Here is a 1153433-nt window from a genome sequence, read left to right as displayed (position 1 = left end):
ACTTCCCGCTTAGTATCACACTGGTCATGGCAATGATTTCATGGATATGACACCAAAAGTAAAGTCAACAAAACAAAAATAAACAAGTGAGACTACATCAAACTAAAAGCTTCTATAAAGCAAAGGAAATAATCAACAGAGTGAAAAGGCAATGTACAGAATGAGAGAAAATCTTTGCAAGCTATGTATCTAATAAGGGATTAATCTCCACAGTCTGAAGAACTCCTATGATATGGTTTGGCTGTGTCCCCACCCAAATCTCATCTTGAATTGTAGCTTTCATAATTCCCATGTGTCATAAGAGGGACCCAGTGGGAGGTATTTGAATCATGGGGATAGGTCTTTCCCATGATGTTCTCGTGATAGTAAATAAGTCTCACAAGATCTGATGGTTTTATAAATGGGAGTTCCCCTGCACAAGCTCTCTTGCCTGTGCAATACAGTAAGTAACTTTGCTCCTCATTTGCCTTCCGCCGTCATTGTGAGGCCTCCACAGCCTTGTGGAACTGTGAGTCAATTAAACCTCTTTCCTGTATAAATTACTCTGTCTTGAGTATGTCTTTATTAGCAGTGTGAGAACAGACTAATACATCCTACAACTCAATAGGATAATAAAAGCTGATAGCCTGATTTTTTAAATGGGCTAAGGACTTGAATAGACATTTCTCCAAAGAAGACGTACAAATGGCAATTGGTATGTTAAAAGATACTCAACATCACTAAACATTGGGTAAATTCAAATCAAAACCACAATGAGATATCACCTCATGTTGTACACTATTGGAGGAAATACAAAATGGTTCTATTTTTAATTTTTGAGGAAAAATTAAAAATAGAAATGTGATATGATCCAGCAATTCTACATCTGGGTATTTATTTAAAGTAAAAACTGAAATCAGCATCTCAAAGAGATTATCATCACTCCTATATTCATTGCAGTGTTATTCAATATAGTCAAGATGTTGAAACAACCTGAATATCTATTGACAGGTGAATGGATAAAGAAAATGTAGTAGGTACATACAGTGTAAAATTATTCATCCTTACAATAGAAGGGAATTCTGCAACATGAGGCAACATTGATGAACTTTGAGGACATCATGCTAATCGAAACAAGTCAGTCACAGAAAGATAAATACCGCATCATTTTACTTATACGAGGTATCTAAAAATAGCTAAATGCATAGAATTGGAGTAAAATAGTGATAGGGGTTGAGGTGAGAGAAATGGGGCATTACTAATCAATGTACATGAAGTTTTAGTTAAAGATGAGCGAGTTCTAGAAACCTGCTGTACTCCATTGTACATATAATCAAAAATACTGTATTATACACCTAAAAATTGTTGAGAGAATAGAACCCATGTTGGGTTCTTACCACAATAAAAATAAGATATTTTTTAAATGAAAAAAAAAAATCCACTAGGAAATGAATTCACATACATGTGTCCATATATAACATTTATAAAATCCAAAAACATCTGAAATCTTAACATGCATTTCTCCCTAGGGAGTTTAGATAAGAAATATGGACTTCTACTTGAACATTATACTCATTTAACTTTCAGTTTAAAGAACTTTACCATTTTAAAGAAATGGTGAGAAATTACCATAAATAAAAAAATATTGCTGGGGCAAAAATCTCAAATTAGTGGTTGTCAGGGGCTACAGAGAAATTGTGTAACTGCTCATTGGGCACAGGTTTACCTTTGGGGTGATGAAAATGTTTGGGAACTGCATAGAGGTGGCGATTGCACAAGACTGACTGTCCTAAATGCTTCTGAATTTTCCACTTTAAAATTATTAATTTTATAAAGTTACATGAATTTTAATTATAAATATTTTTATAAAAATTGAAAAATTCACAATCCATTACTAGCATTCTCTTTCATTATGAATTACTTTTATCATTTATTTTAGAAAATGATTTTCAATAACTGCAGTTTAACAATTATTTTTCAACAATAACCCTTTAAAGTGTTTTTTATATTTTCCATATATTTCATATATGCAAGATTATTATTTAAGCACATTTTTCTATTTTCCTTCTAATTTATATTACCAATGGGAGCTTATAAAATGTGTACTAGGTGGACTTCATAAGCTTTATAATAACAGAATTTTAATAGCAGTGAAATTAACTCATGACAATTCTATTTTGTCCTTTTAAGTTCACATATTTTCTTCAAGAAATTAGGAACCATTTATTTCAAAAGAAAAAATCAAATCTTGATTATGTACATTTCAGAATAAGTATAGCTTCCCAGATTAAGAAATTTGTCATATTGAAATCGGAATTGAGAAACTGAAGATTATTTCTATTTTGAAGCAATTTATTCACTTTACAAAAACATGTTCCTTTTAATGTATTAAATGAGTGATATTGTTGATTTATATACATGATTGTCACTTACTTATGAATAATACGAACATAAACTCATATCATAAAGGGATAAGAGTTGATTTTTAGTAATTCACGAAATTCCTAATGTCAGATTTGTTTTGCAAAATTTAATTCAACTATAGCATTGCATAGGCATAGGTAGAGTATAAACAAAACATACCCATTTTTGTAGGTGAAATGAAGTATGTTAAGTATTTTGGTATAGTATTTACCAAATCTTTACCTTTAACCTTCTAAAAATCAAATTATGGTTTGTAGCCTTTGATTTTGACTATATGCCTTCAGAGAAACATCAGTCAGATTAATACACAATGACCAACTATCTTAGTTTAGGATCCCTTATAAACAGAGCTAATGACAAGGACCTGGGTGCAGCTGTTTTATTTGAAAGGTGACTGCAAAAATCAGGAGTGAGGCAATAAGAAGAGTAAAAAAAGGCAAGGAGGGAAGAAAAGCCAGTGTGAGAAGCCATAAGCAAGCTTCTTGGGGTGAATTTGCCAGTACTATCTGTGAATTGTTCACCGAAGGATGGAAGTCTGTTTTCATTGGCTTCTTCTTCTGTTTGAGGGTTGCCCCTAAAGATGTAAATTATCCCACATTTCCAGGCTGTGCTTGTACCCAGGCTCAGTGGGCTTCCACAGCATGGGAGGAGACCCTGGATACAAAACACAAATCTTAGCAGCATGAACTTGAATGGAACACTGTCGGCAAATGGAGTGTCTAAGCTCCTCTAGAACATGGGTCCACGGAGCTGATCAAAACCAGAGGCAACCCGAGATATTATACTGCAGGATTCCAGCGCATCTTGCACTACACACATCAACTCAGGAATGCAGTGGGAAAACATTTCTTCATTCCTTAATTTATTATCTTAAGCAGCTGACTTGTACAGACACCATGTTAAGTGATTTTGACATATTTTCTCTCTCAGCTTTTTCTTATTTATGTTTTATGGTCACTGAGATATAACTTAATATACCATGGTAGTAATATAAAAATATTCTATAAAACTGTGGGGTATAAAAGAGATAATTAACTTTCCCAGGTGCCTACAAATTTCTGAGGTGTAAGGGTCACTATTTATTGAACTTCCAAGGACATACATACATTTTCTCTTATTATTCAAAAATGATGTTACTAATGGAGATTGTTCTCTCAGTGACTGAAAAGATGGATGTGTGACTAATGGTCCTTTCCTTCCTCCATAAATGCATACACTGTCCTTCAGCTATGACTTAGTGTGACTGGGGCTATTTACAACCATGTCTCTTCCACTCATTGTCTTTCCAACACCTTTACTGAAATAGAAACACCCCATTTTGAATTGCATTGTGTAGTGCTAAATTGATTTTGCATTAAAAATAAAAAATTCTTTAAAGACAGCACTCTTTAGCTTCCATTCTAATGCCTAGAGACATTAACCTGTACATACAAAGGAAAGGATAAAAAGGGGGTGAGAGGGGGAGGTGCTTTTCCATCGAATGCATAGAAAGCATCCAATATTTTAAAATCATAGATGCTTCATATATTACTTACGTTACTGTTTATTTTGGTCTGTGTTTTCTCACTACATATTGTGTTCTTAGATTTTTTAAAGGTTATTAGTATAGAATTATGTTGCAAAAAACTGACGGAAGTCTACCTCTTGGTTCAGTTCTCTCTGACATGAATCCTCACAAGATTCATGCCATATCAATGTTTTTTGTATGTCATCACTTGCCAAATCTTTTGGGGTTTTCTTTTATAACAAATCTCTGGTTTCCATCCTGTCTTTTCTGGTCTTATTACCACCACCTAACCAGATTTTCTTTCAATATTTATTATGTATATCCTATACGCTAGGCATTGTATTACATACAATACACTCCTAAATTATTGTACATATGTAGATGCCTCTTACTCCCTTATCTAGACTTTTTTGGCTTGAAGTAACATGAAATCATTTAGACTAGTTCCAAGTCAATACAAGATAAATAGCTAAGATAGAGAAGTATCTCAGACTATCGAGGAGCAGTAAGCTATATCAAGCCATAAGAGGAACCAGAACAAGAACTAGAAATTCATCAGAAACTCAGGCAATTACTACTTTAAAATGATGAATGCATTAATGTGAATTCCCCACAGGCATATTTACCCATTCAGAGGCTTAGCAGTCCAGTATCTCAGAAGTCCTGTGACTTTTAGATTGACACTTAGCTTAAAATGTATATGTTAGTTAGTACCTGGTCGAAAACTAAAATATGGCTTTAGGATCTTCCTCCACCTTCAGACAATAATATGTGGATTGTAATAATGGTATTCTGATTACAGAAACCTAGAAGTTGTCCAATTTGAGGAATTGACTCCAATCTTGGAAACTTCAGATTAAGTCAAAAGGAAAGGTAACATATTAGTCTAAGGCAAAAATATTCTTGGACAAGATAAGCCTCATAGTGCCTCTTTAAATCACACTTTCTCAATGTCAGCTCACACTTTGTATGGCTTGATAAGTGCTAATGAACAAAAATTCAGTGAAAAGATTCATGACATCCCACCCCAAGGTGTTGGAGATGTGAGGACCAATTATTCAAACTCTCATTGGCATGAAAGCCAAAATCTTCCCAGAGAATTCTCTGGTACCTAGATGTGGAGCCTTTACACTAGAAAAATATTCTTCCTCTGAGTAACCTTGATGAACTCTCCTGCTAAAAGAGAGAGGAGGCCACCCGACCTTTACTGGCATCAATAGGTATGTGCCCTACTGGGCACAAAGACAGGAAGGGTGTTTAATGTGCTTACATTGGTATCACATTGGAATGATCTTGCTCAAATAATAATGAGTCTGAGGACTTTCAAAGCATAGACATGCGCTCTCTCTCTCTCTCTCTCTCTCTCTCTTTCTCTTTCATTCACATACACATACACACATACATACAAATGTGAATTGCTGAATCATCTCCCTTCTTTAAGAAGATGCATACTTGTGATAATACCTTAAGAATTCTGGTAGGCATAAACTAACATCATTCTGGGAAGGGGTAGAAACTAGGAATAAAACTGACATTATTTTGGCAAAAAGCCTCTCTCTTTGAATCACTGCAGGCAAAGAGGAACTGAAGAGCTGCAACCACCTGGGAATTAGACCCAGTGGGCCATGTTTTCCCAGAGAGTGCCGTGTTCTTTTCAAAACTCTCAGTAGGTAGGTGCTGCTTGTAGAACCTAGAGGTTTTGTTTCTGTCCATGAATAGCTGTCTTACCCCAGGTTCTGATCATCTGAGGGATCTCAGGGGAATAACTCAGGGTGTGAACATTGTTCTTTGGAATGCCTGGGGAACCCAATACTTCAATGTGCCAGTAGCACACTGAAGACAATTAGAAAATCCCATCCGTTCTCTGCACTAGAAAGTATAGCCTGAAACAACTGTAATACTTTCTTACTTGAAATGTGAACTCATGAAAAGAACACACCGACTATAGTTGTTTAAAGAATAACTGCATGTTTATATTTATTTGCTTGTGCCCTAAAGTCACCAATTTATATAAAGTTCCTAGCCATTGAAATATTAGGTTGGTGCAAAAGTAATTGCGGTTTTTGTCATTAAAAGTAATCGCAAAAACCACAATTACAATAACTTGTCTTATGCTTAATACTAAACTATGGCACTTAAAAACCCTCTAAAATAATTTCTTATGACAGTTTTCAAATGGATGTAGAATATTTGCATATTTTTTATTTCAAAAAGCAAGCCCTGTGTTAATTGCCTTCTCTAAAGAGCATTTGAGCATCTTTTCTAAGCAGAGTGATTCCTCACATAAATCAAATGGACAGGCTTCACCACTCTGCTCCTAGAAATGAGGCACTTTGATATCGATATCTTAAATGGCAGTGGTTAATTAACGAATAGAAATTCTGTCTTTTCAAAAGGTTACCTTCTCTCGATAGCTCCAAAGCTCCCTAGTGAGTTTTTCTTAGAATCTGTTCTCTTTTTCACTGCCTCTAGCTTCTCATGGGAACTCAGAGGTGCCTCTCAAGGTCAAACTCAGAACCCACTAGTTCCCTTCATTTGATTCACTCCTGCTCACCACAAAACCACCTCCTACTTGCTTCAGTTCCATCAAAAAAACTGCACTGAACTGTCAATGAAGAATTCAGGTTCATTAGAAGCTTCCACTACCTAGAGACTCAGAAACCCAACACCAATTTTGTTGTAGTTACTAGAATCTCTCCAACTCCTATCTGGCTCAGAAAAGAGATGGTCTACCAAGGTGAGAAGGAACTATTTCCTGACTCTATGCTAATGCTTGCGATATGCACAGGAGGCAGGGAAATGCTAGGTAAAAAAGTTGGGGTCCCTGACAAGGGTTCTACCCTCAAGCCTGGACTTGGGGCCCTAAATGAGAACATCACATCCCTGTTTTCCTACCCAAATGTTGCCTTTTGGCCCAACACACCCCTATCCTGTGCCCATAAAAATCCCAAGCTTCACTGGCAGAGGAGCAGAGCAGCATGGCAGAGAAGGAGAGAAGAAACATCTGAACATCGAGAGAAGAGGCAGCTGGACATCAGAGTCTATGGTCAGAGAAGAGATAGGTTAGAGACAGTTGGCTATAATCTCCCTCAGACCAGGGGAAGGTTATCTTCCCACTCCATCCCCTTTACAGCACCCCATCTTCCTAAGAGCCACTTCCATCACTCAATAAAATCATCATTCACAATCCTTCAAGTCCATGTGACAAGAACCCAAGTACCAAGAGGGCAGGGTATAAAAGGCTGTCACCCTGACCCTCTACTGAGCTGGTTAACACTGCAGAAGGCAAATGCTAACAGAGCATTGTTTGTAATACACTCCTTCTGAGGCTCCAGGGGTTTCAGGCAACCCCTAGACACTGCTGCGGGCCAGTACAGGATTTGTTCCTGCCAGTGCCCAAAGGCACTCACCCCAGCTCCTGTTTCCACTCACCTGCATGCTCCACCTCCTGCAAGGGGTTTGAGTATGGCAACTGAGTAAACAAGCCACACCCCTGTCGCAAGTCCCACCAGGGGTTCAAGGAAACTCTTCTGTCTCACTTGGCCGTGGGTATTCCACAGAAAATTGGCTGGGGTCCAATGGGTACAGTTGTTTAAATGTCCAGATTTTTAAAATTGATGGACATTCAGGTAGTACCCCCATGTATAAGCCTTGTGCAAGGAAAATAATAACGTCTCAGAACTCTAAACTCACTATGCCAAAGCGAAAGTTAAGCTTGGGAATTGTCATGCAAAAACAACCTTCCTTTTGTTCCTAAACAGATAGCTCCAAGGATAAAAGGCCACATATCTTCCCAGGGGTCCTCCCTCACAAATTGCTCATAAGGAAATTTCTTATTGGCTCCAAAATCTTTACCATAAACCAGAGTTCTGTTGAATCCCACCCTGATGACACAAGTTAACAGCTTACTTTCACAGGTACAGGATGACTAAAAATCATCCCTCAACCTACCCCATGACAAATGTATATTTTACTTCTTTCTCTATTCTATGTCAACTTTATCTTATATAAAATGCAGATTTAGTGAGTGCCAGGTAAATGCATAATTGACTCACTCCTTCCCTTCCTGCCACTCTTTCCTCTTTAAATATTGAAGTCCTCAAAATCCTATGTGGAGAAAGCACAGGCCACAGATTCTACTGTAACTTGTGTTTCCCATGCACCTCCTCGACCTTGGTGAAACAAACCTCTGAAATGATTGAGATCTGTCTCAGACACCTTTTGGTTTACAGGCTCAATGATTTCAGGGCTGACATGAATGCCTACTGGTTGCATGCTAGGTGCCAAAAGACAGGGCCCTGTTGATTTGTCTAACAATTGAGCCTCCGTCAGGTCCACCCCACCTCTAAGCTGCACATTGTTTCTGAAAAAAGAGGGGCACTGTTGTATTCAGCAATCAGGATTCAATCAGATCTACTCCAGTCAACCAAACTCATACCACATCACTGAATCCCAATAGGTAAGGGGGTAAGGGTGGATGAAAGAGAAAACACAATTTTCTGGAAGCAAATAGATATTTAGGAAGGAAGGGCACCATCCCAAACATGCAGTACTAACTATCCAATACTAACAAATATTGGAACAAAGAGTGACAGCAAGACCTCTTACTTAGAGATTCTGAGCAACAGACCACAAATACAGACAAAATATCTTGTTACAAATGCTTTTAACTTTGCTTTGTAAGTTTTTTCTGAATGTCTACCTCCAGTTATTACAACTAAAGTTCTACAGATAGCATGCTATTTCCACACTAAAAGAACTGCATTGCAAAAATCATTAATTTGTTTTATTTATTCTATCTGCTTGCCCAGATAGCTCATTATGTATCTATCTGAAGATTTTATAGATTAACATAGTTTTATGAATCTCTACATCTATTCTATAATAGTCTGAACATAACCTTTAATTTTTTCCAAATGCAATAGCAATTTAATGGGCTTCCTATTGTGCTTAATCCCTTTGTTCTCAAATAATGTGGAACGCACTTAAAATGCCTGTCTGCCCTTTCCTTGAATCCAGAGCTATTCATAACGTGATTTCTTCCTTCATCTTTCTGCTCTGCCCATTAAGGAGTAGTGTATACTTTGTGAAATTACTGAATATTCAAGGAAGAAAAGCAGAATTATTTCTGAAGCTCTGTGAGAGGAGTTTATGCCCTTTACATCAGTGGTTCCCAAATCTGAATGATACACAGAATTACTTGTGGAACCTTTTAAAATTTTCTGTCACTTGGGCTCCATCTTGATAGATTCTGATTTAGTAAATTCAAGATTTTTTTTTTAACTGGGTTAATTCTCATGCTCAGGACCATTGCTCTCCCAGATAATAAATTTTCAGGACTGTAATACACCACCCAGGCACCCAGGTTCCCCTTCAGAAACTGAGGACTTATTTCCACCAACTGCTGTGAATGCTGCTGGCAAAAAGGCCTAAGCTGCCACTCTTATAGCAATTGTTCAAGCTGAAAGGACTGTTTCACCCAAAGGCATGTCATATCATAAGCACAAAGGCCCAGCCCTTCCTCCCACTTGGAGACAAATGTGAAGGGTCATTTCAGCTTCAACTCCCCATTGAGATGGCTAAGGCCTGCAGTACTCCAGATCCTTCTGTTATGGGATCTGTGGGGTATTGACTTTTCTGGCCAGAAATCTCTGTGGCTGGTGGTGCATTTGCCTGAGTTTTGCTTCGGTCTGCTGTGTCCATTCCACCCACTCAACCTGGCAGGCTGCGCTTGGCTCACACTACCAGTCTGGGTCCCATGCCTCCTAAGGGGGATTATGTGGAGCATCAAGGGGTCTGTGAGTGAGCATGGGGTCCAGCCCTGTTCAGGCAGACATGCTGGCTGCCACAGTGGGGCAGGCAGCTCTAGGTGCCAGCATGGGCACAGGCTCCCTGTGAGGCTGTGGCTGAACCAGGAGCACCACAAGAACCTTCCACAGCTGGCATCAGGGAACACAGTGGCTCCCAGAAGCTTGGAGATGCCAGGAACTGCAGGGCCCCAAAGACGGAGTCACAGCCCTGGCTCAGGAAGCTCCCAGGTCTGGGGTCTCCACAGGGTTGCAGTTCTTCTCTCCTTCTCTTTGCCCACAACATGGTGAGCAAGGAGCATGTCTCAGCCCTGTTTGTGTTACAGCTCTTTCAGTCACCATTCAGAGGTTCCCGAGTTCTTGTCCTGCACCCAGAAAGAATGAGATACACAGACAAGTAGAGGGTGGGCAAGAGGAAGAAGAGTTTTATGGAGCAATAGAACAGCTCAGAGGAAACTCGCAGTGGGTTGCTCCTTTCTGCAGCCAGTGTGTCCCAACAGTGTTCAGCTCCTCTCTGCTAGGCAAGTCATCCCAACAAGTATTCAGCTATCAGCACAGAGGATGGATAACTCCTCTCTTCAGCTGGTCATCCATCATCTCCTCATCATCTCTCTGTTGTCTCTGCAGCTCTCAGAAGGGAAGAAGCTCTAGAGTGGGAGGCTCCTCTCTGCAAGCAAGTCATCGTGTCATCTGTTCAGCTTTGGCTGAGCCCAGGGCTTTTATGGGCCTCAGAGGCGAGGAAGTACATGCCAATTGATCCTTCGGCAGCCATGGGCAGGGCCAGAAAATGCACTACAAGTTCCCACTCAAGTCTGTGGGACTGGCAACCTGGCCCCCAGTCTTCAGGCCCTCCTGCCCTGAAGGTGGGGCCTCAATGGGGACCCATTTCCTCCAACCTAGGAGCCTGTCTGCCTCCTGCTGCCAGACTGCTTGCACGAAGGGGCACCTGCAGGCCAGTGCCAGGCTGTCCTCACCACCCCATCAGCATCCCTCCCATGCTTGTTAGTGCCCAAATTCCAGAGGGGTTGAGGCAGCAGGGGGCTGGTGTGTCAGCACTGCCCTGAGCATGTGTATCCCTGGCCGGGCTGTAACAACACCCAGGCTCAGCTCCATATTGCTCCAAGTTTGGAGCAGGTGTTGATAGCAGAGGAAAGCCAGGCAGTAGGAGCAGGCACTTCCAAGCCTGCAAGGTCTTGGTGTGTTGGTGGGTGGCGGGGGAGCTTTCCCAGCCCCTAAGAGTACAGAGAGATCTGGGTCCACAGCCCCGACTTGGGTGGCTGCAGCTGCACCCAATAGGGCAGGGCTGCTTCCTGCTCCCAGATCCCACTGACTCCTCAGAGCATGCAGCCTCAGCTTCGACCCCCTCACAGCCTGGGCCTGGGGCTTCAGGTCCTTGCTGGGCCTGGGCTGGCATCCAAGGCAGGAGCTACATTGCTGTGAGCTTCCCCCATGACCCCAGCGCTCAGGGACAGCCTGAGGCTCCCCTGTGCCTGGCTCCTGGTCCTGCCCAAGGGGAACCTCTAGGAGTGGATTGTGGACCATGAGCCCTGGACTTGGCCATCTGGAGTGTTAGGCTCCATGGTCTCCCCAGTGCCGGGCAGACCCTAGAGATGCAGTGCTAGGTAGCCCCGTGCAGAACCTCCTTCCAAGGCACAGGAACCCGACATCCTCAGTGGGTTGGACACAGTGGCTGCATTCCTGGCTGGGTCCCTGAAGTGGACATTGCTCCCTCTTCCTTCCCCAGGCCCCGTAAGTGCAGCCCCAGGCTCTGCCTCAGGGCCCCTCTCTGCTCTACCCCACTGCTCCCCATCTGGTGAATGACATGGCCCAGCCCTATCCTGGTGGCCCCCAGGGCAGCAGTCTGCGGGAGGCTGTCTGCCTCTTCCCCATGGCATCCCCGCCACAGCAGCATGATGGCAGCAGCCACTCTGGACAGCCCACCACTGCCATCACTTCCAGGCATTGATGCTGAGAATAGTCCCTAATAAACCTCCTGCAGGCTGTTCTCCCTTTCACAATCAGCTTCCTGGGGCACCCAGCCTGTGATATATACTGTCACTAGAGTTTGAATGTCAAAAAAGGAGCCTTCCCTATCTTAAATAAATTTCTCTTCCATCAGAATGTAAACCAGTTGCAAGAAGGAAACAATCAAACAATTTATCCCCTACCAACCTCCAAAGAAACCAAGCTGACTTCTCTGCTCCCTTTTGTCAGTCACTAACTCACAGCTTCCTGCCTACTACTGTGCATTTCTTTCTATAATGAAATACCCTCTCCTTTATTTCTCTTAGCCAAAACCACATTCCTCTTATTGCTATTCAAGAGTACACTCTTCCTTGAAGAAGTATAGCCACCTAACTTTTTCAGCATGAGTCTGTGAATGTGCTTGTAATCTGTCATATAATCATGGATTTCCTTATATATTGACTTGTACTCTGTAGAGAATATGTGCCTAGAGAGAAGAAACCAAGCCTTCTGTTTTGTTTTACGTTTGTTTTTGTTTTGCTTTGTTTTACATAGTATGCCTGTTGAATGGCAATAAAGGTAAGACGATAAAGAATAATGATCAATGTTCTAACACAGGACATTGTTCTCTATAGCCACTGATTTTACCAGGCTTTCTGAAAGATAAAGTGATGTACCTATATATACAGTCACACACTGTACTAAAAAGCAATCCTTCCTCCTAGTGTCATGACTTAACTGAAATGTTCAAAGTTTCATTATCTTTATTATAAAATATCTGATGCTTTTTCTTTGAACTGGTTATTTTGACTTGTATATATGTTTGAACTAAAAAGAGTAATCTGTAGTGTTTTAAATTATTTTGTGTGCTAAATTAATTTTGATTTCTGTAATGTGATAATGTAATTAGTAGTTCTCTTAATGCCTGAATTATAGTTTTCAGTTGTGTTTTTACAGTAGTGTGCATTGTTGTTGAGTTGTGTTGTATCTTGTTTGAAAGGATAAAGGAATGAAATTTTTGTTTTCTAAAAGAAAAGAAATAATCTGGAATTAGACTAAGAAGATTTGAATCTTGAGTCCTGCACATCATTGACTGGCTTTGGTACTTTGGAGAGTTAGTTACCCTCTCTGTGTTTCAGTTGCCCAGCCTTGAAGCCATTAATATCTTTAGAGAAAGCATGTATCTATTAGGAAAAGTGCTGATAATCATTGCAAGAACATAAAATGGAGAGTCATAGAAGAAAGATGTAATATTCTTCCAAGAATTATACAAGAGAAAGGAAATGTTTACCAGGGACATCAAAAGCTAGAATTACATTGGTAAAGAAATGGCTTTTGGGAAAATGAATATGTATGCTATCTTAACCTGAAAATTCTTAATCTGTACTACAGTGTTCTAATTCTGTGATAATCCAGTAATCTTACTGATATTTGGCATGCTATAGGGAGAAGCATGCATCTTGAACTAATGCAAGTAGTTCTTCCAACTAACAAAATTTTCACTGTAAATTAAGACACAGATATTCATGATGCATATGTAGATGGACATCGATCTCTTATGAACTTGAGAAATCTAAGAATCCCAGAATCTAATCAAGTTTAAGATACAGGCAAAGTGAGTTCTTTGTTTTGTTTTGTTTTGTTTTTGAGACGGAGTCTTGCTCTGTCGCCCAGGCTGGAGTGCAGTGGCGCAATCTCGGCTCACTGCAAGCTCCGCCTCCCGGGTTCACGCCATTCTCCTGCCTCAGCCTCCCGAGTATCTGGGACTACAGGCGCCCGCCACTGTGCCCGGCTAATTTTTTCTATTTTTAGTAGAGACGGGGTTTCACCATGGTCTCGATCTCCTGACCTTGTGATCCGCCCGCCTCGGCCTCCCAAAGTGCTGGGATTACAGGCGTGAGCCACCGCGCTTAAGCCCAAAAAACTGAGAAACAGAACTCAAAATGGTGGTAAATCCGAAGTTTGGAGTCCGAGCACATGAGTTTCTCTACCCACCAAAAGACATTCCTCTGCTTTACAGTCACCGAACTTTGCTGCAAGGAATGTATCAGATTTGTCAAGTGACTTCCTGAAGCAATAGAAAAGTCTTTCCTCAATGTCTAATCCTTTAGGGCAGGATGTTTTGCAAAATGATTGCATATTTATAGCTTTTCTCCAGTCTCTAAATTGGTCTTTTAAAAAAAAGAGTTGAAAATACATTTTTTAAAACTTCAATAATATTGTGTCTGACAGTGATGTGAGCAAAATCACTAATCCTGTCGCCAGTGAGCAACAAAGGAAGCTGGTTTGATCGATCAGAAAAAGCATCAGTGTTGACTACATCCCACTATCTGAAAAGCCAATCTGTAAAGTGTTATCTGTAAAAGAAGCCAAGGAGTGCTGAATGGGAGGAAAAAGAGGAGATGCAAAAACGCCATTTAGTGTGTCCGTAGGTGACAAGTAACAAAAGACATGAAAAGCGAAAAAACATTTAGCAATTTCTGAAATATTTGGAGAGTCTATTCTTGAACAATCTTTTTCAGTAAACGTTTTCATAATAAAATAAGTAAAGGCAAAATTAAATAAAAATCCACATCTGAAAATATAAACTGAGGAAAGAAAAAAAGAGACATCTAAACTGAGGTTCAAAGAATGTAAATGAGGAAAATGTTTCAAATGGAAAAACTAAAAATTGAAGCAATTCTTGGTAAGACTAATGACAACTAAATCCCAAAGCCAAATGACTATTAAATGTGGGATGGAGGGGAGATAAAGCTATTTTAAAAGGCTGTTCAGTCACTCACCTTTGTCATTTAGACATCTTTTATAAGAGGAAATGTGACAAGCAATTACAAAGAAAACATTATGGTCTTGTTTATCTTGTGTAAGAAATTGATTCCTTTCTCTTGTTTCAAGTTGACAGAACTATCCAGAGTTCCTTCTACCTCATGCCCCAGCAGATACAAGCTGGAAGAAAAATAACTTGATTCTTTGCTTGCTTTCCCATATAATACAACCCCAGGAACTATATCATTAGATTGGTAGGTATATGGATAGACAAATGTGTATATGTATATATGTTTATTTTGTAGAAAATACAAAAATATGGAAAGTAAAAAGAGAAAATAAAATATTGTGATCTCTTTACCCAGATGTTTTGGGGGGTTTTTTGGTTTGTTTTTATAATAAACATTTTAATGAAATTTCTTCTACGTTTACACAAACACATACATTCAAACATATGTATATATGTGTGTATACACATGTATGTGTGTATATACATTTTTTTTTCCATTTAATAGCTTTATATCCTACTCCACCCCATCCCCTGTAATCTGTCCTCCAAGGAGTTTTAGGCAGTTGACATCCACCTACATTTGGCCCTTTAAAAAAAAAAAAAAGAGTAATAGTTTCAGTTTATAATTATAGTCCTAAGGATATAAATTATCTTGGGCTCAGTGAGTTTATACACAACTTTCTAGCAAATTTTCATAAACAGTATTACTTCATGAATAGAAATTATTAGTTCTAAATCCAAGATCAACAGTAAACATTTAAAATATTGATGTATGTGTGAAATACATCACATGTGAATCTTGTAGTTTTAATAAGTGCTATTTTAGTTAAAATTCATAAAGTTGGAAATATTAATGACTGATTCATCATTGAATTCTTGGATAATAATAATTTGTCACATGAATTTCAGGGGTAGTTCTTTTTAAACTTTCTCATAGTTGAAAGAAAATATACATAAAATAAGGATATATGCAAACATAAAAATATATTTTATATATTAACAGATTTTTAATATATTTTTATTTTAAAATTGCTTTTATTAGACAATCATAACGGGTCTGTGATATGCCACGCAACTCCTCACTTTGAGGATTAAAGTACTCATTCCACCAACTACTGTGAGAGTTGACAGCTAACAGTTCTCACCCCTACTGGGGGACTACCATTATTTGAAGAGAGTCACTTTGAGCAAGTTTGTGCTCCCTTCCCAGAGATGGCTTGGATCCAGTGACTGGCAGCACAGGGATATAAAGGCTTGTCTTCTTGCACCAACTTATGATACCTTTGCTGTGGTAGTCCAGTTCCAGAGTTTCTTGCTGGCATGGATCTCTCATGCCTTTGTTGTGGCTACACTAGGGTTCAACTTCTCCCTCTGCCCAGTTCAGCTTCCTACACTTCCCTAACAGGTGCTAATCCTAAAAGAACTCCTCAATAAGCTTCAGCATGCTGGTGTCCAATTCAGAGTCTGCTTCCTAGGTAACTTGACCCAGAACCACAATTATCAAACAGATTAAACGACTCTAAAGTGGCCACTATGTATTGGGAGGAAAGTTTTGTCATCTGATTACAAAGCTAGGAAGTGGTGTCTTGTTGCTTAGGATTTATCTTCCATATCCTGTATAGCCCTTTACTTTAAAGAGCAGCATTGGTTTTCAGAGTAGCACAGATTTTATGGTCACTGATGGATTATCCCCTCATTCCTATTTGATTAAATTATAGAGCAAATATGCTGTAAAAATGACACTTTAAAATAATCCTTTCTCAAAACCAGTATTATAAAGAAGGATTTCAAAGTTTGTATGATCTCCTTTTAACACAGAGGAAAGAGGCAAAATGCAGGACTATTTTTAGCCAATTATGACTATACAAATAACCCTCATATTACTTACTACAGATGTCTACTTTTAAAAGCAGCTATTACAAGGAGAAATCAATGCTACTACCCAATCTAATATTTTATTTTTTCCTCCCCACGTTTTCTTCTTTAGTAAGAACATTTATATTTCAATTAAGCATCAATTCTTATAGGTATAGTGTAGAGCTTTACACCTACATTAGGATGTCACAGTTGGAAAAAGTGGTAGAAGAGAAACTTTCTGCCTATAGGTATGAAGAGTATAGAAGGTCAATAAGAAATCATCTCTTAGTCTTCCAAATTATTTTCATATCACATTGTTTATTGGCAACACATGTTAAGCACAGAACAAGATACTACTTGATTTTACAACATTTATTAAGTGTGTATTATACACAAGACACAATTTTATGTGGTATATGGAATGTAATGGAGTTGATATTCCAATGTGGGGGCATAAAACACATGCTTTATCAGCGAGATTGTGAAATAACTAGGGGACTGTCTAAGGAGATTCCGTGAAAACAGAGAATGTCATGTCACTAATGCTCCATGAGGACAATGCCATTTAACAGAAGATGAGAGGAACAGATTACACAGGGAGTGGAGAGAGTGGTCATTTCAAACCAGCATTGTAAGTGAAAGGGCATGAAAGTAGGAAGGAATGAAAGAGATCTGCAAGGAAAGCAGAAACAGCTATTGTTATATTTCTACCATCTTTTTGGAAGCTTTGATTAATCAATGTAATAAGCTACTCTTTTTCTTAACATCACTTTAAACCCAACCTAAAGAGAAAACAGATGATAATATTAGAGCTAGCATAATTAACTCCACCAGTAGCAGTGTCTTCAAATACAAGATATGAAATCATCCCATTAAATATTTCTGGGGAAAGAAAAAGTGAAATTTAAAAAACTGAGCCAGAAATACTTTTCTGGGAGTTGTAAGACATTGACAAAAAAGAATTTCTATCTATATCAAAAGGACTTAAACCTGAAAATGCTAATGTAATATCTACTAAGATCTGCTCCTAGTGCTTTTGTTGGGTACTTAATAGTTCATATTTCATATGGTTTTTAATTAAAATAGGCAATATTTTATTCCAGTGGAGAGTTAAAACAAAATTAGAGTTTCTTTAAGCTCTTACATGACAAAGAAGACCTCTAAGGAAACAATTTTACGTATTTTTAACTCTTGAAAAATATTTTGGAAACATTTCATTAGTCATACTGAAAATAAATTATATAAAGTAGACTAATGCTATTTCCTCATTTAAATATGAAAATAGCTGCAGTAAACTAAAGTGGCACTATTTATAGTATAATTTTAAGGCCTAGGTTAGTGGTCTATAGACAGAATAAGTGAATTATAATTTTAGATTGGAAGAAAGATCTTAAGCAACCTGCTGTAATACATTCTGGCATAATACTAATACTGAAACAATAGTAAATTTGAAGGAAGCAAAAGATGTTGCAAATCCTCCCATCCACCACAGGGCAGTGGCTATGGCTGGTTGGATATAGCTCATCATCTATGCATCAGCTGACTTTGTCCCTTTTAATCCTCAGTGAACAGTGTGAGAATATTTCTGTTTAAACAGGCTTCAAAGGAAGCTGAAAGAAGTTACAGCTACAGTCTGTAAGAAAGGTTATAAAATATGAAGAACGTCTGTCTCCATGTGTGCTACAGAAAATCTGACTTGGGGCTTTTTGAGGTGTGTTGCAAAGTGTAAAGGAGTCTAGTCATGGCCTGTGTGGATAATGAGAGAACAAGATCAGATCTCCTACAATATAGAGAGTGATTCTTCTATCCTCTACACACCTGAGGAAGGACCCTTCAGCTCCTGTCACCCACTGCCTGCCCACAGCACAAACCCACACTACATCATATGGATTCACAAATATGTAATTAGCGCCCAAGAGATGACAGGTACCATTTTGGGTCCTCAGTGTTCACTCGAAACAGAGAGGAGAGTGATCCCCTAGCTGGTACATGGTCTAGTAGACAAGATAGGATTTAAGCAAGTAAACTGATAGACAAATACATAATATAAAATACTTGTGAGTGCTCTTAAGGAAAAAGGGAGACAAATGGCATTTAAACTGAGGCTTGATGGATAAGGAGCCAATAATTGACAGTGGCTGACGATCTTTAAGCTCAGAGGTAGCAGCTGCTGTGGATGCCTTGAGGTAGGAGGAGCTTGAGAGTTGAGACTATGAAAGGACATTGGATGGGGATCATAGAATGTGAGAGAGAGACTCGGAGGCCAGCAGAGCAACATCATGCAGCACACACAGCCAAATACAAGACTGTTATTCTACTGCTATGGGAAGCCACGTGTCATGCTCTGAATATTTGTGTCCTCCCAAAATTCACATATTGAAATCCAAAGCCCCAAAGTGATATTTGAATATGGGGCTTTTGGGGGTGATTAGGTCATGAGGGCATAGCTCTCATGAATGGGATTAGTGCTCTTATAAAAGAGACCCCACAGATATCCCTTATCCATTCAGTCATTTGAGGTTACAGTGAGTAGATGGTTGTCTATGAGGAAATAAGCCCTCAGCAGACAGTGAATCTGCCTTGATCTTAAACTTCCCAGCTTCCAGACTGTGAGAAATATATATATTTCTGTTGTTTATAAACTACCTAGTTTATGGTATTTTGTTATAGCAGCCCAAGCAAACTAAGACACAATTCTAGGATTTTAAGGAAAGCGATTGCCCAATCTTCTTACATTTTAAAATATTGTCCCTACTTCAACAACAACAATGACAAAACACAAATTTTAAAATGGCAAGGACTTGAATAAACATTTTTCCAAAGAAGGTATACAGATGGCCAATAAGCACATGAAAAGATACTCATGGTCATTAACCATTAGGGTAATACAAATCAAAACCACAATGAGATAGCACTTCACACCTGTTGGGCTATCATCATAAAAACAAAACCAAAAAACAGCATTGGCTGGGATATGGAGGAACTGAAAACCTTGTGCAATGCTAATGGGAATGTAAAATATCTCAGCTACTGTGGAAAACTTTACAGCAGTTCTTCCAAAAATTAAGCATAGAATTACCACATGGTCTAGCAATTCCACTTATGGTTAGATAATAAAAAAAAAAAAAATGTAAAGGAGAACTCAAACAGATATTTGTACACAACATTCATAGCAGCATTATGTACAACAGCTGAAAAGTAGAAATAACTCAAGTGTCCATCAACAGATAAATGATGAGGAAAAAAATAATAGATGACGTGTGTGTGTGTGTGTGTGTGTGTATGTGTGTTTGTAATAAAATATTTTAGACCTAAAAAGTAAGAAAATTCTGAAATATTCCATTACATGGATGAATCTTGAAGACATACTGAATGTTGTATGGTTCCACTTATATGAGATACCTAGAGTAGTCAAATTTATATAGATAACCTTTGATGGTTGCCAGGGGTTGAAGGAATGGGGAATGAAAGTCATTGTCTAATTATACAGAGCTTCAGTCGGGAGGATATAAAAGTTCTGGAGATCAATGATGGTGATGATTGCACAACAATGGAAATATACTTCATGCCATTGAACTGTACGCTTAAAAGGGTAAAAATGGTAAGTTTTATGTTTTTCACATTTTACTACAATAAAAATATATTATCTTTATCATAGCCACCTCAAGAATTTTTAGGAAATCAAGAATATTAATTGTATTATTCAAATCTTGTGTACCTCTATAGAATCTTTATTTTCAGACCTATTAGTTGCTATACTAATTACTATCTGCCAGTTTACTTAATATCTCTTTGTGATGTGTTAAATGTATATATTAATATTGAATTTTAAATATTTCTAGTTTTTTAATTTTTATTTCAACTTGTTCTCGACTAATCAGAAGGTTTTGTTTCACAACCTCCTGAGGATCTTAAGCTGTGCTTACTTTAATTATTTACTTTCTTTTTCATTGCTCTGGGAATTTCTTCACACATGTATTGTGAGCTATAATTTTAAGTTAATTTTGTACCTCGCTTTTGAAACGTTCATATGTAAATTTGTTTTAAGTGGAAATTGGGGTTTTGTTTATTTTGAAATTTATTTTTCTTTCTCTTTTCCCTACCCCCAAGTCTGAATATTTTATGGTTCCTTCAACTTAAGATTTTGGGGTCACTCAATTCCAAATAACGTTTTATGCTGTTCATTTCAGACTTTCTAGCTCATAGAAATCCTAGCCAGTTACATGGTAGCCCTGGCTGTCAGTATGTGCCTTTCTGCTCTCAGGTTCTCTCTAGTCAAGGGCCTCTTCAAAGGCCACCACTCCAGGCAGTTGTCCCAGTTCTTCTCACCTCTGGTGCACATTGAGGAGTCCTGCCTCAAATCCACTTTTGTGGACTAACCCTGGTTCCAGATTCCTAGCCATGGGGTTATCTGAGCCCCTTTGTTCTTCAGGAGTGAAATTCCAGAAAGCCATTGGCTTTTTCTGTTTCTGGGACTCTGCTTACCTCAATGTGTTTTTGTTTCTCTTCTGTCATATAAATATAAGATGTGTTGATGAAACAAGATAATTTCCCTGACCCCTTCATGGGATTCACAAAAGGACTGGTTTGTTTACTCAGGCGACAGCTCTCAACACCTTACAGGACCAGGAACACGCAGGTGAGCAGTTGCAGGGGCCGGAACAAGTGCTTCTGGGTACTGGCAGGAGTAGAACTCTGTGCAGCCCTGGGGCACCATCTACATAGGGTACCCATGACCCCAGGAGCCCCAGAGGGCATGTGTGTTACAGTGTGTTCTTTTAGCTTTGCTGTCCATGGATGGCTTAAGTGTTTCAGAACTCAGTGGAGGGTCAGGGTGACAGCATTTTTGCACCTGCCCTCTTGGTACCCAAGTTCTTGTCCAGCATCCAGGAAGAATCAGGTCACATGAATGGACTGAAGGGTGTTAAATGTGAAGGATTTTATTGAGCAGTGGAAGTGGTTCTCAGCAGGAAGGGGAGCTGGAAAGGAGATGGAGTGGGAAGGTAGTCTTCCCCTGGAGTCTGGCCATACTCAACTGAGCTCTTCTCTGAAGTTCCACCATCAAGCCATCCCTCTAAAGTCAAGCTGCTTCTGTCTGATGTCTGGCTGCTTCTTCTCTTCTCTCCTGGCTACCACTCTGCCAGAGAGGCCTGGGGATTTTATGGGTACAGGATGGGGGTTGGGACAGACCAGAGTGGTTTTGGAAAATGCAGTATTTAGGTGGGAAAACAGGAATGCCTGTTCTCACTTTGGGCTGTGGGTCCAAATCAGGCTTGAGGGTGTGACCCTCACTGGGGACAGTCTTCTTCTACCCAGTATTTCCCTACCTCCTGTCCATATCATGTTGTTGTTATTGTTTATTTAAAATTTATATTAAAAAAATCCTACAGGTTCATATACAGAATGACCTGGGCATATACAAAGGAAACCGTAATGTTAACAGTGCTTATCCCTAGGTACATCATTGTAGGGGTGAAGGAAAAACTTCCCTTTCATGCTCAGAAGTTTCACTGAAAAAATCAACTCACAAAAGGCAGATTAAGTAGAAAAAAGTCATAAAAATTCATTAATGTGCATGGGCTAGAATCACAGACGGTTGCCCAATATCCCAAAGGGTACAGGTGCTGAAAGCATGGATGATTTTAGGAGGGTAGTAAATGATTTTTATGATAATTAAATACGCCTGAAGAACATACAACGGTCTGGGGCAAATTCTGCTGGGCCTGCAGAGTGGGCAATGCTTTGTGATAAAAGTCTGTCCCAGTTTGTTGACAAATTTCAGTCTTTCTTTCTGGAATATGAGTTCAGTTAATGAAAACTCAGGGAAGGGAGGAGAAGTGACTATTTTCTTCTTTGGTAGGTCCAGAGTTTAGGCAGATAAAGGAACTATAGCAAATGACTTAATCCTGTCTTTGGGAGAGGTGGGAAAGAGCAAGGAAAAACAATTATTATTCTTAGTGGGTCCCTCTGGTCTCTTTATGTAGAGAGAGAAAAAGTCTTTTCCAGCATCTGTTGGTCTCTAAGGGCCTTTAATTCAAAATACTCATTATACAAGGGAGCCATGTTTTGGGGTGAAGTTCCCTGTGCTCCTTCAGTATTCACACTGATTCCTATGTCTTTGAGAGACCAATCTTCCTCCACTTTCTGAGTCCTGGGGAAGTAAGTAGAAAGGCTGCAATGATATGCAGTTCCCAACTTTCACCATCCAGTCCAGTAGGTGCTACAGACAAGACTTAAAAAACTGGCTCCTCAGATCGCTCACACTTGGACATCAGAAAGCAACAGGAACTACTTCTATGGCTGTCGCAGGAGTTTGTTTAGGTAAATAAATAAAGGAATTTTTACTTTGCATTTTGTTGCTTTCTTTCTCCCATTTTTGCCTTCTCATTCTTATCTTTTTTGTTTGTTTATTTGTTTTTCTTTCATTTTCATGTCAAAAGTACTGGGGGACATTTAAATGGGCTAAACCATGAAGTACCCAGAAAAATGATTTAAGGAAGACCATAATAAGAAATAGCAAACTGTGATATTGTGAAATATATATTTGACCTTCTGGCATATATCTCCAAAAATTATTGGAATCTCTGAAGTGATTAAAGAGTCTTTTGCAGTCTAATCACTCCAAGGTATGATTAGAAGTTTGGGACTTTCAGCCCCACCCCCAAACTTCAAGGAGGGGAGATGATCATCGATGAACAACCATTTAATAAATCATGCCTACATAATGAAGCCTCCATAAAAACCCAAAAGGACTGGGTTCCAGGAGCTTCCAGATAGTTGACCATATGAAAGTTCCTGGAGAGTGGCCTCAAGGAGAGGGCATAGAAGCTCCATGTCTTTCCCCTATGCCTTGTCTCATGCATTTCTCCCATCTTGCTGTTTATTTATATCCTTTGTAATATGTTTTAGAATAAATGTGTAAACCTAAGTAAAGTGCTTTCCTGAGTTCTGTGAACTGCTCTAGCAATTAACAGAACTCGAAGAGGGGTTTGTGGGAACCCCTGATTTATAGCCAGCTAGTCAGAAGTATCAGTGACAACCTACTACAATCATGCACCCCATACGTTCATCTCCATCAATAACAGAGTGCATATGTGATGGTGGCCCCATCATGGCGCTGAAAAATGTCACCTTAGTGACCAAGTGACTTCCTGATATATTCATAGCACAACACATTATATCTTTTTTGTGTTTCAATAAATACTTAGCATTGTGTTACAATTGCCTACAATATTCAGTAGAGTAACATGCTGTATAGATATGTAGCCTAGGAGCAATAATAGGCTACACCATATTGATACCAGTGGGCTAGGGGAGGTACCCAAACGTGAGTGGGACCGCAACCCCAGCTGGTACCCAGGCTCTTGACATCATCGCAAGAAGGAATTAAAGGACAATTTGGAAAATAGTGAAAGTACAGAGATTTATTGCAAAGTGAAAAGTACACACTCAAGAATAGGGAGTGTGGATATACTCAATAAAGTGTCACACAACAGGGTTAGGTGCTTCTTTATGAGTTTCTTTAATCAAAGGAATATTCATGAAGATTCCTGGAAAAAAAGTGAAGATTTCTTGAAACTGTCATACTGCTGATGGCTGTGTGATTCAGCATGTTAATGAGCATATAAAGAGGTCCTTTAAGGTCAAATCCAGCAACACGTTGGGTCCAGTGGATCTTAGCTAGCTTGGCTCACCCTGTCTGTTTAGGGTCATATCAGCCCCTAGCTTCTGCAGATATTTCAACAGTTTCTTTTTGCTAGTCATGTAAAACTGCTCCCTGGAATTTTCTGTTCTCCTGTGCCCACTCTGTATTATTCCTATCTCAGTATAGCTTAAGTATTTAGTAGTTTATATCACCTAAGTTTGTATGAAACACTCTATGGTGTTCATACAATGATGAAATCACCTAACGACACATTTCTCAGAACGTGTCCCAGTCATTAAGTGACACACAATTGTACTTGAGACTGGCATTTGAGGTAGGGACAGTCTTGTGAGTCTCAGCCCTTAACCTGTGGGATCTGATGCTATCTCCAGGTAGATACTGTCAAAATTGAATTGAATTCTGGGACACCCAGCTGAAATCCACTGGAGAATTTCTTGAGCATGGGAGGGATAAATCTCCACACATTTTGGTGACCAGAACTGAATAATTCTGTGTTGTGTTGTGAGTAGTGAGAAGAGAGAGAGAGAAAAATGTTTGTTGTTTTTTTCCGCCTATTTCTAACACAACCTAATAAATAATCTAACTTATTTCTAACAAAATAAGTTATTTAATTCCTAGATCCAGAATCCCAGTCTGGAGCTACAGACTGAACAGAGGGAGATCAGAGAGATAAAAAAGTCCCAACTTACATCAGAGAAGCCAGGATGGTGGGAGTTTCATGTTAGGGCCAAAGCCGTTGAATTAGTTTTAGATAAAACATTATGTTTATTCAGAAGAGGTCAGGAGCAATACAAAGGCAGAGAAATTGTTAGATTTAAGAGCCATCTGGAGTGTAGAAACACTAGGATAGGGTAATGAACTGAATATTGCAATGTAAGAATTCAGCAAGAGACAAAATGATTACTTGATATTTGACAATATCTTGGAAGAGGACTGGAATTGGCAGTGATGGATATGGGAAGATATTTTTAATTTAAAATTTATGAAATATATGTGAAATTTCTGTCTGAACCAGACTTAAATAAGGCCTTGCTTAACTCCTATAGGGTGGGAATTCTATGATATATTGAGATAAGTATACTACTATTTATTGTGAAAACTGGTTTTCAGAATTGAAAACAATAGGATCAGGGGAGCTAATTTCAAGTAACAGCTGTATTATTTTAAAACTCCATGACTCACTAATTTTCTAAGCCTTCCTCTGTTTCACCATTAGTTTTAATAATAAAAGCCACTGTTACTTTTGCACCAACCTAGTACCAAAAAAGTGATTATATTACCTATTCTAATGTTCTCAACAAAATATTACCTATTCTAAAAGTATTACCTACCTCTAAATATATTACCTATTCTAAAATATTACCCATTTCTAAAAATATTAGCTTTTCTAATGTTCTCAACAGAAATGTGGAAATTGAATAAGGTGAAGAACATTGCAACACTTGTATCATGCTCTTCCTTCATGCCATTCTTATCTTCCTTTTTTCTTTCATAATAAATGCTGCTTGTGTGACTTGAAAAGACACATAAAAAAATTTAAGAATATATATATATTTCTTTACAAATGACAAATTTAACATATTACAGTGTGATTTGCCTAAGCAAGGAGAGAAATCAGTTGGTTTTTTTATGTGCAGGGAACTTGGAAAATATATTACTTTAATCAGAAATATTTTTAAAAACCCAGAATCAATTTGGGAAAAATCTAGACCACCAAAAATGTCTAATAGAAGGTAGATATATATCATTTTGCTGTCCCTATTTATCTCATATTTTCTGTCCCCAAATAGTGTCAAATCTTTTAAAGTACAATTCATGCATTAACTATGTAATTTCCTAACCTGTTGTTTCCAGAAAATATGATTGAAATTCATTCTAATATAAGCAGCTAAAACTGGAAATGCCCTGTTCCTAGTGAGGTTTCCCTTCCATGTCAGAGCTGGTAAGTAAACTTAGAATAACTTCAGAATCACTGGTTAATCTAGAATAGTTTGTTCTCCATGGTTTACCTGTCAGTTTATTGCTTCAATAATGCTGTTTAACAAACCACCCAAAACCTCAGTGATTTACAACAACAAACATTTATGCTCATGCCTCCGGGTCTGAGGTTTGATGGCAGTTGGACTGATCTAGCCTTGGTGCGTTGGCTAGTTCTGGTTTAGGCAGAGAGTCAGTTCAGTTTGGCTCTAGACTACAGTTCAGTTCAATTTAGTTCCACATATACTTGATCTGGGGCCTAATGTCAGAGGGCAGTGGATCCCGAGACCTGCTCTTCTCATGGCAGATTATGGGTGGGAAGGAACCAAGCCACACTGGAGAAGTACATTTGAAGACCCCACTTGTATCACCTCTGCTAATCATCCCATTGACTAAAGCAAGTCACATGGCCAAGCTAAACATCAATGGATCAGGGAAGTACACTCAACAGTGAGAGAAGAGGGAACTGAATATTTGCCAAATATGGTCCACACTATCATGTCATGGTTGCAAAAATGTTGCTCATATTTTGTGAAAACGTTGTCTTATAACTATTTATATCAGTCTATAAATCCTAAAATGGTGTTTTAGTGTAACATAAATATAGTATAGATGGAAGACCTATTTTAAAAGCTAAGGAAACCTGATCTTAGCCCAGAGGAAATAGAATAATCTTCCTATTAAAAGGTATTTCAGGAAAGAATGATGTTTTATTTTCCATCAAGACCGTACATACAGAAAATCACTGGGAAGTTCTAACAGTTGTTTTATGTGTATATTGTCCTCTGATATGTGCGAAATTAATGGTATATTAATATAGAGTAAATGAAAAAATATTTTATTACACAGTATGCAACTAGCCTGTGGGGTTCATTGTCACAAGAGGTCACAGAATCAAATACTGTGGCTAGAATTTTGAAAGCTGTTGGAAATTTTTATGATGACTAATGGCATTCATCATTATTCATGCCAAGCTCCAGGTAATGAACGCTCCCACTCGAGGCTCTGACTGATCACCTCCTGGGTCAAATAGAATGGTCCCCTTTGTGTAGCTAAACAATAGACTATTCATTTGGGCACATCCGTAAGATTGAAAAACAGATAAAAAACACATATTGGAGACCTCCAAAAATCATATTATGCTTCTACATTTCTATGTGGTAAGGGCAATCTTATCTATCACTATCAAAACTGATTTTTGTTATTATATATTTAGACCAATTGGCTTTGATTACTCTGAAGGGAAAAGTTATTAAAATTACAGTTATTTCTCAATTGTATATAATTAGACAGTCCATTTTTAATGCAGAATTCCAAACAAAGCCTCAAACTCTCAAAGATAAAGAAAAATCTTTGTTTTTCTTTAAAGATTTATATTAGGATTAATCTAAGTGAGGATACTTATAGTTACGAGTACAATTTTGCTTTGCTCACCAGTACATTCTCCACTACCCAAGGAGATACAGGAAAAATGCAAACGTTAATGTTGGTCTCCAGGTTAAGAATGCAACATCATTTCTCCATCTGCATTATGAAGTGGAAAGATAGCAGTAAATTAAGCAGGATAGAGACAACTTTTCAGTTCCTTCTAAATTGTTTTCCACATTTTTTTGTTTTTTGTTTTTGGAAAGATTGCAATCAGCATAAAAGCAAATAAATTTATATTTTAGTGTGAATAGAAATTTCACACTAAAATTTCACCTTAGGCCAAAATTTATATTATCTGCTAGTTTGCATATTTAACCCCTGTTACTTACATTAATGGCTTTATTTTAGTAAAAGTTATTTTCATGGGTGTAGTAACAATTTCATCTTTTGTATATAAACAAGGGAAGCAAAACATAAAATCCTTCAAGTTACTTTGAATCTTTTATTATTATCAGTAATTCTATGAATAAAAATACATAGTTGAGGGGATAAGGGCTTGAGGTAAATTAGAAAAGAAGTAAGATAAATGAGAGAAAGATTGATGAGATCTCGAGTCTTAGACAAAATACAAAACACAAAACAGAGGTAAAGTCAGTTCTTAAAAACCAAAGTTGACATATAGCTACAAGCCTTTGAAAATTTATATGTCTATTCATTCATAGAAGTATGAAAATATTATGGATATGATTATTTGTTGTTTCTAATTTTACAGATGTAGTTCAAAAGTATTTACATCTTAAAACTTTGGTAGAAATTTATTTCTGGCTACATATTCCATATTGTTAGTTGGATTACTTTTATTTGACCATATAAGAATTTTTAGGAATAGATAGCCCCTCATTAATTTCATAAAAGTGAAAAGAAGCATAGCACTCATAATTCTCTATTGGAATACAAAAGATGCTTGGCATTTCAATAGATCTATTTTGATTATCAAAGTGATCACAAAAATCTGTGGACTAAAGCAGCTTGTAATTTTTCTGAGACATAAGTTTAACAGATGGGGTGTAGTAGAACTGTTACTTAGGTCACCAAGATGGATGCAGCTATCTAATGTTGTATGTCTGAGGGATTGTGGCTGGGAATGCCAAAAAAGTTGGCATTTGAAACATAGTTGTTCTTTGCTGCAGGATCTTGAATAGGAAAAAAGTATCTTCTACCTTCTTCCTGCCCTCAATGTACAGACTACTTCTCCCACTCTCAGTACCTAAGGAGACCTCAGCTGAGAAGGGAGTCCAGGAAAATTGTAGAGATGAAGCCTCAGCATCCCAGGAAGGGCATGGAAGCTGGAATTGGCCATAACAGGGGAATAACCAGCCCAAAAGCTTGTTTAGTTTCTGTGGGGCGAAGAAATTCATTACTAATAATGTAACAGCTGTAGAAAGTGAATGTATGTAAGAAAGTGATGGTATTTGAAAATATGAGGATTTCATAATGTATGCAGGGATATACTGCATAAAAGCTGAATTTTTAATTAGTTTAAGCAAAACTGACTATCCTACTATGTACTGGATAGCTCTAAGCTTGTTAAAGAAACACACTTTTAAGCATGAAGACAATACAGAAGTTTCAAAATCAACTATTACTGTCAAATTGAATCATTAACATTTACTCTCCCATTTTCTAAAACCACCATTATTTTATATTAATAAAATAAAATGTAGTCATGATATTTTATAAAAAAGCAGAATATACAGTAAACATAGAAAATAAAACTATAACTTCAGAAGAGTGAAATAACTACTGACACATAACACATGCTTTATTTTATTTTTTTCTACCATTGTATTTTCTAATTGGTCATTGCTGGTACACAGGAAAACTACTGAGTAAACATATTTATGTTATATATAGGCACTCTATTAAACTATTTTATTAACTATCTTTATTCTCTGAAGATTCCAAGTAGAAAATTATGCTGTCTATAAAAAAATTGGAATTCTGTCATCTTTAAAAAATTATACCAATTCTTCTTCTTCATATTATATTTAATTTGCCAGAACATAAACAAACATTACACTTTTCTTACTAAGTTGAGAATGACTCTTGGAATTAACTTTTCACCATGTTTATTTGTATTACTCTTATAGTTTTTAAACTATTTGTCAGGTACTGGTTTGTTGCCACATGTACAAGAAGTATTCTGTCGTTATTTGGAAGTAAATTATACTTTCCTCAGGTATTTTATTGATTTAGAGTTCCACATTTAAAAAGAGATTTTTAAATATATATTCTGAATCACATTCATTGAATAAGATTCAGGTATCAGCAGCTAAAGAGTGCTGAATATTGTACTAGATGCTTTGGTGAGGAAAAACTAAACCCACTAAGACCAGGAATTGATGTCTTCATTACAGTTGGTTAGGTAATGAGAGCTGTCACAGGGAACTCCTGATAAAGATACCAAGCAAAAATAAGAGTTAATATTGAGTGCTTTTAATATGCTGGTCACTGAGCTTTTACATAGATTATTATAATACTAAATCTTCACAATTATCCATTGAGGTAGGATTTGCAGTTATGTAAATGATGAATCAGAGGTCCAAATGAGCTTGAAGTTCTTGCTTAGGTCACTTTAATCCCTAGCCTCACCCGGGTTAGAGTGTAGGCAGCCTGATCTAGACTCTTCTTCTTAAACATTATATAACACATTCCTCTGAGAACTTAGAAAGAAGTGTCAATTAGATACTAATAGGTCATGACAGTTTCATGAAGTTTTTAAAGATGATGTGGTATTTTGAGAGTTGAGAACAATCTAGACAGCTTCTCTCTAATAAGATAGTGGTGTGAAGAGGCCAGGACTTGGGAGAAACAATAGTTAGACAATCTAACTGAAGCAGAGGGTTTATAAAGAAGAATCATGATGTTGGGCAAATAATAGGAAAATAATGAATGCTAACCTAAAGACTTCCATTCCATTTTTTTTTTTTTTTTTTTTTTTTACTTTATAATTAGTGGAGAACAACAGAGAAGACAGAAGACTATGAAATAGTAACCCACATCCAGTGGGCCTTCTAGATATCTTTCAACAGTGAGGTTAGAAAGGGGAATGAAAAGATTTCATCCTACAGAATTATCAAGCAAAAGAGACTTGAAGAAATCATAAGCAGCAATAATGAAGGCTGAGAAAAATATGTGACATACGGAAATGAGCTACTTTGGATGTGCTAAAGACTTTTACTTTTGCCCATTGCAGGCCCAAAGAGGGCAGCCAATGGGAACAAAGCCTTGGGTTCAAAAGTTCTAATGCAATTTCTGTCTTCAGAATTCTATCAAACTGAGCTGGAAATATTTTTATCCAAATCCTCCTAAGATTTCAGGTAGCCTCCAGCTATGCTGAACCACTTTCACACTGTTACAAACCTTCCATTTCTTTTATGCCTGAAATATGGGTTTGCCTTATCTTAAAATGCACGTGCATGCATGCATGCACACACACTGCACCCAACAAAAAGACTATGAAAAATAAAAGTTACAGAAATCTTTAAGAATATCAGAAAAGATTAGTTTTATATCCTGCTGTGGGGGCCTCATTCACGCTTTCTCATAAGTTTCTTCGTCCATAGAAATGACCTTAGATACAGGGATGTGTTATAAAGCTTTATGCTAAAACACATTTTAATTGACTTTCTAAATTTAAGATGGTTCTGTTTTTAACCATTTTCAGACATTTTGTGTATACCTTAAATTATTGAAAGTCTAATGCTTTTTCAGCAGCTGGCACTTTTCAGTCAGAAAGTCCATCCCATCTTATTTAAATAGTCAGATGTGTGATGACTGGCAACAAAACTATTTGTAATTATGATTACAGCTAAAGGTTCCATACTTCTACTAAAATTTTTAGCTGCCTCAATCCACATTTCCATGTGAAAAAGGACATTTGCATGATCAAATTTGAGAACCATATTTTAGTCATTTTACAAATGTTCACCAGAGTAATTTAAATACATGTGTTAAATGCAAAATATTTTTAGATGATAGTGTCAAAAATATAGTGAGTGACTGATGCCAGAAAAAAGTGTAACTTTATGAAAATTCAAATTTGCTACATATTTTAATCGACTTTAAATTTCTTTTCAGATGCATTATTTGAAGCTTTATGGAAAGCAACTAGAAGTTAAACTCTAAATCATCACTATCCCATAGAAATTTCTGCTTGTTGGAAATGTAGTATACCTGTTCTGTTCAATATGGCAGACATGAGTCACACATACTCATCATTTAAAATGTGGCCGGTGTAGCTGATGAACTGATTTTTAAATTTTATGTAACGTTAATTAACTTATAAATAATCAGTGAAGCTAGTGGCTACTCTTATCAGACAATACAATCTATAGTCTGCAAGTACTTATAGTTGAAATATCTCAGTGTATATTAACCTTTCAACAAGTAAGTGTTGCTGCTTGTGTATTTTTTGCATTATTAACGGATCAATAAATACAAAACACAAAAGAAACAACATTCATACAGACAGACGCACACACACATGCACACATATGTTGTTTCAATGCTTAAAACAATCAATATAGTAAAAATCCATTGCTGCTAAATGAGGAAAGAATCTTTAAGTAACCAGATACTTTCTCATAGGTGAGTTCTGGTTCTCCAGAGATGGATCTCTGTTAAATGTTTGTTTTATATATTTATATGTATCTATATATATTGGAGAAAATATGTAACACTATGTGTTAATATATATGCATACATTTCTCATCAGCTTGGAGCATTGGAAATGAACCATTCTCCTCCTTTCTGGCTAAAGGCATTGAAAAGACTCTCAATGTGTATTTTGTTGGTTAAATATATGTCCTTCAAACATCCTGACTCTGTATGTCTTTGCAGTGTCTTAAAAATATATCCAAGACCTGTTTCACTTAGTAGCCCTACTTAATGTACAGTTATAGCTGTTAAAGGTTGATGCATGGTCTCATACAACAGAATAAACAAATAGTAGCTGTCACACAAAATTATTCCCCCTCCATCTTTCCAAGACTTGCTTTTGTGGCGCTATTACTGCCGGGATCCCTTTCTTGTTTTTCACCCTTACTTCAATTGATTTTAGGTATTTTTGGTGTTTTTCCCCTTCTAATGTATTACCTATTTTATTCAAATATGTAGGTGGAATATTTTTAAGTGAATCAATATTGAAGTAGTTGAGACCACAGGCCTCATCACCCTCTACATGCTATTAGTATTAGATTCCCAAGGGGCAACTGTGCAGTGAACCACAGTAATGAGGTTGATAGTTCACGAAGGGGCTGATGTGACAAATTGCCAACCTGCTGCAGGAAAGCCTCCCTCACCCTCCAGAAGGCCAATGTTATTCCAATTTTCATCCAGTTTTGCTCTCATTCTAAATGTGCCAGTGCTAACACCACATTTGAATGATTTAAATGGATACACTCACTGTCCCCCTTAGAAAGGAGAGCACCTGGCGGCATGTACATTTATAATCTCCTTTTCAAATTGACATGCTCTCGGGGTGAATTTAATCAGTATTTGTCATACCTTTTAAAGCACAAAAAGATGTTTTATTTTTCATAACTTATGTTGGAGGTATTTGTGAAACAGGTATCTTCTTTTGCTGTTCTGGGTCTGTAAGCACTTTTTAGCTGTATCGTTCCTCTCTTGATAGTCATATTAATGGACTTTTGTTGTATTCTCTCATACTTGAATGAAACATCTTGCAGGCCTCTTTTCACTCCTTTTCTCTCCCTGAGTGTAATTCATATAAGAAAGGCAAAATTCAACTTATTGAAAAAGGCTCAAATATTATGTCAGGTGAATTTCTTTATAGAGTTTTTTTTTTTTTATGATTCATCTTATTCTTTACTTTCCCCTTCATCTCTTCATCCTACCTTTAAATATTTTTTTAAAAGTGTTATTGTTAGCAAATGGACAATGAAAATGAGTCATCTCTGACTTTCAGGGGAAATTTTAGCCCAGATTGGCACGGTCTATGCATCAAGTCTTTTACAAGACATTCATAAGCATTTTTAAAGAAGCTTATACTTCATAGAGTGGTTCCCAAACTACCATGACTTGACCTGCAGAGAAGCCACTGGACATTGGGTACTCAATTTCTGATAGTGAAACTAAAGCATTTTTATCGATAGAGGCGCTAAAATAAATGTTTTAATTCTTTAGATGCCTCTAACATTCCTATTTTTCATTAATGCCTGCCACAGCTTAATAAAAAACAATGTTTTAAAACTTGAACATTGACCCCTATAGCCCCGAGACTCTAGCTTCTGTGAATACATACAGCACAGGGTTTTGTTTTCCAAGTCTTCAGGGATTCAACTCTCTAATCATCCATGTATTAGATGACTCTGGCACATCAGTTTTGAACCTATGTTGTTTCACCTTGAGTTTAACTGTGAAACACTTCAGTTATTCTCATACTATTTCTTAGGCCTATGTTTTGTCTTCTTATCTAAACGATTTTTAAATTACAGATTCGGCAGGTACCCGTGCAGGTTTGTTATCTAAACTCTTTGAGCTAAGGCACATATAGTGCCTTTTGTCAGACCTTGGCTGTAAGATTTTCGGTAAATGCTGGTTAATTGTGTCCTATGTGTTATCAGTTGCTCCTGTTATTCACTGTGGGAATTTCATCATCTTGTAGTTTATTACCATGAGGAATCATTTTTTACCTTATATGACTCAGAGATAGTGTGTTGCACATTTCAATCATCTACTGCTCAGCCAGAGAATATATTTAAGTTTCAGATGCTTATTTTTATTTTATTGACCCAGAGGGCACCTTTATTCATTGAACATCTATCTATTGAACGCTGAGATGGGTCAGGCACAGTGCCAGGAACAGGTAAACAAACAGACACACATTCCTTTCCTCGTGGTGTTTATGTTCCAGAGAGCTGCATTTTCTTGTAACTGATACTTTCTCAAGGAACATTAGAAAAAATAAATGAATAATAGGCAGGCATGTTAGTGCCTGTCCTCTGAGAGGCAAATACCAATATAAGATAAAATGTGCAAGCATTTTATTAAGAAAATGCCTGTGTGAAAGGAAATAGAGCCAATCCAATTATGGCTTGGCTTGGCTGACAGAATTCCATCTAAAATGGGTGGTTCTAGGTGTGTGATAATTTTGTGTCCTGTAATCAAGAATTTCATCAGTATCAGAATCCAGTGAAAAGTTTCTGTTTCTCAAAGGGTGTGGAATCCTCTGTTGCTGATGGCATGGCCTTGCTTCAGATTATAGGGAACTGTATCTTGGTTTTCTCACTGGAACTTGCCATAAAATCCAATCTGCATCACTATCCCCTCCTGAACACCTCTAACTCCACAGGTCTACTCCACAGAAGACATGGTCTAAGTAGCAGGACTTATTGTACACAGTCTGGATCTACTGCAGTTCCCTTTCCTGTTTCAGCCCTGACCCAAGGCTGGCAGCCCTCCATGTCACCTGACATAAAGATGTGGAAAACGTTGCCTCAAGAATCCAAAGTTGCCAACCAATATGTTGCTCTTTTTGTGTTGAGAGATGCAAGATTCAGCAACGTGTTACCTTCAAGGGAAATTTCAGTATGCCCCTGGCCACTAGACCCCTAAAAACTTCAGTGAATTGGCCAGGCACTGAATCTTTGTAGGATTTATATCCAAATCTCTAGAGCACATGTGTCCAGGAAAGTTTCCAGTATACTGAGTACCTCTTACTTGCCTTGTCAACTTGATGTTGTCACTGTAACAAATTGTGTATTGTTCTATGGGGTGTCCTGGTGTTCCAGATCTCTGTGTACTATACAATGGTAGAGGGCAATTTATCGTAACTCCACGGCAAAAATTTAAATAATAATTTTGCTGCTCATGTGAATGCAAACTGTTTCTGATCCTCCTTTCTAATTGGAATACAATGGAATGACTTTATACTGTGTACCTGTTGTCTTATTAATACATTCTAGCAAAGATACCACATTTAGCACCGTAACTATGACTGGGGCTGCTGCCTGGCTACACCTTCAATATGCTCTGTCATCATTCTCTAAGATCCCTCTGATTTCAGCAGAAGCCAGAATTAAATAGAGATATGATAGGGACAACAATGCTTAAATCCATTATGTTTCTCCTGGTGACACTAATCTGTACTTTCCCCCAGTGATATGATTTTGATTTGGATATATTTGGGAGGAAGGACAAGAGGAGAGGGCAGTTTCAGAAGTTTTCGTTTCGCCTTCACCAGTATATTAACTCTTATTCTATAGACCAAGAACTCAATGTGGAAGTTAATTCAAACTGCCATTTATGCACCCAATGATTGAGAAACCGATCATTCATTGTCTGTGGCAGGCAAGCCCACTGGGAGTCAGACTGTAACTAGGACCCCCTTGTTACTTGGCCCTTATAGATTTCCACCGTAACAAGGAGACTATGATGAGGTCTTGTATCTTTAAATATCAGTGTCAACCCAAACCCTATTTCCAATGCTCCTTAAAACGTCTGATTTAAAGGAGCAATTTAGCTGTTATTGGTTGTCCATTTATTTTTCCTTTAAAGACACTGTGGTCTATTACCCATCTCTACAATTCCCTGCTGGTCAAGCCCTTTTGGATTCTCCTACCTTACCTATTTTATGAACACTGTGGGCTCCTGGCTTCTGGTGATTAAGCACTGCTGTTTGACCTCTATTACTTTGGGGTTCTTCATCCCAAAGGATGTTAATGAGCTCAGTTATATGAGTGTCTCTCCCACCTGCATGCCTGGCTTGCACAGACGAGCCACCACTGCACTTCTTACTGATGTTGGTGTCCCTCTTAGCAACACTTTCCTGATGGCCTTGGAAAGTATAGTCTCTGGGCCACTCGCATGGAGCATACTCCTCTGGTGGATTTTCTGGCCTCACCTAATATATCTGGCTTGACCTAGTAAGCAAACCTCATCACTTTTCTCAGTTTTTGTGTTCCCTTTTTTAAGCTCTGCTAGGGAAAACAGGCATTTTTATGTCACTGAGATGTGGCCAGTGTTTATTCCAGATTTCTAAGAGCCACCCAGCAGTGGACAGTGGGTTTAACCCATCCCGCAGGATCCTTGCTAGGTTGTTAAATCTCTCCTCAAGAAAGTGTTCCTATGTCGAATGAATGTCTGCTTTTCAGCCTAACATTCTAGTTCCTTGATCAAGTGCCTTCATCATCCAATTTCAGAGAACTTCTGTGGCTCCTGCTGACACATGCCAGCTAGTTCTTGTAATTTCTTAGTTGTATCATCTTTTCTCCTTTATCATGCCAGCATGCCACCAGTTGGGTTATGCTGAGATTTAGTCCTATTTAACAAGCCGACACCTAGGTTGGAGGAGGTGGGAAGTATCTGATGGAAGCCCCTATTGCCTTGTAGGGGAGAAGCTTCTGCAGCATCATCCATTGCAGTGTACTTACTAGCTCTTATTAGGAAGAGGCAGACCACTTCTGCGGGCCTAGGGATTGGAGGGAATGCAGAATCCACATCCTCAGAGGCATCCGTCCAGATGTCTCCACTCAGGTTTTCAGGATTCTAGGTTTTCCTGATCAGCATCCTGACCTCAGCATAATGCACCTTGGTTGGGAGTTCAACTATCTATTGAGCTCTGCAACTCTCAAAATTAGACCTTCAGGCTACTTTTCCAATTATGTCTGTCCTTCTACTACAGGTGATGAGGTCCTCTTTGTAAGCCACAATTTGGGCTTTGTGGTTATCAAACTCAGCTGTTAACAACTCTCATCTCTCATTATAAGCACAACTTAACAATAACCAGCCAGTTCTGCTGCCTTAGTAGGCATATGATATGGTTTGGGTGTGTTCCCAACCAAATCTCATCTTGAGTGTAGTTCCCATAACCCTCATATGTCCTGGGAGGGACACAGTGGAAGGTAATTTAATCATGAAGGCAGTTACCCTCATGCTGTTCTCATGTTAGTGAGTGAGTTCTGATGATATCTGATGAATTTATAAGGGGCTTTTCCCCCTTTTGCTTGGCACTTCTCCTTGCTGCTGCTATGTGAAGAAGGATATGTTTGCTTCCCCTTCTGTCATGATTGTAAGTTTCCTGAGACCTGCCCCATCATGCTGAACTGTGAGTCTGTAAAATCTCTTTTCTTTATAAATTACCAAGTCTCTGGTATGTCTTTATTAGCAACACGAGAACAGACTAATACAGTAAATTTGTACTGAGAGTGGGTGCTGTAAAGATACCCAAAAATTTGGAAGCGACTTTGGAACTTGGTAACAAGCAGAGGTTGGAACAATTTGGAGGGCTGAGAAGAAGACAAGAAAATATGGGAAAGTTTGGAACTTCCTAGAGACTTTGAGGGCTCAAAAGACAGGAAGATGTGGGAAAACTTTGGAACTTCCTAGAGACTTGTTGAATGGTTTTGACCAAAATGCTAAATGATAATGATATGGACAATAAAGTCCAGTTTGACATGGTCTCAGATGGAGATAAGGAACTTGTTGGGAACTGGAGTAAAGGTCACTCTTGCTATAAGGAGACTGGCAGCATTTTGGCCCTGCCCTAGAGATCTGTGGAACTTTGAATTTGAGAGAGATTATTTAGGGTATCTGGTGGAAGAAATTTCTAAGTGACAAAGCAGTCAAGAGCAAGCAGAGGATAAAAGTTTGGCAAATGTATAATGCAATAGAAAAGAAAACCCTATTTTCTCAGGAGAAATTCAAGCCAGCTGCAGAAATTTGCATAAGTAACAAGGAGCCAAATGTTAATCACCAAGACAATGGAGAAAATGTCTCCAGGGTTTGTCAGAGGCCTTCACAGCAGCTCTTCCAATCATGGGCCTGGAGGCCTAGGAGGAAGAAAATGATTTTGTTGGCCAGGCCCAGGAGCCCCTGCTCTATGTCCTGTGTCCCAGCTGTTTCTGCTCCAATTGTGGCTAAAAGGGGCCAACATACAGCTCAGGCCACTGCTTCAGAGGGTGCAAGCCCCAATCCTTGGCAGCTTACACATGTTGTTGAGACTGTGGGTACACATGAGTCAAGAACTGAGGTTTGGGAACTTCCAACTAGATTTCAGAGGATATATGAAAATGCCAGGATGCCCAGGCAAAAGTTTGCTGCAGGGGAGAAGCCCTCATGGAGAACCTCTGCTAGGGTAGTTCAGAAGGGAAATGTGGGATCAGCGCACCCACACAGAGTCCCGACTGGGGCACTGCCTGGTATAGCTGTGAGAAGAGGGCCACCTTCCTCCAGACTACAGAATGGTAGTTCCACTGACAGCTTGTACTGTGTGTATGTGGAAAAGCCTCAGACACTCAATGCCAGCCCATGAAAGCAGTCATGAAGAGAGCTATACCCTGCAAAGCCACAGGAGTGGAGCTGCCCAAGTCCATGGGAGCCCACCTCTTGTAGTATTGTACCCTGTATGAAAGACATGGAGTCAAAGAATATTATTTCGGAACGTCAAGGTTTAATGACTGCCTATTAGATTTTGCACTTGCATGGGGCCTGTAGCCCCTTTGTTTTGGCCAATTTCTTTAATTTGGAAGGGCCATATTTATGCCATGTCTTTACCCCCATTATATTTAGGAAGTAACTAACTTGCTTTTGATTTTACAGGCTCATAGGTGGAAGAGACTTGCCTTGTCTCAGATGGGACTTTGGACTTGGACTTTTGAGTTAATGCTGGAATGAGTTAAGACTTTGGGGACTGTTGGAAGGGCATGATTGTGTTTTGAAATGTGAGGACATGAGATGTGGGAGGGTTTTGGGGTGGAATGATATGGTTTGGTTGTGTCCCCACCCAAATCTCATCTTGAATTATAGTTCCCATAACCACATATGTCCTGGAAGGGACCTGGTGAGAGGTAACTTAATTATAGGGGCAGGTACTTTCATGCTGTTCTTGTGATAGTGAGTGAGTTCTCATGAGATGTGATGGTTTTATAAGTGGCTTTTCCCCCTTCTCCTTGCTGCCTCCATGTAATGAAGAACACGTTTGCTTCCTCTTCTGTGATGATTGTAAGTTTCCTGAGGCCTCCCCAGCCATGCTGAACTGTGAGTCAATTAGACCTCTTTCCCAGTCTCAGCTGTGTCTTTATCAGCAGCATGAGAATGGACTAATGCAGCATATTTTCCTAGTTACTCTAAAATATTTTCATGTTTTCACTGTAAGTACTGTTCAATCCTTTTGTACTGGTATGTTTATTTCTATAGAATAGATAACAAAAACATGGGATTTTTTGGTTAAAGTATATTTTAAATTATATATATTACTACATAGTATTCCTGTTCTGTTTCTGTTGTAACCACTCATGTTTTTACCAGTAATCTATGATATTACTTATATTCATCATACTCTCCAGTATTGAATATCAGTTTTATCATATTCACCAATCTTGTACATGAAAAAAAATGTTCTCATTGTAGTCATAACTTGCATTTTCCTGACTGCCAGTCAGGAAATACTTTTTATGGCCATCTAGTTTTTACTTATTTGTTAATATTTTTTGCCCACTCCTCTATTTCATTTGCCTTATATTTGTCAGCTTATAGAATCTATTTGGATATGAATGTTGCAAATAGTTTATTTGCATTTTGACTTTATGTAGCTCTTCGTATGTTATTATTTCATTTAATGTATATGTGTGTGTGTATATATATATATTTGCTTACACCCTATGTGTTTTCAATCTTGCTTAAAAACTGAACATACCAGAAGACTATACAAAGCATCTTAAAGTTTTTCTTCTAAATATTTTTCATAATTTCTTATATGTTTTCATCTAAATTTTCAAACTTTGATGCATTTGAAATTTATGCTCTTATATGGTAGAAAGAATGTGTCTGTATTTTTTTATTCCATCAGCAAGCCAATTATACAAGGACATTTATTAATCCTTTTTTGGATTTTTTTGTTGTATAAATTTAAGATATACAACTTGATGTTTTGCTACAAACATTATAGTGAAATAATTACTATAGGTAAAAAATTTAACACATCTATTACCTTTCATAGTTACCTTTTTTTTTTTTTTTTTTTGAGATGGAGTCTCGCTCTGTCGCCCAGGCTGGAGTGCAGTGGCCGGATCTCAGCTCACTGCAAGCTCTGCCTCCCAGGTTCACGCCATTCTCCTGCCTCAGCCTCCCGAGTAGCTGGGACTACAGGCACCCGCCACCTCGCCCGGCTAGTTTTTTGTATTTTTTAGTAGAGACAGGGTTTCACCGTGCTAGCCAGGATGGTCTCGATCTCCTGACCTCGTGATCCACCCGTCTCGGCCTCCCAAAGTGCTGGGATTACAGGCTTGAGCCACCACGCCCGGCTCATAGTTACCTTTCTTAAGGTAACTATGAAATTCATACATTTTAGGTAAGAGCATGTAAAACCTATTGTCTAAGAAAATTCTCAATATTTAATACATTATCAATTATAGTCCTCCTACTATACATTAGATCTCCAGACTTATTTATCTTACATAACTGTAAATTTGTACCCTTTGACCCATATCTTTCCATTTCCACTGCCTGATTTGTGGTAAATTCCTCTTTACTCTTCATTTATATGTAGTCAACTTTCTTGTTTTTAGATTCTACATATAAGTGAGATAATTTTTTCTGTGTCTTGCTTGTTTCATTTAGCATAATGTCGTCCCAGTGCATCTATATTTTTGCAAATGGTAGTATATTATTTTGTAAGACTGAATAATATTCCGTTGGTGGAATATTATTTCACAATTTCTTTGTCCATTTATCTGTTAATAAACACCTAGGTTGATTTCATGTCTTGGCTATTGTGAATAGTGTTGCAATGAAAATGGGAGTGCAGATATCTCAAGGTACTTATTCTGTGGGTATATACCCAGAAGAGAGATTGCTGGGTCATATGGTAGTTCTAGTAAATAATCTTCTTGTCAACTATGTCCAAACTTACTCATACTTCATCTACCAAAGATTTTTTTCCTTCAAAAACTCTTAAATTTCAGGACTTCTTAAAATACATTATTTCATATCTAACAATTATTATTTCTTTGTAGGGCTTTTTGATTGGTTGGCAATTGATTTTGCAATATTTTTTCTTTCTCTATGAGTGGTATTTTCTTTCACTACCTAAAAAAATACATATTTCAAAATGTTTCTTATTTTGTTCATATACTTTGGAAGTGCGAAAAAAGTAAAAGGCATAAGCACATTTGTTCATTTCTGCTTGAACTACTGACTCTGTGATAAAATGCAGTTCTTCTGAATAATTCTTTGCAGATAAAACAGGATAGAGCACTCAGCCCCCTGCATCTCTGACCTGAGTCACTACATTCCTTAAAAGATAAATGACCTTGGCCTGGTCTCTTCCTACACATAAGATAATGTCTGACAGCGATAGTGATTATGCTTCTCCAATCTATAATAGAATGTTCTTTCATAATCTATAACCAGATGTACTCTTATACCCAAACTTTCATGTGATTTTGCACATACTGAATCTTCACTACCAGTATATAAACTGTGATTTAGAAGACTGTCTTGGAGCAGTCTGACAGAACTGCTCTCAGGCTACAGGCCTCAGTCTGTAATCCTCCGAAACACTTCTGTATAAAACTAACCTTAATTTTTTTTAAAGCTTAATTTTATTTAGTCAACAGAAGTTTATTTGGCTAAGTTGGTTTAGCACCAGTCCCCAGGGGCCCTCAGTTCATGAGCTTCTTCCTGTATTAACATTGGAGAGACCAGAGATCCACTCATTATCTCAGCTTGCATCACACTCCATCTACACTATGAGATGTGTATGTGTGTTTCCTCTAGCATGTAAGTTCACACAAAGTCTAGATCCAGCTTTTTTAGGTATATACTGTATTTCAGGTATATGCTCAAGCAGGGATCCTAACTCCAGCCTCTTGCTTGGGGGGGCATTTTGCCTCCATCACTGTGCAGGAGTAGAAGGCTCAGCCACCTTTGCTTGCTTCTGACCCAGCCAAAGCATCCTACAGTTTCATCCTATTTCCACACTATTTTCTCTTTAATTTCTAATAGAGATGTTTGTTTAGTTTTAAGCCTAAACATGTCCTCTTAGTTCTCCCTACTTATATTTTATGCATTATTGCTTTGTCTTTGTTGTGGACACAAAATCTGACACTGTCTTAACTAGAAATTATTTACTACAGCCAAATCAAAATGACTCCCAAAGTTCCTTAAGTGTGGGGTCTACTGATAGAAGTTATTTTGTTCTAACAGGATATTTGGAATAAAGTACAGGCATATTCACTTTATTGGTCCTCACTTTATTGCACATAGCAGATATTGCATTTGTTACAAATTGAAAGTTTGTGGCAATCCTGTGCTCCGCAAGTCCATTGGCACTGTACAATTTTCCCACAGCTTGTGCTCACTTCATGTCTCTTTGTCACATTTTGATAAACTCCCAATATTTCACACTTTTTAATAATTTACGTATTTGTTATAGTAACCCCTGATTAGAGATCTTTAATATTACTATTGTAATTGTTTTGGGGTACCACAAACTGTGCCCATATAAGACAGTGAACTTAATCAATAAATGTTGTGTGTTCTGACTGCTCCACTGACTGGCCATTCCCCTGTCTCTCCCCGTCTTCAAGCTTCCCTATGTCTATTGTCTGAGACACAACAATATTCAAATTAGGCCAGTTAATAACCATACAATATCCTTTAAGTGTTCAAGTGAAAGGAAGAGTCACATGTCTCTCACTTTAAGTCAAAAACCAAAAATGATTAAACTTAATGAGGAAGGCATGTCAAGAGCCAAGACAGTCTGAAAGCCAGGCCTCTTGTGCCAAACAGCCAAGCTGTGAATGCAAAGGAAAAGTTCTGGAAAGAAATTAAATGTGCTACTCTAGTGAACACAGGACTAATAAGAAAGTGAAAGAGTCTTATGACTAATTTGGAGAAAGTTTTAGTGGTCTGAGGAGATCAAATCAGTTACAACCTTCCCTTAAGCCAAAACCTAATCCAGACCAAGGCCTTAACTCTCTTAAATTGTCTGAAAGCTAAGAGAGGTGAGGAGGCTGCAGAAGAAAAGTTGGGAACTAGCAGAAATTGGTTCATGTAGTTTAGGGAAAGAAGCCTTTTCCATAACATAAAAATGCAAGGTGAAGCAGCAAGTGCTGATTAAGAAGCTGCAGCGATTTATCCAGATCTAGCTAGGATCACTGATGAAGGTGACTACACTAAACAGCAGTTTTCAGTGTAGACAAAACGGCCTTCTATTAGAAGAAGACACCATCTAGGGCTTTCATAGCTAGGGAGGAGAAGTTAATTCCTTCAAAGATTCAAGGGACATGCTTACAGTCTTGTCAGGGAGTCATGCACCTGGTGACTTTAAGTTTAAGCCGATGCTCATTTATCATTTGAAAAATCCTAGGGACCTTAAGAATTATGCTAAATCTACTGTGCCTGTGCTCTGTAAAATGAAACAACAAAGCCTAGATGATAGTGTATCTGTTTACAGCATGGTTTACTGAATATTTTCAGGCCACTGTTGAGACCTGCTCAATTAGATTAGAAAGACAGATTTCTTTCAAAATATTACTGGTCATTAACAATACACCTTGTCAGCCGAGAACTTTGATGAAGAAGTACAAGGAGAATAATATTGTTTTCATGGACTGTATCCTATGCCAAGTGTAGCCTTACAAAATGTAATTCTTCATGATACTTGAAAATTGAAATGGATATTCTGCAGCCCATGGATCAAAGAGCAATTTCAAATTTCAAGTCTTATTATTTAAGAATTACATTTTGTAAGGCTTTACTTGCCCCAAATAGTGATTCCTCTGATGGATATGGGCAAAGTAAATTAAAAACCTTCTGAAAAGGATTCATTCTTCTAGATGCCAGTAAGAACGTTTGTTATTCATGGGAGGATGTCAAAATATCAACATTAATAAGAGTCTGAAAGAAGTTGATTCCAAACTGCTTGGATGACTTTGAGGAGGTCAAGGCTTCAGTAGAGAAAGTAACTGCAGATGTGGTAGAAATAGCAAAAGAACTAGAATTAGAAGTGAAGTCCAAAATGGGATTGAGTTGCTGTAATATCATGATCAATCCTGAAGGGATGAGGAAATGCTTCTTATGAATGAGCAAAGAGCAGTTTCTTGAGATGGAATCTACTCCTGTTGAAGACGCTGTTTACATCATTGAAATGACAACAAAGGATTTGGAATATTACAAAAACTTAGTTTATAAAACAGTGGTAGGCTTTGAGAGGATTATCTCTAATTTGGAAAAAGTCTTACTGTAGGTAAAATACTACCAAACAGCATGGAATGCCACACAAATATCTTTCATGAAAGGAAGAGTCAATTGATATAGCAAACTTTATTGCCGTTTCATGTTAAGAAATTACCAAAACTACTCCAATCTTCAGCAGCCATCAATATGCAGAAAAGCCCTCCATCAGAAAAAGAGTATAACTTGCTGAAGGCTCAGATGACCACTAGCACTTTTCAGCAATAAAGTATTTTTAATTAAGGTATATATAATGTTTTAGACATAGTGCTATTGCACTTAGCATACTATAGTATGGTATAAATATAACTTTTATATGCATGAGACACCAAAAAATTTTTGTGAATTAATTTTATTGCAATATTCACTTTATTACTGGTCTGGAACTGAAAGCCAGTATCTCTAAGGTATGTCTGTAGTTGTATAGTAAGTTATAATATTTTGTAAATCATCCTCACTCTACTTTTTCAAATTATTATTGGTTTTTACAGCAACTTAGAAGTTCAAATCTAAAATGCATCATGAGGATACCCATTGGAATTGTATTAACTATATATCAATTTATAAAGGCTTGACAATTTTAAGAAATTGCCATTCTAGAAATAGGTTATATCTCTCTATTGTGGAAATTTTATTTCCTGCTACAGAAATTTATAATGTCTGTACTGTTTTAGTTAATTTGACCCAAATATTTTAAAAAACTATTATGAATGGATATCTTCTCTAAGTGATTGATTTAGGGAGGCTGAGGTGGGCGTATCACCTGAGGTTAGGAGTTCAAGACCAGGCTGGCCAAAATTGCAAAACCCTATCTCTACTAAAAATACAAAAGTTACCTGAGCGTGGTGGCGTGTGCCTGTAATCCCAGCAACAAAGAAGGCTGAGGCAGAAGAAACGCTGGAACCCAGCGGGGAAGAGGTTGCAGTGAGCCGAGATTGCGCCACTGCACTCCAGCCTGAGCAACAGAGCAAGACTCCGTCTCAAAAAAAAAAAAAAAAAAAAAAAGAAGAAGAAGAAGATAGCTACTCATCTTTGTGTATATAATTTTTATAAAAGAACCATTGTAATTTTTCTAATTCTAAAATATTTTACTAGAATCTCTTTTAATGGAATCAGATGATAATTGTATAATGTAGAGCTAAAAATCAGAATGGAAAAATCATACTTTTCCAATATTTATACCATGTGTTAAATTTTCACATTGTTTATTAAATATAACTTCTACAATGGTGAATAATATTTAGTCATAAAAGTGTTACTGTTATAGCCCTAATTTTAATAGTAGTTTTAACATTTCAAAATTTATATATTTGCTCTTAATTTTTGTTTGAGAAAGATTATTTTAAGTAGTTTTCTTCTATTCATGTTTAAAGTAGAGCTTCAATTAGAAATGGTTGTTGAATTTCATCAATGTTATCTCAGCGTCTATTGATGCAAACATATTGTTTACTTCTTTGTCACATTTATGTCATCAATTATTCTAGTATTCGCTGTAGTGGTAATCATATGCAGTTTCATACTTGGTCATTGTGAATTAGTATTTTTAATACACTTCTGGATTTGCTTTGCTATTATTTTATAAAGCCTATTTGCTCTATGTCTATTAAGAGATCTTCACAGTATCTATCCAACTGTGGCATTAAGGTTACCTAGGAATCCTAATTAGAATTATGGCATTTTCCATATTTTTCTACAACTTAGACCAGACAACATAGGGAATATTGTTTTTAAAATTTGAACATAATTTACCTTTAAGACTATGTTTATCTTTATTTTTCAGCCCTGTTGTGGTTATTATTCTCTCACCGTTTCTTCCATTACTTGCAGCAATTTTGTTTATTCTACCAAGAAATACCCATTTTATTTCAAATGTGCTCCATAAATTTTCTCAAAATAGTCTCTTATGATTCATAAGTTTTTTTCTTGCAAATACATGTTAATCAATTTTTAAGTATTCCAAGGACACAAGAAAATTCTCTTTCTGAAATATATATGTATCTATGTATATCTATTAAAATAAAATTATCAAGTATATTATTTACCTAACTCTCCTTGTCAACTTGATATGTCAAATTCTGCAAGAACATTAATAAGAGGTATTTTATTATCAACTACTATAAATTAATTTTTTATACATGCTTCTCTGTGTTCTTAGGCATTTATAGATTTGTCTGGTACATTGTTTGGTGCATAAAGTTTTATGGCTATAGATTATTCTCAGCTCTCACCTTTTATTATTTTATAGTAAAAATCTTTGTCCTGTTTAATGACATTGTCCTTGGAGTCGGTTCTGTCTTATATTAATAGGGCCACTTTTGCTTTCATTTTGTTTATATTTGCCTGAAATATCTTTGCCCATATCTTTGTATTCTAACTTTCTTTTCCATCAGTTCTACTTAACGGAAGTTCATAATCTAAACTTTATGCCTAATCTTTCCTTCTCAGTTTTTTGAGTCCTCTTAGATTAATCATTTTCCTTTTCCTATTCAAATGGATTAAAACGTAAAACTCCAACAAAATTCAGGCTTATATTGATACAAGAGATAAATTTAAAAGAAAACATAGAAAACTGTGTGCTCCTTGGCACCTAAAAAGGATAGACAGTAAGGTCTCTCAAACTTGGTGGACCAGTAAGCAGTGGGAGGCAACTGGGTTAAAAACCATCCCTCTTCTCTGAAGTATGAAAATTAAGCCTGACTGTAGACAAGCTCTCTGATTACCTTATGTTTAAAAAATCATGTAAGTTTTTCTAGAGATTCCATACTCTTATTTTCTCACCTATAAAACATAGCCTGGGAATTCTATTTCTTCTTGTTCAGCCCACTTCTAGCCACATCTAAACTGAGATTCCCAGTCCCTGGAGAAGCATCTTTCATCTTGGTACAAAAGCAGGCCTATAATTTTCAGAGAACCATGTTCTAGATGTGATCTGGTATCAGATTTATTAACTTATTTTTTTTTCCTTTTTGGATAAAACCTTTAGGCAAAAACATAATTCAACCTGGGAATTAAATCAGTAATCATTTGACGCAAAATCCCCAGGAAACTTCCAAGTTGTCCTTTAGCTTGTTATCATAAATTTTTTTGGAGGGGAAGGAATCATAATGCTGAGAGCAAACTTTTTCCCTACTTCTAATGGGCCCTTCCTTGTGGAGGAAGATCCATTATATGTTAAAACGTGTGGTCCATCCTTACTTCCTCGCTCCTTTCAAGGGGAAGAGGTGAGTTTAGGAGAGGACAATGGGCATGCCTATCTCAGTTGCTTCTGCTTTCTCCTCTTAGAAAGCAACAGAGATGGCCGGAAACGGTGGCTCACACCTGTAATCCCAGCACTTCGGGAGGCTGAGGTGGGCAGATCATGAGATCAGGAGATCGAGACCATCCTGGCCAACATGTTGAAACCCTGTCTCTACTAAAACATAAAAAAAAAAATTAGCTGGGTGTGGTGGCACGTGGCCTGTAGTCCCAGCTACTTGGGAGGCTGAGGCAGGGGAATCACTTGAATCCAGGAGATGGAGGTTTCAGTGAACCGAGATCACACCACTGCACTCCAGTCTGTTGGCAGAGCAAGAATCCATCTCAAAAAAAAAAAAAAAAAAGAAAAAGAAAAGAAAAGAAGCAAGCAAGCAACAAAGCAACAGAGATAAAACAGCTTACATTGTGCGTTCTTCCTTTGTGCTTCATGTTCTAAAGGTTTAGGCCTGTCCCTGCAAAGTATAGCAGTTTGGTACATAGAGGTAATTTTACTTCAGAAAACTGAAACATTGGGTTAAAAACAGATTTGGTAAAGAAGTGGAAATTGGAAAATGCAATACCGCTAAAAGTCTAGTTGAAACTTGGTGGTTTGCAACAGTTTAGATTGTTCTATGTGGATGGTTTTTGAAGTTAACTAGTAACTCCATACCCAAGAAGATTTTAAGTTCTAGGTCACCTATGATATTTTCATGGAAAAACCCCTTTCCTGGAGTATTGTAATTTAGTACTAGGAGTTCTGGGATCCGTTTCCATGTTAAAACCGACTTTGCCTACTGATTACTGGATGGTTTGAATGATTCACTGGCCTTACACAACTATGCTGAGCCTTTGCAAATTCTAGGAGGTCTTAGGAGTCTCAACAAGAAAAATTCAGCCATAGTAGGGTCTTACCAGCGTTACAAAGACAGATCAATCAGAATCAGCAAAAGCTCAAACTTCAGATGATGTAGGTTCTAAAGAACAGGCTTCTGCAGCTTTCCCTTGGTCTATGTTGGTCCAGTATTTGCTGAGCTGGTTTGGGGCAAGGACTGCATTTTTAAAAAGGAGTCTTTCATTTTGCAGCCATCTTAGAAATTAGGAGGCAGGGCCGGGCGCAGTGGCTCACGCCTGTAATCCCAGCACTTTGGGAGATCGAGGTGGGTGGATCACAAGGTCAGGAGATCAAGACCATCCTGGCTAACACGGTGAAACCCCGTCTCTACTAAAAATACAAAAAAATTAGCCGGGCATGGTGGCGGGTGCCTGCAGTCCCAGCTACTCGGGAGGCTGAGGCAGGAGAATGGCCTGAACCTGGGAGGCAGAGCTTTCAGTAAGCCACTGCACTCCAGCCTGGGAGACAGAGCAAGACTCCATCTCAACAACAATAACAACAACAAGCAAAAATAAATAAATAAATAGAGAGAGATTAGGAGGCAGAACATAAATGTATTTTTTTCAGATTTTTTTAGGCTGGTCTTCTAACAACTAAGATCCATTTCTCCTAAAAATAACTAATCTGCAAACACATAAGCCACTCCATTTATGTTGTTTTTCATGTTTTTTTTAAACTGCATTCACTTCCAAAGGAGTAATCTGAGAAAGGGCTAAATTCTTCAACTCAGGTGACTTTTATGAGCTCTTAAAGGTTGCTTTCCCTGCATGTTTCCAACTTGGCTCAGTATATTTATACATGTTCTAACTATGGATTTTAGCTAATTCACTCATAATAAGAGAGATTTTATGAATCAACAAAAAGTAAAGGGAGCCCACATCAGAAATAGAATGTGCCATTTTCTCTGCTTGGAGCAAGAAAACAAACTCAGTTTATTACAGACACAAAGACTAAAACAGCAATTCAAAAAGCTTGTTCTTAAAACACTGAGAAGTCATATTTGCACATAAAATAAAACAAGTGGAAGGCATTAACAAAGGTGTGAAAGTAGAGATCAACTTTGCTTTTATACCAAGAGTGGTAAAGGGTGAAAACCAAAGAAAGAAAGAAAAAATTATTAAGTTCAGGGTTAAAACAGAGATTTCCCTAGGAGAAAGGTGCACATATTAAGAGAAAACCAGGTAGACATGAAGATTAGTTTCTATCTTAGAGATCATGATATGCAAATAGAAAAAGAAAACAATATACTCACTTCTAACTTCTCTTAAAATATGTCTGGGAAAGGGGGAAATTTGGTTGCCATTAAATGAGTAAAAGTTGTAGGGAACTAGAAAAATTTATTAAGTGGCTTCTCAAAAGAAAAGCCAAATCTGAAATAATCTCTAGTAGTGGCCAGAGTCTAAGAAAGGATTCATCGTAGCTTCTCAAAGACATGAAGAGATAATTTAGAGTAATAGCAATTGAGGAGCTACCCTGTAGAACTGAATGTGGCTTTACAAAGTGGTTTCAAGATTGGAAATGGGAAGACCAAAGAGATCAGTGGAAAACAAAAAGAAAAATCAACACCATCAACAAAGCATAAGGGAGTTTAAAGTGATAGAACCATAATAAAATGAGCATATGAATATTTACTGTGCCTTAGATTAAGACCTTAAGGTCAACATAGGAAAGGTGAAATACAGAACAAGAGAGCAGGCAGGACAATCACAGATTACATTCAGGCCTGGGCTGAATGTTTCTCAGGGCAGTGTATTTCCTGTGTGGGGTTATCCAATTCAAATAAAAGAAGAGCTAAGCGTGTTGGCATGCGCCTGTAGTCCCTGCTTCTCATGAGACTGAGGCAGGAGGATCACTTGAGGCCAAGAGTTCTATGCTGTTGTGTGCTATTATTGCATGCGTGAATAGCCACTGCACTTCAGCCTGGACAGCATAGTGAGATACCCATTACTAAAAGGAGTAATAAGAGTTTTTTTTTTGTTGTTGTTTTTTTTTAAAGGAGCACAGGATTTTGTCAAACTATGAATACTTTTGTCAGACCCCAAATTTCTGAATATCCTTTTTCTCACTAAAAGAGAATGCAAAACAAAATTTAGAGGATGATATTAGAAAATCACATATCTGGGCCATAAAGCAAAATAAAAAAAACAAAGCATGAATGCACAGAATGCTAGTGTTATGGTTTGAAAGTGTCTCTTTCAAATTCAGGTGTTGCCAATGTGATAATGTTAAGGGGCAGGGCTTTAAGAGGTGATTAGGTCACGAGGGTTCTAGCTCACTGGGAGTAGGTGCCTTTATATAAGAGCCTGCTCTTCCGCCTTCTGCTGTGTGAGGATGCAGCAAGAAGGCTCTCGTGAGATGCTGGTGTCTTGATCTTGGAGTTCCCTCCAGAACTGTGAGAAATGATTTTTTTTTTTATTAATTATCCCGTCTCAGGTATTCTGTTATTGTAGTAGAAATGGACTAGCCAGCAAATTATACTGGCCCGACATGTAATCAAGGAAAGAGAGAGATAAACATCAATTTAAGAAGCAGGTTAGGTTACAAGAAACTACTGAGTCTTCTTGAAAGTGGTATAGGCAGGTGAAGGGGTGAAAGATAAAATACTACCTACTGTGTACAAAGTACACTATTCAGGTGATGGGTACACTAAAATCCCAGATTTCACCATTATACAATATATCCATGAAATAGAACTGCACTTGTGCCCCCAAAATTTATAAAAATAACGTCGTATAGAAATAGTAGAGGTAAATGGGCCATCAATCACATCACTTTAGGAAATAAGTAGAAATAAATGCTAATCCATACCTAGTGTGTTCAAAAATTATAGAAAGCCAGTGTCTTGAAAAACCAACTCCAGTGGCATAGATCTTCACTAGTTTCTAACAGCAACAACAACCTCGGTTGATTAATGTGGAGAAGGTTATTCTCTAGCGGAAACAAATGTGGTGAGGAGTGAGAATACTTCCCTAAGAAGCAGGTTGCATACTAGTGAGTCTCAATCCTGACAGCATACTGGAATCACCTGGAGAGGCTTTTAAAACTACTGCATTCACAGACATACTTCAGAGATTCTGACTTAATTAATTTGGGGTAGAGCCTAGTCATTAGTACTTTTAAAAGCTCTCCAGGTGAGTCTAATGTGCAGCCATAGTTAAGAACTACTGTTGTATAAGCATCAGCAAATGACTCTCAACCCTGGAGGTGTGTCAGACTCTCATAGAAAGCTGCTAAAATAAATCCAAGCTTGTGCCCAAAGCCAGAGGGTGAGGTCTGGATACCGATATTTTTGCACAGCTTCCCCCAATGATTCTAAATCACAGCCAGAATGGATGAACAAGGGCTCAAGCAATCCACAGCAAGAGGCATTGGCAGCAGTGATTGGTCACAGGCTAAAAAATGCCTGTGATTTATCTCTGTGTTTAAATACTGAGAAGCCAGAAACACAAGGCTCAAATGGAAAATGGAAATACAAAGCTTTTCAATATGGAAGAAAGTCACTTTGATTAAAACGTAGATTGAAAATTCTAAGACTGGAAAGTTCTAACTTACGAAAAAATTCTACAATATTTCAAATCCTATTCTTTGAGAGAAGAGACAGTTTATATGCGATTTCCCCCTAAATATAGTGCCTTTGACCCAGAAGCTAATATGAATGTTATATTTTTCTTCATTTTCTTATCATTTTCATATTTATTCACTGTGGCTAGTATATAGAAATACAATTGATTTTGTATAATAACCTTGAATTCAATGAGCATTCTAGGTGGATTGATTTTCAGTTGTTGATTCTATGTTCGAAATTATCTGTGCAAAATGACAATTTATTCCTTTTCCATCTACTAATTTATCGTGACTTTTTGTACTGGCTGAGACCTCTAGCAAAAATATTGATTAGAAGTGTTGGTAATATTTTTTAATAAGTTTTAATTTCTTTCTTTCTTTTTTTTTTTTTTTGAGACAGCGTTTCACTCTTGTTGCCCAGGCTTGAGTGCAATGGTGCGATGTCGGCTCACCGCAACCTCTGCCTCCCAGGTTAAAGCAATTCTCCTGGCTTAGCCTCTCAAGTAGCTGGGATTACAGGCGTCCGCCACAACGCCCAGCTAATTTTTGTATTTTTAGTAGAGATGAGATTTCACCATGTTGGCCAGGCTGGTCTCAAACTCCTGACCTCATGATCCACCCACCTCGGCTTCCCAAAGTGCTGGGATTACAGGCGTGAGCCACTGCGCCCAGCCTTTTCATCCCTTCTATAAGGGCATTTATTTATGTTTCATCTTTTCCCTCCCCGACCTCCTCAGATAATAGCACCAAGTGTTTATTAGTTCCATTTAAATTATTTTCTTATTTCTATTTTTTGTTTGTTTTGCTATTCTTTTCCTTATTTTTTGAGATGTGTAACATCACTGATGTGCAATCTTTATTTTCTTCAAATATATGCATTTAATTCTATACATTCCCCTTAATGTTTCAGTATGCTACATTTGTTACACAATTAGATAGGTTTGTCAGAGTTTGAATTCCTTCCTGGGATCCCCATTTCAATCTCCTAAATGATTTTCAAAAGTTTAACTTTTTATGTTGTAAAATCTATGTGTCTGATAAATGCATAATGCCATTTATACACCATTACAGGATTTTACAGAATAGTTCCGCTTCCCTAAAAAGACTCCTGTGTTTCACCTATTCAACCCTACCCCCTCCTCAGAACCATTGTCTGCTACTGATCTTTTTGTTTCTATTGATTTGCCTCTTTCAGAATATCACGTAGTTTAAACCATAAAGTATGTAGCCCTTTCAGACTGACTTTTTTTCACTTACCAACTTGCATTTAAGGTTTATTCATATTTTTCCGTGGCTTGATGGCTCTTTTTTGTTTTAATCACTGCATAATATTTGATTACATGGATGTACCATGACATTTTGTTTCCGTTCACCTATTGAAGGACAACTTGATTGCTTCCAGTTTCCAATTATGAATAAAGCCTCTATAAACATTTATGTACAGTTTTTATGTGTACAAAAGTTTCAAATCAGTTGGGTAAATATGTATAAGCACAAAAGTGAGATCTTATATTAAAAATAAACTGCCAAACTGTTTTCTAAGGTGACTGTGCCATTAGAAGATAGTTCCCACTATAAATGAGTGAAAAGTTCTTTTTCTCCTCTACCTCACAAGCATTTGCTTTTGTCAGTTTAAAAAAGTGTTCAGTCCTTCTAGTAGGCTAATATAGTAGTATCTCATTGTTACTGTAATTTGTAATTCCTTCATGACAAATATTAGAAACTTTCATAATTTTCTACCATCTATATATCTTCTAGAGATTTTGTTCAGATCTTTTGCCCATTTTTAAAATCAGGTTGTCTTCTTAATGGTAAGTTTTAAAGGTTTTTTGTATATTTTGAATACAAATTCTTTATCAGCTGTAGGATTTATAAATACTTTTTTTCCGGTCCATGGCTTGTCTTTTCATTCACTTAAAAGTATCTTTCACTGAAAAGGGGTTTTAAATATTAACACATCAATTTTTTTTCTTTCATGGACTGTTCTTTTGATATTGTGTCTAAAAACTGATGCTCAAATTCAAAGTTACCTAGATATTTTCTTTTGTTTTCTTCTAGAAGTTTTTTAGGTTTCCAAGTTTTAGCATTTAGGTTTATGGTCCAATTTGAGTTAATCTTTGCAGAGGTGGTAAGGCTTGTGTGTAGGGTTACATTTTGCATATGGATTTCCAATTGTTCCAGCTTCATTTGCTTAAAAACTGTCTTTTCTGAATTGAATTGTCTTGCCTGCTTTATCAAGGATCAATAAATTATAACTGTGGGTGTCCTTTTCTGGACTCCTTGTTCTGTTCCATTTATCTATGTTTATTCTTTCTCCAATACCATGATGTCTAGTTTACAGTTGGCTATGCAGTAAAGTTGAAGTAGGTTATGTCCCCAAGTTTTGTTGTTCTTTGGTGTTGTTAGCTATTATAGACTTCAGCTCTGTTTGTCAGTATCTACAAAATAGTTGCTGGGATTTTTATTGGGCTTGCATTGAATGTGTCACATATAGATTCTGTACATGCTTTGTTAGGTTTATCACAGTGTTTCAATTGGTTTTACACTAATAATATTGGTATTGTTTTTAAATTTCAAATTCCAATTGTTTGTAACAATTGTTTGTATGTAGGAAAGTAATCGACATTTGTCTATTGGCCTTACATGCTGAAACTTTGCTATAATCTTATTCCAGAAGTATTATTTGTCAGTTATTTGAGGTTTTCTATATAGACAAGCATTTTTGTCAATTATTTGAAGTTTTCTATATAGACAAGTATTAAGTTAACTGTACTTTTTTTTGTACATGTTCTCTATTTGAAGAAGTTCCCCCCTTTTCCTAGTTGGCTAAGACCGTTTTTCATGAACAGGTTTGAATTTGTCAAGCGTTGTTTTTCTGTGTCAAATGATTGTAATTGTACAGTTTTTCTTTTTAGTTTGTTGATATGATGGATTATGTTATTTTATTTTCAAATGTTGAACTAGCCCTGCATACCTGGAATAAATCTCATTTGGTCATGGTGTATAATTCTTTTTATGCTTTGTTAGATTTAATTTGCTGATGTGTTAAGAATTTTTGTATCTCTTCTTCACAAGCTGGCAGGAAGAAGTGCCAAGGGAAGAAGGAAGAGCCCCCTAAAAAATGACTAGATCTTGTGAAAACTCATTCACTATCACAAGAAAAGCATGGGGGAAACCGCCCCATGATACGGTTACCTCCCACTTAGTTTCTCTGCTCACATTTGGGGATTAGGGGATAATGGGGATTGCAATTCAAGATTAGATTTGGGTGGGAAAAGCCTGACTATATCAGGGTGTGTTCCTTATATACCTATTTTTTTGAACAATATTGTGGAAAACTATAATTTCTTAAATGTTTTGTGGAATTCACCAGTGAAGTCTGGGACTGTAGCTTTCTTTTTTGGAAGATATTAATTATTCAAATTCTTTAATCAATATATACCTATTCAGATTATCTGTTTCTTCTTGTGAGGATTTTGTAGTTTTTATGTTTCAAGGTGTTGGTTAATTTTATCAAAGTTGTCAAATTTGTTGGCATACAGTTGTTTGTAGTATTCCTTGATTATCCTTCTAGTACCCGTGAGATGACCCTTCTTTTATTTCCGACATTGGTAATTTTTATCTTCTCTTTTTTTTTCTTGATTAAAGTACCTACAGGTTTATCAATTGTATCAATCTCTTCAAAAAAGAAGCTTTACTTTTTTATTTTCTCTATTTTACTGATTTTAATTATGTTAATTTCTGCTCTATTTTTTATTTCTTCTGCTTGCTTTATGTTTAAATTGTTTTCTGTTCTCTATTTTCCTAATATGGAACTTATATTATTAACTTTAGGTCTTTCTTCTAATATGTATATTATATATTTCCCTTTATTAATTGCTTACTGTATTTCACAATTTTTGATAAGTTGTATTTTCATTTAATTCAAAACACTTTTTAATTTCTTTTGATGCTTCTTTGACCAAAGTAGTATTTAGAAATATGTTGAATCTATATTCTTACTGATTTTTTGCCTCTTTGATTTAGTAATTACTGATAAAGGAGGGCTGAAGTCTCTATAATAGTGGATTTATACAAAAACTTAAGATTTTTTATCTCTTCTTGGGTAATTAACCGCATTATCATTATATAATACCCTATTTATAACCAATAGTTTCCTTGCTTGAACTCTGCCTTGTCTGAAATTTATATAATTACTCCAGCTTTCTTTTGATATTAACATGATTTATCTTTTAACTTAATTGTTTACATTTAAAGTAGTTTCTTATAGATAATATGTTTGGGTCTTGTTGGTTTCCCCCCATTCTGACAATCTATTTTTTAATTGATTTATTTAAGTGACTCACATATGAAGTGATTATTGATACAGCTGAATTAATATCTTGCTATTATTTTAACATGTCCCTTAAAGTTAATATGTTGAAAACTCGATCCCCAATCTATCAGTATTGGGAGGTAGGTCCTGTTGGGACGTGAAGCCTAATAAGAGATGTTTGGATGCTGTGAGCACCTCTCTTATGAGTGAATTAATGCTTTTATTACAAGAGTAGATTTGTTATAGCAGGAGTAAGCCTCTTATATAAAGAATGAGTTCAGTCCCCTTTTGCTCTGTTTGCCCTCCCGCCATGGGATGGTGCAGCAAGAAGGCCCTCAGAAGATGCTGGCCCCTCAATCTTGGGCTTCCCAGCCTCAAGAACCATGAGTCAATAAATTACAGTTCTTTATAAGTTAACTAGTCTGTGTTATTGTTGTAGCAACTCAAAAGGACTAAGACATATTTATTATATTTGTAACTATTTTCTATTTGTTGCTTTTCTTTTTCCTTTATTCTTCCCCTTCTTTTCTACTTTTAAATGAATATTTTATTATTTCAATCTCTCTCCGCTCTTGCTATTCAATTATACCTTTTAAGATTTCAGTTGTTGCCTTAAAATTTTGAAGTATAATCACAACTAATCTGGATCCACTTTTAAATAGCAAAGTATCCCTTCATGTGTAATGAAGGTACTTTATACCAAGTACTTTATTACAAGGTACTTTGAGTCGAAATGCGGAACTCAACTCAAATTTCTGCCCCAAATTTGTTAAAGTCCTAATCCTTTTTTTCTCTTTTTAAAAAATCTTATTGCTTTTTTCCTGTGCCTTTTAGTTCAAAAAGTTTCTGGTGACATGTCTACAAGCTCATTAATTTTCTCCCCATCCCCATTTTCATCATACCCAGTCTACCAGTAGATGCATTGAAGGTGTGAACCCTGAAAATCTAAGACAGGTCTCAGTTAATTTCGAAAGTTTATTTTGCCAAGGTTGAGGACATGTGCCCATGACACAGTCTCAGGAGGTCCTGATGACATGTACTCAAGGTGGTCAGAGCACATTTTGTTGTTATACATTTTAGAGAGACATGAGATATTAACATATCTTGGCTTGGTATGGAAAGGCAGGACAACTCAAAATGGGAAGAGGCTTCCAAGTCATAGGTCTGTAATAGACAAATGGTTGAATTCTTTTGATTTTCTGATTAGCCTCTCCAAAGGAGGAAATCAGATATGCATTTATCTCATTGAACAGAGTGGTGACTTTGAATAGAATGGGAAGCAAGTTTATCCTAAGTAGCTTCCAGGCTGACTTTTCCCTTTACCTTAGTCATGTTGGGGACCCAAGATATATTCCCTTCACATTGCTCCCTCAACCCCCACCACCTTTTGTAAAATCTTTTGGAGAAAGTTTTTTAGAAGAAAATGAGTCTCTGGTTTTAGGTTGTGTCTGATTTCTCATGGCTAGGATGGTTTATTCCTAAACAGGTAGATCTTGAGTTATTAGGAAAGCTCATTTTTAAAAGGTTGTGAAGTCTCATGTCCTACAAAGAGAAAATAGGGGGAGCAAGGGAGGAAAACAACAAACTAAAGAACAATCCTGGAAAACTGATATAGGCCACATTACTCTGAAGTTCATACATCAGTAGGTACGTATGAAAGTGACTTATGTACATGAATAGGTTATTTTCTTCTAAATTTGTCTAGCTTCAGTTAACAGGGCATTATGAAAGCACAGCTTATTTTTCATTGACTCCAAATTTTAAAAACTGGAAAGAAAAATTGAAAACACTATTTTGAAGACTAGTAGGTGAAAAATTTAGGATCTTGTCCAAACTGTAGAAAATAAAATTTAAACATGTTAGGTTAGACTGAATCTAGCAAAAGGTGTACTATAGTTTTTGAAACATAATTTTTCTCTCTCTGGTTTCCCATTTTCACTAAAGACAAACCATGACAGAACTGGTTTGCTTTATCATACTTGGCCTAATTATGTATATACAGTGCAGCAAGAATAATTATTTTTTACATAGGCTTTTAAATTGGCTTTGATGAAACTTTGTTCCATACCACAAATCTCAGGTAATACTTTGTTAAACCCAGCCCAGCCCTGAATTTGTACCATCAAATACCTATGAGTTGGGTGAATTTCTCTCCTCTTGAGATTCTTAGATAAATTTGGGGCTCCTGGGCCTGTCAGAAAGTGACACTCTTTACTTACCACAGGACAGGAACTCAGTACAGGGACTGTGTAGACAAAGGTATGAAGCCAGTTTTTCCAAGGGGCTTTTATTGGCTCCGTAAGTCAAGTTTGATGCCTAAAAGGAAAGCACACCATTCCAGTTAAAGTCTTGGTAAAATAACCACTTTCTCCAATTGTATCCTGTTATAAATGAAAACAGATTCTTATTGCACTGATGCAAATAACTGTATTGTCATAACAGAATACAGTTTCCAAATTCTATAAAAATCAAGTAGAAAGAAACAAATAAATGCTCCAAATTTTGTTCACAGGAGTATACTCCATTTTTAAAATGTGTAAATAGCTTTTAAAAAGGTTTTCTTGACTCTGAAAAACAAAACAAAGGATCAGCAACATTTTAATCAAAAAGTTACAAAAATTACTTCAGACTCTTATTAGTTTAATCTATGCAGTTAATTTCTGTTCTGCTTGATATTCATGAATATTTCAGCTATCCATGGTTCCTAAGGTTTTTCCACTATTCTGATATCACAATCTCCAAAGTTATCAGACATTTGCATTCAATAGCACCTGTTAGAGTTTTATAGCTGATTATAAAACCACCTTCTAAAGAGGTCTAAAACATGATAACAATTGTCCGCGGATGACAAAAAGTTTCAGGGCAGTCAAAGACACAAGTGACAAGGAAATTTATTACCTCTGTGGCACACAATACTTTAACATAACAACTACAATAATTACTAATAATGTACATTAAGTCATATCATAATTATAGGCATTTCCCATAATTCTGGAACACATATCAATAACATTTATACAAAAACAGCCCAAAGAAAAACCAAACACCATCTTATATTTGATAATTCTTCTTGTATAATTTTTATACAAAATAAGCCAAATATGTCATTTTTGGAGTTTAGGGAACCTATTAATATCTTAAAGGATTAGGTCAGAAAAATGCATACTTTATAATTTGACTTTGGAAAGTTTGTCAAATATTAAACATTAAAGGTTACAAAATATTAAAGGTTACAAAAAGGATCACAGGCCATTGTATAATGTCATTCATTTAACCAAAGTGACAACACAATTTCAAAAAAAGGCAAAAACCTTCATTCTCTGAGAGAGGACACTTAATTTTTTAAACAATAAGCCCTAATAAAAACAGCAAGAAGCCAATTAAATTTGTTTACTAAAATTTTATGAACAACATTAAATTTTTATCTTGATCGTCAGATACAACTTCCATAAGCCTTTATAACCTTTAATAAGGAGTTGGTTAATGCCTCCAGAAAACCTTGTTAATCTGATGCAGGGACCCATATACTGGTGTTGTATCAGTGTGTCTTTGACATTAATGATTAATTTATAGAGAAAAAACTTATTTTATCTCTCAGAATCAGCCCTTACAATTTCACACACCTACCTCTTCTGCAATAGTCCCTGGGCCTTGAAGAGTTGAATAGCTTTAATTTCTGAACCTGTAACTCAGAAATGCAGTTTATTTTGATTGACATCCTCTACTGGACCTGAAGATGAATCTTTGTTTTTAGTGTTTAAGATTTAGCAGGACTTATTGTTCTTTTTAGACCCAAAAGTTAAAGCCCTTTAACTCAATGTAACAAAGACTTTAAAAGTGTATACAGGAAGATACAAGAATTTAATAACCTTAATTTAAAAAATTTACATCTCGGTTTTTCCTAAGCAAACCAAACTTAATAATAATGGCATAGGAATTATTTCGATAAAGGTAAAATCTTTTAGGCCAGTTACCAAAAGGCAAAATAAAAAAATTTCTGAGGTGCACAGAATATTATGTTGGAAGAAAACATTTCCTTTAGACCTTTAAGTAAACATTGTTAGCATCAGGCCACAAATAACAGAACTCAAGGAGGAAAAAGAAAAAAACTCATATGAACTAAAAATGAGTTGAAGAGGAGTGTTACTGTTTCACACCTTTTAAAAGGGGAGAGAAAACCAAAATCAACAAAATGTAATAAAAGTTGAACTTTGGATTTAAAAAGTATTTAAAAAGTAAAATCTCTTATAATCTATTAAGAGTAAATTAAACCCCTTAAGAAAATTGCATTGTTCTAATTCTTTAGCGTGTGTGTTTTTTAAACATTAAACCAAATCTCCAGAAAGACAATTACAATTTCCCTTTAATCATAGACAAGTTGATCATATAAGAGTTTTTGTTTTTTTTAAATAAATCCTTTTATTGTGACTTTTATAGACTGTTTATGACATGCTTGGACTTTCTGGTTTGTCCTGAACATCCATCCTTCCATCTTAAACAACCAGTCATTTTATTCTAGGACTGAATTTACCACACAATAGTCTTTCTTACATGAAATTATTTCTCTTTAAGCTCTTTACCACAGAAAACCCTCTTTTTGTAACTTTTTTTACGTCTCTTTTATTTCCTGGTTCTTTTTACCTTGTTTTATACATGACTTTTAAATAAGCTTTGAATTAGACAAAAATTGCTTACTTTTTTTAAAAGGACACACTTTTTTTCCTTATGGAAAGAATGTTTTCCTTCAAATATATCTTTATTGGAAAATACCCAAATGATGAAATATTTATTATTTAATTTAATATAACTTTAGAGTCTAAATTATGACAAGTTTGTCTACAAATATTTATCCTATTTACCTAATTATTTTAATTGTTTGCCTAGATTATTTTCAAAAACCACTGCGACTGTCATTATTTAAAGTATGAAACTGCCATTGCAAAATTATAACTGAGACTGTGAAAAATATTCGACCTAACTGACTCCATCTTTTAACCTCCAAGCTGTCCTTGTTCATTCCGGGGCATAGGCTGAACTAACTTGGGGAGAAACTTAGTTTATAGTTTAGCTTTGAAGAAAAGATGATAAGGATCCTTTCCCAAAACAAATTTTTCTGTTTGTTGACTAGACGACTTAGAGCCACGAGATTAAAAGTTATGGCAATCTTACTAAATTTCAAATGTAGCTATTTTTATTAAACCAATATCAATGTCTTATTTATTAAAGATTACACAAGCAGAGATCATTCTGTCTTCAGCTGGGTCTATAGTTTTGTACCCCATATGCCAAATTTTGATACCTTAAAGTATTTGGCAGTGTTAAGTATGAAATTGTTTGATTAATAAATGTAAACAAAAATGTATGCTGGAAATTCTTAAGACATTTCTAATATTATTTTATCAGTAATTTTAAAGCTAGCTTATTAAAGATTTTACTTAAGTTGCATAAACTTGAGCAAGAATTTGAGTAGCTTTTTCCTGAAGTATTTGATTGAAGTGCTTTTACAAAGCCAATTAATTAGAGCTCTTTCATATATTTTCAGTAGTGAAACATTGTGTACACAACACATAAATATATACATGTATTAGACATGCTGATGGAAGTACATCTTATAGACTTATAAATATCTTTTTTTTTTTCCTATCTTAGACTTTCAGTTCTTGATTACCTGTTTCACAACCCTGGGCAGTTGTCAGCTAAATAGCCTTAAATTTACATATTACATGAACAACTCAGGTGAGTGAAAATCAAATAGAAAAATTTACATCATCAGGTACAAAGAAAAAAAAGTCTAGTGCTGCTACAGGGAGATTAAAGATGGATGAAAAATCAAACATAAAATTACAGAAATCTATCATAGGATTGTATAAGGAGACCAATTTTATTTATATAGGGACTACTTATCTTGTGACTGGATCTCTGAGCTCTGGCCAGAGTCCACACTGAATCCCGAGTCTTTGAAAAGGGAGAATTATTATGAGGTTAGAATGTGATGCTGCTACAGTGCACTTAAAAAATTTTTTCTAAACAAATACATTTCTAAGTGTCTAAACCATACTCTTCCTTAAAAACCCAAGAGTAACCTTTGTTGCAGTAACTATTTTAGTCAAAAAACAAAACAAAACAGGTAACACAATACAAAAGTAGGCAGTTTAAGATCTGAGACGAACTTCTCTGCTTACATGTTTGGGTTTCCATAAGGAAAAACAGTTTTGTTTTTTTTTCCTCCGAAGAGAGTCTGGCACCTTCCCCATTTTCTTTAAGGAACCCAGGCTATTATAAAGTATTTTAGGTCCCCCATGCAGCAAAGGGTGCAAGAGAAAGGAGAGACAGCAGAAGTAAATGAAGAAAACAGAATTCAGTCAACTGAGAAGAAGAAAAACTTTTTCTCAAGAAATAGACAGGTCTTAGGAGAAAAACAAAAACATGAAGACATTTTAAATACAAACACATGCATATACATTTATACACACACATCTTGGAGGTTAGCTTTTAATTAAGCTGACTTTTAACCATTGAGCTCATTTAAAAAAATATTTTTAAATATCATTGCCATATTTCAGCCAGGACAAACTGTGCTATTTTAGGAGTATAGCCATTGCTCTTTCAGTTTGACCTGGCTAGCAAAAAGGTGGCCTTGTTATGTAAGTAAATCCCCTTAGTAGTTAAGATCAAACACCAACCTACCTTCCTTCTTTCCTTCCTTCCTTTTTTTTTTTTTTTTTAGTTTTTTTTTTTTTCCCCTCTCCCCCACCCCACCACCTTCTTTGTGTGTGTGTTGGGGGAATTTAGCCCCTTCAGAGCCCTCCTCCATAATTTGGAACTTCCTTTGGCTTTGTTAAAGTCAGATAGAGTTGGTCAAACCCAATGAGAAAAAGACTAAAACAACAACAAAAACAGAAACAAAGAACAATGACAAAAATCAGTTAAGCCAATGGGAACACATGGACACAGGGATGGTAATATCACATACTGGGGCCTGTCAGGCTATGGGGAGCAAGGGGAAGGAGAGCATTAAGACAAATACCTAATGCATGCAGAGCTTAAAACCTAGATGATGGGTTGGTAGGTGCAGTAAACCACCATGGCACATGTATACCTACGTAACAAACCTACCTGTTCTGTAAATGTATCCCAGAACTTATTGGGGGAACCTGCCTCCAATATTTCAATGTAGGTTCTTTCTATTTTTCCGTAAGTGTCAGCTGGCTGAGAAATAAAGAGAAAGAGTACAAAGAGAGGAATTTTACAGCTGGGCAGCCGGGGGTGACATCAGTAGAACCATGATGCCCGCCTGAGTCTCAGACCAGCAAGTTTTTATTAAGCGTTTCAAAAGGGGAGAGCGTGTAAGAACAGGGAGTAGGTACAAAGATCACATGCTTCAAAGGGCAAAAAGCAGAACTAATAAGGGTATAACAAAGATCACGTGCTTCTGAGGGAACAGGACAAAGGCAAAAAGGAGAACCACTGATAAGGGTCTACATTCAGCAGTGCATGTATTGTCTTGATAAACATCTTAACAGAAAACAGGGTTGAGAGCAGTGAACAAATTTACCAGGGTGGAGTTTTTCCCCACCCTAGTAAGCCTGAGGGTACTGCAGGAGACCAGCGAGTATCTCAGTCCTTGTCTCAACTGCATAGGACAGACATTCCCAGAGTGGCTGTTTACAGACCCCCCAGGAATGCATTCCTTTCACAGGGTATTAATATTAATATTCCTTGCTAGGAAAAGAATTTAGTGATCTCTCCTAGTTGCATGTCCATTTATAGGCTCTCTGCAAAAAGAAAAATACGGCTCTTTTTGCCCGACCCCGCAGGCAGTCAGACCTTATGGTGGTCTTCCCTTGTTCCCTAAAAATCACTGTTATTCTGTTCTTTGTCAAGATGCACTGATTCCATATTGTTCAAACACACATGTTTTACAATCAATTTGTACAGTTAACAAAATTATCACAGTGATCCTGAGGTGACGTACATTTTCAGCTTACGAAGATAACAGGATTAAGAGATTAAAGAGAGTCATAAGAAATTATAAAAGTATTATTTGGGAACTGATAAATGTCCATTGAAACCTTCACAATTTATGTTCCTCTTTCATGGCTCCAGCTGGTCCCTCTGTTTGGGGTCCCTGACTTCCCGCAACAAAAACATAAAATTAAAAATTTAAAAGAAAAAAAAATCAGTTAAGCAAAACACATGTTCATACAACTTACATGATTACTGAGCACTCTAATGGTAAGGGGAAATTAAGACCAGCAGATAGTTAATCTTAACTTGAGCCAAGACAAACCCCAGTTCAGTTACTTACCAAGGGATGGGTCTCAGGCTGAAGATTGCTTTCTACCATCCTAGAAGCAGGCAAAAAAAACTCATTTTGCCTATAGGAAGCAACTTAAACTCCATAAAGGAGTTACCTGCCTTCCATTGTCATGGAAGCAGGGAAACACTTGCCTTCCTTGTGTTGGAAGAAAGTAAAACTGCCCCACACCGACCCTGCAAAAAAAGGGTTGCAGAGCAAAACAAACTTTAGATCTTGACCAAATTTGGGGAGATCAACGATTCTCTGGTGGGGGTGCTTCCAGGCCTCAGCAAATTGTGCTATTGCCCATAAAGGTAGCTCAAGCTGGTACCAAGCACCAATAGGACATTTGCCAAAGGTCAGGGGCATCTCCACTCAGAATCCCTGCGTGGTTACCAAAATGTGAACCCCCAAAATCTGAGACAGGTATCAGTTAATTTAGAAAGTTTATTTTGCCAAGGTTGAGGATGTGCCCTGTGACACAGCCTCAGGAGGTCTTGATGACATTTGCCCAAGGTGGTCAGAGCACAGTTTGGTTTTATACATTTTGGAGATACACGAGACATCAGTCAACATAGGTAAGATGAACATTGGTTCAGTCTGGAAAGGTGGGGCAACTCGAAGCGGGGAGGAGGCTTCCAGGTCATAGGTAGATAAGAGACAAATGGTTTCATTCTTTTGAGTTTCTGATTAGCCTCTCCAAAGGAAGCCATCAAATATGTATTTATTTCAGTAAGAAGTAGGGTGAATTTGAATAGAATGGGGGGTAGGTTTTCCCTAAGCAGTTCCTAGCTTGACTTTTCCCTTTAGCTTAGTGATCTTGGGGGCCCAAGATATTTTCCTTTTATAAAGGTATTCTTCATTTTTGTTGAAGTATTTTTTTCTCATTTCTAACATTTTCTTTTCTTTCTTAGCGTTTCCATCTTTCTGTTTACATTACACATTTTTCTTGTATATTGTCTATTTTTCCATTGAAGTCCTTTACGTATTATTCATAGTTATTATTCATAGCCATTCCCCTCTGAAAATTCCAAAATATGTATAAAAATCTGAGTCTGGTTCTAATGCTTTCTTTGCATCTTCTTACTACATTTTTTCTTGCTTCATGAAAGGACTTATACTTTTCTATTACCAGCTGGATATGATGTATCAGGCAATTGGAATTTAGGTAAAAGTCTTCTAGTGTGAGACTTTATAATAATCTGGTTATGAGCTGGGTTTTGCTTAATGTTTTCTGTACCTGTAGATAGCCAAGGCTTTAAAATTCTTCTAATGTCTGAGAGTCATTATTTTTTCTTTTTGTAATTGTGTTTTCCTATTCCTTAAGTAGAGCCTGTACTTTGCAGCTCTTTCAGCTAGAATTCACTGCTATTACACTGGAACCCCTTTTAGATGATGGTAGAAGTAGTAGAAGAGGATCACTTTCTAATCTTATGATTAAATCCCAGTCTTTCAGTATATCTGGGTTTCTGGAATGTAATATGTTTCTTAGCTCCATCACCATCTTCATTTATGTGATACAAGAAGGTTAGAAAGAGCTGAAATTTGATAAATGCTCTTCAACATAGATTGCATAAGTCTTGGGAAAGTCATTTCCCCTCCATAATAGACCTTTGTTATGGAGGCTACTATGGCTGTCTTTCAAATTGGTTACATTTCGTTCCTCCTGCTAGAGTCACTAAAGGATTGATGTTTTTCTGTTTGTTTGGCTTTTCACCATGAGAACCTTATGGAGTTACTAGAGGTAAAACCTATGAATAACTGGGCATCCTTGTCCCCAAACCTCACAGGTAGTTTCCCATTCACATGCTTATCCACTCTCCAGCACCAGTAACTTTTCACAATTACCATTTAAGTGTTTCTATCAGTTTATGGCTCCAGTGGCTTCTCTTCCAGATGTTACAAAGACTTTGACTTGGAAAACGCATAGTTGAGACCCTGAATCCCATATAGTAATTCTTTCTATTTTCCTGTCTGCATATTTTAGTATGGTGGTTGGTCTGCTACCTCAGTTCACCAATGAGTCTAAGAAAAGTAATTGATTTTTAGATTGTTCAGCTTTTTCTTCTTGTTATAAAGACAAGTGACAGCTTCCAAGCTCTTCACATGTCACATCTGAAACTGGAAGTCTATGAGTCTACATTTCAAAAAAAGGACTTATTTGTGCTTTAAATAATGCATATCACCAATTATAACCAGAAATTGACAGACTGTATTTAAAGAATAGACATCAATCCTCATTAAGAACCATCTCTTCTAGTTCACATCTGTTACTCAGATGGTAGTATTCCAAGAGGTTCCAAGCAAGTCTGTAGCATTGGAGAGATGCAGCATTCTAAGAGGTTCCAAGCAAGGTTTCCTCATCCATAACATTGAAATTGGAGCAATCTGCTGGAAAATGCTCAAGTTTTCACCACATCCCTTCAACTTCTACTTTATTGGCAATCACAAAGAAACCTGAAATCATATGGTAGGCCTGTTTCTCTTGGCTTTTCACCTCTTCTGAATCTTTGCCCATTGTATTCTTACTGCCTGGTGATGAAGACTCTCTCCTTGACCAAACATTTAGACAGGCTCCCCTGAGACCTCTTTTGACTAGGTCTTATGTTTGTGCCCTACATTAAACCTGCCTATGCAAGTCTTAACAAATAATCCTGCTAAGTCAATACCCCACTCTTGATATCTGATCAAATTTGATATCTGACCAAGTTCTTCATCCCCTACCTTTGATGTGTAAGTTCTTGGCCAGGGTTAATAAGCATCTGTAGGTCAGTTTAGCAACAATTCTCCTACCCTTGATGTCTCCTCCTAGTAATTTCCCTTAGTAATTCCCCCGAGTCTGCTCATCAGCTATAAATCCTCACTTGCCTTGTTGTACTTGGAGTTGAGCTCAATATCTCTCTGCTATTGCAATGGTCTTATTCTTTATTGCAAGAATCTTAAGTAAAGTCATCTTTAACATTTTTGAGGAGTCAGAATTATCTTTAACACTAGTAGCTTTTCAATATGTTCAAATAGATTTCTAAAAATGTATTCTGTCAATTCTTTAAAAATTATTGAATGTGAGGTAGAAGTTCCAAATAACCTAAGTATCCAGGCTGGAGTGCAGTGGCACAATCATAGCTCACTGCAGCCTTAAACTCTTGGGAAGAGTAATACTATTTGAGGGCATAAGAGCATATACCAAGCATTGAGCTAAGTATATAACATAAAGAATCAACTTATATAACAGCCTTAAAAGAGTATTATACCTAATTTACAAATGAAAAATGAAAGAGTAAAATATATATGTAATCTTCCATGATTGTACAAATGATAAAAAATTGAAGGCTGAATTCAACCACAGATTAGTTTGGTTCCAAAGATATGTTTTAGCATTACTTTCCACAGCCTCTCCAAGCATCTTGACTTTAGGAAATTACTAGTATGAAGTTGTACATTGTGGTTCATATTAGACTTTTTGTCTTATTCACTCTTCTTAGAATGGTTTGGTTCTGGGTAATATCTACATATTTTTTCTTTCTAGACATTTTTCTCCACAGGAAAATTTTGTATAGACTGCAAATGCCAAGCACAGATTGAAATACATCAAAACACTAATTTTTAATCCTTGTAATTCTTTGATCCTATCGGTGTTTCCGTTCTACCTATTGAAAATTAGAGATTTTATAAAGTAAATAATATACCAAAGACAACAATTGTGTGGGGGAGAGCCATTTTTGAGCTCTAGGCAGTTTACTCTGAAGTTCATACACTTAACCTCAATATTACGTTATCGTCCTTGGTATACTTGCCATGTTGAAGTTGTATTTTGACAGATTAATGATATAGTAATATTTTCCCTACTTATAAATTCAACCATTCATTTCAATTTATTTCCTTGTGGCTGTTAGTATATAAAAATTCTGAGTTATTTTAATCATGGCTGATCTATTTATCCATAAAATAAAAATTATTAAAATTTATTTCATTGCATTGTATAGTTAGTGCTTAAGATCAGCTAAGAAGTTCTATTTCTGCTCCAATCAACAATCCCCACCTCGCACCATGCGCCCCACCACCACTTCACCCTTAATCATCTTGTCCTCTTCTCAGGAATGACATTACTGATACATGTTAGTTCCATTGACAGCTGTCACCAGAACATGGAAATCCAAATATTTCTTTCAGTTATACTACTAAAAATATGCAGTACTTCACATTTATATTGTATTGCTTACAATTCTACCCAAAACTGGGATAACCACATCTTTAATAAGGAACATGAATGTCGTCATGGGGAAAACTTGTGTCCATGGACTTTTAAAAATATCAAAATGAAATGACAACACTTTTGACAATTGAAATATGTGATTGACAATAAAATATGTTTATCAATTTTCAGGGAATTCTAGAAATATTTTAACTTTATTCTTTATAAGTGTAAAAATTTTTAAATGTATATTTAGAAGTTTATATTTATACAATATAAATTTAAAAAATATACTTGTGGCAGGTGGAGATACTGCCTTTGTGGAGATTGCTTAGTTATTTGTTTCTGCTTCATCATTGGCATCTCGTACAAATTGCTGAAAAGCTAACTAAACACTAACAAGGCTTCAACTGAAACTTCCCAGAGAAGACTTCACTCTTGAAGGATATTGATAATGGCATATGAAAATGTTGACCTCTAAATGAATTATCCTTTGCACAATGTAGATTAGCACAGGTTGGACATACAGGCATATTGTAAAGTCAGGCAGTCACCATTCATAGTTGAGATCTGCCTACAGTAGTTACTAAACATTAGAAACCTAATTAAAGGAAAAGTGACATCACCCCATTCTTGAAATGTTTCAATTGTTGAGAAAATAGATGCACATGAATCAATTTCATGAAGAAGTAATAGGACAACATGTACGTATACAATATAGATCCCTGAGCTGCTATTGGTGCAATTCCAGCTCCAATATAACTTCAATTATTTTTAATATGTTTTAAAATAGCATGATCAGTGGGGATAAATAGGTTTTCTCTTTTATTAAAAATATTTCTTTCAGTGCAAATTTATTGCATACAGAAATATGTTCATATGTTGAAGGAAAATAGAATAAAACAGTTTACTGCAAAATAAGGTATGATAATGTTATGAATACTTGCAGATAAACCTCTATCACGTAAAAGCTAGTTCCCATCGCAAAACTAGTTCTTATGGTTATTTTCATTATAAAGGAGAGAGTGTATGGGATATGGTGAGGAAATAAGGAAGGAAATTGTCATTTATTTTGCCAGGTGTCTGCCTCTGAGCTGCAAAGATTCATATGTATTATTGCATTGTATCCTCCCAACATGAACCTCTTGAAAGCAAGAACAGCATCTTAAAAAATTTGTTGCCTAGTGCTCTTAAGCATGATTTCCTAGTAAATGTTAGTTAAATAAATTAGCACATGAATGCGTGGAGTGAAATAATATGTAAATGAACATGCAAATAGAATAATTTTTGAAAGGTGAAAGTTTTTGGAATATGGGAACCCAAGTTCAGAATGGTAAAGTTGTATAATTTCTTACTTTGTTTTTTGTTCTTTCATGACGGAAAACAACCTCCTATCATTTGTTTTCTATTTGTACCTTTTATTTTAAAAAGTATTTGATCTCATGTATATCATGTTATTTATGTTTTATATTTTCCACTTCATTCTCAAAAAAAACCCTCACTTTCCTCATTTAATTTAAAATACTGTGCTCAACTCTGACCATTGTTTTCTATTCTGTTTCTCTTGAAATTCTTTTCATTTCCAAAATCATATTTTGAGGTTTTTTGGGGGAACAGGTGAATATACAATAGTTAATTTCCTCGGTGTTTTATTAATGTAGCCTTTCATTATCAATAATCAAATATCATTGATAATGCTGAAACCTTAAATTCTTCTGCATTTATTGTGTTTCAATGGAAGCCATTTGCTCCAATCCTGATTTTCCTTCAAACAGATAGTAAGTTTCTCTTAATTGCTCATACATCTTCATAGATGAAGAATGTATCATGATGTTCTGTCTCAGTTCATGCTCAGGACTCAGAAACTAAAACAATAAAACAGGAACTAGGACACTCAAATCACAAAGGAAAGTGGTAAACTATCCAGCTGGGACAGGCGATACAAGCAGTAGTGATTTCTCATTTCTAATCTGTGGTGATCCCAGAATGGTGGTTGCAGTATAAAGAGAGAGAAAAATTTCACTATGAAATTGTAATTTATATACTCAACTGAGGGAGGCCTTCTAACTAAAATAGATCGGAAAAGCTATGGGACACATCCAAAGTTTTATTCTGGAACAGGGAAAAATAAGACTATGTAAACTGAAAGGACATGCAGAAAAATAAAGCAGATGACATCATGTTGTATCCAGATCACTTTTAGAAATACAGAAATTGATTAATATAAGTAGGCTCTTAAGCAAGTTGTGACTTTGATGTTGTTTCTTTCACTTTTAAAATCCCATACTGGATAGCCTCACCTCTCACTGCTGATAGAGATATTTTCAAGAAATTTGCCCTTGACAAAAGCCCCTCATTTTGTCCTGTAATTAGAATTAGAACTAAATCATGTAGCCTGCTTCACTGTGATAGTTAAGTTGGCATACCCTGAGTTAAGTATTTCCTGTTTGTTTCTCATCAAGATTCCCCCAGGATGTCCCAAGAACAACAACAACAACAACAAATGCATAAGTTTCATCTCCCAACCTTACTATACAAGCAGTAGAAGTGTATCCTTTCTTGTTGATTTTTCAAGCTATTTATTTTGTTCACATCTTATACAGAATAATTTCTGTTTCAAGTTTTTGCCTCTTTTCTTTATACAGAAAAGATAGTTCCTTCAGGTTATTCATTGTGAAAGAAGGCATCTTCTTGAATTTTATATTGTATTATAGCTTCTATTGGTTTTTTTCCTTTTCCTTGGGCATAACATTTGTGTGAAAATCTTTCTAAGTATTAAATTTTGTTCTATACTCTATCCTACATCTATAACTTACATAATTCTTGCAACTGAACCCAGTGAACCTCTTTACTGTCACCACCATCTACCCACTCATAAACATCAGATATCCACCGGGGAAACAATCTAATTTTGGGAATACTGAAACAGAAAGATCAAGAGGTACATTGCAGAGCATTTCTCAGATTGCAGAAACTAGATAAAGTACAGACTAAAGAAAAGAACCAGGGGTGGTGGAAAATGGCCTGGAGGGAAATAAATAGAAACACTGTGTTCTGAAGAGTTCTCCATACTGGCATTGAGATAAAAAGCCTGGAAAATCTAGTGTCACATGAGGAGTAAGGAAAAGCTCTGAACTTTTATATCCAGTCCAGTGAGATATTCAATAAATGCTTTTCCAGTAAATGAGTGCATGATGTTCAGTAAGAAAAGAAAATAGAGGGCATGAGAACTGTCTTTGAGAATTTAGACATTTGTTTTTATGAAATAAAAAGCAAACTTTGAATAACTCAAAGGGTTACTCTTAGATTGAAAAGAAAGAGATGAAAGAACAATCTTTGTGATCTACATATCACATATATATCCTAATATATCACATATATGATGTATATTTATATATATCACATATCATATATCACATATATCATGTATCAATATACCCATGATATGTGATATATATATACATGAATATTGTTGCTATTTCTTAAAGGGCAGTTTAAAAATACATGGAAGAAGTATTATAACTCTTCCAGAAGATAAGCTAAATTTGATTGCCTAAGTTCTGCACTACAGTGAGAATAGTCTAGAGCCCAAGATATAGAACACGCACATATATATACATATATATACAAGTGTGTGTGTGTTTTCTGTGGGAGAGGATAGCTTTCTAAAAATATGAGGTCTCTAGTAGTAGAAATCATTCATTTACCAAATGTGCCTCTAATAATACAGGTAATGAGCAAGGTCTGGGTTTTCAGTGGTGACCAATTTAATCTTGAACTCACAATGGAGAAAGTAGGAGGGTAGACAGATGCTGTACAACTGATTTCATAATAATTGGATTACAACTTAAATAATTGTTATGAAGGAGGACAGCATTACACTATGAATATTTTAACAGGGATCTTAGGGATTAAGGAAGTATTATCTGAAGAAGTGGTATGAGGGTTTCAAGTTTAATGAGAACAAATTTTGACTAAAGGAAGGGTGGACAGAGTGATAAGTTACCAGGCAGTGTGTGTAAAGGCTCTGGGCAGGAAAGAGAATGCTCAGTTTGGGGAACAAAGAAGATAAGTGTGGCAAGAAAGGTGAGATAGATGGAGCACATGGTGCCCAACATGGATTAGAGAAAAGGTGTTTAGTGGTGACTGCCAAGGAGCTGGGTAAAAGCTGACACAGGGACCCCATACTCAGAAAGCCACCTTGCTTCCCTCCAGGCGAAGACAACCAGGTGGGAGGGAGTCCCTGGCAAAACTCTAACTGGCCTGGGCACTAGGAGCCACAGAGGTTCTCACTGTTTGCAACAGGGAGGAGCCTGACTCCTTCCCTTCCTGTGTGGACCCTGGGATTAAATTGGCAAGGCAGGAGGCTCATGGGCAGGAACTCTTGGCCTCACAGGCAGTCCCTGTTCTCCCTTTTTTCTTTTTCACCCAATAAAACCCTGCTTTACTCATTCTTCAAACCACCTGCAAGCTAAATTTTCGTGTCTCTGGGAGGTATGAAGACCCATCTTTAGCCAAACTAAGCAAAAGTCCTGCAACACAGGGAAGAATTCTCAGTCCATTAACCCAACTGAGTGTATGATTTAGAGTCAACTCTTTAATATTCCAAGACTATACCTAACCAGCCACTCATTAACACTTTACCTTTCTAGTGTAGATACTGTGAAACCTCTCAGAACAGGCAGGGCAAGACTGGGACCCCTTGAAGGATGGTTCTGTTGTAATGGAAAATCTTTGCAATTATATAATCTGTGAAAAATTCTTCTCCCTTCTGAGAAGGATCTGTGAATCCTTCTATTAGGTTTTGTATATTTCTTGTTATTTTCTAATTGCAATGTTTTATAGTTTCAGTAGTTTCTTAAAATATTAAATAATTGTGCCGATACTGGACATACTTATATTTTTCCTGACTTTTAATGTGTCTAATGTCTCTTCCTTAAATATTGTCCTAGCCTTTTCTTTAAAACACTTGTAAAAATCATATTAAAATATATTTATTGAATTGCAGCCTTTTAAATGTTATATTTTAAAACAGAAATGCATGTTTAATATTTAAAACTATCTTCCTTCAATATTTAAAACTATAAATTATAAGACTATTCTCTACTTTAGGAATTAAAAATAAAAAATCTGATGGGGTTGAAGATGGTAAGATCATAATGTAGTATGATGAATGGAGGTAGCGACTTTATGATGATTTCAACAAATATCTACATGCCTCTTATATGGTATTGCTATTTGTTAAAGGACAGTTTAAAAATACAAGAAAGAAGTCCTCAAACTTTTCTAGATGATAAGCTAAATTTGATTTTCTAAGTTCCACACTGTAGTGAGAATAATCTAGAGTGCAAGATAGACATGTGCCTATCACCACATTGTCTTTTCCACTGGGAATCCCACAGATCCTATCTAATATCACAAGTCATACCCTTTAAAGCTAATAGCTATTATCTCTTCTCCTCTATTGTTTCCTGGCTTCCCTCCCTCACCAAGATTCAGAATGTGTCCCAGTGATCATTATTTGACTTAAAGGTACTTTATTGTCCAGTGTAAGTGGAGGACAAAGTAAGTAATACTCTCTATTAAGTTCCCTCTATCTTACTTGCCAGACACAAAGGCTGTCCAGAAGAAGGTCATGTAATCAAAACAAAGGCTTGGAGCTCTGTGTGAGAAATTCTGCTAAAGATACATGTTGTCTTCTTGGAGCAAAATGAAAATCAGTGCTATTTATTATGATGCCTTTGTCTGTATCACATAAGATGTCATCAAGTGGTCCTATGCAGAGCCTTCTCACAGCATATGATTCCTCACAGCATAGAGTTTCCTCAGCTGGAAATTCTACCAATGTGGTGTAATTTGAAAGAAAGGAGAGTTATAAATTATACACCATTGTAATTAAATGTGAAATTGTCGCTCATCAGGTGGCCCCATCATTCTTAAAGACCTTCCCAGCTCATTGCACTGGACTTCTTAATTTGGTTCTTGTGAGGTAGTTAATTTTCTCTGTAATTGAAAGAATATCTATTGCAAATGATTTCTAGGAGCAAGTGAACATGATGATTTGCTCAACTGGTCAGTGGGTGTTAGATTCTTTTCCTTTATTAATTTACAGTGATTTCTGTACATCCTCTAAATTTCTAACTTGATTCCAGAAGAGGTCATGCATTCAAAAAGTGGCCTTGCAGTTGCCTGTAATCAGTCATCTTGCTGTCAGTTTTAAGGATGGGGGAAAAAATGCTGGCAGATCAGGTGGACGCAGAGGAAAATTAACACAAGGTAACCTTAGGTTTATGACACTGAAAAGCTAGTTAAGTGGACTGTGGACTGTGCACTGTAGTAAAACACCTCTGTGAATTGTAAAGAAAAATAAAAGCTCTCCCTGGAAATGCTTCAAAACTACCTAAAGCAAACTATTTTATATTTTCTCCTGTGGGGAAATGACTTTGATTAGGTTTATAAGATGCTTAACACAGCAGAAGTAATACTGTTTGATGATGTTTTCCAAGGGTATTGACAACAGTGAGGATTCTCATTTGGAACTGGACATCATTTCAAAATTTCAACAAATACTTCAATCAGTATGGGTTAAAATTAAGTTTCCTAGTCTTTCAAATAATTACCTGACTCTTAATGTGATGAGTCCTTCCGCTGTTACCTTAAATTTGCATAGCACCTCTCTAAGGAGCACAAGTGATTTCTAGACCATATCTCATTAATTTTTCTAAAATCACTCCCAGGAGACAAAGCCAAGAGAAATTAGGAAAGGCTTTTTCTACCTAAAAAAAAAAAAAAAAAGTCCCTTCCACAGTTAAAATATCTTTCATCCATGTACAGAGACTCTGTATAACTGATGATAGTTTCTATTGTTAAGCACCCAGAGATTCCTCCAAAGATACTCTTTAAGCTTACTTTTTAGTTGTAACAACAACTTAAAAGAAAAGAAATCCTTTCTGAGCTATTTTTTGAAGTAACAAAAAATTGAAAAAAGTACATTTGACACAGACTTGAAGGGCTTAGTCAGGCTACTGTGCAAGAGAACAAACTGCATGAAAGAAGTTGATGATATTTATTGTAAGTCTGGGGATGGGAGGTTCCAGGGGAGTTTATAGAAAACACAAGTTAAGGTTCAATTTACTTTTTAATGGACATGTGAAGCAACGAGGAGTCCTAAAACAATTGGACAGCCATTATGATGTAGTTAGTGTGCAAAGGTAATAGATGCTGTTAAAGGCAATCTTTCCCAACATACTGAAAAAAATTATGAAGTGCCAGCAAGTGTATTCAGTTTTTCAAATGTCAAGACTTACCTATAGGGAAGAGATGGAAGCTTGACACCCTCATGATACTCTGCCACATACCCCTCAGCAATTCTGTAAAATGATAGAACATTTGAATCTGTCTGGGAAACAAGTTCAGAGAGCCATCAAAGTGCCAGAAATCTTATGGGATAGCTACTGGTTTCAACACGAATATAGAACTATACCCAGACTGAAGTATCGTACGTCACCTTCCTGTGGAATAGCCAGTCCTCACCAGGAATACTGGTGATGACTCGTCACAGGAACACCACTGAGTTTGGAAGATCAAGAGCCAGACATTGACAGAACAAGAAAAATAAGGTCAATAAGACCAACAAAAGGAGAGCCATTTGAAGTTCCTTTGGTGATATATAATTAGACAGGACTCTAAAGCAGTATTAACAAGCAGCTGAAATAAGCAGAAAATCAGCCAGCTCAGGCAGCAGCCTCTTACAGGGAGTTTCCACTGTTCTTCATCCCAGGATTACAGAAAAGGTAAGGACTAAGGCCTCAGTCAACCTGGAGGAGCAGACTTGGTCAGGAGCTGGGAGTAATGTGGCAGGAGGGTAAACCTGTCCACAATGAGGTGAGTAGGTCTTGTCTGGGGTAATTAGTGTAGGAGAACCACTGGAAGCAGCTCTCACGCTAGACACAGGCAGTGACAGCTTCCCCGGCAATGAGAGAGGGAATGGGAGCGGCAGTAGTTTGGAGAGGGTGTTTCAGTGAGGACAGCCATTCTTCACTGAAAAGTCTGCCAGCAAAATTCATCCCCAAGAGAAGCACAGGTCTTCCTACACTGTGACAGATGCCCAGCAGCATGGGACAGGCACCCAGGTCAGCAGCTTCACCAAAACCAAGAAGAACCCATGCAGAAAACAAATTTCCTCTGTCAGGATTATCCATGAGCCAGTGCCCTCAAGGAAACACAAATTAGAACAATAACTCAAATGTCATGGATGTGGAAAGGACATGGAACCGAAAACTAAAAGACCTGTCTGGAAAAAAAAAAAAAAAAAAAACAACTCCAAGCTTTTCATATGCATAACTTTATCTTCATCCTATGACATAGATCTAAGGGGGTTTTACCACCACTTTAGATAAGGAGAGCATCATAGAAGAGTTAATGAAACTGCTAAGGTCATTTAGTACCGTATTAGAAATCTAGTCTCTTGATATATGGGGAAAAGCATAAGAATGTTTTCTTTTTTTAAGACAGAGCTTTAATTTCATTTATTTAAAAGATCAAATGATACCATAAATTATATTGACTAAAGGCTTACCCATTTTTCCTAAGCTTCTTAAACATCCCTGTAAACTGGTTCATTGTTATTTCTACATTGCTACTGCTTGTAAATTATTGTTAAATTTTATATTCATGTTTATGTTTGTACCTCTGATTAATATGGCTGTGGTTGAAATAATCTTAGCTTTTTCCCTCTCACTACTAACTTTACTCTTTGACTAACTCCCTTGTATCTACTATGGGCCATGCTATGGACTGGGCTACAAAGATGAATAAGAACAATCCTTCCTCTTTATTAATCCATTATTGAGTGGGGGAGAGAAAGATTAAAACTATAAAACAATAGTGACAAGTGCTAAAACATACATTGATGCAATGTGGTATTGGAAAAAGAGAAGTGACCGATTCTTCTTCTTATTTTAGAATGTTTACACTTGTATCACTTGCACATTCTAGCCTGCAGATATTTTCAAAAATATTGAAAATATTCAATATACTTCACATTATATTCACTTATATTATATTCACACTTCACATTATATTCACAAGTGTTAGAGAAGTTCCTGTGAAAAGTAAAATGAAGCTCAGATGTTAAATGAATCACTAACATGATAAGTAAGTAGTAGACCCAGGACACAAATCTCAGACTTCTAACTTTAGATCCTCTATCTTTCCCACTACAATGACACTGGAACCTAATGTGGAAAGAGGGATACCCCAGATTGAAGGGAGTGGGAGTAGAGAGAATGTGTGATCAAAGCTACTGTTGAGTGGAGAAATGAGAAAAAGGGACAAAGCCTTAATTTCCTCCTCTCTATTAAGGGGACAGTATGTCCTAACATGGGCATAGTTGTGAAGATGTAATGATACTGCAGGGCAGGGCAGAACCCTCGGAAAGACCTTAGCCATGGAGCTACCATTCTTGTTAGAGTACAGGAGACTTAAGGCTGAGTGAGTCTGGAAATTTGATAAACACAGATTCCCAGTTCATTATTGTGATCATAATCTAACATCTTAATTTCCTGTCCCGAAATGCCTTCTGTAATATGATTTTTCTTTTGCAATCTATGGCATTTTATTTTTATTTCTCTTAGTAAATCCCGTTTTATAGTTAAATCCAGTTTCTGGTCTTACTCTAATGGTGAGGTTGGCAAGAACATTTTAATCTTTACCTTTCTAAATCACAAATACAATGTTTAACAAATGGAAAATGCATGAACGTGTTCTTTTTTTATATTAAGATTTAGATGAAACATAATATATAAGACTTCCAGGCCTATATTTATAGTTCTAATGCTTGTTTGCAATACTCAATATATATTTGAATGAATAAATAAATGTGCAATACCTATTTGTTGATAGATTAATGTGTTTGAAGTTCCTGAAAGTTATATTTGACAGGAAATACCTTATTTTGCATTCTGTTGTATATGATATATATGGGGGGTTTTGGCATACTTTACTTTAAAAACAAAGTAATTTATATAAAGCATATTTGCAAGTGAATAACCCCACATTTTAATGTATGTATAAGGCAGTTTTTTGAGTCAGCCGAACTCATTAGGGTGTAGTCAAGAAAGAGCATTTTTTTGTTCTCTTACAAATGTCTTCAAACATGATGTATTAGATCTCCTTTTCTTGCTATAGGCAAAATTCCAGCTGATCCCATAGACTTGTAGTGATTTTAACATCTTACAGTCTTAGAACAGTTTCATTTTCAGGGTGTTCATAAATTTAACCTAACCTAAGTAAAAACTTTAATCTCACAGTCAAGTTAAAGATTTTTCCCTCTTGGCTGGGCACAGTGGTTCATGCCTGTAATCCCAGAACTTTGAGAAGCCAAGGCAGGCAGATCACTTGATGTCAGGAGTTCGAGATCGGCCTGGGCAACATGGTGAAACTCTGTCTCTACTACAAGTACAAAAATTAGCCGGGCATGGTGGCGTGTGCCTGTAATCCTAGCTATTTGAGAGGCTGAGGCATGAGAATCACTTGAACCCAAGAGGTGGAGGCTACAGTGAGCGGTGATCGCACCACTGCATTCCAGCCTGGGTGAGACTGTCTAAAAAAAAATAGACAAACACAAAAACATATATTTTTTCCTGCCCTTCAGATCTGAAATAGGGAATAGCTCAATATAGAAGGGGGTACTTCGTCTATATTTCACTCTGCATCTCTTCGGTTCTTTTCTTTGTGCCAAGGAAGGAGAGGAGAGACTAGGGAGGGAAAAGTTACAGGCTTGTTTACTTAGCTAGTGAGATTTTTGTAGTGATTCTCCATTACAAAACATCTTCTGTGGTGGAAAGTTCTCTAGAGTGTTATCCGTGACCTTGTGGGTCAGGGAGGAGGTTCTCATTGTTCAGTTAGCTCCCTGTTGCAGGAGACACAGTCTGATTAGTTCCCAGGACTTACCAGATAGATAGTGCCTGTTTCTGCCCAGGTCCCCTAACCCAGGCAGGCAAGAGGGCCTCTTGTGCAAGGTCTTTCAGGTAATGCACAACTGTTCACCTTTGTAGCCTATTGGCTCTCACTCACCCTTGTCCAGCTGAATGATACATAGCCTTCTCCCTTCACTGCCCTCTTTCCTCAAGCGGTTTTTTTTTTTTTTTTTTTTTTTTACTGTCTGCCTCAGTTCACCCCGTAACACGTATCAAGTTCTCACTCTTCTACATTACATATCTTTCTATTAACAGCAGAGTATAGCACTAAAAATTCTTGCAGCTCAACAAGCATTAACTGTAGCTGTGAAATGCCACTTCCCTTTGTCATTCTTCAAGAGATTCTCTTGCACCCACATCTCCATCCCCAGTCTTCTCATCATCACAGACTGTCTTGGAAGTTGAACTGGTGAAAAATTACTCTCACAAATTCCCATTAGAGAACTCTACTCCCTAATAAACCCCAGTGTCTGCTTGTATGAGGTAAGATGGACAATGCTTTCCATATTGCATCGGTATGTCTGGGATACCAATTAAGACTATGTACACATTTATCTCTCATTTCTCAGCTTTGTGACCTAGCTTGGAGACAAGGAAGTAACGAATGATGAACCAAAAAGTTAAAGCCATCAGTTACACTAGATAGATGGATGGATGGATAGATTATTGCAGACAAAAGCTATTTGTTTACTCAATGTTGTTGGTGATTTCCTGTGCATATGAGCAAAGCAAAAGGACAATAATAGGTTAAGGGACAGGCAGAGCCTTCCCTGCAGTAGCATGATATTTGGTAGATTGTGAGGTTTTGGCTATGAGTATGCCAGTTTTCCTAGGCTTTGAAAGAAATGGTAACAGCTGACTTAATACCAGACCCTGACCTCAGAAATGTTTACTCGAATGTGAATAAACAAATCTCCAACATCATGATGAAGTGGATGTTGGGGATTTGCTTGTCCTCTCCCTTCCAATATTTTTAAAACACTATACTTACACTGTTATCTTGATAGTGTGAAATGAATAAAAATTATCCCCAGTAGATACTTCATTCTGAGTGAAATCATTTTTATTCATGTGGGGAAAAAATGGTTGGAAAAACTTGCTACAAAATTGTCTAATTTCAAAATTGCAAAAGAGAAATTGGTACAAAATGATCATATACATTTTCATTCAAGAAACTATCATTTTCTTTCATTTTATGAGAATTATAAAATAAAGTATAATTTTAATAATGTCTCAACATTCTATTGTATGACTCTATTATAATCTACTTAACAAACCTTAAATTGTTGGACATCTAGTTTATCTTTTAATTTGTGGAAGTTGGTCATATGGATTGGATTGTTCTTGTCACACTCAACTAAAACAGAGTTGAGAAGCCAGGGGGAGAAAGCACTCAGGACATGAAACGTAAAATGTAATCCTCGCAAGCCTGGCAGCTAAAACTGCCTGCAGTAACCTGAGACCAGTTTTCTCTAATGATTACATAAAAAACCTGATACCACTCTCAGACTGGTTCTGCCCACCACAGTCACTTACCAATTAGAGCTGGCGAGATCTTCAAAGTCTTACTAGTACCAATGAAATTTCTCAAAGAGCAGTACATAACAGTTACCCTTTTAATAAAATCTCTAACTCTTTTTTTGTTCTTTGGAGAGCAGCACGCTTTCAGTTGTACTAAAGGCTGTGCCTCTTCAATCTGCATATTAGTTTATTTTTTTGTAATAGAAAATAAAGTGATCCCTTTTCCTCTACAGATATTATGATCTTTTATTCACAAGTTTTTATTTTTAAAGCTGTTTTAATGAACATCTTTATAAAATTTTCATACACTTGGACCATGCCTGTAATCCCAGCACTTTGGGAGGTTGAGGCAGGTGGATCACTTGAGGTCAGGAGTTCAAGACCAGCCTGGCCAATATGGTGAAACCCCATCTCTACTAAAAAGACAAAAATCAGCCAGGCATGGTGGCAGGCACCTGTAGTCCCAGCTACTTGGGAGGCTGAGGCAGGAGAATTGCCTGAACCCAGGAGGCAGAGGTTGCAGTGAGCTGAGAACACGTCATTGCACACAATAATCATTTTCTTAAAACATTGAGAAAAGGAATTTATGAATAAATATGTATGCCTCTTATAACAAGTTTAATGCATGTCATCCAATTATGCTTCAGAAATGTACCAATTTATAACTCATAAGTATATGAAAGTTATATTTCCTCAGATTCTTTCCATTTTGTCTCTAAACCTTCACCAACTAACACATGGAAAAAATGGTACTTCATTTGTCTTATTCTTTTAAGGTAAAATAATTTTTCTATGCTTACTGGCCATTTATAATTTTCAAAATATTCATATATTTTGCCTATTGGAATAATCATTGGTGTTTCTTTGTATTCATATATAAACAGCATTTTTTTTCTCATAAACATTGTTTTTTGTCATTTGATATTTGCTTTTGCTATGTTAAATCTTCATGTATCAGTTTTATCTGGCTTTTCATTTCTTGGCTTCTGCCTGTGTTAAATATCAAATAGTTTGTGTAAGGGGGAAGCAAGCAGAGTTAATTTACTAGAAAAGGAGATGTAAAGAGCAACATGGTGAAGGGAAGGTATGTATGCAAACTGCTCAAGAACAAATATGGATTACATATTTTCCCCTGTCTCTGAGCTTTTGAAGTCTTCTTTCTTGAAATCTTACTGAAGATAATGCCCAGATATTGTTAGAATTGTTTTTAAAAGTTAAACCATAACCTAATTGTTATGAATGAGGTAATGATTTCCTAAGATGGATATATTAAGTAAATAATTGAGTTGTTTAATTTTAATGATGAAAACTGTAAACCAAAAATAAGATTCTAAGGCCCTCCAATCATCTAAATGGACCCATTCCCTTGGCCAAGGGCATTCCAGAGTTAACCTGAAAATCTAGTTTAGGCCACCATGGAAGAGGGGGTTGGATATGCTTCAATATACCCCTCTAGCATTAACATCAACACAGACCTTAAGTCTCATAAGGAACATTTACAATCTTTTCTCTCTGAAGTCTGATACTTGGAGGCTTTACCTGCAGGATAAAACCTTGGTCTCTACAACCTCTTATGGTAACCCAGACATTCTTTTCTACTGATAACTTTTTCAACAAATTGCCAATCAGAACATTTTTAAGTCTACCTATGACCTGGAAGCACCCACCCCTGCCTTCCCACTTTGAGTTGTCTCGCCCTTCCGGATGGAACCAATGTAAATCTAACATGTACTGAATGATGTATTATATCTCCCTAAAATGTATAAAAGCAGGGTGTACCCTGACCACCTTGGGCAAGTGTCGTCAGGACCTCCTGAGGCTCTGTCACAGGTGCATCTTAACTTTGGCAAAATGCACTTTTTAAATTGAGATTTTTCTCAGATACTTTTTGCTGTACAAAGTAGTTATTCCTTTGATTACTTTTTATAGTGTTAACAGGGATCATTTTTAGGGAAGAAAATTATGAGATATTTAATTTTTTTCTTTATAAATTCATGAATGCTTTACTGCTATTTTTAAATAGACATATATTCTTGTAATGAGAAAAATAAAATATATTTATTTTGAATTAGAAAAGGCTTTTACCTCAAAACTGAGATGTGTCAATAAAATTTTATTATCAAGGAAAAATGACAATGTATATAATTTCTTCCCAAAATTTTATGTACACAGGAATCACCTGGGAACTTGCTAAAATACAGACTCTCATAGCGTAAATTTGAGATGAACTCTGAGTTTGGTATTTCTAACAGGCTTCCATGTGATACTGATGCTGCTGGTCTGCACTGCACTTTGTATAGCAAGCATAAGGAGATTATTTGTTTTGGTAGCAGAAAGAATTAAGCCTGTTTTTGTCAGATTTCTTTTGTGTAGAGTGTTCATATGAGTTTTATGTTGCTTTGTTGTTGTTGTTGTTTTTAAATCTCCTAAACCCTATGACAAATAAATTAGATAGTGACTATAACTGAATTCTGGACAGTGGTAAAAATTATGTAGCCTGTGCTGTTAAAATGTGTATGGTTAACAACAACAAGTGTATTCTTAATCTATAATTAGGCACAAGAGCCAAACTAGTTAAAAGAGAATGAATTAATTATTTCCCAATTGACCAAGTAAAGTCAATAGAAAACTTCTACAAAGTTAACAAAATTAGGATATTGGTATTTTAACTTTTACCTTTGCTTTATTTTATGATTTGATGGTTTTTGGGCTGATAATAAGTTTTAGGAAGAGTAATATTATTTATGTATTATATTTTAGAACCTGCAAGGGAAGCAGCAATAGCAAAATATGCAGTAAATGGAAATTCTAACTAATATATACAATTTGGTAACTCTTTATTAAGAGATAGAGTGAGGAAAACTGCAGGAACAAGAGGCCTTATGGTAAGCCCCACTGATCTTGAGAGATTGTCAACAGTTTCTGAAACAGATTATATTCCCTTGTGCTTGGCAAAACTTCAAATGAGCAGCTAAATGTGGAGATGGATATCCAAACTAAACCTCTGAACTTTTGGAGGTTCACCTGTCATCCCTGAATGTATAATCAGATCATCTTTTTCTCTCTCTGCCTCCCCTCTGGCGAAATTTCCAGCATTAATTCATGCCATTTTCTCATCTTTCAGCAGTTTTTCCTACTGTAGGCAAGGCAGTCACAGTCCAATCAAGAGCTCATTTCCATTGAGAGTTCAGGGACACATGACACCCTACTTTATATGTTTAAAATCAAAATAGACTACCCATCACCCTCTTCCTAAAAATAAAACAATCCTGCCATTCTTCTTATGAAAATTAACATTTCTAAGGGGTTGAGCATGGCGGGCAAATGTTCTTGGCCTACCTCTTTAACATGTTATTACCATCTCCCTCTCGGGTTGTTAGGCATCCTGTTATGATTTCACAGAACTAATTCAGACTTTCTCTTCTGCTCATGGCACTCTGATTTTTCTTCTCTAATAAATGGAAAATTAAGTGAGTGACAGAGGGGATTGAATTTGGGTTGCTTTTTCTTTTTTCTTTTCTTGTTATTTTATTTTTACCAGAGTCTCAAAAGATATGGTAATTCAGCAATTCTACCTTTGGATAAATTGCTGATATCTTTATAAGTTCAAAGTCTGCTGGCTTCCTTCTAGATTTAGGTTGTCTCGGGTACTGACAATGAGAAAATGCCTGGAGGCCTCCTCCCTCCTGATGATAATACATTCCCCAGTTGCTTGAAGCTGGCTAGCATGATTTGTATCAGACTCAGAAATCTAAAAACTCCTGTTTACCTCTGTACTACTGGTTGTGCTGTGTGGAAAAGTAGAAGAGAGGCTCTGAATTTAATGCTGGCTTGTAAGATGGTTTGATAATTTAATTACCAAATTTATAACTTTTTTATAGTAAATAGGCATGTAGCTCTCTTTGAATGCATTGCAGAAGGGGCTATTGATACAATGACTAGTACTTGAAATTTTTGAAATGAAGATGTTCAGGAGCCAAGCTATTTTAAATTGCCTTGCAACCTGGGCAACATGATTTGCAAACTTTTCATCGGGGCTCCTCAAGGATGGGGTCTGTGTCTCTTACCTACTTATATATCCCAGATCCGGTACTAGTATATATGACAGCCAACACAAAATTTACTTTTTGCATGAAGTAATTACATTGTAAGTTTACAAAGCTTTGGAAAATGGGTTTGTAGCAAAGTAGAGAGGAGGAAAACAGCTGTAGCAGTTCTGGACTGAGACAGCTACATAAGTGGTATGAAACATGAACTTCCTCATAGTAGTAGCAGTAGTAGCAGTCACAGAAGCTCTCAAAAATTCAAGTGCAGAATGAGAACACACTATTATTTAGTTGTGTTGTCAAAGGCCTTATGATTCTAACTCTGGTTGGTTTGTTTTAATGTAACCATGTACACCCATTCTTTTTAGGAAAAAGGGAATGAGTTACTTTTTTTTTTTTTTTTGAGACAATGTCTTGCTCTGCTACCCAGGCTGGAGTGCAGTGGTGCGGTGGTGCAATCATGGCTCACTGCTGCCTCTGCCTCCCAGGCTGAAATGATCTTCCCACCTTAGCCTTGTGAGCAGCTGGGACTACAAGCATGTACAGCCATGCCTGGCTAATTTTTGTGTTTTTCTCTTAGTGGAGACAGGGTCTCACTATGCTGGCCAGGCTGGTCTTGAACTCCTGGGTTCAAGTGATCTGGCTGCCTCAGCCTCCCAAAGTGTTGGGATTATAGGTGTGCGCCACAGCATCAAGATGAGTTACTATTATTATTATTTTTTAATTTTCTATTTTCTCCTTTCCCCTGTTCCCTGCTTCCTACTCAGTACTTTAGAAATGCAAATATAACCCTTTACCTCCCCTTCACCAGGCAATCCCTACAGGGCAGCTACATCTAACCATGTGCTCTAAGATGGAACTCTCCTTGAGAGTTAATTGATCAAGTTACAGAGCAAAGGATACCTGCCTCGGAACTCTCAACCTCCAGGGAGTAACTTGGAACTCTCATAATCAGGAAGCCATGTCAAAAGCATGCCCATTTGGCTACTTTTACAACTTTTTTCTGCCCATGAAGGTGCCAGCTCAACTCCCTGGTACCAAGCTAGCATGCAGACCCACCACCCTTTCTTGCTTCCTTCCCTGCCTTATAAAAGTACCTTGCTTTCTGCTCCAAAAGTGAAGCACTACATTAAAGACAGGATGCTTGAGCCTCTTCCTCTAAGCTAATGTCAGAATAAACCTCTTTACACCAGACCTTGATCTTGTTAATTGAACTCTGCATGCAGTGAGTAACTAACCTGCTGTTCAGGTACACTGCCATGGCACATATTTATTTCTGGCCAGGGAGAAAATTAGGCCCTGATTCCAACTTAACTTTGAACACATGCTTTGCCTTAGAAGAGTGGATAGAACCCTCCTCAAACCACATAGGTTAACAAAGGAAAGGAGTAGATCCTCTCTTCCCAATTTTTGAAATGTTATTACTGGAAGCAGAATGACTACACACTGGAGGTCCAGAAACATGTACACGTTTATATACTCACCCAGATGTCCATGATAGTACCTTGAGTCAGGCTGGTGTTTAACCACAAATTGTTTCCACTCAAGAAACAGTGATGCGGTTGAAGAGAAGTTATATCCAGAGAAAGAATATCTAAGTACTTACTAGCTTCTAACCTAATTTGTCTAGATCTTGGTTGCTGATATGAGAAAATATCTCATCTCTCTAGAAAGTGCTCTATTTGAGTTTAAAAAAGAATGTTGCATATCTAAGGTCCAAAATTCTGTACATTGGAGTATTTGCACTTAGATTTACTGTAACAGCATTCTCCTAGATATGTTAAAAGTAAATTAGTGTGTTTACTATTCCAAACACTGTGTAAAACATTTTATTTGAAAAATCTTATTTTTAGAAAAACCTCATAAGAGTGTATTTATAAGGATATTTTATTTTTTAAAATACTGCCTCAAACTGGTATAAACAACAAAGGAATTCATTATCTTAAAGAACAGAATATATGAAGGAAGATTGTTTTCCAGTGGGCTATGAGTAGGACTCCAGTGATTTCCTTAATTTGCCTGTCTGATTCAGCTTCATCTTTAAGTTACCTGCCCTCATGGATGCAAAATAATTGCCTTCAAACATAAAGACCATATACTTCTGTTTATTTCTAAAGGAGAGACAACTTTCCCTCTTCCTCAGCTATGAAAAATTTCCTTTTATTTTGAGTCAGATAACTTAGGTCATGTGTCCACCATAAAGATTAAGAGTTTAAAGTGTTCCTGGGAGAATGCCCACTGCTGATTATATAAAGCATAACATGAGTTTCTAAATCAATCTCTGGATTAGACATATCAGGACCCACTCCGGCAGATGGAGATAGTCACCTTCCTTTCAGTCATTTGGTCTGATTGGGGGATATGGTGGATACCTGAACAAAATTAGCAAGAGGGTCCTAAATGCTATGGTGCCCATGTTGTTTGTCATCAAAACCGGGATACTTTTGAAAGTGACAAATGCTAAAGCATACAGAATGCCATTATAGCAGACATGAACTGAACTTAATTATCCAGTGGTTTCTACTGAGTTGAACGTCAACATTTTCTGCTAGGGAAAGCATAATCATAGCTGGTTTAGTAATTAAGACACAACACCTCTAATATTCAGATGCTATACATACTCAAAATTACTCAATAAATAGGAATTGGAGATTAAAATTCTCACAAGTATTTTCTATTCATTTCTAGTTTATTAGACCACAAAGCTGTATATTCACCTGATATTTGCAGGACTGTAGTACTTCTTATGTTTCTCATATGGATATTTTATTTTCATTTTCTGTTTTCTATGTTAATATTACTATGCTAATAAACATAGTTATTTCTACTGTCCAGTAACTTAATCCATATAGTGATCCTTTCTACTCTACAAGAGAAATGCCGTTCAGTGAGAAATTAACAAAACAAGCCAAACTCAAATTCTAAGTTGCTGGCATTATAAACAGCAGTGCTATGATAGGTACCAGCCTGCCTCAGCTTTGCCCTTATTGCCACACTGGCCCCATATAAGTGGGTCAAATATGAACTGACAAAGTTTCTATATTCTCCAAAATGTCATGCATACCAAGTGTTAAAGTGTTTGACTTAGCCAATTAGGAGTGAAATCATACCTCTTCCTTTAACTATTTGCAGAGACTGGGTCAGCCACATCTTTTCTCCTATGGGATATAATAAATTATTTTCAGATCCAACGTAGACATTTTTAATTTAGTAACCTGAACTTCTTCCTTCATAGATGTTAGCAAATCAGATTTTTAGTTTCCTTTGAAATAATTACTGTCTAATTTATGCCTATAGAAAGCTATTTCCTACCAGATACAAATAGCAAAATCCCTATAGTGGAGAGAGATTTCTAAACATTTCAGCACATTTCCAATTCTACCCTGAGTCTGAAAACTGTTATTTGAAAACACTTTAGAGTATAACAAGTATTTCTCCAAATACTCTGAATGTCTCTTAGGTCAGCTCTTTTTGACAAGCCATTGAAAACACAACAAATGTGGATGCCCCTTCCCACTGCAGTACATATGATGGATTGAAAATGAATATTGCAAAGATGGCACCTCCCCCTTGAAACTAAATATATCCCAAAGCCGTATAAGTGGGATGAAATAAGTCTCTATTTTCAAACCGTCTGCCACAGTTAGTACTGCTACTAATCAGTGTCACTGCTACAATTATCTCTAAAGCCTTATCTAGAATAATATGAATTTTGGAGAGATTTCTTTGTAGCCAGGAGCACAAAATTTATGTGCTTGAAGAGAGAAAGAGAGGGAGACAAAGAGAAAAGGGGAAGAGTAGAGAGAAAGACAGGAAGAAAGGACACACAAAAGAATAGATGTTAAGTGAAAGTCCTGCTCACCACACTGCTCAGAGTCACCACAATCTTTCACCTGGATTACTGTATCAGCTTCTAACAAGTTTCTGTCTGGACTCACTCTTGATCCTCCTGACCATGATACCGGTTCTAAGTGTGAATCAGACCACAACTCTGACTTTCTGAAATCCCATTTGTATTAGTCTGTTCTCACGCTGTTACAAAGAACTGACCAAGACTGGGTAATTTACAAAGGAAAGACATTTAATTGACTCACAGTTCTGCAGGTCTAGAGAGGCCTTAGGATACTTAACAATCATGGTGGAAAGGAAAACAAACATGTCCTTCATCACATGGTAGCAGGAGAGAGAAATGAGTGCCCAGCAAAGAGGGAAGCCCCTTATGAAACTTACTACCAGGAGAAAAGGATGGAGGAAATCGCCCCACGATTCAATTATTTCTACCTTGTCCTTCCCATGACACATGGGCATTATAGGAACTATAAGATGAGATTTGGGTGGGGATACAGCTAAACCATATCACCACTGATGCTCCCCCCATTAAACATGCACTCCAATGTTGAAGTCACATGCCTGAAATGAGGCCCTGGCCTACCTCTTTCATTTTGTCCCCTCAAGCCATGTCCTCACTTGCCATGCTCCACATGTTTTGGTCTTTCTTTGCCCTTCGCTTATGCTGGGTACATTCCCATCCCAGGTCTTTTGCACTTGCTGATTGTTCTTTTCTTTTTCTGCTTCCAGTGCTTATTCCCTAAATCTTTATACTTTATACTGCCCTCCTTCTCATATCCAGGTTTCAGCTTAAACATTCGTCATTCAGAGATACCGTCCAGACCAAACTATAAGTCAACCAACCCATAAAAGACAGTCAACATCTCCCATGTTAATTTCCACAATGTAACCCTGTTTTATCTTCTTTGTAGTACTTCTCAGTTTCTGAAATTATCTTAGTTATGCTTGTAAATTAGTTTCCGCTCACTAAAATGTAATGACCTTTGCTGTAAGAACCTGATCACTGGTATACCCCAATTCCTAGAATATTACCTGGCACGTAAGTTTTTGTAAAATACTTATTGACTATTGACTGACCGTCCATTTCTCAATTCCAACTGGTAATAATTATACTTAGTATTTCAGAATATACTTTACTACTTATTTTAGACACTTACATGCTTACAGATGGGCTTGTGACTTTGCATTCAATAATATAGAATTTTGTCACTTCATTTAACCAGTACATGATCAGGGTATGTATCATATAACCATTGTCTTATTGATGAACATTAAGGTAGTTTCCAATGTTTTATATTATAAATAATTTATGTTGCAAATAATATTGAGAAACTATTTTGTTTCAGTCACTATTCTAAGTTTTGGGAGCAATCAGTAAACAAAAACACCTGCCTTCATGGAGCTTATATTCTCATTAAAGGAAATATAACCATTAAGCTTCATAAATATGTAAATTATACAGTATGTAAAAAGCTACCAAGTGCCATGGAAAAAATAAGGTAAAATAAGGTAAAAGGAGAGTAGAATCCCATAATTAAAATTTTGTTTACCTATTTTATCCCTAGATTAATTCCTGTTTACACTAAAAATAGTAATAAGTGGAGGAGCCTTAAGATTTCTTAAATATTCCTGGAGAGATCAATACAAAGCTTTGGAATAGTTGTTAGCAAATCTATTTGTTTTGTTTTTATTTTTATTCTAAGATGTATTTAGAATTTTCTTTTCCTTGGATTTATAATTTATTAGGCTATTTAAGATATTTGCCTTTTCTTGTATTTCTGCTGGTCTCTCAATCTGAAACAATTTTGTTTAGTTGTTTTTACAGCTCAGATATTTATTCCCTCTATTATTTTTTATTGTATTCCTTCTATTCTGTATGTATTTTCCAAGTAGACAACTGTTGGAAATCTTAGACAAATGTTGGAACTCCTGGCTCTATTCTTCATCTTTCCATGCTTTTCATCATTTTGTCCTTTTAATTCATGTTCTAGAAGAAATGCTAAGTTATATCTTTTAAGTTAGTAGTTTAATCATCTGTCATGTATCCCCCACCCCCCGGTATTTTACTGTCTATTGAGAGATTGTTCTTCATGCAGCTGCTTTTAACTTTCAAAAGGAGATTGTTTCTTATCAAAAGTGGTTGTGTTTTAGTCTGTTTTCATCAGTTGAATTATTCTAAAGAAACTTTATACAGATATTTCATGTGTTTAAAATTTTGCTTTTCCTTTTTACTGTTTAGTTATTTTCTTTTGGATGTTAATTTTGTTTGTATTTTGATTTCACCTTTAATTTGTTGAATTTTCTCAAATGTTTGATTTTATGTGATTTCTTTATAACTGGAAATGGGAAACAGGATTGAAGAGCTTTGGTAGAGTGTATTTTTTTCACCCTAATAATGTATTTTCTCAGCCCAGCATATAATCTTTATTTCTGAGCAGTGAAGGCTAATTATAAACAGCTTTTTCTTCATTAGGACAGATGTAGAATTGATCCATAACCAGGAGAAAGCTCTGTCAGTAGAAACATATCCAGAAATGACAGAGATGGTGAAACTATCAATAACAAACTAGGATGTTAAACTATTATAAATGCACTCTATATGCTCATGGATGAAAGGGAAAATATTATAAGAAAAGAAATTTGAGATAAAAAATAAATGCCAGATGGAACTTGTAATGATGAAAAATAAATGAATGTCATATGGATAGAATTAACTGCAACTTAGATCCTGAAGGGATAAATTAGAAAATTTAAATATAGGGCAGAAAATCATTTTAAGTGACTCAAACAGGGAACAAAGATTGAAAACAAATGGATAAATAATCAATAATTTGGAGTGGTCTAACACACATAGAATGGTAGCTCTAGTGTAAAACACAGAGAGGTAGACTTAAAAAAATAATGGTTAGGATTTTTCGTCATTTAAGGAAAGCTCTAAAGGGATCTAAGGAACTCTAAGCAAGATAAATACATAGAAACCACACCAAGCTAAATTTTAACCAAATGTGCTGATACCAGTGATAAAGAATTTTAAAGGCAACAAGAGATTAAAAGAACATTATGCACAGAAAGAACCAAGATATGAATGACTCCATAACAGAAGACAATGGAGTGAAATCTTTAGAGTGCTAATAATCAACTAGCATTCTATACCCAGCAATAATAGCTTTCAAAAATCAAAGGAAAACGTAGACTTTTTAGACAAAAATCAACTCAGAGAATTTCTCACCAGCAGATCTGTACTATAAGAAGTGTTAAAGGGAGTGCTTCAGCAGAAAAAAAAAAAAACTGTTAAGAACTTGAATCTATGCAAAGGAGCAAAGAGTGCTGAGAAGGCAGATACAACACACATGTTGTTCAGAATTTGACAACGTAGAAAGAAAACCCAAGTTCAATATTCCCAGAGTTGGAGAATCAGTCTTTCTGGGACCCTTGCCACTGTTTTGGAAAAATTTGAGTCACTTAGTTCCCATATGACACTTGGAAACTTACTTTCTGTGCCTCAATTTTTCTATCTATAAAAATGGGGATAATGGTTAAACCTCTTGTATAGTTATTTCATAACATGTGGTAATTGCTTAGTAAATGTTAGATTTTTTAAAAAAATAAAGTTAACCCTTTGGCAGTTCATCAAAAATATTAAATTCAGTCTCATAAAAAAAATCAGGCTGACCTCAGATTTTCCAAATAACACATTGTATACTAAAAAGTATTAGAACAATGTCTTTAAAATCCATAAAGAAAATCTGACTTAATGATTATACTTCCAGTCATTCAAGTATAAAGACAAGAATAAATTGTTGTGGCCATACAACTCAGTTTCCATGAGTCTTCTTGAAGAAACTGTCTCCTAAGGAACAAACTTCTGCTAACTAAGAGATGAATGGACAAAAACTAGCAGAAAGGAAAAACTCGACAACCAACATAAATGTAAAGCATATAGTTAATACTACAGTTAAAAATAGTGATGATGAGCTGGGTACAGTGGCTTATGCCTGTAATCCCAGTGGAGGCAAGGGCAGGAGGATCACTTGAGGCCAGGAGTTTGAGACCAGCCTGGGAAACCTAGCAAAGCCCTTATCTCTACAAAAAAAAAAAATTAAAAAATGGGCAGGCATAGTAGTATGTCCCTGTAGTCCCAGCTATTCTGGAGGCTGAGGCAGGAGAATTGCTTGAGCCCAGGAGTTCAAAGTTGCAGTGAGCTATCATCACACCACTGCAGCCCAGTTTGGGCAACAGAGTGAGACATTGTCTTTTTCTTTCTCTCTCTCTCTCTCAACCTCTCTATCTATCTGTCTATCTATCTATCTATCTATCCATCCATCCATCCATCCATCCATCTATCTATCTAATGTAGCATTTGTATAACTAGCAAAATTCGAGAACTCAAAGATGATAATAATTTTTGTGGTAATGTAGTTATGCCAAACTCCTCCTCTTTAACAAGCCAGATATAAGATATGTAAAGCTGATACATCAAACAATAAGAATGTATATATATAATTTTTATATATACACATATATTTTTTTATATATATACACACACACAAATAAAAGTAATACAACCTCATGAAATTGAGGAATGAGTAGAAAAAAAGGACAAACATTTTGAATCAGAATTTGCTCATTGTAGGGAAACAAATTATTAAGATAGAGAAATTTAAATGCATCATACTTGCACATACTACCTCTGCCACCACCAATAGGCCACAGTTCCTAATGCAGCTAAAGCCCTACGTACCCTGTTCAGTTACTATTTATTGTTAGAAATTGTTGTATAACATATGAAAAACCAGTCAAAGGATAGCAATTGAAGAGTCTGTGGGGCTGGAATTTAGGAGCAGCTCAGTTGGACAATACTGGCTTGTGGTTTCTTGTGAGGCTGTAGTCAGATGTCATCTGGAACTCCAGTCTCTTTAGGCCTGACTGGGGCATAAGGATCACTCTCCAAGGTAGTTCAGTCATATGGCTGGCAAGCTGGTACTGACAAGCAGGTTTCTCTCCATGTTAAACTCTCTCCATGAGCCTGCTTGTGTGTCCTTATAACTGGCAGCTGGCTTCCCCACGCCACTACTCCAGAAGTCCAGACATAATGTACTTCTCACCTGGTTTAGGTCATCAGAAACTGCCTCTGATGCAGCATTCTACTGAATACACAAGCCAACCCTATTTCAATGCCACAGAGACCATATAGGGCTTTTAAAATATTGTGATGTGAAGGTTACAGGGACACCCTTTGAAAGAATAGAAGAAGGAAACATCTCATGAAGTCTGTTCAAAACTAGTATACAAACAATTCTATTGAATTCAGTTGGCCGAACCAGGTCATAAGGCCAGTCCAGATTTAAGTTGTAGGGAAATGGACTCCACATTTTAATGGCAGCACTGCCAAAACCACACTGCAAGGGATGTGGATGCCATTGAGGGAATACTTGTGATCATTTTTGCCAAAACTCTACCACAATTTGTTATATAAACTAAAATTAAACAAATGAGATAAACACATATGATAGCTCAGCTGATTAAGATTTTATAAGAAGTAAGAGAGAAGGAAAATCTAATTAGTTAATACAACTGTCCTAGGTTTCTCTGGTGTGACTTTGGTTGTGTTCTGTAATTTATTTCCATTCTTCAGTCCAAAAGTTTCACAATAAATTAATGTTTTCACTCTCTTCTCACAATGCTGCAGTAATTCCCAATTTGCCTCTAATGTGCAATTTAAGTTCCTGATCATAGGTTTTAAGATCTTTCACTAATTTGAAAATTGACAGTTCATCACTTCCCAGTGGCCACATAATTGGCATATTTTCATTTTAGTGCTTTGAAAGTCACAGAAAAATAAAACATATTATTAAGCATCAATCCAATATGAATGCCAATCATCCTCCCTGATGTATAATAAAACTAGAGCCTTCACTGTTGATATCTTCTACCAATTAGTATAAACATACATATACATCCAATCTCTATATGTATCTACATTTTTTCCTGTCAGTTTAGGAATTTTAGTCATTTATATTTTCACTTTATATTTTTTCTTCCATTTGATTTCTGATAATTGGAGAAATGTGACTGTTTTTCAAAATGGACTTTGAATAAAAATCTCCCAATAAATGTAGATGGATTTAGGATTAACCTACATCTCTTATAATTTGAGGGTAATATTGAAGTATTAGAAAAATGGACAAACTGCTAAAAATATGACTACCATTGGGTTTATCACTCTGTCTTCACTCAATAGGATTATCACTTGTGTTAACTCTGTATTTAAATGAGCTGGGATGACTTTGTAATTTGGAGAAGTTTCACAAGAGACAACTAAATAATTTAAAGTTATTTTCATATTTGGCAGGCAAGCCAAGATTTTTTTCTATCAGAATCTTCTTGAGTGATAAATGTGTACAACTGGAAAAAAAAACTTTGATCATTTGATCCAGGATTGAAAAACTTTCCCCGAAAGGTACACAGAGTAAATATTTAGGCTTACAGGTCCTAGGGTCTGTGTTGCAACTATTCAACTCTGATGTTGCAGTGTGAAAGTAGTTATACACATACATACATGAAGGAACATGGCTATGTTGCAATAAAACACTATTTACCAAAACTGGTCCAAGAACATTAATGCACCAGTTGATCTAGTCCAATGTGCTAATTTTTCAAATGAGGAAATGACTGATAGAATAACAAAATGATTGTCTAAGGTCACACAGTAGTTTTAAAAGAACTAGAAAAAGAATTCAGGTCTTTTGAACTCCTACCCAGTACAACTGTCAAAATGAAATGCTAAAATTTGTGGATTGAAAAAATATGGTGTCTGTATACTGTATAAAAGTGTAATAGTGAGTGTGTCAGCAGGAACAACAGAAGTAGAAATAGTAATAGTAGATAGCATCTAGCAAAAGTGGATCTTCGGAGAATAATATAAAAGTAGCATACTATGCAATCTGAAAAGCATTGCCCTTGAGTGGCAGCCCTTTTGGAGGGATATGATAACTTGTCTCCTGAGATTAACACAGATACTAACTTTTTAACGTTAGCTTAATTGGTATTATTTTGGGAAGTACTAATTTGTTCTGCACACTAAACTGAGAGCAAATGGCTCCTTAAGGGCCTCCATGTCTGCCAATAGACTAATTCTAAGCAATTGGAAAAGCAAATTAGATTTTCTGAGAAAATGTATGGAATAAAATTCTTTTAGCACTAGATACCATAAGGAAAAAAAGGAAATCTGCTTGACAGAGTAAATATATCAGAGTCAATGATGAAGAGATTCTGGACGAAATACTTTGGTAAATTGGAAAAAAGAGTGGTAATGATAATGATTCCAAATTGGAATATATAAAGTGATTATTCCAGAGTCATATGATTTGATCAAATTTTGATCCTGAGCAATTTGTTTCAGTTGCTCGGTGAATGTGTTTATGCACAGAAACACTTATTAGTAGTAGTTTCCACTTTTCACAGTTTGCTAGTAGAAACCATGCCGTATAAATGAAAGTGATTTCCCATGAAAGTTATAATTAGCTATTGCCTTCCTAACCAATATTTGGGCATCAAATAAATCATATATGTCCCCAACAATGTCATAAAATCAAAGTTATTAGAATTATATAAGTCTGAATAATTTTCCCCACTAAAATTATGCCAGCAAATATTGTAAAGTGAACACAGGTTCAATATGCACGTGTTCTTCAATGGTTTCTAATTTAAAGTCTGGATAATAGCTCATAAATGTACAGTTTGACTACACTGAACAAGTAACCCCAAACTGTTATGTTCCTTATAAATAACGTTAAACATTTCATTAACAATTCTATTTGCCATGATAGAACTTAGAAAAGCTTTGTTGGAAAGTTATTAATTAGAAATATATCTTTTCAAATAAAATTGGTATTTTCTTTGTGCTCTATCTACATCTAAATGTCAAAGTACATATTCATACTATTTCCAATTACTTCAACGCCCCCATCATTGTTCTTGTCAAAGATAATATTTCTTTTCTAAAATGTTTTTAAATATAAGGACTAATCCAATTTATATTCTTTTTATCCTTTCTTACCTCCTCATTTTATGAAAAGCTGCTAAATCTTATTCTAATAGAAGGCCCCAGTGAACAATAAATGGTACAAAGTCTTGGTTGAATGAGCTATCGGAAAACTTAACACTTAAGCTATGATAGCAAAGATCAAGTCATCATCAAAGGATTTTTGAACCTAAAAATAAATCTTAGTGAATTATCTCTATAGGAATAATATATTATCATTGGGCTGCAAAACTGCTTTAAAATTTATATAAGAGAAAAAGATAAATAAAACATTCAAATATTTGAGGTATGAATGTTAAGCATTAAGTGTAGTTCTTGCACAGCTATTAAAAACAAATCACTGTCAAAATTAAATGGTGTGGGACTTCTGGTCCAGACAAGTATATCTGGTATAGACCTGCTTCTCCTTGCTCTTCCCTGCTAAGCACAGCTGTAAGCTGGAAATAATGCAACCAACAACCAAAGAACTCTGGAAGGTGACAAGAGAACAGACTGGTTTGGGATCCCAGGATTGGAGGAAAAACAGAGTAGCGGGGAATGTCTTACATTTACCCCACCCATCGGGAGAAAGTGAAGGCAGACCAGGCATTTGCTGATCCCAACCTAGCAACAGAAAGCAGCCCACATATTCTAATTTCTCTTCTGAGATCAATTAAGAGGCCCTCTGAGAACACTGGACAAGTCTGACACCAATAAAAGGGGGATTAATCAACTAGTAACCCCATCAACTTAAAGCAACCAGGATGCACTCCCCTTTCACACTTGATTGAGATTCTCTTCCCCTCCAAGAGATACTGGAAACAATGAGTGGAAGCAGCAGGAGGGACTCAGTTACAACAATTGGCTTGGTATTATTTTGGATGCCTCTTTGGTCCTGAGACACCCATTTTCTACCCATCAACACTGGGTGGGCAAGAGAAGCCAGCAGAACCCTCTAGAGGGACCAAGCCATAGCAAGAAGTCCTGCCTGAGAAGTCTCTTTTACCCAACTTACTTTGAGGAAGAATTAGGTTAGATGGGCAAAAGAGGCAAGAGGACTCAACAATGGTAATTAGCCAGGCCTGGAAAACTCCTAGCACTGGTGGCCGAATCAGCAATAGGGACCCAGTAGCAACAAGCTGCCAGACCTAGGAAATCTCTTTTACACTCCAGGTATGAGAATCATCTTCCCTGCTCAGAGAAACTGTGAAGTAGGGGTCATGGGTAGTGGATCCCTTGCCACCCTTCTGCCACTGTGAGAGACACAGCAACCCAGACTGAGAAAACTTCCCACGCTCAGGGAGCATCAATAGGCAAGTGGGAATTCCTACAGCACCACATAAACCAAGCAGATCAAAATAACACCACCAAGGTTCTAACATTTAAATTGCCATTAGAATTACAGGATTAAAAAGTAGGCTAGAAATAGAGTAACTGCTTTGAAAAAATGAAATAGAATCCAGAATCTCCTAATATAATAGATAAAATGGCCAGGATACAATGAAAAGTTACCTATTATTCCACACACCAAGACAACCACAACCTTAGTGAGAAAAGACAATTGATATAACACTCAGATGAATCAGATGTTGCAATTATCTAATATGGATTTTTATCGTAGTTAACGAAGTCATCACTATGCTTCAGTATTTAATTTCAAATTGTCTTGAAACAAGTGACAACATAAAAAATCTCAGCAAAGAAAGAATACTTATAAAAATAACTAAATGGAAATTATAGAAAAAAACCCATAATATTAAACTTCATGAACATAATAGGAGTGGAGATGACAGACATTAGAAACAGTGAATTTGAGGACAGTTCATAGAATTCACCTAAACAACAGAGAAAATAGACTGAAAAAGTTCAGCAGAGACTGAGGAGCCTCTAGAACCATAATAAAAGATCCAAATTTGTATCATCATTCTCAGAAGAGAAAGGGTCAGTCTGAAGGAATGTTTGAAAACATAACTGAAAACTTTCCAAATTTGACAAAAGATACAAACCTACAGATCTAAGAAGCTGAATGATTCAGACAAAATAAACTCAAAGAAATCCATGTCAAGACACATCATAATTAAACTTTCAAAAAGTAAAGACCAAGAAAAATTTTGAAAGAAACTGGAAGAGACACTATATAAAAACACAAATTCAAATGATAACAGATTTTAGATAAATAGATATAGATATAGCTATAGAAAAACTCTATGAAAACTCCATAAAGAGATGCACTAAATTACACAATAAATAAAGCAATATGAAATGTTAAAAAATATTCAGGTAACCAATAGAAGGCAAGAAAAGAGAAACAGGAAGAGGAATGAGAAACGGGGGAAACAAATAGAAACCAAATTAAATGGCAGTTTTAAGCAACATCATGTTAATAGTTACCTTAAATGTTAATGGGTTAAGTATACCACTCTAAACACAGAGATGGGCAACGTGGATATGAAAACATCCAACTATAGCTCATAGAAACACTTCAAATTTGACAGACGTAAGTTGAAAGTAGGAGGATAGAAAAATATATATGATGCAAACATTAATCAAAGAAAAACAGTAATGGCTATGTTAGTATCTGATAAAGTAGAATTTAGAGCAAAGAACATTATTAGAGATAAATAATGATCGTTATCTTTAGAAAGACATAGTGATTCTAACAGTGCGTGCATCAAACAACAGAGCCTGAAAACACAGGAAGTACAAGCTGATATAACTGAAAGGAGAAACAAATTCACAATTATGGTCAAGGACTTCTACATCTTCCTCTCAGCAACAGATAAAATTGCTATTTACAGTGACAAAATAGAAGATCTGAACAACATCAGTCAGCAGGATCTAATTCACAAATACAAAACATGTCACCTAACAATAGCACAATACATATTTTTTCATGCACCCATGGAAAAGTTACCAAGACAGACCATACCCTGGAACATAAAATAAACTTCAACAAATTTAAAGAATTTTAAAGCGTAATCATGCATAGTATATTCTCTGACTATAATGGAATGAAATTAGAAAACAATAGAAAAAGGAAAACAGGAAAATCTTTAGACATATGAAAAATAAATCACTTCTAAGTAATACATGAATAAAGAGTGTCCATGGATATTAAAAATATATGCAGGTAAGTGAAAACAAAAACACAGCCTACCAAAATATGTGAAGTGTAGCTAATGCAGTGCATAGAGGAAAATTTATAGCTCAAAAGGTTTATATTAGAATGAGGAAAGATGTCAAATCAATCATTTAATTTTCTACCTTAAGAAACTAGAGAAAGAAAAAACCCAAAGACATGAAGGAAATAAAGAGCAAAAATCAGTGAAATTGAAAATAGAAAAAAACAGAGAAAATCATTAGGAAAAAGCTGAGGGTTTCTAAAAATCAGTTAAATTGATAAATCTCTAGCAACATATACAAAAAAAGACACAAATCATCAAAATCAAGAACGAAATAAGAGATATTACTACAGATCCTATAGCCATTAAAGTCATAATGAAGAAATATTACAAATGACTTTTGCTCATAAATTTAACAATTTAAAAATAATGGAATAATTCCTTCAAAACTATCAACTATTACAATTCAACAAAAATGAAGTGCATAATGTTGATAGGTGTATAATTGTTAAAGTAATTTAAAACTGGTCATTTAAAAGTTCCTACTAAAGAAATCTTCAGGACTAGATGGGTTTAGTGCAGAATTATACCAAATATCCAAAATGAATTAAAACTGATTGTGTATAATCTCTTCAAGAGCATAGAGTGGTAGAGAATGTTTTCCAACTCATTTCATGAGCAAATATTACCCTGATGGCAAAACCAGAAAGGACAACAAAAACAGAGAAATACACAGACCAACATCTCTCATCAATGTAAGTACAAAAATCTGAAACAAAATATTAGCAAATTTAATCCATTCATGTATAAAAAGAATTACATACCAAGTGTTTATTTTCCCCTTGTGCCAGGCTGTTACAACTTTAAAAAAACAATGTAATTCATCATATCAATAAGCTAACGAAAGAAAAACATATATCATTTGATGTAGAAAAGCATTTGAGAAAATCCAACAGCTATGCATAATAAAACACTCTCAGCAAGTTAGGAATAGATGAGAATTACTTGAGTTTAATAAAAGCCATTTGCAAAATATCTACAGATGACATCATATCCAATGGTGAAAGGTTAGATGCTTTCTCCCTAAGATAGGGTGCAAAGCAAGGATGTCTGCTCTCACCACTCTTATTCAATATGTTGCTGGAAATTCTAGCCACTACAATAAATAAAAATATACAGATTAGAAACAACAAAATTAGAACTGTCTCTATTTACAGATGACTTGCTCGTATGCATCGAAAATAACAAGGATTGTAAAAATGCAAAGGAAACCTACAATGCATTGAACATACCAAGGAATCTAGCCACTGCAATAGAGAGAAAAATAAAACAGATTGGAAACAAATAAAACTATATCTATTTACAGATGATTAGATGTATAGAATATACTAAAAATACCACAGACCCTAAAATATATAGAAAATACCAAGGAATCTAGCCACTGCAATAAAGAGAAAAAAGTCATAGAGATCAGAAACAAAGAAATAAAACTATCTGTATTTACTGATGACTTCCTTAAATATGTGGAAAATAGCAAGGAATGTAAAAATGTAGTACTAGCACTAATAAATGAGTTCATCAAGGAGGTAAGATATAAGATCAACACACACAAAAAAGTCACATACTGACAATGAAGATACAACAAAATTAAAAACACAATAACATTGACAGCTACTCAAAAAAATGAATTAGGTATACACTTATCAAAATATGTACATTAAATATGTTGAAAATTACAAAATTGTTATGAAATAAATTTTAAAAATCTAAATTGACAGACATACTGTGCTCAGCATTGGATGATTCATCACAGTAAAAATATGAATTCTCTCTGATCTGTAAGTTTAATGTAATTCCTGTAAAAAAAATCAGGAAGAAGTTTTGTAGATAGAGATGAGCTTATTTTTTAAATTATGTGGAAAGCCACAGGCTCTAGAATAACTAAAACAATCTAGACCAAGAAAAATAAAGTGGGGAAGATTACTGTACCTGAAATGGAAAGCTTGCTACATAGCTCCAAGAATCAAGATATGTAGTATGATTGAGGGCTTCAGTAATAGACCAATGAAACAAAATGTGGAGCTCAGAAATAGACCCACACAGATATACCAACTGAATGTTGACAAAGATACAAAGTAATTCAATTCAGAAAAAAAAAAAAAATAGCCTTTGCAACAAATGGCACTGGAGCAATTCAATATCAATAGGCAAAAATTAAGCTTTGACCTAATCTTATACCATATGAAAATAATTAACTCAAAATAGATTATGGACTTGAATGTAAAATATAAAACTATGAAACTTTTAGAAAAAATAGAAAATCATTGGAATCTAGCTCTCAGCAAAGAGTTTTTAAATTGATTCCAAAACCTATACAAGGAAAAAAATGACAAATTAGACCACATTAAAATTAAATACTTTTTCTTTGTACAAAAAAAAAAAAAAAAAAAAAAAAACCCTATTAAAAGGATCAAAAGACAAGCTACAGACTAGGAGAAAATATTTGGAAAGTACTTATTCAACAAAGTCCTAGTATCTCAAATGTATAAAGAACCCTAAAAACTGAGCAATAAAAATTCAACAACCCAATTAGAAAATAGGCAAATGAAGTGAACAGACATTTTACTGAAGATGATACACAGATGATAAATAAACACATGAGAACATGCTAAGCATAGACATATTTCCCATTAGTAAAACACAACTTGAGATTGCAAATTAAGTAAAATTAAAAATAGTGATAATACCAAGGATGTTTGGATGCAGAGAAACTGAATCACTTGTAGAATACTAGTGAGAATGCAAAATTGCATAGATACACTGGAAAAGAGTTTGGCAGTTTCTTATAAAAGTAACACCCCATAATTATATGTTATAGGTGGAGTTATATGCCCCCCAAAATTCATATATTGAAGTTCTAACCCCCACTGTGACTATATTTGGAGACAGGTCCTCAAAAGAGGCAATTAAGGTTAAATGAGCTCATATGGGTGGGGCCCTAATCCAAGATGACTGGCCTCCTTATAAGAGACACCAGGGCTTTGAATGCACAGGAAAAAGGCCTCATGCAGACAAAGCAAAAGGGTGATCATCTGCAAGTGAAAGAGAGAGGCCTCAGAAGAATCCAACCCTGCTAGTTCCATGATCTTGGATTTCTTTCCTCCAGAACTGTGAGAAAATAAATTTCTGTTGTTTAAGCCATCCAGTCTTTGCTATTTTGCTATGCAGCCCTAGCTAATATGCTAATACTCAGCAAATTTATTAGTGGTCATTTTTCCAGTGGAATGAAAATTGTTTTTGCCAAAACTTGTGCATGGATGTTCATGGCAGCTTTATTTGTAGAAGCCCAAAACCGGAATCAGTTCAAATTGTCCTTCAAAAGATAAATTCTGGTACATACACACCATAGAATATACTTTGTGTTAAAAAGGAGCAAACTTTTGATTCATATAACTTGGATGAATCCTCAGGGAATTGAATTAAATTTAAAAAACAACCTCAAAAAGTTACATATTGTACAATTCCATTTATAAAACATTTGAAATAACAATTTTAGAAGATTGAGGATAGATTGGTGGCAACTAGGGGTTACAAATGGAAGGTATGGTCAGTGGGAGAGGAATAAAAATGGTCGTAAAAGAACAATGCAAGAGATACTTGAGGAGTTGGAAACCTTCAGTACCTGAACTGTGTTAGTGCATAAACAGACCTATATATCTAATAACATTGTGTCAAAGTAAATACACATACACAAACATAAATGAGTACATGTAAAATGATGGAAATGAGTAAGATTGGTAGATTATATTAATGTCATCATCCTGTCTCTGATATTATACTACAGTTGTACAAAATGTTACTATTGACTAAAGCTGGGTAAAGTACACAGGGGATCTTTCTATATTATTTCTTAGAATTGCATGCGACTCTACGGTTACCTCAATAAAAATTTTAATTAACAAAAGAAGGGACTTCTGCCCTCCAAAGTGAAGGAGTAAAAGCTATTTAATTTTAGATTCAGCAAGGAGTTAATGCTGGCCCTACTTTTAGCTCTGTCTCACTTGGATATTGCTAAGAGAAAATTGCAGTTTATAAGCATGTGAAACCATAAAGTGAGAAGAATGTTCTATAAATGAGTTTTCAAAGAAAAATGACATTTATTCCTTACCATACAATTTTATAGGTAGGGATAGAACCGAATGATGATAAAATTAAAATGAAAGAGTAACCCTGATTGCCAGTTTGGACCATTATAAATTCTTTATTTCCAATATCAATAGGTTCCTCAAGGTTCTTCCATATGTTCTAATTTGATATCAAGCCCATTTTCTGGACAGCCATTTCAGACATCATACTTGACAGAGAGAAAACACCATCACCACCAAAAAGAAAATCAAATATTTTTCTTTCTCACCTACAAATATAAAACATTCCCATATCTGCATAGTCTTTTCTCTTTCTCACTCATAGGATGTAAGTGGTGTTCCCCGTTTTATGTGAGATCAATTGCTCTTTTAGAATTTTGTGGGAAGTCTTCTCTTTTCCTTTTATTAGTTGATATTCTATAAATAAAGGTTTTCCCTTTTTCAATTTATTAATTTACTGTTTAGTGACTCATGCATGCATTCATATATACCAATATCAACTTATAGATTTTTACTTTATTCAATGGGCTATAATCAATTTCTGTCATCATTTTCGGTGTCAAATTTTCCTGGATTTGCCTAAGAAATTCCTCTCAAGTTAAATCTTGTGTCCTTTTGAGTATTCATGTCATTCTTTAAGAATTTTCTTTTTTTTCCTCCTACAATGAGATATTACTAGCTCATCTTGTACTTTTCCCTGCCCTAGCTTTGGAGCAGGCTTTTCTTTAAAAGGTCCTGGTACTTTTTGATGAATGGTAATATTTAGAAACCAAGATCCAGGTACTAAGTGGACTCATAGCTACTGCTGCGTCATGATTTCTCAGGCCTTTCAGCAAACAGAGCTAGGAAAATATGAATATTTATATACATTGTTATATATAAGTATTACATTTCTGTATCAAATTTATATATGTTCATATCTACATTTATATAGATTTAAAACTGAGTTCATAAATCTCTAATTCCATATACCACTATATATATAACATTATAATCTGCTCTTATTCCTTATTAATATCTCCTCTCCTCCGTAATGGAAGACCTTATCTCCATATTCCTCAATCTATTTACTCATTTGTTCAAGCCTGGAATACATAGAAAGGAGTTTCAGAACTGTCATCTTCTATTACTGCAAAAAGTAAACTGGAATTCAATATTAAGGGCATTTTTAAATTAAAATTTATATACAAGAAAGTGTGTGTAAATCAAAAGTGTACAATTTCATAAGTTCAATTGTATGCATCCACTTATTATAATTCACACTTGGAGATATAGAACATTCCCTTTAGCCAGAAAAGTTACTCATTCCCGTTTTCCAGGTATTCTTGCCACCCCAAAGACAACCCACTTTCTGATTTTTACAAAAATATCAGTTAGCTAAACCTAATATAGAATTTCGTATCAATAAAATCACACATAGGTACACTTTTATCCCTGGCTTCTTTAGCACAGCATGATGGCTCTGAGATTTATACATATTTTTGTGGCTATCAATTTTTCTTTTGTATATTTTTATTATTTTGCTGAAAATTATTACATTGTGTGAATATAGTACTTTTATTTAGTCATATGTTGAGGGAAATTCAGATTATTTCCAAATTCAAGCTATTATAAATAAAGCTACTATTAACATTCTTATACAAGTCTTTTCATGTCTTTTAGGTAAATGCATACAAGTGAAATTACTCAGCCAACGGCTAGGTGCATGTTTTTATTTTTGTAAGCAATTGACAAATTTTTTCTACAATGATGGAGAATTTTATATACCCACTAGCAATTTATGTGATTTTTGGTTACTTTGTATCCTCAACATTTGTTATCATCAATCTGTTTGAATTTAGTCATTTTACTGTGTATGAAGAATTATCTCATGGTTTAAATTTGCATTTCTCTCATGACTAATGATTTTGACTAATGTTTTGTATGTTGGCCATTTATATATTTTCTTGTGTAAAGTGTCTGTTCAAAATTTTACCCATTTTCTTGGGTTGTCATTTTATTGAGTTTTGTAATTATATATTCTTGATATAAGTTCTTTATAATGAATGTGTATATATTTTGCATATATTTTCTGCTAGACTGCCCATTCAGTTAAGTGTCTTCATGAGCAGAACACATGAACTTTAATAAGTTATATACTATATTTTTCTTTTCTAACTATTAGTTTGTGACCTGTTGAGTAAATATTTTCCTACCCCAAATCATGTTTTTTCTAGACTCTTTATCCTTTAATTGTTCTTCAGATCTATATTCCATCTCTAGTTAATTTCTACATGTGGTCTAAATCAGGAATCAAGATTTATTTTCACACATTTGCCCAGTTTGTTCAATACCATTTCTTGAATAAGCTACTTTTCCCCATTGAATTTTGTTGGCACAATCAATTGACTATACAAGTGTGGCTTTATTTCTGGACTTTTACTGTTCTACCAATCTATAAATTCTCTTCACATGTACTCACCCACCATTCTATTACCGCCTAACTCTTCTTTACAAATTACCTTTGAAGTCCTTGAATCCCTTGTCTAGATTTTCTATCACCACTTCCTCATCTTGCAATCACTTCTTAACTCACTGAAATCTGGCTTCTGCCTCCACTAACCAACTAAAACTTCCTATACTAAGATCACCAATGACTTCTATATTATTATATCAAATAGGCATTTTTCAGGCCTTAAGTTTCTTAGACATTTTGTAGTATTTTACATTGTTGATTTGGCCACTCTGTCATTCTTGAAAAGTTTTCTTATCTTGACTTGAGTAACTTCACATTTTCTAATTTTCCCCCAACTCTTTAACCATTCCTTATCCTGCTTTCTAGTCATCTTTCTCTGTCCTGACACTGAAGTTGATCTTTTTCCTGTGTCCTTCTCCAAGCCTCCTTTTCTGTAATATTCTCTGTCTGAACATTTATATGTCTCTAGCTAACATCCATATGCTGGTGAATTCAGAAGTTTTTATCTCCAGGACAAATAACTCTCTAGTCTTTTAGTCACGTACATTCAACTGCCTACTGGACACCTCTGTTTGGATGACTCAGAGGCATCCCAAAATAAGCTTGACTAAAATTCAATTAATCATTTTCAACTTGTGCTCGTCTGCTGGGATCCCTATCTTTGTAACTAAGCAAGAAACCTAATTGTGTCTTCCCTCACCTTCACCAATTTGCCACCATTTAAACAAACTAATGACTGTAGTGCACTTGACACAGTGCTTTGAATACGAATACTAAATCAGTAACTGTCATTTGGATCAGCAGAGTAGCTTCATACTAAATAGCTTGCATTTGAGAGCCAGAATACCTGGGTTGAAACCCTGGCTTTCACACCTGCTAGCTATGTGAATTTGGACAAGTTACTTAAATGTAATCTTGCTCAGTTTGCTCATCTAAAATGGAAATTATAATACTATCTAACTGAGACATTTTCTGGGAGTATTAAATGGCTTTTAATATAAGCAAAACACTTAGATGAGTATGGGAACATAGTAAGTTCCATATAAGTATTAACTGTTAATATTGCTACCACAGATACCATCCAAATTTTTGCAAAGTTTTGATGAGTAAACTTTCTAGACATCTAGCAAGCCCATTTGCTTCTTGCAATTCTTTCTGGCATTAGTTTAGCCTATACATCCATGCTTTTCTACCTCAACTACTACAGTAGCCTCCTACGTTATTCTCTTGTCTTTGGTTTTGACCTCTGTCCCTTAGTTTCCTCTGCCCCCAAGTTATATTTCCTAAACAAGTAGCCATCATTTCTTACCCTACTTGTTATCTTTCAGTGGCTTCTTTTTTTTAATAAAAGAAAAGTTAATCAAAGTGTTGTAAAAATCCATTCATGATCTTGCCTTTGTTTATTTCTCCTGCCTAATTGCTTGTTACCTTTGAAATTTCCCTCTGCACTCTTACCAAAACCAAAAATACCTTATTTCAGATTCTTGAATATACCATGTTCACTCTTCATTACAGGTTTTTGCACATTCTATTTCTTCTGGGTGGATTATTTTCCTCCTCACATTTTGATTGGCTTGCTACTACTCAACCTTCAGGTCTGTGTTTAAACATCACGTCTCCAACACCAACTATAGGCTCCTGTGGCACCATGGACTCCCCCCGTAGAGCACTAATCATATGGAAAGGCAGTTGCCTGTTTGCAGGTCTATCTTTATTACTAAACTGCAAGCTCTTTGAGGCCAGGGTACCTATTTAACTTTTATGTTTTTTTATCCCAGCTTCTACTGGCATAAAGAAACAACTGGCACAGAGGGTGTGTTCAGTGTGAACTGACTGACTGAATGACTTAATCATGAATTAAGAAAAGAAGCCCACCATATCTAACGTATAATAAATAAAAAGAATTAATTCAGGAGTGGGAACTATGCTCACATAATTTACTCTTCTAGGCAATAAGTGGCCCAGCCTGAAAAATAAATTTTAAAGAGAAATAGATAAATTAATTTTTAGAGAATCATACAGTTTATTGAAGGAATGTTGTAACGTGAGGGGAAATAATAGCTTTTATTTTTATAAGTACTTATATTTCCTAGGTGTTGTGTTAAATGATCCCTTTTTTTCCCATACAACCATCCAGTAACACACTATTGTTACACCCTTTTTACAGGTAAGCTAACTAAGGAAAAAGATTATTAAGTAATGGAACTTTGATACGATCCAATCTTGGCCAATTCCAATCCTACGGTCTTAACCACCATGCTAAAATCCACACTAGCACCTAATACACTCCTCACAATAGCAATTGAGGACTGCTAGCAAATATTCTAGAGCCAACTGGGATGAAAAACTGATATTTTTCCCTATCTGATACACTGACATCCTACCCCCTTACCCCTCACAATCATTCTATTCTATGCATAATGCATTCCAGAGTCAGACAGAGAAAATGGAATGGCAAGACCCTCTACCATATTTTTCACTTAATTGTTAACCAAAATAAATAAATATTTTCTTAATAAAGGTAGACATAAAAATTTTGCCACCATTTAATGAAAAACACAATTCTTTCCATTCCGAAAATTGTTTACCCTCTTAAGAGCTTAGAAATCTCTCCACAGAGTCCTTAGCCCTACCATCAAAATTTACCATCAAGTATTATATAAATGTATATGTATCTAAAATATGAAAAAATCTATTGCATAATGCGGTTTCATTTAACTTTTCTAGTGACTGCTTTATGACAGTGACCTACATGGTCTGAAAATGTAATGTGACAAAAAATATATCTGCTTTCCATCCCAAGGACATTCTTGAAAATGAGTTGTAATATTTCAAGAGTTTTATCCTTGTGAGTAAAATGTTAATAAATAGATAAATCTTTAATACTTGCCAAGTCATGAGGTTTTATTCAGTAGAGATAAAAAGAAGAGCATGATTTCTGAGTGGGCTGTACTAGATTATAAAATGTTTTAATTTTGTCACCACTATAGAGTTTAGACCAATCTGAGAAGGTATGCTTGGTCAAATGTTGAAGGACATAACAATTGGAATAAGTTTCCAGCATGAGTCTATTTACAGAAAGACAAAATAAGCCACCCATATCAGTGATGCAATGTGAAATCCACATTACAATTCTCTCCAGAATGACCTGGAGGAGTAAAGTGACTGGCTCTGAACCATCCTTCTGCTTATGTACTTCCTCACATTAGAGGACAGAATATCAATTAGGCTTAAAGAGAATATTTCAGAAAACAAAAAAAATGTTATTCTGCAGGCTTACTGATAGATTGAGACCAATTATTCAAAAAATATGATATTATTGATTTTGAAAATAGTTTTGTCTAAAAGTTATATCTGTATTTACATGTAATTTAAAAACATTTCTGTAGTATTTGAATTGCGCATATTTTGTAATAGCAATAATAAAAATAATACATAGTATTTATTTAGATGTTGCTAAGTACACTAAATAATTTTCCTGTACTTAATCCTCTCAACAACCTTTTGATACAGCTACTATTATATAACCATAATAAAAGCATTACCTACATGAAATTCCCATGATACCAGGACATGATCTTATTTTCATAACCATGTTTCAAAGATTATGAAACTAGGTTCAGAATAATTGAATAACTTGTGTGAAAATTCATACTAAATAGAGAGATGAACCTCCAACCCAGGGTCTCCTGACCTCGGAATTCCTCCTCTTTACCATAGGGCTTTCCACCACCTTATTCTATATTTAGTTTAAGTAGTGCCATTTCCCAGGTTCATATTGATCATAAGAAAACGTACAGGTGACTACAACCATTCTTTGTTTAGACAAACCACTGCCTATGTATTCCTCCTGTATTGTTTGTATGAATATACCATTCTCCACCCATACTTTCTCTTTCAAAGAAACCAATATATTATCTAATTATTTTATTATTTCTTGGATGGTAGTCATAAATCAGTAAACCTCAAGTTAAACCCTGTTTCCCACAGTTACAACATCATATATTAAGATTAAAATACTGGAAACCCATTTTGAACCATAAAATATATTTTAAATATTCCCCCAAAATAATTGCATAAAATGACACAAATATCTGCTTTTAAAAATACTTTAGACCAATCATTTAATATAATTGCTATGTAATACATTTCTGCATAAACTGGACTGGTTTAGACTTCTTAAAATAGGAGTTCATTTAGATTTGTTCTGATGACAATGTTTCTGATATACTCATAGCAAGTGTGAGCATCTATTGCTCCAAGATGCAGCAAATTTTGTTCAAAATCAGTATCAAGAGTCTCACATTTATTTTTTTCTCATTTAATCAGTGTCAATATATTTATTGGAGTGTATTTGAATGGTAAATGTTAGAATAGAGGTTATTTTTGTGGAAGCTTATTGAATGATCTCTTTGATGAAAATTAATAATTACCCAATGATTGGCTTACATCAGCTTCTCATTGTTACAGGATATTTAGCTCACCTCACTATTTAATTATGCATTCTGCAAATATTTCTTGAGTATCTACTGGATACCGGGCATTATTCTTTTGCTGGGAACACAAAAAATACAAGTTCTACCCTTCTTCTTATAAATGTTTTATTGGTCACAGGCATTTGTAAACACAGATGATCCATGACTTACAATGTTTCAACTTACAATTTTTTAATTTTATGATGTTACAAAAGCTATATGCATTCAGTTGAAAGTGTACTTGGAGTATCCATTCAAGCATTCTGTTTTTCACTTTCAGGACAGTACTTAATAAATTACATGAGATGTTCAACATGTTATTGTAAAATATGCTGTGTTAGATTAGTTTTCCTCACTGTAGGCTAATATAAGTGATCTGCACACTTTTAAGGTACACTAGGCTAAACTATGACATTTGGTGGGTTAGGTGTATTAAATGTCTTTTCAACTTGAGATATTGAGATATTGAAATATTTCAACTTGAGCTCGTAAGTTGAAGAACATCTGCATGAAATTTGGTAACTACTATGAAGAACTTTTAAGAGTCAGCATTGTATAACCTTTTTCTACTCCTTTTTCTCAATGCTAAGATTACATATACCCTCTCATTTACAGAAGCACACTTCTTAATAACTCCTCTATTTAAGGCAGCCCAGAAGCTTTGCACCATCAAATATGAAATACAAAGAAACAAATCTGCGAGGGAGGGTGGGAAACGAGATAACCTTAATATCTGAAAAATGTCATTAGGTCAAATGCCTTTTGGAGTTCCATGGCTTAATGAAAATTTATCTGAGCTCAAGGATACCTTTACTATATCAAATTATTTAACTCTGTTTTAGACAGTCTGTAGTTTAGTAATCACTTCTATCATCTTCATGTCATGGTAAAAGGTAATGGGGGCAAAACATGTATATTCATCAGCAATAATGATTAGAGCAAAGATTAATTGCCACTAATAATAATTAGTCAAGTTGATAATTAATGACCACAGCATACCTACTACAGCATTAAAAAGGCAATTATGTTACTCACTGCTACATCTCATCTGTATCATCTAGCAAATTATAATTGTAAATGATAATATATATTGGGGACATTATTGCTGCATAACTAATTGAAGATGTATTTTTAAGCCATGATTCACCAACTGATTTTATGCAAAGGATATAATGTAAATAAAGGATATAAATGTAAATTTATTGCCATAAATTTACTGCAATAAAATTGAGATATCCTATCTCATATTAGAGAATGTATATAAATATATTTGTTAAAATGTAATAGATGTAACTCTTATTCCATCTGGAATTCAGAATTACTAAGACTAGCAAGGGAATAATCTCATGGAATTTAATTATTTTTCGTAAACTAAATATAGAAGCAAGTCACATTTGAAAGATGAGAACATTGAGAAAAGCAATAACAAAAAGTAATAATAGAAATCAACTAAAACTTACATGTGAAATTCGAGCATATAAATAAAAACTATGCAATAATATTCATATCCCTTTTACCTTTACAAATGCATATTTTACCTGGAAGAGGGGGGGTACTAAGAAACTTTAAAATGGAAGGAGCATGACAAATAAAAATTTTACTTGAAAATGCAGATATAAATAGGATAGGTAATGAACAAGTAGAAGAGAAGCTAACAGAGATGAGAAAGTAAAGAGTACTTTGAGAAAGTAAAGGTACTTTGTACTTCCTTTTTCTTAAAAAAAAATAATAATGCAAATAGACTTCTAGAATGGGGGAGTAAGGACCTCTGTAAACTTGCTTTTCCACTAAAACTATGTCAATGTGGGCAAAACAACTAAAATCAACCATTTCATCACTTTGAAAATTAAAGCCACAGAGCCAACTGAACATCTATCCAAGAGAAGCTACTGAACCTCTGTAAGGGAGCATGATCTATGACATTTTTTACTTGGGGCTAGTCCAATATCCCCTCTCTCACCAGATCAGTAATGTGGCAGCCAAAAGTCAGAGCTCCAAAGAGGTCAGACCTCTTTCAAGCTCTGTTAAAAATAGCACTGTTATGAGATACCGTTTCACACCAGTTAGAAAGGCGATCATTAAAAAGTCAGGAAACAATAGGTGCTGGAGAGGATATGGAGAAATAGGAAAGTTTTTACACTGTTGGTGGGAGTGTAAACTAGTTCAACCATTGTGGAAGACAGTGTGGCAATTCCTCAAGGATCTAGAACTAGAAGTACCATTTGACCTGACCCAGCGGTCCCATTACTGGGTATATACCCAAAGGATTATAAATCATGCTACTATAAAGACACATGCACACATATGTTTATTGTGGCACTAATCACAATAGCAAAAACTTAGAAGCAACCCAAATGTCCATCAATGATAGACTGGATTAAGAAAATGTGGCACATATACACCATGGAATACTATGCAGCCATGAAAAAGGATGAGTTCCTGCCCTTTGCAGGGACATGAATGAAGTGGAAACCATCATTCTCAGCAAACTGTCACAAGGACAGAAAACCAAACACCTCATGTTCTCACTCGTAGGTGGGAACTGAACAATGAGAACACTTGGACATAGAGCGGGAAATATCACATATGTGGGCCTGTTGTGGAGTGGGGGGAGTGGGGAGGGATAGCATTAGGAGAAATACCTAATGTAACTGACAAGTTAATGGGTGCAGCAAACCCACATGGCACATGTATACCTATGTAACAAACCTGCATGTTGTGTGCACATGTGCCCTAGAACTTAAACTATAATAAAAAATAAAAATAAAAATTTAAAAAGCACTATTCCCACAGAACAGTGAATGTTTTCTCAGAAATCACAGCTCCTGTAAAACCTCTATTCCCTGGGTGCTGTGGCCAATTAATTTGATTCAGAGCTCTGCTCAGTATGGAAAAGAGGGGCCCCAACCCCATGGCATTACCAAAACAATAGCAATTTCCTGGCAACATCACAGCTACTGAAGGCTGTGGTTGAGTTGGAGAAAACAAGTTGGGTAGGGATTTAAAAAATCCCAGAGAATCAGTTGACCACAGAAAATCTCTGAAATGCTGCAACACATTTCATGGGGATCTAACTGAAAGGTTATGCCTAAGTCCAGGGAAGACATGGGAAAAGACGTATTAGTCATTTATATTTGACTGACCTTGCAGATGTGGATGAGCAGAACTCTGCAGAAGCAAGAAGTAAAAGTTAAAGAAGTGTTGAAAACTGCCTGAAGTTTGGATGTGCTTTATCACCTTTTGAAAGCTGGTAGTTACACAAGAAAGGCATTTAAGAAAATCTTCTGATGGACCATTGGCTGACCACTAAATTATACTGACCTAGATGTGACCCCTAGAAAGGCAAACTTAAAAACAAGAAAATGTGTGTGTGTGTGTGTGTGTGTGTGTACATATGAGATACAGAGAGAGAGAGAGAGACAGGTTGTGTATCTCGTATCTGAAATGCTTGGGACAAAAAGTGTTTTGGATTTTGAATTTGGAAGGATTTCTAAATATTTGCACTATCTATACCAGTTCATTTCCAATCCAGAAATCTGAAATACTCCAATCAGCATTTTCTTTTTGCATAATGTCAACACACTCAAAAAGTTTCAGACTTGGGAGCATTTCAGATTTCAGATTTTTTGTATTAGGACTACTCAACCTGTATACTATAGTGCTTAGTGACTGCACACTGAAAGGAATACAGAATCTATAGGATTAGTTCAGGAAGGTCACTAAACAAGCAGAAGCAAGAAAAACAGCAACAAAAAAATTTTTAAAATCTAAGAAAGAACAACAAATCTTGAGGGTTGAGGACTGATACCAGAATGGCTACAATATATAATATTTTCAATTTTAAAAAATGAAACATGCAAAGAAACAGGAAAGCATGACACATGTACAGCCAACAGAAAATGTCCCTGAGGAGTCCCAGATTTTGATCTTAGAAGACAATGTCTTAAATAAGTTATTGTAGATAAGTTCAAAGAATTAACAAGACCATGTGTAAGGCACTCAAGAAATGTAAAGACAATGCCTTACAAAATAAAAAAATCAGTGATCACTTATACTAACATAGGAATGATACAGAGAAGAGTAGCATGGCCCCTGTAAAAGGATGCAACACAAATTTGCAAGGCATTCCATATTTTTCAAAAAATGTATTTTTAAAAATAAAAATAGAAATTATATATATAAAAGAACTAAATAGAAATTTTTACATCTCACCAAAAAGATAATATTGATAAAGTATATCAAATTTATATTTGCTTTAAAAACACAGATATAAATTGTGAACTTAAAAAGACCAATAACAAAAATATGAGTGTCTCAACACTGGATTTGTGCTGGCAAAAGAGTGAATTGACAAACTTGAAGATAGGTCAATAGAGATAATCCAATCTTTGAAGCAGTATGGGAAATGAAAAAAGAAAATGAGCAGAAACTCAGAGAATTATGGGCCGCCATTAAGTGTACCAAAATAAACAGAAGTCTCAGAGGAGATGAGACAGACATATTGGCAAAAAGACTGGAAAATTTCAAAATTTATAACATATTAATCTACACATCCAAGATCAATAAACTCCACATAGAACAAATTCAGAAAGTCCACAGCTAGAATGGTCAGAGTCAAATGATGTAATTCAGAGACTTTATTTTTTTTTCCTTGAAAATATTAAGAGAAAATGTACATCAATTATCTGGGATCTTCAATAAGATTAACAGCTGACTTCTCATGAAAAACTATGGATGTCAGAAGACAGTGGGTAGTATGTCCAAAGTGTTGAAATAAAAATACTGTTGAGAATTCAGCTAAACTCTCCTTCATAAATGCATATAAAATTAAGACATTCCCAGGATTTTTAAAAAGAGGAATGGAGATTATTTGTTGCTAGAAGATCTGCTCTACCAAAAAGGTTTTTGAAAAGAATCATTCAGGCTGAAAGGATACTTGAAACCACATGAATTAATAAAGAGCACTAGTAAAGTATACTATATAAGTAAATATAAAACAGCATAAAAATATTTATTACGGTATTAGTTTGTTCTCACATTGCTATAAAGAATTACCTGCGACTGGGTAATTTATAAAGAAAAGCAGTTTAATTGGCTCACAGTTCCACAGGCTGTACATGGCCAGGGAGGAAACGTACAATCATGGCAGAAGGTGAAGAGGAAGCAGGCACATCATACATGGCTGGAGCAAGAGGAAGAGACAGTGGAGGAGAGATGCTGTACACTTTTAAATAACCAGATCTCATGAGAACTCTATCATGAGGTAGCACTAGGGGGATGGTGCTAAACCATTAGAAACCACTCCCATGATACAATCACCTCCCACCAAGCCCCACCTCCAACAGTGCAAATTACAATTCAAAGTGAGATTTGGGTGGTGATACAGAACCAAATTATATCAATAACCCTTTCCTTATCCTATCTGTTTTATAAAAATAATTGCATAAAGTAATAATTGTAAAACACCATTGATAGGTTTATAATGGGAAGATATAGTTTGTAGGACAATCACAGTTTAAAGGAAAGAGAAATAAGAGCATATTGGAGCAAAGATTTGTATACCTTTGACATTAAGTTAGTAGTAACTTGAACTGGATTGTTTAAAGTTATGAGCTAACTAAGCACCAGGAAAATCACCTAGAAGATAACTCAAAAAATATAAGAAACAATGAAACAGTGAAAATAGTACACTAGGAAGTATCTGTTTAACATCAAAAAGGCAGTAATTGAGAAATGAAGGGACAAAAAAGACACAAGGCATATATAGAATACAAATAGCAAACTGTCAGATGTAAATTCTATAAAGTTGTTTAAGTACTCAAAAGGCAAAGATTGGCAGAGTGGACAAAAATGCATGATCCAACTAAAGCAGTCTTCAAGAGACACCCTTTAGATTCAAAGACAGAAATAGGTTGAAAGTAAAAGAATTGAAAGATATGCCATGCAAACAGTACCAAACCAAAGCTTCACTGGATATATTAATATCTAGTATAAATAGACTTTAAGACAAAATGTGTTACTAAAGACAAAAAGTCATTCTATAAGATCAATTCATCAAGGAGATACAGCAATTGTAAGTATATATGTACCTAGCAACATGGTCCTAAAATATATGAAGCAAACACTGACAGAATAGATGGGGGAACAGACAATTAAACAATAATAATTAGACTTCAGTAACCCACTTTCAATCATGGATATACCAACTAGACAGAAGAGAAGCAAAAAAAAAAAAAAAAAAAAAAAAAAAAAAAAAAAAAAGCATTGACACTATAAACTAACTAGACTTAAAAGACATCTACAGAACACTCAGTCCAACAACTGTACAATACACATTCTTCTGAAGCACACATGGAACATCATCCAGGACACATCATATTCTAGTCATAAAACAACATTCCTAAAGAGAATGAGCCTATGAAACAAAGCAAAAGAGAAATGAGAAAATATTTTGAAATGAATAAAAACAAAAACACAACATACCAAAATGTATAGAATCCAACTAAAACAGTGCTTAGAGGAAAACTTATACCTGTAAATGCTTACAGTGTAAAAGAAAAAAAAAATCAGTATGCTAACCTTCCACTGCAAGAAATCAGAAGACTAAACTAAATCAAAAACAGGAAAAAGGAGGAGATAACAAATATTACAGCAGAAATATTGATAATCAGTAGAGAAAGCCAATGAAACCAAAAGTTATTCCCAGAAAAGATCAACAAAAAATGACACATCTTTAGCTAGTTGATCAAGAAAATGAAGAAAAAGACTTAAATTATAATCAAGAATGAAAAAAGGGACATTAATACTAGATTTGTATAAATAAAGAATTATAAGGAAATATTACATGGCAAATATTAGATAAGTTAGATAAAAATGCACAAAATCCTAGAAATAATAAACTAGATTAACTCAAGAGGAAATAGAAAATCTTGAATAGACCTACAAAAAATGAGACCTGTAAAAATTAAGAGATTGAATTAGAAAATTTTGTAATCCATGAAGTAAGGCCCTGGCCCAAAAGACTTCTCTGATTAATGAAACTGTTATAAAAGTAATACCAGCCCTTCACAAATTCTTACAAAAATTAGCAGACGACAGAACATTTTCCAATATATTCTATAAGGTCAGTATTACCCCGATTGAAAACAAAACCAAAAATACAAGCAGGGATATCACAAGAAAACTTCAGACCGATATCCCTTGTAAATATAAATGCAAATCCTCAACAAAATACCAGCAAACAAAACCAACAAGATAATAAAAATAATTATCCCAGGAATGCAATGTTGGATTAACATCTGAAAATCAATCAATATACTGCAGCGTATTTTAGACTAAAAGACAAAAATGCTCATATCAATAGATTCAATTGCAACATATGGCAAAATCTAATACTCTTTAATGATAAAAATATTCACTCAGTATGAATACATAAAAACCCCCTCCACTTTATAAAGAGAATACATGAAACTGCACATGTGACATTGTTCTTAATGGAGAAAAACTGGATGTTTTCTCTCTAAGATCAGAAAAAACACAAGGGTATTCACTCTTGCCATATTTATTCAACTTTGTACTGGAGGTTTTAAGTGGTGCAATTAGAAAAAAAAAATAAAAAGCATAAGACAAAAGAAGTAAAACTATTTGCAAATTACGTAATCTCATATATATATATAATTCTAAGAAATTAACTGAAAACTGTAAAACTAATAAATGAATTCAGCAATGTGGCAGGACATAAGATTAATATGCAAAAATTAATTGTATCGATACAGCAACAATACATGCAAGAATGAAATTAAAGCAATTTCATCTACAAGGCATCAAAAATAATGGGACAAAATACATTTAAGAAAACAAAATGTACACTGATAACTACAAAATATTATTTTTAAAATAGATATAAATGGAAAGACAACACACATTAATGGATTAGAATATTTAATGTTGTTTATATGAAAATACTTTCCAAATTGATCTACAGATTAAATGCAATCCATATTAAACTCCAGGTTGCCATTATATTGTTCCCAGAAAGTGATAGGCTGGTTTTGAAATAGAAGTTAAAATTTCCTTGCATGGAAATGTAGGGATCCCAAAGACAGCCAAAATTATCTTTAGAAAAACAATAGAACTGGAGAGCTTATACTTCTCAATTTAAAAACTTAACATAATTATCAGTTATCAAGCTACAGTTATCAAACCAGTATGGGTATTGGCACGAGGATAAGCACATAGAACAGAAATGAGAGTTCAGAAATGAATCATCACATTTTTGATCAATTGATTTTCAACAAAACAATTCAGTGGGGAAGAATTTTCATTTCAACAAATGATTCTGTGTCAACTGGATACCCATATTGCAATATGATGGGTTTGGCCCCTATCTTATGACATATACAAAAATTAAATCTAACTTGGTGAGAGATGTAAATGTAAGCTAAAATTATAAAACTACTAGAAAAAAAAATATGGTTAAATCTTTCTGACCTTAGGTTAGATAAAGCATTCTTGGATATGGCACCCAATGCACAAGTGACAAAAGATAAATCAGCCCTGATCAAATTTAAAACTTGTATGCTTCAAGGGGAAGCATTAAGAAACTGAGAAAATGCACAGAATGGAAGAAATTATTTGCAAATCATATATCTGACCCCATATCCACAATATATAAGAACTTTGATAACTCAATAATGAAAGATAGATAACCCAATTGACAAATGAGAAAAATATTTGTACACACATTTTCCTACAGAAGATATACAAATGGCAAAAAGACACATGAAAAGATCCCCAACATCAGAGATTCAAATGAAAACCACAGATACCATTTCATGTCCACTGTGACGGCTATAATTACAGAGATGGAAAATAATGAGTGTTGATGAGAATTTAAAGAAATAAAACTTTCATACACTGCTGTTGAGAATGTAGAATGTTCTGTCGTAGAGAACAATGGGGAAGTTCCTCACAATGTTAACCAATGAGTTACAATGTAACATTGCAATTCCACTGTCAGGCATATACCCAAGAGAAATGAAAAGGTATGTTCACATAAAAACCTGTGCATAAACGAGGAAATAACATAAATATCAAGGAATAGATTTTTAAAATACAATGCAGCCATACAATGGAATATTATTCAACAATAAAAAGGAATGAAATACTGATGCTTGCTACAGCATAGATGAACCTTGAAAATATGATCATACTTGAAAGAATCCAGTCACAAAAGACCACTTATTATATGATTCTATTTACATGAGCTATCCAGAATAAGCAAATCTTTGGATAAGGAGGGTAGATTTGTTGTTTTCTGAGCTGGTGGTTGGAGAAGGGGATGGGAATGGGGAGTGGCTCTAATACGTGGGCAATTTGGTTTGGCATGAAGAAAATATTCTAAAATTAAATTTTATTGATAGTTGTGCAACTCCATGAATGTTTGAAAAACCAGAGCAATACACTTTAAATTGGCTGCTTTTATAATATATGAATTATATCTCAATAATGTTGTTTAAAAAAATAACCACCAGCATCCCCTCCAAAAAAATGGAAGAAAAATACAGTATGAAAACTCAGAGGAATAATTTGTAAATCCTCAATATGTTTTTTTGTAATGGAATGAATGAATAATAAACTATAATAATAAACCGCTTCAGCATAAAAGATCCTATGGTTTCCTCTTAGTCCAATTCATCAATGTCACTTAAAGTATTTATAGGGAAAAATAGACAGAAAGCATGTCACTAAAAGTGTCAATTACAGTAAGGATTTGACCTCAGGAGAAAGTTTATGCTGTTTGGTATTTTTAGAAAAGTATTTCATGCAAGAAAACTCTGATTGCTTTGGTGTATTGCATGTTGCTAAAATGCTGAGTAGCAAAGTTTTCATACCCATGGCTGTTTCTTTTCAAAAATAAATAGATCCAAATTTCCATTTCCATCATCCTTGTGATGGGAGGGAGCCCTCTGACAATTTGATTGAGTTCAGGACCGTAAAGGACAAACGAAGGAAACCCTGAAAACTGAAAGCCTTTTAGCTTCTGAGAATCATTTTCTATTTAAGTTCAGTATTGAGTCTAGAAATTGTGATAAGCCACCAGCGATCCTTTCAGAATGGGCGGGCATTGGCCTTAGTATGCATAGGTGATTTCCAGCTCAATTTCATTTCCAGGCTACATTAGAATGCTACAAATCTAGCCTGTGATAAATCTATCAGCTTTTGTAGTGTTTCCAGAAGACTTTTCAAAGAACAGTAAGGTCAAGTTGAAAGTAGCCTTACAGTGAGAAATACGAAAAGGACAAATAGGAGGGTGTGTAGATACAATCTGAGTATAAAAATCAACTGATTTGTACTCCCTGATTATCTCATTTGTTCTCTCACCTCACTTTTGCATCAAATTTTGAACTAAGTCTGTCAGTTCTTCCTCAAATAAAATATTAAAATAAATACATTTCATTTTCATTATCCTAAAGGACCCTAAATCTTTTCTCCAACCTTGTACCGATAATATACACCTGGGGTTCATTCATCATGTTGCTTGATACATTATGAAGATAACTAGGTTACAGATTTTTCTATAGAAATCAATTCTATATGCAGCTCATTTCTGTTGTGGTGCACAATAAGATAAGACATGCTTCTAATCCACAGTGGAACCATGCACAAAAGGGAAAACTGTTTATGGTCACCAGAAGTGCCCCCACCTATTAATGATGATGAAAATAATAATAGCCAACAATTATTGGGCACTTACTGTATGTCACAGCTTGTCATAAGTCCTTTAAGTAGAAGTTAATACAATAACTTTAGGAACTAGGATGACACGTTAGGAAGCTGAGACATACAGAGTTTCAGTAAGTTGTTCAGGTTGCTCAGTAGGTTTTGAAAGCAAGATTCCAGTTGGAGCTGTTAGTCTTGAGAGCCTAAGTTCTAAACCAGTATGTCTAGCCTTATATATCCAGAGCAGATAGTGTCAATTTCAATAAAGTTAACCTATTTTTAGATAATGTTAACCTATTTTTAAAAACCTATCAGTTGCAAATAATTGCATTTTTATACAGGATCACAGTGAGATATATATGATATATATATTACATATATATGTGAGATCGATATATAAAAGATTCATATTTTGTGATGTATTTGACATGAATATGTCAAATATATTTGAGATATATATATTTATATATTATATATATTTATCTCATATGAGATCTATATATAAAAGATTCATATTTTGTGACATTTGACATAAACATGTCAAATATATTGTCATATATTCATACATATTTGTCAAATATATATTTGACATATATTCATGTATATATATATTTGACATATAGTCAAATAAGTAACCTGTAGTGTTTAAAGTACTTAATGGAGAGTGAAAGAGTTTAACTTTTATATATGCCTCCCTGGACTTTAGATTCCTCATCTATAAATCAGAGAGATTGACTTCAAATATCCCTAGAATACAATGGCCCTAAAATTGTTTTTATAATCTACTTCAATTTCCTACATACATATCCTGTGCCTATTTTTATAAGATTTTTATGAGAGGTTTATTTTTTTACAGATTTATAGTAGTACATAATATATTTAAAAGCATAATTATGTGTGGTATGTGTTAAATATGTATATTTCCCATCTTATTGTTAATATTTATTTTGTGCTTTTTTGCCATTTAAAAATTTAAGTAATTTCGTATGGTCAGGTTTATCATTTATTTTTCTTAAGTCTTCTGATTTTCCTGTGTTATATTTCAACAGATGTTTCAAATATAAAATATTAAAATTAATTACCCTCTTCTACTTTATGGATAGAAATTTTTAACATTTTAATCTCTTATACATTTAGAATGTTTTATGCAATATGTAAATTAGAGATCTATCTAGCTTTTGCATAGCTAGCCACTTATCCCAATATCATTTAAAGTTTCCTAGCTTCCTCTCAAGTGATTACCATTAAGAAAATACAACCTTGATCATAAATTCTGTTCCCTGATGAACTTAAGTCACTTTATAAACCCTTTATTCTGTCCTTTATCCCAACACTAGTGTCATTGTGAATAGTAAATAGAAAAGATCTTCATCATTACTTAGGGTGAAAGAAAAACAAATTAAGGCAACATTGAGATTTTTCTATCAGACAAAGATTTATACGTTTAATAAAACAAATATTATGTCAAAACGAGTCACACCAAAAATTTTGATGAAAATAAAAAGTGTGCAATTGAGGCAGCGTCCATTAGTAATGTAAATGTTCATGCTGTACCCTCACAGTGATTTGAGGTCCCGCTAGGTATTCCCAAGATCCTTTCAAGGGATTTGTGAAGTGAAGGTGCTTTTCCTCATACTACTAAGACATCTTTGGTCTGTTCTTTTTTTCTCTCTCTCTGTAAACATTTGCATTGAAATTTCAAAAGCAATGATGGTAAAATGGCTGTTACTTTTAAGGGGAATGAAGGCAGTGGCAACAAGTTAAACTAATAGTCATTTTTCTTCATCATACACAGTTTCATATACAGACACAGTTTCACTCATAATGTCCTTGATGAAACACTAAAAATTATCTTATTAAAACTTGACTCTGGAGTACCTTGCTGTAATATTTTATGTGATGAAATATGAGGTACTCATTAAGCACCTCTGATGCTTACAGAAGTATGATGGTTGTTTTGAAAAAAAAAAAAAAAACACTGATGTTAACTGGCCCAGCCCCTTATTTCATGCAACATCATTTTTACTAGAAAGAATGACTGACAGGAAAACTATGATTATACCAACATGAATATTGGAGAGATACTTTTTCTAAAATGAACAAAGTGAACCTGTCACTTCAAGGAAAATAACTGATGCTATTTGTTGCCAATGATAAGGTTTGAGCTTTCAAGTAAAAATTAGAATTTTGGAAAATTACATCTATGACCCAGGAGCATGATAGCTTTCCAGTCCTGTAAAGGCTTTTCTGTGGTGACATTAACAAATACGAATTTTTTTCATATTATATAATGAAGCGTGTAAATATTTGGAAAACCTTATTAACCCAGGAAACCAATATTTTCCAAATACCCATGAATTTGGTAAGAGGACTATTTCAAATGCAAAACACACAACTACCTTTTATTGTAACTGAGTATAAAAGATTAATTTGATTTCAGATTTCATGTTGCAACTAACCTTTAAGAAACATCTGTTCATCAAGTTTTGGTGTACCATCAAAGAAAAATAACCAGTTTTCCAAAAAGCCTGCTTAAGCATCTCTCCTTTCCAATTTTCTAGCTATGCAAAGCTGGATTTTCTTCATCTACTTCACCAACATTAATACATTGAATGCAGAAGTAGATATCATGATCCAGTTGTCTTCTGTTAAGTCAGACATTGAGAAGATTTGCCAATGTTTAAATGATGCCACTCCTCATTTTTTTCATAAAGCTATGTTAACATGTGCCAGAGTTGTTATTTTAAATAAATTAGCCAATAAATAATTTTTTTAAGTCCCAGTTTTATAAAGCAGCAAATATTGATAGACATAAGGGGACATAATGGGCTCCTTGCTCTTCTCAATAACTGATTAATATAATAACATGTAACTTAGGAATTTATAAAACTTCAAAAGGGGTCCTGAGAATTTTTTTTTAAAAAAAGGTTTTTTTTAAAACTTTGACTACTGAGTTAGAAAATTACTAATTAAAAAATCACCTCTGCTGAGTGCATAAAATTGCAAATGAACTAGTAACTGGTAATTATTTAACATTTTTTTTTCTTTTTCTCAATGGAAACTTTTATTGTGGTTATTTTAATCCTATCCCACAGGTCTACACTGGGTGCAAGGAGAAGATAATCTTGTCTTTTGTTTTCTAGGTGACTAGAACCAGAAGATACCTTAGGATAGAAGAATGAATATATTCAACATGTAGGGACATTTTGCCCAAGGGTAGACTGGGAGCAGAGGCTACCAGTTGTCTTCTAGTATCTGTGAGGTATCTCCCAATATCCTACCTTCTCAACAATAAAGTCCATAAACTCAAACTGGGCAAATGAGCTGCCAAAAATATGTTATTTGTCAACCATGTCTGGGGCTAGATATGACCCATAAATGTAAGCAACATAGTAGCATAAATTCTGTAAAACTTGTGATATATAGCTATTTTGCAAAATGAGGTGGAAACCACCTGTTAAAGATGTTAGCACATAGAAGAAGCTTGGGTCCCTAAGGATAATAGAGCCACCACATTAATCATGGTCTGCCAATATTTGTGTGAGAGGGAAATACATTTCTGACTTGAAATTTATCTACCATGAATGACTTGATACATAATGACGTGAAACTTACCTACCGTAATTTGAGATTTTCTGTTACAACTGATCTTAATTTTAAGTGAGAAGTGACTCAGCAGTCCTGTTAGAGAAATGGAACTCTATTTTCTTTGCTTATTTGTTGTCTTTTCCTAGTGTCAGTGTATTACATTCTACTAGCATAATCAGGGGAGTTTTTCAACATAAAAGATTATGTTGACGTTCAGCAAATATCCCAAAGTATGGTGCTTTGGCAAACTGAGTGCTTTGAACCAAAGAAGAACCAAGGTCTGCCTGATTTTCTCCTGTGCGCCTGTCTCTTGCTCCACTTTCTTTCTTGAAGTGTAGGGTGGGGATTTCTCTAAAGTTCCCTTATCGGTCGAATGATAGATCCTCAATTTTCATGAACCCACTCCCCAGGAATCTCATTAACCAGGGAAGAGTGAGTCCAGGGAGAAGAGACTCCATGCCCAGGCAGATGTTGTCACAGGCTGTCACCTATTCTTTCAGTGGGCTCCTCTGATACCTGAAAGACTTTTCCACGCATAACAAAACATTCTTGTTCTCCATGCATTTTCTCCCCTCCCCCTTCCATAACTTGTGTCACTGTCACCACTACAAGCGCCCCAAACTTCTGTTCCTTGCTGTACCTCGGGATGTTGTATAATTTCAATCATCTGGCCCTTCTTTGAGTCTCAAATTTTGCGGCGCTCCCATGCGTATGCACATAATTAAAATGATTTTTCTCCGGTTAATCTGTTTACTGTCAGGTTATTTCATAGACTCAATTATCAAACCTTCTGAGAGTAGAAGGAAAGTTTTTCTCTCCCCTACAATTACTATTGAAGGTGAGAGTGAAAACTCAATTTTGGGGGGGGAATATTTGGTAATTCTATTTCTAAAGGACATGTCCAGAAATGTCCTAATATTTAACTGGCTGGAAGATTTCAGAACTAATTCTCACACACACACACACACACACACACACACACACACACACACACACATTTATTTTGCTTGATTAAATAAGGCAAAATACTTTATAAGTTAATGATTACTCATTACTCTAGCAGTAACTAAAATTACAGAACAGGAACTGAGCTAGATATGATTACTTCACCATAAAACTCTGAAAGAAAAATAAATCTCAGGACCCCAAAATCACTAAGCCAAGGGAAAAGTCAAGCTGGGAACTATATCAGGCAAGTCTACCTCCCATTCTAACTCCTAAATAAGATAGCTAAAAAGATAAAAGAGCTACATACCTACCTCACGATTTATGCACAAGGAAATTCCTTATGGACCTCAAGATCTTTACCCTAAAACAGTTGTATTGAATTTCATCCTGGCCATGCAAACTAATAGCCTATCTTCACAGGTGTGGGACAGAAAGTCATCCCTCTGCTCTCCTGAGACAAATACATATCTGATTGCTTTCTCTGCCGTATTGTTTATGTTAAAAATGCAGATTCACTGAGCCAGACTAAATTGTGTATTCAGTGAAAGGTTGATCAAGGACTCAAAAGAATGCAACCTCTTTTACCTCTTATCTACCTATGACCTGAAACACCACCTCCTGACCTTTGAGTGTCCTGCCTTACTGGACTGAACCAATGTACATCTTGTACATATTGATTGATATCTCATGTCTCCTTAAAATGTATAAAAGCAATCTATACCCTGACCACCTTGGGCACACATCCTTAGGACTTCCTGAGCCCGTGTCACAGCTGGGTCCTTAACCTTGGCAAAATAAACTTTCTAAATTGCTTGAGACCTGTCTCAGATATTTTAGGTTCACAGATAATCTATAAAATGTATCATTAGAAGATATCTGGCCAGGTGTGGTGGCTCATGTCTGTAATCCCAGCACTTTGGGAGGCGAAGGTGGGTGGATCACCTGAGGTCAGGGGTTCGAGACCAACCTGGCCAACGTGGTGAAACCCAGTCTCTACTAAAAATAAAAAAAAATTAGCTGGGTGTGGTGGCAGGCACCTGTAATCACAGCTGCTTGGGAGACTGAGGCAGGAGAATCCCTTGAACGCAGAGGGGAGAGGTTGCAGTAAGCCAAGATTGCACCATTGTACTCCAGCCTGGGCAACAGAGTGAAACTTTGTCTCAAAAAAAAAAAAAAAAAAAAAAAAAGATATCTGAGTAAAGCACAACTCATTCTTTTTTCCAGATGAAGATGCTGAAAGCCAAAAGGAGAAAAACACATGATCACAAGATTATCAATCATTGACATGTAAAAGTACCAATTATTAATTTTCTAGCACAATGTAAGCAGTAAGACTCACTTAGGATACTGATGGCATTTCTCTCTCTCTCTCTCTTTTCTTTCCTTCTTTCTTCCCTTCTTTCCTCTTTTCTATCTTGTTTTTCATTCTTTCATTACTCAAGCCCCTACTGCCTTTATTATTAGAAAAAAACAGCAGCTTTCCTTCTGAATTGTTGTAGAATTACATGATCAGACTTAGTTCAAAGTGGTAGTGAGAAGATGAGCAAACCTGACCAACTCACTCACTGGTGCCACTTTTTTCTCTTCTTTGACACACATATGTTTTCTTTCATGTATAGCTTTTCCTTGAGGATTGTAATGATATCAGTTTATTTAAAAACACTAAAATTTAGTGGCAAATCACATCTGAAAATGCAAAATTTTGTATTATGTTTAGTAAAACATAAGTTAAAAAATTAATTTATTTTTATTTAATGCAAACATAGTTTTTTGATTCTTCATTAAGATAAAAACAATTTAGATTTTGCTTTAAGGCTGATTTTAGGAATCTCTGGAACCTTCTGAGATCTATCTTAATTAATTTTCCTAAATGATGTCTTTCTAAGTGATTGCTTTACCAAAAACAAAAAACAAAACAAAACAAAAAACCCTACTTATGTACACAATCCTTTCAGTAGATGACAGTTACACTTTAATTTAATTCATTGTATCTCTGCCCACTACATTGATCTTTTGTCTATTTCTGTGCAAGGTAACTTATTTTGATATTTTATGTCATGAATCACTATAAGAATTCAATTAAATTGATATATTAACTGTGCTGTAATTGCCACTGAAGTATTATAAATGTCAGGCTACTCTGCTCTCATCTCAAATCATGACTGGAAATAAAATACTGTAACTGAGATTATTTTCTTTATCAAGAGAGGTATACACAAATAAATAACCCAGATATATCCATTTTGACCCAGGACCTGGAATTAGAGGTTTACCTGGATTTTTAGATAGAAATGATACATATTTTGCAGAATATTTGACTAATAACCTGTAATGATTTCTTTCAATTTGTTCTGTTTCCATGCTTAGTGTTCTTCTGTGTTCATGACCTGATCATTAATAAATTGTCCGTCAATATTAATGCTGCTTAGTTTTTGACTAATTTATTCAGCTTTTAAAAAATATAGATTAGTTCCATTTCAGTTTTCACTGAGATTATTTTGAAAATCTTTAATTCACTTTAAAATTCCATATTACATGTAATCAATATAAAATTTTTATAAAAATAAAATGCCCAATTTAGGAAAGTCATCACATATGAAAATATAGTAGCCATGATTGTGCACCTAGAGGGATTTATAAATGTGGCAGCATAGATACAATATAAAAAATTCTAACTGAGCCACAGTAATTAAGATAATTAAACTTGCATTTAATAGAAGAGAGCATGTTCATACAGTATTAATGCTTTGGCTGAAACAGTAACATTTTAACTTGCTTAATAAATTTAAGTTTAAGTATTTTGAATATTTAATATTTTGTTGTATTCAAAATTTATACCTTTGCAATCAGATACAAAAACAAAATCAAAATTCACAATAAGTCATATTAGTTTGAATCAACTATCCTACATTAAAATTCATACCGATGGCCGGGCGCGGTGGCTCAAGCCTGTAATCCCAGCACTTTGGGAGGCCGAGACAGGCGGATCACGAGGTCAGGAGATCGAGACCATCCTGGCTAACCCGATGAAACCCCATCTCTACTAAAAAATACAAAAAGCTAGCCGGGCGAGGTGGCGGGCGCCTGTAGTCTCAGCTACTCGGGAGGCTGAGGCAGGAGAATGGCATAAACCTGGGAGGCAGAGCTTGCAGTGAGCTGAGATCTGGCCACTGCACTCCAGCCTGGGCGACACAGTGAGACTCCGTCTCAAAAAAATAAAATAAAATAAAATAAAATTCATATTGACATAATTATATCCAAAATTAATTCCTTCCAAAAATAAATGGAATACAATAAAGAATTTAGACATTAATAAGCATTAGTATATAAAAAATTTTAATTAACCATTTAATAGTTTAAAACCATTTATTGTCTTAAAATTTTAGTTAGTTGGCATTTTCCTCTTCAACTTTCTGACAGGCCTTATTAATCTGATGATATTTTCTCTATCTCAACACCCAAAACAGTGAATTAACAGCTTTGTAAATGTTTAGGCATAAATGAAACACTAGATTGATGACTAAATACTAAAAATACATTTTTTTGTGTTTGAAGTTCTTTGAGAATAATCTAGTATAGAAACCTATTTGTTAAATTATTTTGGAATTCTTTTGTAAATTCTAATAAAGTTTGTCATTTGGAACAGTTTTAGATTTACAGAAAAATTGTGAAGATAGTACAGAGTTTCTACATATCCCATATCCAGTTTCCTCTATTGTTAATATCTTACATTTGTATGGTCACAATTAATAAATCTATATTGAAACCTTATTATTAACTCATGTCCATCCTTTATTTTTCAGATCTCCTTAGTTTTTACTGAATGCCCCTTTTCCACTGGAGGATCTCTTCCAGGATACTATATTATTAGTTGTCTTTACTTCGTAACTCCTGTGGGCAGTGTTGGTGCTCAGAAAACAATACCCCCAAATGAAAACCTCAGAATCACCTCAGAAGCAAAAATTTTTCTCTGTCATCCTGTCCTCCTACCTCTCAGTCCCATTCTCCCTAAGCTACCTATAGAAACTAGAATCCCTCTTCACCAAGTCAGGTCTTAGAAACCAGAACCTCCTATCCCCAAAGTCAACCAAAATACCTAAAAATATTACTCCAAATATCCCTCCAAATTTGGCTAAAAACTGGCCATATAAAAGTTATCTTTTTAAGGTCAAACTACCTTGTTTGACTGTAGTTCATAAGCCTCCTTTTCAAGAGAGGGTCCAGCCCATCACCCAGAAGGAAGGAATGAATGCTCAGGCCAAGAAGAATCCAGACAGACAGCCTTCCTGGGTTTCCCCACTCAGTCTCTTAGGATTAGATCATACCATTTTTTGTTCAGTCATATTTCTGCATGGCTGTCCATATTTTGTTGAACCTAAGCATAAAAATGGACAATTTCCCCTGAATCTCTGGGTCTTCAATCTGAAGGCTCCCATGGATGCACATTAAATAAATTTGTATACCTTTTCTCCTATTAATCGGTTTCATGTCAGTGATTTTCAGTGACACTTCAGAGGGCCAAGCCCTTAGCTCCTACATCAAACAGTCCTTATTTTGTATGACCTTGATTGGTCTGGGAAGTACTGATCAGGTGTTTTACATAATGCTACTCCAGAAGTATCTGTTTGATATTTTTCACATGATTAGACTAGAGTTACATGTTTTGGGGAGACCACAAAAGTAAAGTGCCATTTCCACCACATCATATCAAGCATAGATAATATCAAAGTGATTTTTTTATTGTTGATATTGAACTTGATTACCTGGCTGAGGTGGTGTTTGTCAGTTTTCTCCCTTGTAAAGTTACTGTGTTTCCCCATTTTATTTTATACTCTGAAAGGAAGTCAGTATGTGCGGCCCAAACTTGAGTTGGGAGTTATGCTCCACCTACTTAAAGGCAGAGTATTTACAGAAATTCTTTGGAATTTTTTTGCACGGAAGACATATCTATTCTTCTCTGTGTATGTATTTATTTATATTAGTATGCAGGAAAGTTTAATTTAAATCAATAATATCTAGCACCAATGATAACTATTTTAAAAGGGGGGATCATTCAAAATTCCTTAAGTTTCAAAAGGCAATATGATTTTTCAGTTCTAGCATATGGTTTACCAAGTTGTCTCTAGGATTATTACATACTAATGCTACATACTTTTTTGAAGTCTTAGACTCCCTTTCTGTTGATTTTTCCTTTCATTTTTGAACAACATGTATCTTTACCGGCAAAAGAAACAGATTTAAAAATCCACCCTCAGTTCCTTTTTGGAAATCTTTCAGAAAAGGCAATTAGAGAAAGCCAGTTTTATCTAAGGGTAACTTCATTTTCTGTCTTCTTGACCAATATATTCAGTTTTTCTCCTTTCAGTAAACTATATATTTACTTTATTTACTCTTTATTTCTGGAGCCTTTAACATGTGTTCAGTGCTGAGTGTAATAGGTAAGTTTGCTAGGTTTGGTTCTCATATAACATTTATTATAACTAACTTTGGTTCATTCATAGTTAAATTGAGGAAGGAAGAGATTATAGTGAAATCTATTGCATGTTTTTAATCATGTGGCCACTCGGAAGTACTTCACTTTCCTCATTTCTTTTTATATGTATGTCAGGCACCCTAGTTCAAATACTACACATCTTCCAGAAGACTATAGAATGTTCAGTTCTAGACTCTAAAAGGTCATGAAAATCATAACTAGACAGTTACAGTCATCTGGACAGAAATCTAGAGAATTTTTCTTAGGCACAGATATTCCAATATTCCTCAATCATAAAGTGGTATGAAATCAGACTTCGGTATTATTTGCACATGTAAAAGACTGACATATGAATAATAAGGGAAAGGTAATGCAATCCTTTGAGATATGAGATATGCTTGCATCTTGGATATATTTGCAACCTTCACAAAAAAAGACAACTATAAGTGATTGTATGTGTTTGCCACCAGAGACCCCCATTTTCTCAGATAGCAATTCAATTCAAATTTTCCATATGTTAACAAATAATTTCTTTTGAAAAATGAGTTAAGGGTCTTCTGATTCTTGGCCAAAAAAAAAAACTCCTATATTAAAAATTCATGTTTCACTACTATTTAAGAATGTACAAAATCATGCTGTGACATATGGTTATTAGTATAGACTTACACTTCCAAGAATACTCAACCACAATTTTTATGAAGATGAGTAAATGTAGTATTTCCAGCACTTCAATGTTATTCAAAAATTAGCCATCAACCAATGGGTGAACCAATCTGCAGCAAATATAGATCAAATCAAAACTTCAAGTGTAATAGAACTCCAGAAAGATCCCACTAGAGCAAAATATTTGTAAATCAAATTTCACTGCATGTTGTCAAACCCAAACATTTTGCTTTTGAAAATACTATTGTATATTAACATCCTGATCAGAAGTGTTATTCCCCAATGCTGCTAGGTCTATACAGCACAATCTTATTTGGTTGTCTTTGAAATTTTGTGTGATTTGAATATGTAAGTGTCTCTTTTACTTACAGTAGTTCTATAGTCTTGTGTATTACTTTCTTTAGAAAAATAACATATTAGGTATCTAGGTTAAGAAAGTGTCAAAATAAGATTAAAAACATTTGAAGAATTAAGCTGAATTGCATAGACTATCAAATGAAGAAGAAAATACTTTACCTAAATACCCATGAAATCATTAATAAAACATTGTGGATGGATAGAAAATCATAGTTTCTAATTTTTATTTCAAGATCCATTAACTAAATAATGATATACTTCCTACCTATAGTAAAGTGAGTAATGTGATTTTATAGATTGCATGTAATGAATCAAATGGCAATGGCAATAACAGCTATTTACATATTCTTGAACTAGTGTATGTTTAAATATTTCTACACAGTTTTGAAGGCATTCACATAGGTTAATTTGTAAAGGAAGCAGTCTTGAATCAGGGTATGATTAGGAAATATATCTACCTATCTATCTAAATCCTGATGTTTGTTTCAGTTTTAAATTTTTATATAGTATATCCCTAATTATAGCTACAAAGAGAACAATTTACTCATCAGACAAAGACTATCATTCTATGGAACAGAATAGAGACAGCAAGTTGACATCTGCGAATTATGCAAATGGAAGAGTAGAGAACAACTAGGGCCTAGTAAGCAAGCCCTATTCAGATGGAAAACGGGAGTGGAAGAAAGACTCTGCTCAGATAATTATTAAAGTTGGGAGGACACTTATTCCCATGGTGCATCTCAGGGAGAACTAGTCTGTTTTGGCTTACCTCCTCAAGTGGAAATTTAAGTGTGAATTTAAAAATGGCGTGCTGAGTTTGAGGAGCAGCTTCTTCCCTCTTTGCTGAAGAGTAGCATTGGTTAGAGGGCAACATGTCATTGATTTTGAAGCTCTGATCCACTTTTTATACCCTTTTGGTGAACAGTAAGTAGTTTAACAGTGTTTACAATAGAAACTTTATGAATAACATTAATAAAATAGAATGTTTGCACTGCTGCTCCTCTAACTTGGCAGCATGTTGCCAGCTGCCCCTTAATACTTTTGATTAACACAAAACTAAAGTCCTTATTAAGGAATAGAGATAGCAAATTTATTCTCAAAGGAAACATTTGTACACATGTAAACTTATTGTACATATGTCAGATTTCTAAAGTAACTAAAATATGTGAGGTTCATAGTGTTTTGGAGACTTGAAAGATGTCATATTGATGACATCTTTCAAGTACTATGTTTCATAATAATGCTTGATAAAATAAAATTTAATAGAGTTATTAGAAAATGGTCAGTTCAAAGTAGATCAGTCTGGATAATAAGAATAGCAAAGCCACTCCTAGAAACTCATGCCTATACTATGTGTGTGGTGCACTCAATTTATAGACCAGGTGACATCTGAATTTTCCACTGGTGATCTATATAATGTAATAAAAATGATAGTTAATCAGTTTCTGGAATCCATGAGCAAAAAATCCTGACTAAGCTTTTGGAATGACTGAGTCTAAGTGACTTTTGTGAAAGGTAAAAGGCAAATGAAATGTTTTTCTGTACAGATATGTGGGAAAAATCAAACCTTTAACATAAGATAGGAGATGAAAAAAAGAAAAAAAAAAGAAGGGGAGGGGAAGGAAAAAATATACCTACTGTATGGAGTATTCAATGTGTGTCAGGCCGAAAGGACTTTATACACGTAATTTCTACTCCTTATAGCAGCACTACAAGGTAAGTGTGATACTCCTTTTTTTTTTTTATAGAGTAGTAAAGAGTGACTCAGTGGAAGTTAATTCATCCAGGAAAGGACAATATTCCACCTTTGTTGGGTCTGAACGCAGGTATATTTAAGAATTCAGTTGATTGTGCTCTCATAAGAATTCAACTCTTTCTCCTCAGTAAGCATAATTCGGTGACTAAACCAATATTCATGTCAAAATAGCGAAACAGTTTTTCCACTAACTTTAGAACAGTCAGAGTTTTAATTGTATGGAGTTCTTAGTTCTAATCTCAACAATTCAGAAAAATATGGAAAGATACATAAAAGATTCAGAAGAATATTCAAAAAGCAGTGAGAAATGATAAAGGATTCTTGAAGAGAAATTTAAATCATAGGAACTGTGTTGCCTCTATAAGATCTGAGTTCATAATGTTCTTTTGTAATAGCAGTAAACTCCAGTGCTTTAATTCCAAAATATGTGATATTCCACACATGACTTCTACAGACCTTTGTCTTAGGGAAGATATGGGTTTGTAAAAGACAGAGAAAGAAGAAAGCTCTCCAGTACTTGAAGCCTAGATACACCCAAGAAATTGATTAGCAGCTCACAACACTGTGGTCCATGTGGACAGAAATGGAGAAAATTCTTTGAGCGCTGTTGACATGTTACTGTGTCTCTAATGGAAGCAAATTACATACTTTCTAAAGTGACAATATCACTCCAGTAATGTGCAGATAAAATGTTCCAGTGAAATCTAATAGCTCATACTTGCCAGAATCATTATGAAAATAATTACTTCCTCCTACTTTTTTTTCCTTTTTTGGGAAAAGTGCTACCTCATGTGGCAGTGAGTTTTTAAAAACAGGGTAACAAACTATAGCAGGACACAGAAACTACAAAGGCAGTGCTTCCCTCTCTTTAATAATTCTAACGTATGACTGCTAAAATAACACTGTGTCCTGGAAAGCAGCCTTTTAATAGAACGTTTGTGGATAATTGAACTCCTGCTCATTGTTCAAAAGGTCATGAGGTTCCAGTGAGCCCTTTTTCTTTTGGTAAATTATTCAGCTTGAGTATTTATTGGCCTGTCAAAAGGAAAGTATTGTATGAACTGTCTTTGTTGCTCTTCAGTGTTTCCTAATTTGATTGTGTTCCTTTCTGTGCATAATGCCAGCAGAAAATTTCCATTTCTTCTTCTCAAATTCCAGTACATCTCTGCTGTTTGCTATATAGATCAGCCTCATAGATCAAATAGACATAAATTAAGTCAATGTAAAAGAATTATAATACTGATTGAATGCAGAGTTTTTGTTTGATTTGTGTTCTGAGCCTGATCAGATCTTTGTTTTTATTAATATTATTTCAGAGCATTCCTTAAAAGGAATCTACAATAGAAAGAATGGGGCAAATTTTAAGGAAATTGCTAGCTAGTATTAGGTTATCTATAGTCATCTATATTACAATAAAAGCAGTATTCCACATCCTTGATCTTACAAACTTAGTGTCTGCACAATAGCTACACACTTTACTATAGTGGATAGATCAATTGACTCCAGTTCTGAACAAAATTTGGGGCAAATTGGGTAGTTCCAGTGCTTGTACATCTAATCTTACTGTCCATACTTGTTGGCCCTTCTGTACTATTTTCTGTATCCAAAGCTGGTTGAAGGAGAATTACTTAAGTCAAGAAAAACAGCGTCACAAGAAAACAAAAGGTGGCTGAATTTCAGAAAATATATCCCATATACTGCTCTCATTTTCTTCTGACCACTACAATCCTTATACAAAACATGTAGGATTTTTGCTTGCTTTCAGATGACATGGGATAGTCTTTTCTAAATGCTCTTCTTTTTCTAAGTGAAAAGCTCTCTCTTCCTGTGGACAGAAATTGATCACATTGGGTATGCCTGGATGAGATGTCACTTTAGTTCTTCATTTAACTTTTACAACAGTCATATGGGTTAATCTTCTTACAGATGAAGAAGCAAAGATGCAAAGAATTTGGTCACTTTCCAAAGATATCATTTCTCATAAATGACAGGGCTGTGATTTGAACGCAGATCTGAATGACACCAAAGTTCAGATTCTAATTTATTTCCATTCCACATGAAGGAAGGGTTGCTTTAAGACTTAGTGAAACTGGGTAGGAAGAATTAGGTTCTGAAGAGTCAATCAAGACATGAGATACCACTGATTCAATTCATCTAGTAGGTAATGACTCCTGTGATAGCACAAAGGTCACCAAATGCCAACTTCTAATTCTAGTTCCCTTGCCCTTGTTCATTATACAAGTCCACTCTTTCCCCTGCCTTCCGATTTAGTCTTCTGTTTCTTTGTCTAACGTTATTAACTTGGCTGAGTTTCTGACTTCATTCCCTCTTTGCTTCTCGGGTTCTATGTTCCCAAGCCCTTGGCTGCCTGGATTTCTCTTTACTACTTAGCTAGAATAGTCACAAACAGCTGTGCACTCCCAACAAACTGTTCATATACTTCCTTGGCATTTCAAGCGCTGGAGTTGACCCATTAAGGCCCAATATTCATTAATCAACAGAAAACTTCTGCCTGAACTCAGCCAAGTCACAGTTGCTGAAATTGCAAATATAATCTGCAATGTGTTTCCAAACCTATGGTTGGCAATATTTTACTCAAAAAACCTCAAAATGCATGTTGTAGGTATTCTAGTTAATCTGGAAACCAGCCCCACATGGTGTAAAATTATATTAACGGTTGCCATTTTGTCCCTGGGTTATCCTCTTTTTACTGGATTCCCATCTTTTCTCCCTTGGTACTTATAAATTGTGAAGCTATGCAGTGGAATATCCTTTGGACTTTCTGATTCTGACTTGGTTTACTAACCTTCACCTATTATCCTGAGATCCCTGGGTTTGAATAAGCAATGTAATTCTAATTTCTGTTGAGTCTAAACTCCCTTTTCATTCTGGCTATCTATCGCTACAAAGTACTTCAAAAATTAGAATATTAAAAGCAACCATTTTTATTTTTTCTTGTGATTTTGTACATTGGGAATCTGGAGAGAGTTTGGTTTTGATTCTACTGTTTTGCCAGACATTGTCTGACATCTCTCGTTAACTTTCAGCTAGTAGATGGGCTGTCTGGAGGGTCTAGGATAGCCTTACTCAGGTGTCTGTTGCCTTTGCAGCTTTGGCTGCAAGGCAGAGATCAGCCAGGACTGGTGATCAGGCTGTCTGCTCATGCCCTCTCTAGCGGGAGGTTCTCAGTGTATTTGAACTTCTAAAGTGGAGAATCACAGCTCCTAGAGAGAATGTTCCCAAGAGATACGAAGCAAAAGCTGCCTGTTTCTCATATCCTGGGCCCTGAAACTGCATTTCAGTGTCATTTCTACTGGTGTCTATTGGTCAGAGCAGGCATAAGCTCACTCAGATTCAAGAGGAAGGGACATAGATCCAATTTCTTAATGGGATGAGTATCACAACTTTTGTGGCTATATTTATTCTGCCTTACTTCTTGTTTCCTGTGTCTGTTTTCCTCCCAATCTTGGTCTTTGCATTTCTACTTTAGGCCGGAAATCTAGACTCAGTTTATAGTAATTGATAAAATCCCTTAGTTCTAGTTTAATTGTATTCATTCATTTATTAATGAACCTTTTAAAAACAGATTTCATGGTTATTACTGTACAAAGCAGTACAAAAAAGTAATTTTCAAAATATGGATTTTGTTGCCTGGCTTTTAATCCTGCATCCTCCAATTGTAAATTGCAAAATCTTGAGCAACTTACTTTCACCTCAATCTCCTCTCCTGTGAAATGTAGATTATAATGCCTGTATTATGTGGATATTGTAAACATCAAGTGGGATAATCTATACAAAATACGAAGCATAGTGTCTTGTATGCAAAAGCAGTCTAGTAAAATAGAATAGTGGCTATGATTAGTAGCTGATATGGTTTGGCTGTGTCCCCACCCAAATCTCATCTTCGGTGGTAGTTCCCATAATCCCCATATGTCATGGGATGGACCTGGTGGAAAGTAATTGAATCATGGGGGCAGTTTCCCCCATGCTATTCTCATGATAGTGAGTAAGTTCTCAGGGGATCTGATGGTTTTATAAGGGACTTCCTCCTTCACTCTGCTCTCATTCTTTTTCTTGACACCTTGTGAAGAAGGATGTGTTTGCTTCCTTCTGCCATGATCATTAAGTTTCCCAAGGCTGCCTCAAACTTACTGAACTCTGAGTCAACTAAACTTTCCTTTATAAATTACCCAGTCTCGGGTATGTCCTTATAGCAGCATGAGAATGGACTGATACAATAGCTATCACTATCATTTACTATGTGAATCTGAATTAGCCACTTAATATCTCTGGACCTCCTCTTTTATATATAGCTTCTTATATATAAAAACTGGATTGTTTTTCTCTTGTAGTTATGGTTTCTTACAGTGAAAGGATACAAATTAAAGTCAGGAAAGGAAACAGACACATGAATGGAAGTTCAAAAGAAAGCAGACAGAAGTTTCCAGGTATATCTTCTCAGTGGAGTAAAAGAGGGACACATCATTAAGATAAACTAATCTGGTCATATTGGCATAGTATGGCCCAAGGCCTGCAGCTCACAGAAACATTCGTATCAGGTAGAATATTCCAAGGGTTCAGAGATTATCTCCCAGGAGTATGAAAAGAGATCTTTCCTTAAATGTGCAGGTTTTGAGTAACTCAAGCCTGCTGAATTTACTCTTTGCTTGCCACACACTAATATAAAATATTAATAAAAGGGAAATTGAGTGCACGGCATGTGGTACATCTGTACATTTTTCTCAAATTTTATGCAAGTCTAAAATTGTAATTCTAAATCCAACTGGAGCAATAGGTTATATAAGTTGATAAATATTCAGGCTTAAAGTATTTTAACACTTTTCTTTATCATTATTTGTTTATAATCGAAAGGGATTGCATCGTAAGGGATATTGTTTTTTGCATTAGCCAATACATTTAAAATTTTTATTGTCTTTGTGATTGAATTTATTCTCAGGAACACTATTCATAATAGTCAAAAAGTAGAAAAAATTCTAAATCTTCAATAACTTATGGATAAATAAAATGGAATGTTATTCAGCCACAAAAAAGAATAAAGTACTGATACATGCTACAGCATGGATGAAACATGAAAACGTTAAGCTAAGGGATAGCAGCCAGTCATATAGGACCAACATATTGTATGGCTTACATGAAATGTCCAGCATAGGCAAATCTAGAGACAAAAAGTAGATTAGTAGTTTCCAGGGGAAATAGGATTGATGAAAATGGGAATGATAAAAATATTCTAGAATTAGACAGTGGTGATGATAGCATAGACTTGTGTACATACTAAAATCATTGACTTGTACACTTTTAGAAGGGTGAAACTTTAAAAATTATTTCTGTATATTGCATATGTAAAAATTATATTTCCATTATATAAAATTATATTTCAGTTTTTAAAACGTAGCTTTTACAAAATTTCAAGTTAAATTTTCATAACAATATGCTCTGGTTTTTGTACACTGGATGGGAAGACATATCTATTATTTTTTTAAAAAAACGTAATTCTAATCTAGTATACCCTTTATACATCTTTCTAACCTCCTTTCTTATTCCATTCCACACATACTACATGATATTTTATAATTATAACACATCATAAAGATTAAGAAATTAGGAACTCTTCCTTTTCTCAGAAACTCTAGCTTTGCTGCAGCAGTGAAATTCTTACTATGACTATCATGATTTAGTAGGTATTTTAACTTGAGGATAAAACAGATTGAGTAACCCAGTACTATAGACAAGAAATAGAATCCAATTGCTAGATTTCTACACCTCTCTGGTTTACAGCTTGATAAGTTTTTGCTATTATTAGTCAGGCAATAAATCTTGACCTAATTGAAAACAACATGTTTGAATTTTTTGGTTGCTTTTTTTTGTTTTGCATGATTACAGAATTGTGTGTAATCAGTGATATGATTATAATTACTCAATGTATGCAAGAAATCTGAACATTTTTTAATATAGAAAACATTGACAACCCCCTTCTTTAATGGAATTTTATAACATATATTGTGTTTTGACAAACATGCTTTATTCCTCTAACAACAAAATTTGGATTATCTCCCTGAAGTGAAGTACAATATCTATGTATCTTGATTTAGGGATGGTTTCATTTCTAATCAATTATTTGTATCTTAATTTTTGCTGGCATCAAAAGAATCTATTAAAAAACTTTAAAAGTTATTTCTGAATATTGCATATGTAAAATAGCCTTAATTGAGCAGCTTATCTTCCACTTGCAAATATGTGAAAATATCAGTATGTAAAAATAAAAAGAATTATTTATCATTAGAAGAATGTACTTATTATTCTGCATGTCATATGAAAAATCTTTTTTTGTTTTTAATTGTAGGAATCCAATCCAAGTACCTATGAACAGCTGCAGCATTCTAATCAAAACATGTTAGCTAGTAATATCACTTACATATGAGCAAAACAATGTTTGTCTTTGCTTTCTGAATTCAGAATGTTAGGCTATCTTGTTTAAACTTGTTTGGGAGAAGATACGGAGATTAAGTCTGTACATACATGTACATATGTTCATCTTCTCACAGGCCTCTGAGCTTTTGGTTTTCTTATTTCTTAGAATCTAGATTCTATTTGTAGAAGTAGATGCTGTACAGTAAAGAAAAAAGGGTTAACCTTTGACTGTTTTGGTATGTTCCACCTATTATTCTTAAATCACAGGCAAATTATCATTTCTGGTTTTAGTCTATCTCAGAAAAATAACATATACCAAGCACCAAGCTCAGTAGGATTTTAAGTAGTCAAATATAACCAAGTAAAACTACTTTCACCAAATCATGACTTGATAATTGACATGGATAATTGACTGTAGAAAAGACACGTTGTGTGTTCCTTTGGAAAAAGTTATCTGTGAATGTTCTGTTGTATTAAAAGATACTAAATACTTGATCATGTAGTGATTAGTAACACATAGTTAACAGCTAATAAGCAGCAAAGTAGATTTTACTTTCAACTTTTTATTAATGTCACCTCCTCTGCTTAACTCCTTTGAATCACCATCTCTGTTTATTTTTCAGTCTGAAATTCACCAGAATGGCCCATTAAATTTTAGAATATATAAGAGCATAAGTGGAATGCAAAATAAGAGTAGCTGTAATTTAAAGATTAAAGTGGAATGCAGTTTTTCCCTTAGATTTTAATTTTTGTTATATTTTTCCTTAAAGGTTAAAAGACTAAAAATATTGTAACAAGATACAATAATATGAAAAAAAAAACCCTTATTCTTCCTCCCCTGCCCTGTTAAATATCACATATTATTGGAAAAATGGTCAGTGTTAGCAAGCTTCAGCACCACATGTGCACACTGTTACACTAAACTGTATTTGTTATTACCTAATTCAAGTAAATGGTTACATATCCATAGGTGTCCTGAGTAGCTTGAAATAATCTCCTTACCTCAGGATGGAGGTTCTACATAGAAATCCATGGCAGGGAAAGCAGGAAACAACTATCTTTCTTTTAAAGAAGAGAATGTATTAAAATAGTATAAAGTTAAATCAAATGGAAATGTTATGACTAATAGTTTGGGAAGTTAAATAATCTGCTTTTCCTATTTTAGACTTATATAAGTTCAAAATAATCTTCAAGATATTCACACTGAATTATTACCTATATAGTATCTTTTAATGCAAAAATATACAGTATAATTGAATATATCACTTTTATTGAATGTATGCCTTTCAATCTCTTTTAATAATCTCTTTAAATATATGCTTACAAGGCTTTTGTTTTATGAGTTTTATTCCTCCTTGAGTTTAGAACACAGTTTCCTAAATTTGACCATGAAAATTCCATTGAGAGACTGATGATAAATTCACACTTAGCCTCCCTTTAACTGACGGACTTAAACTTGATCCATGGATTTGCACCACGAACTTCAAAAGATGAATCACTGCTGTAGACGTGATGGCCTAATTCTTCCAGACATGGCTCAGGATCACTGGTAGCAAATTGGGCAGCATCATCAATTTCTTTCTTTACCTCAGTCCCAATTTCCTTTAATTCTTCCACAGTGGCGAGCTTGCTGTTTACCATTCTATCTTGGAGAATCATTATAGGATCCCTCTTACTTCTTACTTCCTGAATTTCGTCTCGTGTACGATAACTGACTCCAGGATCACTCATACTGTGTCCATGATAACGGTAGGTCTGCAGCTCCATCAGTATGGGCCCCTTTCCAGACCTACAGTAGTCAGCTGCAAATTTTGTTGCCTCACGAACACATAGAACATCCATTCCATCGACTTTTAGCCCAGGGATAAAATTGCCCCTCTTGTAGTAATCAGTGCTGGCTGCTGCTCTCTCAGCAGATGTTCCCATTGCATATAGGTTATTCTCACAGATGAAAACACAAGGTAATTTCCATAAAGCTGCCATATTGAAAGCTTCGGCTATCTGCCCCTGATTCGCAGCGCCATCCCCATATAAAGTCAAACAGATCTCATTGTTTCCCTTATATTTACAGGCCAGAGCAATGCCAGCGCCCAGGGGGCCCTGCGCGCCGACGATGCCATTGCCCCCGTAGAAGTTCTTGGTATACATATGCATCGATCCTCCTTTTCCTTTAGCACAGCCTCCTCTTCTTCCCGTCAGCTCTGTGAGAATGGACCGGACAGAAAGTCCCCGAGTATAGCACATACCATGAGCCCTATAGGATGTGATGAGGTGATCCGAGGGGTTTATTCCAGCCTCAAGGCCCACGCAGCAAGCTTCCTGACCATCGCACAGGTGACAGAAACCACGAATGAATTTCTGTTTGTACAGCTGATCTGCCTTCAATTCCATGCGGCGAACAGTCAGCATCATCCTGTAGTATTTAAGCCCCTCCGCCCTAGTGAGCACTGTAGTGACGGGGGGACCCTCCTCCAACAGGTGAAGATCACATTTCTCAATTTCAAATGTAGCGTCATTTGAGGAGTTACGGGACGCCACCAGCACTCTGCGAGCTGACTTCTGGGCAACTCGCCTCAACACGCGGGAGATGAAGGCGGTCAGCATTTTCTTCATGGAGTGCTGTGGATGGCGGCGGTGTCCCGTAACGACCGCAGGAAGGCCTGGCCTCGGCTCCGCGTCTCCTTCCGGTGCTCGCGTCATCGGGGCAGTGCACACGGGAGACAGAGGCAAGTCCTGCACAGCACTGGGACATGGGCCACCCAGCCTGAGCTGACTGATTTGTACAATACCTGCCAGCTGTAAAATGAAGACTAAAAGTGGTTTCCTTTTCTGGAGGACTTGGGCGAACTACAGGGCATCCTAATTAGCCGCCATCATTGCTGAACCTCAATAATCTGAGTCCCTTTTCCCTGTTAAATCCTGGAGCAGTGCATCTCAAGCTTTCCCCCGAAGCGTATCAAATAGAAGAAAGGAACAAACTCGGTCTCTAAGGCACACAAGAGTTCTGAGAGTTAGTCCAAAGTTATTTCTTCCTACCAATATTTCTTTAATGTCTTGTTTTCGATCTTTAAAATAGGTATGAATATTTATCCTGCTCCATAATGTGTCATATGTATTTTAAGGTAACAACAAAACTGTAAATTATTTGTAGCTTAATTAACTTTAAAAGCAAAACAAGCATACGCACTAACAAAAACCCCTTTTAAAGAAAAGTCAGTACTATCAAATAATATGCCACATTTATCCTAATGGCGTCTAGCACCTGTGACACTTGAAGTGGGCAGGGAGGATGTATACAAACCTAAGCCTGAGAATAACAATTTAAGCCCAGTAATAAACTTCCGTGTGGGAAAATTGGAAGCAGGGAGAGAGAGTTGAGGTGCAGATTGTGGTAAACAGTTTGTAGTTTGTGATATTCCACTTTTCCTTACTCTTTTTAATAATTCTGAATCCCTGTTTTACCTAGTTTTATCCCTGTTTTCTGACTACTTCACTTTTGTTCTTCCTTTTGTTTATTTCCTTTTTTTTTTCTTTTTGATTTTCTACAAAGATGTCTTTAGCACGTTTCCATAGACTTTCAGGTGGTATTTATTTATTTTGCTTTCATTTCAATCAAACTGGACCAGCCTTAGTCCAGGAAATCTAGAAATGTGTTCTTATAGTGCCTTTTTATGTGGTAACCATTAGAAAGTGTAACTTCTTATAAAGTGACCCACCAGACAATACACGGTTTGGACTACAAGAGAGCAACAGAGTTTGCTTATGCCACTTGAAACCGTTCAATCACAAGAGAAGAGAAGCCTTAGACCAAGGGCTACAAAGATCACATATCACTTCTCTGTTTTTGTGCTTTTACCAGGAAGGCGATTTTGTGCCCCAATAAGCCAACTCTAACTAGGGATCCTGTTCTATTTAGAATATTAAGCCATTCACCTTAATGCATGCTCAGTTTTATATCCATTGCCTATTTGCAAATGATAAATTCTTACTCAGATTTCCCTATTACATGTTCAAAGCAGCTGCCTTCTCTATATCTAGTTGCAGGTGTTATTTTGGGCACTTCTTTTAATATTCAGGAAGAAAAGAGAAAATCGCTTGTTAAAAAGTTAAGATAACTCTTAAAACTTGATCCTCTCCCCACCTTCTGAACCCAGCCATCATAATAGGCCTCATCCTTTCACTCAGTTAAAATTCAACTGTTGGAATTCATGGTCTTGCTGTGTTGTTTGCTTCCTCTTTGATAGTCTGTCTGTCTGTGCTGTTCTCTTTCATTCCTCCAGGTATTGGAGATCTCCAGGGAGCATTATCTCCATAAGAATGAGAAAAATGACACTGCAGGAAGGAACGGTAGTGTTAATGGGTCAGTGAGTGACAGCTGAGCCTTCTCTCAGAGGTATCAGCCAGGCCAGTGCTGCCAGAAACACAAGAGCTGTACAGCAAAGTGTGCCAATTTAATCTTGTCACATGTAGCCTGGACTGCAAAGATAGAGCTCCCCTTAAAAGCCCAGTGTGTCAAGCCTAAACCCGACTCATGGCAGAAGAGAACATGCAAAGATGCTAATTGGAAAATATCAGTACTATGGGTTCCCACAGAAGATGTCCTTTAAAAAAAAAATTCTCAACAGGCTCTAGTTAGTAAATAATAAAATGTGAAACTCCCATGGACCTCTTGGTCATCAGTTACCCTATATATCCTAAATTCAACTTAAAAATAGACTTCTGAAATCAAACAGTGTCAAAGCATTTCAATTAAACTGATTAATCTTGATAATGACTTTTTGACTCTTATTGCTATCCTTCCAAATCCATCTACAATTTCAAAGAAATAATGAAATTTCCAGACATCAGGGTACACGTTTATCCTGAGCTGTTGAGTTTCTCCTCTTACATGCCCCCCAGCTAGATAGGATTCATAGAGCCAATGATGCTGTTCTTTTCTTCAAATGATTTATTTTTTGTCCTGTGCTTGTTCAATACCATGTTGATTACCAAACAGAACTAAGAAGTCATCTAAGTACTCATCACTGAAATGTTGTTTGCAATTAGAATCCCCGTAAATTCTAAGATTTTAATTAACACCAAATCTCACGTTTAATCTACTTGAAATTAAAGGAAAACAGGTGAGATCTTTTATAAGGCCAATGGCAGACTTTACATTTAATTTAAAAAACCCCTATAAAAGAAGAGCAAGTGATTATAGTAGCAGTCATTTATGCCAGTGTGACAGAATTTCACATTTCATGTCTAATGGTTGATCTTACAGGGGCATTTCTGAATTTATCTTAAAAGTGTCACTCCCATTGCATCAATAACACATAGTTTTTAAATAAGAGACAAGGAAATGTGAAAAAAAAGAACAATGAGCATGTTTGAAGGATATTTACATTTCTTTAGTAATTATTGCACTTTTTCACCAAATGTTAAGTGAAGAAAACTGTTAAAGAGTGAATATTTTCTAGATAAGCAATATCAGATCTCATTATATGATTAGTGGCAGTGTATTTTTTTTTAATAGCTCTAAGATTTGCCAATTAAGAGTGATGAGTAAGAACTTGGTGCAAAAATTATGAGTTATGTATATAACTCTGAGAAGAATTTTTCCCATTTAGTGTATTACTTTATCTCCCTTGGAGAAAAGACACAATGTCAGTACCATATATTTTGAAAAATAATGACAAGCGAAGTTTCTCTTTAATATTACAATAAGCAAAGCTCTTCCAGAACACTTCAGAGGCTTGGGCAAACAATATTTTTTCTTGTATAATCATACCATATTTGAAATGTGATTAAAATAAAAATCCAGGATACATTAATTCAAAGAGAAGACTTCATTGGAAATGAGAGGTAAAGTAGAAGTGCTTCTCATCCTACCCAGATAATGATGGTGTGAGAAAAAGGAAGACGTTGTGGGTTAATTTTTAGTAGTAACAGATGGAGTACCATGTTTATCCTGATAGATGACCAGAGTCATCTGAGTCATCATACTCCTAGTATGAAATCCACTATTTCAAGAGTTTGTGAGGGTCTAACACATATGGTAAAAGAGATCATGATGCAAAACTGTAAAATAAAACTTTCCGAACATGTTAATAAAATTTTATGTATAAACTCTCTTATCAAGATTTACTACAATCCAGTGTCTCAACCAGTAGAGGACTACAACATGAGTCAAGAGTTTTGAACTGATTTCTGCTTAGTATTTTGAGTTGTTTTGTAAAACCACAATCCCCATTCAAAAGAAAAACCATTAATTCAATAAACGTTCCTGACAAATCACAGCAATTTTAAGAAAGTCCAAGTCAAAGTTAAATCTATTTGCATGTTCTCCAAAAATCTTTACATTTCTTGGGCAAATCTTTTCTTTAGCAGATTTTAATTCTCACATACTTAAAACCCCATGTCTCAAATTTTTATTCTGTAAATAAACACATTTACCCCAGTAACCTGGATTTTATTATACTAGTAATAAAGTATACACAAAATATGCTAGCCAAAATGAATGCTGTATATTCAATATTGCAATGAGGGCTTCTCTCCTCTGTGCGGTGGTTTTAATACATTAGTTTTCTCTTAACTGTACCATGTTATGTTTTCTTTATATATGCCCTCCCACAACCCTTCTAATGACTTTTGGTGGAATATTAACTGTTTCTAATATCAGTATGCCCATGTAATAAAATTAGTAAGAATATTTCCTTTGACTTTGCCTCTTTGAAGAAGACCTAAGTCACTGAAGGAGATTTAAAGAGAGAGGAAGGAATATTGGCAAAAATTCAGGGCACTGCTGCCTCCTAGAAGGAAGTTTGAGCAGCACATTTGACCAACACTGACAAATCTTAAGAGAAACAGACTTTGAGGAAGCTTGCTAATCATGCACCCCACTTTAAGAACCTACTGTTGACCACATCTTCAGTTTTCTTTGCCCTATCTTATGTCTAAGCTTCAGCACAGTGTTATCTATTACATCCTAAACTTAGACCTGTATAGATTCTGTCCACATAGATTCATAGGAGATACATGTGAATATGGTCAGACATATAAGCACTTTTTTCTTGGCAAATAATATTTTTTAAATAATGAGAATGAATTTTTTGGTTATTACAAGCATTAATTTGAGACTTAAAACAACATCATAAATATTTCCCAGGTATGTGATAGAATAGACTTGCATCTCTTAGAGATAAAAAGTTAACAAAGTTTGTATCTCCAGGAAATACAGTCTGCTCATTTGACCCTCATATAGTTTAGTATCTCATTCCCAATTTCTAGAAGAAGAAACTGAGGCCAAGGAATTAGGTAAATACAAAGCTAATTTTAAAAAGTAAAATATTTATTCTTCGTTTATTCATCATGTATGCACGAAGTGCCTTTCTTTCATGTATCCCATTTCTGTATTAAGTAGTAGAAGTACAATGATAACATACAATTAAATTTTCCTCTGTTTAATCCAGTTTATATGTAGGTGGGTGTTGTGTTGTGAGCTCTTCCAGATTTCCTGGCACTGCCTAGAGAAAAGGACAAATCATCACTGAAAGACAGAGGGAGGGACACGTAAGCAGCTGTTATAGATGCAATAAAACGAATGTATTGCATTCCAGGCAATGGTTACAATGACAGTTTGTCTTTATTAGGATCAATGATGAACAAATTAAAAATAAAGTACTGTCAAACAGCAACATACAAAACAGAACACTCTAATTTTGTAAAGTTGTGTAGTCTCCTTTAATTTGGTTATACAGCAGAGCTGAAAAGGCACACTGGGAAATATGAAAATCAGGATCTCATAATTATACAATACGTTATGAATATGAATGCAGTTTCGCCAAGCAACCTAAGACAATGCTGTAGTAATTTTATGGAGCTTCTCATGCATGAGAATCTTTCTGTTCCCACGGACCCACTGTGCATTTAGATTCTAGGATATTTCCATAGTACCCAACACTAAATCTAAAAGGCCATTATGGGGGAGTCTTAGAGACAATTTCAATTTAGAGGCCCAATGGTAAATGAAGATAGCATCCAAGAAGAGCTTTTAAGCTTAAACATATTAAGCACTCATCAAAGCATCATAATCAGGCAGCAAGATTATTGGGGTTCATTAGGAATTTAACAAGATCCTGTCAGGGCTACCAGCTGGTCATGCTGCTTCCATTCTTCTGAACCCTGAATATCCCACTGAAATTTATGGTGTATTTCTCCAAAAGCTTTTAACTTTTCTGTACTTTCATCTAGCCCTCTTCCCACTTCATTTCATGATAAAAATCACCATCTATTTATAAGAATGCATTACAACTTTTCCAAGGGATTTTCCAAGTTTCATGTAACATGGAATTTCATATAATATGGAACTTTTCTATATTATATGAAAAGTCATACGGACTGCAATGGATCCTGACACTGATCAGAGCAGAAATGAACTCAGCAAAGGTAGTAAGCCCAGTAAACACTGGGTATGTCCTCAGCTCATGCATCTGATTCACAGAGAGTCAGACTCTTCTGTTCTGATCCATTGCTTCTTCCATGCATGCCCTACACGGCTCCCCTGCCCCAGCTGCCTGTCTCCTGAAGAATTTTTACATCTATCAGAGCTTCCTTCCTGCTAATCTCAGCAGAAGAGGAATCATATTCTTATCTGGAAATCTAACTCCTCAGCCTTTGCTACAGAACTTGCTATTCCTTCATAATGAGATACTGTTCTCCTGTTCACCCCACTCCCACACCCCCACCAGAGAATCATCAATTTTGTCGTCTTCTTTGGCTTTCTTTCATGCTCAGATTTCCTCAGCTCTGAAAGAAGATATCAGAGTCCTCATTGCCTCTTTTAGATCTCATCCTATATTATTCCTTTTATCTAGTCAAGCTCCACAAATATGCAGCCTGCACCCACAGTCTCCATTTACTTTCTTCTAATTGCTTCCATATGCTTCTGCAATCTGTGTCGTCAACAATGAACTGAAATTTCTCACATCAAGGACTTGGTTAAATTTAATGACAATTTCAGTGCTATCACTCTTTGAAACTCTTCACTACATTAGTGTTTCTCCATGGATATTGCCTTATCCCAACTTAAAAATTAAAATCTTTTTTATGCTGCTTATACCCCAGACTTCATTTCAACCTCCACCCAAAAAGTATGTCAACCTCCACCCAAAAAGTAAGTGGGGGTCTAAAGTTTAATGATATATGCTTTATTCTTGCCAGCTTAAATGATTACCCAAAGGGACTCATGTGATTTATTGGTTTAATTCTCACCAGTAAGGAGATGCCAACTATATTTTCAACATTAACTTCCTTCATTCTCTCTAGTCTACCAGAAAAAGTATGTTAAAGCCCTGTAGCTATTTAAACTTGAAAATTTCCAAAAAGAAATATTTTCTCTCTTCTCCCCATTTAAATAAAAAATATCTGTTCATCTTAAGTTTCTCATCATTAGAGACCTATTTCTGGTTTATAAACTTAATAAATATATATTTTTTGATTATAGTGTCTTTAAAAATTCTACATTATAAATACAGAAAAGCATAAAGACAGAAAAATTAAATCACCAAAAGTTATCTGCTATTAACTTTTGATTTATGTTTATCTTTTTATTTCTAATACAATCAAGGTTATATGTTTTATATATCTTGAATTTTTTCTTAGCATCATATTATAATTATTTTCAAAACTATCAAAAGCCATTTCAAAGATCATTTTAATGGTTACAAAAAATCTACATTACATGAGTTTACCATAACACTCTAAAATGTCCCCCTATGACTGAACACTTGTATTATTACTGAATTTCTACCACGTGCCAGGCACTGTTAGTGAAAGTACTGATTTTTAAGATTCACTTTGTAATATTTTAACACAAAACATTGAATGTGTTCAATATATCACTCTTCTCCTTTATGGTTTTATTTGCACACAATCATGTACTTATAAATATTGTTTTCTTTTGAAAGATTTTAGTCTTTGAGACATCTAGAGTTATTGGATAATACAGAAATTACAGTTTTATTTTGTCTGCTCAATTCTTCTCACTTTCATGTACTGAGTAGTCCATATCTTTATTGTTTTGGAATGCTCACTTTGTATCTATATCTAGGTCTACATCTTCATAAGCTAAAACTTTTGTTTCTGAGTTCGTTAGTTTTATTATCTGTTAGTTGATTCTTATGGGAGCACTTCTAAGTTCTGATTATTATAGCACCGTGTAATTATATATTTGATAGTCCAAACCCTTTCTCATTATATTTTTTAAAAAATCTTCTAAGATTTTATAGCCTGTATAATATTTCCTATGAAGACCAGAGTAATTTTATTACATCAAAAAATAATTTGGAATTTGGATTAGAATTAAACATGTAAAATAAAGTGAAGAGAATTCTGTCTTTACAATGTTTAGTTTTGTCATCCAAGAATATGCATCTTTTAGCTTACTCAGAATTATATACACTGACATCGTGTGGTTTCCTTAAGAATATACTATATACTGTTAAGTTGTTTCTCAGCTTGGGTGATGGTGATTTTAATAGACAATTATTTATTTACTTCCCATGTTCCAGTCACTTTGCTAAGTGTATTGCAAGCAATATTTTACTTAAACTGTCACAACAGTCCAATGACAGATAAGATTGACTTTCTTATTGTTACTGATAAGAAAGCAAATGCTTTAATAGTCAGTATTTTTAGGAACTAAAAGCCAGCAAGTGATAGAAACTGGACTCAAGTGATGGAAACTGGACTTCAGGTCTGTCTAACTCCAAAGTTCCTAATGTTTCATCAATGATTAGTTCTAAGACTGAAACACTTTGTCAATGAAATATTCTACATTTGACTTTTTACTACATTTTAAGCAAATGTGTTAAAACTTATCAAATACATTTTCAAGAATCATGAAAATAGTCATATCACATCTTTTTATTTGACTTAATATGTTGGCATTCAAGGCCACCCCTAGGTGTGTGGGGCACTGGAAAAAAATATTTTTGTGGAGCTTCAAGCTGTATTAGAAAATTCATGAGTCCATATAGGGTATAGTGATTTATTGAAGATTATTTAGAATAATGAATAGAAAAGAGGTAACACATTCATTCGTGGTCTAATTAGAGCTTGTGAAGATTCTTGATAGTATCAACAGGAACAGTCTATTTTTATTCATGCCTAAGAACCATCTCTTCCTGTTTTTTATTGCCAATGCACCATTTCTATCTCATTTCATGTCTACTTCCTCAAGAAAGAGGTAGTACCTGTTATTTAACCACAAGCAGTGGTGATGACATTGTGGAGCAATGTCCTGTTTACACTGAAGCCATTTAGATTGTCTTGACTCCGTAGCCCCCTAATTTATTCTGGTTACATCATTACACATGATGCTGTCATATACATTCTGTCACTCATGAACACTAGCTTCTCAAAGGTTGTTACTGTGCTTTCTTGATGATGACCACAGATGCAAGTTTCTTCCATAGTATGCAGGGAAAAATAACTGATAATTCAATTTCTGGCCACATTCAACTTACCTTTAGGGTATCTGTGGCATAAGTTTAGAACAATACATTTTCCAACTATGTCTTCTTTTGAGATGTTTAGGCTATAATCATAGCATTCTTTTGATGTGATTTCTTTCCTTGTTGATTGTGCTCCTGCCTTCTGCCTATCACTACTAGCTAGAAGGGCCTTGGAAAGAATGAGAAGAACACTTCTATTCATGTAAGGAATGATTTTCCCTCCTGTGGCACAGCTTAAGACCAACCAAGGAGACCACAATGTCACAGCATCAATTAGAGGCAAAAGAGGAAATCTATAATAAAGGCCTGATAGCACTGTGGAGCAATAGTCTCATGTGTCATAATAATAATCACTACCTTTTATTGATTGCTTAGCATATACTACTGTGCTAAACTTTATCATTGGTTATCTAATTTAATTCTCAGAAGCACACTTTTATGTTAAAATGTAGTTTATTGAAACATTTAACTTAGCCCACATGACAGACCTGTAAATACTGTAGCCAGACTGTGAATCAATTTAGTTTGGGTCCAGAGTTCTCACTTTTTTTTTTTTTTTGAAACGGAATCTCGCTCTGTCCCCTAGGCTGGGGTGCAGTGGCCGGTGCGATCTCGGCTCACTGCAAACTCCGCCTCCCGGGTTCACACCATTCTCCTGCCTCAGCCTCCGGAGTAGCTGGGACTACAGGCGCCCACCACCACGCCTGGCTAATTTTTATGTATTTTTAGTAGAGACGGGGTTTCACCGTGTTAGCCAGGATGGTCTCGATCTCCTGACCTCGTGATCCGCCCGCCTCGACCTTCCAAAGGGCTGGGATTACAGGCGTGAACCAACGCGCCCGGTCCAGAGTTCTCACTCTTAATGGTTGTAGTCTGGTTCTCTGCCCTCAGGAGCATTGAATTCTTTTGCAGATCTATGAGAGGCCCAGTCAGATTCCACTTTTTGCCTAGGCTCTAAAAAAAACTGACATATAAGGTAAAGGATTCACAAGTGAAAGACAAAATATCATCTGATTTCTGTAATTTCCATTCAAGAACAGCTTAGTGTGAAAGCAGAATCCGTTTGCTAACCCAAGATTAAGTGGACTCACCTACTTGGTTACAGGCAATGCTTGACCAGGAGGGTAGAATCAGTGAGTGGGGAGAGCAGAGGGGAAGTACTGCCATGCATGGGAAGCTGATTCTCAAGAGGAAGAGAGAGGACCTGAGCCGAGCATTCCATTTTTACTTCCTAAATTTGCCATCTAGATAAGGCACTAGCCTCTTTTAGGTGGAACAGCTGAAAGGATGGACAAAACCCAGAAGTGGTCTGTCCAATCCCCAGTACTGATGAACTCCTCCTTTCTCTCTCACTTACATGTCCAACATCTCCCGTCCCCCAACAAACCACTCTTTTCAGGCCAGCCTATTGTTGATCTATTCACTGCAACTGGGAAACTTTATGTATCTTGCTCCTTCTGTCTAATTATTTCTAGTTTTTCTTTGGTTGCCCAGGGGTGACTCAGTTCTCACAGTGTGGGTGGTGAATTCTGTGAATTGTTGGTTTGGGAGTAGAAGAAACACATTAATACTTGGAAATCATATCCTCCTAAAAAGCTAACCTTGGAAAACACATGAGTGTTAAACAATTTTTGCAAAAACAAAATAAATGTTAATCATGGAATAAGCACACAGAACATAATAGATTTACATATAAAAATATTCGGGTAAGAATACAAAGGGAGAAATGATTCATTTTATAATATTAACAAAAATAACGAGAGCTTAGAAAATGTTTAGTGAGAAATGTTCCTATATGAAGAAACATAAAATTTCAACTAAGGAACATACAAGATATGAAAAATTAAAAAACACATCTGTTTTACAGGTGTAAAAACATTATTTTAGCTGTGTTCTTCTGAAATTAATATTATCTAAAAATAATATGATGAAGGAATGAGGGGGGGAATAATTAGAAAAATAGCTGTAAAGTTGTTATAAAAAATAACCAAGGGAGAATTTCTTTTTTTTACTTTTTTTTTTTTTTTAATTATGCTTTAAGTTCTAGGGTACATGTGCACAGCGTGCAGGTTTGTTACATATGTATACATGTGCCATGCCGTGTTGGTTTGCTGCACCTATTAACTTGTCATTTACATTAGGTGTTTCTCCTAATGCTATCACTCCCCCCTCCCCCCACCCCACAACAGGCCCCTGTGTGTGATGTTCCCTGCCCTGTGTCCAAGTGTTCTCATTGTTCAATTCCCACCTATGAGTGAGAACATGCAGTGTTTGGTTTTCTGTCCTTGCAATAATTTGCTCAGAATGATGGTTTCCAGATTCATCCACGTCCCTACAAAGGACATGAACTCATCCTTTTTTATGATTGCATTATATTCCATGGTGTATATGTGCCACATTTTCTTAATCCAGTCTATCATTGATGGACATTTGGGTTGGTTCCATGTCTTTGCTCTTCTAAATAGTGCCACAATAAACATATGTGTGCATGTATCTCTATAGTAGCATGATTTATAATCCTTTGGGTATATACCCAGTAATGGGATAGCTGGGTCAAATTGTATTTCTAGTTCTAGATCCTTGAGGAATTGCCACACTGTCTTCCACAGTGGTTTGACTAGTTTACACTCCCACCAACAGTATAAAGGTGTGCTAATTTCTCCACATCCTCTCCAGCACCTGTGGTTTCCTGACTTTTTAATGATTGCCATTCTAACTGGTGTGAGATGGTATCTCATTGTGGTCTTGTTTTGCATTTCTCCGATGACCAGTGATGATGAGCATTTTTTCATGTGTCTGTTGACTGCATAAATGTCTTCTTTTGAAAAGTGTCTGTTCATATCCTTTGCCCACTTTTTGATGGGGTGGTTTGATTTTTTCTTGTAAATTTGTTTAAATTCTTTGTAGATTCTGGATATTAGCCCTTTGTCAGATGAGTAGATTGCAAAAATTTTCTCCCATTCTGTAGGTTGCCTGTTCACTCTGCTGGTAGTTTCTTTTGCTGTGCAGAAGCTCTTTAGTTTAATTAGATCCCATTTGTCAATTTTGGTTTTTGTTGCCATTGCCTTTGGTGTTTTAGACATGAAGTCCTTGCCCATGCCTATGTCCTGAATAGTATTGCTTACGTTTTCTTCTAGGGTTTTTATGATTTTAGGTCTAACATTTATGTCTTTAATCCATCTTCAATTAATTTTTGTATAAGGTGTAAAGAAAGGGATCCAGTTTCAGCTTTCTACTTATGGCTAGCCAATTTTCCCAGCACCGTTTATTAAATAGGGAATCCTTTCCCCATTTCTTGGTTTTGTCAAAGATCCAATGGTTATAGATGTGTGATGTTATTTCTGAGGCCTCTGTTCTGTTCCATTGGTCTATATATCTGTTTTGGTACCAGTACCATGCTGTTTTGGTTACTGCAGCCTTGTAGTATGGTTTGAAGTCAGGTAGTGTGATGCCTCCAGCTTTGTTCTTTTGGCTTAGGATTGTCTTGGCAATGTGGGCTCTTTTTTAGTTCCATATGAACTTTGAAGTAGTTTTTTTTTTTTTAATTCTGTGAAGAAAATCATTGGTAGTTTAATGGGGATGGCATTGAATCTATAAATTACCTTGGATAGCATGGCCATTTTCATGATATTGATTCTTCCTATCCATGAGCTTGGAATGTTATTCCATTTGTTTGTGTCCTCTTTTATTTCATTGAGCAGTGGTTTGTAGTTCTTCTTGAAGAGGTCCTTCACATCCCTTTAAGTTGGATTCCTAGGTATTTTATTCTCTTGGTAGCGATTGTGAATGGGAGTTCACTCATGATTTGGCTCCTGTTTGTCTGTTATTGGTGTATAAAAACTAAGGGGGAATTTCTAGAGATGTTTCAAAAAAGATTATTGAGGGATTTCTTCCTAATCTATATTTAAAATATTTCAAAAGTAACAATAAATTAAAGTGTTTAGTTCTTTGTGGAGTGAGAAACCAAAGACTCAGAGTCAAAAAATAGACAGATATGGGAATTTAGTATATGAAAAATATATTATACCAAGTTAGTGAGGAAATGTGGATGTTGGCACATGATGTTGGAACAAATGGCTAGCAACTTAGCAAAAATTATTAGTTTCTTTCTTCTTCATTGTTTTCAGAATTTATATCAATTTTCTTATCCACTGCCCACTATTTCTTCTAGAATTTTTATGTTGTTATTTAAAATTAATATTTGTATGACTGTATAGTTGGTTTTGGTATAAATAGCAAGTTAAGTAGCCAAATTCTAGAAAATGTACAAAGTAAGAAAAGTACTTGCAATACATGAGATTCAAAGAGTAAATTACCTTAGAATGCAAAGAACAAATAAAGAAAAAGAAATATAATAAAAGGAAATGTAGCAAAGGAATTATAAGTAGTTCATAGAAAAAGAAAGTGCCAAGAAACAATTTAAAAAGTTCAATATCATTTATTATTAAAAACATAACAAAGACAGGGAGGTATCATTTTAACTTCAGACTTTCCAAAAATTAAATTAAATAATGAATAATATCTAAAGTGTAAGAAGCAGAACCCTTGTGACTGCAGATGGAAGAAGAAGCTGTTGTCAATGATTTTGGCACTTGCCATCTGACTGATTGCATTTTTTTCTTGCGTTATTTATTATTTTTCTCTCTCACTAGACTACAAAGTCCAGTTTGCAAATACAAGACCCAGTCTGTTTTGTTCACACTAATACTGCATGAGTTAAAACATTGTGTTTTAACTATTCTATAAAATTCTGTAAATTCTATAAACATTTATTAGAAAAAAACGATTGGGTGTACTTTTCTGAGAATCACCGTCCTCAAGCATAAAGGAAAAATTGGGTCATAAAAAATGTTGGCAGGGAAGCATTAAAAAAGACATATGATCTATTGAGAATAATTGATCTGTTACAAAAATAAATGAACATATGTTTAAAAAAAAAGTTCTCAAGGGATCAAAATAATGGAATCCAGGTACTTAACAGCTCAAAAAATAAATATGTTAAGGAAAAGACTCTTTTCTTATTTACCCTATGAAATTGCACTGCTTGGTAAAATAATAAAAAATAAACCAAAGATAATAAATATTAGGAAAGCCAATATGTGAAATAATAATCATTTATTTTTTTCAAAGGAAGACAACCAACTTATCAGTAGTATTTTGCATTATATTAAATGCCCTATAAGCTCAACACTTATACAGAGAGTTTACTGCATATATTTGCGTTACTAAAAGAGCATGAATTGACATGCAGTTATGAATGAAGAGGAAGCATATGGGACAAATGTTGAAGGGGAACTGTATATACATTTGGTTTAGTAATTCAACATCATTAATTTGTGGTTGAAATGCAATACATACTTAAATCTTAAAAATAAAAGATTTGGGTCCAAAAATATGCAAATTACATGGCTTCATAGAATTGACAATAAATAAAACAACAAGAAACAATACACTAAAATGAGAATGGTGCTAAACCAAGAGTAATTTGTGATAGAAAGGAAGACTATCAACTACTGAACACCAGGTGCACCTCGAATGCTGATTCAGAGACTTCAGGAAGGGATTTGCTAATTTTGGATTATAAATAGTACATTTTAGTAACCAGGAATATTTTAATTAGGAGGTTAGTGATAAGTATCCCCTTAGACACATGTAAAAAAATGGGTCTCTGGAACTTTGTTCGTTCTCAAGTAGAATAAAATAAAATTTGCATCTTTGGATCGGTTCCCAGTCGATCAAGAAAATCCTTTGTGGCTTTCCAGTGAGCAGTTAAATCATAATGTAAGCATCCTAGCTGAGGGGTAGGGGCCTCAAAAAAGAGAAAGAAACATGCGGACTGTTTCACTACTGTAGACCTACCCAAGTATTAGGCCTGGAAAGCCAAATTTTTCACTATGAAGGTCATTTTTTTAATTCTCTCAAGCTAGCTTGGGAAATGGTTCATAGGGAAAAAAGCAAGGGAAAGAAAAGAAAGAAAAGAAAAAAGAAGCCTATATTAGGAGACACTGCAAATGCTGTAAAAACCTCCATGCTGGGCCAAATACCCTATCATCTGCCTCCCAGTACTGACTGGCTGCTAAACAAATGAATGTTTAATGAAGTAGAGCAATATAAAGGGAGAATGGAAGCAGTTATCTTTGTTACTAAGAGCAGGGAGAGGGGTAAAACTCAGTGGTTCTCAACTCAGGGTGATTTTGTTCCCCAAGGGACATTTGGTAATGTCTGCAGACATTCTTATTTATTCCAACTTGGGGTGTGCTATTGGCATCTAGTGGGTGGAGATTAGATACACTGCTAAGCATCCTACAATGTACAAGACAACCTAGCTATCAAAAAATATATATATAATCCAATCCAAACCATCAACAGTGCCAAAGTTGAGAAACCCCAACACACACCTTTGTATCCATCTCATTGAACGAACTGAACTTAATAAGGTGCATATATGTAACTTTATTCATTTTCTCCATTGGGCGCAATCTGTGGACTGGTTATTTTCCTGCTCACAGATAATTTGTCAAATTAGTCTAAATATTTTTTGAATCTCTTGTATTTAAAAGACAGCCTCATTTCAAAATGCAAAAAGGCCAATCACTGTAATAGCAAAATGTATCCAATTCAAGGCTTCTCTCCTTTGGGGTTATCTGTGATGGGCCTCTTCTGTTTGCCTCTCCAGTTCCACACCACCCTTTTCTCCATCCTGCCCTGGCCCCCATCCACTGACATGCATGGACTATATCAGAAGGCTCCAGTGCCTTCTGACTACTGTTTGGGTTTGGCCAATAAGGAGCTCTGGTAGGTGGACACAGGGAGCTTACATCCCAAGTTCCTCCCTAGTGGGTGTCCAAAGGCTGGTAGCTCCTCTTGAGCATACAATTCTCTCCACACAGCATTGTCTATGGCAGGTTCCTGTAACCACTCCCTCCCTTGCCTCTGCAGAATAGGGGTGGTAACTGCCCTCGGTTACTGACATCAGGACACTGCACCCAGCCTAGCGTCTTTATTAGTCTCTCAAAATTTTTCTTACCCCATTTAGTCTGCATCTGTGTCCTACCAGGTTTCTGAAACACTCCACTTGGGATTATTTGGGGCCTGGGTACTTACAGAGTGGGAGAGGAACAGGGCTGGGTTCTTTAATATTTGTTCTCCCAACTCTCTAAAATTTTACTTCTGGCCTCAATTCTCAAAACTTTTGAGTTTGTGTCAAATATTCGCTTCCGAAGCAGACCCAAATAACAACAGCCTTTTTCCCTCCCTAAGTTCCCAACTAATTGAGAAATGTGGAAAAGGAATGGAAAGTGAAGACAAAGCAAGTATCACCAAAATTATTGACAAAGAGTAAGTTACAGGATATACAAGTTAAATAGGTCTGCTAACTGAACCCCCAAATTAGGCAGCTCTCCAATGCAGTCATGGAAAAGGTTTCTTCTTGGAGGAGCAGGAGACTCTGGTTTTCTGCAGGCAGAACTTTCCGAAGAGAAAGAAAAGAGAATTGGGGAGCTGAGCTAAGCAAGCCATTTTTTACCTTGCTTCCCTGGATGGAATGAGGAGAAGGGCAGAGAGGCTAGGAATGACTAATGAATGCCCACCAAGGGGCAGGACAAGGCTACAGTAGGGAGGAACCATTGTCTCATGGGTTTTCTTTTGTTGTTATTTCCTTTTGCTTTGTTTTCCTTTTTTCTTGAATGCATAACTCATCAGGCTTTACCATCAAATCTATGATCAACAGATCAACAGTGACTTTTTCCTTTAAGAAAAAAAAGATAATAAACTTCATTAAAGTAGCTTTATCTTACCTTTATTAGACCATTCCCCAGCCACTCTTCAGAGTTTTACTCAGCTTTTGTCCTTAAAAGGCTCTGAAGTGACTTAGAAGTTATCAGTTAGGGTTAGGTTTGTTGCAAGCTTCAGAAATGTCACTTAAGTGCTTGCTTGTATATTAAAACTTCCATTCTCTCAAAAGGAACACATCATCAGGAATCCAGGCTCCTTTCATGTCTCTGCTCCTCTATCCTTCGCACGTAGCCCTTGTTTTCAAACCTAAAGGTGGTCGCGAGATCTCCAGCCATCACATCTGCTTCTCAGGGAGCAAGATGGAAGAAGAACAAAAAAGGACAAAAAAAAAAATGCAGATGAAAGTCATATTCAGAGTTTTCCTTGAAATCACCCAATGCTCTTTCTACTTACATTTCATTGTCAATTAGTGAAAAGGCCACACTTCATGAAAGGTATGAAAGCTGGGAAGTGTAGTCTTTCCAATAGGCACATAAATAAAATAGGGAATCAGTTACTATAGAATAACAAGAGAATGAATTTTAGTATAGCTAATTACCAGTTTGTCACAGAACAAATTAAATTAACACTAAAGCTGCTCTGTTACCAGGGCTAATTTCACTCATCCCAAATTATGTCCAGTCATCTTTCTCATGCAGCACATAAGAGGTTTTTGTGATTGAAAGAAGACAGAAACTCTGATAATAAAATATGAAACAAATGAGGATAAGGTGAAAAACCTTTCCCTCAATTTTGGCCAAACAATGCAGAAGAACCTCAAGTGTCTCTTTGAAAAGGAGAGTAAATGGGGAAAAGTACTGGGGCATAGCCTCATCGGAACACTAGTAAGTTTTCCAGAATACATAACCTATAAATTTAACTTGACAGACACTTCTAGCTATTTAATTTTCGTACTATACATTTGACATATTGGGGCTGGAAGTAGGGCAGGTGGGATTTTCCTATGTCTACCATATTCTCTCTCAGAGAGTAGATCTCAAAAAGTTTAAAAATGGTGATAGAAGCTGAACACAGTGGCTCACACCTGTAATGCCAACATTTTGGGAGGCTGAGGCAGGACAGTCACTTGAGGCTGGAAGATCAACACCAGCCTGGGCAACATAGAAAGACCTTGTTTCTACCAAAACAATACAAAAGCAAATTACCCGGGTATGGTGGTGTGCATCTATAGTCCCAGCTACTCTGGAGGCTGAGGTGGGCGGATAGTTTGAGCACAGGAGTTTGAAACTGTAGTGATTCAACATCATGCCATGCATGCCAGCCTGGGCTACAGAGCAAGACCCTGTCTCAAAAAAAAAAAAAAAAAAAAAAGATGATAGACACAGTCAAGTGGTCTTACATGTATGTTTTTCTTTTCAAATCAGCATATTTCAAAATCTTTTAATTTCTATTTGCTCTCAGTATTCGGTCCAGAATTTGTGGTGAGGGTTGTCTATACATAGCCACCACCATTTCTTGTGAATCAGCACCATAGACCTGTGTTCAGTTGTTTCTGCCACTGACTCTCTTTAAAGAATTCCTGAGGACTAAGAAAGCTGTGGCCAAAGAATTGTTTTCTATTCTGTACTTATATTTGTTATAGCATATACACCACCTTCTGAGCTGAACTGAAGGTTTCTGTGTTGAAGCTGCTGTTGATGCTTCAATTGCACAGGCCCATGCTTCTGCAGACTGCAGTTTCTCCGTTTCTGATTTTCATCAAGTTCTTGGGAATGTTCCAACAGAGCAGAAGCAGCACTTGCAGGCCCAGTTCTAGTAACCGAATCACTTTGAACCACACCCAGCTATTATTTGAGTAGTTTCCATTCCTGATCCAAATGACGAGCTATATTAGATTAAAAAATGTCAATCCAGATTTTCTTTATTGGCTCTGAATTCAGAATGGAATTTTGGAGAACCAACCTAGTGCAACTTACCTAGGCCTCCCTCACACATGAAACTTTGCTTCACCTGTGCCTATTTAGGAAAAGCTCTGCCTGCAACATCGTGAACCTTGAAGGTATCCACATGGTTAAAAACCAGCAGTTTTGCTGAGGCCCGTAGTCTGCCTGATTCTCTTACCTTTGTTGAGGACTGTGCCTTTGCTGAGGTCACTGTGTTCTCATTTCTGCTTGCCAGGCTACCTGTGCCTGCCCGTTGGCCAGTGTTGGGATGTTTTTATTTTGCTCCCTGAAATTTTTCTCTCTGTGATTTATTTTTTAACAAGTGGCCTAGCCTAAAAAAAAGTTGAGATTTCCTAGGGGGACTAACAAATTGAGAGTTTAAAAAGGAATGTTAGATGATAGTCAAGTATCACATTTATTATTAGTGGAAGATGGAGTTGAGGGAGAAAGTCAAATTCACTTGCCGATCTTACCCCACAAATAGGCAGATTTACCCACCAAGACACAAGTAATACTGTGAAGTTTCCCACAAGGCAGAGTGGAATGGCAGGCAGCCCATTAAAAAGACATCAAGTATGCTAAAGGGGATTCCTGGGTTACATTTTCCAAATTTACAAATCAAATAAGTTCTTCCCCTCAGGATGAATAAAGGGATGGGGTAGGTGAAGAACGTTACAAATTTGAATTCTCTTTATATGGAAGGAAACATCAGGAATAAAGATCTCTGCCGAAATAAAATAAATAATTTTATTAGTCCTAATATTAAATAACTAATAAAAGTATTTATTTAAGATTGCAATAAAAGTAGAGATCAGGGAGCTACTAGAACTTTTAATAAAGGACTTGGTCTATTCTCTTGATCATTATTTCTCAAGAGGGAATCATTATTTGCATTTTGAGAGAGAAAATATTTTTTGTGCAAAATCAACCTTGCTTTGTGGACAGTTTAGCATCCCTGGTTGCTGAGCATTCAATGACAATATCACTTTCCTGGAGTCATTCTTACAATAAAAAATATTTCTGCATGTTCTTAGGCATTTTCTAAGTGGTGGCAACTTCCTCAATCGCTAACCACTATTCTAGGTGATCCAAAAGAATTCTCATACTTCACTTGGAATTCTGAAATAGGAGCAAAAATTGGATTAGCGAAGAGGGAAAAGATTGTATCTCAAGCAGAGGAAACATGTTAGATGGTGGGAAGGCGCATAGCCCATTAAAGTGCTGAGAAAACATCTTTGAGCCTAGAGCCCAGACAGTGGGATAAGTATTGGCAGAGGAGGCTGGTGAGTCAGATGTTGTTAGTGTAAGCCACTGAAGTGTTTTTTTTTGTTTTTTGGTGTTTCTTGTTGTTGTTGGTTTGTTTGTTTTGAGTCGGAGTCTCGCTCTGTTGCCCAGGCTGGAGTGTGATGGTGCGATCTCGGCTCACTGCAACCTCCGCCTCCTGGGTTCAAACGATTCTCTTGCCTTAGCCTCCCGAATAGCTGAGATTACAGGCTCCTGCCACCATGCCCAGCTAATTTTTGTATTTTTAGTAGAGATGGGGTTTTCACCATATTGGCCAGGCTAGTCTTTTGGCCAGGCTGGTCTCGAACTCCTGATCTCGTGATCCACCTGCCTCGGCCTCCCAAAGTGCTGGAATTACAGGTGTGAGCAACAATGCCAGGCTGAAGTGCTTTAATAAGGGAATGGCATGTTGACATTTTTTGTTTTAAAGTGAATCATTTCATTGCATGATTCTTATTTGCAATAAGCTTATTTTGAATTGATATTCATTGTTTGCACTAACATGAGCACCTTTCTAATTCACATGATTTGTGTGTGTATGTGTGTCTGCTTTTTTCTCGTTTGTTAGATTGGCGGGATTTTTTTAACACAATGTTTCATATAAAATGAAAATGAAACATTTTTTAATTACCCATGCTTTCACTCCTCATTGATTTCCATATCATGTTATTACATATAAGATGAAAATAAATTCAATTGTTCCATACAGAACATACTGCACATCAGCCTCGTTTTCACGTTGCCTAGTCTTTAAAACTTTGGGAAAGAAAGTTTCATAGATCTGGTGATGAAGATGTTCAGTTAACTAGTAAATACTAAAGTAAGAAAGACTTGTTTTAATTGCTCATTTGCACACTACCACCCTGAGAACAGGTCTTTCTCATAAAAGAACATAGGCGCTGACAAAAAGGGGAAAAATAAACCATAAATGATATAATGACTCCAAAGGAAATGTGAAGAAATAGACTGGATATTGCACATTTCTTCGTTTAAACATTTAATCGAGATGGAAAATTTATTTTATTTTTAAGACGAGAGTCAGTGATTAACCAGGTAACAATGTATACCTTTATACAATATGTATACCAAAGTCGTAGTTAATGCAGCTTATAGAATAAAGTCATTATGCTTAATCAAGAGACTATAATTTCGATATATCTAGTATACTATAGCAAGCCTAAGGTTAATTTTTTTGCCTCCATTTAACTAAATTTATCTTAATTGCCTGTAATATTCCTTTTGGAGTTTCAGAATTTGTGCTTTTACTAAGTGATTAGCTAAACTAAAGAATTTCCCAAAGTGTACAATGCTATTTTCAAATAAATACCTGACATAGCCTTCAGTATTCATTATATCAGTTTCTAGAAAACCAAACATATAATTATGCCATAAATTTAGAGTCTAAACTTAAAGTATTTTAATTCCCAACACATGCTTTCTCCATAGTAATTACATAATGCATAGGAAATTTACAAAACATGTATTTTGGAATTCTTGCTTTGAGATGATTTTTATATTGCAAAGGAAATACCTAAGACAGCATGATGCTAAATAGATGCCTGAAACCAGCAGCAAATGAGATCCTTGGAGAACATGATCAATTATCATTTTATCCGAGGAATGCCTCAGTACAACTCCATACATAGCCTTCCTGAGAATTCCAAAAACATATTCAAAAGTTTATTCATTCCATAACATGTATTGAGAGGATACTATGTGGAAGGAGATATAATCAGAGAGGGAACAGGCTGGCACTAAACACTGCAAAGACTTTGGATTTTAGTTTTAATAAGTTGGAGTTACTAAAAAGTTTTAGGAGCAAATCTACAAACTAAAAATTAAAAAAGTGTATGTGAACTATTGCTTATAATAAATTTTAAATATAAAACATAAATTAATGTCAATTTGAAAAGAATTTATTCATCAGGCACAGTGGCTCACGCCTGTAATCCCAGCACTTTGTGAGCCCGAGGTGGTCAGATCATGAGGTAAAGACATCAAGACTATCCTGGCCAACATAGTAAAACCCTGTCTCTACTAAAAATACAAAAATTAGCTGGGCATCGTGGAGTGCGCCTGTAGTCCCTGCTACTCAGGAGGCTGAAGTAGGAAAATCAAATCACTTGAACCCGGGGGGCGGAGGTTGCAGTGAACTGAGATCAGGCCACTGCACTCAAGCCTGGCGATAGAGCAAGACTCTGTCCAAAAAAAAAAAAAAAAAAAAAAAAATCACTAATTACATATTTGTGCTGAATATATAATAAAGAGCTACTACTTTGTTACTCTTGGAACTAAAAATAAATCATTTCTTTCTTTAATAAAAATTAACAAACGTCATCGCCTAGACCTCTGCCATCTATTTTAAATAGAACTGTTTTAAAAAAAAAATTTTATAACAAGTTCTTCTAACAATACTTAATAGTTAGAAGTACCAATGTGAAGTCTTTCTACGTATCAAGAACTGTTCTAACAACTTTGCAGTTTAGAGGGAGGTATAGTAAAATAATAAAAGCAGTTTATTAACATTCACTGTGAAAATGGCTTTAGAGGAAGTATGCACCTGATGGTGTGAGTGCTTAATAGACTCTCCAGACTTGGGTGGCTTTGTCATTGGATAATCTTCATCAAGACTTTGAGCTAATTTTGAAGAAATTGAAGAAATAATTATATTTATCCATGTATTTATTCAATGGTATGTATATATGTGTGTATTGAAAACAGGTGGAAAGAGAAAGTTAATGAAGGTGAAAAAGGAAATGGGAACTAGATGACTGAGCAATGTGTGCAAAGACATGGAGGCCAGGATATATGGGATTGTGACATTGTATTTATGGAAGTAGAGCTGAAGATGCTGGGTGGCCAGAAATTAAGGTAGAGTTGTAAACTGGATATGAAGAGGTTTCTATTACAGACTAATGACTTTTGGACTTATCCTTAAAGATTTGATGACCCATACAATATGAAAAACAAAGAAGTGGGATGATAATATTTACATTTTAGGAAGATCATTCTGGCATTATTATGTCTTGGAGTGAACAGCCTAGAAGGCTGAAAATATTCAATCAGCCAAGTAAAACATTATAAAGACTTTAATTAAGGCTGTCTGGTAAAGGGGATGGAAAGTAATGGACACAAATGAGAACCATCAAAGATGCAAAACTGATGAGAGATGGTGCCTGAATGGTGAGGGCAGGTGATGTCAAAGCTGCACGATTCCAGCTTATTCAGCTAGGTGCATAGTGGTTTCATTAATTGAGACAGGAAATAAAAAGAGAAGGAAAAGTGTCCAGCTATAAGGTCAGTAAAATTAAGGATTTGATTTTACATATATTACATTTGAAGTGTTGTGAAGCAGTTAGCTTGTCCAGTAGGCATCAAGTCTCAAGAGAAAGATTTGAGGTGAAAATACAGACATAAGTTTAACAACCTAGGCATGAAAACTGCATGAAAGTGCTTGCCAAAAAAAAAAGAGGAGAAAACTGGGGCCAGAAACTTGGGACAACTAATATCAAAAGGTCATGAAAAGAAGACAAAATCCTGAAGAAAAGAAAAAAAAAAAAGAAAAAGGCCATGCATGACAAAGGTAATATCCTGTAGCAGAAGGATATATTGCTTTATAAACCAAAGAAGATATCAATAGGGAAGAAGAGGATCAAACACAGTCACATGCTATAGGCAGATTACAAGCAGTTGTTCTTAAATCAGAATCTTGTATTTCCAACTGAAGCCTAAAATTCTGCTGGTGGCCAGGGATCTTGTTTTTATAGCTTCCTTTTATCCTACAGAATGCCTAGTGTATTATGTATGTATTTAAGTGCTTAACATGATGATAAGTGTAAGATAGTCTGCATCTTTTTAAGTAAATATTTTTAAATGCTTTATTTAATGATATCACTTTTGTGTGTATAAGTATATATGACATAAATACATTAACATTTTTAAGATATTTTAAATCTATAAATATATGTGAGTTATATGGCAGAGCAGGCTCATTACATTTATCTCAATAAGTTGTTCCTATTAGTCATGATTCTTATTGATACATTGAGTATGGTTTCTCATATTTACTCCTTATATTCAAATATACAGAGTTCTTCATTTTGTGGTTCAAGTATGGTAATTTTAGAAACAGAATATATTTCTACTTACTGAATATTAACTACAAATTGGCAATGATTTGGGCAGACTTCCCTGCAGATAATCAGGAAGTTATAATTCATCAAGTTCACTTGTAATAACAATTTAATATCAAATAGAATGCTAGCTAATAAGTCTAGCAAAAAATTCACTAGCATTTTAAAATTAATATTTAAATTTGCATGGCTTATTCCTACAGATAATTATTGTTAACAGGATTAAAAGTGACTATTTAATATTACTTTCAGACTTACTTTGTTCTCAATATTGCTGCTCTTGATTTGGGTAATGGAAATGCACAAGACACTTTAAGATGGGATTGCAATCATAATTTGTAATCTCAAATGCTCAAATGAATCTTCTGAGAACAAAGCAGGTTGGGTTTAACACAACAGGCTGTGGATCCAATGTGCCAAGGAAGTCATGTCTAGCTGACGAAGGAGCTACTGTTCAGCTGCAGGCAATGTTTTTGTCCCCATGCTATGTTTTTAAAATGCTGTATATAAAATACATTCACTAATGGTTACCATGGAGAATAGGAGTATTTCTTTGGGGTATAATTCATATTTATATATAACGTCAAGTATTAGACATGAGATTTTGTCTTTTATCTTCTGTACTTACGGTATACTTCGTTTTTCCTCATGGCATTTGGTATTTTAATTAAATAATGCCTTTCTTCTTTCTGTGCTAACATGAGATAAGTCTGACTATGTAATTGCAGGGTTCTGTTTTATTTTCCTTGTTTAGATTACCACTTTATTTTAATTGTATATCTTGCAGAAATAATTATAAGCATATGTTTGAGATGGTTATAATTATAGTGGCACTTAGGTTAAATAGTGGAGAACATATTTTCCAAGTTTAAAAGCACACTTAGTTCTCCTAGTTTGGCGATTCAGAGCATTAGACCGAAATGGGTGCTGCACTGATTGAGTTGTTATATTTTTGCTCAAAGTTTTTAAAGGACCAACCAAATAAGCTGTGTTTCTGGAAGAAAAGTTTTTGAGCACATAAATTTAAAATGTTTTTTAATATGTAAAGCCAAAATGTTGGAATATCAGCAACTTCTAAGTCACTCGTGTGTGACTTTAAATGCCTAGTACTCCTCAAGAGCTCGTCTGGTACTTATCTGTACAGGAGCTCTCAGCTCCTTGGTGAAGGACAAAGGGGAAAGTGTATTTCTATTTTAGCGAGTCTGTTGCTGAATCTAATTGGTAATTGATGGGAGAAAGTTCTGCTTTGTAGTTCACAAGATGGGGTGGGGAATTGTCTACTGGGAATTGTAGGTAAGGCTAGAAGGAGTCTTATTCACCCATTTTGCCCCTTTCTTAGATTGAAGTTAAAAAAATAAAAAGGCTGTGCTTTATTAGAAAATAGTGTCTTTAGAGATTTTCCCCCCAGAGCATTTCAAAGTTCAATGTTTAAGAATTTGGTTTTTGCATTTGTGTGAACTTCGGTTATTTTCGGCGTGTTCCAGTACAAAATGTAGGAAACATGTCCTTGGATACTATCCACATTATTTTTCAGCCCAATCCTTGATGTACCCTGTATCTTCCTGGTTTTCCTAGACTTGCTCAACTCCAGGTAGTTATAAAAAAAATGCATGTGCTCAAACTCTTCAAACTTCGGCCTTTGTCCTTCAGAATTGTCAGAGATAATCATATTCACACTTGGGACATTGGATGGATTTTGGAATTAATCTCACAAGCCCAGGCTACTCCAAACCCAGAAAGCTACAGGCATTTGTGACCCACCCTTCTTTCTCCCATCCTTCCAGTAATGAGGACCTGCAAGATAAGTGGGTTTCTTCCCAATCACTGATTAGTATTTCAATTCCCCTGCTAGGACAAGAAAATTCCTATGAAGCTGAGGCTTTTTGCTGTGGCTTTCACAACCTAGATTCTATCTCAGTTTTTCTGTGAGGAGCATTTATTATGCCCATAGTCAATGCCACTGGGTTTGCTTCGAGCAAGAGTGAATTCCTGGAAGATAAAAAAGTAGTTGTTGCCTGACTCTTCCGTATTAGATAAGTGTGTTGCCAGGAGATTCCTGTCATAAAGGCCCAGCCCCCAGATCAGATACTATGATTAATAATATAAGCCTGGAAGATTCTAAGTTCATGCTGCCTTGTCAGCCCTCACTTGAATTGGTAGCACCCCTGCTCCCACCAATGCCATTCCTATAAGTGAGGTAGACCCCTCATCACTGACCCATGCCCATTCCTGTTTAATCTGCATATCATCTGCTGAAAATATACCCAGGCTATTGGCTGAGGCTTCACTGACTATGACACTGTCAGCCACCTGAGATTTTAATAAAAAATAAACAACCAGCTAAAAGAGCAAACTAACAGGACACATAGATATGAACACTCCGTCAATAGGCAGAAGTCAAAATTATAGAAATATACATAATTTAAGACTCCAGAGCTCTTCAATATAACAGTAAAGTCATTATCTTCCCTTCCAAATCTATCTCCATCTTCCCTCATTTCAGCTGCCAGGGGATTCCTCAGCTTCGCCTTCCATCCCAAATCTGAAGTGATTTTACTTTTTCACATGCTTAGTACACATAGTGTTTCTCTCCTATCACAAATTTCTACTCTAAAAGCAACGGACATAATAAAACCTAGAATCTTCTTTGGTTCCCATTTTCAAACCTTCCCTTCCACTGAGGCATCCTATTTTGAATAGAGAAGTTTGCCTTTTGCAAATAGGTATGGGTCCAGAGAAACTGATTGCCCTCTTTAGCTGATTGCAACCCATGCTCCTAATTAAATTCTGCTCGTCTGTGTTCATTTTTCACACGGCAGCATCACAAACTCAATGGTGAACTGAATTGAAGAGAACACTGCTTTATTTGGTAGAGAAAACAGAAATAAAGCAAATTTTAATAAGTGCCTTAAAAATATCTGTGTATCTGTATTTATCTAAATCTTCATATTCTATATCTATTTAATCTATATGTCTATATCAGAATCCTCTAGAAGAATATGTAGTTATTGTCCATTATTAGAAATAATAGTGTTCACAGTCCATAATCACAGCCAAATTCAGAATCCAGAGGATGGTGCAAAGTAATTAGTTACTGATCCCAATGGATTGCCTTAGAGTCTGGACAGAACCCAACTTGAATGAGTGCCTAGGAGCAATTTCCCCCTTGGTCTCCATTCCTCTTTCTTTGGCTAGTCCTCTACTCTGACCTCTGTGTCATTATTCCATGTTTCTGTAATCCCTTGAAATCAAGGCTGGAATGATAAATTTGTAGTTTTATCCTGACATAATAGTAGTAGGTTCCTACATTCTTCAGATTGGAACAAATACTAGAAAACTGTGTCAATACAATAACAACAAAACACAAAGCAGCACCAAAAACAAACAAACAAAAAGGTTCTCTTTTGGTTATACTGATCACCTTCCTCCTATAATGTTGCAGTATCTTGGTAACTTATTGTTCTAAAAGGCCACCTTGGTGGGGGAAGGGGAGAATGTGTGGAAAGAGAGTGAGAGAGTGAATAGGACAGAGGGCTCTGTCTTGCTCAGTCTCTTTCTCACTCTTTCTTTTCTCTCTCCTTTTTCTCATCACTGTATCTCTGCATCTTTCTCTGTGTTTACATGTAAACAATACATCGACCAAGCACGCAGTACAGATTATAATCAAGTTACATTTTGCTTTTGTCCTCCTCTGTCCTTTTAAAATATAGTCAATGTTAGTAATCTTCCTCTTCCTCCCAGTGACCACTCCAGCATGTCAAATGACTTTTTTTGCCCACTTACAGATGACACTATGGTCAGGAACAGAGTCTCAGTTTGAAAATTATAATGTCCATTTTATGATATGAATAAAATATTTGACTTTAATTTCCTATTAATCTTCTCTCCAGAGTCTCCGTAAGCCTATATGGTGTCTCTGTGCAAATTAGAAAAAAGTGCCCTTTCCTCTGAGCAGACCCAGAATCCCCAGCCAGGTGAGAGGACTTAGCCAATGTAACACTGGCTGAATTTCAGCCCCATTTCAAAAGTTCAGGGGATTCAGAGAACACTACAGTCAATGTTGAGGGCACACCCTGCACAGCCATGCGAACACACCCCTTGTCCCTGCTCCTTTCCCACAGTGGCAAAGTGGGGGCACAGCCCCTTTGCCATTCACTCTCTTCCTGATCACCTCCTCCCCTAAGAAACTAGCAGTTGTTTAACCTGACAAGGTCAAAAGAGTACAGGGAGGAAAAAAGTAAGAGGTAATACAGTACTTCATTACCTGGGCAACTCTGCACCCTGACCATGATGGTAATTCAAAACAGACCACTCAACTCGTGAGTTGCTTTTGAGGGATCTTCCTAGGTTCTCTGCTGAGCACCTTTCTCCTGAAGCTGCTTCCATCTTGACAGATGCACCTCTCTTCTGTGTGGTCATTTGAATGCCAGGGCATCCCAGGACTATAGCCCCTTCTGCTGAGACCTCCTTGACCTTCCATGAGGCCGTATCTAGTGGGGCATACAATGTACTCCCAACACTTCTTTCATCCTACCAGCTCTCTCTAGTGTTCTGTTGACAAAAAGCATCAACCTGAAAAATATTTGAAGAGATTTATTCTGAGTCAAATATGAGTAACCATGGCCTGTGACACAGCCCTCAGGAGATCCTGAGAACATGTGCCCAAGGTGATTGGGTGCAGCTGGTTTCATACATTTTAGGGAGACAAGAGATATCAATCAAATACATTTAAGATAAACATTGGTTTGGTCCAGGAAGGCAGGACAACTCAAAGCAGGGTGGAGGAGGTACTTCCAGGTTATAGGTAAATTTAAAATTTTTCTGATTGGCAATTGGTTGAAAGAGTTTGTATTTTTGTTTTGTTTTGAGACAGAGTTTCACTCTTGTTGCCCAGGCTGGAGTGCAATGGCGTGATCTCGGCTCACTGCAACCTCCACAGGTTCAAGTGATTCTCCTGCCTCAACCTTCCGAGTTGCTGGAACTACAGGCATGTGCCACCACACCTGGCTAATGTTGTATTTCTGGTAGAGACGGGTTTTCTCCATGTTGGCCAGGCTGGTCTTGAACTCCCAACCTTAGGCGATCTGCCTGCCTTGGCCTCCCAAAGTGCTGGGATAACAGGCGAGAGCCACCGCACCTGGCTGAAAGAGTTATTATCAATAGAAAGGAACATAAATGTTTCTTATCAGACGTAAGGTCTGTGTGGATGTTAATGCTGGAGGGTATGATGAGGCACGTTTGGCCCCCACTTCCTGTTATGGCCTGAGCCACTCTTTCAGGTTAAATTTTAGAGTGCCGTGCTCAGAAGGAAGTCCATTCAGATGATTGGGGGCCCTTAGAATTTTATTTTTGGTTTATAGTTCCAAATATACAAATGCATCTCTTGTCCAGACAAATTGCAGGACTTAAGACCAGCAGATCCCAATGAAGTAGTGCTCTCCTCACTCAGCCACCAATTAGTATTTTTCTTGCTCTCAATATTTCCCAGACAAAAGTCAGATCCCAATCCACAATCCATTCCATCTTTCACAGGTAGGATTCAGGCCTCAATCCTTTGTGTCTCTCAACTTCTGCGAATACATTTCAAGGCATTCCAAGTATCTCTTCTTGAAGCTCTCTAGCTAGCCTTAGTGTCAGAATGTAGCAACACATCCATACCCCACCCCCCGGAAAATGTATGGAATGGGGCGGCAAAACACAGCAAGGCAACTGCTATCTCCAAATAAATCTCTTCATTGATCACGTCGCAAAATTATGCTTCCTTATAAATGATCTTTTAGCCAGGCACCTATAGTCCCAGTTACTAGGGAAGTTAATCTGGGAGGATCATCTGAGCCCAGGAGTTCAAAACCAGCCTGGGCAACATAGCGAGACCATATCAAAAAAGCCAAATATATAAATAAATAATAAAATAGTCTTTTAGACTCTCCAAGTAGATTTAAGATTTAAAATATGAAGTAAGCTTTGGCTGATTTCTTTAACATTCTGCACGAATAACTTTGTCTCTTTCAATTGGTCTCTCATATTGGTAATATACTCATAAATGAGACAGTCATAAATGAGACTCTTTCTTAAATACTGTTTATAAAACTTGCCATGTGTGTCAGTCAGCAGAGATAAAAATAACCCAAACGTCTCAATGGTTTAAAGAAAAAAAGGTTTATACTTTGCCCCTGGTTTGTGATCCTAGGCTGAGGGCTCTACTCTGCATTGTCATCACCTTTACTCCATGACCCAGGCTAACAGTTCCATTATATGAAACCCTCACAGCTTCAGTGGTGGAGGAAACGAGGAACATACTGCAGGATATGCTAGATCTTATTTATCTAGCTAAAGAAAGTTACATGAACTCACTTGAGTTCAACTGATAGAAAAGCATCATTCTCTTGCAGGGAGGACACTGATTGGTAAATTCTGTTACACCACCCTAGGCATCCCAGTCTTGAGGAGAAACAGGAGAGAAGGCATTCAGTGGTTTAGTCACTGATTATATAAAAGAATGACAAATGATCAGATATGAGCCAGGAAAGAAAATTTCACCAATTCTGTCTTGGGGCTTTCCCACCAGGTAGAGTGACTATTTTAGGTTTCTTTTATAAAATATTCCTTTCTTTCATATGTTGTAAATATACTTTTTTCAGTGGTTTGTCATATGGGTACTTAATGAGGTTAGGATATAACATATAGGCCAGAGAAAAAATAACAATTATTAAACACCTTTTATGTGTTTACCTAAAAGTGTAGGCATGTTACATAACTTTATGTGGTTAACATAGTTAATTCTTTATGAAGGAGTAACTATCATCCCTGTTTAAATATAAGGAAACTGACATTTTAGAGATTATGTGATTGCTAAAGTTTAGCAAATTGGTTAAGGTAGAGACAGAATTCAAACTCAGTTCTTAATCCAAAGCCTTTGACCCTTCCATTAGAGCACCAATGGTTGATTTCTTGGGACTTTCACTCCTTTTTAGTAATCTAATATTGTTCCTAGTGGACTCTTTAGGCTGAACTTCCTAATCAGAATTCAGTAAGTCAACTTAAGTAACAGCAAGGGAATTTTTGTTTTGGTCTGAGTGGTTGTTTTGTTTTAAACACTAGTTTATGAGCCAGCTGATGGAAATTTTATTATTCAAAAAGCTACTTATTGTGTACTGGAATATGCAGAACCATCACATACTCTGCTTTCCAAGAAAGAGTCATTGAACTGAATATAAATTAGTAAGAGGCTGAGAAATAGAGAATTCCAGCAGACTCTACCCCCCACTCTTTGAATATGCTCCCTTTGAGTGCCATAGGCCTAACCAAAAAAGAAAATCATGAAATTGTGGAGTTAGAAGGGAATTGGAGCTCATATGGTAAAAATCTGCATATTCAACAATTGAGGATACTGAAAGGTTGAAAGTCCAAAGAAAGTTAGTGATTATGGTAGTCAACCTCCAAAATAACCATCAGTGATCTTTATCTCCTGGTATTATGCCCTTGAGCAATCCCTTCTCATACTGAATCAAGCTGGATTGTGTGGTCAATAGACTATGGTAGATATGACCATGTATGAAGTTCAACTCTGGCTCATAAAGGTACTGGAGCTTTTGGCTTACTGTCTGATCACTTGCTCCAGGTAAATTCAGCCACCATCTTGTGAAGACACTCAAAAGCCCTATGGAGAGGCTCACATGGAGAGTATGCACCTTGTTAGCACCAACTTACCAGACATGTAGTGGGATCCCTGGGAATGGATCCTGCAGCCCCAGTCAAGCCTTCAGATGACTGCCAGCCCAGCTGACCTCTGACTGCACCTCAAGAAAAACTGAGCCAGACCTCAACTCAGCTCCTCACAAATTTTTGGCCTACATATCCTGACGTTATGGGATAGTAAATGACCATTGTAATTTTAGGTCATTAAGTGTTAGGATACTTAAATAGATAACTAATATGAAGACTTACTCTGGGACAGAAAGATCATTGAAAGAGATATACAAATAGATTTCTGTTCACATTCTGAACTCCAAACATACTGTGTTTTTTCCATGGCCAATGCCACCATTCTCACATAGTTATATCTGCTCTATTTAAGTTTCATATTGTCCTCCTCTCCAGCATATTTCTTATGGCGTAAAATTATCCTATCACTTTTCCTACTTAAATTAACAAAATAAAACTATTTTTCCTGTATCCCAACATTTTCCAGCTAGCAACTCATTTCCGGGATCTTCTTTACAGAAACACCATTCCTTAGAGTTATCTATAATAGCTGTTTCTCTTTCCTTAGTTCTAATTCTTTTTAAACCCACCTTACTCATTCTGTTATCCACACTTTTCTGAAAGCATTTATAAGCTTACCAGTGACCTCATGTTGCCAAACCCAATGGACAGTTCTCAAGACATATTTTACTCAACTTTTCCATAGTACTAGAGCTGATAATAGATTTCTCCTTGAAATTATTTCTTCACGAGGGCTGCTGGACACCCTGTATTCCCGAATGATCTCATTCAAGTTGCTTAATCTTCCTCCTACTGCTCACCTCTAAATGTCAGAGTGCCCAGGACTCAGTTTGGATTTTTCTCCTTTATCAAATTCACTCTCAGTGATTTCAGCAAGGTCCTTGGCTAACAACTCTGGAATACAGATATATATTCCCAAACTCTCCACCAAGCTCTAGATCAGTGTATCCAATAACCTGATTGATAGCTGCACCCAGATGTCTAATTGGCCTCACACATTTAATACGAACAAATCTAAACTCTTGATTTCCCACCCTAAGCCTGCTGTCCTCAGCCTTTTACACTTCAGCAAGTAGAGTAAGCAAAACTGGTCCTCTCCAGTCTTTTTCACCTCCTAGAGTGAGAAACAACACTGGAGTCATAATTATGTTCTATGGTTCTTATGTAATCCCACCCCCGAACCATCAACGACGTATGCAGTATCTACCTCTTAAATACCTTCTCAATAAGACTGCTTACTACTTCGATAGTCACTTCCCCAGCTAAGCCACCTTCCTATCTTCCTTGGAGCAGGGTGCTGGTTCCAACTGGTCCCCTTGCATGCCTTCTTACAACCTCACAGTCTATTTTCTGCACAGCAGTTAAAGGAATCCTTAAAACTCTCCAGAGGCTTTCCACCATGGGAGGAATAAAAGTCAAACTGCAGCCTAAAAGGCCCCAAATGAGCTGGTTTGTCTAACGCTAATCTCATTTTCCTGCCTTATCCCTCTCTGGGATCACTGGCCTTTCTGTATGGGAAACACACAAAACAAAACCCCACCTCAAATCTGCGCACATCACATTCCCGCTGCTGGAAATGATCTTCTTCCGTATATTCACATGCTTCACTTTCCAATTTCCATCAAACTCTCCTAAAAAAAAAATCCTCTTTCAAATGGCATTCATTAACCACTTTATGTGAAAATACCATCCATTTCTTTCACTCTCTATACCTTATCCTAATTTAATATTCTTCATGACATTCATAACCTTCTGTCATATTATATTGCTCATTTATTTTATTGTCTGTATTCCTTACCATAATATGAACTCCATGAGTACAGAAACTTTCCCCCCCTTTACCACTGTTTAAACTAGCGCCTGATACATAATATGTTTTTGATAAATTACAGTTTTGAATGAATAAATGAAGGAAGGATTGCTTGAGTTCTCAAGAGTCCTATATTTTGAACTGTTCATCACTGTTTCTCTAGCACTGAGTCCTGTGGCACATATGGGTGTTCCATAAATATTTATCAAATAGCTAAATGGGCATATGATTGTTATAGAAACAGGTACACATCCAGAGTGAATGGGGAGCCCGTGCCTTGCCTGATGCCACAATACCGTTGCTCCCTCTGAGGACTGCCTAACTCATACAGTACTCTGTATGAGTTTAATTGTTCACTGGTGAAACATTTCTGAGGAGTACATGTTGAGGAAATGAATGAGTGTCCTAATGAACAATTGAAGGGAGATTTGGTCCCAGGAACTATTTTAAGAAGACATAGCTTCCAATTCTGCATATAGCAAAATAGTTAAAGGAGATAAGAAGTGAGAAGAGGAGTTGGTCACTAGGAAGTGATGAATAATTTCTAAAAGAAAAAAATGTAATAGAAAGGTCAAGGAAAAAGCAAGCTCACATTAAGATTAAATGAGTTAAACGTCGTGGTATTAAAATCAGAAAAAAATTTAGATGAGGTTAGCAGAAAAGGAAGAAAAAAAGGAGAGTTACTTAAGTAAACAGAAGATTCATTTAACATTATCTTATGTTCAGGACCGATGATTCCTAAGCTTGTTTCTATGTGGGGATTGCAATAACTAATAATCTCTATATTTTGAAATGAACGTATTTTTTCCTAAATGTTTACATGGTCTTGGGTAACAGATTCACAATATTTAACAATAGCAAAAGTCTTTTCTAGAGAAAAGTTGTGATCTAAATTCATCAGAGATTTTTGTCCTAATTTGTCTCAAGCTTTGTTCTGTTTAGATTACAAATCAATAATTGGTGAAAATTAATAATTACAATTTAAAAAGGGAATTTTCAGTCTACTTTAGAACTACTGATACTAAGCCAGGTAAATATAATAAATGAGAAGTAATACTTTGTAGTTACTATGTAGCTTTTATTTTATGACCAACAGTATTTCAGAAATATTACCTTACTAATTCTTCCAATACCACCTCAATATTAATCACAGCTCCCGTAAGATAACTTAGTGTAGGATATTTTTCTTATTAATTGAGTAATATGAATTTTTAAAATTAAATGACACAAAAAGTTGTCAAATATTAAATCTGTTATCATGCCCACAAAATAACATTTGTCATGCAGTAGAAAGTAATTTTTATGATGGTTTTTAATTTTTCACTGGTGAAGCATTTCTGATGTCCTTATTCTATTTTTTTCTTAGAAATAAATGATCAATTAAGCAATAGAAACACAAGCTTTTTGTTCTTAAAGATTTATTGAACATATAAACCTTATTGAAACAATATGCGATACATATATACTATAAATGTTATTACTAACTTGCAGAATGCTGCATCTAGAACTAGAGTCTAAGTATTAGGGGAAAGTCAGTGTGTTTATAAGCGCCTTAATTTATCTGTAACCCATATTTTGTATTTTTGTAATGTTATGAAACTTTAGTTTTTGATATTGTAAGGAAATGTGTATTATCTGCATATTTTAATATATACATATTCTAAATGTACACATTTGTTGAACAGATACTATGAAGTTTCTATTAAATGTGGCTTCAGATTTGCTATGTTTTATTATGCATAATGAAATTACTGCACTTGTAGTGATTTCCCAAGTGAGGTCTGGGACAAAACACATCTTTTGCCTTTATTCTACTGCCATTTTAAATCTACAGGCTTTCTTTTTTTTTTTTTTTGAGACTGAGTCTCTCTCTGTCACCCAGGCTGGAGTGCAGTGGATCTCTGCCCACCGCAACCTCCGCCTCCCAGTTTCAAGCAATTCTCCTGCCCCAGCCTCCTGGAGTAGCTGACAACAGGGGTTCGCCACCACCAAGCCACTTTTGTATTTTTAGTAGAGATGTGGGCTAATCCATGTTGGTAGGCTGGTCTCAAACTCCTGAGCTTCTTCAGGGATTCATCCTACTGGCCTCACAGTGCTGGGATTACAGTTATGAGCCACCGCGCCCAGCCTAAATCTACAAGTTTTTACATTAGCAAATAATGATTAAGTCAGAGCGGTTAGCTGAGTACAAGGTAAAGCTAAATGAGCAAAGAACCTCATATTAATGCTGAAGTTCTGAGAAACTGAGGGTCTACCTAACGAAAGATTCTAATACAGTAGAAGATACGTTACTTTAATTTTTTTTTCTTCTTCTTTTTGAGACAGAGTCTCGCTCTGTCGCCCAGGCTGGAGTGCAGTGGTGCGATCTCCGCTCACTGCAACCTCTGCCTCCCGGGTTCACGCCATTCTCCCGCCTCAGCCTCCCGAGTAGCTGGGACTACAGGCGCCCACCACCACGCCCGGCTAATTTTCGTAATTTTAGTAAAGATAGGGTTTCGCCATGTTAGCCAGGATGGTCTCGATTTCCTGACCTCGTGATCCGCCGGCCTCAGCCTCCCAAAGTACTGGGATTACAGGCATGAGCCACCGCGCCTGACCACGTTACTGTGATTTTATAAAAAAGACTCTGAAATATATTTACCTGAAATCTTCAGATAAAATGCAAAAGAAATGTTTGTTATTTTTTCTTATTAAATGTATGGGTAAATATCTCAGATGTTCACATACTTGCTAGCTGACATTTGATCATTTTGTGGGGACAGATTGGCTGATCCCAAGTACTGTACTATCTCATTTATTCATTATTCAGTCAGGTAGAAACTGCTACCCACCTCCTTTTACAAATAGAGCAACTAAGTTGCCCAAAGATACATATTTGATAAGAAGTTGAAGCAAGACTCAAACATGTTCTTCTGACTCTGGGTCTAAACTATTCAATTTTGCCCGGGTTCTCAGTTGCTTCATGATGATCCCAAAACCCTAATAGTAAGGCTGTGCACAGCTAGGAGTAAAATGCAGAACAGTAATGACTTTAACAAGATGGAGTGTCTTTATCTCTCTGTTGAAAGGTGCTCTGCTTGAGAGAGTCCGTGGCTGGAACAGCTAATTCTTTCAGTTCTAGAAGCAGCAGCCCTTTCTCCTTTATTACTCTGCCCGTGCATGGAAACATGATATCTTGATTTGCATGATCATGTGCCACGCTAAAAAATTAAAGAAAGGGCACTGAGGTAGGAAATCTGCAGTCTCTGATACACACATACCAAAAAAAGTAGATAGATAGAAGCATAGAAAGATAACCTGGAAGTTATCTAATTCCAAGATTTAAAATTTGACATCATTTCACAGTTAGGGTTGTAATGAAATAATAAGCTTGGCTACTTTCCTTTACCAAGACTCAAAATAATTTTTCTTTGAAACAAGTAAAAGTCTCCTTGTTTTACTTTCATTTTTATGTTGTTTTTCATTTTATTTGCTTGTTGTCTGGGAAGAATAAAGGAATGGCAATGCTCTGACCCACTGTGTATAGAAAAGCAGCCAGTATGGAGAAAGCTCACAGAGAGCACCACCTCCCCATTCAGTCCTTGCTTCCTTTGAGCTGTGACCAGAAATCCCGGAGGAAGCTAGTAGCCACCTCCAGGCTGAAGGGGCTAGTAGCGGGAAGACTGAGAGTGTGTAAATTGCCGTTTTACTCCCGACCCCAACTTGGATGCAAGATGGCCCCAACTTTTTTAAAATGTCGTTTCTGTTTCGGAACTGTTTATTACAATTTGTTTCTTAGTCCTAAGGAAACAGAAAAGTTAACTCCAAATAGCAAGGTATGTTTTAGGCCCTGTAGGAACATGTAGAGAAGAGAAATCAACAATTGTCATACCTAAAACACTTCTAAATTCATAATGCTTTTTCTTTCCTGCACCAGCTGATTTTTCTTCATTTAGGCGGCAGAACTCCGATGGTATTCCGGATATTGATAGAGCAACTTTTGTGAGACAGAGACTGTGTTGCCTTTTTGCAACACTCTTTTTTCCTATTAAATACCAACTCTTAAAACATTCCTTACTGGAATGGGAAGTGGATTAAAATAATCCAAAATAAATTAAGTAGCAAGAGCAAGTTAACAGTAGATCACAAGCTCTGCCAGACATTCTAATAAAGGTTTTATTCTATGCAGTCATGAAAATAATGTGGTCAAGAAAATTTTGTGCTAACTTCTGCTTGCCACAGGGAGGCTTTAATTAACCTGTCTTACGAGTCACTGAGCCTTTATGAATTCCATTTATATGGCATTGTGGGAATATGACATTTACTTCTTCACGCTTTTTTTTTTTTTTACTTTGCTTTTTTCAATTATTGCCATGAAGAAAGTTTATTGAGCAAATGTTGCTGCAAAAGAAGCCATGGCCTGGTAGTGGCCATACCTATTTGACTGCTAAAAAAAGCACCTTAATACCTAAGTGATGGATTGTTGGGTGCAGGAAACCACCATGGCACACGTTTACCTATGTAACAAACATGCACATCCTGCACATGTACTCCGGAACTTAAAAAATAAATGAAATAAAATAATTTTTTTTAAAAGAGAAAGGCTTGTAGTTTCCTAATGGGGCCTTTAATACCCAGAAATGGTATCCTGATCTTGTTAAGTGACTTGGAAAACAAATGCATCAAATTCAAAGGAAAAAGCCAGGTTGGTCATTTGCAGAAATCTGAGAATTAGAGGCTGGGAAGGGTAAGGGAGAAGAGGACAGGGAGAAGTTGGTTAATTGATACAAAAATCACAGCTAGATAGGAATAATGTTTTCTTGTTCTATAGCACTGTAGGGTGAATGTAGTTAATAATTCATTGTATATGTTCAGAAAGCTAGAAGAGAAGATTTTGAATGACCTCAACACACAGAAATGAAAAATGAGGTGATAGCTATTGTAATTCCCCTGATTTGATCATTAGACATTGTATACATGTATAAAATGATCACTGTGTGCCCCATAATATGTACAATTATTACATGTCAACTGAAAACAAAAGGACAAAAAGTCTTTGAATGCTTGAAAGTAGCACAGAGTTATTTTCATCTGTTAAAGACAAAATCCACACTTCCTTGATTTTGATATTCATACCATGATCTATGTCAAGCTTATGCTTGATCTCTCTTAGGTACAATAATATATGTCAGTGACCAGTAAAGTCACTGCGTCAAAGCCATCTGCACAGCTCCAATTCCCTCAGCACCTGGTACAGAGAAGGTTATTCTGTGTATATCCAGAGCCTGACAATCTTTCAGTAATCAGGACAACTTTTCACTGGTTTGTGGCTACTGAGAAAAGAAAAATATTATGAGTGCTTCATGAAATGCACCATGACCTTGCACTAAGATAATTTTATTTTCTTATAAGATAGAAAAGGCAAATACAATTTAAAGAGGTAAAATAAGGGCAAATCTCAACGCAATGCATAAAGTAAATACCAGGTGAAATACAAAGGCTGGAAGAATTGATTATGCCACTTGGTTGCTCTTCTGAGGAAGATAAAAGAGGCAGGGACATGCTCTGTTACTCCTTGTGTATAGAAGTCGGGCTTGGAAACAACACACTGACATCTCTGCCATGCAGATCACTCCAATAAGCTAGTGTGCTGAATCAACTATTATCATTTAGGAACTTCCTGGGCCCACTGATTGACAGCTACACAGTGTATCTTAATGGTCTTTTTGCAAGCCAATTTTAACGAAAAATAAAATTACATGGAAGAGAATGGGATCAAAAGTAAAAAAGAAAAAGTATCAAAAATGTTTCACCAGTCATTTAACGTGAAAATAGCAAGTGGATTACTCTAGTCCTAGTTAGATGATGAAAAAAAATCCTGTGACCACTCTCATGTGTTTAGACACTTTACCAGAAACGCTGGCAGAGTACGTGTAATATTAAACGTTTAGCACAGTGGTTTGTTTGTGACTGCTTTCATTAATAGATTCTTATCTTAAACTCTTTCTTAATGATCACAACTACCGTCATCGGCCCAGATATGAATATCATAGACCAGGACAACATCAGCTCGTTGACATTTGACTGATTATCAGTTCTCAGCACACACATCAGAAGTCAAGTGGTTAACAATTTTATTTGTATTTTACATACATTCTTGCTACTATTCCAAACTCAAAAGCTCTTCAGCTCACAAAGAAAGTTACTCTTTCTAGCATGTACTATTCTAGAATTCAAGGGCATCCAGTGCCTCATCTCAGCCCATAACAAGAGCCAATATTTAAAAAAAAACAAAAAAAACAAAAAAAACAACAAAAAAAAAGAAGCTTCTGCTAAAGGTTCACAATATTTATGCATTTTAAGGAAAGTTCCAGATGCATCAGAAAAGGTAAAGAGTTATCAAACTTTCTGTAGATTTTTAACAATACTTCTATTTTAGTAATTTCAAATATTAAGAGCTTTTATGGGTCTTGATGAAAGAAGGGTTAACAGATTTACTTTAACAATATTTTCTGTAAAGGAAAAAAGTAATACTGATAATTTATAATTTATGTCTCACATACTTCTATTAATAATTTAATATGACTTCAAGAAATAGAGTCAGAGGTATATGTAAGGACAAAATAGGCCGGGTGCGGTGGCTCACGCCTGTAATCCCAGCACTTTGGGAGGCCAAGGCGGGCGGATCACAAGGTCAGGAGATTGAGACCAACCTAGCTAACATGGTGAAACCCAGTCTCTACTAAAAATACAAAAAATTAGCCGGGCGTGGTGGCGGGTGCCTGTAGTCCAGCCACTCGGGAGGCTGAGGCAGGAGAATGGCCTGAACCCAGGAGGTGGAGCTTGCAGTGAGCCAAGATCGTGCCACTGCACTCCAGCCTGGGTGACAGAGCAAGACTATGTCTCAAGATAAGATAAGATAAGATAAGATAAGATAAGATAAGATGGAACAAAATATACTGTTTGAAGACAATAGAAGCCAACTGAGATATGGGTACTTGAAAGGCCAATATTTTGGCAATGTCTTGACAGTGGTGTTCTTTAAATATGTATTAAACATTCATTAAGAAAAAATGCTGAGTACTTTGTGGGGTAAAAGGTTTGATTGCAATGCTTACCTCCCTTTTCTCTCTATTGTTATCCTTAATTCTTCCATTCAAGCCCAAATTCACATGCTGTCTGTTTAGCAAAGCAAGACTAGAGGTTAACTGGTCCCAAACATCTTAAGAGTTTACCATCTATTGTCACTTAAGAATCCTCCTTGAGTATCTCACTCCTTTCAAACCCCAACACCTTATTTATTATAAACCCATACACTACTCATCTGGTTTACCATAAGTCAAATTATTACTACGTCATTTTTGCAGCAAAATGATGTTTTGACACCATTTGTAGTATCTCCTGGGCAATTAGCCTTGCCAAGTTCTTTAATACAGCTCTGGGTTCCAAACTACAGGAATGGCCACCATGAGGTTCAGGACATTTGACCCCAAAATATGGCAGCTTGCCATTTGAGAAGACAACAGAAGCAAGAAAATCTCTCTGACCTCTTACTGCCATTTTCCCCTGAAGCAGGTCATGAAAACATTCTCTGATCTTCCTCTAAAATGGGTCATAAACAGTATTGCATATGCAAAATAAAAAACTATAAATGCATAAAATAGGTCACAAGACCTTATTCCAGAGGGGCCCATTCCTATAGTCAGAGGAAAGGAATAAAGACACAGGAACACAGAGAAGAATCTGAACAAACAGACCTTGCTAAGTCCTCCCCTCTCCAATTTATTACCGTTAGATCATACCCTATTTTGTCCAATCACTTCTACACAGCTGTCTTCTCCTCATGAAACCTAACCATAAAAATACACAATTTTCCCTTTTTTGGGTGGTCTTCATTACTGAAGGCTCCTGTGTCATATAACTTATATTAAATAAATTTGTATGCTTTCCTCTTATTACTCCGTTTTTTATTATTGATGCCTGAGCCACGAGCCTTGCAATGGGTGTGGAAAGACACTACTTTTTCTCTCTTACAACACCCGTAAATGTTAATGGACTTGTTGACCAGAAAAATAAAGAAGCTATTAAAACAAGATATACATTTAAAAAGAAATCAGGTGCATAAATTAAAGAAAGAAATTGAAATTAACCAAATAATAGAATGACCCATGTCGTACTTTGCTTTCTTCCAACAGCAGACTCTGAGTCAAGGATTCAGGGCCAGTGGTTCATTTGAGGGGTGAAGGGAACACCCATGAGAAAATAGTGATAAAGGGATGTGAAAGAAGGAAGGGAAAACAATTAATAAAGGACTACATTATCTAGCCAGCCATCACTGCAGGTGACTAAGCTTAATCTTCAAAGGGACACTTGAGAGCCAATGGAAAATACATAATATCATAGTAAAACTCTCCAGGGAGCCAGAAGGGTGGGATAATAGTATATCAGCTCTTATTAGTCATTTGTTGAGGGCTGCTGACAGAGGTATTAATTCCTCTGCACTTTCAGCATGCCAAACAAGAGAGGATGCGGGCCGTAGATGCACAAGAAAGCCTACAGGCCGAGGAATGCTGCCCAATAGAGAAGAAAGGGCACCAAATACTGATGAGACATTAAATCATTAAATGCCTCTCTACAGAGGCCTTATGGGGCTAATGAAAACATAGACTAGAGATACAAATAGATTAAATGATCGAATTTGAATCTATAAAAGTAAAAGACTAATCAGCCGTACCACGGCTAGGTTATGTCTCTAAGCCACTGAAAACACATTCTTTATTTTTCCAAACTGTCTTTAATATTTACTGAAATGAAAATATATGCCTCGTCAGAAAACATGGTGCATTAGATGTCATGCCCTACCTTAAAGGAAATGAGGTTTTTAATAGTTCAGGGAGACGAGAGACTCAATTCAAATTCCCCCATCACAGCTGGATAAAGAAAATGCATACAGAGAAAGTAGCCACTGACTCCTCAGCCTTTAGGCGTACAGCTATATGAATTGGGGGTCTAACTTCAATTCCTGGGGGATCAGAAGTCTTTAAATGCTGAAATAAATGTCTATTCTTGGAAGCCCCAGTGGAAAGCCAACAGTGGGGGAATCCCCTGAGGAAGAACAGTTCCACAGGATGTTCAGAGCCAGCCCCGTGTGGGGAGAACAATTCACACCCCAGCACTGCATCTGCTCTCGGCCTAAAAACAGAACCACACCTACCACTTCTGTCCATCTGCCACCCACAACAACGCTTAGTTCATTTCAAAATAAAGTGTACATGCTCACATTATAGAAACAATTTAAAAATAATCAGAGAAAAACACATTTCCTTAATATGATTTTACTTTTCTGAGACAGAATTTTGGAGGCTAATACATACAAGTATATCAAACTAAAAGATCGGATAATGTGGTCAGTGAAATGATTGAACTTAAAAACTTGTGTTAAAAATATGGTATCTGACATTCTTGCCAAATCACTCACTATAAATTTCTTAATAATAATAGCTTCAGACTTATTTTTGGTTCAGTAACTTTTGCATCTACTATAAATAATTTAAGGACAACTATTAGTTTGGATTTTAAAAGTGTATTCAAGAAGCTAAAACTTAAAAAACAAAGAAACAAACACAATGATTGTTTGGGTACTGCCAGAAGAGTTATCATTGCCATTCTAAAACCGGAAGATAAATCAAGGTGTCCTCTAAATTTATTGGTAGCCATGGCTGGTAGCCATAAGTGCCTGATTACCACATGTATTAGTTAGCTATTACTACCTATCAAATTAGCCAAAATATTAGGTGGCTTAAAACATTAATAATTACTTATTTTCACTCATAATTTCTTTGGGCCAGGTGAGAGGTTGGGGAGGAAATTATGCCTCCCCATCAGCTAAAAGACTTAAAGTCTTGGCATTGGATCGAGTTTTTTTAATTCACTGCATGTCTGATAGTTGATATTGACTCTAGGTTCCAGGCCTACCTGGTGCTATTAGCCAGAATATCCACATGTGGCCTCTCCATCTGGCCTGAACTTTTTTGCAACATAGTGGCATGTGTCTGAGAGAGAGAAAGCCAGGTGGGAGTTGTGTTGCCTTTTAAGAACTGGCCCTGAAAGTCATGCAGCATCATTTCTACTGCATACTATTGACTGAAGAAGTGACAAAAGTCTTCCCCACTGTGTTTCTAGTGGGGAAACATAGATTTTCCCTCTCAACAGAGGAGCATTTCGGTCACATTGGAAGAAGAAATTGTGGAATGGAATATATATTGATGTATTCATTTTTGGAAAATGTAATTTGCCACCCTACAAAATAAGGTCTCTTGACCCCACACCTGAAGGATCTTTCCCCCATAGTCAAACTGTACTCAGCATCTATGTTTTATAAAGACAGCTCGTTGTTTTTGATGAGTTGGGAAGTTTTCAAAGAATTTTTATTGGAATTGATTACTTCCAAACACTTGAGGGCAAAAGAAAACAAGGAAACTGAGGACTAAGCACTGATTTTTTTTTTTTTTTTTTTTTTTTTTTAAATCTTGCCCAAATTCCTGTCTTAGGGATCTGGGGCGCCATGCCCTGCAAACCATGAATTCTCATCAGATGGGTTTTATTTAACCCTATATATCGTGACTTACTTTCCAACCTAACTCTGGCATAACATTACATGACAAAAAGAAAATCAAAACATTTTACTCCACATGTTTCTTTGCCATATTTTGAAATGGCCCTGCAAAGCTGTCTTTTGTGAGGAAGAATTTGCATCTGTAAAGAATCTTTACTAACATAGTGAGATCTTTTTCTTCCAGGCCCTCTCCTGAAGAGATTAACTGAGAGTCTTGCACATTTTAAAGGTCTGAATAGGAAACAATGTGTCATCTATTGTCTCTAAGGACAACCACTATGAGAATTCCAAAGAACCTTGCCCTCCACAATCTTTTACCTTAACCTGAACTTTTCCTTTCTGCTAATCCTAGGTCTTCAGATGAACTCAACCAATTGAACCAACTGTAAACCAGAAAATGTTTAAATTTACCTGTAGCCTGGAAACACCTCCCCATCTCACCTCCCCCACCCCACTTCAAACTGTCCCACCTTTCTGGACAAAACCAATGTATTTCTCAAATGTATTCGATTGATGTCTCATGCCTCCCTAAAACATATAAAACCAAATTTCACCCCAAATACCTTGGGCACATGGGTACCTCCTAAGGGCTGTGTCACGGGCCATGGTCACTCATATTTGGCTCAGAATAAATCTCTTCAAATATTTTACAGAGTTTGTCCCTATAATTTAAATTAAATAACTTATGCATTTGATGCTTTTCCCCTCTGCAGATTATTATAGTATTTCAAACAACATCATCCCTTTAAAATTATTATAGAGTCCAAATAATTGAATTACTGTGTTTCATATAATATTTAATTTGAGAAGAAAACAGCATAAGCAATCTTAGCAAAAACCTCAGAGAAATAATATTTCATTGTCTGAATTCCTAATAAGGAGGAAAACCCTTCATCTAAGGGAATGCCCAATTTACTCATACCCCTCCAGTATGATCGATAGTTCATTATAACAAGTCAATCATTTTTCCCTCTTTACTGGATTTACTTCCCACCATTTAAAAAAATTCTATGGCTTAGATGCCAACCATGTTTTTGATTCTTGAATGAATTTAATGGTGTTAGATCAGATGTGCTGTAAGTCTAGAAAGCACATTAACTAGAAAACATATTAATTCAGTTGATCCTTGTTGGTTATATTTGATACCAAATACAGTTGTCCTACTTTTAAAATTTCCTGTTCAATATTTCAAAATGATAATAAATCTCCCCAAAATATAATCAATTTAAATGAAGAGTGTTGTTTTCTGAAGTCAATAAAATGCCGAATGCTGAAGAGTTAGCTTCTTTAAAAAATGTTAAAGCATTAAAAATAAGGCAACTGTTAATGTTCATATAAAAAGGAAATCATTAACCAAATTATTAATAGGTGAGAAAATAAAGAACAATTAACACATTCATTAAAATTTATTTCATCTAAATAGTATACAAATAAAAAGTATTTGCAACAGACCCAGAAACAATGTAACAGGCTCTGAGAAAATGGGCTGTATAGGATATTTTCTCAGATTTTTCCTACCTAATTCATTTCATTCCTGCGTTCTGGACTATTCTCATTGTTTTTTATTTTCTAGGCAGATTTCTCTTAGTCTCATTACGTGTTATACATTACCCTCATTCCTTGAATGAAAATTATTTTGGACGTTTCATATTGCTTTTTAAATCCTCACTCACCCAGAGTGAAGTTGTCAATACTGCTGTAAAGGCCATTATTCTTGGTAATCATGAATGTTCCCCAACCTGGGTTCCTTTTCTCCCTCCCTTTCTTCTCATTACATACAATTATCAAACTATTTCAACGATCCCCTTAAAGGTGACTACTACATGTTTTCTGTTTCATATTGCTTCTTACTTTCTAATTGAGTCTTTGAGTGTGGTCTGCTTTGTTAGGATAAATGTTACATTGCTGTAAGCAAACCAGAAATCTTGTGTTCATAACTCTGGATGGGGAGTCCAACACTCACGTGGCAACCTGATGGAGCCAAGAACCTAGCTTATCTCCTGACTTACCCCCCTGCCATCCTGAACACTCAGCTTTGATCTCAATGTCCAAGTGGGCTTTGATGGCTCCCTCCATTATAACTGTATTCCAGCTAGTGGCAAAGGCGAAGCAATAAGGGAAAGCACTTTCTTCCTCAATATGGTCTTGGCCCAGAAGTTGTACCACCATGTCCATCAAGTGGTGGAACCTAGTCACATGGCCTCTTCTTGGAGCAAAGAAAGCAGTTCGTACAGTTGCTTATATGAAACTTTCATTATTATAGAGAAGGGAAGGTCAGATATTGGGGAGCAATCAATTGTCTCTCATATAACTTTAGATTCAGGTAGATTTAGCTTTAATTCTAGTTCGGCGATGGATTAACGATTAGGCCTAATATTAGGCCGCACAAAAGTCTAAAAGCTTCATCTGATCTTCATCTTTGATCTGACCAACTTCAAAGAGATATTGAACGTATTGCATGGAATAATGAATATTAAATGTTTAGCCCTTTGTTTAGGATAAAATATCTGCTCAATAAATGAGAGGGACGAAAGACCGTAAAAGAGTAGTAACAAAGAAATGTGCTGTTGAGGACTCTGAGTTGGTTAGGATTTATACTCATTGAATGCCTATAGGCAGGAATTGTGATTGAGAGGCTAGGTCGGAAAAATAAAGGCATGTAGAAAAGATCTTGGTTATTGGCTGGGCATTGTGGCTCAGGCCTGTAATCCCAGCACTTTGGGAGGCCAAGGCAGGCAGATCACAAGGTCAGGAGATCGAGACCATCCTGGCTAACACAGTGAAACCCCATCTCTACTAAAAATGTAAAAATTAACTGGGCATGTTGGTGGGCACCTGTAGTCCCCACTACTCAGGAGGCTGAGGTAGGAAAATGGCCTGAACCTGAGGGGCGGAGCTTGCAGTAAGCCAAGATCTCACCACTGCACTCCACCCTGGGTCACAGAGCGGCGAGACTCCATCTCAGAAAAAAAAAAAAAGAAAAGAAAAGATCTTGGCTATTTAGGTCATAAGTAAATATGCCAAGAACATAAAGATTGAGAGTAAAGCAGATAAGTAAAATATTGGGACCGAAACTCAGGGTTAGCTAATTTCTTTATTGATTTAGCTAATTTCTTTATTGATTTTTGTTTTCTTCGAGTCATTTGTAACCAGTCATTGGAGGTCAACATTTTTCCCACTTATGTATATTAAATGAAACATTCTGCATTAATCATGATTTCCTTATATTGATTGAATGGAAAAATTGCAGCAAGTTCAGGAAGAGTCAAAACTTGGACCAGTTATTCTCCTCCTCTCATAGCTACTAAATTGTGTTGAACACTGACTGACATAAATCTTCACCATTAAATAAATTAAGGCAGGATATAGAAACATATCATATATGGTACCCAGGGTTAGTAGTCAATAGAGGTCTTCCCTAGAGTTCTTAACAGATGGCACAGGAGAAATTCTAGAAAAAAGAAAAAGGGCAAGTAGGCAAGATTTTTCCCACCCTTTCAAGCAAAACCATTCTGCTTTAGCATGTACAGGTCCTTCTTGGTTTTCTGAGGAAAAGCCTTTATTTTCCTTTAGGAAATAACATGAAATATTTTTTGGCACAAGATTCAGGTTCTAAGTGCTAAATAGGCTCATATAAATTATTATTTTTTTACTTCTAATCATTTATCCACATCAGCTACAAAGGGTAGTTTCCTCTACAGAAACATTTTTTATCCCCTACCGATAAATTAATTTCTCCCTAAATTGTTCACATGTTCCTCTGTTATACCTACTCTGCTTAACACAGTGTCTGGCATATAAGAACCTCAACACATTTTATTAAACAATTGAATCTAAGAATAAATGAATATTATACTACTGAAAAAACAACTCTCAGAGGAATCTCAGTAAGAATCCTGCCACCACTAAAATGATTTAGAATTATAGCAAGACCTTGAATAATGTCATTCAACATCATTTTGTTGTAACATTGATGAGAAAAAGGGAAAGATTCCTGGCTGGGACTACTGTCTGTGTGGACTTTACATAGTGTCCCCATGTCTGCATGGGTTTTCTTCGTGTACTCTGGTTTCCTCCCAGAGAAGGAAATATCTCAAAGATATGGACATCAGGTGACTTGGCATGTCTAATGGTCCTAGTGTGAGTGACTGTGGGTGTGTTTGAGTACACCCTGAGATGGAAGGGTGTCCTGGCCAGGGCTGGTTTCCACCTTATACAAGGAGCTGCTGAGATAGGATCTGGCCACCCATAACCCTGAACTAGAATAGGTGGGTAAATCATGACCTTACTTGTTTTTGTTAATTATTCTTTCACGTATGTATGGCGCACATGTATCTCAATGTTTCATATTAGAAATGTTTTGGGTCATTATTTAGGAGTCTAGTGACGTTTTTGTGACCAGGAATATGTTGTAGGAACTTAACTCTTGTTTTTATATCAATTAGCCAATGGTAAAATTGGTTTTCTTATACTTCATTTCACTTAAAGTCACAATTTCCAAGAAGCTAACAAGTAAGTGAGGACTTACTGTATAAATTAAAAACAAGCTGGGGTCAAATTAAAAAAAAAAAAAAAAAAAAAAAAAAACTCGATTAAATTTCTCACTTCTAAAACTCATGAGTTTTGCCACTACAGAAAAAATCCTGGCAAAGCTTGAAGTAACACTAAGGCTCACTGTCTTTTTTTTTTTTTTTTTAATAAAATACAAAAGATACCTCCTATAAAAATCCAAATAAGATAATAAATACAGGAACATTTTGTTAATTACAAGGTGCAAAGCAAAATTAAGATGTTGTTATTAAATCCAAACTGGAATCCCTTTCTATTGGGGTTGCATAGCTCTTATACTGCTGTAGTACAGTAAGATAAAAGTTTTCCTTTACTAAAAGCCTGTGTCTGTGCTCAGTGCCAGGATGAGCATGTGATAATATTTCTGCTGTAGATACATTTTTTAAATGTCCGTGCAGATTCTTATTTGTGAAGAATTGGTGCTCATACAATTAGGCATATAAACATGAATCCAATAAAACCAACTGAAGAAGGGGAGGAATTATCTTATACTTGAATCATTGTTTCATATTCCTGAAGCTTCCAGTGGGCTCCAAATATGAGATTTTTGTCCCTCTGTGGCTTCCCCATAGTTCTTTTCCATAAAGAAAGCCTTTTGATGTCAGCATGGAGTATGTGAAATTCTTTGGAACTGAAAAGTTGGTCTTTCTTTCGTAGCAACTTCAGTTCTAAGCAAAATCTTTTATTGATACAATAAAATTAATAGGGGCACACAAAAAAAGTTTCATTGCTAAGATTTCAATCATGGTTTGTTTACACAATGCGGAAAAATACTTCAGTTTGGCCGGGCGCAGTGGCTCACGCCTGTAATTCCAGCACTTTGGGAGGCCAACGTGGGCGGATCATGAGATCAGGAGATCCAGACCATCCTGGCTAACACGGTGAAACGCCGTCTCTACTGAAAAATACAAAAAATTAGCCGGGCGTGGTGGTGGGCGCCTGTAGTCCCAGCCCCTCAGGAAGCTGAGGCAGGAGAATGGCGTGAACCCGGGAGACGGAGGTTGCAGTGAGCCGAGATCGCGCCACTGCACTCCAGCCTGGGGGACAGAGTGAGACTCCGTCTCAAAAAAAGGAAAAAAAAAAAACTTCAGTTCTTTTCCAACATACGTGTATGCTATTTCTCTTAGTACTTATAAATGGGAGTCCCTGTGTGTGGCTTTGGTGTCAGACACCTAGACTCAAGCCTTGACTCTATCAAATGCTAGTTTTGTGATCTTGAGCAAATTGCTTATATTTTAGATCTTGTTTTCTCATCTGTGAAATGATTAGAATCCTACCTAGGCCACGATATCTTAACTAAAATTAGGCAAAAAATTTTAGTACATAGAAAGTGATAAATATAAAATAGCATTTACAATTATGTTCTGTAAGAGTGGAAATAAGAGCCAAAGGAAAAGCCATGGCAACAAAACCATGGGATTACAGTGAAAAACACTAAGTCTCTAAAATGTGGCCCTATTAGAACAACTTTATGAGGATTAGTATAACACTAGTTAAAAATTACCTCCCTAGAAGTCGATCAGGCAGAATATTTGTGTTTCTAATATAAATACCATTCTCCAGGATTTAGTATCACTCTATGCCCAGAGAAACTTTCCATTATGCATATGATAGGTAACATACCATATTATACTACTTTTTCATGCCTTAATCTAGCTTAATTTGGATACAGCCCTTGTATTAAATCCCTCACTAAATTTCTCATCTTTTATGTGAAGATGATATTTATCCATGAAACTCATCAGACATAAACACAATAATTACAAATATTGCTAAGCACAATTACAGATGGGTAAGTATAATTGAAGTGTCTTAGATTAGCTTCTACTTTTGTAAACTCAGAAGACTCATACAGTCACTACATATGTCATCTTCTCTACCAACAATAATTTTGTATTCATTATGCATTCTTCTCTTTTAGACCCTACAAGGATCCTTAACATTTCTCAAATTTTACAAGTTTATTGCTACTACTTTCATTTCTACTTCCTTGGTTTGCTTATTATTAGTTAAAGTTATTTTTTAAATTACTTGATCACATCTTGGAATGGCTTGTCCAAAATGCTGGAAGAAGTTATTTTTTTGTATGAAACATTTGGACCTTGTAATAGCTAAACCTTTCTTTTCTCCTAAGATTCAAAACAATTTCTTCAACCACAAATCCCATCTTTCTATAAGTTATATTTTTGCAGGGCTAAATTCCCGTGTAGCATGTTGATATGTGTTACCTTTGTACACAGGATATTTTGTGATGATGAGGAATTTGTTTATAATTACCAGTCCCAAATTTGGGCTAGACACATTTCTACATGTGTCTTAGATAATACCATAGTCTCTGCTTCAGTCTCTGAATTTAGTTTATTTACATTATGTACGTCTGTTACAAATGTGTGAGTGAATTTGGATGGATGAATCGTAACTTTGCATGCAAAATACAACTCAAAGATCTGAGTATTTACAAAAAGTATGCATACCAAATGTTTTTACTTGATATCAGGTTCTCTCTATTGTGGAGCAAGCAGGGTGAAATATAATGCATACACTAAGATTTATTTTCCTTTATAGAAGAAAACAGACTCCCTTTGAAGTATTTCCTATCATCAGCAAGTTTGGAGGCAACTCCTCAAATATTTAACATTATATCAATGTTCAAAGATAGTAGAAGCAGAAAATGTCCAGCCTTTAAATGCAAAAGTAAATAACAGCCTCTACATTGGAAAAGAAATTTTATCATCTGAAGATTTCATTTAGTAAGGAGTAAAGGATTGAATTTATAAGTGGATGAATTTTCTTTTCCTATAGTGTTTGAGAAAGCCTCTTTTTGTTTTTACAATGTTAAATTACTTCTTTAGTATAGGCCAAATGAACGACAGGTCTTCATAAAACTCATTAGTTGAATGACTGCTTGCAGGAGCAAAAAAGTAGACATTTTTAGCTAAGAATGGACCATGGAAGTACGTTGAAAAATTGCTGAACTTGTCTGTAGGAGAGTCACTTAGAACTGTGCTCCACAATAGCCTTAACTACTATGTGTTCATTGATTTATTTACTTGTAAAAAGAAAACAGCTATATCACGATTGCAATCAGTTGCAAATGGCTATTTCTTTTATTTTTATCCATTTTATGATAGATCAGTTATCAAAGAAACATCACCAAAGTTTTGATTTTTCATATAGTAGCTACCTTAAAAAAGAAATAAACAAAACAGAAGTTCACATTGTCTAAATAAGTCCTTTTGATTTGAAAGATGGTTCTTGAGGAATTATGTAATTTTCCCTCCATCACTACTAGGTGGTTCTGAACAAAGAAAGAAATGCTTGTAAATTGTTTTGAAGCTTATTGCCAGCAAAATAGGACAGCTTATTATAGTACCATGTTTCACAAAGAGTGCTTTGCAGTCTTAGAACACAATACATATATTTTTGTTAGCTGAGTAGGTATCAAGCCAAATTGCACAACCACTTTACCCAATGAGAAGCGTGAAGCCAACGAATGTGTCTTTCCCTCCCCCTCTCTTTATGACCACAAAGCAATAAGGCCTTCTTTGCCTGGTTCTCTTGATCTTTCCTTTGTTTCCCTCTTCCTTTTCTACTGACTTCTGCAGTCTAGGGAAGTGCCCAGACATATAATTGGGCCAATTTTCTTAGAAATCCAATGACAGCAACCCCCTATGCAAGGCCTTGGAAGTGTCCTGTTCTTCTTGAACTCACTGGAGATCCTGGAGACCTGGCACAGAGGAGTGAGAAGAAAGACAGAAGTTGGTGACATTTCTTTTTTTGGTTTGATGATTGCAATTTGACTCATCTATTCACAGCGAGCTATGGCCATTTTTGTCTTTATAGGATATGAAACACAAATTATATTCACAAGATTTTCAAAATAACACATAAATTGTCTGTTTCCCTCAATATTATAAGCTTACATGGAGAACACAATACACGTACGGACTCTTATAACAAAAATTAAGTTAAAGTGCTGATTTCATTTCACTCATAAAATAAGCTCTCCTTTATGTACCATATACTTTATTAATCACACACTTAATGTTCTTACCGAAAATGGTTTATATTTTCTAAAAGGAAATAAACATTTTATGAATTATTTCCTCATTTTAGATGCTAAATGATAAATTAATGACAAACCATCCCCAAATGTCTTTTAAAACTATAGATAATGTTAAATAAAGAAAACAAGGCAAATGGATACTGAGATAACATACAGGAATACATATTGATGAGAACTAAGAATTCTAATAATGGAAAAATATCAGTCTTGCAGGTGGCTTCTGGTCTCATTTTTCAACCTGTGGACTAATATATAAATATTAAAAGTCATAAATATTTTATCATGCCTTTTAAGAAGAAATAAACCACATGCTACAGTAAAATGCATATATAAGATCATTATGCTCACAGTTTAAGGTCATTTAGAAAGTTGTTAGTGTAACTTAGACTTCTCAGATTCTCAACAAATGCTTCCACATTCTAATTATCCTACCAAGACTAAAAGCCATTGTGCTGAGAGCCTGAACCACATGCTTATTCTCATTCCCCACTCTGCTCTGCATTCTGCTGACTAAATGACATCAACATATATTAATCAAGCACTTTCTTTTGCTTTTGTTAGATCATATAAAGAATCAAGTAAAATCGTATTTTGTCCATAAGAAGTTTATGATATCTCAAGGATGTTGTTTCCTTTTTTTTTCTGGAGATGATCAGTTTACAAAAGACCAGGGACACCTGTCCAAAGAGAGATAAATAGAAGCAAGCTCAAGTTTTATGTTGCTATTATGTTGCCTGGCTTAGGACATCCAACCTCTACTTCCTGCAACTCATCAATCAGAGAATTCTCTTTTGTTTCACCAAAGTACAAAAACATACAATATACATTCCATCATAACTGTGACAGCTTCCAGCCAGTGTAGCAACTCTGTTCCTGATTTCTAGACCTACCCTACTTTGTTGATGCCATTCAAATGGAGCAGTGGTATCCTTTTTTTTGTTGTTGTTAGTAATAAAAATGACTCTTCTTGATTTGTAAAATATTACATAACTTGAATTTGGCAGCCTTCCCTTTCCCAGGTCCTCCCCTTATTTCTGAGATTTTATATGTAACAATTATAGTACCTTAAACTGGCATCTTCTTCTTTTTAGATTCTGATGAAAAAAAAAAATCCTTCCAATACCTTCTAAGAATTCATCTTTCTCTGTGACTATCTATAGAGTGTTGGGTTACAGAGATACATAGTTAAATAAAATAGGATCTCTACCCTGTTTAGAATAGATGTGGCTGGGGACAAGTAACAAGCGATTTAAAAGTGAAAAATGAATCCTAGAATCTAGGCCACATAACAAAAATAGCAAAAGCAGGAGTGAAGCCTGGATTTGAGCTCAGGAAGCCTGGCTGTAAAGCCTATACTCACAGGAGCGCTGGGAGCACCAAAGTAAAAGAGTTAGAGAAAAGTTTATTGTCATATGAAATATTAGAGATCTAAAAATTTCAAAGCTGAAATATTTCAAAATAAGACACGGTTCATGTTCTGGTCACAGAGATTGTTTTGATGAAGTAGGTTATTTTGAACCAATAATTGTTATAATAATGATCACTGACAGATTTCCTAGTATTTGTAGTAGTAGTACAACCATTTATTCTATGTTTTTAATTTTCCCATAAAATGGAATGTTCACCAGGATGGGTTTGGGGACTATTTTACAGAATAAGAACCTGAGGATCAGAGAGCTTAATTAACTTGCTCATAATTCCAAAACAAATACGAGGTAGAGCCAAAATTTAAATCTAGATCTTTTTGATTTTAGAAATATTTTATTGAAGTATACAATACATATATTAAAGTGCACATACAATAGGTTTTTTGCTTGATTACTTTTCAACAAATTAACACACTCATATAACAAGCATCCAGGTTAAGAAATATAATATTGCAGTGCCCCCAAATACCTGCTGGCACCCCATTCACTTTTCTGACTTCTAATCTCAAAGATTAGTTTAGTGTGTTTTGGTTTAAATGGAGCAATAAGAGTATATACTTTTTGTGTCTGGATCCCTTCCATTAATATAAAACCTAGATCTGTTGATCTTGACCATCAGTCTTTCTTCAAAACACTACCAGAAGTGATAATTTTAGAGATGAAAAGCTTAAGGAGCAGAGGCTACTGTACTAATTGAATCAATAAGAATATTGAAATAACTCAAGATCAGGATGTGAATAATGATGGAGAAGTTGTCTCATCTGGGCCAAATCTAAGTTTATAGGAAAAATATCAGGAAATTGGAAGAAGACAATAGTACTGAAAAAACTAAACTACGTAATCTGATAACAGAGCATTAAATGACACCTATTATGCATAGGTAGAGGAGTATTCATTTAGAAAATCAATGGAGAGCAAAATTGTTGCCATTTCTTCCTGCCTCTATGGTAGGTGGAAAGTGAGAGAAGCAGTGTTTCCAGAGAAGACTCAGGCTTTAGTTATGACCAGGAAAGGATCATTCAAAAGGAGCTAATCTTCATTAACTCACAAAATAAAATATATACATATATCTAGGAAGATTAATATGGTACAAGAAGATTCAGTTACTTGGAACATTGAATTAACTTACAAACCCCTCATTGTTCAAATTCACCCCATTCCCACAGGCCCTGAAATAGACAGGTTATATATGGCTCTGATCCAGAAGTCCCTGGTCTGATACTCTCTCTGCTCCCTTATGCCAGACATTTTTTTTTTTTTCCATAGCTAAATGGTATTCTGTTGTGATATACACCCCATTTTCTTTATTCAGTCATCCAATGTTAGACACTTAAGTTGATTCTATATCTTTGCTATTGTGAATATTGCTGCAACAAATACACAAGTACTGCTATCTTTTTGGTATATTAATTTCTCTTCCTTTGGGTAGATATCCAGTAGTGGGATTATTGGTTCAAATGGTAATTATATTCTTAGTTCTTTGAGAAATCTCCATACCATTTTCCACAGAGGGTGTACTAATTTACATTCCTACCAAGAGTGTATGAGTTCCCTTTTTCTCCACCTCCTTGCCAACATCTGTTATTTTTTGTCTTTTTAATAATAGCCATTCTGACAGGGGTAAGATGATACCTAATTGTGATTTTGATTTATATTTCTCTGATGATTCATGATGTTGAGCATTTTTTCATGTATCTGTTGGCTGGTTGTATGTCTTCTTTTGAGAAAAGGTCTATTCATGCCCTTTTTCTACTTTGTAAGGGGATTATTTGTGAGTTGTTGTTGTTGTTGTTGATGTTGAGTTCTTTGAACATTCCAGATATTAGTGCCTGTCAGATGAATAATTTGAAAGTATTTTCTCCCATTCTGCAGACTGTCTGTTTATTTTGTTGATGAATTCTTTCACTGGGTGGAAGCTTTTTAGTTTAATTAAGTCTAATTTATGTATTTTTGTTTCACCTGTGATTTGGAGGTTTTGGTCATAAATTCTATGTCTAGATCAATGTTCACAAGAGTTTTCTTTAGGTTTTCTTCTAGTATTTTTGCAATTTTGGGTGTTACATTAAAACCCTTAATCCATCTTGAGTTGATTTTTGTATATGGTGAGAGATACAGGTCAAGTTTCATTCTTCTGTATATGGCAATCTAATTTTCCTAGCACCATTTATTGAAAAGGGTATCCTTTTCCCAATGGATGTTCTTACTGACTTTCTCAAAGATCAGTTGCCTATAAATATGTGGCTTCATTTCTGTGTTCTCTATTCTGTTCTGTCAAACTGTACATCTATTTTTATACTATTACCATGCTGTTATGGTTACTAGAGCTGTATAGTATAGTTTGAAGTCAGGGAATGTGATCCCTCCCACTCTTTTTGCTCAGGTTTGCTTTGGCTATTTGGACTCTTTTTTGGTTCCATCTGAATTTTAGGATTTTTCTTGAATTTTGTGAAAATTCGTGGTGGTATTTTGATATGGATTGCATTAAATGTGTAGATTACTTGAGGCAGTATGGTCATTTTAAAAATATTAATTCTTCAGATCTACGATCATGGATGCTTTTCCATTCATTTGTATCGTTTGCAATTTCTTTCATCAGTGTTTTGTAGTTTCCCTTGTGGAGAATTTTCATAACTCTTTGGTTAAACTTAGTCCTAGGTATTTGTTTGTTATTGTTGTTACTATTGTAAACGAAATTGTCTTCTTGATTTTATTATCAGTTAGCTTATTATTTTTTAACATTTTTACTTTTATTTTAAGTTCTGGGGTACATGTGCAGGATTTGGAAGTTTGTTACATAGGTAAACGTGTGCCATGGTGGTTTGCTGCACCTATCAACCCATCTCCTAGGTACTAAGCCCAGCATGCATTAGCCATTTTTCCTAATGTTCTTCCTCCCCTCACCTCACTCCTCAACAAGCCCCAGTGTGTGTTGTTCCCCTTCCTGTTTCCATGTGTTCTCATTGTTCAGCTCCCACTTGTAAGTGAGAACATGAGGTGTTTGGTTTTCTATTCCTGTGTTAGTTTGCCGAGAATTATGGCTTCCACCTCCATCCATGTCCTTGCAAAGAACATGATCTTATTCTTTTTTATGGCTGCATAGTATTCCATGGTGTGTATGTACCACATTTTCTTTATCCAGTCTATCCTTTGTGGGCATTTGGGTTGATTCCATGTCTTTGATATTGTGAATAGTCTCAGCTAGATTATTACTGGTATATGAAAATGCTACTGATTTTTATATGTTGATTTTTATCCTGAAACCTTACTAAGTCCATTTATCAAATCTAAGAGATTTTTCATGGAGTCTTTAGGTTTTTCTAGATGTAAGATTATATCATCAACAAATAGTGATAATTTGACTTCCTCCTTTCAATTTGGATGCATTTTATTTCTTTATCTTGCTTGATTCCTCTGGCTGGTATTACCAGTACTATGTTGAATAAGAGTGGTAAAAGTGGGCCTGGCACGGTGGCTCACACCTGTAATCCCAGAACTTTCGGAAGCCAAGGTGGGCGGATCACGAGGTCAGGGGATCAAGACCATCTGGGCTAACAAAGTGAAACCCTATCTGTACTAAAAATAATAAAAAATTAGCCAGGCGTGGTGGTAGGCACCTGTAGTCCCAGCTACTTGGGAGGCTGAGGTAGGAGAATGGCATGAACCTGGGAGGTGGAGCCTGCAGTGAGCCAGGATCACACCACTGCACTCCAGCCTGGGTGACAGAGTGAGACTCCGTCTCAAAAAAAAAAAAAAGAGTAGTAAAAGTGGGCATCCTTGTCTTATTCCAGTTAGTTCAACTATTCCCCATTCAGTATAATGTTGGCTCTGCTTTTTGAACAGTTCATGTTAATGTATTCATTGTTTGAGGTTACAATGAGGCTTAGAAATAATACCTTATGTAAACAAACTAAAAAACAAGCAAAGAGAAAACTAATAAAAACTCTACACTTTAACTTTATCCCATGTATGTCTTGAAAATTTTGTATAATAGTATCTTTGATAGGTTCCTGTTTTAATCATACTCAACATATGAGTACTTTATACATCACAATTACAGTATTACAATATTCTTTGTTTATCTGTGTACTTAATATGGCTAGTGAGTTTTGTACCTTCAGATGATTTTTTTCTGATTATTCTTATTTATTTATTTTGTTACATTTTAATTTCTAGGGTACATGTACACAATGTGCAGGTTTGTTACATATGTACACATGTGCCATATTGGTTTGCTGCACCCATTAAGTCGTCATTTACATTAGATATTTCTCCTAATGCTGTCCCTCCCCCAGACCCCTACTCCACAACAGGCCCCGGTGTGTGATATTCCCCACCCTGTGCCCAAGTGTTCTCATTATTCAATTCCCTCCTATGAGTGAGAACATGCAGTGTTTGGTTTTCTGTCTCTGCAATCGTTTGCTCAGAATGATGGTTTCCAGTTTCATCCATGTCACTACGAAGGACATGAACTCATCCTTTTTTATGGCTGCATAGTATTCCATGGTGTATATGTGCCACATTTTCTTAATGCAGTCTATCATTGATGGACATTTGGGTTGGTCCATGTCTTTGCTCTTGTGAATAGTGCCGCAATAAACATACGTGTGCATGTGTCTTTGTAGTAGCATGATTTATAATCCTTTGGGTATACACCCAGTAATGGTATCGCTGGGTCAAATGGCATTTTTAGTTCTAGATCCTTGAGGAATTGCCACACTGTCTTCCACAATGGTTGAACTAGTTTACAGTCCCACCAACAGTGTAAAAGTGTTCCTATTCTCCACATCCTCTCTAGCACCTGTTGTTTCTTGACTTTTTAATGATCACCATTCTAACTGGTGTGAGATGGTATCTCATTGTGGTTTTGATTTGCATTTCACTGATTATCAGTGATGATGAGCATTTTTTCATGTGTCTGTTGGCTGCATAAATGTCTTCTTTTGAAAAGTGTCTGTTCATATCCTTTGCCCACTTTTTGATGGGGTTGCTTGATTTCTTTCTTTAAATTTGTGTAAGTTCTTTGTGATACTGGATATTAGCCCTTTGTCAGATAAGTAGATTGCAAAAATTTTCTCCCATTCTGTAGGTTGCCTGTTCACTCTGATGGCAGTTTCTTTTGCTGTGTGAAAGCTCTTTAGTTTAGTTATATCCCATTTGTCTCTTTTGGCTTTTATTGCCATTGCTTTTGGTGTTTTAGACATGAAGTCCTTGCCCATGCATATGTCCTGAATGGTATTGGTCTAGGTTTTCTTCTAGGGTTTTTGTGGTTTTAGGTCTCACATTTAAGTCTTTAATCCATCTTGAATTAACGTTTGTATAAGGTATAAGGAAAGGATCCAGTTTCAGCTTTCTACATATGGTTAACCAGTTTTCGCAGCACCATTTATTAAATAGGGAATCCTTTCCCCATTTCTTGTTTTTGTCAGATTTGTCAAAGATCAGATGGTTATAGATTTGTGGTGTTATTTCTGAGGCCTCTGTTCTGTTCCATTGGTGGATATCTCTGTTTTGGTACCAGTACTATGCTGTTTTGGTTACTGTAGCCTTGTAGCATAGTTAGAATTCAGGTAGCGTGATGCCTCCAGCTTTGTTCTTTTTGCTTAGCATTGTCTTGGCAATGTGGGCTCTTTTTTGGTTCCATATGAACTTTAAAGTAGTTTTTTCCAATTCTGTGAATAAAGTCATTGGTAACTTAATGAGGATGGCATTGAATCTATAAATCACCTTGGGCAGTGTGGCCACTTTCATGATATTGATTCTTCCTATCCAGAGCATGTAATGTTCTTCCATTTGTTTGTGTCCTCTTTTATTTCGTTGATCAGTAGTTTGTAGTTCTTCTTGAAGAGGTCCTTCACATCCCTTGTAAGTTGGATTCCTAGGTATTTTATTCTCTTTGAAGCTATTGTGAATGGGAATTCACTCATGATTTGGCTCTCTGTTTGTCTGTTACTGGTGTATAAGAATGCTTGTGATTTTTGCACGTTGATTTTGTATCCTGAAACTTTGCTGAAGGTGCTTATCAGCTTAAGGAGATTTTGGGCTGAGATGATGGGGTTTTCTAAATATGCAATGATGTCATCTGTTAACAGGGATAATTTGACTTCCTCTTTTCTTGATTGAATACCCTTTATTTCTTTCTCCTGCCGGATTGCCCTGGCCAGAACTTCCAACACTGTGTTGAATAGGAGTGGTTAGAGGGGGCATCCCTGTCTTGTGCCAGTTTGCAAAGGGAATGCTTTCATTATTTGCCCGTTCAGTATGATATTGGCTGTGGATCTGCCATAAATAGCTCTTATTATTTTGAGATACGTTCCATCAACACCTAATTTATTGAGAGTTTTTAGCATGAAGGACTGTTGAATTTTGTCAAAGGCCTTTTCTGCATCTATTGAGATAATCATGTGGTTTTTGTCTTTGGTTCCGTTTATGTGATGGATTACGTTTATTGATTTGCATATGTTGATCCATCCTTGCATCCCAGGGATTAAACCAACTTGATCATGGTGGATAAGCTTTTTGATGTGCTGCTGGATTCAATTTGCCAGTAATCTATTGAGGATTTTTGCATCAATGTTCATCAAGGATATTGGTCTAAACGTCTCCTTTTTTTGTTGCATCTCTGCCAAGCTTTGGTATCAGGATGATGTTGGCCTCTTAAAATGAATTAGGGAGGATTCCCTCTTTTTCTGTTGATTGAAATAGTTTCAGAAGGAATGGTATCAACTCCTCTTTGGACCTCTGGTAGAATTCGGCTGTGAATCCGTCTGATCCTGGACTTTTTTTGGCTGGTAGGCTATTAATTATTGCCTCAATTTCAGAGCCTGTTATTGGTGTATTCAGGAATTCAACTTTTTCCTGGTTTAGTCTTGGGAGGGTGTATGTGTCCAGGAATTCATCCACTTCTTCTAGAATTTCTAGTCTGTTTGCATAGAGGCATTTGTAGTATTCTCTGATGGCAGTTTATATTTCTGTGGGATCGGTGGCGATATCCCCTTTATCATTTTTTATTGTGTCTATTTGATTATTATCTCTTTTCTTCTTTATTAGTCTTGCTAGCAGTCTATCTATTTTGTTGATCTTTTCAAAACATCAGCTCCTGGATTCATTGATTTTTTGAAGAGGTTTTTGTTCTCTATCTCCTTCAGTTCTGCTCTGATCTTAGTTATTTCTTACCTTCTGCTAGCTTTTGAATGTGTTTGCTCCTGCTTCTCTATTTATTTTAATTGTGATGTTAGGGTGTCAATTTTAGATCTTTCCTGCTTTCTCTTCTGAGTATTTAGTGCTATAAATTTCCCTCTACACACTACTTTAAATGTGTCCCAGATATACTGATATGTTATGTCTTCATGCTTATGTCTAATATTGACAGTGGGGTGTTAAAGTCTCCCATTATTATTGTGTGGGAGTCTAAGTCTCTTTGCAGGTCTCTAAGGACTTGCTTTATGAATCTGGGTGCTCCTGTATTGAGTGCATATATTTAGGATAGTTAGCTCTTCTTGTTGAATTGATCCCTTTACCATTATGTAATGGCTTTCTTTGTCTCTTTTGATCTTTGTTGGTTTAAAGTCCGTTTTGTCAGAGACTGGGATTGCAACCCCCGCTTTTCTTTTTGCTTTCCATTTGCTTGGTAGATCTTCCTTCATCCCTTTATTTTTAGCCTGTGTGTATCTCTGCATGTGAGATGGGTCTTCTGAATACAGCCCACTGATGGGTCTTGACTCTTTATCCAATTTGCCAGTCTGTGTCTTTTAATTGGGATATTTAACCCATTTACATTTAAGGTAATATTGTTATGTGTGAGTTTGATCCTGTCATTATGATGTTAGCTGGTTATTTTGCCTATTAGTTGATGCAGTTTCTTCCTAGCATCGATAGACTTTACAATTTGGCATGTTTTTGCAGTGGCTGGTACTGGTTGTTCCTTTCCATGGTTAGTGCTTCCTTCAAGAGCTCTTTTAAGGCAGGCCTGGTAGTGACACAATCTCTTAGCATTTACTTGTCTGTAAAGGATTTTATTTCTCCTTCACTTACGAAGCTTAGCTTGGCTGGATATGAAATTCTGGATTGAAAATTATTTTCTTTAAGAATGTTGAATATTGGCCCCCACTCTCTTCTGGCTTGTAGAGTTTCTGCCAAGAGATCTGCTGTTAGTCTGATGGGCTTCCCTCTGTGGGTAACCCGACCTTTCTCTCTGGCTCCCCTTAACATTTTTTCCTTCATTTCAACCTTGGTGAATCTGACAATTCTATGTCTTGGGGTTGCTCTTCTTGAGGAGTATCTTTGTGCTATTCTCTGTATTTCCTGAATTTGAATGTTGGCCTGCCTTGCGAGGTTGAGGAATTTCTCCTGGATAATATCCTGAAGAGCATTTTCCAACTTGGTTCCATTCTCCCTGTCACTTTCAGATACACCAATCAAACATAGCTTTGGTCTTTTCACATAATCCTGTATTTCTTGGAGGCTGTGTTCATTTCTTTTTACTATTTTTTCTCTAAACTTCTCTTGTTGCTTCATTTCATTAATTTGATCTTCAATCACTGATACCCTTTCTTCCACTTGATCAAATTGGCTACTGAATCTTGTGCATGCATCATGTAGTTCTTGTGTCATGGTTTTTCAGCTACATCAGGTCATTTACTGTCTTCTCTACACTGCTTAGCCATTCATCTAATCTTTTTTCAAGGTTTTTAGCTTCCTTGTGATGGTTTTGAAAATCCTCCTTTAGCTCAGAGAAGTTTGTTATTATCAACCCTCTGAAGTCTACTTGTGTCAACTCGTCAAAGTCATTCTCTGTCAGCTTTGTTCTGTTGCTGGCAAAGAGCTGCAATCCTTTGGAAGAGAAGAGGTGCTCCGTTTTTTAGAATTTTCAGCAATTTGCTCTGGTTTCTCCCCATCTTTGTAGTTTTATCTACTTTTGGTCTTTGATGATGGTGACCTACAGATGGGGTTTTGGTGTGGATATCTTTTCTGTTGATGTTGATGCTATTCCTTTCTGTTTGTTAGTTTTCCTTCTAACAGTCGGGTCCCTCCGCTGCAGGTCTGTTGGAGTTTGCTAGAGGTCCACTCCAGATGCTGTTTACCTAGGTATCACCAGTGGAGGCTGCAGAACAGCAAATATTGCAGAACAGCAAATATTGCTGCCTGATCCTTCCTCTGGAAGCTTTGGGAGGTGTCTCCCAGTTAGGCTACACGAGTGTCAGGGACCCACTTGAGGAGGCAGTCTGTCCGTTCTCAGAGCTCAAACACTGTGCTGGGAGAACCACTGCTCTCTTCAGAGCTGTCAGACAGGGACATTTAAGTCTGCCTAAGTTTCTACTGCCTTTTATTCAGCTATGCCCTGCCTCCAGAGGTGGAGTCTACAGAGGCAGGCAGGCCTCCTTGAGCTGTGGTGGGCTTCACCCAATTCAAGCTTCCTGGTCGCTTTGTTTACTTACTCAAGCCTCAGCAATGGCGAATGCCCCTTTCCCAGCCAGGCTGCTGCCTTGCAGTTTGATCTGGGACTGCTGCGCTAGTGGTGAGCAAGCCTCAGTGGGCATGGGACCCACTGAGCCAGGCGCAGGATATAATCTCCTGGTGTGCCGTTTGCTAAGACTGTTGGAAAAGTGCAGTATTAACGTGGGAGTGTCCCGATTTTCCTGGTACAGTCTGTCACAGCTTCCCTTGGCTAGAAGAGGAAAATACCCTCACCTTTTGGGCTTCCTGGGTGAGGCAATGCCACGCCCTGCTTCGACTTGCCCTCCCGTGGGCTGCACCCACTGTCCAGTCAGTCCCAATGAGATGAACCAGGTACCTCAGTTGGACACGCAGAAATCACCCGTCTTCTGCATCGATCACACTGGGAGCTGCAGACCGGAGTTGTTTCTATTCAGCCATCTTGTCAGATGATTTCTTATTGCTCAGTAATGTCCTTTTCTTTCAGATTGAAGAACTCCCTTTATAATTTCTTGTTGGACAGGTATGATGTTGATGAAATCCCTCAGCTTTTGTTTGTCTGAGCAAGTTTTTATTTCTCCATCATGAAGGATGTTTTCACCAAATGTACTATTCTGGAATAAAAGTGTGTGTGTTTTTTTTTTTTTTCTTCAGCACTTTAAATATGTCAGGCCACTCTCTTCTGGTCTGTAAGGTTTCTGCTGAAAAGTTTTCCACCAAATGTGTTGGAGGTTCTTTGTATGTTATTTTTTTCTTTTCTCTTGTTGCTTTTAGTATCCTTGCTTTAACTCTGACCTTTAGAAATTTGATTTTTAAATGTCTTAAGATAGTCGTATTTGGGTTAAATCTTCTTGGTTTTCTATAACATTCTTGTACTTGAATATTGATCTCTCTCTCTAGGTTTGGGAAGTTCTCTGTTATTATCCGTTTTATAAACTTTCTACTGCAATCTTTCTTTCTCTCCCTACCTCCCTTTCAGTAACTCTTAGATTTGAGGCTATGCTCTAGACCTTGTAGGCACACTTCATTCCTTTTTGTTCTTTATACTTTTGGGTTCTTGGGCTGTGTATTTTCAAGTAGCCTGCGTTCAAGTTCACTGATTCTTTCTTCTATTTGATCAATTCTGTTATTGAAAGATTTTGATGCTGTCTTCAGTATACCTATTGCATTTTTCAGCTCCAGAATTTGCCCAATTCTTCTTAATTATTTCAATCTCCTTGTTAAATTTATCAATAGGACTCTGAATTCCTTCTCTATCATTGAGGTTTCTCAAAACAGCTATTTTGAATTATCCTTCAGAAAGGTCACATATCTATCTCTCCAGGATTTGTCATTGGTGCCTTACTTAGTTCATTTGGTGAGATAATTTTCCTGGATGGTCTGAACGCTTGTAGATGTTCATTGGTGTCTTAGCATTAAGGAGTTAGGTATTTATTATAGTCCTTTCAGTCTGGGCTTCTTTGTACCTGTCCTTCTTGGGAAGGCTTTCCAGGTATTCAAAGGGACTTGAGTGTTGTGATTTAAGTTTTGGCCACTGCAGCTATATCTGCATTAGGGTGCACCCTAAGTCCAGTAATGCTGTGGCTCTTGCAGACTGATAGAGGTACAACGTTGGTGATCATGAGTAAGATCTAGAAGAATTCCCTAGATTACCAGCCAGAGACTCTTCTTATTTTCCCTTACTTTTTCCCAAACAAATGGAGTATCTCTCTCTGCTGAGCTGCCTAGAGGTGGAAGAAGAGATGACGAGTACCCTTGTGGCCATCACCACTAGGACTTCACTGGGTCAGATATAAAACCAGCACAGCACTGGGTCTTGTCCAAAGCCCACAATGACCACTGCATTGCTACCACTGATTTCACTCAAGGTCCAAGGGCTCCTCAGTCAGTTTGTGGTGAATGCTGCCATTCCTGAGCCTCTCTCTTCAGGACAATGGGCTCCTGTTTGAACTAGGGCATGTCCAGAAATGCCATCCAGGAAATAAATCCTGGAATTGGGTAAGCCGACTTAGGGCTCTACCCAACTGTGGCTGAGCTAGTACCCGAGCTGTAAAACAAACTCTCCTTTACTCTTCCCTCTTCTTTCTTCCTCTAGCCGCCACAGCTGGGAATGTGCTGGCTCACACCTGAAGCCAGTACAGCTCTGAGTCTCACCTAAGGCCTGCAGTAAGTACTGCCTGTCTACCACTGCTGATTATTCAGGGCTCCAGGACTCTTTAGATAGCAGGCAATGAATTCTGTCAAGAATGGGTTCTTCACTTCAAGGCATATCCTGGCCTAGGATGTGTTTAGAAATGTCATCTGGTAGTGAGCGCCTGGAATGGGGACTTCAGGACTCTCCCTGATGCCATATTCTACTGTGGCTGAGTTGGTATCCAAGTTGCAAGACAGAGTCCTCTTTTTCTCCTTTCCTGTCTCCTAAACCAGAAGGAAGGAGTCTCTCCAGTAGCTGTGAGCTGTGCCTTGGTTTGGGTGAAGGGTGATGCAGGCACTCCCTTGGACACTCCAGCTGGTATCTCACTAGTTCATGTATACCCCAAGTCCACTGACTATAAGCCTAGCACAGCACCAGTCTTTGCTCAGGAATTACAGTCACTGTGGTCTTCACTGCTTTTCTTTTCTTTTCTTTTCTTTTTTTTAGAATGAGATTTATTTATTTGTGTTTATTTTTTTAATTTTTTTATTATACTTTAAGTTCTAGGGTACACGTGCACAACGTGCAGGTTTGTTACATATGTATACTTGTGCCATGTTGGTGTGCTGCACCCATTAACTCGTCATTTACATTAGGTATTTCTCCTAATGCTATCCCTCTCCCCCCTTCCCCACCCTACGACAAGCCCCGCTGTGTGATGTTCCCCTTCCTGTGTCCAAGTGTTCTCATTGTTCAAGTCCCACCTATGAGTGAGAACATGCGGTGTTTATTTTTCTGTCCTTGTGATAGTTTGCTCAGAATGATGGTGTCCAGCTGCATCCATGTCCCTACAAAGGACATGAACTCATCATTTTTTATGGCTGCATAGTATTCCATGGTGTATATGTGCTACATTTTCTTAATGCAGTCTATCACTGATGGACATTTGGGTTGGTTCCAAGCCTTTGCTCTTGTGAATAGTGCTGCAGTAAACATACGTGTGCATATGTCTTTATAGCAGCATGATTTATAATCCTTTCGGTATATACCCAGTAATGGGATGGCTGGGTCAAATTGTATTTCTAGTTCTAGATCCTTGAGGAATCGCCACACTGTCTTCCACAATGGTGAAACTAGTTTACAGTCCCACCACTTTTTAAGTTTATTAAGAACCCCAGGGCATCTTAGCCCATGGTTGCAGGGTTTGCCAGAACTCAGATTCCTACCTCTGGAATGGACGACTGGCCTCTGGCTAGGGCTGGTCCAGCTGCTCCCTCCATGGATGCTGGCTGAGTTCTTCCCCATTTTGCTTTCCACCATGACAGGGAAGCCCCAAGTTCCAGTGCAGTCACGCTATCAGTGCACTCTCCCTCCCTTGAGTGTACTGATTCTCTCTCTGCAAAATGTGGCCACTGCTGCAGAGTGGAAGAGCATGGTGGAGGCCATTTAGGACCGTCTTTTATAACCTCTTCAGTGCCTTCTTCCTTACCATGATGTTAAAACCAGGTACTGTGATCACTCACCTGAATTTTGGTTCTTATGAGGGTGCTTTTTTTGTGTGTGGATACTTGTTCAATGTTATATTCAGGCAGGGTTGGGGGACGATCATTGGAGGTTTCTCTTCAGCATCTTGCTCCACCTTCATCTCCCTAATCTTTGTTTCTGGTAAGAAGTCATTGGCTAATTGTGATTCCCTTATATATAATAGGTCATTTTTCTCTTGATATTACCAAGATTTTGTCTTTGGCGTTTACTGGTTGACTATGATAGGTCTAAATTTAGTTCTCTTTTTGTTTATCCTGTGTAGAGTTTATGGAGCTTTTTGAATGTGTAGATTAATTTTTATCAGTTTTGGGATATTTCAGCCAATATTTCTTCAAATATTTTTGTGTCCTTTTGTTTTTCTCTTCTCATTCTTAAACTCCCATTACATGTACATTGGTACACTTAATGGTTTTCCAAGGTCTCTGAGGTTCTGTTAACTTGTTTGCATTCTTTTTATTTTTGTTATTCAGATTTAATAATCTCTATTGGTATCTTTGGATTTCCAATTCTTTCTTTTGCTTTCTCCAGTTTGCTGTTGAGTCTTTCTAATGATTTTTAAAATTAAAGCTATTAGGCTTTCAACACCAGAATTTCCGTTCTCAAGTTGAGTAATTGTTATAACAATTTTTAAAATTATTTCAATGTGATTTCCTTTAGTTCACTGAACATTTTTTACAACAGTTGTTTGAATTTTTGTCTTCTGTCACCAAAATCTAGATGTCTTAAGAAACTATTGCTTTTGATTGCCTTTTTTCCTGTATGTGGGTCACACTTTCCTGTGTCTTTGTCTGTTAATAATTTTTGTTAAATGGCCTGGCATGGTTGCTTATGCCTATAATTCCAGCACTTGGGAGGCCAAGGTGGGTGCATCACTTGAGGTCAGGAGTTCAATACCAATCTGGCCAACATGACAAAACCATATTTCTACTAAAAATACAAAAAATTAGCCAGGCATGGTGGTGTGAACCTGTGATCCCAGCGACTTGGGAGGCTGAGGCAGAAGAGTTGCTCAAACCTGGCAGGCAGAGGTTGCAGTGAGCTGAGATCTCACCACTGCACTCCAGCCTGGGCAACAGGGCAAAACTCTGTCTCTAATAATAATAATAATAATAATAATAATAATAATAATAATACATTTTTCTTAAGAATTGGTCATTTTAGGCTATATGTACAATCAACTCTGGATTCTGAATCCCCCTCAGGGATTGTTACTGTTCTTTTATTTTTCTTTTGTTTGTTTGTTTAGTAACCATTTTGGACTAATTCTGTAGAGTCAATTCTGTAGTGTATTGCTACTGATACCTCTAGTCAGTGTTTTTGTTATAGTTGTCATCGTCATTTTTATTTTTAAACCTGGATTTCCTGGGGTCACACCTGGGTCCATACAGCTAATTATTCAGTCAGTGATTGGTCAGAAGTTATGCTTGAATGCCTTGAGCTATTATACCTTCTAACCTTTGCTGATGAATGTTTGGAGAATGCATACAATGTTTAGATATACAGTGTTTAGGTGATTTTAAAGGGTTCCCAAGCTTTGCCTTTCTGTGAGTATAAGTTCTGTCTAGGTAGTCATCCTCTCTGGTCTCTCCCCAGCATGTATGCAGCCTTTCTGACTACCAGGTATACATGGCACATATCAAGTTCTTATACAGCTAACTTATTCCCCGACTCTTCCTGTAATAGATGATCTACTGATCTAGTGTATGCCCCATGCCTATCACATTCTCAGAGTAGCTGCAATGTTAGCCTTCCCTGATTTTTGCCACCAAGGTCAAATTGTTTTTGATAGCTCTTTCAACAGTGAGTTTTTTCATGCTCCAAATCAAGTCATCAGTCCAGCACAGGACCACTGTCTTCACAGTCTACCTTATCCTGGTAGAACTAGAATACCACAAATATGGGGATGATTTGAATTGCCCCAGGCTACAATGCCGCATAATCTATTACAGTGCTTACAGTGAGTCATTTTTCTTGAATAAATACTTCTCTGCCTGTTTTCATGCATTTGGCAAATTTCCAAACTTTTGGGGAAGATTTAGTCTTTTTTTTTTTTTTTTTTTTTTTGAAGATTTAATCACTGTATTTGGGGAAAATAATTTTCAGAGTTCCTCATTCAGATATTCTGGAAGTCCCAGCTCTAAATACTAAGTTTAATAAACTCTTTGAACATAGAGGCTGATCTTTTCTCAATGTCTCTGCAGTGAGGAAAATTTTTCATTCAGTTTTCTCATTGACCTTTATAGTCATCACTTCTAGATATATGTAAAGATCCCTCTGGATTGTTTATTCTTTCTTTATGTTTTGTCTCGGATCTCTGGCATTGGGCCCTCTGGGATTTCAAGTGTGAAGATTTTGTTTCACTGAGGCTTGTGGAGAAGTAGTTTTCCCAACAGATGGGGAGATAGCTGCCTGAAAATAAAGACAACACTAGAAATATTATAAACTAATTATAGTTTCTAGTTAGATAGATGCAGAGCAACGAAGACATAGCACACTGTTTGAGACTAAATCCAGTCACATGCGAAGCCAGACCTAACCCTGGACATTTTAGGTAAATTGGCTGATAAGTTCCTGTATTAGTCTGTTTTCACACTGCTGATAAAGACATGCCCATGACTGGGGCAATTTACAAAAAACACAGGTTTCATGGACTTAGAGTTCCACGTGGCTGGGGAAGCCTCACAATCATGGCAGAAGGTGAAAAACACATCTCACATGGTGGCAGATAAGAGAAGCGAGCTTATGCAGGGAAACTCCTGTTTTTAAAACCATCAGATCTCATAAGACTTATTCACTATCATGAGAACAGCATGGGAAAGAACCACCTTCATGATTCAGTTACCTCCCACCAGGTCCCTCTCACAACATGTGGGTATTCACAACGACATTCGGGTGGGGACACACACAAACCATATCAGTTCCTTTATGTTGCAAGCTAGCATGATTGGTAAAGGCTAGATTTCTGTCACTTGCAATATAAAAAAATCCTGATCTATTTTATATTTATTATATATACGCACATGTATATATGATAATACATACTACTTTCTTTAATTTCACTTATCACAGTTTTAATATTATGTTTATATCTGTGATAGTATTTTCTTCTCTCAAATGATAAGCTCCAAGGAGAAAAATATCTGTTTTATCCAACATGCCTATTTCTATAAGATATTTATCATTTTTTCTGTCCAGCTTCCAATAACCCCTGCCTAGTTTACTGAATGATGCACTGTGCCGTCTTGCACAGAGTCCTGTGGAAACTGAAAGAGGTTGGGGCAAATTGTCCCTCTTCCTGCCCTCCAAAAACCAGGGTGAAACATGTGACCTGGGTTTGGCCAATTAGACATTTGTATTCTCATCTTTGAGTTTTGCTTCAGTGACACAGACACAGAGTTAGAATCTAATTCACAGCATCAACAATGATGTTTTTCAGGCATTCTAACATCATCCTCACCCAAATCTTTTTGTTTACATGTTAGCTCTCAACCAGTCTCGGTTAATCTGATTATCTTTCAGTCTCACTTCTGCAACTTCAAGTCTGTTTATTCTGTGTGCCCCTGCTGCATTTCTGGAAAATTTCATTTTTGTCTTAGACAAAGTTTATTAGCATTGCCTGCCTCCAGAAAACCTGACTGATAAAGAAAATTCTGTGATTAGCACAGAATATGAAGTCAAAAAATAATTATTAGAGCTTTGATAAAGATAATGATTTGGGGGAGAAAATATTATGTTTTAATTTGGCTGGGGTTTTTTCTTTGCACTGAATTCAATTCCATAAATATGTATGAAAAGGCAATGTAATAAGCTCTATGAAGTATACCGACATGAGTAAAACACAGTAATTTATTTCAAAATGTTTATGTTATAATTAAGGACTTCTAAGAGTGAAATTAAATGGATAAAAGATAAGGCAACTACTGGTTAGTTTTTTATAGAATTCTATTTTTGCCATAATTATTAATAACCAAAGGTGTAATACCTGCAAAGGCTCATCTGAAAATATTTACTGAGAATCTCCTAGTTGCTAGGCATGGGCTAGAGGCTAAAGATACAGCATAGTACAGGATAGGCAAACTCACGCTTTGTATAACTTTTATTCTGATGTTTTATTTATTTTTCAAAGATGCAAGTTAAATATATAAAATATTATGAAAATAACCTTAAATGGCAAACCACAAACTTAAGAAAACATTTGTAACTCTATGGGAGTAATAAAGAGTAACACTTTTAATATATAAAGAAAATTCAGAGATTCAAAAAAATGCTAATTCTCAAATTGAAGAAGGAACATTACTCAGATATAATTGACAGAACTATAAATTCCTAATACATACTTTATATCTCATTAGTAATCACATAATAAGATATAATTTTTATTTACCTAATTTACAATAACATTTAGGCAGTATACTAAATTTTTTTTGTCTTGGAAATTAGGTTTTATTTATTTATTTTTATTATGCTTTATGTTCTAGGTTACATGTGCACAATGTGTAGGTTTGTTAAATATGTATACATGTGCCATGTTGGTGTGCTGCACCCATTAACTCATTATTTACATTAGGTATATCTCCTAATGCTATCCTTCCCCCCTCCCCCCACCCCACAACAGGCCCCCATGTGTGATGTTCCCGTTCCTGTGTCCAAGCATTCTCATTGTTCAGTTCCCACCTATGAGTGAGAACAGTGGTGTTTGGTTTTCTGTTCTTGTGATAGTTTGCTGAGAATGATGGTTTCCAGCTCCATCCATGTCCCTACAAAGGACATGAACTCATCCTTTTTTATGGCTGCATAGTATTCCATGCTGTATATGTGCCACATTTTCTTTTTTTTTTTTTATTTATTATTATCATACTTTAGGTTCTAGGGTACATGTGCATAACGTGCAGGTTTGTTACATACGTATACTTGTGCCATGTTGGCGTGTTGCACTCATCAACTCGTCAGCACCCATCAACTCGTCATTTACATCAGGTATAACTCCCAATGCAATCTCTCCCCCCTCCCCATGATAGGCCCCGGTGTATGATGTTCCCCTTCCCAAGTCCAAGTGATCTCATTGTTCAGTTCCCACCTATGAGTGAGAACATGCGGTGTTTGGTTTTCTGTTCTTGCGATAGTTTGCTCAGAATGATGGTTTCCAGCTACATCCATGTCCCTACAAAGGGCACAAACTCATCCTTTTTTATGGCTGCATAGTATTCCATGGTGTATATGTGCCACATTTTCTTAATCCAGTCTGTCACTGATGGACATTTGGGTTGATTCCAAGTCTTTGCTATTGTGGATAGTGCCGCAATAAACATACGTGTACACGTGTCTTTATAGCAGCATGATTTATCATCCTTTGGGTATATACCCAATAATGGGATGGCTGGGTCATATGGTACTTCTAGTTCTATATCCTTGAGGAATCGCCATACTGTTTTCCATAATGGTTGAACTAGTTTACAATCCCACCAACAGTGTAAAAGTGTTCCTATTTCTCCACATCCTCTCCAGCACCTGTTGTTTCCTGACTTTTTAATGATTGCCATTCTAACTGGTGTGAGATGGTATCTCATTGTGGTCTTGATTTGCATTTCTCTGATGGCCAGTGATGATGAGCATTTTTTCATGTGTCTGTTGGCTGTATGAATGTCTTCTTTTGAGAACTGTCTGTTCATATCCTTTGCCCACTTTTTGATGGGGTTGTTTGTTTTTTTCTTATAAATTTGTTTGAGTTCTTTGTAGGTTCTGGATATTAGCCCTTTGTCAGATGAGCAGATTGCAAAAATTTTCTCCCATTCTGTAGGTTGCCTGTTCACTCTGCTGGTAGTTTCTTTTGCTGTGCAGAAGCTCTTTAGTTTAATGAGATCCCATTTGTCAATTTTGGCTTTTGTTGCCGTTGCTTTTGGTGTTTTAGACATGAAGTCTTTGCCCATGCCTATGTCCTGAATGGTATTCCCTAGGTTTTCTTCTAGGGTTTTTATGGTATTAGGTCTAACATTTAAGTCTCTAATCCATCTTGAATTAATTTTCATATAAGGAGTAAGGAAAGGATCCAGTTTCAGCTTTCTACTTATGGCTAGCCAGTTTTCCCAGCACCATTTATTAAATAGGGAATCCTTTCCCTATTTCTTGTTTTTCTGAGGTTTGTCAAAGATCAGATGGCTGTAGATGTGTGGTATTATTTCTGAGGACTCTGTTCAGTTCCATTCGTCTATATCTCTGTTTTGGTACCAATACCATGCTGTTTTGGTTACTGTAGCCTTGTAGTATAGTTTGAAGTCAGGTAGCGTGGTGCCTCCAGCTTTGTTCTTTTGACTTAGGATTGTCTTGGCAATGCGGGCTCTTTTTTGGTTCCATATGAACTTTAAAGCAGTTTTTTCCACTTCTGTGAAGAAACTCATTGGTAGCTTGATGGGGATTGCATTGAATCTATAAATTACCTTGGGCAGTATGGCCATTTTCACGATATTGATTCTTCCTATCCATGAGCATGGTATGTTCTTCCATTTGTTTGTGTCCTCTTTTATTTCACCGAGCAGTGGTTTGTAGTTCTCCTTGAAGAGGTCCTTTACATCCCTTGTAAGGTGGATTCCTAGGTATTTCATTCTCTTTGAAGCAATTGTGAATGGAAGTTCATTCCTGATTTGGCTCTCTGTTTGTCTGTTACTGGTGTATAAGAATGCTTGTGATTTTTGCACATTAATATTGTATCCTGAGACTTTGCTGAAGTTGCTTATCAGCTTAAGGAGATTTTGGGCTGAGACAATGGGGTTTTCTAAATATACAATCATGTCATCTGCCAAGAGGGACAATTTGACTTCTTCTTTTCCTAACTGTATACCCTTGATTTCTTTGTCTTGCCGGATTGCCCTAGCCAGAACTTCCAACACTATGTTGAATAGGAGTGGTGAGAGAGGGCATCCCTGTCTTGTGCCAGTTTTCAAAGGGATTTTTTCCAGTTTGTGCCCAATCAGTATGATATTGGCTGTGGGTTTGTCATAAATAGCTCTTATTATTTTGAGATAAGTTCCATCAATACTGAATTTATTGCGAGTTTTTTGCATGAAGGGCTGTTGAATTTTGTCAAAGGCCTTTTCTGCATCTATTGAGATAATCATGTGGTTTTTGGTTTTGGTTCTGTTTATATGCTGGATTACATTTATTGATTTGCGTATGTTGAACCAGCCTTGCATCCCAGGGATGAAGCCCACTTGATCATGGTGGATAAGCTTTTTGATGTGCTGCTGGATTCAATTTGCCAATATTTTATTGAGGATTTTTGCATCAATGTTCATCAGGGATATTGGTCTAAAATTCTCTTTTTTTGTTGTGTCTCTGCCAGGCTTTGGTATCAGGATGATATTGGCCTCATAAAATGAGTTAGGGAGGATTCCCTCTTTTTCTATTGATTGGAATAGTTTCAAAAGGAATGGTATCAACTCCTCCTTGTAACTCTGGTAGAATTCGGCTGTGAATTCATCTGGTCCTGGACTCTTTTGGGTTGGTAGGCTATTAATTATTTCCTCAATTTCAGAGCCTGTTATTGGTCTATTCAGGGATTCAACTTCTTCCTGGTTTAGTCTTGGGAGGGTGGATGTGTCCAGGAATTTATCTGTATCTTCTAGGTTTTCTAGTTTATTTGCGTAGAGGTGTTTATAGTATTCTCTGATGGTAGTTTGTATTTCTGTGGGGTCGGTGGTGATATCCCCTTTATCATTTTTTATTGTGTCTATTTGATTCTTCTCTCTTTTCTTCTTTATTAGTCTTGCTAGCGGTCTATCAAATTTGTTGATCTTTTCAAAAACCAGCTCCTGGATTCATTGATTTTTTTGGAGGGATTTTTGTGTCTCTATCTCCTTCAGTTCTGCTCTGATCTTAGTTATTTCTTACCTTCTGCTAGCTTTTGAATGTGTTTGCTCTTGCTTCTCTAGTGCTTTTAATTGTGATGTTAGGGTGTCGATTTTAGATCTTTCCTGCTTTCTCTTCTGAACATTTAGTGCTATAAATTTCCCTCTACACACTGCTTTAAATGTGTCCCAGAGATTCTGGTATGTTGTGTCTGTGTTCTCATTTGTTTCAAAGAACATCTTTATTTCTGCCTTCATTTGATTAGGTACCCAGTAGTCATTCAGGAGCAGGTTGTTCAGTTTCCATGTAATTGAGTGGTTTTGATTGAGTTTCTTAATTCTGAGTTCTATTTTGATTGCACTGTGGTCTGAGAGACAGTTTGTTATAATTTCTGTTCTTGTACATTTGCTGAGGAGTACTTTACTTCCAATTATGTGGTCAGTTTTGGAATAAGTATGATGTGGTGCTGAGAAGAATGTCTATTCTGTTGATTATGGGTGGAGAGTTCTGTAGATGTCTACTAGGTCTGCTTGGTGCAGAGCTGAGTTCAATTCCTGGATATCCTTATTAACTGTCTGTCTTATTGATCTGTCTAATGTTGACAGTGGGGTGTTGAAGTCTCCTATTATTATTGTGGGGGAGTCTAAGTCTCTTTGTAGTCTCTAAGGACTTGTTTTATGAATCTGGGTGCTCCTGTATTGGGTGCATATATATTTAGGATAGTTAACTCTTCTTGTTGGATTGATCCCTTTACCATTATGTAATGGCCTTCTTTGTCTCTTTTGGTCTTTGTTGGTTTAAAGTCTGTTTTATCAGAGACTAGGCTTGCAACCCCTGTTTTTTTTTTTTTTATTTTCCCTTTGCTTGGTAGATCTTCCTTCATCCCTTTATTTTGAGTCTATGTGTGTCTCTGCCCATGAGATTGGTCTCCTGAATACAGCAGACTGATGGGTCTTGACTCTTTATCCAATTTGCCAGTCTGTGTCTTTTAATTGGAGCATTTAGCCCATTTACATTTAAGTTTAATATTGTTATGTGTGAACTTGATCCTGTCATTATGATGTTAGCTGGTTGTTTTGCCCATTAGTTGATTCAGTTTCTTCCTAGCATTGATCGTCTTTACATTTTGGCATGTTTTTTGCAGCGGCTGGTACCAGTTATTAACTTCTATGTTTAGTGCTTCCTTACGGAGCTCTTGTAAGATAGGCCTGATGGTGACAGAATCTCTTAGCATTTGCTTGTCTGTAAAGGATTTTATTTTTCCTTTATGAAACTTAGTTTGGCTGGATATGAAATTCTGGGTTGAAAATTGTTTTTTTTTAAGAATGTTGAATATTGGCCCCCAGTCTCTTCTGGCTTGTAGAGTTTCTGCTGAGACATCTGTTGCTAGTCTGATGGGCTTCCCTTTGTGGGTAACCTGACCTTTCTCTCTGGCTGCCCTTATCATTTTTTCCTTCATTTCAACTTTGGTAAGAATGACAATTATGTGTCTTGGAGTTGCTCTTCTTGAGGAGTATCTTTGTGGCGTTCTCTGTATTTTCTGAATTTGAATGTTGGCCTGCCTTGCTAGGCTGGGTAAGTTCTCCTGGATAATATCCTACAGAATGTTTTCCAGCTTGGTTCCATTCTCCCCGTCACTTTCGGGTATACCAGTCAGACCTAGATTTGGTCTTTTCACAAGTCCCGTATTTCTTTGAGGCTTTGTTCATTTTTTTTTACTCTTTTTTCTCTAAACTTCTCTTCTCATTTCATTTCATTAATTTGATCTTCAATCACTGATACCCTTTCTTCCAGTTGATTGAATCAGTTACTGAAGGTTGTGCATTTGTCCCATAGTTCTTGTGCCTTGGTTTTCAGCTCTATCAGGTCATTTAAGCGCTTCTCTACATTGGTTAATCTAGTTTGCCATTCATCAAATCTTTTTCAAGGTTTTTAGCTTCTTTGCGATGGGTTAGAACTGCCTCCTTTAGCTTGGAGAAGTTTGATCGTCTGAAGCCTTCTTCTCTCAACTTGTCAAAGTCATTCTCCGTTCAGCTTTGTTCTGTTGCTGGTGAGGAGCTGTGTTCCTTTGGAGAGGGAGAGGTACTCTGATTTTTTAGAATTTTCATCTTTTCTGTTCTGTTTTTCCCTCACCTTTGTGGTTTTATCTACGTTTGGTCTTTGATGATGGTGACATACAGATGGGGTTTTGGTGTGGATGTCCTTTCTGTTTGTTAGTTTTCCTTCTAAGAGTCAGGACGCTCAGCTGCAGTTCTGTTGGAGTTTGCTAGAGGTCCACTCCAGATCTTGTTTGCCTGAGTATCAGCAGCGGAGGCTGCAGAAGAGTGAATATTGCCAAACAGCAAATGTTGCTGCCTGATCATTCCTCTGGAAGCTTCATCTCAGAGGGGTATCCAGCCGTGTGAGGTGTCAGTCTGCCCCTACTGAAGGTTGCCTCCCAGTTAAGCTCCTCGGGGGTCAGGGACTCACTTGAGCAGGCAGTCTGTCTGTTCTCAGATCTCAAACTCCATGCTGGGAGAACCGCTACTCTCTTCAAAGCTGTCAGACAGGGACATTTAAATCTGCAGAGGTTTCTGCTGCCTTTTGTTTGGCTATGCCCTGTCCCCAGAGGTGGAGTCTACAAAGGCAGGCAAGTCTCCTTGAGCTGCGGTGGGCTCCACCCAGTTCGAGCTTCTCAGTGGCTTTGTTTACCTACACAAGCCTCAGCAATGGAGGGCGCCCCTCCCCCAGCCTCGCTGCTGCCTTGCAGTTAGATCTCAGACTGCTGTGCTGGCAATGAGGGAGGCTCCAGAGGGTGTGGGCTCGAGCCAGGTGTGGGATATAATCTCCTGGTGTGCTGTTTGCTAAGATCCTTGGTAAAGCACAGTATTAGGGTGGGAGTGACCCGATTTTCCAGGTGTTGTGTGTCACAGTTTCCCTTGGCTAGGAAAGGGAATTCTCTTCCCCTTGTGCTTCTCAGGTAAGGCGATGCCTCACCCTGCTTTGGCTTTCGCTCGGTGGGCTGCACCCCCTGTCCTGTACCCACTGTCCGACACACCTCAGTGAGATGAATCCGGTACCTCAGTTGGAAATGCAGAAATCACCCGTCTTCTGTGTCATTCACACTGGGAGCTGGAGGCTGGAGCTGTTGCTGCTCGGCCATTCTAGTATGCTAAGTATTAATGATTTTTTGGTCAGACCAGCATTGTCAGACATTATGTTGATAAGAAATTTGGCAACATTTCTCTGTGCAGCATATAGCAATCCTAAATTTTCCTTTAATGCAATAATTCTAGTTCTGAATATATGTTCTAATAAAATTAAAATTGGAGCAAAGTTTGCATACAAACATATAACAAGAGGAAAAGGGAAAAGCTGGAAAACACAATGAAAACAAACTAACAAAACATTCTTCTCTGAATCTCCAATCTTATAACTTTTCCTGGAGTTATCCCAAAATGTTTTTCTTTCTTCTCAGAGTGCTATAGGTCCAGTTCCTTGCTTTATTCTCAGTTTGTCCAAAATTATGGGTTCATATTTCAGTGTGAGTCAGCAAGTTTTCCTACATTGAAAATGACTTGCATTCTAATTTATATTTATGCTAATTATCAAATCAGTGTATTCCTCTTTCTTCTGATACATTAAAACTCATTCCAAACACTGAAAACCTCTTTTGAGTGGGTTCTCTAGTCTGTTGTTATTTGATTCTGAATTAAAGTGGGGTACACAGATTGTTCAAAAAGTACTGTAAAAAGAACAAAGTACTGTTACTTAAGACAGCACCAGTTCAATGTCACAAAATATTACCTTTCACTTATCATTAGTTTGTAAAAACTAGTCACCAATTCAATTATGTTAACATTTTTAATAGGGAACTGATATTACTGTGTATCAGGGAAAGGTTTAAGGCCCTTTTCCTTAAAATAGCAGTTTTGAGAAAGTACAGTAATGATTCTAATAACTATAAAAATTTGTAGGGCTTAAAAATCCTTAGCTCTTCCTCTTCTGCTTTGTAAATGGCATTAGGTTCTTTTTTTGGTGAAAATAAAAATGTTAAGAAGTAATGTGCACAATATAAAATGTAGAAGCAGTTTTTATTCATTATGTGTGAAGCAAGAGACAGGAAATGGAGTCAAAGAATAAAAAAGTAACAGGAAATATAAGGTCAGCTGCATCAAGAGCTATTTCTTAAAGCATAGTACCTTTATTAAGAATTCTAAATTCATTCAACCATGGCACAATGGAGATGTTTCTTGAAGTAAATATTAATAACATTCTTATTCACTTTACAATTCAAAAATCATGAAATTACTAAGGAGTTCTAGCTGTGCCATGAAATTACTTTTATTCCTTTTATCTTTTTCATAATGTAATGGTTTCCACACTCACTAAGAGTCCGGATGTCCCACATTACAAATGAAGAGTTCTGCATTGTGTGTAAGAAGTGAAGGCTCAGAAGTTACAACCTGTTCTCCCACCAGTGTTCCACTATTTTCACATCTCCTTCCTTTATCCTTTTTGCTACCATTCTTTATTTAGGAATGTGCCAGGCATTTTACAAATATTATCTTATTTGATCAACCCATTTTATAGGTATGCAATCTGAGGCTCAGAAAGCTCACAGACTGGATTCAAGTTTATACAGGTAATAAATTATATAATATAGGTTTTTCAGACTCAAAGTTCCACTCTTTTAGTGTGACCAGAAGGAAATCATTTTTCTGATTAAGTTTTCAATGGCTTATTGTTGCAATAGATTCCACTGAACTGGTGTTAGAGCGGACATTTAATTGCAAATAAGCCAGTCTGGTGCATTTTTCTTTAGAATAGAGTCTGTGGAAGCTGAAAACACAAATACATATTAGGATTCACAGAAATATTTCAAAGACTGCAAATATTGGATCACGAACAAAGCAAATCTGTTGTCAAGTGTATACCTAGGAAAATTAATTAAATCAAGTTAGCTATCAATGAGGTTAAGCTTGATATGTGTTTAATACAATGTTTATTGAAAGAAAAGCAACCTCAAACATAGAAAGATAAATGTAAAACAGAAATCAGGCTTGGTTAAATTACTGTGCATCTCCAACAGACACTTTTGCCTAGCTATTTATATGCAAATTGAGGAAACTTTCTGTACCAAAAAGCCTTTGTAATTAAAACAATAGTTATTTAAAATGCTGACTATAAATTTTAGTTTACAAAACATACTCTAAAAATATTTTATTTTAAATGTTAACAAAGCATAATACCTGAACACCATCTTTTCCCCCTTTTTGCCCAGTGAGTTTTAAATTCAAGACTTCTTGCAAGTGTGTAACCAATGTGAATAAAATCTGCTAGCACATTAGTATCAAAGTGCTCTCTTAATTTACAAAGCAAAACCAGGTTCTCAAACTGTAGGGCTTATAAGAATTACCAATAAACCTCAAAGTCACAGATTCCTGCACTCCCTGTAAGGAGATTCTGATCCAGTAGAACTTTGAGGCCAAGGGATTTGCAGTTTAACACATGTCACAGGTGATTCTAATGAAAGTGGTCCTGGAACATATTTTCTAGAACTCTACTTTATAAGACACTGACTGCTTTATGAAATATTAACTTAAGTGGCTCTTTCTTTCACATTCTTAGCACCCTTAACAGTTCTTCAATATCATCCTAATCTTTGCAGTGAAGATTTCATGCAGTGGCCAAATTTTCAATTAAACACAATTCTACTCAAATTTAAATCTCACACACCATTTATCACAGCTGCTAAACCTGTTGGTTAAATAACTTTTACGTTCCACTCCAGAGGCACCTCATTTTTGTGATGAATTAAGAAGTACCTCTAAAGTAGCCTTATCTACCTGTTTCTGTCTCTCATGAGTCTTTCAAGAGTATATGATCCTCAGATGCTGAGGTTGAAAAGAGAAAACAGGAACAGCAGCATGAGGGGCAAATTAACTGGCTACTTTAGCAGAACAATCAAAGTTGCATTCTATCACAACATAGTTGACTGATAATCTGATTCCCAGATTTGTAAGTTAAGGGATTCAGTTTTGTCAGAATGGCTCAAATTCCGGAGGAAGGTGACAAGTTATTCCATAGCAATAACAAAAACAGCAGCAACAAAAGACCAATTGTAATAAAAAATATCAACAATAATATATCTGAAGAATTAATGGGTACTATGTAAGGCATTCTAATAAGCACAACATATGCATTTTATCACTAATTTGAAGTTCAAGACTTCTGTACGAGGTACATAATAACATTATATATATTTGGTGAATAAAAAACTAGATTAACTAGATGTCCAAGAAACTAGTGGGTGAACTTTAATGCAAATTTACAAATGTGCCATGAGAACTATAACTAGCAAAGTTACCGAAGAATACTGTCTTTCACTAAAACAGTCTACACAGGAAATAAAATTAATCAGAGCAAGGAGAGTGGTTAGTTGAATGAACCTGATTGTTAATGACATCAAACTATGATGGCCTGAGGCATTCATGGAGAGTGCTGGGGAAATATTAACAAATTTTTCTTCTCAGACTCCCATTTCTTTACACTCAGGCTAACTACCTTCAGGAATATTAATATCATTGATCCACCTATATTTACTTCATATCAATTCCATTCTTGTTATGTGCTCCTGACTGTACCCACCCCCAATCACCTTGATTAGATAGACCTTTCTTAAATCTCCTCCAGGATAAACTGAGAGACCATTTCACAGGGTGAGGTACTGCATCGAATGACTAATATACTACACTACTTATTGATTCTTACTAGTATGGTTCTTAGGGATTAATATGTCCATATTTTAAAACCCTCTCACTTATGCCCATCTACTTATTACATCAGAAACCAGACAATGTAATAAGTACCCGAAGCCATTGTGGAAAATAATTTGTAATCCTATTCAATCAATTGATAAATATTTACTGAGGGTTTACTTTATATCAGGCAACGTACTAAGTGCTATTTCACTTATTCCATGCTATAAACATTCGTCTCCAGTACTAGAATGTGCTGAACAATGGAAATCTGCAAAGAATTTACTCAGCAATACATTTAAAAACCAACCAACCAAATAAAATCTATCCCATATGAAAAACTGGTTGCAAGTATAAAGACCTCTGGAATTCATCATGTTTTTTTACTGATTTTTTCATAACCTTTTTAATTTAGAGTAGTTTTGTCTTTACAAGAAAGCTGCATTGATAGTACAGAGAGCCTTCATCTACCCCTTACTTAGTTACCTCTACTGTTAACATCTTATACTACTATGGTACATTTGCTTCAACTAAGGAGTCAACATTGGCATATAAGTATTACCTAACCTCCACAAATTATTTGAAATTTACTAGTTTTCCCCTCATGTCTTTTTCTTATTCCTTGACCCCATTCAGGATACCAGATTATGTTTAGTCATTATGTCTCCTGGTGTGTGATAGTGTGTTATATTTCATTTACTTTTGATGACATTGACAGTTTTGAATAGTACTGGTCAGACATTTTGTAGAATATTCTCAATTTGGGTTTGTCTGACGTTCTTCTCATTTTTAGACTGGGATTATGGATTTTTGAGAAGAAGACCACAGAGGTAAAGAACCATTCTTGTCACATCATATCAAGGACACATTACTTATCACTCATGAGGCTAACCTTGATTATCTGGTCAAGGTAGTATTTGCCAGCTTACTCCACTGTAAAATCATTCTTTGTTTTCCATCTGATTTTATATGCAGTTTTTGGAAGTGACTTATTAAGCATAGCCCACATTTTTGTGGGGAGAAGAGGCAGGAGGTGTCAATTTCCATCTCTTGGAGAGAAATAGATAACCAATCCACGTAAATTACCTGGACCTCTTCTGTATAAGAGATTTTTCCCTTCTTCCCCATTTAATTTGTATCAGCCTTGATTTCTTTAATGGATATTAATTTCTTACTTTGGGTTTTAATCCAATAATCTGCTTTTTATTTTAGTGCTTGAATTGTTCCAGCTTAGCCCATTAAGAGCTCTTCCACATTGTCTCCTATGTCCCTTCCACATCTACCAGCCCTTTGTTTTTTTGAGTACTTTCTTTCTAGTATCCTCCTGATTTTGTTTCTGAGTTGTTCCCTAATCTTGAGCAAGTCACTTTACCCCATATGCATTGGCATTAATTGGTTAAATTAAGTTCTTATTTATCCATTAATGGAAATCACATTGTAGTGAATCTCAAAATAAAAAGATAAATCCATTTCAAAAATTGCTCAGGGAATAAAGAAAATGAACATAGAAGTACAGCTTTTTTCTTAAAAAACAGTAACAGGGTTATATAAAATGGAAAGAGGGAAAGGTAGAATTTAGAACACATAGAAATGAAGCAAAGCGTGGCTAATGGCTTATTGGTGGGTCCGCTAATCAAACAGGCTTGCTGATTGTGGGGTACTCAGCTTTAAACTGACTGCTTTTGCAGCTTCTTACATGGATATCATTCATATCCTTCAGGACATAATTTACCATCCCTGATAGAAATGTGGATCGGGGTCTTCTGGAAACATTGAAGATTTTAATGTGAGTCCACGGTCTTGGCCCCCTTTGGTCAGGTGTCAGAAGAAGCTACAAGATAAGGCTCCAATCTACACAACTGTCATGTTGCTCCTTAGGAAACGAGACAGCAGTTTGGTGAACAGCATGATTTTATTCCATTTCTACCCACGCCCATCTATTGTATGTGCCATGTGTTAAGGTAGCAGCTATGGGATAGCTTTTAAGATGCTGTACACTTAGTTATTACAGTAGTACAAACAAGCATAACAGTCAACAAGAGGGGCCTGGAAATATTTTTGAACCACAATGCTAGATTTCCCACATTAAACCAGAAATAGAGGTTTCATTCTTGATCAGATACTTTAGAGACAGATAATGGGGTACCAACAAGATTCACAAGTTTAAAAAATCTTATTGGCTCTTTTTCTGCTTTCAGAGGTGACATTAGTTCTAATATTGTCATATTCTATTTTACTATCATTCCTATTTTTCTCAGTGATTTATGGCTAAGAGACATCTAAAGAAATAGGAACGATAGCCAGCTGCAGTGGCACACACCTGTAATCCCAGCACTTTGGGAGGCCAAGGCAGGTGGATCACGAGGTCAGGAATTCGAGACCGGCCTGTCCAAGGTGCTGAAACCCTGTCTCTACTAAAAATACAAAAATGAGTCAGGTGTGGTGGCAGGTGCCTGTAATTCCAGCTATTTGGGAGGCTGAGACAGAGAATTGCTTGAACCTGGGAGGCGGAGGTTGCAGAGATCGAGCCACTGCACTCTAGCCTTGGTGACAGAGTGAGAGTACGTCTCAAAAAAAAAAAAAAAAAAAAGAAAAAAAGAAAGAAATAGGTACAATATACTTCTCCCCAAAAGAGGACATATTTCTTTTGTGAGGCAAGTATACCAGTAAAGTGGCTCCAAATACTACCTGTTCAATCTCAGTGAATTAGTGCTGTTAATTTGGGGACAATTTGTTAAATCTTATGAATCACCTACATAGCATGATGTGTGGCAAGTTGGGGGCAAAAGGAGAACTGACAGTGAATTAGGGATTACTGCATATATGTCAAGTACGTCATACAGAATAGAGTAAAATTATTTTTACCTACCTCAAAATTAAATAAACAAATGAATGTTTGTTTATTATGCATGGTGGAATATGGACAGATCTGGGTACAAATTTCTATGCCGCTGCTTATAAGTTGTTTTACTTTACCTAGGTAATCTCTTCCAGTCTCTGTTTTCTTATCTGTAAAACTCTTTCAGAGTTAATATGAGAATTAAGCAAAATAAATGTGTCATTCATGTCTTTTAGGACATCATTTAATCTACCACCATCTTAGAAATGTGGGTTAAAGTCTTCTGGAAAAGATGAACTTCTGGTCATCAAAATATGTGGAAATTTCTCCCCATCAATAACAACTTCTCCAGGGAGCACCAGAAGGGTATCCTATATTTCAATTCAATTCTGATACTACCTACCTGGAGGTAGCATCAGATCCCACATGTTAAGGGCTCAGTCCTATAAGACTGACCTCACTCCACAAGACTGATCCCACTTCAAATGCCAGTCACAAGCCCTGGGTTGTAGCCTCTGCTTCTGAACAACCAGCTATAAATCATGGTTTCCCTACCTCCCTCCAGGGTCCACGAATTTGCTAGAGCAGCTCACAGAACTTGGGGAAATATTTTGTTTACTATTTCCCACTTATTACTAAGGATATGACAGAGGATACAGATAAACAGCCACATAGAAGAGATACATAGGGCTAGTAGGGGCAAGGGACTGGGAGCTCTCATGCCCTCTCCAGACATACCACACTTCATGTACCTCATGTGCTCAGCATCCTGGAAGCATTCCAAAACCTGCAGTCCAGGATTTTTACGGAAGTTTCATCATTGGAGGCTGGATTAACTATTAACTCAATCTCCAGCACCTGCCTCTTCCTGTAGCATGGGGGTTAGGTTTAAAAGTTTCAAGCTTCTAATCATGTCTAGGTCTCTCCGATGACTAGCCCCCAATCAGGAGCCCACCAAGAGTCACCTCATTGGGACAAAAGATGCTCCTATTACCCAATAAATTCCAAAGAATTAGGAGCTCTTTGTCAAGAATGGAGGTCAAAAGCCAGATATTAGAACAAAAGATGCACCTAGCATCTCCTATTGCTCAGAAATAAGGGTTTTTAGGAGCTTTCTTTTAAGAACAAGGAACAGAAACCATATGTATATGTATTTTATTATAACGCAATATGACAACTACCTTACAAATACCTGCCTCAGTATTAGGCCTGGGTAAGACAAAGATATACAAATATATACTCTCTGGGTCCTGAGAGTTTCTCAGTCAGTCTTGCAGGAAACAGCTTTCCACTCAGATGGTTTAACTGAAAACATGTCAATGAAGCAATATTTGAAGGGATACAGTTAAGAAAAATCAATAGAAATGGACAGTTCCTCAAAAATAAATTTCTTTCTTTGTCTATGTATCCTATTGGTTCTCTTTCTCTGGAGATTACTGGCTGATACAACCTTTAAACTTTCTTAGAGTTTATTTTTTAACCTCTGGCACACATGGGTTTTTCTAAGGCATCTAGGGTACCTACTAATTTCTGATCCCCAGGTCCAGTTAGCATAAATAATGCCCAAGAAACTTTTTTTTAGGCTTTAATTTCAAAGACTTTTTAAATGTATTATCTCAGATGAAAATTCGACCACTTCATACTTGCTCAATATATTTATTTTTATAAAAATAATGAATTATTTTCCCATGTCTCTTAAGGAAACAAGTTAAAGTTTCGAAAATAAAGAAAAGCAAGAGGTTAAAGGGATTTATTTGTTAGAATCTTAGATAATTTTTAAAATATTGTAAGTTTCTTAAAAATAAACTCTCTCTGAGGTAAGAAATTTCATCAAATATGTTTGGAAAAATAAGTTTAAGGAAAATACTATCTTCCTATAATGCAAACTTACATTATTTGTTCCTGAAATAAATTCAAAAGTCCTTTATAGTCCTTTGTTCCATCAAAAGCCAGATATACAGATACTCTTATAGTCTTCTGTGACCAAGACGCTGTTGTTTAACACACAGTCTTCTTGGTCATCTTATGACACCTGCAAACACATAATTGACCCTACTCACATCATTATCATTTACATCTTTAAAATTAATTCTTGATCTCCTTTTTTAAATATTTGGCTCATAGAAGGTACATAATATATATTTAGGAATTGAGGGGAAAAAGGAAGGAAGTAAACGACATATAATATTTAGCAACATTTATGAGAAAACTAAGTGGTCTACATGCTTGAAGGGACTGAGCTGATACACTCTCCCTCTTCGTTTTTCCTCCCTCACAGGGATCTGGTTTTGGGAAGACATATTTCCAAACACCTACACATACTTAAGTGCATACTTCTTTCCCTCATGATTTGTAGTCAGTGATTTGAACTGTTTTGGTCCATCGCTGTTGGAAACATTCATTGATCAGTCATTGATAGTCTTCATAGAGAAACGATGGCATTCTTTAAAAGGCAGAATTAGACAGTAGCTTAACGAGATGTTCATGTAAGATGTTTTTGTTCAAAGACATGAAAATTTGACAGCTATTATTGAGCAAATTGGTGAAGCAGGGAGGCATTGCTTAAATGTACCTAGCCATTCTCAGAGGCCTTCGTGACCTTGTTTAATAGTTCCCTAATCAGACTACTGATAAAATTGCAGTCTGGTTTTTCAAGTGTGCCAAAGCTCCTAATAGCCCCCTCAGCTCTCAAATACAGGAGTCTTTAGTTTGTCTTCTTGATTCCCTTTATTATGGCTTTTGTCTCTTCAAAAAACTCTGCCTAACTAACCTTGAGAAAAGTAATTATGCCCTCACTGTCGATTAGGAAGGATCCATATTTAATTATGTGTAACATGTTCCACTATCAAACTTTCACCTTAGCTCATGAGTGCCTAGCAAGTCCTATTGCTATGTGCTACGTCAGCCATTTGGTGAATGATCTTTCTTACAAGCTGTTGAGTTTTCCCCAGTCCTTGTATTTTATGAAAAATCCTGTCATTTCTTAAGGTCATGGTTGAACCCTTTCATAATGCCTTCCTTAAAGAATGTTTCTTTAATGCAAAGAAAATCCTTGTTGAGCATAATGTGCATGTTTTGTAGTAGCCCTATCACTGGATTCATATGTACCATTAGGTAAAATCCTGAGATTAGAGTGCTTAAAGTTCAAAAACTAGCTGTGTCAGAATCAATTGCAAAGTAACTGATTCTGTTAAATCATGAACATGGTCAGTTTATTCAGAAGAAAACTGTTTTCTGCACAGTCCCTTTTGTATGAAAAGAATGTGTGCCATTTCTTTTTACAATTAAACAAAAATTTGTTTTCTTTACCTCTAGAATTTTACTTCTAAATATTATTAGTCTCTTTAAAGGAATCAGTTTATCCTAAACTGCTAAGAATTATACCAAGTTGTTTAGCTACAATTAATTCACTAAAATGTTCAAATAATACAAAATGTCATACTTTCACAGTTTGTATGATATTAATAGCATCATATAATCTATTCTTGCCAAATAATAATGTTCCACTGATGCTTATTAAATTATGTTTTCCAATGCAATAGATATTGAAGATGTCTAAAACATTGGGCAGGGTGGGATAATATACACTGTACTATAATGTTTTTAGGCAAATGATCTCATCTATGATATTTAAACCTGAAAGCAAATTTCAAATAAATACAGACCATTAAAATTGTTATTTAGGGTGATCATAAACACCAGGAATAGTTATTATTAATATACAATACTTGAAAGAAAGTTCTGTGCTTTAGCAGTGTAATGGTTAAAGACAGAATATTGTTCCACAGAAGAGTTCAACATTTAAGCATTCAATCCTATGATGGTGTCAATTGAAACTAATTATATGGAGAGATACCTTGAAAATTACTTGATACTTAAATTATTGTTACTGGGTCTAGTTGTAGCATGGATTATATTTGAATGCATTTAACTTTTTCTGAGAACTCTTTGTGAACCATTGGACTATAGGTTAACAGAAAAACTTAATTAACCTTGAAGAGGTGAGCCCTTTACTTCTATGAGGTAGCAAATCAAGTTGTATCTCCATATAAGACAAAGTGGAAATAGCACAGTGTTCTAAATAATATGATCAGTATAGAAAATTAGATTTTTATGGTAGACAGAGCCATCTTATCGAATGGTCTACACTCACAACTAATCTGTCAGACATTTTTCAACCACGGGTCTACCACCACACACAAATATAATGAAAGTCAATTCTCATATTTAGGATGTTCAATTATTGAAATCACTAGGATATTGATTAATATCATCCTTTCCTATCACCAAGTTTCACAAAAATTATCCTTTAAGCTTTAGACATCACAGATTACCTTCCCTAATTCTCCCCCAATGTGTGATTTTAGTGGCTTCTGAGAGTTGCAAAATCCAGTTTATTACAAAGTGTATTACAAAGTGTGTTATAGAAAGCTCAAAAGGCCTGTTAAAGTCCCAGGACTGAGAATGCTGTGCTCAATATACCAGTAAACTGTGCCCAGTACCTTATAGTGTTGCTGCAATATACAGATGCACAGATGCAGTCAAGGGTCACCCTAGCCTTGGACTCTTTATACTTCTTGTATTAGTTCATTTTCATGCTGCTAATAAAGACATACATAAGACTGAGCAATTTAAAAGAGAAAGAGGTTTAATGGACTTACAGTTCCACGTGGCTGGGTAGGACTCACAATCATGGTAGAAGGCAAGGAGGAGCAAGTCACAACTTACATGGATGGTGGCTGGCAAAAACAGAGTTGTACAGGGAAACTCCCCTTTTTAAAACCATCAGATCTCATGAGACTTATTCACTATCATGAGAACACCACAGGAAAGACCTGCCCCCAATGATTCAATTACCTCCCACTGGGTCCCTCCCACAATACATGGGAATTGAAGATGAGACGTGGGTGGTGACACAGCCAAACCATAGCATTCTACCCCTGGCCCCTCCCAAATCTCATGTCCGCACATTTCAAAACCAGTCATGCCTTCCCAAGGGTCCCCCAAAGTCTTAACTCATTTCAGCATTAATTCATAAATCCACAGTCCAAATATCTCATCTGAGACCAGGCAAGTCCCTTCCACCTATGGTAAAATCAAAAGCAAGTCACTTTCTAAATACAATGGGGGTACAAACCTTGGGTAAATATAGCTGTTCTGAATGGGAGAAATTGGTCAAAACAAAGGGGCTATAGTCCCCATGCAAATCCAAAATCCAGCAGGGCAGTCAAATCTTAAAGCTCCAAAATGATCTCCTTTGACTCCGTGTCTCACATCTAGTTCACACTGATGCAAGAGGTGGGTTCCCATGGTCTCAGGCAGTCCCGCCCCTATGGTTTTGCAGGATACACCTTCCCTCCCAGCTGATTTCATGGGCTGGCATTGAGTTCCTGTGACTTTTCCAGGCGCATGGTGCAAGCTGTTGGTGAATGTACCATTCTGGAGTCTGGAGGACAGTGGCCCTCTTCTCACAGCTCCACTAGGTGGTGCCCTAGTAGGGACTCTGTGTGGGACCTCCAACCCCACATTTCCCTTCCACACTACCCTAACAGATATTCTCCAAGCAGGACCTGCCCTTGCAGCAAACTTCTGCCTGAGCATCTAGGCTTTTCCATACATCTGAAACCTAGGCAGAGGTTCCCAAACCTCAATTCTTGACTTCTGTGCACCTGCAGGCTCAACAACACATGGAAGTTGCCAAGGCTTTGGGCTTGCATCCTTTGAAGCCATCACCCAAGCTCTACATTGACCCTTTTCAGCCACGCTGGAGCAGCTGGGATGCAGGACACCAAGTCCCTAGGCTGCACACAGCAGTGGGACCCTGTGACTAGCCCATGAAATCATTTTTTTTTCTAGGCTTCTGGGCCTGTGATGGGAGGGGCTGCCATGAAGACCTCTGCCATACCCTGGAGACAAGTTCCCCATTGTCTTGGGGATTAACACTTGGTTCCTTATTACTTATGCAAATTTATGCATCTGGCTTGAATTTCTCCTTAGAAAATGGGATTTTCTTTCCTATCGCAATGTCAGGCTGCAAATTTTCCAAATTTTTATGCTCTGCTTCCCTTATAAAACTGAATGCCTTTAACAGCACCTAAGTCACCTCTTGAATGCTTTGCTGCTTAGAAATTTATTCCACCAGATACCTTAAATTATCTCGAGTCTCAAGTTCAAAGTTACACAAATCTCTAGGGCAGGGGCAAAATGCTGCCAGTCTCTTTGCTAAAACATAACAAGAGTCACCTTTGCTTCAGTTCCCAACAATTTCCTCATCTCCGTTTGAGACCATCTCAGCCTGGATTTCGTTGTCCTTATCATTATCAGCATTTTGGTAAAAGCCATTCAACAAGCCTCTAGCAAGTTCCAAACTTTCCCACATTTTCCTGTATTCTTCTGAGCCCTCCAAACTGTTCCAACCTCTGCCTGTCACTTCCACATTTTTGGGTGTCTTTTCAGGAGCACCCCATTCTACTGGTACCAATTTACTGAATAAATCCATTTTCATGCTGCTGATAAAGACATACCTGAGACTGAGCAATTTACAAAAGAAAGAGGTTTAATAAACTTACAGTTCCACGTGGCTGGGGGATCCTCACAATAATGGTGGAGGGCAAAGAGAAGCAAGTCACATCTTACATGGAAGGCAGCAGGTAAAGAGAGAGAGCCTGTGCAGGAAAACTCCCCTTTTTAAAACAATCAGATCTCATCAGACTTATTTGCTGTCATGAGAAGAGCACAGGAAAGACCTGCCCCCATGATTCAATTCCCTCCCGTGGGAAAGATGGAAAAAAAAATAGTGGGGAGGGAGTAACTGAATGAGATGGGAGGGAATGGGAACATATGCGAATTCAAGATGAGATGTGGGTGGGGACACAGCCAAACCATATCAGTTCTATCACCATAGAGACTCTTTGTCCCTTGAGAATCAAAATTTCTGGTAGAAGCATCCAGTTGGCTGAATCTAAGTCATATATTCTTGCCTTGGTTGCTGAGGAGCAGGAAGATATATTATTTGTTCTATTTCAGCCACAATAATTGGGGTTGGGAACCTGCCCAAACTCTTTGGTACTTCTCACATCTATTCAGTTCTGCAATGACAAGTGCAACAAACATCCAGTATGGATTCCTGTCTCTGATTAAAACTCTCCAACGCCCCTCAATCCTTATTTTAGATTAATCCAGCAGCTTACATATGGTCTTCAAGGGTACAAATAACCTGGGATATGATGTATTTTCCACCCTTATTGCTTACCTTACAGTTTTTCCTAATTTTCTATCTCATGGTTTAGTATGATTATTTTCAGCTTTCCCAAATCTCCAAGATTTTTAATGTCAGTCTCTATACACAGAATGTCTGTTGAACTCACCTCTTCCCATTTTGTTTTCACCTTCACCTCCTGTTCCTCTATACAAATTCCACTTTCAATAATCCTTCAAACACAAATCTGCTGATACCCCATTCTTTTGGGTAGATTAACCATTTTATCCTTTGCATAGTCATTTCTATAATAGATGTGCTGACAATTTTTACATTTTCTAGTTTTTCATCTTATATTATACTATAATAATAGTAAAATGTAGTAAAATGACTTTTTATTTTACAGAGCAGAATTATCCTTTTCTCTTTTCTCATCACCCTTATTCACAATGCCATTGTTAAAGGTTTCAATATTTTACATACAAAAGATTCATTCAGTTAACACATATTCTTTGTCTGCCTTTTATGTACTAGGCTATTCCAGGCACAGAGGATTAAAAAAAGCATGTGAGATAAAGTACTTACTCCTATGGAGTTTATATTTCTGTATCAAAGAGAGACAATATGTAAGCAAGTAAATATCTACATGATACAATGTTAAGTATAGATAATGCTATGAATAAAATAAAGCATGGTAAGGGAATATAGAGTAATATGGAGGAGAGATAATTGTATAAGTAAGGTGGGCATAAAAGAACATTTAAAGGAAGTTTTATTTGAGCAGAGATCAGAATAAAATGAGGCAGAAAAACATGCTAATATCTGGGAAAAGAGCATTCCAGCCAGAGATAACCATAAATACCAATCTCTGAAGGAAATCAGACTTGGTGTGTTTAACAGCAAGACCACTGTAGTTGAAACAGTATAAGCAAAGTCTAAGTATAGGGAAATGCTAAGAGAGATGTGGGCCTTGATAAGGACTGTGGGTTTTATTTTAAGGATGATAGACTTTGAAAGATTTTGAGCAGGATAGTGGCATTTTCTGATTTATGTCCTTAAAGATCACTCAGAGTAACTATGGAAACTTTGCCATATGAGGCAAGTATAGAGGCAGGGAAATCAGTTAGGAGACTACTGCCATTTTCTAGGTGAGAGGGAATGCTGGTAGCTTGAATTAGAATGGTAGCCATGGAGTTGGTGAGAAGTTGTCAGGTTTGGGATATAGGAAAGGAAAGTGCCAGTGCACTTACTGATGGATTAGCCATGAAATATGAAAAAAAAAAAAAAAAAAAAAGACTTAAAGGAAATAAGGATGATTACTTTGCATTGACCTGATGAAGTGTGAGTGCCATTATCCAAGATGGGTAGGACTAGGGGAGGAACAGGTTTGGGTTAGGGGATTCTCTTTTAAACATAAAACATTTGAGATTCCCAACAATTTATTTGTATTTATGTACTTATTTATTTATTTATTGAGACAGGTTCTCACTCTGTCACCCAGGCTGCAGTGCAGTGGCATGATCTCTGCTCACTACAACCTCTGCCTCGTGGGCTCAAGGGATTCTCATGCCTCAGCCTCCCAAGTAACCAGGATTACAGGCAAATGCCACCATGCCAGGCTAATTTTTTAAAAAAATAATTTTAGTAGAGACAAGGTCTTGCCATGTTAGTCTGGCTGATCTCGAACTCCTTGCTTCAAGTGATCACCTACCTCAGTCTCCCAAAGTGCTTGGATTACAGGCATGAGCCACTGTGCCTGACCCCAGTAGACTTTAAAGTGGAGATTTCGAGTAGATTTTTGAACGTACAAGAGAAAGCTCTCTTTTGAAAGCAAAAGAGAAAGAGAGGGCTTAGAGATAGATATGTGGAGGTCTGATCATATGATCATTTAAAGCTACTGTTTCAAAAATTAAGTATAGGAGGAAAAGAGCTCAAGGCTATGAAGGATTCAGTAAAGTAAGAGAAGTAGAGGCTGAAAAAAATGATTACTAAGTCTTTTTTTGAGAGCCAAGAAAATTCAATGTTTTAGAGTAGGGCAATGTTTTCAAGTCCTGCTGAGATTCAGGTTGAGAATGAATGATTTGGCAGCCTAAAGATCCTTCGTAAGCTAGGTAGGCGAGAGTTTAGGAACAAAAGCCAGAATGAAGTAGGTTGAAAAGAGAAAGTAAGGATCCATGCATCTGTCTTTGAAATGGGTCTCTTTTGTCACCTGCAATTTTCTCTTAACTATCCATAGGCCACTAGCGTAGTCTTTGTAAACGTAAAACAAATTGTGAAATTCTGTTGCTTGAATGCATATGCTTCTATTACAAATAGCAAGAATTCTCAAATCTTAATGTTTATAAAAGCAGCCGAGGTATCTCTATTATAAATGCTTCCTACTATCATTGATTGCAATTCACTTGGCATGGGACAAGGCATAGTAACCACACTTTTAACAAACACTTGGGGTAATTTTAGTGTAGGTGATTCAAGACCCTTAGGCAATAGTTAGACCCTTGATTATTTCTCCACTCACTTTACCTGCTCTTACCTCTTTCTAGGATTCTGATTCACCTTCATATTTCTGGAAAACTCTTATTTATCCTTTAAAACTCTGAGGTCACTCCCTTAAGCCACTCTCATATTGTCAATTGTGGAGCTCAGTAAATATCTGGTAAATAAATAGAATATATACAACCAGCTTTCCTTTGCTTTCATGTTCAAGCTAACCAAGTCCCAGGTGGTTTAGAAGTTTTTGCCTGTCCCAAGTATTCAGAAAATTCAGTTAACTAAATTCCATTTATATGCATCATGTTAGTAAATTTCCCCAAATGGGCATAATTAACATTCTTCACACAGCCAGGACAGACCTACAATTTTCAAATGAGGCTGTTTCTTCTAAATAATTCCAAACATCTTTCTGTATCTCTGAAGGAAATGTCAAATGAGTTTGCCCTGGAGTGCATTAGTGATCAGAGCATCTGATCACATTGGTGTCATGACTGAATCAAGGGACACTTCCTTTGATATCGGCATATTTTAAAAATGGGGTTTTCCTCTATTCTCATTTAAGCTCCTAGAAGTAGTCCTGTTGCATAACTATACCTCCATCCTGGAGTTGGCTTCTTTGGGTATTTAAAAAAGAGAAAATTACCTAATTTAGATTTAGTTTTGCTCTTGCTGAAGCAAGTTTTTTTTTTCCCCCTCTGCGCCTCTTTTTGTTGTTATTCCCTTAGATCAAACTTCAAAGAAAAAGTCTGATGAATCAACTATTCATTTACTGAAGCTGAATTTTTGCCTTGCCACTAGTTTTTCTACTGTGATGCTCCTTTGATTTCTGTTCTATCTGCATCTTTTATGCCTTTCATGCATGTGGAGAAAATTATAGTGTAGTCTTTACTAAAAAAAAAAAGAAATTCATCATATCCCCAAATATTGGAAAATCTGAAATACTTTTCCAAGTTTGAAAATGATTTTAGACAGAAGTCTTAGACACAGAAATTAATAAAAAAGTCTATTGTATTCTAAATAATTGAAATTTTCAGTAGCTAAGGCTTCAGAATAGACAGGAATCAATTTCACAAGGGATATCCTAGACTGAACATCAAGTGTAATGTATAGTTCCTAAGCCAGTTATCACCTGGCTTAGAAAAATATTGATTAAAATATAATAAAGTTAAGACAAGTTGGGCAGAAGCAGTACTGTGCAGTGGCCAAAGGTTTAGAATCTTGTAATAGCCCTTATCCTGTTTTTGCCACTACTAGCTCTCCACTTTTAATGAAGGTAATCATAGTCACCTTTCACGTTTGTAAAATGGTAATAATAATATGACCTATTTTGTATACTTGTACTGAAGTTATATCAGATGATTTATATGGTTTGGCACAGTTCTTAATTCATAATAATTTAATAAACAGAAACTACTAGTGTTATAATTATTAGTAAGCTTTTGCCAAAAGTGTATGTGCCCCTGATAAACTGGTAGAGCCACCAGGACCTCCACAAAGCCCACAGTTGCTGCCATAGCCCTCAAGAATGTCCACCAACCATTTGTCCCCAAGATATGAGTCACAGAAATTTCAGAAGAAGCTACCGCCTCTGCCCCTGCCAGAGAAGTAGGATGATGAAAAGTACCTGTGACACTGTTCCCCCAAACCTGATTGGAGCGGCAGTGGCCCTCTAGCAATACGCGTATATCTTCTTTTTTTTTTGAGACTTTGTTCTGGCCAGGCCACTCCAGGCTGGGAGTGCAGGCATCCTGCCTGCCACTCAGCTCCAGCCTCCTAGGTTCACGCCGACATCCTGCCTCTAGCCTCCGAAAGTAGGCTGACTACAGGCGCCTCGCCACCACGCCCGCTTAGTTGCTTTTTTTTTTTTTTTGTATTTTTAGTAGAGACGTGGCTCTACTCATAGCTGTGGGATGGTCTCTGACTCCTGATCTCGTGATCCACTCCGCCTCGGCTCTGTAAGTGCTGGGATTTAGCTGTTTACCGCTACCAAGCAAGCATAAAGTATATATATTTTCATAGTGTATATATGTGTTATTGATCCCTTTCTACTAATGCTGAATTTTACTTAATAAATCCTTGTGATTAGGTCTTTTTGAAGAGGGAAACGAGCCTGCAAGAAGCTGGCCAGGGATGTATTTTATCCTATATTTTATGGTGAATTCTTTTTAATATCTTATCTTCAGAACTAATAAAATTGAATTTATACAGAACTCAAGAATATGGGCGAATTCTCAATTGACGTCTTTACCACATAATACATAATAATATCATTTTAAAACCAGGAGAATTTTAGTCTTCTTATAGAGTGTGTGGTTCTAACAATATGAATTATCCTAAATTAGATATGAGTCTTAGCAGCTGTTAACAAAAACCTTTAAACTCAAAATACATACAGCTCCATATTATTACAGCTCCATATTATTTATACACTGCATATTTTATCAATAATATCAAATAAAAATGCAGTGAGAAGAGGCCACTGAAATATGGGATTAAGAATGTAAATAACAGCATGACCTGTGAAGCGGATATATAAGATGAAAGAAATACAACATATGACTAGATAATAGTTCAGAAAAGACAAGGAAAATATAAAATAAAAAAAGAACTTACATTTTATGATCTTCTTTATCCTTACTTTAAATAGTAGATTTTCCAAGATTACCAGTTATTGAGCTAAAGCTATGTACCAGATACTTTGCTTTACTCCCTAATTCTCACATCTCTAGTCATCATTATAAAAACATTACATATTTAGTATATGAAGTCTCAGGAACTTCAGGGTCTTGCCTAAGATCTGATAGCCTGACGGGCAAAGCCTGAAAGTGAACACATATCTATGGGGATCTAAAAGACACTTTGAGAGTCTGCATATAATCTTAAAAATTAATTTACTTATGATAGAGGATTTGCCACATTAGTTTGTCTTATAATAATTTGACAAAAATCAAACTTTTCTTCTGTTTATGATATGTTTTTGGAGAGTCATTAAATCCCTCAAGACTCCGGTTTGTTTATTTGTTCAATAAAAAGGTTAGATTCAACTGAAATTTCTTTTAGGATGAAATTGATGTCGTCATTGACAAGTTGCCTCGGCAAATGGCATGACTGGTATAAGAAAAGTACTAGGAAATGTCCATCAGTTTATCTCACATAACGTATTTAGGTGTGTCGTAATGTTCTACTCATTTTTGTTAATCTGTTGTTAATTATGCTAATGAATGTTCATGATGAATGAAAATGTTTGCAGAAAGAATTATGTTTTTATTTTATTTTGAATTATAAAGTATTTCACATCTTTATGAGTTTTAAGTTTTAAAGAAAATGATATTTTTGAGAGTGTTTCCTTCAGCCTTGTTGCCCGCATAAATTTTGTTCTTAGAAACACTTAGTGTAAATTTAGCCTACATCTTTCTATTGCATTATAAATCATGTTTGCTGATACTTTTAGTTTACCAACCTGGAATATGTAAAGGGGAGATGTGTGTTACGTTTCCTTTCAAAAACACTGACTTTGATATCTAGGTTTAATTTTAAATTGTCATTGAATTTGGATATTTATTTGACTATCTGCATTATAACGACTGGATATTTTTTAAAAGACATTATCATTAATTAACTTCCATTATTAAAGCAACATCAGTAAATAGTTCTGTTCTCCCATAACAAAAACATGCATAAAAGACAATAATTCTGGTCCATGAGTAGTGTACCATTGACCTTTGAAAAGTATGGGTTTAAACTGCATGGGTCCACTGCATTAAATGTATACTATAATACATACTATACTATTGTAATAATTTCATAACCACCTCCTGTTGCTATTATGGTGAGCTCAAGTTTTGCAAGTGTCTGCCTAAAACACCCTGTGATGCTAGTTATCTCTGCATGAGTAGTTTGTCTCCTCAGTAAATTATGTATTACAGTAAAAATCCTGTAGGATTCTTGTGTGTTTTTTATTTTGTTTAGTGCAATATTGTAAACTTTGACAAACATTCTGGGACCTATATGTAGTGCCACTAGTGATGCTGAAAGTGCTCCCAAGAAGCAGAGAAAAGTCACGACATTATAAGAAAAAGTTGAATTGCTTGGCATGTATCATAGACTGCAGTCTGCAACTGCAGTTGCCCACCATTTCAAGGTAAATGAAACCAGCGTTAGAGCTCTTGGTGAAAAAAGAAAAGGAAATCCAAGAAGCCCTTGCTGCATCTACATGAGGAGATGTGAAAACTGCACTTTTTACAAAATACCTTTTTTTCTTGTATTGAAACTGCAGCATTTATTGTGGGTGCAGAATTACTACAAGAAAGGCTTTTTTTATAGATAGACTCTAATATTATTCTAGAAAAAGTGAAGTCATTATGTGACATATATGACGATGGAAAGCAAAAGGAAGGTGAAGGATCTAAAGCTGGAAAACTTAATGCCAGCAAAGGATGGCTTGATAATTTTAGGAAGAGGTTTGGTTTTAAAAATGTTAAGGTAACAGGATAAGTAGCTTTTGTTGACCAAGAGGCAGTAGATGAGTTCCAAGATGCCACTAAGAAAATTATTGAGGGGAAAAGACTTCTGCCTGAATAGATTTTTAGTGCAGACAAAAATGCCCTGTTCTGGGGGATAAAATGCCACAGAGGACATTTATTAGTAAAGAAGATAAGTTAGCACTAGAATTTAGCCAGGAAGGGATGGGCTAGCTCTACAGTTTTGTGCAAATGCAGTCAGGTATATGATCAGTACTGCCTTTATCTGTAAAGCTGTTAACCTCTGAGCCTGGAAGGAAAAAGATAAACACAAGCTACCAGTCTTTTGTTTGTAAACAATAATGCCTGCATAAGAACCCTTTTTCTGAATTAGTTTCATTGATGCTTTGTCCCTGAAGTCAGGTACCTTGCCACTGAGGGACTGCCTTTTAAAATTCTTTTGATATTGTGCAATGCCCCAGGCCACCCAGAACCCCTTCAGTTCAACACTGAAGATGTGAAAGTGGCCTATGTGCCCCCAAACACAGTGTCTCTAATTCAGCATCTAGATCACAAGTCATAAGTACCTTTAACTCTTCACACACGGTACTCTATAAAAACGATTGTCAGTACTGTGGAAGATAACCCTAATAGAACATCATAAAAACCTAGAAGAATTACACTATTGAGGATGGCACCATTGTCATAGAAAAGGCCATGAAAGCCATCAAATCCAAAACAATAAATTCCTGCTGGAGAAGACTATGTTGTGCCTGATTTCACAGAATTTATGACAGAGCCATTCCAGGAAATTATAGAACAGATTGTGGCTATGGAAAAAAAAAAAAAAATGTTTTTGTTGTCATTGCTTTTGGTGCAAAATTGACAAATGGGATTTAATTAAACTAAAGAGCTTCTGCACAGCAAAAGAAACTATCATCAGAGTGAAAAGGCAACCTACAGAATGGGAGAAGATTTTTGTAATCTATCCATCTGACAAAAGGCTAATATCCAGAACCTACAAGGAATTTAAACAAATTTACAAGGAAAAAAACACAATCCCATCAAAAAGTGGGCGAAGGATATGAACAGACACTTCTTGAAAGAAGACATTTATGCGGCCAACAAATATGAAAAAAATCTCATTGTCACTGGTCATTAGAGAAATGCAAATCAAAACCACAGTGACATACTATCTCATGCCAGTTAGAATGGCAATCATTAAAAAGTCAGGAAACAACAGATGTTGGAGAGGACGTGGAGAAACAGGAATGCTTTTACACTGTTGGTGGAAGTGTAAGTTAGTTCAACTGTTGTGGAAGACATTGTGGTGATTCCTCAAGGATCCAGAGCCAGAAATACCATTTGACCCAGCAATTCCATTACTAGGTGTATACCCAAAGGATTATAAATCATTCTACTATAAAAACACATGCACACGTATGTTTATTGCAGCACTATTCACAATAGCAAAGACATGGAACCAACCCAAATGTCCATCATTGATAGGCTGGATAAAGAAAATGTGGCATATATGTACCATGGAATACTATGCAGCCATAAAAAAGGATGAGTTCATGTCCTATGCAGGGACATGGATGAAGCTGGAAACCATCATTCTCAGCAAACTAACACAGGAACAGAAAACCAAACACAGCATGTTCTCACTCATAAGTGGGAGTTGACCAATGAGAACACATGGACACAGGGAGGGGAACATCATATACCAGAGCCTGTCAGGGGGTGAGGAGCTAGGGGAGGGATAACATTAGGGGAAATACCTAATGTAAATGACAGGTTGATGAGTGCAGCAAACTATCATTGCACATGTATACCTATGTAACAAACCAGCAAGTTCTGCACATGTATCCCAGAATTTAAAGTATAATAAAACAAAAATAAAAATAAATCTTAACCATAAAAAATGTGAGGGGTGAATGGTTTCAACATATGAATCTTGGAGAAATTCAAGAGCTAGTAGACACCATACCAGAGGAATTCATGGAAGAAGATCTGTTGGAGATGAGTGCTTCCAAAGTAGTGCCAAAAGATAAAAAAGAAGACATGGAAGAAGCAGTGCTAGAAAACAAGTTGCTGTTAGTCAATCTAGCAGAAGGGTTCCCATTTTTCAAAACTGTTTTTGACTTCTTTTACAACGTGGATCCTTATATGATATGAAACTAAAGCAAATGGTGGAAGGAAGATTAGTACTGTATAAAAATATTTTCAGAGAAATTAAAAAGTAAAAAGTCATATATTATGATGAATTTCCATAATGTTACCCCAACTGTGCCTGCCTCTCCTGCCTCCACTTCTACCTCCTTGACCTCATCTAACTCTGTCACTCCTGAGACAGGGAGACAAACCCTCCTCTTCCTCTTCCTCTTCCTCTTCCTCTTCCTCAGCCTACTTAACATAGAAGATGACAAAAATGAAGACTTTTATGGTGATCCACTTTCACTTGATGGATAGTAAATATATTTTCTCTTCTTTATGATTTTGTAATAACATTTTCTTTTCTCTAGTTTGCAGTATATAATGCATATATTGTAAGAATACAACATATAATAGATACACAAAATACGTGTTAATCGACTATTTATGTTATTGGTCAAGTTTCTTATTAGCAGTGGTTAAGTTTTAGGGGTATCAAAATTATACATGGATTTTTGACTGTGTGTAATCGTTCACAAAAGTACAGGAAAAAAATCATATATTCATCCATTTATATTAAAGATTCAGCTACAAAAATAAAGCTTTGTAATGCTAAAAACAAAAGCCATACTTCTAGCCATAAGCTTAAAATTAATATTCATCGGTGACATGTGATACCCGGCTACAAAATTAGTTTCAAAATCTCCTATTCATTTAATAGTCAAAAATAACCAGAATTGACATGTTAGCTTTTGTCGTCATGAAAAAGATTTAATTACAGAATAGAAGAAATTGAGGAAATTTTGAGGAAATTTTCTATAAAAAACAATCATATTTTTGCAGATGGTTAAAACATATGAGTATTTATATAAGAAAAGCCAAAATATTTGGTATAATGATCGGCCTGGCTACTCATTAGTTATTTCACCCCACTTTATTTTATATTGTATAGAGATACACTCATGCCTCAGAATCATTATAAAATACACAACTGTAATTAATAGAAAATTTTTGTTTATAATATACGCATTTGTTTTTTCTTCCACATGATTGCAAATAAATAGTATAATTTAACTTATCCATATAATTCGCATCTGTTGACAATGTTCCCATATACAAATATTGAGCAAAGAAATACTAAAAAAAATGAAATGTGCTAATGGTGTTATAAGTAAAATATATATATATATATGATATTTTCAGACCACATTGTTTTCTGTACAATTATTTAAATGGTGAAAACAATGTTTCTATCATCTAGATGATGGTTAGAAAAAAGCATTTTTCATTTAAGTATACACTGGGCTGCCAAATTTCAAATTATACAAAGAATCTCAAGTGTCAGGCTCAATGCAATGAAGAATAGTTTTCTCCTATAAAACAGCTTAATGGCACAGAGCTTGCATGAGTCATACATATCCAGACCTTGAACTCACTGATGCATTCAGAAGAAGCCAAAGATTAATGTTTAATAAAGAGCAGGTCAGCTCTGGCCGTTTTAATTGCAGGAAGATGGTTTGCAATCATTTGGTGCCTTAGGCCATTGTGGTATTCTCTTGACTATTCCACAAAAGAAATCAATCTTGCTTTTCTAAACTGTTCTGATAATTAGCAGTAGAAGACCAGATTTTTAACCAAATTAGAAGTTATTGTTCAATATTATATTATGTCATACATTTGCAACTGTTTCTTTTCAAAACACACACTGGGCTACAAATCCAAGAAGCAATTTTTGTAGCATGTTTTCTCATTTCAAGGTAATTAATAACACTACTGAAGCCACATGGCTAATAATAGCTAGATTTTATTGAGCATATACTATGTGTCAGCAGCTTTTCTAAGAAGTTAAACTTAAGATAAATCAATAATTTATTGAATCTTCACAATACCCTTTTGAGGTAGATACAAAGTCCCTATCCTATAAATGAGAAAATTGAGCACAGGTTGTTTAAGTAACTTGCCTGTGTAATAAAAGCTGGAGTCAGGATTCAAATCCAGGTTGTCTGGCTTTAACAGTCACCCTCCACATGTAAACTATGCATGAGATACCTGATTACAAGCAAGTTATCTATTCCTGCTGAGCTCATCTTTCCTATCTAGAAAATGTGAATAATTTTGAGAACTTTTTTTTTAATTTAAATACATTTGTATTTGTCAGGGACTTTTTTGTTGTTGTTGCAATGAATGGAAGTATACTTGCGGTACCTGTAGCCACTCAGGTACAACCATAAACCATCCTATGCATTTAAACCAGGTGGGAATTAAGTAGAGACTTCATTGCACAGGTAACAGAAAAGAGCTAAGAAGCCAAAAGGGGCAATGAAGCAAACCAAAGATTAATAACAGCACAAAGCAGCTACCCGTGCTAGGCTGGAAGGACATGGGAGGTTGGCAGTGCTACCTGAGTCAGATAGTGGCAAAGGCAGGGAGCCACAAAGGAGACAGCTGCTCTGAAGTCACCGCCCAATGCAGAGAGAAAGAGGAAGTCATACCCTGTTTCTCCCTTCTTCCCGGCTCCTCCAGTCTTTCTCCGGAAGTCAGCTGACACAGGAGACGGGAAAATCATGACCATCAGAGGCCAGCCCTCCCACTGGAGATCAGACCAAAGCAGCTGAAGAGTGAGGAATGGGTCAGGGATCAAGAAGTCCATGGGAAAATCATAACGAAATTGTACATCCTAACAGATGTCAAGTTTTACATCTCACTCTTCTGTATTTCATTTCAATTTTGCTGGAGGACACTTCCTCCACTCTTACATCTCTCAGTCTATTAATTGCCACATTGCACTGTTAAGGTTTGTGTGAATGCCACCTTAGCAAATTAGGGAAGTTATGATGTATAGTAATCATATTTTGAGGATTATCATGATTTATATATAATACGATAACCTTGACTTTACTTTCAATCTCCATATTTAGTATTAAGGCTTTTGATGTGTTCTATTTTGCTTTTATTTGTACTAATGATTTCCCATAGAAGGCTAAAATTTTGCCCCATGGTCTAAGTTAGAAGTGAGAATCTAATCAGAAGATAAAAGGAAATCACCTCTAATACTAGATGAAGACTTTGCAACCAAAGTTTTATTTATAGGTGACAGAAAGAATGTAATGAACTAGAGCTTCACTAACATCTTTGTAGTAAATGGGAATGGCTGTTTGTTAATCAACCATTAGCAAAAATCAAGGGCATGCCCTTCAATTTTACTAAAATTATACAAGGGACCACATTGCGAATTTCTGATGTTTTGGTTTGACATACTTAGAGATGCATTTCAGTATCCCTTTTAAGAGGTCTGTAAGTGATGGGGATGGGATGCAGAGAAATTCTAGCCATAAAAGGTCAGGTTCCCAGTGAAAACCCCACCCTCAAGCCAAAAAGCCTGAAACTGCGGCCCAACGTGAGAACTTACATCCCTGTTTACCCACTCAAATGTTGCTTTTTTCTAAACCCATGTCCCTGCCCCTCCCTATCCTGTGCCTGTAAAAATCCCAGACACAGGTGGTAGAATGGACTGTGGCTAGACATCAGAGAGAAGTGGCTTGACTTTTCTAAACCCAAGTCCCTGCCCCTCCCATGCTTACAAAAATCCCAGACACAGGTGGTGGAAGGGACTGTGGCTAGATATCAGAGAGAAGTGGCTTGACTTCAGAGGGACAGCTTGATGGCATACCTTGAGGGAAGAGTCCCCCAGGAGATAGCCAGACTCCAGGGGAAGATTACCTATCTGCCCCTCCTCTTTTCAGCGCCCCTTCCCGCTGAGAGCCACTTTCATCAGCAATAAACTCCCCTGCATTTACTATCTTTCAATTTGCTCGTGCAACTTCACTTTTCCTGGATGCCAGACAAGAACTCAGGAGCCACGAGTGTAGATACAAAAGGCTGTGAAACTGGCCCTTTGCCCTCGCTGGTGGAAGACAGCCATCTCAGGCGAAAAGGCAAAGGGCCCACTGAGCTGCAACGTCAGAGGTCAAAGAGATGGTAACCTGCCCCCTGGGGTTTTGGGGGTCGCAGGTACTCCCACACGGATGTTGCTGCGGGGCCCGCGTGAAGTTTGCTCCTGCTAGCCTCCAAAAGTAGTTGCCTGGTTCCCACATTTGCTCACTCCAGTTACTGTACTCATTCATCTGCAGGCTCCCTCCTGCAAGGAATTGCGAGCAGCTGGCCGAGTAAACAAGGCACCTCTGTTGTGAGTCCTGTGAAGGGGCCAGGGAAATATCCTGTATCATAACTATATGAAATGTCTCTATATTCTATGTTAATATTTCATCATATATATGTTAGCTATTTTACATTTACACAGAAAGAGTCAAAAGTGAAACTGTTGCTAGTTGGGTTTCCTGGGAATAGACCTTGAGCCCTAGATTTGAACGCAGGACGTTTACTGAGGAGTGCTCTCAGGATCAGCAGTCATAGGCCACTGAAATGAGCTGGACTGGGTGAAAAGAAGCCTTAGACTGCTATGCAGTCACCACAAAGATCTCAGCTTACCTTGCCAGAAGCCCTGGAGCTAGCATGAACACTCAGAGCTGTCCAACACTGGGGCAAAGGAGCTGGGCTTTTAAAACTCAATATTAATCAGTCATTACAGGTGGGCTATTGCCCAGGAAGGGAGTGACCTTTGGCAATGCAGCGGAAGTCAATTTCCAAGCGGAAAATCACGGTTGAGAGGTGTTATCTACCAATACTCCCAGCAGCTAGAGGAAGGAGGGCTTCGTGCCTCAACATGGGGCAGGAGTAATAATTTTGGCATTCACGGCAATAGCACCACTCAGTATCCAGAAAGTACTACGTATTAATGAGAAGACGACTGACTGAACTTATGAATTGCTATACATGTTAATTTATGTTTTATCCCAGTATTTTAGATACAATTTCCTCAATCCTAGGTACAACTAAAGATGATAGATAGCCATCTAGGCACCCAAAAAGCCCTGCCTGATAGTATTCAGGTCTTTGTGCAATCATCTCTTTTGTATCTGGCCTGGACCTAGGGACTTGCTTCTAACAAATAGAGTATGGCAAAATGATGGAATGACATTTCCACAATTAGGTTATAAAAACCTGTGATGGCTGGGGGCAGTAGCTCACACCTGTGATCCCAGGACTTTGGGAGGTCGAAGCAGGCGGATCACGAGGTCAGGAGATCAAGACCATCCTGGCTAACATGGTGAAACCCCATCTCTACTAAAAATACAAAAAAATTAGCCGGTGTGGTGGCACGTGCCTGTAGTCCCAGCTATTTGGAAGGCTGAGGCAGGAGAATCACTTGAAACCGGGAGGCGGAATTTGCAGTGAGCCGAGATGGCGCCACTGCACGCCAGCCTGGCGACAGAGTGAAAGTCCATCTCAAACAAAACAAAACAAAAAACAAATAAACAAAAAACCTGTGACACCTTTATGGTCCTCTCTGTCCTTGTCTGACTCACTTTGATGAAACCAGCTGCCATATTGTGAGCTGCCTTTTTGAAGAGGCTCCCATAGCAATCACTGAAAGTGTGGTCTCTGGCCAAGGACCTTAGGAAGACTGAGACTTCCAGTCTGATAGCTGACAAGGAACTAAATCCTACCAAGAAAAACTTAGTGAGATTGGAAGTATATCCTGCCCTAGTTGAACCTGAAGATAACTACAAACTTGGCCAACATCTTATTGTGGCCCTGTGAGAAACCCTGAGTGCGATAAACCAGTTACACCATGCCAAGATTTCTAAACCACAGAAGTTTCACAGTTGTGAAATAGTAGATGCTTTGAGTCACTATGTGTGGGGTGATTTTTTATGTAACAATAGATAATTAAGCAGGCATTATCCATTAAACGTGGTTTTTTTTTTTTTTTTTCTGTTCAAGGTCTGACATGATACCATATCAAAGTCTTGTGAAATATAACGTTTAGTTCAACTAAATATCTAAGCTCAACATAGTTCTGCACTTCAGAATTGAGAAAAGAAAAAAAAAATGGAGCGAATCCATATGATGTTATACTAGCTCCTCCTTTTTCTGTTTCCCAGGAGGTTCTTTTATAAATGTTGGTATTTCCACAGTTTTATCCTTAGTTCACATTTTTAGTTGTACTGTTCAAGACTATATTACAAATCTTCCAATGAGCATTGATGTAGGGGAAAAATGCTGAAATAGTGAACATAAACAAATTATTGAGGTAATATCTAATACAGCAAGCAAGGAAATTATACCTGCTATGGGAGACAATCTAAATGGAATATCAGAGAAGAGACATTTTTTTAAGGACTGAACAGGTTTCATCTTTAAAATTCGGACTACAAATGCTATATTTGCAATAGAACTTTAATATATGACAACAATGTTTTAATTCAGTAACTCACTCCGTACCTAGTTTATACACTTGATACAGAAAGACAAAGGTCTATGACTTAACTTCTACCTCCTATGAACCCACAGTCACTTAAATGTAATTTAAGTGATTCACTTAAATATGAATTTCTGAATGTCAAGACCTGGAAGATTTTTAAAATAAGTCTTGCTTTTAAAGAGCTATGAGAATAAAATATTTGACTAATAATTGTAGAATAGTGAATAGTTTACCAAAATCAAAAAGCATGACTAAGAGGCTAAAAGGATGTTTTAAAATGAAACAATGCAAAGAACTTGGTAGGTATAACAAGCAAAATAATGATCATGTAGATTACTCTTATAATTAATTACAGCCTCTCTTGAGAGATGCAAAAGTAATGATCATGGTAAAAATGATTTTAAGATAGTAGAAATAAGGCCTAACTAGAAACAGCCACATAAAATTGAGTAAAAGAAAATTTAGTTTAAATATCTTAAAGCACCTGTGTAAACCCCATCATGTCAGCCTGTGGAATACTTTTCCAAGGGATATATTCAAATCCCCTGTGGCTGAGTAATTTGAACATGAAATGAGGAAAGGATTGAAAAACACATTATAGAGAACAACTTCTCTTTAGCAAAGGAATGTACTGGATGACTTAACGATCTATGGTGCTGCTGCCAGTATAATTCGTGTGGCACCATAATGAGACAGGAAGTTGTGATGAATTCAGAGATGTATGAGAGTGTTTGCGTGTGTATATGAATAACATGTATATACATATAGATAACATGTGTTAACATGTATATATGTATGTGTGTATATATTGCAATTTTCTATTTCTTAACTCATTTTACCATTTAAAAATTAATGACCCAAGGAAGAATTTCTTTTTTTCTTGAGATTAGTGTTTCCAGGGAAACATTTGGTAAATGTAGGGCTCCTTCTTCCTGCTGAATTTAAATAAAGCAGATATTTAATCTCTTTTCTTGTCTACTTTCCTGAACATCACTAAGGTCTGTTCAGCACAGCTAATTTAAGTCACTTCCTTAGTGTCTTCCATTTGTTTCTCTTGAACAATTCTCTTTGAACAATTACAAAAAGAAACAAATGGTACTTTTTGTAATTTGTCGTTAAAAAGTCTTTAAAAATCATAGTAGCAGTTCATCCTGAGGTGAAGTAAAGGATGCCTAGAGGCAAGGCGTCAATGAAACTCCACTTTAAACTAGTCTAGTGAGCAGCCCATGCAGAAGCTAATGGGGCCATTTCTCTGCTCAGTGCTCAGCACAACCTACAGAGCTTTTCTTTAGGGCTTAGGTTAAATCGTTCCTTTCCTCTCTCCTTCACATACTTCAAGCTGAAAGATATGTTTCCTTTGGTGGGAACACAGTGCAAGAGGTGAAATCATTAACAGAGATGCAATGTCACTGGCTCCCCAGATCTGTGTCAGCTTAAAGTGCCAACTGTGGTATCCTTTCATCTTGGACCTAACAATGACTCCCAATTCTTATAAATTAAAAACTATACACCAAAAGGTTGTGCTTATTTAATCTTCTATATATTTTTTTTTAACAAAGATGAACAATTGGAGAAAAATTATAGTATATGGATAGTGTTGTTCACTAGTTCTGAAAAGAAAAAAGAAAGAAAGATTGTGGGGGAGAACCTATATCATTTTGTGTCATTGGATCTGCTGCACCAATTTGCTGTCAAATTGAAACAAAGAATTGAATTCAATAATAAGAATAATCTTATCATTGGTATAAAAATTTGTATGTAAGCCCAGAGTTAGAAAAATAACATAATGTTCCTGTGTCAAAATTTAACATGTGGTATCACTAATGTGATATCATTTCAACATTTCTTGAAAATATTATCTTATTTTTCCAAAGGTAGAATCTACCCAAAACAAAAATGAGTGAATATCAGAATGCTGCTTTCACTGGTTTTCTTCAATGTGAATTTTACAGAAAATTTATAGTCAAATGGATTTTATATTCTGAGAATCTAAATTATTTGTCAGGTAACTAAAGTCTAAACTTTCATAGCTTTGGAATTATATGGACAAATGCTTGTAAGTAGTTGGAGCTGTCATTAAGTTCTTGACATCATTTTTAAATACTAGCAATATAGCATTCTCCATTTGCATGATTCCCCACTGATCTTTTTAAAACAAGAAGGACGAGGTTCATTTTAAGAACATCTAGTTCTTAATTTGTTGACACTCTCAACCATTCTCATTATTCTTTGGATTCATGTTCCCCTTTACTTAAGTATAATGAGTCATCTAGGATTACATAATAATCACAGATTTTTTCTTTTCATTTGCTAAATGCTTATCCATTAAAGAGTTTTTGTCACCTCACATGTTCATGAATAACAATCCAGGAGATAAGATTATTATCTAGACATTGAGATACTCTCTTTCTCATTTAAATTTTTGGTGTGGTTTTGTGTTTGTTTTTTGTGGGGTTGGGAGGGAGACAGAGTCTTGCTCTGTTGCCCAGGCTCGAGTGCAATGGCTCACTGCAATCTCCATCTCCCAGGTTCAAATGATTCCCCTGCCTCAACCTCCCGAGTAGCTGGGATTACAGGTGTATGCCACCATGCCTGGCTAATTTTTTTATTTTTGTAGAGATGGAGTTTCACCATGTTGGCCAGGCTGGCCTTGAACTCCTGACCTCAGGAGATATGCCTACCTTGGCCTCCCAAAGTGCTGGGATTATAGGCATGAGCCACCATGCCCAGCCTTTGGTGTGGTATTTAAACATCTACAGGAGAAAAAGAATCAGGCATTTGCATCAGAGAGTCCATTCCCCACACCAAAATGGCTAGAGACAACAAAAAACAAAACAAAACAAAACAAAATGGCTGCAGGAGCACTGAATTGGGAACAAAGCCTCATGTTGACATTTTCATCTTAAATCACAAGTAAAAGAATGGTGATAGGGAAAAAGGACAGCGCAGCTGGGTGTAGTACAGGACAATTTAGCAGAAGAATCTGTTGAAGAGACGGTCCTGCTTCTATAGCTCCAATCCCCTACTTCTGGATGGCTGAGGTCCTGTATGTTCTGTATTCCATTGCATGCAGGTGAACAATTGGGGTTTGTCTATAATGGCTTCAAAAATTGTAATTCATTTCCTTATTGATCAGTATAATCTACTAACTTACAAAATCGTGCAGATGGCATAGATGCTCAATAATCACTTGATAAAAGAATGAATGATCTCATCGATGAAACATGTTCCACTTAAAGATAGTTATTTTAGCTTCATGGACTGCTAGAGTGTACACTCTCTGAAAACACAGTTTCTGTCTTCTTTACTGAATTATCAATACCTAATATAATATCCTGGCATATGGTAGTGAAATGAAAAAAAAAAAAAGAAAGGTCAGATGAAAGAATTAATACTCATATGATGCAGAAAGAAAAATATTTGCATGAGGTAGCATTTCTTTTTCCTCAAATGAAAATGCGAGCAGTTTTAAGGTAGAATAATGTTAAAATAAATGTGCCATATAAGGGGCAGATGTATTTTTATTTTATACCATGTATATCACACTTGGGGGGCACTTGAAAATTGCATGTCATTTTGTTTTTCCAACTCAAACTTTTCATAAAATAATATATCAAAATTAGAACGTAGTCTCACTGTTTACTATAATCATTATAATATCGGATAAATAGACATGGGTTTATCATTTATCCTATGGATGCATTCTCATATTTTTAAGAAACTAAATAAAGAAATTACCACAGAAAAAAATAATAATTATGATAATGTAATATCACTTAGATATAAATAACTTAATTTGAAACTGTTTTGTCTCTCATAAAATGGTAAAAGGAAATCAACTTTGTGGAAGGCATTGGGATAATAATATAGATCACCTTGAAGACAGAGCAGGCAACCCAAGGAGGATCTTCAGTCAATGAGCAGTTTCAAAAACTGGGCCTTGGTAACTCCAGTCAATTGGCAGCCCTTGCTAAGATGCAAGTTTGATCTAACAGGAGGGAGTAGGGCTGACGGTTGGAACCAGTGGTAAAATAAGTAAGTGAAGGGCATGGACTCAATCTGGTTTCCAGGAAGTTTTCAAAAAAATGAAGCTGGAGAGCAGGCACCAATTGGCTTTCACAGGGCCTAGGAGAAAAACCCAGTAGGCCCCTGCAAAATCTCAGCCTTCTTTTTCCAAATCTAAGCAGAGGGCCCAATCTCTTAAGAGAACAATTAAATTTTCAAACATTTCAGTGGAAACTAATAACCATTTTCTGGACACTGTTTTCTCTAACTAGGTGAGTAGAAACTTTTACTAAAAAATGTTTTGTAATATTAACAATAATGGTAATAATTTGTAACATGATTCAAAAGCAGCCATATGTCAAGTTTGTCATAACTACTATGCACAGATTATCTCATTTATTCCTTACAGCAACTTTATGAGAATGCATTGTCATTCCCATTTTATAGATCAAGAAATTGAGGTTTAGAGAGTTTAAAGACATTGCATATTTCTGAGGTCATACAGATAATTAGTACACAGTTGGCATTCCAATCTAGGTGCACTGAGGATGTGGGCCACACTGATAATCATTAGGCCTTATTTCAGACTGGGCTTCAGTGCGACCTGCGAAAAGGTGGGCTGTTGCGTTGGCAGAATACTCATCATATACATTAGTCAAGGATAGGTAGGAACTAGAGAAAAGCAGTTCACAAGGTACCTGGTGAACTTTGATGCTTGTCTCGATTTGATTAGTATTATTTTTCTTTTAAAAAAAATTAGTATTACTGGTATTTAGCCCTCATTTATTCCTAATTATTATTTTGTATTGTTTTGCTGCTAGAAATATAATTTGTACCCTTTTAGTGTTCTATAACTTTCATATTACAAGGTTATGAATATATATACACTGAGAATACAGATAATCTAAAAAAAGATGAGCCTGAAAATACACTCTCAGAAGCCTGTAAAACAAAACCGAAGAGGAACTTATTTATAGGACTGATTCAACATGTCGGATTTATCCACCTCCATACATTTTCATTTGGGCCATCTGTAATTCTATTTCTAGAATACTTAATTGCATTTTTTCAATTATAAAACTTGGGGGTATATTATTCAATTATGAAACATGGGATTGTAATAATCCCTTCAGTATATGCCTAATTTATTTACTTTTTACCTTTATAGTGATGTGTGGCCATATATTGCAGATACCTTTAATCCTAAAAGCATTAACTAGTAACTATTTTCTGTACTTGTATAATGTCAAACAGCTGGATAAAATGAGAATTTCAGTCACTCTTTTGGAGTTCTTTTTAATTGAGGTCACAAATACTGATATCTGGCCATGTCCAGGTTTGGTTGAAGTAATCAGCTGTACACCAGGATCCTTTCCCTCTTTTCTTGGGCGCAAAGCTTAAGCATGTTATCCAGCCTGCTTTGCAGTTGGGTAGGGGCAAATGACTGAATTTCAGCTAATGGAAAGTGAGTGGAACAAACGTGTGCCATTTTAAGGCCTTAACCATAAAAGTCTCCCACATTCAGCACTCCATATTTTCCCCTTTCAGCCAACCAGGGTGGTGACCACAACCCCTACCCCAGAACAAGCATAGAAGCCACTTGTTAAAGATGATGGAAGTATTGTTACCTGCATCTCTCATTGTTTGTGTGGAGCAGTGGAGAGCGACTTCCTCATTCCCACCTCCAACTTTCCCGCCGTTAAACTGCCCCACGAGTAACAAAATGTCTTATTTTGCTCATTCTTTACGTGTTAGAATTGATTTATTTTCACAGCCCAGGTAACGTACACTCTAGGTGAGTGAATTTTTTCAATTCTTGGATAATATTTTCATTTGGTTCATTTTCTTTCAAGGATTGAATTCCATATCAGTTTTTCACTCCCTTGAGGAGCATCTCTGGGGACTGTGAGAATGTGCCTTGCAGACCTCCCCCTTCAGGGAAAGGACTTAACCAAGGGCCCCAAACTACTTTTGGAAATCCATCACCTCATTTGAGCTGAGGACGTGCCTGCCATAGCTGCTCACAAACAGTGAATAAGCATGGCAGGGATACTAAGGCCAATCTGTTCCTGGAGGACCCGAGCTATCTCTGACAGCTGACTTTGGCTTAAAGACACCACAAAGGCTTTGGCAAACTGAACCTTTCTTAGACCGCAGGGCAGTTTAGGATATGTCCCCTCTATTGCCATCTCTATCTTACCGTCATCCAGTATTAAACTTGCACGGTGATCTGATGGCTCTCCCAGACTTACTAGCTGCTAACTGGTTCCTTCTCTCTGCTTTCATGCAGGTATTCCTCCTAATATAGATATTAGGATATTTATTTATTTGTATGTAAACCTTGACATAGTCCCTTATTGGCAACTGTTTCTCAGTGGGCTAAAAGTATTGCAGACCCCATCTATTAACAAACAGCATGTGCCATTTGCTACCTGGATATATTTATTAGTTTCCTAGGGCTGCTGTAACAAAATACAACACACTTGGTGGCTTAAATAATCAGAATGTGTTGTCTCACAGTTTTAGAAGCTGAAAGTCCAAGATGAAGGTATTGGCAGGGTTGGATCATTCTGACGGCTGTGAGAGAGAATCTGTTCCAAGTCTCCCAGCTTCTGGTGGTTGGGGGGCAATCTTTGGTGTTCTTTGGCTTACAGATGCATCACCCCAATCTCTGTCTTCTTCTTTATGTGACGTTCTCGCTTTGTGTGTCTGTGTCCAAATTCTTCTTTATATAAGGACACCAGTTATGTTGGATTAAGGCTCATCCTAGTGATCTCACCTTGATTTGATTGTAAGGACCCTGTTTCACATGAGGTCACATTCAGAGGTGCTATGTGTTAGGACTACAGCATATAGTTTTTTGAGCGGGCGCAACTCAACCTATAACCAAACTATTAACCAGTCAATCACAAGATTATGTTTCCCATATGCTTAGAAATAGCAAATGACACACTCATGGAACCACCTCTTTTTGTAGCAGATGTCTTAACATGATAAAATCCATAGGTTATATTAGCAATGGATATAAAACATTATTCTTAAAAGTACTTTAAATCCTACGGGAACATGGTTAAACATAGTTCACCAATCCACTGAAATTATTATCCATGATACAATTTTCAATAGAAAATTGTAGAATACAAATAAAATATCAACCCAAGAGGGAAAACCATGCAAATAAATTGCTGACGAAACACTGCGATGGTTAATTTTGTGTGTCAATTTGAGCCACGAGGTGTCTACATATCTCATCAAACTGGGTGTTTCTGTGAGAGTGTTAACAGAAGAGAGTAGCATTTGAATAAAACAGATGGCCCTCCCCAATGTGGGTGGGTATCAACCAATCCACTTAGGGCCCGAATAGAACAAAAAAGCAGAAGGTTAGACTCATTCTCCCTCTGCCTAACTGCTGGAGCTGAGCTATCAATCTTTTGCTTTGTGTGCTTTATTCTCAGGCCTTCAGACACTGACTGGATTCCACAGGATCAGCTTTCTGGTACTGAGGCCTTTAAACTACACAGCCCTGGCTTCCCTGGGTATCCAGCTTACAAAAGGCAGATCATGGGACTTCTCAGCTTCCATAATTACGTGAGTCATCACCTTATAATCAATTCCTTTTGATCTATCTATCCCTCTGTCGATCATCTATTCTATTGGTTTTGTTTCTCTGGAAAACCCTGACTAATACAGGTGTTGGTAACAGGATTGGTTCTAGAGGAATAGAATTTTAAGGATGAGTTTTCTGAATTGGTTTTGGGATTCTGGAATTGTCTCTATAATCTTGTTAGATTTAAATCTGCTAATGACCTTATTTGTAGTAGTAAAGAGAGCACTTGTAGTCCATGGTTGGAACTGGATGGAAAATATCTCTATTGGATACTCCTAGTCAATGACTTATGAAGCAAATTTCTGGGTGATTGTGCATGTGGTACTTTTAAACATTTTTGGAAAGCTAATTATTATAATGACATTGATTGATTGCTTGCTCCTAATGTTGCTGGACGAAGTGATGAAAGAAAAAGATGAGCTCAGGAATTCAAATTCCTAGCAAAAGTGCTGTATGTGTAATAGTAATGTGCTGTATGTACAATAATAAGGATTTGTAACATGATTGAACAGCAACCATATGTCAAGTTCGTGATTACTACTATGCACAGATTATCTCATTTATTCCTTTATGAGAAGGCATCGCCATTCTCATCTGATAGATAACAAAAATGTGTGTGCTTCTGTTTGTGCCTTTAAGGAGACCCATATCTCTTGTAAACACAGGGCTGAGATTGCTGAAAACTAAAGGTACAATCTCATCTTTTGACTAGCTAAATTACAGTGCAAGTTGAACTCCCAGCCCTAAAGCTGTCTACTGTTAAAATGAAAATATTGACTGGGAAAGAATGGAATCCTATATATTGAAATGGAGACATGTAGGAAGATGCGATGAAGCTGGGGACATTGAGCCCCTAAAATTTGATGAGTCTTTTCTGCCAGTGGAAGAAGTCTCCACAGCTTGTGGAGTGGAAACAGTCTTCTCATTACTAGTAGCGGCCTTTCTACCCTCATCTAAGAAGATTATTTCTGCATTGCCTGGGGAAACTTAATGGCCTCACCAGAAGTAGTTTCTATGCAAGACAAGGCTGATTCTCTTCAGAACCCACACCTAACACCTCTTTTTGCTTCCAGACCTGTAACTAAACTCAAACCCAGCAGACCCCAAAGGTGAGGTAAAAAATGTGGCCCATTAGGAGGTGCACTACACTCCAAAAGAACTACTTGAATTTTCTAATTTATATAGACATAAACCTGGAGAATATGTGTGAGATGGATGCTAAGGGTATAGAACAATGGTAGAAGGAGCATAAAGTTGGACCAGTTCAATGTTGATACGGGCTCACTAAGGAAAGATTCTGCATTTAATGTTGCAGCTCAGGGAGTTAGAAAAAGCCCTAATTTTCTTGGTTGGTTGGCTGAAACACAGACCAAAAGATGGCCCACCATAAGCAAATTAGAAATGCCTGACCTGCCTTGATTTAATATGGAGATGCAAAGGCTTAGAAGGATTGTTATGTTAGAGTGGATTTGTCATCTAAAACATACTCACCCACACAGGGAGGGTCCAGAAAACATTTTCCCCCGATACTGTGAGAAATAAATTTGTGGAAGGGGTCCCAGAATCCTTAAAGAGCTTTTTGTTTTCCATAGGCCAGACCTTATACAGCTGTCCCTTGGGATACATAAGGGATTTGTTCCAGGACTTCCTGCATATACTAATGTCTTACATTCAACCCTGTGGAGCTCCTAAGATATAAAAAGTTGGCCATCTAAATAGACGGGTTTTACTTTCCATGAATACCGTATTTTCAATTCCATTTGGTTGCTAATGTCAAATCTGTAGATAGTGGAGTGCAAAGTATATATTGAAAAAAATCTGCATATAAATGAACCCATACAGTTCAAACCCATGTTGTTCAAGGGTCAACTGAAGTAGGAAATGGAGCCATTCAGTTTGGAAGCCTACATGCAATAGGAGTAATTATATTCTGGGAGTAATAAAAGTAATTGGATGTAAGTGGAGGCAGGCACTCAATGAACAAAGACAAGGTGGGCATGGTTACTGTAATGGACAGCAAAGGCAAAGCAGCAATTGGATGGTCTGATTTGTGCAGACCTATGGCATTGATTTATTGATTATGGTATTCCTACAATAATCAATTAGTCAAATAAGAAGCCTACTAAAGTCTTACTTGATCTGTATATGCAAAAAATTCTAAGTCAAACGAACAAAATTCTAACCCGAATCATGAAAACAGACTTCATACCTGACAGGCCACAGACTTCAGAAAAGAAAAAAATGTCATGACGCCTTAATGAGGTCTTGGGCCTGTTTACAGACTCAGAACCCCTTGAATGAAGGGGAGGCTAGGACCTATTAGGAAGGATTCTGATACAGTATCAAAAATTTATACTGTCAATCATTATCCTACCCTTCTCCACAGGCACATATGGTATTTTACAAAGGTAACTGTGTACTGAAGAAGGGGAAATAATCAAACCTTTCAGGACATACCAGACACTGGTTTTTAACTGACACCAATTCCAGGAGACCCAAAACATCACTGTGGCCTATCAATCAGAATAGGAGTTTAGGAAGGTCAGGTGGTCGGTAAAGTTTTAGCTCAGGTTCATTGCACAGTGGGCCCAGAGGGTCTGTCAATCCATTCTGCGTTTATTTCTTCAGTTCCAGAAGGCAAAATTGGAATAGATATATTCAGCAGCTGGCAGTATCCCCACATTGGTTTCCTGACCTGTGGAGTGAGGGCTATTATGGTGGGAAAGGCTAAGTGGAAATCAATAAAAAAATCCCTCTACCTACAAAAATAGTAAACAAAAAAGTAATACCACATTCCTGGATGGATTACAGAAATTAGTGCCACCAAAATTTACTTGAAAGATGCAGGGGTGATGATCCTCACCACATCTCCATTCAACTCTACTATTTGGTCTGTGCAAAAGCCAGATGGGTCTTGGAGAATGAAAATATAGGCTTAACCAGGCAGTGAATATAATTGCAGCTGTTCTATCAGATATGGTTTCTTTGCTTAAACAAATTAACACATATCTGTTATGCAGCTATGGACCTGGCAAATGTTTTTTTCTTGACATCTGTTTGTAAAGATCACCAGAAGCCGTTCGATTTCAGTCGGCAAGGCCAGCACTACACTTCTGCTGTCCTACATCTGAGGTATATTGACTTTCCAGCCCTATGTCATAATTCAGTTTGCGGGGATCTTGATCTCCTTTTCCTTCAAAAATATATCATACTAGTTCATTATATTGATGGCGTTATGCTGATTGGACTTACTGAGCAACACATAACAACTATTCTAGTCTTACTGGTAAGGGATTTGCTTATCAGAGAGTGGGAAATATATGTAACAAAAATTTGGAGGCCTTCTACTTCAGGGAAATTTCTACAGGTCCAGTGGTGTGGGAAATGTCAAGATATTTATTCTATGGTAAAGAATAGGTTGTTGCATTTGGCCCCTCCTGCAACCAAAACAGAGGCACAGTGGCTAGTGGGCCTATTTGGATTTTGGATGCAACGTATTTCTCATTTGGGTGTGTTACTCTGGCCCATTTACTGAGTAACCTGACAAGTTTTTAGTTTTGAGTAAAGGCCCAGAATAGGAAAAGACTCTCTAACAAGTCCAGTCTACTGTACAAGCTGCTCTGTCACTTGAGTCATATGATCCAGCAGGTCCAATGATGCTTAAAGTATCAGTGAAAGACAGGAATGCTATTTGAAGACTTTGGAAGGCTCTGAGAGGATTTGGAGCAAAGCCCTGACACCCTCCCCAGATAGCTACTCTTCTTTTGAGAAACAGTCCTTGACCTCCTACTGGTCCTTCATAGAGAATAAGTGCTTAACTATGGGCCACCAGGTTATGCAACCTGAGCTGCTCTTTATAAACTGGGTATTATCTGACTCACCAAGCCATAAAGTTGAACATGCACAGTCACATTCCATCCTCAAACAAAAGTGATATATATGTGATCAGGTCTAAGCAGGCCCTGAAGGCAAAAGTTACGTATAGAAATGACTGTCTTAGTCCATTTGTGTTGCTATAAAGAAATACCTAAAGCTGGGTAAATTATGAAGAAAAGAGGTTTATATAGCTCACCATTCTGCAAATTATTCAAGAAGCATGGAACCAGGGTCTGCATCTAGTGAGGGCTTCAGGCTGCTTCCACTCACGGTGGAAAGAGTAGGGGAACCAAGCATGTACAGAGGTAACATGAAAAGAGAGGAAGCAGGAGAGAAAAACTAAGGAAGCCAGTCTTTTTAACAACCTGATCTCTCAGGAACTAAGAGTGAAAACTTACTCATGAACATGAGAACAGCACCAAGCCGTTCATGAGGGATAAGCTCCTATGACCCAAATACCTCCCATTAGGCCCCACCTCCAAAATTAGGGATCAAATTTCACCATGAGATTTTGGGAGACAATCATCCAGCTTGCAGCAATGGCCTAAATGTCCATGGTCTCCACTCTGGTTCCAATGTTTTCTATTTCTCAGCCTGCACCTATGGCCTCATGAGGAGTACTCTACCATCAGGTGAGTAAAGAATAGAAGACTTTGGCCTAGTTTACAGATGGTTCTGCATGATATGCAGTTACCACTCAAAAGTAGACAACTATAGCCCTGCAGCCCCTGTGTGGGACATCCCTGATGGACTGGAGTGAAGGGAAATCCTTCCAATGGGCAAAAATTCAAATGGTGTACCTGGTTGTTTACTTTGCTTGAAAAGAGAAAAAGCCAGATTTTCTATCATATACTGATCAATAAACTGCAGCCAATGGTTTGGCTGGATGACCAGGGACTTGAAAGAAATATGATTGGAAAATTGGCAATGGGAACATTTGAGGAAGAGTTACATGGGCAAAAAATATGAATGTATTTCTATGCCATGTAAGTGCTCACCAAGGGGTGATCTCAACAGAGAAAGAGTTTAATAATCAAGTGATTAAAATGACCCTTTCTGAGGAAACCAGTCAGCCTCTTTAGCCACATTGCCATTGCTCAATGGGTTCATGAAAAAAGTGGTCATGGTGGAAGGGATGGAGGTTATACATGTGCTCAGCAACATGGACTTTCACTTAACAAGGCTGACAGTGATGAGTGTCCAATCTAGCAACAGAGAACAACACTGAGACCCTTATATGGCACGAGTCTTGTGGGTGATCAACTAGCTACCTTCTGACAAATTAATTACATTGGATTTCTTCTGTCATAGAAGGGCAATATTTTGTTCTTACTGAAATAGACACTTATTCTGATTAGAGATTTTCCTTCCCTGCACAAAATCCTTATGCCCAAATTCCCAACTGTGTGCCACAATCAGGCCACTGAACTCTAGCCTGGGAGACAAAGAGAGATTCTAACAAAGAAGAGAGAAGAGAAGAGAAAAGAGAAAAGAGAAGAGAGAAGAGATGAGACGAGATGAGACGAGAAGAACTATGAAGACTGAATACATGTGGGGTTAAGGAAGAAAATACTCTTCTCAGCACCACATCACACTTATTCTAAAAGTGACCACATATTGGAAGTAAAACACTCCTCAGCAAATGCAAAAGAATGGAAATCATAACAAACAGTGTCTCAGACCACAGTGCAATCAAATTAGAACTCAGGATTAAGAAACTCACTCAAAACCACACAACTACAAGGAAATGGAACAACTTGCTCCTGAATGACTACTGGGTAAATAACAAAATTAAGGCGGAAATAAATAAGTTCTTTGAAACCAAAGAAATTCTTTGTACATTGTGTACAAAGACACAATGTACAAGAATGTCTGGGACACAGCTAAAGTAGTGTCTAGAGGGAAATTTATAGCACTAAATACCCACAGGAGAAGTGGGAAAGATCTAAAATCAACCCCCTAACATCACAATTAAAAGAACTAGAGAAGCAAGAGCAAACACATTCAAAAGCTAGCAGAAGGGAAGAAATAACTAAGATCAGAGCAGAATCGAAGGAGATGGAGACATGAAAACTCTTCAAAAAATCAATCCAGGAGGTGGTCTTTTGAAAAGATTAACAAAATAGATAGACCACTAGCCAGACTAATAAAGAAGAAAAGAGAGAATAATCAAATAGACACAACAAAAAATGACAAAGGAGATATCACCACTGATACCACAGAAACACAAGTTACCATCAGAGAATACTGTAAACACCTCTATGTAAATAAACTAGAAAATCTAGAAGAAATGGATAAATTCCTGGACACATATACTCTCCCAAGACTAAACCAGGAAGAAGTTGAATCCCTGAATAGACCATAACAAGTTCTCGAATTGAGGCAATAATTAATAGCCTACCACCCAAAAAAGGCCCAGGACCAGACAGATTCACAGCCAAATTCTACCACAGGTATAAAAAGGAGCTGGTACAATTCCTTCTAAAACTATTCCAAACAATAGAAAAAGAGGGAATCCTCCCTAACTCATTTTATGAGGCCAGCATCATCCTGATACAAAACCTGGCAGAGACACAACAAAAAAAGAGTATTTCAGGCCAATATCCCTGATGAACATTAATGCAAAAATCCTCAATAAAATACTGGCAAACCAAATCCAGCAGCACATCAAAAAGCTTATCCACCACAATCAAGTTGGCTTCATCCCTGGTATGCAAGCCTTGTTCAAGATATGCAAATCAATAAATGTAATCCATCCCATAAACAGAACCAATGACAAAAAGCACATTATTATCTCAATAGATGCAGAAAAGGCCATCGATAAAATTCAACAGCCATTCATGCTAAAAACTCTAAATAAACTAGGTATTGATGGAACGTATCTCAAAATAATAAGAGCTATTTGTCACAAATCCGCAGGCAATATCATACAGAATGGGCAAAAACTGGAAGCATTCCCTTTGAAAACTGGCACAAGAAAAGGATGTCCTCTCTCACCACTCTTACTCAACATAGTATTGGAAGCTCTGGCCAGGACAATCAGGCAATAGAAAGCAATAAAGCATATTCAAATAGGAAGAGAGGAAGTCAAATTGTCTGTGTTTGCAGATGCCATGATTGTATATTTAGAAAACCCCATCATCTCAGCCCCAAATCTCCTTACACTGATAAGCAACTTCAGCAAAGTCTCAGAATACAAAATCAATGTGCAGAAATCACAAGCATTCCTATACACCAATAATAGACAAGCAGCCAAATCATGAGTGAACTCCCATTCACATTAACTACAAAGAGATTAAAATACCTAGGAATACAGTTTACAAGGGATGTGAAGGGCCTCTTCAAGGAGAACTACAAACCACTGTTCAAGGAAATAAGAGAGAACACAAACAAATGGAAAAACATTCCATGCTCATGAATAGGAAGAATCAATATGATGAAAATGGCCATAGTGCCCAGAGTAATTTATAGATTCAATACCTTCTCCATCAACCTACCTCTGACTTTCAGGTTTAGAAAAAACTACTTTAAATTTTATATGGAACCAAGAAAGAGCCTGTATAGCCTAGACAGTCCTAACCAAAAAGAACAATGCTGGAGGCATCACACTACCTGACTTCAAACTATACTACAAGGCTACCCTAACAAAAACAGTATGGTACCAAAACAGATATATAGACCAATGGAACAGAACAGAGGCCCCAGAAATAACACCACACATATACAACCATCTGATCTTTGATAAACCTGACAAAAACAAGCGATCGGGAAAGGATTCCCTATTTAATAAATGGTGTTGAGAAAACTGCCTAGCAACATGCAGAGAACTGAAACTGGACCCCTTCCTTAGACTTTATACAAAAATTAACTCAAGATGAATTAAAGACTTAAATGTAAGACCTAAAACCATAAAAATCCTGGAAGAAAACCTAGGCAATACCATTCAGGACATAGGCATAGGAAAGGACTTCATGACTGAAACACCAAAAGCAATGGCAACAAAAGCCAAAATAGACAAATGGGATCTAATTAAACTAAAGAGCTTCTGCACAGCAAAAGAAACTACCATCAGAGTGAACAGGCAACATACAGAATGGGAGAAAAGTTTTGCAATCTGTCCATCTGACAAAAGGCTAATATCCAGAATCTACAAGGAACTTCAACAAATTTACAAGAAAGAAAAAAAACAACACATCGAAAAGCAGGTGAAGGATGCAAACAGACACTTCTCAAAAGAAGACATTGATGTGACCAACAAACATGAGAAAAAGCTCATCATCACTGGTGATTAGAGAAATGCAAATAAAAACCACAATGAGATATCATCTCACGCCAATTAGAATGGTGATCTTTAAAAAGTCAGGAAACAACAGGTGCTGGAGAGGATGTGGAGAAATACGAACGCTTTTAAACTGTTGATGGGAGTGTAAATTATTTCAACCATTGTGGAAGACCGTGTGGCAATTCCTCAAGAGTCTAGAACCAGAAATATAATTTGACCCAGCAATCCCATTACTGGGTATATACCCAAAGGATTATAAATCGTTCTGCTATAAAGACACATGCACTGTATGTTTATTGCGGCACTATTCACAATAGCAAAGACTTGGAAGCAACCCAAATGTCCATCAATGATAGACTGGATTAAGAAAATATGGCACATATACACCGTGGCATACTATGCAGCCATAAAAAAGGATGAATTTATGTCTTTTGCAGGGACATGGATGAAGCTGGAAACCATCATTCTCAACAAACTAACACAAGAACAGAAAACCAAACACTGCATGTTCTCACTCATAAGTGGGAGTTGAACAATGAGAACACATGAACACAGGGAAGGGAACATCACACACTGGGGCCTGTCGGTGGGGTGAGGGGCTAAGGGAGGGATAGCATTAGGAGAAATACCTAATGTATATGACAGATTGATGGGTCCAGCAAACTACCATGACATGTGTATACCTATGTCATAAATCTGCATGTTCTGCACACGTATCCCAGAACTTAAAGTATAATAAAAATAAAAATAAAAAACGAAGTTAACTTTGGAGTTCTAATTTGGGCAAATGGGCACATTGTAAAGCATGTAGTATAACAGGAAAGAAAAACAGTTCTTACTCATCTACAACATCAGGTTTATTAAAAATAAAAATGTATTTCCTATTTGTTATTAAATTTATCACAAAAGTTGTTTTGTTATTGTCACTAGAATAGGGAAGGATTTGATAGGTTCTTACTGTTGTGTGTGTTTGTGCCTAGGGAGAAAAGGCTTTTGTATAAAGAATAGCAAAATCACTAAAAGACCTTAGAGGTCTTTGTATTGTTTAAAAAAATCCTCAACACTAATTTGAGATAGATGATTTCATAAGCATGCTCTCTTCAGAATATGTCCCAATGTACATCAGAGTACTTACTATGCATAGCCGGAAGTAAATTTTCAATCATTTGCTAATTTCTCACTTGCTGTATTTTCTTTTAGAAAAGGTAAACACTTTTTCTGATAAACAAAATGTTTTGAAGTGAATAGCTAATTTTTAAAATCCAGAATCTCCACTAGCATATTCAGACTAGCTCAAGATTGATTTTTAAATAGCAAGTACTTTTAAGTCTATGAGAGAAGGAAAGGGGAGGCGAGTGGAGGGTAGGGAGAGACAGAAAGAAAAGAAGGAAGGAACGAAGGAAAGAAGGAAGAAAGGGACGGAGGGAGGAAGGGAAGGAGAAAGAAACAGGTAGAGGGCATATATCAGAATAAATATAACCTTTTACTCCGAGGAACGCTTTAAAATACACACGATATGCCATATGGTGAGGGCCTATTCTTCCATAATATTTAAGCAGAAGGACTTAAGACATGTAATGTATTGCTTTCTGCCTATAATACAAAAATTTCAGCCAAAAACTGATAATTACATGGGGAAATAAAATATTCTTGGTGGGGGGAAGACAAACTTCAAATTCCACTATACAGAGAAAGAGATTGAGTACACTGCGAACATTAAATTAATCTGGAATGAAAGCATCATAGATCTCTTAAAAACACTAAGTACTTAGTACAGGCAAAATAGTAAATTTTCCTCCAGAGAGTACTTCTGTAGCAGTCCAAGTGGTGCTTATGGTAACTTAGAGCTAAAATGACATTTCCTCAGCTATTATGAATTGCATCTCTATGACAAAAATGTGTTCCTTGAAAGACTGAGCTAGTAGAGTTTCCAATGTGTATAACATAAGTTTTCTATACTGGAGAGAAAAAGTGCCTTGGCTTATATGAAAATCCTCCCTTCATTGAATCCTAAACTTGAAAAAGATAAACCAATAAGCTTTAAAAATAAATAAAAATGCCATAAAATAACAGCTCATAAGTAAAGGCTGCCCTATTGCTCCTAGCACCCGAGAACAATTCTAAGTTGCTATGTTTCCTGTTCTATGCAAAGTAAGAAGAATGGATACTCCAATCCTTCTAAGCACACTGTCTTGGTGGGGAAGTATGTGTTTAAATAAATATGTTTGTTCTGATTGAGTTAATGCAAATAAGGTGTGTTGCTGTAGCAGGGGTTGACTACACACATACAGGGGTAATTTATAAAGACAATAGAGCATAGGGCATAACACATGCTCAAGAGTCACACTACTCCCATCCAAATCTAGGCTCTACCATTTACTAAAAATTGTTGCTCAAAATCCTCATGCCCCAGTTTCCTCATCTTGAAGAAGGAAGTGATAAAAGTTACCTATCTCAAAGTATTTCTGGAAGTATTAAAACATGCATTTCTCATCAGGATTTCTCAACTCCAGTGCTATTGGCATTGGGGGCTAGAAAATTCTTTTTTGCAGGGGGTTGTCGTGTGCATCATAAAATATTTAGCAACATTCCTGAACCCTTACTAGATGCCAGCAGCATCCCCACAGAGGTGTGACAACCCGCAAAAGATTCAGATTTTGCCAAACGTCCCCTGGGGGTCAAAGTCTCCCCAGTTGAGAACTATTCATACACAGAAAGTGCTTATGGATATGGACATAATAAGGATGCGATAAATACTAACTAATAATGACAGGATTCCTACTTGATACTTTCAGAAAGCACTCCGTCTTATGAGAAGAAATAAAAGTCAAACGTATCTTCCAGAGAAAACTATAATTCAATACCCCCCACACCCATTCCCCCACTTGCTCCACAAAAAGAAACATTATAAAAAATATTTTATCAGCATTCAATAAACTTTTCTACTTCTAAAATACACACACACACACACGCACACACACACACATCCTTGTTTTCATAAAGGCTATTTCTTAACTTTCTTGTTCTCACTTCTCCTAAATAAGTTCTCGAATTCATCTTTGTTTATCCATCATTGAAAGACTGGTGTTGACTTAGTGCCTACTCTTACCCCTTCTGAAGCTCCATTCCCTTTCTCTGGAAATTCTCATCAATGTTGACTCCTTCCCAATGAGTTGGTAGCTTAAACTTCTCAGTCAGACCACTCGCCTCCATTCCAGACTAATATTTCTAATTGAGTAGATCAAAAGAACAACCAACTGAAAATGCACTCGTATTACAGTTGTACCCTAGTCCTCTAGGCTTCTGAAGTTTATGTCTGGTATTTAATATTCAAGGAAAGTTATTTGAACCCACATGCCACACAATGATAGATAGCCAGATTCCCTCCTCAGTATGTTTAAAATTTCTTCTAAGTGAGAAAGGTACATATACTCTCTAGGTAGTCATTTCTTGTTTAGAATTCCACTTCCCAATCCAGTTCTCTCTTCATCTTGCTTCTGCCTACTCTTCTAAATCTCTTTTGTTTAAAGAATGAACAAAATGTTGCTTTTGTGAAGTAACAATAAGCATAATCCTGTTGTTTTTAAGACTCTTTTACCAAAGACTTTAGGATAACAAAATGAAAATAAAGCAAAAACACAAAATCATTAAAAGCTGCATAATAGCTGCTCTTTCCAAGGTTTATAAGCCACCCCTTCCATTGAAAAAGTCTGGTGCTTACTGTCTCTCTTCATATTGTTACCAGGTTTCTGTTCTTCCCTCTCAGACTGTTTTCTTTCCAATTATTTCATCCCTCACTTGCCCTAGAACATAGAAGTCAACTTTGGTTTTCTACCTCTCATTTTCTATCACAAAATTCTGTAAAATCTACCTTTCCAAAATTAAATTTTTGCCTCTGCTTTTCCCTTTGTATTCCCAATGAATTAATTTGAATCCACTTACTCAAATTATTATAATTTCCTATTTCTGTCCATTTATATGAAATGTCCAATAGGCAGATATATATGGAAAAAGTTATATTGGGGTGGGAGGAAAGGGAGATGGGGTGGGAGGAAAGGGAGATAGGGTGAAGATGGCTAACGGGTACAAGATATGTTTTTGAAGTGATGAAAACATGCAAAAATTAGATTGTGGTGATGGTTGCATAACTCTGAATACACTAAAATCTTTTAATTTTACCCTCTATAATGGTGAATTATATCTCAATAAAGCTAATTAAATAAAACCCAAGGGATAAAAAAAAAAAGGTAGTCTGAGGTTTCACACTACTTGCAAGCAAACCAGTTAGCCTGCCACAGACTCAAGGATGATGGCAAAAGATACAGCATTCCTGGGTCAGAGACAAAGGACCTTATTACTCATAGCATGGCAAAAACCATGAACATCATCACATGTGCCTCAGTTTCCCTTGCTCCTAAGTTTCATGGGGTGACACAAACAGACCTGGATGGATGTATGCAAATGTTAGGTTACAGTACATGAATGGAATCCCAAGCTTCAGAAATCTGAACCTTTTATAATGGGCACTAGCCCTGCCTCCTTTGTTCCTTGCTCCAGTGAAAGATATAATCTCTATCTCCCAATACTGTAAGCAAACCTGCCCTTTGCTCTGGAGGAAGATTCTATAGTTTCCAAGGCTATTTTGCTGTAAAAACATACTTGAAAATATGGTCCAAAATGACGGGCAATCAGTGCCTCATTCATTTAGACATGAAGAAACATGAGAGATCCATGAAAAATTGTTCCCAGATAGATGATAACTCAAGAATTTTCCATAGCAAGAGAGAATGTTAAAAATCAAAGCTGGAGTGAGACCCAAAACAAAAGCCCAAGACAGTCTTATATTTTCATTATACTGATACATAAGGCAGATAGAAAGCGGAGTATAAAATATGGGGAAGGATGAAATGAAGAGCTATGAAAGTCAAGACAGGAGAATAGATAGACTATTGGGCAGATAACATGGAGTGGTTCTGGATATTTAGTTGATTGTTATTCTTTATAAGATCTGCTGTATTCTCTATGAAGTTTTAGGAAAGCTGTCAGGATATGGCCTCAAAACTTACTGTACAGTGGTCTAACTAGCTACTCAGGCTGCAGTCACACGTCTCCTAGTTTTTGTTTTTGTTTTTGAGGCTGGAGTGCAGTGGCCTGATCATAGCTGACTGCAAACTCAAACTCCTGGGCTCAAAGAGTCTTCATGCCTCAGCCTGTTAAGTAGCTAGGACTATAGGCATGCACCATCAAGCCCAGCTAATTTTTTATTTTTTGTAGAGATGAGGTCTCACTATGTTGCACAGGCTGACCATGAACTCCTGGCCTCATGCAATCCTCCCACCTCAGCCTTCCACAGTAATGGGATTACAGTCATAAGCCACAGTGCTCAGCCTCTCATAGTTTTAAAATATGGTTCTACTACTATCACTCCCTTTAATATAAAGTTCACACTTCTTATAACCCTTGTATTCTTTCTTTAATAAGGGAGCATCTTCCTAAAATAAAGGCAGTCCTTCATATCAAAAATCCACCACTCACTGATGCATGGAGGAAATTTATATTTAGCATCAAGTTTGTTGTCCATATATTGCAATATTTTCTGATCTTTTACATTGATACCCTGTCTAGGGAACCTAGCCAACATTCAACTAATGAATAAAGATTACAAAAACAGAACTGAATTAATTAAAATTCCATTGTTCCACTTTCTTTGAGCATACAAATGTGGCCCCTTCTTGGTCAGTCTGTCAAGACAAAAGAATATCAAGGACGAAAGCAGTAAAGTAGTAGAGGAAGTAAAATATATTTAGTTTCATTTTGTGCCTTTATTCAAAAATTACAGTTTCCTTGTCATTTCAATGGGTAGAATGTTTTAAGGCTAATTTACCCTATCTGCAGCAATCATTCCTGGTTTTCTCTTCCATCTGTAATCCAGGCCTAAATCACTTTATCATATCACAATTCCTTTTAATGTAATTGCTTCATTCCCTTTTATTATAGCCTAAAAGCTCTCTTTTACAAAGCTACCTAATGATTGAATTAAGTCCCTGTTTAACCAGATGTATCCATTTTTGAATGGCTTAATTCTATCTTCATGAAAGAGAAAGTAATATTTTTCATAGAATAAAATTGAAAGTCTGAAAATTTGGCCACAACCAATGAAAGCAGAAATAAAATTAGCCAAGAATGTGTTCTCTAATTTAATTAAATTTTAATCCTTTGAATTCCCTGATAGTGATTTGGATCTCTTTCACAACGTTGACTGTAGAGAAAACATTCTTTACTCCATGAACCAAAGGCCTGAGAAGTTTGTTTATTCATTAGATTTTGTGTTTTTTCCCCTTTTTCTTTCCTTTTTTTTTTTTTTTTTTGAAACAGAGTTTCTCTCTTGTTGCCGAGGCTGGAAAGCAGTGACACGATCTCAGCATAGTGCAACTTCCGCCTCCCGAGTTCAAGCAATTCTCCTGCCTCAGCCTCTCGAGTAGCAGGATTACAGGCATCCACCACCATGCCCAGCTAATATTTTGTATTTTTAGTAGAGATGGTGTTTCACCATGTTGGTCAGGCTGGTCTTGAACTCTTGACCTCAGGTGATCCACCTGCCTTGGCCTCCCAAAGTGGTGGTATTATAGGCATGAGCCACCGCACTGGCCTTTTTTTTTTTTTTTTTTTTTTTTAGTTTCTGAGGGTAATTTCTAAAATGTTTTATATTCTATTTCACCATTCTCCACGTATTGGACATCCCAGTCCCCCTGAATATATGTTAAAAATGAGAGTACAATAAATACCACCTATGTGTGACATTATTTTCATGTAATGGGTAATCACCATGCATCACCAAATATCTTCTAATATGCAGAGGTAATGGAATTCAAAATTACATATCCCTGTCTTTAAGAATCTGAATGTGAATACAATTTTGGTCCTGCCTATTAGATTCATATGATAAATATATGAGTCTTTAATTTGCGTTAACAAGAAGAGAGAGACAGAATATGATGTGCCTGCTTTGCTAGCATAGATTGTGGTTAGAAATTTGAGGTTCCTGAATCAATGGTTGCTCCTTAATTCAATGAGGAGCTTCCAATTTCACCAGATTTTTGCTGATTGAATGAAAGAGTTAAGGCAACAAGGCCCTGGAGATGACAGATCCATTACATACTTCTGCTTCTAAATGTACTGAACATGGTAGAAGCAGTGACAACGTTGGTGGCTTAATTCTGTGATATGATTTTGAAAGTTAATCGTGGAATTATCACAGCTGCACTTCTTTGTTCTTTCCTGATATTATGTAAAGTCACAGGCACCCATGAAGCTGACTGAGGTAAATAAAAGCATTTTAAAAAATCAGTTATCATTAAAGAAATTTCATTATATGCAGAAATTTAAGAATCATAAAATAAATAAGTAGAAGTGCATCAATTCAAAAAGCAGCCTATGGAATGGGAGAAAATATTTGAAACCATATACCCAATAAGAGGTTAGTATCCAACGTGTGTAAGAAATTCATACAACTGAATAGCAAAAACCCAGTCCAATTAAAAATGAGCAAAAGACCTGAACAGACAATTTTATAAAGAAGACGTACAAAAGACCAAGAGTTGTATGAAAATATGCTCAACGTCACTAATAATCAGGGAAATGCAAATTAAAACCAGAATGAGATACCACCTGACACCTGCTGGGATAGGTATTATCAAGAAGTAAAAAGATAAAAAGTGTTACTAAAGATGTGGAGAAAAGGGAACCATAATACATTGTTGGTGGGATTGTAAATTAGTACCGCCATTATGAAAAACTGTATAGAGATTCCTCAAAAACTTAAAAATAGAACTGCCATATGATCCAGAAATCCCACTACAGGATATATATCCAAAGGAAATGAAATCACAGTCTTGAAGAGACATCTGCACTCACATGTTCATTGTGGCATCATTCATCCTAGCTAAGATATGGAAACAACGTTAAGTATCCATCAGTAGGTGAATGGACAAAGATGTGATACATAAAGGCAATGCAATATCAGCCTTAAAAAAGAAATAAATCCTGCCATTTGTGACAACATGAATAAACCTGAGGACGTTATGCTAGGTGAAATAAGTCAGTCGTAGAGTGACAAATACCATGTGATCTCACTTATGGATAGAATTCATAAAGTTGAACTCAGAGAAACCAAGAGTAGAAAGGTGGTTAACAGATGTTGAGGGGTGGGGGGAATGGGGGTGATGTTCGTCGAAGGGGACTAACACAGAGCGTGGTGACTATACTTAATAATATTATATACTTGAAATTTACTAAGCAAGTAGATTATAAATATTCTCATCAAAGGTAACTTTATGAGGTGATGAATATGTTAATTAGCTTGATTGTGATAATCATTTCAAAATATATAATAATATATAGCAAAACACCACAGTGTATACCTTAAATATAAAAATAAGTAAAGTGCACAAATGTAGTGAGAAATAAACTATAAGGCAAAACACATTTGAAAAGGGACATTTTTATTATATTAAATCCAAATCCTTTTCGAATTAATTTTAATAATTGAACAAAACCCTCTTTAGATAAAAGTCTGCATGTTTACTATATTTCAAAAAATATCTCTTTCTTATCCCAGAATAAACTCTTCCAGCTTCAAAATATATACAATAAAAAAATTATCACAAATAGTGCCATCAAGTAAAAATACTATTTTTGAAATTTTGGAATGTTTCCTTCTATGTGTTCTTTATTCAAAAATACCTGTTTTATGTAGTTTTGATTTTATTATAGAAACTATTTCATAAACTACCTTTTCATAAAACCATAAGAATTTCTCCTATCATTTAAACTCTTCAAAAAATTACACTTAATTTCTGCATAGTATTTCATAAAAGGGAACACTTCTTTCCACTTAGACTATTTTATACAATAAGTGGAGCAATTTTCCAAAACACTCATGTCATTTTGAAACACCCCTTTCTCTTCCCCACGGAGATGGAACCAATTACCAGGCTTGCTCCCTCATTCATTCATGTCTTCCTTCTTCCAGTCAACAAGTATACTTTAAGGACCTGTAACAAGTCAAGAACTGTTTCAAAGCTGAGGAGAAAGTAATGAAAACAGAAAAACATCTTAACCTCACATTGCTGGCATTTGAGGTGCATTTAGGGTAGCAAGATGAAATATACAAAATAGGTAAGTAAAATATGGTAGGACGGATGATGTCAAGTTCTAAGGAGACAAATAAAGCAGGCTAGGGGGATGGGAATCCCAGGAATTGCTATTTCAGATAGGGCTTTTAGATCAGTTTCCTAGGGCTGCCATAACAAAGTGCCACAAATTGCATGTTTTGAAACATTTATTGTCCGACAGTTCTGGAGGCCAGGATCTGAAATCAAGATGTCAGCAGGACCATGTTCCCTCTAAAACCTCTAAGAAAATTCTTCCTTACCTCATCCTAGCTTCTGGTGGTTTGCTAGCAATCTTTGATATTCCTTGGCTTACAGCAGCATAATTTCACCTTCATTGTCCCATGCATAGTGCTGTCTCTGTGTGTCTGTATTCATACGGTCAATTTCTTACAAGGGCCAATCATATTGACATAGGGACCCACTCTAATCCAGTACAACCTCATTGTAACTAATTATACCTGCAGTTATACTTTCCCAAATAAGATTACATTCTGAGCTGTTGAGGATTAGGACTTCAATGTATCGTTTTTTGGGCAGACAGAGTTCAACCCATAGCAGCTGCCAGGAGAGCTCTCATGAGAAAAAAAAAAAAAAAAACCTTTTAAGTAATGGCCCCAACAAACGTGAGAGGATGAGTCATGGGGACATGTTGAGAAAGAAGTTTCCAGGCAGAGAAAATAGGAAATGGGAAAGTCCTCAAGCAAAACTATTTCTGGTAATGTGCAAAAAAACAATGTAGGCTAGAATGACTAAAGCAGAATAAGAAAGAAGGAGAGTGGTAGGTCACTGGGTCAAGAACTAGGGCCCAGATGGCCTGTCTTGTAGGCTATGCTAAGAACTTCAGTTTTTACCATCATTTGGATAAAAAGTCATATTCACAGATGAACAACACAATCTGACTTAGTTTCTAACAGAATCATCGTGTTGGTATTAGATTGAATAGTCCAAGGAGGAATGAAAGAAACCCAGTTGGGAAGTAATAGTAAAATGCCCAGATGAGAGATGATTGTGTGGGAACCGGGATATTAGCAGAGCAGTTGGTGAGGGGTGATTAGATTCTGAATGTGTGCAGTTAGTAAAATCTATTAGAAAGGGGTGCATTAATGATGCTAAGAGACACATCCTAGAGTAGAGGAGAAGATGGCATTCAGTACACAAGTTCAAGGATTGGTCTTTGCTAAGAGCATGGCCGTTGGATGACTACCCTTGCCCACATTCTCAAGTGGATAAAGGTGATCAATCAAGATTCAGAGGGCATATTTTGGTCCTTTTCTTCTTCCCTCATGTCTTAGTCTGCTCAGGCCGCCACAACAAATACCACAGAGTAGATGAAGTAAACACAAAACATCTATTTCTTATAGTTCTGGAGACTGGAAATCCAATAGCAAGGTGTTACTGAGGTTGATTTCATTCTGAGACCTTTTCTCTTGGCTTTTAGGCAGCTGCCATCTCACCATGTGTTCATGCGACTTCTTATTTGTGTGCAAGCAACAAAAGAACACTCTGGAGTCACTTCTTAGAAGGACACTAATCCTATCAGGTCAGGGCCCCACCCTTATGGCATCATTTAACATTAATTGTTTCCTTAGAGGCTCAATGTCCAAATGTAGCTATACTGAAGATTAGGGATTTAATATATGAATTGCAAGGGATATAAACATTCAGTCCATAACACATCTCAATCCAGATTGTTAAGAAATAGTGATCTGAATTAGTACGTCTGCCCTTCAGATTCAGTCTTCCACGTAAGAGAAAGAAGTTTCTAGTCTAGCCTTTTTGGCTGTCATATAAAGCCAAACTAAGTTTTATCAGTTATACAGGTGATATTTAGTTGTATATAGGCTGACATTTTAGCTTTGATGTATTCCATTGAGAGGATATACCATATTAACTATCTCTCTGTTATTGAAAATTTTGTTTTTTCTAATCTTTATTCATTAATCAAAAGGGTTTTATAACTTTCCTTACACATATCTTACACATTTCCTGTTAAATTTAGTTCACAGTGGTGGCTTATGCCTGTAATACCAGCATTTTGGGAGGCTGAGGTGGGAGGATCACATAAGGCCAGGAGTTCGAGACCAGCCTGGGAAACATACATCTCCAAAAGAAAATTAAAAATTAGCCAGATGTGGTAGCATACATTGTAGTCACAGCTACTTAGTAAGCTGATGTGGGAGGATACCTTGAGCCAGAAGGTCAAGGCTGCAGTGAGCCATCACCATGCCACTGTAATCCAGCCTGGACAACAAAGTAAGACCCTATCTCAAAAAAATACTTACTAAATTTTCCTTTTGTGTGTATTTCCTTTAATTAGAACACTTTTATAAGTATATATTAATATAGTCTATAAATAATGATATTTTTGTCATTCCCAAAATTATAGTTTCCATTCCTACCTCATTTAACTGCGTATTACAAAACTTATCCAAAAAATATGTTAACAAATAATGGTGTTATCATCATCATTATATGTTTCTAATTTTATTGGGAATGTCTTTAAAGTTGTACTATCAAACATAACATTAGCTGTTTGCTTAAAGCAAATACTATTTATGATATTATCATAGAATCCTATTTCTGGGTTTATTTTTAATAGAATACTTGGGATTTTTAAATAGAAATGGTTGAAATGTTATTGAATGCCTTTTCCTCATCTCTTGAAAAGAATGGTTTTAATATATTTGATCTATTGATGGAATCTGTAATGTCTTAGCCCATTTAGGCTGTTCTCACAAGCAACAGAAGCCACTGGCTTTTAAACAAACAACAGAAATTGATTTCTCACAGTTCTGGGGGCTGCAAAGTCCAAGATCAAGGCACTGGCAGATTCAGTGTCTGGTGAGTGCCCACTTCCTGGTTTATAGAAGGCATATTTTGTTATGTCCTCACACGGCAGAAAAAAGCAATAGCTTTCTGGGGTCTGTATTATAAGGGAGCTAATGACAATCATGATGGTTCTGCCCTTATGATCTAATCATGTCCTAAAGTCCCCACCTCCTATCTTAATACCACCACCTTGGCAGATAGAATTTTAACATACGAACTTTGGGGGACACAAACATTCAGATCAAAACATGTCGTATTAATCTATATCTTGACATTAGACCATCCTTGCATTTCTGGGATACTCTCAGATCACATATGATAATGAGCTAGGTTAACAAAGCATAAAGGTCATGTAATCAAACTCATATTAACAGCCACTTCCACATTTAGGCACTTCACTATTTTGTAAAACAGTATATTGAAGTATTTTTGATTCTATGTTCATGAGTATTAACTATTTCTATGCTGGGAATGTAAGCACAAGAAGTTAAAAATGTACCCTGCAGTTACGCTGGAAAGACCTGTCATTAAAAAACAAGAAAAGGATGATATGCTCTCATATCATATTTCATATCATTTTCCTGCATACTTTTTGACAAACATCTAAATGTAGCTATTTGCAACAATCAAGGAAATCAAATTATTGGATAGAGTGAGTCAAATAAATAATATGAACAAAATTACTAAAAGACTGAATTCTTCATTTTCTAAGGCTGTTTAAAAGCTTATATAACAAAAATGCATGTGAATGTCTTTTTAAGAATGAACATTTTATTTCAGCATTGTCTAAAATGTGCCAAGATAAAATTGGTCTAAATTACAGAGTTGCATTGACTAATCCCTTTGAAATTTCTTCATCTATAATAAGAAGGCTAAATATAGTTCCTAGAAGTGATATTGAGCAAAAAGCAATTGACATCTTCGAGTCTTTTATTTCATGAGAAACTTGGGGTATGAGTTCTCAGAAAATAATTGTCACTCTGTTTATCAAATTTATCTGTGTATAAGTGTTCGTAAACCAGAGTTTAATAACTCTAGTTATGAGGGGATGTAAAAGTGTGTATCTATTCAGCAAACCTGAAATATATCTATCTGACTTTAAAACACCACGTATATAATGCTGATTTTCTCTAATTTTTTTGTTTTGAAAATATTAAATCTACAGAAAAATTGAAAGGTAAGTACACATATACTCTTTATCAAACTAAACATTTTGCCACACTTACCTCTTCCTCTATTTTTTTGTGATTATATGACAGGAAGTTGCAGACGTTGTATTTCTGCCCTACTGCAGCATACATATCCTAAGAACAAGACACTCACCTGGGTTATTATACTAACAAAGTCCATGTTAATGCAATAATATCCAAAATACACTATACATTTCAATTGTCCTCAAAAGAAGTAACTTTCTTTTTTCCTATCCAGGAATTAATCCCTAATTTTGATGTTCTGTCTCTATTTTTTTTGAAATTAGGATGCTGCTTTCCTCCATCTATATTTTGAGGGTTTTTTTGTTTGTTTGTTTTTAATGGCATTGTGTTTTGTTCAGGCCAGTTGTCTTGTAGAATTTGTCTACATTCTGGATTTGTCTGCTTATTTCCTCATGATTAAATTCAGTTTAAATACTTTGGCACAAACATATTACATAAAGGATGTTACATACTTTTTACTGCACCATACCAAGAAGTATTATCAGTGATGATGCTTAATTTGATAATTTATTGAAAGCTCTTGACTTAAAGTTGTAATTTTTTTCTTTGTATTTATCAAGTAATCTGTTGGATGATACTCTGGCATGTTATCAATATCCTATTCCCTAATAATTTTTTACCCCATGATTTTAACACCTATTGCTCATCTTTTCCTGCATTAGTTATTATAGACACTGCCTATTTTAATACAATAAAAACACTTTCCATATCTGAGAACAACCTATGTGCTGTATTTATAGCTATCTTCTTTTTAGATCCCCTTTGTGCACTGTAACAGTTAATTGCATAGCAAATCCATCAATGTATTGCATCGATATCATTAACAACAGAAGTTTTGACATATTTTGTTTTATATTTCAAAATATTCGAAATGTCTTTATGAATTTCTTTGAATAAAGTGAGCTTTGTATAAATGGTTATAACATGCTACCAACGATTTCTCTCAAACCATGGCAAAGAAAATACACATAATGGAGTACCCTTTTGTCTTTCAAAGTGTATCTCCTACCTTGGATAAACCATTTCCTCCTTCCTAGTTCAGTGTTTTCATCCAGGACATCATTGTTTACATGACAATTTAATTAAACCAATTATCACAAAGGAATCCCAATTTCATCATTACAGTCCTTTCTCTTACTTAGAAGTGCTCAGAATTTACACCCATTTGACAATTAAAGCTCCAAAACAGTTACTAAAGCCTTTTATGAAAAGAAATGAATTAATACATCAGCAAAAACACTGCCAAGCTGACTATCTTAACACATTTTATTATCTTGTGGATATACTTGTCACTCATATGAGAGATATATCAAAATGAGCAGACTGAGGACTCTAAGCAGTTTTAAGGCTGAAGGGATGAAATGAGGCACGGGCTCTGCTTTCATTTACGGAGCCAGGTGTGTAGTCAGCAAGTCTCTCTGGAGAGGCATTATTCAGTGGGCAGTTTCCCAGTATCAGAGAGGTTCCCATTAATGCCCCTGCAATTAAGGTTTTTATGGCATTTTACTATTTGAGGCCATAATTTCAGATTGGTACATAGGTTGTGTGTGTGCGAGAGAGAGATTTATTTTATAGTAAATGCTGAGTGCAAACTCAGCTTTATTGTGGAATAAGACTGTATGCATGGCACATGTGTATATGTGTGATTGTATGTTTCTGTGTTACAGAAATGTGCATCTTTTTATATCTGAAAGCTTAAATGTCAATATTTTAAAATCCAGTAATTTTAAAGGATATGCTTTCTTAAGTTTATGCATAGGAACTTAAGAAAATGCAACAAAACCTGTATTTGCTTAAAATAAAATACTTAAAGAAGACAGTAGTTTGGATAATCTCCTAAATCTAAGTAAATCATTTCTTGTAAATGAAGTCAATTATGAAGATTATTTAAATGCTATTGATCATTGGCTGTGTCTAACAACATCTAGTAAGATAGAAAGCAGTATGAACATAGAAACACAGGTACAAGAAAAAGCACTCTGAAAGGCAGCAGCCACCTTCATTCTCCTCTAATAATATTAATAAAAAAAAATCTGCCTTAGGATAACTAGGTCTTCAACTTTTCAAAAATACACCTAGACAAAATTTACATATCCTAAGAGATAGATACGGTGCTTTGTAAACTCTAAAAAGTTATAAACATTTATAAGAATATAGAGACCAGGGGCTGTACATTAACTCACCAAAGGTAAATTGCTTTCACATTTTCCAATCAAGAACACAACAGTGGTTTTTATGTCTGGAAATTGAATTTGGCCTAACAGCAAAAATAAGAGATGCAACTTCATTTTATAGTGATGTGAGGGCATATCTCACTTCCTGAGACCAAATGTAAATGTGAGGTCAGAAGCACATTCAAACCAGCTCTTTCACTTGTTCATGTGTGAATGTTAAAATTCTTTAAGCCTGTTTGGCATCTCCAGAATATAAGATTTTTTTGGAAGACATTTTTGTAGTTTTTGAAAAATTTTTTAGAGATGAAGCCTCACACTGTTGCCCAGGCTAGAGTGGAGTGGCATGATCATAGTTCACTACAGTCTCAACCTCCTGGGCTCAAGCAGTCCTCCTGCCTCAGCCTCCTGAGCAGTTAGGACCGCAGGTGTACACCACCATGGCTAGCTAATTTTTATTTTTATGTTTGTAGAGATGGGGGTCTCACTGTGTTGCCCAAGTTGGTCTTGAATTCCTGGGCTCAAGCAATTCTACTGTCTTGGTCTGGGATTACATGCATAAGCCACTATGCCTGGCCTTGTCTATTATTTTTTAAACTCTTCATCTCTAGGCTGGTAAATAGTAGGTGTTCAATAAATGTTTGTTGAATGAGCATTTGTTGTTCTTTTCTCTAGTTGCAGATCCTCCTCTTGTTGCTTCAGCATTGAGCTAAAGTATTCATTATACTTTTTGGAATGCTCTTCTCTCCCTAAACTCTCTTCATTAATACATCAACTCAGGGCTTCCTCCAACTTCTCTTTAGATATTGGTCCAAAAGATGCATCTCCAACACTAACTACTCTCACAAGTTCTAATTTCTCCATTAGTTAGCTGATGCTTCACCTCTGTGTCTTTCATGGATTTAAAATTTGATATAATCATAAAGAGCCCTGCGTTTGGAATCAGAAGATAGGATATCACATCCTAGCTTGGTTAGCTACAAACTCTGCACTGAAGTTAAATGACATTATCTGAGTCTCTGAACTTCTGTTTCTTCATCTATAGACATAAAAATAATTAACTCTCTAAATTTATGACAATACAATTAAATCTTTGTGAAAAGCTTTTTGTAAAGCCCACAGCATTGTATACATGTAATGGAGTTATCATTGTCATCATTACTCCTCGTGCCAAGCTTGTGTCAATTTCCCCATTGGTTTATGAGATCAATCTTTTTACTTGACTTCCTACTTGATTAGAAGAGTTAGGAGACCCTAGTAGCAGATTACTTTTCCTAAAGCACAATTCAGATTATGTCATTCCTTTATGCAAAATTCTTCCATGCTTCCCCCTTTGTCTATTCCAATGTCCAAACTCTTCTGTCTTGACTTTAAGATCACATGTTACTTTTGCTTCTGTGATTCATTTGATCCTTCCTCCTATTCATTATGCTCCCGTGAAATATTATTTCACATATTAATCATCAAGCTTTTCCTCTTTTAATTCCCTTTTCAAATGGCTTCTGTCTCCTTGAATTCCATTTCTCTTCTGGTGTTCAAATCTTGTCCTTCAAGGCTCAATACACCTAGTGTGTTAGTTCTGTTGCCCCAAGAAACAAATGTCAAGACAGGATTAGACATGTAAGAGATAATTTTTTTCAGAAAATGCCTGTAAAAATCTAAAGAGGAGGGAGAAGAAGGCAAGGACATACAAGTCTGAAACGTGAGGAAAAGGTAAAAGGAAGGACAATTGTGGAGCAAGTATATTATCTTTCAGCAGAGTTTTGTGAAAGTTTCAGCCAGACCAATGTGAAATCTTCAATTCCAAGTCTCCTATTAGAGAAGCTACAGATGTCAAAGGAATGAGCCAGAATTAGAATCACCATGCCTGTAACTGAATATTTGTGTCCCCTCCACCAAATTCGTATATTGACATCCTAATCTTCAAGGTGGAGGTAGGAACGTTGGGAGGTGATTAGGTAGTCCACACTCATGATTGGGATTAATGAACTTATAAAAGAGGCTGGAGAAAAATTCCTCATCCTTCCTGACATGTGAAGGCAAAGCTAAAATGCATAGTCTATGAATCAGAAAGTAGGCCCTCACCAGACACCAAACATGCTGGCACCTTCATTGTGAAACTACCAGCCTCTAGAACTATGAGACATAAATGTCTGTTGTTAGTAAAGTACCAAGTCCACAGTATTTTGTTATAGCAACTTGCATGGACTAAGATACATGCTCAGTCATTAGCTGATGTGATCCTGTAGAAAGGGTGGCCTAAGCTCAAAGACAGCAGTAGATCCAGAGGGCCACATGTTGGAACTTGCAGTCGACTACTTTCCCGTGAGTAGGGAATCTGAGTGGTATATTTTCATGGCCTCCATGCATGGCAACCTATAAGATGTTTCACCCATCCTTCTACTCAACCATCATAGAATGTTACCTCTGAAACTCTCAAGAAACTTATCACTTTCAACCTAAAAGCCAGTTACATATGTAATAGCTTTCCTACTAGATTATAAGCTCTTTTAGGAGATAAACCATTTCTGTTTCATTTTTGTTTTTTCTAATGCATGCATTGGATTTGAAATACAGCTGTGGACTGGGTAGCCATGAGGGAGATGCTCTGAGGAACTAAAATCTAGCTGTGGGGAGAAAAACAGGAAAAATCATGTTTTGATTATCTATTTGTACAAACTACTTTGAAGTTTAGTAGGTAAAATACCAGAAACTGATTACTAATCCATGATTCTGTGGTTTGGTTGGGTTGATCATGAAACTCCCTTTTTTCATGAGATATTATATAGGCCCCCAGGTAGAATTAAAGGCCCAAATGGCCTCATTCATGTGGATGACTGCTGGGGCTGTTAGGCAGGGACTTCAGTTCTCCTCCATGTAGATTATTCCATATAGCTATTTGGCCTAACTCATACTATAGTATGTCTGGGATCCAAGGAAGATGGTTCAAGAAGACAGTTTAATGCCTGATTTTAATGTTGCATTGGCCAAAACTAGCCACGTGGCCAAGCCTAGAGTTGACATGGAGGGAACTCAGATGGGCATGACTATCAAGGGGCGTGTGTCAGGGGGAGCCAATAAAGTCCCACACACCATTTAGATGATACATGAAAAACTGGTTCATCAGAATTAGATGGTTAAAGTAATTGCAAGGAATGAAAAATCGGTAGAGGAAATAGGAATAAAGAGATAAGATTTTGAAAAAAGATTTGACAGAAAATGATAGACTATATTATCTAGAAGACTACTACTTTTGAAATTATATATAATTTTTAAATTATGTCACAAATTTTACATGACAGTAACATAAATCTCAGACTTAAGCAAACAATACTAATTTGGGAGATGTCCAGAGTAGACAGAGTTTTTCCAAATATCCATAAAACACATACACAACACACACACACAAAGTTTTGTTTGAGATTCTCACAACATCATGCACACAAACCTCATGTATACTAGATTTTATTAAATATTGTGAGAATAGAAATCATATTTAAAAATCCAGAATACAAGGAAAAATAGGAAGAGAAAATACAATCAAAAATAGGAAATTAGCAATTTTAGAGTTGCAGTGCCTTTGACCCATTTCATTTCTAAAAGCTTTCAGCCAACTACAATGACTATATAATTAACCAAATAGAGAATATATCAAGATAAACTTTAACAAATTATCTTAGAGTTTAAAATCAGCAGATTTTCAAACTGTAGGACAGTTTCTCCAAAGGGATTCACTGTACCCTTAGGTGTCTGGAGCTAGTAATGAAGGGTCCTTGGGCTGTTTTCTAAATTTAGAAACATGAGATATATCAGCTGAAGTAAAGCAAATCACCAAGATATTTTGCTTTTGCCTGAAGTTATATCAAGCCAGTATAATAGCCTTAGTTTTTATCTAATAAATCATAAGCTCTGTTAGGAATTTGCTTATGTTTTTTTACTATGAAATGGGAAAATATTTTTAGCTCTAAGATGAGAACTATGTCCTCAGGACCTTGAATAGTCCTTGATTTACAGTAGACAACCAATGGTATTTGTTTAATAAATAAATGAAAGCAAATTAATTTGATGATTTAGTAGAGAAAATACCTCCAAACACAGGAGGTATTTTCATGAAAGCAAAACTATAAATGAAGTCTTTGTTGAGAAGATAGGGAGTCTTATGTCTTCTAGGTACTAAAATATCCCACTCAATATCACTAGAGACATTACTAAATATGAGTAACTACATACTCCCAAACCAATGAACTAATGTCCATGGTGATTGGCTCCAAATGTTAATTGGGTTATCACTGGACAATGAGCAGCTACAATTTTTATCTTAAACATGATTTTAAGAATCATTTTGATGTACTGATATAGTGGAAATTGAAGCAGAAGGCTTTCTGTACTGCAACTTCTGTAATAATTATGGCTTCAGTTTTATATATGTCCTACTCATTGTTGCTAGGGCTATAGAATTATAACCCTCCTGCCCCTACACATGGCAACTTGATCATTGAAGAGTATTTTAGATGTGAGAATATATATTTCCTTTTTCTTTAGGACACCAAGTTACTTAAAATAATTGCTTATATTTTTAAATACCCATTTCTAAGGCATCCATAATGCTTTTGAGGCCACTTCTCTTCTCTCTACAAGAGAAGCCACGTACTCAGGTTCTTCTTACACAACTCTAAGGGGTAACTTGATGACTTGTCTGTAAAGTCACTCATGGAACTGAGGAAAGAACATAGATTGCCAAACACAATTCTACACCACCTTTTCCTAGTACACATTTCATCAACTGTACTATATTTAAAGTGCTGAAAAGCATCACACCCACAATTTTTTTTAAATTTTACCTAATATATTAATTCAAAATGTATGTATTAGAAGTATTACATCATATACTCATTAAAAACATAAAAATCAATAGCCAATAAATATTACTATATAACAAGGTACTTTACTGAACTCATAAATTCAAATTCTGAGGTGACCTAGAATAAACATAATAAATTCTCAGGTAAATTGTGTATGCAAGCAAAATTTAATGAAAATATTTCTTCTAATATCTAATATGATTATAAAAGGTTTGGTGACTTAAATACATTTTGATATTTATCCTGTATTTACATGAGAGCCTAGAATGGCTCTATTCGCAGCATCATAATATAAGCCTATAAATTTAAAACTATAGTTATATATATTACCAGGAGATGAATGCTCATGTATAAAATATATTTCCAAAGTAAGCATAATAACATATTTATCTAGGTCTTAAATATATGAGAACATATTACTCCTTTCATGACTTTATGTGCAATTTTTCAAGATATACAAATATCATTGCAATATTTAATTGCTTTGTGAACATATCATTGAAAGACCTTAAACATTTTTTTCCAAATATTATTGTGAAAACATTTGTAGGATCAGAAATAAACTCTTCTGATAAACAAATCAGCTCAGTCACTGTGTAATACTAACTCTAGTAGAACATGGCTAAATATAATTAGATTCTCTTAAAAGAATAAGCCCTAAATAATCCTTCTTGTCATTTCTTTCAAATTGTTTAAGCATTTGAAAGATTAAATATTCTAATGGATTATTTTCAAGTTTTGAATCTTATTTTTAGTAGTAAGACTTTAAATACTATTGGCAAGGAAAATTAACTAAGTGAAAATCACTCCTTATCTGGGAATGACAGTTACCAAATTGATAAAACAGAGTTTTAGTGTGAAGGATAATTGTTTTTATGTCAACTAGAATTCTTTAACTTGTTTAGCTGTTGGAGTGCTGCACATTTTAAAAATATAAACATGTATTAAATGGAAATACAGCATTTGTGAATATTAATATATTAGTTAATTATTGTTTCAAAATGAGTTATTAGAGCCACTAGTTACATCAATAAAGGTAAATTTTGTTTAAGCAATAGGAGTTTCAGTTTTGAACATAATGAAATAGACTCCTTTTACCCGAGTCCTTCTGCTAAGTACAAGTAAAAATCCCCCCACATAATAAAGTGAAATAAGAAGAGTTTGAAATGTGGAAAGAAGAAGGCAGATCTTGGGATTTGAGGAATGACAGAGTAGTGAATTCCTAGGTTGTCTTTCTGTTTCTCACATATCCCTGACTAGGGGCTGGAGAAGCTGGCAATTCAGAAATGCCAATAGGCATAGACAGAAATTGGTCCAAGAAAAGACTGTTCTCTCTAGCCAAAGAACCAGGAAAAGAGTGGCTTAGAAGAATAAGTCAGGGATAATCTCAGCCCCTAGTCAGGGATATGTGAGAAACAGAAAGACAAATATATATCTTAGAAGAATAGAAAACCTCAACCAACACCACAGGAAAAACAATATGTTCTTCCCACCTTATCACCATCACCTCTTCTTTCTCTCCAGTGGTGTCATCAGAGTCCAAGTGGAGAGCCTGGGCCTCCATCATGATCAGACGGCAGTAAGCAGCACTCTGCTTCTCCTGTGCAGTGGGCAACTTGGGCTTGCAAACTCACTCAGCTTTAAGAGGTGGTGTTATATTACCTCAATCCTGCTAGTGCCAGACGAGGGCCGTTGGAGAAATTGGACCATCTCCCTGCACTGGCAGAAGGAACTCCTTCCCCTCCCAAATAGAGTGCTGGGCAGAATTTCAGAGAGCAGAGTACGGAGCTAGTAAAAAGCATTCTTCAAACTTATATAGATAGTCCTTAGCAAATTATTAAGATGCCCACATGAGAAACCTTCCAGATTTAATATGGCAAAAGATTTGAGAGCTTAACTACTGTGTGGAAAACCACACAAGTTTTCAGATTAGCCTTTGAGTACCACACAAAGAAGAGCAGAACAGCACTGCAAAGACTCTGAAAACTAAATTATCATTGTAACCGCAAAAGTAGGCCAGAGCATATATGCTAATCCTAAACAAGGTAATCCCAATAAAATAGAAGTTTTAAATAGGATCTAGAGTCAAATAACATAAGACCAGAAATTTCTAGGATACATTTGAGAATTATTTGTGATATCAACAACCAGAACAATCACAGTTGGATAGTTTGATAATTCAATGCAACTATCCAAAAACACTTCAGTGAACAATTACAAACGCTCTTGAAATAGAAAGTTTCAATGAAGGAAGGTTTTTTGTTTTTTTTTTTTAAAGAACCAAACGAAAATTACAAAATGGAAAAACACAAAAGCCAACATAAACATTTCACTGGATGTACTCAATAGCAGAATAGAAATAACAGAGGAAAGAATCAATAAATCTGAAGACTAATCAATAAAATATTACCTAATTTGACAAAAGAGAGAAAATAGACTGAAAAAAAAACATGAACAGAGCTTTGGGAACATGTAGACAATCCAGAAGATCTAAAACTTATGTCATAGAGGTCCCAGAAGGAGAGGATAAAAAGAGGCCGAAAAACTATTTGACAAAGTGATGTCTAAAACTTTACTAAACTTGGCAAGGAGAAAATTCCTGTATATTCAATACGATTAATAAGTCCCAGTAAGAATAAACTTATAGAAATCCATATTAAGACACATTATACTCAAACTTCTGAAAACAAAAGAAAAAATCTTGAAAACTGCTAGAGTAATATGACCTATGAGGCAACAATGAATCAAATGACAGGAGATTTCCTCTGAAACCGTGGAAGCCAGAAGGAAATGGCAAAACTTGCTTTAAGAGCTGAAAGGAAAGAACTTCAATTCAGAGCAAATTTCTATGTACCACAAGAAAGAAGGAAAAATAAAGACATTTTCAGATGACAAAATTAAGATAATTTGTTGCCAGATGACCTAACATAAGTAAATGGTTAGTAGGTCTCCAGTTAGAAAGGAAATGATAACAGAAGGAACTTGAAACATTGGAGGACAAAAAATAACATTAGAATGGGAAAAATAGGAATAAATATGAGAGAGTATTCTTATCTTGAATTTATAAGTCTTTAAAGTTAAAGATTTTAAGGACTTAAAGCTGCACTTCCCAATACACAAACCATTTATGATTTGTGGCAACATAACATTTGAAAGCAGCTACTCTGAGTAGAGATGTACTTTAAATCTAAAATATACACTCAATTTCAAAGACTTAATATGAAAAAAAGGTAATGTATTTCATTAACAGTTTTGTTGATTATGTATTGAGACAATAATATGTTTGATAGATTAAATGAAATGTTACTGAAATTGAAACCTGTTTCTCATTTTTCTAGCAAGGCTACTAATAAAATTATATATGTGGCTCTCATTTGTGACTTGCATTATGTGTTTATTGTGTCACATGTAGTTGCTGCATTAGGTGGACAGGTTTCGGAATGAGCTTGAGAAGTCTGAGGATGAGTAACTCCCAGACAAGTTAATCTGCCGCTGAGAGAAGAATAGGCACTTCTGCATTGGGATGGGTCTGTCTCAGGATTGTTCAGACAAAGGATATGCCCTTTCCAGGAGACCAGATGTAGGCCCAGTGTGAGAGACAGCCTGGTGAGCTTGCATTGAATCTTGCCCAGGAATACCACTCAGAAGGGCAATGGGACCCCAACAGTGAGAGACAGTTTATGTGGCAGTGAAACACTGAGAACCAGGGAGAAGACAGGAGGAGAGTAAGGGTATTACCTAGTCAAGGGAATTGTAGGAGAAGATTCTTGCTGAGCTGTTGGGGTCAGGCAGATCAGTCTCCAAAGAACCCACAAGCGTATCCCATGAGGGAAAAGTTAGCTTTAAATACCTACCTGCTCAAAGAGTGCATTTCAACTCTGAGCAGTATTAATCAAATGTCTAACTCCTTTCCTTTTGTCCTCTCCTTTCCTATGCCGCTTAGGGGTCAGACACTGTAACTGACAAGATGAAGAAGGGGTACAGAGGCCCATTGGAGAAGCAGCAGACAACACCCCTTTTTCCTGCTTGCCTTGGCTAGCCTATCACAAGCACAAGCTGAGAAAGGGGATATATTTGTCTGTTTTCACACTGCTATAAAGAACTACCTGAGACTGGGTAATTTATGAAGAAAAGACATTTAATTGACTCACAGTTCCTCAGGCTGTACAGAAGCATGGCTGGGAGGCCTCAGGAAACTTACAATCATGTCAGAATGTAACAGGGAAGTAAGAACATCTTACCATGGTGGAGCAGGGGATTGAGAGAGAGAGAGAGAAACAGACAGACAGACAGACAGACAGACAGAGACTGAGATTGCTATGCACTGTTAAACCATCAAAACTTGTCAGATCTGGTGAGAACTCTATCACAAGACAGCTCTGGGGGGATGGTGCTAAACCACTGGAACCCTCCACCATGATCCAATCACTTCCCACCAGGCCCCACCTTAAATAAGTGGGGATTACACTTCGACATGAGATTTGGGTGGGGACACAGTCAAACCATATCGGGGGCATAGTTAGTATTTTAAATGAGCTTAAAATGTTGAATATTACCATGGACTGAAAATGTTAATTACTGTTTGGAGAAGATGTCATCATCTGAAGTGACTAAGCCTGAAGATTTCCTAAATTTCATCCAAGAAAAGAAATATGACTAGGGTAAAAATTAATAATCAGAACAAATAAAAAGAGGAGAAAACAAGAATAAACATACTTTATGCTTATATCCCATGAGACATGCTTGATCCACATGGCAGCTATATTGGGAAGAAAGAGGAAAGACTAGAGGGGAAGCTGTTCACCCATACAGCGGCAGTATTTGAGGAGGTAGTAATGAGATTACTAGTGATTTTTATTTTGCTATTCTCTCATTTTTATAAAATTCATAGGATTTTTTTTATGATAACCTAACGGGATTCACACTTTAAGATTTCTTGGGCCTCCAGATCATAACAAAATGCCTCTCTTCAGTCAATATACAACTTTCTCTCGGAAAGATGGAATGGTATCTTACTAAGAGCTGTTGCATGTCTAAAAAAAATTTTGATGCATTCAAACTACAGTTTATTCCCTAACATCCTCAACACAATATATTAAACATCATTTTTACTATGATATATTTAAAAATTTTTAAGTTGCATTTAGCAAAAAAAAAATGATTTGCATTGTGTTTAAAAGGGTTCGTTTTTAGTCTGAAGCTAATGTGGTAGAGTCAGAGATCTTAGGGTTGGGTACTGGAGATAACAGGATATTGGTACATGCACAGAAATAATGCTTCGTAGGTCCTCATTCATGTTTCTTAACTTCAATTAAAAAGCTTATATACACACACATACATACAATATTTTATATATTCCACACCTTTTTTTGCTCATAAAATTATGTATTTTTGGGAAATTTACTACAGAAATACATAGTTTATAATATTTATCTTTCAGTGACTTTTTCAATAAGTTTTTCTATGAGAAATCTTTAATTTTTTATTACATATATTTAAGGGCATGCATTCCTGGACAATCAGAATGATTTAATTCAAAACTTTAGTTATAATTTTTTTTTTCTTTTTTTTTTTTTTTTTTTTTTTTGAGATGGAGTCTCACTCTATCACCCAGGCTGGAGTGCCGTGACACGATCTTGGCTCACTGCAAGCTTCGCCTCCTGGGTTCATGCCATTCTCCTGCCTCAGCCTCCTGAGTAGCTGGGACTACAGGTGCCCACCACCATGCCCAACTAATTTTTTTTTTTTTTTTTTTGTATTTTTAGTAGAGACAGGGTTTCACTGTGTTAGTCAGGATGGTCTCGGTCTCCTGACCTTGTGATCTGCCCACCTTGGCCTCCCAAAGTGCTGGGATTACAGGCGTGAGCCACCACACCCAGCAATAATTTTTTTTAATTTATAAAACTACCCAACCTTCTTCAGAAGAGTGTTGGAATTTAATCACTTGACTCATGAGAATATAAAGTGTTAGATCAGTGTGAAGATTTTTTTGTTACAGTTTTTTCTTTCACCAGAATACAGAGCTGTGAATTAATTTCTACTTCACCATCATAAAGAAAAATCTTTTTAATGTAAATAAGTACTACAAGAGGTTATTTGAAGTGCTAGTGTCAATAATTTTGCAGTTTGGGTGATGGTGGGTATGCAACTGAATGTCATGAGAGACAAGATGCGTAGAGAAACTTCATCTTCTTCATGTGTTTTCATGTATCAGATGGGATCTGGTAGTTAAAACAGAGAAATATGACTGAACTAGTTGAAAAACAATTAAATATTATAAGAAGCTGACATGTCTACATTGAAAAAAGTAAAACAAATACATATGTGCATGGATGTGTATGTACGTATATATACACACATATGTGTGTGTATATATATAAGTGTGTGTGTATATATATATATGTGCATATATATATGTGGAGAGAGAGAGAGACAAAGACACACATAGAGAGGGAATATCAGGAGTGTTGTAGACAGAATTCCAAGATGGCCTCCAAGTTTCTTGTTCTCTGCTATATTTGCCATGTATATGTTTTTCTCTTGAGTGTGGCCAGGGCTTATGAATATGAGGGGATACTCCATTTCCTTAATTAGATTACATAAGACATTATCATGGCAAGCTTGAGAGATTAATTCTCTTGATGACTTTTTAAAAACAAAATTGTGATGCTATGAGAAGGCCAAGGCCTAGGCTAGCCAAGGCTAGGACCAGAGGGCAGCCTCAAGGAACTGAGAATGATCCCAGAGCTGAGCTCCTTTCTGCAACCTCTACAGAAAGCATATTTTCTAGCTATTTCCAGCTTCTAGAGGACACCTGCATTCTTTGGCTAGTGACCCCTTCCCCCATCTTCACATCCAGCAAATATGGTTCAAGTACTTCTCATATCAAAGCACTCACTTCTTCTAACTTCCTCCACATTTAAAAATTATTGTCATAATATTGGACCCAATGGAATAATCCAAGAAAATCTACCTCTCTTAAAGTCAGCAGATGAGCAACTTTAAATCCATCTGCTACTTTAACTTCTACAGCTTTGCCATGTAAGGTAACATATTCTTAAATTCCAAAACCACGGACATACTTGGGGAGCCATTATTCTGGCTGTCAAATACCTCAACCAAAAATGGGTATTAGGGTCATGATATAAAGATAACACAAATATTTCAATTTTAGGAGTTTATTCTAAAAATCTTAATTATATTGCTCTAATTCACATTTAGAACATTTGCAGTTATTAAAACACAACAATGCTAAACTTTCTTTATATCTTTCTATGTCATTTCTCCTACACTGTAAAGGTTTTTTTCCCAAAATAAGTTGAACCAATATTATAAATAGAAATGTTAATACACACCTTAATAAAGATATAAAATATATTCAAAAGTAGTATATTCAACTACTATTTATTTGACATTATTATCTTCCAATTAATTGTGTACTTTAGTAATAGAGCCAAAAGCCTCTCCTTATTACTCAGGATAGTCAGGTATGTTGGCAGATTCATGTTATATTAAAAGCTTCCTTTTTATTTTATGGAAAATTAATGTTATTATGAAATAGCAAGATTAGCTCTCTGAATGAGAATCCAAGTATAATATTAATATAAATATGTTAAGATAAGATATTTATAGAAAAAGAGTAGGGACAAACTTTACGATCTCACTTCATTATTCCTTAAACTCATTTCAATTAAAAAAAACTACAAGTCAATTCTGCTTATAAATACCACTAATGATATTCATTATATTACCAAACTATAAATCCACTTTTTCCAGAGCCTGGTGAAAATTCTTGTTCAGTGAGTATTATTAAATACAGATTCATGATCTCATAGCAAACTTATTTTGTCTCTCTGTCTCTGTTCACCAATTTAACTGTGCTCACCATATATCATGGGCAACGCTTCTCTAGTTCAGAGAATGATTCATAATAAATATGTTTATGAAATAAGCAAATACATTCCTTGGTGAAAACTGTACTATGAGGCCTTTTGCTCTAAACAAAGAAAAGTGCTACCTGAAGGAAAGAAATACATAAAATCAGCTCAACAAATCCTTGTGTTCTCAGCCACGGGCAAACAAAAAAAATATGTATCAACCTTTGGGAATTATGTAAATAATATATAATACTTGAAATATTATCAGACAAATGAAATTTAGATTGTATACTCTAGGTGGGGGGATGGGAAAGAAGAGATGGTATGAAATTCATTATAATTTAAAATATACACATATGAGCTTAGAAGAGGACTCATACATACACTAAGACTAACGGGATCACTATAATCAATGCTGCAGTTTACACCCTGATAAATGTGGCAATTTTTTGTTTGCATATCTGTTAGTTCCTTTTTTGTTTATTTTAAATATTGCATTATGCCTTTTTGTTGTATTAATGCAAATTTGGGATTTGAAAATACTTTAAGAGACAGTGTCAAAGGTCCTTTAAACCTACAGTCTGGCCAAATTAAACAGTGGTGTGGTGTTATAGTTCTCAGAGAAATTACTCTACAGGCTCCTCTTATATTCAACAACTATTGTACTTGAACAGTGTATTGAAGATGACAAGGCCAGCAAGCAAGAATCCCTACTGATGCTCCCACTTTAGAATCGGTGGATTTATCAGTGAAGTTAAGGGCAAATATTCTTTCAAGATTCTCCTGCTAAAAAATCAACACAGAAAAATCAGTAGCATTTCTGAAAAAGAAATCAAGAAAGCAATCCCACTTGCAATAGCATCAAAAATAAAATATATAGAAATAAATTTAAATAAAAATATATAGGAATAAACTTAAATACAGAGATGAAAGATATTTACATAAAAATTATGAAACATTGATGAAATAAATTGAAGACAAATAAATATATCCTGTGTTCATGGATTTCAATAATTAAAATTTTTAATATGTCCATACCACCCAAAATGATATACGAACATAATGCAATTTCTATCAAAATTCCAATGACATTTTTCACAGAAATAGAAAAAGTGATACTAAAATTCATGTGGAAACACAAAAGATGTCAAATAACTAAAGCAAAAAGCAGAAAATTTGAGGCATTATACTGCCTGGATCTCAAAATCTACTGGAAAGCTGTAGTAATCAAAACAGTATGATACTGGCATTAAAACAGAACATAGATTAATGGACCAGAATAGAGATCCCAGAAATAAACTCAGGGATATACAATCAACTAATTTTTGATAACAGCACCAAGGAGACACCATGGGAAAAGGATAGTTTTTTTCAATAAATGGTGTAGGGAAAATGGGATATTCACACACAAAAGAATGAAATTCGATACCTGTCTTACAACATATGCAAAAATCAACTCAAATTGGATTAAAAACTAAATGGAAGACCAGAAACCATAAAACTCTAGAAGAAAACAGGGGAAAAGTTCCTTGACACTGGTATTGACAACACTTTTTTGGATAGGACGCAAAAAGCACAGGCAATCAAACAAAAATAAACAAGTGAGACTACATCAAACTATAAAGCTTCTGTGCAGCAAAGGAAATAAACAACAAAACGAAAAAGCAATCTGGATTGGGAGAAAATATTTGCAACCATTTATCTAGCAAGAGTTTAATATACACAATATAGAAGGAACTCAAACAACTCAATGGCAAATAAAACAACCCAGTTTAAGAATGAGTAATGAACCTGAATAGACCTTTCTCCAAAGACAGTTGGCAAGGGTGCAGAGAAAAGGGAACACTTGTGTAATGTTGGGAATGTAGATTAGTGTAATTTTTGTGGGCAACAATATGAAAGTTCCTAAAGAAATTAAAAATGGAACTACCATATGACTAAGCAATCTTTCTTTTGGGTACATTCCCAAATAAAGTGAAATCACTGCCTCGTAAACAGATCTTCACTCCTATGTTCATTGCAGCATTTTTCACAATAGCTGAGATATGAAAAAATCTTCAATGTCCATCTACAGATGAATGGGTAAAGAAATTGTGGTATATGCATTTTATTCAGTCTTAAAAGAGGAGATTCTCCTGTTTGCAGCAACTTGGATAAACCTAGACAGCTTTATGCTAAGTTAAATAAGCCAGACACAGAAAAAAAATCACACGTGGAATCTTTAAAAAAAATTGAATACATGGAAACAGAATCAAGCTGAGGCTACCAGGATCAAGGGAAATAGCAAAATGCAGGACAAAAGGTACCAAGTTGCAGTTTTGTAGAAGAAATATCTAGAGATCTAACAAATACCATGAGAAGTGTAGTTAATAATACTGTGATTGTAATGAAAATTGACCAAGAGAGCAGATTTTTAGGTACTCTTACCACACACAAAAAAGAAAGAAAAACAAAAGTACTTATGTGAGATCATGGGTATGTTAACTGCTTGACAGCAGCAATCACTTCACCATATATATGTATATCAAGGAAAGAATATCAAAACATCATGTTGTATACATTAATCACATACAGTAAGAATTATTTAACTAGTTAATTAAAATATAATACAGAATTTCCTGCATATACCTAGGTATACAGTTCTGTAAAATTAAGATAGTTGGAAAATTCTGAGTCAAGTAGCACTTCAAAGTGCTCCCAAGAAATTTAGTTATCCAGAAATCTAGAGTTTTACTGTAGACCTCTGTAAATCTCAAACATATGTAATGGCATCCCAACTACAGGCAAGTTCCTATGGTTTAGAGCTCGCAAGAAACCCCTGGGACAAAAATAAAATAAAAATAAAATAAAGTCATATGCTACTTTACCTCTTCTGATTGTGTTCCCAGAAGTGGAAGAGAGTTCCTAAACGCAATTTTCAATCCCACTTCAGTTATTATGAATTACCAAAAGCCACAAGTTGACAATGTGCCCTAAATGAGAAGTGTGTACAAAAGAATCCCTGGCTTGTGGTTGTTGTACAAAATGCATGTTCAGTAAATGCTTTGAATTTAAACCAAAATGTACTATATTCTGATCATGTATATAAAAATATTGCTCGAATATACCTCATAATGACATATAATTGGCTTTAAAATGCTTAGCCTAAATTCTCTGTCATAAAATATCAACAGTATTACATAAAATATGCTTCATGTTTGCTATGGACTGAATTGTGTCTCTCCCTGCTAAATTTATATGTCGAGGTCCAATGTGAGCATATTTGTAGATAGGGCCTTTAAGGCATAATTAAGGCTAAATAAGGTCACAAAGGTGGTGCTCTGTCCATAGAATTAGTATTCTTATAAGACGATACACTCATTCACTCTTCATGCACACTCAGAGGAACAGCCTTACAAAGACACAGCAAGCAGGAGGCCATCTGAAAGCCAGGAAGAGAGCCCTCACCAAAACTGAACCCTGCTGAAACTTGTTCTGGACTTCTAGCCTCCAGAACTGTGCGAAATAAATTTCTGTTGTTTTGCTTGTTACGGCAGCCCAAGCAGACTAGTAGAGTATTGCAACTCATACATGTTATTTTTCCTTCCCAGAAAGAAATTAATCTATTTCATCTCATTACTTGGCTATTTGAGAACACACACACACACACACACACACACACACACACACACGCCTGTTTCCAATTTTTCTTTATCAGTTAAATCACTGTTCAATTCCACTTTGGATATTATTTTTATAACATTCTTGTATGGGTTTTTTTTATAACCTATGTCTTTGGATTTCCAATTTTATGTTCTTAAAACTGTATGAGTGACTCTACCTTATCTAATTTTCCCAAAGCAGATCTACATCTTTTGCCAACAGTGCCAAGTATCTCCAGAGAAAACTCTTACAAAATCCCTTTGACTCAGCCACAATGCCCTTTAGGCTTCTCAGAGACTTTCTGAAATCCATAGATTATTTGCTTGTGTTATTCCCTGTGATTTCCCGAGTGCCTAGTAGGTATAGTAGTACTTTCCAAGATAGTTGCTAAATCAATAAATAAGAAAGGTGTATACTTCTTCACCCCTGTTTTGCTGCTTAGGCACTTGAGATGATGGGCTGAGCCTACTTGACTCTGATCATACACTTGCCTCGTTTATGATGCTCATGCCCTTGAAACCTCAAAAGTTGACCGTGAGACATTGCATAGTGGCTTGAGACAGTGGCACTAATTGGCTATCCAAGAACCAAGAGGATTTTTTTTTGGCCAGAGTTTAGGACAGAAATCCCTACAGTAGGGCTCCAGAGACTGCATACCAAGATCTAAAAAACTGTTAGTAGAAAACTTGCATATTAGATGTCCATTCACCAGGCTGTCTGCGAACACTTTCTGCAAATGTGGCAGATGTGACAAAGATTTCAAAAGTTTGTACAGCTATGGAGAAGATTATAGACACCTTAGGAACACTCTTCTCCTATATTACCGGTCATAGAGTATTCAATTGACCAGTCTTAGGAGAGAGATTAACAAACATCTAAATCAACACCTTTAACAGTACAGATCAAATGCCAAGTATATCACATTAAGACCCAAGATCGTTTTATAAGTGATTGTGTCTATCGGGGTGTGTGTGTGTGTGTATGTGTGTACATGTATGTGTGTGTGTGCACATACTTGGCTTTGTTTTTCTATACAGCTATCATTCATTGACAAATAAGAAACTCAGTAAAACACAGATGTACTCTAAGTGTTAAAATAAGAATGTGAAGGGCAAACTCCCTACTTCTCTCTCTATTAATAAAGTGGTTTCATTTGTTTCAGTAGTTTCAAGTCTATGGTTTACCAGTAATATTATCAACAAAAACTTTCAAGCAGCTGTCACAAAAAATATGACCTTCCACCATAGCTTCTGATGCTGGTGCTTAAGAGTTATGAACCCATGAATGGAACACTGTGTGTGTTCAACTTCTGGGTTGGTTGGATTTAGATAATGAGAATTCAGAAATCTTTCATTGTTATAGAAGACTTTCATTTGGATATAACCATATAATAGAATACGTCACTTTAATGACATGATGGCCTCTTTCTAGCACATACATCAGCAGGGGAAATCAGAAACTAATATGACATACCCTATGATATTAAAGAAGGAGAGATGAAGTTAAAGAAAAGGCACAATTGAGGCAAAATACAGTGTCATGCATGAGAATACAGGTTTCTTCTATGGATGAAAAAGCAGAAGAACAGGGAAAAGCTAATCAGGTCACCGCATAGGTACACAGCCATTTCCAGTTATGCAAGGTTCTGCCATGAGTTTGTGCAAAACATGAGGCAACTCCACTTAAGCGTGCATATCTGCAACAAAATGAGTATGGAGAGAGAAGCACCACTCACTTATTGAACCAACAAATATTTATTATGTACTTTTTAGATGCCAGTTTCTGTTATGTTGTTCAATATGGTAGCCATAAGCCAAGTATGGTTATTACAATTAAATTAAAAATCCAGTTTCTCAGTATTACTAACTGCATGTCAAGTGCTCAGTTGGCACATGTAGTTAATGCTGCCTTATTGGAAAGCACAGGCATAGAACATTATGATCCTTGCAGACTTCTATTGGGCAGTCCTAGTCACCAAATAGGGATACAGCAGTGACCATATCATAGTTCCTTTCTCCATAGAGCTTCCACTATCAATTCAGGAAACAAAATAAACCAAAAAGGTTAATATTTGATGGTGGTAAATCCTGTGGTCAAGGAGTATATGATATGCCATGGAGGATGGCGGAGGGTCAGGGAGAGATGTGTTACTTTACAAAGAAAATTTAGGGAAGGCCTCTCTGATAAAGTGATACTTGAGCCAAAACCTTCAAGAAGTGGGGTCAACCCATAGAATATCTTGGGGAGGAATAGGCAGGAGCAATAACTACAAGGGTCATGATAAAATAATGCAGTAGTGGAAGCACCAGTTTTAGCCTTCCCAAATGCTTGAAACTCTTTAATCTTTATACAGTGATAACTGTTAAGAGCCACAGGACTTTTTCAAAGGTAGGAAAGGTCTGCTTGCATATATCTCAAAATATTTAGCAAGGTGGAAAATAAACAGGGATGATATGAAAGGTTTTGCTTGCATGTAACTGCAATAATTATAACTTAGTCAACTTTTATTGCTCTCAAATAAGTAAATTTTACAAGGAAGGTATGGTAACAACCACACTGCACAGTGAATTGCCTACTGGGGTACACCTCACATGTCTCTAAAACAATTGCTCCATCCTTGTTTTAGGGTCATGTATTCAGAGCATGTCCCTGAGTTTATTTGTGCATTGCATATATTTCTATATGACAAGCCTATAAAATAGAGCATCCCAGCCAGATCAAAAGAAATGTAGTTGAGTAAATTAATGGTAGCTCAAAATGTGATGGAATCTCAGGAACTAAGGTAATTAAAATATGTGGGAAATAAGTCTTGCGCTCTTGGCCTTATCAAGAGCTTGGGAACTCAGATCAGAAGATACAATTAGCTGCCTTTGCAAACACGTTGTTAGAAGGCAAAGAATAATAGACTTAAATCAGTTTTGTATTCTGAATTAGAATCTTCTCTTACATTAATGGACCAATAACCATGTCGGAGTCATAGATGATTCTGAGATTAAACACTATGAGGTTTAAAAAAATCTTCATGATTTCAGTAATGCCATGGATCAGTTGCTAATGATACAAGGTCACGTTAAGAAAGGGCAATTGGAAGGCACCTGTTTGCTAATAAAGGCCTATTAAAGTCATATGCAATCAAGGCAGACTTTGATTCTGAACATAAACAGCAAACAACACATTTCATAGTGGAGGTAAAAATTGAGTCTAGTTTCCAAAAGCAGCAAAAGTCAAGATTATTGCTGGAGCATCCTGTGTTGGTGATGCAATCCCTGAGTGGGCAAGAATGACATCATTATGTGGTATATTTTGGGCATTGTTCAGCGCCTCATTCCCCTATCCACCCAAAGATTTTGTGAGCTACTTAGAATTCTTTAGTAAATTACATTTCCACTTGAGTTAGCTAGAGTTGGTTTCCATTGTTTTCAATAAAGATCCTTGACTGACATTTTGCTCTCATATAGTCAGAGGATTCATCACTATCCAATAGATACTGAACAGATCAGGGATGGAAGGAAAGGGTTCAAGCTAAAATTTAAAGGAAAACAACTCTCTTGAGAAAATCATGGTTACTATTTTCCTCCAATTATGTTGGGTTTTAAAATTTTGAATGGGAAACACTTTTAAAAGGGGTCTATAGAGACATAATGGCGAGTTATAGTGAAAAGATTAATAGTAGTATATCCTTTTTGTTTTTACCTAGTGTCTTTATTCTTTTAGTCATGTAACATATTAAAATGTGAAGAATTTTATTGTATATTCACATTTTTATTCATCCTGAAACTTCTGCCAATGTTGTATAATAAATGCTTTGTTTTAGGTTTGAACATGAGTAGAGTTCAGAGTCTTACGTATAGTGGGAACACAAGATGCCAATATACTTAAAACTTTATAATATAATTTAAGGGAAGTCTAGTAAATTCTTGAGCTTTACATCATTAGTCATTTACAAGGGAACTTGGATCAGATGACAGTACCTTTCTCTAAGGAGCTACAAGAACTTGGCAGGTATTAACTTATTCATGTTCTCACTGATTTTAGTGTGATATTACCATACTCATTTTAACATCAGTGTAACTAAAGGACAGGAAAATGAAACATTAGTGTAAAGTCACACTTACACATACTGCCAGAAATCATGTCTACTCTTAAATCCAAACTCATAAGGAAAAGAACAACTAAAAAAATTAATCTCTTCTTTAATGTCCTCCTTAGTATGGGTGTGCATAATGGTAAGAATGAAAATTATATGCTTTGAAAGCTTGAATTTTATGCTACTAAATTTTTATCTTGATGGTTGAATTACAAGTGTAATGCCTAGTTTTATATGTCAACTTGACTGGGTTAAGCAATACTCAGATAGCTGGTAAAACATTCTTTCTGGGTGTGTCTGCAAGGATGTTTCTGGAAGACATTAGCCTTTGAATAAGTAAACTGAGTAAAGAAGATCCTCCCTCAGTGGGCATAATCCAACCAGTGAGAGACCCCATAAAGCAAAAAGGCAGTGGAAGGGAAACTTCTCTCCCTCTTTTTGAGCTGGGCCATCCATCTTCTCCTGCACTTGAGTTCCCGGTTTGTGGGCATTTAGGCTTGAACTTAAATGCACTGTAAGTTTTCCTGTTTCTCCAGCTTGCAGAATATCTTGGGACCTCTTGACCCCCATAATCACATGAGCCAATTTCCATAACAAATATCCTCTTATATGTACCTCTTTATCTCCTGTTGGTTCTGTTTCTCTGGAGAACTCTGATAATACAATGAGACTCTTCAGAACATGTCAATCTCACAGTTAATTTTAAGCTTTTGAGGTTTTAAGTAGGCCCCTTGAGATTTCAGCACCCAAGCATTTTTAGTCACTGAAATCATGAAAATTCTGACTAGGCCCTTGCTTGCCTGCACAAAAGCCAACATCCCTTGTTCCCACAAACTAAAAAATTACAAACTGCTGATGCACTATTTCTTTGTCAAGCAGGAGATAGCTTCAGGGTCACAAGAAAATTTTGCAGAAGGAATGAATGTCTTTATGCCTTTAAGGATATTGTGATCAAACTGCTGACTCCCAGAAGTCTGGTTGTTCAAGATGTTATCTGAGACTGAAGAAACACAGATTTTCCCCTTGGTTCCTGGCAACTCCCCCTCTCTTATTCTCTAGCTGTATAAAAAACTCCATGCTGATTTTTTTGTTGTTGTTAAGATGGATTTGAGAGTTCTTGCCCTCCTGCCTTCTCACTTTGGCCAAATCGAATGAACCTTTCACATCTCCAACCACCTGTGTGTCGGTATTTGGTGTCAACCACACATCAGCTACATAAGCCTCAACTTGGGCTTCTATAACGAAGTCACAAACTATTACTGCATTTATTCATCATCTTGTCCCATAATCTCCCTTTCCATCATCCATGAAGACTAGAACTCAATAGATAGTCCAATAAGGTCCAGAGATTCTTATCTGGTTCCCTGTCTTCTTGCTTATCCTAATAGATGATATACCTAGTGCACAAAGCTAAATGCCTTCTTTAGGCTCGCATAAAATGCATGACTCAGTGATTGGCATGCTATTGTTTTTTAACCCCCCTTACATCTACAACCAATTCTAAGCAGTTAACTCTTCATTTTATTTTAACTTGGCCTACCCCAGATAAAAAGCTGAAGACACCCCAATCAGGACCATATAAGAATTACAGTAAAAAGGAAAATACTTTTTTGTTCATTTTTTTTTAACACCCTGATGCTTTGATGAAAAGCAGCAGCCAACAAAAAATTCAGCATGAAATATTAGGTGGGTGATGTGTGTGATTGAAGGGATTGGGCTGCAGGAAGAAAAGTGAAGAGAATACAGAAGGAAAGTGGATGATAGTAGTAGCAGTTTAGGGCTAAGATCTCATCTGACAATTTTCCTCACTGTCAGAAGTCAACAGAGAGTCCTGAATAAGTAATACAAGGTCATTCCAACAATTTTAGTTTGAAACCCAAGGCAAAGCAAAGAGAGCTGCCTTGTGTCTAGAGTTTGGCTGGACGGTCCTCAGAGTCTAGCAAATGTGACAGCCACCCAGATCCCCTGTATCAGAGGAAGGCAGAAGCAATAGACCAGAAACAGAACCCTATGGTCCAGGGTTTGAGAATCATGCACAGTAGTTTTGTGCCAGGGAGTGTGGAGAAGGGAAGGACAAAACAGTAGTTCACACATTCAACAAAACATTCAACACATTTTACAGGCAGACATCAAAATTAGTCATTATCCTATAAATGGGACATCTTTGCAGTAAGTGAAGCTCGTGGGTTGTTAGGATTTTTTTTCCTCTCTCCATATTTTTTTTTTTTCAATTTTGGTACTTAATAAAATTCTGTTACATTTACACTACAACAAAACACAGGAGTGAATTAATCTTTCAGTTTCACAGAGCTTATATTTGGAATATTAGTAATTTTGTCTTCTTCAGAGATGGCCAATATGTAATCTGAAAGAATGGATGGTGGAAAGTTGAAAGAACTCAGTTGTGATATGCAGATGACCTTAGGAGTTTAAGGCATTTCAGTGCATGTGTTACTGCTAAGGAGATAAAGAAAGGTCATGTCAATTAAAGTATTTTTAAGACCCTTCTTACCATGCAGCTGTTGACCTTCTGATGCAGTTACATTTCCTAATTGTCCCAAATAGCCTCTGGGTTTCACTGAATATCAACAGAAGGATCTCATTTATCACTCCCTAATCCAAACCATAATTCATGTTTTCAGTTTTTCACCCTCTTCCTAGACTCATCTTCTTGGACAAAGGACTTCTCCCCTTGAGGCTATTCCATCTAGTGATCACTCCCTACATCACTTACAATCTTTCATAATCAATCATATCAACAATGGGGAAGTCACTCACCACTAAGTTCTTTATGTTTCCATCATGATTGCCCATGGGAACTTAATGCCTGTTCTGAGGCTATGCAGGTCAACATCAATGACTTGTTGTCTGGAAGGCCATATAGCCATTTTGACATGGAATAATTTGGCAACTCTTGCCCAAGGAATCACATCTTAGTAATTAGAAAGAGGTATAGACATACCAAATATTTAAACCTGCAGAGATACCTCTGGATGCAAAGTCAGTTCTCTATTTCTTAAATTTTTTTACTCATCCCTCTCCCCTACTTTTTTTTTAAACCACATAGATGTCTAGTTTTCTCTACAGAGACACAATGAGTCCAGTCAGTTCACCTCAAATATTTCTCAATTTACTCCCATTAAATATGGAAGTATGTGGGCTTTCCCTGTGGGATAATAAATGTACTTGAAAGTACTTCATGTCTAATCCTGAATTGAGACTGCAGGGCAATGTGGAAAAAGCAAGTCCTTTAGATCTTGTTTGAATCTTTGCTCTGCTAGTTACTACCTATGCAGCTAAGGACAAGATCTTTACTTTTCCAAGCCTCAGTTTCTTTAATATAAAGATGATAATACTCAATTTTTAGAGTAGTGAGAATTCTGAGATAATGTATACAGAGCACTTATCCCGTATTTTTTAAGTTTAAAATTTTATTGTTATTTTTGTAAAAATGATACATTTTCAGAGTTCTTTGTTTCTTTATGTGGTATTCTAAAATTTTAAGGTTCCAAGAGCCCAGCATCTAGTTAAAGGGATAGCAGTCATGTAATAATACAAATTATTTTACAAATGTACAGAGTTTGGTTCAATTATTGATCAACTCAGGTCTATGAAACTTGAAAATTAAATAATTTTAACAGTGCAAACTGACGTTCACTATAATCACTGATTTTTTAAGTAACAGCAAAATCAGACATTTTAAATAATGGATTAGCACCATCCCATTTCTTTATTCAAGAAATTTCATAAGGAAATATGTATCACTGACAGCGTTTTCAGAAAATATACAGAGCCCCTGACTTACAATGGTTTCAGTTTTTTATCTTTTAGCTGGGCTTTTCAGGGTAATAAATACATTATCAGTTTATAATATTTATGACTTATGATAGGATTATCAGATAGGATTATAATAAGATTATGACCCCATCATAGTCAAGAAGCATCTGTATAAAGAAACATCTTTCTCCTTGTAGTTTTAAAGTGTCTTATGTTAGCACCAGGCTAGATGGCCGTGGCTTCAGAATAATTTTTTAATCTTCCCAAACCCTTCCATTAAAAACAAAGCAACTAAGATAACAAGATATAGAATAAACAAACAAAAACCAAAAAATCCCACTAGCAAAGGCAATGAAAATTAAAGTGGAAATTAATGAAATGGGAAAATAACAGAGAAAACCATAAAACCAAAGTTTGCTTATCAAAAAGATCAATAAAATTGACAGACCTTAAGTAGAATAAGGAAAATAAAGAAAATTCATATTAAAATTAGGAATGAAAGAGTATACATTACAATTGAGCTTACAGAACTAAAAGTAATTACAGGGAATACTATAAACAATTATATGCCAACAATTAGACAACATCCACAAAATGGATGCATTACTAGAAAAATACAAACTACCAAAGTGACTAAAAAATAAACAGAAAATATGAATAGACCTATATAAGTAAAGAGAATGAATTAACAATAAAATATTTTTTACTGCAAAGAAAATCCCAGGCCCAGATAGATAGCTTCACTGGCTAATTTTATCAATCATTTAAAGAAAAATTGTGACCAATACTTTACAAACTCTTCCAAAAATAGATGAGAGTAGAACACTTTCTTACTCATTCTATGAGGTCAGTATTTTCATGATACAAAAATCAGATATCACAAGAAAACAAAAATTACAGATCAGCATCCCTTATGAATAAAGACAGAAAAATACTCAACAAAATAATAGGAAACCAAATCCAGAAACATTAAAATGTATTATACACCATGACCAACTGGGATTTGTCCTAGAAATGCAAGGTTGTTTTAACATTAAAAAATCAATCAATATAATGTATTAATAGAAAAAAGGGCAAAAACACACAATCATCTCTATAAACAAAGGATATATATTTGACAAAATCTCACACTCTTTCATGATAAAACACTCAACAAACTACAGGTGAAAGGAAATTTTCTCGATGTAGTAAAGTGATCTATGAAAACCACAAAGGAACATCATACTTAATGGCGAATGATTAAATACTTTCCCTGTAAGATCAGGTAAAAGATGTCTACTCTCACTACTTCTATACAGTTGTTGTACTGAAAGTTCTAGCTAGAGAAATTAGGCAGATAAAAGTCAAAAGATATCAGATTAGAAAGGAAGAAGTTAAACTCTCTCTATTTGTAGATGATATGGTCTTGTACATAGAAAATCCTACGGAATCTACTTTTTAAAAAGACACTATTAGAACAAATAAGTGACTTCAGCAATGTTGCAAGAGGATGCAATATCAACGTACCAAAAGCAATGTAAATATAGAAAAATGAAATTAAGAACAATTAATTTCATTAATAGAACAATTCCATTCACAAAAACATCAAATTGAATAAATACTTAAGAATAAGTTTTACAAAATAAATGCAAGACTTGTGGATTTAGAACTACAAACATGGTTGAAATTTAAAAAAAGAATAAATAGGAAAGAAATTGCATGTTGATAGATTAGAGGATTTAATATTGTTAAATGGTGATACTTCCCAAACCGATATATAAATATATCAAATTATCAGCTTGCCTTTTTACAAAAGTTGATAAGCTGACCCTAAAATTGATGAAAATGCATAAAAGCCAAAACAATCTTGAAAAAATATAATGAAGTTGAAGGACTCACACATTCCAACTTCAAATCTTTTTTCAAAGCCACAGCAATCAAGACAGATAGACATATACATCATACAGATAGACATACGTCAATATAGCAAAATGGAGAGTCCAGAAATAAGCCCTTATACTGACGGTAAATTGATTTTTGATAAGGTTGTAAAGACAATTTAGTGGAGAAATTTTTTTTAAACAAATAATGCTGGAAACATCGAGTATCACAAAATTAAGTTGGAAGTCTTCCTTACATGTATACAAATACATTTCTAACTCAAAAATGTATCATGTACCTAAATGTAAGTGCTAAAAGTTAGGAGAAAACACAAGAGTAAGTCTGGGTTACTTTGGATTAAGCAAAACTGTAGGTATGACACTGAAAGCATAGGTGATAGAATAAATAAATAAATAAATTGGACTTCATCAAAATAAAAAACTTGTGCTTTAAAGGACACCATCAGGAGAGCAAAAAGACCACCCACAGAATAGCAGGGGATATTTGAAAATCATTTATCTGATAAGAGATCTGTATCCAGAATATATATTTTAAAATTTTACATCTCAGAAATGAAATGACAATTTATTTGAAAAAATGGTAAAGGAATTGAATGGATTTTTCTCTATATAAGACATATAAATGATTGGTAACACAGAAATAAAAGTTCAACATCATTAGCCATTAGGAAAGCTCAAATAAAAACCACATGAAATACTGTTTCATACATCATTATGTATCCTCAGAAAAGACAAATAATAACAAGTATTGGCAAAGATGTGGAGAAACTGACACCCTGACCCACTGCTGGAATTGTACATGAAATTGTGTGGTTTCTTTAGATAGTGTTTCTCTTAAAATGTTAAACATAGGCCAAGTGTAGTGGCTCAAGTCTGTAATCCCAGCACTTTAGAAGGCTAAGACTGGGGGATTGTTTAAGGCCAGGAGCCTGAGACCAGCCTGGGCAACATGGCAAGACCCTCTCTCTACCAAAAAAAAAAAAAAAAAAAAATTGAAAAAAGCAAATTAGCCGGGCATGGTGATCCACACCGGTAGTCTTAGCTAGTAGGGAGGCTGGGGTGTGAGGGTCACTTGAGTACAGGAGTTTAAGGTCACAATGAGCTATGATTGCACCATTGCATTCCAGCTTGGGTTACATTCCAGCTTGAGTGACAGAGTGAAACCCTGTCTCAAAACAAACAAACAAAAAAACAAACAAACAAACAAAAGTTACCATATAACCTGGCACTTCCACTTCTAAATAACAGAATATCTCTCAAATGCAAAAATACAAGGACAGGCCAAAAGCAACTCCTGAAAGACATGTGAGGTAGCAGCAACCATGTGGGAAGACATAAAGAGAAGCAAAGAGACTTCCAATGGCCCAGAGTTAGATACTCCATGAAATGAATCATCAACAAGTACTCATTCCCAAATAGGAAAGTCTCCCATCTGCATGCAAAGTTCAGTGGGCCAACTGGGAACAGCAAGAGAGACTGGAAGAGGCCAATGCAGTTGTCAATTCACAGGTGAACGAAGGAGACGTTGGAAAGCATGGTCGGTACATGGCAGTCTGGGTCCTGTAAACTCTAGAAGTCAACCTACCATAGCTGGTTTCCAGGACTCAGTTCATGCTGAAAAGAAATCAATGAAAAGCAACTAAATTGAGGAGAAAGGGGGCACTGGGGCAAAGAAAAAATAAATTCCTTTTCTTTTGAAAGTAGGGAGAGGAGCAGACAACACAAATTTCAGAGTGCACAAGGCATATTATTAAATATCTAGTGTTTATAAAAGAGGGTGAATCCCTACAGGTAAGAAGCTAGCAAACATATCCTAAGCCATACCTCCTCTATTAAGAGAATAGAAAAACCCGTGGTTGTGCCAGCCAAGTACATATTAACACTCAGTTTCAAATTCATCCTTCTACACTCTGCTCTGTGATCTGGAGCTGGTACTCTGCAAACTATTTGCTAATTGGCATCCTGTTAGATTCTGTCAATAGTAGGAGGTATTCAAGCAGAACTTAAAGGCAGAGAAAAGGAGAATGATTTCTTCCCTTTCTGTTTTCATACTGTTCCTGACCATAATGCCCATAGCAGCAGTGGTTTGTTCCAGTCTCTAGCTACCTTGAGCACTCCAGAACCGCTCTATTCTCCCCTTCACTATAATTCTTGGCAGTTGAAAAGGCCTCCTGATAAGATATTCTGAGTTACATCTACATGAGGTCTTCATCTAAGCTTTGGATGTTTTAATAAACCCAACTACTTCCCTGCACTTCTCCAAGCCTAAATGTAATAGCCGTGTCCACAGTTATAATCACCATATTACCCTAGTGTTCTCTGTTTATTCAAACAGACACTCAACACCTGTGCAATCAATTTATGTATTAAGTTCCCTGTGTTACAATATCTAGTTTGGTTGTTGTGTTCCTGTAGAGACCCATGAGAAGGTTCTTTGTTGTTGGTGATATTTTTGAATGCAGGCTAGATTTATGGCAGTTGTGAAATAGAATCCGAGTAATTCACAACATCCAGTGGCATCATATCAATTAAATTGTAAGCTGTTGTTGTTTGTGACAATGTGGCTATTGGAGCAAATATTTTGGCAGATCAAATGGTGGTTGCCCTTTACAATTGTAAAGGGGTGGGAATGATAATTATAAGACCTATGGGGAAGAATGGCTGCTGCTTCTTGCCTTAGAGAGTTTTGCAAAAGAAGGTGGCAAGTTTGAGACTGTAAACTCTTCATTTAAGTAATAGTAAAAGAACCAAAGAGTTTCTATTCTATGACAAATCTAAAGGAATCACTTATTCCTTACAGCCACAGAGCCAACCCTGCTGAAGATAAGACTACTATTTAATTATACAGGTTAAAGAAGTACAATGTAAGTTGAATTTACAGATTTACCAACTGAAAGAGGTTTGCTTGAGAAGGCTGAGACCCTGTGATTTGAAATGGAAACACATGGGTGAACTTAATGCTGAGCATCCAGAGCCTCCTAGATTTTCTAAGAAGTCTTTACCAGGAAAGACTTCCCCTCCTTTCTCCAAGGAAACTAGCTCTCCTTTGTTTGAAGACCATATAATAAATGTACCCAAGGCAGTAGTATGGTAGGAAAATACTATGCTCAAGACCTACCCAAACTGCCCTTTACTGGCTCCAGACTTATATTTCATGTCAGCTCTCAGCAGGTTTGTAGGAAAAAAATGTGAGGTCTAACCAAGAAAAAGTTTATATTTCAAAATAATTGTAATGTTTTGTTCATCTATATCATCAGAAACCTTGGGAAATATATGTGAGAATGAATTCTAAGAGTGTTAAACCATTGAGAACGAAATGTAATTTTTGATTATGCAAAATGATTGATATGGATGTACTCAACAAATACTAAATTTAATGTGATGGCTCCATCAGCTAGTAGCAGCTCTAGTAGTTTTTATTTTTAACTAAAATGTGGACTTGAAAGTGGCCTATATTCAATACAGTTAATATGCTAGTATTTTAGCAAAATGTAGAAGAAGGGATCTGAAGGTATAGGAAGACATAGATGTGGAAGTATATTTATTATGTGGTATTTGCAGAGGACAACCCTTTCAACAAAATATTGAGAAAAACACTAAACATGGAGGCTCCCTGAGAGTGAGTGGTACAGAAGACCAACGCTGAATTCTCAATGTCTTTTATGACCTATCCTTACAAATTGCACATCATCACTTCCTCAGCATGTTATTGGTTGTACAGCTTAACCCGATTCAAGGCAAGAGGGGATTGTACAAGGACATGAACAGCAGGAGACAAAGATCTTTGAGGGCATAAAAAATAAAATAAAAACTAAAAATACTTGGAAGCTGGCTCCTACAACTTATTTGTGAATTTCACTTTAAAATAATCAAAATACCCTACATGATTATGATAAAATTAGACATTTCTGTCATAGCAGTGTCTTAAACTATGAAGGAAAAGTTATAATACTTACATATTCTAGTTGGCTATTGATTTGCTAGCATAATCAGTGTGAGGAAATAAAATAACTAAATAAAAATTTGGCCATACATCCCTTGTTTGATAGACACTAAACACAAAAATAGCTGAAAAAATAATCTCAAATTTTTTGTGTGTGGACATGGTGGTGGTGGTAGTTCCAGTAGTGTTTTGTTTTTTTTGTTTTTTTTTTTTTGAAACTGTTATATGTGTATTACATTTAGAATAAAGCAAATGAGCAATTATACCGGTGTCATCAAGGGCCTGGATTTTCGGGTTAAGAGGAGATATAGGTATAATATCAATGAAGTCATATACAATTCCCATTCAATTAATTCTACATTTGAATTCAAAGATTCTTCATCAACTCATTAAGTACTATATATGCATCTGCTAGCTCTTCCTTTGAAAAGGCCTAGAAACAACAAATTAGCCTAATTGCATTACTCCACTAGAGCTCAGATTAGAGTCTGTATATATCATTTTCTATACAAGGGAACCAGCAGCTCCTTGAGTGACTAATTCCAGTGCTGGGGGGAAAAGTGTGTGAGATGAGTCTGGAACATTTTGTCAACCTGAAAGCAAAAGAATCTAGCAAAGACTACTGGGGTTTAATCAAAAGGACTCAGAAGCCACCTTGAAGCATCCTCTACTGGACAATGAATTAAAATACATCAAACATCATTAAATCCGTGGGCCCTTAAGATTCTTTTTAAACACAATAGAAAAGAAAACTCTTTGTTCACCTTTGGAAGATGCTATTCATTATTTTGAAAAGTGGTTAACACAGAAAAGAATTAAGCATTTATTCACTTTTTTCTATATCAACTGTATCTCAGGGTAACCAAGTATGCCATGAGCAGTTTCACTTGATAATTACGTTTAGCTAACAAATGTAAGAGATACCGTATCAGCTGACAGAAGGACATAGGGTTATAGAAACAAAACCAAAAGACCTTACTTAAAATTCTATACAGTCACACCCTCTGGGGATGGAGCTAAAGGGAAAGAGGAAAAAAAATATATTAAGGGAAAAGGAAGAGAAAGGAAAAAATCCTATCTGCACCAAAAAAAAAAAAAAAATCACAAAAATTAGAAGTGCCAAAATCTGCAGACAAGAAAGAACCAATCAGTGCAAGAATTTTGGCACCATGAAAAATCTGAATGTAGTGACAGCACCAAAGGATCACATTAGCTCTCTGGCAAAGGTCTCTAACAAAAATGGAAACTCAGAAATGACTGAAAAATAATTAAAAACAAAAATTGAAAGGAAGCTGAACAAGATCTAAGACAAGTTTGAAAATTCACACAAAGAAATTTTTAAAGCAATCCGGGGAGTGAAGGAAGGGATGAGCATTCTAAAAAGAAACCAATCAGAGCTTCTGCATTGAAAATCTCACTTAATAAATTTAAAACTACAATCGAATCTTTATCAATAAACTGGACCAAAGAAAGAATTTCAGAGTTTGAATACCAGTCTTTCAAACTAACCCAGTCAGACAAAAATAAAAAGTAAATAATTTTTTAAACGGACAAAGTCTTCAAGAAATGTGGGATTACATAAGGCAACCAAACCTATGAATTATTTATATTCCTGAGAGAGACAAAGAAAAGAACCAAGAAAATATATTTGAGGGAATAATTCAAGAAAATTTTCATAATCTTGTTAGATAACTAGATGGCCAGATGTAAGAAATCCAGAGAACACCTGTATGATGCTACAAAAAAATGAACATCACCAAGGCATATAGTCACCAAACTGTCCAAGTTTAATGCTAAAGAAAAAGGACTCAAAGGCAGCCAGAGAAAATGGTCAGATCATGTACAAAGGGAGCCCCATCAGGCTAACAGCAGACTTCTCGGCAGATACCTTACAAACCAGGAGAGATTTGGGGTCTATTCTCAGCATTCTTAAAGAAAATAAATTGCAGCCAAGAATTTCATATCATGCCAAACTAAACTTCTTAAGTGAAAACAAGAAATCTTTTACAGACAAGCAAGTGATAAAGAAAATTGTTACCACTAGACCAAGCTTACAAGAAATCCTTAAGAGAGTTCTAAACATGGAAACAAAAGAACCATAACTCCTACCACAAAAACACACTTATGAACACAGTCCACAGACCCTGTGAAGCAACCAGACAATAGAAAATACAAAGCAATAGCTAACAACTTTATGAGAGAATCAAAATCTCATATATAAATATTAACCTTGAAAGTAAATGGCCTAAGTGCCCCACTTAAAAGACACAGAGTGGCAAGTTGGATTAAAAAACAAGATCCATCCATCTGCTGTCTTCAAGGGACCCATCTCACAGGTAATGGCACCCATCGGCTTAAAGTAAAGGATTAAAGAAATACCTATCATGCAAATGCATCACACAAAAAAAGGAGGGGCCACTATTCTTATATCAGATAAAACAGACTTTAAACCAACAACAGTAAAAAAGGACAAAGAAGGGCATTACACAATAATAAAGAGTTTGATCAAACAAAAAGACTTAACTCTCCTAAATATATAAACACCTGAAATTAGAGCACCCAGATTGACAAAACAAATATGTCTAGACCTGCAAAAAGACTTAGTCACACAATAATAACGGGGGACTTCACCCCACTTACAGTATTAGATCATCAAGGCAGGAAACTAACAAAGAATTTCTGGACTTAAATTCAACACCTGACCAATTGGACCTAATTGATACCTGCAGAATAACCCACCCATCAACCACAGAATATATGTTCCTCTCATTTGCATGTGGAACATACTCCAAGATTGACCACATGCTTGGCCATAAAGCAACTCTGAATAAATTCATAAAAATCAAAAGTACAGCAACCATAATCTCAGACTACAGTGGAATAAAAATAGAAATCAGTATAAAGAAGATCTCTCAAAACCACACAATTACTTGGAAATTAAACAACTTGCTTCTGAATGACTTTGAGTAAACAACAAAATTAATGCAGAAATAAAAAATCATTAGAAATAAATGTATATAGGGACACAACATACCAAAATCTCTGGGATGCAGCAAAATCAATGTTAAGAGGAAAGTTTGTAGCACCTAAATGACCACCTCAAAAAATTAGATCTCAAACTAACAATGTAACATCACACCTAAAGGAACTATAAAAACAAAATCAAACTAACCCCAAAGCTAGCAGAAGAAAAGAAATAACCAAAAGCAGAACAAAAATAAACAAAATTGAGACCCAAAAATGCATCTTTAAAAACTCAGTGAAACCAAAAGTTGGTTATTGAAATAATACACAAGATTGATAGACACAAACTGCTAATATAGTCACCAAACTGTCCAAGTTTAATGCTAAAGAAAAAGGACTCAAAGGCAGCCAGAGAAAATGGTCAGATCATGTACAAAGGGAGCCCCATCAGGCTAACAGCAGACTTCTCAGCAGATACCTTACAAACCAGGAGAGATTTGGGGTCTATTCTTGTTTTCACTTATGAAATTTAGTTTGGCATGATAAGATAATACACAAACTGCTATCAAGGTTAACAAAGAGCAAGTATCCAAATAAGTACAATCAGAAAGAACAATGGTGACATTACAACCAATCCTACAGAAATACAAAGGATCCTCAGAGACTATTATGAACAGCTCTATACACACAAACTAGAAAATCTATAAGGATATAGATAAATTCCTCGAAACACATAATATCCCAAGATTGAATCAGAAAGAAATTGAGGGGCTGGGCGTGGTAGCTCATGCCTGTAATCCCAGCACTTTGCGAGGCCAAGGCAGATGGATCACTTGAGGTCAAGAGTTCAAGACCAGCCTGGTCAACATGGTGAAACCCCATCTCCACCAAAAATTTAAAAAATAAATAAAAATTAGCCAGGCATGGTGGCAGGTACCTGTAATCCCAGCTACTTAGGAGGCTGAGGCAAGAGAATCGCTTGATTCCAGGAAGTGGAGGTTGCAGTAAGCTGAGATCGCACCACTGCACTGCAGCCTAGGCAATAGAATGAGACAAAAAAAAAAAAAAAAAGACAGAAATTGAAACCCTGGACAGACCAATATGAGTTCTGAAATTGAATCAGTAATAAAAAACCTACTCACCCACAAAAAGCTCCAGACCAGAAGGATAAACAGCTGAATTCTACCAGATGTACATAGAAGAGCTGGTACAAGTCCTACTAAAAGTATTCCGTAAAATTGAGGTGGAGGGACTCTTCCCTAGTTGATTCTGTGAAGCCAGCATCACCCTGATAGAAAAACCTGGCAAACACAAAATGAAAAAAAACAAAACAAACCAAAAAAAATCTATGTGCCGATAACTTTGATAAGCACAGATGTAAAAATCCTCATTAAAAAAGTTAACTCTACATGATCAAGTAGGCTTCATTCCTCGAATGCAAGGATGGTTCATACGTGCACATCAGTAAATGTGATTCACTACATAAACAGAATTGAAAACAAATATCATATGATCATCTCAAAAGATGCAGAAAAAAACTGTTAATAAAATCCAAATTCTTTCATAATAAGAACCCTCAAGAAACTAGGTATCCAAGGAACATACCTTAAAATAATAAGAACCATCTGTGACAAACCCATAGCAAACATCATACTAAACAAGCAAAACCTGGAAGTATTCCCCTTGAGAACTGGGAAAAGACAAGAAGGTGTAGTCTCACCACTCCTATTCAACATAAAAAGGCTTTGCCTGAGCCATCAGGCAAGAGAAATAAATAAAAGACAACCAAAGAGGAAAATAAGTCAAACTATCTCTCTGTACCGATGACATGATTGTATACCAAGAACAATCCTAAAACCTCTGCTAAAAGGCTCCTGAAGCTGATAAATGACTTCAGTAAAGTTTCAGGATACAAAATCAACATACAAAAATCAGTAACATTTCTACACACCAATATGATTGAAACTGAGGGTCTTATCAAGAACACATTCCCATTTTCAATAGCTTCAATTAAAAATAAAATACCTGGGAATATACCTAACCAATGAAGTGAAAGATCTCTACAAGGAGAATGATAAAACACTGCAGAAGGAAATCAGAGATGACACAAATAGAAAAACACTCCGTGCTCATGGATAGGAAGAATGAATATTATTCAAAAGACCATACTGCCCAAAGCAATGTACAGATTCAATTCTATTTCTATCAAGCTACCACCATCATTTTTCACAGAACTAGAAAAGAACTATTATAAAATTAACATGGAACCACAAAATAGCCCGAACAGATAAAGCACTCCTAAGCAAAAAGAATGACCCAGAGGCATTACATTACCCAATTTCAAACTATATTAGAATGCTACAGTAACCAAAACAGTATGGTACTTGTACAAAAACAGATATATACACCAATGGAACAGAATAGAGAACCCAGAAATAAAACTGCACACCTACAACCCTCTGACTTATGACAAAGTTGACAAAAATAAGCAATGGGGAAAGGCATCCCTATTCAATAAATGGCTAGCCATGTGCAAATGAATAAAACTAGACCCCTACCTTTCACCATATACAAACATTAACTCAAGATGGATTAAATATTTAAATGTAAGACCTCAAACTATAAGAATTCTAGAAGAAAACCCAGGAAACACCATTTGGGACATCAGCCTTGGGAAGGAATTTATGACTAATTCCTCAAAAGCAATGGCAACAAAAACAAAACTTGGTAAGTGGGACCTAATTAAACTAAAGAACTTCTGCACAGGAAAAGAAACTATCAACAGATAATTTACAGAATAGGAGAAAATATTTGCAAACTATACATCTGAGAAAGGTCTAATATCCAAATGTATAGGAAATTAAATAATTCAACAAGCAAAAAACATATAATCCCATTTAAAAATGAGCAAAAGACACAACAGGCATTTCTGATAACAAGATAGAAAAGCAGCCATCAAACATGCAAAACAAATTCCATATTACTAATCAGATAAATGCAAATCAAAACTGGAATGAAATACCATCTCACATCAGTCAGAATAGTTATTATTAACACATCAAAAAACAAATGCAGGCAAAGCTGCAGAGAAAAGGGAAAGTTTATACACTATTGGTGGGAATGAAATTAGTTCAGCCACTGATTTCTCAAAGAACTTAGAACTACCATTCAACCCAGCAATCCCATTACTGGGTATCTATCTAAAAGAAAATAAATAGTCCTACCCAAAAGACATAGTTACTTGCACGTTCATTGCAGCACTATTCACAATAACAAAGGTATGGAATCAATCTAGGTGCCCATCAATGGTTGATTGGATAAAGAAAATTTGGTATACATATATGGTGGATACTTTGCAGTCATATGAAAGAACAAAATCATGTCCTTTGCAATAACAAACAACATAGATTCAACATGAGGCCATTCTCCCAAGTGAATTAACACAGAAAGAGTAAACCAAATACCACATTTAGTACCCACTTATAAGTGGGAGCTAAACAGTGGATACTCATGTACATAAAGATGGCAGCAGTAGACACTGGGGACTACTAGAGCAGGAATGAAGAAAAGGGGGCAAGGGTTAAGAAACTATTGGGCATTGTACTCAATACCTGGGTGACAGGATCAATCATACCCCAAACGTCAACCTCACACATTATACCCAGGTAACAAATCTGCACGTGTACCCCCTGAGTCTAAAATGAAAGTTGAAATTATTTTCAAAATAATAATAAATATCACCATTTTGCATTTCTTAATGAATTAATGAATTTAGATAAATGATAGATCTGGAAAAAGAGGCATCCATGCTTCCTTGTGGAAATACACAAAACATCCTCTGAAGTATTTATGCTGAAGAATCTAACCTGAAGATGATCAAGCCCATAGATCTAACTTCCCAGTTTCAGGAAATAAAAGAATCAGAGGAACATATTATATAATTCCAAAGCAAAGTTCAGACTATCATGAACTATAAGACAAATGACTCAGTTTCTTCAAAATATAAATTGCAAGATAAAAGAGAGAAAAGTATTAGTATTTTAAAATTAAAAGGCTTATGTATATAAACCAATTACAATTCAAAAACTTGTTTGAACATTTTTGTGAAACAACAGGCAGTATTTGAACATGGACTATGAGATTTTCTATTAAGTTTTTTTTTAGTGTAGTAAGGATATCAAAAAAATTTTAAAAGCTTATAGTATTTTGATATATGTATTAAATATAGATTAAAAATATGACTGATATTTGCTTCAAATTAAAATCAAGGAAGGTAAGTGTGGCTATAGATGAAACAAAATTGGCACTGAGTTGATAATTGTTGAGTTTGAGTTAATAGGTATATGCCATTGAATTATATTCTTTTCTATACTTTTACATGTATGTGGAAATTTATATGTGTGTGTGTATATATATAATGTATATATATATATTTTATATATATATATATTGTGTGTGTGTGTATATATATATATATATTTTTTGAGACGGAGTCTCGCTCTGTTTCCCAGGCTGGAGTGCGGTGGCGCCATCTCGGCTCCCTGCAAGCTCCGCCTCTTGGGTTCATGCCATTCTCCTGCCTCAGCCTCCCAAGTAGCTGGGACTACAGGTGCCCACCACCACACCCGGCTACTTTTCTGTATTTTTAGTAGAGATGGGGTTTCACCATGTTAGCCAAGATGGTCTCAATCTCCTGACCTCGTGATCCAGCTGCCTCGGCCTCCCAAAGTGCTGGGATTACAGACGTGAGCCACCACACCTGGCCTATAATATATATTTTTAATTGAAAATGAAGGATATGTGTTTTAGATTTTTTCTATAAGGCCATGAAAAGTACTTTCAATTTTGATGGTCGTATCACCACATCTTGTATAGTCCTACAGTGGTATACATTTTATACATGACAATTCCTATGATTAAAGTAGCTTCTCCTTGATCTGTTTTGTTCCTGGCATATTAGACACCAGCAACCTTATGGATTAGGACATGGCTTTATGCCCAGGCTCTAAGACATGAGACAAGAGCTAACAATAAAAGTAATGACTAAGTACTGTCTGTTATTTATCTTTAGTTAGAAGCTCAAAGCTTTGCTTTGAATTCAACAATAAACCAGTCTAGTTTTGGCTGAAGATAATCACTTAATTTTAGAGCTTATTGACTTTGACAGTATAAGAGACCATGAATTGTAGAGAAGAGATTTGACATACATGGGAATAAAGTGACTGGGCTAGTGTCTTATTATCCTTGCACCTCCACATTTTCCCATTGTGCCTGGCATACAGCAAGTAATAAATAAATTTTGATTTATCATTTTCAAAAGGAAGAAAGAGGTTGAGGGAAAGAGAGCTAGAGGAAGGGAGGGAGGGAGAGTGGAAGGAAGCTGTACCATTTATCTACTGTTGCAATAATGCTGTGTAAAAAGAACCACGAAACCTCAGTGGCATACAAAAATCAGCTTTCAGTGCCCGAATGTCTGGGGTACTGTCTAGGTAGATCTGCTGAACTTTATTGCACTTGCAGGTCTCAGATGAGACAGCAGGAATAAATTGGCTGTACTACATGTCTCTTACAGTCTAGCAGGCTAGATCAGGTATGTCCTCATGGTAATAGAAACAGTGCAAGAGAGAGAGCAAACTCAATCCTTCAAGCGCTCTTCCAACTTCCACTTGGTCATGTTTTGCTGCATCCTGCTGACCCAAGCAACCCACACAGCCAATCTGAGAACATTACTAAGTTAGATGACAAAGGATGTCAATACCTGGAGCTGGGAAGATGTAAGTCCCTTTTTTGTTTGTTTTGGCCACCTTCCACAACAGAAATAAAAACAGGAAATACATGGCCAGGCAAATGGGAGCTCTGAATATTGCTTTTCTCTCCTCTTTCTTTTTGAACTCCTAAATAAGACAATTGGAATTATAGTGCCGATTAACTGAATTAACTTTTGGCTTTGATTGTTAGTTCCATTGGAGCTTTTATATCATATTTTCATTAATCCAACAAATATTTATTGAGTTCAACCTCTTTGCAAGTATCTGTATAAAGCATTGTCATTTGCACATGGTAACTACTTGATAAATATTGACTTAAACAGCAATTTTAGTCATAGATTTTTTGTCTATGTAGCCCCATTTCTTATTTGGCCTCATTATCTCATATCCAAGAGTTCTTCTAGGTGAAACAAGTGTTAGCCTGCTTCTCCACTCCTGATGTTTCCTTAGATATGGAGGGAGCCCCATTGTCTAGGATTCTTGGCCTCTGTATCCATATTCTGACTCCATGTCAGGTGGATAACTTTTTAATTAGTGAGCATGGAAGGAGAAACTGAGCACTTGCAGTTCTTTCCGTTTCTCTTTATAGAACAGTTTTAAACCAAAGTTATTTTTCTACTTTGATCCTCTAGGAAGTCCTTGTTACTGTGAGAAGAATTCCACCCAATTTGGGGCTGAACATTAAGAAGCTCACTTTGCCTTCCAACAGAAGCCTCCAATATTCACTGTATCCACAAAAGAGGCATTTTGGTTTCTGTCTCCTTGATTCTGGTTTAGAATTGGTATGTGGAAAATATATTCTAGTTATGCCTCCCCACCTTCAAGATACATCCAGTAACTCATATTTTATTATTCTCCAGTGACATATTGTACTTATTATCAGAGTGTTGGTAATCACGTGCATTAGAACTAATCCAAAGTAGCATATGTGAATACATTGCCCAGACTACATAATCAGTGGCTTCCTGAAACGTTTTTTCCAGGATGGCAGTGTGCATACCATGCTAAACACTTGACCAGAAGTTATAAATATAATCAATTTTCTGATCTATAAAATGATTAATATCCAGAACTTTGAAAATATCAAAGTGACACCCTTTCTTTTATGCCTTTCAATGTCAACTTTTGTCTGCGGCATTTAATTTAAAGTCACTTTTACACTGAAAATTTCAATAACTTCCATTTTCAATAACACGTTTCTTTTTATTTCCCAAATGATCTACTAACTTTAGTTTCATGTAGTGTATTTTATACAAGTATTTTCCCAAACCAGTTGTATAATGTATTTAAAAATTCAAAGATGGCTAGCTAATCTTGCAAATAAAGATGCTGGATATAAAAATTTAAGTGACATCAACCCTAGCCTATGTTGGAAGATAAAGAGTAGTTAATTTCTGTGATTTACTATTATTTACACTTATTTGCTAACAACTTATATTTAAGCTTATTTTTAACCATCAAAAGAGTATTTGCAGGTATGTAATGTAAGTGTTTTGTTTATGGGTAATGAAATTATTATAATTATACTCACAGATTACTTATTCAGTTCCAAACTGAATGGCGAGTAACAATAAAGTGAATTAAACATTATTTATGAGTTAAGCTGTACCTTTTCATGACCTACTACACTTTCAGCGGTAAGCAAGGGCATAGGAAAGATAAGATCTATCATATGTTATGCTTCACAAACTATCTCCATAGAAATACAGTTCATTCCTTCTTGTTCAAAAACTGTTTGGATAGGGTTCACTACTGATTTGAAATTTAAATAAAATTTTGCTCCAGAATGAGAGGATTTTGTTAGTCATGCATGTATTGCTTTTTTTCTAATATGACCTCTGTTTTCAAATGAATGACTTGTTCCTCTTCAAAAGCTGATGGATTCTATGAGGGGGAAAAATCTACTACAGCTTTGAAAGACAACTATTTGCTTTTAATGCTTATTTCAATATTTTTTGATGCAGAAGCTAAAATGCATCAAAACCAATTTTCCTGGTTTTATTTATATCAGGCTTATCATTTTAGAAATGTACTAGGTATATGAATTTAATGGAAGGACTGTGACTTTTTTTGCAATCCTAAACATGGCTCTTAGTTTAAACATACTGAAAAACGTGAAAAGTGTGGGATAAAAATAACATTGCTTTACTTATGCTATATAATGAGTCTCTATGGTTGCATTATATGGCTGAGTTGCAAGACAATTATGTAGAGTACATATATTGTATTCTTTTCATATTACTTCTTTTATAGTAGAAAATTGACTGATGTAGTTGATTAAGCCCATTTCACCAGAAAATAAGGCATAGTTTATTTTACTCTATCTAAAAATAATTTTAAAGGCCAACTCTAATCTCATATGTAAATAGCTATTAGCTAGGTACTAGAGATGCCTTTCGTTGTCATCAAAATTAAAACCTTTATGTAGCACAAGAAAATAGATTCATTTTGTAAAATAATACTCTTTCATTCTGCCTGGGAAGCCTTGAGGTTAGCAGTAATAACTGTAGAATTAATATTAACACTTATTTTTGTTCATAGAAAATTATATTTACAGAGATTTAACCTTTTAATTTAAAGATTTAACATTTTAAATTTAACATTTTAATCAGTGGAGTTTTCAGACTGTTGTTTCTGTTTTAATTCAAAATCGCTGTTGTCTTTAGATGTTTATTATAGCTCAGATAATTCAAAAGATGAGCATAAATTTAAAAAGCTTAGCCAAGGTTTGCCATAAAAGCAAAAAAGAATTATACAGCTGTCTGTGTACAATGGGTAAAACTATAAAACAAACGTCACTTCTTAAAAAGTATTTTATTGTTCTTTTGTTAAACCATTGGACATACATTAAGTAGCAACTTATGCTAGCTACAGCACTAAGTCTATAAGAAATAACAAAAACAAAAATCTGCTAGCATATTAAAGTTTTCTAATTTTTTTAGGACACAGGGTTGGGTACTATTATACTCCTTATTTTCTAGATGAACACACTGAAGCTAGCAATGTTAAATAAATTTCGCAGGCTATACAACTGGGAAATGGTAGAGATTGAATCTGGATTTATGCTTTTTGGCATTATATCATAGATGACTCTTTTTTACTTGATGGTTTATTTGCTTATTTCCTCCACTACACCCTAATCTCCTTGAATTCTGAGATTGTATTTATACATTTTCCTCCTCTTGAAAATACTTTTGCGAATCACATTATCTGGAACTCACTAAATGTGGCACTCACAATAAATGCTTAAACAGTCTCCATTTAAAAGTCATTTTATTAGTGGGTCTTTCCTATCATATTTAAAATTGTAAGTCTATCCTATCCCCCCACACACAAATTTTCCCTAATTTTTAACTCTGCCTATTTTCCTTCTTATGACCATTTGACATATATACATATATTTTACTGGTTTATTATTATTTTTCAATCTTTGCTGGAAACTAAGCTCTATGAAATAAAATATTTCTGCTTTGTTCACAGCCGAGACAAAATACTGCTGGAACAAGACGTTTAATAAATATTTGTCAAATGAATTAATTAATAAACATCCGGTTACTGGGATATAAAATAGACATCACAGAAAACCCAGCTTGATAGCCACTGCAAAAATCCAGATGCTGACTAGCATTACTAAAATGGTGGTAGTGAAAAGAGGAGAGAAAATAAGGAGTCTAAGAAATATTTAAGGGATAAGCAAGGTTGGTCTTGCTTACCAAATAGATAAACATTGGGCAGTGTCTTTTACATGTGCAAAGACTTACATGACATCGAATGAATTCCTGGCATCTTAGAGCTGGAAAAACTTAGACCTCAAGGTCATCACACTTTATCCCCTCAATATGAGGAGGAAACTGAGATTCAGGCTGGTTATGTAACATGCCCAAGAGTTCCCCCACTATGACATGGTTATTTGGTAAGCAGCAGCATCTAAGTTTACAATGTATCATTGTAATTTTTGTACAGGTAAAATTTAATATGAAGTTTTGGTTAATTTTGGTATTTACCAAAATCAGTTGTGAACTGAACTAATGCGTCTCTCTGATGAGTTCTTATGTTTTACTAGCCATTCAACCACTCATCTCTAACCCAAATATCAATATTTGCATGTGGAACTAAATAATAGCAAAGTCTAACCTTAGACAAAATTATTATTGGGTCATTAGAAAGAAAATTATACACTATAAAATACGGGGAAATTCCATAACAAGAGTTTGATAAGATTATGCTTTTGTACTTGCCATACATCTATTAAATGTTAAAATTGATCTTTAGAGCTAGCTGAATATAAAGGTTTTTGTGATACTTAAGAATGTTACAGGAGCAAAAAGTTCATTTTAGCAAGGTTGTAAATGAAATAAAAAAGGTTATTTCAGAGTACAAATTTGAACCATAACATAGAAAAACTAGCATTTTAAAAATATCTTTTTATTCATAAAATTAAACTTGAAAGAGTGGTTTTAACACCACACTATTCCAATTCTCAGAGTCATTACACTCTAAATAAAAAGGCAAAATGATGACAGATAAGTCTCCACAAATATTTGGAGATACAATTTAGCACACATTTAATTTTTATGTATATGTCTTTACAAGATTACCAATGAATCATTGGTGAAATGGTGATGTTAACTAGGCGGCATTTGATATGTTTTGTTATAACTTTGCAAAACCCTGGGCAAATTCATAATATGGGCCCCAGAAAGATGACTAACCTGGGTCCAGACAGACAATTTATGTTCACAAAGCAGCGCTCATGCCTGTAATCCCAGCACTTTGGGAAGCCGAGGCGGCGGGATCACGAGATCAGAGATGGAGATCATCTTGGCTAATATGGCGGAAAACCCCGCCCCTACTAAAAAAATACAAAAAATTAGCTGGGTACGGTGGCGGCACCTGTTATCCAGATACTCAGGAGGCTGACGAAGAATGGCGCGGAACCTGGGAGGCAGAGCTTGGCGGTGTGCCGGTGATCGTGACACTGTGACTCCAGCCTGGTGACAGAGCAAGACTTAAAATCTCAAAAAAAAAAAAAGAAAAAAAAAATTAAACTTCATAGGAGTGCTAAGATGTTATTATTTCTCCTCAAATTTTTTTTAGTTTACATGATTTGTTGCTGCACTAAAATAGCATTTAAAAAGTAAGATTTGAAATTTTTTCTTTTTTTCTTTTTTTTTTTTTTTTTTTTTTTTGAGACAGAGTCTAGCTCTGTCATCCAGGCTGGAGTGCACACAGGATCTCTGCTCTCATTGCAACCTCCACCTCCTAGGTTCAAGTGATTCTCCTGCCTCAGCCTTCCGAGTAGCTTACAGGCACGTGCCACCGTGCCCGAATAATTTTTGCATTTTTAGTAGAGACAGGGTTTCACCATGTTGCCCAGGCTGGTCTCGAACTCCTGACCTCAGGTGATCCACCCACTTTGGCCTCCCAGAGTGCTGGGATTACAAGCATGAGCCACCACATCCGGCCAGCTTTGAATTTTAATCAATTACCCATGATTTAAATAGTTTCTCCCCACACTTCCCATATCCCTTTTGATGACTTCCTTGCCTTGGTGGAGTCAGAAAATGAATAACTATCCCAGAGGCCAGGGTATCACTCTATTCTGAGGTGTTTCAAGATTGGCATAGTGCTATTTTCTGCTCCTAAAAGAAAAACACAGGTAGTCATATAAGTGTTAGTGTTTTCAAGCCCACACATAGTTCATCTTGTAACTTCACCTGAACCTGAAGCTTCATGATAGTCAGGTGCCACATTGAGCACCTTCGGGCTTCCGCTCTGTCTACGCTGCTTCCAGGGCTATAGCTCCATAAGCAGCTGCAACTGGCCTGACTCCTGATCTACTGGTTGTTGCCTAGCTCACCTGTATTCCACATCTTTAGAGCCTGTAATATTTTCTCTTTCATGGCTGATGACTCTGGTTCCCATTTCACTGAGAAAATACAAGCACTAAGAGAAGTTTCTAACCATTCTTATCACCATATTTCTTAGTCTAGTTTTACTTCTGCTTTTTTTATGAATATACTCTCCATGTGCCTATGAAAGGCCAAACCCTCTTATCTTCTGGATACCATGCATTCAAACACACCATTCCAGCCATTGTTCCCTTCCTCTTCTGCTGTTTAAAATATTTTCTTCACTACTCATCCCTATCAACATACAAATATACTAAAATACCTCTCTTTAGAATGTTTCCCTTGAGGCTCTATGCTTTTGAGTTACCATCCAATTTCTCTTATGTCTGTTTAATCATCCATCATATTCCTTCAGTGCTCCTTTCTCACTCCCCAGTCATTTTGACAGCTGTTCCTGACTGGGGGCTGTCCTGCACCTTAAGACAAGAAGATGGTGGCAGAACATAAGATTAAAAAGTCACCGAAGTCCAGCAACTCTAGGCTTCAACTCGTTATTAAAAGTGGAAAGTATGTGCTTGGGTACAAGAAAACTCTGAATATGATCGTGCAAGACAAAGCGAAATTGCTCTTCCTTGCCAACATTCCTCCTGCCCAGCTTTGAGGAATTCCCAAATAGAGTACTAGAGTATGTTGGCCAAAATTGGCATTCATCACTAAGAATGTTGAATTTGGTCAGTGTGCAGAAAACACTACAGAGTATGTACACTGGCTATCACTGATCTAGGTCACTGATATCCTTAGAAGCATGCCGGAACAGACAGGTGAAAAGTAAACCATGCAAAATTTTTCTTTAATAAAACTTGCCAAAGTTTCTTTAAAAAAAGAGTAAATTTACCTAAGAGAGTCCCATACTGTCTTCTTTCATAGTCTGTTGAGCCCATTCCATCTCCCAACCTGTCACCAAAGTTTCTGATAGCTACTATATTGCTAAATATAATATCCATTTTACTCCACATCAGCAGCTTTTGACAGAATTACTCATACGCTCCTCGATATATTCTCCTCACTTGATTTCTGACTCCCACATCTCCCTCAGCTCTCCCTTCACTTTACTGACTGGTTGTTCTCAGTCTTTGCTTATTCCACTACATCCTCTCCACCTGCAACCCAGAGCTTAGTTCTCAAGCATCTTCTCATCTCTAAGCACATGAACTCCCTGAGGGACCTCATTCTATTTCATGCTTTTAAATACAATCTATAAAATGGCAACCCTCAAATATATATTTGCAGCCCAGACTTCCCTTTGACATGTATATATTCATCAGTGTCTTCCACATCTCCACCTGGTTGTCTCAATATTACCAGATCCAAAACCAAACTTCTAATTTACCCCCACCAACCCTGTATCTCTCATATTTTTCTCCAGCTCAGCAAATGTCAACTTCATGGTTCCATTTTTTTCTAGACAAAATCTTTTGAGCCATCTTCGACTCTCTCTTTTTCTCATACATTGCGTCCAATCCACCAACAAAACCTATAGGCTATAGGTTTTTAAAATAGCCATCTTACTACCTTTACTGTTCTTAAAGTAACCATGCTCTTAAAATAACCATCTTACTACCTTTACTGCTACCACCTCAGTCCTGACTATCACTGTTACAGGAAAAATTTGGGATGCTAATGTCCATTCCAAATTGGGAAGGAGCTGAGAGACCAAAGAATGACTCAGACGAGTCCAGTTTGACAAGAAGATGAATGTATTAAGACTTACATACAGCACACTCCTGGCTGGTGGCAGGACAGCTCTAGGGATCCACGCAACCTCCCATCACTAAGCTGCTTTTAATTCATTTTCTTGTTCCTTGCCTATTGTGGGTGAGCTTTGATAAGATTCTTTTTCTTGGTGGGTTCTCATATACTCTCTGGGATGTTTGGGTTCTCAGGGACACCTGCTCCTTGGCTAGGCACCATGGTCTTGGCTCACTGCGCAGCCTTCAGGGTTCAGGCAGGGGAACATACACCCTTCTCTAGTCTGGTGGGGGACCTATCATGCTATAATAATCATTTCTGAGATTATTGAAATAGCTTTCTCACTAAAACCCTGCTTTTTACCCTTGCTCTCTCAAATCTATTCTCCACAGAGATAAGTCACAACAATCCTTTTAAAGTCTAAGTCAGATCACTGCCATTCTATGCTGAGAGCCCTCAATTGCTTCCTGTCTCATTCAGAATAAAAGGCAAAATCCTCAGTGTCCTCTAGGTCTGGTTTCCTGAGGCTTCTTTGACCTCACCTTCTCCACTCTCCCCTTTGTTCTCTGCAGACTTGCAATGATTTTCTTGCTATTCTATGGAAAGACCACCTTAGTACCTTGGCTGTTGCAGTTTCTTCTGCATAAAATGTTCTTGTCCAAATATTGTCACACACTTCCTTCCTATCTCTGATCTACTTTGTTTCATCAGACAGGTTTTTCTTAAACTCATATAACAAGGTAACACTCCATCTTTGACTCTTCTTATCTCCTTGTTATATTTACCTCCATAGCACTTACTACTACCTGACATATGCCAGTCTCCCACACTAGAAGGATGGGTCAAGGTAGAAACATTATTTGGTGCATTGGTCTAACTCCAATACTAAAACAGCGCCCAGTAAACAATAGCTGTTCAATAAATGTTTGTTGAATGCTGTTGTCACCCATTACAGCTAAAAGGACAATTCTGTGCTTGCTAAATGCAGCCAACTCTTTCTTCAGACATTTTAATCAAAACAACAAAAATTTGGTGGAATTCCATGTAGCTCATTATTTCCAATATGTATGTCTTGGCAAATGTGCTCCCTTGGTTTTATAATCCCTTTGCTTCCCACCTTGGTCCACCCTTCTTATGTTTGTCAGCATGGATTTAGAAACAGCACTGTCCATTTCATTAATGACCTCCTAGAAACTTTAGAGTAAATTGCTGCAAATAATTGCCACCAGCACCTAAGATGCAGAGAACTAAGGTAACAAACACTATAGCCTTAAATCCAAAGGAGGCCTTCAACTCTGCTCCGATTAGAAGATTTTTACGTAGTAGATTCTGCTTACTATTTGAAGTATCAAGTGAAACTTTGTTCCCAGATTCAAGACACCTTGAAAAGCTTAAATCCCTGGTACAGAAGCCGCACAGTAGAGCTTATTTCTCCTATAATTAGATGAATAGCCTTCATTGGAGGTTAGCTAGACATATCAGTACGACTGGCTGCTAACAAGTGCAACTGTGGGTGCTGGCACCATGGGGGCTGGCTGAATACATTTTGGAGCAGGTATCAGCAATCTTTTCCTGCAAAGGGCCGGCCAGATAGTAAATATTTTAGGCTTATTGGCCACATACTGTCTCTGTCACATACTCTTTTTCTTTTAACAATTCTTTAAAAAAATGTAAAAACCATTCTTAGCTCCAGGGATGTACAAAAACAGGCCACGTACTGGATTTGGCCCATTGGCTACAATTTGCTAACCTCTGATTTAGAGCTTAGCATCTTTTTGTAACAAGTAAAATGGGTTAAATGTAAGATTCCCAGGACCCAGGAGAAGAATGACCTATAGAGATGGGGTGTTTAATAAAGGGAAAAAACTTCAGGAGGCCAAAGCAGGCAGATCACTTGAGGCCAGGAATTTGATACCAGCCCGCCCAACATGGCAAAACCCCATCTCCACCAAAAATACAAAAATTACCCGGGCATTGTGGTGCATGTCTGTAATTCCAGCTACTCAGGAGGCTGAGGCAGGAGAATCACTGGAACCAGGGAGGCGGAGGTTACAGTGAGCCGAGATCGTGCCACCACACTCCAGCCTGGGTGTCAGAATAAGACTCCGACTCAAAAAAAAAAAAAAAAATTAAGCCACTGAAAAATGTCCTAGCCAAATAGTAATCGGGATCAGACAGAACAAGTGGAAATTCTACGTGTCAGCTACAGTAAGCTACATGGAATGTTATTTCAAGTGGCCTTACCAGAGGCAGTAGATGAATGTCAAGGCAGGTGAAATATAAATCTGGTGTAAAATAGATCGTATGTTAGAAAAAGGCAGAAGGCCTGAGGACTGGTCTTAAAGGCCTGAATTTTATTTCTATCCTTGTGAAAAGCATGGCATACGTAGAGTTTCTTGCTGGGAAGAACCCAGATGAAGCAGTTGACCACATATGTAGCTACCATTTATTTGGTGTTCATATTTTATGGAAGACCTAGCATGTGCCAGCTTCTCTTCTAGGTATTGTAGGTATAGTAGGAGACAGATGAGACAAGGTCCCTGGAATCATGTAGCACGCATTCAAGTTGGGAAATGGAGACAGTGAAAAAAGCAAAAGTAAACAAGATCATTTCCAATATGGTAAGTTCTTAGCAATCAGTATAGAGGTGGTAAATTAGGATAATGAACCAAACTGAAAGTAACAACCAAAGCTTTAATCACTTGCTGCCAGCAATGAAAACAAGAGGCAAAATAAACACTGGCTCACCAATGTTCCATTTTCCCCCATAGAACAGCACAGAATGAGGGGTCAGATGGATGAAATGCAGGTGGGAGAATCATCCATCTCACTGCCTAGAAGCCTCAAACAAAGGGCTGCTGCCTCTTTATGTATCTATGGGCTGAGGGAGGAGGGGGGAAGGGCTAGGAGTGGAAAGGTACTGAGTCAAAATACATGTGCTGAGCCAAGGTCCCTGATAGACAAAGAGGCCATCAAACACAGGGGCCTAGGCTAGGAATGCAGATATGCCTATAAGAATATAAGCACTGTTGTTGGCTGGCAGATGGAGTGCTATGCTAAGTCCTTGACTACAAACTCCCTCCAGAAAAAAATCAGAAACTGCAATGCAGGGGCTATGGCATTCATCTTCCTGCTCCCACCATGAAGCCTGCCCAGTAAAGCCTTGTGATTGCCCATCATTGGGCCTGAAAGATCACAAGTAGAATTTGGGCCTGGAAAAGGACTCCCACTTGGAAGAAAGCTGTGTGTGTGTGTGCCCATGTGTGTGTATGTGTGTGTGCCCATGTGTGTGTATGTGTGTATAAAAACAACACATCGCTGAGGAGACACACTGTCGCACCATTAAGCTGGCACTCAAACAACAAAAAGGAGGTCAGTTAGGACACAAAAAGTTGTGAGAAATAGCACTCCAGCCAAAAGAAGAGCAATTCCAAAGTGATACAGCCGAAGCTAGGGAGATTCAAGGAACAGAGAAAAAGGCCACTGTGTCTGGAGCATTGTAAACAAGGAGAGTCTGTTATGAGATTAGACATCTCATCGCCTGAGCTCCTGCTGTGTTCCAGGCACTTGGCTGAAAGCTGAAGATATTGCCGCAAATAAAACACAGTCTCTGCCACCACTGCATACCCATTCAGACTCAGGTATAGTCATTGCAATTAAAAAGAGAAAGCAATAAAGATCAAATATGTATTGAGCCTCCACTGTATCAGGGACTGTGGCAGGAGTATTTTAATATTGAGTCCTCAAAGCAACCTTGTAAACTGAGTTTTATAATGTGTTTTTACCTAGAAAGCAAATACGTCTCATTGAGGTTAAAAACATTATCGAGTACAACCACTTGATAACTGCAACTACAGCCTATCTTTTTGCCTCTATACCAGAAGTGACTGGCAGTTCAGAGACTGTCATTAAGAACTAGGGTTCAAGGGCCAGTGAAGTCCATGAACTAAGGTAATTTGCTGTTAAACTCGTACCTACTTTAAGATTCTTTATCTACCTTTGTCCAAGGTTTAGATAAAGGTAGGTAAAGATTTATTTCAGAGTCTTACATGATGCTGAACACATACCTACTGTCTGTGTGGCTAAGATTGCAAGTGCTACAAGCTGCTGAGAAGGTCAGCATGCAGACCATTATTCCAGCAAACCTCTCAATACCCCACAAGCAGCCTGGGCCCTTTATCCCTGGGCACCCCAGGGTCATATTCCTCACAATGTGCCATGACTCAATTTTACTTCCACATGGTTTCAGAAATACCATTCTAGCTTATACCTTGAATGGAAACACAGTCCTTTAGAAAAAATGATGGCTGATTAAAAGAAAAAAACAGCAGACTTGGCAGAATAAGCAAAAACCTGAGACTGAAGTGCTCAAAGTTATTAGACTGGCTCAGATATAAACCACTATGTCTGCCTGGGAGATTTCTTTCATCTTCTCTTCCATTTTGGTTTTATTTTACTGAGAATATGAATGTGTTACCTACTGTTCTTATCTTTGAAATGGGGATAACATATACCTACGTTCCAGGGTCTGAGAGGGACAAAGACAGTGTGTCCTGCTCAGCACACAGGAGGCTAGTGATGCAGTAATTACAGTATTTTTATGGTCTGAATATTTTCTCCCATTGTGTAAAACATTTCTCAAGGCTCAAATGGAATGTCCCCATTATTACCTTCATTTGTTATTGTGTTTCTTCTCTTACATACCATCTTCCAGGATTACAAAGAGGATGATTAATATTTTAAAGCAGCAGCACCAGCCTGTTGTTATAGACTGTCATTCTAACCAGGGCATTTTAATGCAATTGTGCAATGTGACTAGAGTGGAGACCTCAGGTTAATGTCTACTGTCTTTCACTTTCAATTTAAACAGTAGATTAAGGATGATTTGCTCTTTTTGAACATGACAGAGACCTTTTGAGATGAAATGTCTTTAAGCCAATTTGGTTGCTGAAGTTGTTGGGATCAAATCCCTGAGGGTAAACATTATAGTGACTGCTGAGAAATACCTCTCAAGTTCTTAGAAATGACTGCTTTTCAACTGCAGCAATGACAGGGATGAATACCAAAATAAAATGCAGCATCATTTCTGTCCCTCACCATCGAATCTATTCATATCAAGACGACGTTTTCCTTAACAAAAAATATTGCAGCTTATCTCTATTCACTATTATCTTTTTTTCCTTTTATTGATTGGTGCATCATTGATTCCTTTCTCTTTCCTGAAAATATGCTATACATCCTTATCCACCATAGTTTTAAAAGCTGCATCATCCAACTCTTAGTTTTTCTTTGATTCAATTCAATGCTGCCATGGGCTGTCAAGCATTTCTGATGCAAGCTTAGGCAATTAACCCCTCTTTTGTATTGTGTTCTCAATTTTTTTTCAGTGGGGTAAACCAATATAAGCTTTAAAAAAAAAAAAAAAAAGAGACAGATACTATGAAATGAACAAACATTGTCCTAGAAAACCATAGGAAAAATTCATTATTCTAGTCATTCATATGCAGATGTATTTTTCCCCCACTGTTGCAGAACTTTGCACTTGGTAAGTGCTCAAAAAATGGTTGTTTTCTTTTTAATTTTGTTTGTTTTTAAGGAGCAGGAATGAATGATGCATTTTTGTCATACTTACTCTCCAGATGAATTTTAATAAATCTGTGATTACACATTTGCCAGAAAGATCTGTGAGAGCTTAGCTGTTATCAGCAAAATATAGTCAGTGACTAAGTCACTTACATTTTATAATCTAAAATCCTTTAGGAGCCTCAAGTTTCAGGACATTCCCATTACAGAAGAGTCTTCAAACAAAAATATTGATAGTGTTTAAAACAGCAGAAAAGAGAAAACAACATTAGAAAAAGTACTCTGAAGAAATTACAATGAAAGGGGGAAAAGCTCAATTTACATAAGACTTACATCTAAGACTAGGATGATCTCTTTTAATTTTTTCCAACTTGCTCAGTAAGAAGTGGGAAAGTTCAGTGAAACTATATTTCAAAAGATTTGATAAGAAAAAAAGGTAAAATTGTGCCATGTTTTTGCATTGTATCTTCATCTCCTTCCGTAGTATGTTTCATATATTTATAATTGAATCAAAAACATTCCAGAATGAAGTAATTTTGTAATTGCTTTTATATTTTAAAAAATTTTAATTTTGAAGTATAACTTGTTTTTAAAAACCAAATGTAGATCAAGAGCTTCCACCAGATAAAACCTAGCCTAAGAAATATGTATTAGGTAATGATTCATATAGCTTCCTATTTGTCTTAAAGTAGCAGATGATATTATTTCTCTTAATTCAATCACACAGTCAATCAGATGTGCATTCTTTGCTCTTCTTGCTTCTAGTTCCAGAAGCATTAACTTTGCATCAAAAGGAAACTAGGATGTTTTATGTTTCAGTTCTCAGCTGGAGAGAACACATAGGGTTACTTCTTGGCTACCTCTCCCGGGAATGCTCCTCCTACTGGCTTTTGACTGTATCACAGTGAAGTAAATGGGGCTGTGATCTTTTTCATCCCAGTTTCCTTGTGTTCAGAAAAGTAGCTATGTCAGAGCAACAATCCCTCAAGCTCAAAATTCCACACTTCAACTTAAATTCAAAGAGATTTTTATTTGAAAAGAAGCTGAGAATACCACTATGTTAGTACAATATACCATATTGTAGATTGCAATCCTCAAAGGCAGGGGAAAAAGTCTCTGAATCTATGCTATGAATTTTTCCTCTACATTTACTCTCTCCCCTCCTCCCTCCCTCCTCCTCCCCTCTTGATGACTGAATTCCTGAAGGATGCAGAAGACACACACAGCTGGGCCTAAAAAAGTTGTATGCATATACGGGTTGCGTGTATTAAACTATTTACACTGGTGTGTGGGAGAAAGCGAGAGATTCTGTTGCCCGATAAAGAGCTGGGATAACAGAGGAATGGGAATTGAGAATAATAAACGTTAAGAGCCTCAACAGCTGACATTTTAAATGTTTACAAACCACAAAATTTCCATTAACATAAGCTGTGTTATTATAAAGCAGTAAAACACAACATAAAGGGACGCACGTACACAAATAATCTCTATACATTTCCTGCATCAGAACAAATGGCACTAGATGACCTCTAAGAATCTTAAGGAATGACTACCTTAGTCTTAGTTCATGTAGATATATATAAATAATAGATATTTGTAGAGTTCAGAAAATGCGTAAAGCATGAGGACATTTTCCTTTTAAATTGCAACTAATTTCTTCCACAGAACATTATGTTCTAGTGTTCCCTAATGGCATAGTCAACTTCTATAAAGTATCTATTTATATTAAAATATTAAGGACTAATAATGTGCTTAAATTTTTTTCTTAGTTCTCAACAAAATACATTAGTTCAATGCAGACTCCCTGATTTTTCTAATCATGTTTGCTAATCTGCAAAATTTAGTAATTTGCAATGGATCTCCCAGTCATTAGTGTCAATTAGGGGGACTCTCCCTCATACCAGATGGTACTGAGGGAACAGAACAAGAGAGTGGGAATAAAATGTGTTTTCTAAAACCCTCCTACATACCACTTTAAACAAAAACTGTGTGACTTTTAAAGAAAAAATATATAGTAAGAGTTGAGAACGTAACACCTCATACTTGTGGAGCATCTTAAACCCAAGGAATTCAAGAAGTAAAGAACTGACTAATGACACCCTTGTAAGCTAGGTATACAAAGACCATACGGCAATGATTTCCCTTTGCATATAACAAAAATGGTAGTCCACATGGGCAAGGCCCTGTTTTCACACTGCCCCATGCTTAATTTTAAAACCTCCATCATTTACAAATGAAGAACTAGCAAATCCTCCTTATTCCATCCTATCTACTTATGATTTGTTTCCTGAGACAGTAAGAAAAAGCTGGGAAATAATCTCAGCCTTTACAAGGTTCCATATATTTCATTAACAGTGAGTGTCCCATGAATGGGAGCCAATTTTTTTTTTTTTTTTCTGTGAGACAGGGTCTCACTCATTCTGTCACCTAGGCTGAGTACCGTCAGTGGCGTGATCTCAGCTGACTACAACTTCCACCTCCCAGGCTCAAGCAATTCTCATGCCTCAGCCTTCCCAGTAGCTGGGATCATAGGCATGTACCACAGTGTCTGGCTAATTTTTGTACTTTTACGAGAGAGGAGGTTTCATCACGTTGGCCAGGCTGGTCTTAAACTTCTGGCCTCACATGATCCACCCACCTTGGCCTCCCAAAGTGCTGGGATTACAGGCGTTAGCCACCACACCCGGCCTAGGAGCCAATTCTTATCCATCATTATGAGGTGTCTACCTTAGTCATGGGCACATTGCAGGTTGTAAATAAGTAAATGGTGAATGAGGGAATAAAGGAATGAATAACTGAGTGAATGAATGTGCTCTGTCTTCATCCATAAATTTCTCTTTCTGACCATCCTAACCACAAGGCTTCTGCATCCTTTTATGCCTCCTTGTCTTAGGTCAGTTTCCCTGTAGGAGAAAAGCTGAAGATAATGATTTCAGCGTTATAGCTTATTTGAGAAGTAATCCCAAGAAACACAAGTACTGGAGTGGGGAAGTGACAGAAAAGGAAGTTTATACAAAATATGTAATGAGTAGATCAATGTGGCATAGTGAACCGCTACGGCTCAGTCCTGCTGGGGGCTTCTGGAAGACTCCATAAAGTAGGCTGTATAGTGGTCCCACCCAAGGGGCAATGAGGTTGGCTATTTATATGTCAAATGCTGTCCATCACTGGTTGAGGTCTGCTCCTGGAAATGTTAATAACCAGGCATTCCCAGCATTTTGCCCAAAGTGTTAAGAAAGAGAGAGTCACAGAAGCTTACAGGCAGAAGCCATGGGTGTGTACAGTGAGTGCTGAGGAGAAATGAGCAGGATGGTAACTGGTACTATCCCATGTAACAATAGACCTTGCAGGTTTTTGCCACTACTCTCTATGACAAAATAACAAAAATGACATAGACTTAAGTTATGGCAGTCTAAACCAATTACATTTTTCCTGTCATTTAGAGACAATTTACCTATACAGGTACAAATATGCATGCAGGTAGAGACAGCATCCTGTATAACTCAATAAGCAAAAACTTAATTCATAACTTTCTTATTTTTTTCCATTAAAACCAACTCAGTCAAGACCCATATGTAAATATCAAGCTATCAAAACAGGTCAGTTATTTTAAAAAGAAGGATCATTTGCTTTGGTATCAGTTCTGTTAAAATCTGTGGAGTCTGTATGGAAAAATGGGCCATCTCATCATAACTCTTGCAGGAAGATCACAGTCCAGACTGGTCCAATACCAGTAATGGTTTTCTTGATCTTTATAACCCTACCACATTAGATACCTCCAACCAATTTTTAGGACCCATCATCCCAATGAAATATATTTTGTTAGTATTCAAAAGTGAGAAATTAGCTCCACCTTGGCACATAACTGACTTTAGAACTTCCTGTCCTCATCAAAATAGCTTATTATTATAGCATCTGCAATAACTTGATTTTTTGTCCAGAATTATCCCAAATGTCTTCATACTTCACCTTCCTATTAAGAAAGTTTAGAGCTCTCAGTATGAAGTGACTTAAGTGCTATGATTTGAAGGAGGAACATGCACAAAGTAGGAGTTTTTGGATGGAAGAAATAATCTAAGAAGGTGTCTAAGTATGCTACAATACTTGAAGTCCACAGGCCCATATGGCCCCAACAATCTGTGTCTCTGCCCACATAGGAACTCCTGATGTGCTTCTGAATGTAGTCAAACCTTCCCTGAAAAGCATACATATTTAGGGCATTTGTTAAAGTCCAAATAGTAGGAACAACCACAGGAGGGCTTATTAGTGTAGTTACTGATGGATATAAGAGGTTTTCCAAGTTACAAAGGCTGCTGCTGAATCTTAAATCTGACCAAAATCCATGTCACTACTTTAAAATTCATTCCGTTTGCTAACTGTCATCAAATTTATTGCTATGAACACTTTTTAAAAGATTTTCTAGTCTACACTTTCTAGTTAAGGTAAATTTGAGATTCTCTTTTCTCTATTTTCTTTCTCTCTTGCTCTCTTCTCAATTGAAAATTTTATTTTACAGGTTAGGAAAAACTAATGCTTAAAAAGATTAGTCAAGTTTTCCCAGGACACACACTTACTTAGCAGCAAAGCCAGGATGCTCATACACAACTGACTCCAGAGCTTAAGCCATTGTCCCCTGTGTCATGTTTGCAGTGACAACATGACAGAACCCAATATAGACAGAGGGTGAGGGTTGTGGTGGAAGTATTAAGAAATTAAGGAAGAATCCATCAACAACTGAGAAGAAAGGAAGGGATCACAAGAGAAAATAATAGAGAAATAAGACAAGAGTCAATGAGTTACATAACTGCATTTTGCATTTATACGGCAGTATCTTTTTCCTCAATCTTATCAATGTATTTTGTACATGTAAAGTATCCAATATACATTCAATATTTGTCAGTACCTACTATAATCCAGGTACTCTTCTAGAAACTGCAGATTCCAAAACAAAGCCCTAGACATCCTAGAATTTTCCATTGCAATGGGGCAGAGAAATAACAGGCAAAGAAAGAAATGGACAGATAGCTAATAGAACATCAAGTAGTGAAAGATGAATCATATTCAGCAAAGAATGAACTATTAAATTAATGCATCTAGTTCATTCTTCTATTTCTAGTTATAGGTTATGCATGTAGTTCGAGCATCAAGTTTAAGTATCTAGTTCATTGTTGAATTAATGAAACAGGTGCTATTTCAGATAGGCAGGCCTTACTGAAGAAATAACACTGATTATCACTTCGCTGTGATTGTTGTTCCAAACACTGCTTCAGGGAGGCAGGAAGGAAACAGGGCGTTCTCATTTTCCTAAGAGGACTTAAAGTCCCAGCTCAGTGAAGGGACTTGCCTACTTGTGTCATTATAAAATCTGGGATGAAATAGAAAACTTCAGATATTCAATTCACTGTTAATAATAATTGTGTTTGTGAATTTGTTTTCTATCTCTATAATCTCCTCTGCCATTTGTCCCTATTGGCTAGACAGGGCTTACCGCCTCTTACTCCATTTTTTTTTTTAAACTGATGAGCAAACTCAGGGAAAAAATCATAAGAAACTTACCCCAAAGTCAGAGAAGGAAGGGTATGGGTCTTAAGTACAGTTCAGTCTTCAACCCTCTGTTCCTGTGTTCTTACTGCACACTCCAGTATCTTCTACTGGATCAACAGGCTTCTAGTAAATATTGATCCACTTTCTGTAGTAGTAATTTAAGGGAGTGGACATATTTCAACAAATGTCACCCACCATCCACTCAGCCTTCTTAAAAAGAGCAGTGCTATATTTCAAAGGAATGTATGAACAAATTTCTTAGTAGTTTGTCATGTTCATCAGTCATGAACATTTGTTGATTTTTCTAGTCTTAGGTTTTTAGAAATCATGGATCCTTGTAAGAATATGATGAAGATTATGAACAGCCTCCCTATAAAAATAAATAAAATTTCAGGAGGCACTTTGAGACATGTTCTTGAACTCACTGGGGTCAATGGACCCCCAAATTAAGAATTTTTGCTAAGGACTATTGCAATTGTGGGCCCACACATCCCATAAAAGCAAACAAATTAGCCAGCTTTCCTTAGTTATATCTTCTGCATTTTCAAATGAATGCAGTGTCCATCAGGAGATTAAGGGAATGGAGGTGGGGGGCGGTCAGAAAATGTACATAATTAAGAGAGGGGGCAACCTATGACCTGAGTCACACAGAGATGGTTTATTTATGTGAGCTTTATATTCTTGGACATGGTGCTTAATGTCTTTGAACCTAGTTTGCTTATCAATAAAATGGGGAAATGGTCACCAATCATTATAAACGAGATAATGTGTGCCAAGCACCAAGGACATTGTTGACACCTCTGTAAATACTCCAGCATTGGTCCTTCTTTGGCTTATTGTTATTGTTGTCATGGTGGTGCTATGACTAACAGTGGGTTACCAATCCATCAGTAAATTACTACACTCCACGTGACAGAATTTTGACAAAAGCTCTTATTTGACATGAGAAGTTATTAATAAATGGAAAGTTCCAAGTTTGGCCAGAAGCAAAAATAGGGAAATTATCAGAAAATAAACCTCTATATATTGCACATAATATTTTCTAACAGAATATTATTTAATTGAAATAAAGTATAAACACACAAAAATAGTAACAGATTTTTTTAATATTTAAAAATTTTGTTTGTGAGCAAAACACATTTATATGCATGAGATTTTTAATTGGACACATTTTCCATTAGCAGAATTATGTCTCTATGTTTTGAAACATTATACAATGAAAAAAAGGATTAGCAGAAAGTCAAGAACACCCCCAAAATATTTTTCACTGCATCTGGGGATATGCTAAACAACATCTGAACAAAGATAGTTGACTTTTCACTGCCCCACTGATGCATTTGGATTTATCTACGAGAAAGATGAGACAGTCGGTGTTTATATATTTGAATATATTTGCTTTAAATATTTACACTATGCAAACTGCTAGAGCATTTTGAGGATATTTTGTGAATTCCTCATAAAGTTTTAGTTCAAATGAAATTTGTTGAAAATGTCAGCATGAATGAAACCATTTGTTGACCAGAATGAGCCTTATGTTATCAGGATGATGGGAAGTGAGGAAGGGTGTAGGTACAGATATTCATTCTACCTGACCTCAATTTTTCTTACCTATAAAATATGATATAGTTGAGCTCCTCCAATAAGAACTGAGTTCTCAGTACTTCTAAAAGGACTCTTATTTGTTCCACTCCCTCTGTTTTCTATAATCATCATATGGCAGATACTGTGAATTGCCCAAATGCACACTCATTCTCTTCTACTTTGTTAGTAACAGAAACCCCATTGTAGCTAGGAAACAATACTCCCAGCCCCTTTGAAACCAAATATGATCACTTAATATCTGACTGACAAAGCATAAAGAGAAGTGATTTGTGGGACTTCTGGGAAATCTCCTTAAAGGGTGTGCCCTTTGCCTCCCATTCCATGTCTCCGTTGCCTGGGGTATGGAACTGCTGGGAGAATTTGCAACGACGTCATGGTGGGTTCATATGGGGCATTCTAGGCACAGCAGGGCAGTAAAATACATGCAACCTAGGAATCTGATGAGTGTGGAGCTACTACACTAGTCTAGGACCACCTACCTCAGGATGTTAAAATGATAAATTTCTATCTTTTGCTTTTCTATAATTTACAATGGTAACTAATTCCAATTTTTATTAATTTTTATCAGCAAATCTTTTAAAACCGATTTTCAAGCCTCCAACTTGAGAGTTGGTTTTCATTGACCACCGAAATTCTTTCATATACTTAATTCAACAAATATTCAGAAAGAACCTACTGCATGTCAGTTGCTAGGCTAGCAGCTGATGGTTGATCAAGAAACATATTAGATACAATTATGGAGCTTATAGTATAGCACGGGGCAAAGCATTAAACAAAGAAGCAAATAAATAAATACATAATTATAAACTGTGGTGTAAAAATGGAAATAATATGAGGAAGGTTAAACAAAATATTGATTTAGATGGAAGTCCCAAGCAGGATTCTCTAGAAATGATATTAACTGAAACCAAAGGATGCACAAAGTCACTAGGAAGAGATTTTAGAAGAGAGTAGTCTGTCAAAATAATGAAAACAAGGTAAGAGTTTAATTCACTTAGAAAACTGGAGGAAAGTCAGCAGAGTCAGCACGGCTGGAGGTTAGAAGGTAATGAAAGGGGAGGCAAGAGATGCTCCTAGAAGGGTGTGCAGAGGATATGGGAACCAGAGACTGTTGGTAATGCTGATTTGAAATTTTGTTCTAAGGGGAATAAGGAGATATGGAAGTGATTCAAACAGAGCATAAATTTATTTTTGTTTTTTGTTTTAGAAATATTATTCTTGCTGTAGTGGGAAAAAAATGGATTGGAGGGGGGCAAAAGTGGAAGATGAGAAGAGATCAGAGTTAAATACAGGGATCCAGGTGAGAGAAGCTGGTAACTTAGACCAAAAGTGATGGCAGGGGAGATGGAAAGATGTGCATATTTAAAATCCATCTTTCTACTTGAATTGACAAAATATTTAAAGAGATTAAATATAGAGAGCTAGTTGGAACAAAGGCATGATGGCATGAGCACCTGGGAGTAAGGAGGTACCATTCCTGGAATATAGAAGCCTGGAAGAGAAAAATATTTGGAAGGAAATAAAAAGTTTACTTTTAAACTGGTAATAGTTTGACCTCCTCATGAGACATCCAACTGGGAATGTCAAGAAGGACACGGGATAAACAAGCAGGGAGCTTTGAAATGTGACTTTAAAAAATGCAAGCCCTATGTATCTCTTTCCTGCTCAAAACCCTTCAATGCTTCTACTTGTCTACAGGTATGAAAACATTCAAACTCATAAGCATGGCGTTCTACTCCATTTATGATTAAGCATTAATCCACTCTTTCAGTTACATATCCTACTATGCCTTCCAAATGCCCTGAATCCTGGTCACACTGGTCCTTGAATACACCAGGAATTTTCACAACTGTGTGCCTTCTTTTTTCATATTGTCTGCAGCTGGTATATGGTTTCTACCCCTGCCTCTTTCCGATATTTTTAGCCTAAAAATGGTGCCCATATTGCAAAGCTCAATTCAAATTCCAAATCCTCTGTTTTCCTTAATTCCTCTCTATTATTCCTTCCTTAGTTTGATGTCCTTAGTCTACTTACCTAAGCATGCAGGAAACATTTTCCAGACTTACCTGGCTTTTTATTTGAAGCCAACAAAAACAATATAATTTAGTCAGCTACAATGTTTCTAGGAGGTTTCTCCAACATAAATTTAACTCAAGCACCAAAATGCTTTCAGTCAATTTAAGATTGTTTCAGTCATTTCAGGATCCCACACTGCTTCCTCTTTTGTCTAAAGAGATGCATTATATTTCTTTGGGTACTTAGTAACAGGCACTGGGGAGTGGGATACTTGTTATCTAATAACGTCCTCCACATTGACTGATACCTCTTTATGTTTTCCAACATCTGGACATCACCCTCATCTTTCCTGGTCCCCCGATTCATACGTTTTTCCACTGGGCATTCTCTTTCTCTCTACTTCAGGTCTACTCCAGGATGGAAGTCTCTCTCACCTGACTTCCACATACTCTATGACAGGAAAAACGTGGTGTTCTCTCATGTTGACACAGGCTCAGAAAATGTATTGGGATTGTCTTAGGCTTTCTGATTCTTCCCTAGAGGCACATAAACCCTAGACATCCATTTCATTAACATTTCCATTCCATGGGGATCTTCCGAGACACTGCCGACCCCTGGTCTTCCAGCCAAAAAAAAAAAAAAAAAAAAAAATTCTGTCCACATCTGCACTACTGTCTAGATCTCTAGAAGGATTAACTGAGGCTTTTATCACTTGCCCTCTCCCTCCAGGTTTTTAGACTCCCTCTCTGAGGCTCTAATTCACTTGCCTCCTCATGGACTCTTCTTCCCAGTCCAGGCTACTCCAATTTCTGAGTGAGAGGTAGACCTGTCCTCCCTGTCTGCCCTTTTAAATACATTAAGAACATGAACTTCATTTCAATACTCCTACCAGCCTAACCATTTGAAATGCAGAAGTCCTGGCTCCAACACATCACAAATCTTGGCTCAAAAGACTAATTACCTCCCTCATGAGTTTAAAAAGTCAATTCAGATATTCAAAAGCAAAAACTTGGCTCATGGTTCCCTGTAGTCGGTGTCATCATTCTTCTTAAGTAATGCTTGGCTCCTAGGGGGTAGGGGTGTCTCCCGGGGGTAAGGAAATAGAAAGGGAGGAAATGATGAGGTTTACAAAATTGTAAAACTTCACTCCACCACAAATCTTCCAAAGAAAATGCACTCTGCTTATATTATAGTTCACTCTTTTTGAATCTATCCATGCTTTAAGAGAGGTAGTCTTTGAAATAGTTTAAAGGTCCATAGCTTTTGTGTCACATTGTCTCAGTTGAAATCTCAGCTGCACAGCTTACCAGTTGAGAGGCTTTGAGCATTGTCATTAGCCTTACTAAGCTTCAGTGGATTCATGATAGGAATTGTACCAAAACTCAAAAGATTGTTATGAGAACTGAATTACATAATCCATATTAAGCACTTACAACAGTGCTTTGAAATGTAACTAAGAAGAGCTCAGAAAGACCTAGTTTTAATTATTATGGCCAAAAATATATTCCTTGAGTTTCAGAGCAAATGAGACCATATGGATAATCTAATCTAACACTGTCAATGTGCAGACGAGGAAAACAATTTTCTAAAAGACACGAAGCCTGGACTCACTGAATCTCCTGACTCGAGCACTTTGTTTTCTTGCTTTATGTATTACACCACGCCAGCCACCCAGCCACTTCACTCAGCTGAGTGATCATAAAGTCTGAGTCTATTTAAGGGATTATGTTATATTTATTAGTAATAATCTCCAACTAAAGATGTACAAAAGAGTAATATTGATGCTGAACATTGATCATGAAAATATGCAAAAACTTTAGGCTATGTTTGAAGACCCAAATCCATGAGCAATCCTTTCTCTATATTCATGAATAAAATGCATTCAAAAGACATTTAAGGCAATAAATGTAGTTTTATTGCTGACTTAAGCTTTAAAGTTAATTCCTCATCCTAAAAAAAAAAAAAAAAAAAAAAAAAAAAACTGTCTCTCAAACTCTAGTATTTATCTTCAGTAATCCAGGAATTCTCCAAATTAAAAAAATATTTTCCTTTTGATGATAATCTAAGAATTAATAAAAGTATATTCTGGGTCAATCTTTTATCTACCTTTTAACAGAACAGGGCCTATTTTTGTATGTAATGCATAGGGAAAAGTTGGTGCCAAGAGATTATATTAAGTGATATTGTTAATGTATATTGGTTATATGTTTAATTTTAATATACCTTACTGAAATAAATGTTAAATGATTGAAAAATGACAGCAATCATTCCTCATTCATTGTGTATGTTGTTTGTTACAGATGGAAAACATTATGTTTGCATGCTAATAGGAATAATAGGTTAATAGAAAAAATCTGATAATGCAGAAAAGAGGTGATATATTTGCAGAGCAAAACTCCTTGAATAAAATGAGTGGAATCAAATACATAAGTATAGCATCTTTTATAAGAGCAGTAGTATTGGATGCATGTAGCAGGAGGGAAGATAGATTATATAGAGACACATGTATGTATTTGGTAAATGTGGTGCCAGCAAGATAAGTAAGTTTTCTTCTCACTGCTTTAATATTTTTAGTAAAATAAAAGCAGAGCCACCAGATCAGTCCATTTTGAGATTCTGCGAGTGAATTCACTGGGAAATATAGTGGATATTGTCTGCAAGTGCTGAAAACACACTTAAAGTTTAACCTAACCAACAAACATATCCCTATAATAAATAGAAGGAATCATGGACAAAAAAGAGAGAATATGAATAAAAATGCAACCAAGCTGTGGCACTAAAATAAAAAATTTTGATAAAAGTGATTTTTTGTGTTTTTGAAAAATATAATAAAGGGGTAAAGGATGGATGCAGAAGAACAAAAACACTTAGATTGACACTAGTCTTATGAAGGTACTCTATTGCAAGTTGATGATGTGCTTGAAAAAAATGGAACCAGAAAGTAATCCACTAAATGCTCAGACAACTGACAGGTATAGAAAGTGGCAGAAAAATGAAGCCAGAAAATGTAAATAAATGCTTCTGGACATATACTAGAGGCATAAAGACAAAAATCACTGTTTGAAAATGGTTGGCAGCAAGTGAAGATCCTGATGTAATTGATATCCATGAGATATTTACTCAATTTCAGGAAAGAGAATGCCAGAAAATCCTAAGCATTTGTTAGGAGAAAAATGAAAAGAGTGGCTCCAACCATCTAATGATTTTTACAAATAATAAAGTATTGCAAAGTAAGAGTAAGCATTTAGGCTCACCTAGGAACTACTTACCATGTGGATATAATTTGTGAAAAGATTTCTTTAAGTAACCTAAAGCTGGTATCACTAGGACCATTTTATCTCTGTGGTACCAAATCCATGCTCTAGAATAAAAAAGAAATAGCAAAGATTCTGTAAACATTGTTTTGGTGCTTATTGACAAGATATTATGAAACCGATTCCAAATAATCTTAGCAGACAAATGAGAAGTAAAAGCAAACAGATGGCGACATTGGTTGCTTTACATTAGTTGATGAACTGGATATAAGTAAAACATGAAAACTGAATCTCCAGTCAAAATTTTGAGAAAACCAAGAGTATAAATTATATAAATCATGATTAGTGTATGTGGCCATAATAGTACAAATAGCAACTTTCAGGGAACCAGAGGCTTGCCAAGACGTGCCCCAACTTGCACAAAGTTTCCAGAAAAAGCAATAGAGCACATGCAATTAAATTAGCCTTACTTTCATGGCAGGAAAGTTCTAGGCATAATCCTATTTTCAGAAATGTAATCTATTGAGATCAAGGCAACATTAGTTCTCACTAATCTACTAGAATTATTTGGGAAGGACACATAAATGGATGGACAAGGAGGAACTGGTGCATAATTGTTTTTGACAGGAGAAATTTTCAAGATGTTATTAAGCCTCTGTAATAGAATCACATTCTGTTGGCAAGGCAAGAAATGATTTTTTTTTAAAGTCTTTGTAAAATAGCCAGTTGAACCTTGTCTTCTAACCCACCTCACTTCCCACCCTTTCCAGATTCCAAAGGAAATTATCAATATAACATAAAAGTAAGAATCTGTACATAAAAATATTAATAGGTGCTATCCACATTCCGAAAAAATGTCGTGAGAAATAATTAGCATATTGTAGTGCAATTGGGTCCAAAAGATGTCTTTTGTCTCCTTTGCTTAAGAAGGCAAGCAAGGGAGCAAGTAGAGGAGATCTTGATCCCTCTAACTTGAAATTATGAGAGCTGGAGTTGAAAGAAGGCCATAGTTCAAACTGGATACACTCCTCATGGTTTACTTTCCCCATTAGAATTCCACAGCTGCACAGACGTGTTCCACACAGTCTCAGCAAGTGGAAGGATGGCAGGGCTTCCACCTGACAGGACAGTGTGAAAGTGAGGGCAACAACAGTAAGAAAGCCAGATAGTATTATAAACATACATTTGTAAAAAAATAAAAATAAAAAATAAAAAAAGGCCGAGCAGAAAATAAATAGTAGATATACTTGATTTTTCAGACAAAAAATTCAGTAATCATGAAGTCTCCTGGAATTTCCTAGTCAGTCTATAACCTCTTCCAAATGTAATTTTACTTCAGGATCTCTGCACTTGTCACATAAGCTGACACAAGCCAGTCCTTCAGACAAAAACAAAACAAGAAAAATCTTTAATAAACAAACACACCAAATACACACATACATGTAGACACTGTATAGATCACATTCTGTGACCCATATTCAAGTGAGAGAATATAGAAGGAGAAGCTGGTTTAGGAGCAACATTGATAGAGTTAATTTTGGACATGTTGATGTTCAGGTGCCTGTGACAGCCTGGGAGGAAATGTTTGGTTGGCACCTGTAGGTGGATGCCTCTGAGAGGGTCCCCGTGTTCCAGGTCCTGGCATTCAGGCTCTTGTATAATCCCTTCATCTTGAGGAAGAGTGGACCAAATGACTCACTTCTGATGAACAGAATACAGCAAACAGGATGAGTTAACACTTCCAAGATTAGGTTATAATAAGTTTGTGATGCCCTTCTTGCTTGCCATTCTCTCATACTCTCACTCCTAGGAAAGCCCTCTGCCTGACTATCTGCCCAGTGGAGAGGGCTGTACAGGAAAGAAATTAAGAGAGGCCTCAGGCCAACCCCGGGCAAGAGCTCAATCCTTCCAACAATCATGAGAGTGATCTTGGAAGCAGATTCTCCTCCAGCTGAGCCTTTAAATACACTACAATCAAAGCAACACCTGGATTGCAACCTTGTGAGAGACCCTGTGCTAGAGGACCAGCTAAGCAGGGCCCTGATTCCTGATCCACAGAAATTATTATGAGAGACTGTCTGTTGTTTTAAGCTATTAGGTTTTGGGATAATTTGTTACACAACAATAGATAACTAATATAATACAGTAATTGAATAGAGCAGTTTGGAACTCAAGGTAGGGCCTGATTTGGAGCCTGAGGTGGAATTTTAGGGAAATCAGTGTGTAGGTGATAGTTGAAGCCATGGTTAAGAATGAGATAACTCCGAGAAACTCTTTAACGATCGGAAAGAGGACCAGTGAGTGAAGTCTCCATGTTAAGCAGGCTAGCTTTCCTGCTCACAACCTCAAAAAATAATCTCTTTGTCTTTCTGTAGGATTTTTTTTTTGTTTTGAAACAAATTCATTTCATACACAGTGATAAATAAATATTCAGAAGCATGTCAACATCACATAATTAGTGACTCTAAGCTCGAGATTATACTTTTTTATACAGTGTAATGAACACAAATATCACTCTGGCTACTGCTTCTCAGGACCAACTATAAAATAGAAAATTGCTAACTTACTGAGATATTTTTATTCTAGGTCAGAGTGTTCACCAAAAATTCCTTTGAGTTATTTTTAACTGAGGCTGCTTTCTGAGAAAAGGCAAAATGTCAGCAACAACCAGTTAAATTGGGTTTTTCTCTTGGTTTGTTTCATTTTGTATTTTTGGATCATGCATTATGCTATTTGGGGAAAACAATAAAGAATAATTGGAAAAATAAATTACAGCTAAAATTAAGTAATTTAACTTTTTTCCTAAATGATGGTAGGAACAGTAAACCTCATACTATGGTGAGATTTTAATCATCAACATTTTCATGCCAGTGCCAGCAGCCCCTGCCGGCTTATATTCTGTCATACCTATGGACATTTAAATTCCAAAAATATGATAGAAACCATCTCTATGTGAAAGATACAAGCTATTCATATAATTTATTTACATTTCTATACCAGCAAAACTGGTTATATTGCAACAATAATTTGAGAAAACTCTTTGGCCATGCTGAGGTCTAAATGTTTGTTACAAAGCTTAAATGTCCTGGGCTTCTTTTTTTCCATATTATAAAACAGATTGCTATAATGGAAAAATTGAGAGAATGTTTGAGATAACAAAAGGCAGCTAAGTATAACAGTCATAAATTGCAGACAATAAATTTAAAAGAAGTAACCTTTATGGTAAAAAAAAAAAAAATAGGTTGTACTATTGCTTTGAATGAAATGGAGGCATAGATTTTATAATTTTACAAAACCTGGAGCTTAGTAAAAAGTCTCACCTAAGATAAAATCCAGCAATTACTATTTCTTCTTTTTTCTGTAATTTTGGGTATGGTTTTGACTAACCAGGAAGTAAAGATGAAGGACAATGCACAAAAGATGGCTCAGAGTCAAATAATCCCAGAAGAAATATCCTATAATTTCCACAGATCTTTCCTATTGAATCTTCCTTTACTTCCTCATCAATTCCACATTGGTGTGCTGATTCCCTCAGTTTGCCTCTTCACATCAACCCTCCACGATTCATTCTGCTCTGTGTTGGGGGAGAATGACATTGATGGGCTGCATAAACAGACTCTCTTGTCTTCTAACCCTGTTTGGGTTTGGCCTATGGCAGGCATTGGTAGGAAATCGGAGGGCTAGAATAAATAGAAGTCAAGGTATCTATTTCTCTGGGTCCTTTCCTATCACATCACAGGTTTTGGCTGGTGGCCACAGGTGGTTCCTGGTATTCTCTACCAAAGGCATCTTTCCTAGAGCTTCAACTTATTTCAGGTGTCGCTTCCTTCCCTCACCCCTCTTCTCCTTTTCAGCTTAGGATAATGCCACTCACCCACAATTTTTAGAAGTAGTAATCCCTTCATTAAATTCCTCTCAATTATTTCATTTGGGTGTATCATCTATTTCCTGCTGGGACCCTGAGTAGTGACATAGCCAACACATACACTATATAAATGTATATATTTATATAAAATCACCAAAAAAGACAATGATTTTTTTTTCTAGGGACAGGGTCTCACTCTGTCACCCAGGCTAGAGTGTACTGGCATGATCATAGCTCGCTGCAGCCTCAAACTTCTGGGATCCTCCCGCCTCAGCTTCCTCAATAGCTAGGATTATGGACACATGCCACCACACTCAGTTAATTTAAAAAAAAATTGTTTGTCACATGAGGACTCACTATGTTGCCCACGCTGCTTGCAAACACCAATGGTTTTTAACTAAAAGAATATATATGCACACACACACACATACATATCTGTATATTTCCATATGTGTATAACTATATATTAGGTGTGTGTATATTAGGTATACACATATGGATATATTAGCAGGTCTTTTTTTTTCTTCTTATGTATACTTTCTTGCTCTGTAAGTTCAAAAAATAAAATGTTAGGAAAGAGAAAGTGTCTTCGGGTTCAGAAATTCCACTTTTCTTCCAGACCTTAATTGCTAATTGTCAACTTACTTAAGAGCAGTATGGGCTGCAGTAGCACTCTCTTCCCTGATTAAAACAATGTACTCTAGAAATAGCAACATCCCAGTCTTATCTTTCAATTGATAAGTGACCCACTTTTAAAATGTTTACATCTGCAATTGGATACTTCCATTCTTCACAATTTACTGAGATACATAGACATTGCTGTTTCCCGGGGTACCTATTTGATTCTTGCCCACTGTCTACTACTCTTCCAAGTGGTCATGTAAATAGAATATAAAGGAAGTAAAGTACGGAACCATCTTCTTCTCTCTGATTCTAATGTCCCACCCCTTCTGCTGTGAGCCAATAAATAAATGAGCCAGAGCCTTATGTTCTTTTCATCAAGTAATGTCTTCACTCTTCACAGCAATCCCTAAAATTTCTGCACATTTTTCAACGTCGAATCTGAAGCTTGGTCTTTTCTCCAGGAAAGGTCTCTTTTCTACTTCTCAAGTTGGCATTTAAAAACCACAAACTATGATATGAACTGTAACGTAAAAGCCCTTTCCTACAAAATGTAAAATGCCAAAGTGATATTTACAGAACTGTAAATATCTTCCTCATTTAATTTGGAACTGTCATATGTAAGGGCAAGAAGTCACTCCTTAGTAGTGCTGAGGAAAATTAGAACAAAGTAAAATAAGTAACTTTTCAGTCACGGTTCACCCTCACAGTTTCAAATGTCTCTGTTGTGGAAAGTCAAATAGGAAACAAGTGTGTCATGGCAAGACCTAAGAAATCATTCCTCCTTTAATACATGGAAAATAGGCCTTGAGACTAAAATTTACCAGAATTTTGTCAAAGCTCTATTCCAAACATGAATAGTTATTAGACTTGTCTGGGCCTTCTTATCTGTAAAATGAAAATAGTGCCATTAACTACAGCTCTTGAGAAGATATTGTGCCTTCTCCATAGGAGTCTTCATTAAACGTTAGACCTTTTCTTCATCACAGCCTAGTAAAGGAGATAAGGCATATCCACACAAAACAAATTAGGCAGATGATACATTTCATTTAAAAAGTATAAATTCCTGTTAGAAGGGAGATAGTCATGTCAAATATTAAATTTTGGCAGTAATGCGTAATGGGAAAAAGTAGGGAGTGAGAGAGAAGAATTGTAATACCATGTGACACGTTTTAAAGAAAACAAGACACGTTTAATGAAAGGAAGTAATAGTGTGCCAGTAGACTAAGTTACTTTTCAAAAGAGCTTCTAGGAGACAAGTCTGGAAAAGTGAGTCTGTACCAAGTTATAGATGATCTTTGAAGCACCCTCTAAAGCTTTGAAGAGCCCTCTAAAAATACTGACCTAAAGTCAATAGATAATAGGAAGCTTTAGTTTCAATGAGTTCCTATTTTTTGTTTTGTTTTATTTTTATCCACATGACTAGAGACAGGTTTTAGGAAAAACCCATTTGCAGGTTGTGTATAGATTGAATTAGAAGAGCAGCTATTGAGGGGGGAGATCAGCCAGGAACTGCTGAGGACAGCTCTAGTGATGATGGTACGAACCATGGTGGATGCAGAAGAACAGGAAAGGGGCAGAAAAATGCGAGGGACGAGTCAGTGATGACTGTAAGGGAGGTCGAAGTTTTTGAATTTGTTCATTTGTTTCATTTTCAATCATATTCCAGTGAATATTTAATTATCATTCCTCTGTCAGTCTGACATTATGCTGGTTTCTTTCAGAGATGTCAAAGAATTTTTTTTATCACTTTTTTTCCTTCCAACTTTTATTTTAGGTTCAGCGGGTACATATACAGATTTGTTACATGGGTAAGTTTTGTGTTGCTAGGGTTTGATGTACAAATGATTTCATCACCCAGGTGAGCATAGTACCTGATAGGTAGTCTTTCTATCCTCACCCTCCTCCCACCCTCTATCTTCAAGTAAGCCCTGTATATATTATTTCCCTCTTTGTGTCCAGGTATACTGAGACCATGTGGTATTTGGTTCTCTGTTTCTGCTTTAATTCACTTACAATTATGGCCTCCAGCTATATCCATGTTGCTACAAAAGACATGATCTCATTCTTTTTTATGGCTGCATAGTATTCCTTGGTGAATATGTACCATATTTTCTTTATCCAGTCCACCACAGATGGGCATCTAGATTGATTCCATATCTTTGCTACAGTGAATTGTGATACAATGAACATATGTGAGCATGTGTCTTTATGGTAAAATGACTTATATGCCTTTGGATATATACCCAGTAATGAAATTGCTGGGTCAAATAGTAGTTCTATTATAAGTTCTTTAAGAACTTTCTAAACTGCTTTCCACAGTGGCTGAACTAATTTACATTCCCACCAGTAGTATATAAGCACTCCTTTTTCTCCACAATCTTGCTAACCTCTGTTATTTTTTCTTTTTTGACTTTTTAATAACAGTCATTCTGACTGGTGTTAGATTGTATCTCATTTTGTTTTTGATTTGCATTTTTCTAATGATTAGTAATGTTGAGCATTTTTTCATGTGTTTCTTGGCCACATCACGTGTATGTCTTCTTTTGAGAAGTTTCTGTTCATTTATTCATCGTTCCTGTTCTTTGTCCTTTTTTTTTTTTTTTTTGAGACAGAGTCTTGCAATGTCACCCAGGCTGGAGTGCAGTGGCATGATCTTGGCTCACTGCAACCTCTGCCTCCCAGGTTCAAGCAAGTCTCCTGCCTCAGCCTCCTGAGTAGCTGGGATTACAGGCACCTGCCACCACACTTGGCTAATTTTTTTATTTTTCATAGAGATGGGGTTTCGTCATGTTGGTCAGGCTGGTCTCAAATTCCTGACCTCATGATTCTCCCACCTCGGCTTCCCAAAGTGCTGGGATTACAGCCGTGAGCCACCATACCTAGCCCATTTGTCCACTTTTTAATGAGGTAGTGTGATGTCTCTGGCTTTGTTCTTTTTGCTTAGGATCGCTTTGGCTACTTGGGCTCTATTTTTAGTTCTATATATATTTTGTAATAGTTTTTTCTAATTCTGTGAGGAAGATGTTGGTAGTTTGATAGGAATGGCATGGCTATATGGCCATTTTAACAATATTGATTCTTCCTATCCATGAGCATGGAATGTTTTTCCATTTGTTTGTGTCGTCTCCGATTTTGTTCAGTATTGTTTTGTAATTATTGTCGTAGATATCTAAACGTTAAACCCAAAAGAGAACAAGTAGGTGAGTGTGGTGGCATGTGCCTATAGTCCCAGCTACTTAGGTGGCTGAGGTGGGAGGATCACTTGACCCTAGGAGTTTGAGGCTGTAGTGAGCTATGGTCATGCCACTGCATTTCAGCCTGGGTGACAGAGTGAGACCCCATCTCTAAAATAACAACAACAACAACAACAACAAGTAGATGTTTCTGTGAGGAAAAATGATGAGTTTAGGTTCTCCTATAGTGCCTTTGAACTCTGAGGACGTCAAGATAGTCATATTCAGCAGAGAGTTGAAAAAAAAATTCTGAAACACAGAGGGTCCTCAGTTCTGGAGATATAAATTTAAGAACCAAGGCCGGGCGCGGTAGCTCAAGCCTGTAATCCCAGCACTTTGGGAGGCCGAGATGGGCAGATCACAAGGTCAGGAGATCGAGACCATCCTGGCTAACACAGTGAAACCCCGTCTCTACTAAAAAAAATACAAAAAACTAGCCAGGCGAGGTGGCGGGCTCCTGTAGTCCCAGCTACTCGGGAGGCTGAGGCAGGAGAATGGTGTAAACCTGGGAGGCAGAGCTTGCAGTGAGCTGAGATCCGGTCACTGCACTCCAGCCTGGGTGACAGAGCGAGACTCTGTCTCAAAAAAATAAATAAATAAATAAATAAATAAATAAATAAATAAATTTAAGAACCAATAAAGTTGAATACTGAAGACACAACTGCAGGTGACATGGAAAGATAAAAATAAAGAGTACTAAAGGCATTGATGTTTTAAAATGCCTATACTGATAAAGTGGAAGAAAGGCTATTTGAAGAGATATAATTAATGAGCTCACTGGAGTAGGAAGAAAATCAGGGTATCATAGAGTGTTGTGAGATAGTATTGCATAGCATTTAAGAAATTAGATATGCTACAGTAAATCTAATAGCATGAGACGAATATTTAGTAGCATGTTTGGTACAGTTACTACTCAATAAATTTTGTTAATAAAATAATAAGAATAACTTTTTTCTCAAAAAATAAAATGTGACACTGATGAGGTGTTAGTATTGTTGCCATTTTACAGACCTGAAAAAGAGGCCAGAGATGTTAAGTACCTTGCTCAAAGAGCCATAAGAGTGCTCCAGGCTCTGTCTGACTTAGAATATGTTCTTATCTGGTGAAATTGATCTTTGGTGAGGCAATTTGGACTGAAATTCCTTGTAAAATGATTTGTAGTTAACATCCATTCAAGAGTGTATATTCCTGCTTCCTTTCTGAAATTAGTTGTTTTTTTGTTTTTTTTTGTTTTTTTGTTTTTTTTTTGCTACAAAAATTTGGTTTTGCTCAGAAATCTGGAAGCAGTGGCTTAAAATAGCATTAGTTATCAAGCATAAGTGTGGGTATCATCAATTAATTAATTATTAATGCCCACACTTGGCCTCTAGTCCCCAGACATTTTGCCTCTAAAATGTTGCCTAGGCAGCTTAAATTTGTTTTATTAAAGGGTTCCTGGGTTTACAAGAAAAGTACTAGAAATTGTGTTGCTTTCAGTTTGTGAAATATTTGTATTCTGGGCTTCCATTTTGAGATTAAATTCAGAAATGAATTAACTAAACAAATACAATTAGCTCTCCCTTGATTAGTCGCCTGCTTTGCTGATTATAAAAATATTATCAACAAAAGCAAGTGCATCAACCACTCAAAAGAACCCTTTTTTTATTTTAACTATTAACTTCTTAAGCCAAAATAAGGCAGTATAGCAAACTGAAGATACATATATGTAAACCTACACATCACATGTATATACCTATAAGTTGATTAAATTTCTACTCTTAAATTCTCTAAGAAGAATATATTTTTCAATATTTGATAAATACTATCCAATATGCCTTTTGCAAGACACACTTAAATCATTAGTGAATGTATTTAAAAGAAAGATATCAGCAAACACTAGTTAGAAAAAATAGTTTCTATAGCTCTGTTAATATCAAATTGAAAAGGCTTCAAAGCAAAAGGAACTTCAATAGACACTGATCACTATGTGAAAATAAACATTACCAATTACCAGGAAGCTAGCCATTTTAAACATGTATGTTCTTAGCAACATAGCTTCAAAATTGAAAAATCAACTGTTATGGGTGGAGATCTTTAATACATCTCTCCCAGTAGCTGATAAATTAAAAAGACAAAACCAACAACAACAATGAAAGTAAATTAAAGTTACTTGCCTCAAGATGGATGAATTTCAGAAGCACCACAGTGAGTAACCAGCAAATCACACAGAATGTAGACTAATGATGGTATAGGGTTGAGGGCTGCAAAGAGGAATAGGGAGTGACTGCTAATGGACACAGAGTTTCGTCAAGGATAGTTAAAATGTTCTAAAATTAGATTGTGTTGATGGTTGTATGATCTGTGAATATACTAAAAAGCACTGAATTGTATACTTCAAATGGGTAAATTTTATGGTATGTGAGTATCTCAATAAAGCAGTTTTTTTAATGTCACAGAAAAGTGTCCAGAGTGTAGACACTACTCACTGCAATTAAGAAGGCATAAGAAAAATTTTATAATACATGTTTTAAAATATGGCATTCATGGCAATAAACATATGTACAAGATAATGATAAGTGCAAAGTCAAAACCATGCTATTTCTTATCCCTGGCTGCTACCACAGTAATGGTCTATTTTTCTGATTAGATGCCTCCATAATTTTATTGTTATACTTTAAAATTTTACACGTTACCTTATGTTCTTTCATCTGTATACATTATTTCATAATTTAAAAACACTGATAACTGGTTTCATATCAATTCTAATCATTTGTCTACTCAACAAAAGTCTAAATATTGCAGGTATTACTACTTTTCAACACAACTTCCCACATAGTATGTTACTTTACCCTCACAAATAGTTGAATTGGGAAACCCAATATCATCATTCCGGCCAGGCATGGTGGCTCCCACTTAAAATCCCAGCACTGTGGGAGACCAAGGTGAGAGGACCACTTGAATCCAGGAGTTTGAGGTTGCAGTGAGTTACGATCATGCACACCAGCCTGGGCAAGGAAGCAGAACCTTGTCTCATTAAAAAAAAAAAATCATCATTCCATTTTTTAAATGAGAAAAAGAAAAAAGTCCAGTTGAGTTGATTAGTGCATAGTAATTGAATACAACTGTAAATTCTTGCTGGTGGCAGAACTAGTACCCACATCTTTCAACTGAGCCACACTTTGTTGTTGTCTATTTCTTTTTTTTTTTTTTTTTTTTTTTTGAGATGGAGTCTCGCTCTGTCGCCCAGGCTGGAGCGCAGCGCGATCTCCGCTCACTGCAAGCTCCGCCTCCCGGGTTCATGCCATTCTCCTGCCTCAGCCTCCCGAGAAGCTGGGACTACAGGCGCCCGCCACCACGCCCGGCTAATTTTTTTGTATTTTTAGTAGCGACGGGGTTTCAACGTGTTCGCCAAGATGGTCTCCATCTCCTGACCTCGTGATCCGCCCGCCTCGGCATCCCAAAGTGCTGGGATTACAGGCGTGAGCCACCGCGCCCGGCCTGTTGTCTGTTTCTTTAATTTTCTTCTCTAGAAAAAACTCTGTGTAAATAATAAAAACAATCCACCAAAGTAACCTGCTACGCATTAAATCCACTGTCAGCAAGAATCTCTACTCTCATTATTTCATTTAATCCTTAAACAACTATCTCTGTGTTGTAGGTACTGATATTCTGATTTTACAAGTGAGAAAATGAAAGCATAGAGAAATGTTTACTTACCTAAGATTATAAAGTTAATAATTGATAAAAATGTCATTCCAAAGCCCAGGCTTGTGTGGTATCAGACCAACATTTTCAACCAGCATATTATCTGGCTAGAATTTAATGCCAAAACACTGACTGTAGTTAAGAGGGCATAAGAAAAGTTTTATAATTTCTATGAAAATACATTAAATGCATGTAACTGACAACACACAACAATAATACAAAAATTGGTACTTTAGGATCTTGTCTCCTATTTTCCTGACATTAGCAAATGATTTAAACACTAAAAATAACACTCTCCACATTCATTTCCTGAAACTGATGAGTTTAGTTCCTAAATTTATAATTTTATATGTCTTTCTTAACAGATGAAATTTCTAAATTTCACTTATATCAGTATAATCTCCAATGCCTGGAATAAATAAATGCCTCAGCATGGGAATCAAATTTATTTATTTTAAGTTGGAGCTTCATTGTTGTTTTCAAAGAAATGTCATGAGCTGGAATATAGGGTAGAGAACTTGGCAAAAAGATAGGTGATAGGCTTCCAATATAAGATGAATCCATTGCGTTCAGACCACCAGTGTCATTCAAGCCACTGCTTAAGTCACAGAATTTGTAAAACACCTATATTTATTTTAATTTGTTTGATTGTGAGCCAGGCAAACATACTTTTTGATATATAGGTGAGTCAGATAGAATATTTGGGTACTCCTTAGGGTTAGTACTAAAATGAAAGAAAGCAATACCTATCCCTTCTAACAGAGGGTCAGTGCTAGCCCTTATTGCATTGCTGAATATCAAGCTCTAACCTGGCAAATCAAATTTGCATGTTTAGAATTTAAATAGCACTGTCAATCATTACTTTTTTTAAAAAATCGTGGAACACAGCAACAGAAGTGCAACAACATCCGCAATTTTCTGCTGTATTTGGGGGTGTTGCTGAAGGAGGGAACTTATGTTTGCAAATGACACATGGTCTATCTCCACTTAAGTTCTTTCATGCCTCTATGAGGAACCTGACGATTCCCATCCATCTTGAGAATAAAGGGTTATATTATAGTCTGTTCGATGTATGAATAGTGTTTATCAACAAAAGATTGAAACTTACACTTTACAATTATTCCGTGAATATTTTATGTTGGCTTCATAATTATCAAGCTTATTTAATCATTCTGACATAATCAAATGGTAAAGAAAATATATGACTATATGAAAGTTCTAATATTGTGTTTTTAAATTTAAAAAAGCTCTAAAAGGAATATTGGTATATTCTGTATCAGTGGCCTATTATATTAATAAAGATGTTTAAATTTCCTTTGGATTATATTTCATTAAAATAGATATTACACAGAAAAAATAATTACTTTGGTAAAATGCTTGGAAAGAATTTATGTATGTTTGCTCTAGCGTAGTGTGTATGCCCAGTTTCATGTTATTGTTTCCTAATGTATTTAATCTCTTATAGTCTTTTTATTAATTAATACATTTTAATTCTATTTGACTAACCTAGCATATAAAATGTCGATATATTAAAGGATTAATAATGAATAGGTTATTAATCTTTAAGTTCAGTATATAATTAAAAAGGGAATAAAATATAAAGTTTGAAAATAAAAATTATTTTAAATCCTTTAAAATGGATCCAGGTATATTTATATAAAATAAATGTATACATGTAAAATAATTCTGGGACTAGAAGAGTATAGGGACCATAGAGTTCTGACATGAGGTGAGACTTCAAGATAAATGTTTGGGATTGTTGAAGGCAGAAGGAAAGTGCACCATAACATGACAAGCTTTTGGTGATCAGGCCACACTCCCTGCCAGGACTTCTTGTCTGTGGGATGAAGAGATTCAGCTTTACAGAAAAGCTCAAAGACTCTATTTTGTCCACTTTCTAAAACTGGATATTTGAGAATCAAGGAATCCTATTTAACTTCCTGCTGCCTCCATGATGTGGAAATAAAGAGAATAGAAGACCTCCGTATTGATGAGGTCATGTTGCCCACAAGCTTAATTTGAGCAGGGCAGATCCACTGGGTTTCCAGGATGTCCATATGTGATTGAGGTGACAAAAATGAACTCAACTTTTCATAATTTTAGGAGTAGATTTTTAACTCTTTTTCCATAGTAAGAAGGACCTTGGGGTTCCTAGTGAACCTTTAAAATTATCTGCTCTGCTGAAGGCCAGGGCCAATGGGGATATAACTGTATCAGAGGTTTTCAGAGGCTTTGATTCCTGGAGCATACTGATCAATTGCAATGGAAGCCCCTGAGGAAGATATAAGTCCCAGGAAATACATACTGAGTGGATTACATGGCGAAAACTTTGTGAAAACTGCAAACGTGTGATGCTGCTTTGAAAAATGGGTCAATGAAAGACAGCTGGAAGACCGGTTTTCTAGCCTTGTTTGCATCATGGAAATGTAAAGAAATAAAACCCTCTGGGAGAGAGAGTAAAACACAATAAAAGAGTTTGGGAAAGAGAGATCAATGCTTAGGAAGCAAAACAAAGTCCAGGAAAATAAATACATAAGTTATAGAGTCTTAAAACCTAGGAAACACTGCAGTACCCCAATATGCTAAGGGTAATATGTATCCTCAGGCCACAGGCAAGAGGGGTTCCTGCTCTGGTTCTTATGCTTTATAGGGCCCCACATTATCATACACACATGCGTGCATGTGTGTGTTTGCACAAATGGATTCAAACACACCTGGGCAACTCCTCACTTTGATCTTATGCTCAGCACTAACAGAGTATGACCATGAAGACACCACGGAAAATGCTCCTCCACATTTCTGGTCCTATGACTTCAAATAGGTCACTGAGTAGGAAAGCCATGAACGCTTGCAAGTTGTGCTGCTGCAAATGTAAGAGTAAAGCATGGTTCCTAGTGAGAGGGATTGAGTGTTTGAAATTGCTCCAGTAAGTAAAATGACAAATTAGTTTTCTCGTCAAACCTTTTCTCCCAGGTAGCATGAAGAAATGAATTCCAATGTAACAAAGCATCACTCTCATTAGTGCCAAGCATTCATTTTTATTGTTTTGCTTTGTGTTCCCAACAATGCCCCTAGAGGTACTCTTGAGTTTGAGTGGTATTTACAATAGTTGCACATGATGGCTGAAAAACATTTTGTAACATTAGACAATTCAAATTCCTCTTAACTATGCATATGCTTAGGTCTACACATAACCATATGGGCTTGAGTGTTAGAATTCAAACATTGAAACATTATAATTTTTTAAAATCAGATTTTATTTGATTTTTTAAATATAAAATTATCACATTTACTTATATAATTTTCAGTTTAAATATTTGTATTTACTAATTTTAATTTGTATTTTCTTTCGATTTTAATATATATATGATTTGAATATTTTCAAAGAATATGTTTTTATTTGTATTTAACTTAACAGTACAGTACTTAGGGTCCAGTCAGGAAAACAGAATCCACACCAGTTATCTTTACAGAAAAAATTTAATATAAGAAATTTGTTAAATAGATTTTAGAGGACTGAAAGGGGAAAAATATAACACTGAGTAATATAAAGTTAGCAACTGCTGAAAGAAGCTGCCACTCTTTGAGTGGGGTAAACAAAATGAAAAGATTTGGTTTGTAGAACCTGGAAGTTTATGTGTAGCCCTACAGAGCAGAGACCCAAACGTTTTAAAGAATAGTATTAATCAGACAGTGCTGGTACCTCAGGGGCCTAGAAAAACATCCTCACACAGCTGGAACTAATAGCTGAGGAAGCTATGCCAACTTTCTGGTACTGGTATCTCTTAGGGGACATAATGAGGCTGGTGCTAAAATATGAAACCAAACAAACAAAAACAGGAAACTGAAAGCAAACAACCATTGTCAGGATAAAGAAATATTGCCAAAGGGACTCTAACAAGAATAGGAAGTAAAGTCATAGGGAAACAAGCCCTTCTTTGTACTGTCTTTCCTCCTTAAAAATTAAAGAAATTTGTCTGAATCTTCAGTAACCTAAAGACTAAACTGCAAAATGAAACAACAACGATCCTAGAATAAAGCAATAAAGTAGCATGCATATGTAACAAGCAAGGGAAAAGATGCCCAGAGTTTAAATCCCTCAGGCCTATAATCCAATTGGCCAGGAGTCCCTAATTACTTTTCTTACATTATCCATTTTTTCTTACCTTTGCCCTCAACCAGAATCTTGGCTGGTTGGCGTTATCTTATGGGATGAACCAAAACTTCATTCCTAAAGAGTCTGAAACCCTAATGTTTCTACTTGTTTGTTTACCTTGCTGTAGCTGTTTATTAACTTTTACTATTAGATGTGGAAATATGAAAAGGGACCCCAGGGAAATCACTAGGTTCTAGCCGTAGTCCACCATAGCCTCATTATAAAGGAGGATCTCAATTTCTTCTTGATAATTGCCAAAGCCATTAGAGAGAGCCCTGCCTTTCTTGCCTATTGGTTCAATAGCATAAAAATTCCAATATACATGTAGCAGTCCAATTCAGTGGAATTCTTGTCATGACACATTACTCCTTTGAACATCAATGCTCTAAAGCAATGTAACTCTTAAGTTGCAGGGACTGGAAGCAAAAAATAAATAAATAAATAAATAAATAAATAAATAAATAAATAAATCCTGTGAGTGGATTATTAAATGTACTAGTGAGAAGAGCCATTCCCATGTCTACCCCTAAAGCCCAGATTGATTATTAAGTAAATTACACAATGAGTTGGTCACTGATTCAACCACAAATTAAGTCCTACATATAGAACTCCACTGTTTCAGGGTACTGTCTCCCAACTAGTGTAACTGAGTATTATTGGGAAAACATCTTAATTTACCAACACATAGATGAAATATAATTTTAATTTTTTGACGTTTACTATACATTTTTGATGAAAATATATTCCATTTTGAACTCTTTAACTGCAATTACACTTTATTTCGTAAAACCTTAGATTATGTTGATTGCAAGTCTAGATCATTCTAGAATATATACTACTAAAATATATTTAAATGGAGCTCAACAAAAGATCCTAAAAAGAAAGAAAATCAGCAAAGAGTTATCTTCCTGTGCTTTAAACATGCTTACAAGTAATGCCAGCTACTCGAGAGGCCAAAGTGGGATGCCCACTTGAGCCCAGGAGTTGGTATCCAGCCTGGGCAACATAGTGATACTCACCTAAAAAAAAAAAAAAAAGAGTAGAAAGCTAACAATAAAAGTGAATAGACTTCTGTCAAAGATGACATACAAAATCCACAAGTGAGATATTAAAAATATTTAATGATGCTTTAGTTATGAATAAAAACATTATAAAACAGTATAAATATCATTTAATTATCAACTTAAATTGGTGAGATGAATAAGACATATTATTTAATGTATGTTATAATTAGTAATCAAAGCATCAGAAATATAAAAGAGAACTACCCATATCAAATCCATGATTCACAACCAACAAATGTAACTCTGGAGGACTGCCTGTTAGAGAATGAAGAGAATTATATTCATGATGTTGGTAAATTGAACAAGGGAAAAAACAAAGGTTCCTGATCATTAACTATGTTTATTGGATGTTATTTCTGGAAACTGGTGATCATCATTTTGAGAGCATGAGAATATCTCTAACAAAACCAAGTGGTAGGCAGATTTTTTTAATACAATTTTCCTTTCTATGATCCTGGCAGAATATTTATACTTATATTTATTCTATGCCAAAAATCATTTCAAATATAGAAAGAGACTTTAAAAATGAGCTATTTTTAAATTGTGGTAAAATATGCATAACATAAAATTTACCTTTATTTATTTATTTGTTTGTTTGTTTGTTTTAGATGGTTTCTCACTCTGTCACCCAGGCTGGAGTACAGTGGCGTGATCCCGGCTCACTGCAAGCTCTGCCTCCCAGGTTCACACCATTCTTCTGCCTCAGCCTCTCAAGTAGCTGGGACTACAGTTGCCCGGCACCACGCCCGGCTAATTTATTGTATTTTCAGTAGAGATGGTGTTTCACCGTGTTAGCCAGGATGGTCTCGATCTCCTGACCTCGTGATCCATCTGCCTCAGCCTCCCAAAGTGCTGGGATTACAGGTGTGAGCCACCGCCCAGCCCATTTTATCAGTTTTAAGTGTACAGCCTAGTAGCATTATAAACATTCACATTGTTGTACAATTCGAATATTTCCAGTCACAAATTGGTATGATTTGGCTCTGTGTCTCCACCCAAAATCTCATCCGGAATTGTAATCCCCACATGATGAGGGAGGGATCTGGTGAGAAGTGACTGAATTATGGGAGTAGTTTCTCCCATGCTGTTCCCATGATAGTGAGTGAGTTATTTCCACTCTAGAACTTTTTAAACTTTTTCACCATTTCAAAACGAAACTCTTTACTCATTAAACAGTAATTCCCCATTCTCCCCTCCCCCTAGAGAAATGGTCCTTTATATTCCAAATTCAAAAGCATTTAGTTTCTACTATTGGATTTTTCACAACCAGTCTTCAAGATCGACTTTGGACTTCATTTGTGTATTAGTCTGTTTTCACACTGCTGTAAAGAATAACCAGGGACTGAGTAATTTTTAAAGGAAAGAGGTTTAATTGACTCACAGTTCCACATGGCTGGGGAGGCCTCAGGAAACTAACTTAAAATCATGGCAGAAGGTAAGAGGGAAGCAAGGCACATCTTCCCATGGCAGCAGGAGACAGAGAGATTGCAGAGGAAGTACCACACTTTTAAGCCATCAAATCTCATAAGAACTCACTCACTATCATGAGAACAGCATGGGAGAAACTACCCCATAATTCAGTCACCTCTCACCAAGTCCCTCCCTCAACATATGGGGATTACAATTCGGAATGAGATTTTGGGTGGAGACACAAAACAAATCATACCAATTTGTGACTGGAAATATTCGAATTAGCAAATGAAAGACCAAACCAGGAAACATCACTTGCACAGAAACACACGCATACAAGCAATTACTAGAATCAGGGGGGAAAAGAGTGAGAAAAACAATAGGAAAACAGTAATATTCAACACAGATGAGTAAAGGCCAATATAGAACATTTGTCTCATGCAACTAGAAGCTCCTTTCAGGGGCAAAAAGATACCTACCGGGGCTTCTGGTCTTTATGCTTGTACTCTAGGCACCTACATCAGTGTCAAGCTAGAATTTTGTTTCTGAACCATGTTGTGTAAAAGTTCGTGTATTTAATATCTTTCTTCGGGATAATATGAATTCTCATTTAGAGTCTCTATAGTTTACATGAAAAAGGTATTAAGAGACCATTCACTACTCGGAAACTGCAGAGGTAAAAAAATAAAAGAAGTTTCCATTTGGAAACAGAGTTCCATTGTTCACATTATGAAAGCCACTCTCCTCTGAGCCTGTGGTTCCTAACCACCATGTAGCCTGGCTGGCCGTCGGAGTGCTCACCCGCGTTTGTGTGAACATGTGCATTCTCCATTTCCTCCTTTCCCGTGGGCCCAGGACGTACATTCAGCAATTAAATATTATATATGCCATAGCGATCACACAACGAAAGAATTCTTGGTGTTCAAATCTACAGAGAAATATCTGGTCTTTTGAATAACAAAACCAAAGTTTGCTAGCTCACAATGCTTAGTTATTTTGTTTCTATTTTAGGTATAATTCCTCGCATTTTAAAATAGCATTTTTTTAAACTTATGCATGTGTTCCCTTTTGTGAAGAGTGACAGAAGGTATTTCTATTAACATAGCAGTTAAAAAAAAAATGTGGCCGGGCACAGTGGCTCACACTTATAATCCCAGCACTTTGGGAGGCCGAGGAAGGCGGATCACGAGGTCAGGAGATCGAGACCATCTTGGCGAACACGGTGAAACCCCGTCTCTACTTAAAATACAAAAAAATTAGCCGGGCGTGGTGGCGGGCGCCTGTAGTCCCAGCTACTCGGGAGGCTGAGGCAGGAGAATGCCGTGAACCCGGGAGGCGGAGCTTGTAGTGAGCTGAGATCGCGCCACTGCACTCCAGCCTGGGCGACTCTGTCTCAAAAAAAAAAAAAAAAAAGTTACCTGTATTATTTCAGTGTTTTGTTTGTTTGTTTGTTTGCTTTTTTCCTTTTCGTGGAAGAAGGCTGTTAGCATAAAAACCAGGCTGTAGTGGGTAGTGACCCAGTGAGGTGGGATGTCAGCCACAGATAAAAAGGCAAATATATTTAAAAGGCCATTTGCTTTCAATGAGTTATTAGGTGAGACATTTAAGCCCTTGAGTTTCCTCCACCCCAGCCCGAGGGCATTGTCTTTTACTCTGAAAGAAAAGAGAATGAAAACATTATTTTTTCTTTTTTTTAGAGAATGCCAAACATAAAATAATTTTAAAATTTATTATACTCTTAAAGTTTGCAAAAATGGATGGCATAAAGAACTGAGAAACCTATCACTCCTTAGTTCAGCGTTTCTTGTCTGATGATCCCACCCAAGGTAAACTTTTCTGAGGTGTGAATGTGATTCAGCTCTGTGGTAACATGTAACTAAGACTCAATACAAAATCCAAGGGAGTAAGAGGCTTTTAATTTCCATGAAAAATAAAATTTTGGATGCTTGTACTAAAACATTTAATGTTTGTCCTCATGCTATTCACTCTGAACATCCATCAAAAATGAAGGAAGGGAGGAAGGGAGGAAGGAAAGGAGGAAGGAAAAGTGAGAGGAAAAAAATTATAAGAACCCTGGGTCCTCGTAAGGGGATTATGATTTTGTAATGCAAATGTACAGTGTAATTAAGACTTTTGCAATTTGATTTTTGTAGAACTAGGTGACATTTAAAGGCTTATATGGAAATTGTTTCATGTGAATTTTCTGGATGAGAGTTTTTATGTTCTAATCCTGGACACATTTTTCCTCAGAAATTCTTAATATGATTTCAGTTTTGCCCTCTAAGTGACTCTAAGCGATTTAGATGAGGTGCAAATTTAATTGGGAGAAACGTCAATAGCTCGGATACCCTTGTCACTCACCTGGCAAAATTAGCTTAATTTTGTATGAAACAAAGTTTTGGGAACTGCTTTCACTATTAACATTTTATGTTTAGACATAGGTAGGAAACTTTTATTTGCATCACTATAGCCAAACAGACCTTTATATTAGGTAGGAAACTTTTATTTGCATCACTATAGCCAAACAGACCTTTATATTATTCAGGAAAAAAGTAACAGGCACAACCAAAGAAAAAAATTGAAAGGATGTGACCAAGAAAAAGAAGGGGAGGGAATAGTCTCACGGTGATGCTAAAAGACACACTATTTTCAAAATGGAGAAATATGCACCTCTCAAGCTATCTATGACGAAGAAGAGGGAGAAAGGACAGTCTAACTCCATCCAGTTCAAAAAGTAGGGCTCTGTTGTCATTCTGGAGCCTTGATTCTTTATGGTTGGAGACGAGGTTAGGAATTTCTTTCTCTTTTCAGGTAGCTGGAACTGGACTGCAGTAAGGCCGACAGAGGCTACAAAGACCTGCACTCTTCTAGGCCACTTTCCAGATGGAGGAAAGAACAAAAAAAAGCAGAAAATCATTTTCACCACATTCAAATGTGTAAGTAGAGGCTCTATTCCCATAAAGGCTCTCCTCATACATTTTATTTATAAATCATATTAATCCTTGGAAGCCAATAAGAGGCCAACTAATGCACAAGAAATGTTCCTTTATGGTATAAATGGATGACACCTAAAACTCTGGACAGTGCTGTAATTTAAACACATGGACTGGGAATCAGCTTCTAGCATTAAAATGTTAAATTTAGTAGGATAATTTATATATACATACACACACGTGTGTGTGTGTGTGTCTAATGCTTTAATCAATCAATCATACTGGAGCAATACTAAAAAAGAAAATACAAGCCATGGGCGGTGGCTCACACCCATAATCCCAGCACTTTGGGAGGCCAAGGCGCTGGATCATCTGAGGTCAGGAGTTTGAGAGCAGCCTGGCCAACATAATGAAACCCCGTCTTTACTAAAAATACAAAAATTAGCCTGGCATCGTGGTGCATTCCTATAATCCCAGCTACTCAGGAGGCTGAGGTAGGAGAATCACTTGAACCCGGGAGATGGAGGTTGCAGTGAACCGAGATTGCACCACTGCACTCCAGCCTGGGTGACAGAGCTAGACTCCATCTCAAAAAAAAAAAAAAGAACAGAGTTATGCACAGGTCATTTGTAAATGTCGACACAAGTTCATCACCTTAAGGAATTTTCCTTTTTTTTTTTTCCTGTCTACCATTGCAGCCAAACAGTTTTGTATAATCTCATCTAATCACCAGTAAATTATATCTAAAGAGGCCAGCCATGCCCAGATTTCATTTCACCTGCACTCTAATTTTACTCTCCTGTACTATCCTTTCTTAAATTAAACCAGGTATTTTAGAAAGGTATTGGAAACTGGATTTGGAGTTAGTAAAAGAGCAAGAAAAGGGGCAAGACATTCTTGTTGCTCTCAGGGATATGAAACATGAACCAGTATAAAACCAAGAATCCAGACTTCCGTGAAACTCCTCTAGAAAGGCGGTGATATATTGAGCATTAAAAAAAAAACACAGTTACTACATTTATGTAGTAAATAGCAATGGTTCTATGATCCTTGCAGTCATTTAGAACATGTTGAATGTACCAAAAGAGCCATGTGCATTTGTGTATGGATTTTCTGGTATGTACTTAATTTCCAGTGTTTTTATTCAAAAGTTTGCATTTGAGTCAAAAATAACTATTTAACAAATTGTATTGCTTTCCTGTGAATTGCCAGGCACTTAACGGTTCCACTGGTGATGCAGCCGTGTACAAGCAGGCTTAAAATCCCTGCCCCTATTAAACTAAAATTCTGTTACAGTTTTTATTCTCCAGTCTGGGTCAATGTTCATCTTCTAGATTATGAATGGTAAATAGAAGTAGAAGAGAAAATATAATTAAGAAGCACCTTAAAAATCATGTAGTTGTATTATAGTCCACTCATTTTAAGTTGGGGAGTATAACTGCATAAACATTGAGACATATGAGGATCATCTAATATCAAAACAACTAAACATCAGTCTATGATAAAATTCAGCATGGCTCAGAGCTATAATAATTTGTAGATCATTGGTGATATCCAAGTTTAAGAGTTCTGGGGAGAACAGCCTCCTGCAAATCTTATGAGAAAGCTGAATACTTTTAAGAGTTGATTTTGGCTCTGTGTACAAGTTGACCTCTAATACCCTCAGGTGGCTGCCTACTAACCTAACCACAGCTGTCACACTTCAAGATCTGGCCACTTAAGATTATATCCATAAAAATATAGCCATCGAACAAGGAAATCCAATTCTCCAACCAAGATACAAACTGGATCTTCCTTTAGATAAATAAATAAAACTCAATGAAAATGAGTTATGGGTTGTTGGCCAGAGAGATGGGACCCAAGAGCCCTACTTTCTACCAAATCTCTATAGGTCAACCTGTAGCTGCCTGCCTGTCTGCCTTGGTTACTACTGAGAGCAAACATGGGGCTTTAGGATAACCATTTGGGGGTTGCCTGATATAAAAGGAGAAAGTAATAAAACATGGACTTTATGACAACCTTTTGATTCTCACATAGGGATCAGGTGCCAATCACAAGTAAGTCTGAAGATGTCATTTCATGTAGCTTTCTCCATTGATTTTGCAAGCTTCAGAGTCTTACTACCACTTGTTGCCTGCTTCAATGAAAGGCCACTCCATGTGGAGTGGAGATAAGACAGCCTGGGGCTTCCCAAAGGTCAAAGCCTTCTGGAACTTATTTGCATGCATTTTGGAAGCCTCTGGGCTCTCCAAACTCAAACTTTGTGACGCAGATGCTTTATGCTGTGGATATGAGCTGGTGACAACAGTGAACTCAATGAAATCGAGCCACAAAACTTAGAATATGACAGGCCACACTGATTGAAATTTATTCAAATATTCCAGCCAGATATAAATTCCATTTTCAGTGATATACATATAGAAAGGACACTTTTCATAAAAGCCAGATCTAGTATTTAATATCTCTTTTCCCTCTAATTTTTATTTTTTTGGAGATGATACAATTACACACACACACACACACACACACACACACACAACTTGTATATAAACATTGTATCACTCTTGAGCCTTTTTTCCCCACAGAAAATAAGCTCAATGTCTTTTTCTCATACTCTTTCAAGAACATTCATTATATTTTGCTAATAAGTAACTTATTAGTTGTATTTTGAAATATTTAACTCTTATATTAAAATTGTTCAGAGGGAAATGTATTTCATAGATGACGTGAAATTTCCCCCATCTCAACGTTATGAAAACTGAATTTCCTGTTTCACATTAATTTCTATACCTTCCTAATTTTGTTTAATATTGATAGCACTTCCACTACACCTGCTACTCAGGCTGAAAACTTCAGGGACTGCAGAATGGGCTCTTGTTTCTCTATTCTCCCTTCTTTCCTTTCTGTTTCCCCCAAATTTTCTTCCGTATATCATTACTAAATATTAGGTAAAATATTCTCCTTCCTCTCTAAATTCCTTCCCAAACTTCATGCTAACCCCAGTCATTTGGACTTCTATACTGTGACTTACATTTAGTGCACATCCCCTTATCACTGCCTTATTCTATGTGAGTGCTTGTTACAAAGGTGAACTTAGTCCTTTAATCCAACCCATTTACCCCTTCTTGGAAGCAATATTTTAGTCAATCTCTGCATGGTTTATACCTCAAAGATAAGTTTTAGGTCCTCTGATTCTTAGATAAATTTTAGGTCCTCTGATTCTTAGGAATTGAACGGGAAGCATTTGGGCTTGACCCTCAGTTGACTTAAGAAGTGGCACCAGTCTCTGCTCTTTAATGGTAAGCCGTCCTCCCTAGTGCACGGGGTTATTTCCAGGGGTTATTTCCCTCCCCATGCACCCCTCCCAACATGTGCTAAGTGCATCTGTACAAGCCCCTTAGGTTCTGGGTTTGGCATCCTGAATTTGGAATCCTAGATATGCTGCTCACTAGATTTGTGAACCTAGGCAAAGTGATCTGCATCTCTGAGCCCCAGTTTCCTACCTGTCAAAAAGGAAACACGGATAGCACTTCTTTCATACAGTTGCGAGAACTGAGTTAGCAGAAAGTTCTTAGAACCGTGCCTAGCATCTGAAAAGCACCAAAGAATATTTTCCATTATTTTATTTGAAAGATAAATAAATTGGGAATGTCTCAAGATTCTTTTTTAGTTGGGCACTCCAGTTCCTCTTTAGTGGTTCCATTCATATGTAGCTTCCTGCCTGTCCTCTAACTCCCACCCCTTAAACTCAAGCAGTATTCATCACTTTAACGTATTGAAATGTACCTGCTCCAGGAAATATTTTTATGCATACCCAATATCCCTCTTATTACTTTGTTATTCTTAGTCCTAATTTAGGCAGGTGCACGTGTGTGTGTATGTGTATGTGTGTACATCACATATATGTACACATACATATATAATTCATTGTCATAATTTTAAACAAGTATTACAACTGTCCTAAAATTACCCACGTATGGGTTGCTCATCTCCTCAATTAGAGTTTAAACTCTCTATCCACTCATTTTTCCTATGTAGTCCAGGACTGTACAACAGCATACTAATTCATTTTTAAAACTCCTCTTTATCATGTGCCAGGTACAATTACATGGGACATTACACTTAATCCTCACAATGACCCATGAGGTGAATATTATTACCCCCACAGTGATGAGCAAACTGAAACCTTGAGACTACATAATTTGCTCAGACAGGACTTAAATCTGAGCTTTCCAGGCTTTTAATAATTTTCTCTCCTACAGCGAGTTTACCTGCAGTACTTAGAAAGCACTTAGAGAGGAAAGAAGTGACTAATCTGAATGCTGTCATGAAGTAACATGATCTTCTCTTAAACAAGTCCAGAGAATTAAATTTTAAAAGTTTCTGTACTTATAGGAGTATAAGTTTTAAAGTCTGACTGACTTGAGGTCAATACTTGGCTCCAACAATTCCTGATGTATGAGTTTAGGCAAGTAATCTAATCCCTCTAAGACTTGGTTTCCTCATTGATAAAACAGGATTCTATCAACCTCAAAACATTTTTTAGGAATCAAATGGACAAAACCATGTAACTCTTAACTCTTTAAAACAGCTAAATACAAGTGTGGAAAAAAATTCTATGGGACACTTAAAGGTGGATTGATGTTTGAGATGAAAACAAAACAAACATCAGAAATATCTGGAGGAGCGGAAGTGGGATGACATGGAAGGTAGGGGATGTGGGCGAATTTGACGTAATTAAGTCTTTATCACATAAACCTAGTTCTGCCTTTATATTTAAAAATTAACATGATTTATTGTTTGTTGCAATTTTCTCAAGTATTTAAAGTGTAAGGAAATCAAAGGATTCATTATACAGTTTTGGTTCTGTAGAGTTGCCATGGCAATACTCTATTTTGTTTATCTTACTTATTTATATATTCTTCCTCTCCATATACACAGATAGCTTGTCTCCAAAAGGCAACCAGTTTCACAATTCAAACCAAAAGATTTCCTCCCACCTCCTGGAAGTACATATGATCAAGTTGGGTTTCAGTATGACGGCTCATACTGAAGAAAGGAAACCAAAACAACAAATTAAAAATCATGAGAAAGCAAAGCAATTCTGAGTTCCTCTTACATTTATAAATCTACTTCTGAATATCCTCAAACGACTTTTTTGAAAACTGAATCCATTCTAACGCTAGGAGTCATTAATGTGGTAAAATAGTAGAAAACAAATTTCCAAGTCACATAATCTCGTAATCTTTCCCTGTCAGACTCACATTTCATCTCCTAGTTGTTACTGTATACACTGGAGAAGGGATGGCATGAGTAGGTGACCAAAAGGATGCACCTTCTAGTGCCTTCCTAAGCAATCGGGCAAGTGGACTTCTGCATGTATGCCATGAAGAGTACTTTACATACAAATGATGACCACAGTAAACTGACTGATAGAGATAATTTTGACATGTTTTATTTCAATCAATAGCAAGGTTATGACTTAGCTGTCTTTCATAATAGAGAGCTTTGGCCTCACAGACTTGTGTCATCAGTTCCATGTATCTTCACTTTCTCAAGAGTCCTGAGCATCCCCAAATAAAAAAAGAAATTACCTTTGGCAAGAGTAATATGCTGCTCAAAAAAGCATAATGCTTGATACAAATTCTTGGTCATCTAAAGTTTCATATTAAATCTTGCCCTTATCAAAATATTAATACTGCTTCACGGAATAAACATGGTCTTATTACCCACAAAGGGAAATTTCTTTTTCTTTTTTTTCAACTCACTGTAGCAATACTGCTATTCTTAAAGTTTGTGCTCAAATTTGTAATATAATATTCTTATCTCCTTTCATCATACTGCAATATGTTTTTTCATGTGGATAAGACTTACAGGAATACAGTGTCTCTCTTAGTTGCAATATTCAGAAAAATATTTTGATAGCTTTCAATATTCTAAAAGTTTAGTGCAGATGTCAAATTTAATTAAAATAAGTGTGTACAAGTAAAAGTTGTACAAAATCAGGCTGAATACAATATATTGATACTGGATTTTATATTTAAAAGGTCATTTTTAACTTAAAATAGAGATGCTGAAAAACCCAATTTTCTGATATCTACTAATTTTCCTGCAATTTTCTTCTTAAAAATTCAATGAAGATAATAGTCTTATCAACTGAGTGTATTTTTTATTGAATATATTCTTGCATATTCTTGCATATGTATGTATGTATGTGCATATTTAACAAATGTCACACATTTACTTCTAGTAGAGTGTGTGACATATATGAGTGGTTAAATAATATTAAATAATTTTAAATATTTGAATTTAGATCTTTAGGATTAGGGAGGAGCATCTAAAAATGTTTTTCTTAAATAAAAATATCTAATTATACAGTTAAAGTGGGCCATATAATGTCTTAAAAATTCTATCTAGTTTACAGGACATATTTTTCAATATTATTTAAAAAAGAAAATATTGGAAAAAAGTTCTGTGCAGCTCAAATATTTAGATAAATCTATAGAGTGAACTTTAATAATTAAATATAGCCTAATGGATAGTTAATATGAAGCATGCTGCAATGCACACTTTTATATCTTAATATTTTTTCCTTTTATGTTTGCATTGCTCTTCTAACATAGTCCATGCCTGTACTAAGCTTTATATACCAGAAAATTATCTTTTTTGAAAAGAGAGGCTTTAAAAAGCCTAAACTCTAGATGAGAGAATGTTTTATTATTTATCTATGCATTTGGCATTATTTAAACATGAATTTAATGACCAATGCATGCAAAGTATGCACTTATCTAGTATATGGGTTCTTACACAGCATTCGCTTTAGGTACTCACCTACTTCAATTCCTTATAAAACAATATTACTAGTAGTCAGATTTCACAGCTCACACTGCCCTTAGAACATCAAACTGCTTTTATTACTGCCACTTCATCACCTTATTCTAAATCATACCACCATCCTGTGACCTGTTTCACAAAAGGCAGAAATTGTCAGGAGTGAACTATAATATTTTAAATCAATATATTCCCTAAAGCAATCTTCTGTAAGTCCTTACCTCCTTTTTGTTGTTGCTGTTAAATCAACTAGGACCTCTCTTTTAATTGATGCTTTTGTACTTTTAGTGACTCTTCTAAAAATGCTTCTGTCATTGGGCATGTGTTTTGAATAGGCTCCTTTTCATGGAGTCATTGGAATAACTAGGAACAAAAATAATAAATTTGATGTATTGCTTCACTGGAGATTTAATTTTCTGTGGATCCCTACTTTTGCATTTAGTTAAGGTTTAAGAGCTCAAAGTATTATTCCTGACAACATGTTAAATGTTTGAGGTATGGATGTATAATGGAATAATGCAATAACTGTCTTGTGCCCATATTGATTTTTTAGATGAATCTGCTTTGAAAATTCTGGCACCCAGCAGCCCAACAGCATTTAACCATGGTAACCTTTGAGTTTTTTTTGTTTTTTGTTTTTTTTTTGAGACGGAGTCTCGCTCTGTCGCCCGGGCTGTAGTGCAGTGGCCGGACCTCAGCTCACTGCAAGCTCCGCCTCCCGGGTTCACGCCATTCTCCTGCCTCAGCCTCCCGAGTAGCTGGGACTACAGGCGCCCACCTCTGCACCCGGCTAATTTTTTGTATTTTTTAGTAGAGACGGGGTTTCACCGTGTTAGCCAGGATGGTCTCGATCTCCTGACCTCGTGATCCACCCGTCTCGGCCTCCCAAAGTGCTGGGATTACAGGCTTGAGCCACCGCGCCCGGCCAACCTTTGAGTTTTTTTAAAGAGTATGGCACTTCTGTAGTCAGGTGTAATCCCCAGCAGACTCTCAGCGACAGAAGGAGAATTGATCCTTATCCTCTTGTGCCCTAAAGTCATTTCAAGGAATCAGGGCCACACTGCCAGGAGAGCTAGGCAGCACCAACAAGTCAAGCCACAATGTGATATTTTCTACATGGGCTGGTATCACTTTCAAGAAGAAAGTGTTCCTGGAGAATGAAGGAATGACTGGCGCACGTAGCTCTGCAACATGTGACAAATAGGAAGCACTATTTCATGCCTTCACATGAGACTTGTTAATACAAGTTTTTTAATGACTTTATGAGATCCCTTAGAAAGTTGGATGAACTAATAAAACAATGAAGGGATTCTCTCTTGAGTGAACATAATTGAAGGACCAATAACATGTGGAAAATCAAGGGAAGTATTTATCGTGCATGGTAGATGCCTAAGGACTTATGCAAATGTCTGAGAGTAAAGACAGGCTGTGGAGGGAATGAACAATTGAAGGAAAATAAGGGCATGTTATCCCTCAGGGTCTCCTTCATTTTCAAATCCCTGTACTTTCCTGGTCCACATCCCTGGCATCCGTTAAAGTGAGTAGCTTCCGAAAAGGTCCCTTAGACCTGTCAAAATCTCAAAACTGCTGTGGGAATCTTTTAATTTTAATTTTAATTTTATTATTATTATTTGAAACAGAGTCTCGCTCTGTCGCCCAGGCTGGAGTGCAATTGCACGATCTCAGCTCACTGCAACCTCCGCCTCCCCGGTTCACACCATTCTCCTGCCTCAATCTCCCAAGTAGCTGGGACTACAGGTGCACACCACCGCGCCTGGCTAATTTTTTGTATTTTTAGTAGAGACGGGGTTTCACTGTTTTGGCCAGGCTGGTCTCAAACTCCTGACCTCGTGATCCACCCGCCTTGGCCTCCCAAAGTGTTGGGATTACAGGCGTGAGCCACCACGCCCAGCCGGGAATCTTTTTACATAGCTTTCATTTTCCTACGGTTCAGCAGGAAGGGAGGGAAGGAAGGAAGGAGAAAAGAAAGAAGGAAGGAAAAAATGAATGAAGAAATAAAAGGATAAACAAAGTGGTCTTTAGTGAGAAACTTTGATGGAAGAAATAGAGCCACCAACTATATTACAATACAGTTTTTTTTTCTTTTTCTTTTTTAGCTTTTAGGATCAAGGGGTACATATTCAGGATTGTTACAGAAGGATATGGTGTAATGCTGAGGTCTGCGGTATAACAGAAACTGTCACCCAGATGGCAAGCACAGTACCCACTTGTTAGTTTTTCTGCCTGTGCCCCCTTATTTCCTCTCCCATTTTGTATTTCCCAGTGTCTATTGACCCATCTTTATGCCCATGTGTACCCCACGTTTAGCTCCCACTTATAAGTAAAAACATGCGGTATTTGGTTTTCTGTTACTGTGTCAGTTCACTTAGAATAGCGACCTCCAGTGCATCCATGTGGTTATTATGGCTGTGTATACCTGGTGTATACGTACCACATTTTCCTTATCCAATCCACGGTGTATACATCCCACGTTTTCCTTATCCAGTCCACCATTGATGAGCACCTGTGTTTATTCCATGTTTTTGCTATTGTGAATAGTGCTGCAATAGACATATAGGTACATGTGTCCTTTTGGGAGAAGGATTTATTTTCCTTTGGATATATACCCAGTCATGGGATTGTTGGGTCAAATGGTAGTTCAACTCTTAGTTCTTTGAGAAATCTCTAAACTGCTCTTCACAGCAGCTGGGCTAACTTACATTCCCATCGATAGTGTATAAGTGTCCCCTTTTCTCCGCAGCCTCATCAACATCTGTTACTTTTTGACTTTTTAAGAAAAGCCATTCTGACTGGTATGAGATGCTATCTCATTGTGCTTTTGATTTGCATTTCTCTGGTGATTAGTGATGAAGAGAATTCTTTAATGTTTGTTGGATGCTTGCCTTCTTTTGAGAAATGTCTGTTCATATTCTTTGCCCACTTTTTAATGAGATTATTTGTGCAATTTTGCTGCTTTTTATTTCTGTTTTCTCTTGGTCACTTTTCCTATCAAGGAGCAATTTTCAAAAAATAACAAAAAGCAGTGCTATGTTCCTTTTTATGTTAAGTATTTCTGTTTATCTATTCTGATGATTTAGGACACAGGTGATTTTAAGTTCATCTTTAGACCATGTTTTAATTTTTATTACTTTTTTCCTTTAAAGAGCTGAAAGTAGAAAATTATTGGGGAAAATTATCTTCTAGTCATATTTCATTGTTAAATGTATTCATGTCAGTTTGGCAAAATCGCTTTCATCATCCTGAATTGATTTCACTAATATTTCCTCCAGATTGTTTCCATATTACGAGTTATATTTTGACATTCGGCATTCACTATCTTTTAGGGCCCTCATCCATACATTCAACAAAAATTTCTCGAGTGTCTCAGAGTCTGTTATGTGCCCACACTTGTCTAGCCCGTGGGGTTACAGCAATGACCCAGGAACCCTTGCTTTCAGGTACTTAAGGGGCTGATTCAAAAGCACAGTGATCCAAATCATAAATATCCACTTTGAACAAAACCTTTTCAATAACATCTAAATCATTAGGGACTGAATCATACATTACTGCTCTTTCTTCAGAGCACCATAAGTAAGTAATTGAGAAAAATAATTCTAAGTCATTTTCCCGAAATAGGAAAAAAATGATTTTTATAAACTTCTAAACTTTGTTTCTAATACAAGTACATTTTAGTTTGTTTGCTTCTAATTTTTCAACTTGGTAAAACATCTGTAACGTTAATTGGACCATTTGTCAATTGTCAGCATGTTAGTTTTTTCAAATTTAAATTCTCTTCTCAGCATTCATTTGTCATATCATTTAATATTACAGAGTGCACCCTTTTAAACTGTGTGCCCTACATACAAAACCATCTAGCATAAATAATATCTGAAACCCAGAGTAACGTTAAATTCTTCAACTAATAGAATTGAGCCCTATGAAAACAATATGTAGGCCAGTGAAAATAAGTTTGTTTTGGACAATCCTGACCCCAATAAAAACTTTTTAGAGTAGAAACATTATCCAAATCTACAGCAGTGGAAACCAATAGTAACTTTTAAAATTCATATTTACCTTTGGCTTAAATTTTACTGGATTAAGTGGCATTTAAGAAGAAAAATATATTCTATGTTCCTTTCACACTATTTCACTACTGCTAACAGATTTTGAACTATCAAGTGACCCCCCCCTAAAAAAAGCATTACAACTATGAAGGACTCTAAAGCAATTTTGTAAAATGTTCTTTGAAGTCTCTGAGGCTGCTAAAGGCCAAACACATGGAAGTTTATTTTCCATTTTTACTGACTGTAGTTTTATCCAGACCAATGGGCCTTTTATTTCATAGTATTTTCTCAATCCATTGCTCTAAGTTCTTCACTCTCACCACAATCAGGATGATGGAAGAACGCAGAGCTACAATTACCACTGGGAGATCCTATCTGACACACTACTTTCCAAACTGCTATAACGCCTTAGACTGTCTTTGACCTTTTCCTCATCTCAGTGAGCTATGAAGAAGAAACTCTCCCTGAGCTGTTATTTTTCTCCTCAAATCCATAACTTGTAAAGCCTTCAAACTGAGATATCCTGATCTGAAGAGCATACAATCACAATCTATTACCCCAGAAGCTTCCTGAAGATTCTAGGTTACTGCTTTTGCTGCTTTTTTTTTTTTTTTTAAAGTAGTACAAAACACTGGTTAGCAGTTGTTTCAAATCAGAAATCAGTCTAGCTAGTGAATTTTATCTGACATAGCATAAATTCATGACTGTGCTGTTTTGTCTTGCTGAATAAGGACATATTGAAAATAATTGGAGTGAGGAAAAGTTTTGTTGTTTTCTTCTTTTATGTTCATGTGTTCTTTGCTGTAATTTATGAATATACTGCCTTGTATTTTTTCATTATATTGTCTCGCTATTGGAGTAAGGAAAAGTTCCTTGTTTTTTTCTTTTATGCTCATTTTTTCTCTTATGTTCATTTTTCTTTTATGAACATAAAAGAAATACTGCCTTGTATTGTTTCATTTATATTGTCTCTCTAGGTGGACTATAGATTCCTCAGATCAGTGAAGAGATTTCATAATTTGTAAAAGCCTCTTTTCAGATTCAACACTGAATAAAATGTAATAAGTAAAGCCTTTCTGAAATAACTAATTGGTTAATTAAAAGACCACTTGCTTTGAAAGAAATAAATCCTATAATAATTATTTATAAAATCAAGCATTTTATTTCCAAAGCATCAAAATTAATTTTGAATAAATTCATTAATATTTGTAAGGTAAAAAATTGTTTGCATTTTTCTGTGGTAGATTATATGTTATACTCAGTTATCATATATAACACATATATACACTATACATATGAAATATAGATATACAAATATATTACAATAATATCAACTAAGTTGTGAAATCATGTGGCATGAAATGAACGAAGTTCTCTTTAAATTGTAAATACAGAATAGTGTGTGTTTTTATCAAAGGGAAATATTTATAGTCTATTTAATCTCACATTCCTAAGAGTTATTCAAAATCTTAGTATTAAAAGTCTCTAAGAATGCAGTTGTATATCCAATGAAATCGATTGTTTTATCTAATCATCTAGATAATGACTTAACTTTCTGGGTAAAATATAAACCAGCTGGAATCTTTGTTTATTCCCCCTGGACGGCAAGTCTCTGACTGTTTTGTTTGTTTGTGTAATCCAAACACCCAAAACAGTGCATGGTGCTTAATAGGAACTCAATAAATATTTGCTGAGTAAATGGCTTCTTATTGTGTACAAAAGAAAATATGTGAGTTTATATTTGATGGAGTTATCTAAGTGAAGGAGACAGGATAAAGGGTTTTGCAGGGAGAAAGAACACCATGTGTGCAAAAGCCCTGTGTGGAAGATAATGAGTAATGTTTGAGTACTGAAAATCCCAAGTGGCTGGAGTACAGAAACTGGGGGAAAGTGGTTTAAGATAGCCTCAGAGACATAAATGGGCCATATTATAAAAATCTTTTCAGGTCATGTTAAGAATGCAGTCTTTATCTTTAAAGCAATGAGAAGTGATGTGGAATGTTAGGCAGGGTAGTGGCATAAGCTGATTTGTATTTGAGGAAAATTACACTTGTAAAGCTGTTAATGGTTGGAGGGGACAGCATGAGTGGAGGCGAGGAGCCCAGTTAGGAGGCTGTGTGATACTACAAGTGGCAGATGATGTGGGTTGCAAAGACAATAATGGTGACTATAGAAATAAGTTTACAGCTTTGATGTAAAGTCACAAAGTCATCTCCATGCCATTTATCAAACTTTGCAATTGCCCATTTGTTTCTATGACTGTAGAGCAATGTCTACCACTACTGATCTCTGCCCTCCCTCAAGCTGACACTAGGTCTAATTTGGCTGTCCATTCTACCCCAGTGCTGAATGCCTGGCACACAGTAACTGCTCCATAAAGACTTGTTGATTACCTGAATGGAATTATATTCAAAATTAAAATTGTATTCTCACAATACATAAAAGTGAAGAGAGTTTTGCTAAACAATCCATGTCCAAAATGCTTAATTTTAGAATTTTAAAAGAAATTTTAAAGTATATTAAAAAACCATAAAATATATAGGAATCCTAGAGTTTAATATGTCTCACAGAGTTTCTAAAAGCTGGATGGTTTAAGTAGCTCCACCATGAGTAGCCCACTATCTTATGATGTAATTTATTGCATTGGCAAATAACTGGGTTTTAACAGTAATTCTTACAATATGACAAAATCTATATTCTTTTCACTTTCACTGTTATTTCTAGTTCTGAAGTCTGGACCAACATACAAAATTTCTAATGCTTTTATTATTTCAAAGTTATTTAAATATTTAAAGATGGCTTTGCAGAGTCTAGTCTTTCCAGTCCAAATAATTTCAGCTGCTTTTTTTGACATGCTTTCTAGACTTACCAACCTAGACTTCTGAAAATTGTGATGATTTTCTCCAAATGCCTTTCTTTAGATGCATTTAGGTTTGCCAATGCTTCTAAAATGTATAGCTACATTTGAAAAGCACCATATTGTATAAATATACAGACATATATTTTTAAAGTTTATGAGACAAAGGGTCAACACCATGCTGCAACTGTGGTTTGATCAGCATTGTGTGCAATGAGTTTGTTGCTTCCCATGATCTTAGCATCATTCATACACCATTTAAAACACTAAAACTAACTGAGGAGAAGTCACATGCCTAAGTTGGGATGTGCTGATTCATAGTCTATGTTTTCTACCTGCATAATTAGATGTAGTTCTAGATGCTTACAATAAAAAGATGATGATCAAAAGAATAAGTGATCTTTGACATAATATACTTCCATTGCTAAAAATATTGCACATCTAATTTCCAGACAAGATCTCAAAGCACTTAAGTGCAAATACTTTTTAATAAATTAGGCTGGTTTTCATATAGGCACATAGATAATGTTGTTGTTATAACTCAAGTTCTCTTTATATGAAATATAGCTCACCCAGGGAATGCACATCTGTTTTCTGAAAAAAAAATTCAAATTGAGAACCTTGTCAGTATTAATTAGGATAACAATACAAACCACACTAGTGTAGTTATTTTCACTCATCTAATAAGCTCTTCAGTAAAGATCTAAAAATGTATTTAAAACACATAAAACAAAATCATGTCTAATTATGAAGAGCAGTTGCTATTTTAATCTGCTTGCAGTGTTCAAACCAGAAATAATTTGTTTTAGATGTTGTATCTGATATACTGAAACCCAATTACTATAGGATAATTAAGTTGGTTGTTAATTGTGGGATGTAACTGAAACAGAATCCATTATAAACTATAATATCTGTTATTAAATGACAATTATTCCTATAAATGTTATCATTGGCTTAATATATCAATATGGGTAATTTGAGAAAATATTAAGAAATGTTAATTTTAAAATGTATTAAATTATACTTTGTCTTATTGGATCTTCTAATAACAGACAAAATAGTATTTGTATGAATTTTTAAAACACACTGGTATGGACAAACACAGAAAGACTGAATCTGCATGGCAAAAATACATGTCATAATATATCATATATACAGCTAACATTTATTTCACAATCAACTTTTTTTTACTGAGTCCCTAATATGTAAGGTAGTATTATACAATCTCTAAGAAACTTAGGTTAGAATCTGTTTTAATTGTGTTATATAATTTTAAATAATAATGTTTAATAATATACATATACTACTTTTAAAATAATATATAACATATAAACACTAGAATATATGCATATTTTCATATGTGTATATATTTTTAAACTGGAATACACTTAGATAATTATAGATATTCATTTTTCTATATGCAGAACAGTCATTCGTTTTTTAATATATTAAATACTGAATGTAATTAAATTCAGATTCATATTCACATCAGGCTCTTTCCACATGGCAAGTCTATGTGCTAGAACAACAATTATTAGTGAGTACAATAAATAAGTCTCAGCTCATAAAATTCAAGAAAAAAATACCATCTGGACAGTAACCTAAAAACTAGACCAGGTAATCACCTGAGGTTCCATTTATTTGCATTAATCTTAATTTCTACATTGTAATTTTCATTTGTTGAGTAAATTTCCTGTTATTGCAGATAAGAAACATTCTACAAATATACCAGAACTAGTCCAGCATTTTTCAAACTTCTATTTTGATGCCACCTAAACAAATTTTGAAAGCCCTTCACAAAATATTTAGTTGTTTAATTTTTCATAAAATTCTAGTCGTTGTAAATTATATAATTTTTTAACATGTTGCAATTATTGACCTTTAAAATAAAAATGTTATGTCATTTAAAATGTAGCCGATGGTATCTACATATCATGGCAATTTTATACTTATTATTATTCATATAAAAAATACATTAAATTTTTTCAACTGTCAGAAATGTAATATCATGACTCTTCTACTTGAACTTATATATCCATTTCACTTATGCTGACAATTTTATTAAAATTTAATGAATTACTACGTTTTAATCTTTTCTTGTTCCCCCATCGTACTTCTCTGCTTTATAATATGTATGTAAATTGAAATTTAATTTTTGAAAAAGTTTACCTGACTATAAAGTGCTGAAGTGCTAAAAATTTCTTTTGATATATACATAATTGCAATAATTAGTTGTAAAAATGAGTAAAACAACATAAATATATTATGTTTTGTAATAAATTTTATACATAAAGAGCAAAATTTTCTTGGAAACTCATTTCTTAATGAGATGGAAGCAGTTCTATTCCCCTGATTAATTTATATATCCAGGGATGAAGATTATTTATTGCCAGACAAAATAGTGGTTCACTATCAATTCTATTCTATTTGATCTACTACCAAACACCGAAGCAATTAGATACTCCTCCAATTTTGATGAAAGCGAAAAATTAGAAATCGTAACATGCAAATAGATTTGGTATTGTTATTAGACTCATTTACTTCCTCAAAGCAAACACTCACATTTGTAATTGTCATTTTATTTAATACTGAGAGTAGGGTTTCTACACTAAGACAATTCAACAATGGTTGCAACACAAGATAGAAGAAAAGGGTGCCCCTTTTTTGTGAAGTAAGAGAAGGGCAATTGTAGAAGGAAGTGGGAAAGGAAATCAGCTTAACTTCTCAGTTGTGCTTTTATAGGCTGACACATACTATTTTTAGTACTTACGAAACTTAGAAGACCTCTGATCTATTTCAGCATTCCACTAGCAAAGCAATCCATTCTGAAACAAACTTGAGAGGTATTAACAAATATTGCTAGCCCTCCATGTCGACATTAAGCTCAATCCAACATTCAATGTCTGAGATATTCTCATTTTGGAAAAGAAGCAGGGCTGTGGAGGAGGGATTCTTTTGTCCCTCACTAATATCCAAAAGTTCCATCCACCTCTTCTGAATTTTCCATTTATCTTAATTGTTCTGGACAGTAGTGAGACTGAGAATAATGATAATATGTACCACACCATTTTGAGACCTCTCTTCCTCTGATGATTTTAACCAGAATCATCATTCTGGAGAACAATATACTTTTAAGGCATGGTGTCATCCCTCCCATCCCCAAACACAGGCACTTACCATTCAGAGTCACAAGGATCCATTTCTGCAACTACTGAGAATTCAACTTCATTGGTTGAATTAACTTTGTTTTGCTAGTAACACTGATCATAGCTGTTTCACTTCATTATATAGGTCACATTTTAACATCTTGTCCATACTTACATCAGGAAAAAACTAACCCTCTATATATGGCATTCCCTTGAGTTAATATAGGCAAACAATTGTCCAGACAGAAAATGGTGTTACATGGATATAAGGCTTTCTTAAAGACTCATGCTCCTACTAGTGAAGCTTAACTTATGTTAGAGCTCACAAATCATCTGACCTAGAGTTTTTCCATGAATTGATACAAGGTTACCAAAATGAAATATGTAGGATTTGCCCATTTCTCTTTTTTTGAAAAGTACTCAAACATTTGCCAGTTTTCCAGCCTTAAGTCATCTCTACTATTTACATTGATTTACCAAATATCAAAATCTTTATATATCTATATGCATATATGCATTATTCTCTGCCCTAGGATTTAATTTGCATTTACATGGACACTGCTAATATAAGACATCTAAATTGATTTTAGTTTCTCTTAAAATGAGTAACTGTTTTACTCTCTGCATTTTGAGAATATTTTCTTGACAGAAAAATAAGGAAGCACCAAGGTGGGAGGATCACTTGAGGCCAGGAGTCTGAGATCAGCTTGAAGCAACATAGCGAGACGCCCATCTCTACTAAAAAAAAATAAATAACTGGTTGTGGTGGCACATACGTGTAGTCCCAGTTACTTGGGAGACTGAGGTGGAAGGATTGCTTGAGCCCAGGAATTCGAGGCTACAGTCACACCACTGGACTCCAGGCTAAGAGACAGTGCAAGATCCTGGAAAGAAGAAAGGAAAGAGAAGAGAAGAGAAGAAAAGAGAAGAGAAGAGAAGAGAAAGAAAAGAAGAAAAAAGAAAAAGAAAGAAAAGAAAAAGAAAAGATCCAGAGAGGAGAGGAGAGGGAAGGAAGGAAAGAAGAAAGAGAGAGAAAAGAAAGAGGAGAAGGGAGAGGAGAGGAGGAAAAAGAGAAAGAAACATGAGGAAGCAAAATATTAATTTTATTAAATGAATCATAATGTGCTGTTTCCATACTAATTACAAAGTTAGAATGCTTTCTGTTTTCATCAATTAGAACAACAATGTATTTATATTTTTGAATATGGCACTTTAAATATTGGATATCATCTACTTAAGCAGACATGCAAGCATGGATGCTTAATCTGTGAACTACTCCATTTCCATAAGCATTTAAATAACTGGTATATATTCGGCTAAATGTATTCCACTGAAGTGGTTATTGTCTGAGGACTTAATTTCCCTTAGGGTAGTTTTTACACTCTAATATTGTCCTTAGCATAAAAATATTAGGATTTTTTTCATGTGGTAATATTGATATCTGTTCTCAAGACTCAAGCTACAACCTTAAAATTTTTCTCTGAATGAGATCTTTTATATAGTCTTCACAAAATAAATATTGCTCATCTCTAATAATTTTGTATCATTAGAAATATCAAATTGTCAATATTCTGATATTTAATAATTCAAAATATTTAATAATTCAAGAGAGACTATTGAAGAGTGAACTGGAAAATTTCCCAGTCTTAAAAAGTGACAACACATTAACTTAGTCATAACTAGTCATAACTTAGTCACAACTTAGTCATAACTAGGTGCATAAGAGATGAAATACCAAAGTTAACACCAGGTCCAGGTAAACTTAAAAAGCAGAAATACACAAACAGGCAGGGTAAATTAGAGCACATGTGCCTTCTATTTGTATATGAATCCCAAATGGATGGATGTCAGGATTGGAATATTTCTAAGTTATTATTCAAATCAAGTCCTATAGCATTTTTTGAGGACTCTACTCTTACAGGAGCCATAATAGCACCTAGAGATACAAACCTCTTAACCATAGAATCTATTCTCCACATCAACACACTAAAGAAATAAGCATAGATATGCCAATAAATAATGTGCCCAGGGCGTGGTGGCTCATGCCTGTAATCCCAGCACTTTGGGAGGCCGAGGGGGCAAATCACGAGGTCAAGAAATCGAGACCATCCTGGCCAACATGGTGAAACCCTGTCTCTACTAAAAATACAAAAATTAGCAGGGCGTGGTGGCACACACCTATAGTCCCAGCTACCCGGAGGCCGAGGCAGGAGAATTGCTTGAACACGGGACGTGGAGGTTGCAGTGAGCCGAGATTGTGCCACTGCACTCTAGCCTGGTGACAGAGCGAAACCTCATCTCAAAAAAAAAAAAAAAAATTGCCCAGGGAAGGGAGTAATTATTCTTCCTCTCTGGGAGAGGTCAGTGACTATTTCATAGATAACAACTAGGCCGCTTTGGCAGATGAATACTCATCTAACAGGAAGACACATAGCTAGTGAATATTAAGTTCTCTTCTGCTCATATTAGATAAAAAATTGTCTCAAGAAGTGATCAGGGCCCACTCCTGCCACCACTGACACATATGAATGCTGCTTGGGGACCTCAGGACCAGGCCACCCAGTGTTCTAGTCTTCAGCAAAGGCTCACCACAGCCTCCACAAACAACCACAGCCTAAGCCACTGAGGAACTCAAGAACAGTACTGATGTTGATCACAGCCAAAGAAATCATATGGAGACTATACTGTGGTGGTCACCCCAAACCAAACCAAAGTACACTACCCAGTCAACATTATAGATCCATCTAGAGGAAAAACGTATTTTTCTATGAAAATAATTTAATAGAAAAGCTATGTCATAAACTTGGAAGAAATTACTGTTAAGCTACATGCACAAATATTAACTTAAAAACACAGGAAACATAAAAAAGTAAGGAACCTGACACTTTCAAATGAAAATAATAATTCTCGAGTAACATACCCCAAATAAAAGGAAATCTATGAAATGTCTGAATTGAAAAGGAATTCAAAAGAATGATCTTAAACTCAATGAGACACAAGGGAATACAGAACATATAATCAGGAAAATAATTCATGATCTGAATAAGAAATTCAACAAAGGGATATTGTAGGAAAGAACCAAACAAAAACAGTGGAACTAAAGAATTCTATAAAATAAAAATACCATCAAGACATTAACAAGAGACTAGCTCAAGCACATGAAATAATTTCAGAACTCGAAGAGAGGTCATTTGAAATAGCACAATCAGACAAAACAAAAAAAGAATAAAAAAGAATGAAGAAAGTCTACATGACATATGGGACACCATCAAGTGAACAAATAATACAATTTTTGGATTTCAGAAAAATAAGGGATGAGAAAAGTCATTAAAAATCTATTTTATGATAAATCTCCAAACTGCTTTCCACAGTTGAACTAATTTGCATTCCCACCAACAGGGTATAAGTGTTCCCTTTTTTCTGCAACCTTACCAATATCTGTTATTTTTTATCTTTAGTAATGGCCATTCTGACTACTGTGAAATGGTACCTCATTGGGGTTTTGATTTCCACTTCTCTAATGATTACTGATATTTAGCATTTTTTCACATATTTGTTGGCCACTACTATGTCTTCTTATGAGAAGGTGTCTTCATATCCTTTGCTCATTTTAATGGGGTTGTTTTTCACTTGTTGATTTGTTTAAGTTCCTTATATATACTGAATATTAAATCTTTGGCAGAGTAGAGTTTGCAAATATTTTCTCCTATTCTCTAGGTTGTCTGTTTACTCTATTGATAATTTATTTAGGTCCACCTTGTCAATTTTTTGTTTCTGTTGCAATTGCTTTTGGCGACTCGGTCATAAATTCTTTCCCAAGGCTGATACCCTGATATTTCCTAGGTTTTCACTAGGATTCTTTTAGTTTTAGGTCTTACATTTAAGTTTTAATCCATCTTCAGTTAATTTTCATATCAGGTGAAAGGTAGGGGTTCAGTTTCATTATTCTGCATATGGTGAGCCAGTTATCTTGAAATTTAGGTATTCAAGTCAGTAATCCCATTACTGGGTATATATTGAAAGGAAAATAAAACATTCTACCAAAAAGACACATGCACTCATGTTTATTGCAGCAGTATGCACAATAGCAAACATATTATGTCAACCCAAATGCCCCATAAATATGAACTTGACAGAGAAAGTATTTGTACATGTATGCCATGGAATACTGTGCAGTCATAAGAAATGATGAAATCGTGTTGTTTTCAGCAACATGGATGCAACTGGAGACCATTACCCTAAGTGAATTAACACAGGAACAGAAAACCAAATACCAAATGTTTTCACTTATAAGTGGGAGCTAAACATTGAGTACACATGGGCAAAAAGATGAGAACAATAGACACTAGGACTACTAGAGGGTAGAGGATAGGAATAGAGGCAAGGGTTGAAAAACTATCAGGTACTATGTGCACTACCTGGACAATGGAATCACTTGTACACCAAACCTTAGCAACATGCAATTTCCCCATGTAACAAACCTGCACATGTACTCCTGAACCTGAATGTTTTTTAAAAAACTAATGAAATAACGAAATAGGGGGAAATTTCTTAATTCTTAGAAGAAATATAGACATCAATATTCAAGAAGCTAAAAGTTCCCAAACAGACTCAACCCAAAAAGATCCTTTCTAAGGCACATTATGGTCAAACTGTCAAGTCAAAGGAAAAGAGAGAGAATTATATTTTCAAAAAAGCAGAAAAGCATAAAATCACATATAAGGGAATTTCCAACATATTAACAACAGATTTCTCACCAGAAGCCTTATAGACCAGGAGAAAATGGGATGATATTGTCATATCAAAAGACAAAAATGCTACTTAAAAATACCCAGCAAAGTTATCTTTCAGAAACAAAGACAAAATAAAGTATTTCCAAGACAAGCAAAAACCAAGGGAATTCATCACAATTATATTGACCCTATAGGAAATGTTTAGCGGAGACCTACATCTGGAACTAAAGGATAACATCTACCAGCATGAGAATACATGAAAGTATAAAACTCTTTGGTAGAGCAGATATGCGAGTGAGAAAGAGTAAGAAATAAAATATTACCAAAGATAATCAACAGATTGCAAAGATAAACAATAAGAGATGAAGAAAGGAACAGAGGATATACAAAACAATCAGAAAACAATGATCAAAAATGACAAGAGTAAGTCCTCATCTATCAGTTAAAAACTTTGAATGTAAATGGTTTAAATTTCCCAATTAAAAGATAAACACTGGTTGAGCAGATTAAAAATAAAAAAGAACCAATTATACACTTGTTACAAAAACCTTACATCCCTGTTAAGTCACACATAGATTGAAAGTAAAAGGATGGAAAAAAAGATATTCCATGCCAATAGAAATAAAAAATATGCAGGAATAGCTGTACTTATATCAGAGAAAACAGACTTTAAGCCAAAACACAAGAAAAAAGATTAAGTTCATTATACAATGATAAAGGGATCAATTCAGCAAGAAGACAAAATACCTTTCAAAGTATTTGCACCTACCAACAAGGAACACAGATATATAAAGCAAATATTATTGGAGTTAAAGAGAGAGATGGACTCTAGTACAATAATAGTTGGGAACTTAAATACCTCACTTCCAGCATAGGACAGATCATTTAGACATAAATTCAACAAAGAAACAAAAGACTTAAATTGCACTATAGACCAAATAAACCTCACAGAAGTTTATACAATATTTCACCCAACAGCTGCAGAATATATATTCTTCTAATTAGCACATGGAACATTCTCCAGGATAGAACACATGTTAGGCCACAACATGAATTTCAACAAATATTTTCAAATGGAAACTATATAAAATATCTTCTTAAACATCAATGGAATAAAACTAAAAATCAATAACAGGAGAAATTCTGGAAACTCTACAAATATTAACACATGGAAATTAAATAGGTGGGTGCTTCCAAGATGGCCGAATAGGAACAGCTCCAGTCTGCAGCTCCCAGCAAGATCAATGCAGAAGACAGGTGATTTTTGCATTTCCAACTGAAGTACCTGGTTCATATCATTGGGACTGGTTGCACAGTGGGTGCAGCCCACGGAGGGCAAGCTGAAGCAGGGCGGGGCATCACCTCACCCAGGAAGTGCAATGGGTCGGGGGATTTCCCTTTCCTAGCCAAGGGAAGCTGTGACAGACTGTACCTGGAGAAACGGTACACTCCTGACCAAATATGGAGCTTTTCCCACAGTCATAGCAACCAGCAGACCAGGTATACCCTCCCATGCCTGGCTCGGTGGGTCCCACACCCAGGGAGCCTCGCTCACTGCTAGCGCAGCAGTCTGAAATCGACCTGTGATGCTGCAGCTTGATGGGGGGAGGGTTGCACACCATTGATGGGGCTTGAGTAGCTCATAGTGAAAACAAAGAGGCCAGGAAGCACAAACTGGGCAGAGCCCACTGCAGCTCAGCAAGCCTCCTGACTCTAATGACTCCACCTCTGGGGGCACGGCATAGTAGACCAAAAGGCAGAAGACAGCTTCTGCAGGCTTAAACGTCCCTGTCTGACAGCTCTGAAGAGAGCAGTGGTTCTCTCAGCATGGCATTCAAGCTCCAAGAATGGACTCCTAAAGCGAGTCCCTGACCCCTGTGTAGCCTGACTGGGAAACACCTCCCAGTAGGGACCGACAGACACCTCAAACAGGTGAGTGCCCTTCTGGGATGAAGTTTCCAGAGGAAGTATCAGGTAGCAAGCAATATTTGCTGTTCTGCAGCCTCTGGAGTGATACCCAGGCAAATAGGGCCTGGAGTGGACCTCTAGCAAACTCCAACAGACCTGTAGCTGAGAGGTCTCTTAGAAGGAAAACTAACAAACAGAAAGGAATAGCATCAACATCAACAAAAAAGGACTGCCACAACAAAACCCCATCTGTAGGTCACCAACATCCAAGCCAAAGGTACATAAAACCACAAAGATGGGGAGAAACCCGAGCAGAAAAGCTGAAAATTCCAAAAAACAGATCACCTCTGCTCCTCCAAAGGATCTCAGCAACTTGCCAGCAATGGAATAAAACTGGATGGATGATGAGTTTGATAAGTTGACAGAAGTAGGTTTCAGAAGGTGGATAATAACAAACTTCTCCAAGCTAAACAAATATGTTCTAACCCATTGCAAGGAAGCTAAAAACCTTTCAAAAAGGTTAGATGAATGGCTAACTAGAATAAACAGTGTAGAAAAGCCCTTAAATGACCTGATGGAGCTGAAAACCATGGCGCAAAAACTTTGTGACACATGCACAAGCTTCAATAGCCACTTCGATCAAGTGGAGGAAAGGATACAGTGACTGAAGATCAAATTAATGAAATAAAGTGAGAAGACAAGATTAGATAAAAAAGAGTGAAAAGAAATGAACAAAGCCTCCAAGAAACATGGGACTATGTGAAAAGACCAAATCTACATTTGACTGGTGTACCAGAAAGTGATGGGGAGAATGGAACCAAGTTAGAAATTTACTCTTCAGGATATTATCCAGGAGAACTTCCCTAACCTAGCAAGGCAGGCCAACATTCAAATTCAGGAAACACAGAGAACACCACAAAGATTCTCCTTAAGAAGAGCAACCCCAAGACACATAATTGTCAGATTCACCAAGGTTGAAATGAAGTAAAAAAATATTAAGGGCAGCCAGAGAGAAAGCTCGGGTTACCCACAAAGGGAAGCCCATGAGCCTAATAGCAGATCTCTCGGCAGAAACTCTACAAACCAGAAGAGAGTGGGAGCCAATATTCAACATACTTAAAGAAAAGTATTTTCAACCCAGAATTTCATACCCAGCCAAACTAAGCTTCATAAGTGAAGGAGAAATAAAATCCTTTACAGACAAGCAAATGCTGAGAGATTTTGTCATCAGCAGGCCTGCCTTACAAGAGCTCCTGAAGGAAGCAATAAACACGGAAAGGAATAAGAAGTACCAGCCACTGCGAAAACATGCCAAATGGTAAAGACCATCGATGCTATGAAGAAAATGCATCAATTAAGGGGCAAAATAACCAGTGAACATCATAATGACAGGATTAAATTCAAACATAATAATATTACCCTTAAATGTAAATGGGCTAAATGCTCCAATTAAAAGACACAGACGGGCAAATTGGATAAAGAGTCAAGACCCATCAGTGTGCTGTATTCAGGAGATTCATCTCAAGTGCAAAGACACACATAAGCTCAAAATAAAGGAATGGAGGAAGATCTAACAAGCAAATGGGAAGCAAAAAAAAGGAGGTGTTGCAATCCTAGTCTCTGATAAAACAGACTTTAAACCAACAAAGATCAAAAGACACAAAGAAGGCCACTATATAATGGTTAAGGTATCAATTCACCAAGAAGAGGTAACTATCCTAAATATGTATGCACCAATACAGGAGTGCCCAAATTCATAAAGCAAGTCCTTAGAGGCTACAAAGAGACTTACATTCCCACACAATAACAATGGGAGACTTTAACACCCCACTGTCAATATTAGACAGATGAACGAGACAGAAAGTTAATGAAGATATCCAGGACTTGAACTCAGCTCTGCACCAAGTGGACCTAATAGACATCTACAGAACTCTACAATCCAAATCAACAGAATATACATTCTTTTCAGCACCACATTGCACTTATTCTAAAATTGACCACAATTGGTAGTAAAACACACCTCAGCAAAGGTAAAAGAACAGACATCACAACAAACTGTCTATCAGACCACAATGCAATCAAATTAGAACTCAGGATTAAGAAACTCACTCAAAACCACACTACTACATGAAAACTGAACAATCTGCTCCTGAATGACTACTGGGAACATAACGAAATGAAGACAGAAATAAAGATGTTCTTTGAAACCAGTGAGAACAAAGACACAATATACCAGAATCTCTGGGACACATTTAAAGCAGTGTGTGGAAGGAAATTTATAGCACTAAATGCCCACAAGAGAAAGCAGGAAAGATCTAAAATCGACACCCCAACATCACAATTAAAAGAACTAGAGAAGCAAGGGCAAACACATTCAAAAGCTAGCAGAAGGCAGGAAATAACTAAGATCAGAGCAGAACTGAAGATGAGACACAAAAAAACCCTTCAAAAAAATCAGTGAATCTAGGAGTTGGTTTTTTGAAAAGATCAACAAAATAGATAGACTGCTAGCAAGACTAATAAAGAAGAAAAGAGAGAAGAATCAAATAGACACAATAAAAAATGATAAAGTGGATATCACCACTGATCCCACAGAAATACAAACTACCGTTAGAGAATACCATAAACACCTCTACGCACATAAACTAGAAATTCTAGAAGCAATAGATAAATTCCTGGACACATACACCCTCCCAAGACTAAACCAGGAAGAAGTTAAATCTCTGAATAGACCAATAACAGGTTCTGAAATTGAGGCAATAATTAATAGCCTACCAACAAAAAAAAAGTCCAGGACCAGACGGATTCACAGCCAAATTCCACCAGAGGTACAAGGAGGAGCTGGTACCATTCCTTCTGAAACTATTCCAATCAATAGAAAAAGAGGGAATCCTCCCTAGCCTAATTTTATGAGGCTAGTATTATCCTGATATCAAAGCCTGGTAGAGACACAACAATAAAAAAAGAGAATTTTAGGTCAATATCCCTGATGAACATCGACCCGAAAATCCTCAATAAAACCCTGGCAAACCAAATCCAGCAGCACATCAAAAAGCTTATCCACCACGATCAAGTCAGCTTTATCCCTGAGATGCAGGGCTGGTTCAATGTACACAAATCAGCAAACGTAATCCATCACATAAACAGAACCAACGACACAAACCACATGATTATCTCAGTAAATGCAGAAAAGGCCTTCAACAAAATTCAACATCCCTTTGTGCTAAAAACTTCCAATAAACTAGGTATTGATGGAATATATGTCAAAATAATAAGAGCAATTTATGAACAACCTGCAGTCAATATCATTCTGAATGGGCAAAAACTGGAAGCATTCCCTTTGAAAACTGGCACAAGACAAGGATGCCCTCTCTCACCACTCCTATTCAACATAGTGTTGGAAGTTCTGGCCAGGGCAATCAGGCAAGAGAAAGAAATAAAGGGTATTCAATTAGGAAAAGGGGAAGTCAAATTGTCCCTATTTGCAGATGACATGATTGTATATTTAGAAAACCCCACTGTCTCAGCCCAAACTCTCCTTAGGGCTGATAAGCACCTTCAGCAAAGTCTCAGGATACAAAATCAATGTGCAAAAATCACAAGCATTACTATGCACTAATAATAGAAAAACAGAGAGCCAAATCATGAGTGAACTCCCATTCACAATTACTAAAAACAGATTAAAATACCTAGGAATCCAACTTACAAGGGATGTGAAGGACCTCTTCAAGGAGAACTACAAACCACTGCTCAACGAAATAAAAGAGGATACAAACAAATGGAAGAACATTCCATGCTCATGGATAGGAAGAACCAATATCGTGACAATGGCCATACTGCCCAAGGTAATTTATAGACTCAGTGCTATCCCTATCAAGCTACCACTGACTGTCTTCCCAGAATTGGATAAAACTACTTTAAAATTCATATGGAACCAGAAAAGAGCCCACATAGCCAAGACAATGCTAAGCAAAAAAGCAAAGCTGGAGGCATCACGCTACCTGACTTCAAACTACACTACAAGGCTACAGTAACCAAAATAGCATAGTACTGGTACCAAAACAGATATATAGACCATTGGAACAGAACAGAGGCCTCAGAAATAACACCACACATCTACAACCATCTGGTCTTTGACAAACGTGACAAAAAGAAGCAATGGAGAAAGGATTGCCTATTTAATAAATGGTGCTGGGAAAACTTGCTAGCCATAAGTAGAAAGCTGAAACTGGATCACTTCCTTACACTGTGTACAAAAATTAACTCAAGATGGATTAAAGACTTCAATGTCAGACCTAACACCATAAAAACCCTAGAAGAAAACCTAGGCAATACCATTCAGGACATAGGCATGGGCAAGGCTTCATGACTAAAACACCAAAAGCAATGGCAACAAAAGCCAAAATAGACAAATGGGATCTAATTAAACTGAAGAGCTTCTGCACAGCAAAAGAAACTATCATCAGAGTGAACAGGCAACCTACAGAATGGAAGAAAATCTTTGCAATCTACCCGTCTGACAAACGGCTAATATCCAGAATCTATGAAGAACTTAAACAAATTTACAGGAAAACAACACCACCATCAGAAAGTGGGTGAAGGATATGAACAGATACTTCTCACAAGAAGACATTTATGCAGTTAACAGACATAGGAAAAAATGCTCATCACCATTGGTCATCAGAGAAATGCAAATCAAAACCACAATGTGATACCATCTCATGCCAGTTAGAATGGTGGTCATTAAAAAGTCAGGAAACAACAGGTGCTGGAGAGGACGTGGAGAAATAGGGAAACTTTTACACTGTTGGTGGGATCATAAAGTAGTTCAACCCCTGTGGAAGACAGTGTGGCAATTCCTCAAGGATCTACAACTAGAAATACCATTTGACCCAGCCATCCGATTTCTGGGCATATACCCAAAGGATTATAAATCATGCTGCCATAAAGACACATGCACACTTATGTTTATTGCAGCACTATTCACAACAGCAAAGACTTGGAACCAACCCAAATGTCCATCAATGATAGACTGGATTAAGAAAATGTGGCACAAATGTGGAATACTATGCAGCCATAAAAAAAGGATGAGTTCATGTCCTTTGCAGGGACATGGATGAAGCTGGAAACCATCATTTGGACAGAAAACCAAACACTGCATGTTCTCACTCATAGGTGGGAGTTGACCAATGAGAACACTTGGACACAGGGTGGGGATCATCACACACCAGGGCCTGTCGGGGGTGGGGGCTGGGGGCTGGGGGAAGGATAGCATTAGGAGAAATACCTAATGTAAATGAAGAGTTGATGGGTGCAGCAACCCAACATAGGCACACGTATACCTATGTAACAAACCTGTACATTGTGCACATGCACCCTAGAACCTGAAGTAGAATAAAAAACGAAATTAAATAACATTCACCTGAACGACCATTGAATCAATGATCAAATTAAGACAAAATTAATCAAAAATTTTTTTGAAACAAATGAAAATTGAAACACAAAATAACAAAATTTATTGGATATAGCAAAATCTAAATGGAAAATTTGTAGCAATAAATGCCTACCTTTAAAAGGCAGAAAGATTTCAAGTAAACAATCTGACAATGTACCTGAAGGAACTAGAAAAGCAAGAACTGACAAAACCACAAATTTGTAGAAAGAAAGAAATAATAAAGATTGGAGCAAAACTAAACCAAAAGAGACCAAAACAATACAAAAGGTTATTAAGAAAAAGCGAATTTGTTTTCTGAAATGATACAAAAATCCGCAAATTATAAGCCAGATTAAGAACAAAAGAGAGAAGACACAAATAAAATCAGAAACAAAAAGGGAGACAGTGCAATTGATAGCACAGGCATGCAAAGGATCATTAGAGACTATTTTGAACAGCTATATGCCAGCAAATTAGAAATCATAAAGGAAATGGATGAATTTCTGAATCTGTATGAACCACCAAGATTGAACAAGCAAGGAATAGAAAACATGAACAGACCAATAGAAGTAACAAGATTGAATTAGTAATAAAAAGTACCCCCAAAAAGAAATGTCCAACACAAGATAGCTTTGTTCCTGAATTCTACCAGACTTTCAAAGAAGAACTAATAGAAATTCTTCTCAAAACCTTACAAAAAATTAAAGAGGAAGAAATTCTTCCTAACTCATTCTATAAGACCAGCATTACCCTGATATCAAAACCAGAGAAGGACACAACACAAATTAAAACTGTAGGCAATATTCTTACAAATATGATGCAAAAATCCACAACAAAATACTATCAAACAAAATTCAGCAACATATCAAAAAGAAAACACATCATGATCATGTGGCACCTATCCCAGGAATGCAAGGATAGTTCAACATATGCAAAAAAAATTTGGTACATCACATCAACAGTATGAAGGACAAAAGCCATATGATCATCACAATTGATGCAGAAAAAGTATTTGATAAAATTCAGCATTCTTCTTGATAAAAACTCTCAACAAATTAGGTGTAACAGGAATATAACTCAACACAGTAAAGGTTATATATGACAAACCTGTAGCAAATATCATACTGAATGGGGCAAAGCTGCAAACTTTTCCTCTAAGAATTGGAACAGATAAAAAAAGGTCACTTTCACCACTCTTATTCAACATAGTCTTGGAAACTCCCTAGTCAAAGGCAAGAGAAAGAATAAAGAGCTTCCAAATTGGAATAAGGAAGTCAAATAGTGCCTCTTCACAAATAACATGATCTTGCATATGGAAAAACCTGATACTCCACCAAAAAACTCTTAGAACTGTTAAGTGAATTGAGTAAAGTTTCAGGATCCAAAATCACCATATAAAACTCAGTAGCATTTCTATGCATCAATAATGAATTTGCTGAATAAGAAATCAAGAAAACAGGGTGGAGTGATATGGCAGAACAGAAGACCCCATGATTTGTACCCCCTGCAAAAACACCAAATATTAACAACTATCTGCACACAGAAAAGCACCATCACAAGAACCAAAAATCAGGTAAGCAATCCCAGTACCTAGTTTTAAATTCATGTCATTGAAAGAGGCATTGAAGAGGGTCAGAGAGACAGTCTTGAATCAGAGGCACCATCCCTTCACATCCAGCAATGGCCATGCAGCACAGAGAACCTGTACACTTGGGAAAAGGAAAGTGCACTGACTGGAGGACTTTACATTGAACTTAGTGCTTCCCTGTTATAACTGAGAGCAAAGACATGCTGGGCTCAGCCAGTGCCCGCTCATGGAGGAAGCATTTGGACCAGACCTAGCCAGAGGGGAATTGGCATCCAATTGGCCAGAACATGAGTTTCTCGGCAAGCCGCACCACCATGGGCCAAAACCTAGGTAAACTTGAAAGACAGCCAAGGACACAAGAATTGCAATTCCTTGGCAACTACTGGGCTGGCTCAGAGCCAGGGATCTAGAATGGCATTTGACCTAGGGAAACATGAGCTAGGATTGGTAAGGAAGCGCTTGCACCACTCTTCCCCCAACCCCGGTCAGTGTAGCTCACAGCAATAATATTGTCTCCTTCCTTCCGCTGAAGGGGAGGAGAATGAAGAATAAAGAGGACTTTCTTTTGCATCTTGGATACCAGCTAAGCCACAGTAGGAAAGGGCACCAGGCAGAGTCCTTAGGCCCCCGATCCAGTCCCTAGCACCCTGCAACCAAAAGAAAACCTGCTTTCTTGAAAAGAAGGACCCAGTCCTTGCAGGATTCATTACCTGCTGACTAAAGAGCCCTGGGGGCCTGAATAACCAGCAGTGATATTCAGGTTGTACACCGTGGGTCTTGGGTTCTGAGTTGGGCTGACTACAGGTGTCACTCAGAACATTTCCAGCTGTGGTGGCTGTGGTGGAAGACTTCGTCTGTTTCATAAAAGCAGAGAGAAATGTAAAGAGGACATTGTCTTCTACCCTAGATACCAGCTCAGCCACAGTGGGGTAGAGCAACAATCAGGCTCTTGGGGTCTCCAATTCCAGGACTTAGCTCTTGAACAGCATTTCTGGACCAGCCTTGGGCCGGAGGAGAGCCCACTGCCCTGAAGGGTGAGTTCCAAGCCTGGCAGAATTTACTATAGAGCTGACTGAAGAGCCCTTGGGCTTTAAGTGAACACTGGTGGCCTGGTGGAACCCCCAGGTGGGCCAGTGGAGGTGGTGCCCATAGGAAGAGGCTCCCCTGCCTTGAAAAAGAGGAGGAAAAAGCAGGAAGGATTTTATATTGTGGTTTGAGTGCCAGCTTAGCCACAGTAGAATAGAAAATCAGGCAATAATCTAAGGCTTTTGACTGCAAATGCTGACTCACAGACAGCATTACTGGACCTGCCTAGGGCCAGATGTAGCTTGGCACCCTGAAGAGAAGGACACAACGTGACTGGCTTTGCCACCTGCTGATTTTAGAGCCCTAGGGCCTTGAGAGAACATAGGTGGTAGCAAGGTAGTGGTTACAGCAGACCTTGGGCGAGACTCAGTGCTATGCTGGCTTCAGGTGTCACCCAGCACAGTCCCAGTGTTGGTCACCACAGGGGTTGTTACATCACCACATCCCCTGTTCCAGGTGGCTCAGTACAAAGAGACCCTTTTTGTTTGATAGAAAGTAAGGGAAAAGGGAAAAAAGTAAAGGAAAAGTTCTCTGGTAATCCAGAGAACTTTTCTGGATCTTATTCAAAACCACCAAGGCAGTACCTCTACAAGTCTGCAAAAACCACAGCACTGTTGGGCTTGGGACCCAAGTCCCTTTGAATACCTGGAAAGCCTTTTGAAGAAGGATGGGAAAACACAAGCTCAGACTATGAAGACTACAATTAAAACATAATTATTCAATTCCCAAACACCGACAGACGTCTACAATCATCACAATCATCCAGGAAAACATAACCTCACCAAACGAGCTAAATAAGGTACCAGTGACCAATCCTAGAAAAACAGAGACATATGCCCTTTCAGACAGATGATTCAAAATACCTGTTTTAAGGAAACTCAAAGAAATTCAAGCTAAGACAGAGAAAGTATTCAGTATTTTAGCAAATAAACTTAACAAAGAGATTGAAATAATTGAAAAGAATCAAGCAGAAATTCAAGAGTTGAGAAATGCAATTGACATACTGAAGAATGCATCAGAGAAACTTAATAGCAGAATTGATTCAGCAGAGGAAAGAATTAGAGAGCTTGAAGACAGGCTATGTGAAAACACATGTTCAGAAGATAAGAAAAAAGCATCAGAACAATAAAGCACACCTATAAGATATAGAAAATAGCCTCGAAAGGGCAAATCTAAGAGCTATTGGCCTTAAACAGGAGACAGAAAGAGATAGGGGAGAAAGTTTATTGAAAGGTATAATATCAGAGAACTTCCCAAACCTAGAGAAAGATACCAAGATACAAGTACAAGAAAGTTATAGAACACCAAGCAGATTGAACTCAAAGAAGACTATCACAAGGCATTTAATAATCAAATTTTCAAAGTCAACGATAAAGAAAGGATTCTAAAAGCATCAAGAGCCGAAAACAGATAACATACAAAGGAGCTACAACACATCTGGCAGCAGACTTCTCAGTGCAAACCTTACAGGCTGGGAGAAAGTGGCCTAAAATATTTAAATGTTGAAGGAAAAACTTTTATCCTAGAATAGTATATGAAGTGAAAATATCCTTTAAGTATGGAGGAGAAATAAAGACCTTCCAAGAAAAACCAAAGCTGAGGGATTTCATCAACACCAGACCTGTCCTACAAGAAATGCTAAAGGGAGTTCTTCAATCTGAAAGAAAGTATGTTAAAGAGCAAGAAGAAATCACGTAAAGGAACAAAACTCACTGTTAATAGTGAACACACAGAAAAGCAGAATACAGAAAAACACCTATAAAAACACAGAATATTGTAACACTGTAATTGTGGTGTATAAACTACTTTTATATTAATCAGAAAGACTAAATGATGAGCCAATCAAAAATTATAACTAGGCTGGGTGCAGTGACTCACACCTGTAATCCTAGCACTTTGGGAGGCTGAGGTGGGTGGATTGCTTGAGTCCAGGAGTTAAAGAACAGCCTGGGCAAGACAGCAAAACCCTGTCTCTCCTAAAAACACAGTAAGTTAGCTGGGTATGGTGGCTTGTGCCTGTAGTCCCAGCTACTCGGTAGGCTGAGATGGGAGAATCCCCTGAGCCCAGGAGTTAAAGAAAATCCTGGGCAATATGGCAAAACCCTGTCTCTACTAAAAATATATTTAGCTGGGTGTGGTGGTGTGTGCCTGCAGTCCTAGTTACTTGAGAGGCTGAAGTGGGAGAATCACTTGAGCCCAAGAAGTCGAGACTGCAGTGAGTTGTGATTGTGCCAATGAGCTTCAGTTTGAGTGATGAGAGAGAGACTTTGTCTCAATAGTGATTATTATTATTATTATTATTATTATTATTATTATAACTACAACAGCTTTTCAAGACATAGTACAATAAGACATAAAGGGAAACAACAAAAAGTTAAAAAGTGGGGGATGAAATTAAAGTATAGAGTTGCTACTAGTTTTCTGTTTGGATGTTTGTTTATGCAATAAGTTTATAGTCATTATCGATTTAAAATAATGGGTTATAAGATAGTATTAGCAAGCCTCACAGTAACATCAAATTGAAAAACATACAATGGATACACCAGCAAATAAAAAGCAAGAAATTAAATCATACAACCAGATAAAATCACCTTCACTAAAAGGAAGATGGGAAAGAAAGAAGGAAGAAGAGAAGACCACAGAACAACCACAAAACAAATGACAAAATAGGAGTAAGTCCCTGTTTATCAATAATAGCATTGATTATAAATGGACTAAACTCTCCAATCAAAAGATATAGAGTGACTGAATGGATGGAAAAACAAGACCCATTGATCTGGTCCCAGCAAGAAACACACTTCACTTATAAAGATTGAAAATAAAGGGATGGAAAAAGATATTCCATGTCAATGGAAACCAAAAATGAGTGGGGGTAGTTATACTTACAACAGACAAAATAGATTTAAAGACAAAAGCTGTAAGACAAAGAAAGTCATTATCTAATGAAAAAGGAGTCAATTCAGCACCAGGATATATTGATTTTAAATATATATGCACCCAACACTCGAGCACATAGATACATAAAGCAAATATTATTAGACCTAAAAACAGGATAGACTTCCATACAATAATAGCTGGAGGCTTCAAAAGCCCACTTTCAGCATTGGACAGATGTCCCAGACAGAATCTCAGCAAACATTGGACTTAATCTGCACTATAGAAGAAATGGACCTAATAAATATTCACACAATATTTCATTCAAAGGCTGAAGAATACACTTTCTTCTCAGCACATGGATCAATGTCAAGGACAGACAATATCTTCGTTCACAAAACAAGTCTTAAAACATTCAAAAAAAAAAAAAAAACTGAGATAAAATCAAGCATCTTCTCTGACCACAATGGAATAAAACTAGAAATTAAACAAGAGGAATTTTGGAAATGATACAAACAAATGGAAATTAAACAATATGCTCCTAAATGACCAGTAGGTCAATGAATAAATTAAGAAGGAAATTTTAAAATTTATCAAAACAAATGATAATGAAAACACAACATAACAAAACTTATGGGATACAGCAAAAGCAGTAATAAGAGGGAAGTTTATAGTTATAAGTGTACACTTTGATAAAGAAGAAAAATTTCAAATACATAACCTAACAATGTATCTTAAACAACTAGAAAAGTGAGAGTAAACTGAACCCAAAATTAGTAGTAGAAAAGAAATAATAAAGATCATAGTAGAAATAATGAATTTGCAATGAAGAAAACAATACAAACGATGAATAAAACAAAAGAAATTTTTTTTGGACAGATAAAACTGACAAACTTTTAGCTAGATTAACAAAGACAAAAAGGAAGAAGACCCAAATAAATACATTCAGAGATGAAAAAGAGACATTACAACTGATATCACAGAAATTCAAAGGATCATTGGTGGCTACTGTAAGCAACTATATGCCAATGAATTGGAAGATCTAGATGAAGTACGTAAATTCCTAGGCATACACACTTACCAAGATTGAACCATGAAGAAATCCAAACCCTATGCAGACCAAAAACAAGTAATGAGTAAAAAGTCTCCCAGTAAAAACAAAAAGCCTGAAAGCCAATATATTTAAAGTACTAATACCAATTCTACTCTTCTACTCAAACTATTCTGAAAAACAGATGAGGAAGGAATACTTCCAAACTCATTCTACAAGGCCAGTACTATTCTGATACCAAAACCAGACAAAAGAACATCAAAAAAAGAAACCTATAGGCCAACACCTCTGATGAATATTGATGCAAAATCCTCAACCAAATACTATCAAACCAAATTCAAAAGGATAACTGATCATGGGCAAGTGAGATTTACTCCAGGTATGTAAGGATGGTTCAGCATTCACAAATCAATCAATTTGATATATCATATCAACAGAATGAAACACAGAAATCATATGATTATTTCAACTGGTGCTGGAAAAGCATTTAATAAAATTCAACATCCCTTCATAATAAAAACAATTTTAAAAAACTGGGAATAAAAGGAACATACCACAATGTAATAAAAGCCACATGTGACAGACTCACTGAATGGGGAAAAACTAAAAGCCTTTCCTCTAAGATCTGGAACGTGACAAGATGCCACCTTTCACCAGGCCTATTCAACATAGTACTGGAAGTCCTAGCTAAGGCAATCAGAGAGGAGAAAAAATATTGCATCCACCTTGGAAAGGAAGAAGTCAGATTTTCCTTGTGTACATATGATATAATCTTATATTTGAAAAAAAACTAAAGACTCCACAAAAAACTACTAGAACTAATAAACAAATTAAGTAAAGTTGCAGTATACAAGATCAACATACAAAAATCAGTAGCATTTTTATATGCCAGCAGTGAACAATCTAAAAAAGAAATAAAAAAAGGAATCCCGCTGACAATAGCCATAAATAAAACTAAATACCTAGGAATTAGTTTCACCAAAGAAATGAAAGATCTCTACAATAAAAATTATAAAACACTCATGCAAGAAATTGAACAGAACACACATAAAAAAGGAAATGTATTCCAAGTTTGTTGATTGGAAGAATCAATATTATTGAATGTCCGTACTACTCAAAGCAATCTACAGATTCAATGCAATCCCTATCAAAATAGCATAACATTCTTCAAGAAACAGAAAAGAAAATCTAAAATGTATATGAAATAAAAAAAGACCCAGACGAGCCAAAGGTATATTGAGCAAAAAGAACAATACTGGAGGAATCACATTATCTGACTTCAAGTTACACTACAGAGCTCTAGAAAACAAAACAGCATGATACTGTCATAAAAACAGACACATAGACCAATGAAACAGAATAGAGAATCGAGAAGCAAATCTGCATACCACCAGCAAGCTCATTGTGAACAAAGGTGCCCAAAACTTGTATTATCGATAAGTAGGAACTTACTCCTACCATTTTGTTATTTGTTTTCTGGTCTTCTCTTTCTTTTCTTGCTTCTTCCTCTTAGTGAAAGCGATTTTCTCTGGTGCTATGATGCTATGATTTAATTTCTTGCTTTTTATTTTTTGTGTATCTCTTGTATGTTTTGCAATTTGAGGTTACTATGAGGCTTGCAAATACTATCTTTTTGCCCATTATTTTAAATTGATGATGACTTTATGCTTATTGCATAAACAAACAAACATGTAAAAGAAAACTAACAAGAACTTATGCTTTAACTTCATGACATTGATTTAAAAAATGATTTTTATATGACCCCAAAACACAGGCAACAAAGCAAACATGGAGAAATAGGAACATATAAAACTAAAAAGCTCCTGCACAGCAAAAGAAACAATCAAGAGTGAAGAGAGAACATGTAAAAAGAAATAAAATATTGCAAATTCATTATCAAACAAGCAACTAATATCCAGAATATACAAGGAACGCAAACCACTCAGCAGCAAAAATTATAATCCAATTAATAAATATGCAAAGATTCTAAATAGACATTTTTCAAAAGAAGATATATAAATGATCAAGTATATGAAAAAATGCTTAACATCATTAATCATAAGAGAAATACAAATCAAAACCACAATGATATATCATCTCATCTCAGTTAGCATATTTATCATCAAAAACACAAAATATAACAAATGCTGGTAAGGATGCCATGGAAAGGGAACTCTAATACACTGTTGTTGGGAATATAAGTTAGTATAGCCATTTTGAAAAACAGTATGCAGCTTTCTCAAAAAAACTAAAAATAGAACTATTGTACAATTCAGCCATCCCAATACTAAGTATTTATCTAAGGGATGAAAAATAGGAATACCAAAGAGATACCAGGTCTTCCATGTTTATTGTAGCTTTATTGAATAAAGTTCCATTTTTAGTTATACTTTTAGTACTTAGTTTTCGTTTAGCCAAGACACAGCCTCAACCTAAATGTCCATTGCGGATGAATGGACAAAAAATGAATATATGCACAATGGAATACTATTCAGCTATAAAAAAATGAAATCCTATCATTTGGGGAAACATTGATTACTTGGAGGACATTATGTTAAGTGAAATAAGCCAGGCGGAAAAAAGGCAAATTATTCTCCCTTACGTGTAGGAGTGTATTAGGGCATTCTTGCATTGCTGTAAAGAAATACCTGAGACTGGGTAACTTCTAAGGAAAAGAGGTTTAACTGGTTTATGATTCTGCAGGCTGTACAAGCGTGGCACCAACATTTGGTTGGCTTCTGATAGGGTGCTCAGGAAGCTTACAATCACGGTGGAAGGTGAAGAGGGAGCAGGCATATCATGTGACAAAAGCAAGAAGACTGGGTGGTTGTGGGGGAGGTATAACAATTTATAACAACCAGATCTGGTGAGAACTCATTCGTTGTTGCAAGGACAGCACCAAGCCATGACCCAAACACCTCCCACCAGGCCTCACCTCCAACATTGGGAATTACAATTCAACATGAGATTTGGCTAGGGACAAACATCCAAACTACATCAGGGAGTTTTTAAAATTTTTTCTTATAGAGGTCAAGAGTGGAATTGTGGTTATTAGAGACTGGGAAGGGTTGCAAGGAGGAAAGTTTAGGGAGATGTTAGGTAATAAAGTTACAGCTAGATTGGAAGAATACCAGTGTTCTGTAGCACTGAAGGGTGAATATGGTTAACAATAATTTAGTGTGTATTTTCAAAAAGCTAGAAGAGAGAATTGTAAAAGTGTACAACACAAGGAAATGGTAAATGTTTGAGATGATGGATATGCTAATTATCCTGATTTGATCATTACCTATTGTATACATGTATTAAAGTATCACTGTATCCCATAAATATGTATAATTATTATAAGTTAACTAAAAATAGAACGAAAAATAATGAATGTAGATAAATGTTAAAAAAAGAAGGAAATTATCTAGGACTGGGATAAACAGATAATCCAAAGAAGGTAAATGAGATCATACGTGGCTTCCATCCCAACTGTCTGATCATTGACTACGGAAGACATAGTTTTGCAACTGGAGGTTTGTAGAGATTTATAGAGTAAGAAGTTGGGTGCACCTTTCTGCATCTGACCTTGAAGGGAAAAAGATGCCCTGTGTGCCCCCATGCATGCCAGGAGAAAATATGACATCAAAGGAAACCATCAGAGACCCAGGAGGGCATGAAGCCAAATGAGGTGTCTACAAAGTCAGACCAGCAAATCTACCCCAGAAGGGGTGAAATTTTATAATTTTGAAACATGACTATTTATATACTCTTTGTATCCTATTTTGTACCTCTTTATAATGTAATACGGCTACTTTTGAAAATGTTGTATTATCTCAACTGTTCTGAGGGAAACAGGCTGTTTTCCACACTTCGGTAAGAATGGGAGAGGGTATGGATAGACATACAAAGAAAAACCTCCAAAAGGAAGTGAACCCTAACTGTACATGGGGGCTGCAGTGGGGAATGGAAAGTTTAGGATGGAGTAGGTGTTCAGAAACGTCCTCAAAACATCTCCCTGCCCTATGCCTTTCAACGAGAGTGCCCCTGTAGAGGACTGATTAAACCTTGGTATGTTGACCCTTCTGTGAGGTAAACAGAATCAGAAAGGAGCTGGTTCTATGATGCTCACTAGGAGAGCCTGCTGTTTCAAAGGCCTACACAGACAGGCCTAGGAAGTGGATCACGAGATGTACAACACTGATTCCAACACCGAAATGCTTGCTCTCTGCTCTGTTCAAAAAGGGAAGCAAGGACTTACATGTTTATGCAATCATTTATTCCTTTAAGTGTTTTATAAATATTCATTGGCTACCTCCTAAACTTCGCATTTTGTGCCAATGGCCAGAGAAAGGCAGAGCTGCTCTGATGTGGTACAGGGAAAACTCAAGTCTTGCAGGGAGTTCAGAGACTCCCACTGCTTGCAAGAGAGGGAGCCGCTGCAGCTCTGGGTTACTTCAGCGTATTCAGACATGCAGAGAATTCTGCAAGGCCTGTAGGTGTATGACTCTCCATATGCTAAACTTCAGACAAACCAGGGCAGACAGGAAGCTGCTCTATCATTCAAAATGTTATTAACAGGTTTGGAAAAGATTTCTTCAGTCACTGAAGCCTGAGTATGAACATGAATGGTAAATATATATATATAGTAAAATAAGAAAAAACAGAAGTAATTTTCCATAAGAGAAAAGAGTAAACTAAAGGGAAGATTACAAGGTGAGGTGACATAAAAGAAAAAAAAAATGGACTTGGTAGGAAAATCCTGTTTTGCACTTACTATATTCCATGAATGGTATTAGGTCATTTTATATCCATTCGTAGGGTGATGCTTCAAAACAACTCTATTTATTCCCATTTTATCGCTCCCTATTTAATGATAGGTAAACCAAAGTTTATTTAGTTGGTTTAAGTAACTTGCAGAAAATCATGCAGCTAGTAAAGAATCAGAAGTGGAATTGATATCACATATATATTCTATTGCAGAGTTTTTCCAACATGAGCAGAAATAAGAAGAGATCATCATCTGGTGTTGAATCTGTCTCTATCTTTCTTTGGACAAGTAAGTTTGGCTTTTGGGGCCTCAGTTTCCTTATCTTTAAAATTGTGTTCCCTTGGGTCTCATTTTAATTATGATTGAAAAATTGATCATGCTTAGGTTCTTTACAGAACATAGGTGGAGAGAAAAAGGGCAAATTAGAAAAGGCAGAAGTAGTAGGAAGAATGGGCAGTAGAAGGATACAGAGTAAGAGGTTAAAATGTTAGAAGAGGATTGAGAATTATAAGTTGCAAGGAGGGTAAAATTTTAAGTGTAGGCAGGTGTGTGTGTGCGTGAGTAGGGGTGTGTGTGTCACCTACGTTAGTATCACCTGAAAATGCTGGAAAACTAATGACAGACAAGTACTGGTCTGAACCCTGAACACTGGAAGAAAGAACTGGTACACACACACACACACACACACACACACACACCACACATCTCCCACATACCAATTACTAATCTTGAAAATCTGGGCAGGTTGCCTCACAAGGAAAACATAAAATGCAGAGGCTACTGTTAGCCAAGTGGCATTTGATCTGGTGGCCAGGCATGCATTCAGGGATTGGGTAGCTTTTCCACCCCCAGGACTGACATGGATTCCAGCAAGATTCTCATTTGCTTTAGTCCTTTTCTCTCTTCTGTAAAGTCGGCCTTCTGTATCCACACATTCTGCATCCACAGATTCAACCAACCACAGATGGAAAATATTTGGGAAAAAAAAAAACAGTATAATAAAAAATACAAATTAAAAACAGTACAGTAGAACAACTATTTACAGAGCATTCACATTGTATTAGGTATAAGTAGAGATGATATAAGGTGTACAGAAGGATGTGCAGAGGTTTATGCAAATACTATGCCATTTTATATCAGGGACTTGAGCATCTGTGGATTCTGGTATTCTCAGGGGTCCTAGAACTCATTCCTATGAATACCCAGAGATGACTCTATAAATTCCCTTCCAGGAAACTCACAGCTGGGCTAGAAAGTCTTCTGCATCTATTTATCAAAGCAGAACTTAAAACACAATCTTTTCTGTAGTGTATGGAAAATTAATCCAATTCTGACAACTTCTTCTCTTTGGATAGTCCAAATTCATCTTTTTACAACACTATCAAAACAAATGAAATGACATTATACTCCCAACCTTTTAAGAATAGGAATCTTCAGTACCTCCAGAGGAACACAAGAAATACCCTTTGGGTGTGACAAAGGGTGTTTATGCTCTGGGAAACCCAGTTAAATGTCTGGAACTTCTCTCTGGCATCCCTTACTTCTGTGGCATTAAAAAGCTACCTGAAATTATCAGCATTTTAGCTCCTGCTTATAAGTGAGAACATGTGATATTTGGTTTTCTGTTCCTGCATTAATTTGCTAAGGATAATGGCCTCCAGCTCCATCCATGTACCTGCAAAGGGCATAATCTAGTTCTTTTTTATGGCTGCATAGTATTCCATGGTGTATATGTATCACATTTTTGTTTATTCAATATATTATTGATGGGCTTCTTAATACCTGAGTGATGAAATAATCCACACAACAACCAACCATGATACAAGCTTACCTGTATAAGAAACCTGCACATATACTCTCGAACTTAAAATATAAGTTAAATCAAAATAAAACTACCTGAAATTTACAATTGCTTGAATGCTCAGACACTGCATATAGACTTTCCCCCTCTTTCTTTAGTTTAACAAGTGGATGGGAAAGTTTATAAACACATAGTACATATATTATTTTTCATGGTTGGTTTAAAGCAGTTTAAACATAATTTTGACTATAATTATTTTAAATCTCAAACCTAAATTCAATGGTTTTACTAATAATATTTGTGGGTTGCTTTAATTATGTCACATATGTATGATTCATTTATTTTGTGGCCTATATACATGAAAACACAACCAAAATAAAAATTATCTTTGAATGACATTGTGGGACCTGCAATTCAGTGCCACCCATAAAAATGGAAATAATGTAGGATTTGAACTAATCCAATGTTTTTAAATGGGCCAATTTAAAGTTGTTGTTAAGATGCTCAGGTTTTGAAAATTATGACATCAAATGCAAAGAAGAGCAATCAGACAAGTTGCTACCAGGAAAAGCATTCATTTTTTACTTTGCAGCTCAAATCAACATCTACATGACATTCATGTATTTATAAGCTCTAAATCAGTGCTGCACAGTGGGGGCGAGGTGGGAGACTATCAGAGTCACCCAGGAAGCCTTTTCAAACTACACCAGTCCTGCTCTCCCTGCGGTCCCTCCTCCCCTTGAGATTCTGCCTAGATGTGTCTCTGAACTTGAGCAACACCATCTGTTCACTTACAAAGAGGCATTTTTATCTCCAAAAGGGCAGGTTTCTGCACATGAGTCTCTAACATGTATAGAAGGCAGGGAGGGGAAGTCCTGAAACATACATCAATAACATAATCTCCCAACTGAATGCTGACATGTTAGAAAATGGATATGTCTATACTATTTTCTGAGCGATATATTCAACTGGTTAGCCTTTGTGCTAATGAGATGAAATCTGCTATTTTAAATACACATATAGGTTAGCAAGCTTCATTCTGCAAGTTTTCTACAAATTTAGGCTCCATTCTTGGAAATTTTCATAAATGCAAGCATTTGTAGAATTAAGTAAAAGAGTGTGGCAATCTCAGCTCAAATCAACTAGTGCTATTAGAAAAGCATGGTGGGTGAGTACATCAACTTTCTATCATGAGGAATAAGAAAAGCCATTCTTATTATACACACATTTCCCATCGGGTGAATTCCTATAAAAACCATGTCACATTCCCTTGAGTGTTTTCCCTCTTTAAGAAATATTGTGAACATTTGTAGATATTGTTCTATTCTGCACAGAACTGACCTTGTAGGTTTCCTTTGCTGCAAGTGTTATCTTGAGTTTGTGAACATAAGGCATAAACATAAACACACACGCTGCTCACATTTTTATGTTATAATCACATAATTGAAGCATTTTCTTCTATCATGCTTTTGCCAATTTATTTGGAATATGGAATATGTTGAGGTTTTGAAACTAAATATTCATGAACTATTTCGTTTTGAAGAGCAAAAATATTTGAATGGATGTAGCATTAGATCATTTATGAAGTAAAAATACTTAAAATGTTACAAATATACAGTCATATGTCACTTAACATCAGGCATACATTCTGAGAAATGCATCCCTCAGTGATATTGCCATTGTGCAAACATCATAGGGTGTCCTTAGACAAACCCAAATGAAATAGCCTACTATACACCTAGGCTGTATGGCATAAGCCTATTGTTCCCAGGCTACTAGCCTGGACAGCATGTTACTGCACTGAATACTATAGGCAAATGTAACACAATGGTAAGTATTTGTGTATCTAAACACATCTAAACACAGAAAAGGTACAGTAAAGAAAATACAATGGTATAACCTTATGGGACCACTGTTGTATATGCTGACTCTTGTTGACTGAAACATTGTTATTCAGGACATGACTATTTAATAGAACAAGCCATTTATGTCTGTGACATGACTAAAAGATTTCTGAACCATCTTTTACAAACAGGTACTTATTTAGTGAATTATAATAATAATTTTTTAAAGCTCATATTTATTCATGTTCACTCTATCCAAGCATGGTTATTAGTGAAGTAAGTAAATGAATTTGTTTGACCTATACAACAATATTACAAGGTAAGTCCTACTATAAAGTGGCTATGAATATCCCAATTTATAGACGGGACAGATAGCTTATAAGCAGCTCATGAAATTTTCTGTAGTGACAAAGTTAGTAAGGGACACAGCAGGAATTAGAAGTTAGGAGGCATTTTTGCTTCAGAGTTCATGCTCTGAAACACTTGACCACTGTAGAGGTGTGCTGGTGCCTCGTGGCTCATCCCTGTGTTGAGTCTTGCTAGCCATGCAGCACACGATTACTACCGATACCCGTAGCTTCTACCAGCGTGGAGACCAAGAAAGTTACTATGGCTTTTTAACCGGTATTACCTCCCGTGTCCTTTTTCACTAAGGGCATTCAGGATGTCTCTGATGCAAAATTGCCTTCGATGCTCAGAATGCTGAATAGGTTTCTTTTAAAAAATTTTTTTCCAGGGCACATCATGTTGATATAAGGTGATCTCCTCCTCTTAATACACAGAGTTTCCCTTGACTTAACTGGAAGTTTCTAGAATTCCCTCCCTATTAAATACACCCCATGGACAACAATAGAAACAAAGACTTCTTTGCTCTTTGGAGCAAAGTACTGTGCTACTTTGCATTGGAGTAGGTGATGATGATTTAAATATTACTACAACACAATAAAATCGTTCTTGAGAAGCTAGCTAAAAGTCTAGAATAGTAACATATATAAACAAGCAGGCAAATCATTGCAAGGCATTTATTCTTAAAAATATCTAACTTGTAATATTTTCATAAATTATACTGTTGGATCGCCCACTTAATCCTGCTCCATAATACCTGGCTGTTTTTGGCTAGTGGGGTAGTGGCCCTTGTGGATGATTATCTGAACTATTGCTTCCTCACTATTTAACTTCATCTCATTATTTGGGGACTTGTATTTCACACAGTTCTGTTTAAAATACCTCTAGAAAATTCTCCCTTGAATTGTTTTACTCTTTCTTTCCTTCTCTGTATTTTATATTTGTTTTCCTCCATGTGATGAGAAAAATTTATTTCTGTTTTTACCTTCTTTGTTCTTTTAATTTAATTTCTTAACATACAGCAAATAAGCAAAAAACAGCTACAATCAACATAAGGCTAGTTAGTGGAAAAAAATCCTCCTATTTCCAATTGAAATTAGACATGAAACAAGAGGAATGGCTTCACAGTTTGGAATTGTTGGAAACGACATAAAATGAACTTAGAAATCTCCTTAAAATCTTTACACTTTTTTCCTCATTCTTCTTTATTTTTTCTACAAGTACAAAGATCAAATGTCTTGCTTTTGCTTTCATTTAACTATAAGTTATATTTGGATTGGATTATATATGCTGTAATAGCATTGTTTTCCACATAATGACACATGATTAACAAGATTGTGTGGGCTGAATTCCAAACCATAATTTATGGCATGTTTCTGCAGGATAAGGCACAACACATTTCTAACAATGAAGTTATAAGTAAATTTAGAAAAAAAACCAAGTAAAAGATTTCTAATTGTAATAACTGATTTAGGTTACATATTATAAAATATTATTATTATTTATTTATTGTTTTACTTTAAGTTTTTTATTTATTTTTAAAAGATTTATTGATTACCTTCTCTGTGCCAGGTAGAGTTTTAGGGACTTTGAAAAGCAAATAATATGGCTATGTATCCAAAATGTTGGTGAGTCATTACAGTATTTCTTGAATAAACGATTTCAAGACCCCATAAACACCAGTAATCCTAAGAAATGAATGTGTCCCACTGGCCCTTTAAATCTTATTTTTAATTCTTTAATGCCTTTAATTAAGTTGAGGGTGGCTTACTGTTTCAAGTAGTTTTTCAGGGTTACATAATTTATTCTTAATTATATCATGAATATTTAAAACACAAATTTATCATCCTGTGTTCTGGCAGTAGTAACCACCATCCCAATTGGGTATCTTGCATATATCCCCTTCACTCATTTTCTGCTTACTACTACCTACATCCAGGCTCTCGCTGCTTCTCATCTTGATTGTTGGAATATACTCCTAAATGGATACTCCATGATTTTTCTTCCCACTTTAGTCCAGCTTGCACATTGCCGCGAGAAACGGTCATGATATTACCTCATTGCCCAAAGACCTTTGGTCACTTCCTATTCTATGCATAATGTGGGACAGACTTCCTAGCAAACCACAAAACGCCTTTGAAAAAATAGCTTTATCTTCCTTTCCAAATTTTCCTCCCAGTATTTGCCTGCATCCAGATAAATTCAACTTCAGATCCCAAGCTGACACTAATTTAGCATAGGCAAGTTAACCCAAACAAACCTCAATTTCCTCAAGCTTAAAATGAGGATAATAATGATACCACTCCATATATAGTATTGTTGTGTGTATTAAATGAATATTTATCTCTCTTTATACAAAACAAGGTGTTTGATTAATGAGTATTCAAAAATGTTAACAACTATAATTTTTATAAGGATGATGATAAAAGCATTAAGCATGATGCTTTCTGGCCTCCAACCTAAGTCACTCAGTATTTGCTATTCCTGTGCTCCTTTTGCCTGCTGTGGCTCCAGTTCTTTCTTCTTCCCAACTCAGCAAAAGCAAATTCTATTTATCCTTCAAGACCTGGGTCTAATGTGCTTTCATTTAAGATTTCACTGGTTCTTCAATGTGAAGTAAGTGTCCTTTCCTCTCATCTCCCATAGTGATGTTTCCATAACTCTCTCACTGCACTTTTCAGAGTCAGCCTATTTAGTTCTGTAGTCTGTCTTATTTTCTATTAGCTTAGTGGTACTCTCAGGGAGATTTTCATTTTATTTATCTTGAGCTTAATCTGAGGACATGATTTCTCACACTAGGCACATTAGACACCTCTTGCTGCAACATTGCTGTATAGAAAATTAACCCTGAGCTCGGTAGCTGAACACAAGTACCTTATTTTTCTTGCTCATAGGTCATTGGCTCTGATGCAACTCAGGCTCTGGACTCCAGACAGCAAGCACAAGGCTCCAGGCTGCGCATCTCTCTATGTGTCTCTTATCCACCTTAGTTTGGTGGTTAGACATTAGAACCTGGAAAATGTTCTAATGTCTTAGGACTAATGGTGAGAACACATGAAAATGAGTAGAAGTATGCAATGGGAGCAACTGGCACACTGTAGCACCTGCCCAAGATCACTGGTCAAAGCAAGTCCCATGGCTCAGCAACCATCAGTGAGAGAGGAAGCCAATATGACCCACTGTGCAGTGGGTGGTCCTGCAAGGCAAAGTGCAAAGGAAATAACTGGGTAATTATGTTACCTGGAAAGGAGTAAAGACTAAAGAATAGTGCAACCTATCATCCTCTGTTCGTTCTAGAACTGCTTTTTTAAAGGACAGGAGTTCCCTGTAGTGGTCTTTGGAAAAGCAGGTCTGAGGCAGTGAGGAATCATTGACTAAGATTTTAGGACAGTAAAATGACAGGTTTTACATATTAGAAGGTCTTTCTGGGAGGTGTGGAGAGCATGGACTAGAATGTAAAGGCAAACTAGCTACTAAGGAAATAATTACAAGACCTCTCAGTAACAAGCAAATATATTGTGAGGCTGTAGGGCTGGTGATAATGGGATAGATCGTATAGCTCTTTAAGTAGTGAAATTGGATGGACTTATAAAATATTAATTGAATAGGTGATGTGAGCAAAGGAGGGAGATACTGACAGTAGCTCCAAAGATTATACTAGGGTGGCATCATTCATGTACAGAAAGCCACATCACTAATACTATATTTTTCAGATGATTATGTAAGTTAAGTACAATAGACAATATAGAGCATATCTTGCCCTAATAACATCTTCAGTGTAGACATATTACAAAGCACTTTCACACACCTTTTATAGTCACAGGAACTTTGTGCATTCGTATTGTTACCATTTCTTGTAACAAATAAATTAAAGTGCAAAGAACTTACAGGGATTTCTGAGCAAATAACTTTAGATAAATGGAGACTAAATTCATGTTTCCTGATCCAGATTCTTCCCACCATTCCATTATGTATTTTATTTCTTCCATCTGTAAAATGAGAAAAATGACTGTGGTCTAACTTGGCAGATAAATTTAAAATAAAATGAGATATTAGAAAAGCTCTGGTGAGCAATAATTATAATCTCTATCTCCAGTAATACTCTTCTAAATTAGATATTCTATTATTTTCCTTATAGTTTTTATTGACCTTTTCATTGTTTCCTCCCTCTTGTAGCAGTTACAATATGCTACACCAATGCAGAAATCACATTGGATTTTATTTATTTCTTCCTTCATTTCTTCTTTTTGTCTTTCTTCTTTCCCTTTCTTCCTTTGTCCCCTGCATCCTTTCTTCTTTCCCCCCTTTCTTTTTTCTCCATCTTTCCTGTTATCTTTCGTTTATTTTTGCTTTGTTTCTTTTTTATAAATATCATTTCTACCATCCAACTATAAACTCCATGAAACTCTACCTTAATGCTACACATTTTTTTCCAAACATTCAGTAAATACACTTCAGTGAACTGAATAATGGAGTCCTTTCCATCTTTCTATTTCCCAGTGTGATAGAAAACACACTCACCCCTCCCCTATTTTGGAGACTCCAGAGACTGAGGCAGGAGGATCACTTGAGGCCAGGAGTTCATGGCTGTCATGCCCTATACTTGCACCTGTGAATAGCCAGTGAACTCCAGCCTGGGCAACATAGCAAGACTCTATCTCTAAAAAAAGAAAAAAAGAACACACTTTCCTCCCTTTTCTCCCTTTTTTCTCAACCAACAAACTATTTTTCATTTACCTATAATTCTTCAAATCCATCCTCAAATATCCTGTCTTAATGTCTTTCTTTCTGTGCCTTCCCCTTGTTCCTTCTCTCCAAAAGAGTTGTGTCCAACTCAGATGATCTGGCCAACATGTACAACACCCTTCTCCTTATCCACCACTTGTGATTGATCTTAGGGGGTTATTTGACAGACCATCAAGGAAATGGAAACTACTTGGACTGAGGGCTTCCAAAAAAGTTATTTGGAAGGCGTCTAGGCTAGTTGCAGCCCCTCAGGCCTGTTCCGCCTTCTTCTGCCTGAAAAATGAAACATGACTCCTAGAGGTGGAAAAGCTGTCAAGCAACTGTGAGAATGAAAGCTGTACATTCTGGAGCTTGGAGCCAAGCCATGAAAAGAGCATAACTGAGCTTCCACGGTGGCCATCTACTGCCTACTCCCAGGTTCCTTATTGTTAGAGATAAATACACCCATTGTGTGAAGCATAATATTGCTGACACACAAGTGTGTGTCTTACTTTTACATAAATCTTCTTCCCAGGCTCCCATATCCTTATATTCCCACAATATTTTTGTCTCTATTTAAAATCCTTCTGTTTATTCATTTATATTGCCTGTTAGATTCTGAGCCATTTCCACACAAGGACTACACCTCATGTATATTTTTCCCTAAGGGTCCTAGAGTGGAACCACAATATAATAGGGGGGAAGTGAAAGTTTTCTGAATTGAATTGAATTGGACTTAATTCTTTCAGTCAGTTAATGGGAAAAGCAATCTACAGGGGGTTGGCTCTCTTCAGCCCTTCTTAACTAGTGCTCTTCTTTTGCTACAGTGGTAACTCATCCGGCTGCATATACCACAGAATAGGGATTTGTTATTTTTCTGCCCTACATCCATTCTCTTTGGCATCTTTTTCTTTTTTCTTTTTTTTTTTGTATTAATCATTTTCCAGTGTATCCCTTTGGACAATCCCTTATCCCCACTTTCAGTCCAAGTTTCCAGTTGGCAAATATTGGCACATGACCCAGGCCCTGCCTCTCAGTATATGCCAAATATCTGGCCGCAGTAATTACCTCAGTTGTGAGTATGTGGCCCAAGATAGGCCAGGGCCATAATTCTGTATTTATGTTTTGCCATTTGGAAATGAGTGTGCTTTGTGTTGAGATTGACAATGATAAAGACAACGTAAACCTGGAGGTGCTGGGAATCCCAGGATGGAGATCGTAAGTCTGTGAATGAAACCAAAACAGAGGAGAGCATAACCAACATATTGAGGGTGGGGGAAGTACTAAGTCCCATGAGTGATATTTAAATGCATGGGTCTAGGAAATGATCCCTCAAATCAGACTGTCGCTAGTAAATACTGTGTGTGACCTTGGGCAAAATTACATAACCACTCTGTTTCCTCATTTATGAAATGGAGATAATAATGGCACTTTCATTCAGTTATGATGATTAAATGAGATAGCACATGTAAAGAGCTTAGAAAGTGCCTGACACGCAGTGACAGTAAATGGTATCTATTATTAAATAGATATTTCTTATCCATGGTTTTTGAGTTATGTACAGTGATAAATTATCTTTTTACTTAAGCTGGTTCGGGTTGGGTTTCTTTCACTTGCAACCAAATGGGTCTTATCTAATACAATTAATAAAAAGCTTAAAGCCCTAGAGAGTTTTGGTTTATGACAAGTTAAATCTCTTTCTCTGGACTAAGGTAGGGAAGGAGGATTGAATCAACTGAATCTAGACCATCTGGCTCTCCTTAGTTGATGTCTATCAGTAACATTATGTGAGGACTCTGAACTCCCAACTCGTAGGAAAGGAGTTTTCCTCATCACCATCCTATTTATTCACTAAAATCCTCTTTCTCCTATGTTGCCAGTTAATCCAGCTAATAATATCCCTGCTATGGAGATTTATTTTTAAAAGTACACAAAACATATAAAAAGTGAGGAATCAAACCTATAAGGAGAGAGATAAAACGAAAGAAAATATTTCCATAATTAAAATATATGATCAGTTGTTTTTGATGTAAGCTTTAAACTGGAAACTTTTTCAGTACTAGTTCCGAGTAAATGATATTATTACTAAGCAGCCTACATGCTAAATAGCATACTTTTCTTGGTGTAGATTTCTGGAGGGATATGCAGGGGATTTGCATGCTTAATTCCCATTAGCACCTGTCACTGGGATTTATTATCCCAGAGTTAATTCTCCACTCACTGCAGCCAAGAAAAAGAAAGCCCTTGTATATGGATTTAAATGAAGCTTTTCGTTTTTCAAGATGAGATGAATTTCATGTCTGTCCCTTAAACACCTGCAGTATTCCAACCCTAAAAAGTCAAATTCCAATAAATTTTTGTTGAAAATTTGTCAAAACTTGATTTTACTCAACAACTAGGAAAGCCTACTCATAATTTGATAACTTGGGAGGCTGAAGAGGAGAGCAAGAAGGTTTAATGAAGGACTTAGCTCGGTTTTAAATCCATTGGCTCTGATTCAGTCCATTCAATATTCAGTAAGTATTTATTGATCACCTGTTATGTACAAGGTATTGTTCCAGGTTCTGGGTATACAGCACTGAATGTATTAGAAAAAAAAATTCCTCCCCTGAGAATTTTATTGGAGCGTGTGTATATACATGTACATATACATATATATACACACACACATATATGTACATATATAAAATAAGTGTTATATGGAAAATCAAAGTCGGCAAATAATACTTTGGATGATAGATTGTTGCTATTTTAGGTAACTTGGTCAGTGAATGCCTCCCTAAGCAGTGTCATTTGAGCCCAGATCTCGGTGACATTAGTAAGCCTATTCTCAGGAGCATACAAAACACTATTATTTCTCTCATGAGGAAAAAATGTGATGATCAACAAAAGTAGGCAGGATGTTAATCCACAAGACAAGTTTCATCTGTATTTGTAGATAGCAGGAAACTTGCCTGCTGTGTAAAGCTGATCTATTGCTGGTGTTTTTCCTGTCCTTGGTGTGGTGCTGTCACTCTCCTCTTCCTTTTCTACCTCATCACTCTATACACTTCTCAAACCATTCTCCTGCCATCTTTAGGCTGAATTTCAGTATTTAACTACATTTCCTCTTTTAATCTCTTATTTATTTTAAGGAACTAATTGCATGTGGTATCTGTCACTGAGTACCTCAATGCCCCAAACAGGAGTAGGTGACTATTTCAACCTTCTTTAGCTGTCCTAGACTTTGAGGAGTCTTCCCCATTGAGCTTTTTGGGCAGGAAATCAATCAATATTGATTGAGTACCAACTATATATCAGGCTCAGTTTAGGAGCTGTGGTTGAAATAATGAACAAAGGCAAAATCTCTGTCTTAAAACAGTTAAATTCTAATGTAAGAAGACAGGCAATAAACTTGTAAATAAATAAACAAATAACTTTTGGATGTTGTTGATGTGATGGCGAGTATATGTGGAGATTTCTTAGTATTTAAGCTGTTGTCCTTCTTAGTAAAATTGTACATACAGATAAGTATAATAATAATCCCTTGTGAAGTCATTCTCAAAATACTTGACAAGTTATTAGTGGCCTCAATACACCATAAAATATGGTAGCCGCCGGCCACATGTGACTATTTAAATTAAAATTAATTAAATAAAAATTTCCAATTCACACTAGTCACATTGCAAGTAGCCACATGTATCTCATAACTACCAGCTCAGAAAGCACAGATATGAACATGTTCTTCATTCCAGAAATTTCTGCTGAACAGCACTGGTCGAGATAGCATAAGGCTAATGGGAATTTTTCATGAACGGTAAGAACAGCAGTTTACAATTTTGGTGTCAGGCATTTTACATATGTTTAACTTATACAATCCTCAAATAACCCTATGAGATAGTTCCTGTTACTAGACCCATCTTACAAGTTAGGGAAGAGAGGCACCTAGCTTTAATGCTCAATATCAGTCAAGTAATAAGAAATGCTAAGAACTGAAGGCAGACAGTCTGGTGCCAGCACCTACCCTATTGTCAAATATCATGATATCTTGGTATGGAGAAGATGAAGAGAGTGAAGAAGAGTTTTGTGTGGTGGACAGAGTCTCCACAGAAATAAGAAGTGGCCGGTTTTGTCAATGTCTTTGGCAAATACTACCTTTCTGGATCTCCCTGATTCATCCAAGATAGGTCTTATTGCCTAGATGGGGCTGTGCAGGCAGAATCATAGAACGCTAGAACTTAAGAGAACTTTGAAACTATCAAAATATTTCACAAATGAAGAAACTGAGACATTCACAGGTTACCTGACTTACCCAGGGTAACAGTAGTTATGACCACAGCCAAAATTAGACCTCATGTTTCCTGCGTGTGTGTGTGCATGTGTGTTTACACATGGCCCCCTTGGCACCAAGAACATAAAATTCCCTGATGTATTATTAGTTTAAAGATATGCTAATCTTGGGAAATGGTTTTCTTTTTCCCAAAATGCTGTGTCTGCGTGTTGATCTTTTAATAAATTCACTTTCCTTTTGTCTAGTCTTTCCTTATTTTACCCACCCAGTCTTGCATCCTTCCTTCATCATGACAACAGGGATTCACAACCCGGCTACGTAGACAATTATTTCCCATAGAAAGGTAAACAAATTCATAGCAGCTCGAGTTCTTACACACACTATTAGAAATTTGAAAAACATGTTATAGGCTCCATCATCACTTTGAGTATCTACAAATTTTGCTTTGCATTTTTTTTCTAAGAGAGTTTCTTCCTTCCAGTATCGCCTCACCACCCTTGTCAGCCACCAAGATGCACGCAAAGAAAGCACTGTTGCAGAATGAGTTTTCATGGAGCTTTTAGTTTCTGTTCCACTGCAAAGGGGTCACACGCGCTCGGAACATAAAGCAGTCTGACAGGCGCTGACAACCCCAGGACAGCAGCTGGAGCACTGCAAAAGCTTCATGCCTTCTTCCCCAACCAAGAAGGACTTCAGTTCGAGCCCGCACCGGCTTGGTCAAACGCAAGACCCGAAGTCGTATAGCGAGTCCAGTCCCAGGGAGTACGGCTCAAGCTTTGCCGGCGCGGCGAAGAAGGTGGCAGGCGGTAGGCTGAGCTCCACTGGACACAGCCAAGTGGCCCAGGGTGCGCCCGCTGCACTCCTGGCGTCCGGGTCTGGCGCACCGCGGGAGGCAGGCGCGCGGCCATTCTCCGCAGCCGCTTCTTGCTTCTTCCTCTGGAATCTCTCGCCTCGGCTTCAGCGGGCAAACCCACAGCTGATCTCCACCTTCCGCCCTGGGCGCTGATCTCTCTCCAATCCTTGCTTACATAAGGCGGGCGGGCGTGCTCCCGCCCCCGGTTACCCCCCAGCGGAGTTGTGCTGCGCCCTCTACGCCTCCTTGCCGAGCGCCTTCGCGCACCCGTGCGCCCTACTCTAGGATGTGACCCTCCTTGGCCACCCAGCAGCGACAACCGGGACATCTCTCCGCCGGCGTGAGAACACTAAGATTGGAGACCAGAGCGCCTGACGGTGCCCAAGCTTCCTCCCTCCGTTCCCTCCTCCTCCCACTCCCCACTTCAACCCCCACCCCCACACCCGGTGTCTGTGTGTGTTCCTCACAGGCGAGGGGACCCGGAGAGCAGTCCAGACTCGGCGTGCGGCGGAGCTGCGGCTGCTCCTGCTGCTGGGGGGAGCGGCGGAGGTGGCTGCCTTGCGCCTCCCTGGACTTCCCAAGTGGGGGCAGAGCAGTCGCTCGCGGGAGACGTCAGTTAGAAGGCATTGGAAAAGAGGGACCTTCAAACTCCTCCTCGGCGTCTCCTCTCCTCCCCCTTTTGGCCCCTGCCCTTGGAGAAAGTGGAGTGTGGCGCTCGGTTGTCGTTATTTCTTCGGACTGCTTCGCGGTGCACGGATTCAGCTTCTGCCCAGTGGGGCTTTCCGCTGTTTGCGCGTCTCTCTGTTCCCCCGCCCTCCCCCGGCACACCTCTGTCTACGATGAGGAAAGGTCTACGGGCGACAGCGGCCCGCTGCGGACTGGGACTGGGATACTTGCTGCAAATGCTCGTACTACCTGCCCTGGCCCTGCTCAGCGCCAGCGGCACTGGCTCCGCCGCCCAAGGTAAGGGGGTCCGCCAGGCTCCGCGGCCACCTCCCTTCGCTTCTTCCTTCCCTCCTTCCTCTCCTCCTCCCCAGTTCTCCTGACTTCCTCAATTTGCCTCGTTGCTCTCAACTGGAAACCACTCTAAATTCCACTTTCCCAACTAGTCAAGAAGCTTTATTATTATTATTATTATTATTAATGTTTAATCTATCTTCCGAGATGGGCACGAATGGACCGGGGACGAACGGGGTGTGGACACGCATCCGATCCGTCTCCATACGTGTGGGAGCCTGGGTTGTCTTGTGCACTTTCAGCTCCACACACGCACGTTGTTGCATATTGTACACACAGAGGTTTGGAGAGACTCTCGGTGCGGGTCGCTCTGTGATATACCGTAGATGCACCCCGAAGCGCGTGATGCACAGAGGCTCCTCGCGCTGTGCCAAGTCTGGGGTAGCAGGATCTTCACTGAGTCTCTGAGCACACTAGACCCCGAAGGGCGCTCAGCTAAGGAAATGTGTCCATTACTGTCAAGGACTCAAAAGCATCCGTCCCCCTCGCCTGCTGCTTCAGGTGCTGTGGAAATACACAGCCCACCCGAATCCGCGTACCCGGCTGGAGGCAGGCCCGGGGTGTGCATGCCTCTGCACTCATACATACCCCAATTCATGTCTGCCTCCCACCAGGGGACGTAGAAATGAAAATCACAGAGCTCTGGGGGAACCGGCTGGTTGTTCAAACCGCATCCGAAATTCCCCGGGGTGGCCGACCAGTTTATAACTCTGACATTTTAATTTAACGCCTGTGAGCTTTAACATAAGTGACCGGAGCCCTGGGCGAAGCCGGGTTGGGAAGTATGTGGCCGGGAGTTGGCGATGGGTAAGGGAGGAGGGGAGGCTCAGGAGCTGATCGCCCGGCTCCCTTCTTGTTCCCCTAGTTTGAAGTGTTAGCAGCAGCTCCCAGCCTTCCAAGCCAGGGAAGCTTGACTGGAATGGAGCGGAGAAGAAAGAGCCAAGGCTGACCCCTCTGCGGTCTCTCTCGGGTCACCTGGGCCCCAAAACTTCTGGCCAAGCCCAACTCCTACCTGGGTCTCTCAGCCCAGTTCAGTGGTGATAGCCGGCTCAGACGAGGCGGCTCAGGCGAGGCAGCTCAGCTTTTCCTGGAAAAGGAGAGGATGAAGGAAGCTTATGCAGCATTCAGAGGCAATTCAGGGATTCTCCCCTCACTCTCGGTTACTACTATTTCCAAATTTGGAGAGTAAAGGGGGGCTCTACGGTAGCCCCAACTCCCCAGGTGATGTTCAGACACCCTAGGGGTTCCGGAGAGCATTCCCTCTGATCTTAGAGAGGCGCTGGGGATGGGGGTGGGGTTGTTGGAAGTGGAGGGGAGCGCCTAGCATAGGAGTGTGGTCTGGGTGGGGAGGTAAGTGATTAGCAAGGCTTTGTGAATTAGCGATAGCTTCTTCGGGAGTAAATTTTCCTGCTGCCCTGCTAAGTGGCCCTGCTCATAAATCCTTCCTTCCCTTCTCGCCAGATGCCTCCCATCCCCGAGGTTCTGCTCTTGTTTTCTTATGCACACTTCCAGAGTTCATCTGTCTGTCCATTTAAAAAGGAATCTCCACCAAGAATCATAGCTTGTAGATTTCCTAACATTGATAACAAGTTCTCAGGGCGCTAGCCAGGGATACTTAGAGGGGGGTGTTTGGAAGCTTAAGTGAACAACCTGATGAATAGTCGTGGAATCAACCGCATGACTCCCTGTGGAATTCGCCTGCTGTTATTGGGCGCACAAAGGACTGAGCCATGGGGGTGGGTGGTGGGAGAGGGGGACGGGACACGGTGAGAGAACTGTTTGGGAAAAGGACAAGTTAAAGTCCCCAAAGATGTCAAACAAGAGATAGGATTCCTGCTGAGAGCTTACAATAACCAAATTAAAAAGACTGGGTAGAAAAAGGATCAATAAAGATAATCAAACAGGAGATTGTAAATGGATTAATATTGAAAGAAGGGAGAAGAGATTAAAAAAGAAAAAATGCTTAGGATAGACTGTTTTCCTCTTGCACTTTTTATAGAGTAGGCAAGTTAAAGATTGGAGACTGAGTCTCGTCTTAAGTGGAAAAGGAAACGTACTCTGTTGGGTGTGTGCATTTCACTGCAGTTCTTGTCCATTTCGTTTATTTAGTTCCTTCAGTGCTTGATTAGCAAAATTTTTGTTTGAATCTTATGGTCTGTAAAATGCACTATTCTACCACTTTTATCTTTGTTATCCTCCATGTTCCAGGGATACCAGCTCTTCATGTGTTGTCTGTTAGTTATCAAAGGAAGGATAAAGCACCAAACTCCACTATCAGCTACTATCATCATCACTGCAGTACATTACCCCAGCCTGTTTATCTTGAGCCACTATTAACACTTTCCTCTCAGAATCACACATGTTATAAATGGTCTGATGGTCAGACCTCCTTTCCCTTCTTCTTCCTCTTCTTTCTCCTTTCCTTGGACTAGAACACTAGCCCATACCCTCAAGGTATGATTTCCTTGTGGTGATGACTTAAAGATCCAAATGAACTATTTCTTATGAATGAAAGTCCAAGTACGATTAACATGGGAAAGTTAATTTAAGCACTTTACAATGTGGACAAGGTTTTCATTCTGTTGTTGAAGTACTGCAGAAATTAGAAGTATGTATATATCTTCAGATATGATCAAGGAAACAACAGATATTTAAGATAAAACATAGAATAGGCATTATTTGTGAGTGTACTGAGTTTTGTAACTGCGGTTTAGACAGCAGTCATTTTAAATAGGTCCTTGGGAAATTCTCTAGGCTGTAGGCAACAACTTTCTCCTTTCTGGCTATGCCCTAATTGTTTCATTCAGGATTGCTGGGAACTCCTAGCTCCAGGGAATTTGCAGTGTTTCTGACTTCCAAGAATGAAAGATTTTACTAGTAAAAGGCAGCGTGTGTGTGTGTGTGTGTGTGTGTGTGTGTGTGTGTGATCAGTGTGCTTCTGAATTAGGACCCTCCTAGTTTATAAATGCATTTTATCTGGGCTACACAGCATTGGTATGCTGCTTATCTAGCACCAACTAGTGTTTGAGTGTTAACACCACCAAACTCAGGACAAAAAATTACTGAAGTCTCTAATCAGATTGGGATAATTCCCTATTATCTTAACTGATACTTTACAAAAAAATATGTCTTCCTACAAAAGAGTAAAAATTCCTTTATGCATGTTTGCATATTGGTGTGGTATAAACAGTCAGTCAACAATGAAGACAACTAAAGTTCATTACAATTCTGTCGTATACGTTTCCATTGTAGGAATACAGAAAATTTATGAATTCACATTAGGAATATACAATAAGGAAACGTAGGCTAGTTTACTTCTGTTTAGAAAAATACTTTTGTGTATTCTAGCTTAGAGAATGCTTAAAACTTCAAAGAATAAACTTTCCAAACACTTGCAAAGAATTAGGAATCATTAGATTGTAACTGACATTTATTGACTCCCTGTATTCTGGATACTGAGGGTAGAGTTAATTAAGACAGGGTCCTCAAATGCCTCCTATTGTAGTTTGGGAGCTGGTTGTCCTAGTCAGAATTCGTACGGGTCTATTTTAAGCAACCCCCCTAAGGACATGAACAGGGCATGAGCTCTACTAAGCAAACCCTCTTAGCTTATTTAGAATTATTGTTGAGACTTAAATATAACTGTTCTCTAATGTATGCTAGGTTCTCCAATTAGTGCAAACAGCAAGTATGCTCTATTAGGCCTTAACTGCGTTTAGCACTTTTCTGATTTAGGTCATGGCTTTGCAGGAGCAGCAGAGGGAGTCACTCTCAGAAGAAACATTAAAATTACCGGCTGCAACCACTTCAGGAAGATAATGGGGAAAATTGTGGGGTTTGAGATCGAGCCAGTGCTATTGCCTTGCAGTTTTAGCCTACATATTTTTTTTAGTTTGAGTTTTGTATTTGTGGCAGTTAAAGACAAACCTGTTCACATTTCCTCACAAATTAGAAACAATGTTTTCTTTGGATAAAGCATGGTATTAGAAGTAAAGTTCTTAAACAATTATTGTGCACTCATATTGCATCCCAGACTGAATGCTGTTTGTTGGAAACGGAATGTAGCGAGGCAGTTTCAGCCCTACAGGAAGACAGAAGTAGAATCATGGAATTATAATTCACTTTCTTAAGTATAAAAGCGGACACAGGTATAGTACTTTCTGGATTCAGACATCTGAAGACAGTAAACATAGGTCAAGCTAGGATTCTAATGTGAGTGGTGGTGGGGGGTTCTAAAATTTCTACACAGAAGAACTTGGAAGCAGTGATTTGGCTGGAAGTTGTATGTTCTTGAAGCTAAGTTTGCGTTGCAACAGCATTTTACTTAGATTTAATGCAAGTTTCATCTGGCTCTGGGGAAGCACGAGCTAAGAGCTGTTAGTGGTATATGCTCATTTTGTCAGTTAACACAGTGCTTACCAATGCTTCATAATACTGCTTCCAGCACCTCCAGCTGTGTGACTATGAGCAAGATATTTAACGTTTCCGTGCCTTAGTTTCCTCACATGTAAAAATGAGGATAATATATACTACAGGTTACAATTAGAGCAGCGTTTAGCTCATAGAATATAAGTGTTATTCCTTGACTTCCAATTCTACAACCCATTGGCAAAGAAATCTAGACGTAAAAGAAACTAAAGGTCAATAATTTTGAACTCAGAGTCATGATAGCTGCTGATACTGCTTCCCCAAAAGCAAGAAATGGAGCTGTCTGAAGAGATGCTGCAAAGTAGATCATTGTAAACGCCTGAACAGAGCACAGTTCTCTGAACAGCCTGTGGGAATCTCATTCCCTTCCACAGCCTCTTTTCTTCCCTTTTGTTCTCTCTGGGAAAATTAACCTCCTATTAGTTCTAAAAATGCCATGTTAAGTCACTGCCAGTTAAGTCCTTGCAAGAAGCTCGTCCTTGACTTTCTGTTTTCTCAAGGAATACTGCAAGATAACTTTTCATAAATCCATGAGCACTATTACAGAAAAAAGGTACACCCCAGGGTTTCTGATAAGGGTTTGGGGAAAATCAGACCTTTATGTGAATGTGGACAGTTTTTCTTTAAAAGAAAATGGACACAAGTGTATACTCTAAATAACATAATTGGTTTTGTGTTAAAACAAAATAAACAAAAAATAGGTCAACATGAAGGCAAAGCAAATTCACCAGAACCTTCATTTATTCAAACTATATTTGCAATAGGAAGTTTGGTTATCCTAATTTAAAACAGCATAGATAATCTAGATGACATATATTTTGGTGAAATATTTGCATTTAATTCTTACTGTTTAATGGTTATTGCTATTCTTTGCATGTTTGGAGCAAATGTTTTCTGTCAAACTTTTGAGATAAAATAAGAGATTTGTAGGGCATTTTATATTACTTACAGTTTAGATTTTTCGCCTACAAAATTGTCATTCTGCTTCTATTATTAGTTCTGGTTCTGCACTCTTTCTTTTTTAACCTGACTTCTTAAACATATGTATGGATGCTTCTTTGGTTTCATTTCTTACTTGGGTTTGTTATTGCTTATGTATTTGTGGAGCAGGGCTACATGAATATGAGACCTTTGGTATTATTTCAGTATCTCTTAGCTCAAGGATGTTTTACTCACAGAAATTTGGTGCTGTTTTAGATGCTACTTTGAAGCAGAGTAAGTTTGCTTTGAGCGATATTCAAACATTAGTGTTTCTGTTTTTTCTAGTTTTTAAAAAAGAAACTTAGTAATGGGATAATTTATAGTTTCTCTTATTTTAAATATTTGTTATTTTCAAACTTACGGAGATTTTAATAAAAACATTTTATAGTAATACTTTTATGAGCTAACACGATCAGAAATAGAAAACTTTTTTTTTTTTTTTATCCTATCTACCTCTATGGAACCACCAGAAGAATTTCTGCCTTTTCATGAAAACCCAAAACATATATCATGCTGCAGATATTTGGACTCTTTATGAGCAATATGTTTGAAAATATTGAGCTGAAATTTCAGAATTAAAAAGTTTTGTGTTGAAGTTGTACTGTGGTTTTTCGTTTTGAGCATTGCTGCTCCCCCAAAAGTTGCTCACTTAGGAATATATAATGAGGTTTTAAAATACACAGAAGAATGTTTCCAGATTTTATAAGTACTTAAAACATACCTCCCCTTCTACATGGAGTATATAGTGTTAAAGTTGCCATGACATTAATTAAGTTGAAGTTATAATTTAGAAAGTGAGCTATAGCTTTGAAAGTGCCAAATATGCAGGTATTTGTCCTTAGGTCAGTATAGTTTTTATAGCAATGAGCAGTGATTCGAAAGTGCTTTGTGTGGCAAAAGTGAAGTGTAACATCTGAAAACCCCCATGTTTGGGGAATACCCTCTTTTAGTTAAATAACTAAACACATCTCATTGCCAACGTGGCAGTGGAATGTGAGAGTGAGGGGAGCCAGGTGAAACTTCATTATACAGATATGCCTGTTAGAGTTCTTATTTTAAATACCAGTGCTCACAATAATCATATTAACAGATGATATTGATTACTCAGATTTAACACCAGAGTTACCAGTCTTACTTATTTTAAAATGTTGTGAGGATAAGGCGTTTTACCTTCATTAATCATGTTGTCATGTGGATCCTGTGGCTAGTTTCATTTCTCAGCAATTATGAGAGCTATAAAAATGCCTCATGTAGATGACCATGGATTATACCCCCTCCTAACTGAGGATGTGAAACAACAGAAACTCCCTGAGCACACTTAACAAGTTCATTGATGCATGCTAACATTTCTTAGTTTTAGTCAATCTCTTAATTGATTATTTAATCATGGACTGCCTGAACTCTATTCTTATTTATTGTTTTCTCTCTCTTTTTTTCTGTTCGGAAGAACCACCTTATATGTGGATATTTCTTTGCAATAAAAAGAGAGTAGTGCTTGTTTATTAAAATGCATCTACAGTACAGTCAGAAGGGATATATCCATAAATAGAAATATATCCATAAGTAGAAATGCAGGTTTTCTCAAAATTTAAAAAACTTAGAGTATATAATAATATAAAAATGTAGTATAGAAGCACAGCATTTGTGGATAAAAGTGATCATTTTAAATTAATTCATAATATACATTCTCTTAGATAATAGAAGTTTAGTGCAATGTAATAGGGTACGTGATATAAAAGTATCTACTTATAATAACAAGCAAAATAAATTCATGTACAGCAGTCCTCCCTTAAATGCAGGAGATATTTTCCAAGAGACTCAATGGATGCCTGAAAGTACAGATAGTACGGAACTCCCATCTACACTGCTTTTTTTCATTTGATAACCAAGATAACTACTAAGTGACTACCAGACAGGGAGCCTATACAGCATGGGTACATTGGATGAAGGAGTGATTCATGTCTGAGAGATTTTTGTCACGCTACTCAGAGCTCCATGCACTTTAAAACTTATGAGTTGTTTATTTCTGAAATTTTCCATTTAACATTTTTGGACCACAGTTGACCTCAGGTAATTGAAACTGCAGAAAGTGAACCACAGAGAAGCAGGGGGACTACTTTATAGAACTAAAGGTAAAAGGAGCAATTTGGGACTCTTCTATTCTCTATGAATTTGCATATTTGTTACTTGTATTCAAATTCAATATTTTAAATAATTCTAATATCTTTTTGGAACTTCATATGGCCTTAAAAACCCTTTGAAGAACTAGATCAAAGATTATATTTTAGCCAATGGTATTCCGTAACTTTTATAGAAACTAAAAATGATAGTCAGTGACAAGAGCACTGTTATTATACATGATTTTCGGAGATCTGTGTTATTACTAATCAAAATCAAACAAGTAACCAAATTAGTACCACAACAAAATTTTTATGATTGGAAATACAAAGTAAATAATGGTAATTTCACTTTGAGCTGTATGTCTATGTGAAATACGTTGACATTAGAATTTCGCTTTTGATTAAGGGAAAATGATAATTTTATCTCACTGAATAAAGTGTTTGGCAAATATACACATTGTAGCCACCCAGTGGAAGTGCTCAAGTTTAGCAAGCAGCAATCTTGAAGTCATTCTAAATGAAACATTGATTATGGTGCCTGTCATTTTATTTAGCTTTCCTTTTTCCTTCTGGATCTCCTCTATAAGATGATGAAAGAATAAAGTTTAAAAATGTGTTAGGGATCAAATTCAAGGATTGGAGGCTCAGACATTTCCCGCTCTGCCTCCCACAGCCATCACCCACAGAGCATGCAGGGTGGTGGAAAACAGAAGCCCATTTCAGTAACTGCTCTCAGAAGCTGAGGAAAAACAGACATGTTCAAATGATTTATTTGTGCTATATGGAATAGAGACCCTAGATCAGTATTTCATCATAATATTATTCAACAGGCCCTCTGACTTGAAATTTTTATCTAAATAGAGTCTTGATTTGCACATATTTCAATTAACATAGCAAAAGAATTTGGGAAGTATTTAAAAGGTATAAACTTGTAAGAAGTTTGAATTGTATTGGAACTATTTGGGCAGGATGTGCTTGTCTGAGAAATCTAGACTTAAATCAATGGTATACCAGTATCCTCCAGGGGTTTTATAAAATGCTACTTCCTAAGCTACTCTGTTAAGTATTGTTGTCATTTTTATTTGTGTTTATATTTATACACACATATATAAATCTGTATAGAATTAAAATGACCACAGTGAAAAATGTTATAGTTTACTTACTATAATATGGTTTAAAAAAAAAAAAAAAAGTAGAAGGATGGCTAGGAAAAGTTTTGGCAGTAAGTATGTTTTCCCAGTAGCAAGGGAGAGCAGATAATCTTATTGGATTTATTAGAAATGATGATCACATGAAAGATACACGTCATTTTTTATTGAATTAAATAACTATGGAAATGTTTCCTAGGAGGGTGTTTCCAGGCCGACTCTTAATGAAATGAAGAATGACAAGGAGAAGGCAAACATAGTTCCCTAATTCCCTGTGAGCATATATGTGCTTACACAAATTGTGAGTGTGTGTGTGTCTGTAGCTTTTTATGTTTTAGGAGCAGGAGTTGATTTTCAAACGGACTTGGCAATATTCTCAAAAAACCAATGGAGCCTATCAAACAAATGAAGAAACTTTTTAACTTGTAAAACAAATTCATAAAGGTAGTCAAGGACTAAGAACTCAGTTTTTCACTGATTTAATCACTGATTTCTAAATGAAGAATTGTATCTTACTTTTCTTAGAAAAGTTGCCTTGCTCTTGGCAAATTGCACAGTCATTTCCCCAGTTTCCAAAGAGATGTTTCTGCCTCATTAGTGCAGTGGCTTATCTGATGGAAACAAGTTCTCTCCTGTCATCCAAGTGACAGAGACTAGGGAATCTCCACTTTCACTGACTTGTTTCAAAGCCGTGGAGGAGGACTGCTGTTGTTTTCCTACACGGTGGACTATAATTTGTTGACCAAAGGAGACTGTCGACTTTTATGCCTGCAGTGCACACAGGGGTAAAATCCTCTCTTCACATTTATGAACCCCTCTCTGGGTGCTCTCTGGAAGAGACAGCATGTCCCTGGTAAGCACCCTACGTGAGGTGACCTCTCGTGTGGGCTGATTGAAGAAGAGGTCAGTTGTGCTGTTCTTCTCTGACCAGAATTCAGTGATGGTTTGTTTCAACCTCTTAATCAAATGAAGTTATGTTTGATTTTCTTGGATACCCTCAGATGCCGTATTGGTGGCTTTATTTCCAGGTTTATCCATTACATCTATTTAAAGCTTTATTTAAATGGATGAAGATAAAGTTAATTGGGAGGAGGGAAGGTTGTTGCTACTAAAGAAAGAATAAACAGAATTTTATTCAGTATATAGTGATAATATGCTTCCCTACTTATATTCACTACTGTATTAAATGCAGGCTAATATATAAATATTTACATAATACATCAACATATAAACATATATTGATTATTATTGTCATACATTCCCACATCACTTGTCATTTTTGAACTAGGATTTTTAAAGTGTGTAAATAAATTCTAGGATTAAACAAACTGTTTTGAATGTTTTCTTTCATACATATACCATTCATCGGTGACGTGGGGTTTTCATAGTGAAATATGTAGTATACTGCTAAGAATGGCAAAACAAATAATAATGCATCACACAGTTTTCAGATTACAAGTCTAAATACTAATGAGGGAGGTTGCCTGTTTAATGCTGAATGAAAGGTTAAAAAGAGGGTCTTAAAGATAACAGTGGACTCCAGAGTTCTTGAGTTTGTTTTGCATTCAGTGACAGTCACTAAATTAGGGAAAGGAATGTTCAAACAACACACTTGAGGAAAAGTGATTTTTATAGAAAGGAGCCATTTCTGCTAATAGCCAGTAACTGCACATAACCCCGCTGACATTAAAAGTCCATTAGCTAAGCCCAGTTTAAATAGCAGCTGATGCAGTGTCAGCTAAATGTACATTGGAATTTTTTCATATAATGCAGTAATAGCAGTTCTATAATTTTTTCCCCTAAAACTACGTACATTAAGTAAAACAAATGTCATCTGATAGTGGTGGCAGGGCTGCTAATAAACAGGCAGAGATTTGTGATGAAGCAAAAGTAACAGTCTATATAACAAGAAGATAATAAATAGTAGTGATGGTTTTTAAAGGGAGCCTTTGAGAAAAATCATATGGAGAAGCTTAAGCTGACATTCAGAAAGAGTTGTTTCCATAGAAGCACATATTAACATGAGCTACTTTGAGAAATTCACTTAAAGTGAAGTGATTTTTTTTTTTTTTTTTTTTTTACTCTTAGCTGAGTGTCTAGTTTTTCAGTGCAGTTTGAAACTATACGACACTCCCCCCACCCCAAACTGTTATGTGTCTAAATGGGAGAGAAGGTAAGGAAATTAGAAGAGAGAGCAAGTAAAATCAGAGGAATGTGTCCTGATATTTTTAAGGTGATTACTATGATAATCCTTTTGAAAGTAGTATGATGCATTATTGCTGTCTGAAATGAAATTGAAGGTTGAAATGCCCACATTATTTTCCCCAAGAGAGTTTCTTATATGTACATTTTTCCGTCTTTTGAATATTTTCCAATCTTCATTTTAAACATCTGAAAGACAAGAAGTTTCACCGCAAATTTACACTAGTATCCAAAGATCATTAGTAAGTCACCTTAACATATTCTCTAGGACAGTGTTCTGCAACTATGAAGCCATTGTGGAGACAAACGGGATTGCTCAGTAATCTAATGTGTGTTGAGAACAGGGCAGTAATTAATCAGTGGCTGTCATGCTTAGACCACTATAAAGTATTACGAGAACCTCCATGCCGACCTTCCCCTCCCCTATTATCAGACCATTAGTGAAGCTCTGTACAAGTAACAACGGTGGAGCCCTGCTTAAGCATATGACCCCGATAGCTTGTGCATAAGCTTTGTGAGCATTTTCACAATGGTCACTTGAATTCTCATTATACTTTCTAGTAGTCAGAATTATTTATTCAATATTCTAACCAGAGGCATCACATCTTTTATTTATTTAGATTTTAAAATTAAGTCCATATTTCCTTATATATATATATTTTAAAAACTCTCACAGAACCCATCATTTGTTGGAAAAAGAGAAAGCAAAGAAAGGAAAAGGAAAAGCTTACTCTTTACTGTAGTGGGATGGCAGAGATCTCCCCCTATATTAATAGATTTTCATACATGCATTTCTTAATAAAATCAAGAGGTACTCTTTGGTGTTGTTAACTGTTTTAATTCAGTTCAGGCCACTGTAAAAGCTTATTTTGAGTGAATTGGGAGCTTACATGGTCAGGGTTTGAGCAATTAAATTACTAACCAAAATCCCATTTACTAACATATTGCATGAGGGACTTGATGAATAATCTCATCTTTAGTATATAACTCAAACATTAATAACAGATGGAATATGCCTCAGTTCAAGCCATGGGCTTTGATTTTTAATTCTAAACCCATTTTATTTTTTTCAGACTCAAATATCTATTAAAAGTGACTATTTTCCATATGTTTTTCCTTTTGTATTGCATAAAACTTAATTCTATTGCAAGATGAATAAAGAATGTCATTGTATTTGGCCACATAATAAATTTACACACATCTATGAACTAGTATTATGAAACTGAATTATGTTGAAAATAACAAGATGATGCCAGACTGATTGAAATAGGACAATTATTACATTAGACTTTGGAATAGTTTTTAGAAAAAAATTACCCTGTTAATGTACTGTTACTTTCATGGATAACTTTAGAAGTGTGTTCTTTTCTTTCTGTATGAATGACATTTAAAAAAATATATGAAGTGGCCGGGCGCAGTGGCTCATGCCTGTAATCCCAGCACTTTGGGAGGCCAAGACCAGTGGATCACCTGAGGTCAGGAGTTCAAGAGCAGCCTAGCCAACATGGTGAAACCCCGTCTCTACTAAAAATACAAAAATTAGCTGGCCATGGTGGCATGCGCCTGTAGTCCCAGCTACTTGGGAAGCTGAGGCACGAGAATCGCTTGAATGGGAGACAAAGGTTGCAGTGAACCGAGATCGTGCTATTGCACTCCAGCCTGGGTGACAAGAGCGAGACTCAGATCTCAAAAAAAAAAAAAAAAAAATATATATATATATATACACACACACATATATACACGTATATATGTATACGTGTATATATGCGTATATATACATACACTGCCAACACATTACAGTATGGATTGATCGTCACTTGATTATTTATTATTTATGCTTATAAAACTTTTATTAAAAGCATCTTTAATAATTTTCATTTTTTAAAGTGTATCATGGCTGTGTTTCCTTGAGTGAATGCTGTATATCTCTCCTTTTTTCCAGCTTAATCCTTTCTTTCTTTAACTGCTAGAGAATTAAAAATGTATTGGATGTGTGCATGTATTTGTATGTGTGTGCGTGCCCATGTGTGCGTGTTTGGATCTGATGATTTCCTGATATAGGAAATGAATCAAATTACTCAGAAAAAAAAATTAAGATGTACAACCAAATGTATTCCTCAGACACCTGTGCTGGCCAAATACTAATGGCAGCCTTTATGTAAGTCTCTTGGTACAGGTGAATAAATTGTGCTAAAATATATGCTTTGCAAATTGAATACAAGTTAAAATCTCTTAGTTTCACTCCATATTTTCAAGGAGAAGATTCCAATAATAATAATAGTTACATCATAGAATTGTAATTAACAGGGTCATCAAAAGTGAAGAACTGAGAATAGCTCCTGGCACCAAACAACACTTAATGCACATTAGCAATTGTTGCCGTGCTGTTTTATTCTCATCATATAAGTCTATGCCATACAATGATTTTCACTTGGCATTATTATGAAAATAATTAGATAAAAGAATGACAAAATTGCGTTCTGTCGGGGGTACCATCAGGTGAAAGAATGTCATATGGACCAATAAAAGCGTGTTGTCAAAGGTAAAATTCTTAAAATAAATTGGTATGTTTTAAAATCACATTTTTTTATAACCGGTTAGGTTATGAGATTCTGATTTTACGATAAAACTCTTTGGAAAGTCAACACACTTTTGTTTCAGTTTTATGAATAAGCAAGTTTAGGTAATTTCTTTTTTTCTGTGCCAGGTTCTGAATCTAGAATATATTTCTGTAAAACTACTACTTGATAAACTGTAATGAAAAAACTAAGTTTGTGCTTTTCTCCCCTATACATTTGCTGTATTCATAAAGACAAATATAATTAGAAATCAGGAAGAATAGGAAACTTGTTACCCATGGCTAACATTTAAACTCTTTATAAAGGAAGAGAAACAATTAACCTTCCTCACTATATCAGAAATTTTAACACAACAAAGTCTTTACTGGTACTAATATAAAAGTAAAAATTAATTAAACTGAAATTTCCAAGCAAGGTCAAAGTTCTACATTTGCAAGGGGACACATTATTGTATAAGCAAAAAAGAAATTAATTAGGTACCCTATTGTTAAATATATATGTTGTGACTGACACATATTGCATTTAATAAAATATTCCTAAAATGTACTAATGAACAGACTCTAGCTAAAATCTATAGTTTCTAAAAGGCATATATATGTTAATCATGATATAATTAAGGAGAAGGGAATGGAAAAAATATCCAAAGATCACAGTTCTACTTGAAAATGTTTTCCAGTGTGTATTTGTAAAATGCAAGTGTACAGTTGCTTAAGTAACAACTTTATTTTGAAAAATAATATGAATAAAGAAAAAGCCTTTCTGCTACAAAGAATACTCGTTAGTATTTGTCTTGGTTCACTGTGACATTTATATTCTTTAAAATGTGTCATTGTAAAATTTAAACAAGACAAAACATAAAAAAATCTTGTCCTCAAAATGTGTCAACTTGATAGGAAGAACATAATCCAAAATATTTATAACCCAAATTAATGCAATGGTGGACCTTTAGCAAACATAATGTAATAGATGCATTAACTAACTAAATAAACAAGGACAACTCAGTCACCACTTCAGGATGATACCCCCACAGGAAACATTTTAAGCAGGTCCATAAAACACCGATTCACTTGTAATTTTCTCTGTCTGAAAATCAGGTTAACACTCTTTTATTTTTTTAGCCCAACCCTCCTCCCCAACTTCCTCAAGTGCTGTGCTGCAGGGAATATTCCACGTTTAAAACTCTGCAATCAACAGTGTAGTTTAGTCCCTACATAATTATAAAAATGCTTTATCTTTATAGGATATTATTCCATCTAAAGAATTCAACAGAAGCAACCTTGAATGCTTTTAATGATTGCTTAAACTGCTTATTTGGGGTTTTATGCTACCTAGAACATTGAATTTGTAGGAATTTTTATTTGAAGATTTCCAGGGAGGGAAAAACGAAACAACAAAAAAATATGAGACTATTTAGAATCCCTTCTTTCAGGCTGTACCTGTGTTGTTTTCTGAAATAAAAACATGCATGTGTTCATAGCTTTTAAAAACACCTTAATGTACATTTAGGAAAGTAAATATCTTGTATATAAAATTTATCTTTCTTTCCTTTTTTCTTTCACTTTTTTTTTTTTAATTTTTAATGAATAGTTTCTGATGAAGTTCAGTTTATTGTTTTTTTCTTTTATTGATCACACGTTTGATTTTGTGTCTAAGCTTCATATCAAATGATCAAAATTAATTTTCAAAAGTGCATCTTCAAGGATCCTAAAAAGTAGTAACTGTTATAAGTGAAAACTCAATTTTATTTAGGAAGTTAGCATCATACCTTTTTACCATCAGGTTTATTGATAAGGAAGACTTCACTCCATATCTGAATTCCTGTGGTCTCTCGTTCAGATCCACCTCTCCATGAGAAACCAGTCAATGGTTCATTGTAATCTCCAACCCAATCAACTGATTCCTATAAAATAATAAAGTCTGTGATATGGAAAAAAAAAAAAAAAAAGAAATAAAAACATGCTTCTCAAAAACTAATTTTCTGAATATTAAACTGGCTTAGGAAGTTCTATTGAATGATTACTGCCTTTTCTGTTTTTGTTTTTGAACTAACAAGAACGATATTTATTTTGTGCCATAATATATTATTTATTTGCTATTATTTCGTTGAAGTGTAGGAGAGCAATTCAGAGAGCCAAGTTATTCAAACAAATAAAGAATTAAATTATTTCCTGGAGTCCCACATATTTACATGTTCACAAAAAATGTACACATATTCAAACATTTCATGATGTTGTGTTTAATGATGTATTATTTAATGATATCACATTAAATGATAAAAATTGTTTTATCATTTAAAATATTATTAAATAATAAAATATTATTCATATTCTTTTTCTTTTTTTTTCTTTTTTTGACATGGAGGTTTACTCTTATTGCCCAGGCTAGAGTGCAGTGGTGCAATCTCGGCTCACTGCAACCTCCGCTTTCTGGTTTTAAGCAATTCTCCTGCCTCAGTCTCCCAAGTTGCTGGCATTCCAGGCGTCTGCCACCATGCCAAGCTAATTTTTTTTGTATTTTTAGTAGAGGGGGGGTTTCACCATGTTGGTCAGGCTAGTCTCGAACTGTTGACCTTGTGATCCACCCACCTTGGCCTCCCAAATTGCTGGGATTACAGGCGTGAGCCGTCATATTATTTTTCAAAATAAAGTTGTTATTTAATGATTACATGATGTTACCTAACTATTTTTAAAATATGTCCATTTCTCCCAACTGGTTCACTGAAGAAGGTTCTTCCTGCTTCCTGTCCTTCCTCACTCTCCTCAAACCTCCACATTCAAGTCAGGAAAATTCTAAGAGACACCATCAGTAGAACTTTTTTCCTTAAAACCTTTTTTTTACCTTTACTAAACAGTTACCTTTAGAATATGATCTGAACATCTTACAATGAGTGACAGGAGTATTTGTGCTAACCCTCTACTCTATTCCCTGTCATTACAATCTTCCAGACCATGAACCCTCCCAAATTTGGCACAGGCTGTTCCAGTGCAGCCCCAGTAGATGACATCCTTTAGGGTTTTCTCACAAGCCATCGTGCCCACTTACTATCAGTTTCGCTTAAGCTCTTTCATTTGCTATGAACAAGTGTTAATTCCTCAGGCTCCCTAGTTTAGATCTTCACCCCTTCTTACAGCAACCTTTCCCATCTCACAGGAGCACTCTTCTTTTCCCTGTGTCCTCAGTTGGTAGGCCAACATGATAAGTACAGGAATTGATGAGTTGATTCTGGTGTCTCTAGCACGTGATACAACTTTTGGCACACAGCCAGAAGGTAACCGGGATATTTTTTTTTTTTTTTGAATGATGTTGGGTGAATGCATATTTTGTTGATGCATAAATAAAGCATCTTGGAAGGACTCTGTGTGAGGACTCAGGGTGGTAAAGTTCATTGAAACTTTCCAGGTTCTCTTCATCACCCACTTTTAGAGTTACTGGACAGAGCGAGGTGAATGTGAAGTTGTAGGTGGAAATCAAGACTATCTCAGGAGTGAGTGCTTCCCATCTCTTGGATTCTAGCTAAAAGGCCACTCTCCTCACCCTCAGAGATCCATCTCTAACTTCAGACTTTCTATCCTGTAATTTGGGACTATTAACTAATGAAGAACTTGGATTCTGTTGCAGTTGAGGAAATAAACCCCAGACAATTGACAGGTAAGCACAGTTGGGCTCTAACTGGTTTGGTCAATTTACCTAAAGACAGAATTGGGAATTAAAGAGGTGTGCAAGTCAAACAGCACTGCAGTACTGCCAGAGAATCTTTCCAATTATTCAACTGTAGAATTCTATCATATGGAATACTGACAAAATACATCGACTTTCAGGTTGAGTGATGACATTTTGTTCTATATTGGGATTATTGTTGTGCCAAAAATCACCCCATGGCATATTTTTCATTTTTCTCCACTGTAAAGTCAACAAGTCTTGTGCAGGGCATGATGGTGTGAGTGTGAGGTGGTGGGGAAGGGTGGCTATAGGAACAGGGGTAGAATGGTAAAATAAAGAAAAATAAATATATTTTGGAGTACATATTAAACCAAATGTTTCCCTGTAATTGACTATTATCTGAAAATTCTTTTGGTAGGACCACAGCCTATTATTTTTGGGCAGGATATTTTGATTTTTTGACAAGGAAATAGTATAGTGAAATGTATCATTATAAGGTGTTATTGAATAAAATATTCTCATAAGCACTTTTAAGGTAACCAAAATATGTTATGGATTAGGCTACACTGCTAGCAAAGAGGAAATTATAACAAGTAACTGCTTCTTGTTTCCTAAGACTTCAGTAAACACAGACCCAACTTGCCCTGAATAATTACCGCAGAGAGCTGTGCACTGGTCTTTAACTGGTAGTTGTTTGTAATCAAGCAGCCTGAATCTTGCTTTGACATAAAGCAGAGGAAGTGGTTAGGAGACAGACCTGTAATTATCAGCAGCAGGTGCCCATAATGGAATGCCAGAGAGATGTTTAAACATTACTTTAGGAGAGATTTCAAGACTGTCAATTTAGACCAAAAAGCATTTAAGGAAAAACTGGCTTGCAAAGAGTATTAAAAGAATACTTCTCTGGAAACAAAGAAAAGTTTAAGAATCCCATTAATGTAAGTTAATCTAGTTTTTTTCCATACACCCAAATACTATAAAGTTACGAAATCTTAAAACAAGGCTGGATTCCACTTTCAGAAAAGGGATGATTTAGCAACATTAGACATTCTGATTATTAAAAGGTTTATGATGTAAACAAAAACTTTTGTCTTTAGTAAGAATCACATGAATATATTGAATGAATGTCTCACTTCCTTTTTTAAACGAATTTTCATGGTTTCAAAGGTCCTCAAATCTTGATTTCATATTCATATATGACCAAATATATTTACTTGTCAATTGCTGAACAAAAATGCACCTTTCAGCAGCAGTTTTCAATTTTCACTTTTTTTCTGAAAAAAGTCCTCTCTAAATACAACTTATAAAGAATAATAAGCCATATGATAAGGTGCTGTATATTCAATAGAAACTTGTAATCATGTTATAAAGGAAATGTTAAATGTCAATTGATGATGCCAGCACCACTTTTAAAAATGCACTTAGTGTTGTTATTTTGATAGTACAAGGTACTTCAATATTTCTCTCAAGCTATGCACTACTGTGGTTAGTATTAACTTACAGGAAATTCTATTGTATGAGGCATTGACTAAAGAAATCCAACAAGGGCCGGGTGCGGTGGCTCACGCCTGTAATCCCAGCACTTTGGGAGGCCGAGACGGGCGGATCATGAGGTCAGGAGATCGAGACCATCCTGGCTAACACGGTGAAACCCCGTCTCTACTAAATATACAAAAAATTAGCCAGGCGTGTTGGTGGGCTCCTGTAGTCAGGAAGCTGAGACAGGAGAATGGCGTCAACCCGGGAGGCGGAGCTTGCAGTGAGCCAAGATGGCGCCATTGCACTCCAGATTGGAGGACAGAGCGAGACTCCATCTCACAAAAAAAGAAAGCAAGCCAACAAAACATAAATGCTTTAGTAGTGTTTTGAATTTTTAAACGAAGAATTTTATTTTTCTTTCTTTTCCAAGTAAGAGTACACTTTTGGGGTTTTCTGTTGTGGGAGTGAATGAACTTTGTGGAACTGAATATCTCCTAATGCAGAGGGGAATCATGATATATCTGTATGACCCCATTCATTACCAGATGGCCTTAGCATACATTTTTGGAAATATTTATTTTCCTGCCTAATGCTAACCATATATTTATCATTATGAAAACACGTGGAAAAGTCAATCATTCACTGCACTTGCCAGAAATGCCTTTAGCTCCCACAATAGTTATATGTCAGCATCTTGCCCCACTTAAAAGCAAGACATAAAATTTATTCTGGAAATTTACCAGGATAGACCAACCCTCAAAAATATAAAGGAAAAGATCTCTGTAGCTAAATAAAAATAAACTGAAGTCACACTTGATGCATTACACTTAAGATAGCCCCATCTAAAACTATATATGCAAGTTGCAGAGGGTTTCAGTTGTTGTTCAAAGTGGACACCAAATACGGAAGACAGATTCAAGAATTACCTAAACTTCGGTGGATGAAAAAAGGAGTGTAAAATTTTTATGATTTGTAGTTTGTCTGCATATTTTGACTTATTTGGAATTCTTTTTTCTTAGATTGTTAAGGAAATTAAATTAAGTCTGGCATTAGGCCCACAGTTTGTGTAGTTGTAACAAAGCATCAAAGTAATTGAATTCTCGCTAGGGAATTTTTTAATTCATTAATTTTTTTTTTTTTTTTTTTTTTTTGAGACAGGGTCTCACTCTGTTGCTCAGGCCGAAATGCAGTGGTGCAGTCACAGCTCACTGCAGCTTCGACCATCCGGGCTTAAGCAACTCTCCTGCCTGAGCATCCTGAGTAGCTGGGACCTACAGGGATGCACCACCCTGCCCAGCTAATTTTTTAGTTTTTTTGTAGAGGTGGGGTTTGCCATGTTTCCTGGTTGGTCTTGAGCTCCTGATCTCAAGCAGTGTACCCGCCTGGGCCTCCCAAAGTGCTGAGATTACAAGCATGAGCCACTGCACCTGGCTAGTATTTTAAATTTATATGAGGATAAATGTGACTAGAAGTATAGATGTGGAACTTCGAATATATATATATATATATATATGTATGTATATATAGTGTATTCTCTCAAATCACAATTCAGTTTAGCTTTTTTAATGGAGGAAAAAAATCAGTACTGCTGAGATGAATCCAATTCTAGAAGCATTAATCGGTATATCCCATGGAGATAAATGAGACAGAATAGCATAACATATGGTACCTGCCTTTAAGAAACTTAAAATCTTGTTAGGAAGATAAAATATATAAAATCATAAGCTGGTAAACTGATGTAAAAAATGAATGAAAATATTTTGGAAGAGATTAAAGGAGAGATAAATGTGCTTTGGTAACTTTCTGCTGGAATTAACTATTACTTAATTTTCAGAAAAAAAAAAATCAAGCAACAACTTTCTTTGCCTTTAATAAGGATTGTTTCTTTACTTAATTCAGAGAGGCTACTGGAACTGTTTTGTTATAGCCATGCACAGTTATATCCTCTCTTTGCCTCTTTCCATTTTCTTCCCCTTTCAACTTGAGAGCAAATCTTCCCTGGGGCCTCTCCTTTTAACAGCTCTTGTCTTTACCTTGAAGTGGGGAGCTGCAGAGAGTCCCTGCCTCTAATTTCTTGAGTCGCTCTCTACTTGGCTCTTCCAGGGTTAGACTACATTTCTGCAGTGCAAAATGAGTCTCCAATCCAAATTTAGCTGTTTTATTACATACTCTGTAGCTAAGCCACTTTAGGCCAGACATTACCACATCTCTCAGCAACAGAGTTTCAGTTTGTCAAGTTGTGCACGTTTGTTGTCTCCTTTAAAATACAGTTTTACATCGTTTAAAACTTGTTTGGATTTTGAGTAATGGTCTCCTTGGTCCCCTGTTGTTTACAAAATGATGTCAGTGTTTGAAGGTAAATGGTGGCAACGTTAGCTATTTCTCCTTTTCCTTGAAGGCTATATGAAGGGAAGGAGACCCTGTGCATGAATCTCCATGGGTGCGAAAATTGATAGAGTTAAGCATAAGCAGAACTACTTCAAAGTCAGTTATAGAAATTTCTATAATTAACTAGAATTCTTCAGGTAAGTTCATATCGAAGGGGCCAGAGGGCTTTGTATGAAAGATTCTGAAAATCAGATTTTAAATTCAAAACATAAGAATGTTTTTACCTAACAGCTTTCACAAATAAGTTTCAAAACATAAACGGGTAGTTAAGAGATATATATTAATTTTAAATTTGATCATGTAATAATTTTTAGAACTGGAATTTCCTTACTCTGTAATCCTCCCACTAGTAAAAGCTTTTTGAACTTTTTCTTATGCCTTTTGTCATTTGGAAAAACTAAGAGTATTGTTAGAGTAAACAGTGTATAGGATGCCAATGAATATTTCTGAAGCTCTGGTGTTTTCTAGTTTTAGGAATAGAAATGTTAAAAACAAAAATGTGCGAGGAATATAGGGGAATAGTGTAAAGTGATTTTGCAATACAGTGTCACAGCCATGCCTGTGGTAGGCTCTTATTAAAAATTTCTCCATCGATTGCATTAAAAACACATGTAAAGCAACTTCATATTACAGATTAATAAGAAAATCACAACACATTCCCTCAAATAAAGTTTGCATAATTCTTATCAAATTCTATCCTTTTCATTTGGCATAGAAATTATATGCCCATAAAAAAACTTCATTTTTCTTAAAATAGGTAAAAATAGTAATTACAAAAGCAGTTATAAATATTTACTATGTTAAATATATATACACACAAATAGATATTGAATTGACAGTTGTATGATAGCAACGTAAAGACCATGAGGAAAGACAGAGGCTGAGAAATACTCCAATATTTAAAAAACCTCAAGTTTGCACAGCTTACCCATGAAGTATCAGGAGTCTTTCTTTAATTTATCAAATCAGTTTGGTCACACTAATCAGAAGTCTTGATTTGCAGTTGTATATCTTTGTGATTTAAAGTGAGTTAATTTATTATTTCCTAATAAATGCAATTTATTAAGCATGAAGTATAAAACAATGTCAAAGGCAGGAAAAAATGTTTCAAAATCCTAAGCGAAGTAAAATTAGGAAAATATTATTAATGGGTGTGATGCGTTTTTGTCGTTACTAATACATTTGGAATTGAAATTGACAACATTTCTTAAGTTCAGTTAATTTTTGTCATTGGATTGTAAAAGTAACTTGTTTGGGGATCTTCATTTTTAGGAAGTTTGTAAATAGGGTAAATGCATGGATATATTAAAAAATTTAAATACAGACTTTTGAATTTGATCTTCAAAATATTGTCACTTAACTTGAAACTTTATCCTAAAAGCTATCATACTATGCCTGTATTAAAGACATGTTTTTGCTTTGTATTATTGGGTTTTTTTAGTGCTACATATTATTTTAATAAAATTAAAATTCAACTTTCAGCTAATTTTATTTATTAAGGACTTAGTAGAAATAATTATTCTTTTGTGTTTTTATTGTTACTTTGTACTGTTGGTAATATAACCATGTTAAAATCATTTTTTTTTCAATCCGCCTGAGTAGTTTCATAGCAATACAGAACAAAATTCACATTGTGAAACATATCTTAAATTTGGGCAATAAGAAGACCATTTATGCCCCATATTCCACTTTTATTTCCACTTTTATTTTAACTTTAATTCATTATACAATGTTTAGAAAATAGTTTTTTTTGTGGTGATTATTTAAATACTCTGGATTTTAATTTATCTTTGAAGACACGAATTAAAAACTTGATAGATAATGGAAATAAGACATTTGTATTACTTACTAGTTTTGTAAGTTTAACCTATTTCTGACCATTTTTTGTTACTGCTTAGTAGAGTTAAATTGAAAGTATAGCTTGACTAAAATTAGTGTAGAAGAATATTTATTTACACTTTGTATTGTAAATCTTCCTTTTAGTGCATTTTCTTCAACAGGTTCAGTCTTATTAAACCTACATCTGTCTATCTACGGTGTTGCATGAAAGACTAGGTGCATTATAGTGACCCAGAGGTAGGGAGACCACATAATTTATTGCCTAAATTGGGTCATTTTTGTGCAGGAGATAGAAAGTTATTAATAATTGTTTCTTTACAAGTATAAACTGGGATTGTCTTGGGTAAACAAGATGGATAATCACCCAACTGGGACACTGCAAGATCATGTAGTACCTTCTTAATCACTAGGGGAAAAGTCAGATCATGCTCACAGCGAATTTGGAATTAAATGTACTATATTCTGTGTCTTTGAAAAATTGTTGCCCTTTCATGAATTTGAATAAAATAATTGATTAGTCAGAACAGTTACCTTCTTGCCCATGTCAATTAACAGAGTATGCTTTACCTGTGCACCTTTAGTCTTTCATTAAGCCTATTTGAATTCTTAAAATTAAATGTGTTTTAGAAAGTAAAACAGTTGACTTCTTATGACAGATGATTTTTCAAAAAGCATAGAAATTACGATTTGTTACACCATGAACAACACAAATCTATAATCTATTTTGCCAGAGTTGATATAGCCCCTTACCTCCCATTCTTGTTAGCTGTTATTCCACCACTGGGAATTGTCATTAATTGACTGTCACATTTGAGTAGAGTAGCTATTCTATACAACAACAGAACACAAAACAGAAAACCTTGACAGTAACTTTCTGTAAAGTTTATTTGCTTGACACTTCCAAATCCAGTATCTTGGACTTCAGCAAGATATATTAGCTGCATATGTCTTTTTTTTTTTTTTTTTTTTTTTAAGAAGTAGGCTTAGCACACTGCTATGAAAATTGAACATGGGTTTTTTAATATACTATCTTAGGTGAGAACTTGAGTATCACATTTTGAGTTACATGTTTTTCACATCTTTTTCTTGTGGGATTTACAAAAATCGTTTGATTAAAAATTTCTAGAATGAAAAACACAAGAATAAATCTTAACTGAATAGAAAGAGTGAATAATGATACGTACCCAGAGTCATGAGTTTCAAAACGCAGTTCTGCAAACTTATAAGAGTATATGATTGGAATTTTGCTTAAAGAGAATTATAAAGCAGATATAATTTATTTTAGTACTTGAGCATTCCTAGGTATTTTAGGCAGAAGAATAAACTTGAGGGAAACAATTAGTTCTATTTACTCAGTTAGAACTAATGCATTAGGCCAGCAACACAGGGGAGTGCATTCTCAAAATTGCTGCTCTTATGTATGTTAAACTTCCTTTTGGCATTTGAGCTTCCAAATGTATCCCATCAACTCTGTGTGCAGTGTTTCTTTTTTTGACAGGAGCATTTGGAGGGAGGGCTTTCTCTAATTCAACCAGGCTTCGGTGACCCACTAATTTGGCATCATTTTTAAAAAAGAACAAATGAGAAACTGAAACCCAGATGGGGAACTGACTTGCCTGTGTTCAGAAACTTGACCTACCCAGAACATATATTTTACAGATGAGGAAACAGTCCCCCATAGAGCCCGGAGTTCACACAGGTGTTAATGTAGAACTAGGGCTATAACTCATGCCCCTTGACTCCCGGTTCCAGCTGCTTTCTACCACGCAGCACTGCATCTTCAGCTGCCCCCATGCAGATTTATATTGCATGCCTCTGGGTCTTATGCTTCCTTGGCAAACCAGGCAGTCACAAGCTCCAGTGCCTACTGGGACCAATGAGTTACATGAGTAAATGGGCTGAGTGTAGGACAACAGATTCTGCTGGGAAGTGTGGTGAACTGGAGAGCACACGTCCTGTCTAACACAAAAGACTCCAGGATCTCACTGCAGGAATATGGGCCCAATATGGTGGCATTCCAGTTTTCCAAGAAAAGCCAGATCTCAATTTTTATTTTAAATTTCTTACGCAGGACAGGCCAAAGAACATGCATGCAGGTGGACATTTGCCAGCTGCCTGATAGATTGCAGCCTCCACTTAAGTGCGTGTTTCTTATCTCCCTAACAGCAGCAATCATAATTGCCCCTGTTGCATAAAACATGCAAGGCATCATTTATGTCTTATCTTTTTTAATCCTCACAAAAACCCAGAGAAATGTTGAAGATGAGGCACTGAGGCTGTACCAGTTTGAAATAATATGCCAAAGTCAAACTTAGCTAAATGCAAGGTTAGGATTGAAATGTAGACCTGTCTGATCCCTCAGCTTTCAATCCTACCCTAACACCCTTAGCCTTCCTGATGCTTCATCCATTGCTGATTGAATTAAAGCTACCAACAAATCTATAGAGTTTTCCAAAGTCCATTTCAATTCAAATTTTCCAACACATTTTAAAAACTGTATTGAATAATCACTATGCAAAAAGTATTGTGTGCTCTGAAGAGGACCAAGATAATTTCTAGAATTTAAATCACTTCTCTCATGTATTAAACTTCTAACTGCTCATTTTGTTGGCTTCTACTTGGGTTGACATCTATTTCTTCTTATTTTTCTTCCAGGAAAAAAAATCAATAAATTATTTGTGAGCTTTTTATAGAAATGGAGTTAAAGCTTTTAAAATTTTTATTAGGGGACTGATACTTTTGACATTTATTCCTAAAGGTAACATTGTTTGAATTATTTTTATTATGCATTTGGTAATTGGAATGCTAAGTGACTATATTTACATGTGATTTTTTGTAGTGTATGGTTTTAACGGCAATTGTAAAAATTATTTTGTTATTAATTATTTTGTTCTTTCAACTTCCAACATAGCAGCAGCCTTGTCACTTTGGTGAAACTAGCAGAATAATTTTTTGAAAATTAATTTCTAATATTTTTATTATCTCTCTCTCTCCCTCTCTAGTACAGCCATGCATTCTTTCGCAAACTATACCCCTAATCAGTTGCATAGACACATTTCATTCCAACTGCAGTCGAACTTTTCGTCTATCCTAGTGCCTGTTTCTGCTACATGCAGAGATGATCAGTTATGTCAACAGAAAGGTGATGGGAAATCTCTAAGGAATGGGCACACAGTGGATGCTGTTGCTTTCCCGTCCTGATCTCCTTTACTGGCCCAGTGCACACATCCCCCAGCTGCTGTCCTGTTGGCGGCTAAAGGCTTACAGCTGCCCCCTTCTCCCTTCTCCAAGGAATCTCCTTTGACTGAAGCAAGAGCTGCCTTGCCTGGTAGGTTTCCTCAAGGTGAGAACAATTCTGTTGGGCAGTTCATGCTCCAGAGGCTCCAAAGGCTTGGTGAGGCTGAAGCTTGCCTCTGATGAAGACTACATTCTTGCTCAGCCCCTCCTCTGCCCTATCCTGACCATCTCACTCTCCCCCTCTCCTTAAGGGTGTCCATTGGCGAGTCACCTGCACAGATTCCCTCTGTGGAGCTCTTCTTTTAGGGAATCCAGGCAAAGATAAGACAAAATACCCATCAGTATTGATGAAACACACTAATTTTCTAGAAAATGTGCCTACAACTGTGGGGCCCTTTCTTTTCTTGTGCTTTGCTCTGGTCACTGGCATTGCAGAAGACCAGAAACCACAGGTCTTGGAGTGTTTGAATAGAACAATTATGAGAACATGTGACATAGAATACAGGATAGTCTCCCCAGCAGTTCCTAACACAGATAAAAAACTCACGATTAGGAGAAAATGAAAGAAGAGGTTAAGATTAAAATACTGTAATGATTTCAAAAATTATTCTAAGGATTGTAAAGCCCTTTGTATTGAAGGTTAATGGTGATAATAGAATCTACAGAATCTACTGTGATTTTAGAGGTTGACTCTCAACTCTGAACTTTTAAAGACTGATTAAAAAGTCAGGACACTTTTTTCACCATAGATTTTTTAAGCTTTGTGTGTGTGTGTGTGTGTGTGTGTGTGTGTGTGTGTCTGTGTGTGTGTGCGTAGGTTGTTTTTTCATGTTAACTTCTTCATAAAGATGAAATTGTTAAAATTTTAATACAACCTCTCATTCTGTAATTTCTCTCCTTCTCTCTTCCTCCCAAACCTCTTCTCTCTCTCCCTCATGGCTCTCTCATGCACACCTGTGTTTGTTTTTACTTTTATACCTTCTTTCAGAATAGCTTTCATCCAGCCTAATCTATTTTTACTGAAAGAAATATTAGCATTGCACTTTAAAATCAGTTAAAGCTCCTACCCATTTGTAGGGTACCAAAGTATGAACAATTGAGGATGTTTTATTTTAAATTATTTTATAGGAAGGATATTTTCCAAACTTTTAAAATATAGAGTATTACACTATTACTTAATATTTAGAAATGAATAATATAAACTATACCTTTATACAACGTTTAAATAATGTCTTTTTTCACATGCAGCTGTTCAGCCAGGGACTTATTTGTAGATGATCTTGGAAAATTGAATACGATTTACTATATATGATTATATTAAATTATAAATAAATTAGTGGAAGAAATGTGGTCATATTTTTTTCAGAAAAAAGAACTGCACGTTTCTGACATTTATTTTCAGTTTGATATTCATTAAGTTGAATTACACAATTTGTAACTGCCAGTTTTCTCATTCACCAAGCCAAGACCAAATTGAATGATAAAATTAAATAGAAAATTATGTTTACTTTTTCATAATTGCACTCATTTAGTATTATCTCTTGCATTCTGTGACATATAAAAATGGATAGGAACTTTAAAAAATATACAATAATTTCTTTTTTAGAGTCCACATTTTTGGCAAGTATTTTGGAAAATTTATGAGTATCTACATAGCTTTCTCACATTTTTCCAATGGATGTTTGCTATGGACTGAATGTTTGTGTCCCTCCACAACGTATGTGTTGAAACCCTAAGTCCCCAATGTATTGGTATTTGGATGTGGGATCTTTGAGAGATAGTTAGGATTAGGTGAGATCATAAGGATGAACCCCTGATGATGGGAATCAAAGGCCTTATAAAAACAAGAAGAGGCTGGGCGTGGTGGCTCACGCCTGTAATCCCAGCACTTTGGGAGGCCGAGGCAGGTGGATCACCTGAGGTCAGGAGTTCGAGACCAGCCTGGCCAACATGGTGAAACCCCGTCTCTACTAAAAATACAAAATTAGCCAGGCATGGTAGCACATGCCTGTAATCTCAGCTACTTGGGAGAATGAGTCAGGAGAATCGCTTGAACCCAGGAGGCAGAGGTTGTGGTGAGCTGAGATCATGCCATTACACTCCAGCCTGGGCAACAAGAGCAAAACTCCGTCACACACACACACAAAAAAAAAAGAAGAAGAAGAAAAAGAGGAGGAGGAGGAGGAGGGGGAGGAGGTGGAGGAGGGGGAAGAGGAAGAAGAAGAAGAGGAAGAAGAAAAGAAGAAGAAGAAGAGGGAGGAGTAGGAGGAGGAGGAAGAGGAGGAGGAGAAGGGAAGGAAGGAGAAAGAAAGAAAGAAAGAAAGAAAGAAAGAAAGAAAGAAAGAAAGAAAGAAAAGAAAGAAAAGAAAGAAAGAAAGAGAGAGAGGAGATGATCAGAGACGAGACGTGAGGATATAACCAGAAAGAGCTCTCACCAGGAATCTAATCATTCAGGCACCCTGGTCTAGGTCTCGAGAACCATAAAAAATAAATGTTGTTTTAAGCCGCCTTGATTATGCTCATTTGTTATAGCAGCCTGAACCTATTTAAGACAATGTTTCTTGGAGGGGTACTAAGAGAGGGGCATCATTGTTTTCACAGGCTACATAGGAACAGGAGGTACTCAGGTTACAATAAAGAGCATATACTTGATAGTTTTTCTGAAAAATAGTTTTTAAATGTGGCTTTCTTGATGGCTCAAGAAATTGCAGTTTCTCTTTGTTCCATTTTAGTCATTTATCCAAAGAGATAATGAATATCTCCTTAAGCAAAAGTATTTATATCAGAGTTCAGATATAAACTTCCATCATATTTTTCACCGTTATGCACTTTGGGGCTTGTCACACCAACTAATATAACCTGACAAGTACAATGATCAATCAGTGTTAAATTAAAAATGAAAAATGTAAGTGTTGAATTTTACTCTTGACTTATATTTGAATCTTACATTAGATAATCCTTGTCTTTTAAAATTAATTTGATTATCTTGAAAGAATGATACAACAAAATATCAGTATACCTACAAATATATTTTATATTCTATTTTTAGAGGTGATGTGATCTGTAGAAAGATCTAGAGATCTCTTCCTATGTTGAGTATTTAGAGACTTGATAAGCTCTGTGACCTTGGGAAAGTCATTTTACCTTTGTGGAGGTTCAATTTCTTCATTGATCTCAAAGTGTTTGGAGTGTTGCTAGAGGTTCCTACATACTTCGTCTTATCTGAAAGCATAAGAATCCATCTTGCATTGCTCATTGGATGGTTTTGTATAATTCGCAATGGTTCAGGCACTGAATGTCTGGGTTAATGACTCTTTTGGGAGTACAGCTTCTTCATTATGAAGTCAGCATGTTCCAAAATGTCTTTATAAATCATCTCTATTAAAGATGCAGGCATTTGCAGTTATGCAAGACAAAAATACCTTCAGCTATGTTAGCAGTTTAGGTTTGAAGGAAAGTAGGGCAGACAGTGGGAGAAATGGGAAATCCATAAAAAGTCTTCCCTTTCTGTTCCCTTATGCACACTGGGCAATTAAAACACATTTAATGAATACTCTTCCAATTAATTCTATCACTTGTATTGACAAAGGAAAGTGTTTGCTGTGAGGCAATTAAGCAGGTAGGTTGAATTTACTTTAGTCCAATGAGTTGCAGTCAAAATGTTGCCCAATCAGCAGTTGAAGTAGGAAAAGTTTTTGTTTTTGTTTTTGTTTTTAAAAAGAATGTGTTAATGTATGTTTATGTTTGCTTTCCTGTTGAAGTGTTCTGAGTTAACAATGCAGTGTTTTGGGCCATTGGGCATAAATAATGGCATTGGCATAAACAACTTGGAATAGACCCAAGTTGAAATCAACTTGGGTCTATTCTATGGATTTATTAAGGGGGAACATCATTTAATCATTCTGGAATGATCAGAGTGGTGTGATGGCCTCTAAAGAGGTCTCTGGTTTCCTCTCCAGATGGATTCTTATTCCTCTGGGGGCTTCAAGGCCATGCTGACCTTATTGTAATAGCTAGATACCGGGTCCTACTGCTCAAGGGGCCTCAGGTGTCAATTACTACTCCCCTAGAATTTTTTTTCTTAACCCATGCTTGCAGTTTAGCAGACTACTCAATCATCTTAATAAAATTTTCTTTAACTCTCTATACTTTATGTATTGAAGCAACATTTCCCAGATGTTGATTTAACCATGAAGCAAGTTTCTCAAAGTGTGGTCCATGGAACACTAGTCATGAAAGGTGTAATACCTAATAATCCATAGAAAATAGAGATTTTCTCTAGTCAAGTCCCTGCCCAACCCCAACTCTGAGCTTCAAAATGAAATTCAAATAAGACACTTTGGGAAGTAATACTTTCACTTTATTCCAATCTCTCTAGTTCTCCAGTACCAAGGCACCCAAGTCAACATATTTCTCACTAGATCCTCCTTTAAAAAATATTGTATAAGCTTACTTATAAGGACTTAAATATTTGGGGAGCAACCTCTTCATCAAAGAGATGTTAATGTTTTATTTAATTATACTTTGAAATCAAGTAAACCTCACACAAAATAGATCTTGTTTGATTGCTTCTTTACAAATGAAATAAAAATATGTATCTTAAAGATAAATGCCTGAAAAGCACTTTTAAAGTGAAATGATTGTTATTCTGCATATTGAAAATGATGTATAAATCTCTTCCAAGGTGAGCTACTGGAGTTGCACTTAATTTCCTAGACCTTCCTCCATATTTATCTATGTAACATTGGGACTTCGGATAGTTTTCTGTATAAATATGCATAAAGTCAATTAAAAAATATTTTGACTATATTTTGCAGCATAATTATGAAATCAGGTTTTTCCTTTTATGTTATAGTTTTACAGAGTTTACATCTTCTCATTGTATATGGAGTCTTGTCTTTAGTGACCTCTTCTTTAGGTTACCCAATTAACAGATAAATGGGGTGTTGCTAGAAGAAAGGGAACAAGGATCATCTTTTTGTTCAATGTAAATATTGGGTGCTAGATAGTCCATGATTTATTTGGAGTGAGAAAAATTGGCCTTGTTTGTTCAGACACTATCCCCAGTGACACATAGGCCAAACATAAAGGAGATCGCCTACCCTTAGTTCTGGAATTCTGATGGAGCAAGGCCTTCTCTCTGGTGCTTTATTAGTTCTTGGACAAGGACTGCAGGGTTATGTTGAATAACACATTCACTATCTCAGTCTTTTTTCCTCATTAAGGAAAAAAAATTCTGCCATAATGTGATCCATGATTAGAGTTAATGCAGTCTCTAACGTCTCCCAGATGTTTTAACGTCACTCATGTCACTTGCAGAGTTTATAAATGTGATTTGTCTACTGGTTTATTCCTTTTTGTAGCAAACATTATCTTTCCGCTTGAGAAAAAAAAATCTAAATCAGAGATTCAATGAGTTACTTAACATAATTTACAGTGTGTTTAGAAACAGTGCTAAAATGCAGAGTATGTAATCAATGGCACATTCTCATAAAGAATGTATTTGCACTTCGTAACAGAAATGTGATCATGCCAAATTGACCAGATGTCTCTTCTTAATGGTATCCCTTTTTTTGGTACTGTGCCTCCATTCCAACTTTTCATGTCCATAAAATATTTTCCGTTTTTTCAGTACAGGGTTGGAAATGCTGTAATCCCAACCTGGAAGAGTATATCTGCGCAGTATTGGGTTACAAGTTTAATTTTCAAAATTGTTATCTTTATCCTGATTTTTTGGGAGCACTTCAATAAGACTCTCCTCTTTTGGTTTAAGTTTCTGCATATATTGGTTCGGTTTTTAGTTTTGTGTATATGTGTTTATGATACAGATGGGACCCCCTGTTTTTCCTTTCATTGTGTGTGCTAGGCACCCTGCCTCAGGTAGTCAGATATTTATGCACAGTCAGCCTGACTCCAGTATAAGGTCAGTGGGAATTAGAAATCCCCTAATTTACAGATTAAAACATAATTGAACAACAAATGAAGAAGATGCAAATTTCAAGAAGTAAGAATTGTATTTGGAGGAAGCAGGGATTTTCTGAGTTGGATTTGAGGAATAAAATAACAGTGTCTTACATTTAAATAACAGTTTAATATTTTTATCATTATTATCATTAATCATTGTTTGTATCTAGCTTTGCAATTTTTAAAGCACGGTTCATATGCTATGACTTTGGCCTTCACAGTTAGTTTTTGAGAAAAAGAAACAAAATTGATATTATCCCCCAGTTTACAGAGAGGAAACTGATCAGTGAGTGAGGCATGAACACATCCTTCCCAGTCTGTGCTGTTGCATGACATCATGCTCCCTGTAAGCCCCTATCCTGGGGACATCAGATCGCTTTTCATAGTGCTCTCCATGTGTATGTACAACAGGAAACACAGTAACTTGGCACGCACTGTAGGTCCTTTAGGGCACACAGGAAGTGTCATTCCAAGAAGAGATTTTAAAATGCCTGGTCAAAATGAGGCCTTCTGTTGCTTGGCTCTCCAAGATGATAAACACCAGATGCAGACATTGATGTAACAATGATTATCCAGGCTGATGAGCATGTTACTTTGATTACAAGAGCCATGGACTTAGAAGCAGGGCTTGGGAAAGCTTCGGAAGCAGCAGGAGATTTTGCAAATCCATTACTCCCTCCACTCTAAAAGCTCCTGTGTCCACTATGAAGAGGGCGGTCGACTGCCACTGGCATTTACACACACTCTGCCCCAAGCTTTCGCCATACACCAACGAAACGTCTCTGAAAACAGGGAATTTGGCCTTCATAATCTGAAAAGCCAGCCCAGCTTTGAGCAGTTTCACTAAAATTGGGGATCATGGGTGCTTTCACTCTTCATTGGATGCTCAGTGCTCAGTATATTTTGGTTGAAGGAATGGAGGATATTCCAAACCAAATAATATTCTGTCCCAGTCAATACTGTTATCATTTGCTTAATATTTAGAACCTCCAGTCCACAAGGTTCACATTCAAGAATGGTCTGTGAGGAGCCATATGCTGGGGCAAATGAAGATATCATAGTTTAGGTAAATATGTGCTAATTTAAATCACACTTTATTTTTATTCAAGTAATATAATTAACTATAACTGAATTATTTTTTAAGGATTCAATCTGAAAACATAGGTAAACATTACTACCATATTATTGAGAAAAAAACAATAAATACTTGTTTTCTACATGGGTGATCCAGTCCAAAAGCATGTACAGTTACAGTTAATTTTTTAGTTGATTTGTCTTATTTCAGTTCACTTTAACATTTTTATATGAAATTTAATATATTCATATATACATGCACATAGAGCATTAATATATGCATACATACATAATACTACATCATTAGGGATTGTTTGGTTAATGTTTACACAAATTTCATGACATCTATATACACTCTTTAGACTGCCAAGTTTCTCTTTGGATGAAGCCAGCATACAGCCCTAAAATAGGAAAATATGATGTCAAAAAGTAAGAATTGTCAAAATTGTTTGTGTGCCAAAATTGACCTTCGTTTTAGGACTTTGCAAATAAAGTCCTGTATTAGGTTAGATGTGGTAGATGTTTTTTTCTCCTTAGATCTGTTGGATCTATGTTGAACATCTGTTGACTATTGGCTATGCATAGTAGATGATTACAGCTATTTAGCTGCATTATTCATACTTAACATTCACTACTCTCTCTAACATAAGGGAAAATTTTAGATGCTTTCAAGTATCCATTTTACTCAGTTAACAAACACTGAGGTTCACTAAGGAAAACCTAACACGTTAAGCAGAAATACCTTAAGGGTCAAGCTATTAAAATACTCATTAAGAATTCTGTCATTGGGATTTCATTCAGACTATAGGGCTGTGCAGATTCAGTTCTTTCAGTATTACCTACCAAGTGTTTAAATTTGAGCAAACAGCAAACCCTTAACATTCTGTGCCTCAGTTTGTCCATCTGTGAAACAGAGGCAATAACACCTTACCCAAAGACTCTAGCAATTATTTATTGAGAAGATACATGTGAAAGCAGTATGTACTATAATTAATAAATTACAGTTATTAAATTAATTACATATATACTACTAGAAGCATATATTGTATAAGAAGTGAGATATTCTTGATGCTATTTCTAAATCATTGTTAGTTTTCCATGTTACATATATAAAGTATATGTAAAGCAGTTGATTTCCTGTCATTTAAGTAATATAAATAATCTAGTCCTTCTTTGCAAATTAGATATATTTAAGATCTTTCATTATGAAGATGGGGAAATAGCAAGGAATACATCACCATTTAAATATTTCCTCATTTAGGGCCAGGCATGGTGGCTCATGCCTGTAATCCCAGCACTTTGGGAGGCTGAGGCGGGTGGATCACGAGGTCAGGAGTTCAAGTCCAGCCTGGCCAACATGGCGAAACCCCGTCTCTACTAAAAATACAAAATTAGACAGGCGTGGTGGCACTCACCTATAATCCTAGCTACTTGGGAGGCTAAGGCAGGAGAATCACTTGAACCCAGGAGGCAGAGGTTGCAGTGAGCCGAGATCTCGCCATTGCACACCAGCCCAGATGACAGAGCAAGACTCCATCTCGAGGAAAAAAAAAAAAAAAAAATATATATATATATATATATATAAAAAAAAAAATATGTGTGTGTATGTGTATGTATAATATAAATGTATTTATAAATATATTTATATTGCTACTCTTATAGAACACACAGGCTAGTGTAAGAGATAAATACTAAAGAGATATATAGAAAGGAACTTAATTGTAATTGTGATAATTGCATTTAAGGAAAGATACAGTAAATTATAGAAGTATGTGATAACTTGTGGAGATTGCCAAAGAAGGCTTCTCAGAGGAGATTATCTGACGTCTAAAAGATTTCAAAGAATTAAGGCCAATAGAACTATAAAATTTTGTAAATTTATCAAAGCATACCAAGGTCACACACATTTCTGAAATATCTCAACTTACTTTATACCTAATTAGCCTGGATTATTTCTGGTCTTCCCTTAATTTATATGAACAAACTGAATATAGGCATTTAAATATAAATGCAAATTTTGTTAGTATTCCTTAACCAGTCAAGCTTATCTATAACAGATTTGATACTGGGTTGTTATTTACTATTGACAATTTTTGAACAATTACCTTGTATGAACACGTTCTGTGGAATGAAACGATGGAAAAATGAGGAAAATGTTACTGTGTGAATGACAACACTGGGTATTCTCAGAAAGCTGCTTTGAGAAACAGGGAATTTATTTATGGCTAATTTAGCAAAATTGATATTGATTCTGAAGTATACCATCTGCCCAGAGCATGGGGTAGCACAAATTTTATATAACCCAAAATTATTCAAGTGATAGGCTTTCAAGTTTAAAAGAAAGTTAGGTAAAGCAATTTATGAGCTCTAAAATTAACATCTATATATTCACAAAACAAATGAATTTCCCAGATAAGTTAGACATACATTTAAGAGACTTGTCACGATGGTTGACAATACATGAGCGTCCAAGAAAGATATACCGAAGTTTGAATATTTTAAACTCCCAAAATATTTGCAAGGCTATTGCCAGGCTGCTCTAAAGCTGTCGCGTTAATGCCTGCCCCTCCTTCACCTGTTACTTTCCTAAATTTCATGTGATCTATGTATGTGTATATATTCAGCAATACAAATAAAATAATTGAAACATACATTTTAATGTGTTGTCTTCATGTGTCTTGATCATATACATTAAGCTTGAATTTTGTGAGGAAATTAATATGATTTACTAAGAAAATTTCAGCAAAATTTGTCTATTAATGAGGGAAAAGGAAAAGTAGAGGTCATACTTAATAATGCTGGCAGATCTTTACATTTCTAAAAGATTTAAGTCTACATCAGTGGAAGCAATGTATATTAGAAAGTATTTGTTTATCCAACCATTACCTTCTTATCACATTAGGAATGAAGGCACCACTTAGCACACTGGGCTGGTGTGCGCCTGGCATTCTGAACCTTAATCTGACTAATGCCCCCATTGCAAGATGTAAATAGATTACAAAGAAAAATTCAATATTTTCTCCCTTCTCCCACCAGAGCAGCCCACATTAGTTGTTTCCTGCCATATAATTGCATTACATGCCGGGACGTGATCCATGGTTAATGGCAGTCACAGTCAACTGTCACTTTGCTTTTAGCCTCGGTCATTCAGTATGATTTACATATTTAGCAACCATGACGAGAACTAGATTTGTCAAACCACTTGTGGAGGTTGTGATTCTAACTGCTACCAAGAAAATTTTTGTTGTTGTTGTTGAGGGACACCTTTGCAGGTGGTAATGCACCTAGATGCAGAGCATCTGTAATGTAAATTAATTAATTTATCAAGTATTTTTATGTCCTTAAAAATATTGACTACATCACTGGATTAACACTTCTCATTAATAATTTTCATTACCTGGAAATTAATTTTTATTTTAGTTTCTTACCAATTAAACAAACTTTTAAAAATAAAATTAATTACTTTTGCTTAGTAGTAACAAATATATAAGATTGTTTCCATAAACCTGGCATAAACATGTTGAAAATCTAATTTATCATAGCTATTAACAAAACATATAATTGCATATAATGAGTCTTTGAACCATGTTGAAATGTCAGAGATGGTAAATTTTAGGAGATTTTGTTATATATAAATAGATATCAATTTAAATGCACTTAAGTCATTTAGTTATTCATATGAAACTCTCCTCCCTGGGGTAACTTGAATGTCCAAAGATTGGCAGAATGAAAGGTGAAGGCCTCTCATTGCTTTATTTTATACATGAACTCTCTTTTCAGAACCATGCCCAGTTTCCCATAACACATTGTTCTGGGAGAAGAGGGTTAAACAATTATTAGCTGTGAATGAGGAATTCTCCTTATTGTTTGGTTGAAAATAGGCCATCCAATTTCTTTGTAAAAGTCTGGATCTGTAAGCCTAAGAATAATTGCCTTACTCCAAGCCACTTCTCATACCTTCATCGAGTGGTGTGCCTGTGTGTATGAATATGTGTGTAAAATACAAAAATAATGATTTTTTACTTTATTTTTGCGGTTTTCCTGTGTTCCCTCATCAAGTTCCAGTTTGAACCTGTAAATGTTTCCTATCACCAACTTAAAGGAAATCATAGTTCCCTGTAGGAGTGGGGCATGACAGGTCCTCCACCTTCTCGCTCCTGCCTCCTGCCTCCTTCTCCAGCTCCCTTTTCATTTCCATATTCCACTTACAGTGCCATGTTCTCCCACCACTTGGTGTCCAGTGCGTCACGTGCTACTTCCTTTGCATCTAACAAGCAGTGACATACCCTTCAAGTTTCTGCCAAAACAAGATTATCTGAACAAGACAACCTTCTTCCCTTGAATCTTCTTCCAGACAATACTCAGAATGTAGCCCCTTCCCCAACTTCCTCAGAAGAAAACTTCCACCTCTTTGATTCCACAGTAATTGGTACATATTTAAATTTTTATTGATTTTTTTTTTCCATCGCATGGGTCTGAATGTCAACATCTTTCTCCCACATGTAAGAGAAAACCCTTCAAGGGAAGGGAGTGTTGATCAGCTTTATTTTCTATGCATCTAGCAGGGGACCCTAACTAAAATGAAAGCTATGTGAGAGCAGATCTGGTTACTGTTGTATCCATGGAACCTAAATAGAGGTTATGCATGTATCTGCTGAATGAATGAATCAGTGTACCTACTAAGTGAAGAGATGTGGATTGTGCTCTGGTGGTTCAACATTTCTCTATCAATTTCTATATCTTGGTGTTCATTGTTTTCCTCCATGTAATTTAGTTATGTTGGACATTTAACACTTTTAATACTAATAGCATGTGGAGGAGAGGAGGCTTCCATTTTTCCTCATAATTCGGCACAGCATTTCTAGTATGTCTAGCCTGCCATCAAAGTGTTGACGTCAGAAAACACTTTGATCCTGATATTAACACTTTTATCCTGATATTAATCCTGATATTAACAAAAGCAATCTTTTGTTAAAGAACCCCCCGACAAATACAATAAAAAATACGCAAGGGTTGCTAAACTCTCCTTTGTGGTGCTTAGGTTTGCCTTCTGCCCTGATATTATTAGCTTCTGCTAATTTGACAAGGTCAGCAGTGACACTATCTTTCTTGCCATTATCAAAGGTTGTAAGGCGTTTCTCTTGGATGAATCACAAAATCATTAACTTCTCTATCACTGAAAGAGCTTCCCAGCTATTCTTTCTGTCTTTCTGAATCAATATCCCCATGGTATCAGTGTCCTTTTATATTCAACAGAAATTATGAAATCATTCCACCCGTTTCTCAGGGCACTAGCTAATGGGGACCTGAAGAAGACTTTAATTGTCTCTGACAACAACTCAACCAGTTTTTTCTTCATATGTGGATCCTGGTCTGCCCCGTAAAAGAAGGGACAAACCAAGTTAGGAAAACACTGAGGCAAATTTCGAACAGTGTTGAAGAATATTCCACAGGATTTTATTAAAATCCCATTCTATGGAGATTATATAACATTCATTAATAGACTTTACACAAAAAGCTGTTCTTTGATTTTCAGTGTCAGAGATGTCCAAGTTACTATACGACAACTTGCCTGGGAAAGTCTGGTTATTTGATTTTTCTACAGCACACTACCCTTAAGATAAAAATTTAAAGATAATACATCCTGAAGGAATAAATAACGTTAAAGGGATGTATTAAAACCATTTTCAAATCTATATGCCTATGTGTATATGGAGAGAGAACTAGGGATACACACACACACACACACACACACACACACGTATATATATGACTTGCTTTAATTCTGTATTCACAGAGGCTGGTACACAATGGGCACTGAAAAATTAGTTTTGAATAAAAAATTAAGGCAAGAAAGAATGATTATTAGATACAGCTAGTGTTTTTAAGGTAGCTATATTCATTCACTTATTTATATCTGAGATCAGAGTGTGGCTTGCCCTCTAGTGGTCTCTTTTAACGAACTTTAATCCTGGCCTTTGAAAGATAAATATTTACTTGATAATAGTAAAGTATTTATAGTAAAATATTTACAAATGGATGATAACATAATTTTCATTTTTAATAAACATATGTCTAATAAAGCTTTCTTTTGTCCACTTTAAAAGTTTGTAGTGAAACATCAAAGAGAATTTGGAAAACTAGAAATAAAAGGACTTTACCTTTTAGAAAAATGAAAATATTTAATATATGACATTGATATTTTAAGCCTGATATTATTGTTTTTTAGTTATACTTCCAATTTCTGTGCCTTAAGTAAAATGTGGAGAGGACTTTAAATTGCTTTCCCTGTCTTCTATTACATGTCAAGTGTTTCACAGATGGAAAACAGAATCTATTTAACAATATTGCAATCATTGGCATGAAATGCAAACATACTTTTCTTTTGGAATATTCCAATTATGGCTACTTAGAAACTACTGACGATTTATATACTAGTGTGGCTGATTAATACTTACTTTTTCATATTATTTATATTGTTTATATTTGATTACTATTATGCAAATAATTATTTGAATTAAAATGGCCTGCTACTCTAATATCAAATATACTAATATACTGAGAATACAATTAAATAAACATACATAAACACATTTCAAGAAGTGTATTTTTCTCTCAAGAGTTCACTGATTATTTAGTAATTATGTTCAGTCTAGGTGGCTGCAGTTATTTTTAAATGAATTAATAACAGGGTACACACATTTTAAATAATATTTTACAACAGGCATTTAATCAGTTGTGTAAAAGAATCAATGTCAAGCTTCAGATTTTTTATTAAATTTCTTCATTTTATTTGTTGATTTCAGCATCTCTTCTTTCTTTGTTTTACTTTATGACTTATATAATAGAAATAAAGGTGGGATTTTTCTAGCTACAATTTGGGGCCTAGAAATTAGGAGTTGAAGGCTGAAATGTGTGCAAAGGAGAATAGAATTATAGACTAAGATTCTGTAAGGAATCAAAACTTTAGTCTGTATTGCACTATACTCTTTGATTTACTATCATCAGATACAACATTAATAGTTATGTTGAAAAGTATAGGTACAGACTGCAAACAATTTTATGATTACTAGAAAAAAAGTGTAAAAAGTTTTTCTCTGGGCTTCAAAGTTTTTAATTAATAGTGATATTAATCAAGAATAAACTTAATCAGATGTTATTAAATATTTTTTATTTTTGGTATTCCACTTACATAATGTGTCAAAATTCCTACTTGTTAGAAAATTAAGCATTTCACTCTCTCAATTATCCCAGATTTACTTAAACTCGTTTTTGAAATTTAGCATTATGGAGGAATGCTACATATCATTTCCATAGGAAATTGTGACTGTAACACCAGTTTCAAAATTAAAATGATTTTCAGTTCTCTTCCTGAATCTAGAATATTCATGTCTAGATTTCCAATAGTTTCTGGAAGAAAAAAGATGTTTACTCCTCCAATAAATTTGGGATACTATATTAAAAATATTATTTACTGTAGGACATCTTAAGGTCCATTAAAATTAATGTGTAATATTAATCTCCAAGATAGGTTATAACATACAGCTCGTTCTCAGTTTATTTGAGGACTCCTTTTTCTAGAAACTTTGACCAATACCAAATGGTGATCTGGTTTTTCCTCTTTGGGAACAAACTAGACTTGAGTAAGTCAGTGAAAAATGAGTAACACAGTAAAAACGGAGAGAAACAACAACACATCAAAGAAAGAGAGGGACATAATGAGTCACAGCATGAATGAAAACATAATTTCAAAGGGTGTTCTTTTTAATTCACCCCGTCTGGAGCAGAGAATTCATATTGACAAATACTATTTATTGAATTTGAGCCAATAACAAGATCAGATTGTACAGAGTCTAATTGCCAGGTTAAGGGATTTAGGCTTTATTTTATAGTGTACAGGAAGCCATTAGAAGTTTTTCATAAAATAGATGATAATGGTAATAATAACAGTGTCCATGATTTATTAAGCACTTGTCTTAGAAGCTTTTCTAAGTGCTTTCCCTGTATTAACTCATTTATTTCTCTCAACAGTCCTTCGGTATAGGTAGAGAATAAGGGAACAAAATGTCAAATAACTTTTCCAGCGTCTATAGTGGATGTTGGAGCTGGCATGTGTAGATCCCTAAGTAGTGTGATTCTAGAATTGTTGCCCTTAAACCCTATTCTATGGTATAAAGAGTATCCTGTAAAGGGAGATTAATCTGGAACCATATGAAAGATGGATCCAAGAAGAAGAAGACTGGAAGAAAAATTGGTTGGTCAGGAGGCTCTTGTAATAAACCAAGTGTGAGATCCTAAAGTGTTTAATGGGGTGCCAATAGGAATGGAAAGAAAAGGGTGAGATTTAGAGATTCTAAGAAGGCAACATTGATGGTAAACATTTAACTTAATTTATGGCTTCACATTGATCCAGGGAAGTGGAGTTCCCTGTATGAGTTTTAGCTGATGGTAGCATTAACAACAAGATGATGGAAAAATTATGATACCACTGACAAAACTAGGGAACTCATACAGAAGAAACAGTCATAGAGGAAGATGATGAGTCTGAGTTTTAAAGATCTTTAGTTGGAAATGATGTCAGCACACTAGAATTATGTGACTGTACATCGAGAGGAATAAATGGCTCTACATAGAGACTTGGAGTCATCAGCACCAACATGATGGTTGTGATCAGGGCAGGCTATGAATTTTTTAAGGGAAAGGATGAGGCAGGAAGAGCTGAGGCTCGAGAATGGGCCTTGAGATCTGCTAAGTGCTATGAGTGTGCAGAGGAAGAAAAATCAGAGAAGGAAACTAATATTTTAAAACGGAAATTGTAATGTTGCAGAGCCGTGTAGACAAATATCCTTAAAATGATGACGCGCAACACTGTAAAAAAGAACAAAAAAGAGAACCAGGAAGAGGGGTGGCAGTTAAACCATCTCATTGGTTTGGACTGTTTGGATGTTGTTACAAAGAATTCAGTGAGTCATTCCAGAGTTAGCAGCTGTCATTTGTCTCTCCTAACTATCTAATGGTGCATCATTAGCTCATTTTTTCTGGTCAGTTTAAATAGAGAAACACTTTCCTTTGTATCTGCTGATTAATTTACGTGGTGTGATACTATATTAGAGAAGAATCAAAAATGATTATTCTCCCCATTTAAAAAAGTGTATTTGATAGTCTCAAATTCTTGAGAGTAAAAACTTGGAAAACTGAAGGACGCAACACATTTATCAAATTCCTGGATATTTGTTGAGTTCCTACTCTGCTTCTAAAATTGTAATGGTTTTCAGGTGATTTAAGTGCAAATTCTAGTCATTTAGTACATATGTGTGTTTTTGTGTATATGCATATACTATTTATTGTTATTCATATTATACATTGTATGTATATTTATTAATATCTTACTTACATTTATTAATATAAATAACCCTCAAAATCAAATATACCCTCAACATCGCAAAGTGAAGGCATTAGAAGAGAGTAATAGTGAAAGAAAATCAGATGTATCCTGGATATTATCATTGCCATATAATATATGTATTATTATGACCATATTATATGTATATTAAAGTATTTTATTAGTTTTCTTAATGCAGTATAGCTATTTAACAACCCCAGATTGTTAACATTGTTACTGATTAATTTTTCCCAGATTTACCATCTGTCTGGGCTGACTACATAGCCATTTTGCTAGGGTTTTTTTTTTCCCCTCTGTAGCAATTAGCCTTACTCAACATGCTGGCTTTTTTAAAAATGTAAAGTAACACGTCATATATTATTACATCAAAGACCATTCAAAATAGCAACTTTTAAATGTGTGAGTGACAGAATAAATTACTACTGAGTATTATGCTTAACATCACTATCACCTAGAGCCAAAAACCATCATGCAGTGTTGGTGGTTTGGTGACATATTTTGACTGGAATGTGCTGTACTATTGGGCATCAGTCAAATGTGGTAATTTATGATAATTACTCATCTGAGGCAGATAAAAAAACAACATCCTAAATACAAATACTGTCATAGCACTATTGCCCTGAACTGGTTGCCCCAGATTTGAATATTCTGCAACTACTTTGTGATTTTGCTTCCAATTTACTTCTGATTATTTTTATATAATATATAGAATCGTGTCTACTTTTGTCTACATTTCGTGAGAAAGTAATAAAAATAAATGGCCCCACCTGTTAAGATTAAGATGAAAATTGAGATTTCATAATGAAAATAAAAATTAGATGGATGATGTAAATTTTAAAAAACATGTTTTCTCATCCTTTCTTTTTTTCCAGATACTAAGAGAAAAGGCACATGTCAGCATATATTCTAGTCTTCTGGTAGCACTTTCAAGAAAAAAGCCCTTTAGAGTTACTCTTTACCCTTGAAATGAGTTCAGTCTTGTATTCTTTGTATCTGCTCTTGGTCTTCCTCAAAGACAAGATAAAATCAGAGTTGTGACTTTACTGCTACTCTTTCTAAAAGACAGATTCTCATTTCTTTCGGAAACGATGTTATTTGTCTTTTCAACATCTCCTGTATTTCAAAATTGAGAGTCAGTAGTTTTACTGTTAGATATAAATTGACACATATTTTCCCCCAGTAGCGAAGCAAGTGATCAATTCATATGGAAAGCATGAATGTTTCTAGAACAAAAATGCAATGTGCTTCATAATCTAAATCTGACAAGTGTTGAGGAAGAACTTTTCAAAATAGTGATCAGACCAATTTGCTTTAGTTGCTTAAAATATTATGTCACCCAATGACAGAACAAAAAAAGTGTTTATAAGGCATACTGCATAATTAGGAAGTAAATTCCTAAGATATATGGCTAATACAGCAGGGTTTGAATAGCTCCATTTCTGAAGCTGAATCATGGTCTTTGATGAGAGTGGGTTATAACAATGCAGGCTTTGAGAGCCTCGCAAAATCTCAATTAAGTTGCTGAAATGTTTCCACAGTTTATTTTTCTAGGATCTTTTCCATGACTGCTTGCTCATAAAGACCTGGCTGTGGAAGGAAATTGAACAGGAACTTTTGAATTGGCCTCTTGTTTGCCTAGTTCTATTGACCTGTACCAGGGTAGTTACACTTTAGAGGCCGTAAGTTGTTCATATGCTACTGTTCTTAATCAATAAATTGTTCCTTGCTAATGAATAATTAGAATCAAATTCTGATAACAGACCAATTAAAGCAGGAAGCAAAATTCTGAAATTAAGAAGTGAATATTTGTTGATTTTTCTTTTTGAGCCCCTGTCATATATAGCATTGTCATTTTTATTTAGTAAGAGATTATTGGAATACTTTGGTAAATAAGCTAAGCCTCTTAGTTTTAGATGGGTTGCATGTGAATACCTAAAAAATGTAGAAGTTCTTTAATGAAAGCAATTGTATAAAAAATAAAAATTAGTATCATAAGATCATAAAAACTATAAAACAGACCACCCCCAAATTTAAACTGCAATGAATGACATCATAGGGCAAAGACATTATTTGATGATTCATATTAATGAGGGTATGCACACATATATGCATATGTAATATCTTTGCAAAAAACTTTTTAAAGAGCTGTTAATTTGATTTTGGCACAAAGGTTAATTTTTCATGCCTTGTTATAATGTGTCAGCAGTTTTTTGAAACCACAGCTTAATTTTGTTACTATATTTATAGACCTGAAGTGATGTGTGTTTTTCTCCAATTTAAAAAAATGTTCTCCTTGCCTTTAAATAATAGACAAAATCCATAATGAAATACCCCCTGAATTATTCAGTACCTTGATCATGATTATAATTCTTGCTAGCTTTTTCAAGAGTGCTATTAAGAAGTTTAGTTTACAAAGATGTGATTCATATAACAAATATATTTGTTCTTTACATGTATCTGCCACAGACTTGGGTCAAAAGGAAATGATAGTTGCCCCAAATGGACAACTAAGGATTTGAAGACAGAAGGTTAAAGAAATGCTAAAAGCGTTGTTTGTTTTTTGCTATATTTAGAACTGAGTGGTGGGTAAGCTTGTTCAGAGGGGAGTGCTGTTTGCAGTAAGAGGCAGAAGCCCTAAGTGTTCAAAGACAAAGAAAAATGAAACACATTTGCCAAAGACTGGAGGACCAGGAAGTGCCATCTTATATTACCATCCACTGAAAGTTCATTATTTCATAGAAAATGTCAGTGGGACTGGACATAGGAGTCATGTTTTACTGCATAATGTATGTGGAGTTAAGATAAAATCATGCATTACAAAACTGTAGGAAATAAGTGTTTAGGATTCTTAGTGATATTACATAGTGGTGATTGATTAATGACATAAATTTGAAATTCCTCTTGGACTGTTGTGAACTGTTAATTAGGGACTGTGGTGAAAGAGAAGAAAATGCTGTAGATTTCTGAAACTAGAATTTGTTTTGTTATATCAAGGATACAAGTGAAAAATTTCCATTGAATATAAGTGAAATGGTGTGGCAGCAGATGGAAGCAGTTTTAACTGACAGCCAACAATGAGGAATTTGGAGGAGTGATGAGGGGCCATGCTACTTTATGCTTTTCTAAAGAGTTGGTTAAATGGTTTTGAATATTCTTCAAGTAAAAGGACAGAAATATAATAAAAAGTATATGAAGCATGTTGATTATTCTTCTATTATTTTAGCATCTTTTAATAAAGTTGCTAAAGTGTTTATTTGGCATCTATTCTTTCAGAAGGTTTGTGTCCTGATGGCAGCCAGATGACATGAGACAAAAGGAACTGAATTTGTTGCATTAGAAGAATTATGTCAAATGACTCTCTAATAGACAATAAATTACAATTACAAATCAAAATAAAAGCCAACTTATTAGTGTTACAAAAGAAGAGATGTATTGTCCAATAATTATAAACTTGAAGAAAATGGGTGACATATTGTTTTAGTTCATTTTGTGTTGCTATAACAGAATACCACAGACTGGCCAATTTAAAAAGAAAAAAAAGTTCACAGTTCTGAAGGGTGGGAAGTTCAATATCAAGATACCGGCATCTTTCTAGGGCCTTCTTGCTGTGTTATTCCATGGTGAAAGGGGAGAGGGTGAGAAAGGGCATGAGAGAGAAACCAAGAAGGGCCCTCTCTTCTATAACAAACCCACTCTAAAAGTAACAACAATAATTCATTGATGAGGCCTGAGCCTACATGATCTAATCACCTCTTAAAAGACCACCTCTCAATACTGTTACATACGGGATCAAGTTTCCAACACCTGAAATTTGGGAGACACATTCAAACCATAGCACATAGGAACCAAACTTTTTCACTGAATAGGAAGTTAAGATATGGAATACATTTAGTGAATATAAATAAAAGTTAAAAGAGTGCATTTTGTAATGAACAAAGGGCAAAGGTAAGGTTAGTCAGAGTCCACGATAACATCATTTGAATAATCTTGGATATGATATCTGTGGGATTCTTTGAGTAGAGGAATTTTAAAGATTCTGGTAATAGTTAATACCACATAATATTCAATATAACCTGAACTTAAATCTGTGCTTTTCCCTAAGAGGAAGTTATAGGGAACAATTTTATTAAAATTTTCATACAATAAAACTGTCTATTTTCATTTTTAGTAATAATAAAAATGGTAACTGACACATACTGAGTGCTTTCCACGTGTGTGTCAAGCCTGTGCTGAGCATTATGCACTGTTGTGTAACTGCTCAGATTAAATGTAAGTCTAGCACAAAATGTTTGTCTGTATAAGTCAAAAAATGTTGGCCAGGCATGGTGGCACACCCCTATAATCTCAGCTTTGGGAGGCTGAGGCTGGAGACTGGCTTGAAGCCAGGAGTTTAAAGACCACTCTGAGCAACAAAGCAAGACACCATCTCTACAAAAAGAATTTTAAAAATAAGCTGCGCAAGGTGGTGTGCAACTGTGGTCCCAGCTACTTGGGAAGCTGAGATGGGAGGATCGACTGAACCCAGGAGTTCAAGGCTGCAGAGAGCTATGATTGCACTACTGTATGCAGCCTGGGCAACAGAGCAAGACCCTGCCCCTTTAAAAAAAAGTGTATATGATAATTATTTTCTGTTACATTTCTAATAAAGTTTCTAATCCAGTTTTTACAAGGTGATTGGGGAACAGTCATAATCCATTGTTGTAACCAATCACATTAGAAGTAACATGTTCTTCATCAAAAGACCAGCTGTAAATGCTCCTTTACTTTTGTCAAAGCTAGTAATGAAGTAAAACACAGCACCATGGTAAGAAATTGAAATGTTCCTCAACTAATGGGCCGTAGTTTTTGAAGAAATAAAACAGTGGTCACTTCTTCAGGGGCTGATTTGTCAACATAATACAAGGGAAACGAAATCTCCTCTCTTCTACTATGGCTGCATCACCACAGGCTTCCAATCAAAAAATAAATATTTCCAACATAAGAGGAAGGAAGCTTTGGTAAATACACGTATATATTTTTCAAAAACTGTTTTACATGAAAGAGGTCATTCATCACTGTAAGAATATTTTCAAAGGTAACATCAGATGTGAAATTCAAAACTCCCTCAAAGCTGAATCCTGAAAAAGGAACTATAACAGACAAAAGAATCCTTGGGTTTATATGTGTTCTTGGGATTCTCTGATTTGCCTTTATAATATTTGCACAAGCTACAGTTTATTATTTTTAAAACCACTTTACTTCAAAATTATTGTATTTCAGCATCTAGTCCATACACATGTAATAAGAGGAGCCAAATAATTTATTAATTTAACAACAGCGATGGAGATTTCTGCACTCATTAGCATGTAACAATATTCATATTTGTTAGGTTGAAAATGACCTTACCCTATGAAAAGTTTTGCTAAGCTAATTAGTAACAAAAAAATACATTGCAAATGGACATTGTTAGCCTCCTTAAAAGCAAACTTCTTTTAACTTATCTTAATTAAATAGCAAGATTATGTGTAAATACTGTATTTGTGGAATGATTGATACTTGTTGCTGACCAAAAAAGCCCTAAATTGTAGTCTAGTTCTCAGAGTTCTGAGCCAATAAAAAAATGCCTCTAGCTAGTTCTTTTAAAGAACACAAGCCCACATTGAACAGAGGACTAGCTGCCTATATATCATTATAAAGCAAAACCTAATTGTACTATCATGTATTTCAATATTGCATCTATAAAGCACTTTCCAAGAACTAAAATAAGAACATTAATTTATACTTGTATTTTAATGCAGAAGTAGAATTCCATCTCTTTCAGTGCTTATGAGTTTGGTGTTTTAACTCCATCCCAAATTACCTAAATTCTACAAATACTTATTAACACACAGGGTGTAGTATTATTCTAAGAGTTTTTCGACTAATGATCATGCAGTACTATCTAAAATAGCTATTGATGTTAGAAAGTTGTAACATTTCTTTTCCATGTAATAGCACATGATATGCCCAAAGGAAAAAATATACAGTATTTGTACATAAACCCAATCAAGGTGATATCAGTGGGACTGAATTTTTCCTCCTTAAATAACCAGCAAATGAAAATTGCTTTCTAGCATCTCAAAGGAGAAAGTGCTAAAAAATATTAGCTAGCAGAGCTTTCTGCCTGGCTGCATTAATTTTCTATTCATTTTAGTAAAAGGAAAGTTTTGATAGGCCTTATAAATTACAGCATGTTCCTGGTAGACTAATAGCTTGAGGAAGAACATATAATAGCTCTCCTTAATCAAAATAAGAGCAAGTTGTTGTTTGTGCAGCTGAGGAACCTTGGATCAAGGGTGCTGATTTTATTATTTCGATGCCAAATCAAAAGTAATCCATATAAACATGACCAATGTTTAGAAAGGTTAGGAAAAAACTTATTAATGTGGCTCTAACAGGCAGAGTTTTTTAGGAACTCATCCATTTTTTATAACTAGCTTGTTTTTTTTTAAGAACTTAATATGGGCCAGACATTGTTGTATAAGCACAGGGGCCATCATATTGAGCAAAACACTTCTATAGTCCCTGTTCTCATGGAATTCATTGTCTGGCAAGAAACTAAATGGGTAGCATAAGGTTTGTAGGACACTAAACTCCTTCAAAACTAGAGACCATCTAACTATTCATTGTGGCATGATAAGGTGCTAAGAATGAAACCAAAATGGAAATAAGATTTATGTTCTATTAATATTAAAAAGAAAATACTGCAGCACTTCTGTGAACTAGGTGTTATAGGACCGGCTGATCCCAAAACAAAACTCCTAAGTGTTTATCATTTGTATTAAGTTTCCATGTCAATTGGTTTTACTGGCCAAACTACCTTTAGTTCACCTACTATTGAGTCAGATGCTAAAGGTGTGTTAAGTCTTCCAAGGATGGAGGGATTTATCCTCATGTGCCTACTGTTTCCTGAAATTTAGGTCTGCACTGAATGGCCTAGGATGTACAGCCAGTTAACCTCGCTGAAACACAGCCTATCCTGTTTTGTTAATTTCCACAGTGAATGACAGTTCTTTAATTTCTATCTTTTCCCCCCAGTGCTCCCATCTTACTTATGTGCACATACATTCCTCCAACTTCTAACTGGACATCAATGTAAACTTACCTTAATAGCTTTGGCAGATATCTGTGATCAAGGGGAGGGAGCTTACTGGAGTGTGTTTTGTCTCCTTGGAAGATTGAAGGGGTTTAGGTTTCCTGTGATTGACTGCTGTGCTCCTCCCTTTGTCTCCCCACAACTTCACCTCTCTGGCCAGATCAGTGTCAGTAGGTAAGTGAATCCATTATTTGAAAGCTATCTGTTGACCTTTTCTTCATGATTGATTGCATGAAAAGTGCATGGGAGTGAGATTTCCAGAGAAGAGAATGGTCATGCTACCTGCCCTTGCCACTTCTCCCAGAATATCACTGGGGTTTCCCACAGAGGCAGAGGCTGCTTGGGTAGAAGCAATACCTGAGAATGCTCTCAAGTAACCATGGTGAAGCTGAAAGCCACATCCAGCATTGCTCCACAGCCGGTGAGAATTATTTATAAAGACAAGCCAGGGGTTGAGTGGTTTATTGGCCTTCAAAACATTCCTGAAGGGACAGTGACCAGGTCTGCAGTTGCCTAAGGGTGTCAAGCCAACTTTTCAACCTCCACCTATTGTATCCAGAGGATTCCTTCTAACTTGGACTCAGAAGAATAACCAGATTCCAACTTTTTCTCAAGTTGGAAGTTACATAATGAATGATAGCTGTCCTAGAATAAGAAGTATATTTTAAAACTTTATGCCTTAAAATATTTTTCTTACTTGAGTCTGCATTTCATCAGGTCTCCTGTAGAGCTTTAGTTTTCTTCCATGTCCATGAGGAAAAAGAGGTTTCAATATCAAGACTCTTCCAATAATGAATATTAAAAACTTGCATTGGAAAAAATTAAGCACAAGTACATTTGGAGAAGTACATTTTTATTTGAATAAGGTAGTAGATTTACTGCAGCAAAAGATAGCAATGTATCAGTACTTGAAATAGCGATTATATGTGTCTTACCCAAACTTAGAATCATTATGAAGTTTTACATGTCATTTCATACAAATCAACTCCAAAATAAATTTTAAAATTTGAATTCCGTTATAGCGATATATGATCCCAAGGAAAAAAATCACTGTATGTTCCAATCTGAAAATATTTTTGGAAGGAATAAAATGATAAAACAGAAAGGGTTTTTCACTGTTTTTAAAATTTTATAAATATGTAGAGATTGGCTTAAAGTTTGGGATACGACAAATCAGTGAAGAAAAAATCGTACCATTATATGTTAGCATTAGCCAACATTTGTATACACTTTTCACTTTTTATAGTATTTTGGTAAGGAGTATCTCATTTGGCGTTTTTAGAAAAGATGGAATGTTTTCCTGTTTTATGTAACACTTTTCAACTAGTCAAAGGAAATATTTAATTTTAACTACAGCTCGTCTTGCTTTCCTTTGTTTATGGCTTACTGAATGATCTTTCCTTTTGCCAAAATGTAAATGACGAGTTATTGGGTGCAGCACACCAACGTGGCACATGTATACATATGTAACAAACCTGCATGTTGTGCACATGTACCCTAGAACTTAAAGTATAATTTTAAAAAAGAATTAATACTATATAATTCTGATTTGAGGCTAGAAAATAAGAAACTCAAAGATCATTATAAGTGGTAAGCAAAGTTGTGCATGGGGCTGAATAAAACAACTCAAAAAGAATGATTATTCAAAATATTGTTACCTAATTCTGCAACATTAAGGGAATTATAAGCAATAGTTGCTATTTCCTAGTTCTCTACTGACTTTTGGGATCTATGATAGATGTTTGGTAAATAATAGTCTCTGATGCTTGAAAAGCCTCAAAGCTACTTATTTTTATCCCCAATTTACAGATAAGAAAACAGAATGTGAAGTGGTAGAGCAATTACCTAACTCTAAACCCAAGTCTCTGAGATTTGGAAGCTATGCAGCCTGTGCATTATGCCATGACTATGATATATCTGCTCACTAAGTTGAATATCATGTAGCTATTTAAAAGCATATTAAAGTATTATGTAGGATTATATGAAAATACTTGGGAGGAAAAAATTAAAATTTTCGTCTCAATAAAATGCATATTTGTTAAAGACTGGAAAAAACACATAAGATAAAACTGTGTTTTTTTTCTTATTATGCTTTTTACCTTTGCTACAATTTCTTAACTTTCTCTAATACCATTATAATTATATTGTTCAAAAACATCTATTTTTAAATAATAAATGGATCAAATGGTCAAGTAGTAAATGAGTATGTGGAAAATACTAGCTATTAATTAATTTATCTGTGTGCATTTAGTACTGTAAGTATTAAATTTATTACATTAGGTCTTATAATTTGTTTACACCACTGGGAGACCATTAGTGATTTCCACACGAGTATAGCTGATGTCTTATCTACACAACTTGAAGACCAGCACAGTGATTGCCCTATAGTGTCTGCTAAATAAATCCCAGGTGAATGATCATTGAATAAACAGGGATCTTTCTTAAAACTTATTAATAATGAAGAGTTTGTGAAGTAAGTGTAGAATAGAATTAGTGAATTTAACTGCTCTTAAATGGCTTATATAGCATATATCAATATGGATTTATATTTTAAAGTAAGTGCAAACTGTGGTTAAAAGCGTACATTTTTGCACTGCTGGTGGGAATGTAAATTAGTACAACTACTGTGGAACGCATGAAGGAGATTCCTTAAAGAACTTAAAGTTGAACTACTATTCAATCCAGCAATCCCACTATTGAGTATCTACCCAAAAGAAAATAAATCATTATATGGACACATGCACACACATGTTTATAGCAGCACAATTCACAATTGCAAAGATATGGAACCAACCTAAGTGCTCATCAACCAACAAGTGGATAAAGAAAACGTGGTATGTATATACCATGGAATACTACTCAGCCATAAAAAGGAATGAAATAATGTCTTTTGCTACAACTTGGATGGAGCTGGAGGTTGTTATTCTAAATGAAGTAACTCGGGAATGGAAAGCCAAATGTTGTATTTTCTCACTTCTAAGTGGGAGCTTATGAGGATGCAAAGGCATGGACTTCAGGGATTCGGCAGTGAGGGGGAAGATTGGGAGATGGTGAGGGATAAAAACTACATATTGGGTATGGTGTACACTTCTTGGGTGATGGGTGCACCAAAATCTCAGAAATCACCATTAAAGAACTTATCCATGTTACCAAAAACCACCTGTACCTCAAAAACTATTGAAATAATAAAAATTTTAAAAGTACAAATATCTATTTCTTGTTATATTTGTCCTCAATGCTACTGTCATTTAGTGCCCAATATTTATGTTACTTTATCAAATTAGGGTTCTCTTGGATACAAAGAATGTCTGTTTTAAAACCTAGGATGAACTAAAAGTGATGCTTTTGTTAGTGGCACATGTTAAAATATTTTAAAGTTAAAGCTTAAAAATGACTGAGGATGGGCAGTTCATAATTTCCTAGTTAAAATAGCAATCTATAATTGTTTTCCCTTCTATATATTTTAAATACATTATACAACACAGATTTAGGTATAGTCCAATTTGAAATACATACTCAATACTCTTAATTTTCCATCAGATACTAATATACTCTTCTTGACCAATGTGAGTCATTCACCTGTTTAAAAGATAAAAGTTATTAGACATTTTTGGTTAAATCCTAATTTCTGAGGCTCAGTAAATATTTATTTTGAAAGTCAGGAAAGAGCTAAAATACATAAGTAGTATATACACTGTCAGAAGAGAATGCCACTTTTCTTGTTGCTTAGTTAATGAGTAAGGATTTATGCAATAATACTGTTTTTCTTCAGAGCAGTGTAATCTTCTAGTCCTCAGATTTTCAGTTAGTTGTTAATATGTTTTGTTAATTTTGACATTAACAAAACATATTAACTAGCATTTATTGAATTGTTTCTATATGCAATATAAATAGGATAATGTATGTAAAACACCTTAAAAATTGCAAAGTGCTATACATATGAAAAGTGTTAATATATATCTCTGAATAATTTCTAATTTCTCCATATGAATTGAATATTGTTTAAAATCTGGGTACTTTGTTATTCATTTGAACTTTAGTAAATCTTTGAATTTTCTTCTCCTTTTTGGCCCTTCAGATTGTTGTTGCTTCTGTAGTCGACAGATTTTTCCACTAATTTCATAATTTTAAAATGAGGGTGATAGAGTTGGCCTCTAAAAGAAGATGAGCTCTGGAGTCAGAACATGGGACTTTAAATCCTAGATCTGCCATTTAATAGCCATTTGAACTTAGACAGTTATTTAACTTGCTGAAGCCTTGGCTCCTTATCTGTAAAATACGGATTTTAACCCATATCCTTATTTACTCGCTGAGATTGTTGTGAAGGTTCAGAGAAATCATCTATGTGGGGTTAATGTGATCTTTATGATGTTAAGTACGTATCAATTATTATCTTTTTATTATAATATGTACAACTCAATTTCAAATAACATCTGCTATCCTCAGGGGTTTCATCAGTGCCACGAAAAGATACTGTACTTAATTTGGTTTTGAAATTGACAATCTCTTTCCCTCTGTTGTTAGAGGCAACGGTTTTATCAATTTCAGGGGCAGCTTTTATAGACCAATAGATCCTGACGTCTATACTGGGAACAATTTGTCTTAAAACTGACAAAGTTACAGGTGATAAAAGGAATATAGTGCTGTTGAGAACATTCCCAAGAGAAGGGAGTGGGGAGTGTGTTAGAATCTTCTTTTCAGTTAGTTTTAGAAAACAAGTGATTATGTAGAAAGAAAAAATAGAGAACAATAGTTTACCCTTTGAAATAAAAATTAATATAGATATGCAACAGTAGGGGAACATATAAAAATTCCTTCCAACTTAAATACTAGCTGACTTCATTAAAATAATTAGAAATGCCTATATTGATTCACAAGAATAACTGTATATAACTGTATCACTTTGGTTACATTTGGAGAAATATCCTATATAAATCCTACTTCCAAATATTCTCTATGGTGGCCATATATATTCATATAAAATATTAAATGTTATTAAAATTTGTCATGAAATCAGTTTTTCTCCAATTAATGTTTTCAATTAAAGAAAGGCAATAGTGAGTTACTTCTGGCTACTTACAGTAATGAAAATTTCATAATAAGTAGTGACTAAAAATTTGTATCAGTTCTGCACTTTAAAGGCATGTAAATATGTCACATGAACATCATTTAAATTGGACACTTAAATGTTTTAATTTTAGCGAGACTTAGTTTAATAAGTTTTAAGTTTAGCATTGCCTCTTAGAAATGGAAGACATCTGTCCTCCATTCACCAGATTTGCTTTTTCTTATGTGAACTTTACTTCTCCAATTTTGAGAATTGCGTTTAATACAGGAAGGCCTTCTAAACAAAGACACGTCCTTGAGAGGCAATTGTGCTCTTTCTTTCTGTAAAAGCATTGAATTCTGTTGGCTATAGTTAAGGGGTGGCGAGGACAACAAGATCTGAAAAACATCTCCAATGAGAATTATGGGGCCTTTTGGTCTAATTTTCCAACAGCTAAAAATTTTCATCAGCACTAACTTTTTTAAAGGTCCTGAAATCTTTTGAATGAATAACAAGTTGCCATTACTAAAAAGCCAGTTGAATATCTGGACATATCAAACCCGCTGGCCATTGTTAATTGTATTTTAAATGGCTTACTTTCCTATAAAATGTAAACTGATTTAAATAACATTTGATTCACACTTTAAATTTGCCAAATAGCACCACTCTTCAAGCCTTTCCACTGAGTTAAGCAATATCAGCTGATCATCTCCTTTTTTACTCATTGATCATTTGAATGATTTTTCTTTCTTGTCGTTTTTAGTCTGGGGAACATTTTTAAGAACCCTGGAGTGAGCCGAAATAACTGATTCCTGTAGTTTTAATATCTCCTTATTGAATTTTGATATCATAGTTTAAATTTAATCATGAAATGTATCATATACTTCGCATCTTAGGCAGATACAATTTTTAAAAACTAAAAAAATGGCATTGTAATTGATAGAGAATATTAACTGTACATAGTAGTGGAGATTTCCTATCTATCATTTGCCTTCAGATTGTTTATTAATATAACAGAATTGGCCTTTAGGTTGGATATTGTTGATCAGGCCAGCTGTTTCTTGACTTAATGATTTGCAAAGCCTGCTGAAACAAGCAGGAATATACAGCCAGCTTTTGTCAGTATTTCTTGAATTCCTAACCCAGTTACTGGATGCCATTAAAAACCTAGACGACTTTTGCCCCACAGTACCTAGTTAGAAATGAGTAGTTAAACACACTTAAATTTGAATGAAAGAAAATTTGAAAGAAAGAGTGTTTTAAAACTTAGTGTGTGTTTTTTACCTTTTGTAGTTCTATTTTTCCCAGATTAAAAAAATTGTTAAAGTTTAATAAAGCTCACCATCTAGTGTTTCCATCCACTGACTGAAAAGCGTATTGTTGGATAAAAATATTTGGAAAACTCTCTTTAAAAATAGAGTGTACACAATAAAACTTCAGTTCGCAATTCAGTGTTTAAAAGTCTGTTCCTGACTGTATTTCCTGCCACCTTTCCAACTGTGAATTCCACATTGTAATTGGATTGTTGTGCTTCCAGTTTTCCAAAGAGGTCTCTTGAATTCCTAATTCAAAGCTATATCCTTATTTCTGGCAGGAATTCCTTGTAAGTCCTTTCCATTCCATTATAACTTCAGATTCTAGCTCCTGGAACATCTCATCCCTAATAGCTGTAGCCTATGGTCATTTCACATTTACTTGAATTTATTATTACATTCATTATCTTTATTTTAATTTGGAATTAAGCTTACATTATAATAATGTTGGTTGCCATTAAAGCTGCCTCTAAATGTGTCATATGTTGAGTGCTGTACAACATACATCCCAACATACGATCGGTGTTTAATAAGTATTTTTTAGCTTTTCTGCAGTTTAAAAGGGTAGTCTGAATCAGTCAAAATCAGAGTTGTATATAAATTTTAAAGAAATGTTATTATTTACTACTAAATATATGCCTAGCTATCCAAATATTAACAAATAGGAATCTTTGGATAACTCCTCTGATTAATACATAGATGAGAATGATGTCAAATAAACCAAAAAATCTTATCACAATTATTTCAAAAGTTTGTTCTGTTTAGTTAAACACTGCATTTGAAGAAATTTGCTCTTCTGATCTCATTAGATAATGGATTTCTCTCAGAGTAATAGTAAACTTCATCACAGCAGGCCTCTCCATTAGTAACTTAATCTCCATTAAAGGTGAAGTCAAGATTTGTGTGTGTGTGATAACATGAATTTTTGTGTGGAATTATTACATTTTCCTTTTGTACCTTGAATAAAATATACTTTTAAATCTTAAACACAGCTAAAAGCAGTAATGCATAAGATTAATGCATATAATTAATGCATAAAAGCATTAATGCATAACATAAAGATAAACCTTTAAACTATCTAGTATATATTTTATGAGTGGTTATCATAAAAACAAAGGACAGATAATAATTCAGGCTTCTAAGGCTGGAAGAGAGCAGCTTAGTAACTGGATACTTTCTGCTAAGATTACTCCATGTTAGGAGAATTAACAGTAAGCAGAAACAACATTCAAAAATCGATATAACATAATGCTATGCACATTCTAATTTTTAAAGAAATTTACAATAAATGGCAGAAGCAGCATGATAGAAGTGAACACACATAAAGAGTTATGAGCTATCATAATCTTGGCTACTCAGGGCAAGGAAACAGTAAGTTAATTAAGATAGTGTAACTATTCATAAAATAAACATATAATTCCTTCCCCAAACTATACATTGCTTTTTAAATAGCGTAGGAAACATAACCCATTTTGCATTAGAGATTTATTTTTATCATCCATCTCCCTATTTCTTTTCCTCACAACTACACACACCCCCTCACACACACAAAGCAAGCTTTCTTGTAACATTTTGCACAATAAATAGTAATTACATAACTAACACACCACACTTCAAGAATTTCAGTATATTTCCCATGTTTTACACATACATTTTGATATAAGCCAAAATCGTCTGGCTGTCCTTGATGCTACCAAACAATGTCAATGATAGTGAAATTATAGAGTTTGGACACGTATTGATATTTAAATGGAAATTTCTGTTTGAGAATAGAACAAATCAGTAAATATCTCAAGAATGCCTTAGTAAAAAAAAAAAAAAAAAAAAAAAAAAAAAAAAAAAAAAAAAAAACCTCACAATGCTGAAATAAAATCATCATTTCTTTGGAACACAACACATTTTACTATTGCTTTATATTTTATAGAGTATTTTCAAATATATTGTCTCATCTGATTTCTGGAACTATCTGATGTGGTAATTACTATCATTTGTAACCCTAAATGGGTTCACTAGTGAGTGAAGGAATTAGGATTTGGGTATCTGTTCCATGTGACTGTCCAGTGGATTCCTCGCCATGTAACAACTGCACAGTAAGCAGAATGAATTATCCAAGAAAACTGAATGGCTATTTTACTGACTTGTCTATATATAGATGGGCAGTTTTTCCATATGTAAGTCTTTAAAATGTTCATTAAAATAACTTTTGTTTAGTCTCTTTGCCTAACACCAAATGTTTCTTATCCTAAATTCCACATTTCTTTCTATCAATAAGTGAATATGATCACTTTTACAAAATACTGTTTCTTTTCTATCTTTAAAATAGCAACAGCACTATATTGAGGCAATTTTCCATTTGTGCCTGTAATTATTTTGTCAGCCTCTAGTTAAACAATTTACTATGTTCACATTTTCTTACTTGTGTCATGCAAAGTTATAATATATACCCACTTTTTTGGCCAGTCATTGAAAAAGTTTTGTTGGCAAAAATTTTATTTTAGAAGGGGGCAGTTTTGTGTATCCCCCCCATCTTACTTTTCTGCTACCATCTTCCCATTGATTTGTTCATTCAACAGACATGTATTAAATTCCTACTGTATTCCATGTGCAAGGCATTACACTAGATAAAACCATTCCCTACCAGAAGTTCTATCTAGCAGAAACAGGAACTATATAGAATTAAAGAAATCAATCATATTCTAAACTTGACCTAGTAAAATGAAATGAGATCTGCTTGGATATATAATAATTTGATAAATTATTTGATAAATTGTTTAATTTAAATCACTTTTTATTTACAGCATATTTTACCTTTTAAAGTATTTTACTGTTTGTCCTTTAGTACAAGTGAAAAACTTCAGTTAATGGACTATTTTTAGTTGTTCTCTTAATCAATATGACTAAATGATTAAGTGTATTCAGAAACAAAATTTTATTCTTAGGAGGGTTATTGAGAGAGAACTATTGAATGATAATTTTTTTCCATTTATATTTGTGGTTATGGTGATCTTTTAGTAATGTTTTACTGAAGCAATAAGGTCACTCACTAAAATGCAGATGAATCTATTATGTGTGTTCATTATGCCTTATTTCATAGATATATACATGCAGAATCTGAGACATAGTCAAGATGTTAATTATTTTATAATGATTAGAATAAATTAACAGGGTTTTTTAATATATTAATTAAAAGTTCACGATGGGAGCAGCTAAGCAATAAAATGTGATTGAATGCTTATTTTACTATGAACTTTAGGTTTACTGGTATCTTGAAAAGTTCAAACTTTTTAAAGTTATCACTTTTTAATGCCTTTTTTCCTGAAATTTCAGTGATTTTTCTAAGGACTTGTGATAACTTGCTATATTTTATTTTGGCCAATGTAACCCCTTCCATCTTATCGAGATGCATCTCTCGATTGCCATGCAATTATGTTCTGCTTCCCTTCTGCCTCTCTTCCTCTCAGATCTGTCCGTCTCATTCTCCTTTCCTGGCTTTTCCTCTTCTCCACAACTGTTAGGTGTCCAGGCCTCAGGACTCCACCTGGGGTCCCCTTCTCTTCTCTGTGTAAACATGTATTTTCCCCAGTTGTGTGCCATGGTTCTGATTATCCTTCTTAGATAATCTCATTAAGTTCCATGGACTGAAATTTGACTTATATGCTAATGACTCCTAAATTCACAATTCCAGCCCTAACTTTCCACTTGAAATCCAGAATCATACATTCATCTGCATAGTTGATGTCTCCGCTTGGAACAGACTGCTCACATACAACCTGTCCGTAAAACAAAAGTTGTTTCTCCCCTTTCTTCCCTCACCCCAAAATTCCTCCTCTGCATCCCATTCCATTCCTCAACTTCTCACTGTGTACTCCAATTATCAACATGTCCTGAGACTGATTTCACAGCATATGTAGAATCCATTTACTAACAGTCTACCACACATATGTCTCTCCATCTCTTTGCTCCCTTCCAGGGCAGGACTCTCACATCTAGAATATGGCAGTAATCTAACTGTTTCTTGCTTCAACTCTTGCCCATCCAAAACACATTCTGCCCCAGACAGTGAGGATGGGCTTTTAACATCTTTACTAGTTCAGTGACTTTCTACCATGTGATCTTCTAATACCTCATCTCTATCCTCAGAATAAAATTTTAAAAATTACTCTTCACTGTGGCCTGCAATGCCTTGTATCATCCCACTTCTCTCTGCCTCCCAGGTCACATCTTCTGTCACAATCACTATCACTGAGTTCCACTGGTCTTAATTCTGTTCCTTAAAAATCCCCGTGTACTTTCCACCTTAGGGCCTTTGGTTCCTGTTTGTAATGTCCCAACCTCAGAAATTGAACAGCATGTCCTTTCTTACAGGCATTTGTATTGTATCACCCTATCATCATGTCTGAAATCTTATAACATATTCTTACCCTTCCTTCCTTCTTTCCTTCTTTCCTTCCTTCCTCTCTCCCCCTTCCTCCTCCCTCCCTCCCCCTCCCCTTTCCCTCTCCCCTCTTCCCTCTCCTCTTCCACACCTCCCTCTCTCCCTGCCTCCCCTCTTCCCTTTCTTTTTTCCTTTCTTTCAGAATATACTCATTTTTATTAAGTCATGATACCCTCATCCCCTTGATGCATAACACAATTTAACATAGCAGAGAATAAGTATATGCCAAATTGCATGGTTTCGTCAAATTCTCAGTTTTTGAACTGGTCCTATGTTTTCTGAGGATGCATCCCAAAGCTAGAGAGCATGCATCGTTGTGTGAGAGTGAGCTGCTACTTTTTCTAACATTACCTTTATCTAAAGTTATCTAAATATTTGAAATATTCTATGCTAACAATTTTTGCCTCCTCCTGAGGTTGTGAATAGAATTATTCTCAGATGGTCCCAAAGTTTCAGCACATTACTGCAGTTAACAAAAAGCTTTTGAAAATGTTATATTAACCACTAAGGGGCATGTGCTACCATTAATTTGTGTTATGAGTTCCTGTTGTTAATGGTAGAATTTGCCTGAGTGTGCATTTTTCTCCTTAAATCATATATAATAGAGTATTTGTTCTTAAGAAATCACAGATACCAAAGAACTGATATTAAAATACTTAAAACATGTTAAGTGTGCCTGTTAAAAGAACCAATTCTTAGAAGCTATGGAAGTATTGCCTTGTTTTATCTTAAGGAAATTTTAGTTGAAAATTTGCTTAAAAAGGTACAGAGAGCTGGATTATTGTTGTCAAGGAGTATGTAAAGTGTAATTTGTTTTTCTTTTTCTTTTGCGTTTATATCAAGTAAATTCATGCAAATTCTCCTTAGAAAATATTTCTGTTTAATTGTTGTTATGAATAATATTGTTAGTATATTGTATATATAGCACTTTCAGATTTTATGTATCTATTTATATTCAAAGAATTTACATAAAATAAATAACCTTAATATCAGTATTCCTGCTATTGATTCAATGGTTATTTTCAGAACATTTCCAGGATAGAGACTGTTTAAAATGCCATTTGGGCTTACCGTAGTTTGACTGAATGGAGCTAAGTTTCTTTGTGGATTGGACCAGTATTAACCAAAGAAAGATGAAAGGTTATCACTATTGTTAGTCCTATACAAAACATCTGAAAAGTTTTGAAGACAATGGGATGGGATTTACTAAAATTCTTTTCAACCTTCTTGTAAACAGTTTACTTAAATGAAAAAGACAAGGCTAAAATTATAATACTATAGCCCATGAGGAAGGAGTTAATCAATAAGGAATTCAAGGTCATAAAGTACACTTTCTGTTTCCTTATAAGAAACTAAGGCTATAGTTTGACTTGCTGCTTGCCAACTTATATATATGGTTACCAGGGTAACTTCCTGTTCTAAATTATGCTGTATGAAACTTACATGTATTTTCTTAATTTAGACCCCAAATTTAGATTCCATTTATAATAACTAGGATGTGGTAGGAGAGAGTTCTCTAATAACTTAATGTTTGTAGTTTCTTGCTTAAAATCAAAAACTTTTTAGTGGCACCTAAGTATTTATAGTAGTGTAAATCAATACATAGCACATTTAACCAGATCATAAATCAAAACAGTCTAAATAAAATAAATTAGGGAAAAGCAATGTTTTATTTTGAGTGATGATTTTATAGTATGAATATTAAAAAGGATACCATAGAGTAAGTGTTTATTTCCCTTCTGTATCTCTTGTGGCAAAATATGTGCTAGAAATTTATGAGCATATTTTCAAATGGGCATAAATATTTATAGAGTCTTAGAGAATATGCTACCACTGTCCTTTAATAAAATCTCACATTCAGGTGTTAGAGATAACTATTCATTCACTCCTTTGTTTATTCAACAAACATGTACTGTTCATTATGAGGTACAAAGCAATGTGCTAAACACCAAGGATCCCAAATCAAATGTTCTACTTATCCTCAAGGAGACTAGAGGGAAAGATGGTGTCTTAGTCTGTGCTGTTATAACAGAATACCACAGAATGGGTAATTTATAGTGAACATGAATTTATTGCCTCATGGTTCTGGAGGCTGGGAAGTCCAAGATCCAGGGGCCAGCATCTGAGCCTTCTTGCTGCATCATTCCATGGGAAAAGGCCAAAGAGTGTGCAAGAAAGAGCAAGATATGAATGTGTGACCTCAAACCTTTTTATAATTGGCCTTGATCCATTCATGAGAATGGAACCCTCATGACCTAAATACCTCCCATTAGGCTTCACCTCCCAACCATTGCATTGGAGATTAAGTTTTCAGCAAATGATTTTTTGGTGGAACACATTCAAACCATAGCATGTAGCAGTATATCAAGTTTCATAGTGCATTGTGATAAGTTATATAAAAGAGAAATGCTCTGGGTGCCAGGGTCATGGTGGAGAAGCATCAAAATCAAATGATGGGGACCAGGATGTTTTTCTGGAAGAAGAAATACATTTAAAGCATTTTCATCGGAGGGTAACTCAAGTCATCAGATTTGCATTTTGGATTAATAACTCTAGTAGCAGTTTGGAGGCTGTTGGGAATAAGGCCAGACTGGAGATATGGACACCCATTCTTGGGAGATCATTGTGTTAAGTGTAGGATATGGATAGTGTAAATATGGACACCATATACTTGGGAAACCAGTGTGTCAAGTGTAGGATAATGAGAACCCAAACTATGTCAGTGACAGTAGGAATGTCAAGAAGAGATGCCAGAGTATCAACACAGCAATGATTTGGAGTCAAGGAATTTTAGAGAGTAAAGGGATTGTGGATGGTGAATGCCTGTATTTATACATTAGGAAACAATAGCCCAGAAAGTGATGCATACATATAAGTCTTAGACAAAGGGGATATTATGACTTCAATATTCTCAGTGATGAGCATGCAGTAACTTCAGAAATGTTTTGTGCCTTAAGATTAATATAATAATAATTTCTGTAATGGTCATAAATTCTAAAAATATATTTTATTTTATGTATATTTGATATTTTGACCTTGAACTAATCAGAAACTAAAGAGATAAGCCAGAGTTTTTAAATCAAAGCTGATTAAATCACAAAAACATTTGAGCCAAAGGTTGCCTCTTAAGTAACCTGATATTTTTCAGAAAAATATTTTTATGTTTCATTTCTAACATAAATTTATAAAATCATTTTATGTCATGCAACTTTTTTGGTGATGACAGGATTCTTAATTCTTAATGTAAAAGATATTGGAAAGTTGTATAATTAAATGCATGGTTGGACCTGTGGATACTGTGTTACTATTAATACTCATAAAAGTGACCATCTGAGTAGAGCATAAATGTAGTTTATAGAACTCTGCCTGATAGCCTTGAACATTTTAAAACTATAGCTGACCTAATGACAAAATAAATTATAGGAAAAAATTATAAACTTTGATCAAAACAACTTATCTTTCCTTTTTCTCCTTTAAGAATGATAACTAATATCAAGATATAATTTATATCTGACCATATAAATTTAGGGACATATGATCATCATCCAGTTTTCAAATGCTTATGTTGTTAAGTGCACAGAGCAAATATAAAGTGTTTGACTAATTTGTGGTGTTAATGTTAATTTCCTCTGGTGCCACATGAAGGTTCTTATATATCATGTTCTTAAAAGCACTGTAAAGTGGCTTACGTAAAGATTTGACCTTAGAAAGATGAATAATTTCTTCCTTTGATGATGATTCAAGTGCCTACAATAAGTTCTTACAGATCATGTTCTCTTTACTACATGTTTCCTAAATAAATAGCTTATGGTATTTCAATTTAGGCACATCTTTAACGTTTGGGACAACTTTAAACACAACTCATTTAATGTCATTAAAATAGTAAAGACTGTCATATTCTGTCTTAGCATAAGATATCTAGTAATTCCCAAGGCAGTTTAGTTCAGTGAGTTTAAAAAATTACATGTCTTCTTATTAGAAATTGTTGCCAGAACATATAATTAACAAGATACCAATTTCCACTATATGGAAATTTATAATTTTTCAAAAGATATTATCATACTAAAGAAAGAAAGGCAGAATATAAATGTCAGATATTCACCACTGCTTTTGTTTTTGAGACCACTTATCGTAATTATGTGACATAAGCCCAAAGAGATTATATACGCTTGGATAGATTATATTTGTCATTTTAAGCATTTTTTTAACCAAGGGTACAAATATATGAAGTGTTTTCAGGTTCAAAAATAATTTCCTATAAAGATAATATGAACAGGTCAAATGGTTTGACTTTACCTTCAAAACTTATCCAGAACCTCACCTTCACTACTTTAACCTTTGTCCAAGCCCCTGTCATCTCAGAACTGAGTTATTGTAGTAGACTCCCATTTAGTTGATTTCTTCAGAACAGGCTAGGCTTTAGCAGCAGTAACTCTGAACTCTCCAAACCTCAGTGGCTTAACACAAAAATATTATGTATCTTCTTCAAAATATCTACTTTATGTTTGCATGGGTAAGGATACTAGAGGAGCTTCTTACTGTCACTCAGGCATCCAGGTTGACAGAGGCTGCACCATGTACAAGGTCACCAGTTGAAGCAGTAGGAGAAGAAAGAGACTGGAGAATCCTGTAGCCTCAGTATAGAACTGACACATGTCACTAATGACCACAGGTTGTCACCCAACACCAGTCATGTTGCCTCAACTCCAACTGCACAATGGTTGGAAAACATACCTGCTCGTGAGTCCAGGCAGAAATGGGAACAGGGTACTACTGAGCATTCATAATATCTTTCACACTGGTTTCAAAAATCCAGATTCCTTCCTTGCTACAAGAAAATCTCAACGGGGCAGCCAAAAATGGTCATTTTAATGTGTGGGGTCATATCCCTCCTCTGCTCAAAATTATTGAATGGATGCATTTTTCACTCAGAGGAAAAACCTGTGTCCTTACTATGAAGCACAAAGTCAAATATACACCCACCCATGTGGCTTATTCCCTGACTTCCTGTAGGTCTGCTTAATACAGAAGCCCTTCCTCATTACCCATTTTATTTTTCTCCATAGCACTCACCACTCTGATATTCTAACCAACATGGATTTTTTTAATACTTTTGTTGATTGTTTGTCTCTTCCTACTAGAACGTGACCTCAAAAGTGGAAGGACTGTTTAATTCACCATTTAAACCTAATGCCTAGAATGGTGCCTGACATATTAGAATATGAACGAATGTACGAAATGCCCTAAAGCTGTATTGTGAATCCCATTTCCTCTCTGTAGTTAACGTGTTTGTCATATCGTATTCCTTAGGAACTGGAGGAACTTACTTTCTTTTTTCCCTTGTTTCCTGAGGCTATCACAAAAATTAGAGGGACTTGTCTCTTGCTTAATGGGATCCAGGTTGAAAACAGTAAAAATAAGAGATTACAGCCAAACATGGGGAACAGCTACTCTATTAAGAGATTGTATCAAGGAGAGGGAACCCTTCAGGTCAGTAGAGGCCTAATTTGGGGTGATTGTGAGGATGGCTTCTGAGTCAAATTGAATTAATGAGAATACAATATAGAACCATAAAAGGGTCTGTTTCTCAGCCTTACTAAATTCGTTCTTAGGATGGGATTGTATTTGATTTTTGAAGTGAGAAAAGCTTATCAGGCTGCCATTTTATATACAAAAATTATAGTACATTTAAGATTTCTAGTGGCAGATGCATTATTAACATGATAAGCAGATGAAAATATATACACACATTATTATATACGTACACATTTCTATTGGTAAAGGGGTGAATATTTACAAAATAAAGAGAAAGAGTTAAAGATAATATAAAAAGTCCTGATTTGACTTTAATAGTCACAAAAGGAAAAACATTAATACCCTTTTAAGCTCACTTGACAGGAGATGAACTGTCAAAGAAGGAAAGACAGAAGGCAGTCTGGGTAAATTATTTGCTGGTGTGAGACTGAGGATTTATTATGCCTGAATGGAACTTGAGTTCCTTGCCAGTGGGCACTCTAATATACCAGAGCTAAAACCCAGGCATATATGATTAGCAGGAGGTCTTGAAAACAAGGTAGTGATGGGCTGGTACTTATCAAGGGCTAACTTGTGAGAGCTGCTAGAACTCCCTGCTGCTGTTCCAATGAATTCCATTGTGACCATCTTAACATGCTCCTTTTTTTAATCTGAGGTATGATAAGTACGCTGTGTACAATGGTAGAAAATGACATAGGGTGGTCTTTGAGAAAATTCTCAACAAGATTCTATTATGTATACATGAAAATGGTAGCATTTATTGCTCATTTCTGAGGACATGACAACTAATATTTTTAGACAACTCTTTCCTAAACTATTAAGTATTGCAGAAGTCATAAACTAAAGCCCTATTGTATTAGTCATCTTTCTCCAGAGAACCAGAGCCAATAGGCTATCTATATATGCACACACAAACACATATATGTATATGATTATAAATATAAATTGTATACATTAAAAATGTGTATATACATATATACTTGTGTATACATATATATGTGCATACATATATACTTGTGTATACATATATATGTACATACATGTACATATTTATTTATTTATTTATTTATTTATTATAAGGAACTGGCTCACACAATTATAGAGACTGAAAAGTCCCAAAATTTCCAGTAAGCAAATTGAAGACCTGGAAGTGCTGATGGCATAGTTCCAGTCTAGGCTCCAAGACACAGGCCCAAGGTGTAATTTCCAGTCCGAGTCCACGTCAGAGTCCAGTGGCAGGACTAATGTCCCAGCTCAAAGACATTCCAGGAAAGAGACAGAATTTTCTGTTACTCACCCTTTTTGTTCTATTCAGTCCTTCAACAGATAAGATGAGGCCCATTCATTATGGAGAAGACAATATACTTTACTCAGTCCATTGATTCAAATGTCAGCCTCATCCAGAACATGCTTACAGATATGTCAATAATAATATTTAATGAAATATCTGGGCACTCCATGGTCCAGTCAAGTTGACACATAAAATTAACTACTGTATTCATGAAAAATAAACTTCGTTGTTTATGAGGGGTTGGTTTTCTGGGTAAAAAAAATACATTCACTATCTTGGGTATCTTATAAACTAAGCTATTCTTTATGAATATGAGGATTTTCTTTCTGCTAAAGACGGTTCATTCGCCATTTTTGGATCTTCCAATGTGTACTATAGCTGTTAGTTTCAGAACCTTCGTATATTTCAGACATTCATTTAGTTAACTGAGAGGAAAATACTGTCTACTCAAATAATAACCCAATTTCTACCCACTGTTGTAGTTTATACTATAAGATCTCAATCCTGGCTGCATAGTAGTATCATCTAAGGAAACATATCTCCTGCTTCTGGCATGATTTTTGATCACATGCCCAGGGATCTATCCAATGGTCTAAAATTCTGTATCACCTAAGCCCACATAGAAACAGAGATCACAGTTTTTAACCAAAAATAGAGACCCACAGTGAGGAAGAATGTGCATATGAAGATAATGGAATATACTATTTGAAATCAAGAAAAATCTGGACAATGAAAAATCACATAACTCTTTATACAAATCAGCCTAAGAATAGAGCAGGTAAGCATGCAATTTTTAAAGGTAGATGCTTGTGTTAGTCTGTTTTGTGTTGCCATAAAGGAGTACCTGAGGCTGGGTAATTTATAAGAAAAGAGATTTATTTGGCTCATGGTTCTGGAGATCGTACACCTTCTCAGCTTCTGGTGAGGCTTCAGGAAGCTTTTACTGGCAGCGGAAGGCAAGGGGAGTCAGTGGTCATATGGTGAGAGAGGGAACAAGTGAGAAAGCAGGAAGGTGCCGGTTCCTTTAAACAATCAGTTCTCACGTGAACTAATGGAGTGAGAACTTGCTCATTACCATGATAAAGGCACCAAGCCATTGATGAAAGATCCACTCCCATGACCCATATACCCACCACTAGGGCCCACCTCCAACATTGGGGATCAAATTTCCACATGAGATTTGAAAGGGATAGATATTCAAACTATATCAGTGTTCAAATAAATGATAACCTGGATTTTGGACATTAGGGTCAATTGTGTCTACTATTGACAGAGTTAAAAAACAAAATAATAAAATGCAGAAGAATTAAAGAAGAGTCACTCTAGGCTAACTGAATTGCTTGTAGGGATACGTACATATCAGTGTCGTTTACAACAAGGGTGTGGAATAGAAATAACCACCCAGATATTGAAAGGGGCATCAACATCATACTACTGTCCCTAAAGATAACAAGAGGGATATATGGTGAATTTGAAGCAGTCCTGAACCATTGAAATAGGTGGAAGAGGGTTTAGAATCTCATTAGCTGATGTGCAAAGCAAAATGTCAGGTAGAGATTGAGAGATTGTTGAGTGATCTTGGAGAAAGTGGTAGCTGAAAACAAGAAAAATTATAAACCCCAATCCTTGTCCTTATTCTTGTCCTGTCAATCATGGAACTTAGGGACAGAGGCACATAGAAGGTTCAGCCTTTACTGGCAAGGATTACTAGAGAAAAAAACTGATGCTATCCGGAATGAATAGGGTGGTGGTAGGAGCTTGAGGAGCAAAAATAAAAATGGAGAGGAGATTGTCAATTAAGAGTGGGTATAAGGACTGAATAAAGTGTCCAGATTGAGTATTGGGTTTTGGGAGTGGTAGGAGTGAGCTAAAAACCTAGTAATAATATTGATAATACACAATACTCATAACATTTTATTGAGTACTTATAAGCACCATGCACTGTTCTAAGCACTTTACAAATATGAACTTATTTAATTTGCATGTCAACCTGTAAAGTAGGTACTATTAATTGGTCCCAGAGACAGGCTACCTTATTTGGTGAGGGTGACACTAGAGGTGAAATTCCAACCCAGGTGAGTCAACTCCAAAGCCTGTCCTCTTAAGTGTAGGTATATGCTTATTATACTTAAGTTTGTGCTCTGAAGTATGACAACAACTAAAGGCATCTGTGTCTAGATGACTCTTCATGAAAATCCTGCTTTTTACACACACAACATTATTGTGGATGTAGGAAAGTTTAAATGTAACAAGAATTTGCTGAACAAAGGCTAATATGTTGTCCACCAGGCAACCGTTTTATAAGGCTGCTGGGTGAACGTGGACAAGGATGAGCACATCAGAGTAATTTAGGTTCCAGAGCTGCTGAGCTCTAACAGCTTTGTCTCTCCATCTCATGTAGGAAAAATTCTGTCTGGGAGGCAATGGTGCCCCTTTCCTTTAGACAGTGCTTATGATGGCTCCACCAACCTCAGTTTCACAGACCTGGCCCTTTCTCCAGTCCACATTAATTCCCCATTAGACTGACATTTTGTTCTTAGATATGTTATTATTACTTGAGCCTTTGGTCTGGAAATCAGAAATCTCTTTAATGTTGCAATTTCTTTCCTCTGATCCATTTTGTGATAATTTCATATAGTTTAACCCTCAACATGCAATCTTATTTCCAAAAATGTGGCCTGCCTATATATATATGATAAAAAAGGAATAATAAAATCACTTGGCTAAACGGGACCTCAAGAGGGAACCTAATATATGTCATAGCCAGTTGGCAAAATCTTCTCCCCAATATATATAAGCAGTCTAATTTAATCATCCTAAAGGTTATCTTTAGACATTTTTATTTATGTTCAAATAAACATTCCATTTCTCTTGCAGTCTCTCTCACATATTTGTGTCTTTTGTGTGTAAACATGCACACACATGCACATGGTCACAAACTATCATAATTCAGATTCCAGATATGTCCAAATGAATGAATTTGGTGTGAGTTTTTTTTTTTTTTTTTTTTTTTTTTTGAGACGGTGTCTCCCTCTGCCGCCCAGACTGGAGGTTCAGTGGCGCGATCTCGGCTCACTGCAAGCTCCGCCTCCCGGGGTCACGCCATTCTCCCGCCTCAGCCTCCCGAGTAGCTGGGACTACAGGCACCCGCCACCACGCCTGGCTAATTTTTTGTGTTTTTTTAGTAGAGATGGGGTTTCAGCGTGGTCTCTATCTCCTGACCTTGTGATCCGCCCGCCTCGACCTCCCAAAGTGCTGGGATTACAGGCGTGAGCCACCGCGCCCGGCCTGGTATGAGATTCTTTTTCCCCATACAAGGTTGTGGAAAAGGGCACAGACCGTGGAGGCATTCAGACCTGAGCTAAAAATCATGAGTGACTGAAGAATTACTTAATCGCTGCTAGCCTTGGTTTTCTTATCTGTAAACTGGAAACAAGAATAGTATATACCTAATAGAGTTAAGAAGTTTAACAACAACAAAAAAAGGACAAATTCTTACTGCAGTAATATGTATTATTTAATACTAAACAACTATAAATTTTATTAGTTGAAGTAGTTGCATGCCTTTCTTCAAAGCAGCATTGTTTTTTCAGAAAGATTCGAAATTCTGTGTCAGAACAGAATGAACAATATTTTGGAAACTATCGAAAAACATGAATTCGTGTTTTTAAATTTAGCAAAGGTAATAGGGACAAAGGAAGTGTTCTTTGAAAAAAACTAAAGGACACCCCACTTCCAAAAGGTTATATTTTATTTGGTTATGTAATTTGTGCGATATTTCACCTATAATCTACTGTCACCTTCCGGGGAGAAGAAAATAGCTCAGTCTGCCATTCCCAAACTGTGACGTTCCTTTTATGACTGCAAAGTACCCTATGGAGATGGTAGATGCCAGGCTTTTTAAGACTTTACAAAGACTGGAGGCCAACTGCTTTCAAACAGAAATATTTACTGAGAAGCTAATGCATGTATCAGAGATCTGAAGAGAAAGAGCATGACTAACAGCTGAAAATAGGGCTCATTAACGGAGCAATCTGCAATGAGCCCAGAGGGAAGTTCTCTCATTCTAGAAAAGATGTGTTTAAAAGGAAAGACCAAGAAATGGAGTTAGATCAAATGATATGTTTGAAGTAAGGAGTTGGACAAACTGACTTGAGTGAATACTAAAAATGAACAAAATGGGCCTCATTAAGTTATTACAGTTCATCGTATGGTCTTCATTCCAAAGTATTTACTTATCTAACTGGAAATATTGACCAGTACTTGATATTTTATAATAATGCAGGTGAGCATAATGTATGCCTGACATAATTACATGAGCTTTTGAAAACACTTTATTGCCATAAGATGTAGCGAGGACCTCCTGATTATCATTAGACATCTTGTTGTGTATTTAGGTAATGAATGATTTGGTAATAGTTTTTATTCAGGCTTATGCCAGAAACAGATTTGTTTTACAATTATTTTGCTAAAACATAGGAAAAGCTGACATGTGATATTTAATAGTAAGTTCAAAGTTTTCCCAGGTGGGTAGTTGTTTGTTTTAGTATGAGAGAACTTATTTTTAAGACCCTTTTTTGTGAGTTTAAAGGGGCAATGGACTTAATTGTTCTGATCATGCAAAATATGTTTTATTCTGGATGTCTTCTGACTTTATATTTTGAATATATATCTATTACAAATATCTGTCTGTCTGTCTGTCTGTCTATCTTTCCTGAGTGTCACAGGACAGAAGCAAAGAGGGAGGATCCGTCAACTAAACAGTCATTAGCACTGGTTGTTTTTAATATATGCCATCACTGAATTCTCTCAGCAACCCTTTAAAAATTGGGTGTTATTATTACCTTCCTTTATAAATTGGGAATTTGATGCAACTCCAATTTCCCAATTTCCCAAGTAATGAATTAAGTGAGACCCAAAATGGGTCTTGGATTCAGATTCCATGTTCTCACATGTTTCCTTCAATAATATGGATCTTTCATGGGGTCCCCAGTGGTTTTCATCGTCTTAGTCAAGAGGAGAAGGTATAAAGACACCCCGTAATTTAAGACTAGATTATCCCTTCATCATTGGGAAAGCTGAGGTATTTGACCTAAGCTAAAAGTGAATGAAGCAGGAGGTAGAACCCTAGGACCACTCATAGATGGAGCTGCTTGTTAGAGTACATAGCAGGCTCTAGCAAGTGGGCTGTCTGGGATGAAGTGGTGCAAGCAAGGGGAGAAGATCGATATAAATGTGCTTGATGGTATAGGGGAATTGATATTTATTTCATGCCAAGGCACTGTAAAGTGAACCTCAAAAGTCTTAAAACTGTGAAAAGAGTCAAATGTGGTGTTCAAAGTCAGAAGAGTGGCTATGCATAGGGTGGTGGGTAGTGACTAGAAGACAGCACAACACAGGCTTCAGGAATTCTGGTAAAATCTCTTTCTTGATCTATGTGCTGGATGAATAATGGGTACAATTTGTAAAATTCAAAGAGCTCTACATTATAATGCATGCATGTCTTTCTAAGTTTTTATTATTCTCCATTATGTTTATTTTACACTTTGTTTGCCCATATAATTGTATTTCTGTTTCCACATTATCTGGTCCCAAAGGTATTAGTTTTTAACAAGTTGATCAGTGTCTTTTAAAATTATATGTACCACAGGCCAGGTGCGGTGGCTCACACCTGTAATCTCAGCACTTTGGGAGGCCAAGGCGGGCGGATCACCTGAGATCAGGAGTTCGAGACCACCCTGGGCCACATGGTGAAACCCCATCGCTACTAAAAATACAAAATTAGCCAAGTGTGGTGGCAGGTGTCTGTAATCCTAGCTACTTGGGAGGTTGAGGCAGGAGAATCACTTGAACCCAGGAGGTGGAGGTTGCAGTGAACAGAGATTGCACCACTGGACTCCAGCCTGGGTGACAGAGCGAGACTTCGTCTCAAAGAAAGAGAAATTACATGTTTGACAATGTATAAGAAAATTCACACGTGTGTGTGTGTGTGTGTGTGTCTCAAGCCTAGTTTGATTCCATCTCAACTTTGTGGCAGTGGGACAGTCACAGAAGGCGAATCGGCTCTGAGAAATGCAATCACATTTTTGTGCAATATAGACAAAATGGGGAAAAATAATACTAACGGTTTCTGAATGAAAGGAAAATATCAACTACAGAATCATTGAAGGAAGAATTTATCATTGAAAGTTTAGGTGTTATAAGCAAGGAATTTGATTATATGAAATATCACTGTCTCCAACACAGAGAAAATTGAAGGCTGAGGAAAAATGTGTTTTGTGATTATAGCTTACCAATGTTAAAAGGCCCTGTGATCTATCTCAGGGATTTGGACCTTGAAATCAGGTGGAAACTATTATCCTAACAAACACTCCCCTTCCAAAATTCCATCCTTCTGAAACTATACTGGTCTCACTATCTCATAATTAAGTCATTTATAGCTACTGTCTCCCCTCTGTAGAAGTTTTTAGTGCAAGTGGAGTTAGACTTGGAATATGGCACAGAGGAGTGAAGATCTTAATGTTTCTTGAGTAAATTCCACGTAGGTCACTGACTTGGAAAATCTGCCTGTGTGTGACCATCTCTAATAAAATATCATCTTATGATAACCTTTTTGCAAATAAGATACTTGAGAACAACATACTTCAATTTACCATGGATTATACCTGTATCAAGACAACATGAAAGAAAATTTAACCATTGTAAAGGACAGATCAAATTTAAGTGGAATTTGCTCTTATCCCAAAGTCTAAAGATAAATGCAGGGAAATTTCTCAGCAAAAGGAGAAAAGGATACAACACATTGTTCATAAATACAAAGAAGCAGCAAGCTCTCAAGAGACAAAAAGAGAACAGATTGCTTAACTACAAAGTGGAAACTTAAGCTTTCCATTCACAGATATAAAAATAAAACACGACCCCAGGTTACTATGGATGAAGATATGGCAGAAATCTTAAGCTACTGTGTCTTTGGTTTTGTAATCAAAATCTAAGCAATTGATTAAAATCAGGTTGCAGATATTTTCAGTATAACTGTCCCTGATCACATATTCCAAGAGGAACTTTTAATGAAACTTTTGAGTAGAAAGTCAAAACGCAAAAGAAGAGTTGGCATGAATTACCTTTGGGTGAGTGGATCATGAGGTTAGATGTTGAGGAACACATTAGGAGTTAAATTTCAAATGTCCTATACTGTTGGCAGCAAGATATAAGATATCTGAGTAACAATTTCATTATTAACTAATTTGTGATCTTTTTATTTCAGTGGAGCATAAAGGATATGATAAAAATTTGCTACAAATAAATGACAGCTTTGTTAAACAGGAACACTTTTTTTTTTTTTTTAGATTTTACAACAATAGAATGGGCCAAATATCCTTGTAAATTACATTAATGAGATAGATTGCTACTTTTAATGGAGGCTCTGTGCTCTACATTATGCCTTATGCAGATTTGCCAGTTAATAAGCCTGAACAGTGTTTCTGTTTGAGGAAAATGAATCTGAAACGATTGTCAGATTATCTGTTTGGCATGCCTGGCTGGTGTCTGGAATGGCACTTTGCTAATGTGCTATTACTCAGTGTCATTAACCCACACAAATGATTGAAAGGTGAATTTATATGTGTACCATGGGACTCAGCACAGGGAACAGGCTTCAGTGAAATGAGACTGCAAAGGATAAAATGAACCATTCATTTTTTACCTCAATTTTCATGTGCTCACTTTAAAGACAGATGATATTTAAATATACAAAAAAGAATGAGACAAAACTATTACTTAAAAAACACAACTTTGCATTGCATTAATGGATTAAAAGTTATGTAGTTGAAAGGTGAGCATTCATCTCCCCATCATGATCCTCATGCCTGGGAGATCTTGGCAAAAAGGGCATAGTAATTAAATACCTTTGAATCTATCTCATATAAGAATATTTTGTACACTTTAAAACTCATGATGGAAATGTAAAATGAAAGGCTTCTCCTTCATGAGAAGAATTTAATTTACATGTATGCAGATTCATTAAAATACTTTAAAATGGAAAACTTATTTTTTAAAAAAATACAGATTAATACAGTAAAGCCATCAAATGGAAGTTATGAAATATTTTCTAGTTTGTCTTTTTAATGTCTTGTTTGACATTTATTCACTGGGTATTTTAATGCACATCTATCCTTTTGAATTTCAAGGGCATTGGAAATTTTGAATAAGCCTGTAAATAAAAGTTCCTGCCCTTATTCTTACAAAATAAACAGAAAACATCCTTTTAATGTGATTCTTACTTTCTGCATAGCTAAACTTATTTTCAGACTTAACAGAGACACTTGAGGCCTAAAATACCTCTAACCTAGCTGGTCTTACTTTATGTTTTAAGGCTATTTGGAATTTAAAAAGAAAAAAAAAATCAGAGTTTAAAAAAAAAAAAGTCAAAATGCATACAGGTGTAAAGTTTTTTGACAGTGCATTTATGGAACTCATCATTACATCATGTGCTGTTAAGATTCATAAACTAACAGGGCATCCCTTGAAAACTGTTAAAGTTATGTATGTGCCTATATGCCTATGCATGAAAGGAAATTCGACATAAAAACATAGAAACGCAAACTGTGTTAAGAAAAAAATTACTCTTCCAATAAGATGTCAGGATATCAATGAATTTGAGGGCCATGTTGACAGGCAGTGAGTCTTGAGTCAGGGTGTGGTAAACTGCATGTCGGGGGGTCCAAGTACTCATGTAAACTGCGGGTTCCCAGGAATGCTTTCTTGTTTATCTCTGAAACGCTGTGTTGAGTGGCTAATGTTCTCACTGTGATATTCTCTTATCCAGGAAATCCCTTTATTTAAACACTGCGTAATTTCTAATGACCTTTTTGAGTGGTGTCATCTTTCTATTCCTAGTACATTCAAAGGTCTTGTAAATTAGATGTTGGTATACTTACATGAAGTATATCATCCATGAAAACTTATCCACACATTATTATATTTATAGCATAATATATTTAGGTTATTTTTATTCATCCGATTTCAAACAAAAATCACCATTTCCAAGGAAAATCATTTTTTCTACTTTTAATTCCAGCCTTCTCAGTAACGGCTTACCACCCCCACCCCGCCCTCATAGAAATAAGGAATTTTAAGTTCCAGCCAATCTTCCTATATTTAAATTTAAGAAGTTGCATAAAGGATATTTCCAAATTTCCTAATTTAGGCTCATTTTACTTGGATAATGGTTTCCATCCTTGGATTTTTTTTTTCTTTCATAAGGAAAAAAGTTTTAAAAGTATATCCTGACACTCATGAAGGCTAGAACTTTTTCAGTACCATTAATCTTGTTGAAAAATTAAATATTTCATACTTCTTTTTTGTTTTTGTCAAGGAAACCCTTACAATTTAAAATGAATAATTAGTAATTTCTCCTTAGCTAAGCAAATAGACCACGAGAGTAATTCAGGCTCGTGAGAAATGGCTTTTCTTTATCGTTTAAAAATATTTATCCAATCAGAATGTTGCTTCTTTTCCTCCTCTAGTTATAAATGTTTGTTAAGTATAAACTTTGGTACACATCTGACTTATTTCAAAATCATTTTGCAATAGCCTTACTTTTGAGTGCTCACTTTGTTCACGCCTAAGTTTATTGCCATCACATACTGCTATTTTTTTTTTTTCTAACTCTTCTCTCTGCCCTTTATTCTCCACCACCTGCCCCTCTCCCCCAACACTAGAGCTACTCAAGGTGGGCTACCGCTCCCAAGGCTATATCTTATTCACAGGCACAGTCCCTATCTCCTTCCCAGATGTTGTTGTATACTCACGGTGTGGTCCATTCTCTGTCGACCAGGTAACCCAAGGTAAACTGATCAACAGAACCATGTTAATTTGTTCATTTATTCTTCTCTTTGAAATACATTTGACCCTTGAACAACATGAGTTTGAACTAAGTGGGTTAACTCATACATGGATTTTTTTAAAATAAATATATGGAAAAACATTTTTGGAGATTGTAGCATTCTCCAAATGCTACAATTGGAAAACATTGCAGGTGAACTCAAGTAGCCTAGAAATGTAGAAAAAATTAAGATAAAGTTAAGTATGTAATGAATGTATAAAATATACATATACACTAGTCTATTTTATCATTTACTATCATAAAACATACACAAACCCATTCAAAAACGTAAAATGTATCAAAACTTATGTGCACAAATACAGTCTGTGCATAGCACTATTTGCAGTCCAAAGAAATGATAAAAAATGTAAAGATGCAGTATTAAATAATAACTGCATAAAATTCGCCTTAGTACATAATATAATAATGCTGTAGCCACCTCCTGTTGCTGTTGCAGTGAGCTCCAGTATTAAAAGATACACTAAAAACACTCTTTGATGCTATTTATCTCCGTATGAGCAATTTGTCTCTCCAGTAAATTGTGTACCACAGTAAAAGTGATGTCTCTGGGTTCCCACATGTTTATTATCTTGTTTAGTGCAAACAGTAAACATTGATTAACACCATGGGACCTACATGAAGTGCCACTAGTGATGCTGGAAGTGCTCCCAAGAAGCAGAAAAAAGTCATGACATTACAAGCAAAAGTTCACTTGCTTGATATATACCATAGCTTGAGGCCTGCAGCTGCAATTTCCCATTGTTTCAAGATAAATGAATACAGTTTAAGGACCATTGTAAAAAAAGAAAAAGAAACATGTGAAGCCCTCACTGCAGTTATACTAGCAGGCATGAAAACTTTGTACTTTTTGCAAAATACCTTTTTATCTTGTATTGAAAATGCAACCTTTTGTGGGTGCAGGGTTATAATAAGAAAGGCATACTTTTGACTCTCATATGATTTGAGAAAAAAATGAAGTCATTGTATGACAACCTAAACCAAAAGGAAGGTGAAAGATCTAAAGCTGAAGAATTTAATACCAGCAAAGGATGGTTCGATAATTTTAGAAGATTTTAAAAGTCAAGATAAGAGGAGAAGCAGCTTCATTTGACCAGGTGGCAACAGTGTCCTCCAGATGCCATTAAGAAAATCTTTGAGAAGAAACAATATCTGCCTGAACAAGTTTTTAATGCAGATAAAAGTGACCTACTCTGGGAACCAAAAAATGCCACAAAGGATATTTACTGGTAAGGAAGAGAAGTGAGCTCCAGCAATTAAGGGAGGGAGGGATAGGCTAACTCCACTGTTTCGGGCAAATGTAATCAAGGTTATGATTGGAACTGCCCTTATCTATAAAGCAGCTAACCCCTGAGCTTTGAAGGAGAAAGAAAAGTATCAACTGACAGTCTTTTGTTTGTAAACAATAATGCCTGAGCAAGGAAAACCCCTTTTGTGAATTGGTTTCATTGATGCTTTGTCCCTGAAGTCAGGAAGTACCTTGCCAAAAAGGGACTGCCTTTTAAAGTTCTTTTTTTATTGGACAATGCTGCAGGCCACCCAGAACCCCAGGAGTACAACACTGAAAGTGTCAAAGTGGTCAACTTGCCCCTAAACATGGCATCTATAATTCAGCCTCTAGATCAGGTGTCATTAAGACCTTTAAGCCTCATTAAACATGGTCCTCTATGGTAAAGATTGTCAGTGATATGGAAGAGAACCCCAGTAGAGAGAACTTTATAAAGGTTTGGAAGAATTACACCATTGAATATGCCATCGTTGTTATAGAAAAACTCCTGAGAGTCACCAAGCCTCAAACAATAAATTCCTGCTGGGGAAAACTGTGCCCAGATGTTGTACATGACTTCACGGAATTTATGACAGAGCTAATCAAGGAAATGATGAAAGGTATTATGGATATAGCAAAAAAGATGGAGGGTAAAGCATTTCAAGATATAGATCTTGGAGAAATTCAATGACTAATAACCACCATATCAGAGAAACTAACAGAAGAGGACCTGATGGAGATGAGCGCTTCCAAACCAGTGCCAGATAATAAAAAAAAAAAAAGACAGAGAAGAAGCAGTCCCAGAAAACAAGTTGATATTAGACAATCTAGCAGAAGGGTTCTGATTATTCAAGACTGTTTTGTTTTACAACATGGATCTTTATATGATATGAAACTAAAGCAAATGGTGGAAGGAAGATTGGTACTTTATAGAAAATTTTTAAAGAAATGAAAAAGCAAAAAAAGGAAAAAAACAGATATTACGATGTATTTCAGTAAAGTCCACCAAGTATGCCTTCCTATCCTGCCTCCCTTTCACTTCCTCCACCTCTGCCACCCTTGAGACTACAAGACCAACCCCTCCTCATCCTCCTGCTCCTCAGCCATATGAAGATTTGAGAATGAAGACTTCTATGATGATCCACTACCTATTAATGAGTAGTAAATATATTTTCTCTTCCTTATGATGCTCTTAATAATATTTTCTTTTCTTTAGCTTTCTTTATTGTAAAAATGCAGTAAAAAGTGTATATAACATGCAATATATGTGTTAATTGACTGTTTATGTTATTGGTAAGACTTCTAGTCACCAGTAGGCTATTAGTAGCTAACTTTTTGGAGAATGAAAATTTATTCTCAGATTTTTGGCTATGTGAAGGGTTGGTGTCCCCTAAGCCCAGCATTGTTCAAGAGCTAACTGTATGGACTCTTCCTAAGGAGACTTTCCTGGAATCAATACTTTTATGCAGTGACTATGCAGACACAGGGCATCGTTTACCTTTCAAATAAGTTCATGCTCTTCTTTCTTATCTTTGGAATCCATGTAGTAATTTTCATTAACTACAGAAAATGTTGCCACATAATGATGATTGTAAATTCCAGTGATAATGTGAAAAGAAAATATATGCCTGCTGCAAGGGTTGTGCCTGCTTCTCCCAGTCCCATTCTCTCTCTCTCTGTTTTTATCTATGGGTTGATCTTTATATGTTTTTCTCTCTCCCTTCCTGTTGTTTATTCCTTCTCTATCTTCCAAAAAAAGTGATTGCATTCATTATCTATTGCTGAGTAACAAATTACCCCAACATTTAGCAGCTTAAAACAAAAACATTGGTCATTTTAACACCGGTTCTGAGGGTGGGGAATCTAGGAGTAGCTTAGATGGTTGGCTCTAGCTCAGAGTCTCTCATTAGAGAGCAGTTAACCTGTCAGCAGGGGCCAGAACCATCTGAAAGCTTGACATTGAAAGCTTGGGCTGGAGGATCTGCTCCCAAGTTGTGTCACTCCTGTGGCTGTTGGCAGGAGGCCTCAGTTTCTCATCATGGCTTGAGTGTCCTCACTACATGACAGCTGGCTTCCACAGAGCAAATGATCTAACACAGAGCAAGGTGCAAGCAGGAAGCCACAGTAACTTTTATTACCCACTCTCTAAAGTTGCATACCATTAGAAGTGAGTCACTAGATCCAGGCCACACCCAATGGGAATGAAGTTAGACTCCACCTCTTGAGTGGCTAAATGGCGTGGTATTAAAGAACTGTGGACACACCTTAAAACCACCATCCTTCTTGAGAAAGAAAATATCTCTGGTCACTTCAATAACACTATAATGTGATTTATGAATGGCTTTTAAAAATAAAACAATGAGTATCTCCTTTGAGGCCTGGGACTTTTTTTTTTCTCATATGCACCCTATGTCCATAGCTCAACTCAAGCATAGAACCTGGCAGATAGTAGCTGGTACTGAACAACTATAGCATTAATTAATTAATGTCTCCAAATGCTGGGGTATGTTTTCTAAACACTTGAAGTTTTACCACCAACATTTGCTCCTCTTGCTCTGCTTCTAATAATGTTAAACAAGGGAAAATGGAATTAAGGGTATTTATTCCTTTTATCTAAAGATTGATTTAAAAAGTTACAAGCATCATAATTTATCTCTTAATTACTGTCCAATGTATGTGAAGTTTATATGTAGTTTCATATATGTTGATTATCTGCTTTTATAAGTCTTTTTATTGTCTGTTACCTTCACTAGATTTTACGCTCCGCAAAGGCCAGGAATTTTTCCTATTTTGGGTAAGGCAGTATCCCCAAACTAGGACCCTGTGACTCTATGAGTAGGTACTCTATGAATGTTTATTAAATGAATTAATTAAAATTTTCACTAAGCTAAGGATGTCAGAACCTTGTCATTTGCAGGGATTTTGCTTAGACAATTATACACACTTATACTTATCTGGAGATCTTCAAAATTCCTCTCCTTTTTCTCTAGGTTGAAGTCCTCAGCATTAAAAACATATGATTGAAACACATACTTATTGCTGTTGCCAGTATACAGGCTTGTCAGAATGACCAGGTTTACTTGACTAGCTTGTTGCTCTATACCTTGGAAAGGACAAGGTAAGATAAGGGGCAGAAAAGCTGTACAGTCAAAGTATGGCAAAGAAAAGCTCTGAATATTGGTGAAGATAGAAAACATGTTCCAAGGCCTGGGCAGGAGTGCAGAAAGGAGAAAGATTATTGGGGAAATTGCTTGTTTGTAATTCCAGTCCTGAAATTAGAAATGAAATAGCATGTGCAAATCCAAACTTTTTTTTTAACCTGGCTGCTTTGGATCCATCTGTATATTTTGTCCTCATTGGCTTTTCTAAGTTCTAGGATACAAATTGCTGTAGATCTTAAAATAAGCTACTGAATATTCTCTATTCATTTTTACGCATCCCATATGTTACCCAAAATGATGGGCAAATCTACCTTAAAGAATCACCAAATCTGTTTGGAAAGGATGGCACTGGGAGAAAGACTATTTGGCTTTCTTCCTGCATGGAAGGAAAGAAACACCTCCAGAGGAGCTAGGACTTTTTGTGAAGCCTACACTATATTGTAGCATAACACAATGATTCAAATACTTGTCAAGTTCAAAGTGACTTTAGAGACCACATATTCTAATCTCCCCTTATAACATTATATAATTTGGATAATTTTCCACTTCAAGTATGTCAATACGATGGTTTTGATGACTGCACTTCTTTTGTTCCTACTTTGGAGATGGGAGGGACAGGCTGCAATATACCTTGAGAGGCTATCCCCTGGCAGGGATTAGTCATGTAGGGAGTCTCTTCAAAATAACTCATCTGCTTCCCTTCCTGAGTGTTCCTCTGTCTTTGTGGCTGTTTGTTTTAAATTTTTTATTGTTTACTTAACATAGCCTGCAAGTGACCCATACGGTATTCATTTGGAACGATGCGCCTTAGTGAGGCTTTTTATGACACCCTGCAGATGTTAGGCAGCAGTCCCACGGTTCTCACCATCACTGGGGACACACGTTCAGCCTGGATCATCTCTCTGTGAAAAGCTCCACAAGAATATCTTTTTCATTATTTAACACCCACTTATTGTATTTTATTTGAACGTTTGATCTTCAGGTTTACTTATTTAGCCCAAAATGAAAACGTGACACCTAATCCCAATCTAAAAACTAGTAAATGTTCTAAGTTCTGAAAATGGGAAAGAATTATGATTTTTCATAAAGGTTCAAAACTTACATGAGGTATAGGTGGGAAGACACACTCAGGTTGAAACAAAAGCCTATTAGAAACTTTTTTCATGCTCACGATAAGAAAATAAGACAGTGATTTGTTTACAAAAACCATAAAAATAATTCTCAAAAACCATTTCGGTTACAAATAGTTATGAATTTATTTATAATTAAGCAATCTATGATGTTTGGAAGTTATCACTGGTAAAATGTTATCCCCTATTTAATTTTGCATTCTTGTTGATAATGCATAAATCTCTGTGATTATGTTCTTAAGTTAAGGAATTTAAAATAGCTCTATTTTAGATGCTCCTACTTTTCTGGCTTAAAAAAAGCCTTTCATATACCAACCAGGATACCATCCAATAACAATTCCTAAGGCTTGGAAACTTCTCTAATCAGATTCTTCTTAATGACACGGTGCTCAATACTTGTCATTTTTAATTGTAGATGACAATAGCGAACTGTAACAATTTCATTTCCGTAGGAACCAATTCATTATCATGCAGTCTGCCAATGATGCTCTTGTTCCAACTCCTCCCAGCATGCCTACTTAGCCTTCATCAAATATTTTTCCTTTAAAAGTAAACCAATACAGAGCTTTTTAGTGAGTCTTGTGATGTGGTTCAGTATCAATAGTTTCCAAATAGATTTTACTGGATCAAGATAACGAGATGTTTCCTTCAATCCACATATCCAGCACCTTTCTGTTATGTAGTAGAAACCGTACCTTGTGAATAATAATATTGTTCCTTATGTCATACTTTCAGCTTATGTGAAAGTATTTATATCATTGTATTTCATTTTGCACTTCCTGAGAAGACTGGTTTACAGTAAAGATTAACAGTTATTTTATTAAAATGCTTCATTATTTAAGGTGAATCCTGGTGACTTAATAATAGTTGGAGAGTTTAAAAATACTCAGGACAGATACCTCTGTGTGTTCACATATCTTTTGCCCTCTCTAGACTATTACTAGGGGGCAAGACCTGTTTGTTATTCATCTTTGTATATGGAGTACCCAATACAGTAGGTTGAAAATAAGGAGTCAACAGTTCTGTTGAATAAATCAATTGATGGTTAAATGGATATAAATGTTGCTACCAGTCATATACGGAGATTTGCAGTGTTCTGAGATTTACATTTACAATAATCTGAAAATTAAAATATCCTGCTATTTTGATCCTTCCCTTCTTTTTTCTCTTTTGTCTCAGAAGTCATGTAACTAAAGCAGGTTACTCATAGATTTTTACTAGGAAGATGTTTCTGACCTGAAACCCCCACGTTTCCTCCTCTGGCATCTGCTCTATGCTCTACTTTCCATTAGGATGGGTTCATTTTCTGCCTCATGGTTTGGACTCTCAGCCTCAGTCTCTGCTTGTGCTTCATTTAGTGTTCACCATTCATGGCATGGTTGGGCTTCTTGCCCTTTAAATCAGGAGAGCCTGGCATCATCCTAAGCTGAGACTGCTCTTACCACGACTTCTTCCTGAGAGCCCTTCCTCTTAGCAGCAGAGCCTTCTTGTTCTCCCTGTTAGGAATGTGTCCACATAGTCAGCAGCTCTGCAGTCCCTGCAGCCACACGTCTCCAGCAGTAGGTCACACACTGCAGCCTGGCTGCCACTCCAATCACTGGCCGTATTCATCAGCCCTTTCTTTAGTGCTCTCTGTGGCTGGAAGCCTGGTTTTTCTCCAACATGAAAGCCCTGTATTTAGTTAGTGGGGAGAGCACAGCATGTTTGAGGGTGGCAGCTGGAAGACTACCTTCCCCACCAGAAACAGATCAAATGGTCATTTGAGATATTTCCAGGTTTCCTTGTTTAAAAGGCAGACAGATCAAAGACACTGTCACCCTCAAAGATTTGAAGACTAGCAGAGCAGCCTCAAGGCCGTCACCCCGTCATGACCCATAACTGTTCACTGTTTGTGGTGACTTTGCACTATGTGATTTGCCTGTCTACCTTAATCAAAGGATCTGGAGAATCAAATACTAGTACACTTAAATATTCTGTCTTGAATATCAACAAGAATAGGGCCATTTGTTATTTGAATACATTGGAAGAAAGTAATCTGCATATATTGTTTTTAAATTTGCTACATAAACCCAGGATACATGCTAGTGTTGGCTGTAGTTTTTAGTTTTTATTTTTAGGAAAGATCTAAAGTATTACAGCAGTTAAGTCTTATTTCATTCAGAAAGCTTTATTTGACTTTCCCTTAAAACCAAATTACCTCCTGTATGTGGCCATATTACAAGAAGTTACGCTAGAACTAGGCATTTCTCCTGAAATTTTCATTTTTATAGTCAGGGTTAACTTGACTATATTCTCCACTATGATGATTTTAGGCTGATAAGGTCCTTTATGAGCAGAGGATGGATCTTACTTATAATTTTTACCCCTAATATCTAATAGAGCACCTGAAACAAGTTTATCACTCAGTATTTCTTGAATTTGTTAGTATAAATTCCTAACATACATTGTGCTCTTGTCCTGTGACTAGTTTGAATGTCCCATTTTTTTGTTGTCTACATTTATAACTATTTACATTATATCTAGTTAGGTATAATATGTGTACACATACATGTGTCAATTTAGAAAGAGAAAGGGAGGGAAAGTGCGCATTGAGGAAATGTTTTGTCCATGCAGTAATGGTTAAAAAACAGCAATGGATTTTCTCGAATGTGGTTTTATTTTATGGTATTTCAGTATATAGCTTTCTCTCTATTCACTCACCTAAAAAAAAAAAAAAAAAACCCAAGGCTCTATCAACTTGATTGAGGAAAGGATTGTGGGAGTCACTAAAAAGATAAAAAGTCAATAAATAGTTCCAGCTGCCAATCATATAAACACAAGATAAAAAAAGAAAATCAGAAAAGGCAAATAAATGTTTCCTTTTATTTGGGTAAATTTCCACATATGAAAGGATATCTTGGGTTAGCAGGGAAAGCAATCTGACTTTACCAGCAGCTTTGCAAACATGGTCACTATCATCACTATGCATCACCTCTGATTGACTTCCTCCTTGCTACCAGGTTCCATTAGGCACCGGATTAGAAAACACAGAGTTTGAGCAGTGCAACAGCATGCTGCAGGTGGGCTTGCCAAATTAAAGCCCCAGGCCCAGGGTTGTCATTGTTGTTGTTATTTTCATAGAAAAAGACTAAGGATAATGTAAAAGAAAACAATTCAAATAGCCAGAAAATATAGCAAAATGTGTCATTGCTAACAGTTAATTGTATTAATCAGCTTGAGATATTTGTAAGGTAAAACTGAAATTGTATTTAGATTAGTGTAAATACTTGATTCTCTTGTTTGAATTGTAATTGTATTTTAGATAAGCCAGCAATAATTTATAATTTTACTTTGGGAATATTTTTCGACTTATATTTGATTATAATATGTTCACAACACAGTATTTTACTCACAAAGCATGACATCTTCTTTTGTTGATTTCTTTCCTTTGATATCTATTCAACTTGCTCATGCCTTGTGCTTCATGTTGGAAAAGGACTGTATCACATCTTAACTTCATGGGAAGAATCAATCACGCATTAAGTGAATTATTATATATTGCATGCCTTGCACTATCCTTGGAGGAAAAAAGATACTTTGCATTAAGAAACCTTCCCTTCAAGTCTTTCTGAAAAAGTAAATGGGGGATCTGTTTATATCTTCAGAGTACTTAACTAAGCAGAATAACTATCATTGTCAATAATTTAAAACTACAATTTATGAACATGTTCTATAATAATAAAATGTGTTTGTAGAATTTAATATGCCAAAATATCAGAAAATATTTTAAACCATCCATTGTGCCTACATAGAAAATATGCTATTTATAACTTTTGTGAATAATAAGCATCTTTTATATACCTATGTGGCAGTTAGAACTCTAGGATGGACCACATGATCACTTCCTCCTGATATACACACTCTGTGGAATCCTATCCCAGTAATAGTGGGTGGACCCAGGAATGTGATGAAATATCACTCCTATGGTTATGTAACATTGTTTGTCAAAAGAGAATTTGTAGACATAATTAAGGTTCATAAACAGTTGACACTGTGTGTATTAGTTTGTTTTCACGTTGCTGATAAAGACATACCCAAGACTGGGTAATTTATAAAGAAAAAGACGTTTAATGGACTCACAGTTCCACGTGGCTGGGGAGGCCTCACAATCATGGCAGAAGACAAACGGCACGACTTACCTGGTGGCAGGCAAGAGAGAATGAGAGCCAAGTGAAAGGGGTTTCCCCTGATAAAACCATTAGATCTCGTGGGACTTATTCTTTACCATGAGAAAACTATGGGGGAAACCACACCCAGTATTCAGTTATCTCCCACAAAGTCCCTCCCACAACGTGTGGGAATTAGGGGAGCTACAATTCAAGATGACATTTCGTTGTGGACACAGTCAAACCACATCACTGTGTTAGATGAAACCAAAATAAGCACGTTGCTAACTATTTAAGTTATTGCATAGAGAAAAGTTATTATTAGAATGACTATTTAAAATTTAGTATTATGAATTCATGCATATACATGAATAGACTTCTTGAAAATGCAAGTTATAAAGAAATATGAAACACACACACACACACACACACACACAAAACCACATGGGCAGTTCCATCCACCAACAAGTGCATAAAATGCCGTTACCCACAGACAATCCTAATTGGGGTACTCGCTGGTAACTTGTTACTCCTACTCCTTTTAAAAGTGCAGTTTTCTTCTATTTGATTCAAAGAAAAATGTATTTCCACAAGAAATAACTGGAACCTTGAATTAAGTACCTGTCAGTATGTTTTGATTCTCACTATTATCAATAATAATCTGTTACCATTTAAAATAGTGCATAATGCTTAATGTTATAAGAATTATATTTCATACATATTCTTAATCCATGAATGAATGACAAATATGTTACATATTTATAAAATTATGAAAAATGCTTGTTCAAACTTAATGGTAATGATATTATCATAATAAATGACTGCTGTTCCATAATGAGAGACTTTTAGGGAAATTCTTTCAGGTCATTCTGGGATGTGGTGAACCACCTTTGGAATAACAGTCAAGTCTCCCCATTTTGAAGAAGTTAGAACCTATACTAACTGCTCTGCCTCTAACTATGTTGTCCTTGATAAAACAGTCTTTTGCCCCATTGTTCAAATATTCGTAACTTACAAAGAAGTTTATCAAATCCACTGCATTGAATTGGCTTGTAATTACAGTCTGTTGTATACATTTATTGTATTTTTTTCATTTACAGTGTGACTTATGAGTCTGATATAGTCTCAGTCAATTACATGTGTATAATCATTATTGAACCAAAATAGACAATGGTGGGTCCGGAGCCAGTCTAGCCTGATACCTTAATGGGCCTTTAGAGACTTTTAATACACTGACTACTGGAATAATAGAGAGTCAATCTACTGAATGACTTTGTACATTTTGATTTTTTTAAACTCTTCAGGTACAAAACAACATTCTTAGAGGAAGTAACATTAAAAGTAACAATCACAATGCCATATGAAAAGACTTGAATTCCAGATGTACTTGACTATGCTCCACATAGGAAGGGATGAGGAAGTTGAAGAGAAATTTAAGAGCTGGTTTTATTTGGAACCACTGTAATACTTTTACCTCTAATTGAAGAAAATATAAAGTGGGATTGAGAGTTCCTTTTAACTTTATGTTCTTTCTAAAAATAGATGTAGTGGATAAATAACCCAGGAAAATTTCTAGAAGAGTATCGTGGTGTAAATAAAAACATACTAGTAATATCCGTATACCTAGTTCAGAATTTCAATATAAGAGAAACCAGAAGTCTTTTTAGAGCAATCACCAATAAATTATAATTCTCTAATTCATTTACTTAAATGTTAAGGGATAAGTTAAAGTGATAGATATAAATTCCCATCTTACCATTTAAAATATGGGATTACTGTGAACTTCAATATTCTGTTAAATAATAGTAATAGAACTTACTCATTGGATCATTATGGGGATTAAAAGAGGAGGCATATGCAAAGCTATAGGAAGTACTCAATTACAATATAATTATTATTCAATTATTCCTTTACACCAAAATTTCATAAGTACCTATTAGCTGTGTGACAGAGAAAATATATTTTAATAATCACACTACCCTGAAAATGAGTTTTAATCTTGAAAGACCTTAGAAGAGGTCTCACTGAAGTCTTTTCCATTCTTCAATTAGCTCTGGTAAGGGGGCCATAGATTTTTGTGGTTCAAAGGAAAGAAATGAAAAACAAATTTTAAAATTTTAGAAAGAAAAAAGAGGTGGAAAAGACAAACTGAAACTACATATTTGTCAGCTCCATGAAAAAAGAAACAGATATCTAATGGAAAAAGCAGAAAATTGTACTATATGTATTTTTCAAACATTTTTTTTACTTGACAGAAAAATCATATTCAGCAAAATTCTATTAATAGATGTGATACAGACATCTTCCAAACCACGTTTTTATCTCAGTTACCCCCATTTTCTAGCCAAAACAGAAATAAAAATATCATACTACAATGGGACAGACTCACTCTTTTCATTGCTAAGTTCCATTTTGGTTCATTTGAAACTTCTAAACCCCTAAAAATATTCTGGCCCTATATTAATAATGAGCAGCTTGGAGCCTCATTTCCTTGCAAACTTGCGTTGAAGTTAAGTAATAAAATAAGTGATGGAGAAAATGTACATACACACACACATACACACTACACAAACTGATCTTAGATTAGAAATTGTGGACTCTTTTCTAAGGATAGATTCTCCTAGGTTAGCACCACACAAAAAGCTCTTCACATTTCTCAGAGTTCTATAGAACAGAACTCGGAGAATGGGTAGCAGAGTTCTCTGCCCAATCTTCTCAAGCTAAAATTAAGTTGTTAGCTGGGGCTGCCATCTCATCCGAGGTTCAGATCCTTGTCCACATGCTTTGGTTGTGGTTGTAGACAGAGTTCAGTTTCTTGTGCTGTAAAGCAGAATTCCGTTTTCCTGCTGTCAGTCCTTAAAAAGACCATCAGTCTTTCTATTTCTTTTTCTATCTCTGTGTCTACCTTTATCTCAATCTCTGTCATTTCTCCTTCTCTCTTTCTTTCTCTTTCTCTCTCTCCAAGGTCTGTGACTGAGGATTCAGAATTAAATAGTTAAAAACTTCAGTTTGACTCTGGTACTCCAGCTGCTGAAATATTAACAGCATTAAATGCAGGCAAATGGGAAATGTGAGTGTAGACCAGAAGCTGTTCAGCTGTGTGCTCTTGTTTTGTTGGTTCCTGAGAGTAGAATCTCTTCTGCTTTTCCCAGACAGATGAAAAGTGACAAGGGTGGTAGGAATATTTGATATTGTTACCACAATTCTTTGAAAGCAAAATTTGGCAGATGGATAGAGAAGAGAGGGGAGGGGTTAATGTTCAAATTTGTTTTTTTTTTTTTTTTTTTTCAAGAAACATGTTTTTAGTATGGTATGAAACACCCTAGACAAATCTGTACCCTATATGAAAAATGGTTCCCTTCTTCATTTTTTAAAGTATATTTGTTTGCAATCAGTACACATAACAGGTATGAAAAAAGGAAAATAACAGGAAATAGGGGTATTCCTAATGTTTCTCAATTCAAGTTGAAATGAATTTAGAAAACAACATTGAATAATATATTATATTTACATAAAATATTCTTTAAAGGTGTGTGTAAACATGTAGGTAAAGATATTATTGGAAATTTCTGATTAGCTTTTAACTTGGTCATTGAAACATTATGTCGGTTGATTCACTTAAAAGTATCTAATAAGTTCTGCAAATGCGCAGAATTTTCTGGGAACATTGAAGTTAGAGATGAACATAGTATTAATATCTTATTGCTCATGTTACTTAAAATATTAAAAATCAGTCATTTCTTTGGTGAAAATAATTGTAGTCATAAAAAATGTTCTCATTTGCTTTTAATTTTCTAAATAAGTAAATCTTAACCTCATATTTGCATATGGAACTGAATCTTTTAATAGTATTTGTATAAGTTTCATCAATGAATGTGTTCTACGCATGAAGCATGATGGAATATCTAATTATATTTTTAAAAAGAAAAACATTCATTTCTACACATTGGTACATAACTTCACCTTCTTCAACTTCCCAGATATTTCCAATGTCCACATTTTGGTTACATCCTTGAATTTTTGTTATTTCCTTAATATGTCTGGCTTCAGGAGTTTTCTTCTTTTAAATTAAGCAATCTCTGTTATCTGAAAATCAAGCATAAAGACAGCCATTCACTTCATTTTCAGGATATATATTGAACACTAGAACCAAATTAATCTCTTGCACCTCAAAATTAAGAAGGTTCTAATGACACAGCCAGTGAAAATGCACAGAATTATTACAGTTGAGTTTACCAAAGCAAGTTATTCTATTTCCATCACCACTATGATTAAGTTCCTTTAACTCAATGGATTCCCCATTCCTACAACTGACTTTCCTGCAGTCTTAATAGCCAACTTGTATGCTTTCCTTATACCTAGAGGATTTAAATATGAAATCAACTTATACTGTAATTTTGTTTTGCTTGAACACATTTTCTCGTTTCATTTGTTTTTTATTTTATGCTCTTAGTCAGTGGTGTGTTCCTCCCTATTAAGGCCTTCATTGCCTTATAATTACTACCATTATACACACGAAAGATACAACTGAGGGGAGTACCTTTACATGCAGCCACTCAGCAATATAAAAAGCTATGTGTTTTTCACATGGAACAAAGTCCCTAGATGTCACTCACAGGCCTCACTGTGTAGCAGTCATTTCTTTAGCACATCAACTGCCATCTATCTAGCTGGCCTTCAAAATTGTGATTTCAGACACTGGTGAATTTAATCTCATTTCATAGATACACTAATGTATCAAACCAAAATTGGAATTTAAAATGAAAAACATAATTGTTACCTGAATGGAATACTCCTATGGACATGGTGGACATAGTCTAAATACATGATACTGCTACTTTGGATACTGATATGATCAAATTATGTAGAATGTCAAGTTATTAATAACTTGAACTAATATCTCAAGGACAAGAATATCAAGGTCTGTATGATGAGAGCATTTTCTCTCTGTATGTAGATGCACATGGAAAAATAAGTAAAAAGATTGCTCAGAATCAGAATAAGGAGAGTTAGATAAGCCGATTTATTTATTTATTTATTTATTTATTTATTTATGACAGAGTCTTGCCCTGTCTCCCAGGCTGGAGTTCAGTGGTGCAATTATAACTCACTGTAGCCACCTCAAACTGCTGGACTCAAGCAATCCTCCAGCCTAACCTCTCAAGTGGTTTAATTTTTTGTGGAGATGGAGTCTTGCTACGTTGCCCAGGCTGGTCTCAAACTCATGCAAGCAATCCTCCTGCCTCAGCCTCCTAAAGTGTTGGGATTGTAGATGTGTGCCACCACACTTGGCCTAAATTGCATGCTTAATAGTTTTGGGCCATTACAGATGGACACCAAATGCAATCAAGGTTTTGTTAATGGGGAGGGAACAACATAACCCCTTGAGTCTATCTCCAGCTTAGACATGACTTTGCCAATGGGAAAGAATTCTTGAAGTTCATTGCCCGAGCCCGATACTTTTCTACAATGTTTGAAAGATACTTTGAATATTGACATCTGTGATGCCTCTTCAATATGATCTCATGGATGATTAATAGTCTTCTGTCTTCCCAGGGATTGGGACACTATTTTTAATACATATACTCTATACATTTTTCACATTTCTCTCTTGTTCCATTCTGTTTCAGTCTTATAATTTAACATTAAGAGAGCAATATAATTTCTTATTATTTTCAAGTTTTTGAGAAATAACTCATTCTGGGCTATAAATATTGACAAGTATATATTTCTTAATGTCTTTTCCATGCACTTAATTTTATAATCTAACTTAATTTTTAAATTTAAATTTAAATTAGAAATGTTCAGCAGATCTTTGGATACTGATATGATCAAATCATTAGAAAATGAGTTTTGTAGGTGTCGCCAGTTTATGCTATTAATCAAAATGGCAAACAGAAAATCATTGAGTCGTGAAGTCTCATTCTACCTCTAGAATCCTTAGTGAAGAACCTGGTAGGTTGAAGAGCGAATCAAGTATACCTGTAGCTAATTTTATAGTACTCCTAATTCACCTCTTCCTCAGTGTGTCATTTCCCCTCCTCCACAAATCCCACTTGCTTGTTTTCTTGCAAAGCTGCCAAGAAACTGTGAACAAATTTACTGTCTGAATGACTGATTGCTCTCTCAGTGACCTTGAAAAATTACTTGCATCATTAAAAATTCATAGAAAGTAACGTTTTGGAGAATACTCGTATGTAATCATAGTACCTCCTGCTATGCTACTGTACTATTGCAATCTTCTGAACTTTAAAAACTATCTCAAAGACATTAACCTTGCTCTAGGTATCTAGTTAAATCAAAAGTTTCTTGCAGATTTTTCTTTCTCAAATATTCTGCATATTCTCCACGCAGAAAATTCTTCCACCTTTTTCTGCATATGGAGAATAAAAAACAGAAAATCAGAGGGAAGAGTCTGATTGACTCTGAATTTTTGCGACATGTCAGAATGACTATTTCAAAGTGCCACAAAGTATCAAATGAAGAGTGTCAGTTTTTTTTAATTGAGATGAAGTTCACATAACTCATAATAATCATTTTAAAGTGTAAAATTGAGTGGTTTTTTGTGCATTCACAACATTGTGCAACTACCACCCTATCTAGTTTTGAAATTTTTTAACACCACAGAACATCCTCTACCCATTAAGTAATCACTCCATACTTCTCCCTCTTCCCTTCTTCTGGCAACCACTAATGTGCTTTCTGTGTCTATGGATTTGCCTATTCTGGATTTCAATTGTTTTATTTTTAAATATGTACACATTACAAATTCTGCTTATGCATTGATTGTATGCCTCATTTTTCTTGAGGAATGAGATATGGAGGACTAGGATTTGAAATCCTAGTAATAATTCCTGGAAACTCTGCCAAAATGGTAAAGTCTCACCATAAGCAGCCTTCTGATCTCTCTCCCAGAGCAAGTATCACCCTCTACTGTCATAATCTGCTTATTTGTCTGTATTCTCTTCAAGACAGTAATCACTGGTGGGCTTTTTTCTAACTATAATGCTTAGCACAATGCCTTTATATGTTTCAGTCCTTGGTGTTTGCTGAAGGAAATGAAGGGGAACAGGAAGAGAAGAGGTGGAGCTCATTGGTGATATTTTGACCCTAGATGAATAAATGAAGAAATTATTTTAATGGATACTTTTCCTTTTTTGTTCTTGCTTTCTTGCTTTCTTGCTTTTCTTGCTTTCTTGCTTTCTTTCTTGCTTTCTTGCTTTTATCTTTTTTTCTTTTTCTTCTTATTTTTTTCCCCTGATGTCTGACTTTCCTGAAATTAGTTTGTAGACTATGGAATTGGTTCCAGAATATACTTATTGTATTAAAATTGACCTTACCTTATCTTATCCAACATTTGGCTTTATTAGCGTATGAGGAATGATTATGTGTCATGTATTATTATCTAATTGGTAAAGAGCTATGTTTAATTATCTGGGTAATGCAATCTGATTTTGATCTGCCTGTTTTCTTTCACTAGGCTTTCTTTCCTCTTGCACAACATGTGTCTCTCAACCCACCCCCAGCACCTTGCCCGAAGCATTGGTGCTTAGTCTGGTAGGTTCAGTCAATGAACACTCACCCAGTGCTAGAGTGAGACAACTAGTTAGATGACTGCCCATGGAAAAGGGAGAAAAACTAGTTTCAAATCCCATCCTTCCTCGGGTATATTTTCTGTAAAATCTGATTATTTGGCATGGGATAGTAGGAAATATGATCACAGGAAGAAAACCCATTGTCAACCACGTTCGATTTCCTATAAGACAGCTTCCTTCTAATGGGCAGATTGCCCACCACAAATAGTAGTGAGTATCATTTCAACAGTGGATAAGATAAGCACTTTCTTTAACCTTACCCTCTTTATTTCACTTCATGTTTCAAGATAACGAATGCTGGTAGATCTGTGTTGTATGTCTGAAAAAAGCAAATGGTAAAAACCTTCCCCATAATTCTTTAAACTTCAATGCTTATGTGCCTTCGTTCTCTGTTGGCTTGGACAAACAATTCCTTCATAGACGAGGCATTAGGAATGTATTTTAATCTTGTTTCCAAGGTTCTGTGAAGATAGTGCTACCTATTTGATTTGTGGAGAAGAATGGGTCCTTGCTGATTTTACAGAATTTCTAAGGAAATTGTTTTCTGCTCATTTCATCTTTCCTCTGGGTAACACGTCACATTATCTTGTATGGCAGTGTCTGCTGTTTGCTTCTCAGTGCCATTAACATACATCTGGGCCACCCTTTGTGTGGAACTGTCCCCTGGTGAAACCCTCAGTGGTCTGGGATGGAGAAAGACTGCAATTTACAGAGTCCATTATCACCTCTGGACGTGTAGAATGATAATGGAAGTGACAGAGGTGCAGCTGAAAATTGGCTCTTAATATTTTATGTGTTCAAGCAAAGGATTGGAAATCTCATGCTGCTCTTTAGGGAAAATGAAGTATGTGGGATTTTTTTTTTATTAGAAAGTTGTACCCAAAGAGTTGACTGCAGGGTTTCAAAGAAATTGTTACACCATATTCATTTCGTGTTAACCAGTACTTTTCACTAGGGAAAAATACTTTTGTGTGAAAAATTAATATATGGAAGCAAAGTATATCCAGCATTGAAGCAAATTTAAAATGATGTACCGTATACATTACCACTTTGTTTTAACCAATATGCTATGTCTATAGAGTCATAAATATTTGCTTTAAAAGGTTATCTTTAAATTGTTTGGTTGCTTTTTGTTACTTTCCACCTAACATATTATTTTCTGATTTACAGACTTAGGACAATGTTTGAAGAGCCATCATGGTAATGCTGATTTTGGAAAGGGAAATTTTGTGTCAGATATTTTAGTGTTTAAGACATATAGTATAAGATAGAAAACAAATACAGTTTCTGAAATAGTTATATTGATAATTTAACATTTATCTCATTTGTTATAATGCTTATTATTTCACTAAAGAGATGTTTATCAAAATAATTTTTCTTGAAAAATATAGTTGCTTTCTGTTTTGACTAAGATGTGAAACAATACAGTGTTGGTAGAAGAATTTTATTACTTTTCATCATCTGATCTCAGACAAAACAAAGTAGCAAGATAATATTTTTTCTTACTAATAAAAGATTAAATGATTTGAAATTTAGCAAATGTTAAGATATGTTTTTATTTCCTTAATTTTATTTATGATGAGAATTTCCAATTTCTCTACTTTACCAAATAGTAACTATTAGTGGCATTACTATATTACTATTGAGTTATGGTTAAAATATCTAGATTTTACATTTTGAAGCATTTGGAGATGAAGGGATAAACCTGGTGAGGTTTTTCAGTAGCATTTCAGAAATGACAGCCTGCTTTTTCTGATATGTTTCTGTCGAAGTTTCCTTTCTGGGAATGAGTATCACTTTTCTAAGCTGTAAGCAGGAAAAGTTTCAAGCTGCTGTGGTGGGCTTCACCCCTAATTTAAATCAGCAGTGCCTGCCATTTGGAATAAGGTCCCAGTAGATCAGTTTATTTAGATGTGTAATGTGATTCCGATGCCACTGACAAGATCAGATTAACAAGACTTCCAGGTTGAGATTTAAAGTGACTTCTAAATGCTACAAACACTCTGCTAGTGATGCTCAACTAATTGCTACATAAGTTATAGGTTTTTCATATTTTTATGAAATAAATATAGGTTTTACATTGTATGGAATCAATATGAATACCTTTAATCACTAACATTTACTGAAGGTATATGTGCTAACAAAATTATAGGCACTTTTACATATGTTCTCCATGCTACGTTAGTCCTTTGGGGCATGCTTATGAGGGAAAAGGTGATTGTCTTGGTCTTTGTTAGCCCCAGACCTAGTTTAATTCCTGGAAATTGATAGGACCTCAATAAATATTTGTTGAATGATTTAAGACATTACTTAAGGTGTGATGACAAGGATATCTATGTAAACATTTTAATTTGCTCTTTCAAATAAGCAACTTGGAAAATATGTATTAAATGGATGACTTTTTTAGTTTATTCCATGCCATACACTGCAGTTTATGGAAACACATTACTGTTATTTAAGCAGCATTACTTATAATAGACAATGAAGAAATAAATTTCTCACTTAAGGAAATAAGACAGAGAAAGGAAGCTGAAAGAACAATACTACTCAAATAGTTTTTCACAGTGCAATTCAACAACATTAGATCTTTGATGTAAGAAGCACCACCAAGGCCATGTGCAGTGGCTCATGCCTGTAATGCTGACACTTTGGGAAGCCACACCAGGAGGATTTGAGTTTCATAGTGACACACACCCTCTACAAAAAAAAAAAAAAAAAAAAATTAATTAGCTTGGTGTGCTGGCATGCACCTTTAGTCCCAGCTACTCAGGAGGCTGATGTGTGAGGATCACTTGAGCCGAGGAGTTTGAGGCCTCATTGAGCCATGAACCTATGATTGTGCCACTACACTCTAGCCTAGGTGACAGAGCAAGATCCCATCTCCAAAAGGGTGGGGAAAAGAAGCACCACCTTACAATTTACATCATGCTAATTACCTACAATGCCTAGATGCAGTGATGACATGGTGGAAAGGGCAGATCTATTATCTGTTTTCTCAAAGGGAAATGATGTATAGATAGAAACAGAGAGATTCTTATAAAATAGAATTCTTCTTGGTGAGTTGCTGACTAAAATTAAATTGAAAGAAGCAAATAAATCTTGAATAGTTAAGGGATTGTTCCTCCCTGCTGACAGTAACAAGAAACTTGGGTATGGGCCAGATTTTCCATTGCAGTCTGAAGACCTTTGATTTCCTGAAATGCATGTCTCCAAAGTTTGATAAATGCTCCAATCTTTAAACACTACTAGAACCTAGAACTTCCCCCATACAAACAATAAAATGTAAGACTCAAATAACTTTATTGTTTCAATAAATATAAGACTAAGATTATTAATAAAGTCACTAACAGACATTTTAGTTGGCACATTTACTAGACGAGTTCTGTATAGAGTTTATATGTAGATGTGTTCAGTTACAAATTTGAAACGTTGCAGAATTTCACATTCCACTCTTTATACAAGCTGCTATTTTCTGACTAAAAACTGCCAGCACTTTCTTAGATGTCTTTATGTTTTCCTCATTCCTGTCAATGGCTTGAAGAATTGGCATTCTTCTGGGGAAACATTTTTCATGAGAGAAAAAGATTTTTGTTATTTTATGAGCATAAGAAAATTAGCTATGTGAGATGTGGATGCTGCATACCACCATACACTTTACAGGAAGTGCATATTCATCATAACAAATTTAGAATTATTTTTCATTGATGAATCTCATATTAAAAATTAAGGGTTCAATCCATAAGTGTCCGTGATTATTTTTAAAGGGGCTGGTTTCATGAAAGGCCTGGAATTTTGGTGGTGATGACAGACAATGGTCGTCTCATTGCTTTTGGGTACCAAGCATGTACATAAATAGAATTCCAGAGATAAAAACTTTATCAAGTTGGGGGCTTAACTGGTTTGCTGTTTTGAGAGGGGTCAGGTAACATTGACCTTTCTTTTTGTTACCAGGTGTGGATGTTCCCTCTGGGTCCTGCCAGGTCTAGAACAAAATAGCAATATTTCAAGTGTCTTTTTTGTTAACATAATTTGATTTTTTTTTCCCAGTAGGAGCAAGTTTGCATAATCAGTATGTGGGGATGTGTCAGGTGTAAGGGGAAGGCAATGGATATGGGGTCTTGCCTGGCATAACCTTAGATCAAATGGCCCCATGATATTAGAAGAGTCTACTTAGAGTCCCCAAAGAAAAGGGGCACCTAGAACGGATTACTAACTACTTCTGTTTTCAAGTTCAGTTGGCTGGAAATCACATGAAAACAATTTTAGCATCCAAATACAAGGAATCATTAAATCATATAAAATGTTCATCTCAAAAGAGAGTGTATCCGTTACTTACAGCTTTATCTGTGTAAAAATGTGTTTCCCAGGTGTCATGACATTAGCATATACTTTCATGTTAAAATTCTGCAGTCTCGGTAGTTGTAATTGAATTTATTAAAGGAACACAGGTGGAAAATGTTATTGCTCTGTACTTTCTCAGACCACCACATGTTACACTTGCCACCATTTTCGCTCAACTCCACCCTGAGTTAAAGCTGCTTTTCCCAGGATTTGGAGACATTTTGCTTATCTTTCCTTAACTCGATCCACTATGTGCCATCACTAGAATTTAAAATTGATTTCATATCCATAGAAATTAATTTGATCCTCACAATAATCCCAAAAGATAGACAGAGTCAGTTGTGTTGTTAGTGAACTTCTCTCTCCGATGAGGAAACTAAGGCCCAGAGAGGTCTTATGGGTTGCCTCTGGTGATGAGGTTTTTGGTTTTCAAATGTTGCTCGTGTGGCTACAACCTGGCTTCATTGTTCTTCCCACAGAAGATAGTGTCCACAAATCAGGCTTTCTTTCTCTCTCTCTCTCTCTCTCTCTCTCACACACACACACACACACACACACACACTAGCAAAACTTGAACACTTGTGACATGCTAACATCACCACCATTTTCTCTCAGCCCCGCCCTGACATATCAGGGTGAGGCTCTCAGGGTGGGGCTGAGAAAAAATGGTGGCGATGCATGTTAGCATGTTACAAGTGTTGCTTTTCTCAACTGCACATAAGCTAGAAAGTGTCAGCAGGAAAGAGATTGTTTGCTCTACTTACGAAAGCCCTTTCCTATCTATCAATCTGTCAAAATTCTATCTATCCTATGGTGCCAGCCCAAGCCTCTTCTTCCTGGAAGAATATCCCCTTTCCTACAGATTATTTTTCCCCTGTTATAATATTCTTTACAGTCTGTCTTATGGTAGACTTTTTTTTTTTTCCTTCCATCATTGCATCTCAATGAATCTAAAATTGGGCACAGGCTGGGCGCAGTGCCTCATGCCCATAATCCCAGCACTTTTGGAAGCCGTGGCAAGCAGATCACCTGAGATCAGGAGTTTGAGACCGGCCTGTGAAACCCCATCTCTAACCCCATCTCTACTAAAAATACAAAAGTTAGCTGGGCATGGTGACAGGCACCTGTAATCCCAGCTACTTGGGAGGCTGAGGCAGGAGAATTGCTTGAACCTGGGAGGCCGAGGGTGCAGTGAGCCGAGATTGCGCCACTGCACTCCAGCCTGGGTGACAGAGCGAGACTTTGTCTCAATAAATGAATAAATAAACAGGCCGGGCGCGGTGGCTCAAGCCTGTAATCCCAGCACTTTGGGAGGCCGAGGCGGGTGGATCACGAGGTCAGGAGATCGAGACCATCCTGGCTAACATGGTAAAACCCCGTCTCTACTAAAAATACAAAAAACTAGCCGGGCGTGGTGGCGGGCGCCTGTAGTCCCGGCTACTCGGAGGCTGAGGCGGGAGAATGGCGTGAACCCGGGAGGTGGAGCTTGCAGTGAGCCGAGATCGCGCCACTGCACTCCAGCCTGGGCGACAGAGCGAGACTCCGTCTCAAAAAAGAAAAAAAAAAAAAAGAAAAAAGAAAAAATAAACAAACAAATAATAAAATTAGGTAGGCCTGAATTTTATTTTCAGAACTGTCACTTTAACTAGCTGTGTGACACTGGGCTAGTTGTTACACTTTCTAATATAACTTTCCTTGTCTATAAATTAGGGCCCTTTTCTCAGTGAAGTTTCGAAGCTTCAAACATGTAAATCATTAAGAAAATGTGTGATACTATGAAGTGCTCAATAAATGGGAGCTATTATTATTTTGGGATTTTGTATCTCTCTGGACTTTAATTCAGATACTCATTTTCCTATGAATCTAGAATAGTAGTTGAATATAGAATTTTATAACAATACATATATCTGTATTTCTAATCTCCAGCTCTTCAATTTTTACTAGACAAAATAGATTCAGATCTAAGAAGATGTATCTAGATAAAATACAACATTATGATCATGCTAGAGAGGAACACATTTTGATTCTGTAACTCCAAGTATTTATGAATATGTTTTAGAAATAATTTTTGTATGTGGTCAATTCTTGATTAGGTCAAACAGAGAAAGAAACTTAAGAATAGATAATGGTAAGATTCTGCCAGTCTACTAAGCTGTGCATAGGGAATGATAGAGGAATGCTGTGGAGACCACCTTGTACATGGACAGCCAAGATAAAACAGTGGTATACTAGTCATGCACAATCAACAGACATATTTAATGCTCCATTAGTGAAAAACCAGATAATTGCGGAAAATAAACTGATTGTTTTTAAACAGAGAAATTTATATTGAGTAAAATTCACCCATTTTAGTGTACAGTTCTATGAGTTTTGAAACACAGTGTGTTACTGCTATAGTTGTGTAGCCAACACAGTCAAGATATAGGATATTTACTATTGTGTGCCAATGAACCTGAAATCAGGCAGGTTTAAATTTAAATCTGTGATCTGCCACTTTCATTAGATGCTTGTCATTGACCATTTTTCTCATCTCCAAAATACACCCTCTTGTCTACTTTCTGTCAATTCCTACCCTTGCTCCCATTGTCTGGTAACACTTACTTATTTCCTCGCCCTGCAGTTTTTTTCTTTCCCGGGATGTCATATAAATGTAATCTAAATAGACATCATTATAAGCTTATTGAGTATTGCACAATTATTGTATGTAAGAATCTGTATTGTAATATTAAGCAGTCCTTCAGAGTGTATCACGTATGGGATGCTCATTTTTTGTGGATGGAGTCAGATAACTATTTTTGAATTCTTGCCTTCTATTTTGTAGAATTTTTTTTCCTACAGCCTTTGCCTCTGTCTTTACAGCTTGCCTTCAGTTTGCCCTCTGGCTACTACTTGCTATGCTCTCCTCTTCTTATTTGCTACTTATTTGTATCATAGTAAATCAGATTAAATAACTTGTTGAATTGTTGGTTACTTAAGAACGGATGAGTTCTGAATGAGGCCGGTCTCTTTAGGCACTCTCTTGAGACAAAGTGTGTCCTTCCTTTATTCTAGGTACTTTATAAAATCTACCTTTATAAAAACCACATCTCCCCGCCATTTTTTTTTCAGGCTTTTTGGTATCTTCCAGAAATGTGATATTCTTAGTGAGTAACTTCTGGTGGTGCTATCTTAATAATAATAGGGAGTCACATCTCAGGCTTTCCCTCTCCTCCGCTCCAGCACTGAACACCTGTGTTTCACTGAGCAGCTTAAGACTCACTTCTTCCACCTCTTCAGAAATGTATCTTGATGACTCCACTCGATCTACATTTCTCTCACATCGCTCAGAAAATTCACTTATTGCTTTATTGCATACTCATTGTTTCACAGTAAGTTGGGGCTTCTCTTGGCAACAAAATTGTCAAGAACTTGTACTTTCCCCTCTAAATGCTTCCTTCATACTAGACATATTGCCAAACCAATAAATATTTACTGATTTATTGCTTGATTAGCTGGCATAAAGCAACAGAAATAAGAGTATCATTGTCTTACTGAATTTGTTTACTTTATGTTACTGATTCTATCACAGGGTGTGCTATTTTTAAAAAGCCAATTCTACAGGACTGTTGTTATCAAGAGGGGAATTTACAAACGCGCCAGCTGAATCTGAATGGAACAGAAACCTAACTGCATTCAGCTGCATTCCCTGCCTTTTTCACTGCAATTCACCTAAAAGAAAAAAAAAAAAAAAAGATTAATTTCTCTAATTAATTCATCTAGAAGAAAAGGGTTGGGGGGACAGATGAAATTAAGGAGAAAAAAACTAAGAATGGAAATGATATATCGTTGCAAGTAGGGAAGGAAAAAAATAAACCTTAGTAATTTAATTTACAAATCATCTCCTGAAATTTGATATATATTTAATATATAAATTGTCTCTACACCCTCTCCATTACAAAAATAGAAAAGCAAAAGGCAACTAATAATGAAAATCAGTTGGGTGAGGTGACAGCTTTGTCATTGTTTTAATTGGATTCGCTCTCTCCTTCCCTTCTGAAATGACGCACTCAAGACTCTGCCTCCACAGCTGTCAGTTCAGTTCCCTCAGACATTATTAAACCCTGCAGCGAAGCTTCCATTGGAATACATCTACCAAAAGTGGCTGTTCATATGTTTCTCTGTTTCTAAATATAATTGAAAACTGTTTTAGTGTGATATTTCAGTTAATTTTTTTTAATGGAGGCAAAATCGCGGAGTTGCAGAGTGGTGATAATCCCCTGCAGATACAGGACCATCAGAGCTTGCCCAAGAGCTGTGAGTACTGGGAGTCAATGGAGGAAAGAGTTATGGCTTCGCTCCTCCAGTTCTGAGGTCTGTTTTACTGTGTTGTACCTATGGTACTTTGTCCCCATGGCCAATCATACACGTTCCTAAAGTGCTTTAAAAGGCAATACACTCCAGCTGCCTGTTTACTTGTTGTCAGACAAGCAAGTATCCCCATTTTGTAAGTGGGATTGCTGAGGCCCACAGTGAACTTCCAAGACCCCATGGTGAATAAAGAAGAAAGAGGTCAATGAGCAGGTCTTTATCTGCCAGTGCAGTTTTCACTGTAGAACCCCACATTAGCAGAGATAAGCTGAATTCTGTTGTCCATCTGTCCATTCCCAGTATAGTCTATGGAGTTAGTTTCATGCTCTCAAAGGATATTCAGGAGACCATTAGTATATACGGCGATGCGCTGTATTAATAGCCATCTCCATGGTACAAGACTAAGGAATTCACTTTGTCAGTATTCAAAAATGGTGATGGAGTCTTAATGGACTAATATATGTTTATGTATATAAAATAAAACATTCATGGTCTAATTAAAATGTTTGTAAATTATCTTGATTTTATCTTAGTGAAAACAGAGGGTGTTTGTATTATTCGAGAGAGAGTATGTCAAATCCTACCAGCACTTTGACTGAAAATTCTGTAATCTCACAGAAATTCAATAAAGAATAATAGTAAAAAGAAACAATAAATATATAGTTCAAATAAACTTTTCTATACCCATTAATATTGATAGAATTCTGTATAGGAACATCATTTTCATGTTCTATCTATAAAAAATAGCACAAACTGAAAATCAAAGATGTTTAAATAATTAAAGGAAAACATTTTTAAGTGTCAAATTTTCAGTGAGTTCCAAATAAAAGAATGATTTATTACATTCTCAAAGGTCCTAGATTCCTCTGCATCCTTGCAGCAAATGATTGGCAAATTGCTTTGATTGTTCCTCTAATATCAGTGTGCATTTAGCATAACAGATACCCTCAGTCATTTGAAGGAATCTTTTGAAAGTTAAGAAGTGTTAAAGAAATGATATTTAACATACTAATACATACTGTGAGTAGCAAAAGTAGGTACCCTGTTACTCCCTGGTAGTTTCTAATTATACTTGAAAAATAACAACACAAAAATACACAAAGACCTCTGAGGCCCTGTCTGATCTTTAAGATGTCCCTTGCCTGACTGTGTCCCTTCTGGTCTGATCACGTAGTATTCTCTTCCCTGTGTCACACTGACTTTCTTGCTGTCTAGTTGTTTAGACTATCCAACCTGCTTGCCAGATCCGGCCTCCTACATTAGCTGTTTCCTCTCCTTGGGATGTTCTCGTAGCAGATTTTGTATTACTTCCTTATTCATATCATCTAGTCCTCCCCTAACCAATCTGGCTAAAATATCCCCAGCTTCTCACTCTTTTTTTTTTTGCAATTAGCTTATCTCCTCATGTGCTCCAACTGGAATGTGAGCTCTTTGAAGACAAGGACTGTCTTGTTCATTATGATGTCCTCCAAACCTAGGAAACTTCTGCCCGAGTGACCATTATGATAAATGATACAAGAAGAAGCTATACATAGCATATATTTGCATGAGTATGGTTTTTTTTTTTTTTTTTTTTTTTTTGTATGTGTGTATGTATTGGCGCACACACTCATGCATGGACTTTTAGGAAAAAAATTTTGGACTTTTAGGACACATCTGCATACACTACTAATTATTTGGCATATTATTATATTAGGCTACGTTTGTGATTGATTCTATACAAGACAGCTGTTATTTTACCTCACCAAAATTCTTCCAGCAGTGAATAATAGAAGCAGAAGATAATATATATTGTTAAAAATGATAAGTGTACCTTAGTCCCAGCTACTTGGGGGCTGGGGTGAGAGGATTGCTTGAGCCCAGGAGTTGGAGGTCAGCCTGGGCAACATAGCAAGACCCCATCTCTAAAAACAGGTGGGCTTGATGGGTCACACATGTAATCCCAGCACTTTGAGAGGCTAAGGAGGGAAGATTGCTTGAGACCAGGAACTTAAGACCAGCCTAGGCAACATAGTGAGACCCTGTCTCTACAAAAAAAAAAAAACCCATAAAATTAAATTGGCTGAGCATGGTGGCACATGCCTGTAGTCCCAGCTAGACAGGAGGCTAATGTGAGAGGATTACTTGAGCCCAGGAATTCAAGGCTGCAGTGAGCTATGATCACACCACTGCACTCCAGCCTGGGCAGGAGACTAAACCCTGTTTCAAAAAGAACAACAACAAAAAAAAAAACAATCAAAAAACAGTAGGGTCCTTCAAGACTTTGAAAGTCTTGAAGTCTTTAAAGATAATTCAATCTCTTTCTCTCTACCCCTGTGCTACTACTGTTAAAAGAGTTAAGACTCAAAAAGTTGACATGGTTCACAGGGTCACGTGTCTAGTAAACTATACAAGCAATTCACCAAATTGGGCTCCTGAATGGAAGTCATAAATTCTTTCTAGCCAGGTTGACTTTCTTTGCTCTGTGCTGGGTTATCCACCAATTGATCTGCTTAGCATCTTAATCTTACTAGTTTACTATACTATTTAGCTTTATGAGAGCAACTTATTCTGAATAGTGCTTAAGAGTCCAGCCTCCTGAAACAGACTGTTTGGGTTTGAATTGTGACTATAGCATTCACTAGATATATTGCCTTAGTTAGGTAAGTCATATCACTGTGCCTCACTTAATTCATCTGTAAAACAGTGATAATGATACCTGTCTTTTGCTGTGATAACTCAATAAAATAATTTATGTAATTAGTTACATTACATATATTATGTATCTATGTGTATATATTACATATTCATATACAAAACTGTGTAATTATACCTATTTTTTGCAAGATCTCCAAAACATTGATTTGCAGAGTTACTTAGAATAAAGAAAAATTGAGTGCTAACTTCCATTAAACAAATAACATTTGGCCAAAGTAATTTAGCAATTTCTTTATTAGTCAAATATTGATTAAAATAAAACAACCTGGACATATTTTTCACTGATAATCACAGAGTTCTCCTTCATTATTAATTAAATAATTTTTATATTATCTTTTGAAACATACAGCTTTGAAAGTTAAATGTATTCAAAGAGCAAAATACATTCATTTGAAGTTCATTTGGAAGGATTTTTTTTTCTTTTTTTTTTATTATTGTACTTTAAGTTCTAGGGTACATGTGCACAACGTGCAGGTTTGTTACATATATATACTTGTGCCTTGTTGGTGTGCTGCACCCATCAACTCATCAGCACCCATCAACTCATCATTTACATCAGGTATAACTCCCAATACCATCCCTCCCCACTCCCTATAATAGGCCCCGGTGTGTGATGTTCCCCTTCTGGAGTCCAAGTGATGTCATTGTTCAATTCCCACCTATGAGTGAGAACATGCAGTGTTTGGTTTTCTGTTCTTGCGCTAGTTTGCTGAGAATGATGGTTTCCAGCTGCATCCATGTCACTACAAAGGACACAAACTCATCTCTTTTTATGTCTGCATAGTGTTCCATGGTGTATATGTGCCACATTTTCTTAATCCAGTCTGTCACTGATGGACATTTGGGTTGATTCCAAGTCTTTGCTATTGTGAATAGTGCCGTAATAAACATATGTGTGCGTGTGTCTTTATAGCAGCATGATTTATAATCCTTTGGGTATATACCCAGTAATGGGATGGCTGGGTCATATGGTATTTCTAATTCTAGATCCTTGAGGAATCGCTGTACTGTTTTCCACAATGGTTGAACTAGTTTACAATCCCACCAACAGTGTAAAAGTGTTCCTATTTCTCCACATCCTCTCCAGCACCTGTTGTTTCTGTATTAGCAGTTCCATTGCTTTCTTTTGTTAAGCTGGGAAATGAGGACATAGCCATATTTATTCAGGAATGAATAGAAACATGACACAAAATCTGAAGTCTGCTGGCCTGACATTGAAATTGTCCTTGTATATCAATTTTTTAAGCAGTTTTTAAGACACCCTTGAATTTAAGCAGCCTCCATAAAGGAATGTTTTTATGTAGTCAAAACCAAATTTAGAAATCAGAAATTCTAAAGTCCAATAGTATATAGACTCTATTTCCAATGACCTGTCCAGTTTTGGTTTTATTTCTCCTTTTTAAAATTGAGTGTGGCTTATGTTTAGTATTTGTGAAGTCCTTTCAGGTTCTTCAAATGAGCAACTCTATATAAATGCAGAAATAGCATTGTTAATTCTCAAGTATTATAAACATTACTTAATGTTGTAAAGTACATTGAAGATGAAAATTGTTATGTAAACACTGTTAAGTATTATTTATGAAAGAAAAGCATGTTAGAGCTATGTTTACTGATAAGTACTTTTTAAATTTCACTGAGTTTCAAGTTCACTGAGGCATGGCCAAATGTTATTCAAGCACTCCAGGAATCTTCCCTCCTTTTTGGGACTTATTGCTTTCTTTTTAGTGTCAGGTCTTAGGAATCTTAATTTTCCCTTACTAATTATCACCATTACTGCCATCTAGAAACCTAGAATGCCTTAAAATTGTATACAAGTGAAATTAGCTACATATGCGGTATTTTTTCAGTGGAAAGAAATAAGTAGAGTCTTCTACTCATACTTCAATTAAAAGTCATACCAATATTTGAAATAATTATGAAAGTACTGAATAACTGGAGACAGCCTAACATCCTCTCTTAATGGTAAATGATACTAAATTGCTGTTAATGAAGGCTGAAAACATTGGTCTGTTTTGTTTGAATTCCTTACATTTAGAGAGCAAATATTTTTTAAGATGTGACTAAATTCATCTGGGTTGTCTCTTTTTCACATTTATTCCCTTCTGTAATACTAGCACATAGGGAAACAAACAGAACAAAGGCAGCAAACACAGGTAAGCCACCTCCTACTGAAAATAATCTAGTGTCTCCCTTTCTCCATTAGGTGTTCTTCTGGCTTCCCTATCCATGCAGAACAATAGCCTCTCTGTGATTTATAATCTCTGCAGGAAAATCAACAAAGGTATCTGAGGGTCGCTACATTACCAAACAGAGAACAGCAGAGGCAGAACAGCCAATGGAAAGCAGAAACAGCAACAGGTGACCGATTTTGCACAAAATACAGGAGAGAAATGTTTCCTAGTACATAAGGGAAAATAAACAAACAGCATGACTGAGTAGGTCAGCTCTTAGCTTGTCCTCTCTTCCTGTAATCTTCTTTTTTTCTCTCCTTTTCTAACATTTCCACCTCTAGGAAGGAGTTGGTGACAGAGTGGTGCCATGAAATTAGAAGAAAAAGATTGGCATTCAATTTCTTAGTGCCTGTGGGGTCAATACACTCCCTGACATATGGGTTTACATTTCCCACCCAATTAGCCAGTCTAAATGGGAATATTCATTGTTCTAAGCAAATCCAAATTGACATCAGCATCTCCTAAATTTATTTGACCTCAGAACACGTTTTTTCCCAAAACACCATTAACATCATGCTTCTAGAATGCACTTTGGGGAATGATGCTTTTTATACAATCAAAAAAGTTTCAGTCACATATTCAGCTTATCACATTAACACGGAAGTATGTGACATGTTTTTGGAAGGTTTCCTTCAAATAAAATGTTTTGTTTCCAGAGGTATTTCTCTTTCATCTATCAAAAGCATATCTGTGACCCTAAACATATCCAATAACAAAGGGGATGCTTGTGTTTTGTGTTAAATAAACTTTCCCTTAAAACATAAGAAGAAGAGGGAAAAAAAAATCACATAACACTTCTTTTTGCTAAATGATTCAGATTTTTCCTCTTGAGTTTATGGTTCAAACAGCCTCTGAACCCTTCTTCACATCATCCATGCCAGCCATGCTTATAAATCTTTTACATTCTAGAAGCTTGAGATGTTTTATTATTTATCTGTATTTGTTGGGGCTAGCCTTGATAAAGCGAATTGTTTATAATGGAACTGCTTATTGCAAGGGCCTGTAAAAGAAAAATAAGCTGAATGTGGCCTGTGAACTTGGATATGCCCCAGAGTATAATTTTTCCTGCTACATGACAGGGTAGAAAGAAACTGAAATCACCGGTAGAGTTTTTGGAGATTTAAGGATTGGAAACAGAGCTACCTTGTATCATCTTCACTTGGAGTTTTGCACTGAAAAGTAACATCTTACTTGAAAGGGATATCAGAATTGAGAGGGCCACTCAGTAATCATGCAACATTTCAAAACCTTTTGTTTGTCTGTTTCCTTGTACTCTGTCTCTGGAATTTATGATTCTCAACCAGTCAGTACAAGCGACCATGACACTCTACTTATTTAATGAATGAATATGTTTAAGGGAGCAAATGAAAGTGTGGGACATGCAAAATTTATTCAACTATCCATTTCCTGTTGTACGTTTTTCTGCAAGAGCAAAACTCTTCTGTGATGTTTTGCTGTACTCTGAGAGAAGTTAACAAATATTGGTAGGGAATGGGCTTTGACATACTGCAGTGCCTCTGTGGCCCTTGCACTGCTGTGCTTTCATATTCTGGAGCTAGACTCCAGTGTACAGAGTAGAAAAATAATAAGTTCTTTGAGTTGAAACTTCATAGTCACTGTGGGATATTCAAGAAGGAGACCAATGGGGAGAAAGATAATATAGTCATGGCTTTGAACTTTTCCTAGATTTTACTTGCCAGAAACCAAACGAGAGTCACTCTGACACCTTATTATTACTAGCTCTTTCTCCATGTAGGGAAAAGTGCTCCACAGTCCATGTCAATAAAAGTGAAAGGGAGTTCACACATGAGAGAGAAGGTGGTCTGAATTTAGTGTGTAAAGAAAGTATAGTAAAGCTAAGATCTATTCCAAGCCTCAGCTTGGAGGCCACTTTCAATGGCAAGTCAGTCTTTTCCTTTCCCTCTGATTCAAGTAAGGTGCCCCTTCTTGCATTTCCAGAGCACTTTTCAGATTATATTATATGTATCCGTTTCACTGTCTGGTACCAGAGTAGGTGCTTAGTAAACATGTATGAATGAATGCATAAGCATTGGATCTCAGACATTACTGTGAAGAGGAAGAGATAAAACACACATTTATGAATTGATTATGAGATAATGTGATGCATTATTATAGAATGAACAAGTAATGTCCAAGAAAGAAGAGATCAAAGAGGGCTATAATTCATTCAGTCAACTGCTATCTGTATTCTGTTTCCCTGTGTTAGATGAACTAGTGGATTAGAAATATATAGTCCCTACAATCATGGAACGTATAAACTAACAAAGCACACAGACATTAAATAAAGAAAACATAAACATGTATAATTCACATTTTGATAATAATTATAGAGCATAACTGGGAAGACATAATCTATATGGGCAGGCAGGGAAGGCATTTTTAAGGAGGTGATATTTAAAAGTGATGATCGAAGATGAGGAGGGACAAAAGGAAGGATTAACTTGTGCACAGGCTGTGAAGGCATCAAGAGCTCAGCTGTATGAGAAAAAAGAGAGAAGGCTGAAGATGAGTGAGCTGGGTAGGCATGCTGGGCTGGCGTCGTGAGTAGAGAAACAGGCTGGAGCCAGATCATACTTGGTAGAAGGTTTGGATTTTAACTGAGGTGAGTTTGCATGCATTTGTCAAAATTCAGTGAATGTAAACTTAGTATTTGTGAGTTCTATTTTGTGTAAATACTGCATGAAAAAAAATTTAAACCAATATTGAACTCTGGTTAATGATTTACATGTTTAAATATTTACTAGGATGATTCCTGGGTTTGTAATTTACATTGAAATGCATCAGAAAGATAAAATTGATAGAGGAGTAGACAAATATATAAAAGTATGATAAAACTAGTAAAGTAAGTTACTAATAAATCCAAGTGGTAGATACACAGATAGTCACTGCAAAATTTCTTCAACTTTACTGTATGTTTGAAAATATTCATAACAGTTTTAGAAAAAATAAATGCTCCAAAATGAAAATAAGGAAATATATAATAATCATACAAAATCCCACAACTCCAAAAGAAGGATTCTTCTAGCACATTACCATTTGATTCTTGCTCTGTGACTTTTTAGTTTTATGGAATTGATATCTGCATTTTAAAATAATAAGCATATCTCATCACTTTAAAGAAATCATTTTAAATCATTTGCATCATATTACATTACTTAAACTATCCAATCTTTGATGAGGTATTTCTTTGACTAAATATAAAGACAAATCTCTTAGACTAGAATACATTGATCCTCAACTGTCCACCCAGTACCTGTCAGTGTGGCAGAAAGGAAGTGAACACACTGGAATCTATTAGTATAATCAGTTCTCAGCAGAAGATTCTACTTTTAAAGTTTTTTAAGATTTGTGGTTGACTTAACTGACATAAAAGAAAGAACAATTGTTTCTTTGAAGGTACCTAAGGGTACCCAAGAGTCTCAGTGTATTCAGTAGTTTAGCTTCTAACTTGTTTCCGTAAAAATGTAAGTAGCATACTGTGAAGGCTGTGGAGCAGATTGCTCTTTTTCTTGATGAGTTGCTACCCACCATGAGCATTTTGCTGATAAATTAGTGCATCACACAATGTTAGCAGCCTCGTGCTTGATCTCCCCATGTTTTCAATGAAAACATTTCCCTTTTATTGATGTTTGTTCTTATTGACCCTTTGAGGTCAGAAGACAGAGTTTCTTTATTAAATCAGTAAATCAGGGGTATTTAATTGGCTCTAGAAACTTCTGAGTGGTTTTGGCCTATTCCAGCCCCAAACAGGGTTCTGACCGACCACTGTGAATTCTGCTTTTCCAGGAAGGTAGGGGGTGAGAGATTCTAACAGGCTCTGTGTAAATTGTCAGTTGCTCATTGCCTTCAAAGCACTGGTTTTCTTGGTGTAGGCAAAATGCCAAAATCAATGTTTTTGACTCACATAAAGAAATAGTTTAGCATTTAGAAAACTATATGGTTATCCCTCTTTCTGACAGGCCATCAGACGTTTAAAAAATAAAATATGTCTTAGATTTTTACAGAGGAACTTATTTTTATTCTTCATGTTACATCAAAAATAATTACATGAGTGTTGGCCTTAGCAACTGTGCTAAGATCAATGATACTGCAGGAATGATGAAAGTGGACTTTTATAATGAGAGCAAATGGCCCGGAGTCTGTGAGAAATTGCTGAGGATCCTTTTATGGTAGCACCATTGCTAATTAAAATCTAAGAATCAACACCAAGATTGTTCAGGAAACACAAATACTGATTGGAGAACCAACCTTGAGGATCATTCCAATTCCTAAACTATCTTCATTGGAATTTAACTTTTTAAAAAATGTCTCCAAAGCGGCATAACCTCACTTCTATTCATTTCCTTTTACATTTCTTACATTTCGTTCCCTAGGCTTTCTGTTCTTGTGCTTGAGATCATTATTACTTGATATGGGGCAGTGACAAATGAGGGAGGCAATTTGTTCAGAAATCATGCCTGTGGCAAGCATTTCTAGACTGGAGGATGTAGCCTCATTTATCATCATCATTATCACTGAAAAGCTATAGGTCAGGAATGTCTTAAGTCCCCTGTGTTTCAGCATTGTCTATTAAATTGGGGTTAATTAAAATGTCTCTTCTAAAAGTACTTCTCTTGAATACACACACACACTTTAACGCTGGTCTTTTTTAGCAGAGCCATTACTCTATTTCTTGTAGGGAGGAATGGAATGACATGTGTAGGGCATGATTTCATTTTTAAGACTAGAAAAGGAAAACCACCTAGAGAATTGTGACTTTCAGACATGGCAATGGTTCTGCCTCCATGTAAAGGCTATAGTCCACTTTTAAAATATGTCTTTTGTTTTTAGTCTTTACCCCTTATTTCGTTGATATTTTAAGAAAGGAAAAGTAGCCTCAATCTGTGTTCTTATCCTTCCAAAGAATATATTTCATGCTCTAGTTTTTCTGAAGTTAGGGCACATAGGTATTATCTTGGAAAAATTATTTAAAGTACAGATTTCTCAGCCCCATTACCAGAGATTTCAATTCAGTAAGACCAAGATGAAACCTAGAAATCTGAGTTTCAACAAGCTTTTGAGATGATTCTGATGCTTGTGGTACTTGGACACATTTTTGAAAACTGTACTTTCTACCATCACTGTAGAGTGATATGGGGATGAGTGAAGGGGTGCGAGGAAACTGCACAGGAAAGGAACCTAAATTAAAAGGTGGTAGCACTGAGATTTGAACTGAGAGCTGAAGGTTGCGTGGGGGTTACCTAAAGGCAGTTGGCAGTGCATAGGCTATGAGAGGATGAAAACATTTTAAACTCAAGTTTATTTGAGTAAAAAGGCATAGGGGCTAGAGAGAAAATGGTACTTTAGGGTCCACAAGTGTATCAATCTGGATGAAGAATGATGTGTGAGTGGCTAAGGAGGTGGGATGTAAAGATGAGCTTGAAGAAGTGAGCGGAGATCAGACTGCGAAGTCCTCGGAGCCATGTGCAAGATTTAGGAAAACATCCTGCCAAACACCACCAGGACTTCTGTAAGCTGTGGACCTTGCCACCATTCATGGGTTCTTTCATGTTCTTAGGCTGCATATAGTCTGGGGTCTGTCATCATCAAAAAAAGAAAACTGCTTTCAATGTAATTTTCATTTCCACCGCACCTTCCAAGGGTGAGACTCTACAGAAAAAAACAGGTCATGAAGTAACATGCAAGAGGAATGGCTTTGTGGATATATTTTATTTGAAGATAATTTGTACTTAATAATTCAGACAGCTTATTTCATTGACTTTGAACCATAAATATTACGAAGAGAACACTAGGACTGTGGTAAGACAATGTCATGTGACAAAGATTAAAAGGAAAACAAATGGTCTAAGATTCCACCATTTGTGTTTTCTGATGCATTTTTAAGTGCATTTCTTTTCTAATAGGTAATTGAAGGTAAACCAGGCATTTTTATCATTTATTTTGGGTGCATCTAATCATGACATTTAAATAAATAATCATCCTCATCCTATAACACAAATTAATGTTCAAATACATGTTAGACTTCAGACTGAAAATTATTTTAAAGACTTTTTGAAGTTCATAGCAAATTTGAGAGAGAGATACAGAGCTATCCCACAGATGGCACTCCCTCCCACATATGCATAGCCTCCCTCCCACATATGCATAGCCTCCCCAATTATTAACATCCTGTACCAGAGTGGTACATTTCTTCCAGTCGATGAACCTACATTGACACATCATTATCGACCAGAGTCCACAGTTTACGTTAGGGTTCACTCCTGGTGGTGTACATTCTGTGGGTTTTGGCCAATGTATAACGACATGTATCCATCAATTATAGTATCATACAGAGTATTTTCCTTGCCCTAAAAATCCTCTGTCTTGCACCAGTTCATCTCTCCCTCCCCACTAACCCCCAGCAACCACTAATCTTTTTACTGTCTCCATAGTTTGGCCTTTGCTAGAATGACATATAATTGGAATCATACAGTATGTAGCCTTTTCAGATTAGCTTCTTTCACTTAGTAATAGGCATGTAAGTTTCCTCCATGTCTTTACAAGTCTTGATAGCTCATTTGCTCTGAGTTTTTCAATGCTATCCCTACTTGTTTTCTCTTCCTGGTTAAGGATATGTGTGTATTTCAATGTGTGCTTATGTGTCAATAACTGCCAGTCAAGAAATGGCAAGAATATATGTTAGAAATGTAAGAAAATTGCTAACTTGAGCTTAAATTTGATGTGTTGACTCCACTGTTGTGAATGAGGCTTCTTTGGCCCCGATCTGATTCGTGTCAGTATACAAACACCTCAAAATGGAAAGCTTACAGCCTGCCAGGAAGAAATTTTTTTTCTTCTTTTTTTTCTCCATTTAACTTTGAAAGTGGGAGGATTTGATTTTTTGATTGCCAAATTGCTGTCAACTTAAAACAACTAGATTTTATTTTCTTATAGTTAATTTCTTGATCTGGATCAGGATCTGAGCAAGAAAACAGCTACCACTGTAAACAGCTATTGAGGCAAGAAAAAGTGTACTTAATATAGTACAGACACAATCTGTGGTCTGTATGATTGGATGGTAAAATTCCAGTTTGTTGGTTTTTTTTTTTTTTAAGAATCACTAAGTATTATTTAAAGGGAAGATCTAAAATGCTCCAGCAAGTAAAAATCAAATCCTTAAGAGAGTTTTTAAAGACAGTTTCAGACATGTCATCTAAATGCTAGTTTTAAAGTGCTACCTAATGAACTAGAAGAGGCCTTGATTAGCAAATTTGCCTGCATTTGGCCTACTGAGTAGTGAAAGGCTTGTTTAGGGTAGGTTCTGCTTTCTCAGATTGCCCTCCTTAAACAAACAGAGCAAGAGCAGAAAGCTTTTAGATGTATAACATGAAGCCTTACAAGAAGCTGAAAGTCAGCCCATGAAAGAAAGGAGCTGTTTAGTGGGTTTCCAGTTAAGGATCTGGGTGGTGCTGGAAACAGAATGGTAGATAATAGACTCCTAGTGACGGGGCTGTCAGGAGATAGAAAACTGTAGCAGCTTTGTGGGAAAATAGAATTGCTGGGTTTGCCCACTTGACCTTTACTCTGAATAGATGGGCTTAAGAAGATCACAAAGGACTTTGCAAAAAAGTAGTCTCCTCAGTTCTTTTGGTGCCTGAAACTCCTTCTTTATTCTGGGGAGTTTTAAGTTTGTTTCTTAGTATTCTTAAAGGGATTCTGTGAAATCCCTATTATCATTCCACAGGTATGTGTTTTAAATGAAGGCATTGCTCACTATATGGCCATCACATGTCCTGTGCAGCAGTGAAGCTAACTGTTTATGGGAAAAGATTACTGAATAGGGACTCCAACATCTGTACACTCCACATTATCACTCCTATCAAAGGCATTCATTGAGCCCCCTTCTATGTTTCTGGGTAATTGCATAATCTTATTAAATAAGAAATGCCATCACCATTTGAAGGCAAAATGTGTATCAAATGCATATATACTGCTATATAGATGAAAGGCTTGCAGATTAATTGGCAACATTTTCAGAAAATAGGGCTTGACAGTAGCAGTTCATGTGAAAAAGATCTGGGAGATTTTAGTTAAGTACAAGTTGAATATGTGCCAAGCTTGCGATGTGGTGGCCAGCAACCCAATTTAATCTCATAATAGTTGCATGTATAGAATTACAATTTTCTGCCCTAGGATGCATGGACACTGATTGCACATTTTAAAAATTGTGTCCAGTTATGAACATCACACTCCTGGATAAAACTGGCAAGTTTGAGAATATACAAAGGAGACCGAAAACTCTGAAAAAAAAAACCAAAAAAACAAAAAAAAACCACCCTAAGCCCTTTAAAGGAATTGATCATAGTTAACACAGAGAAGAAAATCTAGTGATTTGGATGGAAGATAAATGGTAGTCATGATAACAAACTTCAAATAGCTGAAGGCCTATTATATAGAAAAATATCATTTGTGAGTTTTCAGAAAATTTATAGTTCTTGAAACCACACATAAGAATAAATAACAGATGGATTAAAGAGACAGATGTGGGAAAATATAAGGAAACCATAAAAACTGCAGAAGAAAATAGAAGCAAATACAAACATACCTCAAAGATATTGTGGGTTTGGCTCTAGACCACCACAATAAAGCAGATATTACAATCAAGTGAGTCATATGAATTTTTTGGTTTCCCAGTGCATATCAAAGTAATGTTTGCACTCTCCTGAGTCTATTATGTGTGCAATAACATTCTATCTGAAAAACAATGTACATACCTTAATTTAAAAAAAAAAAAAAAAAAAACCTTTATCGCTAGGAAAATGCTAATGATCATCTGGGACTTTAGCAAGTTCTCATCTTTTTGCTGGTTGAGGGTCTTGCCTTGACGTCGATGGCTGCTGACCAATCAGGGTGGAGGTTGTTGAAGACTGGGTTGACTGTGGTGATTTCTTAAAAATAAGAGAACAGTGACGCTTGCCACAACTGACTCTTCTTTTCATGGGCGATATCTCTATAGCATACAATGCAGTTTCATAGCATTTTACAAACCATAGTAGAACTTCTTTAAAAATTGGAGTCAATCCTCTCAAACTCTGCTATTGCTTTATCAACGAAGTTTATGTCATATTCTACATCCTTTGTTGTCATTTCAATAATATTCACAGCATCTTGACCAGGAATACATTCCATCTCAAGAAACTACTTTCCTTGTTCATCTGTAAGAAGCAACTCCTCATCCATTCAAGTTTGACCATGAGATTGCAGCAATTCAGTCACATCTTCATGTTCCACTTTTAATTCTAATTCTCTTCCTAGTTCTACCACATCTGCAATTACTTCCTCCACTGAACTCTTGAACCCCCTCAAAGTCATTCATGAGGATCACTTCTCCTCTCTAGCTATGAAGGTCCTACATGGCATCTTCTTCCAATATATGGCTATTTTGTCTACATTAAAAATCTGTTGTTTAGTGTTGTTACCTTCATCAATAATCTTAGCTAGATCTTCTAGATAACTTGCTATAGTTTCTACATCAGCGCTTGCTGTTTCACCTTGCACTTTTAAGTTATGGAGATGACTTCTTTCCGTGAACCTCATGAACGAATCTCTGCTAGTTTCTAACTTCTTAGCTTCCTCACTTCTCTCAGCATTCCAATAATCAGAGAGAGTTAGGGTCTTATTTTGGATTAGGCTTTTGCTTAAGAGAATGTTGTGACTGGTTTGATCTTCTATCCAGTCCACTAAAACTTTCTCTGTATCAACAATGAGGCTGTTTTACTTTCTTTTCATTCATGTGTTCACTGGAGTAGCGCTTTTAATTTGCTTCACGAAGTTTTTTGCATTCACAACTCAGTTAACTGTTTGGCACCAGAGGCCTAGCTTTCAGCCTCTCTTGAATTTGGCATGCCTTTCTCACCTAGCTTAATTATTTCTAGCTTTTGATTTCAAGTGAGAGATGTGTAAATCTTCCTTTCACTTGAACACTTAGAGATCATTAGAGGATTATTAATTGGCTTAATTTCAAAATTGTTGTGTCTTAGGAAATTGGAAGGCCTGACGAGAGAAAGAGAGATGAGAGAACAGCTCATTGCTGGAGCAATCAGAAAACACATGACATTGGTTGATTCATTTTACTGTCTTATGTGAGTGTGGTTCATGGCACATCAAAACAATTACAATAGCAACCTCAAAGATCACCAATCAAAGATCACCATGGCAGATTTAATTATAATGAAAAACTTTAAAATATGGCAAGACTTAGCAAAATGTGACATAGAGATATGAAGTGAGCATACGCTTTTGGAAAAATGGTGCAGATAAACTTGTCTGACAGAGGGTTGCCAGGAACCTTCAATTTGTAAGAAATGCAATATCTGCAAATACAATAAAGAAAAGTGCAAAAAAACCATGTATGCCTATTTCTAACTTCTTTTGGAGGTGGTATGGATGATACTGAATGAAAAATATATAAAAGGAAGTGCTGGTAGTTATGATTAGGAATATCTGAATTATTAAAAAATTCTTTGAAGTTATAAAAATTTAAAACATGAAGCTGAAGAAATTATTAAAATTACACTTAACAATACTTAATGGTATGAATAAATGTGCACAATATAATGTTGACTAAAAGATCTCTAGATCAAACTTTAATTTTTAAAGTTGAAATATATGTGTTTGCTAAGAAATCGTTTTTCATCAATTTCTTTGGGTATTCAAATTATATGCTTTATGTTTTCAGAAAGGCATATAAAGTAATGAATATAAAAAAACAAGTGAGTCAATTATTTAGACTTTCTGAGTAAATAAAGTTAACAAAAATAAGTTATTTCTAACAATTATACTTTAAACAATGTCTTGTGGCCTATGGGCTATCTCCTTCATTGGAAGAATTTGTGTAGAAAATCACTGTAAATCTGAGATAATACAAAACAGATTTCCTATGGTAGGAAGGGATCCTGTATTTGGTGATCTCAAATGCCTTTTCAACACTGGCCTTCTAGAGGGGAAAGGCAATTTACAATTTGAAACATTTTGCAGATTGCAGTGGAAAAGTGACAAGTGACATTAAAATGCACAATTTCAACTTTAGACATTTTTAAAATGACAAAAACGTGTAAGTCCAGAGACTTATTAAAATGATCAAGAACACAGCCGACTCAAATTTCCTGAAGCCTAGTCCGGTCCTTTCCCTTCTGGTAGAGACAGAATAGTTTGGTGGGTAAAAGTGTCTGGGTTTGAATTTCAGTTAGGAGCACCTCCTGTTTCTAGACTTCCCTGTGCCTCAGTTTCCTCATCTATAAAATATCTGGGCCAGGTGCGGGGGCTCACGCCTGTAATCCCAGCACTTTGGGAGGCCGAGGAGGGCGGATCACGAGGTCAGATCAAGACCATCCTGGCTAACACGTGAAACCCCGTCTCTACTAAAAATACAAAAATTTAGCCAGGCGTGGTGGTGGGCACCTGTAGTCCCAGCTACTCGGGAGGCTCAGGCAGGAGAATGGCATGAACCCGGGAGGCGGAGCTTGCAGTGAGCCGAGATTGCCCCACTGCACTCCAGCCTGGGAGACAGAGCAAGAATCCGTCTCAAACAAACAAACAAACAAACAACAACAACAAAAAACTTACCATACTTACAATGCTGCTGAGAGGATTGAGCACTTTAATATATATGAAGCAATCAGCCCAGTGCCCGAAATATGTGAAAAATCAGTATTTCCTACTCTTCATACACTGTGTCTATATACACAGACATGTATATATGGTAATTTTCGTATTTCAATTTTGGTTTCCATGTGTGTACACACACACACTTGGAATGAGGCATGGGGGTAGGGAGGGATGTCAAAGGCTATTCCGGTTTTTTTATTTATTTTCATGTTATCTTAGTACCTTCAGAAGTCACTCATCAGGGTCTTCATCCTTCAATATGATTTACTAAAAATTCCATGAATCAGAAAAAATAGAACCCTTTATAATTTCCCCCATTTAAAAGGTGACACATTTTTACATGTGAATTAATGCTGACCTTTCTATTTAGTGTTTAATAATATTTAGTTTGTGGAAACTGATCAATTTTGTTATAGTTTTCCACCTTAAGACCATCTAGATTGGGCCATAAGCATATTTCTATTCATTTTAGAAACAATAATCACTATACTAAAATATTTGTTTCCCTTTTGTTTGTATCCTTAACTTTAGAAGATTAAAGAGGTGTTTGAGAATGTTTACCCTGGTGTTACTATAGCCTGGCTCTTAATCACACCAATACAAATGCTCACATGTACACGAACTTCTCTCTCGTGTGCAGGAATGGGCACAGATAGAGTCTCAACTTTTTACAGAAAAAGGCTTAGATGACTTATGCCTCTGGAAATCTACGCTTCAGTTTTAAAGACATTTCTCCTAAATCTTCTTTAAATGTCTTTTGTTTGTGATTTATCTCGCCAGTATCCAAATCGATTTTAAATACTGAAAGACAAAAATCTCAAAACGTATCTATTTGAATGGTAAAGAATACCATGAGAACTTTTTTCTATCTTTTTGAATGTATTTTATTGTGACAGTTTTTTCAGATCTTGTAGTGATCCACAGATAGAATCCCTCACATGCAATTCCGAGACCCGTAATTCCATGGTGTTACTTACATTTTTAAAGTATAACTGCATTGAGAAAGGTGAGCTGAGAGCAGGCAACTTACTTTCTCCTGCCATACAGAAACAGCCAGTGGGCTCAGCTGCCAGTGAACACAGGTGGATAGTCCCTGTGCTTTCTGGGCAGCATGGCCAGAGCACTGTTGTCTTTAATGCCACAGAGGTCCAAAATACAGTTTTGTGTCCTCCAACTCCCAGAGAGAAATTCCTATCAGTCTACTCACATGATTTTTAGGCTCAGGAAATTCTCTCTAGCAAAAGATACAGTCCTTTCATATAGCAAGTGTCATGGTTGCAATGGGACTTGTCAAGGGGTTTGTCTGCATTAACAAAGGTATTCCCTGGGGTCATGGGAAAACATCTCATTGTTGAGCAGAGACCACTACCACTTATGTATATTTAATAATAATGCTGTTCCTGAGCTTTCAAAAATCAACAAATTTAAAATTCTGAAATTGTGAACTGCTGTTAATATTTTTGTATTATATGTGCTATGCCTATTCCCAGCAACCTTCCTCATAGTACTCATGTTTTGGTTTGTTTGGTTTTTTTCTGCATCTGGAAGAGGAAACACATATAACCACACAAGTGTGTAAAAACACAGCAGAATTATCCACTGGCAGCCATATTTGCCAAACTAATTAAAGCAAATAGCATATTAACATGCACACCGTAAAGCAAACTCTATTCTCTCTAGAGCATTCTCTCACTGAGATACAAGGACTTTATCTTTGCACAGTGGGTCTGAACTAATTGAGATGTCTTAAAAAACAAGTCAGTTAAGAAGGTTGAGGCGACGGATGTTGTTACAAAATTGTCAGTTTGCAAGAAGACATTCTCTTGGAAAAAAAAAAATACAGCCCCCGGTTGCAGATGTAATCAGTGACGGGTATGGGAAGTGGGGAAGAGAGCATAGAGGGAAAAAAATATGTCTCAAAGAGAAAAAAAGAGCAAGACCCTAATTGAAATGGGAAGCATTCTCATTTTAGAAAATGTTTTCTTAACAGATTGCTCTAGCCCTCTGCCTTAAGGTTTTTGATTAAATTAATGATGGGAGTGATAAGCTCCATTCGTGTTGCTGTTTCCAGAGGGAAATTTTCTACAGCCTCCTCTTTGCCTTCGTTCCCCAAATCTCAGGTATGACAATAGAATTGCTAATTGAGACCATAACATGCCAAGAAGATGAACGTAATATTACTATGCAAATGCAGACAATCCAGGAAATTAATATTTCATGTGTGCCTACCTAAACGAGTAACGTTTCCATTATGGGCTTGGTGTCACTCAGCTGGGAAGCTGTTGCTGCAGCTTGTTGTCGTCAGTGAGGTCTTGAACTTCTCTTTTTTGTTTCATGTTGCCTGCTGTCTTGGGACCAGTCAGCACATCTGACATGTTGTGCTCTGTTGGCCCTTGCTGTTACCACAGATCTTTTACTAGTGGAGATAAATGAAGTTGTTATGATCCATAGGACATTATCAACTTGATTTCCTGTCTTAGTAGTAAAGTATTAGAGAAAGAAAAGCAGCCAAGTCTTAGATAATAAAGAGGAAAAAATATTTCAGTAAAATGAACCATAAAATCCATAATAGGAGATATGATGGGGACTTTTCCATGCAACATAATTAGCAGACTGAGTGCTCTCAAAAACACAGTAAGAATAGTGTTACTTTAAGGGCCTAAAATAGTTATAGTAAATTATTCATAAACATGTGTTTGCCAAACATGATTATATTTCATAATCTGATGAGAACTATTGTGTTAACAATTAGCTCTGTGTGTGTGTGTGTATAAAAGACAGTGTATAGTAGGAATATGAAGCAATCTTGGTTTTAACATTCTGATTCTTGTTTTGAATCAAATATCAAATAAAAGATATTTCCTTAAGAGCAGAAACCAAAAGAAATCTTTGAAAAAAAAGTCTACTGTAGTACCTGAAAGAACAACAAGCATTCAAATAGATGTTCGATAAATATGTTGGATATAATTTTTTTTACTTTTCCAACTTTGTTGAAAAATAGATGTATCCTAGAAATGAAGGGTGGCAATGTAGACCAGAGAACAATGGGCTTCTTGGGGTCTCCCCTTTTCTCTCTTATGCTGTCTGTCTTCATGGCCAACCTTTATGAAGAATAAACTACAGTTATACTACAGCTATTCTATAGTAAAGAAACTTTTAGAGAAACTAGAGTCATGAAAATCTGTTCCAAAAAGATCACAGGAAAGTGATTCTGATGTAAAATTTTTAGGATCCAGAGTAATTTGTTTGGATAGAAATGACTGGAGAAGGGATTTTAGATTGAAAATACATGTCTAACAATTGAGAAAGGGAGAAGTCTTGGTCCTGTTTGCTCAGATGGAGTGAAAAAACTGAACAAGAACATTTTAGAGATTGAAGATAGGATTATCAAAGAACAGTTCCCAAATTCTAAATTATAATAGGTAGCAGATCTGGAATTAAATGCTAGGAAGACCTTGGTTTTAGGCTTCGTAATCTTAAATGCTAATCCTGTGGTTTTATAGAATTTGAGCAAAGCAGCTTTTGTCCTTATTTACTGGAAAATTTTTCATTATAAAGTTATGCCTCTTTTAAAATGTAACCTGGATTATTTATATTTCCCTTTTCTAGTCCTTCCTTGAGTCTCATGTATCTTTTCCATGTCACCCACAATGATAGTGTATTCAGTCCCAGATGCCCCTTGTGAAAGATAAGATAATGTCTTCTACCTTTTTGTTGGAATTGTTTACTCTTATAGCTCATTGTTGTAAAATCTAAAAGGCAATTTCATTTAAAAGAACAAACCTGCACGTTATGCACATGTACCCTACAACTTAAAGTATAATAATAATAAATAAATTTCAAAAAAAAAAAAAGAAGAAGGAAAACAAATGGACAAATGAGTTTAGGCTAATTTAGAACTCTAAAAATATTTTATATATTTTAGCATATGCATCAATAAAATGTAGTTGCATAAGGTTTTATTGGGACATATTTATCAATTCCCTTTTAAAAATAAAAGTGTGTAAGGGCTAATAACTAGAACAAATTAGATTTGTTAAATCTCTAGGCTTATGAAAATATTGATTATTTTATTTTGTATCCTCATTGACACAAATATATCTAGCATTCTCAGTGAAATTGCCTACATAGTAGACTAAACCTTCCTGGATTTTACATTAGACATGAATGTAGCAACAAAAAATAACAAGAATTAGAACCTAAAGTTACTGTCTTGGTACTTGTTCAATGAGTTTTCATCATATTTTGGAGGGAATAGATTGATAATATTTTCCAATAAAACATTATTTAATCTGATCCATCGTTTTTCAAACACACAGTAAGTGTAGAATAAATTAACACATACTAGTTGCTATGGATGCTTTGTTTTCATATCTGATTATAGGTATTTATACTTAAGACGTCTCAAGAGGAAGTGCTGATAATGTCATTTCTTTGTAAAAAGACAGACCATCAAAATTGTGGAAATATTGTGTTGCAAGACATTTTTAAACATAAAAAGCCATTGTAAAAAATATCCATCCTGTCTATTTCTTTGAGAACATCTGAGCTATTCCAAGCTTACATTTTAGAAGTTAAGTTCTAGAGGGCAATGATCCTTTGTCTGGGGTATTGAATATTATCTAGTATATCCAGTATAGGTTTAAGAGTAGTTGCTATTTTATAAATGTTCAACATGGACCAGAAAAGCATCAGTCTATAAATGGATTCCTTTGGCCCAGAGCTCTGATAAAAGAAAAGTTTGAGGGTTTGGGGATAGTGGGGTGGTGACTGCATTACTATATTTCTGCAACATTTCTGTTTTATGTACAGTAGCACTCAATAAATATCTGCTTACTTTAATTGAGTAGGCATAATAGCATTCAACAGAAATCCTTTGCTGGCAGCCAGCTGCATTTGACTGCTGAGAGCCATAGCATATCCTCTCTGAAGTTGGAGGGAACGCAACCTCTTCTCAGTGTCCACCTTTGTTCAAAAAGAGAGTCAAGCTAGAAGATCAATTATGATTTCTTTATGTTCACAGATAAAACGGTTTAACAGAAAGTAAATCATATTATCATAAAGAACCCATGGGCAAAAAGGCAAATGAAGTAAAATGCTAGGTTTTATGACAGTTATTAGAGAATTCTTAAGGGTTTTTATCTATTTTAAACATTAAGAATTACCTTTTTCCATATATGTTGACATTATGGGGTTACCTTATCATCTTAACTTCCCTCATCTAAAACTGAGGAAGCGTGGAGGTATACTTAGAGACCACCAAAAGAACCACCTGGGGATAATCTTTCTCCATCTTCACCCATCATTTAGCACCAATTTGATGTCAGTGTTTCACCTGTTTGAATATTGACTTTAAGGAAGTCTTTATTTTTGTTTATATTATCTCAATTCCAAATATCTCTTTATGGGAAAAAATAAGAGATGCTTAAATATTGAAGATCATCGTGTCTCATCTAATGAAGTGGGTCTTCCAGAATCAGACTAAAGGCAGATACACAGAAAGTGAGCAGCAGGAAAACATTCTGAAGTCAGGGGCAAGAGGCAGGGGGAGGGCAGAACAGAGGAAGAGGAATGGAGTTCTTCCTAGACTTTGGGCTGTGCATGTGCTGTGAGAAATTGTTGCTGAGCCTGATTGTGATGAAGAACAGAGACTTCTCTGTAATTGTTTATCATCTTTCTAAAGAAAGTTACTTTTTTTTTTTTTATTACCACTGAAAGCTTCACATGTTCTAGGTAATGGCTAGAGGTATTTGATAACATGTTTTCTGTTTTTCTTTTTCTAATTTTTAAATAGATGGTCAGGAGTCAGAGAGGCATGGACAGCTGGTGCTTACTCAGTAAATGATATTCATGTTATTATAGTAAAAAGTAGGCCTCAAGTTACTATAAATATTATACTTCTCAACCCGAGCACGGCATCCCTATTCAAATATACATTTTAGATCACAGCATCATTACTTATAATACATTTTGTTTTCATCATTTATTTCTTAATTTTGTTTCTTAAAATTCCTAACCACATTTACTCTAAAAATTGCTTAAAAGATAACATAAAACTTCTCCTGGTTTACAAAACCTGACAATGAATCAAAGTGAAAAATCTCTTGTCATGGCATTTCTAATGAAACTTGTACAATTTTAGAATTGAGTATTGAAAGAGAACAATAATCACAGACTGATATTTCAAAGAAAAATACAATTGTTTTGAAAGGTAAATTATTCACTATAGTAAGACTAAGGCTATGAAAATATAAGAGTCTAAAGTCTTGGGGGTTAGGTCCTCACTGCTCCTTCACCTAAATGGAAGAATTGTCCCTAAGATGAGTTTGGAAGAAACAACCCATTCTAAAAACAGTTTCCCAATGACTTTTTGCTCATTCGCTAACCTACCATCACACCACATGGAAGAAGGAGTCATAAAGTTTCTAATCACTTCTTGAGATCATTAATTGCCTTAGTATATCAGTAAGTCATTTTCTTTGGAACAAAATGTGACAAGAGTCTCCGTGATGCTCAGAGGACAGGAGTAAAGGTGCAGGAAAGGAAGTATAGGAAAATGAATTTTAATTGCTTTGTATTATCTGTGTTCATATATAGTTGTTTTAATTGTGTTTGAGAACACATCAAAGGAGAAGGAAGAATTAATGTGGTGATGATAAACAACAGCAACCATATTTTTAGTTGGACTTGGCACGATGCCAGAAGTATACACTTAGTCAGTCCTATGTGTGTACATTCAGCTACTCACCTGTTCATTCCCTTTGTGCCTGCCCCCATTCCTTCCTGCCTTGGCTCTGCCTCATACATAATCATCTTATGAATAAGGAAATACAACTATGAAATGTTATGTCAATTATAGAGATTTTATGTATTGCTAATTAGCTTGAGAACTGAAGATGCTTGCCTCCTTTTTTCCCTAAATTGGTTTTTAATCAATCTGAACAACATCCCAAGGAAACATTTTGAAAGAGAATTACAAAATGGTCATCAGGAAGATTTTTCCTGCTCACTAAATGTGAAAATCACTATGCAACAAGTGCATGATGTCAAATATTAGAAGTTTATTGATAATGATAATAACAATATAGGTCAAAGAACTCTGTGTGTGTGGAACATATTTAAAATAAATGATTAAACTTAATGCACATTCAGGACTTACAGGGCTAATTTCTGTAAAAAGATTTATTGAATCTCCACCTCGCAAAATCATTTCCATATGCAATTCATTTTCCTGTGTGCCATTGAAGCTCTAGCTCTTCATACTGCAGAGATCCCAATGGCACTCATTTTGAAATGTATTAAAACATATATGTAAGAGCAAGAAAAGTCTATGGAGGTCATTCAGCCCAGTTCTCGTTCAACAAACTTCGATTTAAATCTTGTTTCTCACACTTACCTTGGGCATGTTCGCCCCCTTTTCTCCCCAGTAAGAGAATTGTCATAGAATCGACCTCATAAGGCTATTCCAAGAATTAAATAAGACTACAGACTTGCCACTCTTTAAATTTCTGGACCAGAAGTGAGCTGTCGTAAGCCTTCACTAGCTCTAATATACGCATTCAGTAAATCTTTGTTGAGTGTTTACCTGGTGACAGGATGGGCACTCTGCTAGGTGTGGGGTCCTTTCAAACAGCTTTACATTGCACACGCTATCAAATTCTGACTTTTTCAAGAAGTACAAGCTATTTAATTATGTCAAGTATTTGGTTCTGCTGCTCTGTGATTTGGACATGGCATGTGGACATTTTGATAATGATACCATAGAAGTTTTGAAAGTGAAAGCATATTTTTGCAATGCTGATAAAAGCATATTTATGTGAACTGGATCTAACTGTCCTAATTGTCCGAATGTCTCCATTTATCCTGAATCAGATAGTACCTGTTTTAACTTTCACACATTATTTTTCTTTCTACCCCCTAGCCAGAGAATTCATGTCGCACTTAAAATGACAGCAGAGGAGTGCCATGATACCCACACCCTTCTCCCCTCACTTTTTTCTTTGAGAATTTATGCTAGTCACTGTCCCCAAGATACTCTCTAGTGTTCCACTTGGTTCTTACAGGCAAATACTGTTCAAGGATAAACTTAGGAGTGATCCTGTCTTAAACTAAACTTTCTAGTTCTTTAGGGAAGCTACAGTGCACATCACAAGTAAGCACTTCCTCACTCTAAAAACTCTTATTTAGCCTGTATTCTTTCCAAACTCTTAGTCTAGTCCCTAAGGTAGCACTGACAGATGTTTCCTTGGTCTCTGCTCACAAGCCAGCTCATTCTATAAAATAAGCACTTGAAGGTTTTTCCTTACATTGAGTTAAATCTGTCTACTTTCCATTCTCCAGTTATTTATCTGCCCTCTGAACTTTCACAAATAAATGTATTCCAAAGACTACCTTCCCTTGCTTATTTTTTTAATTTTATCTTAACATGGCCATTTCCATCATGTTTTATATGATCTAATTAGTTTGAAGTTGGGGACTGGGGGATGAAAGGAGACAAAATTGTCTTTCAGTTATTGCCAGAGTGAAAAAAACAACAATTTTAAAAGATGACTTTCAAAGCACTTGAAACGTGGTCTCAATGTGAAGATCTTTGTTTAGAATGATAGGATCACACTTAGGGTTGCCATTTAACACCTGTACTTTCTGAACTTAAGCAATAAACCTACTCTAGTTATTCCATACTTTCTAATTTACTCATCACGGATGAGTAAATCATAGCAACCTGTGAAGGTTGCTAACCATCAAGTTGTTTTGGAAATGAGTTCTGGTGCATATAATAACTCTGTTTTAAAAATCAAACTTCATAAAAATGAGTTGTCAAACTTACTGAAACCAGACAGTTGACCTTACGAATAGTGTGTAAATAGTGCCCAGAGACAAGAAAAGTGGCGCATACATGACCCTCAGTAAATATCAACTCAATCAGTAAGTGATTAGTTGAGCATATTCATTTTATTTTTCATCTACTTGCTTTTTTTGTTTGCTTCTTTGGTTGGTTTTCTTAAGGAAAACTCCAAGTGTTTGCTATGAATCATCTGATCCCTCCTCTGAGATCTGGTTTCAGAAAGCCACGTTAGGGATAGGAAGCTGTAGTGTTTTTTTGTTTTTGTTTTTGTTTTGGTTTGTTTTTTAACAATTTTAATCATATCTTTTGCTGAGCTACTTGAGGATCACTGCCCTCTTGTAGCTGGGAACTTTGAAGTAGAAAGCTGTTACTAAAAGAAGAAAGTAGTAGAGTGCCAACAAATGTAGACTATGTTGAGACAAATATTAATGGCAAATGAAACTTCTACATGTCTAGAATTTTATAAAATTATTTACTTGGTTCTTTTACATGCATGCTTCTGATGATCCCTTTAAGAGTTAAAGGAGTCTGTGACAGCTCTGGCTAAAGTATCCAGAAGACAAGAAAGGAAAGAAATCCTTGGCTGTGATGGCTCAGGCTCAAATGGATTTATAATCAAGGGAGAGGCTTACAGTTATATGAATTTAATATGATGAGTAAATATTATTGTACTGAAGATTTGGATTTTATCTTATTTCCCACTTGTAAAAGAAAGGTCACAATAATCTCCAAAATTCTTTTCTTCATCTTTTCAGCATAATTATCCAGATCATTTTCTCTTCTTCACTGCACTGTATAACCTCCTTGAAGAAAATGTGTTTAAGTTCAAAGGCATTTTCCTGAACCTGAATAAATTACCTCAAAATAGTAGGTTATGGGTTTCTGCCTCTCATTAACATCATGTGGATAAGGTTATAGGCATTAATATTCTCATATAGAGGGGAATTTACTTTAAATGTACGTGTATATTTTATTAGAATAGAATGTGGACTAAGGGTTAGAGAAAGCTGACATCACGAAGTGTCCACAACCCTGTGGCCATACAGCAATAAGCTCTGTGTTCATGTTAAATACAAAAACAGCTTGGTCTAAGGACCTTCGTTGCTAGGTATTTCCTTTATACTCTGCTTTTGCCATCATCTGCCGGTAAATTCAGGTAAGACCTCCCATTGCCTAACAGAATTTAAATCACCACTGACAGGCTTCACAGGAAAGCCAACCGAGTGGCCTACTCCACCGGTGTCTGGGGACTCTAGCAAGCCACCCAGGAGGTGTTGGCAGCATAGAGCGGCCTTTGTAAGCAGTGTAGACCCTTGGACACTTGCTTAGTTTCTTTGTCAGTATGACCCTCCATCTTCTTTTATCTTATCTGCTCTTTTTTGGTAACTTTCTCTCTCTACTAGACCTATGTTTTTTTTGTTGGGGGGCCAGGGGAAGGGAAATGAAAGAGGGCAGAAACTGGAACAGGAAATTTAAGGGAATTATAAATATCTGATGAAAGAACCTCTCCTTAATTTCAGATTTCCTTACCAACCATTTGAGCTACTGAATAAATTAACCTGGTGTGATCTTTGGGGGTAACACATAGATCTAATCAAAGAGAAATTGGTAGTTGCTCATGTGCCTCCACTATTTGATAAGATACAGACAAATTTGACTCTGCATTGGGATCTGAGTGCAAATTGGGGAACAGCTTTTCTTTGACGGTAAAGACACATCCTTCCCATTTGCAGGCTGTCTCTTGTATGGAAAAGGACAACCAGGGAGCTGTTCTGTAGCTAATTTAACACCTGAACATTTACAGGGTGTGCAGTAGGGAGCTGTGTAACCTAATAACCCAGGTAACTGCTACAGAATATTTATGTTCTTCTGCTTTCTTGGCTGTTGCAGGGACTTGCAAATAGGCTATGTGGAAATGTTTTCAACTAGTTGAGAGAAACATGTTTTTAATGAAAAAGTGTTATTATTTTTAAAGGAACAAAAATGAGGTAGAACACAGTCCTAGAAAACACTTTCCCCAATCTGTGTAGCTTTGAAACCTTAATTTCCACCACTGGGAAGATGAATTCAGTTGATTATTCTGAATCGTATTATATTCAATAAAGTGTAAAGGTAATAAGACCCTCCACACAAATGTGGCATAATCAGAATAATTAGATGTTAGATGATGCCTGGATGATGAGCTTGATGAATGGCAATTCTGAAAGGGAGTTTGGCCTTCTGTAGGAGATTGCTGGCAGTCAGGCCCCACCATGGGTGGGCCCTGAGAAAGCAAGGCAGAGGAGGCAGCAGGGAAATATAGGTCAATGCTCTTGTGGGCGTCTCCAGAGAGCTAGGAAAATCCTGCTTGCATTGCATTTGCAGTGCTATGAGAGATACTGGAATCAGAGGAGGAGAGGCCAATGCAGAAAACTGACCAGGGTTTGCCTCAGGATTATGAAAGCAAATCATAACTCCAACAAATCAAGGACAGCTGTAAATCAGGAAGTTGGATGTGGCAAGGGCTTTGGCATATGAATTCGGGTAACTAACTGTGGTAAAGAGGGAAAGTGGGTTTATCAGAGGGTCACATGGGATTCATTCTTTGCTTCTCAAAAGATGTGTTATATCTATGAAATAAACAATTTCCCTGTTCACTTTTGTTCAAATCCCAGAAGTGAAGGAAGTTAAGAGAGAATCCTGGGTATGTAGATGGAAAGTAAGTGCTGGTGCCAGGGAAAATTAAGAAGCTGATAAAGTTGCTTTAATCCTTCTCTACTGTTTCCTGTCCATGCCAGCCTCACCCTTTTGCTACCTGGCCTTTCTTTTACTACCTATTTTTTGCAATCTATGCTCTCCCATTCTTTTTGTTGACAGTGGGAACCCAAAAACTACTTCAGAGTCAGTTGGTGACTCATTGTGTTAACTCTCACAATAATATTTACGTATTAATAGTTTTATATTAATAAGGCAATAAATCATGTATGAAATAAATCATAAATGGTAGATTTTCAGGCATCAGTACTTTTTTTGTGGGGGAGACGATTGACTTCCCACTGTTTCTCATATCATACCAAATATGGTGACTTCTAACTCAGTGTATTCTTAATATATTTATTTATCCAACAAACATTTATCCAGAAACATGGACACTTGATAAAGTGTCCATGATTTTGTGTCAGGCACAGCTCTCAATACTTGAAAAACAACCACAAGATAACAGTCAGTTCCTTCAAGGAGCTTCCGGTCTAGAGTTGGAGGGGAGCTAACATAAGATTGCCATCAAGTGTGAGAAAAGAAAAGCAGGGTCTGTGGAAACCTCCTCTGGCACAGCTGTGCCACACAGAAGGTGTTCAGGTGGCACATTCTTCATGGAAAATATAATATTCATATCAGATTGGAATTTTGTGTGGAGAGATGTTAATGTGGTGGAGAGGATTGAGAAGGGTAGTTTGGAGAAGATAGAGAAACAGGTGTGAACATAAAAAGGCTCAAAGCAGCACACTCTGAAGAATTACAAGTCAGTTGGCATGACTTGAATGTGAATGTTGGGGAAGAGAGGAGTAATGACCAGAGATGAGATGAAGAAGCTCACGCAGGGCGCTATGCCAACCAGGAAGTGGGCATTTACTTTGTAAAGAACTAGGTCAGATTAGCAGCCGGGTGCAGTGGCTCACGCCTGTAATCCCAGCACTTTGGAAGGCCGAGACGGGCAGATCACGAGGTCAGGAGATCGAGACCATCCTGGCTAACACAGTGAAAACCCGTCTCTACTAAAAATACAAAAATTTAGCCTGGCGTGGTGGTGGGCACCTGTAGTCCCAGCTACTGGGGAGGCTCAGGCAGGAGAATGGCGTGAACCCGAGAGGTGGAGCTTGCAGTGAGCTGAGATCACACCACTGCACTCCAGCCTGGGTGACAGAGCAAGACTCCATCTCAAAAAAAAAAGAAAAGAAAAAGAAAGAAAGAAATAGGTCAGTCAGATTTAAAGCAGACATTGACATGACTAGAATTAGGTTTTAGGAAAAAAAAAAAATTCCACAGCATTATGGAGAAGTGGTGGGAGGGAGTGATGACAAGAGGCCAGGGAAGGCCAGTTAGGAGACTCTGGCAGTTGTTAGGCAAAAAATGGGAAAGTCCTTAATGAAGGCAGTAGCAGTGGATACAGTCAGGAGAGGGCGAGTTGGAGGGAACATAATGACTAGTCTGAGATCCACAGTTACCCCTGCTGAAATCCATCAGAAAAGTTTCAAGTTAATAGTTAGCTGTATTCTCCTAAATATAACTTAGCCAACTAGTATGATTTTAAGTTTACAAAGAGAAGAGATTGCGATCCAATTTATGAATTTCTAATCTGCCTAATTTCCTCCAGTGAAATGCAAGTTTGTATTGCAATATGTGAATTATTTAAAATATATGCACTTTTCCTGTAGTGTGCAGATTTATGGTTGGATACAAAACAGCCTGATGCTAAACATATGTGAACATTCATTTTTGAAAATCAGGAAACTAGAGAGTTCCTATTTCCTGCAGGAACTTCTAAAAGAAACCAAAAAAGTAATATAATGTGCCAGAAAGCTCAAGGGAATGGATAAAGTAAATTACAAGGTAGGGAAACGTGGCCACCCAAAAGAAGATAACTTTCTCTTTAAAATTCTGCACTATGTATCCCTAATCAGATAGGCTGAGTGACTTACACAGGAGCCTTTATGGACATCTGAGGGTTTTTTTGCCCCCTAGACCAAAAACATAAATCTTGTTCCTCTAATAAAGACATTTCAGGCAGAAAGTTATGATAGTATACTCAATATCTTAAAGTTAGATATGCCAAGACATTGGAAGACATCCATCTTCCCTATCCTGGTCATTCTCTGGTTTGTCCCGAGGGGCTGTGGCATGTGTTTTCTTTGAAATTTTCAATAAAAGATAAGAAAATAATTTCTTTTGGATCATCAGCTTCCCCTGCTGAACTCCTGCTAGGTTGACTTGTAGAGACAATTAAACCAAGCATTTGCTCAGTTTAGGTGGACATTGTTATTGCAGCATTTGTCCCTTTCCTGACAAATTACATTATTCCTCTGCCCTCCGAACCATTAGAAGGTCCAGAGGGAACCAGGTGGTGGTGAGGAGGGGCTGATCTCACATTTGTCAACCCTGAGGCAGAGCCAGGCTAAGCGTCCAACTCCCTTTGATTCTGTATACTGGGCTAGTGGGGTGGGGGCTTGACTGGGGTAGGATCCACATTTGAATGCTGTCATTTGCCTCTGAGCAGAAGGCCATCATCTCTAGTGTTCAGAATGAATATGATGCGCACAGATCTGTTCAATAATTGCCCTGATTTCTGCCTGAGGCTTGACTTTCTTCTAGCTAAACGCTGCATCCCCTTACACTCTCCCCCAGTACTAACAAAGTGGCTCTTTCATTCTGCTCTGGGCGGTAGCAGCATCCTTTTGCCTGCACTTCAGCTCTGAGTCTGATTCAGCATCACAAACTTCCCTTTGTGAGCATCTCTGACTCCACCCTCTTCTATTCCTCGCTGAAAAATAATGGGATATTTTAGTTAATGCTGAAACATCTGTTGAATTCTAAAGAAGAGGTGGAGTCTTTAATAAATGTGCATAAGTGAGAGAAGGCAGGTAACCCCTTGGGTGAAATCCGTTGGTCTTTTTTTCTTTTTTTCTTTGTATTAATGAGACTGGAACCTAGTAGGAGGTATCATGCATTTAGAGTAGTACAGGGACATTACCACCCAGTGGATTAGGGCTGGTTTTAGGAACTTGCAGATATAATTAAGAGGTCCATCAGTCCGAAACAACAGTGCCTAACTTCTCTTAAAATCAACTATGTCATCTGCAAAGAAGAGGCAGTAATACCCACTTTATAGGCTGGGGTACAAGTATTATATACTACATAGTAAGGTACTAATATGGCATGCTAAACACCCCCAAATCACTAGCAGTCACCATTTTCATTGCCATGGCTGTTTTTCTACTGACACTGTGATCATCTACTGTAAGAGGGTAGAGCCATCAGCCCACTGGAAGATTGGGTATGGAAACATGGGTTTAACATTAAGTCAGCTGAGCTACACAAAGCTCCTCCTTGGTATCAGGCCAGCCCTAGGTGCACATAGAAGTGCCCAAGAGCAGGACAGCTTCTGCTCTGACGGACTATAGCCTCTTGTGGCAGGTGAGGAATGGAGGAAAGCAGATCCTCAAACAAGTCAATAAATAAATAGAATGCCTGTGAATGCGACGAAGAGGAGAAAGGACTGAGATAGGGAATGGCAGGTGGAGTGGGTGCTTGATTTAATTTGCCTGGTCAATGAGGGCCTCTCCAAGAGACACATCCCCCCACTGGACTCATAGAGGATAATTTTTTTCAGTACCAAAAAAATTGTTCCCACCTTCACTAAGTAGTTGTACTTCTAATATCCATTGATTTGAGGATACATAAAGATAAAAGTCAATTGTGAATGCAATAGAAAGCTTTTACACAAGTGTGTATTTTATTCATCAGAGCAACCTTGATGCACATTTGAAAAATAGAATTATACATATGTATAGGATATATTCTTCATTCCTTCTGAAGATAATGCTGGATTTGAATTTGGAGTTAAGAATGTGGACACTTTAACATTATCCTGAGTCCCTTGAATTGTTTGATGTCTGCAGGTTGGGAATGATGGATGAGAGTGCAAAGATTAGATAGGAAACACAAGAGTCCTGAGCCATATTTTCATTTTTTTCCTAAAGCTAAACAAAGAGCAAAGAAGTCATTTACCTTGTTTGAGCCTTTTTTGTCATTGGAATGAGAATAGTAATGCCTGTCATTTAACCTCCTAATGATTGTGTGAGGTGGAACTAATCTGACAAATAGGAAAGTTCTTGCAAAGCATAATGAACTATGTAAGGATAAAGCATTGACAGTGGCTTGAAATAAGAGAATCAAATAATCTAGAATATAAGTCAGCTTTTTTTTTAAGAAAACTAACTTGTCAAACTGTGTACTTCACCTGACTCTTTGTAAATTCGGATCATGGGTAGCTCTGCTGGCATTGGCTATCTCAGTCTGTGTTCATTTCTCTAAATGATGTGAATGTGAGTCCAATCATAGGCTCCCAAGTGAAAGGGGGTATTATTGTCAACCTTCTAATCTTCAGGAAGGTTATTCCATGTTATACTTAAGGTTATACTTACATGCTGTAGATCACCCTTATCTCGTATTTGAAGAGAAATGTCTTTCTCTTTTTAAAAATCTCTCTAGTATATATTTTCTGCTCCCTTGTGTATAATGTAAACCCAGAAATAAATGTTTACACATTTTTATATAAGAAATATTTTAGTGCCTTAAGCACAAACATTTCAGTGTATTGAAAGGCCACACCTGATTCTCTTTCTTATTAGACAGTTTAGTGTTCAGTTAGTATATTTCAAATAATACTGACTGTGCTGCTTTTTAATATTGGGTAACAAATGCTTTACTATTGAGAGAGGAAGAGTTCCCTTAGAAATCTAACATACAGAAGATGAACAATTCAAAAAGATTCTATAGTTCATCACATCTTTTAATATTTTCAGTTTAGAATGATTTACTCCAAAGACAAAAGCACTAATGAAAACAGACTGAATTCATTTATGTGATACAGAATAGAAAAGGAAAGTTGCAGGTGAATATTTTTGGTATCTTGTAGACAGAGAATTTTAGCTAGACAATCAGAAGTATTTTCATTTCACAGAACTCTCAAAAATACTTCCAGCCATTTAAAGCACACAGCACAGATTAGATATTTCAGAAGAACCTGAGTATTCTATGACAATGAAATATGCTTGCTGCATTTTGTATTCAATTTTATAAAAATCTGCTTTGAAGTCTTTATAGAATTTATTTTAAAATGAATGTATTTAACAAAACATTAACAATGAAAAGGAATTTACTTTAATTTACAGATTAAGTAAATGTGTAATATATTTTTACCATCATAGTAAAACATGACATTTTAAAAAGCCAAATACTTCCTTACTAACCGCTGAGCAACCCACTTACTTTTGATTCTAACCATTTCTTCTGGTTTATACCCATGTATTCCTAAGTAAAGTCTTTATTCTATTATTCTTAACATTTTTAGCCATCTGTGATTGACTTTCAACTATTGCAAATTGCAATTTCACCCTGTTATGAACCCTTTTTCCGTTCCACATGCTCCCCTCTCCTATCTGCCCAATACAGTAATATAATGCCTTTTGGTTAAATTAGCATTGTTTACAGCCTCGTGGTTGTAGAAGTGTTATTTGAAGGTGAATCATCATATTAACTTATTTACTTTCTTGTATGACTTCTTGTTTTAACTGAAGTTAACAACTTGCCTCTTTTGTGCCTCTCTCTCTCCCCTCATCCTTAGATTTCTACATACTAACATTAATGTATTCCTAAGTGCTTCCACAAAATTCTAAAATTCCTCCCAGAAAAACCACACACATCATGTAATTTGTCTGTTTTTCTTTGGATGCAATCCTTCTGGAGACCCCTGCCCTTTGTCCCAGCTGAGAATGATTGGTTTTGCTCCAGGAATGTTGCACAAGTGAGGTGTCCACCTGTGATTTCTCTGCCCACTGCCCTGCCTCTAACCTGTCACTTTTACTGTACACTCTCCCTCTTGAAATTCCTCACATCCCATTGTATGTTTTACTCCCCAAAGCTGGCGAAACATACCCTTTATCATCTTCCTCAAAATGGATAAGTAAGGCAGGTAAAATTTTAGTGCCCTTGTATCCCAAAAAAAACCTTTATTCTCTTCGTATAGTCAATTGATACTGTGCTGCATATAAAATTCTAGATAAGAGCTTTATAATCTAAAACTTTAGCTTTTAATAATTCATCTGATTTTCATATTCAGTGTTTTTGACAACCTTAATCTGCTATTGTGTACTCTCCCATTCTCTTTGTTCTAGTGTTTGTAGCTTTTCTACTTCTTCACTGGAATTGGGGATTTCAGGAGCAAAGTACAATCATTTCTGTGTAATTAGTAACTTATACCTCCTTCACGAAGCCCCTAAAAATGTCCATTTAACATTATGTCTGTTAAATTTGCCGTCTATAACCACTGAATTATTTTGATTTTAAAGGCAAATGTTTGCATTTTTAAGTGAGCATATTTTTAAATCGTGAAATTGTTGAAAATATAGTTTGCCGTGAACTAGCTTTTGAAAAATATATAAATAGCTTTTTCTTAACATTTTGAAACCTTAAGATTTGAATCTGAATTTAATTCTCCAGAAGCAAATAATGCACTTTATTTCTCAGTCTTTGATTTGCCCTATAAATTATACTCAGAAATTTAAACTTGGAAAGAAAGAATGAGTAAACGTTATTAATGAAGTAGAGTGGTGAAAGAAATCAGGGGTTTTGACCTAGTTTTGTTATACAACCTATTTTTTTTTCTGCCATGTGCTGATAAATTTGGACTATGAATTGAGTCTGCCCTAGTTGCATCACATATAAGCCCTGCCTAAACGAGAGTTGTCAGGCTTCATTCTGGAGAAACGAAATCAGGGATGGCCCTAATGGAATCAAACAATAACTTTTCAGATGATGTCAAGGTCTTTGAAAATCCCACCACGGTACCTATGGATCATGGCACCATCTCCAGGAAGCTCATGCTGTATAATGGAGAACATTAACCAGAGGGGAGGGCACTGCTTACCCAACCTAACATTAGTGCAGATGAAGCATTCCTACAGATGGGAAGCAGAGCACTGAAAAGCAGGGACATGGGAAACAGGACCAGTAATTTGGTTTTTCATGTGGGGATGAAGTTAGAAGTTATGGTATTGAGGGGTAAAGAAATACTGAAATCATACCTTTACCTAGCATAAAAGTCGATTCTTTTCTGTTTTTTTCAGTCCTCGTTAAATTAAAGCAGTGATCTCAATTTTTTGCTAGTGCCAGGGAAAACTCCTAACATTTGCTAATCTTCGTTTCTAACAAATACAGCCGCCTTGGGCCCCAGGCCTTTGGCAAGCAAAAGAATCTAAGTAAATGATGAAACATAGTTTTATGTTCATTTTACATTACGGTAACCTATTGATGACAGCTGATACTGGTTTCCATTTACTGTGATGATGTACAGTGTCCTCTTATAATAAATGTGCTCAGTAAAAACATTAATAAATTTCAAAGAAAATAGTCACAAATAATAGTAAAGGCAGTGAGAAAATACATCAGAAATTGTGAGTATGGTGCACACACGGCTAATGTGTGGGAAGTTCAGGCACGGAGCAAGAAAACAGGAGACCTGGACTTCGGTTCTTTCCATGGCAAATGTATGACCTGGGCAGTTCATTTAACTTTTCTTTGCTTGTACTTCCTCATCTAAAATGAGGAGTCAGCTCAGATCTCTTAATAAACCCCTTATAGCTCTTAAATTTTGAGATTTCAAGGATTTTCTTTGCATTTAATGTAGGTACAGGTTGTTTTGGGTTCACAGCAACTAGCAAGGAGGAAAAGATTATGAAGCAGCTGATGATAACCACCCAGGTCATCTCCCTGAGGATCACGGGAATGATGGAATAACAGACCCACTGTCTCATAGAGCTTTAGAGCTTGTAGTGAAAAGGAAGAGTTCTTTGATTCCCCTCACAGGACTGCAAGATGTGTGACAGAGGTGTGGCTCGCCTGTTCAGCACCTCCACCACTCAAACCCCTTCTGGGAGGGGGAGCATGCAGATGGGCAGGTATAGAGGCCAGGGCGAGCTCTGCAATAGTGTCTAGGGGTGGGTGCCTGCAACCTGAGAGTTGCAGACAGCAAAGCTGAAAGAGCAGATGGCTTGAATGCTAACCTCTCAATGGACCCTCTGCCTTTTTACAAGAGCAGAGGGCCAGTATGACGCTTTATGTACCCGAAGCTCTTGTCCAGCATCCCGGAAATTTCGGATCACACTCTAGAAGAACGAATGCGAGGTTTTATTGAGCGGTGGAGGTAGCTTTCAGCAGGATGAATGGGAAGCCAGAAGGGGGCATGGAGTGGGAAGGTGATCCTCCACAGGATTCGGGCCGCCTACTGGCTAAACTCCCCAGTCAGACTCCTCTCCGCGTTGAGATCTTCCTCCTTTTCTCCCTTTCTCTGCTGCGTTGTTCCACCATCCATCTGCTGGTCTGCTGGTTTGCTGCTCTGCTCTGGAGCTTGGGGTTCAGGGTTTATATGGGTACAGGATAGGGAACATGGTGGGCCAAAAGGCAGCTTTTTGGGTGCAAAACCAGGAATGCCTGTTTTCATTTAGAGCTGCGGATATACGGGCTTGAGGGTGAAGCCTTCGCCAGAGAACCACCCTCTTGTATCCAATATTTCCCTGTGTCCTGTCCATATCAGTAGCACCCTTAGAGATCATTAAGATGAACTCTCCCTGCCAACACTCATTTAATAAATGTCAAAACAAGCGTCCCAGAAAACGTATGTGGCCCATTATTATATAGTTGAATAGTAACAGGCAAAAAACTATTTATATCCATGGACTTTGGCCTAGAACCCTGGCTCTGCTTGGGTCCTCTTCATTGCATATCTTTATGGCCTTGGAATGATTTTCCTGACCTTATTATGCTTTTAAAAAGGGAGAGTGACACCTGGATGCTGAATTTTTTTTACATCCAATACATTCAGAAATAAAATGAGTTTCATTAATACCAGCAGCTAATAAAGATAACTCAGAACTACTTTTGTTTCTGACATACTTTGGGTAGTTTCGTCCAAAAATATTCTATTTCCCTTTGATGGTTAGATCTAACTGAAATGTGGGATATACCTGGACCTCTCCCAGAGAATGTTATGAAAATAAGCAGCAATTATAAATGACTTAAGAATTGTATACAGTTGCATTATTAATTTATGGGGTTTTTTTTTTTTTCCATTGGTGATATAAAATAAAAGCGATTCTTTAAAAAAAAAATGGAAGAGAAGAAAGTTTACGTGCTTTTTCGTTCTTCCCTCCCAAGCCTTTAGAGTCTATCGACTGTTCATCAGTTTAATTATTGTGTTATGTATGTCTAATGTACTCGCCACACAGGAGGCTAAGTAGTTTCCTTCCCCCAAGGTAGCTTTCTATGGCTGGAAAACGATCCATCTGTGAGCCACACTGGCCTCTTCGGAAATACCCTCCTATTGATTACAAGAGAGAACTGTAAAAGATTATTCAAGAAACACTACTGAGGAAACCTATCAGTGTTACTTTAATTATGACCTAAAGCAAATTCTTGAAACAAGGATTGAACAAGATCCACAGAGCACTGAAGAACTGTGCAGTGGATGAGTAAGCCAGATAGAGATGGACATAGACCAGAAGAGATGCACTTGGGAAATGGTAATCCATCTGCAGCTGCTACAAATATGGAAAGTATCTATCTATTTTATTTCAATACTAAAGGTATTATATTTAAAATATTTACAGTGGCTCCCAAAGGGAGACAAGGTTTTGAAAAGTAGCAGAAATAAAGTGAAAGTATTAGCAGGTATTTACTGAGTACTATTGACTTCCCTGAACTGAAACTTCCAGTGGCCTCCTGCTGGCTATCAAATTAAAAGCCTTCTTGTCATCTCCACACTGACCTGGTTCCCAAGTGTAAGTCCCAGCTACTGAGCAGCGGCTGGGTTCCAGCTCACCTGTCCTGTTCAAGAACATGCTCAAGATTGCTCTACCAACATGAGTTTGCTCAGGCTGTTTTTTCAAATATTCTTCTCCCAGCAGATTCCAGTTTCTGCCTTTGGAAATTTCAATAATACTCAAAGGCTTATTTCATGGCCTTACTCTGAAAAGCCTCTCCTGATTAGCTCAACTAGATGCAATCTTTATCTCTTTTTTCATTTTTGTTGCCTACCACACTTACTCCTTGTTCTACTTAGTAATTATTGACACACGTGTCTAATTCTCTCTGTCTTCCCCCAAGACTGTGAAGTTCTAGACATCCTATGGAATATAGCAGTAATTTATACTCATCAAATTGAAAAGATATCTTAAACACCTTACAATGTATTTTAAAAGAAATAATATCTCATACATGAAAAAGTGAATCACTGAAAATTCAGATCACTGTTAGGATCATAGAAGAAATGTCTCAAAGAGACTTATTAGTTTTTTAATTTAGAATAAAGGGAGCAATCTCTTTAGATGAGGGGACCCTAAAGAAATTGCTGCCAAGGAACTAGGATTTAAAATAGATTTAGAAAGATTTAGCTAATTGCAGATAATAACCTAGAGAAATGGTGTGGGCTAAAGTGTAGAGTAGGAAAGTATAGGCTACAATCAAGAGACATAGTTGCTAAATATGTGTTATAGCATATTTATATGGTGATAAAGGATTGCTATAGCTTGCAAACTATTTTTCTTTATATTATATGTGTCCTCAAATACTACCCTGTAACATTAAGTTACCATAATGTTTCAAGGCCTTTTTGGATTATCTGTTTATTCTTCTCTCCTATTTATCTGTGTGATCAGAAATAGAGGGAACCATTATTATGTACTTTTTTTCCCCTCAAGGCTAAACACTTCTTAAAGAAATAAGCAAATGGAGAATGATTGTACTGATTATACAAAATAAGTCCCTGAGAGAAGTGTGCTTGATCACAGAGCCCGCACTTAAACATAAGGCTTCCTTGTCTGTCCAGTGCTTCTAGCATGCTAGGACAGCAGGCCCAGGTAGAAGAGAGAAATCTGAAAATGTACATCTGATAAATATTATAAATAGGGTAGCAGCCATTTAAAAATTAGAACAATTGGAGTAAAACAGATGATATCTACGATGTATAATGGCATCAATTAGAAGGCATTCTGAAAAAAATTTCAAGTAGGTAGAGTGGATTTAAATGAAGATGTATTAGTAGCATTACATTTCACAAAATGAATAAAACTACAAATGATACATTTTTAGAAACAGCTTTTAGGCAAAAACTAGATAATTGGTATGTGAAATTGCATGAAGACAGGAGAAGCAGCTTTTCGCCAATCTCGCCAGCAATAACCACTGTCCACATCTTCAAGAACCACAGTAAGATACCACTTTCGAAAAGGCATCCTTGACACATTCCATTGTACTGTAATATCTCTCGAGCTTTCAATTAAAAATCTGTAATTTTTGATTGTCAACCTTGCATCTGGGGATGACAAAGGTGAATAAAATATTGTCCCTGACCTCCTCCCAGACGGGAGTGTATCACACAATTCTGCTCAGATCCACTGAGTCTCACCTCCTTCAGGTTCTGGGCTACTTGTTATGCCCCAAATAGGGGCTCTGACTCAACTTCTCAGGGTTAGACTCAAAATATCATGAAGAGGTGCTGAACATATATGTTGAGTTCTTTGGATTATTACCCAATCTGTATTAAATTATTGGAGTGGAGCACAGTGGCTCACTCCTGTAATGCCAGCACGTTGGGAGGATTACTTGCCCAGCAGTTCAAGACCAGCCTGGGCAACATATTAAGAACTTGTTACTGCAAAAAGCTAGGAAAAAACCTTAGCCTGGCATGGTGGTGCACTCCTGTAGTCCCAGCTACTCGGGAGGCTGAGGTGGGAAAATCATTTGAGCCTAGGGGTTCAAGACTGCTGCAGTGAGCCATGATCACACCACTGCACTCCAGCCTGGGTGAAAAAGTGAGACTCTGTCTCAAAAAAACAAAACAATAAAAATAATAAAAACAGGAGTAAATACATTATCAGACACTGTGTTTTGCTCACAGCTTTAATACCCCCTAAAGTGTACCCTAATTTATGCCTCCCGTATTGCACGTGGTAGGCACTCTATTAAGAACAAATTGAAGCTTCCAAATTAAAAAAATACATTGAATAAAAAAGAAAAATACCTCTAATGTTATATCTCAAGGATAAAAAGTATTTCTTTTAGTGAGAAGATCATCTCAAATAAAGAAAAAAAAAAAGAAGAAAATACATTAACATCCAAAGACTCAGTCATTAAAATAAAAGAGAATAAAATAAGAATATCAATGAAGAAAGAATCCATTTGCTGGCAATTTGGCTCCAGATGTGATTTGGCAACTGTGCTACTACCCTGTAATAATTACCACAAAATTAGCAGCTTAAAATATCCATTTATTATCTCACAGTTCCTGTGAATTATGTGTCCAGGCAGGGCTTACCGGGGTCTCACCAGGCTGCAATGCAACTGTGGGCCAGGGGTACATTCTCATTCAAGGCTCAACCCAGGGTGGGGTAGGGGACTGGATGGTTGATCCACTTCTAGGCCACCTCACGTTGTTGGCAGAATTCATCTCACTGTGGCTGTGGAACTAAGGGCCACATTGTCTTGCTGGCTGTGATCAAGGTCTGCTGTCATCTCCTACAGGCTCCTTGACATTTCTCCTCTCTCAGAATATAGCAGCTTACTTCTTCAAAGCCAACAAGGTAGAATGTAATGTAATCATGGGAAAGATATTCTGTCACCTTTGCTAGATTCGGTGAGTTAGAAGCAAGTCACAGGTTCTTTTTGCACGCAAAGAGAGGGGATTATGTAACTCATTATTATCTGCTTAGAATGTGTGCACTATGACAATGTTGTCCACTACAGTCTATATATATGCAAAAGATTGGCTACCTTTATCTATAATAATGTCAGAAACAAAGTCTAATGACTGGGAAGTTGACTATTATTTCAAGATATATTCCTGTGAATATATGAAGGCATCGTGCTCAATTAGGGGTAAAAAATGGAGATGCAGTCCCTATAGCTGTAAAACATAATCTAATGGGGAAGGCTAATCTTAAAGACAAACAAACAAAAATCCTACTCCCATACATAATTAGTTTCTAATAAGTCCTGAGGAGGAAAAGAGCAGGGTTCTAAGAAAATGACTAATGAGGAAAATCCACTTGGGTGCTGAAAAAGAGAATAAGAAAAAGTACTTTGAAGCTGGTGATCAGGGCAGGCTTCCCTGAAGAAATGTCATTTGACTACCTAAAGAATGCCTAGAAGTTATTCAAGAGGAAGAAAAGAAAACTTGAGGTACAGTGAACACAAGTGCAAAGGCCCTGAGGCAGGAACAATTAAGTCCTTTGGAGAAAATGGAAAAATACCAGTGTAAACAGAGAATATGCCCTGTGGATAGATAAAAGTGGGGAGATAGGAAGGGGATTCAGGACATCATGAGGATTTAACATTTATCCTAAGTGCATGGGAATCCACTGAAGAGTTTTATGCAAGGGAGTGACATAATCCAATTTGAAAATCACTAAAGGAGAAACAATGTTTTGCATTTTTAAAAATCCTCATTAACTTGAAAGGGTTCTTGCCTCTTGTATGTAGTGTGATGCTTTTTTGTGGAGTTGTTGACAGTATTTCCCAGGTAGTCTCTAGGGAAGACACTGCCTAAATTAAAGTAATTGGTATTTAATCATGTCTTAGTTAACATTTTTAGAATACTGCTTTTAGCATGATACTTCCTATAGCTTTTTTTTTCCTTTTTAAAATTGGTGATTGCATTTTTATTTTAGAGACTTAAAAACATTGCAGGTGGCGTACTTCTGTTCATATTTTTTATCCCAGTTTTGTCTAAGGCATTAGGAAGACCTATGTGATAGAAATAACATGTTTAAAGTAAACTGACCTTATTTTTGATGATTTCAGTAGAGAATTAAAGAACCTAGATTCTATATTTTTCCTGTATTATTCAGATAATTCATGTAGTAAAATATTTCAAATTTCCTCTCAAGTAAGAAACAATACTTTTTTCTGTGATTTTTATCTAATTAGCTGTAAAGCAGCATTTATATCTGAAAACTCTGCAGCAACTCCATTCCCATGTAGAATTCACTGTAGGCAGAAAAAGGACACAGTGTTGAAGTTTTTTGCTACCAATTAAATAGCAAAATAGCAAAAACCATCCCACTGAGAAAGTACATACTAAACCTTATCTCATTAAGACAAAGTCTACATGCTTTATTTACTTGTGGTTGAAAATCAATGCCCTATTGTCTTCTAGACGTACATAATTTGCAACAGAAACAAGAAACAGGCAGTATATCTTCATTGCTTTGTCTAAACTAGTAATTAAAAAGAGGATTTTTATTTTCAAATGGACAGTATTAGCAAGTCAACAATGGTTTAGAATGATACAAATACTACATGGAGAATTATCTGCTGTAGTAGAACTTTCCTTATTACCTTGTGCTTAGCAAACACACAATTGTTGAATGAATGAATGAATGAATGAATGAGTGAGTGAGTGAATGAATGAGTGAATGAAGTTAGATTAGTGCATTGCATCTATTATCTCACTAGTTTGGTAGACAGTTTGCAGAATCTGGCCACCAAAGTTGGGCAGCACTGGGGTCAGTATCAAGGATGATGGTTTCTTGGTTGCAACTTTGGTAAAATGAAAAGTAGATTCAATTATTCAGCAATAGAGGATACCTTTCCATAATATTCTGGGAAGATATAAGAGTTCGTTCTACTACCCAAGTAGTTTTGATGAATCAGGTAAATGGTTTGGATGATAACCAGGGAATCCTGTGTTTTTATTTGCATGTGTTTAGTGATGTAAATTTTCTTCCTGTACTTTAGGAGCAAGGTTAAATGTTATCCACTGTAGCATTTTACATAAGCAAAAAAAAAAAAAAAAAAAAAAAAAAAAAACTACATTTGGCTACGTCGTATTGGGAAATCGTGTCCCAAGGGTGCAATAAAAATGCCAATTTTATGCAACAGATGTAGGACTGGACACATTGAATTATGAAGATGGAGCAGAATGCAGACAATTAATAATGCTACTGCTCTAAAATATAGATGAGTTTTAAAGAAATGTTTTGATAGTTGTCTTGATGTTGTATAATAAGATGATTTCTACTGCACAGTTAATTTAAATGTTCTTTATTCTGTAAAGTCTATGTCAGATAGTCTGAAGGGCAATCAAAACTTAGATGGTATTTTTTCAGTATGTGGACACTTGTCCAAAGGATTGAATTTTAAGGACGGTATTGGTCATATCATGTACATTCATGTCTTATGCATTGAATGACACAAATATGCAAAACATATAAAAAGAGTTATGTAAGTTTCTATTTGCAAATTATCCTGTTCAATGTGCTTTTTCTGCTTTGGAATAATATATTTAGGATGTACTTAAAAATTAATTATTAGTGGAATATATAATGAGAAATTAGAAGGGATATGAAGAAACTAGGTTCTTTGTCTAGGGGCTAATTAACTAAATCCTTTAGATGCCTGACTGTTTTCTTACTAACTTTTCTTTAATGCTACTATTTAAAACTCCTCGGTAGAATGGGATTAGCCAAATACCAAATGTGAATTATCACATCCATACTTGTTTAGTTGAAAATATTGAAAATATAAGAGTGGTGCAGATTTAAATGCACCAATGTATTAACCTTGGAATTTGTTAGACATTTTTATTTTGTGTAAAGCACTTTTATTTTTCAGAAACTTGAGTGGAGCTTCTGTTATATTCTTTAAGAAATTCCTCTTAATTCCCACTTGTCAAAAAGCTGCATTTCCCTGCTGTAGACTCTTCCTTTGGCACCCAGACAATACACACAAGACTGCCCACCCTTCCTTTTTTCCCTGCCCCTTCTCTGGCACTCAGCCTCCTGGCTTCCTCGACCCTGAATGGATCAAACCCATGACGCTGCCATAGAGCCTAGCACATGATAGGGGCTTTGTAAATGTTGGTATGCTTAAGCTTTTTGGGCTTTGACTCCCCTATCTGTAGACTAGGTATGATGACAGTATCTACCTCATAAAGTATTCATGAAAATTAAATGAGTTAAATGCAAACTAAATTAGTTCAGTTGTTAACATGGGGTCACAATCAGCAACAATGGTTTCTTGGTTGCAACTTTGTTAAAATGAAAAGTAGATTCAGTAATTCAGCAATGGGGGTTTTTATGGATTTAGAATGGGGGAATGCATGCTGATGAATCCATGGGTGGGCTTGGAAAAAGCACCATTCGATTCATTGAAAGGCATCATTCAGAAGGAACCAATCCAGAGAGAGTGGGTAAGAGAGGGATAGAAGTTTTCACTCCGGTGGTGGACTCCATCCGGAACTGCCAGCTCAGTTTTCAGGCTTTAAACTGTCCTTTGGCTTGAAGGTCGGTTTCACCAGGGACCATCCCTGTCTACCTAGAAATTTGTCTATCTCCTGTTGCTATCAGCATCACCATCATCATCACCATCATCATCATCATCATCATCATCATCATCATCATCATCATCGCCTTTAGATAAAATTAAATACTCATTACAAGTAGAGATATTTCCCTGAAAAAAGAAAATGTATATCATTTCTCTTTCTTCTTATCTCACAGACTTAGTAAATTTTCCAAAGACCCTTGGATCATGTCTCTAACATCTTTAAAGTGAAAAGCAGGAGATCCAGGAGGTTGGAGTATCTTACCCAAGGTGATAGAGCTAATTAATGAGCAACATATCCTAAATTCATATGTTCTGATATCTATGGGTCAGCACATGTTTTCTACACAACAGAATCTCTCTCTTCCCCTGTAGCTTCTGAAGTTGCTAAAGACAAACCCTCCTGTTAATATCCTGTGGGTTTATCCTAGGTTGAAACCTTTGCCCTCATTATTGGTTATCTGTTAATGATAGCCTGCCGAGTGGTTCCTAAGGCTCTTACTGCAAAGGGTGATACATAGAAACATAGAAGTTGCCTTATGATGAAGTCAGAGAAGCTGTACTGCTCTGAAAGCTGCCCATCTGTGTACTCCAGCTCTATGAGACCCAGAGACAGGACAACAGGCCAGTCTTCATGGGCTTGTGACTTGAGGGATACTGGACCTTAGAAGGGCCCCATGCTTGGTCTAATGTTCTGCTGTGGCTATCTTAAAATTCTTAATGTTCTTTCAATGAAATCCCACATTGTCATGTTCCTCTCGGCCCTTCAACTTTTTTGGCCTGTCTCCTGAAGAACTAGTGGATCTTTGTGATAAATCCCTGGGCGCTCAGGGAACTGCGGTTGTATGGGAGAAATTGCTATGCTTTTAATAACAAAACTCAGGACTAGAAACCCCCCAATTAGTAATATAGATGAAAACTGTATTTTCATTAGAGCAGCATGTATTTTTTCTAAGAGGACTTTTTAACTTTGGTATGACAGAGGAAGAGAAAAGACCTGCTCTCAGACAGCTATACCCTTAGTGTCTTGGAGAACGACACTAAGAGAACTCTATAGATTTAACCTGGACAAATTTCTCGCTAGCACTATTTAAAGGGATTTTGTTCTAATTTTTTAAAAAATAAAGAACATAATTTGGCATATAAGAATAAAGTTAATAATGCTTTGATAAAACCTGTGCAAAAGTAAAATAGCTTTACTGAGACATTCACCAGCATTTTGACCACACAACTAGACTAATGACTTTGTTGAAAAGTAAGGTAGAAAAGTAAGGTAGTAACATTCAAAATCACAGAAGTACGTTCCCAAAAAGCAAATAACTTTGGATCCGATTAGCATTTTATTCTAGACAACTGGAGGAGCTCAAACTAATACTGTCCACAACATGGGCCCACCTTTATACATTGGTATTAAGAGAGGCTTGGCCAAATGATATGTCCACCATGGAGAGCTCCACCACATCATTTCTCTCCTGGGCAGACAGGAGGGCTGAAGAAGCAGACTGGTGAGAAATGGGTAGCTCACTCTGAATCTTTGCCCTTTGAGTTAATTCCAGTTGACCTACTTGAGCAATGATTGAGGAATTTTTGATTCAGTTTGCCCTGATCTATCCCCTGGTGAGCATGGGCTTGTTATTTTTTAATGAAACTATTTTCACAGCCTGTTGTTTTCAGTGTCAGAGATAGAGAAGAGTGAAGTTACTGTTTTTTATTCTTATTCCATTTTGTTCATCAATCCTAGTGCCGCTTATGCTGCTGAATTGCGTTGAACCGGTGTCTTGCAGCAAAGCATACTTCCTAGCAAACAGTGCAAGAACACTAACAAAGGATAAAAATAATACCAGGCAATGACCAGTGAGAAAAGCACACACACACACACACACACATACACACACACACACAGCAAATACCTTTTCATAGCAGATGCCAGAATTGTAATTATATAATTTTGTCATCTCTCTTGCTTTATGTAACAATATCTGTTGGGAAGTACTTGTCACAACATTGAATATTTCTCACCCAACACATATCTTATCTCTTACAATCAATGTAAAAGTACTACTTTATATTTTTTGCTGGTAAACTGAACTCTGTTTAGTTACTCCAGTTTTTGCCCTTTGGCAGTAAGGGTGGGTAAAAGTCAATCCCTGTTCTCCCAAGAGGAGTTTTCCAATTAGATGCACTTTATTTCTAGAATAAGGAGGATCTGACTGCACAGCTAGCACCCCCCATTTGTGAGATTTCATCACTGCCTTTCAAAACTTGCTTCAGTGGGATTGGAGGGTTTTTTTGTAAATTACTATTAAAGTTTCAGAACTGGATAGATATCTCAGTTATTTAGAAAGCAGCTGGGTACAGAAGTCAAGCTGAGCTAACTTTTAAAATAAAACAAATGGAGAAGCAATACTGCAGAAAAGAGTAGATTTATTTCACAGTATGAGCTTTAGTACATTAAAAGCACAACTAAAGGCAATGCACTAACAATAGTCAGTGCAGATTTGCAGATAAGATGTCCTTAGCTACCCAGTCATACATCTTCATTTGTTTTCCCATTTCTTAATAAAATGATCAGAGAATAGGTTTACAAAACTGAGTGTCATTATCATGACTTTAATATTGTTTAAATTCAAAACTGTCCTCTAGGGTTAGTGTCTAAAGGGGAGATTTATAGTAATCTGTTTAAAAAAAAAAAAAAAACAGTAGATTGTATAGGAATTACTATTTGGATTCTATATTTCTAAAGAAAGCAATTCTGTAATTTTTGGAACAGCTCACTATAATAAAACATCAGTAGACTTTTAATTTCAAATGAATAAGTGATCACAGGAAGAATGTATCAGCATACTAAATATTCTCTAAAGCTGGTAAAATAATTTTCGTATCTCTAATTCAGGGTCGGAATGGGTAATTGGACCAAAGAAATAACATCTACAGTCAATACTTAGACACAACAAAAAATTAAATATTCGGAAATGTCAATGGTATTCAGTGGAACTTCCTAAACAAGTCCTGAGTGCCAAGTGGAATTACTCTAACTTAGAAAATACTTCAGGAGCAGCTTAAAATATAGAAAATGTCCTGTGGGCTTATCACACATGGTATGTCTGTCACAATCATCTCCAAGTGACAGTCTTTTGCCTCTTTCCTTGATATTCCCCCCTTGGTTCCTCCAACAGTGCTCCACCATCAACTAGTATGACTGGGTCATGAAAGTTCCATCTTGGAAAATTCAAATTACTTACGTTCACTCCACATTTTGTGTTTAATCCCTTGACTTTAAAATAATAACTCCTAACTTGGGGAGGAGGAAGTGACATTACAGTCAACAGTCATGACTTTCAGATTCCTTCTGAACCATCTAAGTCCTCCATCTGCCCTACTCCCAGCTTGCATTTTATCATGAAGTGACACATAGTAGAAGAGCAGTATAATAAATTTAAGCCAGTGACTTACTAGTTTCCCCAAGGGTAGAAATCCCTTCTGTTTCTTTTATCTTTTGTTTCCAGGTTAAAGGTTGCATTTGCAGACATCTAATACCATGTATGCTGATCTGAAGGAATTTCCCTGGGGGAATGTGAGATGTATATGTCTTTTTTATAGTCTCATGGGAGACTTTTACTTTTAGATAATCACAGGTAAATCAATATGGTTTTAGTCCTTCTGAACCAATAATATATGTTTACTGAATTGCATTATAAAACATCTTATACATTAAAATTATCTTATTTTCTTTCTTAAGAAGCTTTTTAGTACTTTGTAGTGATATGATTTCTGTAGTGGAATAGTCTATTGAAAAAGCATTTCAGCCAGGCTCCGTAGCTCATACCTGTAATCCCACCACTTTAGGAGGTCAAGGAGGGAGGATCACTTGAAGCCAGGAGTTCGAGACCAGCCTGAGCAACAAAGTGAGACTCCCTCATCTTTAAAAAAAAAAAAATGTTTTAAAAAATTATCTGGGCCTGGTGATGCACGCTTGTAGTCCCAGCTACTCGAGAGGCTGAGGCTGGAGTTTTGCTTGAGTCCATAAGTTCAAGGCTGCAGTGAGCTATGATCCTGTGCACTGCAGTCTGGTCAAGGTGACAGAGTGAAACCTGTTTCTTTAAAAAAAAAAAAAGTGTTTTGATACTTCAAATTCTCTTAAAAATTGCTTTGTTAAGTGTATAAATTATGCCCAAAATTTGTGCCATTTTAAAACTCAGTCAGCGTTTTAACTAGAATGCTTTATCTTAGACTAAAAATGTTATCTGCTATATAATTATTTTCTATTGACTCACAGAAGATGCTAGAAATAACTATATAATTACTCAATAATGAGCTAAGTTTCTAGGGAGTGAAGGGAGTTGTCCTTGCTTAAAAATTGAGTAACTTTTTAAACTTACCCAATTTTTAAAGTTAGCTTTTCTAGGGTTTAAAGATACATTTCTGTAAAAAATATTCATTTGTTTTTCAACCTACATTAAAAGAATATTATGAGTACCTCTTTTTTATTTTGAGATGGAGTCTCACTGTCACCCAGGCTGGAGTACAGTGGCATGAACACAGCTCACTGCAGCCTCAACGTCTGGGGCTCAGGTGATCCTCCCACGCCAGTCTTCAGAGTAGCTGTGACCATAGTGGTGTGCCACTACCCAGCTAGAGTTGGGGTTTTTGTACGTGGCCCAGGCTGGTTTCAAACTCATGGTCTCAAGTGATCCACCCATCTCGGCCTCCCAAAGTGCTGGAATTACAGGTGTGAGCCACAGTGCCTTGGCCTCTCTTTAAAAACACCTTCCCCACCCCCCCCCCCCACCCCCATGAAAGGACAAAGCTCAGTTTGTATTTTGTATATTATGGTATTTGAACAAAGTTAGGGGATTGGTTATTATTAAAATAGTTATGACATTGTCTACTAAATTGTTTGTATCTATATTTAATATATCAATACTGAGTTATAGAAGTTCACATATAAAATGTGGTATTGACAGTGGAAGAAAAGGAAAGAATGCAAGATATATTAGAGAGAAATAAATGACAGATATCTGATTGTCTAGCTCATCTCTTATAAATGATTTAATACATGAACATTATTCACCATAATTTCTGTGATTGTCAGAAAATGACAATCAGTATAATATACTGAAAAATGATTTAGATTAGTTGTAGTCCTAGGCTCTTCACTTTCTAAAAATGTGTCCATTTATCCCAGCACATTGGAAGGTGGAGGCAGAAGGATCACTTGAGCCCAGGAGTTGGAGACCAGCTTGGGAAACATAGCGAGGCTTCGTCTCTACAAAAATTAAAAATAAGTTAGCTGGGGTCTATTAGTCCATTTTCATACTGCTATGAAGAAATCCCTGAGACTGGGTAATTTATAAAGAAAAGAGGTTTAATGGGCCCACAGTTCCACATGGCTGGGGAGGCCTCACAATCATGGCAGAAGGTGAAGAAGAAGCAAAGGCACGTCTTGCATGGCAGCAAGCAAGAGAGCTTGTGCAGGGAAACTCCCATTTATAAAACCATCAGATCTCCTGAGACTTATTCACTATCATAGAACAACACAGGAAAAATCCACCTTCATGATTCAATTACCTCTCACAACATGTGGGGATTATGGGAGTTACAATTTAAGGATGAGATTTGAGTGGGGATACAGCCAAACCATCTCACTGGGCATGGTGGTGTCTCAAGCCTGTGGTCCTAACTACTCTGGAGGCTGAGATGGGAGGATCTCTTGAGCCCAGGAGTTTGAGCTTGCAATGAGCCATGATTGATCCACTGCACTCCAGCCTGGGCGACAGAGCAAGACCCTGTCTCAAAAAAAAGCCTGTCACCAAGTTGCTGTGAGTTGAACAAGTGGAAGTGGTGCTATGAAAAAGTAAAGCATTATGTATAAGTGTTACCTTCTTAGAATTCATATAGAATCACCAACTTTAGAACTAAAAGAAGTTTTTAGAGACCTCAAGCCTCTCTGACTCCATTATGGAAATAAGGAAATAGACCCAGGGAGGTAGGGACAATTGCAAGACTTGGACCTCAATTCAGACTTCTGGACACATCTCAGACCTCAATTCAGACTTCTGGACACATCTCATTTGTTTACCTGTGTGTTTATTTATTTATTTTTATATATTTACTTTTAGAATGTAGTCTAAAATAGAACACCATTGGGATCATTGAGAAGTGTATTGTTGTGTCATTTTTTTTTTTTTTTGGAAATGTAGAAGCCAAGAACGAAAATGCTGTAGAGATTTCTTCAGTTACATCCTCCTCTGTTTAGAAGTTCTGCGGAATGTGCCTGTCTTTTAGCAAGTGGAAACGTCCCTTGCAAAAGTTGTCTAGCTAGTTTCAGGCTAAGCATCTTAACAAATCCTGGCTTTAACCTACCAGTACTATCTGAAGTCATGGAATGAGTTAGACACCCCACATCTCCCAGTTTTCCCTTTTATTTCAGGTGATTTAGCACTTACTGAGTCTCCTTCATAATGAATTAGTATGATACATTTTTACTGTAGCAACTAGAATGGAGATTATCGTTGAAAAATATTGTAATTTCAGTGAGTTTTGGGGCATATTATTACACTATTTTCAAGACAATTAGTGAACTTACAGTCATACTTTCTAGCATAATGCTGTCCAATAGAACCGTAATGGGCACTACATATTTAATTTTAAGCTTTCTTGTACTCACAATAGAAAAGTGAAAAGAAGCAGCTAAAATTATCTTAATAATATTATTTTAATTCAATATGTCTAAAATATTTCAACATGTAACTAATATTTTTAAACTATTAACGATAGATTTTGCATTCTTTTTTTAATACTGTCTTTGAAATTCAGTATCTATTTTATACTTATAGCACATCTAATTTGGATTTTAAATTTTCATCAGAAATACATGATCTATATTTGATTTCATAAAATTTACATTTGAAAAAAGTAAATTTACATACCCAAGTTATTCCAAAGATGCTTAAAATTATTCCAATAACTGAATTAAGCATCAGTCATTGATTTAAATTTTAAATCAATTTTTATAAATTAAAATTAAAAATTCAGTTAATCAGTTATATTAGCCACATTTCAAATGCTGGATAGCCACATGCAGCTAGTGGCTACCAGAGAGAATAACAGTTCTAGATATTCAGTGCTGTCACCATGACTGTTTCTGCAGAAGAGAGATAAAAAGTTCATCTATCCATCTATTTTATTTTATTGATTAGCGCTTTATTTTGCGATGCAAACACTACCTACATACCTTCTGTAATTAATACTTAGATTTTCCTTTCCATATTGAATAGTAAGACATTCATTATAAGCACTGATGGGAAGATAAACCTTGGGAAATTACCTTAACTGTGATTGTTAGTACTGGAATTGACCAGATTTTCTTTCCAACAGCTTTGCATGTTTTGTTAGTTTGTATAACCATGTGCCCTGCTTTGTAAATACTTTCAGTTTAACCTGCTTTGTTTCACTTGATTGCTCTAGTATGGTTAAAGACAAGTGTTTTTGAATAACAGCAGGCCTATCAAATTGCCAACTGGGAAATCCGTGGAATATGCTTAGGGCAGCTTTTTGCATCATTTCCTGTACGTGGCAAAGAATTTTTGAAAAAAATGTTAAATAGCACAATGGATTCTTAACTGGCAGACTCTAGGAAACACTTTTATATATAATATATAGGCTTACTAGTTGCCATTACTTTTTTAAAAGTTAGTGCTTTAGGCCCATGTAGAGACACAGTATAGCAAATAAATCAAAAGCGTGATTCTGGAGTCAGAACCATTTAGAAATTATATGAATTTGTCCGAAGTTACTTTACCTTTCCAAACCTTAGTTTCCTCATTCTAGAATGGAGATAAGATTAGGACTTACTCAATGAAGTTATTGGAGAATTAAATGAGAATATGTCCTTGACTTTGTACCTGTCACAGAGTAAGTGCTCAGAAAATGAACTGTTACTCTACAAGACTAGTGGAACCATAGGCATCATTACACTTGAAACTCATCACCAGTAGTTAAGAAGAAGGAAAGCAAATACTGTACGTGACCACTGTGAAGTTAATTCAAGGAGCATAAACCCTAAAAAGTGGGGTGCCAGTGGCCTCATCCCCAGTTTGTTTATTTGTTGTTGTTTTTAGTTAGTGTGCAAAATCTTTACATCAAGAAGCAAAGGGAATTGTTCATCAATTTCACTATGTGATTTTTGCTTTCTTTACCTGTTCCAAATCGGCTAGTTTGATTATATTCTGAAACAAGAACTTATAAAAAAATTTTCTAAAACCATTCTATGAGTAACAGATCAGACTTTTAATCAAGGTATCATTTTATGTTCTGCAAATTATAGCAAAGATAAACATCATGAAGTACATTTGCTAGTTTTATGTAGTGCCAGATTGGTAAATTACTGTACATTTTTGCTGTCCTATTATTGTTGTTGGTGGTTGTTTTTTTAATTTACATCATCCTTCATGTCCCTAGACTCCTATTTCTCAGAACCCTTTTCTGTATTATTATTATTAATGTGGCATGTTTAATGTTTACAGTATTTGCATAAGAATAGGTAGTCTCTGGTAGGTAGTTTTCAGTGTTAAAGCAAATGTGCTTACTCATTGAATATGAAAACTATCCCTCTGGAACAAATGTAGAACCATTCATCTCTTGAACAGAATTCTTATGGGTTTTACTTATCTGCCTAACTGCCTTGAAAACAGCTTGGAAATCATTCCTATACTTTTGGGGAGCAGTCAATCATTTAGACAGTTTCCACGGAACAGCTTAAAATAATCAGGTTATTACAAATAAAAATATTTTAGGATGGGTATCTATGCCAGCTAAGATGAAAACCCACACCGAACTGATGTTTAAGATGCATTATCACAGGCAAAAAGAAAAAAAATCTTACTTTGTTTTTTGCACTGGCAGATTACAAAAGTTCATGGGACAGCAGTCATAGAAACACAGAGTTGTAGGATGAATTATGCATTATTTTAAAAACCTTTAGTATTGAGTTGTTAGCCCTCCTTGTGTATAGAATTTCAGAGCCCTTGTTATTACATTTTAAAAGTGAAACTAGGGCAGAGAGTGGCTCAAAATTAGAAATGTCAGGATCTTCAATTTTGAGGTATGGCCGTTTATTCTCAAAGATATTGCATTCAAACCAAAAGGGGTCAGCTGAGATGGCTCATGCCTGTAATCCCAGCACTTTGGGAGGTCTAGGAAGGAAGATAGCTTGAGCTCAGGTCTTCGAGACCAGCTTGGGCAACATAGTGAGGCCCCCATCTCTACAAAACCAAAAACCTAGCCTGGCATGAGGATGGGTGCCTATAGTCCCAGCTACTCGAGAGGCTGAGGTGGGAGGATGGCTTGAGCCAGGAAGGCCAAGGCTGCAGTGAGCTATGACCACACCACTGTACTCCAGCCTGGGTGAGAGAGTGAGACCTTGTCTCAAAAAAAAAAAAAAAAAAGAGAGAGAGAGAGAGCGAGAGAGAGAAAGAAAAGAAATAGGGCACCATTTCAAATAAAACATAAAAGCGTTTTTTAAATATTACTTCTTTATGATTTAGAATGGATATTTTTTCTTCCAGAAGTGAAAGACAAGTGTCTCTAGAAGACCAGACTTTAGAATAAACATTGCAGCGAATGTCCAAGCCTTGGCATATACCCTGTGTTTTGTTGGCATCTTGTATAGGTTTCTAATCTTATATTATAATCCATATGAATGTACACTGAGGACCACAAAAAGATCTTCATGGAAAAAAAGAGAAAACACAGCTTCACCACATTAAATTAAGCATAAGAGGGGCACAAGACTCGGGCTTTTTTGGGGGGAAGTGAGAACAGCTCCGGCATTCGTTCTTCCCAGCAAAGGTGAAAATATGGCCGTGGTGTCTCTTGCTGTCAATATTTTTGCCCCTGAGAGAGACTAGCAAGTCAGAATTGGTTAAAGAGACCATCAGAGAGAATGAGAGATCATCTGCATCTCAAAGGATTAAACACACATTGGATAGAGAGGAACAGAAGGCTTCAGGTAGAGACAGTGGTGTGATCAAAGCCATTCATGTCTTAACTTTACAACTGTGTTGAGTGCTCAAAAGGAGGAAATATGTGAGTAGATCAAAAGATCAGTGTTGCAGTAAAGGAAGAGATAAGATTGAAAAAATGTGGAGAAGTGAATACTCAGCCTACAGTACATGCAGAAAGTATATCTGGGCTCAAAAGTTGTGTCAAAGAACTCAGTTAGAAATTGGTTGTAATAATACCATGGTGATTTAGGAGAGAATGAACAAAGAGATGGGAGAAACATTAGAAAAATTACAGGGAGAAACACTGACTGCAGGTTACAATGGCTGGTCAGAAGTGGGTCAAGACAAGTTTCCAAATGGGTACCAGAAGTAATAGTGGTACCATTAACAGACACTGAGGAGAGCGAATGTCAGGAGATACTGGTTGGGAAGGACTGAGGCTTTTTGGTATTTTAACTTGGTATGAAACAGAGTAACTTTTAGGTTTTATTTTATGTAACAATTTTCATGCTATAACAGAGCTTGATTTTTCTCAGGTCATTACTAAAATATCACCAAAGAGAAGAATTCTGGATATATTAGAACTCAAAAAGATATTAAATAGAAAAACAAGACTGGGGAATATATTTCTTAAACATGTGTAAGATGTTCGTATGTTACAAGCAGACCTCCATGTAGTCTATCTACTGGAAGAGTCATCGTGGGACTGGACCTTCAACTACTGGCAAACACTAGAGATAAAGTATGGATAGCCATCAGTAAACAGAGTAATTTTGCTGTAAGAATAGGTTAGATTTACAGGAGTCCTCTCATGGCAGTGTATAACACCTTTTTTATTTCCTCTTTCTAACGGAAGAACCATCTACTTGATAGCAGTGGACACTTCTGAGGCTTTTAATTGTAGAATCTTGGAATAATATGCTGTGCTATTAAAACTGCTCTTTCTACTTTCTATAGTTCTATGAAATGGAAAACCATTTGGCTTTAGTTGTTACTTATTTAGTGATGACAAAAATGAATTTGAATGAAAACACACATTTTTTACAAGAATAAAATTTAGTAGTACAGCAGTACGGGTTTATCCATCTTTCTGCAAGTAGTCATCTACCATTTTTATAGGTTATGAGCACTTCCGCACATCGACACAATAGGAACAAAATCATAAACAGCACAGTTATGTTCTTAGCCTGTGTTTGAAATAAAACGAAGTCTTTATGAGCATGAAAAGTTTTTTTTTTTCTTTGACTGCAAGTCTACAAAGCCCTGTAAATGGATAATGTGCACAGGGAGCCCATAATTGTTCTAACGGTTGAGAACATTTCACCTCGGTCTGGAAGATTTCTCATTCCCACTTCTAAATCAGCTCCAGACCTCCCCCTGGGCACAAATGCAACATGAAGGCACTCCTGTCTCTTCTTCTCCTTTTTAACCCTGTCCTATCCGTACATTCCCCACCTAATTTGTTAGTAGCATCAGTCTCCAAGTAGACACTTTATTCCTAACTTGTCCCTCCCCTCTATTACCCACATCCAATCAGATATCTAATCTCAATTTAGCCTTTAAGAGTCTTATATTTTGTTCCCTCTTCTCCAAAGATGCTATTTTGGTAGAGGCTCTCCTGGTCTCTTACCCACTTTGCAATATTCCCCTGCCTGCTCACCCCCTTTCTGTCTTCTATCCCTCTGATTCCCTCTTCCACATATCCTACAGGATAGTCATTTTCCAATAGAAATCTGGACCTGTCATTTTCCCCCTGAAAAATTTATTTAGTGGCCTCTTGCCAAGATATTATTCAAGCTTCTTGATTTGACCCATTAGGTCCTTACCCACCCTCCAGGCTTTGTCCACACTCAGGTAGTGTAGACTGTGGTCCAGCTCTACCACACTCCAGGGCGTTCTTCACACCTGCTCTGCCCAGCCCCCTCCTGGAACACGGTGAGTGTTTAGAGTGCCCTGGACACACACTCCCACCTAAGCGGGTCATTTTTCAAGGTCCTGCAAAACATGATCTCATCTAACCTTTTCCCCTGCAGCCCCATCTGTTCCCTTTGCTTCATGCTTATACTATTACTCCTGTATTTGTGATCATTTTCAACCTCTCTCTCCACGACACCACGTGCTTTTTAAGGATAGAGGCTATCCATAAGCATTCTCCGTTTCCAAGACCAGGTACAGAACCTAGCATGTAATAGTTACTCAATAAATATTTATCTCATGAAGCTAAGAAAGTAGGCACAGATGGGCTTCACATTGGAACTTTATATCTATATATAACGAAATATTTGGGTTTGGAACATAGCATCCTAGTCATTACTTTATCTTAGAGTAAATCATTTTTGAACACTCTACTACTAATTTAATTAATGGCTCTTTATGAGTTAAATTAGTTAATACTATTTACAAATGTGTTTAGTATACTGAAGTAAAATAACATTCTGAGACAATCTAGTTCCCATTTTTTAACCAAAGAGACAAGTTTGAGTTTCCTGATGTGAAGAGGAAACCATTTGATCTTATCAAAAATTAAGATGGAAAGGTTACATCTTTCCATCTTATCAAAAATTAAGATGGAAAGGTGCAGTTATTTGCTAGTGTAATGAGAATGTCCATGTCTCCATTTATTAAAAATTGGGAAGTTTATATTAAAGCTGGTTGTCGTGCTTCAATTAAGTTAGCAAATATGGATGTCAATTTTATCACAAATGCAATAATAGAACTGATGTTTGGTCTTGTCTTGAATGCAATGATTAAATTTAATCTAGTACTCAACTCTCTCATATTGAATAAGGAGTAAATAGCCTGCTGTTTTCCATATCATGAAAATCTCCCTCATTTGCTGTGGTTGGGTGTTTATACATACATGCAGTTAGCAAAAGGTAAGCAGATTCATCATTAAATTGTTGTATTGAATCACTAAAGTGATAATTGAATCTTAAGATACCAAAACAGAAATCTTGAGAAATGGCTATTATGGGACTAGTTTTGTGTAAAAGGGGAAAACACAAAATCATTAGAGGAGATTTTTAACTTCCCAGTATATTTTATGTGTTTAACAAGAACAATAAATAAAACCCATGCACATATAATTGAGAGTGCTTATTCCTTTGTAACTGTTCATTAGTTTGGAAAAGAGGTCTGCTCGTTAGTTTGGAAAAGAGGTATAAAAATGAGAGAGAGAGAGTTTGTGTGTGTGTTTGTGTGTGTGTGTTTAAACACACACATATTTATATATTTCAGATAACTGATGTGTTCTTTGCTGAAAGAAGAAAACTATGAGAAAATGTTGGTGATACACTTTTTCTTCTTCTCTCTTTGTATTTGTTATTTTTGTGCTTATCTTTAGTTTTGATATTGCATTAACTTTGGCAGCTTTGCTTACTCTTTATTCTAGGGATGCTTCTTGTATAGGGCCTCTGTTATCATATCCTGCTAACAATACAGTAAGTGGAAATTTAGGGAAAGAAGCAGTAGGAACTGCTGTGTATCTGCAGTAAGTTAATCAGATTTTGATACCCCGAAACCAACACAGCCCACAAGACTGATAGCCCAATGCTGCAGTAAATTGTTTCTTAGCAGGAAATCTACAGTAGCAGTGTAATTTGGACAATGGAGCGTTTGACAGCTAACCCATCAAAAGCAGTGCACCCTGAGGAAGTTGCTCATTTCTGGCTTTACATTCAGCCAAGCATTGATAAAGCAGTGGCTAAGTAGTAGAATCAATTTAAAATCAAATGGTAGCAAGGGTATTTATCCCATTGCCAAACAAGGACAGAGGCAGAGGGTAGATTATTCCACCTGAAGACTCTATACTGTCCTTATCCAAATGAGGATGGGTCACTTATGCCTTCTCAATTCCTTTTGAGTGCCAGTTTTCTCATATAGTAATATTTCTCATATATCAATATAAGCATGATTAAAAGCTAAGCTATTGTCTATTCTCAAAAGATGGATTTATGCGAAATGATTTTGGATTATTCTTCTTAATGAAAACTCTCTTTTTTTTTTTTTTTTTTTTTTTGACAGAGAGTCTCACTCTGGCACCCAGGCTGGAGTGCAGTGGTGCAGTCTCAGTTCACTGCAGCCACAAGTGATCTTCTTCCCTCAGCTTCCTGAGCAACTGGGAGTATGTGCACATGCCACTACGCCTGGCTAATTTTTTTTAATTTTGTAGAGACAGGGCTTCACTATGTTGCCCAAGCTGGTCTCAAACTCCTGGACTCAAGCAATCCTCCCTCCTTGGCCTCCCAAAGTGTTGGGATTACAGGTGTGAGCTGCAGCACCTGGCCTGAAATTTTTTAAGCTTCAGGTCCCACAAAACTTAAATGTGTTCCTGAAGAGCCACGGTAATGATCCTGGTAAAAAGGACAAACACTACTTGAAACCGGCTACACTTGACCTGAGTGAACTCATTAGCACCAATTGCAGATTGGCTGGGAAGCTTGGAGACAAACTTCTTACTTCATCCGGGGCTCCTGAGCTTGGGAGTGGATGCCTTAGTAGCCCTACAGTTTGGGCTTTGCTCTTTTCTTCTAGAGAGACTCTGTTACCCACCAGCTACCCCATACACACACCTATACCTGCATTCCAGGGTTGTGGTCAATAACCAATCACTATTAAACTGGCATCATACCAATATGAAAGTCCTCCACTGTCTCAATATCCTAATAGCCACGAAGATCTATAGTTCTGATTTAACATTTTAGCAGGTTTTTTTTTAATCTAAGCACTTACATTACCATTTAGTTAATAAGTGTATATGCAATACATCATGCAATAATTTCAGATCTTCATTGTTGACAGTAAAGCACTCAAAATTTAGACGTAAACCACCAAATAATTAAGTTGTACAATGTAATGTCACATTCTAGTATCTGAGTTTAGACATATTCCAAATTTAATTTTTTTGTTAAATTTAATACCACTCAAGCTTACAGACAGTGACAAATGGTGGTGGAGAAGGAGGACTGGTGGTTCTTCTTTCTGGTAATAAAGCTAGAAAAGTCATGTTTGTTTGAAAAGATGAAATAAAAAGACACACAAATAGGAGTTGTTGCCCCTTCACTCCAGTTTTGTTCTAGAAACTTGGCATCCCCACACATACACACATTCTCCTTTCATACCAGATCTGCTGTGAACTTCAGGCCATTGCATGCATTCGTAAATAATTTCAAAGAAATACACAATGAACACATCGAGCTCCATGGTATAGCTCTTCAAAGTGGCTCTCGTGGCCGCACTGTGGATGTTCGGTGATGATGAGTGTTCACACTCAGGAGCAAGCATACATCTCACGCTGTACCTATAAGAAACTTTTTTCTTGTTTGATGATAGTACAATACATTTTTTTAAGTATATATTTCTAAAATAAAAAGCTCCTTAAGAAGGTAGTTATGCAAAGTAATTATCTTAGGTATTTGAATTAAGAATATTAAATCCTAAATACATTGTTTTCTTCTCCTATGTAATGAGTAAAGTCATCTTTGATATAAATTACATACTTAACAAATATTCATTACAATAAAGGTTTTAAATTGGTATGGTAAAATTGCACAAAATATGAACTTTCACATTGCAGTTGTCACGTGATCCCTGGGAGAGCCATCCTTTCTGTAATGAGGTTAAGTTAATTAAAGTGAGCTCAATGCTATTAGCTGCATGCAAAACTGAAGGTAAATGCTTAATCATAGAAATTAGAGATGATCATTTAATGAATTCTGAATAAATGTGAGGTTTTATTCCAGGATGTTTGCAAAAGGGGATTGTTTATCACACATAGAAAGGTAAGAAAAATGTCATTATAGAAAATCTGGGATTTAGTTTGCAGGGTTTTTGTTTTATTTTTCATCTTTTCTGGGTAAATGGTGATTTTAAGAAGTTATGTTAAAAATGGTTTGTAGATCAAGCATGGTGTCTCATGCCTGTAATCTGGTGATTTGGGAGGCTGAGGCAGGATGGCTTGAGGCCAGGAGTTCCAGACCAGCCTGGGCAACATAGTGAGACCTAGTCTCTACAAAAAAAAAAAAAAAAAAGGTTTATTAAGTATTAGACATGAGGAAAAATAGCAATTTGTAATAATAATTGCATTAGTGATCTCAAGATTCTTTATAATGTATAATTTCTATCTATCTAAATTTGACCATGTTGAGACAAAATGTAAATTGATCACCTTGACTTTTTAAAATAAATTGAACTGTCCTGTATTATTTTAAACATTAAAACCAAAATATTTTTAGATACATATAAAGTACACAAAGGAGCTAGATTTGAGAATATAGCTAAAACCAAAGTAGGAGCATGAGAAAATGAGACAAAATATGATTGATTCCCATCAATGTGGGCAAAGCAGCAGCGAGTCAAGACAACAGAGAGGGCATTAAAATAAAGTAAGGACCAAAGATAATTTTGGAAGTGGAAACGTTAAAGAGGATGTTTCAGAAAGTTTCTAATGGAGTCGGAGCACAGTAATCAATTAAACAAATGCTGCAATAATAGTCATTTTACGTCATGCAGCCACACGTCTTTCAGCGACCATTTATGTCTTACCACACCTACAAGCCCAAACTAACAACCCTTCTCTAAGAGTAGCTGACGGAACTAACGAAAGCCTGAGGCAGCGCAGCCATCTTGTCACCTCTGTATCTTAGCGCCTGTGCCCTCTCAGACTCCTTATCCGGCCTAAGAAGTGCCAAGCCGTTCTTGTTCTGATGGCTTCTGAGCGCTGATCTACCACCATGTGAAACTAAGTCATGTGAAACTAAATCCAAAATTCCACAAGGAATGAGGTCGATCTATCAGTGAAAATAATAGCCCATTTGAGCGCTTCTTCTTTCTCTGACCGGAAGGCAAGCTCTCCAGAGTCCACTGGGGATATTTCCTAAAAACACTTTGAAAGCTCACACATGTGTACTGTGATTTTTAGAAAGCAGGATACTGCGCTTGGGGAATAGGAAGGCCTCTGTAACAATGAAAAATGGTAGAAATGGGAAAGATTCATGAGCATGTCCAGAGAGGTTTTCGCATAATTTAATGTTGTTTGTGTTTTCTAAAGCTTAGATAATTGCTTGTTAAAGACTCCAGCAAGTTTATAGATAGAGTGCTTGCTACATGATAGTCATTGTATGGCATAAACCTATTTTAGCAAATTTTCCAATAGTGCACAGCATGCATCTGTGACTGAGACAAAAATCAATGCTTATGGATTTAGCAGTGTAATCCTATCACTTGTTTTGTGAGATATGATTTGAAATGTAAAGTACGTTAAGACTTAAGTGAACTTGGAGGCATGGAGTCTCTGGGGTGTTTCTTAGTATCCTATTTATTATTGATCAGACTATTTCTTTATTGTCTCTCTGCTCCTCACCCCAGTTATCCTTCCTCCCCTGCACCAATAGTTTTTAAATTATGTGTATCAGAACCAATAAGTTATCCTCAGTATGAGTATTTAGTTCCTACTTCCAAAGTGAGGAATAATGTGTAATTTTTCCTATGCAGAACATAATCGTGTAGCCAATCAATTTAAGTCTTAGAATAAAAATACTAGTAAAACGTTAGCTCAAGTTTCTAATGTGTCTTTTTTCTAGACGCATTTCACAAAGACAGTAAATCTACTTCTAAGCAACTTTAAATAACCCTACATTATTGTGCTTAGTAGCTGTAGGAAGCACTAGTGTAAAATTTTAGAAATTGTAGTTTTTAATCTGATTTTATCAAGATTTTAAAACCACGTGCTTGTTCTACTCTCAAATTTACTATGAAAGAACAATCAAATACAGTTTGACGTAGTTCTACCTGCCTGGAATTATTCATTCATTAAATACATATCTATTGGAGATCTATGATATGCCATGTACTGGGACAAAGTCCTCAACTCTTATAATGATTTTACTCTGGTGATCCATCAAAAGCTATTACTCTATGGAAGCTATTACTATTTAGAATTTGCAAAAATTGTGTTTGTTTAAGTAAATGCAAAAAGTCCGACTCTTTTCTTAGCTTCTGAAATGATCATCAGCCACAATACCCTTAAGATATAAAAATTATGATAGTTACATAGGCTTTTTTTAGTACTTCAATCTAGCCTGATTTGAGATAAAATTCTGTTGAATTTAGTAAATGTTCTTATTAATAGATTATGTATCTAAGGATCTGATTTTTAGTTCCTACTTTGAAAATGAGTTACATTTTGCATTTACTGTACACTTATGATGTGGCCAATTCAGCTGCAAACTAATATGAATTGTTAAAACTATAATTCTCATTTCCATCAGCATATTCCTTTGGGAAAGAACATAACCTGTCCATGAAAGGACACTCTCTATATAAAATACTGAATCTTGGGTTTCTATTAACTATGTGACTTTCAGATATAGGCAAATGTAGTGAAAAAAAATAATGTGAGCTTGCATCTAATAAGACCAGACTCTGTGTGTGAAAATAATTATTGGAAGGAGGGTAGGAAAGGAACCTGTGCCCATTCATGTGAGCTCTTCTTGCCGTATATTTAAAGCAAGTCAGTTATCGAGAAGGAATCCTTCAGAATACCATGAACATATGGAAAGTAGCTGCTTATACGTATTGTCTGACTCTTTTAAAAGTTATTTTGTCTTTAAAAGACCAAATCCACAGAATGACCTTGAGTTACTATTAATCCACCTAACTGTAGGGCGTGAACACAGAACACATCTGCCATCTGTCAGCTGAGAATTCCCCCGGCACCACCCAGACTCCCACTCCTCACAAAGTCCTCTTGGGGCTAAGATGACTTAGAGAGAGGTCTTTCTTTGCTGGCAAAGAAGGAATGCATTTAGACTAATCATTAAAACCCATTACCTAACAAAGTGCATGTTCTTAGGGAACACAGTGATACTTGCCAATGAATTAATCAGCAAAATAGGCTAGGAGAAGGTGGGATTAGCAGTCTCAGAAAAGATCAGAATCCATGAGATGCCAAAGCAGTTTCACTTGCCATAAATCTTCACCCAATTAGAGGGATTTTGTCTTAACATTTCAGGATTCTATCTGGATTTAGTCTCTTTGTTGCTCCACAGTATGTTATAGCTGGGGCTGGAACAACGACCAGGGTTTTCCTGGAGCTTGATAGGGAAAATCATTTATTTGAATAATTGATCATTCAATTAGCAAAGCAAATGTTGAACAGTTGGACAGCTCTTTTTATCAGTGTTGATGGGAAGTAATTGGCTGTAGTTCATTACAAAGCAGAAAATTGAAAAGTGTGATTTTGAAATAATATTAAATACAACTTCCCCCACCAAATAAAGCCCTCCTGCCTCCTCTTTTTGTCATTGTTGTTTGGTTTCCTTTTCCCTCAGTGCTATTACATTCCAAAGTAAAATCAAACAACTGATTATGTTCCCTGGCTATTACTGAACAGTGATTTCCCTATACCGGTGTGTCTAGTGTTAAATAATTCTATGAGTGGAGAATGATATTAGCACTTAATTTGCTTAAAACAACAGCAAAAAGGCAGACAACCAGAACTGTTGTAAAGGGAGCACTGGAGGGGCTCTTGGGTTCAGCTGAGTTTCCACTCAATTTGTAAGAAGAAACCGTATTTTCAGTAAAAATACTTGCATATTAGTGGTCAAATGTGAATTTTTAACAATAAAATATTGGATGGATGTAGAGTGCATTCATTATACGCAATAATAGTGGTTTATCTTTAAAGTAATTTGAAAATAATTAGAAACAATTTGATACAATTGCAGCCTATTCTTATTTCAGAGTAAGTGTAACCCTCATGTCAAATGACTATTTTGGTTCAAAATAATCAGTTATCATCATAATAAAATATTTTACAGGATCACTTGAACATTTCAAGAGGTTCTTATAACTTGGAAAGAATTTTGTAACCCCATTTTTCAAAAAAAAGAGCTTCTAAAGGTACAAATTGATTGCTGGTTCTCAAGCTGACCCTGTTTTTAGCCAACATAAATATTGATAAACCAGCATAGCACTTATATATACTTGTTTATATAGAATATGAAAACAATTTTAATGTTTAAAAGGAATCTATTTTCTTTTAGTCTCTAATATCACATAACCTGCTTCTTAGAGTAGAAACTGGATTACTGTATAGCTCAGCAGTACAGAATTGAGAAGAAAATAACTTACTGAAAACAAATATATATTTGTGTGTATACATATATATACATGCACACACATATAAGATATATCTGTATAAATATGTATATATATTAACACATATGTATGAGATGTATGTATAAGTACATATAGAAAGAAACAGATATCTCAAGGGCAATATCTTAAAATGAGTTAATGAATCAAACATTGATTCTGCTTATTCTGTGTGTGTGTGTGTGTGTGTGTGTGTGTGTGTGTATATATATATATACACACACTTTTTTTTTTTTTTTTGAGACGGAGTCTTGCTCTGTCGCCCAGGCTGGAGTGCAGTGTCGTGATCTCAGCTCACTGCAAGCTCCACCTCCCAGGTTCATGCCATTCTCCTGCCTCAGCCTTCCAAGTAGCTGAGACGACAGGTGCCCACCACCATGCCTGGCTAATTTTTTTGCATTTTTAGTAGAGACGGGGTTTGACCGTGTTAACCGGGATGGTCTCGATCTCCTGACCTCGTGAGCTACCCACCTTGGCCTCCAAAAGTGCTGCGATTACGGATGTAAGCCACCAAGCCTGGCCTATTCCGTATATTTTAAAACTATTCTTGGATGAGAAATACTTCCACAATAATATTAAATCATGAGCATGCTTATTTTATTCCTGGATTTAAAGGAAATTTCTCAAGAATTTTCCCATAAAGAATTTGCTTTTCACCTTAAGATAGGTACTTTGCTATTAGAAAAATGTTCTTCTAATCTTATTTTCAATGGTTTTATTAAGAATGAGTGTTAAATGTCATCAAATACTTTTTTTGCCTCAAATTAATTGTATGATGCTTTTGTGGGCTTTCAGATTAGTATTTTATATTAACATGTTTTTTATAACAATCATCTTTATATTCCAATTTTTGTTCTGTTTCCTCATTGTAAAAGGAATACTGACATATTTCTTGAAAATGGTCTCTTTTAAAATAATCCATTGTCATTTTTTCACCCTGTTTGGAAGTATGGATAATGTATTTTTCTATGACATGAAAGAATCTTAAGAGAAACTACTTTGATATTGGTTTCTTCTTATTTTTACCTACGTTTTAAAATGCTTTCCTCAATTATGTTCTTCATAACCAATTCTAATTCATTTTTATGGTGATTCTGAACTCCTATTATGTATTCTCTGTGTCTGTCATTTTCTCTCATCATTTCTTAATTTAGCTTTTGTTTGTTCATCTCCTTCTTATCCGAATGTTTATTGCAAGTCTACTACGTGACAAGTTACTAGGCAAGAGGGATGAAGGAAAGATAAATACAATAAAATACCCACTTTCCAGTCTCTGTTAAGCATTTTTACTACATGTTACTCTAATCTATATTCTCTTCTATATCAGTTCAACTATTTAATGCTTGAAGTGCTGATTTAAATATTCAGTATTATAGTTCAACCTATGATGTTATTATAATTTAGCAACCATGACATTTTTAACTTCCTGAGAATCAGTAATGTGAATTTTTCTAAACTTTGTATTTACTTTATATGACATATATATTGTACTTGATTTCCATACTTTTCTGCTTCCTTTGTGTCCTCTTGAGAAGGAGTCTGACTGCAGCAGACCATGCCTCACTTAGACTGGTTTAGAGGGCCTGCCACCCTGGGCCTCCCTCTCCAGAGGGTCCCCATTTTGGCCCTTCCCCAACTATGCTCCTTCTCACCTACCATCTCTTCTAGATTATGCCTTGGGTAGCCAGGATTCCAGAATTTTCTGCTCAAATGGCTCTTGCTTGCTTTCCAGGGTCTGCATGGATCATTTGCTTGGGTCTGTCCTCTCAAGGATAAGTCCTGCTGTCAGTGTGTAAATCCCTGGGTCTGAGGGGAGGCCAAGGAGCAACTGCTTGTAAGGGGTGTGGACAGAGCATGTGCATGGACCGGGATAGCCATAGAGGCACGTGCAAGGCTGCTCATGGCGACTAAGGAATCTGGGCATTGAAAACCCATAACACTGAAAGCACTTAAAGAATGATAATTTGGAGCTTAGCTTTATAATAAATCTCTAGAAGATATATTTGCCAAGATTAGAGGACAATAAATACTTTACTTAATACCTTGTTTCCTTAATACATAACCTTGAAGTATCTAGGCATATGGTATGCAAGCCTCCGTTTGCACTCTTATCCTGAGCCCTGCAAATGTTGAGGGCAAGTCTGCATTGAAATATTATTCTCCTTTGTTTTCTTGAATTATTTTCATAATTCATTAAGAAGAATCCTGAGGGATGTTGCTTTGACATCTCCTTCCTGTTTTCTTAAAGTCAGAGTACGTGATCCCTGAGTTTTTTGTTGGCATGTCAACTTACTTACAGTATAATTTAAGGGCTAATTCAGACCCATTCTTCAAATGCGGGAAAAGATCACAGTTGGAGGCCAACTGGAGATCAGATCTCATGTGTAGTGATTTTATTCGAGATTGTCATCAAAACAACTTCATCATATTTAGAATGGCTTAACAAACTAAGATGAAATAATTTTTACTCCTGCTTTCTTATTTTGAAGCATAACATAGTTCAACCTCAGAGGGACATTAATGGAAGCTTGCCACCCCCTTCCTACATTTGTAAAATGAATCAGTGTCTTTCCATCCTATATTCAACAGCTGAGCTATTTATGTCCCATAAACTCGGGGCTCATTCCCTTATTCAGCAGCTATTTCCCGAGTGTCTACCTTTTGCCAGTACTGTGCTAGTGCTGAGGATATAGCAGCGAAACAAACTGTTAGGACATTTGGGAGGAAAAATCAGACAAACATCGTATCAACACATCAACAATTGCCCTAGTATTGGGAGAAGATAAAGGTCACTAAGAAGAATGAAGTGGTGAGTAAGGAGATGGATCACAGTCAGGAAAGTATTCTTTGTCGAAGCAACAGTAGAGAGCACTCCTGGATGCATGGAGGGAGCAGGATATGTGGATACCTAGAAGGATATTATCTAGTAAGTATTAGAGGAACACCAAGAAAGTCTGAGTGGCTGGCATAGAGTATGGGAGAGAGAAAATATTAGAAATAGAATAAGAAGAGTGTCAGCTCACATAGATGTAAGGCATTCTAGGCCATAGTAAAATAAAGCCATGGAAAGCAGGGGGAACAGTTAAGTAGTGTTGTGGCATGTGTTTACTTAAGTTTTTAAAAGATCACTCTGGCTGTTGCGGGATAGTTGAATTTAGGGATCAAAACAAGGAAACCTGCAAGGAGGCCATTACCATAGTACAAGACAAGAGATAGTGAGATCATGGTGGTTTCGACTCTGTTGGTAGCAGAAAACATCGCAGGAGTTGAATCTGAGGTATATTTGTCTTTAGGAAATCAGAACTTACGTAATCCTAGCTTCAAGGAGTGCTGGCAGAATCTGCTACACCCCTGTATTGTTTATACTCTCCTGTGATGGTGTAGCTGCTTGAGGATTCTTCCTGATCACGACCTAGGGTCTGGTGCCACTTCTTACACCCAACTTTTCAGAAATCTAAACTGAACTCTTTTGTTATATTTGTGCATCCTCTGAGCACTATAAAATGATTTCTCAGTACTTTACTTAGAAGCAGAGCAAGAAAATCTCTCCTGTGTTAACAAACCACCAACCACACAGTAGTTCTGCCTTTAAATGCTATATTTTATATCTATTTCTATTGTAACATGACTTAGATCTAATTTTGAATGTGGAACGAATACTCATTTTTAATAAAAATGTAATAGTACTCAAAACAGGGCCAAAGAAACTAAAAATCAGGATGTTAAATCCCATAAAATGTTTTTGACTATTTCTCAATTTTGTAGAATAACAATAAGAGGAAGAATTAAGAAGTCTCTCTGAAATCAATCATACCTAATAGAGCAACCCTTTCCTGTCTGGAAATTGCTTTTCTGTATGTGGTAGGGGATGTCACCCAAAATATCATGGAGACCATTATGTCTGCACTTGTGTCAGTGGGTTCGCCTAATTTAGGTCTCAAATACATGGATGCCAAACACTTAGAAAGCAGCTGTTCTTCTAAATGTATTAAGCAATTTACTTTAGGTAATGTAGCCTATAAAATTTTAATTTTGGATTAAATAAGCCATATCCTGCAGCATGCCTACTGCACCTTGATATTCAAAAGATGAAATATGGGCATATTTAGTGAATTTCTTCTCAGGATGCTCCACTGGAGAAGGGTCAATAGTTTCCTAATGAAAGTAGTCAATAGCAATTCCTCTTAGGAAGCTCAAGGAAATTAGCATTAAACAACAGGCATGGGTGTCTAGGGTTTTACACAATTATGTGATAGGATTGTTACATGTTTCAGGAAATGGTTTCAGGAGGCATTGCACTGAAGAGGCAATTGATAGGAAACAGTGCAATTGTCCTGGCTCTGGTGCTGGCTGTATTATAATGTAGAAATCAGAAAGAGACATAGCTTGAAAACCTATACTAAGAAATGCAGAACATGGTTTTACAAATAAATTGCCAAAGTTAGTAAGGGTTATTGCATTTTAATGTCATGATTTGGAAGAGAACAGATGCTTTATTGGGTGAAAATTTGAGTTAAATACCCATTTGATTTCCAGCTTCTCAAGTGTCCTTTATGCTACTGTAAGGTTTTGAGCTGTGAAAAACTATTTATTGAACAAACACTTACTGGTGTTCCCAGTGCTTTGTACATGTTAACTCATTTAATTTACATAACAATACTTTGAAGCTCGTGATTCAATTATCCCTATTTCCCAAGTGAAAAAACAAGGCACAGAGAAGTTAAGTAACTCGTCCAAATTCACACAGGTACTAAATAGTGAACTCAGGCAATGTATGTAGATGCAGAATTTGCCTCTAAACCATCAGATTATGCTGCATCTTCCAATCAGTTTTCATCTTTTCCAACTCTAACCTCAATCATATTTGATCCCCCCCCAAAATATAATGTGTTTTTCTTTCTTATCATAACTGTAGGTTCAGCAAATGTTGAAGAACAGTGACAGGTCTGCCTTATGTACAGTGGGTTTTGTAACATTTTAAAAAGCAGTATGGATTTTTCTCATCTTTTACATTTCTTTTTATTTCATGTCCCTATTTCTGTCAAGATATAACCTATGGAAAAACGTTATGAAACAGCATTACACTGAGGAGACTATCACAGCTGGGGGAAAGCTGCCTCACCGAAGTGTTACTGAAAACAGGCTTTCAGTCCATGTTTCAAGGCACTTCTCTTTCCCAGTTAAAAAAAGGAAATTGGTCATAAATATTGAGCCAAGAAAGTTTATCGGTTTCCTCCATAGCATTTTAATAAATAGAAAGTGAAAAGAAAATCAATGCTTGCCTATTTTCTAATGCCAACTTTGGTTTATTTCATTGTCTGATTAACATTTGACAGACCGTGTAGTGTCTTAGAGCACACAGAACTCACTAGTGGCCTGAAGCAAATTCCACTGCTGTGATTTTTGTTAGATCTTTTAAGGTAAGTTGTGATGGAAAAAAGTGAGTTGTAAGGGCTCACCAAGGGCTATTTTAATGCTTCAGGAGTCTTGATTTCAAAGATGGCATTTGTCCATTTAAGTATATCCAAAATTAATGTCAGCTGTTCTAAAAGTATTAGGCGATAATCACTCTCCAAAATTCCTGTTATTGGCTTAACATAGGTCATTCAGTCTTACCTAGTCCTTTCTACATGAAGAGTTGGTACAGGTTTAGGAAATTATACTTGTCTCCTTTTGCCCTCAGTGTTTTTCAGCTACAATAGTAGTCTTATCCTGATTCCATTTGATAAACTAATGTCTCATATTCCTCAATGTACATCTCATTTTGCAGCTCTGTTTAGGCAATTTACTGAACATGCAAGGCTGGAGAGGTAAGAAGATACACTGTTTTCAATGTGTTGATAATGGAAACAACAAGCCATAACCCAAGTTAGACTGGTTATGGAGGCATGGAATGAATATGGATTTATTACACCTAAGGAATCAAAAAACTCAAAAAGAAGGCAACATTAGATCTATGAGTTTAAGGATAGGAGAGATTTTGCTACATAGAGCAGACATTCCCAACCCCTGGACCACAGACTGGTACCAGTCCATGGCCTGTTAGGAACCGGGCTGCACAGCAGGAGGTAAGATGCAGGCAAGTGAAGGAAGCTTCGTATGTATTTCCAGCCACTCTTCATCACTTGCATTACCACCTGAGCTCCAACCTCAGATCAGTGGTGGCATTAGGTTCTCATAGAAGCATGAACCCTATTGTGAACCACACATGCAGGGGATCGAGGATGCACACTCCTTATGAGAATCTAATGCCTGATGATCTGTCACTGTCTCTCCTTACCCCCAAATGGGACCATCTAGTTGCAGGAAAACAAACTCAGGCTACCACTGATTGATTCTTCATTTTGGTGAGCTGTATAATTATTTCATTGTATATTACAGTATAATAATAATAGAATAAAGTGCACAATAAGTGTAATGCACTTGAATCATCCTGAAACCATCTCCCTTCCCCAGTCTGTGGAAAAATTGTCTTCCACAAAACTGGTTCCTGATGCCAAAAATGTTAGGGACTGCTGACCAAAAGATGGGTAATTAGGCAAGGGATGAGGGTGCCTCAGAATCAGAAGAAACAAGGAACAAAGTCACTCAAGAATTTTATCCATTCATTCATTCATTCAACAGATAGTTATGGAATGCTTGGTATGTTTTAGGAACTGTTCTAATCATTTGTAATGATAAATACACCAAAGAGGAAAACAGACAAAGATCCCTATTCTGGTGGAGACTGAATTGTAATATGTTAAAACTGACAGAAAATAATAGAGAAATGAGTAAATTGTTGGTAGGCTAGAAGCTGACAGATATGAGAAAAAATATAGAGCAGTGTAAGAATTGGGAGTGCTGGATGGGGAAGGGAGGGTTACAATTTTAATAGATTGAATGAAGATTAAAGAAAGAATAAATGCCAATAATTAAGGATTAAGGCCAACAATTACATTAAGGCCACAGACTAAAGTACTATATGACCAGAGTAGGTTGGAGAGATGTCATATTAGGCTGAAAAAGTGGACACGAGCCATATTATAAAGGACTTGGAATACAAATAAAGGATGACTGATTTTAATGCCAGAAATAAAGAGGAAACATGAAAAGATTTTGGAGAAAGTCAGTAATATGATTAGACTGGATTTTTGTAAAACAAACAAAAAACATGAACAATGTGGTATTTCATTCCAGGTCAGAAGAGAGAGTTGATTCTGCTAGTAATTCAGGTAAAGCTGATGAAGATCCAACTAAACAAAAGCAGATGGGAAAAGAAAACAGGAGATGGCGTTTAGAAAATTTTAGAGATACGATTGCCATAGCTTGAAAATGGAATGGTTGTGATGGGTAAGGAAGAGGCAAAAATGAAACTTGATTCCTAGGTTTCTAAATTTGTTGACTTGGGAAAAAAGTTGTATAGAATTAACTATATTTAGACTAAGGAAAACAGGAAGAGAATCAGAATGGTGATCATCTGATAATAACTTGTGTGAATATAAATTACTTTGCATGTTGGAGGGTGCATACAAATACCAGCTTTCTTTTACACTCTCCCTTCTCTCCACTGAGTGCAAGCTGAATGCAAGCGCTATTCGCATGTTTGTGTGAAGGTGTTCAACAAGATGGCAGCTTGCTCTTGACCCATACAAGTCTAGAGATACAGATTTATGAATTGTGGAACCTACATCAGGGAAGGAAATTAGAGTGCGCTGGGAAAGAAAGGTAAAAAAAGTCAACTTTAAGGAACCAAACAATCTTCAAGTAATCACAGGAATTGAAATGCTAACTCAAACATCAAGACTTTGATTTAATTAAAGAAATAGCCTTTTCCTTCCAACATTTTCAACAGTTCTTCTTGATAACTCTATAAATTATAGTCTATACTGTGCTATCATATATATATAAAATCATAAATGATCCACCTAGTATCTCTCTCGCAGTTCTGAGCATTTAACATTCTTTCATTATGAAACATTCTTATTCTACTGATTTCTTTTTTTTCCAGCTCATTGAAGATTGGTTCAAACCAATCTGACTCTATTGAGTCAGAGAGAAAAACCATAACATGTCATTCTTTGCTTTTCTTTAATGTACTGATTTTGAACAGCAGCTGCTTTTTTTCTTTAATGCCTTCTCATGTTACCTGAAGAGCATAACAGAGAAATGTATATATACATAGAGGCATATACATATAGAATCATGAATTACTAGTTTTGATTTTCTGTTAGAGGACTATATACTTAGACAATTCAACATTTACATGGAATGTAATCACCAAATAGACTTACAATTTGTTATCAGACAGAAGACTAAAGAGATCACAAGGTTAATATCAGCCATGTGCTGTTTCTTGTCTGATGGATTCAAAGATTGCTCTGTTGCATAGTAAGGATAAGCCACTTGTAAATTGCTTAAAATTAATGTTAACAATTAGAGAGTGGTTTAAGAGTAAAAATTCTGTGGCTATATTAAATGTTACTAAAACATAGATCCATTGTGCTCTATATGTGACTAAAAGCACATGGTAGTTTCTTTTAGGTTTATTTATCTATTCATATTTAGTACATTATTTAAGCAAAGAGTAATGCCAATTACCTAGAAATTAGAAACTTCTAGTTGTTTATTGATAAACGGTTACTTTAAACATTGTTTAGTCCAAAAACTTTAGGTTACTAAATTTAAAAACAAAAAACAATCCTAAACTTAATCAACATGCTACTTCAAGTGATTAAAAAAAAAAATCATATCATCAAGCTTGAAAAACCAGCCTCAGTGCTCACTTGAGAATTATTGCTACAGTAATACTAGCTGGTAACAGTCATCCATCCCTACCTCAGGCGCATCTTTTTCAACATAAAGACAGCCTGTCTTTATTAGTCAGTTCCCACTCTGCTATGAAGAACTACCTGGGACTGGGTAATTTAAAAAGAAAAGAAGTTTAATTGGTTCGTGGTTCCATGAGCTGTACAGGCTTCTGTTTCTAGGAAGGCCTCAGGAAACTTACAATCATGGCTGAAGGCCAAGGGGAAGCAGACACATTTTCACATAGCCAGCAGGAGAGAGACAGAGAGAGAGAGAGAGAGAGAGAGAAGGGGAGATGCTACATACTTTCAAAGAACCAGATCTTCTGAGAACTCACTCACTATCATGAGAATAGCAAAGGGGAAATCTGCTCCCATGATACAATTACCTCCTACCAGGTCCCTCCCCCAGCATTGGGAATTACAATTCTACATGAGGTATGGGTGGGGGCACAGAGCCAAACTATATCATTGTCTTTTAATTTGGTAAAACTGAGTGATAGAAATTGAGAAATGCTCACGTAAAGTATAATAAAAAAATAAAAAATAAAATAAAAATAAAAGTAAAGAAATTGAGAAATATGTTTAGTTATAGAAGTAAGGACATTAAAAGACTAGCTCAGTCTTGGAATCCTATCTGTGATTCTTCCTCTTGTGGACTCTGGAAAAGAAGACTGAGAAATATACCTTTGTCTATTACCAAGGGAAGTTTGGCAATATTTTCTATTACCAGGAAACAATTGCCTGGAGTCTTCTGCAGGCGGAATTTATAGATTAATACTCTGCCCACCAGTAACAAGTAGAAGCACATCTCTGAAATTTTATATTTGTCATTGCACAACTCTTTTCATGGTAGAAGGATACTGTAATGCAAAGTCCCAAGCTCTATAGTCAAGACAGACAGTATTCAGTTTTCTGCACAGCCATGGAGAAGTCACGTGATCTTAGGGAAAGTGTCTTCACTTACCCTTGGTTTTCTTGTCTATACATGAGGTTCATACTGAACTGATTGTTATATGGACTAAGAAGACTATGTACAAAAGTGTCAAATAATGTGCTTGCACACAGTAGGCTCTCAACAAATACATAAATTATTTTAGGGAAAGGAGTTGAATTAAATGAATGGAAGATGATAGATATTGGCCATGCTGACAAAGAAAGAATATCAGATAAGCTATTTCATGATATCAGCTCTGTATTACTCAAGCCATAAATTAATAGATAATCGTTAGGGATAAACCCCTAGATGTATTGTTTCTTTTCCTGTCCATCTCTTCCAACACTTCTTACGTTTTTATTAAAAAAAAAAAATGTATCCAAATCCCATCCCTTTAAACATTGTGTTCCCAAGGTTATGCTGCTTCTATTTATCATTGAGATTTTAGGTAAATAATCCTGAAAATAAAAGGCAGATTTTCTGCAATTAATATCCCAGCTTGACTCTTTTAGAAATTCACTTTAGTTAATATTAGAAAAACAATTATTTCCCAAAACTAGAGAGTGTGTCATTATATGCATTTGAAATACTCATAGATCCCCACATGGGGTGCTAAAGTCAGTGTTTACATAAGCTGCCATTCACCTTCTTGTCTTTCAGCAAGATTAACCTTTCAAAAGGTGAATTATATTAGCTATTTTCCGTTGCAGTCATCCAGGCAACCTTATCAACCCTTTAAAAGAAAGTACTGGAGTTGATGGACCTCTAGTAGGCAATCATTCTGTATAACTCTGTCCTTTTATGTTTCCTGTTGAAAGTCAGTGCTTGTAAATGGGGTTATTAAAATGGTGTATTTTTAATGAGATTTCACTATTTTGTATTCTAAGGGCTCCCTTTGTGGGATCCTTAGAGGCGCATTACCACGGCATTACAAGGCTGGCTAAAAATCTGCTCCTCGTTATCTGGGCCATGCAAGAGTGTGTTGTATTACAGCCCCAGAGCTACAGGCAAAATTCCTTTCAAGAGCCAAACACAGAGAGTATGTGGTATGAGAGCAAACTTTTTATGTGCCTGATGGGTGCCAGGAAACTTCACAGAGGACAGTAAGCATCAGATGTGTTGCTAGCACCTCAGCAGAATGAGCAAGTGCCCTCTGTGCTGCTTTGCACTGAGGAATTGGTGACAGTGCCATGTGCTAAGACAGAGTGCTGAGGCCAGTTATGATCGAGTCCCTTAGGCAGAGATGGTCTCCAAAAACCTGTTGTGATAGTACCACTTTTTAAGTTCTCCACACTGAAGTTTCCAGATGCCACTTTAGTATATGCACAAACAACACAGGCAATCCAGATTCAAGTAATTACTTAGTGTTGGTACAGCACTATGGATGCTGTTTTTTCCTTCTCCCCACCCAACAAGGGTACCACAGAGCAGGCCACAGGAGTAGTCCAACACTCTTTCAACTTTCCTGATGGCCCCAGGACCCTGCCATGTATTGTGATCACTAGATAAACAACGTCAAGACAAGCGTAAACGTATAGCTTTCCCTCTGCAGACCACTTGCTTATTAGAGAAATGAATGACCACTTTGAACTACATATTCTTTTGAATTACATACTCTTTTGTACAATCCAGTGATTATTTTATTCATATAATCATTGGAAATCATGTAGTGCTTTTCTTATGATGCTGTTGTCTTACGGTGCTAAAGTATAAACCTGTACACATAATTACACGATAATTACATGGAGTCACCCACAATGGGTGGTGCAGTTTGCTAATTTTGCAACTTCAGAAGAAGGAAAAACACAAATCAAGCTGCCAAATGTAAGTGAGCAAAAGAAAGTTAACAAAACAAAACAACAATCAGCTGAAAACAAGTACAAATAAACCTTTCTTTTCATGTAGGCCCTACTTTTCATGAGTGCACCCAATTTTGCTTCCAAAAGCCAGTGACAGGAAACCAGGTCCTAAGCCCAACTGTGGCCAGGAATATGCAGCCTTTTCCTGCTAGCATATTGGTGAAGAATTCTGTGAATATCAGAAATCGCATGTACAGGCAATGCTGTGACATAAGCAAATGTAAACTTTCTCTCTAGATGATGCTATATAATATAAATATAATATGACCACTTATAAAATTTAACATTTTCTAGTAGCTGCATTAAAAAAGCAAGTGAAATTAATTTCAGTAATATAATGATATAACCCAATATATCTAAAATATCATTTAACATGTATTCCATAGTAAAATATTATTAATGAGATATTTTATCTTCTTTTATGGCCTAAATCTTTGAAATTTAATACATATTTACACTTAAGCCACATCTCAGTTTGGATAAGCTATCTTTCAAGGCTCAGTAGCCACATAGGGCTACTGGCTAATGTGTTGGAGAGCACAGCTCTAGACCAAGCTTTTCTCATTCTTTAAAATAATTTGAAATGTATACTCATTAGTTCTTTTCTACCTCTAAAACTATGTCCTGTGTATTCTTGCAGACAGTGAATAAACAGATGGTAAAGTTGTTCAGGAACAAAATATGATAGAATAATCTTGGAAATAGTTTTGAAAAAAAAAAATGGGCTTACAAAAAGGAGTTTTATCCATACTTGTCATTTCAACTAGTTTTCTTCCTCTGGAATGCCATCCTTCCTGTTCATTCATATTTTACCTACTGCTGTAGTCGAAACTTGCTGTGTTGTTTAATTTGTTTGGATCTGTGCTATCCAATATAGTAGCCCTAGCTACATTGGACCATTGATACCTTGTAATATTGCTAATGTGACTGAGAAAATGTTAATTTTATTAAGTTTTTGTTAAATTGAAAACTCCTACTGGATCCAATTATTAAGAAACTTTTCAGTACATTTGGAATATTTGTATAGGTTAATCTACTTTTTTTTTTTTTTTTTTTTTTTTTAGATGCAATCTCACTCTGTCATCCAGCCTGGAGTGCAGGGGTGCAATCGTGGCTCACTGCAATCTCTGCTTCCTGGGCTCAAGCCATACTCTCACCTCAGCCTCCCAAACAGCTGGGACTACAGGCATGCACCACCACACCCGGCTAATTTTTATACTTTTTTGTAGATTTGGGGTTTCATTATGTTTCCCAGGCTGGTCTCAAACTCCTGACCTCCAGTGATCTGCCCACTTCAGCTTCCCGAAGGGCTAGGATTACAGGTGTGAACCACCATGCCTGGCCTTACTTTTTGAACTATAAATTTTATGGAAACCAAATTCAAGTCAAGATTTCTGGTAAAAAGTTAGCACCCAAATTGATATTACAGAAAGTATACATAAAAATGCACACTGGACTTGGTGCAGTGGCTCATGCCTGTAATCCCAGCACATTGGGAGGCTGAGGTGGGAGGATCCCTTGAGGCCAGGAGTTCAGGACCAGTTTGGTCAACATAGTGAGACTCCATCTCTACAAACAAATTCAAAATTTAGCCAGATATGGTATATGTTGTGGTTGCAGTGAGCTGTAATTGTGCCACTACACTCCAGCCTGGGTGGCAGAGTAAGACTTTGTCTCAAAACACAGACACACACACACTCTCACACACACACACACACACACACAGGATTTTATAAACTTGGTACAAGAAAAAAATGTAAAATATATCATTAATAAAATTTAATGTTGAATATATTTTGCAATAACAGTATTTTGGACATATTGGGTTAAATAAAATATGTTATTAAAATTAACTTCACTTGTTACTTTTTACTTTTTTTAAGTGATGACTTGAAAATTTTAAATTACATATGTGATTTGCATTATATTTGCATTGGACAGTGCTGGTTTAGGTCTCACCTGGACTTTGAGAATGTCTTAAACACTTGATTTGGAGAGTATTGGCCAAGAATATAATGCATTCCTAAAACCTGTAAGTCATAACTGGCTTACAGGTGGCCTCTTGAAAAAGTCACAGGGCTTAATAAAGTGCATCATAAATATACATTAGCTGTCATCAGAGCCAGCCTACCTTTCAATTTATTGCTCTGTGAAAAATTTTTGCCTTTTTTGTTTCTGGAATTATTTGTTTTTCTTTTTTCATTTATTTACATTTTTAAATGAATTGATAATTCTTACCAATGCCATAATGGGATGTGAAATGCAGTAGTAAGCCTGTAATTTGCAAAGCATTTTGAAATTGATAGTTTTTTTCCAAAAAGGATGTTATAAAAACACATTATTTTACTTAGTTTCTGTAGACAGGAAAAGAGCATAGACTTATTAGCTTATTGAATTTGCTTTTCTGAATACCTCAGTATTGAATTGAACTACTAATTTATGATACAATTTCATACATCACAGATAACTAGACAGTGTTATTTTAGACGTCAAAATGTTTTTAAATCATGAAAGGAGTATTCATACACTATGCTAACAGGCTGTCAGCACACCAGAGGCTGATTTAGACTGTGTCTGGGTTACTTTCATGACCTCTAATGCTTCTGTGAAAGCATCTATTCACTGCACCATATCTGTCTTTCATCAGAATGAATTTGTCAGCCATTTCTAGGGAAGATAATGTAAAATAATTTTCCATATGTACTATTTGTATTTCATTGTTAACATGATCTATAATGTCCTTAGATAGAAGCTGATCGATTCAAAAATAATTTCTTAAGCACCTACGATGGGCTAAGTATGGTAGGTAATATAATCCAATTCCTTGAAACAACTAAAATTTACATGAGTCACTGAAATTAGCCTATATGAAAACTTTAAACATCAAAGAAAGATAAGTTAATATTATTATGATAAATAGTATGTTCAAAGTTTTATTATCATCAAGTTTACATAATTAATATTCGTGTAATCCACTTGTCTAGGAGTTACCAATAAGGTTTTAGAGGAGAGGTGATCACATTTTTAGAGGGTTAGTACAAAATATTTAATATGTAGAATATTTAAAATATCTAACATCTAAATTCAAATAAAGTGGCAACAAAGCATAGTGTTAAGGACAGGAGAAGGCCAGTGTGGTGGCTCACGCCTGTAATCCCAGCACTTTGGGAGGCCAATGTGGGAGGATCACTTGAGCCCAGGAGTTTGAAACCAGCCTGGGCAACATGGCGAAACCCAGTCTCTAAGGAAAAACATAAAATACAAAAAAATTAGCTAAGCCTGGTGTTGTACGCCCGTAATCCCAGATACTTGGGAGGCTAAGGTGGGAGAATCACCTGAGCCCAGGAAGTGGAGGCTGCAGTGAGCCATGATTTGCCACTGCAGTCAGGTTTTTTCTTTTTTTTTTTTTTTTTAAAAAAAAAAAAAAAAAAAGAATGGGAGTAGTAAGAAGACTCAAATTCTAGGTCTGATATACCAGTGACCAGTGGTATGATTTGGGGATATGTCAAGATTTTTGAGCCTTGATATGATATGTTAAATGAGAATTAATAAACTCTGCCCTGCCTAATCTATGGGGTCTTAGTGAAGAAAAAATGATACAGGTTTGTGAAGGGTTTTCCTGAACTTCAAATGACTAGTCAAATTGCAAGACATTATTATAAATGTAACTTCCTAAATTCCTGTGACGGCTTACAATATCTCTTTGCTTTCCTCAACTGCCAGCAAGCCTGATAGCATTGCAAATTATACTTGGGCAAAAACAGAAAAGTTTTGGTATAAATTGCCTCACACAGAGAAGTTATTTTTATTTTGAAATAACAGCCTCAATGTTTAGCTCTGCTGTTTTAATGTGACAAAAATTCACTTAACAATTAAAAAAGAAATAAAACCAAAGTTAGTTTTGACTGGACTTAATCAGAAGACCTCTTAGGGTTGTCATCTGGAACTACAGCCTTTGAAAATCATTTCGCACTTAGATTTGCAACTTGCAGTTTTATGTTGACAAAGGTCCTACCAATAATTGCTTCTTGTTAAATTTTACAGTAAACTTCATAACTAGGTTAGTATTTGATTGTTTTTATTCAAATAGAAGATTTTGGAATGTGAAGCAATTTCTCAAAACATAGTGCCATCCAGGAAAGAGATTGGGATTTTAATTGTGTTGCCTTCATTATTGTTGGATGCTCCACGCATCCAACTCTAGCTCCTCAAGAAGTTTGGATAAAAGAATACAGTGACTCATCTCTTACAATAAATCTTGGCTGAAATATAATTTGTAAGTTGATTCGTGTTTTCAGGATCACATAGTTAATTTAATTTCATTTTATTTTATTTACTTTATTTTGTTCTTGAGATGGAGGACTCACTACATTGCCCAGGCTTGTCTTGAACTGCTGGGCTAAAGTGATTCTCCCACCTCAGCCTCCTGAGTAGCTGGGACTACAGGTGCACACCAGTGCACTCAGCCCATCACATATATTTTATTAATACAAAATAATGCTTACCTCGACTTCACTTCCTAAAACATCATAAACTTGTACCTTTCTCTTTTGAAAAGTAGGTAATTCCAGGCCCTTTGTGACAGGACCAGATAGTGGGTTGGCAGTAATTTGCTGTAAGATATTCCGCTGAACCAAATTTAATTTCTCTTCAAATGGAAGAAAAGCATAGCATATTATAGCTTAGAATTTTGATTTAAAAAAAAAAAAAAAAAAAAAAAACACTTCTCAGGAAATTCTTTAGAGCAGAGAAATCCTGGGGGAAAAATCACATCACTTTTTACATAGCAGCTAAACCCTAGATTAAAAGGAAAATAATGCCTGGTAGATGAGTGCCTGAGCTTAGATATCTAGAAATGATTAGTCATCCAAGACAACTGGGTCTTGCTATTGCACTTACCTTTTACATTGTTTATTCTCAGTAATTTTTCATATGCATTGATATTTAGAACATGTCTCATTTTAACTCTGTGTATTAGAAATCGATCTGCGTTTGAAAAGATAAAGATCAATTGGCACTTCAACACGTTTGAGCATTGAAAAGAATATTTTAAAATAGGTTTGAGCCATTAGAAATAATATTATGAAATAAAATATTTAAACAGATTTATAAAATTTTCAGTGAGGGTATAATTGTAACAACAAAATGGGGTAGTACTTTTAGTGATATATTTTAATTTTGAAAATGCATATTTATATTTTACATTATATATTTTGATATTTTTACGTTAGATTTATATGTAAAAATATAGAAAATAATATTTTTTATATTATATATTTTTAAATATTTTTTTATTGTATTATATAGTATTTTCTTTCTTTCTTTCTTTTTTTTTTTGAGACAGATTCTTGTTCTGTTGCCCAGGCTGGAGTGCAGCGGCATGATCTCAGCTCACTGCACCCTCCACCTCCCCAGTTCAAGAGATTCTCTTGCCTCAGCCTCCTGAGTAGCTGGGACTATAGGGGCATGCCACCGTGTCCAGCTAATTTCTTGTATTGTTAGTAAAGACAGGGTTTCACCATGTTGGACAGGGTAGTCTCGAACTCTTGACCTCAGATGTTCTGCCTTTCTCGGACTCCCAAAGTGCTGGGATTACAAGTGTAAGCCACTGCACCCGGGCTAAATATTTAATTTTTACATATAAATAAATACAACATACACTTAAATATAACTATAATATATTTGTTATATTGTTTTGTTTTGCTTATGACGTCCTTTCTTGATAAAGAATTTGACAGTGCTTACAAAAATACATAAATGCAATGAATAAGATAAATCCTTGAGAAAGTTAGTAGGACAGAAAAATAAGGCAATGACGATAATGATTTGATGACGATGAAGTAGTTGTTCAGTGTGGCATCAATGCTAAGCACTCTGTAGATACTTTTGATGTAGCTACTCATGTAATCCTCACAATAACCTTAGAAATATCTTAGGATGAAAAAGAAATTAAGGTACATATTCCAAGTCACAGAGTTAAAAAAGCATTCATATTTGAAATCTGTCCTCTGGCCTTTGAACCTGGGCACTGGGTCACTGAGCTCCCCTGCCTTCTCCGTAAAACCAGCAGGTAAAATTACATATACACTTTACAGGGCGCCACACATTTGGTTCTAAGACTTTTAGCAGCTAAATCAAAGCTGCAAAAGCAATCGTAGTGTCAATAGGATAAAATATCAGTCATTTTGAAGATAAAGTGGAATGCTTTACAGATTTACTTGAAACTACCTCCACCAAATATTGAATGCCGTGTCAACTTGTCCCCATATCAATAATGGGATATAGTTCTTGAAAGTATCCACACCTCCTCACATCAACATTTTAGTACCATTTTGGTGTATCAAAAAGAGGTTTCCTCTTCAGTATCTCCAGACACAACGATGTAGCTTGTGCAGTTGTTGGTGGAGTCACATGTTCTGTGCCAGAAAAGCACTGTTGTATTTTGCCAGCTCAGCTACAGACAAGCCTGTCAGCCTTCAGACCTTTGGTATTTTTGAAATGCAGGCCAGGGAGTGCTCCAGAAAGTTTCACAGCATGGGTGAGAGTGGCAGCAGAAAGTGGGACCAGGAGTGATTGAGATGGATCATTTTGAACATGCAGTCAAGTGGCACATCTTAATATGTTGGTAAATACAGATGTAAAAGTATATCAATATGTCACCCCCACACTTTATCCAAACAATTTGCCCGGTATAGTTCAAATGGGGTTTTCAATTGCTTCCCCTGGAAGTGCGAGATTCGGCATCTAAGTATGGTAGGCCAATTGCACCAAGCCTAGGGCTGATGCTACCTTTTGTGCAAAGGAGAGAGGTGATTAGGTCTGAATTTGACTCCTGGAGTGAGGCCTTGGCGGGTGGGGGGTTGCGGTCTCCAAAGCGTCAAGGGGTACTGTGGCTGTTATTTCACCAATGAAGAAAAGCAGCATCTCCCTGAAGGTCTCAGAGGTTTTTCCTTTTTGCTTCTTTTTTGTTTTGTAGCTAAACAATGAACTAACTTGGCACTGTTTCAGAAGGGCATTACATCAAAGAACATTCTTTCTCTTTCTTTTGTAACTGATAACAAGAGACAAGCAAAGCCTCTTTTATAGAGTGCATATTAATCACTATCAAAACACACAGCTGTTGCTTTAATTTGGCTGCTAATTTACTTATAGTTTGATGTTGCCACTTTAAAATGAAGTATTATCACTGAGGCAACAATGTGAAAGTATGTTGTTGTAAACGACCTCTGAGTCATAAAAGCTCCACTTGTTTTGCCAAAAACGTAATCTGATGTTCAATGAATCTCCCACTGCCCAAAGACCTCTGTAATCCTGAGATGCGACATTTTGTTTGCAGACTCTTGATTTAGTGGTGCCTCTGCCAACTGATCAGTAACAAATGATAGCACAGCCAAGTGAGATCAGTGAGATTTGTGTCTGGTTTGTGTAATGGTAAGCTGGTGGTGCCAGCTGTCTGCCAGAGACTCCTCCTAAAAACTCAGATATAGGGAGCAATAATCAGCTCATTAAAAAATGAAACAGCCAAGAAGAACCATTATGGTGATTGAAAACACTTGCTGGTGCAAGCGTTTCCCCGGCCCAGTCCACCAGCTGGCAGAGGTGTAGCTAGGGTTTCTGAGTGTGTGTAACTCCAGGGGGGTGACATTTACATAAACTACAATATGAATGGCGCCCCCTAAAGCTGTGTAATATGATATCCCTGCATTTTGTAGTCTACACTTTTTACCTTATCCATGGTATCCTATGATTATTTAACACGTTTGTATTTCCACTTGCCTATAAACTCCTTCATAACTTGTTTCACTTTCTTGATCTTCATATTCCCAGACCCTAGAATGCCTATGGCATAGAAAAGGGGTTTTTATTTAAAGTTATTCAGTGAATGAAATAAAAGTGCAAATATATTTTTCAAAGCCAAGGATTTTAGCTTTTGTGTTTTAACAAGTAAGAACTTTCCAAAAATACCATTCATATTTGTATGTCACAAGATCTAATAGTGAGGAATCTTGTAGATGCAAGTGAAAGAAGCCTAAATCAAGCAGGTTTAAGTCAAAAAGATAAAAAACACATTTATTGGTTCATGTAACAGAAAATCCCAGAATTAGACCCATCTGGCTCCATCACAGTCAAATCCATTGCCCTACATGATGACCTGACCACATTCTTGCCCCATCTCTCAGCTGTGCCTTTCTCTGTGTTGCTCCATTCCACCTTGCTGTTTCCATCCCACATCAAGATGGCCACGAACAGCGTCACACTAACAGCCAGTCTTTCAGCAATCATTTTCTTCCCATCACAGCAAAATCCTAGATTTCGTTGTAATTACACTGCCTTGGGTCATGTGCTCATCCTAAACCAATAATTGTGGTCAGAGGATTGGAATGCTCTGATGGGCAGGAGGGGAAGCGAGTGGGAAACTGAACCACATGACCTAAGAGGGTAGGAGAGGTTTCTTTTTCAAAACAAGAAGAAACAAGAAAAAGGAAAAAGAAAAAAACAAGATGTTTTCCTGACATCATTCCTCATTTAACAGGTGGTGAAACTAGGGCTCAGAGAAGACATGTGTCTTGACAATGTAAGTCTTCTGACACTGAGTCCAGTATGTTTTTTACCTTATCTTTCATTCATTCTTGGGCTGCTTCAGGTTTTTAAGTGATTAGATATAAGATATATATATATATATCTTATTTATGATAGACATATCTGTTATGTATATACATATATATATATGTACATACACACGTCACATAGCATGGTGCTCTGAGAACACTGAAGAACGAGAATTAGCGAGTGGGTTGATTGATCATTAGAATCATAAGAATATTTTTTGAGTCTTTGGTTCAGTATGATTCAGCTTGATTTTTTTGACAGATCATACAAGTAGGTAGAAGCTTTTTCAGAATTACTGGCAGTGATTTCAACAAAAAGCAATCCAATGCAAATGGCTGTCTTGTTTCTCTGCACTCTTAACTACTGAAATGTTTTGTTTGCTTTGATTTGGATGTGGGTCTGGTTTTAGTGAGAGTGAAGTGGCACTTTGGCCTGAAGGACTGTGTATTTTAGAGAGTCATAGACATTCGATCTGCAGCCCACACTGCACAGGAGACACTTTCATAAATGCTGCATGATTCTGTGTCCACATCTGCACAGAGCAGCACATCCTTGATGACCACATTTTATTTTAACTTAGTTTTGTTTACTATGTAATTCACTTTTTGTGGCAGTTCATATTGAAGGTATGAAAAGGATAACGATTTCACAAGAACTTGAGTTGAACTCATGCAGAGGAAGAGGGAGTTAAAGGGACTGCCCTGAAATCAACCTGCTTATTTAAGTAGATTTGAAGAAAAACAGAGCATGAAAACAACAAATCAGCCTGACTTATCTAAGAAGAGTGGATAAAATAGTCCCTGCAGGAGGAAATGTGTAACCAAATACAGTACTTTATCACATCTTCACGAAACCTTGAAATAGCTCTATGAATTTATATTGTTTCCGAAAGACATGTGAGCCGTGCTGTCTTATCCTGCCCCACTGTGAACCCTGAAATCAATCCATTGCTCTCTCAAACTTTGGGAAAATGATATAGTGGAAATGTCAATGAAGTAGCTGCAGTCACAGAATGTGTTTTCACTTTCCAAGTTTACTGAAGTGGAAGACAGAAAGGACGTCTTCCTAAAAAATAACCGCATATACTCACAGACCTGTATTTTATTGACATGAGTATATTTCTGTTAAAATGCCTCCTTAACATGAGAAAACCTTGTAATTACTTTCCTTCGCAAATCATTTGCCTCCTTTATATTTCCAAAGATGGTCAATTCTAATTTCTTTTTTGGAGATTTTATAAAACAGAGGCCTTGGAGAAAGGAAATGAATACCGTTCAAAGAAATCCACATCCTGAAACACAAAAGGCCAGAGTTAGATCTTTGGTGCTTCCGTCTTTCCACAAATCACCCACCCCTGTTTCAGCTTACACTAGTTCATAATCATTGTTTTGTATTGTAGATATTCTGAAGAAGCACATTATCAATGGATAAAATGCAATTTAAGACTTCTGGCTCATGAGGAACAGTGAAAGTTGGCTAAACATTAAGTTGAATTGTACTACTCAACTTGGAATCCTTTCCCTGTATACTTTTTGCAAATTTTCTATTTGTTTATTTATTTCACAATAATTTTAACAGTGCTGATCTCTTACTCTGTGGAGCAGTTAACTATTCTCCAACTGGTTATACATATCCTGTGCCATTTGTGTCTTACTGCTCCTCTTCATATTGTGGACAATGATTTGCTAAGTCTTTTTCCTTTCACTTACAGATTACCAGTAATTTTATATTCACAGATAACTTTTAAAACATTTTTATAAATATGTTGGTTGAATAAATTAGAAAGTAATGCAAATGAAAGAATAATAAGAACATGTCATTGTAATCTCTGAAGAGACCAGTATATATAGTATGTACAAACATACTGTTGAAAGGTAACATCTGTATATTTCTCATTTAGACCTATAACTAATAAATAGATGTTGGTATCTCCGTGGGAAACTCCACAGAGTTTATTATTCATCAGATGGTTCTCTAAGTCTATGTATTGAGTATTTGTCAAGTAAAAAGGGAATGTTTGCTACTTACTAGCTTTATAAACCTTGGGCAAGTTAATGGACTTCTCTGTGCCTGTTTTTTAATCTTCAGAATGGCAGTAATGATATTACCCATGGTGCTATTGTGAGAATTAAATGAGGGAAAATATCCAAAGTCCTTAGTAATATACCTGGCATATTATAAGTGCTTCTTAAGTATTTGTTATTTTTTAAAATAGTTTTTTTCAATATTGTTACTAACCATAATACTGTTAGAGAATTATTTTCAAAACCAAGCTTTCACATTTTGGGAGGCAATGTCATGTTTACAGCAGTCAGGTTTACAAAGCCAGCAGTACCTAGATTCCTTTCATAGCTCTTCTGTTAAACAGATGGATAGTCTTGGGACACACTCAAAGTTTCAAAACCCAATTTCATCTAGGAAAAACATAGGGAAGTTAGAAAGTTGCATCCCAGATGGTAGCTGAAAAATGAGAAGGTAATATTATTAAATAATGTAGAAAAATGGCTTCATAAAGAAAACTTCCCTCACTTTTTTATTTTTTTATTTTTTTATTTTTAGAAACAGTATGGATAGCAATTACTAAACTGAGAAAACACTTCTCTAGTTTAACAAATGATGCCGAAGCTTGTCATTAAATCTCATCCAATTGTTTTGCTCTGGAGCTGAACACCTTTGGCCAACAAAAGAAGTTACTTGCCTGATCCTTAAATTTGTAAACAAAAAAACATTATTTTCTGTTTATTTGTACAATGTAGAAGTAGGTCTAAAGTAATTGGCAATTTGGCAAGTTTTTATTTTATCTCAACAGTGAAAATACTTAAGCCGTGTTATAGTTTCAGACTTAATTTCTTATTTCACACAGTCTTCACTTTTGTCTTCTGATAAATGGATGTCAGCTGCCTAATTCTTAAATACAATATGATTTCCAAAACAAACTTATTGGGCATGAGTTCAACTATACTGGTTGGTTAATCTTTTATTTTTGATGTAGAATTTAATTACAGACCTCAAATAAATCTACCTCCAAATATAATATTAAATCTTAAAACTTTAACTGCCTTTAAGCATGGCCAGAGTCCTTGGAACTTTTTATTTATCTGCAGACTTCTACAGAATAACAGTTTCATGGCTGCTGAAACATTTGTCATATTTCAAAATCTAGTCTTTATCTGTGGCCTTAAAGTAGATTTAGGTCTTGCAAGACTTTTTTATCTTATAAAAATAGTTCACTTCTTTCAACTACATGTAAAGATTGCAGGCTGGGCTAAAGTGACAAAGAATGCCTTAAGGGGAACTTTGAATGAATAACTTTAAAGGAAACTATTTTCACCAAAGACTTGTCCAGATTTAATTAGTTATGAGGGTCAAAGGGAGGGAGAAAAGGCCAGAAGCCTGAAGGGATTGCCGGAGTAAAATGTTAAGGAGAAGTGAGGACTCACGTGGAGAAGGAAGTGTAGCCACTTGAAGGTTTAATAATTTTGTGACCTAGTGTCAAGTATTGTGATTTCTAAGGGCAGAAGTGAAAATGTGAAATATTAACCAGCACTGTTCATTGCTAGAGGTGACTCATACCCTTACCATCTTCTTCAGCATATTGGGTATATTATCCTTCAAAATAATAAATGTTGGAAGAATATCATTTGCTCCATCAAAAAGGTTGAAATAAATGTGGTTTATAGTGAACATTTTCTCTCAACAAACGGAGTTAACACTCTTCTTGCAAAGCCACAAAAAAAATGAATTCTATCACATGCCACAAGGAAGCTATGATTTTAAAAAAGGACACACATGGATCTAGAATTCATTTACTTTAAGCTAAAGGTAGAAATTAATTAATAAGGATTGTGATGCTTTTTTGTTTTTATTATAAAACACCCACCAAAAATTTGGTACCATGTAAACATTAGCAAAGCCATAAATGTGCAGTGGTGTTTTTTTTTTGTTTGTTTTTTGTTTTGTAAATATTGTATGATGGTAGCTTATATTAAACATAGTAGGTCAGCAGTTGGCACATAGTTGGTTTATGACAGCACCAAGTTTTGTAAGGGATAGATCAAGTGAGGCAGAGTATTTTCTTAAAAAGCAGTAGCCAAGACACAGAACATGTACAGCATAATCCCATTTATCTGTTTTTGAACACTGTATGTGATTCACACACACACACACACACATTCATTCTTTACTGTAAAATTTTAGCTACTACAATATGTTACTGTTAGTGTTTTTTGTGGTTGTCATTTTTGGTTTTGTTTTTGTTTTGAGACATGGCCCTGCTCTGTCATCCAGGATGGAGTACAGTGGCATGATCATGCTTACTACAGCCTCAACCTCCTGGCTCAAGTGATCCCTCCACCTTAGGCTTCCGAGTAGCTGAGACGACAGGCATGCACCACCAAACCGGGCTATTTCTTTCTTTTTTAAATTTTTTGTAGAGACAGAGGTCTTGCTATGTTGACCAGGCTGGCCTTGAACTCCTCGGCTCAAGCGATCCTCTGGCCTCAGCCTCCCAAAGTGCTGGGATTATAGGCATGAGACACTAGGCCTGGCCAGTATTTTAGTTTTTTAATAAGGAACATGTAGCAGCATTTAAAAAAAATGCAAGGCCAGGTGCAATGGTGCACGCCTGTAATCCCAGCACTTTGGGAGACTGAGGAGGGTGGCTTGAGGCCAGGAGTTTGAGACCAGCCTGGGCAACATAGCAAGACCCCATCTCTACAAAAATATAATTTAAAAAATTATCTGGGTGCAGTGGCACATGCCTGTTGTCCCAGCTACTCAGGAGGCTGGGGTGGGAGAATCACTTGAGTCCAGGAGTTGGAGGCTGCAATGAGCTCTGGTTGTGCCACTGCTCTATAGCCTTCTAGGTCACAGAGTAAGACCCTGTCTTTAAATTAGAAAAAAAAAAAAAAAAAAAAAAAAAGCAAGAAACCAATAGTCCATGCAGGTAGCTCAAAATTAAGAAGAGAAAATAAACCTCCAAATGAATTAGAAGTGGGATTGAAATGTTGTCACAGAGCTTACATAGTCAGAAAATACATAGCAGAGCCATGAAATTGTGATAGTGGCCTGGAAGGTCTGCCCCTTAATACCTATGCAATCTCAGAAAAGTCACTCAGACCAGTTGCGCCTCAGTTTCCTCTTATGTAAAACGAGACAGTTTTACCAACTCTAAAATTCATTGTTGATATTTACTTATGCAACAGATTACTTCTCTATAACCTCAAGCAATACTCACTCATGTTTCCCCACCCTACAGTTTTGTGACTGCCACTCAGCCAGTGAGAATGGCCACAAAGAAAGGAGACATTTCTCTGAACCTCTTTCTCTGCCCTTGTTACCCAGGCCTCTCTCTCACATAATCCTGATACACAGCCATGGTGGAAGCACAGACTCCTAGAGTGCTAAGGGACTTCTAGACTGCATTCACTTTCTGGAAACTGCCATTTGTGTGTATGGTGTCTTTACAACTTGGATTTTTGTTTACAGAATATGAATCGACCCATCCGCTCACTTAAACACACTTAGAAAAGGCAAAAGATCATTAGGAATGTGGCTAGAACCAATACCAAGTCCTCAAACTCACGGTTCAGTGTTCCTTTCACCACCTGCTGATGCCTCCCAAGCAGTACTTGAAAATAAACAGATTTTGGTAAGTGATATGGTAACTGGAATTTCTATAGAGGGAGATTTTTAATGAGCAGATTCTGAAATTTTGTTTATAAATTATATCCTAAATTTTAATAGAGAGAGAACTAAGATAAGACAAAAACAATTTTGTATACCATAGGAAAGAATGAGGAAGAACGAGGAATCCTTTTTTTTTTTTTTTTTTTTTGCTACAGGGTCTTACTCTGTCACCCAGGTTGAATGAAGTGCAGTGGTGCAATCATAGCTTACTGCAGCTTCTAACTCCTGGGCTCAAATGATCCTCCCACCTCAGCCTCCTGAGTAACTGGAAATACAGGTGGGTGCCACCACACCCAACTAATTTTTAAATTTTTTGTAGATCTCACTATGGGTCTCACTGTGTTGTCCATGCTGGTCTCAAACTCCTGGCCTCAAATGATCTTCCAGCCTCAGTCCCCCAAACTACTGGAATAACAAGTGTGCACTCAACCAGTAATAAGGAGTCTTAACAAGGCATTAACACAAAAACTAATGTATTGTTTATTAAAAGTAGTAAAATGAAGAGTATTGACTTTTATATTTTTAAAAATTGGGGGAAACATAGTTTTAGGAATCTCTGTGTATTCATCCATTTATTCAACAAACGTTGTCTTTTATTTATCTTTGGTTTTACTATGTACCAAACATGGCTGGGTACTACAGATTCATAAATGAAATACACAGAAACTTGTTCAGATAAACTCTGTTTCATGGTGGGGTGGGGCGGGGGGGGGGAGTGCAGAAAAGAACGAGGTGACATATTTCTGTGTGATAGGTGCAATGGTGCAATCATGCCCATTGTGCAGTGGTAGCAGGGGGAGATGGCAACAACCCCATGCTGGAAGGGCCCAGAATGACTTGCTGGAGGAAATAAAGCTTAAGGTGAACTTAGAAGACTAGGAGTTCGCCAGGCACAGGGGAGGAAAAACATTACCTGTGGAGGGATTAAAGAGTACTAGAGCTCAAGTGTGTTTAGGAAAATGAGAGAAGCTTGATACCACAATAGACATTCAACAAGAAAATAAGTCAAGTAGAAAATTTTTTGTGTGAATATCTCTTCTTGTGGTCATCTCTAAGCTAAGTCATTTACATTCCCTTATTTCATGTAGCCCACACACTGTCACCACATTGCCATATCTACAGATTTTACAGCCACAAAAACTGAGATTAGGTGAAATGTCAGAAGTCACATACCTAATAAGCAGCAGTACTCATATTTAAAACTAGGTCTATGGAATCTCAAAGCCTATTTTTATAGCAATTACACAATTCATAATCTATGAGAACAAAATCTATATTCTCTCCTAGATTCAGACAGCTCTCCAATCATTTATTCAAAAAATACAAATTCAACTCCATGAGCATAATAAGCACCAAGTATGCAAAGATGCATAACAGCCAGCTAGTTAGCTATGAAGCTAATTATAAAAGGTAGTGTTAGAAATATATATAAGCCCCTAACAAGTTGAAGATAGGGGTGGGAGAGAGATAGAAAATGGTTCTAAGCTGGCACAGGTGAAGAGAGTCAGAGAAAACTTCCTAAAAGAAATGATGCTGGCTGGGCATGGTGACTCATGCCTGTAATCCCAGATAGCATTTTGGGAAGCCAAGGCAGAAGGATCACTTGAGCCCAGGAGTTTCAGACCACCCTGGGCAACATAGCAAGACCCCATCTCTACAAAAAATGTAAAAATCAGCCAGGCATACTGGTGCATGCCTGTAGTTCCAAGTACTCAAATGAGGCTGAGGTGGGAGGATGACTTCAGCCCAGTCATTTAAGGTTACAGTGAGCCATGATTGCACCACTGTACTCCAGCCTGGGTGAGAGGGCAAGACCCTGTCTTTTAAAATATATATATATATATATATAAGGAAGAGTTAGGTAAAATATGATAGAAAAGTCATTGAAGACAGAAGGTGTAGAAACTGTGTGTTGTGTACATAGGATGATACAGGGTCAGTATTTTTGGAATGTGGAGGGCAAGGCAGGGAGTGGTGAAAGATGAGGTTTGAGTGGTCAGCAAGCTATGGAGACCCTGGAGACCATGTGTGCAAGGCTTGGATTCATCTTATAAGAAACGAGGAGCTATAGGAATTTACCCAAAGATGGACTTATTCAGATCTTACCTTTGGACAGCAGACCAACAACAGCAGTTATGAAGCTTTGAAAATGTTTAGGCAAAAAATGATAATAGTGGAATCAGAAACAGAAAGAAACAGATTCAAAAAGTATGTAGGTCATACAATGAGTAGGACTTGGTTGTTTTAATGTTGGAAATGAGGGAGAAGAAAGAGTTAAAGATAATTCTTAGATTTCTAGTTTGGGGCAATCATGTGATTTTGAAGGTTTTCTGTGCTCATGAACTTCATTAAGACTTATGGACTTCCGTACTTTTCATGTGTATTATTAACAAATCATTTCACTGAATTGAAGTAATAACTTCTATACTCCATAGTCACTAAAAATGTTTTTTTAATTTTTATAGAAAATCTCAAACTAGAGTTTTTAAATGGTTATTTAGTTAAAATATACTTTAAACCATATGGTCCTATCATCAATTATAACTATTTTTAGTGTCACAATAATTTTAATGATAAACATTGTACTACATCAACCAAGTTTTCTTTTTTAAATAAACCACACATTCTTATTTTCAACATATCTCTATTTTCTTTTCATAATTTCCAATATTATGAATTTAATTCTTGTTTTCAGTTTGATGATGTTAGTCTCCTTCACTATCTCAGCCTAACACTCTGATATTTTCCATGCTTGTGACTTCTGAATACTTATAAAAGAGTTTTTTCTTTGAAACAAAATTGGCACAGTGTTGAAATTTCTTGAAGATGAGTTATAGGTACTTGAGGTTCTTTGTTACTATCATTTTGCCTTTACTTAATTTTTATAATCATTACAAAATATATAATGCATGCATATTTTTGATATAGATAGATATAGTTAGATTATATTCAAGTAATTTAATTTAAAATATATAATCTATCCATGTGGATGACATGAATTTTCTTCATAGTTCTTGAAACAAGTCATCACTTTTAGATGTGTTCACTTAAATTGAAAAGTTTTAGAACCCACTTAGGTATGTGGTAGAGCTGACTGCAGTAAAAAACACTGAGACCATCAAATTTCATTAAAGGATTTTTACAGTTGAAGAGCAAGTAATGGTTTTATCTGGGAAGATTATTAATAGATTTTTGAATGAACTCAAAGTCAATAAGGAATAAGGCATTAAGTGCAGAATAAATAAGTGAAAGTGGAAAAAATTTTAAAGGCTACATTTACGGAATATAGAATCACCAAATCTAGCTTTGGTGGAATGGTATTAAGTGAAATGAAAATTAAATAAGCTTTGGGCCATGTTGTGTGGAATGCTGAAAGTTTCCAGCAGAAGCTGTTATAATTCCACGTTCATTTGGGAATGCTGATGTAATGATCTGGTATAAATGGAATTGAGAGAAGAAAATCTAGAGCAAGGCAAATCAGTATCCAGGCTCTTGTAACAATTCAAATAAAAATGATAAGGGCCTCAACTTGAGTCCTGGTGATGAAAAGGAGAATGGGAGTTGAGGGTGAGTGAGATAATGGAGAGCTGATATGCACTGTGATTGTCGATGGATTAGACCTGACAGGGAGAAGGAATTTCAAGCTTTTGAAGGATCTTGTAGTCTGGATTGGGGAGCTGAGTCAACAGGGGAAGGTAGTTTTAGAAGGAAGGTAAGTTCATCTGATGGACAAAGTTTCTGATGCCATAAAGCTTGGAGTTTTGTGGGAAGGGAAAGGAAATAAACGACTAACTTAGTAAACAAGCACGTTTGAGAAAGTGATAGGTAAGAAGAAATAATGAGATACAGGCCGGGCGCGGTGGCTCACGCCTGTAATCCCAGCACTTTGGGAGGCCGAAGCGGGCGGATCATGATTTCAGGAGATCGAGACCATCCTGGCTAACACAGTGACACCCCATCCTACTAAAAATACAAAAAAATTAGCCGGGCGTGGTGGCGGGCGCCTGTAGTCCTTGGGAGGCCGAGGCAGGAGAATGGCATGAACCCGGGAGGCGAAGCTTGCAGTGAGCCGAGATCGCGCCACTGCACTCCAGCCTGGGCGACAGAGCGAGACTCCGTCTCAAAAAAAAAAAAAAAAAGAAAGAAAGAAAGAAAAGAAATAATCAGATAGGTAGAATGAAGCGTTCTCAGAGGGAGAAATACGCTTGAGATACAGTGGTCAAGAATTTGTCCAGGGGACATCCTGAACTGAAACCTAAAAGGCAATGAGAAGAGGAAATATCCTTCCTAGGGAAGTGAAGGGCAAGTGTGAATACTCTAGGGTGGAAATGAGTTTGGTGTGTTCAAAGATGCAAACACTGGTCTGTCTGTCTGGAACATAGTGACAACAAATCAGGAGCCTTGAAAATGAGACATAGAGGCTGGCAGCAATCAGATCAGGGGGGTCCTTTTCCGCTTTAGTAAGGAGTCTGATTTCATACTTGCTTGATGCAAAGGCATTGAAGGGGTTTAAGAAGCAGCAGAGTGGAGTGGAAGGTTGTGTGTGTGACATGATCTGCTAACTGAAGCCACAGTTAGGATAAGATGCCTGGGGGAGAGACTAAAAGAGAAAGCTTGGTAAGTATCTGACTGTATTTAGGCAGCAAAGAAGAAAGGGAAAGGTGGAAGATGTAGGACAGGAAGCAACAGAGTGCTAAGACACAGTCTCCCAAAGAGGAGGAAGTTTGCCAAAGGAGAGAGTTGTGCAGTGAGGTCAAATGTCAGATGAGACCAAGAGTTTGAAGGGGCACCGTATTCAGAGCTGTCATCTTATTTCTCATTCACAACATGATTTAGAGTCAACTTTAATTATTCAGTGAAGGAATACATTTAGTCCAAGGCTCTACACATCCCATGGTGGATGGCATTAGCACTTGCATAGAAGATATATATTTTTTTAATTTTTCATTTTTTTTTTAGGACACAATCTCACTCTGTCACCCCAGTAGGAGTGCAGTGGCACGGTCGTAGCTCACTGTAGTCTCAATCCCCTGGGCTCAAGCAATCCTCCCTCCTCTGCCTCCCAAAGCCCTAGTATTACAGGCATGAGGCACTGCACCTGACCACATAGAATTTTTTAAATGTGGGAACTGGATCTGTACTTATAAACACTAAAGGAACAATTTTTAAATATGCACATTTCTGTTTTATTTTGTACAAGGATTTCTTCCAAAGTTTCACGATTTTGATTAACAGAGTAATTCCTATAAACTTCCGTCTTATCTTACAGAACCTCTTCAGGAACCACAATGCAAATTAAAAAAAAAAAAAACAAAAAACCTAACCCTAAAGTCAAGTTTACTGCTTGACCCTGAAGTAGACATTGGTTATGCGGCAATGAGTAAGATAAGCACTGCCCTTCATCCTCTGAACTTGCCATCTAGTGGGGAAGAAATGTGAACAAGGAAAAGAGCAGGGAGCAAAAGGAGAGGTTAACAAGGGCTTATGTCCTGGAGTGGGGAGGCCTTCAGGTGAAGGGGCATTTAAACTAATATCTGAGAAATGTTTAAGAGTTCTGAGGAATGGTGGGGATGAAATTGTGGGGAGGAGAATCTGACAATGTCTGCCTAGCCAGACTGTAGTCCCTAGTTGTTCAGTCAAACACTAATCTAGATGCTGCTCTGAGAAGCTTCAGCTCTGCTTTTAAGGCCTTTCAACTGATTGAATCAGACACATCCAGATTATCTAGAATAAGCTCCCTCACTTAAGATTGCTAATTGTGGTCTTAATCACATCTACAAAATACCTTCACAGAAATACCTAAGTTGATGTTTGATTGAATAATGGGGAACTCTAGCCTGGCCAAGTTGACCCATATAATTGACCATTATAGAGATTTTTCCAGAAAACAGAGCATGTGTCATGCAAATATATTGTAATAATGAATTTTCAATCTTTATTGGATTATTCTATATTGTAAATCATTCTTATTAATTAGCTAGTAAGGCTTAACCCTATGTTTGAGTTGTCCTATTTGTCTGTCAATAATTATTTAATTTTTACAATATTCCTATGGGTAATCTTTTCTTATTCTTCAAATTCCTGAAGTTCATAATACTAGTACAGGGTATGTAGCTCTAATCATTAACAGGCAGTAAGGAAATGGTAGAACCTTTTTTGAGACGGAGTCTTGCTCTTTCACCAGGCTGGAGTGTAGTGGCACGATCTCAGCTCACTGCAACCTCCGCCTCCCGGGTTCAAGTGATCCTCCTGCCTCAGTCTCCCGAGTAGCTGGGGCTACAGGCATGTGCCACCATGCCCAGCTAATTTTTGTATTTTTAGTAGAGATGGGGTTTCACCATGTTTGGACAGGATGATTTTGATCTCTTGACTTCATGATCCGCCCACCTCGGCCTCCCAAAGTGCTGGAATTACAGGCGTGAACCATCGCGCCCAGCCAGAACTTTTTCTTAATTCCCTATGTAAGACCTTCCACATATTAACAAACTTTTCTGATGTCCTAAAATGAAGCATGTTAAAGTGAATGTCAAGTACTAATGAGTTACAAATTAGTTATAAACATGATATTTATATAACTAGACTAATAGACCAGTTTCTATCACAAAGTCAGATTATCTTGAATTTACTATCTTCTATTTCATGATTTCTTTTTATAAGTAAAAAGATTTCATTGAAATGTAAAGTGTGACTTCCACTATAGTAGCTAAGACAGTCTCAGCAAATAGAAGGTGATCAACCAGCATTGATTTTTAAGCAAAATGTGAGAAATATACTAAACTATGTTAGTTCAAAGTCAGAGGTCACAGACATGAGGACATTAGGGCATTGGAAAATAAGAGAAAAATGATATAAAGGCAGGAAGAATTAAAGAAATGTTACAGATTATACTTATAAGTACCACGGTCTGTAAACACAGGTTTTAATGGAGACATCAAGTGATTTTTTTAAAGAGTCAGTATCACTGATTTGGGAGAGTTGCATTTAATGAAGAGACTTGTAGTTATTCTGAGCTGAAGTAATAGGTTGCATGTGGGAATATTTTATTTCTCCATCTCTTAATTTGAATAAAAGCTCAAAAAGCTGAAAGAATAGGAATCACCCATAATCTAGGATTTGAAAAATCTGTTTCAAATAAAGGTTACAGTCCCCCATAAAGCCCTCTAGTTCTTTTCCCCAGAAGTAAAGACTGTCAATATTTGTGTGCATCAGCTTCTAGGTTTTACCTTATACTTCTTGTAGTGTGTATGTGTGTGTGTGTGTGTGTGTGTGTGATTGTGTGTGTGAGAGGGAGATACAGCCACCTACACAAACACACACACACACACTCCCTTTCTCTCTCATTCTCTTTATTTTTTTTCTGCATTTTAAAAAATTTGTAATTTTTGTGGGTACAGAGTTGGTGTATACATTTATGGGGTACTTGAGATGTATTGATTCAGGAAAACAATGCAAAATAATTACATCAGGGTAAATGGAGTATTCCTTACCCCAGGCATTTATTCTCTATTTGTTACAAGCAATGCAATTATACTCTTTTAGTTATGTTGAAATGTATAATAAATTTTTGTTGACTGTGGTCACCCTGTTCTGCTATCAAATACTAGATCTTATTCATTTTATCTAACTATATTTTTATACCCATTAACTCCACCCCCTCCCGCCCTCTCCCTCACTACCCTTCCCAGCTTCTGGTAACCATCACTCCATTCTCTTTCTCTGTGAGTTCGATTGTTTTACTTTTTAGCTCCCACAAATATGTGTGAACCTGTGAAGTTTGTCTTTCTGTACCTGGCTTGTTACACTTAATATAATCTCCTCCAGTTCCATCCATGTTTTTGTAAATGACAGAAACACTCTTTTTTTTTTTTTTTTTTTTTTTTTTTTGTATTTTTTAGTAGAGACGGGGTTTCACTGTGTTAGCCAGGATGGTCTCGATCTCCTGACCTCGTGATCCGCCCGTCTCGGCCTCCCAAAGTGCTGGGATTACAGGCTTGAGCCACCGCGCCCGGCCGAAACACTCTTTTTTATAACTAAATACCATTCAGTCAAAAAAAAAATCCTTTTTATAGATTGTAGTTTTCATTGGATTTCTGTAATGATCAATGGTGTTGAGCACCTTTTCATATATCTGCTTGCAGGTAGTTTACAAATGGGTACTTTGAAAATGCAGTAGATGTACACAATGGAGTACTATTCAGTCATTAAAAAAGTACTTTTAAAAAGTGTACTTTAAAAAAGTATTTTTTGATGACTGAATAGTACTCCATTGTGTATATCTACCACATTGTGCATATCTACCTAATTTTCTTTATCCATTCATCTGCAGATGGACACTTAGATTGCTTTCAAATCCTGGCAATTGTGAATAGTGCTACATTAAACATTGGAGTGCCAATATCTCTTCAATATACTGATTTCCTTTCTTTTGGGTATACTTAGCTGTGGGATTGCTGGATTGCCGGTAGTTCTATTTTTAAATTTTTGGGGAACCTCCAAACTGTTCTCCGTAGTAGTTGTACTAATTTACATTCCCCCCAACAGTGTATGAGTGTTCTCTTATCTCCACATCCTTTCCAGCATTTGTTATTGCATGTCTTTTGGATAAAAGTCATTTTAACTGGAGTGAGATTACATCTCATTGTACTTTTGATTTGCATTTCTGTAATGATCAATGGTGTTGAGCACCTTTGCATATACCTGCTTGCCATTTGTGTGTCTTCTTTTGAAAAATGTCTTTTCAAATCTTTTGCTGATTATTTAATGAGACTATTAGATCTTTTTCCTGTACAGTTTGAGCTCCCTATCTCTTCTAGTTATTAATCTTTTGTCAAATGGGTAGTTTGCAAATGTTTTCTATCATTCTGTGGGTTGTCTCTTCACTTTGCTGATTGTTTCCTTTGCTGTGCAGAAGCTTTTCAACCTGTTGTGAACCCATTTGTCCATTTTTGCTTTGGTTGCCTGTGCTTGTAAGGTATTATTCAAGAAATCTTTGCCCAGGCTAATGTCCTGGAGAGTTTCCCCAATGTTTATTTTTAGTGGTTCCATGGTTTGAGGTCTTAGATTCAATTCTTCACTCCACTTTTTATTCAATTTCTGTATGTGGTGAGAGATAGGGGTCTAGTTTCCTTCTTCTGCCTATGGATATCCAGTTTTCTCAGCATCATTTATTTAACAGATGGTCCTTTCTCCAGTGTACATTTCTGGCACCCTTGTCAAAAATGAATTCACTGTAGGTGTATGAATTTGTTTCTGGGTTTGTTCTTCCATTCCCTTAGTCTGTGTGTCTGTTTTTATGTCAGTACCATGCTGTTTTGGTTACTATAGCTCTATAGTATAATTTGAAATCAGGTAATGTGATTTCTTCAGTTTTGTTCTTTTTGCTCAAGAGAGTTTTGGCTATTCTGGGTCTGTTGTGGTTCCATATAAATTTTAGCTTTTTGTTTTTCTATTTCTGTGAAGAATGTCGTTGGTATTTTGATAAGGATTGCATTGAATCTAGATTGCTTTGGGTAATATGGACATTTTAACAATATTGGTTCTTCCAATCCACGAACATGGAATATCTTTCCATTTCTGTGTGTCCTCTTCAATTTCTTCTATCAATGTTTTACAGTTTTCATTTTAGAGATATTTCACTTCTTTAATTAATTCCTAATGATTTTATTTTATTTGTAGCCACTGTAAATGGGATTATTTACTTGACTTCTTTTTCAGATTGTTTGCTATTGGCATACAGAAATGCTACTGATTTTTGTATGTTGAGCTTGTATCCTGCAACTTTACTGAATTTGTTTATTAGTTCCAATAGTTTTTTGATGAAGTCTAAGTTTTTCCAAATATGTGATCATATCATCTGCAAAACAGGGATAATTTTACTTCTTTCTTTCCAGTTTAGATGCCCTTTATTTTTTTCTCTTCTCTGATTGCTCTAGCCAGGACTTCTAGTACTATGTTGACTAACAGTGATGAAAGTGGGCATCCTTATTGTTTTCTAGATCTTACAGGAAATGCTTTCAGATTTTTCCCTTTTAGTATAGTGCTAGCTGTGAGTTTGTTGTATATTACTTTTAGTGTGGTGAGGTATATTTCCTCTATACTCAGTTTGTTTTAGGGTGTGTATCATAAAAGGATGTTGAATTTTATCAAAAGGGTTTTCAGCATCATATGTTGTTGATTTTCATTCTCTTGATAGGATGTATCACACTGATTTGTGTATGTTGAACTATCCTTGAATGCCTGGGATAAATCCCACTGGGCCATGATGAATTATCTTTTTAATGTGTTGTTAAATTCAGTTTGCTACTAGTTTGTTGATGATTTTTGTGCCAATGTTCAATATCAGGGATATTGACCTGTGTTTTGATTTCTTCTGTATGTGTTTCTGGTTTGGGTATAAGGGTGATACTCACCTCATAGAATGAGTTTTGAAGTAGTCTCTGCTCCTTCATTTTTTTGAAATAGTTTGAGAGGTTTGGTATTAGTTCTTCTTTAAATGTTTGGTAGAAATCTGCTGTGAAGCCATTGGGTCCTGGCTTCTCTTTGCTGGGAGACTTTTTATTACTTCTGTGATCCCCTTACTTGTTAATGGTCTGTTCAAGTCTTGGATTTCTTCATGTTTCAATCTTGGTAGGATGTATTTGTCTAGAAATTTATCCCTTTCTTCCACATTTTCTGATTTATTAGCATATATTTGCTCATAGTAACTGAGCAATTCAATGGTCCTTCGAATTTCTATAGTATCAGTTGTAATGTTGTAATGTCTCCTTTTTCAAAAAACTTTTGAAAGTGAAACCAACTTCTGTTTCATTGATCTTTTTTTATTGTTTTCTTCATTTCAATATCCTTTATTTCTGCTCTGATCTTTATTATTTCTTTTTTTTTCTACTACTTTTGGGTTTACTTTGCTCTAGTTTTTCCAGTTTATTAAGATGAATTTTTAGATTGTTTGTTTGAAGTTTTTCTACTTTTCAAATGTAGGCACTTAAAGCTATAATTTCCTCTTAGTACTGTTTTTGCCATATCCCATAGGTTTTGGTATGTTGTGTTTCCATTATCATTTGTTTCAATAAATTTTTAAATTTACTTTTTAATTTCTTCATTGATCCACTGGTTGTTCAGTAGCATATTGTTTAATTTCCATGTGTTTATACAGTTTCCAAGATTCCTTTTGTTATTTATTTCTAGGTTATTCCATTGTGGTCAGAGAAAATACTTGATATAATTTCAATTTTTTAATTTTTTAAGACTTATTTTATGGCATAACACATGGCCTTTCCTTGAGAATGATCTATGTGCTGAAGGGAAGAATGTGCATTCTGTAGCTATTGAGTGAAATTTTCTGTAGATATCTATCAGGTCCATTTGGTCTATAATATAGATTAAGTTTGGTGTTTCTTTGTTGGTTTTCCATTTGGATGATCTGTGCAATGCTGAAAGTAGGGTGTTGCAGTTTCCAGCTTTAATTGTATTGGAGTCTACCTCTTTAGCTCTAATAATATTTGCTTTATATATTATATTTAGGTGCTCCAGTGTTGGATGTATATGTATTTACAATTGTTAATGTCCTCTTGCCGAATTGACCCATTTATCATTTTATAATGACCTACTTTCTCTCTTTATATAGTTTTTGTATTGAAATATGTATTTTGTACAATTATTCCTACTCTTTTTGGTTTCCAGTTGCATGGAATATCTTTATCCATTCCTTTATTTTCAGTCTATGTGTTCCTTTATAGGTGAACTGTGTTTCTTGTAGGCAACAGATCATTGGGTTTTGTTTTTTTGTTTTGTTTTATAATCCATTCAGTTACTCTGTGTCTTTTGATTGAGGAGTTTCATCAATTCAAAGTCAATATTATTATTCACAAATAAGGACTTACTCCTGACATTTTGTGATTTGTTTTCTGTTTGTTTTGCAATCATCTTATCTTCCTTCTTTCCATCCTCCCTGTCTTCCTTTTAGTGAAGGTTTTTTCTTCAGGTGGCATTTTTAAATTTTTTTGTTTTTTATTTTATTTTGTGTATCTATGTATATTTTCTGATTTGAGTTTATCATGAGGCTTGTAAATGATATCTTGTAATCCATTATTTTAAACAGATGACAACTTAACACTGACTACATAAATAAATAAACAAGCAAACAGAAAACTAATAAAAACTCTACACTTTAACTTTGTCCCCCCACTTTTTAAATTTTTGTTGTTTCTATTTATTCTTTATTGTGCTGTCTATGTCTTGAAAAGTTGTTGTTATTATTTTTGATCAGTTCATCTTTTAGTCATTCTACTCAAGATATGAGTAGTTTACACATCAGAATTATAATGTTATAATATTCTGTGTTTTTCATGTACTTGCTATTACCAGTCAGTCTTGCACCTTCAGATAATTTCTTATTGCTCATTAACATTTTCTTTCTAATTAAAGAACTCCTTTTTGCATCCCATGTAGAGCAGGTCTGGTATTGATAAAAATCTCTCAGCTTTTGTTTGTCTGGAAAGTCTTTATTTCTCCTTTATATTTGAAGTATATTTACTCTCGATGTCCTATTCTAGGAAAAGAAGACTTTTTCCTTCAGCACTTTAAATATTTCAGGCCACTCTATCCTGGCCTGTAAAGTTTCCACTGAGAAGTCTGCTGCCAGGTGTATTGGAGCTCCATTGTATGTCTTTTTTTCCTTTTGGTGCATTTAGGATGCATACTTTATCCTTGAATCTTTGGGAGTTTGATTATTGAATGTCTTGAGGTAGTCTTATTTGAGTTAAATCTGCTTGATATTTTGTAGCCTTCTTGGGCTTGAATATTGTTATCTTACTCTAGGTGTGGGATGTTCTCTGTTATTATCCCTTTGAATAAACTTTCTACCTTAATATCTCTCTCTACCTCCTTTTTAAGGCCAATAACTCTTAGATTTGTGCCTTTGAGGCTATTTGCTAGTTGTGGTAGATGTGCTTCATTTTTTCTCATTCTTTTCTAATTTGTCTCTTCTGACTCTGTATTTTCAAATAACCTGACTTCAAGCTTACTAGTTCTGTCTTCTGCTTTGTTAATTCTCCTTTTAAGAGACTCTGACATACTCTTCATTATCTCTGTTGCATCTTTCAGCTCCAGAATTTCTGCTTATTTTTAATTATTTCAATTTCTTTGCTAAATGTATCTGATAGAATTCTGAATTCCTTCCCTATGTTATCTTAGATTTCACTGAACTTCCTCAAAGCAATTATTTTGAATTCTCTGAAAGACCATATATCTCTGTCTCTCCAGCATTGGCCAGTGGTGTTTTAATTTGCTTGGCATGGTCATGATTTTTTGGATGACTTTGATACTTGTGGATGTTTATTGGTGTCTGTGCATTGAAGAGTTGTAATCTAAGTTTTTGGTCACTCCAGCCATATGTGCATTAGGTGGCATCCCAAGCCCAATAACACTGTGACTCTTGCAGACTCATAGAGGTATCACCTTTGTGGTCTTAGATAAGATCTGGAAGAATTCTCTGGATTACTAGGCAGAGACTTTTGGTCTCTTCCCTTACTTTCTCCCAAACAAGCAGAGTCTCTTTCTCTGTCTACTGAGCTGCCTAGAGCTTGAAGAGGAGTGACATAAGCATCCCTGTCTCTACCCATCACTGGGACTATGCTGGGTCAGACCTGAATCCAGCACATACTGGGTCTCACGCAAGGCCCATGGTAGCCACTGCCTGGCTATCATCTATGTTCTCTAAAGGCCCTAGGACTCTAGCAGCAAAACCAGCCAGGCCTTGCTTCTTCCCTCCAGAGAAGCAAGTTGCCTCCAGCCCTGTGCGAGTCCAGAGATAACATGTAGGAGCCAAGGCCTGGAGTCAGAAACCTTAAGAATTTACCTGGAACTCTATTCTGCTGTGGTTAAACTGGCATCCATGCCACAAGACAAAGTTTCTCCCACTCTTCCATCTCCTTTCCACCATCAGAGGAGTCTTTTTCCACGGCCACTGCCACCCCAGGCAACAGCAAGTACTGCTTGACTACCACCAATGTTCACTTAAGGCCCAAGGGCTCTTTAGTCAGCTTATGGTGACTCTTCCTTCAGGGCAGTGGGCCCCCGTTTGGCCCAGGGAAGGTTCAGAAATGCCATCCAAGAGCCAAGGTCTGGAATTGGGAACCTCAAGGGATTCATGTGGTTCTCTGTCCCACTGTGGCTGAGTTGGTACTTAACATGCAAGACAAACTCCCTTTTATTCTTCCCTCCCTTTTTCTCAAGCAGAAGGAGTCTCATCCCAGCCCACTCTCACTACAGCTGGGAATGTGCTCAATCTGAAGCCATCTGAAGCCAGCACAACTCTTGAGTCTCACTCCAGAACCACAGCATGTACTACCTGGGTATTGCTGCTGATTATTCAGAGCCTAAGGTCTCTTTAGTCAGCAGGTGATTAATTCTGCCAGGACTTGGTCCTTCCCTAGTAGTTTTGCTTCTGGTCCAAAGTGGCTCTAGAAATGTCTCCTGGCAGCTATGGCCTAGAATGTGGGCCTCAGGACTGCCCGGTACCCTATCCTACTGTGCATGAGCTGGTAGCTAAGGGACAAAAGACAGTCCTCTTTACTCTTCCCTCTCCTCAAGCAGAGGGAAGGAATGTCTCCTATAAGCTGTCAGCTGTGCTGCCCACGGTTAGGGAAGAGGTGGCACAAGCACTCCCTTAGCCACCGTGGCTGGTATCTCACTAGGTAGCATGTTCCCCAAGTCCACTGATTCCGACCCTGGCAGAGAACCATTATTTGCCCAAGAACTGCAGTCTTTGTGGCCTGGACTGCCTTTCAAGTTTATTTAGGACCCTAGAGGCTTTAGCCCATGGTGGCAAGGCTTAATAGAACTCAGGTTCTGACTGTAAGGATGAGTGAGTGCCCTCTGGCTAGGGCAGTATAAATGCTCCCTCTTTGGGCCCCAGCTGAATTCTGCCCCATTTTGCTTTCTGCTGTGACCGGGTGGCACTCTGTTCCAATGCAAAGTTGCACAACCACTGCCCTCTTCCTCCCCCAAGGACACAGATTCTCTCTGCACACCTCACAGTTACTGCTAGGAGTTGGGAGAGTGGTGACATTAACAATTCAAGACTGTCTTTCCTACATTCTTCAGTGCGTTTTTCAGTGATAGGAAGTTAAAACCAGGTACTGTGATCACTCACCTGAGTTTTGGTTCTTATGAAGGTGCTTTCTGGTGTATATAGTCAATTTGATGTTCCTGCAGGGAAGACAATCAATGAAGGCTTCCTTTGGCTATCTTGTTCTGCTTCCCCCCCTCCCCTCCCCTCCCCTCCCCCTCCCCTCCCCCCTCTCTTCCCCTCCCCCCTCCCCTCCCCTCCCCTCGTCTCTTCTTTTCTTTTCTTTCTTTCTTTCCTTCTTTCCTTCTTTCTTTCTTTCTCTTTCTCTCTTTCTTACAAAAAGTGGTATAATTCTATACAATCTGGCCAAAAACTTGTTTTATTTGCTTGCCCTTCTAGGTCAACACATACAAATCCGCTTTCTTATTTTTATTGGCCAGGCAGCATACTTTTGCTTGGATGTTTCAGAAATTATTTAACCATTCCTCAGTTGGTGGTCAGTTGTTCTCAGTTTTATTCAAATGAGTAATTCCAGCTGCCTTTTTTTGTAATATATCAGATATTCTTTAGACAAATAATGCTGCAGTGAACATCTTTGTACATATGTATTTATATTTTCATGTCATTCTGTCTGTAATATGGATTCCAACAAGTGGGATAGCTTATTTGGAGATATGCAGAGACTTAATTTTTACTTATATTGTCAAATTATATCTTCTGTGATACCCATTTACACTCCAGCCAGTATATGCAATTGTACATTTTTTCACCTCCTCATCAATCATTCAGTATTTTTTAGCTAATCTGGTAAGCAAAAATTTTATTTTGCAAAAAACATTATATTATATTTATTAAATTATTTGAAAAAGGAGGTAAAGTTGTTTTTGTGAAAATGTTTTCTAAGAGCATACCATAGACTACATGGCAGAGGTAGAGATGATAGGCAGGAAAACACTTAGGAGGATAGATTAATTAATAAAAGTCAGAGATCATGAAGGCTTAAGCAGGCAGAAAAAGGTGCCTCTTTTTCAGGGTTAAGTGGCTATCGACTAGCACATTAGCTGTATATTGTTATTACTAATGTATGGGCATGATTTGGCAAGTATTTCTTTAAAAACAAAAGAAAGTTTGTTTTGAAGTTAGAAATCATTCAGTACTTCTAAGTTGTGTAATACATTTAAGGCATTATGTATTCAACAACTTGAATTTAAATGATGAATCCATTAATATATTGCTTGAAGTATAGACCATAGTCTTTGTCTTCCTGAGGATATTTTAATCAAAATATTAAAAATAAGCTGGAGTCTCATTCAAATAGTTAATTCCAGCTGCCTTTTGTTGTAATATATCATGAATTATCTCTCTGATGGATGGGTAGCCAAATGCAGATAAAATTAGCTTTGCAGTCATTCATTTTAAATTGCTCTTGAATCACTTGGAAGTAAATTCCATTTCAGAAGAATACACTTTAAGTCTCAGACAAAGAGATAATGGTCCTATATTTTATGATATAAGCAATAATAGTTTAAGTCTTATGATTCAGAAATATAGAAACTTATGTATTAAGTTGATGAAAATTAAGGCTTGATATATAGCAATAAAACCAGCAACCTAAAGCTCCCCAGATTGATGTTCATAGCATAATATTTTCCGGTGAAGAATTAGGTGGAATGAAAGTCTATAAAAATAATATATGGTGAAAAGCTTTCTCTTCTTGGGTGTAAATGAAAAAGCAAAAGCCTATGTGAGATAACAGAAAAAAGGAAATACTGAGATTTATTGATATCAAGATAAAAATGGTACTACTGTTGGAATGTCAGTATTGAGTAATAGTAGAAAGTGGAAAATTAAGTCAAATATCGGAGGAGGGTAAAAGGAATAATAACATTACATCTAAATCAAAAAAGCGTTAAATTAATACCGAATTCAATGTACACAACAAAAGCAACTCTGGAAATTTACCTTGTTAATTTGAATGAACTACAAGTACAAAACTTGTTTCACAACTTAATTAATCAAGCCATTTTGCCCAGATAGCACGACACGATCAATACCAGCGGCCGAGGTGTGCATTTATAGAAAATGTAATAATTTGGGATACCTGTGGCATGTTGCCAGAAATAAGTTCACAGTCTGAAGTTACTGTTCACAGACTGAATTCCTATTATCACCCTAATATCACTCCTTCAGATATTTATATTAAGAAATAAAGTGGTAAGAGGATGTACTCACTGATGTCCTTGAAGAAAAAAAAATCAATTTTTTTTATAGCTTCAAGTTTTGCAGCATGACCTTAATAGTATCATAAAGCTGGGCTTTTTAATTATTTTGTTATGTGGGGTTTTTTTCTAGTATGGTAATATGAATTGCATGAAAGGTACTGATCTCAGTAAACAGTCTACCACCTCAGGGTGGAATCACAAACTTTCTTATCCCCATGGGTTCAGCAGTCCTTTAATGCCCTGAAAAAGTAAAAATTTTAGCATGGCAGGATTTTACTTATTTTGGATCAGAGGCCCTTTGATGGGCACTAGGGATCATCCAAAGGAAGGCCACAAACACATAAAGTCACACACCTTCCCTTGCACACCATTGCAAATACACTTGCTTAGAGAATTGAAACTAGCCTGAGATTCTCAGTCTGAACAATTATGTTTTCCTTTAGAAAATATCTAATTACCACAAGAAGCTGGGAAAAACAAACTAAGTTCCAAAATGAATATCCAATAATAAAGATGCAATTTCATTTTTCAGACTTTCCATGAAGTGACATGCTCATTTAACTGACATTTGTAGACAGGACTGGCTGTCACACAGGACCAGTGTTTGGTTTAATGTTCTGCTGTCACCATCTCAGAAATCTTAATAAACTTTTAACCAGGGATCCTGAATTTTCATTCTGCATTGGGCCACACAAATTTTGTAGCCAGTCCTGTTTGTAGATATTTCTATTGTTAAAACATCTTATAATTGTAAATGAATCTGAGGCACTATAAACTCTAAAATCCTCTGTGAATCTCTTAGAAATGACCAAAGTTGCCATTAGTATAATATTCATGCATTTGTAAGATTTTTATTGACCCCATATAATGTGCTAGACTTATGGAAAATGAAAATGAAAACAATATAGCCCCTGCTTTCAAAGAGTTTCATTTCTAGTGTTAAGCATTTGTTATATATTTCTAGTTTTTTGAAAATTGGTAATAGTCTTATAAAACGAATTACAAAATTGAAAAGTAGATTCCTCCACTTGTATGACTGGCAAATGCATTGCACAGAGGAGCTAAATATTCATGTAGGATAAATGGTATTTGTAGCTGATCACTTTTTATCTTTAAATACATGTAGCTATAGCCATGCTGGATGTTTAAATAAGTTTTCATCTATTATTTTAGTTGAAGAGAATTGGCTTGGTTGTTTGATTTTCAAAACTTTCTCTAGAAAAGAAAACAGGATACAGTTTCATAAAAAGATGATTTCTAAAATAACACTGTATCTGAGAATTAATGCTGAAACTTAACAGTTTTGTATGGAACAAGAATCAGAAAGTGTTCTTTTAGTATGTTTAACTTGATGGTGGGACCAACGTCCATGGTTGAGTAAGGTACCCAGGTCATATATTGTATGTGGAGAAGGTGAGGGTTTCACAACAGTGGTGAGCCTACTGATAATCAGCTTATTTGCATTTTATCATATCTGTCCCGCTGTATGTATCTACTAACCCAAGATCTTGAATTTTCTATATTAATATCATTCTCAACAACTGAATTGAGTAATAGAAGTGATATGCCATATTGCCTGTAACAGGAATTCATCCAGGGCATAGGCTTGAATTTACTTTGTGAATATTATAGGAAATCTTAATAAACTAATATGCTGGGGTTGGCCAAGGCATCTCTCTAGATCAACTTTTAAGAGATTGGTTCTGCTGAAACTATAATGATATGTAAAAGAAAAACTGGATTTATTAAATTAAAACATTTCTAATGATAGAAATTTTCCCTAATAAGTTGTATTTTCAAGTGCTAACAAACGTCTTGAAAAATCAATACTGTGTGAAACCTCAAACGAAGATATAGGTTCATTTCTCTTTACTTGTTTTGATCATGTTGTCTTAAAAGTCAAAGTTAAGGAAATACAAAGTTAGTTTGCCCATACATTGTCTAAATATATTGTTACTACTTTTTTCCCAGCGCTTAACAGAGCTGCTTTTGACTTTAAAATGTGTGACTTTTTTGCTTCCATTTGTCTTTTCAGTAGTTTACAATAAAATAATCAGAAGAAAGAGATATATGCTTTGGCAAGGCAGAGTAATCAGTTTTTAGTGCCTGTAAAGATTTTCTCTAGCATGTGAACATATAAATACTTTTGCTATATTACTTAATAAGGTAAGGTTGTATACAATCATCTATATCTTGCAATCATTCCTTTTCAAGTTTTACCTTCTGAAACAATGGCTGAAAGATTTATTATACTTTGCGTGCTTAAATAAATATAGTTATTAAATACATTCACATGTTTTTGTGTGTACAAACATAGTTAAAAAATAAAATCTAGTTGACCGCCTTCATGAATAGTAATAATTAAAAACAATAGCTAACTTCTATAGAATTTGAGTCATGTTTTTTGGAGCTTTTTTGATTATCAGCACTGTCCATCATCACATATAACAGTAAGTGCTTTAGAAAAAGAATTGGATAAGACCTTCAAGACATCAGTTTCATGCTGATGGATTTGTCAATAGTTCAATTCCTCATCCCTTTGCCTTTCTGAGCTATGTTTATTTAAGCAGTCTTGAATGTTCTTGCATATTGACTAAAGGAGCTGCAATTGATGGAAACAAGGTTATTCTTTAGTAAGCTGACAATTTTTGTCCTTGATGTTCAACAATGGAAAAACTAGAAGTGATGCCCTGCCAAAAGAAAGCAAATTAAGGAGGTAAAGTGAGAAAAAATATCTAGGTATAGGAAACAACATTTACATTTCAGTGTCATAAATTTACTACTGTGGGCAGCTTTGAATGCTAGTTTTGTCCAGTGATGCAAGTGAAGTCAATTTTTACTGCGAAATAGATTAGCAGAGACCAGACATCATTACTATTTGACAGCTATCTTATGACTTGAATGAAAAAAGTTCCAAGCCAATTTTCTTAGTGGGCAGATAGATGTCCACTATACCAATGGCTATCTTCCAACACAGGGCAACAACTGAAGGAGAAATAAAATGACTTTCTTTTTTTTTTTTTTTGAGACGGAGTCTCGCTCTGCCGCCCGGGCTGGAGTGCAGTGGCCGGATCTCAGCTCACTGCAAGCTCCGCCTCCCGGGTTCCCGCCATTCTCCTGCCTCAGCCTCCCGAGTAGCTGGGACTACAGGCGCGGCCACCTCGCCCGGCTAGTTTTTTGTATTTTTTAATAGAGACGGGGTTTCACCGTATTAGCCAGGATGGTCTCGATCTCCTGACCTCGTGATCCGCCCGTCTCGGCCTCCCAAAGTGCTGGGATTACAGGCTTGAGCCACCGCGCCCGGCGATAAAATGACTTTCAAGACAACATGTGAGCAACCAGCCTTTAAGTATCAATACCATACTCTATATTTACTACTGAATAAAAAGTACATTTAAATAACTTGTAAAAATTTTTAATTTTGACATCAGAGTTTTCACATGACGTGTTTGTAACCAATTTGGGGAATTAGTAATAGCTTTGTTTTCCTCTGTCCCAGTTGGAAGATTATTATTAGGCTGAACTTATTTATGGTGTATTGAAAAGACTGTTTTTACCTTGACTTTTGTACAACACAAGAATAGGTTTTATTATACAAAGCACTTTTATTATTACTTTTTTATTTTGAATCATGCAGAATCCAGGTTTAAAATGTATCTCAAAGTGTGCAAATTATCTAAAGTGGTTTTTAAATTTTGGGTTGAATGAATATTTCACACAATGACATCTTTTGAAAATAACAACAGATTTGAGTTTGAATGTAAAGATCCTTAATTAAAGTTTCTAATATTTCTGCTCATCTCCTTGCAAAGGATGTAAGCTTTATCTATGAGCTTTATGCTTTTCAAGGAAATGTTTCTAATGAAGTTGCTCTTGCTTTTGTCTGCTCTCAAGGGTGACACTCTATAATAGGAAATGTAGTGATACATTGGGAAGATCTTGGTTTTTAATTGAGATACACATGAATTCCAGTTTCAGCTCTGCTATTTACTACCTGTGTGCTCAGGGCAACTTATTTATCCTCCCTGATGTTGAATTTTGCTGTGTATAGAAATGGGAATAATAATCCATATCATTAGTTAAATGACCAGTCAATAGATCTAACATACTGCCTAACACACAGCAGGCATTCAAATCCCTTAATTACTGCATTTATAAGTCATTATTTTTACACAACTAGCAAATAAAAGGCAAGTTGTTACAATGTGTTAACCATTTTCCACTTTCTTCTTGTTTCTCAGACGACGACTTTTTTCATGAACTCCCAGAAACTTTTCCTTCTGATCCACCTGAGCCTCTGCCACATTTCCTTATTGAGCCTGAAGAAGCTTATATTGTGAAGAATAAGCCTGTGAACCTGTACTGTAAAGCCAGCCCTGCCACCCAGATCTATTTCAAGTGTAATAGTGAATGGGTTCATCAGAAGGACCACATAGTAGATGAAAGAGTAGATGAAACTTCCGGTGAGTTTTCCATTGCATTTGCATTGCAGTTCAAGATTCAGTTACTCACTACTCTAGCCTGGGGCCATACTATAATTTCAATTAGTAGAATGGAAAATGGAGTTATTCTTTGACAAAAAGTTTTGAATTGGTTGGTTAAGATTTGGTGATCTTGTTTCATGTGTTGAAAAGTAAAATGGCGTGAATAAATCTTGACTTGATTCCCATTGGACTACATGAGATTAAAATATGGTTCATACTTAAGAAGATAAATAATGCAAATGAATAGACTGACAATGTTAAATGCCCTAGCAAATAATATTCTTGAATTGCACTTGCGTGGTAGTCAGATCTAAATAGCCTGAGATCTGGGAAGCATTTTTAACTAGGATAAATTGAACGTGTTTACATTACTGTCTAATGTTAATCCATGTGCGTAGTTTGCCCTTATATTTGTTAAGGATTTGTAAATGTCGTAGATTCAAAGTATCTTATACTCATAATTTACATCCAAAAGTGAATCCTAACTTCCTAACTCTTATCTAAAATTAAATTAAGGGTGATTCAGAACAGTGATAGTGTAGGATCCATGAACAGAAGAAATGGTAATTGTAGCCCTTTCTCAGAGGGTCTTGATCTGATTATCTTTGCTGCGGCATGGTTAAAACTCCTGACTTTGTTGCTCTGTAAATACCATCCTTAAAGATAAAATACTAAAGGCAAAGAAAGGATGAAGTAGATTCTAATAACCTGTGGGATTTCAATTAGATATAAAGGAAACTTTCTTGATAGGAATTTTCTGCTACACAATGGATAAGTTAAGGTGGTTGTGGAATCTCCTGGAGTTCTTTTAAATTGGAAACATATATATCTTTCCATGGTAGTATAAGTGTTTTTGCTCTCCAGCAGAGAGAATAACTCTTTGAACTTTCAGATATCTTCCAGACTTATGATTTTGTAATGTTGACATATATTTAAGTATTAATACTTTATTGTTCAACGTTTTCAAGCCAAAGAATATCAAGCATGACAAAAATTGAAGCATTTAAATATCTTTGTTATCCTTCATAGATGTCTTTCTATACCAAAATGGATACACATGTTCAAAATCCAAATTGTAAATAATTCATATCTGTGCCCAAGTGTTGGATTAACCAGAGACAAGTAGAGACCAGCACTTGAGGGCTCTACTTTCTACTTTCAAGGTCTGCAACAAAGTAAATAGCATATTGAGGTGACAGAACATAAAGAAATAGAACTGACTATGAGAGGACTGAGAAGAGGCAACTTTTTAAAAAGCATGTGGGGCATATTCTTTATAACATAAATGGTCTTTGGAAAATCAGGTGGCAACTCTACCTAATTGCTTGTCAATTTGTGAATCAATATGCTCACTGAATGCAAGCTGATGACTGCAGATACAACTGGGTATCCAATTGTAGGGTAGCTTACTTCAGGGAATTGTCCCACCTCTTGGTCTAATTACTCAGAAAATAACTCCACCAGATGTCTTCAAAATCTCAAGTGGATTGAGTTGTATTTGTTTCAGCTCACGTATTTGTACAGATTTCAAACAAATAAGCTTTAATGATAAAAGGAAAGAGAAAGAAATCACAAAAGCTCAAAGATGTCACAACATATTCAGGCTTATCTTTACTAAAATAATGAAATGCCTGTATAGGAAGATTATAAATAGAAACAAAACTATTCTAATATTGAATGCTTCTAACAATTTCATGCTATGTTGGTAACACACCCACACACACTTATACACATATATTGAGAGAGATTTCCTTTCTGTGAAACCCTTATTTTTAATAATTCTACACAAAATTAGTTAATATTATATACATCAATGATTAAGACTACCTTTTAAATTAACTATAAACTAAAATAGTTTGCATGTTTTCCTTTAAATTCAGGAGAGACAGATGAGAACTAAGGGATGATTTAGGAAATTCAATACTTTCTCAGTTCTCCTGAGATTCAGGAATGGAGTGAAATACAATACAGCTTTATTGGGAGCTTTCATTTTCATCCAAAACTTTACAAAAAAAAAAAAAAAAGCCAGCATCCAGCCAAAAGCTAACATACTAGACTCATGTAAGTATTACCTTTAAAGTTAGGAAAAACTTGGTGGGAATGTAAATTAGTACAACCTCTATGGAAAACAGTATGGAGATTTCTCAGAGAATTAAAAATAGCACACCATTTAATCCAACAATCCCACTACTTGGTACCTACCCAAAGGAAGAGAAATCATTACATCAAAAAGATACCTGCACTCATATATTTTTCATAGCTCTATTCACAATAGCAAAGATAGGGAATCAACCCAAGTGTCCATCAGTGGATAATCAGATAAAGAAAATGTGGTATATACAAACAATAGAATACTATTCATCCATAAAAAAGACTGAAACCATGTTAAGTGAAGTAACTCAGACCCAGAAATATATTAATAAATGCCACATATTCTCACTTGTGAGAGCTAAATAATCTGTACACATGGATGTTGCGTGTGGAATGATAGACAATGGAGACTCAGAAGGGTGCAGATGGGTGAGGGGGTAAGTGATGAGAAATTACTTAATGGGTACACTGTATGTTATTCAGGTGATGGATACCACCAAAAGCCCTGACTTTACCACTCTGTAATCTATTCATGCAACAAATTATACTTATATCCCATAACTTACTACAAATAAAAAGAATGAAGTTAGGAAAAAGACAAAGATGCCCACAGATACCATTATTAATTGGTATTATTCTAATCTACCAGCCAGTGCCATTAGACAACACAAGTAATGAAGAGGTACAAAAATAGTAAAGAAAGTGGAAAATCATCATTTATGACAAATTATGTGATTTTGTGCTCCTGGAAAATGTATGCATTTTAAAAGAAAAAAAATTTTTAAATCAAGAGAATAGAGAAAATAGCTGATAAAAAATTTGTATAAACAACCAACTTTCCTATGTACAGACAGCCAATTCAAATTAAAATGCAGTAAAAGATGTCATTTAGAATAGCTATGTAAAAGAAAACATGTAGGTATATACTTAACAAAAATTTTGCAGAATTTTTTAAAGGAAATTTAAAAATCCTACTTAGAGACAAAAAGATATCATGACTTACATTAAGGAAACACACATTATTCTTGAATGGAAAGGTCAAATATGTTTAAATGTCTAATACTTATAAATGAATCTGTAATGTCACCATCATTTTATTAAAAATAATTTGGGAAAATAGCTGAGAGAATTCTTAAATAGTAGAGTAATGAGAAAGACCCAACTCATTATAAATATAATGCTAAAGAAGTTAAAAGAGTTTGATCTTAGCAGAGGATAAAACATACAGATTAATGGATTAAAATAGAGATCAAGAAACAAACACCTAAGGCATTTGTACCTATGACATTACCTAGAATGTAATAAAGATCAGTTTTTTAACCAGTGAGGAAAATAGTTTATTCCGTAAATTATTTCATAAAACAAGATAGGAAGTTCAAATTGAAAAATAATAAAGAAAACCTGAAACTATCTCATTCTTTAGAACAAAATAAATGCTAGATGTTGGGGCTTAAAATCATCATCATCATCGCCACCATCACCATCATCATTAGGAGAAAATTTGGCAGTTGGTTGGTTGGTTTCAGTGGTGAGCACAGTCTTTTAAATCGGGACACACAATCTATAAGTCTTACAGGAAGGCATCATTAAACATGAATATCCAAAGTAAGAAAACCACAAACAAAACCAAGAGACAGAATTAAAAACTAGTTATAGTATCTGTGGCTACCTATTAGCCAACAGGCTAATTTTATAAATATATAAATAGCTCAAAACTATATTTAAAGAAAAGATCAGCAACCCAATAGAAAATTGAGCAGAGTTGTTGACACAACAAGATACAGGAACAGCAGTGTAAATGGTAATTAAGTATCTAAGGAGATGTCATCAGGATCAAAACGTTTGTTAACATATGGTGTTGATTAAAGGCATAATTTGTTGATGGGTGTTTAAATTGATACAATCTTTTTGAAGGCCAATTTGAAAATACCTTCAATATTGAAAGGTATATAGCTTCTACTGAGTAGTTACAAACCTAGAAACTATCTGAAATATAATTCCAAATGTGCACAAAGGTTGGCCATTGAACCTTTGTTGCAGTTGCATATCAGGGACTGTTTATCCCTACTGTGATACTTTTAAATTTATTTTTTATTTTTTTGGAAACAGGGTCTTCCTCTCTCTCCCAGACTGGAATGCAGTGACATGATCATAGCTCACTGCAAGCTTTAAACTCCTGGGCTCAAATGATCCTCCCACCTCAGCCTCCCAAATAGCTACAACTACAGGCACACTACCATGCCTGGCTAATTTTTCATTTTTTGTAGAGATGGGGTCTTGCTATATTGCCCAGGCTGGTCTCCAAACTCCTGTGCTCAAGTGATCCTACTGCCTTAGCCTCCCAATGCACTGGTGAAACAGGAGAGTTCCCTCGACCACTTCTGGGGCTTGCAACAGGGGTATGGCTCATTTACTCTTTAAGCTACACTCAAACACCTTTTGAGAGGAGGAGCGTGCAGGTGAGGGGGTGCAGGAGCTGGGGCGAGTGCCTTTGGGCTCCAGCAGGAAGGAACCCTTTACCAGCCTGCAGCAGTGACTGGAAGTTGCCTGTGACAGAGCTCTGGAGCCCCAGAGGGCACGTGTTATAAACAGTGCTCTTTTAGCTTTGCCTCCACAGATGCCTTAAACGTTAACAGCTCTGTGAAGAGTCATCGTGATAGCCTTTTTGGGTCCCTGCACCCAGTGTGTCCTGAATTCTTTTTCAGCATTAAGGAAGAATCAGGTCACAGGAACAGTTTGAAAGGTGATGAATGCGGAGGATTTTATTAAGCGGTGGAAGTGGCTCTCAGCAGAAAGGGAGCTGGAAAGAGGATGATAATGGGAAGAAGGTGATCTTTCCGTGAAGCCCGGCCATCTGCGGCCAGGCTCCTCCTCTCCAAAGTCATGCAGTCAAAAGTTATACTGCGTCTATCTGTAGTCTCCGATGCTCAGTTGCTTCTCTCGACGTTCAGCTGCTTGTCTCTCTGCCAGCTAAGGTCTGGGGCTTATGGGAGCACAGGATAGAGGGGCAGGGCAGGCCAAAAAGGTAACTTGGGCAGGAAAACAGGGGGCTGTAGTTTCCAGGCTTGAGGGTGGTGCCTTTGCTGGGGAACTGCCCTCTTCAACTCAGTATTTCCCTTCCTCCTGTCCATATCACTGGAGCTACAGGGGAAGAGGCCCACCATACCTGGCCATCATCCATTTTAAAACAATGAGGTTGCATCAGATATATATGAAGCTATGGAAAACTCTCTGAGATAAAACTTAGAATGAAAGCCAAAGTAGAGAAGACTGTGTACTGTGTGTGATATGCTTCCATGTATAAACAAAGAGGATGCATGTATATTTGTAGGTGCATTAGAATTTTTCTGGAGAAACATATAGCAAGCAGTTGACACCTTAGAGTCTGGGGTGATAAAGGGACTTTTATTGTTTGAGGGTTTTTTTTTTTTTTTCCAATCCTGTGAATGTGTTATTTTCATAATAAATAATAAAACCTGAACAAAAGCCCGTACCACTTTATTGCCTCTCTTTGCCTGCTATCATAAATTCCCAATATGGACAAATATTGGTGGAGAAATTTGTAGGCTTTTTATGTTAAAGTTTTTTGCTTTCCTGTGAGATCAGAACATCGTGAATGCAACTGAAATAAAGGCATTTGTTTTTTTAGGGGTGGGGGTTGAGGGGTTTTTCTTGAAGCTAGATTCGCCCTGCAACTTTGGTTCTCAACTGGAGTCTGACTGTAGTATTGTTGGGGATTTATTGGTTCTTAATAGCAAGAAATTTTAGAATACATTAAGTCCTGAAATGTATTTCAAATCAGGTAAATTTTCTTAGTATTGGAAAAAATCAAACCTGGTTATCCTATGATAAGACAGAGAAGAGACATTGCAAACAAGTTGTTTTTATACATACCTCTGCCTTATAATCATATTTAGAAGGATATTTAGTGACAACCAAGCTACATTACCTTGAGACTAAGAAAAGTTGACTACATTCAATAAAATATCTATCAAAGGTAACTTCGTATTTAAAAACTGCAAGACAATAAAACTGAAATAAAACAAATTTCTTCTCCAACTCATAAGATCTTTTAAATTAGGAAATCATTAAATAGGAAGCAAATACTTATTTATACTCACTGATTATATCTATCCATTGATCATAACAAAATGTACTGACTGAAGATCATTCATTACCATTACTCTTTGCCTTTCCATCATTTAAACCACAATTGCATTTCTTACATATAAGAAACAGAAAAGTGGAAAGCAGCTTATAATAAATCATTTAGAAATTTTCAATATTTGAAAGTTCTTGATTTGGTAATACAGTAATACATGCCTATGTTGCCTTCAAAATTCCATAGAAATCATGATCTACTCAATATTTTGTGGTTACATTTTTAAGAAAAACTCGGGCTCCGCTGTTCGCTTTCTATTTACTTGAAGTCTTTTCAACTCTTGTTTCCATGGTACCTAAGATCTACCATCTAAAAGCAAATATTTTTTCTCTGTGAAGAAGCAAAGAGGTTTAGAAAACCATGGTTATGTTGAAATTTTAATAATCCCTGAGATTTTCCTTCTTCATCTTTAATTATTCTCAAGTTAGCAGAAAATATCAATGAGGTCAACACAACAAAAATAAAAGTTCCAGGCCTTATCCCGAACACCTTACATGTATTCTGTTCTTTAGTCATCACAAGTGTCTTATGAGATAATTTCTAAGAATCTCCTTTGGTAAATTAGTAATCGGAGGCTCAGCAGGATAAAGAAACAAACTTGCCTCAAATCACCTAATGAGGAAGTGACGCAGCCAGGATATGAACCCAGAGCTCTCTGCTTCCAAAAACTTTGCTGTTGGCCCTGTGCCTGGTGTCTCCCTAAGTTTTGCATAACTACTGAACACAGAACAGTTAGTCTAAAAAAACAGCTATGCAAGACAATTATTTCTTTTCCTAGGAAAAACAGCTCCAGAGTGCCAGCTGTATGTGCATTTTTCATGTTTTTATTTGCCTTCCTTGCTTTGTGTCAGGTTTTCCACATGCAGGCTTTTGTGATTCTTTAATATAATAACATAAGCTAGTGTTCAGGGTCTGGTTTTTCATTCTTGAAGGCCTTTGCCTTTTGGCCAATTAGCAAACAGTGATCCTTAATGGAAAAAAGGAAGTGATGAAGAGAAGCTATAATTGGGCATAAATTTAAGTGAATTGCTTCTAATCAAACCTCAGCTTAGGTATACTGTGCTCGCTCAAGACCCCATTTGTTGCAAGAGTGGGAACAATGAAAATCCTCCTCCTTTTGTATTCCTATTTCAGATACCTTTTCTCTCCATCTGGGTACCAAAAATTAAAATCTCAGCTTCATCCTTCACTCCAACAAGCAAAATGATCATCAAGTATTGCCAATTTATTTTCAAATCATCCTTCTGTTTTAAGTCTTGCTTCTACTCCCCTTCTACTCTTTAATATATACCTCTTTGATTATCTAAATAGCCACCTACATCTCTTTATTTTGGCCTTTTTTCGAGCAGTTTATTCTCCAAGTAGTTATAGGCCTAAAAGACAAGTGTTCAAATGGTTTTTCCAAGTGGTTGTCATTCCCCTTCTTAAAAATATATAATGGTTCCCCTTTGTCCGTGAAATAAAGCACATCCTCCTTGATCTTATCTTCAAAGTCTTCAGTATAATTGGCTCCTAATCAAACTTTCTAGCCTTGTCCCATAGTTTCACCTTTACCATACGCCTTGTATAGTAAGCTGATAGGGTTTTTCCTCTTAAACTGTGTTCAACAAACCACCAGTGTCTTATAAGTTCTTAATAGATGTTATTTTGGAAAACAAGAAAACAAAAACTTTGCAGCCAATGTAGGAAATGCTGCAGTAATTATATTCCCTTTTTGGAGAAAGTACTAAGTCATCTTAATCCATCTGGGCTGCTGTAGCAAAATACCACAGCCTGGGTCATTTATAAAGAACAGAAATGTATGTCTCACAGATTTGGAGGCTGGGAAATCCAATATCCAGCAGATTCGTTGTGTGATGAGGGCCTGCTTCCTTCTAGATGGTGCCTTCTTGCTGTGTCTTCACATGACAGAAGGGGCAAAGGGTGCCTCCCTTGTCTCTTTTATAAAAGCAGTAACCCATTCTTCATGACACTTGCCCCCATGGCCTAGTCACCTTCCAGAGGCCCTGCCTCCTAATACCATCACCTAGGGAGGTAGCATTTCAACATATGAATTTGAGGGGATATGAATAATGAGACCATAGCAAATGTATATTAGCACAACAGTCCCCAACCTTTTTGGCACGAGGGACTGTTTTCATGGAAAACACTTTTTCCACAAAGTGGGAGGGGGATGATTTAGGGATGATTCAAGTGCATTACATTTATTGTGCACTTTATTCCTATTATTATTACATGGTAATATATAATGAAATGAATATACAACTCACCATAATGTAGAATCAGTGGGAGCCCTGAGCTTGTTTTTCTGCAACAGTCCCATGTGGGGGTGATGGGAGACAGTGACAGATCATCAGGCATTAGATTCTCATAAGCTGCATACAACCTATATCCCTTGCATGTGCAGTTCACAATATGGTTTGCGTTCCTGTGAGAATCTAATGCTGCCACTGATCTGACAGGAGGCAGAGCTCAGGACGTAATGCTCTCTCACCTGTTGCACACCTCCTGCCGTGTGGCCTAGTTCCAGTACTGGTCCGTGGCCTGGGGGTTGGGGACCGCTGTATTAGCATGTGAAAGTCTTAGGAAAGGTCTGTAGTGAGAAAACCTTATTTATTTATTTATTTATTTATTTATTTATTTATTTATTGAGATGGAGTCTCGCTCTGTCGCCAGGCTGGAGTCAGTGGTGCGATCTCAGCTCACTGCAACCTCCACCTCCTGGGTTCAGCCGATTCTCCTGCCTCAGCCTCCTGAGCAGCTGGGACTACAGGTGTGTGCCACCACGCCCAGCTAACTTTTGTATTTTTATTAGAGACTGGGTTTCACCATGTTGGCCAGGCTGGTCTTGAACTCCTCGTGATCCACCTGCCTCAGCTTCCCGAAGTGCTGGGATTACAGGCATGAGCCACCACGCCTGACCTGATAACCTTTTTACTATTTGTCAACTGTAATCTTTTTCACAGAATCTCTATTGAAATATCATGAGATCTTAATGTCACACCAGGAGATGATTTAGGAAATGCCACTCACAGATTTTCAAAGGGGAACTACGGGAGATCTGTATAAACTCTATCAAGTGATGCATACTCTTTTCTTTATAGTTTGGAGCATTATAATCATAGAAACATTAAGTTTTGAGAACTATGGGAGTCATTTAGTTCCGCTTAATTAATTGTTGGCATGCTCTTCATTAAATTGAGTGAAACTAATTTTTTATTATCTTGACTTTGTGAACCTGCTTACATCACATGGAACTTCAGAAAATAAGTTTGTTCACATCTTGTCCTCTTATTATTAGTCTTAGATAACCTGAAAAAGATAATTATCACATGTCTTTCCCCAAATCTCTCCCCTCTTTAGTCTAAACATTATAGGTCAAGAGAAGGCTTCATGAAATTCAGGGCCGTGTCTGTCTTTTTTTACTGTTGCTGCTCCTGCTTAACATGGTGTTGGGTACTTAGTAGGGACTCAATAAATACATTTTGAATGAGTTAATTATCCTTTATACCATACTTTTCTTTGCTCCACCTCTGTCAACACCTTATTCATTCTTAAAGAAGTATCTCAAATGCAATACTGTGAATGAATCTTCTATAAAAACCCAAGTCATAGGTAAATATGTCCTCATTTCTGTTATTTGTACTTCCGTTTTCATTATACTCATGGTAATTGTGGAAATACTATGATAATCCCTATGAAATTATCAATATTCGGCATTCAACCTTTTTTTTTTTTGAGATGGAGTCTTGCTCTGTCACCCAGGCTGAAGTGCAGTGGCATGATCTCGGCCCACTGCAACCTCCACCTTCTGGGTTCAAGAGATTCTCCTGCCCAGGCCTCCCAAGTAGCTGGGATTACAGATGCCTGCCACCATGCCTAACTAATTTTTGTATTTTTGGTAGAGACGGTGTTTCACTGTGTTGGCCAGGCTGGTCTCAAACTCCTGACCTCAGGTGATCCACCTGCCTCAGCCTCCCAAAATGCTGAGATTATAGGCATGAGCCACTGTGCCTGGCCAATATTCAACCATTTCTGAAGTGCAGAAGTCACAGTCTTATATTCAATATCATGTGTTATTTATTAAAGTTATATTTATGTATACATATATTAATAGAGGTGCATGTATATATAATATATATAATCTCTGTTTCTTCAACTAGATTGGAATGGTATGGTATGGTTTATCTTTTGTAAAGCTTTTTCTTTTCTGTAGTTTATAACAAGGTGCTAAGCACAGGCAATGATTAATGACAGTTTATTTTCTGAGATTATAGCTACTCATCCTACTAAATTTGTGTAACTGAAATTTAGTGAGACAAACCAACAGTGTGTATTTGGAATATTTCATGAATAGGTAATTTGAGGAATACATAAAGATAGCTTAATCTTCTGTAAGAAGAGTTACTTTATACAATAAATATACCTATCACACCAATTGTTATTATCCATGTAATCATTTTAAACTCAGTTCTCATTAACAGAGTGAACAATTTCAAAAGGAAGTTATGTGGGTTTTGCTTACATTTTAGTAAATGATGCATAAAATTTGAAAACTCTACTTGAACCTCATTCCATAATTTGTTATTTAAGTCAGTAGGAGTATTGCCTTTGCAAGAATGGAGCTTTATATCTGTAATACAGTTGTCTGCCAATGAAGATAAATGATTCTGGAATTTAAATCAATTATTTATTTGATTTCTTTCTCAGAGGTACTTATTTCAATACCAGAAACTAACAATTTTTCTTTTCAGTATGAGGCTGGCCCCAGGGCTGAGTAAATAAAAATAGAAAATTGATAAGGACCCATGTAGTACAAGAAGGCTATTTCACTGACTTAATCTGATAACTTCACAAGATAGTAGTTTGCTGGTTAGTCATAACAGAATATCAATTGTCCTGGATTGAAAGGTGTAATGTTTCCTCACCTTTACTTTGCAATAATGTTCTAGGCCATATCTGTGCAATAAGTATATGTTATTAAAATTTTCTATACAGTATTTGAAGATTCAGTATCCCATGGGGAAGATTTTTTAATGTTTGAATCTTATTTTTCATTTATTAGTGTTCACAATTAATTCATCCTTATTTCATGTTGACTTTGTCTTTAAACACCTGGGCTAACATGGCCAACATAAACTCAGCTGCAATTACAAAAACATGGTTAGATCAGAGTTCTAGAACCTGAGTGTTTGTTGCAGTTGCTTCCATTATATCACGCAGATGAATCTCTGCTAGCTGACTTATTTGGGCTCACCTTCTGCATATAAATGTTTTTCTTTTCATTCTTTTTCTAGCTTACAAAAAGAAGAGAGTACTTGAAAATTTTTAGGCTACACATTTAGATTATTTTTGTTTCTAACCTATTGTTGTCATAAAGTTTTTATTGTTATTGTTATTTGTTCATTTTTGGTAATTCCAATATTTGCAAATGTCAGTATTATAGACCCCGTATATACTCCAGAACACCCTGACTATATCCTATTTGCAGAACTATGTAATTTTAATTTAATTATATCCCATGGGGAAGATTTTTAATGTTTGAATTTCTACTGTACAGAAAATTTTAATAGCATATATTTATTGCACAGATATGGCCTAGAACATGATTGCAAAGTAAAGGTGAGAAAACATTTCACCTTTCAATGCAATTTTAGCAAGTTGTGTTTCACTAGGGGAAAAGAGAAATTTTCTAAAATTATACACAGTGAGAGTTTTTAGTGTAATAAACACAAAGGAATTCTCCCCTGCCAATTAACACTTAGGGCAAGGTTACTTGTAATACATAACTCCTCTTCCTGTCCACAGTGAAGATGAAAGCACTGATTAATACAATTTAATCAAGAATATGCATATAAGTAGATATATAAGTACAGACCCACATATTTGTGTATGTGTGTGTTTTTCCAAAATCAGAAGAGAAAAAATCAAATTGTACCCATCCTCAGGCCCACACAGAGGCTACAATAAGAAGCAGGAGTCCAAGGACCATTGTTCATCTAGATAACATGCTACTGAAACGCATTTCAGGAGCAAAACTAGTGATTGTGTTGCTATAGCAATTTTGCCACGTGCTCAGCAACCATGCATATGCTGTGTCCTGAGTTTTAATATGACCACTTTGAAGTGATAATAGCACAATTGTTAAAAGCCATATTGTACTTTTTAATCTAACCTTTGGCTGAAGCATGTGAAGGGTTTAAGAAGAGTCTCTTTTACTTTCTTTCTTTTTTTTTTTTTTTTTTTTTTGAGATGGAATTTCTCTCTTGTCACCCAGGCTGGAATACAATGGCATGATCTCGGCTCACTGCAACCTCCGCCTCCTGGGTTAAAGTGATCCTCCTGCCTCAGCCTCCTGAGTAGCTGGGATTATAGGTGCCCACCACCACACTGGGCTAATTTTTGTATTTTTAGCAGAGACAAGGTTTTACCATGTTGGCCAGGCTGGTCTCGAATTCCTGACCTCAGGCAACCCGCCCACCTCGGCCTCCCAAAGTGCTGGGATTACAGGCGTGAGCCATCTTTTACTTTATTTTCATGGAAGAAACATTTAAAAGAGTTTGGGGTTATCATATAAAACAAATTAAGCATCATTTTAAAGGAAGCTTAAGAAACAATGTATGCTTAAAAGAGAGGGTCCACTTTCAAAAGAGCATAGCTTTTCTCCTAAAATTTAAATATTATTGTTGGGTGTCTGAATCTATTGTGCTAAATATAAGTAAACTGGTTGGTAATTATGATATAATGATCCAGGCTATTATTCCATTCTATTTGTTTCCGTATCACTGAATCTTAGTACCCACTATTCTCTCAATAATTTGGTCAAAATCCTGATACTATTTCTCTCTTCCCACCCTATCATTTTTTGCCATCTTTGAAAACACAATTAAGAACTTTTTAGTTAAAAATTTCCACAATCGATGAATAATCAAATGCGAACCCTTGAGTCGGGGGTACATCGCTAACTAGCTGTGGATCATATTGTCTTCCCCCGTGTTTACCATCAGTCCTGAGTCATCGCTCAGCTAGTGCTTGTCAGACCAGTCCTGGGGAAGCCTGTTGAAATATCCATTCTTGCCAGATCCTCTAAGTAGTACCTTTTGGAGATATAAAAACCAGCCCATGTAACATGAGCGCTACCATTAGCCAACTATCAGGGTCTGGCAAAAAAGTAAGCACAGCATGTAGGAAATACAGTATCTTGCAATGAAAAGCAATTCAGATGAGGGAGCCTTGGACTCATTTCTAATTTCATCAAAGGTTTAACCTGATTATAAAAATTGTGTTCTGGAAGAAAGTTTCCAGAACATGAAGGCAAGAGCCGCAAGGAACTATTAGGGCAGGAACTGTCAACCCTGGCTGCACTTGACAGTTACCAGGGGGGATTTTTGAAAACACCTAGGTCCTGGCCCCAGCCCCAGAGATAATAATTTAATTGGGAACAGGCCATAGCTTTTCCTCTGTCTGTTTGTTTTAAGCTCTCTAGTAATGCTAATGTACAGCCAGGCTTGAAAACCAGGGCACGAGAGAGATGCTATTTATTGTAGAAGTGTGGCAGAGAGGGAGTACATAGATGTTCTGTTCAAAATCCGTGACCTAGATACTTTACTCGGTGCTGTATGTAGAGGCATAACCAAGACTTGATTACTGCACTTAAGGATATCCCAGTCTGGAGGGAGCAAAAGAGAGGAGGAAAAAGAGAGATGGGGGGAAATGAGTATGCTTTATGATTTGCTCAGGTTTGCCTCTCATTCTGAGAATAAATTCATGAAACCCCTTGGTAGTCCTATGGTATAGAGTTACATGGATAGAGCTCCTGCTTTCTTCAATATCCTTTCCCCTGTCTCTGCCTATTAAACTGCTAAAGCAGAAGGATAGCAGCCTCCTGGGGGAAGTGCGGGGAACTCTCAGGCTTAAGTGAATTAAAATTTCACCCGAAAAACCCAGGGGAATGTTCTGTACAAGGCGAGTCCAGGAATGGCAGGGAGTGAATGGCATACCTCTTTTTATAGCTGCACCCTGGGTGACCCTGGACAGTGATGCCCTCTGTATGAAGTGACCTCAGTGACTAAGAGGCTGCCTCTCCAAACCCATTCTGGGGGCATTTGTGAAACCAGACAAACACTGCATGGCAGACAGTTTCTTCTCACCTTTTTGCTCTGTCGGGTTTCTGCATCCAGGCTTTGAATGGACGGTAAATGCCCTTAGTCACTGCATTTGTCTCCTAGGCTTAAAATAACAGAAATGTATTTTCTCATAGTTTTGGAGGCTAGAAGTCTGAAATCCAGCAGAGCTGCCCTCCTCGGGGAGCTCCAGGGGAAAATCTGTTCCTTGTCTCTTCCAGTTTCTGGTGGCTGCCCTGGCACTCCTGGGCTTCCAGCTCCATCACTGCAATCTCAGCCTCCATCTTCATGTCACCTTCTCTTCCACATCTGTCTGCTTCTCTGTGTGTCTCTTCCAAGGACTCTTGTCATTGGATTCCGGGCTCACATGGATAATCCAGGATATGGATTACCTAAAAGTCTTGTTTATATTTTTCAAGGTGAACATATTTTTATCTGCACTGATCTGTATTTTCCCCTCTGCTGTCCTCCCAGGCTGTCTCCTTATCTCAAGACCTTTAACTAATGACTTCTGCAAAGACCTTTTTGTCAAACAAAGTAAGATTCACAGGTCCCAGGGATTCAGACATAGACATATCTTTTGTGGGACACTATTCAGCATTCAGCCCACTACAGCCACCAAACATTTGTCAAGAAAAAATCACTTAATATGACAGTGCAGGAGGGAAGTGATGGTGGAGAGACCGAGTAGGAGTGGTGGGAATTGAACGTAAAGGGACTTACTCACCTGGCTGTTTTCCCTCATTTGGTCGGTATTTCTAAAGTAACTATAAATGGAACAGGCAATGAAAGCATTCCTTAGTGTTCTTTATCAGCTTTCTGAGGCCTCCTCCAGTCTGCTGCCTAATACTCAGGGCCAGAGACAGGAAGAGAACTGCACAGCTAGGCTCTGCAGAGCGCTCATTTTCCTCCTGCTCACAGCATCCTTGCCAGCCCCTGCACTGTGACAGCCCTCCCATCTCATTCTCATAGCCACGCTTCTCATACAAGTTCTTTTTCCACATTGTTGCCAAAGCCAAACCAAAATAGCCAATACAATCAAAAGAGCTTCACTTCATAATTTCCTTTACACACGCACATATACACGTGCACGCACACGCACACACTTATTTTTGCTTGGCCTAGCAACACAATGGGAATGTAAACACGTTGTTAATGCAGCCGCTCTCAGTTGGCTTCCCAGATGGCTTGAGTTCAATAGATTTTTCCCCCTGATTTCCTCAGCTTCTCCTAGCAAGTGCTAAACAGCCATTATGCCTTTTCCTGCACATTGAGATTCATCTGCAGCTACTAAACTGCCTCCAAAGTGCTTCAATTTTGCATGAGCGCTAAGCTGGGGACTGGGAGACATTACCCAGTGCTGAAGGCCCAGATCATTAGAAAGAGCATGTAAATCCTCTGAACCAGAAATAAAAAGTGCAGAGATTTCCTTTGTGAAGTCCCAACTGCTGCTTTATGTAACACGTAAACCTTTGGCGAGGTTTTATGTGGCCCCATTCCCTTTTATTTTTGCTTTTTTTTTCCCTTTTATTTTAGCATATGTGTTCTTTTTTTTTTTTTTTTTTTTCCTAAGCAGTGAGATTTCCATCAGGAATATATGAAATTACAGCCATTCTCTGTCGTTAATTTTCTTCTTAGGACCTCAGATCCCTCTTCACTTTTAATAGGGGTGATACCTGAAGTATTGCTAAAGGATCTCCTACATGGTAGACTTTTTTAAAAACTTGCTGAATACCAAGAAACTTTGAGGTGGATGAACTGACATTTATAAGATATGTACAGGGGACAAAAATCTATATTATTTAAGTATAGATGTAAGGAGTGTGCAGATATTGGATTATGGACAGAAGTTGGAATACAAACTAAAAGGGATTGTGAAAACTATTAATGAGAAAGCAGTGGTTCTATTCTTCTCATTTTTCAATAGGTACATCCCTGTACATTATTACCTAAAAGTCTTGTTTGTATTTTTCAAGGTGAACATATTTTTATCTGCACTTGATCTGTATTTTCACTTCTGCTGTCCTCCCAGGCTGTTCGTCAGACCATCTTGCCACAAATTAAAAGTGTGCCTGTGGTTAGCTCCGAAGTGCCTGTGAGAGGATGGGGAAGCTAGGCTTGGAATCCTGAGAGCCCCACAGTTTTGCATGCTGTGGGGCTGGGCCCACACTCCAAGTCCCTGGCTTTGTAACAAAAAGCACTTATGATGGAAAGGTTGACTCTCCATCTTTATTTATTATTTCCTTTGCAGTAGGATTTTTTGATCAGTTGTAATAACACTTATTTTGATCTATCATGTACCCACTTAAGAATAATAAACCAGGCTCCTTTTACATGTTTTCTCTATAATTATTTCCTTTTTTTCCATGTATATATAGAGTAGGTCATGCTATCTTCCTTTTAGGATTCTGAGAGTAAAAATGTGTACTTGATGTACACTTAATGATCAGATACAGCAGTTCATTATTTATCTCTAAACACATTTCCAAGGACATTTATTAACCACTGATTTATTCAACAGTGAATATGCAAGTGAAATCTGACAGAAGTGTTACCAAATGGGCTTATAATAAGATATGAAGTAAATGCATTCCAACTTGGAAGTAAAAAGAAAATACTAGATGAATAATATGCATACACATGCACACAGAGATGTTAGGTGCACATGTATACTCTCTATATGATATATCCATTTTTATGCTGAAACTCAGTTTTGTTTGTCAGCATGTTGTATGTATCCTTCAAGCTAAATATTCCTATCCATTAATTTTCCTTTACTAAAAACATAGCTAATCATGAAAATGTCATCATCTTTATTAGTGTTAGTATCATTGCAAAATATTATTTACTGTGATTCATACCTCATGGCTCCAAGTGCATATATTAAATAGCTACCTTTCATCTTCTTCTTCTAGTGGAAATTGTTTATCCACTAAAGTATGTGTCCTTTGAAGCAATACATTTGTAAAAGAAAGGAAGAAGAACAAAACTTTGCCTGGAGATATGAATAGACATATGATTGAAGCTGTTTGTTCAATTGTCAATATTATACAGTTACATAAATGTCTCAGGGAATTGGAGCTCATAGTGGGAAACAGTCATTTTTCTTTTTTTTCTTTGTAATGCTAGCGTAGAATAAACATGAAGACATTACAGGTTCCAAACATACTCAGAATCTGGGTTCACTCCTGCCTAAGGCAAGAAGAGCTGCCCTGAACAAGGTCACCTTCCTAAGATTGTTATGACAATGAATGTATCATTTATTGTCACATGTTTCAGCCAGTCCATCTTGGGAGTAGGGGGTGTCTAAATGTTACAGCAGCTTACCGTACCATAGACTTAAAGGATATGGAATATAATATGCTTGGCACACAGTAGGTTTTCAGTAAATACCAATCGAATAAATGAATGAAAAAAATACTTATAAAGTCCATGAAACTTTGTTGCTTTTTACCATGGTCCAATGCTTAGCTCCAGACAATTAAAATTTATTTTTAATTTGACATTTTGTTAGATACACAATTCTGAGGGTTTTCAAATATCTGAATATTTGATTTTAATATTATGCCCAACTGCCTCAAAATGCAGAGGAATTTATTACATAACAAAATGTTATTTTCAAAATTTCATGTTTGCAATATTTTTCAAAATGTATTTTCCAGTATAAATGTTGAACAAATTGATGTGAAATGCTAGGTCATAGTGTTTAAGTACCATTATCATTTTCTTTACAGTCAATCATGTTTTGATGTTTTTGCGAGAGATAATAAAACTAAAACCACAGAAAAGTGACATCTGATTTGTGGAGAGCCTTGAATAGCAGCTAGAGAGCTCCCTGAGGGGGCTCACATTCTAGTTGGAAAGTGAAGGAAGACTCCAGAAGACATGATTATAGTCATCAATTTTATATCTTTTTTAAAATATGGATGTTAGCTTATTCTGTCCAAAATTAGTCAAAACTAACCTACTTAGTAATGTCTGTTCGGTTGCTTAATGTCCCTGCCTCACCTGTGTTATTGAATAGGGATATAGGGAATGCCTGATAGAGGAGCTGTGCAAGCATTGTGGTTGGCAAAATAAGTAGATCTTCTACACTTTGATTCTTCATGTCAAGGTAGCTCCATTATATCTACACTTCAGGATGGTGGGGTTCTGGAGGGTTAGTAAAATTCCAGGTGGCTTGGCTGAAGGACAAGAAACTTAAAGGCAACTCCCTGAACTCATTTCTAGTGTTCTAAATCCATGTCTAAAGAACCTAGCCTCATCTGCATTGCCCTGAACAACTGAAATCTTCACTCAGACTTGACTTGCCCGACTCCACTGAAAATTCCCCAAACCAGTCATGTCTTTCTCATCTAGGTATGTGCCTAATATAATTTTCAATTAGCGGTGCTCTTCTCCTCTGCTAAGTCTTTATAGTACCTCAAATGATAATTTAATTTTGGGAATAGAATACAGCTTTATTCTCAAGATAATTTTGATGCAGTACATTTTAAAGACATTTTATGGATTTCAAGTACTTTTGTAACTGTTATTTCATTCATTTTCTCACAACCCAGCAAGACAAACACATTTTTAGTCTCATTTCACAAGATGGGAGACCAAGGTTTGATGAATTTAAGATTTGCCAAAAGTCAGAAAATAAACACAGAGCAGAATTCTACTTTCTTATCTCAATAAATCACTAGGTAGTTGTGTGTTAGATGAATATGTTTTCAGTCACCTAGTTGCAATAATAATTGTCCTGGGTGAGTTGAATTTTGAAACATATGAATCTTTATAGTGTTCTTTTTAAAGTTTCATTAAGACTATGAAACACACTGCTTTTCAGATAAACAAATAGCAATCCTCAATAGAACACACTGTGTGTGAACTGTTATAAGTGGTAGTCACTCAGAGGTGACTGCTGTTAATGCTTGTTTTCAAATCATTTGGAGTAAATGCAAAATGAAAGTCCATGAGGATGAGTAATTATTATTCTGGATACATATATCTGGTTTCTACTGTCAGGCAGTGTTTTTAGAGGGTCACCAATATTATTGTTCTTAACACTTATGATTAATGACTTGAGGTAAGATCAAAGATCTCAAAACCATTTTGTAATAATAATAATAATAAAAATTAAAATTATTAACATTCCTTTAAAGTAAGTCAGTTTATCCTTATTTACTAATAGAGACAAATCAATCTTCCTGAAGCACGTCATTTTAAAAACTGTCATTTTACCAATTTACAATTTTTACAGTCTCACTGCTCCAAAGAACCAACTTCCCTAGCTGCCATTCAAAGCTCTTCACGAATCTCTTCTATCTAATTCAACACTTATTCCTTTACTCAATGAATGTAAACTACTCTCCCCTGGAGTGCTCTATGTGTTTTCATCTCTGCTTTTTGGCTTCATGCTATTCTGTCTTCCTGAAGTGTCTTTGATTCCTTTCTCTAAATCTTTAAACTGAAACCTTGTTTCAGTGCCAATCTCAAATATTCCACTTTGCCATGTTCCCCCAATCTCTCCATCTGAAACTATTTCACTGTAGCTTTTGTCATGGGATTTTCAGAATTTTCTAAATTTTGGATTATTTTTATGAAATAGATCAATGTAGAGAATGCTAAACAAAACCATATTGAAAGCCATGATGAAGTGAGGTTCTGTGGCTACGTTGACTGTAGGGCTCTGTGGTTTAACAAACTGAGGGAAAATGGTGCTAATCTGTACTAAACAGACTTCTTTACTGCAGAACTTCTGACCAATGCCTTCAATATATGGATGGACATTCTGAGTTTTGTAGAAGAGCATGTATTACACAGAAATTCCCAAACTTGTTTGACAATGGAACTCTTTTCTGAGACATAGTTTCAGGAATATTGGTGTAGTGAAAGGAACAGGAACATTGGATTCAGACAAATGTGGGTATAAATCTTTATTTTGGTGCTTATTGGCTGTATGAAAAATTGTTTAGATTCTGATCTCTGCTCTTTACCTATTTATTATAGATTTGACAGTATGAATCCCCAAGGATTGTTATGTAGATTAACTGAGACACACAGTAGCAGTTCAAAAAATACTAGTTACCTTTACTCTTCTAAGTTACAATTAAATTTATTTTATACCTGGGATTAAACACTTATTTTCTGTTGTAGCTATATATATGTACAAATCATTCACTTATTTGACATATATTAACTGGACAAATATTTGTGCCAGTTACTGTACTGATGAATACAGAATGCATAGGACAGTGCCTATGCTCAGTGAACAACTATTTTATCTCTAGTCTTTGTATCTTCTGAGGGGAGGATTCATAGGCATTTCATCAATGTGGCCACCTAAGAAACTATCATAATGCATGAAATATGTGCTTAAGAATTATCTTCATAATGGAATGTAGCCCACAGGAGAACAGAGACCTTATCTCCTATCTCGCTTTCTCTTCCTTCCTTCTTTCTTTTCTTTCTTTCTTTTTCTTTCTTTCTTTCTTTCTTTCTTTCTTTCTTTCTTTCTTTCTTTCTGTCTGTCTTTCTTTCTTTCTTTCTTTCTTTAGATTAGATTTCACTCTGTCATCTAAGCTAGAGTGCAGTCATGCAATCATAGCTCACCATAAGCTCAAACTCCTAGGCTCAAGACTCAAGCAATACTCCTGCCTCAGCCTCCTGAGCAGCTAGTACTACAGGCATACACCACCACGCCTAGCTAATTTTCTTATTTTTATTTGTAGAGATAGGGTCTCTTTATGTTGCCCAGGCTGGTCTTAGATTCTTGATCTTAAGCAATCCTCTCGCCTAGGCCTCCCAAAGCTCTGGAATTATAGGTGTGAACCAGTGTGCCAAGGTGATACCTGCTTTCTTTAGTACTGTATCCCCAGCACATGGAAAAGAAAAGTGCTTGTCACATAGTAGAGTCTCAAGAAACATCTATTGAATGAATGACTGGACAAGAGTAATAGTGAGGTCTGTAACTCACAAGTGTACAGTTAACTAGATTTCCAAGAACACATTACCATGCCCCACTTTTATTAGCAGGAATCATTTTGTTAAATTTTATTAAAATTGTATTAAAGCTACTCATGAATGCATGAAACAAGGAAGCAAATACATGCATGTAGTCAGATTTAGGTCATAATTAGCAATTATATTTTTCAAGAAAAGTGTTGGAATATACATTCAAATATGTATAATATATTTGGTGTTTTAGGACAAATATTTAGAAGGATGCTGCATTTGCTAATTCAGTGGAATATGCTTTGTGCCCTTCCAAATTAAACAAATTGCTGTCATGTATTCACAAAATTGTTTCTTTATATTCCAAAGAATATTGACACACAAGGCATAAGTTAATGACAGAAAGCATTTTAGCTGCCTTTTTAGTATCAGAAAGTCTTCTTTGCACACATTTGAAAGATTTTCTATCACCAAAGTTAAAAATAAGAATTAAATCACAGCTAGTGCTTGTAAAGTTGATTTCTAGCAATTTGTTGCCACTTTAAATGGAAGAGAGAAATATTTTGCATACCCACCATTCCAGTTATCCCTCAGATATGGACTCTAAGTTTGATGTTAGTTGGAAAGTCAAATCAAAAGTAGAAGGCCTAGCTCTCCCGTAAAACTCAAAACCTGACACTCGCACAGAGGAAAGAGGAAAACTGTGTTATGATTGCCAGAGTGAGTATCATTTTTCATTCTCTGTAATATTGTCTTATAATTAAAATTTCAAGTTTTAAGGCAGAAAACTGTGCGTTGATCTATATTTGTCATAGAGCTTTCTAGAAGCACTAGAAATCCCCCCCCCCAACCTAAATACACAATCCAGTGAATATTATTCTCAGTTCTAGACAAAACAAAAATATAACAAAGCAGAGATCCTCATTTGACACAGGCTGCCACACAGAGCCAACTAACTAAAAACTATGGCCATGAAAAGGAATTGAGTCAATGACCTAGAAATTCTTCCAAGCAAATCCCTTGAACCACTCAGTTTCAGTCATATTAATTCTTTAACCTCTGAATAAATTTAGCCTTCTAAATTTTTCATTAGCACAATTGTATATATTTATGGTGAACGACATGATGTTTTGAAATATATATATCATGGAATGGTTAAATCAAGCTAATAAACATATATATCACCTCATAAACTTCTCATTTTTTTTTTCTAATGAGAACACTTAAAATCTATTGTTTTAGCAAATTTCAAGTACACAACACTGTACCATTAACCATGGTCATGATGTTGCATGCTTACTCTTCCTGTCTTAGTGAAATTTAATATCCTTTGACCAACATTTTCCCAGTTCCCCATCTTGGGACCCCCACCCTCTCTGAACCACCATTTTTGCTCTGCTTCTATGATTTCAACTTTTTTAGAATCCACATATAAGTGTGATCATGCAGTATTTGTCTTCCTGTGCCTGGCTCATTTCCTTTAACATAATGTTCTCCAGTTTCATCCAAGTTGTGGCAAATCAAAATATTTCCTTTGTTTTTAATGTTGAATAGTTTTCCCCTGTGTATACATACCGCATTTTCTATCACCACTCATCTACTGATGGACACTTACATTAATCCCATATCTTGGCTATTGTGAATAGTACTGCAGTGAATGTAGGAGAGGAGATATCCCTTTGAAATACTGATTCACTTACTTTGGGTATATACCGATTTGTGGAACTGCTGGATCATATGGTAGTTTTATTTCTGTTTTGTTTTGTTTTCTTTTAGGGAAACTTCATACAGTTTTTCATAAGGCTGTATTAATTTACATTCCCACCAACAGAGTGCAAGGGTTCCCTTTGCCCCGTATCCTTTGTCTTTTTGAGAGTAGCCATTCTGCCAAGTGTAAGGTGATATCTCATTGTTTTAATTTGTATTTCCCTGAGGATTAGTGATGTTGAACATATTTTTATATACCCTTGGCCATTTGTATGTCTTCTTTTGAAACGTGTCTTTTGGGATCCTCTGCCCAGTTTTTATTTTATTATGCTACTTTAAGTTCTATGGTACATGTGCACAGCAGGTTTGTTACATATGTATACATGTGCCATGATGGTGTGCTGCACCCATTAACTCGTCATTTACATTAGGTATATCTCCTAATGCTATCCCTCCCCCTTCCCCCAATCCCACGACAGGCCCTGGTGTGTGATGTTCCCCACCCTGTGTCCAAGTGTTCTCATTGTTCAATTCCCACCTATGAGTGAGAACATGCAGTGTTTGGTTTTCTCTCTTTGCAATAGTTTGCTCAGAATGATGGTTTCCAGCTTCAAACATGTCCCTACAAAGGACATGAACTCATCCTTTTTTATGGCTGCATAGTATTCCATGGTGTATATGTGCCACATTTTCTTAATCCAGTCTATCATTGATGGACATTTGTGTTGGTTCCAAGTCTTTGCTATTGTGAATAGTGCCGCAATAAACATACGTGCGCATGTGTCTTTATGGCAGCATGATTTATAATCCATTGGGTATATCCCCAGTAATGGGATGGCTGGGTTAAATGGTATTTCTAGTTGTAGATCCTTGAGGAATCGCCACACTGTCTTCCACAGGGATTGAACTAGTTTATGATCCCACCAACAGTGTAAAAGTGTTCCGATTTCTCCACATCCTCTCCAGCACCTGTTGTTTCCTGACTTTTTAATGGTCACCATTCTAACTGGTGTGAGATGGTATCTCATTGTGGTTTTGATTTGCATTTCTCTGATGGCCAGTGATGATGAGCATTTTTTCATGTGTCTGTTGGCTGCATAAATGTCTTCTTTTGAGAAGTGTCTGTTCATATCCTTTGCCCACTTTTTGATGGGGTTGTTTGATTTTTTCTTGTAAATTTGTTTAAGTTCTTTGTAGATTCTGAATATTAGCCCTTTGTCAGATGGGTAGATTGTAAAAATTTTCTCCCATTCTGTAGGTTGCCTGTTCACTCTGATGGTAGTTTCCTTTGCTGTGCAGATGCTCTTTAGTTTAATTAGATCCCATTTGTCAATTTCGGCTTTTATTGTCATTGCTTTTGGTGTTTTAGTCATGAAGTCCTTGCCCATGCCTATGTCCTGAATGGTATTGCCTAGGTTTTTAATTGGGTTCTTTTTCTTGCTCTTGAGTTGACTGAGTTCCTTATATATTTTATCTATTAACCCTTTATCAGATGTATGGTTTACAAATGTTTTCTCTCATTTCGTAAGTTGTCTCTTCAATTTGTTGATTAGTTCCTTGCTGTGCAGAAGCTTTTTAGTTTGTTGTATTCCTATTTGTCTATTTTTGCTTTTGTTGCCTGTGTTTTTGGGGCCATATTAAAAAAAAATCATTGCCTAAACTAATGTCAAGGAGCTTTTCCTCCATGTTTTTTTCTAGTGGTTTTACAGTTTCAGGGTTTACATTTAAATTTTTAATCTATTTTGAGTTGGTTTTTGTGTATGGTCTGAGTTAAGGGTATAATTTCATTCTTCTGCATAGGGATATTCAGTTGTCCCAACACTATTTATTGAAGAGACTGTCCTTTCCCCATTGTGTATTCTTGGCATCTTTGTCAAAAATCAATTGACCATAAATGTGTGGATTTACTTCTGCGCTAACTATTTTGTTCCATTGGTCTATGTGTCTGTTTCCATGCTAGCATTATGCTATTTTGATACTGTAACTTTATAGTAGATTTTGAAATCAAGTAGTATGATGTCTCCAGCTTTGTTCTTTTTTGCTCAAGATTGAATTAGCTATTCAGGGTCTTTTGTGACTCTATATGAATTTTAAGATTATTTTTCTAATTCTGTGAAAATCGTCATTGGAGTTTTCATATGGATTGCATTAAATTTGTAGACCACTTTAGTTAATATGAACATTTTAACAATATTAGTTTTTCTAATCCATGAACATATCTTTCCATTAATATTTTTCTTTCTTTCTTTCTTTTTTTTTTTTTTTTTTGAGACAGAGTCTGCTCTGTAGGCGAGGCTGGAGTGCTGCAGTGGCACGATCTCAACTCACTGAAATCTCCACCTCTCAGGTTCAAGCAATCCTCTGCCTCGGCCTCCCAAGTAGCTGGGATTACAGGCACCCGCCACCATGCCTAGCTTATTTTTGTATTTTTTGGTAGAAACAGAGTTTCACCATCTTGGCAAGGCTGGTCTCGTACTCCTGACCTCAAGTGATCCGCTCGCCTCTGCCTCCCAAAGTGCTGGGATTACAGGCGTCAGCCACCGCATCCGGACTTCCATTAATGTTTTTCTTCATCAATTTCTTTCATTAATGTTTTATTGTTTTCAGTGCACAGCACTTTCACCTCTTTGGTTAAATTTATTTCTGTGTATTTTATTATTTTTGTAGCTGTTATACATGGGATTATTTTATTTGTTTCTTTTTGGGAAAGTTTATCATTCATGTATAGAATCATTACTGATATTTATATTTTGATTTTGTGTCCTGCACTGTACTAAATTCATTTATTAATTTCAATGGTTTTTGTTTAGTCTATAGGATTCTCCAAATGTAACAGCACGTCATCTGCAAGCAGAGACAATTTCCTTCTTCCTTTGTGATTTAGATTTTTTTTCCCTCTTACATAATTGCTCCATCTAAGGCTTACAGTACTACATTGAATAGAAATGGCAAGAGTGGGCATCCTTGTCTTTTTCCTGATCTTAGAGGAAAAACTTTCAACTTTTCACTGTTGAACATAATGCTAGGTCTGAGTTTGTCATACATGCTTTATTGTGCTGAGATACATTCATTTTCTATGCAATTTGTTGAGAGTTTTTTTCATTAAAGGATGTTGAATTTTGTCAAATGTTCTTTTTACAGCTATTAAGATGATCGTATGATTTTTGTCCTTCATTTTGTTGATGTGATGTATTACATTGATTGATTGGCATATGTTGAAACATCCTTGCATCCCAGAAATATATCCCACTTGATAAGGGTGCATTATCCTTTTAATGTGCTGTTGCATTTGGTTTGTTAGTATTTTGTTGACGATTTTTGCATCTTTGTTTATCAGGGTTATTGGCGTGTACTTTTCTTTTCTTGTCATGTCCTCAGCAGTTTTTGGTAAGAGGATAATGCTGGCTTTGTAACATGAATTTGGAAGTAGTCTCTTTTCTTTAATTTTTTGGAAGAGTTTGAGAAAGGTTAAGGTTAGTTCTTCTTAAATAAAAGTGCTGGTCCTAGGCCTTTATTTGATGGGAGACTTTTTATTTCTGATGTAATCATCTTACCGATAATTGGTCTGTTCAAGTTTTCTATTCCTTCATGATTCAGTCTCTGTAAGTGTTGCGTTTCTTATATTCATCTTAATCACAAAGCTAGTAGATGTAACTTTAACAAAATTATACTCATAATAAAGTTAATACACCAGTAAGTTGCAATTCCCACTTGCACAAAATAACTTTAGTTAAATTATATAGTTTGCTTATATATTAAACAATATTTTAAAAATTCAATTAAAACATTTCACAGAGTAGGTAAATTTTGTGTTAACAATACCTTCCTGCTATAGTTAAAGATTGTTGAACGACTTCATGTAACACAACATTGTATCTTGATTCTAAAATTCTGCCTTTTAAGTTATCATACTTTAATTACTTTAATAAGAGTTATAAGGTGCTAAAACAATAATCAGTTTTTATGGTATGACATCCTTTTAAATAATGACAGGGTGTTTGTGTGATTTAGTTGATACTAAGACATCTAGAACTGATATGTTTCATATTTTAAATGATGCTAGTAAAAGCTTATAATAGAATGAGGCACTGGAAGAAAGTATGAAAAGATCACAGTAATTCAATAAAACTTTGTAATGTATTCCAGAACATCCCAACCTGCAGCTTTGTACATTTCCTACCAACCTGTGTCCTAACTGTGAATGTACTATAAGGAGATTTGGTGGAGTGAGCTCTGCAGTTCTTCTCCAACTAGAGAGATTGCTGGAGAAAGTCAAATTACCAGGCCTGCACAACATGGTATCTTAAAACTTCCTTTTGCCATAAGAAAGATTAAGTCATGGGGAGGAATACAACTCAGGCATACGTAATACCTAAGTCTAAAGTTGGGTTAGGATACTTTTCAAAGAAACATACATGGAATATCAGAAGGTGCAAATTCATGATCATGAAAATGTGTTTTAAGACGATGTGTGATTTTTTTCAGTATCACCTAATAAACAAGATATGTTTATAAAATGTATGGAGAGGCCAGGTGTGGTGGATCACACCTGTCATCCCAGCACTTTGGGAGGCTGAGGCAGGCAGATCACGAGGTCAGGAGATCGAGACCATCCTGGCTAACACTGTGAAACCCCATCTCTAGTAAAAATAGAAAAAAATTAGCCATGGTGGTAGACGCCTGTAGTCCCAGCTGCTCGGGAGGCTGAGGCAGGAGAATGGCATGAACCCAGGAAGCAGAGCTTGCAGTTAGCCAAGATCACACCACCGCACTCCAGCCTGGGTGACAGAGTGAGATTCTGTCTCAAAAAATTAAATAAATGAAAATAAAAATAAATCAAATATATGAAGAGCTTAAGGCTGAGTAATGTTTGACTCATCCTCACATTTCTGCAACTTAACGTAATATCTGATATTAATGGACTTTAATACTTAATTTGTTTGATAGCACTGTAGATTACATTTTGGGGAAATATAGATATTATTATAAGTAATTATTTAATTAGATTAAGCATGTATTTGTGCTCACTTCATAGTAGTATCCTAGAAAAACAGTATTTGTGGTGCCTTACCACTGTTATGAAATTAAACGTATGCTAAAAATAAGAAATAAATGTCATTATCCGGTCTTATGGCCATATTCATGTATGCCCTCACAAATATCCAATCAGAGGGTTGCATTTGAATCTGGATTTCTATATTCATTTGAAATGTATTATCAACAAGTGCACACTCATACTCATCGTACAACTTCTTGGAATAACAAGCTAATTAATTTCCTGCACTCTGGCTCCCAAACCACAACGAATCCTATTATAAAAGCAAATCACTGCAAACTTCAAACAGCATGCATCCTTGAGATGCCACTATTAAAGCAAGCACTGTGATGGGAAATCTTTGATGTTATCAGATGCGATGGAAACTACACATTTGTATTTGAGTAAGTCCTGTAGACCGAAGCATTTCCCCACCCTTAAATAACCTGAAACCAATTTCAAGTTCCCAAATGCTCTTCAAAGCAAACCACCTTAGAAGTAATGCTGATGGCATTTCAAATATAAGGTGGTTTGCTTTTTCCATCTCCAGACTTCAAGCAGATTTGAAATTATAGGTTCAAAGAGAAAAGATATTATCTACTTCTACCCAAACCACTAGGCTCTGGTCTGATGAACAAACTATCATAGGTAATAAACTCAGCTATGGTTATGAAAACATGGCATGGAACCAAGTAGCTCAGAGTCTGAATAATGCAGTTGATTCTATGGAATTCTTCTGAGCCATAAGTATTTAGATACTTCATGCTTCAGTTCTTTCTTACTCTTATGTTGTTGACCAAAAGTTGGAATGTAAACTTTGGGCTATGTAATAGGACAACTGTACACAACTCACCTCCTCCTGAATGGGACATCTGTGAAGCTGAATACAAAAATCAGTGTGTGCTTGACTCCGGTGCCCACAGGGAGCCTGAGCCATACAATTCAGAGCATTCAGACTATGAATAACTCCTGTAGCAGGAGAGTTGGTCTGTGGCTTTTTAAAAGGCTTCAGATTTGTGGTCAGTAGAACCATCCATGAGCCTATTTCAGCGAAAGGATACAGTGGACCTAGTGAATTCCTCCAGCATTTAATTAGGCTTCCTGTAATTGCTTTAAGTAAAAGTGAGGGAGAATGAGACCTGAAGTTATCATCTTGGGACACCAAATATTTGGATGTGGTTTTAATATCCTGAGCGTATTTGTTGCTGCTCTGCATCATATAAAGAGCTATTATGGTTCTAAGGAAACACATATTGCAAATTTATCAGCCCTTTGGTGACTGTAAGTTACTGCAGTAATCTTAAAGGAAGAAGTTTGTTTCCAGTAACTGAAGTTCCCCATGAAGAGGGAATATATAAATAAATAAAGCAGGAAAAAAACATCAAACATCAGAGAGTAGGGGGGAAAAAAGAGAGAGAGAAAGAGATGGGGACTGGGGAAGGAGGTTGTGTTCCATCTCCCCATAGATTTCCAGAATTGGAATAATGTGAAAAATACAATAAGATAGGAAAATGAGAGGTCTGAGCAGGGGCCAGGAAACAGGGGCAAAGTGGTGTTATTTGTTAATGGCCTGGGGTTTTTGCTGAGAGGATTGTTATATTGGTTAGACATTGGCTAAAATAATATACTAATCTTCTTTCCACAGAAGGACTGGAATATGCCACTTACTTGGAAATTCTTTTTAAACTGGTTAATATATAAACATACAAGGATTACTAACTTTCAAAACATTGAAAAAATTTTAAATATACTTCATAAGCTTTTAACAATAGAGTTGCCCCTTAGGATCTTGTCATGCCTTGGGATTATAAAACCCACTTTCTTGGGCTTCATTCCATTTAGATAGTCATTAATGGGCCTATGAGCTTAGCAGTTTCTATGACACAAGCCCCATCAGCTCTTGATAGGAAATACTGTTTGTTCCCCCAGTGGGACGGCTCCTACTCCCATTGGGTAGTTGTTAATTTCCCTGAGTGTGTTTAGTCATTTGAATATTTTCCGGGCGTTAAGGAAAGTTCTAAAATACAGTTTTTAAGGAGTTCCAGAAAATATACCCTCTCCTGTCACCTATCATCAAACATTTTGAGAAATTATAACTTTTATGAACTTATTAAACTATAAAGAATTGAATACACATACACACACACGCAGATATATACATGCACACATACACACACATCTATATATCTCTTTTATATATGATATCTATGTATATATTTAATTCTAATCTGATCATGTCATCTACTTGCTTAAAACACTTTAGTAATATCCATGGCTTTTAGGAAGAAGGTGAACATCTTTAAGACAGACTCATTGCCCAGGCTGGAGTGTGATCTCGGCTCACTGCAGCCTGCGTCTCCTGGGTTCAAGCAATTCTCCTGCCTCAGATTCCCAAGTAGCTGGGATTACAGGCGTGTGCCACCATGCCCAGCTAATTTTTGTATTTTTAGTAGAGACAGGGTTTCACCACGTTAGCAAGACTGGTCTCGAACTCCTGACCTCAAGTGATCCACCTGCCTTGGCCTCCCAAAGTGCTGGGATTACAGGTGTGAGCTACAGTGCCTGGGGGAAACTGAGAATTTTAAACGTTGTAGATGTGAGTTGTTCTCAAACTCAGCATGCATTGGGATTACTTGGCAGGCTTATCAAAACACGGATTGCTGGCCCCCCACCCCCAGAGATTCCTATTCAGTGAGTTTGGCATGGAGCCTGAGAATGTGCATTTGCAGCAGGTTCCCAGGACTGATGAAGCTGCTCTGGGGGCCACACTTTGAGAAACACTGGTCTACACGACTATATAAACTAGACCCTTTCTTGTTTCTAGCTTCAGCTCATGCCACTATTCTCTGTGGGTGGTGCTCAGTTGTCTTCTCCTAAATTCTCAAACTCCTAATTCCCTTTCCTGCTCTTTCCTGTATGTCCTGTCCCTCCTGCTCACCATATGATTGAACCAAGCTAGCTCATACTGGATCCTTCATGCTAGATTGGGTTCCCTGATTACTCACTCTCATCCCTATGCCTCTCCTTTGCAGCATTGAACGCAATTGTACCTAAATAATAAGTTGTATAATGCATTGTTAATATGATACCTCTTCACAATAATATAAGTTCATTGAGGGGAAGGACTGTCTTACTGATTACTTTCACAAGTGCTGATACAGTATCTTTTACATAATTGATACTTAATAAATATTTATTCAAAGAATAAATGAATAGACACATGAATAGTGCAAAACAATACATTTAGTCATTCTTACTATAACTATACTTGACCCAAAGCGAAGTCTCCTCCTCCCTAGGGGTGTTCTACTGGTTCCCTCAATGGACACTCCATGCTGGAAGTGTGCAAGTTCAAGCAACTGCCAGTTCCCCACATATGTTATTCAGATAACCCCTCTTGCTCAGGGCAAAGAGGCACACTGAGGAATGAATGTCTGAAACAGCCTTGATAATTCAAGATAAATACCTCTAAAATGATAATCCCAGATGCCTAGTTCAATTTTTTGTTGTTCAAGATTACATAATGCTGTGAAATAAATTCCAAGTATTTGAGCATTTTGCAGGAGGCTACTTTACCTTTAACAGGGTTTTAGTACATTACAATTACAGAGAAACATTTTGGGCTTTCAAAATATTATGCATGAAAACCTTAAAGTTATATATTCTTTGGATACAATACCAGAAGTTTGTTAACTAAGGCTAGTATCTCTTTCAAGAAAAACAATGTGCCATTTAATTGAACCACAACTGTTAAAGTAATTTAGTTATTAAATAATTACCACAATGCCTGTTGTTTTTAGCTGTTGTAAATCTGTGTACATATGGTTATTTTACCCACAACTATATAATTGAGGTAAAAACCCTAGAAGATGTGAAATTCAAGTTTATATTTCAATACAGAGGTAAAAAAATAGCAAGCTATATTGGGAAAGGAATTATTTTGTGGAGTGATAGAGTCATTCTACTTTCATCCTCAGAATAATCCAGAAGATTTGAAATAGCAAATAAGAGAATGAAAAAGTTGTTGAATAAAATTACTGGAGTGAGAAGAAAATCAAAAGAGATGAGAGACAATATCTGGGTTGTTTATGGCATCAAAAGGGACGACTGGGGGGAAAATATCATGTGATAGTTTATATTTCTTTAGTATGAGTCTTGTGTTGACTTCGATCTTTCTTTTTCTCTTGTCAGGTCTCATTGTTCGGGAAGTGAGTATTGAGATTTCGCGCCAGCAAGTGGAAGAACTCTTTGGACCTGAAGATTACTGGTGCCAGTGTGTGGCCTGGAGCTCAGCGGGTACCACAAAAAGCCGGAAGGCGTATGTGCGCATTGCATGTGAGTCATTGTACATAAGCACCTTAGGTCTCAGAAGCTGATGCACGTAAAGGAAAGTTTACACTATGACTACTCCAGCACCAAAGAAACCTGGTCAAAAATCCTGGAAAGGCCAGGTGCGGTGGCTCATGCCTGTAATCCCAGCACTTTAGGAGGCCAAGGCGGCCGGATCATGAGGTCAGAAGATCCAGACCATCCTGGCTAACAGGGTGAAACCCCGTCTCTACTAAAAATACAAAAAATTAGCCGGGCGTGGTGGAGGGCGCCTGTAGTCTCAGCTACTCGCGAGGCTGAGGCAGGAGAATGGCGTGAACCCAGGAGGCGGAGCTTGCAGTGAGCAGAGATGTTGCCACTGCACTCCAGCCTGGGCTACAGAGCAAGACTCCGCCTAAAAAAAAAAAAAAAAAAAAAATTCCTGGAAAATAACTGCTCCCAGATTTTTGCATTTGAGCCACATATTCCTCTTAGGTCACCAGGATTTCATTTTATTTTTAATTTTCTTTTTTAGTTTTTAATTTTTGTGGGTGCATGGTAGGTGTATATAGTCACATAGTGCATGAGATGTTTTGATGTAGGCATGCAATGCATAATAACCACATCATGGGGAATGAGGTATGTGAGGTATCCACCCCTCTGGCATTTATCCTTTGTGTTACAAACAATTCAATTATACTCTTTTAGTTATTTTTAAATGAACAATTAAGTTATTATTGACCATAGTCACCCTGTTGTGCTATCAAATAGTAGGTCTTATTCGTTCCTTCTATTTTTTTGTACTCATTAATCATCCCCACCTCCCCGCAAAACCCTGTCACTACCCTTCCCAGCCTCTAGTAACTATCTTTTATTCTCTATGTCCATGAGTTCAATTTTTTTCATTTTATTTTTTTGTTTTAAGGCACTGAGTAGATTTTCTTTAGGGCTGTGAAAGAACTGTGCTACTTTCCAAAGATTTTGATTTTTTAAAAAATCTAGTAGGAATTAGGCTATAGGAAAATCAGTCCTTACAATGGCATATATCATTCCTTGAATGAGTTCATTCTACCACTTTAAGACAAAGTTGAGTCATTTTCCTGTTCAAAATAGAGATTACCAACATAAAGCTTCTCTATTTATTGTGGAACCATTCTAGTACATTGGACCACACACAGGACTGTTTTCCAAATTGTGTTAATTTCTAGAGTATACATGTTCAGGAAGAGGTTAAAAGTTACCTTGCAAAAAAGGCTTCCATGATCAAATAAATGTGAGAAATATATTTTTTGACAAAGTTATAGAAGCTTCCTCATTGCAAAACTTCTCAGATGATTTAATACACTAATATGCATGTTATCACCACTAGGGAGAAAGAGGCTGCAGCTTTGCAGAGCCCTTGCCTCAGTAAATACTCTCTCTGTCTTAAGCAACATGGATGCCGTGTAACCTGTCTCAAGGTTTTATATTGAGAAATGTTCTCATCTATGAGAAAGCACTGAAATCCATATGTGTTCTTTTCTGAACCCTTTACACCTTTGCATTTTACTAACTCTATTTTGTGTTGGATGCCAATATCACTTAGCTCTAAGTCCCATCAGTCCTGGTTCTAAAGCTTTGCCCAATTCTATACTTGTCTCTGCCTCCTTTTCTTCTTCATATAGATCTGGACCATTGCAGATCTTCCAGTTAGTCTCCATGGCTCAAGTCTTTTCTCTATTCCAGTCCTTCCTCCATGTTCCCACAAACACAGTCTTTCTAAATCTCAGGTGTCCTCTTGATAAGGTTTGGCTCTGTGCCCCACCCAAATCTCACCTTGAATTGTAATCATCCCCATGTGTTGTGGGAGTGAACTGTTGGGAGGTAATTGACTCATGGGGGTGGGTTTTCCCCATGCTGTTCTCATGATGGTGAATAAGTCTCAGGAGATCTGATGCTTTTATAAAGGGGAGTTCCCCTGTACGTGCCCTCTTGCCTGCCACCATGTAAGATGTTCCTTGCTGTTCCTTCAGCTTCCACCGTGATTATGAGGCCTCCCCAGCCATATGGAACTGTGAGTCCGTTAAGCCTCTTTCCTTTATAAATTATCCAATCTGGGGTCTGTCTTTATTAGCAGCGTGAGAACAGATGAATACACCTCTCATCTTGCCTCCATTCCTGCTCCAAATTTTATAGTGACATGTGAGATAGTCAAAATTCCTTACAATGGCATATATCATTGAATTAGTTTTCTAGGGTTCCCGTAACAAAACACCACAGATTGGATGGCTTAAACAATATAAATTTATTTTCTCACAGTTCTGAAGACTGGAAGTGCAATCTCAAGGTGTCAGCAGGTTTGGTTTCTCTGGAGGCCACTCTTCTTGCCTTGTCAGTGGCCTCTTTCTCACTGTGTCTTCACGTGGTCTTTCCTCTGTGTGTGTGTGCATCCCTGGTGTCTCTTTGTGTGTCAAAATTTCTTCTTCTTATAAGGACACCAGTCAGATTGGAGTGGGGCCCACCCTAACAGCTTCATCGTAAATTAATCACCTCTTTAAAAGCCTTATATCCCAATATAGTCACATCCTGAGGTACTGAGGGTTAGGGCTTCTGCATCAGAATTTGGGGGAGTGGGATGTAGTTCAGCCAATAACAACCACATTTTGTGGTTTATATAACCAACCTATGTTTCTAGCTCTGAAGGTAAGGATTTCTACATTGTAGTCACACTAGATTAAAACTACTTTGATTTCCATGCATTTCAGCTATTCTTTATGCTGAAGCATTGTACCCTTATCTTACTACCTTTTACAACATATATATATACACACACTTATATATACACACACACACACACACACATATATATGTATGTATTTGCTCACTTAGTGTTTGTTCACTTAGACAAATACTAAGTGAAGATTCACTCTGTTCTTGGGACAATTGTGGGTATTGGGGTTGGTAGTAGAAACAAAACATGTAACATGTAACCATTCTTGCCCTCATGGAGCTCATGTTGTGGTGAGGAAAGGCAAACTCTAAATAAAATGAATGATTATCAGGTCCAGAGCAGATGGTAAATGCCATGAAGAAAAATAAAGCAGGAAAAGGGAATTTGTAGGGCTGGGAGGGAGTGGTCAGGAAGCTTTGCTGAGGAAGTTGACAGTTGCGTAGACCTGAAGGAGGGGCAAGAGGGAATCAGGCAGAGGGGACAGCGGATGGCACAAAAACCCTGAGGCAGGAGTGTGCTGGCGGGACCCAAAGACAGCAGTGAGGGCAGAGTGGCTAGAAGAGTGAGTGAGAGGCTATCCCCAGATGCAGCAAGAAAGGTAAGGCCTGGGCTAAAGATGGGAGGGGTATGTGGAGGTGGCATAGGGTTCTGTAGGTGTTGAAATTATCTTTGGTTTTGTTTGTTTGTTTGCTTGCTTTTTGAAATGGGGGTCTCATTCTGTCACCAGGCTGGAGTGCAGTGGTGCAATCACAGCTCATTGCAGCCTCAATCTCCCAGGCTCAGGTGATTCTCTCAACCCAACCTCCCAGGTAGCTGGGACTATAGGCGTGTGCCACCATGCCTAGCTACTGTTTTGCATTTTTTGTAGAGATGTAGTTCTATCATGTCACTGAGACTGGTCTCAAACTCCTGGGCACAAGCCATTTCGCACACTTCAACCTCACAAAGTATTGGGATTACAGGCGTGAGCCACCACACCTGGCCCATATTTGGTTTTGAGGATAAGTTGGGAACACTTTGGAATCTTTTCAGGAGAGGAACTCATGACCTGACATCCATTAGCAGAGTCATCTGGCTGCTGTGTTGAGAATGGACCATACTGGGCAAGGGGAAGAGCAGGAAGACCAGTGATGAGGCTGCAGCTATGAGAGATGTTAGGCTACTGTAGAATGGAAGCAGTGGAGGTGATGAGGCCGGGATTTCAGATATATTTAAAAGTAGAGATAATAGCTTTTGTTGAGACCTTGGATATGTGATGTGAGAAAAAGAAGGGAAAGGATGATTCGAAAGGGCTAAGCCTTTTCAAGGATTTCTTTCAAATGTCTTTAGTGAAGCCATTCCTGCCTCATCGAGGGAGAAGGCTAGGCATTCCTTTCTCAATACTTTCAGGGCAGTTTGTCTGTACTCCTAATATAGGGCTTGTCTCATTTCAATTATATTCACTTGTAAAATCTGTGTTTCATGCCAGTGAGTTCCATGAGATCAAGAATTCTATTGTACTTAACTTTGTATCTCTCAGGCTTAGTACAATGCCTAGAATATCACAGATGTTTAACAATTTTTTTGAATTAAAACTGTTATAAAGAATTCCCCGTGAAGTTTATTAAAATGCTCGACATTAATCTTTCCTCTCTGAGAATGTCTAAATAGATTTTCTCTTTGTCTTGAGTGGAATGTCTGTGAAATACTGTGGAATGGAGTCATACATGCAGCCAACGTATTGAGGGATGCCCTTAGGAACAATATGCTAAGGGTACTAGCTTATCAGGTGGAGGAATAAAGGCAATAGGTGGGGCAGAGGGAGAAATTGACCTGCAGAGCAAACACAACACATGATGAATCCACAGGTTTCTCTGGCCCTTCAGAGTTATAGCACCCTGAGGCCAAGGGGGTGAGCAGACCTGTATCCCCCTACATAGACTCGTCAGTGGATGAAGACCCTCCTTTACTCCCTACCCCACCAGTATGTGTAACCAGGGCCAAGTCAGCTCTGCACCACTGAGGGTGATTCCAGGAGACAGAAGCTGAGACTTTCACCGTCAACATTTCCAACAGGTGGGACCAGGCCTGAAAGGGGATCCTGGTAGCATACCACAACATCCACTGCCACAAATTCCAAAGAACTGATTTTATTAATTATAAAGAAAAATACTTTTAATCATATTTAAAAAGAAACAAAAAGCAAATGTTTCAGTCAAAGATTTAACTGAACTCAAAATCAGTTTCAAATTGTAATCAAAGAAGGTACAAGGATAGAAAGCTATTCTTTTATCTTTCATTTCTATGTATTCATTAATAGCAAGCACAATATATACTTAAAATTGCCAGTCTACATTCCACCCTACATTGACTTGCTAAAGCTGAACTTTAAGAGCTGCATAGTTTCAAATAATGAATTTTTAGTTTATAAGCCTTCAATTTTCAGTAATTTGCAGAGAACATTATTGTGCCAATTTCACATATATATATAATTATATGTGTTTGAGTAGATATATTCTTTTTCAGCACACAAACATTAAATACATATAGGTATAAGACCCCTTTCTTTGCAGTATGTTCTATAAACTTTGCTATTTACTTCACGGCTTTTAAATCTAGTTTGACATTTTCAAATAAAAAAACAAAGTCTTCTTCTAGGTCAATATTAATTTATTTATCCATGGTAGCTTTTCACCCTCATGTAATAATATGCAAGAACAATTCACCTATAATCCTGTAGCTAACTGAACTCATATGTGTGTACCGAAGGAACCCCACCTAACATGTAAAGATTGATTCATATAGATATGCATCATAATGAGAACAAAAAAGGTTGAATTTTCAAATTTTCTCTGTACAGGCTGACACCTATTGTTAGCAGGTTCTTGCTAATGTTGTAGACGTTTGTGGCGTTTTTAGTTTTTGGATTTTGTTATTTTTTGAGACGAAGTCTTGCCCTGTCCCAGACTGGAGTGCAGTAGCACAATCTCGGCTCATTGCAACCTCTGGCCTCCCGGGTTCAAGTGATTTTCCTGCCTCAGCCTCCCGCCATTTAGCTGGGATTACTGGCATGTGCCACCACCCCTGGCTAATTTTTGTATTTTTAGTAGAAATAGGGGTCTCTCCATGTGGCCCAGGCTGGTCTTGAACTGGTGAGGTCAAGCAATCCACCTGTCTCAGCCTCCCAAAGTGCTGGGATTATAGGTGTGAGCCACCGTGCCCGGCCACTTATGGGTTTTCTCGTCTGTCCTGTATCAAGTGAGCTGTGGTGCTCTGCCCAGTAATACTTGACAGAGGGCCATCACATAAATGGCAACTGAAGTTTAAACTCATCAGAGGTGAAGATCACCACGATGCTAAACTTAAATAAGTATGATTACCTCTTACCTAATTAGATGTGTGCTCATTTGATGTAATATGGAGAGGGCCATAGTTCTTTCATGAAAAAGCTCTATTTTCAGTTTATAAACCACAAATGAATATTGACTATTAATTTATGTATTTAAGCTTGCTTACAATATTTCACACATTCAAACCATGTAAAATATAAAAATAGGTTTGTGAGACAATCAAGGCAGAGGAAAAAATGGAAATATGCAAGTTAGGATTCAGCCAGGCATGTGCTGAGAACATAACACATCTGCTCTAAAATCCTGCACATTAACAAGACAGCAGTGCCAAATTTCCTAGGTGGGTCTGGTAGTTTTCATTCAGAGAAAAGTTTATTCTGAGAGAATTCAAGTTACCACTACAATGGTGTCCTGTGCAGAACCCTTACTGTAATACAGCTCCCAGTATCGCCACGGGGTTGCTTCTTCCAGTGTCTCTGGTTATAGGCTAATGAGTGAATCCCAAGGCATAAGGTTCAGGCAAAATATTAACACACAAGGTCTTTCCTCAGGAACAATTTGGGTCTCAAGAGTGCTGCTCCTGATGTTGCCATTGTTGATAATGCTGTGGTTGTGTGGCAGGAGTAAGGATAAGATGGAAAAAGCAGCATAGGAGAGTGGTTAATAGCACAAGCCAAGGGACAGATTGACACATGTTCAAATCCTAGTGCCATGACTTCCTACTGTGACCTTAGTCAAGTTACTTGACCTCTGTGTGCCTTAGTTTCATCAACCATAACATGAAAAAGATAGAGTTACTTTAAGATTAAGTGAAATAAACTTGTAAAACACATGGCACAGTGCCAGACACAGTGCAAATGCTCAGCAAATGATAATAGGTGTTCTTAAAAATGGATATAACAATTTTAAACAACTTTATACATTTGTTTTGAAACATCAATACTGAGCAAACTTTGAAAACTGGAAAGTCTGTCTTTCCTTTACCATTTCATGTGCCAGGACTAGACTGTCAATCCTAGAGGTTGAAATTCTCTGCTGATTCACCTAAAATTTGACTATAATTTCCAAACCCTCCTGCCCATGCCTGAGGATGGAAGAACATGCCATATGGTCACACCTTATCCTACAGTCATGAGCTAACATGGGATTTACACGCACCAAAGTTTCATCTTCCGTGGAACAGCAGGAGGGCTCCTCCGGATTTCCTCTCGATCATGTTTGCACACCAATAAATCACAGCCAGCATCAGAAAGCCTGCTGGCCACAAAGAGGAATAAGGTAGCTCCTGGAAAGAATCAAGGATGATCAAGGTGGCCCTTCCTGGCTTCTTCTCACAGCTCACTCATCATTTTCACTGAGATTATAACTATATTTGTGAACCACCTGTGGATTTGGATCAAGTCTTGTTCATATTCGTGAGTCTGTAGTATCCAGCACACTGTCTAAAACAGCAGTGTCCAATAGAAATATCCTGCCAGCCACAAATACTGTTTATACTTTTCTAGTAGCCACAATTTAAAAAGAAACAGATAAAATTAATTTCAGTCATGTATTTCACTGAGTCCAATATGTCTAAACTATCATTTCAACAGTATTACCAATATAAACAATATTTATGAAATACTTTTCTTTCTTTTAGTCATACTGGTTTTTCAGAGCTAGTATGTGCACCCTTACAATAGCTTCAGTTATGACCAGCAACAGGTCAAGTGCTTGAAAACCTCATGTGGTTTGCGTTGGACAGATAGGCTCCAGAATAATAATAATGATAATAATGGAAGTGCTGTTTCAATCATGTATTATATATTAGATCATTCAGTCTTTGCAAGGACTCTATGTAATGAGTGCTATTATTATTCCCATTTTATAGATGAGGAAATTGAGAGCAAAGGGAGATTAAAAATTGCCTGAGGTTTTACAGTTGGTATATGGAGCAGTGAGTCAGGCCAGCATCCAAGTCCATGTGTTTAACCAGCACGCTGGGTACAAAGAAGGGAGGAGAAAACAAGGATTTCTAGATCAGCTGGCAATTCACAAAAACATCTTATTCCCTACATGCATAGTATGCATAATGTTTATAACTGGTGCAACATCTCACGCTTGTAATCCTAGCACTTTGGGAGGCCAAGGCGGGAGGATCACTTGCGCACAGGAGTTTGAGACCAGCCTAGGCATAGCAAGACCTCGTCTCTAATAAAAGTAAAAAAAAAAAATTAACCAAGTGTGATGGTGTGCACCTGTGATCCCAGCTTGGGATACTACTCTCAACCCAGAGGCTGAGGCAGGAGGATCCCTTGAGCTCATGAAGTTGAGGCTGCAGTGAGCCATGATCACACCACTGCACTCCAGCCTGGGTGACAGTGAGATCCTGTCTCAAAAAAAAAAAAAAAAAAAAATTATAAGCTCACTATTAGTTATAATATAGAAGCATAAAAGGACTTTGGCTTCCTACCTCTCTTCTTATTGCTTGGTCTGCTCTAAACACACCCATTTCCTTGTTTCAAGAATGCAATAGATTCATTCCACATATAGGCTGTTTGCAAGAACTGTGTCTTCCCACTTGGAACATTTTACCCTAGGTCTAAAACTGCCTTACTTTCTTCTTTCATTCAGATATATACTGAGATGTCACTCCTACAGACGGGTCTGTCTATCCAGACCTCAACCCTGTCACTCGCCTAATCCTAATCCTAAACCTGCTTTATTGTTCTCCATAACGTTTTTCTTCATCATTATTTGTTTTCTTTTGAGTTAACCATCTGCCATAGCAGAATGTAAGCTTCACAAGGACAGAGCCATTCTTTTCTTCCTTGTTGTCTCCAGTGCCTAAAAGATGTCCCTTGCCTGTGGGTGGTGATAAATAAATTAAAACATAAATAAATGAAATAGAATTAAATTGAAAGCACGTGGCCGGGTGTGGTGGCTCACACCTGTAATCCCAGCACTTTGTGAGGCCAAGGCAGGCGGATCACAAGGTCAGGAGATCGAGACCATCCTGGCTAACACAGTGAAAACCCTTCTCTACCAAAAATACAAAAAAATTAGCCAGGCGTGGGGGCAGGCACCTGTAGTCCCAGCTACTCGGAAGGCTGAGGCAGGAGAATGGCGTGAACCCGGGAGGCGGAGCTTGCAGTGAGCCGAAATTGCGCCACTGCACTCCAGCCTGGGCGACAGAGTGAGACTCCGTCTCAAAAAAAAAAAAAAAAAAAAAAAAAAAAAAAGCACATGATGGGGAAAAGCACTGATACTATTCAATGCGAATCATTTGTTCATTTAATAAAAATGCTTTTTTCCCCAAGGAATTCTAGAACATCAAGTAGCTGGACGTGATTGCCTCTGCGCTCACACTCGTCTCACCCCCATGGCACTCTTGTACTTACTATGTTTCTGCATAGCACTTCTCACCTTCGAACCATCATACATTTACTTATTTATTAGTTAATCATTTGTGTTCTGTCCCCCTCACCCCCTTAGAAAGTAAGGTCCACATAGGCAAAGATTTGGGTTTGTTTTTTTCACTGATGAATTCAAAACGCCTAGGGTGATTCCTGTCACAATGTAGGGACTTAAGAAATATCATAAAGGAATGAATGAATTGACATTTCTATATTTAAGTATCTCCAGTTAAATATGTATGTAATCTCATGAATTATTATGTTGGTTCACATGTACAGAAGTCCTGACTTGTGGCCTTGTGTGTTACTTTTTTATTTTCTACCCGTCTACCCTACTTGGCATAAAACAAAATTAATTACATAATTTCACAAAAATAATGCATTTCTTTAAACAAGCATCCTGAAAGATGTAGGTCATGCTATAAAGAGTTCTAGTAGCCTAATGTCAAATGTCTTGGTAGAATTCAGTAGGCTGCCCTGTACGCCAGAATAGATGGCATTTTTACTAAGGTACATTTCTGAGTTCTGGTATGATACAACCATTAAAGCCCACATTAATCCAGTTATAAGTAATGGAGGCCATATTTTGAATTGGATAAGATTAAATATATACTTTAGACATTTTTAGATAAGGGAAAAATGTTTAAAGAATAAATTAATCCCCTTGTTTCATATAAATTTTAAGAGTTGTATTAGTTTATCAGGTTATTCCTATTTCAAGATTAAATATTATAATGTATACCTGATTGTGTCAGTACATATTTTTTCAAACATATATGCTTTTGTAGATGGTCAGAAGTTCCCAAGTTTCATGAATGCCCCCACAGATTCATAGGCATTTATAGCTCGTATTTATTCTGAGAAGTAGACAACAGATTTATAGAACACAGTCTCATAAGTCATATTTTGGGGGGAATCATCTATACATATGTTACAGGCAGGGCTGGTAACACACTGGACAAAAATGTGTTGTTAAAGTATGTGTTGTGCTATATGAAAAGTGAAGTTTATGGCTCAAATGCTTATTTGCAAGAAAACAGCTTGTCTGCAATCATTGCATTCTTTTTTTTGTACTCTGAGAAAAAAGCCTTAGCTTTTTGGTATGTCAGGTTCCTCATCCATAAAGCTGGCATATTTCTTATTATTTATCCCTAAGACATACCTTAAAAAATATTGCGATGACATATAATCACTTTTTTTCTGAAACTAAAGATGCAGTGTGAATATAAAAGAGCGGCTTGTATGGATTTTTTTTTCTTCCTCTTTTCTGTAGTGGATGTCATTTGGAGTGCTAGCTGAAATATTTATTTTTTTAAAAAAACTCTTTAACAAGACTATCTGAATACAAATGTGTTTGTCCTATAAATGCCCAAAAGTCAAGAAATAACGAAGAATGGCTGAAATTGTCCTCCCTTCTGAAGAGGCTTTGTTCCCTGGAATTTCTCCCATTTAAATGATCTCAGTGCAGTAAGTGATAGCCAGGACTTGGCACGACTGAAGAAATTACCAAGCTTACCCTTCTGCTGACTTGCTGCAGATCATTCTAACTTCTCTTCCTGGTTATGAGTTATGATATTATGAAAGTGTTTGTGGTAAATTCCTAAGAGAGAACAAAAACTTTATCCCTTACAAAAGCAAAATGAGATTATAAAATAACAGGAAAAAAATCAAAATCGATTGTCTTTATTCTTTCTTCTTTAGTCTCTGTCCTAGTAGCCAACATTTATGATATGCTTACTGTATGCCTAACTCTGTTATAAGACCCTTGTTCATGTTAACTGTCATAATCCTCATACGACATCCTATGAAGTAAGTTCTGTTATCTTCATTCTGTAAATAACAAAACAGAATCATGGAAATATTAGCTAACTTGCCCATGTCACTTGTTTAGGAAACACTGAATCTGAGTTTTAAACAAACTTTTCTCTTTGTAGTCTAGTTCATTGTACACAGTTGCAAAAACATATAACAATTCTTGACTTTTCAAACTATAGAGGGAACTGCATATAGTTGATTTTTGTTTGTTTTATTGTTTACAATATTTGAGAAGGAAAGATAAGTTTAAAAAAAAAAACCACCAAACTTTTTATTAATTTAATTTGTTTTTTTAGAGACAGGGTCTTTCTTGTCACCCAAACTGGACTGCAGTGGCATGAGCATAGTTCACTGCACCCTTAACTTTCTGGGCTCAAGCAATCTTCCCACCTCAGCCTCCCTAGTGTCTGGGACTACAGATACCTGCTTCCATACTCTGCTAGTTTTTGTATCTTTTGTAGAGATGGGGGTTCTTTGTTGCTCAGCTTGGTTTCAAATTCCCTGGCCTCAAGCGATCCCCAACCTTGGCCTCTCGAAGTTCTGGTATTAGAGATATTAGCCACTGCACCCAGCTTCAATCTTTAAAATATTCTATATTATTTATATTTACAAACCACAGTAAGAGATGCTTAGCATAATAATATTTTTCTTCATTTTTAAAAATTCCAGCAAAAAATCAGATACTCTATTCCTGGAAAAGAAAACCATAGCTAACATTTCAGGGTTCTATGGCATTAAGTCAGGCATTTTTCACTTCTAATAAATGCCCAAAGCTCTGAAGGCTAATCTAGTTCTTCCAAAATATGCTTCACTGGTTGGTTCACAGCAGTTATTTCCTGTTAACAGAGAGATTTGGTGATTTAAGCATAAATTCTACTCTGCTATGACAACATAATTAGCTCTTTCCATCATTATTGGAAGAAAGATACATTTTTCCCCCCTTTGAGAACACAGCATTATTATTTTGAGTGACCATGAAATTATTTGTTAGAGGAGCACTTTGAAAATATATTAAAAGTTTAAAAAAAAAATTAGGATGTGTTAATCACCATTGTTCATTGAGTGTGTAAAAGAATTAACTGAAAAGCACTTGAAAGTATGAAAATGTGAATCATAGTACAGCAGCTGTATTTGCTTAATGCAGGGTCAGGCCTAGGTCAGAAAGTGAATACGTTGGCCAGCAGCAGATAACAACATGAAGCTCTTCTAAGTACAGAATTTCCAAAGATCAAGAGCCATTTTGTCAAGACCAGTTCAATTTGGGAAGCAAGAAGTTTATTTCTGATATTTGGAGTTCGGCTTCTCAGTAAAATTTAAAGAAATAAATATCAGTACAACCATCAACTCTGTGAACACTTGACAGCAATGCTACTTTGGGGGCTGAATGAAGTGGGTATGTAAATGAGTACATTGATAGAGGACTCTTTATGTAACTGCACTGTCCTAGGTTTGTTATGTATGTTACCTTTTAAAATCTTCACAGTAATCCTATACAATATGTACTAGAATTGTCTTCATTTTATGGATGAAGAAATGAATACATAGCAACCTCAGTTAAGTACAGAACTAGGATTAAACTATGGCAGAGCAGATCCAGGCTCCATGCTTGTAACAACCACAGTAGGATAATGACCCCCAAAGGCATCAGGTCCTAATCTCTGGAATTTGTAAATTTTACCTTATGTGGAAAAAGGATCTTTGCAGATTTGGTTAAGGATCTTGAGATGTAGAGATTTTCCTAGATTGCCCAGGTGGGCTTTAAAGGTCATCACAAATGCCTTGTAAGAGAAGGACAAAGGGAGATTGACACAGATTGAAGAAGAGAATGCAGTGTAACCACAGAGGTAGAGACTAGAGGGATGTAACCACAAGCCAAGGAATGCCATCAGCCACTGGAATCTGGGAGAGGCAAGTCATGATCTCTCCCTAGGAACCTCCAGAGGGAGCGCATAGTCCTGCTGTCCCTTTGATTATGGCTCAGTGAAACTGATTTCAAATATTTGGCCTTTAGAACTGCAAGTGAATATATTTCTGTTATTTTAAGTTTGTGGAAATTTCCACTGGAAACACAACGGCTATGCGGCATCCATTTTCCAGCAAATTCACATCATGGAGTAACCCACTTCTAAATAGCTGGTGAGCTTAAACAAGTGAGTTAGTCTCTCACAGTTCTAGTTATATAATCTGTAAAGTGAGGCAGTTGGACTTTGTGACTTGTAAGACATTTTATAGTTATACATCATAACGGAAATTGTTTCCAGGCCTTCAGCAAAGGGAATTGCCAGATTATTTTGGGAATTGAATTTAACTCAGCATTTACTAAGGAGCTACTATGTACTCAGCACAAAACACCAAGATTTATTTGATCTCAAATAATTTTTAAAATTTTAAAATGTAGCATTCAAGGCTGGGATTAAGTTTGTTTTTTGAAGTAAAACTAAGCAGTAACATGATATCAAATAGAAACATGGCCATAACTGTGCAGAGACACATTCCACATCAGGAGTTTCTGTGCAGTGAACTCTAGGCTGAGCATGCAAATTCATTGCATCTTGCTTGTTAACTCTTGCTCCGCTGTGGCCTCCCAGAGTCCTGTGTTGGAGCAGATCCTGAAGCTAAATCCAGACTCTGGAGAAAATATCATGGTCAATTAGGTATAGACACATGAGCTGGAAAGGAATGCAGTGGTTCCAAATGTTTGCCATTCCTACTCTAAAGCACAATAATTAAGATCATAACCACTCTTAACAGTTTCCTGCTGTACCTGAAAGAGCTTCAGGTTTTTCTTCAAAGCAATTGTAGAAATGACAATATTGGTTCCAAAAAGAATGAAGGGACATTTTAATCTAAGTAATCATCAAGAATTACAGAAATGACTGCAAAGTGTCTTTTGAGCCATCAAGACACTTTTTCTTTTCCTAACTCAGACGCTATGGGTTTGCATTTATTAAAAATGTCAACTAATCTTCTGACGTGCCCACATTTATTGCCTAACATTCCTTCTGAAAGTAGGTAAAGGAATATAAGTGAATAATTATAAAATACTAATTTATGAAATGTTATGTGTGCAACCTACTAACAAAAACAGCTTTACTCACCAATGTCTCTTGTTGGCTTTCTTAGTTAAGTGTCTGAAAGTCAGAAGCAAAAGGCTCTGGGGATTTTCTCTGAGGTGAGAGAGAGGCCACAAGAAATATTAACGTAACTTGACACTTTCAGCATTGAACTTTCTGGACCATTGGTCTCAAAGTAGCAGTCCACAGGCCCAATATGGCATCCCACCTTTTTGGTTTAGTCCTCAAAATGTTGGCCCACACAAGTATTTTGATAAAGTGTTAAGTAGCTGACAACATATACAGTTAGAAAAAAAAAATCTCATAAAAATCCACATTACCAACTTCTGTTAGTCATCAAATATAGGGTCTGTAGCCTGTTGAACCTGCACTGCTATTGGCAACAGGCAGCCAGAGCTAAGTAACAAGAGTAAAGAGAAAGCTGATTGATTGGTTTTGTACCCATGTCTCCATTAACAGTTAGAAAATAAAAGACAACCCAGGTAGGTGTCATGTTTCAAGAAAAAAAAAATCTTATGCCTAGCTTTCTCCCATTTGTTACCTGTATGGCCTCTGGAGACATATGAAACTCAAGTCCTGTGCTAGACAATGTCAACCATCAACTAGTACAAAAGTGAGCTCTGGGACACTGTGGAAACACCAACAGGGACACACTGTAAACCAGGCTTTTAGAGCCACAATGCAGAAGCAGATCTGCATGGCTCCCCACAGCCTCCTACAGTGTCCACATTGCCATACATATCTTGGTGTTCCATAATCAATGAATCAATTCATCAACCAGTGCTTCTCAGATTTTAATGCTGTGCAGAAAACACACCTGTGGAGTTTGTTAAAACTGTAGATTCTCAGGGCCCAACCTGAGTGTGGAATCTGCATTTTAATCAAGCACAGCAGGGTAATAGCTGCATATCTCTTTACGAAACATCACCTTCAAGTATTGGCCCTCCCAATTGCTTTGTCTCATTGGTTATGTTTATTCTGATTAGTAGTGATAACAGTAAATGTATAGCCTAATAAAATTTATTAATACTTTGGGGGAAAAGTACAGTGGGGGATTATTATCTTTTGGGCACTTACTATATGCTAGGCATGTGCTTAGAATTTTATAGGTGACCCTTCCTATATAACCCTGTGAAATTATACCCAGTTATCAGCTGATGAAGTAACTAAGGCAGGAAGAGGCTAAGCAATGTGCTCAAGGTTAAATGGATAGTCAAGTGGCAGAGTCAGGACCTAAACCCAGGATTGTGTATGCCAAAACCTTGCTCTCAGCCACAGTGTTAGCCTACCCCGTGGCTTTCAGACCTTTTTGACTTACAATAAAAAATAGGTTGATATCATGATCTACTAGACACATACCCACATCCTTACACACAGAGACATATGAATGTACATACACATACACATCTATAAGACTATGTATATCTTGATAACTTTTGTTTATTCCGTTTCATACTTTTTAATGCTAGGTTTTAATCCACTGAATAGATTTTATAACCCTCTTAAGGGTCATGACACTCAGTTTGAAAAACAGCAATAAACCTGAAATTCCAAAAGAACAATAAGGAATATTAGATACTATAGTTTATGGACCGTATGGCCAAGGTGTGTGTGTGAGCATGATGTGTACAAAATTTTTGCAGATGAGTAATCACTTCTCATTCCAGAACTCTCTGAGTAATAATAAATGTAATTATAACAATTTATTACATATGTTGTGCTTTATAATTTTCCAAACTTTTCAGATTCATTATCTATTTTAATATTCACAAAACCTGATGAAGTCTAAAAAACAACAACAGTAATAATGTAACATATCACTTATATCTTATTCTGTGGAATTTAAGGATTTAGGTTTCCACTAGGATAGTCTACTGAAATATACCCATTGAAGAATTACTTACTTCATAATATCGGTCTATCACATCACCAATATTTTGTTTTCTTAAAAAAAGTTATTCTATGCTTAATGATGGATAGAAAAAAATAAAAAATATTTTATTCTAATAAATCTTTCTGCATAATGAAGTACCTTTGGTGAGATAATACATATTTTTAATAAATGTAAATCATTTTTAAATTGGAATAAAAACATGCTTATCTTCTTCAAGGCAATAGTATCCACCACCTGCCCGCTTAGCTACCACAGGGAGATCTTTTTGCTGATATTTTGTCCTAGTCTTCTAAAATCAGCAGGGCTCAAAGGTGGAGAGGTGTTAGTATGACCCATGATACTAGAGCCTCCACTTTCCTATTATAGGCATCACTGATTGTTTTCAGACAGTAACAGGCAGAGGTGCTCAAGAAATGGCACTGGGAAGAGACAGGATGTTCTGCCCCTTTTGTAAATATGCACGTTGACATGATGGGCTTCCTTCCACACTGTTTTGGGTAGGCATTTCCCTCCCCTATCCTCTCTGTCCTATGGATACGGTTGCCAAAATAATTCTTAGTGCATTTACAATCACCGGGGCCTGAATTTTCTTCTGCTTTTGTGGAGTATATTATATTACTCTCCAGGATTTATACAAAGAATTTGCTAATTTTTTAAAATATTAAATTTCTGTAACTCACTTCTCTCCCTAGTTTCTAACTCTTACACACACCTGTAGATCCAAGTGTCCAAAAAGTTCTGTGAAAGTTGTTCTGAGGGGAATATTATATGCTGTTGTCTTCAAAGATGTATCAACTCCTTGACTTTTGAAACAATTTCTTCTATTATTTCTCTTAGACACATATTTGCAACCAAGAAGTACCTTATTCCACAAAGGATAAGCTTTCCCCCCTAAAATGTATATTTAAAATCTTAGTCGGTTCAGTAATAGGTCCTTACAGCAAAAGCATCCTTCAGAATTATCTAGTAATTCATTTTCATTTCGTAAATATGGAAAATGAAGGCCAGAAAATCTATCTCCCAGTGAGTCTTCTTTTCTGCTAACCGCATTGTCAAAAAGCAGAGCTAATGTTTGCAGAATGCCATGAATTCATGTATTCTGTATCACAGCTAATTTGTAACCACAGTATATTGTGCAAAAAAAAAATCATTGAAAGCATCAAAATTCTACCCCCAATAAATGAGACTCTGTGTGCACATGTGTGTGTCCAAAGGGACTTTCTTTGGTTATGTATAAATGGAAAATAGAAATCTATATTGTTTCAGGTCTGATTCTACATCTGCTAATTGGATTTCAGTGTATGGATTTAGTAAGCCAATATTCATGTTCTTAAGTAAACATCTCTCTGAATGCATACATATGACGATAGCTTTTAATTGGCAGAATCAATGACTAAGTTAGATGCATATCAAGTTGAATTTGCGAAAGTAATCTAGGTTATTAATGAAAGGACTTCATACTTATTTTAGTAATAGTCTTATAACTAATGGAAAGAAAGCAGAATGTAGAATCCTAAAGGTCTTCCAAGGGCAGAAATTCGTCTTTTTTTTTTTCTGACAGGAATGGCCACATTATTCTGAACCATTCTGTTTTACATCTAATTCCTAGCTGACAAGTGTCCGTTTTTCATTCTTATTCATTCGTCACCCTTGTGTTCACTCTGCCTGCAAGGCAACCGGCCTGCCTTCTATCACATCTCTCCAAATGATGAAAGATATGCTTAAAATCTTATCTACCCTCCCCTCACAGAGTAGCGAGGAGGTGTGCTGAAATGAGCGGCTTCCGTGCTGCACGGCCGCGATATACCCTATGCTCATTACACAATCTGAAAGCCAGAGAGGTTTTACGGCAGGAATTAGAAGTGTTTTTCAGGAAGAAGTATTGCCTTGTGGGGGGTTAAGTGTGAGATCATTCTAGAAATTAGATAAACTTTATATAGAGCTTAAAGCCAACCCCTTAAAATAATTCTGTGGTATTCAATGATGGTTTATTAAGCCTGTCTCTGGAAGTAGATGCCTGTATCCATCGCCATTCTCAATTAGGAAACAAACGTCTACATAAAATACGCCTTCCTATGGCAAGAATTAGAAAACTGTGCCAAAAATTGCACCATATTCTGAGAAGAATTACAGCATGCTGCACTCAAACCCGTTGCCCGTTAATGGTGCTACTAACTTCTGTCACCTTAAAATTTTGGAAAAGAGTAGTAGATACCGTTGGGACTCAGAAAACAATACCCCAAAATGAAGGCCCCGGAAGCAAAAGTTTTTCTCTGACCTTCTCCTGCCCTCCTGTCTCTCAGTCCCTTCTTCCCCAAGGCCAGCTATGGAAAAGACAATCCCTCTTTCCTCCAGGCGAGTCATAGAAACCCCCTTAGTCCAAAACCAGCCACAAAACTGAAAAATATTATTCTAAATTTCCAACCTCCTTTTTGTGTAAAAAGTGACCATAAAAAATTCATCTAACCTACCTTGTATGATCATAGGTCATCAGACCCCCATTCCAGAGAGGGCCCTGCCTGACACCCAGGAGAAGGAAGGAATGAATGCTCAGAGAGGCCAGGAAGAATCTAGACCCACAGTCTTGCCGGGTCTCTCCACTCAGTCTATTAACATTAGGTCAGATCCTTTTTGTCCGATCATATTTCTACACACTGTCCAGTTTTTGTTGAATGGAAGCATCAAAATGGGCAATTATCCCTGGATCTTTATGTCTTCATTCCAAAGGCTCCCATGTGTACATGTTAAGTAAAATTTGTCTGTCTTCTCTCCAAATAATCTGCCTTTTGTGACTTAGTTGGTTTTCCACTGAACCTTCAGAGGGCAAAGGAGAACTTTTCCCTCTGCTCCCACAGTACCCAGAATGGTCATTTCCCCACTTCCTGGCCACTCCTCATCACAGCTTGGCTTCTGCTCCCCCTCACTCCTAAACTTCCCAGACCAATGATTTCTCTCCTGTGAGTGCTTCTGAGTCCTTCACTGCATTTCTCCTATTGACCTCCCCACTTTTTAAAACTTTATTTTCCTCTTGGATGCTCTGACACTAACTTCCTTGGGTTTTCTCCTACCGCTTTTTTCACTCTATATCATTGGATGACAGCTTTTCCTCTTGAATGTCACTGTCCTCTTTTTTTTTTTTTATGCTGTAGTCTCTCCCTGGTGATGCCATCTATTTCCAGTGCTTCAGCAATTGCCTAGTTGGTGAAGCACAAGAAATCCTACCAGGCCTTCTTTTCCAAGCTCTAGACCTGTGGTTCTCAACTGGGGTGGGGGGGGGGGTGACTTTTCCCTTTAGGGGACATCTGGCATTGTCTGAAGGCACTATTTTGTTAAGGTTGGGATGGGGCTCTAGTGGCATCTAGCAGGTAGAGTCTGGGGATGTTGCTAAGCATCCTGCTGTGCAAAGAACAACTACCACAAGGAATTACCCAGTCCCCAAAATTAATAGGGTTAAGGTTTAGGAACCATGATCTGGACTACTAGACTTTTCAGTTTGAATGTTTCACAGATATGCCAAACCTAACATGTACCAATATGAATTTATCTTTCTCTCTGCTTCCCTGCCGAACTTGATACTCAGTGTTCATACCAAGTTAACAATGCAGTAGCTAAGAATATAACATTATTCTTGCCTTCTGGCACTCTCCAAATACCTACATCTTCTTCAAGGTATGATCTATTTATTTCTAGAATTACTTCCTCCTCTTCCTGTCCACTACACTAGCTGAGTTCAGGACCCCATCATCCCTCATGGTTTATTCAAATGAGTCCCCAACTAACTTCGGGCTCCTCACCACCGCCTCCCTCCATCAGTCACCCTGATGGATACTCTTGGTCTCTGACCTCACTCCTTTGAGGGTTTGCCATTCCATAGCATGACAGAAAGGCTTTTCATAAGCACACCTCAGCTTACCTTTCTAGTTTTCTTTCTGTGTCTTGTACATCTTCATCCAAAGTACCTAATAAAATGTCTACCATATGGAGACAATGAATAAATGTTAAATGAAATTTCTCTAGTTAAATACATATATGCCTTTTTCTTGTTCTTAGCCCTCATTTTGTGATATCTTGGTTAATTTAAATTAGAGTGAGTCCGTATGTTATTTAATTTGAGAACTCATTCCAGTTATTATGTCTTTGCCCAACCCCATATCAGGCAGAAGTTCCTCAGAATTATTTTTTACAAACAAGATAAATCTTGTCAAGAACATTTTAGCCCATAAATGATATTCACTGCTGCTCTTTTTATTGGTATCTGGTGTTTCATCAAATTTTATCTCAGTGCAGATAAAAAAACCAAGAGAAGCCACCACATCAGAAGAGAAAATTTTTAATGTTTCCATTGGAAGAATACGAATTAACCAAAAGAGATGTCAGGGGGATGTGTGGGGTGGCAAAATGTAGAAAATCTGTATCAGCAGGTTCTAAGGCAGCCATTGATTATTATGCTGTGATGCTCCAGGTAATTTGGTCAACATGTGTTTTGGATGTAAGACAATGGCATGGTTTAGATAACTTTAAAGTTACGATAACTCTGTGGATTCCAAATGTTCATTTCTTTTTGTCATTGTTGTTGTTGAGATGAGGTCTCACTCTTTCACCCAGCCTGGAGTAAAGTGGTGCAATCTCAGCTCACTGCAACCTCTGCCTCCTGGGTTCAAGCAATTCTTATCCCTCAGCTTCCCAAGTAGCTGGGACGACAGTCGCACACCACCACGCCCAGCTAATTTTTGTATTTTTAGTAGAGACTGGGTTTCACCATGTTGGCCAGGCTGGTCTCAAACTTCTGACCTCAGGTGATTCACCTGCCTTGGCTTCCCAAATTACTGGGATTATAGGCATAAGCCACTGTGCGTGGCCCCAAATGTTCATTTCTACAATATACTCAATGTCTTGACAATCAAATCAGAAGCATTTTTCTGATAGAAATTCTGTCACATTTGGAGGTCTCTTGTCTTGCCTCAGACCCTCATAGATCTATAATTTTCTCACAACCCTTATAATCTTGAGGGTTTTCTTCTGCCGAGAATTTCAACAATACGGCACGTGTGTAACAATGCAGTCTTTTCTTAGTGCATTTTTCCAGGTGCTTTCTGGTAGAGCTCTATTAGGGATATACTTCAGAGCAGGGGTCCCAACCCCTGGGCTGAGAACTGGTACTGGTCTGTGGTCTGTTAGGAGCTGGTCGCACAGCAGGAGGTGAGTGGCAGGCTAGTGAGCATTAGGGTAACACCTGAGCTCTGCCTCCTGTCAGATCAGTGGCAGCATTAGCTTCTCATAGGAGCATGAACCCTATGTGAACTACGGATGCGAAGGATCTAGGTTGCACACTCCTTATGAGAATCAAACTAAGGTCTGATGATCTGAGGTGGAACAGTTTCATCCCAAAGCCATCCCCACCACGCCCCACCCCAACGGTCAGTGGAAAAACTGTCTTCCATGAAACCAGTCCCTAGTGTCGAAAAGGTTGGGGACCACTGCTCTAGGGTCTTCAGGTTTCCACTCATTAGTTCAATCCACTGCAATGCTGCTTTCAGATTCTTACATCTTTATCAGGGACCTGGGATGACAGAACAGAGGCATTAATTTTTTATTAAAATTCACTGGGTACAATTCTAATAACTTTTTATTGAAAGGAACTGAACCGTACATGCATGAAATAAAATTTTTGTAGACTTTTAAAAAAATGCTGCTTCAAAATTCTATGACTAAATTAATTTTTTAACTTTAGAAATTAGATTAAATGTATACAGAGTTTAAAGCCAAACCATTAAAACAAAATAATTATATGGTATTCAGTGATTATTTAGTTACACCCATCTCTTGAAGTATGTGCCTCTGATGTGTTTAAAATGACAAACTGGCTTCTAACATTTCTGTGCCCATCTAACAACAGTTTGTAAAACTCAGCTGCATATCCCTATGTCAACTATAACTAGATAAATACATAATTAGGTACCTGGGATATCTGAGCAGAAATGACTAGGCTTCCAATTGCTGAATGGCTATATGATTAAATGTAGTGATATCTTGGGACTCTTCTCCATTCTCTTTTCTCTGCCTTGTACTTGAGGCTCCTGAAGAAATTATGTTTCTTCCTTACAGATTCCAGCATTCTGTTTTCCACTTTGTTTTTTTATTATTATTATTATACTTTAAGTTCTAGGGTACATGTGCACAATGTGCAGGTTTGTTACATATGTATACATGTGCCATGTTGGTGTGCTGCACCCATTAACTCATCATTTACATTAGAGCTATACCTATTTTCCACTTTGAAACGGAAACTCACCTAGAGTATTCATCGAAAGATTCCAGAGTTACTGGAGCTTCAATAGTATCCATTGTGAGAAAAGAGGAAAATATGTGTATACATAAGGGAGTCTGTAGAAGAATCAAGAGAATGGAGTTTTTTTGACGCTGTGATCATCATAATTGATGGATTAAAAAAATACTAATGAAAAGCAATTAATGAACTTTATTAATTGTTAAAATAAGGACTGCCAAAGGCTTCCATTGAAGTTTAAAGTAGGAACACTTCATAGCCTCTGAATTTCACAATTTCTTCCACATAATATAGCCACCAGATTTAGTAAAGTACTAATAACATGTGGTTAAACAAAAATGTAAGTCCAGGCACCGTGGCTCACACCTATAGATCCAGCACTTTGGGAGGCTGAGGCGGGAGGACCACTTGAAGTTAGGAGTTTGAAACCAGCCTGGGAAACATAGTGAGACTCTATCTCTACAAAAAAAAAATAAAAAAAAAATAGCCAAGCATGCTAGCATGCACCTGTAGTCCCAGTCACTCAGGAGGCTGAGGCAGGAGGATTGCTTGAGCCCAGGAGTTCAAAACTGCGGTGAGCTATGATCACACCACTGCACTCCAGCCTGGGACATGGAGTGAAATCCTGTCTCAAACAAACAAACCAGAAAAAGCACAGATAAAATACTAAGTCAGAAAATTTTTTGTACTCTCTGTAAATGAATAAATGTGATTTAGTTAGTTTTGACATGTATTTTGTCACTTTTACGTTCCAGATCTACGGAAGACATTTGAGCAGGAACCCCTAGGAAAGGAAGTGTCTTTGGAACAGGAAGTCTTACTCCAGTGTCGACCACCTGAAGGGATCCCAGTGGCTGAGGTGAATAACAACAGTTCTTTGCATTTAGCAATTGGCACTAAGTTATTCTAACAGGGGCCTAATCCCTGGCTAATGGTGCAGTGAATTAGGGTATGGCATGATGAATGGTTGGTAATGGAGTCCTAACTGCCTGCTGCTGGCAAAATAGATTGATTGGGAACTGATTAATGACTTGGGAGTCAATTAGAATGCCCCATTGGACAAAGCCACGGGCAGCTTGGTTTAATTTTGTCATTCTCTTTCAAGAAATCAGAAATACTGCTTTATTTTATCTGGCACTTATCACAGAGAGAGATGGTATGACTTAACAATGTGCCATCAATTTTATTATTGTTGTTGCTGATATGCGAAAAATGTGAATGTAAGAAGACAGTGTGTTTTTCTGTGTCTGTGAACCTGTTCACCTAACATATGTATTTTCCATTCCATGATGTAGTCATAGACATACCTAAAAGCCATGCCCACACACCTTGCATAAAAACATGTTTTAGGAGTAACAGGTGTCAATTAGTTTCATCCTGTAAGCTTTTGATCAAGTCCTTCATTTTCCATTTTTTGTTTCTGCTAGAACAAAGCCTACTGGTTGCTAATGAAGTATTACAAATCAGATGCATACCATGGCTTTTCATTAGCACCACACAATACAATGCCCTTTGAAAATATCTCTCTTTGGGGAAGAGGACTCTGACCCAGAAGAGACTGCAAGCACTCACCATCATCTTAGATCACACTGTTGAGGAAAACTAATACTGTGTCTTTCATTTGTTAACAAATAAATCCTAAACTCTAAAAACAGGTTACCCTTTAAATGATTATTAGGAGACATACTTATGTGCATCTGACACTATTGCCCTAACTGACCCCGTGTCCTACAAGCCCAAGCACACATTAATTTGACAAGTGGCATAGCTGCCAGTTTGGTGGTGGTCTTTGTTGGCCTCCAAACTACATTGAGTCATTTGAAAGTTTTACTCTTTATTGCATGTGTTGAAAGAGGCATATTTCAGTTGTTGCAAATTGGTCTTATATATGGGTTCAATGTATATGAATTTTTAAAAATTAAGCCCTGAAGTTGTGCCTATCTCTGAAAGTGAAAAATAATACTATTGAGACTTTCAACACAGTCCAAAAAGCAATTAATAATTAATAATGTACTTAAACTATTTTATTTCTCATAGCTTTTCAATTTTTTTCAAGAAGTAAAGATGGGGTCAGGTAGTTCGCTGGTCCCCTGACAACAAACTCAAACATCTGATTGTTCTTTTAATAGTAATAATAATAATTAATTAATTGAAAATTTAGGCAGAGTCCTTATGAAATAACTCCATTTTTCTATCATAGCCATTCATATCTCTATGAGTCAATGCAAAGAACTCAAAGGAAACTTTAATGAAATTCCTTTTTTTTTTACTTTGAAAGAGAGCTATTTTTTGCCTTAAATTGGCATCTCATGCCAATTGTTATCAGAGACTTTGCTTGATAGTAGCTATTTCATTCAACGGCATCAAAACCTTATCTCCCAGCACTAAGACACAGTATGATTTAGTACGACTAGAAAGGAGGAAACTCTTCTCTATTCAATATTTCATTTTGATAATTACAATAGTGCATATGTCTTCTTAATGGTATTTCTAAAATTTTAATGCACACCTCCTCCATGAAACCACCTTAGAGACCAAAACAGATCATGAGCAACATGGGTATCCATGGCATCATTTTTGCTCAGGGCTTCTAAAAGGTAACTGACCCTTGCAAAGACTTTAGGTGGGGAGATCTTAGTAATGTCTTCATTTTTTTCAGTCTCCTCGACAAAGTAGTTCACTTCGTCAAGGAGTAAAGATTCATGACTGCAAACTAATTGGCTGTGAATTCTATCTGTATCATCACTAGGGAAGAGACCAATTAAAACTTGGCAAGCTCAAAAATCATATACCCATTTGACATTCAAAGAACTATATTTAATATGCATTTTTTTTTCATTTTTTAAAGTCGGAAGAGAGATCAAACACACATGCTCAAGAGCAGGCTAATAAATTCCTGTGTAGATTCTTTTCAACACTATTAAAATCACCAAGATCAGAAAGCTAATGAATACCTTAACATGACATATTACAACTGCCATTTGCTCAAGAGGAGCAGATAAATTAAAAAAGAAAGGGATGAAAGGTAACTTGGTGAGTTAAAGGATTATACAATCATTTTCCTTCTAATATAAATGTGTTCATTATTTAATATTTCATTTATTTGTTTAAAGAATCTTTAAGCATAAAAATAGGATGAAGTGAAACATTGATGTTAAAGGAAAACCAGCAGGTAAAACTCATGTGTTTTGTAATAATTAGATCAGACTTTGGAAGATGAAGCCAGACTGGATTCGTGCTCCTTTTGTCTCCAAGGCAAATAATTCCAAGAAAGAGTCAGGCAAAATATGTTCAATGAACATATGGCTGATTGTTTCAATTGATCTTTGTTTTATAAGCATATGTCTAGTTCTATTGAGGAAGTAGTCAGGTACATTCTTTGCAGAATGTCAGGAAGCAGTAATTCCTTTTTCTCCAAATCAGTAAGTTTGTCAAGAATGCTAGTCTTAGTTATGATATAGCACTTTGGGTACAAATAATGGCATAGGCATTTCTAAGGTAGTAACATTTTACTTCTTCCCTATTTTGGCATCCTATAATCTCCACCATAGAATGTTTTCTAATTTTCTTACAGCATTCCAGGTTCAAACCCAAGCATCACCATTTTTTACTTCAGTCAAGGTACTTAAATACTGTGAACCAAAGTTTCCTCAACCATAAAGGGGAGATAATAATAGTGTCTATGCAGAATGTTGTCGTGAGGTTTAAATGAGATAATATATGCAAATCACTTAGAACATGTCAAAAGCACTCAAGAAACATTAGCCATTGTTGATATTATTAATATATTATAATTTTTTAATTCACACAAGACCAAGCTCAACTTCTTAAATCCAAAATTCTTACTGAGTACCTTGCCCCTCTTCTTGGCACTGTGGGGTACACAGAGGGGAAGCTTCTGTTCTAAGAATCACCAAGATGCTCTCCTGTATTCGTTACTTTGGTTGGAGTCCACACATGCTACAGATGAAGACAATATTGTGAGCTTTAAAATAAGGAAATGCTCTTTCAACAACACTACCAAATAATTGGTTAATGAAACTACTTATAGCAAGTCGTGATGTGCTGCTGCCCTTGCCGTAATGTTTTGTTTTGTTTTGTTTTGTTTGAGACGGAGTCTCGCTCTGTCACCCAGGCTGGAGTGCAGTGGCATGATCTTGGGTCACTGCAACCTCCACCTCCCAGGTTCAAGCAATTCTCGTGCCTCAGCCTTCTGAGTAGCTGGAATTACAGGCGCACACCAGCACACCCAGCTAATTTTTGTATTTTTAGTAGAGATAGGGTTTCACTATGTTGGCCAGGCCGATCTCAAACTCCGTGCCTCAAGTGATCTGCTCACCTCAGCCTCTCAAAGTGCTGGGATTACAGGTTTGAACTACTACGACTGGCCCCTTACCCTGATCTTTAAAGCTACTATTGTTCATCCAGTCCTTATTGACTCAGGACACTAGACCAGCCCTTACATTTTCTCCCAAAGAGGAAATTTAGCCTGAGGCTACTCTTGGTAGGTCTCCTTTTCAGAGCCCAAGGAAAGAGGGTGGCAAAGAAAGTCTCAGAGGAGGAAGCGGTCAACCAAGGACTCCTTATACTTGTTTAGACTAAGCCCTTTCCAATAAGAAAACAGGGGACGCTAGGGATGAAGCACAACAGTTTCAGAACTCTAGGCTTGGCTGCTCCTTCTCTGTTCTCCCTAAAGTCCTTTCTTTATATCTAGATTTTATTCCAAATATTTAATAACTGCATGGATTCCTGAGCACAAGAGCAGACTCTTAGGGGCCTAGTGCTATATCAGATATAACCCTTTAGCCACGGGGTCACAGAGTATCCAGAAATCCCAGGCAGCCAGCCAGGGCCTGGGGGTGAGGGGCACTCAGTAGTTTAGCAACAGATACAGAACTGTTTCCACATTGAATACCTGGCATGGATGAACCAGTGTGCCTGGCTAAACAGCAGCCCCCACATGCCACAATTTTATATAGGTCTACCTACTGATTGTATTGAAATTTATCTGTTTACTCTTCTTCTTGCCTGACAAGCTCGTGATGAAATAAGGAGCAAAAAGTTTTTTGTTCATGTTTTATCTCTAACGCCAGCAGGTTATAAGTCACTTAGTAGATTCTCTAAGTATATCTAACTAAATGACAGAAAGAGGCCCTGCTGGATGTGACACAGAGGCAGCACCTCAGGAGATGGAACGCTCTAAAAAAAAGGATGCTTCTCGTCCCTGAAGATGCAATCCTACTGAGAGATCTTGGTGTGGGATGACAGACTCCATCAGTCTGAACCCTGAGGGCGGGGTTCCAAACCACTAGGACCAAGAACCAAGGCCACTGGGAGTGGGAGACACTTGAGTTGCAGGATGATAAGGGAGGTGTTAATAAGAATAACATTAAAATTTTCAAGTAAACTAGATGAAAGAAAGGAAAACAAATCCCAGGAATACTCTAAAATGATATAGCTCAGTGTTTCCTTTAATAACACTTTTGTTAGGATCAAGCCAAAAATATGATTGTTGTCTTCCATTTCTGATGAGGCGTTTGCCTTTCTTTCAACAGATAAACCTTCCCCCCATCTCCCTGAAGATGCAAGAAAATTAATACACCCATGGAACTGGTGCTGAGTTATTCCACTAGCATAATAGCAGCACTCTATGAAATTAATCCCTCTTTGCTCATTTTATTTTATGCCTAGAAAATGTTAGTGTCACATGGAGAGCCAGAAATATATTCAGAGATGCTTTATCAGATTATCTCTTTTGGAGAGTACTGGGATGAAAACATCAATGGATACAAGATTTGTTGGCATGGCAGAAGGAGCAAAGCTGAATTTTTCTCTAAAACCTGTGATTTGTTTCACCTTTAACAAGGGGATAATTGCTCCTCTAATTATAATTGAGCTATTTTTCATAGGAGTTTAATTGGAGGAACAGGGCACAATGTTCAACTTATTGACCCAGTTGTGCTTAGAAACTGTCATGTTATTTATCAACATTTGCATCTCTAATTAGCAAGAGGGAAAATATGGGGTGAAGTGCAAAAGAATAGACTACTTTGCTGAGTGTAGTCGTGATAAACGGAACAGATTTTTTTAAGCTGATACTGACAGGGCAGAAAGCTGGTGGCAGCTGGAGGCGCCGCCAAATGTGCAGCATCAGGTGGCTCTCCATCTAATTGATTATTAATATGGCTGCTGAACACTTTCTTTCATGAGTCCTTCACGTTTCCCTGCCATTCTCCCATAATAGGAACTTCATATTGATGAATTTCCATGCAGGTATGTTGTCTCTGGAGAGGTGCTTTACACTTTTTCCAGGCAAAAGAGTTTAGAGAGGAAAGAAGAATTTGAATACCAATTTGGAGGGAGATGTTGCTTTCAGTGCCAGTAATTATCCATTGGAATTTTCTCCTACCGTGTGTGTAGCTACAAGACAGAGTTTTGATTAGGATATGATTCTCAGCCTTGAACACAGGTTTTCAAAAGTATCAGGTTCCCATACCAGCAGTCACCTTTCAAGCTTTGCTTTGGTCCAATCAACATTCGCCAAAGTCACCTCCTTATTATGACCATCCCATACTTTTGGGGGTGAAAAATCATGGGAAAAATCCCATATTTTTCTTCCAATATCTGCCTCTAATAGTTAAACACAGAGATCACCACAAGCCCAGAAACCATGTAAGCCAAATTAAAATTGCAATAAGTTTAAGCAATGTAAAGATCCATTTTAAAGCAAAAGAAATAATAGATTTTATCTGACTTATTCTACATCTGTGGCTTGATTTCTGCATGTACTTAGTGATTGCTTTGAGCCTATAGTATGAAATGTAGATTTCCAAAAATCATCAATTCACTTATACAAGAAATATTTACTGTAGATGCTTGGTGTGCTAGACTTTTTTCTGGTTGCAGGAAATACAAGTCAGTCAAGTCCCTTGAGGAGAAAAACAATAAGCAAGAATGTAAGAAAAATGAGTGAGATATTTTCAGATAAACAAGTTAAAGGAAATAAGGTCATATGAGAGAGGGTGATGGTTGTTGGGGATTGAGGATGACTTTAGAGTTCAAGGAAAGTCTATCCTGAAGAGACAGTAATGGAGCTGAGATCTGAAGGTAAGGAAGGAGCTGTCTTGAAAAGATCCGAGTGAGAAAGCTCCAGGTGATGGGAGCAACAAGGACAAGTACCCTCAGGAGGAGGTGATTGGTTACAGGGTTAAAAAGGAGGCCAGTGTGTCTGAGACCCAGTGAGCAAGGAGGAAGGCAGGAAGACGTTCAGTCAGGAAAGGGGGAACGAGGGCGCGGACTTGCAGAGACGGTAAGTGATTTGGAGTTTTCTTTAAATGCCTGAAAAGCCAACGGACACATGAAGGAATTGTCGAGACCTGACATATACCTTTAAAAGATCATTCTGGCTGCTGCATGAAAATGGATTTTAGAAGTGCAAGAATGGATTTACGGACACCTTTATGGATTTATTTAATGATGAAAATCTAGAAAAGATTTAGTCTTTGAGGAGAAACTGAAATGTTCCATGTGGAAATTCAGCAGACCCACTAGAATGAGCTTTTTTCAGATGACTTAAAATCAATGGTTAATAAGCCTCAGCTGTTTTCAAGCACAGTCTCTATCTCAGTAGAGATAAGGCAGCAGGCAAAGACCTAACCTGTGCCCATAATCACGGAGCAGGAGGGTTTTTAAAAATGTGTGTTGGCCTTCATTTGTTCAAAAAAGGTTTTTCTTCAATAAGTTCCCTTGCTTTGGGATTTCTTCCAATGATTCTTTATATGCCTACACACACTAACATAAACTCATTATGGAGTCAGAGAGAGCAAAAACGCATATTTTTCTAAAGATGGTCAGACTTAGCTAAAGACCTGAACACTTTTAACTGGTAAGAAGAAAGGCTGAGAGTTACCTATACTGAAAGGCAAGTTTATAGTAAAAACTGGTTAGGAACTAGCTACAAATTAGTCAGTTTGTTGCCCTTTTGCCCTGGAAAAGTTAGCCCTTTAGGGACACTTCAATGCCATTTTGTTCCCTTGGATGGTGCTATTACATATAGTCATTTTACTTTGGGTTTGGTTATTTTATTTCATTTGGTTTTTGTTGGTAGTAGTTCATTTGTCAACATGCTTTTATCTCCTCATCGTTGAACTTAGGTTTTAGAAGTTTTCAGATTTCAAGACAAGTTCACCTCTAAAATACGGCCTATGTATGTTCAACCCTCAAAAGCAACGAGCTAGACATATGTGCAATTAAGAGAGCGTTTCCCCAGCAGGAAAACAAATTCCCTTTCTTGGCAAATGCCTTTCCTTTGCAGAAGTAACAACAACTGAGCAAAATGCCACTAGTTTCCACTTGCTTTTTTTAATCCTTTGGCTATCTTTTTTTACCATTGTCTAAAGATATAATTTCAGCTTGCTTAAAGACAAACATTTTTTTTAAAGCACAAAAATACCCAGGCTTCCACAAACCTACTGAAAGGTGCAAAGTATATTTCACAGTGGTCAACACAGAAGTGAATGGATACTTGTTTTATTCCAAAACTGAGAAGCAAAAATCTACATAGTAACCTCTGGTTTTTAGCAAGAGAGAACGTCCAGCATAATTATCCACAGTAGAGAACTGTTTTGATTGTTTAAAGCACCTACAAGGGAGGGTGAGATACCTTTCACCAGTGGGAGAAATAAGAAAATAATACTAGGATTTCAAACTCTGGAGCAATTAGAGCCAAACCTACCTGTGAAAGTCTACAAAAGACTATTAGCTGTCAATATCTTTTAGAATTGTCAAGGCCTTGGCCAGGCATGGGAGCTCACGACTGTAATTCCAGCACTTTTGGAAGCTGAGGCAGGTGGATCACCTGAGATCAAAAGTTTGAGACCAGCCTGACCAACGTGGTGAAATCTCATCTCTAATAAAAAAGAAATACAAAATTAGCTAGGCATAGTGGCACATGCCTGTAATCCCAGCTACTCGGGAGGCTGAGGCAGGAGAATCGTTTGAACCCAGGAGGCGGAAGCTGCAGTGAGCTGAGATCGCACCATTGCACTCCAGCCTGGGCAACAAGAGTGAAACTTGGTCTCATTAAAAAAAAAAAAAAATTGTCAAGGCCTTGCAATTCTAACTGTGGTACATAGATTATCTACATCATCATGACCTGGGAGCTTAGAATCTCAGACCCAGAACACTTAATCAAAATCTTAGCAAGATCATCAAACCAGTCTTCACTAGGCACAGTGGCTCATAACTGTAATTCCAGTTTGGGAGGCCACGGCAGGAGGATCACTTGAGCCTAGGAGTTCAAGACCAGCCTGGGCAATGTAAGAGAACCCCATCTCTACAAAAAATAAAAAAAATGAAAGTTAGCCAGACATGGCGGTGTGTGCTACTACAGGGACTGAAGTGGGAGGATCACTCGAGCCTGGGAGGTCGAAGCCACGGCTACAGTGAGCCTTCATCACACCACTGTGCTCCAGCCTGGGCAACAGAGCAAGACCCTGTCTCAGAAAACAAAACAAAACAAAACCACTCTGCAGTACTGGTTCTCAGCAGTGGAGACACAGTGGAATCACCTGGGAATTGTTAGAAACTACCAATGCTTATATCCCACCTAGAGATTCTGATTTAATAGATATGATACACAGCCAGGTTATCAAGATTTTTTTAAAGCTCTCCATGTGATTCTAAAATGCAGTTTGAGAAGCTCCGGTGTAAAGGACAAAGTTAAAACAAACAAATACACAAAAACGTCAGATTTGTCACTTCCAAACCAGTCAGTAAAACTTGGCAGATTCCCAGCTTCTAGCTAATGCTCCTTGGAGAAGCTTGGCTTGGCTGAGTGTACATTTGATAATTGCCACCTAATTGCTTTTCTCATTTGTTTGATTAATGTACCTATAGACAATGATTCTAGGCTAAATCTCCATTCTTTTAGGTGTGCACACAGTTCTCCACTCTGTTATGTCATTTTCAACCTGTGCTCTGACTTGATGGGCCTCAGTTTGAGTTTAACAGAGTAATCTTTCTGATAGACGTGGAGTTTTCTAGCTAACGGTTGCTGGACTCACTTTTCATGTTGGGTGGCATGTGGCAGTTTCCCTCTGTTAATTAGAACAAATGTGCCAATTATGTTAATGTTTCTCCCGATACCAATCAGTGAATAATTAGACACAACACATCTGTCTTTCACAGGAGAGTATAAGAAGAAAAAAAACTGCAAGATGCTTTGCTCTCTATTATTGACATATATGATTAGACAATTCCTTAACCAATCATAAGGTTAACAAGTTTGTATATCAGAAGGGCAAAGGATGCCAAAAGTGATTTTTGGAGCTGAGAACCTCTCATTGTTAGCATGGTGCTGACCAAAGTCCACCTATCTCTCAAGTATCTCTGCAAAGATTTTCATTGGTCTTTCCTTCCTTTTTAACAACAACAAAAAATTACACTGCCCTTTTGGTAAAATGCAGGGATGTGGTTTATTTATCCTGAAATAAAGAAATAAACAAGTTCTTAAGTATTTGAAACCCTCAAAAAGTCAACATTATGTAAAAGGTTATGCTAAAAGAAATCACAAAATTCAGCCTATAGGATCATATGGAAGGTGTTATAAACATGTCAATCAGAATCAGAGTATAATTTGTTATAGTTTCTACTTATATGTTTCCATAAAATCTGAACTTTAGAGCATTCTGATTGAGGAGAAAAAAATGATTTTGTTTGTATTGTTATTTACTGGCATTTGCATTCCATACTTGGCAAGACTTTAGAAAGAGATGGAATTATAGTCTAGTTATTTCATAATATAAGCAGTGCCTGCTTGTGTTGATTCCAAAAGTGTGAGGAAGATACTTACAAAATCAACACATTAGTCTTCTTGAAGGTAGTCAAAGTGTATCCTAAAATAAAGCTTTTTGTTTCGTGTGGAGTTAAAAGTCTATACTTTCTGCTGAATATGGCTCACATTCCTAAATGCTTGATGATATTCAGCTATGTATTTGTATCATCCAAAGGTGCAACATCATTCTTTGTTACCATAATGTCTATATTATTGTGATTACAAATATATTGCCCCTCGTTAGAAACGGAAAATAAGACTTGAATGTCAGATTATAAATTTTTTTCTTACTATGACACTAATTTGCTTATTTTAAAAAGGAACAACTCAGAGAATACATTAAATATATTGGAAAATAGTTATGATTACTACTTCTAGTGTCAGACATTCCAGGAAAGTCCCAAATATATGAATCACCCTGGGACACATTCCTCCTGCCCAGGCCATTATGAAGAATGCAGCACTGAGGGAGAGGCCATAGTTGTCCTTTTTAAAAATTATGTTACTTTGCCCCAGATAGTTGTCTTCTGTTTTTTAATAGTAAAACATGAGCATAGTTATAATTTTAAAACTTTTGATAGCAAACCATAAGAAAAATTATTGGAAATAAATATTGTTTGGAAAATAATTGTCTTATCTAAATGGGGTCCCATTATATACACTCTAAATACAAGAACATGGGAATCTGTCTTTGGTAACATCATTTTTATGATGTTTAATAATAGAGAGGGGAGTGAACGAAGGTGAGAAAATGACTATGGAAAGTCAAGACTAAACTGGATTATAACTTATCCCATATTTAATGACCAGCTATAAATGGATAATCCACTGGAAAAGTTAATCCATATTTCTCTGTCTTTGCTGATACTATAAATAAATAAAAATTTAAACTGAAGAATAAAGTATTTAGGAAAGAGGTAACAGAGCATTTTTGAAATATGAAGGTTGTTGAATGCTGGAGTTGCTACTCAAAAGAAATTATGGAAGCCTGAGCCATTGAAAAATGATCTCCATGTTTTGCTGCAAAACTTCTCTTTCTCTGACAGTACTTAGGCAGCCAATGGTTCTGACTATTATAAAATAGCAGTAACAGCGAAACTATAAAACCATGAGTCTAGGAGAAATAAAAAGTTGCTTCTTAAATCATACTGCACACAAGTAGGGATGGCAGTTTTATACACCTTTTCTGGGACCATACCATATAGTGTCAATATGCTCTAGTCCTAAAAATTGTAATCACATTAGGAATCATTCATATTTGTTAATAAAATCATGTTAGTATTTTGAGAACACTGTGCCAGACTGAAGGCATCAGTAGAATTGAATGACCTCACTGTTGGAGGGATTTCCAAACACTTTCTTCTCCTACTGCAAGCGCTGGAACTGGTCCCCATGTAGAAAGGCTGGAGATATGACATCTCTTCTGTACATACACTAGCAGGGATTGAAGCTGTAAATAAGATGACGCTTTCCTCACTGGGAGTGTTTTATGAACGAAGACTCATAAACCACTACCTATAGTCCTGTGCAGCAGTAAATTGAAAGTCAGATTTCTCTCAGGTGTTTTTTGTTGTTGTTTTGTTTTGAGATATTACTAATTTGGTATTATGAATTTGAAGATATGTACTTCTTAATAGAGACACTAAGGGGCACTGAATCATCATTGTTTAAAATACATTTAGGTAGGTATAGCTTTGTGTAGGCTCAAGTTAGTTCTAGGGAAGAGGCAATTAAATTACACTTATTGACTATCTCCTAATTCCAGGTGCATTCTTTTCATATCTCATTTAAATCCCCCTACAACCCTTGGAGGGATGCACCCTGCACTTGTCCAGGTGAAGAGTATGATTCTGGGAGCTTACTGCCTGTGCAAGGCTACAAGCTCAATTAGTGGGAGGGCTGAGATTCAAAGCCACCTCTGCCTGACTCCAAAGCACTTTTGTTTTCCTTATCACAAAAAAAATAAAGAAAAAAAAAGTTTTATTGACTGTATGCTTTTAAAATTTGATTCATTGAAATGACACAAATTGTCTGTGTGGTCTCATTTGATGAATTTTCATAAACTAATCAGATAAACCCCAAGCAAAAATGTATTTGGGGAAAAGTCATTCATTTAAAAAGTGTCACATGCATCTCATCAATTTTCTAAAAGTAAGCACATTTCATTGTGTTGTGTGTGATTATTTACACACACTTCTTAAATAATGAAAATTTTTAGAAATTCTTGAATGGAAAAGAGAAATTCAACTTCAGCGTCCATTAATGACTCCATTATTGAAGAAGTAGAAGACCGGAGGACCAAGTTTATAGAGAGAAGGCCACTGTGAGGAGATATTGTGACGGATTCACACCTATTGTGGTGTGAATCGATTACATCATATTCAGCACTTATTATGTTTTTCTTGTATTCGTTGAGCATCCAGATGGAATTATCTAAAAAGTAATCGGAATTATGAATAGAGCTTAAGAAAAATTGGGACTGAAGCTAATGATTTGTGAGTTGTCAGCCTTGAGAATGAATAAAGTCACTCAGCCAGTGTGTATCTCATTCTCAAACCTGGCTGCACATTGAGGTCACCTGAGGAGTTTTTACAAACACTGATTCTTGGGCCCTTTGTCTGCCCAATTAAATAAGAACCTTTGACGGTGGGGCCCAGGCATCAGGATGGCTTAAACGCTCCCCAGGTGATTCTGATGCAGGACAAAGAACCAAGATATAAAGTAGAAGGAGGAGAAAATGAGAGAGAGGGAGATCCTTAAGAAAGACTGTATGAAAATGCTGGATGTTTTCAAAGGACCAGTGAAAGAGGTTTGCAAAAGAACGGATAATCAAGTGGCAGGAAAGACAGCAGAGGGAGGCTTTTCAGAGGGACAGTGGAGCTGTTCGCCATAGAGAAGAGAAGATGGCTTTGGATTTAGCAACGAGAAAGGCCACTGGTCACCTTTGAAAGTGAAGTTTGAATAGAGTGGGGAGCAGGAATCCAGACATGGCTAAATGGGAGAGTGAATGAGCAGGTGCATAAAGAGGGATGGGGAATATTTCACTCTTTCGAGGAGTTTAGCCACTAAGGGAAAGAGAAGTCTGAAGCATAGCTGGAGAGGGTGGGTACATCAGCCTTAATTTTGTTGTTGGTTGGTTTTTATGATAGAAGAGATGTGGGCATGTTTCTGGATTACTTGAGACTCAAAGAAAGAGCAATGGGGGAGTTGATGTATTTTGGACTATTTAGTTTGTTGAAAGAGACATATGCCATCTGCTCAGATGAAGGAAAATCACAAAAATATTGAGTACTTTGTTGGTGACCCAGAGTCTCAACAGGCCTACGAGGAGAAGATTAGAAAGTTACCAGTGAGTGAATTTCTGAGTGCAAGATTTCAGCTGGGCATGGTCTTTGGAGTGGCATGTAAACCTTCAAGTTCATGTCTTCTGCATAAACTTTCTCCTTTTTCCTAGTTGCTAACACGTTTTAGTTGAAGTAGGATGACCCTATTTTTGTTGGTCTTTCATTGATTGTTGAATAAGGGCTCACAATGTGAAGATTGTTCCTTACAGAATTATATCACACTGTTGCTCAGCATCCTCAGCACAGAGCATGTTGCCTGAGAAAGAAACAAACCACAGTGTTCAGTTACGCTGAACACAGTGAGTTCTAGCATCTGGATGTGTATAAATAGATGGTGTCTTTAGAACAGAATTTAATGGAAAATGTGTCCATTGAAAATATTTTTAAATATCTTTCATTTTATGCTAGATATCATTCCTCCCTGTTCACTAAACTTGTATCTTAATTTGTAAAAGTTATTTAAAGTAATAAGGACATGTTGTAGAATAAATTATTTACTCTGTGAAGAAATCACCATAACACCAGCTTAAAGTTGTATAGAAGTCATCAAAAGTGCTTTCATATATAGTATATGCTTTTCAAACCACACAAGAGCCTTATGAGGGAGTTAGGACAGATACTACTTTTCTTGTTGTAGAAGTAGAAAAGTAAGTTTGAGTGATTTTATGTGACTTGCTCAAGAGCATAGACTCAGTGAATGGCACAGCTGGGTCCTATCCCTAGGCTTTCATACTTGAGACTTGAGTGTCTTTTGGCAAAATCTCACTGGTCTTCCGTGAAAGTGCAGCATAAATACAACTGCAGAGGCATCCAGGAGAAATATTCGGAGAGTTCCATTCACTGACCTCCAACTCCCACTCCTATTACCTTGTTCTTTAGTCTTTTCAGTTCTCAACCTTCCTCATTCTCCCCTGGTAAAATTTCCTGCTTGGTAACAGAACCACTATCCTCTCATGCCCTAGTGAAGTATTCTTTAAAATTTTTGCTAGCATATCCCTAAAAGACTTAAAAAATACATATCTCCTTGCACATTTTACATTGGTATCTAAAAAATATTATCAAACAATTAAATAGTGGGAAAAGATACCATGTCTGTGTATATGATAAACATTTGACATCTTTAAAAAGAACTGTTAGATGACTTAAAGTTATCCAATGGAATGCAGACACCATAATGATGTCTTATTCAACATTACCAATTAAGAAAATGTAAGAACAAACTCTTCTTTAATAGTAGGAAAACTTACCAGGCACGGTGGCTCATGCCTGTAATCCCAGCACTTTGGGAGGCTGAGGCAGGCGGATCATCTAAGGTCGGGAGTTCAAGACCAGCCTGACCAACATGCAGACACCCCGTCTCTACTAAAAATACAAAATTAGCCAGGCGTGATAGCACATGCCTGTAATCCCAGCTACTTGAGAGGCTGAGGCAGGAGAATCGCTTGAACCTGGGAGGCAGAGGTTGTGGTGAGCCGAGATCACGCCATTGTACTCCAGCCTGGGCGACAAGAGTGAAACTCCATCTTAAAAAAAAAAAAAAAAAAAAAAAAATTGTAGGAAAACTTACAGTATTCCTTTTTCTATTTTAACTTATATTTCTATACCATTTCCCTCATAGGTTTTTACCCTAATAGAATAAATTTTAAGCATAAACATTTCTATTGGTCATTGTATTTCTCTGTAATAAAAATTTGCATATAAGCTTTATTTCCTTTGACCATAGGGATCAAATTGTTAATTTTTTTGTAAAAACCCAAATGTACTACAAGTTTTGATAAATAATTGGCATAAAGACTGAATGTTTATTGGAAATACAGCTTTTAATAGGAGAAATGGGGTTTTCATCCCTGCTCCCCTGTCCAGGTAGCTCATTTAGCCGAGTTTGAATGTTACTTACTGCTGAAATGAAACAGGATAAAATCAATTACATTTCTATCTGTCATTTATAATAAATTCAAATACTGAGAACCTTCTCATACATAAGTAAATAGGAATATGTGGAGTTATGTTGTAACAATGTCCCTCAACTCTGCACGTCTTCCAAGTTACAGGTCAAAAATTGCATAGCGATCTGTCATCAAAATTTATGTTCAGTGACCCATCATTTGACATATTAGGCCCTCCTTCAGTTTTGATGAAAGCAAAGAATTTAAACCACCTGATTTGTAAAGAGGATTTGTTGCCCAGTTATTATAGTCCCTTATTTTCTCAACTACCACACTAATATTCCCAATTATTCCCTTATCTGGTGCCCTAGAGGTTTTTACAGTCTCATGTAATGTATGATGATAAGATTTTCATGCAAGAGATGTCTTTCTTCTGAAAAGCAGAGGGCAAGTTCTTAGAGAAATTAGTTATAAGAAGGAATGCAGACCGGGCGCAGTGGCTCATGCCTGTATCCAGCGTTTTGGGAGACTGAGGCAGGTGGATCACAGAGTCAGGAGATTGAGAACATCCTGGCTAACACAGTGAAACCCTGTCTCTACTAAAAACAGAAAAAATTAGCTGGGCATGGTGGCATGCCCCTGTAGTCCCAGTTACTCAGGAGGCAGAGGTTGCAGTGAACCGAGATGGCACCACTGCACTCCAGCCTGGGCGACAGAGCGAGATTCTGTCTCAAAAAAAAAAAAAAAAAAGAGAGAAAGGAAGGAATGCATATGGAAGTTAAAGATATACTGATTACCTTAAAAATATGTTTGTTTGTTAGAAATTTTTGCATACTGCTGGATACTTGAATCCAGTCCTACCTTGAAACCCTAGCACCTTGAACTCCTCTTTATCTACAGTCTTCCCTTAGTTATTTATATGCCATGTTGTAGAATACTGTATATGATTTAGTTTGCTATTTCTCCAGGTCATTTACATGTAAAGAGATCCTTCTAATGATGGAATTTAAAATTGGTCTCTCCTAAAGACATTTCAAGTCATTGTCATAAATTGGGGGGAGTGATTTTGGAGATGAAGGAGGCTTTCCTGATGCCCCTAAAATCAAAGCACACCCAATTCTAGTTCTAGCTCTGAAAGGAAATCTACATTGGTCCTATGAGTGACGGGGTCATGTTGATAACAGAAAGTGTGTCCAGTGCTTCTTTTCTAAAGATCTCTCTGCTTCCCTGGGGACACCAGCCTGAGGACAGCCTCAACCCAAGTCCTGGAGTAGCTAAAATGTATATGTCTTGGTGTCCTAGTTTTTTCCAGCCCCCATCTCGTAATCCGCAGCCCACTCTGTCAAGGCTGAAGTCTGTAGCACTGTAGTTGGCTCCTCCTGGTTCTTGGCTCTATGGACAGAAAAGAGTCCAGAACTCAGGCGGTCCTGAATTCGGATCTCTGCTCCTTTCTGAGCTTGTAAACCTGTACAAGCTTCTTCTCTGTCAGCATCATTCTTCTCATCTGAAAATTGGGAGTGCAACTACCTCCTTCACAGGCTGCTGTGAGGAGGAACCACTGAGTACAAAGTACCTAGCTGGGGACCCGGAATGCACCCTACAAGCTTCTTGTTTTTCTCCATTTTTACCTTTGGGCAACTTCTCACCATTCCTCCCACCTGCTTCTCTGTCCTCACAATTTCAGCACAAGGAAAATGTTCTTCTTTTGAACTCTCTCTGCTCCCTAAAGCCAGGTCAGGATTCTCATGATTTGCATTAGGGAGTACAAGGTGCCCTCTTCCCCTCCAGGTCACATCCCCTACTTTTCCCACCCTAAGGAATGGTAATTATTCTATCACCACAGAATGTGTCCCATAATTTTCACTTCTTCTTTCCCATTGGACCAGCCCATCTGCCCCAGAATCCTTTCTGTGGGGAGAGAGAGAAGCAAAGAAGAGAGTTCAGGGACAACCACTCCGTGGGTGTCATCAAAGCCGTGGATAGAAGGCTGCTGGAGGTGGCAAGGTCACCAAGTCTGCCCAGAAAGCTCAGAAGGCTAAATGAATATCATCCCTAATACCTGCCACCCCAGTCTAAATCAGTGGTAGAAGTATGGGCCCAGAACTGTTTGTTTCAATTGGCCGTTTAAGTTTAATGGTAAAAGACTGGTTAATGATAACAATGCGTCATAAAACCTTCAGAAGGAAAGGAGAATGTTTTGTGGACCACTTTGGGGTTTTTTTGTTTGGTTTTGCATGCGGCAGTTAAGAGTTTTAAAAATCTATGGTTTTTAATGGAAACGACTTGACCAAAAATCTGTCACAGAATTTTGACTCCCATGAAAACAAAGTTTAATGAGGAAAAAAAAGATGGGGGACAGTCCGTTTTTGGGGACCAATGCGGTCATAGGACCAACATAGGTGTACTTTCAGGGTAGTAGGGAAAGCAGAGGTGGCTGGAAGAAAATTGTATCTCTTAAGGGCATGGATAAGGGTGTTGAAGCTGATGATATGTATGCAATGGTATGGGGCTGATAGACTGATGTCATTAAAAGAACAAGTAGACTAGCTTGAAGTACTAGGAGAAAAGAAATGGAAAACCCACAAAAGTAAATTAAAAACTATAAAAATATAGATGGTCTAGGTAAAAATAATAGTAATATAAATTGCCTATCATTTATGCCTTATTACCAAGTATGATAGTGAATATTTCTCATTTGTTTTAATAACTTGTCTTTGGTTAAAAATATTTTCTGCTTATTTTTTAAAAATTGATAAAGTATGTTTTCTTATAATTTAGAATTAGAAAATAATTTTTTATAAAGATTAATTAAAATGTTAATACCTATGAAGCAAATGCATGCTAATGACATCTCTAGAATGATGAACTCATAGAGTTTAAAGGAAAATATGTATTTAGGGTTAGCATACAAACAATATTGGCCAACGTAATACTCAGTTACTTATATATTTGTAGTGCAACCTTAAAGAGGTATAACCTAATATTGAGTGGACTTTGCCTCATAGAAATGCCAGCGAAGGCTGAAAGGACTCAGGTGTTAAATGTTTTTTTAGTTTTCAGATTAACACCATTTCCTTTTCATTTTTTAGGGTTGTTTGGGGTTTGTCTCACCTGTTTTAGTATATCCTTAACTAAATGTTAATAATTATTTTCAAATACTTACTGTATGCCAGATAGTAAGTGTTTTGTGTTTTAATTCATTTAGTTTTTAAGAACCTTATAATGGGTTCTAGAATTATCCTCATTTTGTAAATGAGGACTCTAAGGCATATAGAAGATAAAACACTCGCCCATGGGCGACATACACAGCCCCAAAATCGCAGAGTTCAGTTCTGAACTCAAGCAGTTGAAAGCAGCCCTCTTAACTGATACTTCAGGAACTGCTCCTTAGAGTAAGATGTTCGATTGCACACAGTGGGACTAAGAACACCAAACAACAGCAGAATATGCAAGCCAGTCATTCTAATGTTGCCTTGTAACTATTTTTAGTACCTGTTAGTAAAATCCCATGCCTTTATAAACACTTGAGTAAATTGGTTCAAATATGCCCCAAATCATTGAAAGGACGCAGTTACTGAACCACAAGGACAGAAGTTGTTTGAACATTATTTTGCATCTCTGCAACCATGACAACAAGTCCTAGTTTATGGTTGAAGTCTTTTATTGTTTTCTGAACTTCAACCTATTTTTCTTTCTCTTTGAAAATTTTGTACATAACTCAAAATAACTTCTAACTCAGAAAGACTTCTTTCTTGTATAAATCAGTTTATTTAATGGGAGGAGTAGAGAAAATAGAAGCCACAGGTTGAAATCAACAAAAAGCATTGAAATGACCAAAATATGAACAGAATTCTATGACCAGACCAGAGTACTGACTCCTGGTTAACCAAGATTAGCTTACAAATAAATAGCTTTGCAACAATATAATTAACTACATACTATTGAATGCAATAAATTTCTAACACAACAAAAGATTCTGTATTGTTTCTTGGCATTTTATATACAGTGTATATAAGGAGACTCACCGTGGAATTGTTTCACATGGAAGAATGTTAGTTTTGCAGTGTGTGTTCTGGAAATATTGCATGAGAAGGTTATATATTTTAAATTGTATGTTATGGCTCTTATATTGATTTCTCTTGCTGATTCAGACAATCCTTTACATGATAAACAGAATTATTCTCACACATTGTTTTCCTTGCCATTCGTCTTCTAAGTTTTATTAATGCTTTATCATTTTTATCTGAGCCACAATGGTAATAAATGTTGTTGCAGTCATGCTGGCCCTGCAAATACCCTTTCTATCAATATCCATGTTCAGTTCTTAATGCTAAGGTAAAGCTGATCCAGGAGAAGCAGAGATCCTCAGCGTTATTTTTTAAAATTATTTCAAAACTTTAAGAGAAAAACTCACTCTGTTCATGGAAATAATGGGAATTTTTAGCAACTTAACTGTTGTCAGAATCATGCTGTGCTAGCTGGATTCCTTATGAGATCAGCCAAATCGGAATCATTATACTTTCTACCCTCAATTATTTTCTGCCTCCTGTATCCCTGCTCCATACATGGGTCCTCAAGCCTGAAACTGAAGATGAGTCCTGCTTGCACGCCCCTTTCCACATACCATCAACTCGTATGTCCTGTCCTCTGTCCCTTCCAATTATTGTCTGAATCCATTTTTTTCCTGCCTGTCTCCTATCCCCATGCCACTTTTTTCTTTTCCTTTTTTTTTGGAGGGAGTGGGGAGACAGGGTCTTGCTGTGTCACCGAGGCTGGAGTGCAGTAGTGCACTCATAGCTCTCTATATCCTTGACCTCCCAGGCTAAAGCCATCCTCCTGCCTTAGCCTCCCGAGTAGCTGGAAATACAAGCACATACCACCATGCCCTACTAATTTTTGCATTTTTCTTATAGAGGTGTGGTCTCACTATGTTGTCCAGGCTGGTTGTAAGAACTTTAGTGCTGACACTGAGTAGGAGAAGGAGCCATTAGGAGGGTTTGAGATGAGGTATAGTGTGACGGTTGATACTGAGTGTCAACTTGATTGGATTGAAGAATGGGAAGTATTGATCCTGGGTATGTCTGTGAGGGTGTTGCCAAAGGAGACTAACATTTGAGTCAGTGGACTGAGAAAGGCGGACCCACCCTTAATCTGGGTGGGCACCATCTAATCAGCTGCCAGTGCAGCCAGGATAAAACAGGCAGAGAAACATAAGAAGTCTGGACTGGCCTAGCCTCCCAGTCTACATCTTTCTTCTGTGCTGGACCCTTTCCGCCCCTGAACATTGGACTCCAAACTCTTTAGTTTTGGGACTTGGACTGGCTGTCCTTGCTCCTTAGCTTGCAGATGGCCTACTGTGGGACTTTGCAATCATGTGAGTTAATACTTAATAAATTCATATATATATGTACACACACACACATGCACACATATGTATATGTATATATGTGTGTGTGTATATATATATACACACACATAACCATATATATATATATGGTTCTGTCCCTCTAGAGAACCCTGACTCATACATATAGTATGCTCTGACTTTTGATGGATCACTCTAACAACAGTGTTGAAAATAGACAGTTGAGTGTTCAGGGGAAAAGCAGAAGATAAGACAGATAATGATTGCAGTAATTCAGGAAGGAAATGATAGTGACTTGGACCAGGAAGAGGTGGCAGGGAGGGAATGAGAAGTGGTCTGATTCCTAATGTGTGCTTCTGTAACATTGAATGGGCTAAGAAAGAGGGAAAAAGCAGTCAACACTAAGTCAGTTTTTGTCTAAGTAGCTGGAAGGCTGCATTTGGCATTAAGCGAGGTGCATAAGACTGTGAGAGGAGCAGGTTTGGAAAGGCGGTTCAGGAGGTCATTATCAGACAACCAAGCGGAGCTGCATGAAGACAGTTGGATATACGAGTCTGGAGTTCAGGGGTGGGGTCTGGGCTGGAGATAAATTTAAGAGTCATCTGTGTGAGACTGGATGAGTTCACAAGGAAGTGAATATGGATAGAAAATAGAAAGCAGCAGAATTCCAAGGACTGAGCCACAGGGACACAAATATTAGCCTAAGGAAGCTGTGAGGCATGAAGCAATGTAGGACAAAACCCAGGAAAGTGTCCTGTCAAGAGAAAGAAAGTCAGGAGGAGGAAGCGAGTAACCAGATCACATGCTGCTGTGAGTCAAGTAAGATGAGCACTAAGTCCTCAGCAGCACATTTAGCAAAGAGAAAAGAGCAGCTATGATGAAGCAGTGGAAGTGAACACAGATTAGAACAGGTTCAGTGGGGAATTGAAGACAGCGAATGTAAACAACTATGAGGCAGGGCAAGCAGAGAAATATAGGTGGTGGGCGGGGGGTGAGTAGAGGCAGAAACAGGTGAGAAGGGTTTTTGTTCTAAGTTTTAAAAACTAACAGCACATCTGTGGGCTGGTGGAAATGATTCAGTATCAAGGGAAATTGAATAATTTAGGAGAGAAAGAAGAGAATTGCTGGGACTTGCCCTTGAATAGAAGAGCAAGGCTAAGATACGGAGTACAAATCCGAGGTGACAGATAGGAACACAGAGAGCTCCCCCAGTGATAGGAAAGAGGGTGCAGATGGGGGTGGGGACACGGATAGTGGGAGTGTTTGAAGATCTCTTGTGATTGTCAGTTTTCTCAGTGACATGGAAATCTTGGTCATCAGCTGAAAGTGAGGCTAGAACGGGAGGTAGTGGAGAGGAGTGTGAAATAGTTATCTAGGAGAAGGGGAGAGTGAATAATGAAAATACAGCAGCCTTCTTGGCAGAAATAAAGGCCCACTTGTGATCTGTTATGAATTTTAAGACAAGCTCACTCTCCATGGCTGTTTACACCCATGTTCCACCTCAAGAACACAGAGGGGGAGGCCGGGCACGGTGGCTTACACCTGTAATCCCAGCACTTTGGGAGGCCGAGGCGGGCAGATCACTTGAGATCAGGAGTTCAAAACCAGCCTGGTCAACATGGTGAAACCCCATCTCTACTAAAAATACAAAAATTAGCTGGGCGTGGTGGTGGACACCTGTAATCCCAGCTACTGGGGAGGCTAAGGCATGGGAATTGCTTGAACCTGGGAAGTAGAGGCTGCAGTGAGCTGAGATCACACCACTGCACACAGTGAGACTTTGCATAAAAAAAAAAAAAAGAAAAGAAAAGAAACCACAGTGGGGTTGTAGGCAAATAGTGGCCAAGTGAGTATCTTGAAGTGACAAAGGGATGAGAGCATTGATGGCATACTGCACGAATCATATATACAGTTAGACATTGGAATTTACACTTGAAAGTCTGAGAAACAAATTGGCAAATTCAATAGATTGTAGGTGCTGGTGAAGGATTATTGAATTCAATATCTTAGAGTGAATAGGAAAGACAGAAAAGGGTAAAGGAAAGGATAATTGGAACTAAGTTTATGGAGGAGTTGTAACTGATGATAAGGACAAGAGCTAAATCATGCTTCTCAAACTTTAGTGTGTATATAAACCCCCTGAAGTTCTTATTAGGATACATATTTTGATTCGGTAATAGGTGGGCAGAGCCTTAGATTCTATATGTCTATCAAGCTCCCAGTGATACTCATGCTATTGATTCAGGGATTGCATTTTTAAGGGCAATGATCTAGACTGGTATTTCTCAACCTTAACAGTAAATTACAACCCTCGGGGAACTTAAAACACACTGATGCTAGACCGGTGAATTGGAGTTTTTGTGGGTTGGATTTAGCTTCTCTGGGTTGAATTTAGAATTCATATATTATAAATGTTTTCCACATTATTCTACTGTAAAGTGGGGTTAGAAACCTTTGGCCTAGAATGTGTGACCTTAGAGGATAAGATCATTGCAGGATGGAAGGTCATGGAACTGAAGGGCCAAGATGTTGGAAGTGTCATCTTTGTGGTTATTAAACTCTTCAGAAATTATGCTTTAAATAAAGTGACTATAAGCCCAGAGGTCTGTAAATAACTGCAAAAAAAAAAAAAAAAAAAAAAAAAAGACTCAAAATTGGGTGATATAATCTGATGGCATGAGATTCAAGGCGAAGATGTTTAGAGAGAACAGTCTGAAAGACACAATCCTGAGCAAGGACAGCACTTACCCATCCCCAGACCCAGTGGCATGTTGGATTTGGGAAATCGAACATCCACCCCTTCAGAGGACTCCGGAAGAAACATTGGCATCAGAAAGGCCTAGACTTTAGTATGAGAAAAATGTAAAGGAAACAATCTAAAAAGAGACTGAAATGTTAGAAGATTTTCATGCTGTCTTCCAGGCAGTATGGAAGAGTGTCAGGACTTCTGGGGTTGGTTATGTGTAGCCCCTGGTATTCCAGCACAGGAGGTGAGGGGTGGCCTGCAGTCCTCACTGAGCCTGTCGAGGAGAGGAGACGATTGTCTCAGAGCAGAGTGCTGTGATATGGCTGGCAGCCCTGGGGTGTTGGGAACTGTGGGGTATTGTCAGAAGCTGGAGGAGTCCTGGGCCCGCCTCTTCATTCCCGCAGCTATTTTCTAGCTGTAGAACCCTTTGTTTCTTGAAACAAAGGTGTGAAAGCAAATCCAGTGTGGAAAACAGATAAAAGCAGAGTTTCTGTGATTCAAATGGGAGTTAGGGGAGGAGAGCAGTGCCCCCCACAGGGGCCATCAAACACGGCTGGGGCTTCTCAGCGGTCCTGAGGTTCAGGTCAGAGCCACTGCTCCAGGATAGGCAAGAAACACCCAAGGCAAATGCGTAATTATGTATAATCGAGTAAAGATCATATACCCGACAATCATGTCTCTTCAAATCTTTTGTCAACCATGCAGACTGAACACTTTCTTCCATGTAATAAACTCTTCATACAAACAAGTGATTTCTAATATCCCTTGGGACTTCTTTATGTCATTTATGATTAGGATAACATCATTTACATAGGAAGACCCATAGTTTTGAATAGCTATGGGTTCTCCAGAGGCAAACCATGAACCAAAGTTATGAATGTGAGTAGTCTTTTAAGAAAGCGCTTCCAGGAGAACCCTGTAAGTGGGCGAGCAAGCAGGGGAGAAAAGAAGCCTAGTACAGGTTGAGTGTTCCTTATACAGAATGTGTGAGACCAGAATTGTTTTGGACTTCAGGTTTTGGAGTATTGGCATATATATAATGAGGTATGTTGGGAATGGGACCCAAGTTCAAACATGAAATTCATTTGTTTCATATGCATGTTATGCACACAGCCTGAATGTAATTTTATATAACATTTTAAATAATTTTGTGCCTGAAACAAAGTTTGTGCACACTGAACCATCAGAAAGCAAAGGGATCACTATGACAATCTGTGGTTGTTTGGTGTCACCATCATTCCCTTGGGGATGCTGAATAAACTGTGTGTTACGCACCTGCATTTTGACTACAACCAGTCATGAGGTCGTGTGTGGGATTTTTCTACTTGTGGTGCCATGTTGGTGCTCAGAAAGTTTCAGATTTTGGAGTATTTCAATTCCAGATTTTTGGATTAGGTATGCTCCATTTATAATAGTGTCAGTTCAGGTCCAGTCGCAAGGATAGAGCTTCAGCCTCATCCCTCCAAGGGACTTCTGGAAAGTTACAGCTCAGATTCTGACCCAATGGGACAGAAGCCATATTTCTGCACCCATTAGTCAATGGCTAATGGGGAAGTTATAAAAAATCCTAGGCACATTCAGGCAAAATCAATCCATGAGCCTGAGGGCTGCTCTTCAGAGAAGAGGGCCAGGTATGAGTACTTGAAAGAGAAGCATACTGAGCACAAAAATTGTAGAAGGGATACAAGAACAACTGGGAGTAAGGGAGTCTGTCCATGCTTTGTGTGATAGGAGGCTTTCTTTAGAAGGACATAGATAACAACCGAGGTAAAGATTCCACTCAAAAACTATTAATTTCAACTTTTAATTATCATCAAAGAGATTTTTAACAGTATAAATTGTGCCACCTTCTCCCATGCACTTCCAGGAGGATCATATTTCCACACATAGGGTGAAACGTTGAGAAAATCCAGGTCAAGTTAATATGAGTACATATCTCAGAGATACCCAGGCATAGCCCTGACTGAATGTGCAGTCTGTATTTGAAAACAAAATACATATTTAAAACACCCACTGTTTTAAATAGATTCTATTCTTTTTCTCACTACCTTGAGTGCAAATATCAAGAATGTTTAGCTTTTTCAGCATTTACATCATTACAAATAGTTTATCTACTCTACAACCTCATACTTTTCTATATTTCAAGATTGTTGTTGATTTTTATTTTTCTCTATAAATGTTGGCTTCTCTTCTAAGGATTAGAGGAGCATTATTTGAGAGTCCCTGTCTTAAATGTAATTTAGAGTTGTGCAATGTCAAACCCACTGACAGATTTAGAGATTAATTTCTAGACCTCTTGTGGTGTTAGAGAAGCTCCTTAAGGTTTTGAAAATGGCAACAATATTGACTCCCTACCACTAAAGGTTACCTGTATCCACATTCACCCTAATGCAAAAGCAGAGTTTGAGTGTGGTAAATATCAACATTGTTTGTTGTTTTGCTTTATGGAAAAACCTGTGCATAGAAAAGGCAATTGCCAGAATAAGAAATAGTTTACCTCCAGAAGAACAGTTTATACAGGTATGTTTCCTCTCTTTATTCAGCAAATATAACATCACTATTACTAGATTAATATTATTCGCATAGAAAAAAATAGTTCAGTAGCTTTAAATGGTCATGTCTTAAGGTCAGGTTTCCCAAAAGCACCCCCTGAGCCAAAGATTTGAATGTTAGCATTATACAAAAGGAGGGATTTGAGTATGATTTGTAAGCTATTCGGATTGTATTAAGAATTGGTAGAAAAACTTAAAAAACTTGGCTTAGATACATCTCCAAACATGTCTTTTGCTACATTTTGAAGTCAGTGTATTTTCAGGGATATTTAATCCATATGTTTCAGTGAGGCTACACGTAAATCATCCAAATGTTATTTTATTACAGTTATGTGATGTCTAAAATGCCTTTTGTGCTTTTAAAAATAGTCTTTCTATTCTTTTCTGAAAAGCAGCAGGTAAGTTGCCAAGAGTAAACAAATCAAATAGCAAAAGGTTTGAGTTCAGTTTGAAACGCTTATCCTATTATTTTTGATTGGGTTCTGAACTTGGCAGCACACATTCCCCATTTCCCCATTTGTGCCTGCAGGGCAAAGTGAAAACAATTTGAACACTGTATTTCCCAATTGGTTCATTGACATTTGAGAATAATGTAGTACAGACAGAATCAGCATGTTTGGCAGGTGAGTGATACTTAACATGACCTTGGAAAGTTACTTCCCACCAGTTTGCAGAAGTTCATGGCCTGGAACAACATTGTACATATTATAAAACACAGGTATCGCTTCTTGGCCTTTTGGCTAAGATCGAGTGTACAAAATACGGGTTAGGACAGACAGCCATCAAGGAATCCATGCTGAGGATTTATCTATTTTTCTCATGTATCTTTAGGTGGAATGGTTGAAAAATGAAGACATAATTGATCCCGTTGAAGATCGGAATTTTTATATTACTATTGATCACAACCTCATCATAAAGCAGGCCCGCCTCTCTGATACTGCAAATTACACCTGTGTTGCCAAAAACATTGTTGCCAAGAGGAAAAGCACAACTGCCACTGTCATAGTCTATGGTGAGTGGCCCTTCAGGGTCTCAATCTAGTTCTTGTCTAACTAGTTTCTCATTGGCATCGGTATCTTAACTTTAAAATATCAAGCTAGAAGCCCTTTTTTTAAAATTTCATTTTATCTGAGACAGGGTCTTTCCCTGTCACCCAGGCTGGCATGCAATGGCATGACCATAGCTCATTGTAGCCTCAACCTCCTGGGCTCAAGGGATCCTCCCACCTCAGCCTCCTCTGGAGTAGCTGGTATTACAGGCATGCACCACCATGCCCGGTTCTAGAAGCCTCTTTTCAATCTCCATTGTGGCTTCTTTGCTGCTTTTCACAGGAGCGGTGAGGTTTAATTCCTTCCCCGGTACTGATATGAAAGGATAGGCTCGGACATTCTCAACCCTTTCTCAGCCAGTTTCCAGGAAAGTGAAGAAAGCCTTCCTGGGTGGCTGCTGTCCCCTCTTCTCTCCAGAACCTGTACCGCCAAGATCTACATTGAGTTCTGCAGATGAATGTGCTTCTATCAGCCTGCTGATGTTTCTGTGGACCTAACCTCAGTCTTATCGTTGCAAACCCTCAGAAAGCGGGAGCTGACCTGTTCCCAAAATACATTAGAGCAATTTTAGCTTCTTAGAACTCATTCTACTCGCTCCATCAGAGGTGTGCAGAGTGAAGATAAGGGCTGCCTTGTCTGGCCAAGTGGCCCTAATCCTAACAATGTGGTAAAATCCAACAAAGTGACTTCTTAGGAAGCTTCCTCCCATGCTCTGGTCCTTTCTAAGCCAGCTCATCTCTAAACCTATCAATCCTCTGGAAGTACTAAGCAATTTCATACCCCATTTTGATGTGGCACATATGCTTTTATCTCCCTGTGTGGTTTAGCACTCAGTTATTTTCCAGTCATTTCATGAGTAGTTTCATCTCCCCAGCTAAGGTTAAGCTCCTTGGTAGACTGAGAGACTGGTCTGTATATTTACATATTTCTTACAATGTTAGACATCTAATAGTTTCTCATATTATTGATGTTTTACTGTCTCAGAGGAAATTGAACAACGTGGGAAGTATTTTGAGGTTATGCCACCGCCAGAATGATATGCCCATGCCTCACCACCTCTTAGAACACAATGAAGATTTTCATCACTGTTTTAGTGTTAAACTCCATGGGCCTTGGTGTCTTACTGACTGAAGGAGGGACAGCCACTGGCAAGTATGTGGCTCATGGTACAGTCAGTCATGTGTCACTTAATGATGGGGACACATTCTGAGAATTGCATCGTTAGGTGATTTCATCGTTGTGAGAACATCATAGTGTATTCACACAAACCTAGACGGTGTAGCCTACTGCACACCTAGGATAGAGGGTTTAGCCTATTACTCCTAGGCTACAAACCTGCATACTGTGTTACTGTACAGAATACTGTAGGGAATTGTAACAAAATGGTATTTGTATATCTAAACATAGAAAAGGTACTGTAAAAATAAGATATCAAAGATTAAAAAAAAAAAAGGTACATCTGTATAGGGCACTTACTATGAATGAAGCTTGCAGCCCCGGAAGTTGCTCTGGGTGAGTCAATGAATGAATAGTGAGTGAATAGCAAGGCCGAGGACATTACTGTACACTGCTGTAGACTTTGTGAACACTACACTTAGGCTATAGCACATTTGTAGAAAAAGTAAAGTAATACCCCACAATGTTACAACAGCTATGAGGTTATTAGGTGATAGGAATTTCTCAGCTCTGTTATAACCTTATGGAACAAACCATTATTGTATATGAAGTCTGTCCTTGACCGAAATGTTACAGGGTACGTGATAGGACTGAAGGAATTAAGAATTTGTCACCCCAGAATATGCCACTTGGCATATTGACTGTTTTCTGCATTAAAGATCCTTGAGAAACAGCAGACTCAAGATCACTCTGATAAACCTTCTAACTCTTAAAAGCAGGAGAGGAGATTTTCAACTGAAAGATGGCTTCCCTATACTAGAAGGAAAGTAACATTCTTATCCTCAAGGACAGGAAGTTGAGACCAGGGGGAAGTTAAGATCCAGATAATTCTGTATTGATCTTATTAAAATAACTCTTAATCTTCTTTTAGCATTACCACATAATTTACTTTTTCACAACTTACTACTCTTTGTCCGATTCAATATATAAGCATTCAACTCTAACTGCATCTTTGGGTCTTCATTTTCTTAGGCCATGTTAAAGTTATATAAAATAAATTTACACGTTTTTCTCCCATGATTTGTGTTACACCAATTTAATTCTTAGGCCCCGTCAAAAAATCCTAAAAGAGTTGAAGTAAAATATTGCCTACCCCACAGTACCATTCAGATGGATGTGTGTTTATGAGAAGAGAAACCACTATGCTGTTTCAAAGGATGAATGTAGTACTGCTATAAAAATGTCATTTTAATTACAGGAAAGATGCATAAAATTTTTTTGATCCTCTGATTACTCTGAGGTTTAATTTCCTAGTCCAGATAATGGCTGTGTTGAATTGTATGCAATTGCCTTTCTTAAATCACAATAAAATGTTTTCTTCTTCTTATCTCTTTTTAAACTGCCTGAAAGACTTGATTAACAACATTTGAAATGCAAAAAAGAAATGGGGCACAATCACAGCATGTGCCAGTCATAAATAACTAATGAAGGCAGACTATATATAGTTGTATTATATAGATGTTTAATGTACATGCAAATCTGCAAATCTCTTCCTATGTATGTTATGCTTTCAATATCCATAAATACAATGAATATGTTGTCCTTAGGAAGGATCAAACACAAGTAACTTAGTATTTAGGATTAAGGAAACGGATTTGGACTAGGGTCAGGAATATCGGGTCATAGGAGTATTTCTGTCACTAACTTATCTTCAGAGGGTCTTTTAACCAGGATTCTCTGAGCCCTTGCCTCCTTCTCTGTAAATGAAGGGATCTTCAAAGACTTTTTCATCTCTGAAAGTTTCTGATTATTCATTTCTCATTAAAATCTCCAACAGAACAGTACATGTATCCTAAACCCCAAATATCAGCTTGCCAGTATGCTAGTAAGCAGTTTATACAGACAATTCCATGGCAGGGAATTTTGTAAACTTGAGCAGGTTAAGTTGCTTTTTGGAACACTAACTGAAACCCTACCTATCCACCATCTGCTTGTCCTTTACATAACCTCCTAAAATAACTTGTCCAAGCCTCATAGGTTGAACTCACCAGAACTCCACAGAAAACATATATATCTAACCAGTATTTCATATTTAATGACTGTTTTATATATTTTTTGTTAATGCAATTTTTAGATTGCAAATATGCATCCATTAGAGAAAATTTGGAAAACAGAAAAGGTCAAAGAAGAAAATGCCTATACCTATAATTCTGTCACCCAGAGATAGCATTTAAACAAAAATTATATGTATACTACTTGAATTGTCTTTCTTTTTTTTGAGACACAGTTTCACTCTGTCGCCCAGGCTGGGGTGCAGTGGTGCAATTTTGGCTCCTGCAACCTCTGTCTCCTGAGTTCAAATGATCCTCCCTCCTCAGCCTCCCAAGTACCTGGGACTACAGGCATGTGCCACTGCACCTGGCTAATTTTTGCATTTTTTGTAGAGCTGAAGTCTACTGTATTTCCCCAAGCTAGTCTCAAACTCCTAGACTCAAGCGATCTGCCCGTCTTGGTGTCCCAAAGTACTGGGATTGTAGGCATGAGCCACTGCACCTGGCATATGCTACTAGTACTTTATATGTATACATAAGGTTTAAAAATAAGCATTATACATTGTTATATATCTTTTATAATTTAAAATGTATAAATATAATAAGTGTTGTATACATATTATATAAAAATTATATACATATACATGATTATGCATAATGTATCCATAAACATTACTTTTATTTAAAACATACTGAAACATTCATGTATTATTTATTTATTTGGAGACAGGGTCTCACTCTGTTGTCCAGGCTGGAGTGTAGTGATGTGATCATAGCACACATGAACATTACAGTTGTTTCCAATTATTCCTCTTTATATGAAATAAAGTTGCTATAAAAAATATGTTTCTGTCTGTAAATATAGCATTCATCATTATTCCCTGTTGGATAGGTTTCTAGAAAACAAAACGTTGGGCAAATGCTGTGCACATATAAGCTTTGTGTTACTTGAATGGCTAATACACTTCTTTAGTATCAGGAAGCAGATGCATATACTAGTTGTGTTATATTTTAACTACAAGGAAATAATTTTTGTTAGAAATTGTTTAATTACAATATTGTATAGACTCACATTATTGAAGTATTAAAAATATATATCAAAGTATTTTCTAAAGAGAGATCTGCAGAATTGAAGAGTGTGCTGTGTTAGGGTGTAGGTTTTGCAATCACATATGCTGACAGCTCCATCAGACGTCATAATTGGCCTTTATACACAAAATAAGTGCTAATTTCAATATTAACTAATCGCCAAGTAACTCCAATAGCCAGTCAATTTGTTTATAACCCCAGTACTATAAGATTTTATTTTTTAGCCGGGCTCACTGGTTTGTACAAGTGAATAAAAATCCTTAAAAAATTGTAAAGTTTACACATGCTTAAAAAATCAATCATCTTTTTTTTAAGGCTAAATTATTTTATTCTGTTCCCATGCTATAGATTCACTTGCAGGCTTGTCACAGAGATGTAAACATTTATTATTTGAGATGAGCTGTCAAAAGTAATTTTGGAGCTTGACTAGGTAAGGCGATATGTATATTTTTTAAGAACACTGACCAAGTAAAAGAGAACCCATACAGTCCTATTTATTTTTCTGAGTAGGTGAGTAAATCTTTGCAAACATTTTTTTTCTCTGTCTATACACTAAAACTTTGGATAAAATGAGGTCCATGGTCTCTTCTGGCTTTGAAATTTTGGATTTTTATAAATGGTCACTTGGAAAATAACTTTTGTTTACATATTGTGTCTGTTTTGTGTGTCTATGTGTGTTGTGCATGCACACATGTTTAATCCACTTTTTACTGTTTGCCTCCTTTCAGTCAATGGCGGCTGGTCCACCTGGACAGAGTGGTCTGTGTGTAATAGCCGCTGTGGACGAGGGTATCAGAAACGTACAAGGACTTGTACCAACCCGGCACCACTCAATGGGGGTGCCTTCTGTGAAGGGCAGAGTGTGCAGAAAATAGCCTGTACTACGTTGTGCCCAGGTAAATAAACCAGTCCTCTCAATCCAAATATCTCCCATTATTCAAGAAATATGCTTTTAGAGAATAGATATAGAAACTTTATTCTTGATCTGAATGTGTGATAAACATTATTTAAATCCATCCTACTCACTGTTTGCATTACTGGGATATCAAGTGTTTTCCTCCAAAAGAATACTTAACTCTGTTACCAAAACATGCCAAATTGTATAAAACAGGAGATTAAACACTACTGGATGTAATCCCTTTATATTATTCAACACAACTGCTGGGACCAAGATTGCAGATTTTATAATTCAAGAGATTTGAATGGCACTGAAAGCCACACATTTTAGGAATAACAATCTTTGATCTTCAGAAAACCACAGAAATTAATTGAACTGAAATTTAGAAAATGTTTTAGATGGAAATATTTTACATTTGGTGTCATTTTCTGGTCAAGGGCAAATATAACATTTGAAATGAATTATAAGGAAGGCAAAGTTTTTTGGCACATGGAATAATGGATTCTGAAACTACAACGCAGTCAGTTCTTTGTTATCTGTAAATGTTGGTCATCTATTTTTTTGAGTGGTACCTACAGCAAGATTGCATCTCTCCACCTCTTAGCATCTTTCTGTACTATCTCATCTTGCTACCAGCTCTTATCCCTAGGTAAATCGAAGATAATATTTGCCAAAAGTAAAAACAAAACCCTTTAAAATGCCTCGTTATATAATATATTCTAAAGCTAGGCTAAAATTATTTTGAAATAATCCATAAATTTACTGCACTCATTAGAGTAGCTATTGTGTTTTCAGTTTTATTGTTCAGATACACAGCCTCCTTCTCCCTTTTGCCTAATTTTGTCGTGTTTATCCTTTAATCTTTATCTTTTAACCTTTCTCAGAGATGGGGCGGAGAAATGAACTGGAGAGATATACATAATCTACACTTTACATTCCCAAATGTTGATTTCCAAATATCAAAACTGTCTTCCACAGTGAACCCTTTGAGAGCTTTTATTTATGAAATAAATTTTGATGCTTAGCTAGGCTTAAAATTTCAGATTTTATTTTATAGGTGCTGACTCCCACAATTAAAAAAGCATTGATCAATTTGAGTTGAAATAGAAATGCATGTGTCAGTGTTTTGGTAAACTGGATTGGTGCAGGTCAAAGCAAATGTTTTTACTCTAAGTAGTTGGGACTTGCGTATATAGCCAGTTCTGTATGACTGAAATATTAACGCTGTTCTCATTTTTCATGTGGGTATCTTTATAACCATATCCACATTATACATGATATATTTATATAGTAATTTGAATAGGAAATCATGTAGATTTCTCAAACTACATAGACTATTAAAATTGATATAATTATTATCAATATATAGATATAAAAGGTTAAGATGTTCAGTAAATAATGTTTAGCATTGTTTTACATTGAATCCTTGATCATCATAATTATGTATTTCAGGGAAAATTAATATTTTAAAACTCTTATTTCAACATTTTTATCCTATTTTTGTGAGAAACTTAAGCTGCATTTTAAAGTATGACTGAAATTTATCTTTTTTCAAACTGAGATTTAAGTTGTGTACTTTTAAAATAGAGATATCTGAGTTATCTTTGAAGTTGCTGACAAGCCAGCCACCAAAATTAGGAAGAAAGTCAGTCAGTTCTAAATAACTGAATCACAACAAATATTAGGGCCTTACCTAAATTTTTTAAATAAAAATAGAAACAGAAACATCATCAAATAGTGGAATTATCAAACAATAAATGAAAAATAAGTCTTTTCATGAAAATATTACAGAAGGTTTCAGCAGAATCAAGCAGACCAAATGAAAAAAGTAAAATAAAAAGACAATATAAAATTTAGATGAGAGAGAAGAGATAAATAGATGTATACCAACTGGATGAATGAATGGAAGGTTGGATAGATTTCTTCTCCACTGTACCAACCTCTTCTCTGAATTCCCACACGAGCTTACTTTCACTGTCCACATGGCCCTAGGAATGAAGGAATCTTGGATCCAAAGACAGACCTAATTTTCAATACAAAACCCAGAAGCTCCCCGATTAATAGGAAAAGGGAAACCATCATGGCCTACTTTTACATAGCTCCTGGTGACAACTTTGGATTTTGTGTGTCTCAGTCAGCCTCCCTTGACTTGGTCAGTGAGAAAACACTCACACACTCTATAGGAAAAGCTCACTGAACCCAAATGATGTAGAACATGCAATGCCCAGCAATTGAAATGAATACAGTGCTTCTCAGTAGGGCATGCTTTTTCTTGTTTTGTTTTGTTTTGTTGTATTATACTTGAGCTCTGCTCCATGCCTTAAGCAGCTGCCTCTCCCTCTGACTTGCTGCTGCATTTTTTCCATGGCAGTGGACGGCAGGTGGACGTCATGGAGCAAGTGGTCTACTTGTGGAACTGAGTGCACCCACTGGCGCAGGAGGGAGTGCACGGCGCCAGCCCCCAAGAATGGAGGCAAGGACTGCGACGGCCTCGTCTTGCAATCCAAGAACTGCACTGATGGGCTTTGCATGCAGAGTAAGTCAATTTAAGCAAACTGCAGACATTGAGGGGGCTGGAGATTGAACCATTTGGATTTTTTTAAGGAAACATTAGAAATAAAGAATTCTTTGAACAACAATAAAATGCAATAATATAGCAATATTCTAGCTCGCTCTCAAAATTGGAAAAAGCTAATTTTCCAGGAACCAGAATAAATAGTAACTATGTCCAGCTAACAAATGGCATGCAGTATTGCTTTTTCATGAGCAAGGGGTGATTCAATCACTTATATGGAAGGGAACCGTTACTTGGTTTTATCAGAAAGCACAAAAGGGCACTCTAAACTCCTCACAGAGTCAAAACAAGACTTCTAAAATGTAAGCTGTTTATTCTTAATTCATGGCAGGTACCTAACCAAAATATCCATGGAGTGTAAAATATACGTAAAGATGAAAAATATTTCTGTAGGTAGATTTACCGACTTAGAACAAATGTTTAGTGAGAACATCTCCACAACCTCTTGAAAATTCTGGGTTTGTATTAGAAATTATAATGTGGATATTATTTAGTTTATTTAAAGGAAATAAATATTAATAAAGCATACATTTTTTAAATGAGTGCCAAAGATTGGCTCAGGAATGTAATGTGTGCTATAAGCTACATACATATTCTCCATTTTTTTCATGTCTTTGTTCCTTAGATTTTCTTAATTAAATGGTAGTTTGATTTCATACTTGCAAACTCTCACCCCTTTATTGAGGAGTCCTCAGATGTACACAGTTTACTATCTCTTTTCATGATCATAAATTGACGTATTAAGAATTATTCTGAAATCATACCTATTCAGATTAATGGATCAAATGATGTGCTGTCTTTGGATGTGAACTAACGGTGGTCTAGTGTTGACATTTCTCATAATACATTACACATTGCTAGCAGAATGCAAGCAGCTGAAGGTATTTGTGCAAAGGTATTTGTATTTGTCATTTAAGAATAAAATATTTTGTTTTTACCACACTTAGGAAATTCTGTTTACTTTTCAGTCTATACACACAGGAACCTTTAGAAAGATATCTTACTTAAAATACAAATAAATAATTATGTTGTTCACACAGAATAAAAATCCAGTAGGCCTCTTATTTTTATGTTCAGGGTACATTTGCATTCCTCGAGAACGGGCTGCTGCTGAGTGTGTAAAGCACAGCTTCTGGTAATGATGTGGGGCCTGCCACTGTGAACTTCACAAGTTTGTACCAGAAATGCATTAATGAAAATTGGTTTTGCTAACCATTTATCCAGAGGTACAGAGTTTGTTTGGGTTGAGGATTAAAATAACAACATACCACATACAAGTTAGTCTTTTTAACATTTTCATCACTTAGTGTTTTTCCTTTACTGTAGAACCAACTGATTCATATGATTGCAAAGTAGAAATAGTTGGACTTTTTCTCTCTTTCTGTCTTTCACATTCTTTCTCTCTCAATATACTATTTCAATATTGGGTGATTTAATACCTACTACTTCTATTGTGCATATTTACAAATCCTCAGAACAACCTCTTTAACAAGGAATACAATGCCACAAGACAGAACCTTTTATTAGTCATAGAAAATGTCACATTTTAAATTATGACAAATACAAACATGATATATTCAAACTAAGACTTTCATGACATAGCAACCCCTTAGCTTCTAGATCATTTCTTAAGCATTCATAGAATTTTTTCCTTATGATTGGATATTTGCCAGTAATGATGGCCTGAAGTGTGTGTGTATAGACAAGGAAGAGGAATGAGGCTACGGGAGGGGTATTTTTAGTTGTTTGTTTGTTTCTGTTTATTTTTTTATCACGTCTCCTGTTCGATGGAAACATTTTGCTGTTTGGGTTAAAATCATTCCATTTAAAGCTATTTGTTTCTGCAGCTCTGATTTGCTATAGTGACAATCCCTACTAGGTTAATAAACTCTTTCATCTGCCCTCCTGTATCCACTCCAGTCAAACAAAGAATTGTAGTCTACATCACTATTGATTTCCTCAGTGATAAAACCACAGATATTCTGCACTGTGCAACTGTAGTATTTTACAGTGAAAGCTATAGTTTCTGCTTACCAGTTAGCCTGGTGTTTCTGGAACAGTATACTGCCAAAGTCTTGCAAAGAAATAATATTGTTTGGCCATTATTTTGGAAAACAAAGGCTTCTAACAGTGATACTGCAAAGTTTGCAAAAGGGACAAGGTCAGTATTAAGGAAAAGATTGGGGGTAGAAAAGATAGCCAGAAAGTGGCAATCAGCAATTAGGAGTTATCATTTAATATTTATTTCCTTTGGGAGAATTAGTGTCTGGAATGCATTAATAAATAGTCTTTCAATGATATCACAATGTTATCTCAAAATAAAGCTAGTCTACTTTCAGTGAACCAGGTAAGAACTACATCCTCTGAATCTATTCAAAATTGTATACAAATAATTCTGACATAAATGTAGGTGTACTGCTAGATAGGAGAAATTCAGAGTTCATAATGGATGTGAGTAGGATTCAGAGTTACCTAGATAATGTAGTATAGTATTTCTTCAAAAGCTAACTTGGTACTTAAGAGGAACACAATGTGAAATATACAGAAAATATTACTGTTGATGTTTATTTGTTAATTTGTTCAAAACAAATTCAGATACATTTCTTTGTTAAGCACTTAATACAAATACCTTTAAAAGTATATTAAAATGTTGGATAAAATATTGCAAACTTAGTATGAGACATACATGTGCATGCAGAAAGAGAGAGAGAGAGAAGAAAAGAGGTCCAAAAGAAAGAAGATAGAGAAATCCTCAAATGCCAGAAATGAAGCTGCAACTCCAAGCTTGAGAGGTAACTTTGTGAATTGACACCAAAATAACCAGGAAGGGGGAACTGGATATGGACATGGGTCCCAGGGACTGGAAATTAGGGTTTCAGTTTTGGCACAGAGGCAGAAGCCCTGGCTTTGTAAGACCTAGACTTGGAAGTAAGAACCCTAAAGAAAGCTGAAACTCACAAATGCCTGACCTATACCATAAGAAACAACTAGAACATTTTTGCCCACCAGCCAAGGGAAGACATAGAAAAACATGGTAGGAAAAAGGAAGTGAAGACTTCATTTAAATAAAATCTATAGTAAAACCATAACTTCACCCCAGCTCTGGTATGGAATCTAAGATACGTTGCTAGAAGCAAAACACAAAATATGTATAATTAAGCTTCTAGGACACCAGCAGAGCAAACAGCAAGCTACTCTCTAGGTTTCCTTCCATAATGTAAGTTCATTAGTCTATGACAAACATAGGCCACAGCTGTCAATAAGCTTACAATACAAAGTTTCCAATCAGTCAAGAAAATTGTCTACTGTAAGGAAGAGTCAGCAATAATAAATGAGTTAGCATTTTACTAACATGAACTCACAGAGCAATCTGAAAAAAACTGTAGAGTAAATGTAAAAAGACAAACCATATTTTTAAAAGGAATATAAGCACAAATGAAATAACAGTTTGTTAAAAAGACAGATTTGGAGAAAAAACAAATGGAATGTCTAGCGAGGAAGGCATAATGATTGAAATTTAAAACTCATTGGAAGATGAAAAATCAGATCAGATACAGCTTCAGATAAAGCTGAAGAGAACATTTGTAAACTGGAATGTAGATCTTATGAAACTTCCCAAAATACAGGGAAGTTTTGTGAATACATAAGTGAATATGTAAAAGGGAGAATAAAACTCATGGAGGATAGAATGAGAAAATCCAACATTTACTGCATAAAAGAGCAAAATCTAAAAGATTTTCAGGTAATCAAGATGGAGAGGATTTATTACTCATAAACCTTACTGAGTAAACTACTGAAAATGAAAAATAACAATTGGTTCCTTAAAATAAGATGAGACCAATTGAGGAGCAGTTGAAAATAAGATAGAGCGAAATGGTAGACAACATTAACATGGAATATGGGAAGGTGTAAACTAAGTTAAAAATTTCCATTTTCCATATATTGCTCAAGAAAAGAATAGTAACAGTATTTACATTAGACTTCACTGATGCCACTGTTGAAGTTAAAATGTTAAGACTTGAGTACACACATAAAAATTGAATGCATAAATTCAAAATAAAAATTTTAAGGGTAGGAAATTGGCAAAAGGAAAACTAGTAAATGAATACAATAAGTGAGATGGTGGAAATAAAGCTGCATATATCAGGGATCATAATGTAAATGAATTAAACCCACCTGTAAAAGGAAATCCAAAATTATCGGAAAAAACTCAGTTTTATTCTGTTTATGAGTCACATACTTAAATCATAATTATAGGAAAAGATTGAAAGTTAAGAAATGGAACTTACAGTATTGTTCAGTATGTATGTATGTATGTATGTATATATTTAGAGACGGAGTCTTGCTCTGTTGCCAGGCTGGAGTGCAGTGGCGTGATTTTGGCTCACTGCAACCTCCGACTCCCTGGTTCAAGCGATTCTCCTGCTTCAGCCTCCTGAGTAGCTGGGATTACAGGCACATGCCACCACACCCAGCTAATTTTTTATTTTTAGTAGAGACAGGGTTTTACCATGTTGGCCAGGATGGTCTAGATCTCCTGACCTAGTGATCCGCCCATCTCGGCCTCCCAAAGCTGGGATTACAGGCGTGAGCCACTGCGCCCGGTCTGTTCAGTATTTATTTTAACATGTCCAATTAATGGCTTTTACTATCTGATTGGGCTATTCTTTATTCAATTCCATTTCCCATTATGCCTAAGTAATATATATTAGAGATCATTTTTGACTCATAGTTTGGATATAGAGTTTTTTTTATCATGGGCTTTATAGTTTTTAGAATGTTTAAGTTCAACTGAAAAATTAATCATCAGTTTTCTAAATTGTTTACCAGTTTGATAGTGTTCAGATAAGACATGTTAGAAATCTATTTCTTTCCTCAAATTCAACACCAAGTGAAATTTTTCATAAAAAGACTTTGAAGGTTACTTATAAAATTAATGAATACTTTAAAAATATAACAATGCTAAATGTCAAGCAAATATGTAGTCAAGTGGAAACTTTTGTACCTTGCTAATGGGAATAAAAATTTTTATGGGGAAGCAATTTTACAGTATAAGTCAAGAGTTTTAAAGTTATCATACCCTTTGACCCAATAATTCTACTTGAATGAATAAGTTTTAAGTAATTAGTATGAATATCTAAAAATATATACAGTCAGCCCTCTGTATCAGTGAGTTACACATCTGTGGATTCAACTAAGAACAGGTCAAAAATATTTTTAAAAACAATAAAAAATAATACAACAATTAAAAATAAAACAAATTTTAAAATACAGTATAACAACTTATTTAACATTTAAATTGTATTAGGTATTATAACCAATCTAGAGATGGTTTAAAGTATACGTGAGGATGTGCATAGATTACATGCAAATACTATGCCGTTTTATATAAGGGACTTGAGCAATCTCAGATTTTGGTGTTGGTGGCGGGGGGTGGTTCTGGAATCAATCCTTCTTGGATACTGAGAAACAGCTGTATGCCACATATGTCTATATTCTTTGTTATTATTGTAAAAAATGCAAAACCCAAAAGTCTAATATTAGGATGATGGTTAAGTAATACATAGTACTTCCATTAAATGGAACATCATATAGCCGCTAAAATATTCATAAGGTTTAACATGGAAAAGCAGAATATGGATTTATATATGCATTTAGTGATAAGTGTGTAAAGGTATGCTTAGTAAAAGATGAATGAAATTTATGAATTTTCTGGGCTAATGAGATTACAAGTATTTTTTTCTTTTTCTATATGCTTTCTATTCTATACATTATTTATGCTTAGTATTCCATTATGTTTATAATAATAAATGACATTTTTAAAAAAGAACAGTTGAGGATAGGCCACAGCATTGTCTTGGAAGCATGGCTCCCTGGATTTAAGAAGTAGCAATGTCACTGACTTTGGTCACATTGATTCAAATTAGATTACCAAAAAAGTATTTGCATAAAATACTTGTATAAAACCCTAGTTGTACAAAACCCTAGGGTGCAAGAATTACTTATAGCCAGTAAACCAAGTATTTTGAAGATGTGGGGATTTGGAACTGATTTATAGTTTTGCAATATTTCCCATTTGTCTATTTTATATATATATATATATCTGGCCTTGCAATCATAATTTAAATTCTTAGTCTGTGTGATAAGTTGGATTCATTATGTGATACTGTGTAATCTCATTTGTGAAATATGATCATGGTCTGTAAACAATTTCAGAAGCTCTATTAAATTTTTATACCACTCATACACAGTAGTTCATATTGTAAGTACTGTATAACACATATATATATTACACTGGATACAATCTCACTGGTCTGAAAAAGTAGTTCCTACACTGGACACATTTTGGTACCTTCAAATTAAGGCCTTTAGAAAATTGATGTTATTTCACCAGAATGCGTTACTAAAGAGTAATTAGAAGCTATCAGAATCACTTAAGGTCCCACAAATAACTTGGACATTTTGGATTTATAAGCACATAGTTAATTTTTTTCCAAACAACATTTTAAAAAGTGGAGTTCTTTGGTATACTAAATGACATGGATTGCATTGAATAAGAAAGGTAAGTGATGTGGCGTGTTTGTCACTATTTTGTGCGTGTGTGTGTGTGTGTGTGTTTCAGTAAAACTTTATTTACAGAAATGAGTAGCAGGACCAATTTAGCCTGAGGGCCAGAGCTTGCCAACCCCTGTTCCAGGCTGTCACATCTCGAGGATATAGCTATTGTATTACGTTAATTTACTGAACTTAACAGGTTTATCGCCTAATTTTTAACCTATATGCCATACATTGACATATATTCATAGGAGGTGAAGGGTATTTATCAAAGATCCTATTATCTTTGCTTTTTTTTTCATTTAGTTCTTATTTTTAGATCTGTAATGGGTACAGGTGCAGAGTTCTCACATGCATGTATGTGTAGTGATGAAGTCTGGGCTTTCAATGTATCCAGCATCTGAATAGTGAACTGCGCTCAACACCCTTTTTTTTAAATTATATTTTAAGTTCTAGGGTACATGTGCACAACATACAGGTTTGTTACATATGTATACATGTGCCATGTTGGTGTGCTGCACCCATTAACTCGTCATTTACTTTAGGTATATCTCCTAATGCTATCCCTCTCCCTACCCCCACCCCATGATAGGCTCTGGTGTGTGATGTTCGCCACCCTGTGTCCAAGTGTTCTCATTGTTCAGTTCCCACCTATGAGTGAGAACATGCAGTGTTTAGGTTTTTTTCCTTGCGATAGTTTGCTGAGAATGATGGTTTCCAGCTTCATCCATGTCCCTATAAAGGACATGAACTCATCCTTTTTTATGGCTGCATAGTATTCCATGGTGTGTATGTGCCACATTTTCTTAATCCAGTCTATCATTGATGGACATTTGGATTGGTTCCAAGTCCTTGCTATTGTGAATAGTGCCTCAATAAACATACTTGTGCATGTGTCTTTAGAGGAGCATGATTTATAATCCTTTGGGGATATACCCAGTAATGAGATGGCTGAGTCAAATGGTATTTCTAGTTCTAGATCCTTGAGGAATTGCCACACTGTCTTTCACAATGGTTGGACTACTTTACAGTCCCACCAACAGTGTAAAAGTGTTCTTATTTCTCCACATCCTCTCCAGCACCTGTTGCTTCCTGACTTTTTAATGATCACCATTCTAACTGGTGTGAGATGGTGTCTCATTGTGGTTTTGATTTGCATTTCTCTGATGACCAGTGATGATGAGCATTTTTTCATGTGTCTGTTGGCTGCATAAATGTCTTCTTTTGAGAAGTGTCTGTTCATATCCTTCACCCACTTTTTGATGGGGTTGTTTGTTTTTATCTTGTAAATTTGTTTGAGTTATTTGTAGATTCTGGACATTAGCCCTTTGTCAGATGAGTAGATTGCAAAAATTTTCTCCCATTCTGCAAGTTGCCTGTTCACTCTGATGGTAGTTTCTTTTGCTGTGCAGAAGCTCCTTAGTTTAATGAGATCCCATTTGTCAATTTTGGCTTTTGTTGCCATTGCTTTTGGTGTTTATGAAGTCCTTGCCCATGCCTATGTCCTGAATGGTATTGCCTAGGTTTTCTTCTAGGGTTTTTATGGTTTCCGTCTAACATTTAAGTCTTTAATCCATCTTGAATTAATTTTTGTATAAGGTATAAGGAAGGGATCCAGTTTCAGCTTTCTACATATGGCTAGCCAGTTTTCCCAGCACCATTTATTAAATAGGGAATCCTTTCCCCAGTTCTTGTTTTTGTCAGGTTTGTCAAAGATCAGTTGTTTGTAGATGTGTGGTATTATTTCTAAGGGCACTGTTCTGTTTCATTGGTCTATATCTCTGTTTTGTTACCAGTACCATTCTGTTTTGGTTACTATAGCCTTGTAGTATAGTTTGAAGTCAGGTAGCGTGATGCCTCCAGCATTGTTCTTTTGACTTAGGATTGTCTTGGCAATGCAGGCTCTTTTTTGGATCCATATGAACTTTAAAGTCGTCTTTTCCAATTCTGTGAAGAAAGTCATTGGAAGCTTGATGGGGATGTCATTGAATCTGTAAATTACCTTGGACAGTATGGCCATTTTCATGATCTTGATTCTTCCTATCCGTGAGCATGGAATGTGCTTCCATTTGTTTGTGTCCTCTTTTATTTCGTGGAGCAGTGGTTTGTAGTTCTCCTTGAAGAGGTCCTTCACATCCCTTGTAAGTTGGATTCCTAAGTATTTTATTCTTTTTGAAGCAATTGTGAATGGGAGTTCACTCATGATTTGGCTCACTGTTTGTCTGTTATTGGTGTATAAGAATGCTTGTGATTTATGCACATTGATTTTGTGTCCTGAGACTTGGCTGAAATTGCTTATCACCAATCCCACAGAAATACAAACTACCATCAGAGAATACTATAAACACCTCTACACAAATAAACTAGAAAATCTAGAAGAAATTGATAAATTCCTGGACACATACACCTTCCCAAGACTAAACCAGGAAGAAGCTGAATCCCTGAATAGACCAATAAGTCAGGCTCGGAAATTGAGACAATAATTAATAGCCTACCAACCAAAAAAACTCCAGGACCAGATGGATTCACAGCTGAATTCTACCAGAGTACAAGGAGGAGCTGGTACCATTCCTTCTGAAACTATTTCAATCAATAGGAAAAGAGAGAATGTTCCCTAACTCATTTTATGAGGTCAGCATCATCCTGATACCAAAGCCTGGCAGAGACACAACAAAAAAAGAGAATTTTAGACTAATATCCCTGATGAACATTGATGGAAACATCCTCAATAAAATACTGACAAATCGAATCCAGCAGCACATCAAAAAGCTTATCCACCATGATCAAGTGGGCTTCATCCCTGGGATGCAAGGCTGGTTCAACATATGCAAACCAATAAACGTAATCCAGCATATAAACAGAACCAAAGACAAAAACCATATGATTATCTCAATAGATGCAGAAAAGGCCTTTGACAAAATTCAGCCCTTCATCCTAAAAACTCTCAATAAATTAGGTATTGATGGGATGTATCTCAAAATCATAAGAGCTATTTATGACAAACCCACAGCCAATATCATACTGAATGCGCAAAAACTGGAAGCATTCCCTTTGAAAACTGGCACAAGACAGGGATACCCTCTCTCACCACTCCTATTCAACATAGTGTTGGAAGTTCTGGCCAGGGCAATCAGGCAGGAGAAAGAAATAAAGAGTATTCAATCAGGAAAAGAAGTCAAATTGTCCCTGTTTACAGATGACATGATTGAATATTTAGAAAACCCCATCGTCTCAGCCCAAAATCTCCTTAAGCTGATAAGTGTTTGTCACTATTGAAAATAATTGAAAACATATGTCTGATCTAAAAAAACTTAGCATTAATAACAAATACCAGTTTTTACTTAATAATACTACAGAATCAGTATTGGAAGACCAATTGTACTGTGTACACATTAAAATATTCAGGTTTCTTTATATCATCCCTAAACTGATGTGAAAACAGCCACCCTCCACATTTCACAATATATTTTTGAAATAGGCTTTACATTAAATGGTTATGACGAGAGAGAGACACAAAGAACAGGACACACAGAAAGATACAGAAGAAGCAGAAAGCACTTAAGAAAACTCAAAAAATGCTAAGACAATAAGCATATTTACCTTTTAAGTTGAAATACAATTGTATTACTAAGACCTGATAACTTTTAACTTTTATAATCTTTTGTTTTTGTTTTTGTTTTGTTTTTTGTTTTTTGATTTTTTTTTAATGTGACAGAGTCTCACTCTGTTGCCCAGGCTAGAGTACATTGGTGCGATTCTGGCTCACTGCAACCTCTACCTCCCGGGTTTAAGCAATTCTCCTGCCTCAGCCTCCCGAGTAGCTGGGATTACAAGCATCTACCACCCTGCCCAGCTAATTTTTGTATTTTTAGTAGAGATGGGGTTTCACCATGTTGGCCAGGCTGGTCTCGAACTCCTGACCTCAAGTGATCTGCCCACCTCAGCCTCCCAAAGTGCTGAGATTACAGGCCTAAGCCACCACAGTGGGCCTAACTTTTATAATCTTTATAATGAATTTTTAGTAAGATTTATTTGTCATGGATGGCATATAAAATGAATAGTTTAATCACTGCTAACTTCTTCCTTTTGAAAATAGCAATTCAAATACTATATATGGCCTGGTCCAGAAATGCAGATTTATATATATATATATTTATCAATACACTAGATTGGATTATTAAGTTACTGCAACTATTCCTATTGATTTTAGTTTTATTCCCATTGTAAGTTTGGAGTTTCTCATAGGGATTTGTAACAGTTCAAATCTGAACTTAGAATTACTCCTTGCTGAAGACGGTTCATGCCATAGTAGACAAATTTAAAATTGCAATTTACTAACAAGAACTGCCTAGAATTGTGTCTGCATCAGTGAACTTCCTGACTTTGGGAAATTAAAATGTTAGGCATTCTGCAAAGTTAGCACTTTCAACTCATTAAAAAATTTACACGTCACACAGCTCTTCTATTAATTCTCAGAAGTACAGAGGAAGTGGCAGAGCTCTCCATGGCTAAATTGTGGTGTGGACACACTGCATACCAGGGCCCCCAGAAGCCCAGGTGGATTTAATGTGGGGAAGTAATTTACCTTACAACTACTCATTTCTTGACTTTAGAATGATATGTTTATAACCGCCTGTGGTAGGCATTTGAGAAGGTGCTAGTCATTTCCCAGTGAAATTCTTGTCAACACAGCAGTTTGATAGGAAAGCATAATTGTGAGTGGTAGACAGTAAGAGCTTTTATCTATAGTTGGAAGAAGTTGATGTCATAGCTGTGTTTGTGTAGTTCTTGATATGTGTAGCGTCCCAGCTGGCAAATAAATATTCTGTACGTGGCCTGCCTGCCCTGTACAATGCTACACAGTGTCCGGTATAATAAGTGTGGTTTGCTTTTGCTTTTTTCCTTTCTGGTAAAACATTTTCCTGGTTTTGAAAGCAGGGATGTGGTTAGAAACTTTAGCCCACAGAAGCCTAATGAACACCTATGGAGCACCACACAGGTTAGAAAACAAATGCAAGGTCTTTAGATTCTAGGTGGAAAGGGAACTCTGAGGGGATCAAGAAAGGTGCCACCATGCCAGCAACTACAGCAAAGCATGGGCTCCTTCGAGATCACGGGGGTGCAGGTCCAGGGCTGCAAGCTCAATTTTCTTCTTGCTAAAAATCTAGCAGATAGGTTCATGTATTCTAGAAGTCAGCTGCCTTACATCAGGACTCTTCATCATTTTACTTTTTCTATCACATGTCTTTACTACCATGGAGGGATTCTGGTATCATTGCTTTTGGATTTATAATTTATTATTCTTTTTAAAGAGGCATTGATGGGGATAGAGTCCATTATATAATATAACACTCATATGAAACATATATAATGTTTTATAATACAGTTTACATAATATAGTTTATATGACACTCATATAAAACATATAATATAGTTTATATAACACTTATATAAAAACACTTGAGTAGCTGATCTATGAGTTTGATTTTAATGAACTTAGCCTAAATTTCAGGCATGTATGCTTCACCTACTGTGAATCATGAGATAACACATTTACATCCTGGGATATTAATTATCTACTATTCATTTTCAGAAGGGTGTGGTTTGTCACTGTAAGGAACAGGGCTGTGGGCCCGCTTAGTGAGGTGTGGCTGTTGTCCTCAGCAGGCTGGAGCAGTAAATTACCATGGCAATTTAGATAACTGACGTCAGTGATAAGCAAATGTTCTTTTTAATTGTTGTTGTCATGTTCTAGGATTTATGTATTCATTTATTTGGAGTTCCTTAAGCCCTATCAATAAATAAACCCTCAGAAGAGTGGTAAATTATAATAAATGACCCTGGGTGTCTTTGACAGACCTGACCTTTGACATCATTAGTGCAGCCCTGATGGGTTTGCTAGATAAGAGCTGACCTTAAAGGATAAAAGAAAATCTGGACATGTTTATTTTGAATGGCCCTTGAGGTTTTAATAGGAATATTTGCATCAGAAAAAAAATGTAATTGGGGTGAAAAAATTGCCCATGTTTTGGCTTAGCGTAAAAAGTCACTGGCGAAAAAGAAGACCAAGCAGCCAGGTCAAGGAGAGGGGATTCTTCTAACATAGGAGTAGAAAATGAGGAACAATCTTATCAAGTAGCCTAGTGGACTTAGAGTAGATAAATATTACTAAAACTGACCAAGACCTTTGTGACTTAAAAATAGCTACTTTAATAGAATATGCTTAATGCTTTTATAAATGACATTATGTCAAATGCATAATTTGCATCCTAGCTACCCCCATAAGATATGAATCCATCTTCTATTGTGCTTAATCCCCCACAGTATCCTAAAATCTATTTACATGTATTAAGGTCATAGAAGCAGCTCCTACTGAAATGTAATGAGTAAACCTCAAAGGCAAGCAGGACACCTCCTAAAACTCCACCTATCTCCCTTTTGGCCAAGTATCTGATACTAATGTAAAGACAGGGTTTTAATGCCCAGACACCTACAAGTAGACTTTGGAGGGCATAAAAAGTGCCATATCTTATATTGTAGTTTAAAGATATTTCAGATTTCATTTTAATTCTATTTGCTGTCCACCTAATACACTGATTTCAGGCCCTGGCATTAGTTGCTTCTGACTCCAGTCTACTGTGTCAGACATGACCAAGTTAAGACAAAATTGAATTGCGCTCAATTTAATTAATACTCAAAAGGTAGAAAAAAGCCTTACAAACAAAACTTTCATTAATCCCTAATAATAGTTCTCTTTTGCAAAGGAAGAAACTGAGGCATAGAATTGAAACAGCCCTCCCAACACCCACAGATGAGTGCTGGAGCTAATGTACGAAGGCAGATCTGTCTCATTCTTAAGACTGTTCTCATGCAGGATCTTGGATGCCAGAAGCAAGTGGTTGTCAGCTTTTATTGCTTTAAAATGGGGTAAGGATGCCCTATTTAATAAATGGTGTTGGTAAAACTGGCTAGCCATATGCAGAAAATGGAAACTGTACCCCTTCCTTACACCTTATACAAAAATTAACTCAAGATGGATTAAAGACTTAAATATAAGACCTAAAACCATAGAAACCCTAGAAGATAACCTAGGTAATACCATTCAGGACATAGGCATGAGCAAAGACTTCATGACTAAAACATCAAAAGCAATGGCAACAAAAGCCAAAATTTACAAATGGGATCTAAATAAACTAAAGAGCTTCTGCACAGCAAAATAAACTACCATCAGAGTGAACAGGCAACCTACAGAATGGGAGAACATTTTTGCAATCTATCCATCTGACAAAGGGCTAATATCCATAATCTACAAGGAACTTGAAAACAAATTTATAAGAAAAAAACAACCCCATCAAAAGTGGGCAAAGGATAAGAACAGACATTTCTCAAAAGAAGACATTCACGCAGCCAACAAACATAAAAAAGCTCATCAGCACTGGTCATTAAAGAAATGCAAATCAAAACTATAATGAGATACCATCTCACACCACTTAGAATGGTGATCATTAAAAAGTCAGTAAAGAGGCTGGGTGCAGGGGCTCACATCTGTAATCCCAGAACTTTGGGAGGCCAAGGCAGGTGGATCACGTGAGGTCAGGAGTTCTAGACCAGCCTGGCAACATGGTGAAACCCCATCTCTACATAAAATACAAAAAATTAGTTTGGCATGGTGGCAGATGCCTGTAATCCCAGCTACTCAGGAGACTGAGGCAGGAGAATCGCTTGAACCCAGGAGGCAGAGGTTGCAGTGAGCTGAGATCATGCCACTGCACTCCAGCCTGGGCAATGAGAGTGAAATTCCATCTCAAAAAAAAAAACAAAAGCAAAAACAAAAGTCAGGAAACAACAGATTCTGGGGAGGATATAGAGAAATGGGAATGCTTTGACACTGCTGGTGGGAGTGTAAATTAGTTCAACCATTATGGAAGACAGTGTGGTGATTCCTCAAGGATCTAGAACCAGAAATACCATTTGACCCAGCCATCCCATTACTGGGTGTATACACAAAGGAGTGTAAATCATTCTATGATAGATATGATAGAACACGTGCACACGTATGTTTATTGCAGCACTGTTAACAATAACAAAGACTTGGAACCAATCCAAATGCCCATCAGTGATAGACTGCATAAGGAAAATGTGGCACATATACACCATGAAATACTATGCAGCCATAAAAAGGATGAGTTCATGTTTTTTTCAGATACATGGATGAAGCCGGAAACCATCATTCTCAGCAAACTAACTCAGAAACAGAAAACCAAACACCGCATGTTCTCACTCATAGGTGGAAGTTGAACAATGAGAACACATGGACACAGGGAGGGGAACATCAAACACTGGAGTCTGTTGGAAGGTCTGGGGCTAGGGGAGGGACAGCATTAGGAGAAATATCTAATGTAGATGACGGGTTCATGGGTGCAGCAAACCACCATGGCACGTGTATACCTATGTAACAAACTTGCACATCCTACACATGTATCCCAGAACTCAAAGTGTAATAAACAACAACAACAACAACAAAAAATGGGATTTTCTTCTCACATGTAGAGCTCTTCCAATTATTGATGTTTATTCCCTTTTTCTACATGGCATCATTTTTGAGGGAAACAATGTTTCTCCTTTAAATATTTACTTACAGGGTTTTATGCCAAATGCAATGGATTAGCATGTATTAACAGCTACATCATTCTAGCAAGGCTCTCCAGTTACATTAGAGTGGAAATGCCAAGGTTTGGTACACCTCTTTGCTTGCCCCACACTTGAAACAGAAAACATTGTTTGGAAGATTTTTTCATTTAAGGGAGACAACCTCTCTATGCTCTCTTTAGCTTTATAAATGTCATGACTATAAATGATAATGTTTCAAATGGAGAGATATTTTACAATCCAAATCAGCAGGGTTATCTCATGCAATCACTGAACGATAAATTAAGCCAGGGGCCTACCAAGCCCTCTTCTGTCATTTCCTTATCTCTCCTCATTTGAATCTACTAATAATTGCTCACATAGTACTTAAGAAGGACAATGGAGGTGTAGCCTGAGGGCTGGGATCCAACCCTGGCTCTGCTGTTTCACCAGCTTTATAATGTTAGACAAATCCCTTTACCACTCTATGTTCAAAGGGTTAAATTAGGCAGTGCCAATCAATGATCTATTTTTGTTCCAACATCCTGGGGGTTTGCAAGTTTGTGAGAATATAGACTTGGTTTTGAGGATTTAAACTTGGCTAATGATGTTCAGAAGTTATGACATTTCTCACATCAGAATATTTGCTTGATAATTATTTCTATGAGAGTATGTATTATGGCATAAAAAGTTTGAATGATCATTTTTTAAAAATGTAGTAATAAAACCATGATCATTTTTTGCTATCTATCCATATTGCATGGAAATAAAAAATTTTTAAAGGCTAGAAAAATAAAAGTAGTTGCTGTTCATTGAGGAAATGAAGATTTACATTTGGTTTCTGGCATTGTTCTTGAGACTCTCAAATATAAACCCACCAAATAGGCTACATTTAGGCATATTGTTGCTCAGTTACTGGGTCTTGGCTGTGTACTTAGGGATAATTTGATATTACTTCCTTCAGCGTAAACACCAATGAAAGCTCTCTTGCTCTCTTTCTTTTTTACAATGCTTGGACATGGGCTCTGATCTTTTACTCTTGCTCTCTTTCTTTTTTACAATACTTGGACATGGGCTCTGATCTTTTACAACGGTTGGACACCACTAAAAAGTTTGGGCAACCTCACCTGTAGTCTAAATGATGACCTTGTGCAAATTAGAAAAAAGTCATTCGTTCCCTAAGTCATTTTACTACCAGCAGCCAGAAAATGGTTCTATGATTAATCCAAATCTACAGTAAACACAAATATGAATGGTGCCACCCAGAGCTGGACAATGCAAAATTATACATCGTCAGTTTTATTGACCCAAATTTTAGTTGATAGAATTTCAACACTTTGGGTAACTTTGCAAACATCCTTTCTCACCTTTGAGACTCTGTCTCCTCATATGAAAAAGATTGAATGAGATAATCTCTTGAGATGATGTTTTGAGCAATTACGAGATGGTCTTCAAGTAAAAGGAGCATCGCATGAACTGTTTAAGACATAGCCTGCTCTTGCTCCAGTTTTCAAATATTTTTCCTTCACTTAAAGGTTTTCTCCAAATTGAATCTCCTTTAGTCCCTATTCCTGCAGGTCAGGAAAATCTATTCTTTAAAAAATAAATGTTCTTTAAAAATACAAATTGCAGCTGGGTGTGATGGCGCACACCTGCAATCCCAGCACTTTGGGAAGCCAAAGTGGGAGGATCACTTGAGCCCAAGAGTTCGAAACCAGCCTGGGCGACATAGCAAGGCCCCATCTCTACAAAAAGTTTTTTTAAATAGCCAGGGTTTGTTGGTGCAGGTCTGTCTTCCCAGCTACCTGGGAGGCTGAGATGGGAGGATTGCTTGATTCCAAGAGGTGGGGGCTGCAGTGAACTATGATCACGCCACTGCACTCCAGTCTGCATGACAGAGCAAGGTCCTGTCTCAAAATAAATAAATACATTAAAAAAAAAAAAAGTGGATATAGGTTATAAGCAGTTACCCTTAAAAAAGCACTGCTCTTGAAAAAGCAGTTGCTGAGGCCACACTGTCCCCAGGGGTAACAAGCCTCGTGGCTTTCCCTGAACGCCATGCCTGTCCTTGCCTTCTCAGTCGAAGAGAGGTGATTTTGAAAGTTGTTATCAAGGGAGGTGGATTTTGTTCTGGGCCATCCTTTCATGGCAAGATTGTATCTTTCATTGCAGGACATTCAATATCCTTGGCCTTCACTCACCAAATGCCAAAAAACAACCCCCTAATCCTTATGACAACCAAAAAAAAAAAAAACACCACCCCTACCCCATTTCCAAACACCATCTTGAGAAATGGCATCACTCTTGGTTGAGATACCTTTTTACCATCAATTTGCACTCTGGCCTTGAAATGTGCTTTGGAAACATACCACCACATCTTTTGCCAGAAGCCACAAAGGCCAGGCATAAGCCTTTTTACACGAAGAGAGTGAAAGAGTCCTTAGAAGAGAGCATTGCATATGGCTTCTCTGAAAAATGGGCCTCCTTGTCTATGTAATAACTGGGGAAACTGAAATTCAAACGACTTTCCTAAGATCACTCATTAGATAATAGGCTATGTTGACTCTACAAATAAAATACCTTAAGGACCCAGCATCTTAGTGTACCTTAGTAATGCGCATCATAATTATATCAATGTCATTGTTGGTCATTTTTTGATTACTGGCAATGTACCAGCACCTTACAAATCTCATTTATCCTTTCCACAGCTCTAGAAGTATTCATATCCCCTTACACAGATTAGAAAACTGATGCTTAGAAAAGTGAAGTAGTTTGGCCACGCTCTCCCAGCTAAGTGGCAGAGCGAGGATTCAAGCTGATGTTCGTGAGACTGAAAAGCAGTGTACTGGCCCATGGCCTGGTGCTTTTTTTAGTCCACCTTACTTTGAAGTAGCAGGAAAGTTAACTGAAATCCCTAACTTTTGAACCAGGGCTGTCGGTAGCAACCTAAAAACAATTATTTTGCACTGTGTTCTGCCGGAGATGTTATTTTCATTATTGCTAGGACTACTCTCAGCAGGGTCACCTCATTAGCTGAAGAAAATGTTCCCTGTTGTTCCGTGAGAGACGGATCAGATGGAGAAGCATAAAAACAAACTCCAGAAAGTGATTCTGTGTTCCCCTCATTTAGAGGATGGAACAGTAATCCCCTTCTTCTCTGATTCCCAGCCTGCTAAGTGATGTTTTATTTCTGTAGTTGCAGAAGTGTTTTGAAAATGATGGAAAAAGTTTTACAGGGATACCTTCCAAAACTCTTTATCAGTGTTTCCATAACAGTAAATTGGAGTGTCGAACCTGTGGTGAGTACACTTAATGTTGGTCTGTTTTAAATTTTCCCATGTAGGAAAATAAGAGTTTGGCCAGATTGGTCCTAATTGCCTATGAGGAATAACTAAAGTAAGTGAGACTTTGTAAAATATTTTAAATATTTAAAAATGAAACCCTATCACTTTGCTCCATGTGAAAATCCAGAAATATAGAAACCAAAGTGACTTTTTTTCAAAATGGCATTTGATCACAGGATTTGGATTTCACTTAGAATAAAATCAAAACTCATTGTGGAGGGCAGGTGCAGTGACTCGCGCCTGTAATCCCAGCATTTTGGGAGGCTGAGATGGGCAGATAGCTTGAGCCCAGGATTTCTAGACAAGTCTAACCATCATGGTGAAACCCCGTCTCTAGTAAAAATACCAAAATTAGCCAGACGTGGCGGTTCATGCCTGTAATCCCAGCCACTCTGGAGGCTGAGACAGGAGAATCGCTTGAACCCAGGAGACAGAGGTTGCAGTGAGCCAAGATCACGCCATTGCACTCCAGCCTGGGCGACAGAGGGAGACTCCTCATCCTGGCCCACCAGGACGTGACCTGGTGCTGCCTGTCCTCTGACCCCACCTCCTCCCTTTCTTTTCTCGCTTGCTCCCCACCCTCTAACCATTCTGTCTGTCTGTCAGGACTTTCGTATTTATTGTCGTTTCTCATCAAGCACTTGCCTCCTGATCTTCACTTGGCAAATTCTATCTTTTTTTCAAGCTTCAGGTCAAATTTTATCTCAATTAAAAAAAAAAAAAAAATCTTCCTCAATTCCCTAAGTCACATTACATTCTTTTGGTTTATTTTTAAAAGAACTTTTTTACTATTTGAAATGATCTTATTATTTTGTTTACTTGCTTATTTTCTGTTAAACTTCAGTAAAAATAGGAAAGTATCTCCATGTCTACAACAGAACCCAGAATATAATAAGGTTGAAGAGTATTTGCTAAATGGATGATGAATGAATGAATGAATGAATTCCAATTCTGTACCTGGAATGAGATTGAAGTTTCAGATAAATACCATAAGGCACAAAACATTCATTGAGTAGTTCAAATCTACATAATTTGTGAAAGTTGACATTCAAATTGAAATTACAAAGTTATATTCTCTATTCTTGGTCGGCCTGTCAAGAACAGGCATTCTAGTGGGAAGCAGGAATAAAAAACTCAGAACTGCTTTGCAGGGAGAAATTTCAGACCACATAATATCTAGCTGGAGATAGGCTTTCCTTTTGCCAGGTGCGACTTTTCTGCTTATTCAAGCAGGACCACGCTGATTCTTTTCTTTTTATTTTTTGAGACAGAGTCTCGCTCTATCACCCAGGCTGGAGTGCAGTGGCACAATCTCTGCTCACTGCAATCTCTGCCTCCCAGTCTCAAGTGACTCTCCTTCCTCAGCCTCCCGAGTAGCCGGGATCACAGGCACGTGCCACCACTCCTGGCTAATTTTTTGTATTTTTGGTAGAGACAGGCTTTCACCGTGTTGCCCAGAGTGTCTCATACTCACGAGCTCAGGCGATCCACCTGCCTCAGCCTCTTAAAGTGCTGGAATTACAGACGTGAGCCACCATGCCCGGCCCGCCAGGCTGATTCTTACCAAAAGTTTCAGGATGAGCATCATAGGATTTGTAAATATGCCTTTTATACTCATTTCCTTGCCCTCTGACCTGCAAGAATAAGTCTTTTGACATTCCTCTATTTAACATCGTCACTTTCAGGAGGATGGCATTGTGATCTGTTTCTCCTCTACTAGCAGTGAACTTGTTTTGTGTTAAGTCTTTGGGTTTTGAAAATAGAGCCTGTATGTGTCCCAGATGTCCTTTTATTGAGTTCCCAGAATACAAATGGAAACATTTTATTACCAGACAGTGGTGTTTAAAAATGAAAATCAAACCTAATACATGGACTCAGACAACTGGAATAAGGAATATAATATTTATAAAACTGAGTAGGAGGTTGCAATCATTGCTCTAAAATAAAGCATTAAAAATTAATTCAGAGCAAACCTGTCTGTGCTACAGCAAAGCTCTCTTTCATTAAGGTAGCACTGCATGTTTCTCCAGAATTAGTTCCCCCAAATAGGTAAATAGCTTGTAAGAACTGAGTGTTCGGCAAACTATGGAAGTGCTACGTGAGGCACGATTTAGAGCTGCTTTTAGTATTACAGCTTTATAGACCTTTCATTTTGAACCAATTAATTGTGAATCTTGCAGTTTTTCTCTGTTTTTCACCCTTGAGTATTACTAGGAAGGTTTAATTCACATGCTTCTTAGTCATCTTCATTTGGTTAATCCAGATGGTTCTATATCATTTGATCAATTCATATGCAGCAGAATAGTAAATCTTGGAGAACTGTGGTTACCAGTTATAAGATATACTTTAAAACTTTCCATAGGTTTTTCATTTCAAAAAGTTTGTGTTGCACATATTTTAAGTGACTTTTCCCTATCTTATTCTACTTCACATTATTCTCATTATCCATATTGCATTATTATTGTTAGTTTCCATCTTCAGAATACACTAAAAAGGAAGAGACATAAAATGCTAGTGCTATTTCTGCATTTTCTATGAGATGAAGTTTTTATTTTTACCGATATACACCATTTCTCTGAAGCCCTAAAATAAATAACCTTATAACCTCTAGGCCCTATTGATTTTCTAATGATTTCAAATAAAAAGCATCCAGTTTCCATTGCATTGACAAACTGTTCAGTCCCTGGGCAAACCTATTGGATTCCTATTAAATGAAGGGAGCAAGAAACAACAGAAAATCCAAAAAGTAGATTTGAGATGGAGCGGGGGAGAGGTGGTCTCAGCTTAGCTCAGTAAATGGGTACTTAACCTTTGACCAATGATGACAGGTCTTCTTTAGTTCTCTTAGACCAAGCGCAAGCTGTTATGATTAAATAAAAAAGAAAAAAAAACTGTTTAGAGCCTTACTGAATATGTCCTGGGAATTAAAGCATATGGCAGGGATAAGGAAAAAAGATTTTCCTTATGCTAATGACCCCTGATGTCTGAAATAAATTAGATCCATTAGAGTTTATGCTCAATAAAAGAAAGACTTTAAGCACTCCAAAGTTAGTGACTCGAGACCAGTTTTTGCTCTAAAATTCAATCTGCCTGCTTATTAATTCTTAGTGAGGCTCCAGAGCAGACAGGAGATGCAAAATCATAATTCTGTACTGAACCAGAATTTTAAAAGACCACAGGTTTCTTTTCCTTTTAATTAAACCATTTTTCATGCTTCCTATTTTCTTTCCCTCATTAATTTGATTTTGTTCCCATTTTTGTTTCATTTTTTTTTTCTTTTCAAGGTTTCATTTATCCCATTTCAACTGAACAGAGAACCCAGAATGAATATGGATTTTCTTGTAAGTTTGATGTTTGGATTTTATGTTGCTGAATAATCATTTAACGTTATTGCCCCTAGTTCAAGTTTACCTTTCTTTAGATTACAGATGTGCACACAGGAAATAGGAGCCAAATATATTCTAACATGAAAAATAAATTAGATTTTTGCTGCTGAAGAGAAGAAAGGGTCATTTCAAGACTCTGCCAGCTTTAAAATCTATCAGTCTACCATTCAAAGCCTGAGTCCCAGTAGCTGACAAAACATATCATGAAATATGCTGATATAAGTAAAGGGCAGGGTTCAAATACTAAAAAGGAAAGGGTTGAAAAAAGACAGATCTATTGAGCTAGAAATCATGAATGTTGAATAAGTAATAATGGCCTGGCAAAGTAAAACGTTAAGGATTTAGATATAATATTCTGACCAGAGTTCAGAATCCTGCAGCAGTGCCTCGAATAAAACCCAACAGAAAAGTGAAGCAAGCACTTTGAAAGCAGCACTCACCCAACCAAGAAAACTTGGTTTTCTGAAGAAAATCTGCTAATGTTGACTTGATTGTTAAGAAAGTGAATATTCTGGAAATTTTGGGAAGAAAAATATTTTTAAGAGAAAGCAAACCTCTTTTGGATACATTACATTTAAACACAAAATGCTAAAAGAGATAGAGCAATTTCCAATAGAGAATTCATTTACACTGCTAATATGTGAAAGATTGCATGATATTAGAGTGTGGGTTATCTTGTGAGCCACTGGCAAATGAAATGATGACTTATTTCACCATGGAAACCATGTGGCTGTGAGTCTTAGGACAGGACCATGGTTCCTCCCATTTTAGGAGGTCATGGGACCTACAAATTTGAAAGTTCTCTCTCCCTGAAAAATGCATATGTATATAACACTGACCATTAAATTCTAGGTTGTTCTAGACCACCTGAAGTACCAATTTAACAACCTCTTTTACAGTGAGTGGAGCAGCTTTGATTAATTTTGCTGAACATGTTTTTGTGTATCACAGAAAACTAAAACCAGAGACTTAAAAACGTCAAAGGGTCCACAAAGGTTTCATTTCATTTGTTTGTGTTAATTATCAGCTTCTATCACCTTTTCCAGTTGGATGAAAGCATGTTCTATGCCACCAAGGCAACATGCAGCATTTATAGGAATTCTGTTCCAGAAACAAGGCCTCAGTTGACTGACACGCTGTGTTGGTCAAATGCTTATTTGCCTTTTGGGGTAGTCTGACCTTTCTGATCACTGAACCAGGCCTTTATCTTCCTTAGTGCACAAGAGAGCTACATTTTATTCTAGTAATGAGTAGCTCAAATGTAAATCTCTGACAGGGGACCGTGAGAAGCTCAGGGTTCTCAGAGATAATACTGCATCTGTATCAAACCCTGGACTTAGAAAAGGTTATCAGCATTAACCTCTGTCCCCCAGATCTGGGCCTTCTGAACGCACACCTTTCAAATCTAATATGTTTGCTCCTAATATTTGCTTTGCTTAGTTACACCATTCCCACCCACCTCTCCATTGATTTAGGGGGAAATGAGGACAGTGCTATGGAAAGTAATTTGATGACTTGGAGTGATACTTAGGAAAATATTCTGGTTCAATAAATATACAGATTTAAAACCTGCCAGATATTTCTAACAGTGTTTGTGTTTCTGTTTTTAAAGAACTATCAGAGAATTCAAAAACCCTTCCAAACTTTTCCACCTGAAATGTGTAATAAACTTTTTTTTTTTCCTGTGGGTTGGGATGGTTTTAGTTCCAGTTTCTTTATATGCCTAGCAATAAATGGTCTGTTATGCTGCCCAATTATAAGATAGATTAGTGGGTGGATAGATACAGAGTGAGAAAGGAAAAGAAATCAGAGATAATTTTCCACTGCAAGGCCACAGCCATTTTATATAGCTTTTGAAATAGATTTGAAATTAACCTATAAAAAAAGGCAGTAAATGTCTGAAAAAATTATAGCAATACATATGTGTACTGTGGGAAATTTCTATAAGCAGCTGGTTCAGTGTTTCACTCTTCCTTCTAGCTGCTCCTGATTCAGATGATGTTGCTCTCTATGTTGGGATTGTGATAGCAGTGATCGTTTGCCTGGCGATCTCTGTAGTTGTGGCCTTGTTTGTGTATCGGAAGAATCATCGTGACTTTGAGTCAGATATTATTGACTCTTCAGCACTCAATGGGGGCTTTCAACCTGTGAACATCAAGGCAGCAAGACAAGGTCAGTTGACATTCCACTTCACACCCTGTTACTTATGCATGTAAGCAGTTTCAAAATCAATGACTTCAGGGTCATCTCATTCAGCTAAAATGTAAGCTCCATGAAGACAGCAATTAGAGTTAATTTTGTTCATTACTGTATTGATGTCATTTATATAACAAATGAGAGTTAACAAGGTAAACAAATCCTCTTTTTTTTCTTTTCTGACAGATTGCTCTGTCACTTTTTAACTTCTATTTGAAAAGAATACACTGACTGGTTGACTGATTTCTTGAGTCTCCTTTTTACCTTCCTTTGACTAGATATCTTGTATTGCTTTAAATACAATAATTTACCAATGAACCCAAATCCAGGATAGACCAGGGAAACCATAGCTAATCGACACCTAGCAGGGCTCATTGTTCAATCCAATCTGTTGAAAGAGCTAAATACCTTGGGCATAATGAGTAGATGTCAAAGCAAATTATAGAATGAGCTTGACCACTTACTTATAGCCAATAATAAAATAGCTGGTAGTTATCTGATTGCCCTGTTTTCAGTAGAGCCTGTCTATCCACCTCCAATATTAGCTGAGCTCCTTTACTTTTGGCTCAGAAAGTGTGAGGGGGATTCTGACTAATGTAGTTTGGCCTGAATGGAGAACGCCAATGGGATTATTTTCTCTTTCTGACTCAGATCTGCTGGCGGTACCCCCAGACCTCACATCAGCTGCAGCCATGTACAGAGGACCTGTCTATGCCCTGCATGATGTCTCAGACAAAATCCCAATGACCAACTCTCCAATTCTGGATCCACTGCCCAACCTGAAAATCAAAGTGTACAACACATCAGGTGCTGTCACCCCCCAAGATGACCTCTCTGAGTTTACATCCAAGCTGTCCCCTCAGATGACCCAGTCGTTGTTGGAGAATGAAGCCCTCAACCTGAAGAACCAGAGTCTAGCAAGGCAGACTGATCCATCCTGTACCGCATTTGGCAGCTTCAACTCGCTGGGGGGTCACCTTATTGTTCCCAATTCAGGTAATTCCTAGAGGTTTAAATTGCAAAGAGGCAGCTTGAAACATATTTTTCCATACCAAAATATTTTTTGTTCATGGGATGTTTTCATTCATGGCCTGAAATGTTAAATGTGACCTATCCAGCCCAAATCTACTTTCAGTGTAAACAGAACATTTCTTTAGACAGAATCAGCAAAACCATTTCTCTTCCTCCAGCCAATTCCGAAAACACTTCCTCTAGAAATTTTATACTCACAACTTTCTGCTGAGGTGTAATTTAGAACCATCATTGACCTCCTTTTTACTAGAACTTCAGAAGGCAACATCAAGCCACAAGTCCTAATGTTGTCATTATACTTTAAAAGGACAAACTAATTATAAAATATATCATTTGGTTCAGTTCCAATTTACTACATGAATCAATACTACAGAACACAAATTTTTTGATCATCAGAGGCATCATAATCGACATCAAATCTTCATTTATTAACCTGACTTCATAACACAGTCTTTCACCTCACAGTATTGATAGTGTACACTGTACTCACTCCTACCTCTGATATTTGTATCCAGAATCATCAGATTCATCAGGTGTGCTTTTGTACTATTACTTGGTTTCAGTTTATTATGTAGTCTCTCTGCATCTAGAGAATAAGCCTCATAAAGGTCTTTCATGGTGAACAAAAGTTAATGACGATACTTTTGGATTAAAAATTGATATTCATTAATCAATATTAGTAATGAGCTCGGAACCATGGGTGATAAAAGGGTTAATGGCTTCCTCTCTAAATCTACCTTAATTCTTTTGGACAAGGCTGTGAGTATTTTGTAAATACAGTAATACCTAAAATGTAAATACCTAAAATGTCACATTGAAAAAACATAATATATGTATAGTCAAGGAATATACAGACCAATGAGTCTTCAGGCCTGAATATGAAATTTTATTTGATTCTTCCTGTCATTCACTCTTTCATTTCAATGCCTTGGCAACTTTTACCCTAAACCTTTGAAAGTATATTTTAACAAAATCAAAACATTTAGTAAAATACCATTTTTTCTTCACAGTTTACATAGCTGAAATCATGTATTATATAATGTTTTCCACCCTTTTCTCATTAATCCTTAAGCTATTGCATGCTCTTTAAAATCATGATTTTAAATATCTTTATAACAGTCCATTATTGAATGAATCAAAACATACTTTAATGTTCTTCCATTGTTTAAACATTACAGTTGTTCTCAAAATAGTTCTTTTCCCTCTGATATGTATTGGATTCTGCCTTTTCTTCCCATTTCTACCTACCACTTTTTCACATGTACATTATTATAAAGGCCTCTTAAGTGGAAGGGAGTGAGCTAGCATGTTTTAAATGCTTCCTATGTATTAGGCAATGGTGATCAGCATCTGATATTTTATTTAATGGACAAACAATAGTTACCTATTACTTTATATTCATAATGCTGTTTCATCCCCATAACAAGGATGAAGTCATGTTTTATGTTTTCAATGAAAAAAATAAAAGCACTGAGGCTTGGTAGCCTCGTGTGTGATCTTCCCGCTGTGTCCTCCACAAATCATTCTGTACGTTGACAGTCCACTTCCTACAACACCAGGGCTCTCATATTACTCTCCTTCTCAAGAAGGCTGTGGCTCACCATCTTCAACCAGTTACATAAAGGCCTTTGAATAACTACTACCTCTTAACTCTCCATTCTTTTTTCTTGAGACTTTCCAGTGTGGTCAGGCAAGTTTTCATATTGCCCCACACTCATTTGGCATATTCCATTTCCTCGCTAATTAAATTATGAATTACTCAAAGACAGGAAGGCTATCTTTTCCTTCTTGAAATTCACAACAGTGCCAAACACTGTACTCACAAGGATGCTTCATTTGTATGGAGCCGAAGGAAGCTGGATCTTATGGGAATCAAATGATAGAGCCAAACATCTTTGGAGTGCTGTCCACACTGAATCACTCTTTGTGATGATGAGCAATGGTGTGGTCCCCAGACCACCACCATGGGCATCACCTGGCAACTGGTTGAAATAAAAAATCTCCTACCCCACACTCCATATCTCTGAATCAGAAACTCTAGGGGTAGGGACCAGTAATCTGTGGTTTAACAAGCACTCCAGGTGGTTCTGATGTGAGCTCAAATTTGCAAGCCACTGCTACAGCAGACACAGTTAGCTTAGAACACAGCCCAATCTGATAGTTCTGCAAAAGGGCACCGATTAGCAACTAACTAGAAATGCTTTGACCTGCTGTGACTAAACTAGGAGTTACTGTTCACTTTCTAGAGTTATGTATAATAAAAGGTCTTCACCAATTCTTATACCATTATGGAATTACATTGATGCTAAGCAGATATTTTAAAAATACTTTTTTTTTTTTTTTTTAATGTTGAAGTTGGCATTTCCCGGACTTTGAATCTTGTGGGGATTTTCAAAAAATTGGAAATGATGCATCATTACAGCTGTTTGAAATTTTGAACAATTGTTGGTTTTCCCCTTGTCTTGCAAGGAAAACAACAGTGGAACCATCTGTCTGTTCCTTAAATAAAACAAGCGTTTAAAAAGTTACATCATTCCTTTAAGTAATTCCATAAGAGTTCAGAGGGAGCTGTGGTAAGGAGGCCAACAAGGAAGGAAAACAGAGCAACTCGGAATATTTACATGTCTTTAGAGAAAACGAAGCAGGCTTGTGGCTGTGCGGTCACAAAATCTCCTCATTCCCTTTTACGTGCTGCAAAAGCTTTGATTCCTAGGTCTTATATGACTGCTTTTCTCTTTTGCTATTCAGGAGTCAGCTTGCTGATTCCCGCTGGGGCCATTCCCCAAGGGAGAGTCTACGAAATGTATGTGACTGTACACAGGAAAGAAACTATGAGGTAAATATGCGTTTTCTGGTGCACTGACTTTACCAATGTCTAACTTGGAGGAGAATTGTACAATAGACAATAAACCCAACATATTTTTGTCTTAAGTGCCTTGCTTCTGGCGTACATTATTTTTCCCTTGACCTACAAGAGGTCAGGTTTTACTTCTCTTTGTCTTCGAAGCTCCAGACACTTTTGCAGATCTTGAATATGGGTAGAAGGCTAGAGAACTTTTTCCCAAGTGGACATGTTGCCATATTTCCTGGAAAAATGTCCAGAAATGTGATCCCTAGATTGTCCGGAGAGACATGTGGGTAGACAGAGAGACATCAACTTCATGGGACCCGGCTCAGAAATCCAGCCTGTTCCTATTACAGAGTCAAAGGTCACAAAGCATTGAACAACTCCCCCAATCCCTACCACTCCCACTCAGCCTAGCCCTTAATTCTGACCCATGGATTCTTCCTTTTGTGACTGTCTTCTAGCTTAAGTGTTACCAATTTCCTTCTTATATTTAGCACTTATAAATTCCACATTAGGCCGTTCCGAATGGGTCTAGGATTGATTAAAACTAGATTGAATTAAAAGGTTTTGTTTAGAATGTTTCATAATCATAAAGATGAAGTTATTTTAAGTAAAAATAACAAGAGGCGTTGAGAAGTCCTAAATTCGATTTTCATTTTGGCCTTTCACAAATCGTTCTGGGTCTTTCTTGATTAGTTTCCATATAAAATGCATGTGTTAAAAAGTGCTTTAGAAGCCTGATTAATGCTTCTGAAGTACACCGAGATCTTAAAATGAAAGATGTTGTTAAAATGGAGATCCTCATCATGTAATTATCATTGTTTCTCCCAAGGGGAAAAGCATCGGCTCCTCAGCCCTGAGCTCTGAGTATAAAGCATGAGTGACAGTGCACAACTACGTTATCATTATAACGCATTATACCTTTTCTTTTCCCAGCTCTCATCCTCAGAAAAACATCCATGTTTAGTCTTGTTCTTCACTAGCTGTAAAGCTTTTTTATTATGCTCTCAGGTGGAGATATTGGCATTTATAATTGGTGTGACCCAGAACATTTTTTTCCTCGGGTGGTGTACTTCCACCTACATAAATACTAGCCTGTCTAAGAAAATAATACAATTCTTGAGCATTATTCATGCCTTAAATTTGAGCAACAGAAAATCACTAAAAGGCTTGTATTTACTCACATCAAATATTCATTTTTTTCATTCCCAATGCAAAGCAACATTCACAGGCCCTCAAAGCTCCCTTCTTTTGCATCAGGAGAAAAGAAGATTAGCAAACTACACGATCTCTTTATTTTATTTTATTTTTCTTCCTCTCATCCGGAATCAAGGTTAGCATTAAGATCTATCCATCAAGGCCTTTGCCAGCATGGACATTTTGTTTAAACAGAAATAAGTATTTGCTTGTGCTTTATGGTGATTAACAGTAAGGTGCCTGGGCTCCTTATTTTCCATCCGATTATCATTATCTGCAGCTGAAGATCAAGCCTTAAGGGGCTGCTGCAGGCACAGGCTGGAGCTGAAAGAGGTGTGCATTCACGTGCCTGCTCTTCCCATACTTTCCTTGGCAGCAGAACCAGGATAATTGTACATTTTAGATGAAAGAAAGAGAAAACAGAAAATTGATAAAGCTAGACACTTTTCTGTTTTTAGGGTCCTCTGCCTTTGACTATAATGAAAAGGAAACTATCAATCACTCCTTGCTATGCCTACCATCTGAAGTTAGGTGCAGAGGGAATTCCTCTGTTGAATTTGGTGTTCATAAAAGAAGTTCTGTGTATAAAAATGAAGCTAGGAAAACCTCAAGATCTCAAAAGAAAATATGCACCAGAGACCATGAACCAAGGAACAAACACAGGAGGATAACTGTTTCGGATAAATAAGAAGTCTTCTTGTCACTAGTTTTCTGTTATGAACCAGATGCATATTTATTGTAAAACACAATGGCAAGAATGTGCTTTAGGATATAGTCGTAATACAAAGCATCCCTGCCCTTCATCCAGCAAACTCTTAATTTCATTTACTTCTCACTACGTTCTGCAAGCTGTGATGAGCTCCACTTTAAAGATGAAGAAACTGAGGCACAGGGGAATTGGGTTCCATAGCCAAGGTTTCATAGTTAATACCTTAGCAAGGCAGAATTCAAACTCAGGCTTTTCTGATCACAAAGCACTTTCTGCTTCCTAATGTGCCATCCTCCTCCATCGCACCAATGCACAAACCAAACCTCTGCCTACGTATTATGGTGCATTTTTGGAGACACTTTCTATTGCTCACTAAAGATCCTTTCTATCCACACATGATACAAGACAGAACTTCTTTGGGAGAAGACTCCTGTGAGGACATCAGGAGCCGTGATGTTACTATGCATTCGTAGGAAAATTCTGAGCATTTTTCTCCATTTTCCTTCTCTCTGATTCCTTTTATTGCATCGCAAACTGGGTATGTTTCCAGCTGGATGGTATCCAGCTGGTCATCTGTGGATGTGAATTGTCTGAAGGGAGGCGTGAACTTAATTACATGTGGCATAGTGAATGTGACAAGAGGGGTCTTATCATTACGGAATATGCTCTAAGCGAAAGTGCAAGCTGGCAGCTGAAGAGCCTGAATGAGCCACAGAGATGGGACAAGCGGTCTCTGACCAAAGAGGGTGCAGAGCTGCAAGGCCGTGCTCAGGATTTCTGCCTCTCCTGCTTCACAGATCTCCGGAGAGGCGGAGAAGCCTTTGTTTTCCTGGTGGATACAATTTCCACAATTAATGCTGCTAACATGGGCCTTTTTGCCTTGTTTCTAGTAGCAGTTTGCACAAGTGAACCCGACCTAGACTGAAATTTTGTCCTGTATCGATTCTTGTCGGAAAACAATTTGAGTTGAAGATATGAAAGTTGATTTTCCCTTTTCTCTGCATTCTGTACTCACCTCGTAGTTTTATCAAAAGGTGAATAAATCAGTTTAGAAATTCCAAATACAAAGGTAAATAGAACACCTTTTTTTATAAACTGTGGGGAGCCACGGAGTTGCTGAGCAGCTGAGTGACACAGGAATAGCAGCGCTTTTTAAAGATTGATCCGGTGACAGTGCGCGGGATGCATCGGTGGAGGGAACAGAAGGACTTGCCCAGAAGGCTTGGTGCCTGGGTGGGCCCTGGCAGTAATGCAGGTGTGAGGAGAGAGGAGGAGGAGGAGCCAGGCCGGAGGGTGAGCCCAGGTCCCAGTCTGAGAGAATGGGGAGGGTATCAAGAGAATCTATTTCAGAAGAGAAACTATTTCACAGCTTGCTAGAAGTGTTGCAAAGGAGGGGCAGAACGCACAGAATAGATTCAAGAATCAAGCCTGGGGCGCTGTGAGAATTGTGAGAAAGGTGAGAAGCAGCGGTGGCTCCAGGGGAGAGGACAGATTCCAGTTTGGATGCGTTCAGTGTGAGTGGAAATGTGGATTCCTGCTAGGCACGTGGAAGTGAAGTCATGGCAGGGAAGGAACCTCCAGCCGAGAACATGCAGGGGCAGAAAGAACTGGGGAAAGAACTTTAAGAAATAGTCCTACGAAGGTTTGACTGTGATAAGAGAAACTAGACAGAGCATGTAAGGATAAGGCAAATGAAGAGTTTGCATCTAGCACAGGACTTAACATATTACGGTGTTAGGAGTAGTGGCTCCTCAATGAATATTTCTGAATGAAAGTATGAAGGTTTGTAAGGGTAGCAAAAAAAAACGTGGTATAAATAGGTTCTCAAAAATCAAACATAAAGAGAGCTCCAAGATGGAGCCTTAACACGAGGTGTTATTAAAGTAAAAATGTAAAGAAAGAGGAAGAACAACAAAAAGATTGTTAGATTTGTCAACTGTGGGACATTAGTGGCGTTTAGGATTTTTTTTTTTTTAATTGGTGAAATCCCCTTAGCAATAGTTTAAGATGTGAAATAGTAGTGTGGCAACTGACACTATCATATATATCTATTAAATATAAATAATACAGTAATGTGTGAAGATAAATGTCCAAAATTCCCTGTGTAGGTAATTGTGTAGAGATAGATTGACTTATCATGTTATTTTTTGGAACTTTGTAAAATAGTAGCTGACATTATTCTGTCTCAAGGAAACACAGTGATCTTTCTCCTTTTAGTAGAGTCCTTTCTCATTCATGAGCCTCAAGTTCCTCAGTTTGAAAGAAGAGCTATAAAAAGGCTAACAGTGGGAGTTAGTGAGTCCAGGTATATTTAAATCTTATCCTCATACTGTTCTTGACAATGTTCATTTATTGAAATCCCACTTATAAAGAAATGCTTCAAGGTAGTTTATGAAAACACTTCTTCTCAATAAGAGGAATAAATTTAAGTAAGTGGATAAAAAGGTAAGAAAGTGGGGAAAATAAAGTTATAAAAGATAAGATAAAGTAGGCGAGCAGTTAGAATATAAAATAGTTGGTATAATTCCCAGCACATTTGCTAGTACCAGGTCGTAAATTTACTATTTCTAAGCCTTTCAAGAAGGGGATGTGTTAAATTACAAGATCCGCATGTCCGTGAGGGAAAAAAATATTCTCAGAAGAAACTCAATTATTTTTCCTTTGGTTCCTCATAAAGAAGACATTTTGCTAATGCAATGAACAGCATACTTAAAAACAGCAATGAGCTTCAAGGGCCACTTCTATCAGTGTTCCTCAGTGGAGGTAGATAAGCATAAAACTTATCAGTTCTGGCTTAATCCAGGGGTAGATTTTGGCCTGTCTAGGGAAATGGTGGCACGCCCTTTGGAGTGGCTTTCATAAATATTATTTTTGCACAATTGAGTTTTTGATAGCAAGTGAGTTAGATATTCCCTGTCAGGTACCTAGAGTGCAAATATTTCAAGTTGCCAGTTATGTGTGAAGGGCTGTGCTTTAAAAGGCAGCTGAGCCTAGGGTGGTATTATCATCCTAAGGGACCAGACAAAAGACATGTCCATCACTAGAAGGCACCTCCTGTTCCCACAGAGGTGGATGGAGACAGATTCTTTCCTTGAGCCTGCTCTAGGAAACAGACAGGAATAGTTTCGCAAGGACTTAAACCCACTCTAAGCAACCCAAAATACGGCATCGTGTGAAAGAAATTAAATGATTTGTGTTTGAAACCTACCCAGTTTTGCATCCTTAGGCAAGTGTGTTAATATCTGTAGATTTCAATTTCCTCTTCTGGAAAAGAGGTAAAAGACATACACTACCTTAAAAGTGTACCATGGCAGCAAATGCAAAGGCTTATGTGAAAGTTTTGTAAACTATGCACTCTTGATTAGAAGTTCTCCTCACTGATGAGGCCGGGCGCGGTCGCTCAAGCCTGTAATCCCAGCACTTTGGGAGGCCGAGACGGGCGGATCACGAGGTCAGGAGATCGAGACCATCCTGGCTAACACGGTGAAACCCCATCTCTACTAAAAAAAAAAATACAAAAAACTAGCCAGGCGTGGTGGTGGGTGCCTGTAATCCCAGCTACTTGGGAGGCTGAGCCAGGAGAACGGCGTAAACCCGGGAGGCGGAGCTTGCAGTGAGCTGAGATCCGGCCACTGCACTCCAGCCTGGGCGACGGAGCGAGACTCCATCTCAAAAAAAAAAAAAAAAAAAAAAAAGAAGTTCTCCTCACTGACAACAACAAGCAAAAGATGAGAAAATATTTCTGACAGAAAACTGAAATTTCTCTCTGTGGGCTTTGTCCCTAGAGGACTCAGCACCCATCCATCATTTACTTGAATATTATCCTTGTTGGACTTTGGAAAACATTTAAAATTTTAATCATTGTTCTTTGCTGAAATTTATACTTAATTGCTGCTTCTGCAGCTAATTTTTGTTCTATGTTCATTGCCATATCATCTGCAATTAATATTTACAGACTACTTGAATTGCTTAGAAAACACATAAGACATAAAGAGGGAAGCCGTTCTCTGCAAAAACATGAATCTGAGATATTTATTTTCTGCTATTTTCTTCTGTGTCATTTAATAGCTTCCTTTGTATAAATAAAGGAAATATGTTACACACTCTGACCTTAGTGTTCACATAGTTAAATCTTATCCTGCGTAACTCCTTCCATATATGCTCAGATATTTCCAATTTCAATGTTATTTCTCTCATCTTGAAAGCCTATAAGAGAATCTTATCATTATTTCTTCTTTGTTTCTCATTCCCTGTTAAGAATTCCACTTCACCACTTCCCTATTCATTACATTCTTGCACCTCACTGGGTTAATAAATTCTTTTGACACCTACTGCCCCTCCTTCCTCCCTCCTTCCCTTGCTATCCCTCCTCCAAGAATGGTGCCCATCAATATTGCATGCCAGGGGTGTACTTGGAGAGTACAGGTCTGACAGCTCCCCAGTCCAGCAGGGAGCCTTCTCCCTTCTGTTCCAAGTCAGTGGTGAGAAGGACCCCTCCTCCTTCCTGCCTCAAGCACCGGCTGCTAACACCAGACTGAGAGATAGATGTTTCCAATCCCCAACTATATTGCAAAGACCACTTGGAATAGATTCCACTCTAGTCTACTTTCTTAAAAGTTTAATGTTCACTTCTCAAGGTACACTTGTAACTGGAAGGTAAGAGTAGTGCTCAGAAAAATGCAATCATTGTTTTTTTTCCCCCTCCAGGATACAAAAAATAGAATTAAGCAATAATGAAGTCACCGCTTAAGGCAGATAGTATAGTGTTAACTATGACGTGGTGAAAGTAGAACTTGACTTGTGTTGTTAGAGAGTGAATTTCACACTGGAAGAAGGACAAATTGGGTTAAGAGAAAGTGAAAACCAAGGTGGTAATGGGGATAGTAATGAGGTCTCAGGTTGCTCCCAATAACCCTATAGTTCCAAATTTAAGTACATTCCCAAGTACCTAAATAACGTTAGATTTAATGGAGGAAAGGGTATTGTTATTTAAAGAGAATGGAAATGCTCTTAAAAGACTAAAAGTAGGTAAAATTTGTGTTGGTTTTCTAAATAGCAAGAAAGAAAAGCCATAGGTTGGTGAGATCCTAGTGCAATTTTAGAACAAGAGAGGAAGCAGTGATAGCCAAGAGTTATTAAGGGGAACAGATACCAAATTTTAATTGTGTTCTTAGAACTAATAGTCAACTGTGAAAGCTCTAAGACTTAAACTTGCTTGTGAGCTACCAAGTTCGCTGCTACAGTTGTATGCATGCTGATAAAAGACACAAGATGTGTGGATCAGAGACAACGGACAGCTTACTACCCACAGCGATAGCATTATACAGAGTACCATCATTTTTGTGCCAATTTTGTGAGCCCCATTTTAGAAATGGTGATGCAAAAATGTTCAGATGAAGTCTACACACTCAATGGTTGCATTCCAGAAAAGGACCTGTGAGCTTAGGGAACCTGAGTCTTTTATAATGAGTAGACATGCCTGCCATTTGCTCCAGAAGTAGACATTGTCTTTATCTTTCAAGGTAATTGCTATACAAACATCCATGCATAAACATGAGAAATCCATGGATACTTGTCTTCCAACAATATTAAAAATAATAATAACTGCTACCATTCATTGAGTGTTCAACAAGGGTACCCATAGATAAAAGCTAACTTCTGGAATATGTAATAAATAATGGGTAAACCACAAACAAAAACTAGAGAAAAATCCATTTCAAGTGACCTTTGCAATTATAAAGGAGTTGTATATGTCCCTTGTGATGTATATGTGAATTCAATCAAAAAATGTGAACTGAACAATGTCCATTTACTGGGTTTATATTTGGTGGAACTAATAGCTCAAAGTATTCATGTCAGACTGGAAAGAGGTTTAAAATGGTGTCATTGAAAAGGTCTCTGCCCTTGCTCTATTCTTGTGTTGCAAAGTTATCAATGGTTAGAATGAGAAGATAAATGGCAAGCATATCAGATTTAGGAAGGAGAAAAGACTAGAAGAGATAGCCAATGTTTGGAGGGAAGATACAGCATTAAGAAATAGATGAACCAAAATTTACCTTGAAACTATGAAGTGCAAATGAAAAGCTAAATATAAATTTCTGTACCTAGGTTTAAAAGCCATCATTACAATCATGGAACCAGACTTAGCCTAAGAACCACATCCTTAGACTTAGCCTAAGAGCCTTTCATGTTAGGAATACTTAGAGTGGTTAGCTTTAACAAATTTCTTAACTTCCTTGGAGCTGCATTGCTTCATTTTATAAAGGAAATGCTTAACCATACTATCTCCATCTTCCCATGTAACTGGAGCCTGCTAAATAATATTTATAAGTAATTCCTTGATTGGGAATAATCAAGAGCAACAATTTTGTGAGGCAAGAATATAAACACAGATTGCAAATCAAAGAAAATGTTCTCTCATACTGTCTATGTGAGTGTTGAGTCCAAGATGCCACTACTTTAACGAGGACCTGGAAAACAATGACAAGCATCCATATGAAAATGAAGATAGAAACCCAAGGAGAGATCTGGAAACCATGCTATTCCAGCTGAGGCTGAGGTTGTTTGGTCTGTAATAAAGAAGACTGTAGAGACATCATAATGATCTCCAAGTATATGAAACAATGTAGCATCGAAAGCAAACCAAGGATACATACCGAGAAATTTCAGGAAGTCAGGCTGTGCTCATTTTAAGTAAGAATATTTTGTAAATTTGAGTTTATAGTAAACGAGGTGACCTTTTAGCAGTAGTGGACCACAATTCCGGATGTGTCTATAGCACTAACTATATATCAGCCATGTTGTAGAGGGGTTCTGGCTGGATGGAAGGTGCTGCCCAATGACCACCAAGGGTCCTTCTAAAATTCTGTGAGTTCATGATTTCAAAAGCTCTGCTATTCTGATTGAGGAGTTTGAATATTGTCATTGAGAAGGCATTTATGTTCGTCTCAGCACTAACTAGCACTTAGTTGTGAGACTAGGGGCAATCCACTCAACACCTTTGGAGCTATATCTTCACAAATTTACTGATGGGTTAGGTTAATTTATCCATTTGCTTGTTGATTACAGTCTTGCTAGGGAAAAGATGTAAGGCAATTTTTATATATAAAAATAAAGAATCTGCATTTTGGGGATTCTTTCTGCCCCGATTCTCTGAGTATGAACTATACAAGTAAAGAGATCTCATTTTAAGTTGCTGTATAAATACAGTTCTATATTCTTTCTAGTCATATTTGAAATAATAAATCTGCTGTACTAGCCTAAATTATTCCGGAAAGTCATTTGGACTAAGTTTAGTTCTAGAGTGTCCTCATTCTGAAATGATTTTTTAAAAGTATTTTTCAAGTCAGGTCCTGAAACCACAGAAGTATTTAAAACCCTGTGAGACCAGTGGCAAGAATTATCAGAAAATCTGGTTCTGTAACTTCATAGGGACTCTGTTCATTCTCATTCCATCTTGAAAGTGTCTGTACATAAATTCAGAGGAAGCTACCACAAAAAGACCGGTGTCGGAGGGAAGGGGATCAAAGAGATGCTGGCAAATTTGTTGTTATCATAAAGAGTTCCTGTCCTGCAAGATCAAGGTCTTGATATAAAGAGCATTTAATTCTGCATCACCCATTTCCTCTCCCCAACACCCCAGAAAAAAAAAAAAAAGAATTCCAAGAGAAAACTACTTGACCTGTTTGCATTCAGAACCCAAGTGTATAGTTCATAAATACAATGGAAATGTCACTGATGCCATGCTCTGCTCTCCTCCCAGGCCACCCATGGATGACTCTCAGACACTTTTGACCCCTGTGGTGAGCTGTGGGCCCCCAGGAGCTCTGCTCACCCGCCCTGTCGTCCTCACTATGCATCACTGCGCAGACCCCAATACCGAGGACTGGAAGATACTGCTCAAGAACCAGGCAGCACAGGGACAGTGGGAGGTGAGCTGCTGTCGGGATAAAGATGCTATGCAAGAATAATCCATGCAGATAAGTAGGAGCAATTATGGAAGGCCTATTATTTATAAAGCAAAACATGAGGAGTGGAATTTTAGCTCACCCTCAAAATGAGAGAGAAACAGGCAGGCAGACTAGTTCCTGAGTGTTATATCTTCTGATTGATAAGCACACAGAAAATGATGGTCACTCATTAGATAACTCATAGGAAAAGTACACGTAAGAGCTGTAGACATGTCCCTTTCAGAATATAGATTATATATATGTATATATATTATGTGTATATATATAATATATACATATAGATGTCTATGGGGTGACTCATGCCTGTAATCCCAGCACTTTGGGAGGCCAAGGCAGGTGGATCATAAGGTCAGGAGTTTGAGACCAGCCTGGCCAACATGGAGAAACCCCGTCTGTACTAAAAATAGAAAAATTAGCTGGGTGCAGTGGCACACGCCTATAATCCCAGCTACTCAAGAGGCTGAGGGAGGAGAACCACTTGAACCTGGGAGGCAGAGGTTGCCGTGAGCTGAGATTACACCACTGCACTCCAGCCTAGGCGACAGAGTGAGATTCCATCTCAAAAAAAAAAAAAAAAAAGTACATGTATATATATGTATATAATTTGCAGGCACAAAAACGTTGCAACTGGGTCAGAAAATGTTAGGCACTTACTTGCAGACATGTACCTGGGATAGAGTTCTTGTGAACTTAAGCTTGAAAAACAGAAAGGGTATGTCTCCAAAGCTCCACTAGAAGGAAGAAAATCCGCAGCATTCTGGCTCTGCGACTGTTGCCATCATAACTTCTTAAAGACAAGTCCAGTTCTTTATATTAGAACCCCCTACTTAGCACCTATATTTCAGTAATATGTTTATCCAAAAATATTCAATAATTTTAAAACTATACTTTATATTTATAGTTGTATAAAATGTAAAACATATAAAATAGGAAGTTATAATAGGCAAAGTATATATTATATGCTTTGTGATTACTTATGATAATTTTTTAGGAAAAAAATTTTTAGAAAAGATACACATGAAGATTCTAGCTCCTAATATTTTAAGAAAATATAGTATTAGATGTAGAAGAGTACGAGAGCATCCCTGGGATTCACTGGGATTTCCCTCCTAGGGGCATGTTCTACTCTTGACCATATCGGGGGATCACTGCTTGCCAAAACGTACATAATAAATAAATAAATATACTTTATGCTGAGTTAAGACCAGATTTAACCAGATCTAACTTTAATTCTCTTTAAGCTTTAAATGATGTATCTGAAAAACGTCCTTTAATCCAAAGTGATCCTAAATTGTTTGCATGATTCTCTTCCTATTACCCTATCCATTTCTGGGTTTGAGTAGTAACAATAACAACAACAGTAACAATAAACTGAGTAGATGAGGAAAGTAGAAGAGGACAGTCCTCATGGAAGCCCCCTTGTACTTGTGACTGATTGGGACATGGGCATCGTTACTCTTTGGCCATGTCTTCTAGGAACCTTTCTGTACCATGTCACCACTAGGGGATACCAGAGGGTTTCCTTTGTCCTGGAGAAAGCAGCTTCTTTCCAGGTGTCTTTTGGGACTGAAATAAACCTGGAGGTTCTGAGCTTCTTTCTCTCTTTTCCTTTTTAGAGACTTCCTCTGGGGGCATAGTTTCAGTAGAAGAAATTATTTCACTGATGCTATTAAAACACAGCTCTTATTATAGCTCAGATCATGTTGCAAGGCATAATAAATAATAACCTAGGTGGCGACCTCTTTCACATCTTTGTGTAGCCCTCTGAACTAAATGTATAACAAAGTGTTCATTCACTGTTTCAGCAAATGGTTATGGGACACTCATCCTGAGCCAGACCCACTGGAATACAGTGGGAAGCAAAGTCGACATGATTCCTGCCCCTGCAGAGAGACTTTCTGACTCTGTCTCTGACAGTGCAGAGACTGACTCATGCTCACACGTGGATTTCTCCTGCCTGAAATTGTCTTTTAAATTTGAGTTAATTAAAAGTTGGAAGATTTCACATTAAAATCTGAACCTCCAGTCTGTCTTGGAACATGTGAGGCTTTGTCCATACTTGGCCTGCATTCCTGCATAGCAGCCATAGGCCAAAGCCCAGCAGAGGCTGAGCTCTTTAGATAGGCACGCGCTCTGGTTCGCCACAGGCTCCATCATTCCTCCTTGTCTGTGGCCCTGCCTGCTTCACATGCCTCTGTTACCTGGTTGCCCCAAGATGCATTCGGAATCCCAACCCTTGGTTTCTGCATCCCATACGTGGTCTTTCGGCTAATGTATTCTGTGGCCTGAACCATATAGATGAATCAAAACTTGGTTGAATTAGTAACTGGTTTTTTTTAAATAAAAATCACTTCCATTTATTTTTATTTCATGCTAAATGTTTTCAATGTCTGAAAGAGTAGACTGTTTAATGACACATACAAAGTAATAGAGAAATGTATCTTATGTGTCATGGAATTTGTCATGTCTTGCTTTTCTTAGAACCTGACAGCCAAGATTACTTAGAAAAAGCAGTGTATTTCTGTAGGAAGAAACTGTCAGATGAGTTTTGAAAGAATATAGTAGAATTGCATATTAATATATTATTGCACAGTTCTTTAATTTATCTAATTCTTTTTACACGTACAGATTTTTAGGGAAAATGTAGATTCTTAGAAGATCAAAAGATGCAAACTGAAGGACATCTAAATGAAGAATATTCTCAGTGTAAAGACAATGGTAGAAAGAGATACAATGATGAAGAACTTAAGTAGACAGATTATAAAATCTGAGAGAGAAAAAGGCCAAGTAAAGGATAGGTCCTGCTCTACCCACTGCCATTCACCACTATCCCTGGTGGCCGGCATGCGTCCTGGGTGGCTTAGCCATGGCCCTTCCTTTTTGTCCCCCAGGATGTGGTGGTGGTCGGGGAGGAAAACTTTACCACCCCCTGCTACATTCAGCTGGACGCAGAGGCCTGCCACATCCTCACAGAGAACCTCAGCACCTACGCCCTGGTCGGGCATTCCACCACCAAAGCGGCTGCGAAGCGCCTGAAGCTGGCCATCTTTGGGCCCCTGTGCTGCTCCTCGCTGGAGTACAGCATCCGAGTCTACTGTCTGGATGACACCCAGGATGCCCTGAAGGTAAGTGCCTCCCACCTAGCCTGCCCTCTTCACCTTCACCTGGAAGCCAAGGTTTTGCACGGCTGTGCACACCTGGAGACGTGACTCTGTGTGTGCACCCAAGTGTGTGGACACATGTGTTTGGCCCCAAAGGATGCAGTTAAAAAAGATAGACATTTCTCTGAGGCCACGCAGATATATGAGCTGTTTACACTGATTCCTCCCAAGGGCTACTTTGTTTACCTTCCTTGATTTCTTTTAATGAAAAATTTAGAAGAATTTGGCAACGAGACCCGTGGATGGTAAATAATCTGCTTCCATGTTTATCTCAGCTGCGTTCTTCCTATAAAAGGAATTGGCATAATTGCTCACACTGTATGTTCCTCTGGTGTGCTGCTTCATTTATATGCTTTCCCATTCTTTTTATGAGGGCTGTGAGGGAGCGGGTTAGCATTTGACAACAGGCTGCTGCTTTGCAGAATAAATGAGCTTAATTCCTGGTGTGATTATTGCCATCCATTTTATCCCATTCGAAGCTTTAAGGGATATAGTAAGTGCCTTTGAGGAAGTTATGATATAAAAGGAGGAATAAAAGAAGTATGCCAAGGTTGAGGAGGTAAGTCAGAGGGTGAGAAATGCCACAGTGGCTGACATGCAAAGTGCTATGTGGGGGCTCAGGAGACAGAGGCATTATTACTTTGAGGGAATCTGAAAAGGAGCTAACAGTTGATGATTAGCCCTAATGGAGGATTAGGTTTTGACCAGCAACAGTGAAGGGAAAAATACAGGATTCCTAGGTGGAGGGAACAGCATGAATAAACACAGAAGTAAACAATAAATAAAGACCCTTGGCTGGGCGTGGTGGTTCACACCTGTAATTCCAGCACTTTGGGAGGCTGAGGTGGGTGGATCACGAGGTCAGGAGATGGAGACCATCCTGGCTAACATGGTGAAACCCCGTCTCTACTAAAAATACAAAAAAGTTAGCCAGGCGTGGGGGTGGGCACCTGTAGTCCCAGCTACTCGGGAGGCTGAGGCAGGAGAATGGCGTGAACCTGGGAGGCAGAGGTTGCAGTGAGCCGAGATGGTGCCACTGCACTCCAGTCTGGGCGACAGAGCAACACTCCGTCTCCAAAAAAAAAAAAAAAAAGACTCTCTACAGGCATATTATTTCTGGTAAGATAAGAATTTTGTCTAGATGGACCTTCATGGCCGAGAGAGAAGTTGAGATTCAGTTATTAAGTTAATGGGGATTGGATAGGTTTAAACAGAAAAAAGGCATGATTGAAAATACATGTTAGAAATATCAGCCTGACTTCAGCAAAAAGGTGAGTCAAAGTATGCAGGAACGGGTGATGGAGCTGGATGGTGATGGGGCAGTGAGATGAAGAGAACAAGCCTAAAAGGTCCTACTCAAGTGGCCTTTTGAGAATCCCCTGACGAACGCTCAATGGGTTGGGGCAGAAGGTCAAGTTCCTGCCTCTAAGTCACAGAAGCAAACTCAGGGGGCAGGAGGCCTTGGCGTGTTGAGAAGGTGCCTGTCTTAGACAGTTTGGGCCGCTCTGACAAAGTACCACAGACTGGGTGGCTTAAACAACAAATGTTTTTTTCTCACAGTTCCAACCCAGACTTCCAGTGTGGAGGCTGAAAATCTGAGATCAAGGTGCCAGCGTGGGTGGGCTCTGGTGAGGAACCTTCTTTTGGGTGACAGGCTGCTGACATTCTGCTGTGTCCTCACGTGGTGGAGAGATGGGGAGACAGCTCTCTGGGATCTCTTTTACAAGGTTACTAATCCCATTCCTAAGGGCACCACCGTTGTGACCTAATCACCTTCCAAAGGCCTCTCCTCCTAATACTATCACACTAGGGATTAGGACTACACTATATGAATTTGCGGGGGCACAGACATCCGTCCATAACTGTGCCTTTTCTTTTAGAATACTGAATTAGAGGTATGAATTGGGCATCTATAACAGATGCCCAAGGCACAGTTAGAAATATAGATATGGTTCTCGGAACAGAGAGCAGATCTTAATATAGAGATTCAGAAACCTACATTATGTTGATAATTGTTATCCACAGTGGTCAGGGAGAATATCAAGAGAGAGTAGAGGGAGAAGATAATCATAAAAATAATCAGCATGACTGAGAGCTTCTATATGTTAGGCAAAATTCTAAGTATTTTATATTAACTCATTAATCTTCATTTGATCTATAAGACACCATTATCTACACTTTATAGATGTATCATCCAAGGCACAGAAAGTTTAAGTAAGTTGCTCTAGGTCACACAGCTGTTAAGTGGAGAAAGCAGGCTTCATGCCCAGGCAATTGGCTGCAGCCTGGCTGATCTGCCCCTAAGTGAAGTTGCTTGAAGACCCGTACCCTAGAGACTGGGGACCAAGGAAAGCCCTGGCATTGCAAGGGAGGAGGAAAGGCAGCCAGCAAAAGAGCTAAAGAAGGATAAACAGCCAGATTAGGAATAGAAATGGAAGAAAAATGAGTCAAGGAAGCCAAGGAAAGAAAGTTTTTCTGAATATCAGGGTATTTCCATCTGGAGCTTCCGTTCAGAGAGTAGTGCTTGGTTATGAATACTGAGTGTTCCGGGATAGGTTCCCTGGGAAGCAGGCTCCAGGCGAAAAGACTGGAGACGGCACGAGTGGAAACAGGAAGGTGAGCTAGGAGCCTGTTGCCATCATCTGTTCACCGTGGTGGATTTGACCAGCATGGTCTTGGGGAAGGCATGAGACCTCCTGGGTTAGTGCATATAATTTTGATAGTCGAGCCTGTAGGATTTTGTGATGTTGAATAAAAGTTGTGAACACACAGCTCTAATGTAAAGCTTAAGGTTATTTCTTCTATATTCCTTGCAAATGTGATACATCCAAAGCACTGTCAGGATAGGAATCATGCTAGGTTTAAATTAGGGAAAATGGTATCTGTAGGGAGCTATGGGGTCTGATTAAGGCAAAGTTTTTCAACAGTTTCAAGAAAAATCATTGCAAAAGCATGCATAGAAGACCTACATCATATTTGAAGTGTTTGATTTACATATTTTATATTCACACACATAGTTCTCGTCCCAGGCACCTTGTCTTCCCAACAAACACACACAAATACATGCAAAAATAAAATATTTTATAAAAATAATTCTGATTATTATAATTAGTGAACTCAAGACACAAATGGTCAATAGTGAGAAAGAGTGATGAACAGGTTTAAGCAGCAAAAACAACTCACGAGCACTCTGTATCATGGTCAATGCTTTCTAACTAGACATTTATAAATTCTAAGCATCTGGGGATCTAGCACTTAGCCTGAAACAAACATGAATAATGGATGAGGCTTTCTTGCACCTCATGGCCTTTGAATAATGCAGAAATACCAAAATCCTACTTATAGGTAAATGGCTTCTCCAACATACCGAAGAGACAATTATTTCAGTCACGCCATCTCTTCCTCACACCCACGCTTGAATTGGAAACTTCGGGCTGATTAGCTCAAAAAGCCCTTTATTACTAAAATTCTGCCTTCTTGCCACCCTGTTAATGTTCCCACCATACTATCTCCCATTTCATTGCTTCTCTAACTGCCGTTGCCCAGAAATACTTCCTCTTGCAATGTCCCTCCCGAAGGCCTCCTCCTCCTTCAGGCCTGCCCCCCTCCTGACTCACCCTCATGCTCTTCCAAAATCAGGAATTCTCAGTGCACAGGGGAAGCAGGTGGAAGCTTTTATAAAAACTTACTCCAGGGTCTCCCACAGGTTCGGATCTAATTGGTCTGGGTATTGGGATGTTTTTGTTGTTGTCGTTTTGTTGTTTTGTTTTGTTTTTTTTTTAAACACTCCCTGGGTTATTCTATTGTGCCACCAAAGTTAAGAGCTATTATCCTAAACACTTTCCCAAATCTTTCTGGAACTAAAATTCTACTAAGAACAAACTTTCCTACAACCTTACATCATTCCCTCCCCCATTCCTCCACCTGCTCTCATTAACTGCCAGGAGATCTTCCTGGTAACACCTCACAATACCTCCAGTGAAGACTGCACCCCCTAACTAACCCAAGGCCAAGAGGAGATGTACCAGTACGTCTCATACTCTATGACCCCTTCTGGGGCATCTCTTCACTGCCCAGGCTGGATGGTTCTACTGCTGCTCATACCCACTTCAGTTCCTTTGCACAGACCTCTGTGGATCCCGCCCTAGCAGTACTTGCCTTGTGGTCTTTCTTTCCATCCATTTTATTCCCATCATTCTCTCAAATTCAATGCCATGACTTAAATCACAGTCTCTCTGCCCAAACTTATTCCAGTAGCCTTCACATCATCTTACATTGTCTATTCACTCGTATAGATGTGCTCTGGATTTCATCTTCATTAGCAACTGCTCCACTGCCAAGATCTCCACCTGTCAAACTCCCCCTTTTTGACCACAACCATCTGACCTTCCATCTCTCTCTTCCACAAGGTGCATGGAAGCTACCCTTTGTTCTTAAGGAGAGGGTCCCTCACTGGGCATGGTGGCTCATGCCTGTAATCCCAGCACTTTTGGAGGCCAAGGGAGGTGGATCGCCTGAGGTCAGGAGTTCAAGACCAGCCTGGCCAACATGGTGAAACCCTGTCTCTACTAAAAATGTAAAAATTAGCCAGGAGTGGTGGTGCGCCCCTGTAATCCCAGCTACTGAGGAGGTTGAGATGGGAGAATTGCTCAAAACCGGGAGGCTGAGGCTGCAGTGAGCAGAGATCACACCACTGCACTCCAGCTTGGGTGGCAGAGTGACACCCCATCTCAAAAAAAAAAAAAAAAAAAGGAGAGGCTCCCTCAACCTGCTGCAGTTTCCCAGTCCACAAACCCTTCCCTGCCCTTACTCGCATCTGCAGCAAACTTACTTCCACACTGAACTCTCTCGTCATTGTGAGCGCTTCAGGCTTTTCTAGTATCAATAACCAAAGATACCCTCCACTGAACAAGCCCGCTACTTCTACTTCCAGGCTGATGAGTTGTTATGAAAAACCATACATTTCTGATTGGGTCTGTTATACTCTCAAGATATCTATTCTAAGGGATGCCTTCCCTGCTTCTCCTTACTCCTTTTATTTAGCTCTTCCTGACTTACCCCGATTCCCACGGCAGTTCTTCCAGGTCTCTTCCCCTCTCAGGAAGTCCCTGGCTGTTTTAAAGCCCACATCGTGCCTAGCAGTGACCTAACCACTCAGTGAAAGCTCCCCCAGCTGCCGTCCTCTACCCTCCAAACCTTTTACTTCAGCCTCTTCTCACTTCCTCTGACTCTGATGAAAAGGATCTCTGCTTCCTTGTTTGTGCTTTAATCCAATTCCTGACCTCCTCCATCTTCAGCATAGCAAATGATGCCTGAGGCTGCATTTACCAGCATTTGATATTTTCTTATAGTAATTGCTATGTGCTGGAGATTCTTTACAAATTGCAGAAAAATCCACAGAAATGCTGGACTAGGACAGAGATGGAGGCCCAGTGGAGTACTTATTCTTGGGGAATAAGTCCGGGAGAGCTATTGCAAAAAGACTGCCCCGATGTCTAGAGCTGTGTATTTCAAGAATATTAATTATCACTTTTTATTATATGTGATTATATTATCTATGTGGATACATAATACATTTATTTATATTATATGTAAATATATATTATTTATATTATATGTAAATATATATTATTTATATTATATGTAAATATATATTTTATTTATTTTATTATATATAAAATATATAATAAATATGTATTTATTTTATTATAATATATACATATAATATAAATACATATTTATGTATAATATATTTAAATATATAATATATCTTATATATAATATATAAATATTTATATATAAATATATAATATTCATTATATTAATATATGATTATATTATATATTTATATAAGTATATATTATACAGATATATTATTACATATAATATATAAAATATAAATATATAATTATATATTACATAAATATATATATTTGTACATTTATTTATATTATTCATATGGATGGATAATGCAGTCAGTCTTAAGCAACTGTGATGCATTTTTTCTTCTTCCTACCCACCTCTTTGAGCTTGGCAGCTTTTGTAACAATTTCCCAGAGTTTTGTTAAGCCTTGGGTCAAAAATGGTCGCCTGAAACTTAAAAGCTGCGTTTAGCAATTTGAAAGCACTGATACAGAATTAGCGTGTTGGCAGTGACTACCAGAGCAGAAGTCAAGGCTGATGGGCGACAGTGGAATTATTTTATGCCTTTCAGGAGGGCTTTTTCCTGTGCATGTGCTTGAAGGACCACTGGGAACAATGCTCTAGTTGTGTTCACATAAAAGGATAAAGATGCTAAGAATTGTGAGAATAGTTTGGAATCAATTCAAATAGAGAGGTCAAGTCTATTGAAAAGGTTGAGTTTGGTGTATCAGAGCTTTTCTTTTTCCCCCGTCTTCAGGTGATTAATGAAAAAGGTGTTTTCCTTTCATTATTTGCAAAGACTTAAATCCTAGTATAAATAGACCAACAATTAACAGAGAGCAAGGTTATATTTGGAGTAAGTTTAAAAACACCTAGGGAGAAACATACATCTATGTGGAAATAAGTCATTTCTGTCCCGGTATCCAAAGGGTACAATACATGAGAGTCTCTTTTTGGAATAAAGGGTTTTATACTAAACTCTGAGATTCAGAACATAAAAAAGGAGTTATTTTCATACATTATGGGCAGTATATGATGTTTATTGAATTTCTGACAAATGTATATGTGATACAAACCAAATAATGTGTATTAACATAACCTGGCTTTTTTTTTTTTGATGGACTCATGGGGCATGGAGAAGATCTTCCTTGGATAAATTTCATGTGCCCTAATCCCAACTGTAATAGAGTAACTCTGTGAAAGATTGTATTATGTGAAAAGAGAAGAGAAGAATGAAAGAAACACCGGAAGGTGAAGAGAGAGAAAGGAGGTTGGCTGAAGTCTAGCTGAGAATTGTGTGATGCTCATGTTCTTGGGCCACAGTCATGGACAGTCAGACGTGGCTTGTTACAGGGAGAAGGTGGTTATATTTTTATCCTGTTACCTGTCACCTTCCTCACTGCTGTCCTCCGGGCATTTCCTCCATGGCAAGTTGTGACCTTACAGAACTCTGAACCCCTCATGCTTGCTTCTTCTAGGTCTTCTAAGGCTGATCCTCCCTGGAAATATCCTAGTAAGAATCCATACCTATTCTTATAGTTCCCACAAACAACCTCAAAAATAGCCTTACCTGTATACTTTCAGGATCCCGGCCTCTGGAGTTAAACGAATATATTCATTTGTGCAACATGTGTGTTAGAGACCAACAACAAAACGTGTATCAAAGGTTTCTAGTGCATCACTGCTGCTGTGTGTATGGGAGGGAGCATGGTACGGCAGGAGAGCTTGAGTCGGGCTGGCTGCTGTGACTGGCTCTGCCACTTATCAGCTTGGTGACCCTGGTCGCTGAATTTGACCTCTTAGGACAGTAATTTGGTCTGCGTCAAGGACTCTTTGAAGTTCTAAAGGAGATCAAAGTTATTCAATCTCCTGGCACAAAATAGACACCAGACACTGTTTGCCATGCCTAGGTGGGCATATAAACTACAGTGGCATTTTGAAGATAATGGCTTAAGGAAGATATTAAATCTAACTGGAATCTAACTGTGAGGTGAGTTTCAGGGTTGATAGCAACCTGGTTGGTTAGACATTTAGTCACAGGGATCTTTTCGGTGCCTCTAAATTTATCCCATTTTTATCATCTTCTTATGAAATCTGGTCCTGGGTCTATCATATATCTTAGAAATGACTTGCTATGTTGAACTTACTTTTTGAAGAGAGAGAAAAGAAAGAAAACAGAAGTTGTGGTATGCGGAATAACACCCCCCACCACCACCACCCAGGGATGTTTACACGTTAATATTCAAAACCTGTGAGTATTTTACCTTACATGACAAAAGAGTCTTTGCAGATATGATTGTGTGATTTGAGGAGATTATCCTGGACCATCTGGGTGAGTCCGGTCTAATTATATGGTTTTGAAGGTGGAGAACTTTTTCCAGCTATGGTCAGAAGGGGATGTGACTGTGGAAAAAGGCTCAGAGAAATCTGTCATTGTTGGATTTGAAGACAGCGGAAGGGGACCGTGAGCCAAAGAATGTGAGAAGCCTCTGGAAGGTGGAGAAGACCCGGTAGAGATTCTCCTCTTGGGGCTCTGGAAAGGAGGGCAGCCCCACTGACACACCTTGATTTTAACTCGATGAGAACTGTGTTAGACTCCCACCCTCCAGAACTGTAAGATCATCAGTTTGTGTTATTTTTTAAGTCACTATGTTAGTGGCGATTTCTTATGGCAACAGTAGAAAACTAATACAGAAGATTAAAAACAGCATGTTAACAGGAGAAAAGAAACACAAGATGACTTCAGAAGTCCTAGAAAAACCTAAAAAGTCCTATTCCTAATACATAGATGTGAGAGAGAACCGTTTCCCTACGAGCATGCCCAGAGGTAGACAAGTGACATGCTACTTGCATGAGTGTCACCCCTTGGCATTTGGCTTTAAAAGTGTCGCAAACTGCCCTGACTGTGCAGGCTGGAAGTGGCAGCTCAGACCAAGCATCCGTGGCCACAGCAGCTGTGGGAACAGCAGGCAGAGCCCTAGAAACGAAGCAACTTGACGGGGAGATGTTTGCAGATGGGCACCAGAGTCCAGCCTTGTTATTATTAGGGAAGAAGTAAGGCAGATAAACTCAGGGGGAGAGCAGAGCACCCTGGCGTGAACACAGGAAGGGAAAGGAGCAAAGCCAGGCCGGGCGCCAGGGACACTGACCCGAGCAGGTGGGAGAGGCTGGGCTGACAGTCAGATGTTCTCCACTGCCCGGCTCCGCAGCCTGAGCCCCGAAAGCTGGAGAGGAGGAGACAGCGCGTGGGGGCCTGAGAGCAGCGTCGCTGAAAAGCTGGCAGAAGAGGAGAGAAGGATGGCCGCTCTTTTTGGCCTCTGCTTTGGTGGAGTACGGGCCCCCACAGCTGTGACAGAGACAGCAGTGACAGCCACCATAGCAAAGACACAGATTTCTCATCCCCAAATGACAAGGGCAGGTTTTCGACACAGGATTAAAGAATGAGCAGAAGAAAGGCAGGTTCCATGAAATGGCAGATGTGATTTTTTTTTAAACACCAGTCAGCACAGTCACTGAGGGCTGGCCTTTTGAGGTTTCACATGAGTGGCATGCTGCACGTTTGCTGGTCTGTTCTTTGTGTCTGCGTCCCAGAATCAAGGTGAAGGTGGGGCACCACTGCAGTACAACTCAGCCTCCTGTGCTGGCTCCAGCATGGAGAGCAGTTCTATCTCCAGGAGCCAGAGAGCCGAACCAAACCAAAAAACAGCCAGAGTGCGAGGCTGTCCGCTGCTTGGCTTCCTGCCTTCTGTTCTGTCCTCTCCATGTAGCGATCTCAGCGACTTTTCCTCAGTATCTGCCTCCACCTGCTCATGCTCCTGCTGCTGATGCCTGGCATCGTGGCAGCAGTAAATCCAGCCAATGTGTGGTTCTGTGTTTCTCTCAAACATGAAGACTGCTTGGAGAAATAACATCCAGAAACAATATAAAGAAAGCAAAGGCTTAGGCCAGGGCTGGGTGGCCTACTCTGTAATCCCAGCACTTTGGGAGGCCGAGGCGGGTGGGATCTGCAGACTGTGAGATCCAGACCATCCTACACACGTGAAACCTCGGCCTCTACTCTAAAAATACAAAACTGGGTGCAGTGGCGGCGCCTGCATTCCCAGTCACTTGGGAGGCTGAGGCAGGAGAAGGGTGAACCTGGGAGGCAGAGGCCAGTGAGCTGGAGATCATGCCACTGCACTCCAGCCCATGATAGAGCAAGCACCCGGCCCCCAAAAGAAAAAAAAAAAGAAAGAAAGAAAAAGGCTAGCAGAGTGAAACAACCTGGATTTCCTGGAAAGCACCTCTCCCAGCCTCCCTTCAAGAGGACATTTCCTCAGTGGGTTTCATAAGGAAACTTAACTTTAATCATTTCTTTCATCCTTTCTATAGCCTGTACTGCTTCTAAAAAGGGAAAGAAAAGAATGACAGAAAGCATTTGAGAAAAACAAGACAGAGGCAGAGAAGGAGAGAAAGAAGCTATGGACTAGATAATCTACAAATAATTAATAACTTGGTGGTCTGGAAGGCATAACACATGCCTTGAGGAAGAAGGTGGTGGATGGGAAAGTGGTGGTGAGCAGGGTGGTGGAGAGTGGAGGAAGGAAGGAGGGTGGAAGGGAGGTGGAGGTGGAAGAGGGGAAGGAGGGTGATGATGCCATTGGCGATGATGTGCGATAATGTGATGATGCTATTACGTACGATGATTAAGGATAATGAATGACATGACATACCGATTATGAGATGCCATGACATGCATAATGCGAACGCGATGATGATAATGTGATGCACTTTATTTATGATGATGCGATAATGTGATGATGCGCCAATGATGATTACGAACGACGACATGATGATGATACCGGATATGATGATGCGCCATGCATAAATGCATTATGATGACGACAATGACAATGCGACTATGATGATAGGATAATGATGATGCCATTTTCGCGAAATGATGTTATTTCGCGATGATGACTCATCGGCGATGCGATAAATGATGATGAATTATTAAGAAGATGGCCATGAGATGATGACTTATTGGCGGAAACATGCTTATTTCGGCAGATGATAAAGATGCGACAAGATGATAACGCGATAAAGGGAGGAGGTGAAGGGAAGGAGGGGTGGAATGAGGAGTGGAGAATGGAGGAGGATGAGTGAAGGAGGGGTGGAGGGAGGAGGTGGAGGGGAGGGGGAGGGGTGGAGGGGGGAGTGGAAGGGTCTGGAGAATGGAATGGAATGGAACAATGAATGGAATGGAATGGGGAATGGACAGAATGGAGGGACAGTGATTCCAGTGAATGAAACTGGGGGCCCCAGGAGCAATAGCTGTGAGCCTGATAGTTAATGGAAATTTGCCCAGGCATGGAAGGAACAGGCAGAGAGAGAACAAGAGAAGCAGATGAGGCAGATGCAATCTAACCCGGACATAATGCAGAGTGGGAATCTCGGGGGCTGGACAGGCCAGAGTGGAGGAGTGGCTTGGCTGGCAGATGTATCCTCCCTCCTGCCTCTCTGTCAGGCCTTAACAAGGGGAGATCCTCTCATCTAAGAGCCTGGAAGCATTCTGGGTACAGGCCAGAGGTGCCTCCTTTGTGCACACAAGCCTTTAAAACAGCCTGGATTTATTGTGGCTTTTAAGTGGCCCAGGCTAATGGCTTGGCATGGATAATGTCTTGGTTTAATTGGTTATTGTGAAAGCTGCTTGTTTCTACTGTGGAATCTCTTGTCCCTGCCTTTGGAGCAATCCCTCACAGGCTCCCTGAATCAATACAGCCCTCACTCAGGGCCGGCCAGTTTGCTTTGGAGCCGGCGCCCGCAGTGGGGAAAGAGGCCCTCCCACAGGATTGCTCAGATCCCTGGCGGACGCTGGGCTCTGAGGCAGATGGCCTGCTTCTGGTGACTCTGATGATTCGCATGTGTAGATGTGCATGGGCTACAGACACCTTTATTAATGACCTACTCTTGAGGGTGTCTTTGCAAGGAAAAGTTAGAGGAGTGCAGATAGAGCTGTACAAGGGGGTCTGGGCACAGTGGTTTATGCCTGTAATCCCAGCACTTTGGGAAGCTGAAGTGGGAAGTTTGCTCGAGTTCGGGAGTTCAACAACAGCCTGAGCAACAAGGCAAGACCTTGCCCCTACAAAAAATGTTAAAAGTAGCCAGGTGCAGTGGCATGAGCCTGTAGTCCCAGCTTCTTGGGAGGCTGGGGTGGGAGGACTGCTTGAGCACAAAGGTCAAGGCTGCAGTGAGCTATGATCATGCCACCTGCACTCCAGCCTGGGCTGCAGAGCCAGCAAGAAGGTCTCTAAAAATATTTTGAAAAAAAGAACTGTAAAAGGAAGTCAGAAACTGTCTCCCTTCTCACAGATGCAAAGCAAGCGGGTCAAAGCAACAGGTGGATTCACCTAGAGCCAGACCAGGCCACTGAGGTGGGGGAACTGCCAGCAGAAAGAACACCTTCTGCAAAGGAAGTTGACATTCCGGTTTCGGAGAACAAAGAGGCCAGATGATCCGCATCCTTACTATAGCATTTCTTTCCAGGGTCACGATATTTCTCTTAAGTCATCCCAAATCTTTTGACCTTAAATATATTTTCTTCATATTCTTTTTTAGGGTGTGTGAAATATCCTAACCTTCGTGATTCAAAAGCAGCCTGTCTGGAAGTGGTTTTAGAGCTGAGCACACTGTGTTGTGGTTACATGTTTACAGGTCACCCCCCAACCCCCATGGACCATTAGCCCACTGGCAGTTTAAGGCAGTGACAGGGACTTACTTGTCTGTGTGCTCCAGACCTGACATGGTTCCTGGCAGCCTAATGTGTCTCATGGATGTTGAATGAATGTTCTCAGGAAGAGGAAGCAGAGGAAAACATTGAACTGTAAAGCCATGTCTTATTGATTTGTATATTTGTTATTGTTCTGTCCTCTTACATAGCTGTATCATATAAATAACCAAAATAAGATCATGTGCAAGGAATTCAGAAAATCAAGCTGTGTGAAGTATAAGTTGCAGCATATTTTTAAGTGGACTCTGCTGGAGTAAATCTCAAGTTATAACACTTAAAATGGTAACACAAGACAAAGCCTGATTAGCCTTTCGGGCGAGCTTGCTTCTTCTATCATCTGACACAAAACTCTATTTGAGATTCGCCATATGTGACGAGTCAGCTCCTGTTCCTGTGTGGTTTTAGATTATACTCGTTTCCCAGGAGTTGTTAGATGATTGACTGAGATCTCTTTAACTCACACCTTGGTTGTTGTCCTCTCCTTTTTTCTGTTATGCTTTCCTATGTCATGAACATCTTTAGTGCAACCATACCAGTTGCCACTTTGCGGGAAGGAGTGTTAAGTTGAAGTGTGGTGAGGTTACTGAATCCTTCACTGCTGGGCTGGATTCTTCCCCAGGTACCAGTGAAAGGACAAGCTGTCTGAGCCAGCAGTCTCCAACACGGAGTTTACACACCCCAGGCCCAATGAACCACTGGGACCAAAAAAAAAATACAATATGAGTACCTAGCTGTATGCTAAGATAGATTAACACAGGATTTTATGTATTTTTAAATTTGATGTGTATTTTCTAATGTGATATATTAACATACCAATAATAGAGATATGTAATTTATAAATATGCATGCTCAATGTTTTGACTGGTAGACTATTCTGGCAAACATGTTTACAGCCTCTGCTCTAAGCATGGGTGTGTCCTGATGAACCGTTTATCTTTCCCCAGGGTTTATGTCCAAATGGAAGGGAGAAAAAAGTCAGGTTCCTCCCATCTCTGTGCTGCAGCTTTGTGTCACTCCTGGGTGATGGAGAAATGGCGAGCTTAAGACTATGGAAGTAGTGTGTTCTGTGGTCCCACTGTCTTTAAAATGGCACTTGGTACCTTCTGTCCAAAATAGGGCTCCTCCAAGCCAGTCTAGACTTTTTCCCCACTAGGGAGAATTCTTTACCGTGACTTTTGAGATCGTTGCTGAAGAAACAAAAAACTGAGCCTGATTCTTGGGCTGACTCCAATGAAGAGTTTGCACTCAAAATGCCGTGTTAGATTTCCTGACTTCAAGGTCATGACCAATAGGCAGTTTGGGTTTTTTTTTTCAATGTCCTGCCTGCCAGGAAAACTGATAATGCTCTTCATATCCTCTGGCAGTCTATGTTGATTGTAGGAATGGGGTGTGGATTATACATTGTTGGGTACAATTACCTCCCGGAATACAATGCATCTTCTTTTAGACATCCCAGGGAGATAATTTCGACATAATGAAGATCTATAGTAATCAGATAATTACTATCGATTGCTCTTTAGACGTCTTGATGAGGTAATTAGGGCGTATGGAAAGAAGCTGGAACTGATTGATTGGCATGACTGTAATCTCAAAGATTTCTAATTATGTTTCTTTTCTTCTAATGGCTTATAAACAAACATCATTTTAGCTTTAGAATTTGTCAGGTGCCAGGTTCACTGGGAACATCAGCTTTCTCTATTATGCTAACTAGACACCAAACATGATCAACATAAGCTCATTATGCCTTCCTGCTGAAGCAGAAGAAACTGCAATTAACCCTCACTTTTCTTCTCCACTTCCACATGGCTGGCTTCTTGTCGTGGAGTGGGGTGTCGTGGAGTGGGGTGTGCCACGTTCTGTGAGGAGCATGTGTGACTCAGGGCTGGATGGGTCTGTGTGGCCTACGGGAGACCCTCGGAGCCTGCTGAGCTCAGGCACAGCAGACTAGGGGGACAATGACACAACATATGTGTTAAGGTGTCTGGCTGACTGTGGCTGGGGGCTGGCTGACTGCTCGGGCTCCTGTCACAAGCCATAGCTACTCATCAGCCAGCAACATTAAGTAGCAGGTCAATACTCTCAGGCAGCTCGACCACACACTTGTCTACGTCAGTGTGTTATTGCCTCATCTCTTCCATTAGATACTAATTAGAGGACGCCCTGTCTGCAACCACATTCCACATTATCCTAATTTTTTTTACACCTTTGAGCAGCTTGCACGGTTCAGAACAGTGGCCTCACCCAAAGATGATGGATATTAAGAACCACTAACGCAACATCTTGAAATGAGCTGTTTGCATGTAATCAATGATGGTGGTAACCACCACACTTACTGCTCTACAAGTGCATGGGTTAGAATTCATTCAACAAATGCAAGGTGGATGCATTTTTCTGAATATGAGGCAATCTGGTTCCCATGCCTGAAATCCTCCACTGCGACCCACCTGTGCTTGGTGGGTACAAATACGTAGGAAATTTGTGACCCGTTTTAAAATAAGCGTCCCCAATCCATGCATGTCACAGTCTGAATGAACACCTATGTTCTTGAACTCCCTGCTTTCTATTGAAATATCACCAAAGAAAAAATTATATTTTGCTTTGATTTTTTTCTAAAATCCATATATTCCTGGACCCTTATTTTAAAACGGGTCACAAATGGACCCTTATTTTAAAACGGGTCACAAATTTCCTACGTATTTGTACCATTAAAACTTTTAAGGCATGAGAGGAGTAACGTGCATAGGGATGGTTCCGGCTGTTTGGATAATTACAGCTGCAGTTGGAAATGCTTCATTAACTCCCATTGACTAGCCTGAGAAATGGAAGCATATATAGAATTTGTCTTTATGTTGTATCTGTATAGTATAAGAAAATTATGTAGCAAATTTTTTCATCAGTCACAATTCTCGAGAAATAAAGTATTCTTTTGAAAATGTAATTTGAGTAACTGTTCAGTTCAATATTTGGTGTTTAAAAAAAACCTTCCTAATCTGTATCAGAATATTTTCCTTTAATAGAATATATAATTAGCATATTCTAAATTTTTTAAATTGGGAATTATGCAATACATCATTTTAAGCAAAATTTTTATGGTTTTATTTCTGTACTTGAAGAAACTATAAGAGATTGAACTAAATGCCTAAAACAGGTTCTAATTTTTTATTTGTTGGTTGCTTTTATCAAGTCCAAGGAATGAGTATCTCTTCTAGTTATTTGTCCCTTTCTGTAAAAGTTAATTGAAAATCTACCTTCTTATCAGTTTGTCTACATTTCTACCTATTTTTTCTTTAATTGATGGCTCTCTGGTTTTGAGTTCTGATGTTATGCCCCCGACTTGATTATGTCCCCCACTCATCAGTGGGTAAAGGGTAAACTGTACAGAAATTACTCCACAACAGTGTGATGTAGACTCTGCCAAAACCTGGTTTGTTATTAGGGTCTGGTCTCATACAAAATGGGAGGGGTTTTAATTAGAGGGTCTCGAGGCTGCAAAAGTGGGTGTTCACGGTGTTGCGCAAGTTCCGTCTGCCATTCAGGAGGCAGTAAAGAAACGTATTCAATGAGAGAGCTGACAGAAGTGATGCAGTTCAATAACGTGCTTTGGGTTTGGGGCATGTCATTATAGGAAGTTTTACATCTTGAGAGACAGATGGGAGGACAGCTCCTAGAAGAACCTAAGGCTCTTCATTTTAAAGGCAGCACCCACAACCTGCGCCTGTCAATTCACGATATCGCCCATTCCCTCTGGAAGAGCAAATTGCTGGCTAAATATCAGGTAAGGTTCCCAAGCCGAACAAAAGGTCTGGAGACATCTCTAAGAAAGAGGTCTAAAATTATATGGACATAGGAAATCCCCTTCCTTGAAATTAATCATATGTCATTACTTGTTTCTCCAAAATAGTTTGGGTATTTAGGATTTTTGAGAACTATAGACATATTTGAAGGAATACTTTTTAAAAATTCCTCCTTTAAATAAGTGTACTATCATTGTTTTATTTTTAATAAATGAAAGGCTTCCAAATCCATCATTTCAATTAATTTTCATACTAAATGTTCACATCAATGGGTACAAACAGCTTCAAATGCATTCACAGAAACAACAGAAGGACATGTTTATTCCATGGGACACAAATTAGGCTTCAGCCTTCCTACGCCAGTACCCTTACATTGAAAAATTAGAGCGAGCCCTACTTTGGAGAGCTGAAATAGCATGTAAAAGTAAAACCCAAACAGGATATTATTAAATAACAGACAAGAAAATACGGGTCCCAAGTGTCATTTGTATATACCTGGGGGAAAATCACAAGACCCTCAAGGAATTTTCCCCTCCTCCATCCGTCAGCCTGTGCTCTGAGAAAATCTCTTTGATGGGATTGCAAGCCTCATATACAGTCCTAGGAGCGGCAGACATATTTAGAGAGCTGTGAATCCATGTTAATATTTATGCAAATTCAACCCAAACCCCAGCATTGCCGCTGAACTGGTAGCTATTTCCTGATGTAAATCAATGGACATACTGGAAGACTGAAGGGAAGACATTCTGGCTCCATTCTCACTCTCGTTGGTCAAGTTTCTGCACATGAATGATGGGAAACAAGCCTACTGGTTTGTTAACAATTGTGAGCTTTGATGGAGGTTGCACACCAGACTCTCTATGCACAGCTCAGTCCTTGATGGAGACAGAAGGCTTCTGACTTACTCAGTACACCTCTTCCTTTGCTTTCTTCTTTCCTCTGTGTTGCAATTGCCATAAAATTCTACAAATCTCCCCGTTTTAGAAGTAATTTCCTTTATACAATTATAAGAAAATACTATTTTAATGATAATGATAATATGATATATGATATTAGTTAAAGCTAAGCCTGGCTGAATGCTTACCATCTGCTGGACACTCTCTTCATACATTGGTTTATCTCATTTAACCCCAGCAGACCTATGAATGAGAAACTCTTTGTTTACTCTTTTGCAGATAGGAAAACTGAGCAGTGGAAAGATTAAGTAACTTGCCCCAGGTTATCAAGTAAACGAAATAAGGAGTTCTCATTTGTACTGGATTTGGCGCCGAAGCCACCGCTTTTTAACGCCATGCTCTCCCATTTTTTATGTGGCAACCTTTTCTTTCCTTTATTGAAAACAGATTCTAGGATAGGCTCTGTAAGGTGGTCTAGACTTTTAGAAAATTAAAGCCTGTTCTATGCTTGGTGCCAAGAACTCTTCTGTGGCAGCTAATTGAGTCTGAAGTTTCCAACTGTAGTGGGTTTTGGCTTCCCCTGTCCTGGGCAGAGAAGGATGTAAGCATGAAAGGGAGCAGCATCAGTGCAGTATCCTTTAGACTTTCCTTGCTTTTCTCCAGAACGTCACAACAGGGATTCTTTTAATGAGCAATGACTGGTGTGTGCAAGTTTTATTTTGGGAATTGTATAAACTCTTTTTTTTTTTTTTTTTTTTTTTTATCATTTACAATGGCTCTTGTTGCAAATTAGAGACATGTGACAGACTGGTTAGGTACATGGATTCTGGAGGCTGACTCCTTAGGTTCAAATCTCAACCCTGCTACTTACTTGCTGTGTGATTCAGGGTAAGTTATTGAACCTCTCCGGGCCTCAAGTTTTTCATGTGATGAGGGGCCAGGATGTACTTAAACATGGGGCTGTTGTGAGGATTAAATGAGGCCACAGGTGTGATACTGAGAGTACCTAGCAGCAGACCATCTGAGAGTTATTTTTGGTATTAGTCCTTCAATTGTGGTTAACACTTTTACATCCTTTAGGAAATTCCTTTTTACCATGTCTGGAGTGGGTCTCAAAGAAACCTGCACTGCACCTTCACCCTGGAAAGATTTAGCCTGAACACAGTGGAGCTGGTTTGCAAACTCTGTGTGCGGCAGGTGGAAGGAGAAGGGCAGATCTTCCAGCTCAACTGCACCGTGTCAGAGGTAAGCAGATCCTGTCTGTCTGAAATCAGGAGAGGGGGCGACCCTCAGGAGGAGAGAGAATGTGGGCTAAAAGGGTATATCAATATAGGCCATATAGAAGTCCTCAAAAGCATTCTATAGATCCTATTTGTTAATAGAATAATATTTGTAATGAGCAAGGGAAGCTAGCTGCAGAAAAAATATATATTAAGGGATTCTTTTTGAAAAACAAGTCTTAATTTTTATAACATGAATTTTAAGAATTATGTTCTAACTTTTAAAAACAGATCTGAATTTCAAGTAAAGGTTTAATTTAAGGAGCGTGCACATGGAGTAACTTCTCCCCCCTGCATCCCTTAGTGTGCCATGTCCCCCATCCTCCATCTGTCTCTCCTCCCTTTCTGCTACTTTCTCAGCAACTCTCCTCCCTTTCCCCTAATCACGTGCTGCTGGGTGGAGTGGAAGAAGGGAGAGGGGCTTCTCTGCTCCCTTTTTCTTCTTGTCTCTTTTTTTCTCCATTCAAAGGAAGAAAGGAGAAATCTATTGATCTCCTTTCTCATATATCATTCTCTAAATAAAAAAGAGATACACTTTCCTCCGGGGTGGGGGAAATATGCCAGAAATAGAAGTAGAATCTCCATATTTCCCCCACCCCCCGGCCATGGCCATCATCTTTGCCTTCCTTTGCTGTGATCTTCACACACTTAGGCTAGCCATTTCCCTCTGTCCGTATTACAGAAATAATAGTGATCACTGCTATTTAAAACTTCTTCTTAAGGAAAGAGGAAGTGCCCACGACCTTCCTTATCTGTTACTTTGGATCCAAAGCCTTGAAAAGTGATAACCCTTCACACGGGAGGAACAAAGGGAAGAGAAGAAGCCAAACGGGCAGAAGGCAGCCTCTTTGGGGCCTCATGGAGCTCAAGCCCCGTGCTGCGTGCTAAGCCACAAAGCACAAGATTGTCATATGTGAAAACGACAGCGGGCCAGTATATGATTTAAAATACTACCTCTCCCTCATTGTGTCATGCACAGTGACGAATGAAATATCAGCATGTTCAGCGTGTCTTGCTCCACATGTATTTAAAGATCATCTTCCTTAACAAACCGAGAGGGGAGAACAGCGTGTCAGCTTTCACGACACTCCATCCTTCTTTCCCACAACCTGCCGAGGTGCGGTCATCATTTCCTCCTGTAGTTTCATGAGACTTTTGACTCATAAACAACTTTAGTCACAGCCCCCGGTGACATTCATAAGGAATGATCTCGGTGTCAGGGTGCCATGGCAACCGCCAGGCCTTCAGATGCACAGCCCTATCTCCCAGGCACACAGAACCACCCCTGCTGGCTCGGGAGGGTGTTTTCACTTTCCAGGCCCAGCAGGTCTGCAAAGTTCAATAACCACTCAGCTCCAGTGACAACAAAGGCTGCGGAATTTTGGAGGGGGGTGAGGAGGTCTGGTCCTTTGATGCTTGCTTTCTGTTCCGCATGAACATTGGCTGTGTGTTAAAAAGGTGGATCAGATGCGGCCACAAATGAAAGAGAGCTGCTCTGTGCTCTCCCCTGCCAGGGCTGCCACCTCCCTTCAGAAAAAGGACAGTTTTGCATAGTGTGATCACAATTTAAGGGCTTGCTTTCTTGTGGCAACATAGAGGAAAGATTACTTCTTTTGCAACGTGGCCTCAGTCTGCTCAAAGAGACCAGCCTTCAGTCATGTCGGAGGCATTTGCCCATGTGTGACAGACAAGCATATTTAACTGAGGGCGGGGAAGAAGTGAGCGGAGTCAAGATGACTTTGGGGACTAAGGGGCACTCTGCGGCTGGCTTTTCCTTCTGGGTCACTGAATCCCACTGTTGTGCTTAGCATTTGAATGCGGATGCTGGGTGCGCAGAGGAGGGAGTGTGGATGGGGGTACTGACATTGGAGAGGAAGCCTCTGCACTGAAGAACAATGGACTCTGGAGAGTTCTGCGACCCAGATCCTCATCAAAACCTCCAAGAAAGGGTACAAGATGATTGACAAACCATAAACAAGTAGAGAAAAGGCTCCATTTGTGGTTTCTTTCTTCTGAACAGGGCTCCTTCCTAGGGTCACAGGGCAAGATGGCAGTGAGGCTGGGGTTCCCATTCCAATGTCCCATCTCTCAGGAATGAGCTGACTTGCCAGAAATATGCTGCCCCTCCCTCCAGCCACCCACCACCCAACGCACTCACCAGCTGTCATTTATATAGCCACACAGCCCTTGGCCTGTCCTGTCAAGACAGAGGACCTGTTGCCCACCCAAGAGACCAGGCTGTGCGTGACATCTACTCTGATTACTTCAAGGGCCAGCCAGTTGTCTTTGGGTGATTTAGCCAGGGATTCCTTAACTAGAGACAAAGGCTTTAATTTCACAGAGATGAAGTTTAAGAAGGAAAATGTCTGGAAGACTAACTGTATTGGCACAAACGAATGTCCAAATGTAAAAGATGATAAAAGATTTTTTTTTCTTTTTTTTGTTTGTTTCATAGAAAAGTGCAGAGAGAGTAACCAGGAAGCTACTCATTATCTCCAAAAGAAAACATGGTACAGAGGACAGATAAATTTATAGTTTTTTTCACATCTGTTTTGTTTCAGTTACAGGCAGACATCCATCATGGGAAATTCCCATGACAGTTCCATGGAGATAGGGCCAATGACTTAATCCTTTCTTGCCTCAGTTTCCCCATGTGTAAATTGGTATAGAATATTATCTTGGGCCTGTGTGGGAATTAAATGGGAGAATGTTAGTAAGTGTTCTAAACAGAACTTGGCCCAGAGCACGTGCTTAATCTGTGTTCACCATTTTCACTGGTGCCATTAATGCCATAAGAATAACAGGGCTTTTGAGTCAACTTTGCTTCTTCAATCTGTGGGGTCTGTCATCAATTGAGGTTTCAGATTTTCTTTCTATCAAAATAAGCACAAAAATAAAACTCAGATCCTATATAAATAAATAAATGAAAACTAAATATAAATAAACAAAAATTAGCTCCCAGAGAAAAGAAGGTAGCATGTATCCCCAAGTTAGTTTATCACAACATTGCTTTAGTTGAAGGCTCTGAACCCTGAAAAAAGGTGCAGTTTTAGGAGGCAGTATTAGTCATCTACTTTTATTTATTTATTTTTTTTTGAGATGGAGTCTTGCTCTGTGGCCCAGACTGGAGTGCAGTGGCATGATCTCGGCTCACTGCAACCTCCGCCTCCTGGGTTCAAGCAATTCTCCTGCCTCAGTCTCCCGAGTAGCTGGGATTACAGGCGTGTGCCACCACACCTGGCTCATTTTTGTGTTGATAGTAGAGACAGGGTTTCACCATGTTGGCCAGGCTGGTCTCAAACTCCTGACCTCAGGTCATCCACCCACCTCGGCCTCCCAAAGTGCTGGGTTTATAGGTGTGAGCAACCGTGCTCGTCCTCATCTACTTTAATAATAGATTTATAGGTAATAAAAGCAATTATAATTTTTATATTTGCTAGATCTTATAACCTCAAGTCGTGATGCATAGCACTTTTGTATACACAAATAAATATTTAAAATAAATGTACAAAGTAATATCACTCTGCTATAGCCATTTCATCTGTGTACATCTTCTGCTTTCCATAACCTGCTCCAAATGACCATTGGGAAAATCTAGTTTTTCTAAGTGACTTTAGGAAAAGTCCAAATGTCAAAATAAAAAGTTGTTTCAGGACTGTGGAGTCCTGAATATGTGTATCATCACCCATAGCAGCGGTTTGACTCATGTTGAAAAATCATATGTTTACATAAGGAAATCATAACATCAAAGACTGATGGTACCGATATTATAAATGATTATTGAGATAAGCATTCTGTGACCATGAACTCTACTTTTACCTAGAAGTAAAGGAAGAACTAATAGCAACTAAAATTACTAGATGAAATATAAATGTATAAATGTGTTTTACTTTTACCTTCAAGGCTGTTGTCAGCCATTTGATAAGAGAGACAAAGAAATGATGCCCTATTGAGCTTGTTTCATCTACACAGAAATAAATAGGCTGAGTAGCCAGGGATAGACAGCTCAGGACTTTAGTGCCCACATGAAATGCTGATAGTTCTTTATCCACAAGAAAATGGGGACAACATGAATATGTGAGCAGGCCCTCCCAAGATCCATGCCTATCTTCAACTGGCCTCTCATTTCAGGATTTAACTTCCACATTTAGTTGGAAGGCAGCTCTATGGGTGGGCTCCTATCAGGCGCTGGCTTCATCTTCTTTCTGTACTAAGGACAAATATTTTCTCTCATTTCAACAAACATTAATTGAGTAGTCTCTGTGTGTGGGGCACAGTGTTATCATAGAGGTCTGAGGGTGATATACTCTCACCAATAAGAAATGTGAGAAATAAAAGGCAGTAACCTACAGATACAGCCAATGTGCACAGAGCAGACTGTGAGGAGCACAGAGGAGCTGGGAGGTGCCAAGGAGACCTCCAGGCCTGACGCCTAGGGTAGGCTTGCCCCGGGAGCCCCAGGACACAGGACTTTTGAACCAGGCTTTGAGGACTTTGCCGGACAGAGATCAAAGAAAGGGCAGAATAACTGTTAGAGGTTCATGCTTAGAAATGGCAGGAGAAATAATGAGTGGTGCTCAGACTCTAAAGAGCGTATGAGTCAGGTCAAGTCATGGCAAGGACGGGGCAATCTGAGATCAGATAATGAAGTAGTGGAAGCACAAGTGGACAGCCCTACTCCGTGTCCGGCTGCACTCTGCACTTCACATGGTCACCTTGCAGCCTCATACCAGCCAACCAGGAAAGTCATACAAAGATCCCTCACTGGGCCAGGTGTGGTGTCTCACACACCTGTAATCCCAGGACTTTGGAAGGCTGAGCTAGGAGGATCACTTGAGCCCAGGAGTTTGAGACCAGCCTGGAAAACACAGTGAGACCCCCATCTCTTAAAAAAATGCAAATTAGCCCAGTGTGATGGTGCATACCGATAGTCTCAGCTATTTGGGAGACTGAGGTGGGAGGATCGCTTGAACCCAAGAATTCAAGGCTGCAGTGAGCTATGATCACACCACGGCACTCCAGCCTGGGTGACAAAGAAGTGTTAAATGCCCCTCCTACCACATGAAGACCCTGTCTCTAAATACACACACACACACACACACACACACACATTTCACTGCTTAAGAGTTGGACTTCATGTGGTAGGAGGGGCATTTAACACTTCTTAATGAGAGAATAAGAGGGAGAGAAAGAGAAATATTGCTGTTCAACAGTGCGGCACTTTAGGAAGGTTAGTTGGGCAGAAGTATGGGATGGATCACAGGTAAGCAGCGGGGAGGTACTAAGGCCAACAGTACAAAGGCTCTCTGGGGACACAAGACAGCACTACAAAACAAGGCCCTCCCTTGTGCAGACTTTAACCTTCCACTGCCACCCAGGGATGATCAAGGTGCTGGTGTATTAAGGAATATGGCAGGTCTCCTTTTAGGCCCTATTGTCATTATCCAGAAAAGCAGCAAGCAGGACCACGATGTGGGCGATGACACTAAACTGTGGAAGTAGCATGTGATTTTTCTTTGAAACCAGAGAGTTCCCTGATTGCTCTTACAGAATATACGACAGGGTTGTGGCACACCTGTTTGGTCGCCGCACAGCGCAAACCCCTTACAGGAGGGTGAGCACACAGACGGGCAGGAGCAGGAACCGGGGCGAGCACTTTTGGGCTCTGGCCCCACAGCAGCATCTAAGGGTGGGTATCTGCGACTTCTGAAGCCCAAGTGGGCATGTGTTACGGTGTGCTCCTTTAGCTTTGCCATCTGCAGATGGCTTGTGTGTTAATCAGCTCAATGGGCCCTCTGCATTATTGCAAGGGCAGGGGGCCAGTGTGACAGCCTTCTGCATCCTGAGCTCTTGCCCAGTGTCCTGAAAGAATTGGATCACATGTGGGCTTGAAAGATGAGTGCAAGGTTTTATTGAGTGGTGGAGGTGGTTCTCAGCAGGATGGGTGGGGAGTCAGGAGGGGAGACGGAGTAGGAAGGTGATCTTCCCCTAGAGTCAGGCCACCCAGCAGCCAGACTCTTCTCCCACTGCCCCCGCTGAACTCCCCTTAACATCCAGACATCCCTCCTCTTCTCTCTTTCTCTGCCATGTCGTTCCACTATCGCTGCCCTGCTGGTCTGTGTGCCTCCTCATCTCCTTACTTGCGGGTCTCATCTGGAGCTTGGGGTTTGGGGTTTATATGGGGGCAGGATAGGGGGCATGGTGGACCAAAAGGCAATGTTTTGGGCACGAAAACAGAAATGCCTGTCCTCATTTAGGGCTTCAGGTCTTCAGGCTTGAGGGTGGGGCCTTTGCTGGGAACCGCTGTCTTCTACTTAGTACTTCCCTGTCTCCTGTCCGTATCATCTTCACTTCCACACTCCACTCCATCTAAACCTCATTCTATGCCTAATAAAGGCATTGGTGCATTTAGTCCAGATGTCCCAAACATAAATCCATTGATAAACATGACACATGCCCTCAGATCACTTATGGTCACCTTTCGTTAAGCCCCATTCCCCTAGAGGTCAGGAGCCCTCTTTCCTCGTTGCCTTGGAAAGAACCCTGTGCCTGATGGGGGAAAGAGCTGTGGGTCAAGATCCTCATTCAGCACCTCCGACTCCCATCTGTTCATGCCACAGTCTTTTAAACCCTGGTATGTGCTGGAGCTAACACAAAAGAGCCAGTGGAATGCTTGGAGCCTCAGTTTGCCAAGCTTTGGGTTTTGAGGACAAATATCATGATCATAGCCAACACCACTGTGTATACCATGGCAAAAGAATTCAAATGCCCTCCACACCCCTGGATTGACCCTGTTCCATGGGATTGCATAAGCCTAGAAGTGAGTACTTGCTGCTGATCCCAGAACGTGGAACACACTGCTAGTCAACACTGGCACACAGGCAATTGCAACCCCACCGCCTGCAGTGCCAGCGCATTCACGGCTGGGGAGGCCACTGAAGCAGTGCAGGGCAGCATTTGGGGGGCTCTGGGTGATGGTGGTGTCGAGCCCCTGAGCTGAGTGCTCAGCAGGAACCAAACACTTCATGATGGCTGAAACTGGGTGTGGCCGGTTCATCCTCCGGCAACTAGTAAGGCACACCAACAAGTTACCTGCTTTAAAAAGAGAGAGATGGCATTTATAGTAGATTAAGTAGATTTTCTTTTATTGCTTTAATAGTTCCCAGGCAACATTTGCTTTTGCTTTTCCAACCAGCAGAAGTGATCAGAAAATGATTAGAATTTCTCCTGCAGATGAAATTCAGATTTTGCATTTGTGCTGTTTTATGAGCTGAGACTATCTTAAAAGCCAATTTATGGTTTTCTGTACTAAAATTAGATTTTTAAAAAATAAGGATATACAGCAATTGGAGGACGCCATTAACGACTTGCCTTAAGGCAATAATATAGTGTGTTTACCATTTTCTTTTTAAAAAAATTAGCCTTAAGTTGATATCATTTAGAGGAGAGCTGTGTTCCATTTCATTCAACAAAAGCAGAACTGAGAAATCTTCTGTGGAGTTTAGAGGGAGAACTACTGGGGCATTTGCCCAGGACATTCCCCTCAAGGTCAGGCTGTTTCCAGAAGCCTTGAATCTCAGATCTATTCATTCCCAAAGCACTGCCCTTTTGAACATTTTCCTCTCCTGAAATTTAAACCTTTAGAAGCTCTGATATTCCCTCTCTTCTCTCTCAGCCTGGAGAATCCCATTAGTAAAGCTGTTATCGAATCACACCAGAACTTTCCATCCAGCCCAGTCCTCACCAAACAGCCATAAATCTGCGGCTATGCAAAGTTAGCTCAAAATATATGTACCTCTTTCTCGGAGCCAGGTTACATCTAGTGAGGCACAACTTTCAGGCTAAGAAGCAGCCATTCTTCTGAAGAAGAATAACAGCACTCATTCTTTTCTTATCGCTCAAAGCAAGGCATTATGTTGATTGGTTCAATAGAGATTGCTTTTGTCTTCAGAAATAATGCTGTGTTGTTTCTGTCCCTGAACTACAGGAACCCACTGGCATCGATTTGCCGCTGCTGGATCCTGCAAACACCATCACCACGGTCACAGGGCCCAGTGCTTTCAGCATCCCTCTCCCTATCCGGCAGAAGCTCTGTAGCAGCCTGGATGCCCCCCAGACGAGAGGCCATGACTGGAGGATGCTGGCCCATAAGCTGAACCTGGACAGGTGGGTGTGGTCAGGCCCCAAGGCTAGCTTCTTTCTGTTAGTGCTCTCCAGGACCAATAACTATTAGACATAGGGTAGCATTCATTTTTTTTTCCCCATCCACACATCTATTTAGTTTTTCATTTTGCAAATATGTATTAAGCTCCATCCTTGTACCTTGCACTGCAGGCTTGCAAAGAGTGCTAAGAGACATTCTGAGCTTATTTGGCATTGGTAAGTATCAAGTTTCATGATCCACTTTGCAAAGCTGGTGGGCTAAATTCCCCAAATCATACAACCATTCACTACCGTAATTATTGCTCCTCCCCTGCAGTTGAGCGGGACCTAATGTTTGATGAATAATTAGCAAGCTAACACCGCCTCGAGATTAAGTTATCAAGAGACTTCTGGAGCCTCTACTTTGTGGAATGTCACCGTCACTACCAAACAAAACATGTGACATGACCTGTCAAAGAGTATCCAAGCCTGGACTAGAAAGAAAACATAAGTCTCTTGATTTCCTATTTAGAATATGACCCATAGACATCTCGTCTCTTAAATTATCTTACTCAGAGCTGAGGTTCACAAAGTTCAACATCACGTCTCCTGTCTGGGGCTGATCTAATTAAGCATGGGCTAGTTATTTAGGATGGCTCACTGTCAACCACAATGGGACCAGGATACTTAAAGACAAGTAGAGAGACACAAAAGTTTAGCTGAGGAAAAATAGATATGTAAGTCACACCGTTGAGCACATTTTCTCTTTCCCAATTACAGGTACTTGAATTACTTTGCCACCAAATCCAGCCCAACTGGCGTAATCCTGGATCTTTGGGAAGCACAGAACTTCCCAGATGGAAACCTGAGCATGCTGGCAGCTGTCTTGGAAGAAATGGGAAGACATGAAACAGTGGTGTCCTTAGCAGCAGAAGGGCAGTATTAACCACCATCCTGGAAGGGGAAATGAAGGACGAAAATGCACAGGGAGTCTGTGGCCGTCCAGGGGAATCACAGCGGAGGAGGAAATCCAGACGAGACCAATGCGCTTCACAGGCAAGACTGCAGCAGGAGCCAGAAGGAAAACAGATACAACTGCCAATGTACATGCCCACTTTACTCGGACATCATCACGGGAGTTAAGAAAAATTGTGTAAATTTGTACCTTGAATTTAGCTATCAACCTAATTTTCCTCTTAGTTGGGCTGTATGCTGTGTGGTACAGGATCTTACAGTTTCCTAGGAAACGCTTTTTATTGCTATCCAGATATATGGATAAACTTTCTTAACAAACCCAATTTCTACAAATGTTGTTTACATCAAATTGGACAGGGATGCAGACACTGTCCATGGCTCGTTCTATTTTTGTTCAAATCATTTGAAGTTGAAGCTGTGGACGGTTTGTTGTGTCTATTTCAGATTAGTAATTTACAGAGAGATCAGACTTTTGCTACAAATCGTGTGCATCAAGTGTCTCAGATAATCCTCCCATCAGTGTTCTGTTTCTAGAACTTGTAGAACCAGTGTTATTGTTTGTATCAGGGAAGTGGAGAATCTAAGTGTAAAAAAGAAATAACTAAGACTCCTATTCCTTGGAGGGACCTTCTGGTGCCCTTTGGGAATAAAACTGTAGCATTGCAGGGAAGACAGTGGTTCATGTTTAACCCCACAAACAAGCATTTTTTCACAACGTGTGTTTGTAATATGCAATATGAAGTGTTTTTTTTAAAAAAAGGTATTATTATTATTATTGATGAGTATTTACAGGTATTCTAGTAAAAGGATTTTTTTTTTAACTTCTATTTTTGTTAGTGGTACTGTTAGTATTTGGGTATTGACTAGACCTGCCCCACCTTTTCACCTATCAAGGTGGGTGTGGTCATCAGTTTAATTCAACATGCATAGCTTCCTTGACCTTTTACCTTTCTTTCCCTCATTCCGCCCCAGAAAGGTGATAAATGCTCACTGGCTTTGTCAGTCTGTTCCTTCAGCTTGCTCAGGCAGGGTCTTTCTCCTCTGAGTCTTATGAGATGTGTTCTCTATGAACTTCTCTTACTATTGCCATTGTGTGGCCCCACGTCGACTCCCTATGGTGCTCTACTTTAGAGGCAGTGTGGTTGGAGGAATGGACTCTGAACTGGAGATCAGGAAACCAGTTCTCATGTGAGTCTGTCACTGTCTCGTTGCGCCACCTTGAAAGTCATTTAACCACACTGGACCTCAGTGTCCTCACTAGAAAGTGAAGGGGTGGGATTAGATCATCTCCACATTCTGAAATGCTCAACTTCCACCATGATGCCTCCAGTCTCACTCATCTGTCTGAAGACCACAATGGACTCTGACCTAGATTATTCAAAATAATCAGCTGGTCTTTTGCCCAGGCTATGTTATGCCTTTCAAATAGTTCTGACATGGAAGATGATTATTCTAACCTGCATTATGTTTGTTTGGCTTGAGTCACTCTGCATCATTGCATTATGCTGTTCACTGAGAGATGACATCCCTTTATTACCATTTTCTTAGCCTCTCTTGGGACCCCCCTGCCCCCAGCCTTCCTGACTGGTTGCAAATTCTGTTTTACTATTGTCTTGGCATCTTGATATCTAGACCACTCCTACAAGTTTATCTGGCAGTAGGAACTTGGTGCATTTTTTCTACACCCCCAAACCCCACCCAACCCCACCCTGAATCTTTGCTGTCATAATAGTAGCATTTATAAAGGCTGTCTAGTTAGCTCTTTAAAAACTGTTGTCCTGCAAAATGTTAGTCAACACACTACTTTGTGGAAACTAACTATTATGTTTCCTTGGGACCATCACAAGGTCTTTAACACAAGGACTCAATTCATTCAGCAGGTGGGGATTAAAGAATCAAAGCCCAGTAGCAAAACCAAAACTGAACAAGCAGACATGTGTATGAATCAGAACCTTTAGAACATGACTGTGGTTTACTTTTAGGCTGGAGGCACACAAGTTGCTGAACAGATTTGAATGATACATGTTCTTCCATCTTTCCATGTTTCTGCTCCTATTTTGGTAGCATCTTGATATTGATGCCTCTGCCATCCTCATCCCTGAGGAACTGCTGATACCTTGCTATGGAGCCTCTTCTTTCATGCTTTTTATTCCTTATCTTCTGTTTTGGACATATATTCTATAAAACCTCTCTCAGCCCACCCCCGCATTAGGATTTCCATATTTAAAATATTTGTACACTGACTGGGGAAGGGAGAGATTGCACTAGTAAACAAGTTCAGTGGATAATGTTTGTAGCAATGAGTAAAACTGTATTCTAAATTAAAAATCAAATATATATACCCACAGTTATACACATACATTTTTTAAAAGGAGGAGGAGGAAAGAGAGCTGTTGTCCATTCCTACATTTTGAAATAAACTTCTCAAGATTACTCATCAATACCGGGGTTGTGGAATCATCTAGGGAACTCAAGAACTAGAATTATCTGAACTGAATGCTGAAACTTGTATGCCTAGTGAAAATGAGAGGGGAGCAGCTATGTAGCTATGAAGATGACTCAATTCCATAACTGTTACTAAAATCTTTGACTAAAAAGTCACCAACAACACAGAAATACTGAACACAAACAGGAACTGTTTTACTTAAAGTCATTGAGAACCCTTGGGGTTCACTTCAGATGCCTGTTTTTTGGTTCAACCTCCCACCAGCAGACAAAGGAAAAGCGACTGATTTCTTGTGTGTGGTACTCATCTGCCAGTCACAGAATTCTTAATGTTTCCTATCAAGTGAATGACAACTTCCATGCATACACTATTTATACCAAATAATTTTCACTACAAATTCTGATTTCCTTCTCCTTTGGAGTAAAGTAATAGCTGTTAGATTGCTTTCAAACTTAGAAGGTCCAGCTATAACAGTCATTTCATAGGAAGCCACTTCATCAACTATTCTGATAGGTCCTGCTTCTTTCTACACCGCTGGAGAGGCAAGTTTGGCTGGCTTCATTTGGATAGAAAAAACTATCATTTGTGCATGCTGCCATCTAGTGGTGTGCAACACAATCTAACCTGAGTTTAATATTCACTAGAATGTGTTTGACAAAGGGAATGAAAAGCTGTAGAGTTCAAGGACCTTTATGACAAACAGATGTGGGAACATTTTCACTTCAAATTTACAATTTTCTTATTCTCACTTGTTTTTCATTTGCATCACCCATCTCAAAATTAGGTCATTGTGAGCCTAGTACATCAACTCATTCATACACAACACATCTTAAGTTGCTTCTTGTAACAGAACTATGTAAAATCTATATAAAACAGTCTTTGCAGAGTTGTCATTGTTATCATTTATGGTTTTCATTGGGATTTGTATACTTTAAATCTCCTTAATGTTTATCTTTGGAAATGTAAGAAGTATCTGCTTAGAAAGAAATAAGTCTTATATATGCAAATGGAATACTATGTCTGGGGAAGAGAAAATTGGGGTTGTTAATCAAAGGGAAGAAAGCAGTTTCTTTTCTCCTGAATTTGAGAATCCAAAGGCAGAGGTTCCATCCTGTTTTTATTTTCTTCTTATCACACTCATTCAAGTTTCCTTAATGTATCTGGAAGGAATAGAAAAGTTGGATTCAGAATTGACAGCTGGCATGCTGATGACATACCTGTGTAACACCAAGGTACAGCTAACAGCTGTTTCACAAACGGCATCTTCCAAATGAACAGTCGTCAGCTGTGCTGTGCAGAAAACCCCCATCCTGCTGTGAGCAAGTTAGGCTCTTCAAAAACTGGACAACTTTTTGGGTGAGGTGTTCAATATCAAACTGCATCATCAGCCATTTTCATATATACTATTTTAGAGATTTAAATCTCTCAACTATCAAAAAGTAGAGCAATTTTTAGGAGAAAAAAATCATGGGGACTGAGTTCAGGACACTCTGAAATTGTGCGACCAGTGATTTTTTTTAAGGTATTTTTTCCTACAAGTAAGATATCCTAAAAGTCAATGTTTTGAGGGTGGAATCAAGACTTTTCACTTCTCCTGGAGAAGAGCAACAAGGCTCTTGTCTCATGTGTCCTTCTGTGTGTCTCTGTCAGCATCACAGCAGCTGTGCTCTTGGTCTGCTTACTCCTCTGTAATCCACAGATGCAGAATGGAGTTAATAAGGTGATCACCATCTCCCCAGAATTCACAGGTCTCTGCCTCTATAAGGTCTGCCCCTATGGGGCCAGGAAAATATAAACCTATATAAGGACCTGCAAGAGAGCGTAAAGAAGGTAGAAAAGGTTTACTTGTTGGGTTTTCAAGCCTTCAAGTTGAATGAGTCTTAGCTTTTGCTTGGCAGTTGTTCTGGACAAGTCATCAGTTTCATATGGAGAACTCAGTGCAAGCCCAAGGCTAACAAACGGGAGGGGGCCCATGGAAACACAGCTGAAATGAAATGGGGCTTCATCCATCTTCTTTGAGAATGGAGGAGCTTTTGTGAAGCAGAACATCATTGCTCAAGATAATGGTTGATGAGCATTAGATTTTATAGATCTAATAAGGAAAATATTTTATTATCTCAAGTTAGCAAAACTTTTTTTATCTTTCGAGTGCCTCATAGGAGCAACTATTACTCTTTGGTTTTTATTTTTCTTTTTGTATTATTTTTATATATTCTTTAATCTTGCTGAGCTAATGTTGACTGAAATCTTTAGAACTTTGCCTCTGTGCAATGAAGTAATGTTTCTCTACCCTAAGAGATCTATTTGTATAATCTCTGGCAGTAATGATCACTTTGGAAGATTTCCTTTGCATCTCTAATTATTTCTTTTTAATGGAATAAGGCATAAGGGGGAATAAATATATTGTAACCAATGTTATGTAAACCCATATCCATACAGGCCAAGGAAGCCAAATGAAGTCATTAATATTTCCAGAATTCTAGTGTGAAAAACCTATTATTTTCAAAAGGTGGGGAGATGACTTTGTGTAGCACTGGGTGGGTTTTCTCTGAAGACTAAGTCTAGCAATGAGCTTCCAGATCCTTTAGTTTTATCAGCCTTGTGCTTACACCATTTTCATAAATGCTACTTTAATAGCCTGTCTTCATAAGAGTTCATGGTTCCTAGGTTTTCCTGTCACCTCATTGTATTGATCTGTGGTAGGATATTAACGGGCTCATTCAACAAATGTAATGTGTGCCTCAGACCTATTTAGCATGGTTAGGGGGCATCAGCAGGACAAACCAAGTGGTACTCTGCAAGTGTACTGGCACACCAAGCCCAGCAATTATTAGCAGCTTTTCATGAGCCTGCTGTCTACTCAGACACTTGCCTACTGAAGGGACCTGTCCAGTGATCTTCTGGAATCACAGGTTTGGAATCTCTGCAGAATATCGTGAGAGTTGTGGCCCAACTAGCTTCTAAGTAGAAACAAGGAAGCTGCCCTGAAATATCGTCAGCTGCCCACCTACCATAGTGTTTGCTACTGAATACCAGCCTTTTAACATACCATTTCAGATCTGTCCTTCAACAAAAATATAAATTGCAAATCATATAATTTAAGGGTCTCCTACAAATATGCCTAAGTCGTGTGTCATTTTTAAGTTCCAAAGGCCTACTGGACTAAGTACTATGAGACCAGCTGTAGAAGCTGATGGCACTGACCCGGGGTGGAATAACCCTCAGTACTGGTGTTTAGAAGATGAACTGTAGGCAGGTTTTGCTGATCAACAGCCTAAGGATGGATGCGCTCTCTTTTGGCCTCTGATTCTGAGCACATGGAGGCAGCATCAGAGAATCGGGACCTGAGCTATATAGGTTCTCAGTGTGAAACCTGTTTAGAGTGACATATAAGAGCAAGAAATCTATAGCTGGTGTAAAATACCTTTGCCTTCTTTTCTATTCTGAAAGTAATGAATGGCATCTGTACATGTAGGGGTAAAAACTCAAGGTGTCTACTCCTCTGGGCCATGGACAAAAAAAAGTACAGCAGTCAGAACACGTGGGAACAAGTGATTTGCATTCTCTTCTTCATGCTTTCCTAGACCTGCTACTGGTAGTGCAGCCCTCACCCTCCAGACATAATGCATTGAGCCCAGTTTCAGGGAACATCACTGTGTGCATGTGATGTCACGGTGTTATATGTGTTGAGTTTAATGTTGAGCTGAAGCAAGTTGGTGACCTTCCTCTTTGCGCTTTGTAAAGAAGACACCAATGTTTGTCAGAGAAAATTCCCCAGCAGTCATGTTGAAGAGGCAGTGTCATCCACCTGCTGTCCCCTTTGGAACAGTTCAACTGCAGAAAGGTCGGATTGAGGTTTTGTGCTTTGTCGTTTTTCTTTTTTAAACAAAACATGACAACCTTGGCTTTTCTGATATGGAACACTTTTGTTGTTGTGGAGTTCCCTCTTGCTGTATCTTCTATGCAATTCCTTTTCTAAAAAATCCCCGGCGGAGGCAGAGTGCCCTCCGGACATCTGTCCGGCGCCTTGCTGAGTGGTGGAGGTGAGGGATACCAGCTCCGGGTGTGCCTCTTTTCTCTCCCTGGCTGCCAATCCCGATTTCTCCTGCAGTCCCCTTCGTTTGTAAATTGCCTGCATTTATTCTGTCAGCCAACATGTACAAAATGTAAGAAAGAATTTTTAAACAGGTAATAAATTATATTTATAAGCAACAAAGTGCTGCCTCCTTCACTTCATAAGAAGGTTCTCCTGCGTGTTCAGAGTCGCCACGTGTTTCTTTAGTGGGACAGAAAGGCTTTGGGTCCTGCGTGGATGGTGATCACCACCTCCTGCAGGCACAGGATGAGGTTCTAGAATGTTGCTACTAAAAAATCAGCTCCACACTGGAATCACCCGAGGGGCCTTAAGAACTAATGCCAGGGTCACACCTCCAGAGATTCTGATGGAAGTGGTCTAGGGGTCCTGGCGTTAAAAACTCCCGGGTGGTACTAATGAGCAGTTAAGGGTGAGAACCAATGTCTAGAACTTCTGCAGAATTCCCTGGGGCTGGAGCTTCTAAATAGAGTGTCAAGCCCTGCCCCCAGAGATCCGATTTTAAATGAAGTTTGCAAACAACTATACTAATAGGTAGGAAATGAAAGGTGAGCAACTACCAGCAGAGGAGCTCAGCTTGGTACAGGACTGCTGGCCACTGCCTTAGGGCGAGCAAGCTAAGGGCTCCAGCTGTGAAGTGGGAAGCAGCTGTGAGGTTGAGGACTAGAAGCAAAGGCAGCCCTGTCCTCTATGAGAGAATGACCTGGAGACGCTTCCTTAGATGGACTGCCACCTGCCCCCACCCCTCCCCTCAGCCTCGGTGGCAGAAGGGTGTAAGCCATTGCCCAGCACTGAGAAACTGGTCCATGCCATGGACTAGAAGAAAATGACATAAAACAATCGATGCTGGGATCACGAATTCAAATGTTTCTTCAAGGCTAAGGAAGTAATGGAAATACATAAACTGGAACCTGGGTAAAAATCAAAGGGAGAAATAAGGGCTGCAGCTGAGCTAGAGAATTCAAATTCCATATAAAAGAATGAAAATACAATGAAAACAATAAAACACTAACAAAAACTGTCCTTTACATAGAAAACCCATGGTGGCAAAGGCTCAGCCCTGTTACCAGACCGCTAATCCCTGATTAGAAACTTTGGTAGCTGAGATTCCTGCTGAGAAGGCCTTACCTAGGATGGCATGCATGCATTTTCAAAGACTATTCACTGAGGGCCCAACCTAAGCCCCTGTCTTTGAGTGGAGGTCCCTGGAGAGTTCTGAAGTTTGGCCTCCCTCTGTTCCCGTCTCTCAGTACCAGCATACGGATGCCAAGCAAAGAACCTTCAGCAGTCCCAGAGATTCCCACAGCTAAGCTCAGATCAGAACCTAAGGCAGAAATTAGGAATCACTTTGCAGAGACAAAACTTCTGAGAGCGTGGTCATCTGTACCTTGCTGCTGTGACCAGATAGAGACAACAAGCTTGCAACTTACAAAATGACCAATGCCAAGAAAATAACCTTTTTTCCTCAGCTGAGATTTACTGTCAGTATGCCTGTGAGTTCTGTGAAAAATTTAACTTGAGCCCATGACACACAGAAGTGGGGTGCACAGAAGGTGGGAAAGATGTACCAATAGCAAATCTCAGCTGGTTTTAATCGTTGCTAATTGTAGATCCTGCTAAACTAATGGCAGGAAGAAAAAGCAGCACTGGTTGGGCACAGTGGCTCACGCCTGTAATCCCAGGACTTTGGAAGGCTAAGATGGGGAGATCACTTGAGTCCTGGAGTTTGGGACCAGCCTAGGAAACAGAGCGAGGCCTCGTCTCTACTAAACATAAAATTAGTCAGCCATGGTGGTGCATGACTGTAGTCCCAGCTACTTGGGAGGCTGAGATGGGAAAGTCACTTGAGCTCAGGAGATTGAGACTGCAGTGAGCTATGATCATGCCACTGCACTCCAGCCTGGGCAAGACAGAGTGAGGCTTTATCAGAAAAAAAAAAAAAAGAAGGAAAGAAAGAAAAAGAATGAATGAAAAAGAAAGAATGAGAGAAGCGGAGAGAGGGGAGGGAGGGGAAGGGAGAGGAGCCGAGGGAGGGGAAAGGAAGGGGAAGGGGAAGGGAAAAAAGAGAGAAAGAAAAGAGAGGGAAGGGAGGGGAGGGGAGGGGAGGAAAAAGGGAGAAAGGAAGGAAAGAAAAGAAGAAGGAAAGGAGAAAGAGCAGTATTTGTGAGCACCTAAACTGTACCTTGGCATGGACCTTCACACACTTCAGATACTCATCTTATTGACTCCTCACAAGAGCCTGAAGAGGTGGGAATTTATAGGTGGGAAGATTGGGCTCAGATTATGTGCTTCCAAAGAATGAAAAAGTGGAAAATGGTGGAATTTAAGCAGATCAGTCTGAATCCCAGTGCCAGGATGCACTCTTTAGACATAAGTGCAGCTGGCTAACCACTGCCAATCTCACCCAAACTCTTCATTCTCTCTGTGTCAGATGCAAACCTTCCTGCACTCTCCACTCCCCGGATGATTTTGGGCTTCCATGGTCCTGATCCAATCTCCAGTGGATCCCCTCAAAACCAAACTTCTCACTCTGCCCTCCAGGGTCCACAATGCTTGCAACAACAGCCCTAACATGTTCCCTCCCCTTTTGCAGAGGTGACAATTCAGGGGCAGCAGCAATAGCCTCATCCTTCCACACTTCAAACACTCCACAGCTGGGAGGGGGTGAGGTCTTTCTCATACAGCGCTGATTCCAGATCATTGCATTAAAACCCAACGCTTGAGGTCCACTCCAGACCGTTTGCCTGGGTGTCAGCAGCAGAGGCTGCAGAAGATAGAATGTTTCTGAACAGCGAGTGTACCTGTCTGATTCTTGCTTTGGAAGCTTCCTCTCAGGGGTGTACTCCACCCTGTGAGGTGTGGGGTGTCAGACTGCCCCTAGTGGGGGATGTCTCCCAGTTAGGCTACTCAGGGGTCAGGGACCCACTTGAGCAGGGAGTCTGTCCCTTCTCAGATCTCAACCTCCATGTTGGGAGATCCACTGCTCTCTTCAAAGCTGTCAGAGTCGTTTGCGTCTGCAGAGGTTTCTGCTGCGTTTGTTATTGTTTACTGTGCCCTGTCCCCAGAGGTGGAGTCTACAGAGACAGGCAGGTTTCCTTGAGCTGCTGTGAGCTCCACCCAGTTCGAGCTTCCCAGCAGCTTTGTTTACCTACTTAAGTCTCAGCAATGGCAGGCGCCCCTCCCCCAGCCTCGCTGCTGCCTTGCCCGTAGATCACAGACTGCTGTGCTAGCAATGAGGGAGGTTCCGTGGGTGTGGGACCCTCCCGGCCAGGTGTGGGATACGATCTCCTGGTGTGCCTGTTTGCTTAAAGTGCAGTATTGGGGTGGGAGTTACCCGATTTTCCAGGTGTTGTGTGTCTCAGTTCCCTTGGCTAGGAAAAGGGATTCCCTTCCCCCTTGCGCTTCCCAGGTGAGGCAATGCCTCGCCCTGCTTCAGCTCTCGCTGGTCGGGCTGCAGCAGCTGACCAGCACCAATTGTCCGGCACTCCCCAGTGAGATGAACCCCGTACCTCAGTTGAAAATGCAGAAATCACCGGTCTTCTGTGTCGCTCGCGCTGGGAGTTGGAGACTGGAGCGGTTCCTATGGAATCAACCCAAATGTCCATCAGTGACAGACTGGATTAAGAAAATGTGGCACATATACACCATGGAATACTATGCAGCCATAAAAAAGGATGAGTTTGTGTCCTTTGTAGGGACATGGATGCAGCTGGAAACCATCATTCTTAGCAAACTATCACAAGAACAGAAAACCAAACACCGCATGTTCTCACTCATAGGTGGGAACTGAACAATGAGATCACTTGGACTCAGGAAGGGGAACATCACACACCGGGGCCTATCATGGGGAGGGGGGAGGGGGGAGGGATTGCATTGGGAGTTATACCTGATGTAAATGACGAGTTGATGGGTGCAGCACACCAACATGGCACAAGTATACATATGTAACAAACCTGCACGTTATGCACATGTACCCTACAACTTAAAGTATAATAATAATAAATAAATTATAAAAAAAAAAAAAAAAAAAAAAACAAAGAAAGCCCAATGCTTGGCAAGTCAGGCCTCCTGGCTCAGCTGGCCAGCCCCTCTCTCTGCCTCTCACTGACTACGCCCCTCCCCATTCTGTGGCACTGGAGAATTTTGCCTCACAACCTTCCTCTCCCAAGACTGCCACCTTCAAAATCCACGAAGACAACAAATCTAAAGGCCAGGTTTTGGGTTCCTCTTTCATCACCAACGTTGCCCACGAACTGGATTCACCCACTCCTGCGATCACACCCTCAGCTGCTCTCCCTTCAAAATCTGACCACAGCCCCTCCCTCAGTTCAGTAACTGCGGAGATACCACCTCCACCCCATCAGGATTCCCTGTCCTGGGACCTGGGTTTTTTTGTTTTGTTTTGTTTTTTTGCGGTGGCGGGGGTGGGGGTCTGTTAGCTCCTCTAATTAATTCCTTACCCCCTCTGGCCCACCAGCCCCTTGATAATAATAATTCTTACTTTCCATGACCTGTTGCTGCATTTGCATGATAAACCAGTACCCTGAATGAATCCTACCACTGCTGTCTCTATACCTGTATTTGGGTTGCTGACAGATAAAATCATAAATCACAAGAAAAGTGGCACTATGAATTTCTGTGAATACTATAGCTGAGCACTCACCACATGCTTGGTGCATGGATTATGTCATTTCATCTTCAGAACAACTCCAGATAGTGGATATTAACATCATTCTCATCTTCAAGGGGAAGAAACTGAGTCTTTGAGAGGTCAAAATGTGCCCAGTCACACAACTGAGGGAGTGAGGGAAGCTGGATTCACACCAATAGGCTGCCTGGCAGTCCCGAGTCTACGCTTGGCTGCTGTGCCACAGTCAGCTTCATGAAGCCTAACTTGGCCCTCAGAGTTGCCCATAACCATCTGGCTCTTTCCCCAGCAAGCTGTAATTTTCCAGTGCAATTTTAAACCTTCTTCCCTTCTCTCAAACCACTGACTTCCCTGCCTTTCCCCTCACTCTCAGCAGATGACTGTTTCCTTCACAAAGAAAGTAGAAGCCATCAGACCGTTTCTCTTGTCCTCCTGTCGTGAAATGTGAAAAACTTACCTGCATCTGCCTCCTTCATTGTGCCTTCCCACCTGTTACAATGTGATATTTTCAAAGACAATAAATAAATAAATAAATAAATAAATAAATAAATAAATAAGCAAGCAAGCACGACTATAACATAACAGTCATGTTTTTTTTCCAACGGGAGAATGAAGCCATTTTATTTAGGGGAATGTTAAAACAAAGCCATATACAATCTGTAACAAATACAATACAATTGTTTGTTCCCTAGTCCTGAATAATTACAGTATATACAAAATCTGTAAGGCACTGGTTCCCCCAAAAGAACAAATGAGTCTTCTTGTGAAACGGACAACGAAACCCCTATATTGTCAACTTTTCTCTAAAAAATATGGCATTTTTTCTGTTTTGTTTTACAAGAGGAATCATAATTGCTGAATTAAGTCACTTCTGATGTCATTTCTTTCATTTCCACTGCTATGTGTCTGGGTTTTCTAAGGCAATATAACTACTAAACATGTTCAAGTTTAAAAAACTGTATTTCTCTCAGTGCCGTTCCACCCACAAACAAAGAAGAATCAGATCAGACCAACAACATAACACTTCTAATGAATATGCATGACTCTAGGAACACGAAATTCAGTCATTATTAGGTACTTGCTATACTTGACTACACACCAATTGAAATGTGTCAAAGAATTCCCTGTAAATAAAATCTCAGCATGTTTTCTAAGAAGCTTTCTGTTTGGGGAATTCAAAAATGGTCACTAATGACTTTTGAGCAGTGCTTTCCAGGAGGTCAAAGGCCTGTTTCCTCATACATAATGTTCATAGCACTCTTTTTGTGATTTAACAATCTACATACTTTTATAAATAAATATTATGTTTCATTTAGTACTTTATCATCCATAATATCTTACTCTCTAATCCACATAATGGAGTTGTGCCAGACTCCAAACTGAACATAATATTTATATATACATATATATTTATATATATATACACATACATAAACTATAAACCTGAATATCTTAGCATACAAAACTTATCTAACAACTAATAATTTAGGATTCCTTTGAGAGGGAGGGGTTAGAAGAAACTCTTAGTCTTTGAAATATCCTGACAGTAAGCAACAAATGACATTATTAATTTCTGTGTTCTCATTTATTCAAGTGAAAAATAAAATAAAATTCACTTCTGAGCTGCTAGAAATTTTGAAATCATAAAGGATTATTGGGAAATGAGTAGATAGTCTTTAAGAACAATTTAGTGTTATCTAAGTAAGGTGGATTTTGGTAAGACACAGAGAAAAATCTATGCATAAATAAATTCTTGTTTCATTGAGCGACCATAATTGCTAGGTGGGTCTTTTTAAGTATCTCAGGAATGTTTTTAAAATATTAATAGTGAATAAATGAGATTGAAGATTAGAAAATAAGCTACCAATCTTTTCCAAAGCAACCAAATATAGTAAGGAAGAAGTTTGAAGACTATTTTAATTTCCTCCCATCCTTCATTGGCACCAACACCTCCCTAGAAATCTAGCTTAATTTCAAATCATCACCTCCTCACAAAATATTCTGATTTGAAGTTATCCACGTTCAAGTATCTACCAAAAAGAAAACACAATTTTATCTACAAGGTAAGCCCAACCTCACTTAAATTTAGGAAAAATCCAAGAAACAAAAACATGTCCCACTTAACTGGCGTAAATGTTTACCTGTTGTTTTGTAGATGATCTGTTTAGAGGCACTGAAGTTTCTCTCCAAGGCTCAGATTATTAGTCACACTTAGTTCTAACCATATATTCCTTCTAGGCTATCCCTAAGAATATAACTGACACAAGAGAAAGGAATCTTTACATTATTATTGATTATTTTTAATATCAATAAAAGCAGCATTCTGATTACAGTTCTACTTGGAACCAACTGTTTTCACTCTGTGAAAACGCAATTTTTTTTTTTTTTTTTTCAAATTCAAGGATTATGAAATTCTTCTGTCTTAGTTACAAACAAAATGCGGCTATGAAGCACTGGGAAGTAAGTGCAAAATATAGAAAGAATCCTCATGATTCTCCCAAACTGTAAGCACAGCTCACAAACTATCATTGCTTTAGAATGTTTTCTGGATGAACAAGTTACCAGCTGCAAACCGACTTCAGAAGTGAGGAAAATGTTTTCTCATGTTTCACTTAGCTGTCAAATTTTCAAAAATCCTCCATCCTTCAATCACCCAGTGGGGAAAATGTGTTATAAAACACTGCCCCCTGGAGTATTCTGGGAGGAATGTCTTAAAAAAAAAAAAAAAGGACAAGGAGAAAGTACTTTCAAATTCTTTACTACCACTAACCACTACAGAATTTCAAAGAAGCAAAAGAAAACCACAGAAAGGAAAAGTATGTGATTAAAGTGTACGACTTTAAACTTTATTATATTCATGTTGCTAAAGAATATTTGCCTTCTCGATGATTTTGTTCATGTTGTTCCAAAGTTAAAACCCTGTAGAACTAAGTAGGTGAAGAGATATTTTGTATAAGTGCCACAGAAGAGAAAATATAATAAATTAAATAGTGAATTGAACATCACTAGAATAAAATAAAATGAGTAGGCATTCCTAAGATGTGAAATGATCACTTAAGATATACATGTTCCATCCATATTGATTTTAGAACAATAAAACACAGCAGCCCATAATATTGTGTGGCCTCCACTAACTCTCCTCTGCTGTCCCATCTAGAGGTTATGTTTCCCTATTTTTAAAATAAAATGTAGTTAAATTAGCCTGATGGATGTTTCCTCTCTATTCCTTATCTCAGATGCATACAAAATTGACAGACAACAAAAAGACATCATCTTTATCTCTACAAAATAAGGTACGCACACTTTTTTCTTTGTGCTTCTGAGATTGGCTCCCTTGCATATATAAGATACAAGCCATCTGCACCATCACTCTCCCTCGTTCCCTATCTTTGTTGACATATTCCTCTTACAACACAAGAGCAAATTACCTCTATTTTAAAGCACCCCGTCTTCAACACAGCTCATGACAATTTTATTTAATATTGATCCTTTGATTGAGAGATCAAAAGCATGTACAGGTCAATCCTCTGCACATTAAAAAACAAAACAAAACAAAAGCTTTCTTTGTGTTTAACGAGAAGGACTTTACCATGACAGAGACGCCTAACACAATCAGAAACAGAAGTGGTTCTGAAGAACACCTATCAACAATTACTTCTATTAGAATCACATAAACCTTCATTTGTTCCATATTGCCTGACGCTGCAAAAGGCCACCTGCAGGAATTCCAAATGTGGTCCTAGACAGGTGGTGTCTGTACCCAGTGCATTCACATTACCGTAGCGGCCCCAAATGCAGGGATGGCCAAAGTGGTCTGAGGAGGCTAAGGTGGGGTGGGGAGTATGTTTAAGATGAATTCTGTTCTATGTCCTCCAACTTAGACTGTCTTTTGGTTCACAGAGTGCAACAATATTTTACCAATGGAAAGACATGTATTTTAATTTACCTTCCAGCAGAGCTCCTGGGAAGAACTTTTGTTGTTATTATTTAAACTATAATTCTATAACCCTTAAACCATCCACATTATCTGTTTTATTTTGGCAAAATGAAAGCATCTTAAAAAAAAAAAAAAAGGCAATCCCAAAATACAGGGCTTTCTCAGAAAGCAACATGCATCATATCTTGAACAAGTTACCCAAGCGGTTTCTCCCTCCTACAAACAGACATAGATCAATCTCTGCTTCTGGGAGCTTCTCTGTCTTTGTCCAGGTCGCTCCCTGCGAGGTAAGGTCTGAACCCACTGGGAAGCAGGACGATGTTCAAGGCTTGTACTGTGGATGCTTATAGGACGTCTTTTGCTCTGCCCCCAAACAGAAGAGTACCTGTTGGCTTTCTGCAGAGATGCTTACTTTTCCTGTCGTATCAGAGTTTAATGTCCTGGGACTCTGACATTTTGGCAAGTGTTTTCTTAACACGCAGGGCTGTCAGCCTTGATGCAGGATTGTGAGCCCAGCATTCTGTCATGAGTTTCCCCATCTGCCTTAGACACTGAGGAAGAGAAATGTTAGAAAAATGTATCATCTGCAATGCTGGCACCTGATATAATGTAGCTTTTTAGCTTTAGGTTCATTAAGTTTGAATATATTTTTAAAAGGTACCCTTAAAACCATGTAGGAATGAAATTCTGTAGGTTTTTTTCATGCAAAATTATATATGACTAAAACAGATGTTCATGTCTTCTTTGTGACAGAAGCAAGCAGGTGGTTCTGCTGACTGTAGAAGGGTGTCTTTGAAGTTAGTGTTAAGCAAACATAAACATACCCAGGGAGTTTGTATTCCACTCAGTACTCCCAGATTGTTTACAACACTTGATAAGTTTAAATCTTTTATCTAATTCCATACTATGCAAACACAGTTATTCCTAAATCATAGCTGTCTGCTGCAGTAATAGCATCACACTGCACCATTTAACAAGATTAATGACCTGTGCACAGTATCACTAACACTTTCTCCTGTGGTACATCAATTATTGGTCTTCCTATTGAAAAGTACAATTTCACTTCATAAGAAATCCTCAGTGAAGAGATTTCAAGTAACACCAAAAGCCGACAATAACAGAGCTCCAGCATCTCATAAAGCTTTCTGCACAGCTTGCTGGAAAACATATATTATTATATAGCATTTTAGTAACCAGACACAAAACCAATGAGCCAAAGGTGTTTTTGTTGTTGTTGTTGTTGTTGTTGTTATGTTTGTTTGTTTTGAGACAGGGTCTTGGTCTGTCAAGTGCAGTGGCATGATTCTGGCTCACTGCAACCTCCGCCTTCTGGGTTCAAGCAATTCTTGTGCATCAATCTCCCGAGTAGGTGGGAATACAGGCGTGAACCACAACACTAGGCTATTGTTTGCATTTTTTAATAGAGATGGGTTTTCGCTATATTGGCCAGGCTGGTCTTGAACTTCTGGACTCAAGTGATCCACCCGCCTCAGCCTGCCAAAGTGCTAGGATTACAGATGTGAGCCACCGTGCCCGGCCCAGAGATTACTTTTAAATGGCTTTTACACTTAAGAAATAGTGCTCTGTCCCTCCTTTGCAGTGCTTTGGTAGATGTTTGATAAGAGCCTGTTTTTTTGTTTTTGTTTTTGTTTTTCCAGCGGTGCTTCAAACTCATCTTGAATATTCCAGTCTGCCAGAGAACTCTAGAACACAGTGAGTTTGAAGGCTGGGAGGGTGGAAGGAGAGGAATGTGGAACAGGAGGAAGAGTCAGGAAAGGCAAGACTCATTTCCTCCTTCCTAGCAGCTCCTTTCCAGACCTATGTAGGTTTCACCACCACATCCTTAGAGCCAAGCTGAAGGTGGATTTGTTCAAATCACATCTCATCATCCTTATTAACAAAGATACCCAGTACAGTCAGGCATCTTAACTAGGTCAACTTGTATCACTTTAACATGCTTACTTTTTTCTCTAATCAAAATGGGAGAACGCTGTACATGGGTTTGTTACAGAGAAAAATCATGATGCTTTAAAAACACACACAGAGAAATAATAGGTTTTATGCAAATGTCAAGACATTATAAATAAGGAAAATAGTGTTGTTATGCAGGCTAAACACTGACCAGCCCACTCAATATATTCTGGAACTGGCAAAATAAAATTGGAAAAGTAGAACAAGTAATTTAATAAACTACACTTATCTTCATATAAATCACTGCAAAAAGGTGCCATCACCATCACCATTAAAACAAAGAAGAATTTCTACAATGAATACATGGAATTTTGGCTAAAACATTAGTCTATTTAGAAGTCAGTCGCAGCCACATGGTTACCTCAATTGAGCCTTACCTCATCACTGCTCCATCGGTTTGGGAATGAGGGGCGTAACTTCTTGATGCACACAATCTCTCTCATGTCCTCGTAGGAGGGGTCACTGGGCACTAGGTCATGATAAGGAAGCTGGTATTCTTCCACTATACCTAAAATGTGTTGTTATTATTATTATTTTCTGTGAAGTAGAAATAAAAGTCTAACACAGCTCTCAAAGGAAAAGTGCTATCAGTGTTACAGACAAGTTCAGGCAGAAAAATAGCAAAATAAACCTTGAAAAATAAATGGTGCTTAATCTAATTTAGAAAAAATGAATACAAAGCCCAATGAAAAATATTATCATAGGTCTTTAAGACTTTCTTTCCTAATTTCCAAAAGCTAAGTAAAACAAGCATCTTAAATTTATTTCCAATTTTATAAAGAACAAATTAAAAGACAAATCTACATTAAATCTCAATGCAAATTTGCAAGACATATCCTGAACTCATATTATATAATATGTGGCTATTTCTATTACTATAGTATGAAACTATGAACATAATTTGGAAGTGTATCCTACTTGAACGAAGTGTCAGATTTACATTTTCTTCTGCTTAATTGGAGGAATGTGGTTTTGCCCATTAAAATTTAGAAAATTATAGACACCCAAAAATATTAACTATGAATTTTTTAGGTCCAAGGATTATCTGATTTTTTTCTATATTTATCCAAATTTTCAATAAGGAATATATTACTATTAGAAAAAGTATGTATTGTTAAGAGTTAAGAAATACAAATCTATAGCATCTTCATAAAAATGTATACTAAACTCTTTCATTTTATCATTCCTAGTATTTCATTTCTACCTTTTTCCTCTTCTCCTTTAAAAATGCAGGCTTCTAGTGTGTTCTTTTTCACCTTCTCAGATTAACTCCTCATAATAATTACATTAGAGGCTGCTGCTCTGAACAGTCTGTTTATATAAAGCTACCTTGTTTTTAAGCTGAGAATAGTTTCTCCTGTATTTGGCCCACAGGCTTTCAAATATAGGCTTCTTGTAGCCCTGTTTGTTTTAGATGTTCAAGAAAACATAATTAGAAAAATAATTTTGTTCTCTACACCTTTAACTTCCACAAAGCTATCTTAATTAAGTATAAGCATGTTATTTTATAAAAGGCTTGTCTACTTGATTTTTTTTTCTTTTTTAATACAGATTGGGTCCCAACCTATTGCCCAGGCTAGTCCTTAACTCCTGGCTTCCAGTGATCCTCCCCACTCGGCCTCCCAAAATGCTGGGATTGCAAACGTGAGGTTTATCTACTCTTTATAATGCATGAAATCAAGGCATAGACAATCTGTTAATTTCTTGGTTACTTCTTCTTTATATTTAGAATGAGAAATTTATTCAATATCTGGTTAGAGAAAATTTCCTGCATTAACTTTCCTTTTGGACAAAACAGTTCTCTCACTTCAGAGAGAATGTGTCCTATTTCAAATTTCTTACAACAGGTTCAGAATTCCCAAAGTGATTATTAGAAGCCATTGTGCCACTGAAGATGGTCTTTCTATCAAAGTGTGAATGCAGGTTGATTAACTGTTTCTTCTTTGCATTTAAATATGAACCTAAAGATGGTATGGCTCTACCAACCAAAATGAAAATTTTTAATAGTAATAATAGCTAACATGTATTGAGTGCTAATTATGTGCCAGGCAGTTCTCATTATCTTTACATTCATTGAAACCATACAACCAAAGAAGTGGATATAATAATTCACTTCATCCTTAAGAGGAGAACTCTGAAACAAAGAAAAGGTTATAACCTGTCCAAGGCATCACAGGTAAATAGCAGGAACACGAACAAATCTCAGTACTAGTTAAGTGCATGCTGCACTGTCAGAATCTTCGGCAAGCTCATGCTTTCATGAAGATGGATTTAAATTGGCCATCATGAGGAACATCAGCAGCATCAAGGCTTTTTAATGAGAACAACCATGGAATAACATAGAGTACTTGATACAGAAAAGCCGAAGATTAAGCTCCTTGCCTAAAAGGTGTCAGAATTTGCTCAAAGACAGATTGTGTAGCAATCAAAATAGTACAAGCAATAATACTTCTGAATATTTAAATATGTCTTCTTGTTTATTATTAGTGGTTTTACTAGGGAATCCTCATGTTTGTAGAAAAAACAATATCATAAAAAATAACAATCCTCTGATACTTTAATTTCCTTTTGATAAAAAAAATCGATGTTTTCAAATTGCTTTATGAGGAAGTTTTATAAAAAATAAATACAGAAGGTAAGAAATGGGTGTCCCTCCCCATATTTATGTCCTACTGTCATCTCTGCAGAGGAAATCCCAGGGAATGGAGTTGGGGATGGGGCCCAGCAGCTAGGTGAGAATAAACTGGCAGGGACAGAAAAGGGGGTTTGATTTGATGGAGCCACCGCTGGAGGAAGAACCCAAGAGAGAAATGAGACAATACACAGAGCAGAAAACAGTGATGTTTGACAAGACAGGGGAAGCTGACAGTGTGTCTAGTGGTAGGTGAAGGAAGGAAGCAGTCAAAGATTATTCTAGGATGTCGAATGTAATTTCCTGGAAGCATTATGACTGCATCAACAGAAATAAAGGGGAAAATAAAACCAGATCTTACAGACAGTAGGATAACTTGGATTTCTGATCAGAAAGAAAGGATTTGTAGTAGCTCCGATAGTAGCTTTTCAAAGATAGCACTGCTTCTTACCTCCTGATACACATCTCCTAGCAACCTCCCAAAGGATGAGGCCAAAACTATACATGTCAGCCATGATGTAAGACTGGAAGTGATTTCTGTTCAAGCTCTCGTCCAACACTTCTGGAGGCATATAGCGTTTGGTGCCAACTCGAGTGTTAGGTGGTATGTCAACTTCATTTGTATCACTAAGGAAAAAGTAAAGCAAAGTATTATAGCACTGAAGAGGACCAACAAAAATGAATCAAGGTGATTCTTAAACAATGGCTTTAGTTATTGAAAGGTGGAAAAAAAAACCAAAAAAACTTGCCAGGGAATAAAAACAATTTCTTAAGGAATATTTCTTGCCAAAAGCTATATTAAATATTTACAGGTTAAAACCCAATGAAAAGCAAGCTGGTACTGTGGTGCACGCCTTAGTCCCAGCTATTCTGGAGGCTGAGGTGGGAGGATAGCTTGAGTCTAGAGGCTCAAGGCCTGACTGGGCAACATAATGAGATGCCATCTCTTAAAAAAAGTTAGAAAAAGAAAAAAACAATGAAGATGAAACTCAGTCAGAATGAAGCTGCAGCATTTAAAAGTGCATTATCAATAGATCAAATTTATACCCTAAACAACTGCTAAATATATATTAAATGTCTAAAAAACCCTCTTCCTTGCCCTCCTATTTAAGCTTTACTCTTAAAATGGGCATGCACACATGACAATTTCGTGAGAAACAGTATTTCTTAAGCCAGCTGTTGTAAAGCTCTTAGATCTACAAACAAGTTTAAAAATGGGGAAGGAGAGAACCAACAAAGACATACAATTGTTTTACTCTGGCAAGGTGGGACATGTAAAAAGGCTTTCTACTATCACTATTGTTTTATGAACCAAATAGCATTTAACTTTTTTAAAAAGGAACAAAACAATAATGGAATATGACATCTTTAACTTTCTGAAAATTTTACATGGCCCATTTACTATTCCTTCCCATAGACTGGGAAAAGATTAATGACGGAGGGACAACAACCTGCACACTGGCACTTGGGTGCGGTGTGCCTCAGTGCGGTGAGCTGGAGCCACAGTTCCAGCCCCTGTTCTAAGGGTGCTGAATGACTAGGCTGATGATTATGTACAAGCCCTGCCAACACAGTACTAGGCACATATTAGACACTTAAGTACTATACCTCATCAGAAAGGAACTAAGTAGAAAAGTAACAAACCCTAGGTATAACAGATGAACAGACTATAACCAAATAAGGTATACTATAAAACAGAAAAGGTACAGAAACTCATTATTAAACTGAACTCTGTGGAAAATCTTGGATAAAACTTTCTACCTCCTGACTCCCAAGAATTTTTTTTTTTTTTTTTTGCTTTTGATTACACTCTATTGACTCTCAAGCATATACGTGTTATTTCTCCTCAGCCTGGAAAATAGATTCGTTTATCGAATATCACACTTATCTTGCTGTCATAGATAGTCAATACCAAAACACTAGTGGCTTTAGGAAAAAACAAAAAATCAAAAACCTCTGGGTTTGATCTCATTACCTTGACCACTTCTACAACATGAAATACGTGGTGTCATTTTTTGTCATTTGAGAACATTTTAAGTGTCACTCTCAAAATTTTTACATTTACTAAATGTATCTCAAAATCATCTCAAAATTTTTATTTACTAAAATATAAAATATAAAGCTTCATTTTAGAAAGTTTTAAACTCACTTCCAGCTAAAATTATTAATCTAAAATTATTTCAACAGATATGTCATCAGTGTACTCATTAGGCCCCTCAGGGTTTTCTAGGTGCAATAATAACTAGCCTGTTTTCCTAAATAAAAGTTAAGATGTTAAAAAAAAAAGTTAAAGTGTAATTAAAAAACAAAACAGCTGGCATTCCTTACCATATGCAAACATAGGTCCCAGTGTTCTGGGCTCTTTTCTAAAACTGGAAAAAGAAGTTAAAATTTTAATTCTCAGCACTTACGTACTGGTACAATAGAAAATCGTCATTTGTATGTGTAAATGATAAACGACAGAGGAGGCAAGTATGCTGAGAAGAGACTTAATGGTAAACTGGAAACATGTCAGACTGAATAGATGCTACAAAAGCTCCACTTCCATTTATAAAGCACTCTCTCCTCCTACTCCACCTGCTGACACCTCTCATGGGAGGAGAGTAGGGATTTCACTAATGTGTTGCCAGCATGTTCTAATTTTAATTTTTAATCATGAGGAAGACAGCGGTGGCCCCAGGTAAGAAGTCCTGGGTCTCATGCAGAGAAAACAAACATGGGAGTTTGCAGGTGAAAAGAAGATGGTTAAAGACCTAAATTATATTCCAGAAAACAGACTAGGAAAGGGAATCAAGAAGAATCTGAAGACAATCCACACAGAAGTGCATTTAGAAAGGCCAAAGGTGTAATCTGACCACAGTTGATAAAGATTTTAGGCAACTTCATTCCGTTCTTACTCTTAGCTCCTTAATGTTTATTTGGATTTGGGAGGTCAGGGAAAGATAATGAAATGTGTGATGTAGAGATATCTATTGGAAAAATGACAGGTAACTGTGACCTAATAATAGAATTAAAATTTGTGACAGCTGGACTGTACATAGTACATCTCTAAATTCTTTTTCTAAAACACTGCAAAAACATACACTCAAGGATTTTGAATGTCGACCAAATGCCAAAAATCAGTCCCTTACGTAGTTCCTTAAATACATGCATGTACATATGTCTAGATGCATGTTCAGCAATAAGCCCTCTCTCTCCTCACCTTCCTCTCCCACCCTAGATGTTTGCCCTAGTAGTAGCTGAATAAATATTCTCCCTAGTAATATTTGAGTAAGTGATCTGGTTTCCAACTTTAGACTATCAACTCCTTTGAGCCCCAAACACTTGTCACAGTCACAGCCATTTGGTATATACCCAAAGAGCATAGCCCCAATCCCTCTCCATCTGTAGTGTGTCTTGCACATGACAGAAAATTGTACTTTAAATGAAAGAAGGAAAAGTTTTGTTACACTAAACTTTGCTATGGATAATTTAAAGGGAAATATAAAAATCTCTGGTCTGTATGGGCCATAAAATGAGATCTTACCAATTTCTAGAAGGATAAATAGAATTTCGTTGAGCAAACTAATTCTGTGAAAGATCACTATTAACCTATTGGCAAGTGCCTTTAGCACCACACTTAAACAACAAACATGAGAATTACAGTTAATTCATATCTGATACTGTAAAGTGTCAGATCCTCCAAGACATTTGGCTCTGCCCCTTCTTCCCTCAGGCATGTTTCTATAATTGAAAGTCATTAGATTACATTTCTTTCTTGGATTTTCAGTAACATCATTTTACCTGTTCCCAAATAATGGCAGAGAAAAATTGAGCTCGTGTTAATCCTAAAGCCAAAAATAGAAATAAATGTGATTTAACACTGGGGTACCAAGAATAAAGGAAGAAAAAGAGAGTGGAAGTAGAGTCAGATGGTGTGGTACACATGAAAACAGAAACAGTACAACAGACAGAAGGTTCTAGGAGAAAGAAGGAGGCAGAAAAGGGCAGGGTGCCTTCTGCACTAGCTTCCTCTAGTCTCCTTGTCTACGGACGGTTATGGAGGGGAGAAACAAGGTTGACAAGAAAAGACAGATACTGCACGAGGGTTGTAGACTCAGAGACAATAACTCCAACCCCACACAATAATCCTATGTACTGCAGTAGCTACATACATATGAAGTCAGATTATAAAACCATACAGAGGAGACATAAATAGGATACTGGTTACTTCTGGGAAGGATAGAAGGAAATGGAAAAGGAACAGGACTACAATGGGGCTATCTTCAACATTTTATTTCTTTTAAAGAGAAAAACATGGTAAATCGTTAACATCTGTTCATATTAAATTATTACATGGATGTCTCACTTTTATACTTTTGTGTATGTTTATAATATATCACAAATATAAGTATATGTAATATATTTCTAAGTATACTATAAGTTAAAAGAACCCAGCAGGATCCAGAACTAGAAAAATGTACATTTCAAGGAATACAGGATAGGTTATAGGCATAAGGACGGGAAGAACAAAAGTGATATAAATAAACCGGACAAAATTACAGAGAAAATGAGCTGCTACGAAGGAGAACTGAAAATATCCCATTAAAAACAAGAGTGTTGCATTCACTACAGAAGAAATGCTCTCTCTCTTCTTCTTTCCCATGGAGAAGAACTGGAAATATTTGCACAAAGGGGTCATTATTAAAAAGTAGGGTTCAGAGAATTATAAGAGTCGACAATTTTGCCCTTTTATACTTCAATAATTAATACTCCCACTAGATCCAACATGGTTTTTGTTCCTGTTAATGTGAGTACTAAAGAGATTCAGACTTAAGTAGAATTAGAAGGAAATGAATACACAATTTGAGTAAAATAAAGTAAATTAAGAGATGTCAGATAAATTCCTCTCCAGGAGAAAAGCTTGCTTTGTTTTCAAATCATGCTTTAACGAGTATTTAAAAAAAAAAAAAAGAAAGAAAAGGCCTGGTGTGGGGGCTCATGCCTGTAACCCCAGCATTCTGGAAGGCCAAAGCAGGTGGATTGCTCGAGTCCTGGAGTTCAAGACCAGCCTGGGCAACACAGTGAAACCCCGTCTCTACTAAAAATAGAAAAATTTGCTGGGTGTGGTGGCACATGCCTGTAGTCCCAGCTACTTGCGAGGCTGAAGCAGGAGGATCACTTGACCCTGGGAGGCAGAGGTTGCAGTGAGCCAAGATTACACTACTGCACCTTAGCCTGGGCAAGACTGAAACCTCATCTCAAAAAAAATCAATAAACATTTAGGGACAGTGGGGATGGAAGAAGATAAAACAAAAATGTCTGCAATTTTCTCAGTAAGAAGTTAATGGTAATGAGAGCCTGGGGGTAAAGGGGAAGTCAGTAAGGGAGAAGAAGGGTTCTGTTCTTCTAGCCTAGGGTCATAAGATATTAAGCCCTGTAGGGGTTTAAAAAAAAAATGTCCAGGTGGACTAAATTTTATGTACTACCTTCCATCACAATCTCCAGTAAAAACATCTTCAAACCTGAGCTGTTCGTATTTTGGAAGCCAGAAGACAGCAACTATATAATGTGGAAAAGGCACAACGCATATGGGAGCTATCGACTGATAATGCAAATGGGAAAACAACTCCTCTGAATTCCCAGACAAGCAGTGAATAATGCTGAGTTCCCTACTGTACCAGGTAGGAATTAGGTTAATGTCTGCATTCATGTGGAACTCAAAATGCAGGGTTGCTCTCACCTAGGATTATATAAAGAGGCCAGAAAACCAAGTTCCTATTTCTGACCAAAGTCACTTGAATGACAGTGGTATGATATAGAAAATGCTAGCGTGGTGGAGTATGAGGTCTACATTGATAACAAAGGGCTTCATAAATCTGTGGACACTCCAAGTGGCTCTTCTACCCCAGGGAAGACATAAACAAAGAGAGTTCGGAAGGTTACGGTTTTGAGGGTAGGGAAGGGGAGCAAAGGGAAAGACTTTGAGAGAGAGAGAGAAAAAAAAAAAATTAAAAGACACACAAAACTAAGATTTTCCTCTTCTCCTCCGAAGGTGCCAGGGAAGGACATACCAAGCAGGGGGGTGATGGGAGCCACTCACCCTGCCAGAAGACACATTTCAACCACTGACGTTGTTTAGAATTGTGGCACATGGTGACAATAAAGGTAGGATTTTAATCAGTTTTATTATTGACAGTGCACTCCCTTCCTGCCTGTGCCTGGTGTACCGCCCCTGGCATGCCCCTCAGCACAGCACTGCTGCCTGGTATGGCATGTGCGTACTGCAGGTGCTAGTGTAACTGTGGGAGGGAAGCCATGGGGCTGCCTGTGCATGCAGAAAGGCTGAAAGTGGAGCCTTCAGCTGGGATCGTGAGCAGGTTGGAGAATGAAACATGAGCACCCCAGTGGACTCAGGGAACAGTGCATGCCTGAAGCTCTTGACTATCTTGCATTAAATGAGGGCAGTCAAAAGATTTTTGTTTTGGTGGCAAGGAGTAAGGGGGGAGTTGTTTTGAAAATATAGTATCTCTTTAGTCTCATAATATATTAAATGTTTTTCATGTTAGTTAAGCCTTTTAGTTATAAACCTAAACCCAGAAAATCTGGCTAAAAGTGTTATGTTAAAAAAACAAGAGCCCCCACTGCTTGACTGAGCACAGGGCACCTTCCCCACTGTACCATAAACTGAAGTAAGAGTCTCATGAAAGTCCTAAGCACAGCCTGCTGTGGCAATGAGAGGCGAGCGCAGGGACAGAGTTGCTAGCTCCAACAAGGTGGCTCTACCTCTTTGAGCCTTTGGGCACATGCAGGTGGTCCTCCTGCTGGATGTTGTTGATGCCTAAAACAGAGAGAGGAAAGGGAGAGAGACGGAGTAGGGAGATTAAAAAAAAAAAAATAAGAAAAAGAAAAGTAATAGGAGAAAGAAAAGAGAAGCAAACATTGTATACCTTAAAAAATCTAAAAAGCTTCTTATGAAATAAGAACTGTACTTTAAAGAATGTGTGAAACAAAGGAGAAATGAGAAGACATGTGAAGGAGGCCATGGGTTTGCTTGTGGTTTGTAAGTGATGTCTGAAATCAGCTACACATTATATGTACTACAGGATGTTAAATCCTCTCTCAGCAAGATGATTTTGATTTCCCAAAAGCATAAAAGATTCTCAAGTGTCTACGGAAGAATGGGCTGTGCACATCCCTGTGGGTTTCCTGCGGCATCGTGGAGATAGCTGAGGAACTGACTTGCAGAACTGAACTCTGCGGCAGATGTTCACCAGTAAGGGGAGTTTTCCGCAGCAACTTTCATCAAGGTTCAATGCTGCTATGATAAAATCCCAAGAAATCTCAGGGTATCTTAGAAACAGAACTTTAGAACTAAAAAGTCTTCAACATAAGGTGGGTATGACTGCAGAAACCTTGACTGGTAGTGTTCACTATGCCACGAATGAGCTTAGTTTTATGACTTTGGTGAGTCATTTAGCCACATCATTTTTAAAATGCAAACCAAAAGCAGCGCTAAAAAGAATCACATCAGCAAGACTCAAGAAATTCAGTATCCTCCGAGCTAAGCTACCCTCTCTCTTTTGCACTTGGATAATTTGACAATCAGCCACTGGACATCAGTGTGACGGCCTAGTCTTCACTGCAGGTTTTCTATTTAAATTTAATACTTGAGAGCCCTAAGCCAGGATTTATTTTTCCCATATGAAAATATCTTATTCTGACACTGAAGTCTCAGAGGAGTTGCTGAATTCTTCAGAGTGAAAAGTGAAAAGCTTTGTAAGTTTCTTCAAGGCATTTCATGTGTCACTGTTTTCTCCTCCCAGTAGAGACTGGTGGTAATGGTGATGTCCGCCAGCACATCACCTGGATTAAATTTCTGCTGATCAGGAAATGCATCGGCATTTACGTCATTGTCAAGAGAACACATGAAAAAACCAACACAGGATTTTAAAATTTATATGAGCAGGAAACCTCTAAAGCATAGTCTGCTCCCTCTCTGTGGCTCCTGACTTCCCTGGGAGCCTTTCAGAAATAACTGAAAAGCCTAAGAGAACACTTACCACTACACAGAGACCGTCTCACAGGAAGTTATCATATGAAGTCAGAGAATTCAGCACAGGGTAAGCTGTGACTCCACTTGTAATTAAAGTCTAAATATCCATGCATATGTGCAAAAATACAATATAAAACAGTGAAAAAAAGAGTAGAAACTAAAGAAACACATTAAGCAAGTTTTAAAAAAATAGGCTCAAAAGCTGAGAAGAGCAAACTTTGAAACACAGAAAATAAAACTAGAAAAAGCACCTCTGAAATGATCAAATGTAATCTGCATGTAATGGAAGATGATGCTGAGGCCCAGAAAGCTAAACGGCCCCACACAGCTAGGCTATGGCCATAGGAGTCTGCACAGCCAACATCTGGGCTATCATCTTCATCTCTTCATCTCTTGATGAAGTAGTTAATATACGACAAATAAATCTCTGAATTATCCCTTAAAATAGTCCCTCCACTTCCTAGAATCAGGGTTTGTATGAAATTTGAGAGGTCAATCAGTTCATTCTCCTTCCATTAAGCAGAACTAAGTTTCTATAATATAATAGATACTCACTTTCCTTTTTTGTTTTAAGGTCTATAAAGGAGATGAGTCTCAGTTATTTTGCTATTGCCTACATTTATTGATTCACAACAATGTTAGACTACCTCTAATGGGTAACTCACTATGTCATGTTAAATGGGAAATATATTAATTAAGCTGGCATGGATCCTGCTCTCAAGATGCCCCATCACTGGTAGGAGAGATGAGGCATGTCCCAAAATAACTGTAATACCAAGCAGACAAGGACCAGGAAATTACAACAGTAGTACAGAAGATGCTGTCATTATTCTCAGCTGGGGGATGAATCAAGTGACTTAGAGGTGATTCTGGGACTGGATTAAGATACATGGAAAAACAGGGACTTTCCAACCCATGGACTGTGCAATCAAAAGCAAGGCAACAGCAAACATGGGGTATATAAGGAGAAAATGCAAGTAGCTCAGTTTTGCAAAAGAAAGCATACAAATTTGAGAGTTTGTAGAACATAAGATTAGAAAGGTGGATTTCGGCCAGAATGTGTAGGATCTCTGGTGTTAGGAAAAAAGTTTTTTCCTCATCCTGTGTTCCATATGGAACCATTTATCCATTAAACGTTAAGTAATAAGCACCAAGGAAAGGCACTAGAAATGTAAATCTGAAAAATGCATGTTATCTACTTTCAAGGGGCTTACTTTCCATTGGGAATGACAAATAAATAGTCAATGATGACTATATAACAGGCAAGACATTTCATGATAGTAAGCACAGAGTTATATTAAAAGACACAAGAACGGAGACTAAAAACAGCAGGTGGGGAGGTTCCAAGATGGCCAAATAGGAACAGCTCCAGTCTATAGCTCCCACCGTGAGCGACGCAGAAGATGGGTGATTTCTGCATTTCCAACTTAGGTACTGGGTTCATCTCACTGGGGCTTGTCTGACAGTGCATGCAGCCCATGGAGTGTGAGCCAAAGGAGGGTGAGGCATAACCTCACCCGGGAAGTGAAAGGGGTTGGGGAATTCCCTTTCCTAACCAAGGGAAGCTGTGACAGACAGTACCTGGAAAATCAGGACATTCCCACCCTAATACCGCGCTTTTCCAATGGTCTTAGCAAATGGCCCACCAGGAGATTATATCCCGTGCCTGGCTCCTCACTCATTGTTAGCACAGCAGTCTGAGATCCAACTGCAAGGCAGCAGTGAGGTTGGGGGAGGGGCATCCGCCATTGCTGAGGCTTGAGTAGGTAAACAAAGCAGCTGGGAAGCTTGAACTGGGTAGAGCCCACCGCAGCTCAAGGAGGCCTGCTTGCCTCTGTAGACTCCACCTCTGGGGGCAGGGCATAGCTGAACAAAAGGCAGCAGAAACTTCTGCAGACTTAAACATCCCTGTCTGACAGCTTTGAAGAGAGTAGTGATTCTCCCAGCACAGAGTTTGAGAACTGAGAATGCACAGAATGCCTCCTCAAGTGGGTCCCTGACCCCTGGGTAGCCTAACTGGGAGGCACCTCCCAGTAGGGGCCGACTGACACCTCATACAGCTGGGTGCCCCTCTGAGACGAAGCTTCCAGAGGAAGGATCAGGCAGAAACATTTGCTGTTCTGCAATATTTGCTGTTCTGCAGCCTCCGCTGGTGATACCCAGGCAGACAGGGTCTGGAGTGGACCTCCAGCAAACTCCAACAGACCTGCAGCTGAGGGTCCTGACTGTTAGAAGGAAAACTAACAAACAGAAAGGACATTCACACCAAAACCCCATCTGTACATCACCATCAACAAAGAACAAAGGAAGATAAAACCACAAAGATGGGGAGAAACCAGAGCAGAAAAGCTGAAAATTATAAAAATAAGAGCACCTCTTCTCCTCCGAGGGAACACAGCTCCTCACCAGCAAAGGAGCAAAGCTGGACAGAGAATGACTTTGACGAGTTGAGAGAAGAAGGCTTCAGACAATCGGTAATAACAAACTTCTCTGAGCTAAAGGAGGATGTTGGAACCTATTACAAAGAAGGTAAAAACCTTGAAAAAAGATTAGATGAATGACTAACTAGAATAAACAGTGCAGAGAAGACCTTAAATGACCTGATGGAGCTGAAAACCATGGCAGGAGAACTATGTGATGCATACACAAGCTTCAGTAGCCGATTTGATCAAGTGGAAGAAAGGGTATCAGTGATGGAAGATCAAATGAATGAAATGAAGCAAGAAGAGAAGTTTCGAGAAAAAAGAGTAAAAAGAAACAAACAAAGCCTCCAAGACACATGGGACTATGTGAAAAGACCAAATCTACGTCTGATTGGTGTACCTGACAGCGACGGGGAGAATGGAATCAAATTGGAAAATACTCTTCAGGAAATTATCTGGGAGAGCTTCCCCAACCTAGCAAGGCAGGCCAATGTTCAAATTCAGGAAATACGGAGAACACCACAAAGATACTCCTCGAGAAGAGCAACTCCAAGACATGTAATTGTCAAATTCACCAAAGTTGAAATGAAGGAAAAAATGTTAAGGGCAGCCAGAGAGAAAGGTCAGGTTACCCGCAAAGGGAAGTGCATCAGACTAACAGTGGATCTCTTGGTAGAAACTCTACAAGCCAGAAGAGAGTGGGGGAAATATTCAACATTCTTAAAGAAAAGAATTTTCAACCCAGAATTTCATATCCAGCCAAACTAAGCTTCATAAGTAAAGGAGAAATAAAATCCTTTACAGACAAGCAAATGCTGAGAGATTTTGTCACCACCAGGCCCACCTTACAAGAGCTCCTGAAGGAAGCACTAAACATGGAAAGGAACAAGCTGTACCAGCCATTGCAAAAACATGCCAAATTGTAAAGAACATCGATACTAAGAAGAAACTGCATCAACTAACAAACAAAATAACCAGCTAACATCATAATGACAGGCTCAAACTCTCACACACCAATATTAACCTTAAATGTAAATGGGTTGAATGCTCCAATTAAAAGATACAGACTGGCAAACTGGATAAAGTATCAAGACCCATCAGGGTGCTGTATTCAGGAGACCCATCTCACGTGCAGAGACACACATAGGCTCAAAATAAAGGGATGGAGGAAGATCTACCAAGCAAATGGAAAACAAAAAAAAGCAGGGGTTGCAATACTAGTCTCTGATAAAACAGACTTTCAATCAACAAAGATCAAAAGAGACAAAGAAGGCCATTACATAATGGTAAAGGGATCAATTCAACAAGAAAAGCTAACTATCCTAAATATATATGCAACCAATACAGGAGCACCCAGATTCATGAAGCAAGTCCTTAGAGACCTACAAAGAGACGTAGACTCCCACACAATAATAATGGGAGACTTTAATACCCCATTGTCAACATTAGACAGATCAGTGAGACAGAAAGTTAACAACGATATCCAGAATTGAACTCAGCTCTGCACCAAGTAGACCTAATAGACATCTACAGAACTCTCTACCCCAAATTAATAGAATATACATTCTTCTCAGCACCACATGGCACTTATTCCAAAATTGACCACATAGTTGGAAGTAAAGCACTCCTCAGCAACTGTACAAGAACAGAAATTATAACAAACTATCTCTCAGACCACAGTGCAATCAAACGAGAACTCAGGGTTAAGAAACTCACTCAAAACCACTCAACTACATGGAAACTGAACAACCTGCTCCTGAATGACTACTGGGTACATAATGAAATGAAGGCAGAAATAAAGATGTTCTTTGAAACCAATGAGAACAAAGACACAACATACCAGAATCTCTAGGACACATTTAAAGCAGTGTGTAGAGGGAAATTTATAGCAATAAGTGCCCACAAGAGAAAGCAGGGAAGATCTAAAATTGACACCCTACCATCACAATTAAAACAACTAGAGAAGCAAGAGCAAACACATTCAGAAGCTAGCAGAAGGCATGAAATAACTAAGATCAGAGCAGAACTGAAGGAGACAGAGACAGAAAAAAACCTTCAAAAAATCAATGAATCCAGGAGCTGGTTTTTTGAAACTATCAACAAAATTGATAGACCGCTAGCAAGACTAATAAAGAAGAAAAGAGAGAAAAATCAAGTAGATGCAATAAAAAATGATAAAGGGGATACCACCACCGATCCCACAGAAACACAAACTACCATCAAAGAATATTATGAACACCTCTACGCAAATAAACTAGAAAATCTAGAAGAAATGGATAAATTCCTGGACACATACACCCTCCCAAGACTAAACCAGGAAGAAGCTGAATCCCGGAATAGACCAATAACAGGCTCTGAAATTGAGGCAATAATTAATAGCCTACCAACCAAAAAAAGTCCAGGACCAGACAGATTCACAGTCGAATTCTACCAGAGGTACAAAGAGGAGCTAGTACCATTCCTTCTGAAACTATTCCAATCAACAGAAAAAGAGGGAATACTCCCCAACTCATTTTATGAGGCCAGCATTATCCTGATACCAAAGCCTGCCAGAGACACAACAAAAAAGGAGGATTTTAGACCAATATCCCTGATGAACATCAATGCAAAATCCTCAATAAAATACTGGCAAACCAAATCCAGCAGCACATCAAAAAGCTTATCCACCACAAACAAGTTGGTTTCATCCCTGGGATGCAAGGCTGGCTCAACATATGCAAATCGATGAATGTAATCCATCATATAAACAGAACCAAAGACAAAAAAAAAACCTGATTACCTCAATAGATCAGAAAAGGCCTTCAACAAAATCCAACAGCACTTCATGCTAAAAACTCTCAATAAATTAGGTATTGATGGGACGTATCTCTAAATAATAAGAGCTATTTATGACAAACCCACAGCCAATATCATACTGAATGGGTAAAACTGGAAGCATTCCCTTTGAAAACTGGCACAAGACAGGGCTGCCCTCTCTCACCACTCCTATTCAACATAGTGTTGGAATTTCTGGCCAGGGCAATCAGGCAAGAGAAAGAAATAAAGGTTATTCAATTAAGAAAAGAAGAAGTTAAATTGCCCCTGTTTGCAGATGACATGATTGTATATTTAGAAAACCCCATTGTCTCAGCCCCAAATCTCCTTAAGCTGATAAGCAACTTCAGCAAAGTCTCAGGATACAAAGTCAATGTGCAAAAACCACAAGCATTCCTATACACCATTAACAGACAAACAGAGAGCCAAATCATGAGTGAACTCCCATTCACTCCAACTTAAAAGGGATGTGAAGGACCTCTTCAAGGAGAACTACAAACCACTGCTCAACAAAATAAAAGAGGACACAAACAAATGGAAGAACATTCCATGTTCATGGACAAGAAGAATCCGTATCGTGAAAATGGCCATACTGCCCAAGGTAATTTATAGATTCAATGCCATCCCCATCTAGCTACCACTGACTCTCTTCTCAGAATTGGAAAAAACTACTTTAAAGTTCATGTGGAACCAAAAAAGAGCCCGCATTGCCAAGACAATCCTATGTCAAGAGAACAAACCTAGAGGTATCACGCTACCTGACTTCAAACTACACTACAAGGCTACAGTAAACAAAACATCATGGTCCTGGTACCAAAACAGAGATATAGACCAATGGAACAGAACAGAGTCCTCAGAGATAATACCACACATCTACAACCATCTATCTTTGACAAACCTGACAAAAACAAGAACTGGGGAAAGGATTCCCTATTTAATAAATGGTGCTGGGGAAACTGGCTAGCCATAAGTAGAAAGCTGAAACTGGATCCCTTCCTTACACCTTATACAAAAATTAATTCAAGATGGATTAGAGACTTAAATGTTAGACCTAAAACCATAAAAACCCTAGAAGAAAACCTAGGCAATACCATTCAGGACACAGGCATGGGCAAGGACTTCATGACTAAAACACCAAAACAATGGCAACAAAACCAAAATTGACAAATGGGATCTAATTAAACTAAAGAGCTTCTGTACAGCAAAAGAAACTACCATCAGAGTGAATAGGCAACCTACAGAATGGGAGAAAATTTTTACCATCTACCCATCTGACAAAGGGTTAATAACCAGAATCTACAAAGAACTTAAACAACCCCATCGAAAAGTGGGCAAAGGATATGAACAGACACTTCTCAAAAGAAGATATTTATGCAGCCAACAGACACATGAAAAAATGCTCATCATCACTGGCCATCAGAGAAATGCAAATCAAAACCACAGTGAGATACCATCTCACACCAGTTAGAATGGCAATCACTAAAAAGTCAGGAAGCAACAGGTGCTGGAGAGGATGTGGAGAAATAGGAACACTTTTACACTGTTGGTGGGACTGTAAACTAGTTCAACCATTGTGGAAGACAGTGTGGCAATTCCTCAAGGATCTAGAACCAGAAATACCATTTGACCCAGCCATCCCATTACTGGGTACATACCCAAAGGATTATAAATCATGGTGCTATAAATACACCTGCACAAGTATGTTTATTGTGTGGCACTATTCACAATAGCAAAGACTTGGAACCAACCCAAATGTCCATCAATGATAGACTGGATTAAGAAAATGTGGTACATATACACCATGGAATACTACGCAGCCATAAAAAAGGATGAGTTCATGTCCTTTGTACGGAAACAGATGAAGCTGGAAACCATCATTCTGAGCAAACTATTGCAAAGACAGAAAACCAAATACCGCATGTTCTCACTCAGAGGTGGGAATTGAACAATGAGAACACTTGGACACAGTGTGGGGAACATCACACACCAGGGCCTGTGGTGGGGTGGGGAGAAGGGGGAGGGATAGCATTAGGAGATATGCCTAATATAAATGACAAGTTAATGGGTGCAGCACACCAACATGGCACATGTATACATATGTAACATACATGCACGTTGTGCACATGTACCCTAGTACTTAAAGTATAATAATAATAATAATAAAAAACAGCAGGTGGGCCAGGCATGGTGGCTCATGACTATAATCCCAGCATTTTGGGAGGTTGATACAGGAAGATCACTTGAGTTCAGGAGTTTAAGGCCAGCCTGGCAACATAGTGAGATCCCATCTATTTAAAAAAAAAAAAAAAATTAGCCAGGCATGGTGGCACGTGCCTGAAGTTCTAGCTACTCAGGAGGCTGAGGTGGGAGGACTGCTGGGTCTGGAAGGCCAAGGTTGCAGTGAGTTGTGATGGTGCCACTGCACTCCAGTCTGTGTGACAGAGCAAGACTTTGTCTAAAATATCAAAATTAAAAAAGATGTCTCAAAGGAAGAAACTGTGAAGATCAGTAGTTGTGATCTAGATTGAGAAGGGGATATGGGTATTCGGGTAATGATAAAAGCATGTTATAAACACTTGATGGTATGAGAAGTGTGAAGTCTTCAGAATAAATCTTGCCAAAGATAAGGAGTGTGGTGGAAATAGGGCAGAAGAATAGCCCAGGGTCAGAAAAGAGTCTACTGTACCAAGGGACTCTAACTACATTTTCACATGAAGCCACAGGGAACTACGAAATTATTTTGATGCCCAAAATTAGGCTTCAAGAAAATAAATCCAGTGGCAGCATGTACAAAAGACTGGAAATAGGAGAGACAAAGAAAGTAACTCAAAATGCTTCACCCCAGAATCTAGAAAAATTGTACAGAAGGCCCACACTGGCCCAGTAAAAATGGGAATATTGTGGAGAGAAAATTCATTCACTTGAGCAAACCAAAAGTTAGGGAACAAAAGATGATGTCAGACACCTAATATTAAGAATGGATCAGCCAAAATTGGGAACTAGGAAGCAAATGCAGATACAGCAGGAAATCTAGCAGTGGGAAAATACATTAAGAGGTAAAAAGAGAGCAGAGCCAGTGGAGAGACAGAAGGGGAAACTGGAGTACAGAGATACACCAAGAAAACAAGAGAAAGGTTTGGACACTATGGATAAGGTGATGGCAATAGAGAAGGTCTCTGGTGTCCAAGCCCAGTGGTGTCTCTGAATAAAGCAGTGTCCAGAGAGAATGAAACAGAAGCTGAATTACAAGACTATTACAAATTGCTAGGTTTTAAAAGCAGATGATCTTTTGGAACTCTTGGGAGAAATTTAACAGGGGAGAGAAGGAGAGACAGGCTGGTAATTTAAGAAGCATTGTGGGAATTTTTTTATAGGAGACTTGAAAAGGGTTGTAGGTCAGAGGAAAAAAATTAGAAGGGAGAAAGGATTTAATAATCTTTATTGGCAGGAGATTCATATTTCTAACTTAAATCTATAGCCCAAATCATTTCCTCTTGCTTTGTTTTGAAAGATCAAGAACTTTAATTTCCCATCCTTTACATGGTGAAGACCTTAATATATTCGGGGTACGTTATTAAATCACACCTCAGCCTTTACTTCTGGCCGAAAATACCAATCCATTGTCTTTTTCTGTCAATTTTACTTTCCAAACTTTTAATAATCTCCATGGCTTTTTATTTGTGCTCTTCTCCATGTATTACAGAGTCTTAACTTAGAAAAATCCACAAAATGATCCAACAATTTAATAATGGCTGAGCCTAAACTGAGTTCTTTAAAAGGTAGTTACACGATGATTTCTCTACACGGGTGGTTTGCAAGCTCATTTTGTTTGCTTTGTTTTCCAGAGAAACCATTTATTCTAATTAAATCATCTGTGAGATGGAAGGAGCCTCTCTGATTAAAGTGAGAGTAAGCAAAATAGAGTCCCTACTATCATCTCCCCTCCCTAGTGTGCAGAAGCTACTGATGTAACCCAAGCAGCCCTAGGGGTCTGGAAACCACTGTTTTACAACATGCTCTGGTTTATGTGCACAGATGTTAAATTCACTGTTTCAGGTACAGGATAACAGTACTGAATAACAGCTGGGTTTCATTTATTAGTTTCTAACATTTCTCATAAAACACCTATGCAAGTTATCTTTCCTATACCATATAAAAAATGTCTTTATCTATATATAATCTGTAAATTTTCCCCAAAACTTTTTCCTACTTACAAATGTTACAAGGAATTCTGACTACATATTCCCAGGTATTAGCTACCTCTTTTCTACATAACTTAATGACAGCTGCAAACCTAATGTGAACAGTCTCTAAGCAATGTTTCTGATGAGCATAGAAACAATAGAACAGACCCAAATATGCTGTGTTGCTAATAAAATGTTTGGTGGTTCTCCCCCTCAAATGTCAAAATTAATGATATTCCTCTTCTACTAAATATCCTAGAAGCACTGTGCTACAAAATAAAAAGTAACAGAAAAGAGTCATAAAACATATATTTGTTCACTTTCATACTAACCTAATAAATTTAACAGCCAGGCCCAGGTCAGCAATACAGCAAGTTCCATTTTTCTTCACCAGAATGTTTTTACTTTTCAGATCTCGATGGGCAATTGCTGGTTTGCCTTGAGTGCTAAAGATTTCTGTGTGTAAGTGACATAAGCCACTGACAGAAGAGTAGGCTAACTTCAGCATTGATTTAGTGTCTAGGGTGGTGGACTTCAGATAATCATAAAGGGAACCATTTTCATGATAGTCTGTGATTAGGTACAACTGGGTCCAGGACCCCGTCCCTTTGATATCTGCAGCAATGAAACCTAAAAGGAAAAAAGATGAAAAGGTTTAGTGTTTTCCAAATAGTATCAGGAATAACTCATATTCTCAAACATCATTCTTTGTCACAGGTAATTTTTGTTTAGCATTTCATTCAATTTCCTGACTATGCCTATGATGGTATTAAATGACTAATACCAATAAGAGGCAAAATTGTATGAGTAAGGCCGGGCACAGTGACTCACACCTGTAATCCAAGCACATTGGGAGGCCATGGCAGGTGGATCACTTGAGGTCAGGAGTTCAAGACCACTCTGGCCAACATGGTGAAACCCCATCTCTACTAAAAAATACAAAAATTAGCTGGACATGGTGGCATGTGCCTGTGATCCCAGCTACTCAGGAGGCTAAGCAGGAGAATCACTTTAACCTGGGAGGCAGAGGTTACAGTGAGCAGAGATCACACCATTGCACTCCAGCCTGGGTGACAGAGCAAGACTTCATCTCAAAAAAAAAAAAAAAAAAAAAAAAAAAAAAAATTACAGGAAGAGAGAAAGATTCAGAGTTTACATCTGAAAATATGGTCCCTTCCTCATCAGTAGTTGGTGTTTAAACTACTTTATGGTATTATAAACTACTATGTTATCTAAACTACTTTATGGTATTATAGTTACACATAAGACATTGTTTGCAAAACAGGGTCTTGAATTCTTGAATTAAGGAATATATCCCACTGATTAGCTTACTCTCTTTCTACTTGAATGATCCAGACAGATCATTTCTAACTTGCGAAAATAAAACCAATTTTCAATATAAACTATTAATACAAATAAACTCTGCAGATAAGATTCCTACAACATTTCTCAACATTTAAACAAAAATATGTTCCTTCAAATTCCCAAGAAACCCTAAGAAATTCTGGTATTACACTTGTATTTCCTGTTTCTGAAGAAAAAATATTTGAGAGTATTCCATTTCCAGCCTACCACTTACTCACAGAAGTGCCTTAGTCATTCATTCCTCCTGTGAGGTCTCCCATTAGAAACTTATGATGTTCTTGGGCCCATGCCAAGAAGAAAACTTCAGTACATTTCACAACGGGTCTAGACAGATGAGTTAACATGCAGATGTTAACAGAAAGACAGAGGAAAGCTAGGAAACCCTGAACATAGCTACGCAGACTTTTACTCACCCAAAATGTTTTCATGCCTCATCAACACTGTCTGATATATTTCTGTCTCTCTAAACCAGCTGGCTTCCTCTGTGGTGAAGAACACTTTCACAGCTACCTTTTCGCCACGCCACTTTCCCATCCAAACTTCCCCATAGCGACCTTTTCCAATCTGTTTCACCATCTGAATCTGCTTAGCTATAGTCCTTTGGACCTGTGAAATCCCAAAACACACTGTTAGTGTATTCACAGCACTACACATTTGTTTAATCTTTTTCTTCTCCAGAGAAGAAACGATTACTGCATGTAAAATATTTTTAGCCAGTATTTTTCTCTACCTAGACAACTTATTTGTATTTATTAATTTCTGTTACACTCTTTTAAACATATTTGAGATTGAGTGTGGATTCTGAAAGTTCAAAATACTGCTTCCAAATTATGAAATATTTTATTCTACTATTATTATTTTCACAGAGAAAAAAAACTGAGTGGGTTCATAGTAATTGGCAGAATAGAATACTTGCACTTCCCCGTTATAATGGACTACTACATAATCTGAAGAGACTCTTGTCACCATACACCCAATCATGTATAAAATATGACAAAACAAAATTGTAATGCATTGTTAGGCACATACAGAAATAAAGGAAATCTATATGCAGGGAGGAAGAAGTAAGGGAGGGAGGGAGGGAGGGAGGGAAGGAAGGAAGGAGTTGAGACCAGAGCAGGGAACGATAAACCAAGTTGCTGTCTGGGCAAAGAATAATACCAGAACTGGAATCCAGAGTTTAAACTCTGACTTCTTTCAAACCAGAGGAACTGAACCCAGGGCTTCAGCATTAAGCAGGGAGCATCAAATGGTACTAAATTTGCTACGGGTTGGTAGCATGCCAAGGCTCCTCGATACAAATGCTCTCTTGAGGAAACCATTTGCAGAATACTTTTCATTCCGTGACTACAGTGGGATAATAGTACTTTGAAGGAACTCTTGCCACCATACAACTTGATCACGGGTATGACATAAGAAATAAACTGTAATGCACTCCTAGGCTCCCAGGGAAATAAAGGAAATATCCAAGAATGGGGAGGAAAAAGGAGAACAAAAAAAATGGAGGGAGAGAAGAAACAGAGAGAATGAGAGACGATTCTAGAGAATGAATTCTTTAGAACAAAAAGAAACAGCCGCTATAAATGAGAGTCAACGGAAACAACCCAAATAGATTTAACCTCTTCGGATTACATACTGGAATTCTGAGATACAGAATGCCAAGTAGCTCTAAATGAAATGAAGATGGAATAAAAATAAGCAAGAAAAGATTACTGGAAATTACATTTTTGAAATGCAACAGTTAACTGTCATAATAAAAAACACAAAACAGTAGACAAAACAGCATATTAGAGAGAAAAGTTAATGAGAGAAACTAACAAGTTGGAGATAATATTATTTACCAAGCTCTAAGAGAGCTGTAAACAATATTATAAAGAGTGGAGTAGAGACAAAGAGAATGAAAATACAAGTTAAGTGGCATTAAATTTAAATGTCTCTTTATATATGATCTTCATTCCATCTGTACTTATAGTAAAATATTTGAAGAACTCTGATATCAATGGTTCCAAGACTGAAAGGGCTAAGCATCTGTTACAATTTATATAATTTAAAGGACATAAAGAATCTAGCATATAACTCTTGTAACACCTGATAAGAAAACTAGAATGTATTCTTTGTAGAGATATACTTCATATCAATTAAAAACTTAAACTTGTTCTTTTTGTACTTTTAAGAGCCATGCAGTTAAATTGGGCCACCCCAGATAATCTAGAATGGTCTCATCTTATTGTCAGCAACCTTTGCTCACCCTTGTCATAGAACACAAAATTCTAGGGATTAGGAACCAGGCATGGTGGCTCATGCCTGAAATCCCAGCATTTTAGGAGGCTGTAGAGGGAGGATCCCTTGAGTCCAGGAGTTCAAGACCAGCCTGGGCAACATGGCAAAAACTCATCTCTACAAGTAATATGAAAATTAGCCAGGTGTGGTAGCACACACCTGTAGTGACAAGCTACTTGGGAGGCTGAGGTGGGAGGATTGCTTGAGTCTGGGAGGTCAAGGCTGTAAAGAGTCAAGATTGTACCACAACACTCCAGCCTGAGTGACAGAGCAAAACCTTGTCTAAAAAAAAAAAAAAAAAAAGAAAAATCCTGGGGATTAGGACATGAACATTTTTGGGGGACATAATATATTATATATTATTTATAATGAAGATTATAAATATCATACTTTATGAAAAAAAAACTGCTGATGTACCATGAAGCCACTGAAGCTTGATGGAAATAAGCATGTAAGTTTATGTGTAATGCAGTCGTCCTCCCTTTAGGAGCCCAGTGAGCCATGAGACATCATGTTGAGTCCACTGTACTCCATTCCCAAACAAGGAAACAGGAGCAACATGGACACCAAGCAGTTGGGAGCCAAATTCATACACAGGGAAATCACTTGCTTGAGTGGAAACTTCCCACATTTATTAAAGAAAAATATTTAATTTACAGATCTTACAAAGCATTGCTCATGTAAGTCTATGGAGTATTTCCTAACATAAGCATTTTTGCATTTGCTTTTTTTTTCTAATAATACATTTTATACTTTAATTGTAAGTTTTGAGAGAATTGGCAATACTCAATAGAAGAGGAACAACTTATCCCAAAGATAGAAAGTAAGCTATTATAACATGTAAGGACCTAAAAATATAACTTCAAAAATTTTTAACTGATTCATTTTAGTTTTTATTTGATTTAGCAAATGTTTCTGGTCCTTCTATACCTAAATTTTAATTCTATATTACATTCTTAGATACCAACTTCTTAGATTAATTGTATAAATAAAATGCCTGGAAGATACAATGACTACAGCTGTACTTTCAAAAAGATCACTGTATTTCATGTACACTGAGAATAACTGAATGTATAAGGAGTTACAAAGAATTATCACTATTCCAGGACTGTGAGAAGACACATACACAGAAAACACACACACACACACAGTCTTAATTCTTTATTCTTACAACAGCCTGATATTATTTCCTTTTAAAGAAGGAAAAAATTGACATTTTATGAAAAAGAAAAGATCCAAAATTAAAGGGCACATATAAAGTCATTTGGTAAACATGAGGTCCAAGTACATGGTTATATACAAGGCACTAATTTGCCCATTATGTTATTAAAATTAATAACAAATCAATGTTAAGATAAGGTATTCACTCACATACCTATATATAGAGAGAGAACTATATACTTCTGCATTGTTTATCTTAATAACCAAATCTTAAAACCAGAAAATAAATCTCTAATAGAGACTTTTTCTTTATTGAACTGAGTTTTATAGAACCCTCCTTCCCATCCTACCCCCATCAAATGCACTTTCTTGTTTTATTTAACCATCATTTAGTTCACATCTCACTAATGTTAAGAGCACAGATCATCTGGGTTTGAATCCTGGCTTCTCCACATACTAGGTAGTTGACTTATCTGGGCCTGTATCCCCTGATGGGTAATACTGGGTTATACTGATATTTCTGGTACTACCTTATTCGGTTGCCATGAAGACTAAATGAGAATTTGATTTAGTTTTAAAGGCCAACGTCTGGCCAGGATTGGAACCAGACAATTTGGCTTGAGAATATATGCTCTTTATCATTATATAATGTGAGCCAAATATTATTTTTTGGTATCTACATTATAGAAACAAGATAGTATTTTATAGCTATTAAAAGCAGGAGCTGAAAGCTTTTTAATAACAAATTATTGAACAGTGCCTTTAATAAATCAGCCACTCTACTGGGGATAGAAAGTGAACAAAATGTAACCTCTATCCCTAAAGAGGACAGACTCCACCAAAAGACACAAGTACATTACCACCAATTACAACATTACTTTAAATGGCCATTATTAGTGCTAAAAAGAAAGTGTTGTCACAGAAGATAAATAGACTGGCTTAGTCTGGGGTAACTGAGAAGTTGTCACAGAGGTAAAATATGAGGTAGACCTTGAGCCATGAGTTGGAGGTATGTCCAGTAAAGGGATTACATTTGCAAAGACATGGATATATGTTGTATTTGAGAAATAATTACTCCAAGGTGATGCTAGAGCCCAGGCAGCATACTGGGGAGAGGTGGGAGGAGACGTCAGGAAGGCAGGTTGAGTTTATGCACCACACATACCAAGCTGGGAAAGGAGACCTGCAAGCAGTATTGGGTATTAGGATATTTTATCCAGGATGTAACATTGCAAGATCAATGGTTTTGAAGAGAGAACTCCACAGTAATGGGAAAGATGAGTTTGAAGGCAAGAAATACTGGAAGAACTCAGTTTCAATTCCGAGAGCATCTAATTCATTAATACCAAAAGGGATTTTACTATTTGTACAACTCTTTTAGAAAAAAATAAGTGAATTACTATTGATTTTCAAATTGTATTTGCTCACATATTCTCTTCAAGGTTGACAGTGCTGACCATCAGAAAAATGAAGCTTCTCCTGAATGGAAAAGCCAGAACTTTACCCTGAAACATAAACCCCACAGCTGAAAAGCAACCTTCTTTCTTTGTAGAACTACTGAGAAGCCAGTTGGTTGTAATATTTTAGCCTTCAAAAGCCAGGCCAAAGTGCAGTAATGCTATCCTTATGGAAAACAGAGGGAAGATGGTCCCATGTTTAATGTTTTCTAATCTGCTCTTTATCAGAATGTCTGAGGGTCTGGATTGTAACCACACACCTACATTAAAAAATAATCACCTTACTCTCAATATGTCAAAATGTTATCAGGAAGCCCTGCAGCTGAGATCAGATGTCCAACAGACTGCACAGAGCTTTCTCCTTGTCCAGTGCCCTATCTGTATCAGTAAGTGAAACCCCATATTCATTGACAGTTCTTTCAGAAAACATTTCCTTTAAATTCAAGATATGTTCTTCTCATACCAGCAGAGGGAGGCCTGATCCACTTCCTGAGCTCTGAGACTGCTCAATTAAGTCTCTCAGGGATTCTCCAGGAGGAATGTAAGTTTCATCCTGTTCTAACCCAATGCTGTATCGAGGTCTGGTTTCTTGTCTTTTATACCTAAAGATGGATAGATGAAGATAATTTTAGATAATGAAATGCAATGATGGAGTAAAATATTGCAACTAATATGGTAATCACAGCAGTTTTATTTTAGCACCTAAATATAATACATTAAATGCTTCATATTTTTTACTCTTAGTTATGGTTTCCCAAGTAAAACTCATTACTGTTTTGCTAACCTATTTTTTAAAATAAACTAAATAAACTACGTATTTTTACTCAGTTTCAAGCATTTACAATTTTTCTTCTTTTATTTATTTCAGATTGCATATATCCAAGCAGACTACATTCTATTAGTGTTTCTAAATAGCTCCAATATTATTCCTTAAAATCTTTTCTAAAGTCCCTAATTAATCAAATATGTAAATTTTTGGTGTACACAAAACATTATAGCTAACTCTCTTATATTAGGTCATATCTAAAGAAATAATATAAATTTAATCTTTAAAAACTTTTTGTCAATAACTAACTTTTCAATTAGAAATGAATTTATTTGAATCAATTATCTGACCATTTGAAGAGTATCTCAAATGAGTAATAAATTAATCAAAAGCCAAATGACATAAATATCAAGGTCCTTAATATTTCACAATCTAGAAAACAAGTTCATAGGCCATTAAAAAATAATTGGGAATTATCAAATTTAATATAATAAATGACCTTATTTTAATGATTAACCTATAAGTTTAAAATCTTTTAATAATCAGAAATGTTACAGCTTAGAAAATAAGAAATTTGAGCAACTCTTAAGTTCAACATGGCCATTTCTCTGCTTGGAATCAAACCTAAGTAACAACCAGTCTCCGAATTCTCTAACTACCCTAGTTTCCCTAGGGATGAAATATTTATCTGGGTAGTTTTGAATTCTGAAGCAGGAATGAGATAGGTAGCTAATTGTAACTTCATTAGGACAAACATTTATCAACAGTAACAGATATTTTCAGTTAAATATAAGATCTAATTAGGATAAAGAAAGCTGTGGTGAAAAACACTAACAGGTAAAAGCAGTAGAATATTAGTATAAAGAAGATACTATAAATTAAAATTTTTTGCATCTACATTTTAGCAACTTACCGGAAGTAACAAAATAAAATGATAAGGACCAAGAGCAAACTACAGACAGTCACAGATATAAGTAAAGCCTTGTGGTGTATAGGTCCATCCACAAAATCTGAAATTAGAAAGAAAAAGAGCCATAATCTAGAGAATACTTTTACTCGAAAATAAGAAAGCAACTCTTCCCTAAAGGTACTTGCTAGGTATCACACACAAGATGTGAAAGATCCTTTTCATATACCAATTAATAAAAAAACCCACATATACTGAAAATTAAGTAAGTTTGACTAGCATGAATCATCCTTCATCTAGGCACTTAATCAAGAGCACACATTTCTTCCTGTCTGGAAGGCACAGGCTCGACACAGGATAAAACTACAGAAAGAACATGCACAAAGGTAAGTGGATCTGTGCACCCACAAGAGAAACAGGCAGTTCATCGTTATTACAGACCCAGCTCATGGGTTCACAGGCTCTTCTTATGTGGTTTCTGGAGTACTCTATACCATGAATTTGTATTAAAAAATATCTATATAATTCATGGGACAGAAAACATAATTTGTTGTACATAAAGTCATCTTATAATGGATAAAAAGTAAGTGGACCCCTCAAATGTTGCCAAATAGAGAATATATGGTTGCGCGTTGTTTTAAACAAAGATGTCCTTCAAAATCCATACTTTTTCTTAAATTGAATCATATTTTAAAAGAATGTATGTGTTCCAGCCAAAGAATGTATGATACTTTTATACAACAAATTATTAAACACTACTCATTTTGTTTTAACTCTAGTTCTTGACAAATCAGATTCCTCAAATTTTATATAAATCAGAATGACTTAGCTTTATACAATGCATATTCACTGACTTTAACCCCAAAGATTTTTATTCAAAGTACTTTATTTTTAATAATCATCCCAGGTAAATTTTATACAGGTGATCTCTGGGACATATTTTGAGGAAACTGACTTAAAACCAGGTACACTTATATAGTAATATCATTAGTACCATTCTTATTAAAGGCACCATTTACCTTTGAGAGAGCGATTACTGTTGTTTCATTGTAAAAGGTAGTATTGTAACTTATGTCTTTGGATGCTGTGGACAAGAGGTTTTCCAATTGTACTATATACCTTTAACTATATGGCCACCTAAATATTTTGGCTGGGAACCTTATTCCAACCAAGGTAACTTTTTTTATTCAGAAGTATTATATATTACATGAAGAAAAACTGAAAAGGACCAACTAACCATAATAAAATATAATCACTACCTCCTCAACTGAGCTCAGGAAAAATTACTGCTAACAGTATCATTTCAATAAAAATGTTCATGAGCAAAATATAATATATGCTGATTTATAACTAGGTTGTTCTCATTTATAATACTGTGAACATTTTCCAGAAAAACAAATATTTTTTTCTGCAACAGGATTTTTATATTTTTCTATTGACACATAATTATAATGTTTTAATACATACATAATGAATAGTGATCAGATAGCATATACATCATCTCCAACACTTATCATTTCTTTGTGTTGGGAACATTCAATGTCCTCCTATCTATTTGAAATTATACATTATTGCAACATGACTTTTTTTTTTTTCTTTTTTTTGGATACAGGGTCTTCCTCTGTGGCTGGAGTGCACTGGCACAATCTCAAGTCACTGCAACCTCTGTCTTCTGGGTTCAAGCGATTCTGTGCCTCAGCATCCTGGGTAGTTGAGATTACAGGTGCAAGCCACCACACCCCACTTATTTTTGTATGCTTAGTAGAGATAGCGTTTTACCATGTTGGCCAGGCTGGTCTCAAACTTGTGGTCTCAAGTGATCCTCAGCCTCCCAAAGTGCTGGGATTACAGGTGTGTACCACTACTCCCAGCTACAACCTGACTTTTAAAGACTAAATTGTATTGCACATAAAATCATTCTAATTAGAAAGTCAATCTTCTGTCATATATTCAGGAGATTCTAAAGATTGTCATAACATATACAATTCTGTAATAAACACTCTTACACCTACATCTTTGCACATGCTAAGGATTATTTCCTTAATAAGACTCCCATAAGTAGATTTGTTAGTTCAAAAGATACATATTTTAAGTATTTTCATACATATTGTCAAATATTCTTTTTAAAAGTTAACAGTAATTTCTATTTTACCATGAATGTGAACAAAGATTTTACTTATTTTGAAATAATTTCACTCTTACAGAAAAAACCATAAGAACAAAGAATTCCAATGTGCCCTTTACCTAGATTTCTCATTGTTAACATTTCATCATTTTTAAAATAATTATCTTGCTTTCCCAATGCCTCTCTCTATATATGATTACATATAATATGCATATATATATTTGTATTCAAATTTTGTATTTGTTTACTTATGTGTATGTCTGTATTATTTTTTGGATCATTTAGAGTTATAGACGTAATGCCGCTATCCACTTATAAATACTTCGAGAGTGTACTTCCTAAGAACTAGGACACTATCTTACTAAACAGTAATGTACTCAAAGGATTAATGCACAGCCCCATGCTGTGCTTATTTTATACTGCATGCCTGAATCAGAACATCTAGGAAATTATCATGAACACATAAACTGAAAATAAATCTTCCAATCCACGAGCATAGGATGCTTCTCCATTTGTGTTGTTTCTGATGTCTCTCAGCATTGTTTTGCAGTTCTCCTTGTAGAGGTCTTTCACCTCTTGGTTAGCTGTATTCCTATGTATTTCATTTTCTTTGTGGCTACTGTAAACGGGAGTGTGTTCTTGATTTGACTCTCAGTCTGGATGTTATTGGTGTATAGAAATGTTACTGACTGGCCGGGCACAGTGGCTCATGCCTGTAATCCCAGCACTGTGGGAAGCCAAGGTGGGTGGATCACCTGAGGTCAGGAGTTCAAGACCAGCCTGGCCAACATGGCAAAACCCCGTCTCTACAAAAATATAAAAATTAGCTGGGCATGATGGCATGTGCCTGTAATCCCAGCTACTCAGGAGGCTGAGTTGGGAGAATCGCTTGAACCTGGGAGGTAGAGGTTGCAGTGAGCAGAAATCGTGCCATTGCACTCCAGCCTGGGTGACTCAGAGAGACTCCATCTCAAAAACGAAGGAAGGAAGGAAGGAAGGAAGGAGGGAGGGAGGGAGGGAGGGAGGGAGGGAAGGAAGGAGAAAGAAAAGGAAAGAAAGAGAAAAAGGAAGGAAGGAAGGAAGGAGGGAGGGAGGGAGGGAAGGAAGGAAGGAGAAAGAAAGAAAGAAAGGAAGGAAGGAAGGAAGGAAGGAGGGAAGAAGGGAGGGAGGGAGGGAAGGAAGGAAGGAGAAAGAAAAAGGAAGGAAGGAAGGAGCAAAGGAAGGAGGGAGGGAGGGAGGGAAGGAAGGAAGGAAGGAAGGAAGGAAGGAAGGAAGGAAGGAAGGAAGGAAGGAAGGAAGGAAGGAGAAAGAAAAAGAAAAAGAAAAAGAAAGAAAGAAAGAGAAAGGAAGGAAGGAAGGAAGGAAGGAAAGAAGGCAGGCAGGCAGGCAAGTGACTGATTTTTTGTATATTCATTTTGTATCCTTAAACCTTGCTGAGCTCATTTATCAGTTCTAGTAGTCTAGATGGAGTCTTTAGGTTTTTCTAAGTATAGAATCATACCATCAGTGAAGATGCTTTAACTTCTTCTTTTCCTAAGGATGCCTTTTATTTCTTTCTCTGGTCTGACTGCTCTTACTAGGATTTCCAGTGCTATGTTGAATAGGAGTGATGCTGTATACATATCCAAAGGAATATGCCAAAAAGACACATGCATTTGTATGTTCATTGCCACACTATTCACAATAGCAAAGGCATAGAATCAACCTAGTTGCTCATCAATGGTGTGTTGGATAAAGAAAATGTGGTACATATACATCATGGAATACTACGCAGCCATAAAAAAGAATAAAATGATATCCTTTGCAGCAACATGGATGGAGCTGGAGGCCATAGTCCTAAGTGAATTAATGAAGGAACGGAAAACTAAATACTGTATGTTCTCACTTATAAGTGGGAGCTAAACACTGAGCACACATGGACATAAACATGGCAAGAACAGACACTGTGGGTTAACGGGGGTGAGAGGAGATGGGCTGAAAAACTACCTGGGTCCAATAAACACATGTAACAGTATTCACATGTACTCCCTGTATGGAAAAATAAAATCTGAAATTTAAAAAAAGAAAAACATCTTTGAAATATTTCAGAAAAACTTTGGATTATCTATTACAAACTAAAATCCACTACAAATTTCTTATCCAAACTTCATGATGGTGGGTGTTATGATTTACTCATCAGTCTAAAATATATATGTTTAATAGCTATTTATAATTTGTAATAGTTGCAAAATACTAATGAAAGTAATCTGCATCTGAAAACACTAAATGAGAGGCCACTAAAACAAGCAGTTATTATATTAATAAATTAAGAAATGGTTACCAATAATCTAGGAAAAGAGAGCTCAGGAACTTGACATATTATAGCATGTGTAAAAAGTCATTCAGGGCTCAACACAAACAGGAATTATATATAATTTGAGCATTCATTGTCTAAACATGCTGGTTAGTAAATCCTGAAAATAATCTGTAAGCTCTTAATGTTATGCAGGCTAAAATTTAACATAATAAATTGCCTTAGTAGATTTTTTCCTCCATTCCTCCCTCTCTTAGCTTATATAAAGAGTTAAAAATAAATTCAAGGTGTCACAATACCTCAGCCAGTGAAAGCACAATTCACAATATTTTTATACAGATAGAGGCATCCAAACACTGTAACACACAAATATGTTAAGACTGCCAATGGAAACTTAGCTTAAATGCATTTCCCATTTTAAAGATAACAAAAGATTTTGCAAAAATTTTAGATTTTAGGAGAATGCTAGATACTCAATTAAAACTAGAACTATCCACATAATTACAATGTCACTATATTATCAGTATATGAACACAGAATACTTTTCCATTCCAATGATGTAATTTTACTAAAACTCCAAGTTTCCCTGCCTTTTACTTTCCATGTAAATGCAAGATACAGGATATACCCTGAGCTGCAAGAACACTGTTTATTATTTATCTTATTATATTTCTGATTTATGAGAGCAATGAGACCAGAAGGATCAAGGGATTCTTTCCTTACCATCAAGCACTTTATTTAAGGCTAGCATTACCTTCCCATTTTCCTTTTATTTGCCCCATAACCCTATCCCCGGCAGCCCCCTTGTCTTCTCTCATGAATAAGTGATCCTTATCAATAAACCTTTTGTTTCTGCTGGTCAAGCTGGTCATGTTTTAATCTGCCATTACCTGTGCTCAGAGCACTAACAATGTAAACATTCAAGTCACAGCCAGAGTCCCAGAAAGTGAACAGTTCCAGATACCCATCAGGAAGAGAGCAGGGCCCACAGCTCTCCGCTCTCTACAGGAAAGCAGATTTCTACCTGCGCCGTCACTCCAACTGCTCTGGGAAGTAGAACTGAGAGCTCCCGGGGGAAGTCTGGTTCACTCTGAGAGGCAAGTTAAGAATCACCAGGGGTTTCATAACAAAACTGCATTCTGTCACTACTGTCACCTCTCCGATAATTAGTTTGTAACTGCTTAAAATGCCAGGACTGTTTTTATAAGACTAGAAGATGGTTCACAATTGCAATAAGAAATAGAAGAAAAAACTCATACAGCTAGAAAGTAAAATATCTAGTACAATTTCAATAAAAAATTGCACATGTGTATATGGTAGAGGCCAAAAAAAAAAAAACAAAAAAACAAAAAAGCAGCAGCTCTGTGGTATAGCTATGTAAAAACATCAGTGTTCTCAGACTACAATCTGCTGGGACATTTACTTGACCCCAGAATAGCTGAGCCAAAAAGGTAAGAATCTGCTGAGACTTTGGAACTAGGCACTACCTGAGTAGACTATGCAGAGACCTTGCCTAGGCACTGGCAAAGCAGTGGAATCTGGAAAGGCCTTGCCTAGGTACCACCTGAGACCCTCAGAGCTCAAAGCAGTACATTCTAATGCTACTAAACTCCACCAAAGCCAGCCACCTTACACAATGCTCAGTAGAGTCCACCAACCACTCATCTCCACACTGCCCTGGACTAAGAACTTTTCTTCTCATTGTTCCTACCCTTCTTTTCTAAGCCTTTTCACTCTGTCCCTTGGAGTTTTATTCCACTATTTTTCTAAATTCCTACATCCTCCTCAGATAATGCTCCCTCACCTTCATACTCCTAACTGAACTGAAATCTGGCCCCATCTCTCTTTTCTTACTTATTTAAAAAAAGTTTTTTAGAGAGAGTGTCTCCTTCTGTCACCCAGGCTGCAGTGCACTGGCATGACTGTAGCTCAATGTAACCTCAAATTTGCAGGCTCAAGTGATCCTCCCACCTTAGCCTCCCTAGTAGCTGCAACTACAGGTGTACACCACCACGCCCAGATCATTAAAAACTGTTTTTTGTAGAGATGGAGCCTTGCTATGTTGCCCAGGGTGGTCTTGAACTTCTAGGTTCAAGCAATTCTCCCACCTTGGTCTTCCAAAGTGCTGAGATTACAGGTGTGAGTCACTGTGCCCAGTCCTCATCTCTTAATTATGAGATTTTCTCCAACCAGTCATACTGTTTCATACTCCTGTAGTTAGTAAACGGTTCTCAAATATTACAAACCAGACCTCTGCACTTACTACTGCATCTGTTTAGAGTCACTGCTACTCATAAGCTATGCAAACTTGAAGTTAATAAACCTTCCCGTGCTGCATTTTCCTTATCTTTAAAGTTGGAAGAACAATTCTATGTACTTCACAGGGCTGCTGTGAGGTTAAAATTGATTAATCAACGTAATTTTTAGCAGAATGTTTGGCTAATGCTAGCCATTTAAATTTTAAACTTTTTATATACTTAGCCTATTCTGCCTTATCCACTTAGCACACTCCTGTTCATCCTTAAAGTCTTGTTCAAGTATCACTTCTAAGAAGCTATTCTGACAACCTTCTCCCCCAGGCAGAGCCAGTCACTCACTCTATTATGTCCTTAATATACTTTATAATCTAACTCTACTACTGAGTTATTCCTGAACAAATATAGTTACTGACATGGTTCTCTCTTATATTCCAATGTACACTTCTTGGGAGGAATAATTTTCTTCATTAATTTGTGTATTCCTAATACCTAGGATGTTGCCTGCCACAATTAAAAAAATGCCGGTGAGGCTTTGATGTGAATTATTATTAATCAATTTTGTATAGCTTTCTAGGCTAGAACAGGAACAAATGTTAAAAAATGTTATCAAAGTCACAAAATTCTAGCTGGGTGTGGTGGTGTGCACCTGTTTTCCCAGCTACTGGGGAGGCTGAGGTGGGAGGACTGCCTAAGCCCAGGAGGTAGAGGCTGCAATGAACTATGATCACACAACTGCACTCCAGCCTTGGTGACAGAGCAAGACCCTGTCTCAAAACAAAACAAAAACAAAATAGAAAGAGCAAAATAAAGTCATGAAATTCTATTATATTATGTTGGAAAGATTTTTCTGTTCTCAAGAAATAAAATCAATCATGAAAAATCACTTTAAATCACTTAGATAATATTTAGGACTTAAAACTCTGCAACAACAAAAAAAATCTGTGTGTGTGTGTGTGTGTGTCTGTGTGTCTGTGTGTGGTGAAAGCAAGGAGGAGGAGAAAGGGAAAATGAGAGATGTTGCAAACAAAAGGTCTCTTGGGATGCAATATTTGTCATTTTAAAGTAACAACACTTAAATGGGTAAGTTTTGAAATGAAAACTTTTGGACACTTTCCCCATTTTATCAATATATTGATATGATTTGACTAAAAGGTGTTACTCTAGCATAAACAAAAGGAAATGTCATATAGCAAATAATGTTTAATTTAGTCCTTTATAAGTCTTTACTTTTAAAATAAATATAGTCAAATGGTAGTTTTTGGGTGAACTACAACTTCCGAATAACTTTCAGGGAGAAGCAGAGTGCTATCTCCCACCTCCACCCTGAAATACACTATAAACTCTAGGAATAGCAATTTTCTGAACAGAAGTGGGAAAAAATAAAAGTCATAAAAGTGAAGTCACATATGACTTTTTCCCACAAACTACTTTCACATGTCTTTGAATGATGGTTCCATGTCATCTGGTCTCAGTGCTCTGCTCCAGCAGTGGCAAGTGGTACAGGTAGATTGAGAGAGAATGATTCTAGTTTTTAGTTTTTATTTTCATGATACCTAATGATTTTCCAGCCTGGAAGCCTTCCTCGCTTACCTCTGTTTTTCAGTGGAGGCAGTGTAGGGTGCAGGTCTTTATTACACTCGTTCCTTTCTGTGCAGCATTCAATTGATCTTCTTTGATGAGGAATGGGAGTGTCCTATAATTGAACCCAAACAGCTATTAGTGAGTTTCTTCTGAATTTCAAAGTCACATCATCTAAAACTTTAAAAATTGTCACTAGAGAACTAATTTAAAATTCTAATAATTTCAGTCAAACACCTTAAATATGTTCTCTTCTATAAGCTAATTTATTTCAAGTTACCATGTATTATCTTACTGCAACTTCTGCATTTCAACAAAATTACTACTACATTTCTAATAACTAGTGTGCATTGTATAAACTGAGGAAGAAGGTTTGGATTAATGCAACAAGCTAAATTGGATTTTGAAGAAGATACTCTAATGGGACACTAAGAAAGTAGTTAACAGCAAAAATAAAAATAATATTTGATTTCAAAACGAAGGAAGAATTGGTCCAATGGAAAATTTCAGTTTTCTGAATTACAATCACGTGTCACTTAAAGACAGGGGTACATTGTGAGAAATGTGTTATGAGGTGATTTTGTCATAGTGAGAAGATTACAGAGTACACTTGCACAAACCCAGATGGTACAGCCAACTACACACATAGGCTATAAGATGAAGCCTATTGTTCCTAGGATAAAAATCCATACAGCATGTCACTGAACTTAATACTGTAGGCAATTAAGGCACAATAGTATCCATCTGTGTATCTAAACATAGAAAAGGTACAGTCAAAATATGGTGCTGTCATATTATGGGACCACCATCCACTGTCATCATACATACCACCTGTTGCTGATGTTTTTGTGCAGCACGTGAGTATACTAAAAATGGGCTGGCCAAGAAAAAGAATGGTTTTATGTTGCTTGAAACTTGTTGGAAATCTAGCCAATGAAAGGTTACAGAATCAAGTTATCTTCCTTACCCGACACTGAAAATCTGAGCCTTCTAGTCCTAGGCATCCAGAAGTGATGACAGGCATCCCAGAGTCATCTTCTTCTATCATCGTGAAACAATATCCGTCTGTGCTGAAGATCAAACAGGCAAAGTGAGAAACAGAATGTGTGTGTGAGAATCGGTGTGTGTGTATATCTAGGGAAAAAGGAAATAAGTGATGTGTATCATTTGTTTTATTCCAACAAGGAGAACGTCAATGATCTGTTAAGACAATCCAAAAGCTTCCTTTTATGAAAATGGATTTAATAAAGATAAAAATATTTTGTAACATCTCCTCTGTCCTGAAACTTGTGAGAAAGAAGGATCTAACATTTCCGTATAACATACATCATTAATTACCATGAACAACCATAGATACCAATTACTGAACACTTATTTTGTCCCTCCACAGATATTACTTTTCCAGACAAATCCAGACAAACTCTGTGAGGAAGGTAGCACTACTGTTGCTTTCTATATGAGGACACTGAGGCTCAGAGGGCTTGAGTAACTTTCAAAGGTCTTACAGTTAGTGACAAGGAGTGCAAGGGTATCAATCCAGGCAGGTGACTGTTTATCCTGTTCTACTTGTTCTGAGACAGTGAAATACACTTATTTCTTATTAAAGCACAAAAACTAAAGACAGGTAGGAGTTAGGATCAGCATAGCATAACTGAGGTTCTTACATTTAGTACCTCTGCTTCTGGGATATCCTGTCATATGAAGAAATTAAGCTTTGTTGTAAGATGTATGGGCTTCATTTGGGGCAGAGGAAAGATGGGCAACAGAAAGAAGGGATCTTGATAAGATAGTGGAAAGAAAATTTTAAATTCTGTATGGTTTTCCAGATTAAAAATAGTTTTCACTTATTCTACATCATTTAATCCTCTCAACAATAAGAAAAAGAAAGTATTATTATGCCCATTTTACATTGAGGAAATTAAAATTATAAAAGGGTAGCAAACGTGTACAAGGTCACAGAACCAACAGTTACAGAACTGGGCCTTGAATCAAGGGCCTCTCACTTCACCATGTGTTTTCTGCTATGCCCTTTAGGACTAAAATAAAAAACAAATCTGTTACATATAGAACTGTTTGTAAACAGACATTAATATCTTCACAAGTTTGTGAAGACTCTCAATATAACTCATATGCCAGCACTGAATGTTTTAAGAAATAAAGTGCTAAACTATATTTCCATCCTTTTCTCATACATATGCATGCTCAGCGTCCAAGACAGATATGGCAATGTAATCTTGAAAGGTCATGGGAATAAAGCTCTGAGAATGGTATTAGCCATGATTTGTGGGTTTGTCTATTCTGTCTTAGTGGTAGCAGCATGCTGCTATATGTTAGCCCTTCAGTTATTATCAACACCCTCAGAATTGTTTACTTGTTTTATAAGCCTCAAGTGATCCAAAATACTTCACTTAATAAGAGCCAGCACAACAAAATTCAAACATACTAATAATGAATGGCTAAAAAGGACCAATGATAAATCCTTCTCTTAGACCAAGGTCAAAAAGCATGCATATTGTTGTGGAAGAAAGATTGTCTCTGAACGGCCCATGCCTTGAACTCTTTGGGCCTTTTTAACCAGTTTACTGAAATGGCTATAAAAACGTAAAACATGTAAACACCGAATGAAATAATTAAAATATCTGTTCCTTAGAAATTTACTTTAAAAATATGAACAAGTAACACCTGTGACTTTTTTATTCTTTTCCGTCATATTTAGACTACATGTATAACTTATATTTCTCATCAAAATCAAAATTCAAAAATTATCAGAAATCATAGTCATTCTAATTTTATGATATCACGAAGGTATAGGGGCTAGAGAAGTATCCTAAATTAAATCTAAAGACTAATTTCTCCTTATCATGGGTTCTTCTTACTCAAAATACGAGTAAATAGAAATGTACTTTTAGACAACTTTTAAGAATCAAAAAAAAAGGCAAAGAAAAAGCTGCTAAAGCTATTGTCAAGTTACTGCTACAATGTCCTAGGAAATATAAAGAAACATCAGAGAGAGTAAATTCAAGCTTTAAAAATACCCCTTGTCTACAAAGAGACAGGAGCTAAACATATAAAGAGGGGAAAGGGAGGGAGACCCTGAGAAAATAGTCCATGTCCCATAAGCCATAAATTCACAAAGGAATCAAATATTTAGTTGGAAGACAAGAAAGGAGGTGAGACAGCATTTCAATGGCATATTAGCTGCCACAAAGCAAATTAATTTCTATGCTTCCCACTGCCATTGCTCTCCAGCAAGGAACATCAACCGGAAACTAGCACTAAAATTACAGAAGTTCAAGAATTACTTGAAAACTTTCAACCCTAAAGCAAGTACAAATGGAAACAAAGCTATGTTCCCCAGTCAAAGCTAATCAATTTTGCCCACTCTAAGAGATGGCTATAGGCTGTCACAATTAACTCCTACCATTGGCCTATGTGAACATTCTGCTGCCTGGTTGCCATGCTCAAGCTTAGTTTTGTATATAGATTGTTACCCTCATTCCCAGAGTATTGAAAGTGATAAAAAGGTAAGATGAAGAATCACAAAGGAAATAAAAGTGGAAATAATTTTAAACAAAATTGAAAGTAAGTGAGATATATACATGAACATAGGATGAATCATGGAACTTTAGTAATGATTATGAATGAAATAAAACGACAATTGATGTAACATTTCAAAAATGCTGTCCCTGTGTTATAGACAAAGAAAAGTGATAGCAAAATGAAACAGTAGTTGAGCGCACAAGCTATTCAGTCATCAGTGCTAATTGCCTCTTGACATAATGTTAACTCATGAAAAAGCAAAGCACGGGAGCATTTAAAGACTGCATGAAGTCAAAGCAGTTATAATACAAGCCTTGTTTTTCTTGAAGAGGATTCAGGGAAAGAAGAAAAATAATATGATAAGGAAAGAAAAAGAAAACAGAAACAATTTTGTTCCAATTCTTGGATGATTATACAGGTTCCAGGCTCCTTAAGTTTTCCAAATATTCCAAAAGTAAAGGACAGTCTACAAGGAACATCTAGAAAAATCATCAGGCATTTAACTGCCTCAAGATATTTTCAGTGTGCTCAGGTGAACATACACTTGCAAGAAAGGTGTCTACCTGTTTTAAAGCTTCAAGGGACCAAGCAATACTCTTTTTAGGTAGATATGCATTCAGAGAATAGATGCATTTATTATGGTCAAGAATTTATTTCATTTATTATGGTTAAAATAGATTTATAACACAGTCTTCTGGAACCCAACTCATTCATTAGTTGTTGTAGAATGGTTAGAAACCAATTTTATAAGATGTCTAAAACTGCATTGACCGCATCTTTATTTAACATGAGTACAGTGTTTACAAGGGTTACCCAAACTTTGGTCTCTTTAATTCTATTCTTCCACTAAGATCTTATGTTTCTTTATTGTAAACCCCAGTGTTGTTCATATAGCCACCACAGTTGAGAAGAGACTCTTGTATAACTTTTCCTCTAACAGTTTAGATCTTTATAAAGATTCATTTAACTGTAAAACAATTTTTTAAAGTATTAGTTAAAAAGAGTTTATCTGCTCTGTTCAATCAAGTGATAGGAAATTTGAAAGCATTATATTTATATGATGGGTATCTGCTCAGTTGCATCTGGCTGGAAAGATTAACAGTTTTTCTACAACAACTCTTACATTTCTTTTGAATTTCTTTTACATTTTAGTCAGAATTGATTTTTAAAGGTTAACTGATTTTAGGTCATCCGTAAACAAGTTCTTAAGAACACCTTGTCTTCTAAAATATCTATTTCACACTCAAGGGAATAAAGTCAGTTTTCAGTTTTTGTCACAGGTAAATGCAAAGATACACATGACTTTTAGAATTACCATTTAAATGGTGCAGTTTTTTAGTCCATTAACTAAAATAGCTGAAAGCTGCTCACAGCTTTGTTAACAGTGGTACGTTTTACACTTATCAAGCATACTATGACTCGAGCAGAGTTGGGTGCTGAGTATGCAAGGGTGCATTTTGAGGAACTCATAGTCTATGAAGGCCACCAATCCTGGAAAAGAGAAAAGTCATTCAACTTCCAGGAACAGGGAGACATCATAAGCTACCTAAGTGTTTTCTACCGATTGTGAAGTAACCGAAGAAGAATGCTGAGTAGTGGTAATTATCAAAGTAATACAATCCTACTTTTTTTCCCCTATCATCTTAGATGATGGATTCCCATAGCGGTGGAGGGAATATAGCATGAAATACATGTGGGTCTACTTTCCCCTTCCCTGGCTTTCCTTCTGAGGGGTCACAGTATGGGCAGAAGGTGAAGTTACAACATTAATGACAAAGTACCAATGTGAGAGATGCCCCTTTTATTTTATCCTCAAGATCATGTAACTATCAGATATCCTTCCCTGATACCCTTACCAAATGATTTAGCATTTTGTTTATTTTTTTCTATGAGGTGCATGATTTGTTGAAATTGTCTCAGTTTTTACATTCAACCAGCATTAGTATAATTTCACCCAATGCAGACCCTCACCACATCTCACCTCGATGGCTCTGAGGGCCTTCCTGCAGAACTTCCTCTCTCCTCTCCTGACTCCAACCCATTCCATACAGCAGGCCTGATAAATCTCACATTTTTTGTCTCTGCTCAAAAATCTTCAATAGTTCTCTCTGTATAATTTTAAAGTGCCCTGCACGATCACTTTCTATTAACTCCAACAACAAACTGGGACCATCTAACATTCTCACTGATGACTCACGAAAGGCACAAAAGGAGAGTTCTTCCTTATAAAAGCCTCCATAGGTGAATTTAAATTTCAGCCTCTAACAACTGAATTAGAAGTTCTCATGAAGAACCCACCATTCTCTTAGGTGCAATGGTTTGAAATCAACATCTTCTACCGGAAAAAAATAATTATATAGATCAATATTTAAATGGCTTGGGCAACAGTGAAAAAAATAAAACCCTGGATGGTTTATAATGACATTCAGAATGCAAGGTAAAATGTGCAAACAAACTGGAACAATGCACACTTAAATCCTCTGAGACCTTAGGTCAGGAGCACCTGTTTGAAAACACACCACCACACTCAGCAAGAGGTTTAAAACCTGCGTTAACACAAGCTTTGTTAAAAGGCTCAGAGCCCCTACGCTTTTCTTTCTTCCCCCTGAGACTCTTCAGGATATAGAGTTGGAGGCTTATCTAATTCCTCATTTAAGCAGTCTGGTGTCATTTGCACATCCTTTGCACAAACATTCCATTTGATTTATTATATCTGTAAACCCTGAAAACTCCTCAGCCAGGAGAATTCTTGGTAAGAAACTAGTAAGATAAGTAAAGAAGTATTAAAGATTGTCTTTGAAGAAAACAGTCAAAAGTAATTTTTTTAAATGCTTAACATTCGTGAGGAAGTGGAGGGACTTGAGAGAGGTGGTGAGATAGAGACAAATATGTGATTACAGACCACATCAAGTAAAACAAGGAATGATATGCAAAGCCAGATTCGATTATATAGAGAAAAAAATACATAAACAAGGCTGAGATAACACTTGCTAGGACAGGAAAATGAAACAGAACATTGGCATGTTGAAAGCCACATAAGAAGAGTTACTCAAGGAAACTACAGCACTCAAGGTATGCAGTGATGGTCTGTCATCCTAGGAGAAGAATCTGAAAATGGAACTGGATGGATTACAACGCAAAGTGACACATGGAAAGATATTTAGAAAACAGACGCTATCTCGAGGGAGACAGGACAATGGCTTTACCCCTTACTTTCAAATATAGATATGAAAAAGGCTCTATTACTGTATTCAGTCATGCTGTGTTTGTACTACATCCTTTAATGTGAATGTCATGATCAATGGAAATGGCATGGATTTTGGAAGCAGCTGTATCTGCACCTGACAGAGATCAAGCCAAGAATGATTTTGGCCTTGGTGAAGGCTGGTAGAGTAACTGATGGTACTGAAAAGAAGTTTACAAGCCTCTAAAACCTTGCACATGTCCTCCAAATTAGCACGTGGAATTTCAGGTTCTCTTGTAAGTACAATTGATTCTTGCCTCCTTTTGGATTATTCTCTCCAGCTAGGTGGAAGTGATAATGAAGATGAAACTTACCACAACACTCAGTTTGACTAAGATCTGCGTGGTACAAGGCCTCAGGCCAGAAAATTTGGACCAGCCCTTTTCTAAGGTACACGTTAGAAAATACAACCTTATCCTTTACACTGTTTTACCTGGAAGGGTAACACTTAGTGCAGTATCACTCAAGGTGTGTTTCCCTGCAGGTCAGCAAACTGCTTGCTACTGATCTGTGAAGGTGTGAATTTAAAAATGAAAACTTGTATAGCAATCTAAAGGAACAAATTTATGTCTGTTGAAGGTAAATAATAGGCAATAAAAATGGAGCGTATTTTTTGCAAGTATTTTAAAAATTAATTTTTCTAAGAATTTGTTTTATATTATACTGTAGCAAATCATCAGTATACAATTTATTGTGGAGGGAAAATTATCTTTCACTGGAGATAGCTTGAGAAGTACCGATTTGGAGGTAGAGAGTAGAGTGTGCTTACAGGAATGGAAGTAGAAAGTCCTGAATTTATATAGGTCTTAGGACAAAGAAACAAATGTAGCCCCTGTGATTCACATATGACTGATCTTAGCTCACAGGAAGATTCAACTGGAATCAATACTTCATTAGGAAAATACATATGCCTTTTACTCAAGAGTGTATGTTTGCTTCTTTGAAAACCAATGCCAGAACTGGCTGCTGGCCAAGAATTCAGGACTTTGGAGTCCTGGCCACAATTTTTCTATCATATTATCATGACTATGGAAAATCACTTAACTTTTTAGAGCCTCGGAATTCTCACCTAGCAAACATAGACACTGCCACATTCTTTATCGGATTGTTACAATGAATAAAGAAAGGTAAAAGTAAACATGCTAATATTCATAAAAAATTCAGTAAATTTTAGTTTTCTGTTAACTTCTACAAAGTTAACCCACTGATGTTGACTGCAATGGTATATCTGTGTTCTTTTGAGGGGTTCCATTTTTACTGTTGCTGTTTTTCTTTCTGTTGTATTTTTGTTTACTTTTTCTTTGCTATCATAAATCAAAGGTTGACAACCATACAATACATAACCCATTTTGATCTGACTTCCATCTCTACTACATTAAATATCTCTAAACTGCAGTTATCAGTGTCAATAAATCTGATTGCCATGTTTCAGTTCTTATCCTACTCTAACAGATCCAACATAGCTGACCTTACTACCTCTCTAAGTAAACTTGGCTTCAGTGACACCAGACTCACTGCTTTATTGTGAATTCTTTAGTATCTTGCAGACATCCCCTTTACCTAAGGCATTAAATGTCTCATGGCCAAGTCATACTCTAGTAGATGGTTCGATCATTAATCTCAATTCTTCATACTTTACCATGGACATTGCTTCCCCTTGACTGTGACCTTGATTTTGTCACTTGATTTGGAAAATTCAATGTCAGAGGACACAATATGAGCAGAAACTTTAAAAGATTACTCCTTCACACTCCTGAGAGAAACAATATGCCTAGTGTAGCTGCTGGTCCAAAATTAAAATAAGAAAAATGAAGAAATGTGCAGCAGGCCTAAACTCAAACAGCAGCAAGAAGTGAAGCCCACCCAATCCAAGCAGAGTGCAGCACAGATACAGCCTCCTTATAAACCCCGAATGAAAAATAAATGTCTTTAATTATAAGCCATTGTGGTTTTGAGGTTATCTGTCTCACAGCAAACAGTGACTAATGCTCTGTGCACTTGGACCTCTCTCCTCAACCTCTTCTCTGAGTCCCAGATCCATATCCAACTGCATACTGATACCTCTACTCAGATATATCAAAAACCTCAAATGTATCATGTCCAGATTGGAACTTGGTTCTTTTCATCTGTCCTCTTTCATTAAAAGTCTACCCCATGCATTTAAATCTACATCCAGGAACTTGTAAAGGCTCTCTGGTTGTCCTCCTAGATGATATCTAATTCATAATCACACAACTCTACCTTCTAAATATTTCTCAAACAGATCCCATTAACTCCTACACCAGCACCACCCTAGCTCAAGATCATTTTCTTGCACATAAACTGATTTTACCCAATCCACTGTTCGATTTCCCTGACCTAACTATTCTTGAATTCACTTCTGTCTCCTTCTAATATATCCAATATTCTGCAGCAAAGAAACAAATCAGATCATGTCTACCCACAGCCACTCCTGTGCAAAACTCCCTTCACTTGCTTCCCAACACCCTTAGGAATAAGATCACATTCTCAATATCGCCCACCAGGTCACAGTCACTATACCTCCTGTCTCCAGGCACAGCTCCTACCACTGTACTCTACTGTTCCTACTCCCTGCTCCTACACCCTGTACTCTAGAAAAAAACAGTTTCTTTTGAACATGCCGAGCTTCTTCCCACAACAGAATTTCCACTGCAGATACCCCTGACTGAATACTTTCTACCAAATCCACTTAGGATACCCAAATGGCTTATCAGGAAAATAGGACAAAATATTTGAAACCAGGTTAATTCTGGAAAATCCTGATCACCAGGACAATAGCTCAAATGACACACACAGATGTATTCTGAATACCACAGACTTAGACACAATAGTAAAATACCCCACACTACTTTGTTTCCTCCTGCTAATTTTCTTTCTTTCAAACATTTTTAAACTTTCCTGATACTTTTTCTATTTACTATAAAGAGGCAGTGTTTCCCTGGAAAAAACTGAGCTTTGGAATCATTTTACCTTGGCATAAAATTCAGTGGTCACAACTTTGTAGCACAAGAGTCAAACTACTAGACCTCTTCCGAACTGAAATTTCATTTGTCTAAAGGTGAGAATAAGTTGTTTTGCTGACTAAATGAGATATATATTTATGAATATACCCAGGTTTCCTCCCTGTGTTACTTAGTCAATATGTGTTTCTTGTGCTAAATATACTAGGTTCTTGGAATACCCTGGTAAGCTTATACTTATATTAGATTTTGCTTCGTGGGAAACTTAAAAACTTTTTTTAAAAACCTCTCAGAAAGAAAAAAAAAGCATTTGACCCAGCTTTGCGTACCTTCTGGCTAATGAAGCCTCAAATGATTGCCCAAATATTCTACCTGGGCTCTAAACCTAGCAGTCCACCTTCCTATTTCAGTCCACACCCCCTCTTGAAGCTTAAGGTACACTCTGCTTCTCTGACATTTTAACTCTTGGGGCCACGCTCTTCCGAATAGCTGACCCACTTCTCTCTTGGCACACATTGGCTTCGTTAGGCTATATCTCTTTGTTCACTGTTGACCTTACCGTAAGGAGTAAATGTAGCTATAGTGATCAGAGGAATGGATGGAGCTGCATAAAGGCATGTAAGGAAGAAAAAGGCCAAACAGTTGTTTCAAATGTCATAAAGTATCTATAAAAACATGATCACCGATTAAAGAGTATTTTCTAGAATTCGGAAAATGCCTTTCTTAGCAACTGGTGGAATCACATGAGCTCTACCACTGTACTGCTTCCCAGAGTCAGTTTATGAATATTCCCAGCAGCTTAGGTGTTCTTTCTAAAATACAAACAACATCAGCATGATGAATGGTTGAAACAAACAAACAAACAGACAAAATCACATGCATATGACGGCCCCTGATGTTTAACTAATTGTGGCGACCAGGTCTTTTGAAAGAAAATCATTGGCATTTGCACCTTTACAAGGAGCCTGGGATCTGAGGTCTGTGTTCATGTGTATATGTGCTGTCTGGAGGGAGGAAAAAGAATCTTAGAACATTGTTTCAGGATGAAACACAATTCAGTATTTCTCTAAAACAAGCACAGCTCTAAGAGTTTATGACAGTGTTAGGCACTGTTCTCTAAAATGTGTTCTTTGAAACACTAGCCTACAGTTGCATAGTTGAAAAAGTGTGACTTTTTGTTAAAGCTAGCTTTAAATTATTAATATCACCAACCTGCAAATATTGTTGACCGAGTCTTCTGGACAATGGTGGTGGCATTTACAACGCAAGATCTTTGGACGGGGGGTGGGGGCTGTACTCTCACCATCCTCTTTCTTGGTGCCCACGTTTAATTTTCCTGCGCTTCGCAAAAGCATGTTATCAAGGAAGTTTGCTGAAAGAAGAAATAGTAAGAGTTAGGCATCTGTGGGGTAGGCTACCCTAGTCTTCTGTTCAAAGGAAAACATGAGATTACATTCTAAAATGAAGTATTCAAGATACTTAAAGATTTAAACAGAAAAGCAGACATTTTGGTATTTTGATTAAAATCATGTCTTTTACCCCAGTATATGCCTCATACAGAATAAAGAAAGACCCATATCCTTTCAGGATGGTCTTTTATGTATTAAATTGTTAACAGCTATATTTAATTGAGTGCAAGGAACTCAACGAGACATTATATAGACAACCTCTACTATATCTGGCAATTCTACGGGTAAATACTATCATCCTCATTTTTCAGATGAGAAAATTGAGATTCAAAGTTTAAGAGATCTGCACACAGCCAATAGACTATGGAGCCACAGCATTTAAACTCAAATTGTTTAAGCTTTAAAACTGTCTTTCTACCATATCACAGAGTTTCTCTACTTTAGGTATATTGTGTACTTTTTAAAGAAATTATTAGAAATATTTAATCTGTAAAATTGGGTAAGAAGATAAAAACTTAGGTAACATCAAGACATATTTCAAAAGATACATCTTCCCCATCAGCATGGGGAAATGCAAAATGCCTACCTATTACTGTAGTGATGTTTCTACCATCTTTGATAGAAGGCACCTTGGTAGACATGATCTCTCAGAAAGAGATGTTCTGGGTTCAACATTAGGCTTTACTATTTACTAAGTTAGCTGTCCTTAGATAACTTTATAAATAATCTTGTGACTCATTTTCTTATCCTTAAAATGGAGATAATTATAGACACCAAACCTCATGTCAACAGCTTAGAATGTTTGTTACATAGAAGAGGACATGCATTCATTAATATCTATTTTGTTTCAGGCATTTTAGTAAGAGCTCTTATATATGCCATGTAACTGCATAAATTGTCACCGTGAGCAATTTTCAATTTAAAATCTCTCTCATAACACATTTAGCTTATCTATAGTGAAATCCAAGATCAACAAAAATATTTTAAAATTGCTGGGTTAAAAAAAATTGAAATTCTAGGTCAGAAGTACAAGATATGCCACACATTTTTTATAGTTTTCAACAAAAAATGAATGTCTGCAGGTAATGGTTCCATCAGAGAATTAGAAGTTTATTTTTTTAAATCTGTGATAATTTTTCCTGACCTTCTGCATGTTAAACTAATTATTCAAATTCTTACAGAAAAAGATAGTTGAAAAAGCAATAAAATATGTTGTCAATATATCAGAATTTCCTAAGATTAACTCTAATATTTCATTAAATTATTCAAATTTATACAAGATGTGCATCTAACTTTCTCAAACAGTTTCCTGTAAATTTTGTTCAGAAAAAAAAAAATGTTGATTGCAGTGGGCACCTGTGGCATATGAGAAGATTGTCATATACAGAATCCCACCCCGAGCCACAGCGATTTCGATTCTGCAGGTCACAGGCAAGCCAGGAAATGTGCATATTCAACAAGATCTCATATAATTGTGAAAAAAATTACTTGTAGACTCCACTTAGAAAAACCCACCAGATTAAGCAAATATGTATTCCAACCACACAATTACTTCCAATACATGTTATTATTTCTATATAATGGTGTGCTCATCCGTAGGTTAAATTTCCAAATAAAGTGAAGTTAAATAGTTCACGTCACTGCCTTATCTTGAAAGCCATTTGTTCCAAGGTTGTCCACATGAGAGTGTAGCACCGCTTGGTACCCCAGAGTAGTGTGTGTAGGTGTACCTATATCTCACCTTCTCGTGGTAAGCTCCTTCTTTTTAAATCTGGTTCTGTTACTGCCTTTATGACCTGAGTCACCCCAGCAGACCAAGTAATAAAAATAGAGTATTTAAAACTTATTACTTCCTGCTTTCTTTCATACCAGACCCTTTATTTTTGATGCTTTAAAACACAATAAAAATTCATTTATGATGCAAATGTCTACTAGCAAATAGGTATTGGGCGCCCTCCCATTTTCCAGGCACAGCCTGTGTAACTAGGATGAATTAAACATACACAGAACTTACCAGTTGGTGGGAAAAGCTGTTAAATGGAACACTGACACCAAATGGTCTAAAGTAGAAAAGAAAACATCCTCATGTGATTGGAAGTAAGATGCTATTTTCTAAGAAACATTTTAAGAGAAAATTCATGATTTTGTCACATTGTGAATTTATTTAAAGAGCGGTATAAAATTTGGCTAGAAGAAGGTTCTTTGCAATATTGCTTATAACAACCCATATTTACAACAGTAGAGGATTAGGTATATTTGTAAAATGGGATTCCTATATATCCATTAAAATGCTGATGTAGAAATATATTTACTGACAAGAAAGAATGTTATAGCATAATTTTTTGTTTTACTTACAGGGTATTCTAGTTATTAAATCCCACTCTCATAAGAGAAAAAGGGGCTAAGAAAATGAACCTACACTATGAAATCAAGGGAGAAGACACTAACAATAAAAGCCTGAAAAGCAGAAAGACAAGCAGTCACTTGTCTACAGAATCAAAATTGCTGTGGTTCGGGGTGGGATTCTGCATAAGACAATCTTCTCATATGCCACAGGTGCCCACTGCAATCAACATTTTTTTTTGGACAAAATTTACAGGAAACTTTTTGAGAAAGTCAGATGCACATCTTGTATGAATTATGAATAATCTAATGAAATAATAGAGTTAATAATTAGAGAGGAAACTCTGATATATTGAACTGATAACAAATCTACAAAAGCTGATTCTTAAGCCAAATGTGGGGAAAAGCTAAGAAGCAAAGCTTTACCGCTTAACCCCCAAAAGCTCCAGAAATGGTATCATAAAGTACTTCTAAAAGTAATTCTAAAAGGGGGAAGGGGATATTAAAACAGAAGGAGGCTGAAAATATATTTATAAGTACAGTAATTAGAACTTCAGATATCCTTTCCTATTCCCTATAGGCTAGCAGTATTTCTTTCCTACCCCTGCAGGAGACAAGAAGGGTAAAAGTGATATACATATCACTGAAATGCCTTCTTTATTTTTCCATTTTACCATCGAAGCCAAGGACTGTAGGACAACAAGCACAGAAGAGGGCAGGAGTACCATCTTACTGCAAACATTCAGTGAACATTCACACTGGATGTTGCCTCCTCCAGTTCACCTCCCCACATGGCTTCCAGAACTCAATGCAGCCTGGTATGCACCTCCTTTACTGGGTAATTTGACCAGGTCAAGAACAAAGAGCATAAAGATAGTGATACTGTGAGTTTCTCAGTGAAACAGCCCTGCAATGTTATCCTACGTGAGGCCCACTGGTGACAACAGAGCTTCCAGTCACTTCTTCTGTGATCCATTCTCATACACATGGGCCACTAATTCAGGGTAAACAGATATTTGAAAAAACCTCAAACATCAAAGACTGAGAATAAAACAAACACTACTTGGAAGAAGTAGATTATATTAAAGAAAATAAAGACTTTAAAAATTATTATTAATACCCTCATCTTACAAAAATACATTATGTCATGAAACAAGAACACATTGCTCTAAAAAGAGAATAACAAGTAAAGAACTTCAAAAATATAATTGCATAAATGAAAATCCCAGCAGGTGAAATGAAAGATAAAGATTAGGAAATCTCCTACAACACAGCACAAAATACAAGGATGGAAAAGTTAAGTAACTTAGAGCATGAATCCAGATTCAACATCTGAATAATATTAGTTCTATAAAGAAAGACTTGAGAAAACAGAGGGAAGAAAATCATCAAATAATCACACACGGTCTTCATAATGAAAACTCATGAGTTTCTAATTTGAAGGAACCCATATAGCACCTGAGAACAGATCCACGCCATGTCACTGTAAAATTCTGTAACACTGGAGACAAAGAGACACCCTAATGCTTTTTATAAAGAGAGAAAAAGTGAGGGAGAGAAAGAGAAAAGAGATAAAAAATAAGTATGGCATTGAACTTTGTTCAGAAAACCTAGAAACTAGAATAAAATAGAACAATGCCTTCAAAAGTCTGAGGGAAAATTTTTCCATATCAGAAATAAATACCTGGGCAAATTAAGAGTGAAGGTAGGGGGAAAAAAGCATTTTAATATTTTCAGTCTCAAAAATTTACCTCCTATGTATCCTTCTCAGAAAGTTATTGGAGGAGATATTCCATCCAAAGTATAAACAAGAAAAATACCTTGGATATTCCATCCAAGGTATAAACAAGAAAAAAGATGGAATAGGTACCTGCTAATGGTAGGTCCTTCCCAAGAGAAGATGAAGCTTACCTCCAAGACAATGGTAAATGTGGCTAATAAGATGAGACATTGCATAGGACTTCAGGAGCAAGCAGGTCTCATTGAAGGCAGGTCAAAAAATGTTGGAAGAGAGAACTCTTAAGATGTGGAAATTAATAAGATGACTTATGTATTTTAAATTTACACTGGGAGTTTGGAAACACATTTGTAGTGAGCACAGGGGACAAAGGAACTAAATATTTAAACCAAATATTTACAGATGGGAGACTGAAATATGTACATATGTAGTGGAAGCAGGGATGGGAAAAAAGAACTAAATCCTCATCTTTGATAGTGGAAAGTCAAAGGTAATGCCTACAATTGAATAATAAAGAAGCAGTAGTACAGTATTTATTTAGAGATATAGAAGAAAATGCCAAAACAATGAAAAGAGGCACAGGTGTAGTTGCGACAGGGAAAGGAGAACTTGGGAGGATGTTTTTTTAAAAAAAAAAATAAATCTCTTTATGTAAAAACAAACCTATTGTAGTGTGTGTGTGTGTGTGTGTGTGTGTTTGAAACAGAGAGAGATGTAGAGAAGGATTTATATCACCATATAGGTACTGAAGAAATGCATGAAAATCCTGTATCTTTTAGAAAAATGTGATTATCTCTGTCAGGGAATACTGAATTTTGCATTATGAAATTTTCACAATCTACTTTCAAAGGGGCCATAATTCCTCTTTTTACATTCCTGTTTCTACATCTGCATGGATCTATGGAGTAGCAAATTAGGACAGATAATAGGTAGAGCTATTTAAATGCATTTACAAATTCCTTGTCCACTCAATCTAAGGAAGTATTAGTCACATATCCTGATGTGGAATAAAGCACATCAGTGAACAATGAGGAACTGGACATCAAAAGAGAATCCAGCCAAGAAGGAACTTCTCTAGCTAATCTTCATGACGGGATTCCGCTCGGGACCAACGACTATGGCTTGGTAGTTAACACTAACTCCACTGATGTCTCACCATGTTTTCATGTGTTACGTTTACATGTGTGCTTACATTGTTGGGAAATCTACAATCTACACAAGTCACAATATTACCAATCACCTGATAACTTTAAAATAATTGATGGCCAGGCGTGGCTCATGCCTGTAATCCCAGTGCTTTGGGAGGCCGAGGCGGGCAGATCATGAGGTCAGGGGATCGAGACCATCCTGGCTAACATGGTGATACCCTGTCTCTACTAAAAATATAAAAAATTAGCCAGGTGTGGTGGTGGGCACCTGTAGACCCAGCTACTCAGTCTGAGGTAGGAGAATGGCGTGAAACTGGGAGGCGGAGCTTGCAGTGAGCCAAGATTGCTCCACTGCACTCCAGCCTGGGCGACAGAACGAGACTCCGTCTCAAAAATAAATAAACAAACAATTGATAATGTGTAGCTTAACAGATATAAGGCAAGGTGGAAGAGAAGCAGCAGCAGAATGAACCTGGTGAGACTCACCTTAAACGCTAAGAAAACTATGAGAAAGAAAGATGGTAAGATCTTCTTCATGTGTACTCCACGTTTGAGAAAAGGGCCAATGAGAAACTGGACTGTTTTATCTAACTTTATAATTATGCAAAGGTATTTATAAAAGGATCACTTTAATATCTAGTCATACTGAAGTTGTACAAAATCCAGTCTCACAGATACAAGCCAGGCATTTTGGATCATAAACAAAAGAGAATATATCAGCTATGACATGAAAAAGACAATTACATGCATATATAGAAATAATTATTTTATGAAAACATGAATTTGTCTGATAATTATGATGCTGAAATAATAAATAGAAGAAAAGACAAACGGCAGGTATTCATAATAAATGCAAACATCAAGATGATTAACAAACATCCAGTGGATTAGCAATAATGAAGATATATCCCAAATATCAGATATCTGACTAAAATAACATATAAGAATATATCTTCTCACATTTTATTATATTAGTATCCTTCCATTGGAAGCAGGAAAAAGGCAGCCATCAAAAGAGATAAAAGTTTGATTTAGTTGACTCATATAAATATTTATTAATTAAATCCTCATTTTACTTGATTTTGTGTTAGTTTTATAAAAAATGATAATCCTTGAAAACAACCGGAAGGTATCTAACCATTAAAAAAATTAAATGTAATTTAGTACATTTTATTTACTAAATCAATAGAGTAAAATCTACAAAAAGTTTTTCACCAAAGAAAGTCAGGCTGGGCGCGATGGCTCACACCTGTAATCCCAGCACTTGAGGTTGAGATGGGCGGATCATGTCGTCAAGAGATGGAGACCATCCTGGCCAACATGGTGAAACACTGTTTCTACTAAAAATACAAAAATTAGCTGGGCGTGGTTGGCACGTGCCTGTAGTCCCAGCTACTTGGGAGGCTGAGGCAGGAGAATCGCTTGAACCCAGGAAGTGGAGGTTGCAGTGAGCTAAGATCACGCCACTGGACTCCAGCCTGGCAACAGATCGAGACTCTGTCTCAAAAAAAAGAAAAACGAAAGTCAAATAGTGAATAGTTTCTAGTTAGTTGTAGAGCAAATGTCAACAAAGTTGATTATTTCTTCCCAACTGCATTTTAAATAAATATAGGTTTTCAATAAATATTTTAAAACAGAATCATGAATAAACCTGACAGAAAATATAAAGAAAAAAACTGAGAAAAATTACCCTTTCAGGAAATTTCTCAGGAATAAATACTGTATCAAGTAAGTCACTCATTAAGAGCCCATTCCATTTTGCCATTTCTTTTTTTCTTTTATTCCTTCATCCCTCCCTCCCCTCTCTTCTCTTCTTCCCTCTTTCTCCCTTTAATAACTGATCTTTAAAACAGTATAAATCCAGACACTACACATGTGTAGTTCACTTAGTTTATGTATAGTTTATATATATATAGTTATATACATACATATCTAGTTATATAGTTATAGTTTAGTTTACTAACTAAATTATCATAATAATAAAAAGTAAGGCTTTTGGAAGCCACTCTAAAATTGCTTCTCATTTTTCAGAGGATCGCTGGATTTTTGGAATGCAAATAAACCACAGAATTATTTTCATAGGATGTTTGAGTGTGTGTTACTGAACCACGACTAAATTATATTCCTTATGATTCTTATAAGGAATAATAGAAAAAGAGAATATTAAGAATATTTCTTTAGAAATAGGTTTATAGATTTTTCAGGCAAATTAATCAAATTTCATGAAATTACCTAATGATCAGAATGCAACATTGTGACTTCCATTCAATTACAAGGATTAAAAAGAAAGTTATTTTTCTTGAATATCCTGAATATCTTTTCTGGAAAATATGTTGCAGTTATATACATGTTTTCAGCTATGTACATGTTTTCTATGGAATCTCTTGTAGTAGGAAATAGAGTTATAATTTCTTTAAAGTATTTAATTGAAAACAGTGGACAATAATGAATTGGAAGCCTCATATAAACATTATAAAATAACTTGTTCTTTAATGTATACACTTAATCAGTTCATTATTTTAAAAATATCTCTATATTATTTTATATTATTATATACTCCTATACATGATTTTTACAGAAAATGCAGAACAAAAGTAAAATGTAAAAAAATTTCATACTATTACATATCATGGGTACAATGTTACAAAAATTACATTTTACCTTCAAAATCAATTCATTAAATCCTAAAGTATGTTTTAACCATGTTTAGTTTTTTTTCAGTAACATTCTTACCAGTTCAAAAATATCATAAATAAAACATTTTTAATTTGTGATATAAAGGACTGTTTTATGTTATAGACAGTCAAAAGGGTATCAAAATCCACTGTCACATTTAAACACATAGAGAAAAATCTGTATGAACAACAGAGGTAATTCAGTAATATTAAATTCAATATGTAATGCACTTAGAAATGGATATGAGTCTTTAAAATTCATTAAAAAGTGACATATAATCATTTTGTGTCACACAAGGTCTACTAATAATCTATCGTCTTTTATCTTTTTCATTTTTAAACTCTTTGAATATCACAAAACTTAACAAAATGTTGATTCTCATCACTATTCTTCACCTTCTACACCAGAGGGCAGGCAGGGGCAAGAAGAGAAATTGAAATTCATATTACAGAAGTTTGCACTTTAAACGTCCAGGGTGAAGAGGTTAGTGGAAGAAAAACTTGAAAGTACTGAACTGGCTAGCAACAACTTTGGGAATGACCCATCCTATAGCTATTTGTACTGTTATGATAACAAATAATGCAAATCAATGCCCATTTTCTTTCTTAACCAAAACTAGTTTAAATACTCACAGTTTTTTTTTAAGAGTCTATTTCACACAGGAATAAAACTCTGATTACAACTTTAAAACAACATTAATTTTTAAAATAATTTTTGTGATATCAGATAGTTTAATCACTAATTTTTAACACTTAAACCTTGAATCATTTAACTCAATTCATTGTCTAAATTTTTCAACTCTAAAGGCCCGACTTTCATTTTCATCACCTAACCATTTTTCCTTATACTAAAGTACTTTCAAATAAATCATTTTCTATGCTCTTTGCAGCAAAAATTTAGGAAAAAGTTTTACATATATATATATACATACACACACACACTAAATAAAAAGTTGGGACATATACCTAAACTTTTCTGGAAAGTAACAAAATATAAATACAATTTTTATTAAAAAATACCAGAGCAAAATCATATGTAGGGAAATAACAGATTTTCTAATATTAACTGTGATGTTACCTATACAGTAATCTTTTTCCTTCAACAGACAGAAATCAGGTAAGAGACAGGTAAGGGAAGATGCTGGTGCTAAATTTCTGGACATGCTGTGCAGGGGTGAAATGTCAGATGACAAAGCAGTATCACGTATGGTCACTGAGCAGTGGAGGCAGACTTGATGACAACGTAGGGTAAAAGAGGCAAGTAGGTTCAAACTCCGGCCTAGCTACTTTTATGGGCTTAGCAAGTGACTTAACATTCCTTATAGAAGATGTGGAGAGTAGCAGCACTCACTGGTTGGAGTAGAGGAGAAATCCACATAAAGCATCAACTATGGTTCTTTGCATATAGTAAGAGTCAATAATAATAAATTGTTGTTTTATGTGCTGCTGACTCTTACTATTATTCAGTTTTCCTTTTCCCTACTTCTTTATCTCCTGTTTCTATTTGTCTTCCTTTCCTTTTCTTCCCTATTATCTTTTCCCCTTCCTGGCTCTCCTCTTCCTCTTCAATTCCTGTTTCTTTTGCTTCATTTTACTGCCTTTTACTTTTCCTTCCTTTCTAGATTAGTCATGGTGAATAGTCTATAAAAATATAAGGTTTTCAGCTTAAGAAACACACTGAAAGTTTGTTCAAGGATGACCAAAATTTCTTATTTTCTTTCATCTCTTGGTGCATTGATTCATTTAGCAAATAATCATTAAATCCATTTACATAACACAATGACCCAGAGTACTTGACGGTGTCCTCAATAAAATAACAATCTTGCTTGTAAGACAAATCAGCCACACGTGGAACACTGTGAGACAAATCAACTACATATGGAGAGCCGAAATACAGTACAGGAAAACAATAAAAGAGATGTCACAATGCCACGTAATTGCCAAATGTAAGTACTAGACAGGAGTGTGTAACAGGGAAGATTACTTTGTGTGGCAGTAATCAACCAGTATCTTTTAGAGAAACCATAACCACCAGAACCAGGGATATTGCCAGTTTTTCATTTCAGCCACTCATGGTCAACACTAATGAGTAGGTTAAGAGAAACACTAATTTTAAATATGAGAGAAGTGCTGGCTCATTCTAGAAACCAGGGCTTCATAAAATATTTGTGGGTGTTTCTATTCACGGGCAATTGTTTCTCTTTTCACCATACTGACACATCGACATCACCACATCCACTCAGGTTATGATTGATAATCATGTTTTCAACATTTTCACATCAGTAAAACTCTGCCAAGAGACCTAAAAACATCTGAATAAAAAGTAAAAGCTTCAATCACTCAAACATTTTATTTTATGTGATACCAGACTATGACATAAAAAAATCATGAGAAGAGTAAATAAATATGACATACAAGTCAACAGACAACACAAACATTTATACTCATTTGTTTTCCGGGTAATTGATATAGAAGTATAAACCTCAGCAAGAACATTAACTATGGTAGTAACAAAAATTCTTTGGACATCACAATTATGCTCTTTAAATTTAAAACAATAGCTAGCCTTTCCCTTAGTTTTACTCTGCTTCTGAATTTAGAGAAACTCAATCAAATTGTTTATATAAATTAAAAACCTTTGAAAAATCTCTAAAACACAAGTTGTTTGTAAGTATTTTTAATAAAAGCAACAACGTAAGAACAAAATTAACTTGACAAGCAAGTAACCATGATTTGAAAAATATGCAACATCAAACTGAAGCCATTGTCATAAAATAGCATAATCTCAGCTGATAGAATGATTAAAAATAAAAAATGCCTTTGTATTTTAAAATATTTAGTGTGTCAATTCAGGTCCACATTGTTACAAAAGAAACTGAACTGTGGTCTCTTTGACAATAATGTCAAAGAGTCAACCAGAACTTGGCAGATTTCCAAGCCAGGAGCTATGGTTTTATTCAGCAGAGTTTCTATGAATGCTCTGCTTCACAGAGTTCTGAAGCTAATCAAAGTAGATGTTAAACTTGCCTCCACACCAAAACTTACTCTGCAGCTTTGCAAAGCACTCCCAAGACAGCCTAGTGTATAAAACTATTTTATAGATTCATATATGTAAAGAAGGGAAGTGACAATGAAGCCAGACAAACCAGAAACCAAATCACCGTGTTTGTGCTATTCTTTTTCCCCAAAGAAAAAACCTGGAAAGCATTTAGAACCTGTCTGCTTCTAATCCTTACTGTATCCTCTAATAGGATAACTGTTAAAGGTAACCTTAGTTATTACTGACAAAAATATTCAAATATATTGCTAGTTCAAATGTTTAAATACTTGAGGTATAAAATATAGGATATATATTTTAAGCTAAACATTATTATCGACTATTATCACCATCAATGAGTTTAAAGGTCTAACTCTGGTGAAACAATATGGAATAATGATCACCAGCAATAAAATGAATAAGAATGCAATGTAAACATGAGAAAGCCATCATAGTTTTAAGAGAACAAACTGGAAACCAAAGAAAACTGTTTAAAATCTGCAGTGCCATCCATGTGCTTTTACACTTATCTATTGTGCAACACAGAAAAATTTTCTAAGATAGATACCAAAAATGATACGAATTACTAAAACATACTTGTCTCACTTCTCCAAATGTATACTTTATCATGCTAAAACAATTTATATCCTTCTTGGTCAAAAATAAATATCTCAGTAACTATACTTTTGAAACATTCATTTGATCTAACATCTAAATCATTACATTTATACTTTAAAGAATCATTTTGCATTTTTTAAAACTCATATTTGCAAGAAAGAAACCTAGACCTTTATAATCTATGAATCTAGAATTGTATAGTTGATACATTAATAGTAAAAGAATTCACAACATCAAAAAATATAAAAAATTAAACCACAAGACCTTTATACAACCACAACACTTGATTTTAACCTTGACAGTGTTGAAAACGTGTAGGGGCAAACACACACTCACTCCAACACACATAACACAAAAGTTAATAAAGAACATCATTAATTTAAAAGTAACCTAAATTATACACTACCAGAAGAGTTCGGTTAAATGATATTTTCTTGTCATGCAATTTTTTTAGACAAAATTTTTGATCCCCTTGAATTAGTCTATTTCACCATCTATGCCAAGAAAGGCTAAGTTCTAACATCTTTTATTGTGCCAGAATTGGCTTTACTCATCTTGCTTACATTTTTTGGAGGGAAAAGAAAAACAGTCTCCGTGAGATATAAAGCTTCTCCCACTACTCACTTTTGATTTCTGTACGCTTGATATATCGTTGCCAGGCTCCCTGGGATGAGAGACATGAGGAGGAGGCACAGAATTGCTAGGGGTTTCCACTAAAAAGCCCAGCACCGTAGGCAGCACTAATCCTGCACCTGTGATGTGTTATTCAGCAGTTAAGAAATGCAGCCCAGACTGTGGTTGCCTAATACAGCTCAGCTGTTTTTCTCAGTGCTCCCTTTGATTATAAGCTGGCAAGAGAGATTATTCCGGTCAAGCAATGAGCTATGTTCAGGACCCATGGCATATGACAGTGGAAAGGTAAAAAAGAAAAGAAACCTAGGAGTCAAAAACAAACAAACAAAAAAAAGTAGAAAGAAAGAAAAGAAAAAGGAAAAAGAATGAAAAAAAGGTCACTGACCACAGTGTGTTATGTAACATTTCCAGATGGTTAAAAGCTACCTCTGAGTCTATGCAAGGCAGAAAAATATCTAGAATTCATCATTTAAATATCTAGAAATCTATTTTTATAATATCTTTTGACAATCAGAATGTCATTTCAATATGCAATGTCTTAAGTTTATCTTAAGAGAATCTCAATTTCATAAATCAATCAACTACACAAACATTTAGAAATCTGTCATTAAGGAGATTTACCTTTACTAAATGTTAAATTCCTTTTAAAATTTGGAAAATTTCAAAATGTTTGGAAAACTGAAGACCAAATGAATGCCATTATTTCTATCTTTTTATTAAATCTACCATATCATTTGACTTGATTCATTAAAAATTTTGATATAAAATTTATAGTTGAGACACAGCTATCCTATTCATCATATATGGTTAAAACAGAATGAAATATTTATTAGAGCCACCTTAAAGCTGCTAACAAGTCCAAATTGATTTAAGAAATATTTATCATACACAAATATTAAGAAATATTTACCATACACAAATATTTCAAAGTGCTGTAAGCACTTTGGGCTCAAAGAGTTGAAGAAGAAATGGCCACTATGTTCATGAACCTTAAAATCTATTTGGAGAGTGTGGCATAAAAGTTGTCAATTTTGTTGTTGTTCTTTTGTCATAAAAGGTCTGCTGATTGTTCACTCACACCACAAGTTTCACTCTATTTCCTTTTATACTATAGATAAACATAAAATCATGTGTCCTCCAAGCTAGTATCTGTGCCACTTTAAACAAATAACCTAAAATCTTATCCAAAAAACAGACACCCTTGCCTAACAGCAGATGGTCAAAAACAAACCAAAAAAGTTCCTTTACAAAAAGAGCTGAAACGAAGAAAGCACATCAATTCAAAATGTAAATATAATTTTTACAAAATGTAACTATAATTTAAATATATATATTAATGAACATGTTAAACATTTTAAGTTATTTTTGTTATTGCTGTTTATATGCTCATTCCCTACTAGTCAAAAAGTATATTAAAAATTTTGTTAGAAAAAAATATGCATAGGATATGTATTAAAATAAATAGGATCAAAAAAAATTCCTGTGTACATAAGAACATTTCTCTCAACAGAATTTGACAAATCTTATAGTTTTCCCTTGTATTCAAACAATTGTGTTAGAATACTGCATTTCAATTTCCAAGTAACACCCTGAGGCCGACTGAAAGAAGAATGGTATTCAGGAAGTGTGCTGTAAGATGTTTTACTAGTATTCCCCTAACTCTTCCATTAGTCTATATCCAAGTAAAATAAGACAGTTGAACTGCAACCTGGATATGTGTAAGACTAGAGTTCATAGAGTTTTGATAATTTATGATAAATCTTTTTTCTTGAAATTATACTTAATAGGCTGAAATACTGAACCACCATCTACTTTGCTTTGATTTGCAGGAATAAGACTGCCAAAGGACAATCTTGTTGAATTCTGGGCAGAAACACTGAGGAGAGATTTGAATTGAAACTATGTTATTATAATAATTGTGTTATCTTCAATCTGGGCATGGCACACAGAGGAACATTCTGGCCTGATGCTGCTCAAGCTGTCCCTCTTTGGATAAACAAATGGCTTCAGTTTTCAAAACATTCTCCTAAAGCACTTTTATATTCTTATTTTTTAAATTGTATAACACCCAGTACACCTCAGTGGTCCCAGTCTTTAAAAGCCTTGTTAATTTTACCTTTAAATTTTCTTTCTTTATATTCTTTTATCGAATTCATATCTTCTCATTTATGCCAGTAATGTTCTCACCCATAAATTCTACTCTAAGGTCAAAATGTTTCCTTTCTCCTTTTTTAAATAACTGTCAATACGGGCTCTCACAATAAACAAATCACCACCAAAAAAAGAACAACAAAAAGCCTGTATCTGGGATACTATGTGAGAAACAATTACCATTCACAAACCCTATCTTCAGATATTTCTGTATTTTAAGCCACACCAACATTAGGGAGATGTATTTGTGTGTGTTATGTTTTTCCACTTTGAAATATTTTTAAGAAATTGAATATATTATCTTAAATTTCAGTATCAGAGCGAATTAAAAAATAAATACATTGTATTTAAATGACCAAAGTGATCCCAAACAATCATAATACTAATATGGGGGCAAAGGACCATGGCTATCTTAATGGCCACTTCAGTCAAAATTTTCCACATTCTAAAAGAACAAATGAGATCAAACAAAATATTTTACCAAAATGTATTCATTGGTACTTCAGTTATGAAAACTATTCCCTGTATTTACCTACATAATCCTCTATCTTCTGTGTAAAAACCCAGCAAATAATTAAAGGTTGGCAAAACTTGTCAGTTTTAACTCTCATGGTCAAGTCTGTTGATCTTCCCTAGGGGTCTCATAGTTTTTTGTTTTTTTTTTTTTCTCTAAAGAAAAAGCATAATGACCTCTCAAAATGAATAGGCCTGATTTATGATAAACAATTAGTTAACAATTGAAGTTTTTTAGTTTCTTTCTTTCTTGGGAAACAAACAATACTCACTTTTATTATTAAGCCCATAACTATTTGGTAGTAATACAAATACTTCCTAGTAGCTGCCATTCTCTAGCAGCGAGTCCAACAGCCTCAACAGAAAAGTATTAAAATTGTGCTATTACGAAATAGCAGACAATCTGGAATAAAACAAATCCCTCTAGGATCACTACATCCTAAAAGTTCTTTGCCCCAGCCTTAGAACATGGCACTTTTGAGCATGCATGCTAAAATCATGAAAATGACATATTTCTCTTCTCATTTCACACCAATAAAGGAGGAAAAAAGCCTTGTCCAATAGGCACCATCAAAACAATCTACCCACCCCCAACTATGCAAGGCTCCTGCCTCTGTGGAGTTCAGTGGCTCCTCACTAGCAGGAAAGTATAAGCAGAGAGACCATTAGTTATGACATGGAGACTCTAGCTGATAATGCTGACTCACTTCAGGAGCTATTACACTATAAACAGTGTGCTGAAAGCCATTTATCTGCATTTTAGGATAAACAGCAGAAAAGTCTCAATTAAACAGATTGCAAGAAATAAGCTGCTGATGTCAAACCATGTGAAGCTTATTTTTGAAAAGAAAAATCTGTGAATGCAATAAAAATCAATGTGGGACATCAGGGATGTTAAAACAGAAAATTCAACATTTTTATAATTATAAACATAACATCTTTTATATCATTTTATAAGATCAGCTTGATTATCAAAGTTATTGCACACTGCTTTGAAGTTCAAAGTAAATTTACTGAAACTTGACATTCTCTTAAGAAACAGCATTTATGGTACTACTGGCACTGAGCCAATGTATGCTATCAAGGAAAGCTTTATCTGTCACTATGTAAAAGGTGAAGTTCAATTAGGTGAGTTTTATCACTTCTTCTCCTACACACAAACTGTCAGGAGAGATCATTTCTTTTTATTTATTTATTTATTTATTTATTTATTTATTTATTTATTTAATTTGAGACAGAGTCTCGCTCTGTCGCCCAGGTTAGAGTGCAGTGACACAATCACAGCTAACTACAGCCTCAATCTCCCGTGCTTATGTGATCCTCCCACCTCAGTTTCCCTAAGTAGCTGGGACTACAGGCATGCACTACCAAACCTGGCTAAGTTTTCTATTTTTTGTAGAGACAGCATTTCGCCATGTTGCCCAGGCTGGTCTTGAACTCCTGGACTCAAGCAATTCACCTGCCTTGGCCTCCCAAAGTTCAGGGATTACGGGTGTGAGCCACTGCACCCCCCGGCCGAGAGATAATTTCTAAATGACTCCCTTCAAGAAGAAAACACAAGTGCTATTTTACATCTAACTGTAAACACACACACATGTACACACACACACACACACACATATCTATCTCTAGCATGTTAAAATGCTTCAAGGAAAACACTATATAATTAAATATAATCTATCATGGAACCATAGAGGCTTTATTCCACAATTGATTAGAAGGACATGAGACAAAGTTCGTGACCAGCCTGGCCAACATGGCTAAACTCTGTCTCTACTAAAAATACAAAAATTAGCCAGGTGTGGTGGCACACATCTGTAATCCCAGCTACTAGAGAGGTTGAGGCACGAGAATCACTTGAGCCTGGAGGCGGAGGCTGCAGTGAGCCAAAATTGTGCCACTCCAGCCTGGGCAACAGAGGGAGATTCTGTTACAAAAAAAAAAAAAAAAAGAAGGATATGAGACACACCAAGGCCTTTACTGCAAGGGCCATATATGGGTAAAACACAACATTTAGAATTTATTTTTCCTACTTGCCAGAAAACAAATCAAAATCTTCTCTCTTTCATGCTTCCAAATGTCAGAAGCTTTTCAAAACAATTTTGAGGTTAGCGAAGAGAACACACAGGTGTGTGTTATGTCAACTACTGAAAGCAAATAAAGGCTAGCCTGGAATCTGATCTCTCTACGGACACATTCTTGTGGGCATTACAAATGCTCCCTGAAGGAATATTACACTGATGCTGACTAACTTTTTAAAACATCCCAAATCTCATTAGATCTATTCCTTAGCAGTACTGTTCAAAGGCATGACCTCTACTAACATCAAACTCACTGCCACTTCTTAGTAAACCTTTAATGTTTTCTCCAATAGCACCTTCTCCTATTTCACTGACAACAGGTTGAACAACAATGAAATATTCAATATCAACACATGTAAGTTTTTGTCATGTCATGAAAACTATGACAAACCACAAACAATTAAATGTGAGGTTATCAGTAACAAATGCTTAAGAATACTGGTTCGCATTAATGGCTACTGGTCTTAAGAAAACCATCACATATTTTGACTGCTGTGTAACAAGCCTGGCACAGAAAGATGGCAATAGTACTTTCATATCTGAAATTACCAGTGTTCAAGCTAAAAACTATAGTTATCATTTAAAACCTCTATTAGACACAAACAGCAACAAACATGACATGTTCTTAATTTTCAAAAAATAGTGACAAGAAAGGATTCTTGCCATCAAATGACTCCAATCAAGATTAGAAAAATCTTTCCACCAGTAAAATGACCTAATAGTCATAGTTTTATGAATGTTTATCAATGATTCAGAATCATATCAGTTTAGACCTTTAAAATTCATTGTCAATCATGTTCCTATTCATTCAAAAGATTTTGTATTTCTATAAACCCTCCTTTTTACACACACACAGGTACACACAAATATGTCCACAGTGAGGGTCAACAGGAAACAAATTATTCCCATAAAACCTGTCTCTTCTTGCCAAACGTTCCTAATATTTTATAAATCTCACAAGTAACTTACTACTGGACAAACCTTCCAGCTAATGATCAAAAATATAAAACTTCAAAACATTTTCCCCTTTTTCTAAGTTCTTCATAAAATGCCTGAATGCTCACGCCCCAGAAAAAGCTAATGCACAAAACAGGATATACCACGGCACTCTCAGCTTCCGCTGCAACATCAAGACCGGCTGATAACTTTGCTTATATATTTTCTATTTACACATATCAAGTTTCCCAGCATTACTTTCCTCCTCACAAGCAGCAAACCCAGAGGCCTTCATTACTAACATTCCACAATGCATGGGGAAAACAAGTTGAGGGGCAGGGAATGGTGCAAGTGTCTCTGTACTTGAGTGTATGTGCAGAATGTCTTTTTTATCTGAGATCCTTTTCTGCCTCCTCCTTGATTTCTCAAAAACTTTGATATTCTTTGAGACCCAGATGTCTCCTTTCTTCCCTCCTGCACACACTGAGAGGACAGGAAACAGCAGGTGTGAAATGTTCCTGTTTGCCTCTCTCGACTTCACAAGCAACTCCTGTTTGCAAACTGTCTTTCATCCTTGCTTGCTGTCTCAGGGGAGCGACCTGCCATTGGTCTGCTGGATCCCATTTCTTCTCACACACCCAGGTGTACAGCCATGGCCACAGTCCCTCTCACAGAGGATGGTTTGCTTTGATACATTCCTTCTTCGGTTATGATCAAAGAGTCGTTTTCCCAACCTAGACCAGCCTGGCTAAAGAAGGGTTTTACAACAAAGACAAAATGAGTGTATGGGGAAGAAAGGTGATGAGAATTCTGAGAGGAAAACCTGAGATGCCTGTGCTTAGGCCTTCATGTCAAAATGTAAAAACTTACATACAAAACATGAAACCAGGCACCAGCTCTTTCAATAGGCCAACTCACACGTGTAACAGGATAACTAGACTCCAAGCAGGTGTAGGAATCATGATTTCTAGCTCTAGCTATGCTACTGACTCAGAAATCTCCCCAATGTCTTGGTTAGAAAACCAGCACAGTGATGATTCACCAAGTAAGACTCAGGTAGTAAACACAGGTTCTTACGATACATTTGTTAAGGTAATACTGAGTGAATGAACCAGATTATGGAAAAGACTCAGACAAACATACCTGCCTAGATTAGGAATTTAGTGCAAGGGAAGTGTCCCTGAGTCAACATTGTCATGTAGTAATGCTCCACATGGGGATTGCTTTCCTCTGACCACTTCGAACTTTACCCTTACCTAAAACAAAATTTGGGAAAAGGACATCTAACCTCCCATTGCCTAAGATTACAGAGGGATAAAAATAAATCTGAACCTACTCTGACCACAAACATAGAAAATCATTTACATGAAAAAAAATATGTATATATACACATATACACATATATACACACACACCTACACATATGTATATATGTATATAGACACACATATGTGTAAATATATATTTATAAAGATATATATAGATCATGTAGAGTACTGAACTTATATAAAATATATAAATATTTTTTATTATATATAAATTATATCTGTATATAAAGATATATATATCTTATAAATTAGATATGAATATATGTATAAATGTCACTGATTTAATCTAATTTCAGGGAGATTTTACATATTTACATATCTAATTTTACATATTTAGGGAATATTACATACATATAAAATTATTTATGAGTTTATATTAGTGACTTTACTTAGAAAGGGATTTGAAAGGACTGAAACAAGACTTTAGTATATTAGAGAAAGAAGAAAATGTCAGGACATACAGCCAAAAGTGAATAGTTGTGAATTTCCAAAATTAATCACAGACTAATCTGAAAATAATCTGCGTTTCCTTTGAGCTTATTATGTACAAAATATATTTAATTACATAAAAATATAGTTTAATACTGCACCATTAACTCAAGTGATTATGTTTTTAATTCTACTTAGTAATAGTAAAATGGGAAGAAATTACAAAGAAACACACAAAAAAGAGATATGCTTTATGGAGTGGTTATAGAGTGGTGAACCAAACCCTTAATTCCATCCTCCATAAGGTATCTTTGGGTTGAAGGTGAAGCATCTGCATGCATAGTATAATATCAAGAACCACCAAAAAATAGTGTGTTATCCTGAAATCTTATTAGGCTGCTCTGAGGAGATGAGTTATCTGACCCTGAATATCATAAGCACTTTCCTGTTCCAAATATTTCCAGTTCCTTTCACTTTTTTATTACAGTAGTAAGTCTCTCCCTTTCCCCTCTAACACACACACTCCCTTTTTCCATCACTTCAGTTAAACTTCTAACTCCTGAGATTCTAAGGTTTGAAAAACATTGTAAATTTTTCTTTTCGCTTCTACAACAAAAATCAGCCTATAGCCGTAGAAGATTATAGTTATTTACCATGATTATATTCACCATAATCTTTCTGTTTCTTTATAATCTGTTTTTTGTTATCATTGGCATCTTTGTGGAACAGATAAGGACAGTTCTTGCCAAAGAGGTCTGAATTCTTTTGGTGTGGTCAAGCAAAAAATAAAAAAGAAGAATGCTTAACAGGAATGAGATGATTATGTTAAAAATACTGCCAGCTTCAAAGCAAGTTAGGGTTCACACTGTTGTACCTGCGTGCCCTGAGTTACCTTATCAATAAAATGAGGTTGTAGGAAGATAAATTCTCTAACCTCTCTTGTACTTCAAATATATTGTGATTCTATGTAACTTCTACTTTGCTTACATGTACTCTTTTTTCAAATCTATAGCATGAAAAAAGGGTACTGAATATTCCATGAATAAAACAAGGATTCCAGGCCGGGCGCGGTGGCTCAAGCCTGTAATCCCAGCACTTTGGGAGGCCGAGACGGGCGGATCACGAGGTCAGGAGATCGAGACCATCCTGGCTAACACGGTGAAACCCCGTCTCTACTAAAAAATACAAAAAACTAGCCGGGCGAAGTGGCGGGCGCCTGTGGTCCCAGCTACTCAGGAGGCTGAGGCAGGAGAATGGCGTGAACCCGGGAGGCGGAGCTTGCAGTGAGCTGAGATCCGGCCATCGCACTCCAGCCTGGGCGATAGAGCCAGACTCAGTCTCAAAAAAAAAAAAAAAACAAGGATTCCAGATCTGACTGCCATTTACTAGTTTGTGACCTTAAGCAAGTTCTTAATTTCCTTTGGTCTCAAACACTTCACAGCAACAATACTTACACTTCACGGAGTTTGGGAGATTAAATGAGATGTAATCATTTATCTATCCCCTATTACAGGTTTATAAATCTTGTTTAATGTAGTCCTCAAAATACTCTGCCATGTAAGTGTTACTCCTCTCATTTTACAAATGATGAGGGGACTAGAGCTGGAAGAGGTTATTTGCCTGAGTACAAACTACTGAGCAGCAGACAAAGTGGAAGGAAGTAAAGCTCTGCACTCTGCGACTTTTAAAAGCAGTGATTCCTCTAGACAGCAGTTCTCAAATACTTTCTTCTTGGGACCCTTTTACATTGTTAAAAATGACTGAGGATACCAAATTTTCTATGTATCTGGATACAGTTTTCAGTATTTACTATGTTAAAAAAAACTGAATAGTTAAAAAAAGTGTAATTCATTTTAAAAATAATAAATTCATTATATTTAAACATATTTTCAAGAAAACAGTGGCACTGCTCTACGTTTTTGCCAATCTCTTTAATGTCTAATTTAATAGAAGAAACTAGATGTTTGCTTTTGCACTCAATCTGTTACAACATGTTGTTGTGATTCACATATTAAGAATAATTGGTCCCACACAGATACGCAGTTAGAAAGGAGGCTATTTTAATAGCCTTTTCATATGAGTGGTTATTCTTTAATATACACTATAACTGAACAACAGGGAGTTTCTTAACACTTGCAATATAGGCTCTAAAACCCTATCAATGAAATTTTCATATTCTGATAAATTAAAACCTACTGTCCATCTTGTATTTTAAACTGATCTTTTACCTATGCATGAATATGAAACGACAGGCACTGGCCATCTGGGAAAAAAAGTTTGGTCCACTCAGTTATGCAGATCAGTTATGTGGATACAAGCGTCACAAAATCCTAACTTTTGCTTGAAAGTTTGAGTTTTATCATTAGCAATAAATATTGTCAACTGTTTTCCTTGAACTGGAAGGCTCAATTCATTCAGTTTTGAGAATATGTCTGCAAATACCCAAGTCTGACTAACCATAGTTTTTCTGTCAGTCATTGTTTCTAGTAAAAATTTTGTTTCATGAAGTAAATCTCAAGATACCTGTAGTAGTCCGTTCTCACACTGCTAATAAAGACATACCCGAGACTGGGTAATTTATAAAGGAAAGAGGTTTAACTGACTCACAGTTGAGCATGGCTGAGGAGGCCTCAGAAAACTTACAATCATGGTGGAAAGGGAAGCAAACACGTCCTTCTTCACATGGCAGCAGCAAGGAGAAGTGCCGAGCAAAAGACAGAAAAGCCCCTTATAAAATCATCAGATCTCATGAGAACTCACTATCACAAGAACATCATGAACATCACTGCCCTCATTATTCAATTACCTCCTACTAGGTCCTTCTCATGACGCGGGGATTATGGGAAGTACATTTTGAGATGAGATTTGGGTGGGGACATAGTCAAACCATATCAACAATGATTGACTCTCAGTTGCCGAAAAATTATATAGACTTTACATTTTGTCACACAGAATATTCAAAAGACATTTACAGAGAGGTTGAAATTTAATAAAATTAATCATTTTATTGTTTCATTAAGTATATTCTGAAATGAAGCTTCCTTTTGTTTTTTTTGATTGGTTGGTTGTTTTTACTATAAGCATATTGGAGTGAAGAATGCAAGTATAGTTTGGTTCCTGCTTTGATTTGTGCTAAGGTTCTATCCATTATTACCTATTATCCGTGCAAATGTTAATAAAACATGTTAATATTACTATGTTGGTAAATCATAGTTTGAAAACTGACACAACAGATGACCAATAACCAGTCATTAGCATTAGAGAGAAAATTTATAAATATTTTAGGCCAGGTGTGGTGGCTCATGCCTGTAATCCCAGCACTTTAGGAGGCCAAGATTGGTGGATCACTTGACATCAGGAGTTTGAGTCCAGCCTGGCCAACACGGTGAAACCCCATCTCTTCTAAGAATACAAAAATTAGCCAGGTGTGGTTGTGGGCACCTGTAATCCCAGCTACTCAGGAGGCTGAGGGAGGTGAATTGCTTGAACCCAGGAAGTGGAGGTTGCAGTGAGCCGAGATCATACTACTGCACTCCATCCTGAGCGACAGAGCAAGACTTTATCATACACACATACATAAAATATTTTAAGAGAAGCTAAGGCATTTTTACCGTGATGGAAGAGAACAGAGTGAGTATAAGAGATGATTTGTTTTAAAAGGAAAAGAATTAAGAAAATATGCAATTTTGAAACTCTTGAGATCTAAACAGAGCTTTTCATTTGTACTTTAAATGCTTTTATTTATAAGTGTCACAATTAAGTACCTGAGTCTTAATTTTTTAACCTAGCACCTCCTAGAGTCAGCCAGTTATGAAGTATTGGGAAATACTTGGGAAAAGAAGAAATGAATCATTAATATGGGAGTAAATAAGCATATACAGAAAGTTCACATTCTCAGAAAAGTAATTTAAAAAAGAAAAAGTTTCTCAAATGTGGAACAAATCAGTCTTCATTGATTTTTGCTTTTTGTTTGCCTATTTGGGGTTGCCTTGATTTGCCTATTTTTGCCTGTTTTGGGTTATAGGATATCATAGGCAGAATTGTTTCTTCTGCATTTTTTTTTCATTTCACACCTGAACACTGAAGAACTGATCATATATATAGAGAGAGACAAACTTTTCCCTAACTTTATGTTTGTTTATGTCTTGATTTGAACTTAGGTCTTGATTTCCAAACACAAGTCAGTTTTTCTTACCTGCTGGAGAAAATTGTTAATTCTAAATTAGGAAAAATCATGTTATTACATATAAAGGTCTGAAAGACGAGATACACTAAGGAGACCTTCTTTTCCTACATGAAATTATTACAGAAGTTCCGAAAGTATCTTTCTTATGTGATATCTTAAATATGGTATTATTTCACATTCTACATGAAATATTTAGAATATCCAAATTCCAATATAAACTGCATGAGAGCAAGAGTTATGTCCCTTTGGCTAACTACTATGTCCTCAGCATCTAGAATCATGTCAGGCACCTGGCAGGCACATGATAAAGTTTTCTTGAGGTACATAGAACAACTTCCCTATTGCGAAGGCCTCATGGATCATCTAATAAGACAAAAGAAAGAAACACCATTACCTCATATACATTTATGATTCTGTCCTATCTCAGTTGTGTGTATTTTCTATTGTGATTGTCATTTGGTAAAATTTCTGCTTTCTGAAATTGAAAATGAAAGGGGAAAATGCAGCTGGGTTTTTCTTACATTTCCCCTTCCTTCTGACATATAATTTTCAAACCCAAGAAATACAGTCTTTAAAAATATTTTATACTTAAAATTTAAATGTCTTCAAAAATTTGGTTGGGCACAGTGGCTCAGGCCTGTAATCCCAGCACTTTGGGAGGCCAAGGCAGATAGATTACTTGAGTTCAGGGGCTCTAGACTAGCCTGGGCAATATGGTAAATCCCTGTCTCTACAAAAAAACACAAAAATTAGCCAGGTGTGGTGGTATGCGCCTGTGGTCCCAGCTACCCTGAAGGCTGAAATGGGAAGATCGCTGGAGCCCAAGAGGTTGAGGCTGCAGTGAGCTGTGATTGCGCCACTGCACTCCAGCCTGGGTAACAGAGCAAGACTCTGTCTCAAAAATAGTAAGGAAAAAAAGAAAGAAATACAGTTTTTGACAGAGCCATTTCATTTAAATTATGTTTTAGATAAATAAGTAGTGAAACAGGGGAACACGGGTGTGAGAAGGTTCTGAACACAGTATCTAGTACCAATGTAACCTTGACACCACCTTACAGAAGAAAGTGCATGGGCTAGACTAATTAGCTGTATGGCTTTGAGCAAATTCATTAGTTTCCCTAGACTTCAACTTCTTCATCTTGTAAACAGGGGTAATAATGTTTACTTCTTACATGGCTGGTGTTAAAATTAAATGAAGTATGACATAAAGCATTTAGTACAGAGCCCAGTGCCTGAGATACTGTAAATGACCAATAAATGTTAGTTCTATTCATTTATCAGAAATCCATGAGTTAAAACTGGTCAATAAAAAGAATGTAAGTTTCACTGCAATTGCATATAGATAAAGCCACTACCAGAATTTAGAACCAATTAAAAAATATACACCAGTTAAAAATATGCACACACAAGACTACTTCCTAGAGTATGATAGATGACCTCCAAGTATTTATCACTGGTAATAATAACTACTGGTACTAATTCATATTTTAAAATTTTAGCTAATTGAAGTCACTGTCTACTTTGTTATATCATTTCACTACGTAGAAGACAACAATGTGGAAATTCCATAGTCATGGTTCCTGCTGGTACTGATACGTATCTCTGTCACTGCATAAAGAGCCAAACTGGAGAACAGTACATACTACGTGAAGCATATCCATGTTACTGACTCATATTTACAGCTGCTTTGTGCACGATATCAGCCTGGCTTTCCAAGCACTACATAGATGTATCTTAAAATGGTATGCTGTGTGTGCCATATTCAATTCACTTTATAAACTATTCCCAAAGCTAGATGATATTAGCTATATTTTCAACACTATTTTATATTTGCATTACATCTTGTATTTTGCAAGATACTTAAATGAATATATATGTGTATGTTAAACAGATTCAGACACACATACATTCTATAACGTCTTCACAGAGTGTTAACTAGGTTTTAAAACTGGCATACATTAAATCATTTACCTCAGCTCTTCCATAATATATAATCATGTAAAGCCAGTTATAAAACTTTACTAAATTCTAATTTACTATCTTTTAATAGGAAGATAATATATAGGAAACATCACATTCACTTTAAAATTTATGAAGACAATTTAAAAATTCTATGTCGAAAGTGCCTTGTCAACAAACCATTAGCAAAGTGCTTGTGTGCTTTGTGCTTGGTATGCCTCAAGCAAGTAAATAATGATTCCTGAAATAATCCATCAATGAAAGAAGAAGAACTACTGAGCGCCTAAATTAGGTGAAAACTGTTCTAACAGCTTTCATGTGTTTTCACATAACTCTTAACGGAGCCTGGCAAAAATAGACACAAGTATTCCCATTTGTCTAAATGACTGAGGCCTATATGGTCTTAAGGTGGAGCTAAGATGCTCACTACTCCACATTACTGCTTTACCAAATCACCCCATAATAGTAATAATACTACATCACCATCAGCAGGCGTATGTACATTTGATTTCTCTTTTTCCCAGTAGGAAAGATAGATTTTCCTACGTCTTCTGCGTTCCCTTACCACAAAATACAAGCTATTGGCTGGAGTCCTTCCTTTCTCCTGCTGTTATACCTGTCCCTAATCAATGTTACTGTAATACTCTCATCTCCTTCCCACTTCTTTCATCTAGTGTTTGCACTGCTGCCTTCTAAAGATAACAACACATGTGCATATGCTTGTAAAGCGAATAAAGTAAAGCAAATAAAAATCTCTAACAGTTCTAAGTTTCTTAGGAAGCCATTCAATGTTCTTCATGAACTGATTCAACCTTTCGTTCCAGTTTCATCTTCTACCATAGTCTGCTCCCTATCCATACCTTATTCTAATTAGATGTACCATGATTTTTGTATTCCCATGTTTTTGCTTATAATTCTGATTGTGTTTCTTTTTTGATGTTTCCACAGAACTTTACTGTGTTATATATTTTACTCTACCTTAGCTGCATACACATGTTGTGGCCTACCAACTATCTCCCTCTTATTGCAAGTAGCATAATTTATTTACATGAGTCACTCCACTGATTACTTGGATAATTAGCTGTGTGACCTCAGACAATTTACTTAACCTTTATGAATTTTCATTTCCTCATCTGTAAAATGAAGATGATAATAATACTTATATATGTAAAATGCTTTTAGTACCTAGAACAGTTTGCCTCATATAAGTGTGAGCAGTTTATATACTACTATTAGCTACAATCGTCAAAGAACTTCATTGTTTGATGCTAACTGGCTCACATATGCATCCAACTCTGATTTTTAGTCTTGCAAATTTTTGAAGACATTAAAATTTTTAAGTATAAAATAATTTTAAAGACTAGATTATAACTTTTCATAGTAGTTTTACATTAGCAAATACATACGTTATTATAATGAACTAAAAAAGACAAGCTAACTATAGTATAAGACCAATCTCAAGTATAATACTATTAAAGTTGGAATGGATTCCTGCAGAGCACAAATTAAGCTCATCCCTCCAATCAAAGCATCAGTTCATCCTAAAATTTTACTATATAAACAGTGAAATGAGTGTTGTAAGTCAAGCTAGGACTCTTGGGAAGAGATAAGCCTATTAACTGAATACAATTTAGAAAGTATTTTTGAAATGCCTTCTGTACATTTTACTATTTACACAAAAAATATGCCTTGTTTTATAGTTACAGGATATTCATAGTTCAACACCTGGGTCTTCTCTTCTTTCTCTCTTTGCACTAGACAAATTAACAAGTCTGATCCTTCAGTCCAACTAGAAAAAGAACGAACGGACATCAGGCTTGTGAGAGTGGCTGGATGGAAGGGAAAGAAAGCTATGGAGCTACTGAGCTGAGAGACAGAAGCCTTACAGTAATATAAATCAAAAAGCAGGCCAAATAGTACCACTGTATCTGAGTGCCTACTTGGAAGCATGGAAATAATTGACTGTGTTCTATAAAGTCTTTCTACTCCAAACTGAGCACTATATGGGTAAGAATTATAAAGGCAAGTTAAACAACAATCAAAATTGGGTATAAACACTCAAGTACACAATGGCTATTAAATGACACAGGATTATATTCTTATCTTTCATTAATATCATACTACTAATACTATTCATATATCATCTACATACAACATGTGAAAATAAAGTACTGCTATCATGCATCTAAAAAACAGACTAACGATAGATTCACTATTAAATGCCTAAAAATCTTAAGTACAGCAATCACTTTCCAGTAGAAAATAATTATTAGAAGTGAATGTTTACTAAGTTACTGTGAAACAGATCCGATACCTTTTATACAGACTCTGAGAAGAACAGATGGTGAAAACAGTAAAATTTCCAGTGGAAACTATGCCTAATTATTATTAAATTTATGAGGCTTGTCTTAAAGATAAGGTTTGAGTTAAATAATAGCTATCAGCACTTTGGAAAGACACATTTAATCTTATGACCTACAGTGTGTAAAGTAGGATGGTAAATGACTTAAGAATAAGTGGGATGTTCTTTAGAGGAACACATTTACCAACAAGACTACAAATTTTTGGTTTCCAGGTCAGTGCCTGCTTCTGCAAATGTTAAGCCTCATGACAAAAGAAATATGCAGATGGATGCTTTACTTCTTTGCTCATCCCAAAACATACCTCTATTTCATATTTAAAATAATCATGCACAGGCGTGTAACTTTTCTACCTTTTCTATCTGATTTCAGGTCCAGGTATTTTTTAATTTCCATTACCAAACTCAGGTCCAGGTTTTTTTTTTTTAATTTCCATTACTAAATAACAGTGATTTACCTAGAGTAGCAGCAAAAACAGCATAACTACTCTAGCTTCAAAGTACTTTGTTTACTTTAGTAATTTTTCATTCATAAAAGAATGTGCTTTTGAAAGTGACTGAATATATACATTTAGGCATCCTTATATTATTCGCATAATATTAGAACCAGGAGAACAGCTGCAGTCCAAGGTAGCTGGAAGTGGTAGCATAGGGCCTTGGGGTCTTCAGAAAAAAGACAATGATGAAAAATGAAAATGAAGAAAACTAAAATGCTACCCATCAAGAGTGAGGATTCATTAACTATTCCTGTGCACCCCTCCACCCCCAGTAAGGAGAAAACAAAGGCCTTTCCAAGGGGCTCTAGCAGGGCCAAAGCGTGTGAACTGAAAGGAAAGATTTCTCAAGGCAGAGAAAACCAGCGTTCCAGGCACTATTCTAAGTATTTTTCGTGTATTAACTCAGTTGCTTGTTCCAACGAGCTTGTGGAATGTGTAGTATTATCTTTTCCATATTGCAAAACAGAAACTGAGGCACTAAGAACTTGCTCAAAGTCGCAGAGCTAAGAAAGAGCTGAAATTGAGATTTAAATACAAAAAGTGACCCCAAAGCCTTATCTAAGCATTACGATATGCCATACGAAAACAGGATTTCCAAGTATCTTCAGAAAACAAACAAACAAAAAAACAAGCCAAAAGTCAATGCAAAATTAAAGTCATCATATAATAATAAAATATATCTATATTATTCAAACTCCTACCTAGAATCACTTTTAAGAGACACTTAATTCATTTGTAGAGTGTTTCTCTTGACAATTCACAAGGAGGAAAGAGAGATGTGAGTTTCTGTGCTTTGGTCTTAAAAGTGTTTTTATCTTTCTTTTAAAGTGAATTTTAATGAGCCCTTGTCAAAGGACTTCATAAATATTCATTAGATATTAAGAGAAGTCCTGTTTCCCATTCCTAAAAGCTGAGAGAGAAAACAGTAAGACTTCAAAGTGGAGAAGGCATGAAGAAAGACTAAGTGGAACTGTGAACATCTGGTTTTGTATTAGATGTTTATTGCAAGGCTCAAATCATTAGAACACTTACATTCTCAGTATGGAAATATTTTTTTTTTCCTTAATAAGAAGTTATCCAGAGTATCATCTCTGTTGGTGATATTTTCTTCTTTTCAGTTCGTCATCTAATTCTGAAGGATCCAAAACAATTCACTAACTCTTTATAATGCCTTCTGCACCACTGAACAGTAAAATGGTTATGATGTTGGGAGGAAATGATTTTGATCTAAATCAACAAGACAAGCTCTGCTACTATGAAAGTGCCATAAACCTTTCATAAAAAAGGGTTTTCACACTGGATTTGTGTCTTCAAAGAAAATATCCACCAAAATATTGCATTTTACATCAATCCTACATAGCAGTCAGGATAATATCACACAGATAAACTTCTCTTCATTAAGTCACAGTCTTGAATATTTCCTAGTCACCAAAACCAGGGAGATGCCCAGAAGATATCATGGCAATTCTGTGTTCCCAAATGGCTTGGCAAGTCAAATATTAACTTACTAAGAACAAATCTCTCCAAAGCCCACCACTTCTAATTCACTGCTGAAAAAGAAATCTGTAAAAGAGGGAAAACTGTATTTGCTATTTGTAGCAATGATTTTCTCCCTTATCTCTTAGAACTTTTGTTTCCCCAGCCAAGAAACATAAACAGATAGGTTTTTAGAAAGATACCTTCATAAAAGACTATCAACTGTGAGGTAGCTTCCTTGTCACTATCATGCAACCAAAAGCAAGAGATATATCATATTGGTCAAGTTTGAAGAAAATAGAAGATGAATATTAACTCAAGAAAATGTGTATGCTTCTTTAATAGACTCCTACTTCTGTAATTTCTAATATGAACCAAATTCAGAATACTTAAATCATTTTAATTTTTAAAAATTTTTAATTACAAATGATTAATGATTTGTTTTGCTTCTTCACTGTGTTTATTACTTTATTATTATTCTACTACCTTCCAAATGAATGCGTATGGTGATATAAACAAAATGTAAAAAGGATAAAACTAAAACACAAGTATATAGTTTTCTTAATGGCTGTTTAATAATTTAAAGTTCAGAGTAAGAAACTGAATTTTAATTCCATATAGTTAGTTTCAATATACATTAAAAATACTATAGTGAAGAATACAACTACTTAAGACTTGTAGTTTTCCTTATTTTATTAAACTTTATTCTGGTCTCTATTAAGTGTTACCTGACATTTATCTTCTACTTCATTAGAATAACCAAAATGTCTGACCTCCTTGCTCAATCCATAGAGCTAAGCCTAAGATGCTTCCTGACTGAATAAATGTGAATGAATTTAAAATTGGTTATTGTGATGGTTAATTATGTGCATCAACTTGACTGGGACACAAGGTGCCCAGGTATTTGCTCAAACATTATTCTGAGTGTTTATGTAAGTGAGGGCGTCTTTGGATGAGATTAACATTGACATCTATAGACTGGGTAAAGCAGATTGCTCTCCCTACTGTGGGTGGGCCTCATTCAATCAGTTAGTTGAAAGCCTGAATTGAACAAAAAGGCTGATCCTTTCTCAAAGTAAGAAAGTCCTACCTGACTGCCTTCAAACTAAGACATGGGCTTTTTTCCTTTCTTTGCACTTGAACTGAAACCTCCCCTCTGCCTAAGTCTTGACTCTGCTGGCCTTCTGCCTCAAACATGCCATCCAATTTCCTGGGTCCTGAGCTTGACCAAGTGCAGATCTTGGGACTTGTTAGCTTCCAGAATCATGTGAGCCAATTCCTTATAATAAACCTCTTTACACACACACGCACACACAAACACACACACACATATACACACACACACATGCTTTATCACCTTATTGGCTCTGTTTCTCTGGAGAACCCCAACTAACAGTTAACAAAGTGTCACTAAATAACCAGGCATTTTAAAAAACAAATACAAACGGTTATTTAACTAAATCTGAACTAACTCAGGCCCTTGAATTATGGTTTTCATGATTTCTTCAATTCCAGAAAGCAAGAACTGTAATTTCATTGTCAGCAATATAGAGTTCATATATATATACACACACACACAAACAGACATATATATTCATAATCTATGCTTTATTGATTGCAATTTTGGCAACATAGCCCTTCATAACTCTATGACCCACTGAGTATCCAATGTGAGCTCAGACTGGTAAACCATTAACATCTTCTTAGTGTACTGCAAAGTATCAGTATGAGATTAAACAGCAATGATTCAATTCAAATAAGTCAAAGATTTCATGCACAGCTAAGGTATATTCACCAACTAAGAGATCAGAAAGAGTGATTTTTGTTTTAGTTTAGTTTCTATAAATTTCCTTGGGCAGTATATTTCTCATCTCTATCTTCTATTGGCCCAGAAATTTGTATATAATAATCTTTTCCAACAGTATTGCCCCCTTGAGAAATCAAATTGTTTAATAAATTTCTAAGTTGAAGAACAGTTCAAGAGGCTTGACTCTCCTCTATTAAATAACGTAATAAAATCACCAGAGGTATGAAAGCTACTGGCAAAAACCAAAGCTTCAAAAACCAAAGCTTTCAAAACACATGAAAAATGTGTTCGTGAAAATTACAACAATTAAAATTTTTATATTATGAAACAGATACATACATACCAAAAATCTTACTTGAAACATTTAGACATTTTTCATTATATGGATTCTGAGTGTTTTAGTATAGAACATACTCATTTCTGGTGACTAAAGGAAGAAGAAGTACTTCAACATGTTTTCAATAAAAGGAAATGGCTATGAAAGCAAAATAAAGAGTTTGAGGCTAGCCAGGACAAACTAAAGGTAAATTCTTTGCACTCTAGAGATACTCAGGCATTTTGTCTTAAGAGAAATGCTTTTATCTTTCTTTCAAAATATACCAATTTTTTTTTTTATTTCTTAAGGTTTTCTTTTTCTATTTTTTAAATAATCTAGAAAAGAAATAGTGGCAATGATTAAGAACTTCTATGCTCCTGCAGGAACACAATGAGTTACATGTGGGTTTTCCTTGTTTGTTTTTTTTGTAAGGCCACTAGCCTAACTCAAGGCAAAACTTCCTCACTAGGCACTAGTTTACCCTACAGTATCCTTTCCTGAGTCCTAGGCCAATGCACTTAACTGACTACCAGGCATCTGAGTGACACTAAGAAGTCTTGTTTATATGTCAAACTCAACAAACTCTGAAATTACTCTTCTTTTTCATGAAGCCTTTCCATCCTATCCCTTTCTTTCTGAAATCTGCTCTTCCTTCAGCATTCTCTCTGATGAACATCACCGCCATCCATCCGGCTGCCAAAGTGAAAAACCTGAGTCGTCTTATATCTCTTCTGCACTCATATTCACTATACCTAATCCATCAACATCTCAATCATCTTAATCTTCTATATTTTTCTGTCATCCTGCCTCCTCTCACCACTGATGCTATTAAAAAGATGCCAAAAGGAGGTCCTCATCATTTCTTACCTGGTTGACAGCACAGCCTAATTTCTACTCTCTATCCCTACCTTCCTTTAGCCTTCTTTATACCACAGCTAAGATCACATTTTTTTTTTTTTTTTGTTCATGACAGAGTTTCGCAGTTTCTCTCTTGTTGCCCAGGCTGGAGTGCAATGGCGCGATCTTGGCTCAGGGCAACCTCCGCTTCCCAGGTTCAAGCAATTCTCCTGCCTCAGCCTCCCAAGTAGCTAGGATTATAGGCATGTGCTACCATATCCGGCCAATTCTGTATTTTTAACAGAGACGGGGTTTCTCCATGTTGGTCAGGCTAGTCACAAACTCCTGACCTCAGGTGATCCGCCCACTTCGGCCTCCCCAAGTGTTGGGATTATAGGCATGAGCCACCGCACCTGGCCAAAATTACAGTTTCTAAAATATCCGTTCATTCATCTACTTAACAATTACAAAATGAGCACCTTCCAGGTACCAAGCTCTGTTCTAGGCCCAAGGACATAGCAGTAGAAAGAAACGGACACAATTTCAGGCCCTCACAGAGGGCCTGAAATTTCAAAAGAAAAAGAAACAGTAAATAAAACAACATGAAGATATCTAAATTATACTAAGCACTTTGGAGAGAAATTAAGTAGGAAACAGGGCAGATTTATTGGGAGTGGTCATGATTTTAAAGAAGATGGCTAAAAGTCAGTTTTGAGAAGGGAAGGATGAAGAGAGTGAGTTGTGAAGAAAGGGGGAAATGTGTTCTAGACAGAAGGAGTATCGAGCCAGAGCCTTGAAGGAGAAGTGCACCCGGCATTCTTGAAGAGTAACAGGTGCCAGTTTTTCCAGCAGGAGTAATAGTAGTACGTGGTGAGGTCAGACACGAAATGGGGAACAGATTCTCACGGGCCTTTCTGAAAACTTCTACTCTGATTGCTATGCTAAGAATAGACTATAGGGAGCAAAACCAAAGCAGAGAGCCAGTCAGGAGATTGTTGTTACAATGACGGCAAACACTGACTGTGGTTTGGACATGGGTGGCAGTGGTGGAGGTGATGAGAAGTGGTCAGATTCAAGATAATATAGTAAGTCCTCACTTAACGGTGTTGATAGCTTCTTAGAAGCTGCAACTTTAAGCAAAACAATGTGTAGCAAGTCCTCAAATAATATCATTTCCTATTGGTAAAAACCTAAGCTTCAAAATACCTTCACTATAGTGACATGAGACAATATATCTCTATTATAACATCGATGAAAAAAATTGTGTTTCATTATATGTCATTTTGCTTAAAGTGCCAGTTTCTAAAAGTCTATCAACAACATTAAGTGAGGACCTACTGTATTTTGAAGGTACTTCATAATTTTGGTTCCCCAGGAAAGTAAAGCCTAAGTCAATTGCTTGCATAGAGTGAGTTTATTTGGGAATGACATCCCAGGAAGCTGAAGTTTGTGACTGGGGTTGTGAAATAACAAAGAAAACAACGGCAATTCAAGGATAAGTTATCTAGTTCAACTTCACTAAAGCAAACAAGTCCAAGTATAGCCAACCCATGGAGTCAAAGGAGAAGTATTACCTCTCAGCCCCTATCCCCCACTAGTAAGGTCTGCTTTCATGGGCCATTATCTGGCCCTCATTGCAGGTTATACATGAGTATAGAATGGCTCCTCCCAGCGTCCCATATGCTGCATCAAAGACGGTCCATGACAGGAGGCCAGGAGATGAGACAGTGTTCAGTTCCACCTTCACAAAGCTGGGCAATGTCTTCATGGAACTGGTGGCTGCAGCCCTGACAGCAGTCACAGGCAGATCAAAGAGGATTGGGAGTGGTGCATGCAGGTGCCCAATGTAGACAGTACTGACTAATTTTCCAATGGGCCATGTGTATTATGTGAGAGACGAGGAAAAGCTAAGGATAATTCCAAGGGTTTTGGCTTAATTAACTATAAGGATGGAACTGCCATTAACTGATAGAGAAAATGGGTGGGAAATACAATTATGTTACTTTTCTTCTCAAGAGCCAGCCATGGATCTATACACATACAGGAAAACATATGTGGTTCCTAGCCTGTGTCCACACAAACCTTCATCATCATTTCCCTGTTTAAAATCTCAACTGAGCTGCTCACTACCCCTCACCTCTAACTCTGCAGTCACACTAAACCCTGTGCAGTTCTCTGGCAGTGCCATGTTCTCCAGCAGTGCCATGCCTTATTATCATCCTTTAGTTCTCAACTTGATTGAGACCTCCCTTTAAGCCAGATGCACACCTACCTGTTCCCAAAGTATTCTTTGTATTTGTTTGCCCCCGCGACCTCCATCTGGGAATATTTTCCTTAAATCCACAGGGCATTTCACACCATTGGAAGACACCAAGCATTTAATAAAGGTTTGATAAACCAAAGGAAAAAATGGTTTCTTCAAGCCATTATATGCTTATTTTAAAGATGTAATAAAATGACTCTTAAGGGGAGGAGTAACATAATCAGAGTTTGTGTCTCATCTCAGACTTACAGGTAAAATATTGTTTTCAATACGTCTATTATCTACAAGACTAAATGACATATTTTGTTAATGCTGTTCATGCAGGGCAGAGACCAACAAACTTCTTCTCACAGTGTTTTCTTGGCTTCATTCCATTTTCATTTTGATGGAAAATGTGAGCACACTAATTTTAGATTCAACATAGGTTTCTGTCGGGTAAACTTCTTGGCCGACTAGGTTTTCTGAACCTAGTCCTTTTCATTTGGAACAAATGTGTTATTCCAGAAGATGCCAACACATCATGTGTTACTGATATATAACAAGATTAAGAGGAAAAATGAAAACATTTAAAATGCAAAACATACTTGGGAAAAATTACACAGTAAAGTGACCTGGGGAAGGCCCTTAGCAATTTTCTGAATTATTTGGATAACACCTTCAGGACTTAAGAGTAGATCTAGGTCCTATTAAATCTGTAAAAAGGTGCAAGTTTAGGAAATATAAGGGCATACAAAGAAAGCACCTATAATTTATAGCAAATAAAAATCACTTGAGTTTGAAATTTCCAAAGTTCTATTAAGTCATTCAACAACTCTCTCATTTGATTAAAAGAAATGAGAAACCAATACATCCTTCAGAGATGTATGGATTAAATCAGATTGCTAGATACTGTAGCATTTTTATATTTCTCTAAACTAAAATTCATTTACTAGAAAAATAAGACAGAAGGCTCTATTACCTAAATAAAGTGCTTTAATCGTTCCAAAACTGTGCTCGCAAATGCACTTCCACGCATTTCCAATGCCTGTTATTTACCTGCCATTGAAAAACCAACATAATTTAGTCCAGTGGTTCTCAAAGTTTAGTGCATAACAAAATCACTGGGGGGCTTGTTAAAACACGGATCTCTGGGCTCAAAAACCCTCTTAGGTTTTTGATTCAGTGGATTTTAGTTAAGACCCAATAACTTGCTTTTTACATCAGGTTCCCATGTAATGCTGCTGCAGGGACCACAATTTGAGAAGTATTATCTAGTCAAAACCTGGCTTCTGTACAAAAATTTCCACTCCCTCACACAAGCTTCTGGCACTGCACATTTTCTCACTTTGATTTTGCTTAAACTATTCCAATCGCTCCTATGTTTATAAGCTCTAGAAATAGAAGAAAGAAACTTTACCTAACCTGTATGCTACAGAATAACTGCATTTCCAACTGTATTTGAATCCTAGTATAACTATATTAATCCCTGCCACCATACGTTATTAATACCACAACAAACAAACCTCAAGACCCTGAGGTCACTTTCCCTCCCCAGTAATGGCCATGGCCCTGAGTGGGAAAAGCACGAAACAATATTCTAGGAAAATACGCTTATGTTATGTCTATGAGCTCCTCCTATCTGAGAAGGGCTTGTCAGCACAGGCAATTTCCCAACCACTCTCCCCTATGACAGGAAAGGCATTTCTGTTATATTAACAAGTAGAAAAGTAATAGACACCTCTGATTCAGGAATGAGGCTTTCTGGCCTAGGGCCTGCACTTTGTCTGCCAAGAGAATCTTTTATTCTGTGAGGAGAGAGTCCATGATAAAGGTTCATAAGCAAATTAACAGCTACTCACAAGGCTAGACTGAGAAGTATGAACAGCAGCTGTCCCAAGAAGGTATCATTTCCCCTGAAGCAAGCAGGATTGCAGGTGGGCTGCTCTGCTAAGTTTTTAGCAAAAGAAAAGGCATCTGATTTGAATCAGGACTCGTGGCAACTCTAAATCACATATACTGTTTCTCATAAGTTAAATAATAAAATGACCAACAAAACTGTTTCAGTAAAATTCTGATGTTAAAGATAAAATATTATTATAATTGATACAGAAGAAAGCAAATAATGTTCAATGCAGGAGCCCTGGTTACGTATTTTGTTGTAGAGGATATTTTCTTGAATTGTCTTCAATTATTAGGAAAAAATCCATGTTTCAGGCTGAAAGGGAGGAGGGATAATGTACTTAATTTCATTTCTGGCTGTCTCTTCTATTATATAAAATGCTACAAATATATTAAAAAATGGATAAGAGAATACAAGATTCTTACAACTCAATCTTATAAAATCTTAACAGATATTTTACTTCTAAGGAATAAAATATTAGAGAGTGAAGTCAAATGAGTACCAGTTCCTTCACCTCCCTTATTCTGCACTATCCTAAATTTGATTATCACTCCTATGAATATTTTTACAGCTTTATTGGGCTATAATTAACATACTATAAAATTCACCCATTTAAGATATACAAATCATTGCTTTTTAATATAGGCAAAGAATTATGCAACCATCAAATGACATAATTTTAGAACATCTTCAACCCCCTCAAAACCAAAACCATAGACAGGCAGTCACTCCCTATGCCCCCAAGCCTCTCTGGAATTTTCATGTAAATAGAAAATACAATCTATGGTCTTTGTATCTGGTTTCTTTCACTTAGCATCGTTTTCAAGATTTATCCATGTTGTAGCATGTATCAGTACTTCATTCTTTTTATTGCCAAATAACATTCTATTACATAGATATACAACAGTTTGTGTTATTAATATATTTAACATTTATATTATCTATAACACTGCTATGAACATCTGGGTGCAAGTTTTTTGTGGACACATTTTCTCATCTCTCTTTGGCATATACCTAGGAGACAAATTGCTGGATCATATGACAGCTACATGATTAACACTTCGAGAAACTGCCAGACTGTTTGCCAAAGTGGTTGTACCATTTTATATTCCCAGGAGCCACAGATGAGGGTTCCAATTTCTCCACATCTTTAGGATCATTTGTTATCTTTTATTACAGGCATCCTAGTACACGTGAAGTGGTATATTGTGTTTTTGATGGAATTTCTCTGATAACAGGATGCTGAATATTTTTTCATTTGATTGTCAAACACTTGTATACATTCTTCAGAGAAATGTCTGTTTAGATCCTTGTCCATTTTCAAACTAGGTTTTTTTTATTATTAATTTGTAATGGTTCTTTACATAGGCTAGATTCATGTGTATTATAAGATATATGATTTGCAAATATATTCTACCATTACGTGGACTGTCTTTTCACTTACTTGGTGATGTGCTCTAAAGCAGCAGTCCCCAACCTTTGTGGCACCAAAGACCAGTTTTGTGGAAGACAATTTTTGTATGCACAGGGGTGGGCAGGCTGGGAGGGGTGGTGGGGGATGGTTTCAGGATGAAACTGTTCCACCTCAGATCATCAGGCATTAGATTCTCATAAGGAGCCTGCAATTGTGCATGAACACTTGCATGCACAGTTCACAATAGCGTTTGCTCTCCTATGAGAATCTAATGTTCTCACTGACCTGACAGGAGGCACAGCTCAGGCGATAATGCTCACTTGCCAACTGCTCACTTCCTGCTGTGTGGCCAGTTCCCAACAGGTCAGGGACCACTACCAGCCTGCGGCCTAGGGGTTGGGAACCCCTGTTCTAAAGCATATAATTTTGTTTAATTGATAAAGACTTTCATTATTTTTTCTATTATTGCTTTTGCTGTCACGTCTATGACACTATTTCTTAATCTTATGAATATTTCCATATAATTATTTATCTATACCTATAAATGATATATCACTCTTAAAAATGGTTGAACTATTATACTCCAACTAACAGAGGTTAGTTTCTCCACCTTCTTGCCAAACCTTGGTAATCTAAACTGCTAATTATTTTGCCAATCTGCTGACTATAATGTGATATGTCATATTATTTTAACTTGCAATTCTCTATTTATTTAGCTTCTTTTCCTATATTTCCATATTACTCCTCTGTGAATGCCCTGTTCATACCTTCTGCCACTTTTATTATTTTCATTTTTCTCCTTCTTGAAGATTTTTTATATGCAATTAGTAATAGACACTTTCCAGTTACATGTCATACAACTTGATTTTCTAGAGTATGGGGTGTCCTTTTGCTTGTCTGTAGTTTGTTTTATTTACTACTACTGATTTTACTATTAACAAATTCTAAAATGTTTTATGTTTTGTGGCTTTGCATCTTTTTGAATATCAAGTCATATAAATATTCTCCTCTAAGAAATGTTATCTGGCATAGCTGCTAGAAGAAAGGATACAATAGCCAGAGTGTTGATTTCTATCTAAAATGTACCATGTATTAACTCTGTGACCTTGAGCAAGTTATGTATCTTCCTCTGAACTGTTCACACATTTATACAAATGGAATAATAAAAGCTCCTGCACCTATGATCTACGCTAGGCTATAATCATATTATTTTAATCACTATAGCTAAAAAACCTGTAAAACCATAAGTATTTTTATATCTGAAAGAGCAACTATCCTTAACTTGCTCTGTGTTTAACATCTATAAATGGAAACATGCACATATTAAAACCTAAAACGAATGTTGATATTTGTATGCTTGGATTTCTAAATTGTAAAATCACAAATGGAATATGTTAGTTATTGTCTATTAGTTTATTAATAGCTATTGTAACTATAAGAATGCCACTTTCTTTTTTACTCCTAGATCTTTTTTTATTATTTTGAAGATAATAACGTGATTCATTAAAAGCAGAGAAATAATAAAAACAATCCAGACTAAAAAGTAAACCATTCTAGAACTTCTTGGGGGAGTAATTTTGCCAGAGTATCTCATAAAATGTCAATAGATAATATGACATCTTTAGCAGATTTTTAAAGGCCCTTAAGTAGCAAATATAAGAAGCCAAACAAAGCCACAAAAGGAAACGAAGCATTCTCATTCGGCTTGCAAAGCCAAAGTCGGTATTTACAGTTACTGAAGAAATAATTAATGGAGAGTTTGAAAACTCAGGATAAATACTACAGCAATTTTGCCTGCTAAAGAAGGTTCACTGATTGTTCTAAAACATTCTATAGCAATTGCCCAAAGCCATAAAATCAAATATGTAAATCTAGAGGATCCAAGTACAAGCGATATCCTACAATGGAAAGGAACATTAACCATGCAATTTTAGCATTAAGAAATAAATCTCTAGAGATGTTCACACTCATTTCCAAGGTGTACAGCTGCAGATCACATTTCTTATCTGCAGTCACAGCTAGTTAGGTTATTTTTCTTGTAATCTCTTTAGATTAACATTTTAGGAAGAGGAAAAAAAAAGATGCTCCATTCTTCAATCTGGGGTGCAAATTTTTTGTCCTATACCTCAAATGTGTTCCTCTACTTTGTCCCCTTCTCACCTCAGATACTGAGGTATTTTAGGTCAGAACAAACTATGCATAAGCTGCATTCCCAGAATCACTAAATTATGAAAGTCTAAATGTGGTTGAATATAGAATACTTTTTGCAAACTATAATATATTAGAATATTAGAATGCATATATTAGAATAAATAGGAAAATCAAAGCAGAAGTTGTCAGCTCTGAGCTTTTTCCATACACTGACATTTATTCTTGGAGGTGGTGGTGATGATAGCGTATGTTTTGTAACCTGTTTCTTAAATAAAATGCTCCTGTGGTGTATTACTCTGTTCTTACACTGCTATAAAAAAAAACTACCTGAGACTGCATGATTTATGAAGAAAAGAGGTTGAATTGACTCACAGTTCCACAGGCTATACAAAAGGCATGGCTGATGAGGCCTCAGGAAATTTACAATTATGGTGGAAGGGCAAAGGGGAAGGAAGCACATCTTCACATGACGGCAGGAGAGACAGTGAGTAAATGGGGAAGTGCCATACACTTTTAAACCATCAGATCTCAGGAGAACTCACTCACTGTCACAAGAACAGCAAGGGGGAAAACCACCCCCATGATCCAATCACCTCTCACCAGTTCCCTCCCCCAACATTGGGAATTACAACTCATCATGAGATTTGGGAGGGACACAGATCCAAACACATCACATGGCAAAGACCTTGTTTTGGCTTTCTAAACATACAGCCTAAACAGCAATCCTAAGGCCAAATCTAAAGTAATATCTAAAGAACTAGAACTAAAAACTCTAGGATCCCAAGTTTTGTCCTGGGACTCTAGTACTAATAGTGAGACTTTAAACAATTCACCTAACAACTTTCTGCTTCATTTTCCTCACTTTCAAAAATGAGAAAACAAAAGTAGATAATAAAAATTAACTAGGTCTTTTTTTCAAATGTAGGTGCCTTTTTGTTTTAGGTTGTATAGATGTTTATTTACATAACAGCACTTTATTTTCTATTAAAGGAAACCTTCAGCTCCATCATCCCACACACAAACTACTTCCGTTCTTACTTGAAAGGAAATTCCTTTTCAAGGTTCACAGTACATTAGAGACAGCTGCATTGCTGAGCTTCCTCCAGAAACTTAAAAAAACTGCAGATGTAGCCCATGCATGACATGGGTTATGAAACAGGACAATCCCAAGCATTTGGAATGCCTCTTTTCTTACCCTCTTTTAATTTTATATATTCTGGGGTATTGCCTATGTATATTAAATGTAGGGGTGTGTGTGTGTGTGTGTGTGTGTGTGTGTGTGTGTGTGTATTCTAAATCAAGTCCAAAGTTCCTGAAGGAACACAGGAGCTCTCTGAAATAGCTATCTTGAGTGCTAATTTTCAAAGCAAGATGGGGTGAAAAGTACATTTCCAGTTAATGACATTTTAACAACAATCAGTCACTATCTATTTACTTCCAAAGAGGCAAACCTCACATCAACCACACAGTCATTCCCTGGGTATGTTTCCATATTGCCCGGGAACTCAGAAGTGTTTATCTGGAAAACTCAGTTCTGGACTCAGAATCCACAAAATAATATTAAACTAAGGTAGTAAGAATTCTGGCATAGATCTTTTCCAGCAGAAGCAGGAGGAGTTATGACTTAGTTTCTTTTCAGAACAGTCCCCAAAACTGCCTAGATAGCCACAAAGACATAACTCTTTCCATTAGGAATAACCTGTTTAATGTAACTGGGGATGAGCAGAGGGCTCAGGAGCATGCAATTGCAACACAGTGCTTTCTGAGGGAACAATCTCACAGCCAAATTCTGAACAGATTTCCAGGAGCTTCACAGGTATCTCATGACTATTTGGAGACAGAAATCACTTAGTTAAGTGTATCTGAGGAAGAGATGGGAAATTTGGGATTCTTATTTCATTTCACTCTTTCAGAAATCTTTCAGCTCCTACTTGGATTGTTCATAGTAAATTAAGATTCCTTATCCCTTCTTCATCATTGGGGACAATATTTGTATAGTGCTAGGACAACTGTTTTATTAAACAACACATCATGCTGGTAAAATATTTTATAAAAAGTCTAAACTGGGTATATGGGTAAGTCACTTTTGAAACAAAGTCTGAAAATCCCTTTTAAATACACATAGTTTCTTCTCTTGTTCTGAAAGTGGGGTTAGAGGTTCTATCTGTAGGGAAAGAATAAACTAAACTTTATTATCTTGAATCCAAGGTGTACAAACTCTCTTGGGATAGCTTATTAAATTTAAGCCTTCTCAGCTCAACTCCCAAATATTTGGTTTAGTGGTTTTGAAATGGGGTATTGGGACCTGTATGTTAAAAACGACCTGGAGTGATTCTGATACAGGAAATACATAGAACCATGCTGGGAAAACTGCAGACTCCGTGTTTCTGAAATTGAGGGGTGCTGGTCAAACACGGCTCACCAGATGATTCCTACTCAATGGCCATTGCAGCAAGCGCTCAGCCAGTGCTCACTGAACATCTGCATAAAACCTCAAGTCCCACCAGACAGGCCAAAAAGAGGCAGAAAAGCACCTGATCCTGAACTCAGGTCTATTTTGCCACACTGCACAAATCTGCCACAAGGAAAACACATTGGCCAACTGTTATATTATTGTTGGCAAGCACCGAAATTTGCTCAAAACCCTTACAAATGAAACCCAGCTGCTTAAGCTCAATACCAGATGTCTTCTACAATGTGTGGCTTTGATAGATTAAATTGAGCATAAGAAAGAGATGAAATATATGAAAATCTAATTTGCAAGATGTTTGTCATTAAGTCTATTTAACAAAAAAAGACGGAAAATTATGTTTTTTTAACCATATGTTAAGTAGAGTAGATTAATAATATTCACAATAGCTACTAATATGCTTATGTTATGAATAAAGCGTTTGGTATATATGCATAAAATCAGCCCAAAAATGATCCCCAGAAATTCCCCCATTGAAAGAACGTCATGGGCCTATAAAATCACATGATTTAGCACAAGGCTCTTTCTCCTTCAAACTCTTCCCCCAATTTGAACATGTTTTCACTCAGGGCATAGGAAATTAGGTAGGAAATATTTAGTGATACTGTCTGATTTCAATAAACTGTAATAATCCTATGAAAACATATATATATATATGAAACATACGTGTGTGGATATGTATAATGTGTCTAAGAAAGTGTGTGCAGTAAAAAGGTAACTTAAGTGGCATCTGTCCTTCTTCTGTTAACATGTCACAATGGAACTCTTTTGTGATTGTTGTTGTTGTTTTCCGGGTCACTGCACAGTTCTCAATAACTTCAGCTGAATTCAGAGGCTAAGTTAAACTCAGAAAAGCCACTCAACTATTCCCCCAATGAGCTGGTGCGCATTTCCTCACTCAAATCAGCCATTATTTCATGGATAAATACAGCATGTTATTCTTACAACATTAAGCTTTTTTATAAAGTAGGAACATAAAAAGACTTGTTTTATAATGCAATTTGAAAACAACACATATTTGAGCATCTCAACTCTAACCAAGACAAATATTCAGTTGAGATTCAGCCCCATAAAAAAGTGCGTAATCATTAAAATTATACACAATTGCAAGCAACAAGTTTTTATTAATTTTTTCGGATTTGAAAAAAATAGTGATTTGAAACACTAATTTGAGTTTTTCAGATTTGAAAAAATTTAGTTTTCTTTTAGAGAGAAAATAAAGGTAAACACTTTAGCAAAGAATTAGATAATGAATATTTCTATAAATGTAATAACAGAAAGATAATTTCATGTGGAGTTCCCAAAACAAATCTTGGCTTGGATTTTCTGAAGCTCCGTGCTATTCGCCTTGGCCTTGTATTGAAGGTAAACAAAAATGGCCAGAAAAAATTTTAAGATGCCCTGTTATATTAATTGACTCACACCTGGCTGATACCTCATCAATGCAGTTTCTACATCATGGAAGTACCACAATTGATTTTTTTAAGTAGTGTAAGTCACTATTTCCTTATATGTAAAACTCCCATTAAAATTGTGAAGACACCAATATGACTATGGGGACATTATACAACACCGAATACTGTATGGCAGTAAAAAACTATGAACCAAAGACAATTTTTACCAGGTACTCATGAGGTTTTTCAAAAGTGAATTTGAAATGTACATTAATTTTCCTCTGGATTCCAGAAGAAATCAGAAACATAGTTTCAGACATTAAGTTCCAAGAATCTGATTGATGAACGACGTATAACACTAGCCTCAAACTCATGTGCTGTTCAGAAATCATAAATGCAAAATTTATGAGATGTTCTTTGTGAGACATATAATTTGCAACTACCACTTCAATAAAGGAGTGAAATCTATATATAACAATGTCCTAGAACTACAGGCTGTCAAGTCACCACACTACTTGTTTCATACATTATTTCTGCCACCACATTGACATTCCGAATTTCTAAAGCATCTTTTTTTACAGAGTAAAAGATAGTCAGATATGCCTTCATTTACTTTCAAGATAATTCTGTAGGACCTACAGAAATACATTAACATTATTTTCAGTCGTAACATTTGCTGAATTCTGAAGTTCAAGTGAGAAATATTAAAGTGTTTTTAAAAATAATTTTCAAGACCTGTAGTTGACAAATAACTTACTTGCTAGCCAATATCAATTCACTACAAACAAAAGAGTCCTGGAAGTATTTATATTGCTATATCATACTGACAACAGTAGCCATGTTAAAGGTTTTTGACTGTCAACATAATCCAAACCCTCTTCTAGAAAAACTAGACAATAATAGGCACTGTGACACGTGCAGTTTTTCTAGAAGAGGGTTTGGAATATACTGGCAATCAAAAACTTTTAACATGGCTAGTGGGTTACCTTTGATTATTCTAAGGGTCCGCAGTCAATCAAATTCTCCCTCCAAAGAAATTAAAAAGAAAAGTGCAGCACTTTGGGAGGTCGAGGTGGGTTGATCACAAGGTCAAGATATGGAGAGCATCCTGGCCAAAATGGTGAAACCCCGTCTCTACTAAAAACACAAAAAAATTAGCTGGGCATGGTGGTGCACGCCTATAGTCCCAGCTACTCAGAAGGCTGAGGCAGGAGAATCACTTGCACTAGGGAGGCGGAGGTTGCAGTCAGCTGAGATCACGCCACTGCACTCCAGCCTGGTGACAGAGTGAGACTCCGTCTCAAAATAAGAATAATAATAATAAATAAATAAAGTGAAACATCTATCAGTTAACTCTGTAGAGCTAAGCAAAAGGTCTTGGAACATTGGGGACTGCAGCCACCATTTTCAGTCAAGCAAGAAACTCTAAGCATGTCCAGGAACATAGATTCCTCTATAGGCCAAGCCTGTGCTATGCACTCAAGACACAGCAATAAATAAAATGGACAGAGTCTGTTCTTCTGAGAAGCTTAGCTTCCAGTAGGAGAGTGACATATGTATAATGATAAATTATGATATGTACCACAAAGGAAAATAAAACACAACGAAGAATTATATCAAGGGGGTTTCATTTAATTTAGACTGTTAAGGAAAACTTAACTAAATGGCACTTATGCAAATGCACGGATAAACAGAGTAGAAAGGCAAAGAACTTTCCAGACTGTGAAAGCAGCATATGTGAAATACCTGAGTGAGAAAAAGGTTGGATCATTTTTGTTTTGTTTTGTTTTGATTGTTTTCAGTAAAAGGCCTATACGGCTGATGCTCCATAAGTAATGAGATGAGCTGCAAGATGAGTCAGGAGCCAGCTGATACCAGACCTTGCAGGACATAGAAAGATCTAGATTTTATCCTAAATGCAAAGAGCGTCCATTAAAGAATTTTAAACAAAAAGAAAAGAAGGGAGCAGACACACACAGCGAGAGTGGAACATGCACAAGGCCCTCAGAGAGAGACAGACATAGACAAGGAGACGCTCAGGTCCTCCTGGCCTTATGGGTCCCATGAGGCCTGTGTTTCCTTTAGTTTTTCTTTATGTCTCCATTAAACTTCTTTCTCTACTTAAGATTCTGTTCTTTATAACCAAAATATCAATACTATGATTTTATATAGTTAACTAAACATCAAAAGAATGTAATAGAGATAGTATCAAGCAGAGTAATCAGTTAATCCAGAAAGATATGTTCCAAGTTAAAAGAAACATGGAGAGGTCTAGAGTAAGAATAAGGTGTTTCTGAGTTCAAAGTCACAAGATCATCCTTATGTATTTTACTATTCACATTCCCAAACCAACAAAGATATATTAAGATAGACAAAGTCTCTATTTTACAGATAACAAGTATAATAATCAAGACCAAAGGAGTCCATCCGCACCTAAAATGCAGCAATAAGAAAGCCTGACAGAAAACTTAGCTGATTAAGATAATTGTTCTATAATTAGTTGTCAATATTTTACCTTATTTGAGGATTTGTTCAAACGCCTATAGGAATTCTAAAAACAGATATGCATTTGAAAAGTTGGGGGAAGAATTCATAGATTTATTCCTGGCAATTCTAAATCAATGAAAGATTTGTACAATGTTCTAAATCAATAAAATATTTGTACAATGTTATTTCAGATTCAATTGGCTTACAGAGGAAAAAGAAACTAATTTGAGTTATTTTGATGTTCCAATGTTTTTTCAAAAGCCTTTGTATATTTGTAATTTACAGGTTTGAATTATATATGTACAGATATTTATACACATATAAGACTTGCATACGGTTGCTAGCATTTTGAAAATAACTTATAAAAAAAGGTGAAACCAAATGATTTCAGTCTGTACTCAGCAATTATGTGAATGTATTATCCAATCTAATGAGCAGAACTTAAGTTGAAAACTATAGTTTAGCCATTTTCTTTCCAGGTAAATTACCAGAGATCAAATTTCTTACATCTGTGATGCTCACCACAACTTGCAGTTACTGCCGATTAATAGTCTGAGATTAAGAAATGCCACATAATAGCTGTAGTAGAAAACATTTTAAACACATAACCACATTTATGCATTTAACAGCTGTGTTGGTCTAACAGTTCAGATTTTCAGTATATTTTGCCATATGGTAATAAGGATCATTTTTCACTCAAAATATTACCAAAACCTGATGCCGCATAGCAATATTATCATTCTAATTGTGAAACTACATATTCACAGCCATGCTTGATGTTTGTTATCCTCCTCTTATTGGATTCTCTATTTGCCCTGATTATACTAAAAAAAAATTATAACATGCTTTTTGAATTTTAAATTAGTCTCATCTAGGCCTGACATAAATATGACAATAGGAAACCCAAGGAATATGGCCTGGCAACGGAAAGGTGGTATATAAAATCCAGATTATATAAAACTGTAGGGACCATGGAGACTTGGATCTGGTTTTGATCACTGGGTTTGAAAATTTTCCTGTATTCACAAAAGAGTGGATTTCTACTTCCTATCTCACCTTGTTTTCCTGTATCTTTATTGATGTAGAATTGCTCCTAAAATAAATGTGGCTGCTAACTTTTATTTAATCTGATTGCTTTAATGGCTTATTAGCATTATTTTATGGGGGAAAAATTGTAGACACTTTCACATGTACATTTAACAGGGAACCAAATGAAAATTTCACCATCTTAAATATGGGAACATGAGGCCTATCCTCGTCAGGACAGGCACATTGTTGCCACCATTGTGTTAGAACAACAAACCCAGAGTCCTTTAGTTTTTAGGTCTGTCAGTCTATCATCTTTATAACTTTACTAAATTCCCTTAACAGAACTTAAGAAGAATGGTAGTGAACAAAATGATGCTTTAATACTGTTTATACATTGCACTATATTCAATGTTTTAGTACTGTTTGCACATTGCACTATATTCATTATGACTGTCTGTGAGTCTCTACTATGTTTGGAGAATAAAGGGGCAGGGTAGTACAAGTAGCTCAATCTAAACATAATCCATTTCAAGTAGAAGTGAACACTACAGATTCTGATCATTACAGGTCACATTTTCACTTTTAGGAAGGCAATTCCCCATTTCCCTAGATGTAAAAATATGTTTCTGAAGCAATCACAATATTCCAGTATTTAAAAACTTGAAGTTCAAGACCTCTACCAAGATGTACTCATGCCTCCTTTTTCAAAGCCTGTATCTCTTCCGAGTAAAACATTTAAGGTAATAGCTAGGCAGTGGTAAGATTTAGGTCGATGAGTTACCACACATAGGTCACCCTTGCTTCTATCCCAAGTAGGAAGAGTTCTTCTTTCCACTTATTGTGACTTTGCAGAGCTTTGTACCACTTCAGGTGGAACTGCAATATTATACCTATCCCTTCATATAAATATTTCAGGTTTCCACGTATTTAATTAACAAAATATTTTCACGCACCTGATGCTCACATTCTCCAAATGTCTCAAGTTGTCATTTTGAAAGACATTTATTTTAAATATGGACGTAAGATCTCAGAATATTAATCTTGGCTTTGTCATTCACTTAAAAGTCATGAACACATCATTTATCAGTGCTCCGTATTTTCCTTTTCTGTGATCATCATTCTCACTGAAGTAGATGTGAAATTAACAATTGTGAAGCGTGTTAACTGTTGTCAATGAATATTTAACTTAATAATCTAAGTGGCTTAATTTTGGTTAATCTCATAGTCCTTCCCTGTCTATAGCACATTCTGTATTTATCAGGGGAAAAAATAAATAAATAAATAAACAACATCAAGTGTATTGTATAGAAAGTTACAGAGAGTAATTCCTCAACAAAAAAAGTCAATTGGTGACAAAGCTGGGAAAATCAACTGGGATTCAACATGTTCATCACACTAAGACGACCTGTTGGATGTTCACAGTCCTATCTCATTGTACATTTCTAGCTTGGTTCCCTATTTTTGCATAAATTAATTAATAATGATACTAACAACAGCAAACTTTCAGGTAACATTATGTGCCAGACACTATTCTAAGTGCTTATATATATTTACTCATGTAATAGTCAAATCGATAGTAAATGTAATTATTATCCCTATTTTACAGTTGTGGAAATTGAGACAACAATAAGATAATTTAATTGAGTTCATACAACTAGTGAGTGGCAGAGCTAAGATTCAAAACCAGGCATTCTGGGTCCAGAATTTGTACTCTTAGCCACTATGATACTATGTTATAAGATAAATTAAGTAGAGGCACATCACACACACACACACACACACACACACACAGTGCCCTGCAAAGGGAGCTTTTTAAAAGGTTCCCTACACCTATATGACCTAGAAGAAGACAAGGAATGTCTCTGGACGTCATCTTCCTCACTGGAAGAAATAAGATATTAAGACATTATGTTAAGATACATTCTAAGGTTAGCATTTTATGATCCAAAGATTCTGTCTGTAGCATATGGCTTCTTTGCTTTTTATTGGCATAACTCAATACTAAAGCCAAGTATTCATGTATTTCAAAGAAAATGCTAAAAGATAATAAAAAATGACCCCCAGACAATGAAGAAGCAGTAGTAGCTAGAATAGAGGAATTAGAATTTTACCTCACATATAACATGCTTTGAGCTTCCTGGAACACACTTAAGACACAGTTTCCCTGAAGTCTTTCTATTCTCCCTACAGGGTACCAGTTTATAACAATTTTTAGGGAATAAACTAGCAAACTAGGTCGATGAAATACCTATCATTCCTTCCTATCAATACACAAAATTTAAACTTTTGTATACCGTATAAGTAAAAATACTTTTACATATACTGAAATTAAAAACATTTTCCATAGGGCCAAGCCACAGAACATAGTATCTTAATAGTATCACAGGATACTTTGAGATGATGAAAATCTGAATCCTGTAAATCCCAATCAAAAGTACACACTCTTCTGATAAATAGTACAGCCAAGTTAGTTCTATAATATGCATCCACAAGTATATAAAGTTGAACTATAAATACATTTCAATATCATACATATTTCCTTTATCATTTGGCTTAATTTCATAAAGCCATTATTTCCTTATTTCCAACCTTAAAACTCCTTCACTACCACAGCCAGTTATATCATATTCAGTTCATTAGCTTTCTTCTCATTTGAAAATAGCTCTACTCTTAAAATTACTTTAATTCAAAAATTTTAAATAAGTTTTAACATTTTCTATATTTTAGTCAACTTGATAAAATAATAATTCTTCTGAACAAAATTATCACAAAGCAAGCCCCGGTTCTTAAAGGTGAACAAACATTTGACATACTCACGAACTATAATTATCGCCATTGCAAAGTTAGATTTACTCAATGCAACCATATAAAAATGATGAACTTCAAAGAAAACTAACCTATAAAAATCTAATAGTATTCAAACTAAAATGATCAGAAAAAAGTTTGTTAGAATTGCTATTTTCTTAAATTCTTCACACATAAACTGTCATAGTATATTGAGAATGAATTTCCTAAAGTTCCAAGTTGAATTGCATTTAATTCTCAATTGTTAGAGAAAATAGAAATGTTAGGTCTCTTTAAAATTATTCTAACAGACTACTTAAAAAGCCTTGCCGTAATAGAGAAAGTAGTAAAATTACAAAGCAGTTGGAGGATGGGGGATGGAACTTTATAGACATTGAACTTCTGGCCTGAACTTTCCCTTCTGTGATAAAAGCCACGAAATCAGACTCTAACTCAGCCTTGTCAGCACTATAGTGGAGGGCACTGATCTTCTTACCCCTTGTGTGCATAGAGAGAAGAATGAGCAAGACAATGTGAAGCTGCCAGTTTAGTTCTTCCAGCCAACCCATTGCAGCAGCAGAGCAGTCAATGTGCCCTGCCTGTTTAAGCCTCCTGTTTCTTGCCTTTCCGTCTTTCACTGAGACTCCTCTGCTGCCACTCTTGTCAGATCTTCTCGCAAGCCTGCCAGCAACCCTGAGACAGGACCGTGAAAGACAAGCCTGTTACAAACTGGTTCTGTCACCACAGAGACTTCAACTGATCACCTCGTGGGGAGGGCAACAAAGGGCGGTGAGGACCCTGAGCTGGATTGTTTTCTTAAGAAAGGAGCCTGACGCAGCTGCCCACACAAGGGCTAGCACACGCCGGGGCTTCACTCTGCATTGGCAACACTCATGTCCCCCAAATCTTTCAGGCAGCTATGAAGGGAATCCATAGCAAAGCTCATTTAAAACGTTGCTGTCATAAAATAGTTTGTTTCTTTTATCAACATTTATTTTCTCTGCTAAGAATTTTAACTGAGAAATGTAAAAAGAAAACAAGAAATAATATTTTTACTTAACGAAATGCCAGAAACAGTGCAACAGATCAAAGTATTATGTTACAGCAGTTTACTCACACTACGTCAACAGATAAATAATACCCTTGAATCAAGTGCACAGATATGAAAAGGGTCACATGTAAAAGTAATCACTAATAAATGTTGCAAGTTAAGATATTTCAGTTATGACTATAGTTTTAAGTGCTGTTAACCTAACTGACTTTATTATGTAAATAAAACCATTGCAAGTTTTTCCACTTTTTAGATTTTAAGCGTAACTGTTTCTCAATGTAAATTATGAACAGTTTTGTGAAGTTTCATTTGCCATGATACTGAATGATAAAGAAATTTTTTCAAATTTGTTTTTGTTTTACTCTGAGAACTGTCAATAATAAAAGAACACCAAGAAAGATAAATGAATTGTCAGTATATGTAGAAACTACAATGTTACCACAGACAAATACAAACAGAGGTTATTATTAAATCCCATCAGTTTATCTGAAAAAGGATTTATGAGTAGAGTAGCAAATGTATTACAATGGTTATATCTAAGATATCATCATTATACGTTTACTTGATATTTTAAAAAATCTTTTCTTGGAAAAAGAATCTCTGCTTTCTTCTCACTTTCAAAAGACACCCCTCATTTGCCCCTACTCCTGACCCCATCCTGCACCTCCCAGAACTATTCCACCAGGTACCATTCAAATCTACTCTCTAGTTTAGGAAAGCCCAACAATGTTTTGTTTTGATGATTTTACACATACTACAACCAATCAACACTCTCAATTTATACTTTCATAAGTACTTTCATGAAATTTAACCAAAATACAGAATTTTAACCATGTAGGAAATCTTAAACTACTCTGAGCTTAATAAACTACACATTCTGCATTTCACAGAAGCCATGCAACTTAGTTATCAGAAACATGGAAGTTGGTGGTGATTAAAAAGAACTGTCTTTGAGTAATACTTATCCATATATCTTTTAGTTAGGAAAAGAGATTAGTATATAGTAAAATGAGTAAGGATGATCAGGAGCAGAGGGATATGTGGGAAAAACAGACAAAAATCAAGCAATAGAATCTGCTTTTCAAACCTTCTATGTTGGGCTCACAGCCACATTCACAACATGGTTCCACTGCCAATTTGGAATCCAGCCTTGAGCTTTGGGGCAAGAAGTGAATAGCTGAAATGTGGGACAGCTCCCACTGCTCACATTTCCCCAATATGGGCTTCTATAAATGGCTGAAAGTTAAAGACAGAATCTCTGCTCTCTCCCCAGAATCCTAATTCAGTTCAAAAGAATTCACATCAGCAACCATTTCTGATTTTGAACTATGTGCAAGCTGACTTGGTTCCTCAAGAAGGTTATAATACCACAAAATAAGTATATAAGAAATAATTAAGTAAAAATGTACAACATTTTAAGATGAAGTGGCCCCAACAGAATAAACATGGAAATTCCAAGCAGAGGATGGAACAGACTGGGCCCAGACTGCAGAGAGAGCTGGATGCTGAAAGATGAATTGAACTTACACAGCAATACAGAAGTTGAGAGGAAAGAAATTATATGAGCAAGGTTTACAGGTCGAAATGAATTTTCAATTTGTGCAATAGCATGAGGACAATCTTACTGGAACAGACAGCTCCTATTAGTAAGTGGCTGGAAAGAAAGCTAGACAGAGTAGAACCAAATTGTGCAGGACTTTGAATATAGGTTACAGAGTTTGGAATATATGAATTTCAAAAAAAAAAAATTTATGCTGGGCACATGGACTCGTACCTGTAATCCCAGCTACTTGAGAGGCTGAGGCAAGAGGATTACTTAAGGCCAAGAGTTCAATCCAGCCTGAGCAACATAGCAAGACCCTATCTCTAAAATAATTTTTTTTAATTAGCTGGGTATGGTGGGTCATACCTGTATTCCCAATTATTGGGGAAGTTAAGATAGGAGGAATTTTTTTAGGCCAGGATTTCCAGCCTGCAGTGAGCTATGATCACACCACTGCAATCCTGCCTGAGTGACAGAGCAAGACCCCATCTCCAAAAAGACTTTTGGACTTCAGCATGTAGGATGAATCTCTGAACTTCACCTTCCAACTAGGTGAGGGAGAGTGAAAACAAGATTAAACGTATGAGGAGAGGTTTCCACTTAGTCAAACTTTTTGCTAATACCTATTTCTTTCATTTAGCAATATTTTTAAAAATCAAAATGTATACCTATTAATTTCCTCCATTTTTAACTTAATTATTAACATATGCTAGGTGCCAACAATGAAGGGGATCTTCTATAAATGGCATATTAGGCCCCTGACTACTTGGTTCAAAAAATCTCATGAAACTCTTATTATGTAGATCAAAAGTCTAATTTAGCAAAACAACCCAGATTTGCCTATGATTTAACCCACTCACCCTAATGTACATATTTTTATCTATAGTTTATATTTTAATTTCCAACATCCAATCTAATTAAGCCCCTATCTGTACCAGGTCAAGAACTGGTTTCATAATTCCACAAGCAAAACACAAATAACCACATTAAAAAGTGCGCAAACAACATGAACAGATGCTTCTCAAAAGAAGACATACAAAAGGCCAAGAAACACATGAAAAGAATGTTCAACATCACTATCAGAGAAATGCAAATCAAAACCATAGCGAAATACCATCTTACACCAGTCAGAAAGGCTATTACTAAAAAGTCAAAAATTCACAAATACTGGCAAGGCTGCGGAGAAAAGGGAATGCTTATACATTGTTTGTAGGAATATAAATTAGTTCAGCCACCATGGAAAGCAGTTTGGAGATTTCTCAAACAAGTTAAAACAGTACTACCAACTACCATTCTACTCAGTAAAACCATTACTGGGTATATATGCAAAAGAATATAAATCGTTCTACCAAAAAGACATGGGTACTTATATGTTCATCGCAGCACTACTGAGAGTAGCAAAGATATGAAATCAACCGAGGTACCCATCATCAGTAGACTGGATAAAGAAAATATGGTACATATGCACCATGGAATACTAGTGTCATAAAAAAGAATGAAATCCTAGCAACACTGATGCAGCTGGAGGGCGTTATCCTAAGCAGATTAACACAGGAACAGATATATCCCTATTACTGCATATTCTCACTTAAAAGTGGGAACTTAACATTAGGTACACTTGGACATAAAGATGGCAACAACAGAACTGGGGCCCACTGGAGTGGGGAAGGAGACAGGCAGGCTGCCAAGGGTTGAAAAACTACTGGGTACTATGCTCATTACCGGGGTGACTGGATCAATTGGACCCCAAACCTCAGCAACACACAATATGCCCATGTAACAACCCACACATTTCCCCTCTGAATCTAAAATAAAGGTTGAAATTATCTTTAAAATAAAGATTTAGTAACTGGATAACCAAGTAAATCAATGGTAGAATGAGGAAAATCTCCCTTTCAGAATAATTCAAAAATTTTATATATTTAGATAGTCTCACTCCATGAAGCAGAGCTTAATCAACCCCACTCTTGACTCTAAGCTGTGCTTAGTGACTTGCTTCCAAGAAGTACAGTATGAAAAGGAATATAACTGTACACTGGAATAACTGGCAAACACTCCCTTGGGCAGGTGATCGAGGTTAACATGACTGAAGACAAGCCATACTGACAACTAGTACCCCTGATATGATGAGAATGGCACTTCACCTCTATGGTCTACCTCCTCAACATCAACCACCCCAGTCTATGAGAAATACATCAGGTCGACTCCATTTCAGAAATATTAAATAAAATATCTGATCATCACTTCTTAAAACTATCAAGGAAAGTGTAAAAACACAGTTACAAACCAATAGAGAGTAAGACGACATGTTGACTAAGTGCAAAGTGGTTTTCCAGATGGGATCCTTGAACAGACAAAAATGGCATTATGAAAAGGGAGAGAGGAAACAAATCTGAATAAAGTTTGGAGCTTAGTTGCTGGTAATACACAATTGTTCCTTTCCTAGCTGTGACACATACAGAGCTCCAAAGTAAGGTCAAATATTAATAGCGGGGGAAACTGGGTGAAGGGTATATGAGGACTCTACATTACCTTTGGAAATTTTCTAAATCAATTATAAAATAAAAAGTTTATTTAAAAAAATGGGTTTCATAGCAGTTAAACATTCGCTCCCAATCTCCTAACCACAGAGTTGACAGCAGAGAAAGAACCAATGTGCCAAACGGTTATATACCTGCGTGTGCAGCTTTCATCACAGATTCACTTAACTGCTCCAATAGATTCAACTTCAATTACATCTTTACCTACGGGAAGAAATACCAGAAAGGAGAATAACAACGGTTTATGTCTGAGGCGTTCTTCTTCTACTGAGATAGCCAACTGAATTTTGCAAGTTAATTTATATACCAAATGAGTCTTCAAAGAAAGCTCTGAGAGAAGATTAAAAGAAAGGTCACCATTTGAAAATGTACACCTGACAGAAGGGCAAAGGAAGGAAAAAGGAGCACTATGGAGAGTACTACTAATATGAGTAGGATATCACCGTTTGTCATTTGCAGAATTCTTACTAATGACATTCACACATTCCAGATTTACGGAGTCTTTGCTATACAGCAGAAAGGGCCTATTTGTGCTATGTGTATAATCTGGGGCAGATTATTTAAACCCTCTGCTAATTACCCCTAAATAAATGAAGGAATACAGACTACTGAACACAGTACCCAGAACATAGGAAGACAGCAGAAAATGTTAGTAATTTCCTGACAACTCTCACTAATCTCTCTCTTGCCTCCCACATGAAAAGCTTTGCTAATAAAAATAATGTTCTCTAATATAACAGGCTACAATGTAACATTTGCCGAGTTGTTCCTGTCACAAACAGTGTGATCATTAAATCAAGGATACAAAATATCTCAAGTCAAGATTTTAAAAATTCAATTAAAGCTGGACACAGTGGTTTGTCCTTGGTTATAGTCCCAGCTATTGGGGAGGGCAAGGCAAGAGGGCTGCTTGACCCCAGGGGTTCGAGACTAGCCTGGGCAATACAGCAAGACCTCACCTCAAAAAAAAGTCAAATTATACCTGAAAAACTAAATATTTATTTTAATCCAATTCATTTTTACTTAATTCATTAAATATCCATGCATTTGAAGTAGAAGTATACTGAAGAATTTTAAATGGAGACTACCTTGCTACCAATTTCAATTTGTGATTCATTTTCACATAGAAACTCCCCAATCTCCTGATTTTATGTTTATATACAGTTTTTATCTCAAAAACATTCACTATTTGCTATATTTGGGGGGACTGTGTCTACTGAATGGACGTGAGAACATTAAAAAGAGACAGCACCTGCCTTCAGGACAAAGCTTATCCTCTAGTGGGTGAAGACAAACATACAATCCAATAATGACAATGCAGTACAGTAACTGTCTGCTATGCTGAGGAAACATGGAAAAACCAGGGAACAAACAAAGATTAATTCTGCCTGAGGGTGAGGGTTGGACTTGCGTGAGGGAGGCATTTGAACCGGGTCTTCAAAGGTAAGTAGGAATTCACTGGGTGAAGGGAAGGCAAAGAAAATCTAAGCAAAGAAAACAGGCAGTACAGTACGTATATGAGTAAGAAAAAGAGCAGTGCTTGCAGAGAACAGGAGAAGCTCAATATGCCTAGAGAGCAGGGGAATTAGGCTGGAAAAGTAGGCTGGGGAGGTTAGGAAGAGCCTTGTAGCCAATAATTAGAAGTTTTGATTTTATCCTACACACATGGGGAGCAATGTCTTCATTTCTGGAGGTAAGCACAGGTTACTTTCCATTGTGCAAACTGACAGCTACTACTCCTTGCAGCTGATTATATTTCAAAGGAAACTAATAAAGTTTTGGAAATAAGAAAAATATTTTCCTTGGTATCTAAGAAAACATAATAATATATTTATTATTCTTAATGAGAACAATAAGGTGAGTGTTATTTTCTTTTTTTTTTTTTTAATTTATGAGTGTTATTTTCTTTATCATGTGAACATCCCTGCTAATACTGTTTGGAATAAAATTTACTTTTCAGTTAAACTTCTGTCCAAACACACAGGCACACTCATAACAACAGTTATTTCCTTCTTCCTATTGGAAGCCATAGCCTTTTAGGTCCTACCAAGAGCTTTGCACTAAAACGTTTTTCAAACTTTCATACATGTTGTACCAAAAACAAAAGTGACCTCAGAACTGCACTGGTAATTCGTTTTATTATTCTGGCTTTTAACTAAACACTTACATACTATCATAAAAAGCTACTCCATGAGAAAAAAAAAAAATTAACAATAGAGCGCACAGTACAAAAACTTTTTTCCTGACTTTGGAGTTTATAAAGACCACAACTTTAGCCCTCTTTCAGGCTGCCTCCTGCCTCCCCACCCCATTCTAATTTGCAGCATTCCACATCACTAGTCATTAACAACCCAAAGCTCCCTTCAGCTGCAGAGTGAAAGACCATCACATTATTACAAATAAACAATCCCTTTCTCCCTTGAACGAGTGACACATTATTCTGAGCACGTCTTCTCTCTGCTTTCATTGCTCTGCCAAGGTCCTCCATGAGTGGGAAGGGGTAAAAAGAGAGAAAAAATATCCCACAACTTGTCTAAAGCATGTAGAGGATGATTTGTGTTCTTACTTACGGGATATGACTGTCACTGTTGATCTGCTTTCAGGCCTAGATTACATGTGATAAGGGCTGACCTTCTTTAAGTATTCACACATTATGCACTCATGGAGAGCAGGCAGGACACAAAAGTCCTTCAGATGTTCTGGACATCAATCAAGTGCACAGCATGGAGCCTGCCAAACTTTTCTTCCATTTACTCAGGGAGAGGAAGGGGGAGTCCAAGACAGACTTAATAAAGTTTAAAGCTATGCCACAATATATTTGGGGAGACCATTGTTATTAAAAGGGTGCTGTTTCAAAAAATTCTCTATAGTTACCACTGGCAACAAAAACAATTCGTATACAAAGAGACAACCAGATTTCATTTCAGCTTTAAAATCTCAAAACTTTTGTTATAAACCAGGTCTCAATAGCTTTAGCAGATTGCTATATTTTCTTTCCTGAAGACATTTTATTAAGTATATATTTTAAAAACCAAAAATATAAAATTTCTTTTATAACAATCATACTCAAAACATATTTTTAAAGCATTTATAAAATAGAGGACATACATTTGTTACAAAACTGAGCATAGTTAAATAAATTGAAGACTAGTCAACAGCACAAACCATTTTTCACCTAATACAAATACTGTCATTACTAACAGGCAAGAGCCCCAATATTATAGTGTAGATACGATGATACCTTCTGAAGCAGGCTTCTAATGTTTGTCTTTTATTGTTGCCCCTCCCCACAGCTCATGCCAGGAATTTGAGGTAGCTTTTGAAAAAGAACAAATAAGCCCCAAACTGTGTTCTCTTAAAATATTGCAACACTCTATACTTGGAGGGCATGATTTCAGCAACAGCACAATCAAATCCATCAGACAAAGATGCTTCATGGAATTTGATGATAGATTGATACTTTAAATCTACTACAATATCGTTTACCTAGCGATCACAAAATTCTTTTTAAAAGCTAATGTCATGCTAGGAATATAATAATTATATGCATGGCCTGTGCACAAAATAAGATTAGACACAAAGGTTTACAAAACAATTCATGAGACAACAAGGCAATGAACATTAAAAGAGCAGGAAGAGAATTCAAGGTAACTTATATGATTAAACTACCAAAGAAAATTAACTTAGTAAATTTGCCAATTAAAACAACAACAACAACAAACCCTCCAGATTGCCTCTATATATGCATTATTCTTGCATGGATCTTTAGTTTATTATTTGGTTTTAGTGATATGCTACTAAAAGACCATGAGGTCAGACTTGCACCCTAGTAACAGGGAACTAGGTGACAGATAAACTGTGAGGTTATTCTTTATGTTAATCATTACAGAGTAAACCATTACCTGGAAAATATGACTATCTCAGGAAAGAAACTGAACCAGAATGAGAGGAAGATGTCTTGGCAGGAGATGGGAAGCAAGAAACCCAGGCAAGACTAGTGTAGTTATTTCCAGATAGAACTTAGAATGATGACAGCTAGGATCATGATGACAACAATGATAATGATCATGATCCATACTATTTGGCCATCTTTTACTGTTTGTGAGGCACTATTTGTGTAACTAACATACAGGTTTAAGCATCCCTTATTTAAAATGCTTGTGGTCAGAATTGCTTTGGATTTCAAAGATTTTTAGATTTTGGAATTTTTACATAAACATAAGATATCTTGGGGATGGGACCCAAGGGTAAACATGAAATTCATTTACGTTTCACATGCACCTTACAGACACAGTCTGAAGGTAATTTTATACAATATTTTAAATAATTTTTTGCATGAAACAAAGTTTGTATACATCAAGCCATAAGAGAACAAAGGTGTCACTGTGTCAGCCACTCTTACAGACAATCTGTGTGTGTTTGGCATCACCATTATTTCTGACTCTCAATTTGTACATTATCAATAAGCAATCATTTTCTCCCACTTATTCACATGTAAGTACTTAACAGTAAAAATTATGACATACCATTAATACAATAAAAATGTGTCAGGTGTAGAATTTTCTACTTTTGGTATTAGGCAGGTGCTCAAAAAGTTTTGGATTTTGGAGTATTTCAGATTTTGGATTAGGGATGCTCACTCTGATTATCTCATTTAATCCTCACTGCCGCCCTGTGCAGCAGGAAATATCATTCCCAATTTCAGATAAGAATACTGTGTACACCTAAGATATAAGCCCTGAGAACTGGTTAGGAATCCATTGGATCAGATACCAATACTTCACTAGGTAGGGACCTATGTATTTTTGTTCTAGAAGAAATATCTGGGGTCAAAAAAAAAAAAAAAAAAAAGTCCATTCAGTGGATGGAGGACTCTAAGAATCTGGGATGCTGGTGAGATTCACTGAGCAAACATGACTACCAGAAATCCTGAGGGCTGGAGCATAAAAGGAGGATCAGATATTCTAAATTCCAAATCTGTAGATTCAGAGGAGGTAACACTAAACACTGTGTCATGCAACAGCAGTGCCTTCAGAGGTCAGGGGTTTCCAACGCATGGCGAGGTGGAACTCTCCTCTAAAGCGTGTAAAGTGTTTATTATAAAAAAACAAGTATAGACCACGTGTGGTGGCTCACACCTGTAATTCCAGCACTTTGGGAGGCCGAAGTAGGAGGATCGTTTGAGCCCAGAAGTTCGAGACCAATCTGGGCAACATAGGAAGACCTCATCTCTACTAAAAACAAAAAAATGTACCCAGGTGTGGTAGTGCACAACTGTATTACTAGCTACTCAGCGGGCTGAGCTGGGAGGATCACTTGGGCCCAGGAGGTTTGCACATCAAACACATATATTGTCATTAACATAAAGCAGTATTTTATATACATTCTTTATAAGTTTCTCAAAGACCCTTCTAAGCAACTAAGGAGAGTGAGGTGCCTTGGAATTGAGGAAAAGGTTTTTTCTTCCTTGCATAAGGCTGTACTTTAGGAGGTACCATGAGGTAGCACTGCAGGCTTAGAAGGCACACGAGTGGACGAATAAAGCTATCAGAGTCATGTAATGTAGTCCTTCCCTCACTGGAAGAGTCTGAGTTTGTTTTAACAAACAAGATGTTTTCTTCACACCAAGAGAACTTTCTAGAAGATTTCCTTTGTCCCACCTATAAGGAACTACTTATAAAGGGTTTGTGTTTGATTTTTAAATAGCAACAGATACACACTGACATTGTAATTATTAACACTTTGACTCCTGGAGTCCACAAGTTAAAGTTACACACTATCATGAACCACTGAGCTAATAACCTGACTTGCCAGAAGCTCTATTTTAAAGGGATTCTAAGGACATTTTCTTCTTTATCAAATTAGTGCTAAAGCATCCCTAAGCAGAAAATCAACATCTCTAGTACCCATTTGCCGTTTATAAAAAGCTGAACAAAGTTTCGTATCAAAACCAATTTCTTAAAAAGGATTACTGTAACTCTTATTTCATCCTAAAGTCAATTGTGCATAAAATTTATGCAAATCCAACTTGAACTGATATAAAATCAGTAAATTGAAAATGAAATTTTAAATAGATGTGATAATATCAACACAAACTCTACTTAACACAAAAGGATTTGAAGTATCGCTCTTATCTACACCCTTAAAGAATGTTTGCTTAAGCTGTTTCTCCATATACCATATGAGAATAGCTACTAGAAAATCTGTTTTCAACTATTTGGAAAGTATTTAAATATAAGAATTACATAAGAAAAAAGTGTCTTAGAAGAGAAGATACTAGCAGTAGAGAAAAATTTTGTTCTTGTATACCACATACTAGTTTTTCCATAGAAACCTCAACAGTGCTATGAAATATCAGTTCTATGGATTTACACATTTAGCTAGTAGACTTAGCTGTTAGTAACCTTCAAAAATTCATGCTAGAGGAAATATAAAGGTTTCAGGAAGTTAATTTTTATTTCAGGTGGCATTTTAAATCTAGGTACATATAAAAGTATTTTCAAATAAAAGAAACAATGATGCCAGGATTTTTGGTTCAGAGTCATGACATGCTACCAGGGGTGTCCAATCTTTTGGTTTCCCAGGGCCACACTGGGGGAACTGTCTTGGGCCACACAGAAAATACACTACACTACACACTACACTAACACTGATGAGCTAAAAAAAAAAAAAAAAAAAAAAACTGCAAAAATATCTCATAATGTTTTAAGAAACTTTACAAATTTGGGTTGAACCTCATGGCCAGCCTGGGCTGCATGTGGCCCACAGGCTGTGTGCTGGACTACAAACTTGTGCTAAACTTTTTCATCTCTCTCACACACATATTTCCATATCTTCTCTTACCTGCTCTTAGAAACATGGCACACCTGCTTACTGCATTTATTTGTTTTTTATGAGAAATAGCAGCTCTTCATAATCTCATTAAGGCCTTTCTAACAGATTCTACACATGGAAAACTTTCAGAACACTGGGGATCGGTTTGGATGCTTAAACAAGTAGATTGTGTAAAAAAAAAAAAAAAAAAAAAGAAAAGAAAAAGAAAAAAGAAAAAGAAGAAGTAAAATGAACCCCATGTACAAATTTCATTGAATCAGAAAATTTCACAGCACAGAGATACCAGACTTTCGTTTTAGTGAAACCTACACTTTAAGATGGAGATACTACATTCTCTGCCCTGTCTAGAGCATTACAGCAAAAGCATAAGATATTTAATGTGCACGAAATAACAGAAGTAAGAAACTTAAGTTATGGAGGTAGAGGACGAGCTTTAGTGATCACGATATCAGATAAAACCAGTGACCTATCTGACACAAAGACAATTCTCTACTAATAACAACGGAAAAATATAAAATTCTATTACTATTCTTGTCAATATGAGAGCCTTAGTTACAGAAGCATTCCTTTATCCCATCACCTTGTTCTACACATCTTATTATGGTTAGTCAGAACTCTGTGTGGTTATGTCTGTACCGCCAAACACCCAGCTGAAAAGTGACAAATTTAGTCAAGCAGTGAGTTATCCTAAGGTTTATGCCAAATGAAACATTCAAATTCAACCTTAACCAAAATGAGTAAAGCCTGTATTTACCCAGATGATTTAAGATCCATTAAGACCACCAATGTGATTTAAATTGTCACCATAATTTCCTCTCTGAGGTCTCCCAAAAGTTTATAGTGGAAGCACTTCAGAGTCCTCACTACAACTCATTAGCACCTCTACCAAAGGATGTGTGAAGAAAAAAGACAAGCAAGAACATTCAAAAGGAGTAACTGCTATTTTAGAAACATTTTCTTTAAACATATTTTAAATTTTTTGTTAAAATGGTATGTGTATAATCAGAAATTGACAAATTGAACCAAAAATATTTATGAAGTTAGGCAAAAGAACCATATATTATTCATCATAATTTTTCCTCTGCCTTTTCGATAGAGGATCTGTCCTCACTCTACATTGGTTATAGACCATTATCTCTTTGTGTTGCTTTTTAGATGATCACTGTCTGGGAGTACAACTAGAAATAGCCTATGGAAATAAAGCTTGATGTCTTTCTGAATTGTATAAGAAGCTTTAGACCAAACTCAGGCTGGGCTACAGAAAATATAAGAGAGTTGCCAATCCTAGACCAGATGCTTGATGTCCTTGCAAAATCCTTTCGGTAGCTGGCAATGCTCCACAAGATCTGACTTCCAATTACTACCTCATTGGGCTCTTTTTCTCCCCCTTCTTCATCCTGTTCCTCAAACATACAAGGCATGCTCCAGCTCAGAGCTGTGTATCTCCTGATTCCTCTGCCTAAAATGCTCTTCTCTTCAATATCCAAAAGGTCTCTCTCCATTGCCTCCTTCAAATCTTGGCTCAATTCTTACCTTCTCAATGAAAGGTACCTAGTACTCTCTTTACTACTACAACCACCCCATTCCCAAACTCTCAATCCTCCTTACATTGCTTTATTTTTTTCTCCATAGCACTTAACACCTTCTAACTACTACATAATTTGCTTACTATGTTTATTGTTAACTGTCTCCCCCTCAGCCCCACTTGACTACAAAACCCCCAGGGCCTTGCTCTTTTTCCACCTTGTTCACCTATGTTCCCCCAACACTTGAAACAGTGACTTGAATATGTATTCAAGAAGCCTTTTTTCCAACTATTTCCTCTGTAAAGCCCTATCTCTCTCTTTCTAAAGTATCTGACCCCTCATGTCATCAATTATTCTCATACCAATTACTTTTTTCTTCCAAATCCTGGCTTGCCCTCTGGTTTCTATACCTACCACTCTAATGAATTTCTTCTTTCAAAGGTCAACAAATGTACTTTCCTTAGTCTTTACCCTTTTCAGCACTACTAACTCTGGGCTTCCTTTCTCAAGAGTACTTCCCTTCTTGAGAGCCTCACTCATTTAAAAGAATATTGAACAAATACAGTGTACTAGGCATCTGTTAGAAGTTCATCCTTTGGTTTTCATGATGAGGGCCTATCTATCCATGTGTTTTTCCTTTTCCATTCACACAAGTATAGGTGCTAATGATTCTTTCCAATAATCTCTTTTCTCAAACATGTTCCCTAATAATATCAGGGCTTCGGTTTACATCATTTCAACTACCAGAGAAAATAACTTCCCTGAATGACCACCTTATATTTCTCTCTAGCAATGCAAATCTAAATATTACTATTTCTCCTACAGCTGTTCAATACCTCTCCCAGCTCCATGGATATTTCCATTCTTTGCAACCACTTAGCTTTAAGCCCTGCCCCCATCCTATTTGTTGGGCATTTTCTAATGCTGGGAGATAGCACTCCAATAACATGGAAGCTGAAAAAGTCAGATACTCAGTTTCACAGCTTCTACAGCGAGGACATGAGTACAGGACTGAAATCCTCTATATCATATGTACCCATCCCAGACTTTACAGTAAACTAACAAGAAAAAACCTCAAGGCATTCATGCTAATTGGTGGTGGTGGCAGTAGCAGCAGCTACATTGATTTTCCAAAGGCAATAGCAGTACCAGTTTTAGTGGCAGCATCCAGATCTAGGGTTGATAATGTGGGCAGCAAAATTGGGGTGTCTAAAGTAATAACAAACGCCGGCGAGGATGTGGAAAAAAGTGAACCCTTGTACACTGTTCGTGGGAATGTAAATTACTACAACCACTATAGAGAACAGTTTGGATGTTCCTCAAAGAACTAAAACTAGAGCTACCATATAATCCAACAATCCTACTACTACAAAAAAAAGGAAATCAGTATATTGAAGAGATAGCTGTACTCCCATGTTTATTACAGCACTATTCATGATAGCCAAGATTTGGAAGAAACCTAATTGTCCATCAACAAATGAATGGATAAAGAAAATGTGGTATATACACCCGGCAGAATACTATTCAGCCATGAAAAAGAATGAGATCCTGTCATCTGCAACAACATAGATGGAACTGGAGATGATTATGTTAAGTGAAATAAGTCAGCCACAGAAAGACAAACTTTGCATGTTCTCACATATTTGTGAAAGCTAAAAACTAAAACAATGAAATTCATGGACAAAGAGGGTATACGATGTTTATTACCAGAGACTAGGAAGAGTTGTGGGGGTGGGAAGAGTGAAGATGGTTAATGGGTACGAAAAAACAGTTAGAGAGAAATTAATTTAAAAAGAGAAATTTAATAGCACAACAGTGTGACTACAGTCAATAATAATTTAATTATATGTCTTAAAATAATGAAAAGAGTAAAACTAAGGATAAATGCTTGAGGTGATAGATACCCCATTTGCCCTGATATGATTATTATACATTGTATGCCTGTATCAAAATATCTCATATATCCCCAAAATCAATGAACACAAATTAGCACTACTTTACACCAACAATGACCAAGCTGAGAATCAAATCAAGAACTCTATCCCTTTTATGATAGCTGGAAAAAATAAAATAAAATACTTAGGAATATACCTAAGTATTGTAAGATCTCTAGGAGGAAAACTACAAAACTCTGCTGAAAAAAATCATAGATGACACAGACAAATGGAAACACATCCCATGCTGGTGAATGGGTAGAATCAATATTGTGAAAATAACCACATTGCCAAAAGCAATCTACAAATTCAATGTAATTCCCATCCAAATATCATCATCATTCTTCACAGAACTAGAAAAAAAATCCTAAAATTCATATGGAATCACAAAAGAGTCTGTACAGACAAAGCAAGGCTAAGAAAAAAGAACAAATCTGGAGGGATCACATTACCTGACTTCAAACTATACTGCAAAGCTACAGTTACCAAAACAGTGTAGTACTGATATAAAAATAGGCACATAGACTAATGGAACAGAATAGAGAACCTAGAAATAAAGCCAAAAATTAAAATCAACCAATCTTCAACAAAGCAAATAAAAATATAAAGTAGGGAAAGGACACCCTATGCAACAAATGGTGCTGAGATAATTGGCAAACCACATGTAGAAGAATGAAGCTGGATCCTCATCTCTCATTGTATACAAAAATCAACTCGAGATGGATCAAAAATTTAAATCTAAGACCTAAAAACATAAAAATTCTAGAATATAACATTGGAAAAACTCTCCTAGACATTGGCTTAGACCAAGAGTTCATGACCAAGAATCCAAAAGCAAATGCAACAAAAACAAAGATAAATACATGGGACCTAATTAAACTAAAAAGCTTCTGCAAAGCAAAAGAAATAATCAGTAGAGTAAACAGACATCCCACAGAGTGTGAGAAAATATTCGTAAACTATGCATCTGACAAAGGACTAACATCCAGAATCTACATGAAACTCAAACCAAATCAGCAAGAAAAAAACAAATAATCCCATCGAAAAGTGGACAAAGGACATGAATAGACAATTCTCAAAAGAAGATAAACAAATACCCAAGAAATGTATGAAACAATGCTCAACATCACTAATTACCAGGGAAATGCAAATTAAAACCACAATGAGATACAACCTTACTCCTGCAAAAATGATCATGATTAAAAAATTAAAAAATAACCGATGTTGGCATGGATGTGGTGAAAAGGGAACAACCAGTAAACTGCTGGTGAGAATGTAAGCTAGTACAACCACTATAGAAGACAGTATGGAGATTCCTTAAAGAGCTAAAAATAGAACTACCATTTGATCCAGCAATACCACTCCTGTGTATCTACCTAGAAGAAAAAGAAATTATAAGAAAAAAAACACTGGTACACACCTGTTTATAGCAGCACAATTCACAACTGCAAAAATATAAAACCAGCCCAAATGCCCATCAACCAATGAGTAGATAAAGAAAACGTGGTGTGTATGTATGTATGTATGTGTGTGTATGTGTATATATATATATACACTTTAAAATTATGTATATGTATATGTACACAAACGTGTGTGTATATATATACTACTTTAAAATTAAAAACTTCTATATATGGAATACTACTAAGTCATAAAAAAGAATGAAACACTGGCACTCACAGCAATCTGGATGCAGTTGGAGGCGGTTATTCTAAGTGAAATAATTCAGGAATGGACAATCAAATATTGTATTTCCCACTTATAAGCAGGAACTAAGCTACAAGGATGCAAAGGCATTAAGAATGATTTAATGAACTTTGGGGACTCTGAGGGATGGATAGGAAGGGGTGAGGGATAAAAGACTATACACTGGGTACAACATACACTGCTCAGGTAATGGGTGCACCGAAATCTCAGAAATCACCACTAAAGAACTTTTCAATGCAAGGAAAAACCACCTGTTCCCCCAACACTACTGAAATAAAAATAAGTATCTCATGTATCCAATAAACATATATACCTATTATATGCCCACAAAAATTGAAAATTGAAAATAAAAAAAATAAGTGTGTATATATGCTAAGCTCGGTGACAATGGTGCCAGGATACATTCTGAGGTGAAATTTTAAATACTGTTCTTGGCTGTGTCTCTTCTAACTGGTTCCCCTACCTCTCCAGACAGTCTATGAGCTAGCAAATGTCCTCTTAATAACTTTGTTTCCTGTGTAAAATAATCATGGTTGATGTCTGTTGCTTTCAGCTGAAAAATTCGATGGATTTGAAAGATACATTCAGGAAGATTCTGTTTGTAATCTCAGCAGAAATAACTGCTTCCTCTTCTGAACTTCCATAACACTTGTTTTTCCTTATATTATAATCATGGACTCCATCTTCCTCACTATATGTTACATTTCCAGGGGTGGGAGGGAGTGCCTGCCTTTCATCTTTGCCCATGCTTTTAACACTTCCCTCCTTATCTATCTTCGATATCCTTAAAAAACAAACAAAACATTGCAGGCATCTTCTTTCTGGCTTAGGAAGCTGGTCTAAGCTCCTCCTCTAAGTTTCACCATTCTGTTCCTGGAAATGCCTCCATGACTAACTTACTTAGTACGTCTCCAAGATTCTGCCTTAACTTAGGCCATTCCTCATTTCCACACTAGAACGCCTTTGCTCTGGCACTGTATGTAAAGTATGCCAAGACCATTCAAAAGGGAAAAGACAGTCTTTTCAACAAATAGTATTGGAAAAACTGGATATCCACCTGTAAAAGAAGGAAGTTGGAGACTTGACTTATACCATATGGAAAAATTACTTCAAAATGGATTAAAGACCTAAACATAAGAGATAAAACTATAAAACTCTTAGAAGAAAACACAGGGGCAAAGCTTCATGATATTGTACTTGACAATGATTTCTTGGATATAACACCAAAAGCACAGGTAACAACAGGAAAAAAAAGATAAACTAGACTACTTTAAAATTAAAAACTTCTGTGCAAAGGATGCAATCAACACAGTGAAAAGGAAACCTAAGGGATGGAAGAAAATATGTAAGTCATACATCTGATGAAGGGTTACTACTGAGACTATATAAAAATCTTCTACAACTCAACAACACATGAACAACCCAGTTAAAAAGTGGACATTTCTCTTAGGAAGATACAAAAACTGCCAATATGCTCATGAAAGTCACTAATAACTAGGTAAATGCAAATCAAAACCACAATGAGATACTACCTTACATGAATGAGTACTATCAAAAACACAAAATAACAAGTGTTGGTAAGAATGTGAAGAAATTGGAGCCTTTGTGCACTGTTGGAGGGAATGTAAAATAGTGTGGCAGCTATGGAAATAGTACGGTAGCGTCTCAAAAATTAAGACTTGAAAGCTGTGTCTCAAAGACCTATTTGTATGCCCATGTTCATAGCAGCATTATTCACAATAGCCAAAAGGTGGAACCAACCCATTGGATAGTCAGTGTCCATCAATGGACGAATGGATAAATGAAATGCGGTCTACACTACAACAGAATATTATTCAACCTTAAAAAGGAAGAAAATTCTGACACATACTACAACATGGATAAACTTTAAGGTTATTACGCCAAGTGAAATAAGCGAGTAGCAAAAACATTAAAGATTGTATGCTTCTACTTATATGAGCTATATAGAGTCAAATTCATAGAGACAGAAAGTAGAATGACTGTTGCCAGGAGATAGGAGAGGGAAAATAGGGAGTAGCTGTTTAATAGATATAAAGGATGTTATGGACTGAATGTTTGTGTCCCTTCAAAATTTGTATGTTGAAGCCCCCCACTTCCCGTGTTACAGTATTTAGAGGTGGGGCCTTTGGGAAGCAATTTGGTTTAGACATCATCATGAGAGTGAGGCCATGACAGAATTAGTGTCCTTACAAGACGTGGAAGAGAAACCAGGTATTGCTTGCACGTACACATGCTCACATGTGTGCATGCTCACTCTCTCTCTCTCTCTCTCTCCCCCAACCATGTGAGGACACAGCAAAATGGTAGCCAGCTGCAAACCAGGAGGTTAGGAGCTCACCAGGACCAGGAACAGAAGCTTCAAGCCCCTTGATCTTGTATTTCCCAGTCCCCAGAACTGTGAAAAACAAATGTCTGTTGTCTAAGCTATCCAGTCTATGGTACCTTGTGATAGCAACCTGAGTAGACTAAGAGTTTTAGCTTCTCCAAATGAAAAGAGCTGCAGAGACTGGCTGCACAACAATGTGAATGTACTGAATACTACTGAGCTGTAACACAAATGATTAAGATGAGAAATGTTATGTTACAGTATTTTACCTTTTTTTTTTTTTTTTTTGAGACATTAGTCTGCTCTGCCACCCAGGCTGGAGTACAGTGATGCGACCATACTCACTGCAGCCTACCTCCTGGGCTGAAGCAATCCTCCCACCTCAGCCTCCTAAAGTGCTGAGATTATAGGAGTGAGTCACCCTGTCCAGTCAAAACAATTTTTAAGAGTATCTTTTTAAACCTCTTTGTTCAACTTGGATTTCCAGGATACTATAATCCATGCTGGTAAATCAAAGAGTTGTTTTTCTACTCCTATCCCCATGATCCACGTTGCGGTCAGAATAGCTTCTTAAAATCCTGCAATGACAGCCAGGCATGGTGCTGTGTCCCTGTAGTCCCAGCTAATTGAAAAGCCAAAGAGGGAGAACTACCTGAGTCCAGGAGTTCGAGGCTATAGTATACTATGATTGCACCTGTGAATAACCATTGCACTCCAGCCTGGGCAACTCAGCAAGACCCTGTCTCAAAAAAAAAATCTGCAATCCATCCATAATATTCTCTGCATGTGATCCAAGTTTCTGAAAACAGAAGCATCTGTGCTGCCTAATTCTCAAGTTCCATCTCTTATGTACCTCAGGGTCCAGTCATGTCATTCCACTCCTGATTACACTCCTCTCTAATGTGCCATATTCTCTCTCAGCTCTCAATTCAATACCATATAATTTCACTGAATACGCTCTCTGCATTGAGAAATAGAAGATATGCAGATTAACTAGAAGATACATAGATTAACTAAGAAATGTTTCTGTTCTCAAGAACTTGAAAGGCTAGTGGTGAGACATAGATAAGAGATCATTTCAATTATCGTGACAAACTTTACCTCTGACAAATAATTACTTGTTGATAAACCTGTATATAAAAACTTCCATTTTACTTTTGAAATTCTTCCTCAATTTTAAGCATTTTCTAAGTAATGTACAATGCTTGGATCACATTTTAAACTTTATATTAATATTTTTAATTTTTATTATTTAATTCTGTTTAATCAACTTTAATATTTTGTTGATACACAGAATTCCTGCATTAGAAACAGTAGATTTCTAGTATCTTTTTACATGGAAACAAATAATTTTAGAGGTATACATCTACCACAAACAAGGCATCTTTTAAAAATTTAAAGCTTAGAATTATTAAGTGTTTCCTTGGCAGTAAAGAGATAGCAATTTTATAGTAATGTGCCAAACACATGTACATTTCTTAATAGTTTGTTTACCGTTTTAAAGTAAGGTAATTTTGCCTTTTTTCTAGTTTCATAATTAAAGTTTCTCCTGCCATTTAGAGTAAACACAATTCCAGCCATGGGAGACAAGAATGACCAGTTCAAGTTCAAGGGTTCACTGCACATGAATATCCATAAATACCCCTTGACAGTCTTGGTAGTATAATGAACCTTGCAATTACTCAGCAGGCCATCACCACAATACATGAACATAATGCTTGCAAAGTCAAACAACAAAACATTATACAAATAATACCAACCAACTGTTACAGTTCACATAGGGCTTTTGGAAACTAATTAAATTCCAACAGTTTCTTTTAAACTTTTATACATTTGGAGGGAGTTTTGCTTTACTGAGCTATACTTACGGGAAATAATTAATAGAAAAAGGTGTTGGCATTATATACAATTGGGAGATGCCAATTAGCAAAACCCTCCTTCAAAATGACACCAGTTAATTCCAGCATGAGCCCTCAGAGTGAAATAGCCTCCCTCTTACACAATGCTAGTGCCTCATTGTCTTTAGGAATGTCTCCAATCATCCTATATATAACCTCCTGGGGTAAGTGCTTTTGGCCCTGCCTTTCTATTGCCTCTGCACTAAAGAGATGATATTCATTAAGTTAAATCATTTGAGTAAGAGTGTGCTTTCCTTTACTTTGGTGACTCTTCTACAGTGGAAAGCTTACCTCTACAAGGCGATCTTTGACATAGTTAGAATGATCAAGTAGACAGTAATACACAGATTAAAGGTCGTTATTAGCACTGCCAATAAAAAGTATGGAACACGTTGAAAAATACATGTGTATATGCACATAAAAGCAGGCATTTCATCTACTCATTTAATTATCTGAGTGTTCTGGGGAATAAAGTACAACACTAAAAGTAAAAACAGTTCTATTGTATTTAAGATACTTTAACTCACATTTTCCCAGTCAAACTGAAGACTACCTATGTGCAAAGCACATTGAAATATAGATAACAAGTAAGTTTATGATTGTTAAGTTGGTAAATAGCTATCCTACACCATTTTCATCACAAAAGGTTTATTGTTACTCTGGACATCTTCAGAATAGGCTTGACATGATGGCTCAGCATTTATCATCCAGTTCAAAAAGACAAATAATAATGCAAGCTGAGTTCCTCCCTCAGAATCACATGTAAACAGGATATGGTGGTAGGAAGCGCAGATATTTTGGTTTTCTCCTACATCTTTAATCAGATGACTTCAGATAACTGATTTAGCATTTTAGACGTCAACAAATTATGAAATAATCAGTACTTTCACTTCTAACTTTATTTTTAATTAAAATACAAAAGAAAAAACTAAGTTAATTGGGAAACAAGTTCTTTCAGATTTGGAAATAAGCATTTCATTTCATCATGTTTTACAAACAAAGCTAGCTGATTTTCTGACCCTTAAAAAGTACTATCTCTTTTTAAGTGGCCTTAGAGAAAGAAGCAAGAGTCTGTACTATTGCTAACTTGAAACATTTAGTTAAGAAAAATCTTGGCTGAGCATAGTGGCTCACACCTTTAATCCCAGCACCCTGGGAGGCTGAGGCAGGAGGATCACTTGAGCCCAGGAGTTTGGGACCACCCTGGGCAACACAGCAAGACCCCATCTCTACAAAAGTTTTTTAAAAAAATTAGCCACTGGTGGTGGCATGCCTTTAGTCTCAGCTACTTGGGAGGCTGAGGGAAGAGAATCTCTTGAACCCAGAATTTTGAGGCTGCAGTGAGCTAGATCATGTCACTGCACTCTACTCTGGATAACAGAGTGAGACACTACCTCCAATAAATAAGAATGGGAAGGAGAAAGGGAGGCAGGGAGGGAGAAGTGATGGGACAGGAGGGGAAGGGAGGGGAGGGGGTAGGGAAGGGGAGCAGAGGGGAGGGGAAAAAATCTTCCTTTCATTTCTTTAAAAGTACAGACTTAAAAAAAAGAAAAACAACTACAGCACCCTTATCCATATTTTAGAAAAGTAAGATTAGGGCTAATCCTCATAATTACCATTTTAATCTAAAACAATTTAAACATTAAAGGAAAATTTCTAATGACCTCTAAAATTATATGAATATTAAAGCAATTTTTTTCAGGAAAAGGAAAAGTACTAGTAATTATACAGAGAATGTATAATATAAAATAATTGGAATAACAAATGGTGGGAAACCAAGCTTAATATGGACAGTCAATATGGACAGAAAGTTATTTTGCAGGAGGTATAGTTTTACAATTATGTTATAAAGGCCATACCTTTCTGTAATTTTAGGATTAACCCTAATGCTATAATTTGAGGTTAAATTTCTAAGATTTCAGAATCAAGTAATTCACATACATGATTAAAATGTTATAAATTAAAAGACTCAGATAATATGCCTCTACATAATAGTTTATGTTCTTCGTTCTATAAAACAAGCAAAAGAATACTATACACACTGATTAGACAAGAGGCCCTGATGTACCCTCAGGTGTACTTGTGACACATCAACATGCAATTGTAAATCTATGCCAGTGCTAATAAAAATTAAACAGATGTTTCATTGACAATTACATGTGCTGTCTTAAAACAATGCTATTAAGATGGTATCAAGTCTTTCAAATTCATAGCACAAATTTGAATAATGTTCTTTATCTTGATAAACTATCCTATAGTAAACAGATATTAAAAAACCATTCCAGTGAACTAAGACTTTGATCAAAGTTCTATAACATATATAGAAAAAATTCAAAATTCATCTTTCTAATAAAGATGTTTCTGAAAATCACTTTCAAATTTAAAGATCAACTCCAAAATTTGTCCCACTCACCTTCTTCTAACAAAATGTTCAAAGCTACTGAAGCGGCAACTTCTGAGAACATAACCAGATCAAGAAGGCTATGAAACAATTCATGTGCAAAATGCCAAGTCAATCATCATACTTTACACTTCCCCAAGTGTTGTACCTAGTAGCACTATTTTCAAAATATATCCCAAATTGAACTCCTTCTCTACTTCCACTACAAAAACCCTAGCCCAAGTCACCATCATCTGTCTTGGAGAAACTACTGTTAACAGCCTCTTGTTAGTCTATTAACTCCACTGCATCCTGCCATGGACACAGTTCTCCACTAAGCAACTAAAGAGATGACCTGACGACAAAGTTGAAATCACACATGACTTCCCTGCCTAACATCTCCCAATTTCGAACAAAACCACACTCACTACTGTGAACTACATGGTTTGGCCTTGATCTAATTCTTTGACCTCATTTCTTATCACTTTCCCCTTTGCCAAAACACTCCATGAATGCTGGTTTTCTTTCTATTACTCTTCCCCACACACCCAAAACTAATTTCCTTCCACGGTCCCTGTACTTACTTCTTCCTCTTTCTCATTTTCTCTTTTTTTTTTTTTTTTTTTTTTTTTGGAAACAGAGTCTCGCTCTATTGCCAGGCTCGAATCTCAGCTCACTGCAAACTTCGCCTCCAGAGTAGAAGTGATTGTCCTGCCTCCGCCTCCCAAGTAGCTGGGACTACAGGCGTGTGCCACCACGCCCAGCTAGCTTTTGTATTTTTAGTAGAGATGCGGTTTCCCTTTGTTGGCCAAGATGGTCTCCATCTCTTGACCTCGTGATCCGCCCGCCTTGGCCTCCAAAAGTGCTGGGACTACAGGTGTGAGCCTACGCACCCAGCCTCTTATTTTCATTTTTTGTGCTTCAGTTCCATGAGCATCCTAAGTAAAAATAACTACCAACTTTTTACCTCATTTTATTTTCTTCAGAGCATTAATCTTGATCTGGCTTAATCTTTGTTTTTGCATTTATTGTCTGTCTTCTAGATATCAACAGTTTGGGGATGGGTACTTTGTCATGTTCACAACAATGTCGCAAGCATCTATAACTGTGACTGGCACAACTGATATTTAGGAAGCTGGTGAAGTAAACCGAATTATCCATGTTCATGTTGTATTTATATGATAATAAGCCCTTGTCAGGTAACTCTCACAGCAACAGATACCATGGGTTACAGATGAAGATACCAGGACCTGACTTCCCTCTCCCAATATAATAAGGCTTATTACACTTTTCTTAAAACAACTGACCTAGGTAGCAGGACATAGGAGAATTTTAGAAAGTGGGGAAAATCCTAAAAAGCTGAGACTCTAAACTGGCAGATAAAATTTTAACCTGAAACACATGAAATAACTTCAATTGTCAAGATCAATAATTTCTCATCATCAAAGAGAGAAAGAGAACTTTCTAAAATAAAGACAAGTTAAAGTTACTACTTTAATCACAAAGAACGTGCAGTGAGCAAATGGAGATTCCAATATATTAGCTCATAGAATCATCATTATTCAAGTAGCTAAGAGTTTTGGCCTCATGGACTAATTTACACATTTAGCAATTTCAAATTCAGCAGTGCTATTAATAAGCAGGGTCATCTTGCGGCATTTTAAAATATATTTTTGGAGCAGCCTAATGGGAAGTGCCTTGAACTAAGGATCACAGGATCCCAGCTCTACTGCAGTTCTGAGTAGGTCACCTAATCCCTCTAAGCATCCGTTCTTGCTATAAAATAGAAATCCCCTTATGCCTCCCAATATTGTCACATTGAACAAATGACATATTATGTGAAAGCCTGTAAACTATAAGATATGGTACAAAATCAATGTCCTCTTATTAGTCAATGTATAAACTTGCATATATTAACATACACTTGGCATGAGAGGTCTGTTGTTTCATTTGTGGGTTTATATTTCAAAGCTGGTGAACCCAAAAATCTGTTACACAAATGCATATAAACACATTTTAAAGGAAGTGAGGCTGAATGTGGTGGCTCATGCCTGTAATCTCAGCACTTTAGAAGGCTAAGTCAGGAGGATCGCTTGAGTCCAGGAGTTCAAGACCAGCCTGGGTAACATGGCAAGACTTCATTTCTATAATTTTTTTTTTTTTTTAATTAGCCAGGCGTGGTGGCACATGCTTGTGTTCCCAGTTATTTGGGATGCTGAGGCAGAAGACTTTCTTGGGTCTGGAGTTTCAGGCCGCAGTGACCCATGAACGAGCTACTGGACTCCAGGCTGGATGACAGCAAGACTCTGTCTCATAAACGTAAATAAATAAAAATAAAAGAAACGAGTCTTAAAGATTTGCCATCATTGCTGCTAGATCTGAAATAACTTCAAAGGTCTTACATAAGAGTTGGAAAGAACATATACTTTTAAAACATTTCACCATACTGGAAGTTTTCTTGGCAGGCATGTGTTTTACAGGAAAAGGCAACGGTCTCTGAGGAAAGAGGAGAAAGATACGGAGAAAAGCTTTGGGTGGATGTGTGTTTAAACTGGAAACACGTTGGGTTACATTCATTTTGAGCCTTACAGGCTTTACATGGGAAATGGGAATTATTCTCTCATTAAGGAAAATAAAGTTAGTGGCAATTTCACCGTAAAAAAGATGTACTGTGTTTCTGGAAATAAAGAAAGTATCTGAAGCTTTCTCTCAGTTATAACTTTAGAGTATGGCTCTGCTAACAGTGTAGGTTTCATTTACATCTAACCTGAGCACCAAGGCGTTACTGGTGATCCACAACACAGTCTTTCTTACAATAGAACAGGTTGGTCTCTTTCCCTCTGATAGAAGAAAAATATATTTTATATTAAATCTTCCTCATTCATTTAAATTAGCAGTAGTAGTTACATGGCATATAATATTTTAATATCATTTTAATAATGTCTCATTTAAAAACTTAATTCCCAGTCTTTTTATAAGCTCAAATGTCAGAAATTGCATTGATGCCACAGAAATGAACTCTATGGGTACACACACCTCTAAACAGAATAAAAATAAAAATATTTTCCTGCCATGGAACATAACATTAAAGCTCAGAAACAGGTATAGCACGTGAATTTTTAAAAGAATATATAAATATAAATAGCAAAGGTCACACCTAGAACATCAATACAATTTCCTTCCATTTCATATTTTGTTTCAAATATCAAATATCTGCCAAAATTCACAGGAAAAAAGCTGACCACGCCAAATGATCATAAATGATTTCTATTATCATTCAAAAGGAAGCGCACACTGATAGAATTTGAGAAATGCTGATTGTTTAGGGTAGTTACTTATTCAATGTGGTCAGAAAACACATCTGATTTGGAACACTTACCTAGCAACAGTGCACAAAAAGATATTTTCTAACACCCACTACTGAAACTTGTTTCTAAATGGGGAGTTTTCATATTTTTTTTCCAATAAAACAAAGTGGCCCTTTAAAAACCATATGGTGGTGTAAAAAGTTTCATTCAGCATCTATTTTTAGACACAGGTTTCCTTATAAAATGTGCCACAGTCACGGAGCTGAAGGAGCCTTCTTGTTTCTGCGGACAAAGCCTCTCACCATCTAACAAGTCTTCTGCAGCTCTGCTGGCCACTGCGCCTGTCCTATTTCTCCCCTCCCAAAAAAGAAAATGTAAACAAAATGGAACTGGTCTCTAAACAAGTTATTTTTCATCTATTCAGCAAGCCATTTTGAGGTAACACTTGTGTAAGAGAAACCTCTCCCAATGCTCACACATAAGTTCCTATTAATTTTCAGCTAAGCTCTTTTGGTAGAACATGCGTTGCCAATACATGAGAATAGACCAGTTCAAAAGAACAAATGTACGTCTGTAACTATTTCTGCCAATCTCCTAGCAGCATTAATAGTGTTCATTTTAAATTTCTGAAATACAGCAGTGGGTTCAGAAACATTTTTTATGCTCCATATCTCACATACGACTAATATACGCATATTTTATATGTATAAAATATTACACAACTTAAAATTTGGCATAGCATTTCTGCCCTATTACATAAAGAAGCCAGTAAGAACTGACTTAGTGAATTTTGGTAGACCGATGAAAAACACCAAAATACCAAAAAAAAAGGCATATCCTAATCAGCATTTATTTAGCTGTATTAACATCATGAAAGAAAAATAATAGGCAGCTAAAGTGCTTAATTTGATATAAAGCTATTGATTTCACAATAAATTAACACCAGGTTTAAATTTTATTAAATCAGATGAACCAAAGCCTGAATTTATCTGCTAGGTTAAAAATTTTCTTTAAAATCTCTAACTTATAGCTACTCCATACCATGCAAATGATGTAAGAATTCATAAACACAAAAGTATTCAATAAGACAATCACTGCATTTGCACTGCATTCTTTCTAGGCCAAGTAAGTACTCACTTTCTTCCATGTTGAAAACAAATATGGTAGGAACTGAAAGAAAAAGCTACAAAGAATTTGTAACCGCTATTTTCCATTATATTTTAGACCTCGGGAAAAAATTAAAAATTAGGAATATGCTATTTGTTACTTGACCCCATACAACTCAACACTTGCATGCCCATATAAGACTATTTCTTTCAGCGTATTTTCTTCATAAAATCTCAAGCATCTTCGCAATCCAGTGATCATAAATAAGATAGTCAGCCGGACACGGCGGCTTACGCCTGTGATCCCAGCACTTTGGGAGGCAAGGCAGGAGGATCACTTGAGGCCAGGAGTTTGAGATCAGCCTGGGCAACAAAGCAAGGCCTCATGTCTACAAAAATAAAATTAAAAATATTAGCTGGTTATGGTGGTGTGTGCCTGTAATCCTAGCTACTCAGGAGGCTGAGGCAGGAGGATTGCTTGAGCCCAGGCTGCAGTTCAAGGGTGGAGTTGGAGACTGCAGTGAGTTACGATCACGCCACTGTACTCTAGCCTAGGCAAGAGGCAACACCCTGTCTCAAAACTAACAACAAAATAAAAATAAATTAGATTGTGTTTCACCAGCAGACGGCACCATTTAGGTAGGGCAAGTTTCTCAATCCCAGCAATATTAACATTTTGGGCTAGATAATTCTGTTTTTTTTTTTTTTTTGAGATGGAGTCTTGTTCTGTCACTAGGCTGGAGTGCAGTGGTACAATCTCGGCTCACCGCAACCTCTGCCTCCCGGGTTCAAGCAATTCTCCTGCCTCAGCCTCCTGAGCACTTGGGACTACAGACACGCACCAGCATACCCAGCTAATTTTTTGTATTTTTAATAGAGACCGTGTTTCACCATGTTGGCCAGGATGGTCTCAATCTCTTGACCTCGTGATCTGCCCGCCTCGGCCTCCCAAAGTGCTGGGCACATGAGCCACTGCACCCAGTCGATAATTCTTTTTTGTAGGAGACTGTCCTTGTAGTATAAGATGTTTAGCAGCATCCTTGACTTCTACTCATTAGATCCCAGTAGCATCCCTACCCAGTAGTAAAAATAAAAAATGTCTCCAGACATTGCCAAATGTCCAAGAACTGCAGATTTAAGGCAATGGGTTTTCATTTTAATTGCAAATTTAAATTAAGATAAATCAAGATTCTCTGGCTAGGTACAAATACAATCAAGCTTTATTATTATATAATAAACTATAAGGTTCATAACACCCAAGCTTGTATAAATTTACACTATTCTCTTCAATAATACTTTTAAATTTTATCAAGGTACCAATATTGGAAGTAACTATTTCTGATTTTCCAAAAATATCCCCCAATTAAAACGTTTCCTTTCACCACTTGAGGAAGATTTATTTTGATTTTGGTCTAGCTTAAACAGTTAGGAGTAAGTACAGGAAGTTTTATCTGAAAAATGAACGTGGACCAAGTCTTCTAAATTGGCCCTAGTGCTATTTCCTATCATAGCTCCTGTTTGTTTACATTGGAGTCCTTATAAATTGGGTGTTATTTCCTTTCCACTAAGTTTCAAGGTATTAACAGCCAACGAGGTGTTTTTGGACTTCTTCCTCCCTCCCTTTCTCCTACTTTCCACAAATAAATAATGCATTGCATGGATCACAATTTTAAGACCAGTCCCCAAACTTCAAAACTACTAATACGGTGAATTGATTTTACCTAAACCCACCTTATATTTGAAAACATAACAGTTTCTCTAAAATGGAAATGAACAAAATATGTATTCTCTAGTAGGTAACTTTACTTTCCAACAATATCATTTATCTAGTCATTTCGCAGCTAAACCCTGCAAATTCTTAAGTAAAGCAGTTCCATTTACTTTGACTTCCTGCCTAGCCTCTTCTTTCCAGAGAAAACATTATTCTAATATTTTCATCCATTAAGTACTCTTAAAATTAAATGTCCCTATTTAAACAAAATTTGTTACCCTCACTCCAAAAATGGGGATGCTAGGCACAATTAAAGGAAACAAATGTTTTTCAGTTCTCTTGATAAAGTTATACTTGTCTAGTTTTAAAGAAGCATAGGTTATTTCCATTAGTGACTTTCATTTGTGTGAATTGCTACAAATACAATGGTAAAACAAGTGGCTTTGTATGCAATACGAAGCAGTATCCGACAGCTGAAAAACTTTCCTTGACCAGTGAACTTCCAGTGAAAAAAAACTGTTGAAAGTTCACGCACCCCAATTGCACATTCATTATAATTAAACAAAAAGATTACACAGACATTGCTGACAAGGATTATCAAAATAGATTGGCGCCACCTGCCCCTTGCTATCCCATTAATTAGTATGAAGTCCGAGGTGCCAATTAGCAAGAAGCAGCAGAAAAGGATCAGTAAACACAGCTCAAGCTGAACTTGAAGATTAACTCTTCCAGTTCAGGTTCCATTTCTTAACCATACTAGGTTGATTTGTTTATGCAACCCAAAATTGAATCCTAAGCTGGTTTCTTTGTCAAGTTTTGAGAAACAGTAGTTATTTATCATTAGGAAGACATTTCAGTTTGTGAAATAATAATTCCAAAAATAACTGCACAAAAAGTTCATGTAATTCCACAAACAAGTGGACATTCAGTATTTCCCAGGGATGCAAAACACTTAATAATCCAGGTAAAGAAGTGACTAAAATGCTTTCACATTATAAATTACAGATCTGTGGTAGTTAATATTAAATCAGGGAAACAACTAGAGTACTGTGTGGTTAATGGTAACTAACATCCCCCTAGCTACTAAATAGCACTTTATGGGCTAGAGCAATATTAACTTTTTAAAAAGCAAGTAGAGTAAATGCTTTCATTATTTGTTTTCTGGAAATAATATTAATCAGTTTTCAATTTATTAATTCTTAAAAAAACCTTCCAAAAACAATATAGGTATTTCCATACAAATCCCAACTTAATCCAAGACTTCTCTGTTCATAGCAATATTATTCTGGATACCTAGAATTACTTCCTTTAAGAAAAGTACTATAAAATGCAAATTATCAGCAAATTAAAATGTGAATTTGTTAACACTGTTACATCTACATAAAATGATTAGTATGCATTCTTTAATAATTATTTTATATTTTATCACTAAATATTTCAGTTGAACCTATACATTAACATTTGCTTTACTTAATGTGAACTGATTTTATTGAAAAGATAGTATTATCGCTTCTCAGTCTTTTGGTTAAGATCAAGTGTGAAAAAATATTATTTTCCTCAAACTTTAGGGAGGAATTTTGCTCACAGAAGCCTTCCTTTGTTTACCCATTTCACAACAGTATTTTCTTTTTGGTGTTGACATAAAAGCATCTTATCTCTCTAGAGTCCCCACAACAATAGTGCAGGTGTTCTCTAACAACACTATCTACAAATCCTGAAGAATAAAATATAGACTCTTTGCATTAGAAAAAGATATATACCAAGGCCGTTTCAAGACCCAATTTTCCCAATGGTATTACATTATACACATCGAAAAATGGGAATAACAATCTCACAGAGTTGCTGAGAGAATGAAACCAGATAACAGGTTTAAAGGAAAGTTTTTAGGGCAACACTGAAATACTGATGCTAAATGCCAAGATTCATCTGTCTAGGAAACACCTCAAACATTACCTGTGACTGATAACACTCTTAACATCTAACTTTGTGGCACACTGGGGTGAAGCCCAAGAACTGAATGTTTAAGAAACACACATGGTGATTCTAACACAAGCCCCATATGGCCCACACTAATATTGCCTCTAGATATGAACATGCGGAGGCCACATATATGCAAAGAAGTCCCTCATGGTGCAGTAAGAAGACAGACAGAAAGAACAGGGTGGTGGCCATGGAACCAAAGTCAGATAACCTCTCCCAAGGCAGCAGTTCAGCACAGAATTCACACAAACATAAGATTTCTACACTGGAACCTGGCCTTCCAACTTCAGTTCGTTTGAGAAATTGAAAAGAACAATATTGACAGGAAGGGGAGCTGCTTGCATGGCTTGCTGAAGAGTGAAAAGAAATCTTGCAGATTCCTCACTTGGGCATCTTCTGAGAAATCTGAAGAGTGGGGTTAAGGAAAGAGTACACAGTGGATAAACAGCTGAGCCTTGGTGGGGAGGAATGACCCCCACTCACACAAGGAAAAACAAAGTGAATGTTTTCCCTATGGAAAAAGAAACTAAAGGAGCAAATAAAAGAAGTATAAATCTGTTCTCCCTACTCTTGTCTTGTCTGACCAATGCTGCTGCGTCTCCCTATAATAAATCACAGTCCTTAGTGAAAAATGACAATCACGTTGAAGTTGCACTATCCACAATTACTTGGTATAAACTGTTGCTTTATATAGTTACATACATTGTGGGCAAGATGGTATACTTGTTAGGGAAAGGGGATAAATACATTTTTATTTAATAGCGTGTAAACTAAATTTATAACTTTTTAAATATTTTGACATATGGTCTGTAGTTCTCCATTTGTACTCTTGCCCCGGATCCTGCAAAAGTCAGAAGTAGATGTGGAAAACACTTCACAAATACTTTGTTAAAGCCTTCCATCTTTCTCCTTCTCTTGCCTTTCTTTTCTCTTGTCTCTACAATCTATAAAAAATTGCATACATTCAAAATGCTCCAAAGATATCTACCTATTTCATCCTTTTAACAGACCAGAAAAAATGATGCACTGGCTCAAATATTAGCCAATCTCTCTCATAGTAACAAATGGCAAAAACCTGAAAGCAAATAAAAAGCTACATCTCTATATCTGTAAAGTTATAGAAAACAGGAAGGAGAAAACCAGAATGTCAACATACTTATCATAATTAGGGAAACAAAAAGAAGTATAACATATGGATGGGCTTTAAAAGAGCTTCAGAATAAGCAGAAGACAAAATCTGCACTTTTTTTTTTAACTCCGAACACCTAACACAGTACCTGGAGGGTAGAAGGTACACAATAATTGTTAAACGTATCAATAAGTGAAAAAACTGAAGTGGTAATAATTGTACTGAGAAAATGCTAACAGGTTATACAAGATCACGCTAGACCTAAGCATGAAGGCCCCTGCTCTAACTCAGGGACTACAGCTATGTCACCAAACATTTTGGTCTCAGAACCTTTTTACCTTCTTAAAACTTATTAAAGACCCCAAAGAGTTTTTGTTTCTATTTTTGTTTATGTTGAGTTTAAGTTTATTTTTCTTATGTTCATGTTTTATCTTTGTTTCATTCACCATATTCAAAATTAAAACTAAGATATTTGTAAAATATTTATTAATGTATTTCAAAGTAACAGTAATACATCCATTATATGTTGTCATAATTTTGTTATGAAAAATAACGAAATTCCCCAAATAAAAATAATTTGGTGAGAAGTATCTGGCATAACATAAGATAGAGTCTCAACTCTGCTTCTGTATTCAATATGTTGTGATAAGATATTTTGGCTGAAATATATGAAGACAATCCACAGATACAAAGCTGGAAAAAGGAGCAATATTTTATCATTTTTCTTTTTATTATTATTTTTTGAGATAGGGTTTCACCCTGTTGCCCAGGCTGGAGTGCAGTGGTGCACTCATAGCTCACTGCAGCCTTGAACTCCTGGGCTCAAGTGATTCTCTTGACTCAGCCTGGTGAGTAGCTGGGACTACAGATACACACCACCATATCTGGCTTTATTTATTTTATTTTATATTTTTCTAGTAGAAACAAGGTCTTTGCTATTTTGCCCAGGCTGGTCTCAAACTCCTGGGCTCAAGCAATTCTCATACCTCAGCCTCCCAATGTGCTGGGATTACAGAGCATGAGCCAATGCCTCAGACCAGCAATATTTTTTTGTTTTGTTTTGTTTTGTTTGAGACGGAGTTTCACTTTGTCACCCAGGCTGGAGTGCACTGGCATAGTCTCGGCTCACTGCAACCTCCATCTCCTGGGTTCAAGCAATTCTCCTGCCTCAGCCTCTCAAGTAGCTGGGACTACAGGCCTAAGCCACCACACCCAGCTAATTTTTGTATTTTTAGTAGAGACAGGGTTTCATTATGTTGGTCAGGCTGGTCTCAAACTCCTGACCTCAGGTGATCCACCCGCCTCAGCCTCCCAAAGTGCTGGGATTACAGGAGTGAGCCACCACGCCTGGCCACCAGCAATATTTTAACATCCTTTTTTAGAAAGTATGAATATTCTTCCTTAATACTACTCCCAAATTCAAGAAGAGCTAGTTTCTCAAAAGTGTAGTTGCAACGTAGATTTGAACCATATGAATAAAATATTTGTATGATGACATTACAATCTATTCTATTATCTTCCATTTTGAATGAATCTCTCATCTATGCATAATTTTGTAACATCCTGTGTTCATCACTGATCATTTGAAAAATATCAGCCCACCGAGTTACACAGACCTTTCAAATGGTAACACATTTCCTTGTGCAATAACAACAACAACAACAAAAAAGCACACCCATAATATCTGAGCCAATGTCATCAAAAAGGATTTTAAATATTTGGACACTCTCAAGGTCACTGTGGCAGTTACAAAGCTTTTCAAAATTGCAGTTTTTACATGAAAGCTCAAATTTTATCACCATCACAAACACTATCAATTATCTGCCTTGAAGTAACAGGTTCACTTCACTCATTTTGAAAAAAATGTCTACTCAATATCTAAGTCTGAATTGTTAATTTGTCTGTCTGTCATATGTTCAATTTAAAATGATGTTCCAGCCAGGCACAGTGGCTCATGCCTGTAATCCCAGCACTTTGGGAAGCCGAGGCGGGTGGGGTCATGAGGTCAAGAGATCAATACCACACTGGCCAACTATCTCTACTAAAACTACAAAAATTAGCTGGGCACGGTGGCATGTGCCTGTAGTCCCAGCTACTCAGGAGGCTGAGGCAGGAGAATCTCTTGAACCTGCGAGGCAGAGGTTGCGGTGAGCTGAGACCATGCCACTGTACTCCAGTCTGGTGACAGAGTGAGACTCTGTCTCAAAAAAAAAAAAAAAAAAAAAAAAAGATGTTGATGTTCCAGGCCAGGCATGGTGATTCATGGCTGTAACCCAGCACTTTGTAAGGCAGAGGTGGAAGGATCACCTGAGGTCAGGGGCTGGAGACCAGCCTGCACAACACAGTGAGACCCTATCTCTACAAAAAATTTAAAAATGAGTCTGGTGTGGTGGTGCACACCTGTAGTCACAGCTATTTGGGAGGCTGAGGCAAGAAGATCCCTTGAGACCAGGAACTGGAGCTGTAGTGAGCTGTGATGGTGCCACCACTCTCCAGACTGGGCAACAACAATCAAAAACAGAAGTTCTATTAAATAAAGGAACTAGTTCCACAACAACTCCTTGAGTAAAACCATCGTCCTTCAGTATGCAGCAGGACCAAGGATATTTCTAGAACATTAAAAAGGCATGAGATTTCACATGATTGGAAATTTTTACTACTTTCTCAAGAACATTTTTCAATGTTCATTTTTCTTTTCTCTCTTCAAGTGTGCAGCAGTGAAGATCACAATGGCCTACAGCACACTCTGTATGTTGATGGGTGCCGAGGTGGCAGCAATTTTACCTACCTCTGCTTCTAAACCACAGGAGCAAATGTCAGCATAGAGCAAAAGGCAAATAACATGTTAGTGTTCTTGTGAAAATGGTTTTGAATTCACAAAGGCCCTAAAGGTTCTTAGAGACACCCCCTCCCAAGGGTCCATGGACCACACCTGCAAGTCACTGCTCTGGCTGCCTCTTCCCATGCATCATAGAACCCTATGGGACGGAGGGACAGCCACAGTCCTGCCCCACCCAGTAGCCCTGCTAGATGACACTCTGTGAAGTACAGAACCATTTCGTTCTTAGCTGAATGTTTTCAGGTAGTATTTAGTGGAAAAGTCACTGGGAAATAATGACAACTCAAAAAGGTCTGAATCTTGAAATCAGGACCTTGGTAGTAAATTAACTCTGGCAGTAAAAATCTACGAATCTAAGCACTTAATTTCTAAGGATCCACTTTATGTATAAAAGATGGTATTAAAGGCAGATTAAGTTCCCTTTCAGAATTCTGATATTATAATGATAAAATCAGATGACAGGTCCCTGCATCATCTTACCCCATGTAAAACAGAGAATGCAATCATTCCAAAGCCTTATTTCACAGCTAGGTTAGTGGCCTTTCACTCTGTATAAGCTACAATATAAACCAAAGAAAAATTCTGCACAATTAATTAATTTAATATTAGTTGGAGTTTGACATAACAAAATTGAAATCGGTTCATCAAATTAAATAGGTCAGGCCTTTTTCATTGTTTCTTAAATAATGGTAGTTAAACCCTAGAAAGATTGCTTTTATTAACTATTCTTAATATCTTTGAATCTACAATTCTTGTGTGGATTCTATTAATTAAAAGACAGTCCAACTTCCGAATTTGAATGCTGATATAATATTTGCTGAATCAACAAATATTTATGTTAACTGCAGAATTTAGAATTAGAAAAGATTTTACAGTTGATTTAGTTAACAAGATAGCAAATATGTTTAGTGCTTACTAGTTGTCTCAACTATTATAGAATCGTTTATTCATTCGTTTAACAATTATTTAGGACTTACAACCTGTCAGACAACCACTCTAAACACCAGATAAACAGTAATAAACAAAATAGAGTCCCTGGCTAAATGTAAAACTATATTTTCCCTAACAACACAGACCTAGCCCCGAATCCTTAAAACACTATCAAGAAACCACTGCTAAGCAAATGTGCCACTTGGATCTAGTTTTAGGGTACTAAACATCTTTATTTCAAGATGATAAAGTGTCTCATGTGATGTTAGATGCTATGGGAAAACCTGAAGAAGTAAAAGACAGTCGTTTCCACAAAACGACTAATTAGGTAAAGTGATACACATATACAAAAATTAGGTACATATATACATATATACATCTAATTAGGTAAAGTGATACATATATACAAAAAGCAAATTATAATAGGTAGTATAATAAAACGTCAACTTAATAACATAACAAGTGAAACAGACATCTAGACTTCAACGTGGGTTGATAACTTCTAACAATTATGTCTTTTCTAATTCATCACTTCTTTACCCTTGCTCTTTTCTTCTATTCCATGTATCAGTAGTGCTATTCTGAAAGTTTACGTTTTCTAATTTTTTAAATCATCTTTAAGGACACTGTTTGCTTCCATGTATATAGAAAACAATGAGTGTATAAATCCTGAGAAACTGGGCATTCTTAGGACCTGTTTTCTCATGCCTTTTCCAGAGCACAAATAGCTAGCCTGGGGAGGCATCTCTGCATGGGGTGAGCTGTGTCATATGTAAAGCCTATTCATGTGGGTCCTTTAGTACTGACCTGTACCTGTAAGTCAGCCAAGGAAGCAAATGTCCATGATTTCTCAATGGAAAATCAGATAAAAATAGTCTTATCTAAAATAACATCGGTTGAAGAAAATACATCAGGAACTAGCCTTGCAGGACTCAAACTAAAAAATTAACCATAAAAATAAAATTCTAGAACTTTTACATAATCAAATTAGACAGATATATAGTCATTGTTTGTGGGACAAATAACTTTTGAAAGTCGTATTTACTAAATCTGTTTCTTTACTTTGTAAAGCCTCCTAACTCTAAAGGGCACACAATGTTTTCTTCATTTGAAAAACTAATTATTTAATGAGAAAGTTATATAATTTTTAACATAAGACAAAACATTTAAAAAACATAAATCACCCCTTTAAAAATTTTGCTTTCAACATTTTCAAAAGTATTAAAAAGTTTAGTCTCTCAGGAACTCTCTTAAAAATGCTTTCCTCCTAATTTTGAATAGGCACCTATTTGTTTCAATGGGAGGGAGAATTTCTCATCTAAGCTGTGTTAATTATGAAGAAACTCTTCTCCAAAATTTTGTTTCTTCTTCTCAGTACTATTATATTTTATCATCTTTGTGTAAACACTTCTAATTCTGCTTGTGTTATAAAAGGCTATTTAAGATACAGTAAATGAAGCACAGATGTTTAAAACACAGGGTCCACAATGAAGTTGTAAATGCTGCTAGCACAGTAAATTCTGTTACTAATTTCAGTTTGTTTATGCAATACATATATTTACACAGCTGGAAAAGCATCAAAAATAACTGTCTCTATGCCAATATTAATTCAAAATCAGTATTAATAAGAAGCAGTATAGGTACATTTGTATCAAAGCACACAAAGGTTAAGTACTTATGCTTAAGATTAGAAATGAATCATTCAAATACATCAAGAATCAATTTCTCTTTAATTAATTACATTGTAGCATATTGAAATAATGATTCACAAACTGCCTCACTTTCTGGTTCTGACTAAAAAACATAAGGTTCTAAACATGTTTGTACATCTAGACAGAAACCTTCTTAGTTGATCCCTCAGTTCCTTAATTGTCTAAGATATTCAGGGAAACAGGTATTGAAACCTTTTCATGAAACTCTGCATTTTAACTTAATGTGTTAAGAAAAAAATATGAAGGCTGAGGCGGGCGGATCATGAAGTCAGGAGATAGAGACTATCCTGGCTAACATGATGAAACCCTATCTCTAACAAAAATACAAAAAATTAGCCGGGCGTGGTGGCGGGCGCCTGTAGTCCCAGCTACTTGGGAGGCTGAGGCAGAAGAATGGTGTGAACCTGGGAGGCGGAGCTTGCAGTGAGCCGAGATCGTGCCACTGCACTCCAGCCTGGGTGACAGAGCAAGACTCTAAGAAAAAAAAAAAGAAAAGAAAAGAAAAAAATGAGCAAAAATTATTTTCAAATAGCTAATGAATTTCAAAGGGGACATCTCAAAATAAGGAATCTGCACATTGTATTTATGATTAAAGAGCAATGTCCATTTTTCCTACTTATCTATAAACTAGTTCCATCAATATCTTAAGTTGAACAAATGAGGCAAGGCAGGCTAGTTATCATCTAATATCCATTTTTTCTTTTTCTTTCTTTCTTCTTTTTTTTTTTTCTTTGACACAGAGTCTTGCTCTGTTGCCCAGGCTGGAGTGCAGTGGTGGGATCTTAGCTCACTGCAACTTCAGCCTCCCAGGTTCAAGAGATTCTCCTTCCCCAGTCTCCCAAGTAGTTGGGATTACAGGTGTGTGCCACCACGCCCAGCTAATTTTTGTATTTTTAGTAGAGATGGGTTTTCACCATGTTGGCCCAGCTTGTCTTGAACTCCCAACCTCAGGCGATCCACCTACCTCAGCCTCTCAAAGTGCTGGGATTACAGGCATGAGCCACTGCACCCAACCCCATCTTTTCTTTTTCCTTGGCAACAGATTCCTGGTTTATAGTCAGCTAAAAGATCATGAGGTAGCCATTTGATTAAAAGCTGGCTAATAAAATGTAACCAGAGGTGGGACATTTTGAACTGCTGCTTAAGGAAGGTACTTGCCTAGGAGGTATACGCACATGTCTGTCACTCACATCCACCTCTTTCCTGCTGCCTAGAAATTAGACATGACAGTTAGAGCGATAGCAGCCACAATGAACCATACGTGTCACTGAAGATGGAAGCCACATGCTAGGCTGGCGGAGCAGAAAAAGAGAGAGAGACTAGTCCCCGAGCTCTGCGGAACAGTCTCATAATCCCTGATTGCCTACCTCTGGCTACTACCCTTAGGAAACTAATGCAGGGACAGAAAACCAAATACTGTATATTCTCACTTATAAGTGAGAGCTAAATGATAAGTGTATGAATACAAAGAAGGAAACAACAGACAGTGGGGTCTACCTGAGGGTGGAGGGTGGGAGGAGGGAGAGGAGCAGAAAAAATAACTATTGGGTACTGGGCTTAATATCTGGGGGATGAAATAATCTGTACAATAAACCACCATGACACGAGTTTACCTATGTAACCAACCTTCACAAGTACTCCCAAATCTAAATTAAAAGTTTAATAAAACAAACAAAAAACAAATTTGTTAACAAAATCAGGTATAGGTTAAAAAGCAACTGACATAAAGGTTTTTGACCAAAAAAAAAGAGAGAAACAAACTTCTAAATTTTTTCTACAATTATTTACAGTTTCTTTACTTCCATCCAAATGCAATTCCTAAATAATATTAGGCACATATCCAGCATATGAAAAATTAAGCTAATATCTATGGTCCGATGCCTCATGAGAGTGACCCTAACACTTTCTACTAGGAGAGAGAATCTGTTAACCCATTTTGATTCATTTGGACACCAAAACTCACCCTGAAACAAATCTTTCTTAGCTATTACTGAACACTTGAGTGATCTTCTTTATCATAAGACATAAAGATACAACACTGCTCTCGATTAAAGGGTAACAGATTTCCGGGTTGCCTAGCAAGGATCTTCTAATACCCTGGTTTTAAAGAGTTAGTCTAAGGGAGGAACTAAACAAATTTTCATATGGCCAAACAATTTCCAAGGAGCAGAGACTCCCAGCTCCATTTCCTTTGAAGTGCAACACTATTGAAATTTTTCTTTTAATGAAGTGGGACAACTGTGGGAGCAAACGACACTGAACACCAAAAGGAAGGAATAGAGCACCAAAATCAGGCTCTAGATGATGAAGCTGTTAGAGTTATGGTTCCAAAATAGTGGATAACTGAGGATGGAAGTTTCACTAAACCAGAAGGGTGTCACTTCGGGGTGGGCAAGGACCTATTCCAGCAATAATAAGAAAATACACATCAATTAATAACCAAGCACTGGAATGGATGGAAATAGCTTCCAGGAATGACACTGTGGCAGGTACAGAATAACAGCAATACGAAAGATGAGATTAATTTGAGGGATCTGAGATTACTGTACATATACAAGGAAATGTAGAGTACCCATCTTTACCCTGAAACGGGCCCCTCCCATGTCTTCTGTTTTTATAAATCATACCAGCATTTAGCCAATTAGCCAGGTCAGACAACATGAGATGTTCTGTCACTATTCCTTCTCTGTGTCCCTCAAATCTGTTTGGTTTATGCTCTTTTTACATCTTTCAAGTTTCCTTTGTCTTGCAATCCTCTGCCTCTGTCTTAAGTTCACGTTCTCACTTGGTCTCACTTGGTTGTACTATGCCATCTTTTGGCTAGATTTTCAACTTCAGTTCATCATTCTCCACACTGAAAGGGGAATTCCTCTTTAGTGAAAGATCCTTCTTTACAAATGAGGACACTAAGGCCCAGAGAAGTTAACTAATTTGTTACAGTTCACACAGTTACTAGATGGTAGCGGCAGGCTCAGAACTCCAGATCTCTAAATTCAGAGCCCACCATATTAACCACTTATTAAACTATGAAGCACCCCTCAGATAAACCATTAAAGTAGAAAATAAGGGTATCCTGAAAACTGGTGTTTGAACCTGCCACATACTCCTTAACTGTGTCTTAAATACCACATTTTCTCAATTCCATGAAGCCAACTTTAACTTACTATGAGATGGGAAGAAGAAACTCTACATGATTTTATGAGAATCATGTATGTATTTTTTGTGACTTGCTTTTTTCATTCAAAATTATGTTTTGGGAATTCTGCAGGCTCATGAATGTAGCTGGGGCTCATTCATTTTTATGATTATGTTAATTCCATTGTGTAAAATATTTTCCAACTTATCACTTCTGTTCTCTGTTGGGTTGTTTCCAAAATTGTTTCATTTGTTTGTTTCCCTACTATGTGTAATACTACTATTAAAAAATCGCATACCTATTTCCTGAGACATACAAGCAAAAATTTCTATAGTATATATACCTAGGGGTAGAATTGCTGGGGAAAAATATGTTTATGTTCAGTTTCAATTTATCAATTGAAATTGGTACAACTGTACCAATTTGCATTGCCATTAGCAGTGAATGAGAGTTCCTGTTGCTTCGCATCGACACCAAGACTTGTTATTTTCAGACTTATATTTTTTACCAACATTGTAGGTATGAAATGAAATGATACATCACTCTTTTTTTTTTCTGAGAGAGACAAAGAGTCTCATTCTGTCAATCAGGCTACAGTGCAGTAGAGTGATCATACTTCACTGCAATTGTCAACTTCAGGGCTCAAGGGATCCTTCTGTCTCAGCCTTCCAAAGCACTGGGATTACAAGCATGAGACACTGCGCCCAACCCTCATCATTCTAGTTTTAATTCTGTTCTTTAAGTATTAATGAGGTTCAGCATGTTTCATATGTTTATTGGCTATTTGGATTTTTTCTTTTTGAAATTCCTGTTTTTACATTTACTAAATTTACTTTTCTTACTGATTCATAGTATCTTTAATAAATTCTATATACTAAACCAATTTTGGGTCTTTCTTATTCTTTTTTAGTGTCCTTTGATGAACACAGGTTTGATTTTTCATTTTAATGTTGCTGCATTGATTAATTTTTTTCTTTATTTTTGCTCTACTTCTGGTCTTGGTAAAGAAATTCTTAGCTGATAATAAAAATATTTATTTTCTAAATATTTTAAATTTTTGGCTGTCATAGTTAAGTCCTTTATCTCTACAGAATTTGCTTCTGCTTATGGAATGTGGTGAGTAGTAACAGTCTTCACTTTCCATGTGGATAACCCCTGTAGCAGGTTGGACTCAAGGCTCACTGGGACCTCAACAAGAGCAAGCGTTAGATTGGTTGATGATACCTGTCATGGATGGAAGCATAAAACTGAAGTTACTATATAGCATTACAAACGGAGAGAGGAGGAAAGTGGAGTGGTTAGGGGAAAAGAAAATCAAGTTGACAAATTCACTCCACTCGTATTTTTATGACTTTTTACATAATTTATATAACTCTACATAGTCATGCTGTCATCACTTTTCCCCATACAGTATGAGACAGATATTCAATAGTTTACTTAAGCTGGCCTATATTCCTTATAAACTCTTTACTGACATACCAACACAGCTTATTAAAATAGTCAGGAAATATTACTGCCACCCTATGTACTGATTAGTAATTTTTATGTGATAATTCAGTGGCTCTCAAACTAAACTCCCACAGAGTTGCACAAGCTCAATACAGGTGTTCTGCCACTATAATCATATTAAATTCTTTTCTCAGTTTTCAAAAACAACTAAAGTAAATTTATAAAATTTTCTTAATATTAAATAACACTTCATAACTTTTTTCTTAAATGACTTGTACCTACCACTCATTATTTCTATAGAGTTTGGTATGGGTTAACATATTATGTATTTATTTCTTTACATTTTCATATATTGTAATTAAGATAACCAAGCTTTAGAACTATTCTGGCAAGGCCAAAACACTTGGCTTTTCACTTTGGGATCTTTGCCCACCCTTACTTCATCTTAATTTTTCTGTGTATAAAATGCATATTCTTGTTTCAAAGCATTTAAAGGAGCAAGGTGAAAAGAAGCAACAGGTCTTCAAATGCTTTTAAAATGCAAAACATTTTACAACAGGAGTTATAATTTATAAGAACCTTAAATTATATCTTACAAATAATGGGGCTAGAACAGTCATGGAAAAGTCAACAGATAACTTCTAAAGGTCATTTTTTCCACAACTTTTATTTCTTCTATACCAAATCTTAAAAAAAGGTTCTTCTAACTAGACTAAAAATTGAATTTGTTTTGAATATCATTTTTTGTCTCAGATAATTCCCAATAGAGTTCCTGAAAAGTAGAGCAAGGCAAAGGTAAAAAGTTAACAGAATAACTATATACAAATAACTTAAAACATCTATTTTTATAATGTGTTCTAAAAATTCATGCCATCATAGTGTGATATTACTAATGAAAAAGTCTATTAGAGTCTAACTGAAATCAGAAAGTACGATAGATGAAAATATGACCTGTCTCAAAAAACATTCCAGAGTATGGCATGGATTTATTTGGAAGAACATGTTTTCACAAGTATTGTTGCTGTTGTTGTATCAAGAAACCCTGGTAGAGTTACAAAAGTGAGAAAAACATAAAATGACATGAGAATAATATATTAAAATTAATGAATTAATATTTGTAAACATCAACAGACTCTTGTCTTCCTTGTAGGAACAGAGTTGCTGCTCTCTGGTTTGGACATCTGGTAAATCTGAAAGCCTTATGAATTGCCGTGCTACTTCTCAAACTTTTAGACATGTATAGGAGTAGGAAAGTGAAGTTACTTATTTTAAAAGAGAGTCATATACTATACTGTAAAGTTTTAAGAATCAGAAGGTAGGGCTGGGCGTGGTGGCTCATGCCTGTAATCCTAGCACTTTGGGAGGCCAAGGTGGGTGGATCACAAGGTCAGGAGTATGAGACTAATCTGGCCAACATGGTGAAACCCCATCTCTACTAAAGATACAAAAAATTAGCCAAGCATGGTGGTGCGCCTGCAATCCCAACTACTCAGGAGGCTGAGGCAGGAGAATCACTTGAACCCGGAAGACAGAGGTTGCAGTGAGCCGAGATTGCACCATTGCACTCCAGCCTGGGCAACAGGGCAAGACTCCATCTCCAAAAAAAAAAAAAAAAAAAAAAAAAATCAGAAGGTATTTGATTCCAATCTTATCTCCCTTACTTTCCAACCTACATAAATCATAAGTATTGTTATTTAATCTTCCTGAATTTCCATTTCCTTACCTTTAAAATAGGGATAATAATAGCTATCACACAGAATTATTATAAGGATTAAATGAAACTTCTATTTAATTTTAATTTTATTTATTTATTTATTTATTTATTTATTTATTTATTTGTGATGGAGTCTCACTCTGTTGCCCAGGCTGGTCTCATACTCCTGACCTTGTGATCCACCCGCCTCGACCTCCCGAAGTGGTAGGATTACAGGCGTGAGCCACCGTGCCCAGCCCTACCTTCTGACTATTAAAACTTTGGTGCAATGGTGCAATCTCGGACCACGCCCAGCTAATTTTTGTATTTTTAATAGAGACGGGGTTTCACCACGTTGGCCAGGCTGGTCTCAAACTCCTGACCTCATGATCTGCCCGCCTCGGCCTCCCAAAGTGCTGGGATTACAGGCGTGAGCCACCGTGCCCTGTGGAAACTATTATCATATATACAAATATCCATGACATGTTGACGAAGTTACCATTAATTATAAAATGAGAGGGTAAATGACTTTAGGGAAATTGTGAAAGATGCTAATTGCAGTTTTACATTTCATAACACACATTTTTCTTGCTTCCAGGCATTTACTGTTGTAACAATTCGAAAGATTTTCTTCAAAATGCACAAAAAAAAGAGTTTTCTAATATAATTGGGCAATAGACAGGAGATAAGGAAAAGTTTGAAACATTTTTTAAAATCAGTAACAACTTGGTATAACAGAAACTTGCTGAGATACAACTGACATTTATGAAAAGATAAAAAAGAAAATAAAAACTAGGAAACAAAGGAGGGAGCCGGGAAAAACAGGGATCAATAAAGGAAGAATGTAACCAGGAAGGGAAGCAAGAGGGGGAGGAGGGAAACACAGAGAGGAGTGATAGCATGTGTAGCTCCTGGCTGGGTGGGTGGGCTGTCTGAGAGGTCATCTTAAGTCAGCCTGTTTGTTGAACTGCCCTAAATGTAAGAAATGAGTGGCCTTACAGGAGCCCAGTGTGTGTTCTACATGCCTTATGGTATTTCTAAACCAGCATTTGATCTCAGGTATGTTCCAATACCATCAATTAATACCACTGGCAATACACAGCTAATAAACAGAAACATATGTGTCACAAAAAATATTTTATTAAAATATAACCAAAATTTTAAAATTGATTCTCTACCTCTGCAATTTACAGTTGTAGTTTGGACTATTAACAATGAAATCATGTGAGCACAAATATCACATTTCCTTTTAACTAGAAGGAACATACACTACGGGAACAGCTTCAAACTGACCACAAAATCAGCTCCCCAAGTCAAGAACACATGGTTTCAGGAGACATATTTTAAACTCACATTGTGCTTTGCAAGCTATACCAATAGACTTTATATTGCAACGGCTTAAGAAAAAAAGCATTCTAAATTGTCTGCTTCTACCAATAATAACTGAAAATAATTACATGTGAAGTATTAATGAATAACTCAAAAGACTATATGCATTGTATCTTGGCTCACTTAAAACAAACAAACAACAACAAAAAAGCTCTACACATTCAAGGAACTGTGAATTACTTCAGCAGAACGCTGTGTCCTAGGTCACCATGCTTTCTTTCTGTATTATTGTCAAGATCAATTTGCCAACAAGCCTCTGACAATAAGCACAGATATAAATTTCAAGGTTAGTAAGCTAAACTACTACTGGGAATAATGATACATTAATTTACTGATGAAGTTAAAATTGGTATAGAGAGAAGTAGAAAGAGGCTCTTAAGAAAAATGTATTTTACATGGAGAAAAAGCAAATATTCACCTGAGGAATATATGAAACCATAATTGAATTATATTTCAACCATATACTGTGCAGTAATAGTCATCTTTACATTAAAGCAAGAAAATAAATATGATTGAAAAATAAGGAATAATATGAATAACCTATTTAAGACTTTTAAGACAAAACAAATACTGATGCATAATATTCTAAATAATAATAGAAGAACAACTTGCTTATCAACAATAAGGTGTAACTGAATTTTAAATGTTCTAGGGCAGGGTTATAAAACAAAATGAAGTATGGCAGAACTGTTACCAAAGACATACCAATGTATCAAAAAAGGGCAGAGTGATTCAAGGAGGAAAAAGTCCTCCATTATCTTGAAGCAAAATTGTTTGCCTTGAGTTAAAGAGGAAAACAGAACAAAATACTTCATAGTGGGCAAACACATAACAAAAATTAAAATTTCAAATGATGTCTTTTTATAAAGTTTCACATGTGAACTCCCCAACACGTACACAAACACAAACTATGTTTATAAAGTATATCTCTTCAGAGCAGATTAAACTATCCTCTTAAATCATTCCAGGTAACCAATTAGTATATAAATATTGAGTTCTGATGACACCAAAATATCCAGAATTTCCCTTCCTGCTTCAAACACAAGACACTGATACCACAGCAATGAGCTTGACTCTCTTAGCTGAGTAGTTTAAAATAGAGATGGTAGTAAAAGCTGTTGGTTAGTGAGACTCATTTCTCCCCTGAATGAAACTTAAAGTACAGAAAAAGAGACCCAGATGGAACAGTCACTCCCTGATGACCTCACAATTCCTTGCCAATTTTCCTTCTAAGGTCATGAGCAGATATGTGAGGGAAGGCATGGTGCTATGTTAAGCAAATGAGGAAGAACTGAAATACAAGTTGGCTAAAATGAAAGAAATTGATAAAAGTCAACAGTTGTAGTAAAATCTGAGGAAGTTAAAATAATTTTTAACTGCTCTGAAACTAATTTAAGTAGAATGATTTCTTTCCGTTTTGAGATTCTGGTATCTTCAGTGCTAATTCCAAATAAGTTTCCACATGTTGCCAGTTTCATTGACTTGCCCTTACACTTTGAAAGTCAGCATTCCTGAACTCACTGCTTCACAGATGGACTCAAGCTGGGAAGATTCGTGCCATCAGAACACTACAGACACACATGTATTATCACTACTTATGGCAAAAAGCGTAATTTCTCTTTCTGGCAATGTTTCTTTAAAAGATGAACTTCGGGCTGGGCACGGTGGCTCACGCCTGTAATCCTAGCACTTTGGGAGGCCAAGGCGGGTGATCACGAGGTCAGGAGATCAAGACTATCCTGGCCAACGTGGTGAAACCCCTTCTCTATTAAAAATACAAAAATTAGCTGGACATGGTGGCACGTGCCTGTAGTCCCAGCTACTCAAGGGGCTGAGGCAGAAGAATCGCTTGAACCTGGGAGATGGAGGTTGTGCTGAGCCGAGATCGTGCCACTGCACTCCAGCCTGGGTGACAGAGCGAGACTCCGTCTCAAAAAAAAAAAAAAAAAAAAAAAAATGATGGACTTTGGCCAGATCTGAGTTTAAATCATGACCTTATCACTCATTAGCTATGTGAGGTTATCTGTGACTTTACATTTTGGGGTCTGTTTCTTTATCCTGAAAAGAGGAAATAACAATAAGTCATCAGATGGTCTATTAGAAGGATTAACAAAAAAAAAAAAAAATATATATATATATATATATATATACACACACACACACACATACACATACTAGAGGTGGTTATTCATGCATCATTTCTCAATCACACATATTATATTATTAGGTATGGCTTCAGATAAGTAACATACACAGCCTCTTGTCTACAGTAATTTCTAGAATCATGCCAAATCCAACACCACCACCCTAACATGTTCCAATGTTTAAATCTCATTAAATAAGAAACATCAACTTTAAGATAAAAATTTTAATGCAATACAAACTGAAAGGTAACACAAAGATTGAAATTTGTGGCACAGGAATACACAATAAAATGAGTTCACAAAAAAAAAGGAGAAAGGGGGAGAATGATTCAACAAAAGTGCTTAAGTACTTGGTCAAAAAAATCCTTGTGGACTATAGTATTAACAGTTAAATGAAGACATAAAATGTAGAAAACTATTTTTTCCTATTTCTAGGTTTTAAAAAGACTAAGTTTCAAAAGATATTGAGAAAATATCGATTAGCTTTAATAAAAATATTTCAAAACATACTTATGTTTCAAAACACATAAAACAAAATTAAACAGTAATCCAAATCTTATGAAAGCAGTTGCAACAAATAGACATTTAAAGAATCAAGATCCTTTAATTTTTTTTAAATAAAGGAGCAATTGTAAACCAGAAAGGAGAAGAGAGCTGCTGAAAAAAAGAATAAGTAGATAAATAAATTATAAATAACAAAAAAGGTAATAACTCAAATTTAAATTCACTAGTAATTAAAAATAAATAAATTAAATATCACTTTCCTCATATTAGCAAATATGTAAAAATCAGACATTTCTTTGCAGGCATGACATTTAAAATGTGGGCAATACTTATTTAAAGTGAAAGGTATTAATCCAACGGAAAATTATCACAAAGGGATAACTAGGCGTTTTTATTGATGCAGAACTGTGAAGATCACTTTGCTTCTGACATGAGGGAGGAGGAAACAGGAAAGTACAGAAATCACAGGCTGAGGCTGAGAATAACCTTCAGCTGTATGTTCAAAAATTCTTTCATTGCTTATACACTGTTAGTAGGAATGTAAATTAGTTCAGCCACTGTGGAAGCAGTTTGGAGATTTCTCAAAGAACATAAAACAGAACTACCATTTGACCCAATGAATCCCATTGCTGGCCATAGATCTAAAAGAAATAGTTCTAACCAAAAAGACACAAGCACTCATATGTTCATCACAGCACTATTCACAATAGCAAAGACATGGGGTCGACCTAGGTGACAATCAACAGTGAATGGATAAAGAAAATGTGGTACATACACACCACGGAATACTACACTGCCATAAAAAAGAATGAAATCGGCCGGGAGCGGTGGCTCACGCCTGTAATCCCAGAACTTTGGGAGGTCGAGGTAGGCGGATCACAAGGTCAGGAGATCGAGACCATCCTGGCTAACATGGTGAAACCCCGTCTCTACTAAAAATACAAAAAATTAGCCAGGTGTGGTGGCGGGCACCTGTAGTCCCAGCTACTCGGGAGGCTGAGGCAGGAGAATGGTGTGAACCGGGGAGGCGGAGCTTGCAGTGAGCCAAGATTATGCCACTATACTCCAGCCTGGGTGACAAAGCAAGACTCCGTCTCAAAAAAAAAAAAAAAAACAGAATGAAATCGTACTGTTTGCAGCAACTTAGATGGAGCTGGAAGCCATTATCCTAAATGAATTAATACAGGAACAGAAAACCAAATACTGTATATTCTCACTTATAAGTGGCAGCTAAACATTGGGAACTCATGGACATCCAGATGACAACAACAGAAACTGGAGACTACTAGAGGCGGAGGGAGGGAAGGGAGGAAGAGCTAAAAACTACCTAGTGGGTACTATGCTCACTACTCAGGTGATGGGATCATTTGTATTCCAAACCTCAGCATCACATAATATACCTATGTAACAAATCTGTACAGGTACTCACTGAATTTAAAAGAGAAGTTGAAAAAAAAAAAAAAACAGAAGTTGAAATTATAAAACAACAACAACAACAACAATAAAAAACCTCTTTCATCTAAGTATACAAGCAATTTTTACCAGAGCCCTTAATATTAATAACAATGGATAGAGCCAAAGCGCCCCAATTTCTTTGGGAGTGGTGGGAACAGAAATAGAGAAGCAAAAACTTACTAGAAGATGAAAGGTACAAAACAAACTTGTTTTTCCCCTCTCTGCATCTTCGATTATTTACATTTTTAAAAGAATCCCAGATGAAAGCCAATACAACATGGAAAAGCCCATTGGATTCTTTCGTTTTTGTTTTAAACAAAGTTTTTCCAGGTGTAAATTAGAACAAATAATCATCTTTAAATCTTTAAATTATAAAACAAAATATAGCCATATATATCCTATTGAAATACAGACACTTGTCTTAGAATTAGAAATTCTAATCTTAGACATAATCTAAGCATGAAACTTGTTTTTTTAGCTCCTGTCTTTTGCTCCAGGACTATCTGCCATGTTCTATTGAATGAATGTTTGTGTGGCAGAATGTGATTGTACCACGAAACAGAATAGGGCAATTCAGGGGAGCCAGAAAGGATACCTGTCATTAGAAAAAAAAAATTACTCCATCTCACTTGATGGTAAATTACTAGCTCTAACTTTCAGGAATTAAGAAATAACGCAAAGGAGTCTAATATGAGACAAGACACAGAGACACAACAAATTAAACTTTAAATGCAGCATGAAGAACAAAACAAAAACAGAGCAATTACATTCAGACAAGAAAAGCTGCATTAATAACATTCTGGCCTTATAATTACCTAACACTAATTTTTATCCGAATCTTAACTAGCTACTTGAAAAGCTGATGTTTGGCAGGTTATGTTACCTGTGGATGCCACAACTGCCCATTGATAAAATGGAAGCACTGAAGAAAAGCTTTAAAGTCCCACTTCCATAATTAATTTACTCTTCTCCTCTTGGGTTCTATGAATTACATGCCCTTCACTGTTATAGAAAAATTCTGGTTGGCAATAAAGCTTGTACCAATGATAAAATAAGACTTGATTGTTCTGGTAAAATCCTTTATGCCTCATTCCAACCACGAAGTTCTTTGAGCTTTTCTCAGTGCTGGTGGTGGTGTTTTTGCTTATGTTTGTTATAGTTATATGTTTCCATACTGAGGTAAGCTTGGGTTTCCCTCCTCACTGGCTAACAGGAACTTGGTATATTTCTGTGTCCATACCAAAGAAAATTCCACCATCCCAATCATATAATATTTATATTACGATATGCCAGTGAGATCTATAAAATCCATACCTATGACTCTTTGCTAAGGCACTTTCTCCACTTTTTTCTTTTTTTTGGATATGGAGCCTCGCTCTGTCGCCAGGCTGGAGTGCCGTGGTGCAATCTAGGCTCACTGCAAACTCCGCCTCCTGTATTCAAGCAATTCTCCTGCTCAGCCTCCCCACTCCACATATTTTTAACACAGGATAGTTATATGGGCAAAATACATCTGAAAAAACGTTCCAAATTGAATTATGGTCCATTCCAAGCAATTACGATTACCAAATTTTCCTATGAAAATACCAATCTTGTTTTCATTCCTAAGACAGATACAATTCAAGGTTAAACAAACAGAAGAGTTATATTCAATGTCTGGAAGATGTTTATAAGGTTTAAGTGGAAACTGCTGGTAGAGTACACTAAAGTAAAAATAATCAAATTAAGAAAACTATAAGTCACTCCAAATTGTTCATGAAGCTTTACACTTGTTCCTGGTATATAAAATATTTCATACATAATGTATACATACATAATGTAAGAACTTTTATGTATGATGGGCAAATAAAATATAATTAAAGGCAAAATAAATTTTATTTTTATTGACTATCAGAGCTAAACTACTTTTTTTAAATGTCAACTTCCTTCTCTTTCAACATTTCTGTTTTGAGGAGCAAATTCTTCTTCCGCCTGAAATGGAATTATCACCTTTCAGGTTTTAGAATTTTTAGACCATGATTTTCTATTATTTCATTAAAACCCGAACTATCTCTGCTCCAGTAAATGAAATCTGAGGGATTACTAGTAATATTGGGAGCAATTTCACTCTGTAATTCTCTCGGCTACATGAGGATGGACCTATTCTCTCCTGAAGCTCTCTCTGGGTCTTTTGGAAGGCATGACACTGTCTTTAGTTTGCTAGGGCATCACTTAATTTATCCATGTAAATTAAGGTAACATGGCCACAGCAACTAGCTGATATTTTTGACAGACTTCACCAAATTCATTACATAAACAGCATTTTTGGAATATGTATCCTGAATTTGTATTTGCTAACCAACATCATTTTGACTTTTGTTACTCAAATAAGCTTATGAGTTCAGCAAATATCTCTTTGCATGGATACACACACACACACACTATACTGTGATTGGTCCTAGAAAAAGAAACAAAATAACTTTTTAGATTATTATTAATAACCCCAAAGTATGTATCATCTACTTGAGAGGTTTTCCTTCTATCTAATTAATCAAAATTGTAAAATATTTTAAAGTGAAAGGGGTATAAAGAAAATTATATTTAAAATAATAAAGTTTTTGTTTACTTCAAATTCTGGGACACTTGTTATATGCTAGGTCTTGGGGAAGCATAAAAAATTAAATTTACAAATCTGGCCATAAATAAATTACAGTCTCAGGCAGAAACAAAAACATATAACACTATATTATCAAGCTTTCCAAAGTACCGGGATGGAGATTCATATAGGAGGCCAAGTCATAGAGTCTAAGAATAGACCAGCAGGGCTTTCTCCAGTGAGGCTAGAAGGCAAAGATTGGGAAAAGGGTTTTCAAGATAGAACAGCATAAATGATACAAGAAAAAAGCAATGCAATGTGGATTGTTTTGAGAAATAGAAGATGTTGAATACTGCCAGCAAATAAAACAGAAAGGGGAATATTCTCATGGATAGGCAAGAGAGATACACACAACAGCCCAGAAGGAATGGCAGAAGATTGATATAGAACAAAAGTAGATGGTATATGAACAAGAGACTCATAGTAAAGCCTGGTCTTTATCTATAAGCAGTAGAAAGACAGGGATGGGATGGTTTTAGATTAAAAGCAATGGGTTCATCAGAGTGGAAGATTGACCCCCTAAGAGTAGTACAGGAGGCCGGGCGCCATGGCTCACACCTGTAATCCCAGCACTTTGGGAGGCCAGGGTGGATGGATCACCGGAGGTCAGGAGTTTGAGACCAGCCTGACCAACATGGAGAAACCCCGCCTTTACTAAAAATACAAAATTAGCTGGAGTGGTGGTGCACGTCTGTAATCCCAGCTACTTAGGAGGCTGAGACAGGAGAATTGCTTGAACCCGGGAGACAGAGGTTGCAGTGAACTGAGATCTTGTCATTGCCCTCCAGGCTGGGCAACAAGATTGAAACCCTATCTCAAAAAAAAAAAAAAAAAAAAAAAAGTAGTGTAGCAGATGGACTACTAGCAGAGCAAATATGACTCTAGAGCAGTGAGATCCATGAGGAGGCTAATATTAATATTTCAAGCTAAATTCATTCACATTGCTTCAATAGATATTTAATACATAATACAAAAGGTGCCATTTTCATTTTGTATAAGATGCTTGCATATAAAATATTATTTGTAAATATGATAACCAAAGTCAGGATGGACAACAGAGCCAAAAATACTGACGAGGCATTTCGAGTTTTAAAACACTCAACCAGTCTTCAACCAAAATACATCCTAATGTAGACATTATTAACCAGTGTCACAATGTCGTATTTCTTCTTGATTTAAAGGAAAACTTTCTTTAGTTTCTTTTTATTGTAGTTCTTTATTTGCTTGCCTTGTTTTCTGCCCAAATTTCAACAAGGTACTTCGGAAACAAGACACCAGAAGGAATAAAAACAAAACCAATAAAGAGGGGTAAGAAAGCAATTATCATGCCAGTATTTATTTAAATGCAAAATATAAAGCAAAAATTAAAAGACACTGAATAAAAATCTGAAATTACAATCTTGATCATGAGATATTACTTAAAGGGAAGAGCAAATAAAAACTGATAGATGAACTTAGCCAGTTAGATTCTATAACTGGGAAATGCCCATTCTAGATCAATCATGGTTGTATTTTCAAAATAAAGATATTGTCAAAAATCTAAATCAAACCCACTAATAAAATGGAAACGGTAGGCAGAATTTGAAGAAGTACAAAGATTCAGATGATAAAACGAGCATTAAATGAATGTCAAAATACTGTTTAAGATATCAATTACATTAGCCTTAAAGTATTTCTGAAGTAATAAAATTAATTTTCAAACATTTGCATCATTTGAAAAGTTATATATGCATTCAACAAAAGCGATACTGCACAACAATTGGTCTCATTTTAAAATTCTTTCTTTGATTTAAACATATTCTACCTGTTGTTTTAGATCTGGCTTATCCTATTTTAGAATGAGCTGATTTCTGTATATTAGTCCTAACACAAAATCTGAGCCAGAGTATTAGCTTTTCCTCATATCTCTATTGCTGTACAGTTTCAGCTCTACAGCAGCATCAATCTCATTTTTTGTTTTTAACTTAAATATGTAGTACAGAAAACCCTTTGGACCTATAATCACCATCTATAACCTAACTTAACAGTTCTAAATATCATGCTAATGCTGATAGTTCTACAATCTGAAATGCGATCAAGGAAATTTTCATTATGTCAGTAAATTTCCTCTAGTTAAAGCCACAGTTCTAGTGAAACAACATAATTTACTTTCTAGTCCATGTGTAGTAGACATAAACATACAAGTATGTATATTTCATGAGCATTCTAAACCAGAAAATACATAGAAAACAATTTTTTGTCTCCTTCAGTGCCAGTGCTTTTAATGATAATCTGGAATATGAAAAACCACAATGAAGATGAACATGCTACAGCACCGTGAACATACACAGAAATATATTTAAAGTGCTACATGTGATGACAGGAAAAAATGAACTATTAATGCATAGGAGGAGATGTTAATTTTAGTTTGAGGTTGAGTATGGAGTCGCAGTTTTTAGAACCCAATAGCAAGTGACCTGGACAGAGAACTTCTACCTCAGTGCTTGCCTTTGGCACCATGAATTAGGAAGACTGTTCTCACTTCTCACCGCCCCAGGTTCTCTCTAATCCCAAAGGTACTATTTCACTTCAGTGCACTGGAAAATGGAGGCCGGCTTTTTTAAAAAAAATACCTCCTGTTACCCAAATTCCCAGCTTCCACATTTTGACACTGACTACTACACCTTCATACGTTCATCTGAATGTTTCTCTTACAATCCATGTGTAGACCACTCACTACAATAAACTTAACTGACACTAATGTTTTAATACCGACATAAAAGTAAATAGGAATTTACCAACTGGAAGACCTCGAGTTTGATAGAATGAAGAGACAGAAACTTACTGATAGGACACAGTATGAAATTGGTGCTTGAGAGCTATTCCTACCACACGCAGGAAACGTCTTGTGAATGTACCCGGCATTCTCAACAGCAGTACACAAAACGGCTCTGCCACCAAGAACATTCTTACCCAGCAGGCAGCCCTCCTCATTAGCTTTGACATGCCACACAGCCCTTTGCTTACTGATGCAGTGCAGCCAACAGGGAGACAGAGTTTACGAGTAACAGCGAGACCGAACTGGCTAATTACTTACCTTCTCACTTATGGCAGGCTTGCTTGTTTAACTTTTTGTTTCCTCTCTTGTCATAGCTCAGCGCCAAATGGTTATGAATCAGCAGAAGTCTGAACCTGACAGTCAAAAAGAATATATTTTCAGAAAAGAATTGGAAATTAACATTCCCTCCACTGCAGTCTTTCTTTCCTTGCCCTCTGTGTGCATGTTACTCTCCCGTTCTCTCTCTCTGCAAGGCAGCTATGTAGTGGTCTATAAATATTGACCCTGACACTTGCTCAGTGCTTTACTTGCTCATGGCACAGGTCTGTGTTACTGAACACCGTGGTAATACTCCGGCAAAGTTCTCAGCTGCTCAGACAAAGCTGTGGATTGGCTCACTACCCAGCAACCCTGTGCTTGCCTGGAAATACCATTCTGCTGCCAGCTTTACAGATGCTATGGGCCTTTCCTGAGGCCCCTATCAGGCACAGAAGGGCAATCATGAAGTTTTTCTGAAGAAATACAGCTTTCCTCAGGCAGGTGGAGAAAAGTGGGGCTAGGTGGAGTCAAAGACAAGAAAGGAAATACTGCCTTTGTTTCAGCCAAACAACATACTCTCAAACCCTTTATAAAAGTCATATCTAAATGTCAATCAATCAAGCTTTATAAAACTTAATTATGACATATTATGAATCCAAATGACACAGGAAAGCAGTTTTGTAATTTTTTTAATATTGCTTCTCAAAAAGAAAGGCTGCAGTGACTAAGTAATTGGTCACAAAAATATGTCAATGTAAGTTCATTTGGAGAATGACAGAAATGTATAGGGAAGTATAATATTAATCAGATACAACATATATTTAGTGAAAGATGCCAAAATATAACCTAAAATTATAACTCAACAGAATATTTACAGTTTAAATATAAACTTCTATATTTATAATTATGACAAGTTGAAAATTTAAGTTTTAGATTAAGGATAGAATCCAAGTCATGACACTAGAGTATATGGTTTGTAGGTGACATAAACAAGGTACACAGTATCTCCATATATCACCTATAAGGTCCACAGTATGAATGAGTAGAAAATAAATGAGCCCATATTTTTTATTGCTTATCAAAGATAATCATGTGTTTGCTTTACTAAAAGCAAATTTTACTAAAATTTTCTCTTGATTAAATCAAAGGTAAAGGAAACTTTTGGGAGACTCTGGTCACTTACTCATCTTACAGATAAGAAAATCAACCCCCAGGCTGGTTACTTTGCCCAGGGTCACATGGCAACTCTGTGACAGAGCCAAAACTAGAAACCTTGCCTGATTACTTACAGTAATGTGTTCCTTCTATTAGAACGGTGGTTCTCAAAATAATCCTTAGGCTCATCTTCATGTGAAAGCTTACTAAAATCTTACCAGTAAATGCAAATATTATAGCCAGAAAAATAATCAGCATAGAACAAAAATAGCTTTTTACAGTGTAACTGACCAAAAAAAAAAAAAAAAATAAAGTTGCACATAAGAATTAACTTTCCAACTATTTGAAATCCACCTTTCCTTGTTTATTGCAAAAATTAATATTTATATAATAAATTAACTTATTGTCAAGAGATGTATATAACTAGGTGCTGAACAGGCAAAGATAAAACATAGTTCCTACTCTCAAAAGACCTTCCAGGTCTAATTCCAGAAAAACAAAAGAGAAGTTAAATGTAAAACAACGTAGCAACAAAGACTAGAGGAGGCAACTATGGGAGAAGGGAAAATGAGCATCTCAGCCAACATGAAGTGGGGGTGGAAGAGGTAATTCCTCACTCCAGACTTCTGGATCCTAAAGAATGGGCAGAAGGTAGTGAGGCAAAAAAGGAAGAATGACACAATCAAGACAAAAGCAGGAAAGAGCACAACACATACTTAGAACTTCAAATAGATCTTTCTTGCTGGAGACAGTAAGTAGTTAAAAGCAAAACAAAACCAATTAGAAGGAGTAAGGTGATGAGGGATTTTATAAGCCAGGTCGACAAACTTGGGTTTTATAGAGTAGGATAGGCTACCAGGCTTTAATTGCCTTTATTCACAGACTCTTAAAAGAATTTTGAAAAATTATGTAAAATTATGTAACCATTTACACATTACCAAATTGACATTTACAAATTTCCACCTGTGGTAAAATATGTACTTGCAAAGAATTTAATTTCTACCCTATTGGAAATATTGGCATTTTAAAAAAAACACATCAGCTATTTTAAATATACCCAATAGCATCTAAATCTACAATAATTTAATATAACCACTATCTATTTAAATAACACACAAAGATGATTCTTTTGGCAGCTGAAATTTACATGGCAATTTATTTTCTTGACCTTTATTTCCATCTTGCGGCCTCAGAGAATTTTTACGTATTTTTATAATTAAGTCCTCAGTTGTTCACCCTGTCATACTTTTTTTTTGAGGTGGAGTCTTGCTCTGTTACCCGGGTTGGAGTGCAGTGGCACTAATTTGACTCACTACAACCTCCGCCTCCTGGATTCAGGCAATTCTCCTGCCTAGGCCTCCCAAGTACCTAGGACTACAGGCATGTGCCACCATACCTGGCTAATTTTTGTATTTTTAGTGGAGATGGGGTTTTGCCATGTTGGCCAGGCTGGTCTCAAACTCCTGACCTAGGTAATCTGCCCACCTCAGCTTCCCAAAGTGCTGGGATTACAGGCGTCAGCCACTGCACCCGGCCACCCTGTCATACTTCTCTGCAATACACATTTAATGCATTAGTTGAATTTTTAATGTTAAATTTTCTATGACTCCAGGATAATGCACCATAATAACATTTGGGATGGATAAGGGTGTGCTTTTCTTTCGTAAGGTAAGAGAAAGAGTGTTGTGAATAAAGCACTATTCTCAGGCAGATCAATATTAATAAAGAGTTTATGCAGAAGTGGAGAATCTAGACACTGATTCCATTAAAATTACCCATTCAACTGCTAAGAGAAAGAAACCAGTCTGAAAAGGCTACATACTGGGCTGGGCGTAAGTGGCTCACACCTGTAAACCCAGCACTCTGGGAAGCCAAGGCAGAAGGATTTCTTGAGTCCAGAAGTTCGAGACCAGCCTGGGAAACATGGCAAGACCCTGTCTCTACAAAAAATTTAAAAAATAAAATAAAAAACTTAAATTAGGCAGCTGTGGTGGCACACACCGGTAGTCCCGGCTGAGGAGAGAGGATCCCTTGAGCTCAGGGATTCGAGGCTGCAGTAAGCTATGACTGTGCCACTGAACTCCAGCCTGGATAGCAGAACAAGACCCCATCGCTTTAGGGGGGAAAGAAAGGCTACATACTGTATGATTCTAACCATATGGCATTCTGGAAAAGGCAACACAATAGACAGTGTAATTGTCAGGTGGTTGTCAGGAGATGACAGTGAAACACGGGATTTTTAGGGCAGTGAAACCACTCTGTATGACGCTGTAATGGCAGATGAATGATATTATGCATTTGACAAAGCCCACAGAGCTGTAAAACACAAAGAGTGAGCCTTAATGTAAACTATGAACTTTAGTGAAGTCTCTTTCTCTGTCTTCTTGAGGAATGTGGTCTAGAGGGAGTAGAAGTATTATTTATTGAGGATTGTCTAAAAGGGGCTTGGGGAAATATCTCTAACACTAAAAACAACACTGGCAGATGGTTGTTTGTGCTTTTTTTAAAATAAAGAAAATGAGGCTTAGTGTTATTAAGTGGCTTGTCTGAAGTCATGTGACTAATAAATTATAGAACTGAGATTCAGCCCAAATCTGTCTGGCTGGACTACAGTACCACACAAAGCCTTTCTATCAGTCACTGAAGATGTATAGGCCCATGCCCAGGCAAGGAAGTGGATTAAACAGTGCACTCACAAACTCAGGACAGATTCACTGTATCCTGCATTTCTCTCAAGGAACTGCTTGAATTTTAATATTGAGTGTTGAGGGGTAGCAGAAAGATAGGACTAACAAATTAAGCAGTGGATGAAATTAAAGTAACTGATATACCTTACTAAAGAGAACTTAAAGGCTTTTTTAATCTTCAATTTGACTGATGGGCAAGGAATATATGAAGAGTCAAGTGGGGTTCTTCTTTGAGTGGCTGGGTCTTTGCCAAGGCAAGGTTTTGGGAGGAGGAGGCAACTTTGGAACAGGGAGCTGGGAAGAGCAGATGGATTTAGTTTGGAACATGATGAACTTTAGATATCTGTGTTGTACTGAAGTATGTTCAATGGGCATTTAATATACTAGTCTAGAATACCGGAGAGATGAAGACTGCATCAATTCAGTAAGCAGTTTTGTTCTCTTGCTTTCCTGGTTCAAACCTTGTCACCATATAGTCTATTCTCAGTACAGAAGAGAAGTCACTTAAAAACCTCACTCAGATTACATTCATCTTCTAATCAAAGCCCTGTACTGCTTCCCCATTTTACTCAGAGTAAAAGCTAACGTCCTTACAATGGTCCATATAGCCTAGCCCCACTTTATTCTCTCATTTTGTCTCTGACAGCATGGACTAGGGCCCCCCTCAGTTTCTCAGCTCCAACCCACTTGTCCTCATACCATTCCTTAAATATGCCTGACCAGTTTACTCTTGGTATCCTTCTATTTGCTGTATGTTCTTGCAGAAAGCTGCACGGCTAACTGTTCACGTTCAACTCCCTGTTGAAAGTGCACCTTCTCAGTAAAGCGTACCACTCTCATACTATTTAAAATTGCAAACTTCCTTGTTATTTGTTATTGTTTGTGTCTTCCCCATAGAATATAGGTTCAATAATAGCATAGATTTCAAGCGCCTAAACTGAGCCTTCTACATAATGAATGCACAATAAATATTTGTTAGATAAATGACTAAAATAAACATTTATGAGCAACACGCCAATAAAGGCGGCTCCCAAGGTCATGAGATCTCTCAGAAATAGCATAAAGAGAAGTATAAATAGTATAAAGAGAAGTAAACCAAAATCAACATTTACAAAGTAGGTCAAGGAAGAGAAGGGCATAAAGACTGAAAAACAATTACAAGGTCAGTAGAAGGAGAATGAAAAAGGGCTGAATGAGGACAGAGTCAAGGACTGAGGGGTCAACAATGTCGAATGCCACGGAAAGATTAAATATGAAAGAGATTGAAAAAGCCCATTACATACAACATTCAGAAAGTATTGTGATACTAAAAACCACTGAAATGCATGATTTAAAAGGGCAAATTTTATGGTGTATAAATTCTATTTCAATAAAGCAGTTATTACAAAAGAAAAAGCATTGGCAGCTGAGCTGTTTTCACTGCAGGTGGGAGGTAAGCAAGGAAAGTGAGACAGGAATAAAGTCACACTTTTGAAAAGTTTGGCCAAAAAGAAAAGAAAAAGAAGGATGGGGTGATGCTTTAAAACAACAAACAAACAAAACAACCACAAAACTTCATTCCAGTGTAGAGGTTGAGTACTCTGAAGTCAGGTAGCCCCGTGTTTTCTTCTTTCTCCAGTTACATTGTAAGTTACATATGTGTCTTACCTTCCTCATCAATGAAATGGATTTAATGTTAATACCTTGCATCACTGGGAATCAATAATTCATTGTATTGTTGAATAATATTTCATTGTATGGGTATGCCAGGTTTTATTTATGCGTTCATCAGCTAATGAACATTTGGGTTTGTTTCCACTTTTGGGCCATTATGAATAATGCTGCTATAAACAAGTTTTTGCTTCAAACTTATATTTTCTTTTTTTTTTTCCTTTTTTTTTTTTTTGAGACAGACGGAGTCTCACTCTGTTGCCCGGGCTGGTGTGCAGTGGTGTGATTTCAGCTCACTACAGCCTCCGCCTCTCGGGTTCAAGCAATTCTCCTGTCTCAGTCTCCCAAGTAACTGGGATACAGGCGCCTGCCACCACGCCTGGCTAATTTTTGCATTTTAGTAGAGATGAGGTTTCACCATATTGGCCAGGCTGGTCTCGAACTCCTGACCTAGTGATCCACCCGTCTTGGCCTCCCAAAGTGCTGGGATTACAGGTGTGAGCCACTGTGCCCAGCCTCAGCTTATATTTTCATTACTCTTGGGTAAATACCAAGTAGTCAAACTGCTAATATGCTAATTTTATGTTTAAGATAGTCAAGAACTGTCCAACTATTTCCCAAAGCAGAATTTCACTGTGGCTTTAATGTGCATTTTCCTAGTGATAAATAATGTTAAGCATCTTTTCATGTGCTTATTAGCCATTTGGCTATTTACTTTTGACTTTTGGTAAACATAATTTCAGAAAACGCTATGACCAAATAAAGCTTAAAATATGTTTTTGAGGGCCCAAGAAAGTTGTACCTGGCATAAACAGAGTTACTTACTTGTTAACTGAATAAATAAACTAATAAACAAATGAATGATTAAGGAATAAGAAATATTTTATTTATTAGTATATTGTTTCAGTTTTTAAAATGAATTTGAATTCCTATACAATTTCAGTAGAACTTTTAGTAAGGAGAAGCAGCTTTGGGAAAAAAATAAAATTGCAAAGAAAATGTGCTAATCCTCTGTTCATTATTATGATAAATACCTATATTGGTACTTTCAGTTTGGTAATAATAAAATACTCTATCAGATCAATGTTAGGTAGCTGAAATTGTAATCTCTGTTACATTAATGCTTTAATTTAATGCTTCCTTGAAATTCGGTGTTAAAAAAGCAAGAAGCTAAGTAGTGAATGATTTTTTGTTTGTTTGTATGTTTGTTTTAAGACAAGAGTCTCGCTCTGTCACCAGGCTGGAGTGCAGTGGCACGATCTCGGCTCACTGTAACTTCCACCTCCTGGATTCAAGCGAGTCTCCTGCCTTGGCCTCCTGAGGAGCTGGGACTATAGGCACGTACCACCACGCCCAGCTAATTTTTGTATTTTTAGTAGAGATGGGGTTTCACCATGTTGGCCAGGATGGTCTCCATCTCTTCACCTCATGATCCACCGGCCTCGGCCTCCCAAAGTGCTGGGATTACAAGCGTGAGCCGTCGTGCCTGGCCATGAATGATTTTAAAATATATTGTTGACAAACTTAATCATATATGAATACTACAAATTTATGTAATGAGACATTCTTCAGGGGCAAGTGGGTACAAGCAAGATGTTAATAATCCAAGCTAGTCCTCATTTTTCATCTGAGGGAACAGGTGGCGTTCAGTGTAAATGAATGAGGAGAAAGAATATTGACCCTACGATGTGCCTAGTTAGAAGTAAACTACGAACTGTTTTTATCCTCTTTTTTTTCATACTTTAGGGGCCTATTGTTAGGCATATCATATACAGACTCACTTACCTTTAACTCTAAAGTTCTTTGTTCTCAAGTAATAAATAATTTGGGCTCCCAGGACCCCACAGAAAAATCATACATAAGTCTACCAACCTTACTGCTGCCACTTTATTATAATACATACCCATTATTAGTATGAGAAGTATTGGCTGCTCAATTAATAAATAGGTCATTTGTTCTTTTCAACTGAAATAATGTTGTATGTAAGTTGTAAAGATGGAATAAACTAAATCCAGAAACCACAGCAAAGAATGCGTCTTTGTAAACTTTTATATGACATCGCACAAACCAAATGGCAAACTAAACTAAAGCGCTTTATCATTTATCAATAGAAATTGTTCTTAAATTCATAGTGCATACAATACACACAACCATAACCAATAATAAAACTAAATTATGTTTAATAAAATAAGGTAATAATGAAGAATGGAAAGCACCCAGAATTTCAAGTTATTTTTGTTATAGTCGTTGCTAATTGAACCTATATTAAAACTTCACTGATTTCTCATCATGTTTAATAATAATAGCTAGGTTCCCAGCTGTGTTATCAGTATTTCAATTTCTTTTTCTCTTAGAGCTAAATGTATATTTATATGACATGAATGACAATATCAAAAGTGTTATTTAACATAATAAATATTTGCGATATAATTTCAAGCATTTTCTACTTTTTAGAAAGTCTGCAGTTCTTAAAATTATCATATACCTGTAAGTAGAAATTTCTTAAAGGTAAGGAATTAATCATCACTAAATCAAAAATTTCTACAATTACTCCAAAACGGAAATTAGATTAGGTCTATGTGACAACAAGAGACTGGATAAGAACATTTAATTCCATTAATCTCTGGATGATTCCAATATTCAGATAAATCATTATCTGACATTTTAAATAACTATTTTCTTTCATTATAAAGGCGTAGCTGAATTCTCAATGTTTCTTTTTTAGAAATGACTCATTAGAGGATATTTTCATTCACACAGATACACATAATTAACACTATGTCATTAATTTTATGGAATAGTTATTTCTAGGAAAAAAAAAAAAAAACTGCAGTATATTTGGTTAGGCAGTACAACCGGAATCTCAAGAATAAAAAGTATCTTTCGAGGGAGGTCAAAAAGGTGGTCCTGAAACCATCCATGCCAGAGAGACTTATGTCAGCTAAAAGGAAAGAAGCAAAGATTGGTGGATTCCTCAAGACAAGCTAAAGTCATACATTAGAATGGGGGAAATCTCAGGAAGGAGGGACTCAGCAAAAACCAACTCAATGGTCTCAATGGGAGAGGAGAATATCTGTCTACCAAGTTTAAGCTGACTTTCACTGTTTATTAATTATAAGGCAGTAGCTCAGAAAATATCACTGAATGATTAAATTTAGGTAGTGAAAACAGGAATGTGGATTAAGTCTGAAAATTCACTAAAAAAACAAAAACACTGGTCTATTTTACAGCTCCATGATAAATACACTTTCACATGGAAGATTTAAATTGCAAAGCTCAGGAATATCATTATTCAATTTATATTTTTAATCAAAATATATATTTTTAAAGAGGAAATAGTAAGAAAACAATAAAACAAACTAATCTTTGTAAAAAATGAATGAAACATCCATTATTCTTCTTTGGTTCACATATAAAATGTGGTTGTTTCCACTTGCCATTCTGACTGACAGGGCCTGAAATTCTCTTGAAATGTGGTGTCAAAAATAACTAAAGAGTAATGGGAAAAAAAAGACTAAAAATGAAAAATCTCACTTCTATACTTTGGTAGATCTGAATATGGTCACGCAAAATACATTGTCAAGACCTGATTAAATTAGACTTTAAGATGGATGGAAGCAATTCTTTTTGTTTTTGAAAATTTTACTTTCATGAGATTACTTTGGAGTGGTGAAAACTGACAGGAATGTACTCTGAGTTTTGTTTTGTTTTGTTTTCCATCCTCTAATTTACTTCAATCTGGTATGAGTCCTAGATTGAGCAAGAACAGAGCTGCAACTGAGCTGAAGAAAGATAGTAAAAGTAGAAAACGTAAGAATAAAGAAAATCCTTATACTTTTTTTCATGATCCAATAAAGAGATGAAATAATGTTATCAAATAGCATGTCAATGTAGTAATTAAACTACTTATGTTTTTGTTTTGTTTTAAAGGTAACCGGTACAGAACCAATGAATCAAAATAATTGTTTTACATAAATACTTGTGTTTGGAAAAACATATACAAACCGCCCCCTTATAATTGATACTTAACACCAGTAGAGAATATGAAAGAATAAAGTTCAGGAACCTTAAAAACATGTCTAAGGGCAAAGAGATCCATGGTGCTGGGGTAAAACCTCTCTTACGGTCCAACTCCTAACGGTCTGTACAAATCTAACAACTCACATTTATATTTTTACAAGGGCTCTTTCATTTGTTCATTGGGATAAGCAATAAGAAAGTATTCCTACTTTACACATGAGGAAAGTGAAGTTCAGAGCAGGGAACTTCACTTCCCTGCTTTGGGAATAGCCCAATGTGTGCATGTTTGAAAGAAACATAGATAGAAACTGAATTCAGGTCATCTCACCTTAAATCTTGGGCCCTTACTACTATATCTTTCAGTAACACCACAGGAACAAATCTCAGTAGAATTATTTTCCTATAGGAAAACACAATAATTCCCAGGGAACAGAATGAAGTCTTCCAATTTGGGGCATATATATTTTTGTTGACAATGGCCACACACACAAATATAAAGCTCTTATTTTGGTTTCTCTGGTGTTGGTTAATAGCAGTATCATTACTTAGTCATCCATGCTAAAAATCTCAATGTCTCACTTCTGCTCTCCCCTATTTCCAATTAGTTGCTATATACTCAAGATTCTTGAGTATATGGTGATCTCTGGACCTTGTCTCCTTTTCTTTCCTCTGTTCCTACTGAAATTCAGACTTAGCTTTTATCTAACTTTAAATACTGAAATGATCACAATATAGGCTCCCTGGCACCACTTTCCTTTCTCCTCCATCAATCTTCTATATTGTTACTATGCTGATTTTTTTAATCAAGACCCCCTCTGGCAACAGAGGGTTCAAACTTCTCAGCAGAGAATAAAGGCCTTTCCACCACCTTGACCTGGCCCTGTCCTTTCAGGTTCATTTCCCCCTCTGCCAATAACACAAATCCCACCTTATGCTCTCCTAATGTACCATGCCATCTGTTCACAGGAAATGCCATGTGTAGACTTTCCATACCTCTGTTCACAGAATGACCTTCTGTAAACCTTTATTTCTATGCAGTAACATTTAAGCCAGAACAGAACTATACCCAAATATGTGAGAAAGGAGATTCAAATTAAAAGAAGGAAAACTACTTTGGATGCTGTAACTCTGGTATCAAGACTTCGCTTTCCTTGCTTGCTGTCTCCTTCCTAGAAATGTGACATTGGTAGTGTTTCCTCATAAAAGCACAAGGGAAAAGCGCATACCAGTTTCCAGGCTTACAGCAGCAAAGCTATGACAATACTGTGTATTTCAGAAGGACTTTGGGAACCTGAACAGAATTTCTGTCCTGAACATCAATTTTTCTTTCTCTGTTTAATTATCTGTGTAATTTTTTAAAGACAATAAAAATATGTCCATTCCAACTGCATGAGTGTCCTTTTGAAAGACCTAGTCATCTAACTATCAGGTAAAATTATGCATAGTAGTACTATAGAGATTCTGAAGCAGGATACAATGTGAACGAGCAAACCTAAGTAGTATTTAAGTGCTAAAATTATGACAAAAGTACCCATGGAGCTAACAGGGCCTCTACATAGAGATTTTTAAATATTTATGTGCCCAAGGACTGTGGCAATTTCTTTTGGGTAGAATAATGAAGTTCAAAGTACACTGATGAAAGTTTACATTGGGTTTACTGGCAATCCATATCAATTAAAAGCTACATTTTAAAATGCATATCAGGTGTTACTGGAAAATGCATCTATCTGAATAGCAGCTATTGAGAAGTTTATCAAAAAGAGTAAATAATGTATAAAAAGTCCTGAGTGAGTGATGAAAACCTGATTCAAATGACAAGTCACATATCAGTTGGAAGCCAGTGCACAGACTTATTGGCACCAACAATGTTTTCTTAATTTCCTAAGTGTGCATAACATCATGCCCTCCCCCTCCAATTGGCTTAGTATATCCCTTTTTATTGCTTTATTCTATTAAAAATTACTTCAACTCACTTACATTCCTGACAAATCCATTTCATAATTTTAATTAGCAGTTCTAATCCTTCTCATGGAATATTTCTTATTTATTTTATGCTTTCATTCAATAAACACTTGCTTAGTACCTGTTATGGGCTGTTATGGGTCTGGCACTCTAGACACAATCCCTGTTCCCAGTGAGGCTAAAAGCTAGTGAGGGAGACAGACTGGTGGCTACATCGCTACAATTATAATATGGCAAAAGCCATGAGATAAACATGTAACATAGAAAATAAAACTTCCTGGAGACTGAGCTCAGAGAAGGCTTTGTGGAGGGGGAGGTGATACTTGGGTTCTTAAAATAAGAGACGTTAACCTGAAAGTATATGAAGATTTCTAATATGGGACACTTTGGTAAGACCTAAAATATGGCTTTGGAGTGACAGCTTTAAGTGGTAGTAACAGGCTTAATATCACTGCCCTTATTTTCCATATTGAGACTACCACGTTTCTAAGTGTACTTCCTCTCTCTGCCTGTTGACATTTCCATTCATTTCATTCTAGGTCTCTATTCAAATTTTTAAAATGTGATCTCATGTAACTTTTTGGCAAAAATAAGATATAATTATGAATATTACCAAAATCATTTTCAATTAGCATTTTTATTCATTTGTTTAAAAAATATTTATTGAGCAACTGCTATGTGGTAGGCTTAAATATTGGATACATGATGGTGAAGCAGCATGTTCACTCATGGACTTTATATACTAATGGGAAAACAAACACTAACAATGAATGTGATAATAATAAATAGAAAAAAAAGCAATAATAAAATTTAAACAGAATAATGTGATAATATTTGAAAAACAAAGCTTTAGACAGGGAAATTCAGAAAATGCCTGCTTAAAGCAGAGCCCCTGGAGCTGACACCTGAATGGTGAGAAAGAGCCAGCCATGTAAAGACCTCTAGGAAGAGGATCCCAAGCAGAAGAAACTGCTAATGGAAAGTTCCTTGGTTAAGAACAATCTTTAGTATTCTGGTGACAATTTTTTTTTTTTTTTTGAGATGGAGTCTCGCTCTGTTGCCCAGGCTGGAGTGCAGTGGCGCCATCTCGGCTCACTGCAAGCTCCGCCTCCCGGGTTCACGCCATTCTCCTGCCTCAGCCTCCCCAGTAGCTGGGACAACAGGCACCCGCCACCATGCCCCGATAATATTTTGTATTTTTAGTAGAGAGAGGGTTTCACCATGTTAGCCAGGATGGTCTCAATCTCCTGACCTCATGATCCGCCCGCCTCGGCCTCCCAAAGTGCTGGGATTACAGGCATAAGTCACCACGCCCGGCTGACATTTTTTTTTTTTTTAATGATAAAGAGGACACATGATGATGTCAAATAAGGAGATGGTGGCCAAAAGGCATGGTTGCTTTTGGCCAGTGGTTCTTAAATCATGCTGCACATTAATATCAACTAGGATGTTTTTAAAAATCCAGATACCCAGGACATATCCCAAACCAATGAAATGAGAATTGCTGGAGTAAAAGGCAGACGCCAGTATTCTTTAAACTTCTCCTTGTAATTCTGATATGCAGCCAAGGTTGAGAAGTACTAATTTAGGCCACAGTTAGAAATTTAAATTTTAGTCTAATTACATAAGCAGACTTTGGAAGATAAAGATTTCATCTGAAACTTCCGTCATGCGCCTGATTGTTTAATTCCTATCTGAATGTTTGTTTTGTTTTGTTTTGTTTTTTAAAAAAGCAATACACCTTTGGATACATTTCCTTCTGAAGTAAATTTATGAATAACAAAAATGAAAGCAATTCTTGAAATGCTTGCCTCTAAAAATTCAAGTAATTTAGGTGAAAATGAGTTCTTCTGGAAATACCTAAGACAATTAAATCCATCTCAGACTCATTGCTTTTATGTATTCTCCCTGTGCATTCTGGAATACACTTGCTTACAATTTGTGAGTAACTTTGAACATGTTAGGAGGAAAAGATACTCAAAATGTGAAACAGTATCTACATTTTGCTTACATTATTCTTTCTGATTCCTCCTAACACTGACCACCAGGATTCCACTAGTGTGTCTTCTCTGTATTTTTAAGCCCATCTGCTGAAAGGGCATATCATTTTGCAGCATGTAATTCTGATAAGAGTTCACCAGCTACCGCTGAATAATTCAACTGGGAAATAATCTGAACAGTGAAGTTGATTTACTAAAACTATTGGAACCTGAGAATCATCATGGGTTTACACGATGATTTTAAACATTTAGATACATTTATCAGGCATAGTTGCCATTTCTATTGTTCAATTAAACACACCAGGATATCTTTCCTTGGAGTGTATTTAGTGGAAAATAAAGTCTCCTAATCATAGGTTACATTTTCCAAGTCTTAGTGTCAATTTAGGTTCTTATTTTTTAACAGCTGAAATCATCCATAAACTAAGCAGGCTAAATTAAATTGTAAGAAAATAAAAAGCAATCAAGTACTGGTCACATTCCAGAAAGGCAAGCTAATCAGTTAAAAACTGATTTAACTATCATGTGGTGCGGAAGTCCTAAGAGTTCCACTGGCAGAGCTTCTCCTCATGTTTCTATCAGAATATTAAAATATTAATATTAAAATTAAAATATTAAAATATGGATTAAAAATTCAACCATTCAATAGAAGATAAATTTGCTGGGCATGGTGGCTCACGCCTGTAATCCCAGTGCTTTGGAAGCCTGAGGTGGAAAGATGATTGCTTGAGTCCCGGAGTTCAAGGCTGCAGAGAGCTGGGATTGCGCCACTGCACTCCAAACAGGGCAACAGAGCAAACCCTCGTCTCAAAAAAAAAAAAAAGGATAAATTTATGAAACTCCATTATTTACCTGCCCAAAGCAATATTTCACCTAATTGCATATATAAGTATTACACTACCAATTTTTTATCGAAGGGAATTTCAAGGTAGTAGACAAATTTTCTGTACAATGTGACAACATTGTGAGTTAAAATGACAACTTCTACTCTGTGTGTGTGTGTGTGATGGAGTCTTGCTCTGCCGCCTAGGCTGGAATGCAGTAATGCAATCTCGGCTCACTGCAACCTCCACCTCCTGGGTTCAAGCAATTCTCCTGCCTCAGCCTCCTGAGTAGCTGGGATTACAGGACTGCACTACCATGCCTGGCTAATACCCAGGTATTCCCAACTTGTATTAAGTACTTGTCTTCCCTTGTCTAGCAGACTCTATTGTTATAAACTTTGATTGACAATGATTTGTATTCATTCATTCATTTTTCCAACCCAACTATTCCAATTCAGGGTTTTGGGTGGCCAGAACCTATCTCAGCAGTTCAGGGTGCAAGGCGGGAAATAACTCTGGACAGGACACCATTACCTCACACAGTGCACTCACACACCCACACTCATTCTGACTGGGACAATGCAGATATGCCAATTCACCTAATGCGCACATCTTTAGGATGTAGGAGAAAATTGAAATACCTAAAGGAAACCCACATGGACATTGGGAGAAAGTCAGACTCCATATAAAGAGGGGCCTCCGCTGGGAATCGATTTGTTTTCTCATCAGTTACTGAAGAAAACAATGCTGAACAAGACATTACTTGAGGACCTGTTGTGTATCACAGAGGAATTTACCTGAGGGTGAGTGGTTGAGGCAAAATTAGGGCTACAACATGAAATAAGCAATCCTATTTGTAACTTAACTTATTCTATTATAACCACACTTTGCCTATATTTTAGAAAATCATTCAAACTATAGTTAATAATTCACAAAGAAAAACTGCCTTCAATTTTGTGATGAATAACTCTTATCAGTGATCAGTTCAACTACTAAAAAGTGGTGTGGTTTCTTAGGTACAGTAGTAATTGCAATGAACTGTGATGACTTATTCTGGTATTTTCCATTCATTTTATATCACCTTTAATCCCTTTAAGAGAGCTACAGGGAACATGGTCTCCTGACAGCCCTGTGAAGATACCTTTGTGTTTCAAGCAGGTAGCAGTTTTCTGCTCCTTGGTTTTCACAAGTTGCTGCATACCTGGCACTCCCACAAAAACTAGCTGGATAGTGTTGCTGCTGAAAGCAAAGGGGAAATCGAAGTAATAAGATGCAGTGAGCAGGATCCAGCCTATGCAGACTAAACATCCGAAACAGTCCAACATTTCCAAAGCACACGTGGCCCACATATGTAGTGACAGAAGATTAGCCAAGCTGGTGTGGCCAAGAAGAAAGGAGATGCTGGCAGCTGCACATTCGTCGCCTTAAATGAAGTTTTCACTATTCATTTTTATGAAGTTTAACCATATGGTTCTTGATATCTGAAAAGATGAATTTTGAGAATCACTGGGACAATCTGTCAATACTTATGCAAAGCTAGATTTTAGAAAGAGATTTAATTCTTCTTCACTTTAAAGGGATATTTTTCCTCTTTTCTTATAAAAAACACGAGGTTTCTATACCTGGCCAGTTAAAACTATTGCCACTTAAAAATTCCGCACGTCTGAGAACTTGATATAAGTTAAAACATGCGCCACCCACAGTCATAATTTTGGCTTTGCCAGAGAAAAACTTCAAATTTGATTCACTAATTACTATAGAAGTTCACTAGATGTTTATATAGTAAAATTTGAGGGTGAAAACAAAAGTATGTGTAAGGTTTTTTTTTTTTTTTTAAACATAAAAGTTTCTGTATGTGTCAACATCTTACCTAAAGTCTATTAACTTTGGAGTTAATCTGTAAAGATTGGATAAAAAGAAGTGTGGATGATTTCTTTTTAATTTTTTTTATTTTTGCAAAGATAGTGATATGGTTTGGCTGTGTCCCAAACCAAATCTCATCCTGAATTGTAGCTCCCATAATCCCCATGTGTCATTAAGGGACCCAGTGGGAGGTAACTGAATCATAGAGGTGGGTTTTCCTGGGTTGTTCTCATGATAGTGAGTAAGACAAAGAAGTAGACAAATTTTCTGCACAATCTATTGGTCATGGAATTCACCACATAAGAGTTAAAATAATGACAACTTCTACTCTCACCTTTCCTTTTGTGTGTGTGTGTGACAGAGAGAGATGGAGTCTTGCTCTGCCACTATGTAAGACGTGCCTTTGCTCCTTCATCTTCTGCCATGACTGTGAGGCCTCGCTAGCCATGTGGAACTGTGAGTTCATTAAACCTCTTTTTCTTTATAAATTACCCAGTCTCAGGTATGTCTTTATTAGCAGCATGAGAACAGACTCAGATGGCCAGTACAATCTCTCCCATTTGAAATGTTCTTCTTATGTTGTCTTTGAGACTCCTCCCATTGAGAGGTGGGGTCTAAGTTCTTTCTACTTAAATCCTGATAAGCTGATGTCTATGACAAATGTGATATTATATGATTTCCCAGGCTTGTACCACCAATAAATGTTTGGTGTGTGAAAGGCAGGTCATAAAATTTGATTTAATGCCACCTTACTCACCAGAATATGTGCTCTTGAAACCTTTCACTACCACTTCAGCAGTCTGCCTATCCAGAGTACACTATGCTGGTAGAAAGGCCAAACCATCCAATGTGGAAAAACTAGAGAGACCTTGAAACTACACAAATAAAGAGATGCCTGGACAGCACCTAGCTGATTCAGTCTCTCGCTGTTCCAACTGCAGACACCATCTGTAAATGCATGAGAGACCCAAAACTAGAATCGCCCAGTTGATCCCTGCCCAAAATCCTGACCCACAGAAACCTTGAAAGGTGACAAAATTGTTTTGTTGTTTTAAGTTACTAAGTTTTATGGTTATTTGTTAAAAAGCAATAGATAACTGGAACATACTTTGATAGCAGAAGTGAGTGCTATAATAAAAAACAAAAAATACTCAAAACATGTGGCATTGGCCTTGGAACTGGACAGCGGATGGAAGAGAGAAGGGCCTGCAAGAAATTGTTAGTGAAAGCTGATGGGCCTGAAGAAATATGACTGTGTGGGCTTCAGAGAAATGATGATTAAGTTATTGGAAGGCAGAAATTCTTGTTATGTACCGGAAAAAAAAAAATAGCAACACCATTGCCCATAGTGATGTTGAAAATAGAAAATATACCTAATAAAACTCCAACTACCTAGCTAAGAACATTTCCAAGTAGAAAACTGAAAGGAGCAACTGGCTTCCTTTTGCTTCTTTTTTTTTTTCTTCTGTTGCCCACGCTGGAATGCAGTGGTGCCATCTCCGCTCACCACAACCTCCGCCTCCTGGCTTCAGGCGATTCTCCTGCCTCGGCCTCCCGAGTAGCTGGGACTGCAGGCACACACCACCATGCCCAGCTAATTTTTGTAGTTTTAGTAGAGACAAGATTTCACTATGTTGGCCAGGCTGGTCTCAAACTCCTGACCTCATGATCTGCCCCCGCTTCGGCCTCCTAAAGTGCTGGGATTACAAGCGTGAGTCACTGCACCTAGCTCCTTTTGCATCTCATAACACATGGACAGAGATAGATGAGTTTAAAAAGAAACTTCAAATTCAGCAAAATTTAGAGGAACTATATAAAAAAAAAAAAAAAAGGCAACTTGCTGGGTTTGAAAATAAAACTATTTTGCATTCCCTGTCACTCCACAGAACAAAACAGTCTCAAAATAAGAAAGAGCTTCAAGCGAAAAATAAAATACCAGGTATAGTCAGAAAGACTTGGTTTACAAGTAAAAGTAAGGGTGTGACTACAAAAACCCTTTAACACCAGTATTATGGTGCCTTCTACATCCTTTAAGCCGGATAAAAGTCCTTCTAAATATATTAAAGGCATATGTAGCTGACTTTCTCTGCTCAACAACCTAACTACCAAAACCATCAGAGTGTTATCCCAACACAGCCTCACTGGGAATCCCTAGTAAAGAAGTGATTATTTCAAAAATGTAAGGGCATGGCTTTTGCTAATGGGGTAGATTACAAATTGATGCATAAGACACCCTCAAAATTTTAAGACTGTAACACCTGGAACTGAAAGGAAACAAAGACAATAGAAAATTAAAAGTGACCTTTGGACACCCAAACTTCCATGCCCAAGAAAAAGGCAGAGGAAATCATCAGCTACAAATACAGGTCTTTTTTGGAAAAAGAATGATGAATCAGAAGATGGAAACCAGAGAACAAAGAGGAGGAGCCAAGCACCACAGAGAACAATTCCCAGGAAATGGACTGATTACTCATTCAGCAAATGGCAAGATGACCAACTGGGTTTCAGAGTCAGTATGGAATATAACAGCCTCTCATTTTCCCTCTTTGGAAGATAAAGAACTATAGAATTTTCCTATGCTTGCCCCACCGTTGAATGTTTAGTGTATGAAAGGTAGATGACTTATCTCTTTAGTTCAAAGGTTTTCCAAAGAACCTCTAATTCAAAGGCTTTCAATATTCAAGAAGCCTTAGCCAAGGAGTCTTATCTGCATCTGGAATTGATTTGGAAGACAAAATGCTGAACTTCAAACTGCATGCAGTAATGGAATGAGACTTGGGGGGCTTGAGGGCAGAAATGAGCGTATTCTGCACGTAGGAGAGCTATATAAGTGGTTGTGGTTAGAGGATGGACTGTGGCAGATTACATTCTCCTAAAATGACCTCAATGATATTTCCCATTCCACATGTTGTTTCTTACATGTAACTCTGACACTCAAGCCTTGGAGTCTGTATTACCTCACCTTGAATTTCTGACCACGGCATAAATGCAGTTATCCGATTTCAGAGACTGGATCATAAAAGTCAATACAGCTCTCACCTTGCTCATTATAATACAGTATTCTCTCTTTAAATATTCAGCTGCCATATATATTAGCAGTCTGACTGCCTTGGGGATGCCATGCTATGAGGAAGTCCAAATTAGCCCATATGAAGGGACCACATGGCCAGACTCTGAGGTTATATGAAAAGTGAAAGGTGTCTGACTAGCCCCAGCTACTTCAGCCACTTGCTATTCCAACTCTAGTCACTGTCTGACTGCAAATGCAGGAGATACCCTAACCCAAATCAAATAGCCAAACCCTACACAAACTCCTGACCCCAGAAACTGAAAAAGATCATAAAATTGTTATTGTGGTTTTAAGCCACTATGAATTTCAATGACTTTTTATACAGGTAGAATTAATAGAAACAAAAAGTACCAATTACTAAACCTCATTTTGATTATATGTGAGAAATTTCACAGAAACAACTGAAAATAGCAATAGATACCTGGTAAAAAAAATTTAGAAAGAAAGGCAAAAAAATTTCTTTCAATGACATTGTCTATAAATCTTTAGGAGAAATCATGAAATAAAACCAAAACAGGTTAGGTATTATAATATCATCTTTTTTTTTAATATGATGATATTTTAAAAAACAAACTGGCTCATGCCTGTAATCCTAGCACTATGGGAGGTGGGGTGGATTGCTTGAGTCCAAGAGTCCAAAACCAGCCTTGGCAACATGGTGAAATCCTGCCTCTACAAAAAATACCAAAAAAAAAAAAAAAAAAAATGAGCCAGGCATGGTGGCTCATGCCTGTAGTCCCAGCTATTTGGGAGGCTGAGGTGGGAACATCACCTGAGCCCAGGAAGGCGGGCTGCAGTGAGTTGTCACCGCACCACTGCACTTCAGCCTGGGTGACAGGATGAGACCCCATCTCAAAAAAGAAAAAAAAAAAAAAAGGAAATTAATATTTATTAAAATGAAAAGAGTTCAGAATTGATCACTAAATTATCCAAGTCTCCAAACAAAAACCTAAATCTCTGAGAATGCTCAAGGACATTTCCTAGACAGAGTTAATGGTTCTGTCCTCCTTCACACCCAATCAGTATTCTGCGTCCTATCTATATTCTGGCTGAGGACATATGCCCCTCCTACTCACCTGCTCCACTGCCAAAGCCCATCCTGAGGAGACCTTGGAGCCTGTAGTAGCCCAATACCTTTTGTGGCACCTTAAATAAGAAACTGGAAGTTTCGTCGTTGTGAAGTCTGTTGGCTCTTTACAATTAGTGAAGTGGCCTCTTGGCTATATCTTGGGCTACATGTAATCTGTCTGACTCAGAGCACAACTGAGAAAACAGAATGCAATAAACTCCAAAATATTTGTTCCAAACCCTTTACTGTTCATTTCCCTTAACTTCTCTGTTGCTAGGTAAAAATAAATGTGTGTCTATTTGTGTGTTTGGGAGAGTGGTGGGAATCAGGCAATTATCTGCAGTTACAAAAATTAACTCACTGAATGCTTATTATGTTCCCTGCCTGTGCTAGGAGATTTGGGGACATACAAAGGTACAAACTATAAACGCTGCTCTGAAGCAAGTTTCAATGCAGCTGGGAAGACTAATCTAATTAGCAAACAAAAAAAATTATAAAATAAAACAATTAAGTGCTAAACTGTGCCTTAATCAGGTATTAGGGCTTTACTCAGGCTTCACAGAAGATGTGCAAAGGAAAAAGTAAGAAATACAGCAAGGAGATCACGTTAGGAATATAAAAGGAGTCTACAAAAGGCAGACAACAGGTAAGTCAGCCTGCATCAGTGATTTCAGGACAGAGTTGGGAAGGCAACGAGGGATACATGAGGAGTCCTGAAAGCTAGTCTGACAAGGGCTGCAAGGAGTCAGTAAAGGCAGCTGAAATAAGATTCGGCATGAAGAAAATAATATTTGAAATGACTCTTCTATAAAAAAATGAATGTTTAAAAATGTTATAAGTAAAATTAAATACCAAGCTAAAAATACTTTCAGAAATAGAGTGAAGTATTAATAGCCTTAAAATACAAAGAGCACATATAAATTGGAAAGAAAAATATTAAATAATGGACAAGATCATATAATACACAGAAGAGAACCATAGCCATAAAAATAATCACTAACTTCACTGGTGATCAAATAAATAAAAATTAAAACAACAAGAGTTTCTTAAGTAAATCAGTATAATTTTTAATAATATTCAGTGCTCAAGGGTATGCAGCAAAAAGCACATTCTTCCACTGCTGTTAGAAGCATGAATTGACATAAACATTCTGGAAAGCAATTTGGATGTATGAGTGAAGTCTTTAAAATGTCGACATCTTAACCACTTTTTTCTTAGTATCTATTTTGTAAAAATTTATCCAAAGCAAGGACCATAAATTCCAAGACTGAATTCTGAATTCAGTAAATGAATTCCACATAATGAAAGAGTAATCACTACCATTTACCATAATGATACTGATAGTGATTTAGTACCTACTGTGAACTGGGTTCTATGAAAATGCTATTACTGATAGGGATGGGGACAGAGAAATTCTAGGCAGAAAGGGCAGCAAAACCCCACCCTCAGTCGCAAAGCCTGAAACGGAGGCCCAAGTGAGAACTTCTATCCCCGTTTACCCACTCAAATGTTGCCTTTTCCTAAACCACCCATGGCCCCGCCCTGCCCTATCCTGTGCTTATAAAATCCCAACTCAGCCAGTAAATGGGACTACAGTTGGACATCAGAGGGAAGCAGCTTGACTTCAGAGGGACAGTTTGACAGCGTAACTTCGGAGAAGAATCTGGCTGGAGATGGTCAGACTTCAGGGGACAATTACTACCCGCCCTGTGCCCTTTTCAGCTTCTCTTCCCACTGAGAGCCACTTTCATTGGCAATAAAATTCCCCACAGTTATCAACCTTCAATTCATTCATGTGACCTCATTTTTCCTGGACACCAGACCAGAGCTTGGGAGCCATGACTGTGGATACAAAAAGGCTGTCACATTGGCCCTTTGCCCTCACTGGCAGAGGGCAGTCACCTCATGCAAAAGGGTGAAGGGCCCATTGAGCTGTTAACACTTGAGCTATCCACAGATGGCAGAGCTCAAAGAGCACTGCAACACACTCTCTGGGGTTTCAGGGGGTCACAGGCACCCCCACCTAGATGCTGCACAGGGACCACACAGAGTTTGCTACTGCTGGTGCCCAAAAGCAGCTGACTGGATCCCATATTCGCTTGCCTACCAGCTTCCTCCCACAAGGGGTTGAGCATGGTGAGTCGAGTAAATCGAGTTTGTTCCTGCCAGCACCCAAAAGCGCTCGCTCTGCTTCCAGCACTCATTTGCTCACACACTCCCTCCCGCAAGGGGTAGACAGGGCCGGGCTGAGTAAATGAGGCACCCCTGTCCTGAGTTCCTTGAAGGTGTCAAGAAAATACCCTGCTTCATTACCATAATAATTCTGATATTTAAATAATTTAAGGCCAGCATTATCTCTATTTCATAAATGGAGAAACTGAATAGTATAAAGTTACAAATCTATAAAAAGTTATATTCAGAGCTGAAACTTGCATAGGTCTGACTTCAAAGTTTGTGCTCTTTCCACTGTTTTTCTGCTCACTCATAATTATATCCACTTATAAGACCAAAAAAAATGGAAGAAACCTAAGTGACCAATGATGAAATATTACGTAAATATTCAAAGTATATTTAAAGTAAACTTCAGAAACTTGAGATAAGTTCAAGGTAAAATATAAGAATATTACAAAATTAAATTACAGAAACACATATGCAATATAGTATTATGAACATGTATGGGCATGTACACCTAGGAAAGGTAATGAAAAAAAATGAACCAAAATGTTATCTGTGGTTGTATGAAGTAATGGAACAAATGAATATTTCATTTTTCCCTTATAGTGTCTATATTTTTCAAATGTATTAAAATAAGTATTTATTTAAAAGTCATAATAAAGTTATCTTTTTAAAGAAAGAGCAAATAAACAACTTAGCTAATGTTACACCTAGCAAGAAACTGAACACAAATTATATATTTTAAGTAGATTTGATTCTTCCCAAAATACTCAGTAAAGAAGAGTTCATGTTATCCAATGAATTGATTATAGTTTTCCTTTGTGATCATTTATTGCAGGAAAAATAAGCAGACTATTAGGAGGTAAATAAGAACGTTGTACATACTATGATTTGCAATGATACTGTTAAGTTTGAATAAGTAGTTCCTCCATTTCCATTACTGATTCTGAGAACAAATTTATATTAAATGATCACTCAAACCATCAACATAAATACAATACAATGTAATGTCAAAATTAAATGAACTTGCAGTCATTTAAGAGGCTCATCATTATTTTTAAATAAGATATTCTTCTACAACTTTTATTTATAGCATCTCTGTCTAGAACATGAAAAATTTAAGGAGAAAAACTACCTATATTAGTTTAAAATTATAGGAGTATATAAGAAATAAACTGTCCAAACTTCCAATTTCATGGTCATAATGCATTTAATGAGATCATATTTTATTGCTAATAAAATTTAGATTAATCTTGAAATTTATAGATGAAGATAATAGATGCTTAAAAAGCTCATATTTTGTTATTTAAAAATCTTAAATATTCTAGTAATATTAAATATCGAAAGCAATAAGTCTATCAATAAATAAGCAGTAAGAGGAAAAAGAGTTATTAGATTTGATATTTGTGATGACAGGTTAAGATCAGGAAGAGAAGTAGACAGGGAGCACTGCCTGCAATTGAAGCATCTCTGAATTAAATTAAAATACCGTATGTTTAACCATCACACTTTCATTGTAATATGAAATTTAGCACTACAATTAACTGACATGGGTGACAGATGATGAGACTGAACTATTTTTCCTTAAAGTGACAAGTAAAATAATAACCTACCCTTACTAGGTTTTATTTTTAGCAGTGATTAATTCAATTAATACATATGTTGTCAAATGCCAATGGGATACACTCTTTTCCAAGCAACAGACCTACTCATAATTTTTTTCATTCAAGCGAAACTTAACTCTTCTAAAACACATCCAAGAAAAGTTATTTTTATTTATCATATTTCATGGTCCAGTTCTCTTATTTCACAAGTACTGAAACTGAGTCCCAGATTCCAAAACTTTGAAACATAAGTAATTCATCAAATGTAAAAATCATTATTTATATTGCTGCACCACCATTTTAGGTAGCACTGAGGGGGAAAAAAACTGTAATTGTTGTACGATGTCATTAGGATAAATCCCAAATTCAGTGACTGTAAAATGTATTAAGACTGTGTGTCTTAGGAGCAAGTCGTGAATAGTTAATTTTAATGAATTTAAAAAGTTCATCAAAAAATGTAACTTAAAGGGCTATAAAAAATAGTGTTCAGTAGCACGATGAAGCAACTATAGTTCAAAATTATTGCATATTTCATAATAGCAACAAGAGAAGATTTTGAATATTCCCAAGACAAAGAAATGATAGGTGTTTCAATTGATATATATCCCAATTACTGAGATTTAATCATTACATATTGTATGATTCTATCAAAATATCACATATACCCCATAAATATGTACAACTTTTATGTATCCATAAAAATTAAAAATAAAAAAAAAACTTTAAAACAGAAATGAACAGGCCAGGCGCGGTGGCTCATGCCTGTAATCCCAGCACTTTGGGAGGCTGAGGTTGGCAGACTGCCTGAGGACAGGAGTTCCTGACCAGTCTGATCAACATGGAAAAACCCTGTCTCTACTAAAAACACAAAAAGTAGCAGGGCTTGGTGGTACATGCCTATAGTCCCAGCTATTCGGGAGGCTGAGGCAGGAGAATTACTTCAACTCGGGAGGTGGAGGTTGCAGTGAGCCAAGGTTGCACCACCGCACTCCAGCCTGGGTGACAGAGAGTGAAACTCGATCTCAAAAAAAAAAAAAAAGAAAAGAAAAGGAGAAAGAAATAAACAGCAGAAGTAAGATCTTGTAATTGGCATAACTACAGATAAGTCAGCAATTAATATTCAATAGAATATCCTAGCACTTTAAGAGAAGAGGCTGAATTATTGTCAGATTAAACTACTAAACATTCTTAAAAAAGCTTTTTAAAATAAAACAAGATATATAACAAAAAATAATCTTGGCTTATAAGTAACTAAGAAGTTAATCCTTAATTATAACTCTAAAGAACAATAAATACTAAACCATTTAAAAGTATGAGAAACATTTTAAAAATCATGAAAGTATCACCCTTTTTACATGTAAGGAAACATAAGACAACCAGAACACTATGATCATTAATTCTTTGTTAGATTTTTAAACTTAAAGATATAATTATTGGACAAAGTTAGAATATTTCCATTTACAAATATTTCTTAGGCAAATACCATCTGCCAGACACTGCTATGAGAACTAAAGATACAGAAGAGAATGAAGCAGACAAAATCCCCTGCCCAAATGAAGCCTACCTTCCACTGGGGAAGACAAATAATAAAAAACATTCACAAGTGAAATATATAGTGTATTAGTGATAAATGCTAAGGAGAAAAATAAAGCGGGAGAAGGAAGATTTCTGCTATACTGACTCTGCCATTCCACCAAGAACATAAATTCTTAATCCTAAAATCCTTAAAATGATATTTTTAAAATAATCAGGACTTTGTCAGGCTAAAAAAGAGAAGAAAAGGCATTTTAATAGCTACATATTTTCTGAGACTATTCAATGTTAAAATAAAGGCTTTCAGGTTCTGAACAGAACAAACAGTCCAATCTACTAGCCCAGACATTGCAGGCTTCTAAATAAGCATCCTGATGACAGAATGCAATCGCAGTGATGGGTGGCAGACAGCGGATCATTTAGAAAACTCAGGATATGGACGGGCGCGGTGGCTCACAGCTGTGATCCCAACACTTTGAGAGGCCGGGTCGGGCAGATCACGAGGTCAAGAGATCGAGACCATCCTGGCCAAAATGGCAGAACCCTGTCTCTACTAAAAATACAAGAAATTAGCCAGGCGTGGTGGCGGGCGCATGTAGTCCCAGCTACTTGAGAGGCTGAGGCAGAAGAATCGCGTGAACCCGGGAGGCAGAGGTTGCAGTGAGCCGAGATCACGCCACTGCACTCCAGGCCTGGCAACAAAGCAAGACTCCGGCTCAAAAAAAAAAAAAAAAAAGGTAAACTCAGGATGTATAGACAAACTATGCCTATCTAACTTGTGGAAAATTCACCAAAAAAGGAACAGGGTAAAGCTGGGAATTGTGGATACAAAATCAGGGAAATCTGGAAGCAGAAACAGAGCAGAGTTGGATCCCAGGGAATATGGCAAAGACCTTCCTCCTACATGAGAATACATGAGAATATGGAGGCAAATCCCTATCTTTTTCCTACATATGAGTATTATACAAAAATACCACATTCCTTGGGAACAAAGAACAAGAGTACAATAATATAATGCTACCAATGGTAAAACTCCCTCACCACAATCTTAAATTCTTGTTACAGAGTAGCAGAGAATAGAACCTGGAGCTATCTCAAACATCAGAGGCGCAGGAGCTGTGTTCCTGCTACCTGCCTTGGAAAGTTTTAGCATAAGGATCAACTTCAAAACTAAATTAAGAAGTATAAACTCACTTTGGCTTTGCTGCTTCTCCAATATTCCCCCATAAACACATGTAAGTTGCTAACAAGCAGTGCAAATTTTCTCATTGACATTCTGCTGTCTGATAAAGTAGAATATCTAATTGTTAAATAAACATATTTTCCCCAGAATTCAATATAGCATTTTCATTAAAAAATGTTTAAACTACAACCGATAAAAATAGCTTCCTTAAGTTTGCCCTATGATTAAAAAAAGAAAAAAAAAACCTATTTACTTATCACGTCCCAGAGCTGAGCAATGTTCGCCCAGGTGCAGCCTCACTGAGATCTTGCCATAAAGAGTAAGGAAGACAGGAGGCAGGATGCAGCCACCATCACTAGTAAGGTTTAATCACTTTAGTCTTTGGCTACCTTTTCATCTCTGAGCAAATAAAGCATATATACCAAGGAAAGTATTATTAAGTAATGATTGTCTGGAGAGAGGCTAGGGAAGTCCAGAGATGACAAAAAGTAAAAGAAAGAAAAAGTCCCTGAATGTAAAGTTACAAGCATAGTTTATATTGTGTAACTAACAAGAAAAGTAATCAAACTACCAAAATGTTATCACTGCCTTCAAGAAGATAACCTCAAAGTGAGATAAGAAAACAGTCATTCTTACAGAATGTGCCATATCTCATGTACTCTAATAACTTTCTGGATATTATTTATTTTAAGCTATTATAGTTCTATGATATGAATAGAGTATTCTTACTGTTTTATTAAGTGAAGAAAAAAATCTCTTGGGCCAGGCACGATGGCTCATGCCTGTAATTCCAGCACTTCGGGAGGCTGAGGCTGGCAGATCACTTGAGGTCAGGAGTTCGAGACCAGCCTGTTCAACATGGTGAAACCCCGTCTCTACTAAAAATACAAATAATTAGCTGGGCATGGTGGCGCGCACCTGTAATCCCAGCTACTCGGGAGGCTGAGGCAGGAGAATCGCTTGAACCCAGGAGGCAGAGGTTGCAGTGAGCCAAGATCATGCCACTGTACTCTAGCCTGGGTGATAGAGCACGACTCCATCTCAAGAAAAAAAAAAGAAAACAAAAAGAAAGAAAAGAAAAGAGACATCTATTCTATAATAGAAGAAAAGAGAATATAGTTACTGAAAGTTACTTTACAATAAATGTGGTTGGTATGCATAATAATCTCTAACAACAGGTCATATTTGTGACAGTCCCTACTTTCTGAACAGCTATGGTTGTATGCAGCCTTCTCAATTCAAATACCATCAATCATTACCCTAAGAAGATGCTAAAGGTGTTTCTACTTCTACTTAGCAGAGTTGGAGACTGCACAAAAGGTTTACAAAGGCTTCCTTATATAAAAATATATGAGGAAACTATCCCTTAATTCCATAGTTTTATTTTTCCGCAAACTTACAAAACTTGAATATACAACAACTTTGGATATACTTTGTCATAAATTCCTATCTCCTTCTTACATATGAGTATTATATAAAAATAGCTCAGACACTTGGTTGTCTTGCTTCCCCTTGTGACCTCCTAGGTAAAACAACTATTCCATTTCAGGCTGACTGATATTTTCCCAAGGCCCACACTCTCTTCATGGAACTTCTAGAATTTGCTCCCTAACTACTCCATACCATCTCTTAGGGAACAGCTAGCTGTGTAATGAAAATGTTCCTGTATAAATCTACCATATCAAGCACTTGTCAACAATTTCAAATAACCTAATGTTAGTCATCAAACTTAGGTTTTCAACTCTGATGTACAGTTTAAATTAAAGCCAGTAAAATGAAAAAAATAAAATCAGGCATGAAAGTTAAGTCATAAGCTCTCTTGAGAATATTTACGCATATAGACATAGGCAAGTGAAGGCTATGCAATTTCCCAGTTACTGGAGGATTTTCCACAGAGCTGAGTATAGAGTTCATTGCTTAAAGAACATCCACTTCATAATGGATTTCTCATTGAAAGAAGTATTGTGACCAATTTTAAAATCTGCATTTTTTTTCTTTATTGTTTGCACTTTGAATAAGCAGTCATATGTCTTTTTCTTATAGCAAAGTTTTACATTAGTTTTTCCATGGGTACTTAAATGTTCTACTTTCTTCTGAAACTGAACTATCATTCACTGCAATTACTCCTGATGCTATTTTTGTTCCTAACATTATATTTTTTATTCTTCTGATAATTTTTAGAGAAAAGCAATTAAAACATTTTACAATTTAAATATTTATAAGTAGGTTAAATGAGAAGAATTCTCACTTTTACTTAGGTAGGTTTAAAGCTAATTTTAGCTCCAACATGTGTTCTCATGCAATGTATTCCCAGAACAAGAAAAATTACCAGGGCTGTAAATCAGAAACAACACAGTACTAGTTATCCAACAAAGTTGTGTTATTGCCACTTAACATGTGGTGAGAAAGATACAACAACATGGTATATATCAACTTTCATCCCATTTCAAAAGTCAATATTTAAACTAAGGGTATGCAAAGCCACAGCTCTGTATTGCAAGATTCAAAATCTTTTTTTTTCACAACTGTATGGTGGCATGTCCATTCTCTCTAAGTGCTCTCCTGGCTAATGCTTTCCCTATGTGCCAATGAACTTGCTTTCCAATGTTTCTTTGTCTTTTCCAATTCCCCAAATGTTTCATTGTTGGAACACAGTGATGTTGCTTTAAATACTGATCGGAGCTGTTGAGTGCCTTAAGATGTGTTTATCATATCGATACTCCTGTGCATATGTGTAAACATGAGAACACATACACACAAACATACACACGCACACTCACACACACACACACTCACACACACAATTTACTCTTTCAGTCTAAATCAAAATACATTTTATTTGAAACACATTCATCAGGAAGAACACTTCTTCAGTGTACTGCCAGATAAATTCAGGACTTCAAATTTGAAAACCTTTAACAAAAGTTATTAATTTTCTATGTTTTTTCCAATCTCTTTCAATGTGTTTAAACTGGGGGAAAATTAATTTGTAGACAAAGCAAAAAATAGCTTATAACTTTGTAACTTCAATTTGGAATATCTTATATAACCCAAGCCAGAAAATAAATGGATTTGCATGGAGTCTTTGGGATACCTACATCTTTTTTGGAGTGGGGAGGATGGGGAGCTCACCTTAGATTTCTCCAGTTATAAGAAATGCCATAAAAAGAGTTAAGCTTGGTGGAATGCCTATTATGTGCAAGGCTTTTGATTTATGTTAGCTCAACCAATACAACAATATATGCAAGAAATATGAGATGAGAACTCTGTAGGTAAGCAGATAAAGCTAACTAAGGTGACAATAAAATATGCTATGTACAGTGTTCCAATAGAATATATACAACTTTCATAAGGTAAATAATGTACATATGGTAAAACTGTGCCTTATTATTTTAATTATTAGGATATTTAAAGTAAGTAAAATAGGTAGGGGTTAATGTCTGACCAATCCACTTGCTAAAATATATGCAACTGAGTAGTACTGGGAAGCTGTGCACATCAAGTTCTAGTTTACGTGCTGTGGACAATAAAGTGATAGATGCAAAACACAGAGGGGTATAGCGGAAGATTTCTTAGATGAGTTAGAAGTTGGCATGGTGTCTTGAAAGAAATTCAGATTAGAATAGGCAGGGGCAAGGGTACTCCAGTAGGAGAATACCATTTGTGTGAGGATCAAGGGCTGGAATATACCTGAAACTTTTAAATATACTAATATAGCTAGAAGGGAACACTAAAAGCATTTAAGACAAAACTCTCATTTCAAAGATAAGAAAACCAAGTCTCCAAGTGGTTAAATTGCTTTCTCACAGCTACAGGCAAGACCTGATGAAAAACACTGCTAACCTGCTGTAAAAGCCAATGTTATTTCCATTCTATCAGTGGTTTCCCATCCATCTTTAACCATGAGGCCCTAGGGATTCAACAAAGCCTAGTGGAGACTCAGAAGGAAAAATGGCATCTCTGCTTTAATCCATTTTATATATTATACTTCTGATAAGATTTATTTGAAGATTCTTTCTGCGTTAACAAAGCACTCTTCAAGTCCTCATTAGTGATTAATCAACATTGTTGAGTTATGTGCTATGGGACACAGACACAGCCATAGAAGAAAAAAGTATTTGCCAAACCTATAGCTAGTATCATACTGAAAAGGGAGAAACTGAAAGCCTTTCCTCTAAGATCAGAAACAAGACAAGGATATCCACTTTTACCATTCTTATTCAACATAGCACTGGAAGTCTTGGTCAGAGCAATTAGACAAGAGAAAGAAAGAAGGGGCACACAAACTGTAAAGGAGGAAGTCAAATTATCTTTGTTTGTAGGTGATGTATTTAGAAAAATTCTACCAAAATTCTATTAGATTCAAAATTCTACTGAAAATTCTACCAAAAAACTATTAGAACTGAAAAATTCAGTAAAGTTGCAGGATACACAAAATTAACATACTATAATCAGTAGCATTTATATATGCTAACAGCTAGCAATCTAAAAAAGAAACCAAGAAAGCAATGCCATTTCCAATAGCTACAGATAAAATAAAATACCAAGGAATAAACTTAACCAAAGAAGTAAAAGTTCTCTACAGTGAAAACTGTAAAACATTTATGAAAAAACTGAAGATAATACAAAAAAAGAAAGATATTCCATGTTCATGGATTAGAAGAATCAGTATTATTAAAATGTACATACTACCCAAAGCGACCTATAGATTTAATGAAATCCCCATCAAAATATCAATGACATTCTTTACAGAAATAGAGAAAACAATCCTAAAACTTACATGGAACCACAAAAGACACAGAATAGCCAAAAAAAAATCCCAAAAGAACAAAGCTACGGGCATCACATTACCTGATTTCATATTATATTACAACCCTATAGTAATGAAGAAAGCATAGTACTGGCATAAAAACACACAGATCAGTGGAAAAGAACAGAGAACCCAGAAATAAATCCACACATTTATAGTCAACTCATTTTCTACAAAAGTACCACGAATATACAATGGGGAAAGGACAGTCTCTTCAATAAATGATGCTGGAAAAACTGGTTATTCATATGCAGAATAATGAAACGAGATCCCATCTTGTGCCATATATAAAAATCAAATAAAAATGGATTAAAAACTTAAATGTCAGACCTGAAACCATGAATAACTATCAGAAAACATTGGGGAAATGCTCCAGGATGTTGGTCAGGGCAATTTTTGTGTGTGTAAGACCTCAAAAGCACAGGCAACCAAAGCTAAAGTAGACAAGTGGGATCACACCAAGCTGCAAAGCTCCTGCATAATAAAATAAACAATTAGCAAAGTGAAGAGATATCCTACAGAATGGAAAAAACAATTATAAACTATTTATCCGACAAGGGATTAATAACCAGAAGATACAAGGAATTCAAACTCAATAGGCAAAACAACAAATATTAAGAAGAAAAATAATAATCCATTAAAAATGGGCAAAAATCCTGAACAGACATGTTTCAAAAGAAGACATACAAATGTCCAACAGATATATTTTTAAAAGCTCAATATCACTAATCATCAGAAAAATGCAAATCAAAACCACAACGAGATATCATCTCTACCCCAGTTAAAATGGTTTATACAAAACAGGCAATAATGGATGCTGGTAAGAATGTGGAGAAAGGAGAATGCTAGCACACTGCTGGTGAGAATGTGAATTAGTACAGCCATTATGGAGAACAGTATGAAGGTTCCTCAAATAACTTAAACTAGAACTACCACAAGATCCAGCAATCCTACTGCTGGGTATATATCCAAAATAAAAGAAATCAGTATACAGAAGAGAGAGCTACATTCCCATGTTTATTGCAGCACCATTCATATTAGCCAAGACCAACCTAAGTGTCCTTCAACAATGAATGGATAAAGAAAATGTGGTACATATACACAATGGAAAATTATTCAGCCAGACAAAATAATGAAATCCTGTCATTTCTAATAACATGGATGGAACTGGAGGACATTATGTTAAGTGAAATAAGCCAGGCACAGAAAGTTAAATATGGCATGTTCTCATTCATATGTGGGAGCTAAAAAAAACTGATCTCATGGAGTTAGAGAGCAGGATGACGGTTACCACAAGCTAGCAAGGGTAGTGGAGAGAAAAAATTAAGAGACGTTGATTAATGGGTATAAACATACTGTTAGAAAGAATAAGATCTAGCCTGTAATCTGAGCACTTTGGGAGATTGAGCCAAGAGGATCACTTGAGGTCAGGGGTTTGAGACCAGCCTGGCCAACATGGCAAAACTTGGTTTCTACTAAAAATACAAGAATTAGCTGGGCATGGTGGCACATGCCTGTAGTCCCCACTATACAAGAGGCTGAGGCAGGAGAATCCCATGAACCTGGGAAGTGGAGGATTCAGTGAGCCAAGATTGTGCTACTGCACTCCCAGCCTGGGCAACAGAGCAAGACTCTGTCTCACAAAAAAAAAAAAAAAAAGAAAGAAAGAAAGAAAGAATAAGATCTAGTTTCTATGTTTCCATAGCACAATAAGGTGACTATAGTTAAGAACAATTTATTATATATTTCAAAATAACTAGACAAGTGAAATTGAAATGTTGCTAACACAAAGAAATGATCCATGTTTAAGGTGATGGATATCCCAATTACACTAATTTGGTTATTACACATCATATACTTCTATCAAAATACCACATGTACTCCCACAAATATTTACAACTATTATGCATTCATAAAAATTAAAAAGTTTTAAAGTATGTTAAATAAACTAATTTATAAATGAATAGGAAATAATGTTAGCACGCTTCAGTATGGAAAGAACATAGAAAATCATAAATGGCAACCAAAAACGTTATGACCTGATGCTCTAGGAAACAGAGTCATTGGAAGTTTTTGATTATAGGAGTGACACAGCATAAGCTCTGTTTAGGAAAGCTTGCCAACATGGCAACTTTATCTACAACTAATAGATAAATAATGGAATTTCAAATGATTTAAGGAAGTTTTTAATGAAGAAGTGAAAGTAGATTAAACATGAGGCAAAAATATGTACCTGATAAGGGATCAGCATGAATACAGAAAAAAAGAATGATAAAAGAGACATTTGCAAGATGAAATCAGTGAATAGGCTATCTCAGAAATCAGCAAATATTTTCTATAAAGAATCGGGTTTTGCCAGCCATGTGCTCTCCAATAAAGCTACTCAAATCTCCACTGTAGCAGAAAAGCGGCCATTGTCCTAAACAACACATAAACAAATGAGGGTGGCTGAATTTCAATAAAACTTCTTGTATATATAATAGGCAGTGGGTTAGATTTGGCCTGTAGACCATCATTTACTGACTCCTGAACCAGATACAGCTGGGGAGGGACAGTGGCTCAGTCACTGGTATGTTCCACCATGAATAACTGAAAACCTAAAATAGCAGTGCTAAACAAAAGTTTAGCTCACTCTCATTCTAAACAAAATCCACAGATAACAGACAGGTCTGTTATGGCAACTCCACAATTCTGAAAGACTCAAGCTCCTTCTATACCATTATTTCACCATCCTTAACATGTGACTTCTAGCACTTGGTTCAAGGTATGAACTTGAGTTTGAGCCATGAAATGAGCATTCCAGCAAGCAGGAATGAAGAAGGGTACAAAAGGACATGCCCTTCATCTTAAGGACAAATCTGTAATTTGCAAAACATTTCTGCTTGGCTAGTTATCTACTGTCATATAAAAGCCAAAAAGGATCACACTTGTTTCAAAGTAAGTGGCTCAATATATTGAGCTTTTATCATTCATTCTCTCTAAATTAAAATATATATATATATATATATATATATATATATTCATACACCTCTTGATTGTTAGCCTGTATAAAATTTCTTATTGGCTGAAAGCTACTCAATAAACTGTTTTCCTTCTGTCTGTAGTAATAAAACTATACAACACTATAAACATTTTCCATGTTAAACTCCAAGATATTTGGATTTCTGGCTAGAAACAGTAGAGCTTTTGTTTTTAAAATTAAAGCAGACCCTTAGACCTAATTTACCTCAGAATGCCAAATATTTTTCTCTTCTGTTATGCTCTAATATTACTAACATTACTATCACCTATTCCAAAAACACATGACTTATGACTACATAAGAAACCAATGGTACCATCTCTGGGTGGTCCCTGAAAATGGCTCATTGATATAAAGAATAGAAAAAAACTAGAATGTCTGAAGATAAGTATCTCTTGAAGGGTCTAGTATACAGGAGATTTATGCTGTGAAATTATGCTTATGGTAAACACGAGTCGTAATACTACAGCTGTACCAAGAAGATGCTTCACAGAGCACTAGTAATACAGATAGGACGTTTCCTTTTATTGAAATAATTTGACTTTCCTTAAAAGAAAACTTATGACTAAAGCTGCCATCTTAAAACATGAAGATTTACTACATTTTTGGACCTTCATATTGGTAAAAAGAGACAATAAATTCCAGATAGTTCTAATTAGATAAAGGGGTTGGTCTTTAGGACCATGCAGTAATTCAGTATGTGTTGACACTAACTCTCAAACAATAATTGAAAGGATTTTATGCTTTACTTTGACACTGAAAACATGCAGATAATTTGATTAACATTTAAATCTTTGAACACTAATTTTTAAATGGCCTCTCACATTGACCTTTTAATTTTTTACTTTAAGGAGATTTCAAAAATAATAAATAGTGCACAAAACTTTCCAAATTGTCACTAAAATCATACTCTCTACCCTAGATCTTATTTCAGATATATCTCAACTCACATAATATTTTTATTACCTGACATTTTAATCAAAGATCAAAAACTTCACTGGCCAAAGCATTTCCAAAGCTCTGTGAAGTAAATTAACTTTATGAAATGGAACCCAACTACATATTTTGTAATGAAATTTTATATTACATTTCAAGAAAAAATGCTGTCCTTATAAAGATAGCCAATGTGGCTCAGACAATAATAATGGTAAAAATATGTAAAAGAAATGTGAGAAGTAAGAAATATTTTAATAAACCCAAAGCAATATTCAACTTTGAGGAGTCTCTGCAAAATGCTTACTGACTCATGGATTACCAATGAGTCCATCCCGACTGAGTCCGGGAAGGAAACTTACCTTACAATGTTATCAGGCAGAAGGCAAAGGGAGAGGTGAGGTGGGAATAATTTGAACACATTGTTTCAAGGTGTTCTACATGTCTCATAAGACTGTACTACTTCAACTACCTTAACATTACCATGGATTACTAACAGGATCATTTCAAATGCTTTGGAAAAGATATTTCATTCCACAAGTAATGTGTAAATGAATACTTACTTTTTACACTAAAAATATACAGAAATTCGTAGACTAAAAATGCATAGGATCCTCCTGAAATTCTTTCTGTGCCCCCCTCCAGTTCTGTAATCTTTAATATGGACTCCCCATCACTAGGAACATAGAGTTAAAATACCTTTTTGTGGCTTTCAAGTGACCCTAAAATCTGGCCTCCCTTATCTTAACTACTAACACTTACCCTCTCAAGACTTCCACACTTCAGGTTCTTTTCCAGCCAAATCAGCTTCCTCGTGTTTCCAACTATACCATGCTCATTCCAAAATCAAGATTTTAATCATTGTTTATAACTCCTGACCTGTAATCGTTTTGCTTAAATTTGCACTACCATCCTCATTCCCTAGTTAAAACCCTAATGTTCTCACATGAACCCATGACCACTTCAGCCTGAGTCCTCTTATTTCAGAGTACAGAGATACAGGTTACCTACACTACTAACTATGACACCAGACACCATCAGAGCATCCTTATAATAAGAAATACACATTTCCGAATAATGACTAACACTGTGGACCTACTGTTATGAGCTGAATTGTGTTCACCAAAATTCGTATGATGAAGTCTCAGAATATGAGAGTATCTGTAGACAAAGCCTTTAAAGAAGTAATTATATTAAAACAAGGCTGTTAGGGTGGTCCCTAATCCAACATGACTGGCGTTCTTATAAGAAGAGATTAGGAGACAGAGGGAGACACCAGAGAGATGACACTCACAGAGGGACAATGATGAGAACAGGCAGCAAGGGTAGCCAAATGAAAGCTAAGGAAAAAAGTCCCACAAGAACCCAATCCTATGGACTTCTTGATCTTGGACTTTCAGCCTTCAGAACTGTGAGAAAGTTAATCTGTTGTTTCAGCCACCCAGTCTGCAGTATTTTGTTAGGGTAACCCTAGCAAGTAACACACCTGCCATATGCTCAGACAGTGTATAAAATGTCTTACTTATGTAATACCTTACTCGTCAACACAGCTCTGTATGGAAGGTGTGCTTATTCCCCAAGGAAAGGGAAAGAAATGAAGTAATCTGCTCAAGGTCTCACAGATACATACTAGAGCCTAAGACCGCTTTATTTTAAAGGTCATTATATTATCCACCATGGTGTATTAATCATATGTGAATGATCCAAATGGAACACTATTATTGCTTATTCTGCTTTCTCAGTAGAATGCTGATAAACGATGATGACTTGAGAATTAGAAAACTTTTTTTTTACCTTTTATTCCATACATTTTTAAGAAGATATACGGTAATCAGTTTCCAAAATTAATAGCCTATGAATCAACACACATATGTTCATCTTGATTCCATCTATGTTTCTTATTTCATATCAAACATGAGTGATAACCCACCATACACAACCTAATAAAAAGGTTACCATATTTCACTGATGCAAAAACCTGTATTTCTTATATTTTTAACATATTTGAAAAAGATACATCTTACAGTCAGTAACATTTATCATCACCATAGGCAAATCGAAACAATTCTTAGATCTCAGAGTTGAAATACTTTAATTCACTAACTGAAGTTATATGTTGTCTCTGAGACTTACATAAAAATGAATCATCACAATACCATCTATGATGCATTCCTGTGATAAGCTAAAGGAACAGCAGAAAGGTTGGGCCAGTTGAAGAAAAATATTTCTCACCTAAAGTTGCACTGCAAACAATGGGGAAAGAAGAGGGAAAAAAAAAAAAAAAAGAAAAGAAAAAAGGGCACGTGAAATTGCAAACAGCACTACAAGTAATAGAGCTCATTTTAAACATCCTAAAGTCTTGTAAGGAAAAAAAAAAAAAGACAAAAAGAAAAAGCCACAAAAAATGCTTACATACATTCTCCCACACACATGTTACAAAAGGGAAAAAAACCACCAAACAGGAGGCAGACTCTGTACACAGTGTGTCCATAAAGTGGAAACCAGTCTCACACTTTATAGTCACACCTCATATACCGCCATGGAAGGCAGGCCTCCTAGGTGAGGCATCGAGTTTCACAGGCATGCTCAAACACAGGATTGTTAACACTAATCCCCAGCAAGATCTGTGAATGAGAAGAAAGAAAGATAGGTAAATAGCCTGCGAAATATGGCCCCAATTAGAGGACTCACAACACTTGCCCTATTGATTATCTGTTATTTGGTCAAATGAATAAACCAGTAACAATCATTGAATGCTGCATGTATCAACATAGTAATCTACAATTTAAAAGACTGCTTTATCAGTTTTTACCACAATAACGCCTGTGTTCATCTTTAGTTACCTCTTAATTTATATTTCTACTTGAAAATACACAGTTTTCTTTGATGTCACAAGTAATGCAACCTAAAGCCCATTAGAAAAAGATGTAGTTACAATTACACTGAAACTGCGCCTTTTTGAAGAGTAAAAAAAAATAATAATTTAAATTTTTTTCTTTAAACAACACAATACAAATCAAACTCTACTTCCATCAAAGGGCTGCCAAAAACACTATTGATGGGATTTGCCAATGATCCATAATTTATATTATAAGGTATGACAAGAACACACTAAATCTGTTAACGTTGTTAAAAAGTAAATTCTGGTCTGTTATTGTCACCCAACTAGCTAGAAATTAAATGCAGAACTCTACTAATATAAATGTTCCACGAACTCAGTACTCTGTTCTTTTTCTTTCTGGAGATGAGTTTTACCAGTTGTTTTTCATCATACAAACAAGAAACCATTAAAATCTGATGTGGTGACCTCAATTAAAAAAGAAGGTTAAAATAAGCTACCCCACATTCCAAAACATAAAAGCCTCTTATCTTTTTGTGTTATTGTTAATAATTATATTATGTCTTTATATGGAGGGGGTTATCATAAAAACAATTTTTATTTAAAAAGAAACATGCGCTTTGGGAGACCGAGGTGGGAGGATCACTTGAAGCCAGGAATTTGAGACCAGTCTGGGTAACACAGCAGGACCTCATCTCTACAAAAAAAATTAAAAATTTAAAAAAAAGAAACAAACAGGTGAACTTAAAACTCTCTTCTCTAGAAAAAAAAAAAAAAAAGTCTTTAATTATGAAGAACAAAATTACAAGACATATTTGGTTTTTGGTTTAAAAACTATTGATGGAATATAATTTCAAAATGTTAGATACCAAGAATTTGTAAAGGCTTTCATTTCAAATTCTAGAAATTTGAAATAAAGTGTAACTTGCAATCACAAACACAACTAAATAAAACCTATTGGCAACATCTGATTCCTCATTTATAAAATGGGGAAAGAGCATTTGCTGCTTTAGAAAGCTATTGTAAGAATTAAATGTGTTGGCCAGGCATGGTGGCTAAAGCCTGTAATCCCAGCACTTTGGGAGGCCAAGGCAGGTGGATCACCTGAGGCCAGGAGTTCGAGACCAGCCTGACCAATATGGTGAAATCCATCTCTACTAAAAATACAAAAATAAGCCAGGTGTGGTGGCGCACACTGTAATCCCAGCTACTCGGGAGGCTGAGACAGGAGAATCGCTTGAACCCAGCAGGCAGAGCTTTCAGTGAGCCGAGACTGCACCACTGCACTCCAGCCTGGGTGACAGAGTGAGATTCCATCTTAAAAAAAAAAAAAAAAAAGAATTAAATGTGTTAATACACGTAAAGCATGAGGAACAATGCCTAGCCTACCATAGCATGCACCTGTTAGTGTTTGCTCTTAGGATTAGTATCAGTATTGCTATTAGTATTAACATTATTAGCACTGACTGAAGGTCCAGTCCACCTCTATCTAGGCACATACAAATCTATTTAAGGCATGTCCCACAGGAAGACTCTTTTCTGTAACTCAGCTCTTACACACACGACTCTCTTCTAATCTCTTACTGCTTTCTGCTAGTCTGACTATACATCCTAGATTGTAATTTTCACTTTTCACTGCTGTGTATATTAAGCTTAAGTAATCACATGAATATAAAATCCTTAAAAGAAGAGATCATACAACACAGTTTCTGCTGTCTTCTCCAGTTCTCAAGCCTCAAGCCCTGAAGGAAGCAACTCTCTTCAGAGCAGCTGACAGAAACCGAATCATCTTCAACTAACACTAGTTATAGGCAAGGTAGAAGATGCTAAGCCATAACAGTACTGATCATGTTCCCACTCTTCAGATGCCCTCCAGTTTAACTACAGAGATAGAAATATGCATATTATAAAGCAACATAAGTTCTAAGCTAAATCAAACACCCACTACAATTCTTGCTGTATGGAAGTCTAAAGATGGAAAGATAATTAAAGTATAAGGGGATTAGGAAAGACCTAATGGAGACAGATTGTGAATGTGAAGGGTAAGTCTTATATAAAAATAATGGGAGGAGGAGGGGAGGAGGAGGGAGGAGGAGGAGGAGGGAGGAGGAGGAGGAGGAGGAGGAGGGAGGAGAGGGAGGAGGAGGAGGGGAGAAGGAGAAGGAGAAGGAGAAGGAGAAGGAGAAGAAGAAGGAGAAGGAGAAGGAGAAGAAGCAGAAGCAGAAGAAGAAGAAGCAGAAGCAGCAGCAGCAAAAGAGCATTTAGCACCATGTTAAATAATTTTCATACAATAAGAAAAATAGCTAATACATATTAGGTGTTCAGTATGAGGAACTATTCTAAGTGCTTTATAAATATTCACACTTTTGATCTTCAGAATATCCCTTTTGAGATAAACATTATGGTCTCCATCATTTAAAAAAAAGCTAAAAGGGAGACACAGAAAAATTAGATATGATCATACAGCTTATCTACCCAAGATCATTCAGCTCATAAATAGAAAGACTGAGTTATAAAACCAGGAACGCAGGCTCTCAAGTCCCACTCTTTATCATTATGTTTAACTACTCTCTTTATGGGCTCATGTAATTCTCATCACAATTCTGCAAAGGTGGTTGTGCATTCTACATACTGTAATCCATGTAAACAGAGTCCTTGGCATGTGCATTGCACAATCTGAGCAGCCATATGTGGCAGCCTTAATGATATGCATTGCATAGGTAGAAAGATTAATAATTTAGCCAAAGCTGCAGAGTTTGGATAGTCAAGATCTGAAATGCAGTCAGTCTCACTCTTTCCACTCAGCCACGAAGTATATGAGTAAAAAATAAATGTTGAGAACATGTTAGACAAGAGAGAAAAGAATCAGGAAAGCTAAGGTATAGTAATGAGCAAGAACTGTTCTGGGCTTCAAGGAGTAAACCAGTCTCTGGTTTGGTCAGAGAAAGAATAGAATGAAAACACGCACTTCATCTCCCATCTGACCAACACGCTCCGGGTGAGAGAAAAAGCCACTGAATGTTCCCGAAAAGTGCAGCATAAAAACACCTTTAAAGGCCTGAACCTGGAAATAATATAAGGACAAACTGTAAGGAGAAGCAGTTCCCTCTTGTTGAGGAAAAAAAAAAATTAAATAGGAACAAAGACAGCAACTGAAGGCTCAGTATCAGAGAGATTGCAGGAAAAGGTTGGGGTTATGGATGCAAAAGCATTCTACAAAAAGAAAAACCATTACAAATCCAAAAGGTGAAACCCATAATAATGGGAAAGCAATGAAAATTGATTAAACGGTGGGATGAGAATATAGTATAGTGTACAAGTTCACTTGGAGTCTATTTTATACAATGTGTTTTGCATTTAAAATACAATAAATTTTTGGAATATTCAGAAATAATGTAAAAAATGAATTACAAAGTAAACTGTAATCTTGTATTTATTACACTTATATTTGGTTTGGACTAATTTCTCCTCAAATTACAAAGAATAATCAAATAAGAATATGTAACACTATACAGAAACTTTTTGGTTTCAAAATATACATATATGACATGCTCATTCATCCTCTTATACAGAGGTTGGAAACATTTCTTTGAGGAAAATAACATTTATTCAGGCTCACTATTAAATGAGATACTTATTTCTGAGGTCATTTTATCCTTAGTGACTCCATCAGATAAGAACTAATCCATCCATTTTATAGACGAGAACATTGAGACCTACTTAAGAAATTTAGGTAAGGAACTAGGTGAAGGTACAGCAATTTATAAGCCTCTTGGAAACATGATTGTATATCCAAAACTGCACTGCTTTTCTTACAACCAAACCAGTGATCCCCAGTCTTTTTGGCACCAGTGACCAGTTTGTGGAAGACAATTTTTCCACGAGGGAAGGGGTAGAGGGTGGGGAGGAGACAATGGAGAGTGGTTTGGGGATGAAACTGTTCCACATCAGATCATCAGGCATTAGTTAGATTCTCATAAGGAGTGATCCCTCACATGCACAGTTCACAATAGGGTGCAGGCTCCTATGAAAATCTAATGCTGCTGCTCATCTAACAGGAGGTGGAGCTCAGGCAGTTAATGCTCACGTCCTGTTGTGCAGCCTAGTTCCTAACAGGCCATGGACTAGTACCAGTCCATGGCCCAGGGGTTGGGGACCCCTGAACTAAACCACCCTGTATCTTAACCTCTAAGTCTTAGTAATCTAGTAACAATCTAGTAACAATTAACATAAATCTAAGTGAGCAAGTCTGCCCTAATGATCTCTGGCCTTTATAAAAGGAAGTGATGACGGGTGCCGTGGCTCACATCTGTCATCCCAGCACTTTAGGAGGCTGAGGTGGCTGGACAGCCTGAGCTCAGGAGTTTGAGGCCAGCCTGGGCAACATGGTGAAACTCCGTTTCTACTAAAATACAAAAGAAATTAGCCAGGAGTGGCGGCTTGCACCTGTAGTCCCAGCTACTTGGGAGGCTGAGGCAGAATTGCTTGAACCTGGGAGGCAGAAGTTGCAGTGAGCCAAGATTGCGCCACTGCACCCCAGCCTGGGCGACAGAGCGAGACACCATTTCTAAAAAAAAGAGCAGGTACTCTTTTTCTATCCCTTGCTAGTAAATGCTTACTTGCTTCAGATGCATCTACCTTATTGTAAAAATATGTTCCATAAAGGGAATCCCAACTAAAATTTTAATAGGAATGAAGAATGGAATGTAATGGCAAATACTAAAATCAAAGTGCAAACAAGACTTGTTTGTTCCTCGCAATAAAACCTCTGGAAAAGAAATGAAGCTTCTTCCAAATACACACAGCAAGAACTGGAGACAGACAAGAAAACTGCAAAAGTGATATTAAGTGGTCTGTGGCACATTCTTCTGCACTTCATAATGAAACCAAATGTTTTCTTGTTAAAAGTTAATGTAATTGTGACTTAAAAAAAATTAAAGTTGCCATTAAATGTTAATAATTAATTAGCAATACATAAATGCAAAATAGTGATAATTAACACATTTCTTTTCTGTCCATGAGAAGGTCCTAAGGTAGCTATCCTTCTGTGCCTGATACAAAATAACCTATTTCAACTTTTCCATATGTAGGCAGCAGCTCAAAAGATTAAAGTATTTCTCTGAGGAAGTAGTAACATATTTGTGTCTAGCACCTGGTAAACACACAATTCACATTATTAAATGACTTAAAAGAATGAATGACTTGGATTCCAAGGCAAGATGGCTGAATAGGAACAGCTCCAATCTGCTGGTCCCAGTGAGACCAACACATAAGGCAGGTGATTTCTGCATTTACAACTGAGGTATCTGGTGCATCTCACTGGGATTGGTTAGACAGTGGGTGCAGCCCACGGAGGACAACCAGAAGCAGGGTGGGCCTTCGCCTCTCCCAGGAGGCACAAGGGATCAGGGAACTCCCACCCCTAGCTGTGAGGGATTGTGCATTCCAGCCCAGATACTATGCTTTTCCCATAGTCTTTGCAACCCACAGACCATGAGATTCCCTCAGGTGCCTATACCACAAAGGCCCTGGGTTTCAAGCACAAAACTGGGCAGTTGTTTGGAGAGACACCAAGCTAGCTGCAGGAGTTTTTTTTCATACTCCAGTAGCTGCCAGCACAGCAGTCTGAAGAGGACCTGGGAAGCTCGAGCTTGGTGCGGGGAGGGGCACCCGCCATTACCGAGGCTTGAGTAGGCGGTTTTCCCCTCACATTGTAAACAAAGCCGCCTGGAAGTTCGGACTGGGTGGAGCCCACCCCAGCACCCGAAAGCCACAGTAGTCAGACTGCCTCTCTAGATTCCTCCTCTCTGGGCAGGTCATCTCTGAAAGAAAGGCAGCAGCCCCAGCCAGGGGCTTACAGATAAAACTCCTATCTCCCTGGGAGAGAGCACCTGGGGGAAGGGGCAGCTGTGGGCGCAGCTTCAGCAGACTTAAATGTTCCTGCCTGCCGGCTCTGAAGAGAGCAGTGGATCTCCCAGCACAGCGCTCAAGCTCTGTAAGGGATACAGTACCTCCTCAAGTGGGTCCCCTGACCCCTGTGACACCTGACTAGGAGATATCTCCCAGCAGGGGTCGACAGACACTTCATAGAGGAGAACTCTGGCTGGCATCTGGCGGGTGACCCTCTGGGACGAAGCTTCATCTAAAGCTCCATCTGAAGCTCACCAACATCAAAGATCAAAGGTAAATAAATCCGCGAAGATGAGGAAAAAACAGTGCAAAAAGGCTGAAAATTCCAAAAGCCAGAATGCCTCTTCTCCAACGGAACACAACTCCTTGCCAGCAAGGGAACAAAACTGGATGGAGAATGAGTTTGATGAATTGACAGAAGTAGGCTTCAGAAGGTGGATAATGATAAACTCCTCCAAGCTAAAGGAGCACATTCTAACTCAATGCAAGGAAGCTAAGAACTTTGATAATAGGTTAGAGGTATTGCTAAGTAGAATAACCAGTTTAGAGAAGAACATAAAATACCTGATCGAGCTGAAAAACATAGCACAAGAACTTTGTGAAGCATACGCAAGTATCAATAGCCAAATAATTCAAGCGGAAGAAAGGATATCAGAGATTGAAGATCAACTTAATGAAATAAAGTATAAGACAAGATTAAAGAAAAAAAAAATGAAAAGGAACGAACAAAGCCTTCAACCTCCAAGAAATATGAGACTATGTGAAGACCAAACCTATGTTTCATTGGTGTACCTGAAAGTGACGGGGAGAATGGAACCAAGCTGGAAAACACACTTCAGGATATTATCCAGGAGAACTTCCCCAATCTAGCAAGGCAAGCCAACATTCAAATTCAGGAAATACAGAGAACACCACAAAGATACTCCTCGAGAACAGCAATCCCAAGACACATAATCATCAGATTCACCACAGTTGAAATGAAGGAAAAAATATTAAAGGCAGCCAGATAGAAAGGTCAGGTTACCGACAAAGGGAAGCACATCAGGCTAACAGCAGATCTCTCTGCAGAAACTCTACAAGCAAGAAGAGAGTGGGGACCAATATTCAATATTCTTAAAGAAAAGAATTTTCAACCCAGAATTTCATATTCAGCCAAACTAAGTTTCATAAGTGAAAAAGAAGTAAAATCCTTTTTTTTTTTTTTTTTTTTTTTTGAGACAGAGTCTCGCTCTGTCGCCCAGGCGGGAGTGCAGTGGCCGGATCTCAGCTCACTGCATGCTCCGCCTCCCGGGTTCACGCCATTCTCCTGCCTCAGCCTCTCGAGTAGCTGGGACTACAGGCGCCCACCACCTTGCCCGGGTAGTTTTTTTTGTACTTTTTAGTAGAGACGGGGTTTCACCGTGTTCACCAGGATGGTCTCGATCTCCTGACCTCGTGATCCGCCCATCTCGGCCTCCCAAAGTGCTGGGATTACAGGCTTGAGCCACCGCGCCTGGCCAGTAAAATCCTTTATAAACAAACAAACACTGAGGGATTTGGTCACCACCAGGCCTGCCTTATAAGAGCTCCTGAAGGAAGGAGTAAATATGGAAAGGAAAAACCAGTACCAGACATTGTAAAAACAAAACAAAATATAAAGACCACTGACACTATGAAGAAACTGTATCAACTAATGGGCAAAATAACCAGCTAGCATCATAATGACAGGATCAAATTCACACATAACAATATTAACCTTAAATGTAAATGGGCTAAATGCCCCAATTAAAAGACACAGACTGGCAAACTGGATTAAGAGTCAAGACTCATCAGTGTACTGTATTCAGGAGACCCATCTCACATGCAAAGACACACATAGGCTCAAAATAAAGGGAGGAAGAAATATTTACCAAGCAAATGGAAAGCAAAACAAAACAAAACAAAACAAAACAAAACAAAAAACCAGGGGTTGCGATCCTAGTCTCTGATAAAACAGACTTTAATCCAACAAAGATCAAAAGAGACAAAGAAGGCCATTACATAATGGTAAAAGGATCAATGCAACAAAAAGAGCTAACTATCTTAAATATATATGCACCCAATACAGGAGCACCCAGATACATAAAGCAAGTTTTTAGAGACCTATGAAGAGATTCAGGTTCCCACACTATAATAGTGGGAGACTTTAACACCACACTGTCAATATTCAATAGATCAATGAGATGGAAAATTATCAAGGATATTCAGGACTTGAATACAGCTCTGAACCAAGTAGACCTAACAGACATCTACAGACTCTCTACTCCAAATCAACAGAATATACATTCTTCTCAACACCACATCACACTTATTCTAAAACTAACCACATAATTGGAAGTAAAACACTCCTCAGCAAATGCAAAAGAACAGAAATCATAACAAAGAGTCTCTCGGACTACAATGCAATCAAATTAGAACTGAATTGAGAAACTCACTCAAAACCGCACAACTACATGGAAACTGAACAACCTGCTCCTGAATGACTACTAGGTAAATAACAAAATTAAAGTAGAAACAAAAAAGTTCTTTGAAACCAATGAGAACGAAGACACAATGTACCAGAATCTCTGGGACACAGTTAAAGCAATGTTTAGAGGGAAATTTATAGCACTAACTGCCTACAGGAGAATCAAGAAAGACCTAAAATCAATACCCTAACATCACAATGAAAAGAACTAGAGAAGCAACAGCAAACAAATTCAAAAGCCAGCAGAAGACAAGAAATAACTAAGATCAGAGCAGAACTGAAGGAGATAGACACACAAAAAACCTTTCAAAAAAATCAATGAATCCAGGAGCTGGTATTTGAAAAGATTAAGACAATAGATAGATGCTAGCCAGACTAATAAAGAAGAAAAGAGAGAGGAATCAAATAGACACAATAAAAAAATGATAAAGGGGAGATCATCTCTGATCCCACAAAAATACAAACTACCATCAGAGAATACTATGAACACCTCTAAGCAAATAAATTAGAAAATCTAGAAGAAATGGATACATTCCTAGACACATACACCCTCCCAAGACTAAACCAGGAAGAAGTCGAATCCCTGAATGGACCAGTAACAAGTTCTGAAATTGAGGCAGTAATTAATAGCCTACCATCCAGAAAAAGAGTCCAGGACCAGATAAATTCACACTCAAATTCTTCCAGAGGTACAAAGAGGAGCTGGTACCATTCCTTCTGAAACTATTCCAGACAACAGAAAAAGAGGGACCCCTCCCTAACTCATTTCATGAGGCCAGCATCTTCCTGATACCAAAACCTGGTAGAGACACAACAAAAAAAGAAATGTTCAGGCCAATATCCCTGATGAATATTGATGCAAAAATCCTCAATAAAATACTGGCAAACCGAATCCAGCAACACATCAAAAAATCTTATCCACCACGATCAAGTCGGCTTCATTCCTGGGATGCAAGGCTGGTTCAACATACATAAATCAATAAACTTAATCCATCACATAAACAGAACCAATGACAAAAAGCACATAATTAACTCAATAGATGCAGAAAAGGCCTTCGACTAAATTCAACAGTCCTTCATGCTAAAAATACTCAATAAACTAGGTGTTGATGGAACGCATCTCAAAATAATAAGAGCTATTGATAACAACCCCACAGCCAATATCATACTGAATGGTCAAACGCTGGAAGCATTCCCTTTGAAAACCTGCACAAGACAAGGAAGCCCTCTCTCACCATTCCTATTCAACATAGTATTGGAAGCTCTGGCCCAGGCAATCAGGCAAGAGAAAGAAAGGGTATTCAAATAGGAAGAGAGGAAGTCAATTTATCTCTGTTTGCAGATGACATGACTGTATATTTAGAAAACCCCACTGTCTCAACCCAAATCTCCTTAAACTGATAAACAACTTCAGTGAAGTCTCAGGAAACAAAATTAATATGCAAAAATCACAAGCATTCCTATTCATCAATAACAGACAAACATAGAGCCAAATCATGGGCAAACTCCCATTCACAACTGCTACAAAGAGAATAAAATACCTAGGAATATAACTTACAAGGGATGGGAAGGACCTCTTCAAGGAGAACTACAAACCACTGCTCAAGGAAATAAGAGAGGACACAAACAAATGGAAAAACATTCCATGCTCATGGATAGGAAGAATCAATATCGTGAAAATGGCCATACCAATTTATAGATTCAATGCTATTCCCATCAAGCTACTACTGACTTCCTTCACAGAATTAGAGAAAACTACTTTAAATTTCATACAAAACCAAAAAAAAGGCCATATGGCCAAGACAATCCTAAGCAGAAAGAACAAAACTGGAGGCATCACGCTACCTGACATCAAACTGTACTACGTACGGGGTATAGTAACCAAAACAGCATGGTACTGGTACCAAAAACAGATATATAGACCAACGGAACAGAACAGAGGCCTCAGAAATAACACCACACATCTACAACCATCTGATCTTTGACAAACCTGACAAAAACAAGCAATGGGGAAAGGATTCCCTGTTTAATAAATGGTGTTGAGAAAACTGGCTAGCCATATGCAGAAAACTGAAACTGGACTCCTTCCTTACACCTTATACAAAAATTAACTCAAGATAGATTAAAGATTTAAACATAAGACCTAAAACCATAAAAACCCTAGAAGAAAACCTAGGCTATACCATTCAGGACATAGGCGTGGGCAAAGACTTCATGACTAAAACACCAAAAACAACTGCAAAAAAGCCAGAACTGACAAACAGGATCTAATTAAACTAAAGAGCTTCTGCACAGCGAAAGAAAGTATCATCAGAGTGAACAGACAACCTACAGAATGGGAGAAAATTCTGCAATCTATCCATCTGACAAAGGGCTAATATCCAGAATCTACAAGGAACTTAACCAAATTTCCAAGAAAAAAACAACCCCATCAAAAAGTGGGTAAAGGATATGAACAGATACTTTTCAAAAGAAGACATTTATGTGACCAACAAACATATGAAAAAAAGCTCATCATCACTGGTCATTAGAGAAATGCAAATCAAAACCACAATGAGATATCATCTCATGCCAGTTGGAATGGAGATCATTAAAAAGTCAGGAAACAACAGATGCTGGAGAGGACATGGAGAAATAGGAACGCTTTTACATCGTTGGTGGGAGTGTAAATTAGTTCAACCATTATGGAAGACAATGTGGCAATTCCTCAAGGATCTAAAACTAGAAATACCATTTGACCCAGCAATCCCATTACTGAGTATATACCCAAAGGATTATAAATCATTCTACTTTAAAGACACATGCACACATATGTTTATCACAGCACTGTTCACAATAGCAAAGACTTGGAACTAACCCAAATGCCCATCAATGATAGACTGAATAAGGAAAATGTGGCACATATACACACGAAATACTATGCAGCCATAAAAAAGAATGAGTTAATGTCCTTTGCAGGGACATGGATGAAGCTAGAAACCATCATTCTCAGCAAACTAACACAGTAACAGAAAACCAAACACCACGTGTTCTCACTCATAAATGGGAATTGAACAATGAGAACACATGGGCACAGGGAGGGCAGCCTCACACACCAGGGCCTGTTGGGGGGTGGAGCGCAAGGGGAGGGATAGCATTAGGAGAAATACCTAACGTAGATGATGGGTTGATGGGTGCAGCAAACCACCATGGCACATGTCTATCTATGTAACAAACCTGCACGTTCTGCACATATATCCCAGAACTTAAAGTATAATTTAAAGAAATGAAAGAATGACTTTTCATTTGCAGACAAAAGAATACTAATAAATTGTTTAAAACGTTCACTGCCTCCCTACTAGCTAGCAAGCAACACCCACGCTCCTTGGTAAGGTATGCCTCACAACCTCTCGTCCCCAGACTCATCTCTCTATCTATATGCAAAGCCAGGCAGAGATCGTGATTCAGCAAATCTAGGCTGAAACTTACATACCTGTAGTTTAAAATGAAAGAAAAAGAGAAATAACCCAGGAAATTCTGTTGTGCAGCCCAGATTCCGGAATTCAAACCTCTGATTTATAAATGAGGGAATTTCAGCCCAGACGGTTATTGAAGTTGCCCAAGGTTGTACAGTTCAATAAGAGAAACTGCAAGTCCTTCTTTAAAAAAACGACCTGACCTCCTCAAAAATAGGAACTACAATGCCGCATCCTTTATGCTCCTTGTTTTTCCTTTTACCTTGTTTTTAGCTTTTATCCAAATGAGGTGGATTAGATACACCAAGAGCATTATTTACTCATTTGTTTTCTGGCAAAAGTACTGGTTTTATGCTTGACTTTGATATATTTGGCTTGGAAACCTGAGAATTTCTGGTCACAGACTCAAAGAACTATGAATGCCTCCTTGCTCTCTCTGGTACTGTTCTGGCCTTTCTTCTACATTCCTCATTTCAGGTATCTCTTCATGCTTCTGAACATGTTTGATCTAGGGCTTCTCAAAGTGATTCTGGTGCATTACTGTAGAATTTACCACCTGGTATAGACAAAAGCTCTTTAGAAAAGTTTGAACTGTAAGCACACAACTAAAGTTAGAGAAAGGCAAGTACCTGGCATGATGGTGAACTAAGCTATGACCAGGAAGAAGCTAAGGACAGAGGCTTGGAGTCAGAAAATCGTGAGTGAACATCTTGTCTCCACCCTGTCTGTTGAGTGTCACTGGAATGTAACTTGTTCCCACATGTAAAGCACATCACAGGATCTTGAGAATTAAATGAGCTAGCATATATAAAGAACTTAACACATAATACCAGTCAATGAATTGTAGCTAGCAGTAGTAGTTTAGCATGGTACTAGCAGCAGTAGTCGTAATATGGTCTGAATCTGTGAGTAATGGAAGAAAAAAGTGAAGCTTGCTGGGTAAATGTGGTTTGGGACTAAGGCCATGAACAGCCAGAGGTGGTGCGGGTTGGAGGAGGCCTCCTTTCAGGAGAGACATCCCTTTCAGGAATGGAGTAAAATTGTAAGGAGGACTGGTGCTACAGGAGATAAGACAGACCAGACAATACATAAGTAAATCTTACCTCGCATGCCCAGCAGGGACTGTTACACAAAGGTAGGTGACATGACTCCAAAATCCTGGCTGCCTAGTAAATGCTTTACTTCAATCAACAAACACATTTGTATTAAACATCTGCTCTGCTCCAATCACACGAGTATACAAGCAAAGAAGTACTCCAGCTCTCAAGGATCTTACTATCTAAAGGAAACATAAATTAACATAAATGAACAATAGTCACCAATTAGCTCAAAGGAGTGGGCATCTGGAAAAAATTCTGACTATTTTTTTAAGATGGGCTATTCCTTGCCAATATTCCCAAACAAACTCACACTATCCAGTCTTTCGCTTTATCCAGTTTCTTAAAACCACCTTCTCCACAAGATAAGCACGTGTAAAGGGTGGTAAGCCAATCTAATAGTTATATCTAAAAATTTCTTGACTAAAAATTTCACTTGTTAAAGGAGTTCACAAATGGTTGTGCTTGGAATTTCCTTCTGGAGTTAGTATTCATCCATCGATTCTCTCATTTTTGAGTGGCAATAATCTAAAGTGAATCACAAAAACACACAGCTCGTGACCTCACATCTTTTTTACTAAAATTAGGTCATTCCCCTATATTTACCCTTTTGGTTTTTTTGGTTTTGGGAGTTTTTTTGTTTGTATGTTTTGAGATGGGGTCTCACTCTGTCACCCAAGTTGGAGTGCAGCAGAGTGATCTTGGCTCACTGCAACCTCTACTCCCCAGGTTCAGGCGATTTCCCCACTTCAGTCTCCCGGGTCGCAGGGGCCACAGGTGCTCGCCACCACATCCAGCTACTTTTTTGTATTTTTGGTAGAGATGAGGTTTTGCCATGTCGCCCAGACTGGTCTCAAACTCCTGCGCTCAGGTGATCCAACCACCTCAGCCTCTGAAAGTGCTGGGATTACAGGTGTGAGCCACTGCGCCCTACCGAATTTGCCCTTTTGAATATCATGGCATAAACTACATTTTTACCTCCAAATACAGCATCTGAAAGGGAATAGAATATTTACCTAATGTTGGCTTATTTTTTCTTGACTGGATGAACTAATTTAGTGACTAAGGCTAAAAATTCTAAAAGTGAAATAATTTTAGGTTATTCTTAGCAAACAAGTATTAAGGTTTAATTCTTGCCACAGAAAAATCAATTATATGTAACATTTCAAATTTGATCCAGTGCCTTCCACAAGAAGCTGTATTATGAGACCTTCCCCAGAGTAGTTTTTTACTCTATGTATTAGATGTCTCACCCATAAAATCCTCACTTCAAGTGATACATAAAAACTGATAAAATTGGTAGAAGCTTAGAGATACTATTCCTTAACAAACAAGATTTGATATATTTGTAAAGCTACAAATAATTGTCCTTATTTAATGAGAAATTAAGAAAGAAAAACGAATACTTTATATTCTTGAATGTTACCAAACAAGAAGCAACTAATCTCCATTCCACAAAAGTAAAGATCTGAAAAACTAGAGTTAACTGCCAAAAGATTCACAAGAGATGATGCAAATATACTCACTAACATTTCATGGCAGGACTCACTACTTTTGACAAGGATAGTACGTGAATATTTGTAAGATTATTGTTACTCTAAGAGTTTAGATTTATAATTAAATACGGAATTATAAAAGATATTGATCTAAAAATTTTCCCATCTCAGGAATTCTGATCTGTTTAGAATACTTCACAAAATTTCAAATATCCCTGAAAAGACATTATTTCAAAGTTATTACTTAGCTATTCACTAGAGAAAACAGACACGTGGAAGGTATACAGTTTGTACTGCACATCACAGTATTAATTTAAAAAAATATATGATGAGGTCAATATAGTATGTAAAAAACTATGCAGGTAGATCCATAATAGTTACATCAATTTCTCTGCTAAATGCTTGATTTTTGCTTATTACACGAAAATATAACTTATGAAGTTATATTTATAATAGCCAGGTGTGGTGGCTCATTCTTGTAATCCCAGAACTTTGGAAGGCCAGGGCAGGAGGATTGCTTGAGCCTAGGAGTTCGAGACCAGTCTGGGCAACACAGTGAGACCTCATCTCTGCAAAAAGTCAAAAAATTAGCCGAGCATGGTGGCATGCACGTGTAGTCCTGCCTACTGGGGGAGAAGACAGGAAGGAAGATCCTTTGAGCCAGGAGTTCAAGGTTGCAGTGAGCTGTTACACCACTGCACTCCAGACTGGACAACAGAGCGAGACCCTGTCTAAAAAAACAACAGAAAATAAGTAGATACATTTCTTATCTGACACCTAGATAATCCATGGATACTGAACCAAGAGATGTTTTTCTCATCATCATATTAGATTATTAACTCTATGGAAAGAATAAGCAATTTTATTTTTTACCTTCAAGGACCAATAATTCTTGTTTTTCTACTTTAAGGATGGTAAAGGGAACACTTATTAACTGGGAAATCTAGTCAAAGTTTCAAAATGCAATTCAACTTTGGATATGCCACATCTATTGACATAAACTGCAATTCTGTATTAATTCTGTGAAGTTATACTGAGCAAGAGGTAAAGAAAACCTTCTTAGCCAATGTGCTAAATGGCTGTTGCCCCTGTTTTCCCCTGTTGTGTTATGAAATGTTCCATACATGGGGCCTATGTCATTACTAGATCTGTTAACAGTTTCACAGCTGAGTTTGGCTTCATTTGTTAAGAATCAAGCTGCCCCATCACTTGTATAGAGCTGAACAGGCTGTTATGGTTTATAACGTAAAACTCACAAAAGTGCACAGCTGCTGTTCATATTCTTAAAGAAGTCTGTTATAATAATGATGTCACGGAAAAAAGCTGGAACCTATTATGTGTCCCAGACAGTTAGGCCATTCAATCTCTCCAGTCAATGCAGGTATACAGGTTGCACCATAAACATTATGGTAGCATTACAATAAGGCAATAAGTTCATTTTTTTAAAAAAATCACTGAAGGCCAGTAATTAGGTCCTCTCTATAGTTCTGCTTTCAGTAAGCTTCACTTACCGCTAGAACTAACCAAAAAGTACAAACATCATCCTTTCACTGTCTAACACCCTATTTGAACCACAGAGCTTTGCAAAACTTACATATAATTCCCTTGAAGGAAAACTGCACATGGTTGTCTAATTTCTCTTTAGTTATCCCATATATGTCTACACAGTAAGCATGAATTGAATCATGTTCTCCAGGGAAATGCAAAGCAATAATGTATTACTGATTTTAAGATCTTACATCTATGTATTTAAAATCTGCTACCACTAACTATGGCATGTAATGTTAAGTAGTTTCATCCCGGATCAGAAGCAGATATGGAAGAGGAGTCCAGTTTCCTAATTTTAGTATTTTTAAAATAATAAACCATATAAACAATTTCCAAGTGAGAACTTTTTAATGACTTAAGAATATGTAAATATTTCCTACTATAGGTTGAGTATCCCTTATCCCAAATACTTGAGACCAGAAGTGTTGCAGGTTTTGTAATTTTTTGGATTTTGGAAAATTTGCATATATATGAGAAATCTTGGGGTTGGATCCAAGTCTAAACATGAAATTCATTTATGTTTCATATATACCTTATACATATTGCCTGAAGGTAATTTTATATAATATTTTAAATAATTTTGTGCATGAAAGAAAGTTTTGTGTTAAGTGCTTATGTGGGAAATTTTCCACCTTGTGGTATCATGTCAGTACTCAAAAAGGTTAGGGTTTTGGAGCATTTTGGATTTAGAATTTTCAGATAAGGGATTCTCAACCTATATATACATATGCAACATTTTAATTACCTTTAATTCCAAATTAGAGAAGAGAAATTTCAAAATCAACTATGTAATTTATAACTATTAAAATTATTGGAATGTTCTTGAGATAAAAACAGAACAAATTCAGGACAATTAAAAAGCCCTACATTCTAGTTCCAAATCTGCCATTAACTAGTTGTTTAATCTTGGGCAAATTATTTACAGCATTCCATTTCCATTTCTTTAACATGAAGAGCATGAGAAACAATGCTATAAAAAGTTCCACTTTCCCACGATAACATTTCTCAACTTATAGTAACTAGGTATAAAAAACCAAGAATCAAAACAATATCTAAGCCTTACTTGCTTGGTACAGGGCACTATCCTAAGCATGACACACATATTAATTCCTTTAACTTTCAAACAAACCTATGCAGTAGGTACTATTATTATCCTTATTTAGACCTGAAGACACAGAGGAGCCGATATGCTGAGTAGATTATCAAATGTCACATAAGTAGTGAGTGGAAGAGACAGACTTTGTATCCAGGCTGACTGATTTCCAGAGCCATCTCTTTTCACCTCCATACTACTCTGCATATACTGGGATATTCCTAGAATGAGGAGCACTAATTGGTATAATGGTCTAGTTAAAGGGAAAGGGTCAAAATTTAATTGTGGAAGGCTGATGACTGAAGATACTGCAGTGCCTTAAGAACTCCGCCACGAATAGCAGCTCTACAACACAGTTTCATGTATATGTGGAGAAAGTGTTAGATAGTTCCCTAGATCCTAATCCATTTGATTGTGCCCACGAAATGCAAACATATACAGTGCTACAAAGAAAAGCATATTTATCTGCATGAACATATTCTATCCTATGCCTACAACTCTAAGGCAACATTTCTTAACACCTGCTGGTTTTTGGAGGTGTACTATGAGGCCAGAATTCAATTCAATAATGGCATGTCACAAAATGACAGCAATAGTTAAATTTGGTATCAGCTATAAGATGACATTTAAACATATCTGTTACATATAGCTACAATTGGAAAATGATATATTTCAACAATGATTATTTATAACTCAGGGAAAACCCTCCTTATCAGCATGGGAAACTGTGTTATTTAATTTACTGCCTATTAAGACTTACTTGATTGCGTAATAATAAGTAAAGAATAGTTTTTTCTAAGTAGCATGAATAATAAAATTTCCAGAGGTTCTAAAGTTTGTTTTATTATCTTGACAAAAGTGTAATATAGTCATACATGTTCTCATTTATGAAAGTGTAATACAGTCATACATGTTCTCAATTATGAAAGTATAATACAGTCATACATGTTCTCAATTATGAAAGTGTAATACAGTCATACTTGTTCTCAGTCATTTATGAAAGTGTAATACAGTTATACATGTTCTCAGTCATTTATGAAAGTGTAATACATTCATACGTGTTCTCAGTCATTTACAATCACTAACCAAATAATTTTAAAGATACAAAAGACATTATATAAAGACAGGTTGTTTACTTCTTTATTAAGGAGGTAAAGCATAAGAGGTATTTTCCTCCATTTTAATAGATCAAATAGCTTTAAAATGTCTGAGAATTCAAACTGTCTTTCACTGAATCCTCATGCAGCTGCACAAATAAAATTATTCTGACTCCATTTAAATTATTTCTTGCCACAATCTACACATCCAAAAATACATGATTAAAGGAAAATTCCACTTAGTACCAGTGCTACATGCAAAACAATCTGAGACCTGCCACTTCTACCTACTTTACAACATGCAGGTAAACCTCAAATTAGACTCTTTTGTCTTCTGGTCTTTTGCCTGTGCCAAAGAGCTATGTAACCAGATAATTCCTTTTGTAGTAAATAGCCACAATACAAGGTAAGTGTGGAAACATTCTAAATCATTTGAAATGTTTGGGCACAGCTGGTAGAACACCTGTTGGAGATGGATGAGTGATGTTTGAGATGCAAAACAACAGAAGCAAGGGAATTTTCACATGACTTTCACTGCACACTTCTCAGCATCAATAATTTTAAGTTTACTGAGAGGCTTTGATGAAAAAGCAGCAAATTAGAATTAGATTACCATTTTATTCTTCTGGAAAACACAGAGAAATTCACTGAAAATATGCCCAGAAAAAAAATGAATCATTACCAATTCAACAATCGTACAGATGGTGAAAAAGTCCTGTCAAATGATCATTTTCTTTCTTTTAACTTGCCCACACCACCTGCTAACCCTTCATAATTTTAATCTCTTTTTAAATGTCTAACTTTATTTTACAAATAAAAATTTTAAAAATCTATAAAGAAAATATTGATTTTAACTTCACTATTTTCAATTGCTAAATATTTATTCATTCAAAGAAAGTAAGCAATACTTTTTCATATTTTCTTGTCTTTTTTTTTTTTTTTTTTAGACAGAGTTTTCACTCTTGTCACCCAGGCTGGAGTGCAGTGGCGTGATCTCGGCTCACTGCAACTTCCACCTCCTGGGTTCAAGCGATTCTCCAGCCTCAGCCTCCTGAGTAGCTTGGTAGCTGGGATTACAGACGCGCAACCACCACGCCTCGCTAATTTTTTTGTATTTTTAGTAGAGACAGGGTTTCGCCATGTGGGCCAGGCTCGTCTCTAAACTCCTGACCTCAAGTGATCTGCCCGCCTCCGCCTCCCAAAGTGCTGGGATTACAGGCGTGGGCCACTGTGCACCTGTCCTTCATATTTTCTTTTATCACCTAAAGGAGGACCAGGAGGCAGGTTTTACAACTAAATTGTAGAAGGCACATGGAGAAAGAAACTAGTTGAATTTCACAGGTTGTTTCACCAAACAGGAAAAATAAAATATGGCTTCCTCATTAAAATTCCCAATATTCAAATAAAGTATCTAACGTCACACCAAGAAGAACGTCCTTCAACTTTATAATGTAGCTAGTACCATGAAGCTAAAAATTCAGAACAACTTTTCTGCAGGGGGTTAGATAACCAGAAGCAGAGAAATCAGTTAAAAGTCTATGCCAAAATCCAGTAATTCAAGGATGAAAGCCTTGAAGAGGACTGTGAGAGCAAGCAGGAACTTCAGGGCTCTATTCTGGAGACCAACGGAGGAAGAAGTAATAGAGCTGGGTAATATATTCAATTCAGTATAAAGGAGAAGAACAAATCCAGTGCTGTTGAGATGGCCCTTCTGTATAGCTAGTGATATGGCAAAGAAACACTGAATTGAATAACAGATAAATCTAAGTTTTAATTAGCAATCCAACAGCCTCAAATGAACACAGCTTACATGTATTACACAACTCAGTAAACACTATCTGTTCACAATGTTCAACAATTGTGATAAAGACACAAAAAGTTTTTTAAGAACTTAAAGCTCCAGCAAGGATACAGAAATTTGAATCCCCAAGGACTGTGGCATACTGAGAATCCCATAAGCCAGGAGTATCCAATCTTTTGGCTTCCCTAGGCTACAGTGGATGCATTGTCTTGGGCCACACATAAAATATACTAACACTAACGACAGCTGTGGTGAGCTTAAAAAAAATGAAAAATTGCAAAAATATCTCATAATGTTTTAAGAAGGTTTATGAATTTGTGTTGGGCCGCATTCAAAGCTGTCCTGGGCTGCGTGCTGCCCGTGGGCCGCGGGTTGGACAAGCTTGCCATAAGCCGTATTGAAAATGCCTCCATTTACAAGAACTCAAATGAAGAAATGATTAACACACCCAAACTCTAACTATATTCTGACAATTCTTGTTTTGTTAATTCACAAATGTTTATTTTTTACAATATAATAATACTTCCCAAATGCATTAGAGTTGCTGGCCTAATTCCTAGACAAAAACAAAGGAAGGGGGCGAGGGAGGGAGTAGTATCATATTACTTTGTAAAAGTATCTGATTCAAAACAAACAATTCAAGTTAAAGCACTGATCATAGTTACTAACTAAAATAACTGGTGGAGTTCACCAAATAATTTAATGAGTCTTGACTTCCTTCATTTTTGGCAAAGATGTCCTAAAATGGCTTTGGCTTTAAAAAGGTGTCAAACCAAAAACAGGACATTTTTTCTAGATAATATCTGAATCATAATCAAATCATAAAAATTGGAAAATGTAATCACTATCCCTAAAAAATGCAAAAGAACAAATGAGGTTTCTTACTAGCTATTACTAAATTTTGTTAGGAATATGCTACCTCTAGTTGCCTGTCTCTATCCAGGATTTAAAAGAACCTAAGAAAGCTACAGTAATACATCAAAGGTTAGTTATCAGTTTGCTTTGAACCTTACTTAAAGTACCAAAGTTTATAAATTTTACAAACCTGACAAAATCAAGCACAATCTAGTACACTATATTATTCTAGGAAAATATCCAAATATGCAAATACAGTGGACCCTCAAGCTTACTTTCAAGTACACTCTTTAAATTTTCATGAAAAACTAATATTATCACAGACCCCATATTGTCAAGAACTATTAAAATATTGAAGGTTACTGAAGACTTTAATTATCCTGATTTTAACTCATAGTGTTACTATGATTACTAGATTACTGCTTAACTACAGAAGCTTTAAAATTAATTCAAGAGCAAAGAAGAAATGTGGGGAAAATTTAAATTTGCAGATGTAGCTTCTTTTTAATCACATGCAGAATCTCCATAGGAATGTATCAATTTAAGCACTTGGTTCCATCATCAGGTTCCTTCATCCTTTGCTGAAAGTTGGTGATTCCCATTTAGGATGTCAGAGCCCTAAAAACAATTTTGATTTGTCAAATGGCAAAAGGGACACAGAGGCCTGGAGTTCAGATTATGGAATCAGAGTATCTGGGATTTTTTTTCTTTTATTTGTTTATTTTTTAAAGAAACAGGGTGTCATTCTGTTGCCCAGGCTGGCATATAGTGGCTGCATCACAGCTCACTGCAAACTTGAACTCCTGGGCTCAAGTGATCCTCCTGCCTAAGCCTTTCAAGTAGCTAGGACTACAGGCATGTTCCCCAACTCACGGCTAATTTAAAGAAAAAAAATTGTAGACACAGGGTCTGGCAGAGTTGCCCAGGCTGAAATCTGGGATCTTAAGGAAGGCTCCCAAATCTCTTTTTGCCCTAGTTTCTCTTCCATATAGGGTTGTTGAAGAAATAGAGCGGAAACTATAATGTGCTTTTTAAGGGATTTGGTATATAGTAAATGTAAGCTATTATTACAGTTTTCTGTGGTCTGACAATCCAAAGCACCTTGAGGCTTCTATTTATCTACTTCTGAAAAGCTATCAATTCAACATGCTCCAACAACAAAATCCAAGGACCAGATAGGAACTTTAAAACATCTAAGCAATTCTGGACCAAAATGGAGTATGAGAGCTTTTTATTTAGACAGAGTCTTGCTCTGTCTCCCAGGTGGGAATGCAGTGGTGCAATCTCAGCTCACTGCAACCTCTGCCTCCTGGGCTCAAGCGATTCTCCCGCCTCAGCCTCCTAAGTAGCTGGGATTACAGGCGTGTACCACCATACCCTGCTAATTTTTGTATTTTTAATGGAGACAGGGTTTCACCATACTGACCAGGCTGATCTCAAACTCCTCACCTTGTTATCTGCCTGCCTGAGCCTCCCAAGCACTTCTAATTTCTCCCACTAGTACAGTTTAAAACCCTCGACACCATATATAAAACACACATAAGAGGACCACGAAGAGTGGAGAGGAAATGATTAGCTAGAGATCTCAGAACCCCAGAGGAACAACATGGCCATGAGTTCCCTAAATTTCCTTTCCGTCTCATGCATCCCAGACAGAATCAGCACAATGCATACCTCAACTTTCATTCAGTGTTCTATTTTCCTCGATTTTATTTTTGGAGCTTTACAAATTAATCAAAATTTGCCTTTACACTAAACCTATATAAAATATCTAGGATTTTCTGAAAATAAGATAGGGAAAATAAGCACATGAGGACTCATTTATCCCATAGCCACTACCTTGCCATGGCTCAGACCATAGTGCCACTTCCAATCTCACTCCCTCAATATCCCAACTAAGCTCTTATCTAGTTTGTGATTGCTATCTGATAACTGAAACTTAAGAATTGCCCTTCCCTCTCCCACAGTGTGTCTGTATGTATATGTGTGTGTGTGTGTGTATATACTTTAGAAAACAAAAATCCATTTGTATATTCTGCTATATGTTGTAGTCTCTCATTATTTCATGCATTTAAGTTTTGCCCATCAGATAAAAATCTCAACCCTAAACAGAATAAGGAACAAAATCATATTCTTTTAATTTTTTTCCACTATGAATAGCAGGGTGCTAGACACATAGAGCAGGAGTCAGTTAGTTTATTTAATGTATGACAATTAAATCCCTATCAGTTAATGTGCTGAGCGATGAGGATTAAGAGAAAAACAGAAGGCAGTATCTGTCCATAAACGGTTTGTGGATGACTGTGAGAAAGCCATGTAAACAAACATTTTAAGGTGTATACTGATAATCAAAATGGAGATGTATTCAAGGCATTAATATGGGAAGACTGAGAGGAAGTGCCTAACTCTGCCAAGGAAAACATCACAGAAAAAGATACGGGTCATTTAAATAGAATCATGACGGATAAAAATTTCCCAATCAAGAGAAGAGATAGGAATGGCATTCAACTAACAGAGAACAGCAAGTGCAAACAAAATGATGAATGAGTGAGCAGGCCAGTACAATGAGGGACTATAAAAAATGCATAGGCTGTAAGTTCAGGTATAGAAAGGGCAGTGACAAGTAACAAGACTAGAATGGCAGCAAGGACTTAATAAAGTTGGAGGACCCCACATGCCACAAGACACATTCCTCCGGTCCTGGAGGCACTGGGGGTTACTGCAGAGAGAGTGATAGGCTCAGATATCCATTCTGCTGATGAAATGGTAGACAGTTTGGAAGGGGAAAAAAATGAACAGATGTTAACAAACTATTTCAGAGTCTGAGAAATGATGAGGATCTGTGCTAAGGGACACAGAGAAGAGAACCATGCTAATTTCAAGCCTAAGTACAGATGAAAACAAATGGAGTGAGAAGAGAAGAGAGCCAAGGAAAGGACTGAGCAACATCAACATTTAACATAAAGCTCTACTGAAAGTCAAATCCATTCTTAGTTTGGAAATAAACTAAATTTTTTTTTATCTTTAAAACTGTAGTTCTCAAAGCATAAACAAGAAGAAACAGATCAAGATGAATATTTTAAAGCCTACACCAGAAACTCTTTATCTATCCAATAATCTTTCAATGTCTTTCAAACACTACATGTTCAAAAATAAATAAATTCCATCTCCCTTGCAGCCCACTCCCCTCACCCCCCATTAAAAAAAAAAAAAAAAAGACTGTCAAAGCAAAGTTGCTGCAAACATACCTGTTCATGAGGCTTCTTTTTGAAAATGGGTACAAAAAATTCATTTGAAAGCAGTAAATAAAGTCTACCGTCACTCATCCTATTTGGCCACTACACCATTTGACTTCTCTTCTCTAATTGCTCTGTCTGTCCCACGAAATTCAAATTACTGCTCTTACACCTTTGGTTAGACATATGGCAAACTGCCTCAGTATAACTTGGCATAAAAAAATCATTATGATTTTTCCTTTAACATTAATGATTTAATTTCTGCGAGGTGTACTATCATAGCAAATTCAACTTGACTTAGAGCTACACAGCAGGAATACCACGGTCAGATAAATATGCTGCTGCTATTTGTAGCATAAAATGCTCCAATAGAAGCACTCTTTTCTGACTTTATGGTTTATACAAGGCACATCACTTCAAGTACACCCACTGACTTTACCATTATGAAACCTATAAAATACAAAAATAATAATAAATACAGGCAAAAATGTAAGGCTTACATTATAGTCTAACAAAAAAAAAAAATGCACACAAAACCTAAACTTTTCACTCCTCTATTAGAGGCAACATAACTTTAGAAAGATAAGGCATTTTCCCCTGAAATCATATGCCCATATTTATTTTATTTTGTTCTCCCTACTAACATTTTCTGAGCATCTATGATGCCCCAAGCATTCTGCCTATACTGAAAAGAATATGAATCTTGCATATTCTTTCAGGTAAAGTGGCTGGCAATAACTGAATGAAATCAGCATCCACCCAAAGGCTACCATATCACCATTTAGTTCTCAGCTCTAAGATTACCTCTCTGAAAGCCATGCCCTAAATATTTCTGCTAATACACCACCTCACACACATACCAGTCACTCTCTATCTTTTTACTCTGTTTCATTTTTTTGTAGAACCATCAGCCTTGTCTTGATTATTATTTATTTATTTATTTCGAGACAGAGTCCCACTCTGTCATCCAGGCTGGAGTGCAGTGGTGTGATCTCGGCTCACTGCAAGCTCTGCCTCCTGGGTTCACGCCATTCTCCTGCCACAGCCTCCCCAGTAGCTGGGACTACAGGCGCCCGCCACCACACCGGGCTAATTTTTTGTATTTTTAGTAGAGACAGGCTTTCACCGTGTTAGCCAAGGTGGTCTCAATCTCCTTACCTCGAGATCTGCCCACCTCGGCCTCCCAAAGTGCTGGGATTACAGGTATGAGCCACCGCGCCCGGCCTTGTCTTGATTTTTTTTTTTTATTACTCTGTGTGTTTACTTTGAGTGTGACTTCCACTACTGAAATACACGCTGTATCAGGGCTAGAAAATGTCCGTCTTGTTCACCACTTTATCAACAGTCCTTAGAAGGGTGCCTGGCATGTGCACAACACACATTTGGTGGTCTAATGAGTGCTTCCAAGTTCACAAACTACGAAAATATTAAAACTTTGTTTTAAATAAAATCGTAATAGGGGTTGATTTGGTACCTCCGTGAGTTCACAAGATCCAGAGACATATATATTCCGTTAATTGACAGGCTAATAGGAAAAGATTTACTCAATTTAGTTTCTATCTAGTGCCATAAATTCAGTGGAAGTCAAATGCAAACTGTCCTTGAAGCATATTTAAGCTGTCTTTAAAATAGAGATATAAGAAAAGGAATACAAGAGGAAACAAAATTAATTTACTTGCTGAAAGAAGTATGAATACCATAGTTAGGAATTCATAATGCAAACAGTTTCAAAATGTCATTCAAGTTTCAAGTTCATATTTTTTTCTATGACTTACTGTAGTTGTTATCAAAACACACTACACACTATTATATTAAAATTATAAAACAGAAACTGTTGTATTCCATAATAATTGGGATCCTCTGGAGGTGAGCAGCATATTCATGTTTGGATTAAATAATGTGAAAGTTTTATTTGGTACTACTATAAAATATGAAAAAAAGAAAATTAAAACAAAAAAAAACAAGAAGGCACACAGAATCCTAAAGTATCATGCTTCCAAAAACATGATGGAATAAAGTTCCACTTTTAAAACCCTTTTGCAGGGGAAAAAAACTATTAATTGCATGTTGATACAGAAAGCACACAAAAGTTGCATTTTCTCTACTTTGGATCCCAGACTCTCAGTTCCATAAGTATAGCCCATTGTACATAATTCCCAGGTCAGGGGTGCAGTAGACAAATTAATTAGTCTATTAAGTCTCAGTCGTATCCTGGCACTGATGTTTAGGTTAGCACCTTCGGCAACAAGTTTCTAATGCTTAACTATGCTGCCATTTGTTCCTGAGAGAAATTAGGAATGAAGGGGAAAAAAAAAAAAAAAAAAAAAAACCACGGCTGGGAAACGTTCCCACTGACCTAAAGGCAGAAACATGCACGTGAGTCAGTGGTAGATTGGCGTATACATAAAAAGGAGAAAAACTCCATTTGATTAGTTCTTGCTATTTCAAGTGATTAGGAGAAAAATAAATGGTTTCATATCTAAGGGAAATTTAAATGCATTTAACACTCTACAAAATCAACCTTAAAAAGACGATAATTTGCTATGACTTAGCACTAAAGAGAAGCCCATGATTTCATATGACGAATCTCTGAAGTATTTCATGGGAAGATTGAACACTTGGCTAAGTATGCGTGGATGCTACAAATGACTGAAATGAACCAAATCACATATTTCCAAAAACAAACACATGTGCACTCATGCACATACACATAGAGAAAGAGAAAGAGACTATCAGTTATTATTCACCTTGAGCCATCAGCTACTGCAGGGTGTATCTAAAACACCACATACCATACATAGTTCGAAATACAACAGTGCCAAGTTTGTTGACTGTCATACAACGCAACAGAATACCTATGCAGCACTGTGTAGGAATTTTCTTTTCTCTTAAACTTTTCATTTTCTTTTGTTCAGTGAGGTCATGGTACAGTGAAATGATTTTACAGCACCGCTGACCCAGAAGTGTGCAAGGGATTAGGCTCTAACAGCTGTTTTACACATAATAATTGGGTGTCGAGATTGCCTCAGATATCTCTGAGAACAGTAATGAGAAGCAAGTAACAGGATAAAGAATAACTCGGTTTACAATGACAGTCTGTCATAACAAATATCTGTTACATATTGGTCAATCACACCATGTTAGAACCCTGATACACCTTTACTAAAGTGATGTTAAACACTAGGCCATTTAGAATCCATCCAGCATGCTGGATTACTGAAAAGCAATTGCAGTAGATATGTCTTACAGTTTCTCCAGACTATCCTATTGTCTGGGCTCTATAAAAGCTTGAGTTTGTCTCATTTCCCCAAATCAATGCCATTAAATTGAGGATTATGCAAACATAACTACACTTCTTAGAATTTTTCTTCAGGAAATAATCAGAAATACTGAGATAGGAAAGTATTAAGGAGGTCAAAAGATAATGATTTAATATTATGTATAATAGTAAAAACTGAAACAATGAAAATGTACAACAACAAGAAAAAAGTTAAATAAACTATGATATAATGGAATAATAAGAAGTCATTAAGGCCGGGCGCGGTGGCTCAAGCCTGTAATCCTAGCACTTTGGGAGGCCGAGACGGGCGGATCACGAGGTCAGGAGATCGAGACCATCCTGGCTAACGCGGTGAAACCCCGTCTCTACTAAAAAGTACAAAAAACTAGCCGGGCGAGGTGGCGAGCGCCTGTAGTCCCAGCTACTCGGGAGGCTGAGCCAGGAGAATGGCGTAAACCCGGGAGGCGGAGCTTGCAGTGAGCAGAGATCCGGCCACTGCACTCCAGCCTGGGTGACAGAGCGAGACTCCGTCTCAAAAAAAAATAAAAATAAAAAAAAAAAAAAAGAAGTCATTAAGTGCCATGTTTTCAAGGAACAGTTAATAGGACATAAAATCCCTAGATTATGGCAGACTAACAATGAAGAATTGCTAAATAAATGAAATAAAAAGGCAATTTACAACTTTATGAATAGCTTTAATTTAATTTTAATACATATGCATATTACATAAAAAGCATTACACATACATTTTTTATATATAATATGCACATTCATATAAAGAAAAAGAAAGATACACCAGATGCTGACAGAGGTTATCTTTGGGTAGTTGAAAGAAACACGATTCTTACTATAAACACATACTACTTTTATAACCAGAAATGAAGCTATTGTAGCTACTATAGCAGTTTGAGTCAAATAAGTCATTAACAAAGATGATGATCCTGACAGAATACAGGATGAATCAGATCTTTCTGAGTGATATTCTCATCAAACACTTGATATAACCCTCAGACCCAGCCAAGTCCAGCAAATCCTGATACCCTCCAACACTATCTTTCCTCCAGGCATAATTAGTCCCTGTTACTAAATTACTGTTTCTTATTATTATGTATATTAATGTAATGTCTATTTATCTGTGTGATGTGTTGTAAAATGCCCATTTTTTTAATGGCTCTGGAATTCATCCTCTAAGGCCAAAAAAGGGGTGTGTGTGTGTGTATGTATTTGACAAACTCATTTATTTATGACAAACTGCCCTAAACCTGTTTCACATATGGCAATGGATATTTTTACAAGCTCTGCTGAAGAGAATCTCATCCTTCAAATTGACAGTTATAGTTTCTCCAAAAAAAATCATTTTGCAAGTTTTTTAAAATAGCATTTTGAATCAACATTGCCAACTTTTTTAAAGTGTTTCAAAAGATGCAGTTACTCCCTAAATTAAGAATAGTTATATCTGTTTCTTAAGATCCAAATTATTTTATGGGCAAAGTCCATTCCAGCCTATCACTTACAGATATTTTTATATCATCATCTATGTCACCCAAAGGTATCCCCATGTGTAGTTTTTCTTCAACTGTCATGATATTAAAGTAAATGGAACTCCTCTGCGGTCTATTTGTGTGGTTACTATGGCAGTCACTTGAATTTTGCACTTGGGAGAACCCTATTTGGGGCAGGGGAGAAAAGTAAGGAACCAAAAGAATGGAAGAAGAAGTTAGGGCAATGGTCAGCACCTTTAAACATTTACTTTTTATTTGGAACAGCCTTTGGCCAAAATCTATAAAATTCTGACCTGACTTTTTGGCTTCCTGGCATAAAAGTCCTTGGTATTGCGATGTGAACACCATGACACTGGAAAGATCATCAACCTTTTTCCTTGCTCTTAAGAATAATTAAACTTCTGCTTCTCGCCATCCCCCAAATTTCCACCTCACACTCCCCCACCAACCCTAGTCAGGCCCTGGTTCACAGGTTCTATTGACCAGACAACAGAAACGCCATACGGTGACTGAACGTCTCCAATGGAAAACAGATGAGACAGGATTACTCTGCTTGCCCAGCGTTTTTAAGCATGCAGCCCTCCCTTGCTGTCTTTTAGGATGTCACTGTAGGTGACACGTGAAGATAGTTAGGGAACAAAATCTGAACACTTTCCATTTTCTTGAGTTTTCTTAATTTTTTCAAAGTATTTTCACCCTAAAAATGATATCCTAAAAAAGGAAAAGAAAAACAAAACAAAACACACTCCAGTAGGCACACAGATAAAACCGGCTGATATAATTGAAGAGTAGAAGCCGCAAGGAGAGGCTGCAGAGCTTCACTGATAGCCTGCCCACCTACTCCTCAGCTTCCCCGAAAGCTCCCTATGCCCCCTGAAATTCTAGGACCCTGCAGAACATGACTTGGAAACCACTTAAAAAGATCCTGTCCTTTCAATCACAGAGTTAATATTCACAATGTTGACTACTTCCAGCAATATAAAAGTCCACAACATGTGTAACAGTTGTAACTTTAAAAGTCTAAAGGAGTCATTCAAATTTTGGACAATATTTTGCTCTATTATTATGAGTAAAATTATGTCACAATAGGTTTTAAAAATCCCAGGGGTTCATAAAAGTAACAGGCCCAAGTTTTTAAATATGCATTTGTCCTCCTAAATTGTTTTCAATAGAAGAGGAGAAAACTGTATTTTTTTTATAGCTAGCTGTAAGTGAATTAGCTATCAAGCATAGAGTCAGAGGCCAGAATCATGCTAAATCCTATTCAATAGTAAAAACTGTTATAGTAGTTTCAGAAAGGAAAAGAAAAATAAGCAATGGTTCTCATGCCACTTAGCCAGCCAAAGAGATGTCCAGAAATTTAATACATCCTGCCTTATTTTTTTTTCTTAGTCCTCATAAAACTGACAAAACAAAAGATGGGGTAAAGTTTGAAATAGTCAATAAAAATGTTTTGTAACGTGCTCTGGATATTTTTAGTGTCACAATAAGGCCTCATTTCAAAGAAACACAGTTGGATGCCTTGAAAAATTTTGCATATTTCTATGATATATCTTCAAGAGATAGTCACTTGAGATAAACATTTAATTATTTCCTACTTGAAAACATGAGTTTTAATAGCTCATTCCACACTATATCGTAATTGTCTGTTGATGTCTTTTTAAAAGTATTGGTACTTGTAAACTTCTCACTAGGCAGTGGGTTCCTTTAAAGTAGGAAGTAGGTTTTATTCATCCTAGTTTGGTTATTCATTAAACCATTCAACATTCCCATTGTATACCTACTAGCCCTATACTAAATCCTTGTCAGTAATAAGTATACATAGAAAAAAGTCACAGCTCCTACACATAAATTCTAAAAGTATAGTGCATAAGAAAGCAAATGATTGCAATACAATGTCTTAGAGTCCAACACTGTGTCACAGGGGCACAAAGAAGTGACAGAGAGCTCACCTGAAATACCAGGAACAGCCAATCTGAACCACAGTGGAAGCTTCAGCTAGGTTCTGAAGACCACTGGGAGCTAATCATGGAATGTGTGGTGACATATGCAACCAGAAGATTCAAGCAGTGCCATATATTCAAGGGTCTCATATGTTATACCAAAGATTATTCACTTTATTCTGAGAAACCATTTAGGAATTTTGGAAAAGTCACTTTGTATATAAAACAGAGTGTATATAAAACAGACTGGAAGGTGCAAAACTGGCTGCAGGGAAACCAGTTAAGAGATAGTTATGGTGATTCCGGTGAAAAACGATGTAATCCTAAACAGTCTTAGTTTAAAATAGAGAATGGTGGACATACTTGAGAAGGATTAAGGAGACAGAACAAGCAAGCCTTAAAAACTGAGTTGAAGACACAGAGAAGTCAAGGAATCAGGGACAATTCCTAGGTTTCTGCTTTTGGCCACAAGGGGTACAGAGATGCAGTTCACAGGAGGAGAAGCAAATCTGGTGGGGAAGGGAAGATGAGGTTAGCTTGGGACATGAGACGTGTCAAGCTTGAAGTTCTTGTTTATCATTCCAAGTGGAGACGTGCAGAAATCATAGAACGTGAGGATCTGGTGCATAAGAGAGAGACCTGTGCTGGGATGTAAGATAAGAGAGGCATCAGCTACAGTGCTGTTAAATGAAGTCAGAAAAGCAGGCAGAATGAGCCAGAATAGGGCTGAGAGAAGAAAGTTTCAAACTGATCTGACAGCACCAAGAAGGGAGGCAGAGGAAATAGAGAAACTTGCAAAGGAACCAAAGCAGCAGCAGCGCAAGTGGTCAGAAGTGGGTGAGAAGAGTCCAGAAAACAGTTTTGAGAAGGGAACTCCTGAGTGTTAAATGATCCTGAGATACAGCAAAAGGACTTAAAGAAGGCCCCTAGATTTTGCAAAGTAATTCCTGACATTTGCAAAAAGTCTTGGCAGAGAGATGATAACAGAAGTGATACAAAAGTTACAGATGAGCAAATATGAAGTGAGAACATACAGAGAGTGGTTCTAGCAGAGCTCACAGCACATATTAAATGCTGCAAGTGATTCTAGTTTATTTTCTCCACTGCAAGTCACTCTGCCCAAGTTTTTAAGACATGCCACTATTCCCCAAGGCAATACCAAACAAATGTTTAATGATGGCTTTGACTGTAACCAAAATCTCAGTGGAAATTAAGAGAAGTGCTGTGGGACACTTACTGGATTAAAGCATTTAGGAATCTCTTAAGCCATCATTGTAGCCAAGTTTCATGCTCCACAATCTAAAGAAGCTGGAATTGTTGGGAGGCATTGGCTTTGGTTGGTTTCCAGTGCATGTATCACGAAAACTATTCATAGAGTTGTGTCAGAAATCATTTGATTTGTTCTTTTAAATGAATCTTACGGTCTGGGGGCATAAAAGTAAAAATAAATGAGTTTTATGAGAATAGTAAAATTTATCCTTAAAACTCATAAAATACAAATATAACATCAAAACAGATTTTGTCATAGATTCTGTATGACAAAAATGACTTGGTAATGTTACCCCAATTAATTGCTCAGTTGGTTATTATTCCATCACATAAAAGATATAAACAGGTAAAATATCTGATATGAACCAAAGACCAATGAGCAAAAATAAGGGGCCTGTTTTATATCTTTACATGTTTTAATATCTCAGGCAAAAAGACTATAGTGCCAGCCATCTGTTTATTCACATTAGCATCTAGCCAAACAATAATATTTTTTCTTATATTACTAAGGGAGTTGCAAAAAAAAAAAAACTCAGTCTTCCACTTAATTTGCATGACAACACAGGAGGGGGACCTGCCCAATGCTGTCTCAAAAGAATCAATCAGAAATTAGAACGAGATTTCAACTCTTAAAATTATGTTTAGTTTATCAAGATTAAAATGTAACTGATCTGCCTTCATGCACAATAATATAGGTTTCTGCTTACACCTTATCTCGAAGAAATTTATAAAAGAACTACACATACCCATTAGAAAGATTTGCAGTTACAAACATTTTTAAAAATAAACAGTGGTGCAAGCCTGTAGTCCTAGCTACTTGGGAGGTGGAGGCAGGAGGATCTCTTGAGTCCAGGAGTTTGAGGTTACAACGAGCTATGATCATACCACTGCACTCCAGCCTGGGCAATATAGCTTTATTTCTCTTTCTAAAAAAATAAAACACAATAAAACAGAAAATAAAATTTTAAAAAACCACATACACATATTTAATCATTTGATGAGACTTTCATCTACCACAGTGATATGGAAAAAAGCACTTTTACCAAATTCCTACATTTACTCTCCACAAACAGCTCCTCTTATGACTGCCCAGTTTCTGTTAACAAAAATAACCAACATTCCAGAGATACTCAGCCTCAAAACTTTGGAGTTATCATCCTCCATATCCAATTAGCTGCCAAATACAGCAGATTCCACATACTCAATGTGCCAGGCATTGGTCTCTTTCTTTACATTACCTCTGCCACAATGCAATTAGGCCCTATCTGTGCAACTTTCTGAATGCATTCCAGTTCTTCCTCAGCAGAGTCCCAACTGCTCTCCATAAAGTCCAGTTCCAAGTTATTGCTTTTCAGCCTTGAATGGTTTTCCCCTGCCTGGCAAATTAAGTGAATACTCCTTGGCCTGGGATTTAAGATCCATAATATGGCAGTTTCTTTCATGCACAACTATTTCAAACTTGCTATTCTGGAATTGCATTTCTCTACTATTTCCCAGTTTCTGACCTCCCTAACATCACTATGCTATTTCTGCCAACTGAATGTCCTTTTCTCCCATCTTCTCTCACCAAAAGACTACTTGATCTTTCAATAATAATCTCAAACATCTGTCTCTTCATAAACTCAAACATCAATTTCTTCATGATGATTTTACTTTCCCCATTCATCTCTGACCCTGCCCTTTTATGAGCCCTCACAGAACGCCTGTGCCTTGTATAGTTCCTAGGTTGTATCTTGAATATTGTTTATTTTTGCTTTTGCCTTAAATGCCACTAGCAATCCACTGGCTCTATGAGGGCAGGAAATGCACTACAATTATTTCTCATCTAGAGGAGCCTAATGATCTGATCATAGTAACACTGTCATTATTTGCTGAATTTAATTGAAAACGTTAATATGTTAGCACGAGTTTGAAGCCAAATCAATTCATCAGTGACTCACAAGGAATGAACAAACCAGTCTGTCCACTAGAGCTTTTACTGTCCCTTTCTTGTGCACCAAGCCTGCGACGCGCACTAGTTGTGTCCAGATCATCTGAATTCACCAGTTATTGTTAGCAAACCTTAAGAATTGTGGGTAAATGGATTATACACAAATAACTTTCAAACAAAGAAAGTAAATATTAGGTCAATTTTGAGAAAGGAAGTATCTTTTTAAAAATAACTCTTTTGATTCTACCAAAGAAAAAACATGCATTTAATAAGTTTTCAAAATAAAATGAGATGGTTTAAATTACACGTTTTTGTAAAGGCCAACACATAAGTTAATTCGAGGTCATCTGTTTCCTAAATATTATCTACTAGATTTTCACCTATGAATACCATTGAAGGTATTATTTTTAACTATTTTTTACACCACAAAAAGCAAAAGCAGCCATTTACACAAAAAAACACACACCCCTATAAATCATTATAACACTATAAGATTCAAGAAAATAGTGACAGTTTTAAAAAATGCAACCTAATGTATAGCCAAATAACTCAAGAAACTCAGCATGCACTGCTGACTTTGGACATGATCACCACATTTAACAAGGTGTTTGTGAGAGAAACAAAATAAGAAAGGTCCCCAGAGTATCCATTCAAAATGACAGATGCATCTGAACTCCAGGGCAAACTCCTCTAAGCTAATATTGTGCTTGGCCTTAAATAAAAATTGTAAAATCTAAACATTTTGAATTTAAATAATAATTTAGAATGTAGGAAAACACTGCAAAAGTCAGGCTATCAAGCATAACAGAAAAATTAGAGCCATCTAAGACCAAAATATCATGTAATTGGTCTTTATGGATAAGACCAAGAAGAGTATGACACAAAATGTGCAAAACCTGTAAAACATCTATTCAGAAGGGAAAGCACCAAATGTCCTGCAGTGCAAAGTGAAAGAGCATACCTATTTTTCATAAATATTCTTTCGTGGTCATTCACCACTGAGTCACACATATTAGAGCTGTCATTTTCAAAGAAAGGAAGAAAGGGAGGGAGGGAGGGAGGGAGGGGAAGGAAAGGAGGGGAGGGAGAGGGGAGGGATGCGGAGGGGAGGGAGAGGGAGGGAAAGTAAGAGGGAGGGGAAGGAAAGAAAGAAAGGGAAGGGAAGGGGAAGAAAGAAGACGGAGGAAGGGAGGAGGGAAGGAAGGAAGGAGAAATGTGTGCCTTGCAGGTAATCTTTGCTGCATGAAATTGGATTGCTGAAAACTACCATTCACTGAACTTTTCTTTTTTTTTTTTTTTTTGAGACGGAGTCTCTCTCTGTCGCCCAGGCTGGAGTGCAGTGGCGCTATCTCAGCTCACTGCAAGCTCCACCTCCCGGGTTCACCCCATTCTCTTGCCTCAGCCTCCCTAGCAGCTGGGACTACAGGCGCCTGCCACCACTACCGGCTAATTTTTTTTTTTTTTTTTTTTTTTTTTGTATTTTTAGTAGAGACGGGTTTCACCATGTTAGCCAGGATGGTCTCGATATCCTTATCTCGTGATCCGCCCGCCTCGGCCTCCCAAAGTGCCGGCATTACAGCCATTCACTGAATTCTTATAAAGCCCTGATTGCTGCCTATCACCATCTGGCACAAACCAATAAAATCATTTTCCACTAAGACCCCACCAATCATCACAACTAATTCAGCTTTAAAAATTTACTTGGTTGTTTGCCTTATTTTTTCAATAGTTGGTTAAAGTCCTTATAAATATCCAAATTTCCCTTAAAATCTCTCCTGTACCATGTCCAAGTTTCAAAGCACTTAGTGCTTTTTTTACATGTGAATTTGATATGGACTTAGAATTTTTAAGGCATGTGCTCTTGGTTGTTTTGCTAACACTGGGTGAAATACTTGGGCTGATCTGTGAAACTCACAAATAGTGAGTTTGCGAAAGTCACAAATTTTAACTTCTGATAACACCTAAGATATGACTGGCTAAGGTTTGGAAGCCAGTATGCGATTAAGAAACACAACAGTAAAATTCATTGACTTATATCAAAACAGACTACATATCTTTGACATCATTAATTCTTAGTTTCCCTATAGTTCTGTGTATTGCCTCAGAATTACAGATTAATAAAAAAATGACCACTCTTCATCAATCCTATGTCCATCCCTTTTTTCAAAATTTGCATAGTTAAAAATCATATTTCTAGAGTGAAGAAAAGAGAGAGGTCAACATAAATTATGAAACTGACTAAACGTATAAGACATTATGGTATGGGAGGAATTCACATTCTTTTTTTTTTTTTTTGTCTTGAGACGGAGTCTCGCTCTGTCGCCCAGGCTAGAGTGCAGTGGCGGGATCTCAGCTCACTGCAAGCTCCACCTCCCAGGTTCCCGCCATTCTCCTGCCTCAGCCTCCCAAGTAGCTGGGACTACAGGCACCCACCACCACGCCCGGCTAATTTTTTTGTATTTTTAGTAGAGACGGGGTTTCACCATGTTAGCCAAGATGGTCTCGACCTCCTGACCTCGTGATCCACCCGCCTCCACCTCCCCAAGTGTTGGGATTACAGGCGTGAGCCATTGCGCCTGGCCGGAACCCACATTCTTAAAGTCATGCTTAGAGTCCAGGTGGCTACAGGGCAGATGGTTCTAAATAGGAAGAGGAAGATTGACCAATTTCTGATTTTACAGAGATAAAGTTCCCATTCTTGAAGGCAGAGAGGACAAGCATGATCTAAAATGTATTTTGCATAGCTCAAAACAAACTCTTCACTTAATAGGTGAGGAAACTAAAGTCTAAGTGGCCAGTAGATTTTACTTCTAGGAAAGTAAGTTAAATTGGAAAGATACCAAAGGCTGTGATGTAGCAGACAAAATTCATTCAGTTCAGTGGCAATAAATTAGTCAAAGAAGATTTTTTTTGCCTCACATCACTGGAAAGTTAAGTAGCATGAACCTCAGGTAAGGCCTGACTCAGTGGTTCAATGAATAACCAAGGATTCAGTTCATTGTAGCTCATCATTCAAACACAGCCATGGTCACCAACTTCTGAAGCTAAACGGTCCCCTTGCTCACATTTGACATGAAAGAAAGACCTTTTTTTTTTCTTCAAAACCATCCACCAAAGTTCTGTGATTCACTTTGTCGAACTGGCTTAGGTCACACACCTTCTTATATGACATACCACTATAAGATATATACAGTGTCACATACCTCACTAATATGATATACCACTACATGTCATACAGTGACACACATCACTATAGCAAGAAACATTAAATACACTGACTGATTGTCTTGATCTAAGTTGCACACATGATGTGAAGTCAGCTTCCCTGAAAATTTATGAATACTCAGAAGGAAACCATGGACTGTCTTGTTGGAGAGAAGTGGCAAATGAATGTTGGGGGTCAGCAAAACAGTCCACCTTAACATGCATGTCTGGGACACATTTTGATCCTACATCTGAGGCTTTTGTCCCCACCCTTTATCACAGTCCTTGTTTTGAGAGCAATGATGGGGTAAACAAGGATGCATTTATTGTCAAAAGAAGAAAAATGCCCACAAGTATCCTTATTCCTAATTCAGGGAGTAGTAGACTAGGTATCCTAGTATGTTCTCCAACTACTCCAAGTTTCATAATGTTGAGAAAGCAAAATGTAATGCAAAAAAGTTAACATCTTCTCCAACTTAAGAGTACAGTAAGTTTTGCTTAGAAATATAAGGGCAAGGAAATAATTATACAAGAAAATCATATAAACAATAAAATAATTCAGCCAATACAATAGTTTCAGTAATTGTGAAGCTCCAACTTTATCTTGCTTGTCCTAGAAAAATTGAAGAAAACTAACTATAGCTGCCATATACAGGTAATACAGATGTGTCAAGTAGCAAGGAAAAAATATTCCTCAGAAGGGTCAAGGATATTCTCTTCCAAAAATGAAAGAGAATATCACAGTTCCCCAAACAGCATATGCTAGTCAAGACATAGCATCCTTAAGTTGGATCCTATAATAACTGGAAGCAAGCCGGTGTCAAAGGCAACCCATCAAGAGTGGTTTATGCATGTTATTTACTGTCACATTATAGATTTTCCTAAGACCCAGTCCAAGTGTGAGCAGGACCTTTCCGGAGATCTCAGTCAAAGAGATCTAGAACCCAAATTATCTTTGAGCCGAAAGATCATCTAATCTAGAACATCTCAAACTGTGCCTAGAGGTAGGGGCAAACAGGGCAGAGAAGGTTTTATAACCACCCCTTTCTTCCTACTATTTCATCTCCAACAAGAACACATCTGATTTTATCTATTCTACAAAAACAGCTTCTGGAAATAAATTCATTGGAATAAAAAGCTTTGGGGCTAAAAAGAATAGCTAATCTAAACTTATTATTATTAAATCTGAGAAACTTAAGTCCAAGAAGGTTCACTCATTTATCAAGTGGAAGTGCCAAAACTTAAACCCAGGGCTCTCGAAGTCATTCAGTAATTATTGCATATCTATTGTTAGTAGTTACCTTGAGTAGTCTCTATAAACCAGATACACCTCACCAACAAGTAAATCAGACTAAATAGTCCCTTCAATTTCAATATTTCTTTTATTTCCTTTCATAAATGTGAAATTTCACAGTACATAAGCCTGTTGCATTCACATCCCAAATCTAGGTGGTATGTGACTATGGGATAGGTACTAAACTCCCATAAAACTATTTTCTCATCTGCAAATAGGAATAACATTATGTTACTTCTAAAGGAGGTAGCATGTTAAAATGTTAAAATGTTTTCATTTTAAAAACTTCACCATCATGTACTAAAAAATGAGCAGAAGGACATTCTATAGAACAGTTACAAAGCAAAATGTCTGATGAACAAAAACAAAGTATGTAAGATAAATTAATTATACATAATGATATGTTGCATGCTTACAGCATTTTAGAGACCCATGGTGGAAAACAGGTCAATGAAATAGCACTTTTGATATGAGTTCCTTTGGGATATATTAACCTAATGGCAGCATAGAAGCAATAGTGGGCACTCTATCCAATCTGGCTCTTTGGAACTCAAAATAAAGAGAAACGTTTAGTACAACCTAGAGAAGAAATGTTGACAATTGTTAAAAGATTGCATCATTTGGGATCTGAATAGCAAATGATCAATTTAATCTTACAGAGGGTGTAAAGGTATTTTAACATTTATCTAAATAAAGAGTATTAAGGTTGGCTTTATGGATCATACTGTGGATTCTTATTCAGAATAAAGACACAGCAAGTGGTTATCCAGAGATAAAATCTGGCTTTCAGGAGTAATTTTCCACACAGTAAGTCAGTGCATGCTTACTAAAATTATTTTATATAAGATAATTGCAATATATATCATAATTGAGATAAAGTTTCTGGAAGTCACACTGATGAAGAAATTACCATCAAGGGTTCCCGCATGCTTTAGATTTTGCAATCTTATAACCAACTTAGAAACAACAAAAATAATAGTGCTACTGATAAAACATTATCAACAGACTATTGAAATTAATTTCTGTAGTCTGCAAAATCAAACTATTTTTGTACTTTATATACATAATGTTTTATTTGTGGTTTGCTTTATCCATTAAACACTGCTATTGTGTTGACAGCACAACAGAATGAGAATGACATATAGGCATCTCTCTCTCTCTCTCACACACACACACCCCCCACAAGAAGGTATCCACATGTTACACACACATATAAGAAAAGTGCTAGGCCAGGCACAATGGCTCATGCCTGTAATCCCAGCACTTTGGGAGGCCAAGGTGGGAGGACTGCTTGAGCCCAGGAGTTCAGTACCAGATGGGGCAACATAGGAAGACCCCCATCTCTTACAAAAGAAAAAAGAAATTAACAGGGTATGGGGCTGCATGCCTGTAATCCCAGCTACTTGGGAGGCTGAGGTGGAAGGATAGCTTGAACCCAGGAGGTCAAGGCTGCAGTAATTGTGTTGCTGCACTCCAGCCTGGGTGACAGAGCAAGACTCTGCCCCTCCCCACCCAACAAAAAAGGAAAGAAAACATGTTAACAAAATGAGAATTTTTTTTTCCAGAAAAATTGCTAATCCAAGATTATTTATCTGAAATATTAGGATCTTCTTTTAAAGATGAACATATTTCGATTACAAAAAAAGACTCTATTTTTCTCCATCAACTTCTAAAAAATACTTCAAAATTCACAAAAATATCAATATGTCATTTCATTTTAGTGCTACAATCCTGCAGTGAAACAGGTTGTATTTATTGATATACTTGGATCTGTGCCCCCACCAAATCTCATTTTGAATTGTAATGCCTAATATTGGAGATGAAGCCTGGTGGGAGGTGAGTGGATCAAGGGGGCAGGTTTCTCTTGAATGGTTTAGCATCATCTTCTTGGTGCTGTCCTCACGATTGTGGGTGAGTTCTCATGAGATGCGGTTGTTTAAAAGTGTGGAGTACCTCCCCGCATTCCTCTGTCTTGGTCCTGCTTTCACCATGTGACTGGCCTTCTCCCACTTTGCCTTCCACCACAAATAAAAGCTCCCTGACACCTCCCCAAAAGCCAAGCAGATGCCAGAACCATGTTTCCTGTAGAGCCTGCAGAACTGTGAGCCAATTAAACCTCTTATTTATAAATTACCCAGCCTCAGGCATTTCTTTCTAGCAATGCAAGAACTGAGTAATGCACTTATCTTCCTATAGAATACAGTATTACTACTCTAGGACTCTTGAAGTGTGGCTGTAATAATTCTGTTCACGTATCAATACTAGCCAAGCTAACAGCGCACTCTGAGGTCATACTGTACCTCAAAAATATCCTGTTTCAATCTCTGGAGGAAAGACAGGTTCAAAATGCCAAGCGCATTCCGTGAGGCTGAGAAAAATCAATGTCAAGGCCTAGTGAAGATGTAGGAGTCTTAATTCTACCACTACAGCTCTTTGTTCAAGTTTAGAAAAAGTTACTTTTACTAGTGTAGGTACATGCAATTCACTGGTTAAAAGGGGTAAAAACGTACTTCCTTAATCTTCTCGGACGAAAAAAGATAAGTATACAACTTTGAACATATTATTCCAGGACTAAATGTTCACAGATAACCAGGATGAGTTTTGTCTCCTTGAAAGAACACATAAAAATATTTAGTTGTATTTTTCTAACCACTTGGAAAAGAATAATTTACCAATGCCAAAACTTGAAGTGAACACTCAAATTAATTATGGAGCTATTTGTGATTTGAATTTCTCCCAAAAATGTAATGAAGTGAGTATTCTCTGAAATAGGGGTCACTGTTTAAAATCAGCCAGCATGTGGCATGTTTTGTGGTTCTGCTTATGCTCCTTGGCAGCAACATTACAGCTAACCAGGATTTTTTTAGTGCTCGCTCTTGGTGTGTTTGACAACTCCTCACTCCCACAGTCCTTTAACATGGGGCTTCCCCAGTCAGGGATGCAGATCCCACACTGAGCCCATAAAACAATTAGTGGGAGGCCTTGGCATTGCATTCAAAGACCTTTGCAAAAAGCCAATGTAGCCGGCTGTGTGAAATTTGACGTGTGGGGAGCCCCCATAAAACTCTTTAATGGAAACCGGGGACTTCTTTTGGAAAAGGTTGAGAAACTGAGCACTAGCTCCATAATTAATATAATTAGTTAACAAGAGACAATAAGCATTTCAATAAAAATAATCAAAAAGCAATAAAAAAATAAAAATTCTAGGTAACATTTTCTTTGTAAAAGAAGTTGAAATAACTGTTCTGTATGAAGAGAGATTTCCTTGCATATGGGAAAAGTAGTTTTGTTTGTAGTTTTAATTTAAAAGAATTTGTCAGAATGTCACATAACCAGTATATAAAGTACAATAACATCCCTTTTCTTTATTATTCAATACCTACCATATCCATTTTTAAACATCATATAAAGCAGTGTTTGAAGAATCTCCTCAAAATTATGAACCCAGACAATGAAAACTTGCAAGAAAATACTTTTAACACTAGAGGCACCATAATCCAATAAAAAGGAGAATTATTAATATTCACAATTACTTTCAAACAGAATAAAGAATATGATAGAAAAATGGTAACATTGTCCCCACTTTTATTCATCAGTATTTTCCAGAGTAGAAACAAAATGATTTAGGAGAATCTCCTAATAGAAAAACATGACCTTAAATCATCATCTTGGGTATAACATTTTTAGAAAATTTATTTTTCTTGGTAGTTCCCCATTCCCATATCAAGAGCTGGATCATAGAGTTTACCCATAATATAGAAAAGGCTCAGCCTATGATGAAAAGGGAAGCTCTGGCATGCAGAAGAAAGAAGGCCTGCCCCTTGTGGCCATGGGAGAGTATGAGAAGAAAAGACAGATGTAGAGCAAGGAGATGAAGTTTTAGAGTTTTAGTGACTTCTCAAACTCTACAGTCTGGCTTAAACCTTTTCTTGGGTGGGTTGGGGGTATGGATAAAGGGGGTGGTAATGAGGTGTCTGTCAAAACGTCCAGTTTTTTAAAATTTACTACTAGTGTAGAAAATATCACATTGTATTCTAAGTAGCACGGGTAAGTATTGGTTTGTGAAGCATTTGTTTGTTAGGTGTATATACAAGAGTATCCATGCTGGATCATAATTTTAAATATACTTCTTACCATAACTACTAGTCATAAAAGTTAGAGAGCAATTGCTCTAAGAGAAGGTCAACTATCAGCTCAAATCCATATCCTCCATGACAAGGAAATATTAATGCATCGCGGAAAAGGCTGGTGGCAGTTAAATACACTTAAGGCAGTGCACTTCTGGGTATGCATGACTTGGGTGTGGCTTGCAAGGGATTCAGAACATAACATGGATCCTACTGAAAGGTACAGCCATGTTGAAAGAGTTGGTGGGGTAGCAGAGGCCTAGAAGCAGGAAGAAGAGATAACATGATGCATTATGTTATAAGATCTTCAACATTAAAGGTAAACAGCTGGGATTGTGGGCTTCGGTATAAATATCCCCATGGGACCCAAATGACTAGGAAGAACCCATCACTTCTCAGCAGACATATGTTTAAACTTTGTATAAAGCCAGGCTCCCAACGGCGAAAAATAAATAAATAAATAAAATAATGTAGAGAGCACTGAATGGACCCACTGACACAGGAGAAGTAAGTTCCCTGTGACAGGCACCAATGCCATATAACCGAGTAACATAGGCTGGGTTAATCAAAAATAAAGATGAAATAGTTACACTAAAGAGAATTAAGTAACCAAAAACAGCTTCCTCAGCAGATTTAGTTCAAAAGAAAAGGAAGTTTAAAGTTAGAAGCTTTTTTTTTTTTTTTTTTTTTTTAAAACACAGTGTCTTACTCTGTTGCCCAGGCTGGAAAACTGGAGTGCAGTTATGTAATCACAGCTCACTGCAGCCTCAAACTCCTGCACTCAAGGGATCCTCCTGCCTCACTCTCCTGGGCAGTTAAGACTACAGGCATGCGCCACACTGCCTGTCTAATTTTTAAATTTTTGCAGAGATAGGGCCTTTCTATGTTGTCCAGGCTGGTCTCAAACTCCTAGACTCAAGTGATCTTCACACTTCAGCCTCCCAAAGTGCTGAGACTACAGGCATGAGTCACTGCACCCATCCAGAAGTTGCATTTCTTTGTAACAATGAATAAAACAATTCCATTGCTACACTTGCCATTTAAAATGAGGATACACATGAGAATAATGAAAATGCACTATGATATATGCATACTTGTGTGATTTTAATAGAACTGCCTCAAGCCTTAAGTCTGAGACAAATTAGAGAATTAAAAACCTTCATTCCATCATAATTTAATTGAAAAGAAGCTTGTATTTCTTGCTATAAAGAAATACTAGAGACTAGATAATATTAAAAAAAGGAGATTTAAGTGGCTCACAGTTCTGCCAGCTGTACAAGACCCATGCTCTGGCATCTGACAGGCTTCTAGGGAGGCCTTAGGGAACTTTTACTCATGGCAGAAGGTGAGGCAGGAGCAGGCATGTCACATGGTGCAAGAAGGAGACAGAGAATGAGGAGAGCGAGGAGGGAAGTGCTATACACTTTTAAATGATCCCACAAGAACTCACTATCAGGAAGACAGCATCAACCCATGAGGGGGCAGCCCCATGATCTAAACTCCTCCCACCAGGTCTCACTTCCAGTACTAACGAGAGTTAGCTGAGGACAAATATCCAAACTACATTATTCCGCCCTGGCCTTTCCCAAATCTCATATCCTCCTCACATTGCAAAATATAATCATGCCTTCCCAACAGTCTTAACTCATGCCAGCACTAAGTCAAAAATCCAGTCTGAAGTCTCATCTGCGATAAGGCAAAGCCCTTCCACCTATGAGCCTGTAAAATCAAAAGCAAGTTATTTACTTCCAAGATAATATGGGAATATAGGCACTGAGTAAACACTCCCATTCCAAAGGGGAGAAATTGGCCAAAAGAAAGAGGCTACAGACCCCACTGAAGTCAGAAACTCAGCAGGGCAGTCATTAAATCTTAAAGCTCCAAAATAATCTCCTTTGACTTCATTTCTCACATCCAGGGCACACTGCTGCAAGAGGTGGGCTCTCAAAGCCTTGGGAAGTTCCACCCCTGTGGTTTTGCAGGGTTCAGCCCTCAAGGCTTCTCTCACAGGTTGAAGTTAAATGCCTCTGGCTTTTCCAAGCACAGGGTGCAAGCTGCCAGTGGATCTACCATTCTGTGGTCTGGAGGACAGTAGTCCCCCTTTTTACAGACTCACTAGACACTGCCTCACTGGGAATGCTGTGTGGGGGCTCCAGCCTCAGATTTCCCTTTAGTGCCATACTAACAGTGGTTCTCTGTAAGGGTTCCACCCCTGGAGCAGGCTTCTGCCTGGACATCCAGGCTTTCTCATACATCCTCTGAAATATAGGCAGAGGTTGCCAAGCATTATTCGCTCTTTCATTCTGGGCACCTACAGGTTTACCACCACATGGAAACAGCCAAGGCTTATGGCTTGCATTCTCCAAAGTGGCAGCCCAAGCTGTACCTAGGCCCCTTTGAGGCATGGCTGCCAGACCAGCCAGGATATAGGAGCAATGTCCCAAGGCTGCACAGGGCAGCAGGTCCCTGGGCCTGGCCCACGAAACCATTCTTCCCTCCCAGGCCTCTGAGCCTGTGATGGCTGCGGCTGGGGCTAAGGTCTCTGAAATGCCTTAGAGGCCTTTTCCCCACTGTCTTGGATATGGCATTTGGCTTTTTTGTTATGCAAATTTCTCTCATAAGTGGTTGCTCTGCAGCCTGCTCGAATTCTTCTTCCAAATAAGCTTTTACTTTCTCTGCTACATGGCTAAGCTACGAATTTCCCAAACTTTTATACTCTGCTTCCTGTTTAAATATAAATTCCAACTTTAAGTCATTTCTTTGCTCCTGCATCTGGTAGGTTGTTAGAGACAGCCAGGCCACATGGTGAAAACTTTGCTACTTAGAAATTTCTACTTTCAGATACCCTAGATCATCACTCCTAAGTTTAAACTTCCACAGACCCCTAGGGCATGAATAGAACGCAGCCAAGTTCTTTGCTAAGGCATAACACACATGACCTTTGGTCCAGTTCCCAGTAAGTTCCTCATTTCCATTTGAGACCTCAGCAGCCTGGCCTTCACTGTACATATCACTATCAGCATTTTGGTCACCATCTTTTAATTAGTCTCTAAGAAATCCCAAACTTTCCTTCATTTTCCTATCTTCTTCTGAGTCCTCCAAACTCTTCCAACCTCTGCCCCTTACCCAGTTCCAAAGCTGCTTCCACATTTTCAGTTATCTTTTAGTAATGCCTAACTCCTCAGTACAAATTCTCTGTATTGGACTGTTCCTGCATTGCAATAAAGAAATATTTAAGACTGGGTAATTTACAAAGAAAAGAGATTTAACTGGCTCATGGTCCTGCAGGCTATACAGAAAGTATGGGTCGGGCATTTGCTTGACTTCTTGGGAGGCCTCAGGGAGCTTTTACTGATGGCAAAAGGCAAAATGGGAGCAGGCATGTCACATGGCAAAAGTAGGAAGAGGCTGGGAAAGGAGGTGCCACACACTTTTAAATGACCAGATCTCCCGAGTACTCACTATCATGAAGACAGCATCAAGCCATGAGGGTTCTGCCCCGATGACTGAAACGCCTCCCACCAAGCCCAACCTCCAGCACTGGGGATTACAATTCAACATGAGATTTGGGCAGAAACAAATATCCAAACTATATTAAAGCTTTTATTATTATTTGTGGAATTATTGGTAGGATGACCAAATGTGATTATACATATACACAGACAAGTGGCAACTGTGAAGGGCTAGAAATAATCAAATAAATCATACCTAAAAATTGGTATTTTCATGTATATCATTCATTTATAGTAATATCTTCATTATGTTAATTAAATGTGTTTTGATTTCAAAATTTTAAAGAGGAAGTATTCTTACACAAAAGATGAAACATCTGTCCAGTTGAACACTTTTGTTCAAATTATGTTTAAAATAATTTGAGAATTATATTTAACAACTTGGCTCAAACTAGAAGAGTCATCTTATGTGTGCTGTTGTGTAAGCATGGGAGGAGGGGTGAGAATTGGTTCAGAGAGAGTGATTCCAAATGGTTTTGATAACTATCTGTTTCCCTGCAGGTATTAAAACTTCAATGGCTTTTTCAAAACAAGATTCAAATAACTCACGTTCTTTCCAGGTTGTGGTTTTAGTTAATTATAAAAAAAGAAAGAAAAAATATAAGGGCAGCTAGAAATAATCAATGGTAATGAAAGATGAGTGATCAAATATTCAGCTTTAAAGATTTCAAAGCATGGAAAGGTAATTTAATCTATGATAATACCTTTAATGTCACACATGCAAAGTTCAAGGCATTTATTATTGGTACCTGTCAAGGTTGAGAAGGTCATATACATTTGTTAAATAATGGGATAAATCATCTTTAATCATTTTCAAATGACCTTCTATAGCAAACCAGCAAATTCTGAATGACCAAATTTTCCTGAGGTATTGCATGATCATCAGCTTCATTACGCACCATAACGAGTGAGTTTCACATAAGATATTACTACTTAAATATATGCATATTATGACATTCATATTAATAGCTTACAATTCTAACAGGAGAGAGAGTTTTTGACTACTTAGTCAAAATGAGATGAAATGTTTTCACTTTAATTAATCTATATAGTCTCATAGTCCCCTAATCTCCAGTGACCACCTTTATGTGGGTCATCCATTTCCCTAATTGGCTCCTGAATATTATCATCAGCACCAAATGTTTCATCTCAAAATTTACTTATTCAGCTATCTTAAAGAAACCACCACCCTCTCTCCTCCCAGCCTACTCATTCAACTGTATCCACTAAAACCATTCTTTGACTTCATTAGAACCTTAACTTCAGTGATTCCTCAACTCCCTCAGAATCCGTAATTCTTATCCTTCCTTGGCATGCATACTCACCATTAAGCACTGTAGTTCCTCAACTCATTACTGGCCCTCTGATCATTCAATTAATATTCTTTCTAAGTGACTCACTTTCAGAGTGACTCTGATGACTCAATTGATACTCTTTCATCCTTGCTTATAGCTTCAATTACCAGCTGTCTATGTCCAGCCCAAATCTCTCTTCAAGGCCTATATATTCCAACCCAATATTACAAAACCTAACTCATTTGCTTCACCTGCAAATCTGGTCCTTTATCAATGTTCTCTCTCTTAGTGGATAGGCCTCATCTCTTCAGTTTTACAAGAAAGAAATCTAGAAGGCATCTTTGAGACTACCTAGCTGCACAAATTTTTTCAAAACAATTGCCAGATCCTGTTCATTTTCTACTCTATTTATCCTTTAAATTTGTCCACTTCTCCCCATCTCTATCACTCACACTTAAGCTTTTAATGACCTGCCTATATTAGTGAAATAAACCTCTATAGGTGCTCAAAGCATTTCATCTACCTCCTTCATATCACTTGTTAGACTTAAAATTTTACATTCTTACCATGATTATTTGAATAACGTCTGTATTTCCATGCGACCTAAACTATCCAGTAAGATAGCCACCAGCCACGTGTAGCTATTTACATTTAAATGAATTCAAATTAAGTAAGAATTCAGTTCCTTAGCAGCATTAGCTAGATTTCAAAAGCTTAATAGCCACACATGGCTAGTGGCCATGACGATGAAGAGTACAGATAGACACACAGCATTTCCCATCATCACAAAAGTTCAATTGAATGATGCTGCACTGAAACATAAACTTTGTGAGAATAGGGATTCTGTCCTTTTGTACCCCTCATCTACCACCTGGCTTATCACAGAGCCTGAAACATTGCAGGCTACACACACACGAGATAATTAATTAGTAAGAATAAGCATAAATACAATGGCCAGAAATCACCTTCTGAGACTCCACATACTGCTTGGTATATCTCTTGCCATTCTTTAACAGAGCCTCTGGAGAAAGCAGAGCAAAGTTTAGATATTTAAATCAAATGACAAAGAGGACTGAAAATGTGGTTCAAACTGTCACACTAAGCATCCTGTTTACTGCAATAGTTTCAATCTTTACAATGGTTAACAAAAGGAAGTGACTTTTTCAAAATCAAAAAACTATCAGCAGTTGCAGAAATTCTTAATCTCTTTCCAAGAGTTTCTGCTGTTGTTGCTGTTAATCTTAAGACTCGTTAACACCACTTAGATAAGGTTATAAGCTAATAATGTAAACCTCACAGCATTTGTTGTTGAAAGAGAGATAAAAACCAGAATATATGCTTAATCTCCACTTATCAGCTACACTATACATATATGTTGCCCACTTGAAAATTATTTCATAATGGACTCTTCACTAAAATTTTACTCAAATAAAAAATTACATCAAATATTCATCAATCTGAGGATTGTGTCACCTCTTCCAAAAGCAATATAATGCTTCAAATGTATTTAAAAGTTATAATTTCCTGGGAGTTTTAAGAATTTTAAACAATTTTAACAAAAACTGATGTTGAAAATTGGCTGGAAAAAAAAAAAAGCAGCACACCATGACAGCTAGAAATGAAGGAAAATCAGAATGATGTACATGAAGTACTTAATCCAAGTTTTACATTTAATTCTGCCCCCAACTTACCCTCCCTAAATTTTCTGATCTGTATCTACACAGGAAGAGATATGGCTAGTTATAACACTCAAATCAGCTGAAGAGAGAAAAGTGCCCTCCCTAAGGGGACATACGGGAATCACCTGTGAGGCTTTCTCAAGCTACCTATTATTTCCATACCCCTCACTCCCTCTGGAGAGTCTAAAAAGCCTTGGCTACAGAGGCAGCTGGCTGTGTTGTGGTCACGTTCTACAGAGCTGAACTGTTGTTCGGAAAGACCACATTTCCCACCCTCCTTTGCATTTAGGTGGGACCTCCTGGCTGATTTTCACCAAGGAGACATGAGCAAAGGTTACGTATGCCACTTCTAAACTTAGGCAAAAAGCAGATGGACCTTCTCCATTCTCTTTCTCCATATCCCACTTTGCTGGGAACACCCAAGGCAACTTTCAAAGCTACTTGCTGTAGAAAGTGGAGTGTCTATCAGCTTGAATCTCTGAGCAAAACAGGAAGCCAGGCCCACTCCCCTCCAATCTAACCTCCATCCACCTCATACCCTCTTATCAGTAAAAAGCTTCCACTTTGTACTTTACTTAAATGAGAAAAAAAGGTATTTATTGTGTGATATGGTTTGGCTCTGTGTCCCCCACCCAAATCTCATCTTGAATTGTACTCCCACAGTTCCCACATGTTGCGGGAGGGACCCGGTGAGAGATAACTGAATCATGGGGGCGGTTTCCCTATACTGTTCTCATGATCGTGAATAAGTCTCAAGAGATCTGACGGTTTTATCAGGGGTTTCTGCTTTTGCACCTTCTTCATTCCCTCTTTGCCTGCTGCCATCCATGTAAGACAGGACGTGCTCTTCCTTGCCTTCCGCCATGATTGTGAGGCTTCCCTAGCCACATGGAACTGTAAGTCCAATTAAACCTCTTTCTATTGTAAATTGCCCAGTCTTGGGTATATCTTTATTAGCAGCATGAAAAAGGACTAATACAGTGTGTTAATCCACTTATATGTGGAGATATATCTGCTACAGAAACTAGACTGACCTCAGCAAATACACAGATTGGGCCTACTCCTATACCACTGCCCATGATCAAGAGTTATTGCCATGCGGAGCCACCATTACTAACAAGAGTGCTTCACATACCTTAGATGTACTGAAGCAGGAAGAACACTGAAAATGCTATGATTATAATATCTCCAATTTTGAGATATCAGTTATCAGGGCTTAATTTACATTCACTTGTGCAAATGTTCATTAACTTCATATTATATTATCTCTTCAAATGATTTGGAAAATATCATAAGGTCAGTAAAATTTTCTGAATTTCCAGAAACCACACTGAAGACCACAGCTACTAGAGGACTCTGGGAAATATAAAACCCATGTACTGCAAACTCCGGGAAAATCAAGTTGCTTGCAGTTCTTAAATACACCGTATCTTGTGAAGCCATGGTACCTGAGAAGATCTTGCTGGCTTTCTTCTCCTCTGCTCCTATCAGCCAACAAGCTTCTTCTATGTTTTAAAACACAGCTCAGGCATTACCACCTGGCAGCACACTTCTCCCCACATTCACTTCTAGACAAAGTTAATAATTGCTATGTCTTGCCCTTTTCACACTATGTTTTAATTTAATGGTTTACACATCAATTCCCTCTTCCAGATTCACTGAGAAAAAGATTGAGTTTCACTCATCTCTGTATCCTCGGTCCGGTACTAAGCTAGTAATGTTTACACTTTAAACTTTTGTGAATCAATGAATGAATGAGTAGTTTCCTCAGCTCATCCCTCTACAGAGAGAAGAAACTAGAATAGTTTTTATGAATACATTAGTATGTATTAAATATCCAAAATATAGGTCAGTGAAGTGAAAGCACAGTGCAGTATAAGTGGTTCATGTAAGTACGGGGTGAGTCAATTTAATAAGTCCTTTTTTATTCATAAGGATTTTTAAACTGAATCATCTCAATTTTGGGGGGAGTGGGAAAAGACAGGGTCTCTTTCTGTTGCCCAGACTGGAGTTCAGTGGCACCGTCACAGCTCTCTATAACCTCAAACTCCTGGGCTCAAGCAATCCTCCTGCCTCTGCCTCCTGAACAGCTGAGACTACAGGTGTGCCATTATGCCTGGCTAATTATTTTATTTTTATTTTTTTAGAGATGGGGGTCTCGCTATGTTGCCTAGGCTGGTCTCAAACTTTTGGCCTCAAGTGATTCTCCTGTCTCAGCCTCTCAAAGTACTGGGATTATAGGCATGAGCCACCATACCTGGCCTGAAATTTTTAATATTGTAGTTTAATTTCATAGTGTAATAAGCAACTATATCTAAAAAGCACACATTGACAAATTATACTGAGCATCCAAACTTATGTTACTTAGCTTATCTTATAAATTACTTAGCTAGATTGAATCTGGCTTTTTGCCATTGTTCTCTAATAGCAGGAAAGAATTCAAAAGACTTCAATCTACTTCAAAAATTTACTTCTGGAGTCCCTAAGTGCCAAACACTACTATCACCTGAGATACTGGTGTATTGTTTTTCTCTAATTTTGAGAGGAAAAAAATATTGCAGGGGATGATATAAAATGAGGCATACTTTAAAACCAAATACTTCTAATGGGGCCGAAAGTTCTCAGAAGAAAGATGAGAATATGTTCACTTACCTCAGGGCCCCTTAGTTGCAATAAATCTACCTTAGTGTTGCAAGGCACATAACCTAAAAGTAATCTCCGAATCTTTAGTGTGAAGATGTCACCAAAGGCTCCAGTGCTAGTCCTGAGAGCAGATATTAAACTAGCTTTACATATCCAGAATGTCTTTTAAAGACTCTTAAATATTACAAGAAAGCTTCTAGTACAGTGTCCTATGAGGGTGTTGGCAAACAAAAATGCCACTCTGGGACCTAACTCAGAAATTCATTGTTTGAGCCACAGAAGTACCTTAAGGGGAAATATGAAAATTAATTAACATTCCAGGGATCCCATGTAACCACAGGCACCTGCAGACACAATAGGCCTCACAATCTCCAGCCATTCATCCGTGCAGTGGTTTCTGAGTGGGTTGGTCCAGAACTGACCTTGAAGGTGTGCAAAGCCTGTCTGCTCTTACCGTAGTGTAACTCTTATAACTTCTCACAAATAGTTATAGTGAGAAGGAGAAACAACTAAATAACATGTAAAATCAGGAAGAGGGAGGAGGAGGGATGAATCAGGAGAAAGTTTTATCTCAGGCCTACTAAGCAAGAAGACCGACTATGACAGCAATTATCACTAACATGTTCCACTTTTTGCTGGGGATTGTTCTATGCGCTTCACATATTTGCAACATTTTAATCTTTACATGAATTCCCCAAAGTTGGCATCATTATTATCTCAATTTTGTACATGAGGAAGCTGAAGGCACAGAGCAACTACCTTACCCACGGCCACACACCCACAAGCAGCAGAGTCTGGCAGTCGTTTTTCCAGGTTTCATACTCTAGCTCTTCCCTACAGCTGCCTCTCCTGTTGAGTATTTAGCACAGACTAACCTAGTGAGAATAGTAAGTTAGTATCCCCCAAAAGTTCATACTCACCAGAACACTGGAAATAGTCTTCTCTATTACATTCCCATATATAATTATATTCCCAGACTTAATTCATTAAGATGAGGTCATATTGGATTGGAATGGGCCCTACATTCAATGACTGCTGTCCTTAAGAGGAGATGACACACAGAAATATACATAAAGAAAGGCATGTGAAAGCAGAGACTGGAGTGATGCAGCCACAAACCAAACACCACCAATGATCACCAAGAGCTACCAGAAGCTGGGAAAAGGCAAGAAAGGATTTTTTCCTAGCACCTTTAGAGGGAGTATGGCCCTGCCAACACCTTCATTTCAGACTTCTGGTCTTCAGAATGGTGAGGAAAATTATTCTCTGTTGTTTTAAGCCACAAAGTTTGTAATAATTTCGTACAGCAGTCCTAGGACAGCAACACAGACAGTAAGGTAATAAAGAGTAGGTAAGAACTATGAACACGGACACATTATTAAAGCAAAAAATAGGGTTTTTATAATGTTTTTAAAGAGAAGATATCTGACTTCAATGAATGCTTTCATGAGCCACCGTTGGATTTGATGAAAAGTCCTGACTTCAGCTGCAGATATCTATCAGTCTACCCTTTCTTCGTGACTGAGTATTTGAAATTAATTACTCTCTATAATAAAAGGATTGAAGCTGATTAAAAACTGGGGAATCATTGACATAAAGATGGTACAGAGACCCTTAAGAAAGGGTGATATTACAGATGATTGCGTAGAAAAAGAAGAGATGTTGATAGGAATAAAACCTTAAGAAGCTCTACTGCTTAGCGGTTTAGGACGAAAAGCAAGCAGAAGAGACGGGGCCGCTGAGAGAAGAAAGGCAACAAGGAGAGAAGAGAATCACAGAGACCATGCAAAAATAAAGTTTAAGAAGGACTGGTTTAAATAATGCTTACTGAATGAATTAATAGAAACAAAGGGGCGGAGCAAGATGGCCGAATAGGAACAGCTCCAGTCTCCAACTCCCAGCGCGAGTGACACAGAAGACCGGTGATTTCGGCATTTTCAACTGAGGTACTGGGTTCATCTCACTGGGGAGTGCCGGACAATTGGTGCTGGTCAGCTGCTGCAGCCCGACCAGCGAGAGCTGAAGCAGGGCGAGGCATTGCCTCACCTGGGAAGCGCAAGGGGGAAGGGAATCCCTTTTCCTAGCCAGGGGAACTGAGACACACAACACCTGGAAAATCGGGTAACTCCCACCCCAATACTGCGCTTTAAGCAAACAGGCACACCAGGAGATCATATCCCACACCTGGCCGGGAGGGTCCCACACTCACGGAGCCTCCCTCATTGCTAGCACAGCAGTCTGTGATCTACCGGCAAGGCAGCAGCGAGGCTGGGGAAGGGGCGCCCGCCATTGCTGAGGCTTAAGTAGGTAAACAAAGCTGCTGGGAAGCTCCAACTGGGTGGAGCTCACAGCAGCTCAAGGAAACCTGCCTGTCTCTGTAGACTCCACCTCTGGGGACAGGGCACAGTAAACAATAACAAACGCAACAGAAACCTCTGCAGACGCAAATGACTCTGTCTGACAGCTTTGAAGAGAGCAGTGGATCTCCCAACACGGAGGTTGAGATCTGAGAAGGGACAGACTCCCTGCTCAAGTGGGTCCCTGACCCCTGAGTAGCCTAACTGGGAGACATCCCCCACTAGTGGCACTCTGACACCCCACACCTCACAGGGTGGAGTACACCCCTGAGAGGAAGCTTCCAAAGCAAGAATCAGACAGGTACACTCGCTGTTCAGAAATATTCTATCTTCTGCAGCCTCTGCTGCTGATACCCAGGCAAACAGGGTCTGGAGTGGACCTCAAGCAATCTCCAAAAGACCTACAGCTGAGGGTCCTGACTGTTAGAAGGAAAACTATCAAACAGGAAGGACACCTACACCAAAACCCCATCAGTACATCACCATCATCAAAGACCAGAGGCAGATAAAACCACAAAGATGGGGAAAAAGCAGGGCAGAAAAGCTGGAAATTCAAAAAACAAGAGCGCATCTCCCCCGGCAAAGGAGCGCAGCTCATCGCCAGCAACGGATCAAAGCTGGACGGAGAATGACTTTGACGAGATGAGAGAAGAAGGCTTCAGTCCATCAAATTTCTCAGAGCTAAAGGAGGAATTACGTACCCAGCGCAAAGAAACTAAAAATCTTGAAAAAAAAGTGGAAGAATTGATGGCTAGAGTAATTAATGCAGAGAAGGTCATAAAGGAAATGAAAGAGATGAAAACCATGACACGAGAAATACGTGACAAATGCACAAGCTTCAGTAACCGACTCGATCAACTGGAAGAAAGAGTATCAGCGATTGAGGATCAAATGAATGAAATGAAGCGAGAAGAGAAACCAAAAGAAAAAAGAAGAAAAAGAAATGAACAAAGCCTGCAAGAAGTATGGGATTATGTAAAAAGACCAAATCTACGTCTGATTGGGGTGCCTGAAAGTGAGAGGGAAAATGGAACCAAGTTGGAAAACACTCTTCAGGATATCATCCAGGAGAACTTCCCCAACCTAGTAGGGCAGGCCAACATTCAAATCCAGGAAATACAGAGAACGCCACAAAGATACTCCTCGAGAAGAGCAACTCCAAGACACATAATTGCCAGATTCACCAAAGTTGAAATGAAGGAAAAAATCTTAAGGGCAGCCAGAGAGAAAGGTCGGGTTACCCACAAAGGGAAGCCCATCAGACTAACAGCAGATCTCTCGGCAGAAACTCTACAAGCCAGAAGAGAGTGGGGGCCAATATTCAACATTCTTAAAGAAAAGAATTTTAAACCCACAATTTCATATCCAGCCAAACTAAGTTTCATAAGTGAAGGAGAAATAAAATCCTTTACAGATAAGCAAATGCTTAGAGATTTTGTCACCACTAGGCCTGCCTTACAAGAGACCCTGAAGGAAGCACTAAACATGGAAAGGAACAACCGGTACCAGTCATTGCAAAAACATGCCAAAATGTAAAGACCATTTAGGCTAGGAAGAAACTGCATCAACTAACGAGCAAAATAACCAGTTAATATCATAATGGCAGGATCAAATTCACACATAACAATCTTAACCTTAAATGTAAATGAACTAAATGCTCCAATTAAAAGACACAGACTGGCAAACTGGATAAAGAGTCAAGACCCATCAGTCTGCTATATTCAGGAGACCCATCTCACACGCAGAGACATACATAGGCTCAAAATAAAGGGATGGAGGAAGATTTACCAAGCAAATGGAGAACAAAAAAAAAGCGGAGGTTGCAATACTAGTCTCTGATAAAACAGACTTTAAACCATCAAAGATCAAAAGAGACAAAGAAGGCCATTACATAATGGTAAAGGGATCAATTCATCAGGAAGAGCTAACTATCCTAAATATATATGCACCCAATACAGGAGCACCCAGATTCATAAAGCAAGTCCTTAGAGACTTCCAAAGAGACTTAGACTCCCATACAATAATAATGGGAGACTTCAACACTCCACTGTCAACATTAGACAGATCAACGAGACAGAAAGTTAACAAGGATATCCAGGAATTGAACTCATCTCTGCAGCAAGCAGACCTAATAGACATCTATAGAACTCTCCACCCCAAATCAACAGAATATACATTCTTCTCAGCACCACATCGTACTTACTCCAAAATTGACCACGTAATTGGAAGTAAAGCACTCCTCAGCAAATGTACAAGAACAGAAATTATAACAAACTGTCTCTCAGACCACAGTGCAATCAAACTAGAACTCAGGACTAAGAAACTCAATCAAAACCGCTCAACTACATGGAAACTGAACAACCTGCTCCTGAATGACTACTGGGTACATAACAAAATGAAGGCAGAAATAAAGATGTTCTTTGAAACCAATGAGAACAAAGATATAACATACCAGAATCTCTGGGACACATTTAAAGCAGTGTGTAGAGGGAAATTTATAGCACTAAATGCCCACAAGAGAAAGCAGGAAAGATCTAAAATTGACACTCTAACATCGCAATTAAAAGAACTAGAGAAGCAAGAGCAAACACATTCGAAAGCTAGCAGAAGGCAAGAAATAACTAAGATCAGAGCAGAACTGAAGGAGATAGAGACACAAAAAACCCTCCAAAAAATCAATGAATCCAGGAGTTGGTTTTTTGAAAAGATCAACAAAATTGACAGACCACTAGCAAGACTAATAAAGAAGAAAAGAGAGAAGAATCAAATCGATGCAATTAAAAATGATAAAGGGGATATCACCACCGACCCCACAGAAATACAAACTACCATCAGAGAATACTATAAACACCTCTACGCAAATAAACTGGAAAATCTAGAAGAAATGGATAATTTCCTGGACACTTACACTCTTCCAAGACTAAACCAGGAAGAAGTTGAATCCCTGAATAGACCAATAGTAGGCTCTGAAATTGAGGCAATAATTAATAGCCTACCAACCAAAAAAAGTCCAGGACCAGATGGATTCACAGCTGAATTCTACCAGAGGTATAAGGAGGAGTTGGTACCATTCCTTCTGAAACTATTCCAATCAATAGAAAAAGAGGGAATCCTCCCTAACTCATTTTATGAGGCCAACATCATCCTGATACCAAAGCCTGGCAGAGACACAACAAAAAAAGAGAATTTTAGACCAATATCCCTGATGAACATCGATGCAAAAATCCTCAATAAAATACTGGCAAACCGGATTCAGCAACACATCAAAAAGCTTATCCACCATGATCAAGTGGGCTTCATCCCTGGGATGCAAGGCTGGTTCAACATTCGCAAATCAATAAACATAATCCAGCATATAAACAGAACCAAAGACAAGAACCACATGATTATCTCAATAGATGCAGAAAAGGCTTTTGACAAAATTCAACAGCCCTTCATGCTAAAAACGCTCAATAAATTCGGTATTGATGGAACGTACCTCAAAATAATAAGAGCTATTTATGACAAACCCACAGCCAATATCATACTGAATGGGCAAAAACTGGAAAAATTCCCTTTGAAAACTGGCACAAGACAGGGATGCCCTCTCTCACCACTCCTATTCAACATAGTGTTGGAAGTTCTGGCTAGGGCAATTAGGCAAGAGAAAGAAATCAAGGGTATTCAGTTAGGAAAAGAAGAAGTCAAATTGTCCCTGTTTGCAGATGACATGATTGTATATTTAGAAAACCCCATTGTCTCAGCCCAAAATCTCCTTAAGCTGATAAGCAACTTCAGCAAAGTCTCAGGATACAAAATTAATGTGCAAAAATCACAAGCATTCTTATACACCAGTAACAGACAAACACAGAGCCAAATCAGGAATGAACTTCCATTCACAATTGCTTCAAAGAGAATAAAATACCTAGGAATCCAACTTACAAGGGATGTAAAGGACCTCTTCAAGGAGAACTACAAACCACTGCTCAGTGAAATAAAAGAGGACACAAACAAATGGAAGAACATACCATGCTCATGGATAGGAAGAATCAATATCGTGAAAATGGCCATACTGCCCAAGGTAATTTATAGATTCAATGCCATCCCCATCAAGCTACCAATGAGTTTCTTCACAGAATTGGAAAAAACTGCTTTAAAGTTCATATGGAACCAAAAAAGAGCCCGCATCTCCAAGACAATCCTAAGTCAAAAGAACAAAGCTGGAGGCATCACGCTACCTGACTTCAAACTATACTACAAGGCTACAGTAACCAAAACAGCATGGTACTGGTACCAAAACAGACATATAGACCAATGGAACAGAACAGAGTCCTCAGAAATAATACCACACATCCACAGCCATCTGATCTTTGACAAACCTGAGAGAAAAAAGAAACGGGGAAAGGATTCCCTATTTAATAAATGGTGCTGAGAAAATTGGCTAGCCATAAGTAGAAAGCTGAAACTGGATCCTTTCCTTACTCCTTATACGAAAATTAATTCAAGATGGATTAGAGACTTAAATGTTAGACCTAATACCATAAAAACCCTAGAGGAAAACCTAGGTAGTAGCATTCAGGACATAGGCATGGGCAAAGACTTCATGTCTAAAACACCAAAAGCAACAGCAGCAAAAGCCAAAATTGACAAATGGCATCTCATTAAACTAAAGAGCTTCTGCACAGCAAAAGAAACTACCATCAGAGTGAACAGGCAACCTACAGAATGGGAGAACATTTTTGCAATCTACTTATCTGACAAAGGGCTAATATCCAGAACCTACAAAGAACTCAAACAAATTTACAAGAAAAAAGCAAACAACCCCATCAAAAAGTGGGCAAAGGATATGAACAGACATTTCGCAAAAGAAGACATTCATACAGCCAACAGACACATGAAAAAATGCTCATCATCACTGGCCATCAGAGAAATGCAAATCAAAACCACAATGAGATACCATCTCACACCAGTTAGAATGGCGATCATTAAAAAGTCAGGAAACAACAGGTGCTGGAGAGGATGTGGAGAAATAGGAACACTTTTACACTGTTGGTGGGATTGTAAACTAGTTCAACCATTATGGAAAACAGTATGGCGATTCCTCAAGGATCTAGAACTAGATGTACCATATGACCCAGCCATCCCATTACTGGGTATATACCCAAAGGATTATAAATTATGCTGCTATAAAGACACATGCACACGTATGTTTATTGCGGCACTATTCACAATAGCAAAGACTTGGAATCAACCCAAATGTCCATCAGTGACAGATTGGATTAAGAAAAGGTGGCACATATACACCATGGAATACTATGCAGCCATAAAAAAGGAGGAGTTTGTGTCCTTTGTAGGGACATGGATGCAGCTGGAAACCATCATTCTTAGCAAACTATCACAAGAACAGAAAACCAAACACCGCATGTTCTCACTCATAGGTGGGAACTGAACAATGAGATCACTTGGACTCTGGAAGGGGAACATCACACACTGGGGCCTATCATGGGGAGAGGGGAAGGGGGAGGGATTGCATTGGGAGTTATACCTGATGTAAATGACGAGTTGATGGGTGCAGCACAGCAACATGGCACAAGTATACATATGTAACAAACCTGCACATTATGCACATGTACCCTACAACTTAAAGTATAATAATAATAAATAAATTTTTAAAAAAATAGAAACAAAAAGAAATTTCAAATGTGATGTATAAAATATCAGAAACATACACACAAATATGTTCAATTTACCCTTACAAAATTCCATAATTCTGACCTACTTTCGAACCTTCTAATTTAGTGTAGAAAGTGCAATTCTTATGAAAAGTATCTTCTTGTCTCCTGTTAAAGGGCAACAGCTCAAATTTCCTCTGCTTATGTGCTATGGACCCTTCCCCAAGACCTTTTACTTTTTTTTTGTTTTTTCTCTCTTCTTTTTTATTCAAAGACAGGGTCTCACTGCATTGTCCATGTTGGAGGACCACGGCTATTCACAGGTGAGAGCATTGTATACTACAGCCTCAAACTTCTGGCCTCAAGCAATGCTCCCACATCAGTCTCCCAAATATCTGTGAATAGAGGTGCATGCCACCACACCTGGCTTAAGACTTTTTACCTTTTAATTTATATAGACCTCAGACATAAACATTCATATCAATTTTATTACTAGATAGAAAAAGGAATATTAAATTAGGCACTGAGGACACAGAGGTTTCCCAGGCTAGTATACGAGTCAGCATCTCTTCACTGAATGAATTAATAGATTAATAACAAACACATACAAGCAAACCATAACAAATAAGAATATTTTTACATGCAATGATACACACAGATGATAACAACATGCTACGAACTCTAGGGTGCTGTGGAGTTGGCCTCTAATTCAACCTAGAGATTCTAGTAAGGGCTTCCCTGAGACAGAGGGCATTTCTTGATTTACATGTTAATAGATGAGTTACTGAGGAAAAAAGGGAATGGAGAAGAGAGGAGCTTTGGACAGACAGAGAGCACCAAGCATATGCACAGGCAATTACCTTATTTGCTGCCTGAGTGCTGAACTGAAAGCTCCTAACATAGAACAGACAACCAAATAAATATTGCCTGTTTAATGAACTCATTAAAAATGGATAATGTTGATTCCTGTTAACATAGCATGATTCCCTTTCACCTGTTACAGGCAATGCCATTCTGGGTCAAAAACAAAAAGATGCCTTTCTCTCCTTTAAAACAGTAGTATTGCCAATGATGTATTTCTAGGGTTTATGGTATAGTCAATGCCTCTTCATCAAAGGAGTGTGTCAGAATACACTGAGAAGCTTTTCCATGATGCACTTATCCAGCTACCACCTCCAAAATTCTAAAGCAATACATCCAGGACAAAGCACAGGCATGTGCAATCTGATTGATTCTATTGCACATCCCAGAGTTACTGATCTGAAGCTGAGAACTGTGGTGTAAACATTATGCTGAGAAGTACTCAAAGGTGATAGCAATGAAATATTCTGAGATATCTATATGGAAATAGGAAGAACAATCCCTAAAGAGAGATAATTGAAGTGTTGCTCTGTAAAACCCATAAATTAACTCAATTATAATAGGTATAATATAAATGATCTTGTTTGTGTTAAGGAGCCAAAACTGTGAGTTATTCATAGTTATTAGGAGCTGTTTTTAAACTATAAGCTAATTATAAAAACTATAGTTTTCAAACTGTTAGCTAATTAGTTTGCATTAGTAATCAGTAGTCTTCACTACCCTAAATATATGACTGCCCTCAAGTGTTTGCTTCAACGATCTATCAAGCCAAGGAGATACAAAATGAAAGGATGCATATTTCTTTTTCTGTTATTATTATACTTTAAGTTCTGGGATACATGTGCAGAACATGCTGGTTTGTTACATAGGTATACATGTGCCATGGTGGTTTGCTGCATCCATCAACCCGTCATCTAGGTTTTAAGCCCCACATGCATTAGGTATTTGGAAAGGATGCATCTTTCATAAATGAACAGCCAGGAAGACTACTGGCCAGTCATAAAATGTTTTGACTTTAGGGCTGTTGCCCCTTAAGAGTGAATATTTTATGTGTTTGTTTTTTCCCCATATAAGACATGAATAAATGTGTCATCTGAAATGCATCAGTATTCAGACTGGGCTTTTGACATAACAAAAATAATAGTACCATGCAAAACAAAAAATGGTTTTAATTTTAATTTGGTCTCCAAGGGCATTTTCAAGGCATTTACCCATCCAGATTTTCAAATCAACTAGACTTAACTCTGAACTGGCTGACTTACCAATATACCAACAGAAAGAAACTATCAATCTAAGGAGCTATTTATCTTTAGTAGCCAGGAAAAAGTAGAGTCACTGGAGATAATGTGAATTATATCCAAACACTATTCACAGAAGAAAAATCTTGGCTGAGCAAGAACTAGGAGTCTCCTTGACAGAAACAGAACAAACCTTAGAAATACTTCTTTAAAATCACCATTACTTTGTTCATTTTATTATCCATTAATTACTCTTTTGTTGCTTGATATTTTCCTAAAGGAAAATAAATGTCCATTCATAACAACAACAAAAAAAAGAATAAACAGTAACAAAAAAAAAGAATTCCACTATTTAAATGGCAAAATACATCATTGTTCTCTTAGTAAGTGCCAAATTTTCCATCAAGATAAAAAAGTAAATGCAAAGAAAATCAGAAAAAGAGACAGCACTACTGCCCTGCCCACCACCAGCCCATCAGTGATAAAGTTAGCCTCTAGTTAAGCCATAGAAGCCAGACGTAGGCAGGCATCCTGCATGAGACGTCCAGAGCATCACATCTGCCAGGCTATGCAAAGGAATGCAGAACGAGCAACATAATCACAATGACAGCCAGTATCTTTGGGGTACAATACATAATGAAATTTATTAAAAGGGGAAATGTTTAAAGAAGATTATGTAAATGTAAGATCTTGAGTAGTCAAAAAAAAGCCTTAAAACTCAAATTGACAGAAAGTATAGGTTAGTTATTTTTCACTGATTAAGATGTAAAAAAAATCAGTCATTAAGAGCCATTTTAAAACTATAAGCTAATTATAAAAACTATAGTTTTCAAATTGTTAGCCATCACAGTTTGTATTAGTAATCAGTTGTCTTCACTACAGAAGCAATACCCAAATGGCAATAAGGTCTACATGTTCTAGATAAAATTTAAATTGGGATATTTGCTATGCCTGCCTAAAGCAGTCCAGTGAAAAATAAAACATAATTTGCTAGTTTTTGAATAAAAGTAAGAAAATTCATTTAAATTGACTCATGCTATCAGGTCAGGTAAGAAATTCATCATGCCTTTCCAACCATCTTGATCATCTTAAACTAAAAGAAAATTTTACCCATCTTTGGACAATATCTGTAAAGGAATTCACAAACAGAATATGACTTAAATGAAGACATCTATTTTCAAATAATTTATCCAAAACAATTCTCATGGTGTCTGCCAAAAATAGAAATTATTTAAAGCTTCCAAGACTTTTAAAGCTCGGAGTTATTAAAAATAGAGTCCTTAAAATTTAGGGCAGACCATTTCATAAAATACTGCTTTTATTTTCTTGTGGCATTTAAAGTATACACATAGAATGCTGAGGGATGATGAAGAAAAACAAAAGATAGGAGTGCAATATTCCAAGTTCGTTTTTCTCGACATTTACTATATTGTGGAATAAAAGCAAGCCAATGCTAAAAACTGAGTAGGTTCAAAACCAATCTTTTTCATATATAAGTTTTTTACAACTTAATATATTTTAAAACCTCAGAGAACTTACCTCCACAATTGCTACCACAGAAAATTACGTTGTTCATTATCGATTAGCACATCTTTCATTTTAGAATAAGCAAAAGAATGTTTCACACTGAACAAAGGTTTACAGTCTTTGATTTCTCTTACAGGTAATTCACAAATCACCTGACGTGGCTGAATTAAAACTAGCACAGCTCGTTACTGCAAAAGCAATGCCATTAATACTATTCACCAACAATTTAAGTAAAGAATAAAGAATTTCAGCAAATTTAATATTCTAATCCCTATCTGCTATCACATTAATATATACTGTTTACCACTTCTTAGAATAACAGACTAACACTAATATTAAATCTAGCTGAAAGGGCAAAGTACCTGAATGGTATTAGTACTTCAAAGTCACTATTATAGGCATTAATTATTATTATTACAGAGCATCTGTAAGTCATACGACTACATAGACACTGAAATGTTCTTATGCAACGGGATGCATTTCTACAGCAAATCATTGATGTCAGATTGCTAATCTAATGAGATGGCACGTACCAATTATTTAAAATATAAAGAATGACATAAACATAAAGTATTATTCTATGAAATACACATTTGAAATTTTTTAACTTCCTGAAAATAAGAATTCCATATCATCATAAGATATAAAGGAGATGATACTATTAAAATGTAGGTTTATAAAATAAAAGATGGATATCTACATTTTATTCACTTCACTAAGTACATTAGTTTGCTAGGGCTACTGTGACAAATACCACACATTGGATGGCTTAAAGAACGGCAATTTATTTTCTCACTATTCTGGAGGCTGGAAGTCTGAAATCAAGGTGTCTGCAGGGCTGCTTTCTTCTGAGGCCTCCCTCCTTGGGTTGCAGATGGCTGTCCTTTCTCTGTGTCTTCACCTGGTCCTTCCTCTCTACTCTGTCCTAATACCTTCTTCTTATAAGTCATACCACCAGTTATACTGGATTAAGGCTTACCCCCAATGACTTCATCTAAACCTAATCATCTTCTTAAAGACCCTATGTCCAAATAAAATCACATTTTAAGTTCAACGTATAAATTATGAGGGATATAATTCCGCCCATAACATTAACTAAGCATCTGCTGTATAAAATTCATAACTGAATTCTTTTAAAAATACTGGACCACAGAAACATCTTAAATGATTGTCTTTTTTTAAAAAAAAAAAAAAGTAAGCAATATACAACTTTACAAGAATATAAATGTTTATGGAAGTAATTTGTCCTTATTTTTTCAAAAATACTTTTGAGGTAGTTTACATGATTAAGAATTAATTAAATAGAGCAGCAACAAGAACAAAAGCAAACACAGAAATCAGAAACTACAGACACTATAGAGATAGGGCTACACATAAGTTCATTCTTTTCTGTCTGATTGAGTACTAAACTTAACTACATTAACTGGGATTGATAGGTATGGGTTGGCGGGTCTCGCCCGCAACCTGCAGCACTTGGGGAGGCTTCCAGACCATTTAGGATCACCATATCGAGAGATCTATGACCATCCCGGCCACACGCGGAAACCCCACGCCAAAAACACACAGTACCAAATGGCTTACAGGAAAGTGGGCGCCTGTAGTCCCAGCTACTTGGGAGGCTGAGGCAGGAGAATGGCGTGAACCCGGGGCGTGAGCTTGCAGTGAGCCGAGATCGCGCCACTGCACTCCAGCCTGGGGCACAGAGCAAGACCAAAAAAAAAAAAAAGGGGTATAAGTTAAATTGACTTCTTACCTTTCAAACAAAGGTAGCTGAGAAATTTGTTCAGAAAAATACACTTTGCCCCAATACCAAGCTCTAGAAGGCAAGTAAGGAACAGATTAATATAGAAGCATCTAATTAACTTCTATGCCCTAACTTTATTTTGGCTATAATATGCACTTAGCCATGCTACATGCATAAACTAACAGGCTATGAAAAAGCACTCATTTTTTTATCCATTTATTTCTTCATTCAACAAATATTACTGCACCCTACTATCTGCCAGGCATTACACACTGGTGAAGCAGAGATCAAAACCCAGCCCTCCCAGAGCTTCCGTTCTAGTGAACAGAGCATACTTGGAGAACATCAAGATTGAATTCAGCAGTCTGCAGAGACTGAATTGAGAATAAGCAAAACAAAGAAAGCATTTCCGGTTACTCTCTCAACCACTCCGTCATTAAAGTGAAGATGAGTACAGCAGAGTTTAGCGAAGGAGACTGCAAGAGTTTAAAGTTTGTCCTTTCTTCAAAAGAGTAAGTTAATTTTAAATTTAATATATTCAAAGAGATACGCAATTCCCAACATACGTATTAAGTGATAACTCAAAGACTAAATGATTCTACTTTTTAAATCATAGAATAGACAACATCTTAAGCTGTTTAATACTTCAGAAAAAAACAAAAGTTTAGAAGTATTTACTAAATATTAACATTTTGCTATTTAGGTTTCAGACTCTTTATTTTTGTAACACTACCACTAAGGACTGCCATCATCCTTTTCACTCTCTTCCTCTCTAGAGATAAATAAATTTCAGAATATAATTTCATTCAGGTTTTTTTGTTTTAACATATGTGAATGCCTAGACATTATAGACACAACTGTGTTCTGTGGGTCAAACTTTTACATAAATGGCATTATATTACATGAATAATTTGTACTTTGTTTCTTTTCCCCCATCTTCTCTCTCTCTCTATCTCTCTCTCTCTGTGTGTGTGTAATGAATTTCCATTGATACAGGCAGAAATATAATTCACTCACTTCAACTGCTATATTTGCAGCATAAATAAACCTGTGTGTTATTAATTACTCAAGAGAGGGATAGTCAAGCTGTTTCCTTTAAACATAACACACACACACACACACACACACACACACACACACACCATGCAGTCTGCAGAGCCCTCTTAACCATTCTATTGTTGAAATGAACCAGAGTATGTATAGCAGAGATCAGATATATCTTCATATGAATATATACCTATGTGACTAGGTGTCTAATCTTTGCTATAATCCATCTTGTACATGCACACATACAAGTGGTACAATGAACACCCCGGTGCAAGTGTTCTTGCCCATGTTCAGGAGAAGAGTCTCTCCAGGGCAGACACGTAGCTATGGAAGTGTTGGGTCAGAGAGTACACACATTTTCTGCTTTACAGGGAACTGTCGAATTGCCTTCCCAAGAGAAAGAAAAGAATTCCTCTTTGGCCACATTCAGGCCAAGTCTGGAGATATCAGATATCAACTATTTTTTGCCAATTTGATGGGTTTAAAGTGATATTTCATTGTTGTTTTAGTTGGTATTTCCTAGGTTATAAACAAGCTTTTGAACTTCAATTTCAGGGAAGTGAATACATGGTCAAGAATATAGGGAATAATTTCTCAATCTCTCAGTCATGTTAAACACAGTCTAAATCTTCAAGGTCATTCTCTATATGCTCTCACTGCACTCAACTGCCAGCAGTAATAAACTGCCATCCGGTCTCTCGGGCCCTCTCAAGATCTGAAAACAAAGATCTAATAATGTACTAGGCACTCCTTCTCCACAATGAAGGAGTCTTATTCTGACTGAGATCTAAGAATAGCCTACTAGAAAATTTTACATCATATCACAACAATTAAACAAAATTTTCACAAAACAATGCTTATCCTTACAGGTGAGGCATTCTGATATTTTCCATTTTACTGTATTTTAATCTATGTATTTGCTAGTAACCCACTAAATTGATGTCATGATCCCATTAAAAAGTCACAACACTCAATTTGGAAACATTAAATCTCTTCAATGCTCAATGCGCCTGGGAAGCAGAGAATACTTGTTTGAGTTTCAACCTACGAGCTGAGGGCCCCTACCAACCCTGCACAAAGTATTAACAGAAAAGGACACCTAACGGGCCCCTCTGCCCAAGGGGTTCTAGGGTTGGAACCATCAGTGTTACAAGACCTTAGTCTACTTTTCAAATGGATGTGCAAAGCTTAGAATCGTGGGAGGTCTGACACTCTTGGGGTATATTTGTTGGGCAACTTTATTTGGTGCTTTTTGTTTTTAGGTTGGTCTTTGCTTTACTGTCTGGTAAACTGTCTTAAAGATTCCAGAGATATGGGTGAGGACCATGTATTTTGAAAACATCTAGAAGTATACCCTTTTTTAGTAAGTTATTTGGGTTCCCAAGATTTGCCATAACAAAATTAACAAAATTGTTTCCACACCCCTAAAAAGTAATCAAATAGCTTACTACTTGATATTCTGACTATTCAAATAATACACCTTCTTTGATGTTCCAACTTCTGCCTCAAATAACATATATATCTGTACTCTTGAACAAAATAATCAGGTTTAGGCCTTATTTTAAATTGATTTTGTTAACTTTACTTACTCTGAAACTCGGCCCTTATTTTTAATACACTTCCATTGTATTTAGCTGAGGCTAGGCACTGAAAATTTCTGAAGTCATCATCATATTTTTATGTACACATGAAAACTTAAATTGTGCCCTCACAATTTTGCATTTGTAAATATAAGACTTAACATTCTGATTAACATGTAAAATTTTCTTAAAACTTATTTCTGTTAGGCTTTTTTTTTTTTTTTTTTTTTTTTTTTTTGCTGGCCATTTTATCCTCTATTTCCATTTTACCGGATGCTATATAAAAATACACCATCCAGCCAATTGACGTCTTAGGTTCAAGTTACACACAAAGCTAGCACTGAAGCAGATTCAGGGACCCAGCACATTACACTGTGGTGTCTTTCTAAAATGTGCATGCATGCACTCAGCATGGAATGTTATGATTGGATAAGTTACAGGTTTCCAAATTTAAAAAAAAAAAAAAAAAAAATCTGTTTTCATTCCAATCTTGTTTATGCAAAGGTTCCGAAGATTTGAACTGGCAGGTTATTTCTAACCCTTGCCTTTTCTCCCACCTTCTTTGAGTTCCTCTCTCTTGCTGAGAATCTAGAAGTGACAACCTGCTATTTTCTAGAACGGTATGGTGGTAATTTGAATAGCAAGCTCTGCGCCTGGTACAGATTGTCAGAAATATATACCTGAAACTATAATTGTACCATGTGTGGGTGAACAGGGAAACTTAGTTGACATCAAGAGTATTTACAGGGAGAAAACATGCTCAATTTAATTCCGGTACAGACATTCCCATTTCAAAAGGAAAAGTTTCAATTTCCCACTTAACTTTGACAGTGGCTATAATAAATTTTCTCAAATTTTCATGAATTTGAATTAGGAAATTTCACATTTCTAATGAAAAGTTTCTTAAACACCAGTTATAAAATATCAATGCTTCTTTTGCTGCATCTCAAAAAATAGAAATATACCACATTTAACAGGAGGTCATATAATACTACCAGAAGTCTTCATATCTTTATATTCATATTTGTACTTCATATTCAACCACGTAATTTCCCAGAAATATCAGTTATTTTGTTCTTTTATATATATATATGATTTAAAGAAAATCCAAAGCATTAGTCAAACTATCTTACTCATCTTTGTAAAAGCTGTAGTGGCCTGAAAAGTCAAGTCCTAATCACTGGTACTTGTAAGTGTTACACTGTTACATTATTTTAAAAAAAGAGTCTATGGAGATGTGATTAGATTAAGGATTTTGTGGTGGGAAGACTATCCTGGATTATCCACATTATCCACATAGGCCACCACATGTCCTCATGAGAGAGAGGCTGAGGGAAATTGCACACACAGAAGAAGAGAAGGTAATGTGACCAGAGAGGAAGAGACTAGACTGATGCAAATCACAAGCCAAGGAATGCCAGCAGCCACCAGAGGCTGGATAAGGCAAGGAATGAATTATTTCCTACACAATCCAGGGGGTGCACAGCCCTGTTGACACCTTGATTCCAACTCAGGGACAATGATTTTGAACTTTGGTCTTCCAGAACTATGAGAGAATAAATTTCAGTTGTTTTAATCCACTAAATTTGTGTAAATTGTTACAGCAGCTTCAAGAAATTAATACAACTATACTTGCTATTATCCCAGGATAATGTATTGAATTTTCTGATTACATTAATAAATTTGAGCGAGAGGGATCCACAACCACTTGCGAGAAATGAATGATCCTATTTTAGTGTGCTGGAGAGTCTGAGAAGTATTTTTGAAACAACCAGGCCTAGAAAAATGAAGAGAGTTTAAAGTGTGTATTAGTCTGTTCTCATGCTGCTATGAAGAAATATATGAGACTAGGTAATTTATGAAGGAAAGAGTTTAATTGACTCACAGTTCCACATTGCTGGGGAGGCCTCAGAAAGCTAACAACCATGGTGGAAGGGGAAGCAAACACGTTCTTCTTCACGTGGTGGCATGAAAAAGAAGTGCTGAGCAAAGGAGAGGAAAGCCCCTTGTAAAACCATCAGATCTCATGAGAAGTCTCTTGCTATCACAAGAACAGCATGGGGGAACCCCCCCATAATCTAATCACCACCCATGAGGTGCCTCCCATGACAAGTGAGGTTATGGGAACTACAATTCAAGATGAGATTTGAATGAGGGCACAGCCAAACCATATCAAAGTGTCAGAGCCAGGAACAGAATATCTAGTCTAAGGAGCAAATTTAAACTACATTTAAAACCTTTCAGAAAATAACTTGTCAGGGCTGCACATGGAAGCTCATGCCTGCAATCTCAGCCCTTTGGGAGGCTGAGGCAGGAGGACAGCTTGAGGCCAGGAGGTAAAGACCAGCCTGGGTAACATAGTGAGATTCTCATCTCTAGAAAAAAATTAAAAAAAAAAAAATAATCCAAGTGTGATAGCATGCATATGTAGGCCCAGCTATTCGGGAGGCTGAGGTAGGATGGTCGCTTGAGCCCAGGAGTTTGAGGTTGCAGTGAGCCATGATTGTGCCACTGCACTTAGCCTGGGTAACAGAGAAAGACCCAGTCTCAAAAAAAAAAAAAAAAAAAAAAAGAAAAGAAAAGAAAAATGAAAAAAGAAAAAGAATTTGTCAGTAATTATCAAGAGCATTAAAGGACTCCAACCCTTGGACTCAGTAATTCTGCTGCTAAGAATCAATATACCCAAATCAGATCAAATTTTATAAATTAAGATGTTCCTCTCATAACACACATCTCATAATATCAAAAACTAGAAACAATCTAAACATCCAAGTATAGAAGAGCTAAGTAAGCCACAGTATGTCTTCTTGGCTGAACATCTTATAAATTCGTCAAAAGTAATGTTTACAAAAAAATCTGGACCAAAACAAAAAAACCCTTATGTTATACTATTACATATACAAAGCAACATACAAAAGAACACGGACATTATTGCCTTTAATTCTCATTTAAAATTCATAGAGAAAAAGAAATATGTAAGATTATAGCTAACTTCTTCTTTCTTTCAATTCTGTTAACAGTTTACTAAATTACACCAGACACTCGGTGGTAAGCGGGGACCACAAAAGGGCTAATTGATAGATACAAATGCTCCAATTTTCTAGGTGAATGAAAGACAGAAGAATAGTACCTTAACAGCCAACATTCCCAAATGCCTTCCAATGCATCGCATTATCAATAATGACTTTGAATATCCATGAGTCACGCAGGAATAGATAACACTATCGCTTATTTACATTGGGAGCACCCAAGGCACAAAAGGTTTTGGAGTCCACGCAGGGTCATCCTATATAAGCAAGAAGACCTGGGACAGAAGCCAAGTCATGTCATTCCAGACTGGGGCTTTAATCCTCCTTTCCAAGGTGATGGTGCCGCAGCAGGACCAGACCTTGTCATGGAGAGTAGGCAGCTCTTTTATCAGAGAGCTTCAGAAAAACAAGGTCAAGGCCTCAAACCCACTCTGACTGGCGGATATTTACGTATGCAAAGTCTGTGAGGAAAAATATCTCAGGCTTCCCTAGGATCCTTTCAGATTCATGAACAAGCCAAAGTATAAGCAAATAATACTTTCATAAATGTTGCCTACTAAACATACAGTAGTCATAAACACTCTAGAGAGACTAAATCTTTCAAAGCAGTACCCTCTATTCATTTCACTTATTTTTGATTCAGGATATAGTTTATATTAACTTACTGATCCAAGTCTCTCCTTACAATAGGGTCTTACTTTGGCACTTAATCATTTTCTAAAATAATCACATATTCTAAGAGCCAATAATTTTCTTAAAATACTTGATTATACCTGTATTTTCACTTTTAGGAACAAATGAAGAAATAACTCCTGCAAAAGTCTGCCTAAAAATATGCAAAAAAAGTTGTAGTTACAAATTGGGTTTCTTTCAAAATGTTTACATTTTCATTCAGGATTATAGAACCAATTCATAGGCATTTTATATTAACATATATGCTCTAGGGAGGTCTATTTTTTTACACTATTTTGAGCTTGAGAAGTTCCCAGCATTAACAGATAATCAAAGAAATGACGTAATTAGCTGGTGAAAAAAAGGATCATAGTCAAATTCAAGCTAATTTTCAACTTTCAGATTTAATTCAGTAAACTCAGGGTATTAAAACATTAATCACATAAAGTCAACTCTCAAATGTTAACAAAAACCTTCATTCTCAAATTTTTCTTTTTCTGTACTGAAACAGATACTTTGATCATCAAGCCTAGATTTAACTGTAAAAAATAGTGTATTCATGGGCTATGTATATATGCACAGACATATATATCACTAATTTGAGAAGTTACATCAACTTCAACAAAGCAACAAGAGGATAAACGTTTTTTCAAACTCCTAAAGAAAGATATTATTCATTTTTACCCTTTGAGTTAGTATTAGCAAAGATATATTTTTTACAAATCCCCAAAGAGCTTTTAACTAGGAGTACGTCATTGAATGAAAAATAAATCTCTAGAAGTAGAAAGTTTTACTGCTATCCTTGCTAAAAGATTGCTAGTTACACCGAAAAAGTCAAACTGGTGAGAAAGGTCACAAAAAGCATATTAAATATATATGTATATTTGTGTCGCCAGAAGAATTTAACTCAAATGCTAACAGAAGCCCTCTCAAGACATCCTAAAGATAGCCACACGTTGGTTAGTTTCCTTTCCTTTTATCACGTGTGTGTTTACATCACAGTTTTAGCATTAACTAAAGCATCTAGTCTGATCACTTCCATCTATTTTAGAATACTAACAAGATGATTCTAATAACCAAACAAAAAGAAACATGAGTTTAGAAAAAAATTCTAATTGTTTTATTTAATAATGATATGCTATATAGAGCCTATTAAAAAAAAAAAAGTCACACACCTCATGAACACCAAGCTATTTCTTAATAATTATTTTGAAGTGCCGTAAGTTCAATTTAACAAATGAATTGCCTCTAACATACCAAAATCAAAATAATTTTTCTTCATTCAACTGTCTAACAATTCTTAAAAGAACCTGAATATGTAATTTAACAACAGAGCTGAAGTGCAGCAGGTTGAGACTTCTTCATGAATTGGTTTTTAGAATACTAGATACGTTTGTCTAAAATCTCTACAGTTTCGTCAAAAAAAGACAAACATTTCCATTTTCTCATAGATTATAAATCAAAGAAAAATTTAAGGCAGCTATATAAACAGTTCACTGACTGCATCTGTTGTGAAAGACACAATGATGTCTAATGTAGAGCATTTAGCCTATTCACCTCTGTGCTGCCATCTTTGAATAAACACGTCTTAAAGCACCATTAATCCAAGCAATGAGGGACATTTTTCTTTCAAGAACAAACACATTTTCAACTTTGGACTAGCCATACAACTGTAAAATCAAGCAGAAAAAAGAATTTTGTGATACTTATTTACATTAAAAGTTGAACATAGTACTATCAAGTCTCTCCAACGTGAAGATGCATTAAATAACTTAAAAGACATTAATATTAACTATTTTCTTCTCTACTGTTATTCTTCTGTATCATGGTACTTGCAGAATAACTTTTCTGCCTAATAGGCAGAGAACCTAAAGGTGGAAATTAGTTTCATCGTGAATTTAAAACAACTTTAAAAATCAAATAGTGATCAAAGGAACTTATTTATACAGCCATTTAAAGAAGTATGTTAAGATGTGAAAGAAAAAAAAAAAAAAAACTAGCATACAGAGCTGCTTCTCTCAGTATTCAGTGCCCAAGATAACCAAGTCTGAAGAAATATAACAAGTTTACTTTTCTCAAAGAATTCCAAACTAACAAAAAATCAAATCAATAATTCCCTTTTAGAAAAATGATCAAAAGATGTATCAGGGAAAATAAATGCCTAGTTTTACAAATATCTTTTAAACTGTTCTACGGGGAGCAATATGCAAAATAGAGTATTCTCAAAAGGAAATCCTTAAAAAGTCAATCCTTTAAAATAAAATAAGGAAAAAATGTGGACCGAGATCAAGTATCACAACATTGCCCTGAGACTATATGGAAACTCCTATGTAAATGGTAATTAGGGATTTCTTGCTTTCTCTCTCTCTCCCACTTTCTCTCTCTTTTAAAGGCCATAATGGCTGTGTTTGTTGAGGGAAAAAAAGGTGGGGAAAGAAGGTATAAATGCTTACTGTTTAAAAAAAGCTGGTCTATGCCAATATATTGGAGAAACTATTCAAGAACAGTTGATCTATGTGAAAATGTAACCCCTGAAATGTTGCCAAGGTCACAGAGACCCAGGGTGATCTCCAACCACAATGAGCACCGTTTGTGTATTTGTAAAGAGCACGTGGGTAGTGGGTTATTTTTGCATTATGCATCTCGTTGGAAAAAAGCAGGGAAAAGAAAATGCAGACTGGTTGTGCTTTTACAGTACTTCATTTCACTATCCTTCTTATGGGGTAACTAAAATATTAGCAGTGCCCTGCTTATGAGATATATGTGATCCCTTTCAAGGTGGGTATTAGCAGCAGTGTTTTTAAGTGAAATACGAGAGCAACATTACAATTTCCAAATTCAATTTCAATAATTACATTAACATGACAAGGTTCTCAAGAACTGCCAAGGACAACAAAACTGAACTGTTTACCTTGAGTAGCACATTTCACTGTGGGACTCAAATTTTCTACCACAGTCCACTTTATGTTGTTATCCATTTCAAACACTGCCACACAGCAGTGGGTTCTCTCCACCATTTCCACTTTTTTTTTTTTTTTTTTTTTGGTATAATACCATCTATTTACATTTTGCCTTCTACTCGTGGTTCTTAGAACACCATTTTATAGGAATGGAAAGGCACCAAGAAACTTCGCCTCAAGTCATGTGAGACTGCAGCTATAGAACGCACAAACCCAGTTCCTGAGTGTTGAATAAGGAATCAGTGAATCTCTAATTCACTGATTAGAGAAAGTCAATTTCGATTTCTCTTCATTTGAGAAAGACTCAGCTGGTCTTCATTAGCATGGTACTGAAATGTGTGTCCCAAATTTGTGAAATTTAAAAAAGAAGAAGAACAACAAGAGAAGTTGTATCTTCTCTAAGAACATATGCATGTATTTCTTCTTAGGAAGCCCACACACAACACGGTGAAGAGTCCACTTCACACAAATTTGCTTTTCTAATATTTAAAACGCATTGAGGTGAAGCCTCATTAAGAAAGACGGAAATGGGCCATTACTATAGACAGAGAAGGCCTTTCCTGGGATGGACTCTGAACACTAAGTGCAAAGTCTAGAGCCAAAGGAGAACGTTAAGTTTGCAAGCTTTCCTCTTCCAGAAGGAGAAAATGTTATTTCAGATGTTATGACTCATTATTTTTCATTTTTTAATCTTTTCATGTTTTATATTCATTTATATTATAAAGGAAGATTTTTATTTTAAGCACATGTCACATTATATTTTCCTTTTGCTAATACAAATTAGTGAATACCAAAAAAAACTAAAATTGTTCTCATAATCATTAATAACAATTTAAATGTACTGGACTCCATAATGCTAGATTTTCTGCTCCTGTAATCTTCATGAAAACCCTACAAGACTGATATCCCATTCTACAGATGAACAAACTGAAGCTCAGAATGTAAAATTACTCAAACTGAACTCCAAAGTTCATTATCCCACATTTCCTCAGGAAATAGTACATTCATATACCGTTGACAAAATGCATTAAGATATACAAAACTTGAGTTGGGAGCTTACCTAATAAGTTGTAAAAGATTTTCAACAAACTACCGCTAGTAATTCACCTATTCAAAAGCTGATAGTTAAATGAAACCTGAGAAAATGATCTGGGGTATTTCTCCCCCTCTCACTTAACAAATGCTTGTGGGTCTTTAAAGGTTCAGTTCAAGTGTCACATCTTCTGTAAAGTCTCCTTACTCTCCATACCAATAGAATTACTTCTTTCCTGGGTTATAGAATTTATGTAACGATTAAACATGACTAAAGATTACCCTTTCTTTTTGGTCTTCAGCTCCCAGTACAGCATGTCATACTTGTTCAATAAATCTTTGTGTTCAATAAATGCTTGGTAAAAGTATACATGAACAAATAACAGCTCAACTCTGAGATCAGATAAAATCTCATCTCATATAATTATAACTACAGGTTAAATCTTGTATTAAAGCTCCTCTAACTTTAACACGTATATGAATCACATGGAGATCTTATTAAAAGGTAGATTCAGATTCAGTGGGTCTGGGGTGAAACGTGCATTTCCAGTAATCTCGCAGTTGGTGGCACTGCTGTTGGTTCCCAGACCAACCACCCTGTGGGTAGCAAGAACGTAATCCACTGGGACAACACATACCAGACTTGGTGAACTGTTTAGAAAACCGTACATTCCTCTGGGATGTTAACCTCCACTTAGACTTGGCACCAAACCTCAACTTATTACACTTAAAAACTATGAGCAATTATGAGTTTATATGAATTTCCCTAAATGAGACATCAGTTTTTTTGAAAAGGACCACTCTTGATGAAGTTTGTAAGTACAGCCCCAAGACACAGGACAGTGCTTTATATGTCAGAGGGACTCAATTTAATATTAAAGTAGATTAAAAAAATAAGTACTTGAGGGTAAAAGCTATCACTGATTTATCTCTTTGGCACAGGGCTTGGCATGGTGCCTCAAACACAAGAGAGACTCAATATATAAATGCTGAATGAATGAATAAACAAAACAGGCAAACCTTTCTTTGTAAATCATCAAGTTTTTACCATCCTCATCAATGCCAATTTGAGACACTTGATCAAAATTGCAACTGATCTGGTAAGCCCTAGATATTAATAAATCTGCAATGTTTTAGGGGTCATACAATCCCTATGCTATTCCATTTTTGAATGTTACCTTTTGTTTTGTTTTTCCTAATTCTACATACGCTGTCATTCCAACATTTCCTTTCTGCTGTGCCAGGATTAAAATGTGTGGCCGCTACTGTTTTAAGCTCAGGATTACTGTCACTTCAAAAACCACTAGTACCAAAAAGATCACTGTTAACCATATGATGAAAGCCACTATAATACTTCTTAAGTTTTTACTTTTAAGTATCATTTACCTTTTAAGTATCAAAATCTTAGCTTTACATGTACAAAAATTACTGGATGATACGAATAAAACTTTACATTTATTTTTCATGTATGTACCTCTTAATAGACATTTGTTATCAGAATCCAAGAGTATTTATCTGCAGAAAATTACTTCTCATAATATTCAAAAGAGGATGTCATTGTTTTATAGAACCAAGTTTTATTGCTTTATCTCTGTACATCTCAGTAATAAGATGTAAGTAAGTTGAATGTACAGTGTTTAAGTTACCAAACAAGTTATTAAGTGTTTAATGTACCACACAAATATTAACCATTTACTATGTAGAGTGCGCATATTAGGATATTGTGAGAAATATAAAGATAGTATCTCAAAGTTATGAGAAGATACAGACAACAAAATTGCAACAAAACAATAGAAAAGGTTAAAAAACTTTTTCGATTATTACTTTTAAACTCAATTTTAAAATAAATTAAGTTTTAGCGGCACATACTAACTAAAAAAAAAAAAAATGCAATGTTGGTCTTTTCCTTTAATCACTTCTGCTATGGACTGAATTGTATCATCCCCAATTCATATTCCAAAGCCCTAGCCCCCAATGTGATGGTACTCGGAAATGGAGCCTTTGGGAGGTAACTAGGTTTACATGAGATCATGAGGATGGGGCCCTCATGATGGGATTAGTGCCCTTATAAGAAGAGACACCAGACAGCATGCACTGTCTCTCTTTACCATGTAAGGACACTGCAAGAGGGTGGCAGTCTGCAAGCTAGAAAAGAGAGCCCTCACCAGAATCCAACCATGTTGGCATCCCGATTTTAAACGTTCAGCTTCCAGAACTGTGAAAAAATAAACTTCTGTTGTTTAAGCCATCCACTCTAAAGTATTTTGTTACGGCAGCACAAGATGACTAATACAATTTCTCTGATTGACTTTCATACTTTTACATTAGAATTATTCTAGATCACAATTACACTCATGTAATTTACCACCACAAATGTATTTTTATAATATAGTAAGAGGTTTAGAAGTGGAGTTAGTAAATAAATATCAATTCTTCAATTGCCAATTGTTCATAAAAGTGGGAAGAAGGAAAGACAGAGAGAATTTTACATTTATTTAACAAGTAAGTCAGAAATAAGCTTTAGGGGAGGGGAGTTACCTCATTAGCAATAAGTGCAGACATGCAGACATTCCCCTACACAAAACCTCTTTCAGCAGCATCAGAAAGAGAATGCTTTTTGCATGTGTCACTTCTCAGGTCCAAGCCTCTAGCAGGCTTCTTGTTATATGCAATTAGCTCCATGCCAAGATTTAGTACATTTCATAATAAATCCCTTGACCACATTAACTGTAGGCTTGGCAAAGTTGGAAAGGCTCTATTCACGAAGACAGAAAACAAGCCACAGGACTTACCCCACAGCAAAACGCACTTGCTAGATGCCAACACACTACAAATTTCAACAGCCTGCCATGCCCTCCCTTCATTCCTCTCCCTCTATTTGGGGTAGAGGAGGGGTCAGAAAAATACAACCTGCCATGTGACTATGATTAAAGAGTATATAAGGGCAAAAAAAGCTACAGACAAATTTGGTTTGTTTACTTCTTCTTCCTCCTCCCCCTAAATCTTGTTACTAGCTTGTTCCTTTGACCTAACTCCCCAAACCACCCACCCAAAAACCTAGAGTCACTTCACAGATGAGATCCAGAGTTTACCCTCATTTAAACAGTAACCATCTGTTGCCTGCAGGAAGACTGTGGCTCCTTCTCAGGTTTCCCTTTTTGGAACATGAAGGCTGTGGTACATTATGGCTATTCTGCATGGGAAAGTTCTCTGCAGGACACCAGGAGCAATGAAAAAAGGAAGGAGGCACAGAACTAATGAGCCCTTCCGCTCATATCAAAACAAAGCACAACATTTTTTATTTGTTTTTGATAAACACCTTTTGTGAAAGAATTAAAACTACATCTGTACACATGGAATATGCATGAGCTCTGGAGTTGTACAAACCTCAATTTCAATCTTAATTTGTTTTCACTTTGCCAATTAGAGCATCCATTTCTTTATCTGAAAAATAGAGATACTACAGAATTGACGCAGGGCCTAGAAATGTTTGCCTCAGAAAATGCCTATAAGATTAATTCTAAATATTTTATATTATAGTATTATTACTAGAAAAATGTTAATCACAGGTAAATTACAATAAAAATATAGGAAAACCAAAAATAAAATATCACTATTAAAACTCCATTAAGTTCCCTTTTGGATAACACATTTGAAACATCACCATTGAAAAATTTACAATAAAAAGTAATTAGGAGGCCTCTCTTGGATCCCCCACAAGAGGCTCCTGGTACTGATATCCTAGTCCTCTTTATTACAAATTTCTCTCTGGTTCTCTGAGGCTCCAATATATATTTAAAATAAGAAAAAATAAGACTCTTAAAACCTATATTTCATTTATGAAAACTATTGAAATTTTATATTATGTACTACAAATTTTAGAATGTTTTATAGTGCCTTGCTTTTCCAGTGTAAGAAACAATGGTTGCCTTAGAGATATGATTTCCTTGGAGATATACCATATGATATATCATGATATATTAGAAATATATCATTAATAGCATTTCTAACAATAAAATAAGATAAAGTAATTTCCTACCATGTACATAATCATACAACAAAATATCTGAAATTGGGACTAGCCTAGAAAAGTCAGGTTACTGGGTCACTTAGTTTATGGGTGCAAGCAAAAATTTACAGTCGACCTTCCTCTGCCTCAATCCCAGCTTCATCACTTAGCAGCTTTGGACCAAGGTACTATTTAATCTCTCTCTACTTTAGTTTCCTTATCTGTAAAATGATCAATATTAGCACCCACCTCTTATAATTGTGAAAAAATTAAATATTGTTTAAAAGGTGTTTAGAACAGTGCTTGGTGCATAGTAAGTGCTCTGTATCATTATCATTGTTATTATTCATGCTATTATGAAAAATCATATGGTCCTTTAACATCTGCCTACAGTAGAATATTGTCTACACAACAAAGATCTTTTTCTATTTTCATTTCTTTTCCCCTCTTCTCTGATTTTTTAATTGGCATATCTCATCTCTACTTTTGTTTTAGTCTTATACGCATATTTATTTATTTTTAAATACTCACCATCAGTCCTTTTACTGATGTTTTCCTAGTCACGATTTGAATGGATACAGCTCATGCTCTAATAGATTCCTCAGGAAGAACTGATAGAAAATTACATAAACTTTTACATGTTGAAAACTACTTTTCTAAAGCCTTGAAAATTGAAAAATAGTTTGAATATTCTTGATTGACTCTTTCACTGAGTAAAATAAAAAATAATACCAATAACAAAACTGTTCCATTGTTTCCTTGCATTGAATATTGGTTTTGAGTATCTAATGCTAGTCTAATTATTTTCCTTTGGTAGATGACGCACTCTTTTTGCCTGTTAGCCTTTAGAATTTTATGATCATTGTTGAAACAGGCTAAATCTCCAAGTTTACTGTTTGGGGTTAATTTGCCCATGTAAGCTCTTTCAATGTACAGGGATCCCGATTTTTTTCTATTTCTGAAAAATTGTCTTGGATTATAGTTTTAAGTATCGGTTTTGCAAATTATTGTTTTCTTCTTCAGAGAGTCAAGTAATACAATACTAATTGCCTGCCTTCCATTTCCACCACTTTCTCATGACCCATTTAGCTTCTTTGTGTCATTTGTATCCTCTTGGTCTTTTTCCTGTTTTTCTTTGATGCCTCTTATTAATTTTCATTTGAATCTATTCTCTCCTGGGAGATCTGTAATTTATCTTCACTTGTGAGATAATTTTGTCATTTTCTTGTATTTATTTACCAAGTTCAATACACTATTTTTTCATCTCTCCATTTTTTCTATTTGTTTTTAATTCTTAAATTTCTGAGTAAAGGTATTTTTCTTATACCTAAATGTTTGAGTATATAGTAATTGTTTAGAATGTAGACATAGTTTTCCTCTGCTTTCTGCTTGTTTTTTTTTTTTTTTTTTTTTTGGGGGGGTGGTGAAAGTGGTATTTCCCTCCGTTGATTTGTATGAAAATTCACTATCTGATCTTTTTCAATAGATTTGTATGAATTGTCATTTTCCTTTTGTTTGTTTTGTGATGTAAGGATATTTTACAAAATTCCTAGTTTAAAGGTACCTTTTTTTGTCAATCTGGCAAATTCTAGGTGTCAGCAAGACTATTTCTTTTATACTTGTATTTGTTTTAGTAGACGGGGAAAAGGGTTATGAGTCCTCCAAGTCTGTGGTTCTCCTTTGTTTTACAGAACCCTAATTTAACCCTTTTCCTTCTTTTCTCCTTTCCCACCCGTTGCCAAAGAATCGCTCTTCATTCCTTTTTACCTTTTTTCCCCCTCCCTGAAAAGTAATGCAATTGGAGGACTGTCCCATAAAATTGTTAATTTGACCCTTTAAATAGTTCATACTTTGAAACCTTTTCCCACAATCTTCATCCCATCTTCCCAGTTTCTTTTTCAGTATTTCCAGATTTGAAGTATATCTGACCTATACAGCGGTCTCTCCAACTGTTCCTTAAGCTCCCTTGCCAGTGTCCCTCTTCTTCCTCCCCAAGTGATTCCCAGTCTGTGTGTGTATACTACAAAGCACTGCAGCACGACAGGGAAGGGGCAGGAGTACAGAGGACTGTAGAACTTACAGTTATTTTGCAGTCATGGCATTCTCTGTCTTCAAGTGATATTGAGTGTATATTTTTGCATAGAAATTTATTAGTGGTAAATTAATTTCACATCCACTGGGGAGGAGATTTGAAGAGGTTACTGTACTACCAACTCTACTCTGTCTTCAGTTATCTGGAAGGTAGGTGATCATTTTTTAAAACATGTCCCATGACTTTTAAAAGGATGTGTATTCAACAATTTTGTAGCATAATATACAACATAAAACCGTTGTATCAAGTGCAGCATTTGTATAGCTCAACTTTCCAATATGCTTATAGATTTAGGATCTGCTTGGTCAATCAGTAACAGAGAACACTGAGTTCAGATCTCCTACTGAAAATTTGTTAACTTCTCCTTATAATTCAGTTAATCCTAGCTTTATAAAAAAATTTAAACCAGACTTCAGATATAAATTAGAAATTGTATCTTTCAGAATATTTTAACCTTTTATCAAATTGTTGTAATCTTTTTTATCTGTAGTAATGCTTTTCATTCTTAAAGTGTTATTTCTTACTATATCTGTCTAAGCTTACTTTTGATTATTACTTGGCTGATACATTACTTTTCACTTGTTATTTTTAACCATTTTTAAATTTATAACTTAGGCATAGCACTTACAAACAGCATATACCTGGATTTTTGGAAATGCAGTGTAACAATCTTTGTCTTGGAACTAAAAAGTGCAGTGCCTTTACATTTATTGTAATTAAAGATACACTTGAATTTATTCCTATCATCTTACCTTGTGTTCTTCATTTTTTCCACATTTACTAAGCTTCCTTCTGAAGGGAAAGTTTTGTTCCAAGTACATCCTTTCACTGTGAATGCCACATTTCCAGGATTGTGTGACCAGGGCTCGGTCAGATCCAGTATTTTTCTGGATTTACGTTTTCTTATTTCTTCCTTCTGAAGATTTAGGTTAGTATCTTTCCAGGTCAGCAATATATTTTACAATTATGTCAAATAATTAGATTGAGCTCTTTAGATTACACATATTTTTAAATCCTAGATGATTTTTTTCAAAATATTTGTTCTGCCATAATGCCAGAAATGGAAGTCATGTTCTTTTTCTATATAAACTTAACATTTCCTTCAAAAACCACAAAGTGGTCAGGCATTTTGGCAAGATGTCTTTTCTTCCCTGAAGTTTGAAAAATAAAGTTTCTTCCCTGGTGATAAATATGTTAGCACCAATGGCTGCAGTTAGAAAACAAGATATTTTGTATTATTTTATTATGGTTTTTAAAACAAATCAGAATAGAAAAATGTCCAAACTCTACCATTCTATGCAAACTCTTAGAAACAGGCAAATTCATCTGTCAAATCTTTCTAAACTGCAAAATAATGAAATAAAGAAGCAACATTTTCAACTCGCTCCTTTTGACTTAGTCATCTTCTCAGTGACTAAATGGAAAAGGCACTAATATCCGTTTATCTGTTTACTTCTGCTGCAAAAATAAGCTACCCTAAAATGGAGTGGCTCCAAACATTAACTGCTCATGAATCTATGGGTCAAGATGGGAGGACCTTCAGGTCTCAGCTGGGTTCCCTCAAGCATGTGTGGTCAGGTACAGGTTGGGTAGGTGGCTCTGCTGATCTTGGCTGTTCTGTCTTACATATTTTTGGTCAGCTGGCTGATGACTGGTCTGAGAGGGCCAGACTCAAGTAGAAGGACTTGGCTTTGCTCCACTTAGCTGCTCCCCTTCCACCAAGTGAGCCTGTTCCTGTGCTCACAGCAGTGGCAGAGTTCCAAAGGGAACAGAAGCAAGCAAGAGCTCTTAAGGCCCAGGCTGGGAATTGGCACACCATTACTTCTACTGTACTCTATTGGCTAAAGCAAATCACAAGGCCACCCACATTCAAGAGCTGGGAAAACAGATTTCACTTCTTAATAGGAACAACTACAAAGTCTTACTGCAAAGAGTGTTAGATACATGGAGCTTGGGGGCATTGTTGCATTTACTCAACCATAATCTGTAAGCATAAAATGTATGTTTGCAGTTGATATTTCATAAGATGTCATCTTAGTCATGTCTGAAAATTTTATTAAAACCTAAATAAGGTTATGAGAAACTCTAGAACCTCCCTAGGGTGGTCATAACTCTTACCCAATTTGAAGGTATCCTCCATTTAACTGACTTGAGGTCAGTTTTTTTGTTTGTTTGTTTGTTTGAGACAGAGTCTCACTCTCTCCCAGGCTGGAGTGCAATGGCGCCATCTTGGTTCACTGGAACCTCAGCCTCCTGGGTTCAAGTGATTCTCCTACCTCAGCCTCCCAAGCAGCTGGGATCACAGGAGCCTGCAACCACACCTGGCTAATTTTTGTATTTTAAGGACAGATGGGATTTCACCATATTGGCGAGGATGGTCTCAAACTCCTTACCTCAAGTGATCCACCCACCTCGGCCTCCCAAAGTGCTGGGATTACAGGCATGAGCCACTGTGCCCAGCCAAGGTCAGTTTTTTTATATGAAACTGGAATAGTAGGCAGTTAGTTAAGACGTTTTCTCCAAAGGGCACTGAAAATCTATTAAAGGCTTTCAACTGAGGAAGTTAGATCATTACTTTTGAAATCTCGGAAGACCACCCTGACTTCAAGGGGGAACATTATTAGATTGGTATGAAGCAGATTAGAGTCAGAAAAATATTCTTTTAGCAGGCTGTAAGTTATACAACAGTTTAAACCAAAAGATGATAGTGCCCTAGGATCAAGGTATTGACAGTGAAAATGCACAAGAGTGGGCCAGGCATGGTGGCTCACACCTGTAATCCCAGCACTTTGGGAGGCCAAGACGGGTGGCTCACGAGGTCAGGAGATCGAGACCATCCTGGTTAACGTGGTGAAACCCCGTCTCTACTAAAAATACAAAAAAAAAAAAATTAGCTGGGCGTGGTGGCAGGCACTTGTAGTCCCATCTACTCAGGAGGCTGAGGCAGGAGAATGGCGTGAACCCAGGGGCCGGAGCTTGCAGTGAGCCGAGATCGCACTACTGCACTCCAGCCTGGGCAACAGAGCAAGACTCCATCTCAAAAAAAAAATAAATAAAGCACAAGAGTTGACAAAATTTGAGGGCTAGTTAGGGGTGGAACTGAGTATACTGTTAAATGGGTATTCAACACAATTACTAAGTGCCAAATACTCTGGTAGGTTCAAGGGAATCGATAGTCCATCTACTCATGAAACTTTGAGCTTAATGAAGAACAGAGACATGACTCAAAAAAATCACATGTTCCTCAAAGGATGATTGAAAACCATTTGCTTTACCCTTAGTCCAACAATAGCTTAATTGCAAATTGATCCAATTTATTGACATATCTTTAATACTTCAAAGGGATTAAATAATTATTAGCACATTAATAAATTATTAGCACACTAAATAATTATTAGCACATTACAGAATATATTCCTTAATACATATATAATATATTCCTTAATACATATACTAAATTATAAAATATATTCTCTTTGGATAGAAAACAAGTTATTAATGAGCTGCTTGATTATTTTACATGAACAATCTCAAATATTTTGTAAAATAGAGAAAGGGTATAAACAACAAAGAAATGAGCATGTGGATGAGTAATAAATATGAGATCCTTGGAGAATAAGCTATCACAGTAATATCTGATCAGTAGTAGAGAGATAATATAAGATAAGGCCATTTATAATGTTAACATGATAGGATGCAAAAACTCTGTTTTGTCTTGTTTGAACAGAGACTCCTTTAAGACTCTGATAAAGTTATGGGCCAGAAAATGTATACACACAGAAATTTAGCAAGTAGTTTCAGAGAGTTCACAGACACTCTCTCTCTCAGATGCACATCACTTTATAAAACAAACAGCTCTGGACTAGAATCCAGCTGATACAGTTCTTTCATCAGTGGAAGAAGGAAGGTGAGCTCAGTTACTTTTCAAAGTCTATTTTCAAGGCTCTCTCGGATGATGCCTGGAAAGGCAGATGAGTAGAAAGAACCTTGCACTGAGAATTGGGTGCAGCCTAAAAACACAAGGGAATTCAGGGAAGGAAACACACACACACACACACACACACACACACACACACACACAAGAAAAGGCCACTCTTTTTGATAATTCAGCCTGCGACTAGTTCTGATCCTACCTGCAGGCATTCTGAAGGTGATTCAGTTTGCACTGCCAACCAAATCAGAGCAATGATAATGTTGTAAACTATGAATTCTTAAATTTGAAATCATGATAACTGATAAACAAACTTTATAAAAACTAATTTATTCTACTTCTATCCCATGGTCCAGAAGGAGATCTGAAGACCCTTCCTATGAAAATCACAAACACTCTATCTTTCAAAAGTACTGTAAGTCAGACTGACCTAAATTCAAATCTCCACCCTACTAATTCTAGCTGGGTTAACCTCTATCAGGTAAGTAAAGTCTCTGATTCTGATTTTCTTCATCTGCAAAAAGAGGATTATAAAAATTTCCTCTGCTTTAAAGAGTTATTGGCAAGATAAGATGAAACAACGTATGCTGAGTGCTTAGCACAGTAAAAGGCAGCTGTACCAACCACCACCACCAGAAGTGAAAGGCAAAATCACAATTCTCAGCTAAATATTTATGTTATTTCTACTCCTGTTCCCCACTCTCAAGCTAAACTTTGGTGAAGAGAGTAAGTTTCTTGTTTCCAAGATAAGGCAAAGCTATACTTGTTCCCATATGAAAACATAGAATAAATTTAGTGAAAGAATTGTTCTTGCATCCTAGAATAGAAAACTACACAAAAGACTATCATGTTCCCTCTGCATGCTATGAAGAAAATATTCCTCTATGGAAGGGGAAATACTTTTTTTAATAAAAAAAATCCATGGAAAGATGTCATCCTCCTCAATCCTTCCATGGGAAGAAAAAAAAAAAAAAAAAGAGTGAGGGGGACAGTGGCACAGGAACCTTTTTCAGGCCAGTATTTCCAAACTGGCTGTCCATTAGATTCCCTACACAGCTTTCCACGCCTTCTTGAGTTTGAAATCCAGAATCACAATCTTTTAGAGATGAGAATCGGATATTTTCCAAAGTCTCACTAACTTAGTCAGCTGCATAGCCAGGGTTGAGACACTGTCTTATCCCCAAGTCTTTCCTTTCACTTATAAATCACTATAGGATATCTCAGCCTATTTAACAAAGATTATTTTTAGAGCTAAAAAGCACCTTAACCATCAGATGAGGTGAGACCAACAGCCTTATTTTATGGCTGAATAAAAAAGGCCTAGAAATGCTGAAATATTAGGCCACGTGCAGTGACTCATGCCTGTAATCCCAGCACTTTGAGAGACCAAGATGGGAGAATCACCAAGGTCAGGAGTTCGAGACCAGCCTGGCCAATATGGTGAAACCCCATCTCTACTAAAAATACAAAAATTAGTTGGGTGTGGTGGTGCACACCTGTACTCCCACCTACTCAGGAGGCTGAGGCAGAAGAATCGCTTGAACCTGGGAGGCAGAGGTTGCAGTGAGCTGAGATCACACCACTACAATCCAGTCTGGGTGACAGAGTACACCTCTATCTCAAAAAAAAAAAAAAAAAAAAGTTGAAATATTACACTTGACCCAGCCTAGAACTTGAACCCAGCTCCTCTCATTGCCAAATTCTTGTGCTGAAGATCACCTATGCAGTAACTTGCCAAACGCATGACCTGAATCTATTCATGAGGAAACATCCAAACCAAAACAAGAAAGCATGTGTTTGTGGGGGAGAGACCCTATATCCTTTAACAATAGTAATGTTACAGCCAAATTCACAGAGACAGTAAGCAGAATGGGGGTTTCTAGGGACTGACAGGACTGGAAAACGGAGTTAGAAGGTATAGTTTCAGTTGCAGAAGATGAAAATGTTCTGGAGATAGATGATGGTAATGGTACAAGAATGTAAACATACTGAATGCCACAGAACTACACACTTGAAAATGGCTAAAATTGTCCATTTTATGGTACACACATTTGGCCACAATAAAAAATGGCAATATTATACAAGGCAAAATTTAAGAATTATGATGTTGCATCTTTTCCACACACAAGAATTTTCTGACTTTAAAAGCTGATTAAAATATTTTAGGGCTGGACCCAGTGGCTCAGGCCTATAATCTCAGCACTTTGGGAGGCCAAGGAGGGCCAATCACTTGAGATCAGAAGTTCAAGACCAGCCTGGCTAAAATGGTGAAACCCCGCCTCTACTAAAAATATAAAAATTAGCCGAGCGTGGTGGCACGCCTGTAATCTCAGCTACTTGGGAGGCTGAGGCATGAGAATTGCTTGAACCTGGGAGGCGAAAGTTACAGTGAGCCAAGATCGGACCACCGCACTCCAGCCTGGGTGACAGAGTGAAACTCTGTCTCAAAAAAAAAAAAAAAATCATTTTAATGGTCAGGAGCAGTGATTCATGCCTGTAATCCCAGCACTACAGGCGGCCAAGGCAGGAGGACTGCTTGAGCTGAGAAGTTCGAGACCAGCCTGGGCAACACCGTGTGATCCCATCTCTACAGAAAAACAAAACAAAATTACCCAGAGGTGGTGGTGTGGGCTTGTAGTCCTGCTACTCAGGAGGCTGAGGTGGGAGGATTGCTGCCCAGGAGGTTGAGGGTGCAGTGAGCTATGATCGTGCCATTGTACTCCAGCCTAAGCATCAAAGAGAGACTTTGTCTCAAAATAAGTAAAATTAAAAAGTAAAAATAAAAATATATCATTTTAATGCATTGTTTTTAGGGCATATTTGCTGTTCTGCCTTGAATTTATGGAGACAAGTTAGAAGTACAGTACTCTGAAACTGCCAATTCTTGAATGAGAACCAATCAAAGATACATAATGCTTCAGCTATAGGGCCAACCTGATAGGAAAATTCTATTTTTTAGTAAATGAGAAACACACATATATACTTAACAGCATGTTGCATGTTTTTTAAAAAGTCAAAAATTATGAATAAAATAATAATAATTTGTATTATTTTGTCATTTTATATAAGATGTCCCATAAAAATATTTTGTTACGATAATCACTTCTCTTAGATACTGATGAATACCACAAATAACAAGTCTATAACTAATTATATTCAAATTCAGTCTAGGAATTCCAAACAATCCATATGGTTGGTATAACCACAGTAGTTTCAATGTACAGAGTTTTTTTTTTAAGTATCAAACTTTGTATTAAAAAATGATTTTTCACTGTGTAGTACAGTCTTGCCCATATGCACACCAATTTAATAATACAAATATATCATGAGATATAGTTAGTAAACAAAATATTTTTCTACGTCTAATTCTATAATAATGGGGAAAAAATTTAAAGATCTCCTGGACCAAACAACAGGAAAACAAAAATCACTGGATACTAGAAAAATAAGAATCAAATGTACTTATTTTTATTTTTATTTATTTTTGAGATGGAGTCTCGCTCTGTCACCCAAGCTGGAGTATAGTGGTGCCAACATGGCTCACCATAGCCTCGACCTCTGAGCTCAAGTGATCCTCCTGCCTCAGCCTCCTGGAGTAGCTGGGACAACAAGCACATCCCAGGACATCTGGCTAATTTTTTAAAATTTTTTTTATAGAGACCAGGTCTAGCCATGTTGCCCAGGCTGGTTTCAAACTTGTGGGCTCTAGCAATCCTCCTGCCTTGACCTCCCAAAGAATCAAATTTAAACACTCAAATAAATCCAAATGTTTTCCTTGACAATTTTCATTAATACCTTAAACATTTTAAAAGTCTCTTGTTCTGTTCTATTCTACCAGGAAGTATGAGGCACTGCTAAAGAGCAGAGGATTTACAACCATATGACCAGTTCAAATACTAGCTCTACCATTTACTTGCTGGATTATCTTTCAAAGGTTACTTAATCTTGCCTTGCCTTAGTTTCCTCATTTACAATCACTACCTAAGATTGTTAGGAAGAGTGAATAACAAAATAGATCCAGAAACATAACACATAATTCATCTATTTTTGCTATTTAAATTGTCATTTTTGGTTTTCTAAATCTGGAAATGAGAAGAAATTGTAAGAAAAAATCTATTAAACCTAAATATACAATGTGAAACTGCTATACTTCAATAAATTCATTAAAATAGAGGACAAATGGTAGAAATATTTGATATAAATAACAGTCAAAGAGTTGATCATCTTAGTTACGTAAGGAACTCATACAAAAAGTGGGCAAAGGATATGAACAGACATTTCTCAAAAGAAGACATTTATGCAGCCAACAGACACATGAAAAAATGCTCATCATCACTGGCCATCACAGAAATGCAAATCAAAATCACAATGAGATACCATCTCACACCAGTTAGAATGGCAATCATTAAAAAGTCAGGAAACAACAGGTGCTGGAGAGGATGCGGAAAAATAGGAACACTTTTACACTGTTGATGGGACTGTAAACTAGTTTAACCACTGTGGAAAACAGTGTGGCGACTCCTTAAGGATCTAGAACTAGAAATTCCATTTGACCCAGCCATCCCATTACTGGGGATATACCCAAAGGATTATAAGTCATGCTGCTATAAAGACACATGCACACGTATGTTTATTGCGGTACTATTCACAATAGCAAAGACTTGGAACCAACCCAAATGTCCATCAAAGACAGACTGGATTAAGAAAATGTGGCACATACACAGCATGGAATACTACGCAGCCATAAAAAAGGATGAGTTCATGTCCTTTGTAGGGGCATGGATGAAGCTGGAAACCATCATTCTCAGCAAACTATTGCAAGAACAGAAAACCAAACACCGCATGTTCTCACTCATAGGTGGGAATTTAACAATGAGAACACTTGGACATAGGATGGGGAATATCACACACTGGGGCCTGTCATGGGGTGGGGAGATGGGGGACGGATAGCATTAGGAGATATACCTAATGTAAATGATGAGTTAATGGGTGCAGCACACCAACATGGCACATGTATACATATGTAACAAACCTGCACGTTGTGCACATATACCCTAGAACTTAAAGTATAATTTTAAAAAAATTTTTTTAAACAAATTAGTAATAAACTAAAACTGTAATAGACAAATTTGCAAAAGCATGAAGTTTAAAAAAAAAAAACACAAAAAAACGCAGAACCTGTTCTGAAATGTATGGGAGGCCACTGGTTTGGACTGAGCTTCTGCACTAGGCCCAATATACCAGACAAGACCAAAATAGAGTCACTCAGAATGCAGTCATTATGTGGCTAGGAGTCACATAATCAAACCGAACTTTGAAATGGGCCTGTTTTCAGAAAAAAATAAAACAGGAGACGCACAGCAGCCAATGAGGAGGAGCCTAGTTTACCTGGGCCAGTGTAACAAGAAAGTCCTCTCTGTTTTAATTCTATAAGGAAAGTTACTTTGAAATGACCAATTCACTTTTCATCTCCTGTTTCTGCTGTCTTCAGCCCTTTCCGGCATATAGAAATAATGTCCTCTGCTCAGCTCATGGGAGCACCTTTTCCAAATGTTTAGATGAGATGTTACCAATTCATGAATTGCTAATAAAAATCTAATATATTTAAACTAAATTTGTTGCAATTTTGGTTTTTAACAAACCTTAGAAGGAATAAAAAAACAGCACATTAAAACAATGGAAACCAGTCCCCTCTATGCTCCTGAAACAAATATTAGTCATACAGCATTCCTGAAAGCAATTTTGCAATATGCTTAAAGAGCCTTTAAAAATGTTCTCATCCCTTGATCTAGTTATTCCACTGTCAGGAATATTTCCTAGAAATAAAACCTGAAATAATAAAACATAAGATGATACAAGATGGTAGAGCCATTAAAATTGTTTTTTAGAAGACCATTCATCAATACAGGCAATACAATTCCAATTTAAATGCATATACACACACACATGCACATAAACACAGGAAATATAAAAGTGCTGATACTGAACTGGTGTAATTTACCTTTTGCTACCAAATCTGTCTAATAAGCATAGATTATTTTCACTAATAAAAATATTGTTTTAATTACTCTATTATTAATAAATATACTTCTAGACCTATATAAAATGTATCTCAATGTATTTGATAGTTGATATCTCTGGAAAAATATGTTTGCATTTCAGTTACTACTTTCCTTGGCCTCACTTTCTTATAGTTTAAAACCTTAATTTACCTGCTGAGCCATTCCCACTCTTCTGGCAAATCTTCAAAAAATAGACATTATAATTCATACTAGGAGTAGGGGATGTAGGAACTAGATTAATCTAAATTAATCCTAAAATCTATTTCTAGAGAAAGGTGGCTATAGGCACCCACTCGCTCTCTCTTTGCAGAGCCTAGTGCACAGGCAGTGGTGGTTTTCTCTGCTTTCTGACTTACTTCAGTTCACTAACAGGAAATGCCAACCCTGAGGCCAATCCATCTGACTGGTTCTCTAACCCCATCCCAACTCCTGGTAAAAGGCCCCTTTCCTCTGGGGTTAATTTCTGATCCCATCGACAACTGGAAGCATGACTCAAAAATGAACAAAACCTTTTCCAAACCCCTCACCCTGGTACCATGGGAGGTTCCTGATGCCCTGCCCCACACCTCAAATACTAACCTTTGGAAAGAGACAGCAACCCAAATCAAGACCTATTATTTCTGGCTTACTCCCCAACCATCTCTCTCCATGAAGAAAATTCTATGATTCTAATACTTGAATCAATGTGAGTTTTTAAGCACAGTGGCATAATATGTGGTCCAATTGAAACTTAATGTGCTGAAAATTTAACCTCATAACACCTAGCCAGGGGAAAAAATATACATTGTACTTATAGCCCCCAAAGGAGTAATACTAATCCTTGTAAAGTACATTATTTCTGCTTTCTTAATTAAAATTATGCTACCATCTTTTAATATGGGTATTTTTAAGCAAGCAATGAAACATTTTATAAATATGCAAAAGGAACTTTCTGAAAACTTTACTGAGTAGATTTATAAGGATTTAAAGTATAAAAAATTTCTGATAGAGTTCACTGGCGTAAAGTCAAACCCATCAAGAAGTGTAACATGTATTCATCCTGCATTTGTTCATGTGTTATTAGAAAAGATACATCAAAAGTAAAGCACATCCTCCCATCATTATTATGAGCCAGTTCAAATTGTTCAAATAGTATTACAGGTTTTCAGTATAGCACTGAAGTAAAGATCAGGAGGTCTCAATGTAATTCCAACTCTACCATTTACTATCTACATAATCCTGGGTAATTTTCTTAATTTTCCAATGCTTCAGTTTTAACATCTATAAAATGGGAATATTAACAGAACAGTTTTCATAGACTTGTGAAAAACAAATTGAATTCATTTAAAGCATTCGTAATAGCATTTGAACATTTTAGCACACTATAAAAATAGCTACAATAGGAGCAAATGCTTAGAAAAGAGTCTCCAAGTTAACATTCACTAATATACATGGGTCAGAGGTGGGGCCTCTGAAGTCCACACCACCTGTTTCACATTTGCCCTCTAAAATCAGTGACACCAACTAGAACTATCAGCATGAAAAGTATAACGGATAGATTTGCTTTAAAATGGCATAATTTTGTAATCTAGTTTGTATTAACCTAAAACATGTTATCATGATGATATCAGCAATGGTTGATAAAAGGTTATTACCAACCATGTAAATGTTTGAGGAACAGACTAAGTGTGTAGGCCAACATTTCAAATGAAAAGCACAAGTTACTTTCTCATTATAGAACAAATCCACATCCACTTTGTCATGTTGATTTACACCAGTTTCCTTATCTTATGTGTTTTTACTGATAACTAAAGGAACAAGTGTAGATTCCATTCATCTTATAAAATGTATTATCTTTCTGTTAACTTCAGCATGCCACAAAGTCAGAATGTCAGAAAGCAGTAGATACCTACCAAACATCTCAAACTCTTTAATAATTACTATGACCTTACCTCTGTCAACAAGGTATGAAACGACCTTCCTTTCCTTTCACATCTAAGAAAGAGTAGGCTGAACTCCACCCTGTCAACAAAGACACAAAAACTGAATTGCTATTTGTGGCTTGAGAAAGGTTTATTATTATTTACCAGTTCAAATGCAGAATCATGGTAATACATAATGAAATTGTGGGCAGGGGGCGGGGCGGGCAAGTACAGTTCTTCCACTTTTTTTTTTTTTTTTTTTTGAGACTGAACCTCGCTCTGTTGCCCATGCTGGAGAGTACAGTGGCTTGATCTTGGCTCACTGAAAGCTCCGCCTCTTGGGTTCACACCATTCTCCTGCCTCAGCCTCCCAAGTGGCTGCGACTACAGGTGTCCGCCACCACGCCCGGCTAATTTTTGTATTTTTAGTAGAGATGGGGTTTCACCGTGTTAGCCAGGATGATCTCGATCTCCTGACCTCATGATCCGCCTGCCTTGGCCTCCCAAAGTGCTGGGATTACAGGCGTGAGCCACCGCACCTAGCCCCATTTGTTATTATTAATAGAAAAGATATACCAAAAATAAAGCACATCTCTCCATGATTGTTATGAACCAGTTCAAATTGTTGAAATGGTATTACAGGTTTTCATTATAGCACTATAGTAGAGATCAAGAACACCTCAAAGTTCCAACTTTTGGTGTAATTTTTAACAAAGTTCTAACTTTTTACAAACTTTTAACAAAGTTCTAATGTTTGAGCTCCTAGCTTATGAATAAGAGAAAATGTAATATTCCATATAATAGAATTACAGATACCATATGATGTTTCTCTGGTATCTTTCCAAAAAGAAGCAAATACTAAGTCTTACTAGACTTACAGTTTTGGGATGTTACTTAGTGCAAGGATTTTGATACTTAAATGCTAGCCACAGATTTTTTTTTTTTTTTTTTTTTTTTAAATAGTGTCTTGCTCTGTCTCCCAGACTGGACTGCAGTGGCACGATCTCGGCTCACTGCAAGCTCCGCCTCCCGTGTTCACGCCATTCTCCTGCCTCAGCCTCCAGAGTAGCTGGAACTACAGAAGCCTGCTGCTACGCCCGGCTAATTTTTTATATTTTTAGTAGAGATGGGGTTTCACCATATTGGTCAGGCTGGTTTGAACTCCTGACCTCAAGTGATCCACCTGCCTCGGCCTCTCAAAGTGCTGGGATTACAGACAGGCGTGAGCCACTGCACCCGGCCAATAGCCACAGATTTTAAGAGAAAATACATAAACTAGAATTTGATCTATCACATTTTTCTAATCAAGTTTACTTACTAAAAAATAGAAACCAAAAGATAATCGGATTTCTATAGCCTTTTGTTGGTATTCACATCAGCAACACCCTCTTCTACTAAAATGTATAAAATCACAATTAGATTTTAATTAGATATAAAATATATTTTTCTATATTTACATATGCTCCATCATTTCCATATTTTCCAAAACATAAACAAAAGAGACACAAACTTAAAGGAGAAGACTGAAAGCAGTATGACTGTGGTAGTCAATTTTTTTTTTTTTTTTGACACGGAGTCTCGCTCTGTCCCCCTGGCTGGAGGGCAGTGACGCAATCTCGGCTCACTGCAAGCTCCGCTTCCCGGGTTCCCGCCATTCTCCTGCCTCAGCCTCCCGAGTAGCTGGGACTACAAGCGTCCGCCACCACGCCCGGCTAATTTTTTGTATTTTTAGTAGAGACCCGGTTTCACCGTGGTCTCGATCTCCTGACCTTGTGATCCGCCCGCCTCGGCCTCCCAAAGTGCTGGGATTACAGGCGTGAGCCACCGCGCCTGGTTGGTAGTCAAATTAAGGTCAAAAATAAGACTACAGCAACACTTTTCATTCTAAAAATAGAATTACTATATGATCCAGCAATTCCACTGTTGGGTATATAAATCAAAAGAATTGAAAGCAGGATCTCAAAGAGATATTTGCACACCCATGTTCATTGCAGTATTATTCACAACAGTCAAAAGCTGAAAACAACCCAAATGTCCACTGAAAGATGGATGGATAAAATAAAATGTGGTATGTGTGTATATACACACACACACACACACACACATATACACACACACACGCATATATATATAAAATATTTCACCTTAAGAAGGAAATCCTGTGACATGCTACAAGTGACAGGATGAAACTTGAAGATATCATGCTAAGTATAATAAGCCAGTCACTATAAGACAAACACTCTGATTCCACTTACATGAGGTATCTAAAGTACTCAAACTCATACAAACAGAGAGAAGGTAGAATGGTGGCTACCAGGGACTTGAAGAAAAGAAAATGGGGCTTGTGGCTTAATCTAGAGTTTCAGGTCTGCAAGATGAAAAAGTTCTGGAAATCTGTTGCACAATAATGTGAACATACTAAACACAGCTGAACTGCACTTAAAAATGGTTAAGACAGTAAATTTTATGTTACATGTTTTTTACATTAATTTTTTAAACGCAATTAAGACATGTAACACACAGGAAGATAGAAGAAAGAATTCATGGTCGGGCCGGGCACGGCAGCTCATGCCTGTAATCCCAGCACTTTGGGAGGCCAAGGTGGGCGGATCACGAGGTCAGGAGATCGAGACCATCTTGGCCAATATGGTGAAACCCCATCTCTACTAAAGAAATACAAAATATGAGCTGGGCATGGTGGTGCACGCCTGTAGTCCCAGCTACCTGGGAGGCTGAGGCTGGGGAATCGCTTGAACTCAGGAGGCAGAAGTCGCAGTGAGCCAAGATCGCGCCACTGCACTCCAGCCTGGAGACAGAGCAAAACTCCGTCTCAAAAAAAAAAAAAAAAAATTAATAGCCGTGAAGTATGGATAAGATTTATCCAAGCAGAAACAGAGATGGAAAATCCTGGTACAAGATTCAATCCACAAAAAGTCATCTCCAAACGATGAAGGAAAAAAGCAAAAATTCATGTAAACAACCACCTAATAGGTAACTCAGATAAAAATAGAAAGGCAGACTGAGGGTTGTTTAGTAAGGTGGTCAGTACCTAAGGGAGAGTATCCCAAGTGACAGAACAAGTTCTGACCATATGAACCAGAAGTAAGAGGAAGTAGTCAGAAACCTGTTAGAAATTTTGCTCAATGCTGACCCAGGAAGTCTGGCTTATGGCAAAATGGCACAGGCTCAAGCGATCCTCCCACCTTACCCTCCCAAGTAGCTGGGACTACAGGCACGCTCCACTGGCATCCAGCATTCTTCTTTGATAATAAAAATGTTAAATATCACAAAAAGCCAGCAGATTCATCAATTCTTATAAAAGATGAAGACAAAATTTCTAATTTCTCATCTGAGAAGGTTTAAAAATTCATACTTCTACTTTAGTCAAAAGTTAGAATATCAAAATTTATATTTCAAATACTTGTAATCATCACTAAACATGTGCTATTGATAGGGGCTTTTATACTCTATTGCTTCTGGGTTTACAAAATGATTTTGAAAAATATTTTTATATGTTTAGAGGGTATTTAAAACCAGTTTGGACTTGAAAGCTTTGTCTACAAATATTTACATTTATCTTTATTTAAATTATCATTTTTTTCTGAATTTCCAAGCCATATTCTAGGGCTTTGCCTTCAAAGCTAGAGAAGCTAAAAGATTTTAAAAGTGCCTTGTGAGGTCACAGAGAATGCCAGGGGGCCGGTAAGAGAAAGCAGACCTCACTGCCTGGATGTCAATTTTCTAGCTCCTAGGCACTCACTCACAAAAGCGCCACAGCTTAAAATGATTATAAAGATAGCATTAAGACAATTAAACAAATTACTTGGAATCAAGAGTACTTAAAACCTATTCCTAACCTGAGTAAAAGGTACAACCTTAGAAATTGAGGTAAATTACAGAAAAGTGTTACAACATGAGTAAGCATTCATTTGTTTTCCTTTTGCAATTTAAAATTTTTCAAGCATTCTAGAATCAAACCTCGGGGTATTTCAGCAATGCATACAAACTAAGGAAGGCCTTAAAGTATTTCAGTAATGTATCAACACTCAAAGTAGCTTGTGTATATAGGTAGTAAACTAAGTTGCTGAAAATTGTTTGACTATTTAGTATCCTTACTGGAGCAATCAAACCTTTTCTGTATGTGTTTACCTTGTATTATCTTTTAAAATAATGGAATATTGAAGATCTTATTCTCTAGTATGAAATTGTAAGTGAACAATATAACTAATTATTAAATTCTGGAGTTCAAAAAATTCTAAAGATTCTGATGTAAAATTAAGTTTTTTCTTTTCAAAACAAAAATTCATGGAATATGTGAGGGGAGGGGATAGAGATTTCCTTCCTTCTTAGAAAGGGTTTTTAAAGAATAACAAGAGTACTTCATAAATCAAGAAACATGACATTGACAAAATATTAACAATCTTGAAGGTGTAAAATACTTATATATAAAATTATGAAATGCATGTGAAGCCTTAAAATAGCAGAAAAGATTAGTAACAGTTCCATGTTCCAAACATGTCCATATTTTTACCATACCAAGCCTAATATCTTACTTTACAAAGGATGTACACATTAGCTTATCTAATCCTCATAATAAGCACACAGTACTTTACATATAGCACAATGCAGAGCAGCAAAGAAACAGGTCTTGTAGTCAGGCAGTCCTTGGGTATGAATTCTAGCTTTATATTTACTGGCTGTGTGACCTTCAGCAAGCTGCTTAACTTCTCTAATCCCTGGTTTTCTCATCTGTAAAATTGCGATAATGCCTGCCTCCAATTTACTACACGAATTAAATAACAATGCACACAAAGCATTTAACCAAGTATCTCTTACCCCCGCCCAAAAAATCATCATCATTTACAGATAAGTGTCTGTAATTCAATAAACAGAGTGCACTTGAGAACTTGGGATGCTCAGCTCCTCACCTAAGGCTATTTCCATAGCTCCATAATTGTTTAAGAGCCTACCAAAAGACACCTTCCAACGGTAATGTGGGAAACTCCAAAATCTGAGGTAGGGTAACCTTTATAACACTTTGCTTCCAGAGTGAAGTCAAAATCCAATGCAAGACGAAATGCTGGGCAATTATCAATTCATCGTGCTAATAGAGGCTAATTTTTGCTGAAGACTATCAAACCCACAGAGAATGTAAACCCATCACAACCAAAACTTTCAGGTTAAGTCTAACATACTCAAGAAAAGTCAAATTAAATGGTAGAACACTAAATCATTTCTTATTATTCCCAATTCTCCATTCTCTAAGGCATAATGAAATGAGCAAGAGGACTGAGGGAAATAAAAGCTAAGGATGCTATTAATCCAAAACTTGCGCTGATAACTTAAGAGTTGGCAGTTTCTATCATAGTAGTAATTCCATAACCATCACATGGAAAATAGCATAACCAAGTAAAGATGTTCTCTACCACAAGTGGTAAAACTCTCTCACTCTCTTCTCTCTTCTCTCTCTCTCTCTTTCATTAAAACATTTCGAAAACTCTTGGCAGGAAGTAGAGAGAAAGGGAAGTCAATTCACTGAGAGCTCCACCAGTAAGACACTCCACAGACACAGTGATTAAGAGCTAGTGTATGACTATGAAGGTCTCTGAGAGCCAAAAACCTATTCTTCAAGAGTGCATTCCAAGTTTAGTGCAAGAAAATCATAAAAACAAGCCCAAATACGGCACTAAGTTCACACTGCAAGAACCCCTGTAACATGACTTTTATCCAAGTTTAAACGCAAAATTTAGCTAAGACTGATCAGAGTTTATAAAAATAGAATTTTAAAAGGCCACTTAGAACATGAAGCTAAATTTTCCTTAAAACCTAACTTTCTTTGCAACTTCTTCTCTAACATAACTTTGTAAATCTACTGACTACATAGCTTTTCAACCCTGCTACCCAGAAAGTTTGCTAAATATCCCTTGAAAGTACTATTAATAATGTATTCAGTCTAAAAGATATTTGTTATCCCGTACACAAGTATTCAAATATTGACCAGGCCTCAACTCAAGGGGGAAAGTGATGCCTCTGTTCCTTACAACCATTCGGCTTTACATCTTTAGAAAAAATAAAGGCCAAACATACATAAAACATGAGCCATTTTATAAAAACTATTTTTTTAATGAAATGCTTACATGATCTCAGGGAAAATAACAAATTAAAATGTTATAGATTATAAAAAGTATGCATACTTAGAAACACAGTCACATTTTATTTTATAATGAGCAGGAGTATTTCAAATCCAAGTAGGTCTTTTGAACCCATTTAACACAGATGGAACATACCTCTAATTCAGTCAAACCTAAAAGAAGAAAAAGGAATACGATTTGGTTGAAGTATAGCCCATATGCAAAGCTGAATATTGAAGATACATGTTATCTGAATAGCATAAATATTTAGACAAAGTAGTTCAGATGAAAGAGCTGGCCATATACACTTAAAAGTCTACATTTGATCATTTAAGAGAACCCTCAAAGAAAAAAGAAAAAAGGTATTTCAGCATGTGATCTGGAAGAAATTTTAGCATCACAGGAAATATCTGACTTTCTTCTGGTGCTTAGTAAAATAAAGGAAAAAGGTTTAAAGAAAAAGAAGTGTAAAATTGTTTTCATACAATATATGAATGATGATTCTAGATTTAAAAACCTCATGGAAGTTTTATCTTTGACATTTCAGAAAGAGTAAAACAAAAGTCACAAATTATCTGGCAAGTAGAAATACAAATTATTATTCTTCCTTTAAAGCAGAGAGAGAGAGAGAGAGAGAGAGAGAGAGAGTGACAGTAAAATTTAATTCAAATAAATCGTGGAGTTTAATTTTAAAAAAGAGGTTCTAGAGAAATTTAAGATATAGTTTTCGACTGTTTAAGCCCTGTTCTCAGAGTACTCTAATGTTTAACTGTTGAATGAGGACTCCATGGAGACACACACTACCGTGCAAATAAGCAGTACCATAATAGAAATTAGCAGTTACAGAAGAAATTAAGCTACAGCATTCAAGCCTTCATGCTGTAGTCTACCAAACTGGGAATACTTGAGATGAAATATATGTTATAAAGTGATTAGGTGAACATAAATACTCATCCTCCTATGCAATACCTTTGATTAATAATAAGTCAAATGTGTTATGCTAAATTCAAACACTTATTTTCATGATCTAGGAATATTTTCACTGTGTTGTTGACAGCCTCAAGCACTAGCATTTGCCTTCCCTTTGCCTGGGATGGCCCTTCCCTCAGATCCAACTGTCCAATCCTGCTCATCCTTCAACACTGGAAACAAAGGACACTTATTGGTCCCTTCCAAGGAAATAGGATTTCATTTGGTCTCCCCACACCCAAATCCAATGACAGTGGGGAGTCCTCTTTTTTGCTAAATAAAAAAATAAGGTATCTGGGCATGGTGGCTCACGTCTGTAATCCCAGCACTTTGGGAGGCCGAGCTGGGTGGATCACTTGAGATCAGGAGTTTAAGACCAGCCTGTCAATATGGTGAAATCCTGTCCCTACTAAAAAAATACAAAAATTAGCTGGGTGGTAGCGGTGCACACCTGTAATCCCAGCTACCTGGGAGGCCGAGGCAGAAGAATCACTTGAGCCTGGGAGGCGGAGGTGGAGGTGAGCTAAGATCACCTCACTGCACTCCAGTCTGGGCAACTGAGTGACACCCTGTCTCAAAAGAAAAAAAAACGAAGAAATAAAGTTAGGTATGGTGGCTCACGCCTGTAATCCCAGCACTTTGGGAGGCTGAGGCAAGAGAATTGCTTGAACCCAAAACTTCAAGACTAGACTAGGCAACATGGTGAAACCCCATTTCTACTGAAAATACAAAAAAAAAAAAATAGCAGGGCACGGGCATGGTGGCACACGCCTATAGTCCCAATGTACTTGGGAGGCTGAGGTAGGAGAACCACCTGGGGCCCAGGGGGCTGAGTGAGTTGTGACTGAACCACTGCATTCCAGCCTGGGTGGGTGATGGAAGTGAGACTCTGTCTCAAAAAAGAAAAAAAAAAAGAAAGAAAAAGAAACTGTGATCTTAATACACAACTAAAAAACTAATCTTAATACAGTAATTACACAAGAATAAACATTTATTGGGCAATGTGTCAATCACATTTTGAAGGTTATGAAAATTTATGTTTTCCCAATGGTTCAAAGGCCAGTATTTTCAATTTTCTCCAGAAACTGTAAAAGTTCCATACATCCCAGAGAAACTCTAAAATGTTTTCTTTAGGTTAAATGAAGTAAAAAAGAGAAGAAAACTCACAAAACAGAGAGGATCAAAATTAGAAACACAGGCAGGGAAACTAAACTAAGGCTATTCCAAGGTGAAAACTGAGATGGTATTAACTGAGGCCCTAAGACGTAGGAGGAATAAAGAGAAGTGGAAGAACTCAGAATTAAAGATAATAGATGTAGCAAGAATTAGTGATCTATTCCTAGATTTCTAGTTTAAGCATCTGTGTATCTGATGATATCAATGAGAAAGATGCCGCTTATCAGTAATAAATTAAAAGGACCCAGTTTGGTGAGATTGGAAATGAGCATAAAATTGGATATATTGAGTTTGAGGTGTCTATGGAACACATGAATATGTTGACCCCTTTTAATAAGGGTCAACACTTAAGGTGAAAGACTTGCTATATATGTATCCTCTGGAGGCATGCTTGAGAATGGGGTGTCCTACCCAGAGAAAAGTTAACCATGCTAGAATGAGAGACAGTGGTTTCTTGGAACCTTTAGAACGCAAATGTTTAAGAGGCAGATAAGAGCCAGTAAAAGACCCCACAGAAGGGAAAGTCACATAAATAAGAGAAAATAAGTGAAAAATGTTATTCACTTAACTAACATTATTGTGTGCTCAATATGGGGCCCTACGGCATACAGGAGATAGGCCAGGGCCTGAAACAAGTGTCCATGGATCTGACAAATTACTGGTCATTAATGATTTGGTGAAAGCATTTCCAGCTACAGACTACAGTGAAATAAACAATGAATGGGGCTAGGCACACTGGCTCACACCTGTAATCCCAGCACTTTGGGAGGCCGAGGTGGACAGATCATGAGGTCAGGAGATCAAGACCATCCTGGCGAACATGGTGAAACTCCATCTCTACTAAAATACGAAAATTAGCCAGGCATGGTGGTACATGCCTATAATCCCAGTTACTAGGGAGGCTGAGGCAGGAGAATAGCTTGAACGAGGGAGTCAGAGGTTGCAGTGAGCCGAGATCATGCCACTGCACTCCAGCCTGGTGACAGAGCATGACTCCAACTCAAAAACAAAAACACAAACAAAAACAAAAAAGCAATGAATTGGTGGTAAGGAACACAGACAGCCTTTTTCCAAAGGGAGTTACAGCAGCAGGTAGAGGTTGACACTGGACCAGGGAAGGATTTTGGATGGGAAAAGAGATGCTAAAGGAGGAGTACGGCAGGGACAAAAAGAGAAGAAAGAGAGGAGACAGATAATATGACTGGAAAAGAGTCTTGTTTCAGGGTGGAAGGGGGAAGATCCTTACATTGTGAAAGGAAGAAAGACAGTATCAATATATGGAAATACAAGTGGATGTTGACATGAGGCAGAAACTGGTGCACGTCTCCGATGACCTGTATTTCCTTGGTCAGAGAAGAGAAATGCTAATTCTCTGAAAAAGGATTGGAATATATTGATGGAGAGAGCTTGAGAAGATGGATGGTGACGTAACTCCTAAGTAGGAATGAGAAAGATAACAGATGAGATAAACAGAATTTTTACACAGCAACAATCAGCACCTAAAAGGCTAGGGACTATGAATTTACAGTGTCACCAATACACAAAGTTGTCAAACAATCTATGCATTCACCTCTATTCCAAAGGTTTAGGCATAAGCACAGACTTTATGATATGTACTTGCTTGCTTGTTTGTCTTGAAGGTTACTCAGTAAATAGTATATTCTAAAATCATGCTCAGCATCTGAAAACTCCTGACACAAATCAGAAAAAATCCACTTAACATATTTGATAAGAGTGTTATCCTATGCCACCATCACCTCCAAAAAAAAAAAAAAAAAAAGTTTTTCAATGAGTCTGTTATGTAACGCATGTTGTTGTTCTTTCCCCTTAGCAAATAAAAACTGAAAATGAGCTTTCCATGCTAGAAATGTTGGATTTCACCCAGAGGCAATGGGAACCATTGAAGGATTTTTAAAGTAGAAAATGGCAGCTGGGCGCAGTGGCTCACGCCTGTAATCCCAGCACTTTGGGAGGCTGAGGCAGGTGGATCAGGAGGCCAGGAGTTCGAGACCAGCCTGGCCAACACAGTGAAACCCTGTCTCTACTAAAAACACAAAAAAAATTAGCCGGGGGTGGCGACGGGCACCTGTAATCTCAGCTACTTAGGAGGCTGAGGCAGGAGAATCACTTGAACCCGGGAGGTGGAGGTTGCAGTGAGCTGAAATGGCGCCACTGTACTCCAGTCCAGGTGACAGAGCGAAACTCTGTCTCAAAATTAAAAAAAAAAAAAAACAGCATGAACAGGTTTGTGTTTAGAACTATGTTCTATATTCTTGTATTTAATAGATTAAAATATACATTTATTTTTTCTGAATTAATCTAAAATATATCCATAAAACTTGAAGATTATTTGGGAGGCTGAAGCGGGCAGATCACAAGGTCGGGAGTTCAAGACCAGCCTGGCCAACACAGTGTAACCCCATCTCTACTAAAAATACAAAATTAGTCAGGCATGATGGCATGCACCTGTAGTCCCACCTACTCAGGAGGCTGAGGCAGGAGAATTGCTTGAATCCAGGATGCGGAGGTTGCAGTGAGCTGAGATTCCACCACAGCACTCCAGCCTGGGTGACAGAGCGAGACTCCATCTCAGAAAAAAAAAAAAAGAAAAACTTGAAGATTAGTAAAAACCTATATATCATTGCATTCAGATGTATCATTTCTAAATTATAAAGCAAACCTCCATTTAACCACTAAACTATTAAAATGTTTTTTCATGTGCAATGCAAAAATACATACTGTTAGCCCTCTGTATCTATGGGTTTTACCAACAACAGATTGAAATGTTTTTTTAAAGGGATGGCTGTGTCTGCGCTGAACATGTACACACTTTTTTTCCTTGTCATTATTCCCTAAACAATATAGTATAACTATTACAAAACATTTACATTGTATCGGGTATTAAAAGTTTTTATCTTAAGCTTGTGCCTGTTTTTCAACTGCAATGACCTAATATCACCAAGTTGAATCCCTAATCTACAGTCAAGAAATTCCAAGAAATTATCAACTTACATACAATTTGTTTTTTAATAAGGACTTGGCCCTTATGAAAAGAACTATTCATAAAAAAATACAGAACTACATGGCTTAGAAACAGCAGCTAACACACATTTCCTTCATATGGAATTCAGGTCACTCTAATATCCAAAATGACTTCCCAATCCTTCCTTGTTCTGCCTCCACCTTCCCCTCCTTAAAGAATCTTCTAAATACTATCCTAATGTCAACTTTCTAGTAATTGGAGTTTGGGTTTTTTTTAATCCTAATCTTTATCCTGACATCTCCCTCCTGCTACCACTACCTCCCACCCACCATGAAGACAATCTGAAACGGGAGAGGTTAAAATCCATTCTGGGGTTCTGGCACAGATGAAGGGGCTTCTGAAGACTGAATCCCAGTAATTATACTGGTCGAAGCTCAAGGCAGAGACCACTGTTTCTTTACAGCATATATCCCTTGATTTTTCCCACTCAAAATGCTGCTATCTGGAGATATAACCTAATAGACCACTTTTTGTTTTATAAATAATAGTATATCAACTAAAATGGATAATAAAGGAACAATTTAAATATTCATCATGTCTATTCGAACCTGTCTTCCATTACTTTTAACCCCAGATACTAGCTACCTGTGTCCTGAATGCTGTTCTGACTGACCACCACACATTATTGTGTAGTCATTTAATGAACTATAACTTCCAACAGGCAAGTATAAAATATCTACTGGCATTAGAAGATGTTGTGCTTATTCAGATATGGTTTCAGGAATGCACCACAGGAGCAACTCTGAAATGTGTAGATGAACCAAAAGATATCTGCCTCTTTCATTTGTATAATTAACACTATTTCTGAAATAAGTTTGAGTCTGGTTCCCATCACATACGATTCAAGTAAATAAAACGCAGCCACATTGCCGCCTAGAACTTAAGAAAAATCATATCATAAAATTGTATCCACAAGAAAAGTCCATTTTAAAATATATTACGTCAAAATGAAACATTAAAGGAAAATACACAACCTAAATTAGAAACCAAATAGCAACTGAAAACTAAATACAGAGGGCTATTTTCTTCACCTTTCACTTTGAACAGCCTGGTAGAAAAGAAAATCCTAGCACTGTTATTCACCACTCTGTTGCCAAGAGCAGTGTTCACTATCTCACTTTACCTCTGGTGGTGACTACCCTCGACTGATATACTCAAGAACCATATCGAGGCTGGTGAACTGGCTAGAAGTACTATTTCTATTAAACACAAACTTCCTTTTAACTTTTATTTTAGTTTCAGGAGTACACGTGCAGGTTTGTTCTACAGATAAATTGTGTGTCATAGGGTTTGGTGTACATATTATTTCATCACCCAGGTAATAAGCATAGGTAGTTTTTTGACCCTCACACTCCTCCTGCCCTCCACCCTCAAGCAGTCCCCGGTGTCTATTGTTCCTTTCCTTATGTCCATGAGCATTCAATTAAACACAAACCTTTGTTTTTTTGAGACGAGGCTCACTCTTGTTGCCCAGGCTGAGTGCAGTGGTGTGATCGTGGCTCTTGTTGCACAGGCTGGAGCACAGTGAAGCAATCTCGGCTCACTGCAACCTCTGCCTCCTGGTCAAGTGATTCTTCCGCCTCAGTCTCCCAAGTAGTTGGGATTACAGGCGCCCGCCACCATGCCAAGCTAATTTTCTTGTATTTTTATTGGAGATGGTGTTTCATCATGTTGGCCAGGCTGGTCTCAAACTCCTGACCTCAGGTGATCCACCTCCTTTGGCCTCCCAAAATGCTAGGATAACAGGCATGAGCCACAGTGCCTGGCCTAAATACAAACCTTTTAAACCGAAAATATTTCATTAAGAAATATGTTTCCAAAATTTATATTTAAATTTGGGGCTGGGCGCAGTGGCTCATGCCTGTAATCCCAGCACTTTGGGAGGTAGAAGCAGGTGGGTTACCTAAGGTCAGGAGTTCGAGACCAGCCTGGCCAACATGGTGAAACCCCGTCTCTACTAAAAATACAAAAAATTAGCCGGGCATGGTGGCGCATGCCTGTAGTGCCAGCTACTCAGGAGGCTGCGGCAGGAGAATCGCTTGAACCTGGGAGATGGAGATTGCAGTGAGCCAAGATCGTGCCACTGTACTCCAGCCTGGGTGACAGACCAAGACTCCATCTCAAAAAAACAGCAACAACAAAAAAAGTAATTTGGAATCTCCCAAGTCACTGTGTCTTTTTTTTTTTTTTAAAGGCTTTTCAAAGTCAAAATCAGGTGTTGGTTGACAGGTACTGTGTGGCATATAGTAAGCACTATGTAATGTTAGCTGCTACTATTATTATTTCTACTGAAATCTATAGTTTCCTTACAACTAAAGTCAAATAAGCAGTAAATACAAATTATTCACCACCTGAATAAAACTCAGCCTTGGGATGATAATATTTCATTCAAAGTTCAGAAAATACACAATGTAAAACCATCTCTGATTACTTCCATTCTATTAATTAAATGCACAACTGAAACTGCAAATAGCATCAATCTATTCTGACCTACATCATATCATTGCTACATTTCTCTTTTGGAAAATGGCTTAGCTATAACCATAATTTTAAAATCAGCATGTGTTTATTGGGTAATCTCTTTTTTCTCAGTTCTATGATAAACAGTATCATAAAGCCTAATTTCTCTAACCTCAAGAAGTTTGCAATCTAGTTTGGTCATGTACGTTTTTTGTGTTCAGGGACCTTGTCTTTGTTCTGACTGTAAGAGAAGAATAACATAGGAGACTTGACCTGGATCTTCACTAATAGTTAGTATTTAGGTAGCTGAGCACAGTGTCTGAGCACAGGTATTCCAGAATCTTGCAGAGGATGGATAGAATACACCAAAGGAAGACTCCATTCTTGGCCAAATACAAACATCATACTGAGTCAGAAAATACTCTCTGATGAAACCGGTAATATCAAATTCTTACCAGCCTTCAAACACTTGACAATGAATGTAGATATGCGCTACACGTTGTCCTAAGTACTTTACATGTATTATCACATTTAATCCTCGTAACAGCTCTGAGGGGTAAGCGAATGATATTATTACCCCAATTTTGCACATCAGAAAACTGAGACACAGAGGGATTAAATAACTCAGAGACACAGAGGGATTAAATAACTTACCCTCAGTCACCCGGCTAGCAAGCACCAGAACTGCGATTTGAAGCCACCTTAGCAGCAGCATCCTTTATCTTAATCGCAGCACTATACTGCCTATGACTCTCAAGACCCAGGCAAAAGAGAGATACATATATATGAAGGACTACAGAATAAAATGAAAGAAAATGGAATGGGATGGGTTCTTGTGAGAGAGAAAGACATATAAAAGCCGACTTTTACATGGACTTTGTCCAAGAACCGCTTGTAGGATGCACTGGCACCAGAAATGCCTATACAAGAAGACTCAGCTCCGCCAAGCTCCAAAACAGGTTTTAACATTATAAAACAGTATTTACTATACTATAATCTCAATGCTTATTGACAGGGGAAGCAAACTCCTACAAAAACTAAAAAAATAGAAGTTTAATATTTATAAATAGCAGACAATCTGAAAAAACGGAATATGCCTGGCTATAGAAACCAATAGTTACAAACAGGTTCAATGAAAGTACATAAATTGAATCCTTAGGCTTCAGTTTTTAAAAATTTTCTTGATGGATATTTAAGCAACCTTACTACATAAAAACTGCTTTCTAGATGTAGGAATAAAAAACTTCGTAAGAAGTAATCCTTATTATCAAGAAATGCCTTCTGTAAAATTACATATATATGATTCTCTAACATCTGATGACTACTTTGAAAACAGTATTTACTCAACATCTTACTTTTGTTTCTGGATTTCTAAGTGCTTCTAAATACTCAGTTTTTGCTCTTCAAGTCTGTAGCGTACACCATCCAATTTTCAGACCTACCTAAATCCTTTAGGACCAAAGGTTTTAACTTAATTTCCTCCCTAACCAAAGGGGAACCAAAGTTTTTCCCATTAGTGAAAGAATCTCTATATAAAATAAAATAACAGTCTCATTAATTTGTTAAATTCTTTCAACCTACAATCTCTCACATCATCTGTAGTAATTCCACACAGTTTAGGGGAGTGTTAAGGAATAATCTGTGAAGAGAGAACGGGGGCAGAAAATGTTGCTTCTCTTACTCCAGTAGGATAGTTTCACTGAGGAAGGAAAATTTCGAATCAAACCAACAAGTTTTAATAAGTCACTGATGAAAATCTCCAAAACGATGCTGATCACAATGCAAATCATTAACTGGGCTCCTGGAGACCCAGGAAGAGGAAGATTTTTTTTTATTGGATAAAATGAAAATATTTTACTTTTGAAATTTTAACCATGCCACCCTTTAGTCATTTATATGCAATTAAGTAATCTCCTCACAGTCTGAGCCAAAATATTACAAAAATATTTTGCTATTTTCATGGATTTCTCAAATATTAAATACTTCATTATCACTGCGTATTAACTCTTTTTTTTAAGTCTTGTCAGAGAATATTTTAAGATTCATCATCTTTATGCCACCTGGTTTAAGATCTGGCCGGAAAACTGCCACCCTACACTGATCAAAGTGTTCAACAAATAAAAAACGCAGGAGTTGACCATATAAGGATTCCAGTGCTTTCTATCTTTATTCTAAAAATACATATGCACAAGATCTTCTGAAATAATGTCTTAACTAGTAAATTAATGTGGGGGTTAGGGGAATACTATTTTCCCCTTATACACACTACAGTAAACAAAATAAAACTGGTTTATTGACTCCACTATTAAAAGCCTCCCTCGTGGGAAGGGTATTATGTGCTATAACCTACAGTTTAAGTCATGAAAAATTAAAAGATGGAAAGCGTTTTAAAATTTAGAAGACAGAAATTTTTTTCAATCTGTTAAAAAATAATTCTTTTTATAAAAAATTATTAACTAGAACATGCATTTCTTTCAACTTCACTTTACAACTTACAATGAATACTACCCATTCTAACACAAAGAGTGGCCTCTGGAAGCTCAATTCTCTCATCTCCCAATTTAATTGGCTCTAGACAGTCTGATGGGACAACAGTTCAAATTCTTCAAAAAAGGCAAGCATCTAAATCACTTCCAGATCTGCCTCGGACAGTCTAAAAGTCTTGCATTAATAAAATAATTATGGCAATTGTAAATTACGTTGACATGCTTACCTATTAACACAATTGCAAAAACAAAGGTAGTCATCTCTAAAGAAAAAGAGAAAATAGAACAATAATGTAAACAAAAATTATTTTGGACTTAATCTCATCTGTGAATAATTAGAAGAATTTAAGTTGATTTGGAAGGGGTGGAGAAAGACTGAGGAGATAGGATTACAGCGTCTTTCACTCTGATGTATTAAAAATGAAGTAGAAGTTACAAAGTTTAAACACACATACACATGCACACACCCATACCCTTCAGCCATCAACAGCAACTAACCTACCTGTCCCATTTTTCATTTGATTACAGTTAATACAAATAAGAAGAGTTATATTCAGTTCTTTGATTAAAACAAAATGAAAACAACTATTTTCACTCTTCTTTAACTCAAGATAACTCTTTCCATTTTTTGGTCTATTTGAACTAATTTATAGTTCAAGAGAAACTAACTCATGTGTACCACTAAAAATTTGGTCAAAATATCTCTTGCCATATTTTAAAATAAATGCCTAATCCAAAATTCTGTAACAGAAAAAAATTATGGTATGAATTCCATCAGAAGGATGGTTCCATTTTACATCTTCTAACGACTAAATTTTATAGCCAAATTTATTTTCCATATTTTTTACCTGCTATATATTTTTATAATAAAGGCATTGCATTTCTATTGAAATTCTTGTTGAGGAAAATTCAGGAGTTACATACAAGCATAAAACAATTCTATTCAGAGATCATTTTAAATTATTTGGTGTATTTACTTCCACTTTACATAAACATATGTTTTTCAAAAATACATATTTTTTTCATTAACATATTGTTTTCTAAACTGATATTTGAAGAACATTCTGGGAATTATTAGTATCTATTCCACTAAAAAAAAGTGTTCTATTGTTTAAAATAGGTTTAAGCAAATTTAACAAATGTCTTTTTGAGGACATCTCAGAACCTGTAATGAGCTAACACTTCTTATGCTTTTTCAAGTAATAATAAATGACCTGGGAAGTAAGTTATAATAAATCTGGGTAGCAAGCAGTTTCCAAAATTTATTTCCTAATTAATATATTTATTTTCCTTGTTCATCTGTTAGCTTCCAGCTTGGGAAATGTATAAAGTACATTATATTGAAAGGATATTCTTATATAAAATTTTTTTAAACCATGATTTTAAGGTCGTAAATTATTACATCTAAATATCTTATAGTTCACTAGATTCTTTCCAAATTCTGTTGTCATTTTATATAAATCTTATTATATGTGTGTAACTATGCACTAAGGATAAAGTGCTAACCTTCTACAGAAAATGGTATGAAACTGCCTAAATGGCTACACATTTCACGTAGCACCTTTTCACTGAACTTGCATCAAAAGTATGTTGTCATTTGTTTAAATATTTGTTAATATGGCACATTTTCTTGTTATTTTAATTTGCATTTCTTTGCATAAGAGTAAGGCTGTATTTTTTTCATATTTTATCAGCCATCTGCATTTATCCTTCCTCAGACTGGATTTCAGTTCTCTCCTCCATACTTTTTGATCTCACTCATTTCATTTCTTGATCCTTCTCTTGAGATCTGAAAGAGTTCCTGAAGCATACTCTCTACTTCACTTAGTTTTTAAAAACATGAATTCTTTCTTGCCCCCTCTGCAGATCTGAGTCCCACCTTGTTTTAGTGTTCCTTGCAATCTTCCCAAACCTTTAGAGAAGCAGTTTGTTCTCCTTAGGGCTCTTTGCTGAAGTTTCATAAATATCTTATCTTCTACCTTCTGTTATGCTACACTGTTTTCTAAGTATTCCAGTCATTATAAATTTCAAAACATGTGCTTTCCTCTTGCATCTTTAGGATGATAGGCCCTTACCTGGCATAGTTTTCTTAAATTAGGTCCCAAGTTGTTTGGAACCTTTCTATTGCCTTTCTGTAATGATGATGGCATCTACCACCAAACAGAAGGTTTGGCCTGTTCATTATGACCTTAGATGATTATAGACATCCCTTTTCAATGCTATAGCAAGAACGGAGAAAGATGTGAAGAGTCAGAAGCCCAGTTCTCAGTGACTGTGATATATTCATTTAAAGCTGATCTTCTGGACTGCAGCAGGACCTTCTTCTTACACATTGTTAATCAGCAAAAGGAACACCTGAAAACTAAAATGCCTACCATTGAGTTCTCTGTCCCCATCTTGAGCCTTTTACAGGAGGAAACCCCTTCCTTTCAGGATGCAGTAGTCAGCTGCTCCCCGTCTCCCAGGTTCTTGCTACTTTCTATGACTTACAGCTGCTGGCTGGATGGAGCAAGACATAAGAAGAGAATGGAGACACACAGAACAGGAGGTCAGGAGGCAGCATGAGTGATGGTAATGCTATAGCGTCCTCAGAAAAACAGCACCCCTGCAGCAGATGGAGGGCTGCCCGGTTTTCTAGCCGTTAAAAGATCATGGGTCTCTGAGCAAGCAGCAGACGTTATAAAACAACAACAATAACAACAAAAACTACCTCTACATTTCTTACTTTGGATAGCTGGGTTTTCTTTTTCATGAGACAATCTGTTTTTTTCCCAGTCCAGCTCCTCATAGGTGAAAGAAATGCATCAAAATTTCTAGCAATTGTCAGTCTTTTTTGTTGTCATCTTCCCCCTGGGCCTTCACTGGTCTTTTAGCAGAAAACTGGAAGAGGCTGTGTCAACAACTGCAAAGTTATTTGAAGTTTTATTTTATTGTATTTTGACAAATACTAATTGTACACATTTATGGGGCACATAGTGATGTTTCAATAAACATATACAGTGTGGAATAATCAAATTGGACCGCTCTAAAATTTAAATATAAGTAAAAATCTGATTATTTCACTTCCAAGCACAAGCACTCATTTGATTAACTCAAATAACTTTATTTTAAATAAATTTATTAACGTTGAAAAGAAGAACACATAGGAGACTAGAAGGCACTGTTTATCTAGAAGTCACTAATATCACTAGTGGCAGCAATGCACATTCCTTTTCTTCAGTGGTAACTGGAACCAGAAGACTGAGAAACAGCCTTTCCCTTTAGTTGAAGTTGAAGGTGATTAACAAAAAATAAGCACTATTCTCTGTCTTCAGAGTTTTAATTATCCCATATTTTTGTTACGTACGTGTTATGTTATTTTAAAAGAGATGGGAAGAGTTTTTCTGAAGATCTATGTTAGACACATTTTAATAGTGATGAAAACCATCTGAAAAGATTCACCTGCACACCACTGCAATTTACAGCAAATGAGGTAGAGTCCGAGAAACCTGAGTTTAAATCCTGGCTCTACTATTTAATAGCTGTGTGACCTTGAGCAAGATAATTAACCTCTGTATGGCTCTGATTTCTTTTCTATCAAACGAAGATATTAATAATGCTTGCTTCATCAGATGGTTATCAGACTTAAAAATGAGAGAGAAGGCAAGTAACATAATAACTGTCAGATAAGTGCTCTATAAATGTTTGGTGTTCTTATCCCCCCACATATTATAAAATAAAATACTCAGTATGAACCAGAATTCCTTTAAAGGAGGATCCTTTAAAGAAGACTAAAGGTTATTTTTAGTAATCATCCACAGGGGTTTGTTAGCAACTGATAATTTGTTTACAATTTTTTTGCACCTAGATTATTATAGTTGGTGCTATCCAATATATGTTAGGTATATTCTGGGATATGTGAATATGGATTCACAAGGAATGTGAATCCTTTGTCCTTATTGATTACATTTCAGTATAACAGATAACTGAATAGACTACCGAGAAGGAAAAAATAAAAATACTGATGCTTTAGAAAATAGACCTCAAGTTCAAAAGCTTACCCTAGAGCAGAGGTTCTCAAGGGGATCACGTAAAGAGTAGCTTTTTCTGAAAATAAGTTATCGCATTTTTGGCTTGCACAATGACTAGGGAGCATGTCTTTCTTTTCATGGGCCAAGAATAGGCTTGCTAGGTTTACTGCAATACAGGACAGTGTCCCAAACAAAGAATTTTCCAGGGTCCCTCACGACTCTTCAGTGAATGGCTGGAGACTGATGAGAGTGAAAAATATGTTTATAATTATCTCAGTCTAGAACCTTACTGTATTTTATATATAAACACATAGTATTTATCAAAGATTTTAAATACACACTAGATTCCAAGAAAACAACAAACTATGTAAATCAAGAGATTTGTTTTGTTCAGAGTCTTGTCACCATTATCAAAAACTTGCCTCCACAATCTCAATACCCCTTGTTATTTCTGAGTCACTGATACAACAAACCTTTTTCAGCCTGCATTTGTAACTCTGGTGTTCACAGTGATGCTACATATGAGTACAAGAATCTATCTACTTCATTATTCTTATTATAATTGTGTCCACATATTTCCATATTCAAATTCATTATTTTTGAAAATGCACTTCTTAAACGTTTTTATAAAATTATTTTCATATAATTTCTCCTTTATATTAGGGTACAATTACAGTAGAACCTCATGTCCACTTTTTATCATTCCAGGATACTAAAGGACTCATTCAGTAGATGAGGCATCTTGGGGCATGCTAGAAGGAATAGAGAGCTTCACAGTAGTCCTTAAATATATGAAGACGGCCCAGGGGAAATGCAAATAACTCAAACAGTTACTTTCCTTCAACTACAGATTGAACAGGAAATAAGTTTAACTTGCAGTAAGAGGAACATAGGTTAAGTACTCTGATCAGCATCCTGAAGAAAAAGGCTGTAAAATCACTGGAATGACTGAGAAATTTCTGGTCAATATTTCTAAGCCATTTAAGAATGAGATAAGTAAAGTTTTCTTAAAAATCAAATTGGACTGAAAATTGGAGCAATTCTATAATTATTCATTTATTATTTTTAAATTTCAAAATGTTGAATTCATACTGAATACAATCTTCAGGTTTAGTGCTTTTACAGTGATTTGGAGACATGGAGGGTGAGGTGTGAAACACCTTCAGAGAGTGTCTGAAGTTTGATGGTGGCATGTGCTGCTAGTCTGACCATGACCCGCTCTTCCTCCCCTCCCCCTAAATAAATTTTTAAAAGAAACAAAAAACAACATTAGTCTTGAAAACAACAAAGCTTATTTTGAATATCTCTTAATCCAAAAACAATAAAAGTTACTTTACTTACGAATTCACTATCATTCATTACATTAAAGATAATACTATATAAAAGATATAGCCTCCATACATATTATCCTCATGGAGAGAATATGGTATTTTATGAACTGCCATAAAACCGCCTGCATCTTTGATCAGAAATTTTAATTTGGGATAAAAAATAGTTCAATCTTTGATATTCACTGTAAAGTAAAATTCACTTAAGTGGTTTGTATTCTTAGCTTTACAACTGGACACAGTATTTCAATAAATTAAAGTCTCTGGAGGTAGCAATCACACATATAGGTCAAGCTTCAAACCGGCATGAGTCTTTCCCAAAGCAACTTTTCATTTTCACTTCATGAACTCCATGCTATGAAAAATTTAGTAAATAAATGAGTTGCTTTTTAAAGTAGTAAACATTTTAAGTAATAAACATTTGCTCATTTTTAATAAATTAAACACATACAATTTCAAGTTAGTACTTTGACCAAGATAATATAATCAGTGATACCAATCTAGGTTTGCAGGTCCCCGGAGTCTGGAAACTCTAGGCTGGGGACCACGAATCCACAATATATTAGGTTCTAAGAACATAAAATATGGCTATTAAGGGCAAACCAATTTTTCACAAAAAGACTTTCAATTTTAACCACCTAATATTTCTTTGTCTAAATCCCAGAATTTTTCTTGTAGCTGGAATTCCACACATGGTCTCCATATCCCCCAAAGAAATGTTCTTTCCAGATGAGTTCCTAAGAACAGAAATATGCTTCTTCGAAGTCAGCAAGCTATTTATAAAAACTACAGTAGCTCCCCAGGGAAGATCAATTGGCAAGTATAAAATTACCTTATATATAGTCTAGTAGTTGGTCTGCCTTTTCTTTAAGGAGGAGAAATAAGACAGTGATATCAAAAGATAAGTTACATGGAATGCAATAATTTTAATGTGGGTGCTTGCCATTACAAGAAGAAAATGCTACTGATTAATTTTCATGACCCTGTAAAACATCGAAATCCCCTAATGAACAGGCAAGGACATAAATGTAAGAAAACCAATAATGTACTTTTGTTACCATGACACCCATTTCGAACTAGAAAAAGTAAGATCTTAATTGTAAAAGTATCTTATTTTAGTAATATTAAAATATAGCTTATCAATTTATATATTTTTTGATCTATAAATGGCAATGGTTAATTATATCTAAAATTTCTATCATTCCTTAAAATTAGACAGAGTAATGTCCATATGTGTGTATACATATATGTTTTCCTATCTATACAGTTTAATAACTTTTCTTCCAAATATTCACTTAAAACCACAGATTATATTCAAAATGTTGTTCAACTGATATGGCCTGTACACATCTAAGAAGAATGAAGGCTGGCCCTAAAGAACGAAGACAGCTATGCTAGTGTGTCCCAGCTGAATACTGTACCTCCTTACACCTAATCCACTTGTAGTAACTACACTCATTTTGTATTTGTAAGAAATACTAACTGCACTGAATACAAATAGGTAAGGGAAAATGTGTTTGCCCCTTTAGCACGAGTTACCTGAATAATCTCTTATCTTTCACCATCTTTATTTCCAATCCACACAGCCACTGCTCTTCGGTGGCTTATATTCACGCAACAAACAATTACTGATAACACACTATGAGCCTACATTATGCCAGGCACTGAGTGTACGAAGATGTACAGGACAAACAAGGTCTTCATAACTCGTAGAGTTTACAGGTTTAAATCTGGTTGGAAACAATAAATATTTGTGTATACGCATGGTTGTGATTCCTTATTTTATTTGTATAGTGTTTACCACGTGCCAAGCATTAACCTATATGTTTTATAATGATCTCAACTGACTCCTTTATGTTTGCATAAATATATAAATATAAAATTTCAAGTGACCTTCCAATAATTAAAGAACAGAAAATAACAACAAATATTATAAGATAAAATATGATTAATAGCTGCATAAATTAGAGGTATGTGTTCAAAGAATATCAGTTACTGGACTACAAGGAAAGTAAATAATTTTTAAAATTATTATAGACTAAAAGTAAATCCATGTCAAGGATAAAAACATACTCTAATACTAATAGCCAACACTTCTCCAAAACTAACTTCTTGGAAGTTAGGAATAGGTCATTGAATCCTATCCTTTTTCTCTAAGATACATGTGTCTACTTAGCATCCACTGCAAAATTCAAATCAGAACTATATTTTTAACATGTCATTTAAATAAATAGAGATTAACTATATTTTTAATTCCAAAGTCCAACAAGTTATAACTCACTCAAAATTATTTTTGTCACCAGACTTTCATAGAAACCAATGAACTGGTTTGACAAAGAGTCACTCTCAGTTTTCTTATCAAAATTACTTACATTTGGAAATCTAGTATACCCCTCTACGAGGACGTTAACTTTCATGGTTTGACTGATGAAATTTGCAGACTCTCCTGTGTTTACCAAAGGGGCTTACATGATGGGAAATAATTCTTATGAGCATTTTCCCCTTTCCAGCAGGAAGACATTTATAACATTTTCTAATTGGAAAAAAAAAAAAAAAAAACCTGAAAATTCCCAGTGGAAATAGAAGTATCTGTTTATTTACCTAATAAACGTTTAGTGAGTACCTTCTACAAGTAGTAAACATTTACAGGGCACATGCCAGTCATTGCACTAGCCACAGCCACACAAGCAAGTCTATTTATTGCCCTCCTGGGAAATGGAAGAAAGAACACAAATACAAGCATATTCCAAGAAGAAAAGAAAAGGACCCATGGAGAGAGAGATTTAAGATACAAGAACAATCTGGGATATCTGTTTGGAGTAAGTTTCGAAGAAAATGGGGCTGGTGAGGAGGGCGTAGGAGGCTAGACCACAGGTAGTAGGATCCAGTCTTGGACAAGAGCGGTATACTCAGAGGTACTACTGAGGTAGGGGTCATTAACCTGAAGACCACAGATGCCAAAAAGATTCATGCACAGAATGAAGGATAGAAATTCGATGGGAAAAAGATTTTCTATTTTTATGAACATTTAACTAAGATCTAGCGTTTCTTTATGAATATAGGCAACAAATCACAGTACAATTACCAATACCTGTGACCTTGCCACCGGTGGAAATCACAAACATTTTCACCTATCTCAGCTGTTACAGATATCTTGAAAGATTGTTTACATTACTACTTTGAAAATAACACAGTCACGCGACCTGCCACTAGACTTTGTTTCACACATCATAAAGACACATGATTATAGCACAATTGTGCTTTTTATATTTTTGAAAACTGTATTCTATTCATTAGTTTCCTTTGTAATGCTATATATATACATTTTTTTTTTCATTTAAAAATTACCTTGAAGAGGCAGTCCTAGGTTTCCCTAGACTGCCAAAGGGATCCATGGCACAAAAAAGGAAGAGCCCCTGCTCTGAAGCATGAGGAAAAGGATTAAAAAAATAAGGGCAGGAAGGATTATGTTGTAATCTCCCTCCATTGTCTCAACTCTTTAGTCAAAGCCCACTGCACACAAGAGCCCCGTGTCCACGGTGCTGTGGGAGGCTGAAGGAATGGCATCAACAAGAACTGGGAGGAAGGGAAAAAAGCAAGTCTGAGGCAATCCTGTAAGCGCTGTAAAATGAAGGGTTGGAACAAACAGAGAGAGAATATAGTAGATCCTAGCACAGGCAATAGCTGGTCTAGGAAAATCACTGAGCACTAGCCTTGTACTTAATTTCTAAAAGCGCCTTCTCTCCTAGCCATTCCTTACTTCTTGTTCCCACACTCCTCAGTCCCCTGTTTAGGACAGCTCACAGAAACGAAAACAAACACACACACATAAACCAAAAAACCCCTCCTACCTTATTATGCCCCACCACATCTAATTACCAAACTGCATCTGTGGCCAGATGTACTCTCTGCTTTCCCTCAACTGGATAAACAGGCTAGGTACCTACCTGAGCCCATCCCCATGCCTCTGTTTTTGTATGAGATCCCTTCTTCTCTGGCCAACTCAAGCACAGCACTAAAGCAGTTTCCCCTTCTCTCTTCTCTCTACTAGATCATTCCCATGATGTATTTACTTTAATTTTAAAAAACAAAATTGAAAACAACAACAAAGAAAACTCTCTTGACCTCATTTCCTATTCCAGCTGCCACTAATTTCTCAGCTCCCTTTTTCCTCAAGAGAACAGTCTAAATCTGCTGCCTATACTTCGTTCCCCTGCCTTGACCTCTACTGAAACCAACCCAATCAGGCGTCCCTGGACACTCCAACTTGCTTTTCTCAAGGGCATCCGTTGACTCTCCAAGTTGCTAAACTTTAAACAAGACTCAACTGAGGTTATCAATTCCTTCTCTTTCAAATACTTGCATCACATGGCTGCCAGGACACACATGTACTCCTGATTTTCCTATACTTCACTTTTTCTCATTCACCTTTGCTCATTTATTTCCCCAACTTTCAAACCTTGGAGTGTTCTGAGCTCAGTTCTCATATTGCTTTCTATCTACATTCACTCCCTACACCTACATGGTCTTGTACCACTTAGCGGCTTTAGGTAAAACCTATGTATTAACAAAACTCAAATTTTTATCTGGAGCCAGCCTGAACTCCAGCCTCCAATATCCATTTTGATATCTCAGCGTATCTAAAAATGAATTCCTGGTTTCACCCATGCCTTCACCTCTCAGTCCCTCTTAGCCTTATGAATGGGAACTCCATCATGTCATCTGGAAAAATCTTTGGAATTGTTCTGGATGCCTCCCTCTCATTTACTCCCTACATCTAATTCAAATCCTTTCTATTTGTCCTTTAAATACATCCTGAATTTTACCTTTTCTCATCAGCTCCACCCCTGCCACCCTGGCCCACCTGGAATCGCTTCAGTAGCTTCTAGCAGGTCTCTCACTCCCACCCATTGTCCTAACATTCCTCTCCAGGCAGCCGCCAGAATCATCAATGATAGTTCATATTATTCACGTGATCAAAACATTCCAATGACTTTCCATATCACTAAAAATAAAAACTAAAGTCCTTAAGACTGTCTGTAAGACCAATCATGATCTTGGTGCCTGTTAACCTCTCTGAACTCCCTCTTACTCGTTTCCTCTTAGATCCTTCCACTCCAGGCACGCTGGCCTCGTTGCTGGTCTTTAAGCGCACTGGGTACATTGCTGCCTTGGGTCATCTGCCCTTGCTGTTCACTTCACCAGGATTGTCTTCCCCCAATATAAAATGAATTGTACCTCACTCCTAAACCATGAAAGTCAAAGCAGTGATTAATTCTTTAAAATAACCATTTATCCCCCATTTGCATTTCTGTAAATTGGGCATGTTGGGGGGTTAATTATGAAGAACTATTACTTATAGCAGTTCAATGAATTTTAATTCCCCACAAACGTCTTTCATAGATTCAATGAAAGAGCTTAACTGAAATCTAGCTTCCCTTTTCTTCTAATTCCTAATAGAATCCTAAAACTGTAATAGGCTAGAATTGTATTTACTTACAAATACTACACCTGTATTAAATTGGATTATTTCTTATGCTTACTTCCCTGAATTTTTCTAATTTTTAATTTTTGTAGGTACATATGAAGTGTATACATTTATGGGGTACATGAAATATTTTGATGCAGGCACTCAATGCATAATAATCATGTCAGGGTAAATGAGGTAACCAATATCTTAAGCATTTATCATTTCTTCATGTTACAAAAAAACCCAATTATACCTTTTAGTTTTTTTAATGTACAATAAATTATTGTTGGCTGCAATCATCCTATTATGCTATCAAATTGATCTTATTCATCCTGTATATTTTTGTAGCCTTTACCCATCCTTACTTCCCACTCCCAATCTCACCCCACTACCTTGCCACTCAGAGGTAAACATCATTCTATTCTGTATCTCCACCAGTTCATTTGTAGCTCCCACAAATGAGCAAGAACATGCAAAGTTTGTCTTTCTGTGCCTGGCTCATTTCATTTAACATAATGTCCTCCAGTTCCAGTTATGTTGCAGCAAATGACACAGTCTCATTGTTTTTTATGGCTGAATAGTACTCCATTGTGTATCGGTACCACATTTTCCTTATTCATTCATCTGGTAATGGACACCTCCGGTTGCTTCCAAATCTTGGCTATCATGAACAGTGCTGCAATAAACGTGAAACGGCAAATACCTATTCAATATACTGATTTCCTTTCTTTTGGGTAAATACCTAGCAGAGGAATGGCTGGATCAGACGGTAGTCCTATTTTTACTTTTGTGAGGAACCTTCATACTGTTTTCCATAGTGGCTGTGCTAATTTACACATACACGAACAGTGTACAAGGATTCCCTTATCTCTACATCCTCAACAGCATTTGTTACTGCCTGTTTTTTGGATAAAAGCCATTTTAACTGGAGTGAGATTATATCTCATTGTAGTTTTAATTTACATTTCTCTGATGATCAGTGATGTCTAGCACCTTTTTACTTACCTGTTTGCCATTTGTATGTCTTTTGAGAAATGTCTCTTCAGATTTTTTGCCCATTTTTGATCAGATTCTTAGACTTTTTGCCAGTATTTGAGCCCCTTTTCTGGTTATTTATTCCTTGTCAGGTGAGTAGTTTGCAAGTATTTTCTCCCATTCTGTAGGTTGTCTCTTCACTTTGTTGACTGTTTACCGTACAGAAGCTTTGTAACTTGATATAATGCCATTTGTCCATTTTTGCTTTGATTGCCTGTGCTTGTAGAGTATTTCTCAAGAATTTTTGCCCGGTCCTATGTCCTGGAGAGTTTACCCAATGTTTTCTTTGAGTAGTTTCATAGTTTGGGGTGTTAGATTTGTCTTTAATCTATTTTGATTTTATGTTCATATACTGTATTAGTCAGGGTTCTCTAGAGGGACAGAACTAACGGAATATATATATATATACACACACACATATATTCATATATATATATATAAATAAAGGGGAGTTCATTAAGTAGTAACTCACACAATCACAAGGTCCCACAATAGCCTGTCTGCAAGCTGAGGAGCAAGGAGAGCCAGTCCGAGTCCCAAAACTGAAGAACTTGGGAGTCCGATGTTCGAGGGCAGGAAGATTCAGCACAGGAGAAAATGTAAGCTGGAAGGCTAGGCCAGTCTCCCTTTTCACATTTTTCTACCTGCTTACATTCTAGCTGTGCTGGCAGTTGATTAGATTGTGCCCACCCAGATTAAGGGTGAGTCTGTTTTTCCCAGCCCACTGACTCAAATGTTAATCTCCTTTAGCAACATCCCCACAGACACACCCAGGATCAACACCTTGTATCCTTCAATCCAATCAAGATGACACTCAGTATTAACCATTACATATATGATAAGAGATAAGAATCTAGTTTCATTCTTCCACATATAGACATCCAGTTTTCCCAGCACCATTTCTTGAAGAGACTGGCTTTTCCCCAATGTCTGTTCTTGGCACCCCTGTCAAAAACAAGTTCACTGTAGATATATAGATATATGGATTTACTTCTGGGTTCTCTATTCTGTTTGACTGGTACGTGCATCTGTTTTACATGCCAGTACCATGCTGTTTTGGTTACTACAGCTCTGTAGCATAACTTGAAGTCGGGTAATGTGATTCCCCCAGTTTTGTTATTTTTGCTCAGGATGGTTTTAACTATTCTGTTCCACTGAAATTTTTAAACACTTTTAACAGACTTCATGAGGTAACAAATATTAACACAGATTACTAGAGAAGAAATAATTCTTCCAAATTCCTTCCCTATATAGGCTGATCCTCTGTTATGCCAAAATAATAACACTTCCTGACTCAGTATTTCTTCTCAAAGGATACACATAAATAGACTAGATACTAATATTTGCTTATATTTAGAATTTTAATTAAAAACTGGTTTTGCAAAGTTTAAACAGAAGATATAAACAAGAGACAAAAATTTTAGGTTGTGACTGAAAGAAATACGTATTTCTTTACAAGTTTTGAAAGTGACCATTCTTAAATTAAGAACTTCCGTGGTTATTGTCAGTCTCACCTTTTCTAACCTAACCATTTATTCTGAACTGCCTTAAAGTTCAACTGCCTGATATTGAACTGAAATTTTAAAAAAATACAAATATAGCTTTAAAAATAGTCCCTTATATAACTTTCTACCCTATTATTTACTCTTTAAATTATATAATTAAAACTTCTATGAAATATTTAATCTATGATATATTTATTTTATAAAATTGTAATCATCAACATTTTGTGATTTTTTTCATCTTTTAGTGTTGATACTCTATTTTGCTCTCTTCATATTGGGTAACGGCAGAGAAATGCTTACAAGAAGCTGACCCAGAAGAACTAGCAGTTTTACTAATTTAATTTTTCCTCTTTCTTCTCTGGATTTTCCTGGAAGAAGGACCCGGGTGAAAATATTTGGCTGCTAGGATCTGGCCCACTATTATCTCCTCAGTCACATTCATTAATCTCACTAATTTGCACTCCTGATTAGTGAAAAACATGATTCACTGACAATTATCCAGTGATCAATATGAAATTGATTTGAAATCCAGAGCCACTACTTCTTTCTGTTTTCAGCAAATCTTTCTTTCCCAGAGCAAAATCCCGCATTAAACTAAACTGCCTATGGCCCATATCACATGTGAAACAATCTGCGGGGACAGGCAGGGAAGTCAGGCAGACATAAAGAAGACAGCAGAGACCAAGAGACCTGGCCAATATCCCCTCTCCGGTATTCTGCTTCAAGCTCCTCTACACAGTACCCATCCCTCTGGCATGGAAATGGGGCAGGTGGGGAATGTCTTGGATCCTCCCACACTTTCTCCCAGATAATGTAATCTTGAGCAGAGAAGCTGACCAGAGGAAGTCATTCACTTGTAGGATCTCTAGACACTCAGATAAACAGGCAACTGGCTCTAATCCTAAGGCCTCATTGTTTAAATCTTCCTTTGAGCCACTCTGAATCCTTCCAACTAATTCACTTTCCTTACGATTAGTTTCTGTTTCTTGTATCTGTAATAGAGGGAGCTGGCAACAAGAAGGAGCAAGCCACAGTGGAAGAAGAGTCGACGCAGAAGATTCACACATATCAAAAAAAAAGATGATTCAGAATAGAAGGGCTACATTAGTTTCTTTTTTAACCTGCTTTTGTGATGAGAACAATTAAGATAAATTCTTTTAGCAAATTTCAAGTACGCAATATATATCATCAGCTATAGTCCCCATGCTGTACATGAGATCTCTAGAACTTACTCATCTTCTAGCTGAAAGCCTGTACCCTTTAACCAACATCTCCCCATTTCCCCCCATACTCCAGCCCCTGGGGACCATCATTCTACTCTTTGTTTCTCTAAACTTAGAAAGGTTATGTTTACATTTCACATGTCTTAGAAGTTTCTGGTATAGAGTTGCAGCCCCAGGTCATCCTTCACTATTACTACAAAACTGGAGGTGCACTAGGAAACTGACCAGAGTAGGAGGTGAGTACCCAAAATCAAGGAAGTGAAGGTGAGCTGCACCTCAATGAGAACAGAGGAAATGGCTCGTAAGGCTTTTCACCCCATTATTGCCTGTCAAAATAAAAATAAAATTTATTCACCACACCTCTTTTGAATACAGCAGTGTTTCCAAAAACTTTTAAAGTTTCAAATTTAATTTGTCATTGAATAGACTAAACATAAAATAATAACCAAAAGATAAATCTTGAAACTCAAAACTTTGATTAGTTAAAATAAAGGTCTATAAAAATGCAGCATATTATGACCAATGTAACAAGAATAAAAGAACTCCAGTTCTATTATGTTATCACTGAAGAATGGAACCATTACCATTCATTTGAAGTTAGACACCTGAAAGGAACCAAGGCAGAAGAAACACATCAAAGATCCAGTGAAGCATGACTTCAAAAGGTACAGCACAGATGTGAGCTGGGAAGCAGCCTGCTCCTATGCTAGAGCTCAAACATAGGGCTGGCTGTTCACTTTCAAACCAGGAAAATCTATGAACACTATCACCACAAATTGTTTTGATAATAAACTTCCATAGATTTACCTAGAAAGGCTTCCTTTTTATTAATAAAAATAAGTAGGAATCCATATCATGTGTAGTTAAGATCATGGACGTCAGAGTCAGGCTGCGTGGGTTCACCAGCTTGAGTCTTTACTATGTGATTTTGGGCAAGTTATTTAATCATGCTGGATCTTGATTTTTTTTTCAGAGTTAATATAAATATTAAATGCAATTATATGTTTAAAACATTAAAACAGTGCCTGGCAGAGAGTATGTCCTATTATTACTTGAAAATAACTACGAGTTTTTATGATTCCTGTTTCATGAAATCTGGGTATTAAACAGCTAATTCAACAAAACATGCACACATACAGTGTGTATGTGTAGGTATAAGTAAAATGAAAATATCATATTTTAAAAGTAATAAACCGTACTCTGAGGCATTTTATTAATGAAGATAAATAGATTTGTTTTCTCTTGGCTATTTTTCATCCTGTAATTATCACAGAGGAAACCTGGGGTTAAGAGTTCAATTCTAGTTTTCAAATTGTCCTGCAGCTCAATTACAGCTACTAAACACATTCGCAGACTAAATGTAATGGCCTTTGGGTACAAAGCATGTTAAAAAATAAGTATCCTCTGGAGGTTGCAGTGAGCTGAGATTGGGCCACTGCACTCCAGCCTGGGCAACAGAGTGAGACTCTGTCTCAGGGGGAAAAAAAAAAAGTATCTTCAGATGTTTTTACTAAGATTATTAGTATCCAATAACTGGTTAATCACAAAGATTGTATGTACTTGTAAATAAAAGTGAATCAGGGATAACTTACTTTTAAAGTGGAAAATATTTTATGAAAACCATGGTTTTCTAGAAATCTATCTAGGATATGGTATTTAATAAATATTTTTCAGAGTTCTATTTATTTTATACATCAAATATGTGTTAGTTTTACTAAAAACCCCAGTAAGTTAAGATTTATTTAAGACTTCTTTATACTTATCTCCTGGTACAAAGAGGTGTCTGAAGTCACTGGTTAAACAAGCTTTGGATCATTCATTTTACTCCAAAGATTTAAAAGGAATTCTTGCTTTATACTAAAGTATATTAGGAAATATAATGTAAAGTTATAATTAATATGACAAATAAAACATGTAAAAAATAATTTGTGCTTCAGGCTACTCGTCCAAGGACCCTGGGGTGTGTATTCACTCTCCCTTCCCATCTGTACGGTGAGGGAACTCCTGAGTGTATCATCAGCATCTCTGTCTTCCCACTTCCTAACCAGCCCTAGTTTCCACCGGGGATCTGTGTCATTACTATCATAATGTCCTTCCACTCGTCCAGCAGTCATCCCCTTTAAGTAGCTCCCTAAGGAGGATTTCTCCTGAAGTAAGATTAGAATGTACACAGAGAAATATTACTGAAAACCACTTTATTCACAGATATTTTTATTTTCATTATTACCAGATTAACTATCATCAATAGAAAAAAAATATTTAGATAACTCCTAAATGGCTGGAAATCTTACATTTGAATACAAATTAGCATGGTCTTAGAAAATAGAATCTTTAAATTGTAGAGTTTTACAAAATTTACACTTAATAAATGTTTTCAATTTAAATTTGAATCTAAAAATATATTATTGTATCTTTCACACCACATTTGGTTGTTACCAAAGAGAATGTTACTGCAGTGTAAAAAGTTTTGCCAACTGATATCATTTATTGCAATCCCAAACACTTGTTAAGCTTATTACAGGGTCATTCAGTTTTTCAAAATGGATTCCTTTAAGAAAATTTCAGACAAAATGCTAGCATGTATAGAGAATTACTTTGTAGCTGAAGACTGTGTGCACACTGCTGCCAAAAAACAGTCAACAAATCACCCTATCTTATATTTTTAAAAATTCTGCTAAAGGCAGGCATGGTAGTACACGCTTGTAATCCCAGTTATTCAGGAGGCTGAGGCAGGAGAATCACTTGAGCTCGAGAGTTCAAGCCAGCCTGGGCTACTTAACCCCATCTTTGAAAATGTTTTTTAATTAAAAATAAATCAGTAAATATAAATGTAAAATTTATATTTTAAAATTGCCATAGATAATCCACACTATTATTTGGAAACTTAAAACACCTTATGGAAGATCTTTACACCTTTCTATACAACCAAAAATAACTCATATAACCAATAAAATCTGCATTTCTTCCTAAAAGAGCCCAGAAGCTACATAAATTAATGGTTGCCAAATGCCCTGTCAAAGTGAAAACACTACTCCCTATCTTTGAAGGATATTTTCAAAATTTAAAAAAAAAAAAAAAAAAAAACACAAACTGCATAGTATTCAGATTTCTCTGAAATTTTAATGACAACCTAATTCTTAAGAACTACTTGGTTCAACAAGTAGGAAAGAACTGATTAAATTTATTTATTTACTGTTATTGAAATACCTAAAGTAGGCACTGCCATTTCCATTTTAGAGTAAGATATGGAAGAGCTGCTACTGTTGAGTGCTGGTGATGCTGAACTTTCTGTACTGGACAATCAGTGATTCAGAAAGTATAAAACACTCCCATTCTGGTGAACTGTTTTATTGGTTCCAGTTCATAAGGTTCTAAACTATAGAATTTGATTTTCTACACCAGTCCCTAATCTCCTTGTGAAACAGGAGTGTAATGTCTTTGAATGGGTTTAATACCGATGAGTTTATTCACTGCCTGTGTCAAAGTTGTAGAGAAGGCTTCCCAGAAAAAAACCTTGAAGAGTTCGGAAGGAAAAAAAAAATCTTTCCTTGGCTTTTCAAAATTAAGGGGGGGTGGAGGGGAAAAAAGGAGGGTTTTCAAGTATGCAAAGCTGGAGGAGGAAGGAAAAAGTAAGACAAAACATTCAAAGGATAGGGAAGAAAATTGGACAGTATAAGAAAGAAAAAGGATGGCAGGAAGATAAGGAAGATCAGCATATCATGAAAGAACTAATGGAAGTTATCTGTACCCCCAAACAAATCTGTACTTGTAAAGCTCTTGCAGAAGCCTTGGCTTCCAACTTGTCCTAATTCTCAGTGGCTTCCTACAGGCAATTGCCTCAGGGTGATCACCTGCTGATACTAACTGCAGACAGGCAGAACTGTGCCTGCTACAGCCTTGGAAAGCAGCTCAAGCCAACAACATGTAAGTCCTCAGGTATAATGGGAAATGACTGGCAATGTTCAGACATTAGCATATCTCAAGCACAATAATACATCTAATCTGTTTAGGATAATTTAAACATATTTTAAAAATACAATTAATCAACAAAACCAAACATCACACTACATATGGGTAGCTCTCAAGTACACCTGCATACAATGAAGCATTTATTTTCTCAAGTTTCAAAAACAACAAGAAATGTCTAACCTCATGTATCAGGATTACCTGGTACCTGTACTTACCCTAATATGTGTAATACCCAAGTGTAAACAGAGCAATTTGTTCATTCCTAATTCACTCACTACCTCACACACTCACCCACCAAATATTTATCCTTTGCCTACTATGTGCTAAGGACAATTCTGGGTCTATAATATGCTCTGGTGTGGAAAGAAAACAATCCAGTTGTATTATCATCCTTTTAAAATTCTATAAGGAACACAGCCAACGACAGCATTGAACTTAGGCAGGGGAAGGAGGTGTTGGGAACTGATGGGAATATCAGGAAAGATTCGGCTAAGATACGTCTGAGGTCAAATCTGAAGCATGAGAAAACAATCAGACAAGGGAAGATGAGTAAGATAGCACTGACAGCTAATCATAAGCATTTCATGAGAGATAATAAAATGAGCTTAAATGATTCAGGAAAAGAAAAAAGTGGGGAGAACAAGTAGTGGCCAATAATGGGGCTACTTTATGGGTCTTGTTAAGGATATTGGTCTTTACCCTAAGAATGATGAAAGTCGGCCGGGCGCAGTGGCTCACGCCTGTAATCCCAACACTTTGGGAGGCCGAGGCGGATCACGAGGTCAGGAGATCAAGACCATCCTGGCTAACACGGTGAAACCCTGTCTCTACTAAAAATACAAAAAAATCAGCCGGGTTTGGTGGCGGGCGCCTGTAGTCCCAGCTACTCGGGAGGCTGAGGCAGGAGAGTGGCAAGAACCCGGGAGGCGGGGCTTGCAGTGAGCTGAGATCCTGCCACTGCTCTCCAGCCTGGGCGACAGAGCCTGACTCTATCTCAAAAAAAAAAAAAAAAGGAATAATGAAAGGCTATGGAAGGTCAAATGAAAAATGATAATTACTAATATTTACTGATTATCTACTATGTGCCAGTGACTATGGTAGGCACTTTGTATTAATTAATTTTTTTAATACTAACAACCCTATGAAGTAGGTACTTATTTATACCTGCTTTTTTTTTTTTTTTTTTTTTTTGAGAAAAAGTCTCTGCCTCTCTCACCCAGGATGGCATGCAGTGGCACTATCACAGCTCACTGTAGACTCGAACTTGTGGGTTCAAGTGATCCTTCCACCTCAGCCTCCCAAGTAAATGAGAATAAAGGCACGTGCCACCAGGCAGGGCTAATTTTTGTTTAATATTTTGTGCTCAGGCTGGTCTCAAACTCCTGACCGCAAGGGATCCTCCTGCCTCAGCCTCATGAGCCACCGCTCCCAGCCTATACCTGCATTTTAAAGATAAGGAAACAACTCACAGACATGACCTACTCAAGTGCAGAGTTGGGATTTCTTTGACCCATGCAGTGTGACTTTAGCATTCATGTTCCCAATACACTACACTACCTTTCCTTATTTATTTATTTATTTATTTACTTATTTATTTATTTTTTGAGATGGAGCATTACTCTGTTGCCCAGGCTGTTGTGCAGTGGCACAATATCGGCTCACTGCAACCTCTGCTTTCTGGGTTCAAGGAATTCTCCTGCCTCAGTAGAGATGGCATTTTACCATGTTGACCAAGCTAGTCTTGAATTCCTGACCTCAAGTGATCTGCCCACCTCAGCCTCCCAAAGTCCTGGGATTACAGGCGTGAGCCACCACGCTTGGCTGCTACACTACCTTTCTACGTGAGACCAATCTGATCAAATCCGTAAAATCAGCCGCCCCATGGTACAAATAAACTTTCCTCTATTAACCACTGGGGACTCTAGTTAACTTCAGTAATAACAGTGTCAGGAGTAAATAATAAAGAGTAACACATCACCTAATGACAGAGATATGTTTTGAGAAATGTGTCACTATTTCCTTACATGAACATCATAGAGTGTACTTACACAAACTTAAATGGTATAGCCTATTGCTCCTAGGCTACAAACCTGTACACCATTTCTCTGTACTAAATACTGTAGGCCAGCGGTTCTCAACCTTTTTGGCACTAGGGACCAGTTTCATGGAAGACAGTTTTTCCATGGACCAGGGTGGGAGTGTAGGGGGACGGTTTTGGGATGATTCGAGTGTATTACATTTATTGTGCACTTTGTTTCTAGTATTAATATTACATTGTAATAAATAATGAAATAATTATACAACTCACCATAATGTAGAATCAGTGGGAGCACTGAGCTTGTTTTCCTGCAACTAGACAATCCCACCCGGGAGTGATGGGAGACAGTGACAGATTGTCAGGTAGTATATTCTCATAAGAAGCTCACAACCTAGATCCCTCGTATGTGCAGTTCACAGTGGGGTTTGCAATCCTATGAGAATCAAATTGCCACAGCTCATCTGACAGGAGGCAGAGCTCAGGCAGTAATGTGAGTGATGCGAAGTGGCTATAAATACAGGTGAAGCTTAGCTAGCTTGCCTGCTGCTCACCTCCTGTTGTGCGGCCCCGTTCCTTACGGGCCCCAGACTTGGGGCTGGGGATCCCTGCTGTAGGCAACTATAACATAATGGTAAGTATTTGTGTATTTAAACATATCTAAACATACAAAAGGTACAGTAAAAATACATATAAAGGCAAAAAGTGTACCATAAAAATGGTACACGTGTACAGGGCACTTACCATGAATGGAGCTTACAGGACAGAAAGTTTCTCTGGGTGAGTGGTAAGTGAATGAGGAGGCCTAGGACATTATTACTGTACACTAATGCAGACTTCATAAACATTGTATACTTAGGTTTAACTAATCTATTTTTTTAATTTTTTTTTTTTTTTTTTTTTTTTTTTTTGAGGCAGAGTCTCGCTCTGTCGCCCAGGTTGGAGTGCAGTGGCGCGATCTCTGCTCACTGCAAGCTCTGCCTCCCGGGTTCACGCCATTCTCCTGTCTCAGCCTCCCAAGTGGCTGGGACTACAGGCGCCTGCCACCATGCCCGGCTAATATTTTGTATTTTTTTAGTAGGGATGGGGTTTCACCATGTTAGCCACAATGGTCTCGATCTCCTGACCTCGTGATCCATCCGTCTCGGCCTCCCAAAGTGCTGGAATTATAGGCTTGAGCCACCGCGCCCGGCTAAAATATTTTTCTTTATTAACCTCAGCTCACTATAACTTTTTTACTTCATAATTTTGTAACTTTTTGACACTTTTGTAGGAACATTTAGCTTAAAACACACATTGTACAGCTATACAAAAATATTTTTTCATTATATCCTTATTCTATAAGCTTTCTTCTATGTTTAATTTTTTTTTTTTACTTTTTAAACTTTCTTGCTAAAAACGAGGACACACACACAGTAGCCTAGGCCTACACAGGATCAGGATCATCAATGTCACTGTCTTTCACCTCCATATTCTGTCCCACTGGAAGGTCTTCAGGGGCAGTAACACACATGGAGCTGTCATCTCCTATGATAACAATGTCTTCTTCTGGAATGCCTCCTAAAGGACCTGCCTGGGGCTGTTTTACAGTAAACCTTTTCTTTTTTATAATTAGTAGGAGTACATTCTAAAATAATGACAAAAAGTGTAATCAATATATAAACCAGTAATATAGTCATTTATTATCAAGAATTATGATATACTGCACATAATTGTCATTGTGCTATACTTTTGTACAACTGGCAGCACAGGTTTGTTTACACCAGCATCACCATGAACAGGTGAGTAATGTGTTGTGCTATGGGGTTATGATGGTTACAATGTCACTAGGCAGTAACAGGAATTTTTCAGCCACATCCTTAAGGGACCACTGTCACACATGTGGCTCTCAATGACCAAAACGTCACTATGTTGCACATGACTGACTGTATTTCCTTCCAGTGGTAAATCAAAAAAAGTAATTCATGCTTATTTTATGAATTTTATTAACATCCACCTCTACTATTTCAGATATTATGGCAGTATCTACAGGTAAGTTTTCGCAAAGGCAATCCCAGTAACAGCAATGCTTAAAAGAGTTTAAAAGGGGTGAGGGAGGAACATCTAAAATTATATGCTACATGGAATCAAATCTCATCTATGAAGTCACTTAATGAAAACCAGAGATTCAAAAATATTTTAAATATTGCAATTTTAAAATTAAGTTTTGAGAAAATATGAATGACTTACTTATCTAACAGAATTATATTTATAAATACAAAGTATAGCAAAGTGTATAAAAGTGAAAACAAATATGAATAGAATTCTATAATCATATATCATGTTAAAATTTAACTTTTCTGAATGTCTTAAGTCAAAAATATCCTCATTAACATTTCTGTTATTTTTTTCTAAATTTTGAATTTTCCCTTTTGAAGTTGTCCAAAAAATAGTTTATTATTTATCTCTAGGAAAATTTACTATAACAAATATATGCAAGAGTTATTTAATATGAACATACTTCCTATGATGACCTAAATATATTACTTATCAGAACTAGCATGAATAACTCCATGTCACATACTTATATAATGTCTCATTTCTAATATTTTTAAATTCAGAATAATTATTTATTCTCAAACTCTTCCTACAAATGATAGATGCGCTGAATTTTATCTACATAAAACTGCCTACTGCTCAAAGAGATGCTTCCAAGCTACTGTTTATCCTTCCCAAATTTAGAAATGTGTTACAAATTGTCTGCGCTATTTTTCAAGCCAATCACTGTAAAATATAATAAACTACACCTCTCATGTCACACAATCCTGACCTTGGGGATTATAACAGGTATCATGCCTCCTTTTCCCTTAGCACCTTGGACTTCCTTACCAGAGCACTGCATTCTTTAGGAAAGGTTATTTCCTTGCCTCTCCCTTCCTATGCACTGTAAATTCTGTGAGGATCAGCACTGTGCTCTTTTTATTTACCAGTGTGCATCCAGCACCTAGCACAGTGCCCAGGAAGCCCCTACTAAGGACCCAATAAATAACTGTTGAAGGCCAGGCGTAATGGCTCATGCCTATAATCCTGGTACCTTGGGAGGCTGAAGTGAGAAGATCGCTTGAGCCCAGGAGTTCAAGAACAGTCAGGGCAACGTAGAAAAAGCCTGTTTCTACAAAAATAATCCAGGCATAGTGGCGTGTGCCTGTAATCCAAGCTACTCGGGAGGCTGAGGTGGGAGGATCTGTTGAGCTCAGGAGATCAAAGCTGCAGTGAGCTGTGAATGGCGCCACTGCACTCCAGCCTGGGAACAGAATGAGTCTCTGTCTAAAAAAAAAAAAAAGTAAAATAAAATAATTGTTGAAAGACTTTCCTAAGAGCAACATCATAAAGAAATTATGCCCTATTGGAATAAATTGAGAGAAAGCTTCAAGAAAAGGACAAAAGCACACCTCCCTGTGAAAACTAAATTTCTCAGGAATTCTACTTGCACTTCTTTAACTTACAGAAGCATAAACTTAAGGTACAGTCAGGGTGTGGTACGTAAGGTCAGATACTTAATCTACAGCTAATCCAACTCCACTTTTACTAAATCCTGAATCATAAACTTTCAACACCTTTTTCATTCTACCACACCTATCTTCTACTTGGCAGGAATGCATTATGTTTTGTTTTGTTTTTTATGACTTCTCTCACACACCCCCAAGCATAAAAACTCGACACCTAAATATCACTACTCAGAATAGTCTGGACTTCTTTTAAAAGCATACATATTTTTAAATGATTAGCTCTTTATTTTGAAAACTATGTTCCAGGAAACCCTAGTACAGTGGTTCTCACATGTATCAGAATCATCTGGAAGGCTTGTTAAAACACAGACATCTAGGCCCCACCATCATATCTAATTCAATAGGTTTGGGGTGGGGTCCAGATGATGGTGATGTTTATGGTGCTGGGACCTCACTTTCAGGATGAGTGTCCAAGGGTGCTTGTTAATAGATGTTCTGTAAGGGAAAAAAAAATCCATTTTCAAATAATGCTGGAAAATGCTGCATATTCTAAATGCCCTCTTAACATTTCAGTATACGCATTCGCATACTGAAAGCTCTGAAAGTTCTGCAGTAAATTAATATGTTTTATACTGTTTATCAAACAAAATTATTTGACCCTGGAATCCTGAAATCAAAGAGTAATAATTAACATCTTAATATGCTCTGTAAAATACACTGTGGAAAAATCTACAGTGGACTCTTTAAAAGTGTTTTCTTTAAAATATATTTCAGCAGAAAAAATTCTGTTATTGGAAATAATCCAAATTATTACCATGGATGATTCCTGTCCAAATAAAATAAAAGCATCTCAACTTCAGATCAGGCACTGTTCATTCAATCATGTATCTCATTTCTTGCAATGCTACTTTTTATAGCTCTGAGTGTGAGGTAAATATCAAGATCACATAATGTTTTAGTTATTAATCCTATTAATTAGAAACTAGATATAATTTAACACTATTTTGAATTTGAAATAATGAAAGCCACACATTCACCTTTATTTGCTCACATTTACGAATAAAATGTATAAGCCAAAGGAATGAAACACCTTAAGTATGTTCAAGTGAAAACATTTTCTCACGCAATCGTATCTGCTGTTTACAAACACCTTGTGTGAAACTGATATGGCAGGCATTTTTCTCTCTGTGTTAGCATGAGTTGGTTAACTGTGAAAAGGAAAAGCAAGTGAGTCACCAATTATGGAACTAGGTGATGACATGTCTTTTGACTCACATTCCAGTCATCTCTCCATGACACTGTGCTGCTTCAGTGAAAACTTTTATACTGATCCTGTTGATTTTATCTGACATCTTTTCTCTTTCTCTTCTCTTTTAATCACAAAAACTGCATGTGAAAATAAATGCATATTTAAAATCTTTCACATCATAGTATAGACAGATACTTTCAAACACTGCTACATGGGAAGCTAGGCACTGCTGGCTGCCATAAAAACAGCAAGAATGAATCATTAGGGGAAGATAAAGAAGGGAAAAATGCTGAACAAAGGCATCAGTGAATATTTAATGGAATTTTTTTAAGTAAGCTCTCTAAGGAAAGACATTTTTGTCTGCTCACATGCCTAACTCAGTGCCTGGCAAATTACAGATATTCCATACTTACTTGTTGAACCTGTTAGGAATGACCAAGAGGGGCAATAATTTGCAAACAGCACAAAACCATAAATAATATATTTGAGAAACAGAGTTTAGTCTTTTATGTACACTTTATTTTTAAAGGGTCATTTATTAAATAGATTTTCAAATCTATTTATATAACATAATCATACCGTCTCAAGTCAAAGACAGAGGAACTACTGCCTAAAACTCTAAACTTGCAAAAGGAAGTGCTTTTGCTATTGAAGCCTCAACTAACTCAACCAGAGAGACACAGAGGGGGATGAGGAATGAGGAAAAGAGAACGCTTATTACATAAAACGCCATTTTAGAAACAGTGTTTCCCTAATGAGTCAAATTAGATTATATTTCATATTAGGAAAATTACTTCCTTAAAAACCTATAGATTTTTTAGAATTCAGTATTTTTGGCTTATTTTTGTAATTATATCATTTAAAGTAGTATTATGCTGCAAGTTTTACTCAAATAAATTATTTTAATTAAAGAATTTACATCTGTTTGGCAAAGTTACTATATTTTAATTCCCATATTTTATTGGCAAAACTGTTTCTCTTGGAAAGGTAGGATTTTTCACTGAAATCTATATGACTAATATAAAACTATTGATTTCAGTTTCAACAATTTAATATTAGAAGTATATATTTACCTTTCCTTTTGGGTAAGCAGAATAAAATTTTTCCTAAGTTACTAATAACAGGGACTTCTACAGGGTTAGCAATTATGCATCTGTTTCCATTTTTATTAATGTACAGAACATTCCAGATGTTCCTCCTTCATTGGTATTCCTGAGATTCTCTTTACCTTAGAAATGGTAAAGTAATTGAATCTAAAAAAAAAAAAAAAAAAAAAAAAAAAAACTTTTAAAAGGAATTTCAATAATTCCACTTTTTATAAGAAAATCTAAAATCTGCAAGAACAAATTCTCCTCTGAAAATGCCTTAAACAAGTGAGAGCAGGGACACAGCAGAAAAGCACAGTGCAAAAGAGAACAAAGGGAGCAGGAAGTGAATCTGGAAGCAGTCCAGCCCCAGTGAGCTTTAAAACATGGTGAAAGAAGACCCCAGTGCTGCAGGTGTGCAAATGACTACACTTGACAGCGGAATAACATCTGCAATATCCCTGCAACCTTTTCTGAACCTTAATATCCTTCACAAATTATCAACTCTACCACCAATAGAACACAGCCAATAAAGGCTCAAGTAAGATCTCTAGGCAGTCCCTATTTAAGGAACTAATGTTTCACTGATGCTTCACATTATCTTTGAAAATCTGAATTCTACATTAAGTACCATTCTGTCAGTTTATCTATCTATTGACTGGCCCTTATCAAATAAATAAAAATTTGAATTAATATTTTTCATGAAATGATTTTAAAAGTATTTTTTCCACAAATAATAAACCTTCAGATCCTGTTCCAATAGCCAACGGCACTGGGGAAAAAGTAATATCCATAATGCAAAAGCCTAAAATAAAAAAGAAATGTTATCATATGCCTGGCTCCAAAGTTTGGAAAAACAGAAAAAACATCCTTTGTTGTGGTATTTTTAATTATCTACAAATGTAATGTGTACTTATAAAATTTGCTTTTATTTTCTTATATTAATAAAACTATTTCCATTCAGAAAAATGTAATCTATTTTCTTTCCACATTCTGCAAAGCATGTTGATATTTGTACAAAGGCAGTCTAAATTTACCCATTACAATAGTGCTCTGCTTTACTCCCCAAAACTATTACAACCAGTCACTGTCACCCATGTATTTTGTCAACGGTGGTTGAGGAAAATCAAAGTGTCCCAATTCTTGCCAATGAGAAGGCAAGTCTGCTACAAGATTTCTGGGAAAGGTTTTTTTCCATCTTAAAAAACGATGGTACTATTTTGTTTTGTTTTGTTTTGTTTTTCCTTTTGAGACAGAGCCTTACTCTATCACCTATCTATCAGACTGCAGTGCAGTGGCATGATCACAGCTCACTGCAGCCTCGAATTCCCGGGCTCAAGGGATCCTCTCACCTCTGCCTCCTGAGTAGCTAGGACTACAGGCATATGCCACCCTTCCCAGCTAATTTTTAAAAATTTTTTGTAGAGATGGCATCTCACTTTCTTGTCCAGCCTGGTCTCAAACTCCTGAGCTCAATAGATCCTCCTGCCTCTGCCTCTTGAGTAGCTGGGATTACAGGCATGAGCTACCACACCCAGCAGTACTATTCTTATAGCTGAAAGTGGTATCTGCTGCTAACAGCCAGAGGATGGGGCCATCACAGAATGTCAGAGACTAGAGATGAACTCCCGTCCGCAAAAAGAACAGTTAACATGAGTCTGGAATGACATTATTGAGCCTCTAGTCTGTATAAATCACCTCTGGCATCCAAACTACATGAACATCCACTTAAAAGAGATTCTAAACGTCCTTCTTTTTCAAGTAAGTTTGTATTGAAATTTTCTGTTTCTATCCAACATTGTTCTACCTAATGAGAATCAATGTAACAAAATGTCAATTTAAATTAGTTAACTGATCAAGGAGTCCATGTTACAAATTTCAGTAACTAAAAGTTTATAAAAAACAGAAATTAGACAATAATCTGAACACTATATATAACTTTTATTACATTTTTATTTTATAAAATAAAAATTTACCCAAAATAAAAATGTTTTTACTCAAAAGCATACCAAATTTTCCCCATTGAGTTTTTCCCCAAGATCAATTAAACAGAAATTCTTCTGTGTGAATCAAATCTGTTAAATAAAATCCTCATTTGCCTTATTTCACAAGTAAATGTTTTCATTCTCTCAGACAAAATTAATTCTCTAAATGTCATATAGACAGTAAAAATGAGTTCTCATTTTATAATTTCTTTATTCGAATGAACTTTTTAGAAAATAACTAAATGTTTAAAAACAGATCAGTTCAAATAGCATATGGATACAATATCTTAGTGTCTGCATTTGGGGCTAAACCACGAAGTGGTTCAAGTTTAGAGGTTCCATAAGTGATTAAGATACTTGCTCTGTTCACATGCTCACTGTGCAGAAAAGAAATGAGACACTGAGGAGACAATAACCATATAATAGGTGCTACTACAGAACTGTGTACCAGCACAAAGAATGAAGCATCTGATTAACAGGTGAAATCATGGGGAAGGAAAAAGTTACAGTGAGGAAGGTTTCCTTAGCTTCCTCCTGAATAGATGCATGGGAAAGTGCTGGCAATTATCAGGCTAATTAGAATTAAGTGGTAAATTAGTGCATCAAAATTCAAACAAAAATGTTAAGATCTTTAAATGCTTGAATTAGATCAATTAAACATTTAATTTTACTTCATTATAATTCTGAAAGAAATTTAAACACCAACAAAGGCTCTAAACTCTGAAAACTAAAAGGATAGTGGCTGGGCGCAGTGGCTCACGCCTGTAATCCCAGCACTTTGGGAGGCCGAGGTGGGCAGATCACAAGGTCAGCAGATTGAGACCACCCTGGCTAACCCGGTGAAACCCCATCTCTACTAGAAATACAAAAAATTAGCCGGGTGTGGTGTGGACACCTGTAGTCCCAGCTACTTGGGAGGCTGAGTCAGGAGAGTGGTGCGAACCCGGGAGGCGCAGCTTGCAGTGAGCCGAAATCACGCCACTACACTCCAGCCTGGGTGACAGAGTGAGACTCTATCAAAAAAAAAAAAAAAGATACTACAAACTATTTTTCAATCTGTAGGCTGCTCAGATAGGCATATCTAACCTTTTCTCTATTCCATATATCAGTCAGAAGACAGCCCTGGGAAATATATGTATGGTCAGATCTTTGTCTTATAGAAAGGTTAGGCTGTGTGTGCAGTAGAGGGCTCAGTGTGCAATCCTGGTTCTTTTTCTTCATAAACTGTGACCATTAATTCCTTCTCCTCTGCTAGTTGTCTCTCACAATCACTTTCCAGACACTGGCTCCTCCAAAATGAGGGCAGAGCTCCTCAAAACACAGATCCAAACACCAGCTTTGCCCCCAGCTTTTTCATATAACTCATACATATCCACCCACAGAAATCTGGCAGCCCACCGGGAGAGAAGCATGGTAGCGAACCAAGCTAACTTTCTACCACGTCAGTTCTCCCACCGACCCCTCAAAAGCAAAGGAGCCCTTGTCTGCCCACGCCATTCTAGCTTTAACCAAAATTTTGGAAAGCAGTTTTATCTCAGAACTCTTTTCGACCTTCTGTCGCTCTTTGGTGAGGTTAATTTAGAATATGAGCTGAGAAAGGGCACCTCAAGCTCAATAACAAATGATTTCAAAATATTTCAGCTAAGCAAGTAAAAGAGTTTCTGGTTAACAAGAAAGCTTACAGTGTAGCACAAATAGTGGCTGCCTGTGGAAATGTTGGGCAAGCATTGATACCAAAAGTTAACTTGAAAAAATTTATTTTTTGACATTAATGCTTTTTAACCAGGAGTCAAAACTATAACAATATCTAAGGCACACATTTTAGGAGTATTATTTCCCATTCAAATGCAATCATGACTCAAAGATTAGCTGACATAAAAGTCACCAATGCAGTGTGGAAAAACACTATTATCCCAAAAAAGCCTTTGTATCCTTCCCACTGGCTTGGCAGATATGAGGTAACCTTGCTATTCTAGAGACTAAGTAAGGGCAAACAGATCACTCAGATGCCTAAGTCAGAGTGCATTCCTGGAATGCACCCAAACTAGTCATCTAGGTGCTAAGTCTATGGCAGTGACTTCGAATAAGCCATACTAGAGACTCTGCTGAAGCCACATCCATTACAGTCCCCTAGTATCACTGATAGGGAGCACCCAGCCCAGGGACTTGAGAGCACATCAAGTCTCATCTGAAAAGAAGGGAGAAGGGAGAAGGGAGTTGGCCATTCATCTCCTATTGTCTCTTATATTGCCTCCTCTCTTTCTCTTCTACCCTATCCATTTTGCTCCTCACTCTTTATTCTCTATTTTCCAATATCCCCCTTTCCTTTCAATTTATTAATTTACTCATCTACCCAGCCATCATGAAATATGTCCAATGTGTTGAGAAGCTCTGGACTGTAAACATTCAAGTGGTCTCTGCCTTTTAGGGGTTTCATGGTGTAAGTTAAAACTCAGATATAATAACTGTCATGATCTGAATGTCTGTCTCCTCCAAAATTCATGTTGCAATTTGGTTGCCATTGTGGTGGTGCTGGGAGATGGGACCTTTAGGAGGTGATGTGGCCCTAAAGGCTCCATCTTCATTGGTGGGATTAATGTCTTTACAAAAGAGCTAATCTGGCCTCCTTTTGTCTCTCTGCCCGTCCACCTTCCACCATGAGATGACGCAGCAAGATGGCCCTTGCCAAATCCCAGCATTTTGATCTCAGACTTCTCTGCCTCCAGAACTTGAGAAATAAGTATCTTCTCATTATAAACGACCCAGTCTCAGGTATTCCACTATAGCACAGCAAAACAGACTAAGACTATAAACAGTCACCAAAACAGAATAAGACAATGAATGCTACCAGAGAGCTACGTACAGCACACAAAAAGGGGTGTCTCATTAACTGGGGAGAAAGAGGAGTCGGAAGATTCACTTCACTTACCTGTGACGTGAATAGATGCACAAGACATGAATTTACTGAAATCAAGCCAAATTTTTTAAAAACTAGCTATTGGCACACAGTACTATCCAGGCTTCAACAAGAAAGCATTTATAAGCCTTATCCTTATTACATGTATCATTAAATCTACAGAATTTAACACTTGTATCTCATTCGCTCCCATATCCCCATTACCTAGTACAATGGCTAGCAAATAGGAGGTATTCAATAAATATTTTATTGAATTTAATTCAATGGTTTATGTGTATTGCTGTTTTACTGAACTCTTAATTGATTAGTTTAAGATCCTTAGCGGCAAAAACCATTTCCAACACTATCTTAAGTCAAACCTAACTCTTTTGTATGAATTTTGAGATTACAGTTTAAGTAAAAAAAATAAAATTTTAAAGAACATTTATAGGATATATGCATATATCATATCTATATATGCTCTAGCTAAATTCTAGCTAAAAGTATTTTCTGAGAAAACTTTGCTAATATTATTAAACACTTTTTGTTAGTATTAAACTTCAAAAAAATTAAATAAAACTTACCTCTTAAGTGCTTACTAATGCTTACTAGTTACCAAATACATGTTTTCAATTAGTAGGTTGCAACACCTTTTGGCTTTATTTTCGCCACAATTTTCTGTGGCAATAAATTTAATTTCAAAAGAAAGTAGCTATAGATTATGGAACCAAGTATAGCTGTGTAACACATAAATAAGTCTCAGCCAGCTTTAAAGCATATTAAAGAGAGTTGTGAAATATATGTGTAAACATGAAATTCTGAAGTGTTAATCCAGTGACACTTAAGTACTGGTTCCAGTTTATAAACAGATTCTTTTAAAGCTTCTAGGCAAAATCTAAGGAACAGCAATGGCATGCCCTGTCACAGCTGGTAAGAGTTAAAGCACACTATGCGCCCTAATGATCCCTCTTAGAATCCATTATTCTAATTATTATGAATACCATATTTCTGAAAACTCTAATTTTAGCAACATATGTTATATGGTTGAAGTTAGTGCCAAAAGTAGAGAATGAATTGGGTCTCCTTTCCAACCAGTTTAAAATTTACATGTCTTCTAATTCATGAAGTTTTTAGTATAGATTAAGTATCTATGTGACTTTGTGAACACCTGTAAGAATTGAAAATATATCTAAGTTTCTGACTTCATTATTTTTATTTTACAATCTGAGTCTAAGTACAACTGCTCTTTGAATACATTCGTATCCTTCAAAGTTCTGATCTCTTTCAAGTCTTCAGAGAAAAGGCTTCTGTTGTTGCAAATCATTACCATATCTTTATGAGAAAAACATGTTTTAATCATATGGCATTATGTAGTTTAAAATACTTATTCATGGAACACTGCATAGTCCTGGGAATAAACAATGAACAAAGCATACTCCCTGCCCGCCCAGAGTTTAGTCCCACTGGGAAGACAGGCAAGCAATCCGGTTACCTCAACTGGCAAATTACTCAGGAATCGAGTTATGTAAGGTTCTCCAAAGAAACAAATGTTTTTTGTGGGTGACTTTTATGCCAATGGCTTTTTAGTTCATTTAATAATAATTGATTCTGGGGGGAAGATAAACCATGAACTTTGGCATCAGACCATGTGAATTAAAATTTCTGCTCCATACATTCGAGGTCTGGCACCCTAGAAAATTCTTTCTCTCTTCCCTTCCACAGGTACATAATGGGGGTCTATGATGGGCCTCATTGTGTGAAGTACAGGAAAAATACAATGAACATTATGCACTCCCAGGCTTCAAGAATCTTAGTTTTGTAGTTGAGACTGATAATAAATTCAGGCAAATTCAATTCATTCAGCTACTCACTAATTATGACGCAAGCTGGATAGGGCTAAGGAGAAAAAGCAGGGGAGAAATCTCAGGATGACAGACTGTTTTAGGAGCTGTTCATTTTGGCAGGAAAGCACTCTTGTAACTACAACTGAATTAAATGTTTCAAGCCAACATTTCAAAAAAATATTTCATTGGGTGAATTTTGTTCCACTACTAAGGTACTACCAACGGTGTCCAAATGTACACTACTGGGTGAGCTCCTTGTTAAAAGGTTCATTTCTTACCATTAAGCAGATACTTACATATTCTCACAAAATCCCTGTCAGCATGTACTTGAAAATCTCAAGAGTATTCAGATTAGAGTACAAGGTCACAACCAATGTTATATGTGTGAAGGACTGAATAAAGGTCTCAAATCTAGGTCCTCGGAGAGAAGGGAGAAGAACTTGTTTACACACATACTGTTTAAGTGGTGTGACTAGAGGGCTGATGAAAGAACCCTGGGTTAAAAATACTTCCATTGGCTGTGCCACAGTGTCTGGAATTCCCACGCAGCTCCTTATGGTCAATCCCACCAAAACTCCTGTGAAAATGCACCTGGTGTCAGAAAGGGCAGCTCCTTAAACTGTTACCAACCAGTAATGTTTTAGCTCAAATTAGTTCAGTTCATGAGCTGCTTATATTGATATAACGGCACTTTGAGAAAACGGGATGCCACAAGGAGAAGTTGTAGTGGTAAGAGTTAACAAAACCCCAAAACTTGGCGCTTTCTCCCTTTGGGAAAAGAGAGGGAGAAATGCATTATGGCCTGTGACTCTGAGAGGACTGAGAAAGTTCTAACTACAAATCTGGATGCTCTGACCCAAAGCTAAGCCTATAAGAGAAAAAAAAAATTTTTTTTTGAGATAGAGTCTCACTCTGTCACCATGGCTGGAGTGCATGATCCTCCCACCCCAGCCTCCTGAGTAGCTGGGACTACAGGTACATGCCACCACATCCAGTTAATTTTTTTACATTTTTTTCTAGAGTTGGGGTCTTGCCATATTGCTAAGGCTGGTCTCAGACTCGTAGACTCAAGTAATCCTCTCACCTCAGCCTCCCAAGGTGCTGATATTATGGGCATGAGCCAACACACCTAGCCTATAAAAGAAAATTAAACAGGCTTGATACTCTTTTCTATACATCCACTAATTCATCTCCCCCTCCCCCCAAATCAGTTTAGACTAATAAAACATTTCTTCAAGTAAGGATACTATGCAGGTTCAATCATGCACAATTATAACTAATTACATGGGATGAGGAAATCGCTTCACAGTAGAATATCTGCTGAGATACTAAATCTTGACTACAATTCAGGAGCATTTTAAAATAAAATCTGTAGAATTTCTACCAGACTGTAGGCTCCACAAGAGGAGGATTTCTGGCTGTTCTGGTCACTGCTTTAATCTAAGCACCTACAATACTCTCTGGCACATAGTAGGAGCTTGTATAGAGACAGCACAGCATAGAAGCTAAGAGCTAAAACTATGCCAACGAGATGCAGCTCTGCCTCAAACCAGTTGTGCAGCCTTCAGCAAGATACTTAGCCTCTTCGTACCTCAGCTTCCTTCTGTATAAAATGGGATGATAATAGTACCTATTGTAAATAGTTGTCATTAAACTTAGATGACTTAGATATATAAGATACTTAGAAGAGCCTCTGACACAAACTTAGGAATATATAACTACTAAATATTATTTGTTGAATAAATAACATCCTAGAATACTAAACTAAAATAATAAAAGTATAACTAAAAGCACAATTTACCACAGAGGCTTGTATAAAATAGTCCTAACAAAGTAATAAAAAAGAGAATACAAAGAACAGTACTGCTTTTATTACTGAAAAAATAATCCAGAATACAGGTCCTCAAACCTGGGTTCACAATGGAATCCTCTGCAGAGCTTCTGAAAAGCTAATGCCTTGACCCCACCACCTTCAGTTTCTGATGTAATTGATTTAATTTTGAAAGTTCCCCAGGTGATCCTACCGTGAGGCACTAGTTAAGAACCACTTCCTGAGAGTGGTTTCTGGCTTTTGCCACCTCAACATGAGTTTGAAGCACATAAAACATTCCATCAGAATAAGAAACGCCATTGAAAGTAGCTGGAAAAGGAGAAAAGTGTGGTGCCGTCAGAAAAGGTTCTCTTTCTCTGAAGATCCTGATACCTTTTCTTAGGGGAAACCATCACCCTTCCCCACACCCTGACCCTGAAGCACAGGGCAGACACTCTCTCTCACCCTCACAATACTCCTGGGAGCAGGAACAATTTTAAATATACTTAGCAACCAATTTGACACAGGCACAGATCCATCAATGACACCAGCTGAATGCAACAGAACAACAGAAGCATATGGCTAATTATCACTCCGGCCTACAAGGGAGACATTAGGAAAATTCCCATTTCGCAGACCAAGGGGAAAAAAAAAAAAAAAAGGAGGCTCTAAGGCTAATACGCCAAAGGCCATGTACCTAGAAAACAACAGAGCCAGAATTTAATCAAAGCAGGAAAAGTAGAAATTTCTGAAACTATAAAAAAAAAAATTTGATATAACGTATTATTTAAAAGTTCAGTTCCCCAAAACAAATTTTCTAGAGATTTTGTGGCATATTCTTCTCAGAATTAAACTGTTGTCTTCGATACCAGCCACGAATTCTCAAAGGACTTTATGGGTATGAAATTACTATTTGCCTTAGTCCGTTTATGCTGCTATAACAAAATACCTGAGACTGGGTAATTTGTAAACAGAAATTCATTTCTCACAGTTCTGGAAGCTGGGAAGTCTAAGATCAAGGAACTGGCAGGGTCAAGGGCTGATGAGAGCTGCTCTTGGCTTCAAGATGGAGCCTTGTTTCTGCATCCTCTGGAGGGGAGGAACGATGTGTCCGCACATGGCAGAAGATCAGAAGAGAGTCAATCAAGTCTCTCAAGTCCTTTTCTAAGGGCCCTAATCCCATTCATGAGGATTCTTCCCTCATGACTTAATCACCTCCTAAAGGCCCCACATCTTAATATAATCACATTGGCAATTAAGTTTCAACACA

General features: G+C 36.8%; 4 protein-coding genes and 2 pseudogenes across 9 annotated transcripts; 3 read left to right on the top strand and 3 right to left on the bottom strand.

Moving 5' to 3' along the window:
- The first annotated feature begins 115737 nt into the window (after positions 1–115737).
- On the top strand, positions 115738–115833 carry LOC116274269 (annotated as a pseudogene).
- A 27007-nt stretch (positions 115834–142840) lies between these two features.
- On the bottom strand, positions 142841–144305 carry PDHA2 (pyruvate dehydrogenase E1 alpha 2 subunit). The gene has a single exon (XM_003898985.4). It carries the CDS (start codon positions 144243–144245, stop codon positions 143070–143072), a length of 1176 nt encoding a protein of 391 aa, XP_003899034.1. The 5' UTR covers positions 144246–144305; the 3' UTR covers positions 142841–143069.
- A 182608-nt stretch (positions 144306–326913) lies between these two features.
- On the top strand, positions 326914–331086 carry LOC110743258 (annotated as a pseudogene).
- An 88559-nt stretch (positions 331087–419645) lies between these two features.
- Positions 419646–422826, bottom strand: LOC103884498 (serine/arginine repetitive matrix protein 2-like). Its single transcript, XM_009207210.2, has one exon. It carries the CDS (start codon positions 422589–422591, stop codon positions 422103–422105), a length of 489 nt encoding a protein of 162 aa, XP_009205474.1. The 5' UTR covers positions 422592–422826; the 3' UTR covers positions 419646–422102.
- Positions 422827–422945: 119 nt separating this feature from the next.
- UNC5C (unc-5 netrin receptor C) lies at positions 422946–804347 on the top strand. Of its 2 annotated transcripts, XM_009207211.4 has the most exons (17): positions 422994–423226; positions 638545–638766; positions 671036–671179; positions 694411–694514; positions 721214–721394; positions 726416–726583; positions 728957–729121; positions 750972–751028; positions 753054–753245; positions 753921–754265; positions 757050–757137; positions 766818–766986; positions 769917–770150; positions 786224–786373; positions 788369–788533; positions 796556–796734; positions 797491–804347. In XM_009207211.4, the coding sequence occupies exons 1-17, from the start codon at positions 423103–423105 to the stop codon at positions 797654–797656; spliced, it is 2853 nt and encodes a 950-aa protein (XP_009205475.2). In that variant the 5' UTR covers positions 422994–423102; the 3' UTR covers positions 797657–804347. The 2 variants fall into 2 exon arrangements, with proteins under 2 accessions (XP_003899033.2, XP_009205475.2); XM_003898984.5 differs by lacking the exon at positions 750972–751028 and having other exon boundaries at positions 422946–423226.
- Positions 804348–809457: 5110 nt separating this feature from the next.
- BMPR1B (bone morphogenetic protein receptor type 1B) lies at positions 809458–1056485 on the bottom strand. Of its 5 annotated transcripts, XM_021939087.2 has the most exons (12): positions 1055917–1056485; positions 969127–969221; positions 862036–862195; positions 852026–852128; positions 851071–851173; positions 842811–842907; positions 841595–841733; positions 836647–836839; positions 835201–835498; positions 817864–818039; positions 815158–815288; positions 809458–813360 (listed from the first exon to the last, which is right to left on the bottom strand). In XM_021939087.2, exons 3-12 carry the CDS (start codon positions 862176–862178, stop codon positions 813235–813237), a joined length of 1509 nt encoding a protein of 502 aa, XP_021794779.1. In that variant the 5' UTR covers positions 862179–862195; positions 969127–969221; positions 1055917–1056485; the 3' UTR covers positions 809458–813234. The 5 variants fall into 5 exon arrangements, with proteins under 5 accessions (XP_021794779.1, XP_021794777.1, XP_021794776.1 ...); XM_021939085.2 differs by lacking the exon at positions 1055917–1056485 and having other exon boundaries at positions 969127–969936; XM_021939084.2 differs by lacking the exons at positions 969127–969221; positions 1055917–1056485 and adding an exon at positions 913667–914170.
- Between the last annotated feature and the right edge of the window lie 96948 nt (positions 1056486–1153433).

The sequence above is a fragment of the Papio anubis genome, chromosome 3, assembly GCF_008728515.1.
Source record: "Papio anubis isolate 15944 chromosome 3, Panubis1.0, whole genome shotgun sequence".
NCBI classification, from domain to species: Eukaryota; Metazoa; Chordata; class Mammalia; order Primates; family Cercopithecidae; genus Papio; species Papio anubis.
This window is presented reverse-complemented; position numbering and strand designations above follow the sequence as displayed.

Coding starts and splice junctions, on each gene's coding strand:
- LOC103884498 (XM_009207210.2), bottom strand. CDS start 422,591: ATGTCCCGGTTGTCGCTGCTGGGTGGCCAAGGAGGGTCACATCCTAGA.
- PDHA2 (XM_003898985.4), bottom strand. CDS start 144,245: ATGAAGAAAATGCTGACCGCCTTCATCTCCCGCGTGTTGAGGCGAGTT.
- UNC5C (XM_009207211.4), top strand. CDS start 423,103: ATGAGGAAAGGTCTACGGGCGACAGCGGCCCGCTGCGGACTGGGACTG. Junction 721,395..726,415: donor TGCCACTGTCATAGTCTATG/GTGAGTGGCCCT, acceptor GCCTCCTTTCAG/TCAATGGCGGCTGGTCCACC. Junction 770,151..786,223: donor ACACCCAGGATGCCCTGAAG/GTAAGTGCCTCC, acceptor ATGTCATTATAG/GAAGTTTTACATCTTGAGAG.
- BMPR1B (XM_021939084.2), bottom strand. CDS start 913,739: ATGGGTTGGCTGGAAGAACTAAACTGGCAGCTTCACATTGTCTTGCTC. Junction 841,734..842,810: donor ATTTTATTTTGTTACTTCCG/GTAAGTTGCTAA, acceptor ATCCATCTTTAG/GTATAAAAGACAAGAAACCA. Junction 835,499..836,646: donor GAGGCATGAAAACATTTTGG/GTGAGTAAAAGT, acceptor TTTTCCTTTTAG/GTTTCATTGCTGCAGATATC.